General features: G+C 27.6%; 76 protein-coding genes, 1 long non-coding RNA gene and 2 pseudogenes across 108 annotated transcripts in view; 39 read left to right on the top strand and 40 right to left on the bottom strand.

The window, feature by feature from the left end:
- The first annotated feature begins 4,049 nt into the window (after positions 1-4,049).
- On the top strand, positions 4,050-8,395 carry LOC134828554 (uncharacterized protein C05D11.1-like). The gene is made up of 6 exons (XM_063841530.1): positions 4,050-4,185; positions 4,244-4,370; positions 4,477-4,582; positions 5,690-5,857; positions 5,911-8,139; positions 8,198-8,395. Exons 1-6 carry the CDS (start codon positions 4,050-4,052, stop codon positions 8,393-8,395), a joined length of 2,964 nt encoding a protein of 987 aa, XP_063697600.1.
- Positions 8,396-9,092: 697 nt separating this feature from the next.
- Positions 9,093-10,468, bottom strand: LOC134831965 (centrosome-associated protein Alms1a-like). Its single transcript, XM_063845819.1, has 3 exons — positions 9,509-10,468; positions 9,301-9,449; positions 9,093-9,240 (listed from the first exon to the last, which is right to left on the bottom strand). The coding sequence occupies exons 1-3, from the start codon at positions 10,431-10,433 to the stop codon at positions 9,166-9,168; spliced, it is 1,149 nt and encodes a 382-aa protein (XP_063701889.1). The 5' UTR covers positions 10,434-10,468; the 3' UTR covers positions 9,093-9,165.
- Positions 10,469-13,655: 3,187 nt separating this feature from the next.
- Positions 13,656-15,643, bottom strand: LOC134828553 (protein vreteno-like). The gene is made up of 2 exons (XM_063841529.1): positions 15,506-15,643; positions 13,656-15,441 (listed from the first exon to the last, which is right to left on the bottom strand). Exons 1-2 carry the CDS (start codon positions 15,571-15,573, stop codon positions 13,656-13,658), a joined length of 1,854 nt encoding a protein of 617 aa, XP_063697599.1. The 5' UTR covers positions 15,574-15,643.
- Positions 15,644-17,208: 1,565 nt separating this feature from the next.
- On the top strand, positions 17,209-20,698 carry LOC134828552 (NF-X1-type zinc finger protein NFXL1-like; annotated as a pseudogene).
- Positions 20,699-20,980: 282 nt separating this feature from the next.
- On the bottom strand, positions 20,981-23,995 carry LOC134831371 (vesicular glutamate transporter 1-like). The gene is made up of 4 exons (XM_063845091.1): positions 23,925-23,995; positions 22,152-22,984; positions 21,746-22,089; positions 20,981-21,288 (listed from the first exon to the last, which is right to left on the bottom strand). Exons 1-4 carry the CDS (start codon positions 23,957-23,959, stop codon positions 20,992-20,994), a joined length of 1,509 nt encoding a protein of 502 aa, XP_063701161.1. The 5' UTR covers positions 23,960-23,995; the 3' UTR covers positions 20,981-20,991.
- Positions 23,996-25,612: 1,617 nt separating this feature from the next.
- Positions 25,613-31,201, bottom strand: LOC134829615 (structural maintenance of chromosomes protein 4). The gene is made up of 5 exons (XM_063842790.1): positions 31,055-31,201; positions 30,845-30,996; positions 29,044-30,785; positions 28,683-28,980; positions 25,613-27,604 (listed from the first exon to the last, which is right to left on the bottom strand). The coding sequence occupies exons 1-5, from the start codon at positions 31,125-31,127 to the stop codon at positions 25,751-25,753; spliced, it is 4,119 nt and encodes a 1,372-aa protein (XP_063698860.1). The 5' UTR covers positions 31,128-31,201; the 3' UTR covers positions 25,613-25,750.
- A 1,674-nt stretch (positions 31,202-32,875) lies between these two features.
- On the top strand, positions 32,876-34,776 carry LOC134829354 (protoheme IX farnesyltransferase, mitochondrial). Its single transcript, XM_063842402.1, has 3 exons — positions 32,876-33,076; positions 33,140-34,157; positions 34,218-34,776. The coding sequence occupies exons 1-3, from the start codon at positions 32,999-33,001 to the stop codon at positions 34,454-34,456; spliced, it is 1,335 nt and encodes a 444-aa protein (XP_063698472.1). The 5' UTR covers positions 32,876-32,998; the 3' UTR covers positions 34,457-34,776.
- A 39,931-nt stretch (positions 34,777-74,707) lies between these two features.
- On the bottom strand, positions 74,708-78,022 carry LOC134828551 (endoplasmic reticulum metallopeptidase 1-like). Its single transcript, XM_063841528.1, has 5 exons — positions 77,346-78,022; positions 76,094-76,856; positions 75,856-76,036; positions 75,609-75,799; positions 74,708-75,547 (listed from the first exon to the last, which is right to left on the bottom strand). Exons 1-5 carry the CDS (start codon positions 78,020-78,022, stop codon positions 74,708-74,710), a joined length of 2,652 nt encoding a protein of 883 aa, XP_063697598.1.
- Positions 78,023-136,898: 58,876 nt separating this feature from the next.
- Positions 136,899-138,485, top strand: LOC134828550 (zinc finger protein SNAI2-like). Its single transcript, XM_063841526.1, has 2 exons — positions 136,899-136,989; positions 137,167-138,485. The coding sequence occupies exons 1-2, from the start codon at positions 136,899-136,901 to the stop codon at positions 138,483-138,485; spliced, it is 1,410 nt and encodes a 469-aa protein (XP_063697596.1).
- Positions 138,486-235,505: 97,020 nt separating this feature from the next.
- LOC134831118 (uncharacterized) lies at positions 235,506-237,064 on the top strand. Its single transcript, XM_063844771.1, has 2 exons — positions 235,506-235,908; positions 235,991-237,064. Exons 1-2 carry the CDS (start codon positions 235,507-235,509, stop codon positions 236,072-236,074), a joined length of 486 nt encoding a protein of 161 aa, XP_063700841.1. The 5' UTR covers position 235,506; the 3' UTR covers positions 236,075-237,064.
- A 47,381-nt stretch (positions 237,065-284,445) lies between these two features.
- On the bottom strand, positions 284,446-293,181 carry LOC134830785 (uncharacterized). 2 transcript variants are annotated; one of them, XM_063844367.1, is made up of 9 exons: positions 292,681-293,181; positions 289,953-290,075; positions 289,127-289,549; positions 287,552-288,527; positions 285,865-286,165; positions 285,637-285,804; positions 285,322-285,576; positions 285,139-285,240; positions 284,446-284,715 (listed from the first exon to the last, which is right to left on the bottom strand). In XM_063844367.1, the coding sequence occupies exons 1-9, from the start codon at positions 292,847-292,849 to the stop codon at positions 284,545-284,547; spliced, it is 2,688 nt and encodes an 895-aa protein (XP_063700437.1). In that variant the 5' UTR covers positions 292,850-293,181; the 3' UTR covers positions 284,446-284,544. The 2 variants fall into 2 exon arrangements, with proteins under 2 accessions (XP_063700437.1, XP_063700438.1); XM_063844368.1 differs by lacking the exon at positions 285,139-285,240.
- Positions 293,182-295,380: 2,199 nt separating this feature from the next.
- Positions 295,381-346,934, top strand: LOC134831878 (protein bunched, class 2/F/G isoform). The gene is made up of 4 exons (XM_063845708.1): positions 295,381-295,733; positions 295,817-298,307; positions 333,000-333,051; positions 346,606-346,934. The coding sequence occupies exons 2-4, from the start codon at positions 296,176-296,178 to the stop codon at positions 346,861-346,863; spliced, it is 2,442 nt and encodes an 813-aa protein (XP_063701778.1). The 5' UTR covers positions 295,381-295,733; positions 295,817-296,175; the 3' UTR covers positions 346,864-346,934.
- On the top strand, positions 306,752-313,191 carry LOC134831877 (vitellogenin-A1-like). The gene is made up of 2 exons (XM_063845705.1): positions 306,752-307,486; positions 307,546-313,191. The coding sequence occupies exons 1-2, from the start codon at positions 306,854-306,856 to the stop codon at positions 313,033-313,035; spliced, it is 6,123 nt and encodes a 2,040-aa protein (XP_063701775.1). The 5' UTR covers positions 306,752-306,853; the 3' UTR covers positions 313,036-313,191.
- A 2,790-nt stretch (positions 346,935-349,724) lies between the features above and the next one.
- On the bottom strand, positions 349,725-352,039 carry LOC134829925 (putative neutral sphingomyelinase). Its single transcript, XM_063843220.1, has 4 exons — positions 351,865-352,039; positions 351,691-351,773; positions 351,360-351,634; positions 349,725-350,682 (listed from the first exon to the last, which is right to left on the bottom strand). The coding sequence occupies exons 1-4, from the start codon at positions 351,906-351,908 to the stop codon at positions 349,876-349,878; spliced, it is 1,209 nt and encodes a 402-aa protein (XP_063699290.1). The 5' UTR covers positions 351,909-352,039; the 3' UTR covers positions 349,725-349,875.
- A 1,048-nt stretch (positions 352,040-353,087) lies between these two features.
- Positions 353,088-354,075, top strand: LOC134829870 (ATP-dependent Clp protease proteolytic subunit, mitochondrial). The gene is made up of 3 exons (XM_063843159.1): positions 353,088-353,222; positions 353,291-353,409; positions 353,465-354,075. The coding sequence occupies exons 1-3, from the start codon at positions 353,175-353,177 to the stop codon at positions 353,988-353,990; spliced, it is 693 nt and encodes a 230-aa protein (XP_063699229.1). The 5' UTR covers positions 353,088-353,174; the 3' UTR covers positions 353,991-354,075.
- On the bottom strand, positions 354,069-354,886 carry LOC134829871 (uncharacterized). The gene is made up of 2 exons (XM_063843160.1): positions 354,772-354,886; positions 354,069-354,708 (listed from the first exon to the last, which is right to left on the bottom strand). The coding sequence occupies exons 1-2, from the start codon at positions 354,794-354,796 to the stop codon at positions 354,092-354,094; spliced, it is 642 nt and encodes a 213-aa protein (XP_063699230.1). The 5' UTR covers positions 354,797-354,886; the 3' UTR covers positions 354,069-354,091.
- Positions 354,887-355,831: 945 nt separating this feature from the next.
- On the bottom strand, positions 355,832-360,555 carry LOC134830631 (calnexin). 3 transcript variants are annotated; one of them, XM_063844178.1, is made up of 7 exons: positions 360,439-360,555; positions 359,347-359,873; positions 359,146-359,279; positions 357,819-358,407; positions 357,612-357,752; positions 357,427-357,552; positions 355,832-356,509 (listed from the first exon to the last, which is right to left on the bottom strand). In XM_063844178.1, the coding sequence occupies exons 2-7, from the start codon at positions 359,854-359,856 to the stop codon at positions 356,255-356,257; spliced, it is 1,755 nt and encodes a 584-aa protein (XP_063700248.1). In that variant the 5' UTR covers positions 359,857-359,873; positions 360,439-360,555; the 3' UTR covers positions 355,832-356,254. The 3 variants fall into 3 exon arrangements, with proteins under 3 accessions (XP_063700248.1, XP_063700246.1, XP_063700247.1); XM_063844176.1 differs by lacking the exon at positions 357,427-357,552 and adding an exon at positions 357,163-357,294; XM_063844177.1 differs by lacking the exons at positions 357,427-357,552; positions 360,439-360,555 and adding an exon at positions 357,163-357,294 and having other exon boundaries at positions 359,347-360,027.
- Positions 360,556-361,287: 732 nt separating this feature from the next.
- On the bottom strand, positions 361,288-362,338 carry LOC134830535 (coagulation factor IX-like). Its single transcript, XM_063844044.1, has 3 exons — positions 361,812-362,338; positions 361,575-361,755; positions 361,288-361,516 (listed from the first exon to the last, which is right to left on the bottom strand). Exons 1-3 carry the CDS (start codon positions 362,322-362,324, stop codon positions 361,428-361,430), a joined length of 783 nt encoding a protein of 260 aa, XP_063700114.1. The 5' UTR covers positions 362,325-362,338; the 3' UTR covers positions 361,288-361,427.
- A 761-nt stretch (positions 362,339-363,099) lies between these two features.
- On the bottom strand, positions 363,100-364,003 carry LOC134830923 (venom peptide isomerase heavy chain-like). The gene is made up of 2 exons (XM_063844539.1): positions 363,758-364,003; positions 363,100-363,701 (listed from the first exon to the last, which is right to left on the bottom strand). Exons 1-2 carry the CDS (start codon positions 363,993-363,995, stop codon positions 363,163-363,165), a joined length of 777 nt encoding a protein of 258 aa, XP_063700609.1. The 5' UTR covers positions 363,996-364,003; the 3' UTR covers positions 363,100-363,162.
- A 208-nt stretch (positions 364,004-364,211) lies between these two features.
- LOC134829752 (prostasin-like) lies at positions 364,212-365,532 on the top strand. Its single transcript, XM_063842996.1, has 5 exons — positions 364,212-364,335; positions 364,386-364,430; positions 364,488-364,962; positions 365,022-365,036; positions 365,096-365,532. The coding sequence occupies exons 1-5, from the start codon at positions 364,227-364,229 to the stop codon at positions 365,232-365,234; spliced, it is 783 nt and encodes a 260-aa protein (XP_063699066.1). The 5' UTR covers positions 364,212-364,226; the 3' UTR covers positions 365,235-365,532.
- Positions 365,533-365,891: 359 nt separating this feature from the next.
- On the top strand, positions 365,892-369,146 carry LOC134829751 (transmembrane protein 184C). Its single transcript, XM_063842995.1, has 5 exons — positions 365,892-366,235; positions 366,344-366,420; positions 366,499-366,718; positions 367,791-367,848; positions 367,908-369,146. Exons 1-5 carry the CDS (start codon positions 366,022-366,024, stop codon positions 368,896-368,898), a joined length of 1,560 nt encoding a protein of 519 aa, XP_063699065.1. The 5' UTR covers positions 365,892-366,021; the 3' UTR covers positions 368,899-369,146.
- Positions 369,147-373,176: 4,030 nt separating this feature from the next.
- Positions 373,177-374,179, top strand: LOC134830996 (trypsin-1-like). The gene is made up of 2 exons (XM_063844621.1): positions 373,177-373,678; positions 373,793-374,179. Exons 1-2 carry the CDS (start codon positions 373,187-373,189, stop codon positions 374,069-374,071), a joined length of 771 nt encoding a protein of 256 aa, XP_063700691.1. The 5' UTR covers positions 373,177-373,186; the 3' UTR covers positions 374,072-374,179.
- Positions 374,180-375,080: 901 nt separating this feature from the next.
- On the top strand, positions 375,081-375,659 carry LOC134828549 (protein lin-32-like). The gene has a single exon (XM_063841525.1). It carries the CDS (start codon positions 375,081-375,083, stop codon positions 375,657-375,659), a length of 579 nt encoding a protein of 192 aa, XP_063697595.1.
- A 4,871-nt stretch (positions 375,660-380,530) lies between these two features.
- Positions 380,531-381,082, top strand: LOC134828548 (helix-loop-helix protein ngn-1-like). The gene has a single exon (XM_063841524.1). It carries the CDS (start codon positions 380,531-380,533, stop codon positions 381,080-381,082), a length of 552 nt encoding a protein of 183 aa, XP_063697594.1.
- Positions 381,083-387,032: 5,950 nt separating this feature from the next.
- Positions 387,033-392,187, bottom strand: LOC134832637 (ATP-dependent RNA helicase me31b). 3 transcript variants are annotated; one of them, XM_063846730.1, is made up of 5 exons: positions 392,147-392,187; positions 391,180-391,688; positions 391,018-391,117; positions 389,072-390,098; positions 387,033-388,105 (listed from the first exon to the last, which is right to left on the bottom strand). In XM_063846730.1, exons 2-5 carry the CDS (start codon positions 391,227-391,229, stop codon positions 387,930-387,932), a joined length of 1,353 nt encoding a protein of 450 aa, XP_063702800.1. In that variant the 5' UTR covers positions 391,230-391,688; positions 392,147-392,187; the 3' UTR covers positions 387,033-387,929. The 3 variants fall into 3 exon arrangements, with proteins under 3 accessions (XP_063702800.1, XP_063702801.1, XP_063702802.1); XM_063846731.1 differs by having other exon boundaries at positions 391,018-391,096; XM_063846732.1 differs by having other exon boundaries at positions 391,018-391,093.
- A 2,018-nt stretch (positions 392,188-394,205) lies between these two features.
- Positions 394,206-398,134, top strand: LOC134829492 (lysosome-associated membrane glycoprotein 1-like). Its single transcript, XM_063842571.1, has 4 exons — positions 394,206-394,407; positions 395,083-395,415; positions 395,667-395,870; positions 397,302-398,134. Exons 1-4 carry the CDS (start codon positions 394,344-394,346, stop codon positions 397,628-397,630), a joined length of 930 nt encoding a protein of 309 aa, XP_063698641.1. The 5' UTR covers positions 394,206-394,343; the 3' UTR covers positions 397,631-398,134.
- Positions 398,135-398,179: 45 nt separating this feature from the next.
- LOC134829491 (ATP-dependent RNA helicase DHX33) lies at positions 398,180-402,443 on the bottom strand. The gene is made up of 6 exons (XM_063842570.1): positions 402,138-402,443; positions 401,443-402,066; positions 401,310-401,385; positions 399,611-400,393; positions 399,426-399,554; positions 398,180-398,557 (listed from the first exon to the last, which is right to left on the bottom strand). Exons 1-6 carry the CDS (start codon positions 402,392-402,394, stop codon positions 398,231-398,233), a joined length of 2,196 nt encoding a protein of 731 aa, XP_063698640.1. The 5' UTR covers positions 402,395-402,443; the 3' UTR covers positions 398,180-398,230.
- Positions 402,444-411,481: 9,038 nt separating this feature from the next.
- On the top strand, positions 411,482-419,084 carry LOC134828546 (serine proteinase stubble-like). Its single transcript, XM_063841523.1, has 7 exons — positions 411,482-411,671; positions 412,878-413,069; positions 417,517-417,694; positions 418,313-418,460; positions 418,518-418,791; positions 418,849-418,929; positions 418,987-419,084. Exons 1-7 carry the CDS (start codon positions 411,482-411,484, stop codon positions 419,082-419,084), a joined length of 1,161 nt encoding a protein of 386 aa, XP_063697593.1.
- A 3,558-nt stretch (positions 419,085-422,642) lies between these two features.
- Positions 422,643-424,372, top strand: LOC134830121 (uncharacterized). The gene is made up of 2 exons (XM_063843500.1): positions 422,643-422,871; positions 422,930-424,372. Exons 1-2 carry the CDS (start codon positions 422,847-422,849, stop codon positions 424,288-424,290), a joined length of 1,386 nt encoding a protein of 461 aa, XP_063699570.1. The 5' UTR covers positions 422,643-422,846; the 3' UTR covers positions 424,291-424,372.
- LOC134830122 (uncharacterized) lies at positions 424,320-426,219 on the bottom strand. 2 transcript variants are annotated; one of them, XM_063843501.1, is made up of 3 exons: positions 425,854-426,219; positions 425,736-425,790; positions 424,320-425,691 (listed from the first exon to the last, which is right to left on the bottom strand). In XM_063843501.1, exons 2-3 carry the CDS (start codon positions 425,740-425,742, stop codon positions 424,466-424,468), a joined length of 1,233 nt encoding a protein of 410 aa, XP_063699571.1. In that variant the 5' UTR covers positions 425,743-425,790; positions 425,854-426,219; the 3' UTR covers positions 424,320-424,465. The 2 variants fall into 2 exon arrangements, with proteins under 2 accessions (XP_063699571.1, XP_063699572.1); XM_063843502.1 differs by having other exon boundaries at positions 424,320-425,679.
- Positions 426,220-427,567: 1,348 nt separating this feature from the next.
- Positions 427,568-437,582, bottom strand: LOC134832809 (brefeldin A-inhibited guanine nucleotide-exchange protein 1). The gene is made up of 6 exons (XM_063846980.1): positions 437,070-437,582; positions 436,494-436,906; positions 433,509-435,651; positions 430,593-432,233; positions 428,552-429,249; positions 427,568-428,495 (listed from the first exon to the last, which is right to left on the bottom strand). The coding sequence occupies exons 1-6, from the start codon at positions 437,188-437,190 to the stop codon at positions 428,349-428,351; spliced, it is 5,163 nt and encodes a 1,720-aa protein (XP_063703050.1). The 5' UTR covers positions 437,191-437,582; the 3' UTR covers positions 427,568-428,348.
- A 1,350-nt stretch (positions 437,583-438,932) lies between these two features.
- Positions 438,933-448,712, top strand: LOC134830433 (mitochondrial carrier protein Rim2). Its single transcript, XM_063843919.1, has 6 exons — positions 438,933-439,627; positions 439,910-440,262; positions 446,329-446,727; positions 447,508-447,781; positions 447,839-448,056; positions 448,119-448,712. Exons 2-6 carry the CDS (start codon positions 440,222-440,224, stop codon positions 448,312-448,314), a joined length of 1,128 nt encoding a protein of 375 aa, XP_063699989.1. The 5' UTR covers positions 438,933-439,627; positions 439,910-440,221; the 3' UTR covers positions 448,315-448,712.
- Positions 448,713-449,933: 1,221 nt separating this feature from the next.
- Positions 449,934-451,657, bottom strand: LOC134831114 (uncharacterized). 3 transcript variants are annotated; one of them, XM_063844766.1, is made up of 3 exons: positions 451,519-451,657; positions 451,271-451,463; positions 449,934-451,203 (listed from the first exon to the last, which is right to left on the bottom strand). In XM_063844766.1, the coding sequence occupies exons 2-3, from the start codon at positions 451,454-451,456 to the stop codon at positions 449,956-449,958; spliced, it is 1,434 nt and encodes a 477-aa protein (XP_063700836.1). In that variant the 5' UTR covers positions 451,457-451,463; positions 451,519-451,657; the 3' UTR covers positions 449,934-449,955. The 3 variants fall into 3 exon arrangements, with proteins under 3 accessions (XP_063700836.1, XP_063700837.1, XP_063700838.1); XM_063844767.1 differs by having other exon boundaries at positions 451,549-451,649; XM_063844768.1 differs by having other exon boundaries at positions 451,271-451,477; positions 451,549-451,594.
- Positions 451,658-451,883: 226 nt separating this feature from the next.
- Positions 451,884-453,452, top strand: LOC134830389 (peroxisomal biogenesis factor 19). The gene is made up of 3 exons (XM_063843852.1): positions 451,884-452,058; positions 452,128-452,236; positions 452,782-453,452. The coding sequence occupies exons 1-3, from the start codon at positions 451,998-452,000 to the stop codon at positions 453,446-453,448; spliced, it is 837 nt and encodes a 278-aa protein (XP_063699922.1). The 5' UTR covers positions 451,884-451,997; the 3' UTR covers positions 453,449-453,452.
- LOC134830388 (probable ribosome production factor 1) lies at positions 453,436-454,689 on the bottom strand. Its single transcript, XM_063843851.1, has one exon. It carries the CDS (start codon positions 454,626-454,628, stop codon positions 453,540-453,542), a length of 1,089 nt encoding a protein of 362 aa, XP_063699921.1. The 5' UTR covers positions 454,629-454,689; the 3' UTR covers positions 453,436-453,539.
- Positions 454,690-454,883: 194 nt separating this feature from the next.
- Positions 454,884-462,513, top strand: LOC134830414 (DNA-directed RNA polymerase, mitochondrial). 2 transcript variants are annotated; one of them, XM_063843894.1, is made up of 8 exons: positions 454,884-455,105; positions 455,176-455,301; positions 455,360-456,015; positions 457,224-458,630; positions 459,597-459,821; positions 459,885-460,988; positions 461,046-461,137; positions 462,052-462,513. In XM_063843894.1, the coding sequence occupies exons 1-8, from the start codon at positions 454,946-454,948 to the stop codon at positions 462,179-462,181; spliced, it is 3,900 nt and encodes a 1,299-aa protein (XP_063699964.1). In that variant the 5' UTR covers positions 454,884-454,945; the 3' UTR covers positions 462,182-462,513. The 2 variants fall into 2 exon arrangements, with proteins under 2 accessions (XP_063699964.1, XP_063699963.1); XM_063843893.1 differs by having other exon boundaries at positions 455,173-455,301.
- A 6,099-nt stretch (positions 462,514-468,612) lies between these two features.
- LOC134829675 (serine/arginine-rich splicing factor 2) lies at positions 468,613-471,513 on the bottom strand. 2 transcript variants are annotated; one of them, XM_063842885.1, is made up of 4 exons: positions 471,372-471,513; positions 470,743-471,186; positions 469,910-470,076; positions 468,613-469,020 (listed from the first exon to the last, which is right to left on the bottom strand). In XM_063842885.1, exons 2-3 carry the CDS (start codon positions 471,108-471,110, stop codon positions 469,944-469,946), a joined length of 501 nt encoding a protein of 166 aa, XP_063698955.1. In that variant the 5' UTR covers positions 471,111-471,186; positions 471,372-471,513; the 3' UTR covers positions 468,613-469,020; positions 469,910-469,943. The 2 variants fall into 2 exon arrangements, with proteins under 2 accessions (XP_063698955.1, XP_063698956.1); XM_063842886.1 differs by lacking the exon at positions 468,613-469,020 and adding an exon at positions 469,082-469,698.
- A 1,764-nt stretch (positions 471,514-473,277) lies between these two features.
- LOC134829207 (eukaryotic peptide chain release factor GTP-binding subunit ERF3A) lies at positions 473,278-477,105 on the top strand. Its single transcript, XM_063842205.1, has 10 exons — positions 473,278-473,719; positions 474,090-474,145; positions 474,286-474,415; positions 474,510-474,656; positions 475,180-475,528; positions 476,032-476,305; positions 476,367-476,453; positions 476,517-476,693; positions 476,767-476,935; positions 476,999-477,105. The coding sequence occupies exons 1-10, from the start codon at positions 473,416-473,418 to the stop codon at positions 477,040-477,042; spliced, it is 1,737 nt and encodes a 578-aa protein (XP_063698275.1). The 5' UTR covers positions 473,278-473,415; the 3' UTR covers positions 477,043-477,105.
- Positions 477,106-479,005: 1,900 nt separating this feature from the next.
- LOC134831353 (ATP-sensitive inward rectifier potassium channel 1-like) lies at positions 479,006-483,014 on the bottom strand. The gene is made up of 4 exons (XM_063845070.1): positions 482,842-483,014; positions 482,725-482,781; positions 480,189-480,399; positions 479,006-480,133 (listed from the first exon to the last, which is right to left on the bottom strand). The coding sequence occupies exons 1-4, from the start codon at positions 482,956-482,958 to the stop codon at positions 479,190-479,192; spliced, it is 1,329 nt and encodes a 442-aa protein (XP_063701140.1). The 5' UTR covers positions 482,959-483,014; the 3' UTR covers positions 479,006-479,189.
- A 1,223-nt stretch (positions 483,015-484,237) lies between these two features.
- LOC134832628 (ribonucleoside-diphosphate reductase large subunit) lies at positions 484,238-488,516 on the bottom strand. Its single transcript, XM_063846719.1, has 4 exons — positions 488,337-488,516; positions 488,166-488,254; positions 487,685-487,862; positions 484,238-486,609 (listed from the first exon to the last, which is right to left on the bottom strand). Exons 1-4 carry the CDS (start codon positions 488,374-488,376, stop codon positions 484,400-484,402), a joined length of 2,517 nt encoding a protein of 838 aa, XP_063702789.1. The 5' UTR covers positions 488,377-488,516; the 3' UTR covers positions 484,238-484,399.
- A 1,722-nt stretch (positions 488,517-490,238) lies between these two features.
- Positions 490,239-492,178, top strand: LOC134831000 (programmed cell death protein 10). The gene is made up of 5 exons (XM_063844626.1): positions 490,239-490,475; positions 490,591-490,771; positions 490,830-490,962; positions 491,020-491,184; positions 491,789-492,178. The coding sequence occupies exons 1-5, from the start codon at positions 490,401-490,403 to the stop codon at positions 491,871-491,873; spliced, it is 639 nt and encodes a 212-aa protein (XP_063700696.1). The 5' UTR covers positions 490,239-490,400; the 3' UTR covers positions 491,874-492,178.
- An 8,235-nt stretch (positions 492,179-500,413) lies between these two features.
- Positions 500,414-504,439, top strand: LOC134831967 (rac guanine nucleotide exchange factor JJ). The gene is given in 5 exon segments (XM_063845821.1): positions 500,414-500,640; positions 500,927-501,179; positions 501,242-501,550; positions 502,836-503,107; positions 503,109-504,439. Coding segments are annotated over 5 exon segments (2,139 nt in total). The 5' UTR covers positions 500,414-500,455; the 3' UTR covers positions 504,229-504,439.
- A 1,489-nt stretch (positions 504,440-505,928) lies between these two features.
- Positions 505,929-537,155, bottom strand: LOC134831940 (sodium/hydrogen exchanger 3). Of its 9 annotated transcripts, none has more exons than XM_063845784.1 (19): positions 531,611-531,731; positions 528,602-529,360; positions 528,200-528,332; positions 524,738-525,001; positions 524,488-524,681; positions 524,164-524,423; positions 523,849-524,066; positions 522,989-523,281; positions 522,789-522,914; positions 522,315-522,496; positions 520,460-520,595; positions 517,968-518,024; positions 517,814-517,894; positions 516,899-516,983; positions 516,281-516,397; positions 512,807-512,875; positions 512,240-512,401; positions 509,975-510,257; positions 505,929-507,255 (listed from the first exon to the last, which is right to left on the bottom strand). In XM_063845784.1, exons 2-19 carry the CDS (start codon positions 529,151-529,153, stop codon positions 506,913-506,915), a joined length of 3,555 nt encoding a protein of 1,184 aa, XP_063701854.1. In that variant the 5' UTR covers positions 529,154-529,360; positions 531,611-531,731; the 3' UTR covers positions 505,929-506,912. The 9 variants fall into 9 exon arrangements, with proteins under 9 accessions (XP_063701854.1, XP_063701853.1, XP_063701852.1 ...); XM_063845783.1 differs by having other exon boundaries at positions 505,931-507,252; positions 528,200-528,344; XM_063845782.1 differs by lacking the exon at positions 531,611-531,731 and adding an exon at positions 536,996-537,155 and having other exon boundaries at positions 505,932-507,255; positions 528,200-528,344.
- Positions 537,156-546,698: 9,543 nt separating this feature from the next.
- LOC134830497 (trypsin-1-like) lies at positions 546,699-547,721 on the bottom strand. Its single transcript, XM_063844000.1, has 2 exons — positions 547,220-547,721; positions 546,699-547,026 (listed from the first exon to the last, which is right to left on the bottom strand). The coding sequence occupies exons 1-2, from the start codon at positions 547,709-547,711 to the stop codon at positions 546,748-546,750; spliced, it is 771 nt and encodes a 256-aa protein (XP_063700070.1). The 5' UTR covers positions 547,712-547,721; the 3' UTR covers positions 546,699-546,747.
- Positions 547,722-551,441: 3,720 nt separating this feature from the next.
- On the bottom strand, positions 551,442-779,720 carry LOC134832929 (pseudouridylate synthase RPUSD2-like). 4 transcript variants are annotated; one of them, XM_063847163.1, is made up of 12 exons: positions 779,709-779,720; positions 590,016-590,901; positions 569,032-569,127; positions 564,318-564,405; positions 562,752-562,974; positions 562,283-562,370; positions 554,858-555,078; positions 554,600-554,790; positions 553,219-553,434; positions 552,739-553,148; positions 552,445-552,600; positions 551,442-551,602 (listed from the first exon to the last, which is right to left on the bottom strand). In XM_063847163.1, exons 2-12 carry the CDS (start codon positions 590,595-590,597, stop codon positions 551,528-551,530), a joined length of 2,346 nt encoding a protein of 781 aa, XP_063703233.1. In that variant the 5' UTR covers positions 590,598-590,901; positions 779,709-779,720; the 3' UTR covers positions 551,442-551,527. The 4 variants fall into 4 exon arrangements, with proteins under 4 accessions (XP_063703233.1, XP_063703232.1, XP_063703235.1 ...); XM_063847162.1 differs by lacking the exon at positions 779,709-779,720 and adding an exon at positions 596,916-597,034; XM_063847165.1 differs by lacking the exons at positions 562,283-562,370; positions 779,709-779,720 and adding exons at positions 559,212-559,299; positions 596,916-597,034.
- Positions 571,428-577,442, top strand: LOC134832091 (DBF4-type zinc finger-containing protein 2 homolog). The gene is made up of 3 exons (XM_063845989.1): positions 571,428-571,557; positions 576,654-576,776; positions 576,834-577,442. Exons 2-3 carry the CDS (start codon positions 576,654-576,656, stop codon positions 577,413-577,415), a joined length of 705 nt encoding a protein of 234 aa, XP_063702059.1. The 5' UTR covers positions 571,428-571,557; the 3' UTR covers positions 577,416-577,442.
- LOC134832043 (uncharacterized) lies at positions 597,653-611,913 on the top strand. 2 transcript variants are annotated; one of them, XM_063845930.1, is made up of 2 exons: positions 597,653-597,751; positions 611,463-611,913. In XM_063845930.1, exons 1-2 carry the CDS (start codon positions 597,721-597,723, stop codon positions 611,840-611,842), a joined length of 411 nt encoding a protein of 136 aa, XP_063702000.1. In that variant the 5' UTR covers positions 597,653-597,720; the 3' UTR covers positions 611,843-611,913. The 2 variants fall into 2 exon arrangements, with proteins under 2 accessions (XP_063702000.1, XP_063702001.1); XM_063845931.1 differs by lacking the exon at positions 597,653-597,751 and adding an exon at positions 608,290-608,450.
- On the top strand, positions 617,891-623,638 carry LOC134829893 (tetratricopeptide repeat protein 14 homolog). The gene is made up of 11 exons (XM_063843187.1): positions 617,891-618,000; positions 618,350-618,745; positions 618,804-618,880; positions 619,744-619,866; positions 619,933-620,138; positions 620,251-620,867; positions 620,929-621,254; positions 621,952-622,202; positions 622,257-622,697; positions 622,757-622,962; positions 623,023-623,638. The coding sequence occupies exons 2-11, from the start codon at positions 618,376-618,378 to the stop codon at positions 623,520-623,522; spliced, it is 3,117 nt and encodes a 1,038-aa protein (XP_063699257.1). The 5' UTR covers positions 617,891-618,000; positions 618,350-618,375; the 3' UTR covers positions 623,523-623,638.
- LOC134828545 (carbohydrate sulfotransferase 5-like) lies at positions 628,947-630,146 on the top strand. The gene has a single exon (XM_063841522.1). The coding sequence runs from the start codon at positions 628,947-628,949 to the stop codon at positions 630,144-630,146; it is 1,200 nt and encodes a 399-aa protein (XP_063697592.1).
- LOC134830047 (homeobox protein 2-like) lies at positions 634,217-638,782 on the bottom strand. The gene is made up of 3 exons (XM_063843401.1): positions 638,502-638,782; positions 637,823-638,026; positions 634,217-636,263 (listed from the first exon to the last, which is right to left on the bottom strand). The coding sequence occupies exons 2-3, from the start codon at positions 638,021-638,023 to the stop codon at positions 635,190-635,192; spliced, it is 1,275 nt and encodes a 424-aa protein (XP_063699471.1). The 5' UTR covers positions 638,024-638,026; positions 638,502-638,782; the 3' UTR covers positions 634,217-635,189.
- Positions 712,966-714,893, top strand: LOC134829271 (transcription factor Sox-3). Its single transcript, XM_063842289.1, has one exon. The coding sequence runs from the start codon at positions 713,151-713,153 to the stop codon at positions 714,513-714,515; it is 1,365 nt and encodes a 454-aa protein (XP_063698359.1). The 5' UTR covers positions 712,966-713,150; the 3' UTR covers positions 714,516-714,893.
- On the bottom strand, positions 761,256-762,123 carry LOC134831217 (glutathione S-transferase theta-1-like). Its single transcript, XM_063844891.1, has 2 exons — positions 761,506-762,123; positions 761,256-761,447 (listed from the first exon to the last, which is right to left on the bottom strand). The coding sequence occupies exons 1-2, from the start codon at positions 762,053-762,055 to the stop codon at positions 761,287-761,289; spliced, it is 711 nt and encodes a 236-aa protein (XP_063700961.1). The 5' UTR covers positions 762,056-762,123; the 3' UTR covers positions 761,256-761,286.
- LOC134828544 (cholecystokinin receptor type A-like) lies at positions 764,959-777,141 on the bottom strand. The gene is made up of 5 exons (XM_063841521.1): positions 776,706-777,141; positions 769,330-769,527; positions 767,794-768,009; positions 766,853-767,051; positions 764,959-765,436 (listed from the first exon to the last, which is right to left on the bottom strand). Exons 1-5 carry the CDS (start codon positions 777,139-777,141, stop codon positions 764,959-764,961), a joined length of 1,527 nt encoding a protein of 508 aa, XP_063697591.1.
- Positions 777,682-779,387, bottom strand: LOC134829499 (proteasome subunit alpha type-1). The gene is made up of 4 exons (XM_063842580.1): positions 779,320-779,387; positions 778,955-779,205; positions 778,527-778,896; positions 777,682-778,003 (listed from the first exon to the last, which is right to left on the bottom strand). Exons 1-4 carry the CDS (start codon positions 779,320-779,322, stop codon positions 777,761-777,763), a joined length of 867 nt encoding a protein of 288 aa, XP_063698650.1. The 5' UTR covers positions 779,323-779,387; the 3' UTR covers positions 777,682-777,760.
- Positions 779,721-780,881: 1,161 nt separating the features above from the next.
- Positions 780,882-783,936, top strand: LOC134831325 (voltage-gated purine nucleotide uniporter SLC17A9). 3 transcript variants are annotated; one of them, XM_063845036.1, is made up of 4 exons: positions 780,882-781,041; positions 781,147-782,153; positions 782,437-782,733; positions 783,724-783,936. In XM_063845036.1, exons 1-3 carry the CDS (start codon positions 780,983-780,985, stop codon positions 782,685-782,687), a joined length of 1,317 nt encoding a protein of 438 aa, XP_063701106.1. In that variant the 5' UTR covers positions 780,882-780,982; the 3' UTR covers positions 782,688-782,733; positions 783,724-783,936. The 3 variants fall into 3 exon arrangements, with proteins under 3 accessions (XP_063701106.1, XP_063701107.1, XP_063701104.1); XM_063845037.1 differs by having other exon boundaries at positions 782,437-782,686; positions 783,835-783,876; XM_063845034.1 differs by lacking the exon at positions 783,724-783,936 and having other exon boundaries at positions 782,437-782,757.
- Positions 783,879-785,692, bottom strand: LOC134831324 (elongator complex protein 3). The gene is made up of 2 exons (XM_063845033.1): positions 785,611-785,692; positions 783,879-785,557 (listed from the first exon to the last, which is right to left on the bottom strand). The coding sequence occupies exons 1-2, from the start codon at positions 785,630-785,632 to the stop codon at positions 783,930-783,932; spliced, it is 1,650 nt and encodes a 549-aa protein (XP_063701103.1). The 5' UTR covers positions 785,633-785,692; the 3' UTR covers positions 783,879-783,929.
- Positions 785,693-786,906: 1,214 nt separating this feature from the next.
- Positions 786,907-787,614, top strand: LOC134831327 (thioredoxin-like protein 4A). Its single transcript, XM_063845039.1, has 3 exons — positions 786,907-787,083; positions 787,140-787,276; positions 787,339-787,614. Exons 1-3 carry the CDS (start codon positions 787,006-787,008, stop codon positions 787,550-787,552), a joined length of 429 nt encoding a protein of 142 aa, XP_063701109.1. The 5' UTR covers positions 786,907-787,005; the 3' UTR covers positions 787,553-787,614.
- A 595-nt stretch (positions 787,615-788,209) lies between these two features.
- LOC134831323 (uncharacterized) lies at positions 788,210-792,898 on the bottom strand. Its single transcript, XM_063845032.1, has 3 exons — positions 792,703-792,898; positions 790,084-790,555; positions 788,210-790,023 (listed from the first exon to the last, which is right to left on the bottom strand). Exons 2-3 carry the CDS (start codon positions 790,537-790,539, stop codon positions 788,533-788,535), a joined length of 1,947 nt encoding a protein of 648 aa, XP_063701102.1. The 5' UTR covers positions 790,540-790,555; positions 792,703-792,898; the 3' UTR covers positions 788,210-788,532.
- Positions 792,899-793,244: 346 nt separating this feature from the next.
- Positions 793,245-796,874, top strand: LOC134831322 (protein smoothened). Of its 2 annotated transcripts, XM_063845030.1 has the most exons (3): positions 793,245-793,352; positions 793,407-793,570; positions 793,649-796,874. In XM_063845030.1, exons 1-3 carry the CDS (start codon positions 793,345-793,347, stop codon positions 796,561-796,563), a joined length of 3,087 nt encoding a protein of 1,028 aa, XP_063701100.1. In that variant the 5' UTR covers positions 793,245-793,344; the 3' UTR covers positions 796,564-796,874. The 2 variants fall into 2 exon arrangements, with proteins under 2 accessions (XP_063701100.1, XP_063701101.1); XM_063845031.1 differs by lacking the exon at positions 793,407-793,570.
- Position 796,875: 1 nt separating this feature from the next.
- LOC134831326 (transcription factor Adf-1-like) lies at positions 796,876-798,096 on the bottom strand. Its single transcript, XM_063845038.1, has 3 exons — positions 797,901-798,096; positions 797,747-797,837; positions 796,876-797,687 (listed from the first exon to the last, which is right to left on the bottom strand). Exons 1-3 carry the CDS (start codon positions 798,012-798,014, stop codon positions 796,978-796,980), a joined length of 915 nt encoding a protein of 304 aa, XP_063701108.1. The 5' UTR covers positions 798,015-798,096; the 3' UTR covers positions 796,876-796,977.
- Positions 798,097-807,758: 9,662 nt separating this feature from the next.
- Positions 807,759-841,847, top strand: LOC134829980 (apoptosis-resistant E3 ubiquitin protein ligase 1). 3 transcript variants are annotated; one of them, XM_063843306.1, is made up of 9 exons: positions 807,759-807,873; positions 831,055-831,211; positions 834,124-835,115; positions 835,182-835,318; positions 835,483-835,557; positions 837,995-838,822; positions 838,983-839,111; positions 840,973-841,167; positions 841,227-841,847. In XM_063843306.1, the coding sequence occupies exons 1-9, from the start codon at positions 807,807-807,809 to the stop codon at positions 841,395-841,397; spliced, it is 2,751 nt and encodes a 916-aa protein (XP_063699376.1). In that variant the 5' UTR covers positions 807,759-807,806; the 3' UTR covers positions 841,398-841,847. The 3 variants fall into 3 exon arrangements, with proteins under 3 accessions (XP_063699376.1, XP_063699374.1, XP_063699375.1); XM_063843304.1 differs by lacking the exon at positions 807,759-807,873 and adding an exon at positions 808,088-808,286; XM_063843305.1 differs by lacking the exon at positions 807,759-807,873 and adding an exon at positions 814,919-815,291.
- On the bottom strand, positions 825,642-826,404 carry LOC134832281 (uncharacterized). The gene is made up of 2 exons (XM_063846266.1): positions 825,889-826,404; positions 825,642-825,780 (listed from the first exon to the last, which is right to left on the bottom strand). The coding sequence occupies exons 1-2, from the start codon at positions 826,401-826,403 to the stop codon at positions 825,642-825,644; spliced, it is 654 nt and encodes a 217-aa protein (XP_063702336.1). The 5' UTR covers position 826,404.
- A 3,273-nt stretch (positions 841,848-845,120) lies between the features above and the next one.
- LOC134832213 (uncharacterized) lies at positions 845,121-845,741 on the bottom strand. Its single transcript, XR_010162053.1, has 3 exons — positions 845,550-845,741; positions 845,332-845,480; positions 845,121-845,267 (listed from the first exon to the last, which is right to left on the bottom strand). It is a non-coding gene; the product is annotated as an uncharacterized LOC134832213 (long non-coding RNA).
- Positions 845,742-846,460: 719 nt separating this feature from the next.
- On the bottom strand, positions 846,461-847,225 carry LOC134831904 (xylosyltransferase oxt-like). Its single transcript, XM_063845742.1, has 3 exons — positions 846,979-847,225; positions 846,766-846,914; positions 846,461-846,707 (listed from the first exon to the last, which is right to left on the bottom strand). The coding sequence occupies exons 1-3, from the start codon at positions 847,215-847,217 to the stop codon at positions 846,631-846,633; spliced, it is 465 nt and encodes a 154-aa protein (XP_063701812.1). The 5' UTR covers positions 847,218-847,225; the 3' UTR covers positions 846,461-846,630.
- Positions 847,226-851,515: 4,290 nt separating this feature from the next.
- On the top strand, positions 851,516-873,122 carry LOC134830248 (embryonic polarity protein dorsal-like). 3 transcript variants are annotated; one of them, XM_063843669.1, is made up of 9 exons: positions 851,516-851,750; positions 863,903-863,956; positions 866,525-867,070; positions 867,793-868,022; positions 868,087-868,248; positions 868,872-868,950; positions 870,605-870,703; positions 871,767-871,826; positions 872,387-873,122. In XM_063843669.1, exons 3-9 carry the CDS (start codon positions 866,641-866,643, stop codon positions 872,971-872,973), a joined length of 1,647 nt encoding a protein of 548 aa, XP_063699739.1. In that variant the 5' UTR covers positions 851,516-851,750; positions 863,903-863,956; positions 866,525-866,640; the 3' UTR covers positions 872,974-873,122. The 3 variants fall into 3 exon arrangements, with proteins under 3 accessions (XP_063699739.1, XP_063699738.1, XP_063699736.1); XM_063843668.1 differs by having other exon boundaries at positions 851,516-851,755; XM_063843666.1 differs by lacking the exon at positions 851,516-851,750 and adding an exon at positions 859,145-859,344.
- On the top strand, positions 868,960-870,592 carry LOC134830251 (embryonic polarity protein dorsal-like). The gene has a single exon (XM_063843670.1). The coding sequence runs from the start codon at positions 868,992-868,994 to the stop codon at positions 870,564-870,566; it is 1,575 nt and encodes a 524-aa protein (XP_063699740.1). The 5' UTR covers positions 868,960-868,991; the 3' UTR covers positions 870,567-870,592.
- LOC134830252 (radial spoke head protein 9 homolog) lies at positions 873,065-873,960 on the bottom strand. Its single transcript, XM_063843671.1, has one exon. The coding sequence runs from the start codon at positions 873,958-873,960 to the stop codon at positions 873,115-873,117; it is 846 nt and encodes a 281-aa protein (XP_063699741.1). The 3' UTR covers positions 873,065-873,114.
- Positions 873,961-874,973: 1,013 nt separating this feature from the next.
- On the top strand, positions 874,974-876,561 carry LOC134829810 (putative E3 ubiquitin-protein ligase UBR7). Its single transcript, XM_063843078.1, has 2 exons — positions 874,974-875,365; positions 875,501-876,561. The coding sequence occupies exons 1-2, from the start codon at positions 875,105-875,107 to the stop codon at positions 876,488-876,490; spliced, it is 1,251 nt and encodes a 416-aa protein (XP_063699148.1). The 5' UTR covers positions 874,974-875,104; the 3' UTR covers positions 876,491-876,561.
- Positions 876,562-879,944: 3,383 nt separating this feature from the next.
- On the bottom strand, positions 879,945-898,110 carry LOC134829852 (solute carrier organic anion transporter family member 5A1). 2 transcript variants are annotated; one of them, XM_063843130.1, is made up of 9 exons: positions 897,381-898,110; positions 886,228-886,638; positions 885,208-885,316; positions 884,355-885,146; positions 884,109-884,295; positions 882,473-883,235; positions 881,551-881,739; positions 881,335-881,486; positions 879,945-881,278 (listed from the first exon to the last, which is right to left on the bottom strand). In XM_063843130.1, exons 2-9 carry the CDS (start codon positions 886,512-886,514, stop codon positions 880,200-880,202), a joined length of 3,558 nt encoding a protein of 1,185 aa, XP_063699200.1. In that variant the 5' UTR covers positions 886,515-886,638; positions 897,381-898,110; the 3' UTR covers positions 879,945-880,199. The 2 variants fall into 2 exon arrangements, with proteins under 2 accessions (XP_063699200.1, XP_063699201.1); XM_063843131.1 differs by having other exon boundaries at positions 898,067-898,100.
- Positions 898,111-899,302: 1,192 nt separating this feature from the next.
- On the top strand, positions 899,303-900,962 carry LOC134831722 (SET domain-containing protein SmydA-8-like). Its single transcript, XM_063845529.1, has one exon. It carries the CDS (start codon positions 899,449-899,451, stop codon positions 900,937-900,939), a length of 1,491 nt encoding a protein of 496 aa, XP_063701599.1. The 5' UTR covers positions 899,303-899,448; the 3' UTR covers positions 900,940-900,962.
- Positions 900,963-903,207: 2,245 nt separating this feature from the next.
- On the bottom strand, positions 903,208-918,336 carry LOC134832330 (collagen alpha-1(IV) chain). Its single transcript, XM_063846315.1, has 24 exons — positions 917,855-918,336; positions 914,568-915,100; positions 913,418-913,806; positions 912,911-912,991; positions 912,653-912,853; positions 911,611-912,126; positions 910,023-910,694; positions 909,115-909,392; positions 908,727-908,797; positions 908,472-908,587; positions 908,335-908,407; positions 908,169-908,275; positions 908,059-908,104; positions 907,481-907,651; positions 907,309-907,421; positions 907,209-907,244; positions 907,042-907,150; positions 906,643-906,896; positions 906,181-906,322; positions 905,971-906,123; positions 905,832-905,902; positions 905,612-905,774; positions 904,530-904,779; positions 903,208-904,469 (listed from the first exon to the last, which is right to left on the bottom strand). Exons 1-24 carry the CDS (start codon positions 917,872-917,874, stop codon positions 903,689-903,691), a joined length of 5,346 nt encoding a protein of 1,781 aa, XP_063702385.1. The 5' UTR covers positions 917,875-918,336; the 3' UTR covers positions 903,208-903,688.
- Positions 918,337-918,547: 211 nt separating this feature from the next.
- Positions 918,548-945,073, top strand: LOC134829363 (collagen alpha-1(IV) chain). Its single transcript, XM_063842413.1, has 21 exons — positions 918,548-918,912; positions 932,674-932,758; positions 932,819-932,916; positions 932,975-933,019; positions 933,079-933,185; positions 934,095-934,334; positions 934,403-935,217; positions 935,480-935,731; positions 936,271-936,610; positions 936,669-936,880; positions 937,243-937,679; positions 938,115-938,205; positions 940,298-940,431; positions 941,160-941,204; positions 941,273-941,468; positions 941,532-941,702; positions 941,764-941,907; positions 941,972-942,342; positions 942,403-942,648; positions 943,500-943,705; positions 943,771-945,073. The coding sequence occupies exons 1-21, from the start codon at positions 918,784-918,786 to the stop codon at positions 944,804-944,806; spliced, it is 5,400 nt and encodes a 1,799-aa protein (XP_063698483.1). The 5' UTR covers positions 918,548-918,783; the 3' UTR covers positions 944,807-945,073.
- A 2,514-nt stretch (positions 945,074-947,587) lies between these two features.
- On the bottom strand, positions 947,588-957,899 carry LOC134829364 (G1/S-specific cyclin-E-like). Of its 2 annotated transcripts, XM_063842415.1 has the most exons (7): positions 957,749-957,899; positions 956,833-956,907; positions 956,676-956,766; positions 949,320-950,232; positions 949,082-949,253; positions 948,219-948,444; positions 947,588-948,159 (listed from the first exon to the last, which is right to left on the bottom strand). In XM_063842415.1, exons 2-7 carry the CDS (start codon positions 956,844-956,846, stop codon positions 947,986-947,988), a joined length of 1,590 nt encoding a protein of 529 aa, XP_063698485.1. In that variant the 5' UTR covers positions 956,847-956,907; positions 957,749-957,899; the 3' UTR covers positions 947,588-947,985. The 2 variants fall into 2 exon arrangements, with proteins under 2 accessions (XP_063698485.1, XP_063698484.1); XM_063842414.1 differs by having other exon boundaries at positions 949,082-950,232.
- A 2,300-nt stretch (positions 957,900-960,199) lies between these two features.
- On the bottom strand, positions 960,200-960,999 carry LOC134829368 (large ribosomal subunit protein uL13m-like). Its single transcript, XM_063842418.1, has 3 exons — positions 960,884-960,999; positions 960,696-960,819; positions 960,200-960,643 (listed from the first exon to the last, which is right to left on the bottom strand). Exons 1-3 carry the CDS (start codon positions 960,905-960,907, stop codon positions 960,255-960,257), a joined length of 537 nt encoding a protein of 178 aa, XP_063698488.1. The 5' UTR covers positions 960,908-960,999; the 3' UTR covers positions 960,200-960,254.
- Positions 961,000-961,011: 12 nt separating this feature from the next.
- LOC134829367 (F-actin-capping protein subunit beta-like) lies at positions 961,012-962,264 on the top strand. The gene is made up of 2 exons (XM_063842417.1): positions 961,012-961,151; positions 961,297-962,264. Exons 1-2 carry the CDS (start codon positions 961,149-961,151, stop codon positions 962,116-962,118), a joined length of 825 nt encoding a protein of 274 aa, XP_063698487.1. The 5' UTR covers positions 961,012-961,148; the 3' UTR covers positions 962,119-962,264.
- An 8,570-nt stretch (positions 962,265-970,834) lies between these two features.
- LOC134829366 (nuclear distribution protein nudE-like 1-A) lies at positions 970,835-972,305 on the bottom strand. The gene is made up of 2 exons (XM_063842416.1): positions 972,271-972,305; positions 970,835-972,209 (listed from the first exon to the last, which is right to left on the bottom strand). Exon 2 carries the CDS (start codon positions 972,179-972,181, stop codon positions 971,231-971,233), a length of 951 nt encoding a protein of 316 aa, XP_063698486.1. The 5' UTR covers positions 972,182-972,209; positions 972,271-972,305; the 3' UTR covers positions 970,835-971,230.
- Positions 972,306-972,393: 88 nt separating this feature from the next.
- On the top strand, positions 972,394-989,647 carry LOC134828543 (S phase cyclin A-associated protein in the endoplasmic reticulum-like). Its single transcript, XM_063841520.1, has 6 exons — positions 972,394-972,534; positions 972,607-972,747; positions 972,810-973,190; positions 974,123-977,433; positions 979,562-979,701; positions 989,515-989,647. The coding sequence occupies exons 2-6, from the start codon at positions 972,636-972,638 to the stop codon at positions 989,645-989,647; spliced, it is 4,077 nt and encodes a 1,358-aa protein (XP_063697590.1). The 5' UTR covers positions 972,394-972,534; positions 972,607-972,635.
- A 1,323-nt stretch (positions 989,648-990,970) lies between these two features.
- LOC134828542 (trichohyalin-like) lies at positions 990,971-994,210 on the bottom strand (annotated as a pseudogene).
- LOC134828541 (collagen alpha-3(IV) chain-like) overlaps positions 994,209-995,612 on the top strand; it is a 5,918-nt gene continuing 4,514 nt past the window's right edge. Inside the window, exon 1 of the mRNA XM_063841519.1 lies at positions 994,209-994,266. Coding sequence (XP_063697589.1) covers positions 994,209-994,266 — 58 coding nt within the window. The remainder of the gene's footprint in view (positions 994,267-995,612) is intronic.

The following is a 995,612-nucleotide window of genomic DNA, read 5'->3' as shown; positions in this document are numbered from 1 at the left end:
AGATTTGAATGGAAATCATCTTTAGAATGAATATTTATTCAATTTTAGCTTTAAAACCCATCAAAAATTGGTTGAAAAGTGACTTGAGAGAAAAAGTACGATTTTTGCTCCTCATATGATAAAATCGTACTTTTTTAGTACGATTTTTGCTCCTCATATGATAAAATCGTACTTTTTTTTTTTGATCAAAAATCGATCAGATATCAATGAAAATCAACTTTAGAATGAATATTTATTAACTTTTAGCTTTGAAACCCATCAAAAATTGGTTGAAAAGTGACTTGAAAAAAAAGTACGATTTTTGCTCCTCATATGATAAAATCGTACTTTTTTTTTTTGATCTAAAATCGACGAGATTTGAATGAAAATCATCTTTAGAATGAATATTTATTCAATTTTAGCTTTGAAACCCATCAAAATTTGGTTGAAAAGTGACTTGAGAAAAAAAGTACGATTTTTGCTCCTCATATGATAAAATCGTACTTTTTTAGTACGATTTTTGCTCCTCATATGATAAAATCGTACTTTTTTTTTTTGATCAAAAATCGATCAGATATCAATGGAAATCAACTTTAGAATGAATATTTATTCAATTTTAGCTTTGAAACCCATCAAAAATTGGTTGAAAAGTGACTTGAGAGAAAAAGTACGATTTTTGCTCCTCATATGATAAAATCGTACTTTTTTAGTACGATTTTTGCTCCTCATATGATAAAATCGTACTTTTTTTTTTGATCAAAAATCGATCAGATATCAATGAAAATCAACTTTAGAATGAATATTTATTCAATTTTAGCTTTGAAACCCATCAAAAATTGGTTGAAAAGTGACTTGAAAAAAAAGTACGATTTTTGCTCCTCATATGATAAAATCGTACTTTTTTTTTTGATCAAAAATCGACGAGATTTGAATGAAAATCATCTTTAGAATGAATATTTATTCAATTTTAGCTTTGAAACCCATCAAAATTTGGTTGAAAAGTGACTTGAGAAAAAAAGTACGATTTTTGCTCCTCATATGATAAAATCGTACTTTTTTAGTACGATTTTTGCTCCTCATATGATAAAATCGTACTTTTTTTTTTTGATCAAAAATCGATCAGATATCAATGGAAATCAACTTTAGAATGAATATTTATTCAATTTTAGCTTTGAAACCCATCAAAAATTGGTTGAAAAGTGACTTGAAAAAAAAAGTACGATTTTTGCTCCTCATATGATAAAATCGTACTTTTTTAGTACGATTTTTGCTCCTCATATGATAAAATCGTACTTTTTTTTTTTTGATCAAAAATCGACGAGATTTGAATGAAAATCATCTTTAGAATGAATATTTATTCAATTTTAGCTTTGAAACCCATCAAAATTTGGTTGAAAAGTGACTTGAGAAAAAAAGTACGATTTTTGCTCCTCATATGGATAAAATCGTACTTTTTTAGTACGATTTTTGCTCCTCATATGATAAAATCGTACTTTTTTTTTTTGATCAAAAATCGATCAGATATCAATGGAAATCAACTTTAGAATGAATATTTATTCAATTTTAGCTTTGAAACCCATCAAAATTTGGTTGAAAAGTGACTTGAGAAAAAAAGTACGATTTTTGCTCCTCATATGATAAAATCGTACTTTTTTAGTACGATTTTTGCTCCTCATATGATAAAATCGTACTTTTTTTTTTTGATCAAAAATCGACGAGATTTGAATGAAAATCATCTTTAGAATGAATATTTATTCAATTTTAGCTTTGAAACCCATCAAAATTTGGTTGAAAAGTGACTTGAGAAAAAAAGTACGATTTTTGCTCCTCATATGATAAAATCGTACTTTTTTTTTTTTTGATCAAAAATCGACGAGATTTGAATGAAAATCATCTTTAGAATGAATATTTATTCAATTTTAGCTTTGAAACCCATCAAAATTTGGTTGAAAAGTGACTTGAGAAAAAAAGTACGATTTTTGCTCCTCATATGATAAAATCGTACTTTTTTTTTTTGATCAAAAATCGATCAGATATCAATGGAAATCAACTTTAGAATGAATATTTATTCAATTTTAGCTTTGAAACCCATCAAAAATTGGTTGAAAAGTGACTTGAAAAAAAAAGTACGATTTTTGCTCCTCATATGATAAAATCGTACTTTTTTAGTACGATTTTTGCTCCTCATATGATAAAATCGTACTTTTTTTTTTTTTAAAAATCGACGAGATTTGAATGAAAATCAACTTTAGAATGAAAATTTATTCAATTTTAGCTTTGAAACCCATCAAAATTTGGTTGAAAAGTGACTTGAAAAAAAAGTACGATTTTTGCTCCTCATATGGTAAAATCGTACTTTTTTAGTACGATTTTTGCTCCTCATATGATAAAATCGTACTTTTTTTTTTTTGATCAAAAATCGATCAGATATCAATGGAAATCAACTTTAGAATGAATATTTATTCAATTTTAGCTTTGAAACCCATCAAAAATTGGTTGAAAAGTGACTTGAGAAAAAAAGTACGATTTTTGCTCCTCATATGATAAAATCGTACTTTTTTTATTTCATCAAAAATCGATCAGATATCAATTGAAATCAACTTTTGAATGCATATTTATTCAATTTTAGCTTTGAAACCCATCAAAATTTGGTTGAAAAGTGACTTGAGAAAAAAAGTACGATTTTTGCTCCTCATATGATAAAATCGTACTTTTTTAGTACGATTTTTGCTCCTCATATGATAAAATCGTACTTTTTTTTATTTGATCAAAAATCGATCAGATATCAATGGAAATCAACTTTAGAATGAATATTTATTATTTTTTAGCTTTGAAACCCATCAAAAATTGGTTGAAAAGTGACTTGAGAAAAAAAGTACGATTTTTGCTCCTCATATGATAAAATCGTACTTTTTTTTTTTGATCAAAAATCGATCAGATATCAATGGAAATCAACTTTAGAATGAATATTTATTCAATTTTAGCTTTGAAACCCATCAAAATTTGGTTGAAAAGTGACTTGAAAAAAAAAGTACGATTTTTGCTCCTCATATAATAAAATCGTACTTTTTTTTATTTGATCAAAAATCGATCAGATATCAATGGAAATCAACTTTAGAATGAATATTTATTAATTTTTAGCTTTGAAACCCATCAAAAATTGGTTGAAAATTGACTTGAGAAAAAAAGTACGATTTTTGCTCCTCATATAATAAAATCGTACTTTTTTTTATTTGATCAAAAATCGATCAGATATCAATGGAAATCAACTTTAGAATGAATATTTATTCAATTTTAGCTTTGAAACCCATCAAAAATGGGTTGAAAATTGAGCATTCGAGCTAGATTACGGTTCACCGGCTCAAATTGTAGGTTTTGGCATTAGAAACAACTTTTGTTTTGGACTTTTTCTAAATTCTGCGTTTCCGATGTACAGGCGCCATTTAAAGATGTGAGCGAAAAAAATTCATCAAAAAAAAAAATTCAGCCAAAATTTGTTGTTCGATAGATGCTGAGATAAACTTTAAAATAACTTTTTTCACGAAAGCCGAAACTTCAAATGTCTATGGCAATTTCATGAGAAATTATGAAAGATTGAAAGGGTTGAAAATTAAATTTAATGGCCTAAGTTTAAAAAAAAATTTAAGCACTTTTCATGATTTTCCTGTTAAAATGTCAAAAAACCCGAAAACGCAAACTTACCTACCTTTCAAAAAATTAATTTTAGCGCATAATAACTTTTGTTTTAGTTAATTTTGGCAGTTGTTGAACACTTGTTACCTAACATCTGCAATTTTCTTATTACCAACTAAATAGCTTACTATGTAGTAGAAGTAGTTACTACACCTTCCGTTAACTAGGCGGCATTGTTTTGTAGCAACACCAAATGCTTATTTATTCGCCTTACGAGGTACCTGTTAAACTAAATCGATTTACACATACCTACAATGTGCCTTGAAATTACTATGTCCTTTAGTAATCGTGTGACTGTCGCATCGTTCACTCGTTTTTTATTCTATTCGAAAAGCACTAAAAAAAAATTTGCATTTTTTTTCTAAAACAATCAAAAAATGGATTCATTTAATTTGATTGCTTCCGTAACTTTGAACGAAGAAATTGTCGTTGAAAGTTACAAGTCTGAGACAGGATTTACTTTAATTTTGGCTCGCATGAAAGGACCTGTTATTCACACTTATTTCGTGATTCGTAAGTGAAGTGTTAACATTTAAAAATTGAAAAAACTCATTTTTATGTCAATTCTTAGCTACTGAACGGCATGATAATCAAGCTGTAGCTTTTACGTTAGAAGAACTGATTTTTAAAGGTTTTAATCGAGTTTCTCAACAAGGATTCGTTCATAAAATTTCAAACAAATATAGATATCAGACGAAGTAAGTGCAGCTAGTAATATAGTCATTCAATCAATAATTACGTACGCGAGGTGCTGAATTAATCATTCAATACGTTTATTTTTTCATTTTTTCTTTTTCGAAATAGAATACAAGACCATGCATGTTATGTGCTAGACATGGCATGTAATGAAGGAATAACAAATCTATTACCTGTGTATTTGGATCATATTTTATTCCCTTTGCCTTTAGCGGTAAGTGTGTTAAATTGTTTTATCTAATAAGAATTGTTTTTGACTTCAAAAAGACATGAATGAATTTCATCATAAAAAAATTTCATAAAAATTTGTCAGAGGGCTCTAATTTATCATTTTTTTATCATTTTATAACTCAAAACTGCCAAAAAATTGAAACTGAAAAAAATTTTTTCCTTTGACATAGTTTTGTTTTGAAAACTAAATCAAGAGCAAAACTAAATCAAAAACTGTGTCAAAGCCATTTTTGACAAATCTTGCTCCAAATGGATAAAAATTTGTCAGAGAGCTCTAATTTATCATTTTATAACTCAAAACTGGCAAAAAATTGAAACTGAAAAAATTTTTTTCCTTTGACATAGTTTTGTTTTGAAAACTAAATCAAGAGCAAAACTAAATCAAAAACTGTGTCAAAAACTGTGTCAAAGCAATTTTTGTCAAATCTTGCTCCAAATGGATAAAAATTTGTCAGAGAGCTCTAATTTATCATTTTTAATCATTTTGTAACTCAAAACTGCCAAAAAATTGAAACTGAAAAAATTTTTTTCCTTTGACATAGTTTTGTTTTGAAAACTAAATCAAGAGCAAAACTAAATCAAAAACTGTGTCAAAGCAATTTTTGTCAAATCTTGCTCCAAATGCATAAAAATTTGTCAGAGGGCTCTAATTTATCATTTTTAATCATTTTATAGCTTAAAATTGCTAAAAAATGAGGAGTACGAAAATGTGACTTGAGGAGTACAAAATTGTGAAATGAGGAGTACAAAAAAGCGTATGAATTAAAAAAATCCCGTTTAAATACTGAAAAAGTTCAATAAACTTAAATTCATTTAATGACCTGGATTCAAAATACTAAAAAAAACTCTTTCGTTTGTTGCACTTGCGTCAATTACATTAATAAATAAATAGTTGTCTTTTTTTAACTTATGACGACTTACGATTAAGCACACATATCATTACTTTGACAAATAGACCTATTTTCATGTGAAATATGTGTCAAGGGATAATGTTGAATGTTTGTTAGAAAAACAATAATTACTGGCTATTAGCATATATCAAAACAACTATAACTCAGAATATCATTTCCATGTCATTTTTTGTAATTAGGAAATTGACAATATTGATCAAAACGAAGGAATAATTACTCCAAGGCTGCTTATTGAAGAACATGATTGCAATGCGATGATAATACGTGAAGTTTACCGCCATCTATATCCAGAAACTGATTTTTTGTTAGAAGTACTTTCTATGAAGAAGGATTGTAGCATTGAAGAGGTAATTTATTAACTAACTAGCTCATTAACTAAAATTAACTTTGATTTCTATAGATTCGAGATTACCATACAAAACATTACGCTCCAGCTAATACAACAATTTTCATAGCTGGACCAATTGAACCTGATGAAATTTTTACTTCACTTCAGGATTTAGAAACAAAGATCAAGAGTGAAGAGCGAGAGAGCTTTGAAAGATCTTTTAACACTGAAATAACTCCTCTTGAAGAGAATATTGTTAAAACGATAGAATATCACAGTGAAGAAGAGTCAACAGGTTTTGTATGTCTTGCTTGGAGAGGACCAAACATCATCACAGAATATGAAAATTTTATTGCGTGTAAAATCCTAATGAAATATTTATGTGGTAATTCAATTAGTCCCATTCAACGTTTAATGCTGGAAATTGAAAATCCATTAGCAAGTCATATTTCATATCAATTTATCGAGTGTTTAGAAGTAATAATGTTGATTAATTTAAGTGGCATCAATTTAGATAGAATATCAGAAGTCGATGAGAAACTAATGGAGGTTTTGAACGGAATAGTTGAAGAGGGGATTGACATGAAACGAATGGAAACAATAGTCAAATCAGAGCTAATAGAATTCCAAAATAGCTTAGAAAGAAATCCATACTTGACAGTTTTTGAAAAACTTTTACCTACAATGATTTATGCTGAAGAAACTGCGAACGAAGAAATGATTCAAAAACGACTATGCTCCGAAGATCAATTTGCTGAAATGCTTGAAAAACCAAACGAATACTGGATTGAGATTTTACTACAATACTTTATCAGTGGAAAACATGTTACTATTGAAGCGATTCCTAGTACAGAAAAGTTAGAAACATCAACTGAAGAACAAGAAGAAGAACAACCTCTAAATGACCTTGAAGATTTATTGATTGAAACTCAAAGTAATGAAGATCCAATCAGTGAAAAAGAAGAACCTTCTCCAGATGAAACAACTTCAGACCCTGATGGTTTCCTATGGAGCCTTCGATACTGCTCTTCAAAAGGTTCAAATCCTCCAAATATTAATTTACAAAAGATGCCATTTTACACAGAAGCGTATGACTTATCCACCAGCTTTGTTCATTTAAGTTTGACCATTAACACAGATTCTGTTCCAACTGATCTTCGATTGTACCTGCCGCTGTTCATTGAACTACTGATCAAAAGTCCAATTGAAATAGATGATGAAATAGTTTCCTTAGATGAAATCACTTCATTGATGGAAGAAGATTTGATTTCAGTTTCAACCAACATTGGTATTCAATCCGTTGAAGTTCCACAAAGTTTCCTTCCTTATTCAAATCATCTTCAACTATCGATGCAAGTTCAAATGGAAAAGTATGAAAGCGGAATCAACTGGTTGCACAAACTTTTGCACAAATCAACTTTCGTTCAAGATCGAATCAAAAGTTGCTGTATGAAACTCTTGAACCAAATGGTTGAAACCAAGCGAAATAACAGGATCATTTGTCGTCAAATCATTGATGCGATGTTCTATGATCCAACAAGTAACATTCGTTTACATTCAATCCTAAAGCAACAACAATTTCTGAGCGAAGTTTTATCCAGAATTGAAGAAGATCGAACCGAAGAGATCATTGAACAACTAAACCTTTTACGTGACATTTTGTTGAACCCAAATAACAACATTTCGGTTCATATAGCAACTGATTGGAGCAAACTATCAAGTTTTGAAATAGATCTTCTTGAACCTTGGACCAACGCATTTCCACAAATTGAACTTGATGACGTTCCAAAGAAACTTTATGTTCTCCCGGATTTTGTGTTCTTTGAACTTCTAGCTTTGCCAGAAGAGGTTAATGGAGTTATCATTGGTCGAAGTTCGTCTCAAAGTTCGCATCTTTTTCAAGCAGTTCGTAGCATCAACGATTACCGTGATACTGATTTGCCTGCTTTGATAGTTTTGTTAGAATATTTGACACAACCTGAAAGCGCAATTTATCGTAGTTTGAAAAGCAAAGGTTTGGCGTGTGATTTTTCCATTAATGTTTATCCCAATGAAGGACTTCTTGTTTTGAGTGTTTTGAAGTCGAAGCATATAGTTCAAACATATCATTTAATAAAAGCAATCATTGAAAAGCATTTAGAAGAAACTTTTGAACTCAGTGAACGCCATCTTGAAATTGCAAAGAATTCAGCACTGTACAATGCTGTGAATAGTGAAGGCACAATAGCTCAACTTGTGATGCGATCTATCATAGTTGGTTTTCAGGAGGTTCCATATGATTGGAATAAAGTTTTTATCAAGGTAATGTTCGATCTGAATCGAATTCTTAACTGTTTCTAAATCTAATTGAAAATTTTAGAAGCTTCAAAGAGTAACTGTTGAAGACTTAAAGGAAGTTGGACAGAAGCATTTAATGAATTTATTAAGTGCAGATTCTCGTGTAGCATGTATTTGTCCTTTAGAGAAAACAGAAGAAATTCAAAGTGGTCTAAATGAGTTGGGAATGAATCTTCAAGTTGAACCGTCTTTGAACGAAAGTATTTTGGCAAATTTTTAATTTAAAATTTTTGACTTGTGACAGTTTGATGAATAAAGTGAGCTTTTAACGCACAAATTATATTTTTGGAGTTTTATTTTTTTTTTAAAGTAAAGTTCTTGATAATTTTTTTTTTAATATCTAAGAATTGTTGAAAATTTAAGATTCTTTGAAGGCAAGTGATTCATTGTTTTTTATTATTTTTTGTTAAAAAAAGTCGACTTAAAATCAAATAAATTGTTTAAGCAAAAACTTGTAAATTTTTTATTTTTAAAATGTTAGAAAACACCTAAAATTGGTTAAAAATCATTTTAATTTGTTTTTTAAATTTTTTAATTTTTTTTAAAATATTTTAATTTTTTTTAAATATTTTATTAAATCTATTAAAAATCTATTTTCAATCAAAAATCTATTTTTACTATTAAATATTTCTAAATAAAAAAAAAATTAAAAATAAAAACAGATTTAAAAATTGAACTTTTTTTTAAGTTCTAAGAAAAATTATTATTTATTAAAAAATTGGAGAAATTTTTTTAAAAAAATAAAATTAAATTTATTTTTAAAATCTTTAAATTAAAAATCTTAACAATTTCTAGAGTCAAAAAAAGTATCAAATAATAAAAAAAATAAATTTTTTTAAAAATTGCCTTTGCCTTAAAATAAAAAAAAAAATATTTTTTAAATGCATTAAAAATTGTCATTTTTTATTTTCTTTCGAAACAGTACAAAAATTCAATATTCATATAATATTTAAAAAAAAACATGAAATATAACAAACAAACAGACAAACTTCATTTAGTATTCGTGAATAAATTAAAATTATACGACAAATCAGTTTTTCCTTGTAAAACTTTTTGCTGTAAATTCTGTAAAAAAAATTTTTTTTTTCAATTTTTCTTTGAATTTCAATTAATTTTTAATGTTACCTTATTAAACATATCCAACAAAACCCGATGTTTCCTCTTCAAATTATTCAACTTTTCAACTTCTTTCTTTTTCAGCACTTCCGGTAAATTTTGGTATTGTTTCAGCGAATGGAGTTTCAAGGCTCTTGTACTGAATAATCTCTTTTGAGCTGAAAAAAATCGAATTTTTAAAGAAAAAAACTTTTTTTTTTCAAATTTTTGCACATACCTAACGGAGGAGGCGGCAATTTCCGTAACTTTTCCTTCAAACAAGTTTCTGACGTGAGCAGCAACAGTTTTTGTCGTTGTTCGTTCCTTAACTGCCTCAGTCTTCGCAGTTCTTTTATACATTCGTTACGTTCATCCATCGCTTGCAGAATTTTCGGTCTCTTTTCTCCCAAATATTCTTTAAGTGTTTGACCTGGCAAGCGTTCGTCATTTTCTTTTGGTACAAAATCTTTGTCAAATACGATTGAATAAGCTTGAGCTTGTTGACAATTCGTCTGAATTTGCTTGTTAATTTGAGTTTTGTTGATAATTTGAGGTTTTTGCGCGTCTTCAGGGCTTTTATTCTCAAAATATGGCGAAATTCGTCGCAGCGAATCCGTGGTTTGGGTTTCCGTATGTTTTTTTGGCTCAACATATGGTCTATTGGAAGTCCCTGAAGCACCAGAAGACGCCCTTGACGAAAGTTTTCGCAATCTTTCATTGTCCGAAGCACTTTTTCCCGTCGTTCCGTAAGGTTTTGTGTAATTTTTACTCACGGAATCCACTGAATCATACAATTTTCCATGCTGATTCACATATTGCTCCATAAAATTCTCCTTCCTTTGCACCAAATTGTTGTCCAAAGACGTTGGCGTGCCTAATCTCGACCTTCCTTTTTCCTTAAAATTAATATTTTCATAAATTTTCTCCGTATTTTTCGTTTTTCGCATTTCCAATTGGACTTTTTCCTTGATTTGGGCTAAACGATCTATTTCTTTTTCAATCGTTTGGAGCTGTTGCAACTTTCGTTTCATACTTTCGCCATCACGTAACGTCGAAGTCGACGAGGAACTTTCTTTCGAGGCAAAATTAGCACTTGTTGAACTCGAAATATGCGTCGATGACGAACTTTTTTGATTTTCATAGGAAATTTCCGAATGAGTCATCGGTTTTAAGGTTTCCTTAACGAAATTTTGCAGCAAAAAACTTTTTTCGAAGGTATCGTGGACATTTTCTGCTGAAGTGTATACCGGAATTTCCTCACTGGCATCAGTTTTTGCGGATTTTTCTTCTTTTTCGTTCGTTTTAGGAGAGATTTCTGCGTGAAAGCTCTTAATTTTGCGATAAGAAGTCGATTCCGATATCGTTGAGGAGCTACAAGACCCGATTTTGGTCAAAATTTCCTCACTTTTCTCCAATGAAGCGAGTTTGAAGATTTTTTGCATCAATTTTTTGATGAGAGATTTCTTCATGGCATTTTTCATGGTCTTCGAATCGAGTACGGAGTTCATCAGAGCGATGGCCATTTGGAGTTCTTCATCCACGGGAGGTGATGTGTCTTCGGTAGACTCTCTACTGCTATCCGTTGATGACTTTGGTGGCGGTTTCGGCAGTTTTTTCGGGGATTTATGCTTTTTTTGAGGCGTTTTCAGTAAAATTTCTTCCTTTATCTCGTTTTGCGGACCGATAAACGTGAAACTTCCCGATTCCATGCTCGTTTGTTCGTCATTTTCGGCAGTTTTAACAACTTCCAGCACTTGTTCCGTCTCCGAACTTTTATTTAAAGCCTCGACGGGCTCATGAACGGTCACATCTTGCATCGATTTGAAGGGCGTAACTTGCACCGACTTGTTCCGTAGCTCATGAAGACTCGTCTGGATGATTTTTTCGGTGAATTTTTTGCGTGGCGCATCCATCGGAGTACTTTGCGCATCTGGTAAGAACATTTTTGGGGCGAATTTCGGCTCTGTCGCGTACTTGTCCTTGTATTTCGTGTAAACTTCCATCCAGTTTTCGTTGTTTAGGGAGCGTCTTCGTGCCTGCCGAGGTGTCGCGTCATCCTGCTTGCCCGGGGAATTTTTTACGATGACAATTTGATCGTTCGAGGACAGTCCCTGTTTGCGCATGTACGACTTAATGGCCTTCTTTTCCGTATTTGACAACGCAGATTGGTCACAAATTTGGAATTCTTGACTGTAACCGACGTCCGCGAGGGAATCCCATTCGAGACGATGCTCTTTTGACGTCACACTTTCATTGGGAGACGTTTGCCATTCGTCATTTTTCGTGTCATCCAATTTTTTGGGGTGACTTATGTTCGGTTTTATCGGCTCATCAGCGGATTCTTGCTGTTCGGGACACGTTTGAGTCTCAACGCAGTACAAAATTTTCTGTTGTGTCACGTAAAGTTGCGGTAATTGCGGCACCGGAGGATTTTCCGCAGGAATTGGGACAGGAACTGTCGAAGAAATTGGCTGTGGCGGCAAAGAAATCTCAATTTTTGACAATAAATTCAAATTTACACTCTTTTCTGTAGGTAATTCAGCGACCCCAGAGAGTTCATCTGTCATCGCTGACGATTCTTTGACCGGAGTCGTGGCATCGACCGATTTATGAGCAACAATGGCATGATGTTCACACGAAAATTCCGTCGAATCGTGTAAATTACGTTGACTTTTGTTGATTTCGCAATCGCTTAATCTCAAGTTTGTCAAGGATTTGGCGAATTCGCTGCTGATATTTTCCGTTTCAGGGTTTTCGGTGTTCAAACAAGTCTCGCTGGAGGTCCGATGAGACTTTGACAATTTGCTGTTGCGGAAATATTTTTCCAAACCACGATTTTTGGCGAAACGGTTGTAATAGTCGAGAGCTGAGCTCGATAAATATTCGTTGCTTCCGGATTTCTTGACTGAAATTTAAAATTTTAGATTATTTTTGGTTAAAATTACAAGGAAAAAACTCACGAGGCATTTTATGCTCCAAGAAATTAAAGCGTTTCAAAGAATTTTTGGACTATTTCGTCGTTTCTTTGGTTGTAAGGCAACGAAATTACTGTAAACAAAGGGGTACTGGTTTTTGGCGATGACGCCTTGACGTGACGTATGGGAGTGTGGTTACCTATGGGAATGTATGAAAGTACACTGAGCGACGCAGTTACCAATACATTATGCTATTTTTCAGGTAGAAACGAATTTTTTTCGTGTTAAACCTTTCTTAAATTATCAAAATTAAAAATTTCTTATGAAATTCCGAGGGAAAATTTGAGTTTTTAAATATAAAAAAAAATATTATATTTTCGAAAAATTCTTATCATACCTAAATAATTAAAAAAAATCCGAAAATTTTTGTCCCAAAAATTTAAAATAATTTTTAAAATAAGAAAATATATAAAAAAATTTTGAAATACTTTTTCATAATAAAATTTAAAATGTTTTTTTGTCTCTTAATGATTTTTAGAAAAAATTTTGTGGTAAAAATTGAAATTAAATTTAAAATTGATCTCAATATTTTTACATTTTTTTGAATGTTTAAAAAATTTTGAAAAATAATATTTTTAACTTTTACTGTAAAATCATTTTTACAAAAAAATTCAAAGAAATTTGCGTTTTTCAACCAAATTTTTTAAAAATTTTGAAAATTTTTTTGAAAATCAATCAAATAAAAAAAATTTTTTAAATTTTTTTTTATTTTTAATTTTTGTTTGATTTTTTTTACTTTTGAAAAAAAAAAATAATATTAACATAAAATTAAATAATTTTAAAAAATTGTAAAAAATTTTGTATACAAAAAGTTGAAAGATAATTTTTTTTTATAAAAAAAATAATGGGACAAAAAAATGAAAATTTAAAAAACTTTTGGCCTTATTTTCGATGATTGTTTTGTACAGAAAAATTACAAAAATTTTATTATTTAAAATCGATTTTACAGCATTTCAAGTTAAAATTTTAAACAATTTTTTTTTTTTAAAATAATTTTTTTAGAAACAAAATCGAATTAAAATAATTTTTTTAATTCTAAAAATTCTTAAAATTGAAAAATAAGAAAAATAAACCGTATTCTAAAAAAAAAAATCATTAAAAAAATTGACCTTTACTTATTTGCCAAATATTTGCAATCAGAATTTTTAAAGCTCAGAATTATTAACAAATTTAAAAAATTGTTTTTTCAAATCTTAAAAAAAGTGAAAATTACTTAATTTTTTAGTAGAAAAAAATTTAAAAATAATTCATAAAATTATTGTCAAAATAATAAAAATTCAAAAATTGGTAAGGAATCAAATGTTTTATTATTCTTATTCAAAAAATTATTTCTTATTTCTTACAGCCTGTTTTTTCTCAAAAATTTTCTTTGGACCCTCTTTTTGAAATTCCGGAGCCTCACAAAGCCCTTCAAAAATTCGTCACAAATCTCTTTGGAATTTGAATAAAATCTTCTTCGTTATTTTTCACGATTTTTTCCGCAGTTATGACTTTGCCCAACGGCAACATTTCCTTAATTTTCTCAATTTTTCCATTTTTTTCATCACCCAGCACCTCCGAATATCGCTGCGCATCATGAATACAATAATTTTGCATGTAACACCGATCCAGCAGCTTCCGTGGCAACTCGACAATGTTCGAAATGTGACACATCGTGAAAAATCCAAAGTCCAACGACTCCATCGTGGGATGTTTATCGCCGACAATCTCAAAACAAATTGCTCTGAACCAAACATCGCCAATTCTTATCAAAGCGACTTCATTGTGACCTGGCGTGTACATGTGATCCCTTGGTAGCTTCAATGATTTTCCGTAACTTTGGATTTTTTCATGCAACATTTCCAATTTTTTCACATAATCGACGTTGATGCACGAAATTTCACCCTTGGCGATCATGGCATTTTCCAAAATCATCAATTTTTGGGGGTTTTCATCACTTTTAGCATCGACACTTGGGATGTCAGTGACGTTAAAATGCGTTCCGGAGGGTTTTTTGATTTTTATGATGCTTTTTAGCTCGACATTCAAGCAAATATCTTGTTGATAAAGCCGCGCGGAGTGTTTCAAGTCATCAAATTTGATCAAAAGTTCTCGTTGTCCTTGACGGAATGCAATTTTCGAGAGATATTTGACAGCGTTGAGATTAAAATAAGAAGTTGGCACGTCAGAAAGGATGATTTTTTGGACATAAATTGGCAAAGACCACAAATTTTGAGGTAATTTTCGGAGTTGAGCTCGTTTTTGGTACGAAACCTCGCCAGTATCCAGAAATGCGACGCGAATTTTTGCTGGACTGTCATTTTTTAAGATGATTGCTCGGAAAAAATTGCCATTTTCCGTTTTGACAGCTATGAGTTCTCCAATTTTGGGTGTTTTAAGGATTATTGGAGCATCTTGACATTTTTCGTTGACTTCCTCGAGCAGTCGGTAATACTTTGTCGTTGTCGATAAGTCGCTGGGACGAACATAAACGACATTTTGAGCAATTATCGCCGTTATGATGACATAATTTGCATTTTTATCCAATGGAAAATACGTCAAACTGAAATTTTCTTTGATTTTTTCTTCATTTTCTGTCGTTTCAGTCACTCCTTGATCAAATTTTTGCTGACAAACGACGGAACAAAAGAAGTTTTTCGTAATTTTCGACTTGCGAGTCGTCAAATTCTTACAAAACTTGCATTCTCCCAATTTTTCACGCAGTTTTTCGAATTTTTCATTGCGTTTCGAGTGAATATCATGGATTTCGTCATACATTCCTGCTGAATTTTTCAAAAATTTCTTGATCCGAGCTTCGTCTTGTTGCGAAAACTTGTAGGACCATATGAAATTTTCCAATTTGTACGAATCCGTGACTGATTGAAGCTCTTCGATGTCTTCGTCGAGTGTTAAAATGTCACATAAAGCTGTTTCATTGAAGAACAAAAGGTCCGGGTCAACTTTCGATAAGTCACTGTTCAAAAAATTCTCTTTTGAAAACATCATTTCGTCACTTTTTGGAAATTTAAAGTCATATTTTTCCAGCAGCGGAACAGGAAACTTGCGAATTTTCATATTTGGTCCTTCGTGATCGGAAATCTTATCGAGAGACTTGTTAGAAGACGATATCTGGTCATTTTTCTCACGAGGTTTGGAGAAATCCGCTCGCATCGGTTTGCAAATGCGATTTATTTGTTCGATGGCGTTTTGAGCTCCACTAAAAAAAATACAAAAAATTGTTTGAAAATTAATTTTAAGAGAAAATTTTAAGAATTTCTTACTCAATCGTCTCAAAAGTCACGAAAAATAAATAATTATTGCTGTTGTTCATCGGGAATGGGCCATTCATGGAAATGACGACGCCAAATTCGCCGCACAAGTTGCGAATCGCTCGCGTTGTGAAGTGACGAGACACATTCGTAATGATTATTTCGCAACGGCGCCCGTCTCGAGTAATCCTCCCGGTTCGTCGATGGAATATTCATTGAGTTGCTCAGCATGTCTTCTTTCATGGCATTTTCCATTTCGTTTCAAAAAAACGTTTTCGTCAATTTCCTTGGTTTTGGTTGTTCCATTTTTAAGGAAATTGTTAATTTTTCAGTTTTTTCTTATTTAATTCAGTACGTTTTTGTTATTTTTTAACATTTTTTGATAGGGAACTGCTGAAAAATCACTTTTGCCGCATTGTTTTGTTTTGAAATTTGATGCTCGTGATTGGCTGAAAATTATGAGACGAACGAAGGGAGAAATGTACATTACGAATGAAAGACATTTTGGAGAAAAATTGCTCTTCTTTGGTCTTATTGTCCTTTCCTCATAAAATTATTAATTAAATTTGAAGATTTTTTTCGAGGCTAAATACAAGAAATTTTGTAAATTTTAGTTGCTGAATACAGAAATATTAGAGAACTAAGCTGAACTTTTTTTTAAATTTTTATAGCTGAATTTACAATTTTTTGAACAAATCTTACAAAAATGGCCAATTCGAAAAAATTTTTGCTGAAACAAAACTTTTTCTCGAAAATCTAAATTGTTTTTAGCGGAGATTTGCCGCATTCGCAAAATTTCGTTTGCTGAATAAAATATTCATAGGGCAAATTTGCTGAATAAAGCAAACAAAATTTTTGTTGAATTCAATTTTTTCAAATTTCAAACGTTTCCGCAACTATGGGGCAAAACAAATTCTTGGTATTTAAAACTAATTCTTCGCTGAATAGCAAAAATTGTCTCGTGAAATCTCTTGTAGCTGAATACGAACATTTTTTAAAATTCCATTTGCTGAATTTCATTTTTTAAGAATTTATAGCTGAATTGTACAAACCTTTTAAAAAGGTTCTGAATCGTTTTTTCTGCAAAACGCTGTCGTTGCCCCATCTTTGAATGCATTCAGATGAAAAAGTTGTAACAATTTGTGAAGCTAACCAAATTCTTCAAAAACTTTTGATCTTTGAAATGCAAATTAAGCAAAGATTCCGCAGAGAAAAGCGTTCGTCAAAATCTTCTTTGCTGAATAAACAGATTTTTAAGAAATCTGTTAGCAAAATAAAATAATAAAATAAATTTAAGCTGAATATAATTTTTGAAAAACTCTTTGCTGAATACAAGCATTTGCAAAATGTCGCGAAGGTTGAATAGAAAGGCATTAATTTTTTTTGGTTTTGCTAGCCATTTTTTTTAAAAAATTTTAGCCAAATAATAAGAATTTAATCAAAAATCAAATGAAAGTTTTTAAAAAATCAGATAATTTTTTAAAGTTATTGTTAAAATACGCTAATGTCAAAAAATTTAAAAACCATTTGAATGAACTTTCAAGTTTGTTTACAAAACTATTATCAAATTCAAATCTCTTCACTTCATGTGCTTTGAAAATATTCTAAAACTCCTTTTTAATTAAAACTTTACTCAAAAATCGCCAATTTTTATAAACAAATCAATACCGACAATAAATAAATATTAAATCGCATCAAAGAAAACTTTTAAAAAAATGGCTAGCAAAACCAAAACCAAAATTAATGGAACATCAAAGACAGCAAAAAATCAACCGGAATCGCGACACGTAGCAAATGGTTACGAAAGCAGTGATTCAGATGAAGAACCAATTGAAAAAAAGTATTCGACGGCGTCTTTCGCAACTTAGACAACAATTCTTACAAAGAATCCATCGAGTCCTTAACGAACGCTTTTCTCTGCGGAAGTGTTTGCTTGATTTGCATTTCAAAGATCAAAAGAGCTGACAGAATTTGGTCCTGCACAAATTGTTACAACTTTTTCCATCTAAACTGCATCCAAAGATGGGGCAACGACAGCGTTTTGCAGAAAAAACGATTCAAGGAGACCGACGAAGGGTACTACAACTCTGCCGGGCAATACATCCCAAAAGATGAAAGTCCCCTGGAATGGAATTGTCCCAAATGTCGCGAGTCTTATGCCTCATCAGAGATTCCACGAGACTATTTTTGCTTTTGCGCGAAACAAATCGAGCCGGAATACCAAGAATGGATTTTGCCCCATAGTTGCGGAAATGTTTGCATGAAAAAACTGGGATGCCAACACAAGTGTTTGTTACTTTGCCATCCTGCCAGTTGCCCGCCGTGCCCTCAGACGATCACAGTTTCTTGCGAATGCGGCAAATCTCCGCTAAAAACAATTCGATGTTTCGAAAAAAAGTGGAATTGTTTCAAGGCGTGCGGAAAAAAACTCGAATGTGGGCATTTTTGTGAGGATTTGTGTCACGAAACGTGTCCGCCGTGCACCAAAACGCGAGTCCAAACGTGTTCGTGTGGAAATAAAACCGAAAAACTTCCGTGTTTCAAAGGAACATTAAAATGCACGAAAATTTGTGACAAAAATTACAGCTGTGGCGTTCATAAATGCAAAAAAATCTGTTGCGACGGGAATTGTGGACCTTGTAGCGTGGGACTTTCCATGACGTGTCCTTGTGGAAAGCAAAAATTCACTGGAAGTTGTGAAAATTCAAAAATTTCGTGTGAAGATACTTGCGAGAAAGTTCTGGATTGCGGATCGCATAAATGCATTTCTCAATGTCATGCTGGTCCGTGTCCCGAATGCCAAATTATTGTACCGAAGCCATGTCGATGTGGGTTGTTTACCAAGGAAATTGCTTGTTCGAAGGCGTTTTTTTGCGAAACAAAGTGCAAAAGGTTGAGGACATGCAAAAAGCATGCTTGTAATAAAAAATGTTGTCCCAACGATGATCATGAGACGATTTGCGAAAAACCATGCGGGAAATTGTTATCTTGTGGTAAGCACAAGTGCACGAGTTTATGTGGGCATTTGGGTCCTTGTTATCCGTGCAATAAACAGAGTGAAATTAAGTGCAAGTAAGTAGAAAATTCGTAACAAGAGATGAAAATGTTTTCGATCGTCATTTCCATTTGAATTATTTTGATGAACAACAAAATAATTATTTTATTTTTGGGAAATTTTGAGTTTAATTTTTAACGAAATTTGGAATTAAGAATTTGGAAATAACGAAAATTAAATTAATTAATCGTTAAAAAAAAGTTGAAAAACTAAATAGAAAAAAAATGTGCATTGGGAAAATTTTTCAAATTGTGCTTTGGAACAAAATTCTAAAATAAACTTTGAAAGAATGCCTTAAAAAGTTAAAAATAAAAAAAAAAAATTTCAAAATTTTAGCAAAAAAGAAAATTTGGTGTCTCATGCGTTTTTCTTTTTCTGAAATTTTAAAAATTTTCGTTTTTTGTTACTTTTTAGGGTTTTTTTCATTAAAAAACCATAAACTTAATTTTTTGTCCCAATGCACATTTTTTAACTTTGCCCTAATGCACATTCTATTTTTTCTTCAATGAAACGGCTTTATGTGAAATTTTTACACTCGACGAAGACATTCGAAAGCTCCAATGCACGGATTTATACAAAATAAAAATTTCATAATGGTCCTAAAGTTTTCGCAACAAGACGAAGCTCGATCAAGAAATTTTTGAAAAATTCAAAAATGACGAAATCCATGATATTCACTCGAAACGCAATGAAAAATTCGAAAAACTGCGCGAAAAGTTGGGAGAATGCAAATTTTGTAAAAATTCAAATAGACGCGCATCGAAAATTACGGAAAATTTCATTTGTTGGTCGTTTGTCAGCAAAAATTTGAACCGCCAAAAGTGACTGAAACGACAGAAAATGAAGAAAAAATCAAAGAAACATTTCAGTTTGACTTAATTCCTTTGGATAAAAATGCAAAAGCTTATGTCAGCCATAATGCATAATTGCCAAATGCCATTTATGTTCGTCAAGCGTTATCGACAACGAAGCAAATTTTAAGCCGAGCTGCCTGGAGAGTACGCCGTCGAACGAGTTGAATTCAAAAAACTCGATCATCCAAAATGTCAAGCAAAAGTTCCCGTTGGTTGCATAGGAGGGCATGAAACAGCTTTATGGCCTTGTTGGAATTCAAAACCGACATCATGTGGTCGTCCTTGTGGAAGAAAACTTTCTTGCAGCAATCATAAATGTGACAAGGAATGTCATTCGGTGAAAGATGTGAATTTGTGGGAGCAAGATGAAAATTGTGCGAAATGTGATCGTGGCTGTGAAAAGAAAAGACCTGATGGATGTACACATCGTAAGTTAAAAATTTTAATAAAATAAGCTCAACAACTTTTAAAAAACAAAAATTTTTTAATCTCAACGCTGTTAAATATTTAATAAAAAAATTGCATTTAATCAAAAAAATTAATTTTGATCAAATTTGAAAAACACTCTGCGCGGCTTTTAAATTTTAATTAATATTTTTTTTAAAATTCAATTAAACAAAAAAAAAATAAATCAATAATTAATTGACATTAAATTTAATTTAAATATTTTAATTAAAATTAATTTTAAAAAAATTGCATTTTTTCCATTTATTTAATTTATTTTTTTTTAATAATTCAATAAAAAACTTAATATTTAATTTCTTACATTTTTCAGCTTGCAACCAAAGTTGTCACGTAAAAGAATGCAAACCATGCATTGCAACAATCAAAGCCAAATGTCACTGTGGTCTGACTTTGCTAGTTTTCAAGTGTTCTGATTTCAACATGGATCTCGATGAAAATTCGATGCAACAAAAAAGACAAAAAATTTTATCATGTGGAAACCGTTGTCCAAAAAATGTAATTTGTCCATCAAAAAATATTTTTTTTAAAAACCCAAATTCAAGTTTTTTTGGATTTTTAGTACGATGTGGTCATCAATGTCCTCATTGCCATGAAGGAGAATGTCCAAATGCAGATTCCTGTAAAAAGAAGAAGAAAATGTACTGCAAATGCAAAAATCGTAAAGCAGATATTTCCTGTGAAAAAATAAGAGCAGGCTTCAAGCTGAAGTGCGACGAATCGTGTGATGAAAATTAAGAAATGTTGCCGTCAAAGGAGAAAGAATAACTGGAAGAATTACGTGAAAAATGAGAAGAAGAGCTGGAATTTCAAAAAGAATTGGACGTTTTATAAGAAAATTTTGTGAGGCTCAACATAAGAAAAAAACTAAAAATGTTGTTGAAGAAGAGAAAAAAACATTTGACACAAAAATGATCATATTGATCATTTTTATTATTTTGACAATAGTTTTAATTTCTTTGTACCTATTTCTATCTAATTAGGTAAACAAATAAATAAAATTGAAAACGTTTTAACAAATTTGATGATTTTCGATCAAAATAAATTTTTGTTTTAAACATTTAATAAAAATTTCTTTTAAAAATAATTTTAATTTAATTTATTGCACATTTTTTGTTCAAAATAAATTATTCTCCGTCTCCATACTCCATCGATTGGTTGTCATAACCTCCAACATCTCCTGCGAATTTCTTCTTTTTATCCATTTGAATTTCGTTATCTTCCTCATTTTCTACCACAGCCCATTCTTGTAACTCTCCGCTGGCGAAAAACCAATAAACAACGCATCCAACTAAATAAATGGAAGCTGAGACGATAAAAACAATTTTCCATTGACTGTTTAAGAGATCAGTTTGGGACGGGTCTTGTTGATCTGCTGTCACAATGGCTCCCGTGAGTAAAGGAGAAATAATTCCAGGTAAGGTCTGTGAATAAATTAAAAAAAATACGTATAAAATTTCAAAAATACAAAATTTTTCGAATTTTAAGATTTTTTCGAATTTTTATCAAAATTATTATTTTTTTAATTTAATTTATATCAATCGAATTTTTTAATATTTTTATTTTAATTTAATTTTTAATAATTTTTTTAAAATATTATTTTATAATTTTTTACCATTTTTAGTTTTATTATTTTTTTTCATATTTTCAGTTTTTTTAAATTTTTAGAAATTATTTTAATGAATTTTTTTTTAAATAAAAAAATTACTCTACTAAATTATTTTTTTAAATTTATTTTATTAAATTTTGAAAAATATCTCTTAATTTTTTTTTTTTAAATTTTTCTTTAGATAAATTTTTTAAGAATTTACAATATTTAAATATTTTGTATGTAATTTTATTTTATTTCTGATTTTTTTTTTTCATTTTAATAAAACTTACCGCAAACGTATTAGTAATGCCCATCAAAATCGCAGCAAAACTCGGCGCAATGTCCAAGGCATTAACAGCAAATCCCGATATCGAAAAGGCTCCCAATCCAACTCCCAACACAAGACACGCGATAATTCCCGTTGGCGACGTCAAATATCCCGCGGTCATCATAAAAACACATTGCGCCACAAAACCTCCGCAATTAAAGATGCGCCGAACGTTTGTAACACTCAAAATATTTTTGGTAATTAACAAATCAGCCAAATATCCCGTTGGAGCCAATAAAACTCCCATCGTCAAATACGGCAAACTTGAAGTGAAACCAGCTTTGGTGAGATCGAATCCAATTACGTCTGAAAAAAAAATAATTTTTTGATTAAATTTTAAATTTTCTTTAAAAAATACAAAATTTTACCATTTAAGAACGTCGGAAGTTGCGTCAAAAGAGTGTAATAACCCCAATTTTCGGAGAAATGAGCAAAAATTATCGCCCAAACCGCTGTGGAAGTCCAAATTTTTCTCCATGGCGTTGGCGGCACTGTTTTCCGTTGAGCTCCCAACGTCTTCAAAATATAATTTTTCTCTTCTTCCGTTATTCGCGTGTCTTTTTCGGGACTTTCTTGAATCAGAAGCAGCCAAAACACGTACCAAAGCACTCCTAATGCGCCAAAAACGTAGAAAATCGATTCCCATCCAAGTTGCTCGCCTAAAATCCCCGAAAGAGGCATACTTATGACCGTTCCAATGTAATTTCCCGCAAAAGCAATGCCAACCATTCGAGTTCTTTCTAACGGCGGAGCCCATTTCGACAACATCGAGTGCAAACAGGGGAATGTCACGCCCTCGAAGAGTCCCTCGATGATCCGAACTGTCACCAAAGCGGCGAAATTTCGCGCAATCAGCGGAGTTATGAGAGTAAAAAGGGCCGTCAAGAAAATTCCGATGCCGTAAACGATGTGAGCACTGATATATCGAGTGATAATTCCGCCAGCGACTTGCGTGAGGATGTAACCGTAGAAAAATGAGGAAAGAATGATGCTGATTTCTCCTTTGGAATAGTCGATATCGGGAGCTTCGTAGGTGAATCCGTTTTCGTCAGTCTTGTTCACGAGTTTTGTCATGGCGACGATGCCCACGGACAAATTGACTCGTAGTCCGTAAGCGTTTGCGAACCCGAAGAAACACATGATGACGAGCACATATCGACGCTTCGTCCAAAATTTCCAGATTGCGGTGTCGACATCGGGACTAAAAGTTAAATTTTAATTAATAAAAAAAAATAAAATAAATAAATAAAAATTAAAATAAAAAAAATAATAAATAATTAATAAATAAAAATTAAATAATAAAATTAAATTTTAATTAAAAAAATAAAAAATTTGCAAAAAAATAAAAATTTTAAAAAATAAATAAAAAAATAAAATAAAAATTAATTATTTTTTTTAAAATTTTAGAACTAATATTTCTGTTAAAAAATTAAATACTAAAACAAAATCGAATAGTAATAATTACAATAAAAAAGAGATAAAAAATACTGAAAATACTCGCAAAAAAATTTAAATTTTAAATTTAACTTTAATTGCTTTTTCTTTTATTATTTTTTTTTTTATTTTTTTTGTTAATGTTTCTTTATTTTATTATTTTTTTTTATTTTTTTTAATTCTTTTTTTTTAATTCAATTTATTTAAAAATCTTTTATAGCTTTAAATTTTTATTTATTTTTTTCCATTTTTTAAAATTTTAATTTTTTCACTTATTTTGAATAATTATTTTGTTTAAATTCAATATTTAAAAATGACAAACTTCACAAAAAACATTTTTACAATTGAAATTATTTAAATTTATCCAAGACACTTAGACGCCGTGCCAGACAATTTTTTTTATTGTAAAATAAAATTCTTTCACACGATAATCATTTTTTTGATCAACAAATCTTATCATTCCGTAGATACAATTTCTATACACACTTTTTTATTGGGAATTCCAACACTTTGATGGTTTTTATTAGGTTATTACTACCTCGATGATAATTTTTACAATTATTATTAAATTTTATGGCTCACGTGCTACCGAAATTTATTTAAAAAATTTAAATAATTTTTTTATTTATTTTTTTCAGTCATTTTAAAATTTTTCACATATTTTAATTTTTTTTTGTGTTAATTTCACTTGAAAAATATTTTCTTACCCATCGGTTACTGTGTACGATTGCGACTTTTCCATTTGAACTACTGAAATTCTACTTCACAGAAGCTTTATCTACGATCAAATTTTCTGTCATGATTATTATGTTATTAAACTTTTTTGTAGTATTTATTAGATATTCAGGCTTTTGCGATAAGCAAAAATATTTTAATCGTTTTTTTCGTAGATTAGGCTTCAAAATATTTACAAAAAAATTGATAAAATTATAAATTGAGTAATTTTATTGTCAAATTAAAAATGATTAATGACAAATTAATTTTTAACTAAATATTTATTTTTTTTATAATTTTTAAAATAAAAAATAATTTTATTTAAAAATTTTTAATTTTTTTTATTAAGTTTTTTGCAACAAAATTATCTTTATTGAACAGAAAAAATATTTTTACTGCTCCAAAAGCCTCAACTAAACAAATATTCAAGGTAAATTCCACTCATACATACTATTACAGTAATGCAGATACAATAAAGTCGTCAATTTTCTCTCTTCTAATGATCATCATTGAGAAGAATGGTTCAATTGTCATGTAAAATGTAAAATAAAAAAAAACAAAAAATAAGAAAATAATATTTTGCATAGAATTTGTAAAAATGTTTACAATGGGAATGTTTTTTTCTCCTAAAATTCACTCTAATTTTTTTTTATTTTTTTTTTTGAATGACAGAACGGTGGCTAAATTACAACTGATCAAATATGTGAAAAAAAAGAGTTAATCAACAATGGGTTCTTTTATCTTGATAAAATTTGTATTTATTTTTTTTTATCAATATTAGATTAATTAGATAATCTAAAATATTTTTAATCGCTTTTTTAACCTAATTTAAGTCAAAAAATTGTTTTTAATTGATATTTTTAATTTTTTAATAAAAAAAAATGATTTAATTATTTCATTTAAATTTATTTATTTATTTTATAAAATAAAATTTTATTTAATATCAAAAAATTATTTATTTATTTTTAAAATTTATTAACTAAAAATTATTAATTATTTTGTCATTTTTCAAAAATTTAAAATTTACTTTATAAAAATTTTTTATAGCTTTTAAATTTAAAGTATTTTTTTTAAATTTATTTTTAATGAAAATTCATGAATTTCATGATTTTTGTCAAAATTTTATTTTTTTTTGACTGAAATGTGAAAGTTAAGGGAAAATTAATATTTTTTTCGATATCAAAATTTCAATAAAATTCATTTGTTTTGATTTTTTTTTGATAAAAATTATTATTTAATTGAATTATTAATTTTTATACAAAAAAAAAAAATTAAAAACTATAGGAAAACCTTAGAAAAAAAATTAGATAAATTTTTTTTAAAAATGTTTGAAATAAATTCGAAGTGTTACTAAACAAAAAATAAAATAAAAAAAATATTTAAATAAATGCAAAAATTAAATCAATTTGAAAAGCTCAGAATAAATTTTAATAAAAAAAATAAAAAGATAGAATAAAGTAAAGTAAATAAAATAAAAAAAAAAAAAAATTTAAAGTTTAAAAAATGTAAAGTAAAATTAATTAAAATAAAATTAAATATAATAAAAAATTTAATTAATTTATTAATCAATTAAAAAAAATAATAAAATTAATAAAAAAAAATACTTGAAGCCTTATGTAAAAAATGCAAAAATTGCTCCTAAATAAAAAAGAAATCTTCTAAATCTAAAAAAAAAAATTAAATCTGTGTAAAAATAAATTTATTCTTATTTTATTTATATTTTAGAATTCTATTCTCACAAATAATTTTTATAACTAAATCCAAGAAAAGGTCAAAAACATAAATTCTACTCATACTCATTAAAAAAAAATATAAAAAATTAATCTGTTTCCATCGCTACACTTTCCTCAGTGACGCTCGTCTCATTCACCACACTCGACTCATTAACGATCGTCTCCTCAACAACCGATTCGTCCATTTTTGTCACACTCTCATCGATTTCTTGCAACGTCTTCTCACTAACGGTGGGATTTTCAATTACGGTGCTATTCAAGCCACTTTCATCCAATTCCGCCTCTTTTTCTTCCTCCTCAACACTCTTATTACTGACTTCACTTTGCGTCGTCGACGGTCGTTGCGACAAAGTATCCCGTAACGAATTAAACGCCAAATCCGCATTCACAATTTGACTGGATTGCGTCAAGGTCATCGGTTGTGTCGGTCTTGGCGGCGGAATATTCTTCACGGTGCAAGATTTCGTGCAATCCTCATATTTACAAATGCCCACGAGATAATCCGAAAGTTCGAACATGTTGGCACGCAGCGAAATAATGATAAATTGGGCGTTTTTCGTGCGATCTTTGATGTAATTCGCAACGATGGAGACATTTTTGAAATCCAAAGCGGCATCAATCTCGTCCATGACGTAAAGTGGGGATGGTTTGTAGTAATGCAAGGCGAATACGAGTGCCAGAGACGACAAAGTTTTCTCTCCGCCTGACAAATTCGAGATACTTTTCCACGATTTCTTGGGGGGACGAACACTAAAAACGATTCCCTCGTTAAACGGATCCATGCTGTCCACAAGTTCGAGTTCGGCATCGCCGCCCAACGTGATCATGCGGTACATTTCCTTCAATTTCTTCGTAATTATGTTGAAACCAGCCATAAATTCGCTAAATCTTAATTTTCGGACGTCATCGTACGTTTGACGCATTTCGTTACGTTTCGCTGTGACGTCTTCCAAGTCTCGAACGCGATCCAGATACGTGCCACGTTTGGAGTTGAACTCGTCGATGACCGAAAAGTTGGGTTTTGACTTGGAAAGTTGCTCTTCTTGCGACGTATATTGATATTGGATGTCCGCCATGGCATATCCGTTGAGCTCTTCTTCCGTATATTGCTTAAAAGGCTCCGGCTCGTCTTCGTTCGGGATTTTATGCAACTTTAGTGGCTTTAATTTGTTCTCCCAATGCGGAATGGCTCGTTTGAAATCCTTAATTTGATCGTTCACCGCTTCCAATTTCTGTTCAATCTCCAATCTTTTCATCCTTCCCTCATTTTCTTTCTTTTGCAACGCCGCAATTTCTTTTTTCAAGTCACCGAAACCAGAATCTGTCGTACTGAGCTCCTCGGAAATTTCTTTCAACTTTTCCTCAATTTGTTCCTTGTCTTCGACACATTCCTTGCGAACGGCGTCATATTGTCGCAAGTCCGTTTCCGCTGTCGCGATCTCGGTTTGACAGTTTTCGATTCGTTCCTCGGCTTTTTGGATGTTTCGCTCGTTTGCATCCAGTTCGGCGCGTAATTTGCTCACGTTGCTCGTTAATTTGTCGATTTGCGTCTTTAAGTCCTTGATTTTTGTCCGCAAGCCTTTGACTTTTTTGTTGTTGATGTCGTTGATTTGTTGGTCGATGGCGGTGACTTCAGCTTGAAGTTCGTTCGTGGCTTTTAAGGATTTGTCAAAAGCAGCTCGTAATGCGGCGATTTCTTTTTCGAGGACTTTGACGGCATTTTCGTCGGAATGGGTGTTTTTGACAATCTCTTCTTGGCGCTTTACTTGCTCTTCTACCTTCGGGAGTTGGTTGGTGAAGGTACGGATGGCGTTTTCGAGTTGACGGATTTCGTTGTCGCGTTGGGTGACGGTTTGTTGAAGCGGGCGGATTTGAGCTTCCCATTCGCCTTGTTCGCGTTGCAGTTCGTTTACTTGGTTTTGGAGGCGTTCGGCTTCGACCTGAAAAAAAAATTTATATTGAAATTGATTAATTTTCGAAAATTTTATAATAAAAAATAAATATTTATAAACAGTTAAAAAACTTAAAGACAAATGCCTGATTTTTTTTTAAATTTTGAAAAATAAAAAAAAATATTAAAAAAAAAAAAATTTTTAAAAATAAAATAAATTAAAAATGAATTTGAGAAAAATTTCAATTTAATAAATTTAAAGAATTTTTTTTCAGAAATTCTAAAAAATTTAAGAAATTTAAAAAATTAATTTAAGAAAATTAAAAAAAAAATATTTTTTAAAAATTAAAAATATTTCAAGGAATTGAAAAAAAAAATAAAAATAATTGGTTTAAAAAAGTAATAATTTTAAAAATAAATATTTTTTTTTAATATTTAAGAATTTAATAAAGAATATTTAAATACATTCTCAAAAGTTGAAGAATTAATTTTTAAAATTTTATAAAAAAAAGTAATGAATATACAAAAAAAAAAAAACTAAGATATTTTTAAAGACAAATTCCTAATTTTAAAAATTTTTAAAAACAAAAAATTACTTTTCAAAATTAATTTTTTTTTTTGAAAAATAAAAAAAAAAATTAAATAAAATAATTTTAACAGAAAATTGTTTAATAAATTGAAGAAATTTTTAGAAAATCTTAAAATTTTAAGAAATTTTAAAAAATCAAGTTTTATTCATATCGGAAACTTAAAAAAAAAATAGAAAATATTTTTTAAAAATTAAAAATATTTCAACGAATTGAAAAAATTAAAATTTTAAATTTTTTAATTGGTTAAAAAAAGTAATAATTTTTTGAGAAATATTCATAAAACAATATTTAAATATTCTCAAAAATTTTTTGAAAATTTGAAAAAATTGAAAAATTTTTGAGGTATTAAAAATTACAAAATTCTAAAAAATATTCAAAAACATTTTCAAGAAATTAAAATATTTTTTAAAAATAAAAAAAAAGTCAATTGGAAAAATTTTTAAAAAATTAAAATTAAATTAAAAAAATGCACTTTTTGGCGCAATTTATAATAAATTTAAAAAAAAAAATCTCATAAAAAAATATTAAAAAAATTACCATCCATCCTTCCAACTCCTTATTCGATTTCGGCGTCGACAATTTCGTCTTTGTTTGTACTTTTTGTCCCATTTTTCCGCGCAACACGGACCGACCTCCGCCTGTCATTGTACCCGAAGTCTCAATAACGCCTCCCTGCAAGGAAACCACACGCCAACGTTTCGCTCCATACGCAATACGAGTACCTTGATCCAAGTCATTAGCCACGACAGTGTCACGAAGCGCGAAATAAAACGCTGGCAAGACTGATTCGTCTTCGACCTTGACCAAGTCGAACAAGCGAGGAACGTTTTCTGGCCTAAAAATTAATTTTTTGTCAAAAAATTGTTGAAAAAAACTCAAAATATGAGAAAAAACTCACGTTTGAATCTTCCTCCGAACATTTTCTTGAAACTTTTGCATCTTATCCAACGCAATGAACGTCCCACTGCCAACGTTATGCTTCCGCAGTGCTTCAATACATGCTTGGGCCGTGTCAACTGTATCTACCAAAATATTATCCAACTTTCCGCATGCATTGGAGATGGCAACATCGTATTTGGCGTCAATTCCTCCCAAATCTCCAAGTCGTCCAATAACTCCTGGCAACGTTCCTTTCTTCTTTTGAGCCATCAAAAAATCCAAAACTTTCCCGTGCGTGTGTTTCGCCTGCATTTCTTGGTTATTTTGCTCAATTTTACTGCGAAGCACTCTAACTCGTTCTGTCAGTTCTTGTTCCTGCCGTTGATGCGACTGACATTTTTGCGTAATGTCATCCAAGGTCGTCTTGGCTTCCGTAAACTCTTTTTTCGCCGCCACAATTCGTTCTTTTTTCTCCTCAAGCGATTTCTTGGAGTCTTCGAGGGAATTTTTTAACGTTTCGTATTTTCGGATTTCCGTTGTTCGACCGGAAGTGACGACTTTGAGCTCTTGTTCCTTTACGACGAGAGCAGCTTTGTCGGCGTCACTTTTTTTCTTCAATTCGATGAGTTTGGTGGAAATTTCTTCCTTTTGTTGTTGAAGTTCGACCGTTTCTTCTTTGAATTTCGCGAGATTTTCCTCTAATTGGGCATCTAGCTCGGATTTTTGTTTCGTGAGTTTTTCAATTTTTTTCTCGCTTTCCGTGATTTCTTTTTCGTTCTTTTCCGGGACCTTTTTGAGCTCCTCCAATTTTTCTTTTTCCTTTTCTAGCTGCGTTTTTAGCGTTTTTCGACGTTTGTTGGCGGCAACCATCGATTCTTGGGTCTGGGTGTATTTTCGGTCAGCTGCTTTAAGGGCAGTTTCCATGTCTTCCTTTCGTTTCGTCAAACTTTCCTTCTTTTTTGTGTTTTCTTCGATGATTTTTTCCTTTTCCTTGCGTTCGTTAATGAATTCGGTGTATTGCGCGTCATGCGTCGTCAATTCCTCGTCAAGACCGGTTTTTGTGTCTTCCGCCTCCTTGATGTGTTGCTTCGTTTCCTGCAAATATTTTTGAATTTGCAAATTTTGTGTGCGGAAAAAGCTATTTTCGAGTTTCAGATGCTCCACAGCTTCCTTCATGGGCTTTTCCAAGTCTTTCATTTCGCGTTCCGCCATTTTGCAGCGATTATGTTTCTCCGTGCGTTTCTCGTTGAGCTCCTCGACGCGTTCATTGATGAGTTGCAGGGGTTTTTTGTAGCGCGTCGTGCCGATAATGTCTTCCAAGTACTCGAGCAAGCCACATTCCGTCGGGGTTTGCGCTTTCGACTTCATCATGGCGATCGATTCGACTTCTCCTTGCAAAATTAGGAAACGATTGTGATCCAAATCAATCCCGTAGCCTTTTAGCATCTTGGCGACCTCTTTAAATGACGTCTTTCGCCCGTTCAGCAAGTAATCGGAGCCGTTATTGTCGTAACCCAAACGAGCGACGACGAATTCCGTGTTGGGAACTTTTTCAAATGTACCGTCGGGCTTGTCAATAATTTCCGTGAAATGCACTTCGACTTTGCACTGCTTGACATTTGGCTTTTTCGAGGATTTGTGCAGCAAAACGGAGATTTTTTTCGAACGAATTTTCTGCGCGCGATATCCAAACACGAACAGCATTGCGTCGATTACGTTACTTTTGCCACTGCCATTGGGACCGATAACAGCGGAGAATTGCTACGAAAAAAATGATTTTAAGCCAAAAATTAATGAATTTTTGAAGAAAAACGACTTACATGATGAAAAGGTCCAAGAGTGACGGTGTCGGCGTACGACTTGAAATCTTCGCAAACCATTTTTGTGATCATCAGGCGAGGTCCTTTGCTCTCGGTGCTGCAATAGGGCTTAATTGGGGGCGGAATGTAGATTCCAGCAACGCGACGTCCTCCTAAAGGACAAAAATTTAAAGTTATTGGAGGGAAAGACAAAGGAATTTGCGTGTTTACCTTCTTCATCTTCGGAAAAGTCGTCTTCGTCGACGTCCATGGGTTGCTCTTCTGGCGGAGCCTTTGGAGGCATTTTTAAATGATTTTGTGGCTTAAATTAAATTGAATTTTTTGTACAATTTCGAGTTCTTTCAGAGCGGCGTCTGATGTTGATGTTTTGCTTGGGTGACCGTTAAATGAGACGAATGAAAGTGATAAATGTCATTTTTGAGGATTTTTGACATTTTGTTTTGACAGAAATTCAGTGACGTAATCAACTTGCTTTGTATGAAGGGCAATGCGAAAAAATTTGTGCCCTTCAATGGAGACAGAAACAAATTTTGTATATTAAGAGTTTTATATATAAAATTAAAAAGAATAATGCTTTGAATTTTTTAGGCCCTTTAAAACTTTAGAAAAATTATAACTCTTAATTTTTTAAAAAAGATTTTGCTAATTTTTGTACAAATTTTCAACTAACTAACACGACAAGAATTTGCCGTCTACACAAATGCACACAAAATCTATCATCATCCAAATTTTCACTGCAATCATGATGGCAGAATCGTTCGAAAAATGCTTTGACATACTTAGAGAGGCTCTATATATATTTTCATCCGAATATACAACAGCCAAAGTCCAGCAGCGAAAAAAGAACCTCCTCATGAGCATATCCTGAACAACGCAATATTTTAACAGATGCGACTGACAATGCAAGAAAATTTTTTTACGACAATCAAGATACGTCGTTTTTTGAGGAAGAAATATTTCAAAAAAATAAATTCGAAAGCTTGTGCAAAACAACAGAAGAAACGTCCCATGAAACAATTTCTTTGATATTCGAGGAAAAAATGGCGTTTTCTACAGACTTCTGGATTTAAAAACTGCATTTTTGCCAACATATCGACTTCGCTTATTTCAAAAAATGGTTCCAAACAAACGTCCATCAAATGGTTTAATTGAAAACCACCACAACGAGATCAAAAACGGAGAGTTGCTAAACCAATTTCCACGCTCATTATGCAGCTACGTGCAAGTACGATTAGAATCTTTAATAAACAAAATCGAATCTACGTCTCATCCGGAATATTGGAAGTTGATCAAAAAAGGAAAACAGCGAAAACACAAGCAATCAAAAGTAAGTTAAAGCTGATATTAAAAAAATCTTATTTATTTATGTTCATCATGAAAATTTTTATCTCTTTTTTGTTTTATTTTCCTGTCCTCAAAATCGTTACTTCAAGGTTTTAAAATAAAAAATCATGAAATTATTGTTGAGAAAATTTCTGAGCGATTTTCAAAAAAAAAGTCAAGAATTGTCATGACAACGCAAAAGAACCAGCAAGAAAAAATTAATTTTTACTTGAGAAATTTTTTTGAGTCTTGTGCCAAAATTTCTTAGCGGTTTGAGTTGTAACATCAGAATAGGGTTCGACATCGGAAGATTTTTTTTTACATTGTAATTAAGATGTTTCTGTAAATTAGAACTCAAAATGCATTTGAAAAACTAAAATTCTGTTCTTTTGTTTATTTATGTAGAATTTCAAGTTTAGTTAAGAAAATGTTTAGGAACTGAAAAAAATAACGATTTATGGGAAAAACTTAAAAATTTCGTAAAAACTTTAGAAAATATGATGTGTAAGATTCATTGCATACTTCATGAAAAAATTTTGAATATCAGAAAAAAATTATGAATTTAAGATTTAAATATCGCTAAAAATGTTAAAGCTAACTAAAATAGCGTTTAGACATTTTTCGTTTGTTTTAAATTTTTAAATAGGGCACACTTTTTGACAGTGCCCCATTCGCCCCGTTTTGAGTTCCGTCACTGCTCGACATCAACTCACACATGTCAAAATCACCTGCGAAGGAAAAACTGAACGCAGGAAAAGTGGAAAATTCAGTGTTAATTCGTGTTTTTGGGTGAAAAATGCGCTTACGACAGCCTTCGTCGACACTGTAAGCATGTTAAACTGTTTCAAAATCACACAATTATGCAGTAATCGAACCACAGTATTGACACGAATCGTTCCACTGCGAAAGGTTGGTTATATTTTTGGTTGTGTAATCAATATTTATCTCTGTACCTTTGAAATTTTTTTTTAGTATGTACAAAAAATATCGCCTCGCGAGGCTGCCGTTGCCCAAACGTTACCCAACACGGAAGAAGATGTAATTCCACCAAAAACGACACTCGATGGCGCAGATCCCTCTATCGCGCTCATGACATCGCGCAACTTCAAGCCGACTGTAACGTTGCTGGTTGAAAACCCGCCCGCGATTAACAAAGTGCCAGTATTCAATCCGGATGACGTCACGATCTCACAAAAACCCTTAAAGCCCGTGAAAGGTGCGGAAATGGCATGGCGCGTTCATCCAGCGACGGAACAAAATAAATTGAAGCAATACATGATGTTGTCGAAAATTCGTTTGACGTCACTCGTCGTGATTACTTCGATGGCTGGATATGCCGTCGCACCGGCAGCGTTTGATCCAACGACTTTTGTGATGTGTTCCGTGGGCACGGGACTTCTTTCGGGCGCCGCAAATTCAATAAATCAGTTTTTTGAGGTGCCCTTCGATGCGCAAATGTCTCGTACGAAGAACCGGGTGCTCGTTAAGGGATATTTGACGCCGTTGCATGCCGTTGGGTTTGCGACAGTAGCTGGTGCCACGGGAATTAGTCTCCTGTATTACGGTTGCAATGGACTGACAGCGGCTCTGGGGGCGACGAATTTGGTGCTTTATACGATGATTTATACGCCCATGAAGCGGTACAGCATCCTGAATACGTGGGTCGGATCTATCGTGGGAGCGATTCCGCCGATGATGGGATGGGCAGCATGTGCTGGGCAACTTGGCGGCGGTGCGTGGATCATGGCAGGACTCCTTTATGCATGGCAGTTTCCGCATTTTAATGCGTTATCGTGGAATTTGAGACCGGATTACTCGAGAGCCGGATATCGCATGATGGCAGTTACGGATCCCGCGTTATGTCGTCGCGTCGCCTTACGTTATACAGTCGCGATTACGGGATTATCGCTCTTAGCACCTGTTTTAGATGTCACAAATCAATGGTTTGCATTGGAAACGCTACCACTTAATTGCTATTTCACGTATTTAGGTAAGAAATTCTCATTATTTTATTAAAAAAAAATTAAAAACTCACCAAATTTTTTTTTAGCATGGAAATTCTACCAAAAATCCGACAGCGGCAGTTCGAGAAAACTTTTCAGATTTTCGTTATTGCATCTCCCGTTACTGATGGTGCTATTTTTGGTCAACAAGAAACGTTGGATATTCAGTGAAAATAAAGCTGTTACTCCAGAAGCCATCGCTGCAACGGCAATCACGGCAGAAATAACGAAAAAATCGGATGTGGATATTTTTCCAGATATTCTTCTGCAAAAACAAAAACTATAAAAAAAATATTTCCTTATATAAGAAGTATTTTCCCGCCCCCGCTAAATAATTACTTATATTTTTTTTAGATAAAATGTAAAATTAGATGAAATTTTTAAAGAAGGATTTTCTTGACATTTTATTTAATTTAATTTAAAAAAATAATAATTTTTAAACAATAGTGTTGAAAAAAAAATCATATTGGTTCCTCCTGAAAAGTTCGATTATTCGATGCCCGTAAACAAAGTAATAAATAAGTAAAAAAAATGTACATAACTTAAATATTTAAAAAAAAAACGAAGGAAATTAAATAAAATGATGCTTGGTGAGAACATCAAAAATAATTTGGAAGTTTTCTTATTTAAAATTTTATTTTTGAAAAATTAAAAAAAAATAAATTTAAGGTTGTTTTGTTTGTTATTTTTTTGCAACTGAAAAATTCAAGAAAATTTTAAAAATATATTTTTTTTGTATGTATTAATTTTTTAAATTTCGAGATTTTTTTAGTTTTTTTTATTTATTAAAATTTTATTTTTTAAAGATTCAAAAAATACTAATTTTACGCTCTTTTTATTCTGTTTAAACTAAGATAGCTTCAAGCTTTTCATCAAAGCTTTTCGTACAAGTTGAACGTTAATTTAAAAAAAGAAGAATAATTTAGGCGGTTAAATTCAATTTTAATTATTTTTTATTTAATAAAATAAAAAATTAATTCGAAAATTTTTAAATTAATAAAAAAATTAATTTTGTAAAAATCCTTATAATTTAAAAAAATATCAAATAAAACTTCAAAAATTTTTTGAAGTCAATTTTAATTTTATTTATTTTTAATAAAATTTTGCCCCATTGGATTTTCGACTTTTAAAATGGGGCATAGGACAAAAAGTTCAAAAAAAAATTGGAGTGGTCTTAAGGTAAATAAAAAATTATAATAATTAATACAATATAAAATTAATGAATAATTATTTAAATTAATAAATTAAATAATAAAAATTATTAATTATTTTAATAAAATTTTGAAGATCAGTATTGCTCAATAAATTATTTTCCAAGAATTCATAATTTATTTCATATTTTCAAGGTAATTTACTAAAGACATTTTTCCATTTATTTAGAAAATATTTATAAAAAAATATTTTTAAATAAATAATTGATTAAATTAATTTAATTACATTTTATTTTCAAAAATACATATTTTTTATAAATATATTTAAAAATAAAAGGAAAAATGTCTTGAATAAATTACCTTAAAAATATGAAATAAATTAATTTTAATTCAAAAAAAAATTAAAAAAGCTTTTAAACGTTCTTCTTAAGTTTTGAGATTTTTTTGAGACGAAAAAAAATATTAATAAATTTGATTCAGTTCATAAAATATTTAATTAATTAAATCTAATATTTTGCATTACAAATTTAAAAAAAAAAAAAAATTACAATAAATAATTTGAAAATTTCTTTTAAAGTTTGTAAAAAAAATATTTTTATTTATTTTTTTTTTGTAAAAGTTTTTATGGTTTTTGAAACAAATCGACCATCGAGTAAATCCCGCTATTAATTATTATTTAACGTCATAAATCACCAAATATTAAAAAATGCAAATTAATTCAATTTAGTATTACGTGCCTGTCATTCACTCACCAAACCAGTAGTTCTGAAAAATTCTTCGGAATTCCTTGATTAAATATCTTGATAGAAAAATTAAAAAATCCAGCAAAAAACTGTCCTTTATGCATATTCGATTAAAATGTGATAAAATCAAATTAGTAGTGAGAAAAAAAAGCTGCCAGCAAAACAACGAGATAACGTCAATCGACAAACAATATCGGAAATTAGGCACCTTTATTGGCGTTAATTCATTCCGATAATTCATAACGTGCCCGCCGTACGTGAGCCAAGTATATGTCACACTAATCAATCAATTAAATCGCGCGCCGCCGTGTGGTCAGTTTTTTTTTTTGCTCGCTGTTATTAATATCAGTAGTTCAATTATAATAATAAAACAAGAACAATATGTCACTCAATAGTCACGCTTTTTAACCTGATATTTTATTGTCGGCTTCGGTCGTTAAACGCGAATTTCTAAATAGTATCATATGGGTAATGAGATAAAATTTTTCAACGTTTTTTTTTCTCTACTTTGCGTTATTTACAATCAATTAATAAATAATTGTTATGCGATTTTTTCTCGAGTATTTTTTTTTTATTAGGAATTATTAATGATTAATTAGAGTGCAAAAGGCTCATGTTATTATTTGGATTAGGCTTTAGTGTACCTGAAGTCGCATTTTATTGAATAAATTTTAAAAATGCTAATTAATTGCACCAGGAAAATATTTTTATGAGCTATATGGCATGATTGACTGACTGGACTGGTGCATTAGCTGGAGATTTTTTTTAAAGAACGATATCACGAATATGGCATTTTTTGTGGTGTGAGGCTTAAAGGCGTGAATAACAACAGCAAGTTTGCAATTTTTTTCGACGACTTTTACTTATTGCATTGGAGATTGTGACACATTGACATAAAATTATATCAAGATCGTATAAAGAGGATTTTATTTTTTTGATAAAAAATAACCAAGCGTCTCCATATTAGATTTTTTTTACAAAAGTAATTTTTTTTATTTTATTTTTTGTAATTCGACAATATTAAAATTTTAAAAAATATTTACTTAATAATTAATAATTATTTAATTAAAAAATAAATTAAATTAAAAAAATTAATTAAAAATAAAAATTGTTTTTAAATGAAAAGAAAATAAAAAAAAAATAATTTTCAAAATATTTTAATTTTTTTTTCTTTGAAAACCGTTAAAAACTTAAAAAAATGTTTTAAGCTAAATATTTTTTATCAAAAAGAAATAAATAAAAATCTTGAATGTTTTTTTTTTAATTTTATTAATTTTTTTTAATAATTGATTTAATTTTTTTAAAATAAATTTTGAAAAACAATTTTTAATTAAAAAGTTATTTATTTATTTTTTTTTTGAAATATCTACAAATAAAATTTATAAATTAAAAAAATAGATTTTAATTTTTTTTTAAATTTCAAAAAAATTGAAAAAAATAAGATTTAAATTAATTTTTAATTTTTTTAAATTAATTAAATAAAAATAATTATTTATTACAATTTAATTAATTTTAAATTATTTCTATTTAAATTAATATTAATAAATTAATTTTTTTAATTTTTTTTAAATATAATTTAATTTTTTTATTTAAAATTTAATTTTATAAATGACTAACGAAGCCAATTATTCTATTCATTGGACTTGGAACTATTCTCGCACTTGTAAAAAAAGCTCCATGTTTAACAATTTCTCTTTTATCTGTATTTTTGGCAACTAACCAACCAAATTTAAATAATCCTAAAATTGTAGCGACATAACTTGGAAAAAGTAATAAAAATCCCGTTATTCCGAATGCTTTTAACCATTTTTTGTTTTTCTTCTTTTTTTCCGGGATTTCTGTGAAAGTTGGTTGACTTTTGAGATCATTTTCAGTTGGATTGAAATGTTTTGTGATTTGTTTGTTGATGGTTCAGTTTGTTAAGTTTATTGGAAAATTCAGCCAATTCTGCTCGTCGTTCCGTTTTGCAATAATGATAGATGCAGAAGCCAAGTAAGGCGAAAACTGCCAAAACAATGAAGCAGCATAATGTTGCATTTTCCGCCCAAAATGACGAAGGAACTTGAGGACAAGTGTTGTCTTTCATGAGGACAACGGGAACTGCCTGTCTTGGCGGAGGTGGCGGGTAAATCGGAACGAGAGGGAGCTAAAATATTTTTTCAATTATGCGTTTCACGCAGTTTTTTTAATGGCATGTTAAAAAATTATTTTAATTTTTTTAAAATTTATTTATTTATTTTTTTTTTATTAAATTATTTAAAATTTTATTTAACACAAAAAATATTCGAAATTCAATCTTGTTAGTTTAAATAAAAATATTTATGTGTTTTGTAAACTAAAAACATCATTTTTTTTTTTGAAAATATTATAGACAAGAAAAAATAAAAATTAGTTAAGGCCGCTTCAAATTTTTTTCTATGTTTTTGTCCCATGCCCCGTTTCAAAAGCCGAAAATCCAATATGCCAAGATAAAAAAAAAGTAAAAAATTTCATCAAAATTGACCATTTTTTAGCCTTTTTCCATATTTTTTCAAAGAATTTTCAAAATTTTTTAAAAATATTTTCAATTTTTAAGAATTTTTGTATTGAAAAACGAAATTTAACATGAAATTCCTTCTCTAAAAAAATTTTCAAAAAAATTATTTTTCAAAATTTTTGGACAGTTATTTTTATGAAATTTTTTGTTTAAATTTTTAACTTGAAATACTCTGAGATCAATTTTAAATCATCAAATCTCAATGTAAATACCACAAAAACTACTAAAATATTCATTAAGGGCCCAAATTTGATAAAATTTTGTCATTTTTAGAATTTTTGTATGAAATAGTATTTCAAAACTTTTTTTTATATCGCCCCTCCCATTTTGAAAAAAATCTTTTGAGACAAAAACATCGAAAAAAAAAATTGGAACGGCCTAATTAATAAAAAAAATAAAAGTTATAAAGAAACAAAAATTGATAAAAATAAAGTACTCAATAAATTAAACTAGATTTTCAAATTAAAATGAAAAATTGTTTGAATGAAATTATTTTTTTTTTTCAATAAATTAACTTATTAATTATAAAATTGAAAAATTTTTAATTTTTTTAACAACTAACGTTAAAGTATAAAAATATGTTTTTTTTAAATTTACGTTTATATTTTTTTAAATAAAAAAAAATTAATTATTGCTTCGGAAAACAATGTTTTAATAAGCAAAAAATTTCGACTTGTTTCTTTGTTTTGCAAAATTTTAAATAATAATTGCACGAAGGTTAAGCAAACTCAACAATTATACGCACATTATGCACCGATTGACCACTTAATCGAATCGAATCGCACAATTCTCATTATTATTATTTATTTCCATTCATTTGTAAAGTTTTGTTTCTTTTTAACATATCGCACAATCAACAAAAAGTATTTATTTGCATTTCCTGAAGGGTTTTGATAACATACTTTTGCCACCTTTCATGAACTGCTTTTATTGCAAAATTCTTTTTTTTTTCGTTTTTTCGCAAAAATGCCCGTGTACAGTTAACGATTTCATGGTCCGATTACCCATATTACGTCTTAGGCAAAATTCATGTGTTACATTTGTTTGTTTCCAGCATTCGCGAATTTATTTATTTTTTGATACAAACACTTTGATAATAATTTGTTCGAACCAAACATCGATTAAGCAATTATTTATTTATTTTAATTATGTGAGTGTGTGTGTGTTGGCGAAGGTGCAGCGCAGAAACGACGCCAAAGGCTCTCTTGTTAGAGATTTTGTAACTGCCTTTTTTGTTGCTCGGATCTGCTCTCGGATACTGTTAACAATGCCATATTTTTACACATTGTTAATGCCCGTGCGATAAAGAATCTCAATTAATTTTATTTTTTTTTCTCTATAAATAAAAAGGAAGTTGACACCTGTGCCATTCACACGAGATTTTTAATTATTTTTATTTTTCCACCGATTTCGAGATGAATTAAAAAGGAGATGATGGGAAATATTGCAGCAGGTAAATTATATTAATGAGTTTATCAGCATGCAATGACACGAACGCCGGTAGATCGTTAACGACACAAAAAAAAAGTGTATGAAAAATTTGAAAATTAAAATATTTTACGGCAGGCCATTCGTCATTTGTTCGGCGGCGGCGTGTTATTTGGAACATTTGGTGTACTTTCAACGAATAAGGAGAATTTTTTGTGAGAAAAATGATTAAAGACTGCGTTTGAAGGGGAGTGGGTGATAAATTACGGTAATAATAATGTTGTTTTGATGAAAAAAAAAATAAATGTTTAGAAATATTTTTTGTTTAAATTGGGGATTTTTCTTTGAGTTTTTTAAAGAAATATTTTTCATAAATTTTTAAATTTTTATTAAAGAATTAATTAATTATTTTTTCGAATTTTATTTAATTTAAAAATAATTAATTTTAAATTTAATTTAATTTAAATTTAATTTTAATTTAATTATTTAATTATTGAATTTAGTTTAAATTTAATTTTAATTAATTTATTTGTTATTTAATTTAAAAGTTTAATTTTAAATTAATTTTAATTTATTTAAAAAATAATCATAAATAAAAATTTTCTTACTTTCAAAAACAATTAATTTTATATTTTGAAGATTTTTTTTTCAAGTAAAAAATGGCCAAAAAATTGCTAATATTTTTTTTTAAATAAAAAAAATAAAAGATCTAATTTTTTTTTTAATTCTTACTTTTTTATATTTTTTAATTAAAAAAAATATGAAAAAAATTAAACAATCTTTGAAATAAAAAAAAAAAATATTTAATTCTACGAATTTAAAGCTCCTACATTGAAACGCAACAACGACAAAAATAGCCAACAAACTAACATTTCTTACAACCTTACAACAAATTATCAGCTTCTGCCAATCAAAAACAGTCGAAACCAGACCAACATCAGGATTGTTGTCTCCAAAAACCCAATTTCGTCTCGTAAAATAACAATTACAGCACAGCAACTCACACACAAAAGTCTCGTACAATTTTTTGTTAATCAAGATATAAATTTATTTAACGCCATCATAAATCATGAAATCATGTAGAAAATATATTTTTGCAGGCAATGCACTACTACTGCCTGGCAAATCATTGCTGGAGCATGCAATGTCTAAAACAATACCGAGTAAAAATAACAATAATTATAATGAGCAGAAATCAGACAAAATATTAACAGTCATAACAATCGCGTTCAGTGCGCGGCGCGTCATATAGTAAATGCACTGAAAAACCTTATTTCTTATGTTTGGAAAAAAAAAGTTAGTTTTATACGAGATTAAAACGACACAACAAGAGAGTTAAAAAGCTGTAGGTGGCTCAATTTTATTTATTTGATTCTTGACAATAAACTCACAATAAAATTGTGTTTGTTGCAGAAATGTTAGTTTGTGTGAAGATGTCTTGCTAAAAAATAAAATAATTATTTTAAAATTATTAATTAATTATTTTTTTAAAATATAAGCTAATTTAATTATTTTATTTAAATTTAAAAATATTAATTAAAAATAAAATTAATTAAAATTTTCAATTAAATTAATTAATTGAGCAGTAAAAAAATTATTATTTAATTCATAAAAAATTAAATTAAATAAAATAATTATTTAAATTAAATTTTTGCTCCATTTTTTTAATTTTAATTTAAAAAAAAATTAAATAAAATTTTGAATGAAATTAATTAATTGAAAAATTAATTGATCCATAAATTTTTTTTTGATTAATAAAAATTTAAATTAAATAAAATAATTATTAAAATTAAGTCAAATTAAATTTTTTCTCCATTTTATAAATTTAAAAAAAAAATAATTAAAATTTTAATTAAAAAATAAAATTAATTAAAATTTTTATACAAATAAATTAATTAAAAAAATAAAAATAAAATTAATTAAAATTTTTATATAAGTAAATTATTTAAAAAATAAAAATAAAATTATTTAATTAAAAATTTTTTAATTGGATACCTAATTAAAATTAAAATTTTTTTCCAATCCATAAATTTATTAACTAAACATTTTTTAAAAATTAATTTCAAATTCAATTTAATTTTTTTTTCAAAGAAAACTTCACTTAGACTCATTCATTAAAAATGTCTGTGACACTGAATTTTTCCGCGTACTTTATTCAAAATTACTTTTTGCATTGTTGTTGCTCCAACAAGCTGCTGCAGAAAGAAAAATAGTTGAATGACTAATAAAATAATTATTATTATCGCTTTTTGAATGTAAGTCACCTGTCGAATCTAGTTTTGTTTGGACTTTGGCTCGACTAGCTGAAATAATTATTTTAAGGTGTTGCTGGCTGGCTTGCCTGTACTTGGTACTAACGGTAGACATACGTTTGGTGTGTCTCAACCTGTTTATTTATTTTGCGTTTGTTATTGTTGTCGCGGTTTATTTATTTAACTTTGGTACATTTATTTTTGCGAAAACAAAAATCACTTAAGAGGTTTTCAAAAAATTATTTTTAATTTTAAATGCAAAAATTTTTTGGAAAAAAAAAATATAAATTAAAAAATATATAAAAATTTATGAAAAAAATTAATTAAATTATTTTAAAAAATTTAAATTAAATTTAATAAATTATTAAAAATTAAATTTCTCATGAAATATTTTTTTTTCCAATTTCAGTTTAATTTTACAAAAAAAATTTAAATTAAAAATTTAAATAATTTTTATTTAATTCAAAAATTAATTAAAAATTATTTGAAAAATATTTTAAAAAATTAAAAATGATTTAGAAATTTATTTAAAATTTAAATTCAAAAAATTTCAAACTTTATTTAAAAATTTATTAAAAAATTAATAAATGATACCTAAATTAAATGAACAAAAAATTGTTTGATGAAAAATACAAGAAAAATGCGCTTTAATAATTTTTTAATACATTTATAGACAAAATCTAACATAGGATAAGACTTTCAATGCTGCTATTTATTATAAACGTCAAATAAATTCGCGTACGGTTTGATTTGTAAAACTTACTGAAGTGTATTTGGCATGAGTCATAACACATACTCGAAAAATTCTTGCCACAAAAAAAATGTTTCAACATAATTCTAGATATTTCCCGAGAAAGACACATTGAAACTAAATAAATTATGTCCGTACTTCATCTATCAAGCAGTGCAAGCCAGAGAGAAAGAGAATAAAAAGTCGTGACGTGTAAGGTGTTTGCAAAAACTCGTTGTTACATGGTGCGATATTCCACCTCGCCGCGCCGCTTCAAGCCTTAATTATGTACCGCATGTATGAAAAATATCGGCGAACAAGTGCTTTATTATTATGATTATTTCCTAACGCACCACTCATGAAATTGCCATAGCTTTGATTATTTCGCTGCTGCCTACTACCGATCAATAAATCCAAGCGAAAAGTATTTTTATTGCGCATTTTTTCACTTCGTTATATGATTAAGCTCTACGCGAACACCTTCGATTTGTGTGAAAAATTGCATTTAATAACGGAAATACAATAAAAAAAAGTGGATAAAATAAATGTTAAAATGAAAATAAATCAAAAGGCTTTCTTGACAGTCCATTCATAATTGTGGCATTTATTCATATTTATGTCTTAGTTTTTGAAATTATTAAGTTCATTTGAGCCGGAATATTGCTTCTGTCTATCAAAATGTAGCAACTTTGACCATGTGTGTGTGTGTGAGTTGGCACGGACGAGCAAGCAAAGCAGCTGAAACTAATCAGAAAATAAATAAGAAAATGCAGGCTTTAGGTAATAAAATAAATGTTAACACTCACTTGAACGAGATGACTGACATTTGGCAGCTTCTATAATAAGTTTGGAGAAAAAGGGAGAAATTTTTCAAGTTCCTTTTTTTAAATTTATTTTAGAAGATAATTGTTTAAATTTCTTTAAAAATGTTGGTTTAAATTTTAATTAACATTTTTAATTTTTTTCACTGACAATAATCAATGAAAACTTAAAAAAAATGAAAAAATTGCACATTCTAAGAATTTTTCCCTATGCATATTCTTAAATTTTGGCCCATTGTACATTTTTAAAATTTTCCCAATGCACAATTTTAAATTTTTTTCAACGCGAAAGCTTAAATTTCCCCAATGCAGATTCTTAATTTTGGCCCCATGCACAACCTTAAAATTTTCCCAATACACAATCTGAAAAAATTTTCCAATGAACAATTTGATATTTTGTCCCAATGTACAATTTAAAATGTTGTCCCAATACATATTTTAAAAAATTTCCCCAATAAACAATCTAAAATAAACCTAATGCACAATATTATTTTTTTCCCAATACTCAATACAAAACATTGCCCCAATGCATATTCTAAAATCTTTGCCCCAATAGTTCAAAAAACCTAAATTTAAAATTCTGGACCGAACTAAAGTGTTTCTCTGCATTTTTAGCGAGATCGGGTATGTCAAAGAGGTACTTGAATATACCCGAAATGCACTAAAAATGTCTAAAATCCGTTTGGTTCGTTATAGAATTTTAAATTTAGGTTTTTTGGACTACTTTAGGCCTAACTAACACAAAACCATCAAAAAATCTCATGCAATTTTTTTTAATGAAAAGCTGATATCGGGTGATGTGATTTTTAACTTTGCAACATAACGGTCAGCCATGAAAGTTCACGATCTGTCTCATCTTTGCCTTATCTCAAACTGAAAATCATGAACTCAATTAACATTTATGCGAAATCATAATTCACTGCAATAAGCACCACTTGCAATTGCCATAAGATGACAACTTTAAGTATAATTATCGATATGAACACGAAGATGAAGCCATTAACTTATTTTTCGAAAAGTGAATTTTCATGTAGTAAAATTGTTTATTAGGTTAAATTACCTCATGTTTACAAATAAAATAATAATAATAACCAGACGCGCGTAATGCAAGCTCGCAATATGTACATGAAAGTACTTAAATCTCCAACATACAGACATAAATTAATCTGGTCGTGATTATTTCGTAATTTTTGTTTATATGCAAAGCATGTCGATCTCCTCGAGATTAGTTTATAACGCTTGCTTTCGCTCGAGTCGAAAGGTATCGAAAGGTGTAACTCGTAGCAATCGATCGCGAAGTAGGAAACGTTTTGGAAAAGTTCTTAAGGGCAGTTCACGCGGTACCATATTTATTATTTTTTTTTCTATTTATTCGACGGTTAGATAACGAAAGTGATAAACTTTGGCACAAATGCATTATTTTACAACTTTTACATGCGTATTAGGCAATTTATTTGCATATGAGAGATATTTTTCGCGGAGAGTCGGCATTGTCATCGATTTATCTACGGCTTATCGACTTTCTTTTAAATTTTGATCTGTTCCTGTTTTCTCGTGTTATTTTTTTTTTCGTTGGCTGTTTGAACCTTGTTACACACTCGCAAAAACCCTGTGAATAATATCGCTGGATATGATTACAGGTCGTGCGTTAAAATTTGTCACGATTGCTATAGAGGTGCAAAAAATAAGAAGAAATTTAATATAAACACACAGTAAATGTGTTTTTTTTTGTGAAAACATAAAGAGAACTAAACGCCTTATGTAACGAACGGAGAGGACTGATAAAATCTCCTTTTACAAAATTTTATTATTTTTGAATACACCTTTCTTATGCAGCTAATCTCTTTTTCTCAAATGGGAATCCGTTAAATGAAAAATCTTGATTTCAGTAAATTAATATTCATGGCTTTGGTTGGATCCTATCGATTCAGATATTTCTTTCGGTTTTATTTTTTTTTAAGGAAAGATCAATCAAGATCATCATTGATTAAGTTATTGTCGCAGTCATAAAAGAATGAAAGTCGAGATTTTGCAGAGGCTATATTTACTTTTAACGGCATGATTTCGAAACGTATTTTGGAGAAAATTTTGTACGGATAGTTAAGATGAGTCTATCCGCATGAACTGTTTTTCTTAGTGTTAATTGAAAATATCATTTCAATATTTGTACATCACCTTTACTAGCCTTCCTATATAGTAAACTGGCAGCGCTTTTGCTCTTTTGAGCATTTATTTGGATAAATTTCAACCCCATTCTTGTAACCACTTTAATTGTAGAAACACATTGTTTCACGCCAGTATACTAAACTTATGAAAAGCTGCATAAAACATTTCTACTCTTACTGGTTAGACTACCTAATTGGTTTTGATCAACTGAGGCGAGTCGCTTAGTCGAAAAAAGCTTCGGTGGTCGGTTCCCATCATCTTTCGGTGGCTTGTTACTGAATAAATTGTTCTCTAAATAGCTCCAACAGTCAACTTCCCGCCGTCGACAAATCAAGCACTGGTAGTCCGAAACCAACAGTAATTTGAGGCTTACGAAGGCTTAATTTGATTTTGCGAGCAGAATGCCGGCTCCGCCTCCCCATGTGATGCAATAATTTTTCTTAGTTTTGGACATATTATGTGCTTTGTGTCAGCTTTAACAGCATTTGAAGCCGACAAAAGCACTTGCTGTCTCATATCAACCTTCCAATATATAGTCTTTAAATGAGAGTTTTGATAGACACGGGTTGATTCATTAAGGCTTTTTCATCTTGCTGTCCTTTTACGAAGTAGGTATTTCAGTAATATAAGTAGATTCTTCAATTCATATATTTGGGTAAACAAAACATTTAACTATCCAGTTTTGTGGTTTCCATTTTAAGATGTCCTAAGTTAATTTAATTTAACTCTTTAGTGGATGATAAACAATCGCTTATATGAAATTAGAAGCAAGTTAATAACTTTCTTCAATATAAAAGCTGAAAATTTTAAAAGAATGTTTATAAATAAAAATCCTTTAACAGAAAATAGAATCCAAAAGAAATTTAAGAACCTTACTTTTTTCTTTTAGAAAACCTTTCCATCTTATGGGTTTTTTAATAATGCGCTCACATCCTGTAAATTTTTAAGTTTAATTTTTTTTAAAATATTATTTATAAACTTCTGTTTACTTACTTTTTTTTACTACCAAAGCACGCTTTTCATATTTCGTTATTTATTGTTAAACCTCATACTTCCCCATTTATTTATATCTTAGCTCTAAATTGTTGATTATCTTAAGCATAGCGAATGAATAAATGGATAAAAGTATATCTCTGCGCGTTCATTATTTTATATTTGTATTTAACGTTTGCTAGCTTATCCACTGTGCATTTCATTATTATTTTCGAATGCATATTAAACGCTTGCATGAGCTCATTACAAAGTTTAAATCGCATAAACATGTAGCGGAAAACAAATAGGTAGCATAATAAAACAAAATTAAACGTCCAATATTGCCAAGATATTTATTATATTCAAATTAACCAATTTAGCTCTCTTGGTACACTGAGTTCAATTCAAAATTACTATCTACCCATGCAAATTTGGCATGGCGAAGAAGTTTAAATATCGCACTACTGTCACTATCATTCATTTTTTCAGACAAGTGTCTTGATTTTGCTTGTTTTTATTTTTTTTTCTAATTTCAAGCTGATACTTTTTAGCAGATTTTTATGAAAATTATTTATTATTTGATAGTTTTTTGTTACATAAATCACTTATCTTGCATGTGGTTGCTGTCTAACTTCTAGATGTTTGAATTACGCACCAACAATTTGATTGTGAATATTTTGTGTTTCGCAACTCGTTAAGGTAATAAATTGTATTGAATTATAGAATAATTTTTTTTGAACTTCGAAAATTATTTTTTCACAAATTCTTACTTGAGTTCTACCATAAAAGTCACGTGCGGATATCACGTGCACTTAATACAGGAACGCTGCCGATGCGCACCAATGATGACGACTGCAAATGACATATTTTATTGTTCGCCATCGTTTTCCTCGGAGCAATCGGAAGTTGCACTGTTCAATGATTCACAAGAAAAGACGCCATTTAACCACCCTTTTATTCTGTTTGACATTTAATTGCCGTGACATGACTCTCGATATTTAATGATTTGTGTGTTGTTTGTTTGCACAACATTACGCACCCATAATTTTTTTCGCTCTCGAGCAATAAAGGGTCTTAAAGTCCTAATTAAGGACTGTTGTTAAATTTAATAAAATATGTTTAAACTAAAGAATAGAGTCAAATTACTGGTCTTTGAAAAATATAAAAAAAAATAAAGTTACGAAATCTCAATAAAATTACATTGTTAAAAGCTTACCTGGCAATGAGGAAAAAAAATATTTAGCTCACCACAATTAATTGTAAATTGATTTATTTGTTGTCTTATCACGATTTTATTTGGTGTTGCAACATTTAATAATAGAGCAGTAATATATCGCGGTGTTGATTTGCTCACATTATCTCGAGCTCTATCTAACTCTTTGTGTCATTTTTTGTTTGTCTTACGATTGTTCGGTGCCATAAATATATGTTTGCATATAAATTTAAAGCAGTTATTTAAAAAGGAAACTTTTTTAGACTAACAATAAAACCAATATTTATAATAAGAATAATAATTTACAACTCAATTATTGAAATTTGTAAGAATGGACAAAATAATCAGCAGTAGACCTTTTTGATTTGTAACCCAAAAAAAAAGAAATATTCGAAACAATTAAGAAAAGTTTCATGGGCTTGACGATATTTTATTGGTTTTTGCTACAAAATGATCAAAATATTTGGGATTTGCATGAGTAACAACAATGTTAGTTATTTGCTTGACTTTGTAAAGTGATGAAGGTGAAATTATGGGTTGAGTCTTGCATGTTACAGTTTTGTATTTTGGGCCTTGTTTTTCGATGAACAAGGTTGCCTTTATTACTTAAAGTTTATAAAAATTTGCTAAGTTGTACTAAAAGTTCGTAAAAATTTTTGAAAATCAAATTTAGTCAAATATTTCAAAATTTCATAAAAAAATTATTGGATCTGTAAACTTCGTTCTACCCATCGACACTTTTTTGTTTTCTAATCATAAATTTATCGATTGAAGAGCTAATTTTAAAACCAGCTGTTTTCGCCTTTTTTTAAAATAAAACAATGAATCATCAAACAAATGAAGGTCCATAACTCACTTGTCCGTCTCCGATGTATAGAACAAACCACCCTTATAAATGATCGTGAAATACCGAAATATTTAATTATCTCACACATTCATTCAATTTTTTACAGTCCGTATTAATAAATTTCTCATAGGAAGGAAGGTATCGACTTGTTCGGACTGCTAACCGTCATTTTTGCTACCATTGTTCTTTTATCAACCATTTATCGTACTTATAGTTCCGTATTGAAGAACGATCATGTTTTTTTGTTTATCTAAATACCTACATAAAAGAAATTCCCTGTGTTACTAAACGGCTCCCATGAAAACCTCAAAAAACAAAAATTAAACACGTAGATAATTTTTTTCACCATAGAGTCGAACAAAAGATCACATCCCTATCTCATTGTGGTTCAAAATGACGATCGCAGGTTTTCGACATGGGAGATACTTGAAATGTAAATAAATTTGTAGCCGGGTAATAAACTAGCATGGCACTTGAAACGGAGTGTGTCAGATTCGTCATGTGAAAATTTTGACAATTAATTAGACGAACGTTCGCTACCAGCAGAAAGAAATGAGGAACCACTATCGAAAAAGTGCAATTCTATTAAATGAAATTAGATGAATTAAAGAATTTACTTGTTCCAGACGCGCTATAGTTCAATGTCAAGGGAGCCAATACTGTGCACGAAAGAAATTTAATGATGAATCATTTGAATCATCACGAGGAAAGTTTCAAGTGTATTTCATCTCAAAATGGCATCATCTCCCATAAATAAGGTTATGAAGTAATTATAAAATTGTAAGAAACACAAGAAACCTATTTATGTTTATACCTATATAGAGAGGAAAAAAAAACTTTCAAACAAACAAATTTCTTTATGACAAGAAATAATAAGCTAAACTTGACTGCGAAACGAGACGACGACCTGTATCGCTGTGTGTGGAAAGTGGATTAGTCGTGACTTGATGACGATGAATATTACTTTAAAAACGCACTTTGTTCAGCGTAGTATGAATATTACAACGTCTCTTGTTATTATTATTATTATTACATTTAGTGATTATATGCGAAGAAAAGAAACAAATTCTCATATTGTTTCCCAAGATAAGTAAAAATTTCCTTATACGAATTGTAGTGAAAAATTGACCTTCTACCATTTATGGCAAGCAGCACTGCGTCTCTATTGCTTATTCTTCATTATTTTACTACGATAGAGACAATCAACGTAGATACTTTGTTTATTATTTCATATTTTTTTTTGTTTGTTGTAAAAAGAGCTCACTAACAAAGTTATAAGTTGTAATTAACAAAGCTTTGTACTTACAAGACATTCTTATCCATCCTGCTTGATAGAGAAATTATTCTTCATTTAACAATTTTATGCTTTGTTATGAGTAAACAAAATTATGTCAGTGACGTAGAAATTTAGAAGGGTATTCCTTTAAATATTAAAGTCTCAAAAAAATTAAAGAAAATTGCTTCATGAATTTTCTACTCTATGGGCGAAAAACGGGTCGGATTGATCCCTTAAGAGATCAGGTTGACCCCTCCGATGTCAAATTGATTCCTTAAGAGAATTTTTGATTCCTTAAGTGACCAATTTGTTCCGTTAAGGGTTCAAATTAATTCCTAAAGGGATCAACCTGATGCCCTTTCATCAGCAGACCCAAAATTTTAAAACCTTCAATAGATTATTTTGATCCCTCAAGAGCTCAAAATGAACCCTTAACAGGTGAATTTAATCCCTTTTTTTTGCTGAATTTTCATTGCCTTATCGCATATTTTTCTCTGCCACAACAGCTCCTTTTCGACGGTATTCTCTCCAAAATTCAAACTTTATTTACTTAATATAAAAAGTGGCTTCTTTTCCGACTTCCAGTTGCGGTCCTTTTATGACCTTCATTTTTCGCAAAATTCTCAGCTTTCCCTCGACGAACTCAAAACCTGATCTAGAGACTTGGATTTGTAAAGTGACAAATTTTTGGTTTATTATCTTTGTCCCTTATGAAGGTTCGCCAACAGTAGAAGACACTTCATTTAAGGTGATGATTGCTATATTGTGTTTAAACGAAAGACTTTTTAAAGTTCCAATATTGATGCTGCTAATTTTTTTTGCCTTTACCAAACGTTTCAGGTCGTTTAAAATTGTTTGATGAAAAGAATCCTGAAAATAAACACAAAAAGGAAAAACAATGTAAATTTTTAACGAAATTTTAACGAAACGACTTAAATGGAAAAGAATTACAAAAAACTTAATTTCGTGATGATATACTTACATACGAAAACACTAAAGGAGTCAATCTGACCCGCTTTTCGTCCATAGGATTAAAAAATTAATAAAATTTTGAAGCAATTCTTTTATCTATCAAAAATGTTGCATTTTATGCCTTCAACTAACCACGCCACTGGATATCTGCAAAGAAACATAAACAAAACAAAAAAGGAAACTCCACAAAGTGCAAACTTATGTTCAGAAGCACTATTTAGAGCAAAATTGTCATCGAAAGGATTACTTACTTGCTAGTTCGTTGTTCCGGGTTACTCACACATTAACGAAGCAAAAAAAAAGTGATCGTGCCTTACTTCTTTAGTTTTTTTTTGTAGCTAAAAAAGAGTTCATATCTGTAAGTCTTTTTTGTGAGATAAAATTTTTAATGCATGTGAAAATAATCTTACCCATAGAAATTAATTTTACTGATATCGATACATTTTCTGAAAAAAAAATAATATCAGGTCGGTTATTATTATTCTACTTATTGTTACTAATAATATTTTTCTACCTACCTCGATTCGTGGGAATTTCTCAATGGGTCACGTAGTTGTGCGTACAATTGATTTCAATTAGCCAACAACAACTAACTACTGTGCAACATCTTCCAGGTAAGCATCTACTATCAAAATTGCAAAATTTATAGCTAGAGAGACTAATTAATATTTTTGCACGAAATGGGATGATTCTTTGCACCTCGTTTCCATCTCATTTTGTGTGCGAGATTTTGCTGCATTTCGAGAAAGAAGGAAGTTAACTCCTCCTAAAACTGTCATGTTTGTGTCATAAGTAGTTTCGTTACACAACTTTGCGTTATTACATCTTCCACGACCTTCACGTAATAACAGAAGCTGGATAAATATTGATTAAGGTGGGCAGAGATGTACAAAAAGGGCAAGAATTATGTAACAGAATACTTTTGACAGTTTTAAAAAGAGCTAAGTAAGGAATTGACCTTTGCAGCTGGCTTGTTGAATCGCACGAAAAAAGCCCTTAGGTGACGATATACAATAAAAAATCGTGTGTAATCTAAATGCTCGGATGATATTAAAAAAATCTTGCAATAATAATCATAATAAAAAAAAACTTTTCTAATTGAATATTATCTCCATCCAGTTGCAGTCAACATTGTTAAAGTCAGACTTTATTATAAATCATGAATTGAAAGTCCAAATCACACCACAAAATAATTGAAAAATAAATTGAATTTTGAACAAGTAGCGTTACTTTTTTGCACGATTTATTTGTCATTAAATGATATTACTTTGCCTAAGCGCCTGGCTTTTGGCTTTGATTGCCAAGCATTTTGTGTGGAGGCGTGTTGTCTCTGCTTCATATCTAAATGTGTCATAAGCAAGAAAAAGCGAAAAAAAAAACAACACATAACTGAGTGTGAACAGTGTGTTCATGATAATTGATATGATGCAAGTGTGGGATGATAATCTGTAAATTGTATAATGAGTCTGGATGAAGTGCAAGGTGCTTGTTTCGTTTTGCTGCTCACTTTAATTTTTTTATCTTTTTTTTTTATTACAGAGACTTACTTCCTGTGACGAGGCATAACTTATCGGTCAGCAGCAGCAGCATTTATAAGGTGTGGTGCTTCGGTTGTTTGAAGGAGAAAACACTGTTGAGGTAATGTTCACGGCCAAGAGCAAATAATATCTGATATAAATTTTTTGTTTGATCAAATTATTTGGATTAAAATTTTGTAAAGTATTTAAATGAAGGAGTTTCGGTCTGTCTGCAAGTAAGTATTATTAATTTTATTCAAGTGGATTTATCAGTTTGAGCCGTTTTGAGACAACATTTTTTATTAGATTTTCACACATTTGATATGGTCTGATATAGGTTTGATATGTTGTATAAAATTTTTTCAGCTTTTGAGTGATATAAGCGGTTTTGTCGGTTTGAGCCGTTTTGAGACAACATTTTTTTATTAGATTTTCACACATTTATACATTTTTTTCATAAATTTCCTAGGTTTTTTATGTTGTATAAATTTTTTCAAATATAAGCGGTTTTCTCGGTTTGAAAAATCGGTTTAAAATTGGCTGATTATACATTTTTTTTTTCATAAATTTCCTCTAAACTTTTCTTATGAAATTTTTTTTTGAATGTCGATTGATAGTCTTAAAACTTGAAAATTGAAAAAAATAAAATACGTGAAAAATCCGTTGAACAATTGAAAATTAAGTTTTTAATGAGTTAAGAAAAGATCTTTTAAATACGCTCATATTGAAATTTATCTTTTAACCATAATTTTCGATAATTTTTATCTTTTATATTAAAATATTTTTATCGCTTGTCCCATTCAGGATCGTTTAAGTGCATTTAATGTAATATTTGTATGCATTCTTTACTTCATTCAGTAAAAATTATTTCTGAGTTATCAGTTTTTATTATACCTGTAACACTTGAGTTTATTGATAAGTTTGTAAAAAATATTTACATTCAAAAATTTAAATAAATTTAACTAAAAAGATAACGCTGGATGAAAAGTGTTTAAAGCAAGTTATGATATCACAAATTTCGATATGAAAACTAAATATTTGCTTGATAATGTTGTCTGAGATCGTTAAATAATTTAATAACTTTAAGCAGAGCCAAGTTCAAGGTTGACTTTTATTATTAATATATTACGAAGAATTCTGTAGAAAGTTCTATTTTTAGGTCTCAAAGTGTAATTACAGTTAAACGATCAACCTGCGGGTATCTAATCTTATTATTTTCCAGAGTGATAAATAAATAATGTAATTCTCACGATTTGAATTATTCTCTATCTCTCTTTTGCGTTGTTGTTGTTTATTAAAATTAATAATAAGACGCCCTTTTTTTTCGATGCATTATGCAGAACATAAATTAAATTATTAGAGATTGAAAGAATAAATATGTTTTTTATACATTTTCCGTATGCTTACAGACACACGTTGCAATAACAACAATGTTCATGTGAAAAACAATCAATTACGGCAAACAATAGAGAAACACCAGCTCCAGCTCACACAAACCATCATCGACGTCCCTCCAGATAAATAAATTCGTAATAAAAATAACAGAGACACGTTTTGTCGTTCCGCGTTCGTTCGTTGGTACCGTAAAAAATCGAAAATATTTTCTCATTCATCGTGAAAACAACTCTAATTCACATCGACGACGTCGCCTTTTATGAATAATGGAAACGGAATAAAGGAAGGAAAGTAAAGAGAACCCATCCCATATATTTTTTTGTATATTCATCATTCACGTTGCACCGTCACTTGTAACATTTTTATATTTCTTTGTCCGTCTCAGCTCGAATAACGTTCGTTTTTTTTGGCAGGTCGCGTGGGTTCTAACACAAAAGTAAACAAGTTAAGAGGAAGGTGCATCATGCGATAACTTTAGGGTGTTTCGTTGCATATTGTTCTTAATTGAGCATGGATCGAAATTGATAATATATGACGACGACCGTTGATGATGATGATGTTGTAGCTTATTATTATAATTTTATGTATTTATTGCGTATGCCACCCTTGACGATATGTGAAATATGGTTTTCGGTGTTTTTGTTATTAAATGTCTAAAAAATCATCTTGTGAGGGTGGTGTGGCGGATATTCTTGCGCACGGCACGTAGCGTCATCAGGGAATTATTTGATCAGGAGGATTACGCGGGATGATGCTAATAATGGTGAAGAGTTGCACAGAATTATTGCGTAAAATCTCTAAATCAAATTTATTAATTCTTTGGCTTAAGGGTTTGAGATTGGAGTGAAATCCTTTTAAAGGGATTAAAATATTAAAATTTATCAAAATGTCCCTGAGTTTGGTGAGAAAATTTATTTAAAAAATATTGTTAAAAGATTTTTTTCAAAAATTTATTTCAGTTCTTAAAGACCTAGAAAGTTAATTAAATTTTTTTTAATTTTTTAAATTTTTTAAATATTTTTTCAAATCGAAAAAAAGGTAAATTTTATTTTTTTAATATTTTTTTTTAGGGCAATTTTTTTTTTTTAGGTTAAAATTAAAAAAAAAATTTTCAATTTCTTAACAAAATAAATTTAAAAAAAAAAAAAATGAAAAGGCTTGTAAATTTTAAGAAATCTGTTTGTTATAATGAGAAACTTATTTGTTAAGACAAAAAAAATTTTTATGCCGGAGATTGTAAATCGAATAAATGGCTTTTTATTTTAAAAATCGAATAAGACTGATCGATTTAATTGTCAATTAAAAAACAAAAATCGAACATGACTTGTCCTCCCATCGTCATTCGATCGTCTCATAATGCATTCCGTGACTGACAAAAATTATCCCTGAACCTTAATTGAATTTATTATAGTGATTAGTGATCAATGCTACTCCAAAATTACACTTTTTTTAATAAAACAAAAAAAAAAATCAGCACACATAATTTCATATTTCTCTAATAATTTGTAAGTAATAACAGTTAACCTCATTTTTTTTTTGTTTCATTCATCCAAATAATAATATTTCATTACCGTTGTTTTTAGAAGATATAATTAATTGTTTCATTCAATTGATTTGATTTTTTCGGCAGAAAAATGTGCACGAAGTAATTTTTCGAATTTTATTTTATGCACATAATTCACAAGAAATGACCTTGGCTACCAACCAAACTCTACTACCTGAATCGTGTGATGGCGTGTGGCTAGCTGATTATTTGTTTCTTTCGCCCAAAAAAATGTTCATTATTTTATTAAACTTGAAGAAAAATGATTGCACGCCTTTTATAACAACAACAACTTTGACTCTTATTTATTAATATATGAAAGAAAAGAGCAAAAAAAAAAATCATAACAGTGCGATCATGTTTTTTGATAATAATTGCGCTGCGCCAGCCAGTTCGCCACAAATGTACTTGCCATTGACATTAAAAATAAAAATTATCAACAAACGCATGAAAGCCTGTATCCGGTGCATTGGTGCAATACAATAAACAAGTTAATGCATGCGTAACAAAAATAAAACAAAGTCATTAACAGTTTTCCTGATTGTCATTTCGCTTTTTCGGAGGATGCAGACGAGTGTAAAATCGCATCATGTCAAATCGTGAAAATGAGACCTGTAACGGTTTGTTATAAATTTCATGTACCTGTCGTTAGCGTCGTCGTGGAACAGTGAAAAGAAGATTAGCTTTTTTGTGTGATGTTCTCTTGTCCAAACACCTATCCCACGTTTTTGTTCTATATAATTTTTTTTCTCGTTCGTTGTTCTTCATATTTATCATTAATAAAGGGAAAAAAGTTGTTACAAGTTTTATCTTGAGCTGAATTTTTTTTTCTTAATATTTTTGATTCCATTTTTTTTGTGGAATGTACTTTCCTGAAGAATGTGTCACGACTTTTATTTTTTGATTTGTGTTTATTTGTTTGATACACAATGTTTCGAACAATAACTTGGTTGGGAAGCCCGAAAAAAAATCACAGAGTGAGAGATGAGATTAGTGATTAAAAAAAAATATTCGTTGCCGTTAATGAGAAAAAGACCGAAGGTGATCAAAATCAAACAGAAAAATCGGCATATTGTTATTAATCATTTGGTAAAAATGGTAAAGTTCCGCATCAAAATACATTATTCTTGACACACAATTCCAGTTTATCAGCGCTATTACTGGTTGCTGGCCGTCTCTTATAATAATATTTCGCACGATATTTTTATATTATTACTAATAATATTCTGTAACATGACAACTATAATGGTAATCTTGTAATCTTTTCGTACAAAATTTGATGTTTCATGAAAGACTTAAGACTCTTACGTTCATTCAAAATAAAGTAACACACAAATGTTTCTGTTACTTTTGAATCTTTTCAGATGATTTGTTTTTTATTTCTGCAAATAGTTACTTATTTCTGTCATCAGAAATTCGTCGCAGTCATAACAAAACAACGCAACGCAGTGACTCGCGCGTTTTTTCGGCAACATTAATCACCTTTTTGCTGGTTTTGCCGCATTTTTTGCTGAAGACAAATAAATTGTCAAATCTAGTAGTAAATACCTTTAGTAACTAGTTGTAGTGGCTAGACATGAAAAAATAGATTATCAACTTGTTGCTCGATGCCTACCACGGCGGCGGCACATTTTATGGCGTTATTTATAAAAATAAATCGTTGCGAAGGTTACCTGTGTACTCTTTTTTTAAGGTGTGTGTTTTGTTGTTATTTTCAGCGAGAGATAATTAGTATCCGTTTCTTAAAAAATAATAAAGGTCGGTGTACGTCTCAGCACTACGCGGACGACGACGATGAAGAACATAAATAAGATCAATGATTCCGATTTATGGGTTCACCCAATGCCATGAACCTGTTCGAGAGCGAAAATTTATTTTTTAGACTTTGTCTTTGCGCGCTGTTTTTATTTTTATTAAATTGCTGCGCTGCTCTCTGCCCGTGTTGCGCTGCCACATGTAAATATAAATGATATTGAATAAAATAAAAATAAATTCAATTCAGATTTTAATGGAATTTAAATTGATTGTGGCGCACGCACGATCTTCATTACATTATTACGTATTATTGCATGTGTGCGTTGCTGCAGGAGTAAAACAGTTGCTTCTTTGAGTCGCTTCTAATTTATGATTATTAATTTTATTTAAAGAAAAATAAAAATACGTTTTACTGGATATTTGTGCAAATTGATATCGCGGACCGACCAACCAACTGTGTTAATGAAATTGTAATTTATTGTGAAATAAAGGCAGGTACAAAAGTGATAACATGAAATAAAATTACGACATTTGATAAGCATCTCCGTGAGTGCAAGAACAGTAGGCCTGTGCGATGCAATTTATGACTAGGCAATTAAAAAATATTGATTAATTGAAGAATAGTCATAAATTGCATCGCACAGGCCAATGATCCCGCACTCACGGAGATGCTTATCAAATGTCGTAATTTTATTTCATGTTATCACTTTTGTACCTGCCTTTATTTCACAATAAATTACAATTTCATTAACACAGTTGGTTGGTCGGTTCGCGATATCATTTTGCACAAATATCCAGTAAAATGTATTTTTATTTTTCTTTAAATAAAATTAATAATCATAAATTAGAAGCGACTCAAAGAAGCAACTGTTTTACTCCTGCAGCAACGCACACATGCAATAATACGTAATAATGTAATGAAGATCGTGCGTGCGCCACAATCAATTTAAATTCCATTAAAATCTGAATGAATTTATTTTTATTTTATTCAATATCATTTATATTTACATGTGGCAGCGCAACACGGGCAGAGAGCAGCGCAGCAATTTAATAAAAATAAAAACAGCGCGCAAAGACAAAGTCTAAAAAATAAATTTTCGCTCTCGAACAGGTTCATGGCATTGGGTGAACCCATAAATCGGAATCATTGATCTTATTTATGTTCTTCATCGTCGTCGTCGTCGCGGTCCGCGTAGTGCTGAGACGTACACCGACCTTTATTATTTTTTAAGAAACGGATACTAATTATCTCTCGCTGAAAATAACAACAAAACACACACCTTAAAAAAAGAGTACACAGGTAACCTTCGCAACGATTTATTTTTATAAATAACGCCATAAAATGTGCCGCCGCCGTGGTAGGCATCACAACAAGTTGATAATCTATTTTTTCATGTCTAGCCACTACAACTAGTTACTAAAGGTATTTACTACTAGATTTGACAATTTATTTGTCTTCAGCAAAAAATGCGGCAAAACCAGCAAAAAGTGATTAATGTTGCCGAAAAAACGCGCGAGTCACTGCGTTGCGTTGTTTTGTTATGACTGCGACGAATTTCTGATGACAGAAATAAGTAACTATTTGTAGAAATAAGGAACAAAAGTGCTTTTAGTTCATAGAACAAACGTGTTACTTTATTTTGAATACCATTATAGTTGTCATGTTACAGAATATTATTAGTAATAATATAAAAATATCGTGCGAAATATTTATTATAAGAGACGGCCAGCAACCAGTAATAGCGCTGATAAACTGGAATTGTGTGTCAAGAATAATGTATTTTGATGCGGAACTTTACCATTTTTACCAAATGATTAATAACAATATGCCGATTTTTCTGTTTGATTTTGATCACCTTCGGTCTTTTTCTCATTAACGGCAACGAATATTTTTTTAATCACTAATCTCATCTCTTACTCTGTGATTTTTTTTCGGGCTTCCCAACCAAGTTATTGTTCGAAACATTGTGTATCAAACAAATAAACACAAATCAAAAAATAAAAGTCGTGACACATTCTTCAGGAAAGTACATTCCACAAAAAAAATGGAATCAAAAATATTAAGAAAAAAAAATTCAGCTCAAGATAAAACTTGTAACAACTTTTTTCCCTTTATTAATGATAAATATGAAGAACAACGAACGAGAAAAAAAATTATATAGAACAAAAACGTGGGATAGGTGTTTGGACAAGAGAACATCACACAAAAAAGCTAATCTTCTTTTCACTGTTCCACGACGACGCTAACGACAGGTACATGAAATTTATAACAAACCGTTACAGGTCTCATTTTCACGATTTGACATGATGCGATTTTACACTCGTCTGCATCCTCCGAAAGCGAAATGACAATCAGGAAATACTGTTCCCACGAATGTCGAATATTTTTACGCATGCATTCACTTGTTTTTGATCTCGCACCAACATCTCTCGGAACAGGTACTTTCATGCGTTTGTTGTAATTTCGCTGTAATAATGTACAATTAGGAATTTACTTTCACATATATCGCGCCACGCAGCCGGAAGATCAGTTGGAGTAGATTAATGAATGAGATTTAGATGTCTATCGGTAATCAAGTGCAGGTTTTTGCGAGATTTTTTTTTGTGAACAATTTTTCAAAGCGTTAAATTAGATAAATGTTGTTTATTGTTCACGTAAAATGTTGTGAGTGTTTATTTACAAGATTTTGTGTCAGATGGTGAAAATTTACTGTTTCTTACTGTGTGATGAAGATCAATGTGGTTGGTGAGAAAATGAGAAGTGAAAATTTGTTGCTTTGTCGGCTTTTGATAGACAAATATTTGACCTATGAACAGATTTTCATCTTTTTTCCTTCACATTTTTAGATAAAAATTGTGTGAAAAAAGCCTTGTTAAGTTTATTCTCAAACGATTTCTCATTTGGTAAAATTGAAGGTCCTTAGTTTCCTTGAAAGATTTTTTCTCAAGCCTTTCAATGCCTAAATTTTCTCAAGTTTTGAAAACTTTTTCGCCTTTCAAGGTTTATTAAAATAATTCTAATACAAAATTATTAATCCAACAAAATATACTTTTCATTCCAAACTCACTTAAAATAACTGCTCCACATAATAAACAGAAAAAAATCCTAATAAACAAGTTATTCTGACCAAAATCTCCTAATTAGCTTTACATGTTTAATTAATTGTTCGCTGATTAGACAGTTTCTTGTTCCCTTGTTTTGCGCGGAAAAATAATCATGTGTGTTGTTGTTGCTGCAGCATATGCGCAAACATGTCTATATTTTGTTACACATTTACTACTTGTTTACTATATAATGGACAAGTTTTCCGTTTGTTCGTTTCGTTGGTGCAAAAGTATAAAATAATAATAATAATCTGTTTGTAATTTCAGCAATGAAGAATTAGTTGTAACATAAAATGAAATTTATTATTATTTAGTCACTTGTGAATGTTGTGCTGTGAGCAGTGCTTTATATAGATAAGAGCTCGATTTGGGTAACGTGACTGCATGTAGAGTAATCAAGTTGAGGTGTAGGTGGAAATTGTAGCATTTTGTTAACCAATTATATTTGCATTTCAATGTCTACTTGGCGCAGTAATAAGGTGTCGCCAAGGAACTGCTGCTGCTGCTGTTATGATTCATTCAATGCTCTGGGGGCGAAAAACGGACCAGATTTAAGCCTTTAGGAGGTAATTTAACCTCTTTTTATGTTAATTTCAGAGTTTAATTGAAGGGCTAATGTGATAAATCGCACAAATGCGTTTTTTGGCCAAATTGAGTTAAAAATGAGAAAATATGCAGAAAGGCGAGTTCTTTCAGATACATTGAGAAAATTTCAAAAAATGTTCGAAAATGTCTGTTTTATCGCAATGTGCCAGATCGCACAAATGCATGAAATTTAAAAAAATGTGATAAATCGCACAAATGCATGCATGAAATTGGGATAAAGTAGCTCAGATGCTTATATTTTACAGACTTAGGATGAAAAATGTATTCTTATAGTTAGCCAAAAGCTCAAAATGTACATTGGGGCAAAAATTGCGAATGCTCACTGGGTCAGAAGCCTAAAATTTGAAAAGGGCTAAAAACTTCAGGTCAAGAATTTAAAATGTGCTTTGGGTAAATAACTAAAATGTCAAGGGTCAAAAATTAAGTTATAAGCTAAATAACGAAAATTTGTGAAAAATCATCATGCATTTGTGTCATTTATCACATTATTCTGTTTTGACCAATGTGCTAAATCGCATAAATGCATTATTTTCCTTTGTATTGGCTATAAGGTTCACAGGAAGAAAAAAATAAAACACAGCAAAACTTAGTAGTTACAATGCTTAACAAATCATGGAAGGGGTTAACTCCCTACGATTAATTCTTTGAAAACTTTAAATCGTTAACTTAAAAATCTTTGAAGGATTTATCACATTAGCCCTTCAATTTAACCCCTAAAGGTATCAAATGAAGTCTTTAAGGGGTCAACTTTATTTCTGAAGGGGTTAAATTAAGCTCTGAAGGGGTTAACTTAAGCTCTGAAGGGGTTAACTTAAGCTCTAAAGGGGTTAACTTAAGCTCTGAAGGGGTTAACTTAAGCTCTGAAGGGGTTAACTTAAGCTCTGAAGGGGTTAACTTAAGCTCTGAAGGGGTTAACTTAAGCTCTGAAGGGGTTAACTTAAGCTCTGAAGGGGTTAACTTAAGCTTTGAAGGAATCAGATTAAACCTCAGGATCTCATTTAAGCTTTTGAAATGATAGAAAATACACTTTAAGAGCTCAAATGAACTCCTGAGGTCTAATCTGATCCCTTTAGGCTTAAGAAGTTGATCTGACCCGTTTTTCGCCCATAAAGCGAAGTAACGGAAAAAATTGCGCATCTAACCTTTTCAATCTATTAACTTCTAAAAGGCAATTATCGTGCACTGATTTTCTCACAGTCGAATGACATGTGCATAAAAGTAAAAAAAAGCAAACCAGGAACAAGTTTCCCCTCCCAATTCAACAGACACTGATTATGAAGATCATTTCAAAAAATAAAAGCTGGTGCCTGTCTTTTATTGTTTTTTTTTTCTATTGTGACGATGCAGTGTATGCAATTTTTCCGTTACAAAATCAAAGTTAAACCATGATGATGCGAGGGGTTGATTGTTGTTGTTGTTGAATAATTTCAAAAAGAGAGACGATGCATGGGATTTATTTCTGAGATTATGCCGTTCAATGAGAGGGTGAGAAAAAGTTTTCCCACAATTGTCCATTTCTCTTCTACGCTACCCGAAAACCATATTGTTTGATGACATTTAATGCCAATAGATCGTATTGTGTTACATAATAAATAAATCGGAAGAGTGAGAGAGTGTGTGGCTGTGGATGGCGTGGGATAATTGAATTGTACAATTAAAAAAAAACTTTTAATAAATTTACCCTCTTGCAACAGTTTGTGTGATGATGAATGAGGTGCATACAACGTTTATTAATAAATTGTGCATGAACAGGAAATTTTTCACATCAAGTAGCCAATTCACATCAGAAATATTTTTACAGTTGGACTTCTCAAGAGAAAAAAAATTTTTTAAGTCGGTTGATAATTTGGTAGCGAGTCGTTAATACCTTTGTAAGTGAGATTATGAACTGTCTAGATTTAAATTTAAAGAAAGAATTTGATTGAAGATCATGATTTTTATAAGTGATTTTTTTTTGTAAATCTTAAGAGATTTTTTTGAAAATTTTGTCTTTCAAAAAAATCTTTGGGCTTTAAATTTTTTTTAAAATCATTTATAGTATTAAATTCTAATATTAAAATCTCATATTTTTTACTAATAAAATATCAATAGGTGCATTCAAGAATGCTCATCGATGGACATCAATGATTTTTTCCAAAATTTTTTCCATCGAACGCGTCTAAGTTAAATAAGACGGATTGTTCGATTCATCGGAAAATATCGAAAATCGTTAAAATATGTCATAAAAGTTAAAAACATTCATCAAAAAACACATTTATGATCACATTTATATCACAGAAAAAAATCATGATGGAAGCGATGAGTAATGCACCCAATATGATTATTTTTAAACATTACAGGATCACCAAGGGTCACAAAAGCAACATTTTGTTCTAACTGAACCACTGAACAGGAAACTCGATTAATCGATTCTGATACAGGAATTTCGATAAGCCTCTCTCTTAAATGCGAGTAACCCTAAAAGTAATTGCGAACAACGAAGAAAAAAAACGCTTAGAAAATGCAAGTGAACATTTTACGAGCAAAAAAGCCTGTCTGACCAACCATTAGTTTTAGTAATTAAATGATAAGCTAGACATTAAAACAGCAACACGCCTTTTACTTGATAACCATAACGAACGACTGAACGAAATAATAGACAGTGAGTTTATTGTTACTACTATGTTTCCTTAACATGTACCATAATAATCGACAAGAAATGCGTCGATCGTTGCAAAAAGAACAAAAGCGCTTTTGCATTGCGGAGAATTACTCCATTACGATCACTTAGAAGTAAAAAAAATGCGTTAGAAACAACTGATAGATTAACTTGTGAATAAAAACAATTTAGCAGCCCATAGATAGCGAGCATAATGCTACATTGTAGCAAAAATGTTAAGTGATGTATTAAACGTGATGTGTTTCATTCAATTTTCTTCACAGCTACCGTTCTTTTGTTTTGTTTTCCTTTCGTTTATGGCTTTTAAGAGATTCGAGTCCATCTAGATAGCGCTCGATGTGTATCAACAACCGGCAGTTCAGTAGCAGAAACGTAATGGTAACAACATATATTTACGTTTGATTGATGCTTTTAGCCATCTTTAATGACAGGTTAAATATATGCAATTTTAATTTAATCTTTTAATACTTCTATCGCTACTCTACTCTAATATTGCACAAAACAGTGATTTACTGTAACAAAATACTTTGGTACTTTCACTAGTTTTTTTTTTCAAGGAATGCAGAAGGAAGTGTTGCTGAGTAAAATTGATGAAGCACCGAGTTTTTCTTGAACTGCAAACCCAAACAAATGATTAATCATAAGACGTTACATTGTTGCCGACAATTTTCTATTAACACTCAACGCAATTCAATTATGTCAAATGCTCATCAAGAAGCAAGTAGTTAGTGCATGTCGAAAAGTGTTGTTGAAATGAACTGTGACCTGTTCCAGTTGATGCCTCGAAATATGCTAAACGAAATTAGAAAGACATGAGTTTGGTTTTAGTTGGCGTTGTTATTGATTGCTCGGACATGAAACGTGTGGTGATATACTTTTTATTTCTTAATGAAGAGAAAAAAAAGTAATGAACACAGGTTGAAGTGAGGTCGTTTATCATTTATAACAGCAGCAGCAGCCACCAACAGATCTCGTCCCGCAGACGAACACAAATGTTTTGATTGTTAAATTACGAGTTTGGATTGTTTATTGTTGGTGTTCTGTCAAATTAGGAGCTAACGGTTTACTGTGCAAACAGTGGCGTGCCTTATTTTTTGTTATGATTAGATGAAGATAAATTACTTTAATTAATTTTTGAAGTTATGTAACGTGAGAGACTATTTTTGGTTGGAACTCGGCTGTACTCTAAGATAACCAACTTTTCTTCAATTAACGCCTTATAAGGATCTAATCAACTGAATTTACGTGCTGAGTTCTTGTAACAAAATGCTGACTCGCGAAATCTGAACGCTTTGTTTATCATTTGAGGATTCAAAATTGTTCTCATGTTGAGCGAGATTTACAGAAGAACTAAATTGGGACGTCATTTTACAGTTTTGACTTATTCTAATACTTAAAGCCATCTTAACTTAAGGGACAGATCAGTATTCGTTAGTCAAGATTTTCTTTAGTCTGAATTAAAAATTGACAACATTCTCGGTTCGGCAGGTATTCACAGGGAGTTTATTGAAAAAGTTTAAGCCTTCGTGAAAAAAAATTCTATTCCGTGAGCAATTTGTTCGGGATAGCGTGATTTGGAGTCCAGATCTTCGTCGTGTGCCATAGTTGTGTTTTTCTCGAACAAGGAGATGTTCAAGTATAGATAAAGGTAGAGAATTAAAGTAGTTGATTCCTTCATGAAGGATACTATTGCGGTTATGGTTTGTTCTGGAATTAAAAATATTTTTAAAAATTGTAAAAAATACTTACCAAATCCATATCGAACTTGCCACTCGAGCGTCATACTCTCCAGATATCCAAATAAGTCACTGTACGCAAGTCTGTTACAAAAAAATCGTGTCCAGCGATTTGTATCACTTTTACATCACAGCAACAACACCACATGCAGCACCTATAAAGATGTTGGTCTGCCATATATTCACTTCTTCTATTATTATACAATAACAATAAACAAAAATATCACTTACAATCCCATCGAATTACAGTTAAACACTTTTATGCAGATCAACATTCTTTTTCTTCTCACTCCAAGTGTCGCGGTTATTTGTGTCACACTCAATCCCTCAGTCAGATCGCACGTCGTCATCATTATCTTCCTCGCGCGACTCGACTTGCCTCGCAAATGTGAAAGTCAAAGCGTAATAATAATCTTTGATGTAATCATTTCATGAATATTATTGTCATACATAAATAATAAAATTTATAAAAATTAATAAAAAAAAAATGAGTTTCTTAATCCACGAGACAGCGACAGATCATGTCTAAGTATTTAATTTCTTTTATTTTTTTGTGCAAAAGTTAGTTGCGAGCACAGTTCTCATGTGGCCCAAAACAAAATATGGAACGTTCATAGTGTTAATTACTGCAACATGCCGCAAGGAACTGGTCATGTTAATAATTTTTACACCATGTGTGTGTTTTTTTGCGAATGTACTTGGTTGAATATGATATTATTATTTTTTGGACCTAATTTATTAAATTGCCTTCTTACCTTTCATTAATTGCGTCCCATAGCGAATTGAATGGCCATAAGAGTTGATAAAAATATTAGGCGTAGATTGTTTGACTTTTAAGCTGAAACGCATTTTTAAGAATTTTAAGAAGTTTCTATGTCAGTCTGTCATTTGTCTTTCAGGATAATTTCCCGATTTTATCAAGATATTATTAAAAAAAATATTTTGAATCAAAAAGAAACAATAAAAATTACTTAAAAAGTTAAATGTAGAGTAATAAGAAAATTTTTATTAAAAAATTGAATTGAGGAGTACGAAAATGTGAAAATATCAAATTTGATATTTATAGAATGAGAATAAAATTATTTATAAAAAAAATTTTTTTTTCCTTTGGTTTGAATCATTTAACGAATTTAACGTGTCTTTTGTAGATCATTTGAAATAATTTTTTTTACAAATTTCACATTTTCATACTCCTCATTCTTTCAAAATCTTTTTTATTAAGCTTAATAATGTTCAAAAGTAAAATTTTAGTTCAAATTCATATTTTTTAAATTTTATCTAAAGATGAATACTTTTAAGAATTTTGGATCATTTATAAAAATTCTTCAATTGAAAGATTTTTAAAAATAAAAAATTTCTCAAAAAAGTGCTTTTGTTTAATTTTCCTTAAAACTTTCAATATTTGCTCATTTTTGGAAGAAACAGGTTTAAAAAGTAAATAAATTTGAGGCTAACAAAAGTCATGGGAAATATTCGTCAATACGAAAGACTTGAACGCGTGGAATGAAAGTGAACCTTAAAATTAATTATGTGTAAAATTTCAACAAATCATTAACCGTATAGACCAGATTTCTTGACTTTTCTCTGAACTCAACTGATGACTTCTCAAACATTCGTCTTGATTGAACGCAATCGATTATTACTATTTTAATGAAAAACGAAAAAAAAAGCTGGATAAAGAGTCTGCCGCATGTGCACCGACCGTCTCGAGTGTATATGACATGAAACATGATATTATTGTTGCACCAAATGCCGTACAATTGATATTTGCATTTCTGTGCAATAAATAGTCTTTTTTTTCCTATCTCTCTTTCTCGTTACATAAATGCGCAATCCATATTAATCGATTAAAATTGTTTTTTTTCCTGCAACTTTTATTGTCCGTGTATCGAAACGTACGCAAGTCTAGCTTATTAGTCTGGAGACAGGTACGCTAACTAATAGTAACAAGTTGTACCGCGCAAATAGTCAGCAGACAAAAAAGAAATGAAATAAACGTTGAAACAAAATAAGTTAAAAAAAAAAGAAAGAAATATGTATATTAAATGACTTGAACATGCAAAACGATATGGGTGTTCTTGTTTAATCAATTATTGAAATGCGAATTTATCTGATCGATTTACTCTCGTACTTCAGTCGTTCGTTAGACATTTCTCTGAAAAATTCGAAACGAAAGACGAGAAGAGGTGACAAATTTTATCTCGAATTGGCACACTTCCTGGTAATTTTGCAGACTCAACCTGTCTCCGAACGTCTTCATAACTGATAAAAATCTCTTTAAGGAGAAAAGAAAGGTGAAACAAAACAAAAAAGGAGTCAAATATTACAGACGACACGCCTTTTGTTCTAAAAAAATATTTTCTTTTGTTTTGTAAATAAATACAACTGATCTAATTTACCGATATAATTAATATGTTTAGACATGATTTTACAAAAAAAAAGGAAAAAATATTTTATGATTAGTTAAGATTGATAACAACATCAAATTACAACAAAATAACCCGAAAATCGTTTATCATGCGGCGTAAAAGGTGTTTTTGTGGCAAAACATAAAGATAAAATATTTGAGATTTTGGGTGTTTTGTTTTGTTTTACCTTGTATCAATTTATTTACTTAGCAAAATGTGAATGTTTACCTACCTGAACTTTTTTTGTTTTGTTTTACAAAACAATCATTTATTTTATTATGTTATTAAAACCTTGTGGTTGGTACGTTCCAGACAGGATCAAACTGCATATAGTGACTTGAAGACAAATTCCAGACGTGAAGTTGGACCACATCAGAAGTTACATAAAAAAAAATTAATGCGGAACTCGGTCAATCAATTGTTAGTTGTTATCGTAATTTCAGGGATTAACAGTTCAAAAAAGCTTCGTGATGAAGTGATTTTTAGTCAGTGGAAAGGCTTAATTTGGTCAATTATTTCACTTTGAATTTTTTGTAGCTAAGTTATGATTTTTATCGATCACAGTTATACTAAATTGAAGTTCAGGAGCGACAAATTGGCTAAATAACGGGTTTTTGGTTTTAGATAAAAAAAAATAGTAAAAGGTTGAATTGATTTAAGTTCAAAATTGAAAAAAATTCGAACTAAAATTTCACAAAATTGAATTTTAAGAGAAAAGTTTAATTTTTTTTTACTTAGCCCATTAAATTTAATTATTTCACGTAAGGGGAGAGAAATAAAATAAAAAAAAAAATTTAATTTTTTCACTACTTTTTTGACGTTTTTGTCAGTTAATCATTAATTGAACTCATATAAATAATTTTTATTTCAAGTTTTTAAGCCAAAACTTTAATAAAATTTAACAAAATAAAAATTTAAGAAAAAATAAAAAAAATTGGTCACGTGACTCAAAAATTTTTTCATCAAATTTTCGATAGATAATGCGTTTTTAAAGTAAGTTAAGTTTATATTAGGTTTATATCTTATATAATTTTAATTTTTACTGGACATTTTTATCGTTTTTCAATCAAAAAGTACCAAAAAATGTCAAAAATTTTCCTTTTTTTTTAATTATTTTTATTTTTCCCCTGAATTTTTTCGGCAAAATCGGAGGGGGGCGACATAAAGTGAAATAATTAAATTTAATGGCCTTAATTGAAATTTTTATGATTCATGTTTTTATAATGGAAAATTAATTTATTTAGAAAAGTGTCAAAAAATTTTCTATTTTAAATTTCTTTCTCGACAAAATCGAAATTTTTTCTGACTGAACTGAACTGAAAACTAAAATGTATTAATTTTTATGAACAAAAATTCATCGTTTATTAATGAAGTAATGTTTTTGTTTTTTAAAAAACTTAAAACTTTTGTCTATAAACCCCAACTAAAGTGAAAAAACTTGAAACTTAATTAATTTAAATCAAATAAATAATTAATTACAAATTTCTCTCCTGGCGTTAATCATCGCGTGCGCCTACGACTAAAAATTAATAAAAATCCAAAAACAAAAAACCGGACAAACATTTATTAATTGCATAAATATCTCAATTAAACTTACTTCAATATCTCTAATCATTTTAACAAATCGATTCAAATTTATAAACACCTTACTAAATTATTTTTTCCACAAAATTAACAACATATTGACACATTCATGAGCTGGTGTTAAGGAATTTTGTTGTTGCCACTACTCACACTAACCGACCACAAACTTTACTTAATTAAAATGTGATTAAATTATACGATTTATCTCGGGAAAAAATACTCCATAAATGTGATGTTGTCGTTGGTGCTGTTCGTTGTTGTTGTTGTTGCATTATATTTATTAACAAACATGACAACATCTCAGACTCGCAGCGACTACATGCGCGACACACCAGAGTAATAGTAGTGAGTAAATGAATGAATGGATACTATCTTTTTTACGATTTATTTATTTATTTACTTATTTAACAAAATTCCCTCAAGCATACTTTTACACCACACTGTCCTGTCCACCATCGCCGTGCGCATACACGAAATAATACAAGATTAAGATTAATTCACGTCTCATTGAAAAATGCCTTTAGTCAATATAATCTCCAGCTTTGCTCGATGTAAGACGTTGTAGGTATGCAATGTAGACAAGATGTAAGGCAAAACATCACATTTTTTTCGCTGTTTTGTAATATGTTGATTAAATGTGATTTTTAATCAAATGTAGGCGCCATACCCTCTCACTCTCCTCCATTTTCACTCTTCTTGTCGCTTTGAGGAGCAATAATTCAAAGAGCTTCAAATTAAAGAGGAAATTTAAAAGGACCTCGAGACTTCTAAGCTCACGTAAACAAGGACCTCAATCATTATTAACGTCTATTAGACACACATTAGCTTGATAATACGGACAAATAACAGTTCCACACCCTGCCAATTTCATTTTATTTTTACAGAGCTATAAAATCTTTTCTTCTAAACAGTAATAAAACATAGATTTAAATATAATAATAATCATTTATGACACCGTTTGATAGATTTCTTTTCAGATATAAATTCAAGACTTAGTCACTCATGCACTTTTGTTACAGTTCGTTGATATTTGTGGCATTCAAATTCTTTTTAATCACCTTTACAACATTTTCTCTGTTGTTGTTTTTATTGTCTTTTCAGGGATGGGAAAATCTAAAATTTTGCTTCAAAAAAAAAAAAAAATTAAAAAATTAAAAAAAATAAAATAATTAAATTAATTAAAAATTTTATTAAATTTATTTAATTAAGAAATAAATTAATTCATAATAAATTAATTAATAAAATAAAATAAATTTAATTTAATAATTTATTAAAAAAAAAATTAAATAATTAATTTTAAAATTAAATTGAATATTAATTAAATACTAAAATTAGTTTTTTAATTTAATTATTTATTATTTATTTAATTATTTAAATTTAATAAAAATAAATTTTTATTTAATTTTTTGTAATTGAGATAAATAAAATTAATTACATTAAAATTTTATATTGAAATTTTAAAATTTTCTTTCTAAAATTTTTAATAATATTTTTTTTGAAGTTAATAGAAATTGACTTTATTTATTAAAAACTAATTTAAAAATAATAATTTCTTTAAATAATTTACTTAATTTAAATTTCTTTTAAATAAAATTTATTTTTTTTAATTTTAAATAATTTTTTTTTATTTTAATAATTTTAATAAAAAATTAATTGGAATAATTTTAATTAAACGAAACAAAATTAAATAAATTTATTACCTTTTTTTGAAAACTTAAGAAAAGCTTTAGCTACTTCTCTGCATAATTTCGTTGTAACTTCGTCGTCAATCGGTCGTCTAGTGCATTGTCTAGTTGCACCTTTATTTAATTGTTCCATAAAGTAACTCGCGGTTGCTGATTGGCTGCGTGGCACACGCGGATCTGAAATGAATGACTAATCTGTCTGACTCGCATGCGTGTTGTTGTCGCTGCGTTGTACTTGTACAATTGATTGAATAATGTGATGGAGTGACACAGTGCGTTTGCAAAGAAATAAAAAAAAAATTGAAAAAACTGTAAACAAATGAATAATTACATGAAATCTAATTTATGATTGAATATGACGGGATTGGGTCAGTAAGCAAGCTGGCAAGCAATATTGATAATAATGGACGAGAGTGACACTAAGATAGCAAGAAATTAATTTTATGTGTATCTCTCTGGGGCAAAAATACTTTTCTTGTAAGAAAAATTTTAAATTGTCGTTAAAACTCGACTTAATCGCTTTTTAAATTATTTTTCGAACTAATTATTTTTTTTTTATTTTAAAAACCTTAATTTAAATTTTGAAACAATTTTTAAAAAAATTAATTAAATTAGTTAATTAATTAATTAAATTAAATTTATTTATTAAATTTAATTTAATTTTAATTTAATTTTTATAAATTTTTTGTTTTATTTAATTTTTAATTAATTCAAATAAATTTAAGTAATTGAACTTTTAAACAATTAAAATACTTTAAAAAATAATTAATTATTTAATAACAATTATTTTTAATTTTTAATTAATAACAACATTAAATATTTAAATATCATTTATCAAAGACAAAATATCCCCTACTGATAGACGAGTAATATGGCATTTTTAATTTTTTTCCGAAATGCCATAAAAGGAGCTTGACCGCGCAAACAACAAACCACCACACCTTTCCTCACCAATAATAAATATGTAAAATTTTTTGTGCATATTTAACTATTTTAGCCAATAAAATGTGCAGGCCTGAACTCCCAAGTACCAAAGTGTAATAAACAGATCAAAAGAATAGCAATAAAATTTTATTACTACCTCTAACTAATAATATTTGTACAATTGATATTTTATTTTTCGCTACAAATCGATTGAATTTTAAAATAATTAATTAGAGCATTGCTTTAAACGATTAACAGAATCATTAATTTTCCAGGCAGTACATTTTATATTTAGATGTAAAGTTGCTTTCAGTGTACACTAATAATAATAAATGTAAATAATTTGACACAATTTGTTTGTTCTTTATTGTATCAAGTTTCAACTTGCATACATTAAATAATTCTAAAAAAGTTAAAGGCGACCAATGCCTTACTCATTTTATAATTAATTATGTCAAAATTATCTAAATCTTCTACAAGATATTGGGTAATCTTGTACAAAAAACATGAAAAAATACCATCCATACCACTTAATAATCATATTTTTCGCTAATAATTTAAAATAAAACCGTGCCAACTGTCAAGACGACGCCTACACTTACAACCGTGCGTTTAGATGCGAAAATCTCCAACATTTAATCAAGCAAAATTAATAATCCTGATGGCGGTGCAGAAAGATGTGGCATGACAACTTACAGCATTTAAAACAATTGAGACATAGAAGCAAGAAACTTTGCGCAGTTAAGATCTTCAAATTAATCACTTTCAGCTTTATGCATATGCAGGAAAACCAAAGAGTCGCCAAATGAGATTTTAAATTGTGATGGTCGCACCTTTCTTTCGCAAAACGAACATCGTCGCAGCATAAGCATTAGTGTGGAAGGATTTTTTTTCTGTTGTTCTTCGTAAACAAATGGAAAACCAGTTAAATATCAGAACCGGTTAATTGCGATGAGTTTTTTTTTTCGTCGTCGTTACAATCATGCATAAATGTTATTGTAATTGTAAAAGGATGCAAATGATGACGAGCAAGCGGAACAGAATGCTACCTGGCTGGTAAGGAAAACCTGATCCGTTTTTTTTAATAAAGTGAATATTTTTTGTGCCCATTTTAATAACAAATACTTACAATTTATCCTGTTTGTCGGAAGTAAGTAAGAGGTGAAAAAGTTTTTATAAATATAATGATGATGACAAAAAATTATACGGTGTGTGAAGTTGATGGCAATGCTGATAGAAATGTGTAAGTAAGTTTTCGCTGATGTCAGGTAAGTGTTTGAAAATTTTATTTTGTATTTTTAGAATTGAATTTGCTTTTTTCAGAATGTAGAGACGCTCAATAAAAGTAATGATGAAAATTTTGATATTTTAATCAAGAAGGCAATTTTAAGGAAACTAATCGAATCATACAAAATTGAAAAAATTGAACTATTTATAGACTTTATATTACTCAAAAATACTTTGAACGAAGATAGTGAAGAAGACGGTGCTCAGACATATAGTCAATTCGTTAAGTAGTTGGTAATTCTTTATTAGAAGTCTCTATTCCTCTAAGTAAGATTTTGGAACTTAAAGAAAACTGTACGGGTTAAAGTAAGCCGAACGCAAATGTCACAAGGTTAGTTTATACAGACTGATAAAAAATTCTTCTATGAATAATTATCTCATCGTATATGGTGAAGCAGAAGAACTCACCAAAAAGGTAAAAGCCGGCAAATTTCTGGAGTAAAACCCGATGAACGGAAACTAGAGGAGCCAAGCAGCAACGACAGGAGCTCGATACGATTCATTTGAACAAAGAATTAACGACGAAAGTGATGACTCATAAGTCTCACTCATTAGTATAATGCGCGATAAAGAAGGACCATGATTTAAATAGTAAGCTCGAAACGATGCAAACTGTCACAAATTTTGCACAAAAGTTCGCCCAAGACGTAGAAGGGCTATCTACGGAAATCTACAAGTCATAAGGTCGCGAGAGCTCATGGCAACAGGAATTCGAAATAAAAATGCACGAGGTGGTAGAAACAAAAATCAACGCCAGATCGTAAGATTTTTTTTTAGTTATTTGAACCGCGTTGAATTTACAAACTACAATTTATCTCACAGCTGATACCAATATCATTCAAATTAATGCCACACTGATTTTTTTTAATACAATAATAATAAAATATTCATGTAAATTCACTTTTGCTTACCTTACAACACACTCGAACAAACATTAGTCCTCCCTATATTGCATATCAAAATGCGGAACATCGCACAATAAAAACCTGTCTAATGTCATGACAAAAAAATTATATCCCTCTTCACTCCTGTTCCGAGGCACCGGTGTAAATATCATTTGTAGATCATGTTAAAAAATAATTCAACAAATGTGGTTTGTCAAAGGAATAAAATGCAAATTAAGGGACCCATTATGATTATACTTTTATATAAATTATTTTCCGCTTGACAATGAATTTATTCAACTTTTTTTTTGTTTGTAATTTAACTAGAGACATGTTCATTCTTTATTGGAATTGGTATCCGACATACCGACTCGTGAAATATTGCAAAGTGGTCCATTTGGGAAAACTTTCCACGAAGCTCTCAAACTCTTTTGTATGCGTTTCGGGTTGATGTATAAATTGCGATGCCAGAGCAATGTCAAATGTGTATGGGAATCTCCAATTCAATGGTTTTTCGACTTCAATGGTAAACGTATACGGGTTCGCTGTTTCCAATCCTCTGACATAATTAATGAAATAGACATCTCTGTTGTTCCACTTGAACGAGTAATTGTCTTTCATTTCAGAGGTGAAACTCCATTTAACGATTTTGGCTTGCGGTAATGGCGAGATATGCAGTGACATGTGACTCGTACCTGATGCGATTTGGAATCTGTATTTGACGCGAGTTAAGTTCAAATGTTCCACGCTTTCGAGAGTCATTTCAGGAACAGAGCTGAAAGTCGGTGTGTCATTCGCTTTCAACCAAATACTGTGATAAGCATGAGCCGTATAGTAAACATGATAATGCGGAATGCCACACAAAATTTCAGTATCGCATTTTTCCTTCATGTCATAATCGGCAGGCGAAGTACTTTTTATTAGCGGAACCGTGTCCTTGATGAACTTGATGCCGTTCCTATCGTGCGGAAAAACATAGAACCCGTTGTCTGACTTGCGTAATTTTTGATTGTAGTCGTAGTGAAATGTTTGTGCATGCCATACGTGAAATCGCTGAGGTGCAGTTGCCTCCGTGTAAGGGAATGATAAGGGAGTGAACAGAATTATGACAAAGGTAACAAAGACCAGTTGCAATGCGGCGATACAATAGTTTCCGTATTTGAATAGTGATAGTGTTGGAGCCTAATTGAATGAAAGTTAATGAATAATCTGACAAGGAATTGCTTTGTAGCTAATGACTTACGAAAAATTGCAAGGTCAGTATGGCGAATATGGCAAAGAATAGTCCAAACATGAGGTCAGGATTGCTATTTATACCGTCGTATTGGCGACCAAGTGTTGGAACTATTGTATTGAGGAACATATCCAACAAGTAAAAATAGAATGTGATGGGAATTATTTGACCGATCAAATGTGAGTAGATCCATTTGTTATCTAAAAGTTTATGAAAAATCTTAAAAATTTAAGTTTAAATAAATTTAAAGACCTACTTTTTGTGTCTAATTTGGCAACTACATTGAAAAAAGTTGAAATTAAATAGAACAACAATGTTGGCATAAGGATAAAGGCTGATCTGATCTTCATCACAGTCGTTACCAATAGAAGGATTGCCAAGATAGTTGCATAGGCGTGCATTTGTAGTTGAATTACGAAGAATTTGTTGAAATGTTTCTAAAAAAATATGGTTATAAAGAAAATTTTTCACTTCTAATAGAAGTTAAATCTTACATTCTTTCTAAATTTCAAGTATCCACTCGTAATCATGGCATTTATAAGGAAAAACTGCAGGAAATAGATCCCAAAGAGTAGATGAAAGTTCGAGTACCAAGTCATCGGATAGTCAACAGCATTAAAGAACCAAGCCATAAAAACAGTTATCGCCAATCCAAGACAAATTCCCAAGACTTGAAGCACAACAGCTATCAGGTATTCCAAAAAGACATTCAGATAACTAATTTGCTCATAAAAATGCATCCGATACATGGAATAAGCAATCAAAATCATCAAGACACAAAAGACGGAGATATTGATTCCCATTCCAACACTCGTTGTGTAAAATATCAAAATTGTACCAAAAAAGTCGTAGAAAACGTATTTTTCAACCTTATTCACGTCATCTTCAGAATACTCTCTTTCAAGTTCTTCTCTCGAGTCAAGTTCTTTGAGCAAACCCATCAAATTATCGCCTGTACTTTGCAATGCTCCCAAATCGACGTTTTCGATACCATCATGCTTTGTATGATACACAAATCCATTTCTGATATGAGCAAGATCATACGCTGGCAATCTAGGGCCAACAAACTCTCGAAAGTTGGAGAAATCCGTATCTGAAGGGATAAAGCCGTTTTGGTATATTTCCTCGGCAATTACTGTGGCAAAGGGATGTTTGATGGCATTGAAGTAGGCATCCATGAGCCAAGGATGCTCGGGACTTGTTTGGAAGAGGAGCTCTTTGCCTCCGGGTCCAGCTACGTCGAGATTTATCAGAAGCCTGGAGTGGGTCAAAAGTTTTTAAAGTACCTACTTGAAGCATTTGTCAGGAATTATCAAAATTTGTACTGATAAATATGCAAAAAGTATTTATCGCTATTTATCAGCAATTGAGGAAATGCTTTTGAATGTTTTGATAATTCACTTCAAATACTTAAGTACAGAGTTAAGCACTATAGTTCATTTTAACGAATACAAAATCGATTTTTGGATTTTGAGCTATACTTTCATACTCTATAACAAATTGTACTAATTAATTTTAGTAAACATTTTTAAATCTCGAGTATGAAGGTATAGCTCAAATTCTCAAAATCGATTTTAGTGTTCGTTAAAATCCATTCTGAACATTTGGAAGACAAAAAACGGATGAGTTTGACTCCTTAAGAGTCAAATTGATCCCTTAATGAATCATAAAATTCAGTTAAGGGATCAATTTGACTTCTAAGGAGTCATTCTCATCCGTTTTTTGTCCATAAAGCTTTAAACTTACTTAATTTTGTCCATGTATTTGTAATGTTTAATGAAACTATGTGAGGCTTGTAATGAATTTTCCTCACAACCGTTGAACAAAAATACCAATGTATGTTCCATCGTTGGTTTTTTCGCCAAAACTCTCATCATCTCCAACATTATTCCTACCATGGTACCATCATCTCCAGCTCCCGGGCTCATTGGCACCGAATCAAAGTGCGAGTTCATTAAAATCCAATTGTCGTTAGTGACATTTTGCTTCGGGATCAACTTTACAATCACATTTTGAAGATTTTCGTAAACATTTATGGCTGTAAATTGTTGCCATAGTTCATAAAATTCACCATCGCCTATTTGAACTTCTGTTTCAATGTCTAATGATTTATCCATTGAAGCTTTAATTGTTTCAACTACTTTTAAAATGTATTCCACGGTAAGCACTTCATTATTTCTTGTTCCAGTAAATCTTGGTCCGATATTTTTCGAGAGATGTTCAATATGGTCAAAGGCATTTTCCGCTATAAATCTTTCGGAATTTGAATTTTCATCAGTTTTCATTAAAGGTGATGGCATATTAATTAAAGGTGATCGCCCAACGAAGAAAAGCCCGATGACGGTTGCCACAATTAACACCAAAACCCAAATCGGTATAAAATGTGGTCGTTTACCACCCATATCAATAGCGACGAATGACATGCTGCTACGCGAAAGAGAGACAAGTAACAACTAAACTGACAACCTGCGGCTTCGTCGTTGACACATATTCCCAACGGAACTATCAATAGAAAAATAATATTTTATCGCAACGAAGCAACGAAATTGATATGGAATTTTTTTTTATGATTGATAAAGTTGTATATGAGATGTTATCACGGAATGAAAACACGTTTCAAACATATATTCCGAGTCATATAAAGATTATTCAGAAGCAATAAAGATATGGCTTGGATGTCAATTGACTCACCAGACAAAACAAAAAAAAAATTAGGCTCCCGTATGTTGTTTACAATTACAAAACAGTAGAAAAAAAAATCATACACGAAATAGACATAAATTCATATTAATCGTGTTAAAATAATTTGCATTGGATTTTAAACAAATACATGACCGGAGGGCTTCGAAAAATAAATTAGTCCGATCGCTAACTGTGCTATTTGATTTTATAAATGAAAATGTTCAAATGTATAAATGTTGGTTAAAATTAGTTTTGTTTTTCGCTACGGTTTCTGTTTGTTTGTTTGTTATTATTATTTTATTGCCAGATTGCAGGAGATTTGATATAGTTCAGCACTTTTCGATAATAATTCTTTCGGTAAGTCGGTCAAGTGAGTTGTGATTGTGGTAGCGAGAAATTGGGTTACTGCAGTTTTTTTTGTGGTTGAATTCGAAACACTTTCAATTGATGGGTCAAAAGTTAAACTTTTTTTTTCAATTTTTCTAAAATTTCTTGTTATTTTTTTTAATGATGGATTCAAATAAAATTTTTCCAAATTTTCGAGTTTTTCTCACATACCAAATTCATTTTTTTTATCAATTTTAGTTTTATTTTTTGAAATTTAGTAAAATTGAATTAAATTTGTTTATTATTTATTAAATATTTTTTCAGTTCTAGTTTAGAACAAAAAAAATTTTTATTTTTTTAAAATAAATTTTTTATTTATTTTTATTTTATTTTTTTTTTAATTCTTATTATTTTAAAAAAATTAGGCAAATTTAATATTTTTTTGATAGTCAATTAATGAAAATTTTAATTAAATATTTAACTAAAATGTAATATTTTGTGATCGTCAATTAATTAAATTTTAATTAAATATTATTCAATATTTAATTAAATAAATATTAAAAATTAGTTAAAATTTTATTTTAAAATAATTCAATAATTGACGATTAAAAATATTAAATTTACCATTTTTAATATTATATAATTTGATTTGATATTTAAAAAATAATTTTTTGCCATAATTCAAAAATTTATCCTAAAAAATTATTGAAGGAGATTTTTAAATATCAGCTAATTTATAAATTTCATTCTTGACCTTTTTATTTGAAAAAATGATGCGTCAAAAAATATTGCAATAGCATCCAATAAAATATAATAAATTCTAAAGCATCAAAAAATGACCCAAAAATTTCTATTTTTTTTAAATAATTTAAAAACCTCAAAGTCATCATTATTATTAAAATTCTTTGACCGCTATCTTATTAATCATAAAAACGGTGTTAATCAGATCCTTTTATTATATTATTTTAAATCAATCGATATTGAACCGAATCACCTGCCTTTCTTTTTTCCTTTTTTTTAAATTTTTTTATTAATAATAATAAAAATATTAAAAACAATAAAGAACTAAAAATCCTATAAAAATAGAAAACTCACGTTTTTCTACTTTACCACTAGCTGGCAAGGTGTTTACTGTAAATTTCATTGTTATATTCGGCATTTTTTTATTATGATTTTAGCATTTGATCAATATTAATCATATATCATTATCATAAATAACAAATTTTTTTATAGTCAAGGTCTTAACTCTTTAATTTTTTTTTTCGTTGTTCATTCTTTTATTTTAGCTTTAAATAATTGTTTCTCCCATAAATTTTATGGGGCTATGAAAGAAGTAGGAGTTATTGTTAAAAAATATAAATAAAAGCATGTGTGTGATCTATTGTCTCTCTACCTTTAGTATGGAGTATAAGATTCGAGATTATAATCAATGCTCATTATTAAATTATTTTGTATCGAAAATAAAAACAAAATAAGGGTTAACCAAGAAAATATTTTTTTGTTAAAAAAATGAAATGCAGAAAAAAATTAATTAACAAAAAAAATATTTTTTTTAAAGTTTAATATAAAAAAAAATATTTTAAATTTAATTTTATTTATTATTATTTTATTATTGACTATTATTTAATTTAAATTATTTTAATTTTTTAAAATAAAATATAAAAAAAATAAATTAATAAAAAAAAATTAGTTTTAAATTTATAAATAAAAAAAAAATAAAAATAATTTTATTTATTAAAAATTATTTAAAATTATTTTATTAAAAAATTAAATTATTTAAAATTAAAAAAAAATTTAAAAAATTTAAAAAAATATTAAAAAAAATTTTTTAATTATTAAAAATATTTTTTTTTAAAAAAAATTAAAATAAAAAAAAAAAAAAAAATTTTTAATTTAATTTTTAAATTAAATTAAATAAATAATTAAAATTAAATTAATTGAAAATTTGATCAGTAACCCTTTTAAGAAAAAATATTGAACCTCACAATATTTTAAGTTTATCATTAAATTCGGCAATGTTTCCGTTTTAAGACGTATAATTGCATGATTAACTGTTTAAAAAAAAGAGCAAAAAACTACCATGGAACTTTGCGATTGATTTTGATTGATTAAACAAATTATATTATTTATGGGCTCAAATGTTGCAACTTTACTGACATAGACACAAAAAAACTAGTTTGCTGCCTGAAATGAACTTCGATGATGAAATTTCCCTTATTTTTTGCTTTTTTATTAAAAAGGGAGTTAACCATCTGGCTCAGGATCACCCCTAATAACTATGGGATTAATTTTTTTTAAACCTGATTTAATAGAAAAATGCATCAAAATGCATTTCACGAAGGTCAAACCGGAATTGCACAATCCGGATTTATTGAGAAAAAAAGAAAAATAATAATTTGTTTGAAACAACAATTAAAATTTGCACGACAATTAAATTAAATTTGATACTAAACGTGCATATTATTATTGTCATTAACGACTGAGTGACTGAGATATTGACAACATTAAATCGAACAGATTAATATCCGACGCTAAGTACGTTACAATGTCCGCAAAGCTGCACTAAATTTATCAATTAGGCTCAGAAAATGCAAATAAAAAATAATACCAAAAAATTTACAACCAACAATTCTTAATGCCATTCGAATTAAGATATCGCATGAAATTGTGTTCAATTTTGCATGACTAATGCTGCTCTAAGACGGTGACTTAGTAAGTAATTAGTACGACTTTTCATTAAAAATAAAGTCCCATGTGCTGGCGAGTAATGATCCAGCTCGCAAAAAGAACAACATTTTATGTTTTTTTGAGCAAAAAAAAAAACAAGATTTATCGAAATGTTTTTAATTAGATTAAAATTGTTCAGCGACACTCGAACGTGCGATACACAGTGGTAAGTCGCGTCGATCGACAGCGCGACACACAAATATCTACTCGAGGATAACGTTCGGCAGTATTGCACAAGACAACATCAACATGATAAATGTTTATTTCCATTGCGTAAAGTCATGTCTCCCTCGTCGTCGTCGTTGTCGTAACGAGAACGGACAAACCTCTAAGAAAAAGACAGCAAAGACAGAAATTGATCTCAATTAAATTCTGATTTTAGCGGAAAAAAATAAATAAATAAAATAATGGGCAAAAAAATAAAAACAAAACGTTACAATACCGTTAATAGTAATAAAAATACGCGCGAAAAGCAGAAAAAAATCATAACTAGATTATGATTAATACCGAGAATAACTTGCTTTACTTTGTACAAAAATTGCAATTATTGAGTATAAATTATGTGGATTGCTTCATGTTTCATTGATCGTGTAAAAGTGCAAAGAAATATGAATTATTTATTAAATTACTGCACTTTGTAGTACGATTTGGTGCATTTGCTAAGGGGCAGTTATGCGAAAAAAAAAATATAAAATAAAGTGTCTGCATGAATTTCCGAAAAGAGCGACAATATTGACATTTTTCGTGATTGTTAGCGATTTTTTTACTGAGAATAATTTTGAATGATTTTTTTTGAATTTTTATGGTTGGTTATATTTTTAAATATCAAAAATAAATTTAATTTAATTTTTTTATGTTTTTTAATTTATAATTTTTTTTATTTTAAAAAATCTTCAATTGACTTAAGAATCTTCAGATGATTTTTTTTTTTTAAATTAATTTTATTACATATTGTATAATCATTTTTTTAAAAATAATTTTTTAAAATATTATTAAAGTTTCAAATTAAAAAAAAAATTAAAAAAGTAAAAAAAATTAATTAATTAATTAATTATTAAAATTATTAATTTATTTAAAATTTTTAGAAGGTTTATTATTTTAGAAAAATATTTCTTTTTTAACGCATTTTTTATAAATTTTTTTAATATCGCATTTCGAAGAACAAATTAAATTTTAAAATGTGAAATTTTGTTTTTGTAATTTAAATTATTAGGACTTGAGGAGTATAAAATTGTGAAGCGAGGAGTAAGAAATTGTGAAATTAGTTTTTTACCGCTAAAATTAACCTTTTTTAGACTTCAAACATCATTAATATATGAGGAGTATGAAATTGTGACATGAGGAGTAAAAAAATGTGAAATATTCGTATTTTGAGAGAAAATTCATACAAATCTCTTGAGACAACTAATGGATTCATAAGACATTTTTCAAGTCATGGAAATCTGAAAATTTTTCTGTATCTTGAGGAGTAACAAAATGTGAAGCGAGGAGTAAAGAAATGTGATATTTCTTTTTTTTACCGCTAAACTTAAGTTTATAAGCGAGACTTAAATCATCATCAAGATGTGAGGAGTATGAAATTGTGACATGAGGAGTACAGAAATGTGAAATAATCGTTTTTTGAGAGAAAAATCATACAAATTTCATACAACTAATGGATTATTGAGACAACTTTTTAGGTCATGAAAATCTAAAAAAAAATCTGTATCTTGAGGAGTAAGAAAATGTAAAATTTGAAAAAATTCTATATGAAGTGGGCATTTAGAACAAAATCTTATAAAAAATCTTTATTTTATTTTAAAAATCATAATTTTCTCGCCTGATCGAACAAAATTGTCACTTAATTCATGAACGCTCTTGAACTAAATACTTCGCCACTCATCAACTCCCCAGACCACCGATAAAATTTTAAAATTCTAATCCCCACAAAGGTTACGAACACATATGAGCACATTTCAAACTAATGAGACACAGAAGTCAATACCCTTCGGCATTGATATTCAATGCACTAATAAACTTTAAAATGCAACATTTCTGACTCGGTTGGCGCACCGGCAAAAATGACCGATTTAATTGAACTTTTTTTTTGTGTGTGCAGCGAGAGAATTATTTGACATAAAAACGCACATATTTTGCTATTTTTTTTTTCAAATTTTATAGACATTTATAATGGTGTTTGATGACATGAATTGCATGTGAGGCCGGTTTTTCGGTGACTCATGCTTGTCGCTGTTTTTGCTGTTGTATTGATTTGAATTTGATTTATCGCGAATTTTTGCCAATTGAATTTGTTTACTTCTGACTCAAAGAGAGTAAAAAGTAAACAAATTAAATATTTTAACATCGAATGCACATTAAAAACCCCATAATCTTATTCAAATCGCTGTAATTATTTTCATCAAACTGAGAGATGCGATGTACAGTTAAACGGAAATCGTGCCCTACCCATTTCATCCATCGATCGCAGCGAACAAAAAATAAAAGTCGTCAATGCAGGTGGCTCAACATTAAAACCTAATAAACCCACAAAGCGAACGTTGGTTCATATATCTCGCTCAGAGCATTAGAAAGACAGACCAATGATTATCAAAATTGCGGAAGCCACGATTTTTTTTTATAAGTAGCACTTTTTTACTAATTTCCAGCCTCAAACTTGTACTTTACTTTATTTTTCTTTCATTTCTTTTGCTCTCCGAGGCATCATCATCATATATGTAACGTTCGCTGTTTTACTTTGCCTAGACATAAAAGACGAAAAATTATAATAATCAAAATGTTGTTTGAAAAAAAAAAAAAAAAATAAAACTTTCAGCAGTAGAGCACAAGAACATTAAAAGTAACTTGTATGTAAATTAGATCTCCGTTAAAAATAATGAGAGAGATGAACTGCTGGCAGAAAAGCAAATAGTATAAAGAGGTTTTGTTGTAATGACCGGAGAATCAGGTTGCAAATTACATGTTTTGATGGATATGATTACTTTTATGTGCACTACTGTTGATGTTGGTTGAGGAAGGAAAAAATTTCCATGGAGATTGATCTATTATTGGTAATTGCGCCTACCTGACTCCTGAAAAGCCCTTAGATAAGAAAGATGCTCAAATTACGTAAATTGTGGAAATTTAACGTTTTGAAATTTATTCAGAAAAAAATTTTTAACTTAAAAACAAATTATTTAAAAAAAAATCCAACCCTAACTTTTAACAAAGAACTCCAAAATTCAAAAATTCAACCCTGAGCTTTTATGAAAAACTTCAGAATTCAAAAATTTCAACCCTGAGCTTTCATGAAAAAGCTTCTTGAGTTTAAATCTCAGCCCTTAGTTTCAAAAAAAGCTTCAAAAGTTGAAATTTCAACCCTGATCTTTCATAAAAAAGCTTCTTATGTTAAAGTCCAACCCTGAGCTTTTATAAAAAACTTCAGAATTCAAAAATTTCAACCCTGAGCTTTCATAAAAAAGCTTCTTAAATTGAAATTTCAACCCTGAGCTTTTATAAAAAGCTTCAGAATATTAAAAAAGTTGTAACCCTGAGCTTTCATGAAAAAGCTTCTTGAGTTTAAATCTCAGCCCTTAGTTTCAAAAAAAGCTCCAAGAGAAATTTCAACCCTGATTTTTCATAAAAAAGCTTCATAAGTTGAAATTTCAACCCTGAGCTTTTGTAAAAAACTTCAGAATTCAAAAATTGTAACCCTGAGCTTTCATGAAAAAGCTTCTTAAGTTGAAATTTCAACCCTAAGCTTTTATAAAATACTTCAGAATTCAAAAATTTCAACCCTGAGCTTTCATGAAAAAGCTTTTTGAGTTAAAATCTCAGCCCTTAGTTTCAAAAAAAGCATCAAAAGTCGAAATTTCAACCCTGATCTTTCATAAAAAAGCTTTATATGTTAAAGTCCAACCCTGAGCTTTTATAAAAAGCTTCAGAATTAAAAAATTGTAACCCTGAGCTTTCATGAAAAAGCTTCTTAAGTTGAAATTTCAACCCTGAGCTTTTATAAAAAACTTCAAAATTCAAAAATTGCAACCCTGAGCTTTCATGAAAAAGCTTCTTGAGTTTAAAACCCTGATCTTTTGTTTTATATGAAAAACTCCAACCTTAAAAAATCTCTCCTCAGTAATCTACAACTCATTGCGAAACTTTAATATTTCACAAAACAAAACATCACCTAATCTTTCCATATCTCTCCCACTGCACCAAACGACGCCATTTGATTAATTCCGTGATTCAAATCTGTCTTGCGGACTCAACTTTATAACGGCGAGCTAGACATGTAATTCAACTAATGTCAAAATAATGATTCTTTTAATAACAACGCAACTTTTGCATGCATCATATGACACAAAAAAACAAACAAATATACTTTACTTCTAGACAAGACAAATAGAAATTCGGGTCACCGGGCACTCGACAAAAATCGTGATTTATTAGCATAAATCTCGGTAAACATCATTTCTGTGCAGCGGCGGTGGTGCACTATGTCCATTACATGTTTTATTACTTGTGCATTTTCGTTTTTTTTTTCTAAAAAAAAAAAATAAAAAAAATAATAAACAAGCGAATTGTATTTAACGTTAAACAATAATTTCCATCTAATTTACTGTTTGATTTACCATCAATTTTGATTAAATCATTTTTATTTTTCGCTAACTTCGTCGTCGTCGTCTTTTTTTTATATTTATTTACTTTTCATTGCATTTTAATGTTTTTTACTTTTTTTTTTGTATTTTTAAAATAAGAAACAAGACCTGTACTACTTGCTAGGAGTTAAAGTTCAATTTTACAATAAATATGCAAGATACGCCCGGAAGCAATAATATTGCGCGATATCCGATTATATTCGTGATTTTTGTTACTTGTTCGTTCGTTGCAACTCGCTGTTGTCGTTGCAATTGAAAACAATATACAGGTCACTTCTTTTGCATCTGTCACTTTATTTTTTATCTACAAAAATATTTTTATAGAAAAAAAAAATAAAAATAAATAGGAAAAATTGATTTTTTTTCTCTCTCAGTCGCTCGACTATTGAAAAAAAAAATGATGAAAAAAAATCGTTAGACAGTTTGAATTTTATTATTTCACTTTTAGCTAAGGGGCATCATCTCCTTTAATCAGAAGGATCGCGATAAAAAAATATTGTTAAATCACGAATTTTTTTTGTCTTCTCTGCTGCTAGTTTCATTGCTTGGTTTGGAATTTTTTAATAGAAATTTGCATGGAGGCTTAATTGCTATCATTGCAGCACCATTGCAGCAACCTTGAAGAATTTATAATATTTTTTTTTAATTTACCCTTCGATATCTGCGATCAGTTGGTTCGAAAATAATAATATAATTTTTTGCCCATAAATAACTTGTGTCTACAAATCACAGGATCAACTTGCAAAACAACGGTAATAATTCACTTATCAATAACAATAATAATACTTAATTCACCTCAACTCTTGCAAAACATAATAAATTTATTTCGCCTAATGCTTTATTATTGTTTCTGTTTATTTATTTCCGATTTATCTGCATCAATTTGTTTTATTTTTTTTTCGGTACAAAGTGAGTAACTAACTCATTACCTTGCTTATTATTTTGTGTAAATTTCGAGTTCAACAACAAAGCCAATAATTTAACATTTCTTATCAACGTTAGAAATCCCTCTGAACTCCATTTCGCATTGAAAATGCAAAACAACAACAGAAATTATTGTTATTTTGTTTGAATTTATTGGAAATTGGTGTTGGCACACGTTGTTACAATTGTTTCAGCTCAAAAAAAGTTCAATACCAAATAGTTCTTGTGGTTTTTGATTTTATTTTAGGTTTAACCTTACCTATATTTTTTTTACTTGCATTGATTAATGTGGTTGTTGATCAATTTTTCGGACTAGAAACCACAAATTGTCGATTAGCACGTCGATCAGAGTTGTTGATCGAATGAAAAATTAGCAGTGAACTTGTCAAAAGTTGTGGAAAATTTTTGATCGACTTTGATGGTTTGGTCTAATTTTGTTTTTGGAACTGGGTTAATTGCAAATTTTCGAAATTTTAGAGGAAATGAAATTTTTCTCTGAAAGTTATCGTGATTCATTGAATTCAGTCCAGACATTTCGTGTTATCTAACACAAACATCCTTTATGTTAATTTAAATCGCATATTTCCTTATCGTCATATTAACATTTTATTGCTGTCTTACCAAATAGTTATAGTCAATTATATATCGGAATTTGTGTCTTATCTCCCCCTTTTAATAAGTTGCTAAATTAAATACCCAATGCAATTTGCGTAGATTTCTCACACCATGACAATTTTTTTTCTTTTTTGTGAAAATTTCTCATGATTCCGGTAAACATCTGTATAAACTGCAACTAACGGAATTTTATGATAATAGAACGAAAAATCATAATAAAAGAATCTTGGTCCGTAAGTTATGTAATGTGTAATAATTACACTGAAAAAAATGGCGTCTTCCCTATTTTAAATGATGATCGAACGACGCAACAATGAAATTTATTGTTGTTTCTCGAAAGTGATCGATAATGCTTCACCTGGGAAAATATTTGTACTTTGTCAGAGAGCTGGTCTAGTTCACCCCCTTTTTTTTCGAACAAACAAAAGTACGTTGTAGTAAAATGCGACTCAGGTTCACAGTCACAGGTATTCGTGAGAAAATTTCCCAAAACATTTTAACAACATTTTATGATTTTTTTTTGCTGATCTTCAGTTATGTGCTTGCCATTAGTCGAGGGGAAATAATTATGAACAAAAACATCTTCGTCTTAATATTTGTAGAAAAAAATATTAAAATGTCTTGTCTTGTAGGAAAAAAAAAAGATTTCTAGCACAAAAAATTGTTTATGAATAAGCATGTGAAACGTGAATAAATTAAATGAAAAATCTAAGATGTTAATGAGTCATGTTAGTGAGCGCAGAACAAAAAAAAAACTGGAATCAATCAAAACCGGATATTTTTGCGTCCCTTCTTCAGGATCTCTTTGAGGTTTGAAGAAAAAAAAGGACGAAAAGGATAAAAAGTTTAGAATAAATTATTCGTTTTTTTTCGTGACAAGGTGCAGGCCAAATAAAAAATATGATGATCTCATAAGGATGTGAGATGCGAAAAAAGTTCGGTTAAGTGACAAAAAATTAGAATAATTTTCAGTCACATGGAAAAATTTAAATATTTTCTCATTGCGCAGGTAAAAGTTGAGTTGAAACTGAAAGTAACATGAGCAAACAAAAGCTATTCAATGCAATTTCGTGAAATTAATTTTAGTAGGCTGATACAATTTTAGAAAATTTTTTAAAGTTACATTATGTCAAAAGACGTAAATATTTAAAAGAAACAAATTATGCAAAATAGCCTTGTATTGAAACTAAAATGATAGCTTCAAAAAAAAAAAAAAAATCAGATGTAACCAAGCTCATTCAAGATGAGTTCAAATTGTTTTTAAGATGAATATTCAGTTCAAACTTTAGTCGTTTTCTCGCTCATTTTTATCTTTTCAGGGTTTCTCTCTTGTTCTTCTGAATTTTCGCTTCTTCGTCTACTCTTGGAATATATTTTCTTATTTTCCACGTGCATATTGAAGAAGAGATTTATTCATTCAATACGTCTAATAAAGACTTCATTTATTTAGTCAAAAATATCAAGTTTTTTGGAGGAAAAAGCCTAAGGCCACAAAAAACCTCATCTTTTCTTATTTATACTTAATTCTAACAATTCTTTTTAATTCGTTCTTAATCACTTTTTTCTTCTGAAGTGCGTTAAAGTCAATGTCGTTAGAAAAGTCATTATAAAATCTAATGCAACGCGAGATTGGGGCATTATTGAGGTATTTCCTTGTTGTGGTTGACTGTTGAAGCGGTCTCGGATTTCTAAGAACATACCCACTAACAGGTTCCTTTCAACGAATATATTTTTTATGACGCTCGACAAAATGTTGGAGCTCAGTATGTCATGAGTGAAAGTGGCGCAATTTATTTGGAAACGGTCCTCAATAGTTGTCATGTCCATTTTCTTTTAACAATAATTTCACTTAATTAACTAAACAAATTTATTTTCACACTTAACATCTAATTTTCTTTGTTCTTCGTTGTCATGTTCGCTGAAAAAAAAACATTAGCTTAGGCAGGACTTACCCAACCGGGTTTGAAGTAAAACATTTTTCCTCATTGCTTCAGCCTCATATTTAAGAATGTGTTCCAACTGTTTCTGAAAAGAATGAACAAAATATGATTTCATTACATAATTATATTAAATATAAAAATTACAAGCGCATAAATATTTATTAAAATTAAATGCCAAAGCATAAACAATACCATTGAATTAGCAAAGACAATAATCAATATATTAACCGAAATGTACTTTAACACCGATTGTATGAGCTGACACTACTAACCCATATTTATATGCATTAAAAACGCAACGAAAAAAAAATTAGAATTTACCTTCTTAAATATGTAATGTCAATATAATATAATGTTTTTAATGTAAGTATTAACTTTAAGCTATTTATTATTATTAACACTTTTTTTTTCGTTTCAAGTCTGGTACACGCAATTGTAAATAAGTACATTAAAGCGTTTTATCAGTTAACAAAAGCAATTGAGTTTAAAAGTTGAATTAATAATGTTTAAGTAGCTGCTCAACAACGTATGTACCATAACTACATTATTCATGTTTTTATATGTAAAACTACGTTCTTTCGCTAAATACTTGCGCGACTCTAATGTGTAATGAACGATAATAATAAAATATTATTAAGAAAAAAAAATCGAAATTATAAGTTAATATTTTGCCACATGCACCTGGTGCAACATTCGAAATTAATTTCGTTTTTATTTTTGCAGTTGATTTGAATCGTGCTTAATGGATAATAATGGTGCAATATCGTTATAGACTGGAAAACTAGAAATACTGCCAATTTATGGATTTAAAAAAAATCACCCTTACCTCAATTTCCTCAAACAAAAGTTAGCTCCAATCCAAGCAAAGCACATCTGTCCAAAATCCACAAAACAATCCAGGAGCACATCTTCCGATAGCCGTAAAAAATTAATATCAACACCTATAAAAGACATTTATTTAGTGAAGAAAAGAAAAAAAAATATAAAGACACCCTTGATCGTCTTCGATTGTGTAAGAATATTTTATCATCTGTTTAAAATCGTGTGCGATCAAATGTACAATACTGTTCCGATATGGTTTGAAACATCTGTCTATGATTCAACATAAGACGGACGGCTTGCGCTCCTTTTCTTATAAAAATATTATCCAATAATATTAACAATAATAAAACACGAAAAAATGAAGATAAATAAACAAAAATATGAAGGATTTATTTTTTTGAACGAGCCGAATTTTGGATCAATATGATCAAATAAGGATCAGTTATAAATGGGTGCATTCAAGATCACTCATCGCTTCCATCATGATTTTTTTCTGTGATATTTTGTCGATCATAAATGTGTTTTTTGATGAATATTTTTGATTTTAATGACATATTTTATTGATTTTCGATGTTTTCTGATGAATCCATCTTATTAAATTTAAACACGTTCGATGAAAAAAAAAATTGAAAAAAATCATTGATGTCCATCGATGAGCATTCTTGAATGCACCCAATATCAAAAAGTGACTAAGGTCTGTTTGTGCAGATAACGTGTGCTCTTTTATCACACCTGAGACATTGTAGCATTTATTAAAAACAGGTCCTGATATTTTTTTTAAACTTTTGTAAGAAAAGGTGCTTGATGGATATTTATTGGATATAAAATGAATAATCATGTTTGTTCATGTCTTTGTCAATAAAATTGTCGTTGTTAAAAAATGTTGATTTTTCGTTGATTCGAAGAAAATTTAAAGGGCAGGTGATACATTTTTATCAAAAATTCATAAAAGATATATTGAATTTGCAAAAATCGTGATGACTAATAAAATTAAATTTAAAAAAAAATTAATCAAATAATACATATAAAAAAATAATTATTATATTAAAAAATATTAAAAAAATTAATTAAAAATTAAAAAACTTAGGATTTTTTTTAAATCTTAATTAAAATTAATTAATTAAATAACTTATAAAAATTTTTGAAAATTAATTTAAATATTTTTTAATTAATTTAATTTAAAAAAAAAATAAAAATAATTAGAACATTTTTTTAATAAACCTAAATAATTATTTTTTTTTATTTTAAACAATTAATTAATTTTATTTACTTATTTGTATTATTTATTTAATTATTTATTTAATTATTTATTTATTTGTATTAATTTAATAATTTATATTTAAAAAATTTTTAATTAAATTTATTTTTTTTTAATTTAAGAAATATTTATTTTCCTATAGGTATCAGAATTTCAATTTATAATATAAAATTTAATATTTAAAAATCTTAAAAAATTCTAGGTTTTACTTTCACTTTTTAAAATTTTCTTAAGTCTGCTTCATGTTAAAAATAAAAAAAATATAAGAAAAGAACAAATAAATATTGATAAGCTTACACCTTTTATTCCTTTTAACAACATTCAGACATCAAGTCATACTTTGTTCCTTATAACATCCTGTCACAAAAGTAAACTTTTCATAAAAAAATACAAATATTTGCATAAACTGGCACGAAAAGCAATCAAGACACGTTCTTCGATAAAATATTTTTTTTATCAAAAAAGAAAAAAAAAGATTTCATAAAAATAGAATTATGTGTCATCATAAAATGAAAATAAAAATGTAGATTAGTTCAAACAGGAAATTGCTAATAATTACCATTGGATCGCCTCTTAAATTATTTTCTCCGATTTCCTCTTCCCATGAATCAATATCAGTTTCGTTGTTGTCCAAAAATCGCAGAATGAATGACAGTGTTGACGGCATTATCTGACTGCGTGAAAGAAGAAAACAAAAAAAAAAAATGTGAAGAAAAGAATATGCCGTGGAGAAATTAATCGTTTAATATTTGTTCAAATTATAGGGTCATCGTGATATAAAACATGTTATTATTTCTCGTTTTTTTTTTACTTCTTTCATATAAAAATTAAGAAGAAAAAAAATCGTCTTTAGCAAGGAAGGGCGACTTGAATGATTTTTGAAGCGACCGATGACTTTCATGACGTCAAAATCCGCTGAATAAACATCAAGATGATCTCTCGCGGATAAAAAGTTGGTCGATGTCGGGAGGAGACGTTAACACATAATTTTCTCATGTGATATATTTCGAGCATAACTAAAGAAATTACAGACTTGCGAGTAATAATAATAACAATAAATATTTAAAGGATTTATTCGCGGGACAGGTTTGTGTATTTTTATGGCACTTCACATGTGTGTACGAAAAATACCGTTTACTTGTCCAAAAAAATAAGACGTTTTGGAATTTTATTTGTTATTTACTTGCCCTGTCATGAAAAAATAATAATAATGATAATAAAAGAGACCACCAATTGTTTCTTTTTTTTCTCATTTCGCATCTCTTTCATTAAAAAAAAACGTAAATTTATATGGCTCTTAGATCTGAGCGTTTTTTTGTGTGTCGAAGGAGGGTTATTATCACGAGTCGAAACACATCACGTTTCACGATGTCTTCAACACATTGTCAAAAAGGATTGTTTTCACTTAAAACATTTTTTTTTCGAAAGATTACAGATTTTTATGGTGAATCTGTCAACACGCCAAAGTAAAAGCTGTTAATAATTTAGACAGGAATGACATTGAAATTTTATTGCTGCTTTTACTTTAGAGTGCATCTGAAACTCATTTAATGTTTTTTCTGAGGTTTTCTACATTATAAAAAATTCATGTCTCTCATACTAAAATATCCACGAGACAAGAAAATTAACAAGATTAGGTACCCAGTGCGACAAAATTGCCTTTTTTAAGGCCCTGGGCCATGGAGAAATTTTGAAATTTTTACTTTTTTGGAAAATAAATTTTTTTTCATTTTTTTTTATTTTTTCAAAAAAGTAAAAAATCGGAATTTCTCTATGTAAAAGTTTTAGGGCCTTATTTTCAAGACCTCAGGGCCTTAAAATAAGATTATTTCGTCCCACTGGGTATTAACTGACAAAAAGTTTGTGCATTGGGGCAATATTTTAAATTGTGGATTGGGTCGAAATTTTGGAATGTGATTTGGGGCAAGATTAAAAATGTGCATTGGGTCGAAATATAGGAATTTGCATTGGGGCAAAGTAAATAATGTACAATGAGGTGTTATTTTAAAATGTGCATTAGGGCAAAATTTTGGAATTCTCAACTTTGCCCTAATGTACATTCTTTAATTCCATTATTCACATTTTTAACTTTAACTCAATCCACATTCTTAACTTTGCCCCAATGCAAATTATAAAATATTTTCCTAATGCACATTTTAATCTTGCCCCAATTCACATTCTCAAATTTCGACCCAATGCACATTATAAAATATTGCCCCAATAAACTTTTTGTCGGTTGATACCTAATCTAGTTAAATTTCATGTCTCGAAGATATTTTACTTTGAGAGACATGAATTTTTTATACCATACAGAAAATGAAAGAAATTTGTCTGCGCCATCGTTAAATTGAAATATTGTCGAAAAACATTGACTTAATAGACCAAAGTGACACACGCAGGTCTTGCACTGCGGCCTACAACAATAAATAAATCATTGTACATGACTTTGGGACTTGTCTAATTGTTTCCCTAATTTTCTTAAATTTTTTTCCGGATAAAAATAGACAAAAAAATGGCGGAAGTTCCCCAAAAAACAACTATGAGAAAGGTCTGGAATGGAGTTCAAGTGCATTTCATGTTAAATGGTGATAAATGTAAATTTTCGCCCCTTTTTAAAATTTTTCGTTTAAAACACGAGACTTTTCGATAAATTACTTCTGTCAGCGAGTTTGGGATCAATTTTCTTTGAAAAATACGAGAAAAAATTAAATAAACAACTTAAAAATGACGCCAGTGAAGAAAAAAAAGAATTTTTGAAAAAAATGCAAATTTCAAGTCAGGTTCAGAAAAGTAACGGTCAAAACGCAGGTGTGCGATTGATTTAAAAGTTGCGCAAAAGTTCCATTCAGAATAGAACTGAAAAATGTGATTTATCGTCTGGCACATGATTTCCTATTGTTTGTCTATGACTACGTATGTTTTAATATTGCGCATTCGATTTTGTCGAAAAAAAATTTCTACCTGCACAGATTTTTTGTTGTTTATTCGATAAAAATTCTTACCTTTAAACTTTTGTTCAGATTTTTGCACACACAGAGTCTAATGTTGATTTTTGATGATGAATTGAAGGGGACTTTTTTTATATAAAAAAATTTCGTTTCTCGAATTTCGTTCAGTTTTTATTTAGTTACGTTTCAATGGCATTGAATCTGTTTTTGAGGTACAGGCAGCTGGATTTTTTTTTGTATTGGTCTAAATCATGCTAGACTTATTCTATTGTTGGAGGTATATATGAAGGTGAACTTTGTATGAAGGTACTTGTAAGTTTAGCACGCGTCAAAATGTTTTTGTGTCCTTTGAAATTTTTGCAGAAGCAGCTGTTTGTGCCAGATGAAAATGAGAGGGAATTTCTCGTGTAGCAAAATTATGACTGGAAACACTTTGCTATTACTTGATTTTTCGTTCGATCAAGAAATTGGCGCCGAATTGAATTTATGCGGTGTTTTCTGCTCAAGCTGCAACGAAAGAGTTGCGGATATTAAAAACAAATATTTCATAATCTAACATTTTTATGAGTTTTTATCATTTTTGCGGCGGAGCATGTGTTCGGGCTTGTTTTAACCTGCTTACGTTCATTCAATGGAGTGTCATAAAAATATGTTAAACACGCAAAACTCTTATTCGAAAACATTTATTTATCTCTTTTCCTTTGTGATAACTGGGCAACTTTGTTGATATATGGAACATGCAACAAACTTGTGTTCGAACAAAATTTAATTATTGTCGTATGTTGAACGCGATCGCTGGCCAATATTTCACGTGAATGAATGTTATGTTATGTTGCATGCATGCAATTGCTAATAAAAAGTACAAAATATTGTTATCAAAATGTAGCGGCGCGCGTTGTTGTTATGGAATTAGCAAAGCGCAAAAATGGTGTAACATATCGAGCGAGCGTTAAGAGCAAAAAGGAATTAAAAGCCGAACACTTTTAATGAAATTAATTAGTAATTAGTGTTAAATTATGAGCAAACATTAATCGGTACATGATCACTTATATTATTTCGAGTTTGTGTGTTTTTTTTTTGTTAACACTTTTCAGTGATTTTAACAAATTTAAATTTTTTATTTATTATTTAGGTAATTATTTTTGAAAAATATAATTATTTAAATAAAACAATTTAATTTTTGAGAATAAAAAAAATAAAATAATTGTGAGTTTTATTAAAAAAAAAAATCTTTGGATTATTCATTAAAAATGAATAATTTTAACATATTCTGAATAATTTTTAAATATTTTTTTTAACCTAATTTTGAAGAAAGGACTTTTAAAAAATATATAATTATAAATGATATCTTAATTTTTTAATATTTTAATATTTTTAAATTTTTAAAAATTTAAATAATTAAAAATTAATAAAGTATTAAAAAAATTTTTAATAAAAAAATTTTATTCAATTAAAAAATTAATAAAAATTAATAAACTATTAAAAAATAATTTAAAATTTAAAATTTATTTATTTCAATTTTTTATTTTTTAGATAATTTTTAAATTTTAATTCTATATTTTAATTTTTAAATTTTAATTAAAAATCGGTTCAAATCTTAAATTATTTTTTAACCATTAAAAAAATATTTAAAATTACTAAATTAATAAAAATTTAAAAAATTATTTTCAAATTTTTATAATATTTTTAAAATTAGTTTCGGGTTAATAATTAAAATTAATTAATAAAATAATAAATTAATTTTTTACATTTTGTTTTAATTAAATTTTAATTCTTACTTAAATAATTTTTTTATTTTAATTTAAAAAAGTTAAATTAATTCATTTAAATTTATTTTAAATATTTTTTTTATTAATTTTTCATTTGAATTATTTTTTATTATTTTATTTTTTAAAATGAAAAAAAAAATATTTTTTAGAAAAAAGATGAAATTTTTCATCAACATTATTTCAGAATACTTTATATTTCTTTACTTTTACATTTTTTAAAAATAAAAATGTTGATCCCATGTAAATAAATACAAATAATTTTTTTTGATAAAAATACATGTTAAAAATAATAATGATATCTTTGATAACAAAGCTTAGACAATCTTGCCACGTGCCTGCGGAAAAAAACTACTTTGAAGTTTGAATTACTTCCGTCCTCAAGGGAATTGTCCATTTTTGCATGAAATTAACCAATTTTTTTTGTTATTTTGACAAAAACTTATTTTAAAAAACTAAACAAACTTTTCTCAATAGAAATTGCGTCATAAATAGAACAGCTGCAAGTTTGTTCCACTTTCTTCAAATATTTCTTTACAAAAAAAACTATTCACTAAATTTCACTAAATAAAACGCATGGTTTCTTCTTCACAAACGGATACTTGAAAAAAAATTAATGCGCGTGCCATTATGCAAAAACTTTTATTTCTAAAATCTATCATTAAAATTTAATCTCTTTCATTCGCGTTCACAAACAACATTTTATTATGTTGAAACTTTTATTTAATTGAAGGGTTCTATTCATTCTAATGCGTCTTTTTAACCGTTTTTTGAAACAACAATGTTTATAATTTTTGTTTGAATCACCCAAACTCGCAGCTTGTCCGCGTTTGAACTTTTTTTGAAAGGAAACAAAGCAACATATATCACCAAGAGAGATCGTTAAACTTAGAGGCAGGTGTGTTTTTGAAAGTTTTTTTGGTGATTCACTGAAGATGTCATTCATTTTGTCAAAAAATCCTGCCGGGCAGTAACATCTGTGATGTGCAAATTCTCCCGCAGGAATATTTTTTTTTTGCACAAATCCTAATTAATATGCAGTGAATAGTATAAATAAAGTTACAAACAAAAAAAAACTACAACAACAACATGAAACAAGAAGAAACATTGTTGTTTGTTTGACGCATTTACATTGAATGCTTGATGAAGTGTAAAAGGATTAACATTTTTCGCAATTTATGCATTTCAAACGCACAGACAGAGGAAAAAATTTACTATTCATAATGTTAATCGGAGTAATATTTACACATAAATTATGCTTGATTTGTTATTCAAGTGTTGTTCAAGCAAAAAAAAAAGTGAAAAAAGGGAACTTACTAGGCAAATGAATGCAAATATTCGCACTTCTCTTCGTGAATCGTGGTGTGAAAGAATTGTTAAAATTGAATTTGCAAATATTTTATCTTTGATTTGTTTTGTCTGGAATGACGAGAGTAACAGCCGTGAATCTAAATTATGATCCAATTATGTTGATTTTTTCAACGTTTTTCATCCCGAAAAATGCAAATGAAAAATAAAATTCTAAAAGGGTTTATTTTTAAATAATTTTTAATTTAAAAAAAAACATAGACGAAGAAAAGAAGAAGAAAAACATGAATAATTATTAGATTTCTTAATAAATATTAATAAAGAACATCTTTCAAGTCATGTTTTACCTCTCGAAAAATCCTTTTCCTCCCTTATTATTATCACCACGTGTGTTCTTTGAAACGAAGCAACAACAAAAAAACACCAGATTTGATCCTTTTTATATCATTAGGACAATGAAAGGATTACGTAAATGCTCAAAAAAGTTTAATTCTCTGAAGCATATTGTGAGTTTTTATATAAAATCCTTAAAAAATGAAGTAAAATGATTAATCCTTTCAAAACATAATTGATCCTATTTAAAATGATTAACAAGTTTTTAAAAGATAGATTAAAATCAGTTTTCAAGTTAATATTAGAATACTTAATTATAATCAATAAAAACAAAATTTAAAACTCAAAATATTATGTTGAAAAATCATGGAATCAATAAATAACAGCACGTGATCAATCCTTGCCTTCTAATGTTTTTTCGGCATGGAAATGTTGGATTTTTTTTTAAAAAAGAAGATTGTTCATGTTTAGTTCAGGAATTAACTAAATTTTATATGACAGATGTTTTTAGCGTGTGTCATTCGATAAACACGATATTTCCTATGAAAATTCCAACAATGACACGTGTGTTCATGCTAAGGAGACAAAGTGATAAGATACCAGCATAAATATTTTCAAACTAAAGAAGTTTTGTTGAAAACATGTCACTTGCAAAAGATTTAAACAATTTAAAATAAATGATTGTTGTTACTGCGCCTTGGAAAAGACAAGAAGAGGGTGATCTGACCTAAAAATAGATCCCCTTTCACTTTTGAGTGTTACTTCTTTTGAACTGGGGCAATTGTTTTAGTGTAAGATGTTTTGAGACTTTTAAGTACACTGAGTAACAAACTGTTTTGAACTACAGTCCTTAGTTCAGCTTAAACATTTTGAATATTGATGAAGCAATACATTTCTTATTTTCATTAACATACTAATGACACTAATTTAAATACTTAAGTTTAAGTTACAATTTGGAAAATGTTCCTTGAAATAAATAGCTAAAAATAAAAATATCAAATGCTATATTAGTGTTACTTTTCCAAATCTTTCTTTAAATGAATGAAATTTTTCGTATCTGTATATTTATTACCCTTCTTTATTATATTACTTCGATTACTTTTTCGATATTTGTAACTTTGTGCTTTAGTCAAATTCGTACCACATTGAGAATTTCAATTACGACAAATTTTTGGTTTCATTGACTTATTTCTATAAATGAATTTAGGACAACATTTTTGAGAGGTTACTGCATTTGTCTGCTCCATTCAATTTGTTTGTTTTATTTTTTATATTACAAGATTGTACTCATCTTAACCTGTAGATTTTCGCTCGGGTTTCCTTATGAATAGTATAGGATGTCGTGGTCTGTTCCTCCAAATATGTAGTATATAATCGAACTCTTTCCAAGAGAACACAATTAGAAGAATTAATTTTAGTTTTTGTAGCTTTTAATTTAAAAGCCTTTAGATTGGGTTTCTTAGGTCGTGAAGTCTGTGATGCTGCTCCTTCCCTTTCTTCATCAAATGACTTGTTTTATAATTTTTATTCCCCAAATTTTGCGTTAATGTTAATAGAGTCTCTTTTCTGTTTTACAAATGATTTTTTTCTTAGCATTTTTAAGATAAGCTTTGAACTCTATAATCACATCGTTGGACTCGTTAGAGCCTAAGTTTTCAAAAAAACCTAATTTTCAAATTTTTTAGCTAACTTCACAAGAGTTATGATTAAAAATGTTGAATTTTCATGCAAATTTTAAGAGTTTTCTAACTTTTTCACTGAAAACTCCATACAAAATAACGTTTTTCTTATTTAAACCAAAACTTAAAGTGAGCTTCTACATTTTTGTATGAAATTTTCTCAGCTTTTAAACGGTGCATCTTATTTTGACATTTCAACAACATTTTGGAAGTTTTGAGGGTAAATTCTCTACAAATTTAGAAAAATAAATATCTGTTTTTAATAGGTTTCATCCTTCACATATAGACTCCGCTGTTGATGATTAAAAATTTTTGTTACTCAGTGTCATTGAGTAGGTGTTTGTAATATGACGACCTTTCGTCGTCGCATCTTCAGCATGTGTCGTAGGTCGCTGATGCTGTAAAGAAAGTCTCATGAGAGTCATTAAAATAAATAAAAACAGATTTCTAAAAGATTATTTTTTCAATTAATTTACGAGATCATTAATGGCTTTTATAGTGTCATACATTAGGAAATAACGCCAATAAATCAACGTTTTTTTACTTGATGAAACACGAAACTTATTTGGCTTTAAATTTAAGCAGTAATAATCGCAGTCGTGTGATGAAATTATTATTACATTTTTTAATCTAAATAAAAATCAAAAATATTTTCATTACCGTTACCGCACCTTATTCAATGTCCATAAAATAATTATCCACTACTTACCTACTAGTTTAGTTCCATTAACTTTTGCACAGAAACACCAGCTACAACCTCCAGTAAGCCTGCAAAGAAAAAAGATGTTATTTATATTTATTATTAATAAAAAATGAGCTTAAGACAATAAAATAAAATAATAATCAATGGACCAGCTGACCTCAAACAGGTTCAATTTCAAGTAAAGTGTTAACTTTTTATTGACGTGACAGACAAACAACCAGCCAAGATTTCAACGAAGATTTATACGTGTGTGCAAAAAATAAAAACAAAAGAAGGTAAAATGTTCATAAGACGAGGAGGAGAGTAATCGCAATAATGCACGTCATGTCAGTTTTTTAATGCTTTTTTGTGCCCGTTGTTTAATTTAATTTTGCCATACATGGCATATGTGTTACTGGAGCATTCACGTTGTTGTTGTTTTTGTTTCTCTACTTTTTTTTACGTAATCAATTTTAAACTATCTACAAACTTTATGTTTTTCAAAGACATAAATGAACAGGTTTTTAGCATACATATCGCCTTTATTGCCATTATCTTTTATTTTTGTTGCTTTTTGGTACGTGTCTATTGCGCATATATCACATGAGAGCAACTTGCGATTTCATATCAAAAAAATTGATGTTAATTTAACGTTTTTGAATACTTACCAACAAGTTGACGTTCGTTGTAACTAGATTTCATTACCAATACTTCCTAAACATTTTTTTTTGTAAATTGTTAAAGACAGAATCCAAGGTGCTTTTTATCTATCGTCAATCTCGTGTAGTTTTGTCATATCCCTTAGTGCAAAGAGAGATAAATGTTTCGCTTGAAATTTCAAGCAATAATCAATTGACTTAATCTTGAAAACGGTCAAAATATTTTTGCTCTAAGAATTTTACATGGTCGTGTAATAAATATTACTTTTTTGATCTTAATCCTCGTCTTAAATCTGTATCTGACGAGAAGTGTTGCAAAATTCCACCTAACACAAAAAAAAAATATTTAATCTTGTAAAAAATGTCAAAATATCGTACTTTATTAACAATTATTTCCGTATTTTTAGATTTTTTTCTAAGACAGTTTCCGAAAAGCTGCAAGAATTGTGAAGAATCGCTCTTCCGTTGCAGCGTGCTGTGCTAAAACCGGATAAAAAAAGACAATTGAAAGCAAGAAGAAAAGGAGAAGTAATAAATGGTTTGGTTAGACAATGATTTTATGGATGGATGTCCGGAAGATGTACCTGTTACCAATATAGCAGATTAAAAGTACGTAATTGAAAAGAAGGAATGAAAAAAGCATGACAAATAGAATTGCACTGCTTATGAAAAGATTTGACATCTGTACGGAAATGCACTATCCGGATCTGCCTTTTTTTATATTTTTCAACAATTAGACTGATGATGATGAAAAAAAGTACGAGTATTTATAATAATCCAATTCATGGACAATTGTTAAGACTTTATGCGCATTTTCATTTGCTTTTGTCACCTGAAAGGTAAGTTTTAGTGAAAGGAACTTGCACAAATTTGACAGGATTCGTCAAAAAATTAAAAATTTTTTTGATAGAAAGGAGTTTTTGAAGCTATTTGAGTGAATTTTTTATAAAGACTAAAATGACTTGGAGGAATATTGAAGATCTTAAAAATAGTTCTTCAAGTCATTTCAGCCTTTAACAAGAACGAAAGACTTGCATATAGCTTCAAAAACTCCTTTTGATCAAAAAATTTTTCATTGTTTTGACAAATCTTGCTCCAAATGGATAAAAATTTGTCAAAGGGCTCTAATTTATCATTTTTAATCATTTTCTAAATCAAAACTGCCAAAAAATTGAAACTGAAAAAATTTTTTTTCTTTGACATAGTTTTGTTTTGAAAACTAAATCAAGAGCAAAACTAAATCAAAAACTGTGTCAAAAACTGTGTCAAAGCAATTTTTGACAAATCTTGCTCCAAATGGATAAAAATTTGTCAGAGGGCTCTAATTTATCATTTTTAATCATTTTATAACTCAAAACTGCCAAAAAATTGAAACTGAAAAAAAAATTTTCTTTGACATAGTTTTTTTTTTGAAAACTAAATCAAGAGCAAAACTAAATCAAAAACTGTGTCAAAAACTGTGTCAAAGCAATTTTTGACAAATCTTGCTCCAAATGGATAAAAATTTGTCAGAGGGCTCTAATTTATCATTTTTAATCATTTTATAACTCAAACTGCCAAAAAATTTAAACTGAAAAAAAAATTTTTCTTTGACATAGTTTTGTTTTGAAAACTAAATCAAGAGCAAAACTAAATCAAAAACTGTGTCAAAGCCATTTTTGTCAAATCTTGCTCCAAATGAATAAAAATTTGTCAGAGGGCTCTAATTTATCATTTTTAATCATTTTATAACTCAAAACTGCCAAAAAATTGAAACTGAAAAAAAAATTTTTCTTTGACATAGTTTTGTTTTGAAAACTAAATCAAGAGCAAAACTAAATCAAAAACTGTGTCAAAAACTGTGTCAAAGCAATTTTTGACAAATCTTGCTCCAAATGGATGAAAATGTGTCAGAGGGCTCTAATTTATCATTTTTAATCATTTTATAACTCAAAACTGCAAAAAAATTGAAACTGAAAAAAAAAATTTTTTCTTTGACATAGTTTTGTTTTGAAAACCGTATGAGCAAAACTAAATTGCAAAAACTGTGTCATGAAACTATACGATAATGTGACTTGAGGAGTACGAAATTGTAAATCTGAATCTTAATGAAAACTAAAAAGAAAGGAAAATCATTTAAAAACTTTAATATTGGAAGGACTTTTAAATCAAATTCTGATTTGAAAACCATCGACTATGAGCTGAAAGCTTTACTAAATTGGACTATCACAAAATTTGTTCAAAATAGGAACAATTTAAAAGAAAAATCTCTTCAAGCGCAATATCTCGTTCAATTAATCCAAACCAAGCAAAAAGTTCATACTTTTTTGGACAAAAACTGAAAGCAGTACAAAATTTATCAAAACTGATTAACTATTTAAAATTTTTCCAAAGCTCTTTATCTAGATGCCCGCAGAACTTAACAATGGTTAAACAAAGGACTTTCCCAAACAAATTAGTTAAGCTTATCAAATTTTGACAGTTAACGGTTTTAAAGATCAACTTGTAACCGACATTTTCCCATATACCAATTTCAATGGCGAAATTCACCCTTCTCTCTTTTGCATATACATACCTACTGTTACACTTGTTTTAATCCGCCACTGCACCGACTTCCATTTCATTTGTACAATTCTAATATACTTCTAACACACATCCATGTCGAATAAATTTTCCACCCGTTATTCATCCCCCTCGTTTGTTTTGTTTCCTTTTTTGTTCACATATGTATAGTATGTTGTTATCACATGCCTGACATTCTCGCGATTATGCGATCCTGTTACTTGAATTTGAAGGAAAATTTTTGAGAAAACTGATAATGAGACGAAATGTAATTTGGGGGAGTTTTCCACACAAAATGTAACAGGCGATACGCATGGAAAATGCAATAATCCGTCGTCGTCGTTGTCATTTTTCGGCAGCCGAAAGTGCATCGGATTTATGATTTGTGTGTTTCGCGTATACTGCGACGTGTTTCGATGGAAAATCAATGCCGATAAATCGTTCGTACACATTTGTCATTTTCACGAAGGCAGTTTTGGGGTAATTTGTTGTCTCACTTTTGGAGTCTCGAGTCTCTCTTTAAGGAAATGCATCCTTTTTTTATTCGGTGCGTTTTTCCGGATTATAAGACTTTGTACATCGCGTACAATCTCTCGTTCTTGCACGTGTGACATTCAAGGTGGACCAAACTTTTTTTAATCTCTAAGGATATGTGATTGAATGGCGGGAATTTTGGCGCCTTGTCACACCAGGACAGCATAACGGCACGTAGGCAAGTCCGATTTTCCCGACCGAACGAGAAATGAGCGCGCACTTGTCGGTTTTTCCGTACAGTTTCCACAGCATCCTGCTTCGTTGAAGTCGTCGGCAAGGACATGCGCAAAAGATGTCACGAGAAGAATCCTTGTGAGAATCGTTCCGGTGTACGTCGTTGAATGAGAGATGAGATTGGGGAGCATGGAAGACGTGAATTAGACAAAATTTGCATGCCTGTTAGATTGCCCAAGTCTAACTTTTTTATTTTGTCGGTAAACTCTATATTTAAAGACTCCCCAATACGCAAAAAAAAAATTGAAAAAACGACATACGGAAATGCATTTTAGGCTCTCTCCGTCCCCCCATCGTCGTCGTCATAAAAGCCCGTAACTCACACAAAAAGAACAATTTGGAGCCAAGGTACGACAATTGTCCCACATTTTCCTTTGCGCGTCGTCCTTGAGTACTTCCCATGGATTTTGCGAGCCGGTGTGCACAAGGATGACACAGCAATGTGGGGATACCTGTTGCTTGCCGAGCATCTCTCGCAACAACACTTCCGTGCCATCGCCTCTCGCTCATTATGGGAGCCAGGTATCATTCTGTCAGCGCCACGTGTTGGTGGAATGATTTTAAATGAGATAAATGTCTTTTATTACAATCATTAGTGTGCGGCGTCGGCAGCAGCAGCAGCAGCTATGTACACACAACAAAATGTCAAACTGTTTTTCGACATTTTTCTTTTTTCGATGACTCCTCATTTTATTTTTTGCGTTGAAATTGCAACCCATATTATCGTCTCGGATGTATGTAGGTAATAAAAAGCGGATCACAGCGTGACACCGCTCAGTGATGTTGTTTCACTCACAAACCAACAAACTCCCGAAGCGACACATGTACAAATTCCACGACATTGCGTCTATCTTTCGTGGTGCGAGCTGTTTTGCATATATATGAACGAAAGGTTGCATGCGAGCGCAGACAGACAGCTAAAGACAGACGTTACATATCATCACGGGTCTCTTTCTCTCCGGTATAAACATATTATGCACATGCGCTTTCATCACTCATGTCACCGATGATTGCAGTTCGATGGAAGCTGCAAAAAAAAAGAAATTCGTGATGCTAATTTTAATTCGTTTTGATGCATTTTTTGGGAAGGATTTGCAGAAAAATTGATATTATGTCAGTTGAATTGTCTGTAACGAAATTAATTCTTAACGTTTATTTTTTTTTAAATAAAATTATACAAAAAGTAATCTTAATGAATTTAAGAAAGTTTCTTTTTATAATTTTTTTAACAATTTCTGAATTTTATTCATAATAATTTAATATTTAATAATAATTTAATTTAATATTTAAATATTTATTTTGTATTTATTTTTTAATAATTATTTTTGGCGCCAATTTCAAAAAAGGCGCAACTTTTAAAAATTTATTTTTTATAAATTAATGAATATCATTTAATATTTTTTTTAAACAAAAATAATAATTTTATTTTTTCATAAAATAATTTTTGATTGATAAAACCGATTTCTCATGGAATGAAATTTTATTTGGCGCCAATAAAAAAGGCGCAATTTTTAAAAATTTAATACGTGAATTTAAAAAATTTAATATAATTTTTAAAAAAGATTCAATCAAAAATAATTTTTTTAAATTTTTGTTAATATCTAATTTTTAAATAAATTTTATGAATGAATTTTTTTTTAAAAAAAATTAAATAATTTAAAAAAAAAGAAAATTTGAATTTAATTTTTTAGTTCGAAATCAGAAATAAAATTTTATTAAATAATCCATATTATAAATAAATTAAAATAAAATAATTTTTGGCGCCAATTTTAAAAAAGGCGCCAATTTCAAAAAAGGCGCAATTTTTAAAAATTTATTTTTTTTAATTAATGAATTTTATTTAATAATTTTTTAAAAACAAAAATAATAATAATGTAAAATAATTTTGAATAAAACCTATTTTCTACTTTATTTTTTTAGTCAAATTTTTAAAGGAAATTTTTAAAAAATATTTTTTAAAATAATATATTTAATTAATTAAAATTTAGAATTTACTGCGATTTATTTCATTAATTTTACAAAACGAAAATAAAAAAAAATCGGGCAACAATTTAAATTTCATGACAACTTTTAAATAAACATATCACATTTCTTACCATATCCTGATCATAATTTAATTGAAATTTTATAATTTTCGTACTCAAAACAACTTGTAAGTGTGCCTTGCAATAAACTCACACACTTAATCATCATCATAAATTCGTCATAAATCATATTTTTATTAAAATAACCAAACGCGTGTTTTTTTCGTCGCATATCGAAAGAGAGCATTAAGAGACATAAACCGTTTGAGATGTAAATTATACCTTGTCGCAGTTGACATAATATCTAACTTTTTGCATTAATTGGCTCTTATAAAGTTATATCAGACACACACACTTTTTATTTATTTTTATTTTTTTTTTGCAACAACTAAGTAGTAAGTACTCACTCTACGAACATGATTTATTCAAATTATTGCAGAAAAAAAAGATTAATATCTTTATCAAAAGACATTTACTACTTCAAGCTTCGTAGAGGTAAAAAAAGTTGATAAATTGATTTAAATAATGTTTCAGAGTGTTCTTATTATGCAACATTAATGCAACAATATACTTACTTCGAGTATAGAGAAATGTGGGGCGCAGAGCAGAAAAAAAACGAAGGAAGGTAAATTTTATGCAAAATAGGAAGCAAAATTTACAATTGAATTGAGTCATAATGCACAGAACAATAATTTAATAAAACTTTTAAATATTTTGCATCTTTTTTTTGCATCAAAAGGCGTGCATTCATTTTGTCATTTTTATTATGGGTTTCGTTAAAACTTTCGTTGATTTCAAAAGAATTGGCAAAGATCGTGAGATATCCCATTTTGACATTTTACGCGATAAGCAAATCTTAATTCTAAGCTTTTTCGTGAGCGATCAAAATCTGATGGATTCCGTAAAAGGGATTTTTTTACGAAATATTTAAATTACGAAAATGCGTTCAATTACGGGGCGAAAGACGGGACAAAGAACTCGCTTGTTAAGCAGAAAAACTTTTTACGTAACCTAATTTGCTTATCGAATCAAGTAAATTAAAGACTTGATTGATTCAGAAAAAAGTAAGACGTCGAGGGGGAAGTTCCTTAACACCTTTATTAAATTTATTAGCAGATGTTCAAGTTTATCAACGTTTTCTGTTTGCATTTCTTATTGACTTAATTTTTTGTTGACGACTAGAGGATGAATATTTATAAGGAAGAAGAAATCAAGTGATCAAAAAAATTTACAAAAAAAAATAAATTCCTTTATTATTATTTTTTTATTTTTGAGTGTTCGATGCGATTAATAAAAATCACGCAGTCGAAAGCAAAATATTTTTGGCAATTTATCATTTTAAAAAGGCATTTTTATTATGGCACGTTAACGCAAGAAAAAAAAATTCAACAAGAAAAAATCTGTTTAAAAAGTTAATTATTCAATAATTAAACGGAACACATATGCGTCATTATATTGTGAGCTTCACATGACGTCTCCCGAAAAATAAAAACAACAACATTCAATTAATCCGTTATATTACGCACGGAATTTTTTGATTTTTTTTTATTTATAAACAAGTAGCGCATCATCATGCACTTTTAAGCACAACTTAATTAGCTGTCAAAATAAGTTTCTTTTCGATAAATTTCAATTTTTTTTTAATGTGAGTCATGGAAGGATATTTAGTCATTAATTTTATTGATTTTTTTTTTAAATATTTATTTTTTATGAAAAATGAATTTTTAATTTTTTTGCAACAAAGTAAGGGAGTTTAAGGAACGTTTAATGGTTTGAAGAAACCCAAAAAAAAGGTTTCAATGATTTTTAACAATTTTAATTATTTTTTGAGAGAAAATTGGGGTTAAAAACATGAAAATTTGATTTTAAGGCAATTCCTTTTTAATTTAAGGCAACGCTTTAAAATAAATCGAAACAATTTTAAATATATTTTTTAGATGTGCATTGGGAAAATTGCAATGGGGCGAAGTTTCAAAAATTGGGGCGATAAAATTTTGGGGCTTCATTGAAGTGCTTCGAGAAAAGGAAGAATGTTCTCGAAACTTCTTCATTTTTCGAGAAACTTCATAGAAGCTTTGAAAAACTCATAAAATTTTAAGGGAAAATTACATATTTTGTAATAACTAAAAAGTTTAAAATAAAAAATTATAAAAAAAAATATTTTAACAAGATGCTTTAATAAAGTTGTAAATAAACGATTACTTTACAAGTTTTTAAAGCAAAAGAAAAAAGCATGAAAAAAAAATTTTTAAGCTTTACGTTTAAAATAAATTGTTGGTTAATTCTTTTTTCTTTTGCTTGAAAGTAAAACTTGAAAGTAATCGTTTATTTTCAACTTTTTAGGGCCCTAAATAAAAAAGCATCTTGTTAAAATATTTTTTTTATAATTTTTTTTTTTTTGAGAGAAAATTGGGGTTAAAAACATGAAAATTTGATTTTAAGGCAATTCCTTTTTAATTTAAGGCAACGCTTTAAAATAAATGAAAAACTAAATGAAAATTTTTATTAAATTTTAATGGAACATCAAAATATAAAATTTTTATTGAAATTTGAAATTAAAAATGGGTTTTTATTTTTTTTTTTGCAAGTGGCGTTTAATGAGTTGTAAAAACTCACAGAATATGATTCTTTATATTTTTAATTATTTTAGAGTTTTCGGCTTAAAAACATGAAAATTTGATTTTAAGGCAATTCCTTTTTAATTTAAGGCAACGCTTTAAAATGATTAAAAAAGTCTGTTTTATCAAAATAAGATTTTCTACGAGTTTTAATATAATTTAAAAATTCAAAATTTTTATTAAAATTTTAAATCAAGCAGATTTTTCCTTCAAAAAACTTTTTCAAAAAAATAAAATAAAATAAATAAATAAAATTTAAATTTTTAATTAGAAAAATTCAAACAATATTTTACGTTTAAATTAGATTTCTTTAGAATAAAAATTCTTTAATTTAAACATTACCATTGATTTATCAAACAAAAGCAAAGTATCATGTATAAAATATGTCATTTTTGGCACGATACCGATGTTATTTTTTTCTTTTCTTTTGAAATAAACAAAATGCACACATATGGCAGATATTATTATTATTTCATCAAAAATAATAGAAAACCACAATAATGCACGTTGATCAATGATCTTGCATCTTGCACGTATATAAATGTCATGACGTACCTGTCTTTCCACACTACCGTACGTCAATTTTTGTAAAGAAATGATTCAAAATGCCAAAGCACAAGACACATTTACAAAAAAAAAACTAATATAGCACACATCTCACATGTCATGTCTGTTCACCTGTTGATATTAGTTCATTGTGCATCGAGTTATACAATTTTCTGTACGTACACCTTTTGCTCAAAAAAATGTAACAATTGTTAACATTTTCATTCTTTCCATAATAATAATTTATTTTTATTATTCGATGCTGTTCGAAAAATGTGTGCCAACGTCAAAAAAGAACTCTAATGTAAATAATATGCAGTTCTTGGAACTTCTTGCACGAACAATGCACGAATTCTCTTGCATTCATGCTTTTTATTTTTATGTGCATTGAACATCAGAACCGAAACATCGCTCATCTACAGATATTATTAAAAATAATGGAAATCTTTCGACAATAGAATTATTTATTTTGTAAAATCACATCTTTTATTTCAAATATTTATTTATTGTGATTGGGATCGTGTTCCGTGCGATGTAACGACGACTATCAAAAAAATGTCTTTTCATTCTGAAATCGTGATAATGGATGATGTGATGATAGATCAAAATGATAGTAATTTATGATGTTTTGTTGTGAGTTTCATAAAAAAAAGTATGATAAATTTTTAGTTTAGTTTTTTTTTGTGTTGAAAATTATTATGAAAGATGTTGCATATATGTAGTAGCGACGATTGACGAGGACTAACGATTTACGAGCATCAATGAAATATTAGCTGGTTGTTAAAGGGACAAAAGAGGATGTATGTTTTTCGTTGGACAAGAAAAGGAAAGAAGCAACTGGAGTTTTGGTTGATTTGATTTGAAATGGTGCGACGCGATAATTTATCGTCTTTGAAGGGTTTTGATTGATTTTCTGGAGATACATTTAATGTCATTAGTAGTTTTTTCGAGTTGACGTTAATTATAAAGATTTTTGGACTTGAAATTGATGAAGCTTAGATAAAGGCAATAAGGTATAAGTTGAGTTTAAGAAATGATTTTTAAGCATTAAAAAGTCTTAAATCGCTTTGAATTGTTTCTTTAAACTTAAAGAGTCGATATGTGTAGAAGCATTTTGGTTTTGATGTCGAGAGTTTATTTTCGGTTTCATAGATTGTACAGGATTTTCATTGCATTGATAGATTTTTGAATGGCTTGTGTTAGGTTAGGTTTGAGAATGCATCACCGCGGTCCGAAGACCAATTGAGAATCTATCGACGATTTTGCCCTCAACTAATATCAGAGGCTCTGATTCAGAGCACAAAGCTTCAGAATTCAAAACATCAAATAACTCATGAAATTCACATGATTCATATTTGATGCTTTGAATTCTGAAGCTCTGTGCTCTGATGTCGGTTGAGGGCAAAGTTGTCACCAAATGATTTCGAAAGTTAGTTAGACTTTAATGGAGCATCTTAGGACCAAATGTGAAGTAACCTGAAATGAAAAATTAAAGTTCTAAAAAAGTCAATTAGTTGCTATACTTACCTTGCCTTTGAAGTTGAGGACTTACTTTTGACTTAATTCCTTTTCACCCCTTTTCAGAGGCATAGGGTCGCGATGATTTCCCTCCAGTTTTGGCGGTTCGTTGCCAACGTTGCGATGGATCGCATGGTGAGATTGCGATCAATTGTTCGAATTTTGGCCTCCATACTTCGTCTCCAAGTTTTACGAGGAGCTCTGCGTCGCCTAGAGCCCTGAGGATTCCAGAAAAGAGCTCTTCTGCTAATGTGATCGGCGTCGCGACGAAGTGTGTGTCCCACCCAGCCCCATTTTCTTCTTTTCACTTCGATTTCGACAAGTTCCTGCTCGCATCTTTCGTGCAACTCACGGTTAGATATCCTGTTGGGCCAGAATATTTTCAGGATCCTTCTCAGGCATCTATTGACGAATACCTGCAGTTTCTGCGTGACGTCACGCGCAACTAACCATGTCTCGCAGCCATACAAGAGGACTGATTTGACATTTGAGTTGAAGTTGAGGGGTTTAAATGAATTGAGATGTTGGAGGAAGACATCAGATTCCATTAAAGGTTCACTTCTTTAAATTTTCTCAAGCTTGTTACAGAATTTCTCAGTATCAAAACCATTTCTTCTTGACATCCAGCTTGAACTAAAACTTCTTGAAAACTGTTTCTACTTTTTCATGTTCTTAGAAAGTCATCTTTACAGTCGCTAAAGTTTCACATCAATTTAAAAAACGTCCTTGGATCCATAAATTTTCCCATCGTTTCACACGAATCTACAACGTCCATTAGTTCACAAATCCAACAAATAACTGCACAGAAAAATCCAGAATCCGCCCATTTTTATCACATTCAAATTTCTAACCATTCAAATTTGCATCCTGAGAATTTCCCACTCATTTTCGGTTTTTACCTTTGACCGGCAAGAAATTCCTCCCGAAAATCTTATAGGACTTGTGCCAACCAGGTGTTTGTCCAAATTCCCAGCGTATTAACCCAAAAAAGACGAACGACAAATCTGTTTCCGCATCTGGCGTCAAAATGTCTATCCTGAAATTCCCTGATGATAATGCGCACCGTAACTAAAAGGTATTTCCCCCAGATAAGCTCATTACAAGAAATTAAAATAAGTCTGTTAAAACAATCACCTTTGTCACTTTTTTGTTCTTCCTTTTTTTCTTCTTCGTTGTCGTCTCTATTGTTCTAGGTGGTGTTGTAATAAGTAAAAAAAAAATATTTAAAAAAAAATATTGAAATTCCCACACACAGGCGCCTTTTAAGAGTATTGTTTCTATTTAAAAAAAAAATATTTTTTTCATGAATATCTGCTTCTTATGCTGTAATGTGCCAATTACTACGAGATAATTTATGCACAATACGGGTAGAAAAGGTGAGCACATGCCCTTTTTCGAACATGCAACTGTTCTGCCTTGACATATAAGGAATTACCCAAAAAAAAAAGTTGACGTTATGAGAAAAACTTTTTTTTTTTTTGAAAAATATTTTAATATTAAAATATTAAGGGTTTCCCCGATAAATGCACTTTTTTGCAGTTGTGTCACAGGTAAGAATACTCAGAAAGCTTTAACGTGAGATAGTAACCTTGATGAAACATCGCAACGTGATATCGTTTGAATTTTATGCAAATCTAATGCATATTACGTTTTTTTAAACTTCTGTGTGCTTATGAAGTTTATATGGAAAAGTTATCGTTAGATAAGTTTTTTTTATTCACACGACGATTCCACAAAGTCTGGAATTTAAAAAAAAAACTACAGACATCAAAATTTATGATGAATGAAACTTGTGATTGAACGTTTCACATGAAAAATATAATTAAACTCTTTGTTAAGTTTTGAAAAGTGCATAAAAGGGCGTGAGTTGCAAACATTTTAAATCAATATTTGTCCAAAAAATATTTTTTTATATGCTGAAAAAAAAATATTTTTTTTATGGATTTAATACGACGTCTCTCTTTCTATTTATTGCAAATTGTTTTCTTTAGAAAATTTTTTGCCTCCGTTTTTTTTTATTTTTTTAAAGAAAAAATAGGTTGGACAAAAAATTATTTTTTTAAAATATTTTTTTACACTAAGATAACAAGTTTTGATGCATCTTAGTCCCTTTCTTATATTTTACAAGAACTTAATAATAAATAGAACAATGCCAATAAGTCCTTTTGGAATTCAGTATTATTATTTTTTTACACTTGCTTTCATTTATCATCTTACTGATCGAGTACTTTTTGCCTCATACAAAGAAACAAAAAACTTTTTTTGTTTGAATTTTGTTAGAGCGCTTTTTAGTTTTTCGTTCTTAGAGAGATAAAAACGACCAAATTTTATATTTTACCAAAGAAACGTATCTCAAAGCATCTGATCTATTATCTAAGGACTTGCTGCAAGCAGTAAAAAAAAATATACGAAAAATTCCTTGAAATGTCTTTGCAGAACAATATATATTGCAAAATTTTGTACAATTTTTTTCGATGATAAAAAAACATCTTCGAAGAAATAGAACAAGGTGTAATGTAAGAAAATGTTCTTCATTGTTGTTCGTTATTCGTATGTGGTCTGGGATAAACAATAAAATGTGTTTATTACGTCTGCTTAGATGGAGGTGCTTGATTGAATGATGTTGTGTTTATGTTACGGACGACAATTGTCGACGTCGATCGTCAAGATTTTGGCACCAATTTATATCGAAAGATCAGAGATCTCGGTCAGGAGATAGAGATTTGATGTCTAGATGATGTTGCATGGTGGTCAATTTATTAAGTTTTTGCAGAAATGTTTAGAGATTATCTTTGATAACTTAATATTTTGTCTGAATTGAGGTTTTGTGATATCAATATTGGTCTTTGTTGTTTGTGGTCGTTAAATCTTTTTTGTTCGATAGAATAAGATTCGTAGAATAGTCTGATCAAATATTGATGTCAAAAGTAAAAGCTAAGCTAGATTGGAGCTCTTTAGAATTCGTCGTTGATTATGATGATACTGATTTTAAAGAATGAAACACGAAAAATGAACTAAAATTAGTTATTAGTTATTGTACAACATATTTTTTGTGTCTTTGTCAAGCATCCTTTTCATGCGTGTCATGAAGTATACTTTCTTTGCGATTTTCATGACTAGTTTTGCATGCAGATTCAATCGAAGTTTTTCATCAACCATAATGCCCTAGTACTTCATCTCGCGGACTCGTTCGAGTGGCGTCTGTCTTATCGATTTCGAGTGCTGCTGTCTCTCCTCTGCCTTCATTCAGTACCATAAATTTCGTTTTACTGGCATTTACTTTCAATTTCGACATTTTGAAGTAGTGAGATAGGTGCTTCTACAATCTAATTTGCAAATTTTCAGTTCAAGGTCAAAGCAAGGTCAATTGTTAACTCATTCGTAATATATCTCAAATAGTGATTTAGAAAGAAGCAAATTATCCGTGATGAAAAGCAATGGTGGAGATTTTCAAAACTTTGAACGTTGAGTTCTTAAGTCATCGCAATAATAAGAAACACCTGAAAATAACAAAAAGAAACTTAATTAGTACAATTTAGCAATTTTAAATAAAAACTGAAATTCTAGACTTTTCAGAAGTTTTCGATCATCTTAATAAACACGTGAAAACGAACAAAAAATACCGTAAACAAAACCTTTGATGCCCTCTAACGAACGAAAAAAACTACGTCTAATTTAAATTGTTATGTGATTCCGAATAATATGTCTCAACTCGGACTGTCAAAGTAATTTCTCATGACCGTCACTTATTTAAATAATAATAACAGAATTCTACAGACATCTATTATGTGAGCACAGTTTGAGTTTTGACTTCGTAAAATCTTTCAAATATAGGAAGAAACACGTGATCTTTTAGTGTATCAAGTTATAAAAAGAAGAATTGATTTGATCACATCATCGTCATTTCAAACCGTTTTGTAATTCATATGTTAATGAGTATGTATATTTATTTCCTTTTTTTTTCTCTCTTACTTCAAATCGCTCTAAATACCCTTTATTTCCACACACGGAGCAATACGACGAAAAATAGAAATTCCATTCGCTTCTATTATAACAGTTTTAAAATATGCGGTAATACCTAGAAAGAGGTGAATTTCATTTACATGATCTTTTTTCCCATAATAATTAACATTTTGTTTTGTGAAGTTTTGAACTATATTGGCTGCTCGATGAATTATTAATGAACATTGCTTCTTCCTGTTTCACCTTCAGAGATACAATCAACGTCGTAAATTCTGTATATTAGCATTTTGACCTCGGAGGTGATATTTTGATGCGCTTCTGAATTAATTTAAAAAAAAAAATGTTCTGAAAAAAAAACTAACAAACAATTAACCATAACCAATTAAAAACATATTGAAGTAATTTATCATATCGAAACTTTTACCATCTGTGTGGATTAGCTTTTCTTCTAAACTCAATAAAAGTTTTGAGAAACGTGTTTATCCTTTCAAAAAAGTTGTTTAAATGCAACATGGGTGGTAGACAGTCTGCACTTGTTGTTTTGTAAATTGATCCCAAATCACATCATGATATCTTGTGTAAAGAAAAAAAAAGAGAAAAATACAAGAAAAGAGTTTTTTTTTTGTATTTTTATATTGAGACATAATCTTTTTCAATGCGAAATGGACAATATATTATTTTATAATAAAAATAAACAACATACAAACAAATTCAGGATAAATTTGAATTGTATAACATGTCTATTATTACTTCTCTTTTTTATTATTTCTAAGCAGAATTCAAGAAGAATAGATGAAAAATCTCGAAGAATTGCAGAATAATCTGAAATTAATACCAAATAAATGTGTTTCGAATATAATGATGTTGAAAAATAATGAAATAGTCCGGGATATTTAAACTTTTTTTTTAAATTTAGAACTAAATTATGTTAAAACATGTTTCTGTCTAGTACTTACAGGTCAGAAATGCTCCTGCTGTGCATCTTTTCTAGCAAAAATTCTTCCATAGAAATGCATCTTTACGAGGTAGGCGTTCATATATCATTTTATAATGATGATATAAGCAAATATTTTGATTAGTTAATCAAAAAAAAATATTTTTATCATGATTTAAGGAATTTTTGAGACTCATCCGCCACTTTTCGAAATAGGTCAAGCGAAACATATCCCATGTCAATTTTATGCATAAATCACAAAACTTTCTCTCTTTAATTTTTTAAACATATTTTTTGTTTCTTTCCTGTATTTATTTCGTATTCTTGATCATCATCAAAATAAAACACACGAAGAAACAACGATTGACGACCATAGTAAATATACCCTTTGACATTCATGATTGTTCATCACAAGTCTCGATGATGCTGCTACATCGTCTTTGCGAATGATGTGTGATACACATTTATTTTTGTTCGCGCTCCGGATGTTTTTTTTCTTTTTGAGAAGTAAAATTTTATTGCATCTCCCCAAATAAATACTTGTAAATTCCATCGCGAATTGGTGTAAGGTTAATGAATTTGAAGCAGTTCATCGATGAGATTTAACGCAGAAATCGTTCAATCGATGCTGATGTTGATGAAGAAAGTTATTTTTTTTTTCGTTTGATGGTAATTGTGAATTGTGGGAAATTGATTTCTCGCGAAGAAAAAATCTTAAATCTGGTTTGAATTTTTTTTTAGTTTTTTTTAGACCACGTGGTTTAATCTATTTTTTTTAATTCAAGTTATTTAAGAAATTTGCAGGTCACGTGGTTTAAATTTTTTTACGTCACGTCGTTAGAAGGCTTTTGATGTGATTTGGCTAAAACATTTTCAGGTCACGTGGTTCAAACAATTATTTAGGTCATGTATTATATATGTATAAATTCTTAGATCACGTGGTTTAAAATTTTGTAAAAGCCACGTGGTTTAAAAACTCGCGTAGTTTAAATTTTTTTTCAAGTTACGTGGATTGAAGGCTTTTCAAGTCGTCTGGTTTTAAAAACTATTTAGGTCGGGATTTTTGAAATTTTTTGAGGTCACGTGGTTTTAACAAATTTTCAAGTCACGTGGTTTGAACAAACCTTCAAGTCACGTGGTTAAAACAAATGTTTAGGTCACGTGGCATAAAGATTTTTCAGATTGGTTTTTCAGCTTGAAATTTTCTTAAACCTTGTGGTAAAAAAATTATGAAACCACGTGGTTAAATCAATAGAAAGTTTTTAGCTTTAAAATTTTTAAATTTTTATAAACTTGCGAAACATAAATTAACCACAATTACCAATATTATTATTATTATTATTACTGAAGTGCAAACTTTATTGCTCTCTTTAAATATTTTTGTATATAAGCCAAGCATCCTCCAATTCCACAATTTTTGTTTTAAAGTAATAAAATTTTACGACCCTCGCTTACTTACCTTGCTTGCTGGTTCGTTGCTGAGCTGATGAACTCATGTCTCTTGTACCGGACCACCGTCATGTGCATCTATATTGCTGAAAGGGTCTCGTAAATTATATCGTGAAGCAAAAAAAAAAAGAAATTCTGATCTACTTCTTTTTTACTCTTCTTCATCATCATCGTTGATTTTTAATTTTTTTTTTGAATTTCTTGACAGACACCCGATATGCCATTGTTTTGTGTTACTTGATGCATTGGACGACGACGAACAAAGTATTCAAATTATATGCGCTCTAAAAAGTTTCAAAGGAATTTTTTCGAAAGACGGATCTTTCGTGAAAAAAAAAACGATCAAGAGCAAACAGATAAAAAGTTCCTTGTTTATTTTAATAAAAATGCAGCTACAAAGGCCGGAAGGATTTTTTTTTCATAATATTGATTTTTTGTTTGTTTTTAATGTTTTTGTAAATAATAATTCAATTTAAAAAATTTGTTTATCTATCTAGGATCTACCGGTGTTACATAATTCCGAGGATGCATCTGACCTATAAACTAACAACAACGTTAGAAGTAAAAAAAAGGGGAAGATGTTCATAAAAAATTGTTAGAAAAATATTTTTTCAATAAATAATTCAATAACATCATTTATCTCTTCTAAAAATCAAAAAAATTGAAAAAATTAAATTTTAACGACTTTTTATTGCTCTATATTAAATTTTAATGAGCTTTTAAAGCCCTTTAATAACTTGATTTTCTATCAAAATAAAATCTTAAAAATTTTCAAGTAAATTTATGTTCGATAGGTGTGAAAGGCGTTAACAGAAACGCCATGCCATGCCACAGCAAGAGTGCGTAAGCAAGTAATGTGACACAATTTATGTTCCAAAAATTAATTCAAAAAGTGATAAAAAAAACTAACAAGGAATTAAGTCAGTAGAGTGCGCGATTACGAAACCATGTTGTCTTAATTTTAATGGAAATAAGGCAAAAACCTATAAAATTTGTTCACTTTTCTGAAATTCTCGAACTGTCTACAATGTAAATTTATAAGCGCAAATCTTGGTCAGTTAGTCATGCCTTTGTTTGCGAAAAAAAATTAAAAAAAAACTCTTAGCGACAAACACTTGAAAAAAACCTACTTTAGAGCATTTCCATACATTTTGTCGTAAAAATCTGTTCACAAAAATTCACAATAGGTGCTAAAATTCTATTATGCTGTTATTATTGTGTCTTGTTTTTTTTTTGCCTTTATTTTTCTATTATTTCATTTCGAGCACTTACCTTTTTTGTGAATTGAATTGGACACAGCAGCAAGTATATTTTTGCATGCATGAATTGAATAGGAACAGGTTGCAACTACTTTTGGAACGCACATTCTTCTCTGACTATGCACAGGGGACATCTGTCCGAATAGTCAAGCAAGGTAGGCAAAAAAAAAACAAAAGCAAGTTTGAGCGCCATTCATTTAAGAATAATTATTAGTTTAAGAAAATCTTCAAATCGAGTCCTGCTGGCGTCTTCCAAAGAGTCATGCAACGAGGACTTTTGTACGTTTGAATAAATATTTTTGTAGAGAAACGAATTTTTGTTTACTCGAAAACGCGCCAAGGTATTCAACAATGTACGTAATGTGATGTAAAAAGCTATAAAAAAATTTCTTATGGCTAAACGAAGGTAAATTATTTTGTACAAATAAAGGGTTCCTTGGTTCTTTTCTTCTTCGTTTTTCGAGAATATGTTTTTTTATGATTTTTTTTTTTTGCGTAATCCAAAGTCTTTGTTGAGTGTTTTTATGGAGAAGAAGGATCTTTCGTGTGTGCAGTGAATCATGACAAAAATAGAAGAAGAAAAAAAATTGAGAGGATTTTAAATCGCTCTTTATGTTTTTAATCAGAAAGAGAAGAGTTCTGATAAATTCACTTTTTTTGCTTTTATATTTTGCAATTTTTAAGTGATTTTATAGGTTTTTATGTTATAAGTATGATTGATTGGTTCAAAATTTTTGATTTTTAGTGAATTATCATTCTAAAGAAATTATAGTTTATACGAGATAATAGGCATTTTATGCTCTAAAAGTAGTTTTAAGTATCAAAAGTAGATAGTTACACAGTGAAATTATTGATATTTTTGGCTTTTCCGAAGCAATGGCAGGTTTGCGGGCTTATGTTTCTCGGAGAAAAATGATCTACTCGAGACAACGAACAATTCTGATGAATTGTGTAGTTATGAAAATCAGCTCGTTGCTCAGAAAAGTCATTTTAATATAAGCTTTAATAAGAAAAAAAATTAGAAAATTAGTTTTTAATTAGAACGAATAAACAATTTTTCAGAACTCAAACTGAACTTATTTTGCAAAATTATTTTCGTCATGTTTAAATAATTTAAAAATTTAATGTATCAACCTAAGAGTTTTGCTTTTTAAGTACAGTTTTTCGTTGTTGATTCATCTTATTAGCTTTACCCATTTCCATGATTCATTTTTTATGTATTTTATGCGTTTCATTGAAAAGAATAATTATTTTTACGTACAGCTTGAGATGTTCTGAAAATTTTCGCGAGTTGCCCTATGATTTATTTATTTATCGTATGATATGACATTTTTTTCGTGATAAAATAATAAATTTATGGATTTTCAAAATTTAAATTTGTTGATACCCTTGTTTTTTAATCAATCTTTTGAATAAATTGTTTGGTTTTTAAAATTTGGAAAAATTAAAATTTTGGAATGATTCAGTAACTAGATTTTTTAAACTATTTAATTATGTCTCGTTCAATAAATTTATGACACTATCGATAAATGCCGGTGATAAAATTCAATGCCCGTTCAACCATTTTATTAAACATAAATAATGTAAGTGCGATTCAAAATTTTCATTGGCCCAGAGTTGAGGTTTTGTATAATGCTGATAAGTCTTTAATTATTTTTCACAATAAAAAATTGTCGTAAATAAGTATAATTTGCCATTTATTGCGAAGAAAATTACATCGCCCAAAATTTGTCCTGAATCTGTTTAATTTCCTCCATAAAGGTATTCAATTTTTATTTCAAATATTTATTTTTTTCTAATTTTCATTAAAGTTAAACGGATCAAGGATACTGGGTAATAAAGGCATGATTTGGCAATGGTTAGGTCACTTTAGTGATATGTTACTAATCGTTTCATTTTGTTGTATTCAATTAATCCTTTGAGATAAATTGACTTCTATGGCTCATTAGCCAAATAATTAATCGTCTCTGAAGATCGTAGAGATTTCTCATTTAAATATTCAATGCACAACAGGTAAAAGCCCTTGGTAAATACATAGTGTTTGGGGTGAAAAAGCTATCGATACAAGATATCCGGCATAAAATTCAATCTTTTCAACTAAAATAATACATAAATAAAAATATGATGAATTTTCGGCATCTCGACTGTCATCTTTCTTGGCCCAGATTGTTGAGGTATTGATGATATAAAACAACCGCCAAATTCCGAGAGAATGGGTTAACCGAGAGCTTTCTTGTGTTTTAGTTAATAATAAAATAATTGTCAAATTTTTGAGAAGAAATTGTATAAGAAAAATGAGTTAGAAATCAAGTATTGTCATTTATTGTAAATTTAAAACATTAAAAAATTATGAATTTTTTTTTTTCAATTCAGTAAAGTCAATTAACTTACCTTTAAAGTTTTAAGAAACTAACTTACTTTTTTAAGAGTTTTAGCTCCGAGCTTCGTTATAAGTCTTTCCAATAATTTTCAGAACCTAAAATTTAAAACAAAAATTAGTTAGTAAAAATAAAAAATAAACTTTTGAAAAATTTTCATTGATTTTTTTTGTTCTATAGTACCAAAAATACTCAAAAAAATTCCCTTAAGCATATTAACTTACTCAAAACCTTCAATAAAAAATCTCGCTAATTCCAACTTTTTCTATAAAGAACATTTTTTTACAAATCACATCTTTTTTTATTATTTGCTTCCAATTCAAATCACAGATTTTGACATGCCAAGCATGTCTCGATCGAAAAATTCCTTTTCAATAAAAAAAAACTTGCACCTGCGGTCGTTTTTGATCTTTTCAATAATATTTGCGCTAACATATGCCTCTTTGCCTTTAAAGTACACAATAGTGTGTGCCAAAAAGCAACCCTTTTCTACATTCCGAATAAGAAAAAAAAATCGTCGTAGTTCTTCTTTTGTTTGAATTTTGAAATTTGCCGCAAAAATTCAACACACTCTAATTCACTCGAATCTCAATATTAACTTTTTACCTGTTCAAAATGGCTTTGCAATGCAAAAAGGAGGCAGCAGAACGATCATCTAAATAAAAAAAATATAATAAAATGCTTGTTAGGTGAATCGATAGAAAAATCCACAAAAGATTTTTCGTATATGTATAAGGTAAAAAGGGTTGTTGTTGATGCTTTCAATTCAGACAGACTTTAAATTTTTGCAGGTGATATTTCTGAACTATTTGTCTGTCATATGATGTAGTAACAACAAAAAGGGAATTATTTGCTTGTGTTTTGTAACTTAATACTTTTCTTTTAAATATTTTACGAAATTTTTAACTGACGAAAGTATCTAATTTTGCAATCTGTCTGATTTTTTCAATACTTTCAACGAAAAAAGGGGTGTTTTTGTCACAAATATGGATTTGTTCAGGTGATTTTACCACATTTTTCCGAAAAATATCCAATCAAGATCTTGAAATGTGATATCTTGGATGTTTTTGGCAGCAATAAGGCAACAAAAAGGATTGTTGTCGATTGTTTTAAGGGATCGAAATGAGCAAAATGTGTTTGCGAGATAAACATCGGGTGAAAAAGGAGGATGCGTGCCACAGATTAAACAATGACATGGCGCCTTTTGTACCGAAATTTACTTTCAGCTTGAAATCTGTTCAAATATTTGATAAAATTTCAAGTTTTAAGAAGAGACAAGTCATGTTCAAGGTGATCACTCCTTCGATCGTGCGGCTTTCTACAATAATAATCACTGCGAATTCAATTGAAACAGCTCCATGGGGACTCTCATTACATTTATCACAGATTTTCTAATACTTACCAGCATCTTGCCATGTCACGTAAATGGTGCCCATGAGGAACAAACAATGCAGTACTTGTAACTTTATGAATTTGTCATTAATTTTATATTAGCCAGATGCAGTTTTTTGTGTTCCTCTCTCTCTTTTTCTTCAACAGTAAGTAAAAATCTATTCAATTGTGATCAAAATAAAATTTGTTGCTTTGGAAAGGTGGTGGCGTTTAACAAAAAAAAAACTTTTTTGTCATATTGCCGACCATATCGAATTTTTAGACAATGCCACATTGTCACAATGGTCCAAGCAAAAATGCAATAATTTTTCCTTCGTCTTCTTCGTAGAAGTCTTGACCTTCTTTTTTTGAAGAAATTTAGCAAGAACAATGCCCAGAAGACGGTTAGGTGCCAGCTGAAAACGGCAACTTGTCTGCCAAAAATTTCGGATGCGTGATAGATGGTCCATTTAATTTGTAGCATGAAGCGATTAATGAATTGGAGTGTCTTTTCATTCATTTAAACAAAAGACGGAACATAAAGTACGTTTTATGGATGATTGTGACTGGAATATAAAATATAAAAGTTGGTCGGCAAGTTGTCTGACGAAAATGACACGAGAAGATGCTTGTTAGCAGGTAATTGGTTGGATTTTAACGTGATGCGTTTAAAATGTGTAAAGTTGGTTCTGTGATGATGATGGATAATTTGTAAAAAAAATATTTTTTTTTTTGTTATTATTAATTTTTGAAAATGATTTTTAGGTTTCTCTTTAAAAAAAAAATAAAAAATAAATAAAAAAAATATGTTAAAAATTATTAAAACTCAGTAAAAATTTATCGAAATCTCAAAAAATAGAAAAAAAAATTATTGCAAAAAATGCTAAAAAATTAAGTAAATTTCTTAAAAAAAATTAGAAAGCTTCCAAATATAAAAAGTTGACAAAAATGGTCTTCAATGACTTTGAAGTTGTTCGAATATTATCAAAACTCGAATAATTAATACAAAATCTATAAAATTTGACTCTTGGACAAATTTTAGTTGAAATTTTAAGCTTTCTTAAATAAATTTTGATAAACAAATAATTAAGATTTTCTTTCTTTTAAAAATTTCTGATGTTAGATAAATAAATAAAAATTAAAAAATTCTTAAAAATGTCTATTAAAGGAAATCTAAAAGAAAAAAATTACATGAAGATCATAAAAAATAATTAAAAGATTTTGAAAAACAAAATTAATCAAACATTTTGACTCAAAAAAATTTTTTAATAATTAATTTTTTAATTAAAGATTAAAAAAAAATCATTAAATTAAAAAAATAATTTAAAAAATAAGTAAAAAATTATACAAAGTTAGTAAAAATTCTTAATAAAAAGCTAATAATTTATTTTAAAATTTTTAATATTTTTTTTAAGCATAACTTAAGTATAATTTAAGTATTTAATATTAAAAATTTTAAAATAAATTATTAATTATTTATTAAGAATTTTTACTAACTTTGTATAATTTTTTACTTTTTTTTTAAATTATTTTTTTAATTAAAAAATTAATTATTAAAAATTTTTTTGAGTCAATAATGTTGTTCCTGAATATTTTAAAGAGAAATTTTCGCTGTAAAATTATTTCATATTTCGCGCTTTATCAGTAAAAATTGAACATTTTAAATAATTTTTATTATAAATCAGCTTATATCCCCCAAGTTAATTTTTTCACATTTTATAAAAAAAAAATTCTTCAAAAAATCACCTGCAACCATTCCTCATGCCAACATTTTGTTCACTAAATGAGTTATTACTCAAAACAGAGTGACTTTTAATGAGTCGGTTCTATTTCTGAATAAAAAAAAATCGAAAGGCAAACGTAATTTGAGACAAAAAGGCGGCTCGACACTCCTTTAAACGACGCACAAAGTGACTAGTAGCCGTGCATATTGATCTGTAATTAATTTAGAAAAACAAAAAACGAAAAAAAAAATATTAATGACATAGCGCCTTTTAAAAAGGGGGTTGCCAAGCAAGACTTTCTCTCCGGTGCATGTTTGAGGCACATTAAAAGGATTCAAATCGATTGCAGTGTAATCAATCATTTTCTCGAACAAATATCGGCGTAACATGTGCGAAGAACGACCGAAGAGACGACAAAAAAAAAATCATAATGAGTTCTACGTAATTTTGTGTCATTTGCACTGACAACATTCGGATTTAATTTTTAAAATCTTTATAAAGTGATGCGTTAATTCCAGAAAAATATTGTAGAAGGCGATACGTGATAAATCATAGACGAATAAAAGGTCAAGTACATCACATCATATTGCACAGAAGCGCGTCGACGGCAGTTATGGTATGTAGGATAGAATTAATACCCAACCTTTAAAAGATGAATAAATAGTATAATAATGTGCTGCTGTTGCTTATTATCTCCTTTTTTGAGTTTTTATGAAGGAAAAATTATGATTTTTAAGGAATTTATGTCTGTCTGTGAATAAAAATGAAAGCATTATTTTTTCTAAATTAAAAAAAACTTAATTTAGAATTCAAATAAATAATGAGATAAATGACGAAATAATTAAATTTTAATTTAAATAATTAATTTTTTTAAAAAAAAATTTAAATAAAAATAATTTAAAAAAAATTGAATTTATTAATTTTTTAAAGAAAAATTAGTTTTAAATTGAAATTTTCATTAAAAATATAATTATTTATTAAAAAAAATAAATAAAATAAAAAATATTTCACTAAAATTAAAATAAGATAAAATAAAACTCTAAAAACTTTTTTTAATAAAAATAAAATGAGTTTGAGTATTTTAAAAAAAATAATTAAAATTAATTTTTTAAATATTAATTAAATTTTATTTTATTTCAATAAAAAAAATAATTTCTTATAATTTATTATATTTTTTTTTATTGAAATAAAATAAAATTTAATTAATATTTTAAAAAATTAATTTTAATTATTTTTTTTTAAATACTCAAACTCATTTTATTTTTATCAAAAAAAAATTTTTTGAGTTTTATTTTATCTTATTTTATTTTTAGTAAAATATTTTTTATTTTATTTATTTTTTCTTTTTCTTGGCTCTCTATTTTAAATATTTCGTAAATTAATTAATTAAAATATAATTTTTTATTGTGATTTCTTATTATATTTTTTTTTAATAAAAAAAAATCTTGGATTATTGCTTAATTTTTTTACTAATTAATTTTTTTTTAAATTTAAACCAGACTTTTAAAATAAATTGAATTAAAAAAAACTTAAAATAAAATTAATTTTTTATATAATTAAATTTAATTTTAAAATTTTAATAAATTAAGATAAATAAAAATATTTTAAAATTAAAATCAAAAAGCACTCTCATGTCTTCCAAAAACTCATCAACTACAAGTTTTAAATTATTTCTCCTCTTCTTCATTCACTCTCTCACTAAGAAAAAAAGATTTTCAAGCACTGCACTGCACAAACAACAAATACAAATAATCTCATGTAAAAAATTGCACACTTGTTTAAATCTTTAATAAATAATATAGCATTAAATTTTCCTCTTTTATTTATGCCGCCTATGTCTTTAAAAAAAGCAAAAAACTTGGCACTACGAAATAATACTTTTGTTCGCAAGTAGCTTACATACCTGCTCGATGATATGTGATACGAAGGTTTCTATCATCACCGTATTGCCTTCCAAATGACTGGTCATGCCAATTACATCATCTGATCCGATGATGAGTGTTTGCTGCTGTTTCTTTGCTGCGCAAAAATTGCAAGAAGAATAGAAAGAAAAGAAACATTATAACGGATATTGTTCCTAGCTAAGTAACAAACAAAAAGAAGTTTTCAAGACAAAAAAAAATTGAACGGCATCTTTTTTCATCAGCAAAATATTTATTATATTTATAAACAAAGCTGATGGCACTCGCTTTGTTCAAAATCATTTTTGAGGTTTTGCCGAAAAATTTACAAAAAAAATACTTGTTCAGATGATCTTCTTTCGCTATTATTACATTAAATTGCATTAGATTGCTCCTGTTTATTCTCCTTTTTCTCTCGTTCTTTGATCGTCGTCATCAGAGGCGGCTTGTCGAACGGAGACAAGTCGATTTTTTTTTCTATTTGCCAAAAAAAAAAAAGAAAGTTCTTCGCTTCAAAAACAGAAAAAAAGGAGAAAGAGTCGGTCTGTCGGTTTTCATTGTAAAATCACTTTACACTCGAATTAACATTTGTGTGGTAATAATTTGGGTAAATACAGCTTCTTGTCTTGTTTTTTGCTTTTTTGATCTAAAATGCATCACAAATCGTCATGTTAGTCACTAATAGAAAAGAAATTAATCTAAAATCTAATTTATTTATTTTTTTTTATTTGTTCTGTGGTTCGTGATGTGATGTTATGTAAAGAAAGCAAAAAAAGAAAGAAAGACAGATACAGGAGTTTATCTTCTCACCTGATTGCGGTTTCTTTGGAATTTTTGAAAGAAATTGTCTTGATTAGGATTTTTTTGGAGCAAATCTTATCTTTTTGTCGAAAATTTTTGCCGACCAATTTTTTGCTTGGAATTTTTTGCGAAAGGTATCAAGTGAGGTTCTCACGAGGTTTTTGTCCAAAATTGAGTTAATTAAATAATTTTTCAATAGGTGAAGATTTTTTTTAAAGATTTTATCCTTAAAATTCGATTTTTATTATTTTTGTAGGATTTAAGATTCTTTCGGGTTAACTTGATGTTGATTTTGAGTTCTTTAAAAATTTTTTGACCTAAATTCGCTAAAAATGAAAAATCTTCAGTATTTTTTTTAAATATAAGAGATAATTTAAAAATTAATTTAAAGTAATTTAAAAAAAAATAATTTTAATAAAATTTTAAAAATTTTAATTTAATAAATTTATTTATTGAATTTAATAAATTTTTAAAATTTTATTAAAAAATAATTTTAATTTTAAATATTTTTTTTTAATTAATTAAAATTTAATTTATTTTTTCAAAATTTTCTTTTTTTTATATTACGTAATTATTATTAAAATAAAATTTAAAATAAATTAATTTATATTCAATTAAAAGTCGTATTCGTCGTAATCGAAATCGAATTTTTGTAGCTAAAGTTGTTCAGGTTTTCAAAGAATTTGATGTTTTTATGTCGAAAAATTGTTAAAAAAAATTCTTAAAAAATTATTATCTATTCAAAATCATTTTTCTTTATAATTTTTTCATAATATTACTTATCTTTAATTAATTTTTAACTTAAATTTTAAGAAAATTTACAAAATTATTCAAAAAAGTATTTTTGGAAGAAAATATATTCAAATAATTTTTGAATAATTTTAATATTTTTCTGATAATTTATGCTCAAACATCTGTTTAAAACTCTAATTCTCACCTCAAAATGCCTTATCTCCAACATATTGAAACATATGTTCCAAGCTTCTAAGGCGCTATTACCATAATAACGCCATTTTATGACGAACTATTGTCATTTAAAAATCTCTTCCACACTTTCTCAGAACTTAACAGAAATTTCCCGAACATTAACATAAATATTCAAATGAAATTCAGTGCCAGATAGCACGAGCTCCATCTTGTTAGGTCTTCATTGTTTACCTTTTCGCACACTTTAAACTAACATGCCTTTGTTTCTCGCAGTAGTTTGCTGCCCAAACATCTTTTTGCTTATCCTTTGAAGCTAAAAACAATATTTTCTCACCTTTTGCCATCGAAATTCCTTTGCTCTAGACTTTCAGTCATCATCTGGCATCAATATGTCTTCTAAAAAAAAGTTACATTACTGAACAATTGTCTTCTTCGCCTATTACCATAAACATCACCTATTGTGTTAGTTAGTTTTTCTTTTACGAACCTTCAGGAGTTCATAAATATTTGTTTCTTCTGCGTAAATAATTTGAAACGTGCTCCTCACACATCATTTTGTACTCACACGTGTTTTATGTTTCTTTAAATTTTTTACGAGAAAAAAAAACAAAACAAATCTCTCATTAGTTAGGGAAAAAAATTTGTATCTTGTTAGAGGATAATTTGGAGCTCATGTTACTTGTGGTATACCAACAGCAATTTTTTTATATATTTTATTCGATGATGGAATACGCAGAAGTAACGGAGACAAGAAGGTGTCATGTTCTCAGACTTTGGCGCCAGGATCCTTGTTCCGTGCTCCCGGGTAGTCTCGATTTGTCTCAATTTAGAAGTTTTTTGAGATGACACCCATTAGTTGACCATATGTCAACTTTCTGACGTATTTTCCTGAATAATTTTTTTGGGTATTCCTACAGAGAGAACAATGACAGGACGATTTCTTGAGGTAGAAGGAATTTTTAATGAAGAATTAGTTCATTTGAAATTTTTTTCTAGACAAGGAGGATTTTGTTAGTTTTAGTTAGACTTGATAGAGACACTAAAAAGCTACAAAAAAGTTTCTGGGTTTTTAAAAACTGATGGATTTTCTGTAATTTAGGCCAAAAACTGAAAAATTTGTCAGAAACTTCAAGAAATTTTTTTAAAGAATTTTATTTAAATTTTTGTTTTTGACCTAAGTTTGTCAAAATAAAATATTTAATTAAAAAAAATAAATAAATTAAATGAAAAACTTAATTTAATTTAATTAAATAAACATTTTATGAAGAATTACCTTATTAAAATAAATTTAAAAACTTAAAAGATTTAATTAAAAAATTAAATTTAATTTTTATATAAGTCAAGATTTTATTTTTCATTATTTTAGAATTTTTTAAATCTATCTCAGAGTTTTTTCACACTAAAAAGTAGTGAAGTAGAAAAGTAGTGACTCTTCCCAAAAAAAAAAAAAAATAAATTAAATATTTAAATTAAATTATATTAAAATTAAATAAATCAAAATAAATAGAAATTAAATTAAAAATTAATTAAATTAAATTTAAAAGCTTAAAAAATTTAATTTTAAAAAATATTTTTTTTGCCATAATTTTTATTTATTTTATTTAATTTTTATTTATTTTTATTTAACAATTTTATTTTAATTTTTTTAAGCTATCTTAGAAGCTTTTCACATCAACAAAGAAGTTGACTCTTCTCACAAAAAAAAATAAAATATTTAAATTAGTTTATCTTACGTTTTTCGTCACACATATGCTGTCACTCTTGTTAATTTTTACAGAAAACCCAAAAATTATTTTTTATTGTATTTACCTAAGCGCCCATATTTTGCTTCCAAATGGACCGAAAACAAACATTTGGTACGTGTTTCTTGTCTCAAAAGTTCATCATTGCCGAAATTTTTCTCACAAAAACCTGAATTTCACGTTTTTTCCCTACCTGGCCCGTAACACATGCTAATTCACTTCGGCAAAATTTCTCACCTATTTACCATAATTATTATGCTAATGACCGCATTGTCTTCCTAATATGCAAGTCAAAGGAAATTCCCAGAGAACTAGGAAATACAAACAAATAAAAAAAAATGTGTTGTCCAAACATTTCCGAAATTCCCAAACTCTAAACGCCATCCAGTCTATTGTCTTTGCAAGTCATTATCTCTCGTTCAACTTTAAACTTTTTTCTTTTTTTTTATTTTTTTGACATTTGCCTACCTTGGATCCTTTGCCGGTATGTTGCGGAAAAAACGTCTATATAAAAAGTTCATCATCTGGTCAGTTAATTATCATCGAAAATTATGGAAATTAAAAGGAATGCCGAAGAAATTTCTCTTTTGGGTCCAGATGCGGGAATTACCGAAATTTTTTTGATAAAAGCAAAATGTGGGAGAATTTTTATGGAAAACCCGGTTGATGAAAGGTACATCGGTGGGAAGAAGTTCTTCGGATTTTCCAGAGAATGTTTTTGCAGAGCATGTGTGCGATGGTGAGGTGTATGACGAGTTGGTGTATGGCGATGGGATTTCCATTTGACGACAGTTTGTCCTTCGATGCAAGGTTTCTGCTTTTTTAATGGTGTGAATAAATATTTTCACAGACGGAGGATTTTTTTTATTTATTTGAGAAGAAATTCGGTAGAAAAAAAATTAATTTGTTGTTTTTTCGGAAGGCTTCTTCAGGATAAAAGTAAATTTTTAACTGAATTTTAGAAAAATTTTCACAATAATTTACAGAGAAAAATAGTTTTTTTTAAAATTAAAAAATATTTGAATTAAAAAAATATTATTTATTAATTTGTTAAAATATTAAAAAAAAAAAAAATTTTTTTAAAAAATTATTTTTTTAATTAAATAATTTTGTTTATTTGTTAAATAAAAATTAAAATTAATTTTTTGAAATAAAATTAAATAAAAATTAATTTTAAATAATTTTTTTTATTTGAAAAGAGTACAAAAAATTCGTTATGAATTATTTAATTTTTTTTTTTTTTCGAAAAAATTCAAAATTATTGGAAAATTTTGAAAAATTATTTTTGAATTAATAATCCTTTTAAAATTTTAAACTAAGAAATTATTTACATAAAAAAAAATATTAAAAATATTTTTTGGAAATTTTTAAGAAATTAATTTTAAATTTTCTTTAATTTTATTCAATTTAATAATTTTTAATTAATTAATTAATTTAATTAATTTTTTAAAGTAAAATTAAAATAAATTTTAAATATTTTTTTCAACTGAAAATATCACAAAAAATTATTCAATTATGGCATGAATTATTTTTTTAAATATTTTTCTTTATTATTTAAAAAAATTGAAAAATCTCTGAAAGAAAAAAATAGCTAAAATTTATTTTAAAAAATTTTTAAATGTAGAAAAAAATTCTTAGAAACCTCAAAAAAAATTAATTTCACTCAAAAAACGTCACAAAGTCTACAAATCCATCTTTAAATTAAGCTACTGAATTACTTTCTCAGTAAAAAAATCCTTTCAAGTATCAGTAAAGGATTGCCAAGAATCCTCATAAAAACGTCAACAACTTTAAATGTTTATTTAATGACAATTACTTTTGGTACTTTACACGCGTTACACTTTATGCCATTATATCTCCAACACATGTCATTCTTAGGAAACTCCAAAGTGTCCTTTTAAAATACTTGTGATTATTATTTTCCATGTAAGAGGACTAATATTTTTATGTAAACATATCAAATGACAAAAATTTTGCATTTTAATGTCAAAATATAAAAGAGTCGAGTTTCGGTTTGTCTTCTGAAGAAAAAATGGGTCAAAAAAATGACTTGTCCCAAAGGAGAAAAATATTAAATTTTTTTCGCTCTAATGGATTTTCTTCACACCTTGACTTGAAATCGTCGAAAAAACACGGAAAAGATTTTTTTTTTGAAAGTTGAGGAGGATGACATCGACTATTTATTGAATTAAGTAGCAAAAGCTGGATGTTTTTTTTTTTTTGATAAATCTTCAATGTGTCACATTGATCCTACACTTCTTGTTGTTTAGACTTTAGAATTTAGGTGCATCGGCACGCGACAGATGTGAAATAATTTTTTTTTCTTCCTCCTTCATTCAATTCAATTCATTCCTACACGTCTCTCCGAATGATGTGCAATATGTGTGTTTTCATTTATTTTATTATTATTATTAGTTTTTACTTCGAGGGGTATGCAGGCGTACACAATTAACGCAGGAGATTGTTCGTTTAACAAGAGCTATTCACGCTTTTATGATTTTCAAACGAAAAAAAAAAAAATTGTGATGAGGAAAAAAATTTGTGCAGCTTGCCTCTTGCTTGTGTTTGTCGAAAAAAGAGACGAGCACTCAATTGTATTTGCTTTCAGATGAGATGAGGACTTGCCTTTATTTTTATGAGGTACGAAGTTTAATTTACAACAAGTACGCAGTAAAAAGGTAATAACTTACGAGATGCATCTTGATTGATATATTTGCAATAAAAAAAGTACGAGAGAGTTTTTTTTTCTTTTTTTTGCGATTGTCTTTAAAACATCTGTAGACAGACAGTTTTATCTCTAGTTGCATCGCAAAGCACTTTGTTTTACGCCTTATTCGTCAATTTTTGTAAAGTAATAAATTTCTTCTGCTTAGTTATTGGCAATTTTGTTCTAGATTTGGCTTAAAAAGATTTTTAAAAAATAAATTTAATTTAAAAATTTATAAAAAAAAATAATTAAAATAAAATAAGAAATAAAATAAATTTATAAAATTTTTAAAAATTTATTTTTTTATTAATTTAAAAAAAATTAAAGTTTAAAATTTAATTAATTAAATAAAATTTAATATTAATTAATCTAATTTAATTTAATTAATTTAAATTTAAAAATGTATTTAATTAATTATTGTTATTTAAATAAATTTAATAAAATGTTAAAAATGAATGTCATTTAATATTTTTTAAATTTAAATAAAATTTTAAATTTTTATCGAATTAAAATTAAATATGGTTTAAAAAAATTAGAAATTAATTTTGTTAATTTAAAAATCTAATTAGGTACATTAATTTTTTAATAATAAGGCATTAAGTTATTTTTTTAACAATAATTTTAATAATAAATACCAAATATTGAAAAAATTGTATAAATGATCAAATAATCAAATAAATAACAATTTTTTAAAAATAATTTCAGTAACTATTAAATATAAATTTGTCAATATTTTGCGCCATTTTTGTCTCAATAAAATTCAAAAAAATTAATAATTGAAATATTAGAAAAATTATTAACAAAATTAATGAATCCTTTACAAAAAATCCTTTCTTCCTGTTTTCTTTTCTAACACGCTTATCAATTCACATTGATTGATGATTATTATTTTTTATTAAAAAATTGGTAAATTCAATCCTTTCCTCAATAATCATAAATTAATAAAAAAATTTCTATTAATTTAATTTTATTTCGAGGGAAGTTGCATTCGTTCCAACTACAAGATCACAATTTCGAGCCTTTTTTCGTATAAATTACTTTTTAAAGAAAGGTGCAGGGCAGAATAATTTCACCATATAACGTGATTTGTTTCCGCATAAATTTAATCCGAATCCGAGGAGAGATGAAAAAAAGAAAAAAAAATTAAAGATCCTCTTTCAATAATTTTAAATTAATGTAACTGCATATTATTTTAAGGGAAAATTCAACTGTTTTTAAAGAGCATCGAGGTTGTCAGGTAAAAATTCGACAAACGGTAAATCTATCCCATCATTAAAATTGCTACGGAAGAGTCCAGTTCCTTTCCCCGAGTGCGTTTCCTAAAAAAAAACATAAATGGAAGTTACTTTGGATTAAGTACGGTATCAAATAATTTTTTTTTTCACCGTAGGTACGTAACATAATACTTAAACTCTTGTGGAATGGATTTGAGTTGAATTGAATAGAAAGCAACAAAGGTACGTATGTAAAATCAAGGTCCCGTTTCAAAACTGTTATAATATAATAATTATTTATGTCTGTTTGAATGAGTTCACTTCACTTCAGGAGACAGAGGGAATAGCGTAGAAACATTACCTTTTTGCGCAATTTATTCGTAAGTTATTGTACTTGTACCCCTGTTCTCTTGGTCTGGTGTAGAAACATGAACAATCCTGAATCGTTTGTTCAAGTTAGAGGGAACTTTTCTTAAAGTAAACTTTTTTTTTGTCTCTCTAACGGTTAGATTAACCTTGAAAGTTAGTTCCCGCTCGATTTTTATTCAGGGAGAGGCTTTCTAATGCGTTTTATATTTTTTTCTTTTATTTATACGACAAGTTTTAAAAAATTATGGTTGATTTATTTTTTTAATTTTTTTAATTTTTTGTTGATTCTAAAAAATATTAATTATTTTTATTTTTTTTTTAAAATATTCTTTTAATTTAATTAATTAATTTAAAATTATTTTTTAAATTTTTTAAAATAATTTTTATTTTATTTAATAAATTTAGTTGAAATGATTGAAAAATTTTACAATTTTTTATAATTTTAATATTCTTTTATTCAGTAAACTTTTTTATTTTTTTCTTAAATGAAAAATAAAAATTATTTCTCTTTATTAAGAGAAATAAATGAATAAATAAAAGAAATAAATAAAATAAAAAAAAAATAAAATAAGTAAAATTATTTAATTTTACTGTAAAAATAAAAATTTCATGCTAAAATTTTTAACTTATTTTAAAATTTTTCTACTCTTTTGTTGTCTTTTTGAAAAATTTCAAGAGCAAAAATATATAAAATTTGTATTTGTTTTAATTTTTTATTAAGAAATAGTTTTTATATTTAAATCATCATCAAGTAAATGAAGAAAAAATAATTTGTTTTACTATTCAAGTCTTTAACTTTTACGACTTAAGTTTTTAAATATTCTAAAAATTATGGGTTTTTTTCTAAATTTTTGAATAATTTTACAAAAATTTATTGTTTTAAATCATATAATTAATTAAATTTTATTTTCTGATTCAAAATATGTAAGAAATTTTACATAAAACTAATCGAGAATTTCAATAAATATCCTTCTAGCAAATAAAACGTATACCGCTCAAAATATCCGTTGAAACAAGTTTCTTCCTGATTTGCATGAAAAACCGGATTTTAATACACTTTCCCATTCACATATTAATAATAATTCACCATATCATAAGGACAAAGTGCTCGACCATAACTTTTCTGTCATGTTTAGAAACGTTTAATAGAAAAATATGAATGTCCCTCGAGCAACAAACTAAAAAAAAAGAAAATTCCAGTAAAATTTCCGTTTCAGAAATATTTTTACATTAGAAACAGTCCAACACATTGCTTTGTAGTAAGTACAAAAGCACAAAATAAAAAAAAACAATCTCTGCAACAACATCACCCTCCAAAAAGTCGGTATTGTACCGTAATGTGTGCCTTGATGATCACGATTAAATAAAAAGCATGTGCTAAGAGATGCTTTGTACGTGTATTTATATTAAACGCAGCAGCAGCAGCAGCAACGATCAACCCCAGACCCGAAAAAATTAAAACATTTGTACATGCTCTCACATCAGATGCAACTGACTCTATTATTTAAAGGGAAGGTGGTGGCAGATGCGCATATAGAGATGTGCATATGTATGTGCGACGTACTTATTTTATTATAAATAATATCAAATAATGATTTTGAGTTTTTATTATTACAAACTACTATTATGACGATGAAGGTATCGCACACCTTTCGTAAAAATTTGTACAATATGCATTAACGAAAGTTTAAAAAAGTAAACAAGGTACAGAAAAAATGTTTGATCAACGGAACTAGGACATGTTGGTAATGTAATGTGTTTTTTTTTCGGGTGTCTATCAAAAATTTACCTACATCCGATGCACTATTTAATTTATTTTTATAGAAAAAATTATACGGGAAGTATGCTTAACAATGATGGATAATTTTCTATTAATAATTTTTATTTTAAAGAAAATGTTTAATTTTTTGCTACGTAATTTTTTTTAAATAAAATAAAATTTAATTTTAATGAATTTAATAAATAATATTTAAATTATTAAAATTAAATTAATTTTTATTTTAAAAAAATATTTTTTTAAAAATCAAATCAATTTTTAAGAAAAGAGAATTGCAAAATTATTTTTTTTGTCTAGGAGTCTGCAACGTTTCGATCAGTTTCTTTCGACCAGCTTGCGTGCATACCCTCGGTACGGCAACGCAAGAAAAAACAATAACAAAACATATTTTGTACAATACCGATATGTTGTGAAACCTGTTTTTGAATGACTCACATACAAATGCGTACAAAAACTTTACTCTACATGTCTAAAAGGAACCGAAATAGTTGTGCGCACTTTTTTCCCCGTACAGCACTAGATTCTCTCACGAAACTGCGCACTTCTCCTATGTACACATGAGCGTAATTTATTCCACCTATTCCATTTCTTCATATCCGATTCACGGGTAAATATCAGTTCCAATAGGTGCAATCACTTCGGCAGTGCACACATACGAACACACAACACGATCTCTGCTGGTGCGCAACGATAATCAGTAAAGTGCACGACGAACGAACGAACGAACATGTTGTAGATAAAACAAAATAAAAGAGAAAACACACCTGCGTATTCCCCTCTATAACTGTACCGTAGATAACTTCGGCTTTTTCTGTACGGCTCTGTGACGTACATGTCGTTCGGCTTTGCGAGAGAGAATTCCAAAAAGGGGCGGAGCTCTCTCATTTTTCATAGTTTCAATGCTTTTTACATAGATAAATTTCGGCTGCTATTGGTAAAATGGCACGTGCGCTCAGGCAGCATCTACGCACATACGAACTCTCTTCGGGTGAGAAAGTGTATAAAAGCAAGTCCTCGAACAGGTTCCACTCATTGTAAATCTGAACGTCATCGACACAACAAGTAAATTTGTTTTATTTTTTTCTTCTGTTCTACAAGATTTAAACCGACCGTAAAATTTTATTTTACAACATCAAAAAAAAAAAAATAATATCAAAGGAAAAATTAATATTACGTTAAATAATTAAAAATATTAATTCAACATCAAACAAGGATATGTTATAACAAAAATAAACTAAAAAACATAGTGAAAAATCATCAAGTGAAAATTAAAGCAATAAATGCAAATAAGTGAAAAACTCAAATAATAAATATTTGTGAAATATACAAAAATTATACAAAACCCGAAAATTAAATAAAAGCATATTAATGCCGAACTAAGGAAAGAAAAAATACTAAAACAGTAAAAAATCAAAATATATATTTTTTATAAATATAAAAATTAACACAACACACAAAATCAAAATGCCTACATCAATCATGCAAAAAAACTACAGCCACTGCCCGCTCAAGAAGCGTCCAGTTAACATCGTACGCGAAGAAAATATTAAACAAGGTAAATTGAATTTTTATAAAAATTTAAAAAAAAAAAATATATTTTTTACTTAGAAAAAAAAATATTTTCGGGCAAGATCAAAAATTTTTTTCGCCCAAGTTAAAAATTAAAAAAAAAATTATTTAAAAAATTTTGAACAATTAACTTATCAAAAAAAATTTTTTTTTGTAATTGCAGAATCCGATTCAGAAATGGAGCCGGAAAATTTAAGTACAAAACCAGAAGACTTGTCAAAAACCGGAAAATATGCAAACACAAAAATCTTGACTCCGCCACATTCCGAAGAGTCTTCGTCGTCACCACCGCCAGCAGAAATTAAAAAATCTCCAATCCGCATTCCAACACCTACCTACCCCACAAATATCCCATCATACTACGCACGTGCATTGAGCAAACAAATCGAAGAAGCTCCATTGAATTTGTCGCCAGCTGCCTCACCGAGAATCGCGAGCGAGCAACAACTTTCTCTCGCAAATCCCATCAACTGGCACAAACCACTCAGTCCGCCCATCCAACCGAATTACTTATCTCTGCCAATTCCTGGATATCCGCATCATCTACTTCCCAATTACCCACATGCAGCTAGCGAGCAATACTTAGCTGCCGCCTACCATCACGCACAACTATCACCATCTCGATCTCCATCACAACTCTCGCCATACAGCATGCATCGTGAAAGTTCTGTATCGCCGCCATACAGCAGTATGTCACCGCCGCTACGGAATAACGTGATCAAACACGAATACAATAACTCACGTTATATGCCATATCACATTCCGCACCATGCCTACCAATCAAGTTTGTCGCCAACATCAAGTCATGCCTCGTTCAATTCATTCCGTTCTATGTCACCAATTTCCAATACCTCAAATACCACAGTCTCCGAGGATCTCAGCTCGGTACCAGCATTGTCAGTACTCATGGAGAAATCCACATCAAACTCCAACATCCAAAAAAGTCACAGCAACATCAAGAAAGACCACGAAAAAACATCCGGAGCTCCGCGTTACAGTTGCCCTGACTGCAAAAAATCCTACTCAACATATTCGGGCTTGTCGAAACACCAACAATTCCATTGCGCCGCTGCCACAGGTAAAGAAGCAAAAACCTTTAGTTGTAAATTCTGTCAAAAACAATATGCGTCATTAGGCGCACTCAAAATGCACATTCGCACTCACACATTACCATGCAAATGCAACTTGTGCGGCAAGGCATTTTCGCGCCCATGGCTTTTGCAAGGACACATCCGTACACACACTGGCGAGAAACCCTTCTCGTGCCAGCATTGCAATCGCGCCTTTGCCGATCGCAGTAACTTGCGTGCCCATTTACAAACACATTCAGACGTGAAAAAGTACTCGTGTCAATCTTGTAGCAAAACCTTCTCACGAATGTCCCTCTTGACGAAACATTCGGAAGGAGGATGTCCCGGACAAAATAACAACAATAACCAGTCCGGACAACAATCTTTCAAACAAGAAATGACAATGTACTAAAAAAAAAAAAAAATCATCCTACAAAGTGTGTGCCTTTAGCCCATGGTAATTTTTTTTCGCACAAGAAATGAAATTGATATAAAAAAGACTGAAATTTTATGAAATTCAACTATGAAATACAAGACATATCTCCACCGTTTTAAATATAGGCAAAAATTACAAAAGAGGCGTAAAATATAAATATATACTAAATTGGTACACACTGAATTCCCTTACCTAGCTAAAATATACCAAATAAAGACTTTTATAAAGTCTTCTGTTGAGTACCGAATCTAATCCTAGTTCCCCTAAAAAAAACCCTAGTTTTTAAGTTATTTATTTATTTTAATTTAAGTTCTTTTATAATTTCTTATAATTTCAACTTTTCAAAAGAAAATTATAATTTTTTTGTATTATCTGAGACAGTATCGATTACTGCATCTCATCATATAGGTAGATCATCAAAAATCATTGTTCTGGCTAGTCATTTAGTTTAATTTTATTTATGTCCATAAAAATTTCAATTTGTTTGAAATATATGGATTTATTTTTAAGTTTTATTATTTAATATAAAGTGTGTGTATCAGTTTATCAACTTTTTTTTTATTTTAAATTTTTTATGCCAAATTTTTACTAAATTCCGTAAATTATCAGAAAAACAATAATTTGGTGCCTTATTGCCTCAATTTTTTTTTTTCGTAAAATATTTCAGTTTAAAAACACAAAACAAAAAAAAATCAAACACCACAAAAATTGTAAGATACAAATTTTTGAGTACTGTGTACTAATCTATATTAAGACTTCAATATAATTTTAAGTCTATTTCTATCTCTTTCTTCTTGCTATAAAGAAAAAAAATTGTACATATATAAGAAGCAAACCCAAACCTATCATTACTATGAGCAAACAAAAAATTGTATATAAAAAAATGAATTTTTATTATATTTTGTAATTATTAGTGTAAGAAAAAAAAAACTATAAATAAACAACCAATGGAAGAGCTATTTTGTAAGCAGATGAATATATTATTAGAAAATAAGTAATTTAATATATTTTTTGTTTATTATCATATTATTTTTATAAATATATTTGTAAAATAAAGTTAAGACATATAAGATTAAATATTGTCATTTATATTTTTATATGATGGCCAAAAGTACAAAAAATATATAAAAAAAAGAAAATAAAATGAAAATTTTATACTGACAAATTAAATATCTGTTTTTTTATTACTTTCGTGATTTCTCTTCTCTTTTTAATTTTAAAGCGTATTTTTAATAAAGGTGAGTATACAAAAAAAAATATAACCATGAACTGGCTCATGTTCATATTTTTTTTGACATGTGACTAAAAACAATAATTAATATTAACTACCCTGGGCGGTGACATCTTTCTTCATAACACACATTTATTCATGTCACAGGAACAAAACTATATAGCAGTTCAAGTACAAAACCTTCTTCTGTAAACATTTAACAATAATTTTTTTGACCTTACCAAGCCTCGCTGCTTAAGTGTTAACGACAAGAACAAATAATAAAAACAGGTTCAACAATATTATTTATTTTTTTCCTTAATTAAATAAACGATGATATTCATATATTATTGTGTCTCTCTTTCTCATGAGTAAAAATCGGTTTATTTGCAAATTAAATTATAACACTCGTCATCTTTGTCGACATCATCTTCAATATAATGAAGGAAGTTTCCTATAGAGAGTTGTAGTTTTTTTTCTTTACAAAAGAAGAAAAAATATTGCTCGCTTACCTTCTTATTAAACAGTTAAAAAAAAAATAAAATAAAAAATATTGTTCATTTATATATGTTGCTTAATGAAATAAAAAATATATTGTATATGATGCAAAAGGTAACTCAAGTCAAAATGATTTAATTTTCAACATTTTCAATAAAGTCATTAATGATAAAGTACGTTATTATATTGTGAGCAGCTACGACGAGACGACATGGAATAATAAAAAAAAACGTAAATATTCCGTGCACTTTATTGTTATTATTTTATTGCAATATATATACAACAACTGTTATTAGTAAGGAACAAGAAAACTTTATTTTTTCTCTTGATTTGATCAAAAATTGAATACTTGCCTATTATGATGAGTTTTTATAAAAAAAATACCTGTAAATATTAAAAAAATATTTTTTTATAAGAAAAAGAAATAATAAAAAAAGGTTAAAAATATAAAAAGATTATTTTTCGAATTTTCGAGGAATCGGAACTTGTAATAGAAAAGAACGGAAATGCACTAACATTAAGTGGTATATCCGTATAATTTCCCTGCACGTCTTCGCATCACACTGATCATACTAAATACGACAGAGAGGAACAAAAATAACACTTACCATGCATGCTTAGACACTTATAAAGTCATTAAACACTACATGATATGACAATAATAGAGTATAATATAATACTATATATAAGAACAATGACAAAGTAAATATTTATAAAATAAATTACCATAGTAATGTTTAAAATGCATGATAATTTTGTATCCGACAGCAGGTGCCTAGCCGCGACTTGTTGTCACTTTACTTTGGTGTTGTAGTGTGTAGTTGTTGTTGTTGTTTGTATATAAATATAAAATTTTTTCTTCATCATTTACTTTTTCAAACAACATTATAATTTTATTTCGTATTTTTATTTTTTTTTTCAATACGAAACGTAAGCAGCACAGATATAAAATGTATTTTAGTGTACAACATTTACCATGTTCGTTCATTCATTCAGAGACATAACTACAACAAAGTCTCTAGCGAGCGAGCGTATGGTCCGTGCATTGAAAACAAATTACCTTATTTGCATACTAAATTGAAATAAATTATGATTCATATAATCATCTTATTAGAGTCAAGTCAACGACAACGTTGTCGTCGTCATGTTAATTTAGATGTGATGCATAAAAGTCTCTGGTTGCTTTTGAAGGTGAAGGTGGCAAAGACAAAAGTGTAAATTATTGTATTAATTTATTTAAAATTTGTGACGTTTATGGAAAGGTTCTCTGTTGGAAGTGAATGAGTCATCGTTTTTATGAAAGAAATTCTAGATTTTTTTTTGAAGAATTTTTCAATCAATTTATTTTTATTAATTTCTTCATATTTTTATTTATTTATTTGGAGAATTTTTAAATAAATCAAAAAATTAATCAAATTAATTAATTAAAAATTAGTAATTTGCTTATTTATAATTTATTAATGGAATATTTCATAATTTCAAACAATTTTAACAAAAATAAATAAATTAATTTTAAAAATATTTTTTTTTTAATTTTTTTAATAGTTATTTTTTTTATTAAACGTTCATTGATTTGGTTCACATACTTATCGAGATAGTTTTAGCTTTGGGTTTCAGCAATGGCATCATTGTGTCAGTCGTGCCACTTCAGTATATGATTCTCAAGAAGTGGCACTCAAGAAGTGAATAAATTTTATTACAATAAAAAATACAAATTTTAACTAAACTATAATATTTGTTTACTTCAATTTATTTTTTAAAATATTTTTTTATTAATTTTAATTTTATTTTTATTATTTCATTTTATTTTTTTATTTTATTTTTAAAATATTTTTTTATTAATTTTTATTTAATTAATTTTACTTGTTTTTTTTTATTAATCAATCTATTTATCAATTAATTAAACATGTTAAAAAATAAAAAAAATGTAAATAAAGAAATTATTAATTGAGAATTAATTTAAAAAAATTCATTTCTGATTTTTATATATTTTTAAATTATGAAATAATATTTTATTTTTATTTAGAATTATTTATAAAAAAAAATAATTTTTAAGGCTAAATAGAAAATAACGGTATAAAAATCTATCAAAAATTAGTTAATTTTTGTTTAAAATAAAGCTTAATAAGATTTAATTGACAAAAAATTAAAAACTTAAATTCAATAAAACAAGTAAAAATTAACAAACTTGAATACAAGTTCATTAAGAATCCAACTTTTCAGTTTAAAAAAGTAATTTTAACAATTAATTATTTACGCTTAATCTGCTTATGATATTAAAAATAATAATTATTACAAAATGATGAGGAGAAAATTAAATAAATTCCCTTAAATGACGATTGTGAGTCAATCGGCGCCATTTCACATTATTCATACTTTTTTTCCCGTTAACTGATTTTAAATCATTGATTTGCAGTTCGTTTCGCACTAATAAGTAAGTTATACAACAACGCGTTTTTTTTTGCCATTTTATAAATATTATCACCTGTCACAGCACATTATCAGCATTACGGTGTGTCGCGCGGGCAACGGAGCGTATGCGTTGTTGGAAGAAATTGAATTAAATTTTCATATCATTAGGAAAAATTAAAGTCGCGATTCTCTTCGCGCGTGAATTAAGGCAGATATATGAAAGACTTGAACGGATTAATAGGCGAGAAACCTGCCTTTATTGCAGAAATATATATGTCATCTTTTTTGCCGTTGCCGTAAAATAAATATTATATATTGTATTAAATTGTAACAAAATACGTTTTGATTATCTGAAAAAAAAATGCTTCGAAACAGGAATTCATACTTTTTGGTCAGTGGTAGTTGATTTCGAAGCAAAACTGATCGTTAGAGAAATACTTCGATACCACTGAGGTGATCGCGAAAAAAAAAGTATATTTCACATTAATAAATCTTATGAATGTTATCAGCACCAACGCAGGCGCAGATACCGGAGCGCGTTACAATTTCGCACGCAGTATGTGGCATCCGTAGCGCTGTAGCGAGGCAAGCAGAAGCAGAAACAATTAAAATGTGATAAATTGTCATTTGGGTGTCACTTTGGTCTTCGCATATATGGCAACAGAGCACAGCAGCAGCCACTTTATTTGACACCTAACCTAATTGTCTTTGCTTACGTTTTTACACATAATTCTTAGTTTATGGCTTATGTGCGCTGCAGCAACAACTCTACACCCATAAAAAGATTTTTTTCCTTCGTCTTCTGTTTCTTTGTAAAAAAAAAATTACAAAAAAAATGAAACAAGAAGACACAAAAAGAGAAATCACACATGTGCCAAGGCAGCAACAAAAACAAGAGAGACGAGCGTTTTATCATTTCTCAAAAGCTCATCATTATTTTTCTATTTATTATTACACTCTTCATTACACCCGGTAGATACATAAAGTCAAATATATCATCCGCCCCATCATGGTACGTGAGTTGATTGAGGAACAGTAGCTAAAGTTTATTACACTAATATTCATGAGTGTTCTGTTATGCCTCATAGAGATGGAGAAGATTTAAAAAAAAAGATGATTGCAAATTTTTAAATAAATTAGAGAAAACGCCTTGATTTAAATAGTTTAAGGTTCAAGGTAAATGTGAAAGAATTTTTTTTAATAATAATTTTTTCAACTTTTCTTGATTTTTGTTATAAATTGGTCAAATATATTTTAATTAAGTTAAAAAAATAATTTAAAATTATTTAAATTTAAAAAGAAATAAAAAAAATTATAAAAATTATTTAAATTAATTTATTTTTAATTATTTTTTTATTTAAAATTTAATTTAAATATTTAAAAATTTTTGCTTAAAAACTTAAAAATTGAATTATATAATTTGATTTTTATTTATTTAATTAATTTATTTTTGTTTTATTATTTTTATTTATATTATTTAATTTATAATTTATATTTTTGCTTATAAAACTCATAAAAATTGAATTATATAATTTGACTTTTTTTTTGTAAAATGTGAATAATAATTTTAAAAATTCTAATTAATTAAAAATATTTAAAAAAAAATTAATTAAATAATTAATTTAAATAATATTTTTAATTAATTCTTTGAATTAAAATATAATGATAGAAAAAATAATTATTAAAAATTTATTTTAATTATACAAAATCGTATATTTTCTAATCCTTAATTTTTTAATTTTTTTCTGAACTTTTCATGTTTTTTTTTTTAATTTTATTTCAAAAACCACGTAGAGAATTTTGCAAAAAAAAAACGTTTTTTTCAAACTACCGTAACACACAAAATTTATGGAAAAAAATTTTCGATTTAAAAATTTAAAAAATAATAATAAAAATGGATTTTTAATCAATTTTGAATTAAAATATAAATAATAATTTTTATTAATTTTTTTAATTAGTACAATATATTTTGTAATCCTTAAAAATTTTTTTCTGAAATTTTCATTTTTTTTTTAAAATTATTTTTAAAACCACGTGAAAAAAAAAAAACGTTTTTTAAACTTAATAAATTCTTATCAAAAAATATTTAGAAAAAATTGAAATTATTTCTCATAAAATAAAAAAAATAATTAATTAATTTTCATAAAAATTATAAATTCTCAAAAATTTTGTTAAAAATATTGAAAAATTCAAAATTTCGTTAAAAATTCAAAAGTTTAACGTTAATAGAACGTTAATAGAAAATGTTAATAGAACGAATTTTAAAACCTATTTTCGTTAATAGAACGGATTATTTTTTTCCATAATAATTATCTACATTACGGTATTAATATGGAAACTTTTAACTATTTTGAATTAAAACTCTAAGAAGGAAACTATTTAAAAAAAATAATTTAAAAATTAGTTTATATTAAAAAATAGTTAAGTATAATAATTTTTATTATCAAATATAAAATAAATTCTAAAATAGCTCAAAGCAAAATATTTGTTAAAAAATTTCTTTACAAATCGATCTTTTTTCTTCTCCTTAATTTGCTATGCTGATACGATGATGATTAATACTTGTTCTCTCTTGATTTTGATAAATTCTTTCTCATCTTTTTCACTTTACTTCTTTCGTAGTGATTTTCAAGAATTCTCTTATCAAATATTTAAAGACAACAATAGAAACCTGATAGAAAAAATATTTTTAAAAAATTGTTTTTGTGCACATATTGGTATAGTGTCCAATGTTCAACACACCACTTAACATAAATTTAAACAGACACAAATAAACGATAACAATATTTTTCTTTCTTATCGCATCTTTGCACTCGAGACACACATATTATTATTACCTTTGTACTGTGTGGTGTGGCATGCATATTATTAGCTTATATTTTATGCTATTTCATCCATAAATCATCTCTAACATGATCTTTGCTTTAAGAAATAGGTTTATCTCTATCTCTTGCTTTTTTTCCTGCCTTTTACTTTACTTTTATTATTATCTCTTCCAAAGTTCGTACACGGAGGAAATACAATTCGTCATCATCGTCAGAATCGTGCGTGCAACTTGGCTCATCATTCATAAACTAATAAACAAGTGCAGACAGTATGGAACAGGATAACTCTGGCAAAAAAAGAATGATAAAAGTGAGTAAATAAAAGATAAAAAAAAAGTATGACTAACTATTAGGAAATTGCATTACATCAGAGGTCAAAGAAGTGCAGCCCACGCCACATTTTTTGCGCATATTACACATTTTGAGGCACGATACGAATCAATTAAACATTGTAAACACCTATTAATGATATATGTTTTATGCAAAACTATCATCATTCATAAGCTGTAGACAATCATCATAAACTCTCGTGTGTCGCTGATGAACTTTTGCGCAATATTTAAGATTAAAAAATTGAATATGTGCGCAGAGAAGAATTAAGAGGTCATTGCGTAGGTATGCGTGTGAATAATGATCAATTTGCACATGATTATTTTAATATTTTTTTCTTTCCTCCGATACTTGAGATATTTTTTTGCCAGTTATCCTACTCGCAATCAAAAAATTTGCATACATGAGTTTATTTTTTCTGTTTTCGCTGAAAATATGAATATTGATGACCCCGATATTATCGCTCGATTCATTTATTCGAGTCCATGTTGGACTTATAAAAAAAAAAATGAAAAACAAAAAAAAAAACGTTTAGGAAATGCTGGCTGGCTCGCTTGCATGAAGAAGAAAGATGGTACGTGACTGCGGTACTTAATCAATTCAATTATGTCTTATAAGTACCTTCGCATTATGTCTGTGTGTTAATTATTATCAAACAATCTGCCCACGCGCCAACAAAATAAAGAGTCTTTTACTCCATCGGGCGGCATCATTTGTTTGTCGTTTGTTTATGATAATTATATAAGAGTGTGTGTTTCGGTTATCAACTTAACTTTTAATGGATTAAGTGTATTTGAAGAAAAGCTTCAAGTTACTTCAAAATCAAGCGAAACATTAAACAAGCAAAAGAGATCAAGGAAATTTCCATACGTTAAGAATAATTAGAAAAAAATAATTTAAAAAATGATTTTTTGTAAGTACTAAAAAGTAGAAAATAATTAATTTTTGTGGCTGTGGGACGAAATAACATTTTTTAAGGCCCTGGGGTCTTGAAAATTAGACCATTAAACTTTTACATGGAAATTTGGAAAAAATAAAAAAAAAATTTTTTTCAAAAAAAGAAAATGAAAATTTCCATGTTAAAGTTCAAGGGACTAATTTTCAGGACCCCAGGGCCTTTAAAAAGGTTATTTTGTCCCACTTGGTATTGAATCTGTCAAGCATTATGTTGTTCAACAAAATCACTCCTTTGTAAAATAAACAATTCTGTGCAAAAGCTGATCTCATTGGGGGCAACCTTAGTTCGTTTCCGCTTCTCAGCAAATATCGTTGAACGTCTCTCACATATTTCATTTGACAAATTCTTCATTTTGTAAACAAAGACCAGATCATCTTCTTCGATGAAAATTCAGAAGGTACTTCGTACTTCGAAGCAGATATTTCATTCGAGTACACGCTACTAAAACGATTAAAGGACAAAACACATCTATGAAAAATCTCTGATCCAGCAAACTCACTATCACAATGTCTCAGCTCAAAGAAGCGCTCGTGTCTCAAATTTCTTTTCGGTTGATGGCGTATCATTTTGGCTCGGAGCTCAGGACACTTGATGTTCTCACGTTGCAAGTTAAAAGCGAACATTACTTCAGCGAGTGTCCTACGATCTTCCAAAGAGAGCAATTTTATATGGGTCATGGTAGTTGGGCAAGTGGTATGAAGACCATCCTAGTTCCCGAAGAGCGAATATCAGAAATTGCTTTTAAATTGATTTTAATGATAAATTTTCGTTTGTAGCATTAAACGTTAAGAAGGTATTACTTTTCAATAAATGACGAGTTCTTCCAGTTAAAGATAGTTTTTGTTATCATCTATCAGATTCCTGTTTTTCGTATCTGAGTAAAGCATTAGACATGATCCATGATCATCAGGCGACATATGATCTGTAAAAACACAAAATCTTATTATTCTAATTCAAAAAAAAAAAACAAATCTTTCAGTTAGGCTCCAAATGAAAAATTTAAAATGTTTTCATTCAAAACCCCTTTAAACTCAAAAATTCCAAAACTTTCAGATCAATAAATTTAGTCAAAATTTTCAAATTAAAATGGGGGTAGTTGGGCAAATTTTTTACTATCATGGTTGAAAAATTTTTTAAATTCGACTATTTTCATTATTCCATGTAAAACAAAATTTTTAACTATTTTTGCTGTTAAATCGATTTTTTATGATTTTTTTTCTAATTATTTTTTTTAAATTTGTAATTTAAAAAAGTTTAAGAATATTACATTTCCAAATTAAAAAAAAATTGACGAAAAATAACTTCCAGTTTGAAAAATAATATTCAGTAATTTTGTAAAAAAAAATGATTTATGTTAAATACGATTTGTACTTAAACAATGTTTAATTATGTAAAAATTTACAAAAGCCTTAGAAAAATTTGATTTGATCATCTTTAGGCGACATATGAAAATGAAAAAACACAAAATCTTATTATGCTTATTCAAAAAAAAAAAAAAAAAATTTATTTTTTTTCAGTTATAAATATAGAAAAAGTTTTAATATGCAACAATCAAAAAACTACTTACCTCAATATCAATACTTACTAAAAAACATATTAAATAAAAAGCATCTAAAAATCCCCAACAACAAAGTCACTCTCTAACTGTTCGCTAAACATTTTATCATTTCCGTTTATCTCGGCATTTCCCTGGCTGTGATTTAAGATGTATGCCATTCCTCTGTGCAAATTACAGCTAAATATGTTACAAGCACTCACGTAATAAAAACAAAATTAATATCAATTAGAGATGCGCTGCCTTAACCTGATAAACACCTTGTGACGCGCGAGCTCGCAATATTTTTTTTTTCGTGTGTGCAGTTAGTATCAGATTTTCAATTCCATCGAGTCTCACTTTGCCATACCACTGCCAATAAATGACATATCGATAAAATTTATTGCCATTACGTTAAAATAAAAGGTAATATTATTAAGAGATGATATCGTGATGAAAATCAATAAATTATGCCATCAACTCTGAGATGTGATATGTATTAATATGCCAGCAATCTGTGTGTGTGTGTATGGGGAACTGCATTCTTTTATTCTGTATCAAACAATTAAAATTTTATCGTTTAATTCACTCACTCGGTCGCTTCGTGTGTGCTTGTACCACTTTTTTTTCGTATGCCTTCGTTTTATTTATTTATTTAATAACAAGTGCGAGGCTCACACACCTGTATCGTATGCCGGCCGCCGATCAACAACATCGCGCGCGATGAATGCATTTTAAAGCATAAAATTCAATTCACAATAATTGGGAATGCAATAATCATAATGATGATGATTGTTATATATGCTTTTTCGGCTGCACCGTGGTCAGGGATGGCGAATCCGGAAAAGTGTTGTTTTTTTGCTCTATATTTGCGCGGTGCGTCACTGCTACTCGCCATTCATGCAGGTACATAATTTTTAACACATCATCGCAATTATTTCACTTGTTCTCCTCTTTGTAATTTTTTTTCCTTCAATACTTTTTTTTTCTTCTTTTTGCATTTAATGATTGCACAAATGTATACACTTTGTAAGCCAGGCAACGTATTTATTGCGGAATTCGCAATTTAATTTATCGTTTTATATTTATTTTGACTGCATGTTTATTGACTGCTTATACTCTCATCTCGTTTTGCTTTAACAAATATTGAACACTGAACGAGAGAGAAAAAATCTGAAAAAAAAAGAAATTCGAATAAATAATAAAAAAAACACGGAGAAGAAAAAATATTCATATTGACATACGTTACAATCAATTCAAGGTGAAGAAGGCAAGTCAATTATTTATAAACTGTACATTTTTTCTTGGTTTTTTTCTGTGCACCCTATGGACAAAAAAGGAGTCAAATTAACCCCTTAAGAGATAATTTAACCCCTTGGAAGATAAATTAATCCCTTCAGAGGAAAAATATGACCGGTTAAAAGGTAAATTTACCCCTGAAGTCTTAAGAGGATAAATTGACCTCTATTGGAATTTTTCATAAGCAGACCAAAAAATTGACCCCTTGCGTTTTGGATGTAAATTTAACCCTTTAAGAACTTAACTTGACCCCTTAAGTTTAAGATGTTATTTTTTTTATTTTTTTGTTATTTTGAAAGGGGTCAAATTAACCTCTTAAGGAGTTAAATTAACCTCTTAAGGTGTTTAACTAACATCCTAAAGCCCTATGGGTGAAAAACGGGTCAGATTGACCCCTTAGTGAATTTTTGGTTCCATTTAGGGGTCAATTTGATCCCTTCAAGAGGTCAATTTAATACCTATAGGAGGTCAATTTGATCTTTTAAGGGATCATATTGACCTCTTAAGGGATCAAATTGACCTCTTAAAAGATGTTAAATTCGGAAGGGGATAAAAAATCTGACCCCATAGAGAGGGGTTTATATTTTTGGTCTGCGGATATAAAATTCCAAAATAGGTCACTTTATCACTTAATGGGTTAATTTGACCCCTTTTTCACCCATAGGGCAGTGTCGTCTGATGCATTTTTGTTTTGTTTTTTAATTTCGATTTATTTGCTTACACTTTCATGCTTCGTCTTCTTCTTCTCCGTCACCGTCAAGACGACGTGAATGACTTGCCAAGTGCTCGATAGCGCAGACAACAACGTTTTGCACTTGCACAAAAACGCGTTAAATAACAAACAGAATGAATTTGTACATATTAGGTAACTTGTCATCTCATCGTCGTTCCGAGTGCGCCTTAATTTTTTATTTTTGCGTTTTTTTAGATATCATTCCAGCCATAATTATATTCAAACGAGGGAGATGCTAAAAAATGTTAAGCTATCCACGTGCCTTGAATACCATCATCTCGAGTTACCTTGAAATGCAAAAAAAAAAAAAATTTTTTTCGTCACTAATTGGATGCTGCAGAAAAAAAAATAATAAAAATAAAATTCAGATCAATTGTTTGCAAATTTAATGAGAAAAAATGCCTCAGGTGTATCATGCCCTTTTTTGTAATTTTTTTTTCTTAGATGCTCCTTGACTTGAAATAACAAACAAAAACGAGACAACACCCGAAAAAATGCAAGTTCAAAACCAAGCCATGAGATAACAACTTTGACATTGTGTTGCGTTTGTTGATTTATGGACAATACTTAACTATGCGCGCAATAACAACAACAACAACTGCGAAACAACAACTTAACAAACAGAAAAAAAAACATAAAACAATGTAATCTATAAAAACCAATCAACAGTATTGATTTGTTGGAAACAGCATGATCTTTTATTTGTTTGTCTCTGTGTTCGTTTTGTTGTTCCCTAATAATGTTGATGAAGAGTTTGCGAGATTAGATAAAATTATGAATACTTTGTCTTGTCTTGACAACTCTTGAGAATCTTGCGCGGGAATATTTTTGCTTACTTACTAAGTTGTTGCTGATATGAGAGTCACGTTGAGATAGTTGGAAGGTAATTTGTATTAAATCGATGGTCATTACTACTTAACTTATAGTAAGTTTGAGGATTTTACAAAGTTATTTTTTTTATATTATTTTTTTTTTAAATATTTTTTCATTAATGAAAAATTATTAATTATTATTTTTTTTTTAAATTTTTAATTTTAATTTTAATTTTAATTTTAATTTTAATTTTAATTTTAATTTTAATTTTAATTTTAATTTTAATTTTAATTTTAATTTTAATTTTAATTTTAATTTTAATTTTAATTTTAATTTTAATTTTAATTTTAATTTTAATTTTAATTTTAATTTTAATTTTAATTTTAATTTTAATTTTAATTTATAATTTTAATTTTAATTTTAATTTTAATTTTAATTTTAATTTTAATTTTAATTTTAATTTTAATTTTAATTTTAATTTTAATTTTAATTTTAATTTTAATTTTAATTTTAATTTTAATTTTAATTTTAATTTTAATTTTAATTTTAATTTTAATTTTAATTTTAATTTTAATTTTAATTTTAATTTTAATTTTAATTTTAATTTTAATTTTAATTTTAATTTTAATTTTAATTTTAATTTTAATTTTAATTTTAATTTTAATTTTAATTTTAATTTTAATTTTAATTTTAATTTTAATTTTAATTTAATTTTAATTTTAATTTTAATTTTAATTTTAATTTTAATTTTAATTTTAATTTTAATTTTAATTTTAATTTTAATTTTAATTTTAATTTTAATTTTAATTTTAATTTTAATTTTAATTTTAATTTTAATTTTAATTTTAATTTTAATTTTAATTTTAATTTTAATTTTAATTTTAATTTTAATTTTAATTTTAATTTTAATTTTAATTTTAATTTTAATTTTAATTTTAATTTTAATTTTAATTTTAATTTTAATTTTAATTTTAATTTTAATTTTAATTTTAATTTTAATTTTAATTTTAATTTTAATTTTAATTTTAATTTTAATTTTAATTTTAATTTTAATTTTAATTTTAATTTTAATTTTAATTTTAATTTTAATTTTAATTTTAATTTTAATTTTAATTTTAATTTTAATTTTAATTTTAATTTTAATTTTAATTTTAATTTTAATTTTAATTTTAATTTTTTAAACTATTGATAAGATATCAAAAATAAAGTAAAAAAAAATTAACAGCATAAAAAACAACAAGTTCTTAAGCAATCCACTTTACAACTTCAAACATCAGAACAAAACAAAAAAAAAATCAAACCTCATAAAGACAATTCCCATTTATTATTTTTACTATAAATTGCTTTTAAATCTTTTCAACTTTTCTGCTCGCAATAAATGAAATCATCATAAACTTTTAAGTGGTTTACCTTAAAGTAATGCATAAAATATAATAAAAATAATAAAATACACACGTCAAACATTCATATAGCATAAATATTTTTCTCGTAGGCTCTTATTTTCGCTCGCAAAACACAAAGCAATAATAAAAAAACCCATTGAAGCTAAAAATCTTGTTATAATTTTTAATTAATCACCAACAAATGGCTTCAGGTGTTGACTTTTCTTATCTACCTGTTTTTTTCTGCAATTTCTGAACAACTGGCATCGCATCGCTTTGAAATGCGCTTTTTATTTCCGCGTGCAAATTTAGGTGAGGTTTCTCAGATTTTTTTTTGTACCTGTGCTCGCAGCAAAATACACGTTAAACGGCTATTTTGTATTTCTTTTCATAATAACAGGTGGATTATTTTCTTTTACACACATTTTATATGCATAAATTTATGGGTATAGCATGTCCATATCTAATATGCATTTGTGTATATAGCCAAAGGGATGTGAAATTTTTTTTTGTACAATAACCTTCCTCGCTGTCTTCTTCTTTCCTCGATTTTTTTTTTCGTTATTGTATTTCGTTCTCTTTGAATTTCGTTTTCGGATACGCATTTAAATTTAATCAATACCGTTTTAAAATATAATAATATTTAAATTCCAGAAAATCACATTCCGTGACCTTTTTTCTTCAAATTTATCATAATGATCAACGCATCATGTGTGTTTGTGGGGACGAATAAGGCCAGTTAGTTGACCCGTTTTTTTATTTTTTGCAGGAATTGTAAAGTATGTGCTAAGTGGATTTCGTGTCAAGAAAACGTCTTTGTTGATTGGAAAGGAAAAATTTCACCAGTTAAGTATAAGGTAAGTAATGAAAAAAAAAGTGTTCGAAATCCCATTAAAGAAGAAGAAAAAAAAACAAAAGTTTCACAAAATAATATGTAGAGTGTAAGTTTCTACTATTTAATTATCAATGTTAACAAATACCTCCGCACTTTTACCTGTGAACAAAAGAAACCTCTTGTTTTTTTCTCTCTTTAGCGAACAATCGAGGCGAGTAACCACCACATGTTGTTATCGTCGAGCAACAACAACATCAACGGCAAACACAAATATTCGGGATAATTACACTTGTATCGAAATCAGACACACAGGTACATTTTAACATCTCACGAATCTCTGTGAGATCTTTCTTTAAATTAAAAATTATTTAAAATAAAATCAGTGACGGGTTTTACAGTGAAATTCTGGTCAAATTTTAAATTGATAAGACTTAAACAAAAAATCAAGTTTTAAGATTATTTTGAATATTTTCAATAGAAAATGGTTTGAAATTATCTAAAATGTCATAAAAAAAAGAAAATGAACTGAAAAAATTAAAAAAAATTTGATAAATTCAGAAAATAATTAAAATTTCTTTTTTTTTAATTTTTTTTTTATTTTTTTAAAAATATAAAATTAAAATTAATTAAATTAAAATAAATTAAATTAAATTAATTTAAATCAAATTAAATTAAATTAATATTTAATTAAATTAAATTAATTAAAAATTAAAATTATTTAATTTATTTTAATTAATTATTAATTAAGCAATTAATTTTACAAAATTAGGATTAATTGAGAATTTAGTAAGAGCCAATAATAGCATCCAGCCCTGAATAAAATAGAAACTTGCTACGAACAACAACAAACATGATGTCAGGTGATCGCATAACTGTATATAACTCTTTTTTTTTTGCTTTTCAGTAATTAAGGTACACACCACCGAGAGAAGAAATGTTTATTTTTGCACAGGTATTGCACGTTTTTCATTTTGTTTCTAGGAATCGTATTGCCTCTTTTTCTCACTCAGCTCGGTCTCACATGTGTTCCGTTGTTAAGTTCAATGTTAGACTAATTTTTACAGTGTGTCTTTTGGTGTTTTGCTTTGCATTACAAATTTTATATAAATATATGTTTTTAAAAAAAAAACACTTGTGTGTGCAGCAAAAATATGCATGATTCACCCGAGGCTAATCAAAGAGTGTGTATGCCTTTTATTTTTATTAATAAACGAAACGAAACGAAGAAAAAAAAATTGATGCCAATTGTTGAATTCTTTCTCGTGGTCTATGATCCAGGTCAATGTTTCGTGTTAGTGTTGGGGAACACGCGAGAAAATAAGTTAACAACCTTCCTGCCAGCCATCAGCTGAATAAATTGGCTCCTGAGAGATATCAAGAGAAATTTTTGCACACACACAAAAATCTTAATCTTTATTATTATAATTTAAGGTCAAGCACCAAATTTTTTTACGATCCGTTTATGTTTTTTTTTCTTCGAATGCGCAATTGTTCAAGAAAATATTTTGCAGCCAAAAAGACAAGAATAATAACAATATTCAAAAGTTTTATCGGTGTTAAAATGTGGTTGTTACGCGCAAATATATTTATTTTTTTTTAAGATTTAAAATAATTTTATTACCTAAAATGCGAAACAACAAGGGAATGAAAAGAAAATTATATCCTTTCTTGTAAATGTTTAAGACGTCGTTCTGTATGCGGGATATGTATGAACATTATTTATGAATAATTGTGCATTTTATGCATAAACATAACCGAAATTTACATACATGAGACAAAATGTTTGGAATGAAAAGCCTCGTAGATGGAGGTTTAATGAGAGCGCATTTTGTATGAACTGGAATTTCACTTGAATTTTGCATTTTTTTAAATGCTGCAATTTAAACGTTTTCGCTCATTTTTTATTAGTTTAGACTTAGTTTAGATCAGTTTAGTTGAATATTCAAATTTTTTTGAAATTAATATTAAAACTTTTTAATTATTCCGAAACATATTAATTTTTATTTATAACAATGAAATGAATTAAACGAAGAAAAAAATTTAAATTCGTACAACATTTATCTTAATATCCAATATTTTCAACATCCAAGTTGTTATGTTCACGATCAAGTGTCGACTGAATATAAAAGAGAGAACTATTTAACGGACCTCTGTTCAAATTGGTAATAGCTTTGGTAATTTTGTTCGAGGAATCTCTTAACTATCAAAATGTCATTTTTTTATTTTATTTTTGCTTCGTATTAGTTCGTTTGGGAAATGGAGTACTTTGTTCATCAATATCGTTCTTCATCAACCCAATGTAGGGGACAAGTGAAGTCCGTTGATCAGCTTCTCAAAAATAAGCATCAAAAAGCATCTCTCTGCCATGCCGTTTTGTTGTGGAGCATAACCGACTGTTTATTGATGCTTATTGAATAAAAGGTATTCTGAATTAAAATTTTAATTTTGGAAAAAATGTGGCCTTTTCCTCCAACAGAACTTATAATAGGTAATAAATGTGACTTCTTCTGTAAGGCTTTATGTCTTAAGTACGGTTCATACCCCAATTTGTCAAATTTGTGAAGGCGTCCTAAAATAACATTGTTGATAGAGTGACACAAGCTTATACCTTCTATCATCTGAAATAAAGAAAAATTAATAATTAGTAAGAACAACTTATAACAGACAGACCTCTAAATCAAGTCATCACGCAATTATTTTTTTCATTTGACAAAATTCCCAAAAAACCATTTTTGCGGGCCCTTTTAAACTTTGAACAGATTGAAACAATCTCTTTTATTATTCAATAAAAATACTTTAAATACAATCACACACAACCACAAATAATTTCATGGAACCAGTGGAATGTTAAAGACATTTTTTCCAAGTAAAAGAAGAAAAAAAAAACGAACCATTGAAATTGCCATTTGAATGAATCAATGAGAAGAAAAAGTTTTCAAATATGAATTATGAATCAATTTTATCTAAATTTGTAAACTCCGATTGTTACATATTTTCGGTGAGCTATTCTTTATTATACTCACATTCCACTGTGTGCCATATGAAAAGTTGATCGAGAGATTTGACAACAACGAAAAAAAAAAGTGATTAATGACTTCAAGGTCACTTTTAATCAGATCACGATCGATCGAATCTTTCTAATTTTTCTTCTTCTCTTCGTAGGTTGTCTATTTAACTTTTGAATATTCAAAAATATTTCTAATTGTAAACGTTTTTCAAAGAAATTACTCACTCTATATAATTTTTTTTGTGATAGATCAATAAACTCAACTTGCACGACATTTGAAGACAAAAAACGGCAACTACTGAGTTGTTTGAGTTTTTGACTGATATAAAGGTAAGTTTTACATTATTTGAAGAAAAATAACAATAGAATGACATCATTTGATAACATCGATCGCGCATTTTTTTCTTCAAACTTTTTAAAAATAATAATAAAGCGAACATCATCCTACACAAGTATTGAGCAGCGTACTGTTACTTTCCCGTAAGAAGTGGATTTTTTTTTGTAATTGTAGTGATCGATGTCTTTCGTTGCTCTTTTGCGCATGGAGTGGACGACGAAGTTACTTGATGAACACAAAAGAAATGAAAAAACAACAACAGATCAGTGGCGGTAAGTATCCTAAAACTTTTTAGGTTGAATTTCAGGCCCTTAAAATTTTTCATTAAAAATCTCTTTAAAAAATATTCCAATTAATTCAAACCAAGCAATAACTTACCACAGTCCCAAAAATGTAAATCCAGCACTGAGTCCCATGCCTAAATAGTACGACATTAATTTGTACTTGTTCCTATAAGTCTGCCTTTATTTGAATGAAATGAAGCTAAATGACTTACAACAAAATAATTCAAAAATCGTGCTTTATGTTTTTCTTTTTCAAATATTTTTATACACAATTCATGTTGTATTTTTGCATAACTCTCGTGTTGTTGTTGTTGTTCACTACTACGCTCGATGCATTCATGCCAAAAAAACGAACAATAGAGAACAGGAGAAATTAATAATAATAGTATATCTTGTAATATTTGAATTAAATTGAAAGGAAATGTTACTTTTTTTGTAGTATTTCAAGTACCTGATCTTGTTTTCTTTTATTCCAAACACAGTTTTTTTTTTATTTTTATTTAATTGTTAGCGCAATCGTTGTAATTCTTTCACAATTCAAATAATTTTGAAATTTCGAATTGTAAAATGATAAATAATGTTGGATTTGGGAACCGCCAAAATTTCTCTTATGTTAATAAGCGTCGATATCGCGTTAATGGCAGTAAATTTATTTTAAATTAAAAAGTTGGTGACAATGGTAAGAATGATAATTGGACTTATTCTTTAACTTGACACCAGCGATTGACTTGACTTTTTTAAATTGTTTTAATTCTTGAAAAAATGAAATGAAGGTGAAGGTCATCGCGGATTAATTTTGTGTTTTTTTTTGATGATTGGTTTACAAATTTGTGGATGAGTTAATGAAGTGAATTTTTTTTAGTATTCAAGATTCAAACAAATTGATCATATTTTTGCTTTAAAAAAATAAAAACAAAAAAAAAAATGCTTCAAAGTAATTTTTTGTTTGATAGAAAAACCAGCGGTATTCCGGTTCTTGAGTTTATCATTTTCATACTTCTCATCCCATTAAAAATTTTTTTATTAGATTCTTTTAATTTTTTTTTCTATTTTTAGCTGTATTTTAGTTCTTAAATTTAAAATGCTTAAAAAAATTGCAAAAAAAATCATGAGTTTTAATTTTTTTTATAAATGCAAGAAAACAAATTCCCATTAGAAATTGTATAAAACCGATTATAATCTCAATTTTTATCTTTATTAACCAATTCACATCCAAATAACGCCACAAATTTTACTTTCTTTCGACAAAATAAAATAATCACATATGTAACCTTTAAATATAAACGCAGCACAGAAAAAAAGTAACAAGCGACACGAAAAATCTTAAAAGGTGAGAAAGAAGACACTAATTGTAAAATATAGGTGATTCGTTTGCGGCTTTGTATAAATTCAGTCGAAAAAAAGCGAGACCTGAAAAGTATTTGCATACAAAACTTGGTTGGCCAGCAACTTGCAGATAATTGAAAATGACATAAAGAAAAGCACACACCATGCATTGTGTACGAAAATTGAATTTAATGCAGATAATTTTTGATTTGAATCGAAACTGGGTACGGTGAACATCGCAAATCGATATGAAAACCGCCGAAGAAGATGAAAGTTCATTTCACCGTTTTTATTTTTGCGGTAAGCCTAATCTTATAGTGGCTCGTAACCAATATATTGTGTAATTACAGGAAAATTGAATGTGCATTTAATGATCATCTTGAAAGATGATGTGTGCAAATTGGCTCCAAATGTGTACGTAACTCTTTGGTAAAAATCACAGAATTTATGCTGATGAATTTTAATGAGACTTAAATTGTAATCCATTTTATATTTGGGCTGCTTTTTCTCCCGTAAAGAAGCATCAAGAGCAAAAAAAAGTGTCAAAGTGTAATGGAATTCGCTTTTTTGTTTTTTTTTTTCAAAGAGGTCATGAAAATAATTTGTAGAATGTTGAAACGCGAAGGGCTAAGTGGCAACGATGACAGCAAAAAGTGCGAAAAGAGAAACGAATAAATTTAGTGGGAAACACTGTAGGAGACTTCTGACGAAAAATGTTACGCGGACAAGCAAGAGGCAAGGTTACAAGGAGATTTCCTTGATATGACTTCATATTTTATGAAACAGAAAAAAAATTCAGTAAGACACCGAAAATATGCATTTTTATCATTTTGTTATCTTTCAAGTGCTTTGAAAGTCAAGGTAATTTTTTTTTTGAAAATGAGACTTGAGTGATTTTTTTCATCAGATTCGTCAGCTATTAATTATTAAATGAAATTAAAAAATTTTTGAGAAACAAAAAAAAAATAAATAAAAAAATTAATTAAAAATGAAAAGAAATATTAAAAAAAAATTTTTAAATATTAAATTAAAGTTAAATAAATTAGGTATTAATTATTTTTTATTTTAATGTTTTAATTTAATAATTTTATTTTTTAATTATATTATTTTCTTACGTTTTCAAAAATTTTATAATTTGAAGAAATTTTCTATACTATTTAAATAATAATTAAATTAAAATAGATTTTTTTAATTATTTAATTTAATTTAATCAAAAAAAATATTTATTTTATTTATTCATTTTAAATATTTTTTTTAAAGTTTTTTTTAAAAACCTAATTTATTTTAAATTGTTTTTTCAACAAATATTTTAGAAATTTAATTAAATTAATTTTTTTTTATAAAATTTTTATTATTTTTTAATTAATAATTTTTATAAATTTTGATGGACCTTATAAAAATAAATTTAAAAATAATAAAAATGTGTTAAAAAAATATTTTCTTCTACAAAACAAAGTCTCTTGTAAATTTTTAAACTTTACATCATTCAAAAGATATTTTTATCTAGAACAACTTTTAGTCACGAAAAAATCCAAAATTCTTCAATCTTTTATTCGTAACGCGTTGAACTCATTTACGCATAAAAACGAAATTTGTCCCAAAAAAACCAACAAAAATCAGCACTCTCTCGACCACCAAAAAATACAAACACACAAAAAGAGCACAAAAACAGGAATGTCCACAAACATGAAAATCGTGACATCCAAAAAAAAAATCCACCGTACATATTGTTTTGGGAACAATGCAAAAAAAGCGACCACAATCCTATTTATATGAGTGTCATCCAAAATGAAATTTATTTTATTTTTATTTTTTCATGATCAACATAAAACATAACTGTACCTGTTTACAGTTCTCGTAAGCAGAATGAAAAAAAAACGCAAAATTCAATATTCAAAAGGCTTTCGAGTGCGTAGCATATGCACCCTAATTTTTGTGGTTTCTCCATTCAAATGAGTGATTTAAATGTAAAAAATTTTTCGAAACTGATTTTTTTCTGCATGTTCGTTCGGGATTTTATTATATGTGTGGTTGGCAAGTCAATCGAACACGATAAAGAGAGCATGAAGCGAGGAATGAAAACATAATCAAAATGTTCTGATTTAACGAAAAAAAAAAAAATAAGAAACCACAATATGTTTAATGGTGTAATTTAATACGCGCGTAAATTGACTCCTTTAACACCTGAATTAATGTGTTTTTGGTTATTGTTGGAGCTGTTGACGAGTCGACGTTGATGCGATGTAAAACACTTGTTACCGGAGCAACTCGAAATATGTTAAAATGCGAGAGATGAAAATTTATTTTTTTTTTTCTTAAATGTCAGAATTTTAAATTCTTCTAGTTAAGTTATTATTATAAATCACATAACAATGGTTAGAATATGACTGGCTACTAAATATTTATTATTTTGTCATTACGCTGTTGTTTTTTTCCATGCAACGCAACATCGCGCACTGGAGAAAGATAGACGACTATGAATAATTTTGAATAACGAAAGATTTGCATACAAGGCAGGCGATGAACTTTCATAATGTCAATTTCGTTGCAATTTCTTCATTCACAAATGCGATGTAAAAAAAGGAAAATTGTAACGAATTTGTGTTTCGCAGCCAATTTGAACATTATTTGATTTTTCTTTTCAAAATTTGATTTTTAAATTTTTTTTTTCTAAAAAATATTATTATTTTTAATTTTTATGTATTATAAGGTTGGTTTTGGAATAATTTTTTAAAACTTTTTTTTTCTAAAATATATTAAAGGTATGTACATTTTTGTTTTTCCTAAAATTCGTATTTTAATTATTTTTTTTATAAAGCAAATTTAAAAAATTTTTTATTAACCATTTTTAATAATTTTTTTTAAAAATTTTCTTTTTTAGACTATCAATTTTCGTTCAATAATTAACTAAAATAAATTACAATTTTTTTTCAAGCTATCAAATTGACTGATTTTTATAATTTAAATAAAATATTTAAATAAATTAAAATAATTTATTTAATTATTTAATAAATTATTTATTTTTCAAATTAAAATAAAAATAAAAAAATTAATTAATTTATTAAGAAAAAAACATAAAAATATGATACAATTTTTTGAAAATAAATAATTAATAAAAATAAAAAATATTTAAAATAAATAAATTTACTTTTTATTTTTTTTTTAATTTTTTTTTTTTTTTTTTTTTTTTGACAAAATTTTTAAATTAAAATTTTTTTTTAATTAATTCAAAAAATTTTAAATTTTTACTTTTTATTAATTTTTTTTTTTAATTAAAAAATATAAAAAAAAAATATTTAAAATAAATAAATTTACTTTTTAATTTTTTTTTTGACAATATTTCTTTAAATTTATTTTTTTAATTAAAAAATACAAAAAAAAATTAAATAAAAAAAAAATAATAAATATTTAAAGAAATATTGTCAAAAATTGAAAAAAAAAATTAAAAAGTAAATTTATTTATTTTAAATATTTTTTTTATTTAATTTTTTAATTAAATTTTGATTTTTTTTATTTAATTTTTTTTTGTATTTTTTTTATTTAAAATGTAAAATTTTTTCATTTATTTTTTACAAGCTTCGAGACATATTCTTTGCACAATGCTTACATGTAAATATCAACTAGAAATATTATATAAAGAATGTTTTTGATTGAAATGTTTTTGTTGTTACAACACGTGAGAGAACTGAAGGTTTTATAACCCCAAGTCTACTGATCCTGCATAATGACAGCAAAAAAGTTCAAAGCACGCCTAAAAATATTCAATTTTTTTTTTACTGCGATTCAATTTTTTTTCTCATGAAACAAAAGGTACAATTGTTAATTGTAAACGGAAGTCAAAATATTGTAAATAATTTCACGACACCTTGTTTCCATTTCACTCAACCAGTCCGCGTTACAATACACCCAGAACCCGATCATTATTAGGGCAATATGCGGTATAATTAGTTACTGTCATGCGCTTAACATGAACAATTGACGGTTCTTTTATTTTTTGCCTTGTTTCTGGTGAAAGACGAACACAACGCCAACTAGGTGGTTTCTCTCTTTTTTCTCTCTCTTCGTACAAAACATCTTTGAAAGTAAATAATTATTTTTATTTTTCAAAAAAAGTCACAATTGACGTCATGGAACTTTTTTTTTCGGGTGCTTCGAAAAGAAAAAAAATTGTAGTAGTAAAAATTTTTCGTGATCTGATTTTATCAGCTAATTTGTCACAATGGAACTAACCACGACGACGCGGCGGGCGCAGTGACGTTGTAAACTATCGTTCGCGTTCATCAATCAAGTGAAGGATTGTTGTTACGAAGCGACTTTGAAGCTGTGTGTTACAAGACATGACAAGCCACACCATTAACTTTCTTCTTTTGTCTAGTCCTCTCTCGATCACTCGCGATCGAACTGAAGTGTTCTTTCAAAAAAAAAAGTAATTCACATTTTTATTTTTAAATACAGACAAAAGTAACAGAGAAATTATACAACTTTCCCGTATAAATGTGTTTAAAATGTGCACCGAAGAGACAACAACAGGAACAACCTACAATAATTATAGACATGATTCGTACTTTCAAGCTCATGCCTATCGCTCTCTATATTTTATTGTTTTATTTTAAGCATTTTTTTTTTTTTTTTTTCGATACATAACTCATTCGTTTGAATAATTGTAAATATTTTTTTCTTTAGAAAAGATGCTTGCTTGATCTTTGTCGTGGTTGAAGTTGAACGAGCTTCTTGTATAACAAAGTTGCGTAAAATGTGGGAGTTGATTATCATTAACAAAATTTTTTTTGGGAATTCCATGTTTAGGAATTTATCAATGCAGTCTTTCTTCTGATGAGTTTTTAGATAGTTTCAGAGTAAAATTTCATTAATTCATTATTTTTTTACCAAAATTTAGCAAAAAAAAATATTTTATAATTTTATTTTTTTTAAATTTAAGATTTTATAATTTTTTTTTATTAAATTTTTCTTAATTTTGATTAATTTTTATTTTTTTTAAATGAATCAAAATTATGTTTAAAAAATGAATCATAACGTATTATTATTGAAATGTTTTTATTAATTTCGAATTTATTAAAATTTTTTAAAAAAAAGTTAAATTTGATTTTTCACTTTTTTATCGAGATTTTTATTTATTTTTATCATTATTTTTTTTTTATTATTTTAAAAATCTTTTTCATTTTTTTGAATTAAATTAACATATTTTTTTTTATTTTTGTTAATTAATTATTAATTTTAAGTAATTGAAATTTCGGTGAATTATTGATTTTAATTAATTAAAATTTGTTGATTTTTAATTTTAATTAATTATTTTTAATTTTTTTTTATTAAATTTCAAGATTTTACAATTAAATTTCTAAAAAAAATAATAAAAATGCAAACTAATTTTATTAGTGAACACTTAAAAATCTTTTTTTAATTAAATTTAATTATTAAAATCAAATAAAATTAATAAATTTATAATTTATTCATTAATTGAATTAAAAAAATTTTTTTAATTATGTTTAAATAATTTTTATTTAAATTTATTTTTTTAATTTTTTTTATAATTTTATTTTTTAATTATTTTAAGAAAAAAATATTTTTTAAAAATTTCTTTAATACCTACTTTGAAGTTGTTTAAAGTATATTTAATAAAAATAAATTTGAAAATTTAAAGATATAACTTTTTTTCACTAAAATCTTTCTAATGCTCAAATTTGATTCTTATTTTCAAAAAGAAAAAAAATTAACCTGTTTCGAAAATTCTATAAAAATCCTTTTTTAAAATCTATAAACCGAAAAAATCCACTTTGCTCAATATCTTCTTAACAAAACATTCAACTCCAAAATTTCCCAAAGCAAAAAATCCTTACTTTAATCTCGGTAATTCCAATAATTATACGTGTCAAGTGTCATCATTTGGAAGATTTCTCTGACAAAACGAATGAATACATCAGCAAATAATTATGGAAAAGCCCAACCTTTTTCTACTTACATTTCCTTTTTCTTTTTCGTGCTTTGACACTTTCTTAAAGACACACACTCATCTACCACACAGGTACCAAACATCTCGTTAATGATTCAAACATTTATTGCTTCTCAAGCAAAAAAAAAGAGACGAGAGAAAAAAAAAGTAAGAGAAGTGTCATGTACTAATTATACAACATGATATGCATAATAATGTTAAAAGGTGCAAACATAACAATTTTTGTATTTATTTTTTTTTTATTCAATATTCCTTCTGTTTTTCACTGCAACTTCTTCTTTTTCTTGTACAAACACTTTTTATTGATTCTTTTTACGCGTATCTACGCTAGTTGTGCGCAATATTATTATGATCATTGATTACATACATAATTTTTGTGTCTTTCTGATTAATATGCAAACAGCATAAGTTGTTTATTTTTTTTTTATTTTGCCATCATCATCATCATCAGCAGCAGCAAGTACCAGCAATGTTTGTTTTGGAATATTTTATTAAGTGACTGTGTTTCTGTGTGAAATAGCAGGTGGAAAAATTGAACAAACATGGAAATTAGTTAAGCTAGGCACAACTTGTCTTGCTCTTTTAAAAACGTGTCGCGATGATAAATTTTTAACGTTAAAATGCTGCTTGAATGCAAGTGGCTGTCGCGTTTGCTGCAAAAAAAAAAAAGATTAACTGCGCGGTGACAAAAAATCCCATTCATTGATAACGAGGCAGTTCGCTAAGCTGGCTAACACACGTTCGTTGCATAAGCCCGATTTTTAACAAGCCGTAAGATTTTAAAAAGGCTAATTGTTGCAAAACCTTTTATTTATAATGTACGCGAGAGAGAAGGCAAGCAGCAGAAAAAAATACAATTCAACAAAAAAGTGCATGAACCTGTCAAATGGGCGTTAAAACTACAAACAGTAGACAGTTGTTGTAATTGTCTTATGTACCTGCTTGCTTATTTTTCGCATTCATTTTTTTTATTTATTTATGTTTAATATATTGATGATAAAAAAAATAATTTGAAAAAAAAATGCATTTAATTTAGTAGATTTAAAAATTTATGAAAGGCTTAAAAAAAAATTAAAAAATTAATTTAATTTAAAATTTTTATGTTTTTTAAAAATATTTTTAAATTAATTTTATATGATTTAAAAGTATTTTTTGTAATTTCTCTCAAAAATTCTTGAAAAATTGAATTTTTATTTTGGTTTGAAGATAAACCTTTTACTTTCTAATACAAAATATTGACTTATTTATTATTGATTAAAATTATATTATATTTCTGAAATTTTAAATTTTAATAAAATAAAAAAGCTTTATTAAAATTTAATTGATTTAAAAATATTTTTTGTAAATTTTCGAAATAATTTCTGAATAAACATTTTTTAGTTTGGCGATAATAAAAAAATTCTAGTTTAAAATATTTAATTTTTTTTTTATTTTTTAATTAAAATTAGATTTAATTTCTTAAACTTTAAAATTTTTTTAATAAAAATTTTTGAATAACTTTGAAAAATCCTTAAAAAATAAAAAAAAAAATTAAAGAATATTTTTTAAAAACATTTTTTAAAACAGTTTTTAAAAATCGCTGAAATAATTTTTGAAAAATGAAACTCTTGATAAATAAAAAATAGTTTAAAGATAATTAAAAAAAATTATTTTCTAAAATTTCAAATAATTTTGACTCAAAAATTTATTAAAAAAATATTTTTTTTTATTTTTAATATTTTTTTATATTTTGCTATGAGGAATTATGAGCTTTCGAACAATTTTTTAGATTTTTATTCATGTAAGCTTAATAAAAAGCACATAAAAATCGCAAAAACGACGTGCACTTTTGAGTCAAAAAAATAATGTGATATTTAAAAAGCAGTTCTAGCACACATACACACTTGAGAGTGAACAAACAGTCGCGGCTGGTTTGTGTGACAAGATCAAGATCCGAATCTATTTTCGCTTTTTTTTTGTGTTAAAATAAAGGTACAAACAGTCTCTCTTGTAATGTAATGTTTATTAAATGCAGCATTCGAGACAAGAGAATCGAGTGGCGAGTCGTTCATTCGTTTTGTGTTTTTTGCTTGCAGCAGCAGGTAGAAGGTATGTGCGCGGTGTTATTTGTGATTGTTGGCAAGACGTTAAAAAAAAGTGTAGTCTACATTCAATTATTATGCTCTTTTAATTAAGACACATTTATCTGTTAAGCTTCGCTTTTTTTTTGTATTGAATATCAAGCGAGTGAGAGATAGTTGAATAACATGAGTGAGTGATGGATTTTCAACTCGCTTTTCATGACTTTGGTGTTAAAAAGGTACCAAATAATACGTAACACAATGTTCATGCATCAGTTATTTCACCCTTATAAGCGCATACTGGACAAGCTGCAGGTTACTCATGCAAGCAGCGACACACGACGACGACATCAACATGTGCTTTATGCCTGACTAAAAACACATATTGTACCTGTTTGTGTTCAAAAGAGCATAAAAATTCACCCCCATACCGTTACTACTCGAAAGCCGTGCCTCGTTTTTTTTTGAGACATTTCCAGTCCTAGTTAAGTTTTTTGCTTGTGTTATTACGAAATCACTCCGCGGAACAGTGCACAACGAGTAAGTATCGTAAGGTGAATGGGCACAAGTGATAAGAATTTTAATGATGCAAGAAAGCATGTGTGTCATCGTCGTGTGGCAAGAAGCCAAAACATAAAGGTGCAAGAAACGGAAGAGTTCCGTACGACATCTGGAAGTAGTTTTGTGGTGTATGGTTTTCTTTACTGATGCGCAGAATTTACATTTTAACGGATTTTTCAATGCGGCGTTATGACGCCACGCTATCAATTTTACGAAAATGATGCTTTTTTGTAACGAATGTCAAGGCATTTGAAAAAAATTGTCACAAAAAAATTCTTTTTAAATTGAGTCAATGTCAATACATTAGTATCACAGGTTTAAGTTAATTCGTTGAAAAGTGATGCTTCCTTGTAAAAAACTGAATTTATTTGAAGATTTTTGATGATCTTCAATGAGTAGAGCTGAAACTCATCGATATGTGAAATGTTAACTTTCAGATAATCTGGCAAGAGTCCTTTGGGCAATTTATAAGTAAGCGTGAGCTGATTCAAGCTGATTTGTTGTTTGACACTTTTTTTCCGATCCATTTAAAATATGATTCACTTTATTGAGTTCTTGATTTTGGGCTACCTTTTTTAATTTTTTATAATCAGTCTCTTTTGCTCTTTTTTATCACATTGAAAGACAACATTTTTCACTGATGACAGGAATTTGAACTTGTATATGTTGATCCCTTGTCGAAGCCCTGAGTTGCTCTTTGCAGGTTAATTTTTGATGTATTTATGTTTCCGATCCCGTTCGCTCAAATTGAAGGATGCAGGACAACTTTACTCTGAGAAGGATGACGAAACACTATTAATAAATGTTTTTTGAAAAGATTTAGGGTTTTATGATGCCGGCGACCAGAACATTAAAGTTTATTCTCTGTTTGACACTCAATGGCTTCAGTTTCGCCCCAAATCAAGATTCTAGTTTTTATTAGCAAGTCAGTGATCTCAAAGCTTGGTTTTGCACTTTTTGTAATTCATTCAAATCAGTCTCATTGTTCAAAATTAAAATACAGCTGCAGTAATCGATGCACGACCTGATCATGGATTTGCAAAGAATCAGTCTTGTCTCTCTGTCAATTTTATTTCTATGTCTTATTAAAAAGCCAACCTTCTTTGCAGTTTTTTATCACAGTGTTCAGATTTTCTTTCAAGTTCAGTTCTTCATTAAATAACTTCATCCTGAAAAATTTATATTCTTCCTTTAACAAAATAATTAAGAGAAAGCTTAAATTTTCCCTGTCTTATTGACTTTCTTACCTATTAATAATTTCAGCCTCTTGTAAATTTTTAGGGTCCTTTAGAGTATTCCGTTAAGTTAGAAAACTAGAGATTAGATGAATTTTGGTTCAGAAAAAAATTGTCTCTGGAGAGTAGTTTTTACCTAGAAATCCTGAAAAAAAAATAATTTAAAATTTTCTTTAATTAAAAGTAAAACTTAAAGAAACTCTCACTTACATAACCCAATTATCATTTTTCCTACTGATTCCTATTCAAGATATCCATTCCAAACACCAGTCACCGCGTTGTCGATAAAAAGTTGAGGAATCAATTAGTATCAATTTCACATAAATATATATCTATTTCTTCTCACAAACACCTCACCTCACCGGGCAATTATTATAAATAAATGGTAATTAATACGGAGATACAATTCCGAGATAAAATTAGACTAGATGCCGCATGCTACGTGCTATTTGGGTTATGCCCATATATATAAAAATAGTTCAATAATCGGATTAAAAATTATAATCGACATGAATGCGAAGTGAAACAGTAATTGTGTTTGAGTATAAATCAGTTGATTAAGTATAAATTAAAGGAAAAAAAATCAACAACAAAAAATTATATTATAACACCAAATGATCATTTGATACTACTACTCACTATACCGAAAAATATAAAAAAAATTAATTGATCAAACTACTCGGATTTAACTGTTATTTTTATGATTATTTTTATCGGAGGTGTACAATAAATTAAATATTTATGCATGGCGCGGCATTTTGATCCAATCTACGACGAGTTTTTTAACACTTCTTCTTCTTCTTCCTCCCAAAAAATATTAATATATTTATAACCATTTATAATTAATTGATCACATTAGCACTTTTATCTCTCTGTTTCTCTCTTCATCTCATCATCATCATCGTAGCGCGCCATCATTTTCGTATCAATTTTACTTTTCGAATATGGGTGTGATAACAATGTGAAGTAGTTTGTGTGAATTACTTTTCTATTAAAAAGTAGAAAACATTTTAGAAACGCTTGTTGCCTCAAAATTGATTACTCACATAAATTTCGGGTTAAAAGAGGAATCTATTTCAAATCAATACGAGCGTTTTCTATACGACAGAAATACAAAAATCAACCTGTTACCTCACCTCTTTTGATATCTAATTTTTATTGTTCTCCAATTTTTGTATTTTTTTTTTAGTAAAAGCGTGATATTTAATACGTTAAAATCTTCGAATATGATGTCAAATTTAGTTGATTTTCATTTTTTACGGGATTTGACTATTTTTGAGCATATAAGAGAGATGAGATGCGCGGGGTTATAAATGTTAAAACATCAAATATAATAATAAAATTGATTAATATTTGATCGATTCCGGCAGATTTGGAATATTTCGATTTTTTTTAGTTTCATTTTACTTTTTTTACTGAAAAAACGACCTTGGGGACTCAAATTTTAAGTATATTAACTTTTTTAAAATGAGGAGTACAAAAATGTAAAATTCCGTTAAACTCGAGAACTAGAAGTCCGCTTGTTCTTTTTAAACTTTAAAAAATAAAATATTTTATTTTAAAATAAAAAAGCCTAATAATTTTGAAAAATAATGAAATAATTTTAAAATAACCTCAAAATTATTTTTAAAAAATTAAAATAAATCTGAAAAATAAAAATTTAATTTAAAATACGATTAAGACTTTTTCGTGTCATCAACCTGGTTCAAAAAAATACCTTACTTTCAATTATATCACGTTTTCAAAAATTCACGAATAAATTAAAAATGTGTGAAGAATGACTCAACAAATGACGACGACCGTTGTTTATTTCACTGTTTAGAAGAAGCCAATGCTCCTATAATTTCAAGGGACGTTCATGCATGTAAAGTTAAAACACTATGTAGCGGCACGCGTCCTTAATAAAAAAAATTGTATGTTACACCGCCTGCACATGTAAGTATGTACTTACCCATTTTGTCCAGCGGATAGGCAAGAATAAGCACAAATTGTCATTTGAAACACCTGCCTCCCTCGTTGGAATGTGTGTTACAAACAGCTAACAGTGAAATATGAGTAATTTTTGTCCATTAAAAAAAAATATTTTTTATTCAAAAATTTTTCTCGATCATAATTTAATAGAAAACATGCAACAACTCAATGGCAATTGCATCGAGACGTTTGTCTTGTTCAGAGTAAAGTGCGCGTCAGCATGTGAGGTCTCAATAAATTTCAAATCATTTATATGGAGATGAGGAGTTTTTTTTCTCTTTTCTCTCGCTCTGCCATTATTACTCTTATTATTCACATTTGAAATATATTACGGAGCAATAAAATATCGTAATATGGCAAACGCACGAGCCACGGAGCTCACTTTGCTCGCTAGATAACATTAATTAGTACCGAGCTTCGCGTCTCGACTTGCGCATATAAGTATGTGGCACGAACACATGTATCACCTACGCATCTTCGCAACTAATATTGAATACAAAGAGATTGCAGTAAATCTCGCAGCTTGCGAGCAACGAGCAATAACTTGAACTATTTAGATATCAACAAAAGCCCACGGACTGTGGATAGAAATTTTGTATAATTTTTTTTAGTTTTCGTACCGTTTGTTAGGTGCTGCTTCGCAAAAGAAGTAATTGAATATAGTCAGCAATTAAAATATTAAGTGATTTACTGGTCTTCCGTGGATTTCGTGTTGGTGGCTCTGTATTTATGTGATAATTGTATGATCTGTTACATGCTACTGTTTTTAATTGTAACGGCACTATATTTAATGCTATTTGTTTAATTAGTAATTTTTCATGTCAAATCGCAATGCATTAGAAACACTTTGGTGGCGATGTAGGAAGATTCCTGACAATGTGAAAAATGGAATCATCTAGAGTTTTAACCGAATTTTTAACTTATTGACTTTTTGCTCGTAGAAAGCCTTTTTAATGGTAATAATATTTTTTTTATATTTAATATTCCTCTTCTTCTTTTAAATACATGACTTTGCTCTTCTTTGATAAAAAGTTTAGAAACTCATCAAAAAGTAAAAAGTAAGGTCTTGAGCGTATTTTGGTTATCTATTTTTGTATATTTTTATTTTATTTAATCTTAACATTTTTTTCTTCTAGTTTCAATCACAGGCTTGACTGAAAAGAAAAAAAATGAGTAGAATACGCTGGATGACGGATAAGCTAAAGCCAAGAAGAGGCTTAAAAAGGAGGTAAGATACTATACCTGTTGTGAAATTTCAAGTAAAGATACATAAGGAAGCTGAAGTGTAAGTATGAAAAAGTTTAAAATGGTTCATTCATTTTATGAAAAATGGCAAATGATGTATCATAATATATGAGGAACCTACATCATAATATGTTGAGGAACCTAACTATCATAACTATCATACATAAGATCAGGAAGGTGCGACAAAAGAAAGTAAAGATCAGGAAGGTCCGAAAAGAGAGACTGTCGAATCAATGATAGCATTTTTGCTTGAGCATGAGGGGTGTACACAAAATGCAGCGTGGTTAAAAGAAAAATATTCAAAACTGCAAAAAATGCATGAGAGGTGTAGCCTCAATGGGTTAAAAGTCTATTTTGCAATTAAAAAGAAAGCGATGAAGGATATCTGTGGCCAGAGTTCGATATACTATATTACTATTTCGAAACTAAGAATTAGATCTAAAGAGCCTCAAATTCTATTGAAGAATATTAAAAAGTATGTAAAGTCTCATAAGCATGAAATTATTCTCATAATAAGGTTTGTTTACCGTTTTTAAAGTATATTTTTTTGTCGCGGACCTGCCGAGGTTGTCAACGAAAAAGAGGAAAAAACGGGAGTGAAAAAAATTAGAATTTAATTAAAATTATAAATAAGAAAATAATAAGTAATTAGTGATGCATCCTCAAACCTAACTTAATAGATAATTAAGAAAAAAAACTAAGAGGTGAGGAAAAACAAAATTGAAGAACCGTCGACAGTATTTTTGAACTACCATCAGACAACTTAAGTAATCCCAAAACTTTTTCATAACTATATAATCTAAATTTATTATTTTTTTACGAAACGAATGTTCACAATTAAACTCTGAAAATGAAAATATCGAAAGAAAAACTATACAAAGACAAACAGACAGACACTTGAAGACTGGTCAAAAGAGCAAATTACATCTGTATTGACAATGCACGTAAACAAACTAAAACTAATCTGCACGACACAATTAATTCAATAAATAGCCACGGATATCAAATAAAGTCAATTAAGAAAAGCAACGCGGTGCCCAAATAAGTCAATAATATAATACAAGCTATACGCGGCGACCGCAAATAGTTACCTTTGCAACAACGTAGACTCTACACAGAGCGTAGCTTAGTATTTAATAATATTAATAATAAAAGATAAGTAAGTGTATAAATTTCAATTTTATACTTTAAATAGCTTAAAGTTGTCACTAAATACACAACGAAGGATAAAAGCATGGCTAAAATCGTGTATAATCGTCGTTTTTCCACTTTGTAATTTTTCTTGCGATACTCTTTCCATGCTACTCCGTAGACAAGTAGGTAGTAAACAGAATTTTTATGCTGCACTTTTGAATACCATTTATATACATTTTTTTTTAAATTGGTAATTGAATTGGATTAAAATAACAACAAGAACAGAGATTCAATAAATGTAATGGTAATCGCGTATAAAACAAAACATAAAAGTAATAAAAATATAATGGAGAAAAATATACACACAGATAAATTATTCAATTTTAATTGAACTCACAAATAAACAACAAGAGGTTTATTATCAGGTGTTTCACGAATTAGAATTTCATGATATTTTTTAACGTTTACGAAAAAAATACGAAGAAGACAAAAAATATCAATTCAATTGTTTTCCGTCGTAAATATTGTTCGATTAAGCCAAATATAGAAAAATGTTCTGCAACGGAAAAAATTAAACAGGGACGATGTGAGATAAGTGTCGAAGAATACCCTAAACACATTTGCATCACTTCATCAATAACGTACTGCTGCTGGCTTAAAACAAGTGTATTCTAACAAATATCTATTTAAACCAATTTTCTCTCGTTTACTTGGAGCAAAACAAACCGTTACTAGCGATGAAGAAGAAAAAAAAAACATAAAAAATAATTTAGAGACGATGCACATAATTACTGTTGATTCTTTTTCTTACTCTTTAAATCGCTCGCTATACGGTCACAATAACAAGTAATGTACCATCTTTGGCAATTTCTTTCTGCGATATTCTTGCATATTTTTTTTCGCTTGTCGGACGAAAATATTGAAGCTAAATAGATGGGAAAAGTTTCAGTTTATTCCTCCAAAGGCGATTCTCATTACAGAGAAATACACAATTTTCTTTCTATGCATATTCAACTGTCTCTCTGCAGCTAGGGCATTACTGCTGCACTTTACTTCATTATATTCAGCCGTTTTAAATGCTCCACATCTCGTCTTGCAAATCAGTGCTTTACGTGGAGTACACTTAAAAAAAATAATAATAAGTCAAGGAATAGCGCAAGTATTTAATAATAACAGCCATCGTGTTCATAGTAATTCAACGAGATTTGATTAAATAGCTAAGGGGTATAATTTTTCAAATGAATTTCAATTTTTTGTTTTTGGTTTGAGAGAAAAGTTTGACCTACAGAGTAGCTTGAAAAAGTCGCTTTGGAGATATTTTTTTGTTAAATGGTTATTAGTGGGGATTTAACGTGTTCCTCTTCAAATATGAAAACTGTAAAAAAATTGTGTCTCGCGAAAGTAATCAAAGATTACTAAGTCAACGTTTATTGAGAGAAAAATTTTCAATGTCTTCGAAAAAAAAATAGAACTACCAAAGTAAGGAAAAAAAAATTTTGAACACGATTTGCGTATTTTTTTAGGGAAACGACCTTAAATTCCGATAAAATTTAAGCTGAAGCACTCGCGAAAGTAATCAAAGACCAACAAACGTTTAGAATTTTATTTTTTTATTTAAATTTAAGGAAGAAATGAGGTAATTTTTTTGGGGTTTAAATGAAAATTTCAAGAAATTCAAGAAATTTATTTTAAAAAATTGAGACAAAGAATTAACAAGAAATTTAGAAAAAAATGTTCAAAGACCTTCTGAAGAAAATCAAATTATTGAGACAAAAATTTCAAAATGACAGAAAAATGTTTTTAGTATGAACTTCAACAAAAGTTTCACCAAGCTCAAATTAAAATTTTCATACTAAAATTTTTTCTGTCATTTTAAAACTTTTGTCTCAAAAAATTTTCCCGAGGCGAACCAATAACTTTTCACAGTAGAAGAAACAAATCTTCAGAAGTACAACTTTCTAGATTACAAGCAAACACTCAGATAGGCGATCAAGTGTCTCGCCAAGTGGCTTAGAAGTTGAACTGAAGAGCGGATTAACCGAAGCTTTAGTCAATTACTGAATTGCCAAGTACTCTCTAAATGCTATTAACACGCGTTCGTTCAGTTTTCTTCTATTTCCAATAAAATACGAATGGTGCAGTTAACAGTTAACACCATCCAACGAGAGAGATTTGTCGAGAGCATCTTGTCGTTTGTTTGGTTTGTAATTTTGTCCGATATTGCTCTAATATTTTATAAATAATCTATTTTTCATAAGTGACTCCCTCTCAGTGCCAAGCCAATTCACCCTCAAACGAAATTTCTATCGCACCATATGGCGACATATCCTACCTGTGTGCAACGGCATCACTTTGCTCCTCTTTATTAAAAATAATTCGTCACACATTCTTGCACACATGGGCAACATGAAATATCGTCTATTATTACTTACTTTGTCTAGCGTTTTTGGTATGAAATGTGAGGGACACAAGGAAAATAATTATGTTTTTATGCTGGTTTATAAATAAATATACACGAGTCTTGTGCATTACGCGTGCCTTCACTTAGTTACTTGCTACCCTTATGATGATGTCGAACGTCGTACGAACACTTAAAATAATATTTTTCTAGACATGTCTACAACCTATGTTGCAATAATATTTTCGTTTCCTTGATCATTTTTATTAATTCCTTGCGCGCTGGAAATGTACCACATGTTGAACGTTTTAAAGTGCAGTAATGCACCGAATTTCGTGCTTGATTTTGTTTGTCTTTGGCATTTTGGATTGCGCATCGAGTTTACGGAACAAGTATAAAGAAAACATCTGATAAACATTTTCGTTCGAGTCTCGCTTAGAGAAAAAAGCAATTAAAAGATCAAATGTCACGCATTTGTCGACATATTCGTAAGGAATGGATTTATTAAAGGGACCTCTTGAGTGATTTTTATGTTAAAAATAGAATTTTTGAAATTCAAATAGGAATTTGAGGAATTTTAACGATTCCATTTACTTCCGAGTTTAAGTAAAAAATATTTTCTTTCAATTCGAAATTTTTCTGATAGTTTTCATTATCATAAATTTACTTCTCATTTTCATTTTTAATGAACTTCTACTCTCAGGAGTTTTTAGGATACTAGATCTCATGGTTTCGTTTTCTATATTTTCTGATAAAAATTTAAAACTTTTATCAAAGTTAAGAAAAAATCAGAAAATAATTGACTTTTGTTTGAAAATTTTAAAATTTTCATTTTTAGTTTTCTGCAAAATAATTGAAAAATTTGTGAAATGTAAAGTACATAAGTATTCAAGACACCAACTTTTGACATTTCTTTGAATCACTTTGCTAAACATTTTTGAAAGTAAAATGGTCAAAATTAAGAATTTTTTCTAAGTAAGGCCGTTCCAAATTTTTTCCGATATTTTTGTCCCAAAAGATTTTTTCAAAATAAGGGGGGGGGGGGCAAAATAAAAAGTTTTAAAATTTTTTGGTATTTTAAAATTCAAGCTTTTTTTTTCAAAAATTATAAAAATTTAAACAAAAAAATTTCATAAAAAAACCGTCAAAAAATTTGAAAAATATTTTTTTTGCAAATATTTTTGAGAATGAATTTTTCATGTTAAATTTCGTTTCTAAATACAAAAATTCGAAAATTTAGAAGTCCAAAAAATTTTGACTTATTGAAAAAATTTTAAGAAAAAGCTTAAAAAATGCTCAATTTTAATGATTTTTTTTTTTTATTTTGATTGGATTTTCAGCATTTGAAATGGGGCCTATAACATTTTTGGAGCGCTTAAAATAAAATAAGATTTAATAATTTTACAACATTTTTTGGGCAAAATTGTAAAATTTTAAAAATTTCCCATTTTTTTGTTAGTAAATAATTTTTACAAAACTCATTAAGTCAAAACTATTTGATTTTTGACTTAATCTTAAAAAAAAATTACTTAAGATTGACTTAAGTAAAATTGTCAAATTTACAAAGTTTTTTTTTTCTAATTTTCAAAAAAGTGTATTTTTCTCCAAATTTCGGTTCAATATCAAAAATTTTTTTACTTAATTTTTAAGCTTAAAATTAAAAAAGATTTAAGTTTAAGAGGCAATTAAGTTTTGTAAATTAATTTGACTCATTAGGCTTAAGTTAAAGTTTAAGTCAGCATTGGAAGTTTTTGAAGCTTCCGAGAATGTGGATCCTGTAAATTTTTCGGAAAGTAGAAAATGCTCGTTTTTTTGTACATTTTCGAATTTAGTTAATTTAGGTTTAGAACAAAGTCATCTTTATGACCTTCGAAGAGTCCTGTAATGTAATCTAAACTTGTAGAAAATAAAGTAAAGTTGTCACTTTGCAAAAATATCTCCCAAATGACCAACATAACATTATATAAGCAAGTAACTAACTCACTCAAAACCCAGTCTCGCAGCAGTTAATATTTATTCCAGCAACAACAACGGGGTCAAACATCGATCGGGCCCCACATATAACCAGCAAAGACAACAACAGCAACAGCGTGAACACAAACATAAACTAACAATGAATAATAATGAAGGAAGAAAAGATGAAAGCACAATATTGTTATTGCATGCTAAAACAAGTGTAGGTGTTTTCTTTCAAATATTATGCATTATAATAACAACAATACTCGCTTTGCTGTGGCAGACAAGTTTCTGTACAAAGTCACAGGTGAGACTTTATTAGGGTGCAGCATCCTTATATGATTTGCACATTATTGTTTGTAATGTTTTTAATTTCTTATCGCAATTATTGATCGCCACGTCGCAGCAAAAATCGCTTTATTTCCGCTCAAAAAAACTTTGAAAATTAAAAACATATTAATGATGTGCAATATTATGTGTTTTGTGAAAGTGCAGAATGGGCGTCAATTCATTACTAATACAGCGATGCAGCGCAATTTATTAATTATGTTCGAATGAATGACAAAACTTTTCTTTTTTTTTCGTTCGTTTCTTGGTAGAATGAGTTATGAGTTGTTTGTTTGCCGTTTTTTTTCGTTCGTTTGGCTAACAATCTGCTCAGACCTCAGTACACTTGTTCCCTATCCCCGTACATGTTAAGTTATTATAATCAACTTGCTAGACTGCCTACGCATTTGTAGCCTTGACTGCTTGTTACTTGCACATTTTTTTTTCGTCATGCAGAACACTTGCAAGCAGGACAAAAAAAAGAGATGCGAGTCACAATGCAACATCGATAGCAGCACAGAGAAGAAGAAAAAATCGACAAAAATTAAGAAGAGCAAAAAAAAAGTGTGTAACGAAGAACAAAAAAACGAACAGTGTCGAAGTTACTGACCAGAAGCAACAGGTTTCAATAACAATAAAAAAAATAAGTTCATGTACCGCAATAATGCAAACAAATAATATGAAAAATTAAACAATGTGCAATATTGTTAAACAAAATGTGTGGCTCGACAAAAAAATGAAATGTAAGAAGATCAAATATGGTTCGAGAGACTCGACGGTAATAATTGAAATTTTGTCGCAATTTGAAGGCAGGATAAAACTAGACGCGATTTTCAATCAGGTTTTGTTTCAAAACTCGTTCTTTAATTCTTTTATGATTCTCACTTGTTATGATCGAAAAAAGATTTAAAATATTTGCTGCTCATGTAATCGTGAGAAAATATCAGTAAAATGCAAATAATTTACAAGATAACATTTTATTACGCTTGTTTTCAGATTTTAATTGCACATTTTTGCTTTATCATCATCACTCTGGGTAACGTTGAGATGAACGAAAAAGAACAGTAAGTTGGTGCGAGAGATAATAGAACATCAAGAAAAAAATAATGTGCGTTTAATGTTTTGAAGAAACACAGAAAAAAAATCAATAATGAACAAACAACGGCTTGAAAAATGTTTGATAGGTATTTAGATCGTGGTTTATCGATTTATATCGGAAAAATGGGACAGTGAGATGTTCTGAGAGGAAAAAAAATTTTAATAATTAAGTCAGTGATGTAGCTACTGTCAAAGGCATGATTTAAAATTAATATCGGGGCACAATGAACTTAAAGCTAATTTATAAGAATAAGAAGGACTCCCCTAAAACTAATAAAATATTTAAATTAAATAAAATTATTTATGAAAGTAAGTATTGATAGTGCAATTTCACCTTATTTTTTTACTAAGATTTAAATCACAATCCAATTGGTCGACAAGTGTGGATTCGGGTTTGAAGTGTTTCTTTCAATTTATGTTTGCACTTCAGTTTGGACTGACAATTTTACATGACAATTTAAATTAATATCTTCATTTTCGATTGTTTCTACTTACGGAGAACGAGACAAAATATCAGCGTCATGAGTTTTACTAGAAGAAGGAAACTTTATTGTCAAATCATAATTTTGTAAAATTAAAATCCAACGCAAGAAACGCGAGTAAATGATTGTACTTAAATTGTTTTAGTTTGAAAATAATGATTTTAACGCTTTGCAGTTTGTATCAATCGTAACATAATTGCCATAAATAAATTTATGTAATTTTTTATCGTTTAATAGTCATCGCTCTGTAGCGGAAGAAACTTTGACAACTAAAGGACTATTGTTTATTAGGTTGAATTAGTTGAATTGGGACATTACTGTCTCAAAGACTCTTGTGACGTCTGTTGTAGGTCATTCCACATCTTTAATAATTTTCTAGTTTCCTTTTCAATGGAACGTTCAGATTAAACTTCGATATCTAAGCGGTATTTTTTTACGAACTCAATCCATATGATGTATAATTTTTTCCCCATAATTTTTTTAATTTTGATAAAAATAATAATTGAGTATGCACTCGTTGGTCTGTATCTCTTCGTAAATAAAAAACGGCGTTGGATTTAAACCGGAAATTCCGGAAGATTTTCTATTTTTTACTAATCGTGGTTTAATTATGGGGTTAAATCTAGACCCTCTCTCAGGCCCATTCTCATACAAAATGGCCCGGGGGAGTAGAGTTTTCACTAAAAGTGCCAACAAATATATAATTTTGTTCGTTTTTCGTCCCAATACGTTTAAAAAATGCGGTCTGACACCATCGAAAAATTTTTTGAGCATACCTATTTTTCTTTGAACTGTAGGTAGATAACATTTTTCTTTTTATCAATAGTTTTTTTTACTTTTAATTCACTCAAAATTAAAGTTTTAGTTCACTTTTTTGCCTTCCAAGATTTTTTATCTGGTTACGGCACTGTTTCAATATTTTTCAACTATTTCACTGTTTCAACTTTTTTAATATATGAGAAATTTTCAATTAATAAGCAACGAATTAAATATTTCCGATAAATCACAACAATTTCTTAACGCATCAAAAAATTTGTGTAGGAAAACTGACAATCATAATTAAATGTCAATCGTCCAACAACGATATTCTTCTGATGATTTCTCAACAATAGTCTTCGCAACATGAACCAACAATTCACATCAATTTTTCTTCTCTTCATTTCACGATGCTTAATTATTAAAACTAAATATTGTTTATGATCTTTCTCATTATTAATATGTGGGCAGACACTAATATACATAATAACAATTTTTTTTCTCCTCTGTCTGTATACAAAAGACTTTTTTTCGTATGTAGGCTTCTGATTTATTACGATATTTTTGTAAAAATATTACTTTTGATTGTATAAATAAATAATTAGAAAGTAATTTGATTGAAAGAGCGTGAACTTTTACCTCATTCAAAGCAACATTTATTTTGATAATTAAACCAGTCGCCTCAGTTCGTGGTGGCTTTACTCGTTAAATGTCAAACATCATGAACGAAAAAAAAAATGCCAGACACAAAAAATCCTTTTCGTGCATTAGATGAAATAGTTTTATGGTCGCGAACAACAGGTATTTTGATATGAAATCGTGTGTTGTCTCGTTCGATTATCAGTTAAATCTGTATCTCTCTCGTTTGACGTCGTCGTTTGGCTGGCTCGAAAGCCACACATGTAATAATAATTTAATAATGATATTGATCACGACCTCTTGCTTTTTTGTTGTTCCTTAATGTTTCATGCGAGATATTAAATTTAATAATAATAATAATAATGAACGGTTAAGTCACCAACATGGTCTTTAATTATTTTTTACGTGAAGCGGCGACAAAGTTTCCTATTTTCATAAAAAAAAAAAATATTAATATTCTACTTATTAAAATACACGATTTGAACATTATGGTTAAACGCGACTAATGCCACTTATTTAATTCAATCGAAATGCATATCCGGACATCCTGGACTAAAACTAAACGGGCCCGATAAAAAGAAATGAATGAAACCGAAAAAAAAAGTACAAAAAAATGTTTTTTTTTTCTTTTTCGTCTTTCTTCTAAGTTCGGTTATAAAAGTTCATCGACCACTTTTTACGTGATTTAAAACAAAATTCACATCTTTAAAATTCCATCTGTTCACTCAATATGTGCATTAATATACGCATCGCCATAAAGGAACGAGAACATAAAGAAAAGGAAGAAGCAGCAAAATTGGGGCAACACTCAAGATATAAATACAAGAGATTAATATAAAATGCAGTAGCTTGATTTTTTTTTATTAAATTTAATTTTTTGTTGCCATGCCATGATATTCCGTTGTAGCTGCAGTGGTTGAAAAATTAAAAAAAAGGAATAAACACACTTGCTATAATCACGTCATATATCACACGCAATACCTTCCATTTAAGTCCTTGTTCTCTTCGTTTCGTTTTAAAAAAAAAACGTATTTCCTGCATATTTTCAAGTAAATAAATGTAAAAATTAAAAAAAAATAGAAACAGGTGTGGATTGCTTTATTTATTTGCTGTCTGCTTGAATTTATTTAAAAATTTTTGTTCATTAATTTTTTTTTATTTTTTTAGGGGAGACTTTACGCGACATTTACCCAAATCAGAGAGGAAGTTGAACTATTTTTTGAACTTGAAGTCATTGAACACAGAGAAAAAAAAACACCTTAAATCGTCTTAACATTTTTCTGTCACATAAGAAGATTAGCAGAATTGCAAACGGAAATACAACGACCCATCTAACACGTCGCCCCATACAATAAAACTTTTATTTGCATATAAACGACACAGTTTAAAAACACATAAAAACAAGACAATTTCCTAACAGAAGTCGAAGAAATTCCCATTTAAATTGATTAAATATGAAAATAAAATGAAGATGAATGAAATAAAAATAAAAAAAATAAATAAAATTTATTCTTTAAACCTGTATTTCTATTGCTAACTAACGAACGCGAATAAAAACAACAACAACAACGAGGTACGTGTTCACTGTCAACAAGATCTCCGGTGCAAAAATTAAACTCACTTGTGGATGAGATTATAAACAAGTAAACGATTGATGACAATAAATTATAGTTGGATCTTTCTCTCTAATCACGCCCACAAGTGGCTTGGAATTACTTATCGATTTGCGGTTTTATTGGTTCTGGGAAGAGGAAGGTGAGTAAATTCTGAGAAAGATAAAAATTGTTTGATCGAAAATATTGAATTTTAAGAAAAATCCAAGAAAAAAGGACTTTATTTAAAAATTATACAAAAAAAAATTTTTTTGGCTAGAAAACTAAAATTTGTCTATAAATTTAAAAAAAATAATTTTAAAAAAATTCTAAATTTGATAAAATCAAAAAAAATCAAATATTTAATAATTTTAATGCAAATTTAAGAATAAAAATTTATAAAAAAAATATATCAAAAATATTTTTAAATTTTTTTTAAAGATGATTTAAAAAAAAAGTTATTTTTGAAAAAAAAAATATTAAATTGAATAAAAAAATTATTATAAAAAAATTTTAAAAATTTTATAAAAAACTAAATAAATTAATTAAATTTTATTATCCTTTCGAAATTTAACTTCTTCTTTTTATTTAACTTTTTAATTCTTTAAAAATATTAAAGAAAATAAATAAGAAAAAAATTAATAAAAAACAAAATTAAAAAAAATGAATAAAATATATAAATGAAAAAAAAATTAAATAAATTAATTTTTACGAAAATTGCTTAAATTTTTGATTTTTAAATAAGTTTTTAAATAAAATAAAATATTTATTTATTAAAAAATTAATTAAAATCTCTTGTAGATTATTTAATTAAATTTTTAATAAATTTGTCTTTTTGAACAAAATTTAAAAAAAAATAATAAAAAAATCCTGAATGATTCAACAAAAAAAAAAAAGAAAAATTATCAAAAATCATGTCCTGCTCAACTTTACTTGATTTTACGGTATTTCCAGCTAACCATGGAGATTCCCACTTCCGCCAATTTCTACCTAAGTAGCCTTCATATTTCAAAGGACAACTTCTGCATGGGAAAATCCCTCATTTTTTCAAAGTTTACCTGATCATTGTGTCTATTTTCTTTGTAAACTTTTGAAATACCAGACATTTCGTCTCTCTCTGGAAATTTTGCTTAGAACAACAATTTCAAAAGTGCATTGAATGGTGCAATATAATAAAAAGTAAAAAAAAAATAATTGTGACCGTTTTAAATTCGATTAGAAAGTAAGTCAATACAAGAAAAATACGAAAAAAAAAGAGTTTGATATCGCAATATGATATTTGTCTGGCTGGCATGCATAAAATACACAAAAAATAATAAATATGACAACACATGTTACTGTTTGGACCGTGTATAAAAAGTACGCTGATAGCAATAAATGCATATCATATCACATAAAATACGCGAAATGCAAACAAACACATATATCACCGCGCAAGGCGCATGTGTACCAAAACTGGACCAGAAATTATTTGTCAAAAAACGCCATCAACAAGAGTGGTGGTCCATGCCGCGGACATGCAGCGAGACACACAAACCGTTTAATTATGATTGAAAATTAAAAGCACACGCAAATAAATTTATCGTTTTAAATATGTTTTTTAACAATATAATAATCGTAATATTATGTGTGCAATGATAATAATAATAAATTAGTGCACAAGGGAATTAAATTAAAGAAAAATCATAATAAAAATAATCATAAAGAGAGAAAAAAATAATAATTCCATGTCGACTTTGCGTACAATTTTACAAAAGTTACACAGTATCCATTACCGGGTTTCAATAAATTTGTTCGGTAATTTATTAAAAGTATGTCTTTCTCGGCACTTTACACTCGCAACCATTAGCATTCGTTCGCGAAAAAATATTTTTATCTAGCTATGTTTTGCGTTTTTGCCAAATGATATGATTTGATATTTGATACCGGTTCTCTCTCTCGTTTGTTGTTGTTATCGCACTGATTATCTAATATTTATCATACGTACAAGTATTGGCCATATTCGTACATTTTAATCCGCATTTATTAATGAATGACTTTTGGGGCCAGTTTAAGCGCTCTGATTGAATAAATAATCGTAAATTGTGGAAATCTAGCAAAACATGAGTCATTAAAGAGCGGTGATGACTCAAAGCGGTGGTGTTTTGCAATCAGTTGATATGAGAAATTTATCAGAGAAAAATTATGAAAATTAATTTTAAATTCTTATGTATATAAAAATTTTTTAATTTTTTTTTTGGGTTGAATTTATATTTTTTCTTTAAATGTTTATTTAATATTTTTTAAAATATTTAATTTCATGTTAAAAAAATAATTATAAATTTTTAATTTATTTTTTTAAAATAATTTTTTTTATTAATATTTTTTCTATTTAACTTTTAAACAATTTAAAATAGTAACATATTTTTTTTATTTTTTATTTAATTATTTTTTATTGATTTTTAGCTTAAATTTTTAATTTCAACACAAAAAATTGATAAATTTAAAAAAATATATTTTATTTTTTTATTCAATTGAACATTGAAAAATTATTAATTAATTTTTTTAAATTAAATTTTTTTAATTTAAATAATTTTTTTAATTGAATTTTTCAATATTTATTTTATTAATTAATTTTTTTAAATTATTTAATAATAAATAATTTTTTTACTTTTTTTAATTGAAAAAAAAATTAATTTTTATTTTAAAAATTTTTAATTTTATTTTTTTAAATCAATTAATTATATTTTAAATAATTCATATTTTACAAAAACATATTTAATTTAAACAAAATATCACTCAAAAAATTTTAATATTTAAAAAAATCAAAAGCTTAAACAAAAAAAAATAATTTAAATCGGAAGCTGAAGGCTACCTTTTCCTGCCTTTCATGTGTCGCCTCATTTACAAAAATGCACATTGCATTGAATTTTTTTTTTTGCTTTATTTATTTAAAATATAATAAAAAACGTTTTTTCATAAGTCACAACTTTTTTTTCGTTTATAAGAAGTTCATGATTTCATTAAAATAAATTAAATTTATAATAATAGTGAGACATGTATTCTGGAATAATTTAAATTCAAATTTAACAATAAAAAAAAATACGCGAAAAAAGCCAACAAACATGAAGTGAAAGGGGCCAAAGACATGACCGATGAACATCTTTATGTGTTATGTTGTCCCATTTTCATAGCTTATTAGTGAAAGAAAAAATGCACGAAATGCAAATCTTGATATTTTGTTTATATATATTATTATTATTTTTTATTTATAAATAAAAGTGTGCATAGTGTAATAATAACTATCTCAAAAAAAAAAAAAGTTGTGTGTGTGGTTTATGATGATGCACGAATTTTATGCATAATTTACTTTTATTTTGTACTTATTATTAATAATAATATTTTTTTTAGGTGACTTCCAAGTTCTTTTCCTTTCTTTCCTCGTTTTTGGCCTTGACTGCAGATTAATGGCAGTAAAGCGCTTTCTGCTAAAATTTATTTTATTGGTCAACATTTAATTGAATTTAATTGAAAGGGAGGCGAGCTGTCACTTTGATTGGGTCAAATCACGCTATGCGATTTTTTGTTGCATTTGTAGAGTCGACCAATATTGAGACTCCTTGCTTGGGCAGGTAAAAGATTCGAAACAAATTAATGATTAATAATACACTGTCATTCAAAAAGTCGCCACCAGTGAAACATTTTTAATAGCTTTTTACGTTAAATTTAACATAACAACGCAAATATAATTTACATTTCAACAATTCATTACTTACTACAACAACTCACCTAATAATAATAAAAATACAAAAAAAATGTTAAAATAAAATGAAGAATTTCTCCTTCGTATGTTTTGTACGTTCGTGCAGCCATACGAAAAAGCAATTAAAATTTTGGAAGCGTCAACCTTAATAATAATGTACCGTTTGGCAACAAGAGAGTGACTGACACGCCCGCAACGATAATCATGAATCAAAGTCATGACCAGAGCAGAGAAACAAAGCTACTTGCTAATTAATCCTGACCGTTTTTTTTTTGTTTTATTTCTTTCGTTTATTCATTTATTGCATATATTATAAAAATTTAACCTAAATTCACGAAAAATCTCTTCAAATGCACACAAGGACCTTCGTATGAACCAGTTTTAAAACAAATAACAGCATGAACCTGTATCGTATGTGCCGAAAATAAAATAACTTTACACTGCATCACGATGGTTGTAAAAGGTCATGTTCAAAAATTAAATTAAAAAAAAAATTGATGATGAAAATTAAATTGTACACATATGGAAAACAAACAGACATGAACGTGAATTTTGCATGATTTGTTTACATAACAATTTTTCAACATATATTATTTATAACTTTATTTTTTTTTCGCGTACAACTGGAACTGAACTCTAACTAAAAAATTTTAAGTATAATAAAAAATGCTGCATACCTCCTGTCGTTTTAATTTTTTTACTGATTCATAAAGTTTATTTTTTTTTCGAAAACATTTTGAATATGATTGAAATTATTCATAACAACACATCGCGAGCAAGAAATGTATATGATGCACGTGGATTATTTATGAAGAAACAATCAACAATTTTTTTGTGCATTTATTCATTTTTTTCGTTTTTTTTTTGGCAAGAAAAGTAAGAAATGAACCTGTCAAAAGTTTTTGTAATTTTTACTTGTAACGTGTTGTGTTCATAAAATAATGTCTTATAAAATTATTTTTAAAAAATCTGCAACTTCTTTTTAATGGAGTTTTTAAAAAATTTGCTTCTGGAAGGTTTTTTCTTGTCTGTCTTTCGAAACTTATTAATTATTATATTCTGTGTTAAGTATCAGACGATCAGTAGAAGACTAAATATCAAAAATAAGCATCTGTTTTAAATTTAATTATTTCAAAGTTTGATTTAATTAAATGGCGAATTTTATTTAAATCTATTTAAAGTAACTTGATTTATTAATTTAAAAATTCCATTTCATTTTTTAAAAATTCCGATACTATCGCTAGCTTCTGCCAAAAACTCAGTTTCTAGTATGTCGAAAATCTTGGTCAAATGAAGCAATAGTTTCTTTTGCAATCAGCGCAGCAGCGCAATCACATATATTCAGTTTTGATAGAAATAAGAAGTAATATCGTTTCCCTCAGGGTTATATTATATATTAGCCATCGGTAATCGAAGGGTCGATATAGCTGTTCAGTTATCCTTTTTGACAATATTTTGTTCCTCCGTAAGTGTTCACCTGGATTAAAAGAATATTGCTCTTAATGTGGATTTGCTCAGGATTTGCGATATATCTTCGTCCAGGGATACATAATTTGATTGATGTATTTTTGTGAGTTATTTACTGCCTAGTTTTGTTTATACTTACTTCTTGTTAATTTACTTGAATTTGTTGAAATTCTCTTGGAGTTACTAAAAACTTTTAAGTTTTTTTTGTCAATTTTCTGTAAATAAAAAAAAATAGTTGAATATTTTTTCTTAGATATGTATATAATATGAAATGCGATCACATCTTTTGGATAAACGACGAATTTCAAAAAAAAAATATTTAAAAGTAGATTTAATCCTACCAAAATTTACGCGCGTGTACTCTTCAAGCGATACGATGATGCTTTAAAAGATGCATTTTTTATTTGTCATTTAACCTACAGTCAAAATAAAATAAATGGATTTTCATATATTTTACTTTTAAAAATAAATGTAATTTGTATGATAAAGAGCAATTCAGTAGTAAAGTAATATGAAGAGAGATTGTGTTGTAAAAATATTTTGTAATTTGCCAAAAAAAGAAAGAAATATTTTTATGTCATATTCCAATTATTTTGTGAGACATGATTATTATTCGCATTCTTCATTCGGGATTATTTTTTATTTCATTTTGTGCAAGTTCATTATTGTGAAATTTCTCAATCACAGATAAGTCAATCTTATCACACTACTTACTTTGTGTCTTTGAACATGAGGAAACAAGTAACAGAGTTGTAAATCGATTTTACCTTCTTTTCGATGGAAAAAAAGCATTTAATGTCTCTAACTTGTATCAAATTGTATATATCAACACAGTTCTAAAACACTTACTTATTTTGTGCTTATATCGAGGCTTTTTTTTATGAGGTGATTGTATTTAGATAATTGATCACGATTTAGCAATTTTTATATAAATATATCTATTCATTGATAGATATAGTGGAAAAAAGGCATTAGTGTGGCGTATGCAGTCGTCGTCGTCGTCTGTGCTGTCGACTTCATCGGTCGCGTAGCAAAGTTGAATGACATTAAAATGCTCAACTTCTATGCCACTATTATTTAATTCTCTATTGTATTGGAGACTTTTAAGTGCCATTATTTATCATTAGAAGGCGTTGAATTTTCAAATTTGGCGATATTGCTTTTAGTCGCGGCACATATTTATATCTCCTTAGAAACAATGAATGACGGAGACAATAATAATACTTTTTGAAAAAAAAAATAATATTAAAAATAATAATAAACAACCAGGTGAAAATTTACTTAAGTTTTGCATAAAACCTTAAAATATTGGAGTCATTAAAATTTCATCGAGTGATATTTATTTTTTTTTTCGTGAGTGTTTGTCGCACATTTTTCGCTGTTAAAGTCGTTCTGTATGATAATCAAAACTTTTATTTTATTATTATTTTATAAATGGGTAAGAAAAGTGTAGCCAATAATGAACAATACACTTTATTTTACATAAAATTGGAAACACCTGTACTCGATTTTGTTAACTTTGTATTAAATTTCACACGTTAATGAAAGTACTTTTTTGTTATTTTTTTTCAATCTGATAAAAAAAATATCTTTTTTGAACTAATTGTCTGTCATTAATTTTATTTTATGAATTTTTGATTTTTTTTAAAATTAAATAAACAATTTAATTGTTTTTTTATTAATAAAAAAAAAATAATAAAATTTAAAAAGTATTCGTTAATTATTTTTAAATATTTTTCTTAATTTTTTAATTTAAAAAAAATTTGTTTTTATTTTTGTTTTAAATTTAATCAATAAAAAAATAATAAAAAAATTATCTAACTAATTAAAAAAAAAAATTTTTCAAATTTCTTAAAATATTTTTTTAATTATTTTTTTTCTTAACAACTTTTTACTCCTTTTAGTTTTAAATTTATTTAATAAATTAAGTTTTTATTTAAATTTTTAATTAATTTTATTTGATTTTTTTTAAAATTAAAAATTAATTTATTCAATAGTAAAAAAATATTAATTCTAATTATTAATTATTTAATTTAAATTAATTGTTTAGTAAGTATTTTCTTTATTTTTCAAATTAAAATATATTTTTTTGAATTAATTGTAATTTTTTTTTCAGTTTTTTTTCAATAAAAGCGCTTTCACCTTTAAAAAATTGTCACAAAACCGCGACAATAAAATTTTATTTTATTGTTTTATACATAATTAATGAAATGTGCGTGGTACTTGTTTTTTTTCTATTTTTCGAAACAATTCACAGGAAATTTTGTTTTTTTTTATATAATGAATGTCAATGTTAATGATACGAAATTAAATTTTATATATGGTGTCAACGGTAACTCACTTAGTGGTCAGGAAATAGTATGACCTTCTTTCCTTAATAAAATTTTGTGTTTTATTCTTTTTTGTTGTCTTTCATAGTTAATCGTATCGCATTGTTGTAACCTACGCGATTTTTAACCGGTAAAAGATATGAATGATAGAAATTTCTTTCAAAAAAACAAAAAAATAAAAATAAATGATGATTCTCTCTCACCACGTTGGACTTTTCAACCTTGTCACTTTGGCTTTACGCTTTCTTTCATCTCGTTGACAAACATTGGAAAAATACATGTTGCTCCGACGCATAAACCACAACCGTTATACCAATGAACATATTACTGCATTAAGTTGATTAATCTGATCCATTTAGCATATTTAATACAAAGTAGTAATAATAAAATATTAACAAGTCAATCATACATTCGCGCTGTACGTCGCACGAATCCACTTTAAATCTAAGTCGTTTTGTTGGAAATATGCGCGCAAAATAAACGACCGACTTACTCGTGTGTGTGCAGGAGGCAATAATTGATTTCATTTGACTTGATGCGAAGGAAAATAAAAAATCGCCTGATAGAGAAATTGGTCGCTAATGGACTGAAAATAATGAGCAATACTTACTTTGTGATTAATTGGAAGCGAAGTGCTTTTTAAAATGTATGCGAGGGAAGTCTGATCGATTTTGTTGCAAGTCCTTTGCATATCGGCGCAACTTCATCTTTTATGTTGTCAAAGTTTGTAAGTGGCATAGCGCGTGAAACGACAGCGCATAGAAATTTGCATGTTCATGCATTAGGCATGTTTTCTAACATTCAACGTTTTTATTGTTGTTGAAACAAAATTTAACCTATGAGAATGAAATGAACACAATTAATACGTAATAAGATGATGATCTAAAGAGTTGTTGTGAAATAAAGACTTTTAATTGAAACTTTTTAATTGATAAAAAAAAATATTTTTTACAAAAATAAATTTTAATTTAGATAAAGTCATCGAGTATGAAAAAAAAATAATTTTGCAGTTTTTTGTGGAAATTTTCATTAAATTAAAAAAATTAAGAAGAATTTTAAAAAATATTAATTTAAACAAAAAATTTCAAATTATTTTTTTTTTTCATTAAATTAAAAAAAAATTAAGAAAATATTTTAAAAAAATTTAATTTAAACAAAAATTTTTCAAATTATTTTTTTTTTATTAAATTAAAAAAATTAAGAAAAATTTTAAAAAATATTAATTTAAACAAAAATTTTCAAATTAATTTTATTTTTGTGAAATAAATAATTTTTTTATAGCTTTATAATTTTTTTAATTTGTAAATTAAATTAATAATTTTGTTAATTTATTTTTTTTTGTTTAACTTTATTCAATGAAAAAATGTTAATTAATAAAGAAATTAATTTTAAAAATTAATTGTTTAATTTTAGGAAATGAATTTAAAATTTCGTGAAAAATTACATTGATATTTTAAATTATTTTAAAAATATTTGTATTTTTTAACAATTTTTATTTTTTTACTTTTTTTTTGTAATTATATTTAAAAATATTTGAAAGTCTTTTTTTTGTAATCACATAACATGTCTAAATTTTTGAATGAAAAAACCTTCCAAAAAAATCTCTTAAATTTAAATAAATAAAATTACATTTAAATATGAATCCTCATGCATAAACCACCAAAACCGTATCATTCATCGTCCCAAAAAATATTTTTAAACACAATTCACATGATACAAAAGTGACGTGTTTTTGTTACAAAATTTCGACTAACATTAGAATAAAATAAAACGAAAAAAAAACAACAAAACATATTATAAAATTGTGTCAAAGCTCATTCGTTCAATTGATATTTAAATTAAATTCCTTTATTTTTAGAAAATATTTTATAAAAAAAAATACAAAAAAGAAGTTTCTCATACATTTATTTAAATCGACATAAATATATTGTGAAGCTTTTGTGATACGGGATAAACCAAGGGCAGGTTTAAAAATTTAAAAAAATTATTAGACACTCGGATTTTGTAATAATCACAATAATAACAACGCGTTTTACAATCCAATTATCATTCGACTAGAATCCCCGCTGACATGTGGTGTTTGCGCATAGAAAGTGTTTGCAGTGACCCCGTATCTCATAATCGTAAAAATTTTTGTCTATGCGAGACTTGGAATGATATAATAGGTACACCAAGCTGAAATTGAGACGTCAAAGTATGCTTTGAATTTTCATAAAATGTTAACAAAATATTTCACCTTCACTCCAATAACTTACTTTTGTATTTTTTTTTCCTTGCTTCACTTCATCTCTTTGCGCGCAACAAATCTTTCATGACTCTCGTTAAAATTATGTCTGGTCATAAAGTGCGATATAGTCACATATGGGAATAAATACTTTCTACATGGCATGTGAATTTACATTTTTAGTCGGACAACCTTAACCAACAGGTCAATTTTCATAGGTGAACTATAATTGTTGATTTTTATGTATGTTACATAATGAAAAATGATTTGCAATAAATTCGAATGGAAATCGGAGCAACTTGAGGAAATATATGGTAATGTTGCAACTTCTCTAAGACTTTTTTGGCTAAAATATTTAAAAATTAATTTTGTTTTGTTGAAATTAATTTAAAAAATTATTTTTTTAAAGTACGTTATTTAAGAATAAGAAAAATTAAAATCCATTAAATTAAATTTTTGCAAAGAAATTCCACATTTTTTTCAATTTTACTTTTAAAATTAAGGAATTTGTATTTTTAATTAAATTATTTAATTAATTATTATTTTATTATTTAAATTTAAAAATGAAATTATTAAAAAAATAAATAAAATTAAATTACAATAAAATATTATTTTTGTGAAAAATTAAAGAAATTTTATTTTAATTAAGGCCATTAAATTTAATTATTTCACTTTATGTCGCATTTTTAAGTAAAAAAAAATAATTATCCATTAAATTAAATTTTTGCAAAGAAAGTTCATAAATTTTTTTCAATTTTACTTTTAAAATTAAGGAATTTATATTTTCAATAAGATTTTCAAATTTTTAATTAATTTTATATTTTGTGAAAATTAAATTTAAAATTAAAAATGAAATTATTAAAAAAATAAATTAAATTAAATTACAATAAAATATTATTTTTGTGAAAAATTAAAGAAATTTTATTTTAATAATTAAATTATTAATAATAATTTTAATAGTTCAATCATTAATTTCATTAATGAAATGATTTTAATAATTTTTTTTATAATTAATATTTTTGTCGAAAAAAAAATAAAAAAAAATATATTTTAAATATAACCTTAAAACATTTTTCTGTACTTCAAACTATTTATTATTGTCATAAAATTGCATTTTTTGAAGGTTACAAGTTCACCAAAAAATTTTAGGTTACGCCTTTGTCCCTCATCAACCTCAAATAAAGATAAAAATAAGACAACTTGTACAAAAAAAAGTTGCTTAAGGAATCTGTCAAAAATTAAACTTTGCAAAATCAATTGAAAAATATTTTTTTATTGAATTTCATAAATACCTACGATTGTTGAAAACTTTTTAATTGTTGTCACTTTGCTTGCAAAATAAATATTTAGATGATCGTTTGACACTTTTTTTTCTCAGTTGGGGTCACCACTGAATGAAATAGTTTGTCTGCCTATCATTTAATTGAAGTCAAGGCCGTTTGTTTATTTTTTTTTTACTTTAAAAAATGACCCAAATTTCGATGAGTTTTATTAGCACTCGCTATCTTTAATATTATTACATTGTGTTTGCGCGCGCGAAGTTAAGGCCATGCACGAATTTGGTTTTCTTGCACCTCTCCTTCATCGCACTTGCCACATCATATTATTTTTTTTATTATGAATATTGACAGTCAGCGTTTTTAAATTAAATTAAGATATAATCAAAATAAATAAAAAATCAAGTAAATTACTTCAAACATTCAATAAACGTGCAAATAAACAACAAAAATTAATGAGCTAATAAAGGGTAACAGAGGAGAAGTCGCAATCCTTTTTATTTTTTTTTCAGTGCGAGTAACTTTGTATAATTTTTTGGCATCATGCAACGGCAATAATCATCATCATATACATGCAATTATAATAATGTGCAGTAAATATGAGTTGAGTGAATGTTATTATCGCGTCTCGGCGTTGTCGTGCGCACCTTTCAAAAACCTTTTATAATAATTTTTTGTAATAATAACTTTTTTAATAAAGAAATAACCAAATAAATTGAGTCATGAACGCCGATGTCAAGCCTGAGTAGCAGTAAAAACAGAAGAGGAAACGAATAAATTTGTTTTGTAAAAAAGCATGAGATTAGAAGAAAATCACAAAAATATCAAATTTCACATTTACAAATCCGCGTACAATTTTGTTGATTTCATTACGAAAAAAAATAATTTAATTTAAATGCATCTACCTACTATAAGCATTACAATCTTGTCTTAAAATATGCATCAGACGGTATGCATCAATTTCTTTCGTGTTTTTTCATACACACACACACATGTCAACACTCTAGGTAGGCATCGTCATTTCACGTCGACATCGAATTCGTCGTGAGCAGTACTCTCAAAAAAAATTAATAAAGTAATTTTTTTCTTGCCTCATGTGAAATGCATAAAAAAAAACAAAGTAAGAGAAAAAATAATGATATGTTATTATAAACGTTGTCATATTTTGTATCACGATAATAAAATGAACAGCACTCGTACGCTTTTTCTCTTCTTTTTGGATCATGATTCAATTTATATTTACTTTATTTTGGCAAGTCAAACAAATTACCTTACCAAATTATAGTAATAAATTGTGCAAGAAAGTTTGCAAGGATTTTTTCTTGTGTTGTTGTTGTTTCTTCATCAAGCCAGTTTGTGGATTGGATGCAGATTGGAGCAAAATATTGCGACGTATTTATTTTTAATAGTAGAAAAAAATGTAAACACAGGTAAGAAAGACTTTGGGACAAAAGCTTGTTAATTCAAGAAATTCACTAATTTAATCTAGGTTTACACACGTTTTTTCTGCACAATATTTATATTCTAATAAAAAAGAAAGGGAGTTCAAAATTGACGTGATGATTGTGATTAGAGCGCATTTTGTATTGTCAATTAATTTTTATGGAGCGAACTTAATATAAGGTACATATATTAAATCCTGAATAAAGGGTTACTTTGTTTTAGAAAATCTTTCAATATTTGCAAATGTTTTAGAAGTGATGCTAATTTTATTTTTTTTTTTTTCAGAAAAAAATAAATCAAATGATGAACTAAAATATTAGTTGGGACTTATTGCTTTGTTTATCTCCTTTTTCGTCCTCTGAAGCTTATTCTTTATTTTAATCATTTTAAATATTTGCAAATGTTTTCATCAATAGTTTTTTTTTTCAAGTTTTTGCAATTTTCTTTTTCCTCGAAAATTCCGGAATTCTAAGCAATTCTTCCATGAAGGTATCATCTCCTTTGTTTGAATTTCCATCATTAATTTTAATTATGTCATCTTCCAGAATATTTTTTCCGCCATTTTGTTGCGATTTCTCAGCTGCATTTTAATAGGTGTTCTTTGTGGGCTCATTTTAATAAATTCGTTAAACAAAATGTTTAGCTTTTTTTTTTGAATTTAGAATGGAGTTAATAACTTATTAAAAGTGCTTAAATTTATTTTTTTAAATTAAATTTTCATTAGCAGAAAGCACGTCCGGATGCCGGGTTTTACTCTAATTAAATAGGTAAGTAATGATATTAATTACTCTTGTTTATTTCCAGATCATCCGGATGTGCAGGTATCACATATATCAAGTAGAAATTTTTCTGGAACACAGTCGGAACAATTTTTGTTGGTACAGGTCTAGCTGCCTTTGTATAGAATAGTACATAGCCGATGACAAGGCGTATCATCGCGATCATACGGTTTACAACGGGTGCATGATAAGCCACATTGCGTTTATTTGTTGTTTTAGTCGTATGCTTTAAATAACTTATAACATTATGCTGGGTAGATTGAGTAGAAAAAATTCTCATATTTTGATAATTTTATATAACCGCCAGAATAAATATAAGTCAGATCGATATGATGGTAAATAGTTTCTTGATAAAAAAATTCTCTAAATGAACGATAAATAAGAATTTTATTGTAGAGATCAATATATGAAAAAACAATTTCTTACCTAATTATTTTCAAACAAAATCCGGCAAATCTTACCAAATCCATATTTTCGTTTGTTCAAAAACCACAGACAGACATTCTCAATACAGTTTTTTCATCACATAACGCCCTTACAAGTTTATTCAATACATTATCAAAACATGAAAATCAGCAAAACAATAATAAACGTATATTTAGCATATTTTGCGTAGTTGCAAAAAAAAACTTGGAGAAAAAAACATAAAGTTCCCAATGATTTACTTACCGTTCCATTATTTTTTTTTCCTTGTATTTTTTTTTTGCTTGATCTCCATACACACGCGAATATCTAAACTTGTATCATCTATTTTCAATAAAAGGTGTATTTGTTTTTATTTATTTTTTTTTATGTAGAAAAAAAAGTTACGCAATGATAAAAAAATGTTAGAATATACGGAAAAAAAGTCTATACATTGTAAGACTTTATGAGAACAAAAAACAAAAGAGTATCATGTTTTTGCAGGAAGATACTAAAGAAGCAAAAAGAAGGAAATTACATATTATTTTTTTGCGCAAAAAGGTTCGATGTAATCGATTATACAATTAAAAAATTTGTGCCGGTTAATGGTTTGTGGAGACTCAAATGACCTGTTTGCTTTCAAAAGTGCACGAAATGCTCCGAGCCAAATCGATCATCTCCAATAAAACTAATTTTATTGACAATCTCTGACATGTACCAACAAAGATCGCGATCGAAATATTTTTTTTTAAAGGATTGATAATTGAAACTGTTTTATTGTTACGCCATTTAAGTTGTTGCTTTTCTATTTATCACAAAAGTTACAAATCTCAGATTTATCGCGAGAGAAAAGGGAAGAAATTGAAAATAAATGTGCATTACTTACAGTTTGGAGTCTTGAGCCATGACTATCCATTTTCATTATGACGATCATTATTATTGTTGCACCATTATATTTTTGCATTGTACGATTAGATTTCAATCAGACACAAATAGACTGCCGGTCGTCGTCGTCGTCGTTCGTTCGTTGTCTTGCTCGCTTGATGTTGTTGTCGACAATCAAATTTGATACAAAATCCATTTATTTAATGCATTCAAAATGCGTTGTGCAGTAAAGTAATAACACTTATAAATGCAATAAAAGATGCATAAAATGGCTTTTTAGTGTGCCGTAAGCCAATTTTACGATCGTTTTTATGCCATTTCTTAACTTTGACACTTCTTGGCTGTTCATCAACTCTTGGCGCGATCGTCGTAACAAATTCTTACACGATTTGTAATCAACCAAAAATGAAAAGTTCTTGTGCCCTGCCTCACCTTTTACCTTGCAAGAAATTAATAACGAAAAATAATAAAATTAATATTGGAATAAATTTAAGTATCGTGTGATAAAAATTTAAGCGCATTTTTTACCTTTTAAAAATAATTTGAATTTTAGAAAAATTTTTAAATATTTTATCTAATTTTTAAAATTTTTGAAAAATTTAAAAAAAAAATAATAAATTTTTAATTCAAAAATATTTAAATAAATATTTTAAAAATCAAATTAAATTTTATTTAATTTAAATAAAAATAATAATAAAAAAATATATTTATTTAATTTCAATAAATTATTTTTATTTTTCTCAATTTTTTAATTCAAAAATTAATTAAATAAAATTAAATTAAATTAATTTAATTTAATTTAAATTTAATTAAATTTAATTAAATTTTAGATTTTTCTTAATTTTTAATTAATTGCAAATTAAATTAAATTTTAATTAATTAATTTAATTTTTTGATTAAATTTTTTTTTTTATTAGATTTTTAATAAAAAAAAAATTAAAATAATTTAGTATTGAATTAATTTTCTAAACTAAAAAAAAAACTTTAAAAAAATTTTAATATCAATAAAATCTTTAAAATTCAAGGATCCATAAACGCCCAGTACCCCACAATTTTTCAAAACATTTTATTAAACACACTTTAAAAATACTTGAACCCGATCGCGAATATTAAATAAAAAAATGTACAAATAAAAAAGAACAAGCAAGTGCAAACAACCATTAAAATATTTGTGTGGTCCCGTTTGTTCAAAAAAAAAAAAAAAAAAATGCGCGGCCAAAGTTTATCCACATATATCAATTATTAATAATAATTTTAATTTCATTTTATGTTTAATGATTAGAGTCATACTGCACGCCGTACATAGGTGATTTATTCAAATTAATCATATTACATGGCAAAATGCATTTTTTCTCTCTTTTTCAATATTCTTTGAATATAAAGTAATGAAAAAAATTGTATAAATGTTTTAACACATGTAAAATTTGCAGATTGGTTGTTTTTATTATTTTTGGTATATCGAGACCGCTTTGCTCAAGCAACAACATTAATTAAATATGAATATTATTAACAACAAGATTTGGCACGTAACATGATTTATTAAGTTTTATTGTATCGGGTCATTGCACATAATTCTTTTTGCGCGCGAGTTCTTAACGATTGATTGGTCAGCTAACAGTGCGATAAGGTATCTCTTGAATTTCGATGAATCATTATTCAAACATTTATTGCATTTTATCGATAAATACTGACCTTTAGAGAAAAACAACGAAAAAAATTACGGAGAACTTGATCGACCGCCAAAAAACAATTTCTGCGAAATCAACAAAAAAATTACGACCGAGATTCCCTTTTAAAGTGCAAGACAGTAAATTAAAGTTATTTTATGAACCTTGTCATATAATAACTTTCAATATCTTCGGTAAGGAGATTTTTGTAATGACTTCGCGTTGTGTAAATCGACACTTTTCGCATTCATTTACAACAAGTGCAGCAAGATGCAGCACAATCAAAAAATTATTACATTTAATTTATCACTGTTTCAATAAAGAAACAACATTTCTCTTTTTTTTTGTGCTGGCCCATCATCGTAAAGCGACTTAAGTAATTTTTTTTATTATAATATCCAAATATCATCTCAATAAATAACAATAAAGAGATTCGAAAAAAATAAAATAAAAATGCAAACAGGTTGAAATTGGCATTTGGCTCAGAGGCATCTACTGTCGCGTCGTCGCTGACTGGCAAATGAATGACTTGTCAATATAATATACTTTTCAGCAGTTTTTATGAAACTTATTTTTTTTATATAATATGCGGATAAACAAATTACTGCAGATGATAATCCTGTATCTCATTTTTTTTCTGGTTTCTACAACCGATCCGGAATATTCATATTTTTATACTTTTTTTCTCTCTCTTATAGAATATATTTATTTAAACATAAAATTAACATATATTTTATCACTGTAATTATCAATTATTACATTGCAAAGTACTATCATTAAGTTATTATCTTTATTCACTTGTTTGTTCTTTTTTATAGGCTGTATACGCGCGATATTTATGTGCATGATTATATTCTGATATATCTTAATTTTCTTGATATGCGCGATGCAGTGGTTGAGGTAAAAAATAGCTGCAAAGTGATAATAATGTTGCTATTCAGTAAAATATAAAGCATTTAGATAACGTTGATCTATGGTAATTGTTTGCTTTTACGAATGGAGATGATAAGAAGGAGATTTATTTTAACGTAGAATAAGAGTTAAGAATTATTTGTTTAGTCAGTTTTAAATTATTTGCTAATTAACGGCTTTTTTAATTAATTGAAATTATTTTTATCTTTTAATTGTATTAAATTTATCTAATCTATATGTTTATCTTTAGTTATTTTTAAGTTAATTATTTTCTTTTTTTTTCAGAAAAGTTTTCAAAATTTTTTTTTTTTCAATGATTTTTAAAGAAGGATAAAATATGAAGGATACATAAGAAATCTTTTGAAGTAAGGATCATTTAGTAAGTAAATAAAAAATCAAAAAATAAAAACTTCTTAATTGAGGGATTGAATTAACTCCTAAAGGTATCAATTTGACCCCTAAAGAGGTTCATTTAACCCCATTTTGGAATTTGTCACTCGCAGACCAAAAAGTAACCCATTCTAAAGGTTAACTTTATCACTTAAAGGGCTTATATATATTACTCTAAAAAGGATAAAATTAACCTTTTGAAGTCTGTGGATAAAAATTTCAAAAGGAGTTAAATTAACATATTAAGAAGGATCTAATCATCCGCAAAATTTTATGAGTCAAAAGTTTTTTAAGAATTTTTCAAAAATTTTTTTTATAACCAATTTTTAACTAAAATACCGACTTTTTGAAAGTCAAATTACCATGTATACAATTAATGTATAATTCTTATGGATAAAAATTCGTAAAAAATTCGAATAGTGGTAATAATTAATGGAACATTTTGTGAAATGGCATCTTTCTCAGTACCCGATTTCATCGAAAAATAAATGAGATTTTTTGATGCTTTTGTGTTAGTTAAGCCTAAAGAAGTCCAAAATACTTAATTTTTAAATTCTAAAATGCCCTATGGGCGAAAAATGGGTCAGATTGATCCCTTAAGAGATCAAATTGACTTATAAGGGGTCAACCTAAGGAAATTTTTTAATTCCTGGATCAATAAGGTTCCCTCAAACTTTTAATCTGGTCCCTTAAGGGATCAAAATTCGAAATTTTTATTTTTTTTCTAAGAAAAATAATCCCTTAAATATTAAATTTTTTTGGAGATATCAAATTTCTTGATTTTTTCCATCAAAAATCTCTTGAAAGATTCGTTTGGGTTTCTGTGTGACTTGTAAAAGTTTGATCCATTAACGGCCTTAAATTTTCAAGGGAACAAATTGATCTCTTAAAAAAAATAAAATTTCCCTTAAGATTTTTTGATGCTTTTGTGTTACTTAAGCCTAAAGAAGTCCAAAAGACCTAATTTTTAAATTCTAGAATGAGCTTAAGTGTTTCTATGCATTTTTAGTGAAATCGGGTACTTGAATATACCCAAATGCACTAAAAATTGTCTAAAATAATGTCGATAGCTCATCCCAAAATTTTGAATTTAGGTCTTTTGGACTAATTTAGGCTTAACAAAACCATCAAAAAATTTCATGCCATTTTTTTCGATGAAATGATGATATCGGGTGATGTGAGTAAACATCGAATTGAAGCTTCTAACAGCTACACTCAGAGCTTTTTATTTTATAAAAGAACTTAGCTCTTCCAGAAGATCTAAAATGGTTTCTATGAGTTCAAACAAGATTCTGAGCTAAAGTCTAAGCTTTAAAGTCAATTTGATATGTTAACCACTGTACTGAAAATGATCGTCTGTAAAAAATTTTAATAAAGTTTTGAATGAAAATGAAATATTTTAAACTAAAACGTCAAAATGACGGAAAAAACAACAAACTATACCAAAAATCAGGAAGGAAAACTTGACAAAACAAAAAAAAAGTTGGTGTTTATGGTTTTCGCAGTAATAATAATGACGATGATGAGATGTGTACCTGCGATCATAAATGCATGGCATGTGAAATGATAGTCATCATCTATTACAGTCATTTTATAATATTTATAATAATATTCCAGATAAAGTATTAAATTACTATTTGCATTTTATCGATGTTGTCGTTAGTACAGGTAAAAATGCGGTGTCAGGCCAGTGTAGCAAGTCCGATGACGATGATGATAATGCCGTTATTTATTTCTCTCGCTCGCTAGCTCTCTAGATAGATGGCATAGCGTAGAAAGAAAGCAGAAATTTGATCAGCCCCACAACTGTAATATTGAATCAATTTTTATTATTTATTTTGTGTGATGATTGGCAACAATATTGTCGAGTTACGTGCGTTGTTTATGATGGAATATTCGATATTTATGTGCTAATTTCTCATTTCTCGGCAAATTAAACTAGACATGAGACATGCATTAAAAAGAAATTTTACATGCAATTAATAGATAATTTTACATGCATTCAAGTCTCTTTCACAATCAACGTGTCATGTTATCAACGACGAAGACGACGACGACGACGAATCATCTGGCGACCACAATACCGATTTTTTTTTTGTTGTTTGAAAATTAATATCTTGTAAAAGACTACTCAAACCAATAAAGTGCAAAAGAGAGGAAATACGAAAAAAAGAGGAAAATCGACTTTTACAAGTGGTTGTGGTGAAATGAAACAAGATGTTTCAGGTCAGTGCTCACACAGTCGTCAAATGGGAGAAAAATTAGATTTCAATTCAATATCAATAGCAAATCTTTATCGAGTCTGACACAAAACGCAGCAGTATTGCATAAGACATCTGTACCACTTTTCATTGCACAAGCCACTCATTAATAACAACATTTGACATGAACAATGAAAACTGATTAATGTACGAACGGTTTCGATCGCATATCATTCCAATATAATATAAAAATGTAGTTGAAAAATTGATAAACGTGACTAACGTTTCCTCTTATTTTTCACAAGTAGTTTCTTACAATTGACAAATCACAGACGACAACAATTATACTTATATTTAAAGACTTCACACATTCTCTACCTTTTTTTTCGTGTAGGCATCAATCTTTCTCCTTCTCCAACTTCAACGACGAGACGCCATCCATCGAGCACTAATGTGATGTGGACAATTTGTCTAAGCGATTGCATAATTTTTAATTAGTTACAATGCCGGGTAAGTATTGATGAATATTTTGTTCACCTTTTCATTTGAAAAAAAAAATAATATTATGTGGGATAATTAGAATTGTTAGCGGCTGTATTTTTATGGAGATACCAATTAACCTGGGTCAAGTACCGCACATCATGCGCAATAAATGACACATTTATAATAAAGTCTGTTTACGCCTGTTAAAAGTGTTCCTATTGACACATCCGACATGGTTGAGTTTCGTTTTTTACATAAGGCTCTTGAGTTTTTTTTTTTTTGTTGAATGGAAAATTTTTTGAAGAGAATGTTACTTCATAATATTTGGCGCCAAATAATTTGGTAATGGAAGCTTTTGAATCAATGAACAGTGAATTATTGATTCAATGGAAATATTTTATCTTTTTTAACTGAGAAATTGATTTTTTTCATTTGTCCTTAAAGTTGGAGCCTTCTGTATATTTTTTTCTAAAAGAGCATAAAAATTGCAAGAAAGTAGCGGTAAAGATTTTAATTTTGGGCTAACGTTAAAAGATTTGGTCAACAATATAACTTAACCTCTTTTAATGAAATTTGACCTTTTATGACCTTGAATGGTCAAATCTTTCTCCCTATGGGCGAAAAACGGGTCAGATTGATCCCTTAGGAGTCAATTTGATCCCTTAAGGGAATTTTTTGATCCATTAAGGGATCAATTTGTTCCATTAAGGGTTCAATATGATCCCTTAAGGGATCAACCTCATCCCCTTTCGAGTTGGTCATCCTCAGACCCAAAAATTTGAATCATTCAAGAGATTATTTTGATCCCTTGAGAGATCAATATGAACCCTTAAGAGGTCAATTTGATCCCTTCAAGTGGTCAATTTAACCCTTCTAGGAGATTACTTTGATCTCTTAAGGGATCAAAATGACCTCTTGAATGATTCAAATTTTTGGCTCTGAAGATGACCAACTCGAAAAGGGATGAGATATTGAACCCTCAATGGAACAAATTGATCCCTTAATGGAACAAATTGATCCCTTAATGGATTAAAAAATTCGCGTTTCTCGCCGTTTATCGCCCATAGGGCTCATTTGTCATGAAAGTTAGAGGATATTTTTTTCTGAAAGAGCATAAAAAATGCAAGAAAATAGCGGAAGTAATTTGAATTTTGGGCTATCGTGAAAAATTTAGTCAACAGAATACCTGATCCTTTTTTCATGCAATTAAACTTAAAAAAAATCTTCTTCTGAGACTTTTCCTTATTAAAGAAAAAAAAACAAATAATGCAACCCTGAAAACCAGTGAGAACATAAAACGTTTAATCGTCGTTCATCTACATTTTCACATGCATTAAAACTTAATTCGAGACAAATTGCTACAATGTTTCCTTTGGAAAATAACAAAATGAACAAAAAGACAACTAACTCGATGTAATTCCATACAAAAAGCAACCGAAGCAACATTTAGATATCCGATGTAACAACACAACTTATTAAAACGAAAACAATACTTTCTCTCTGTCCGAAAAAGAAAATAAGCGAACCTTTGTACTTGCTCTTTGGCCATATTATTAGCAGTATACTTTTTGCATTATCGATGACAATAAAACCGCATTAGATACATATTAAAAGGAAATAAATATTGTCACCTCTTCTTCTATCGCGACATTATTGTCGAGAGTGTAACACAATAGCTATCGATGTTCCATGTAAATTAGCGCGTTGTTTGTCCGTAATGAGTTATATTTAATCGCCGTGGTGATATGTGTCTTCTTTTTGTGTCCGAAAGATGTTTTCCGTAAGTGATTTTTATTGTTTTTTGCAGCGAAAATTACTGCTAATGAGATTTTTGTCGCACCGATTAGAAAGTGTTCTTTCGAAAATTTTCTCATGGTGAGTCATTAAACTGCCTCTTATGCGACTTATCGGTGATGTGACACGGCTGACAGCTGTTAACAACGCGTTCTTTGCGTAATAATTCTCTTATAAAACATGTTTTTCCACACGTAACTCATTACTTATGCGGAATATCTTTGAATTGCCAATGAGAGTCGTCCTCCTAACTTTTTTTTTCTCCTCTAGCTGTTCGGTGAATTACTCGTCAAATGCAATGGAAAAACTATAACAACAATAACATGTCAGAGACGTAATTTAGTCACGAATAATGGATGAGCTTGGTGCTGTTGTTGCTGTTCGTCATGTCATAACACGGGTCAATTGTGAAATTCTTGTAGCTGTACGAAATTTCTTTCGAATATCTCATTTTTGTGACGCGTGACTTTGACACTTGAACCGGAAGCGTGGCTCTCGAAAGTATAATTTCTTGTCCGTTATAATTTTAATTTTGTACAAAGGTCAAGGAGACCAGCAGACACTTTTAACGGGGAGTCGTGCGTGACAACGTTCGTAAAAAAACTTAATTTCACTTACCTACAGCCGCATGGAGAGAGCAAAGAAAGACTTGTCAATATAAAAATGTGTAATTGATGTAAATTTTTGTTGCGACTGTCGTGGACTTAATGAGTAAGTAATGGATATGTTAACAAATTAATGATGAACCTCGTGTCTTTGCGCCGGAGAAAAAATAAAAAAGTTTAATTTACAAGCGCCTCATGTAACGAGTTTTTGACTTTTTTTTAAAATGAATTTTCGAAAAAAATAAAAAATTACCTTCGCTGAAGGGATTTTTATGTCTCTCTGTGCCAAAATTCTGAAAAAAAAATAAAAATTAGAAAATTAGTTTTAAATTCAAAAGAAAATTTTTATTTATTCTAAAATTATGGAAAAATTAATAAATTTAAATTTTTGAATATTTTGTAAATTTTTTTTTTTTTTTTGAAAATCTAAAATTAAGAAAAAATCTTTTAATTTTTTTTAGTATTTTAAATGCGCTAAACCTTATAGTTATTTAATTCAAGACGACAACTTTAATCTAGAAATAATAACTAAATATCGTTCCTTCGCCTTAATATTCTTTTGCATTTGAGAGAGAGATACGTAAACCCAAAACATGCCTTCGGTAGTAATATTCTTTAATTTATTTACGTTACTTAATCATATTCATACTTGATAAGCATTTGATGTAGCGAACGCCCCTTTTGAGCTACATCTACTATCTAGAGCTAGTGTTACTTCACTTCACTTTACTTCGGTGTTGATGATGAAGTACTTTAAATGAATAATTGTTTCACGCGATTTTAATTACAAAATAACCTGTTTATAAATTTGTTTTATTTATCTCTCAAGGAAATTTTTTTCTTGTCTATTGATTTTTTTTTTATTTTTTCTTTTTATTTTTTTTCAGGAAGAGCGAAAGATTAGAGCAAATTTTAGTTAAATTGTAAGTAATGCACCAAAAAAAGAAAGTGCAAAGATTAATTCAACGTATTTGGTGCCGACTTTCATCTTTTTGCTTCACTAATTTGATTCTAATGAAGGAATATAGTTTTTCATTCATTCATATTGCTCCAAAGCACTGCTGCCATCATCCAGTTTGGTGTTCAAAATAGATAAAAAATAATCGTGCAGTCATTATTTTATTAATGACCCTATTTTGAAACGGCAAGTATTCAGAGATTCAACATTGAGCGACTTGTGCATTGAAAAAAAAAATAATAAAATAAAATAAAAATAAATGAATATAAACCTTGAAATGAAATCCAAATGATATCTGTCGAAATTTCCATAGTCATTATTCAATTGAAAATGTCTTCTAACATAAAGTGCAATGTCAATCTCTCTCTTTCTTCATACCTTCGGTGTGCTGTATGCAATTTTAATACTTATAATAATTGTAACTTATTTTTTCAAAAAGCACTTTATTTGAAGAAAGCGCACTTATTGAAGTTCACCACTAATAAAAAATTACACTGTGAAAAATTATTGTCTCGAAAAGTTAAAATACTGAGAAACAAAATTAAGCAAAACTTTCAAATTTAAGGAGGTAAGTAAATTTTCATAAAAATGAAGAAGGTTTACTTAAAGATTGTATCTTTTCAGAACAAGGATTATTATGAACAGCCAGACTGCTTCAGACAACAGAAGTTATCAAACTAAAATGTGGTCAGCCATCAAAATAGAAGAAAACAATCAGAACAAAACTTGGATTAATGACTTGTGAAACATTTAACTAACTAACGTAGAATATGACGTGAGACTGATTTTTATGGAATTACTGTAGTTGAAACATGGCTAGAAGGAAGTCTATGGGATACAAAGATTTCTCTACTAAAATTTTTAAAGGATATCAAAAAAACGAATGTGGAACCGCAAAGCATAATAGAGGACTTTTTTGTCGATCCTCAAATGGGTTTGAGGGAGCAAGCCCTTGTTTAACCATTTTTCTTGATTTTCACCTGATAAGTTTCAAAACATCTTTGTTGAAGTATCGAAAGAACCAGATGACGACGAAGGACAAGGAGCTTCGCAACAGCAACGATATGTGTACGATTTTTATCCAGATTATGATCTCAAAACGTATCACAACACAAAGTTGCCAGATTGTGTTTTTGTCATAATTCTAGAGAGGAGTTTAAAAAGAAAGCTTGAGCCCATCGATTGTACTTATCCTTAAAAAACTTTAAAAATCAGAGTACATACTTGATATTTTTTAAGTCTCGCAAATATTTCAACGTGCGAAACACAAAGTCCTTACAACTTAAAATCATAGCGCGCGGAGGTAACTGTAAAAATATATTTTTCGTCAAACTATCGTTGTAAGGCATCTCTCTCTCATATACTCTTTTTTTTCTGTGAAACATGTCACAATAAGCTGCAAATGACCCGTGTTTTGTCTTCCTCCTCGCCCACACGACATTACTCCATTCCATCCATATGCAAAGTCAAACTTTCTGCTTTTCGTATTTATTATTTCATTCATTCATTCATATTCTTCCTACCTACCTACAGCTACTAGCAAAATAACAACAACATCAACCAGTTAGTTGTAATAAGTCACACACTCGGTACCTGCTTTGCTGTGCCATTTCATCATCACTGCCGTCACAAAGTTCACGTGCATTTGCATTTCGACTCACAAAGATATGAGAAGCAAAAAAAAAGTCTGACAAGAAATTGATCATTTTTCGAAAAATGTGACATCAGAGAGGTGGTGTGTTCGGCGTTGTCGTCGTCGTCACATGATACTTGTCTGATGTCTATCTGATAGTTTCCTTCGTTTCGCAGTCATTGTAGTTGCAGCAGCAACAACAACAACAACAACTACTACTAGCTATTTATTTTTATTATTTATGTGGCTTTACAAGAGAGTTAGAGAGTGCGCCAACCACCTAAGTAGAAATCACAAAAAGATCACTCACAATGTCTACCGCGCGATCGTTCATATATACGAAACAACGCGACACCCACAAAAGCAATTAAAAACTGTTGACATTATATGATATGATCAACGTATAAACCGGGGGTCTAATACTCTTTTTTTTTTCATTTCTTATTTGTTTTAAATTCATTCATTTACTGTCAGATACCATCTCTATCTCTACCTACCACACAAAAAGTTTTTTAAAAACTATTTAAGCTAGATGAAACACTAAATTTTTCGCAACTAAATGGTGCTAATAAATGTGCAAATTACTTAAATGACTCTTAATTGTCCTCAGAGATAGATAGATAGATTTACGGGCGAAACCTACACTTTCTTATTGATTACCGTACTTAACCAGAAGTTTTTTTCATTCTCTCTGCTACTCTCTGATAAAATGGCTCTACATTTAATTTTTTCTCCTTTGTAAAGTACTTCAGGTGCAAACAATTTGCAATATCTCATGTGCTGGAGACCACCTATGTACAAAAGTTTTCTAACAAAACGTACAATTGGTCATTGGTCATGATGTGTACATGTGTGAGTTAAAATGGTTGTGTAATGAATGAAAATATTTACGATACGTTTACCAAGGAAGCGTAAAGTGAAGATTTGGATAAGCATAAATAGGCAACGTTTCGTTTTTATCATCGAAAATATTATTTTTCTTTGTGTGCCAATTATTATGCGAAGCAGTAAACACTTGTTTATGGCATCGACTTCTTTGGTTACGTGGAGGTTACATTACAAGGTAGAAGAATGATGTTTCGTTTTCTTTCACATTGGAGAGCTAAATGGGTGGCAGAGACCAAATAAAGTGTTTTGAATTTAGTGCGTTAGGTCTCAATTAGAGGTGAATTGGAAATAACGGATTTTTTAGTTGATTGTGAAGATAAAATTGACCTTCATATGAAAGGTATAAATTCAAAAATTAAAATTAAATTTTAAATAAAAATACTAAGCTTCATCGTTTAAAAATTAGATTTCGTAAAAAATTAAAAATATTTTTATCAAAAAAATTAAATCTTCAAAATTCTGTTAATTTTTAATCATTTAAATTTTTTCTTTATTTTTAAAATTAAAAAAATCACAAATTTGATATTTTTTGTGTGAAATACTCATAATTATTTCAAAAGTTGTCAAGAAAGTTAAACAAATGTATTCGAACAGAATAAAATAAACTTTTACAAAACAACTTACAAAAAAAAAAAATTCTTGAAAAATTATGCATTGTAACAAATTTGAACAAAGACATATAATGTGTGGGATTGAATACAAGTTATCATTTGTATCTCGAGAGACTCCTATTGTGAGGATAAATGAAAGTATTTTATTTGAACAACTTCACAAAAAAATTTTTAACACAATCAATTATTGTGATACAAAGTTTTGCTTACGGTCTGTCGGAGCGTCCGATCAATCGTCACCATCTCCGTCAGTGTCTCTATCTTCGTCAGTGCCTCCATCTCCGGCATCGTTATCATTTCCGCCATCTCCAATTGTAGAATCATCATCCCCACCGACAGCATCAGCCATCTTAGTTGCTCCTTCTGGCAATCCAAACATAGCTGATCCAGCTACTTTTGCTGCATCTACAGAATTTTGAGCGGTGTCTGATCCTTGTTTCTTAGTCAAACCAACAAAGGAGGCCCCAAAAGGTTGGGAGAGCCCCAAAGTTGCAATTGATAGAATAAAGAAAATTGTAACGAATTTCATCTTGACTTGATTTGCTACTGAAGAATATTGAAACATTCAAAGACTTTTATACTAATTTTCAAAGAAAGTTGTGTCGAAAACGTGATGTTTTTATCAATTCACGTTGGTTGACAGTATTTTATTGATTTTTCACGTTTCCATTCAAATTTATCAAATTCGTGAATTTGCAAATGTTTTAACTTGACGACTTGAATTTCTCTAAAACTTTTTGTTAAATTCGTCGTTGATCATAAAATGGACAGTTACAACTATTTCAATCATCTTAAAAAAAATTTATTATCCTTATTAATGTCGACATTAATCGCCGTTAAATTCCTTTAAATAAATCGAATCGTTCAGCTAATCTGCAATTCAAGTTTTACCGGTGAAATTTTTCGTTTGGCGATACAAATAAATTGCAGGTGTATTTATCTCGCACAAACAATCATTGCGGAAAAGTACCTGTTTTCATAACAAGATATGCATATTTCGAGCGTGTGTGTGCGTATCGCGTTTCGTTCGTTTGCGAATGAATGGGCAACAAAGCAAAACAAAACAAAAAAAAAAAACGCACAAGAAAAGGCACAGACGACTCCAATATTAATTTATTAACAAACACAGAAATCTGATATCGACAAAAAAAAATAAAGTTGAGCGTATGAAAGCAATAATTATCGTTTATACGAATGTGTCTGTTGCCGAGCAGATTATTAATTGTTTTGTTTGTCTTTCGCGATGTTACAGTTCAATTTTTTATTATTGTTATTAATAATTACATATATTATGTGTAATATATTATTTGCAGCTTCTGCACATTTACAACTGGTTCGTCGTTTGTTGGCTCAAATGGCAGAAGAAAAGAAAAGGCAAAAGCAGGCGCGCAACGGTATTTCGATGTCATAAACTGACAAATGAGAATGGAACGGAGACTAACTGTAGGGTTGAATGCTCATTTGCATCATTTATCTGATATGTGAAATGATTAATATTTATTGAAAGATAAGTATTTGCTTTTCTTTTTTTGCATGCTGCTAACTTGCTGCATAGCATTCTGGAGTAATGACCTTCAAATGGAGTGAAATAGAGATTAGAGGTTTGTGGCGTGGCATTTTTATCAAAAATGACAGTCAGGGGCGTAGATGCGTTTTTACGAAAAGGGTACGAACAAGTTTATAAAAATATTTATTCTGTAAATTTAAATCGAAACAAAAGTAAAAATCTTTGTTAATCCAGCGAATCCAATGTTCGGTATATTAAGATAAGACATTTTGTACGATGACTAACTTAAAAGTTTTCTGAAAAGCGAAAAAATCTGTCAATTCTAACACTCGCTGGAGACCGAAATATTAAATATGCCTTTCAAATTCAAAGCATTCAAATCTTGGTTTAAAGCAATTTGGGTCATTAATCGATTGATGTGCGTTCTTTTTGTTTTTTTTAGTCAAAACATCCAATTTCTCAACGTTTTTTAATAACAATGAACGGATCTTCATATATGCGACTCGATAGTTCTTGCACTTTCACATAGCGTCGTAATTCTTGAGTCAAATTCTTTCATGACTGTAGATAAACGGATGTTGATTTGCATGATGCTTTGGAATATTGTGGTTTCTCGAACGACACTTAAATGGGTTGAGATTCTTACTTTATTGAATCAGAACCTCTTTTATCATCGGTGCTATGAAAACAAGGGTCGAGATATTTATTTCCATGGGTACATATGGAGTAACTTTTTGATCAAAGTATACTTTACTAATTTTTATTGTATTTTTATGGAGAAATGTTTTTCCAAAGCTTACCTTTTGAAAAATCCATGTTTCGTAGAAAAAGTATTCAAACTTGTCATTAACAATCTCAGCAAAAATTTTTTCCAGAATTCTAAAATGGTAATTTTTTAACCTTATGAAAATTTTGTACAAAGCTTACCTTATTAATAATAAATTTAACTACTTCATCATTTCATATAATAAAATAATTTTGCTCCTAACTACCATCACTATTCTACATCCCTGAAAAAAATCAAATCATCATTACCAACAAACTTCGAACTGCATTGAAATAAACTCATTTGCGTTATTATTACTTACCTCTCAACAGGTCGCTAACCTGTTAGATCAAAAAAAAAATCATATACTCCTATATATATATAATGTTCTCACATGTAACCATACACCTGTCAATTCAATCTTTATAATTTCCCACAAACATGAATTCCCATACCTACACTTACGTATCGCCCGTACGGTAAACGACACTAATATAAATGTGTTGTGGGACACTTGATGTTTTTTATGTTAAAAGGTCCCTTTTTTCCTTTTTTTTTGTAAATCAATGTTTTTTTATTTATACTTTAACATGTTTATTATTGTTATTATAAATAGTTGTACATATATGAAAGGAACCACAAAAAATATTGGGTCGTTTATCTTTGAATCAGTTCACTTTTTTTTTATTGGGAACTTTTTTTTCAACTATGTTCCTTTATGAATGAATTTTTTGGGAGTAAATAAACAAACTAACCACATAATTTTTTAAGGGTGAACTCGAATAAGCATAATAATAACTCAAGTGTGGGAATATTTAGAACTTCTGTTTTTTCCTTGTTTATACTCTCTTATTGAATTGAATGGTATTTAAATATTTGACAAACATTAAACGACAGTGTTAAAGAACTTTAATCTGTATTTTCTCATCAAAAAGGAGCAAACAAGGAACTTTTTAAAGGATTATTGTTTATTTCTTAATATTTTTGAAATATCTTGAAACTAGTTAAAGATTATTAAAACTTACCTGGTCAATTTCTTCACGACAATACTCGATACAAAATTTATACTTTTCCACTGCACCGCACATAACTTACCCATTTATTCATATTTCTTGATACTCTTGACTTGGCAAACAATAAATTTAACATAATCTGACATAAACTATTCCCTTTTTTTTCGCTGCATTGCCAGTTCGCGATGTATATGTTGTTGCATATATATTATAATTTACCTTCTACTGAGAGCACACGCTCGAACATTGAACGCACTTTATTATTATATTAAAAGGAGTATCAACACTATTCTTAAAACGCGAGCCACACATTGCACATTTATTGTTGTAAATTACAAGCTTATACTGGCACATTGTGTGTTATGGACACTTTTTTGCAGCGTGGCTAGGCGAATCGTACAAGATATGAGTAATAAACAAAATTCAATGAATTTTTAAGAGAAAATAAACAACAGCAAAAAGACAATAAAGTGACAACAAGACAAACAAAAAAATAACTTTATTTATTTTATTTTTATAAGCAGAAACGTTGTAATTTAACATGTTGTCGTCGTCGTTGTCGTTTGCTGTCCCTTCTTCGATGTCGAAGACGCAGTCGATGGGTGATAGGTAGTGACAATGAATCGCAAAAGATTCGCAAAGGTAAGTAAAGGGTCATGTATCAGTTGAAGGTTCTTAATGTATAACCTTTGATATAATTTTTAACTTTTTTTTAACATTAACAAAATCAGTTAAAAATAGCAAAAATAAAATTACCCAACCTAACTAATAATTTTTTTTCTCGTTCGAATTTATAGACTTGTAAAGCAAAACGTTAGCACGAGTCTAGTTGCTCGAACCATGAATCTACTGACTATCTTGTTAGTTTATTGTTTTTGCATCTCATTACAATAATGTTTTTCATATAGTATTTTTGTAAGACAACCAGGTTGTAATAAAATTTGAATGAATAAATTTTGTAATTTTTTTTCTTGTTTTTTAAATTAATCCAAACATTCCATAATTCACTGATTTTTTTTTCAAAAGAAAGCATTTTGTCATTTTAACAAATTTTAACTAAATCACTTGATTTTTTATAGTTTTTTTATTGACTCCATCGCACACATTGATTTTTAATTAAATTCAAGTTTCGGACTAATTTACATAGAAATTGACATCTCTATCGGTTATTTGTATGAAAACAAGTCATGAAAGATGATTTATGTGAAGTTTTTCCATATAAATGAAGGAATAGCAGAGAAAAAATGTCGTTTAGATTATCTAAATGACAACTAGGTGTGTGATCGTGTCATTTTTTTTTTGGTACAAATGCGTGACTTGCTGTGGATGAGAGTGATAACGGAGGAAGAGAATGCATTTAAAAGGTGAGTTTTTTAATTTCTTCATTTTTTACCTTTCTTTTTAGCTCTCATTTGAAGAAGTGATGTTCAAATTAACGACTATGAAGAAAATGCTGGATAAAGAAACGAAAATCTTATTGTACAAATTACTGATTCAAACTCATATTGATTACTGTAGTTCAATAATGATGCTAATGAATGAATAAGGCTTAAGGACAATTCAAAAGATCTGCAACAAGGCATTGATATCCTTTCTTCTCAGAAAAAAAATGAAGAAATGAAGACACAATTTTACTTGACATGAAACAAAAGTTAAGGATAGAATTCCTTTCAGACAACTTGAGAATCTAAGCCCTATAAACTTCAGAAGCTGAAGTCTTTTAGGTAAGTTAAATGGAAACATCCTTCAAAGAACGGCTAAAAATGTTGAAATCAGGTTCTTTTAGACCATGACATATCACATCACTTGATATCAGCATTTCATCGAAAAACAAATGGCATGAGATTTTTTGATGGTTTTGTATCAGTTAGGCCTATAATAGTCCAAAAAAACCTAAAATAAAAATTTTAGAACGAACTTTTGAGATTTTAGACATTTTTAGTGCATTTGGGTATATTTAAGTACCTCTTTCACATACCCGATCTCACTGAAAATGCATAGAAACACTTTGGTTCGTTCTAAAATTTTAAATTTAGGGTTTTTGGACTATTTTAGGCCTAAATAACACAAAACCATAAAAAAATTTCATGCCATTTATTTTTCGATGAAATGCTGATATCGGGTGATGTGACAACTTTAAGCTTTGCCAACTTGAGGTCATAAATAACTTGATTTTAACATTATTAGCTTAAATTCTGAAGAACGTTTCCATTTGCTAAACTTAATGGTTTCATTAGTTTAAAAAAAATCAATCAATTTGTTTCTCATATTGATATTTGCAATGACAAATAGTGATTTAATAGTTCTAACCTCCATTTGGTCTTCTGAAATCCCACACGATGCCTCTTGGGCTATGCAGTTTTTGGTTTCTTGGAAGTCAAACAACTTTTAAATCTGATAAGCGATCAGCCCACTAAAAAAACCTTAAAATCAATATAAACCACAAAATTCATCAGCAACATAACCAGTGCAGATAGACAAAGATAAATCACTTTCCTTCACTTTTGGCCCCATATTTCACGTATGCTGCACGTCTTTTTGTGGCACACTCCTTATTTTTTGGCGCATATTCACTTGCATATCTTTCTCATTTAAAATAATAATAGCATTTATAATATATTCAACAGGCTTAAGTGCAAACTTGTTTTTGTCTTTAAAACTTGCTCTTTACTGGTCCTAACTTCTCGCTTTAAAGTGTTGGATTGAAAAAAAAAATCTAACAAAAAATTAAAGCCTTAGTCAAATATTTGCAATTTTAATCAACCTCATAATAAAATTATTTTTGATTGTGAACTTATGCCAAATATAATAATTTATGTTTTTCACTTCTATCGATTTACTATTATTTATCTAGAAGTAAACATACGTGATATTCATGTGCATTTAATCAATTCCACAAAAGCTGTTTGTTCAAGGAAATCGTTATATTTTTTTGGTTTACTTAATAAAGCAAAACGTAACATGGCAAAAACATGAAAGAAATTAACATAAAACCAATAAAGATAATATCAAATCTCAAATTCTTGTTGTATTTATTGATGTTTTGTTTTGTATATCGTTACACCTTTCGAATATGCAGACTTAACTAAACTGGAGTAAAAAGATAATGATTTTGCTTAGATTGCAAGATTTATTGTAACTTTATCGTATTCGACACTTTTGCATGATTAGTTGTTTACGCGTTCGGTTGTGATAAAAAGAGGTAGGCGCGTGGTATTTGGACAACAAAGGTATCAATTTACACAATTTTTATTGTTTTTTTTGTTTTAGTTAAAGTGTTTAAAAAATCAAGCGAGGTAAACTGATGGTTCGGGAGAGAAAAAAATAAATTTAAATACCTGTCATGAAGTTAATCAATGAAATTTTTGTGTAAACTTTGCTGTCAAAGTATGTCTTAATTTAAACCACTTTAAATTATATAGCTAGGAGCGAGTAATTTTAAAAGTACAATTACGTGTCATTTTCTTTTGCACACTTTTAATGCATGTGGAAATAAGAAGAAGAAATATTGTTTCAAGTTCTCGTTACAAAAAATTATTCAAAGTGTATTTTGCTGAATTTTAAACCAGAAAATGACTAATTTTTATATTTTTTTTCTTTACAGATTTAACAATACAAAAAATCGGAACACAATACAAAACTATAAGAGCAAAATAAAAAAAAGAAATTTGCTTAAAGGCTACTCCAGTTAAATGTGATGACACAAATAAAGCAATAATGGATGTAAAATTGATGACTGTTGATTGAAATTGGATTAACGGTAAATATATTTTGGAGTTTATCACGCGCATCCCAATTTTCGGAAATTATTTGTGTGGCTTCTCGTAGTGCATTCCATAGTCATTGAATTGTTTGCCAACGCCGTACTTTTTGCGTTTCTTCAAGCGCAGCACGTAAGGAGACTTTGTGGTAGTTCGAGTGGTAGTCCTATTCAATTCTGCATATAATTCGGGATGATAATCCCACAGTGATACGCACTGCCCGCGCAAACAAATGTATCCAGGCTTGTTTTTGGCACATGGACCTTGATTGCAGTTTTTGGGTGCGTTCGTCTTTACTTTATTTGAGCCGCAATTAATTTCGTAAAATTCGGTACAATGCACAGTGTTTAAAATTATTTTTAAAATTATGATTGTCAGGAGTGTAAAGTAGTTAAGTGACTTTGTCATGTCAGTTTTTTTTTTATTGTTTTTGTATTTTTTATTTTGTTTGAACCGTGCGACCGATTTTTGAATACTAGATATTTTGTGATGACGAAAAAATATTTTTATTTACAAAAAGGCGACGATTGTCGGTTTCTTATCATTTTTTTTTTGTCAATGGCATTCTTTTAAAAAAAATTAAGCTCTTCCATAATGTCTGTCTGTCACTTAATTAAGCATGAAATGAATCAAAAAGTGTGTTTCTAGTTTTTTGAATTAAAGATAACTTAAATGACACCTCATTATATATCCTTTATATTCAGTCAATGAGGCTTCTGTTAGTATGTTGGAACCTCTCTCACGGCTTTATTTTAAGAGATAGAAGGTTCAACAGGTCATGCTTATTTCGAAATTATAACGAAAAATAAACGGAAAATTCAAATTTAAACCGAATCCCAGTGCGAATTTCAAAAATCTAATGATGCAGAAATGTTTGTCTCGTCAAGACGCAAATTTTTAAATTTCAAATAATGTAGGACATAATAGGGCTTAATTAGACAATATATGAAACTCAAGTATGAAAGCTTATTAAATTCAAACAAAATATTTTCATTTGCAGGAATGTAACCGTGATTACATGAAAGCAACGGCAACGAAATGCGCACCTTATCCTTGGAATTTGAACTGCTTCCTTTTGTCGTCAATCAGAGATACTTGCAATAAAGGAGGTGCTTTTTGGCTACTATGGACTACTAAATTGATGTGCCGCTAGAAATGTACGAACAAAGGAAGGTCAAGGTCGCATCTACTGTTCCACAGTTTAGTTCTTGGCTTAATCTATATCAAAACTAAGAAGCATGAAGTCGGACTAGAATTTTTTGCTCTATAATGAAATTAAAACATTGCTACAAAAAACAGAGCTTTTTATCAAGGAATTGTTGAAACAAATAATTTTTTGGAATTAAAATCGAAAAGATTCTATTAAAAGAAAATTTTAAAGCAATTGATTTATACTAAACTACGAAATATAAAATTATACATAAAGTAATTTGCAATTGCAGTAAGGACGAACTGAAAATTACAAAATAACAGGATGTCTCAAGAAACATTTCGATTTACTACGCAAAATCAATGTCAACTAAAAAAAAATCTGAAATGCGCTCACATTATTCCAAAATATTTCTGTCGATAAGTTTCCAAAAAAAGAATATTTTTTTCATAATTACTTTATTTGTCTGTTTGAACGTAACGTGAGTAAAGTACCATCTCATGCGTAAGCAGGCAGGAACAAAATTCCAACAAAATATGACAAGTCGTATCAGGTGCGTGCACCAATACACGCCATATAAATCAAACTTTTTTGTGTCTCTGCCATTCCAAAGTCGTCATAATGATCATCATAAGTCTTTAAAGGCAGTAAATACTTTACTAATATAAATAATTAATCCTCGGAGAGTAAGTGAATATAAAACCGCTTCCAGATACGAGTTAATGACATTGATGATGGAACTATATCGAATACACGTTACAGACTCTCGTCCGTCATAAAATAATAAATCATTATATTTATAGGTAACAAATGGATTTGTACGAAAAAAAAAATGAAGAAGCCATGTGATGCACATGTCTTATCTATCAAAACTTAACATTTGATGTCTTTTCTTGTTTTGTGAAGAATATAAATTTATTTATTAACGGAAGAGAGAAGATCATAGCGTATTGAAAAGAAACGTTGAAGTGTACAACACGAACGATTTGTGACCGGTAAATTTTATATTTCTCGGACTTAAATAACCAGCATTGCTTTGCTTAGTATTTATTTTATATGCACGCACTTGACATTTTATAACAACTACCATAAATATCGAGTTTTCTGCCAAAGTGCAGAAAATGTGGAGCAATAAAATCATAATTTACATGCAAATGACACCCACAGTGCGTTCCTCCAACGACGACGACGAGGCATATAAATATTGTATTGAGAGAAAATTCCTGTGACATTTTTATTAATTTTGTTGCGAGTTGATAACGCAAGTCAATAAAGTTGTAGTACGTGTCGTGTCTTGTCTCGCTAAAGAAAAATTCCTAAAAAAAATAAATAAATAAAACATATTATTCAGATAGAAACACTTTTGTCACCTATTGTTTATGATTGAAATATTTGAATAAATAAATAACATATCAAGAGATTAACTGCTCAGTTATTAGCATATATGTAAATTTATACCCACCAGCATTAACACTCAATTTAATATATTGATGAGCGCGTTTTGATAACCTCCCAGAAAAATGAAGAAGAGTTGAGAGAGAAATGTATGGAACCTCATCAGTTTCCGAAGAAATTTCTTAAGAGCTGGATGGCTATTGTGCGAGAAATACGATGAGATTCCATTCAAAAACAAAATTACATTGAATGAAAAATTTTCAGGGACGTAGATCATGGTCTTTAACATCTTAAAATATAATCAATAAAATTATTTAATTAATTTGGTTAAGAAAATTTATATATTTTTTAAACTCAATTTTTTAAAATAAAATTAATTAAAAAAAAATATTTTTGAAATTTAAACTGAAAAATTTTTAAATTATTTTATTTTTGAATTTTCAAAGATAATTTTTAAAATTTTTTATTGAATTAAAATAATTAAAAATTTGAATAAAGTTAATTTTAAGTTTTAAATTAATTTTATTTTAATTTTATTTTATTTTATTTTTTTTTAATTTTAATTTTATTTTTAAATTTTTTTATTATTTTAATTTTTAAAATTTTAATTAAATATTTGATTTTAAACTTTAAATATTTTATTTATTTATTTATTTTTTAATATTTTATCAATTATTTTTATTATTTGGTTTTAAAAATTAAAAGAAAAATATAAAAAAACATAAAAAAATTAAATCTCTAAACTTAAACATTTTTAAAAAATTCTCTTTCTTTTGCTTTTAATAATTTTATTTCAAAAATATTTTACTAAAATATTTTTTTTTATTTGAAAAAAACATAAATTAAAAATAAATTTAGAAATCTTTTTATTTTTTTTTAATTCAGTGAATGTACGCCACTGAAAATTTCATTCAAAACAAAAAATATATTGATGATGACTTAATCTATAATGAACATCCCGCTGATTAGCCAATTAATTTTATACTATTGATTGCTTGCTCTTATGTGTGCAAGCTTATCTGCTCAAATTTGTTTTTTCTTCGTTCAAATATTAAAGAATGAATTTCGTGTGGCGTGAAAGTGACACTGAAGATTTTTTTCTCTCTTGAATATTTTGACAGCTGGGCGCATGTTAGTTTTTTAATAATAATAAAGATGCTCTCCGAACATCATCGCGAGCTCTTTTATTGCGGTACATTGTTAATTTTTGTTAGATCCGTTTCATAAGCTGTTATTTTGATTTAAAAAACTTTTTTTTTCGTAGAAGGAACAATAGAGGAAAGATGCGAATCACCTGTTTGATTAATTCGGCATAATTTAAATAATAGATTCGTGGCGAGGCACCAGACACTTCTTTTTTTGCTTCGATCACATCACAGGTCAAAATGTACGTGGCACAAAATATGGGTGTGGGATGTAGATTAGCGCAAATTTGTTTTTTAACAAAAAAAAAGATTACGATTTTGTGATATTTTTTAAAAAATACAAAAAAAAAATCATGCCACGAGGAGACTCTTAATCGGTTTCGATCAAGGGCGTTTTTTTCGTGTGTGTCGCTCGAAATTACATTCGAAAAAAAAAAATGTTTAACGTTACACGTTATGATGTGCGTTATGACGCGAGATTTAATCTAAAATAAGGCATTATTAAAGTCGTAAGAGAGAGATTACAAAGTATAACGACACGACATGTGTCTCGGACGCACCCGCTTTGTACATTCATTTAACTGTAACCTTTCATATAAAAAACTCTTTCGAACGACCAGACACCCACACAGCATTCGATCCGGTATTGTCTTTATGAAAAATTCTTCGATTTGATACAAAAAGCGATTATGATAACAATGTACCGGATGTGTTCTATCTTAGCGATTTCTGCATGCGATCAAGTCTTGCACTTGTTTGTAAATAAATAAATAAATAATTGATAATAATAATATTATTTAATAAAATATGAAAGAAAAATATAAAAAAAAATTATTCTCGAGCAAGTCAACTGAAAATAAATCATTTAATCGTTTTGCTCAGTAATAATTTTAATAAAAGGGCGATGTTCAAGCAAACATAATTTATAATCGCTTAATCCCAATCTTTTTTTTTTTTTTTTTTTTTGAATAAATGCAATGCAACAATTGATCGTGCTCCGGAGCATTGCACACACATATAATTTATCACCATTAATAATAAAATTGATTCAGTGCCGAATGCGTGATTTTTTTTTCGTTCCTTTTTTGTGAACAAATACGACAACGATGGAGATGGAGATGCTGCGTGGAATAACATGCATAGCTTCAATGAAAGGCAAACAAGTGTACCTCTCTCCAATAATTTACACCTCTACATTTTATATATTTAATATTGTGTATTTTATATTAATAAATCGATATTAAAACTATCATTTGTGTATTGAAAATTTATTTATTTATTTCGTCTTTTGTTCGGTAGAGAGGAATTGTGATCAAAAAAGCTTTTGGATGGTATTGAATGAAATTTTTGACTTTAGTTTGAATTATTTTCTGGATTCCAGAGTATTTTTTTAGAATAAATATTTACAAAATTTAAATCACATTAAAAATTTTATATTACTTTAGTTAATAATATTTGAAAATATTTTTTAAAATGAAATTTTTTAAAATTTTTTTGAAATCAAAATACACTCAAAATAGGGGAAAAAAATTTTATTTTTTTTTAAATTTTTCTAAAATTAATTTTATTAAATAATTGAATTTAATTTTATTGAATTTTAAAGCTAACTTAAAAAAAATTCTCTTGAAAATTCTCTTAAATTTTTAAAAATTTGTTTTTAGCCGCTCTAAATAAAACTCAATAGTTTTGTTCGATGCCGCATTTTAAATTAAAAAATCCAATGGGGCAAAATAAAAAAAAAAGTTAAAAATTTCATCAAAAATTACCGATTTTTGGTATATTTTCATAATTTTTCAAGAATTTTTTTCAAGTTTTAGTAATTTTTGTATTCAAAATCGTTTTTCGACATAAAATTTTTTTTAAAAAATAATTTTCATGAAAATTGTTGAATTTTTTTTCAGAAAAAAATTTGACAGTTATTTGTATGATACTCATTTTATTTTCAATTTTAATAAAAATGTTTTTAAATCAATTTTAATACACAAATATCAATGTAAAAAATTCAAAATAGCAAACAAAATTATAAACGATCAAAAATTTGGCATTTTGTATGAAAAAAAGTATTTCAAAATTTTATTTTTTTTCAAAAATTTTGGACAAAACTATGAGTTTCATTTGGAGCGGACTTCCTCAATAAAATAAATACAAACATTGCAAAAAAAAATTAAGTAATGATTTTTTAATCATAAATCTAATTTTTGATTGAAACTTAACAGTTTCTAACCAAATTTGATGAAAATACGAAAATTTTAATTTTTTTTTATAATTTTAGGAAAATTTTTCTAAAACAAGACATTGGAAAAATTTATTAAATTTCTCCCAGAAATAAATTTATTAATGTTTATTATTTAAAAAATATTGCCTTTCCTCAAAATCTCATGTTGCAAAAAATGACCTCAAACTGCACCATGCCCTGCCTAACGCCACAAAAATCTACATTTAATTTACAAATATGGAGAGAGCCGGGAGGTGACAATGAATCTGAACAGGTGAAACCTGTAACATGTCATGATTCAACAAATATGGCATTGATAAAGGTGTGTTAAATACGAATCTTTTTTCTGCTTCATCTTTTTCTCCTTTGATCGAAAAAAAAAATAAAAAAAAGTTACATATTTTTCTCGTACAATTTTTATGAATAAAAAAAAGACTTGAACAACAATATATTTTTATTGCTTGTGCGACGACATCGACAAAAGGTTTTGCTAATAATAACAACAAGAAGAAATATAGTTTATTTTCTTCTTCTTTTTCTTCATCTGGCACTGAAAGTTATCGCAGCAACAATGCGATCGGAATTCGTCTTGATATCCATTGATCAATATTATACTTTTATTAGTTGAACATCCATTAAAGTGGCGATCAAATTCTTTTTTAAACATTTTTTTTTTGTGAATGAACCAATAATGTGAAATAAATGGCTATTTACGGTTTGTGAAGAAGAATTTTCGAAAAAAAATTGATAATAAAATCATTGGGTTGTAAAAGTGTGATCTCTTTTTTGTTGCTTTTAAATTGATATGTTTGTCATTTGATTTATTTTATAGATGACCGTGTCGCCTTTTTTGTCTTTCTTTTTCGGGTCAAATATGCCGAAAAATTTCATATGGTCCGAAAAAGAAATTCAGTTTCTTGCAATATCTCCTCTCGAGATAATAATTTATCAGAAATATTCTCATGAATTATAATTGACGGCAACATAATAAATTTACCTACAAAACCTCTTAACGATGCATTTCGTATTCAACAGTAGTGCAATATATTTATGACTCGCATCTAACAAACGAACGGAGGTACGATATGGTTGATATCTCGAAAATTTGTAGGATGCTTGGCACGATTGTTCGCTAATAAAATATATCAGACCACGTTGACGATCGTACCACATTCAGGCGAACAATTTTTTTCTAAAACAATAGTGTTTAAAAAGTTTCACGTTGCTTGTTCAACTTTTCTTTCCTACTATCTTTCTTTTCTTTTCGCTCCGCATCCACTCTCTGCGTCTTCGTTGATAGTAAAATTGGATCCATAGGAAACATGCATTATTTATGAACAATTATTAAATAAATCAATAAATTATGTTTAGCAAGTAGTAGCAATCTTGCTACTTATATACCGTCTATTTAGCTAACAGTAGTCGATTAAAGCAGATTCAAGAGGGGCTTCTCCTCATTTCAGCCTATTTTTTTTTTGCATTGCTTGTGCGAATGTGTGTAAGTGTAGGTGATTAGATCATAAATCATAATGTAGTTAAGTTAACCGGGTATCAGTATCAATATCAGTAGTTAGAGTATAAATACTAGAATAATAACGATGTGTAATAAAATATTTATTATTACCATTATTATTATTCTTGTTATTCTATTATATTAGTTTATTTATGTTGTGTGATGTGTTTACCCTGAATTATGTCGAGTATACAAGTGCAGCTACCGGTCTTTCTCACTGTCAAGGTATGATCGGTTTTGATCTCCTTTTTCCGCAAATTGTGATGAATTGGTGTCTCGCAAATTTTAAAAATCTTTCAAGAATTTTATATTTGAGGGCTTTTTTGAATAGTATCTTTTATACTTTGAAGAAAAATCTGAACGTTCTTTGCTTGAAAAAAATGTTCAGGTTTAATTCAAAAATAGATAGGTTTAATTTTCCTTTCCTCGTTCAGCAATTCCTCTTTCTTTATTTAGTGCCGTCCAAAAAGTCAGCTATCCAAATTTAAAAGGGCACTGCTTAGGGTGGTTCATGATTTTGTAATTGAATTTTTCGATGAGGTCTGATTGTTTTTCTTTAATTTCATGTCAAATGGAGTAACTTTGCATCATTAGTTTTTTCATTTTCATATATAACGTTTTTCAAACGGGCCAATGAAGTTGGGGTGTTTTTAGGTCATTTTCAGACCATGGCTCATAAGAGACGATTTTTTTTTCTTCGAAAAAAGTATAACTAAAAACTAAATTTTATTTTTTAAAGTTCAATAATCGTCTTCGTCATCGCGTCCATTCTCACTATCGTCAAAATATTCGTTTTCTTCAGAGTCAAAATATGAAATATTGATGAAAACAAAGATTTTCTGTTGAATTTTTGATTTCTTATGACGTCAATGTATTTTTGGAAGTCAAAAATGTAATTTGCGATGCCAAAAAAGGTTGATTTTGTTCAATTTTATCAAAAAATCAATAAAAATTGTTGAAAATCAGTTTTTATGAGGAAATTTTGTGTTTTGATACTAACTTTGGCTATTTCTATTCATAATCCATAAAAAAAATTTTTAAAAAGTTGAAAAATATCGAAAATTAAAAAATTATCTCCCCCAAATCTTCTCCGCGTCTCGTCAATTTTCGCGCCGTGTCTGCGGTATACTCAAATTTTACAACACTAGCTGTAATAATTTTTGTACATTTTTTAATGAAGAGATCCTCATCCAAAATCTGGGGTCATTTTTTGGATTTTGAGTTCTGAGATCATCTGGGGTCTCGTCGTCTTCTCCTTTCAACCACTATCTCTTCAACATCTGCTGCCTCATCCATTAAAGGAAGAAAAGTAGGAACATACTTTTAAATCTGTTGAAGTCATATGCTAAATTTTTCTAAATTTTTGATGTGCTTCGATAAGCTAATGCTCGTTTCTCCTGTTTAAAGTCCTTCGATAAAATTAAAGGATAAGTTTATTTTCACAATTCGTAAACTTTCTTTACAAAATTTTAAATTCCTGTCAAATAAACCAAAATTCTTACCAATATTTGTTTCTTAAAGCCTAATTCTTCCATTCGCTTTGGTTTGAAACTTAATTTTTTCCTAAAAAATGAATTATTTTTAATTAATAATGTTACAGTGTTACATTAAGAAAATAAAGTTACCTTTTGTACTGACAGCTTATCGCACTGTGTCTCCATTTCTTTTCGTACTGCGAAACATAAAATCTTCACAAATTCACCACACACAAATTAGATCAAAATAACAAAGTTAAGATCAATATATCAATCGCAAAAACTAGGTTACACTTTACAACAGCATCCTTCTTACGCGTCTTTTTATTACTATTACTTCACGTTATTAATATTTGCGCAGACATTATTTATTGATATAACAACATTGTAACTTTCCATCTGACATTGTTGTCGCACTTTTGATTCTTACTGAATTAAAAAAAAAACTTTAAAAAAAAGTTGTCGTGCAGACCTTGTTCTTGAACTATTGTGACCATTACAATCATAATTTCTCTTTTAAATCACATTTCGTTAAAAAAAAAATATCACTTTTAGTCGTATTTTTCAATGCTTTTAGTACTAAAATACACCTTCGTCGAAAACTTAAAAAAAAATAATTTCTTTGTTTTTTTACTTTAATTTCATTAAATAAACGTGCATCAAAACATTAATAAATCAAAACAAATGACACTGTGAATTAACATTTTAAAACATTTATCGAAACATTAAAAAGACACAGAAAAAAAGAGAGAAAAAAAAGCGAAGAAATCAAAATACTTCTTGCAACAATGCACGAAAAAATGTAAAAATTGTAGAAGAATTTGTTACATTTCAATGGCATCAAAGGTGAAAACGTGCAAATAATTGTAATTTACCTGTGCAAAAGTTTGTTGGTGTTTACATGGAAAAAGCCACAAAAAAAAGAAAGAAATTAAATTTGCAAATTTATTTTAATTTTTTTTTCTGTATTTTAGAAACAAACAACGACAAGTAAAGTATAATCACTGCCAAATGTATCATTTTTTATGTTAATTTCACTCGAAAGTTTAAAAGTTAACAATGCAAATGAATTTAAAAGTAAACAAAAAAAAGCGAAAAAATAGAAGAGGAAGCGAATTCAAGTGCTTTAAAAATACATTCACCTGCTACAAACACATGACAACGACGACGACGACGACGGGATGAAAGCAACAAAAATGAAGATAAAAACGGTACACAACAAGAAACGAGTAACAAATCAATTGTAACATGCAGTACAAAGTAAAACAAATGTAATTACATTAAAATAATAAATGCAATAGACAAAACTGTAAAAAGAAAAAAAAACGAAAGAGCGAATCGTGTAACACAAAGTTCACACCAAACTCTCTTTTTAGCAACACGACGAGCTAGATGCAGAAAAGCAACAAGTTCATGATCATCGCAATCACTTTAAATACTTAGAAATCTCGCAATCACGCAGAGAACCAATAAGCAGCAAGAACCAAATTAAAACACAATGTAAAGTGAAACATTAAAACACCTGATGATACATTTACTCGTTCGGTCGTTCGTTTTCTTTTTTTTTGCGCAAATAAATAGACTTATTTTGTCCATTAAATAAGTGCAAAAAAAAACGAGAAAGAACCAAAGACTACAAAAACAGATTAAAATGACAGAATTACAAACAATCTCTTGTGTGACTATTTCCAGTACTTTAGGTAGAAAAACAACATTTCTACCAACAAAAAAAAAGTTGAATGCAAGAGAAGATAAATTAAATGAACATGACAAAAAAAAATAATGCCGTAGTATGTAAAATGTAGTAATAATGACAACAAACTAGCAGCAACAAACAATTAGAGAACACAGCTCTTTCATCGAAAAGAGTCGAGAGGCATGATACAAAGTAATTAGCGATGTTACTTTAGGAGAAAATTACAAGGTTTGTTGTTATTTGTGTTTTTTCAGGTTTTTTAGTTAAAAATATCAGTTAATGTATTGATGTTGGAGAAAAGACAATACTTGATGATGGTTATATTTTGCTATTTAACTTGTAGCATATTCTAGTTTCACAGTACTGAATCCTTTTGTAAATGAGAAAAATATCCTTAACGGACATTAACATTCAACAAGTAATAATAAACCGTTGACTTTCTTAAGTTTTTCATGAAAAAGAAAAAAATGTCAATCTGATCAAAGCTGTACGAAACTCTACGAAGCACTAAAAAAACCAAAAATTCTAAAATTTTCATTCAAACTAATTTCACAGGTACGATATCATTGTGAACATCTTTTCTTCAGTCTTGCATGATCAGTAAGCTTGGCAAAATTATATAAATGCATATTTTTTTTCTTTCGTCCTAATGAAAAACCAAATATAGGGAAATCCGTTTCATGCAATTTCGAGTCTTTTAAGACCAACTTCATTTTGCATATTTTGACTTCTAGTGAATATTTTGTCAATAAATTCAAAATTTGAGCATATTTTTGTATATTTTTGACAAAAAAATAATTTTTTTTTTAAATTTTGAAATTTTTTTGTAATTTTTGATCGATTTCTTGGTATTCAATATTTTAGAATTTTTTGAAATATGAAAGATTTTCTAAAATCTGCATTTAAAAAATTTATTTTTATTATGAAAAAAAAAATCGTTTTATGATTTTCTGCCAATATTAAATAATTTGTAGAATAAATTGGTTACATAAGTTCAATTTTAAAATTTCAAAATGCTCAAATTTTAATTTTTGAAAACAAAATATTGAAAAAATTATTTATTTTTAACCGAAATAGCTTATTTTTTAATGCATAAAACTGCATATTTTGCATAAAAGTGCATATTTTTCGCATATTTTCTTATTTTAAATACATGCTTTAGGTGCCTAAAACGCTTTTTTAAACGCATATTTTGGCCAAGCTTAATAATAAGTAACTCTTTAGTCCTTCTTAAACTAAGCTTTTGTTCTGGAACAAAAAAAACTTACATGACTTGATATACTTCTTCTACTTCCAAATTTTTCCTCATGAAATCGGCTTTGAAAAAACGAATATTCTCATCCAAGATTTCGATTTACGAGTTTTTTCACAAGATTTATCCTTTGTGATCTAAACCGGTTGCCAGACTACCTTGAGAAGAAGAAAGAGCTCAATACATAAATCTTACTCCAAATCGCAAAATTTAACAAAAGATGCAAAAAAAATGTCTTAAAGAAATTCATCTTTTCACCCAAAAACGAAGTAAAAGAAGACTAAAGGCAAATTCTTCTTTCTTCTTTGCATCTCACAAATCTTAAAAAGGCAAGAAAAAATTTATTTCCGTTTTTTTTTCTTGCTTTGAATGATACCTCCTTCTGTTCAAACATCCTACTTCCTTCTCTATTTTTTGTGCCGTTTGTCAAAAAAATACAATTCAAATCTGCATCTATTATCTATTTTGTGCACTTCGCTTTTGTTAATGCATGCAGCGAACAATGTAAACAGAGAGACAAGTGTTTAAACATCGCATCCTCTCTAAGTCTAAGAGTTCTACCTGTTGAAATTTAGTTCCTTTTTTTTTGCTGCTGACAAAAGAGCGAATATTTACATTTGAATAGAGAACATCGTTTTGTGCAGACTTCTTGTTCTTTTTTATAAAGAGCAATTTCAATGGAAAGATGATACAATATTAAAAAAGTTTTTTTTTCTTCATCAGAATCTGGGATGAAATATTTTTATCTAGGACACGTTTAATTTTTTATAGCACGTGAAAAAAAATTAAATCTAGGTGAGCACTTAAAAAAATTGGTTGAGACATTTTTTTTTGAACCATATTCAACCACCGGATATCTCAAACTTTTTTTGTTGTAGGTTCCTGAACTCTCTTTAAATATGAATGAAAACTAATTTGAATTGAAGACAGGAAGTTGAATCATATTTATTTTGTGTGTACCTTGTGAACCCTTTTCTTGCCTACATGATGAGTAACGAACAACAACAACAACAAAAAGCTTTAATGGTAATAAATATAAAGAAATATAAACATGGACAATACAAGTGATTAACATAAAAGCGACTCAATAAATGCACGTGCACGATTTTGGATTACTTTATACACTCGAGCATTAATAAAATATTGTGATGTTTCGAGAACAATTAATAATTTTCATGTTAAATAGTTTGGATACATTTTAATATGTATTGTTGAAGTCTCGGTAGAAAGGAAGTTCGGCTAAGGTTGCTTAGGCCAACAACGACGATTTTTAAAGGTTCCTGTGAAAGTTTAAAATTTTCTATGGGAATTTCGTTTTGGCGCCGAATATTTAAATGAATATTTAGAATTTAGTTTAAAAAAGGTTAATGGAAAAATTTATCACTTTTTGATTTTTACAATTTTTTTATTCTTACAAGAAATCTAATTTTAATAAGGAATCAGATTTTTCAAGAATAAAATTTTTCCTAATTTTTTTTTTATTTTTGGATATTTAGTAATTTTTTTTTATAATTTTGAAATCGAATTGTAGAAATCCTATGCTCAATATTAAAATTAATTATTAATCCTTCTTTTTGAATTTTTTTTTCAAATCAAATATTTTTGTGTTTAGACATATTTTTTTAACATTACATGGAGCAAATGTCTATGTCGAAATTTAATTCTAATTTTATACAATGAACATAAAATTTTCTCAAAAACACAAGCTAAACAATTATTTCACATACTATTTACTTAATTCAAAAACTTAAAAGGAGATAATTCATGGAAGATATCGTTCTCTTCGAGGATAATTCGTTTTAATTCATTCTTAAAAATATCTAGAGAACCAGTGTTTTTCAGTGCGTCATCAAGTGCGTTGAATTCTGCCCTTAGTTTCTTCAAATTTACTATTTGATTTAAAGTTTTTGTTTGATTTCAGCATTACCTATACTTTTAACTAAAGACCACAAAACTATCGGGCGCTTATTAAAATTTATAGATCTTCAACATCTTGAAACCATCTCGACTTCTAATAATAAATAAATAAACGATAACCCGCATAATTGTAAATATCTCACAATTCTTACCTTGAACTGCAGTCCATTTCAGGTGCAATTCCATATTTTTACTATTTTTTAATATCGTGTGGTTTTATGCACCTTGCAACAAACAAACACTTTGTCAAGTAAAGTAAAGTTCCACAAAAACAGCGGTTGGTGTCACATTTACCTACTAATAGTTGGAGACATATGCGCGATTGAATTGTCTCTAAATGTGTGGTTTTAGCCGTTTACCCGTATAAATAACTGAAAAAAATAAAGTTATCAAAGATTCGATCGGGTTCTAGGTACTAAGTTTGGAACATAATATTCATGCTCGATCGATCATCGATACTCATAATGCTCAATTTCATTCACAGAACAGATCTGATGCACAGAAATTGATTAACTTAATAAGTATGATAAATCGGAAACAATGGACATGAGAACACTTGAAGCAATTCTCTTAAATTTCTTACACTTGATATTGATACACGATCATTCATCTTCGTTTTGCACAAACAATGAGAAATTTTCACCTTTTCAACAAAAAAAATCTCATTCACAAATCAAATTTTTGTTAATGAATTTCTTTGTAACATCTTCTCCTTTTTTGTGTATTTACGAGCTGCTATTATAGGATTCCTTTTCTTTCCAAATATTTTTATGTTTGTTACTGAATCAAAGCAAATTTATTGTTAGGTGATTAAAAGTACCTGATCTTATACAATCTTTTTACTTCTTTTTTGTTCAAAAAAAGTATAAATTGAAGAAGAAAAAACAGTCAAATAATAGAAAACAACAAAAAATGACCTTCCAAGAAGTTGATATCAGGTTTCTTGCGCTCAAGTAAAGTGTGTTGTTGCAACAATATTTCTTCTCGTAACTTTACGGTAATTGATAAATTTTATTCACTTTGTGGATTTAATGATTTTGCATTATTTTTTTTATGTTCAAATTGAATGAAAACTGCAATTCATGAGCAAGTAAAATGATAGTTTACGGCAGAAGCAACATTGTTGCAAACGATTTGCATTAACTTATCGACGAGTACGTGTTGAGAGTTAACGATGCAATGAGTTTTGTTCACACAGTGTAAATTGATAGATAATTAATTGGATGAGACAATTATTGGATCGAGTTCGTCTTCTTTGGGAGAGGGAAAGATGGTTCAAGGTAGACGGTTGCGCTGATTGAAAGTGGCAGGAACAGTTATAAATATCGGATAGCTTTCGTCCATTTTGAGGTAAGTTTCATTTTTTTGGTTATGACTCGAACTATAAGTCAAAGCTCCTCCAATTCATCATTATGAAATAGAATTAATATGAAGAATTCTCATGGGAATCCATAACTCGTGTTAAGGAGTGGAAATCTTATGAAGGTATGTTAGATCTCAGTAAGATCAGAGTCACTTTCAGAGTCAAATAATGCCCTGCGGTTCGTCGTTGGACAAAAAACGAATGATATTGATCCCTTAAGCCTCAATGAATCAAATTGATCCATTAATGATTCAGAAAATTCATTTAAGGGATCAGTTTGACTCCTACAAGGAACCTTAGCAAACTGTAGGAGTCATATTGATCCCTTGTCTGATTCCTAAATGGATCAATTTGGTTACTTAAGAGATCAATCTCCCTCGTTTTTTGACCATCGGTGAGCCCTAGAGCATTATTTGCCATCAACTGATTCAAATTTTCTCTTAAAGTAACTCTAATCTACTACATGCCATTTCCAAATTGTTCCATAAAGTATGATAGTTAGAGATCGGATATTCTCAACCTAAGTATAAATCGACATAAAAAATTTACTGCCAATGAAAAACGGATGATATTGATCCCTTAAGCCTAAATGAATCAAATTGATCCATTCAGGAATCAGACAAGGGATCAATTTGACTCCTATGGGGTCCTAAGGTTCCTAAAGGACTTTAAAGGAGTCAAACTGATCCCTTAAATGAATCTTCTGAATCATTAATGGATCAATTTGATTCATTCAGGCTTAAGGGATCAATATCATCCATTTTTCATCCGAAAGAAACTTTGTCTGTTCGATAAAAAATCAGTTGTTTTCCCAACGAAGCAAAACCAGATGAATCTATTGTAGATAACTTAAGTGTTAAACTTCGATCTCAATCCATGGCTTAAAATTTTCTTCTATGAGAGAATTTTGATGTTTAAAATTCTTGTCTAATTTTTCAAAAAAAATCCATTCACAGATAATTTAAAAATTAAGACTTTTTCATCTTTCCGCATATCTTTTCATATAGACATATTCCGTAGATCGTGATCTTTTTGCATTATTTTAATTAAGACGTTAACAACAACAAACAGCCCCCAAACACAGAATTTACCGATTACCATGCTTTCACTTCTCCACGTTCAAAGCAAACCACGTTCAACTAATAACAATAACAACAACTTTGAAAAGGCTTAACTTCATATCAAAACATACTTTCATGCCAAATTTGCTCAAGACATTTAATAAGACACACATGAAAGTAATAAAACAATAAAAACAAATTTAAATGCCTTTGTAACTGGTAGCTTGATCACTACTTACTTACCTGGGTCGGGCATATACAAGTTCATGCAAGGAAGTAAGTTTTATATAATCGGTCATAGAACGATGTAATAACAGCAATAAAACTCATAAATGGATAAATGGCTACTTAAATTTTTTCTTCTTTCGAAAAAAAAATAGAAAATAATGCATTTTATTGTTATTTACCACGATGGTGCTGAAAAACTTTCGAACGACGTCGTTGTCGAGTAATACATCTTTTGGTGCAATAATATTTAACAAAATGCTAAGCGATTGTTGAGAGCTCCTTGTTTTGAATACAATAAAAAAAGAAGTTAACAAGATATTAGGTCATCAATTGAGCGTCGATGTATTTATCCCTTAATGGGTTGTTGGCGCTGCAGTATGACGACAATTTTCGTATTATTTATTTTTATTTTATAAAGTTATTTATCATAACAATTTAGAAGCATTGTTGTTGTTTAATTTATGATTCTATATGATATTTGTTGCATAAATTATGCAAAAATATTTTAAATTGATATTTTTTCAAATCATTTCTTTAGTTTTTTTTATGATTTTCTGCTACAATAAACAACGTTGCAAAATTCAAATTTTATGAGAGAGAAAAAAAGACATAATTTATCTTCAGTTATTGTTATTGCAAGTTACGAAGGAAATAAAAGTTGTGGAATTGAAGTTATTCAATTAACACCTTCACATTTTTTGGGCCTAACAAACTAGAACGAATTGATGAGTTATAGGCCAGCTTTGTGCAAGAAACAATCCAGCTAAAGACCTTAAATCAATGCCTTTTGAAAGGAAGTCCGTTACTCTTGACATCCTGACACCAATTTAATTCAATTAATTCTTCGAGCTAATACAAGCGCAGCAGGAATTTAACAACGCGATGCATGGTGTCAAAAATTTAATTACAACACAAGACTTCCAATTATTCTGTCTCTAAGTAATCGTAAATTTCGAGTTAATCACTCGCCAATGCCATGCATAGCTTCTTTAATGGTCGTAAAAGTGGTTGTTCCAGCGAGAAAATAATAGGTGATTATGCAAAGTAATTTTTATGAACGGCAATGGCAATGAGAGAGAACATTGCTGCAACACGGGGAAAAAAGACAAACAACGAAATGTCGAATGAAATGATGATACTATTGTGCAACGAACGTTGCCGAGATAGGTAAGTAGTGTATGGAACATGAAAAAAATGTTCTTACCTATTTAAATATCAAGTGTTAATAAAGTTTACAATGATACTAAAAATGGTTTAAAATCGATAAACATGTTTGTGGTGGCTTGTTAAATGGACTTAATTCGTTTTTTTTAATAGGCGATTGTCCGGGTATTTTTTTTATAAGTTTAGTAATGATAGAGGAACTTACACAACACTCCTTGATGATCATTTCTTTCCTTGAAATAAAAAAAAGTGTGAAGAAATTTGTCGTCAAAAACAACAAACGATAGAATCGCTTTTTAATTTGAACCACGTGACCTATTCCAACGAACATTTTGAATTTTTCGTCCCACTGAACATTTTTGAACTTTTTCCTTTCATAGGTTTTACTCATTTTCAAAATTTAGTGTATTGGGACTGAATTTAAAATTTATTATTGGGACCAAATTTAAGAATGTTCATTGAAATAGGTCACGTGGTTCAAAATTTTTATTTAGTGTTGGTTATTATTTTGACGATAACTCTCAAATTTTACTTTAGAGATCATATTTTTGCCACTTCTCTTAAATCTTTTTAAATTTAAATTTTTACCCAGTTTGTATATTACCACATTTTTTCCACGAAACGCGGTTTTAAAGTTAAATTTCAAAACTCTTCCTCTAAGTACTTCTTAAATTTATGTAAATTAATTCAATAAAGGCGCGTGTCCATTTTCTACTACTCTTTCACAACTATTATACTGACGACGATCCCCATTCCCGTGTCTTGTCATGTGCTCGGCTGTATTAGTTGATGATGCCACAATACAAGTAATTATTGTAATAAATTCTTCATGCATGCTCGATTTCATTAATATTTATAGACTTATGGGTTATTTTTTCGTTCGTCTATCGGTCATGTCACTACCTCGGAATTTAATAATCAGCCAAGCATAAGACCATATGTCACTGCTGTGTCTTGTACTTGTTTGAAAAAAATAAAAACTGAAAAGATGAAGGATAATTTTCATTAAAAAAAAAAATGAAAACAAAGACAGACATCGACGACGAAGTTTCTTTGTTAATGCACGATGCAGCAGTTGAAACTTCTTTTTAATTTTTATTGTTGTTTGCTTTCATTCAGAAGTAATAGAAATCATAACAGAACAAAAAATATTAAAAAGTAAATAATAATTCTTGTGAATGAATAATAATTCTTTTCCTTATTTTTTTTTCAAACAAAATATAATTCCTAATGTTTTTTTGTGTTTAATTCTTTATATTTATTTTATTTAAATTTTTATTGAAAATTTTGTTATTGAAAAAGTTCATTGAATCAGGTTTATTGTTGTTCAAGAATATTGTCTCGATTAAAATGTTTAAAAATTGGATTATGATTCAATGAATGACCTTTCTTATCTTGAATGAAATTATTATTTCATAAATCAAAAGATTGTCGTTCAAAGGACTAAAGAACGAACCGACATGATCCTTTTCACGGTTTTGTTCATCTGATTCTTTGTCAGAAGCTTTTTATTCGTTTTCATGCTCAGCAAGTGTAATTATGAACTGAATTTAAGTTAACAGGAGAATTTAAGCAGTGGCGTACTTAAATTTATGGGATCCTCAACAACTATTTTCAGTTTAAATGTGAAATTTTTACTATTTTTTTTTATATTTAAATAATTTAATTAAATTATTTTTTTTTCTCTTTTTTCAGAGATGGTTTCAGAAGCATACTAAAACTTTATATATAATGAAGCATAAAGTTCTTCATGGAAGAAAATTTATTTCAAATCATATCGAAGAAGTTGTGATAGTTGAGTTCATCAGTTTTGAGAGATGCCGAGTGTTAGTGATGATTTTAATAATCTCGTTGCTAGCATGGAGGCATGGGACGATGAGCGTTTGACTCTTGCCAATGTCATGGCAAAATTAATGGATCAAAACTGAACACAAATCATAAAAACTAACAAGAAAATATACTATTGTTGCAATACATTATTTCTAATCCAAAAGTTTACAAAATGATGCCGAAGAAAATTTTGACGTATTAAAAAAATCCATATCTGTAGATTTCAAACATTGTTACGCCTCTAATAGGCACCATTCTTTTTTATTCCTGTGCATTAACGTTAAAAGCTTAGGGAAGTCAAATTACGGATATGAAAAAAGGGAATCTCTGAGGTCTCGTTCAAACATTCTAAATTATAATTTCAAAAATTATCAAAATGTTATCATTAATGCTTTTAAATGAATTTTTTAAATTGAAGTTTTTCAAGTTTCTTTAGATCTACTATTTTGCCCCCTAAAACTTTCATTTAGATACGCCACTGATCAAATTATTTTTTTCGTTTAATTTTTCTTTTTAAATTATGTTTTTAAAAAATTCAATAAAATTTAAAATTTCTTATCAGCAGCTTTGCTTGACACACTAAAAATTAATTTTTGCTAATCTCTCTTGACAATCTTGAACTAAAATTCAGTATCAATCGCGACATCAACATGACAAAACAAATTTTTGTCTTTCTTTGTCTCTTTACTTCATTAATTTCATCAGAAATAGTTCAACATTATCCTTGTGACTCTGAGATCCCAATAACTTCAAAAGCCCAACCAGCAAATGGTCAACCTGAATCCTGGCGCTGTGACATTCAACAAGTACGAGTAACTCCTTGTCCCATCGCTGACAAAGACAAAACATTACGATGCAATATAAAGCGAGGCAGCGTCATGAAAATCGATTTTGACTTCATCACAGCTGAAAATCAATCGACTGTCGAAACAACTGTTCAACGAATTGGCTCCAATCGTGGCTACTTTCGAAATCATCATTGGTTCAACTTTGCGCCAAATCAAGTGGAGAACTACAGCTTTAACGTAACTGTCGATAAATCAACATTACCTGTAAGTCTCGAAACTCTTCTCTGACAAATAAAGAAAAAACTAATCCTGCCTTTTTCGTAAAAAAAATTTGTTATTTCTTCAGCGTCCATATGACATTAAGTGGCGATTAGAAAACGAACAAAAGCAAAATTGTTGTTTCATCATAAAAATTAGCGTACGAAAGTGAAACGAAACGATGACCACCCATGCCGAGCCAAAGACAAATTAAACTTATAAATGTCATGTAATTACATTCGTGGAACATAAAATTTAGCACCATCTTCGACCGTTTTTGCGAAAGACAGTCATGCTCGGAATCAATTATCAATAAATTTTTGGTATTTATGAATAGTGCAAGTGCATTAATTTCCTGCCTGCGCGAATTATTATTGGCGAGACGCGCGCAAATAAAAATCATAAAAGAGAAAATTACGACTCATCGCGGCAATAAAGTGTCGTTCCGCGCAAAGTCTTATTCATGACCCGATCGTCTCTTCCATGTGATGCAATCAAGTGCGACAATTTCCAGCAAAGCCGATCTCCGATGGCCATGAGATATGTGATCAAAATTATGAATTATGACTTGGCTATCGGTGCTTAGCACACCCGTCGTCGGTGAAAACTGATAGTAGATAGCGTGTCAATAAATATTTCTTATTATTAGTATCACATTAATTACGGCATTTTGTAATAAACTAAATAAGCACTAAATTCTTAGACACGAAAAAAAAACGCTGAGCGGCAGACCGCCTTCAATGAAGCAGAGAGAGAGATGAAAACATAACATACGATGTGCCACTGAGCTGACTATTTATTACATAAATATTATAAATAAATTTATTTCAAGCCTTAACAAGCAAGCAAAAAAAAATCCGAGACTCGACTTCGCGACTTGATTAAAACATGCCACACATGCTCGCGCATGAAAGTAATTAGAAGGATTTATTATTTATTGACATTATATTTTTTGCCGTTTTCGTTCATTTGCTGCGAAAGAACCTGTTTTAATCGGAGATTAGCAAAAAAGTTAGCGCAACCTGCAACAAAGTGAGATAAATTGAGCGATCGGCGCACAAAAAAGTGCCTAGACCAGCATTTAATTGAACCAGTAAACATAAACTTCGTTAAAATGGTTTTTCTCATTTGCTACCTGTTTTATGGTTTTATGAGAAAAAGAAGTTTTTGAACGCATTATTTTTATTCTCAGCAAAATGTTTCATAAGTTGTCTGTTTCTTCATAATTTCAGCAAAAAAAAAATTAAAAACTTTAATTTTAGCTTTATTCCTAAAACTTTTTAAAAATTTAGACATTTTCAAGAAATTTTTAAAAATATTCTTTAATGTTTTTTGAAATTATTTTTCATTATTTACTTAAATTTAATTTTTATATTTTTTTAACTTTTAGAGTTTATATAAATTTAATTATTTTAAAAAATGTATTTAAATTTAATTTAATTAAATAAAAAAATATTTTTTTTAAATTAAAATATTTAACTAAGATAAATTAAATTTTATTTAAACCATATTTAAAATTAATTTTCAAAAATCGAAAAAAATTATCAAAATTTTTAAACTTATTAAATTCATGCAAAATCCACTTTAGTCTAAATTTTGATAGAAAAAAAAAAATTTTATATTGTTTAATAAGCCTATAAATAAAAAGACTTAAAAATTCTCGCGGTATCTCCCAACATTTCGTTGTTTACGTGAAACTGAGAACCTTTTTGCGAACAAAAGAATAAATGGTAATAAAACACGTGAAGTGCAAATATTAATCCATAATCACCGGCAAAACAAGGTAAATGGATACCATGGTGCACGTATTTCTTTCAAAAAAAGGCATAAAATTCAATAGGAGCTATGAATCATAAAGATGAGGCAGAGGGCGACCATGTCACGTAATCTAAACGCGAGATAGTTTCTAACATTTAGTCTCTTTTGATCGCTACCTAAACAACTCAGTAGTAGATTTTTATCCGAAAAAAAAAACTTTCTTATTCTTGTTTGTTCAGCTTATCTTATCTCTTGATTTTCGTTCATCCTAGCGTCGTCATGTGGATGGTTGGCAAGGTGTTGGCAAAAATATTTTCTAGACATAAATTTTTTTTCGCATTTTATTGCTGTAAAATACCTCTTTTAAATAGTGTTATGATTTATAGACATTTGTTTGAAAATAAATTGGCTACAAAAGATCAAAACGTGAAGCACAGTGCGCAGTGTGCAAAGTGAAGAAAAACATCAAAGAAACCAAACAAATACAATGTTATGTGCTGGAAATAAACGAAACGACGAGATAACAAGCAAATAATAAGCAATTAGTTTTCGCAAACCGTTTATTATCTAGCCGTTATTATGTGAATAAACGATAGCGAAAGACGTAAGATATTGTCATCGAGAGACCGACAGATTTTAGTTTTCTATGAGGCTGATACAATGATCAAAAATGTTTTGGCTTTCACAAGACTTAAGGTAGAAAGTGTATTGAGCTTTAGATGAAGAACTGAAATTTCATTTGAAAGAACTTATAAGTCAAGAAGCTCAGAACGGGGAATGAGGAGTTTTGTACAATGGCTGAAAAGCTCAAATCAAAAGCTAAGAAGTTCAAAGTAAAAGCTGAGAACTTTAGATCAAAAGCTGAGAATTTTAGATCAAGAGCTGAGAAATTTAGATCAAGAGCTGAGAAGTTTAAATCGAAAACTGAGAAGTTTAGATCAAGAGCTGAGAAATTTAGATCAAGAGCTGAGAAGTTTAAATCAAAAACTGAGAAATTTAGATCAAGAGCTGAGAAGTTTAAATCGAAAACTGAGTGGTTTAAATCGAAATCTGAGAATTTTAGATCAAGAGCTAAGAAGCTTAAATTAAGAGCTGAGAAGTTTTAAATAAGAGTTAAGAAGTTTAAATCAAAAGCTGAGAATTTAAAGAAATAATTTAAAAAAAAGTTCAAAAGTTTGCAAGCATATCTTTAAAACATTTCCAAAAATTGCAACAGCCTTAATTCTTCCATTAAGTACCTACTTACTCGCCATTTGATGAAATTAGTTTCCTTATCGACCATACCGACAACCGACAGGTTATCGCGCTTCTATGCCTGCCAAGAAAAATGATATTGCTCGTTTTAGTTATTTTATTTTTCTTTTAATAAATGTGTGGTACTGATCGCGAGGTCATCCTTTGTTTTGACACAACTTGCCGCACTTTGGCATTCTTCTTCAATTTTTTTCTTCATTTCCAGTTGGGTCGCGTCGTCTTGTGTGTGCGACAACACGCAGCGTCGACCATAAAATATTGTGAGAAAAGTCACCTGTACCCGCATTTTCAATTAATTTTATTATTATTATTTTACTGAACAAACAAACAAACACTTTGCGCGTTCTTTCTTTGAATCTATCTCTTTACCTGTTCCAAAGTTCTTTGTTCCATCGTTCTAGATAATTTATCAAATACGGAGAAATACTTGAATTTTTATTACCAACTTTTTTTTTCCACGTCTCCTTTATTGATGTTCGATGATTCCGACATCTCGCGAGAAAGGTGCGTCGTTGGTCTCTGTTTTTGATCGTCATAAATTTAGTGCTTTTATTATTCAGATGATAATTATATTGTAGCACATTATCATATTAATGACACCATGAGACAACTCTTTTAACGCACGGCATCGCACGATATTGTCGCCCGAACAAAAGGTTAATGGCAGTTTTAGATGATCAAAAACATCGTAAAAACAGGATTACAGTTCATCCACACAAACACAAACCTAGCGAGAGCGAAAGAGACAATTTATTAGATTTGAATCAGAGTAAAAATATAAAAGAAAACGGTGTGTGAGGTAAAAAAAAATTTGTGTTATGTTATTATTAATAACAATATCACAAGAGATGACTTTTTGGAAGAAACGTCGAAACGAATTAAAATATAGGAAAAATATCTTAATTTATTGTTTGTTTTTGATAATAAATTTTACCCGTTTCTTTTGTTACCCAAATATTGACTAATAAAGAGGTGCACCTTACCTTACGATGAACGACGAATTTTTGAGATTTAATTCGAAAATTATTTCAAAAAAATAACATCGAGGGACATTTACATAATTTGACAAGATTTTGCAAATTAATGATGTCGATGCTTAAACAAAAAGACATGATTGCGGTTTTCAAGGTTAGTAGCCGATAAAAAAAACATTTATAAATATTAATGAATATTTTGGTTGAATTTCGAGGAGACCGTTAGGAAGTAGAGCGATGGAGATGAAAGTGATCAGCTGATAACTGAGAAAGAATTGAGACAAGAATTTCAAGCTAAACCCATAGAATTTAACAAAGTTGTATCCTTGGATTCAGGTAAGTATTTTTTGAAATTTAAACCTCATAGTCTCGTTTAAAAACTTTAAAAAATGATCCTCTGCTGCTTTAAGTTTATCTGAAAAATTGAAATTTTTTGCAGAATCATAACTTTTTTAAGCAGTTTAGAGTTGACTTTTCGCGATAATTTTTTTTTATTTAAGTAAGCTAGCATCTTCAAACTTAGCATAGAGCTGATTAACAAAGTTTCAAGTCAATAAGATTCCCATTCAAAAGTTAAAAGCTACTTTCAAAGTCATCCTAACTTTTGAATTAGAAAACACAAATCTTTAAAATTCCATAAATTTAATCCTACAAATTCTTAATTAATTCCCATGTCATTGATACAGGTGATTATTTTTCTCATATACAAGATTCGCAGTTCCATAACGAGTCACGCTTTTTAATCTCAAACTGTTGATCTAGCAAGAGATATATTGATAAGTGATCTACATAACTTGAAACAACATATCTGATAACTTACATATGTAACGAGTGAAAATTAAATTGCTCCAATAAAATTCCAATGTCCTATAAATCACCGCGCAACCAGAACACTCGTAGTCGCCTAATGAATATTAACACACTTTACATTCTTAAAAAAAAAAATAAAAATATTTATTCATAATAATAAAATCTACTCCAATTGTCGCATATCGCATTTTGCAATCTCGGTGCTCCGTACTCGGTGTCATTTGACTCAACATTCACTTGACTTACAAGTTATTTCAATTATTTCCATTCTGTTTAATTGCACTGATATCTCACTTGTGATATGACTTGGTGACTGCCCGGTGATAATAATCACAGATATATAGTTTATTGATTTCCAAATGAGATTAAGACATTAAATTATGCAAGCAGTTTTGTGTTTTGGGCGTGGATTGTGACAAGTCCGGCAATTAAATTTGTCTAGGTGGCTTTCAATGAGATACTAATTTTGTCACTAACTAAAGGCGAGAGGCAACATTGTAGTAATAAAAACATTTCCACCAACCGCTCATTAATAAGCGTGTAGAATGTCACAAAAAATGACGTTCATTATTTATTTATGATGTTAGATTTGCAGAGAGCGATTTATTTATTATTATTTTGAAAGCAGAAAAATGCATTGAAATTTGGTTTTTGATGAAAATTTCGCTCACTCATGATTTTGTCCCCACACGTCTCAGTTTTTACATGATTACAAACAAATTATTGACAACTTTTTTTTCTCTAAAACAAGAAAAAATGTAGTTGCTGCTCGTGATCGTATCGAACCGTTTTACTTCTTTGGTGTCGTTCAATTGTAATTCTTGCGAGACACAAGAAATCATGAGTTGTATCGTACTTAGCAAATTTATTTTGTCACTATACTGATGTATTTTGTATGACATTCCACAAAAAAATTTACGTAGTATTGATCAAAATTTCATGTCTGTCCGTTTCACTATTTATGTTTTCAAAAATACTAATATTTTCAAATTTTACTTTCTTTTAGGTTAATGAAATTGAAATTCTAAAATGTATTCAACATATCAACAAAAGATGAGTCAAGTAGTAGAGCATTAATACCATTTCCAGACATGCAAAAGCAAGAGACCTTCCAGATGTACTAAATAAATATTACAAACTTATTACAAATCCTTAGAGGACAAATCGAAAAGAACTACCCAACATGCAGGACGAGATATGTATAAATAAAGCTAGAAGACTTCAAAGATACATTATAAAGAAACTAAACCTATAATTTTCCTACCAAATTTTCGCATTTCTACCATCAAAAATCATTACAAAGGCGAAAAATTAGCACGTCTATTTAACAACCAAAAAAATTTAATCAATTGACAAACATACGAAACACAAGAAAATTATTAAAACCTTTCTTAAAATTCGAAGATATCATGTAATGAATATGGAGGCAACCATTTACTAATATATTGACCAGGTTCTTCAATCGAAGAAAGGCAAGTGTCTCTAAAGATAAAGTTTTTGAAGGACTCATAAGCATTAAGGCTCAACTATTTGAGAAAGAAATTTTTAAATATTATTTATTTCAAATAATCTTAAAAACATTCTAACTTAATCTAAACTTTTTTTTTTATGGATATCGGAGTACTCTTAAAACGTATTAAATTTTTTCGAAAACTCAAAAACCGATCACATTAAAGTTAATTAAACCAGGCGTCGAGTTTCAAAATTTTTTTCTTTCCCCAATACAAAAATACAGTTTTTGCTGTAACTTTTCTCAACAGAAGTCCATATAGTAGAAGCCAACTGTCACATCTTTATATTTAATGCTATTACTAGTTTCCACTCTGGGATGTTACTTCAAGTTCTTACTCTTTTACAAAACTATCAAATCGTGAGTTTTTTCGCTCCGCCACTGAAAGAAGGAAGCCAAAACGACAAGCCATTCAAGCATGTGTGATTGAGGATAGGAATCATGAAATGTATATAAAAAGGTTAGAATGTCAATCGTATTTGTTTTTATGACTGTTTTTATTTTGTTTTTCATCTTTTTTTTGCACATTTCTTTCGTCGCTCGTTGCTTATTGCCTCCTCCAATAATAATGATATTTTGTTTTTTTCTCTCGTCTTTCTCGCGCAAAAGTAATAAGTATGTTATATTTTTTCTTCTTCTACACATTTATAAACAAAAAAAAAATACAATAAAAATGTTGAAAAAAAAGCAAATATACAATTAGCATTGCAGTCAATTTCATGTTGTCATGTTTCTCTCCTTCTCAGCAAGTTTCTGTGCCTGTTATGCTGTTTGAATATTGATGCAATTTAGCGCCAATATTATTGATTATTTGATTGACAATAACTATGCATGATCGATGTATGCGCGCATTTTACACGTTTTCACGATGCCAACGACAGACGATGATGATGATGGAATTGATTTCTTCACTGATTGATCAAATTTAGATCTATCAACATTGTGAAAATGGTTAATTTTATGTCAATTATCGGTGTGATACTTTTACTATTGTGTTTACTTGTGGTGCGGAGATCTTTTTTTTGTGTCAAATTCTGTGAAATTGTACGGAAAATTGGATATAAAGTCATCATTTAGAAATCATGGGAAACGAATCGAATCGATATGATTTGAATATTCTCTCACCCATCATCGATCGTCGTCAACGGGATTATTATAATATAAACCCTATTATTTTTTTCGGTATTTCCTAGTCGTATTGTTGTAGATCAATATAAAAAAGGAGAACAGGTAAGTGACAATCGTGTGAACTACATGCAATGCGAAAAAACCAAAAAAAAAAAAAAAGAATAGAATAAAAAGTGTCGATATAAAGGATTCTGCACCTACACAATAAAAAAAGAAGAATTTTTGCAGGTATTCATTAGGACAGGTACTTCAAGTGTATGTGTTGCGAGCAAATAGAAACATTTTACTTCCAGGTTCCCAGAAAAAGATATTTATCATGTGCATTGGTTAAATCTTGTTGTCTGACTCATGGGAAAGTTTTTTTTTTATTTTTTAATAATGTAATAATAATGTTAGGTGCTTATGGTCATTTTTGCGAATATTTTATCTGATGGATGGAATCTGTATCAAGCAGCGTTTGTTTGTGGTATAAACAGTTTTAATAATAGAAATTACACTTAAAATTGCCAGAAATTGTTTTTCTTTCTTTTTAGTTCGAATTGCGAACAAAAAAAAATAGAAAATAAATAAATTATTTTAAAATTAAATGTTATTAACTTGCTTTTCTTTTGTGTTTAGTTCATAGAATTTTTATTTGTATTTTATTTTTATTTGAAATTGTGAGACTGAAATGACTTAGTTTTTTCATTTATATATATATTTTTTTTATAAACTTATTTATTTATTTTTAATTCATATAATTTCATTCATTAAATATTGAACAATTTTGAATTAAATTTTAAAAATAAATATAAATTCTAAATTATTTTCTAAAATTATAGGAAACAGAATATTTAACAAAAAAACAGATAAAATTAATTGAAATAAATAATATAAAATTTAATATAATTAATAAAAAGAAATTTACCAAATAAAATAAATATAAGTTGACTATTTTATTTATTTATTTTATTTTTTTTATTAATTTTTTTTTTTTTTTTTTTTTTTTTTGATAAAAATGTAAAAAATTTAAAAAATTCAAAAATTAAAAAAAATTAAAATTAATTCTCTTTTTACTGCCTTTAAAAAAATTATTTTAAAATAAAACAAAAAAAAAATATAAAAGAAATAAATACCTGTTTGTTAATTTTTTGAATTAAGAAGTATAATATTAATTAAAAAATTTAAAAAAAAAATTAGAAAACAATTTGTTTTAATCAAAAAAACTCATCATTCTCAGCACTTGTTTTTTTAATTATTGAATTCATAAACTCTTTGAACTACTTAACAGTAAAGTCAACATTATAAACTTCTGTTGCATCATAAATTAACTTTTTTTGTTATGGTGCGTTTATCAAAGGGGAGGTTAATGATCGAAAAATATGAATCATCCTTATTTGAATATAAATAAAATTAAATACAAAACGAACACAAACCACATTTTTCAGGGCCTTGCGTGACAGACATTGTTACTAAAAAGTTATTTAATTAAAATGAAAGCAATAATAATTTATTTAACTTTCTGTATTTACAACAATCCAAAAAATAATAATTCTTATAAGAAATTGTCTTGAAACTGTCAATCGAGTCCTTTTCTTAAACTTTTTTCTAATCTTAATGATTTTTATTATAACATAATTGTCTCTGTCTCAACATTTTTTTCCATTATCTAGATGTCCCTTGCTCACTCATGTTCATCGTTATTACTTTTTTAATGCCGACATCAGGTCGACTCGGATAAAGCACGAGCACCATATGGTATCGTCGTCCCGAGATCAGGTGGTTGTTTGGTCCTTACTCGACCATTTATCGAAGCGAGCGCCGCTAAAGGTACAAAAAGTATAAAAAGGAGGTGCAATATGTGTCTGTGTTTGTTATGTTAAATCCTGATAATTTAATGATGATTACGGTGCAACAGAAAATTTATGACCTCAACATTAGAGTTTCGTAATAATTATGGGCATCGAAGTTATAGGAGGGTTACAAAACATTAAATTAATTATTTCTGGGCAGTGTTATGACGTTCTGGAAAAACGTTATCGCAAAGAGGATACCTACGAAAAAGGGAGGATAAAAGGACTAAACAACAACATTCCTTCGTGAAATTTATGACACACCAATATTTCAGGTTTCAAATTAAAACAGGTACCTGAACTCTGCCATATGTGAGTCTTGTTAATTGATCTGTTTATCACATTTGATACAAAATAACTTTAAGATAAAAAAAAAATAGAAATCTTACAAAATTACATCATAAAATTTCATTGTTTTGATACTTGATAACACCTTCAAACATTACATCAAGCTACTGGCCTAAAGCATTAAATTTAATTGTGTGGTTAACTTGAAACCCTTTTTTAACTTTTTTTTTGTGCTCATAATGTGGTTGTTAATTAAAATACATAGTTATTATAATTTCAATAACATTTCAACAAAAAAGGTCGTTTTTTCTTCTATTTATTGTTATTACACTTTTTTTGAACAAATGAAAGTGATTTACAACGCTTCATTATTACAAACTCATCTTGTTAGCGACCGATGAATGACCCAAAGTAATTTTTTGTAGCAATTATATAACAATGACAAAAGTATAAAAAATGAAAGTAAAGCACTTGTATTGTTATATTTTTAATATTAAACATTATTAAATAATTATCAAGTCGTTTTTTTTTTTTTTTGAACGAACTTTACACTTTGAGCAGTCCAAATATTAAATGCGTGCTCTAATAGTACAAAAGTAATTGATTTTAGTTGGGAGAGTATGTTATTAGATCACCTGGTAAAATGTTGTCTATCATGTCAAAAGTTATGTTTAATAAACATTTTGTACACTTAACTAAGGCCTCAGGGTAAAAAGTTATTTTTCGGCAATTATTTGGATCGCAAGCACTTGCAAGAGTTTAAGAGTGATAATTAAATAGAAATCAATTGTTGAGAAATTTTTGCTTGGCGAGTTTAATGAGATTGTTAATTGTATGTTTTATGATGGATTTTTAATATTAATTATTTTTTTTTAGGTTTTTGCAATTATGTCAATTTATTTATTCAGAAAAAAATTTTAAATTATGAAATATTAAAAAAAAAATTACAAATTTTTTTAAATAACTTAAAAATCAAAATATTAAAAAAAAATCTAAAAAAATATATTTTTTTAATAATAAATTCAATAAATAAATTAAATTAAAATTTTACTTGATAATAATAAATTTTGAAATTATTTTTAATTTAATTTTTCTTTAATTTATCCTTTAAAATAAAATTGACAATAATTTTGCCCATTTTTGATAAAAAAATTAAAATAAAAAAAAAAAAGATTTTTTAAAAATCAAAATATTTTTAAAAAATTTATAAAAAAATTTTAAATAATAAAAATTAAAAATTTTAAATTGATAATAATAAATTTTTAAAAATTTAATATTTAATTTTTTATTTTCTTTAATTTATCCTTTAAAATAAAATTGACAATAATTTTGCCCATTTTTGTTAAAAAAAAATTAAAATAAAAGAAAACGATTTTTTAAAAATCAAAATATTTTTAAAAATAATTAAATAAATGTAAAATAAAATTTATATTAAAATAAAAAAAAATATTAAAATTTAAATTGATAAGTTTTGAATTAATTTTTAATTAAATTTAATAATTTAATTTTATTTATTTTCTTTTAATTTATCGTTCAAAATAAAATAAAAAATAATTTTGCCAATTTTTTATTAAAATTAATATTTAAAATCAAATTAATAATTATTCAGAAAAATCAAAATATTTTATCAATTTAATTAATTAATTAAATAAAAAATAAATATATTACTATAAAAAAATAATTTTCACATGACGACGCACAAAAAATAAAATATAATAAATATCCACTTGCAAAAACCTCTCCAGAGACATGTAATAAAATAATCTTTCGCTGCTCATGTACTTGATAATTATGAACAAGAAAATTCTTTGTAGATATGCCGGTGTTGTTCTTGTCGTTCTGCGCATATATTTTAAGCGGCAATTACTTCTTAAAATATATATATGAAATAAAATGAAATACTAAAAAAAAAATAAATAAATAAGAAAATCACTCGGAGACGCTCTGCATGGTATCATGTGTGGCAAAAATTGTACCCAAATCAAAAAAGAGATTTATTGCATGTGAATTTATTTATACAAGCCAAACTACTTATACGAATGTTGTTACTGCTTCTGATGCTGCCTCTGATGATATTTTTATAACCGTACTTTTCATCTTCTTCAGCGCGCGATGTGTACTTATTTGGCATCAACGAACGGCATAGGACTCAAAATTACATTAATTAAAGACAAACAACTTAACTTTGTACAAATTTACAGGTAAAAATTTATTCTACGCAATTTCACCTGATGTGAGATTTCGTGTCATTTTTTTTTGTACGAAACTAAAAAATAATAATAATAATAAAATCGCGTGATTTATCTCCACAGAAAAAAAAATTATGAAGTGGTATGACATTTGGCATGATAACCTAATTCAACTCTTTTGTAAATTTTGATTTTTTTTTATTTTTAGAGAGATAGGAGATTGTCGTGGCAAACAGCAAGTAAGTATAAATTTATTAATTTTCGGTATTATTATTTCATAAATTATATGTACACAATATTTTATTAAAGCACGAAAGATTTTTTAAAATAAATAACAAAAAACTAACAAGTGTAGAAAGACTCCAGGTAGGTCGGGTTATTTGAAAAATTTCGTGAAAGCAAATGCTTTGCATGCCATCACGAAATTTGTATTGTGACACACGATATTTATCCTGTGTGTGTCTGCGTTAAGTTTCTAACAACTTATAATTATATCGAAGAGTAGAAGAAGAATAAACAAAAATTATTAAAATTAATTGTAGCAAGCAGACTAGTTGAGTTAACTACGAAAATAAACTTTTGAATTTTATTTGTAATTTTTTTAAACGCATTTTTGTCTTCTTTCTTTCTTTTGTAAAGAAATCGGCATCAGGATTCCGAACGAACTGAAACGATGAGTGTTTGTGCGTTTCTCATATCATCTCATTTTAATCTAAATCACGTACAATATTGCTAATGTAACAACATTATAAACATAACAACAACGAAAATATTAAATGTTTTATGTTATTCTCACGTTTTTTTTTTCAAGACTTTTTTTTTATAAATATATTTAATGATATCAAAGTAAAACGCAAAGTTCTCACCATCTCACAACAGGTAGAAAAAAAGGAAATAAAAGCAGGTGAATTAATTATTATAAACATGAAACGTTATTTTAACATAAAATTTAAAAGAAAAAAAAAAGAAAGAGGTAAAAATTAATTTTATCTTGTTTTTAATAAATTATTTTTGTGGAAGCTCACACGAATGACGATGACAATAATAATGATAATTATTTAGTGTTAAGCAAGATTTAATTTTTTTTTATTAAGATCTTAGTAACCTTTCACCTGATGCTTTTAAGTGACTGACGACATTGAACTACATAATGATATTATTATTTGCAATTACAAATCAATTGTATTTAATTAATATCTCGCAAAAATAACGAAATTTGTTTCCATTAGCGATATTGGCAAGACAAAAGTAAATAATAATTGTTGCACACTAGCTCCAACTTTACCAAGGAAAGAGAACGTTTGGTGCATTAGTTTTCATCTAAATAAAAATTAGAGTTGCCAGATATGAGTTTTTGTACTAAAGGTAAGGATTGAATTATTAAACGATGTCAAATTTTCTGTATTTATCTTTTTTTAAGTATTTAGAAGACTTTGATGCTTTTTTGAGTCGAAGACGAACGAGATCAGCATTTTTTGTCAAGTGTGTTTCCGAAGTGTGACATTAGTGATTTGCAAGTAATAAGGACAAGTTGCAAAAAGGAAGTAGTAAAAGAAGGATCCTCTCAGAAGTGTAATAAACCATAAAGTGCTATCCATGCATGTTTTTAAGAGATTAATGCGTTCTTCTGGTTCTTTAACACCATGTACATCTAAACATCAAGGTTTAAAATAACATAAATTCAGCTGACACAATTTTATGAGTAGAAGACAAAAAGTGTATCGCTCAAGAATTTTGAGATAACTCAGATTTTATTGAGACCTTCATCTTTTACTTTTCAAATTTAAAAAAAAATCCTTTTCCATCCAGATATGATTTCAAGATAAGCACGTGGATTTTCAGTCTCTTACTACAATTTGCTTTGCAGCAAAATTCGGCATCACAAAAACTTCCTTCAATATTAGATCCAGACACAATTATAAATTGAAACTAGCTTACTTGTTGTAAAGTATTGAAATTAAAGGAATAAAATTTGGATTTTTTATATCCAATTTGTAGGTTTTACCACTTAACTATGCATTAAAGAACTTAAGGTGCCAAAATAAAAAAATATTTTGTATCAATTTATAAAAGTTCAGAATTAACTTAATGAAAGAACTCTAAATACATTTTTTCTAATTTTTGTTTATGTTTACTCATTATTAAAAAACATACATGATAATTTTCGTTATGTCTCTTATAGAACAATTAGGTAGATATAAAATAAAACAATGGCAACCCTAAACTGCAAAAAAAAGAACAACATAAATGAATCACAATAGATTTTTATCCATTTTTGCACAAAACAACGCCACTATAACTTAACAAATTGAACAATTAAATCAAATTCATTATAAAAGCATGAACAAACGTGGAACAATGTATTTCCCCAATATACCTACACTCTCAATTCAAGTCAAGTCTAGTCAAGTTTTTGACCGCAAACTCTTATAACTTTTTTTTTCTTTATTATTATTAAATATCCAATCACGAAAATGATTAGTTGAGCAATTAAATTTAAACATCTTCATTAAAAAACATAGCCGGCATTGAACTAGATGAGAAACTCGCTTCGTTCGAGAAAGCCTTGTAAAGCTCTTCAGTTTACAATAAAAAAGTAATTAGAACGATCATGAGTGATTGTACTTGTATTTTGTAATAAATAAATACAAAATTTTTTGAACAAAGAAAAACTGTACGAAATTAGTTCGTTTCCCACGAGTTTTCACCACTGAGATTACGACGACGAGAGTAAGGCACGGCGTAACGGTACCCAAACTACTAATAAATATGCGTAATTCGATCGAGCCAGGTGACATTTGAATAGGTGAAGGTGGAAAGGAGATCTGATTTGGCGTAAGGTTATGCATGTTAGGTAGTTTTGTTACGAGATTTATTTCTTATTTTATATGAAAAAAAATGGAAAATAATAAAAATTTTATTCCTACCTAATAAAATTTATTATTTTCCATTTTTTTACACATTTTTATTATTAAAAAAGATGATAATCGACCAAAATATATACTAAACCGTATGCAGTTTTATATGGCTTGAAGGTGCGTTTATATATGCATAACATGCGCGCGACGAAGAAAAATTGTTCATAAATCCATAATTTTGTCCTCTCTTATCGCATTCTATTCATAAATTTCAAAATAATCTATAGCTGGTGCACTTTGCTCCATTGCCTACATAACTGTGGGATATTTACTAACCAGGCAATGCCATAAAATACAAAATAATAAAATCAACTGCGGAAAAAAGTGTATTAAACACAGCCATAGACCGACTGAGAGAAATGTTTATTTTTTTTTCTTATTAAATTTAGCAAGTAAAGAGCAGTGTATGTGCGTTGGTGACAATAATCTTGTAAAAACAGACACAAAATGTATAACTTCTGCCTTTTTATTAGTACATGACGATCTTTTGTCCCCCTTTTATACATATATTTACGAGTAAGCGTATTCGCTAAAGCTCATGTTATAACAATATTTTATACGATATAACAAAGAGATTTCGTTTTTGGATTGTTTGCAATATATTTTACCAAGCGAAATAAATGATCAGATTGATTATAATGCAAAAAAAAAGTATACAAGAAAATTTGCACTTCTGTCCTGTGTCGCTCGCTGAATTGTTTGTTTGTTTTGTCGCATCGTAAATAAAACTTTTCACTTTTATAAAATCGCTTGTTACTTTGCGCTGTTGTTGTGTAAGCAAATCTGTTTGCGCATAACCTCAAATAAATTCATCACAAGTGATAAAAATATGCGGAACTCTTTTCGAGACGATTTTTTCAAACTAAAAACTTGTGCGTTAGATCAAGCAAGGAACCCATATCAGGTGCTTCCAGTCATCGTGTAAAATAAAGGAACAGTTTGATTATATCCGTAGCTAATTCGGTAACATAAACCACATGATGCCGTAAATAATTTTATCCTGATCATCAATTAAATTCTTCATAGAACGTCATTGTGGTCAAATATAGGAAAAAAAATAAAATGATTAATCATGTTTAATTGTTAGCAGTTTACTTATGATAGATCCGATTTTTTTTTCGGTGTCATATGTTACGTGAAATTTTAATTAAATATTTAGAGAGAAATAGAAAGTAACACAAGGTGTTCTTTTTTCGGGGATGAAAGTGACGAAAAAATGTAGTTTTAAAGATTTTGAAGTATAAGTCCTTTAAAAATTAAAATTTTGGTATTATTAATATTTTTGAAAGCCTTTAAAATAATTAATTGTTTTCTTGAATTTCTTAATTTTAATAAATCAATTTTTCAAAAAAGCATTTTCAATGAAAAAATGTTTTGATTCAAATAAAGATTAAAATAAAAGTTATTTTTTTAAAATATTAATTAAATTATTTTTTTTAATAAGGCCGCTCCAAATGAAAATCAAAAATAAAGTCCGATGCCCCATTTTAAAAGTCGAAAATCAAATGGGGCAAAAAGTTAAAATTATCATCAAAAATGGCCGTTTCAGGTGTATTTTCATAATTTTTCAAGATGTTTTTACAAATTTTTTTAATATTTAACATAAATTTTCTTATTTAATTTTTTTTACAAAATTAATGAATTTATTTTTCAAATTTTTTTTTTGACAGTTATTTTTTATGAATTTTTTTCTTTAATTTTTAAAATGTAATATTCTGTAATTTATTTTAAATTAGCAAATCTCAAAAAATATAATTAAAAAAATAAATAAAAAATATTTAACACTCAAAAATAGTTAAAAATTTTGTCATTTTGTATGAAAATAGTATTTCAATTTTTTTTTTATTTTGCCCCCCCCCCCCCATTTTATTTTCAAAAATTTTGGACTTTATTTTTGATTTTCATTTGGAGCGGAAAAAATAAATATTAATAAATAAATAATTATTTAAATAATTAAATTAAAACATAATTTAAATTAATTTTTTTTTATATTTTAAAATTAATTTAATAATTAATTAATTTTAATAATTAGTTAAAAACTATGAAACGAATTAGAATATAAAAAAATAAAATAAAAAATCGAGTCAACTGTTTGTAGAATTTTTTTCAAAATAACTTTAAAAAAACTTTTTTAAGCTTAGAAATTATGCTCTTGTTGAATCTTGCATAAAGCATCTAATGAGATTGACTGACCTTAAAACATCGCATAAAATCAAGAGCATTGCCAAGTCTAACAAGACACAAATTGGGTTGTTTTTCTACAAATATTTATATAGAAAAAATGAGCATAATTTAAACCTTTCCTCCAGCACTTCACTAATCAAGCTCTTCTACACTTTTTTCTCTGCTTATGCAAAAAATGCATGAAAATTCGAACATTTTTTCCGCATAAACAGACAATTTTCTAACAAAAACACATTCCAACAAAAAATATCTTTTTTTTTTATTTATTTTCATGCATCAAAGTCAATCATTCGCAATTTTATGTATAAAGTAATAAATTGAAGTAATACATATTGATGGTAGAAAAAAGCGGAGAAAAGGCACTTGCGCCATCATGAATAATGGAACTCGAAAGAAAAATATTTATTTATTTACAATTCATGTCAGGTACGTTATGACTTGGCATTGGAAGGCATGCAGAAAATTGTAAAGAAATAAACATTTTTCTCGAGAAGAATTCCTGCATCGATGGCCAGACTACTTTTGCATGCCAGCAACTGTATCGCACTTTGAAATAATTGAAAATATACTTTTTTCCAACAATAATCACTTCAACTTTGAACCTGTTTCTAACATTATTATGATTAATAATATTGTTATAGTGCAGCGACTTGCGAGAGAGGCGAAAAGAGATAAAGGTGCAAAAATCATCATAAACATTCCATAATGTTATAGATGATGTTCATCATCTTATTATTGGCGAGTAATCATAATAATGTGGCATTTCAATGCACTGCGCGAAAAAGTGTGAACATCGCAAGTTCATTTTATTATTTTATAAATTGATGAAGACACGACTCTCGGTGCCCATAAATCAATTGTGTGTGTGTGTGTTGAGGGAATCACGTTGATAATGATATTGAAAAAAGGTTTGATATTTATAACGAGAAAGAAAGGTGTCAGTTTACACACAGGGCAAGAGAGTTTTTATTCTAAGGCTTTATTAACACATTCATCGCCGTAAATTCTTGTAAACGCGATATTATTATTATTTTTGCACACAAAAGAAATTCATCGCTCATCAATTTAACCTGTCTATCGGATGGTGTCGAGAGGTCACAGCTCAAAAAACTTTATCGTGAATTAGGTAAATTAACGAGTGCTTCATCGCTTGATGATATTTACAACTAGTTTGTAAGAATTTAGAATGCAATTCAGATAGAAACAGTCCTATATGATGAGTTAAAAAATCTATAAAATTCTTTATAAAAATTTAAATTAATTCAGATACTTAAAAAAAAATATTAAAAAATTAATTAATTTTACGATAAAAAAAAGTTTTTTTTTAATTATTTTAATTATTTTTTTTTAAATCTTCTTATTTAAAAAATAAAATAAAATATAATTAATATTTTATTTTATTTTATTTTATTTTATTTTATTTTTATTTTTATTTTATTTTTATTTTATTTTTATTTTTATTTTTTTTTTATTTTTAAAAATATTTTATTTTTTTTTTTTTTTTTTAAAAAAATATTAAATTTAATTTCCATTTAAACATATTAAAACTTAAGAAATCAAAATAAAAAAATAATTGTTTTAATATTAACTTTTAAAAATAAAATATTAAAGTTACTAATATTTATTTTAATAAATTTTATTTTAATTATTTTTTTATTTATTTTTGCCAATTAATTTTTTTTTTTTTTTTTAAAAAAAAATTAAAATTATTTTTTAAATTTTTTTTTAATTTTTTAAAAATTAAAATTTTAAAGTAAAGTAGTAATTTTTAATTATTAAATTTCTCTTCTGTTTAATGAACATTTAAATTATAATTTATCTTTTATTTAATTAATTAAATATAACTTTTATGCCAAATTATATTTTTATAATCAATATTATAAAATTTTTAATTTAATTTTTTTAGATCTCAATTCATAAGACCTAATTTTACGACACGGTCTATTTTATGAAACACATAAGAACAAATAAATTGATATAACAAAATTTTCCTCATGCTCACTCTCACATCTAAATTATTAAGTTACTTTCGAAATAAAACTAAATTGATTACCGTATTAATTCGCATATATAACTCACTTGTGGCAGCGTGTCGATCGACCAACCGCTCGACAGATCGCCCGCTCTAATGGCAATAAAATACGTTTTATAATCATTTAATGCAAGAAATAAAATAATAATCTTGTTAAATGTGACAAATTTTCAATAAAAATTTCTTATTACACATAATTTTAACACTTTTCACGCAAATCTATCTATTCACGCGTTATCCCGTATAAAACAAACAAACTGTGTACTTGAATCTCTTTTTAACGAAAAGTTACGATTATTACATTACAATTATCGTTACTGCTTTTTAAATTCCAATATTCACATTGGAAGAGGGAAAAAAATAATGAAAGAAGAATTTTTTTATTGAAATTGCTTTTCAATCTAAATATGCATTTTATGTTATTTTAATAGTGACGTTAATATATAGAAAATATAATAAAATATTAATAAATACGACATTAAATACTTCATTTCATACATTTTCGTTTCGCAAATAGAAGCAGAGATAATCGCCAGCAAAAAAAAAATTGTTGTTGGCATGCAGCACCAACAATAATACTTAATTAAAGTGTAAAAAGCAAAAAAAAAAATAGCAACAGGTATTTTACACAAAGATAAGGCATCAGCGCAGCAGCAGTAAGCAAGTGTGTGCTTTATGATTCCAACAACATGTTTTTATCTTTTTATAAAAATTTTATACTCGGCAAGTAGTGAACACTGAACAGACACCTAATACATTTTAATAATAATAAAATTCCTCTGATATCAATTAATGCTCTTCCCTGTGCAATAAAAATTAAAGAAAAAAATAAAACAGAAGACCATAAGGTAGCAGGCAGGTATAAAAAATAGTTACAGCGTGCCATGAAACAGGACTCGCCATAAACTTTGAGAGCAATTTAACTTTATTTATCGTTACTGTTATGATGATGATGATTATGGATGATGTTATTAATTCATCCTCGTGCCCTCATTAAAACGTGAAAAATGCTGACCTGAAACCGTGCTCGTGTCATATGGTCAGATACGTTTAATTAATGGTGTTTTATGAGTTAGAATAGGAATAAAATTTAAAAAAAATAATTTTTCGATTTTTAAGAATCATAATCTTAAATTTTTATTCAATTTTACACTACAATAAAATTTAATATTTAATTTATTAATTAATTTTGAGATTTTTTATTTCAAAAATTATAAAAAGATTTTGAATTAAAAATTAATAATTATTTTTTTAATTTTACAATTTTTTTAAAAAAACTATAAAATTTCAATAAAATTTTAATTCAATTATATGTTAAATAATAATTTTATAAATTAAATTAATATAAAATTAATTAATTAAAATTCCGCCACAAAAATTATAATAATATTTTTATATGAAATTTTTAATTATAAAATTTATATTTTAATTTTTAATTAATTTTAAAATTATTTCAAAATTATTTAAAATATTTTAGTAATTATTTTTTATTTTTTGATTAATTATTACATTTTTTTGTAAAAATTTTTTTTTAAAATTTTGAATAAAAATTATTTTTTTTAAAAAAATTTCAAAAATTATTAAAAAAAATAAATAATTTAAATAACTAAAACATTAATATAATTTTTTTTAAAAAATAATTAAATAAAAATTTATGAAAATTTAAAGTAAAAATTAAATCAAATATACCTAATAAATTAAATTTTTTAAAATTTATTTAATTATTTTTAAAAATAATAAAATTTTGAAAAAATTGCATTTAAAATTTCTTTAAAAAAAAATTATTTAATTAAATAATTTTAAAAATTTATTTCTGTAAAAAAATTAACTTGAACTATAGGAAAATTAAATTTTTTTCTTTTTTATTAACTTTTAACAAAATTTTAAAATTTTAAATAAAATCAAAACTCTAAAAATTATAAAAACGTTTTAAAATTTATTAAAATTATAATTTGTTTAAATTCCGCTAAAACTTTCACAGTTCGGTAATATCTCAAAAGATCAAGTTATAATACTACATTGGTGAAACTTTTGAGAAACAATTTAACGCCCGCCTTACAAATGATACCAATAAAATAATAACTGTTAATAAAAGTCAATCAATGTTCACCACCGTTGTTCGAAAACTGTTTTACAATGATGAATGATGGATCTCTCTTACACATATTTTCGGCTTTACTTACCGATTTCAAATAAATCTCTGTCAGCGGAGATATTTCTCACTTTTCTAGCCGCTAAAAATAATTGTTACGTGAACGAAAGAAGCGTGCCCCGATATTGTTCCTCCAAACAAGCTGTAATAAAAAAAATAATCATCATCATTAAAAAAAAAGTATTTGAAATTTTTTAAGTGCTAATATTTCAGCGTTCGCTTGTCAAAACAACATCCAATCAATCATCATTGAAGATTCTCTCGTGCTCGTGTTCAAACATCAAAAAAGGATTATTGTTAATAAAAATTTCAATATGTGCACTTGACTTACTTGTACTACCAGCACGCGCGCTATTTAAAATTTTAATTTATCGGAAATCACACAAATTTATTTTAACTGCCAATAAAATTCAGCAAGCTGATCAAAGAGGGTGGTCTTGAGCAATATCTGTTCAAATATTAAATATTGAAATTAACAAACACCTTTTTTTAGATTTTTTTTTAGCTGTGTGCATTATATCAGAAAACTTGCCATAAAAATGTCTCAAAATTGCCTTAATCCCACCAAAATATTCAAAAATTGGTTTGACAACGAACACATGTGAAAAGATTATCTTAAATGGTTTACGTTTTTTTTTCTCTCGCTTCGGTCGATAGTCGATAATATTGCTTATTATGTTGTACGGACAAGTTTTATTATTTTTGATCAAAGTTGATGCGATTTTATATATTTGAAGTTTGTTTTATTTTATTTTTTTTTTTTTGATGATGTTTTTTTATTTTCGTCGGTGACTCTCCAATTTCAAACTACAACAAAGGAGAACGACACATTTTATTAGATTTTTATTTTGGTTTTTATCATTTTTTAACGCCTTGGGTGGTTTTCGCTGCACCGCTTGATTGATAAATTCCATTGGAAAGTGTAACAACAACAAAAAACTAACTGAAAAAAACTGCAAGTGATAGTTTTAAAGAGCTTAGATGACTCAAAAGAAATGTCGGACATAAATTGTCGAATAATATCAGCGTAAGTGTGGGAGGGACTTTATATCATTTCTTTTGAAAAAAATAATTTCTCAAATTTTTTTTTATTATTATAAACATCACTTTCGAGATATTACCGAACTGTGAAGTGTTTAGCGGAATTTAAACAAATTATAATTTTAATAACAATAAAACGTGTGTGTCTTACGTAAGAGTTGTTGATTTTTTGTTAAAAATATTTTAAAAGTTAATGTATCCAGAAAAAAATTGACGTGGGCTTTTCCTGATAGTGTCAAGTTGGGTCGACCACAGAAATAAATTTTTTGACATCATTGGGATTCGTCATTCTAAAAAATATTTTTTAAAGAACAATTTTACGTAAATAAAATTAAAATAAAATATATTTAAAAAAATTAAAACTTATTAATTTCAGAAAATTGTTTAAAATTTTAAAGTAATATAAATAAAAAAAATTTAGAAATTATTTTTATTAAATTAAATTAATTTTGTTTTTTTTAATTCATTAAAATTATCTTTAATTTAATTTCTTTTTAATTGAAATAAATTTATTGAAATCATTTCTAAATTATTAAAATTTAAAATATAATTGAATAAAAAAAAATTCAATTAACTTTTAATAAAGAATAAATTAAATTAAAAATAATTTTTATAAATTAATTAAAAAATTTAATTAATGTGATTTAAAAAAAAACTTTAAACCAAAAATTATTACACCTGTCAAAGTTATAATTTTCCTTCACAAAATTATTTAATATAGACTAAGGTTAGTTTCAAGACACGATTTTCGTTTATTACAGAAATTAAGCCACAAATTAAATAAGTAATAAGAAACTTGTTACGTATGTGAAGTAAACAATAAAAAATATCCAGAGGGCTTATAAATCTACTCTAATTATTTTAGAGTCAATCATCATCAAAAAATGTTGAACGGCAAATATTATTTCACTTTTCCTTTTAAATCTATTGTTTGCGCAAAATAAATTCAATCATAACAATTTCTATTGCATAACATTTATAACGCAAGCGTCTCGAGACGATATATTGTTACAATTTTTCATTGAAACCCGAGATATTTATTACAACAATAAATAATAAGCGCGCTTCAAAACTTGTTGCACGAAATATTTCACAGACACATGTGAGGCGATGGAGATAATGAGAGCAGGAGTCTGTCTACCTTGCCACCAAAAAAGTATTAGATCCAATTAAGATCACAAGAGAAGACAATACCAGCATCTCACACACACCACAAGTGATTTTGATTACACAAGACACTAACGTCTGAATCCATTCATTGAGCAATTTGGCATATTTTATATTGAATTATTTTTTTTTTGAACACATCACTTTTTTTTGTAACAGTAGTCTCATTATTAAACCTTTATTATGATTATGACTGCTATAAAAAAAAAGCTTAACATCATTCTTCTTGTTGAACGCCCATGTTTCATATCGAAAAAGAAAAAAATTGTATTGTTTGCACGACAATGTTATATTTTAAATGAAGCGTAAGGAGAGAAAAAAATGAAAGTGAACGCTAAAGTGTTGTTGACTGGGTTCCGGGACATCAAAGAAAAAAGAGAGAAAAGTCTCGAGGCGTTAAATGTGCGTTGTTGGTTATCGCGCGGTCGGAACAAAAACCTTTTGATGCAGTTTTTCTCACGTTAAGTAAGTCTTGGCTTAAATTTCATAAGCTTAAATTATAAGAAACACCCTCTGAAATGTGAAAATTGAAAAATTATTCAAAAAAATATTTTTTGTTGTTAAGAAATTTACATTGTTATTTTTTATATTTTCAGAAAAACATAATTTATTAAATTTCATTCCTTTTTTAATTGAGATTTTTTTTTTAATTTTTGATAATATTTTAATTATTTTTTTTTATTTTTGTACATAATTAAAAAAATTTAATAATTAAATAAATAATAATTTATATTAATATTTTTTTTTAAATTCATTTAAATAAATGAAAAAAAAATAATAAATAATAATTATTTTATTAATTGAATTAAATTTATTTTTTCATAGTTAATAATAATTAATTTTCATAATCAATGACATTAATTAAAGGGACTTGATTACTAACTAAGCATAACATCTTATATTTTCAGAAAAGGATATTTCATTGAATTTAATTCCTTTTTTAATTAAGGTTTTCTTTATAATTTCTTGATAATATTTTAAATTTTAGACATGGTACATAATTAAAAAAAAATTAAATAATTAATAAAAAATAATAATAAATATTTTTATATATTTATATTTATATATATTTATATTTTTATGTTTTTATTTATTCTTTTTATTATTTTTTTTTAAATTATTATTTTTACAATTATTTATGTTAAAATTAATTTAATTTTATTTATTAATTTAACATTTTATTTATTTAATTAATTTGTAGCGGAAACTACGTGTTTACTTGTTTAATCCAATTACTCGACTGATTTTTATTTCATCATAAATTGAGTAAAATTATTTTTTAGACATACTTCAATCAAATTAGAATTTTTAGGTTCAACGTGAGTTTAAGGTTCAACGTGTATCACTAATTATTAAATTAAATTTATTAATTAAATTAAAAATATTTATTTATAAATTTGAGTTAAATTTGCTTCAAGAAATCAACATCTTACCAACAACTCACAAAAAGGTGTCCAGTTCAACTTTAAACATTTTTCACAAAGAAACGCGTAAAGTGCATTCACAGCACTAAAATGGCATGAAAAATGAGACGGCTTTAACGCTTTGTTGTACGTTTTAATCAATTTACCTTCTTTTTTTTACGTTTTTTTACTTGTTTGTTGTTTTTGTTGCGTGAAGATTAATCTAATTATTTGCAAGAGCAAATAAATTTTGCGTGGTAGTTATCACACAAGTGCATTTCACCGGCTTTCTTTGTTTGGTTTTTTCCACACAGCTCTCTTCGGTCAGTTGGTAGCGACGACATCATACAGTGCGCGCAAGATTATTATTTATTTTAACTCTGGCGAATATTCAAATGCGAGAAACTAGCAAGATCATAACGTACCTTACTAAAAAAGTTGACTCGGTACCGTATTATTAATGAGTCCCATTTTTGCATATCAGGTTCCTACTGTTTCTTGCTTCTGCTTTTCAGTTGATCATTAACAACAATGGATTACTTGTGTTGCTGTCTCTGTAGTTTTGGAATTAAATGTCCGTTCTGTGGCGCGATCGAGCATCATCAAACAAAATAAACATTTAGCTTTCCGTCTTTTAAGTCCACTTTGAATATGTACAAAAGCGGAGTGATAATCTATTTGTATTTTTTTTTTGTTTTATTCAACATGCTGTATTACGACAAAGCATTATGATTATTATTGTTACAATAAAACATAGCTATATAGAGTGACTGAAGATTATAAACATCAACCCACACATTTTAATCTGTTTAAGGATTTAACTAAAAGCCTGCAAGAAGTAACTTCGGTGCACTATAAAAGAAATGTGAAACTAGAAAAAAAGAGAGAGAGATGAAAAGAAATGAAATTAACTGTATATAAATAAAATATAAATGTATTTTGCTTCTTGTTTTTTTTTTTCATGCGCGATAATTTGTCATTTTATGTTATATTTTGAATGTGAACGCACAAGTAAAAGCACTTTGCTTTTAATACAATTGTTTGTTGGTTGGGTGGTCGACTGATGGTCGTCTTTCTTTTTTTCTTCTTGCTTATTTATTTGTTTGTCGAACGTATTTCAAAAGAATGAAAATTTACTACTTAGTAAGAGAAATAAAATATACAATGTTAAATTAGGCATAGAAAATATGACGACGACAACGACGACGATAGAGAGTTTAAGGTGGATTATACGATTATTGACAATAATAATACAAAAATGCTGTAAATGGTTAAAGTCATTGATCAGCGAAGAATACAATTTTTATGTATATCGAACATGGATTATTATGGAGAAAAAGGCAAGAGGAAATGCTTAACAAGTGTCGTCGTCGTCGTCGTCATCGTGGTTATCGATGTTGTTCTCATTTTGTATTTTTTAGAGAATTGAGTTTATGAGTGGGGTTTTGCAGTTTACGCAATATTTGCGCAAATTAGAGCAATTTTTGTTTTATATATAGTTCAAATTGATAAGTTTTTGTGAAAAAAAAATAAAAGACCTCTTAAATCCTGTTTTTTTTTAGTTAAAGCGTTTGTTCGTATGTTTTTGTCTGATGTAATCTAATTTGTAACTTATATAAGCCGATCTTGTTGCACTTCTATTTTTTAAAGATAAATTGAGTCTCAAATCAAAATTTAGAACTTTTTATAATTTTTGTTGCTTATATTCATTCCATACTGACTGGATGCTTTGTTTCTATTCAGTAAAATTGCACTTCAGTCGAAACGAAAAATTGCCTACCAGTTTTACTCAAACCTATGGTACGATATGGTCTTAAGGTTCTTTAAAGTATCAGTGATTTATATAGCATGATTTTCGTGTCTCTGTCAAGCATTTTCTTCATTCGTGACATAAAGTAGACTTTTTTGGCAATTTTCTTTCTGACAAGGTCAGCATGAAGGTTCAGGCGTAGCTTCTCATCAACCATGATGCCCAAATACTTCATCTCGTTGACACGTTCGAGAGGTACAACATCGATCACAAGTTCTGTTGTCACTCTTAAAATACTCTCCATATGTCTAAAAGCCCTTTACATCAAGTCGTTTCTTAAATTGTTGTCCTTATTGTTATGGTCGTTTCTGGTTTTTTATTGAGACATGTTTGAAACGTGAAATTGGGATTTATTTCTATTGGTATGAAAAGTTTTAATGAGAAATTATGTCTCATCATCAAACAAATTTACTTACCCAAAAAGAAGCCATTCCTTACTTTCCAATAGTAAAAGAGTTAAATTGAGATCCAAAACACAAACACTTCACTATTTCTTCAATTTTGTAAAAATTTCTCACCCTTAAATTGTAAAATTTTCTTCTATTGCACAATTAATTCGTTAACTGAACTCATCCACTTTCCACAGTTTGACATAGTTTCCTGTAAAATTATTTTTTTATAATTTTGGTTATGACACATTTAGCCTAACTTGCAAAAGCAAGAAGAAAAAAAAAAACAGATAGCCTGCTTGACCAATGTAAATATCATAAAGCAAAACAATAAAGTAATAATTTATCGACTATTATAACTATTATTATAATTTTCTATCAATCGATTTATTTTATTTTGATATTTCACTGAGTATTCACTGACTAGATTTGAAACACGAAAAAAGTATCATAAATATGCTCATAATAAAAATAATGGAAAAAATAAACAATTTTTAAGGAATTGATAGTCTTCAAATAACACAAAAGTGCCAATTACCTATTTAACATTCATATTTTTTTTTTTTTTGAATTTATTTGAATGAGAAGAAATATAAATAAATAAATGTAGTATAATAACTACTTATGAAATCTCTCTCAGTGGATATTATGCCAACTTTATGTAACAATTGCAATTGCCACGGTAATTGTGACAAAAGCTGTTAAAGTTAACGAAACATGATTTACGGACGATTTAAAACAATAAACGAATGATGATGAGATTTATTGGTTTATTTAAATTTTTTCCATTTTTTTTTTTACAGAAAACCAATTTTGAAACACCTTTAGTTACAAGACTACCTACATTGATCGCCAAAAATCGAAAAGAAGAAAAAAATGACGCGACAAGTGTCCGGAAGGTGCTTTACTTTGATGGTGGTTCTTTATTGTTATACAAAGCCTTCTATAACAAACAAAAAAAAAACGAGTAAATAACATTATTATTATAATTCTTACGAAGGAAATATTCTTCATAATTCACAAAAAAAAACTTCAAAAGAGAATAGAACCACATAAAAGGGCATAGACACGCGTTATTTTTATGTGTGGGTTGTTTTTCTTATAAATTATAATTATGTTTTGATACTTTCTCGTTAGTTTTTTTCCTCCACTTTACAAAGTTATCTTATTACTATATTACCAAAGTTCTATATGTACATTGTTAATATTTTGTTGTACAATGGAAGGTACAAGCCTGACGCTTTATCTTCGTCGTTCGCTAGCCATCCCATGATGTAAAGTGATTTTAATTCTTATGTAACTCACACGAAAAATAAACGAAGAAAAAATATTATTAATCGTGCGTAGGCGAATAAATGTGAACGAAGCCCATTGTTTGCCAAAAAAAAATATACGACGATAAAAAAATTATAAATAAAATGATTATGGATTAAATTACGGTATACACTATAACAAAACATCCAATAGACAGGTGTGACAAATGTGAAATTGATGAACCTGTTTTCAGAGTTGCTACAAGAAATCTTTCTTTTTTTTACCAAATTTATTCGAAAAACAAACATGCATCAGATTTATATTTTTTAGGGTGTTGTCAACTAAACAGCTTGTCATGACCTTCTGATTTCACCAAAAACATCAATCTTACAAATAGATAATGAACCTGCCATGTGAGTGGGTGATATTCGTGTGTGACAAAAAAATAAACAAGCAACATCTCTCACTATCGCTGGATATAAAATATTTTCCAAAAACACTCGTGCATTGTTTAGAAGATAAATGGAGATGATTAAAATTTCTTTTGAACCGGAGGTGAGTCCAAAAAATATGTCAACTACAACCTTTTATTAGTAATAATATTAATACTTTGCATATTATTAATGGCTTATCGAACAGGAAATGAACTTTTATTGTCTTTATAATAACATAAGTGATGTGACAATTTTTTCTCGCTATCATTTTGTGCACACAAGTTTCCTTTTGAAATTTAAAACAATTTTTTGTGTATCTTTTTTAGGCTTATATGAATAAATTTATGGTCCATCACTGTCAATAGGGTAAAGATCATCACCATTTTATATTGATTTGTTAGACTATTTTATGATAATGATGATGATCGTGGATTGATGTTATTTATCTACCTGTCTTTGCAAATGCGAACACCAAAAAAAAATCTGGTAAAAGCAAAAACACAAAATTTTATCATGATGTCATGCTTCATTTTAATTTTGATTGTTAACTTTCAAACACATCTCCGGAGTTATTAAAATATAAATAAAACTATGGAAACAGTAGTTTTTCAAAATACGCTTAACTAGATTTAGAAGTGTGACTTTTTTTCAAAAGTGTACAAAATTTATGAATGAATATGAATAATTCACCTGTTCGATTCACCGAAATTTAGAAGCTGATTGATGATTCATCAAAATAACAAAAAAATACGCGCGATATAAGATTATGAATAAAAAAAATAAAGGACGGTCAACTTAATAAGCTGTAAATCTTTTGTACATCGCAATAAAGGGCAGTGCCGTAGACGAGAAAAAATATTTGAGGCCCTTAACAGGTAAGATTTTTACGTCTAAATGATTTTTTTTTATTTCACAAATGATAAGAAATTAAAATATTTATTCAATTCACAGGAAGCTTAAAGTTACCTCACCGACTATAGATATTTTAAAATTATGAAAAACGCAGATAATTTTTTTTATGAACAGAATTGCTTGTTTATTTGAAAACAAACTTTTGTGTTACCTAAGAGCTTTAGAAATGAAAAAAATCAAAGTATTTTGAGAAGAAAATATCATACTTGTTTGGAAACATTGACAAAACCAAAATATGGCAAAATTTAAATGATGGCCAACTCATGCCAGGCAACTGCTTCGTTTATGAGAATATGAAGCTCTAAGGTTGAAGTAGGAGACGGTCACTGTAAACTTCTTGTTTTCGTTTGAAAATTATATGAGTAGCTGCATCTATAACAAACCGCCGTGACTACAAGTCGACAATAAAGTTTAAATTCAGTGAAATTTAGAAAAATCTCGTGTTTCATTCGTGACCTGTGCCGAGAAGATCACAAATGGCAAATTAAAATTAATTTAAAATTAGTTGTGCAAACCTTGAAAGGTTAAAGCTTAATTATGACAATTCATTTAAAACTCAAATTTTTGAAAAAGTAGCAGATTAGATGTAAAAATTAACTTATGAGTGTTTGTCATTCTAAATTCTAAGAATTACATCAATTTAACAAACATTTGTTTAGTTTTATCCAAATTCGAAAAAACAGCTTTGCTAAATATTTTATAGAATATTTTGGTACTATTTTAGAACCATATTGATATTTTTGGAATATTTTTTCATTAAAGTCTACTTTAGTAAAAAAAAATCAGAAAAGGGCCCAAACCACTCTCAATTATTTACAATGCTACACCCCTGCAAAAAAAAAACTATTTCCTCACAAATCTTTTTAGACAGATAAATTATGACTAAAATTACTAAAAGGGCAACGTTCACAATATTTGATTTCTCCCATAATGATCGCTAATCAGTAAAAAACCTGCTTCTGAATACTTTTACGTACCCGGTTGCTGCTAAGCTTGTCTATTATCTAATTAATTGATGGACATGCGGAATAATCGTTAATGCGTAAATCTCTCGCAGTCACCTTTTGGTACTTTACTAGCCTCTGAATTTTCATTCAAAAAATAACTGAAGAATCTCTTTTTTTTTGTAAGCCTGCTAAAAGGCGTGTTTAATGAATTTGACTTGTGTGATGCTCTCAGAGGTGCGCACACTTTCTTCCTATTATTATAATATTGTTATTACAACGTATTAAGCCTTTTGTTACGTTAATAGCATTAGAATACTGAAGTGAGTGAAGAAAAAACAGCGAAGGCGATACTCACAAAAAAAATAACAATAAAGACAAGTGGTACTTAACATGTGTAACTTAGCTTTAAATAAAAATAAGTCTTGTACAAATGATGAAACTTTTTTTGAAAATATAATTTGAGTCAAGTGGTCAAGTGTATTTTTCTTTCTTCTTCACGTGAGTAACAATGAGCATTGTATCGTTTATGGTAATAGAATTCCTCAAAAAAAAATGAAACAAGAAGAATGCTCGTAAAAGAAAGAAGTAAATTAAGTTTTGACATATGAGTTCATTGTTTTGTTACATGCGTTTCTTCCTCGTCATTTTTTTTTTGTTTTCTTCTGCACGCGGTGCATCATCATTATTATCTCTGATCGATTGCGCAAAGACCCAAAAAAAAATGTGAAAGATGAAAGGTGTGTACTACAAACCTGTTGCGCGCCATAAACTCCCAAACATTGTTTCCAACAATAAAATTCTATCTTGAGTAATTTATTAGACACAAAAAAAAATAAAATAAAAATAATAATAGTGAGTTCATAAAATTTGTTGATGATGTCTTAAAAATGTAAGTGGTTTACTTTACATTTCTTTCTTTTACAACGGAACCTGAAAACCTGTCTTTGAGAAACTTTGAGAATTCGATATCGTTGATTTAGGCCGCAAATCCGACAAATCGGTTGATTTAATTGTAATGTGATATCGTTTGTCGTAAAAAAAAGAGTTTATTTCAATTCATTGATTGTATTAGAGTAAACAATTAAGCGTTAGGACGGAAGATTATTTGATCATTCAATGAATTATTGTCGAAATCATCAAGAATGAATAAAATCAAAACTGGAAGCAATTTTGATTTAAATAATTTTAAATTCAAAATTAAATGATTTTCACATTAAAGAGGTAGATATGTCCAAAAAGAGTAAAAAATTTATTAAAAATTGATAATTTTTTTTAATTTTAATTTTTTTTTTTTTTTAATTTTTTTTTTATTTTTTTTATTTTATTTTTTTTATTTTTTTTTTTTTTTTGAAAAAATAACAAAATTTTGAATCATACCTATATTTCTAAAATTAAATTTAAAAATTATTATTAATTTTAAGCTTCAAAAATTTCTATAAAAATAATTTTTTATAGAGCTCTTATAAAAAAAATCTATTAAAAAATTTGTAGTTCAACGAACTTATCAGAGAAAAAAATTATTTAAGAATCATCTTCATTCAACGCCTGAAGAATTTTGACCCAATTCTTTAGAAACAAAGAAAAAACAGAACTCGTAAAGTATTAAGTTGACAGTCAAACCCCGCTATTCAATAAAGTAATCGTTCATTAATTTCACAAATTACATATATTATTTTAGTTACCCGAAAAATTAACAACAACAAAAAAAAATACAAAACGATTCTTAATCTATACTTATCTCCGTTATTGATTGATTTCACTCATACTGCCTCAAAAGCCAAAACACGATAAATCTCACTTTTCAATTGTAATCATCGCATTACAGTATCAATTAATTTGTATGTATAACACATGTACCATACTTTACAAAGTTGTTTCTTAATTATAATTATAGGTGGTTTTAAATGTTTTTTTTTGGTTTTATTTTGCGGAGCGCACCAAAAAAATAACTGGGATGGACAACAATGTCGCTTCAAAGAAAATCATTTTTTATCTTTTTTTTTTGCAACAAATTATCCGTGTCCTCTTCACCAATATTGTATGTTACTTACTCAAACACATTGTAATTATCGGTCATATATATCCATAATAATGTTAATGATGCCCGCCTGATTTAGTTTCTTACTTTGTTTTTGTTCGCTGCTTGTGCGTCTTGAGCCTAAATTGAAATATTTTACCAATATTTTTTTTTTCGTTTTGGTAAAAGGTTCAAATGAAGCAAAATACATCTACGGTACAGATATTTAACGAAAAAAAAGTCGAGATAATTTTTATGTACATGTTATATATGCGGAGGAGTCAATAGGTCAAATCATGCGGTATGTCTAAGATAAATTTGAACATTTTTTCGTTGTTTACTCTTGAAGAAAGTCGAAATGACTGACTTTTATATTATATTATTAAATATTTAATTGAATGGTTTAATGATCTTTTTTTTCGGTAAAATTATTAATGATTACAAATCGTGTCTGAAAATGTAAATATTTTACTCAGGGCACCAATTTTTTTTTTTTTAAATTTAAAATTTTAACTTAACTGACTTACGAGATTTAATCTTAATTTTAAGTAAAAAGAATTTAAAAAAATGACTTAAGCTTAAGTTTTGAGGAAAGTTTTGGTTTTTCAACCATTCTTGAGAATTTTTTTAAAATTTAAATCAAACTTGAAATATAAAATTGGTAAAAATCAACAAAAACTTATGACTTAAAATAAACTTATTAAGCTTAAGTTAAAGTTTAAGTCAAAAGAATATATTGACTTAAAAGACTTAAGCTTAAGTTAAATTAAGTCAAAGGTTTTATTTATTTTGGCAGAACTGCAAAACTTATTAAGTCAAAAGTCGAATCCATTTGACTTATGACTTAAGCTTGAGTAAAAGTCACAAAAGTTTGACTTAAGTCAAATTATTTGACTTAGTTTACCAAAATTTTCAAAAAAATTTTAATTTTTTCCCAAAAACTGGTCGAAATTTCTAAAAAATTTGACTTTTGACTAAATTTTTTTTACTATAACTTAAGCTTATGTCAAAAGTCAATTAAGTCAAAAGATTCTTTTGACTAAAACTTGAGTTAAAGTTTAAGTCACATAAGTTTTTGAAGCTTAAGTTTAAGTCATAAGTTTTTACAGCCCTGTATTTTGGACAAAAATATCAATTTTTTGGAAAGTTTTCTATGAATTTTATAAAATTAAGTTAATTAATTTGACTTAAGTCAAACTTAAGTGATTTTTAAAATAATAAGTTCTGCACCTATGATTACTTAATTTTTTCTTAAGCTTTAAGTCAACGACTTAAGTATTCTCAGTTTTGTCTAATTTTTTTCTTTGGAGTGAATTAATTGTAATAGAATTTAAACTTGAAAAGGCCTCATTAAAATAATTCCGATCTACATTGAAGAACTATTCTCAGCCTTGAAACAAATCCGCCACTGATCGAAAATATTTATATTTTAGTTGATCACATATTTATGAGAAAATTACACGTTTTCAAAAACAAACAATTTTTTAGAAAAGAATAAATTCATTCATAAATTCTTTAACTGAAAAAAAAACTTACCAGAAGAATTTGAACCTCTTGAACGGCTGAACTTGTCACGTGGCGCTACTAAACCAAAAGCATCGTTCGAATCTCGTGTTCCCCACGAAACGTGCCAAATTTAAGACACTGTGTGCTGCTTTAAGTGGATTTATGGCTCAAAGGTTGTTCTAGATTTGAATTCACGTGTCCTTTGTGCGATCGCAATCTCCTCAATATACGGTAGCGAATTCAAATCGGTTCGCACAACAAGTGACATGTTTTAAAATTTAATGTTTTTTTTTTATTAAAATGAAGAGCTGCGTTTTTGACTTGTAAAACCGGATAACTGTCTGCTCGGCTTAAACCACGAATAAATTTGTGTGGTTTATTGTAATTTTGACCTTTTCCCGTATTTGGTGAAAAGACCTTTTTGTATCGTAGTAATTTTGTAGTAAAATCTACGACGACGACGACGACGACTATTTATCATGCGAGTCGTGCATAAATTTTCAGAAGCTCTGACTACTAATAAAGGCAAATATAATTGGTTCTGAATTAAAATATATGTGCAAAACGTGAATCAAAGTTAAATTGATACAATTATATCGCGAGAAAGTAAGATACGCGATACACTATGAGAGATCTTATCTAGCCAACTACTTTCATTACAGAAAAAAATTTACATTTTGCATTCATGAAACATGTTTAATTACCACAAAATATGTCGTCGTTGTCGTTTGTGGCGGTGCAGTCGTCGGCTTACTGTATTTTATCTTTTTATTTTTTTCATTTTTAAAGAACTACCTATTACAATTTTTTTCGCTTCGATGTTGAGCACGATTTCTTACAAGATAAGGAAATTGCATGATAATAATCGAAAAAAGTAATCTAGAGTTGTAGAAGGCGTATATAATCATCGCACTTAATGTTATTATTTATTTGCTTGCACACACAAATTTAGTCATAAGAATGCATGCAAGTTGCTGCCTGGCCAAATCATGAAGTATAAATGTAACAAGTGGTATACATATTTTTATCGCTTCTTATGGGTTACCGAGTAAGAGACATTTTTAGATGCATAAACGGCGTGTTATGTTAATTTTTGCGCTTTTATCATTGTTTTAGGTTAGTTTTGTATTTTTTTTAAAAGGAAACTAGGAAGAATTTGGAGCGTCTGCGTGTCGAGACAAAGATCGGCGAAGTTGAAAAGCATTAACGCCAAATTTTAGTTTTATATTAGAAAAACTTTATTTTGATTTTAAATGAATCAAGAAAGGAAAAAAACTCCGCCAGAGGGCGTTTTGTTTTAAACTTATTCTTTTTGTTCGTTGTTTGTGAATTTTCAAAAATATTTTAAATTTTTTTTTGAGAATATATTAAGAACATATTTGGACATTTTTTTATTTTTTTAATTTTTAATTTTCTTTATAGATGGCGCTTTATATTTTTCAAAATTTTTCAAATCAAAGATTTGCAAATCTATCAAAAATTTTTCAAAACTGTAATTTTTTGATATGATTTGATTTAAAAATTGATTTAATCAAAATAATTCAAATCAAATCAAAAAAAAATAGTTTTAAAAATTTTTTTAGATTTTTCACTTAAAAAATCAGATCATTTTTTAGATTTTTTGATTCTTAATTTTAATTTAAATTATACAAGCCTGTTTTTTATATTCAATATTGGTTTTCCATAATTTAAAAACTTTTAAATAAAATTCGAAAAAATTTCAAAGGCTAATATTTTGTTTTGTAAAAAAATTTGCATAATTCGAAGTATCATTTTTTCTTCGAAATGCGGTAAAAAAATCTTAACATAAAGAAATTGAACTTTAAAATTTTCAGCGCCCTCTACGAATTTTTTATCTTTTATTTAAAAGTTTTTTAAAAATGTTTTTAAGAAAATTCAAAGATTTTTTACTGTAAATATTTCAAAAAAAATACCTAATTTTTAATCAGCAAATATTTAAAAAAATATCAACTATTCTAATTTTTATCGAATTTTTAACACAAAACGCCCTCTAGATGATTTTTTTCGTTAAGATTCAAATTAAAGCGCCATCTATACAATTTTAAAATAACTAAAAATTCATCATCAAAGCAAATCATTTTAATGCTTCGAACAACCAAAGTCATCAAGATAGTTCAAAAAAACTCTTGTTAGAAATCAACTCAAAAACATCTTTCACTTGCTTCTGTTTTGACCTTCATTCACATCAAAATAACGGTCCGTCAGGAGAAAAAATAAAAAGTTGGAATTCACGATAAAGATAAGCGCATCAAACGAATCGTGATTCGTGACAGTTACGCATTATCATAATAATCATAAAGGTCCCCCATTAACATCTTTATCACTGTAAACACACAAGTTGCGATTGAAAAAATGTATACATTTAAATTCCATCACCTGATACTTAATCGATCGTAAATTAGTGATGATTGAATAATTTTCTGTTGATCAATCATCATCATCGCATCATTAAAATAAAACATACATAAAAATGCTTCCAGTGTTACCAATACGAGATACGAATCTGTTTCAAAGTGATGTTGTTATTATTATGATTTTTTTTTGTTTTCATCTCATACATATCAACATCGCGGTAAATTATTCTCTGTTTGTTTTAAAAAAAATTTTAACGTTACCTCCCATAAATTATACGAAAGCAGAAAAAACTTTGAATAGTTGAAACTGTCACACTGCGTTACCGCAGTAAAGTGTTAATTTTTTGTCCATATTTGAATTATCATCAAAATTTATGATAATTTAGATATTTATATTGACAAACTCATAGCTCGTGATGTCAAATTGAATTCCAATAACAAGCCTCATGTTGCTTACCCATAACTTCTAATGGATCAATAAAAATTTAAATTTTTAATTTCTTTCTCTCCTCTCTCTTTCTATCTCTCTGGCACTTCTAACTGTGTCATTCATGGCTTTAAATTATGTTTTGTTAAATTGGAGTGGTCCATTCATTTTATTCCTATTTAAAAAAAAATTATAGTTCCAACAACACGCGATAAGCAAATTAATTAAATTTTATTAATACTAAAATTTATTTATTTTCTTTTCCGTTCGATATATTTTTTTTTTAAAGAGAGAAATATTTGAGTGGAATGGAAAAAGCGTGCTTAAACTACCAATAATTTGAATACTAAATGTGATAATAATTGGTTATGATTAATAAATCAGTTAATTACAATCGATTTATATAAATTTTATTGTCACAAGTAGGAATTCACTGAATATTTATTTATCTTTCTATCGTGCGTTAAATAGGAAGAAAAACACTTGTTTAGCTAAATCGTTTCAAAAGATCATTTCGTAATAATAATAAATAAATCTTGAATGAGATCTGTGTATGAGAAAGTTACCTAGCCTTGAAAAAATAAATCAAACTGTAAGGCACGAACTCATTACTTTTACATGTTTTGTGTTATACAATAAATATTAATGGTGTAATGTTAAACTACATATTTAATCACGCAGTTCACATCATTTGATCGCAGTCTACAGGTGCACACAAGTGCCAAGAAAAATATTCTAAAAATTCAATTTTTTATTAAAGTTTTGTAAGTATTTAATTAAAATATGTTTTATTAGGTAGGAACACTGATCGTGACATGGACTAAAAAGTGACAAACAAGGGTTTAAGTTTTCATAGGAGATTTCTGTACATAAGGAGTCAAATTTTATGGTAAGTAGGTTCTATTAACTTAAAAAAGCTTAATTAAGAATTAAAGAATGTTTTTTTAGATAAGCAGGAATTATGGATTTAAAAAAGTAAGGAATTCTCGATTTTGGTAGAATTTCAAATTGACAGAACATAAGAACGATCCAACCACATATCATAAAAAAATTTTCTCTTTAGGGAAAGGTATCAAACAAACAGCCGAAAAAGTCTATTGACAAAGAGCAAATACCTAAGAAGCACATCTAAAAATTTTCTGTACATAATGTACCGACGATGACAAAAAGTTTGCTGTTTCATTACGAAATACCACTAAAATAATACCTTTAACCGTTCTCATAAAAACACAAATGAATTATGACTGTCTTGACCGATTTCTTGGTACTCTATTTGTAAAACCTCAACTAAGATTAGAGGCCCAAATATTAAGAACATCAAGAGAAAATGTCAAGCAATTTTCAAATATCCTCGATGCAGACTCAGAAGCTTACGAGCTAATTGTGTTTTTTTAATAGTTTCAATGAAACAAAGTACATAACAAAAGAAGTACAAGGAACCTCTTTTCATGCAAAAATTAAGTTATTCAGCCTTTTTGATTCCTTAACAATCCAAAACATCAGAAAAAAACACTCGACATAGTCATCTGAAATTGAACCAGAGTGTACCTTAACTAACCTTAACTAAAGAGCATAAAGTCTGGAAACTGTGAATTTTATGTAGTGATAAATAATTTATTCAAATCGACAGAAACCCTTAAAATATATTTCTGAAACAATCAATTCTGATCAAATTTAGAAAACCTAACAAGGGCGGATCAAAATAACAAAAATTCCCAAAAATTTACAAAAAAGACCCGAAAATTGACAAAAAAGACAATTTTTTATTGATTTGCCCCCCCCCCTTCAGAGCTCTCTGGATCCGCCCTTGAAACCTAATGACCCTTCCTAACTGAAATCTTGTTTTTAAACAAATTTTCAAGAAACAACACAAACTATTTCCTTGCATTCCAGCGTATTATTAAATTATCTGCGATGAAGCAAGAAGCAAGAGATGTAATCGATACATCAATTAATCTAGATCGAAAAGATTTACTTTTCATATACATAACGAGCGCATATAATAATTTCAACAAATATTTATATCGATACATATTTGTATTATATTATATTTCAATCAGTTTATCTCTTTATCTTTATATTTTATTTTAAAATGCGTCTTTTGCATTATTTCTCTATTTATTCACTTTTTTGTGCAAAAATACTTCGTGTATGCACAACAACGTAATGATGGGTAATTAATAACACCCATGTTAAACACAATTTGATCGTTTGTTTTTTATACAAATATAAATTTAAATGCAAGTGTATCTTAATTTTATTTTATATTCCGTCAGATTATTTTATTGCAACTATCTTTTTTTGTCGTAATTAAGTTGAAATGACCAAACTTCAATTTAACAACAAAAACAACTTGTTGACTTCTGAACACAATTTTATCGCTTTTTTGTTACAAACGTTTCTCGCACATAATTTATTTTTCAATCAACAAATGGACATCTGGATGCCTTTTTTAGTTTAAAAACTGTAGGTATAGAAAAAAATGCCACCCTTGAACTTTCTTGTGTTAAAAGTGTATCTTAATATATAACATAGAAAGTCTTGTAAAAACAAAAGATAAGAAAACTTACCCTTTTAAAGATATAATTTGTTATTTTTTTAAATAAAAAAAAACATAAACAAAAATATTTTGCTTTTTACGTTATGTTACATATATTTTTAAAAATTATAAAAATAAAACATTAACAACAAGTGTTAATCTTTTTGTTAACCTTTTTTATTTAAATATTTAACACATTTATCATTAATTTTTTTAAAAAATCGTAGAAAGGCTACAGATGTTCGATTACAATAATGATACCATTGTCACATTTTCTAAGTATAAAAGAGACCACCATCAGATTATTCAACACGAAAAAATCCTTATTGTTAAATTTTATTCAAAAAACAAAAAAAATGCATGAACACGTCCAACTGTAGCACTTTTTACATGAACATTATTGTTATTGATACAAATTAGCACAAATGTAATAAAAATAACTTTTAATAAGAAGGCAGACATAAATTTTAAAAAAATGCATAATTTTGTATTCATAATAATGATAATTTAATAACAACACAATATTAATAATAACAACAAATATCATCATCGCAGGGACTTACAGGCTCGCGAAAAAAAAATGCAACAACAAAAAAAAAAGAAAGTTCACGATTATGAATGGTATTAAATGAAGCGTTGAACCTCGCGTCGTCGCGTTTCGTTTTTAATAAAGCATGTTTTGTCATAAGCTTCATTTTTTGTTGTTAAAGGTTAGTGGTAAAAATATATTTTATTGATTTATGCCACATAACAGTGGAAATGACTTAAAAGGAGACAGAGTAACAACAGAAAAATTATCGATATGAATATTAATTAAATGCATTATCATAATTTTTACATATTCATAAAGTTTAAAAAGGAAAACTTTTTTTTTCTCGTGTTGATATAATAAAGGTTGGATCATACAATACAATTATTTATTACGGCAAAATAATTCACTGTAATTTTTGAATGGCGTAAAAACATGGATATTAATGAAGAAATTATTATGAGTTCGTTGAATTTGTCTCATCGCGAGATCGATTTGTTTCTTCTTTCTTTCTTTCTTTATTACCAATAAAATTAATTTATTTTTTTTTTCGGGGGAAAAATTTATTATTACGTAAATCCATTTAAATTTATTTAAAAGAGAAATTATATAAAAAACTGCGCATCTCGCAATTTCTTTGAAAGAATTAATGAAGGTGAGGGTCATCTCACTGCAACTCAAATTGAATTAATATTAATAACAACGATGATGATAAGCAAAAGGAAACCAGAAATTATAAGATGAAAGGGAAAGCTAATTGATATATCAGTGTATCTGATTTAATTTATTATGTCTGAAGGGGGTTTATTACACATTCATGTGTGCTCCGTCTTCTTCTTCGCTGCTGCTGCTGCTGCGCTTGACCACGAGCAATAACAACAACAAGTTACCTGCACACAAAAAAATTACAAATAAGACACTAGTGTCGATGTAGCGAAAAAAACGGGAGATATTATCGAATTACATTTTATTATCATATCACAAACATTAATTTTAACTTTTTTTTTTTTTTGCTTTTTTTAGCAACGACAGAATTTTCGAGATAAAATCGATAAATGAGATTCAGGCAACAAGTAGACCCCTAATTAATTCATAAATAATTAGATTCTTATCTTTGTGGATTTTCTTGCACGTCGTTGTTCACTTTACTACATGTTCGATAACTTTCTCGAGAAATTCTTGGAATTTTGGATAAAAAAAAGACTTGTCAGTGAAACAATAAATAAAAGAATTATTAGGACTTTATCTTTTAACACTATTGTTTAATTGTTTGTGTTTTGTAACAAATCGATGGAATTCAGTGTTGATTAGATCGGAATATCATTAAAATAAGTAATGAAAAAAAATATTAGTAAACAATAACAAATTATCTTAATATTTTTGTGTATTTATCAAGATGATGGGGAATTTTTGTAAGAAATTCCTGAATTTGATTATTTTATTTGAATAATAGAACGTTTATAATTTTTAACATTACTTATTTAGAATTAGGATTTTCAAGAGTTTTTAAATTTTTTGAAAATTTAAAAAAATAAAAAATTTTAAAAAAATTAACAAAAAATAAAATTTAAAAAAAATCAAAATTAAATTAAATTAATTTTAAAATTAATTACACATAAAAAAATCGAGTCAAATTGAATTTAAATTACTTAAATGACTTGATATAATTTTTTATGCCTTATTCAAGTTTTATATTTTTTAAATTTATTTTGTTTTTTTTTTTTTTTAATTTCATTAATAATTTTTATATTTTTCTTATGAAAATTATATGATAATGAATTTATAGAATAAAATTGAAATAATAATAAAAATATGTTCACAAAATATATTTTTTAAAAATTTAAATATTTAAAATATTAAGAATTTTATTGAAAAAAATATTTTATTTCAATTAAATTAAACAATTAATTTTTAATTGAATTAAACAAGTAATAAAATTTAAAAAAAAAAAAAAAAAATATCTCACCTCATAAAATTCCTTTGACGATACCATTAAATTTTTTTTGGTAGTCACTTATCACCCAAAAAAAAAAATTCCAAACACATGCCATCCAAACAAATGTCAACTCTTTTCTTCTTTCATATCTCCAGAGAGAAATATGCGTTAAACATGGGTGGCAGAGATTCATCTCTTGTTGACACAATACTGCTACTTATTAATGCATTGAACTGATACAATTCCGTTGGCTTTTTAAGTGTCGTCTGATAAAAATGTATCATTTTAATTTATTTACTCTCTTTGTACATTCAAAAACATGACATGAACATGTGTGTCATCAATGGATTATCGATCCTTTTTTTGTCGTCTTCGCTCTTCTGTCTCTCGGGTGCATAAGATATTTTTTTTTGACACTCAATAAAAGTGTGTACGACTCTTCAAAGAAACAGATAATCTTTGATATTTCTTCGTTTTTTTTCTTACTCGAAAGGATTATTTTTATTATTAATGACGATCGTATGTTTAAAGTGAATTATCGTCCATTGTGTCGTGCGCGCGATATTTTTTTTTTTTTTGGAAAGTGTTCCTTGACTTGATTTGTGTTACTTCACTCTGGGTGTCAGAGATTTTTTTTTGTTCGCAAGCAAACAATGCTGGAGGCACCGTATCAATGACAATGAAATTGTAAAATGCTAAATTAGAATAAAAAGTGGGTCAAAATCATGACAACTGCAGAGAGTAAAAAATGTAAATCATTTCGCATGCCCAGCAAACGAGAGGAAAATAATGCAGAAAGAAATGAGGATGAATTAAATGCAAAAACCTCAAATCAATAATGTACCATTGGTTTGGTTATTGGCTTCAAACTGCACATGCACTGCCATTTCTACAATGTGTCAGTGTTGCTGCATACCACTTGCTTGCATCTGTTTGTTTTTAACTGCTTCTCGAATTAGGATGGACATTTCATTTTTTTTCCTTCGTCGAAGTTTTGTGAATTAAAAAAAATATATTTTTTTTTATTTTTTAAAATATTTTTTATGTTATTTAATTTAAATTTTATTATTTTTTTTATTTATTTTTATTTTCTTAATATTTTTAAATTTTATTTTATTTTTTGATAAATTTTATTTTATTTTTTGATAAATTTTTTTTATTTTTTTAAATTTTATTTAATTAATTTTTTTAATTAATTTTTTTTATTTTATTTTAATTTTTTTTAATTATTTATTTTTATAATTTTTTTTGTTTTTTTTTTTAATTTTCTATTTACTTATTTTTATTATTTTTTAATATTTATTATTTTAATAAATTTTATTTTTTTTAAATTTTTTTTTTAATTTTTTAAAAAATTTTTAATTTTTTATTTTTTTAATTAGGTTTTATTCTAAAAATTTTTATTTAATTTTATCAATTTTTTTTTTATTTTTTTTTTTTTTTAATTTTTAATTTTTAAAATTTTTTTCGAGACATCCCATTCACCGTCATAAAAGGCAAAAGGTAGTGGTGTAATAATATAATGATGTTGATAATAATAATGATAATATGACAAGAAGAAATACTAAATGAAGAATAAAATATGATTGTTATTTAAAGTTTGCAACAATTTCTGCAGCGCACAAAAGCATCAGGGAAAAAAGAAATAAAAACTAAGCCAAAAACAGAGAGGAAAATAAACAATATTGTACACTTCCATTGCCTCGCCATTGACTTCTTTATACTTGTTGGCTGCTATTATTCAGAATTATTACAAGTAACTAAGAAAAGTAAGTGAGTAAACGTAGAGAAAAGAGAGATAACTTGTCATATCGTGACTGACCTCAAGATTTATAATAATAACAATAATAACTAACTCCATATACTTCACGTCATAAATAAGTGTATTTACTTAATTTTCTTCTACTTTTTTTTTCGTTTGACATGCAGCATTGTAACAGGCATTAGTTTCATTATTCTTATTTATTTATATTTGTGGCGAGTGAAGAAAGAGAATTCTTCTTTTCTTGAATTACGATTTTTTTTGTTTACGGAAAAAATATTTTCGAAATTTTTTTTAAGACTTCAACTTTAACTAAAATCTTAAGTATTTGATCAATAAAATTAAAATACCCACTATAAAGAAAATTAAATATTTTGACTTAAAAAATAATTTTAATTTTAAAAAATTTTTCAATTTTTTTTTATCACTTTTCACTAAATTTCTGAAAATAATTAAAACATTTTAGATTTCTTTGTTTTTTAAATTAATTTTATTTATTTCCTTAAATAATTTTTTTTTAAAAAACAATTTTTTTTATATTTTTAAAAAAAAAAATACATAAATTCAAAATTCTGAAAATAAATTTAAAAAAATAAAAAAATATGTTTTTTAATTTAATTTTATTTAAAAATTTTAATTAAATTTTTAAAATTAAAAATTAATTAAAAAAAGAAAAATAATTAAAAAAAAATAATGTAAAAATAAAATAAATAAGTAGAATTATGATAAATAAATTAAAACTAAAAAAATAAAATAAAATAAAAATTAATAGATCAATTTAAAAATATTTTATTAAATTCAACCTAATTTTATTTTTTATTTAAAATTTTTTAAAAATAATAATATTTTATAAAAAAATTATTAGAAGTTCTAATTATTAGGTAAATTGTTAAATTAAAACTCATAATTATTAAAAAATAAAATTAAATTAATTTGTATTAAAAATAATTTTTTTCCCAACCTTGTCTTTATAAAAAAATCATAAAAAATCTACTAAATCACTCTTTACCTCAAATCATCTTGGCGTATAATTTATGTCTCTTGCTTTGCTCTCATTTTTTTCATATAATTAATTGGATTAAACATCCATCCTTAATCAAAAATTGCAATACAAAAAGGCAAATGGACCAATTTGTAATGTTTTTGTGTACTTAACTGCACTAAACGCGACCATATATGTGGGATTTAATCTTTCGGTAACGCCTCAACATTAAATTAAACATATTTTTTATTGTGTAATTGAGATTTTTTTTAATAATTTACTACCCGAGGACACAAGTCGCCGTCTTGAAAAGTATCACTTCAGAAAAAAGTTTGTTTTAAATGCAACAAATCTCATATTCTACAATTCTTTAACGAGTCATGGGGTCAAACAATGTAAAAAAAAGTTAAAACACAAGTAGAGAAAAAAAAAGTTGCGAAGGTGGTGATTTGAATAGAACACAAGTTTCTTTCAAAAAAAAAGCTTTGTTCACGAGATTTAATGATGCTGTGGACTTCTAACTGCATTTCATTAGTTCGTTAGAAGTAGGCAGTTGTACGGTGTTTGTTCTGTCATGTTTTTTGTTTAATAGTGTTTGCGATTTTCTTTTCTTTTGATCTTAATGATACGACCAATTGTTGCGCATAGAGGCAGCAAAAAGTACGCGGGACAATAAATAAAATCAATTTAAATGCTGTTCCTTTGCCCGATTTTACGGTGAGAAACGAACAAATTGACAACGTTGAACTCTTTTCACTCAGCGCAAAGAAATCCAAAAAGCATGACAAAGTAATAAATTTATCAAGCAATAACGCACAATTGAACTTTCCTTCCTTGATTTCTACTTATTTTTTTTTCGAGACATTCGTCGTGCGTCGTCGCAAGAAAAGAGGAAATTGGAATATTTTAATGAATTGCGGTCTCGCATGGAAGGTCCCGCCACTCCCGCATATTTTGACATCAATCGGCTTCTTGTTCACCTTTTCAATTTTTTTTTTCGTTGTAAGAAAACCGGTGAATCAAGACACTTTTCTGATTGGCATCAACAAGTACGCGACGACAACTTGTTCATTCAATTAGAACCAGAACAATAAGTTACTCCCTTCCTCATCATCATCATTAAAGAAATATTGGAAGAATTGTCATAATTCACTGGATTTAATGGCCAAATGAGTCATAAGTGAGCGCAACTTACTTATTTCTTACAAGGGTCATGTTAGTTTTGACTTTTTGTGCGTTTTAAAGTAGAAAAAATACAATTTTGGGCGAATTTGTGTCTTTTTGATCAATTTGAGGTTATAAAAAGTCATAAAAAAAAACAAATTTTATGTTTTGATGAATTTTAAATTATTTTAAAAATATTTTTAATTTTTAATAAAATTCAGTAATTCACAAAAAAGAAAGGCTTCACTAAAAGGCTTCAAAAAATACCTTAGAAAACCAAAATAAATCATTAAAAATATCAAGAAACTCGTTTTGAAAAGATTTTGTGAATTTTCAATGATACGAAAAAAATTTAAAAATTTTTCAAAAATAGAAAATATTGATTAAATTCACAAAAAGTCACCAAAGACTTTCATAATTTTTTGAAAAATTCCCAAAAAATTATAAATTGATGCAAAAAAGTAGACCCGTTACCTTTGTTCTACCAAGAAATATTTTTTGTTTGATTTTAACGAAGAAATCTAAGCCTAAAAATATGCAATTAATGTCATTTTTATAGAAAAATCAATTTTATTTCCGCTTTGGTATGCAATGAAGTTTACACAACACATTTTGATTATTTTTTGAATTTTTCAAAGAATTTTCACAAAATTTATTTAAATTTTTTAAAACAAACCCCTTTTTGGTGTAAATATGGAAGTTTAAAAAAAACTAAAGATTGTTGGTAAAAAAAAACTTAAGTTGAATTCAGAAAAAATTTGTAAAAATTTTAGGGCTTAACTTTCCATACAAATTTTGAAATGCAATAACTCAAGTTTTACTTCAAGAATCTCTATGCAGTTTTTTGTAGTATGTCAATATTAGTTCAAAAAAGGTTTCTGTAGAGATTTGACTGAAAAAATTCATGAAAAATGAGCAAAATCTTTCAAATATGTTAAGTTAACTTAATTGCATACTTCAAGGAGGCAAAAATTTAATTTTGTTTAAAAATAAAATGTAATTTAATTTCAAGTTTTTTTTTAACTAAAAATTAAAATTTATAAAAAAGGTTAAGATTAAAAAAAATATTTAAAAAAAATTAATACCGTAATGTAGATAATTCTTATGGAAAAAAATCCGTTATAAATTCAAAAAATGCTAATAATTAATGGAACATCAATTTTGAAGTTAATAGAACAATATTTTTCCATTAATTTTTGGATTTTTTTTAGCAATTTTTTAGACAAATTTTAAATTATTTTTCATAAAATCAAAAAATAAATTAATATAAGTTCATTAAAATAATTAATTCTCAAAAATTTTGTCAAAAATATTGAAATATTGTAAAATTTCGTTAAAAATTCAAAAGTGTTACGTAAAAATAGAACGAATTTAAAAACCTATTTTCGTATTATTTTTTTCCAAAAGAATTATCTACAATACGGTAATATTACAAAAAAAACAAATAAATAATTATAAATAAAAAGCGCTTTAGTCCCTTTTCCCCAACGACAAATTTCTTTACGTCAAAAATTTTTAATAATTTATTAAAGAAAAATTTACAATCAATAAAGTAATGCACTGAGACAACAACAAAAGGGAGAGTCGCGCATTTCGACACATGTTACAATTAGTTAAGAAAACACACCAGAACAGAAACAATAAAAAAAATGAAGGAAAACAGCTCAAGTGAAACATTGTAATAAATATCGAAACACTTGAATAACTTTATTACGAATCACTCATCGATGCAAGTCAAACACTTACCCACTTCTCGGTTTCGATAATTACGCTAAATTAAATCACGGGGTGTGCCACAAAATCTGAATCCTACTTGTTAAATGTCAATGTTCCGTAAAGAAAAAGCGCGATAAAAGTGCATCGAAAAAAAAAGTATCAGAAATTATGTGAAATGAAAAAAATTCCCATGACACAACATAGATGCAAGAATTTGATAAGTTGGATGCTCGTTCTACACTTCTGTTAAGGCAGCAGCAGCAACAGTGAACGTCAGAATATAAACAAATGTAATAACGTTATTATTGCATATTTACTTTTTTTTCTTCCTTCTCGAAGACGAAGACTGACAAAAACTGCACGGAATAAAAATCACTTGTTCCATTTGTTGCCAAGTTATAAATTGCCATATAGTGCTTCTGCGAATCAATTGTTCTCAACTTTTTTTTAATGTTACGAAGAATCAGGAAAAAAACGAGAATGAGACAAAAAATAATTGTGAACTTTTTTAATCAAAAATCTGAGATATGAAAATTTACATAAAGAAATATGAAATAAATTAAACGCAAATTATTGCTGCCTTATTAGGGAATTTATGAATATTTCTTTGTTGCATTGCAAGATGAAATTGGATGCATGGCAGATAAAATGACATTTTTTTCTTGTGTTTTTTTTAAGGTTAAATGTCAAGAGAACAGGAGGACAAAGGCCTCTAATAATTTTATTTTTTATTTATTTTTTATTGTGAAAAAATTATTTTTTTCTTTAATTTTTAAAATTTTTAATTTAAAAAAAAAAGAAATAGTTAATTATTTAAAGAAAAAAAAATTATTTTGATAAAAAAACGAATAAAAAATTTAAATTAAAGAAATAAATTCAGCAATTGCTTACAAGATGAGGAGTAAGAAAATGTGCAATATATAAAATTAAGACGTAAATTAAGAAAATTTAAATTATTTTACTTTTTAACAACCTAAAATTTATTTTTTATAATTTAAAATTTAAAATAAATTCACTTTGAATTATTTTTATTGTTAAAAATTAGCAAAATTAATAAAATTTAAATTTAAATAAAAAAAAATATTTTTTCCGTTGAATCGGTAATCGGTTAATTTTAAATATCAATACCTCACCTTTAAATTTTTTCGACCGTTATTTAATTTTTTCTCAATTTTTATTAATTTAAACATTTTTTTAACAACTTGAGTACTAAATACTTTTATTTCACGCTTAATACCTTCTAACAACATTGACTTTAATTTTATAACAAAAAATTAATAATCTTCACGTTTCAAGCTCACTGTCAAGTCGTTGTTTTAGCAAGATGCTTTTCGTTAGTGCACGTGCACTCACATGTGCAATTCTCATTTTTCTCCGGGATGTCGTGAATTTCCATCGACACTGCCGGCAAATTTGTCGTAACGGGAACACCTTCGGGGATTGTTTCGGGAATGGAATCGCGACGTTCGGCATCCTAAAAAAAATTAAAATATTTTTGTAAAATATTTTTTTTTTAATTAAATTAAATTAAAAATTGAACAAAAATTTATTTTTTTTAATTTTAATTTATAAAATTAATTTTTTTTTTTTTAAAATTTTTTTTTTAATTTATAATATTATTTTAAAAAAATTAAATTAAAATTAATTAAAATTTTTTTTTTTTTAAAATTATTATTTTAAATTATTTAAAATTATTTTTTTTAAATCAAAACAAATAATTTAAATTTTGAAAATTAATTTTAAATAATTTTTTTTAAATTGCAGGCATTTCATGCAAAAAAATCAAAATAATTTAAATTTTGAAAATTAATTTTAAATAATTTTTTTAAATTGCAGGCATTTCATGCAAAAAATATTTCAAGGGCATGCAGAAAAAATTTCTTGGGGTGCATTTTACCCTCAAATAATTGTGTAAGTGCTCGATTTCCGGATCAATTGGCAAAATCCCGCTTTGATGGTGTTTTTTGCGGAATCTTGAGAGTTGTGACGGCTCTGACACCTAACGTTTGAGCAAAAGTTGGTCACGTGGTTTTTGTAAATTTTTCCATAAATAATTTTTCATATCAAAAAATCAACTCACCTCATCAACAACGGAGCTTAAAATTGGATGCGACGAAATATGCTTTGGTTGCGTGAGTTTCGGGGCACTATCTGCTCGACTGCGATGCGTTACGTACTCTGTACTTCTTCCGCCACTTCGTAACATCGGTTGTGACGTTTTATGACTGATTTCAAGCGCAGATTTGAGTAAATCTACTTTCGAAGCACTTCCTCCGCCTTTTGATGTTTCAATTTGATAACTGCAACGACGACGTTTGATGTCATTGATATCAGCCTAAAACGAAAAAAAAATCAATTTTTGACTGAAAAATCATTAAAATCGTTTAAAAAAAACCTTCGATCCACGTGGCAACGACGACAAACTTCCAATTTGATTGAAACGAACCATCAAAAAGAGACGTTCTTGCGACATTGAAGTGCCCGCATCGACCATTCCTGGTTTCGTTAATTTCTCTGCCTCACCGGATTCAGCCGCTTCTTCTTGGATATCTTCATCTTCAGACTAAAAAAATAATTTTTCATTTAAAATTTTAATTAAAACCAGTTTAAACTCGGTTCTTACATTCGAATCGAATTTCCGTAGCCAGATATAATGAATGACCTTATAAGCAATTCCGCCAATGAAAGCCGTTAATCCCATATATTGGAAGGCATCGCGAGTTCCGACTTCGCCAATTAACAAACCGCCAATGAAAGAACCACTTCCGCGACCCAAACTGAAATGAGCCATGCCTAAAACGCCAATTAATGTTGCCAACAGAGCTTTTGGTGCCAAAAATGCGCAATAAGTAGCTGCAGCGACCCACATCAAGTGACAGGAAAGGGCTTCCATCGCTTCGAAGGGGAAGCACCACCAAGCGTTTCTGTGAAAAAATAATAATTTTTAGTGTTTATTTAAAAAAAATTCAAATTTATATAAAAATTTAAATAAAAACAAAAAAAAATCGGTAAAAATTTTTTTATGACCGAATATTCGAAAAAGAAGAAAAACTGTCTTGAGATTTTTCAAGTCAAGTTTTAACAAGCTTTTGATGGATTTCAAAGCTAAAATTTAATAAATATTCATTCTAAAGTTGATTTCCATTGATATCTGATCGATTTTTGATCAAATAAAAAAAGTACGATTTTATCATATGAGGAGCAAAAATCGTACTTTTTTTCTCAAGTCACTTTTCAACCAAATTTTGATGGGTTTCAAAGCTAAAAGTTAATAAATATTCATTCTAAAGTTGATTTCCATTGATATCTGATCGATTTTTGATCAAATAAAAAAAAGTACGATTTTATCATATGAGGAGCAAAAATCGTACTTTTTTTCTCAAGTCACTTTTCAACCAAATTTTGATGGGTTTCAAAGCTAAAAGTTAATAAATATGCATTCTAAAGTTGATTTCCATTGATATCTGATCGATTTTTGATCAAATAAAAAAAAGTACGATTTTACCATATGAGGAGCAAAAATCGTACTTTTTTTCTCAAGTCACTTTTCAACCAAATTTTGATGGGTTTCAAAGCTAAAAGTTAATAAATATTCATTCTAAAGTTGATTTCCATTGATATCTGATCGATTTTTGATCAAATAAAAAAAAGTACGATTTTATCATATGAGGAGCAAAAATCGTACTTTTTTTCTCAAGTCACTTTTCAACCAAATTTTGATGGGTTTCAAAGCTAAAAGTTAATAAATATTCAATCTAAAGTTGATTTCCATTGATATCTGATCGATTTTTGATCAAATAAAAAAAGTACGATTTTATCATATGAGGAGCAAAAATCGTACTTTTTTTCTCAAGTCACTTTTCAACCAAATTTTGATGGGTTTCAAAGCTAAAAGTTAATAAATATTCATTCTAAAGTTGATTTCCATTGATATCTGATCGATTTTTGATCAAATAAAAAAAAAACGATTTTATCATATGAGGAGCAAAAATCGTACTTTTTTTCTCAAGTCACTTTTCAACCAAATTTTGGCACACGAAATGCGGTAAAAAAATAATACATAAAAATATAATTTTATATTAAAATTAGTAAATTAATTGAATAAATTATTAATTAATTTTAATTTTAATTAATTTTTAATTAATTTAATTTAATTAAAGTAAAATTAAAAAATAAATCAAAAATAAAAAAAAAATAATTTTTAGCATTCAATTTAATTTTAACTATTTTTCCCCAAAAATTTATATTTTTTGAAGAAAATATAAAATTTTTAAATAAATTTCAATAAAAAATTAAAAATATTTACTTACTCAATTAAGGAATATCCAACTAAACGTCCTGAATGAGCAATAAAAGCAATCACAATCAAATTCACGTGTCCAAAAATCTTCGTTATCCTTTCAGCGCCATACAAGAACGGCACACTACTCATTGTTCCAACTGTAATTGTAATGCCCAACAAATAATTCGGCGCGCCAAGCTCCTTCAAATACAAAAACAAGAAACTCTCGATGAAGCCCCAGAAGTTGCCGAGAATAAACAAAAACAGAATGAACATCATCACATGCGGGCGTTTCAGCAACGTCACCAAATCTTTGAAAACATTATCAGCTGGCAATTTTTCTCCCAAAGGCATCATGAAAACCGTTATCGCACTAATTATCAACAAAATATCGTACGTATAAAAAGCCGCCGCGTAATTCGTGTATCCAAGTCCCCGCGACGAATAATCAATCATAAAACCCGTGATCGGAGAGAAAATCGCCATGCCAATGCTCGACGCCAGTCTTTCGCGCCCAAAATCGCCGCCATATTTTTCCACCATTGTCAAGACGATCGGATCCATAATTGTGACAGCGGCACTCAGCATTGTCGTTGCGAGGAAACGCAAAACGAAGTAAATCCAGAATGTGGCGTCGTCTGACTCGACATAATCTGGGGGGCAGATTTCAGGTCCGCCGCGACGAAATTGGCATTTTTGGACCATGCAATCGATGGCGTATTGCGAAAGGCGTTCCGTGGACTGCAAACTCATGTTTGAGGTCAAAACTAAGCCGCCACAACGTAAATCTTCTTCCTCGAGTTCGGTTACGTTGACGCCCGAGTCCCATAACAGTTTGACGCCGAAACGTGTCTTGAAGTCGGTTACGGTGTCGTTGTCATCTTGCTCGATTTCCATGCCAAGCTGCTCGATGGGATCTCCTAAATCGGGATGCATGTCCAGTTGGAAAAAGGCAGATTCTTCACTTTCGGCAACCCAGCTTTCTTCACTTTCTTCGGTTGTTGCTGCGAGAAAAAATATTTTTATTAATTTTTACATTAAAAATTTTAAAGTTTATTTTTTTTATTAATTTTATTTTTTTAATTTTTAAGGGAATATTAAAAGTCAAACCCCCCAAAAAACTAATTTTTAAGGGAATATTGAAAGTGAAAAATAAAAGAAATAAGAAAATTTAAATTTTTATTTAAATTTTTGACGAAAAAAATATTAAAAAGAGTCTCCAAAAATTTTAAATTAAAATTTATTTTTATTTTTTTTTGTTTAAAATTTAGGCGAAAATCAAGATTTTTTTATGTTTCAAAGTTTTTAATGAAAAAAAGTTCGAGTTTCCAGACTTTTTTTTAAATAATATGTCAAAAATTCTTTAAAATTTTTTTTATCAAAATCGACTTTTTGTTACTAAAAACTTGGAAAAATAAGAAAATTTTGCTTTCAATAAAATTTTAAAATATTTTTAATATTTTACAAAAAATATAAAAAAAAAAAATAAGAAAAAAATGATTTTTAAAGTAATTTTTTTGTAAAACATTTAAAAATTTAAAGAAAATATTTTTTTTATAATTTTAATTTTTTTAATTATTTAAAAAATTATCAAAAAACTTACTTTCAATATAAGCTTCCGTCGTGCTACTTCCTCCTGTTGTCTTCCCATTTGCTAATTTCTTGTTTTTACTCAAAGTAAAGTTCAAATTATCGTATTCGGGGTCATCCATCACCAACACGGGATTATCCGTTGGCGGTTGAACACGTTCTACTTTCGGATTCTGCTCGTGCAACAAACAATGGTCCAAACATTGATCAATAATGATGACTAATTCCTCGTCATCTGGGCATTCACGACTCGGACAAGGACTCCACCAAACCTCAACTGTGCCCTGCTCCGGATGACGCATCACATACGCAGCTGGCATCTTTCCGGGAATCTCTTGTTGCGGAATCATCAAAAGCGAATGATGAAAAACGGCGTTCAAGATGAGACTCATGATGACCACAGGCTTGTAACGACCGAATTTGTCAACGAGAAAGCCTTTGGGAGGAAAAGTAGGTAAGTAACAATTTTTTTTTAAATTTTTAATTTAATTTAAATTTAAAAAAAAAATAATTTTAAAAAATTTAATTAAACGAAAATTAAAAATTAATTAATTAAATTAAATAATTAATTAAATATAATTAATTAAACTTATTTAATTAATTGAAACCTAATATAATTTTAATTTTGATAAAATTAATTAATTTTTATTTTTATTCACTAAATTTTTTGTAATTATAATTTAATTTGATTTAAAAAAAATAAAATTTTACTAAATAATTTAAAAAAAAAAATAAGTTCAATAATTTTAATTTTTTTTTTTTAATTAAACTATTATTTTTTTTAAATTAATTTTAATCAATTTTTATTTTTTTTTTTTAATTTTCAGGAAATTACTCACCAGTTATGGGAGGACTCAAAAACGTCGTGAACGGCAATGCCAAGTAAATTATAGCAATTTCCTCCACAGTTAACCCAATACTTTGCATGTGAATCGTCAGATAAGGCAACAAAGATGATGTCGCTAAAAATAGTCACAAAAATTAATTAAAGCTCATCTCTTATCTTATCGCAGATCGCGTTTAACTTAAAAAGATAAATATCGCTAGATAAATTCGTGAGATGTCATCATTTTATTCTAAACAGCAATTAACTTTAATCTAAGAGATGAAAAACGTTTTCAGCTACATTTTGTACAATTATATAATTTTTGGCGCATTTAAATTGCAAATTTTTCATAAATATTCAAATCGATATTTTTTTTAGTTTTTAATTCATGAGCACCATTAATATTCAAAATGTGAGTGTATTTGTGTTTAAAATTTGTAAAAATGCACGTAGCTTCGATTTTTTTTTGTGCGTAAAGTTTAAAGCAACATCGTAAAGTTATGCAACAGAAATGCGAAGAGAAATGAATAATTTGTGGTTAAATAGACAATTTGTATTTGGGTAAAACGTTGCCAACAGGTGAAGATGGAAAAAATCACTTTGATGGATGTTTGTCCGTTTTGAGTGATTAGATGAAGATTTATAACAAAAACAACAGAGATTTATAGTTTTAAATCTAAAGTCACTAATTAAAAATATTTTTTGATAAATTTAAAATTTTTAAAGTGAAAAACTGGATTTTTAAAGAAATTCGTTAAATTTATCGAACAATTTTTTCAAAATTTTTAATTTTATCTAGGTAATCTTAACTTTAAGCAAAAAATTCAAGTTTTATATTTATTTTAAAAATTTTGAGTAGAAAATGGTTTGAATTAATTTTAAATGTCATAAGAAAGAACATAAACTGAAAAAGACTCAATATTTTGATAAATTTTAAAATTTCTCAAAGATAAAGATTTAAAAAAAAAATGAAATATTTCAGAAAATTAGTAAAAATTTAGTAAAACTGATCATGAATTAAAAATTTTCTTAAAAATATTAATAAAAATTTTAATAAAAATTTTAATAAAAATTAAAAAAAAAATAAATAAAAAGTTTTAATAAAAATTCTTTAATTAATTCACTTATTTGAAATTTTTCATGAAAAATCTTTCTTTTTTGCCAAAATTAATCTCAAAGGCAAGAATAAAAATTCATTAACGATTTTTAGAAAAAATAAGTTTATAATTAATTTTAAGTTTAAATTAACTTAATTAATTAAATAATTTTTCAAAATCGGTCATGGAAAAAATGCGTAAAAAAAATAAGTAAAAAAAAAATTTTTAATTTTTAAGAGAAAAATTGGAAAAATTTACAATTTAAAAATAATTTCTTAAAAAATGTATGAAATTGACTTAATTTTGGATTTTTTTCATTATTTTGAGGAAAAATATTTGTAAATCTAATTTTCAAAACCAAATTTTAAGACTCTTGAATAATTTTTCACTCTTCAATTCTAATTTCAATTTTATATCATTTCTATTAAAATTTTATTTAAAAATACGATTTTATCAAAATTTCACTGAAACTTTCTTAATTTTTCAAATTTTAACACTCGCATCTTTAGGTCTTGTAAAAAATATTTATTTATGTGGTCAACAGTTTCATCGTGTCTCTCGTTTACAAAGCAACACATCAAACATCACGGAAACGAAAAGCACAAAAATAAATTAAACAAACAAATTTCTCTCATCATCTCACTTCAAAACACAACAAAAAAGCTCAAGTATGTCATTAAAGTTTGATTTTGACCTTAAGACGGCGCTCGCACGAGAGAATGTCACGGAGAGCGTTCTCCACGATTTGCGCGAATCTCAACCAGAGGGAATGCCTGCGTCAATTACGGACCATCAATTACTGCTATTTTATGTGGCGTGCGAGAAACACTTTGAGCAAACGCGAGACGCCATTCAATGTTACTACAAATACAAACGAAGTCTTCCGACATTTTTTGATGATTGTGATCCGACGTCGGATGCGGTGCAACAATGTTTAGACAATCAGTGAGTTATTTAATTTCCTTAAAAAAATTAAAATAAAATTTAAAATTTTTTTTTAGGTATTACTTTTTCCTTCCTGTCACTCCGAAAAATGTTTCGATCGTTTTCGCGCGTCTCCAGAACGAAGATCCAAACAATTTTTTCATGGACAACTGCATCAAAACGTATCTCATGTCGATCATGTCCTGTTTAAACAGTCACGGGCCCCGATCTGGGATTTATTTCTTGTATGACGCCAAAAATGTGAGTCTTGGACATTTACGAAGGATTTCCTTGAAAAGTGTCGCTGCCTATTGCAAATTCGTTCAACAAGGATTACCCGGGAAACTTGAGGAAATTCACATTGTCAACGCTCCGTGGTACTTTGAGAGTATTTTGAGCATTATTAAACCATTTTTCAACAAGGAGCGAAAATTATTTGTGCATGGAACCTCAACGGACTTTACCAAAACATTTGAAGGCAAAATTCCGCGGGAATGTTTACCCGCCGATTTAGGAGGCAGTTTGGATACCATTGAAGAACTTCACCAAAAACATCGCGAAAGATTACTCAAGTTGCGGAATTTCTTCGCTGACGAGGAGAAACAATGGAAATGATAACAAAATCTGAACAAATATAAAAATTAACGTCAAACAAAAATTCTAACCTCACTTTTTTTTTGTTTGTTTGAGGTTATTTGAGGTTATGTAACAAGATCTCACCTCCGTACATGACGAAAAGCGTAATTTTCAGCATCACTAGGTTCGGGTTAATCCCGTGTTTGCGACAAAACTTTTGCGCTTTCGTTTCTTTTGTCAAATCTGCCGTCATGACGCCACAGTTGATCTCTTTAATGGCCGCCGCGTGATCTTCGTTCGTGCCTTCCCCCATTTTTTTATATTTTTTTTCTATCTAATTATTGAAATTTAAAGTTTGTAATCAACACAAAGTCAGTCTACTTAAGAAGCGACTGAAAAAGGCACAAGTTTGAGCATCTCATTTGTCTTCATTAACGTATATGATGAATAAATTTGTTGCTTCCGCTGTTTGTCGTTTCGATTTTTTTCCGAGTTTTTTTATTTTTCCTTCACTTTTCTTTTTTAAAAAAAAGTACTACTGACTTTTTTTCCTCAGTATTTACTTAATATTTAATTATTTCAAGATAAGATAAGAAAATTATTTTCCGAGCCTTTTTCCTCGCGACCAAGTTGTGAACCGATTGAAGTCCGAGATGAAACTGAATCTCAGAGTTGGAATCCGAAGCTGCTCTGTGTTATCTTTCATCACAAAAAAGATATGGAGATCAAGAAAACAAATCTTTCTCTCCCGTACAGAAGTGTAGAAAGATTAAATTACCGAAGATTGCGCTTCGCTTTTATTATTGTTGTTTGAGTGTGACAATTCTCTTATTTGCCTTAATTTTTTCGTGAGATATGAAAGTAAACAGCGGGGATTAAGAGAGATGTTCTTGAATTTAAACGGTGTGACAATAAAAATATATATCATTGATACGGTAGCAGCTCGCATGTGTTATTTAACGGAATTCGTCATGCTTGTTTATCTGTGGAAGGAGCATGATGAGCATGAGATCTTATGCAAAAGATCAGCTGAGAGCTGAAGATTTGTAAGTACATAAAACGTGTGATGACGAGTGGAAAATTTTTGTAAAGACTTTATTTTGTCTCAATGAGAGACAAAATAAATAAATAATAATGAAAAGGTAGCACGTGAACAAGTTATTTTTAATAGGTTACTTAACCGAAAATAACGTGAAGCTAATAAAATCATCAAAATATTTAATATTTTTCTGTATAAAATTTTGGGTAAATTTTCAAAACATGATATTGAAAATCATTTTTATTTTAATTTAGTTTAATAATTATAATTTTATTTAAATTTTTTTTTATTAAATTTTTTTAATTATTTTTTTTTATTTATTTTTTTTAGAATCTATAAAAAAAATTTTTAAACATTTTCATAATTATTGCCTACAATGTCAATAAAATTAAAAATAGTTTCAAAAATTGTATTTCCCTTTTGAAAATTTATTATTTTAAAAATAAATTAAAATACAATTTTCAAAATTAGACTTATTTTTTTTTTTATTTTTTGAAGTTAAGTATCTAAAAATCATAAGAAATATGAATTTTTCAAAAAAAAAAATTAATTAATTAAAAATTTAATTTAATTACTAAAATTTTTGATAAATTAATTTTTATAAATTTTTGGTTTAACAAATTGAAATGAAAATTTTAATTTTATTTAATTTAAAAAAATTTTGAGTATTTTGCAGTTCAGGTTTCTTTTTTATGACATTTTAGGTAATTTTTAACAATTTTTAATTGAAAATACTCAAAATAAACATTCACCTTGAAATATTGGTTGAAATTCATAGAAATTTTGGATTAAATTTAATTTGAAAAATTTAAAATTTTTGGAAGATTTTACTGCAAAGCTTTACGTTTGAAAATTAAAAATTTATCTTTTAATTTATTTAAGTAAATTTATTAAATTTTAATTTTTAATCGAATTTATTTTCTTATTTCCTAATTTAATTTTTTTGTCAAAAATTTTAATAATTTTTGAATAAAAATGCGAATTTTAATTTTAATTAAATAATAATTTTAATTTAAGCTGATATACCTATTTGATAAAAATAAATCAGATATAAATTTATAAATAAACATGTTAAAAAAATATTTTTTTTAATTAAAAAATTTTAATTTAATTTAATTCGATTAATTAATAATAATATTTTTAATTCAATATGAAAATCTTCTAAAAAATCCATAAAAATTCACAAAAATTAAATCGTAATTAAACTTTAACGACTTTTTAAAATTATTTTAAAAACTGTCTTCCTCCGACGAAAAAACCTCCAATCGGTTATTTGAGGAGTACAAAAAAATGATCGGTGAGTTTTTATTCGCCGGAAAACATTACTCTGCAGATTTGAGACGAATGAAAGTGATAACCCTTAAAGATTTCAGCGCCATCTGCGTCGGAGGCACGTGACTAAATTGCGCGCGAAATCCATCGTGACGGAGTGAGTCGGCTGCAATTGAACTGTTATACATCTGTCAGGTAAGTATACCAGTACTGGTATACTTACCTGACAGCATATAACAGTATCACTTTCGATCGTCTCACTCCGTCACGATGGATTTCGCGCGCAATTCAGTCACGTGCCTCCCTGTTTTCGTGTCGCAGATGGCGCTGAAATCTCTAAGGGTTATCACTTTCATTCGTCTCAATATGAAAATTCGCCACCGAAAACACAGATGACGCTGATAATTTATCAATTTCATTCGCCTCCATGCGTTCGGAATCGAAAATTGGTGATCGGAACGGAATCGGAATCGAAATCGGATGATCGAAATCGTGTAAAAAGTCGCCACTTTGCCAATTCAAGAAAGTTGCATTAATTTTCCAACTTAATTTTCCAAGGAAACTCTGTCGAAAACAAATGAAAAATCCCGAGTTTTCTGGCAAAATGAGAACCGTGACAAGTGCAATCAGTTTATGAAAATTGTGTGCTACGAATTTGAACTTATTACCCATTTTGTGCTCATTTGTAAATCGGTAGTAACGAAGAACGAAAAAGAAAAAAAAATATAATAAAAAAAAATATATACGAAGTGCGAGGAGAGAAAAGAAAAAAAAAGTTTCTAAAAATCACGACGAAAAACGTACCTTGCGAGGTAACAAATTGTAAATATCGAATATTATGAAAGTGATAATAACAGATAACGACGTATATAAAGTGTAATTGAAGGTGAAATAAAACAAAAAAGATAAATTGATTTTTCGACTTTTTTTATATGCTCGATTACTTTTTTTTCCCTTAAAAAAATTCAGACGGTAGTGAACGAGACCTACAATCGTAATTTTGTCATTTTGCTGTGAAATTTGTTGTTGTTTTGCATAATCGAACAAAATCTCGTAGTTTCGGAGCTGCAAATCCAGGAGTTGTTATTTTGCTGGAAGAGGCCATCATCACACACATACGCAAGACAGCTGCTACGACACACAGAAGGAGATCCGGAATTCGTTCGTCGTCGTTCGTCGGGTATCAACACATCGTCGAGCTTGTGAAATGTAAACTTGACGGAAAGCGAGGGCGAATCAAGAATTAACTAATTATTAATTACATTATCGTTTTTTATTTCGTTTGTCTCAACTCAAAGAGAAAAGCCACCGAAACAATACAGAGAAAAATGGCTGACCGAAGTAGTACGACGTCGTCTGCTGGGAATGGCAACAAGCAGCAGCAGCAGCAGCAACCACACCAAATTTTCAACAGTTCCGGAGTATTGAAGCAACCACCGCCGAATCTAAAGACAAATTCTCAAATGAATGCTAATTTAAGTAGTAAGGGGAAGCATGTGAAGAGTAACGCGGTGCATCGGACCACGAGTGAAAGTTTGCGCCTCGAGCCGAATCACATGCATCATCATCACCATCATCATCGGGACTCCTTGCACGATCGCCTATCGTCATCCGGGGGATCTTCGAGTATCGGTCCCGGTTCGACAATTTCCTCGATGATGGCAGCGGGCGCCAGTAGCTCGAGTCTCGCCTCGTCTTCGTCGAGTTCCAGTGGCGGCGGGATTTTACGCATAAATGCCACGGGCCCCAATAGCGAAAGAAAACCAAAGACGTCGTCGTTCCAGATCACCTCCGTGACAATTGGGAATGCGGGGGGCGGCGGGGGCGGGAGCGGTAATGCAGCGCCACGCATCAGTAGCAATAGCAATGACAATGGCGACGATTCCGCAGACGACCTTGACGAATCTCATGCGGAAGACAAGAGTGTCGTGACTGACGAAACCCCGAGCTTCTCGGAAGACACATTCTCGAAGGAGGATGTCTTTTTCACGAGTAGCGATGCCATCGGAAGTGCTCCCGTCATACCGACCAGTTCACAGTATGGCCTTGCCATTGTCGCGCCCAATTTGGCGGGACCCGGCGGACAAAATCTCGCCGATGTGCATGTGAGTGTCACGGATGCCGGCATCAATTTGATGACAAATTCGAAGAAAGATGTCGACTTGAAGGACATTCATCATCGAAATGAGCGCTTTAAGGTCGTGAAAATCGAGAGTACGGAACCCTTTCGTCGCGGCAGATGGATTTGCATGGATTATCTGGATCACTCGACGCTCCAGGCGACGTTGGAGGAGCAGCAACAGCAGGAAACTGATGCATCGCCCAACAACGAGTCGACGTCCGTCGTGCACAACGAGGAACCGCTGAGTCAGGATAACGACTCGCAAGCGATGACGCAGTCTGTGGTCGAAATTCAGGGCGATTTGGGCGACATGAATGCGGGCGATGCGGAATTGGGGGCTGTAGGTGGCACGAAATCTGACGAATCTCCGGGACAAAGTCTACAGCAACCGCTGAATGTGACGTCGACGACGACGCCTGTTACGAATCCGCCGGTGCCGCAAGAGGGCGCCACGATACAAAATTCAAATTCTGCTAGTCAAGCAAGTGGTAATTCAAGTCCGCAAACCAATAACAACAACAACAATACAGTCATACTCGCAAATACCAATTCTACAGCTTCTTCTACTAATTCAACTTCGACAACTACTAGCAACTCCAACTTCCAACAGGGTCAATCCCAACCGGCTCAATATTACTCGCAACAAGTGTTAGATCAGCAACTTACTAGTCAGCAGCAGCAAACGGCGCAACAGCAACCGACGACGACGACGATGTTACATCATGGTGCTACCTTGCCTGCGAATCTTTTGCAAGCGGCAACTGTCGCTGCTCCAACGAACGTCGCTGTCAACACAAACAACACCAACAACAACAGTCAAAATACTCAACAACAATCACCTGTACTTCCGCAGCAATTGACCGTTTCCGTGGATCCCGTCGCCGCGGCGTTCCATCAACAAGCGACGCCCGCACCGCAAGACTCTCCCCAGCAATTTATCGCAGCAGCAATGTCTCCGCAAATCCCCGATCCGCAAATTGTCGTGCATAACGGGCCCACAGAGCCGCCCAGCACCCTTCTCCTCAACACAAATAGCGGCAGCAGTACGAATACGCCGCCAAGTCAAGTCGCCACGAACGAACTTTGTACAGCCGGATCTGTACCTGCTTCGCAAACACAGGAAGCAGTAACCATCGAAAGTAGTACGAACGATTTAAATTCCGTCAGTGCCGCGAATGCCGCTCAATCGGCACCCAACTCTCTGAATGCGAGCAACAGTACACTGATATCGCCGTCGTCGCAAGCCGCCAGCGCAAGTTTACAACATGGACAAAGTTTACCGCAACAACTGATACAAAATATCGTTGCGGAAGATGGATCTGCCGAAGATAGTGAAAGGTGAGTCAGATTTCTTTTGTGATTAATTTTTGTCTTTTTTTGTTGTGAATGTATGAGAAATAATTATTACGTGAAAATAAGACGATACGCACGTGTCTTTATCATCTGTGGAATTCCTTGGAGTTATTGTTCTGAGACATTTTTGCTGGAATTAGGCTGATACAATAATTGAAAAAGTTTTCAAATTAAAAAACTCCAAACTTAGAAAAAATATTTCGTTTTTATATAAAAATTTTCATTTTGAGATCGAAAAGTAATGAACTTGAGATCAAAAAAATCATTTTGAGATCTAAAATTTTTTTTTAGAAATCGAAACTTTACTTTAAGATCTAAAAATTTCATCTTTAAAACTAAAAAATTTCTTCTGATATAAAAAAAATTATTTCGAGATTTTAAGAACTTTTTTCGAGATCAAAATGTTCATTTTGAGATCTAAAAAACGTTTTTTGAGACCTAAAAGTTGACTTCGAAACCTACAAAATTCATCCTGAATATTAAAGAGATCTTTCTGAGACAAAAAAAAATATTTCAAGATCTAACGAATTTTTTCGAGATTGAAAAATTCATTTTTAACATTTATATTAGATCCAGAAGTTTATTTCGAGTTCATAAAATTTGTTTTGAAACCGAAAAAGTCACATCGAGGCCTAAAAATTCATCTTGAAAACTAAAAAATTTCTTTCTAAGATAAAAAAAATATTTCGAGATCGATAGAATTCATTTCGAGATCTAAAGAATTCATTTCGAGATCTAAAGAATTCATTTCGAGATCTAAAGAATTCATCTCGAGATCTAAAGAATTCATTTCGAGATCTAAAAACTTTTTTTAGACCAAAAAATTTACTTCAAGATCAAAAATATTTTTGTTAAAAATTAAAATGTTTCTTCTGAAATAAAAAAAAATATTTCGAGACTTAAAGAATTTACTTCGAGTTCGAAAAGTTCCTTTTTAGATCCAAAAGTTAATTTCGAGTCCTGAAATTTTTTTTCTGAACCGAAAATATCACTTCTAGGTCTAAGAAATTGAAAACTAAAATAACATTTTGAAAATGAAAAAAAAAATATTTGCAGATTAAGCTCGTTTCGAGATCGAAAAGTTCATTTCGAAAACTAAAATGTTCTTGCTAAAACTTTTTTAAAATTCAAATAGTTCATTTCGAGATCGAAAAGGTCAATTCGAGATCTATAATATTTTTTTATAAATTTTTAAATTTTAAAATTTTTTTTTAAAAACTTTTTTAAAAAAAATTTTAAATTTTTTTAAAAAAAATTATTAGAAGGAAGAAAAAAAATTATTTAATTAATTCAAAAAAATTTTCATGAACTGTATCAGCCTAGTTTACTATTCTGCTCTTCCGTCTAGAAAACGAATGCGATCAAATTTCCCCCCGTAAATATCGGCCTTCTTCTTCTTCTTTCACAGAACTTAACCGTACAAAGCACGGTAATTAGTGTCAATCGTTTTGTGTCAATATAATCGCATTATTACATTTAATATAAATGATAAAATAAATATTTTTTTAAAACATTCACATTTAAACAAATAACTGATCTTTTGTAAACACCGCTAATTCACCAAGATTCATGAATGACCTTTTTCGTGTGTTTGTCTCTCAAACACACTCAAAAAAAAAACGAGGAAATACAAAGTCGTCTGGCTGTGAAAAAAGTTTTTTTTTGCTTCTTCAATTTAATTAGAACACGCATACTTTCTTGTACATTTACGCATCGCATAGTCAAGGTCGTTCATTTATTATTCGCGTGTAGTATATGTTTGAACGTATCTACTCTACACGTGTCGCGACGAAAAATCATACGTCACAGTCTCATAGTGTGCTGAGACAAATAGCCGGGCGTTTCCATGGTGATATAACTTTCAATAGTTGCATTTTGGTCTGTAAATCATAATAAAAAAAATTATTTTAATATTTATGGCAAATTTGTAAAGTTTGCATGTTTATCCAAAATAAACTGTGCTTTAATTGAACCCACAAGAGTTCTTCTGCATGTGTTTAGTAAACAAACGAGAACGCAAATATTACCATTAAATATCAAAAGTAAACTTTGCTAACACATAATTTGAGTGAAGCGACACCGAGAAGAGAATTTCATGAAATTTGAGCAAAATGGAATAAAACGTTGGTAGGGAATCTCCATTGATTTTTTTTCAAGTGTGAACAGAGACGAGAAAATATTTTTTAGGGCAATTTTAAGAATTTTTAAAAAAATAATTCTAGACTTAAAATTGAGTTCTTAAAATTTTCTTCAGGCTCTTTTATTTTTAAGGATTTTTAAAAATTCAAGAAAAAAATTGTAAATTTTAATTTTTTTATGATTGATAAATTACCAAATATTTTCATATTATTAATAATTAATTTTTTTAAATTTTATTAATAACTTATTAATAATAAAAAAATTTAAATTTTTACAATTTTTTTTCTCGTATTTTTGAAAATCTTAAAAATAAAAGAGCCTGAAGAATATTTTAAGAACTAAATTTTTTGTCTTGAATTATTTTTTAATTTTTTAAAAATTCTTGAAATTGAAAAAAAAATATTTTCTCGTCTCTGTTTACTCTGAAATATTATTCATAAAATATTGAATTTAAAAAAATAATTTAGATAATTTTTTTTAAATATAAAAATTTATTGAAAAATAAGAAAATTAATTTAGAGAAAAATTTAAGATTTTCATTTGAAGATTTTTTATAAAAAAATTAAATTTCTTTTAATAAAATTTTTTTTTGAAGCCTTTAAATTAGAAATTTTTTGAAATCAAGCAAGATAATTTTAATTTCTAATAAAAAAAAATATTTCATGATTTTTTTCCTGAAAAAATTTCGAAAAATTATAAAATTATCTAATTTAAAAAAAAATTGTTCCATTAAATCTCCATCCCTGCATTTAAAAAAATCAGCACGATATTCAACATATGACTCTCTCGCAGTTGACACGAATTCGCACGAACAACAATGAATCATCATCGCGACATTCTTTAATCCTTAAATGGTTAACAATGCTATACGTGTAGTACAATAACGGAAACCGGTTTCATTATTTGTTATCATGCGATGCAAAAAGTATTCTCCCCTAGAACCAGTGTTTCTTTATGTGAAACTTGTTGTTGCTGTTGCAGAAAAAGGAACTTTTGAAGGACATTTTTTTAAATCGAAACCGTTAAAGAACAAATTTTAAAAATCGAATCCCACCCACAATCGACGAATACAAAAAATACGCTGTTGATTAATAATATTGCGCATATTTTTGACGTAAAAGTTGTACTTTGATCTCGTTTGTATTTCCGACTAAGGCCATCAGTGTAGATATTTATTTAAAAAAAAAACTTAATTAATCGAAACGCCATTTGATAGTTTTTCAAAAAAATAATTACTAATTTTTTTTTTTTTTATTAAAATTGTCACATTTTTCGTGTCCAAGGCTGACTCATATGAGAGTTCATTAACCGATTGTTCATACGAAGAATTTCACACAGAAGAATTTAGTGTGATAAAGATTTTTTTTTGTGTTTGACGAAAAAATTTCATTCAAATCTTGACTTGATTTCGAAGACTTATCAAATTATTTTTTTTTCGTGAGGTACGAATCAGCGAAACACGTGCCAGTAATAAATGTTGAATTTTTATTTTATTTTATTAATCAGTAGGTAGTACGGAATACACCATGTTTTATCATATCTTTTTGCAAGGTTTATATTAGCTCGTTATCTATTGTTGGTATGTGCACGCTGATTATAGTACTTACTTAGTCGCAATAGTAAAAATATAAACGATAAAGAGCGTAAAATAAGGGTGTAACAATACATTCCAAGCTAGTTAGTAGACGTAGTTGAGAATGGTGATTTAATAAAAATGACAATGACATAAAAAATACCAGTCGCCGCAACTCAGAAAATCGCAAGCCTGCTAATTCGTACGAGGCTCCGTACGAAGTGTTTGTACCGCATTTTTTGTACATCGAGACACTTTTGACCCTTGAAAAGTTGAAAGAGGGAGTCAATTTAAACATTTTATGGAAGAACTTTTCTCGAAATTCATGAAAACTCTCGAGATATGGACAAGGAAAGTTATACGCGTTTCTGTAGGCGCGTGTACGAGCATCAGGTTGGAACTTAAGGCGACGCCTTAAAAAATTGGAACTTAAGGCAACGCTTCAAAATGATTTCTGTGAGAAAAACGCAAACCTCACAACGCAATGAGATAGCGTTGATTTCGAAAAGTTTGCGTTTTATCGTTGATGATTTTTTTCAAATTTAAAAAGAAAATTAATTTTATTAAATTCTTTTATTTAAAAAATAATTTTTAAACTTTTAATATAAAAAAAAAATATTTTCTCGTACTTTGAAAATTTTTGATTATTCGAGTTGAATCAGAAATATTTTTTCCAAATTATAAAAAAAAATTATGAAAAATTTGTTTGAAAATATAAGCAAAAATTCATATTATATCTTGGATTTTTTTATGAATTTGGATTAAAAATTTCAGTTGTTTGAGAACTTTAGAAATGTTTGAAAAAAAATCTGTCATTTTATGATTTTCTCCTAATTGAGCAAAATATTAAACTAATTAAAATTATCTTTCAACCAACTTGAAAATTTTAAATTTAGCAAAACCAGGGTCGAAGTACCTTAAGTCAAAAAAAAAAATTACAAGCTATTTCTCAAGTAAAATCCAAATAAAGTTAACTTTTGACTTTAAAATTTACCAATAAAATTTATTTGATTTTATTTTAGTAAAACTAAAGTCAAAATTAAAAACTTAATTCTTCAAAAAAAAATTAAATTTTTCCATGAAATTAAAAAGAATGTAATTTTTGGAAAAATAAAGTTTTTGATTTGGACTTAAACTTTTAATTAAGTAAAAGTAAATTAGCTTTATTGACTTTTACTTCTAACTTTTGAGTCAAAAATCAACTTAATTTGAACTTTTACTTGAGAAATAGCATGTAATTTTTTTGGCTGAAAGTATTTTCGACCTTGAGTAAAACTAAGAATAGATTTAGAAAAAGATTTTCAACTCTATAAAAAAATTTAAAACAATTTTGATTCTTTTTAACAACTTAAAAGAAAAACTGCATCATTAACGCAATATGAATATTTAATTCGTCCTTGAAACAATTTTCCCAAACTTTCAGTTCATTGACTTTCTTCAAAAGTCAGTCGCATGTTCTTTTTCATTTGTCGTATTTATTCAGCAGCTCAAATTTCACGCCTATAATATGTAACCTAATTATGTCTACATAAATAATGGTTTATCGAATTTCCCTTTGTCATATATTTTCATACGCAACGAAGGAAAACAAATGAAAAAATGCGTAATTTAATACAAAACACATTGGACACTAATCGCATGACATGTCAGTAATATCGATCTAAATGCTGACCTAAATCAACAAAAATTAAGTAAAACCCGGAAGTTATCGGCTTCTACATAAAAACCGCTCATTTTGTTATTGAGGTCAATTTTTTGATGGATTTGGCTTTGTTAATAGATACACACGTGGAAAAATGATGTCCTAGATTTACCCTTTTCTAACGGTGATTAATTACTTGTCAGTTAATTTTCGCTGTTTCATTTTTCGGAAAAACCGGCCTACTTTGCGAAATAAATAAATTTTCGAGGACTTCCTATTTAACCTGATTTTTTTCCTGCGGCCTACACCCGAATGAGTCGAAATGAATGCAGTTTAAACATGCACTTTTTTTACTTTGCAAATGACACAGTTCTAGTTTTTCTAAATAATTTTCAGTTCAATTATTTAGCGGTGTGGAAACGTTGTTGTTTCATTTCCAGGAATCGTTCACCTGGTTAGTGTTTTACGATAATTTCGTGCAATAAATAACATATCATTGTGAATGAATGTTTTTTCCATTTCGTTCTGTCGTTAAAGGATTGTTTGAAAATTATTTTAAAGGGAGTTATTTCTGGTATTTGGGTCACGTTATGAAAGGATATAATCGATAGAACAGCAAAATATTTAATTCATAAATTTCTGGGGTGAATGTGTCTCGATGGTTTTGTTATGAAATTATAAAAAAACTTTTCCGTTTGTTTCTAATGCTCTCTTCTTATCACCTTACATCATCATAGATGTGAACGAGTGTCGCCAGCACTGCCTCCTTCTACTTCCACTAATACGACACCTCCTAACATGGTAATGCGCGGAGGTCGATTGCGTTATTTGACCGTACCATTAATTGACTCCGTGCCAAGCGCTTCGGAAAATCTCCCAACTGCGAGCTCAAGTATCGACAATATCGCCGAAGCTTCATCCATGAAACCCAGTCCCGATGTTTATACAAATATCGCATTGGGAAATTGCATTGAAAATATCATAAGTAAACCTCCGAATACTTCTCAAGCTACGACTCCCTTGTGTCCCCTTAATGCGCCTTGTCATCACAAAGGCATCCAAAAGCTCATTAAAGAGGAAAAGGCAACATGCCCAATTGCGATTCCAGCACGTTCTCCCTCAAACTGCAGCGGATCTGCCGAAAATTTGGCGCAATTTTCCGGGTCAATTTCTGGTCGGTCAAGTCCAGCACACGCGCATTCGCTGAGCACGCCGAATAGCCCTCCGAAATTTTTGAGTAGCGGAGGCAGTTTACCCACTAATGCCGGAGATCATCGATTTTGTCGAGCACCATCTCCCCTGCTACAAGTTACACAAGCATGTAGCAGCGAACACAGGTGCGATGTTGTGAAGTTGTGGTTTTGATCGTTTACCTTTTTTTTCTTTCTTGCAAATCAACTTAGATGTAGTTGAGAACTAATCACTAAGTTTTTTTTTCGTTGTTGAACATTAACCAAACAAATCTAGAATAACCTCTTAGAAAAAAATCATTAAGTGCTCTTCATTCGAATACTTGTCATCTCATTCGCTTCTAGAAACATCGAGTTAAGAATTTTATTGTTTTTCAGCTTCCTTGAATATTGTGAGATGTTTGAGATTAATTTTAAGGAAAAATTTGTCTTTGAACTTTTTCTAATTTACTGATTTTCTCTTTTCAGGTACGTACAAAATGAAATTTCTTCTTTGAACAATTTTGCCTGTATTTGGTAAGTCCAAAAATTTTCAATAAATATTTTCTAATTGAGGAATGAAATTTTTATAAATGACCAGACGTTCCCACCAAACGCATTGAATATTTTGAATGACAAGACATAATTATGTCATGATCTGAATACAAAAAATTTCTTTCATGCAAAAAAAAAAATCACTGGTTAAGCTCGACGTTCTTTGTTTGCTTTTTTGTATTTGTTGGCACCAGTTGCACTTTTTTTTCATTTAATATTGACTGAAAGATGATTTTTTTCAACTTGAGAGCACCTGACATGGATTTTTTTTGTCGTAAATGCCCAAAGGCAAATCTTTTATTAGACACTTTGACGACTAGTGACAGACGAAAAAAAAATGTGGTAGAAAAAATCTTAACGTTCATTCGTACGAGCAATTAAAAATTTTGTGTTTTTTTAAAATGATATTCTTGAGTCATTCGGTTGTTTATTTCTTTTAAAATTATCATAATTATGTGTGTTATGACCCATTTTAATTTTTTTTATATCGCAAAAAACACCATCTTGAAGGTATTATTCTTAGTCTTGCATGAGATGATTTTGAGTAATTGCCAATTTTTTTTTGCTCTCTACATAAAACTTTCACTGATCTGCTTCTGTCATCCGTTGAGAAGACAAAAACAAGCACCAAAGTAATCTGCTTGCCATGTGTCTTAACAAACAAATGTTTCTAGAATAATGCCTCAATTGATGTTACAAATGCACTCGCACTAAAATAAAAATCGCCACTATCAACTATTTTTAAAACATGTGTTTCGCTTATGAATGGATGCGTGGTCATTTACCTTTGTAATTCGACAAAAAAATAAGATTTTACGATTAAATAATCGAGCTGATAAGAGATTGAACTGATTCAATGAAATTGGGAAAGGTCAATATATTTTGTAAATATATGCTTTAAATATTTTTCTTACGTTTGAAAGGAAAGTGTTTCATTTCCGCAGAACTTTTTTTAAAGATTTGGATAAAAATATTAGATTTTTTAAGTATTTTCTACCTTGAACTCATCTTTTGTATTGTTATTCAATCAAGAGCAAATTACCGGTGTCTTATTGATAAGAGCATCCGTTGATGCATTGATTAAATGCATTTTTCTCAATTTGGTGTAGTTTTTGATTTTCAAAATTTGACGTATCAAGCAAATTTCGAGTATATAAACTCCAAAACATTTCAATGTTACTTCAGTTGTCTTCGTTTGTTAATAACGAGCACTTCAAGATGTGGACTTCAGTAGCCCTTCTTGTTTTAGGTAAATATTTTTCAGAGAATTAACGAATTTGAGCAAATACTTACTGTGTGAAATATTTTAGTTGGCTTTGCTGCTGGATCTAGCAGTTACGATAGTGAAAGTGATAGAAAATATGCTGAAAAATTCCAAGGCCGTGAATGTTCCCCAGGATGGAACTGCGGTTATGAGTACAAATATTCCGTAGATGCACGCACTTTTACTGCAATGCCCGATATTGCTAACCAATATGCCGGAATCGTTCAACGTGCCTACATTACCATTCGCCCACGTAGCCATCATGTCTTGGTTGGTCGTATTGTTAAGCCAGAATATGCTCAATTCCATGGTGAGCTTGCTTCTGACGAAACCTACGAACCACACCAAAAAGACTTGAAGTTCAAGCAATGGCCCGTGAGTAGCACTCCTTTCGAGATCTTCTTGAAAGATGGCGCTATTACACACATGGCATTCGACAAGACTGTCACTAATGAAGAAGCTAACCAAATTAAGGGTATTGTCAGTCAATTCCAATTGGATACTGAACAAGAAAATCTCATCAAGTGCCGTCACAATCAATTGCCACAAAAGGGTTTGTACAATGCTTACTACAAAGTTATGGAACCTTCCGTCACTGGAAATTGCGAAACTGCTTACACTGTTTCTCCTTTCCCAAAATACTTGATCCAAAGTCACCCACAATTGGCTCCTTTCCCATCTTTGGCACACAATGATAACTTCTTCGAAGTTGTCAAGACCAAGAATTACAGCAACTGCGAACAACGCATGGGTTACCATTATGGATTCACTCAAATGAGTGACTTCAAGCCTGGCACCAACCAAATGGGTGATTTCTTCACTGTAAGTAAACTAAATAGTAAAATATCGTACGAAAATGTAATGCTTCAATATTCGTTTAGAAACACGCTGTTAGTCGCATTGTTGCTTCTGGCTCATGGAAAAACTACACTATCCAATCTTCTCACACAACCAACAAATATGTTCTTAGCCCAGCTATGTATGACGAAGAAAAGGCTGTCGTTTTCAGTCGTGTCAATGTCACATTGTCTGACTACAAGTACTTGGGAGAAGAATTCCCTAAAGCCGCTCCAAATCCAGTCAACACATCTTTGGTTTACAGTTACAACTTGCCAAATGATAAATACAACTATGTCCGCGAATACAAGATTGAAGAAGATTCTGATAGCTCCTCATCTTCTGACAGCAGTGACTCATCTGATTCATCTGACTCTTCTGATTCTTCCGATAGCAGCGACTCTTCAGATAGCTCATCTTCTTCAGACAGCAGCGATTCTTCTGATTCCTCCGATAGCAGCGATTCTGATGACTCTGACTCTAAATCCGACGAAAAAGACAATGAAAAAGTCAGCCCAGCTCAACAATACAAGACTGAGAAGAGATCATCTGGAAAGAGATCTCGTCGTAGCATTACCATTTCTCCCAAGAAACAAAAGGAATTGTATGCTGAATATAACAAAGATCAACATCGTTTAGAAAAGAACCAAACTTCTGACGAAAGCAGCAGTGAATCCTCAAGCTCATCTTCTGACAGCTCATCTGGTGAAGATGAAGATAGCGATGATACCTCAAGCTCTAGCGATTCTTCTTCTGATTCTAGCGATTCTTCTTCTGATTCGAGCAGCTCATCTGAATCTGACAGTAGCGATTCTGATAGCGACTCAAGCAGCGAATCTTACAGTTTCGAAAGCGACGAACAATACTTCAACGATAAACCCCAAATGAAGAGTGCTCCCAACTCTCCATTGTTGCCATACTTTGTTGGATACAAGGGAAAATATATCCATGCATCTCATGATGTTGATATTGTTGCCGAAATCCAAAAGATGGCTAAGGAAATCGCTGATGATATGTACCGCCCAAGTCAAATCCCTGAAAAGAACACTTTGGCCAAATTCAACGTACTTACTCGCATGATCCGTACTTGCGACGAAGAAGATCTCTTCAAAATTGCCAAGGAATTGTACTTTGACTATGACAACGATTATCAAAACTCTGCAAGCCGTTATTACAACTACTACTCCAAATACTACAAACGTTATGCTGCTTGGGTTGCATTCCGTGATGCATGCGCACAATCTGGAACTTTGCCTGCTTTCCGTTTCATCAAGAACTCCATCTTAGAAGGTACATTCGAAGGTGAAGAAGCTGCTACTTTGTTGGCTCACTTCTCAAGACGCATTCGTACACCAACTGAGCAATACATGAAGGAATACTTTGAATTCGCTACCAGCAGTGTTGTTCAAAAACAAGAACATTTGAATGTTACTGCTCTCTTGAGTTATGCATCTACCATCGGATATTGTCAAGTTAGCAACCGCACCGCTTACAAGCAATTCCCTGTTTACGCTTTTGGATTCTTGTCTGATCGTGATTATGAAGTTGTTGCTCTTCAAGCTATTCCTTATCTTTCCCACAAATTGAAGGAAGCTGCTGCTGAACAAGATAGCAGACGATTCTTGGTCTACACTCGTGCTCTCGGATACATCGCTCATCCTAAAATCTTGGATGTCTTCACTCCATACTTTGAAGGACAATACCCAGCTACTCGTTTCCAACGCTTGGCTATCGTTGTTGCTTTGAACCGTTTGACTGACTTCTACCCAAGACTTGCACAAGCCACAATGTACCAAATCTACCAAAACATCGCTGAGTACCACGAAGTTCGTTGTGCCGCCGTTTACATGTTGTTCAAGACTGAGCCTTCAGTTGCTATGCTCCAACGTATGGCTGAATACACTCATCACGATCCCAGCACTTATGTTTCCGCTGCCGTTAAATCTGCTCTTGAATACGCCGCTGAATTGGATCATGAAGATCACAGTGACTTCGCTGCAAACGCTAGAGCTGCATACCAAATGGTTAGCAAAAAAGTTTACGGAAACCACTATTCTCGCTACTATGTCAGAGATTACGTTGTCGAAGGACTTGATTTGGCTTACACTCAACACACTCACTACTTTGGCAGTGACGATCATGCCATGCCAAGTGCTTTCTTCCATTCGTATGAAAAGAACTATGGAGGTTACAAGAGCTATTATTACCAATATCACTATCTTTTCTCAAGCATTGATGATTTGTTCAACGTTGCCAAAGATCAATTGGAATTCGCCGATAGTGCTGAATACAAAGAATCTCGCCAAAACAAAGCCAACAAGGAATACAAAGAAAAATGGTCTACTCAAAAGATCGCCGAATCTTTGAAGATTCGCTACGATGAAGCTGAAGAATTGGAAGGTCAAATCCAATATCAATTGTTCGGACGTGAATTCTTCCATGCCTTCAACAACCAAACAATCGAATCTTTGCCATACAAAGCTCGTCAATTCTTGAAATCTTACCAAAATGGTCGCTCAATCAACCACACTAAATTCTACAATGATGAAGTCGTTACCGTTGCTTACCCAATGGAAACTGGTTTCCCATTCGTCTACACTTTCAAAACACCCAAATTGGCTCACTTTGGCGGATACGCTCAATATCGTCAACAACCCGATTTCTCTGACAAGACTGAAGATCGCTTCTACGTCCCAAGAGCCTTCAACGTTAGCGGAAACTTCTCCATGCACTTCACATCCATGCTTGATGCTAAAGTTGGATTCTTCACTCCATTCGATCATCAACGTTATGTTGCTGGATACCAAAAGACTTTCCACGCTCACGCTCCATTCGCCATGGAGGCTGATGTTGACTTGGAAAATGCTGAAGTACACATTGAAGTTTACCCACAATACGAAAAAGAAGACAACAAAATCGCTCATGTCAGCTGCATTCCATACACAGCTGTTAAGGATATCGCTGATGTTCGCCCAGTTAATGATGCTAAGGACTTCAAGATCATCTACAGTCGCCCAACTGAAGAAATGAAACATCGTTTCGGAGAAGAATACTTCGGAATGTCCGTTGAAGTTGAAGCTAAGCACAACTACCGTTACAACGACTTTGCCGAATGGTACAACCGTTTCGACAGACACGATTTGGCCTCTGCCTTGTACTTCCCATACTCTCACTTCCCTGCTCACTACTTCGAACTTGACGCCAAATACGCTTTGGATTACTCTCCAGCTCACAAAGTTGCTTTCCGTTACTCCTACAACGAAACTGAATACGATCAAGATTACCGTAGCAGTGATGCCAAGCATCCAAAGAGCCGTCATGCCTATGCTGGCGAATACAATGAAGAAAACTACGCTCAATCGTATGACTTCAAGCCTCTCAGTGAGAAACGCCAACGTCAATTTGCCCAAAATGCTGGAGCTGACATTCGTAATAGCGATATCTATGTTCACGATTTCGCTGTTGAATTCTATGGACCACGCAAAGCTGAATACATTGCAACTGTTGCCTATGCCGACAGTCCAGTTGATGAAAAGACTCGCTTCCTTTCATTCTTCCATGCCAACCCATACAAGTATCCTCAACGTCAAGCTTGCTTGTCTGCCTACAGCCGTTATCCCAACGTACCAGCAATGAACTTCTTGAATGCCTTGAAATATGATGCCAACTCTCAATTTGCACTCCAATTCAACTATGGAGAAAAATGCAAGGGTGGATATCAAATTTCCATGAAGAGCAAATTCGAAAAGACTGAAGAACGTAAATATCACTTGCAACGTTCTCCCATGGGACAAGAATGCCAACGTCAAATGAACCAAGGACATTACTTGATGCCAGCCTGTCAAAATGTCACAAAACGCGCCAACTTCTTCGACAAATTCTCTGCTAACATTCAATACAACTTGCCATCATCCTTCAAGAGTTACGTCACCAAGATGTACTTCAACTTGCAACACGAATTTGATCTCTTGCAATATGCTGAACAAGAATTCCACAAAGTTAGCAACAAGGAAAACAAATTGTACATTGAATACCAATTCGAACCTGACATGCGCTCTGCCAACGTTAGTTTGCAAGCACCTGAATATGAAGCTGAATACAGCAACATGCACTTTGACAACAACTACGTCAGACGTTTGTTCACAGTTCATCCAACTATGTCGGCTGCTGAACGTATGCAATATGCCTACACTCGCGATCAATTCTATGGAAAATGTACCGTTGGACAAAAGATGATCAACACCTTCGATAACCGTACTTTTGAATTCGAATTCGGAAAATGCTGGCATGTCGTTGCAACCAATGCTGAAAAGATCCCTGAAAATCTTGAAGAACATGAAGAAAAGAACAAGCACAGATATTTCTATGACCAAGATCAAGAGTTCGCCATCTTGATGCGTGATGCCTCCGATGACCAAAAGGAATTGATGATTGTCTTGGGACGTGAAAGCGAACCAGATTACGTTATCCGTGTCACACCCAATGGCAAGGACTACCCACACTTCTTCATCAACGAGAAACAACAACAAATCTCCGAGAAATACGCCGTTGAATTGTACACTAGCGAAGAAAACAGATACGAACAACCCTTGTTCCGTGCCTATGCTTTGCCAAGTGGCGAAATCAAGATGGACATCCGTGACGACCAAATGGAATTGTTCTATGATGGATATCGTGCACGCTTCGATGCCAACGAATACTACCAAGACTACGTTCGTGGTGTTTGCGGAACCTACAACGGTGATGGTGAAGATGATTTCATGTCGCCACAAAACTGCGTTCTTCGTTCACCCAAACACTTTGTTCACTCTTGGGCTCTTACTGATGAAGATTCGTGCCAAGGACATGCTAAGGCTTACCAATTGGAAGCTGAAAAGGCAGAATGCTACGAAGTTACTCACGAATATGGACACATGTACAACTACACTTTCCACGAATATCCTCAATTCAGAAAGCCACGTGTTGACTTAGACGATAGCGATTCCGACTCTGACTCAAGCGACTCATCAGATTCCAGTGACTCAAGCGACTCTTCGGATTCCTCTTCGGAAGAAAAGAGAAAGAAGGACGACGATGATGATGATGACGATGATGATGAAAAAGAAAATGAACTTCGTCCCAAATCCTACGTCGAAGAAAAGAAAATGAAAGCTGACAAATACGACGAAGAATACGAAAAGTACGACGATGAATACAAAAAGAAAGGCAAAGACAGCTATTACTTCTTCAAAAAGGGATACAAGTACAGCGGTGAGCCATGCGAAGTCAAGCAACAATACCAATTCGTCGAATACGAAGGACAATATTGCTTCACTTTGCGCCAGTTGCCTGTCTGTCAACCACATTGCCAATCCGAGAAAAAGATTGAACGTAACGTTGATGTCTTCTGTTTGCCTCGCAAAGATGCCGAAGCTCAATCCTACAAAAGACAAATCTACAACGGACAAGAAGTCGACTTCAAACGCTATTCCGCCAGCAAAACTTTGAAATTCTACGTTCCATCAAGCTGTCGCCGTCAAGGAGCTTCTGCTTAATTTCTTACCGGCTTTCTAGCAGATAATTTTTAATCATTTTTTTATTTATTTATTTTTTTATTAATTTATTTACTCCAATCCAATCCAAAATGGCATGTATATTATCAATTCTTCTTCTTTTTTATTTTAAATAAATAAAGGCAAATTATCGACAAAGTTAAATACAACGACATTCACAAATCCTCACCTGATGAGATTCGTTCATTCACTTTTTCCAACAACGACAATTTCTTGACCTCTCCCAGGTTGTCTAAATATCTAAACATAAAAGAAACGGAAAAAAAAGTTCTACGAGTCAGCAAAAAAAAAACTGATCAAACAAGTATATTAAGTATTGTGGTTAGGTTACGTGTGAATACATATGTATGTACATGACCGATGGCATGTAGTAAACTCGACAAAATATTTCAGAGAATAATGGTGTTTTCGGTATGTTAGATTTATTATCGCCGCGTTCGGTGTCTCGTTTGGACGAAAAATCACGTGTGTCAATCAAGAATAAATATTAACGAAAATATTCAATAATTTACATCGTTTTAACGAAAAAAAAAATCTAAAAAAATATTGTGTTGAGTGACATGACAATTTAGAAAAATTACAAGAAAAAAACTTCTGAGGTCTATGAACCTTTAAAAACTACTGCAATTTTGTAAAACAGTTTTGGCTAAAAAGTGAAAAAAATTATTTATTATAAAAAAATGACTGAATTTTTCTGCATTTTTGTACTGTGTCCGTGGATATTTTTTGTGCTCTATATTATTTTTGCAACAAATATTCTATAAAAGAAAAGTAAATATTTTTAAAAGTTAAATTATTATTAAACAAATTTAATTTATGAAAATGTTTCATTTTTCATCCTTAATAATAAAATGTAAATGGAAATTTTTATGATTAAAAATTAATGAAAATTTCATCGAAATTAATGAAAAATATTTTTAAAAAATATTTAAAAATTTATATTTTAAAAATATTAAATATTTTTTTTGCCAAAATTTGACGCAAAATTTTATCAAAATATAGAGAAATATATTTTTAAAAAATATTAAAAAATTGATATTTTAAAAATATTAAAAATTTTTTTTTTGACGAAATTTGACGTAAAATATTTTAAAAAAAATACATTAAAATATTTATTAAAAAAAATTGAACGTATTTTTTTAAATTTATTTTTTTTTTTAAATTTTAATGAATTTTTAGAAATTAAAAAAAAATATTTTCAAAATTTTTTAATATTTTGCTTCAAAAATTTTTAAAATAATTATTTAAAATAATAATTATTAAATATTGAACTTCTTTAAAAATAAAAAAAAATGTAACAATTTATTACTTCTTTTAATATTTTTAAAAATTTTTTCAATGTATTTTTTTTTTAAATTTAATTTTTTTTAATGATTTTTAAGAAATAATTTTTTTTTCAATACTTTGTTTCATAATAATTAATTAATAATAATAATAATAATTAAATATTTAAAAAAATCATTAATTTTAAAATTTTTTGAAACAATTTTACCTTCGAAAATTTATATTTAAAATTGGGATGAAAAATGAAACATTTTTTCTTAAATAAACACCAACTTACCTAACTAGTTTTTGATTTCCTTCCTCTAAGATCAATGCTCGATTTTATATACTTACGCTAGGACAGTGACTTATCATCATCATCAAATATTAGTGCCCCAGAAAAAAACCTGCTTTATAAATAATAAAACAACTCGTGTTTTATTGTTTCTTCTACAAGAAATTGTATTTAAAATATTACAAAGTAAGAGCCCTCGCAATAATAAATTATGTAGTGTAGTTTCATTATGTAATTTTTTTTTTGTTCAAGCAACATGAAAAATTATGTTGATGTTGTTGGCACATATTTGTTCGTTACAAAGGCTCTGTTTGAGGTCGTTGACCTCTTGTAGTAAATATGTAATTACCTATATAGCTGAAGTAAATTTTTTTTTGCAACCATCACGAAGCATTTTTTTGACATGAACATGATTGAGTGATTCGTGTTGAAAAAAAAGTCCCTTAGAAATTTTTTGAGTCATTAGGAGCTTTTGACAAAAAAAAAAAAATCAACATCAATGAAATTAAGTCTCATATTACCAACAATCGTATAGAATTGCGTCGCATACATTTATTTTACGATTTGTTTTTATTTTGTTCGTTCACAACAAATACATGCACACATTTTGTCTGGTACTTCACCTGAGTCGTCGTACGGAACTTCACTTTCCCTCTCAAACGTTCAACGTATCCTTTAGTATGCTCACGCTGAAAAATATTGAGCGAGAGAATTTTCTTCTGTTTTTTTTTCAAAACAATCGAGGAAAGCTGGACTGATTTCCAAATAACGCATGCGTCGTGGCGTTAATCAATATTGGAAGACGGTACGATTCTCGCCAAAACGGAGTGTGTGCAAAGAGAGTTCTGTATGAAGCACTTCTAACCATTGGAAGATCGAACCCAAGAATTAATATTAACGTGAGTGTTACCCCCATATCTAGTACTTTGCTTATTTGCTTCTGGTTTCGAGTTCTTGTTGTAATTTGTGTAGTAATTTTTATTCTATTAAATATGACAATATAATCAAACAAACACATAAAAATTACAAAACAAAAATAAATATACATAAAAATAGTCAACAGAAGTAAATTTTATGAATTAAAAAAAATATATAGATTTAACGTAACAGTGAATTTAACTCTCATCTTGTATCTAAAAAAAAAATTTAAAAAAGTGTCCCAAAAGGGAAAAAATAAATTTCTAAATAAAAAAATAAATTTATCAAAAAATCTGGAAATTAAAAAAAAAATCCAGGAAAAAAATACGTAATTAAAAAATAGTTTGAAAAAAGTGCGAAAGACGCCTTTCAAAAAAAAAATAAATTTTAAATTAAAAACAGCAGGTATTTAACAAATTTTCACTCCACTTCCAATTAAATTAAATTTTCTCGTAGATTGAAAAATTCTATCCTTTATAAAAAAATTTTTCCTTGAAAAAAATTGTCAAATACAAAAAAAATTGTAGTCACTGTCTGCATGCAATAAGTTTGTCCTTCTTTTGTAATGAAATGTCTACTAAACTTAAGTAGAGTAAATTTCTTTGTTTTTCCCTTTTTTCCGTGAATCTACTTTTATTTTTTTTTTATGAAAATGACAAGTTCTTGACAAATTTTGTCCAATGTCAATTTTTTATTTAATTTTTTTTTTAATTTACACAAATTCCTGTCACGATAACAAGTCCTTCAAACGTCAAGGCACACGAGGAAAATTGTTGCATGCGAGTCCTTCGGTTTTTAGATATTTTTATTATTTTTCATTTAGTTGATATTTAATTTATCAGCAGCAGCAGCAGTTTTTGTGAGAAATGTACATAGATAAAAAAAAAACTAAAATTAATTAATTAAAAGTAACTGACACATAATCAGCAACATCACAATACATGGACAAACAATCAAAAAAGTATACGAAAATAATGATAACAATTGGCAATAAAAGTAAAGTAAAACTCAAAAAATGAACAAGAAGAACAATGTAGCGTCATACGAGCGATTTCGCACTCGTTATGAAATGATCGGTTAGTTCCTTTCGGTTTTTTTTTTCTGCATAAGCACATCATGAATACTGTAAATAACACAACCACAACAACGACAACACTTCAATATCAGCATCCAGATTTAACTTCGATAAATAGTCAGCAACAAACGCAGGATAGGTCATGTCAGTTGTTGTTAACGACAACAACGACCACTACGACGAATCAAATAAATAAACACAGCGGTGACCAAATGACGACATCGCCGTTGCCGGTTATCAAGCCATCAGAATTGCTCTTTAATCCAGCGATGAACAATGAACGATCTCTTGTAGCTGTTTACTGTTTTATTAAGAATTTTATTGGGTAAGTCTTCATCGACATCAACAACAACATCGACATTCGCGGAATGAAGAACGGCAAATAAATAGATAGAAAGTTGTCGTCAAAAGGATAGCATCGCATTTTGATTTTTGAACCTATGTCAGCCCAGTGAATATTTTAAATTTTCTAAACAGTTTAGAATATTTTTTTTAACTCAAATTAATTTAAATCTCCAATTCTTTAAAATATATTTAATATTTATCCCAAATTTTTATTTTTCGTAAAATGAAAAAAATAGAATGTGCATTGGGGTAAATTTTAAAATTTACACTGGGGCAAATATTAAAATGTGCATTGGGATTTTAATGAAGAATATGAATCAAAAAAATAATATAATTGACTTTCTTTGAAATTTAAATTTTTTGTAAGTAATTGAAATCTAAGCCCAGTGAACATTATGAAATTTCATCCCAGTTCACATTTTTCGTCATCCAAATATAGAACATATTTATGATATCAAATTTTATCCCAGTTTTCAATCTTCAGTCGCAAAATCTAAAAAAATCTTAATCTTAAAATAATTTCTTGCTTTTTGTCCCATTGAATATTCTAAAAAAAATATCATCCCAATGCACATTATTTTGTTAAAATGTGTGTCCATTTTGTGTTTTAACCCCAGTTTACATTTAATTTTTTGTTCCAATGTCCTCCGTAAAATATTTACTCCTTATCTAATTTTTGTTTCTATTTAACCCAGTTAACATAAAAAATTTTCGCCCCAATGCACATTTTTTGGTTAAGATTTATCCATTCTAAATTTTAACCCCAGTTTGCATTTAATTTTTTTCCCAAGACTCTTTGTGAAATGTTTCCTCTATTTTTCATTTTAAATTTAACCCAGTTAACATTAAAAATTTTCGCCCCAATGCACATTTCAAAAATTTTAGACACATTATCTTGATAAAATTTCAATTTTTTCTTCGAAATGCGTAAAAAACATCAACAAATTGCTATGGAATATTGTGCATTTTTCATGATACGTGCGGCTATTCATTAATTTTTGATGAAGCAATCTACTGTTATTGATTACATGTCCTTTACGTCTCGTTTTTCGACAATAAAATAAATGAGAGAAAACGAAAGTAAATACATCGACAATTATCTAAATTACAAGCTAACAAAAAATTAACACAAATTTACTGTCGAAAAAAATTATTTTGTCTGTGTGTAATTAATTTTTTATTTGGTAGACCAGTAGATGCACATAAATTATTCGTGTTTTGGAAGTAATTCGCGCGGTTTGTGAGTGTTTTATTTTTTGTACATCATACACAATTGATCGGAACACGTTCCAGAACATTCACTTTCAAGGTTACGTAGAGAACATTAGTTTAGTGACTTGAAGCTGTGTGCGCCGCTTTATCATTTATTTATTTTATTATTTTGGTTGCATCATACTTTTTTTATTATTTTTTTTCTTCTTCATCTGCGGATCACTGAAAGCAAACATCTTTTGTCTGAGTAGAGATTTTGTTGTTTTTTTTATAATTTTTTTGACGATCAATGACCACGCGCCTCCAAGGTGAAAATCTTGTTACATTGAAAATTTTTGTTCCGTGTGTGCAAAATTATTAACGCTTGATGAAAAGCAAACAAGAGGAAGACAAATTTTTCCGCACATAAATATATTACAGCATTAAAAATTTTCCAGCGGTTGCCAAAAATTCCTTAACGACATGATGATGATTGGGATGGCTAATTGGGTGTTTTGACAAGTGTTTATTAATAGAACGGAAGATATGCCGTTAAATGAATAAGTGAAACGCAATTTAATTTTTTTTTGCGTTTATCAGTTTTTGGAAAATTTATAAGATTTTGGATTTTTTTTAATAGTTTTTTTTTTATTATTATTTTATTATAAATTTTATTTATTTTTTTTTTTAATTAATTTATTTTTTTTTAATATAAAAAATTTTTAAAATTAAATATTTTCAAAATTACTTACATTTTTTACAGTTCTCAAAATTTCACGATTTACTATTTTTTTTTAAATTTAACATGAAAAAAAAGATTTCTTTAATTTTTTTAAAATGTTAATTTTTTTCCTTGAGTTATTCAAGAATTTGCAAAAATGTATATTAAAAAAAAATAAATTTTTCTCTTTTTTTCATAAATATTCTTTGATTTTTTTCTTTCATGTTTCATGGAAATAACTTCAAATTCAAATTTTTTGAAATTAAAAAAAAATTATACATTTAATTTAATTTTTTTTTATTTTTAATCAAATAATTTAATTTAATTTTAAGATTTATTTTAAAAATTTAAAATTTTTTAAAATACCTTCCTAAAATTAATTTTTAAAAAAAATTTAATTAATTTTCAATTATTCAACAATTACAATTAATCAAAAAAAAATTATTATTTAAAATAAAATATTATTAATTAATTGAATTATTAATTAATTACTAATTAAATTAATGAATTATGAATTTAATTAAATAAATTTATTAAAATTAAATAATTTAATTTAAAATAAATTAATTTAAATACAAAGCTTTAAAAAAATTAAAACAAAAAAAAATAATTCTAGAACTTTCCTTCCTTAATTTAACAAATTTCCTCATCAAAGCCACTCCCCAATAAAAATACGTCAAAACCCATCCAAATTCGATACATTTCTGATGATTCAATTTTTTCCTGGACAACGCAAAAAAAAAGTAATTCTAAAACGTAGAAAGTGCTTAATTGCTCCGCAACATGCGAACGCAGTTAAATTTAATTCGCATGACAAATGTTTCATGCGTGTGAAGAAGGAACACTAAAAAAAATAAATAATAATAAAAAAGAGAGTGAGGCCAGTCATAACAAACATTTCATCAATTAAACATTTTACTACCACCAAAGCATGTCAAAGGCTAATTAATGCGCGTTCGCTTGTTTATCTTCGTTTTTCGGACCAAATTGCGACTTTTTTCTGCTATTTTTGGCGGAATTATCTATGCGAAAGTCAAGGCCACACCAATCGTTACAAACGGATGTTAATCTAAATGACAGGACATTTTTTTATTTTTTTTTTTTTTTGTTTTAGTCAAAAAAAAATTCACCTCATTCCTAAAGAAAATAATTTAATTCGAAGTGACTTTCAGACAACTTTAGAAATAAATTTCCATCAAAAAAAATAAAAACATTCCTCATGCATAGAAAATATTTATTTTCTCACATCTGAATCAATATTTGGAATTCTTTAGCTGTCAGCTCTTTAATCTCTAAGCGAGAAAAATTTTGCAACAAAAATATTTTTATTAATAAATTTTCTTTTTTTTTCTCTTTTTAGGTAAGGAAAAAAATTAAAATTAAAAGGAAGTCAAAAATAATCGTTGAAGAGGGTCTGTACAATTTTTTTACAATTTATTAATTTTCGACATTGAGACAATTTATCGAGAAAATTCCTCGTTCCTAACAAGAACATTCATTAAATTGTTGTAGATTGACGCAAATCACATTAATTGGCAAGGTTTTCAATTTTTTTTTCTTTTCTCTGTGCAGCTAGTTGACTCTTTATATAATTAGCTGCAGTGCGAGAACGACAGCTGACTTAACGTTCGGTTTTGTGTGACTAATCCGCTACACAAGCTCGGTGCCAACATCAATTGGATGATTCGTGATTGAAAATGATGGGAAATTATTCCTTCAAGCAAAAAAAAAAAAGAAAAAAAAATTTTTTTTTTGAGAAAATTTTTCTTCGTCGCCACCAATCAAATGCTTCTCAAGCAAATTTCACGGAACGAAATTTGAAATTTTTCGCGCGAAGACAACTTAAGGCGCGACAATTTCATGGCATGTCTGCCTGTGCTAACACAAAAGCCAAATAGACAACGGATAGATAGCAACACGAAGTGCACAATAATAAAAATAAAATTTTATTTTATTAATAAATTATATATTTACTTGCAACTAGTATTCGTTAGACCTTTCGACGCGCTCTTGCTAGCGAAAAATTTTCCGATTGATATTATTGAATATTTTTGACTGACCACGTCACATGACCCCGCAACGAAAAATGGGATTACCTGAAATGAAAGAAATTTCATCGCGAAAATCGTCCGCTAGTTATTCAAAAAAAGAACTTAGAACTAGTTTAAACAACAATATTTCGCGAATGATGAACAGGCAAGTAATTTGTTGCATCTAAAAAATAAATAAAAAAAAATATTTCAAAAATTTTCACTTTTTGTCGCATCAGAATTTTGGTCGAAAGTCAAAAAATTAAATGTTTTATTCTAAAAAATAGATTTAAAAATTATAAAATAAATTAAATTATTTTTTTAAAATAATAAAAATAAATAAATAAAAATAAAAAATTAAAATTATTTTTTAAAATTTTTTAATTTTTAATTTTTTTTTAATTTTTTATTTTTTTTTAATGACGTCAAAAATTAATTTAATTTAAACTTTGATAAAATTGAATAAAAGTTTACTAAATTTTCAAAAATTAATTTATTATAAAATAAAAAAAATATTTTTTTAAATATTAAATAACTTTTATTGTAATTAATTAATTTTAATTTAAAAAAAAATTAAATTAAATATTAAATTAAATTAAATAAATTTTTAAATATTTTCAATTAATTTAATTTTAATTTAAAAAAAAATTAAAAACATTAAAAATTTACAAAAATTTTAATATAAAATTAATAAAAAAAATTAATTATTTTTGAATTATTAAATAAATATTAAATTAATTTATTTTTTTCATTTTTTTTTATTTAAATTTATCAAAATTTTGATATTTAATAATTTTAAATTTTTATTTAATTTTCATCGAAAAAAAAATAATTAAAATTTTCCAAAATTATATTTTTTTTCAAATTATTTTTCGATTAATTTTATCGACAAAACTTGAAAGGATAAAAAATGTTAAATTTATTATTTTTTTTTCGCCTAAAGAAAATTTCGAACATGTCAAAAATCAAACAAAATAGAAATATTCGCATGAAAATAATTGATGTTGGCATCACAAAATAAATAAACAAACACCAAAAAAGGGTCACTTTTCCTGCTAAAGTGACAAAATGTGACACATTATATCACAAAACTTGATTAATTTTGAAAATTTTATCAAATAATTTCAAGGAAGTCCCTCGTGATCGATACAAAAAGGTTTCTCTTGCCTTTCTAATCAAAAATTTCGACGCAAATTGCTCGTTTTGCAAGTTTAATGAACCCACAAAATTAAATGAAAAGGGACACACGATAAACATCCGTTCGCACTTTGCTGACTCAATTAAGACCGAAATCGTTCGTTTCATTTAATATCAATCATGTCTATTTTTATCGCGATAAATTGTCACCACACTGCACTGCTGACGACATCGAATCGTCTCGCAACTTGTCGATTTGTTACAATTGATTCAATATTTTTTTTTTTTTTCTATCCTTGCTCAATTTAAGATTTTAAAAAGATTTTCTTGTGAGAAATATTAAATTATGACAGGAAATGGCCTGTCTGAAGATAAAAATTCTTTACGTGACCAAGTTGAAAAATGCACAATTTTTATCTAATGCAATCATGAATAACACACACATGAATAAAATTGGCTTATATTTCAAAACTTTCATCATATTGCCCGCACGGAGCATAGAAACATAAAAAATATATTTTATTTATACGCAAAAGAAGTTTTTACTTTCATTATTTTTTTTTATAATATAATAGAAAAAAATGAATACTTTCGCTCATAGAAACGTTTTTATGTGAATAAAATAGGCATAAAAAGAGAACACTTGCTATTTACATGCATTTTATGCATTATCATCGAATTCAATCTTATTTGCATCGTCATGGTCGATTGAAGGTGTGTTCATAGATGAAAATTTTTGCTGTCTTTTATTTTGTGTTCAATATATTTTTTTTATGACTTTTATCATTAATTTATTAAAAAAAAATTGATTGATGATTTTTTTTTGAAACGCATTAAGAATAATGAAAAAAAATCTATTAACTAGTATTATTAACTAAAATATATTAGAAAAAAAATATTTTATGCTTTTGAATAAAATCAAAATATTTTTATTGATAGGTTTTTTAAAAAATTTATTATTATTAAATTTTGAACCCAAATTAATTTTTAATACATAAATTAAAATATATTCTTTAAATTTAATATGTTTTTAAATTATTTATTATTTTTATTAAAAATTAATTTAAAAAATTTATTTAAAATAATAATTGAATTTATGAAAATTTAATTTAAAACTCTAATAATTTGTTTTTCTTATTTTATAATTTTTTTAAATAACAATTTTTATTTATTTTTTTAAAAATTTATTAATTTTTTTTTATTTGAATACTAAAAACTGTTAATTAATTTTTTTTAAATATTTTGAAGGAATTTTTTTTTTTAAATGTTTATCAAATTTTTTGTTAAAAATAATCAAAAATATCTAAAAAATATTTTTTGCACAAATTTTATTTAATTAAATATATATTAAAAAAACTTTTAATAATAGATTATTTAATAAATAATTTTAATTACCATGCCTTTTAAATTATTATTTTAATTAAATTTTATTTTTTCAATTATCAATGAAAAATTTTTTGAAAATTTTGTCAAAACAATATTTTTTTTTTTTTAAATTATGTGAAAAATAAGACATTTTAAAATAAATTTTTTGATATTTTTGAAACTTATTAAAAATCTAAATGCATTTAAAAATATATTTTAACAAATTTTTATTTTGATAAATTTTGAAATTAAATTAATTTTTAAATACCCGGTTTTCAGTTTAACAAAAACCCGAGATTTTATTTTTAAAATAATAAAAAATTATAAAATTATAAAAAAAAATAAAATAAAAAAAATAATTTATTTTTTAAAAATATTTTTTAAATTTATTTATTTTAAAAAATTTATTTTTTAATCAATTTTTTAATTTTATTTTTTTAATTGCTAAAAAAATTTTTTTCCAAAATTTATTATTAATTTAAAATTAATAATAAATTTTTTTTGTATTTTTTTGAAAATCAAATTTTTACATTTAAAAAAACCAATTTTTTTTCAAAATATTTTTTAAATATTTTATACATTTTTTTTTTTTCAAAAATTTTATAAAACGGTTAAAATTTTTGAATTAAAAAATTTTTTTTAAAATTTTCTATACCGAACGTTGATGATTACATAAATTTTCAAAAATTTTTAATTTTTTTAAATATTGCATAAATGCATTTTTTTCAATTTTTTTCGTAAAACAACGTATTGCCGGCAAAAACATTTTATGTTGGAAAATAAATAAAAAAAAAATAATTGACGTATTTTTAAAAAATAAAAATAGTATTTAATTTATTTTATCAAAAAATTTTGTAAAATTTATTTTATTTTTATTGACGACGTTATTTTGTTTAATTTTTTTCAGTTAATAAAATAAATTTGATTCTTCTAATTCTTGTGTTTCAAAAACTATTTTAATTTTTATTTTGATAAAAACAAATAAAAAATTAAAATAATAAAAAAAAGTTGTCATTTTGTAAAAAAAAATTTTTATTTATTTTATTTAATTTAATTTTAATTTTTTTAAATATTTTAAATATTTATAAAAATATTTTTTTTTCAAAAAATTTAAATTAATTTTATAAATAAATTCTTCTTTTTTAATTTATACAATTAGGTATCAAAAAAACAATTTCTTAAAAAAGTGGAAAAAAAATATTTTCTTGAAAAATTTTCCACTAATTTAATTACACAATTTAAAAGGTAGTTCCTTAACTACAAAACAACACAAAATCCTTCAAACCATAATTTTCCTCAAATTAAATCAGAAAAAATATAAAAAATTCATACATAATAAAAAAGACCTTCCATGAAAATTCTTCAAACCAAATTCCTCAATGAAACCATACAAAGTTAACATTTTGCATGAATTATTGATGCATAGTAATTTTCCTTTAGCAAAACCCATACATGTACTTACTCATCTAACGACCGAACGTTGTGTGGTTGATGTACTGAGAAAACATAAATAAATAACGAAAAAACGAGTTGCTAGTCAATTGCATGAAAATGGGTCAAATATGCATACAACAACTGCATTTTTTTCAATTTTTTTCGTACAAACAACGTATTGCACGGCAATAGAGTACATTTTATGCCATTGTAGACAGATATAAATAAATATCATAATACAAACTGGTTTACTACTTCTTCTTCGTTTCATTGTGCCTTGACGTTATTTTGTTGCAAACTCCTTATTTTGTATGTTTACTCTTTTTTTTTCGTGTGAATGAATGAAAAAACTCGTTTAAAATAGTAAATTTAATTATATCCATGCGTTCTCGTGCACACGAAACGCGACGCGTCATGGAAATGTTGTGTAAACATGAAATGGAGGGAAAAGTGAACAACTTCGCATGTACTTCACTTTACGCTATGCGACGACGTTATTACATGTGTTTAAAACCACGTGTTTTTTTTTCGCTTTGCTAGACAACATGACTCTCGCGTTAATGTTCTAATAACAATTATCAGTCAATGAGAACAATTAACTTGCCTTGATACGGACAATAATGGGCGCGAAAAAAAAAATTATTGAGCGAAGGTTCGATCGAAAATTTGTCAGTTCAATGTGCGAATAAAAACGCGACAAGCTTTTGCTTTTTTTTTTTGAGGTAGGTGTGTGAGTGTGTAGACGAATAAATTAATTGTAATAGCCATGACATACAAAAACCAGTGTAATAAATCATTTTAGTGAGAATTGCTGTCATTCATCTCTGTACAACAAACTAGAGTACATTTACACTTAAATACTTGCAATTGCAAAAAAAAATTAGAGCTCAAAGTTGTTTTTGTAATAATTGAGTTTTTTTTTGCGATATATTTTATTTATTTACAAGTTGATAATAATAATTATCACTTCAGGAACTAAATTTTGTCGTACTTATTATTATCATTTAATTCCGTTTTGAGTTTTCTAATAATCTAATCTTGGTATCATTAAATAATATTATCGAAATAATTGTAAATGAATTATTTTTAAATATTTTTCATCGAACAAATGAACATTTTCAATAAATTTTTAAAACTAATGTATGAAAAAAAATATTAATTTTTAAATTTATTTAAATTTAATAATAAATTTAAAATTGAAATTAAAATTTATATTTAATTTTAAAATTTTATTTTTTTTTTAAATTAATTTTTACTTTTAAATTAAATTACATTTTTAATATTATTTCCTTAATTTTAAAATTTAATCAAATTTAATAAAATTATAAAATAAACATTCACATATTTTAATGAAATTAAATTTAAATTAAACAAATCTATTTTTATATTTTATTAAATAAATGTTAAAAATTATAGTTATATTTTTTTAATATTCTAAAATGTTAAAATTAAAAAAAATAAATAAATTAAAAATATATATTAATTTATTACAAATAAAAATTCAAAAAATATTTAAATTTAAAATTTTTAATAAATTTATATATTTAATTTTATTTTAATAAAAAAAATTAAATTTTACAATTATGAATTATTAAAAAAATATATAATTATAATTTAATTATTTTTATTAATTTAAAAATAAATTTGAAATCTCTTGTATTTTTCATAAAAACTCGTAAATTCAAATTTTTTAATTGGTAATTTTATTTTATTTTAATTTTAAATAAATAATATTAAAATTAATTGAACAATTAATCATTTGATATCTTAATTAAATTATTATTTAAAAAAAATAAAAAAATCATAATGTTTGAAAAATATTATAAAATATCTATTTAATTTAAATAATTTTAAAAAATTAAAATTTAAATAAAACTACATATTTTATATATAAAAACACAGTAAAAGGATGTCAAAATGTTTAAAAATTCATTAAAACCCACCAAACATCACAAAAAATTAAAATTTATTTTTATTATAATAAATTTGAATAACATCTTCAGGATTGAATGAATTGTTACTGACCTTCTCCAAGGTACCCTTAAATAAAAAAAGAAGAAAAAATCAGGGTTACCATTTATAAGTATATTATTGTATATTTTTACACCTTATGAATCTGTTTTATAGTTTTTTTCATACATATTTCATAATGATGAAAAAATATATATTTTACAACTATTAATGTTTGTACATTGTTATGTAAAAATAAATTTGTAGTTAAAACTACAATAAAACATAAAAAAAATTATAAAAAATTGTTATAAAACATCAAAAACAATACGATCTATCATATGATGGATAGGTTCAAATACATTATATACCTCGACAATGACAAGTATATAAAAATGTTGCATGTTAAATTTTTGGCTTGATGCATATATAAATTACACGAGGTAGTAGTAGTCGTCGTGCAATACAAAAACAAATTTGAACGTTTTTTTTTCTTCAGACACATTCGCATTTTGTACGACGCGTCGAACGATTTTCATACATTCGTTGCCCATATATATAGCATTTTTCGATACCGGTGCCTTTGTAGTAGTAATTTTTTTTCGTTTTTGTACAAACGCGCGGCGATGCGATGTACATACACAGACAACTCTAAATTGTATACCATCAGGTTTTTTACTCAACTAAACTGTTTTGAGAGCAGTAGAGTTTGAACTTTTGAATATTAAACAACATAACACACACAAGAAATTTCGCTCTTTGCAAGGCATGCCAATTTGAAGAAAAAAAAATAAAAAATTAAATAAAAGTGAAATTACCATACAAGTTATTTGCGTCTAAATATAAAATTATAGAACAAGTGTTTTAATGTAAAAAAAAGATAAAAATTTACGAAAAGACTCTCAGTATTTTTTAATAAATAAATATTTCTATATATATGTGAGAAAAACATTACACAACCAAATCTCTACTACTACCTACTATACTATACTTTGTAATAATATACGCGCGATTATATATACAAAAAAAAATATAAATATATACTTCAAAGAGCATGTTATGGCGAACAAGAAGAAATACCAATTATAGAAATAATACAAGTTGAAGCAGCAAAAAAGATACAAACAAACCAAAAAAATAGAGTATACGAAAAATTTACTATTCAAAAAATAAAAAAAAATAAAGTCGTACGATTAAGAAGCCATATTGAATTTGACAGCGTCAAATATTTGTTTATATTGTCTTTTTGTGTGATTAAAATAATAATAGCAAAATAAAATAAAGTAAATTACGTAAGCAAAAAAAAAACATCTAAAACTGTGAGACATTCATGTTTATGTTTATTTTTGTACAATCTCTGTGTAAATACAACTTCCGGAAAGTGCCCCATAATATGCCAATGTGCAAATAAATAAATAAATGTTCAATACATGGCGAGCGAGTGAAAACTTTTTTTTTATCAGTTGATCGTTAAAAGTAATAAAATAAAATTCAAATTAAATTAAATACTGCCGTGTCCGTATTTATTGTCGTATTCGGCAAAAAAAAACTTTAAAAAACGTTCCTTAAAAAATAATTAAAAATAAATTTTAAAATGAAAACCGATTTAATGGCAATGCAGCAAATGGCTGCCCTCACCACCGGAAAGCAAGACGTTCTGCGGGAAGTCGTGATGAAATACATTGATCATTTTTATCCAAAGTAAGTTAAAACAACATGAGTCAAGAATATCAAAAAAAAAAAAAGTACCGGTGTGCCGGTTTTATTTTTTTTTTCAGTAAAAATGTTGTTTTTGTGAAAGAGAAATGTTATATTTTTAATTATTTGACAGTGTTGATGTTTTTGTGCTGTCGTCGTGCTCTAGTTTAACTTAAATTTGTGTAAATCATTAATCAATGTTCTAAAGAAGTTTTGGTGATGTAATGTGATTTATGGGCAGGGATGGACAATTTATCTAACTTTTACTATTAGCAACTTTTAATTCGAAAAGTAAAAAAAAAATATTTGAAAAAATTAATAATTATTTAAAAATAATTTTTATTAAAAAAATTTGTATTAAAAATTCCAAAATTAATAATTGATTAAAAATATTTAAAATTATTTTTTTTTTATTTTTATTTTTATCAAAAGAAATTGTTTTAAATTTAATTTATTTTAATTTTAATTAAAATTTATTTGAAATTAATTAATTAATTATCTTAAATAATTGCCAATCATTTTTAAAAATTTTTAAAAAATTATGAATTATTTTTTGCAATTTATGGCTCTTAAAAAATCAAGAGTTTATTAATTTTTACTTTTTGCTTGATTTGAGTTAAATAATTAAATAAAAATTTTTTTAGGTACTTAATATTTCTGTAAGAATTTTCTCAAAATTTTCAAAAATAAATATATTAATAATTTAGCATTCTTTACAAACTTTGACTTCTAATACAAAAAATGAAAAATTATTAAAAAAAATTTTAAAAAATGATTTTAAAAAAAAAACATTTAATTTAATTTGAAAAATAAAATAATTAATTAAAAAAAATTAAATAATTAATTTAATTAATTACAAATAAAAAATTTATTTAATTTTCATTTTAGTCTAAAATGATTAAAAATTTAAAATATTTTTTGAAAAATTGAAAAAAAAAATTTTTTTTTTCAAAAAGGGCCTTTTTTAAAAATCTTCAATACTTACACAAATAATAATAATTATCCATCCCTGATCCTCATCTAAGCTAATCTGTAATTATCATCATATGATCATTTAATGGCTTCTTGACGTCAAACTGAAACGTTTGTGATTTTCCTGCAAAATAATGAATCACTTATGCTCATTAAATGCTTTTTCATTTCCCCTTAACCATGTACCTTCAGTATGTGTGTCGTACTGAAGGGCATTTAATTAGCAAATAATTGATATATGAATAATGAAAACGACCGCACGGAATGAGCACATTCCAAGCAAAACAATTTTCCATACATTTAAATTTATAACAATTGTGACATGACATATAAAATGTAATAAAAAAAATAAAAGAGCGTCATCAAATAAAGTTTAGCTTTTTAATTGATGAAATTGCGTTCTATACAAAAAAAAAATATTAAAGAAAAGTGATTCACGAAACTTTTTTTTTTTTTTTTGCAAAAACAAACAACTTTACATTGTCATCGTGTCACACCAAATTTTTCACTTTTCACATTTTTCTTTATTTTTTTAACAAAAATAATAAATCTCACTGGATTTTCTGACGTACATAGCGCGGGGATTAATAAATCACCCAATTTTTTTTATTTTTTGATATATTTTTCTACGATTTAATAAAGCAGACACTGACGTTGCGGCAGACATTTTAAAACCACGACGGTATTGCCCCAAAAAATATTAAAATTTTGTCTTTACATGAAAATATCGGAAAAAGGGTTTAACTAGGCAACCCCATTTAAATTACAAAAAAAATCACACTTGTTCGATTTTTTTTTATTTTTTATTGTCCTTCATATCTAAAATTAGCGAGCAAAAAAATGTTTGATGCCATCGAAATATTTGCTCGTGCTATTTTTCGCTTACATCTGATGATTAAAAGTTTTTTGGCTTCTCGCGCCAACTCATAACGATAGTTTTTTTTTACGAACACATTAAAAATTTATGTAGGTCAATGAATGTTCTTGAGAAGGTTTGCGAGAGAGAGCAAAATAATTATCTCATCATAATAAAATACTAATATTTTTTATTCACCAGATACTGAACACGTGGTCGCATAGTTTTTAACATAATTTTGTGTTTAAAATAAAAAAAAATAAAAATAAACAACATAAGTCGTGACGGAAATTTTTTTTTCTGTTTATTATTTTTTATCACATTTTATTTCATTTTATGCCCATTCACATATTTAAAGCGTGCTAAATTTTTATTTTTGTTTAAAATTCAATAAACAATCGTTCGATCGTCGAAAAAATGGCAACGATGTGAATTTATTTGTTTTTTTAGGCAGTTAATGAAATGTTGTCATTTTGAGCGTATTTTGACAACATTTAGATGTATCAAAAAATTTTAATGGAAAAATAATGGACACGAGAATTTTCTTTGAAATTTAACCTTGAAGAGCGTTTCGCGTGTTGTCCATGTCGTCGCGTGTCTCTGACGTGTTTTCCTTCCATCAGAGTTGTTTGTCATTTCCTCGTTTTTCTCAGTAATTTTGTCAATAGTTTTAGATTAAAATGATGTTTAAATGGTTTCAAGGAATTTTCGATAGAAAAAGTAAAAATATTAACTTTAAAAGCTTTTATTTTGCTAAAAAAAAAAATTAAAAGAAAAGTAAAAAAAAAATATTTAAAAACTAATTAATAATTAATTAAAAATATTTTAAAAATAATTTTTATTAAAAAAAAATTATTTTAAAAATTCCAAAAATTTTTTTTAAAAAATTAATAATTGATTAAAAATAGTTAAAATCAATTTTAGTAATTTTTTATTTTTTTTATAAAAAAAATTTTGATGCATTAAAAATTGAAAATTCTATATAAACTTTAATTTATCTTAATTTTAATAAAATTTAAATGTAAATTTTGCATAGTTTTTAATTGAAATTTTTATCCTGTATTTAATAATAACGAAATTAAAAAAGGTAAACAATTAAAAATCTTTATTTAAAAAATTAGATTTAAAACTTGCGCCCTCCATTTTTAAGAAATAATTAAGCAACTTCAAAAATCTTCTAATTTTTTAAAAATGTTTTTTGCTCTTAAAATTTTGATGCAAAAAAATTAAAAATTATATACTGAACTTAGTGAAAAACTAAGAAAATTGAAAAATATAAAAAAGTTCAAATTGCATGAAAAACAAAAGAAAAAAGTTGAAAAAGTTTAAGCTTGAAAATATCAATTGACTCAAAATCGCAAGATTAAACCACGGGTCCACAATTTTTTAACAAAACATCAAAATTTTTCCAAAAAAAATCTCTAGAATTATTCAATAACTTTCTAAAATCATCAAAATTTAATCGCCGCCTTCCAGTCTTCAACTCACTCCGTCATTTCCGCTGCCAAAAAAAAATACAAAAACGTCCTTTCATGCTCTAATAATCTCTTATCATCGTCATATCAGACAGACTTCAGCCTTCATAGCCACAAAAACATGTCAAAAATACCACAAATGTTACAAAAATTTGATAAGACTAGCAAATATTTGCTGTATTTTTTTTATAATTCGATTGCGAAACATATTCTAAAATAAATAACATTACCATATGAACAATTCCCTCTTTATTCGACTCAAATTTATTCTGTACAGAAGTCACTGTATGAGTCACATTTTCGTAAATTTAATGCGTTGTCTGCGTTTTTATTATATTTGTCTACTTCCTCTTTTGCGTTACTTACCCTATCATACTTCTACTACTCAATTACAAAACCTTCCTCTTTTATATCTAAAGAAATAATAAAAAAAATATGATTCAATTGTATTTTATGATGATGATACATTATGAAATGTTTCTGTATTTCAAAGTGAGGATGGTCATGGTTTATTAGATTTTTTTTTGTTTTATTTATTTTTTAATGTTACAAAGCCAAAAAAATGTGTAGAAACGTTTTTTGAATAATAAACAAAAATTAATCCAAGTAATAATAATAAATAAGACACCAAAATATACACAAAAAATTATAAAAAACATCCGATTACCAAGTCCGTAAAAATTCATATAATTTTTGGTTGACCTTCACTTTGTCTTCTTCTTTTTTATTTTATATTCGAAATAATTTATTTCATAGCACGACGATTCATTCGAAAAAAGAAAAATTATTTTTAGAACAATTTTTTTAAAAATTAAACAAATAAAGAAAAAAGATTTTTTTTTAAATTCTGCGTTTGTTGCGAACTTCTGGGAAATGCTAATAACCTGTGAAAATATTTATATTATTTAATTAAGAACAAAAAAAAATGCGGGAGACTGCAAATTTTCCGCTATTGATGTTTTCCGACGACGCAGCGATGACAGACCGAAAATTGAAATGCTTTAATGTCAAATGTTAATTGTGAATATTTTTCAACTGTATTGACATATTTATTGAGTTGTTGTTACTCAAATGTGTCTTAAACGCGTCTTAAATTAGATCACTACTTTGTTTTTCTTTCGTTTGAAATCGATTTTAAATGCATCTGCTTCCAATAAATATAATTAGTTATTATTAGTTATACAACATTCTAATTGAAACCTTATTTCTTTTTATTTACAGCGCATCTGGTACAAGTGCAGTTGCGATTGATAATAAGATCGAACAAGCCATGGTAAGTACAAACATTTATTTATTTTTAACTAGAGTTACCCGTAGATTCGTTCTACGTACCTTACGATTTTTTTTTTTTTCAAATTAGAAATTAATTCAAAAATAAATAAATTTTAATTTTTTTAGAGTTAAAATTTTACTCTGAGAACTCTGACTTGGCTATGGAGATCGAATTTGTCCATTTTCGTCTTTAGAAGGTTTTAGAATAAAAAAAAAAGTTTAGAAGGACATGAAAATTCTAAAAAATTAAAAAAAAAATCTGAGTCACTCACAGGTATCTCTTTGGTCACTCAGAAATTTTTTTAATAATTTCTTAGAATTTTCATGCACTTCTGATTTTTTTTTTAAATTTTAAAACCTTTTTCAGACTCAAATGAACAAATTTGATCTCTATAGCCAAGTCGCTAACTTTAACCATTTTTGAGTTATAACATGTCAAAAAATGTATGGAAATAATTGTTTAATTTGATATACATTTTTAAAATATTGCAACATGAATTTCCTTTCTAAAAAAATATGTTTAACTGGATCAAACAAGTTTCGAGATAAATATCAAAGAGATATAATTATGTTCAATACAAATTAGTTGAATGTTTATTACTGAGTCAATTGCAAATCGTACAAGTTAAAGATCAAAGACTTTTCCGATCACCAGTCGATGCCGTGCACTATATTTTTGCCAATGAAACAAATCAATTGTAAAAACACATGTAAAGTTAATAAAAATAATTGTTTTGCATGGATGGTCAATTCGCTGCCATAAACCTAGTGTGGCAGTAAACCAAACCAGTAATATCAATCTGGTCGGTATATAACAGTAAATTAGTTAGGTGCAGGTCTGTCTATCGCTATGAAACAGTGGAAACAGAAAATAAAAACTAAAGTACATAACAATTACATACTACTACGAGAAAGAGAGTGAACAACTTAATAATAGCAAAAACAATTAAGTTGAAGGACGACAGCATCATATGATATTTGTAGTATTATAACCGTTTGATTGACGTGCGATTCGAGTTGCAAATCATTATATATCTGTGTTACACAACTTTTTTTGTTGTACCTATAAGTTTCAAGTTGCTAGACAATAGGAAAAAAATATACAGCGAACAATTGAAGCTTTACGGTAGAGTAAAGAACAGCTGATTGTCTAGCGAGTTAGAGCAGTGGCGGGGATTTTTTAATTAGCGCCTGTGGCAAAGAGGAACCTTCAGTAGGTTGATCTAACAGAGTTTAGAGACTGATTTGAATGTACTTTATTATATAACTCATAATTAAGATATTTATGATTTTTTTATCGATTTTTTGAATCCAATATTCAATTTGAAAAAGAAGTAACTAAGCCCAAAGCTGTTTAAATCTACAAGATTTGTAAACAAAAACTACTCTCAATATTTTTTTTTGCAAATTAATTCTTGATACTTCATATTATATATTTTAATGATGTAGAATCTTCGGAACACATTCTATGACCAAAATGGAAAACAAAGACGAAATATTTTTAGCAGAGTTCACGGACAAAATTTCTCGAACACATTTTTCGAATATATTTACAGAGTTTAACCTAACCAGAGTACTCATCAAATCATATAATTCGAAAGATGATCTAACGAAGTGTTGGAATTACTAAATAATAGGCCATGATCTCTCAGTTTTAGTAATATCAATTTGCGAAATGAAAAAAAAAATATTGATGACGTTTAACTCAAAGTTGAATAAAAATAATGGACATTACGTTCATTACAAAGACGAATACATCTAAACATGTAAATAAAATAAAATGAAAAACTTGCAAACTACTCTCAAATTTGTTGCTAATTAATTCTTTATTTTCATTTATTTAAAGATGTAGAATCTTCGGAACACATTCTATGACCAAATTTGGAAAACAAAGGCGAAATATTTTTAGCAGAGTTCACGGACAAAATTTCTCGAATACATTTTTCAAATATATCTACAAAGTTTAATCAAACCAGAGTACTTACCAAATCAAATAATTCGAAAGATGATCTAACGAAGTTTTGGAAATACTAAATAATAGACCATGATTTCTCAGTTTTAGTAACATCTTATTAACTAATATGTACTGTTATAATATAATTAATGTAAGGATCTTGATCCCTTTTAGTCCTTCTGAAATACACAACCATTAAATTACAAAACGAAGACTTAGAATAAAATTGCTTATAATCATTTTTGGCCTTAAACCTGAAATGAATAAAGTAGAATTTTTTAGAAATTGGAGGATACTAACCTGTTTAAGTAGAGTTATAATCGTATTTGTGATTACAATAGGTCTTCGGACCGCATTGATGCATCCTCAAACCTAACCTAACCTAACCTAACATTCGAGAAAAACAAAACGAACGAAAATATTTTAATTCACTGAGTATTTTTATCGACAATCATTTATTACCTGATGCAAGAACTTGTCTAAATTGTTAAAATTAAATATCTCAATATTTCTTAAAATTATATCAAAAACTTCTTTATCTTTAGTAAAATTTAGTCAAGAAGTTAATATCTTAAATTTTTTTCCACAATATTCAATAATTTTTAATATTAATTAAAATTTCTTGTTAAATATTATATCCACGCCACTGAGCAAACTTTTAATTGCTATCGAAGTTTCAATAAACGTTCAATGTTTGTTATTTTTTTAATAACATATTGTCTTCTAATTATAATTTATAATTATTTTTTGCTCTTCCTTTTATTATGTTATTCTATTGAGGTATCAAAAATGCGAATTAGATCATCTTTTTGTGTGATACCTGACTCAACTTCTAAATTTAGAATATTTTTTTTATATATAAAAATATAATTTAACATGATTCCGTAAAATATACGACTGAAATGTTAAACAATAATTCAAACAAGCTTTCATTTAAGCAAGGCGTGATAAAACTTACAAGATAACACAAAACAAAAACGAGTTAGATTTGTTTACTCGCGTCGTCGAGATTTTCCTGGCAAAAACAAATAAAAGTACAAAAAGAAATCAACAAAAAAAAAACAACAAAGCGAAAGAAACCAGGTAAAACAAGTTTTTTGTACACGTCAAAGATATATTTTTAGAAAGAAGATGAAGAAAAAAAAATTACTGAATAGGAAGTCGCTAACATTATTTGTTATGGTTTGTTTCTGATTAACATCAGCGAGAAAGACAAACGCATAACAAAAACGCCAAGCGTTGTAATAATAATAGAAAGTGATGCAATTAATCAACGTGCGTATTATTATTGCGCGAACGAGATGGATTGTTCGCTAAACAGGTATTACGCGCTTTTTCAGAGAGTAGGGCAGTTAAATAGGTGAACGTGATTTTTTTTTCGAAAGAAATGAAACGATGCATCTCCGGTTTTACCTTTTATTGGTCGAATCCACTTTTACTGTCTTTCAATACCAGTTTTTTGCCGCTTTTTGTAAAATGCACGCGCCGTATTTTTGTTCTTTTTCGCGAGTTGATGATGTGTCTGATGACGCCATTAAGCACGCCACTACCTTATGTCATAAACCGCAAAAAAATATTTTTAGTGGTGAACTTCAACTTCATTAAACTGGTTTTTTTTTATTTTGGACAAAACAACATCCTTTGTTCGAACGTGTGGTTCGATGAATTTTTTATTGTTGTTGTTAAAATACTTTTTCTCTCGACGTCGTCGTCATGGTTTAATTTTAAAAGATTGCACGAGTACAATGGAACGTACTTAAATTTTTATTTTATTTTTTTGAGGTACTTACAAAGAAACTTGAACTTATGTAAAGATACTTTTTTTGTGTGTGTTTCAAACAGTTATCGGACAAAGTTTGAAGAAACGAAAAAAAAACAAATATTCGAACAAAAAATTACAGTTATGGCCTCCAGTTTATAACATGTGTAGTTGGATGAAAAAGCTTGTTGAACAAAAAAAAAAGTTTTTTTTGGTAATTGAAGACTTTCTAATCAATCTTGGCATGAGTTTATATAACTTGAAAAATTTTGTTTGCCTCAAGGACATTTTTTGGCTCATCTTACAAATACATTTAAAATTATAATTTTAAAAAATTAATTTAAAAATATAAAAAAAAATTAATTTTAATTTTAATGAATTTGAAAAAAAAAAAATTAGAAAATTTTATCTCATTTAAAATTAATTTAATTTAATTTAATTTTATTTCATTTTATTTAAATTAAATTTAATGTTTTATTTAATTAAATTTTTTTTATTATTTTTTTTTAAAGTTTAATTTTTTTTATTATTCAGTCTTTTTTTTATTTTTTAATAATTTTTCAATATTTTTATTTTTTTTATTGATTTTTCAATAAAGTTTTTTTTCCAATTTTTATAAATTTTTTAATGCGAATTTTTTGCGATAACGAGACATTGACTTTTTTTTATTTCTTCGAAACTTTCCAGAAAACTTACTGGAATAAACCCAAGATAACCTCATTTTCACGAGAATTCATTAATGTCAAACATCAATTAGAATTGAATAGAAAATTCTTTAAAACTCTCAATTTATTCCGCATTTCTCGCGTAATATTTAATTATAATTAATTCAATCTCAACCACATTGTGTGTCAAACAAATCGAAAATCATGTAATTTTCCGACTTATTTATAAACATTTTTTTTTTTTTTTTTTAATTGTATTAAATGCTCATTCGTATAATAATTTTTTGTATCACTTATGCCATGCGTGGCATTCAAACGAGTTGAAAAAAACACTTTTCGACTTAGTGATTTAAAAACAAAACAAGCTCCACGATGTCTGGTAAGGCACTTTTTTAATATTCACGCGGCATTTGTATGATTTTAAAGACATTACTATTCAAATGTTTTATTTTTATTTTATTTTATTGGTCATTAAAAAAACTACTCGTCATCAAAGAGTGAGGTGACTATTTCTGAAGCTACATAATTGGATTATCATTGACACATTTTTTAAAAATTTTATGGAGCTTCTTGTCTTTGCTTATTTTTGTGTCAATATTCATATTTTTTTCAAAAATTTTTATTGCTTTTTATTTAAAAAAAAATATTAAAAAATATTTTTTATTAAACATATAAAAAATTAAAATAAAAATAAAAAAATGTTTAAACTAAATTTTGTTATTAAACTTTTTTTTTAATCTTTGATAAATTAATAATTTATAATCAATAAAATAAATAATTATTTTTTTAATTAATATAATTAAAAAAAATTAAATAAATTAATCTTAAAAATAAAATTAAATTATATTTTTAATTAATTTATTGAAATTTAATTATTTTTTTTTAAATTTATCAAATTTAATTTAATTAAAAGTTATTATTTTAAATAGTTTATTTTTTTTATTAATTAAAAAAAATAATTAATTTTATTTAATTAATTATTTAATTATTTTAATAAATTTAATTTTCTAAATATTGAAATAATTTATTTTTATCGATTTTTTTTTAATAAAATAAATAAAAAAAATATTTATATGTTAAATGATTTATTTTAGTTGTTTTTGAACATCAAAAGTGATTATTAATGACCTTTCCATTTTTTCACTAGACCTTTATTTGTATGCAGATTAACTTTTATACAGATCGCACACATGTTGCAAAAAAACAAAACTTGTCGCAGCACTAAAAATTCACTTTTAAGTGTCTATTTATTTAACATTTTTATTGCTTTTTTACGATCCGGCTCACTTGTATGTGCATTTTTGAGTCATTTTGCGTCACTTTGAACATCTTTAAATATTTATTAATCATTAATAAGCTATTGAACTCTTTGTTCGTCTCGCTTTGTGATTTCTTCGGTAATCACAGAAAATAAAATTAATTTTTTTATGATTATTTTTTTTTCTATTTTTTCATTTAATTATCAAGTGTTGGTTAATTATATTATAAAAATATTTAATAATAAAACACTTTAATTCTCGGTTATTTTTTTTTTTAGAATTATTTAGCCACGCCACAAAGCAATTAAAGCTTCATATCCGCATGCAAAGATTTATTGCGCGCGGCGATCAGTCGCGGTCATGAGTTACTTTCTCATGCGACCATTATATAAACGACAATTTTTTATTGATGTAACGCACATTAAAAAAAAACTGTAAATAATTGTTCAGTGCATGAATAAAAAAAAATCGTCGAAAAACATTGTCTGGCCGAAAATCATTTATCAATCACGTGAACACCCGAGACTTTGTTTACTTTGCTTCGACAATGTCGACACAAACCTACAAAACTCTAAACAGTACTCAAATAAAAGCAAACAATTATCTCTCCTGCTGCTCGCTTTATTATTTAGTATCTTTCAAAATACATATATTGTGTGGCACTGCAATCTACGAGCTGATAATGCTGGTGCCGTTTCACCATATATGAAAACAAGTCAAAATTAATAAAATAATAAAACAAAAAGTAATAATAATAATTTTGAAACGCCATGAAGTGTGAGAGGAAAAAAACAACAAAGAATTTTATTGATTAAATGTCAGGAGAAAGAGGCCGATGCGGTGTTTGATCAAGAAGTTTCTTTCATTCTATTTTATTTTTCGTTTATTGAGTAATTTTATGGAAAATATTTTTTTTCAATAAAATTTTAGTTTTTTTAATTGGCTGTAAATTATTTTAGAAGAACAAAAAATATCTTTTATTATTTTTTTTTTATTTTAAATTAAAATATTTTTTTATTAATTTTTTTTAATTAAATAAAATTTAAAAAAATATTCGGATTAAAAAATTTTAATTATTTTAAATTAATTATTATTAATTTTTTAATTAATTAAAATTAAATAAATATTTTTTATTAAAAAAATAATAAATTTAAATAAAATATTTATTTTTGAACGATTTTAAGTTAAATATTAGATTTTTTTTGAAAATTTGAATTTTTTAAAATTGAAATAAAAATGAATAAATTTATAGATTATTTTTTAATAAATAAAAAATTAAACGGAAAATATTCACATAAATAATTTTTTTTCCTAAAAATTAATGGAGTTTTAAACAAATGTTTTTAATTAATTTTTTTTATGAACAAATATTAATTTAAAATTAAAAATTAAATACATAAAATTTAAATAAATATAATTGTGTAAATATTATAATTCAAAATAATTAAAAATTAATTAAAATAATAATTTTTATAAATTAAAAAAAATTAAAAAAAAAAATATTTCTCATGAAAGAAAATTTTCCGAAAATCGACTCATTGACTGACAAATTTTTGCAAAAAAAAAAATAAATAAAAATAAAAAAATCCGAGTTCAAACAAAGCCAAGTAAAACATTCTTTGTACTTTGCCATTTACATGCATTTCATTTTTATAAACAATCACAGATGTTTTGCATCTTTTACGACCAATAAAAATATTAAAAACGACAAGAAAAATCTTTTGTCTCATTTTTTTTCATTTGCAAAATTATTTTTAAAGTCCATTTACTATTTTTACATCCCTTTAATGATGCTGCTGATACGATTTCCTCAATTAGCATTTAAAATTCATTTGCAATAAATACATCGCGGTAGACAAGATAAATGCACTTAAATCGTTATTACTGCTAAAATATTTCTTTTTAATGCACACACATCAAACATATGATCAAGTATTGTAAATAAATATTCGTACCTATGTAACGTCAAATGACGAATCGATTATTATTGCAGCGAATGAAAAAAAAAGTTACACGTGTCAGATTCTTGTGTGATACGTAACAAGGCAATGCAAAACGAACAAACGAAATGAAAAGTAATAAAAGTAACAATTTTTTTTATTGTTATTCACTTGTGTTATTCCCACGAGTGGAGACGCCTTGTAATTTTTTCATGGAAATTTATAGAAATTTCACGTCTTCATAAAAAAAGTGACTTTGACAACTTTTTTTGACACGCGCTAAAAATGTCGATCTGCCTGCCTAACAACCAGCCCACGGACAATTCGCGAAAACGGGCCGAACAATGCCAAAAATATTCGACAATAATAATTAAATTAAATTAACACGTTTTTTTTTTTTTTTTGAATAAAAGTATTTATTATTACGATTGTTATTAAAATAAAATAATAAAATTAAGAAAAAATTAACGTATCAATAAGATTGACGTCAATCGCAGAAATTGTCGCTGTTCATTAAAAGCGGAGCAATTAGTAAATCGACGGGCATCAATTAATATCAAATGAAAATAAATACAAGAAAATACGTTTTATTGGCAGCAATTGCATCGATATCGGAGTAGAGTAGATAAATGAACGTTTCACCTTGAGATTATGAGCGACATCATGAGACAAGATCGTGAACGGCATCCTCGAACCTTATCAGACAACGGGTCGCCATAATAACTTAAATATAGTTTTTTTTTTCGTGTTATTATTTTTAAATGTCAGGTGTTGACATACACAGAACTGAACAAAAGTTCTCTCTCTCGCGCTCAGTTAATAATTACTTGTGCACGATATCTTTTTCGCAGGGTTGAAAAATTTTTTGGAAAAAAGTCAAAATTTAATTTACTTTTACTTTTTCGAAAATTTTTATTAAAAAAAAATAATTTTAATTAATTTGAAAATTTAATAATAATTTTAAAAAATAATTTGATATTTTTTCTTACAATATGATCAAAAAAATATTTTTCAATTTAAAATTTATTTTATTTAATAAATTAATAAATAATTAATTAATTTAATAAATTTAGCATCTGATACATATTTAATTATATTTTAATTTTTTTAAAATTTTTTTAAATATTTTTATTTTAATATTTTAAAATTATTAATATTTAATTTATTTTAATTTAAAATTTAATATAATTTATTTTATTAAAATTTATTTTATTTTTTTTAAATTTTTATTTTAAAATTTTTTTATGAAAATTTCTATTTTCAAACATTTTTTAGCTCTTCTTTTATTAGTTTTTAAACGATTCTTAAGTTTTTCTATAAAACTTAGAAATTTTGTCTAAAATGTTTAAAAATAATAAAAAGAGCAAAAAAAATTTTTGAAATTAGAAATTTTCATAAAAAAAAATTCTAAAATAAAAAAATTAAAAAAAAATTTTTAACATAAATTATATTAAATTTTAAATTTTAAAATTAAAATAAATTAAATACATGCTAATAATTTATATTAATAAAATCATTTCAAAAAATTAAATAATTAATTTAATTTCATTTAATTAATTAACTATTTTTAATTATTATTTTTTTTAATAAAAACTTTATTATTTTATTAATTAATGATTCATATTAATAAAAAAAAATAATTTTAAAAATTTAGAAAAAAAAAATCTTAAAATTTCTCATATAAATATATTTAAAAATTAATTTAAATTTATTTATAAATTTATAAAGAATTTTTTTATTAATTTTTTCGATTTTAAAATAAGTCACAAGATCAAATATTGGAAAAAAGTTTTCTCAGCCCTGCTCTTTTGTCTGTTAGATTATTTGAGTAAACACAGAACACGAAGCACAATGCGAATCGTAGTCGTTACTGGACGTATGGAAAAAAAGACAAAAAATTGAGTAAATTTCGTGCCGTGTATATATAGAAGAGTTGCCTCTCAGTTGTCTGCTCAGTTTATGCAGACAAGCGACCTCCATCCTCGACTCTACAGAATATTTCACATTAGTAATTCATGAGAAATCACTCGTTGCATACACAACTTTTTATTTTTACCGTAGTGCCGACCGAATCTGAGTAAAATCCATAAAAAATATTTAGAAGGACAGAAAAAAATTACAATAAAATATAAAACGGAACTAAATAAAATTACAAACGGAGGAGTGAATGATACAATTTACAAAACTATTGTTTTTCCGCATTAATTCCAAAGTGTTTGTACGGCGAGAAATGAAAGTGCTCTAAAGTGCAAATATACACAAACAGACTTTATACCTTCAATACGGCAATAAAACACAATCGTTAATCGCTTCGAGAGGAAAAAAACACAAAGTCTGTCACAAAACAAAAAGAAACTTGATATAAAAGTAGTTTTCCCATGTCGCAAGGCAATCATTTTCACGCTGTCTCAGTTAATTGATAGATCTGCTCATCATCGATCGAGTTAAAGTGCCGCTGGCTGCATTTTAAGCGATTCTAAAAATTATAAAAAATAAATCAGTGTGAAAAAAATTAAATTAATCATAAAAAAAATATTTGAAAAAAATTGACCTTTAATACAATTGATAAAAAAATAAATAAAAACAAACAATAACAACAAACTTGCAATATTATCAATTAATTATCATTTTTTTATAAAAAAAAATTAAAACAAAAAAAATCAAAATGGTCGATTTAATCAGTGTTCCGCACCCCACAACCTACGAAAAGAGCCCACAACAGCAACCACTGCCTGACAATCTGTTGTACGAAATTCGTCAAAAAGGGAAAAATACAACGCCGTACTACGTTATGGTACAAAATGTCAAAGTAGGTTACGTTTTATTTCAAAATTGGTTGATTTGATCGGTATCTTGCCGATAATTTTTTTTTTTGGGTTAAAAAAAAGTGTTTTTGATCGATTCAGGACAGTTGTATCAATAAAATTTGACAAGAAAAATTTTTTACTATCAGTTATTAACACATAACGGCCGATAACTTGGTGATAAAAAGACAAAAACAAAATTTTTCGATAGCGAAATGATATCATCGTTATTGCTAGACGATTGTTCTCCAATTTGTTGCTGGATAAATACCTATCAGTATTTTTGGTGTCAATATTATTGTTTGACAAACAGCATCTGGTATAGCAAAATTAAAAATTTCCCAAGTTTTTTTGAGAAAAACAAAATTTTTTCGCCGCCGGTTGGCGATGAATTTGAAGGTCGTTAGGATGGTGCAATGAACGAAAATGTTTTATTTTATTATTTTTTTTAAATAATCTAAAGAAATTTAAAATATTTTAATTTAAATTTTAATTAACATTTTATTGATTTAAAAATTTAATTTAATTAAAAATTTAAATTAATTAACATTTAATTTAATTTAATTTTTTATTTAAAATTTTAATATTATTAATTATTTAATTTATTTTAAAAAATTTTAAAGATTAAAAATTTAAAATCATTTTTAAAAATTATTTAATTAATATATTTTTTAAAAATTATTTAAAAAAAAATAAATTTTGATTTAAAAATTTAAAAATAAAAAAAATTATTTTTTAAAAATATTATTATAAAATTTAAAAAATAAAAAATAATATTAAAATAAAATTTAAAAAATATTTTTAAAAATATTTAATAATTTATTAAATAAATTTATAAATTTTTAAAAAAAAAATTTAAAAATTAAAATAAAAATTAATAAAAAAAATAAAAATTAAAAATATTAAAATTATATTAAAAATCTTATTATTCTAGAATTAAATTATTTTTTTTAATATAATTATTTTTTTTAATTTTATTAATTATTACTATTTTCGAATAATTAAAATAAAAAAAAAATTTTTTTTTTAAATGTTATAATTTATTTAAATTTATAAATATTTTTTTTTATATAAAAATAATACAATTTAAAAAAAAATAAAAAACGTGAAACATTTCCCGAAATCACTCCATCCCAATTCGAGATTCCTATCGAAAAATTCAACATTCAGATAAAAACTGAAGTCTCTTTGTTTTGATGTTTAAAATCAAACCATCAATAAAAAAAAATTTATATAAAAACTTTATTATCAGTAAATACAGTAAATCTCTTATAAAACATGTTTTAAAACGTGAAACAAAATTATTATAAAAAAAACTTGATAAGATAATAATAATACATTTATCTACAATTCACTTCACAATTTCAGTTTTATTTTTATAAAAATATTAAAAACTTGTTAATCCGACGTTTTAACGTCACTCAAGTTTACCTAACCTACAAGTTCAACTAATTAATCATCATTCTCCAACATGTATGCACGTCAAACGGTAATTCTATACTTTTACTTTCAATGTCAATGTTCTTATATTTCAATGAATTTTAATTACATAGATGCTTAAACTCTCACTTAATCAACTATCTACTCCGTTTCATGAATCACTGGTGTGAAAATTATCATGTTTAATTACACAAGTGTGTGTACTTTGTTGTAAGACAAGAAGTTTTATTTTGCATTTACTTCCATCGTGATAATAATAATTAATTTTTTATTTTGTTTTGTTATCATATATAATTATATATATTTATTCATATATGTTTAAACTTGTCTTGCTTTAATGAGGTGCAAATGAATGGCGTTTCGTTTACCCGGAGATGTGCGATTTTTTAGAATTTTTAAAGTTAAAGTGCTTTAAACTATTAAACTAGTTTCACCTGAAAAACATGTTTATCTCTGCGAATTATAATATTTTCTTTAAATATATATTTTATTTTATGTATACATTATCTTTTATTTATCAAAAGTTATATATATATTTTTAAAAAAAGAAACGGTTTATAATATTTGCTGTAAATATTTTTCATCTTTCAACAAAGAAAAAGAGACTTTGAGTCAATATTGGAGAAAAATATTAACATTTTTTTTTCATATATATTTTTATTTGTGCGATGATATAAATTTAACTGCAAAATATATAAAGATTCTGTTAGCGGAGACATCTTAATGACAAGTCATTAGGAAGTTTTTACACGAAAAGTTAACAAGATGGGGCATAAACAGACGCGCCTTAAGAACATTTTGGAGGTCACTCTTTTTGAACACCTTTGAAAGAGAAAGAAAAAAAATAAACATTTTATGATTTATTTTTTTACGACGAAAAAAAATTACAAGACTCTCTATTCAATTATAAATAAAAAAAAAATATTTTGTTTATGTAATAAAAATCTAAAAATAACTTTGCTCTTCTCAAAAAGAGTTTATAAATATGACCTCTCAAATTAAAAGCGAATCAATAAGATCTCCGTGTTTTTTTCTGTATAAATGAAAATACAGAAAAATATGAAGAGAATTGATGTTTTATTAGGCAATACTTTACATATTTTATTTTTAGATGATTTTATTTTGAAACCGAAAAAAATAAATTAAATTATCGAGTTTGTTTGAATTAATCGATACACGTACTTCTTGTGAAATGTTTTTATTTTTAGAGTTGTTTACAATTTTTTATTAAAATTTAATTAAAAATTTTATTTTGTTTTGAATTTGCTAAAATATTTTGAATTTTAATTAAATTTTATAAATAAATAAAAATTATAATTAATTTCATTAAATATTAAAAAATATTTCGAAATCCAATAAAAAAATAAAAAAAATAAATTTAAACGAATTAAAATAAAAAATTAAATAATATTAAAATTTATTAAATTATTAAAAAAATAAATTTTTATTAATTAATAATTTTTTTAACTAAATAAATTTAAAAAATGTATTTTTTTTTTTAAAATATTTAAAAAAAAATTATTAAATTTTTAATAATTTATTAAATAAATTGAATGTAAAAAATAATTAATTAAAGTAAAAATTCTAAATAAAAAAATATTTAAATTAAAGAATTAAAAATTATTTTTTTTAATTAATAAAAATTAAACTTCTAAATTAAATAAATTATTAAATAATTTTAATTTTTTTTAAAAATATTAAAACTAATAAAAAATATTTTTTTTATCTTTGCAGGATCTTGTAAAGTCACATTTGATGTTTGCGGTCAGGGAGGAAGTGGAAGTGCTAAAAGAGAAAATAGCTGAATTAATGGACCGTATTAATCAATTAGAAGTAGAAAATACAATTTTAAAGGCGAATGCGACGCAAGAAACCTTGTCACAAATCCAGACAACGTCAACAGTGGCAAACGCAATAACATCCACACCGCCAGAATTACCAAAAGTTCCACAATCACAAAACAACAATCCAGCAAATGGACCTGTTTCATAAAAATTAATTTTATAATACCTAATTGTTTTATTATCTGTTAACTATTAAAACATTATTAATATTATTATTTAGTTGTTTTTTGAATTTTTTTTAATGAAAAAAAAATATTATTTTCCCAATTATCCGGGGAACCAAGAATAAATGTAAACTTTATAAAAAAAAATGTAACAAACATCATCAATTTTTTTTTCTTTTAATTTTTTCTCTTCAAACATCATCAAAAATTCTTAGAATTTATTGCGTGTCCTGTGGGACTTTAAATAAAAAAAAAACAATAATTAAAAAAAGTATATGTCGTAACTTTAAAAGTTATAAATTAACAAAGCGAATTAAAATAAAAAAATATACTTCTGAAAATCCTTTGTTACATTCGTAAATAGACGCCTGCATTTGCAAAAAAAAATGTTTATTAAAAAAAACGTAAATAAGTGTCATCATGCATTAATATTCTAGGCTACGAAAATTGTAACAAAAAAAAATTAAGTACAGGTACCAAAAAACAAAAAAAAAATATAAAAAAGCTATTTTTATTGAATGCGTGCAAATGAGAAAAAAAAACTTAAAATTAATGAAAAAAAAAATAAATAATGAGAAAGTAACGGTATCAACTTTTTTTTGTACCAAAATGGTTTGAGCAGAAGTTTGAGTTGAGTAAGACTGACAAATAAAACACACAAAAAATGAGAGAAAGGCAGAACGATGAGAAACGAGAATGAATGTTCTTATCATAAAATGATAACTTTTTAGTATAGTAAGGCAAAATAAAAAATATTTTAAAAAAGATTAAAAATGACTCGATTTCATATTTAATTTTTTTTAAATTTTTTTATAAAAAAAAATAAAATATAAAAACGCGCTGAAAATATCACATTTCTAGTTAGGGGTTGAAAATTTTATTATTTTCTTATTAATACCACACAAAAGAGAAATTTTTGAATTCATAGTAAAATAAAATAAAAATATAGTTTTTCAAAGAAGAATCAAAAAAAGAGAAAAACAACCCACAAAAAAATAAATAAAAAAATACCACAAAAAAATAATCATCATCTTTAATGTTTCTGCTTATTTTCGCTTAGCATAGAAATAAAAAAATATCCAGCATTAATTGTCCTCTTTATAAAAAGAAACACAAAAAAAATCATAAATAGACCAAAAGTATATTAAAGTTTATTTTAAAGAACGAATAAACTTTTATCCTAATCCTTAAGTTTTTTTCTAGAAAAAAAATATCATTTCATCATAGATTGTAACCCTTTAATTAATTATATATTTAATACTAAAAGAAAATAAAAAAAATACAGAATGACGTAAATAAGCCCGTTATAATTATATTATTTCTAAGTGTCTAATATGAAAATTTGCAAGAAAAATAAATAAAAAAAAATAAAACAGATATTAATATCGTTCAAAGAGATGAAAAATTATTAAAAAAAAAACAAACAAAAAAAAAGTCTATGAAAAGAGAAAAATAATATTTTAAAACGAAAGAAAGTGAAAAACTTAATTTTTACTATGGAAGAAATGCCAAGAAAACAATGTGATTATTAAAAGAATAATTATAATATTTTATTTAATGAATAATAAAAAAAGAACTATAATATAAATTAAATTTAAAAGTGTTTTTATTTTTATTTTCGAATCTTTTTTTAAACTTATTATAGCAAATTTAACACATTTTTTTTGCGATTTTTTTAATTCAGAAGGGTAAGAATTTTGTTGTTTTTAGTAAGTATTTGAGGTTTGTATGTTGAAATTAGTGAAAAAATATTTTTATTTAATCTTGATAGCACTAAAAATAACACTAATACGAAAAAAAAATTAATCAAAACAAAAGAAGAATAATTAATAGAATTATTATTTAAAATAATTTTAATTTTTTTTTATAAAAAATAAACTTTGTTAATAAAAATTTTAATTTGAATTTTCAAAAAAAATAAAAGAATTAAGTACAAGGTTATAATTTATATTTTAAAAAAAAAATATTTTTAAAATTTAATTTAAATTATTTTAAAATATTCAAATTATTCAAAAATTTTAAGAATTTGAGTCCAAGGTTAGTAAAGTTTCATAAAATGATGTACAAAAAAATAATAAAAACTGAATAAAATTTAATTTAAATTATTTTCAAAATATTCAAATTATTTAATAAATTAAATTAAATTAATTTTATTTAAGTGTATTAAAAATTTATTTAAAAAATAATAAAATTTTTAATATTTTATTTTTTATTTATATTTTTTATACTTTGAGAATTAATTTAAAATATTTTTTTTATTAAAGAAAAATAAAATAATAATATTTTAAAATTTTAAATAAAATTATTAAAATTTAAAAAAAATTAAATAAATAAATTATAAAATTTATTTAATTAAATATTATTTTATCTAAACAATATGTTGAAGTTCCTTTTTAAATTACATATGTTTTTTTTTTATTTTTTAACGAAAATTAACGAATTCACAACTATATAATATCTTTAAAATCAAATTTCCGATAATAACCAATATAATTGACCAACAACTTCCTTCAAAAAACTTCCCTTATCAAGCATATCATTGATTTCAAGGTAAATCAAGAGATATTCTTCCGCATTTTTTGATAAGATATGCTTCTTTCTTAAATATTTTGTGGAAATATTGGCAACGGAAACTAATTTTTGTCTTGTGTTTCACATTTTCTTCGACAGGAAATTGAAATGCCGTCGTTGTGAAAACAAATTTCTAATTCCAGATCAATTTTCTCGCCGGAATTCATACTTTTTACTTATTCCAATACAACTGATATTAACTTTAATTCGAACATTCGAAGGTCAAATTTGAGTTTTGATAATTTATTGAATTTTGGCACGCGACGAATAATATTTTTTGTTATTTTTTTAGATTTTTTTATTTTTTTTTTTTTTTTTGAGGAGACATTTTGAGTTAAAATGATAAAATATATTTTTTAATTTAATTTTTTTATTTCACAGTCAAAAATGCATTAAATGCCACTTTTTTTAATATCTGACACATTTTACGAATTCACTTTTTCGATGCTTTTGAGCAACAATTCCATGGACAATTTCCCCGAAAGGATTCCGTGCTTTTCAATGACATTCCAAATCGTTCCCATGAAGATGAAGAACATCGTAAGAGCTGTCAGCAGAATTTTTACCACCAAAAATACCGTTTTTACTCCATATGGCGCCTGCAATTCAATCATATTGAGCAAAATCACGATCATCGCAATCGCTGCCATCGAATAATTTTTCCTGTTATTTTGGAGTTCCCTCAAACTTTCGTCGCAATGTCGGATACATTCGCTAAGCGCGACTTTATTTTCCTCCATTATTTGTTGCTCGTTCTCCAAAAGTCGTTTTTCGTCGCTAATCGACGTTGTCGACGCCAATTTTAGTGTCACCGCAACTGCTTCGTGGTCGGAATAGCTGAAATCGTGTCCCGGCACTCGCTTCGGAAGGGGCAACTTGTAATCGTTTACTTCGATTTTTTGATGTTGACCAGGACGAACGAAAATGTAGTCGATCCGTTTGCCTTTTGGGCATGTTACGAGAGCTGCTTTGTCCGTGTAAGAGTTTTTTTCGCATTCATTGGTGCCGAATTCGGGGTCATTTGTGGTCAAGTGGAATGTGTCGTACATGCGAGATGTCGTCAAAATAATTCGTTGAGCCAAGTCGTTTGGTTCAGTGTTCAAATCGCCCGCGAGAATTTGCAAGACACAATCGTGACTGCGGGTACTTTCGATAAATTGCGCCGTGTCGAATGCTTGGATGACACGATGAGTCATGTAGTCGTCGCATGCACGATCGTATTCGGCATGTAACTGAAAAAAAAAATTTTATGAGTTTTTTTATGGGAGAAAACATTTTAAAAAAATTAAATATTTTTTTAATATAAAATAAATTATTTTTAATATTTTTTTTTTATTATTTTTTTCGATCTAGTATTAAAAAATGAGCTTAATTTTATAATTAATTATTTTTAAAAAATTAAAAAAATTATATTCGAAAAAATTAAATAAAATTTAAAAAATAATTAAATAATTTTTTAAAAAATAATTTTAAATTTTATTTAATTAAAAAATTTGAAATTTTTTCATAAAAAAATTAGAATAAATAGAAAATATTTGATTTTAATATTTTTTTATTCATATTGAATTTATTTTAAATATTAATTAAATTTTTTGAAAAAAATCTTTAAAATAATTTGAACTTGATTCTATTTTTTTTTTTAATTATTTAATTTAATTTTATTAAATTATTATTTTTTTTAATTTAATATTTTATAAAATTTTAATGTCAATTATTTTTTTTTATAAGTAATAAAAATAAAAAAAAAATAAAATTGAATAAAATATAAAAAATAAGGTATATTAAATATTAATAAAAAATTAACTTAAATTTATTAAAATTAATTATTCGAATCAAAATAAATTTAATTTAAGAAACAAAAATTATGAAATAAATTCCAAAATATCTTAAAAAATAAAAAAAAACTTACATGAGCCGTATAGAAATTAACATATTGATCGTTAATTCTAATTTTTGCCAAGCCAACACCTTTTCCGCCGAACCAATCGCCATGCTGTATCCGATGGACATACCCGTTCAAGCGCCAACTGTGATAAAACACCTTTTCAATGGGGAATTTCGAGAAGACACACAACCCAGACCCAATCACGCCGCTATAAAAGTAATGCGTGTGCGGCAAAACCTTCGCCAGACGTGATTTCAAGTGTTGATAATCCGCATCTGACCAAACTTCTTGCAAGGAAACTAAAAATAATTCCATAAATTAATAATTGCTTGATTTTTTAAACAGTTTTTCTTACCTAAATCATATTCGCCCGTCGCTAAAACGTCTCCGATGGCTTTGACTCGTACCTCACGGTCCTTTGAGATATACGGGATACCCCTGAAAACCGTAAAAAATCACAGAGTTAGACATTGATCACGAAAATCAATGATAAGATAGCTTTTTTGGGCGGATAGCAACAAACTCTTACCATATATTCAGTGTTAAAATGTTTAGTTGTAATACAGTCATCATTTATAATTAATCTACGAATTTATTGTCAAACGTCCTTTTGGTCACGCAGTGGCTTTATCACTGATTCATAAGTTACGAGTAACACAAGCTGTTTGAAAAAAGGCTTGCAGACATGAAAATGTTGATAAAAAATCAAAACAAAAGGGTCGAGATCGGATTTTTATTAGGCGGATACAATTAATATTTTTGATTTTTGTTGCATGATGAGAAATTTTTTATTTTAATTTAATTAAATTTTGGTTTAATTTATTTTTTGATTTTAAACCAATTAAATATTTATGAATATATTTAAAAATTAAATTTTATTATTTAAAAAAAACTAATAAAATTTTATTAAAATTATTTTTAATTTTTTCTTATTTTAATTTTTTTAAATTATTTTTATTTAAATTTTTTCATGCTAACTAATCAAAAATTAAAATTGAATAAAAATTAATAAATAAAAAAATTAAATTAATAAAAAAAATAAATTATTAAATTAATTTAATTAATAAAGTTTAAAAATAAGAAAATTAATTATAATTGTAATTTTTAAATTTACAATTAAAGTCTCTAATTTTAATTTAATTAAATTTTGGTTTAATTTAATTTTAGATTTCTAATAATTTTTTAAATATTTTAATATTAAATTTTATTTTATTTATTTATTTTTTTTTTATTTTAATAATATTATTTTTAATTTTAATAAAATTATTTTTAATTTAAAATTTTTAATTTAATATTTTATTTCAATTAAATTATGCTTATTTAATTTAAAATTAATAAACACTTTTTAAAATTAATTTAAAAAATCTCATGCTAAAATTTTTAAATTTTTTATTTTAAGTTAATTAAATAATAAAATAATAAAAATATTTATCATTTTTAAATTAATTAAATTATTAAATTGATTAATTAATACAAATTAAAAATAAAAAAAAAACTAAATTTAATTTAATTTCATATTTAACATTATTAAATTAAATTGAATTGATTTTAATTAATTTAATTTTTAATCAAAATCAACCAATTTTTTTTTATCTTTAAATGAAAAAATGCAAAAATTTATTAAAAACTGAATATTTTTCAGCTATCAAAAAGTATCAAAAACTTTTTTAAGCTTCTCAAAATATAAAAAAAATATTCAAATAAAACAAAATCAAAAAAAAAATGAATAGTTGCAATGCCCTAATTGCCTGAGTCGGGATCGAAATTTGATGTAAACATTGCACTATTCTCTCCTAGAAACTTGAATTTGTCGAATTTTGCTTGAATTTCCGTCAAAAAATGAATTGTCTGAGAGCTTTAGCTAAAAATGTTCCTTTAAATTTACGCGTAAGTTTTAATTTTTTATGATTTTTCTTGAAAATTAATTAAAATTTAATATTTTTTTTTATTTTTAGAGATCTTTCCATGTCACATCGGCGAATCCTTTGAACCTCGTTCCAATTGTTGTCGAGCAAACTGGTCGTGGCGAGCGAGCTTTTGACATTTTCTCGCGTTTATTGAAAGAAAGGATCATGTAAGCTCCGAATTTCCTTCAAAAAATCATAAACTTTCACTTTTTTTTGTTTTAGTTGCCTAATGGGACCTGTTCACGATGACTTGGCCTCGTTAATTGTCGCTCAACTTCTTTTTCTGCAGTCCGAGAGCAGCACAAAACCCATTCACATGTACATCAACAGTCCGGGCGGCGTCGTAACTGCCGGCTTAGCGATTTACGACACGATGCAATACGTCAAACCGCCAATTGCCACTTGGTGCGTCGGTCAGGCGTGCTCCATGGGTTCATTGCTGCTTGCTGCCGGTGCTCCTGGTATGCGACATGCCCTGCCAAATGCTCGAATTATGATCCATCAACCGTCGGGAGGCGCCCAGGGTCAAGCTACGGACATTCAGATCCAAGCCGAGGAAATTCTGAAGCTAAAAAAGCAGCTGACGGGAATTTACGCGAAACATTCCGGGCAAAATTTGGATGTTTTGACGGCAAAAATGGAACGTGATACATTTTTATCGCCCGACGAGGCGAAATCTCTGGGACTTATTGACAGTGTGTTGGAACATCCGCCCTCAGCGGCGCCCACGGAAAATACTTCGACCTAAAAAGCGTTCGAAACGCTCGAAAAATGGGTCTGACGTTGTTATGAACGACTGTTAGTTACGAAAAAATTAAAATTTTTAATCAAAAAATTAATTTTATTTTTTTAATCGAACAAATGTTGGATCGTCTGAACATTTCGTATCGTCGTGCAAATCGGCGGTTGATGTTTTACCGCCGGAACATCGATAAATTTCGCATAATGCGTGTTATCTTCGTCGTCACTATCGACGCAAGTCATGCCAAAAGTCGCCACTGGCTCGAGAAAATCCCCCAAACTCGGTTCGGGATCCTTTTCGTGACGAACGCGAGGCACGTAAATCTTCCGGGGACGATCCACGTCTAGCTCCAAGGCGGAATCGTTCACATTTATGGGACACAATCCGTGAAAAACGCTTACGTGACGCGGAAAATTGAGCGTTTTCGTCAGCTGGCGTCGCATGAGATGCGCAATTTCGGGCGAAATGAAATCTTTTTCCGTTTTGTCAAAGCCTTTGCCTGATCTGATGTCCTTTAATTCCTTGTAAAGATGCTTGGAGGAGTTTACGGTGTGTTTTGTGTACTTTTCTGTCGCTGGATTGAAGTCTTTTTGGTCCTCGGCATGCAAAGTGGCAACAGGTGTGGGACAAGAATTGATCCGAACTTGCTTTTTGTCGTCATTTGTGTTCGTTTTTCGACTGTTGATGGGCACTTCGGTGTTCCGGAGGATGGATTTCCGCACAACTTGAGAGAAATTTAATGAAAAATCAAGTTTTTTGATGGAAAGTGGGGAAAAGATGAAATTACCTTGGTTGAATTTTGGTTCAGGCATTGAAAATATGTGAAAATTTAATTTTTATAGAGTTTTTTGAGGGAAATTCGTCAATAACGAACAACTGTTGTTATTTAGGGTGACCAGATATCTTAGATTTCCATAGTGAGACGAATGAAATTGATAAAGGGCGCTCCAAAAAAAAAAAGTTTCATTTCATAAAATTATCGTTTTTGGTCAATTTTCAATTTTAACTTTTTATGAAAACTTTTAATAAAAAATTTTGAATTTTTGTAATTTTTTTTTTAATACCTAAAACATTTTTTTTTATTTAAAATATTATTAAAAATTTCAAAAAATTTTTAATTTTTTTTTATTGAAAAATTTGTATTTCAGTGGTTTTTGAGTTCAAATTTGCAAAATTATTTCAATATTTAGAATCAACATTTATCACCCAAAAACGTAAAAAAAATATAAATAAAATTTATAAGTTTTAATCAAAATATTTAATTTTAAACAAATAATTTTAATTTTTCTTATAAAAAAATATTTTTTTTAAAAAAATAATTTTATTTATTACAAATTTTTTTTTACTAATAGTTAAAAATTTTAGAAGTCTAAATCTAAAATAAAATTTAAAAAAAAGTCAAAAAATTCATCCAAAATTTTCGATTTTTTGGTCCATTTTTGAGAATTTTTACTTTTATTGAAAATTTTTTTTTTTATTTTTAATAAAAAAATATAATTTTTAACAAAAAAAAATATTTTTTATTAAAAAATGTTTAATAAAAGTTTTAATTATTTTTTTTTTAAATAGAATTATTAATTTTTTTAGGACGAATAAATTTTTATATTTTTTATAAAAATTTTTAAATTTTTGTCAAAAAAAACTCAAGAAAAAAAATTAAAATTAAATTTTTTGGAGCATTTTTTGTATCAAAAATCATGAAAAATTACAGTTTAAAAAAATATTTTAAAAAAATCTTAAAATATTTTTCGAAAAATTAAAGATTACAAAAATGTAATCAAATATTTTTTTTAAATTTTTTGAGTTGCTTCTGAAAAAAAATAAAAAAAAAACATTTTTTTTATCATATCTTACTTTTACTTTTATTTAATATTCTGGTCTAAATTATCTATTTGGTCTATTTTACGTGTACAGACATAAGTTTCGATAACATTTGAAGCTAAATTACGCAAATATATTATCTATTTTTTTTTTCACAAATCAAAACAAAATCCCAAAATCTGAGTAATTTACACGAAAAATCGTTCGAAAAAAAAAATTATTGACAAAAAATATCCCCTAAAACATGAGTGAGAACATCTGCTGAAGTTGTGATTTGTGGAGAAAAATTATCTATAAATATAACAATAATAAAAATAAAAAAAAAATAAAATGCGATGACGACCGAATCCTCTCTCTTAACTTAATTTTTTGTTTAGCAAAAGTTCCAAAAGTACTGCAGCAATACTTTTTTGTTGATGAAAAAATTTTTTCCTGCTGGATTTTTTTGTTTAGTCTTTGCGAGCTCTTCGTTTTCTGGTGGCTGGTTCGGGTGTTCGTTCGACTGGCGCTTGCACTTCTTCGGCATCTTCAGAGTTGTCGGGATCGCTGTTGCGTTCGCGATCGTCATCGTCATCGACTTCGTCAGCGGCATCTGCTTCGTTATCGGATGACGGGGCAAGAGGATCATCCAGTTCAGCGTGTTGATGGTGATCGGCATCGTCGTGCGATGGTTCGTCTGTTTTCTTGTGATGTTCGGTTTTTTCCTGTTTTTGAGAAAAAAATTGATAAAAATTGTAAGAATTTTTTTTTCAAAAATTGAAAAATAAAATTTTTATTAAATTTAACTAAAAATCCAAATTTTTTACTAAAAGAGTATCAGAAAAAATTTATTAAAATTAATAAATTTTAATTGAATTAAAAAAATATAAATTTTAATAAAATTTTACTTTTTAATTAAATATTTTTTATAATAAAAATTATTTTTTTTCTTTAAACAATTTTATTAAAAAAAAATCGATCAAAAAATAAAATTTACTCAAATAAAAAATTATTATTAAAAAAAATGTTTAAAAATTTAATATCTAAATGAAATTCTAATTGAACTATTAATTAAAATAAAATTTTTAATTCAAAATATTAATTTTATTTTTTTTTAATTTAGAAAATCTACGAAAAATTAAAATAAAAGCAAAAAAAAAATTAAATTAAAAAAATATTTTTAATAAAATTAATTAAAGCTTTAAAATAAATAAATAAAATAAAAATTTTTATAAAAATAAATAAAAAAAAAATAAAAATAAATAAATAAAAAAAAAATATTTTTTAAAAATATTTTTTTAAATTAAAAAATTTAAATTAAAAGAAAAAATAAAAAAAAAATTGTGCGATAAAAAAAAATCGAAGCAAAAAAAATTACCTTCTTTGGAGTCGATGGCGAGCAGCAAAGATACAACAAAATTGTAATTGGCAAGCCGATGGCAACTACATAAACTGCCCAAAGCCATGGATTAGCATTGGTATAGTTAACAATTCGTTGGACAAGGGTTTCCTAAAAAAAATTACAGGAAAATTGGATAAAAGGTTTCTAGCACTACTTTCCTAATTTACAGGAAAAAATACAGAAATCGAGCGAATTACAAAAAAAAATCATTGGAAGCCGTTTAAAAATTTTTCTTGATACCTCCTTGACGCGCTGTGCCAAAAAATAAATGTAGGCAACAACTGGAATGGCACAATAGCAAAAGTAAACGGCCCACCAACCAGGTTTGTAATTCAATCTTTTCAATAATCGCTCCCATAATGTATGCTTTTCGGTGCATTTTTGTTATTTTTTTGTGAAATTTCAGAAAAAAATTCAAGACTTACCGATTGTCTGTCGATTTGCTTGCGTTTGAGATCATAAGTTTGAGCGGCCCAGTCACGTACAACGGTTTCATCGTCGGAAATGACCAAGTTGTCGAAAAGAATATCGCCCGACATGGACCATAATTCGAATCCAACGGCACTCTAAAAGCAAAAAATTGTTAAAATTCAATTTTTTGACAATTTTCATCAATTTTGAGAGAAACTTACAATCGTGGTCATTTTAAATGGATGAAGATCCTCGAAAAAGTCTGGATTTGGAATGCGTCGTGGTGACCATTTTCCTTTGTAATTAGGATTATCGATGTAGGGTGCTCTCCATTTGCCCTTATAGTCGGGATTCTTCACGAGCGGCGCTTTCCACAAACCACATCCGACAGCTTTTTCGCACAAGGGATTTGGAATCAAAGGTGCTTCCCATTCTCCGTCGATATCAACGTCCCAATCGTCGGGTTTCTTGGCATCTGGATCGGCAATCATCTCTTCAAGGTCATCCAACCATCCGTCGGGCTTCACGGCATTCGGATCCGGGATTTGAGGAGGCGCATCTTCGTCCCAATCTTCGGGTTTGCGTGCTTCTGGGTCTGGAATGCGTTCGCGTTCGTCCCAATCTTCGGGTTTTTTGTCCGTGGGATCGTCAATTTCCTTCGGCGGATTTACGGGAGGCTGGAAATCCTCGAGAAGATGACCTTCGTTGACGATGTTGTGATCAACGCGAACCGTAAAAGTGTTGTCGGGACGCAAAACGAGTTGGTACAAGTGGGGTTGCTTGTCTTTGAAGGGCTCTTCCAAACGGTCTCTGTAAAAAAATTTTAAGACAAATATATAGAAGACTTTTTTTTTCAAAAATCGTTAAAAATTAATTTTAAATTTTTTATTAATTTTTAATATTTTTTTTAATTGAATTTTTAATAATTTTTTATGAATTTAAATTGAAAATCAAAAAGAGCAAAAACTTTTGCCTTAATTGATTTTCTGAAAAAAAAAAATTTAATTTAAATTCAAATATTTAAAATATTAATTTAAAAAATTATTAAAAATATTAGTAAAAAAATTACTAAAAAATCTTTAATATAAATTTTAAAAAATAATTAATTAAATTTTTGATTATAAATAATTAATTAATTAAATTTTTCTTCGGTTTTCAAATCAACTCGTCAAAAAATTAAAAAAAATAAATATTTTGATTTTAATTTTTAATTTTTTTTTTAAATTAGATTAAAAAAAATTATTTTAAAAAATTAAAAAAAAAGAAATTATTTTTAAGAATATTTAAAAAAAATTATAAAATTCAATTAATTTAATGGACGATTTTATAAGTATTATAAGTGTTATAGATTTTAGTTGAAAAAAACTCTGATCTTCAAAAAAAAAAAAACTTTGAAAAATAAATTTACAAAAAATAATTTTTAATTTAAATTAATGAAATTTTACTCTATATTTTTTTTTAATTATTTTTTTAATTTTTTTTTGTCAAAAATGAAAAAATTGGGAAAAAAAATTCTGAGCAAGATTCTTACAACATTACATCACTCACTTTGGCTTTTTGCTGTGTTTCTCCGTGATAGTGCCGTTAATTGGATTAATATGACGGAAAATGAAGTGTAACTTGGCATCATTGCCACACTTGTCTGGCCCAAACATAATTGTGTAAGGGGTTTTGTCTTGGAACTAAAAAAAAACGAAAAAAAAATCGTTTTAATTGGATTATAATTCCGTTGAACATTGTTCGACTTACTTGTGCCAAGTCAGCGGTATCCTTTCCTGACGACAACAATTTTATGTAAGAACCGCCGCATTCTTGCCCATCTTGCCACGTAACTTCGTATTGCACGACCAACGGTTTGTCCGCAAACACAAACGGCTTCGTCAATCGCGATGCAATGGCGGCATGTTTCGCCTTCGACTTCAACACGAGACCCAAATCGTCGCGCAAAATGCTCTTCATTGGCTCCTCAACGGCCCACAATCCATCGTACTTGGCGATATCTTCGTCAATGCCTTCCTTCTTGGCGCGCGATTTCACCCATTTCTTCTCGAATTCAGCTTTGTCGTCAAAATGCTCGGCAAAGTAGAATTTTCCGGGTTCAGGCACGGGACTCTTGTACTCGATAAAGTCTTCGGCATCTTCCGATTCAACAACGACACCATCATCGTCTTCATCCACAGTCAAAGGCTCCTCTTGACACACATTGCCGGCCACCAAGAGACCCAATATCAAGAGATTCAGTAGAAATTTATCTTTCATGATTGCTTTTTGATTTCCTAAAAGCGCAAAAAAAAAATCGTCAGCACTTTTTCGTCTAAAAATCCCGTGTTGACGATGAAAAATGCATGAATTCCCTGCTTTTGTTACACAAAATAATTAAAAAATCGATATGCAATTGGTGCTAGTGCGGATTCCCATCTACTCGAGGCACTTTTGTACACGCCGACGACCGAAATGCAACTAACTTCACACGTTCCGTCGTACTATCAATCAACATAGTAACGTAAAAAAAGGGGAGAAGTCATACAAAAAAAAAATCAAAGGGACTTTAAGTGAGTTTTTGTGTCAAATCACTCACGAATTGCATGCAACAATGAGGGCTTGGGTCACATGTCGTCCAAATTTCTCAAATTTCGTCACCAAACTCGCTGCGGATTAGTTTTTCGTGTAATGTTTACACAGAAAAAAAGGTCTCGGCAAACAGAGATAAAGAACGATTTTTGCCTGTCGTAGAGGTACACACGCACAAATTGCATTCAATTGATTACTCTGACGTGGTTCGATAATTTCTTATGCATTTTTCGCTGATTGCACGTGACGTGGGCGGTTGCCTTGAATTACCTTAACTAAAGTAGCATTAATGGAATGCTTTCCGCGTGTTTTTGAAGGATAAAGTCCAATTTTTATTAGACAATTATCGAAAAAAGGCCGGCCACTATTTCACTGAATAAATTGAAAACTAGTGATGTTCAAAGTGAGTCAAATGCGTTAACGATTTGAGTACTTGAATATTCAAAAAAGTTTGGCGGTTATTTTTGAATGAGAAAAAATAGAGTTGAAGATAAAATTTAAAGAAATTTTGTGAAAAAGTTTAAAATTGAATTTAAAGCAAGAAAAAATACTTTTTTTAAAGGGCTGCAAACTTCATTTAGTCAAAAGTATAATTTATTTGACTTAAGCTTGAGTAAAAGTCACTTAAGTTTGACTTAAGTAAAGTTCTTCAAATAACTTAATTTACCAATTTTTTATTTTAAATTTTCAAAATAAATTTAAAATTTAAATTTTTACCCAAATTTTAGTCGAATTTCAAAAAAAAATTGACTTTTGACATAATTTTATATTTTTTTAAGCTTGAGCTTTTGTAAAATTAAGTCAAAATATTCTTAAAGTTTTTCAATTTTAAAAAAATAAAAAAGCAAAAAAAAAAAATTTTTTAGATTTTCTACTTAGTTGGTTCAAGAATTTTTTGTTTTTTTTTTTTTTGTTAAGAGCCAATTTCCAATTAAAATTTTTTATCGAATTCTCATTTAATTAGATTCTTTCGAAGTTTTAGCGAAAGTGAGCTTTTTTTAGCGAAAGTGAGCTTTTTATTAGGTTTATTTACTTTTCTTTACTGATCTCCGTTTCCACAGAATTTTAGCATTCAAGAACTGAAAGGTGTCCTTTGTTGTTGAAGAATATTGCTTGTGATTTGACTTTAATTAAATTGTTTATTTTTTATTTTGTGAGGAAAATCTCATTTAAATCTAAACTTAAATTTTCATCAGTTATTAGCGAATCGAAGCCTAATAAGATTTTAATTTATTTCTTTCTCTATAAATTTTTAGTTTTTACTCTTCGAGCTTCTCATTAATCCAGTCGAGATATTTCGAAACTTGCACAAAAAGATTATTTTTAAAGCCAAGTGAGCCACAAGGACCTGAAATTTAAAAAAAATGCTAAAAACCTTAAATGTCTTGAGAGTTTTCTTCTCTCACCATAAGTCGCAACTCCAACTAAAGTAGCTTCGTCTTTATTTCCTTGTGCCAATGGTCCTCCGACATCTCCTTCACAAAGTCTTTTCGATGCAGATCCAGCACAAATATATCTATTGGTAGAAATTTCATCGTCCCAATCTTCAAGACATTTTCGTTGGGTTTGAATATCCATTTCTACTTTCTGAAAGTTGAAATTTAAAATTTTATTTAAAAATAAAGTTTTAAGATTTTACTAACATGAAGCACATCCGTTTCTCTTGGAATTCCTAAAATCCCTCCTACTTTTCCCCATCCAGCTGTCAATGCAGTTCCTGCTGGATATGTATCTTTCTTCTCTGGCAAATTAATCTTCGAGACACGATCATTCAACTCAAATGGCTCAGCAACTTTAAGCAATGCCAAGTCATGAGCTCCAAAGTCTTTATCTTTATTGCGATAATAATATTCGTGAACTTTAACTTCTGCAACTTCTCGTTTTTGTTCATTTCCGTCATCGTCTTCCAAATTGTGTTCTCCAGCGACAACAGTCAAGTCTTCGGATTCTTCAACACATCGAGCCGCAGTTAAAACATAATTTTCATTTAGAATTGAACCTCCACAAACATGAACTCCGCCAGATTGGACACTAACTACAAATGGAATTTCATTTGGCTTAACGCTGGATCCTCCAATAATTCGTACGGAATTTGCTGCTATTTCACTGAAAAATAAGGAAATAGTGAAAAGTAAGGTTGATGAAATAAGATTCATTTTTTGGTAAAATTCAAAACGAGAATGAAGCTTATTTTCTGTAAAACCGATGTATTTATAAGCGAAAACTTACAATCTTGAAAGTTGAAGACTTAATCTAACATCAATCAATGTGAAGAGCAAAGTTAAGTAAATAAAATTTTAGACAGTTGTCAAGCTCATTTTTCAGCTAAATGCTATATTTTAAAGTAAAATCGAAAAAAATCAATCTTTTTTTTAAAACATTTTTGAGAAAAATGAAAAATCATAAATAATTAATTAGATTTTACTATACCGCAGCTTTTTTTAGAAACTTAAAAAATGTTTACAAATAGTTGTAAAAACGAAAAATTCGATACTATGGTCCTTTCACAATTCCATACACCTCAAAACCAAAGGAAATGCACATTTTTATAAGCCGTTTTTACACAAAATGAACGTATTTTTAAGCTTAAAAATGAAATTTTTCAAGTCAAGATCTAAAAACTTTTGACTTTTAAAAAATAATTTCCTATTGATACCTTGATCATTTTTAAAAAAAATGTGAAAAAGCTTACTACACACACACACACAGGGAATACATTTTTCTTCAAAATGCGGTAAAAAAGAGTTTATTTTAATTGATATATCGACAATTTTAATAAAAGAAGGCTTGCATCAAAGGAAATGCATAGACCTCAATAAAAAATGGGTTCATCTTGATCAATTTAAAAACTTAAAAAAATCTTTTTGAAATTCTTATCAATTGATATCTTGAAGATTCTTTTATGTAAAATAAAAATCTGTAGAAAATGTGTCCTTTAATTGAATTCAACAAATTTATTAAACATACTGAACAATAATTTCAATAAAGTTCACGTTACTCAATCGTCTTTTCTATCCAATCCTTCAACTGCGAAACCATCGCAAATTTACTAGATTGCGTACTACTAGGACATTTATTTGTATTTTTCGGAATAAACGGAATCGTAGCAACACCAATTAACACAAAATTGCCTTCATGTTCTTGAACTAAAGGAGCTCCATCGTCCCATTTACAAATTGGTGAAGTATTTGAATGAGTAGCACAAAACATTGGTCCTGCTGCTGATTCAATGCAACCATTTTTCGGACTAATTCTAACTTCTGCCTTCATCAAGTCATTAGGTCTCATATAAATGATCGACGTTCCTCCCCATCCAGCAACCCAACTTTTACCCGATGGGTAAGTATTCTTTTCAGGTAAAGATACAGCTTTCACGTGCTCTCCAAATACAAAGGGTTCGTTTAATTGTCCGACAGCAACATCATAAAGGGCATTTGGTTTCGCTTCTTGATCAAAATCTGGATGAGCAACTACTTTGGTTAATTCTCTTCGATGTTCATGATTTGTCCATGCTGATATGTAATGGACTCCAGCTTTAAAAAGTTAATATTAAAACTTTTAGATTTTTACTTCAAATTGTTTAAATTACCAACAGCATTTAAGTTTTCCTTATCGTGAGATGTTAGACAAGAAGCTGTACTAATGATCCAATTTTTGTTCAAAATAGCTCCATTGCATAAAATTGGTTCGTCGGGTCCTTCATTGACTAACAATATGGCTACTTGATATGGAAATTCATGTTTTCCCGCGGGAATTCCTTTATAAATACAAAAACTTGGAGAAACTAAAAATATTAATACAGAAATTGTACGAAAAACGACTTCCATGATCAAGCTCTTGTTCTGTAATGAAAAATTTAAGTTTAAGAAACATGATAGTATTTGTGAAAAGGTGATATTTGATAAATCAATCAAAAGTTAAATTTATGAAACTGTTTACTTGAAACTATTTGTTTTTAAACGTTAGTCAGATGATATATTTCTATCAAATTTGACTTCCCATCTTAAAGATATAAAAGGAGGGCAAAAACAGTTTCTTTGTCATTTTCAAATCTCTAAATGAAAATGAGGTTTGTGCTTTTATTAGTTTGTGCAGCTTTGGCTTTCGTGAATTGCCAGCCAGGTAATCACTCTGGAAACAGGATTGTTGGAGGAGAATGGGCTAGACGTAAGTATTTAAAATTTTGTTAATTTGAGGAATAACTTAATTTTTTCTAGATGGAGAGTTTCCGTGGATTGTTACTATTCATATAAATGGAAGGCGTAAGTAAAAGTTTTTTTTAAGTTTCTCAAAGAAACAAATTTAAAATTACCTTTTAGACTACTGCGGCGGAAGCATCGTCAATAACTACTGGGTTGTAACAGCAGCTCATTGTGTTCATCCCGTAAATCAGTGTGTCGTTTATGCCGGCGCTTATGATATCTTCCAATGGACAACTGGAACTGAACAAACTCGTAAAGTAGCTCGATTCTTCGCACACGAAGCTTATGGCCCTCAAATCGGTCCCAATGACATTGCAATGTTGAAAGTAACACAACCTTTTGAATTTAATCAATATGTGAGAACCGTACAGCTTCCATGGCCTAACACGTATCCAAGTGGTTGGGCTTTGGCTGCTGGTTGGGGAGATCAATCACGAGACCAGAGCGGAAATTATGCACAATATTTGAAGAAAGCATGGCTGCCAATTCATACGAGCGAAAAATGTGCCGAACTTTATCGCGTTTTCTCAATTAAATATGACAAACGAGTAAATGTATGTGCTGGACAATTAGATGGATCACATGCTACATGGTAAGAAATTTATTTGATGAGTTGAAAATATTTTAACTTACTTTTTTCTCTTTGAACAGTAATGCCGATTCTGGGTAAGTAAAAAAAAATAATTGAAATTTGTAGTAGAAATAAAACTTTGAAATATTTTTAGTGGCCCATTGACACAAGATGGAGTTTTAGTTGGCGTCGTTTCATGGGGACCTCAACCTTGTGCATTGCCAAATCGTCCAGGAGTATTTGTACTGACTTCTTCTTTCGTCAACTGGATTCAGCAACATATGCAAACTTAAAACCTTATAAGTCTTAAAATATCGCGATCATGTTTTTGTTAAACCTAACCTCAATTTAATTTAACTTTTCAATATACATTTCAAAATTTAATTATAATTTAAAGAAAAATTACATAAAAGTTAAAAAGAGAGAGATATTGACTGATAATAAATTATTTCGAGTTGAAGTCATTGAAATTTCGATAATTTTGATTTTCAAGAAAATTTTACAAGAAGAATCATTAAAAATCTTAAAATTTAACCTTAATTCGTTGAAAATTTCCTAAAATTGCGATTAAAATCCATAAAAAATATTTTTTTTAATAAAAATTTTGAAACAGAAATTTGTTCAATAAAATTTTTGACATCACTAAATTTTTCCTCCAATCCCATGGCTTCATTTTAAAATTTTCCGTTACACAGGCTGTATGACGTATACGTTGTACATAAATAAAATACTCTGAAGCTGAAGCTTTTGACTCATTTTTATGATATTTTCCGAAAAAATCTTCACAAGAGACAAACATTTGAATTTTCCTTCGTGAAAACTTAAGAATTTTTCTGAAAAAGTTCTAAAATTAAAAAATTATGAAATTGTAAGCAGTTTTCAAGTGAGACGAATGAAAGTGATAAAATATAAATTTGCCACACGATAATTCAAGAATTTGCTAAATGAAAACAAAAGAGCAAAATAAAATTTCTTTATGTTGTTTTTCGCTTAAAATCTCTCAAAACCAGTAAAAGTATGCGAAATTAATAGAATAAAATCGAAATTTGTGTCTAAAATAACAGAAAATGTGAATTAAAAATGTGCACATCAAACTTTTACTCGAGATATCGACGATTTATGCGACCACTGTTGATTCTGATCTATTTGCTGCTCTTGATTCTCGTCGTCCCGTACCTAATTGTGAACTCCGTGAAGGATGGATTCAAAAGCAAGGACCAGCTCGTACTCATCAGTGGACTTTTCGTCATTCTGGCACTGCCAATTAGCTTTTGGCATATTTCGCAGCACATCGGTAAATATTTTTTTTTCATTCATTGTGTAATAAATTTTTTGAAGCTTTTTCGTCGTCTAATGAGTCATTTCTCCTGTAATCTTATCTCTTTTTTTTAATTATTTTTAGTTCATTTTACGAAGCCGGCCTTGCAAAAACACATAATCCGAATACTGTGGATGGTGCCGATTTACGCTTTAAATGCCGTAAGTAGAAAAAAAATTCCGTTTTAGCCATAAATGTAAATCACTTATTTACGACGCAACGTCTCTTTGTTGTTGCAGTGGTTCGGTTTGTTATGGCCAGCGCACTCAATTTATATGGATTCCGTACGCGAATGCTACGAAGCCTATGTGATATATAACTTCATGAAGTATCTTTTGAATTACTTGAATCTCCAGATGGATTTAGTGGCAAACCTAGAAGATAAGCCCCAAGTGAAACACTTTTTTCCGTTGTGCTGTTTGCCCACATGGGAGATGGGGCGGGAATTTGTGCATAATTGTAAGGAGTTTTTTTTTTACATTTTCATCGTTTTTGCAATTCAAGACGCTTTTTATACCTTTCTGGTGTAAAAATAGACTAAAAAGACATTTGGTATGGTTTTTGATGGTTTTTGACATTAAAATTCATCATTTTGAATATTTTTCTTAAGCCATTCAAATTAATACGAAAAGTTTTATTCAAAATTTTATGTTAAAATTGACGAAAAGGAGGCAAAATATCGTTTTGGAAAAGTAATTTTGGTTAAAAAAAAATTACTGAAAATTAGAATTAGAGAAAATTTTATTCCAAAAATGTTTTTTCTCGCTTTTTTCATGCATTTTACTGCTAAAAATTTGAGTAAAAATTTTAAGGCGAATAATTTTAATATTTTTGCATTTTTTCAATTTTATTAACAAATTTTTTAAAAAATTAGGAGAAAAATTAGAATTAAAATTTAAAAATTTTTCAAATAAAAAGAAAAATTTTACCCTGAACGAATTGAGCTTATAGCTTATATTCATTAATTTTTTTAAATGAAAATTTTTAATTTATTGAATATTGTTTGAAATAGATTTTTTATTTAATTTTTATCTAATTTGGGGACCAAATTTTAAATTATTTTACAAAAAAAAAATTAATTAAAAATTTTAATAATTTTTTTTTTATTAGATTAAAATAAAAAATAATAATTAAAAATAATTAATAGGAGTTTTAATTAAATAATTAATAATTTTTATTAATTAAATTTTAATTTTTTTTTTAAATTTAAAAATTTTTTTTTTTTTTTTTTTTTTTACGAAAAATTTTTTTTTAAGTTTTTTAGTATTTTAAGAACTTATAATTTTCAAAGAATTGATTTCAAAATTTTACCTTCGAAAAATGTTTTTTCTGATTTTTTATTTATTTTTTTTTTAATTTATTTTTTTTAATAATTTTTTAAATTTAAAATTGATTTTATTTTACTTTTTTTATTTTTTAAAAAATTTAATTATTAAAAAAAAATAATAAAAAAATCGATTGCTGCTCCAAGCATCAATATTTTTTTCTTAATTCTAACAAAAAAAAATTTTATTTTTTTCTCAATTTTTAGGCAAACACGGAATCTTACAGTACGCCGTTGTTCGACCAATTACCACATCAATCGCTTTGTAAGTTCCGCAAAATTCCCATTCTTATCAATTTCATTATTTTTTCCTGTTTTTTTCAGCATTTGCGAGATGAACGACGTGTACGGCGAAGGTCAATTCAAGTTCAATGTCGCCTACATTTACATCCTCTTCATCAACAACATCTCCCAAACGCTCGCCATGTACTGTCTCGTGCTCTTCTACAAGGCAAATCGCCAAGAATTGTCCCCCATGAAGCCGCTACCAAAGTTTCTCTGCATCAAAGCCGTCATTTTCTTCTCGTTCTTCCAAGGGGTCCTCATCGAGTTCCTCGTCTACTTCGGATTTATCAGCAACGTCTTCGGCGAAGACGATTTTGACAAAACGGATCCGCATTTACTCTCGACCAAACTGCAAAATTTCCTCATTTGCATCGAAATGTTCCTCGCTGCGGTGGCGCATCACTATTCCTTCCCGCACAAACCGTTCCACATCAACGCCCCGAACTACGACAACACGACAAATCGCGGCTTCTTGAATGCGCTCAAGACAATGCTCGACATCAGCGACGTGCGTGACGACATTGGCGAACACATTGGCGTTGTGGGAAGTTCCTTTGCGCGTCGCTTGCAGGGACGAAGTAATTATTATCACGTTCCGCGAGGACGAGTCGGGGGCGAACGTGAATATCTCATCACGGATCAATTGAATTATCAGTCGTCGTCGTCGACGACGGGAGCGAAACACGCGAATCGCTACGGAGCGATGAATATCGTGAAGCCGCCGCCGAAACGCGAAGATGACGGATTTGTGCAGGCAAATCTCTTCAGCGTGAATTATCCGTTATCGACGCAGAGCAGCATGACGCAGTCGTCTTCGAGTCGCACCGAGACGGAAAATACCACGACAGGCGGCGGCGGCAACTCCTCGACGCAGAACATTAAAAAGTCTGATAGTAGTAATAGTGATTGGATTGCCGGCGGCGGAGGCGGCATCGTGGAGCAGCAACCAAATGATTTTATCGAGGTCAATGTCAGAGGACGCGAACAAACTCACATTAATTACAAATATGAGGGAGACAAGAAGACCTAAAACCGAAAATTGAGTGTGAATCGTACTAGAAATTGTTTTTTTTTCGCTGCGTGAATGTTGAATTTATTTTTTTTAGAGATTAAGAAGTGTTTGTTAGTCACTTTTCTCCTTTATTTACATTTATTCCCCGTAATTTAGTTTACACGAGTAGCATGTAGGCTAGAATTAACGAATGAATCCGTTTTATTTTATAAGTTTATGTTTAAAAGAGTTAGAAGTAAAAAAAATAAAATATATTCGATATTTTCTTGTATAAATAAAAAGAATTGCGTTTTTTTTTTCTTGATATTAGCGATTCTACGATTTTTTGTGGCGTCAAGAATTTTTTGTTTTAATTTTTAGAACGAATTTATTTAGTCAAAATTATTTGACTTAAACTTGAGGATACTCCAAAAACATTTTTTGTTTCGCGTTTTATGTTTGAAATGAATATCGTGGAGGATATAGAAATTTATTTTATTTGACTCATTTTTTCTTATCAAAAAATTCTTTCAAAATTGTTTTAGTCGTTAATTTTTTTTTTCTCGAAGTTTTGTTGAAAACAAAAAAAAATGACTTTAGACTAGAAGCTTAAGCTCAAGTCAAAAATCTTAAAAAGCAAGTAAAATTTAAAAAAATTTTTGAACTTAAAAGGTTAAGGAGGCCTCCCCTGAAAAAAAAACAAAAAAAAGGACAAAAAAAATTTCATCAAAAACTACAATTTTTAAATCTATTTTCATATAATTTTAAGAATTTTTCAAAGTTTTTTCAAATTTTTGTTTTAAAAATTGCATTTTCACATGGATTTCCTTCTCAAATCGATCTCAAATAAAAATTTTCTTTAAAATTACAAAGATTATTTTTCTAAAAATTTGACAGCTGTTTTTTATGATAGGTACCTCCTACTAATTTTTTTTTTAATTTTAAATAAAATGTTTTTAATTTATTTTCAAATATACAAATATCAATGCAAAAAAACTTAAAACAGCAAATAAATATATTAATTAACGGTCAAAATTCGTTTAATTTTTGGCATTTTGTAAGAAAAAAATTATTTTAATTTTTTTTTATTTTTTTTCTGTTTCAAAAATTTTGATCTAAACTCCATATAAAATAAATTACTTTCATTATAAGATTTAGAAACTATCAATTTTTTCGTTTCAGACATCGGATAATTTTTTTAACCATATAAGACCGCTCCAAATTTATTTCGAACTTTTTGTCCCAAAAACTTTTTTTCAAAAGTTGGGGGGGGGCAAAATAAAAAAAAAAATGAAATACTTTTTCATACAAATGACAAAATTTTAACAGTTTTTTGTCAATAATTAATATTTTAGTTTATTTTATTGATATTTGATAATTTAAAATTCATCTCAGAGTATTTCAAGTTAAAAATTTAACAAAAAAAATTTGTAAAAATAACTGTCAAAAATTTTTGAAAATAAATTTTTTTGAAAAAAATTTCAAAGAAGAAAATTCATGTTGAATACGATTTTAAATACCAAAATTCTTAAAAATTTAAAAAAAAAATTTAAAATTTTGGGAAATTTCTTGAAAAAAATATGAAAAAAGACCAAAAAACGGCCAATTTTGATGAAATTTTATATATTTTTTTTTATTTTACCCCATTGGATTTTCGGCTCCTGAAATGAAGCATGGGACAAAAAGTTCAAAAAAATTTGGAGCGGCCTAAAATCAAAAAAATATTTTATAAAAAATATTAATTTTAGGATCATAAAATTTAATTAAAAAATATTTGACGAGGAGATACTATGTTTTTTTTTTCTTAAAAAATTAAACATTCTTTATTTCAGTTTCAAGAATCCTACAAAAAAAAAATTGATCAACTTGATCTTTACTCAATTGACATTTGGTATGAAATTTTCAGCAATTTCTGATTTGCTTTGAGCAACGCTTCCAGCTTTTTTTCTTTTGCCCGATGAACAAAAAAGGATCTAACATCTAATCCAAAATTTTGACGATTTTGTTCTTTCAACAAAATAATCAACTTCTTCAAGAATTGCAAAGATACACTCATGCTCGGAATATTTAATGCCTTTAGACTCTTCATTGCTTTCACGAGACCCAAAATAATCGAATCTTTTATCGCATGTCGCGGAATGCAGGTCAAAACTTCGAGTTTCGGCATTTTTTGTATCTTTGTCATGTCAATAGGGGTCTTAAGATCCAAATACAAACTCTGCAAATTCGTCATTTTTGTGATTTCGTCCAAAGTTATTCCGGTGCTCCAGCCATAACACAAGTTAAGATGCTCCAGTTGATTTTTGTTGCGTAATTTCGCCAACAATAAATTGACTTCATTCAATTCATGCGATTCCATCAAACTTACGACGCTCAAAGAAAGGCTTTTCAAATGCAACAAATCACTTAAACAGCTGATGGATGGCACAGAAAACGCGCAAACGATTTTCAATACTTGCAGGTTGGTTGCATGTTTCATGATATCATCGAGAATTTGCTGATTTAAAAACGAAAAGTAGTCTAATCCCTCCAAAGATGGATTTTTCACGAGAATTTGCGAGAATTTTTCGCATACGCCTGCACAGCGACCGATTTTCAAATACTTCAAATCAGAAAAGTGTAGAAAAAACTTTTCGGTAATGTAGTCATTGCCGTCAACTAGCAACGCTTCAAGTGTTATGCCTTCAAAACGTTCACCAAAGTCATCATCGAATTCGCAAAATGTCATTTCCAAGTATTTCAACTGCGTGGCCACAACTTTCGAGCTTCCCGCAAACCGAAATTCTTCAAATTCTAATCTTTCGATGTTCGGACAAAGATTCAAAATCGCCTCTAATGATAAATTGTTGCCATGAATTTGCAGCATTTTCATAAATGGACCCGAATATTCGAGAATGCTGCTCAAAACTGCTTTGTCTTGATGACTGCATGATTGTAATCCATAATATTTGTGACGACAACGATCTGCCAAGGCATGAAAACGTTGACAAACTTTGCGAATATTCAAAAGTTCCAAAAGATCCAAGTAATCCATGATGAGAAGCAAGCAATCGTTGTTCAAATCCATCAAAGTGAGCGGAATGTCGTCAATATCTGTTGAAATTTTGATGTTTTAACGAAAATTTTGAAGCAAATAAGGGTAAGAACTTACTTAAATCGCTCATAGATTGACACAAATTCTCTATGGAATCGTCTGGAGAACTCATTTTTGTGAAAAATCCTGTGAAATTAAAAAAAAATAATTTATAAGTGACAAAGCTTCAAGAAACATAACCTCAAAATTTATATTTTTCATTTTTTACCGTTTTTTGTAGCGTGAATCCTTTAATTTAAAGTTTAAAATGCAGTTTTACTTATTAGTTTTTTCAATTGAACACTAAATTGTATTTTAATTAAATTTTTTTTGTTGATTTTTGTTAATTTTTAAGAGCTAAAAATTTAGGGAACAATTCTCCTTTAACGAGATTTTAGGTCAGTACAACTTTAGAAGTTGCATCTAGAGACTTCAATTTCCCGGGTATTTTTTGAAGACAGTTCTCGGGACGGGAATTAGAAACCGGGTACCCGGTTCCGGTTCCGAGACTTAAAAATTTTTAAATTCAAAGAACGAAATACATATTTTTGAACAATTTCAGTTCTTTATCGAAAAGCGATATTCAAATATTGACTATTTAGATTATTATTTTATTTTAAAAAAACTAGAAAAATAATAGAATAATTCAAAAATAAAATAATTTAAGCGCTTTTTGGATATTTTTAGAATAATTTATAATATTTTGTGACAAAAAGTGCAAAATTAATTTTTAATTTATAATTAATTTTAATTATTTTTTTTAAATTATTTTTTATTTATTTTTTATTTTTTATAAAATTGGATTTAAATGAAACGAGTGGGAAATAAAACATCCAAAATCGGTCATTTTTGATGAATTTTTAACTTTTTTTTTATTCTTTTTTTATCCAATGAGACAGGATTTTCGACTAAATGGGACATGGAAAAAAACAAAAAAAAAATTGGAGTGGCCTAATTAATTTTTTTTAAGAAAATTGAAATTTGACTTACATATTTTCACCGGATATTCCTTTTCAATTAACCAAACCAAACTTCCGATGGAAATAACTTCTTCAATGTTTCCAACGAGTGTCGATGAACTTACGTCAAACGTAAATTGTACTCGAGAAACATTTCGAAAACCCTCAAGTGCGAGATAAGACTGCGATTCATTCATCAAAATTCGCAAGTGGGACTTTCCATTTCCCGATTAGATCGATATAAAAGCAAGTCGAGTTCCCTCAATCGATATCAGTTCTCACTAAACCAGCAAAAATGAAAGTATTCACTTCTCTTCTCGTCGCCTCCGCAATTTTTGCATCCGTGCTCGCTAATCCCCTTCAACGAGTTGTTGGCGGCGAAGATGCCGCTCCTCACGAATTTCCGTACCAAATTAGTATTCGATCCGAGAAAGGCACCCATCACTGCGGCGGAAGCATTTTGAACGAAAATTACATTTTGACTGCTGGACATTGCATAGTTCCCGAAGGATCCGTCGTCGTTGCTGGTGCTCATAACATCGCCAAGCCAAGCGTGAACGAACAACGTCGAAAGATTGAAAAATTCATCGTTCACAAAAAATATCCCGGAAAAGTTGGACCTTATGACATTGGACTCATTAAAGTTGATAAGCCTTTTGTGTTGAATGAATTTGTTCAAACGATTGCCTTGCCGGAAAGTGGAGTTTATCCTGAAGGTGCAGCTGTTATTTCGGGATGGGGATCTACAAGTCGAGAATTTTTCCCAACTTATCCTGATGTTCTTCAAGTAAGATTTTTTTTAATTGAAATTTTTCCAAATTTAATTAAATTTAAAAATTAATTTTTTTTTTGTTTAAAAATTTTATTTAAATTTTTTATTAATTTTTAAATATTTTTTTAGAAAGCAATTATTCCGATCCACACCGAAAAAGTTTGCTTCCAAATATGGGACTCGAGTCCTTATGATAAGAAAAATGTCTGCGCCGGTGAATTAGATGGCTCCAAATCTGTCTGTTCAGGAGATAGCGGCGGTCCATTGGCACAAAAAGTTGGAGAGGAAAATGTTGTTGTTGGAATCGTTTCATGGGGAAAAATTCCTTGTGGAAGCAAAGGATTCACTGGCGTATTCACGCTTGTGTCTTCTTACATCGACTGGATTCAAGAAAATATGGAAAATTAAAAAAAACTATATTAAATATTATTATTAAATATTTTTAAATATTATTTAAATATTTATAATTTAAATAAAAAATTCAATTAAAATAAATCTTAAAAATTTTTTTAATAAAATTAAAATTAAATTTTAAAATTAATTAAATTAATTTTCTTTAATTAAAAATAATTTTATTTCATTTAATAAATTTTTTAAGTTAAAAATATTTAAAATTATTTTTTTTTTAATTTAATTTTTTTTAAACTTTATTTATGTATGATATTAATTTTTTGACCGTTTGAAAAAAAATTAATATTTTGAATTTAATTTAATTTTTAATTTCAACAATATTAGAAAATTTATTAAAAAGTACATGGGTAAAATTTTTTGAAATTTATTTAATTTTTTAAATTATGTTATATCAGAAAATTAAAACTTTACTATAAACTTTTAAAATTTTTATCATTAATTTAAAATTGATAATTTTATTAAATATTTTTATGAAATTTATAAGTTTAAAATAATTATTTGAAAAAATTTTATTTTTATTTAAAATATTTAAAAAAAAAAATAAAGCTTTTGAAATAAAAAAAATAAAAATTTAATAAAATAAATTTTAAAAAATGATTCCATAAAATAATAAATAATTAAAAAATAAAAAAAAATTATTAAATTTCTTAATTAAAAATTTTAAAATTTCTCCAAAGGTCAAAAACTACATTAACAACTTGACGATAATAATTTTTCTATTTTTTTTCTCTCTTCGTCATTCCAATTCACGAAACAAAACCAAATCTACATTACAAATTGCATTAATTAAGTATCCCTTCTTCACCAACAAAACAACGGATCGTCCCTTTTTTACCTCACTTTTCGTTCTTTTCAACATAGCATCACACCAACAGCGATCGTGTGCGACACCATATGTTACGATCGCATCACAGGACTTGCTCACAAACACTGAAAAATACTTAATTCAGTTCAACTTTGGCACTCGTCGGATAAAAATCGATTTAATTTAACGAAAAAAAAAAAAATGAACACAACTCCAACGCGTTTATACACGACAAATTACGACGAAATTTCTTCATTAAAAACTTTTTCGCCTTTTTCGTCGTCGGATGACAATGGACACTCGCACCAAATGTATCCCCAGCACTACGGAAGTCATTCGTCAGACGATCCAAACTTGTACGACTCTTACGAGCTGCTGGAATTGGGCGAAGACGATAATTACAGCAAAGATAACTCATTTTACGAAAAAAGTTCGTCGACGGCATCTTCAACTCCGGTCAAAGCCTCGAACAAAGGAAAACGCGGAAAACAGAAAACAACGCAAAAACAGTCTCCGCCATCGCCGAATGTCATGAAAAAACGAAGATTGGCAGCGAATGCTCGGGAACGACGACGAATGAACGGCTTAAATTTGGCTTTTAACAAATTACGGGAAGTTGTGCCGACCCTGGGTGACGATCAGAAATTATCCAAATTCGAGACGCTTCAGATGGCGCAAACGTATATCGGAGCGTTGTGTGACCTGTTGGAGAGAGGTGTCGATGAGCAAGGATATTCTTTGTTTACGCACAAAAGTGACATTAATGAGAACCGATATTAGTTAGTTAAGCAGAGTGATTTATTTTTTTTTTTTACAAAGGATAAGCAATAAAACCAAAGATTTTAACGAATTTTTAAGTTTTTTTTATAAATGATGAACAGAATTTAGTTTAAAAATGAGGCAAGTGCAATTTTAAAATTTTTTAAAAATTATTTTTGACCTTAAAATGTTAACTTGAAAAAAAATTTAATTGATTTTGAAAAAAATTAAAATTTTTTAAACGAAAAATATTTTTTAAATTAAAATTTAAAATGTTTTATTAAATTTTTACTCATTTTACTCATAAAATATTAAAAAATTCTTGAAAAATCTAGAATTTTTTTTTGTTAAATTAATTTTAAAAACTGATCAAATTAAATAAATATTTATGAAATTCTTAAATTTAATTAAAATTTTTAATTTATTTAATTTTAATTTCATGATTTAATTAATTATAATTATTTAATTTAAAAATAAAAAAGAAATCAAAAGAAAAAAATTAATTAAATTTTTATTAAAAAAAAAAATAAATAAAAAAAATTATTATTTAAAGTTATTTAAAAAAAATAATTTAAAAAAAATAAAATTAAAAACATTTAAATTAAATTCAATAAATTATTTTACCTTAATTATTTTTTTAACTCTTGAAATTAATTTTAAAATAATTTTTTTATTTCAAAAAATAATTTTTTGCTTTAAAAAAAAATTATAAAGGTTCAATTTATTTTTAATATTTTTTTACTGACCATTTTTTTTATTATTTGTTTATTGAATGTTACACTTCATTACATTCAATTGACGACTTTCGAGTTTATTAATTAGCGTTTATTTATTTATTCTCAATTTTCTATGCTACAGTTACAATTCACTTACCCTTCCTCGATCTCGATGATTTTTTTGAGCAGCTGAGTCATTACGTATGTACCCCAACGCCAAACACACGCTTCGTCGATCGAGCCTCTAATTATGCTTTAAAAAACTACCATAGCGCATCATTCCATCACTTAAAGTATCATCATCGTCATAAAACGGCAACATTAGCTAGGATAAATGTTGGAAGAGGGGTAGAAAAAAAAAGTTTATATTTCAGTAAATTACGCACCACGAAGGTATTTGTTGTCGGTGTACAGATGGTTTTTGGTGTAGGAGGCACGCGTCGCATAGCTTTTGGTTTGATAATTAACCAACCGTAACATTTGTTCTGTCTGTTGAAGTATTTTGTGATATTTATGCGTTTTTTTAGTGCATTCGAGGAATCCTTCGTAATTTACTGTTGATGATTTTTTTTTGGAGCTATGAAAGGTGACAGAAAACGGTCGTTGAATGAAATTAAATCAAAAGTTTAAGGAAAAAAAAAGAATTTTTTTATTTTTGAAAAGGATTCTTATTTTTAGTTATTTGGTGGAAATTAAAAAAATTAGTGATAGATTTAGTTAGGCGAATTAATTTAATTTCTTCATTTTTTGTTCCATGATGATTTTCATGCGAGGCGGGGTACAATAATAAAATATTTTTTAATCATTTTATAACTCAAAACTGCTAAAAAATTTTGCAAAACTAAAAAAACTGTGTCAAAGCCATTTTTGTCAAATCTTGCTCCAAATGGATAAAAATTTGTCAAGACTCTAAAAAATCAAATTTGCCTTTGACATAGTTTTGTTTTGAAAACTAAATCAAGAGCAAAAAACTGTGTCAAAAACTGTGTCAAAGCCATTTTAGTCAAATCTTGCTCCAAATGGATAAAAATTTGTCAGAGGGCTCTAATTTATCATTTTTAATCATTTTATAACTTAAAACTGCCAAAAAATTGAAACTGAAAAAAAAAATTTCTTTGACATAGTTTTGTTTTGAAAACTAAATCAAGAGCAAAAAACTGTGTCAAAAACTGTGTCAAAGCCATTTTTGTCAAATCTTGCTCCAAATGGATAAAAATTTGTCAGAGGGCTCAATTTATCATTTTTAATCATTTTATAACTTAAAACTGCCAAAAAATTGAAACTGAAAAAAAAAATTTCTTTGACATAGTTTTGTTTTGAAAACTAAATCAAGAGCAAAAAACTGTGTCAAAAACTGTGTCACAGCCATTTTTGTCAAATCTTGCTCCAAATGGATAAAAATTTGTCAGAGGGCTCTAATTTATCATTTTTAATCATTTTATAACTCAAAACTGCCAAAAAATTGAAACTGAAAAAAAAAATTTTCTTTGACATAGTTTTGTTTTGAAAACTAAATCAAGAGCAAAAAACTGTGTCAAAAACTGTGTCAAAGCCATTTTTGTCAAATCTTGCTCCAAATGGATAAAAATTTGTCAGAGGGCTCTAATTTATCATTTTTAATCATTTTATAACTCAAAACTGCCAAAAAATTGAAACTGAAAAAAAAAATTTCTTTGACATAGTTTTGTTTTGAAAACTAAATCAAAAACTGTGTCAAAAACTGTGTCAAAGCCATTTTTGTCAAATCTTGCTCCAAATGGATAAAAATTTGTCAGAGGGCTCTAATTTATCATTTTTAATCATTTTATAACTGGGTAAGACAGGCAAAAAATTTTGAAAAAAAAAATTTAATATTTGACATAGTTTTGTTTTGAAAACTAAATCAAGAGCAAAAAACTCACATAGTTTTGTTTTGAAAACTAAATCAAGAGCAAAAAACTGTGTCAAAAACTGTGTCAAAGCCATTTTTGTCAAATCTTGCTCCAAATGGATAAAAATTTGTCAGAGGGCTCAATTTATCATTTTTAATCATTTTATAACTTAAAACTGCCAAAAAATTGAAACTGAAAAAAAAAATATAAAGGATTTTTTCTTTGACATAAATCCTTTATAATCAAGTTTTGTTTTTTTGAAAACTAAATTTGTTACCACAAGGCTCTTGTTTAGTTCAAAACTTGACGAATATAAATGATATATTTTTGAAGTTGAAAACTTCTTGTATAACAGATTTTTTAATATATTTTTTAATTAATCATTTTATAACTTAAAACTGCTAAAAATTTAAAACTGAAAAAAAATTTCTTTGACATAGTTTTGTTTTAAAAACTAAATCAAGAGCAAAAAAACTGTGTCAAAAACTGTGTCAAAGCAATTTTTGACAAATCTTGCTCCAAATGGATAAAAATTTGTCAGAGGGCTCTAATTTATCATTTTTAATCATTTTATAACTCAAAACTGCCAAAAAATTGAAACTGAAAAAAAAAATTTTTCTTTGACATAGTTTTGTTTTGAAAACTAAATCAAGAGCAAAACTAAATCAAAAACTGTGTCAAAAACTGTGTCAAAAATAAAAATTTTTAATAAAAATTTTTGAAACTGAAAAAAAATTTCTTTGACATAGTTTTGTTTTGAAAACTATATCAAGATCATATCGAGAGCCATTTTTGTCAAATCTTGCTCCAAATGGATAAAAATTTGTCAGAGGGCTCTAATTTATCATTTTTAATCATTTTATAACTTAAAACTGCCAAAAAATTGAAACTGAAAAAAAAAATTTTCTTTGACATAGTTTTGTTTTAAAAACTAAATCAAGAGCAAAAAAACACAAAAACTGTCAAAGCCATTTTTGTCAAATCTTGCTCCAAATGGATAAAAATTTGTCAGAGGGCTCTAATTTATCATTTTTAATCATTTTATAACTCAAAACTGCCAAAAAATTGAAACTGAAAAAAAAATTTTCTTTGACATAGTTTTGTTTTGAAAACTAAATCAAGAGCAAAACTGTATCAAAAACTGTGTCAAAGCAATTTTTGTCAAATCTTGCTCCAAATGGATAAAAATTTGTCAGAGGGCTCTAATTTATCATTTTTAATCATTTTATAACTCAAAACTGCAAAAACTGAAAAAAAATTTCTTTGACATATTTTTATTTCGAAAACTAAATCAAGAGCAAAACTGAAAAACTGAAAGCCAATTTTTGTCAAATTTGCTCCAAATTAAAAATTTGACAATTTATCATTTTTAATCATTTTATAACTCAAAACTGCCAAAAAATTGAAACTGAAAAAAAAATGTTTCCTTTGACATAGTTTTGTTTTGAAAACTAAATCAAGAGCAAAACTAAATCAAAAACTGTGTCAAAGCCAATTTTTGTCAAATCTTGCTCCAAATGGATAAAAATTTGTCAGAGAGCTCTAATTTATCATTTTTAATCATTTTATAACTCAAAACTGCAAAAAAATTGAAACTGAAAAAAAAATTTCTTTGACATTTTTAAATTGAGAATTTAAAATGTACATTGAATTTAAAATTTTTAGAATTTAAAAAAACAAAAATTTTTACGAATTTATAAATAAAAAAATAAATACAATAAAATATTTACATAAAAAAAAGAAATGTCAAGATTTTTTTTAATTTTTTCAAAAAAATCATAAATTCATTTAAATTTGTTTGTTTTTTTTTTAATAAAATATTTCAAATTTTACCAAAAATTTTTCCAAGATCGGCTGAAAACCCTAAAATATTATTATTACAAAAAATTAAATTAATTAATTAAATTCACAAAATATATTAAAATAAAATTTAAAAACAAATTAATTCACGAAATCATTCACTTTTCCCTAAAGGATCAACAACTAGACAAAATTTAATTGTTCGAAAAAAAAAGAAAAAGAAAGTTCTCAATTTTTTTATTCATAAATTGCAACATATGCGATCGCCACAAACTTCTTTTCTCCACAAAATGCCTCCTTTTGTTACATTTTTTTTTAATTATATCCCTCAACTTTTCATTGATCGGAGCACATCTGAGTGAAGTACCGAATAAAAGGAACGAAGAACGAAGAAAAATGTGTAACACGAAGAAAGATGATCGCAGGTACAATACATAAAATGATGTGAGAAAGATCAGTTTGTAATCAGTAGTGAATTAGCTGCCAAGAAGAAAAGAACAACAAAATGTATCAAGAACCGTGCAATTACAACCAATTTTTATTACGCCAAAGCTCCGTGCAACGAAACAATTTCCCCAACAACTTTTACAGTGAATCAAGTGCTTCGGACGAATATTTTTCCGGATCGAGTCCTGATAGTTTTTACTTTTCCCAACACGATGGATATCCGGATTACGCGAATTTTACCCCGAATTATGGCGAAAAGTTCGAAACGAACAACAATTGTGACCAAATTAATTTCAACAATCAAGAAATTGGGGAAAAACGAAAAAAATCCACGAAAAAGGCGCAAAATAAAAAATTGTGTCACGGAAATTCCGACTCGGAAATGGACAAATTGAATTTTTCGCAGCCAATTGCACCGGAAGTGATGCGACGAAGACGTTTGGCAGCCAATGCCCGAGAACGGAGACGCATGAACAGCCTGAATGATGCCTTTGAACGATTGAGAGACGTCGTTCCATCGCTCGGACACGATCGGAAGCTCAGCAAATACGAAACACTTCAAATGGCGCAAACGTACATAAATGCCTTGAACGAACTTTTAAGTCGATAAAATTGCGTTCGATTAATTTTTTGTGTGTTAGACTAATTTTTTTACCATTAAAATTAAAGCTATTTAAATTATTGAAAAAGTAAAATTTTTACAATTATTTTTTTTTATTCAGAATTCAGAAATTACGTAAAAACTTCCTGTTCTAACTCTTTTACGGAATTTATGTAAGTAGAAGGCAAAAAAAAGATAATTTTAAAATTGCTTCTTTTTAACTTCTATTCTTTGCCCTTTTTTGTTGTTTGTTGTGTTTTGTTAATTTCTTTTCAATTTGTGTGTTTTTTTTATTGAGAGGAAGATACAAAGAAGAATTTCACACGATTGAACAATAAAATATTTTAATATACCACAAATCAGGTGCTTTATTGTTGCGAGGCTCTTACTCTTTCTCTCTCGTTGTTTGCTGAAATTTTCTTTTTGTTCTGGAATACAATGAAAAAAGTGTTGTTTTTGTTTATTTATACAAAAAAAAGAAATATTTTGATGTTATTATGATTACTTTTTTTTTGTTTGAAAAAATGAAAGGAAATAAAAGAAAAAGTTTCTCTTGGGAAATTTTTTAAAAATTAAATATTTCTGGTAATTTCATAACATTTTTATTGAAATTAAATAATAAAAAAATATTGAAAAATAATTATAAAAAAATAATTTCTTCATTGCTAAGATATTTTGTTTTTTTTTTTCAAAATTATTTTTGAACAATTTTTATTTTTTTTTTTTTTTAAATTTTTAATTTTTTTCTTTGTTTTAATTTTTCTTACTTAAAAATTTGGTTTAATAAAATAAAGAAAAATTAATTAAATTAAAAATTTTTTATTTACAAGGCTTAATATTTTTTTTTGTCCGTTTTAGTCGAAAAAATTCAGACAGAAAAATATAAATTAAACATAAACATTTTTGTTATTTACATCGTTAAAAAAAACATAAACAATAAAAATTTAAAAAAAAAAAGCTAAGTAAATTTGGTTTAATAAGACGTCTCTATATAAAAAATTTAGATATTAGTCACATAACAAAAAAAAAAATAAAAAAAAACGAGAAAAAAAATTAAATTTAAAGAAAAATTGTTAAATGTGAAATTTAATCGTTTAACATCCAAAAGCGTTTAAAAAACGTCAAACAAAGAAATACTAAAATTATTTATTTTTTTATTTCTTGGTCATATGAAAATTCTCATTGGACAAAAAAATAAAAATATTTAATTTATTCGTCTAGCTAAATAAATTTAAAAAATAATAAATAATTAAATTAAATAAAAATAAAGATCTAAAGTAGTTTGAAAATGTTTTTAATAATCTTTACCTATTAATTAATTTTTAATTTATTAATTTTTTTTATAACTTTCAAATTAATTTTTTAAAAATTTTATAAAAAAAATTTGAATAAAATTAAAAAAATTATTTATTTTAATTTTAAATTTATTTTTTTGTTATTTTTTTTTTGAATTTTTTTTTTTTTTTTTATTTTTTTATTTTTTTAAATTTTTTTTATTAAAAAACAATTTTTCTGCTTTATTTTAAATTTTTAAGTTAATTGTTAACCATTTGCTTTGAAGCAAAGAAAATTTTCTGAAAAATAACAAAAACAAGCTTTTCGCTAGTATTTTTTATATTTGAAATTGTCTTCATAAAGTAACGAAATCAATTAAAAATAAGTTCCTTAGTCAAATTGATAACTTCCGATCACAATTGATTCAAAATACTTTCGATTTGACGACTTCTTGATGCCCTGATGTCCTTTTTATTAAACTTCAAGAGACTCTGCAACCCAAAATTCCCTCTAAAAACATAAAATCGACACAAGACAAACTTTTTTACGTCATTTTTATCAAAACAATAAAAACTTTAGCAAAAAATCCGTCTGGTTCAACAACAATATTGTCCCAAAAGTCCTATAATTCATTGTTTCTCACTGCAATATTGCTCTAATTCGATTAGATAACTCTCGTCTTGCACTTCATGTCTTCATTCTCATACAAAAAAAAAACATTATTGCACTTTTGCTTTTGCTCCATCCTTCCATACGTTGCGTTCATAGACACAAAAATTCATTCAAAACTTTGTTTGGACTCAAAAAGATCCCAACATAGGTGACAAGAAAGGTAAATAAACAATTAAGATAAGACCTAATTTTGTCCTTTTTTACCAAGAAATCATTTATTTTGTCCCAAAATTCCCTAATTTAATAAAAAAGGAGCTAGATTAAACAATTAAGACACGAGATCTTAATCGATCGGTGGTCATTCACATAAATTTAGACGTTTAACGGTAAGGATCTTGTCAACGTCAGATAAAAAACTCATCAAAAGTCGTAAATTACGAAAAACAAGAGTTTTGACTAGACAAAAGTGTGTCCAAGAACATCGAAAAAAGCTACTGATAATTTTTTTAAATTTTTTTTCAAAGGAATTTCAGTAAAAAAAAGCAATTTTTGTCGATGTAATTGATAATTTTCGTCAAAAAAATTCTTTCGGAGTGTTTAAAAGTGTTACTTCGATTGATCGATAACACAAATAAACAAACAAGAGAGTCGCATACCTTCCGCACATTTTAATTTACTTTTAAATTGCTGCCAATATAGTCATGCGAGAGTATTGGAATGTATTTTTTTCTGCGATCGCGATATTTTTAATTTTTGTTTGATTAAACGGCGAGAAGCAAATCTCCTTCTTCTTCTTCACGTGAACCGAGAAATTAACTTCAATTAGCAATAATAATTGATTTATGCGGCACTTTTGATATCAATACGCTCGAATTCCAAGTAAGGATGTTGTCGTCGATACAGTTTTAATTCTCGTAAGAAGTTCACCGTACTTTTTCTCTCATTTCTCGCGTTGAAATGCAATTGAACTGCGCTTCCCGAAGTACTTGTTCGTTGCTGGTTGATTAATTGTTGACATTTTTGAGCGTATGCGGAATAATTCTAATTTTTAAGCTTTTTCTCACTTTTTAAGCCGATTTCCAGGCGATGTGGATGGCGGTTTGCTACTTTTTTAAAACGGGTTTTAAAAGGTTTTCTTGGAAAATTGTTGCAAAGTTGATAAAAAATGGGAAATTTTTAAAACAAAAAAAATTAAATCGACAAAAAATTTAAAATAAATAATTAATTAATTTAATTTAAATAATAATAAGAGTTAAAAAAAATTAGCATTCACAAAAATTATTTTTTTAAAATTTTACTCTTTAATTTAAATTTTTAAAAATTTTTTTTAAATCTTTAAAATATTTTTCATTCATTTAAAAGTTAAACTAACAAAATTTAATAAAAATTTGAAAAAAAAAAAATATTTTAATTTTTTTAGGTTTAATTTTGTAAAAAATAAGGGATTCAAATTTATTTATTTATTTTTTTTAATTAAATTTTAATTTATGAATTAATGGGTTTTAGAACTACTCAATTGTCAAAAAAATTAAATTAAAAAAATAAATAAAAAAAATAAAAATTTTAAAAATAAATTAAATAGCAAAAGATAAATTAAAAAATGAAGAAAATAAAATAAATAAATGAAATAACTTAAATAGGTATCTTTTTTTATAAAATTTGAAAAAAATAATTTTTATATAAATAAATTTTAATTAATAAAATAATAATTAATAAACTTAAATAAAAAGAAATAAAAAAAATTAAATTATTTGAAAAAAAAATATTTACTTACCTTTTGATATTTTTTTATATAAAAACTGAAATAAATTAATTCAAAAAAACATTTTTTTTTTCAATACTGATTTTGGACAAAAATTTATTTTTTTTTAATTTTAACAATTTTTTGAATTTTGTAACATAAATTATTTCATTATTAATTAAGAATATCAAAAAAAAACTTGACAATAATTCCCTGGTTTAAATTTTTACTAACTATTACAACTAAAACCTGCATTTTTCCTGACTTTAATATTTAATAATAATTTTAACAAATATTTATTTAATATTAAATTTAGAACTGAGTGACTGTGCGAAATATTAGAAAGTTTCAGTATTGAATATTTTTTTTTGTATTTTTTTTTTTCTTTATTTTTTGGGCTCATAATGTCTTTCTTATCCATGATTTTTTTTTTCAGTCTAAGACATTATCCAACAGACCTTCAATTATTTTTAAACATTTTTTATTCAGAAAATTTTTCGGATAAAAAAATGTTTAAAAATAATTGTTTCGTTCAAATAAAAAAAATGGTAAAGTAAAACATAAAATGATGGTCAGAACAAAAAAAAAAGTTTTTTTTTTTGTTTTTTCGCAAGTATTTAAATTATTATTTTTTTTTTTAATTTTTTTTTCAATGAATTAAAAACTTTTTCATTCGTTTTATTGTATTTTTTAATATTTATCACAATCCGAAAATTCCAATTTTCGCTCAATTTGAGTAAAAATTGTCTTATTTTTCTTTAATTAAATATTAATTCTTTGACATGCCCTCATTATTTTTTATTTAAAGCATTAAATTCATTGAAAAAATTTTAAAAAAAATAATAATTTCAATACTCACACAATTTTTTTTATAGCAAAATTTTAATTTTTAATTAATTTCTTGTTGTTGGAGTTCGTATTTATTGCTTTTTTGTATCATCGATTCTTTTTTTTTAATTTCCTAACGACAGACATCGAGACATGAAACAATGTTATAAAACAAGAAATTTATTTTTTGGCCAAATTAAAAGATCAAAGATTGAGTTTTGCTATAAATTTAAAAAAAATATTTTTTTAAACCAATTTCGATTTGAGAAAAAATTAAATATTTAATTTAAAAGTGAAAATATCACAAAAAAAAAAAATAAATAAAAATTAAACAAATTTTGAAATTGTTGAAAATTTTCCCAATCTTTGATCTACATGAATCTTTTAAATTTAAAAATTGAGAAAAAATTAGTTAAAAAATTTTAGAAAATGAAAATTTTATTAAAAAAAATTCAAAATCTAAAATTTTTTAACTTTATTTTTTCTCAATTTTTTTTTTAATTAATGACTATGTTCGAAAGCAATGCAATGCGAAAAAAATATTCACATTGATTTTTTTTTGCATCGACGAACGTTGTTTATATTGGTGTTTTAATGATAAACAGGTACTTTTCTTTAAAGATGTAAATTTAGGAAAAATCACGCGGAAGATTCATGATTTTGTCGGTGGTAGCAACGGTGCCGCGTGTTTTCGTCATTTTTTATCACAATTTTCTTCTTTTTTATTTTTTGTTTTAAATTAAAAAATGTCGTAAGAATGTATTTTGAATGAAGAATTTGATCAGATATGAATATGATTTTTTTTTTTTTTTGCATGAAACGAAACTCTTCTATGACTTTTCTCTGTTCACTATCTGAAACGTCTCACAAAAAGAGACAAAAACAAATTTTTATAGCACATTCTCCGTTTATTTTTCATTTTTTTTTACTTTTAGAGAATGTCAAGAATATTTGCAGCATCTCCATTGACTTTTTTTTTTGTTTTAAGTAAACTGCAAAAATTTTGTTTATTCAGTTGTTGTTTTTTTTGTATATTTTTTTGAGAAATATACAACACCTACATTCATTCATTCTCATTCACACAAATTTTCACAATTTTTATTATTAGTTGTCTTCTTGATGATAGTTGCAAAGAATATTTTTTATTGGAAGTTGGATGAAAATTAGAAAGACATTTTTTTAAAAAATATGACAACTTGAATATTTTTTTAAATTTCAGAAATTTGTAATTTTTTGATTTTTTTTTTGTCCTGTTAACATTTTTAGATTATTTTTATTTTATTTTTCATTTTTTCTTCATTTTCCGCCTTTTTCATTAAATCCAAGAACTTTACGGGACAAAAATATTTTTTTTACAATTTTTTTCAAGGGCTTGAACCCGAAAATATATCAAAATAATTACAAATTTCTGAAAAAAAAATATTCATTAATTAATGAGAAAATTCTGATAATAATTTTTTCAGTGTAAAAGTTTTTTTTTATCTTTTAAAAAAGATTTCATTCCATTAAAGTTGATTTTTTTACATAAATCTGTTGGTTTTTTTTATACATTTCACATAATTTTCTTTGTTTATTTCATTTTTTGTTAAAGCATTTTTCGTCTATATACTTTGAAGTACATAATAAGACCATAACCATATGACAAAGTGATCAAAAATTCTAAATTTATTTCCCTCCTTATAATTTATGTACAAATTTTGGTCATTCATCTTGCTCCTTTTCCATTTTTTCTTTAATTATTTATTTTTTTTACAGCTTTGTCAAATAATTACAACGCTATTATGTAAATTTTTGTTTTTTTCGGAGTTCTACAGTTCATGCTTTATTTGTTATTTTATTATTATTGATGTTATTTGCTACAAAAAGTGAGGTAATTTAAAAAAAATTAATAATTTTCATAAAATTCACAAAAATTGTTTGAATCTACTTGTTTTTGAGAAAAATTAAGGAAAAAATTTAACATATTGCTTGTTAATATTAAAAACGGATTTCATACGTAACAAAAAAAAATGTTGAAGAGAAAAGCAACTTTATGACTTATTTTCACAGATTTTCTTCTAGAAAGAGTCCAAATTAATTTTTTACAAATTTTCTTGTTTTTTCTTCAATTTTTCAAGGACTTCTTTCGGTTAATTTTTGTTTTTTTTTTCTTAATATGTGCGACGCACAATTATTTGTAAAGTTCATGTCTTTGATAAAATAATTATGCATTATATATGAGTTATAATAAAAATCTTACATACGTACAGTACAGTGTGGTGTCGCTGTTATCACATTTTTATATGACTGTGATGCGACGCGAAAAATTTACAATCGATGTTGTTATTTTTTTTTACATTATTGACTGTTGTTGTTGTTATAGATGTTGTTGTTGTTGTAATTTTTTGTAGATTTTGACTTTTATTTACTGACGTTGCCTTGCTCCTCTCCATCTTTACTCGAATTGCTGTCGGCATTAGGAACATATAAAGCGGGGTCAATTACTTTTGGTATTGGCTTAATTTCAGTGCCAAGCTCCTTCTCGATACGATGCAGATCAAATCTGTCTTCATAGGTAATTAGATTGATGGCAATACCTGAAAAAATAATAATAAAAAATTTTTATTTAATTTTTGGAATTTCAAACGAAAATTTTGTTCAAATGTGATAAAAATAAGAAATATTTTTTTAAATTAAAAAATAAATAAATTCTAAATTTTTTTATATTAATTTTTAAATAAAAATAAGAAAAAATTAAATTAATTTATTAATTAAACCTATTTTTAATTATAATTTTTTTTTTAATTCATGCAAAAATTTTTTTAAAATTTTTTAAAAAATTATTTTGTTCAAAAAATTTAACCTTTGTTCACTTTTTAAAAAATATTTTTTTTTAATTTTTGGAATATAAATAAGTTTAACGGAAAATTATGTTCAAATATGATTAAAATTGGAAAAAATTAATTTTTAAAAAAATAATAATAAAAAATTCTAAATTTATTTATGATAATTTTTAATCAATAATTCAAATTTTCATTAATTAAAATTTTTAAATATTTAATTTTTAAGTAAATTATTGAAATTTTTTTGTATTTATTTATTTTTGATAAATTCATGCAAAAAATGTTCAAAATTAAAAAAAAATTAGTCAAAATATTTTTATTTTTAATAAATTCGACCGGTTTTTAAAATTTAATTAAATTTTATTTGAAAAAAAAATCAATTATTTTTGAAAAAATAAAATTTTAATTCACCCTTTAATGTTTTAACAATTAAAATGAAAAAATTTAAATAAAAAAATAAAATTTTTTAAAAATAATTTGTATAAAAAAAATATTGAAATTATTTTTTTTAAATTTTAATCACATTTGAAAGAAATTTTATTTTTTAAAAAATTTGAATGTTTTCGTTATGATGAAACGAAAAAATGTCTCGCAAAAGGACACATTTCGTGATTAACATTGAAATTTTTCTCTAGCCTCTCAAAGTGCTCACTTTCTTCGCGGATCAGAAGAATTTGAAATAATATCGAAAGGCAAAAAATAAAAAAAATGCATTCTTACCTAAATGTCCAAAACGTCCTGAGCGACCGATACGATGCAAGTAAGTTTCTGCCATTTTGGGGAAGTCAAAGTTGATAACGACATTCACAGCCTGCACATCGATACCGCGCGTAAACAGATCTGAGCATACCAAGTTGCGACAAAGGCCGCTTCGGAAATCGTGGAAAACGCGATTCCGGTGCGCTTGTGCCATTTTCGCGTGGATGTAGTAGCAGCAGTAGCCGAGCTCGGTGATTTTCTTCGCCAACAGCTCGACACGTTGCGTCGAGTTGCAGAAAATGATCGACTGATTGATTTGCAACTTGGAGAAAAGCGTATTGAGGCAATGGACCTTTTGGCGTTCCTGCACGAACGCATAGTACTGCGTGACGCCCTTCAGCGTGAGCTCCTCCATCAAGTTAATCTCGTACGGGTCCCGCAAGTGCTTTTCCATGAAGTTCTTGACGCTGATGGGGAATGTTGCGGAAAACAACAGAATTTGTCGTTCGCGCGGCAACTTCAAGATAACATGATCCAGCATGCCCTTGAAGTCCTGCGACAACAGCTTGTCGGCCTCGTCGAGCACGAGAATGCGGCAATTTGACATGTTGGCGACATCCTTGTCCATGAGATCGAGAATGCGCCCCGGCGTCGCGATAATTACCTGAACCTTTTGGTAGATCCGCATAATGTCGTCTTTGAGATTGGTGCCGCCCGTGGTGACCATCACGCGGATTTCCATGTGTTTTGCCAGCTCGATGCAGATTTGTGACGTTTGCAGGGCCAATTCGCGCGTCGGCACAATTATGAGGGCCTGTATGTAGTCTTTTGTGGGGTCTACTTGCTCGAGCACGGGGATACTGTAGGCACCTGTTTTGCCGGTGCCGTTTTTGGCACGTGCCAAGATATCGCGACCACCTAAGGCGATGGGGATGGCGGCTTCCTGAATTGGCGACGGCTTTTCCCAGCCCTTTTCGAAAATTCCCATTAGCAGTTCGCGTTTTAGACAAAATTCTTCAAATTCGTTGCCCCGAGTATCTGTCACATCCTGCGGAAAAAAAAATCAAAAATTAATTAAAAATTTATTTTTTAAAAATTATTTAAATTTAATTATTTTTATAAATTTATTAATTATTTTTTTTTTTTTGTAAAAATTATGATTTTTTTTATAAAAATTTATGAAAATATTTTTTTTTATTTTATGAAAATATAGCTTTTAAAATTAATTAATTAAAAAAAATATAAAATAAAAAAATGTAAAAGATTTATTAATTGGAAGACTTTTTGAGAAATTTATGATTTTTTTGCTTCAAAATTTAATTTAATTTAATTTTTTTTAATTCATATAATTCAATTTTTTTATCTTTAAAATTATTTTTAATTTTTTTTCAAATCATAAGATTCGTAAAAATTCATGAAAAAATTGTGAAAATTAATTTTATACATTTATTTTTTTATTTATTTTTTTTTATTTATTTTATTTTTTTAATTTTAATTTTATTAATTTTTTTATTTTATTTTTTTTTATTATTTTATTTAAAATAATTATTTTTAAAAAATTTTTATAAATTTGCAAATTCATAAAAATACTAAGAAAAAATGATAATTTTAATAAATTGATTTGAGAAAAAAATTGAACAATGAAATGAATGATGAAAACTTTTAATTTATTGCGAAATTATGAAATTTTTATCAAATTTGAGATTTTAAAAAAAATTTATTAACTTTTAAAAAAAATTTCATAAATTTTTTAAAATAAATTTTCATAAAATAAAAAATAATTTCATAAAAATTTAAATGTCTTCGTGATGATGAAACGAAAAAATGTCTCGCAAAAGGACACATTTCGTGATTAACATTGAAAAATTTTACTCTAGCCTCTCAAAGTGCTCACTTTCTTCCGTTAACTCGAAGAATTTGAAAAAATATCGAAAGGCTTGACACAATTTTGGGCCAAAAATACTTACACTTGTTTTAATTCTGGTGTCCTTTGGTGGTATCTTGAGTTTGGCTTTCCATCCGGGGTCGTCCATTCTGACTTCGCTACTTGAAAGAATATCAAAGACACTAAATAAATGATTAAGATTAAGAAAAAGGAGGCAGGAAATGCTTTTTGGGAGCTGACTTACTTCAATTTCTGTTTATTGATGTGGTTTGTGTTCATGGTTTCGGTCATCATAATGACTTGGCAGGTTTCACGAAAATTTTGTATATATTTTTAGTACTTTTCCCTTTAATCTATACACTTTTTCTAATATTTTTTATTTATTTTTTTTTATGCAATAAGATTGTGAATGCTATTTTTTGCTTTATTTACACCACTTTTTTTGTATAACTTATTTAAAAAATATTTTTTTTATTTTTAAAGAATGTCTTTATGATAATTTTTTGTATAATGTTTGGTTTATATTTTCATTAATGAAATGTTTTTAATTGTTTTTTTTGTTCTTTGTTTAAAGGTCACTACCCAAAGTAGCAACGCTCTCTTTCAACTGTTTCTTTGTCTGGGCTGACTAACATTTGTTCAGCAATTTTTTTGATAATTTTTTTTTTTTAAATGTGGTCTTCTCTCAATTTCTTTCACTTTGAATATTTCTCTGGTTTTTTCTCTTGATAAAATATCGCTTCTTTAAAAAATCTACAAGTGAAAAAAAGATTTTGACATTACTTGGGTGTCGTTTAGGGAAAAAAGCCGCAAATGAAAGTGATAATTTTGCTAAAAAATAGGGGCAAACACATGGAAAGTCAATGGCTCGCTTTGACATTTGCGGGAATTTTCGGTAGAAAATCATGGAAAAATACTAAAATTTCATTAAAAATAATTTTTAACGAGAATTTTTGGAAATTCAATGCGAAAAAATCGGTAATTTTCCGAAAAAAAGTTTAAAATTTATTTTTCCCACAAACAATGGACGAAGTAGCGACTGCCATATTGGAAATTTTACCGAATGACCGAAGCATAATTTTTTTAATGCGATTTTTCCGATAAACTAACATATTTTGGGGAAATTTTCCACGATGCCTCGATGGACGTGGGACTCGCGGAGAGATTTGGAATATTTTTGGCGATAAATTTCGATTATTTTTCATATTTACCTTGATTTTTTTGGTGACACTTGTCTTCTTTCCTTTAAACGCGTTTCAAATGAGTCGAATTTCGCTTTACTTCCACGTACATTGGTACCGGGCTTTTTTGATGTGTCATTAATTTTTGCCAGTTTTCGTGGGTTTTTTGAATAAATTTTGATTTATTTTGAAATTTAAAGATAAATTTTGAATATTTAAGGAAGAAAAAATTAAAATTTAAAAGGAAAATTGGATGAAAATGATGAAAAATAAATAATTTCAACGGTGAATTTTTGAAAATTTTTTTTGCGACATGGGATTGTTGTGCAACTTTCTGCTAATTCAAGGAGGAGTATGAAAAAGTGAGGCTCGTGACTGGTTTCTGTGGAAATCCATAGTGACTCCATCCTCAGATGAGACGATTGAAAGTGATATGGCGTCATCCATTCACGACGTCGGATGAAATCGGACCCCCACACCCCCCTGAAATCTAAAACTGTCTGAATTTAACGATTTCCGTAATATTTTGGAAAAAAATCCACCCCTGCTTAAGAATTAAGGTTTAAAAATAAGTTTAAATACCATTAAAACTTTAAATGTTGGTCTTATAATTTTTTTCTCTTTCTTTTTTCAAAAATTCAATGGGGTCAAATAAAAAAGTTAAATTTTATTTACATCAAAAATTACTATTTTTGAGCTTTTTTTCAAAAATTTTTTCTTCAGTAAATATTTTTTTATAGAATGGGTTCACATTTTTTTTCAAAATTTTTTGACTGAATTATTTTTGAACAAGAAATATCCGTTTAAAAACTTAAATCCACCCGAGTATTATCGTCGCGCCACCAAATTTCCCAAAAGTCGCAAAAAAAGTGCGACGAAAAAAAGTGCGACTTCACCAATTTCGAACACCTCAAAAAACCGAGTTGCCAGTTATTGACTTAAAAATTTGAATTGATTGTTTACATTTTAAAATACTGAAATTATTAAAGAAATTATCATCAAAATCTTATTTAGATGTTAAATTTATGTCATGAACACCTTTAGGTAGGTTAATTTAATTGCTAAAGAAGTTTAAATTGTGCCCTTCAAAGCGAATAATCAACATTTGAGGGAAATTTGTTTTACTTCTTGACGTGTTTATTTGGCGTTGCCAGCGATCAAATAAGCATCTCTTAGATGCTAAATTAACATCTGAATAAGATTTTGTTATTTTTTTGAGTGGCTCTTTAAAATAATCTTATAAAATTGAACAAAATTATAATCCGATTTTGAGTTGGTTCAAATTGATAATCGTCGCAGTTTTTTTGGCAGATTTCAAAAATTTGCACTTAATGAAATTTTCAACCGAAACGATAATAACATTTTAAGAATTTTTTTTATGTAAAAGTCACAATTTCAATGATTACTCCTCACTTTGAGAGAGACAATAGACATTAAAAGACGTATTTCTTTTACTTTACCAAAAATTAGGTGAGGAATTATCGATAATTATTTTTAAGAATATAATTAAAATTAAGTTTTTAAAAAATAGGTACATGCAAAACAGACGACTTTGTGACTTAAAATTAAAATTCTAAAATTATTCTACATTAAAAACAGGATCCATTTTGTATTTTGGAAATTTCAACCATCTTTAAAATCCCCCATCGTCTCCAATTTTTTTTTTAATTTTCCTTTGAAATGTTCTATATTTATTTTAGGATAAAATAACAAATGCAAAAACAAAAACCATAAAAATTAGAAAATGAATAATATTTAATTTAAATATTACCTATACAAATAAAAATTGACTTAAAATTTGCCATTTTATACGAAAAAGTATTTCAAAAAATTTTTTTTAATATTACCCCATTTTGAATAAAAAAATATTTTTGGAACAAAAACTTCAAAAAAAAAAAATTGAAACGGTCTAATTTTAAATTAAATAAAAATTTTTAAAAGCATAAAGTTTGATTATTTTTGAAAAATTTCAAACCAAAAATCTTAAATAAAGACCCCCTTTCCCCCTCCTAAACTTTCAACGCCGTAAATGAATGACGCCATATAACATCATCACTTTCGATCGTCTCACTTGAGGACCGAGAGAAAAATTTTTTTAGAAGAATAGAGAATTTGAAGGAGGAAGGTTCTCTCGTTAGAAACAAAAATTACACAATTTTTCGTGGAAGCCATTAATTAGTGTTAAATTCCCTTGCTGCAACACAAAACAAATCAAAAGGCATCAAGGATGTTAAAATATAAGCAAATTGTGATTTTAAGTGCTGTCGTTCTACTATGCGGACAAGCAATTTGTGAGTAAATTTTTTTTTATCTCCATTTTTGCTGCGTAATTCTACTTAATTACAGCGGCTTAACGAAAATTAAACGAATTTTTTTTCGCTACTTGACTATTTAACCGAAATTTCAAGTAGCAATAAATTAATTGAGGGAATTTTATGCGGGACGACGACGACAAAATGGTGTCCCTTTGTCTATTTTTCTAATTCGCTTCCAGAATTTTCGTTTAAAATTTATGAAAAAATGACTTTTCTGCATGCAAAAATGTGAATTTCTTTATCGCTTGAGCTTTTTAAGCCAGATAATCAAGTGCTCGAAGGCGAGGCGATATTGTTATCTTTCAACTTTATGATTTTTTTTGTAAAAAAAAAATAATTTCTATTTGAGGGGAGTATTTTCGATAAATTACGAGTCGAGGTTCTTCCTTCATAGGAAAAAAAAGTAATCTTTCTAATCTCTGAGCTACTTTAGTCATTGATGGTATCATCATCGCGACACTAAATAATAATAATAAATGCCGTAACGACCGACGACGTCAAAAAAATAAACATTCCCATTCAGTTTAATTGAATTATCAACAATAAGATAATTTGACGACGACGTAAAAGGCAGCTTTTGACACTTTTTTTTGTGATTTCACGCGAACAGGCAACTGACCTTTCTCATTTTTTTGTGATTTTTTCCCGTAGGTGAGGATGTGTTGCCTGAAAAGAAACACACAACAACGACGCCAAAGCCCGAAACAACCACGGAAGTCGATCCGACGTCATCGAGCGATGTCCCAACCACAACTTCTTCGACGGTAGCTCCAACCACGACGACACCTACGACGACTGAAAAGCCTTCAACGACAACTGCATCGACGACAACCCCGACGCCGGCTCCTCCATCGACAACTCCCAAACCGGGCCCCATGCCAAAGCCCCAAACCGGCTCGTGGTTCTTCACTGACGCCAAAACGAACCAAACTTGTGTCATCGTTCAAATGGCCATCCAGCTGAAATTCAACTACACCAACACCGGTAAGCTAGAAAAAAATTTAAAATTTCTCAATGATGAGTCAACTTGTTTGTTTGTTCGTGCAATGTGTGATTAAGTGTCGTTTTGAGGTTGAACAAGAGGAAAAATAACAAAGAATCTTCTTACAACAACAAAATCGACGAATATGACTTATCAGTATAAATGTTTGTCGAGTCTGCAAAAGGCTATCAGATTGCAATTCATGCGGTTTCGATGATTCATAATTTCTTTTTTTTTCTCTTTTTTTTTGTAGAAAACAAAGTCGTAGAAACAACTCACAACATTCCAGTGAACGGATCTCGCGTTTTGGAGGGATCTTGCACAAATACCACGCAAATGATCAAGATCGAGACGAACGAGAATTGTACATTCAGTCTTACTTTCCTCAAGGAAAAGGAGTCTTTTGAGTTGTCAGACATGATGTTTGTTCTTGATGGAACTGCGATGGGTGCTAAAGGTGAGTTTTCTATTTTTTTTTTTTTTTTTTGAAAAATACGTGATTTATAACATTTTTGGAGTTAAAAAATTTCATAAAATTATTTTTTTTAATTTTCAAACAATTTTCAAAAAAAAAAATTAATTTCGGAACATTATTTTGAGATAAAAATTCAAAAATTAATTTTTAAAAATTAAATTACGAGTTTTTTACAAAAAATTATTAAAAATTTTAAATTTTTTATTAAAAAAATTAAAATGAATTTAAAAATAGTTAAAAATCGGAAAATTAAAAAATTATTTCAAAATTTAAAGACCTGAAATTTTAAAATTATTAAAAGAAATTGATAAAAAATTAATTTTGTTGAGAACCAATCTGAAGTATGTATTTTGAAAATTTAAAAAAAAAAAATTCAGAAAAATATTTTTAAAAAATATTTATTTTTTTAAAGTTTTTAATTAATTAAGGCCGCTCCAAATTTTTTCTATGTTTTTTCCCCTGCCCCATTTCAAATGCCGAAAATACAGTGGGGCAAAATAAAAAAAAAAAGTTAAAAATTTCATCAAAATTGACCATTTTAAAGTTTTTTGTTAAATTTTAGTTCAAGATTTTAAAAATGTTTTAAAATTTTAATTTTCAAAATTTTTTTATTTCAAAAAAATTTTAACAAAAAATTTCGTCTCAATAAATTATTAAAAATATTTGAAAAAAATAAAAATTTTCAAATTTTTAAATTTTTAAATATTAATTTTTTTAAAGTTTTGTACCAAATCTTGAAAAAATACCAAAAAAGACCAAAAAATTATTTTTAATGAAAAAACTTTTAAATTTTTTCATTTTTATGAAAAAAATTTCAAAATTTTTTTTTTATTTTGCCCCCCCCCATTTTTTGGGACAAAAACATCAAAAAAATTTGGAACGGCCTAAATAGAAATTAATTACATATTAAAACTTTTCATTAATTTTTTTTTATTTTTTTTATTTAAAATATGAAAGTAAAAATTTCATCTTTTAAATTTGTTCACTAATATGAAGCAAAAAATCCACAGAAAATTTCATGAGACGTTAAAACAAATTAAAATTTTATTTTTTTTTAATATTCAATACACAAATAAAATAATAAGATTATTTTTAAAATTATAAAAATTTTATAAAAGATTTTAGAAAATTATTTAAAATATTTAGTCGATTTTTGGTTCAAAAATTAAAGATAAATTAATTTAGAACTGTAAAAATAACTCAAAAATCATAAAAATTATTTCAAAAATTTTTAAAATAGTTTTTTCTACTAAATTTGACTAATTTTGAAACTTTTCGATCCAAAATTTTGCAATATTTTTAAAATCTTTTGAAATTTCATAATTTTTTTTCTCCAAATTTGTTCATTTTATCACAAAAAATCAACTTTCAACCTCAAAACTAATAAAATTTCCCAAAAATTCTTCATTTCAGATCCCCAAATCACCATTCACTACACAAACAAAACCTTCGTAACGCCAATTACCCGTTCTTACTACTGCACAAAGGAGCAAACTATCTTCGCCAATGACACAGCAGCTGCAACACCCGCCCAAATTGTCCTGTCTCACGTCCAATTGGAAGCTTTCCACACAAAAACCGCACACGAATTTTCCTCCGCCAAGGATTGCGATGCCATGGAAACGCCCGATATTGTCCCAATTGCCGTCGGAATCTCGTTGGCTGCTTTGGTTGTCGTCGTTTTGATCGCTTACTTGGTGGCTCGTCATCGATCGCAGGCACGCGGTTACATGAGCATGTAAATGTCTCGAATTCTGTGTGTGCTCGTATCAAAAAAAAAAAAAAAAAAACATGAAGAAGGCTGAGAAGTTAATTTTTTTCATTTCATTTTCTTATTTTTTTGGATAAGGAACAAAAAAAACAAAAAAAAATTGAGAAATTATATTTAAAAAAAAAATTGTATGATGATGATAACCGAAAAGTCTGAGTCGATGAGAAATTTATCTCTTCGTGAATTTTTTGCTTGAACGCGTTTCACTTTTTGTAAAAGTTCAATGAGATTTTTTTGATTAAATTCAAACGTTTAAATGTCACTTTACTTGTCACAACCTTCAATTTCCGTAAAATTCAATGTAAACAAAGCAATTTTTAATAAAAGTAAATTTTACTACTTCGAAACAGGAAAAAAATCAATTAGGCGTAAAATAAAGCAGAAAAAAACGTGATTTATAAAAAAAATTAATGATAGCATTAAAATATCAGAAAAAAAAGATCTTTGTAAATTTATTAAGATTTACCTGAAAAATTAATAAAAATAAAAAAAAATTGATTTAAAATTTAATTTTTTTTTCTTTGAAAGTCATTCAGTTTTATTTTAAATAGTACAAAAAAAAATAATTTCCTTAAAATCTAAACAAATTTGAACTGGCACCCGATAAATTGCCGTTTGATTTGCTGCTGTTGCCATTCGCTAAACTCGCATTTCGCACTAATTTTGGGAGGAATTCTGTGATCCATTCGGGCTCGAGAGCTGTTACCGTGCGAACGTACGTTCTTCCGGTCGAAACTAATTCAGAGAAGAGAATCAACTTGGGTTTTTCCTTATCACAGAACACGCTGGATGGGTGGATTTTGACACGTTGGCGATTTGTGGAGATGGTTATGTAGTGATTGTCGGATTGGAGTTCCGCGATGTTGTTGAAGAGACCCGTGATGAGGCATTTGCGGACCTGGAAAAAAATTTAAAGGGAGGAAAATTTAGTTTTTTGTGAAATTTTGACTTTTTATAATATTTTTTTTTTTATTCAAAAGTTCTAAATTTGAAGAAAAATTTTATTTCAAACAAAAATTTTGTTTAATTTTTTTTTTAATTTTTTAATTTACTTTAATTTTTTATTTTCTGTTTAAATTTTTTTTTCAAAAATTTATTTTCTCCATTGAAAAATTGAAAATTTAAAAATTTAAATTTAAATTAAAAATAAAAAAAATTGTTAGAATTTAAAAAAAAAAGTTCGGTTCAAAAAAATTTTACAATTTGAATAATTTTTTTAAACAAAAAAAAATTTAAACAAAAAAAAAAATAATAAATTTTTTTTTAATTATTTTATCTGACAAAAATCAAGCTGCTAAGAATTTTTAAAAATAAAATAAAAAAAAATTTTTTCATTTTTTTTATAATTTTTTTTTATCTGAAATTTTTAGTGGTTGAAAATTAAAAATAAATTTTAGATAAAAAAAAAATAGAATTCCTCAAAAACTTTTAAAAAACAATTTAAAAAAAAAAATCGTAAAATTTTGAGGCATTTTTAATTTTTTATATTCTTTTTATTTCATAATTTCATAAAAAAAAATTAAATTTATTATTTTAAATAATATTTATTTTTTATTTTTTAAAAAATATTTTTTTTTTAAATTTAAGCAAAATATGTAAGAATTTTTTTAAATGAATTAAAAATTTATTCTACTTTGAAAATAAAAAAAAATATTTTCTCAAAAAAAAAAAATAAATAAATTTCGAGCGAGCTTGAATATTTTAAAGACCTTTAATTGTACAAATCCTTAAACAATAAAGAAAATTATTTTTAAAAAATTACTTACAGCATCGGTATCTGATCCACAACTACTTGCTGGCATGCCCAATCGATGACAAATTTCACTTAATTGCTGTTTGACTTGCTTCGCATATTCCAGCGATTTATTATTAAAAAAATTATCACGACACCAATTCTACAAAAAAATAAAATTTAATATTTTCCTGACATTTTTCAATAAATTTCACTCACATTCGTCTTTTCCGTCTGCAAATAAGCCCTAAATATCCGTAAAAGCGTGATGTGATCGCCTTGCTTGTCCTCAAACATCGCATGTCTCTCCCTTGCCAACTCCTTCTTGTCATTCGGATAAACGAAGACATTTTCCGACGACAACACCGAAATAATATTCAACATCTCCTCGACACAATTGAACGCCGACGATGCCAACAAAATTTTCGAGTATTGCGGATCCAGCGGAAATTTGCACATTTTTTTGCCCAAATCTGTCAGTTGTGGCTTCAATAATTCATTAACGGCTCCCAAATTCAGCAGTTGTCGCACCGCACTTTTGACCCCTTCCATCGGCGGACAATCGATAAAGTCAAATTTTTCGTATTCAATGTCCATGTTGAGAAGTTGCAGCGCGACGGAGGCTAAATTGCAGCGTTTTATCTCGGGAATTGTGGATTTGGCGAGGGATTCGTATTCGTTGAGGGTGTAGGCGCGATAACAAAAGCCGTCGGATTCACGTCCTGCGCGACCAGCACGTTGCAAGGCTTGCGCTTTGGAGACACGAGCAACTTTGAGGGTGTCGATGCCGGTGACGGGGTCATGGGTGCGCATTTTTACCATGCCCGAGTCGATGACGTACTTGATGCCGGGTATCGTGAGGGAGGTTTCCGCGATGTTGGTTGAAAGGATGACTTTGCGGGTGTTTGGCAGCGATTGCACGAAGACTTCCATCTGTTTGCGGTACGGCAGGGCAGCGTAAAGGGGAAATGGGCGGATTCGGGGACCATCCAAGGAGTTTGTCTGGAAGAAAATTCAAATTTTTAAGGTAAATATAATTTTTTAAAAAAAATTTAAATTATTTTTGAATCTTAAAATGTTAGAAGATGATACAAAAAAAAATTAAAATTAAAAAAAAATATTTTTTTTAAATTAATTTAATATTTTAAAATAAATTTTAGACTTTTATGGAAAAATTTTTAAAGAATAAATATTTAAAATATTTTTTTTAGTATTTTTTTTTTAATTTGCAATTTAAAAAAAAAAAAAATCGAAATACAAAATTTATGTCCTTTTGAATTAAATTCAGACCAAAACTACCAAAAATGTTACAAAAAATATTATTTTTAACTGACTTATGATGTTTTGTAGCCAGTTTTCGTATTTTTTTATCCCAAATTTCGTAAAATTAATATTTTATTTATTCATTTAAATAGATTTCTTAAATTTTCTAAAAAAAAAAATAAGAAAAAATATGTAAATTTACTGAAATTTTACTTGATAAGCTCAATAAAAAAGAAAAAAAATTACATTTTTAAGAATTTTTTTGGAGAAATGTTAAATATCTTGTGTATGAAGTCAAAAATGCAAGAAAATGTTGAATTTTTGACATAATTTGAGCAATTTTCGTTTTTAGATGATCAAAATCTCCCTTAAAATTTATTTGAAACTCAATATTTTGTAACTTTTTTTTTTTAATTTTTAACAAAAAATTATGAATTTTCGAAAAAAAAAATTTTCCTTCTTAATTTTTCAAATTTATGCTCAAAACCATGAAAAATCTTCGAAATTCTGTTGAAAATTAAACTTTTTTTTTGCTCTGAGGCTCAAAATTAGATATTCTTTCTTTCTAACTTTTTAATTTTTTTTTTAAAACCAAAAATTTTTCAACTCTCGTAATGCCCAAAGTTCATTTTATACAAAAAATGTGAAAACTTACACTTGAAATCTGTTTAATTGTATTGACCATCGCATCAATTTCATCTTGTCCGGTAAGAAAAACCAAAAAATCTTCACTAAAAAAGAAATTTTTGCATTAAAAATTTATTTTCATCACACTTTCAGCGACTTACTTTTCCGGCGCACTCTTGTGCAAGTCAAATATTGTCTGCAAACAGGTACTAACGTAGTCAGATTGCGGCTGCTTGATGTGCATAAACCGAATATTGTGTGTCCTGCCTTCCAAATACAGCACCGGACAATTATTAAAGTACTCGGAAAAGTGATCGACATCCATTGTCGCACTCATGATAATTATTTTCAGCGGCGGAATATTCGAGGAACTATTTCTCCGGGCTCTTTGTGCTTCTTTGACGATCCCGAAGAGAATATCGGTGTTAATTGTGCGTTCATGTGCCTCATCCAGGATAATTACGCGATAATTTCGCAACATTTTGTCGCCAAGTGCTTCGCGCAACAACGAACCATCCGTGAGAAATTTAATTTTTGTCTTTTCCGACGTGCAATCCTCGAAACGGACTTTGTACCCGACCACGGAGCCAATTTCGGTGATCATTTCGGCAGCAACGCGTTTCGACACCGATATCGCAGCGACACGACGAGGTTGTGTAATGCCAATCAATCCGTCGTCCGACATTCCCATTTCGTGTAAAAATTGAGGTATTTGTGTTGTTTTCCCAGATCCCGTTTCCCCGAGAATTATTACCGTGTGACGACATTCAATCTCCTGAATTAATCTAAAAAAAAAAAATCGAAAAAACATCGAGGTCACCATGTGGGAAAAAACAAATCAAAAAACGAGACTTACTGGTCCTTGACATTGTAAACTGGAAGAGCTCGTCGTTGTTCCTGCAGCGATTTGCCGGTGATGGGTCTGTCAAGGCGGAATTTTTTGGCTCCGTTGCTGCCTCCGTTCTCGCCGAAGGATTTTCTCTTGAGGCTCAGGAGTTTCCCGTTGCCATTGTGATTGTTTTCGTTCGAATTGTTGCCTTGGGCATTGAAGGTGTGTCGAAAGGGCGTCGCAGAGTTGCCATTTTTGCTCGTAATGTTGTATTTGGAATCCATTGTGGCACGGATTTGCGGTAAATTAAAAAAAAATATTGGAGCTCGCACTATTGTTTTTTCATTTTAAAAAGTCGCCAGATGGCGCTGCAAGCACGTTGTCAACATCCTGGTTGGAGCCACCAAAGCGGATGTGCGGCAAAAATTGGAACTAATTTCGAGACGAATGAAATTGATAAGGTGTAATTAACGGTTGGTTTTTGGCGGTTTTTAATAAAAAAAATATTATTTTACAATATTTTATTATTTTAAAATAAAATTGAATTATTTTTTTTTTTAATTTTTAAAATATTTTCTTATTTTATTATTAAAATTTTAAAAAAATATATAATTTTAAAATTAATTTTATAAATTAAAATAACTTTTTTTTATTAAAAAATTTTATATTTTTTTCATAAAAAAATGATTATTTTACATTTTTAATTATTATTAAAAAAAATAATAATAATTAAATAAATAATAAAATAATATAGGTTTAAATAATTTAAATTTTTAAACCTCAAAATTAAGATAGTTTTTCTATAAAATTTTCATTAAAAAAAATTAATAAAATAAATAATTAATAAAAAAAAATAAATAAAACAATTTGGTTAAATTAACTATTTATTTTTGTTTTTAATTATTATTATTTCTTTTATAAAATAATTTTAAAATTTTTTCAATAAAAGATATCTTTAAAAAATAAGAAATAAATACATTTTTAACTTTACTTTAAATTTTTAAAATTGAAAATTTATTTTTAATTGATTTTCAAAAAATTTTTAAATAAAAGAAATAATTAATATTTATTAAATTTTATTTAAAAGTTATTTTTTATTTAAATATTTAATTAATTTTTAAAAATCTATTTTTGATATAAATTAATATTTTTAATTATTTTTTTTTTAATTTTATTAAATAAAATATTTTTTTTATATTTTTTATTTATTTAAATAATTTATTTTAATTTTTTGAACAATTTTTTGATCGACGAAAATAATTAAATATTTTTTATTGTGTTTTCAATCGAAATTTAATACTAATATTAATTGAAATATATTTGTAAACATAGGTCAGTAAAATAATAATTATATTATGAACCAATTACCGCTGAAAGATTTAATTTTTTTATCAATTTTCCATTTATTCACCACACCCCGCATTTAACTTTCTAAACCAAACGATCAAAAAAATCATTTAAACCATTTTTATTACAAAATAAAGTGATATTTGTTACAAAACACTCTCGATTCATCGGGTTTTTTCGCATTCCCATACAAATTTTCGCGAATTATACGCGTTGTTGACTCACATGACAGACCGCGAAAAAAGAAGGTTAATTTCTTTCACCGCAAGTAACTTTTCGTATGTAAGTGGCTTAAATTTGTGGCAATAAAGTCCAACGAAAAAAGCAACAAATTTAAGTATGATACAAAAATAATAATGTAATAAAAGATACAATCGACGACAACGGATGCCGAGAGAGAGAGGTAGCGAGCGAGAGAGTCTCTTGTGTAATGCGGCATGGCAATGAAAAGCTATTGTCATATTTTTTCCGTGCCGTATTATTATTAATTCAATGTTTGCAAAAAAATAAAATAAAATTATTTAAAAGCTTAAGACAAAAGAAATGGAAAAGAAAGGTGTTATGCAACAAATTCATTGTTTGTATGATAATTTTTGCGTATTTTTGGTGACCGAATATTTTTTTGTAGTGGACTTCAGTAAACAAACAATTGTCCGTGAATTAACTCGCGAAAAAAATAACTTGAAAAAAATTTTTTTAATAAAAAAAAATAAACTTAAATAAAAATTAAATTAATTTAATTTAAACAATTAAAAAAAAATTAATCGGAATAATTATTTTTTAAAATTAAATTTAAATTTTCAATGTCAATGTGAAAAAATAACTTAAAATAAATTTTATTTAAAAAAATAAAAAAAAATTTAAAAAAAATTTTAAATTTAAGTAAAATAAATTTTTAAATTAAAAAAATAGAAAATAAATAATTTAAAAAAATTGGACTTTCATAAAAAAAATAATCAAAATACATATTAAACAAAAAGTAAGTAAATTTTAACTTAAAAATTTAAAAAAAATTAATAAAAATATTTATTTTTTTAATAAAAATAATTATTTTTTTATAAAAAAAAACTTTAGAATTAAAAAAAATAATTTTATAAAAAATATTATTAATTTTTTTTATAAAAATTAAATTAAAGAATAAAAAATATTTAAAAAAAATAAATAATTGATGATAAGTTATCTATCGGCGAAAAATTTTCCATGAAGATCTAAACCGGTGGCGACAACTTTTTTTCGCACAACATTTATAAATATTTAAATGATATTGAAATTTATATTGATCAACTATCTTTTAATGAAACACACATACACACTTGTTACTTACTTACGAGTCCAATTGTATGAGCATTTCTTTTTCGTTTGTCTGTCTGTCACTTCGTACATGTAAGTTACAAAAACTACAAAAAAAAAAATAATTTTAATAAAGCAACAAGGAAACTCATATCAATTTTAATATTTTTGTTCAGTTTCGTGTTGTGCATCTACGAGTTAACAGCTGGAACCCCAAGTTTAGCTAAAATATTTTTTATTAAATTTTTTCTTCTTACCTCAAAAAAAAAAAAAAAAAAAATACCAGCGAATTTCTGTGATGATAGTTTGTAATAAATTATAATAATGTGAGTTATTACAGAATAAGAAAAAAAATTAGAAAGAAACGTAATAAAAAAAAATTAAATAAAAAAATCGGTGTGAAAAAAAAAGATTAATGACAAACAACAAGAAAAAGAGACAAGAGTTAGTAATTTTTTTATTTCTTTGATTGTTATTTTTATTATTGTTGTGTTATTATTTAAGCAGTTTAACAACATGTGAAAACATACGAAATAAAAACACATATGTGAACGCATGTGAAAGTGAAATTAAATTATTCGTCATTTGAATCATGTGTGTGTGACTCCGTTTGTTGTTGTTGTTGCAATGCGATATATGTGTTTTACATAAAAATGTATGTGCAATAGTAAAAGTAATGTTGCAATGCAGTTTACGTTTATTTTATTTTTTGGGGATTTTACACACTTTGCGTGACTCAAGACGATCATGATTAATTTTTATTTTATGGGCCTTGAAAAATTATTTTTTAAAGATAATTTTTTGATTTTTGGATAAAGTGAGAAAAAAATATTAAACATAATATTAATAAAATTGAAATTTATATTAATTTATTTAAAAATAAATCATAATTGATTCCAAATTTTTAATTTATTTTATATAAATATTAAATATATTGTTGAATAAAATATTAAAAATAAAATTATTCTATAATGTATATTTATTTTAATATGTAATAAATTTAATTTAAAATTTAAGATCAAGTTATTAAATTAATAAAATTAATTAATATTTTTTTTTGCAATTTTTTTCTGATATTACATTTTTATTTTATATCTAATTATTAATAATTATAATTAATCTTTATTATAAATAATATTAATTTGTTAAAATTAAAAAAATTAAAAATAAATAAAAATTTAAAATATAGAATTTATTAACATTATTATAATTTTTTTAAAGAATCCGAAGAATAAAGAACACGAAAAATTAAATTAAAAATAAATTGTACAAATAAATTTATTTAAATTTTTTTTTTTACTTATTATGTATTGTTTAATTAAATTCAATACAATATATTATTATTTTTTTTAAATCATTTGTATCATATACAATTATTTATTTTAAATATTAACAATATTAACTTATAATTAAAACTTATTATATCAAAAGGACAATAAATTTTAATAAAAAAAAAATTAAATATTTAACTAATATTATTCATACAATAAAATTATGTTAATTTTATTAATGTTAAGAAAAATTTCCTTACATAAAAATTTATTTTTTAATAGTTTTATTACCCATTTTATAATAATATTGCATGTTTTTTTTCACAAAAAATATAAAAAAAATGTAACAATAATATTTTTCTTTTTTATTACAGATAATGAAGATGTTCACCAAATAACGACGAACAATTAAAACAACATTAAAACCATTAATTATAAACATCTTGTGAACAACAATGTATTATCAATTACAAAGTGCATTAAACAATTAAGAAAAAAAAAACAAATTGATACCAAAGAAACATTATCTTTCAAAAAAGCAACATTGTATAAAATATTCGTGATTTTTCATGTAAACAAACATTTAATAAAATTAAAATGAAGTTTGATAAGATGTTTCACGCAAAGAAAGTGACAATTGCTGTTTTAATCATCTTTTTATCGGTTACTGCTACCAAAAGTGATATTAATCGTATAAACAGTCGACGACGAATGATAAGTACGAATAATGAATACAACAAAGTAATGGATATTTATAATTTAAAAACAGAAATTGATCAACAAATGTCAAAAGGAGCAGCGAAATTTTTCGATCTCAATGATTTTGATGGTAAGTTTATTGTTAATTTATTTATTTTTTTAATTAATTTAAATATTTTTTTAATTTTTTATTAATAATAAATTATTTATTTAATTTTAATTTAATAAATATTTAATTTAATTAATTAATTTATTTATTTTAGTTAGTTTAATAAATTTAAATTATTTAAAATAAAATTCAATAAAAAATAAAAAAAAAATAAAAAATTCTTTTAAAAGTAAAAGTTATAAAAAAACATTTGCTCTGATTTTTAACAAAAAAATAAACTTTCGCACAAAATTCACACTTGATAATTTTTTGTGCACCTATCATTATTGTTATTTTTTAAAAAAATAAATAAAAAATAAACGAGACGAAATTCGCGAGAAATTTCTTCCGTTTCTCACTTATTTTTCTTACTTTTTTGCTAAAAGTCATCATATACATTTCTATATGTTGTGTCATCAGCACGTACCTACACGCACAATTTTCATGGTCTACTGATGTCTCGTAATAATAATAATAATTTTTTAATGCTAAAAAAATTAATCTTTTCCCTCATATCAAGAAAATGCAAGTTTTTGGTTTTGGTTCAGCGATTCCAAAATATTAATCATAATCATTTCTGCCGCAGACAACATTTTTTTATGTGTGTTTCTTTTATTTTAATGTGACTTTTTTTCATGCTAATTTCTTTCTTTCTTTCTTTCGTAATAATGTAATAAATAATAATAATGCTGAAAAAAGAAACACACAATCGTCATACACTTCATTCATAATTATTGTGTAATCAATCAATATCTATTTTTACCATCTTTCGTTTTATTTTTTCTTCTTTCTTTCTTTCTTTGACCATCGCATCGTCGTCGTCGTTGCTCGCGGTTGTCATGCGATACAAACGCTTGATTTTATATTCAATGTCAATAGTAGCTGTCAGACGAATAATTTTTACTTTCACTGAATTTATAATGTGTGTGCGTATGTCAAGTGTTGCTTTTTGTAATAAGAAAGGCGTTGTTGCTTGATTTATTAATTTTTTTTTAAATATTTTTATTTTAATTAATTTATTTTTTTTCAATAAATTAAAATTAATTAATTACTTTATTTTTTTAAATTTTAATAAGTTTTAAATTTATTCTGAAATTAAAAAATTCAAATAAATTTTAATATTTTTTAATTAATTTAAATAATAATAAATTGAACAATTAATTTAAAAAAAAATATTTTATAATTTTTAAGTTTTTATCGATATATTTTATTAATTTGAAATTAAAACTATTATTTTATTAAATAATTTTATTTCAATTTAAATTATTTTTTTTTAAATGAATAAAAATAAATTTATTTATTCATTTTGTTAATTTTTTATTTTAAAATTGAAATTGAATTTTATAATTAATTTTTAAGTTTTATTTGATTAAATGTTATTTAATAAATTAAGTTAATTAATTTTTAATAATTTATTTTATTATTTTTTAATGAATTTAAAATTAAATTTTTTTTTACCAAATTTATTTTTATTATTTTATTTAAATAATATTTTTTTTTAATTTTTAAGTTTTTATTGATTTATTTAATTTATTTATTTATTTGGTAATTTTAATTAATTTTAAATTAAAATTGATTTCTTAAGGAATTAAAAATTCAAATTAATTTCTATTTAAATTTTAATCTAACTTCATTATTTTTTATAATCATTTGTTTTAAAATTAATTCGTCATATCATTTTTTTAAATATATTGCTTTCATTAATTTTTATTCAATTATTTTTTTTTTATTTAATTAATTATCAATTATAATATTTTTTAAATTAATTTAAATTATTTTTTTAGAACTCTTAAATCATAATTTTAATTTTCAATATTTAAATAAATTACAAAAACAAAAAATTTATATAACTTTATGATTTTTTGTAATACCTTATAAATATTTATTTTCAACAAAATTAAATCAATTCCGATAAATTCAACGAAGAAAGGTGTTCGAATACTTCGCATCGCAAAGAAAAATGCAAGAAAACGAAAGAAAGAGAGAGAAAGAAAAAAAATATTTGAACTTGATACATGAAATAACAAACCAGTTGATTTACTTTTTTTCTTCTTTCTTCATATATGTGCATCGGAATTACTTGGCCGGTTAAAAATTAAGAGTTTTAAATGAAAATTCCCACGTCCGTTCCGATTTAGTTCAATGTCTTTTTTCCTCATCTTCATATGTGTGTGATTCTTCAAAGACATGCAATAAGTAATTGTCCGCAATTTGTCTCTCTCTCAGGGTCATGAACTTCCTTCTTGTGTACATACATGAGATATTTTGAAATACGAGACTATTGTTGCTTCAAATGATTAATTGAAAAAATAAAAAAAAAAATGGAAATGATTTCAATTTCCGATGTTTTGTTCGATATATATTTTTTTTGTTGTTCGAAAGTAGATCAATAGTTTAGTAAAGTGACATGTTAGATGGATTTTTTAACCTATAAAGAAAGGGAAAATTAAAAGTTAGAGATTTTTCATTTCAGTATTGAGACGTTTTTGAGATATTTCATTATGAAGCCCGTTTTTTCAGTTTTCATAAAGAGTTATCGGTCCAAACAAATTTTCATTGGATTACACACTAAATGAGCTAACTTTTGTGATATAGCCTTTTTTAATTCCATTTAGTGTACTGGATATACAAAGGGGAACAAATCACTCTTTTTTCCTCGTAACATATTGGAAATGTTAGTCCCCTGAACAAAAAAATTTTTGAATTATGTAATAATTTTTAGATTTTTAATAATTTTAATTTAAAAATCACTTTTTTGTAAACGTTAAACAAAGAAGGAAATTTTTTTATGTCTCAGCGAAGTCATTTTTTTTTTAGTATCTGAAATGATGTTTTATAACTTTTCAAAAAAATTTTTAATTGATGGCATTTGGAAGCACATTATTAATAAATTAATTAATTTTCAAAAATTAAATTAAATTTTAATACTTTAGAAAAATACAAATTTTTGAAATAATTCGTTATCAACGAGCATGCAATAATTTGAGAAAATCCTGAAAAATTACAAAAAGTTGATCCAAAGCTACCAATTGGGTGACAAACTTCGTAAAACTGATAGAAAAGTGAAAAAATAATGCATCAATTTTAATTATTATATTAATTGTGAAATTCGAAATGAAATAATATTTTCGCTCATATTATGAAACGGTATAAAAAAATATCACATTTTTAATTATCTCTGAGCAATGCTTGAAAAACCTTGGTAACATACGTTACCACTTTGCTCACTCCCTGCATAATGAAAAAATAATTTTTTTGCATAAATTAAAATTAATTAATAATCAAATCGGCTCCAAAAAAAAAAAATTGAAAAAAAAGTTTCGAATAATTTAAAATTTTTACAAAAAAAAATTCTTCAACAATTAAATGCTTAATTTATTGCCATTAGAAATATTTTATTTATAAAAATATTTGCAAAATATTTTTCAATATTTTAATTTCTATTTATTTATAATTTTTTCTCAAAAATATTTTAATAATTTTTTTTTTATTCTGAAAAATTTTTTGTCATAAAAATTTAAATTAATTAATTTTCAAAAATTAAATAAAATTTTAATTAAAACAAATTTAAATAATTTTTAACATATTTTGCATAAAAAAATCAAAATGCAATTCGAAATGAAATAATATTGATATCATGAATATAAAATATTTTTTAATTATTAAATAAAATATTTTAATTCATATCAATTAATTAAAAAAAAATAATTTTTAAAATTAAATTAAAATTTTTTAATAATAAAAAAAAATGTTTAATTTCGTCGCTTGTCAAAGTCTTTCGTTTCCTCTGCACGTTTTGCATTTAAATTCTAGACAATTCAAGATCTACCGCTATTTTTCCTTTGAAAACAATTTAAATATTCAAAACAATTGAAAAAAAAACCACTTGTCTCGGCGCATTTTTAAAGTGCACCACAAAACAAACCAAACTCCAACACGCAACGAAACTGAAACTGAAAATGAGTTACCAAGAAGATCCAGCCAACCAACGAACGAAGACGACGCACGTTTTGTGTGTTATACACGATTTTCACTCTTCTTTTTTTTCTCTTCTTTTCTTTATTGTTGCACATTTTTACTCGCATTCGCAGTCGAGTTACAACGTTTGTCGTGATCGCATCGAAAAAATCCGTCGTCTCCGTAAAAATTTTTTTAATTTTTTTTTGACGAAGTCGGGATTTTGAAAGTGTGAAGCAGAAGCATGTAATTTACCAACAACAAAAGAAACGAAATTTTTTTGGTGGTTTAACAACAACAACGACCTTTTGAAGGTCTAAAAAAGTTTTTTTTTTTGAAGTGTCATGGAAAGAAAAATTTAAAGTTCCTTTTTAATTAAAGAAAATAAAACCACCATCGATGATAAAAATTTTTCGTGCAAAAAAATAAAAAAATAACAAGTGAAAGTGATGCAGCATCTCACATTATTTGCATTTTGTACGCAACTATTTTAATAAAATTTAATGAATCAATAAAAATAGATCGAGTCCATTAGTTTTTACAAGTTAAACCAGTAAAAAGATATTTTGTGCAACAAAAAAAAAAATAAAATAAAATAAATGATGAGAAAAAATAGAACAATCATGTTCAATAATATTTTAATGCAAAAATTGGTGAAAATGAAAAAAAGTCATGGAATGATTTTTTTGTTAATTGTTGTGCTAAATTATTCCTGTAAATTATGTGCCAATGCGGGTCCCACTCCACAGCAAGAAAAGGAGTTGTTATTATTGGATGCGCTGGATAAGCGACAAAGCGTCTTTAATGGATATGGCACGAGTAATTCGCTCATGGATATGTTGGGAAGAAGTGAGTTTTTTTTTGGATTTTTTGATGAAAAAGAAATTTTATGAAATTTAAAAAAAATTAAACTGTATCGAAAAATTAAATTCAATTGATCGACGATATGCAGTGATGCTCATCGTTTCGATCGATTTTTTGTGATTTGAAAATTTGAAAAAAAAAATTTGCGTGTCATTTGGTTTAAAAAAAAAATTAATAAAATTATCATGAGGGTTTAGACAATATTTAGAATTTTTTGTAATTAATTGTTGTGAACTAATAAAAAAAAATATATTAAAATATTATGAAAATTCTCAAAATAATTTAAATTTTTTTTTGTTTGATAATTTATTTTATTTTTGAGTGAATTTTTATTTAAAAAAGCATTAATTTTTACTTAAAAATTAATTATTTTTTATTTAAATAAAAAAAAAATTAAATTTAAATTTTTTTTTATAAAAATTATTTTAGGTTGATATAAAATTAAATATTAATTTATTTTATTTTATTTAATTAAATCAATTTATTAATTTTTTTATTTATTACCTAATTTTAATTTATTTTTAATTAAAATATTTTTTAAAAAATTATAAAAATATTTTAAATTCTTAAGATTTAAAAAAAAAAATTAAATTAAATTTTTAATAAATATTTTATTTTTTTTTTTAATTTTTAATAAAATAGTTCAGACTTTTTATATTTTTTTACATACCTACGTTTTTTTTTTTGCAAAAGTTTCTTTAAATATTTTTTAAAGATTCATTTTAAATTAAAAAAAAAACAAAATGAAGACTATTCGCATTTTTACTTCATTTTTTTTATAACCAACCGCCTCCTCTAAAATTTTTTGTCAAAGCCATTATTTCTCAATTTAGCATAAATTTCGCCAAATTTACCGTCAATTTGTACAATTCACCGACATTTTTGCACCTTGTGAATCAAGAAATAATATTATTAGCATGAAAACATTTTATTTCTGTTAACTTCTTACTTTAAAAATTATAAACATTTACGAGAAAGGTGTCAAAAAATAACACAAAGTCATTATTGAAAGTGAAAGTACGTGTACTTGTCTGTCTAGCACACTCAACATCGGGTTCAATATTTCATAAATGACCACCAATTACGAGCATTTTATCATTATTGACACTCTAATAACATGTTATTTGCTTATCTTTGCTTTACTTTACATTTAACGAAAAATTTTTTCTCTCTTTTTTTTTTCTCCCGCAGTGATTCCTCAAACGTGTCGCTACAAAGGTCGTAAATTTGAATGTGGACTATCGATATCGTGCGTACTGAGTGGCGGAAAACCGGTAGACATGTGTTCGGGCGGCATGATATGGTCATGTTGCGTCGACAGAGAAACGCCCGCACAGCAACACGACCCGGAGGAAAATAGTGTGTCAGCGGTACAAAATGCAAGTAAGTATCGCGAAGAAGATATTTTTTTTATTATTCAAGATCACGTGAAGAGAAAAAATAAACAAATAAGATTTACTTTCATTTTATCTGTACAACGGCCTCATCTAAAAACCACAGAATTGTAACAAAAAAAATCGTGTGTGTGAGGAAAAATGTTTAAAAACAATAGACATGTGTCTACTTAGCTAAAAAAATACACACTAAAGGAACTACACTTACAGCGGTTTGATTAGCAAACGACAACAAACGCATTAGAAAGTTCAGACAAGTGTTTCTTGATTGCGTTGTTTTTTTTTTTAAATACTAAAAACAAAGAAATGTCAAAAAATAGAAAGAAAGCCGCTTTTAATTTAAATTGTGTCAAACGGATATTATGCGTGCATTACCGTGGTTGCATAAGGAAAAAAACTATCAAGGAAACTTTTTTGATTTATTTCGGTTACAAAATTAATTTCTGATGCAATAAAAAGACTTTGATTAAAATCTTACAAAAATTCGCCGCCCAGCAACAATGTGTTCATAATAGCGAAGATTTATGCTAAAAAAAAAGTAAACACATAATACGCATGAGAAATTTTTCAAAAGATGTTTCAAATCTTCACTAAATACATAACGAGTGTGCGTCCACGCGATCTTTGTCTGTCGTTAATTGTGCATTCAATTAGATAAAGTTCGGTCAGGTAATGGGAAAATGTTCGGTCAGTCAGTTTTTGGGTTCGTTTGAATGTTTTTTCGTGGTTTGGTTTCGACACAGGAAACTATGAAATTTTCGGTCATTTCAAAGTTGACCTCAGATTTGTTAATAAATAACTTGAATGTAGCTTTAGATCAGTATTCTTTCAGTAATTGAATGGATGTTTTGAAAAGAAAAGTAGATTGTCAGTTTTCCAAAAGGAGTTTTTTAAAAAAATTTATACCCTCGTGGAATACAATCTGACGTAAATCTACTCAAATTTAAGAAATTTTAACACTTTACCGTCCTTTTCAATCTAATATATTGTCATTCGTATTTTATCAGGTCGGTCATTTGAAAGATGGAGCAATCTTAACTTAGTTCTTCAAAGTGCATTGTGTGGAAAAGCATGAAATCGCTAAAGGAAGGTCTTAACACGGAAAGTCATTCTCAAAGTGAAGAATGTTAACCGGTGCTTGGCTCTTATCAACGACTATCCTTTATACTCTCTGCGAGTTGGTGGGTTGACATGAAAGTCGGCGCCTGGCTCTTATCAACAGCTATCTTTACTTTCTAATCTTCGAGAAAATGTATGAATGAATAATTGAACGAACTGAATCATATCACAAGTTTTTTGGAGAATTTGGAATCACGAGGGAGTAATGTCACAGAGAGTTTTTAAGCCAGAGATTAAACAAAATTGAAACTTCACTTAAGAGACTTCATAAGCCACTGTGGGTGACTCACTCTTTTTGTAATTGTTTACTGGAAGACTAGAACTGATAAGAAAGTTTTAACTCTTTTTCATAATTAGTACTTTTCGATGGTTCCATCTTTTACAAATGATGTTGACTAATTAGCGTTTTTTCTTCGTTTGGTCATTTAATGCGATGAAAAATTGGATTTCATATACATTTTCAAGTTCTCTAAAAATTCTCTTGAGTCTGTCAATACTTTGTTCTGGAGTTCTGGGCTCTTCTCGTCAGATAGTTTGGCAACCTGAAATCGCTTCTTCTTCAAAAGTCGTAAGGTTTGTGATTCGCTCATCGTTGTCAATCTTTCTGTCAAGTATTCCAGGAGCAGATCATTCTTGGCTTTGTCGATAAGTTTCATAGCGTTAAAGTAAACTCTTTGCTTCACGTCAAGTAAATCCGCGTAGTTCAGAATACTCTTCACATTCGCATATCTGTCTTTAAGTAGAATCTCTCGCAGTGCCTTGTTGCAGATCTTTTGTATCGCTTTCATATCATCATCTTTCATCAGCATCATGATCGTACATTAATAGATACCAATTTCTGTTATATTCTCAGTTTCCTTTACCAAATAGCTTCTATTGGTTCTCCGTTTAGTACGCCTTCTTCTTCGAATGAGTGGAGTCTCCGTTTTATTATTCTCTTAGGGTCCAACGAAATGCCTGTACCTAAATTTGAAAACATTTTGAAAGATTCAACATCCAAATTTTAAATTATTAGAAAAAACTTACCCATTCTAACTTTGGAACGCCTTTTAAAAGATGGTCACATTCGACATCTAATTCAAATATTCCACTCTAAATAAAAAAAAAATATCGTCTACAAAACCATCGCATCGCAAACTTCAAAGCTACATGCTTTGTGGTTTAACACACATTTCTATGTCACTTGTAACTTGTGCTTTACTTTAAATTACCTCAAATGCTCATTGAATTCACAAAACAACATTAAATAAAACTCTTTTGTTGCATTATGAAATAAAAAGCTAACCAAGAGAAAATTATGTAATTGAATATAAAATTTTTAATGAATGAGTTCACCCTCATCGTTGTCGTCATCAATTCTTTTTTTGTTTGTTTAATTTAATTTTATAAAAAAAAAAATTTTTTTTGGCATGTAGCGATTGCAATCTATGCACAAATAATTTTCTGAATCACAGCACATTTTGATTTTTTTTTTCATTGTCTTTAGTTTAATCCCTTCCAAAGGCGGTAGGAAATGGTTTTATTCGCATTGTGATTTGCGTTTCTTTATATAAATTTTTGGGCATACTTTTGACAGTGAAGCAGTTAAATTTGATTAATTTTGAAGACATAATTATAGCATAGTGAAAAATTGGTTTGAAGGTCATTAACATTGCGTCTTATGTGTGAATTTGATGAAATAAGTTACGTAAAATTTTGATATTTTTTTTGACAATAAAAAAGCCCTTTTGTGTTGATCGGAAGTATTTTTTGTGTTTTTTTGCTTGTGTTGAAATTTCTAAACAATAGTCTTGTAAATGATGCGACGTGATTCATGAATTTTCGTTTTCTTTCTGGATTTTAAAGAAAAGTAAAAGAAACAAGAAGTAAAAAAAAAATTAAAATCAGATCACTTCATTCACGAAAATTGTCTGCTCGTCTTTAGTTAATCGTCTACAAATGATTTCGACGGAAAAAAAGCAAAAGTAATGCGATGCTCTAATTCACTGAGAAAACGTGAGCATTTAGATATGTTGACACCTTGTATTATAGCGATTTTTATACGATTCTTCAATTGTCATGATTTTTTTTTTTTTTTTGAGAAAGTTTGTCGTCAACATTTATTTTGTTACTTTGTTAGCAAAAAAAAATTGTCGCAAAAATAATTTGGAATTTATATGAAAAATATTTTTTTTTTTAAATTTTTTAAAAGTCACAATAAATAAAATAAATTTGGTAAAAAAATAAAAATTGAATAATTTAAAAAAAAAATAATTTAAAAAATCATAAACTATCCATTAAATCTAAAATTTTAAAAATTAAATATTTTTGAAAAAAATTTGAAAAAAAAAATTGATCAGCCATGGGGATTTGTTGAAAATTGTTTAGAAGTTAAAAATATATTAATATTTCAAAAAATATGATTAAAATATTTTGAATTATTCAGAAAATTAGAAAAATAGAAAAGTTTGAAAATAATCATAAATTTCCAAAAATTATTAAAAAATTTTGAAAATTAAAAAATTATAACTTGACTAATGAGTAATTAAAATTTGAATTATAATAAATCTTGAAAATATCAAAACTTTTAAAAAATAATAAATTATAGAAGTAAATAGAAAAAAATTCTTAAAAATAATAAAATTTCTTAAAACACGTAAAAAATATGAAAAATATAAAATTTAAATTTTTGATATATAATTTTAACTTTTCTCGTTTAAAAACTTTCATAAAACTGAAACTCTTCTAAAAACAAAAAAAAATAAATATTTCTAGCTGATTTAATACACTTGGTTGGTTACATAAGTCCAACGAAACGTCCTCCGTACAACACGAACGTTTACAAGCCTTATCGCCCGACGCAGCGACCCGATTATGGCTACGAAACGAACCACATTGGCTCTCACAGTCCCGGAGTTTACAGTCCCGTAAACGAATTCGACCAAAATCGACCTTCGTTGTACGATGAAGGCGGTTACGGAGCAACTTCCAGTGCGGTGTTTAACAATCAAAATCATCGTCCTCTGTATGCGGAGAGACCGGATCCCGTTTACTATGACAATCCAAATTACATTCGACCCGGCTATGGATCAAGTCACAGTGGAAGTGGATACTCACCCGCTGACAAATGGGATGCCGAAGATCAAAGGAGTAATGAGGAATTTTTCATTTTGGACACCTTGAGCACTTTTTTCAATTTTTTGCAACGTAGTCACATTTTTTAGTCTATCCAGCACTTGAAAAGCACTTCTTTTGAAATTTGCACGCGACACTGAGCTTCTAAAAAAAGTTTTTTCTAAATTTTTTGTTTATTATTTTTTTTTTTTCTTTTTTTATAGCTTGCGGTGAACTTTTTACGCGTTCAAATCGGATCGTTGGAGGTCATTCTACGGTATTTGGGAGTCATCCATGGCAAGTTGCGCTGATCAAAACTGGATTTTTAATGAAAAAATTGAGTTGTGGCGGAGCTTTGATCTCAAATAGATGGTGCATTACCGCAGCGCATTGTGTAGCCACGTGAGTTTTTGTGTTTTTTAGGCTTTTCTAAATTTATTTTAAACTTTTTTGTTTAATTTTTCTTATAATTTGGTTTTAAAAAAAATTATTTTGAAATATTAAATTAATTAATTTATTCAATTTTAATTAATTAAAAAAATAGGATTAATTTTCAATAAATTTGCATTAAATTAAAATTAATACAAAAAATATTAAAAAATAATAATTCTAAAAAAAATTAATACAAAGTTAAATTATTTTGTGAAAAATATTTAATAAAACCAAATCCAGGTTAAAAATTTATCTCACTATAAAAATTGTTCATAATTAAATAAAAAAAAAAATTGTTAAAAAAAATAATTTAATCCAACAGTCAAAATTTTTATGAAATTTTTAATTTTATTTAAGTTTAAATATTTTTCTTAATTTAAATTATTTTTTTTATATTCAATTATTTTATTTTAATTTATTTATTTAAATTTTAATATTTTAATTAAATACATATAAAAAAATAATTTAATTTAATAATTTTTTTAAATATATTTAATAAATTGGCAATTTATATGAAAATATCTTAAAATATTTATTAAATTTTAAATTTTTTAAAATATTTATTAACAATAATTACCTTTTTTCCAGCACTCCAAACGCCAATCTCAAAGTTCGTTTGGGAGAATGGGATGTCAGAGGACAGGAAGAAGTATTAGGACATGAGGAGTACACCATCGAACGCAAAGAAGTCCATCCAAATTACTCTCCAAGTGACTTTAAAAACGACATTGCTTTGGTAACTTCTCATTTTTTTACATTTTAATCAAAAATTAACACAAAAATTTTATTTCAGATCAAACTCGATCGAAAAGTCATCTACAAACAACACATTCTGCCGGTTTGCCTTCCTTCACCTACCACAAAACTCGTTGGCAAGAAAGCAACTGTCGCTGGCTGGGGCAGAACTCGTCATGGTCAAAGCACGGTGCCGTCAACGCTGCAAGAAGTCGATGTCGAAGTCATTCCGAACGACAGATGTCAAAGATGGTTCCGTTCTTCGGGGCGACGAGAAACGATTCACGATGTCTTTTTATGTGCCGGCTTCAAAGAAGGGGGACGAGATAGTTGTAAGTTGTAAAAAAATCTTAAAAAATTTTTGAATTAAATTTTAAATTTAATTTCAGGTCAAGGTGACTCCGGAGGTCCATTAACACTCACACTCGACGGAAGAAAAACCCTTATTGGGCTTGTGTCATGGGGAATCGGTAAGTTTTTCACATCAAACTATGGAAAAATAATTTTTAAAATTAAAAAATTAACAGGTTGTGGTCGCGAGCAATTACCAGGCGTCTACACGAATATCCAGAAATTTGTGCCTTGGATTGAAAAAGTGCTCGGAAAGGATCTGAACGACAAATAAACGAAAAAAGAAAAAAAAATCAACGGAAGACACAAAAGCCAAAAACAAATTCTTACATAACTTATTAAAAAATGCTTTAATGCCTTTTGCTATTTATATGATTTGAAAAAAAAATTAAATTAAAAATTTATTATTTTAAAAATGTTAGTTTTATAACGTTGTTGTTAGAGTTAATTTTTATTTTTTTTTTAATTATTATTTTTTGATGTAGTTAATTTTAATTATTTTTATGTTTCATACGAATTAGAGTTACTATATTAATAAAGTGATAAGAGAAATGTAAATACATTCAAAAAATTTTTTTTATTGATTTTAATTTTTTTTTTTTTTTTTTTGATTTTGAGTACCTAGATACTTTTTTTTCTTACTATAGTAAATAATTTTATAAAAATATTTGTTTTTTTTAAATTTAATTGTTGAATTTATTTCTACAATATTTATTTTTTTCTATTAGGCCGCTCCAAATTTTTTTTTGAACTTTTTGTCCCATGCCCCATTTTAAAAGTCGAAAATCCAATGGGGCAAAATAAAAAAAAAAGTTTAAAATTTCATCACCGTTGACCGTTTTTTGGTCTTTTATCATATTTTTTCAAGCAATTTCCCAAAATTAAAAAAAAAAAATTAAATTTTTATGAATTATTGTATAATCGTATTTTAACATGAATATGCTTCTTTAAAATTTTTTTCAAAAAAAAAAAAATATTTTTCAAAATTTTTTGACAGTTTTTTTTACGAAAATTTTTTGTTTAAATTTTTATCTTGAAATTCTCTGAGATATATTTTAAATTATCAAATCTCAATGTAGATACCATAAAATCAACTAAAATATTGATTAATGACAAAAAACTGTTAAAATTTTGTCATTTTGTATGGAAAAGTATTTCAATTTTTTTTTTTATTTTGCACCCTTCCCATTTTAAAAAAAAGTTTTTGGGTCAAAAAGTTCGAAATAAATTTGGAGCGGCCTTATTTTATTATAGAATTTATTTATTTTTTTTTTTTTGCACGTTTTATTTTACATATGTGTTCATAACAATTAATTTTCATATTATTTTTTCAAAATATATTTTTTTAAATTTAAATATTCTGTATTAATTAAGCTTAAAATTATCAAATACCACATCAACTAAATTAAAAGTTCTAAATTTATATAACAATGTATCTCAAAACTTTATTTTTTATTTATCTATTTTATTTTTAAAAAAATCTTTTGGCACAAAACCTTCGACAAAAATGGTTCTTTGTTTTTTTTGGTAAAAAATATTTATTTATATCAACGGTAACGGATAATATTCCACATCCTATTCAATTTCATCCGTTATCCCTAAAATATTTTGGTTTGCTATTAACAACGGCTGTAGTTCATCCAACAAAAACCAGGAAATGCGATCAAATTTCATTACCAATTTTGGACGATTTTCAGCTTGTGGTGTCAAAATTTCTATTAATTTTTGTATAAATTCATAATGAACGTCAGGATAAGAAATGTGCAAATATTTAAGATTCTTCAAATTTTTTATAAAATCCCAAAAATTCGATTTTTCATAGAGATCACTATCATATAAAAGAACAAACTTTTCCAGTTTTGTTAAATTTTGTAATTTTATGAAATCTGCCTCTGTTACTCTTTTCAAAGATAAACTCTTCAAATTTGTCAATTTTTTAAGTGAATCAATTTCAAGAACTTTTCTGGATAAAATTTCAAGTTCTTCAATTGTATTTTTTTCGCTTAATTTTTCCACTAATAAATTCAATTCATTTATTGAATTATTATCATGAACTGATTTAGCATCTATTGCAATTTCTTTCAAGTTTGGTAATTCAGCCAAAAAACTTAAAGTTGGTATTCGGTACTCAAATTCGAGATTCAAAACTTTTAAATTTGTTCCATGATTGACGATATCTTTGATAATTTCATCATTTATGTACAAATTATATTCAAGTACCTCCAAATTTGGATTTTTCATTAAAACTTGAGCGAATTCTGTGCCAATTTTTAAACATTGCACAATTTGAAGATATTTCAAGGTTGAAATGTGACGAAAAAACTTTCCTGTAATTTTGACATTTTGAAGTATTGTTAAAAATTCCAAATTTAATGCACCATCGAAACATTCGCCCAAGTCATCATCAAACTCGCAATACATCAAATCCAAGCCTTTTAACTTTTTAATGACCAGAATTAAATTTGTGACATTTTCCGGAACACCAAATTCAAATCCTATAAGTGTCAAGTTCTCAACATTCGGACAAAATTGGATCATTGTGTCGAAAAATAGTTCATTATGATGAATTATTGCGATTTTTAGGTAAGGTCCCAAGAATTTCATGATGCTGCATACTTCGTCCTGATCTTGGAAGGCTGTATCTAAAGTCTCGTATTTGTGACGACAACGCTCGACAAGGATCCGAAGACGTTTACAAACTTTATGAAGAGTCAAAAGTTCTGATAGTTCAAAATAATCCAGGATTTTGAGTAAACAATCGTCGTTCAAGTCTATTAAAGTGAGCGGTGAATCTAAAAAAAAAAATAAAATGAATTTAATTATTAAAAATTAAAGAAAAAATGATGAAGATTACTCATGATTTTGGTGAAAACGGCCTGGAATTATTTCAGGAATTTTTTTATCGTACAAAAATATGAAAAAAATTAAAAAAAAAAATTCAAGAAATTCAATTTATGCTTAACTGCTTTTTTCTATCGTTAAAAACCACTTTTTAGATTTAATTTTAGTTGAAAAAGGATTTTTTAACTATTTTTATTAAGTTATTTTTAAATTTTACAGGCGTGTCATGCAACAAGTTAAATTTGTAAACAATCCAAAAAAAGTCACTTTGACAATTTTGACACTCATAATTTTAAACAGAAAATACGTTTATTTTTTTGCATGAATAATTTTTTTATAAGCAAATCGTGAATATTTAAGCAAAAATAGAACATTAAAATCTTAATTTTTATTTTTTTTTAATTAAAAAAATTCTTTAAAAAAAAAATAAAATATCAGGGCGAATAAATTTAATATTTTCATTTTTTGTCCCATGAGGGGACGGTCTCGAGGGGAAGGCGGGAAATAAAAAAATAATTTTTTTTGAATTTTTTTTTTGTAATTTTTTTAACGTTTTTTGACGTTAAACGTTGATTCTTAACATTTATTTAATTCTAGATAATATTATTTTAAATTTTGAACTTAAAAGTAAAGAAAAATCAACAAAATCTCCCAAAATAAAAATTTTTGAAAAAAAATAATTTTGGTCACGTGACTTTCCAAAAATGTTTTACAACATTTCAATAGAAAATGTCGTAATTAAGCAAATTTCTTTAGTTTTTTGTATAATTTTACCATGATTTTTTCATGAGATTTTTTTTCCAGTAATTTTTCATGATTTTTTAATATAAAAATTCCGAAATATGTCAAAAATATTTGTATATTACATTTAATTTTTATTTTTCCCCCTGAATTTTTTCGACAAAATCCGAGGGGGGGGGAGACAAAAAATGGATATATTAAATTTATTCGCCTAACTTTTATTATAAAAAAATGCCCTTTCGAACCCTGTGTCCAGATAATATTTTTAATTTACTTCAGTTCTTGTGTTTTGACTTTTGGAATCACATGTTTTGTTTATTTTTTTTTTGTGAATTGTGTTTTTTATAATTTTTTACTAAATCTGAAAAAAATATTTCTTTGACGTCCTAAAAGAACATTTTTTTATCATTTTTGACTTTTTTTGTACCTTTATGTCTTATTTTTTACTCAAAAAATGGATAAACTGAAGTCTGATTCAGGTAAGTTTTCAATTTTCGACGAAAAATATTTCATTATTTTTTTTTGCTTTTTTAACAGCTTCTGACGCTTCAAAAATGAATCTTTTGGGCTTAGATGATGATTGTTTGCTGGAAATCCTTGAAAACTTCGACCTGTTTCAGTTGCTGAATTTTCGTGGAATTTGTGCCCGTTTTGATAATTTGATCAACAAGTGTCGTTTTAAATTTGTGAATTTTAATTCGAAGATTTTATCTGGAAATTCTGGCATTGATTGTGAAATTTTTGAATTTTTGGGTCCAGTTATTAAGAAACTTTCTTTGGATCGAGGACATTTTACTGAAGAAATTGACAATTTGCTGTTACTTGAAAAAATCATCAAATTTTGTGAGAATTTGGAATCCTTGATGTTTCTAAATTTCGACCTGAGTTCCAAAAGTGTTCAAGAAAAATTCAGGAAAATTGTTGAAAAATTAAAATTCATCAGTTTTTGTAATTGCATCTTTAAAGACGACTTCGGTGAAAGTTTTTCAGAAGCAACGACACTAAAGGAGCTTTCAATCGAAGAAAATCATCAAATTACTTCAAAATTTTTCGAAAAATTATCCAATTTGACATCTTTGAGCATTGTGAACTGCTCGAAAATCAAGTCTAAATCACTCAAAATGATCCTGAAAAAAAAATTAACTTTAAAAAAATTAAAAATTTGCTCCCACAAACCGATTTTGGATCGAACTTCAATAGAATTCATCGTCACTAATGCCGAAAATCTCGAAGAACTGACTACAACTGCTAATAAAATTGATTTACTTCGTCTCGTTGACATTCCAAATCTGAAAAAACTCTCAATAATAAGTGTTGGTTCCAAAATTAACAAAGTTACATCATTACTGGAAAAATTAACTAAAAAAAATTCAATTGAAGACCTTCAAATCGACTTTTTACACTTGTTGCATATGCAATTGGCATCAAAACTGACAAATTTGAAAAAACTTAAATTTCATTACTGGTACGGATTCACTGGAGACGATTTAGAACGAACATTTTCCGAAGACGATTGGTTGTCAGCAAATGATTTTTTCACAATGATCCGTTTTTTGACAAAACTTGAACAACTAGTCGTCTCCACACATTTTATTGACATTGGATTTCTTGAAAAGTTGGAAATTTTTCTAATGCAAACAGGCGATAATAGACCAAAAATTGAAATTTCGTTCAAAAAAGTCATGAACAACAAGTCGGACGAGACGCTCTATGATTTGCTGGATTATTTGAATGGAATAAAAAATTTTAAAATTTCTGGAATTGAAAGTCCTGAGGATATTTACCACGTTCATCGTTATTTGTGTTATCATAAAAATAATAAAATTTACTATGCGCCGTATTATGAAGCAGGATATCCAGAAAATAGTTCAGAAAATTCTTACATTTCAAAAGTTTAATTTTTCGAAGTGACAATTTTTATTAAATTTGTGTTGAAAATATTTTTAAAAAATTTAAAAAATAAAAAAAAAATTTTAGTGATAAATTCGTAAAACTAACTTAAAGTTAGCCTCATATCAAAAATTAGTGGTGAGTATTTTTTTTAAAATTTATTTAATTTTAATTTAAAAATTTTTATAGACTATCCACAAAATCGATCAAATTTTGATCAGATTCAACTTGATGTCCCAAAACTGCTAATTCTTCAAAATTTTGTGGACCTTTCATATCATTGCAAGATAAGCTCCAAGTTTTATCTTCATTTCGTTGCATTTCCAGCTTTCGAACATTTCCTGACTGAATTCTAAAGTATTTGAGGTTCTTCATTTCCTTTATTATAGACAACAAAATATCAGCTGGAATTAATTTCTTTCCAAGAGATAAATATTCGAGATTTTTCAAATTCCGAAGTAACTCCACATTATGATTGAACCACCAAACATCGACTTTTAACTTTTTTAAATTAGTCAATTTAGCTAATTTTTCACAATTTATTGTTTGAAAGTTGATTAACGATAACTCTTCAATTTTATTCTTTTTGGATAACTTTTCTAGTAATTCATTTATGTCAACTTCATTTTGACCTACAAATCTTTGGTTGATTTCAATCTTTAGTTTTTGCAACTTTGGCAACTCTGCAAAACGATTTATGTTGACAGGACCACGAACAATAACAAACAGCTCTTGAATCCCTCGAAGTTGATTTACAATTGAATTCACTGAACTTGAGTCCTGCTCAAAAGATAAATTAATTTCAAGTTTTTCGATTGAGAAGTTATTTTTGAAAATTGTATCGTAAGTTGTCACGTTTTTGCAGTCAACGATGCTCAATGACTTTAAATTGAAAATATTTTCGAAGAATTTTTCAGAAATCAAATCATTTTCGAAGATTTTCAACTCTTCTAACTTTTTTGCACCGATGAAACATTCAGCCAAGCTATTTTCGATCAAAGGGCATTTCAAGGTCAAAGATTTTAATTGTTTCAATATTGATGAAAACTCATCAGGTTTGTTGATATCAACATATATAAGACTCAAAGTCTCTAAATTTTCACATAAGGCGGCAATCCATTCGATAATTATTGAGCTATTGGAGTTCACTTCACCCCTACTGTAGTCGATGGTAAGATTTTGAACCGTTGGTCCCAAAAATTTCAAGACATCATAAAGAAAATTTAGTTTACGGATTTTGGATTCAAAAGTCAAATATTTGTAGCGATAAGAGTCAATTAAAATGTCTAAGCGATGGCAAACTCCACGAATTTTAACGAGTTCGAAAAGATCAAAATAATCCAAAATGGTAAGTAAGCAGTCGTCATTTAAATCCATTAAATTTGTTATGGCAGTAGCTGTAAGTATTCCTAAGTTTTAGAATAAATTAATGAATACGAGACAAATTACTCACTGTTCATTTTGTTGTGATTTAAAGTACTTTGTACTGAACTCAATTCAATTATTTTCTAGAAAAAATAAGATTAAAATGAAATTTAGTTCAAATTTAATTTTTAGTTAAAAATTTTTACCTTCTTTTTATTTATTTTAGGTTAAATTCAACACTTTTAAACACTAAATTCTTTAAATTGAAAACAAATTTTGTGCGAATAATTTTGTGTTAGAGATTAAAACGCAATTGCATCAATTGCAATGTTTGTAAACTATCGCAGTGACCTTCATACGTAATAATACATGCACTTGCACAGCACATGATGTTGACAAGTAACAAGTAACTCATTAATTCAAATAGAAGCGGTTTTCTATTCCGAACAGGCTAAAAGTTAGACAATTGAAACATTTTAAAAAAAATTGTCATATCATCAATTTAGGATCAGAAATCATAATGAACAGTGGCGTAGCAATTAGCAGTTGGAAGAGGAGGAAGCAAATATTGACATACAGTAATGTACAAGCAGTTAAATTGTCAAATTTAGTAACAAATGGGATACTATTCTAATATGAACTTTTAGGTGCCTTTAAATAATTTTTTTAATTCTTTTCAACAATTTTTTTTTATGGAGAAACATTCTATTTTATGATGATATTTTATGGAGAACCAAAAAATTACAATATCGAAGGATATCAAATGAATTAAATTCAAGCAAGAAATATTCTCTTGGATTCTTCAATTCTCTATAGTATTCCAATTATATGATATGCCTGAGCTACGATTTACCTTTTTAGAGATTCTGGTATACATTTGAGATACATTCAAAGAAGTGTATGAAAAGCCATTGTTCGATTTTAAAGTAGTCCATAAGTACCTGAATATGAACAAGCTTAAGTTGAACGTGATTAAGACAAAATGCATGGTAATCAGAGTTGAATTAGATGAAAACTTAATGAATTTTAAAAACTGTGATATTAATATCATGAAAGAGACGGAATACCTTGCCGAGATGATCGATGACAAACTGAATTTGAAAAAAAAACAAAACATGAAAGATAAAGAAAAATTCTTGGTTTTCTGAACCGTAAAAGAATTTTCTCGTAAAACACGAATCACATTGTACAAAAGTATGATTGCAGCTCAATACTGTACCTGAACAAAAAAGAACAAATTGCAGCATTACAGAAAATACAAAAACAAAGCTCTTAAAAATTTGATGCAGGCAAATAGAGATAGTGCTATCTCTGCTCAGTGTTCGTCTAATGTTGCAACAAACCAATCTGTTAAATGTCTGTTTAGTTTACCGTTTTATGTCTAAGTTCAAATGTTACTTAGCAAGAAAGACCTAAAATCAACTACAACCATAACTTCAATTTTTTTGAAAAAGATTTTAGTTAGAAGACTATAATTTCGGACCACATATTTTATTTGTGTCATATGTACTTTTATATTGTTCTGTAGTTTCAGTTGAAAAAAAATCCTTATTTTTATTTCTTGTCTGAATTTCATTAAAAATTTAGTCATGAAAAAGTAAATGACTTACCAATCTAGAGAAAAAAGAAGAAATCATCGTTTTTAGATCATCAAATTTTGTTTTCAAAAAATCATAATTTTACCTTTAGAGAACATTGCCCCTTACAAAACTTTTAGTTTTGCAACGCCACTGCAATTTAACTAAAATTTTCTTTCATTTTATTTAAATTTTTATTTCCTTAAAACTTAGAATTATTATTTTTTTTCTTCTTGTTTCGTCTATAAATACTATAAATTCAACCTATATATTTATGATATAATATAATTATAATCATTAAACGACCAATAAATATTTATCTATTATTTTCTTTTCTCTTTTAATCTTGCATAACCGCAAGAAAAATCAATCATTTCATACATCTTTTAAATCATTTTTTTCTTCCTTCATATAATGTCTTCTTTTATGATTTATCAGTAACTTAGTGGTTAACTTAATATTGATATCGACAAAAATTTGCCGAAAAAAATAATGCTGCGGTTACAAATATTTATTTTTTTTTCTTTAAATAAATCTAACAAGTCTTTCAAAGCAATAATATAATCTTATAGTGACTGTAACAAACAAACGAGTGACCTGCAAACAAACACTTTGTGTTCTTATATTTTTTTTTATATAAAAAGATTTCACACGGAAGAAGATGACTTAGAAAGTTTTGATTAACATTTAAATTTTTTTATGAAATAAAATACAATCAACATATTTTTTTATAATTTATGGACAGAATTAAAATAATTTTCTACTCTTGAATTCTATTTTTTGAAATTTTTCAAATTCAACAAATTACATTTCTACTTTTTTTTCTATCATTATTCCTACTTAATTGGTGTTTTTCTGAATTTTTTTCAGAATAATTTTTACAACTTGAAGTTTTTTTTTTGTTATAAAAATTCTGAGTTCTAGTTTCTTGAGTTAGAATGAAATGTTTAGTTTAATGAATGCATTTTCTGTAAATTCTAATTTTTTTTAAAAAGGACAGAAGCTTTTTTCTTTATTAAAAGTTAAATTCTTTAAAGTAATTCTCTGGTAGGAGTCTTGTTAGACAAATTTTTAATAATTATTTACACAAAGTTATTTTTATTTTAGTTAGATTTAATCCGATACTATTGCAAACTATTTGAGGCGACAACTCCAAAGCCGCTACCGCTTCTAAGAAATATTCGTCGAAGGACACTTCTCAATTCTGGTTTGATATCCAAGCAAATCATATCACAAAATAAGGAATAATAGTTGGAGATGTGTGTTGAAAACTGTAAAAAATACCGATTAAAGACGATTTTTCATAAAAAATATTAAAAATTCTCACCTGTTGATCTGTCATCTTAAGCAGACGCGTCATAATAAGTAGCAACAACGACGTCCACGCATCTCGATGCGGTTCACTGCGCAGCGACAAGAAATACTCCAGTGCCTCCTTGCACACGAACGTCAAATTTTTTTCCACATCGGGCCAGTCTTGCGATCGCCCATCGTCGGTATACATTTTGAAGTAAATCCGTAGCACGCATGCCAGCGATTGTGTCTCTTGGCGCAACAAATTCGGTTTTGCGGTGCCCTTGAAGCCCGCCTTCCACAAGATGTTCCGTTGATCGTGACTCGAATTGAACGTTTTTGCGAAACGATGACTTCGGATGAGGCAGTCGGCGAGTTTCATTAAATTCGATGTCGATAGGTAGCTGTACATGCCTTGATCTTCGCGTTGGCACTCTTGCTGGTCGTTACTTTCGCCCGTCAAATCGGCTGTGGCGAGCGCAAGTGTTTCGGCATCTTCCTTGCGCGACGTCGACGGGTAGAAGATGATGTTGTCGATCGTTTGAATGAGTTCCAGTTGCACGACGCATTTGATGAGCAAATTGTTGAAGAGACTGTTGCTGGTGTGCTTTTGATCGAGACGTTCGTCCATGCTGTGAATCGAAATTTGAGAGTTGCTGCGTTTTAGGATGCCGGGACGTTGTTCTCCGGTTTCCGCGATCGAGTGACGTTGAGCATTGGGGTCGAGTTTACCTAAAAAATAATAATTTTTGATTAAAATTTATTCAAAAAAAATTTTTACAGTATTTTATAAATTTAATTTTGACAAGTTTTCAATCAAAAAATTTATGAAGAGTCGTTTTAAAAATCTTTTTTCTTCATATTTGATAGATTTTGTTATTTTTAAAAATTTTTATAAGGCGAATAAATTTAATATATCCATTTTTTGTCGCCCCCCCTCCGATTTTGTCGAAAAAATTCAGGGGGAAAAATAAAAATTAAATTAAAAATTTAAATATTTTTGACATTTTTTTAGAATTTTTTAATTGAAAAATTACTGCTAATGTTAAAATTATACAAAAAAACAAAAGAAATTGGCTTTAATCAGACGTTTTTAATTGAAATGTAGAAAAATCAAATTTTAAAGTCACGTGACCTAAATTAATTTTTTTCAAAAATTTTTGTTTTGTGAGATTTTGTTTGATTTTTTTTCACTTTTGAATTCAAATTTGGAAATAATTAAAAGTAAATTTAAATAAATGATAAGAATCAAAATTTTAAAAATTACGTTTTTAAAATTAAGGCCGCTTTTTTTTTGAAAATTTTAATTACAAAATCCAATGGGGCAAAATAAAAAAAAAAGTTGAAAAATTATCAAAATTTTTTTAGTTTTTTTTTCATATTTTTCAAGAATTTTTCATGAAATTTTAAAATTTTTAATTTTGGCTGAAAAACGCAAATAAAAATTTTTTCAAAAAAATTATTTTCAAAATTTTTAAAAGTTTTTTTATGAAATATTTTTTTTGTTGAAATTAAAAATTTTATTTATTATATCTCACGGTTAAAACAAAAATTTCATTAATGATTTTTGTTTGAATTTTGTCATTTTGTATCAAAAAGTATTTCAAATTTTTTTTTTTCATTTTTTGGAAGATTTGAAAATAATTTAAAGTAAAATTAATTAAATGATAAGAATCCACTTCGAAAAAATTTTTGGGATAAAATTTGGAATAACAAATAAAAAACATTAAAAATATTGTTTCACGGTCAAAAATTGTTTTGAATTTTTTTTTTGCATTTTATAAATATTTTTTGGAAGAAAAACTTTGAAATAAATTTATGAATAACTAAATAAATAATAAAAATTAATTTAAATAAAAAATAAATTAATTAATAAATTAATTAAAAAAAATAAAATTTATTAATTAATTTATTTTAAATAATTAAATTAATAAATTATTTAAATAATTTTTTTTTAATTATAATTTTTTATTTTTTGATCAATTTTGAAAAAAAAAAATCAAAAAAAATTTTAAAAAGTCAAAATGTTTAAATTTTTAATTTTTTTAAGAAAAATTATGATTTTTCAATATTACCTGACTGTTGCTGATTATCCTCCGGTCTCCACGACAACAACTCGAGCGGCAACGTACTCGTATAAATTTCCGCAATGCAATCGCACGTGTTATCCCACGTATCCGCATCGAATTTCGTCCCATTCGAAATCACCAAATTCTCCAAACAGTTCGTACCTGATCTCGCCAGCTGTTCATTATTCTGTTGCACACACCATTGCAACTGACTGTACAAATCGCGCAGCAACAACGGACCCAAAATATCGAAAAATTGCGCAAAAACATCCACAATTGCATACAACGCATGATTGCACGTCGTTGTCATCCACTCGGCCTTCTCGATATACAACTCGGGCAATTTCATGTTGTCAAATATCCGGAAAATGATGTTAAAAAGATCTCCCCACCAATTCGGCTTAAAAGACTCCCCGTGGGTCTTGACAATTTCAAACAAAACGGTCAAACCGCGCGTTCTAACGTCCAACTTGCAGCGATTTACGACGCAGGACAGCGAAAAAAGCATCGGGAACCATCCACGAACCCAAACGCGATCTTCCTCCGAGACACTCACGTCATTTTCCATGCCAGCATGTTCCGCAAAGAGGCGTGGCGACTCCGAAACGCAAACGGCACACGTTCGAACCAAGCGAATTGCTTCCATACTCGTGTCTGGGAACTTGGCGTTGCATGCGAATTCTGATAAGCATTTGACGGCATCCTGAAAAGAGTCGATCATGATGTGGAATTGACGTTGGTACAAGTCGTTGATGATGCGACCCGTCGTTTGGAAGGCCAATTCGACGATTGCTTCCTCTTCATCTCCCGCTGCCAAGTGAAAAACGCTAAAAATGTTCTTCCAACCGGATTTTATGTTGGCTGCTTGCGAATTCACCATCTGGGCAACGCATCGCACCACCATATCCCGAATCGCTGGCGAGTTATTTTTCTTCATAATGTGCTCGAAGGGTCTCAAAAAGTCCTTTTGGAAGCGGAAATTCGCAAATTCGCCTTTTTCGATGAATTTCATGGACAGCTGGCGCAACGAGTCGAGCGCAAAAAAGGCAATTTCCTCATTGGGGTTGCAACCGACGGCATTAAAGTGATCGCCAAGCACTTGCCAGATGCGGGACCACTGAAGACGAATGCGGCCCATGTTGTAGTACGAAATTTCGACGATTTTTTGCAGCGAAAAGATGCGCGGCGTACTTCCGTGCAACTCGTCCATGGAGACTTGGCACAACGCTTTGACAAATTCCACGATGGCGTCGCCGTCAAGACGAATGGAACCGGTGAAGATGCGATCGACGGCAACGACGACGCTCTGGGATGAGGTTTCGCCAATGTGTTCTTTTGCGGTGCGATCGAGGGCGTCACGATGTGTGGGTCCGCTGAGGTATTGGGGACGAACGCCGGTGCCGATGAGTTGCGCGAGCTCGAGTTGACTGATGCACTTGACGATGTCGAGCCAACTCGGGCCGAGGTAATTGCCGTCGGTGTGAGCAACCATGATGAGCGTTTTGATTGTGTCGATATTTTTGGCCTTCATTTCGGTGATGGGGGAGTTGGCGGTGAGCAGGGTGAAACGGGCGAGAGCTTGAACGTAGGCGTCGCGCTCGAGCGTCATGTGGAAAATGCAGGCGATGCGGATGGCGCAACGGATTCCTGTGAGAAGAAAAAAACAAATTTATATTAAAAAATATTTTCGGAAATATTTATAAAATTTTTGGGAAAAAGTAGAAATTTTTTTTTTAGAAATTTTCGGAAATTTTTTACCAATTCAAGGAAATTTTTAGAATTTTTTTTTTTTTTGAAAAATTTAATTTTTTAAATTTTAACTTGAAATTTTCCATGAGTTTCCTAACATTTTTATGATTTTATTTTTTTTTTTCAATAATATCATTATTTTCTCACAAATTTCTTCATTCTGTAAGATATTTTTAAAAATTTTTCATACAAAAAGAAATTTTTTCTAACATTTTGTGAAAAATAATGTAAGACTTATAAAAATTTTTTTCAAAACTTTGAAATTTTTTTATTTTTTCGAGTTTCCTAACATTTTTATGATTTTCATTTTTTTTTTTTCTAATATTAACATTATTTTATCATAAATTTCTTCATTTTGTAAGATATTTTCAAAAATTTTTCATAAAAAAAAGAAAATTTTTCTAAAATTTTGTAAAAAAATAATGAAAAACTTAAAAAAAATTTGAAAAAACTTTCAAAACTTGTGAAATATCGTTTTAATTTTTTTTTTGTGTGTTTTCTTTAAAATTAAATTTTAACGAGTTTTTTATGAATTTTCTTATTTTTTATGAATTTTCTATAAATTTTCTCTAATTGCTTAGATTTTTTCAAAAATTTTAAATTTTTTTCGAACAACTTTATTTTTATAACTTTCTGCTCTTTATTTTTTCGAAAAAAGCATTAAGAAAATAGTTTTTAAAAAAATTAATTATTGTTTTTTAATTTTTTTTAAAACTTTTATAAAAATATCTTCAAATTCATCAAAAATTTTCTAAAATCTTCAAAATTTTCTTTAACTCTAGTTAATTTTTATGATTTTTTAAAAATTAATATAAAATCTGCAATCGTCAAAAATTTCTCGGAAAACTCATGGAAAATTGATGAAAATCTCATCAAATTTTTAAAAATATTTTACAAACGATTTTCCTTAAAAAAATGAATTTTTCACAAATTTTTCGATAAATTGATAATGATTTTTCGCAAAATTTTTTTTTCTTTACAAATTTTTCTTAAAATTTTTAATTTTTTCAAATTTTCAATAAAATTTATGGAAAATTCGATAAAATCAAAAATTTAAAGGAAACTTTTGAAAAAAATCGTTCGTTTTTGAAAACTTTCATAAGAAAATTTACCAAATTTTTTTGAATTTTCCAAAAATTTAAAAAAAATAAAATTTTAAAATAAATTTCTCACCATCAAGACACAACGACGCAATTTCCGGATCATCGCAATCCTGCAAACCCACAGAAAATGCCGCCAAAAACGGGGTCCATGCAATTTTAAACATGGGTCTCACATGTTCCAAATGCTTCGCTGACGTAAAATTCTCCTTCACATGCGATACTGATTCCATTAAATTCTTCGCCGTTTGACTTATCGCCTCCATTTCCATATTCCACAAAACTTTTCGCCTCTTCTCGTTGTAAATAATCTGCTTTCCCGGCTTACTTGTCGTCGAAGTTTTCATCTTAATCTCATGCCCGGCAATTTCATCGTAAATTTGCGACAAATACTCCTCCGGCAAGTCCTTATTGTCACTTATGCCGCGATTCAGTTTGATATACTGCTCCTTCGTCATTTTATTTTTGACTTGCGGCGAATGCAGGTCCGTCGTCAGCATAATGATGGAAAAAGCGAGCACATAAACGGTATCAGCACTCGCAAACATCGTATTTTGCGGGTTGCAATCGCAAAAACGACTTGCAAATTTCTCCATAAGTCGATCGATTTTCTGCGCCTCGCCCGGAATACGGAACCCCTCGAGGAAAAAACGCAACGCCGCCACGATATCCATGTCGTGATAATCCTTGTAGTCGACGTAGGCACACATGATCGAGATACTGTAGTCGTCATTTTCGCCCAAAAAGTCGCCAACTGCCGTTTTATCGAGACGCTCGTCCTCGTGCAACCACTTGGCGACACTTTCCGCCGTGTTTCCGATCAAACCACGTTCTTGCAAAAACCCGATTCCCTTCTTGGGTTTCCGGTTGAACATGTCGATGCCCGTTTCCATGACTTCTTTGCGATGTTTTCGCTCTTCAAATTCCTCCGGAAGTTCCAAAGTCTCGCGATTTCCGCCAAAATTGGTGCTGCCGTACGAATTAAGACTCAAACTGGAGCCACTGTGCGATTTTGCCATATCCGCAGGCGCTTCTTCGCTGTTATTGTTGCCATTTTTGGGCACCGCTTCGCCCAAAGTCGTCTGCGAGTTTGGATTAATGTACAAATCCTTGCTCCATTCGACCATGCATTTCAAAATCGACACAAGACACTCCAATCCGCGGATTCGCATCGATTTTTCCTGATTCGGAGTCGCTCCCAGCTCCAATGCGTGACGTCCCTGAGCGATTTTCGACAAATCATTGACGAGACGTTCGAATAAATTCGCCGCCGAAAAGTCACAATCGTAATTTACGTAAATATCGACGACACTTTGGGCATCGGCGCAGATGCGGGTGAGCGCCTGAATCACCATCCACTTGTGTTCGAAGCTGGAACTCGTCGTTTCAAGAATACTCAAGAAAATTTCCTTGAAAAAAACTTCAATTTGCTTTTTCAGGTGAGTTTTGAAGTTCGACAGGAGTGCCACGAAAATCGACAGCGACAGTTCAAAGACTTCCGGTACGCTGCTGACGCCATTTTTCGACAGGGCGACGCACAAATATTGCTTGATGGCCATTATGAACATTTCGTTGGAGCGGAAAACGGGTCCGGCGTTTTGTAAAATCGACAACAAGAGATGCAACGAAAGCACTTTCGACCGGAGTTCATGCGAACGTGGATCTGGATTGCCTTCGGGCAGCGGTTTCATCGATAACTTGCACAAAGCACGGAACACGAGGAATGCATCTTTTTGGAGGATGTGCGTGAATTTTGCCGTCATCACGGAATCACATTCGCTATTCACTTCGCCATTTTCAGGCATTGTCGCAGGCGGCGGACCATCACTTGGCGCCACAACATCCCCATTTGCCTTGTTTTCGCCATTGACGCGGGCTGAAACGATATTTACGGCACTCTCGATGATGTCGTCGATCACGGTTTTCACTTCGCTTCGCATGGCGGGGTCGCATTCCGCAACGACTTTGCATTCGTGAATCTCTGTGGCGATGGAGACATCTTCGACCGTTGGGCTTTGGATGTCTGTCGACGGATTTGGAGTCGTAGCAGCAGCAGCACCTTCGACAATGCGTTTCTCGAGTGACACCGTTTCGTAGGCCTGATTCTCCATGCGCGTGAATATCACATTCAGCATTTGTGTGAGCGTTGCACGAGCTGTTGTTTGATTTATCAGATTACGGCTTGACAGGTAAATGTCGTAGCAGGTGCGAACAGCCTAGAAAAGTCAAGAAAATTAAGTTAAAAAATGTTGGAAAAGTTAAGCTAGGTTGATACAATTTTTGGAAATGTTTGAAATTAACTTTTAAGCTCTTAACATTATTTTTTCAACTCGAAATTAGTTTTTTTCGATCTCGAAATGAACTTGTAGCTCTTAAAAATAGATTTCAGATCTCGAAATAAAATTTTTAGATCTCGAAAATTTTTTTTTAAAACTCGAAAAAATTGTTTTAGATCTCGAAAAATTTTTTTTAGACCTCGAAATAATTTTTTTAGTACTCGAAAATTTTTTTTATATTTCAAAATGAGTTCTTAACTCTCAAAATTAAAAAATTCATTCAAAAATTTTTTTTGAATTCTCGAAATTAAATTTTTAGATCTCGAAATTAATTTTTTAGTACTCGAAAAATTTTTTTTAGTACTCGAAAAAATTTTTTTAGTACTCGAAATTTTTTTTTAATTTCAAAATGAGTTCTTAACTCTCGAAATTAAAAAATCATTCAAAAAAATTTTTGAATTCTCAAAATTAAATTTTTAGATCTCGAAATTATTTTTTAGTACTCGAAAATTTTTTTTAGTACTCGAAAAAAATTTTTTTTTATTTCAAAATGAGTTCTTAACTCTCGAAATCAGAAAAATCATTCAAAAAAAATTTTGAATTCTCGAAATGAAATTTATAGACCTTAAAATAAATGTTGAAACTTTCAAATTAATTTTTTTGGCTTTAAAAATGAATTTTCAGCTCTCAAAGTGAAATCCTTAGCTTTTTTAATAAACTTTTTTTGTTTAAAAATCCAAAAACTTTTCAATAATTGCAATAACTTCAAAAATTCAACTCACCTGAAGTACCGTGCCTTCATGCACCTCGACATATTGCGACGTAATAACCGTCAATAAAGCTTTAATAATTTGCAACTGCACTCCCTCATCTGTCTGCGGACCCATAAAGCAATTACAAATCGTCGCGACAATTCGATCGATCAAAAATTTGCCAGGATTTGACGAGTCTGGAATATTTCCCGTCAAATGTCCGTACGCGATGAGCTTCTGAAGGCAATCCAGCGCCGTGACAACTATGCGAGGCGTCTTACTCTGACATGCCAACTCAAAGGGCAAAAAATACTTTTCCGCATTAATGACATTCGATTCGTCGTTCTTGGGCAGCGGAAGTGCCGCCGATAAATTTGCGACAGGTTCATTGCTCTGATTTGGTGCTACTTGACCTGCTTCCTTCAGTTCGTTCTTTATTTCCTCTGAAAAAGCGAAAAAAATGTGATTATCATGTGTTCTACTTAATTTCTTACATTTATAATCAATATTGATTTTTTTTTTGTTGGTATCTAGATCACTTTATGCGAATTGCATTACGTGGCTGTAATTTTTCACGAGACTTGAATTACGGAAATTTTCACTTACCGAGGGCATCTTCGCATGCCTTCTTCAGTTGTGAGTGATGAGATCGCTTGATGTCACCCAAGATTTTCTCCAGTGCCCGTATGATAAACATTTCCTTGGTTTTATTGAAATTATTTTGCATTCTTCGCCACTTCGTAAAAAGTCTCTTTTTCAACGCTTCGGTGGCACGACGACGTGCTCATTTGGGATCGGACCACAAAATTAATGCGAAATAACTTTTGTATGGCCTCTTATCTGCTTCTCCTACTTCCAGCAAAAGGTGAATTTTCATTTCACAGACAACGGAGACGACGACAGCGATGATGGCATACGTAATACGATGATTTCTGGCTTATTTGTTTTTCACGTTTTCACAATTACGGACGACTTTTGGTGCGGTTCGCAGTGTGACGCGGACCAAAAACTACCAGCTACGATGAATTACACGTGTAACAATCGCGAAAATTGCTGCAATCGCGATAAATTTGATTTTTTCTCGTCTGAAAATCACGAAAGCGATTGAATTAGCGTGTGGCGATTCGCAAATTTGAGACGATCGGGTTTGATAAACGTTAAAGAGGTGTCAATGGGCGTCGTTCATAGGGGTTTTTTGGCCCCCATTCCCCCTCTTTTGACTTTTTTTAAGCTGAAACTTAAAATTGAAATTTTTAGAAAGAAAAAAAAACTTTAAGAAATATCTAATGGTTAAAAAAAACATTGGTAACAAATGAAAAAAATTTAAGGATACAAGCACATACGCATCGGTTTTTCAGCTGTAAAATTTAATTTTTAAATATTTTCTTGATGTTTGAGCTCATCCTCTAAATGTTGATAGAATGTCAGTCGAAACTATGAAAAACGATCAGATTGCTGACCACAAATGTAACATAAGCAGGAGTCAAACATGCACAGATTACTGACAGATCAGAAGTTTATGAAGAAAATATATTCTCCCAGTTTGTTTCAATTTTTGACTTTGCATTAAGTTTTTATGAAACCTTGATTTAATTAATTATTCTATTTTATTTAGATGCCAAACGATACTGAAATGTCAAATGCTTATGAAAATTATTCAAACATTTTTTTGATGAATTGACATCTTTCGATGGAGAAGAAAAGCTGAAAAAATATTTAGAGCGCATTGAAAATGTTAATGATTACAGCGATACAACTACTTAGCAGAGAAGGAAATGCGACTTCGATTTGTCCTTCAATAGATTTTGATACCGCTTGTTGACTCCGCGTATTGTATACGTATGTCGGGATACTTTAGTATTGGATTCGAGACGGCTGAGGCTATTTCCAATGTGGCTATTTCTTTATGTGAATTAAAGACGTTCGTTTAAAATTCGTTTGATTCAACAACTTGACTGTTTATTGTTTCTTTTAATTTTTAGATAATCGTTTTTCACTTTAATTCGTATAATTTTCAAAGGTTACATACAGGTTTGAAGTGAGTGGTGAATTTTATTCACGGAGCCAATGAAATTTTTGTTTTAATATCAAAAAATTAAAAATAGGAAGAAATTGTTATTAAAAAAATCAAGCAAAAGAATTTCTGTGAATTTAATCTGTTGAATTTGATTTGTTGCCTTGATATTTTATTGGGTTGTAAATAAACCAAATAAACTTTTTGAATCGATAGATGTTAAAAATTTAGAAAATTTTATGTATTTTTGAAAATTTTATGTATTTTTGAAAAAAAAGCTTCATAAAATTTCGAAAACGTCAAAATCCCTCTCCCCCCCTTAACTTCTTGATACCTTCAATGAACGACGCCTTCCTGCCAAAGTTGTCATTATGCAATTTTGACAAGTGTTTTTATCACTTTCATTCGTCTCGCCCGAATTCCCATCAGTTTGTAAATAATCGCTGTGAGAATTGGACGCAAAATCTCGTTCCGGAAGCAAAAGAAACCCCGATCACCCCCGATAGCGAACGCAAAAAACAATTGAGACACGCAAAACCCGAGAAAAAAGTGAAAAGACTCCAAAACTGGCGAAAAACCCGAAAATTCCATAACAAAACACGCAAAATAAAAACAAGAAAAAAAGTGAACAACTTTCATACGTAATAATAAAAGAAAGAAAAAAAACTTGATTTTATTATTTTTGATTCGAAAAGTTCCCGTCTGCTGCTCGACGAACAACCTAACAACTATCGATTTGCATATTAAAGGCAATTGAGGTGCATCTACGCGACACAAAAGATACGACATTATCGCACATTATCAATCTGGCCAGTAAGAAGACGTAGAAGAGAAGCAGAATAGAGATTAGAAAAAAAAAGTCGGCGTTCGAGTGTCGGAAAGACGCAATATCCAACGGAGGAAGCGGGCGACACAAATTGCATAATTTGCCTGGTGACAACGACTTTTTGGCACAAAAAACAAGAAAAAAAAAATTTTTTTGTCTCTTCAATGGAAAATACTGAAAAAATGTGACTTTTCAAGTGAAGTTTCAATTTTTTCTGATAAAAACAAAAATTTTTACAAAAAATCAAAATAAACTTTATCCAGTAAAGCTCATCGCGACTGACCAACAAAAATAAAAATAATAAAAATTTACGAAAGAAACGAGGTAAAGAAAAGACGACGACACTTGTAAACAACAATCTCGTGTGAGTGTGAAACGTACTTGAGCACACACACAACTTAACGCGAGCTAAAAATAGATTTTAAAGGCGAATTTCTGTAATAGCGACTGTTTGCCGGTCGTTATTCACTCCAGTTTCCAAACAATGTTATTTAATTTTTTTCCGATGTTAATTTTTTGAGATAACAGAAATTCTCCTTTGTTTACTTTTTGACTTTTCTTGCATCAAAGTGACACAATTTTTTTTTTATTTTTGTAAATTTCTAGTTATGCAGAAACGCACCTTCGTCGTTACATCGCAACAAATTGAATCACAACGTTTATAAATAAATAAAAAAAAATAAATTTAGACGAAAATTTTGTTGACAATTAAAAAGTGGCCAAGAGTGAAATATAATTTAGAGACAAAAAAGTTTCTTGAACTATTTTTTTTTTTTTTTTTTTTGCAAAAATAAAAAAAAATTTCACAGACGATTTATTTTGAAATAAACAAATAAATAAATAAAAAACACGAAATTTATTGGTGAATTGTGAAATCAAGTACCAACTAAATACAAAAAAAAGAGAGTCATCAGAAGTATGTCACAAGTTGACACGGTCATACATTTGTTTGCTGGAGGGTAAGTTCATGGTTGTTACACTTTTTATTGATGTTTTTTGATGAATTTGCGTAGGATTTTAATATCAAATGTAATTTAATGACGGTGCAGAGTGATGTTTGTTTAGTGAGATGTCAACAATATAATTTTGTTATTTTTTTTTTGGAGATTTGAGACAGGGATGTAAAATTAGTTTTTCTGAGAAAATGCGTGAAAAATAGCAAAAAAATTTACAGAAAATAATTTTTTTCTCAAAAAAGGTACAAATTTAATTTTCGAAAATTTTATTTAAAAAAAATATTTTTATTTAAAATTTTTTTTTCTTAAATACGAATAAAAATTAAATCAAATTAAAATTAATAAATAATTTAATTTAATTTAAAAATTAATTATAAATCAAAATAATTCAATTGCAGTTTTAAATTAATTTTAAAAAATTTTATTTAATTTAATTTTAATTTATTTTTAAACAAATATTTCGCTAAAGATTTCATTAATTTTATTTTTTAATTTAATTTGATTTTTATTTAAAAAATTATTAAATTAATTTAAATTATATTTTTAAATTAAAATAATTCACTATGAATTTTATACTAATGTAATAAAAAATAATTTTAATATTTTTTTAAATTTATATTTTATTTATTTATTATTATTTTTTTTGTGAAACTATAATTAAACTGAATGCCTTGAGGTACAATAAGTTTAATGCCCTCTGTTCAAAAAAGAAAAACAAAATAAAATGTTTTGTCTTTGTTTTCTAGTTCATGATTGCCGAATGTTAAATACCTCTATGTTAAATATTTAAATAATTTTTTCTCATTGAAAATAAATTCAAAGAGATTTTATTATTTTATTTTATTCTAAATGGATAAATGAAAAATTTATTGAAACTTTATTTACAAATTTGAATTAAAAAAACTCAAATTGAATTAAAATTTTGTGATAAATTAAATTTGAATCTTAAATATTTTGCTCTTTAAAATTCAATATTAAATGTGTATTAATTTTTTAAACTCATTTTTTAATTAATTTTATTTAATAAATTAATGATTTTAATAATTTTAAAAAATTTATTGTAGTTAATTTTATTTTTTTTAATCTCGATTTAAATAATTTTTTAATTTATTTATTTAAATTTTTTCAAATTATGTTATTTTTATTATTTTATATTAATTTAATTAAATTTAAAAATAATTAAAAATAAATAATACAAAAATTATTTAAATAAATATATTTTGAAATTTTTGGACGTTTCTGAAATTATTTAAAAAAATCTGAAATAAGCGTGAATTAAAATCTGCCAAAAAAAAACTCTTGAAGCTTTTTAATGGTGCATTCCATTCTAAAAAATACCAAAATTACGGATTCACTTTTCTCATGAAACAGTAATAGAAATAACAAACTGAATAGTTTATCATGATGTCCATCAAAAAAGAAGAAAGTTTTGCTTTGGCGAAATTTTTTTCTCCTTATTTTTAAAAATTTTATGATAGTTTTAAAAAAATTTTATCGCAAAACATGGGAAAAATTCACGAAGCGAAAAAAAGGTCAAAATTTTTATTCACCAGGATTGTTTGTCGTTTCAAGTTCATCAATTTTTACCATGGAACTTATGCTCCCAAACGTACCGTTTGGTAAGCAAGCTCAAAAATGTGATTTTTTAGCGTTTTTAAAAAATTTTGAGTCATTGATAAAATTTTTTAAAATAAGTCGAAAATAAATGTTGTCTTAGCAAAAGTTTCTTATTTTTGGATGGACATCACGATAAGATAATAAGATGTGTACTTTTATAGGTAAATTTAAAATCCGGGATTTTGGTATTTTTTAGAATGGAATCCTCCTAATATCAAAATCGCCTAAAAAGAGATAAAAAGCTAAAATATAAAATTTTTTTAAACCCTGTCTATGAACCATACCATCACCGCCATGCCTCTGACCGATATCAATATTGATCTAGTGACAGTAGGTGCTCGTGCCGAAATCAAGAGTCGCTCAACCTGACAATAACAACAAATCAACAATCAACAAATCTTATCGTCATATCGTACCACGATAAACCACTGAGCAATGCAAATAGTTATTTACGTCGTAGAATTCCTCGCAATACCGGCAAAAAAACACTCCACTTAAATTTGTGTATTTCGTCTTAATATTTTATAATGCGAATATTACATCAAGGTCATATTCGACGTTGGAACAAGTTTTTTTATTATTTAAAATGAGTAATCGTCATAAGGAGACAAAAACTTTCACGTTGATCACGTTTTTTGAATAATTTTTCAAGAATTTTTACATACAGCTGAAATATTTCTCGCAATTGTTTAATTTTCTGACAAATTTAAATAAATAATAATTTTTGCACAGACCGGCCTTTGTACGCGCAATAATAAACAAATGCCGATGATTATTTATTTATAACAGAAACCGATCAAAAGTAATATTAAAATAGAAAAACAGACTCGATAAGTTATTTTTAGAGTAAATAACATCATTGAACACTTATTGATCGGCATATTTGAGTCCCTTTCGTCGGCTAGAAGGTCGCGAGAAATTATTTTATTATTTATTTACAATACACACAAGGCGCCTCCATCCAGCCTACGTGTTTGTGTAATTTTGAGATAAAAATAATCTCAACCGTTCTAATAATAGAGAGTCTCTTACTGATATAGCATCAAAATAGTAAACGGGACAATTTTGAGTAAAAAAAAAGTGACATTGAGAAAAATTATAAAAATCTTTATGATGCTAATAAATCCTCGCCAGATACGCATCTGTCTGAATCACGCGTCGAAACCGTGATTCCCGAAAAAAATAAATAAAAATTTTTACGTTCATTAAAAAAAAGTGTGTTAAAATTTCATTAGCAAAGGATGCGAACTTTGTAACCGTCTATAAAATACAGGCAAGTGCGCAATTCGAATGTGTTAAATTTTCATAGAAGAGATAATAAAAGAAAAGTGAAAGGCGCGAACAATAAATGTCCATCAAAAAAAAATTTTTTTTTTTTTGGAGTGAGTGATAAAAATTTCGCTGGAAATTTTTTTTAAAGTTAAGTCAACGAAGATTTATTTTATTATAACAAATAAATTAAAATATTTAATTACCTAAAAAAAAATAAAAAATATTTTTTTATTTTATTTAAAATTAATTTCAATAGTAAATAAAATTTGAATATTAAAAATTTTATTTATTAAAATTAATTTTAAATTTAAATATTTATTTATAAATATTATTTAATTTAAAAAATAATCTAAAATTTTATTCTTTTTATTTTAATTAATTTTAATTATTTAATAATAATTTTTTAATTTTTTAAATTAAATTTATTATTTTATTTATTTTTTAATTTTTTTTATTTTTTAATTAAATTTAAATTTAATTTAATTTGATTAAAAAATAATTTTAAAAAATTAACAATTAATCAAAATAAAAAGAATAAAATTTTAGATTATTTTTTAAATTTAAATAATATTTATAAACAAATATTTAAATTTAAAATTAATTTTAATAAATAAAATTTTTAATATTCAAATTTTAAATTAATTCTAATTTTAAATAAAATATAAAAATATTTTTTATGTTTTTTTAATTATTTTATTTTTAATTTTAATTAAAAAAAATATTTTGAATTTTAAAGGAACAAAATTATAAAAAAATAAACATTAAAAAAAAAAAATTTATAAAAATTTTAAATTAAAAATGAATAATTTTTCATAATTTTAATTTTTAATTATTAATTAATTTTTATCATAATTTATTTTTTTATTTTTAAATATTTCTTGAAAAAAAATTTGAAACAGTTTCACTTGTTGCTTCAACCTTAATAAAAAAAACTTTTTTCTACTGCGCAATAAAATGTTGTGGAGAAAAAAATGTTTTAATAATTTTTATTAACATTTTTTTTACATAAAAATATTACCACAATTTGTGGGGAATTTCCCCCAAATCTATTTAGTGCAAAATAAAAACAAAAGATAACAGTAAAATTTATCTGATTAGATTTTTGATTTTTTTTTACGTTTTACGATAGCATTTTGTATCACGTTCCATAACAACAATTAATCAAAAAAATCACACAACGACAAAATCGAATAAAAATTCAAACAAACGACGTCCTAAAATGTAAGTTTATTGCCTCATTAAAAAAAAAATCTTGAATAAATTTATTTCGTACAGTTTAATGACCAGACCACTTTTCGTCTCGTCTTTGTAGTATCGTAGATTCTAAAGGTCGTTTGTTAGCCTAGATCAGGAATTTTTATGGCTTTTTCGACGATACTTGTGATTAATTTGCGCGACTATGATAAATGGCAGTAACGAGAAATACAAAGAACGAGGAAACGTTTGCCGCTGAAGTGTTTGCTCTAAACTTCTAAAGTTGCTTGACGTGAAATGCGAAAAAAAAGAACGGAAGTTTTATCGATATTTTTTCCATGAACGAAAAAAAATCCGAATTTTAAACGGAACTTTGAAAGTAAATAACTGCTTTACCTTTGAACATCCATCGAAAAATCGCGCGTCCTCGAAAATTTTTATAGATTTTTTGTGCAAATTTTTCTGCACGTTTTTTTTATTTCTCTGTCGATCTATGAAATTTAGGTCAGAAATTTTATTTTTATATGAACTACGTAATTTTTTTAATATTTTTTTTATTAACCAGTCGTCTCCATCGAAAGTTCTTTTACCCTTCAGCCTCAAAAGAGGGCATGCAGAAAAAAAATTCTAATCACTTTCCTCCACGTCAAAAGAATCTTATCAGCTGACGAGACTGACAAGCAATAAAATAGGAAATAAAATACTGGAAATTACAAGAAATTTCACCTATTAAATCAATTCGAATGTGCAACATATGAGATAATGGCGAGATAAGGCAATGTATGCATCACGAGGCGCGCCGCTCGTAAAATTACTCACATGGAGTCGTAACAATCAATAAATTTTAAATTATTGAATAATAATCATGACAGAACATTTGCTTGATAATTATTTTCTTTATAACGAAAAAAATTATTTTTTTCTCTAAAATAAAAAAATAATTAAAATAAATTTTTAAAAATTTAAATAAAAAAAATAGTTTAATTAAAAAAAATTAAATTTAATTAATTTTTATTTAAAAATTAATTTTTTAAATTAAATTTTTAAATTAATTTTTTAAAAAAATTGGTAATGTAAAGAATAAATATAATATTTTTTAAGCAAAATTATTTTTCAATTTTTTAATTATTTTTTTTTAATTTTATTTAAATACTTGCTACACAAAAAATAAATTAAATTAATTATAAAATTGAAAAATTAATTGTTGACACTTTATTTCTTTAATTTTTGTTGACTTTTTTAATTAATTTTGAAATTTTTAAATATAAATCTTCAATTTTTCAATTTAAAAACCAACAAAAAATAATAAATTTAATAAAATAATTAATTTTAATTAAAAAAAAATAATAAAATTTCATTGAATAAAAAAATAAATTATTTTAGAATTATTAGAATTAAAATGAATTATTATTTTTTTTTTAAATAAATTTATTAATTATTTAAAAAAAAATAGTTAAATAATTAATTTTTTTTTCAAAAAAAAAAAAATAAATAAATAATTTTTTAAAATAAAAAAATAAATAAAATATTTTTTCATAAAATATTTGACAAGTTTCTTGATAACTTTTATTTATATTTGTACACAAAATAAAAATACGAGAAAAACATTCACTTTTGAATAAAATGAAATTTCTAGTTTCACGTCAAAAAAATATTAGATGAGCTTATCAGACATTGTCACTCACACGAGTGCGACTTGAACGTGTGATTTTGATACCTTGTGCTAAATTTAATTCTTCTCTTATCACATTTCGAGCAAATACTTATCTTATCACATAATTGCTAATTTTTCGCCATAATGAATGCATCTGTTTCGTGTTTGTTTACTAATAAAAAATACAAAATAAAAGTGCGTCGTATTTTTATAAAATTATTCCGCGACCTCAAAATCATCATTTGGGAAGTATTTTTCTGAATTGACTGAATCATCAAACGTCTCTGTTGTTGTTTACATGCTCTTACACCTTTGCTTTTTTCTATTTTTAGAGTTGCTGGTACGTTCAGCGCCGTATTGACATGCCCATTGGAAGTGGTAAAGACCCGATTACAGAGTTCATCTGCCTTTTTGCCGCCGCGCTTCTCGAACAATGGCTCGTCGGGCAGCAACAAACTCGATGCGACGCGATTGCACACGGAACACCGCAATAAATTCTGCTCAAATATTCTCAAGAGGCGCCCGCAACAGGTGCTCGCCATTTCCTCATGCAGTATATCATCCAAAGCGCCGTCAATGAGTATTATGCAATGCCTGCGACACATTGTCGAGACGGAGGGCACGCGTGCCCTGTTCAAGGGACTCGGACCGAATATTGTCGGCGTTGCGCCCTCACGTGCCATTTATTTTTGTGCCTATTCACAAACCAAGGGCGCCATGAATACCTTAGGGTGAGTTGAAAAATTAAAAAAAAAAATAAAATAATTCTTAAAAAATTGAATGAATAAAAATTATTAAAAATAATTAGTTAAATAAATAAAAAATCATAAAAATTAATAATTAAAAAAAAATAATAAAATTAAAAATTAATTATTTTAACAAAAAATTGTAAAAATTATTTTAAAAAATAATCAAAAATTAAATTAATTAAAAAATTAAAATTAATATAATTTTTTAATTAAAATTAAAATTGATAAATTACATATTTCAGATTTTTTTTCAATCTTTAAATTTTTAAAATAAAATTTCAGGAATTTTTGTTAGTTTCATAATATTAAATATTTAAACATTTAAATAGTTAAATATTTTTTTTATAAAATTATTAAATAAACAAAAATTCCTGAGATTTAATTTTTAAAATCTTACAAAAATAATATTTTTATTTAAATATTAATTTTCTCATTAAGTTTTAATTATTAAATATTTAAATAAATTAAATCAACATGAAATAAAAAAAAAAAATAAAAAAAAAAAAAAAATTATTTAAAAAAAAATAATAAATTTAAAAAAAATCGTTTTAATATGCCTTAAAATTTTAATTAATATTTAATTAATTTTAAAATTTTTAAAAATTTATTTAATTAATAATAATTTTAATTTTATTATTTTTTTTTAATTTTTTAAAAAAAAACCCTAAAAATTAAATTTAAAATAAAATAAAATATTAATATAAACCTATTAAAAAAAATTATATATGTAATTAATTAAATTAATTTTATTTTTTTTTTCAGATTAATTCAACCCGATTCCCCCCTCATTCACATTGTCAGTGCCGCAAGTGCTGGTTTCGCCTCCGCCACAGCCACAAATCCAATTTGGCTGGTCAAAACTCGCCTCCAATTGGATCACAACTCGAAGAAAAAGATGACGGTACGCGATTGTGTCCAACGAATTTACAGCACAAGTGGCATCCGAGGTTTCTACAAAGGTCTCACCGCGAGTTATTTCGGCATATCAGAGACCGTGATACATTTCGTCATTTACGAAAAGCTCAAAACTAAATTGGTAAGCCCTTTTTTTCTTTCAAATCCACAAAAAATTGACAAAAATTTGATTTTTTAGATTGAATTACGTGAGGCACATCCCACCGAAGGCAAAACATACCGCGATTTCCTTGAATTTATGCTGGCTGGTGCGATTTCCAAGACAGTTGCGTCGTGCGTCACGTATCCGCATGAAGTTGCGCGCACGAGATTACGCGAAGAAGGCAACAAATATCGTACTTTTTGGCAAACGCTAATCACTGTGTGGAAGGAAGAAGGCAAAGCAGGTATTTACAGGTAAGAAATTCAATTAAAAATCATTAAAAATTGAAAATTCACGAAAAAAATCGAAATTTCAGAGGCTTAGCCACACAATTGATCCGCCAAATCCCGAATACCGCAATAATGATGGCAACGTACGAGGCTGTGGTGTATGTCCTAACGAAGCATTACCGAACTGGAGAATTTTACTCGGAAAATGGCAACAATAACGTCTCGAACAACGCCGTTGCAACTGGCTATCAACAGGAAAATGAAAGCACAATTGATTCCTAAGTCGTTAAAAATATTTTTTTTTAATTGTTAAATAATTTTCGTTTAAAATTTTTTATTTTAAAAAATATTTTCTTATCAAAAATTAGAAAAAAACAAAAAAAAATCTGAGATATCGACAACGATGAGGTGATTTTACATTGGTAAACATATTTAGTCACTATTATATAAATAGAGAGAGAAGATAAAGTAAACATAATTAATTAAAATAAATAATTGAAAATAATTATCATAGAAAAATAGTCGTAGGTTAGTTGTAAAAAAAAATATTATATTGACTTGCTTATGAATTGTAAGGATTATGAAGCACCTCAAAACGCACGCCTTACTTTTTATATTTATAAAAATATGTCTAAAATTTCCCGTTTGTTTCTGCGGTGAGTAAATTTATTCTTTTTTTTCAAATTCTATCGGTTCCCTAATTTTTAGAAAATTTTTACATAAAAAAATAAATAAAAATTGAAAGAAAAATAATTTTAAATAATTAAAAAAAATATAATAATAAATAATTTTTTAAATAAAATATTTATTTATTTTTTTTAGAAAATTCAGCAAATATTTTTCTTTTTTTAATTTTAAAAAATTTTTGTGAAAATAATTTTAATTTAAAAATGTTTAAAAAATCTTAAAAAAAAATTTTATCTAATTTTTGTTCCAATTTTAAAAATAAAAAAAAAAAATTTGGAAAAAATAATTAAAATAATTTTTTAGTAAAAATTTCTATATAAAATTATGTAAAACTTTTAAAATTAGAAATTTTATTATTAAATTAAATTCAGTTTAAATATTAATTTTTTTCTCTCTAAACTTTAATCATATTTGACCAATTTCATGGTTGAAATATTTTTTTTTATTTCTTTAAATTAATATTTTATTTATAATTTTTTAAAAAATTTATGAAAATAATTTTAAAAATATTTTTAAAAATTATTTATACAAAAAAATATTTAAAAATTTTATCAAAATAAGTAATATTTTTTTTAAAGAATTAAATTAATTAATTTAAATTAAAATTAAAATTAATTTAAATTAATTTTAAAAATTCTATCTAATTCTATTAAATTTTTTTAAATAAAATTATTTTTTTATACGAACCGATAATTTTTGGAAAAATCCTAAATATTTACCTTCCATTGGAAGTTCCAATAAATAATTAAATTAATAGTTTTTAAAAAATATGAGAAAACCATATCTTGACTGATATTGATTAGTGATTTTTATTTAGTTAAAAAAATTATAGGTGATTTGAAAGGCATTTCCTTTCATTTTTGGTTTTTTCTCCTACTTATGCTCAAAAAAATTATTTAAAAAAAAATGCCAAAAAAATATAAAACTGTGGAAAAATATCAAAATAATCAGGAAATGATAAAAATAAAATAAAAAAAAATCTTCCAAGAATATATTTTAAAAAAATATGCTTGTTGCTATGCAATAAAAAATAAAAAAAAAATAATGTTAAAAAATTGTTGTACATAAATTATTATTAAAATTAAAAAGAAAAAAAAATGTTATAAGGAATGATGAAGATAAGAGAAATAAAAGCTCCGTTTTCGCAAAAATATTTCAATTTATTTTAATTTAATTTAATTTTTAATTATTTTTAATTAATTAATTTTCTTCAAGGTAATTTTTTACCATTTTCTTTCAAATATTTTGCGACGACCCCATCGGAACGTAAATTTTCTTAGCATTTCTTGGATCACCAAAGTACGGAAGTTGTTTTGTCTTCATTCCATGAATTTGTGGCATTCGCGACGTTTGAGCTTCGAGCCATTCTTGTCTCTTCGATCTCTGTTTTTGCGCCAAAATTTGTCCATAATCTGCTGGTTGAAATTCATTCAAGAAATTTTCCTCCGTTTTTCGTTGTTTAACTTTTTGCGCTTCTTTTCTAGCTTTTTTCTCCTTAATTCGCTGCAACAAATGATCGATTTCGGCATTTTTGTGGTCAATTTTCGGCACAAATTTGTTCTTAGGCTCCTCGAATTCCGCATGATGATAAATTAATTTGCGGGGAACGCCTGGCAAGGGAGGCAATTCGACTTGAGGTTCAGGATTAACGACTCTAGTCATCAAAATTGGCATCGATTCCGTGTCTTTTGGGACTTCTTGTGAGTCCTTCTTTGCTTTTGCCTCGTGCATCATCTCTGGAATCACGTATTTTTCGAGCCAGCGCGTGACTTTGTTCATGTGATGCTCCTCGACGGGGATATTTTTCGGAATGTCGTTGATCGGCTGATCATCGAACGCTTCAAAGACCTTAAATTCGGGCATCGGAACAGGATTTTTCGCCGGTTTCAAGGTTTCTAACTTGCGTGCCATCTGCATCGACTTCATCAGTTGCGGTCGAATGTTGTGCCGTTCATTGTCCATGAAACGCTCAATTCGCATCGTTTCGAGTCGTTTTAAGGCATCCAAAAATTCCGCTTCGCCTCGCATGATGATCGCTTGCTTCGTTTCCGCCAACAAATCCGCCGTACTTTTAAAATCGCCTTCGATGCTTTCGATCGCGACGTCAGCAAAAACGTGATTGTCGACGCAAAGTCCCCCGGTAACTTTGATACTTTCGGCATTTTCGAGTTTTTCCTTCAGAAAACGCGTTGCAAAGGGACTCCATGCCGCTGTGCGTTGCAAAAGTGCTTTTTCATTGATAAAATCGTACGTTTGGGTCGCCGGCAAGATCCCAAGGACGCCAACTTTTAACACGGGCTCCGAAATTTTCCAATCCCGAAACTCCGACGTGATTTTCCGAAGCACAATGTTCGATGCGATAGTTGGATAGCCATAATCTAGCATCCAAATGATGTAATTTGTGTATCCGTCGTCGGCGATGTAGATGAAATCAACAATGGCACGGTACCAATTATGCGAAACTTGGTTGTAGAAGGCGACCATCTACGAAAAAAATCAATGAAAATCATTAAAAACAAGAAAAAAAATAATTTTTAGGGGAAATTCTAACCTCACCAACTTGCGGTTTGATCTTTTGACTCGGAATTTCGGTGACTTTGCGATAATGTTGGTTCATTTTGTGCTCCAAACGCAACATATCCGGCGAAAAGGTGATCGGACGAAGCCAGAACAGGTGAGGATTGATGTACCACGACATTTGGTAGAGCTTTTCATCGTTTTCGGACTTGAACGACATGATGCTCCTGCAAAAAAATCACTTTTTTAACGAAATTCTTTGATTTTTTAAAACTTTTTTACAGATTTTCATGAAAATTTATCAAAATTTACTTTAATTCTTTAAACAAATGGACAGAAATTTAATTTTAAGTGGAAAATATTGATGAAATCTGGATTTTAAGACAACATGAGGGGCCTTTGCTGCCTTTCAGGGACACGGTATGTACAAAACTGACATCGATTTTGCATTTAAAGACCAATTCTGGGTTAAAAATTTATCAAAAAATCAATTTTTTATCAAAATAAATTATTTTTTAATCAATTTTTTAAGTTTTCAGGTCAAATTTTGCTGAAAATCATCAAAAAATAAAAAAATCTTCAAAATCTTAACGAATTTTTTGAATTTCATCATGTGTCAAACGCGAACAGCTGATGCAAAACGTAAACAAAGTCTTGAATCTTTCGCACTTTGACCCTCGTGAGTTCGGAGTTAGCAAGAAAAACCCTCAAAATAGGATTTCTTTGGACCTTTTTCCGCAATTTTCACTCCCGACAGTACCATGGCGACGAAAAAATCAACAGAAACATACGACGATCCCGAATTAGACGATTTATTAAATGGTAAAAATACGATTTCCGCACATTTTCTTATGTAAGTTGACCTCATTTGGAAATTTTTCTTGCACGCAGATGCCTTAGAGGACTTTAACAAGCACGACACAGCGACAAAGACAGAGCAGGAAGCAACGGAGGCAGCAACTGACAATGCCAGTGAGTTATGGAATGCGGAATTTATGCAGTGAGTCATTTTTTTTTAATGGAAAATTTCCAAAAAAAAAAATATTTTTTATTAATTTAATTTTTTTAATTAATTAATTAATTCGAAATTATTCATTAATTAAATAAATTAATTATTTTAATTTTTTTATTAATTAAAAATCAATAGAATTAAATTTAAAAAAAATTTTTTTCAATATTTTTATGAAAATAAAATTAAAATAATTAATTAAAAATTAATTTTTAAAATTAAAATTTAATTAATTAATTAAAATTTATTTATTAATTAATTATTTTAACTTTTTTTATTAATTTATAAAAAATTAAAATAAATTTAAAAAAAAAAATTAATTAATTTTTTATATTTTTTAAAAAATTAATTATTTAAAAATTATTTTTATTTATTAATTAATTTAAATTTATTTAATTAATTAAATAAATAATTTATTTAAAAATTAATTTAATTAATTTTAATTTAAATTAAAAAAAAAATTAAATTTAAATAAAATAATTTTTTTTTTATAAAAATATATGAAAAATCATTAAAAAATTTTAATTTTTTTTTAGGGAACAAGCAAAAGTGTTCCAAGAAAGCATGGCAAAACTCTTCGGCGAGGGCGGAGATCCCGCAGCAGCTGACACCGTCGCGCTCGGCTTCCAAAAAATGGCCGAAGCAGCAAGTATGGCGATGAAAAACGACCACGAAGGCTTAAGCAAAATGGATCCCGAGTTCGCCGAAAGCATACAAGAAGTGCTAAAAGGCTTAAACGAAGGCACCGAAGCTGCACAAAACCCCTTCAACGCCGAGGAGCTTGCCAGCATGTTCCAAGGCCTCGACATGGGCGGCGAAAATGGCGAAGCAGCCGGTTTCATGCCTTTCATGCAAAGCATGATGCAAAGTTTGCTCTCAGCGGAGATTCTGTTGCCAAGTTTGAAGGATTTGGTGGAAAAATACCCAAATTACCTGAAAGAAAACGCCACGAAACTCTCAAAGGAGGACAAGGAAAAGTACGAAAAGCAATTTGGATTGATCAAAGAAGTCGTAGCTGAGCTAGAGAAAGAAAAATCATCCGATTCAGCGGATGTGAAGAAGGAAAGATTCAACGTTGTGCTAGAAAAAATGCAAAAAATGCAGGATTTGGGACAACCGCCTGCGGAATTGCTCGGCGATGGAGGCGGCGCAAGTTTACCCGGATTCGATCCGGCATTAAATGACCAATGTTCGGTTATGTGAGCGACGAACGGGGCCAAAGTTGGAATTTTTAACTTTATTTTATATAAATCAGAGGAAAAAATAATATAAGAGGAAAAAAATTGAAATTTTTTCAGAGGAAAAATCTTCGACGTCCTTCCATTTGATGTCGCTTATTGGTAATCATCCATTCGTAATCGCCGGTTTTTGTGTCAAAAAGTCCCGATTGCAACGAACGAAGCTTTAAGGTGAATCGTGGGCCTAATTCTGCTAATTTAACTCTTTCACCATTTTTTCCAAACTCGTAGCGATGATGACGGAAAAAGATGTAATCACGTTGATTGTGGAACGTAGCAACGCGTCGCCCCCTGAATTGCGGGTCATGATGGAAAAGAGCGCCCAACATGCGACCAATTCGCAATCCGAGTCGCGTTCCAAAATTATTCAAAACCACTTCGGGTCGATGACTGTTGATGTCTTTGTGACTTTTTCGCAGTTCCTTCGTCAATTTGACGTTACTGAGCTTAAAATGTGCCGTCGGGCCATCCGGGAGATGCACTACAATTAATCCATCGGGTTGCGTTCTGCTCTCATTGATGACAATAACATCCGTGTATTCCTCCCGAATGGCACTTTTGCAGATTTTCTTCAACGACGACCGATTTCGCACCTTTGCCAAGCTATTCGGGATGATCCGGTTCAATTCCTTGCCGAATTTCCGCGTTTTTGTATGCGGATTGTCGCTGTACGTGATGAGAACTTTCGGTTCATACGTTTTGGCGAAATATTCACTAAACTCATCGGTCTCTAGATCCTTTTGGAGTTCCTCCATTTCTTCCGTTTCCATGTCGTTGACGGTTGTTTGGTCCGTTTCGCGGAGACTTTCGATCGTATGCCCCCGACTTTTGGGTCCCGGTTCTTGTTTTCGTAACTTTCGTTCGGCTTTTTCCGCTTTTTTCTTCGCCACTTGGAGCCGTTTGAACTTTTGGCGACGCACATCTTTGTTTTTGACAAAATTCACGGGATTGATGGCGGGCAGCAGGACTTTTTCCTCATCCGGGTCCGTGTCGTCTTCTTCTTCGGCCTCTTTGGCGAGACGAGCAGCTTTTTCTGCCAAATAGTCGGCGAGGCGTTTGCGTTTTGGTTTTTCTTCCTTCTCGACGGAGGCGGCGGATTCGTTGCCAGACATCTCGGGAGATGAGTCACTGTCGGAATCGGACATTTTTGGGGGAATTTTGCGGTTTTTTAATACGAATTTGAGGCAGCGATACGTGCCATGTGTTTTTGTTTACCGAATTTTAGTTCAGAATTTTTCCGGAAGGGGGCTTTTTCATCCAAGTTTCTTGTACAAGTCGCTTTGGGACCCATTTTTGATCCCAGTTTCAAGTTTCTTGTACAAGTCGAGTTAATATGGGACCCATTTTTGATCCCAGTTTCAAGTGAATTGTACAAGTTTAGTTTCATGGGTCCGCGACAATGTGAGAAATCGCAAATGAGTTTTTTTGTAGTTTTCCAATAAAAAAAGCGCATAAAACGAGGATGTACCGCGTCCTAAATCTGCGGAAACCGACACAAATCAGTGTTAAAGTGTTGTCACATCGCAGCATCAACGAGTACAACGCCAATCACGACAGATATTTCTCGAGCTTTGGTTCCTCTTCGGGTTTACATAATCAAAACAATGCGGCTGGATTGTTGGGTAAGGCATGATTTTTTAATTTGCGTCGCAATTTTTCTCATTTCACGTGCTCGATAACGTCTTTCAGTAGGGCATGGACCTGTTCTTGTGCCATCGGCGTCACTTTCGACCGTCAGCAAGGCCTATGCCATCCTGCAAAAAGCCAAAAAATGGAAAAAAATGAAACGAAAGGGAAATTTCACAGAATTACTTCAAGGTGAGACCTCAATTTTTGGGTTAAAATTATTTTTTTTATTAAAAATTTCAATTTTTAGTGACACCCGCATCAACGACCGAGACAAAAACCTCCGTGAAGAATCTCAAAGCGACCCAATTGCACGATTTTATCGTATCGCAAGGGGTGACAGTCGATGCTGCAACGCCAAAAAATCCCGAATCCCTCAGAAAAAGTGAATACCAAAAAATTCCCATCCAAATGATCGACAAATCGGAGCTTTTGGAAGATGAAACTGTCGTTTTTGTCGATGACAAAGTGAGGAAAATGGAGTTGTCGCCGGAAACGTTGCAGGAAATTATCGAGTCGTATCAAACGCATAAAGAGGAAATTTTGCCGGAGGATTTGGAACCAGCTGCGTTCGATTATGGGGATGAACTTGCCTTGGCAACGCCAGAAATCGACACGGAAATGCTGCTGCCGGAGAAAGTAGAGAAGAAAAAAATTAAGAAGAAGAAGGAAAAAGTTTTTCAGTCGAAATTCTATCGATCGCCGGAAGAAGAGTTGCAACACAAAGCCAAATCGCTGAGTGATAGCCTTTATGCGTATGTGCAAGTTTGTATTTCCACGGGAATGGTTAACAGAGCGCTGAAAATGGTGCTGAATTGGTATCATTCGCAGCAAAAAGGCGAGATGAAGAAAACTATTCTTAATATTAAGTTGTATAATGTGTTGTTGTCGGGATTAGCGCAAAAAGTAAGTAATTTTTTATAAGGTCAATTAAAATTTATTTCAAAATTTTCACAAAATGTTTTACAAAAATTATATAACAATTTAAAAAATAAGAATTTTCTTGAAAATTATTGAAAAAAATCCAAAAATGGTAGTTTTTCGTGAAATTTTTTTTATTTTTTGAAGAATAACTCATTGGGAAAATTTAAGAGGTAAAAAATAAAATGAGGATTTTTTTTCAATTCCTTAAAAAAATAAAAAAAAATAAAATTTTACGAAAAATCGTTGTTGGATTTTTTATTTTACTAAATTTTATTTTTATTTATTTTTTTAATTTGTTTTTTTTTTAATTTATTTTTTTAACTAATTTTTTAAAGAATTTTGTGAATATTCAAAAAAAAAAAAAATTAAGATTTTTAAAATTTTTCACTTCTTGGATTTTTTTATGAAATTTATTTTTATTTTTTTAATTATTTATATTCTTTCACTTTTTATTGTTTTTATAAAAAAAAATTTGGATTATTTGCCTAAAAATATTTTTTTAAAAAAATTAGAATTTAAGATTTTTAAAATTCTTTTTTATTTAAATTTATTTTTTTTTTATTTAATTTTTTTTTACTCTTTATTATTTTTTTATAATGAATTTTGTGAATATTAAAAAAAAAATTAAGATTTCTAAAATTTTTCACTTCTTGGTTTTTTTTTTTATTATATATATTTTTTTTTCAAATAAATTTTTTTTTAAATAAATTTTTTCACTTTTTATTATTTTTGTAAAAAAAATTGGGATTATTTGTCTAAAAATATTTTTTTTTAAATTTTAATTTAAGATTTTTAAAATTCTTTTTTATTTAAATTTATTTTTTTTTATTTAATTTTCTTTTACTGTTTATTATTTTTTTTATAAAGAATTTTGTAATTATTTCTCAAAAAAAATTTTTAAATAATTAAAATTTAATTATTTTTTTTTATTTTTTACTTTTAATTTTTTTAATTAACTTTTTATTTAATTTTTAACTTTCAATTTTTGATGAACATTTTTTTTCCTTGAATTCAACAAAAATATTTTTAAAAAATTAAAAATGATTAAAATTTAATAATTTTATTTTAAAAAAAGTATTTTAAAATTTATTATATTTTGAATCTCATATAAAAAAATTTTTTTGGGACAAAAAGTTCGAAAAAAATTAAAAAAGACTCATAAAATTAATTAATTTTACCTTTTTTTGCAGGGAAATTTGCAACGCGTAAAAGAAATAATGACTTGCCTTCGAGAGGACAACGTAAAATGCACTCCCGAAACATATGCATATGCCCTCGAATGCCTTGGTCGTCAAGAACTGACTCCAGAAATCCTGGAAGAGCTCAAAAGTGTCCTTGAACAAGCCTCCGGCGACGGCATCGACCCCAACATGATCATGAACAAGACGAAATTCACCTATGACAAGCGCGAAATTGTCCAAAGTGCCATTCAAGCAGTGCTTCCCGACTTCCAGCCTTCTTATACGCCTCCACATTTTTACTACAACAACGTTTTGTTGGATCATCTGAACGAACAAGTGATTGATGTTGCCACCAAAGTGCCTCGTGATGCGAAAATCGACGGTTCTGAAGTCATGGAGCCCAAACGAGGCTTTACTTATGACGAACTGATGGCATTTGCCAACGAACAACTCGAAATCGAGATGGCTGGTTATGTAAAAATCAAAAATATTGCCAAAGATTCTGATGCGGTGACGCCCCAAGTGGAGGAATATCGCGCCAAATGGGACGAATTGAACCAAATGTGGCGCGAAAAACTCACGGAAGGCATTAAACGGGACTTTACGTCGATTAAGGCGTCGATGCATTCGCAAAATGGACGACATATGAACCTTTTTCCGTATTTGAAGACTTTGGATGTGGCGCAATTCACGGAAATTCTGATGCGAGAGGTCCACAGACTCAGTGAAGGCTCGGAAAGTTTCAGTGCGCCTCTCGTGACACTTTATCACAATTTAGGCAAGAAAATCCAGACTTTATATCAAGTCGAACAGAAAAAACGGAATGGAGTGTTGAATAAAATGCGAGATACGTACGAAAATTACTGCGAAATCCTCGCTGACGGGCAAAGTAGCGACAATCCGCGTCAATTATGGCAACGAATAGTCCATCAGAGTCGTCATGAAGGTCCCAGTTTGGATATTGTCGAGAAATCGTGGCCACAAAATGTCCGGTTGGAAGTCGGAAAATTCTTTTACAACATTTTGATGCGCGATTTGAAGCTCGACGTGAATTGTTTGCGGAAAAATGTGACGACGAAAAATTATTTACCGGCTTTTTATACGATTTATCGGTATCATGGGTACCATCTTGTGCAGGAGATTAAGCCGAATCCAGTATTAGTCAAGTTGCTGCGTGGCTCGATGCAGGACACACTGATAATGGATGCGAATATGGTGCCGATGGTAAGTCCGCCGCAACCCTGGTCTTCGCAAAATCACGGAGGGTATTTGCTGATGAAAAGTGATTTTTTGCGATTGCAAACGCAAGCGGTGCAGCAATTGCAACGGATGGACGAGACGAAGGAGGAGAATTTGTATCCGGCGATAGACTCGATTAATCAGCTGCAAAGTGTTCCGTGGAAAGTTAATGAAGATGTAAGTTTTTGGAGTAATTTTTACTTTCTGAAAGTGTCGAATATTTAAAAAAGTTAGAATTTTCATAAATTTCTGAATATGAATTCATTTCGAGATCTAAAAATTTCATTTTAAACACTAAAAATTTCATTTCGAGAACTAAATTGTTCATTTTCAAGCTAAAGAGTTCATTTGAAGATCTAAAAAGTTCATTTCGAGATCTAAATTGTTCATTTTCAAGCTAAAGAGTTCATTTGAAGATCTAAAAATTTCATTTCGAGAACTAAATTGTTCATTTTTAAGCTAAAGAGTTCATTTGAAGATCTAAAAATTTCATTTCGAGATCTAAATTGTTCATTTTCAAGCTAAAGAGTTCATTTGAAGATCTAAAAATTTCATTTCGAGAACTAAATTGTTCATTTTTAAGCTAAAGAGTTCATTTCGAGATCTAAAAATTTCATTTCGAGAACTAAATTGTTCATTTTCAAGCTAAAGAGTTCATTTTGAGATCTAAAAATTTCATTTCGAGAACTAAATTGTTCATTTTCAAGCTAAAGAGTTCATTTCGAGATCTAAAAATTTCATTTCGAGAACTAAATTGTTCATTTACAAGCTAAAGAGTTCATTTTGAGAGCTAAAAAATTCATTTCGAGAACTAAATTGTTCATTTTCAAGCTAAAAAGTTCATTTCGAGATCTAGAAAGTTCATTTCGAGAACTAAATTGTTCATTTTCAAGCTAAAGAGTTCATTTCGAGATCTAAAAATTTAATTTCGAGAACTAAATTGTTCATTTACAAGCTAAAGAGTTCATTTCGAGATCTAAAAATTTCATTTCGAGAACTTTAATCTTCATTTCAACTCATAGAGGTTCATTTCGAGATCTAAAAATTTCATTTCTAGAAGGAAAAATTCATTTTGAGATCCAAAAATTTTCTTTAAAAATTAAAAAATTTAATTTCCTTACCTAATTCTTCATTTTTTTTCAGATTCTCGACGTAATTTTGGAAGTGTTCAAAAATGGCGGAAGTGATAAATTAAATGTCCCGCCTCCCCCATCAACTTTAGCACCCCCGCCCGATCTCGACAAATCCGACGCCACAAAAGAGGAAAAAATCCAACATTTCAAAGACAAAATGATGTTCAAGCGACGTCAAGCCGAAATGTACAGTCTTTGGTGTGATGCCTTATACCGTTTATCCTTAGCCAATCACGTAAATTTCCCCTAAATTTTCCTCAAAAAATTCAAATTTTTCAAATTTTTCATTAAATTTCAGTTCCGCAAAAAAGTTTTTTGGCTTCCACACAACTTGGATTTCCGTGGGCGAGCGTATTCCATTCCGCCGCACTTGAATCACTTGGGCAGCGATCTGGCACGTTGCCTGCTTGTCTTTCACCAAAAGAAACCCTTGGGTCCCGACGGGTTCGCGTGGCTCAAATTGCACTGCATCAACCTGACGGGCCTCAAGAAACGCGATTCGGTGCAGGAACGCTTGTTGTTTGCCGAAGAAATAATGGACGAGATTCTCGATTCAGCTGATAATCCGCTAAATGGGCGCATGTGGTGGACAAAATCCGACGAACCGTGGCAAACGTTGTCGGCATGTCAGGAAATTGCGAAAGTTCTTCGTAGCGGTGACCCGGAAAATTACCTGAGCTCGTACCCGATTCATCAGGATGGCTCGTGTAACGGATTGCAGCATTACGCTGCCTTGGGACGTGACTCAATTGGTGCTTATAGCGTTAATTTGGCGCCATGTGATGTTCCGCAGGACGTTTACAGTGCCGTTGCTGCCTTAGTTGAGAAGATGCGAGCACAAGAAGCAGCCACAAAACCCATTGCCAAAGTCCTCGAAGGCTTTATTCGGCGAAAAGTTGTCAAACAAACTGTCATGACGACCGTTTATGGCGTCACACGGTTCGGCGCGCGCCTTCAAATTGCCAAGCGACTGAAGGAAATTGACGATTTTCCGCAGGAACACGTTTGGGAGGCCTCGAATTACCTCACGACAAAAACGCTCGAAAGTTTGCGCGAGATGTTTACGTCCGCCAAGGAGATTCAAGACTGGTTCACGGATTGCGCGAAGCACATTTCGACGACAAAAGCGGAAAATATCGAATGGGTGACGCCTTTAGGGCTTCCAGTGGTGCAACCGTACACGAGAAGCAAAAAACCCACAAAAGACAAACAAAGCATGGATATTTACGAGAAACCGAACACGATGAAGCAGAAAAATGCCTTTCCGCCGAATTTTATTCACTCTCTGGATTCGAGCCACATGATGCTGACGTCGATGCATTGCGAACGAGCCGGTCTTACGTTCATTTCGGTGCACGATTGCTTCTGGACTCATGCTTGTAATGTCCCAACGATGAATAAAGTGAGTTATTTTTGTCTTAAAATCCTTTCGAATACTAAAAATTTTTAATTTTTTTAGATTACTCGAGAGCAATTTGTGGCTTTACACTCGCAGCCAATCCTTGAAGAACTCTCAAAATTCATGATTCAGAAGTACAGCTACAATGAAAGGTAAATTTTGAACAAAATTAAGATAAAAATCGACTTTAACTTAAAAATTTTGACTTAATTGAACTTAATTTAAGGCTAAATAGACTTAAGTTTTAGTTAAAATCTTAAGTTATGTTAAGTCAAAATAAAAAGTTTAACTTTAGCTTCAATATAAGAAAAAAATTTGACCTAAAAAAAGTTTTTTAAAAATATTTTTGAACTTAACGCAAGAAAAAGCTAAAATAATTGACTTAATTCTAAGTTAAAGTCATTAAGTCAACTTAACAATCTTTTGATTTTTACTTAAAAATTAAAAAAAAACAATAACTATAATGAGCAACCTGAGAAAATTTTCTATTTTAAAAAAATTTTATTTTTTTTATTTTTTTTTTTTTGAAAAAAATAGTTTCTGAGTTGACTTAATATTTTGACTTAAGATTTTTAAAAATTTTCTTTGACTTAAGAGTAAAATTAATTTTAAAAATTAACAAAATTTAATTTGAAAACATTTTTTGCACTTAAAAACGGTCCAAAAATCATAAAGAAATATTGAATTTTTAAGAGTAAAATGGGGAAATTTTATAATTTAAAAATTAAAATTTTGAATTATTAAAAATTTTTCAAAATTGACTTAATTTATGATTTTTTTCAATATCTTGGGGTAAATATAATTTTGGGAAATGAGTTTAGTTCCCGGGAAAAAATAAACTTTTTACATGTCTGCTTAAAAAAATTTTTTTTTTCTTCAAAAATAGTTAAGAAATTCAAAAATTATTTGACTTAAAATTAACTTAAACATGAACTTAAGCTTAAGTCAAATATTTTTTCTCAAACTTAAGCTTAAGTCTTTAATTTTTTTTTAAATTTAACTCAATTTTTTACTTTCAAAAACTTTAAGTCGCAAAATTTTACCTAAAATTTATTTTATTTTTCAGTGAATTCGCTCACAACGGATCAAAAGAAGACATTGCCAAAACGAAGATGAACCTAAGTCTCAAGCAAGTTCCGAAAAAGGGCGATTTCGACTTAACCAACGTGCTAAAGTCTGTTTATTTCTTCAGTTAAAATGCAAAATTTGCGAATTAATCGACTGATTATTTTTATTTACCACTACGAAACCTCGTCCGTTACTAATAAGAATAACTTCAGCAATAAATATTGAAATAGCTTTTTTAGAGGTAGCACCTACTTAGTTGACTAGTCAGTACATACCAGTTTTAGGCGAAAGTGATAAGTGAGAGTTAAGGAAATTTAAATTTAAATATTATTGAATAAAGAATTGAATTTCGAAGAAAATGACAAGTTTTGATTTTTTTTCAAGCAATAGACGAAAATGTTTCAAATTTTTAGGTTTAATATTGTCTTAAAAAAATATGAGAAAGAACTTTTAGTGAATTTTTTGGCCATATTTAAAAATAAAAAAAAAATAAAATTCGATTTTTTTAATTGGCATGCAAAATTTTCGATAAATTTATTTAATTTAAAAAAAAAAGTTTTTTTTTAATTTCATTCTTGAAATATTTTTTAAAATTTATTTTTCTCAAAAATTTTTGCTTAAAAAGTAATTTTTTACAGTGATTTTTTATAAAAATTTTTCAATAATACAATTTGATCAATAAATTCTTGTGAAATGATGGAATTTTAAGCAAATATCTAAAGACTTTTATTTAAAAATTTTGATCTTTGCTCTCATCAACAGTTTTTGTTGTTTTTAGGTTATTTGCTTAAAACTCCATCATATCACAATAATTTATTTCCCGCTTTAATGCAATATAAAATCGCATATTTTTCAATTTGACTCATCCAAGATCTTCTGGATAAAACCCGATCTCCATTTGTTTAAATATTCTTAACCTCAATTTCGTACCGAAAAGTCCTTGATACTGCCTCATGTGAATATGAATGAATTTTTCTATAAAAAGAAGCGCAAATGATCCTTTGGACATCAGAAAACAATTTACTTTTCAAAAAAAAAAAGCTCAAGTGTAAATAAAACTTTAAAAAAAATTTAAATTAAAAATGAAATTTTTCGTGTTCCTAACAATTATTGCCATTAAACATGTCTCATCCGCACCACTTCTTGATAGTATTTTTGGTAGTATACAAAAAATATTCAACCAAGACAAAGATGGACCACTCGTTTTCATTGACACTGGTTTAGATGTCGACATTGGAAAAACTGATGACTCAATCGATGCCAAATTTCTCCAAATGAATGTAAATATTGGTGATAACGCAGGAGAAAATAATCCATTAGGAGGATTCGTCGAGCTCGAAATTAATGTTGATTTAAAAGAAATTTTAAATAGCGAAGATCAAAATTGCGCGTGTTAAACGTTTCACCTGTACAAAGTTTCTTGTCATTTTTTTGAACAAAAAATTACTTTTTATTTACTTTTCTTTGTCAATAATAATTTCTGGACAATAAAGTTGCTGGACAGGCACTGAGCTCGGTTTATGAAAAAAAAGAAATTATAAGCATAACTTAAAAAATGTGCTATTATGTGAATTTTGAAAAACGAGTCTTTCCTTTACAAATGATGAAAAATATCAAATTTTTACTTAAAATAATTTAACTGAATTCATATTTTTTTTTTAATTTTTTTGTTATTTTTTCTCATTTCCATTAAATGTTTCACATTATTTTAGACCTCAAAAAGTAAGGAGGTTGCTTAAAATTCTATCAAATGCATTGGAAACAAATTAAATTAGCTTTTTTTTTATCTTTTTAAATTCTGTCTCATTCAAGATCTTCTGGATGAAACTCGATTTCCATTTGTTCAAATATTTTTAACTTCAACTGGATAAAAATTTGTCAAAGGGCTCTAATTTATCATTTTTAATCATTTTATAACTCAAAACTGCCAAAAAATTGAAACTAAAAAAAAATTTTTTCTTTGACACAGTTTTGATTTGAAAACTAAATCAAGAGCAAAACTGTGTCAAAAACTATGTCAAAAACTGTGTCAAAGCAATTTTTGACAAATCTTGCTCCAAATGGATAAAAATTTGTCAGAGAGCTCTAATTTATCATTTTTAATCATTTTATAACTCAAAACTGCCAAAAAATTGAAACTAAAAAAAAAATTTTTCTTTGACACAGTTTTGATTTGAAAACTAAATCAAGAGCAAAACTGTGTCAAAAACTATGTCAAAAACTGTGTCAAAGCAATTTTTGTCAAATCTTGCTCCAAATGGATAAAAATTTGTCAAAGGGCTCTAATTTTTAAATTTTAATCATTTTATAACTCAAAACTGCCAAAAAATTGAAACTAAAAAAAAATTTTTTCTTTGACACAGTTTTGATTTGAAAACTAAATCAAGAGCAAAACTGTGTCAAAAACTATGTCAAAAACTGTGTCAAAGCCATTTTTGTCAAATCTTGCTCTAAATGGATAAAAATATGTCAGAGGGACTCTAATTTATCATTTTTAATCATTTTATGACTCAAAACTGCCAAAAAATTGAAACTAAAAAAATTTTTTTTCTTTGACACAGTTTTGATTTGAAAACTAAATCAAGAGCAAAACTGTGTCAAAAACTATGTCAAAAACTGTGTCAAAGCAATTTTTGACAAATCTTGCTCCAAATGGATAAAAATTTGTCAGAGAGCTCTAATTTATCATTTTTAATCATTTTATAACTCAAAACTGCCAAAAAATTGAAACTAAAAAAAAAATTTTTCTTTGACACAGTTTTGATTTGAAAACTAAATCAAGAGCAAAACTGTGTCAAAAACTATGTCAAAAACTGTGTCAAAGCAATTTTTGTCAAATCTTGCTCCAAATGGATAAAAATTTGTCAAAGGGCTCTAATTTTTAATTTTTAATCATTTTATAACTCAAAACTGCCAAAAAATTGAAACTAAAAAAAAAATTTTTCTTTGACATAGTTTTGTTTTGAAAACTAAATCAAGAGCAAAACTGTGTCAAAAACTATGTCAAAAACTGTGTCAAAGCAATTTTTGACAAATCTTGCTCCAAATGGATAAAAATTTGTCAGAGAGCTCTAATTTATCATTTTTAATCATTTTATAACTTAAAACTGAAAAAAAATTGAAACTGAAAAAAATTTTTTTCTTTGACACAGTTTTGATTTGAAAACTAAATCAAGAGCAAAACTGTGTCAAAAACTATGTCAAAAACTGTGTCAAAGCAATTTTTGACAAATCTTGCTCCAAATGGATAAAAATTTGTCAGAGAGCTCTAATTTATCATTTTTAATCATTTTATAACTCAAAACTGCCAAAAAATTGAAACTAAAAAAAAATTTTTTCTTTGACACAGTTTTGATTTGAAAACTAAATCAAGAGCAAAACTGTGTCAAAAACTATGTCAAAAACTGTGTCAAAGCAATTTTTGTCAAATCTTGCTCTAAATGGATAAAAATATGTCAGAGGGCTCTAATTTATCATTTTTAATCATTTTATAACTCAAAACTTCCAAAAAATTGAAACTAAAAAAAAATTTTTTCTTTGACACAGTTTTGATTTGAAAACTAAATCAAGAGCAAAACTGTGTCAAAAACTGTGTCAAAAACTGTGTCAAAGCAATTTTTGTCAAATGTTGCTCCAAATGGATAAAAATTTGTCAGAGAGCTCTAATTTATCATTTTTAATCATTTTATAACTCAAAACTGCCAAAAAATTGAAACTGAAAAAAAATTTTTTCTTTGACACAGTTTTGATTTGAAAACTAAATCAAGAGCAAAAAAAAACTATGTCAAAAACTGTGTCAAAGCAATTTTTGTCATCTTTTTAAAAATTTGTCATTTTTATCATTTTTACATTTTAAAACTCAAAACTGCCAAAAAATTGAAACTGAAAAAAAATTTTTTCTTTGAAACAGTTTTGATTTGAAAACTAAATCAAGAGCAAAACTGTGTCAAAAACTATGTCAAAAACTGTGTCAAAGCAATTTTTGTCAAATCTTGCTCCAAATGGATAAAAATTTGTCAAAGGGCTCTAATTTATCATTTTTAATCATTTTGCAACTCAAAACTGCCAAAAAATTGAATGTGTCAAAAAAAAATGAAAAAAATTTTTTTTCTTTGACACAGTTTTGATTTGAAAACTAAATCAAGAGCAAAACTGTGTCAAAAACTATGTCAAAAACTGTGTCAAAGCAATTTTTGTCAAATCTTGCTCTAAATGGATAAAAATATGTCAGAGGGCTTTAATTTATCATTTTTAATCATTTTCTAACTCAAAACTGCCAAAAAATTGAAACTGAAAAAAAATTTTTTCTTTGACATAGTTTTGTTTTGAAAACTAAATCAAGAGCAAAAAAACTGTGTCAAAGCCATTTTTGTCAAATCTTGCTCCAAATGGATAAAAATATGTCAGAGGGCTCTAATTTATCATTTTTAATCATTTTGCAACTCAAAACTGCAAAAAAATTGAAACTGAAAAAAAAATTTTTTCTTTGACATAGTTTTGTTTTAAAAACTAAATCAAGAGCAAAAAAACTGTGTCAAAAACTGTGTCAAAGCTTTTTTTGTCAAATCTTGCTCCAAATGGATAAAAATTTGTCAGAGGGCTCTAATTTATCATTTTTAATCATTTTACAACTCAAAACTGCCAAAAAATTGAAACTGAAAAAAAAATTTTTTTCTTTGACATAGTTTTGTTTTGAAAACTAAATCAAGAGCAAAAAAACTGTGTCAAAAACTGTGTCAAAAACTGTGTCAAAGCCATTTTTGTCAAATCTTGCTCCAAATGGATGAAAATTTGTCAGAGGGCTCTAATTTATCATTTTTAATCATTTTATAACTCAAAACTGCCAAAAAATTGAAACTGAAAAAAAAATTTTTCTTTGACATAGTTTTGTTTTAAAAACTAAATCAAGAGCAAAAAAACTGTGTCAAAAACTGTGTCAAAGCTTTTTTTGTCAAATCTTGCTCCAAATGGATAAAAATTTGTCAGAGACTCTAATTTATCATTTTTAATCATTTTATAACTCAAAACTGCCAAAAAATTGAAACTGAAAAAAAAATTTTTCTTTGACATAGTTTTGTTTTAAAAACTAAATCAAGAGCAAAAAAACTGTGTCAAAGCAATTTTTGTCAAATCTTGCTCCAAATGGATAAAAATTTATCAGAAGGCTCTAATTTATCATTTTTAATCATTTTGCAACTCAAAACTGCCAAAAAATTGAAACTGAAAAAAAAATTTTTCTTTGACATAGTTTTGTTTTAAAAACTAAATCAAGAGCAAAAAAACTGTGTCAAAAACTGTGTCAAAGCAATTTTTGTCAAATCTTGCTCCAAATGGATGAAAATTTGTCAGAGGGCTCTAATTTATCATTTTTAATCATTTTACAACTCAAAACTGCCAGAAAATTGAAACTGAAAAAAAAATTTTCCTTTGACATAGTTTTGTTTTGAAAACTAAATCAAGAGCAAAAAAACTGTGTCAAAAACTGTGTCAAAGCTTTTTTTATCAAATCTTGCTCCAAATGGATGAAAATTTGTCAGAGGGCTCTAATTTATCATTTTTAATCATTTTCTAACTCAAAACTGCCAAAAAATTGAAACTGAAATTATTAATTGAAATTAAAAATTTAATTTATTTTTTAAACGATATTTTTTGTTTTTATTGAATGTTTAAGCTGATAAAATATTCGAAAAATTTTTTATATTTATTTTTGCAAATTTTTTATTGTAAATATTTTGTTCAATACAAATAATATTTATTCGCATCTGTTTCAAGTTTGATTCACCCCTTTTTGCGCGTGTACATCGTTACACTTGTTCAAAGTTTCTTGACATTTTTTTAAACAAAAAATTACTCTTTTATTTACTTTTCTTTGTCAATAACGATTTCTGGACAATAAATTTGGGCGTTGAACTTTAAAAAAAAAAAATTTTTAAATTTAAAATTTTTACTTAAAATAAAAGTGATGGTAATTTTTTTTAAACCTAGAGGATTTAAATTTCAAATATTTTTTTTCTCATATTTTCATTAAAATTACTTGTTTCAAAGATACTGGGCATGATAGAGGCATGATTTGGCAACGATTTTGGCAACCACTTCAGTGGCAAAATCTGATTTGAAGTTCGCAGAAAAAGCATTTTTTCCCCCTTTTTTTTTATTAAAAACAAGAATATTTTACATCAATTTGACCTGTCACTTATGGCTTACGGAGACAATCTGAAAAAAAATCTTAAATAAGATTTTGATAAATATCGATTTTATTTTTTTATATATTTAAAGCAACTTTGATTTATTTTAAGAATAAATTATTTTTTCATTTTTTATTTGTTTTTTTTTTATTTAATGTTTTTTTTTTAAATATTTATTTAATATTATTTTAAAATAATTTTTTAATATTTTTTTAAATATTTAAAAAAAATATTTTTTTTAATATATTTTTTTGAGAATTTTTGTTGTGCAGTTTGAAGCCTTTACATTTTTTTAAACTTAATTAAAAAAAAAAAATAAAATAAAACACATTTTTTTTTGTTACTTTAATCTTTATTTTGAAACGACCTCCATAAGAGTAGGAAGCAACTTGTTAATTGTTTATTATTAATTTATGAAATATTATTCACCAAGAATTATCGGATTTTTTTTTTTCTTATAAATGATTACAATTAATTGTTAAATGTCTATAAATGTTGTATGTGTGTGTGTGTCTTGTATTAACGATTGTAATAAAAGTGTCTATTTCCTTGGATGATTGTTTAACTTACCATATTTTTCGTTTTTTAACCTGATTTTAATATATTTAATTATTGTTTGGAACTGTCTTGATTTGTTTTTCAGTGTGAATTATTTTTTTTTTTAGACTTTTATTTCTTATTGACGACGGAGTGATTTTTTTTTGTTAAAATACTTTTAAATTTTCTTAAGATTGTTGCGACGTGAGTCGTGTTTAATGTTTATTTAATTTTTAAATGTTCATCTGAAAAATAGAAAATAAATTAGTAAAATCGCAAAAAAGGGAAAAAAATTAAGAAAAAATGTTAAAAAGTGAAAATTTTTAATTTTTTTTTTTGTCAATTCAGCATAAATTTTGGCTGGACTGCAATTTCTGGACCCTACAGGCACTGATTCGAGACTGGCGGTTAGTATAAAGCTGGAAATGCGTGCGACGGGCGGGCGAGCGGCGTAACACACACGAACACTCGGAAAATTTACTTGCGGAAAAAAGTTAACTATAATTTTACGCTTTTCGGAAAAACTCGACGGATTCTGGATCGGTCTGCAATGCTCGTACACAAAACACGTTTAACTAAAACGAAAATATTTTAACTCTGAAAACAAGAGAAGAAGAAGAAGAAGAATAAAGAAAAAACAGCAACTGCATATTTTCTCTCCGCATATTTTTTCAGCAAAAGTTTTCCGCCTGGAACGACGCCAGCATGTGTTAATTTCTCATTTTTCTCTTTCTCTCTCTCGAATTTTTCTCGCCTACTCAGCTACACACCCCCGGGTTTCCTAACAACGGAATATTAGTACGCCGCATTTTTTTAAGCTTTTCGTTCTGGTTCAGCACAGGATAAAATTTTAGAGATTTTCTAAGATTTTTGTCTTTTTTTTTGTGACACAGCACAGACACTGCTAACAAACTGCACTGAACCTGTATTGGTGAGGATATGAGGAAAAAAGTTTTTCAGTACATTTGTTAAATGTTTTGCTTTGTTACAAAAAATTTAGTAGTAGAAATTGAGTTGAGGAGTGTTTAGAGTGCCTTTTTTAATTTTTATTGTTATTTTTTGCCAGTCAATGATTTTTTTTTGTTTTTTTACGCACACATGGAAGGATGACTTCACGAGATGATGAAAACTTACCTGGATAAAATTTCATTGCATGCTTGTCAAGTGTTTAGTCGCGACTGTCACTGCGGGATCCAGCACGTGGACTAGCTGATCGGGAGGCTGGTGTTCGGCTGCGTGATTTGGAAACGGCGCTGCGACTGCGAGATCTGGAACGGGAATACGAACGACGACGACGTTCACTGAAAAATAAAAAAAAAAAATAATATTATTAATTTTTTCTGAGATTTAAAAAAAAAAATAAAATTTTTTTTTATGATAAAAAAATTAAATTAAATTATTTTTTTAATTATTTTTTTAAAAGTCCATTTATATTTTTAAAGAAATTTTTTTTTGTAAATTTAATTAAAAATTATTGTCAAAATTTTTCGTAAAATTATTTTTTTTTGCCAAAATGTAATTTTTAAAATTTTAAAAAATACAGAAGTCTTCTAAATATTAAATATAAATAAATTAAAAAAAAAAAATTTAAAATATTTTCTGCATTTATAAATTAAAAATAATTTTTTCGTGAAAAAAATTATCTTAAAAAGATAATATCTTATGAATTTGTAATTTTTTAAAAATTTTATTTAATTTTTATTATTTAAAAAAGAACCTTAAAAATCTTAAATTTTTGTCAAAAATTGAATTATTTTAATTAAAGTGAAATTTCAACAAATTTTTAATAAAATTCTAAATTAAATTTTTTTTTTAATTAAAAAAAATAAATTTAAACGATCGTTTTTGATAAAAAATTAAAATTTAATTTAAATTAAAAACAAGAAAAAATTGTAAAATTTTAATTTAAAAAATCAAATTTCAGTTCTAAAAAAATAATTTTTTGAATTTTTCTTGCAAAATCTTACCGTGATCGTGATCTGTAACGACCTCCGCCTCCGCGCCTATCATCACGTCGTCCGCCGCCTCGTCCTCGTTGTGGGCTCGTTGGTCTGCCGTAACGTGCCATCTGCACACGCAACTCTCTGCCATCCAACATGCGACCATCCATTGCCTCGAGCGCGTCTTCCGCATCGCGTTTGTCGTAGAACCGCACAAAGGCAAAGCCACGACTTTCGCGCGTATGCCGATCACGTGGGATGTAAATGTCACCAACTTCGCCGCATCTCTCGAAGACACGGCGCAAATCCTCGGGCGTCGTGCGATACGTCAAGTTGTCGACCTTGAGTGAGATCATCCCATCAATTTTTGGTGGGGCTCGTCGACCATACGACATGTTATCCAGGGTAAAGCCGCTTTTCTTACAATCACGTCTCAAATGAAAAGAGTTGTCTGTGATGACAACTTTTACGCTGCAAACAGAAAAAAAAACAAAATAAAATTAAAATGATAAATTTCACAACGACGCACTAATTTTTTTTTTTGGTAGCCATTTTTGCATGGTAAAATTTTTCTCACGAATTTGATGAAATTCGCATCGGTTTGGGCACGAATTTCAGCGAATCCGAAAGTTTTTGAAGAAAAACGAGACACTTACCGAATATTTTACAGGAAAAAGGAGTAAAAATATAGAGAAAAATTGATTCGATTTCAGAATTCACACTAAAAATCGAGCGTGAATTAAAAATCGCCCTTGTCTTAAAACCGCTCACGGTTCGTGGCTATGAGGCAGTGACGTACCTCGTGTTTTTTCAACATGGGTCAATACCTAAAAATCGCCCTTGTTTTAAAAATTAATAAATTTTTGACAGTTTTATTTAAAAAAAAAAATTATAAAATTAAATTTTAAATTTAAAAAAACATTTATCATCCTATTGAAAGTTTAAAAAATTTCTAGATTTTTTTAAAATTATGAATTAAGGCCGCTCCAAATAAAACTCAATAATTTTGTCCAAAATTTTTGAAATAAAAATGGGGGGGGGCAAAAAAAATAAAAAATTTTGAAATACTTTTTTTCATACAAAATGTCAAATTTTTTAAAAATTTTCGTCCGTAATCAAAATTATTATTGTTTTGAGTTTTTTACATTGATATTTGTGTATAAAAAATTGATTTAAAAATAATTTAATTAAAATTGAAAAAATTAATATCATAAAAATAACTGTCAAAATATTTTTTGAAAAAAAAATTCAATAATTTTCATGAAAATTATTTTTTAAGAAAAATTTTATGTCGAAATATGATTTTGAATACAAAAACTACTAAAAATTGAAAAATTTTCTTGAAAGTTTTATGAAAAATTATGGAAATACACCAAAAATTGGTAATTTTTGATGAAATTTTTAACTTTTTTTTATTTTGCCCCATTCGATTTTCGAATTTAAAATGGGGTATCGGACAAAACTATTAAGTTTCATTTGGAGCGGCCTAAATTAATATTAATTCAATTATATTTAATTTCTTAAATTAAGAATTCATGCTTTAAAAATATTTTACAGTAAAAACTTATTTTTTTTTTAAAACTGAAATAAATCTTTCATTCAAATAATTTCGCATGATTCGAGTTGTTTTTGCGGACCTCACGGAAATTTTTTCAACAATATTATGGCATTTACTGTTTTTCCGGTTTGTGAAGAGATACCTCTAAATTTTCAAGAATTTTTGCATTAAAAAACAACATTTTTCATAAATTTTCTTCTCTAAAAATATTTTCAAAAAAATTGTTTTTCAAAATTTTTTGACAGTTATTTTATGAAATTTTTTGTTTAAATTTTTAACTTGAAATATTCTGAAATTAATTTAAAATTATCAAATCTCACTGTAAAAATCATATAAACTACTAAAATACTCATTAATGACCAAAAATTATTTAAATTTTGTCGCTTTGTATGAAAAAGTATTTCAAATCCACTGTTTAAATTGTTTTTTAAATTTTCTCCCTTTGGGACAAAAATTTAAAAAATTATTTTTTTTTTATAATTTGAATTATTTTTATGATTATATTTATTTTAAATCATAGAAAAAATAAATAATTATAAAATAAAAATTTTAATTAAGGGGCCCACAACTTTAATTCCGCCCCTTTTTCGTCGCTTACCTTTAACTTGAACCGCTTAAGCCAACAAATGTCACAGCAAAATTCCACAATTGCGGCTCAAAAAGGTAAATTTTTAATTTTTTAACAATTTTTCGCTTTTATAAATTAGAAATTGAATTTCAAGTACTTTTGAAGTTAATAAATTACCTTTAAAAACTTTTGAAAAAGATTTTTTTCAAAATTAAATTTATTTGAAGTTGTTTTCTTGTAAATTAATGAGTCACCGATTTTTTGTAATTTTTGCGAATTTTTCGTCAATTTTTGGGTTATAAATATTTTTTAAAAATAGATTTAGAAAAAAATTAAGTAAATTAATTGAAATAAAAATAAATCAAGCGAATTAAAGCAGAAAAATAAAATTTTTAGTGCAAAAAGTGACAGATGACGTTTCGGAAGCGAGGTCGCTATTGCGGATCGTCACCAAAAACGTGCAAGAAATCTTTTTTGTACAGGCAAAAAAGCAGCGAGCAAATTTTAAGTAGTTTTTCTATAGTTTAAAGTAAATTTTCACCGCTAGATTGTAACACAGAGACAAAAAGGAATCATGGCTCAAGACAATGACGCCGAAATTAGCACGAAATTCTCGACATTAAACGTAAATGCAATGGAATTTGTGCCTGGTGTTGGTTTTACGTCTATTAGTGCTCCATCACAGCAGTCAACCACACTGGCAGCCGTCGTCGTGCAGCAGCAGCAGCAGCAACAACAACAGGAACAGCAAGAAATGATGAATTCACAACCTCCGCCACCGAATCCGGATCCCGTAATACAGCCGCCGACGTCGCTGCCGCTCCAAGAAAAGGTCACAGATGAGTTTAATTCGCTGGAGAGAAGGGAAACCATGAACGGTAATGGCAGTCGAGTTATTTTTTTTTTGTAAATGTACATTTTGCCACATACAGGCAACGTCATCCATTCCATTTCTTTCACGCGCCGCTATATAGAATCACTTGCGTGTCGTCGTCGTCGTCGTCGCTGTGCCGTGTGTGTAGATATATATCACAAATGTGTATTTATATTGCACACGACTACACAAAAAATTAAAACACATACGACGACGACTGAAATGTGAATGAATGAAAAATGTGTGAAAACATATTGCAATATGTGCGAAATGTTGCAGACACTAATTTGTCTGCCAGCAACGACCTGCGAAAAATCCGACACCGGATGAGACGCAATTCCACAAAAATCACTCAACTTTCCTCTCTTTCGCAGATAACGAGCCCGTGGATAGTTGGGACGACGAAACACTTATCACGCCCGACGATGAGGTGAGTACGTGTCTTGTGTGTGCGACTTGCGTGCGTAAGTATGAGTGTGTGACGGCAACACAGCAAAAAAATGTGAAATTTCTTTCGGTGATGACCTCAATTCCTCATGAACTCACGGAAAACCTTCTCTTTTTGCGCAGGAAATGGACGTCGATGGCGAGGACGATGACGAAATCGGGATTCCCAAGGCTTCCAAGAAGAAAGTTGTCAAGGCGGAGGACACAAAGAGCAAAAAGGAGCACGTTAATGTCGTGTTTATTGGACATGTTGGTAAGTTTCCTGACTTCCGAGCGAAGGTCTCGAAATTAGCGAGACACGAAAAAATTCGGTGCGACATGAAATTAATTGCAATTTTTATTTATAGACGCAGGAAAATCAACAATTGGCGGACAAATTATGTCATTGACCGGCATGGTTGACAAACGAACGCTAGAAAAGTACGAGCGGGAGGCACGTGAAAAGTCGCGTGAAAGTTGGTATCTCTCATGGGCTTTGGACACAAATCAAGAAGGTGAGTTTTAATTTTTTTTTGCAAGTGAAATAATGAAAAATATTTTTTTTATTAATTTTTTTCTCAAAAAATTCGTTTTTTTTATTTAAATTTAATTTTTTTTGTAAATTTTAACAAAATTGATTTTTAAAAAAATTTCAAAGTAAAAAATTTCTTAAAATTACTATAAAACTTGGTAAAAAAAATAAAAATTTTGTTCAAATTTTGTCATTTTTTACGCTTTCGACTAAATTTCATTATTTTATAATAAAATTTTTTTTTTATTTAAAATTTTAATTTTAAAAATATTTATAAAATAAATAAATTTAAAAAAATCGTCAACAAAATGTAAGAAAACCATTTAAAAAATATTGTCAAAATTCAAAATTATTTATAAACATTAATTTTTATATTTTTTTTCGTTTAAAAATTTTATTAAAAATCAAAAAATATAAAATTTTCTTTTTAAATAATGTGATTTTTTTACAATTTCCTATTTTTCCTTCAAAAAAATTAATTAAAATATTTTTTAATTATTTTTCAGAACGTGACAAAGGCAAAACCGTCGAAGTGGGACGCGCCTATTTCGAAACTGAGAAGAAACACTTTACAATTCTCGATGCACCGGGTCATAAAAGTTTTGTGCCTAACATGATTGGAGGCGCGGCGCAAGCGGATTTGGCAGTGCTCGTTATCTCGGCACGCAAAGGTGAATTTGAGACGGGCTTCGATCGGGGCGGACAAACGCGGGAACATGCAATGTTGGCAAAAACGGCAGGCGTCAAGCATCTCGTAGTACTTGTGAATAAAATGGATGATCCGACGGTGAACTGGGACGTGGCGCGATACAACGAGTGCAAGGACAAGATTTTACCATACCTCAAAAAATTAGGGTGAGAATTTTTTAATTAATTTATGGACAGAAAAGTCAACCAAAAATTTCTTATTATTTTTTAATTAAATTTAATTTTTTATTTTCTTCAAATTTGTTTTTATCCAACCTCTAAAATTTAAAAAAAAAAATTCAATAATTTCAAATAATTAAAAAACATAAATTTTCTATTTTTTTTTTTTATTTTTGAACAATTTTGTTGATTTAATTTGTTTTTTTTTTTTATTTTTTTAAGGCAAAAAAAATCTAATAGCCAATCAAATTTTCTAAAAATGTTTTTGTCGATGAAAAATTATAAAAAGTCATTTTTTTACAAAATAAAAAAAAAAATAATACTTTCTACTATCTTCAAAGTTAATTTTTTTTTTTATTTTTTTAAAATATTTATTTTTTTTATTTTTTGAAAAAATTATTTTTTCATTTCAAAAGACAAAAGCTAAAAAAAAATTTTTTTTTTTTTTAAAATCGAAAAAATATTCAAATAATTTTTTTTTCTTCTTCCAGATTTAATCCAGCAAAGGATTTAACATTTATGCCTGTCTCAGGAATCACGGGGCAAGGTATCAAGGAACCAATTGATCAATCCACGTGTCCGTGGTATTCGGGACCAGCCTTTATCCCGTTCATCGACGACTTGCCATCGATGGATCGCAATACCGACGGACCATTCATAATGCCAATTGTCGACAAGTACAAGGACATGGGAACAGTTGTCATGGGAAAAGTTGAATCGGGTGTAGCTAAAAAGGGATACAATTTGCTTGTAATGCCCAACAAGGTAAAAAATTTAATTTTTCCTCCAAAAAATAAATAAAAATAATTTTTATATCTGATTTTAGACTCAAGTAAGTGTTGATCAACTATGGTCGGATGATGTGGAAGTTACATCAATTGGTCCAGGAGAGAATGTAAAAATCAAACTAAAGGTAAAAAAAAATAATTTTTCCATTAAAAAAATTTCTGAAAAATATTTTTTTAATTTTTTTTAGGGAATCGAGGAAGAAGACGTTTCTCCCGGTTTCGTGTTATGCGATGCCTCTAATCCAATTAGAACTGGTAAAGTGTTTGATGCCCAAGTAGTTATTCTAGAACATAAATCAATTATATGTGCCGGGTACTCGGCTGTCATGCACATCCATTGCGCCGCTGAAGAAATTACCGTAAAGGTGAGACAAATTTTTTAAAATTTTTCTAAAAAATCAAAAAAAAAAAATTAATCGAAAAAAAATTTTTTTTCAGACTCTTATTTGTTTAGTAGATAAAAAAACAGGTGAAAAGTCCAAGACTCGACCTCGATTTGTGAAACAAGATCAAGTGGCAATCATGCGAATTGAGTGCTCTGGATTAATCTGCCTTGAATCATTCAAATTGTTCCCACAAATGGGTCGATTTACGCTAAGAGACGAGAGTAAGATATTTTTTTTTTCTCGAAAAAAAATTTTTTTTTCTAATTTTTAATTTTTTTTTGTAGATAAGACAATTGCAATCGGTAAAGTACTCAAAGTGGTGGAGTAAATGAATTGCTTTAATAATTATAAAATATAAATATACAAGAAAACAAAAAAAAACAAGTAAAAACAGCAACGCTACAATAATGTATGATATACAAATGAAAAGAAAAAAAATATTTAAAAAAATTTTAATTTTAACATTTATAGCAAAGAAAAAAAATCCTAAAAAAGCATTATTACCCCTGAATACGTGAGCAACATAACAAATTTCCCCGAAAAATAATTCAAAAAAATCAACACACACATTTAATACATAAACAAACACACACACACAGACTACTACTGTACTACTAGATTGATGAAACAAACAAAAAAAGCTACTATTAATTATTATTATCATTATTATAATAGAAAAAAATTGCATATTTTTAATGAAAAGAATAAAAAAGTTTAAATGTTTTCTCTTCTTCATACAATTTTTAATTAAATTTCTTTTAATTTTTTAGAAAATAAAAAAAAAATCTGTTAAAAAACTTTTAAAAAAAATTCTTAGAGCTTGTCACAATTTTTCCAACACATAAATACGTACATACACAAACATAAAAAAATATCTAACAAAAAAAACACATTTAATCGACACGAGCCTTTTTAATTAGTCAGGAATAGAAGTTACGAACAAATTTAATTGGAAATCGCATTTTTCATCTCTTTTTAAACTTTAAATTAGATTTTTTCGAGAATATAGTTAATAAACGCGCGTCGCAGAAGAAGAGAGATAAAATTTTTAGACAGATTTAAATTTAAAAAATAAAAAAAACAAAAAAAGCAACAACAACAATTGATTGTTAAATATAAATAAAAATAATAAAGTTTCTTAGGTTTTTTATGATGAAATAATATTAAAACACACAAAAAAAGATCAATGAGAAATGACGAACTTTTTGGTATTTTTTGAATGAAATTTTTATAAAAAAATATATTTTAATAAAAAAAAAAATAATTTTTTATTTATTTTTAAATTTTTTAAAGAATAGATTTTAATAAAAAAATAATTTTTAATTTATTTTTAAATTTTAAAAATGATTAATTTTTTATAAAAATATATTTTGATAAAAAATTATTTTTTTTCATTTATTTTTTATTTTTTTAAAAGTCAATCTAATTAAAATAAATAAATTTTTCAAACAAATTTTTACTTTTTTTTTAAATAAAAATTTTAATTAAAATAAAATTAATTATTCAAATTAAAAAAAATCCTATCAAAAAATTTTTATTTAATATAATTTTCGAGAATAATTATTTAATAAATAATTAAATATTGTTTTTTAAATTTTATATAAATTTTTAATATTTATTTTTTTCATAAATTTTTAATTAAATAATTATTTTTAAAAAATATAAAATTATTATTAAAAATTTAAAAATAATTTATAAACAAATTATTAGTTTAACTTTAATTTTTTTTATTAATTTTTTTTATTCAAAATTTAAATCATCAAAAAAATACAAAATTTAAAAAAATATTTTTATTAATTTAAATCTTAAATAATATTTTTAATTTTTCTTGAAAAAATACCAAAATCTTTCGACATCACCTCAAATAGATAATAATAAATTTAAAAAAGTAACGATAACGTAAATAACAAGTAAGACAAAGAAAAATCCTCTTCAAAAAAAAAAAAGAAACGCTTTTACTACTAAATATAAAGATTTATAATTTTCTGCATAGGTCGAACCTAGACAAAGAGATCAGATAACAAAAAAAAAATATCCCGAGGATACTCCGTATATAAATCCGTCTTTTTATCGTTCTTGACTATTTATTACATTGTAAAAATATTTCTCTTGACAAATTATTTTTTTTTTATTTAAACTTTTCACAAAAAAATATTTAAAAAAAATTTATGACAAAAAAAAAAAGAAAAATCGTTGAAACAAATGTTGCTTATTTTTTTATTGAAAATAATTTTTACCTTCACAAAAAAAAAAATGAAGAAGAAGAAAATAAAATTGCTAATTGTTTCCTTTTTTGATTTTTAAAAATTAACAACATTTTTTTTGTATGTAATATTTGTTTTGTATTTTATATAATTATATTAGTTATTGAAGAAAAAGTTAATAAGAATGCATATTTACGCAGTAAAAAAAAAAGAAAACAGAGAAAAAACGTGAAAAGAGAATCAAATAAATTCATTATTATTAAAAAAAAATTTAATCGTAATCGAGTTCCATCGTTTGAAGGCTTGGTTGATATTTTCTCAGGCGTCGCGAATTTTCCTTCGCTGCGATAATTCGTTCTCGTTCGATGTCCGTCAAACTTTTCGTCTTGTAATGATATCGATCGACCGTTTCGTCACTTCCTTGGTAATTTTGGACGACACTTGTGGTCCTCGTAATGCGTCGATTCATCTCGAATCGCGTTTCTTCCAAATCTTCCAAGTCATCGTCGTCCTCCTCGTCATCCGAAAAGTCCTTTTGATTGTCTTTTATTTCAAAATTTCGCAATGCCGCCAATTCTCGCGTGTAATTCATATCTTTTTCCAGCTCATCGAGGCGTTTGGCACTGCAAAGCGGCATTTCAACGGGCACCGTTTCGTCAAATCTCTCGTAATCCGCGACATATTCGTCGAATTCGTGATCGTAGTCGATGATATTCGTGAAACGCTGACCCCAGAGAATTTCCGAAGACAAATATGAAGTTCTTGCTTGAACCGTTTGGCCCGTTTTACGTGAGTCACCGGTGAGAGAAACGCAAATTTCGAATGAGGAGTTCAGAAGACTTTTTGCTGAATAATGGTAAAGTGGGCTTTTTCGATCGATAAAGTGACAAACGGTTTCGGGCCACAAAAGGAAGAGTTTTCCGTTCGATACGAGTTTTAAACGTGCCTGACATTGTCCCAAAGATTCGCCTTCGAGAGATACTTTTTCGCGAAAAATAAATGCTTTTACTTTGGTTTTGATGCCGTGATGCTGCCGATGATCGACGAGACGAAAAATGAGACATAATTTACCGTCGCGTTGACAAATTACGGCATTTTTGCTGAAACGAGCTGCTTTTGTGTTTTTCGTGGGACGAATCATTTTTTGGTAAAAAATTCCAACCATGCATCCGTCGAGCAGGACGCCAGTTACGAGTTGAACGATCAAGAGAAAAACTAAAAAATAATTTTTTTTAATAAGAAAAATTATTTTAAAATTTTGAAAAATTACTGGCTTCATGACATTCCTCGTTCGGATAATGCTCTCCGTAACCAGTTGAGACTTGCGATTCCATGCTTAACATGAAAACTCCGTGAAAAGTATCGCCGCCAGTTAAACAAGCTTCTCTGCCGTCGTGTAATCGCTCGCCGGTAATTTCATCGAATTCCATGTCGTTGTGCGCCCAAGCAATTAAGTACCAGAGAACAGCGAAAAATGTCCACTTTTGAAAAATTAAATAAAGGTAAGTTATAATTTTTGTGATATTAATATTTTTTAATTAATTTTTATTTTATTTTTTTAATTATTTTCAATTCATTTTTTTTTTATAAATATTTTTTAATTTTGAACTTTTTTTAAATTTAATTAATTTTTAATTTTAAATATTTTTATTATTTATTAAATTATTTTTTATAAAAATGAAAATTAATTTTTTTTTAAAAAAATTTTTTGCGCAAAATGTCATGAAAAAAGTTTTAAAATACTTTTTTATAATTTTATTATTTTTAAAATTATTTTTTTTGTCATGTTTTTATTCATGAAATTTTCTCAGCTTTGCATTGGTGCAAGCGGTTTCGTCGGGCTTAGCCGTTTTTGCAAATTTAAATTTTTATTAAAAATTTCATTTTAAAAATTTTTTTCACCAATTTTGAAAAAAAAATTTTATTCGGTTTAAGCCGTTCTTATTTTTTTTTATTAAATCATTTCGAATTTTACCCATTTATGAAAATTAGGTTAATTAAAAAAAACTCGGTTGGCTCAAAACGGCTTTTTTTTTAATTTTTTAAAAATTTTTTAGTTTTGAAAATTGAAAAATTTAAAAATATTTTTTTGCAAGAAAAATTAAAATTTTGTGCAAATTGGATTTATGACATTTTGCACAAAATTTTGCGCAAAAACCCATTCAGTGAAACTTTTGCGCAAAATTTTGAAAAAGAAAATTTTTCATAAAATTTTGCAAAAGCGTTTGCTGTATGGGCCCAATCTTTTTTTTTATATTTAATTTATTTATTAAGGCGAATAAATTTAATATTAAATTTTTTAAATTTAAATTAAATAATAATTTTATTTAAACTCGTTAAACGTTGATTCTCAACATATTTAATTTTAGAAACATTTTAAAATTTGAATTTATATTTTTTCAAATATTAATTAAAAATTGCACAATGCGTAATAAAAAAATTTCTTTAATAATTTTAAATTTTTCATGATTTTTTAAATAAAAAAAAATTCCAAAATATGTCAAAAATTTTTGTATTTTATATTTAATTTTTATTTTTTAATTTTTTCGACAAAATAAATGCAAATTAATTAATTTAAATATTTTTAAATTTTAAATATATTTTTTATTTATAAAATTTTTAAAATAAAAAAATTATTAATTAAAAAAATTAAAAAAATTTTCAATTTATTTCAAAAATTCTTAATATAAAAAAAATATTTAAAAATGTTTAAAAATTAATAGTTTTATTTTAATTCAATATCAAGAAAATTAAAATTAATATTTTTTTAAATAATAATTAAAAATAGCTCAATTCTTAATTAAATTTTAATTTTTTAACAAGTACTTAAGAGGGATTTTGCGATCAGACTACCAATTTTTAATGGATGCGGCACAAGCCATCTCAGATTCAAATTTAACTAATTTCATTCGATTCCCCATCCTCGAAAATGGTTAAATCCATTTTTCCCGGAATTTTAGCTCGAACGGTTCGCCCGTGAGAGCCCTTCAAAGTTAGGGGTCTCATGAGTGCCCCGAAAGTCCTTTTTGGCTAAAAGTCATGGAAGTTTCAGGGTTAGAGACCTGAAATTTGGCATGAAAGTGTAGTTTCACAAGCGAAAAAAAGCGTAAGAGAGTGTATTTTTCGATCAAAAATTATAAAAATTATTATTTTCATCAAAGGAATATTTTATTTCAAATTTTTACAAAATCCTTCAAAATTTCAGGCCTGGCCGAAGTAAATATAAAAAAAATATTTAAAAAAAGTTAATATATTTAGAAAGTTCAATTTTTTTATTAATTCAAAACATGACCGGGTAGGTCTGAGGCTCTGAAAAGTGCTCTTTAAAAAACGGAAAATCGCCAGTTTTCCCGAAAATTAAAAATAATATTTTTTTTAATAATAATTAAAAATAGCCCAATTCGTAATTAAATTTTAATTTTATAAAAATTAAACGAGAAGTAATTTAAATAAAAAAATATTGGATATTACACGTACCTTCTCAATTTTTAGGCATTTTTGAATAATTTTTAATAAAAAATTATTAATTAATTTAAGAATACTTTTAATTTTTTTCTTGTATCAAATTTAAATAAATAAAGAATAAAATTAAATAATTTATATATTTTAATATTAATTTTTGATTTTTATTTTTTTAATATAATATTTTATTTTTATATTTAATTCATATTTATTATTGTTTTATTATATTTTTTTAAATAAATTTATTTACAAATACTTGATAATTTTCTGTGCATTTTTAAATTTTTATTTTTTTTTTTATAAAATCACTTTTTATCTTCAAATCTAAATAATAGTATACCTACACTCGCAAAGTATGCGGAAACAAAGATAAACATCGTCTTAAGCCATGACATCTCAATCTGAACAAAAAAATCTCACAAAATAAACAAGAAACTTAATTTTCATCAAATATTTTCTACCAAAGTATGCACAAAATCCTTCAGAAATTTCAGTGACCTGTTCGGCACTTTTCTTTCTCTCACGTTGCGTAATCCAGATTTAAGCAAAATTCGCGATTTTTCGTCATTTTCAGACATGACCTTCTCACTGTTTTAGGCACAGTTTAAGAAAAAATCACAAAAAATATTTTTTTCTAAAGATAAAAATTTGATAAAAACGATAAAAAAAAAACAAAGTTGATGCACAGAACGCCCGCTCAAGACTAATTAGTGCGGTTTCAAGCGAGAGAGTCTGGATTAAATTACATGTGAGATGAATAGATACAGCTGAGTGAGTCTTAATCTTATCTAATTAATCAGAGTTTCAGAAGATTTCCGAGAGAAATTCGACGGTGTATGGTTCGTAGGTAATTAAGGGTAATCGTGTCTTTTTTTTATATAATTTTGAGCTTCCGATCATATGTTGGCCTAGATCATGATTTTTGCGTCATAATTAGGTCATTATTTTTTTTTTTATTTTTTTTTAAATTTTTTGACTGAGAATAAATTTTTGATAAAATTAAAAAAAAAACATTTAAAAAATTAAATTTTTTTTTTTTTTTTTTAATTTTTTAAATAGTACAAAACTTTAATTTTTAGCAGATTATATTAAAATTAATGACATCTGGCATAAAAATATCTTAATAAATTTATTACTTAAAACTTGCTTAATTAAAAATATTTATTTTACAGTTTTATTTTTTTAATACAAAAAAATATAAAAATTTTCGAAAATTTAAATAAAAAAAATATTGAAAAAAGCCAAAAATAATTGAAAATTTTTTTCGTAAAAAATGAGCGTAAAAAATTTTTCTTCAAAAAAAAATTGAATTAAAAATTAAAATAAAATAAAATTAAAAATATTAAATAAAAAAAAAATAAATAAATAAAAAAATAGATAAATAAATAAAAAAATAAATAAAAAAAATATAAAAAAAATTTAAAAAAATAAAAAAACGCTTTAAAACTGAGGTTAAACTCGTTTTGAAAAATTACTAACTTGAAAAGTTTTTCTCCTAACATCTAAAATATTTTTAAATATTTTTTAAAATTGAATTTCTCGCCAGAGGATCTGTTGAAGTAAGAAATTATTTAATTTTTAGGACATTTTAAACCAATTTCGAACAAAAAAAAAAAAATAAAAAATGTCAAAACTTTCATTAAAATTAATTTAAAAGTCAATATTTTCTTAAAGTCAAAATAATATTTTTAAATTTTTGGTGAAAAGTGTTCAATTTTGTAAATAAAAATCTCTTAATTTCCATATTAATGCATAAAAATATGGCATATTTTAATAGATTTTATTGAAAATTTTACTTTTTTATACTGCTTGATATACTTCCTTCATTTAACTTCCTTCAGAAACTTTACAATTGAAGAATTTTTGATTTACTTTATTTTATTTTATTTAATTTTTTTTTGATAAGAAAGAGATCTCTTTTATTGTATATAAACTTAAAAATCTAAAAGAAAATCATTGTTTTGCATTCGAAAAAAAAAATCTAAATTAAGAAAAAAAAAATTGCGAATCGAAGCCAGCTTAAGATCCACACATGAGACACTCGTCCTTGTTCTCCAACGAGCAAGTCATCTCCGCCATACGTCTCTCACGTTCCGCATAATCTCCATTTCCATTTGTTGCTGCCGCTGTCGATCCATTCAACTCCTCTTTCATGCTCGCATTGCCATTCGCCTTACTCGGTGTCGATTGCGCAATTCCATTTCCATTCTTCGTGGGCGAGTTCATGCTGCGATTTGCGTCAGTCAAACGCGTTTTATCGACGGTAAATTGAATCGCATTAACAGCCGGCTTCGTACGGAGGTAATACATTCCCGTTTTAAGTCCCAATTTCCATCCGTAGAAATGCATCGACGTCAATTTTCCGTAATTTGGCTCCGCAATGTGAATATTGAACGATTGACTTTGATCGATAAAAGCTCCACGATCTGCCGCCATTTGAATTAAGGTCTTTTGCGAAATTTCCCACACAGTTTTATACAAATCCCGGATGTGTTGAGGGATTTTTTCGATATTTTGGATGCTGCCATTGTGAGCGATGATGAGATTTTTCATGTCATCGTCCCACAAATCGAGTTCCGTGAGGTCTTTCAGCAAGTGATGATTGACAACTTGGAATTCGCCGGACAAGACACGTCGATTGTAGACGTTGGAAGTGTATGGCTCGAAACTTTCGTTGTTGCCCATGATTTGAGCCGTGGATGCAGTTGGCATGGGAGCCACCAATAACGAGTTACGGACACCATGTTGGGCGATTTTTGCCTTTAATTCGTCCCAATTCCACAAATTTGTGGGTGTCTTGTTCCACATTTCGTATTGCAAAATTCCCTTTTGCACGGGACTTCCTTCGTAAGTTTCGTAAGGACCGAATTTTTCCGCCAATTCACATGATGCTTCAAGAGCTCCGTAGTAAATTGTCTCAAAAATCTGCTGATTCAAGAGTTTAGCTTCTTCAGATTCGAATGGGAAACGCATTAGGATGAAGGCATCGGCGAGACCTTGAACTCCGATGCCGATGGGACGATGGCGCATGTTGGAAACCTTCGCTTCGGGGATCGGATAGTAGTTGACGTCGATAATTTTGTTCAAATTTTTCGTGACAATCTTCACAACTTCCTTCAATTTGGCAAAATCGTACGTTTTGTCGCCTTTCACGAACATATTCAATGCAACCGAAGCCAAATTGCAAACGGCAACTTCGTCTTTTGATGAATATTCGACAATTTCCGTACACAAGTTGCTGCATTTGATTGTTCCGATATTTTGTTGGTTACTTTTTCGATTGCAGGCATCTTTGTACAACATATAAGGGACTCCGGTCTCGACTTGGGACTCAATTATCGCAAACCACAATTGTTGGGCATCAACTTGCCGAATAAATCGTCCTTGAGCCTCGTAGCCTGTGTAAAGTTTCTCAAATTCCTCACCCCACGAGTCTTCTAGCCCCGGGCAGTCATGCGGGCACATCAAGGACCATTTTTCGTTGGCTTCCACGCGTTTCATGAACAAATCCGGGATCCACAAAGCATAAAACATGTCACGAGCACGCACTTCCTCCTTCCCCGTGTTCTTCTTCAAGTCCAAAAACTCGAAAATATCGCCGTGCCACGGCTCCAAATAGATCGCAAATGCTCCGGGACGCTTATTTCCGCCCTGATCGACATAACGAGCGGTATTATTATACACACGCAACAACGGAACAAGTCCATTGGAGATTCCGTTCGTGCCAGCGATGTAACTTCCCTTTGCGCGAATGCAATGAACATTCACCCCAATTCCGCCAGCTGACTTGCTAATCAAGGCGCATCGCTTCAAGGTGTCGTAAATGCCTTCGATACTGTCGTCGGTCATCGTAAGCAAGAAACAAGACGACAACTGGGGACGAGGCGTTGCGGCGGCAAATAAAGTCGGCGAGGCATGCGTGAAATAACGTTCAGACAGGAGATTGTAAGTTTCGATTGCCGCGTCGATATCTTCGCCGTGGATGCCGACAGCGACACGCATCAACATGTGTTGCGGACGTTCAACGACTTTTCCCTTGATTTTGAGCAAGTAGGAACGTTCCAGGGTTTTGAAGCCGAAATAGTTGTAGCCAAAGTCGCGGTCGTAGATGATGGAGGAATTTAAGCGATCGGCATTTTCCATGATGATTTTGTGATGGAAATCGGAAATCATGGGGGATTTTTTCTTCAAATGCTCGTTCGTGATGTTGTACAAGTCATCCATGGTTTCTATTGAGAAAAGAAAAATATAAAATTTAATTCATTTTTTTTATAAAAAAAATTAAAGTTTTTGACAAAATATTTAATATTTAAGTTTCATTCAAATATTTAAATAAATTGAAAACAATGAAAATAAATAAAAATAAATAAATAAAAAAAGTTAAAAATTTAAAAAAAAAATATTAATTAAATAAATATTTAATTATTTTTTAAAATTAATAATTAATTGTAAATGTAGTTTTATGAATTAAATTAAAATTTTAAAATGCATTTAAATTAAAAAATAATTATTTATTTAAAAAAATTTTTTTTTTAGAGAAAAAGAAAATTTAGATTAAAAAAAATTATTAAAATTAAATTTTATTAAATATTAGTTTTTCAAAAAAAATAAAAATAAATAAAACAAATAAATAAACGAAGTTTTTAAGATCTTTAATGCTTTTAAGCTATAAAAAATTAAAAAAAAAATTGTCTATTTATTATTAAAGGCGAAAAAATGAATAAAAATTCGATTTAGAGGGTAAAAGGTAAAAAATTATATTTCAAAAGATGCATTTTTGAACATTAAGTTTAAGAAAAAAAAAAAATAAATATTAAATAAAAAAAGGAATAAATATTTTTCTGAGAAAAATAAAATACTTTTCAAAATTAAAAAAAAATATATATATTGAGCTTTGAACTATATTTTTCTGAAAATTTGCTATTTGAAAAAATAAGAAAAATTTTTGTTAACAAAATGTACAGAAAAATTTTTTTCATTTTTAGCATATTTATTGTAGGCTTTTAAAAATTATTAGAAACGTTAAAAACCAGTTTTGAGCAATTTCCATATAACTTTTTTTAAATTTATTTCATTTGTAATTATTAATCGATTATAAAACTCAAAAGCTTTAAAAAATATTTTTTTGTGGATTTGGAGTCAAAATTTGCTCAGAAATTTGCAAAAAAAATACATTTTCTAACAAATTTAATTTTTTTTTCAATTTTTCTGAAAAAAATGACTTTTTATCTTTTTCTTTTCATTTTTAACTCAATTTTGTCAAAAAATAATTAACCAAATAAAAATAAAAAAAAAAATAATTACCAGAAAAACTTTTTTTCGTCTCCTTATGCAAATTGGAAACCGCCAATCTGGCAGCCAAAATCGCGTAATCCGCATGATCCGTGGTCATCGTGGCAGCAGTTTCTGCAGCTAAATTGTCCAACTCTTGCGTCGTCACGCCGCTGTACAAGCCGTTGATCACCTTCAGTGTAATTGCAACCTTAAATGGAAGACGAAAATTTTTTAACGTCTTTTTCTTCGGAATTTCGCAATAATTCTACGACGACAAAGCACAAAACGTCGGACAGATGTTCAGGTTTTTTTTTATCGTATCTACGACTTGTACGTAAGGTACTTGTCTATTGTTCGTAAAAATTGTGCAACATTTACAAATAAATCACGAATTCAATAGAATTTTGGACTATTCATACTTTTTTTTCTTTCTTTTTTGCGAGAACAGGTAGAAATCACATTTTTATTGAAATTGATTGAAAAAAGATCAAAAAGATGGAAGAAAACTTACCGGATCAACAAATTCCATATTGAGCCCATAGCAGAGCTTCTGGATTCGCGACGTGATTTTGTCGAAGTGAACAGGCTCCTTTCGTCCATCTAATTATCGGGAGGAAAAATGAAAATTCTAATTAGATTTCTTTGTTTCCAGAAGGCAGTGAAGTGCATCGCATCTACTTACCTCGCTTAAAAACATACATTTTCTGGGCTTTTCCTACCATTTTTACACTTTTTGGAACTGTCGAAGGGTTTTCTAACAAATTATAACAACAAAATGACTGAATTTACGGGAAATTATCGTCAAAAATGCTTTAAAACTGGAATTACGTCTCACTTTCGGTGGTTTGCCGTGTAAAGTGGCTTTTCCCGCTCAAATTTCGAGTAAGCTGACCAGATATTGTTACACTCGACTGGGGACACATACTTGAGAAATTTTAAAAATTTAACTCTAAAAAGTTAGTTAAATTTTTAATTAAGGCTTTCGATGAAGATTTTGGGAAAAAAGTTCCAAATTTTATCAAGCACTAGTCATTGACCCAAAGTATTTAAAAAAATGAGAAAATTTAAAATTTTAAAAATTTTGATATTTTTTTTGAACTTAAAGCTAAATTTAAAAAAATAAAAACAATTTTTTGATAAAACCTCATAAATTTTTCGGTAAAAAATTTAGGTCTAATTTTATTTCAGGCCTTAAAACTTACTGATTTTGATTTAATATTCTTTAAATCTTCAAATATCTCGAAATTTTTGGACAGTTTGAAAAAAGATAAAAGATCCATAAAGATAAATCCAATAAAACTCAAATTTTGCTTCTAATTTCTAATCGAAGCTTTTTGTAATGTGTCATGTTAATCGAATGATTTGTAGAAAATTAAGAAAATTTTCCAAATAAAGCGTGTAAGATATTTATTAAATAAATCGCATTCTTTTCGGGATTTTTTTTTTTTGAATATTGCATTTTTAACTTTTTTGGGTTTAATTTTGCTCTTTAAAAAACGGAATTAAATATGAAAATATTTAAATAAAATATTTGGAGTCTTCACAATGAGTGTTGAAACTGTTGAAATTCGAATTTGAATTAAAATTGTTGAAAAGTTTGTATGGAATTTTGTTTCAACAATTGTTGGAAATTCCAAGACGATTTTTTGGAATTTTGACAGGAGATGTCAAACGAATATTGTTTAAATTTTCAGTTATTTTTAGTTTGCTGGCACTTTTAAACCATTTATGACGATATTGGGTCGATACCAGAATTCTAAAAAATATATTTTATTAAGTCGCTCACTTTTTAGAATTTCCAACAATTCCAATTTAAGTAAATTTCAACACTTCATTGTGAGGAATTGTGAAAAAATGAAACAAAATATGAAAAAATAGCTGAAAAAAATTAAAAATTTTAAACTCAAGAACAGGTCAATATTTTTAAATCTTTAAAGTATCGAGTAGTTAAAAAATAGTTCAATTTCGAACAATTTTCCAATAGTTTCTTACATCAATTTGAAAAATTATATGAGTGATAAAAAATTTTTTTTAGAATATTCAACATTTTTTACGAAATTTTTCATTTGAAACTTTGAATTGTTAATATTTTGATATATTTTTGAAAACATGCAATAAAATTTAAATTTTTAAAAAAATTTCATACAGAAGATTTTCTAAAAAAATAAGAAAAAAATTAATTATTTTTAAATTTTGAAGCTTTTTATTTTTCAAAAAAAATTTAAAATAATGAAAAGCTCTAAGAATTAAAATAATTTTTTAAATTTTTTTCTAGACTTCTGGTTACTCTATTAAATTGAGATGAATAAAAGTGATAATGTTATAACAGTCATATAACAGTATCACTTTCATTCGTCTCTCGGTTCCGATCAATCGGAATGGAAAAATTCCGATCGTTCACTCCGATCGAGTTAAATCCGATCGACGTAAATCGAAAACTCTCTCATTGGTTAATTTTTAAATGAATCGACCAATCACAGAACACAGCCCATTTCACAATTGCAAATTTGTGACAGCCCCGAGACACAGGCGGCACAAATTTCTAAATGTGCGCTGGACTTGTTCATTCCCGAGTTCATTTCCGAGTTCATTTTAAGGGAAAGTTGTGTGAAGGAAGTAAATAAAAATTTGCCAATTTTCGTAAAATCCGTAGTGAATGCGAGACCAAAACCACCAAATTTTGCGTAGATAATACAATCCGAGTGCTTCTTCAACGAGTAATCCGCCACAAATCAGCGACAAAGCAATGACTATGGGCGAAAATTCCGTTATAATAAATTCGCTAACTTGGCCAGCAATCATACGACCAATTCTCACACAGGTAAACACACAGCGTTAATGGTGTTGTTGACACTTTTTTTCGTTTGTTGCACGACGGGTTTTTCCGGATTTTCCTCTCATTTCACTCGCATCTCTTTTGCTTTTTTTTTTTGCAGCTCGAACGACACGATGTTGTTGCGTCGCAAACATTGCGAGCTGCTTTGCTGAAGGCAGAACAGAGTCAACCAGGCGTAGCGCATGACCTTGTTATGGGAATCATTCGGAAAACCGAGCTAAATAACGTCAACATCAATGAGGCTTTGTTACGTTTACAGGGTTCAGTATCGGAGACTGATTGTGAGTCCGAAAAATTACATTTTTATGATTTTTTTTAAATTTATTTTTTCATTTTTAGTGATCGAGTACCGTTTAAACCGATCAGAAGATGCATTCCAGGAGCTTAATAAGAAATCGGCAGCACTCAAACGCATCTTGAGTCGCATTCCCGATGAAATTACCGACAGAAAGACCTTTTTGGAGACAATAAAGTAAGAAATTTTGATAAATTTTGATCAAAATTTATACAAAAAATTAATTTTTTGCAGAGAAATTGCAAGTGCCATTAAGAAATTATTGGATGCAGTTAACGAAGTGGTTGGATTTATCCCAGGGTCGTCTGGGAAACAAGCAGTTGAGCAGCGCAAAAAAGAGTTTGTCAAATATTCCAAGAAATTTAGCACGACACTCAAGGAATATTTCAAAGAAGGACAGTAAGTTACTAAAAATTTCAATTTATTTAATTAAATTTTTATTTTTTTTTCGAAATTTTAATTGAATTTTAATTTTAATTAATTTTTTTTAAACATAATTTTATTTAATTTTTAAATGAATATAATTAAATTTTCTAAAATAATATATTTTTTCAACTAAAATTCAATTTAATTTCAATTAAAAATAATTTCAATTTTTTTAAAAAATTAAAAAATCAAATCAAATAATAAATTTTAATTAAAAAAATTTTTGTTTTAAATTTTCCAAAATAAATATAAATAAATTATCCCTTAAAAAATAATTTAATATTATTATTAATATTTAATTATATTTTTCAAAAAAAAAAAAAAAAAAAAAAAAAAAAAAAAATTTCCAAAATAAAATAAATAAATAAAAATTAAAATAAAAATAAATTTCAAAAAAAAAAATTTAAAAAAAATAATTTATTTTTTTTTTCAAAATAAAAAAAAAATAATTTATTAAAATTAAAATTAATTAATTAAAAAAATTAAATTAAATGAAAATAATTTAAAAAAAATTAAATCTAAAAAAAATAAATTAAAAATTATTAAATTTTAATAAAATTATTTTTTTCTATTTCAGAGCGAATGCAGTATTTGTCAGCGCACTGTACTTAATCCATCAGACAAATCAAATAATGGGCACCACAAAGAGTAAATGCGAATAAATTCCGTCACTTCCAACTCGTAATTTATAGTTAAATGTTAAGCGGAATGAAATTCTTAACTTTTTAGCATTTTCTAGCCAAAATATTCGTAAATATTATGAAGATTCGTTTAATTTTTGTCCTCTTATCACATACATCATATATATTTATCACTTGAAGTATTTTTGAAGTTTATTACTAGATTTTATTATTATTGATTAAAAAAATTAATATATATATTGAGAAATATTTTTAAAATGAGGAGATTTCTATTCTATTGGTAGGTTTAATTTGTTACCCACAAAAAAATTTTTCAAATGAATTAATAAAAAAAAAATCTTATACAGAAAAATTTTTAGTTTTAAAATCCTGCCTCTGACATAATTTTCAATAGCAAGGCCATTTCGTCTGTTGTAATAATCGATTTAACGTCATAGCACCGCATTCGTGTCGTGTCCATGGTACGAAATTTGCTGTATTTTCAAGCACGTTCATAAAAAGAGCAAAAAACTGTAGGTCACACAAGTTGTACCACAGGAAAAAAAAAGTTGTTTTGCGTTTATGATCGTCGTACAAGCAAAAACGTTTGAGGCAACAATTTACAAAAAACGACGGGAAATGCACTTGCACTTTTTATGGCGGAATGTTTTTAATGAATGAATGAAATTTCGATGCTTCCAAATTTTATTTATTATTTCAATGTGGTAAGTCATGCATTGCAACTACCGCTTTTGTGTTTGTTTTGTTATTTATGTGGAAAGTGTGAAAAAGTTTCACCTTCGATTTCCTCGCGATGCAGTTTTTGCTCAAATCAAACATAAACGAGTCGTTGCTAAATAGAGGTAATTTTTCAATATACATTTTGGGTCACAGGTGACACAAATTCTGTGGAATTACATCATAAAACGCACAAATACACAAGATTCCAGTCAACTGCCTTTTCTTCTTTATCTCCATCTTCTTACACCTACGAGAGTAGATGCATTGAATCGAGTCGTCTCTCTGTGTATGTTCATTAATATTTTATGAATTCATTGATAATAGTCACTTATACACCTTCTTTTAAACTTTTTTTTTTATAAAATAATAAATACGATCTAGACATGTTATTAAGTGAATTGACAAATATTAACGCGAGTGTGGTATATGTTGTGAGGTGTTTCTTTTTATGTTTGTGTGCATTTAGTGTGAATGACATCATTGAGAATATATTAAATTTAAAGAAGTTGCCTACTCAGTTGGTATGGCGTTAGGATTTTTTTTTTTCAAAAAACTTAGAATTTTCATCTTCTTCATTTTTTTCAATTGAAAACATTAGAAAAAAAATTAAAATGGTTTTAAAGGATTTAAAGTGTAGTTGCCTGGTCCTTTATTTTAATTAATAAAAAAAACTGTTTAAAAAAATTAGCATTCCTTATCGAAAAAAATGACGTGAGCGCATTTTTTATTGTTTTACGGGCTGAAGTAATTTTTTCTTCAACTTCATTTGTATGTTTAAGTTTCTCTTTTTTCACAAAATAAAAGTAAAATTTTTGTTAATTTGAAATTTGTTGATTGAAATTGATATTCAGAGTAGAATAAGGTTAAAATTCAAGTTTTTGTTTGTTTAAAAACTTGCTTGATGGGTTCCAAGGCATAATATTTGCTGATTTTTAAGTTAAGGACGGATTTTAGTTTTTTAGATAAAAATATTTAAAATGTAGTATTAATCTAAAGCAGTGAAAGTCTATCGATTGAAATCGTTGCAAAGTTGTCAATTAATGGATCTTGGTTTTTTTTGTTGTTATTTTCCATCGCAGAATATTTTCAATTATATGATGTGGTTTCTTGATGTTTTTAAAAATTTTCTAGTTTTACTTAAGTTCACAACCAATAACATGTCGAACAATTATCGAAGCATGGGCTTTGATAAATTTTTTTCTGAAGAATCAGTCCAGAAAATAACTTTCTATTGACGTTGCTTGGTTTTTTGACCCAGGTTTTACATTGAGAACCCTTCTATTCGTTTCAAAATAATTTGACTTTTAAAAAAAAGTCCTCTGCAATAACCATGCGGTTCTTTCACTGGCCAAGCGAGTAGACATCGTTTCTTAGTGTTTCTTTTGTACTTTAAGATAATTAAAGGTATTTTGCAAGTCCTAAATTTTTCATATATCATCTTCAATTTTGTCAGCTTTTGCCAGAGTCGGCTTTCTTTTCTCTTTCATTAAGTCCTCGAAAAGTTGAAATTTTTTTAAAGGTCTTTGTAATAAGTCGTTTATTTTCCTGAAATTAGTTGAAATCTAAAAGTTAAATCTATTATCAAGAATAAAATTTACTTACCAAAAAATCCTTTCTAAAACAGACAGACCCTAAAAAATTCTTCATTCCTTTTCAAAACGCGCTAAAAACTCACAAAACATCAAACCACCACACACTCGCGTCTCGTCACTCATAAACGATACACCGGTTAATGAATCACTCGTTTTCCATTCATTTTGTTGTCGTGGTAGTTGCCGTTCATGAATTCAACACGATTGAACAGAATTTCAGTACCGTCTCTGCCGTGCATCGAATCACTTGTTCAAGTAGAACGTGTTTTTTTCTTCTATTTTTAATACTGTTACGTGATTTCGTTCTTTTTTTGTTGTTGTTGTTCTTTCTGTGCGGTTGAACCAATTTTCTTCAGCTTTTTTTTTGCAGTAAATATATTTATTTATAAGAATATCATAAATAACACTGCTCACAACAACTATCTTACGACGACAAAAAGTGCACAAGATCGCTCAAGAGACAATTCTAGTTTATTTATTTTTTTTTATGTGAATACGAATTGTTCTATTGAAAAAAATTAAACAAAAAAGAAAGTAAATAATAAATATTTATTAAAATTGTTGAATAAAATAAAGAAAAAAAAATAAAACTAAGTGAAACAGCTAAAATTAGTCTGGCGCTGCAAGCAATAAAATAAAATTAAACAAAAAATAAATGAGAGATAATTTTTGCACGTAGAAATATTTTAGAAACAAGTAAGTTCAATATTTGGTTGTTTATTCAAGTATCTCTACAGTTACATCTAATTACTGCGCGCAAGTGAAAATTCGCATATTTTTAACCGTAAACGGAAACTTTTCACACATGTTTCTCTCGTTTGGTTTTTCTTCACTTTCATGGGTCATCTAACACATGCCGACAGAGACAGAGCGTGAACGCGACTTGGAAAAATTAAATCAGTAACGCACAAAAAAAAAATGCTTGGAAAAGAAAGTCATGTTCCATACATGTCAAAGCGCGTTAATGATTACAAGATGAAAATCGCTTAAAATAGAAGTTAATTAATATTATGGTAACGTCTTCAATTTTTTTTTACCGCATTTCGAAGAAAAAAAAGTGTTTTTAATCAGGGATTGAAAGTTTCTTATTTAAAAAAAAATTCAAAATATACACTGGGTATAAATTTTAAAATGTACACTGGGTACAAATTTTTAAATATGCATTAGGTTGAAAATTTTAAATGTCGATTGGGAAAGATATTTTGGGTCAAAAGGTTTCCCTATCCACTTTTAAAAATTATCATCCCAATGCATATTTAAAAATTTTTGCCCCAATGTGAATTTTAATAGTGTTGACCCAGTGCATATTCAAAAATTAGACCCCAATGTACTTTTTAAAGTTTCTGCTTAATGCATATTTAAAATTTTTTGCTTCAATTCGTATTTTGAAAATGTTGACCCAATGGAAATTTAAAAATTTGACCCCAATACACATTTTAAAATTTCGTCCTAGTGCATATTTTGAAATTTTTTTAAAAGAAATATTTAAAATAAGTTTAAAATCGAAAAAAGGTACTTACATTAACAATTCTGTAGACGACAACTTTCTATATTTACTTTTTGTCTCTGCTTAGATTAGTAGAAAAACATGCGTTGCAAACATTCCTCTAATTCTTAATTATAAGAAATGACGATGAAAAATGATTTTATTGAAGAAAATTAACGTGCGCGTATTTTTAATGATTTTTACACCTGGTTTCTTTTATTTTTAGACCAAAAATCACGAGATATTTTTTTTAAAATGAAATTCACTTCAAATATCAAAGAATTCGATGTCACTTTGTAATTTATAAAAAATGAAAAATGAACTTTTCTAATAAATAATTAATTCAATATAAAAATTATTAATTCATCGAGTCGTATTCGGTCATTGTCTCATCTATCATGCGAACCGAACCAGACTTCGAACGAGTTACAAAAAGTCTAAGGTATCTTTTATTGATGAATGAATAACTGATGATGACGTGAACTCGTGTTTTTTTTGTGTTTGCCGGATCGAATTTTGTACAGATCAAATATTAATAACAAATCGAATGAATTGTATATTTCATCGAAATACGAAAAAAAAACTAGAATTGAAAAAACAGATGATGATATGATTACGGAATCGTGAAAAAAATATTAGACACATTCGTTCAAAATTTTTGGATCATAAACAACATTCATCATATCTCATTAAGTTAACGATAATTGTACCGGGCGCCCACACATGGTACCAAAAAAAACAAGAAATATGACAAAAGCAGACAAAAAGTACAAAGGAAATAATTTTATAGTGTAAATAATTTAAAGTTCTACCGTCTCACGAATAATTTATGAAATTTGTCAATGACCTGACTTTTTGTCGGTTCAAAAAAAAATCTTTTGTTAAGCAATTGACTTCGACTCGTAACAAAAGTCAGAAAAGTGTGATGTGCTAAAATCACCTTTTATAACTTAATTAATTCACACTCGATTGTTTATTATTAAGACACCACTCACTAACATGCGGACATGGATAAATTTCCATTTTGGAAAAGGTGTGGAAGACAGAGCGTGAATTATTCAAATTAGCCGCACAAATATGGGTCTATAGGTGATAATTTTATCTATTTTTCTTTGTCATTTTTGTCCAAACAAACAAAAAAAAAAGATTCTATTGGGATTGTGTAATAACGTGTTTTATTTACCCGCTTTCCTATCTAAATGACTTAGATAAACAACGACAATCAATTGGAAGAGAGAAAAAAAAGTTGAGTAAATGAATTGCTTGTAGTACCTCTACATTTATCTTGTTAATTCCCATAAAATACATGACTCTATTAAAATTAAAACGAAATGAATTTTCAAGGTCATGCGAGTTTCTTGGTATGATTTTTGTCGGTTTCTCGTGGTCGACATGAATTATGAGGCGAATAAAAAGTAATTAAAGTTTACTTTTTTGGGTTATTGTTTTTTTTTTCGAGTTGGAAGAAAAGAAGCGAGACTCACTTTTAAGACAAGAAGTGAGACTTTAAAAAAAGCAGAACGGAATTTTAAATCACGTTGAAAATATTTTTAAAAAATTTGTTGATTGAATTGCATCATTTCAATTAACACATTTTTTTGTAAATTATGAGGTTTAAAATTTTTTGATTTTTTTATAATTTTTTTTTAATTCACTAATAAATATTTTGATATTTCTCAAAAATCATAATAATAATTTTTGACGAATTTTTCTTAGAAATAAACATTTTGAATAACTTAAGAAGAAAAATAAACTAGAAGAAAAATATTTCGTAGAAAAAAATTTTTAAAAAAAAAATTTCATGAAAAATAAATTAAATTAAAAAAATTTTAAAATAAATGAATTAAAGAGTCTAATAAAATAAAATAAGACAAAATAAAAAAAAATAAAATAAAATAAAATAAATATAAAATAAATCATACCCAACAAAAAAAAGATAAAATTGAAAAACAAAGTCACGGAAAAAGTGAAAAATTATTTGGAAATAATTTAATAATAATTTGATAAACTTTTTTATATAATAATAAAATAACATTTAATTAATTAATTTAATTTAATTTTTAATTATTTTTTTATTAATTTAATTTTAAAAATTAATTTAGCATTGAAAAAATAGATAAAAATAAAATAAAAAAAATAAATATGTCAAATTTTTCGATTTCGCGGAAACGAGTAAATTTTCTCACATATTTTTAATTTTGTGTGACAAAAAAGCGCCAAAAATTTCCATAACAAAAAAATAGAAAGTTCAAATTTGTCATTTTAGTAAATATAAATATAAATAATTCTTTCAAAAACTTGCTTTTCTAAGTAAATTGTCTCACAATCGCTTCTTTCATTTCCTGACTAACGTGAATGCCACTCGAAAGACAAACAAAAGAGTAACCATGTTTCTTTACATTTCATTCCACATCAACAGTGAATAACTCAGACAGACAAGAAAAACAAGACAAGAAAGAACGAGTAGGTGACAAACTATTAAAGTAAATAATAATATGTCGTTATGCAAAGGGACAGGAAAATGATTGGATTGACATAATGGAATGCAAATTATTTAACGTCGTCGCTCGTTGTCGTGTTATTGTGACATAACTTCCACCGAACGATCATCTGTGTCTCGAAGCTGCACCGAAATACGTTACAGTTAACTAAAAATAGGACGTAGGTGGTTCCCTTTGTATAAATTTTACTATTTTAGCTTGAAAGAGTAACAAAGCCCTTTTGTCGTCTCGCAAAGTCATTAAGAGAGCCACAAAAGAAATTAATTTGGTCAAGATAATCAAATTGAGTTTCGACATCTTTATTACTTCCATTCTGCTATCAATTAATTGAATTGTGGTCTACGACAAAATTATCTCTCTTTATTCAGTTTTGTTTGTTAATGCAACTGTATTTGTTTGTTTGACACAAATTAGTTCAGTCAATTATTAAATAAACTTCGTCGTTCGGTTAGCACGTTCAATATAGTGTTTAACCTACTGACGATGATGACCGTCATTTAATGAAAGGAGAGGTCAATGTCATCTTTTGCATCATTTTTTTTAAAGGAAAGATGCGTTAAGATTGTTTTTTTTAGAAAAAATGATAAAAATATATTAAAAACTGCGCAAAAATTGAATAAAAGCAAATTTTTTAATGTAATTGTAAAATTACTTACAAGTTTTGTAACGCTTTAACTCAAGTTTTGCTTCAAGAATTTTTTTGAAGTTTTTTGTAGTTTGTTAATTTTAGTCACGAAAAGGTTTTGCAAGAGAAAATTTTATAAAATCTCTCAAATAAATGTAAATTTTGTAATTTTTTTTATAATGTATGAATTTTTTTCTTATTTTTTTTATTAAAATAAAATTCATAAATTTTTTAACTTTTTTTTAAAACATAAATCGAAAAAATTGACATTTGAAATCTATTGGTGCATTTTTCTTAAAAATATTTAATTTTAAATATTTATTTAAGTTATTTATTTAAATTTATTTTTAAATTTATTAAATAAAATATGATAAAATATTGATTAAAATTTATAAAAAAATGAATTAAAGTTTTTATTAAAATTAAAAAAAAATAAAAAATTTTTAATTTTACGGTTTACGTTACAAAATATTTTTTGATTTTTTACCGTTTAATTTGAGTAAAATCTTTATTTCTTTAATAAAAGTCGATAGTTTAATCATTAAATTATTCAACTGAACACAAAAAATGTTTTTAAAAATTTAAATATTTTTGACATTTTTTGGAATTTTTTAATTGAAAAATGACTGTTCACGATAAAATCATACAAAAACAAAAGAAGTTCTATTTTAAAAGACGTTTTCTCACGTGCCAAAAACAATGATTTTCAGATTTTGCTTGATTTTTCTCCACTTTTCAAATTTGAAAATAATATCAACCAAAATTAAATAAATCAACCAAAATAATAAAATTAATTAAATAAAACAATCAACGTTTAAAGTTTCAAAAAAAATGAAAATATTAAATTTATTCGCTTAAAAAAAAAAAATAAAAAGATGCACTATTTTAAAAATTATAAAAAAAATATGAATTTTCTAAAAATCAAAAATTAAAAAAAAATTTATTCAAAAATTCAAATTTCATTTTATTTAAAAATAAAAAATAGTTCAAAAATTTAAAAAATAAATTTTGATAAATTTTGAATTTTTAATGAAAAATAAAAAAAATCAATATAAAAAAAATTAAAATGGTTTCATCGTTATTAAAAATATTTTTTTTAAATCTGTAAGCAATTTCAATATTTTTTATAAATTTAAAAATATTTTTTAATCAATATATTAATGAATTAATATAATAAAATTAATTTAAAAAAAATTTACCAAAAATTCGTTTGAACTTTTTTGAAATTCCCATCCAGTGAGAAATAAAAAGAGAAACAACGTCATTTCCGTGTACTTTTCTAATGTTTAATTTTGTAAAAAATGTTTGCTGTATGCAAATTAAAACGAGACTAACTAAACAATAGACAATGATGATGAAAGTCAATTAGAGCTAATTTATTCAAGTACGTGTCTCAACTTCTCAAAAGCGCTATGCGCCTGTCCATTAAACTTACAATTCAAATTTTTTAATCGACTCACTTCGGCTTTTAATCATCAAGTTCTCAAAATTTAATAAGTTTCAGGTGCCTTTCCGATAACTACTCACAAAAAATATCTTATCAGTTCATTTTATTTCCACCTTATCACGGAACATGTCTAAACATTGCGATAATTTTGTTTGAATTTTGTTCATTTCAGTCGAGTTGCGGTGTCCAAATGACGTAAAAAGGGGACTTTAACTCGCGGAAGTAGCAAAAAATGGGGAAGGAAACTCAACAAAACGGCTTCGGGATGAAACCTCACTCAGTTTACGACTATCCGGAGCACCTGAATCCGTTTTATCAGGATGAAAATCACAAAAGATTGCGTTTTTGGACGCTCAAGAAGGGCAAAGACGGCGGAAAGGGGAACAGCTTCAGCATGAGTAACTTGAGGGATTTGTGGTAAGATTTTTTTTTCACGCAAAAACACTCCTTGATTACATAAAATGACCGTCGCAATGTGATGCAATATCGACTTATTTGGAAAAAAATTCTGATTTTTATTTTTTTTTTTGATGACATGATTTGAAAAAAAAAATTTATGCATGAAATCATCGAAAAACCGTTTGGTATTCAAGTCGTTTTTGCTCAAATTGCTTGTAAACGGTCGCTTTTTCTTTATTAAATTACTCTCGTTTTGCGTGCTGTCATTTTTAATATTTTTTAAACTTTTGTTGAAATTTATTAGGGCATTCAAGACGTTCTCGCTGAAGAAGAAGTCATCGACACTGGGCATCAACAAGACATCCGAGTCGCCGCCTCCGCTCCGGAAGTACGGCAACGAGCGCCTGTACGACTCGAACTACAATACCTACGATTCGCGGTATCGCCAAACGATTGGAGGGGGCGGCGGCAGTACAACAGACGTTGCATTTGAGCGAAACGCGCCTTATAGGGCGACAGTGACGGGTACCATGAATCCGCCGTCAGCGAAAAATTACGTAAGTAACGTCAAAATTTTAACAAAAAAAATTATTTTTGATTAAAACTCAAAATTTTTTAGGACACCCAAAGTGATATTGTCTTCAATCGGCATGAATCCTACCGTCATACCATCCAAAATGTTCAGAAATCGAGAAATAATCCGTCGTCGGTGACGCCAGTGCTGAATCAACGTCGCATGCAGTCATCCGTGTCGCAGAGCAGTTTGAGAAGTACGAATCCGTTCGATGATGACTATGAAAACAATGAAAATACGTCGCCAAATCAGCAAGACACGATTGTGGAAAATGGCGGAGTGCTCAAAGGGAGTGCGAGACGTCCGTATAAGAAGAAACGAAGAGCGCCGCCCCCGCCGATTGTGCAGCAATATGTAAGTAAAGGATTTATTTTAAGCTTGATTTAATTTTTTACGATTAATTTAAAAAAAATTAATTTAATTTAATTTTAATAAAATATAATTTTCATTTTTTAAAAAATATTTAAAAAAAAATTAAAATATTTAAAATTATTTTTTAAAAAAAATTAAAAAATAAAAATATAAAAAAAAAAAATTTTACCTAAATATTTTTTTATAAAAAAAAATAAAAAAAAAATAATTCTAATAGGAATTAAATGGCTTTTTTAATTTAATTATTTAAAAAAAACATGAAAAAAATTACAAAAATTATTTAATATTTTAAAAATCATTTTCAAGAATTTGTTTTAAATTTAATATATTTATTTTTAAGAAATTATTAATTATTTAATTAAGTAAAATTAATTAATTAATTTTCCTTTAAATATTTTTATTGTTTTTATATTATTTTTTTTTTGCTCAAAATTTTAGATAAAATGAAATTTTATAGTTCATTGAAGTTTATATTTTAATTTTTTTTAAATAATTTTATAATACAGTCGTGATTTTCGCAATATTTTTATAAAATAATGTGAAAAACGTTGAATTTAGTGAAAATTTTGAGTTATTGACTTTTTTTTATTGATATTTCGTGATTTAATATGTACATAAAACAGGAAAAAAACAAAAACTGTCAGATTTTGTTCTCAGTACAGCAAATAAACACATTTTTAACATAAAAACAAACATAATAAACAAAAATTAACATTTATGACTTTCTAAATTATTAAATTAAAATTGTTTTAAAATCTAAATTTTTGATAAAAAATAATTCAATTAAATTAAATTTGATTTTTTTATTGATTAAAATATTTTTTTATTATTTTATTTTATTATTTAAATAAATTTAAGCCAATTCGTGTTGAATAAAAAAAATATTTTTTTTGTAAAATATTAAAAAATCGAAAAAAATAATTAAAATTATTATTATTATAAAAAAAGTAAAAATAATTAATAATAAATATATTTTTGAACAAAATAAAAAATATATAAAAATAAATTAAAAAATATAAATAAAAATATTTTAAAAATTAAAAATTTAAAAAAATCTCAAATACCTAATAATTTTAAAGTTAAAAATATTTTTTTTTAATTTTTTATTATTACTTACAAGCGCGCATACGATCCGTATGTCCGACGAATAAAAGATTTTAAGGAAACGATAAGTAATAAGCTTGAAAATCTAATTAATGAGTACGAAAATTCCCCTTTTAAAAAACAAAATCTAACAATTTTCCAATTTTTTTCTAATCCCAAACAGGTGCCTGTCCTGCCGCAAGAATCTGGTGCATCCAATAACCTAAAAATCGACGAGGTTGAATTAAAAATCGTGGAAGAAGAGACCCCAAGTCGGCAGGAAACGCCCGCCCGAGATGATGATCTTGCGACAATTCGAATGATCACGGCTGAGATCGAAACTCTGTACAAAGACTTGGAACGAGAGGAAGAAAAATTGAAAATTTCTGAAGAAACTGCAGCTCAAACGGTCGTCAAAGAACCCGAAATTGTGGAAAAAGTCGAGAAAAAAGTCGAAAACTGAAAAAATTGTCGTTCACGAGGAAAAAATCGAAGAACCAGTGGTCATCGTTGATCGAGTGGAAGTCATTCACATGCAACGTGCCGAACAACCAACTATCGAAACGCGTGCGGAAACGCCAAAACCTGAACAAGAACCTGCCGAGGAAGTTGAAATAACGCAAGAAACTGTTACCCAAACAAATGCCATCGAAATGCGAGTTCACGAGGAAAAGGAAGAAGTTGTCGTTGAGCCGCACGTGACTTTTAACGAAGTTAATGACGTTCATATCATCCGAGAACCGTCGGTAGTGTCGTCAGTGACCACAAATCAGTCTCCGGAACCATCTCCGGACCGCGAACCCGAACAACAGCAAGAAATCCTCCAACTTCACACAAAATCTTATCGCATCGACGAACCTCTGATGATCGTCGAGCCTCCCACGAGACGCGATTTGGATGAACCCGTGCCATCTACGTTCCCCCGACGCAGCGAAGGGTCCGTAACCGCCTTCGAAATCAAATATAAACAACTAAAAGACGGCCCGGACTCGCGTTTCATGCTGCAACGTCGTCGATCGCTCAAGGAAAAGGAACGCAAGGAGTTTATGCAGCGCGCCCTCAACCTCGATCGGTCCCAATCGGTCGACATTCGACGAAATCTCGACGAGGAATTCGAAATTTACAATCATTATCACAACGGACACGCAAACGGCGACAAACGACGTTCCGTCAAAGAGATAATCGAGTCAATTAATCGCAATCAGAGCTTGTTGCAAGCCACAAACTACACGCCGCTCAACGGAAAATACGATTACAACAATGTGGCAGCGTCTGTGACGCCAAATAACACGCAGAAACCAGTTATTCCGCCAAAACCGGCAGCAACAACGACCAAAATTGACGAAGAAATTGTCGAATTGAGAAATCCCGCGTCGCAAAATGGACGAGGATCGTATTACGACAACGTCCCGGAAATTTTGGAACAATTACAAGAGCAAGCCGCCACGTTTCAAAAGTGTAAAACGCCGCCACGGAAGGATTTTGACTGGAATCCGGTCCCAAAACCACGTAGAAGTCGAAATTTCTCCGAAGAACGTGAAATTCCGAGGAACGAGGGCTTGAAAGAGTACTATTGAAGTAATTTTTTTTAGCAACGAAAGCCTAGTCTACCCGATTATTAAAAAAAATCACCAAATATTAACTTTCTGTGCTTCATAGGACGCTAACAACTTAGATCAGTAAGACTTTAAGGGTGCAACTTCATGTTTAAGTGAAAAATATTTAATGCCTATTTATTGGTTTACTTAAAAAAAAAAAAAATAAAACAATCAATTTAATTAAAATAACGATTTTTTTCAATTTTATTAATTTTGTAACTTTTTTTTCCTTAATTGAGTAAGTATCTAACGACCTTTTTTTATTTGCTAAATTTTGTAAGTTACAATTTACCCCTAAAATTTAAGTTTTTTTGTTTAGTTAAACATTTTTCTTTCCTATAATAGTAATAATATGTTCTTTTTTAAGTTTTGGTAACAATATTCTCAGTTAATACTCATCATGGACTTCATAAAAATGAAAGTTTTTCCTCAATATTTGTTTTTTTTTTCTTCTTCTTCTTCAGATCCTAGAGACTCTGTGATAAAAATATATTTTTTTTTGTAAGTTCTATTAAGTATTTAGTAGTTTTGTGAAGTTTAGGTAGGAAGTTATCTTTGATGGGAACAGTGTTGTTGTTAAGCTTTTCATAGTTTTCATATTTAGTCAGGATTTTTGTACCGGATTTTCTTTTATGATTTGATAGATTTTTTTTTCTAACTAATTTTTTTTAGATAATTAATGTTTTTTTAAAAGGAGAAATTTAAGTTCATGGAGCTTTTCATTTTTTTGTCAATTTTTTTTTAATTTCAAAAAAATAATGTTAATAATTAAATAAAAAATTTGAATATTTTTTTTTTAAATAATTACCTAGTATTAATAATTATTATTTTCAATTATCGATATAGGCGAAAAATGAAAAATATAATAAAATAAAAATTAAATAATTAAAAATTAAAATGAATTTAAATTAAATTTATTAAAATTAATTAATTAATATTTGATATCCTTAAGAATTTTCAGCGAATTTTAAAATTTTTGAAGGAATTTCTATCATTTCTTTAAATTTTTCTCAGAAAAATTTTCAAAATATTTTTTTAACTTTAGGTATTCTTTTACATTATTGAAACTTATTATTTTTATTTAAAAAAATAAAATAAATTTAAATATATTTTTTTTTAAATTAATAAAATTAAATTTTTAATTATAAACCGATAATTTATTTCAAGGAAGTGTAAAATTAGAATCAAAAAAATGATTTTACACATTTTAATTTTTAATTAGATTTTTTAAAAAATGTAATTATATTTTTAATGAATTTTTGCCTAAAAATAATAATTTATTAATATTAATTTTTTAAATAAAATATTTAAAGTTAATAAAAAATATTAGATTAAAAGTTTTCAAAAATTTAAGAAAATTTTTTTTCTTCACATGTAAATTCAATATTTTATTTAAATCGTTAAAAAAAATATTGAAAAATTATTTTGTTTATTTTTAATTAAATTTTGAAAAAAAAAAACTGTAAATTCATTTAAAAATTGAACAATATTTTAAATGAATTTAAAGAATTTTTTTCGAAATTTAATTAAAATTGAATAAAATAATTTTTGCATAATTTTTTTTGTAATCATTACTATTTTATATTTAATCAAAAAATTAAAATTAAACAGTGACGAGAAAAAATATATTTTTTTCAAAGTATATAAAATTCTTAAAAAAAAAATTAAATGCTCCATAAACTTTTATCATTCATAAATTCTCATTTTTTTTTCAACTAAATAAATTCATAAGATTCCAATTTTTTTCATCAATCAATTTAATTAAGGCTTTATCTAATTTTCCGTTTTAATTTTTCTTTTTTAAATTAATTTTTTGGTCAATATCTAGGATTGAAGCGACCGAGTATGTCGAAGGAACATCTACACAGGAGATGAAACAAGGCCCAAAGTTATTTTTTTTAATTCTTAGACGTTCATTAAAAAACGAAGAAACGACATCCATTAACTATATAAAATATTCTATTGTCTTCTATATATGCGTGTCTCATTTTTCAATTTTTTTTTTATTAATTTTTTTATTCTTTTAAGGATAGTTCCTTCGGATGGTGTCTTTGTTGAGTGCCTTCCTAATTATTTTTTTTTTACAATTTTACAGGCTCACATTTTGAGTTTTTAACTTTTTTTTTTTAAATAATTTAACTTTTATCACACATTTTTCAATTATAGGCTTTATCGTTTTTTTAGTATTTTTTTTTTCTATTACTTGTCTTGAGTAATTATTCTCTAGTTTTTTTTTTATTTAAGTTTTTTATGTTACACTTTTGCTATGTAAAAATTTTGCACCAGAAAATTTTCTCAATTTCCCATTTTTATTAGTCAGTCAGTCCTTCTGGGTGCAAATTCTAAAGCCTTCTTATTAAAAATTTTTATTTTTTTTAATTAAAATAATTGTTTTAAGAACAAATATTAATGAATGCAATAAAATTTTACATTACTAATAATACTGAATAATTTGACAAGTTTATTTTTTGTAAGTTTATGTAGGAATAAATGTTAAAAAAATTAAAATAATAAAATCATAAGACCCTTCGTTAAGTATTAATTAATGATAAGTAAGATGTAAATTGTGATTTTGCGACAAAATATCGTAAGATTTTCATTTTTTTGATTAAAAATTTTCAAAAAACAAAAATAAAACAAAAATATAACTAAATAAATATTTCTCAGGATATTTTGCCCTCGTCATAATCTGCATCGTCTTCGGATGAATTCTCGTCCGTGGATGTGCTGGCGAGCAGTGAAACGCCCGGACCTGGACTCAGGCGTGATTTTTTCGACTTTGGCGTGCCCTTGCTCAGGAGCGGTTGTTCTCCGCCGGCAGAACCGGTGTCGTCGTCTCCCTTTCCTCGATCACTATGATGATTTCGTCGTCCGTTTCGCGAATGTCGTCCTCCGATGCCGCTACTGCCGCTGCCGTACGAACTGACGGGACTCGTGTTGTCGGGCTCCCATTCGTCGTGCTCTTCGAACAATGGTGTTTTGCAGCTCTCCTCTGGGATGGTGCTGCTATTGATGTGAAAATATTATTTTTTTTTTTATTTTTATTAAAATTATTTTATTTTTATAGATAGATATGATAATATTGTGTATGTTTATTATTAGAAGAAGGAAATAATAGGAAAGAATTATTTATTACCTTTTTTTACGTTATACTACTAGAATTACATAAAATTCATGCAAATTAAAAAAAATCGTGCAATCATGCAAAATATTTACAAAACTAACTAAAAAATAATAATTTTAATTATAGAATAATTTTTTCTTTAAACTTTTTATTAATTATAATTAAATAAGTATTTTTTTATTAATAATATTTAACATTCTTATATTTTTCTATAAATATATTTAACAACTTTTAATACTTTGTGCTGCCAATTACCAATCATTAGTAAAATATAACAATTAAATTTTAAAATATTGCTGCAATAAATTCGTTCTTTACTTTCATAATACTTTTTTTTTAAATGTCTTCGGTGATAAAACTTATCTTTAATTAATTTTTTTAATAGCTCTAAAAGTACTTGTCAACTACAAGTGATAATATTGCTCTGGTAACAACTTTTTTTTAAAATAATAATTAAAATTTTTGTATTTTTTGTGCTTAATTAATCATTACTTTTATTATATTTGCAATTGTTTTTTTTAAATAAAAATAAATTATTAAAAAAAATAAATAAAAATAATAAATATATTTTTTTTTAATTTTTAAATAAAATAATAATTAAAAAAAATTATAATTTAAATTTGAATTATATTTTTTATTTCAAAAATAGAAAAAGAATATTATTTCATTTTTATTATTTTTTTAAAACGTTAAAATAATAAAATTAACGATTATTTTTATTTAATTTTCTTTTAAATTTTTAATTAAAAGATAGAAAAAAAATATATTACTTTATTTTTAAATATTTTAAAAAATTAATAAAAAATATGATTTTTACTCAAAAATATTTTTATTTTAAATTTTTAATTAAAAAAAAAAAAATATTATATATTTAAAAAAAATATATATAAAATTTAAAAAAAAAATTTTTTTAAATGATGATGATTTTTTAAAGGATTTTTTAATTTTTAAAGTCAAAATTATTTTTTTTATTTTTATTTTTTTATTAAATAAATTATTTATTTTTAAAAGTAATAAAAAATAATGTTTTTTTTATTTAAAAGTTAAATATCAAATTAAAAAAATATAAAAAATTAAGGAAAAAAATTAAACTTGAACAAATAAAATCTCGACCTTTAAATCATAAATCCCAATCCACGAAGGACCGTCAACGACGACGAAAAACGCTTTTAAATTACTTTTAATCGTTCCCGCGAGACCTTTCTTACCTTCTTTCACATTTATATATGTTATGATACATGTTTAACATTGTTATCATTTTCTGCTTCCATGCAGTGCTTACACGTTATTTAATAAGAAGTTATCTTGAACAAATGTTAAAGAAAGAAAGAAAAGTACAAAAACATGCACATGCAAAAAAAATGATAAAAACAAGAAAAATAATAATAAAAGTAATGATATAATTACACACAACAAAGTAAAGAGAAAAAAAAATAAAATGTACAAAGGTGTAATTTTTTTCAAAAATTAAATTCGGGTTTTAAGATTTGTGTTTTGTGTTGTGTTTTTTTTTATACAATTGTTTAGTTATTTTTTTTTATGTATAATAATAATAATTTGTAGTTATAAGTTAGAATAAACAATAAACATAATAATAAAATAAAAGTAAGTAGTAAAGTTAGTCTTGTTTATGATTTTCTGAGTCTGAAGTCTCAGAAAGGGTTAGACTATTAGGACCACTATATGGTTCAATTCTACGGCTGGGTCTCCTTCCAGTTAGTAGAAATCTGCGGATGGAAAATTCAGGAAAAAATAGAAAAGGGGAAAATAGCATGCGATTAAAAAATAATTAAAAAAATAAAATTAATAATAAAATAAATAAATAAAAAAAAAAACAAAAACACTAAAAAAATAAAACTAAACTAAATAAAAAAAATTCGCAATTAAAAAAATAAATAAATAAAAATAAAAAATACAAATTTAACACAAAAAACCGTAAAATAAAATTTAAATTCAGCTAGTGAGTCAACAACAGTGTTAGAAACAAATTGAGACCAAAAAAGCACGTGTTGTTAGTGATTTGTTATTTTTTTTAAAAAAATAAAAGCTTCATGGAAAATTTGGAAAAAAAGTGGGATGACAAAAAAAATTAAGAGAGAAAAAATAGTAGGAAAAAAACATCCATATACTTACGTTAGCGGGGCATTTATTTTTTATTTGTACATTTTAAGGACGACTAGCTGAATTTAAATTTAATCTCCTCAGTCTAGTGTTCAGATTTGGTTTTAATTTAATTTTTTAAATCGTGTGTTTGTTTTTTTTTTGTTTTTTTTTAGGAAATAGAAAAATAAAAAGGACAGTAAGAAAAGATTTTTAGTGTTAGGAGGTTTGGACTGTTAAAAAGCACACAAATATATTTTTTTTAAACCACCATCTACAAACAAAACTAAAAAAATACATTTAAAACCACGCACAAAAATTCAAACCAAAAAACAATAAAATAAAAGAGAAGACAGAAAATGTCGCAGAACGTAACGAAACTAAATTTAAAAAAAAATTAATTAAACTGCCAATTATTCCCTCTAATTCAATCATCTCTAATACATTATCATTATCTGGTCTGTCCTAAAGCGTTTTTTTTTTTGAACTTTCGGTACTTACCCGCCCATTTCAAGCATGGAAGCGCGTCGATTATTGCGTCTGTGGGATGCCGTTACCGGAAATTGTTGCATGTGATGCGAGCGTGCCATCATGAGTTCCTCGTCGAAGACAGTTGGTGCGGGCCCGGCAATTGAGGCGGATCGTTTGTCGCGTCCCACGATCGGTGTGCCGGCGGCGCCCGGGGTGCCTGCCTGCGGCGTTTCCGTGTCGGCACCACTCGTTGAGCTCTCGCGACGGAACAAACCTATTACAGACCGGGCGGCTTTAGGCTTCGTCAGACCACCTAAGAGCCGTCGCAGCGCGAGATTTTGTGTGTGTGTGTTTTTTTTTGGTTTTCGGGGGGAAAACGTCACACAAAGTCAAAAAAATTCGGGAAGAGGTGATGAAAATGGACACACACACACCCGGTTGATGGATAATGAAATGTATTTTGATCGGTTTTACAGATTTTTTTTTGGGTTTTTTTTTTATTTTTAGGTCGAACAAGGGGAAAAATGAAGAAAAAAAATCGTGTGTTAGGTGTTAAGGTGCAAACTAAATTTTAATATTTACGGTTTATTAAAGTTACAGTTAGATGCAAACTGATATCTAATATAATTTCTCCTCTCTTGTAAAATTATAAAAAATAAATTACGTGGTTGGCCAATTTTGTTGTTTAAAAATATATTTAACTAAAGTTTAAATATTGTGTGTCAAAAACTATTTTTTTCTATGGTCTTAACGTGTTGCTCTGTACTATTAATTTTTTTTTAAATTTTCTTTTATAAAATATAAAAATTTGCTGATTTTGTTTTAAGTAAATAAATATAAAAATTAAATAAAAATTTAATGAAAAATTAATAAAATTAATTTATTTAAAAATCATAATTTAAAAATCTTAAATCTGAATACAAATTTTTATTTTTTATTCAAATTTTAAAATATTTATTTAAAAAAAATTTAATTTATTGTTTAAAGATTTTTTGGTAAATTAAAATTTATTTATTTAATTATTAAAAATAATTAAAATTTAATTAAAAATAAAGACATTAAATTAATTTTGATCGAAAACTTATTTATTATTTTTTAAATTTATTCATTTATAAACAATTTAATCAAAAATATTATTTTTAGTAAAAAATTTAAAAAAAAATTATAAATAGAAAAAAATAAAAATTTATCAATATGTAATGTGTATTAAAAATTTAAAAATTTTATAAAAAAATATTTGATTAAATAATTCATAAATAAATAATTCATTTTCAAAAAAAAAAATAAATTTTATAAAAATTTAATTAATGATTTTGTGAAATTAATTAATTAATAAAATCAATTTAAAAAGTTTTAAGTTTAAAATAAATTTATTTTTAAAAAATATATACATATTAAATAAATTAAAAAAATGACAAACAATTAACTTAATGATAAAAATTGCTCGAATTTAATAAATATTAATTATAATTTTGAGAAATTATTAATTCTGAATAAAAATTTTTAATTTTCAAATAAATTGTTAAGTTCATAAAATAGTTCAAAACTTAAAAATTGTTTATTAATTTTTATTTAATTATTATTTTTTTTAATTAGTTTTTATAAATTTTATTTATTTATAAATTTATATATTTTTTTAAATATTTTTTTTGTTGTTGAAAAATAATTATTTTTTTATAAAAAAAAAATTAATTTAATAATTAAAAAAAAATTAATTTAAATTTAGTTATAAATTTAATCATTTAAATTTAAATAATTTCCATTAAGTAAAAAAAACAGATTAACACGTTAGACCTGTACAAAAAAAAATTTTTATCTAAAAAAATTAATTTCCTTTCACATAAGGAAGTAGAAAAAACAAAAAATATAAAAAAAAATTAAAATAATTGTGCACTAATGTGTGTAAAATTGTACACTACGTTTTATGTTTAGGCTGATAATATCTGTAAAAATATTGTCACTCAGGCATAAAAATGATAAAAAATTTAAACATCGATTAACATCTATGCGTATAAAAATTATTTTAAAAAATTAAAAGAGTATTCATTTTTTTGGATTTTGTTAAATCATTAAACAATCATTTTACAAAAAAAAGTCACTCATAATTTAATATATTTATATATAGCAAAGAGTGATGGGCCATTCAACACTCAGTTCATGCCTTTTTTATTTTTATTTTACGACAGAGATAGAAGAAGTAGGAAGAATTTATTTTTTTATGTTTGAAGAAAAAAGAATCAGTGTACATCTATCGACCGAGTAATTTTTTTCTTAAATTTTCGGAACAAAACTTACCTAAGAAAGTAGCACTCGGCGAATGGTAAGCCAGATATTCCTTGTTTGAGACCCACGAAGGAAACTCGTTTTGTTTAATGCCCATTTCCTCTTCGCCTTCCGTGTCGCGCTTCCAAGGCAGTGTCTTTTCTGTGGCGGTCGGGGTAGAAACACGTGCATCATCTGTGTGTGTGGCAAAAATAAAATAAAAAAAAAAATGGTGACGTTTTTTCCACGTGAGTGAATGTGTTTACAATTTCTCGTTTTTATGACGAGAAGACAAGACAAGGGACAAGAAAAAAAGAATTTTGAGCATGTGACTGATTTTTTGAGCTGAATGAAATTTTTTTCATTGTTTTTCGCATGAATTCGGGGCGCACTAAAAACGAGCACTAAGGCTACTTTTTTATTTCACACACTTTTTTTTTGCTGTGAACATCAAGTGAAAAAACACATCGTCAAGGGGATTTTTTTTACAACATCAAAAATCAATCTTCTTATGCGATGCGGGGGGCCAAAAAAACATCAAAATAGATTTTAGTAGAAAATATTATGAGAAAAAAAATTATTTTTAAACATTTAGGATACCTTCTAAGTCTTTTGAAATTCGTTTGGAGCCGTCCAATATGACACTACTACTATCACCTCCGTCGTCAACTGCATTTTTTAAAATTTTTCGGTTTTTTGGATTTTTTTCGTTTTGGCAGGAGGCAGATAAATATAGGAAACATCAATAATATTTAATTAATTTGAATCAAAAAAGCTTTACTTGGTTGTTAGTACATTTAAATATTTATAGACTAAAAAAAGATAAAAGAAGGCCAGTAAAAAGCATCAGAGTGCAAGTTGACAGCCCATTTATTTATCCAGAAAAATATACAAAAAAAAGTTGTTAAATGAAATTTCATGCAAAAGAAGAAAATAAAAAAAGGCAAATTAAAGAGCATGCAGTTTATAAGCAGTTGTAAGTTAGTGTGCGACTAAACTAATAATTTTTAGGAATTAATTTAAATTATAATTTTTGACAGTTTTGACTTTTTTTTAAATTTTCATTTTTTTGGAAATTATTTTTTTTTTCGAAGTTAATTATCTGTTAAATTAATTTAATTTTTCATTAATAAAATTAAGAATATTTAAACCAATTTTTTTTTTATTTATAATTATTATTTATTTTAATTTTTTTTATTAACTGAATTATTAAATTAAAAAATAAAAATTTAATTAATAATTTAAAATAAAATTATTTTTTTTGAATTAAAAATTAAAAAAAATAAAATTAATTAATTATTAAATATTAATATTATTTCTTTAAATTTTTTTATTTATTTTTTTTATTTTTATTAAAAAAATAAAGTTCTTTTATCTTAAAAATTTTTTTTATAACCTAAAATTTTAATTAAAAAAAATAATAAAAATTGTTTTAAATATTTAGTTAAAATTTTATTTCAATTATTTTAATAATTTTTATTTATAATTTCATTAAAATAATAAAAAAAAAATAAATCAATAGAAACAAAAACCTTTATATCTTAAGATTTCAATAAAAATTTATTTTTCTAATTACTTAAGAGTTGAAAAAAAACTTAAAAAATTAAATTTTTAATCTTTTGATAAAAATTTATTACAAAAATTAAAAATTCAAGTAATTCAAATTTTTTTTACTAAAAATTTTTATTCAATAAACACTTTTCATAAACTACCCTTCCCTTCCCTAACACCAAAAAATTTGTCAAAACTGTCAAATCTATTCTAAAATCTTCTACATTCTACTTGCTTCACCACTAAAACACGAAACGTGTGCAATATAATGTCGTTTTAATCGATCCTGAATGGACCCAAGTATTGAATAGAGCTTCATTTGAATAAATTTTGTTTGCTATTCTATTCTTTCCCTATTCTGCAAACGAGTCTCTTCAAACATGAGACCCAATATAAAAGAACAAAAGTTGTGCTGAGATAGAGAAAAAAAAACTATTTTTGCACATAAAATAATAAAAGAAAACGTGAATTGTAGCAAATATCAATCAACATAACAAAAGAAACATGATCTAGAGCAGCAGGTGTCCGATTTTGTTTAATTAAAAAATAGAGTGAACCATCATTTAATATTTTTTTAAAAGCGACAGTTTTTATAAATTAAATTTACAACATGGATAAAAATTTAACATTTAGGGTGTTTTCTATTTTTTTATATAGATTTTTTTTTATTAAAAGAAAAAATATTTTTGAATATTAAAATTTAATTTAATTTAATTAATTTTAAATCAATTTTAATTAATTAAATTTTATTCAATTTAATTTTATTTAAATTATTTTAATAAATTTATTTTATTGATTAAAATTAAAATCATTAATTAATTGAAATTTAATTAAATTTTTCAAGTTTTTAAGTTTAAAATTAATAAGTTTTAAATAATTTAAAATAAATTTAATTTAATTAATTTTAACTGAATTTGATTCAATTTGATCAATTAAAAATTTAAAATTATTTTCTTAAAAATTATTTAAATTTATTAATTATAATTTTAAATTGAATAATTAATTTTAAATCAATTCTAAATTAATTAAATTTGATTCAATTTAATTTTATTTAAATTATTTTAATAAATTTAATTTAAATTTATTTTATTGATTAAAATTAAAATTAATCAATTCAATTGAAATTTAATTAAATTTTCAAATATATTAATTTATTTTAAATTTATCAATTTTTAATTTAAATAAATTTAATTTAACTAATTAAGTTTCTAAATAATTTATTTGATTTTTAATCAATTTTATTAAATTAATTTTATTAATTATTTTATTATTTTTTTTATTAATTTTATAAAAAAATCAATTTGATCAATTGAAAATTTAAAAAAAATTAAATTTATTTTTTTTAATAATTTAAATTAATTAAATTTTTTAAATTAATTTTAATATGTATTAAATATTTTTTTTTAAATAAATAAAAAAATTAAAGTCGCTATAAAATCTATTAAAAATATCTAAATATAAAAAAAAAATCGTGAAATAAATTCTGTGTCGTAACAAAACAACGTACCAAATGCCTGGTAGGACCGATCTCGACGCCAGGGCAAAAAAGTTTCAGCTGCCGTCGGTAAAATTGGTGTACCAACTTGACTGTTGTTGTAGCTGGCATTGCTATTTGTGCCACTACCCGAATAGCAACTTTGCTTAACAATTCGCGCTTTTGACGTATCAAATCCAGGTAAATTCGCAATGTGTGCAATTAGTGACTTATTTATATGTTTGTTACTGTAACTTGTACTATTATTATTGTTTGAATTTGTCGCGACGCTATTTTCGCTAACGTGAGAGGATTTATTGTTTGGGTGACTTGAACTGCTGTTGGCACATTCGTATGCTGACATTTTACTACTGCTAGCCGGAGAGCCGGCTATTAATTTCGATTTTGTGTGTGACAAAAAAACAAGTAATTTGTACAATTATTTTTTTTGGTGAACAGCAAAATGTACAGAAACACGCAGTGGCAAGAAAAATGGAAGAGAAAAATACAGAAAAAAAAAACAAAAAATTCAATCAATTCTGTAAGAAAATCAATTTTTTAAAAGACCCGAATTAATGATGGATGAAAAGAAAAAAAGTTAAAAAATGTCGAAACATCTTTTAAACTTTTTTTTTTCTTTATTTTTTTAAGAGCTAAATAGCATGACATGAACGAAAATGCATTGAAAGCTATTTTTTTTTTCATGTTATGAAGACGTCAAGAAGGAAGGATCAACCAAAAAGGGACACAATCACACACATTTAGTAAGAAAAAAAAATATTTTTTGTACAACATGCAAACTAAAAAAATATTTAGGATCAATAAATGATTAGCTGTTTCTATGCGATGATGTTAGTAATTTCGCCAATTATATTAAAATTAAAAATTAAATTTAAAAAAAAAATTAAAAATTATGATTTATGTTTTTTTTTTAATTTTTGATGATAACCAATTAATTATTTTTTTTATTTTTAAAAGAAAATTTTTTAAATATTTTTTTTTGTTAATTTTTTATTTACAGAAAAAAAAAATAAAATAAAAAAACTTACGTGACGATTTCGCGGTAAACGTGAGACCACTATCCCATTCTTCGTTGTTTGGTGAGCCGTCTTTCTGAATTTCATCTTCGCCCTCGTTTTCTTCGTGCAGTACGTCATTCAAGTAATCTGCAGTAAAATATTGCAAAAATAAATAAAAATGAATAAAAAGATCGCTCAACTTGCGAGAGAGACATCAACTTATGTAACTCATGAAACGAACACTTTTATTTTTATTATATTATTAAAAATTTAAAAAAGAATAAAATTTTCACAGTCGTAGGATTTTTTTTCATGGATTTATGAACTACTTTTACTTTACTGCATAAATAAAAATAAAATACAAAAATTTCTACTTAAGGGTGCTAAGAGTTCTGAAGAGATGATGATGATTTAAGTGCTGCAGAAAGAAAAAAAAAATTAAATAAAAAAAAAATGATGATTGATCATGCGGTCATCACGACATCCAGAGAACGTCGGAGCAAGCACATTGAACGTTACCTAGTTCTAATCTACGGTACTTGCTAAGACTGTGAGAATATTTTCTTTTTGCTTTGTAATGGTTTCGTTTTGGTTTTGGATCGTGTGTGTCATGAGATGAACTAGCTAAATGAGTATTTTCATTATTACCATTCGCAAATTGTTTCGCTGAGCCGTTTTGCGCAAATTCGGGGAACGAAACGTGATTTTGCTTGACGTTTGATTTACTGCCGTCCTGAAAAAAAATGAAAATATAATGCGTTTATAGGGTCGATATTAAAAATGTTTTAAAATTTTATACCTTATTTACCTAATTTTTATTAATATTTTTAAATTTTAAGTAAAATAATTATTTATTTTTAAAAATAAGAAATATAAGAATTATTTTTATTATCTTAAAAAATATTTTTTTAAAATTATTTTAATGAAATAAATTAATTTTATTTAATTTATTTATTTAATTTAATTATTTAATTTTTATTTATTTATTATTTATATATATTTATTTTAATTAAAATGAATTATTAAAAAATAATTTAATTTATTTAATTTTTTTTTAATTAAATTCAATTTATTTATGATGTTTTTTTTAAATGAATTTTTAAATTAATTTTATTTACCTTATTATTTTTTGATATTTTTAAATTCAATTAAAATAATTAATTTTAAATCAATTGTATTAAGTTAATTATTTTTCAAATTTAAAAAAAATTAAAAGAGAAAAATAATTAAACTGAATATTTTAATTTTTTTTAAAATAATTAAATTTTTATTTTAAAAAATATTTCAAGATTTAATTTTTTATAATTTAATTTAATATGAGATAAATCTGAATTTAAACTGATTTTTAATTAAAAATAAATTAGTTTTATTTTTTAATAATTTAATTAAAATTTATTTAAATTAATTTTTTTATTTAAAATTTAATAAATAATTTTAATTAATATTTTTCTGAATAATTTAAATAAATAAAAATATTATTTTAAAATTAAATTAATTATTTTTTAATTAATTACAAATATTCTAAATATTCGAAAAAAATGATAGGCATGGAAAATTACTCACTTTGTTGTTACGTTTGCTCCTCTTGTGATGCTTTCGATCACACACCATCCGGCGAATGTTAAGTGGCATTTTATAATTAACCTGTCCGGTGATTATAAAGTAATTTATTTTTAAAAGTGAATTATAAAAGTGTCATAAAAATGTTTATTTTTACCTGTGTGGATAAGTCACGATCATCGACGGCATGACGACTATAACTCAGGCGACGATGCTACAAAAAGTGATAAAGAACTTAATTAAAATTTAATTTTTATTAATTTTCATAGAAAGAGAGAGATAGTTAAGAAGTTAGAAGAAGAAGCGCAAAGACAGGTGAACTTTTTGACTTTAAGCTTGATAGAATAAGAATACAAGTTTGCAACGATTACATTTTGTGCCTAATCTAAAATCTTTATTTATTTTTTTTTCTTTTATGGAAAACAAAAATTTCATGCAGTGTTTGTTGTTTCTGTATTCGACATGTAAAAATGGAAAAAATGTCGATGGAATATTTTCGGTAACATGGGATATTTTCTGAGAACATGTATTTTTTTACTGAAATCATAAAAAAAGAAAAACGATGAAAGCACGTCAAACAATTTTTTTTGCGGTGTCTTGTGGAAATTGTAACAAAGATGAATGACGTTAAATGTTGAAGTGAACAAAAGATGTATTAATGTTGGGAATTTTTTTCTACTATTGAGAATTCAAGATAAATACGCGATTGTTCTACTTCACGTTTCAAATGAAATTCGTGGTTCTGAAAAATAGATTCTTTGTTCGATGTTTTTTTTTTTGCTTGGATAGTAAATTAAACATCAACTTGATACTTTAATGGAATTTTCTCGTCATGTTTTTGAGAGTTTTAAATTTTCAAGTTTATTTATAAAAAAAAATATTTAAATAAATATGAATAAATAAAAAAAAATAAATATTTGGAGGTTTCTGAATAATTTCAGATCTTTTTATTAAAAAAAAAATAAGTAATAAATTTTTTTTTACTTTAAGTTGAATTTTTTTAGTTTAATTTTTTATATTTTAATTAAAAAAATAATATTATTTTTTTAAATTATTATTTTTTTTATTTATAATAAAATAAAATAAATAAATAAATAAATTTTATAAATTATTTATGTTGAATTTAATAAAATCGATTCAAAAACTATTTTTTCTTATTTAATTTATTTAATTATTTAATTTTTATAATTTTTTTTGAATAATTTATTTATTTTATTTTTTAAATTTTAATAAAAAAGTAACAATTTAATTTTTCAAATTTTTTTGTAAAAAACGGCTTATTTATTGATATATTTGCCTCAATCTTTATTTTTCAGTAAAAAATATTTTTTTTATAAATTGGTATTTAATGTTAAAAAAATAATTTAATATTATAATTTAATTTTTTAAGAAAAAAAAATATACCTATTTATAATATTTTTTTTACGTGTAAAAAATTCTTGATTTTTTTTTCACTCAAATATTTATAAAAAAAATAATTGATTGTTAACGCAAACCGCTAATGACTAATTAATGTATCAAATTTTTATTTTATTATTTTTAATGATATTTGAGTATCAATTATTGAAAAAAATATTGTCTACGAATTAAATTATTTTTTATGATGACCGAAAATTGAACATTTAATGTCCTTTTATAAACATTAATTTACCATTTTAATCCGTAAATTCTTAATAATGACACTCATCTCTTTAATTTTATATTTAAATGACTCAAAAATAAAAACCTTTTAAAACACAATTTGCGGTAAAAGACCAACAGAATAATAAATTGCATTTAAATAATTGATTATTACATTAAAATATAAAATTTACGACAACATGAATAATTTTTAATCTACCGAAAATCATGAGTTAATTTTAATGAAAAACCGGGCGTCTCCATGAACCACCCCAAACCCCACAGAAATTGCAAAAATGGGCGTATGTGTGTGTTTTTTGTGTCTTTGTCTTTATAATGTATGCAAATGTTTGTAAAATTCAAATCAACCACAAAATGTTAGAGGAAGGCTCTTACAAGGATCTAAAAAAAATATTTAAACAAAATCAACACCAGAGTAGCATGTAATACAATATTATAATTAGGTAGGTTATTTTTTACACAAACTGTGAGATATTTTGCTGTCTCTACGTTAAACGACAAAACAAGGATCAATGGTCCTCCAAAATTAATTTTTTTTAACAACAGTGAGAAACCAAATAAAAACGTTTATTAATATTTTTTATTATTTTTTTTTAATTAAAAAAAATAAACAAAAAAATATTAAAAACCATAAACAAAGAAAATTTTTATATATTATATACAGTGAGACAATCAGTCGTTTTACAGTGATAATTTGATAAAACGAGAGAGAGAAAGTACAAGAAGGTAATATCATACCGCAACGGAAGCCTAGACAGGTTTTTAGATTTTATTTTTGATTAATTTTGATTGGTTTTGATTTTTTTTTGTAGGGATTGATTATCGAACGTGACACATTTAATGATGCGGTTGTATGATAAATTTATCACACACACATTTATGGAGTTTATAAAAAAAGGGAAGAAAAGAAAAAAATTGATGAATAAAAATTTTAATATAATAAAAAAATTTTTATCGCAAATAGCCATCTAAAAAATTCAGCGGAATAAATTAAAAATGTTAACTTACCCTTCTATATGGTTTCAACTCCTCAGCCAGCAAATGATGAATTCGAGCATCTGTCAAATCCTTCTTTGATGGATTATAATCGAGCTCATGCATGTCCAAATTACGAGTTGACAACTCCAGATTTGAAAAGCTCGGACTTTTTTAAAAAAAATTAAATAAATAAAAATTAATTAAATTTAAAAAAATAATTAATTTAAAAAAAAAATACTAAATCAAGCAATGAAACTCCGACACCATCGAAATAAATAAATTTAAAAAAATCTTAAGATAAAAAATATTGTCCCCTTTATATTTTTTTTCATTAAATGTTTTTTTTTACTCACTTTGTGAGATAACAAAAATGTCAAAATGCAAATAAGACGGCTTGCCCAGGGACAAGTTTTGAATATTTTGGCTGTAAAAATAATTCAATGATCTACTAAACTACTTTCTTTTGTTTGTTTTTCTTTTTTTTATTATTATTATTACGAGATAAATAAATACATATAAAGATGAAGAAAAATTATTCATTGTTTTTTTTTTATGGAATTGCGCTATACACGTAAAAATATTTTCTAGTTTAGTCATTTTACTTCGTTACGAGTCTCACTACGAAACTTACGAATTGTGTATAGGATGATATCGAACATGGGGGGACCTGCATTGAGAATTTGAGAGAATGAGAATTCTTTGACATTTATTTAGATTTTTTGGTTGTAGATGATTTACATATAAGGGGGAGAATATTTGGAAGCTGATAAGGCTTCGAAGCGGTAAAGCAGTTGTTTTTCTAATGCGGCGGATTTTTCATGCTTGTTTTAGTATTATTTTTTTTAGTAAATAATTTTGAAAAATTTATATATTTTTTGAGTTAATGACCAATGATGAACATTTAGGTTTTATTTTTGTTAAAGGTCAAACGTTTTATTTTTTGTTTTATTTTTTTTTTAAATTAATTTATATATGAAATTATGTTTTTAAATTTCTTAAAGTAATTTTACGAAATTTTTAAAAAATTAGTTTTTATTTTTATAAAAAAATAAATTTTAATTCATTTAAAAATAAAATTTTAATTAAAAATAATTATTTCAATTAAATATTGTTATGAAAATTAATAATTTTAAAAATAAAATTAGTTTAATTAAAAATTATTTAAATTTTACTTTAAAAAAAATTTTAGAATTATTTATTTATTTTAATTTAATTGAATTTAATTTTAATGAAAAATAAATTTAATTAATTATTAAATTTAATTTAATTAAATATTTTTTATTTTAAATATTTTTCAAAAATAAAAAAAAATTAAATAAAATTAAAATTTATTAATTAGTATAATATTTAATCTAATTAAATATTTTTATTTTATTTTAAATTATTATTACTTTTTTTTAATAAAAAAAACTTCGAAAAAAATTTATAAGAAATATTTAAAAAATCGTACAAAATTACACGTTTGACCTTTAAAAAAATAAAACAAATGATGCGAATACGAAAATTTTCCCAAAATTTGAATATTTTCGTGTTCGCACATTAAAACAGGGAATAAATTAATTAATAAACTAATAAATTAGTGCGACCATGAATGTTTAATTTTTTTTTCACTGTTTCCTAAAATTGCGTCTATATTATTTTTTTTCATATCTAAAAGCAAGGGAAATGGAGTGTCATCTACAATGACTTTTTTTTTTGGATTTTATCTCTACGCTACCTGGACTATACTCTAAAAAGCTGTGAAGTTAATTATTTGCGTTGAAAATTTTTTTTTATAAAAATATCGAAAAATAAAAAAAAATGATTAGTAAAAATTTGTTTGTTTGTGTTTTCATGCAAAAACAACGCACAGTTTTTTGGACACACTTTGAATTTATTAGTTTACCATGTGTTCATATAGTTGGGAGCAAACCTTCCGCCGAAGTATTGTGTGTAGTTGCGGAAAAGGGCACTCATTGATTCCGTATTTGGCATTTGACCTAGCGTCGATGGATTGCGTTTCATAAAGTCCATGGCGTCTTTCATGGCTAATTTGGAATAGGTTTCCAGGATTTTTGGTTCAGCTCCCTAAAATTTATTTTTTTTAATTTTTTATAAAATATTTTTTAATTTTTTTTTTTTTATTTAAAAAAATTTTTTTTTTATTTAAATAAATAAAAAAAAAAATTTAAAATATATTTTTTTTTTAAAAAATTAAATTTATATAAATTTTAAATTTTTTAAAAAAAATAATTTTTTAAAATTATTTTTTTTTTAAATTTAATTTTTTTTTTATAAAAAAAATAAATTAAAATTATTTTTTTGATTTATTTTTTTTATTTTTAAAAATATTTTTTTTTATGGAAAAAAAAAAAATTACCTTCAAATCACGAATCAATAATGGACGAATAAAACGATTGTCGAACCGTTTAAACTTATCTCTAATATTGTAGTTGCCAGTTTTGCCGATGATGTCTTCTACGCCAGCCATCATGTGGTCAATAAACTGCAAAAACAGACACAGACAGACAGAGAAAAAAAAGTTAATAAAAAAATATTGAATATTTGATTGTGACTTACTCTCTCGTGAATACGTTCATTCATAGTTGGTTTTCGTTTTTCCGCTCGCTTGACATTTAATATCCTCACAAGTGGCTTTATTGTGATGCCTTGTAAAAATACTGTGAAATACACGACGGCAATTGTCGTTGTCATAAACATCCGTTGAAGTGGAATATGCTTGTCGTCGATCAGCATAACGAGCGCAAAGGCAATGGCGCCACGTAAGCCGCCATAACTCATTACGAATTGATCGACATTTGTCAGTTTGTGGATGCGGAAACGATTTGCCATGTTAGCGAGTAGCAAAACACCTGGCGAAAAAGAAAATCATTTAATCAACTGAAGAAGCTAAGTCATTGTTTGAGGTAGAACCGAAGAAAGTTTTAGAATTTGACTTAAGATCAACTTAAGAGAACTTAAGACTTAAGCTTGAATTTTAAGTTGATCTGTAACCACGTGGTTTGAAAAATTTCAATAAATCATGAGGCTCAAAAAATTTCAATGAACCACGTGGTTTAAAAAAATTTCAATAAATCATTTCAAAATCAGCTCAAAAAAATCAAAAAACCACGTGGTTTGAAAACTTTCTATAAATCGTATGGCTCAGAAAATTTCAAAAAACCACGTGGTTTAAAAAATTTTAATAAATTATATGGCGAAAAAATTTCAATGAACCACGTGGTTTGAACAATTTAAATAAATCGTATGGTTCAAAAAATTTCAAAAAACCACGTGGTTTAAAAAATGTTCATAAATTGTATGGCTCAAAAAACTTGAATGAACCACGTGGTTAAAGACATTTAAATAAATTTTGTGTTTTAAAAAAATTACAAAAATTCAATGACTTTTTAACTTAATTTTCGACGAAGATAACTTACCCAAAGCTCTGAACACCGTGCAAAAAACAATTGTGAGAATAACAAACCAGGTATTCCAATCGTGACCACTGTTGATTGTCGCAACACCCAACAACATGAAAATAATCGTCTCGGAGCTGCTCGCAATCATCTTCAAGGCATATTTTATCGTGGTATGTGACTTGTGTGAGATATTCGCCTCCACGTAATTCTTCATTGCCATGCCACAGAACGTAATGCTGCAAGAAAAGATGACGATGTTAAAAATTTTTCATTTTCTCTCTCTCTCTCACTCGCTCATTAACAGAGAGAAGACAAGAAAAAATGTCAACTTACGCCAAGATTCCACTCATGTGGAAAATTTCAGCAGACAAGTAGGCCAAATATGCCATGACAAAAATGAAAATTGGCTCAATGACGCGAACGCCATCCGTAAAACGCGTAATTAGTCCCGTTGCGAAGCCCCAAATAACGCCAATGATGGTTCCGCCCAAGGCAACAACGAGGAACGAGGCGCCTCCACTCGCGATATCCACGGGCTTGATGTTGCCCACACCCATTTCGTTATACGCCTCAAACATGTGATACAAGACGACCTGAAAAGCCAGATAAAAATTAATCGAATTCTTTTTTTTTGCGAAGGAGTGTCGTCTTCTTTACCGTAACGGCGTCATTGAGTAACGATTCGCCGAACACGACAATGTACAAAATCTCATTGACATGAATTTCCTCGAAGACAGCGAGCACGGCGACGGGATCGACAGCCGATATCAGTGACGAAAATAAAAACATGTGTAAAAATGGCGTTTCCACGCCAAATAATCCCGTTGTTCCGACAGCCCATAAAGAACATCCTGAGAAAGGAAATTAATTAGTGAGAACAAAAATTGACGTGAATCGCCGCAATTACCAATTGTTGCAATATTGAATATTGTTCCGACCACAGCCATTAATAAAATTGTTCCTAAATTATCGAAAAACAGACGATTTGGCATGAAATAGCCTGCGTCAAAGATAATTGGTGGTAACATGTAGAAGAAGAATGTGTTTGGTGTTAGCGGCGAGACATGCACCGATGTCGCGTAGAACAAAATGATACCAACAATTACACCTACAACAATTAAAAGGCAAGATTCTGGGAAGATAGTATGCAGTTTTGGCGTCATATGGAAACCTAGAAGGTAAGTTATATGGAAAATTAGTAAATTAATTGATGGCTTATCTCTGTTTCATGTCTCTTAATGCATTTTGTCTTACACCCATTCACATAAATTATATGCAGCTCTTGTTAGAAAAGTGTCTGTTATCGATCGCATGATATGTAAATTTTTGTAAAATAGAGATAAAATCACTTGAAAATCTAATTTAGTTTGAGATTCGACAGTTGGTAGATTTTTGCAACGATGTTGCATTTATGAATTTCATGACTTGAATTTATTATTTATTTTTAGCAAGATGAAATGTGTTATCCATCACATATGCATTTTTTGGCTTTAAGGTTTTAAGTTAAGTTTGAAGTTTAAAATAAATTTTACAAGGTAAAAAATAATAATTAAAAATATTATTAAATTGATAGTTAGTTTTAGATAAAATATTAAAAAATGACTCGAAAATAATTTCTCACATAATCATCAAAAACTATTTAATTTATATTCTTTTCAGGTTTTTTCATTTTATGTGCGCAATATGTTTTCTCATTACAAAAAAATCCCTTAACGATGATGTCATTTCAAATTCGGGCATAATCTTCATCATGCGGATTTAAGATATGCCTTCGAGATCATCACTAATGCAAGAACAAATGGCATGGGATGCTTACATTGTCCTTTATGCATGTTAGAACGGATTTTAAATGTTGCTTTTCGCAGAACATCCAAAATATGCGAAATTAACCTGATCTAGTATGAAAAAAATATTATGAGGAAATCTTCGAGGAAGGAAGAAAAAAATAGTGACTTATCACAAGGAGATAGCGAATATTTTGAATCGTAAAATTTTCAGAATTTGATGCTAAGAATGTAATCAAAGGTCGTTTGGATAATAAACGTAATAAGTTTGGACAAACATTGGATGTAACTGAAAACAGAAGACCAGCATATTTTAATTCCATAGATAAAATCGACTATTGGATCAGGATTATTCATTTTTCCATTAGCCATACATCTAGCAATATATCTGATTAATTGTATTTTCCGATTCAGAGGTCGATATGTAAAAGCTACAATATGTTTTGACATTAGTTACGACTGACATAATCCATTTATGCTCTTTGGTTCTGTAAAACTATTTTCTGTATCAACTTCATGTCGATATTCAGATGGAAATTTTCTAAATTTCCTATTCCGTAATTGGTGTATTGATTTAGCGGTTGGGATCCTATTCAAAAGCTCTGCATTTAGATACAGTCAATTAGACTCATTGTATTAAGAATTTTTTATATTTTATCTCACAAAAAATTGCATATGTGTGAGATATCACTTCAATCCATGAATTTTTTTCTCAAGACATCAAGAATTTTTAACATGTCACGTGCATTTCTTCGAATTCCTTTCTTTTTTAAAAGAAATCGATAAAATAAATCGTGACACCCGTAATTAAATCCGCTCCAATAATATTCCAATATTGACCCAAAGAACTCATGTAGAAATTGAAAAGCAATTAAAACTAGTTCAAGGCGCCCGCTGTTCGTTCGAAACAAAAAAATATGCAAAACATCAACTTGTCTATATGCATTTTTCTACAAATAAACATATGGAGATTATTATATAAGAATGTCGTTTGCTTGCACAATATTGCGCTCGGCTTAAGCAACAGCTTATGCGATAAGTTTTTTTTTTAATTAAAACTCTATAACAAACAAGAGGAATGTCATTTGCGAACACGTGACTTTAAAAAAAAATTATTCAAATCCAGATGCTTCGAAGATCAACGCAAATACATCAAGGACTTGATTAGTGACGATAATGTCAACGTTAGGATTTCTTAATTACCCCGAGATACTTGATGGCGGCTAATGAAAGGAATATTACGCAATCATTATACACCTGGGTCGGTCGTCCTTTTTTAAAAGCCACCGTAATTTTTATAGTCGTGCCATAAACAGCGTGGCAGACAATAAATCTCTCTCTGGAATTGTTTGCAATTATTATCTTTTAGTTGCTTTGTTATTTTTTTTTTGTCACAACCATATTTAGATCTGAATTTGAAAAGCAAATTAGGGTTCGTTGTGAAAATGGGTCGTCGTTTGTCTTATCAGTTCTTTGAAGTTTTTGTATTAAAAAAAAAATCCTCACGAACAGTTGACCATATTTTATAATGCAATGTTTATCTAAGCAAATACAAGATGCTCGTGTGCTATTTTTTTTTGTTTACGCAATCATTCCACACTATCGTAGGTATAGGTAAAAAAAAGTACTAGAATGTATTCTTTTGTAATCGCAAAGAGAGGAAAAAATAAACGTAAAACAATATTGCGACACAATATTCTGCCTGCTTGTCAAGAATGAGTGTGTCTGTTAATTATTAACTGTTTCTGAAAGCTCTTATCTCGCTCTCTCTCGAAACATTTTTTTTTCATTTATTTATTATCTGCGTTTAGATTTGCTCGCTAATCATATGTGTTCGTTCTGCTCGAAGATAATAAAGTAAAATTTATGACGCGCGATGAGAGGAGACATGTGACCTTGTACCCAAATGATAATTGCATTTACACCGTTCGAGTTTCCAATTATTCTCGGAATTGTTTACTCGAAAGGGAATCAATCATTTTTTTCTGATTTTATGTTAATTTATTTTAAAATCGTGGACCCGTGGATTTTGTTCTACCCAAGTTAAAGTATGCAATGAGCTTTACATTTTATTTTGTTAATTTTTCAAGAGTTCTTCCAATCTTTATTCAAATTTTCTTTCATTGAAATCTTCTGAGAGTCAATAAAATCACTTTACGGATAAATTCAAAGAAATTTTTGGATCAGAATTTGAGTTATAGCGTTACAAAATTTTTAACTATGGATTTTCAAGTTAAATTTTAAAATCCATACAAATTTTGTAACGCAATAATTCAAGTTTTGCTTCAAAAATTTCTTTGATGTCTTTTGTAATGTGTTTCTTTTGATTTTCGGAAGATTTTAAAGCAAGAAAAATTTAATAAAACATATGAAAATTCGTGGAAAATTTAAAAAATGAAATGAAAAGTTCATTGCATACCAATAGGGGCAAAATATATCTGTTTAAAAAATTGAAATATTTTTTATGAGTTATGAGAAAAAAATTCTTCTGGTAGAACGAAACCAACGGGTCCAATAATTTCAAAAAAATGTTGAAATATGCGCATTTTCAAGAGACATGAAACTCTTTAACGACTCAAACTCACCAATTTTCGCGATACTGGCAAACAGTATCCATATTCCTATGATAAAAGGCGTTTCAACTCGTAAAAAGTCAATTGTGAATACTGGATATCGTTCGATGGCGTGTTCCGCTTCCTCACCATCGTGGCTAGCTTCCTTAAAAATACTCTAGAGATGAGGATGTGCGTGTTGCAAATGTTTGCAAGCAAGAGGCAGCAAGAGAGAAAGAGAAAAAAAGGAAAAAAAGAAAAGGAAAAAACTTGTGAAGCAATTTCCATTGTGCAAAATTTTTCATCTAATTCTATAAAATTGTAAGAAAAGTTTTTCCAAACCACCAATTAGATTCTCGTGCAAATATTTTGTGTGCTTTGAAAGCTGCAGCGCAGATTTTTTGTAAAGAAAAAAAAATTGAAAAAAAAACTTACTCTTTGGGTCGTTAAATCCGAAACTGCCGTCGCTGGTACGACAGTTGTGTTAATTGGTCCAGCATTGACGCCACTCGAGATGGTCAGCAGTAGAACTGTACTGACAACGATAAGCAGGAACGTATTTTGTCTTAAGATAGCACTAGCATTTTTCCACACCCGTTTCGCGCTGCAGTTGTTGGTAAATTCGTGATCAACTAAGTAATTATTGGAATCATGTGTTTCGTAAATCGTGTCAACAACTTCACCATTAATTACACGATTTTCAACGAAGTTATCACCACTTCTACATTTTCTAGTATTATTAGGCAATAATTGACTAACATAATTTTTTTCTTTGTTATCTTTTATATTACTTTGATTATTATTATTACTAAACACTAACATTGAACTAACTACATTTGGTTGGAATACTTCGTCACTTTCGTCGTTATTTGACGTTAGTCGCGACGCAGAGTCACTATACGAATCGTGACACCCGTAACGGCAACTCTGACAATTACAAATGTGATAATTGTGGGCTTTTGCCGCTGGCCTACATGTAAAAGCCATTTTTCTCAACTTTGCACCTTTTTCATATATGTTTGCGTTATTGATGAAATATACACCGAAACAAGAGACACGAGTTTACAAAACGACGAAAAAATATCGATTACACTTTTATTTTCTATTTTTTTTTTTGTAGGTCGACTTTTAGTTTTTTTTATTCTTGTTCCTTTTTTTTATTTATTGATTTTTCACTTTATTTCCCAAAATAGCCTGAAACGAAAAACAAACAAAAAATTAAGAGGATTATTTTATATTCAAACATTTATTAAACGACGACGAGTGGAAGCTTAATTTGTAAAATTTGTAATTAACATAAATTGTGGTTAACCACATACTTTGTTACTCCCATATCACACGACACGCCAACATTATAAAATATTTCTAAAATCTAATCATTTTGTGATTAAAATCTCGTTAAAAGCCCTCACTATGTATGTTTATTCAACAAATTTATCGCACAAGCAAAGCTTATCAGCGCGCGTTTTTTTTATTTTTTGAATTGTTGCTTAATATGATAATAATGAAATACAAAGTGTCACGTTTGAAATGTGAGAAAAAAAATTTATAATGTTATTTTTTGCTATATTTACACATTTTTTTTATTCTTTATCGTGAATCAAGAATTTTTTACACTTGCATGGATTTTTTTTAAAAAATTGCTGCAAAGTGTTAAATAAATATTTAGTTATGACCAAGTTGTTGTCTGTCAGATTTTGTTGTTTTTTCTACCCTTAACACGATATTTTATTTTTTTGACCTACATTAAAAGCGCAATCAGGACTTTTACTTTTATTTGTTTTTTTTATGAATGCAAAAAGTTCACAAGTTTATAACTTTTTGGAAATAAGATTTTGTTTTCTCTTGTGAAAAGAACAATAAGTTTATGTTTGCACAAAAATTTTATACCTTATGAATTTTAAATTACTAAAAAAAATTACTTGTAAAGACGAAAAATTCTTGAAAGAAATTTAATAATTTTATTTTTTATAATTATTTTTTTTCACAAAAAAAAAATAAATTTTAAAGTTTCATAGTTTATAAATTATTTAAAACTTTAAATTAAATCTTTAATTTTTTTTCATAGTAAATAATAATTTAAAAATTAATAAAATTAGATTTATTTTTAATATTTATTTTTATAGACATATTTTGTGTTAAAATATTCTCAACGATTTATTTTTGAATCACTCATAAAGTTTCTATTTAAAAAAAAAATTAAAAATTGAATAGATATTAATAAAATTAAAAAATAATACATTAAATTAAATTAAATTAAAATAAAATTAAAAATGTGATATTAATTAAAAAATAAAATTAATAGATTCTTTTGTTAATTTTTTAAAATAATGTTTTAATATTTTTTTTAAAATAATTATTTTTAATAAAAATTTTTTAAAAAATTTAATTTATTTTATTAAATAAAAATTATTTTTTTTTAATTGTTTAATTTAAATATTATTTTTAATATTTAATAAAAAAAAAAATAAAAAAAATTTTTTTAATTTTTAATTTAATTTTTTTTTTAATTTTTAATTAGAAAAAAAAAATATTTTTTTTAATTGAAAAATTGTTTAAAGAATTTTTTAAAAAATTCTGTAAGGTTCTTTGATGCTCAAAAGAAGAAAAACAAATTTTGTCATTTTCATGCCACTTTAATTTAAACTTTTTCTTCTCATAAAAATATTCACGTTTTTTTGTCATTTTATCGACATATGTTGTCTTCCATTAAAACCTCTATCCAAACTTTCCTCTACCTTCTAAATTTATGCTGACTTTTTTTCACGTGTAATTCTCAACTTATCACTGCACGCCGTACTTGGGTAAATATTTACTCAAAACGCGTTAAATATCTAAATTGCCTAACAAGAGACGGATAATTAGCATCTAATAAAATTTACATGAGGTAAAAAACAAGGAACGGTTGGAATTTCGACAATAGACGTGCTTCATTCGGTAAAAATATTTTTTTTCTAAATAGGTGTGGATGGATAATGAATGTGATAATTGAACAATTTTCGAGTCTCTTGTTCACACGAACGGAAGTGGGGAGCTGATGCAATTTCAGTTTTTAAATATGAAAATGCAATAAAATTTGTTTTTTTTTTATTCAACACGTAAAACCACTGCATTGATAAATTATTCATTAATTTCATTCAATCTGATAAAACTTTAATCAAACTATTGATTTACTGTTTGGCTACTAAACAGACACAATAAATAACAACAAATAATTATCCTTGACCTTTTTAACTTTATTGTGACGGCGGGTGTCAATTAGACTATCCATTAATGGGCGATTGACGTACGAAAGTTTTATTTGGTCAATGATCAAAAATTAAATGTCGATTTGTTTGTTTTTATGCTTTTTTGAAGTTATTATCGGTTATTAACACGTTATTAGCATCTAATCACTGTTATTATTTTTTTTTCTAGATTAATCAGGACCAGATGATTGATTACCTAAAAATTAATTTCCTAGCAACGAGACGAAGTTAATGGAACAACGGAAAGTCTCCGACTGACTTTGATCCGAAAAATTATCTTGACTTTCAACGACGTTATGGGGACACAAAAATAAAACTTAAGGTAAGAAATGTTTGCTAATAACTCACTGATAAGCTTCTGAATGTGTCGTGTCGCGTCGTTCTTTTCGCACCGAAAGATATCTATCTTTCTGGTTGTTACAGCACGAGCAGTGACGGATACGTTCAAAGGCTCCCATGGGCAAAAACGGGTCAAAGTAATCCCTTTTAAGAATCAAGTTAACTCTTTAAGAAGTCATATTAACCCTTTAAGAGTAATATTAATTTTTCAGAAGTTAATTTAGCCCTTTAAGTAAATTTTCTAACCCCTTGAGGGATTAATTTAACCCCTTAGTATCACTCTTGATGGGGTTAAATTTATCCCTTAAGTAATTAGAAAATTCATTCAAGGAGTTAAATTAAATCCTGAAAAATTAAATAACCTCTTAAAGGGTTAATATGACTTCTTAAAGGGTTAACTTGATTCTGAAAATGGGTTAAGTTGACTCGTATTTCGCTTATAGGACCTATATTAGGTCGGTAGGTAGGTCGTAGACCCTAAATTCAAAATTTATTCCAATTTATTCAAACCAAGCGATTTTTAGGAAATTTCTGTTTTCACAAAATTCTTAAAGGGTTAATATGACTTCTTAAATGGTTTTAAACTCGTTTTTCGGCCATAGGATTTATCAGGTCGGTAGGTAGGTCGTAGACCCTAAATTGAAAATTTATTCCAATTTATCCAAACCAAGCAATTTTTAAGAAATTTCTGTTTACACATAATTTCAAAGTTCATAAAAATATTTAATACGCCACTGAACACGACAAATCTGATAATAATTATTTACTCACTACCGTTGACAGTGAACTAATCTTTATTTTATATTGTTATAAAATAAAACTCACAAGACAATGGATTGTGCCTTTGAAATTTCGTTGTTGACACTTTATGTGATTTTAAGACGCATGAAACTCATTCACACATGATTTACGGAAATTTCATGACAAAACACTTGTCACGTGTTCCGTTAATCTTTCTAAAAAAAAAATTATTTAATACTTCTCCATAATTACTTAAGAACCGTATAAGTGTTCATTAGACATTGTTGCCGGGTACGGCGCGGAAGGAAATGCCTGATTCCGACTATTATGTCAAGGTCGTTCTGACACGCAAATAGCTACTTTCACTTGGTAGTTAGCATAACTTGGTCGATAGTTAAGTTGCGGCCTTTAACTTGTAATTGTCTTATCTCCATTTCGATCGAGCGAAAAATAAAAAAAATCCATCGCGCGAGTCGTAAACAAAAATTCATGTTTTCTACACATTCATTCATTCATTCGCCGCACCGTAATTACATTATTTTTTTTGGCAAATATCTACAGACTAATGGGGAGCTGCTCAAGGTCGTCCTAATGTACACTTTATTTTTGTAATGAAATGAAGAAAATTCTATTTAAATAAAAAAATATAGGGGGAAGTATTAAAATTCATAATTTGTGGCGCATTAGATGTTTTTATGAATAAATTATCTGAGTAACTTCTGAGAAAGCGATAAAAATTTATTGAACAAGCGCTAACATTTAAAACAGTTCTAACTGAGATGATAAAATAGTAAACTTCCTTGAACACTGTTTTTTTTAAATTTTATTAAAAAAAAAATTAAAAAAAATTAATTAAACTAATTTAATTAATTAATTATTATAAAATTATATTTTTATTAATTTATTTATTTTTTTATACTTTTAATTTAAATTAATTTTACTTTTATTTACATTAAAATATTATAAACTCTCAAAAAAATCTTTTAATTTCCAGATAATTTTTATTAATTAAAATATAGACTATTTTTTTTTTAAATGTATGACAGAAAAATTATTTTTTTAAAAACATTTTCTCTAGAAAAAATAAATATACCTCATTAAAATGGTAAATTATATTAAAATTTATTGCAGCTGTTAATTTATTAACCTGCTAAAAATATGATAGATTAATTTTTTGATAAATTTTAAAATAAATTAAAACTATTCTGAGTAATATTGAAATTTATATTAATTAATTGAAAAAAAAATTATTTATTTAAATAAAAAAAAATAATAAAATTCAAAATTATAGGAAAAACTCAAAAATATTGAATTTTAAATATTTAAAAGAAATTGAATTTTTTAATATCAAAAGACAAAAAAAATACATAAATTTTACGAGTAATATTTTACAATTACAATCCTTTTTAATCTCAAACAATTTCCCATATTGCTCATACCTTATTCAGAAAATCCATCTATAAAAATTGACGTTTTTACGATGCTGGTATTATTATCAGCCAACCTAACAACGTACAAAAAAGTAACAAGTTTGCGGTGAATTAGTCAATTATATCTTGGCAGTCAGCCTTTTTTCTTCAAGCAAATAATAGACAAACAAAAAATGTGTCAGGTTTTTTACGATATTTACAGGCGATGATGTTCCAACCAGAAAATGGGTTAAATTTGATTGATGATTGATATCGTAAAAAAAACACGGTTGAAACATTTTTCACTAAACACACAAACCTGGATTGAGAACAAAAATAAAAAAAAAAACGTCGTAAAATTTGTGCTGAGTGTTTGACCTTGTCGAAAAAATTTTTTGCCGGTCATGCCGGAATATTAGTGGCGCCTTTAATGCTAAGAGTTTATTTCTTTAAAAATAAAATTCTATTCCTTCCTTCGTACTTTCAAGGGATTTGCCGCTTTCTTATCGTCACTTCCGTGCAAACAAAAAGTTTCATCAACAAACACATATTGTTGTAGTCGTAGAAATAAAAACTAATAATCACATCTGTTCTATTCTATTACTTTTATGTGTCTTGTAAGAGTGTTGTTGCTGTTCATTCGTATGGATGAACAAACAGAACAAACGAATAGATGAAGTGTTTTGTGACCCACGACGGAAGACAACACGGAATAGAACAAAATGTTATTGTTATTTGCGAAAGGAAGGTGTAAACTTGTGAATAAGTTATTTATGAAAACTCGCACATAATTGCTTAGTCATAAAAAAAAGACTCGAAATTAATGAATTCATTTGTAATTCGCAACGCATAAAATTCCGGCACCCAAAATTTCTTCACGTTCCATCGCTCGATTCACATTGTGTTGAATTTTTTTTCTTAGGTTTTGGGGAAACTTGTTTTTATTGTGTTTCAGCGTCATCCATAAGAAGAACAATAAATAAAAAGAGGTAATTCTCCAAAAAACATTAATGAGTCACTATCTGATCTTCTCGTTGTTACTCATTTTATTTTTAGGGCGCCATTCATTTATGATGTTATGAATGAGGAAAGGAGGTAAGTATCATACGTTTAAAAATTAATATAACATGGATTGAAAGGTTAGTAAAATTTTAATAAAATATTAAACTTATAAGTCAATAAACTAAAAGTATTTATTTTCTTTAATTTCAGGTAATTATAGAATGACATATCTTTACTTCATTTTAATATCCTTTCAAAAACAAGATCTTGCAAAAATTTCTAATGAACAATATAAGAAAGAGAGTCGAGGAGCCTTCGGAACAACTAACGGAATCAAGAGATATGAGTTAAATGAAATAATTAACTTTTAAGCTGATTACATAAAATTGTTTTCAAATTGAACAACGAATTGAGATTTGGTTTGACATATGAAGGAGTCTTTCCCAAATACAAGGAATACTAAAGTCATATTGAAGAACGTGTCTATTGTCTTGGAATTATTCGAACTACATTCTTATGGATAAAAACCTATTTAAGTGAAATGAACTATGAATTTCTGATCAAAGCAAATAAAGTAATGGAATGTTAAGTAGAACAACATCATAAGATGCTTCAGATTATGGATTAGAAGCAATTTTAGCACAATCCGATAATGAAATCCAAAAAGTGGTGCCATATGCTTCAAAGGTTTAAAAGAAGTGAGAAAGATACAGAGCCTTTTTGACTCGTTATTTGACCTCATTATTGAGCCAAAACAAAATGTGCACATTTTAAAATATTTGTCATAAAATCAATAAATTAATTAATAAAAATTCATTAAAATAATTCATTCTCAAAAATTTTGTTAAAATATTGAAAAATTTCGAAATTTCGTTAAATATTCAAAAGTTTTACTATTCAAAACCTATTTTCGCCTACTTAAAAAAATTAAATTACGGTATTTCTTAAAGTTTTGAATTTAATATTCTCATTTAAAGCCTTTAATGAACAACGCCATAGAAAAAACATAATGTATTAATTTATTTTTGTTGTTGCGAAATATCAACCATCGCTTGGATAAAAAGAATTGTAAAGTAAAGTCAAGAAACGAAGACAAAAAAAAATAGCAGAAAAGAATAGACGACGAAGAATAACGAAACATATGATTCATGACCCAAAATACAATCGAAATGTCTGTCAGAAAAATTTAAGGAAGGGTGGCACTCAAATAAGAATTTAACGATTCACACAAGATAATTTTTCGTGTTAAATTCTGGGACACTCTATTCCTCCTCGTTCACATTTTCGCCAAATTCTGACGTTTTCAATGCTTTTAAGGTTAAATCAACACACAAATATTCAATAATATAATAAGTGCATTTGTTTTTGGTGTGAAATGTGTGGTGCAATAAATCGACCATAAATCAGATCAACTGTAATTTCTCAATAATATTTATTAAATATTTTTACACACCAAATAACTTTTTTTTATCCAACATAAAAATAAAAAAAATAATTGAGCATCGTCACGTAACGCTGCTTTGCTATACTTGTCAATTGATTTATTTTCTAAAAATTCTATAAGTTTTATTTTTATGGAATTGATTACTCACTCTCATTTTTTCACGGTCACTCTGTGCATGTAGATTTAAAAAAAAAATTATTATTATCGTGTACTTGTGTGTCGGATTATCTGGAGCATAAAAAATACCGGGTTTTCAATCACACATTTTTTCATCGCCTTGTATTTTTGCCAGTAATCAGCGAGGTATACACAAAAAAAAAATTACAAAGAATTTAATCAAAAAATTGCATTTGGTCACGTTTGGATTTTGTTATTTTTGTTTTGTTTTGTGTCGTACGGTTTTGTAATAATTGCATGATGATTAAATGCCAATCGATTGTAATTTTTCTTTGATGGCAGCATCACACACGAGATACTCACGTCTAATTTTAATCTGAATTAAAAATATAATTTGACATATAATGAACGGTAAATCGACACACTAATCGCTTTAGGCAACCCCAAAATGTTGTTCTTTTTTTTTGCTTGAAATATTTAACACAGAAATAAATTAGCTCACAATTATTTTTTTTTCCTTGTAATTCACCTTTTTTTATTCATTTATTTATTTATTGTTGTAAGTAACAATTCCGAAACATTTTTGTTTTTTGTTTTAAGTACACGTCAACGCGTTACATTTAAAAAATAAAATCAAAACATTTTTAATAAATGTACATTCAATAAAATTTTCTTTTTTTTTTTTTTTGAAAAAAAATTAATTTAGCGACTCGGTCGTGCGATCGAGACCCAAGTCGAGAAACAACTGTTTGGTATGAATGAATCTTGCGTGCGTTATTGCTACAGAAAAGTTACAACAGTATAGCAAGGGAATTTCTGTTTGTGTGTCTGTATTGGTATTTATTTGAGTGCCGGTACGAGTCGCTCAATTTTTTTCCGATGCATATTGTTACTAGGGATATTTATTATATTATTATAGGAGGTTTGTTTGAAATGTATATGACTTTTGTATTAAAAATTTATTTGGTGAAATGTGGCAGGTTAGGGTGATAGAAAGTCAAGAAAAAATTTTTGTCTTGGATTTGACAGTTTTGACAGAAGAGAATAAAATGACAGATATTTTTAGAAAAAAATTTTAACTTTTTATAAGTTAATTTTTTCAAAAATTAAGAAAATTTGAAAAAATTACTAAATAAAAAATTTTATGAAAATTAACAAGTTTTCTGAATAAAATCAAAGTCCTTTATAAAATTTTGACAAGAGCTGGATTGACAATGTCAAAATAATTATGAAATGTCAAAAATATTATAGACATTTATTGGTTTAAAATTAAATCCATGTCAAAAAATTTAAAAAATTATTTTAGTATTAATTTAAAGTAAAATAAATAAAAAATAAAATATAAAAAAATAAAAATAAAAAAAAATTTAAAAATAAAAAATAAAAAAAAAAAAATTAGTTTTAAATTTTAGTTACTAGGGTGCGAACCTAAGAAAAAAATTTCACAAAATCTAGTACTTTTTTCATGTAATTTTTTTATGTTTTGCCCATCAAGGTCTTTCTTTCTTCTAGATTCATTAATAACACAAAAAATGACATATCTTTCTGTTTTTCGATTTTTGTTTTTTTTTTGTATGTCAAACACTGTCATTACTTTTTTTCCAATTATTTCATGTATAGAACTCAACTCCCACTTCGAAATCCATCAAAGTAATTATTTGCTCTTTTTGATGCGGCGGCAACTCTAGTCTGTAGGAGACAAAATCGACTCAGGTTACTCTATTTAACCTTTAATATTTTGTGTCACAACTTTTTTCATCGGCATTTGGTGTCTTTCTAGAACACGTCTCCGAAATAAGGTATCGTGTCATTCACATTCAAGTAATGTAGTAATGTTTATTACAGAGCAAAAATTCCATCCATTTCCATAAGAGACATGTGTTTTTGTTTATTATTACGACAGTCACTCAGTCTCGCACACATTCGCACGTCGGTAAGACGTCATTTCGGTGTGACGGAATTTTTTTCGTTGGTATTTGTGTCTCTTGCCGGTTTTGTGGATTTTTTCGTTGTATTGGTGCGTTTAACTTGACATACTGGGTAAGGAGACGGATTCCGAAGAAATATTTAAAAAATTTTTGGAAAGGATAATTTTTATGACCTAGATTAACAATTTTTAAAAATTGAGTCATAAAAGTTCATTTTAATGAAAAATCTCGAGAAAAGAGTCCTTCGTCACTGCGACAATGGATGAAAGTGATTTACATGCCAATAGAATTAAGTGCACTTAATTTTCTCGTTTTCTCTTTTCTGTGATGAGGTTGATGATTTTTTTCTTATTGACGACGACGATGATGACAATGTGACGTTCTAGATGTCATTAACCCCTTTCTCGGTGGTAATGCACCTTTTAACGTGTGCCTTTTAAAACGTCTTCACCACGTGAGTTTTTGTGCATGGCACTCACACACATACACAAACACGTTGCACGGATGCACATCGAAAAAAAAAATAAATATAAAAAAAAATTTGAGGGGATTCCGTCTGGCGCGCACACATTTATGAAGAACATTCCATCCTTTTTTTTTATTTTATTGGTTTCCTTGAAAGATTGTGAAAAAATGTGTTTAAACTATAAAATTTACGTCATTTTACGAGTTTCAACGAATAACGACCAGAACAGGGGTTGAAGAATAATTCTCGTTAATGATAATGAAACGGAATACCGAACAAGTAATAAAAGTAAAATTATCTGAGGTCAGTTACGTTCTTGTACTTGCACAATTATTAAGACAGGTCTACAAGTTGGTGAATGAGAAATAAAGAAAAAAAAATGTAGGACAAAATTTATCGCTTGCACATTATTTTTCATGTAAACACCTAAAGGCTTAGCAGTTATTTGTTTATTTTTTTCTCACGGGACAGTGCTGTTAAAATGATTTTCTAATAAAATAATTAAATTTAATTTTAAATAAAAAAAAAATACATAATTTTTAAAATATTAATTGAAAAATTTACAATAAAAATTATTTTAAAAATATTAATATATTTAAAATTTAAATAATTAAAAAAATATTTTAAATTAAATTAATTGAATTAAATTAAGAAAAAAATAATAATGAAAATTTATTTAAAAATTAAATTGTGTTATAAATTTTTAAAATAATTTTTAATTAAAATATAAATCGTTAAAATTATTATTAATTTATTTACAAAATTAAATTTAAAAATAATTTCATTAATTTTATTTTCTTTATTATTATTTAAAAAATTATACATTAATTTATATAATTTTAAAAATAAAAATTCTTGACGAAAAAAAATAATATTTTTACATAATTAGGATTTTTTTTTATAATTAATTAATATTATTTTAAATTTATTTTTTTTTAATTAAAATTGGAATTAAATTTAATTTTAATTTTATTTAATTTAATTTTTGAATTATTTTTTTAAAATTAATTTTTTTTAAATTAAATTAAATTATTTTTATGTTTAAACAAAATTTTTATTTTTAATAATTTAATATTTCTTAAATTTATTTCTTTATTTTTTTTTTATATTTTTTTAAATCTTATAATATTTTCGCCTCTTACATCACTGCACTGTCGCACTTTTAGTTTAAATTGCGTGCAATTTGTCAGTAAGTACACGAAAAATTAAAAACAACAAGACTATATTGGAAATTCAGTTCAATGTCATCATCGCAGTCAGCAAGTGCAGTAAGTAGTTGTCAGAAATTTATCGATGATTTATGCGATTTCGAGTATTTCTTGCTTGCACAACAATGCGCGCATAAGTTAATAATTAAAATTAAGAAATATTGGTTTTTAATTAAAATTCCACGGCACAGGAATTTCGCCAAAGAGAAAAAAAGCCTTTCCCCATTATATTCAATTAAAAACATACGCAAAAAGAGACACAAAGCGCAATAAAATCGCGTCATAAAATTTTCTTCTCTAAATATCTTGTCGTCTGTGTCTACGAAAACTACAGAATTTAATAAATAAATTAGAAACGTGCTGCTTTGTTTATGAGAAACATTTTTCGTGGGTAATACTAAAAGCGAATATTTACGAGAGAATAGAGGAAATTTTTATTATTATTTGATTAGATAATTAATGATAGGAACCGCGCTTGTGCTTCATTAGACACGTTCAACTGGAAATTGATTGAGTGAGTGATTGGTTGCTAAACGACGATTTTTTTTCTTTGTACATGTAAAAAATGGACTAAATTATGTCGAAAATGATTTATTTTGTTGTTGTTGAGGTAAAAACAAGTCATTTTTTTGTATTATAAAAAAATTATGGAAAAAATTCACCTTTTTAAGGAAAAATGTTTTGATACGATTACAAAAAAAAAAAATAAAAATCTTTTAAGACCAAAATTTTATGTACTAAAATACAATTTTTGGCAATAATCTTAAAATGAATAATTTATTGTAAAAAATCCATGTTTCGTAATAAAAAATATTTTAAAGATTACCATAAATAAATGTAGAAATTAAAAATTAAAGTAATTTTTTTTTCAAAAATTATTTTAGTTACACAAATCGTTGTGGAATAAATAAATGATTTTATTTTGAGAGATTTTGAAAATTAAAATTAAATTTGAAAAATTTATTTTTGAATTAGAAAATTTTAAAAAAAATTAATTTGGCAAATAAAAGCTAATTAAAAAATTTAAAAAATAAATAAAATAATTAAAAAATTCATTTGACAGAATTCTAAGGACATAGGAGAATTTGATTGATTTTTTATAAAAAAAAGACAAAATAACCTCAAAATTAATTTTTTATATCTTGTGTTAATGTTTATTTAATGGATCCACCCAATAATCCTTTAAAATCAATTTGACATGCGATAATATGTGAACCTAACCAAAATAATTGACTTTTAAATTTTAAATCAATAAAAAAATTCAATTTTATTATTTTAATAAAAAATCATTAAATTTTCAGCGAAACATATTTTTTTCACATTTTCACCGTATTTATGTCTTCAATCACCATTTTATTCAAGCACCGTAAATTCCATCTAAATTTACAAACAAAAACGCTATAAAGGTGAATTTCTCCCCGAAGATTTTCACTGTAAACACGCTCCATATGAAGCAATCACTTTTTTTTAAATCGATTTTCTTCTGTTTTATTTTTCACTCGTTTTTTACACAATCCACTTAAATTCAATGTCAGTAATTTCCAAAAGGCAATTTTCATTGCCGCAGAAAAGCAACAACAACAACTTTTTTATTTGGCACCTAATTTCAATTCATATCCGACCCAGAAAAAAATTTTTTGAATGTCACGAACAATTGTGCCGTCGATCTATTTCTTTGTCGTCCGTGCGAAAAATAGACCAAAAAAAATCGTGAAATATGAATTTTCTCACTGAAATAAATAGTAAGGAGAGACATTGTTGCATCATCGGTGCTACTGCTGTTACATTTTGTTGCAGTTTTGTTTATACAAGGCTTTACAATTTTGCTCGTGTGCGCTTAGAATGACCTTAAACGTCCCATGAGAAGGCACTTGTCATTATTTTTCCATGTAAGTAAGATAATGCGTTTTTGTGTCGCATTGAATAAATTCTTTAAAATAATTTTTAATAAAAATTTTAATTTTTTTTAAAAATAAATTAGTGTTTGAATTTCATTCAATATTTAATTAATCAATTTAATTTTATTATTTTTTTAAATTTTTTTAACAATAAATTATTTTTAATTTTTCAAAAAAAATTATTTTAAGCCAATTTGAATCAAAAAAATTAATTTAATTTTTTTTTTAAATTCAATTTAAATTTTTTTTTAAATTAAAATAATTTTTATTTAATTTATTTAATTTTAATTTAATTTTAAAATATTTAATTAAAATTTATTTATTTTTTTTAATTAAAATTTATTTATTTTTTTTTAATTTAAAAAAAATAAAATATTGAATTAAATTAATTAAAATAAAATTTAAAAAAAAAATATTTTTAATTTTTTAAAAAATTTCCTTTTCCATTAATTTTGATTGTTTTATTAGAAATCTGATTTTTAGGTGAACCACAATGAATTCCGTAACAAAAATTATCACCGATTCCAGTAGTAGACACACATACTCGTCACATACACATTTTACTCATCCTAGTTTGGCCATGACTCGCGCTGCTACAGCTGCATGCATAACATAACAAAATCAATATAATTTGTTGGCACTGAAAATATGTTTGTTTTCGTGTGTTTCTGTACTTCAAAAAAAAAAAAAATCGAGGCTCGATATAATTGAGCGTCATTAGTGGAAAATGGATAAAAAATTCAATTTTTTAAAACAAAAAAAAAAAAAACAAAAATGTCAAGATAGGCACCTTTTCTTTCTTTTTTCTCCTTTGTATGATTTTTTTTGTTATTATTATTTTTTTGTGATTTTCTTTTATTTCCTTGAACTTTATGTTTTGTTATAGACAGTGAGAAACACTTTTTTAATTCTTATGTAACACACTTTTTATGGTATATAATATTTTTTTATCACTGTCGTTTACATGATTTGCATTTAAGTTGCTCCTTGACGTTGTTCAAAAAAGTTTTCTTGTGAAACAAATTTCTTCTTTTCAGAAGTTTTTCACGCAATTTTAACGCGTTTTAATGTTTTTCGACATTTTTCGGTGTCACTTTGTCCATATTTGATGGAATTTTTGACGCGAATCTCCCGCTGGAGATGATTTTTAGCATTTTCACTTATGTAATGAATAAAATCCGTGCAAGAGAGATGGCCGCCATCTCTGTCACGTTAGACTTTCAACTCCGTTCTGACGAAACAATTTGCGATTGGACTTTATGTTGTTTTTATCCGTGTACTCGTGGAAGAGACACGAAAAAAAAACGGGGGGGAGAACGAATTTTCCGGCGCTATGGAAATCACTCGCATGCGCAGGAAAATGCAATGTTTTGACAAGAACACATGTTTTTAATGTGTGCGGCTAAAAACAATAATAAAATAATAACAAAAAATTAAAAAAAATCATTTGAAATGAAATTTATGAATTTTCATCAAGTTTGTGAAAATAATTAAAATTTTTCCAAAAAAAATAATTTTAAATTTTTTTTGCAGTGCAAAAAGCGAAATATTTCACGTCACGACCTATCCAAAAGATCAGCTGATCCATAAAAAGCATTCCAAATGTCGAGACAAAGAGACATGCGTCGGTTTCCCCTTGATTTCCATGCCACATATTAATTTGAATTATTTACACGAACCCGCATGGAAAGCAGCCAAAACAAAAACAGATGATTTTCCGATGAAAACAAAAAAAGTTGTTTTTTGGCTGGTAAGTATACGCTGAGTGTATCTATGAAGAACGAGAGAGATGACGATTTGCCTCCTACCTCATTTTCCACGGTTGAGTTGCGTGTTTGTCGCAAATACCGGTAGACGAGGTAATTGTAGTACCATTCATTAGCACGATGAGGCTTGTTCAGGAGAATTAGGGTTGCCTTGGGATTCAGGAGGAAAATAAATCGTAAGTTTTTAAGATTTTTTTTTAAACATTTATTTTTATTTAATTAGGGTGCTTCATAGCTTTAATATTTTTTGGACTAAAAGTAAGACAATTATTTTTTAAAATTTATTTTTTTTAATTTAATGTTTTAATCATTTTTTAAGTGTCTTAGGTTTTAAAACTTTCAATAAAAAATCTTTTTTTATAAATTTTTAATCAAATTTTATTTATTTTTACAATTTTCATGATGAGAGAGGCAACGGCAGCACTTGAAAATGACGAAACGCAGCTGAAACGTGTCAATTAAATAAAATAAGGCACCATGATTGATGAAAAGCTTCGCCTGAACCTTCACTGGATCATGTGATGAAAAAAATTAAAATTGAAAGTCAACTTTGTACGTTCTGCTGATGATTTACAAGGTACAGCATGGTCTATTGCCAAAGTATTTGTCAAGATTTTTTACTAACGTTGGCGAACGTCAACCCTATATGTTGAGAAACTCCCATAAATTAAGACCTCCAACGTGCACTTCATCAATCGTCCATAACTCCGTCATTTACAAAGGTGTTTTGTTATACAATGTAATGTCTGACGAAATTGCGATTGATCACCAAAATGTGAATAACTTTAAGAACGCACTAAAAGACTATGTGAAATCTAAGTTTGACCAAAAAAAAAAAAATGATGAAAGTGAAATAATAAGAAGAAAAACAATCAAGATTATTGAAGTACGATCATGATGCTGATGAAAGATTATGGTATAAAAAGGGACTCTACTTAAAGACAGATATGCGAATGTGAAAAATATGATGAAACACGTGGAGTTACTTGACGTGAAGCAAAGAGTTTATACTTTAACGTTCTGAAACTTATCGACAAAGCCAAGAATGATCTGCTGCCGAAATACTTGACAGAAAAATTGATAACGATGGGCAAATCACAACCTTAAAACTTTTGAAGAAGAAGCAAGTAGAGTCCAGAACTCCAAAGCAAAATATTGAGTGAATATAACAAAATGAAGCGAGTAGTAACACTATCGACTGACCCAAGAGAGTTTTTAGAGAACTTGAAAATGTATTTAATTTTTCGTTTTATCCTAAGTAAATCTGAGTAAGCTGGAAAAATGTTCACCCTATCATATCAGGAAAAGTTCAAATGTAACTTATTTACCCCATATTACGTAACATGATACCTAAATAAAATAATTGTTGATTTGAGTCAGCACAAAGCACCGAACGACGACTTTTAAACAACACTCATTGTTATTTCAAAGATAAGACAAATAACAAATATCATAATATTGACAAAGTGACACTTGAGCTAATTTTATTGCAGTGACATTTATTTTCATTTTTGTTGCACTTTAAATTAATTAACGCTAATTGTTTGTAATTTTTCGCGATTATTTAACGACATTCTGCGCTGTTCTAAAATAAGAAACGGATGATAACGAGGAAGGAGATTGCAACATTGCGCGCATCACGTGTATTTTATCAGAACATCCAAGACCTCTTTTTTACGACATGCCAAGTGCTTTGTTTGCTTTTTTACGTGTTTCAATATCGGGATCAAGTTACGGCTTTTAAGTACTAATAACATTCAATAAATGGCGATAAGGCAAATTAACTCACTGTTTGTGGTTATCTGATTCGGATCAAACTGGCTACCTAGACACGGACAAGAGTTTAAACACTTCTGACTTGGATTTCGCTGTAATCACGAAATTTTTTTCGATGTCGTAAGCGGCGTTTTATCTTATCTCGAGTTTTTTTTTTATTTTTTTTTTTTTAATTGTTTGTTTGAACCAAAAATAGTTCGTTTGTTTTGGCGACGTGAATTGTGAGCTAAATCTGTTTTGCGAATCAGTTTTTTTTTTGACAAAACAGCAAAAGTTTTTATTTATTTTTGAAATTTGATAAATAATGACTCGTGACAGACTGATTTGACTTCAAAGAGAATTTTGGATCGTCTTGCAGAATTTATTGATAAACAAATGTAGAATAAAACTGATATTTGATCTTTTGCATAAATGTTAAATTATTTGTTTATCGAGGAAAAATATAAACCGACAATATTTTCAAACTAGTTTATTGATAGCGAAAATGAAGTTTATTTGCTGACATACTATTTTTCGAAATTATAATTAAAAATTTAAGCATTTTGAAAAAATTCAAACCATTTTAACGAAAACATTAAAAAAAATTAAAGCTTAATTTTATTAATTAATTTTTTTATAGCTTGATTTTCTAAAAAAAATATATGAAACTTTATTTTAAATTTTGGTTCATTTTTTTAAATTTTTTCATTACTAAAAAAGGCAAAATTTATAGCAGTCAATATGAATGTTAAGATTTTTTATAGTGACAAATATTAACGGTCGTTGATTTCAAATTTGAATGTTGGCAATTCTGTTGCATTCATTTTCTGTTCATTCTTGAAGTTCATTTCAGTTTAAAAATATAAAGACGTGAATGACGGTTAACAAACTTTGATAAAGAGCTCGAATTTCTTTATATTTTTTGTTGCTATAGTGAAAATTTCATTAAAATTATTTTAAATTTAAAAATAATTAAAATAATTTATTTTATTTTATAATTTTTATGATTTTATAATTTTTTTATTTAATTAAAATAAAAATAAATAATTATTTTATTCCATTAATATTTTTTAATTTTGAATTATTTATATTTTATAAATTATTTGATATTAAATTAATTTTTTTTAAATTTTATTCATTATTATAAAAAAATTAAAATTTATTTTAGTTTTAAATAAGAATTTTCGGTTACAAAATTAAAACTTCAAAAATTATTTTTGTTATAAAAAATTTATTTTTTTGTTAAATAAAATTATTTTTTTAATCTTCCATATTTTCCTGAATCCAATCAATGAAAGAAGACACAAGCGTAAATACTCCAGGCTTTCCTGAACTTCCACAAGGAATTTTTCCCCATGAAACGACTCCAACAACGACATTTTCCTCTCCAACTTTTTGTGCCAATGGGCCGCCGCTATCTCCGGAGCAGACAGAGTTGGAGCCATCTAATTCACCAGCGCAGACATTTTTCTTATCATAAGGACTTACATCCCAAAATTTGAAGCAATCTTCTTCAGTGTGGATTGGTAAAATTGCTTTCTACAAAAAAAAAAAAAAATAAAATAAAATAAAATAAGATAAAAATAATTTAAATTAAAATTAAATTTTAATATAAAAAAAATAATTAATTAAAAATTAAAATATAAATTAATTATTAATTTTAAATGAAAAATTTAATTTAGTTAATTTTAATTAAAAAAAAAAAAAAAAAATTAATTGAAAAAATTCTTACTTGTAAAACATCAGGGAAAATTGGGAAAAATCCACGACTTGTAGATCCCCATCCCGAAACAACAGCTGCACCTTCAGGATAAACTCCACTTTCTGGCAAGGCAATCGTTTGAACAAATTCATTCAAAACAAAAGGCTTATCAACTTTAATGAGTGCAATGTCATAAGGTCCAACACTTCCGTCGTAATCTTTGTGAACGATGAATTTTTCAATCTTTCGACGTTGTTCGTTCACGCTTGGCTTGGCGATGTTATGAGCTCCAGCAACGACGACGGATCCTTCGGGAACTATGCAATGTCCAGCAGTCAAAATGTAGTTTTCGTTCAAAATGCTTCCGCCGCAGTGATGGGTGCCTTTCTCGGATCGAATACTAATTTGGTACGGAAATTCGTGAGGAGCGGCATCTTCGCCGCCAACAACTCGTTGAAGGGGATTAGCGAGCACGGATGCAAAAATTGCGGAGGCGACGAGAAGAGAAGTGAATACTTTCATTTTTGCTGGTTTAGTGATAACTGATATCGATTGAGGGAAGGCGACGTGCTTTTATATCGATCTAATCGGGAAATGGAAAGTCCCACTTGCGAATTTTGATGAATGAATCGCAGTCTTATCTCGCACTTGAGGGTTTTCGAAATGGTTCTCGAGTACAATTTACGTTTGACGTAAGTTCATCGACACTCGTTGGAAACATTGAAGAAGTTATTTCCTTCGGAAGTTTGGAAATATTTAGAATTCTTGGTAAGGATTTAAGATTTTTTTTTAATTTTTAATCAAAAATAGATTTTTATCACTTAAATCTTCGTAATTTAACAAATTTTCATTTAAAAGCTCTGTCACCACCCACAAGGTCAGCAAAAAATCTGTAAAAACGTCACCCGATGATGAAATTCTTACGCAACAAAAAGGATGCTTTATCTTACATCTCGGACAAATTTCGGAACGCAATCAATCAACTTAAAATTTCTTGACATTTTTTTCAGGCAATTTTGCAAGAAGCAACAAACTAAACGGATTGTGCGTACCGATTTGCTATAAATAATAAAAATGGACGAAGAACCTTTTTTTCCGTGAGAAAGAGAAATTCCCTATTGGTATCATTACTTACCACATTTTTTTTTGTTTATTTTTAGGAAAAGTTAGCTTTTGGACTTTAATGCAACGGAATGAAGAAAAATTGGGAAAAATCATGTATAATTAATTTTTCTTTGTTATTAAAGTAAGTAGAACAAATCCTTAAATCTAAAAAAACGAAAAAAAAAATAAATAAATAAAAAATTTAAATTAAAAAAAAATATGTACAAGTAAAAAATAAATAAATGTAAAAAAAATTTTTTTTTTAGAAAATCTCAGAATTAATTTTTTTTGAGTCTCTGATGAAAAACTAATCTAGAAAGATACGGAATTCGATTTATAGACAAGTGTGAAATATTTTCTGATTATATGTTAACAAATGTATCTCATCTCAGTGATGTCCAGCAATAAAAAACAAAAAAACAACTGAGACCAGCGTTTAACACTAAAACAATTCCATTTGCTACAAAAGAGCATTTTTATTCAACGAAATGACCAAAATATGTGATACAAGGGATTTCGTCACAATTCAGATTTGAAATCAAAGCTTTGTGATAAATCATGTGAAAATAAAATAAATTACCTTTAAAAAAGTGAATAAATTTTACAAGAACGAAACAACTATTTTTTTATGAAAAGATGAATTTTTATATCGAAGATTTTTTGTCAAAGGATTTTCATCTCAAAATCTTGAATTTGTAATAAAAAATGAGACAAAAACTAAAAAACAGATAATTTCTAAAAAGAAATTACGTCAAAAGGAATGGAAATGACTTAAAGAGCACTTAACAATAAACGTAAAATTCTGTATTTGCGTAATAAATATCTTCTTAGAGATAAGATTGATTCATTCACCAATAATTTCAAATCGGACTTTCTCGATTAGATTACGTAAATGGGTAAATAGATAAAATTACGTTTTCTTTCATCAATCAGTATCAGTTATCACTAAGCAATAAACATGAAAATAATTACTTTTGTCCTAATTTCAACCGGAAATGAGATAATTTGCATAAAAAGTTAAAAAGAGTTTCTATGTGATAACCCTTTTGCTTCGATTCAAAATTGGATTATATAAAAATAAAATTTAATTTTAAAATAATTTGAAAAATTTATAATTAAATAATAAATTATATATAAATAATTATTATTATTTAACAATATTATAATCAAAAAATAAAATAATATAAAAATAAAAAATAAAAAATAAAATAAAAATTAAAATAATTAAAAAAAAAAATTGTTAATTAAATTAAAATTATTTATATATATTTTATAAAATGATTTAAAAAATATTTTAAATAATTCAAATAAAAATTATTTTAAAATAATAAAAAAAAATTAATTTTAAATAAATATTTAATTTAAAAAAAATTAAATTAAATTTAAATTAAAATAAAATTTAAATAAAATTAAATTTATTTAAATTTAATAAAAAATTAAAATAAAATTTAAATTTAAATTAAAATAAATATAAATTTAAATTAAAAAGTTAAAAAATAAAATTAAATAAATTCTAAAAAAAATTTTAAATTTTTAACTCAAAATTCTTTATACTTACCAGTTTCTTTAATTTCAACGCTTCCAATTAAAACATTAAAAACATATTTTTTTTATTTATATTTTTATTCACTTTTCATTGTTAAAATCGATCTAAGTTTTAACATGGCTTCTGTTTATAAATTACTTACTAAATAGTAACTCTACCGTAAAATTCAATTCTCATTGAATATTTATTTAAAATTTTTACTTTTAATTTTTTCTACGCTCTAAAACTTTATTCTATATAATAATATAATATGTAATTTCCTTACTAATGATATTTTTTGCTTTAATTATTTTTTTGATAGATTTTTTTTATTACTTAGGTATTTACTGTGAAATTTTTATTATTTTTTGATTATATTTAATTTTTCTTTTATTTCTTAATTTTCTATATAATTTTTTTTTGTTTGGATAATAATAGTAATAATATTGTCGTTTTGTCTTTTGTCCTTTTTTGCGTATTTTTAAGCTTATTTTATTTATTTATTTTAATACTAACTCAATAATTTAAAAGCAAATTCACTAAAATTATTATTACTAATTATTGCAAAGCAATAATATTCGATTTTGATTAAAACATAGTTTTGTCTTTTTTCATTGAATTTAAATTTAATTCTTAATTGTAATTCGTTTTTTTTTTAATTTTTTTTAGGAGACAAATTATGAGTATATATGATTCAACATATAAAACATTCCAATTTTATAACTAATAAATTTTTCTAATAAACACAAATAATTAATTAAAAAATGAGAATTAATTCACAAATAAACAAAAAAATGTCTTTGTTCAATTCAAATCACTACTTTTTAATTTTTCCATTATTATACATATTTTTTCACAGTAATAATAATTAATAATAAAATTTTTATCCTTGTTTAAAAGATCTCTCTATTTATAAGCTCTGATTCAGAAAGCATTCGATTATTTTATTTATTCATTATTTTAAAGATATTGTGTAGCTTTAAATATTTTTTCTAATGATCTTCTAGTGGCACTATTAAATTTTTTCACTTTTTTTCTATTCTTTATATATTTATGTAATGTATATAATTTAGCATTTATTTTTTTCCAACATTCTTCTTCAAAGACTTTTTTTTTATTTGTTTTTAGAAAATGTTCGTAAATTTTGGTTTTAAATTTGATCCATGAGTTATTTGATTCTTCTTTTTTTTCTCTGTACAAATATAGTACGCATAAGATATCCTCTTTTTTTAATATAATATAACGAATAAACTTTAGCAATATACAAAAAATAAAGAAATAACTTGGTTCGACTGATATAATGATATTTTCATTTATTTATTTTTTTTGTTTGTTTGTTGGTCACTATTTTTTTTATTTTATTTATGACAGAGTTTTCATTTTCACAGCCACTGTATTTTTAATATTTTTTTATTTCTTCTTTAATATGACTTTAAAGGAAGTATGAAGGTTTTTTTTGTGCAAAATGCATTCTCTCATCTAATAATATAGATTTTTTTTTTATTAGAATAGATTTTTCTCAAATTTTTGTATTTTTTGGTCATTCATATTATGTCTAAAATTTGTCTTTTTTTAACTTCTAGGAAACAACAGAAAAAGATTTTTTTTTTAAATTTATGATGATGATAATAATAAATGAAGCGTAATTCTAATTTTCTTTACGATAACACAACATTTAATAACAATTTCGATGATAAGTCATCTAGAGATTAATCGCAGTCACTGTCATGCCATTCAACTTGCGCCCAATCGGGTAATTCTGTTTCGTATTCCCAGCCAGGACCCTAAATAAATTTTTTTGTTTAGATAAAATTTTATTTTTTTGTAAAGCAAAAGTGACAGAAATTATTGATTTTTTTTAAATAATTTACTTTTTAAAAAAAATCTTTAATTTGAATTAATAATATAAAGTTTTAAATAAAATTTAAAAAATTAAATAATACATACTTGTTTGTTATTTTTGAAAATATTTTTAAATTAAATAATATATAATTTTAAATAATTATTATTTTACTAAAATAATTTTTTAATTTAAATTAGTTATTTGTAATTTTATGAAATAAAAAAAATAATGAATTTTAATAAAATGAACAAAAATACAAATTTTTTAAATTATTTTAATAAATTATTATTTTTATTTAAAAAATATATAATTAAATTAATTAAAATATTCATTATAATTAATTTAATTTTAAATAAATTAAAAAAAAATTTGATAAAAAAATAATTTAAAAAAAAATATAAATTATTTTATTTAAATTTAAAAAAAAATTTTAATACTTATTTCAAATAAAAATTTATCAAAAATATTTAAAATATTAATATATTTAATTTTTAATTAATTAATTATTTTTTTTTTATTTTAAATAAATAATTTAATTTTTAATTTAAAGTAAATATTTGATAAAAAAATTAAAGAAACAAAAATATAAAATTATTTAAAAAATATTTAAAATCATAAAATAATCGTGGAAAAATATTTTCTAATATTTTAGATAAAAATTTATTAAAAATATTTTTTAAAAATAAATTAAAATTTCAGTAAAAACTTTTCCCTCTGTCACTTTTAAGTGCAAAATCTTTTTAATAAATCAAAAAACTTGACAAAAAAATTAAAAAAGCTTACCTTGTATTTCCATGCGTGCAAATACATGACCAAATCCTGAGGCTTTGGGTCCCTGTAACGCACTTTGCACTCGTAGCAATGTTTGTCGGTTGTCATCTTGTCCGGATTAAACGCTAAATCTGGCGATTCGTGTCCAGTTTGGGTAGCCACTGTGCACTAAAAGATTCGAAAACAATAAAAAACAGAAAAAAGGCGTAAGACGAGGGTTAATTTGATCAACAAAGGGCAAGAATAAAATAAGGCAAAAAACAACAAAAAGCTGATGACGAAGGATTTTAAAGTTTATTTATTTACCTTACGAGATGACTTTGCTTTATTATTCGTGAAACTTTTCAAGCAGGTCAAGCTGCTCGTTATATGGCTGTTCGTGTTGTTGTTGTTGTTGTTGTTATTGCTGCTGCTGGTACTGATGATGTTGATATTGTTCGTAGATGTGGATGTCGCAACACTGGCATATTTTCCACTTGGCATAACTTCATTATTAAAACATGCTTGAGTTGCCGTTGTTGCAACGCTGGAGGAGGAGGAGGACGACGTTGTATTGGTGCTCGCTGTATTGGTGTTATTTAAATTATTGCCGCCACCGTTTCCAATTGTGGTTCCCTCGTTGGGACTTTCACTTCCGACGCGTGCCGACTGCGGGCTTTCCGCATATGGCGATGCCTCGCGCGATGTCGATATCTCGTCGTCACTCAGAATCGTTTCTGCACAGTAAATAATTTTTTTTTTCGTCGAAATGAATTGGGGAAATATGAATGAATAATAAATACGCACCTTTCGTTGACAAGCTATCGTCTAAATCGGATTTGATCGATTTGAACATTGACAATTCCGAGTCGCCGTCGATGCCAAGCCAATTTTCTGCATTGTGGATATTGATGAGGTCTTTTACCAATTGCTCGTCCGTTTTGCCAGCAATGTCGCCGCCACGGCCCTTGTTGGGACCGAATACTTCGTGGTTGTACAAAGGATCGTTAACGACGGGGAAACCTGAAGCAGAAAGAAATAATGATGGTCTTAGAATATTCTTGAGTTTTTTTTAATGAGAATTAAAGTTGATTCAAGTATCAAAGAAAAATGTTTCTTTAAAAAATTATTTTTTTAAACTTTATGAATTTATAAAATTTTTACAATTAAAATTTAATTTAAATTTAAATAATTACGTATTTAAAAAAATATTTTTAAAATACTTTTTAGGGTAAATAAAATTAATTAATAATATTTAATTAATTTAATTTATATTATTTATTAATTTTATTAATATTTAAATACTTTCAATAAAATATTTATGAAAAATTAATTATATTTTTTTTAAATAAAAAATTAAATTATTAATTTTAGTTATTAAAATTTATTCTGTAATTAATTTTTTTTTTTATAAAATAAAATAAAATTAACGATCGTTAAAGATTTTTTTTATTAAAAAAATAAAAATTTATAAAAAAATAAAGACAAATTAATAAAGATAAATTATAAAAAATTATAAAAATTAGAATTAATAACTTAATTTATTATTTAAAAATATTATAATTAATTTTTCGTAATTTATTATTAATAAATTGAATTTTATTTTTATATTTTATAAAAAAAAAATAATTAAAGATTGTTTAAAAAAATATTTTATTTGTTTATTCAATTAATTTTTAATTTTTTATAAAATAAAATTAAATAAAAAATATAAATAAAATTCTATTTATTAAAATTTATTTTATAATTAATTTTTCTTTGTTTTTTATAATATTTTTATTAAATTTTAATTTATTTTCAGATAATTTTATATTTTAAAGCTACTTGAAATATTTTTGAAAAATTTCGTTTAAAAAATTTTCTTTCATGCGAAATTTTTAAAATTATAAATTTATTCATTTCTCAAAAAATTAGATTTTTTGAAATTTATTTTATAATTTTTTTAATTATTAAATTAAATAATTTAAAAAAAAAACTAAAAATAGGAAAATCTTTGTAAAATTAAATTTAGTTTAAAATATGAAAAATTTTTGCTCATTGAATCAACCTTAGTTTTTTTCTGTATGATATAAAATAATCTTTTCTCAAGTTAAAGAAGGTAAAGAAGAAACTTTGTGACACACATGACACATAATAAATACATATATGACAGAGAGAGTGAGAGATGGAAAGGGGGAATACAACATACCTAAATATTGTAAATGAACCCTAATTTGGTGCATACGTCCCGTTAGTGGTTTGCACAAGACTACACTTGTCCTTCCATTGTAGCCTAATTTTTGGAATGTTGTTGTACATTCCTTGCCTTTCGAGGAAACCTTACATACCCCAATTTTGTAGCTTACAACTTCAATAGGTTCCTTGCATTCAATTACTCCGCTGGGAAAAACACATCAAAATAAATTACTTTCATCTCTCTCTTTAAAAAGCAAATAATTTAACTTACTCTGGAAATTCTCCCTCGACCCGACAAATGTACTCCTTTTGCACTTGCCGATTCCGGATTTGATGCTCCATTTGACGGGCCTTCTTGGGACTGCGTCCAAAGAGCAAGAGACCCGACGTAAGGCGATCCAAACGATGAATTGTGCGTAAATTCTTCAAGTTGTACTCCTTCGCTAGAATAAAGACGACTGTGTTGTGACGATAACGCCCGCAGGGATGCACCTGTTGTTGTTGGTTGACAAATATATCGCAGCGGCAGCAGAAGCAGCAACGGGTGGCAGGTTGGCGTGGTTGTGGCAAGAAAAAGATGCAAAGCGAACAAGAAGAAGAAAATGAAATTTAATGGTAAAGTAATATATACTATAATATGTTTATAAATGGAAAAAGTTTATATTATTATTACTCTGTTTTTGTATTATTATTATCTAGTTTTTTTTTCTTGCAAAGGAGCAAACAAAAGCAGCAAAATCATCCTTTTTTTTCTTATTTTTTGCCGTTATTTATTAGAAATAAATACACCGAAGCCCCAACTTAAAATAATATCTGCTACAGGTTTAAACTACTTTTAATTTCAAATGTGGGCAGTGAAACTTGCAAACTTTTTAATGTAAAAATGTTCAAGTTATTTCTATATTTTATTCATGACATGTAAAAAATTCTTCGTCTTCGTAGTTTAAAAAAAAAATAAAAAAAATTCTTCTATTGACGCCAAATATTTACATTTCCCTCCTTTCGTTCTAATGAAGACGTTAACGATGACGAAGACGACAGAGAAAAAAAAAGTAAACAACCAGACGTTCGCTACGTTTGTCTTAATTACAACTCCAGATTGTTTTTATGATCAATTTGGGACTTTTTAGAGGGAATTAATGGATTTATTTAACTTTTATTATTGTAGATTAAAATTTTCAGTCAAAATGGGAATTGGTACCGACGCACTAAATCACACAGAAAACTTTGCTAAAGACGAATGTCTTTCGAGAACGAATGAAGAAAAAAAGAGGAACAACAAAAATTAGGGGAATGTGATTGGAAAATTTGTTTCATCAGTTTTTACATCATTAACGTCAAATTTTAGATGAAAGTAAATCAATTTTTGGAAATTTGAAATGAAAATTGGTATAATTTTTTATGTTCGATTTTTTTAATAAAATAATTTTAAATAATTTTTAAAATAATTAAAATATTTTTTTTTTTTAATTCATCAGACGTTAGAAAATAATATATTTTATTTTAATTATAATTTTCTAATTCATTTAAAATTGGCTTAAAAATTTATGAAAAGTTGTTGATTTTTTTTTGTAAATTCTAAAATCAGAAAAAAATCAAAAAAATTTTAATTTCTTTAGCTTTAATATTTTATGCATCAAAATTAATTAAAAATAATTAATTAATTAATTAATTTTCATAAAAAAAATTATAAAATAAATAAATAAAAACAAAAAAACAAAAAAATAAATAAAAAAGTAAAAATAAATAAAATAAAAATTTTAAAATTTTTTCTACGGTTTTTTTCAAAAATTAAAAAAAAATCCTATGTATAATTTTATTAAAAAAAATTTAAAGACTTAGATTAAATTTAAATTTAAAAATAAAAAAAAAATAAATAAATTTAAAAAAAATATTTTTCTATGAATTTGTTTAGATTTGATTTAAAAATCATTAAATTTTACTTGAAAAATATAAAATAATTTAAAAATTTAAAAAATTGGTAGATATATGGCTAAATTAATATACATGTTAAAAATCATTTTTTGAGGAATTTATTGAAGAATTTAAAATAAAATTAAAAATAAAAATTAACTTTAAAAATTATTCCCACTTGAGACTTTGGAAAAATAAAATACGAAACATTTTTTACAATCACCCTTGCCTCAAAATAATAATAATAAAGAACGTTCCCTTAACGTATAACGACAATATTGAAAATAATTCTATTTTAATGGAAGTTCAAAGTTAATTTTGCAACACAGCAGCAGCAACGAAGAAATCGAAGAGAGAAGCAAAAAGGACACACGAATGAACACGAAAAGCAAATTAAAATAAAAAAAAAAGTTTCTAAACTCCTATTATTTTTATTTTCATTTTTTTTGGTGCTTACTCTACGACAACGTTATGAAATGTCTAAATATGAAAAAGTATATTAAAGTTAAGTTATTATCGTGCAAAAAATAAAAATAAAAAAAATAAGACGATGACAAAAAGAAAAATTGTGATTTCTGTAAATGATTTATAAATACACGGCAAATGTTTATCGATTTCCCCTTTTTATTTTTTTTTGTGAGCTACAATTTTTCCTTGGCAAATTAGGTTTTATTTATCGAAAGGAACAAAAGTGAAGTGAAGCATTAAATAGAAGAACATAAATTTTTGTGTTATTTTAAAACTTTTACACACACACACTTTTTTTTATTGAAAGAGAGCGGAATAAAACTTGTTTTACAATTCTCATAAGTTTTTTCATTGTCGCCAAACAAATTGTGTACGCAACGCATGCATGATCAATATTAAACGACATAAAAGAATTCATATAAATATTTATGTGACAAGTAAGAAGCAAAGGAAAAAAAGCGTAAGAACCTTATACTTTTCCCCGTGTACGTGGCTCCGTGCAGAAAGGATGAGCTGAATTATATTATTAATATTATATAAGTTTTTTTTTGTCGTTTTTATCATCAAGGGTTAGATAACCACCACAGAATGTCTTTCTGCACGTCTTTGAGAATTGAGTTAACTTAACTCCTCTCAGCATAAAAGTAGATTGGCATAACAACAGTATAAAGTGTCTTCGTTGTCGTCGAAGGCAAAGGAAAAAAAAGTCATAACATGTACCTCACTTCGCATCATATCACCCACATATGCGAAAGCTAAATGTAGTGAAGTACATAAAAATATGTGTGTGTGTGTATCGAAAAAAGAGACGAAGACGAGGATGGCGCCTTTACATTTATTTTATGATTATTATTTTCAAATATCTAATTCATTTTTCCAGTTTTTACGACGACAAAACGCACAAAACTTGTCGTCATCGTCGTCGTTTAACGTTTGAATGTCATTTTGATTTCATTTGCGTCTTCAGCATATTTTTTTTCCTCCTCTGCGAGTTTTTGGGGGAAATGTTTTTATTAATATTTGTAAGTGTCTTTCAGGTACCGCGCGCGTTTTCCCTCTCGAGAACATCTTTTGAGATGCAAACTCATATATGGAAGACAACAATTTAACGCAAGTGAAAAAAAAATATGATGTTAAAGCTGTCGTGAAATGATTCACTTAGAAGTATTCTGATTTTGGCATGTTGAGACGTTTATCATATTTGAATTTTTTTTGTATTCATTTCCGCTTTAAGTTTTTCATTTTTCAACTTTTAAATATATATTAAGATATTTTTTTCTAGTTTTATATGATTTTTATTAAATTTCTTTATAATTTTTTCACGAATTTTCTGATGTTCTGAATATTTTATTTGTTTTTTTTTATTATTATTTTTTAAATAATTAATTTTTTATTTTTTTTTTTTTCATTAAAACTTAAAATTATAAAAATAATTTTAAATTATTCTAAATATTAAAAAATTAAATTTAAATTTTTTATAAATGATTTAATAATTTTGATATATTTTGGTAAATAAAAAAATATTTTTTTAAATATTTAGGTTTTATTTTAAATTATTAAAAAAATTAAATTATTTTATTTTTTTTTTAAATTTTAATATTTTTTATTAATTTTGAAAAGATTTTTTTTTTATTTTTTTAAATTTAATTATTTAATTTTTTTTCGACATTTTCTAATAAATTTATATAATTTTTTTAGGGGTCTTAAAAATATTTTTATTATTTTGTTTCTAAAGATTTGATTTTTTTATTATTTTTAATTAATTTAATTTTTATTTTTTTTACTTTTTCTAAAATTTTTTTAATTAATGACTTTCGAAAAAAAATTGTTTGATCAAATATTGATTTTTCATTACACAAAAAGGCACATTTTTACGGACAACTGAACAACCACATTACCACTTTTTTTTTCGGCGAAATGCGGTAAAAAGGGACAAACATTTCTTGTTTTATTAACTTTTTATTTAAACCAATATTTTTTTTTCAATTTGGTCTCCAATGTTATTTAATTCAATTAGATGCGAGTGTTTTTCTCTGTGTGTGCTTGTATTTATGTAAAATTATTCGTTTTCTTCTCTTCTGTTCTGTGATTCAATTTGGTAGAACACCACACGAGGAAAGAGGTAAAAAAAAGCCTGATCTCATGGAAGGCTTGAATATTTTTTTTTTGTATTTATATTTGAAGGTATAAAAAAAATGAAAATAAAAACCACACACTTTTTAAACATCTTCTTTGCTACTCACCGGTAATGAGCATGGTTTGTCCAATACAACAAGTTCGTTGTCAATGTAAATTATTTTTATTGGATGTGATAACACCGGTGTCTCGTGCCTTTTTTTGTTACATTTATATTTTTTTTGTTGGAATTTTATTTTAATTTTCGATTTCCCAACAAAACATTTAATTTTTGTGAATGTATTTTGTTTTGGAAGCGACAATTAACATGAAACAACATATGGGAGAAAGAATTAACAAAAAATTAATAAATTTGCACGAAATGTTTTTCATTTTTTCTAAAGTAGATTATTATGAGATAATTTTATACACAAAAAGTTGCACAATAAAAAAAAATTAATGGACAAAAATAACAACTCATCAAGCAATGAATAGATTTTTATTACATAAAGGAGCGATGGGTAGAAAGGACGAGCAAGTGTCTTGGTTTGGTCCTTCTTTTTCGAGGATGGCAGTGGTATGGATATGGAGATGTAATAAAAAGTACAAATTAGTAGTCTGACCTTAATAATAATAAAGTTTCTCTCTCTCTCTCTCTTTTTCTTACACTTTCTTTTCTTGGCGTGTCGTGCTGCTGCGTTGATATAATTAAATTTCAAGATGTACAATATAAAATATAAATAAATATGTTTATTTTGCAGCAAGTAATTTCAGTTTTTAGACAAACACACCATATAAAATCAATTACATCTCCTCTGGCAATACTCTTCTTCTGGTCTGGTGTGTGTGTGTGTGTGTGTGTGAAGCGACACTGTACATTTTGCGCAAACAAGGCAAATTTATGATTATTATTTATTATTTTGTCTGTTTGTGGAAGAAACACAAAAACAATGTGGCGTAACAAGATTGCAGAATTTACAAAGTTTTGTACTGACTGGATTAAAGAGGTCAAGCATCTGAATGACTGACACAAAGGACTGAAGTAACATAAAAAATAAAAGTTCTGATTATTACTTGCTATAAATTTAAATAAAAAATAGGGTGACCCAAAATTAGGGCAAATGCTGAAGAAATTATTAAGGTAATTTTTTTTAAAATTATTTTTTCAAATTTTTTTCAGATTTAAATTTCATTCAATTTTCCAATTTTCTATTGAAAAGATTTGAAAAATTCCATTAAAAAAATTAAAATTTTAGTTAGTTAAAAATTTTAAGATTTTATAGTTGAGAAATTTCTGTTCTAGAGTTCTATTTATATTTAAAATAATTTATTTTATCAATTCGTCTTACATCTCATTATTTTTTTTTTTAATTTAAATCTTTCAGATAAATTTTTCTCTAATAAGATAAAATCTCATTAAATTCATATTATGATAAAGATTAAATTTTAATATTAGCTTATGTTCTTGCGAGTTTGTGCTTCTAAAAGACCAAATGTTTTTTTTTCATTCATTCATTTCAATTATTTTTTATCTCCAAAACAAAATTTTCACATAGGCGTTTGGACTTGTTCGTGGGCGATGTCAGTTAAGGAAGGAGGTCCACTTCAGTGTCTAAGACTTTGAAGAAAAGGCTCTAAAAGGAAGCTCAAGACTATTTTCACGGATTTCATGGATAAGACATTTCTAATGAAACGGGTAGAAAACATTTTTAAGGCGTAGGTATTTACACATGAAGCTTCTCAGGGTTCCAAATTAGTATTTTCGGTCGTATTTCTTATATTTCAACGTGTTAATGGTTATCATCTGAAGCAAGCTAATCACTTCCGGCTCTTTTAGGTTTCGCTTGTGTATCTTTTGTGGACTTTTATGTCTTTTATTGTCTGATTTTTATCGACGTTTTGTTTGTCTTTTACTTTTTTCTGTGATTGTTGAAAACAAAAGATAAGATTGTACTGAAATTTCCTTCGTTTCCGACATCTTATGACAGGAACTTTTGTGTATTGCTTCCAATAAATAAAAAGTGTATCATTTGTCATTTTCGTTGATGACTTAGGCATCTTTTCACTTACTTTAGATTCGACTTTTACGTTGTAAAAATTTTATAATTTTTAAAGTAAAAAATAACTCAATTTCTCAAAAAAAATTAAATTAATTGAATTGATTTATGAAAAATTTGATAAATGGATTAAATTTCCAGCTCAATACAAAATATGTCCATCCTAATCCCTCTGAAAAGTATCTACTGTTTATTAAATTATATTATAACGCTGCGTGAAAAATTAACATAATTTTGTCCTGCAAAAGTTTATCATAAATTCCAGCACAATTTATATGCTAGCATAACTTATCAAGCATTCCATTTCAACTCATCTCATTGTTTAAATCCAAGTACTAAAAATCTGTTGACTAGCTAGACATCCTTTTTTCTGTGCATAGTTGAATGTCTGCGACAACTATTACGATGACGACGACAACAACAACTACGACGACGACGACGTGTTGAATCGAAAAACATAATTTATGTTTCATGTTTGCTTTTTTGTTTGTTTAGACGGGAAAAAGAGTTTGCGTACGGATACCGAAAATTTTATGGGATAAACAAAAACGTTTTGCGGTAAATGTGATTTACTTTGTGAATTATTACAACTAGTTAGATACTTGAATAAATATACACGTTCTGCAGGTAAGAGCATTTCCGATTCTGTTTGACTTGACCTGATTAGTTGCTTGCTGTGTGCTAATGATATGTACTACGTTATAATATCCCCGACAAATATGGTTAGCTTAACATTTATTTTCGTTTTGACATGAGGACAAACCGTAATGCTGTTAACTTAATACGACCTGTACTTTTTTTTTTGATACGAGCAGAGAGATAAAATATACTTTTATTTTATGAATATTCATTTTTGGTGCGATAACGCATAAAGCCATAAGAACGTTGCCGTCGTCGTAATTTATGGAAGTTTGTCAGTAATGTGATGTAACAGAACATAAAAGGTGGAGTTATACTAATAATATTATTCATTTTTAATATTAAAATGTTTATGATGGTAAAAACGGATATTTTGCAAGTTATTTACAGAAATTTAGTTTCCTTTAAAAATGTATTAGAAAAAAAGGGAAAAAAAATTAACAAACGCAAAATAAAACAGAGAATAAAAATAAAAACTTATGGCGGTCATTTAAGCCACTTACGGGAATCGATGCTGGTTTATTTACAACCACAATATCATCGTCCATGTGCACTATTGTGATTGGTTGACTAGTAACTGGAACTTCATGTCTGTAAAAATACGGATTTTGGTTTTTTGGTTTGCAAAAAAAAATTTCACTCAAAAAAAAAATCTAGATTTAAGTTTTAATTAATCCCTCCTAATTATTTTTGTTTTAATGAAGAACTTGAAGTAAAAGTTTGTTTTTTTTGTTTACATGAAAAGTAATAGAGTGCAAAGGTTAAAAACAAAGGTGGGTTATGTTATATGATATTTTTCTCATCTCATCATTATCACGGAAAAAAAATTTTAATTCTTGAGTTGAGTGTTTCCCAAGTTTGTAAAAATATTTTCCACAAAAACAAACAAAAAATTGCAATTGATTTGCCATTAAAATATTTTTTTTTTTGTAATAAAAAAATGAGATATTGGATTAATTATCTGATATTTACCTGTGTACAACGTTAGCGAGAAGGTCATTATGTTTTAATCTATAATCTGTTGGCACTTGTTCATAGTTTACGGTTAATGTTCCGGCTTTGATGCATCGCTCATATTCTTCCGCCGGATGCGCACGAAATTCACGTGCAAAAACATCGAGGATTTTTTCGCCTACCCAGCGGCCCTTCGTGAATGTGGTGAACGTAAAGTAGTACGGATAGACTTTGCGGAGACCTGAAAAACAAACAAAAAAGGGAAAATATTGTAGTTAGTTGCGCGAGGCTATGGAGAATAATTATTTGCAATTTTTTTTTCTTTTTTTTTTTTTGAGCAAACAAACAAACAAAATGGCAAAACTTTATTGAACGGATATGTCATAAAAGGTTGCTTGACGTTTGCATGTCGTTTCGTTTCGTTTCGCATTTTCAAGTATTTCTCCTGCATTGTGAGAAATTGGTGTCTCGGATGAATTAATTTGAAATTTAATTTTTATATGATTTTTTTGTATGAAAATATGAAGTGAGGAGTACAAAAATGTAAAATATTATTCTTATCAAAAAATTCCATAAGAATTTTTGTAAGTTTTCCTAAAATAGTTCAAAATTTACTAAAAATTAGTTGAATTTATAACAATTTTATATAAAAAAATATTTTTTCCACATTTTTTTCATTTTGTTACTCCTCAAATAAATTTCTTAGTTTTTCTACTCCTCATGTTCTAGAAATTCACATTTTTTTACTCCTCATAACTCTAAAATTTATTTTTTTTTTATTTATGAGTCATGAGGAGTGTTAAAATGTGAATTTTCCAGGGTTTGAAGAGCATAAAAATGATGAAATTTTTTTGAGGAGTAACAAAATGAAAAAAAAGGAAATTTTTTATATATTTAATGCAGATTACTTTAAAAATTAACTATTTTTTTTGGCAATTTTGAACCATTCGTAGATTAATTGGGCAAAAATTTTCCAAGTAATAATATTTTACATTTTAGTACTCCTCATTTCACATTTTCATACTCCTCTTGTTTTTTTTTTAATGCTTCTTCTTCTGTGTGAATTTTAAAGCATTTTTATTAAAATTGAATAAAACTCAAGCCTCTTGAGGAAAATTTTGATTTTTCCAATCCCTCGAGACATCAATTTTTCACACCATATGTCAAAAGCCAGCAGCAACAGAAGCAAAAGCCTTGAAAATACTTGTCTCTTAATATTCCGTAAACACTTCAGAATGAAAAAAACAACAACAACAAAAAAGGAGCTGAATACATTTACAGACAATATGTAGCAGCGGCACTGTCAAGCATTAGAATGAATTGAATAGACAGACATGTTTCAAATGTATGTCAGAATATTTATGGGGGAAAATGGATGTTTATGCTTAGGCAAAGAGGGTTCCAATTTGTGTAAATATTTCAGAAACGACACAGAAAAAAATCTATAGTTTAAAGGAAAAACGAACAACGAAAAAAAAACTAATGTAGAACATGCAGTCAGTTCATTTTTCAACTTTTTAAACGAAAATCATGACAATAGTCAAAAAAATGACTGACACATTGAAGACGGTTCTGCTTGCTTACCATTTTCGATGTAATATGACGTCTCATGGTATCTCTCGTCTGTGAAGCCAGGTCGCTTTGCTTTCAAGGCCTTCGTTTCGAGTTTTGCCTAGAAAAGGAAGAAAAAGAAAGAAGAGAGGAAAATGTTAAATGATGAAAATTAAGTTAATTAAAATAAACTTAAAAAATAACATCTTAGGCAGATAACGAACGCAGCAGCATCAGCGGGTGTTTTTCAGAGCGCGCGAAAGGAAATAACAACAAGAAATGACAACGGAACGGGGTTAATGCGAACAACAATATTAATAAAAATAAAAACTTTTGCTGACAAGTATAAGAGGGTTCCAAATCTGTGGTTGAATCCAACGCAAACAAAAAAAAATGACAACAACAACACCAAAAAAGGAGATTGAGAAGATTTGTTGGGACAACCGAATAAATAACTTGACCGCATTTTAATTTATTTTGTGGGAACTTTTTTACGAGTTTTTTCCGATTTTCGGTTAACTTTTTACGTCTTTAGTTTAATTAATCGATTTTGACTGAGTTTTTCCGGATGATAATGAAATTTTCCTTAATTTTTGAAGTTTTAATTTAATTAATTTTGATTTAAGTTTCGTTCATTTTCTTCGTATTTTGTTGATTTTTCTTGTTGAGCCTTAAATTTTCTTGATTTTCAAAAGATTTTTCAAATTTAATTTATTTTTATGTTTATTTATTTTTTTCATAGTTTTTAGATTTTTATTTGTATTAGGTACATTTTTTTTTTAATTTTACACAAAAATTTGTTAAATTTAATATTTTTTTTTAATTTTTCTTCATTAACAACTCATTTATTTATTATTTTATTTTTTTCATTAAGTTTTTTTTTTATTTTTCACATTTTATTTTTTTTAAATTTTCCTCAAGACTTTTTTATTCTTTAAATTTTTATAATATTTTTTTCCTCAAATTTTGTTAATTTTTTAAATATTTTTCATTTGTTCTAAGATTATTTTGTTTCATTTTTTCAGATTTTTGAAATTTTCTCAAATTTTCCATTGATTTTCATAATTTTTTTCATTAAGTTTTGTTACTTTTTTAAAATATTTAAAAAATTTTTTTTTTAATTTTTTCAATTTTCTTTAAGCTTTTTTTTATTTTTTTCATTTTCATGTAGGTACAGAGTTTTGTTAGTTTTTAAAATTCTCGAATTCAAGATTTCTTTCTTTTCAGAATTTTTTTTTTATTTTTTTTAAATTTATTAATTTTATATTTTTTAACGAATTTAATTCATTTTAGGTGAAAAAATTTTACTGACAGACGTCACTCCAAATTCTATCGAATTTCCCTAGAACGCCTCATCAAACAAAAAAAAAGAGTACAAATTCGGTCGTTTACACACACATTAAACCAGAGAAATATTCAAAATAATTAAGTTGACTGCATGTAATAATTTTTCAGCCAAATACCGCGTTGCGGTGTAAAATTTTTTCCCTATCAAATTTCTTCTTCTGTTTTTTTGTGTGTGATGTGTTTTTTTTCCTCCTGATGCTCCGTGATGATTGTATCGCTCGGTAATGGTATGAGGCACGCGGTTAGATGAATGAATGAAAATGAACATAAAACAAAAAAAAAAGAAGAAACATTTTTCGTTTTGTCCTTTTTTGTGTTTTTTTTTGTGTGTGTTTGTCTCTTTTGTCAAGTACCTCGTTGTTTTGTTGTTATTGCGCTGCTCTGCCACTATCTTCAAAGTACATGACATTGCTGTTGATTTATTTTATGAGTTGGATTTTCCTTTTTGCAAGTTGCTTTTTCGACTAAACGAAATGACCAAAAAATTGTGATTTACTGCCACTTCAAAGTAACGTCAACACGACGACGACGAGGCATGGGGGTAAAAGATGGTCGCAAGAGTCAAAGTAAAACAATTTTATTGAAACACAATTGCAAATATTTGCTTTTCATTCAATTTTGAGAATGTTTCAATCTACCCGACGTTGCGACAAAGTGAATAAATGGCAAAAATAACAACAACCAGAACATTGTCTATCCAAGGCGTCATTCATTAATGACGTCGGAAATTTAGGGGGGAGGGGGGTCACTAAATTTAGGATGGATTTTGATGAAGGGGAGGGGCTGAAAACTCCCTTTTCAGTTAGGAGAGGGTGGGAGACATTCTAAAAAATACATCGTAAATTAAGAAAAGTCGCTGGATTTTGAAGGTTTTCGATTTTAGGGGAGGCTGGGGTCAAAAAATGCCCCATTTTATCCGAAGCTATTAATGGATGACGCCTTAGTTGATTGCAAAAGTAGCAAAGTGGAAGCAAAAACAGAAGGAAAAGAGACCCACTTTCGTTATGTCTTTATTAATATAGTTGCTCATTCATCTTCTTCCATTGTTCGTGATTGTATTACGTAACGAAAGTTTTTTTTTTAAAGAGGAATTTTTTCGTATGCAAATTTATGTTAAAATATAACGTCGACGGAAAACATATTAGTTGTTTATGCTGATATTTTCATTGGATTTCAGAGTACGGTTAGAAGTTTTTTTTTCACGTTGTCATGTTCGTTTCTTTGTCACATCACCGCAAGCCCAACTTAGACTTTTGCCTTTTTCCCGCACACGAAAAATGTACACTGCGGTAAATTTAGCCTTTTACTGCAATAAATGAGTCACATGCGATTGTGTCGTAAAACGCGGTATAAAGACATTGCGAGGCTGAAAAGGGATGCCGTCGTCGCTGCCGCTTGACGATGACGGTAAAATGGCATGTCTCTTGCCTTTGCATTAAAATAAAATAAATAAAATGATAATAACAATGGCAACAAAAACGACTTGCCGAGGCACAAAAAAAAAACGGAAATTTCGTGGAAATCAATGTTTTATTGTAATGCCGAAAAATAAATCGGATTTTGTAGCGCGTCATTTGATTAGTTGTTTTTTGAGACGCAGTTGCAGATTTGTTGCACGCGCGTTGTTTTGTTTTGTTTCACATTTTATGACATCTGTATTAAATTTTATGATATTGGATTCTCGTTGCTCCACGACGACGACGACGACGAGGAGATAGAGGCAAAATTAAATCAATACCAAAGGCTCGAAATACATTAAATTTGATATTTATTGGAACATTATATTACGAGCGACGAGTGAGTGAGCGTGCGAGCATAAAAGATGGAGAGGAAAGACAACAACATGCAGCATGTTGTAAAACAAGCAAAGACATTAAGTTTAGAGGAAGACGTGTTTCGGTCAAAATTGCCATGCGAGACCTTTTAATGGCTTTGCTTTTGTTACAAATTTTAAAATTGCTTTTGGTGGTTGTCTTTCTGTCTATTTACAAGCCTTTGGAATTTTTTGAGAAGTTCCTAAAAGTCCATGATAAGCCTCCGGATTTTTTTGAAAAGCTTCAAGAATTTATTGACAAGCCTCAGGATTTTTTTAAAAGCCACAGGAATTTATTGACAAGCCTCAGGTTTTTTTTACAAGCCTCCGGAATTTTTTGACAAACCTCTGGATTTTTTTTACAAGCCTCAGGATTTTTTTTACAAGCCTCAGGATTTTTTTACAAGCCTCAGGATTTTTTTTACAAGCCTCAGGATTTTTTTTACAAGCCTCAGGATTTTTTTTACAAGCCTCAGGATTTTTTTTACAAGCCTCACGATTTTTTTTAAAAGCCTCAGGATTTTTTTTACAAGCCTCAGGATTTTTTTTACAAGCCTCAGGATTTTTTTTACAAGCCTCAGGATTTTTTTACAAGCCTCAGGATTTTTTTACAAGCCTCAGGTTTTTTTTTTTACAAGCCTCAGGATTTTTTTTACAAGCCTCAGGATTTTTTTTACAAGCCTCAGGTTTTTTTTACAAGCCTCAGGATTTTTTTTACAAGCCTCAGGATTTTTTTTACAAGCCTCAGGATTTTTTTTACAAGCCTCAGGATTTTTTTTACAAGCCTCAGGATTTTTTTTTACAAGCCTCAGGATTTTTTTTACAAGCTTGAGGAGTTTATTGACAAGCCTCAGGATTTTTTTTACAAGCCTCAGGATTTTTTTTTACAAGCCTCAGGAATTTATTGACAAGCCTCAGGATTTTTTTACAAGCCTCAGGATTTTTTTTACAAGCCTCAGGATTTTTTTTAAAGACAAGCCTCAGGATTTTTTTTACAAGCCTCAGGATTTTTTTACAAGCCTCAGGATTTTTTTTACAAGCCTCTGGATTTTTTTTACAAGCCTCAGGATTTTTTTTACAAGCCTCAGGATTTTTTTTTTACAAGCCTCAGGATTTTTTTTACAAGCCTCATGAATTTATTGACAAGCCTCTGGATTTTTTTTACAAGCCTCAGGATTTTTTTTACAAGCCTCAGGATTTTTTTTACAAGCCTCAGGATTTTTTTTTTACAAGCCTCAGGATTTTTTTTAAAAGCCTCAGGAATTTATTGACAAGCCTCTGGATTTTTTTTACAAGCCTCAGGATTTTTTTACAAGCCTCAGGATTTTTTTTACAAGCCTCAGGATTTTATTGACAAGCCTCTGGAATTTATTAACAAGCCTCTGAGGCTCATCGAAAGCATATCGTAATTTTTGACAAACCAAAAATCTTTTTCTAAAATTATCACGAGGAAAAATAAAATGCACTCTAATTGCAAAAACAATACCTCGCCTAATTCTCATCATTTTTTTTTTTTTTGTAAAATATTCATTGCATACACTTTTCCATTAACATTAATTACCATTCAATATGCATTACGTTACTCACCTTCTTCAGATCTTTAATTGGCTCGTTGTCTTCCGTCGCTTTTCTCTTTTCCGTTAATGTATTCCTTGGCTTTTCCAATTTATCGGTCATCAGTATCTAGAAAAAAAAATAAAAATAAATTGAAAATTGGTTTATATGAAAAGCCGCTTAAAATTTAATCAACATATTTTATGAATAAATTTTTTGAGGTAGCTAAATTTATATTTTAACACCAACAAAGTGTTGTATCGGCAAAAAAAAATATGAAGAAACGCACATTTTATTTTTTTTTAGTTCAGCTCAGTCCCTTAATATGATTTATGTACGAAAAAAAATCGATGAAGTAGAATAAATTTGACGTATTATTACGTTGCATTTCTCCGCGTCATTTATAATAATATATTTTTTTTGGGTTCGAAAGCGAGTATACACGAACTGCAAAAGCACCTAGCTACCTAGTGGAATGTCAATCACCTGACACTGACATCGTGCTTATGTTTTAAGGTTTTTTTTTGCATATTGGAGTGTTGAGTTTATTTATTGTATATATTGAAATAGGTTATAAATAATATGTTTAATTTATGAAAGGTACACGAGAGAGCGAGCAAATGTGTTTTTTGGCATTGCATAAAGTCGATGTTGGGTTTTGCCGCATTTCGAAGAAAAAAATATGGTAGAAATTGTCTTGTCAGGTAGTTAAAAAATTTTAGTAAACCACGTGGTCTAAAAATTTAAAAAAATCCTATGGTTTAAGAAATTTTCTATAAACCACGTGGTTAAAAAATTTAAAAAAATCATATTGTTAAAAAAAATTATTTAAACCACGTGGTTTAAAAATTTTCAAAAGGCCACGTGGTTAAAAAATTAAAAAAATCATATAGTTTAAAAATTTTTATATAAACCACGTGGTTAAAAAAATTAAAAAAATCATATTGTTTAAAAAATTTTATATAAACCACGTGGTTTAAAAATTTAAAAAAATCATATGGTTAAAAAATTTTAATAAACCACGTGGTTAAAAAATTTAAAAAATGATATGGTTTAAAAATTTTATATAAACCACGTGGTTAAAAAATTTAAAAAAACATATGGTTTAAACATTTTTATATAAACCACGTGGTTAAAAAAAATTAAATAAATCATATGGTTAAAAAATTTTATGTAAACCACGTGGTTAATAAATTTAAAAAAATCATATTGTTTAAGAAATTTTATATAAACCACGTGGTTAAAAAAAAAATTAAAAAAATTATATGGTTTAAAAAAATTAAATAAACCACGTGGTTTAAAAATAATTAAATGGCTTTAAAAAATTAATAAACCACGTGGTTTACAAAAAAAATAAAAAGCAAGTAGTTTTAAATTAATTAAAATATGTCACGTAACTCAAACGGAATCAAAATGCGGTCCCATCGATGTTCATTTACCAAACAAAAACTTTTTGTCCCTTTTTTTGCTGCCAATAGCTTGATTGGAACTGAATTAATTGATTTATTTTGATAATTGTTGAATCATTCTTTTTTATTAAATTTTATTAATATAACAAAACGCTGCGAGCCATCCGTTTATCGGCCAACAGCAGCAGCAGCAGCAGCAACATTGTATGCCAAAACGAGATGTAAATAGCATTCGTCGCGAAAATATTTTTTGTGACCTATGCAGTCTCGTTGACGAGCGCAAATCGACAAAAAGACGACAATGTATTTGACACAAGTAGTTTCGTTAGATTTACAAACAAAAATCCGAACAATGCAAATAGATTTCTCGCATCAGGCGGCATCGAGCCAAGATACACATTGCCGCGCGAAAGTGAGAGAGACACACAAAAAATTTCAAAATTGAAAAAGAAAACAAATTTTCCCTCTATTGTCATTGTGATGACGCGTAAATGATTTTCATGTTATTTAAAATTAGACAATTGTAAAAAATAAACTTTGCTTGTAAAAAAAAATTCTTTCCGCCATTATTGATTCTGTCGAGATTCATCATCATAACGTGTATAAAATAATATTAGAAAATTTTTAAGGTTTCGAGTGTGCGTGTATGTGTCTAACCAAATAGACAATAGCAGATGTGAGCAATAAATTAAATAGAACAACAGTTTGAAGAAAAATGAAAAAAAAAAGATTTTATCGCTTTTCCGCGAGATTCACGATGCGGCGACGGTATGTTCGTCTGTTCACGTGCTCCCATTGTATGTGATATGTCAAAAATGAGAAAATGATATGTTTAACCGAAGGAAATAAAAGTGATAAATTACACTCGTGAAAAAAACCACCGCGACTGATTAATTAAATAAAATACAAATTCGCGTTGCACACACGCGTTCTACATAATTTTTTTCTGTTGTTTTTGTGTGAAAAATACGCGAAAAATAACATAAAATTATAATAATAATAAACAACGAAACTAATCAAGTGGATTTAAAATGCACTCAAAGTTTTTCAGTTTGTGTGATATATGATGCGAAAAACATTTTTATTTGTCGAAAAAATTATGCGCGAGGCAAATAGCGGCTCTACATCAACAAAAAAGCTACAACTATAGGTAAGTACATTCGTACAAAAATGTGTTTCGAAAAAGATAATTTTAGATTGTTGAAACAATTGGTTTCGAAAATTAGTTTTTAATTACCATTTTTTGAGATAAATGAGCAAGAAAACATGAAAAGAAAACAAAAGTCGAGTTTTTTTGATTATTTTTCTTTAATTGAAAGATGATATTATTTACTTGACGAGTAAGAATCACTTCCGCGTTTATACAAGTGTTTCTTGTTATTTCAAAAATCAGATTGTTTTGTTGAAAAATTGAAAAAAAGAGATTTTTACTTTGTATCTTAATTAATTTATTTTTTTTAAATTTTAACTTATTTTTTAATTTAAAAAAAATATATTTTTTATAATTTTTTTTTAAATTATATTTTATTCAATATTATTGAAATATTATTAATTAATTATTATTTTAAAATATTAAATTAAATTAATTTTTAATTAAATAAAATATAAATTAAATTCATGTTAAAAATAAAATATATGAAAATTATAGAAGAAATTTAAATTTTTCAATAAAATAAATTTAAATTATGCAATTAATTTAAATAAATTATTAAAATAAATATATTAATTATTAAAATAAATAAAAAAAATAAATTTATTTTTAATTAATTTTTTTATTTATTTTATTTAATTTATTTATTAATTTAAATTAATTTTTTTGCCTCATTTAAATTATTTTAATTATTTTTTTAAAATATATTTATTTGTTTTAATTTATTTTCATGTTAAAAAATTCTTTTTAATATCATGACTTATTCTCATAGCTCAAACTCTTAAGTCTGAGGAAATTTTATGTCCCTGACCTCGAGAATTAACGACAATTTTCAGCTTTTCTAGACGTAACAAAATAAAAAACTTACAAGATTGGCCTTGAAATTGCTTAAAAATAGAAAATGAAACGAAAATCTTCTATTGTTTAAAAGCTAATTTTTCATGAGTTTTTATATGACAACATCATAAATTTCTGCAAAAATCTGTAGTTTTAACATATTTGTCATTTTGATTAAAATAACAGGTTTTAAAAGTCACAAAAAAGTTTCTGATAAACACCTGATCAGAAAACAATCTTAATCATCATTAAAGTGTCTGAATTTTATTTTATTTTTTTTTTAAATAATGAATCACTTAGTGTTAAAATTCAATAATTGAAGATAATTGATTGTTTTTCAAAACAAAATAAAATAAAACAATAAAAGTTACTAAGTGATTTTTTGCACGTTTGCATATTTTTTAAGGAATGAAGTTGTTATAATTTTTTTTTATTTTGAATCATTTTTAATTTAATTTTTAAAAATTATCGAAAATTAATTTTAAAAAAATAATAATTTAAAATATTTATAAAAATAAATAATTAAAAAAAATATTTTAATTTTAAATAAAAAGCAATAAATAAATAAAAAAATTAATTAAATAAAAAATAATTTAAAAAAAATATATATTTTAAAAATTTATAAAATCTTAAAATTTTTATAAATATTTTTTTTTTAAATTAATTTAAATAATTAATTTTAATTTTAATTTAATTTAAATTTAATTTTTAATAAATTATTTTAAGTTTAACAAATTTTTTTTAATTTTTATTAAAAAATAATATTTTTCCTTAAAATTTGTTTGAAATTGGTAAATTTTTCTCACAAAATCGCAGTTCAATGAAAAAAAAAACCTTCAAGAAAAAACAAATAGGTTCCTCTTCATCATATATTATTATTACGCAAATATTAATTTTCTCGCGAAAATTCAATTATTCACGCTGAAAATATTTTAAAATAAGAATTTCACGACGCGCATCGTCCATCAGTTGACGACTCGATAAAGATCTGTAAAACAAGCAATTATCGTTTCGTTATATAATCTTACAGCGCGAATAACGATTTCTGCACTACTTGTTACTCGTGCGTGTTTATTAATTATTGTTTTGATTTCATCAACGCCGCCGAGCATTCAACACTGGAAACATGCAAAAAAAACAATGAACAAAAAAATTTTTGTGTTCAACAATATCATTCGTGTTCTCGTTTTTTTTTTGTGAACGGAATTTTTTTTTCGAAGTGAAATCATAAAAACATAATATTTAATATAAAATTATTAGCAAAGAAAATTCAAGGGAAATGAATTTTTAAAGCTTTTAAAAATATTGAAAAATCATCTCATGAGACAAAAAAAATCTTTCAATGCAGTTCAATAATTCTAATAAAGAACGTTTTTTATTTCTGAAAAAATTCTTTCAATTTTTTGTTGTTGCGCTGGAATGCGTTGTGCATACGAGTTCAATGTACCTCTCTTTGATGTTGTGCAAGGAGAGAAACATGTTTTGATCACTTCACTTAATTTGGAAACGCAATTCTTCATTGTACATGAAAGACAAAAAAAAACTGTATCAAAATTAAAGCAAAAAAAAAACGCAACAATAATGACAACAATCTCGTATTTCCATTTATTATCATTCGCTTTTAGTATGCACGTAATGTTCGTGTATTAATACATAAAAAGCAGACTAGTAGCTTGATTATAACTTTGTCATGCTATAAATATAGCAGCAACCACCTCACTCTTTCTAGCACTATATCGCCAAATATGGGAATGCTCCTAGAATAATTTTTTTTTATTTAGCTAAAAAAGAAGAAAACGAGAGGCGTGTTGTGTGACTTTGCCGTGTATTGTTCAATCTTTGTCTCATTTCTTTATTATCTGCTTAAAATGCAAGAAGCGTCTTTCCATCACATATATTAAGGTCTCCTCCGCTCTGTACTGAGAGTCTCTATTGGTATTCGGATGAAATTACGCACATTTTTCCGTCGTCTACGTTTGTTCTTTTTCTTTGATTATGTATTTATTGAACGAGAAAAAAAACCAAGATGTGTCGAAATAGTTTTCGTTTTCAGTGAAATAAAAAGGGTTATGAAAGTGTATTTTTTTATTTTCTCATGAAATCTTAAAAATTTACAAATTTTCCATATTTTTGGAAATTTTTAATACATTCGTTAAAATTTATTTAAATCTTTGCCATTTAATATTTTTTTATAATTTAAAAATTATTTAGGTATTTAATAAAAATTAAATTAAATTAATAAATTTAATGATTTTTTCAAGCGTTGGAACAGTATTATTTTTTATTTATGGGGTAAAAATATTTTCAACAATAATTTGTTTTCCATAATTTTCTTCGTCAATAATTTATTTTCCATAATTTTTTTCGGCATTAGTTTATTTTCCATAATTTTCTTAGACAATTATTTATTTTCCATAATTTCTTTAAAAAATTATTTATTGCAATATATTGTTAAAATTTAATTTCAAAAAATTTTTTGAAATTATTTATTAAATTAATAGAAAATTCAACCAATTTTGCAAATTGACTACACAAAATATTTTTTCCATAATTGTCCCATAATTTTTCTCAACAATTATTTATTTTCCATAATTTTTCTCAACAATAATTTAATTATGGCAATATATGGCAATAAATAGTATTGAACAATATTATTGTTCCAAGGCTTGGATTTTTTAAAGAAAAGAAATTACAAATTTTTGTATATTTTTTGCCTAATTTTTTTAGCTACGTTTACGATTTTTTTAAATTTTTGTTCCATATTAGGTTTTTATGGCTTTTTATAAATTTTCCAGCAATTGTCATATTTTAAGTTAATTTTTTTTGCAAATTTATGAGACTTTGATTTTTTTTTCAATATTTTAATGGTCTGGTATTTAGAGAAAATTTATTTTTTTTTAGATGTTAATTTAATTAAATTTTAAATTAACCTTGAAGACGACATTAACTTTAATTTAAAATTAATAAAAAAAATATTTTTTTAAAAATATAATTTAATTTGTTTTTTTTTAATTAATGATTGATTTTTTATTTTTTTATTAATTTTATTTAAATTTTATTAACTTATTTTTTTTAAATTATATTTTTAATAATTAATTAATTTAATAATTATTAATTAATTTTAATATTTAATAATAATTTAAAAATTAGAATGAAAGTAAAATTATTTAAAAATTTAAATTGAATTAAAAATTTTTTTTTTTTCAATTTTTAATTTTTTTTTAAATAATTTATTAATTCATTAATTTATTATTAAATGCCTGTAAAATTTTAAAATATTTTTCTTTAATTTTTTAAAAATATTTTCAGAAAATTTTTGTCGAATTTTTTTTTAAATCTCAAAATTTTTTTTTTTTATTAATTTTATTTCTTTTTTAAAGACAGACTCTTTTCAAAAAAAAAAATTCCCTCAAAATGCCTTAGAAAAAAAAATTCTGTCTAAAGATAAAAATCAATTTTGCTTCCATAAGCAATCGCAACTGGCATTATAGCGACTAAACACAAAAAGACACAACCGCTATATACGAGAGAAGGGGAGGACAATAAATTTTCACTTCATCGGACAAACGACCGTGTTTCGCAATGAATTGCGATTAGATTTTTGCTGTAATAATAGAGAGAAATATATCAAGCCGTTTCACTATCATAACTCATGAATATCAAATATTCAAGGGTAACGCAAAACACCAAAACTAATCAAATATCAGCTATTAACCACTGCCGGTATGCTGTTCGAGAACTGGTTTTGTGACAACAACAACGTCGTTTTATTAGTATTTCGTATCTATTAACAGTACGGAGCTGATTAGCATTTGAAATGCATTTTGTGTGCGATCAAGTGTACAACAAATTCAATAAAAATGCACGCTTTTTTGTGTGTTTTTATTGACATTGATACACTTGATCTACATCTTGAGCGTGCCTTGCGTTTTATTTTTTTATTGAAAGAGACGGCGAATGCGTTTTTATCATAAATTAATAACACCAAGGTCGTTCATCTGGCAAAATTGCATCAAAGTGCAACGAGATTGTTTGTTTTTTTTTCAACTGTGGTGTAAATGTAAACCATAACAAACGAAATTTTCACTGGGCATAAAATTAAATTTTCATAAAAAAATCAAAGGAACCTGTGAAAAAATTAATCAACGGTTTTCCACAAAAAATTTTCATTCTCGTTAGGAACGTTGTGTGGAACAGTCGATTTTTTTTTGTAAATTTTCGTTTTTTTCCAAATTTTTCAAGTTTTTTTTTGCAAGAAGATGCCAAATACGTGTGCGCCCGTTTGTGATCCTTGTGCCCCTTGTGGACCGTGTGGCGTTGCTTCGCCTTGTGGGCCCGCTGGACCTTTTTACAATCCGCTTGGAAGTCTTTGTATTCCAGAAGTAATTAAAAAAAATTAAAAAAAAATTTTTTTTTGCTTCAAGAAATTTTTTTTTCAGCGCGGACCTCAAGTTTACACCTCAAGCGATTTATGTTCGATGCCCCAATGTCCCACGGTTTGCCCTCCAGCTCCCTGCGGGCCTCGTTTTGTGACTGTTCAACAACCTCCTCGCACCGTTTGTCGCAAAGATGTCGTCTATTGCAAACGTTCCGTCATCGATAAGCACGTCTTGCCCTGTACCAAAGCGATTTGCGAGCCAAAACTCATTTACACGCCCCGAACGATCTGCGAGCCCGTGGTTGTGTGGAAAAAACGCGTTATCCCATGCCCGAAAATCCTTTGGTACAAAAAAGTCGTGCCAGATCCAAAAGTCGTTTGCACCACGAGAACTATTACGGAGCCAAAGGAAATTTGTCGGACTCTGGTTTGTCAGCCACGCCCCCAAATCATTCAAGTCCCGCCCCCAAAGGAATATTGCTGCTATCCAACGGGCGCCAATTTCGCGAAACCCGAACCAATGTGCGGAAATCCAGCGCAAGTGCCTTGTGTCGCTCCGCGAGGCGTTGGATGCCCTCCTGGATGCGGGCCTTGCGACATGTACTGCGGAACAGATTGCCTACCATCGGGAACGTGCTGCTAAAAAATTTCTTGAGAGCTTATTTTTCACTTCGCCAATAAAAAATATGTTTTTTTTACATCTCGATATTTTTTTATGCAAAAATTTATCTCTCTTTGTGTCTCGTTCAGGCGTTAAGTACTTTGTGCAAGTGTAATGTCAAAATTTACAAGCCAAATGGAGGCTAAATGAACATTGTGCGAGATAAAAGCGAGAGAAAAAAAAATTTTAAAATTCCAACGAAAATTTAGCCATAAAAGATATCGATGGCTTGCGATATTAAAGTTTTTTGTTCTGTTTTCTTAATAAATATTGGCTTTGTTCCAATTTGATTTGTGTGTACACATTAAATGGAGGTTAGAGTGTTATTTGTTGCTACCATAAAATAGTTTGCTAGTTGAAACAAAGACTCTCTTTAAAATTAAAAAAAAACTTTTCCTCGTCTTCGAGAGAAAAGAGAATGTGTAATTTAGTGGAGTCAAACGTGCTTGAAATACAACAGAAGAAAAGTGCTGACTCTCTTGAAATTCTTCCAAAGATAAAGGAAAATTTACTTTGAATCAAGTCCAGTCAATATTTAATCAATTAGTAACTTTTGTTTCTTTGCCACAAGTTAAGTTGAAGTATTTTCAATTAAATGATAAATGTTATATCATTGAGTAGATAAGAATTTACTCTTCTCTCGAAATATTATTTAGTGCATTGAAGCAGGGAGGGAGTGAGTTAAGGGGCCCAATTTACATTTTTGATCACCTCAGAGGTCTGAAAATTTTTCTTGAGGTCTTCAATATTTTTTTCTAAGTCGTAGAGGTCTTTCTTGAGCCTTTGAAACAATCTTTTGAGGTTGAAAAATAATTACTTAATGTCCTTTATAATTCGCTTGAGGTCTTAAATTAATCTCTTGAGGTCTTAAATTAATCTCTTAAGGTCTCAAATTAATCTCTTGAGGTCTCATACAAACTTCTTGAGGTCTTAAATTAATCTCTTGAGGTCTCAAATTAATCTCTTGAGGTCTCAAATTAATCTCTTGAGGTCTTGAATTAATCTCTTGAGGTCTTGAATTAATCTCTGGAGGTCTTAAATTAATCTCTTGAGGTCTTAAATTAATCTCTTGAGGTCTTAAATTAATCTCTTGAGGTTTTAAATTAATCTCTTGAGGTCTTAAATTAATCTCTTGAGGTCTTAAATTAATCTCTTGAGGTCTTAAATTAATCTTTTGAGGTCTTAAATTAATATCTTGAGGTCTTAAATCTTGAATTAATCTTTTGAGGTCTTAAATTAATATCTTGAGGTCTTAAATTAATCTCTTGAGGTCTTAAATTAATCTCTTGAGGTCTTAAATTAATATCTTGAGGTCTTAAATTAATCTCTTGAGGTCTTAAATTAATCTCTTGAGGTCTTAAATTAAACTCTTGAGGTCTTAAATTAATCTCTTGAGGTCTTAAATTAATCTCTTGAGGTCTTAAATTAATCTCTTGAGGTCTTAAATTAATCTCTTGAGGTTCTAAATTAATCTCTTGAGGTTCTAAATTAATCTCTTGAGGTCTTAAAGTTTTTTTTAAATCTAATAAAAAAATCTCGAGGTCCTAAATTAACTCAAACATTTTAAATCGATCAATTACCATTTTCAGAACTGAAATATGCTTCAAAAAAAATATTTTACTCCCCTTTAGAAAAAATTCTTGAGTACACTCCTGCGTTCATATTTACACGGAAATGTCGGCTACTTGGCTCGAACAAAATCAAACAATTGAACAAAAAACCGAAATAAATGGGTTGGGCGTAGCAAAGGCACGTACCAAACATGAAATGTAGAGAAAGACAGAAGAACCTACTAAAAAATTGATACACTTTACCATAATTTATAACATTTTGCTTTTCGACAAATCAACAATAAAATGGCTTATTAGTGGAAAACAGACATCAGGCTCTTCGTGATCAATAAACATTTATAAAATTAAAGGTAGATTAGCGACAACAACGAATGAAGATGTCATTAGTCATGATCTCTAATTCAATTGAAATTTAGGGCTCTTGCGAAAGAAAACATCACATTTGCTCGGAAATATACCACCGACGAGCTATTCGTTATTAATGCATTTTAAATGGTTGTTTATTTAATATTTAACGAGATGAGCGAGAGAGAGAGAGCGAAAAAAAATTGAACTGCAAACCGAATTGGCCCGTATCGACGCATTCGACAGAAAATTATTGTATTTATCGGCTTGCAATTTGATATGCGTTGAACGACGATGTTTTATTAAAATGTTTGTTAAATTAAATGTAAATGACATGTAAATAACCTGGCAAATATGTGTGGGATCCACACAGCAAAATCCCTGAGTTTACAATTTGTACGTTTATTAAAAGGGTGTTGATTGACTGTTAACCTGGCAACTCCTTTTGTTTTGTCATGTGTAGGATTTCAAGTTTGTTTCACGTGAGGCATGACATTTTTTAATCATTTTCAGTCAAGTTCGAGGTGAATGTCAAGCTTCTGAATAATAAATTTATTAATATGGAAAAAAAAGAAATTTTTGTGATACAGAAAAAGTTTATTCAGCTGTAAATTTGGGATTTTTCTTAAGCTGATTTGATATTTTCTTTTTTTTTTATTTTGGATCAAAACCATTTCTATGGAGATTTGTAATAAAAGGGACAATGAGAAAAAGTGACATATATACCTAGAGATGGACCTTTGTTCGGAAGGTCAATGCTTTGATAGACATTTGTGAACAAAAGCAAAAACCTGTATTTTTTTTATTTTTATCGGATTATTATTGACCAAAGACTGTCAGTTTAAGAAATTTTTTTATTTATTTTGTCATTTATGTTTTTTTTTTGATGAAAAGCAGGATAAAAAATTAAAATCTTCAATTATTCTGGAAGTAACAAAAAATATTCTCATTTTATTATGAAAATTTTTGATAAAAAAAAATAATTAAAATTAAAATAAATTAAAATTATTTTTTATTCATTTTTGAGTATTTAATTTACTCATATTAGTTAATTTTTTTTTAATTCAAAAAAAAAAATTTTTTTTTAAATAAACCAAAAACAAACAAAAAAAAAAAAAATTAAAAAATTTTTTTTTTAATAAAAATTGTCATGAAATGAAAAAAAAAATGTAAATTTTATTTTTTTTATAAATAAAAATAAAAATAAATAAAAATTAAAAAAAAATAAATAAATAAAAAAATAAATAAATAAATTTTTTTTATTAATAAAAAATTCATTTGAAAAAAAAATAAAAAAAAGAATTAAAATTTATTTGAATTAACTAAATAATTTTTTTTATATAAAAATTAAAAAACTTCTAAAGAAATAAAATTTTTTTATTTTTTTTAAATTTCTTTAGCCATACTTTGTAGAAAAAAAATGAAATTTAGTATAAAAAACGAAATTTTGGCTTTTAAAATCTATAAACATGTTGCATAGATGCAACATACACATCGACCTGCATTTTTTCCATGCAGCATATTCCGAACACAATAAAAATGAATAAAATTAACTTAATTTGAAATTCAGAATTTATGCCCTAAATTTAAACAACTTTTGTGCATCAACTTTGTTTCTTCGTTTATATTCATTTTTATGGAATTTAAAATTTCTTGTTTTAGAAATTTTTTTTTGTGTTACTGAACTTCACTGATATGTTTATGATACTGAAAGCAAACTTAAAATAAATATTTTTGAATTTCTAAAGTTCCCTCATCGTGAACTCTGGTTTGACTGACTTGAAAGAGGTGCATCTTTGTTGTCTGACCGATTTCCTGCAGACACACCTCAAAAAATTTTAAATTTTTTAATAAATCTTTAATTTTATTATTATTTTATTTTAATTCAAAAATTCCTTTGCGGAATTTTTTCGTATTTAAATTTTTTTTAAATAATTTTTTTTTGCAAAATAATTATTTTTTTTTAATTAAATAATTTATTTTAAATTTAATTTAAAAAAATTTATTTTATTTTAAAATTAAAAAATTATTTATTTTAAATTATAAAAAAATGTTATTAAAAAAAATATTTAAATAAAACTCATTTATGACCTTTGTAATGATAAATATTTTAAAACAATCAACACGAAAAAACAATAATTTATAATCATCTCTTGACACCTTCAATGTTCATTTTTATTAACAAAATATTTTTGTTTTCAATTAAATCTTTAAAGCCCTTGATAGCAGATTTCTCTATAAATCTACAGGTTTTGTCGTGAAGACGACGCTTGACGATGACTCATTCGCTAGCAAATAAAGTCATAATCACTTCAATTAAATCACATGTCATATTGCAGTTTTATTTATTGTTTGTTGCTATCGATGACCTTCGAATCGTAAAAAAAATATTATTTCGCTACGAATTAAAAAAATAAATAAACATAAAGGTAAATAATAAAAAAAAATATTCATTAGATGCAAGATATTATCTCACATTTTTTTTTCAACATATTTACGGATGTGTCGACTCGATGCACGATCATCGTAGCTCATCATCTGATAATTATTTGTCTTATTCATTATCAAGGAATGTTTCTTCAAGTGCCTTGCGTTACGAAGCATTTGCATGTGTGTTAATTGAATCCATCTTTTACGTAAGTTTTTTTTTTTTTTTTTATATCCGAGACACGAAGATGACAAGACATTGATTAAAACATCATCCCTTTAATAACTCGTTTTTTCGCTGGTTTAAACGCAGAAAAATCGATAAATAAATATTATTCAGTATCAGATGTCACGACCGGGTCATTAATTATCGATTTGCCGTATAACAACGAAAATGTGTGTTTGGCTCAGAAAAAAAAACCTCAGACAATGATGACCTATCTACCGCAAAGTGTCACCTTCCAAACTCGTTAGCTACAAAAAAAAATAACGTGCTTACGAAAAAATTATCATCAATTTGTTTACAACGATTTTTTCTTCTTTTTTAAGAAATCTTTTAAAAGGATGATGAGACAATCCGCGATTACGAAATTCGTATGATATAAGAATTTATTTTTTTCTGCTGTTGGGATTCTTGGGATTGATTATTGTTTTGATGATGACGTACCTCGAAGCTACTCTGACACATATATAAGAAAAAAAAACAAATAAATATAAGAAACAAACTGAAATAAAAACGAAAAATATGTAAAATTTCAGACATGTGTAAAATTAACATAACAAAAGTCAAGTCGGTGTTTGCGACGACGAAGACGACGACGTACGACCTCGAGCATGATTTTGTACAATTTTTTCTGTTATTATTATTTCTTTGTGTGTACTTTTGAAGAAAAAAAAATTGTGTCTTGATCATTATGTAACAATCAAAAGTTTTTTTTTCGCCTCTCTTCACTTGTAACTTTGATATTATTGTAAGCCTTGAACTATACGCATTGTAAAGTCATTTTGTGCGTAAGTTGTTAAACAAAAAGATTGTCTTGTGTTCGATTCGAAGGAAAAAAAAATCTAATAGTCTTCCTCATCATTTAAACTTTATTTAATAATATTTTTTGTTCATTAAAAATTATTGAGAGGCCTTTTGTGCTGTTTTTGTCTGGGCTTGCCTCGTATTTTTTTTCATGCTCCAAAGTATATTGTTGAAAACAATTTTGTATGCGAAATAAAAAAAAAATTGTTTCAAATTTTTATAATATTTCGTAGTTTAAGTGCACTTCTAAAAGTACGAGAAAAAAAGTTGTTCCCAACTTCAAAGAGAGCAAAAAAATAGTTTAACGTTCCATGGCACGACATTCTGCGATATTGTACCACAAAAAAAAAAAAATAAGAAGAAGCAAACTCAAACCAGTCAGTGATATACTGACACAAAATTATTATTTAATGATGTGCATTTACACTAAACTTTGTTAGCGCACACAAAAGTGTTTCTTTCACGTAAAAGCGTTTATTTTTAATCATCGTGTGCTGTATTAAATGAACACGCCGGAGCAGAGAACGACGACATTTGGTTGTTGGTTTGCTACCACATCGCACACGCGGCGCATCGTCGGCGGCGGCAGTTATGGTGGTTGATGCAAAAATACTTGCCGTGCCAGTGGTGGTAAAACGACTATTTATTGTTCTCGAGTCATTATTGCATTCTTTTGTGCATTTACAGTCAACAACGTTTCAACTGTGATTCGGTATTATTTATGTTTATTTACTTTTTCATAAAAGGCGTTTTGAAAAAATTTTAAAAAAATTGGGAGGGGTTTCGATGTCTGTCTGTTTAAAGAAGTAACTAAGTAAAATGATTTTATACATTTAAATATCGATTTAAAACTAACGATTTAATGAATATTGGTTAAAAAGTACACTTTATGAAATTTTCTATTTTTTTTAATACCGTAATGTAGATAATTCTTATGGTAAAAAATCCGTTACAAATTCAAAAATTTCTATAAATTTATGGAACATCAATTTTGAAGTTAATATTTTACCATTAATAATAATTTGAACCATGGACAATATTTTTCCATTAATTTTTGGATTTTTTTTAGCACTTTTTTAGACAAATTTTTAATTATTTTTCATAAAATCAAAAAATAAATTAATATAAATTCATCAAAATAATTCATTCTCAAAAATTTTGTTTAAAATATTGGAAATTGCCAAATTTCGTTAAAAATTTAAAAGTTTTACGTAAAAATGTTAATAGAACAAATTTTAAAACATATTTTAAATAGAAAGCATTATTTTTTCCATAAGAATTATCTACATTACGGTAACTAAAACTTTAATTTAATTATTAAAAAATTCCGATATACAAAGACAAAAATATTTTAGAGATTAATAAAGCTAACTAGAAAGGAAGTGAGAATACTGAAAGTTCTTTGATTAAATTAGAGAAAGAATTTTGCTAATATAAGCAAAGTCCAAAAATGTTTACCGTAAAGAAAGTATGTCATAAAGAAAGAGAAAGAAGTCGATTAGTTCAACGTTTGCAAAGTGAGGTATATAAGATCCTTATAAGTTCTCATTCTTAATTATCTTGGTCTCTAAGTCATCTTCAAAAGATTATCTTGTAAATTTGTTCCAGGATGATCCGTATGAAATTCAAAAATTGTCCTGAGGAACTTTTCTCATCTTGAAAGTTTTAATAAGTTTCTTGAAAAACTCTTAAAGTGTCATGTAATATTTTCTAAATGTTTTAGCATGTTGCAAATATCAGAGTTAAATTTTTTCAATATATCAATAAGGTTCGATGAAACCAAGAACACAAAACTTTGAATTGTCATTCAACTTCTTTTTGTCCAATGACCGATCAAAGGGAGCTTCTTTATAGTATTTTTTCATTGCCAGTTAGTAGTACTTTAATTGTTTATTCATCTCATTAGCATTGTTATTCATATCCAGACGATCAATGTGCAAAGTAAGCAGGGGCGTAACAAGGGTGCGGCGAGTGCGGCAATTCGCCGCAAAAAAAGCTTGAAAAGGCAACTTTAAAAATCAAAAAAAATGAGAAAAATGAAAAAAAAATTTTTTTTGATTTTATATAATTTTGAACCCAATTTGAACTTATTTTGTCATTTTTTTCTCAATTTTCAATCTTTTAATTTTATTTTAGAGCGTCAAATTCACTTTTTCTATTTTAAATTCAAAAATTTTATCTAAAAAGCGAAAAATTTAAGGAATTTTTGATCAAGGATGAAAAACCAAAAACTGCTTTTTGGATTCAAAGCCGACCCAAATTTTATTTAAAGTACGCATCCATAAACGAACTAATCGATCAAGGGCATCACAGCAGTCTTGAAAGTTTTAATAAGTTTCTTGAGAAACTCTTAAAGTGTCATGTATTTAATATTTTCTGAATATTTTAGCATGTTTCAAATTCGGAGTTGAGTTTCTTCAATATGTCAATAAGGTTCTAAGAAACCAATAATACAAAACTTTGAATTGTCATTCAACTTCTTTTGGCCATTGATCGATCAAAGGGAGCTTCTTTATAGTTTTTTCCATTGCCAGTTAGTAGTACTTTAATTGTTTATTCATCTCATTAGCATTGTAATTCATATCCAGACGATCAATGTGCAAAATAAGGTAGAGGACAAGGGCATCACAGCAGTCTTCGAAGAGTTTTTGCTATAAACTAATTTTCAGTAATTTTTTTAAATTTTTACTGATTCCCAAAAGATCAATTTTTGCATTAATTATTATTGGTTCTTCATATAAACCTGAAATATTTAAAAGCTAATTAATTCTTTTAAAAAAAATGCATTGAAGAATTACTCACAAAAGGCACTCACTCCGTTCAACTTGACGAGTTTTGAATAAATTTTCTGTTATTTGCATCTTCTTTCTTTTCTTATTTACGTACATGAATATATGTATTTTTTCACATGCGATTGTGAATTTGCCACTGGAACTGTTGTACTCGTTACACTACCGTCGTACCATTTGAATGGGTTTTTGTGTCATATTTTTCTTGTCTTGTACACGTATGCTCGCTACTCAACATCCACTAACTAATTGTTAGCGGCAAAGTTTTTTACAAAAAAAAAATTGTATATTTATTTATTTCTTCACAAATACACAATTTTCATACACAAAGCGACATGAATGTCGGACAAGGTCACCACTCTAGTTGCGTTCACATGTTATGTGTGATGTGATGATGCCTTGTCTATACATTTCTCATATAATTTTAACACTTTTTTTTTCTCGTACCTATGCGAGAGAGATAATTATCGAACATCATGTATCGAGTGGATCACGACATCGCAGTCTATGACGATGACGATTAAAAGGGTCGCAATCGCAGTTACAGGTGCTTGCTTCGACGACAAATATAATCGTTCATGACAACAAAAACTACCGTCTTTGTGTAACAATTTTACTATTTTCTCGTACAAAATGGTACACGATGAGTTTAGTTTAACGCTAGAGATATCGTAAAAACAAACTGCCACTTAATGAGATATAACCATCATCATTACAATTTGATGATCTCAGACACTTCATAGTCAGTCGTCGTCATCGTTGCTCGTCGTCGTCGTCGTCGGGTAAGCTTCTATTATTATTATTATTGACCTCTGGATGCCATATAAAAAGGAATCAACTTGATTGGAGTAAACACTGATTGCGTCATTACGTCGTTTTATTTATTAATATAATATGATATGAATACATATCAGGACAGCGGAGCAGCGAGAGGAAAAACAAATATGGACAGGTTGATTGTAAGTATAGCTTCGGAGGTCCCTAATGATTCTTTATATAAATATAGACATAGAGACATGACTTGACGTCTCTATCTCTAGTGAGAGTCATCACGCAATATTACTTTTTTTTTATCGTTTTCAGATAAGAGCTCCAACAACTTTACACGGAAATCAGAGGTAACGATCTAATTTAGGGCGGAGGAATTTTTACGATGATAGTTTTTCCTTGGGAATTATAAAAAAATGCCAAAGTTTGTTTAAATGGAAACGCGAAAGACATTAGGTTTCGTGAAAGTTTATCATTTTCTTTTTTCTTAATGATATTTTTTTTTTTGGTTTTTTTTTATTTATCAATTTTGGCTTTTAGGGCTTGATTTTTTTATAGACGCAAGGAACTTTTAAAAGTCAATTTTGGCGAATTTCAAAATCGATTTTAGAAGTTTTAGATTTTAAAAAATTAATTTTTAGTTTGTGAGTTTTCTAACTAAAACTTCTAAAATCGACTTTGAGCTTCATTGGAAGTCAAGTCTTTCATTAATCATCAGATTTTTTTTACTGAAAATTGTAATAATTAGTTATAAAGTAACAAATAGAGCTATTAAACTTAATTATAAACTATTTTCAGTAATAAATCTGATGACTCATGATCTACCTCTCGAACCCTCTTGACTACCTTACGTCAATACAAAAAAGTTAAACGTTTGTTCAATTAATGATTAAAAGGTTCGAAAAGCTGATCTATTTTTAATTTCAGAGCAACTTTAAGTCATCAAAACTCATTAAGGAGCTAAAATCGGTATCAGCAACGATTTGAAAATTTGAATCAATTCATATTCAATTCAGGATTCGTTTAAAAAGTTTGTGAATGGAAATACATTGCAAATTTTAAACAAGTACCAAGAAAGGCACAAAAATCGTAATCTATACCCAGTGGAACGAAATAATTTTTTTTAAGGCCCTGGGGTCTTGAAAATAAGGCTCTCAAACTTTTACATGGAGAAATTCTGAAATTTTCATTTTTTTGGAAAAAAAAATTTTTTCATTTTTTTTCATTTTTTCAAAAAAATAAAAATTTCGGAATTTCTCCATGTAAAAGTTTAAGGGCCTTATTTTCAAGACCCCAGGGCCTTAAAAAAAGGTTATTTCGTCCCACTGGATACAGGTTTGTAAATATAACTTATTAAGCTTTTAATTTCTCAGAAACACGTAGAAACCTAAAACCATCAGAAAAAAAGTATTCGTCTTTCTGATATTTTCATGTTTTTACGTGTTTCTTAGAAATTAAAAGCTAAATAGCTAAAAGTTATTTTCACAATTCTGTATAGATTAAGATTTCTCGTGCCTCTTCTCGGTACTTGTTAATAATTTGCATTATATTTCCATTCATAAACTTTTTAGACGAATCCTGATAAATATTTTTGACTTTTGTTTCCTTGTTTTTCGGGGAAACACCTTTTAATGAAATTGACGTCTTAGCAAAATTTCATTTTGTCCTTTAGTATTGAATTACCTGAAAACGAAAAAAGTGATATTTTTTAAGTAGCCCGTAGTAATTTAAGTCTATTTATACCAATGTTCCTCTCTATTTAAATTCAAATCCATGCAACGTACTTTTCCATGGAGAATTAAAAAAATATATATATTGAAATTGTGCCATTGGACCTTCCTAGAAAATCAAAAAGCTAACAGCTTTATCGTCATGGCGTTACAGTTACTGAATTTGAATGAAAAATTTCTGTCCCAATGGAAAATCAGCATTAAAGTCGACTAGACAATTAAAGCACAGTTTTTGATTCCCTTCTCTATAGAACAAAATTGTTCACTTTGCGCCCTCTTAGTTACCGTTAATCAATACAAAATTGATAAAAGAAAGGTGTTTATAGCAAAGGATATCCTTTAACAACACCAAAAATGTGCATCATTATAATTTTTTGTATATTTTTTATTTTTTTTTCCTCTTCATATTAAGGCTCTCGGTCGTTTATATCGCAAGTCGAATGTGTGTTAGCATTTACTGCTGCATCGTTTATTTCGTCTAAGCACGCAACAATACAACAAAATATCCCTAACTAGAAAACAAAATACCGCAATCACTAATAATCACACTATTATTACACGTTTACAGTTTTTGGACTGAAAATTTATTTATTTCGCTTGTATATTCGCTTCGTCTAACAAAAATATCGCGCCATTCAGGCTTTTTGCCTGGGTGTTATGGTAAAATTTGGCGTACCTCCGAACTGTTGTGCGTAAAAATATAATTTTTGCATGCGGTTGTTATTACTTGCCACATCATATTGGCGCGTTAAATGAGATCGTTTCACACAGCATGAAGTGAGTTTGGAGTTTTTGGGCGATACATCATGTATTAAGTTTCGCGCGCTTTTTGATTTTTCGGAATTTTATGTTTGTAATTGGTAGATTTAATGATTTAAATGATGTATTGATTTCAACATAATTTTTTTTATATAAAACAAAATAATTAGTAATTAAATATGAATTATATTCATTTTTTTTTGGTTTCAATGAAATTTTGGGAGTCAATGGGTTTTTTTATAATATAAAAATTTTTTATAATTTTATTTAATTTTTTTATATTTTTTGGATGTCAATTTGGAAATTTTTTTGACGGACAAGCCTTTTTGAATACAATATTTTTTTTTTAATTTTTCTTACTCATTTTAAGTTATTTATAAAAAAAATAATTTTTTTTGACTTAAGCTTAAGTTTGAATAAAAGTTTAAAAAATTTTAACTTAAGATCTTTTTGACTTAATTTTAATTTTTGGAATAAATAAAATTAAAAATCAATAAATTTATGACTTAAAATTTTCTGGAAAAAAATATTATATTTTTTAAAAGTTTATAATCAACTTAGTTATAATTAACTTAGTAAGCTTTTGTATATTTCTTAATTTGACTTAAGGTGACTTAAGCAATAACTTAAGTCAAAAGTAGAGTTAAAAGTCAATTAATGTTTACTAAAAAGTTTTTTCAACCATTTTTCTAATTGTGTGAGCTTAAGTAGAAGGTCTTAAATAACATATTGAAAAAAAAGGATTTAAAAAAAATTTAAAATTCTTAGAAAACTTAAGATTGAATTTAAAGAAAAAAAAAACTTAATTGATTTAAAAAAAAATCACTTTAAGTCAAATAAAAAATTATTTTTAGAAAAATCAAGCTTAAGTTAAAACTTTTTTTCAACTTAATATTAAAGTCTATTTAAAGGCTAAATTTAAGTCAAAATTTATAGAAACTTTTCAAAAAAATTATTAATTCAAAAAAAAAATAATTTTAAAAAAAAAATAATTTTAAAATTAAATTAAATTTTAAAATTAATTTTTAATTTTTTTTTTAATTTTTTAAATTATTAATTTTTTATTTATAAATTTTTTATTTTTTTTTTTTCTAAAAAAATATTTAGCTACCAAAAATTCATTCAAGTAAAAGTGAAAAATGCGTAAAATAAAATTTTTCCCTTACCTTCTTCATCGAAGGAATCGTCATGAGTGAACTGGCTTGCAAAGTGTGTTGCGTGTGATGACGCAGCGCCAACGAAGCAGCAGCAGCGGCAGCCACATGATGATGATGATGATTTGCGAGATTCGGCGATAACGTGTTTCCTTGCTGCTGTTGGCTACTCACGACTTGCTGCTGCTGCTGCTGTTGTTGTTGTTGTTGTTGCTGCTGCTGCTGCTGAAGCACTGCATTTGATGTGTGATTCGAGGTGAGCGTTGTGCCGCCATTGGCAGCTGTCGCTGTCGTGAGTTGCTGTTGCGGCGTCAAATTGTGCGGGAAACCGGGATGGGGGGCGTGCGGATGATGAGGCACAAAGCTCCGAAGGGACAACGGACTGAACATCGTTTGCGCTGCCGGATGCATCGCTTGATGGTGCATCGCGGACTGTTGTTGTTGGTGCTGTTGCACGGCAGCTGTGGCAATTTGGGGCTGATGGAAGGCTGGCGCTCCCGTCGGCATTTGTCCGTTGAACGGAACTGTGAGGATTTTTTGCAGTGGCACTCCCATGTTCCAGGGAATGTACCACGATCCGACGTTGTGTTGCATATTTTACGCTGTTTGTTTCGAGTTTTATTTAAATTTTGATATCTCTTTTAACACTTTGCGCTCTTTTCAATCTAGAGGCTTTCAGTAAACATTCATGTTATTTACTATCAATACACACAATATATAGACTTATCTTGAATCTCTTTATATTTATCACTTTTTGCACTTTATATCACTGCATTTTCGTAATAAAAATGTTTTGTTTCTCTTTTTTTTTTTGTTTTTTGCTTTTATTTCTATTGATACCGTTGTTGCTTCTGCTTTTGATGATTTATCTGATGCATATCTCGAAGTTTAATTTTGCCTAAAAGTCGTAAAAAACAAATTATTATAGGTATCTTTTATGTTTTATCATTTTTTTTTGTACAAGGCAAAGGCAATTTCAAAATTGTTTCACCATATTTTAGACCTCAATAAAATTATTTTTTTCAACATTTTTTAACGACTTTTTTGAAATTCAAAAATTAAAAATTGGTAAAAAAAAATAAAATTTCACTGAAATTTTTTTTGAGTAAAATTTAGTTTTCAATTTTGACTTAATTGACTTAAGAAAAAGTATATTAAATCAATAATTTTTTTCTTTTAACTTCTAAGTTCTTTTAAGTCAAAAGTCATCTTAATTTTGACTTATTTAGTAATTTTTTTTTACTTTTTTGACGAAAAAAAATTTGACTTAAAATTCAACTTAAGAAAAATTAATAAGACTTAAGTCGGACTTAAGCTTAAGTTTAAAAAAAATAAAATTTCGACTTAAGCTTAAGTTAAGAATAAGTCAACAGTGAAATAGCTTAAGTTTTTTAAAATTAAAAAAAATCTAAGTAAAAAAAAACTACTAAATAAGTCAAAATTAAGATGACTTTCGGCTTAAAAGTCAAAAATAAAATTATTAAGCTAATTTATTTTTTAAATTAAAAAAATGCAAATTAAGTTTTCGACTTAATGTGACTTAATGATAAGTTTAAGTTGAATTTGAATCAAATTTTTTTTTTATTTTAGAAAAAAAAAATTAAATTTAGTTTTTGAAAGTTTTGAAATTAAGTTTTTCTTAAAAATTTTGACTTAATAAAAGTTAAATTTAAAAACTTAAGTCAATTAAAATTTTAGAATTATATCAAAATTTTTGAAAAAAAAATACAAATTAAGTTTCGACTTAATGTGACTTAATGATAAGTTTATGTCAAATTTCAATTAATTTTTTTTTTAAATATTTTATTTATAGTATTAAATTTTATTTAAATTAATTTATTTTTATTTTTTTAAATTTGCAAATTTCGTTTTTTTGCTCTAATTTAACTTAAAATTAAAAACTTAAGTCAACAAAATATTTAAAATTAAGTTAGAAAAAAAAATAAAAATGATAAAAAATGAAACATTTTTAAAAATTGCCATTTCCACAAAATAATAATAATTGACATGCATCATGTCGATTTGTGTCTGTCGTCGTTGCGCATTCACGTTCAAATAACGAGTTTCTCACACTTTTTATTGCCCGTACGCGAGTCAAGGCTATGACAGTTCAAATGATGAACCTTTTTATAAACTTTTGATGATTAATTTTATAACATATTATAAAATAAAATGAACGTGAACTTTCAGGTAATTACACACACACACATCCACGACAAATAAATTTTGCTATAAAACAAAAAAAAAATAAATAAAAATATTTTTCTACGTATTTGGGCATATCGACGGTGATGCACATCAAAAATTGCACACAAAGCTGATTTTTTATACGATTTTTTTTTTGGTTTTCATAATTAAGTTAAACCCAAATAAGCAAAACCGGTTTGGTCGGCGGCGTGCAGTAGGTCATTATCACACATGGTGTATCAGCAACTAACAAGGTTAATATTTGGAATTTATTTACTTTTTTATCGATATTGCTGCGTTCTACAAATGAAACTAACAACAAATAATGAAAAAAAAAAAATAAAATTAATTTTATTGAAAAGTTTCCTCAAAGTCGTCTAAATTTATATTGCTTACTCCCATTGAAATTGCAAATCGATTCTGTTTCATTATTATTATTATTATTGCTGTTTATATTACATCAGCAAATAAAATTCGAGCAAAAAGTAGTACATAATAGCGATACAACAACAACAACAAAAAGTTATATAAAGAGGAAAACGCATCAAATTTATTTTTGTTTGATTTGCTTTGAGCAACTACATTTTGCGTTTCAATCAACTATGAAATTGCTAAAAAGTGTAAAATAGTGATGATTTATATGTTAATCATAAATACTATTTCTGTTCATTTCATGCATGCATGCGACTCAGGATGAGTAATAGCAGTTTTTGGAGAAGTATAATTTTAAAATAAATTGGAATAATAAGTTGGAATTTTTTTGGCTTGAACGTGAAAGAACGTACGAGAACATTTGTATTTATTTGCTTATAAATAAGCTGATAAATTCTAACATTGATAGATTGCGTTCTTATCTTGTTTGTTTAACATTGTTGATTCGATTTATTTATCACCGAAACCAAAACTATTCCTGTTTCATCTTTTTTTTTTTTTGGGAAATGTGTTACGGAAAAATATTGCATTTTAATGGTGATGATGTCTGTTTTGTGGTTTGGATGCCAAAAAATTGGTAAAGTTTTATAATTTTTAAATAAAAAAAATTATTTTTTACTTTATTAATAATTAATAATAAATTTTAATTATTAATAATTAATAATTAATCAATAATTTTATTTTTTAATAATTAAAGGATTTATAAAAATATTTAAAAATTGTGTAAAAATGTAAAAAAAATCAAAAATTTAAAAAAATTTGAATTTTTGAGTAACTTTAGAGCTTAAAAATTGTAAAAGATTTTTTTTTTAAATTTTAATTGAATTTTTTTTATTAAAATTTTTTAATTAATTCATGAAAATTATTAATTAAAATTTTAAATTAATTTATAAAAATTATTAACTAATTTTTTTTTTATTTAAAAATTCTTGACAAAAAAAAAGAAGAATGGTTTAAATTATTTTTTTTTAAATTTAACTTAAATTCAATTTAAAAATTATAAATTCATGAACAAATTAAATTAAATTTAAATTTATAATAAATTTTTATTTTTTATAATTTTTTATTATTTATTTTCTATGCCCTAAAATAAAAATTATTTAAAATAATTTAATCCCTCGATGATTTTTATTTTAGGGCATAGAAAATAAATAATTAAAAATAAAAATTTATTATAAATTTAAATTTAATTTAATTCTAACATTTTTTATTTGATTTCTATTTAAATACAGTATTTTTGTTTTTTGTTTAAATTTTAATAATTTGTCATTGAGTTTTGAGTAATTTATTAATAACTTTTATTATTTAGTATAATTTAATTTATTTATTAAATTAAAAAAAATTGAAAGAATTAAATTTACTCTAAAATGTAAATTTAATTTAATTTCCTTATTTATGTTTTTTTATTATTTAATTTTTGTAAATTTTTATTAATTTAATTTTTCAAAAATTTTTTGTTGGTTCAAAGGTTATAAAAAAATATTAATAAATTAAAAAAATCACAAAATAAGATAATTTTCATGACTCAGAAGATAATTTCATAAAACTAAGTTCAGTTACTGTATCAAAAAATGCGATAAGACTCGTCGTCGTCCCTTTTTCATGACCACAACAAAACATTTCTTTTCTATCTTCTCCTATCTGACTACAAACGAGTCCCAAGTCCAACATTAGCATTCCAATTCTACGTTTTTTTTTCACTAAACATCAAAGTGTCATGTTTGCCATCATTCAATCCACATTTATGTCACCGGAAAAGGGATACAACTGTTCAGAATGTGATATGAACCTTTTTCTCATCTTCGTTTTTTTTTTTAATGGGGGTTTTCCGTATAAATTTCTTCACACTCTGGCTCCGCATGCAGGAAGCAGACAGAGAGATGCTGCTGCTACTGAATGAAATAAGGCAGAGATGTGACCGAAACATTCGGAGTAAGCAAACAATTTTTATTTGTTTTTTACACGTTTTTTGTGTGTGTTGTAAGAGTTATCTGATTATCTCTATCTCGAATGTAGCTGAAATCAATTCTATTGCAGGAAAAAGGAAAAATACATAGCAGCAAAATGTTTAAAATTTAATAAAAAGGGATCTAAAGGATTTTCGGTATCATCTTATCATGCTCATACATCGCTCGCTCTCTCGTCTATGTTTCTCCTTTTACTCTTTGGCATTTTGCGTTCTTTCTGTTTTATTTTGCCTGAACATTAATTAACAACCATTCAAAGTTAATTTAATTACCATAAAGGTACATAGACAAGTACACGCTTTCGAAAAAAAAAGAAGATTTTTGGATCAATAAGTTAGGAGAAAACACACACAGGGATGGAAAAACTTTTAAATTATTTTTTTTTTACTTTTAAGAATTATTTGATGTAATTTTTAACTTTAAAAAAAAATTATTTTTAAATTTTTTGACTAAAATTTAAGTTTTTTTTTATTTATTTGTTGAATGTTAATTTCTAAATTTTTTTTAGTTATTTATTTTTATATTTATTTATTTTTTTTAAATTTTATTTTATTTTAATTTTATTTTTCCTTCATTAGGATTTAGACCAAATTTGAAAAAAAAATATTTTTTAATAATTTTTGGATAGATAAAAAAAAAGTTATTTTAAATTTATTTTTAGAGGACATTATTATCGTTTTTCAATAAAAAGCATTTAATTTTGACTTAAGAACTTTTATTTTTAATTAATTCATTTCATTGGATTTTTGTTTAACCTAAGTCACATTAAGTCAAATAAAAAAAAACTTAATTAAAAAAATTTTTTTGTTTTCAAAAATTACTTGAAAGGCTCAAAATAATTGAGTTTTTAAATATTTTTAAATTAAATCTTAAGTAAAAATATTTCAGATTTTTTCACTTAAGTTTATGATTAAGTCTTAAGAGCTTTTTATAAGTTAAAATTTAAGTCAAAAAATTTTTTTTCAGTCAAAATTTAGGTCTCAAAATTTTTTTAACTTAAAATTAAAATTAAATTTTTAAATTATAATTTACGTTTTTTCAGGCCTGAAATGTTGGAGAATTAATTTAATTTTTTATAAATTATGTACAAAATTTGAAAATTTAAGAAATATATTTTCTTTTAATTTTCAACTTAAAACGTTAAGTCAAATTTTTTTCAAATATTTATTTTTTACAAAAAAAAAAAAAAAAAAAATTAAAATAAATAAAAATAAAAAAAATAAAAAAAATAAAATAAAATAAAATAAAAATAAAATAAAAATTAATTAGATTGCAATATTTTTCTCAACCCCAAGTAGACATACACTCTCACAAAAATAACATAATAAGAAAATTTGATACCAAAAATAATTAAAATTCGTACATTTTTGCTCATTAAGGCAAGTAATTACTTAACGTTCCATCCTCTTTTCTTTCTATATTTTTTTTTGCGCTTCTTTTCTCCTCATATGTTCGTATTATATTTTTTTTTGTTGCTATTTTCGCTGCGTTGTGGCGTGTGACTAAAAACCATGACTTTTGCTATCATATGATATTGATAGATTTATTATAAATGTCGTATGCCGTCGAATCGAGCAAAAATGAAGACGACAAAAAAAGGAAGAAAAAAAAGGAAAATCAATAATTTTTTTTTCTATTTCACTTAAAGTCACCAAGAGACTAAAGACGCATTGTGTCTTCATTTTCACATGTATGTTTACATCGGAAAAAAATATAATAAAATCACACGTTTTAAAGTACATAATAACAACAACAACAACAACCACGACGACGAACGATGCGATGCGATGAGGAGAAGATTGTTGTGGGACTGACAAATGATCTCAATTTAGAAGGACGGACAATAAATGGCGGAGAGCGGAAAAAGGGGTCTCTTTACTATTATTTTTTATTATTATTAATATTTTATAACCATATTTTTTGTGGTTTTTTAACACTTTCTTATAACCCTTCACAAATATTTAATAAATTTTTAATTAAAAAATACATATTTTATTGCTTACTTTTTTTTTTGCTCTCTGTTTATAAATTTTTGATAGTTATTTATTTGATTTTTTTTAACACATTTTTTGTTGTTGTTGTAATTTAATAGCAATAATTATTTTTATGATTTTTTTTTTATTTATTTATTATTTTTCATTCATCACTTTTTTTTAACATCTTGTAAATAATAATAATTTTTTAAATGATATTCATGCCTTGGTTGCGCGATAAAAAGACGACTGACAGAAACAATTCGAAACTTTTCCTTTGATTCTCGAATTATTTTAATATTGCCGAATTTTTTTTTATATTTATTTTTTTTTTATTTTAATAAAATCCTTACTTTTTTAACTTGTTGAAAAAAATTTCCATTTAAATTCCTGCGTTTTGTTATTAAAAATCTAACAAAAAAATTCTTATCCGTAACAAGAAAAGACGAGATACGACTTGCTTAAAGGCTCCCGACGAACTGAAGATTTTACAGACAAACCGTATGATTTTATGAAAAATACAGACAATGTAACTCCGACTTCGCTACGACGAACAACAAAACACAAACAACGACGACTGGTATAACAACTGCGAGAGTCTGCGTATAACAGAGAGCGTCGTACGAGATTTTCTTGTGAAACAGGTGTATAAAACGACGTGTCGCGAGAGCGAGTTGCTCGTCGTTAATGTTGGCTCCCGTGCAGCTACGGACGAAGGCTTCGTACGGAAAAAATAACAACAGAGATCGTCCTAAGCAACAGTGTGCGAGAGAGAGACCATTCATGAATCGGGCGTTAAACACACATCACGTTCAGTCGTTGCCAAGAAAAATTATTATTATTTATCGTACGAACGAGTGTGCGGCTCTATGGAAATTTATTAATATTATTCTATTGTAATAAAATTATATAATTGAGAGTCGTACACACACATTTCACTTTTTTTTTCCTCTTTCATTCACAACGTTCTTGATGATGATGATGATGGTTTCGCGCGTATGCTCCCTGGTTCTTTATTAATAAATCTCGCTAATAATGAATTCATTACCAATTTGCATTCGAAATTTTTTTGTTGTCTGTGACAAAAGTGGGTTGCGAGCGCCCACCTTTTTACTTTTTTGTGTGTGTTTTGTGCTTTCGTCGTGTGTTATTACATCGATGTCGTGTTGCGAATCGGGGAAACTCGGAGGTATGCCACCATTCAATTTTTTTTTGTTAAATAAGTCAATAGCAGGTAATAACAGGGATGGAGTTAATCCTTTGATGTTTTTGATTTTTGTGTGAACAAATTTTTCTGTGTTGGTAAATTAAAGCTCCAAATGGAAAATAACCACAAAATTTACGTTTGCTTTGATATTGTGATTTTTTTTCATTTTGTGATGAAAAAATAAAATTATTAAAATAAATTGAATAAATGTTGAAAAATAATTAAAACGTAAAAAAATTGAAAATTTATAATTTTATTTTTTTATAAATAAAAAAAGTAAGGAATTTTTTAATATTTTTAATTTCAATAATTTTTTAAAATTATTTTTTCGTTATTTTTAATAATTTTAATTTTAATTCAATGAATCCTTATTTAGTGAAAATAATTTTATATTTTTTTTTTAATTTTTAAAATTAATTTAATTTTAAATTTTTTAATTTTTTTAATTAAATTAATTTAAAATAATATTTTTAATTTTTATTAATTTTTTTAATTTTTAATGAAATCCTTATTTAATGAAAATAATTTTATAATTTTTTTTTTATTTTTATAATTAATTAGTCATTTTATTTTTTATAATTTTTTAAATTAAAAAATTAATTTAAATAAAATCCTTAAAAAATCTTTAAAAAAACATTTAATTGAAATTAGAAATAGTTTAGAACTTTTTTTAAAATAAATAAATGTTTATTTTTTACGTTTTATTTTTCATATTATTTTTTTTTTTATTTTAAAAATATATTTAATATTAAATTTAATTTATTAATTTTATTTAATAATTTTTATTATTTATTTAAATTAAATCTAAATTTTTTTTAAAATTTTTATTAAACAAAACTTTATTTTTAATGATAGGTACTTAAATATTTTTTTTTTAGAAATTTTTTGCTTGTTAATACATTTTTTTTACTTTTTTCAGGAATTATTAAAATCTTAATTCCTTTAATTTAAAATAAAAAATTAAACCTTAAGAATTGAAAACCGACCTTTTAATTTAAACAAAATTAATTGATTCTTTTAATTATAAGGGAAAGTTTTTAAGTTAAATTAATTTAGTTAATCTACACCTCTGAAAAATACCTTTCAATAACAGAGAAAAATTCGTTAAATTAACTACCCTTTATAAAAAATAAAAATTTCTGTGTCAAATTTTTAAGTAGGTACACGGTAATAAAGTTCAGGAATCTTTGAGAGGAGGTAATTAAAAATAAATAAATATAAAATTTTCCGGCTCGTAAGATCGCGCTAGATCATATAACAATTATTTTTGTGATTTATGAACAAAAAAAAAGTATTTTTTGAACAAAAAAATCTTTTTAATTGGCGTGAAACAAAAGAACACAAAAAAAAATAGAAAGGGACCGTTGAACGATGTAACAAGAAAAAAAAAGACCAATGAGAAATCTAGTCCAATCACCGTCAAGCGCTACAAAATTTTACGAGACATTCAAAGATATTTTCAACATTTTTCTAATTATAATATTCGAAGATATTGTTTAGAAAATAGTTGTATATCAACACAAAAACTATCTGTTTTACTTGTCACAAAGACAATAAATTGGCATGTGTCCAATGTGTTTGTGTGTACGACGTACAAATATCTAACACTTGCACATGTGTGTGCGATGTTGTCGCGTTTACTTTTGTCTTTTTCGTGTGTCTAAAAAGTTAGAGAAAAGACAAACGTGTGCATGCAGCTTTTGCCTCGAAGAAACACAAAAAGACGTGATGAGACAAACAACAAAAAATCTATTTATGTCTGGGTTTTCATTTACTATTAAAATCTTTTTGAACTGATGTGATGTTCAAAAAACCACTAGAATGCACAATAATATTTCTTCTTGCATTTGTCGGTGCACGTCGTTCGTCGTCTCGCGTTGTCGACTTACACACACTTACATATATGATTTTCATAAATAAAATTTTCATTGTTGTATTTTTAGAAAATCCATGTGCATATTTATTACTTAACGACTGTCATGCTTGCGAACGTAATTGACAACATCACGCCTCACTTGGACGCGTTCGCTCATAATTTTTCTGGTCGCTATGCATATTTTTTAATTGTTTCATAATTGGTTTGTTATTTCATTATCTGTCGTGCTGTTTATAAATACTGTCACTACAACTCCACCTACGATTTTTTATTTTACTTTCTTTCATATTTTTGATTGCATCTTCAAGGAATTGAGAAAAAATGCGATCGTATGGGTCTGTCTGATGGTTAAAGAATCTTGTAAGCTTTAAAATTTTTAATTATGAAAAAAATTCTAATATTTTTGAACGAATAGAATCTAAGTAGTTTACTATGGATTTACTCAGGGCTTAAAGCGACGCGGAACTCCTCGTAAAACTTGGAGACGAAGTATGGAGGCCGAAATTCGAACAATTGATCGCAATCTCACCATGCGATCCATCGCAACGTTGGCAACGAACCGCCAAAACTGGAGGGAAATCACCGCGACCCTATGCCTCTGAAAAGGGGTGAAAAGGAATTAAGTCAAGCAAGTCAAGTTTACTGTGAGTGAGATCACTATCGAAATGTTTCTGAAGAAAAAGTTCTTATAAAGTTCCAACTCGATGATGAACGTCGAGAATAAGTAAGAGGACTGAGCTTTAATTTTAAACTGCTCTTATTAACAAACCCAAGTGTAGGAATCAGACATCAGGCCTACCGATAAATTTTCTGATGGATTTTTTGGCTGATAAACCGATTATAAGTCAAAGAATTTGCGTTGAGTTTGTTCTTTTTCATTTCTTCCTCGAAGTTCATGTCATCCATTCTCCTGATGCCTCAAATTCGTCCTTTGTGATTCCGATTTTTCTAATTAGAGTACGATTGGTTTGAAGAAATTATATCATAGTATCAGATCGCCAAGTTGGTTAATTAAAGATTTCATATTCTTCGAATTTAGAAGCATTTAGTAATTAGTAGTTGAAAAGCATAAATTTATAGTAATTGCCATTAAAATCGTTTTCAGCATTTTTGTTACTCTTACTGTTGAAAAAGGCACAAGGTTTTCTCTATTCATGTTTTATTGTTCCACAGTCACTAATTTATTGGTAAGGTCCTTTTTATTTTTTTTTTCTTTTAAACTGATATTTATACCTTCGTCAATTGATCGTCATTGAAAGGTAGTAAACTGGATGAAATCTAAAATTACAAAAAAAAGTTAAAAATTCTAAAAATTATAAAAATTAAAAAAATACTTACAAAATTCATAAAACTTGAAAATCGAATGAAAATGCGCTCAAGTCAATTTTCCTATCCACCAAATTGTTTTATCATCTCACACTTTTTTTTTTTATTTAAGAACGACCTTGCCCCCATCATCACCGCCAGCGTCATCATTATCATCCATGCGTAAGTTAGTATCACGTTTTCTCATATATTTTATATTTTGTGGCGGGCGCCGAGAACGTGAACGAGTTCTGGAATCGAGTTTGCTTTAATCCGCTGTTTTTCTTTTTTTGTTGTTATTTCTTTGTGTCTCGGTAAATATGCGATAATAAAAAAATATGGGATGGAACCAAAATTTGGACATGGCATGATTAGCTGTCATTAACACGCACCGAAATTCACATCCAAAGGAATTCAGAGAAAAAAAATTATTTATACAAAAGACGACGGAGGGAGGGTTTGAGAAAATTTATGATGTATAATAACGGAGTTTATTTGACATTCAACCTCATTTGGCGTAACATAATAGTTTATTTTGGATTAAAATTCACTGATTCAGGTCATGCATACGTAATTAAATCAAAATCTAAGCTTATCCTTTCGCAATTATAACTTTTTTTTTATGACGTTTTTATTATTTGAATTCATATTTTTGCATGCAAAGTCGTTTTTTTATGTGATTTTTTTTTTTCAAAAAGGTTTAGTAGAGTCTGCAATATTTAAGTGTACTTCAATGAAAATCTTTAACAATATAAGCGGTTTAATGTAAATTTTATGTATGTTTTAACAGTTTTTTCGTGTTTTGCCATTTGCATGTTGGGTGTGTGCCGCGTGTGTGTGAATTTAGGGAGAGACAAAATAAATAGCAAAGCAAAGAGAAGTGAAAAATACCAAAAAAAAATCTAATCAGATTATTCAGACGAACAGAAGAACATGGAGGCGAGGCATGTGTGTGAATTGTAAATGTATAAAATAAAGAGCGAGAGGAATAAAAAAAAACTTTACAAAAAATATTTCAGCATGGAATATTTTCTCGGTTAAGGTTTCATTTTTTGTTGTATTCAATCATTTTTTTGCTTTGCTTTTACTCGTGCAATTTCAAATTCAGAGGAATTGTTGTGTAAAAATATGTTCATTCATATTCCGAAAAAGAAATTGAAGGAGAAATGACGTGAGGAGGTCGTCAATATGACTCAGGTGAATGATTTGATTCGTACGATTGAATTCCTGTTTTTTTTCTATTCGTTATTGGAAGTCACGATAAATGTGAAATTGAGGGAAAAAATCAATTTATTTTGATCAATTTTTGATTTTTTAATTATAAAAAATTTCAATTTATTTTAATTTTGTCTTTGAATTTATTTAAAATAATAGTTAGAAAAATAAAAATTTAATCTTCAATTAAAAACTCGATTAAAAATCAAAAATTAAAGAAGTTTATAAAAAATTAAATTCATATTGTTTTAATATTTTTTTTTTTTAAATATAAAAATTTAATTTTAATTTAATTAATTTAGGTAATTTTTTTAAATTTTAATAAAAATAAATTAAATTAATCATTTTAAATTAACTTTTTTAAATTTTATTTAAAAATTAATTATTAATTTATTAAATTATTGTATTTATTAATTAAATTTAATTTAAAAAAAAAATAAATTTTAAATTAAAAAAAAAAAATATAAATTTGGTAATAAATTAATTAAATTAAAATTAAATTTCTATAAATTTCAAAAAAAAAAAAATTAAAACAATAGGTATTAATTTAATTTTTTTAAAAATTTCTTCAATTTTTGATTTTTAATAGAAGTTTAAACTTTTATTTTTCAAATTATTATTTTATTTGAGTTAATTTAAAGACAAATTTAAAATAAATTATAAAAAATATTTAATTTTAATTTTAAATTGAAGATTTAATTTTTATTTAAATTAAATTATTTTTCTAATCATTGTTTTAAAATTAGTTAAAAGACAAAATTTTAATAAATTTAAAAATTAAATTTTAAGTTTCCCGCAATTTTTTCGTTTTTCACATATTTTTGCGCGAGACCAATCGAAGGGCGCTTTTTAAATGAAATTATTTCGCGCAAATTGCTCATTTGTGTCACTCAACAATCACAGAGAACGCGAACCTGACTGACACCAACCATCATTTATTCAAATTTATTCATTAATTTATCTGACACAATATGACGAACTGTTTATTTGTTTTGACAATCACGTGTCTAAATATCGCGCTGTATATGTGCTCCTCTCCTTGTTGTTGCGTCATGAATAATTGAGTGAAGTGCGATTTCTGGCAACAATCGTCGAGTTTTTACATTTCGAGGAATTTAAAACGAAAAAAAAATTTTTTGAAGTGTTTAAAAGACTTTTTTCTCTTCAAGTAAATTGCTGCCATGACGTTTTACAGAAAAATGAACGAAAGCAGCTGTAAAGCAATAAAATTCATTTATCAAAGTAGACAGAATAAACAATTGGAAAACCTGCTCGTGCATCTTGCAACATGTTCTTGCTCCTCTCCACAAATGGGAAAAGAAAGAAAAATTATCCACTGATCCCGTAGTTTTTTCTTTTTTGCTACGAGACGAAAATTGCATGCATATAAAATTGTTACATTCAATTTTCTGCTTTTCTCTTTCTCTTTACCTTACTTTCGTCTTCGGATATGGAAGAATCGTGATTTTATAAAAGTTTCGTCTTACAGGTTTTTTTTTATTAAACGATATGCTAAACAAGGAATTCTAAAGGAAATCTTACGACGTCGTGCCATTGTGCAGATTTCAGTTTATTCAATAGATTTTTTAATCCGATGAGAATACGAAGGTAGCGCATAGCAAGGCGTCCCCATTTTATTGCAAAAAAAAATTAAAAGCTTGAAAGTTTGTCTTTGCAGATTGTCACCACAAATCGAACTTAAGCTGCTTGCTAGGCTGTCACGAATAATTAAAATGTCGAAGTAGGTCATTTGCGAGCAGATTTACAGAAATGTGAAAAAAAATGAGAAAAATGTTTTTTCGGATGAATATTAAGTCTTAGAGCTTGAAATGGTGACAGATGGAATCAACAAGAAAAATGTGTTTTGTTTTTTTTTTTGTGTTTTTGTGCGTATTTTCAAGTAAAAAATTGTTATTGTTTAGGCGATGGCTGTCTGAGTTCAAAATCTATCTATAAATATTTCGCACAAAACAATATTTCGCGAATACATGAGTTTTAATATTTTTTTTGTCTCGAAGAAACTTCTAGATTTTTTTAGTTATGAAATTCATATTTTTTTTTTATTTTTGTTGATTTTTCATTTTTAATTTTAATTTTACTTCAAAAATATTTTATAATATTTATTTATGATTTTTATATGTATTAAAAAAATTTATTATTTAAAAATTTAATTAAAATTTATTTATTTAAAATTTTAAAAATTTAATAATTTTTTTTAAATTTTATTTAAAAATTATTTTATATTATTTTTAAAGTATAATTAAAATTAAAAATGAAAAACCAACAAAAATGAAAAAATTACTTTTAAAATGAAATTGGTATTATTGCTTCAGATCTGATATAAAAATTTTAAGTTTATTGTTTTTTAAGTCTAAAAAAATAAAAAAATTTATAAAAATTATAAAATCTTAAAAAAGCTTTTAGGTTAAAAATAATTAATTATTAAGATTATAATTTATTTAATTTTCTTTTTATTTATTTATTTTTTTTTAATTTGGGTATTTAAAGAAGATATTTATTTAAATTTATGACATAATTTTCAGAATTTTTCTAGATTATTTGTGAAAATTTTAATAAAAAAAATTAAATTTGTTTAAATTAATGAATATTATTATTAATAATTATTAAATTTTTAATTAGTAATTTTAATTTAATTTAATTTTTTTTTCTTGTAAAAAATTAAAAAAAAAAATAAATTAAAATATAAGGAAGATTTTCTTAATTTTTCACTATTTTTTGAAAAGATTGTTAAAATTTTTACTCCTAAGCCCTTTTTCTTCTTCTCTTGATTTTGATGAATTTTTTCAATTCTTCAATTCAATTTTAAAATAATTTATTTCTTTTTTCACTTTCAACGATTCATAAAAATTTTTTTTATTTAAAATCCAATTGAAATAAAAAAAATTATTTTTGCACTGAAAATAAATGCATAAAAAATTCTATCCGTTTAATGGTCCGAATAGAATAAAATAAAAAATTTCTTCAGACAGTTAAATACTTTGCCATTTTTCACGTAATGCTCTTATTCTGCCATCTTAAAGGTCTTTCAACTGCACGAAAATAAGTGTCGACTGCGTGCAAGAAAACCTTTTAACACCAATTAAACTGATACAAATCAAAGTCACTTTGCGTTTAAAATAAAAGGCCATAATCTGTTTGTCTGTAAAGTTACACCGAGCAGCATCAAAAACACTTTGCATGCCAAATATTTGTGTGTGTGTGTGAGTCTCAACAAGATGTAAATATTTATTTATTGCCACTGTTGGTAATTTAAATTAGATATTTATTATTTATGAGTAAGATTTACATTTGTAGGACTTTACCTCTTAGATACGGCGCGGCGTATGGTGATATACTTTTGGGGTAATTTCTTTTTTTTTCGCCGTCATTGAACCAACAGAGACCGACAAACAAACCCCAACGAGTGCAAACGAGATAAGAAGCAAGGAGTTGTGTAACTACACCATAAATGGTCTACTAATGCAATTATGACGAAGAAAGTTTAATTAATCTTTTTTGTTTAGATTGTGGGTTAAAGGTGTATTCCTTCGTGAATTTATTCATGACGGTGTCTATGTAAATGTATTCCATATCCTTCTAGTTAAGCAAAACAATGTCTACCGAAAAACAAACATCACGTAACGTCTGTGCGGAGAACACATTGCCACATGTACGCAAAGAACAACTATGCAAATTATTTCAGTTGTTTAAGGAATGTCAGAGAAGTCATAAATCGGATAAGGAAAATTTTCGTAAATGGACGCCACACAAAAACGCACTGTGAAAAATTCATGTTTCGCAAGCTAGAATATCTGCGAGATTTGAAAATTAATTAACCAACAAAAAAAATGTGCATTGGGACAACATTTTGAAAATGTGAACTGGGTCAAAATTTAAGAATGTGCATTGGCTCAAAACTAAGAATAAACTTGAGAATGTGCATTGGGACAAAGTTTCATATTATGGATTAGGACAAATATTCAGAATGTGTATTGGGTTACTATTACAAAATATGCATTGGGGTGCTATTTCAAAATGTTCATTGGGAAAAATTTTAGAATGTGCTAGGATAAAATATGCAAGTCCTTATGCACATTCCAAAATTTTGCCCCAATGAACATTTTAAAATAGCACCCCAATGCATTTTTTGTAAAAGCATCCCAATGCACATTCTGAAATTTTGTCTCAATCCAAATTTTTAAAGGTTTTCCCAATGCACATTCTCAAGTTTTACCCCAATGTACTTTCTTAACTTTTCCGTACAGCACATTTTCAAATTTCGACCCAGTTCACATTCTCAAATATTGTCCCAATGTACATTTTTTGTTAGTATGTTTTGACGTCTCGCAGATATTTTAGCTCACAAGACATGAATTTTCTTACAGTGCGAAGAAAATGTAACGTCGGTCGTCGTCGTCGTCATCGTGAATAGATGTAGATAAGGTAAGAAATTCAATTTATTTATTGCTTAAGGGAAATAGTGTAGTACGGAGACGAGGACAAGAGACTTTCTTGCATGACTTTTACACATATATTTCCCATTAAATGTACTTTCGGTACACAATAAAGAAGTCACAATTATGAAGTAGCAGCAGTATCTGATCAAATAAAGAAAAGGAAAGATAAATGGAATTATAAACGTGTCCTTCCATTTATTTAGAGCATTTAATAGAGTGATAGTTGGGGTCGAGTAGTGTTTTGTTTTCCACTTTTCCGCATCATCATCATCACCAAACATCATCGACATTTAATTTATTTAATCGGCATTTCTTCTTCCGTGAATTTGCAGATGTTCGTGCAGGTTGAACATAGAGGCGCCTTGCACGAAATATTTTTTATTTTCTTTTGAGAATTGACTTTAAATTGCTCTTTGATGTTATTGATGTGCACGAGAGTATGCCAGATGTTTCATTGAGTGACCTCTTCGAGTGTGTAGTTTATCAAATGGAATTTTTCGTTTTGGTGGGAGGAGAATTCTGAGAATTTTTCTTGATATTTTACGATACTACTCAGAAGAATTTTCATTACCAAACAAAAAATTTGAGTTTTTTATGTTTCTGAGACTTTTAAATTTACTGAATTTATTTTTTAAAAAATATTTTTACCAAAAGCTTAAAGAAAAACTTTAAGAATTTTTTTTTCAAAAATTAATTAATTTTAAAATTATTCGAAAATTGTAAAATCACTAAAAATAAATAAATTTTTAAAATTTTTATTAATTCATTTAATTTAATTTTGATTTATTAATTTTATTAATTAATTTAATTAAATAAATTTAATTTTTGTTCAATATTTTTTTCAATTTTATTTAAACTGAATCTAATTAAAATTTTTAGTTGAAAATTTTATCGAATTTAATTTTAAAAAATATAAAATTTAAGAAAAAGCAAAAGTTGTGAAAATCTTGGTAAAAATTATTTTTTTAAATAAAGTCTGTAGAATTTTTTAAATTTTATTGATGATAATATATTTAATATCAGATAAGATTTTAATATTAGAAAAAAAATACAAATCCAAAAAATATATTTTTTTTTTAAATTTTACACTAAAATTTTGCTAAATTTAAAAAAAATAAAATTTTAATTTATTTTATTTTTATTTATTTAAAATATAAAACAAACAAAACGAAAAAAAATCTGAAAAAATATTGAACATAATTGTCCATTTTATTTTCACCCAATTAATTTTTTTTATTGAAATTTATTATATTGAGCAATATGAAAAAAATATTTTTTCAAAAAAAAAAATTTATTTTCTATAAAAAATTATAAAAAAATTAATAATATTAAAAAAATCAAATAAATATATTTAAATATTTTCTTTTCAAAATTTATTTAGGCATTTTATGTTGGACTTTGAAAAAAAAAACATAAATTAAATAAAATTTTTCATTGAATCATCAATTCATGTCATTTCATAAAAACACAATAATTAATACCCTTCAATATTTACACAAACCATTTATCGGTAAATTTTGCCGATTATTTATTTAACTTTTCTCATAACTTGTAGACTTTCTCAGAAAATTTCCGTCGCACTCACACGACGTCGAATTCGACGACCGTCTCGCTCTCCATAAAATTGCGTCTTTTTAGTTAGTTTACGTCTCTCACAATATGGGAAAGTACTTTTTTTATATTTGATAATTAAATTTAATTTTTGTTGTAAATAAAAGAAAGCTTATGTGTTAATAATCATAATATTCAGTTAGTGCCATTTCATTGTAAATAATAAAAATTAAGAAAAAAAAATAAAACTAATAATAATAAAAGTTTAAACAATAAAGTAAGTTTAAATGTTGTTGCAAGTTATTGTTCGTTTCATGCTCATTTTCGAAACTTGTAGAAAACGTAAAAAAAATGTTAAGAAATGTTCTCATATTTATTTATAAATAAATCTACAAATATTTGACATTACACGTGGATCAGTGTACGTCGTACGGATGGCGGCGAGTGAGTGAATGAGAGAATTTCTTGTCAAAAAAATCATTGGTTTTGTGCCAAACATAAACAATACGCCGAGCGACGACGGCAAGGAGGAACAATAGAAACACATCAAATATTTACGCAAATATTCTAAGCAAAACCAGAAAACAATAAATTGATGTCGTTGCTTTGATGTCGTTTTTCGCTTTAATTGTCTCTTCTTGATGTATTTTAAAACTATTGTTTTCTCGGCTCACACAGGAAAATTGTGATAAATTTTTGAATATCAAACGAAGCATATTATATTTATAAAAGATAAATTGTTTGATTTGGCTCGTTCGTCGTTTGTCGCTTCGGTGATTGTCTTCGTTGTTAACTTCAGACGAGCAAGCGAGCGACGTCAACCTAAAAATACGCAAGATTAACAACTGTCACTCACACAAAAGATACATGCCAATCATTTCATGTCTTTTTGCTGGGCTGTTGTAATTTTTTGGCACATGACCCATATATTAATAACCATTATTATCATTAAAGACGACAACATTTGTCCCTCGTGTCCCATCATTAGATTCATTTGAATGATTTTCAAAAAATTCACAAATTGATTTGTGTTTCATCTTTTTCCTTCGCATTTATTGACAGTTTCGTGAATTCCATCATTTTCATTATAATTTGCATGAGTAATGAGCATCATTATTATTTTTGAAGTGAATTATGTAAAAAACAAGTTTCGCGCCACATTACGGAAAAAGATTAAAGAGAAATGAAAAATCAGTTTTAGAGTGTCTGTTTGTTTGACAGACTCAGGTTAAAGGCTAAAAATGACACTTACGAAGATAATAGTTCATCATTAACAAAAAAAATAAATAAATAAAATAAAAAAATAAAAAAAAATTAATTTTAAAAATAAATAAAAAATGAATTAAAATAAAATTTAAATAAAAAAAATAATAAATAAAAATAAATTTAAAATAATAAAATAAAAAAATAATTAAAGTAATAATAAACAAAAAAAAAATTTAAATAAATAAAAATAAAAAATAAAAAAAAATAAACTAAAAATAATTTAAAATTAGAAAAATGCTTCGAATTTTTATTATAAAAAATAAATAAATTAAAAAAATTATTAAAGTTTTTAATTAAAAAAAAATAATTTAATTAAATATAATGAAAAAATGATTAAAGTAATAATAAATTAAAAATTAGAAAAATTCTTAGAATTTTATTTATTTTTATTTAATTTCCACATTTTTATTTAAATTATGACTCAAAGAAAATTCGAGTATTTAATTTTTTTAATTTTTGTAATTTTTTGTTGATTTTTATGACCCATTATCCTCTAAATGTGTAATTTTTGTTATAAAAATTTGAAGTTTTACAAGAAAAAATTACTCTAAAATCCAAACAACTCATCTTGTTTAGGATTTTTGGACCTATTTCTTCCCAAAACGTGACGAGAAATTAAAGAAAAACATTTTTTCCATGAATAAAAAATAAAAAAAAAATAATTTTTTAAAGCTCTTTTTAACAACGATCCCAATCTAATGACAAGAAATCAGTTCAAAAACCAAAAAAAATTAAAAAAAAAATAAATTAATTAATTAATTAAAATTTTTAAAGAGATAATTAATCAATTAAAACCACAAAAAACTAAAAAAAATACTAAATTTTCATTGTGAGTCATATTTTAAACTTCAGATTCAAAATTTAGCTCACAATGAAAATTTTAATATTTTTGATTAATTTTTCATCTCGAGCTCTTAATTTTTTGTTAAAAAATTTTCTATTGTCTAAGAAGAAAAATCACTCAAAAAAGCCAAAATCACGAGTTTTTCACGGAATTTCCTTCCGAGACGTGGCGCGAGACGAATTTTTCTTTTTGAAATAATGTAAGCAATGAGCATCATCATTATTAGTAGTAATTGTAAAATTTTAATTACAAACACATGTTTTTTCGCCGAAAAAGTAGTTTAATACATTTTGTTGCTACTGTACAAATTCATTCTAAACATTCATAACTTTTATTACTATTTATTTGTATGAAATACGACGAGTGTAAAACAGATACAACTTGTAGCGAATGATCGGCCGTCGTCCATTGTAGTCCGCCATATGACGCACTTTTAAAGATTAATGATGTAGCGTCGAGATATTCGAAGATGAAAGAAAATAGATAGAAAATCGAACATACTACAATATGCGAAATTCAGCCGTGAAATAACGAGCTAATTTTAACAAGCACTTAGATTTTTAATGGGAATGAAGTGAAATGGGAATGATTTAGTTTTTAAAGGCCGAATTTTTATTTGTTTAGATTATTTTTATGAAAATTGCATTTTTATTTATTTGAAAATTTAAAGAAATTTTTTTTGAGAAAAATTCAATTTTTAATTAATTTTATTATTAAATTAAATTTTTCTAAGTTAATTTTTTTAATTTAATTTAATAATTAATTTTTTTGTATTTAAATTTTTTTTTTTTAATAATTTTATTTTTTTTTCAATAGTTTAGAGTGCAATAATTTTTGAATTTTGAAAAAAAAAATATATAATTAAAATTTTCTTTGATATTTAAGATTATCACTAATTTTATTAAAAAATTAATGAAACTTAAATTTTAAGAAAATTTATTATTCAATTTATTTTAAAATCAAAAACTAAGATTTAAACTTGTAAAAAATTTTGAAATTTTATTTATTTTAATTTTTTAATTTTTTTTATAAAATTATGTTAAATTACTTAAATTATGTTAAAAAAATTAAAATTTTCTTTTTTTCATGACTTTCTTTCGTTAATATCATTAAATTTTAATCAAACTTAAACAACAACGAAACCCATCATTCAAAAATGCCAAAACTCTTCTCTTCCAGAACCCCTTAACACGATGGACTACTCGCCAATTAGAACGTACGATGACAATCACGATGCCCCTTGGTATCGCGAATACCTCATCATGAGTCCAGCTCTAATCATCGTCATTCTCGTTTTCGGAATATTCATCCGACTCGTTTGGTATCGCCGTTGGTTGACAAAGGAAATCGAGCTACTCGACAGCATCGAAGTGCCTCCGCCAAAAGAAAAGATGAACAAAAAAACGCAAACTACAATAACAATTCACGACGATAATCCAACAACATCAAAATTGGAAGCTGAATTAAAAGAGCTCGACGCCGAAGTTCATTCGACCTTTCACGATGATCACGATGGTCCCATGAGTACACCCGCGATGGTTGCAGACTTTGACTTGTGAAACGACTTTCTAACGCGACACCGCTGATAAAGTGTCATTTAAAATAAAAATAAAGTTGTGATGATTGCCTTTTCATGGAATGTTAACATTTTTTTTATACTTTGATAAAATTTGTACGCGCCCACAAAAAAAAATCGGTGTACAACGACAATTATCTGGCTCGTTTTTTACCACATTTCAGAATTTGATTTTTGGGAAAATGCAGTAAAATGCTAATGGTTTGTCCGTCTGTCCGTTACGGTAAGTTTTTTTGCCATTTGCTAATTCAAACTTTTCTTATTATATAGTTTTAAGTGGTTTGTGGAAACTATAAGCATTTGGATAAAAAAATCGTTAAAATTTAGGAAAACTCGGAAAATTCATGAAAAATTTGCTAAACTTGGGAAATCTAGAAAAATTTTTAAACAGTTAAATGTCCATGTGAGTTTCATGAGGAGTAAAAATTAGTGGAAAACTCGGAAAATTTGTGGAAAGCTGGAAAAGCTTTGTAAAAGCTCGGGAAATTCATGAAAAATTGAAAAAATGTGAGAAATCTAAAAAATTTTCGAAATATTATAATATTGATGGGAGTCTCGTAAGCAATGAAGAATGTGAAAATTTTTGGAAAAATCGGAAAATTTATGGAAAAATCGGAAAATTAATGAAAAATTTGCTAAACTTAAGAAATCTTGAAAATTTTTCAAACAATTAATTGCCATGTGAGTCCCATGAGCAATATAAAATGAAAAAATTAGTGTAAAAGCTCGTAAAATTTGTGAAAGCTGGAGAAATTCATGGAAAATTGAAAAATGTGAGAAATCTTAAAAATTTTCGAAATATTATAATATTGATGGGAAAGCAATGAAGAATGTGAAAATTTTTGGAAAAATCAGAAAATTTGTGGAAAATCGGAAAATTTGTGAAAAATCGGAAATTTTGTGGAAAGCTTTGGAAAAACTTCGGAAAATTCATGAAAAATTTTCAAAAAAAATCAAAAATTTTCTTTTGAAATATGAAAAGTTAAATTTTGTGGAAAATTTGTGAAAAATGCGGTTAAGCTCTTAATTTCAACGAATCCTTTTCATTCTATTTCGCTGTTTTCAGAGTATATTTTGCATGAACGTGACGAATGACGGTCCCTCGAGGAAAATTACACCTTCTGTCGCGGAATGCGTACCCTTTTTTATCGGCTTATTAACCACAATAACAACAACAAAGGTAAACTGATTGTCGTGACAAATTTATTTTTTATTTAAAAGACACGTACAGAGGGAAAAAGCTCATAAAATCGGACAATAAAAGTGTCTCCCACTGGTAGTTCGTGGAAAAAAAAATATGTAACAAACAGAAGTCTAAGAGGGAGTTTTCCCTGTGTAAATTTGCATAACAAAAAGAGAGAAAGAGGTGTAAGTTCATGTAAATGTTAAAACAAAAAAATTCGGATTAAAACAATTTTTGAATATAAAGTAAAAGTTTTGCCTCGGTATCTCTCGTTTTTTGACAAGTGAAACTTTTTCACTTTTTTTTTGATATAAATTCCTAAATTTATTACATCACGTAGAGACGATGACAACTCGACCTCTCTCTCGTATAAAGTTGTATCAAGTGCACTATCTCAAAGGACATATGTTTTAATAAATAAATGAAATTTGTGACACGCGTTTATTTTTAATAACAAATTTTTTGTGTAACTTTTGTGTGCGCCGTCAAGCAAATGTCCGATTAGAATAAAAGTCTCATCAAATAAAATTACTCCCGTTCGTCATGTTTTGCTAGTTATAATGTTTATACATGATGTCACAATCAACAGTCGTCCCCCTCTGCCATTTGTAGGAAAAAAAAAAAAGATATGGAAAATATGATAAAATACTCAAATTATGTCCTGTCCATGATCCCTGATAAGAGAAATTGAAGCAATTTCATTTGTGATGTGGACCACAATTTATCTTGATTTTATTCAATTCCATGCTGTTTATGTTTGCTCATTTCAGTGAAGTACTACCAGTAGTAGTTGTCGTCGTTGTAAAATCTACGCTCTAAAATATGCGAAGGAAAAAGATATTTAATGACCTGAACGTGAAAAATTCTTATCGAAGGACATTTTTGAGTAAAATATCTACGGAGAAATGCAAGACAAAAGGACGTGATTAATGAGATTGAATCAAAGACATTTGTAAAATTTATTAAAAGTTGTCAGTCATTTTATGAGTGCAATCATAGATGGAGAACTACTTAACGGAATGTGGGTGTAGGTAGGAGATTTATGCCATGTGGTAAGGAAATGGTTGGAATCAGGATTGCTAAAATTTTTGACTTGAACTAAAGCTTATGTGAGTTAAATGTAGTTTAAGTTAAAGTCAAAGAAAATATATTTTTAGTTTAAGAATAAGTTGGAATAAGTTTAAGCCGAAAATCTTTCGATTTTTGTTCGATCACAAGCCATTTGACTTAATTTTTGCAGTTTTGACTGCAAATTAATAATCAATTCGATTTTTAAGAGTTTGATGGTAAGTGTATTTAGAAATTTTCGAGTTTTTAAAATTATTAATTTTTTGAAAATTATATTTTGAAAAAAAGCGAAATTATTCATTAAAATATAAAACCTTTATGTTTTTTTTTCAAATTTTTGACATAAGCGCATTTTTGTAAATAAATTTATTTTTTGTCTAAAATATTTAAATTAAATTAAATTCTTACCTAAGAAACATTTTTCCTTTTTATTCGATTTTTTTACAGAGTCCTATACTTTTTTACGATATTAAAGTCTTAATTTTAATTTAGGTGAAGTTAATCTCAACTATATTTTGAAGAATTACAAAGGTAATAATATAACTTATGTAATCATTATGGAAAGATGAAGTCAACAGATATTAATGATTCAACTTTTCATAGAAAAACCAACCAAAAGTAATTTGCCTGATCAACTAATATGGAAAAACCAGAAAAAGATCTTAACCATTAAAAAGTATGATGGCCGTTTTACTCTTTTTCCAAGTCGTGCTTCACCTATCACCTAAAAAGGACCCAACGTTGTTTCGCTGTCGTAAGTTTGGCAACAACGCGGGAAAGAACAAGGAAGCAATTAAGGCACAGAAGGCACACAAGGCATTGGTCATCAACGAGCATATTCATTGTATCACCATGTGCCCGAATTGAACGCCACCATACAACCCTCACGTTTCCAGCAATCTGAAGTGCCCGAGGTGACTGTTTCCTCAAAGTCGACAAACACATTACGTACAAGACTGTGCATATTGAGCGTACGGACTTTTGTTAACAGTATTGAAGTAACTAAATAAGAAAACCTGAATGAAGATCCTTCGATAAGAATATTTCTGGATAAAAATATAAACTATTGAAGAAAAAATCAAGTTTGAATCAAGATGAATTTTTGTCATTGTTAAAATATCCTTACTACATGTCAGTAAATCTGCAGGAATGACCTAATTCGGAAGAAAGATTAATTGCATACATATCAAAATCATTGTTGTCAGATACCGAGGCAAAATATTGTCAGAGCGAACATGATGCGGAAATATCTCTTAGATATTGAACTCAGATAATCAGTCATTGTGTCAAAAGAGTGTCAAAGAAGTGTGTTGAATTCGATCGAAAACATGTGTTAGTTTTTTTTTTATTCTTTTAATAACCATCACGAAAAATAAGTTAAACAGACAGACTCTTAGAAAATGCCCCAACTACAATTTTTAAATTTAAAACTTCTCGCTTAGTAATTTCTGTCAACTCTAAAGCCAATTACTAACAATAGAACATAAAAATCTCCAATCAGAACTCAAACCGTTTCCACTATTCACCATTGAGCACGTAATTGATAGCGGAAGGAAACAGTTTAATGATTGAAGAACACTTGATTGAAAACAAAGGAAACGTATAGACAGACAGATTAAGTGATTACTGTAGAATCCAGAGATAGATTTTCCGAAGCAATTCATCAATTATTCATAATCTCCCACTTTACTTCTCTCCGTATGCCATTGTCGACTCGGTTGTGTGTGAAATCTTTAAAACAATAGAGGATCAATATGTGCGTCGAAAAATTTCCGTATACACGAAGTAACAAGTGAACTTTATTTACATACAATTGATTTGGCATGAAACCTGATCAAAAGATACGGAATGGGTATCCGTAATCAACGCCTTACGTATCGGGCAGTAGCTCATGCAAATAATAACAGACATTAACTGCCTGAAGCGTAATTCTTTTGCTACAATGGTTCTATACGCGAGTGAAATCATGATTGCATGACGACTTCTTTTAACACGCAATCGGCAATCCTAATTGTGTGAAATTATTTGTAATGGAAATGATGATGGGTGTTACCGTGTCCATTAAAGTCTAATTGATTCAAAGTTATTTGGCTTTTGGCAAAAAAAAAGTTTTCCATTTTTTTTTTGGTTGAATTTTAATTTAAATAAAAAATTTATCAAAAAAAAAAAATATTTTAAAAATACTTATGTTTTATATTTTATGGAAAAATGCTCTAAAAAGTAAAAAACAAAAAAAAATTAAAACATGAAAAAGAGAAAAAAATTGCGAGTGCTACCATTTTAGCTTTGTAACTTTAGCAAAACTTCAAAAGTTTAAGCTTCTCATGATTTTTTTTCTTGTTCAAATTTTTATGAATATTTTATTTATTTTATCATTTTTTATTTTAAATTTAGTTTTTTATTTTATTTTATTTTTTATTTTATTTTTTAAATTTATTTTTTTTATTTATTTATTTTAGTTATTTATTTTTTTCAGAAGTAAAGTTTTTTTAAATTTTAATTTTTAATTAAATTCATTCCAGAAATAAAAATTTCTTCAAGTTTCCAACAAGTTTTTCAAGTGGAAACTTTCCCAATATAAAACTGAAACAGTTTAATTTAGTTTTAGACCCAATCAACATTTTTAAATTTTGTCCCAATGCACATTTTAAAATTTTGCCCCAATGCACATTTTAAAAATTTCCCCCAATGCAAAATTTCAAAATTTGTTCCAATGTACAAACTCGTTACTCAATATTCAACTAAAACCGTGAGACCAAGACAGACACTATTGAAATTTCAATAAAAATAAACGTCAAATATGATAATTAATGAAAAAGTTTAATAAAACGAACAAAAATCGTTCAACAACTGACAATTCATTAAAAATTAAAATTCAACCGAAAAAAAAAATCAAATATTTTTTATTGGAAAAAATCATCACCCATCGTGTTGCGCGCTCGCTCATATACTCACAGGATATTGCTTAATTGTTATTGATGTGCATCAGCACTTATTTTACACATCAGTGGTTTTGTTACCGCAGAAACATTTCAATTATTTATGTTTGCTACGGTCAATATTTGGTCAAATCTATTACATTTTTTTTTATTTTTATTAAAATTTATTAAGTTGATTTTCCAATTATGAAGGTTTCAACCTTCATTTTTTTTGCAACTTTCTAAAAAATTTTTTTTTCTACTCACCCGTTAATTTTTTTTTGTCCGTTTTATGAAAATTTTAATTAAATTGTAAAACTCAACTTTTGTCTGAGACAAAAAAAAAATAATTATTTTGTTCTTTATTGTCTGCATGCCATTGACATAATTTGAACAAGATTTCTAATAAATAAACAAGCAAAACGAGTTTCGCATTGTTCATGTACTATAATAATTAAAATTCTTTCTTTTGAGCAAGTGTGTAATAAATTTGAGGAACAATACCGTACGTTTAGAGAGAGTTAAAAATATCATAAAATATCACAAAAGAATGTCAAGCATCGCTCTTTTCTTGTTTATAAATTAATTATTTACGATAAACAAACGATAAAAGACACGTGCCCGTGTGTTTTAACTTTATTACTTGACCGTGTGTTAAAATTTGAAAAAACCACGTGACCATTTTTAACGGAAAAAATTCGAGTTGTGGTTTGTATTTGGCGAAAACGGTAGTGAGACGAATGAAATTGATAAATCCAAGTTTCAAGTTTCTTGTACAAGTCGATTTACTATGGGACCCATTTTTGATCCCAGTTTCAAGTTTCTTGTACAATTGTTGTACTCCTGATGTTTGTTTACAGCGAAAATTATTGTGATGAAAAACGCCGAAATCATCAATTAAAAGGAATTTTAAGGGAAATTTGAACGTTTCTAGTGTGAAAAGAGTCTTTTCGAAGCTCGTGTGTTACGAAGGTAAGTTGTGATCGTGCGAGAATCCACTCGAAAATTCTTCCAAAAAAATTGTGTGTCATTTTTTCAAGGCCGCGTTCTTTCGGTTCTTTCAAAAATTTAACAAATTTGTGCGATTATTCGATTTTTGTCAAAAAAAAAAGTGTTCAAGTGTCAATTTTCACGAAAATCTTTCAATTTTTGTTAGTAAAAAAAAAACTGAAAGACTTTTCCTTAGCGCTGCTTTTAAAAGCACATTTCGCGAATCGGTAGCCATTTTTGTCAAGCCGGTCATCGATTAAATATTTTTTCTTTTGCGCTACGAGGTTTGTCGTCGTCACACCTCGTTCATTGTTAGCAACTTGTTTTTTAGCACAGAACCAAAAAAAAAACAAAGTGATGTATCATTACGGCGATCCAAGAAGTGCTTACGGGCATTTGGGAGGAAATCTTGCTCCGCCAACGACAACAACAGCTGCCAACACGAAGCCACTGAATGCGGGATTGATTGCTCGCAGCATCTCGTACCATGGATTGCCGCTGCAGAAGATGTGGGAAGGCGAACGCGGCGAAACAGATCTGCAAAAACAGGGAATTTTGCATCCGGATTACTCGATGTACCAACAGCGACAGAAATATTTGACGTTCCAGGACAGGGCGAAGCGTTTGCGATTGCATCAATTTATCTCGAAGAAGGCCGATGAGATTTTCGATCAGAATTTGATGGTTGGAGGACATAATTCGGAAGCGGGATTTACAGATAATAATGGTGAGTATTGAGTTTTGATGGAAAATGTTAATAAATTTGATTTTTTTCGGGATTTTAGATTCGATTGTCCAAATTCCTCCCTATGAGATTTTTTTGAATGTGGATCCGTATGAGAGGACGAGGCATTTTTTTCAGGTAAGTTTTAAAAATACAAAGAAAATTAAATAATTTTGTCCAAAATTTAAAAAAAATTAATGAGTTAGGATCAAAAAAATTTTTCAAGTGTGAATTTCGATGAAAAACGAAATAAAAAATAAAAAATAAAAAAAAAATATAACAAAAAGTCAGAAAAATTCTTAAAATTTTTAACATTTCAAAAAATTAATTAAAAATGTTTTTCTAATTATTAAAAGAATTATTTTATATAGGTTTTATTTTTTTGTATTTATTAATTAATTAATTTATTTAACAATTTTTTTCATTATTTTATTTAATTAATTATTTTTTTATTAAATTGATATAATTTCCAATAATTTATTAAATTAGCTTTTTTAAAATTTTATTTTAATTTTTTTTTTTTTATAATAATTTATTTATTTTTATTTTTTAAACCTCCCTAAATTCCCTAAAAATCTTATTTTTTATAAAATTAATTTTTTTTTCAATTTATTATTTTTTTATTTTTTTCTTTAATTTTATTTACGGTTTTGTTTATTTTAAAGTTCAAATTATTTTTTGGTAATTTTTCTTTAAAAAATTAATTAAACAAAATTTTAATTAAAAATTTTATATAAAAGTTTATTTATTGGAAATTTTTGTTCTTTTAATTATTTTTTTTTATTTAAAATTTTAATTTTTAAAATTATTTCTTATTTTAATTTTTTTAAAAATATATAATATTAAAACCTTTTTGAACTTTTGTGCCTAAAAAAATAAAAAAAAAATTTAAAATGAAAAATTAGACAAAATTATTTAATTTCATGTAAGAAATTTTGACGTGAAATTCATAAAAAAAATATTTCAAAAATTTTAAATTATTTTTTTTTTAAATATTTTAGACCATCCAAGTAGGAGACATTGTCTACGGAAGTGTAGCAACTGTGACAAAAGTGCATCTGCTCATTAAAATAATCTGTGCCACGGGATCCATTCAACGCTTTGTCGGCGAACTCGGAATAAAAGTATTAAAAATCAATAAAAAAAATTTAATAAAATCCTTGAAAGAGACAAATTTCTTTCCTTTTTAGGCGATGTTACCTATGGCGAATACCGTGCCAGTGTTTAATAAAATGCACGATCGCTACGATGTGCATGATTATGTGTGTTGCGAGGTGTTAGATTTGAGTCCGGAATCGCAGAAAATAGTGTTGACCATGAAGAGTGCATTTCCGCCGCGTAAGGATACGCCGCCACTTGGTCTGATAACGACAGACGATTTTCCTGATGTTTACAAGTAAGTCGTCTGTGCGTTGTGTTGTGCGCTTTGTGTGATTTTTTTTCCGTTTTTTCATTGAAATTTCCTTAAAATTTAAAAATTAATTTTAAAAAATTATTTTTTCTTTTAGAACCGCATCGGAGAAGAAGAATTTCACGTACAACGAGGTTTTGGAGAACGACACCACCTTCAAGAACCCCAATTCGGAGGATGTTTTGTTCGAAGCCCTTGGATTGAACCCGAAAGAGTATTACACCAACATGACCAGTTTGAAGGGGAAATTTCCCGCGAACGAATATGCATCACAAATACGTCAGGAACAAGCCAGCAAGTGGGCTTTTCGTTCTGTCGCCGAGGGCATTGAACATTTCAAGGAGGGACGTCACAGCGAAGCTTTTAGTTGCTTGAACAAGGCACTCAGCATCGATCCGCGGAATGTCGAGGGACTTGTAGCGAGAGGAGCTCTTTACGCCAATAGCGGGTCCTTCAAAAAAGCCGTCGAAGATTTCGAAGCCGCCTTGCAAATCAACAATACTCACGCCAATGCTCGAAAATACCTTGGGGAGACGCTTGTGGCTCTGGGACGCAGTTACGAAGACGAAAATGAATACGACGAGGCATGCAAAGCGTATCAGGATTGCTTGAAAGTCATTCCGATGCACGAAGAAGCCCTCAATTCGTTGGAATATTTGAGGAATAAGCAGCAACCGAAGATGATTGTGCCGCCAACGGAGCTTGTCTTGCCACGTAAGAACAATTTTCATCAATTTTTAACAATTTTTCATCGAATTTTTAATTTTTCTTTTAGCTTTGAACCTCAACAAGGGAAAATCAGAAACTTCTAAGAGTCGTGACCGACATTCGAATGACAAAAAACGCAAAGAAAAGTCAAAGAAGAAGCGAAAAAGACGCGATTCCTCGTCGAGTGACGGTTCATCGTCGAGCGGATCGAGTTCGAGTAGTTCGCGTTCCTCTTCTAGCTCATCCAGTTCCGATCGATCGTCGAAAAATACGAAGGGAAAGAAAGGAAGAGATAATCCATCGCCGTTCTCGCAACAAATGATGAAGGCAGGAAGTCAGTTTAATCAGTCGTTTGGGAATTTGGGTGCGGATACGGATGATTACGAGTCAAAGGTAAATAAATTTTACACTTTTTTGATATTTTTTTGTTCTTCAAATTATGAAAAAATGTGATAAAAAATTAAAAATTCGGGGAAATCATATTTTTTTTCTGTTTAATTTATTAAAAAAAAAATATTTTTTTTCTCTAATTTTTAAATTTTTTGCAAACTTAATTTATCATTTTAATTTAATTTTTTAAATTAGTTTCTGTCTGATTTTTTTTTAATTTTCAAATTTTTTGAAATTTTTACTAAGTTTTCTACATTTCAAGAATTTTTATTTTACATTTAAATATTTTCCGATTTTTTCTTTAATTTTTAAATGTTTTGAAAATTGAACTAAATTTTTTAATTTATTTTTTTTTTATTAATTCCTGTCTGATTTTGTCTTTTATATTTAATTTTCTAATTCTTTAAAATTTTACAATTATTTTTTTAATTTTAACAATTTTTTTATTTTTCTTTAATTTTCGTTTTTTTTTAATTTTTTCATACTTTTTTTTTTATTTTTGGTTTGTTTGAAAAAAAAAAAAAATTTTTTTTGCACAAATATTAAAAAAAATATATTTTATAAATTTTCTTAAAATTTTTTATTCTCAATAGTTTTTCATTATTTTTTGTCGGTTTTTTCATAAAAAATTATTAAAATGAATTTTGAAGCGGATTTAAAATGAATAAATTCACATTTTTAAAATAAAATTCAATTTTAGGTGCGTCAATTTTTGGACATGGCTCGCGCTGACGATGATCACGAAGACAAAGTACGCAAATTGATCGAAGACGCTGCTCGCTACCAAGAAGAACGAAAGAATTCGGACTCAAAATCCAAGAAGAAAAAACGCAAAGAGGAGAAAAAAGCGAAGAAAGAAGCCAAAAAGAAGAAGAAAAAGGAAAAGAAAAGCAAAAAATCCAAACTCGACTTGAATGAACTCGAAAATGCGAAATTACGCGAGGCTCTGAAGTGAGTTTTTACTAAAAATTTTTCTCAAATTTTTTTTACCGAAATATTTTTCAGGATTTTCGAAAACTTACCCGTTCTCGACGATCTCGGCGCAAAATTATCCGAAATTTACGGCAACAAAAGTGACGCACTTACTGAAGCTGGCAAATCGGAAACAGACGATACGAAGCAAAACAAATGGAAAATGTCATTTTCGAACAAAGATGATCCCCGAGGAGCTTCCGTTGCAGGTCCCAGTAAAATTCAGTCTCGCACAACGCGTCTTGGCAAAGGAATGACGCCACCTGACTCGGATAACGATGATGATGGGCGTTCAAATGCCAAGGAACAGCCAAAATCGAAGTTTGTGACGCAACAACCGACGATGCCGAGAATTCCCTCGCCTCTCAAACAGTATGGACGAACTGTTATGACGTCATCGCAGAATATTGCAGCGATTCCTCCGGCTCCAGTGAAGTCAGGCCCGGTTGTTTTGGATAAATTCGGGAATTTCCGGTAAGTTTAATGAATTTTTATTAATTTTTTACGTGATTTTAGTCAATTTTTAATTTTAGATTGGCAAATGTCGAAGCAGCTCAGCCCGTGACGATGCCAGAATCGAATGATCGAAGATCAAGAAGTCGTTCTCGTAGCAGAAGTCGCAGCAGGAGTCGAAGTTACAACTACAACAATCGTCGACGACGTTCTCGGAGCAATTCATCCGACTACCGACGACGACAGAAGAACAGAAGATCCACTTCGCGTGACTTTTATCGACGTCGTAAGAATTTTTTCCTCAAAAAATTTCAAATTTCATGTTAAAAAAAATTTTTTTTTACAGTCGCCATCAGTCGCAGTCGTTCCCGCTCCCCAGTTCGTTTCAACCGCGATCGTCGTCCTCCCAACAAACCTCCATACAATTCCTACCAAGACCGAAAACGTTCCCGTAGTCGTGGTTCCCGTTCCCCCTTGAGCCCAATTCGGGCGACAAATCCCCTCGGAAGACCCTTTGGAGGCGGCAGGGGACGCGGAACGGGCAATCCTGGCAGATGGATGCGCGGTGGCGGCTCCAATCGTCGTTTCAATAATCGCGATCGAAGTATGTCACGTAGCCCAGTGCGTTACAACTCGAATCGTCGACGCGATTATCACGACGATCGCACACGAAGACGTACGCGCAGCAGAGATCGCGACAGAAACGACAAACCAAAGTCCAGCAGATCGTCGGAAGCGAAAACGAATGACGCTGCTCCAGCATTGGCGATGCCTCGAAGCGACAATAGCGATCCGCCGCCACCTGGAACGGAAGACGATGTCGCCAATATGCTCAAAAATCCGTAAAAAGGGCTCTAAAATATTTAAAAAATAATAAAAAATTTCTTTCGTTTCAATGAAACATAATTAACTTTAATTATTTTTGAAATTTTTTTCGTCCTTTGCTTTTGCGCGAAATTATTTAAAGCGACGCCTTATTTCGCGTTTAACATTATTTTATTCAAAATCCTTTCGGTGAACAGTGATACTTGCAGTTACAGATGAAATATCGTGCCGGTAAGACGTGAAGTGAAAATATTTACAAAAAAAAAAATATAAATTTAAAGTGTATTAAATAATAAATAAAAAAAAATTAAAATTAAAAAATAAATAATTAAAATTAAATTAAATAAATTATGTGAAGTGAAAAAAAAATCGAAAAAAATTAAAAATAAAATTAAAATAATAAAAATATTTAAAAAAAATATAAAAAAAATTAAAATAAATTTTTTAAAAATAATAATGGATTAATTATCATGAATAATTAAGCAGGTAAGTGCTACATAATTCACAAAATTGTTCAAAAATAAAGAAACAATTAAATATTTTGAATTATATTCAATTAATTTACTTGTTATTTTGTTGAATTGAACACAACACACATTAGATTCGATTTTATTTTTCGGAACGTTATTGTTGTCGTGTGTGTATTTCGAGCAACCTGGCATATGTACGCCAAAAAATCTCTTTCATTTTATTCATTTCTGGTTGAAAAGCAGCTCCTTTACATATTTTAACAATACTTTTTATCGAAAAATACAATGTAATTCACCATGCAAAAACACAATACACATGCTGAAAAAGTTCCTTCATTTTCCATTGAAAAACAGTGAATTGAACACACACAGGCATAGACGTGTGGGACGTTTTGTGCTGTACATCATCATCTACTACTGAATGAATTGATAAACATAAAAATTGAATAGAGTCGAGATGAATAGAATAGATTTTCTCATACAAAATTATACTTTCATTATTATTATTGTAGAGAATTTTATTTTATTTTACGATATATGAACAACATTGAAAATGTTGTTTTGTTGTTGTACTATTATTATTATTATTATTATTGTTATTATGAAAAAAAAAATTGTATGAACATTTCTCTATCTACAACGAATGATTTTTCTATTCAAAAAATCTAACAGGCACGAGAAAATTTAAATTTTTTTCAATTCTTTCCCAACTTTTTAGTTTTTTTTATTATTATTATTTATTTTCAGGAAAATTATAAAGTTGTTTAGATTTTTATTTATTTATTTTTTCCTCTCTCAAGACAATACTTTACTGTTAATGAGCAATTTTGGCCCGAAAATATTTTGACAGACAAAAGGGATTGAAAGACAAGTGAATGTGGCGCGCGCGGAGATTCCTCTTGTCTCCTTTATCATTATGTGTACTTTTATTTGTTTTTTAGAACAAAGGCGAGTCGTTTTTTTTTTTGTATATTTTATACAATATTTGAACAATTCACTGCCACTCAATATTGAAAACAATATAGAGAAAATTTTATATTATTGTTCTTTTACCCCATTGTCCTTATTGTTTTTAATGTACACCACTACTATTCTGCAATTGTTGTGAAAAGCAGGCTCGAGTGGTGTGCGCTGGAATGTCGTTCGGTTGGCGTTTGTATAAAGTACGGGAAAACACAGAGATTATAATACTGAGTTGGTCTTTTTTTTTGTGTGTCTCTCTTTTGCAAATTTTTTATATGACAAATTTTGCAGTGAAGAACGAAGTTAGCAGTGGGCCTCCTCGTCATTGTCATCAGCGGAGGACAGTCAAGTATCATCAACAGTTTCGGTGTTTTTTGTGTGATTTTTCATGAAATTTAATTTGAGGTGTTTGGTTAATTTAAATTTACAAAAATTTTCTAAATTTAAAAAAAAAATCTAATTTAATTTAAATTTAATTAAATTTTGAATTTAATTTAAAAATTTCTAAAATAAAATATTCATTGATTCATCTAAAAATTCCTTTGATTCCTCTACAATTAAAATTGGAAACTTTTACAAAAAATAACTTTTTATAAAAAACTGAATTAAAAATTAAAAAAAAGATTTAAATTTGAAAACAAAAAAAAATATTTTAAAAAATTTAGTTTTTAGAAATTCTCGATTTTTAAAATATTTCAAAGCTCAAAAATTTTTCGATTAATTTCTTTAATTTTTTACTCAAATATTTTATTATTTTTAGTTTTAATCTTTTCGTTTTTTTTTTCAAATGAATGCTTCAAAGGATTCATTTTCTTTTTTATTAATTCATTTATTTATTTCATTTAATAAAAGTTTAAAAAAAAATAAATTTAATTACCGTAATGTAGATAATTCTTATGGAAAAAAAAAATGCTAAAATTAAAAAATTCAAAAAATGCTAATAATTAATGGAACATCAATTTTGAAGTTAATAGAACAATATTTTTCCATTAATTTTTTGATTTTTTTGGCAATTATTTAGAAAAAAATTAAATTATTTTTCATAAAATCAAAAAATAAATTAATAAAAATTTATTAAAATTATTCATTCTAAAAATTTTTGTTAAAAATATTGAAAAAAATCGAAATTTCTAAATTCGAAATTAAAAACGTTAATAGAACGAATTTTAAAACCTATTTTCGTTGATAGATCGGATTATTTTTTTCCATAAGAATAATCTACATTACGGTAAATTAAAATGCAGAATAAAATTGATGAGCTTTAAGCATATTTTACTATATAATTGAAATGCTATTAAAAATTTTACAAACATAAAAATCAATTGAAATTTTTTTTTCCAGAATTTGTTTTCGACTGTTTTCCATATTTTGTCAAATATTTTTTTACTTGCTATAAAAGTAAAACAATTGCCTTCATTGTATATGTAGAAAAAAATGCAAAATCGCCTTTTGTTCAACTTTCGTTTGTTCCATGAAAAACAAAGTCGACGATGATGATGAATAAAGGGAAAGAGACCACAATGGTCGATGTTTGTCTCACTTTTCTTTTGTATATTCATTCCATTTTCTATTTATTATTCATTTCTTTCTCGTATTTTACAATCATCGTCTCATTCATTGATGTTTTTTTTTTGAGGGAAGAGACTTTCTTAGCTACTGGCTTCATTCTCATCATTTCATCGTGTTATGTTAAACTACTTGTTTTGTCGAAATATAAACTTTGTCTCTAATTTTCTCTCTTTTCATGTAAAAATTCATTGAATTTGTCATTACAGCAGTGACTTTTCCGAAAGCAACATGTTTGAATAGATGGTAATTTGACATTATTATCCAAGAGTTTTCTTGTATGTTTTGTGTGTTTGCGAAATCCCAACTCGCTCACTCTCATGAAATCCGTCAGGCATGCACAAAAGTAGCCTCAAAAAACAGACAATTCCCATCTTTATACACATCAATTGATCTAATTCTATTACTGCCCCATTGTGCTTCCCCACAAAAAAAAAGGAAAAATTATTAATGGTTATTTGACTTTTTTAGTGGTTATGTCGAAAAGTTTCCTTCTTGGCATATACTACAAATGTGTCTGTTTCTTGTGCCACAAATAACGACAAAGACAATGGCAATTGTAGTGATGGAGAACAATGAGGACATGTTTGTGTGTGGATGCAAACGCGACTCCACTTATAAGTGCATTGTTTATCTTAGACTATTATCATGATAATTTCCTCATATTCATCAAAGCTCGTCATCATCGTCAAGTCTATTATTAAAATTTAAGGATATGTCATGAATTGAATTGTAAATTGTTTTGTTCGTAAGTTCCTGTTTTAGAAGTTGTTGAACTATTTTAGCACAAGAAATAATTAATCTTGCAAAATCGTTCTTGCGCCACGTTACTTAAGGAAAAAGCTTTGTTTTGATTGATTGACTTTCTTCGAACAGTAAGTTTTATTTAATTTTACTTTATTTCAGAAATTCAATTTTTTTCTTAAAAATTTCAAATCTATATAATCCTGAGTCAGATTTATGAAATGTCGTCTCAAACGGATTCAAAGGTATGTATTGCAGCACAATTGAAAAGCAATTCAAAAGATCTGTAACAAAGCATTGAGAACTAACTATTGGGAGAAAGATATGCAAATGAGGAGATGATGTTGAATGACACAGACTTACTTGACGTGAAACAAAAATTGTTTTCTATAAATGATCAACATGGCTTCTCCATTTTTAGTGTTAACGATATTTCTTAGGCTCATGATCTTTCTTTTTTCCTCTTTATTTATTAAAAACAAGGATGTTTTACATCAACATTGACCTGTCGCGGATGGCATAATTGGTCTAGAGACATGACGGGAACAAATACATAAAATTTTGGGCTGACATTAAATAATTTTCCGGTTTTCCTTTAAAGGCTCATGATCTGTAACTCTAGCTTTTTTCTTAAAGCTTATCTTTGGCATTGAAGATAGTATTGAAAATTGATAAATCGATTGAAAGTCGAACTTACCTTTAATCATAAAGACCCTTGCCTGAGGTATCTGAAAACATCATGTGCACAGTCTACTACTACAAGCATTCGAAATGAACTGGTATCATGAAACTTTTTTAAGAATTGAGGTTTTTCAAATTAAATTACTTTAGATTTTGGGCTATACTTGTGAATATTGAAAAGTCTTAAGAAGCTTCTAATTGAAAAGTGAGCAAAATTATTAAATGTTTTTTTAAGTATTTTTTTCAACAATTTTTTTTTTTTTGGAATTAAATTGGCGGTTGTTTAAATTGGACAAAAATTTACAAAAATGACTTTTCTTTTCAACATTTTATGAAATTTTGTGATTTTCATAATTAAAATTTGAAAGCAAAAAAATTTGACAGATATTCTTTTCGTTCCTCAGTATTCTCTACATTACGGTAAAAGCGAACTTAATTAGTTTTCTTTTTTAATGTCAATTACTTCAAAGACTTTACTTCACTGGAATGGCTAAGGAGAATTAAAGAATTGCTAAAACAAATTTTATTAAGCTAATTTGCAAAATACCTTCGAGAATAGTTTAGATCCGTCTTTTCCGAAATGATTTTTCGCATATTTTTTTTTTAAACTATTTTTGACACTTGCTATAAGACTTTTTATTTTCCATCACTTAATTTGATGAAATTCAGTTTTGATATTAAATTCTATTAAATACTTTCACAAAAGCAGCTTCCTGTTCGAATCTCCAACAAAAAAGTGATATCACATAACAAACCATTAGGCTGTTTTTATTACTATTCAAATATTTGACTCTCACTGATGATCGCTAAATAGGCAACCAATAAAAAATTCTACAAAAAAAAGTAACATTTCATTCTACATAAGTTTTTCACGTATAATTTCACTCTTTCACGAGCAATGTTTAACAAAAAAGGGTAAGCACGATTTATCATTCATTGCGTATGCCATCAACCATAAAACTTTTTCCGAACTCACCTTACTTGCAGTTACTGTTAATCTCTTGTCGTGGTCAGTTCTAAAATGGTGCGACGTGAAAATAATCACAAAAATTTCAAAGCTTTCTCGCTTATCTTTTTCTGCATTTGTTGTGTCTTGCTTTTGGTTACGAATCGTTTTTCGAGAGACACTATAGAGGAATTGTCGGATAATGATTTGGAAGAACTGAAAAACATTGTGATCCAATTCGATGATGTTCCTGACGAGCATATTGAAGTCGAGGAGAATGAAGTATTGGATGGCAAAAAGTTGTTGGATTTGGAAGAAGTGAATCTCATGAGGAACTATTCGCTTAGTAACTTTGTGGCAAATGTCACAAAAAAGCAGCACAATTTGGTATTAGCTTCATGGAGAACTGGCTCAACTTTAACTGGAGACATTTTGAAATCATATCCTCGGGCATTTTATCATTACGAGCCTTTTTGTTTTGTGCAACAACATTTGCATGGATTGAACTCTTCTGCTGCACAAGATGTCTTAAAAAAGCTATTTCTCTGCAAGTATGATGCTCTTGATCGGATGTTGGAGTTCAATAACAGAAAACGCTGGTTATGGTCTTTCAATACGCAATTATGGCCTTTTTGCAATGCTTTTCGCCCATTTTGTAAAAGCCCGAAATTCTTAACATCAGTTTGTCAAATCTTTCCCGTTCAACTTGTGAAAACTGTTAGACTTGGCTTGACTGATGTCTCAGCGATGCTCGATGACAAAGATTTGAATCTCAAAATTTTGCTGCTGGTTCGAGATCCACGTGGCGTGATGAATTCTCGCGGTAAGATCAACTGGTGTACCAAATCTGAGGATTGTATGAACATGGAAATGCTTTGCAAACGCATGGAAGCGGATTATGAGGAAGCGAAGAGGATACAAAAACACAAAAGTGCTCATATTCAAGTTGTGCGATATGAGGATCTAGTTTCGTGGCCTCATCGCACAACCAAGAGCATCTTTGAGTTTTTTGGCATGGAAGTCACGAAGGAAGTTGTGAATTATTTGAATCGGAATACAATGTCGCAAGTAGGGCGAACTCGACCCGAAATTGCTGCCATGATGCGACGCCATGGCGCTGTCTACAGTAAATGGGTGCACGAAATGGAATTCGATGACATCTTGGAGGTACAGAAATATTGCAAAAAGGCCATGGAACTTTTCGGGTATCGAGAAATGGATAATTGGACTGAAAAAGGACCGTTATTTGAAACGTTGAGCGAGTTTAAATTTTAAAGTGAAGTGTTTTGTGTCAAAGAGGAAGGATAACTTGTCACTATTACGATTTTTTTTTAATTTTTACTTTTTATCACACACACATACACAGAAAGACTGAGAGAATTCCTTTGTGCATGAACAACAAAAAATTTAAAACAAAAGGAAACTACTAGGGAAAACACTGCATTTCGAACAAAAGAGAGGATTTTTCAGAATAAATACAACAACAAAAAAAAAAAAAAAGAAGAAAGACGATATAAAATAAAATGAAACAATGGCACGTCACAATTATTATTATGCGAAGTGGTGCTGCTGCACACACAACGTTGAGTGAGGAAAAGTAGTCGTCGTCGCATGTAAAGTAGAAACATTTGTGACCATTAGGTGTAGATTGAAAAATCGTACTCTCACCCATATTTCAACTCCGCACACAAATAAGCGCTGTGCCAACTGTAAAATTAAGTCTGCGAAGGAAAAACAATAAAGCATTAACATTTAGAAGAAAACATCAAAGATTTTTCCAACACTATCGTCATTGCATCGTCGTCGTTGTACTTTGGAGTCGTTGTCGTCATTATAATAGCTGGAGCTGTGAATGTGACATTTTTTTTATTCTTTTGTGTTTATTCTATTATTATTTACGTAAGTACATCCTTACAAGAAGTATTTAAACGGCTCATCATTGTTCGCAAGCCATTGTTGCTTTCGGATTTGCGAAGAAATTAACAATAAGAAGAAGGGCTTCGTGCCGTATCTTTTACGGAAATCGAGGAGTTTTTCGTTTTCGAGCTGTTTGTAAAGTGTGTGTGAAAAATTTTACTTTTTATTCATCAAAATTCACATTGTCTTGGAGTGAAAATTCAAAACTTACGCAAGATATTTCATGTTGAGATAGTTTTAAGGCGACGCCTTAAATTTAAGATTTTTGGAGTTAAAGCCGTTATGTGGAATTGCAAGTTGATGTTAAGTGTCTAAAAGGTTAGTAAGTAGAACTCACGAACTAGTGTCAATGAGTATTTTGCAAATTAGAGTAATAATAACATTTTTAACTGGACTTGCTTGAGTACTGAAACACCTTAAAAGTATAAACTTAAGGTCTGATGATATATGCAGAATTTGCTTTAACGATGAAGAATCTTCGGAACATATTCAACGCTATTGTCCTGCACCATAAGACAGACGACGAAATATTTTAAACAGAATTCATCTCGCGAAAAATAAGGTCTACAAATTTTTATGAAGTGTACTCACAAAGCTATGCTGCCAATTTTTAATGACATAAATTGAAATAATTGACGATATCTTTAACCTGTAAGACCAAGTTTGTTCGATAAGGCAAAGCTCTAAAATCAGGACATATTATGAAGCATAAGTTAACATAAGCCACTCTCGATTTCAAATCAGTTTACTGGGTCTTACCTAAACATACAACTATCAGATGCTCGATGGTTGCAATATGCAATTTATGATGAATATATTAATTCTGCAGTAAACTAAAAGCTATTCAAAGCAAAATAAGACCAAACAAGTACTGAATTTCTCGAATAAAATATAAATGATTGTTTAAACAGGGTCGAAAATACTTTCAGTCAAAAAAAAAAGCTTAAGTCAAAGTTTTTTTAAACGCCAATGGGGTTTGCATACTCACACTTGAGTTTCATAATACCTTCATTTAATTTCAATGAGCTTTAATTCAATTAAAATACTTTCACAAAAGCTTCTTGTCTTAAAACTCATATCATATAATCTAATATTATTTTTTTTTCTCTTTTTGTTATTTTATAAATATCTATTCAAATATTTGACTGATATCTACTGAATATTTAAATAGCAAAAAAAAATGTTAGAAAATATTTCATTTCAATAATTTTAAAAAATTCAGCAAAAAAAAGTCTATGCTCGATTTATCATTCATTGAGTATTCCATCATCCATAAAACTTTTTCAGAACTTACTTTACTCGCATTTATTGTAAATCTCTGTTAGTTGTAATATTTAAACCCTGTTGATGAATTTATATAAAATCGGAAAAATTCTTAAATTTACAATGAGAATAATTTTTTTCTTCGTTTAATTAATTTTTAAGTATTAAAAAAAAATTTTGATTAATATTAAAAATATTTTTTTAAGTAAAATTATCTCTAAAAATCAAAATAAAATTTTTTAAAAAAATTTCTATGATAATTATGAAATTTAATTAAAACAGAATTATCAAAAAATTTATTAGATATTTTATTTCAAGATTTTTCATAGAAATAAAATTAAATTGATTTTAATTCTTTATAAATAAAAAAAAAAAAAATTAAAAAAAAAATCAAACTCACCTGTCTTTAAAATACAAATCCTTAATTTTTGACAATTAAAACCACTAATTTTATGTTTTAAAAACTTTATTTTCAAATCATTGTTGAACATTTTTCTCATAAATGAACATTAATATTAATAATTTTCTTTTTTATTTATTTATTATTCTTTTATATTCAATACAATGGTTTTATTTTCATTCATTATTTTTCCTTTTTTTTACTTAAAATTTATCACAATGGAATATACAGTCTCAATGATATTGATTATTACTCATTTTTTAAATATTTTTTTGCAAAAATTAAAAATTTATCATTATAAGTAAACTGCTTGACTCAATCAAAGTTTTACAATTTTTTTTGATCATTATAATATCTACTGTTTGGTCACATTTAATTTTTGCGCGTGATATGAGAAAAATTTCAATTGGAGTAACGTTTATGCCTTTATTTTTTGATGTTCTTTTTTGTGGTTTATTACTTTTGATAAAGGCACCGATGTTTATTTTTATGTTGTTGTTGTTTTTTTTGTTTTGTACTTCAATTAAACAAGTTGTGTAATCAAATCAATTGAAATACTATTCCGAAAATAAGCTGATGTGTGTAAGTTTTGTCTTCGATGACTTGTTCGTATTTTTTTTTGTTTATTTATTGTTAACAGCCACTTAAATTTTTTCTAATATTTTTTTTTATTAAGTTTACTGTATATTTGTTTATTTTTTTGGGGGTAACATATTTTTTAAATATATTTTTTTTAAGATTGTATTTTTTTATTTGCTACGCTTAAGTTTTAGTAATATGTAGTATAATATTTTTCAATAAAAATGAACACCGAAAATTCCTTGGACTTTTTTTGTTTTTTAATATCATCGTAAACAATTAATTAACTACTTTTTCACAATAACTTCCATTGTCATATATGTAAGATAAGGCATGCAACAGCTCAGAATCCTTCCTCACAGAACTATTTTCGCATATGTATTTAATAATGACTGAATTTAAATATAAATAATAATTAATTATTATAAAATTAACATAATATACTTTTTTTCTTGCATAATAAATAATAATATTATAAATAATAATAATCTAATTTTTTTTGTTTGTTTAATTATTATCACCGAACGTAACCATGGCATTTTCTTTGAGATACTTCTTTGTTTTTATAGCTGACTAAATAAAAAATATTTAAGTTCATAGCCCATTTGTGCATTTTAAATGTGTAACAACTATTCCCTAACTTAACTATTTATTTTAATAAACGTAACAAGTGCGACTCGATCAAACATCTTTTTTTTTTGTTTTTTTTTTAATTATTTTTTTTTCATAAGTTTCATCTATTCACAGTCATCAAAATATTATTTTACTGAGGAATTATTTTCTGGAAATTCTTCTTTTTTTTTGTTTGTTGTATGAATGAGTGCTACAAAGATGAAGGATTCTGAACTGTTTTTTTTTTGTGTGTTAGGAGACTCGATGTTCTTTCGAGACAGACGGCTTTTAAGCGAAATTTGGAAGAGTTTTCTAAATATATATTTTTATAAATATTAATTTGCTGCACAACAATTATGTATTTTTTTTACTTTTTCCAGGTAACATTTAATTTTTTCCTAAATTTATATTTTTTTTAACTACTGAGTTATTTTAATGTTTTTTTTTTATATCATGGAAAAGCAGTTGGCCTTTTATTTTTTTTTTTTATTTTTAGCTCCAAAAATATTTTTTTTTCTTTAAAAGAAATTTGTCTTTTTGATCAGTACATTATTTTTATTATTTTTTGGTTTTAATTATTTTTTTCATTCATATTAAATGTGAGTCAGTACATATTCAAAAAAAAAAAAATTCAACTACAATAATAATTAATTAATATTTTTTCTTGTGAAACCATTTTCTTAATTCTAGTTCTACTAAAATATTGTTAGAAAAAAAAAATTGTGAATAAACTCTCTCTCTTGACTCAAAAAAAACTTAAATAACAAAAATGCGGTAAACTAACCCAAAAAAGTGACAATTTGTGATTCGAAAAATACTGAAAGATTTAATCTATAAGGAAAAAAGTTAAGAAGATTTGGTATTTTTTTTTGAGAATGATTTCTTTCAAAGAAGAAGCTATTTGTGTGTTTTTAGGAACTACTATCATTATCATGTCATGTTATAACAATTAGCACTTATAATTCGCTCTAGTACTTTGTCACTCTCTAATATATATAATATAATATAATTATTAAGGTACGTTTTTAAGACTATAGTTATTTTTAAAACACTTGAATTTTTAACAATATTTTTTTTTCTTTTTAAAAAAAGAGATAGAAAAAAACAAAATATCATTAATAATTATTAATTAATAAAAAAAACAAAAACAGGTGTAACTATATAATTAATAATAATAATATAATAATAAAAAATAGTAATAATGATTAAATTTTAATAAATGTTGCGTTGTCGTTAAATATTTAAATTGAGAAAAAAAACTTCATACGCATGCGTTACAAAATTATCTTAATATTTTTCTAAGGAAAGTATCTCCGCATTAATTATCTCGTGTGTGGTTAACTTTTTTTTTAACTATTTAATTTTTTTTTTACTAATGAGCACTTTGAATGACTTGATAAATGACTATTTAAAGTTTTTTAGTGTTTTTTTTTTCTTAAAGAATGGTAAGAGAGATACTGGAATTGCTTTGCACTTTTGTAGATCTTTGTATTAAAATTTTTGTTTTTTGCTTAAAGTTAAAAACTGCGTCCAAAAAAGTCAAAATCTTATCCTCTAAAATGATCAATGTGTTCTTGCTTGGCTTTAAACTGCTTGTACGAATTGTTAAAGTTGTGGTTGTTGTAAGAAGAATGTGATGTGTTGTAATTTTTGGTTCCGTAGTGATTATTGCCGCCATATTGCTGATTGTAGTGATGCCCGTTATTGCCGCCATTTCCATTCATATTCATGCCGGCACTGTTTGTGGTATTGAGCAACGCCACAGCGATATTCTCCAAAATGTTGTTGGACTGATAATTGCTGCGATTGAGGGCGGCATTCAAGTTGTTGTTGAACATGAAATGGTCGAAATTTGGCGCATCGTGATTGTATTTGGAGGCATTTTGGTTGGCGGCATACATTCCGTTTTGCGCGGATGGACGTTGAATTTGTGGCTGATGGCAAGTTGGGGGCTGCGGCGGCGCGACAACATTTCCGCCAAAACACATCTCACTGACACTCTTTAAAATGTTGCTGCAGGCACTGCCACTGGGCGCCGCATGATTCTCGTTTATGGGATAAGTAAAATCACAGCATTTGCAATCGACAAGGTTGAATTCCTGCAAGTGGCCATTGGCGCCGAGTCGATGGTATTGCGAACGATTCTCGAGGAAGAAGCGCAAATTGTTGTTTGTCGGCAAGACGGCGTAACGCATGAAGCCTTGGTGCTGCCATACGATGTTGCCGTTATTTCCGACGTGGCCCATGAGATTTGCGCCGAGATCGAGAATGTTGCGAGCGTTCGCAGTGATCGAGAGCGACTCGTAGTTTGGCGACACTTGAGGCTTCGCAATTGGCGCTTCGGGGATTTCTTCCGCAGCGATGTCGACGTCGTTCGAGCGTTTTTCGTTTTGATTAGTTTCTTCAGTCTTGTTCTTCGTCTCTTGTTCATCATCCGTCGTCTTCGTCGTGGTAGTAGCGATAGTCGTAGAAGTTTCAATCGTTTTTTCGGTGGTTGTGGCATGTTTTGGCTTGGGAGAGAGAAGGTGGGTCTTTTGCTCCGATGTTAAGTCACTGGTTATCATGGATGGGGGATCGGCCCCATGCTCATCGTCAGTTGGAGTGGATGACGCAGAAGATTTCTGCAATAAAAATTTTTATTTTAAAACATTACGAGCCAAAATTTGTCTAAAAAATTTTTTTATACCAAAATTTTATCATAAGAAAATAAATTTAACTAAATTTAGATTTGAAATTACCCATAGATTTCTTAAATTTTTTCATAAATAAAATTTTGGAATTTTTTAATATATTTTTTTTTAATTTAAAAAATATTTTTATTGATTTAAAAAAAATGAAAAATTAAATTTAATTTTATTTAATATTTTTAATTAATTTATTTTTGTAAAAATAGAGAATTAATTTTATGTAAATTTAAAAAATAAAATTTATTTTGAAAATTTTTTTATTTATTCAACATTCTATGAAGTTTCGAGAACATTCTATGAAGTTTCTCGAAATTTTGTGAAATTAAAAAAAATAGAACCAAACTTTTTTAAATAAATATATTTTGAGATTTTTTTATAAGTCAAATAATCAAATTTGTTTAATTTAAATATTTTTAAATTTTATTTGAAATTTATTAAAAAAATAATTTTTAAATAAATTTAATTAAAAATAAATTTTTTTCAATATTTTGAAATTTTTTCATTGAAAAAATTTAATGAAAAAAAAATTTTTAATGAGGAAAATTAAATTTTAGAAATTTTTAAATTAATCATTTACGTTACTTTTTACAAAAATAGATGTTTTTTCAAATTTATTTTTAAATTTTTTTCAAATAATTTCTTAAATTTTATAAAAAATAAAATAAAGCTCATTCTTCTTATTTATTTTTCATTTTTATAAAAAGTTTAAAAAAAAATATATAAAATTATTTTAATTATTTAATTAATTAATATTTAATTAATATTAAAAAATTATGAAGTTTAATTTAAAAAATATAAAAAATTTATATACATCTATTTTAATTAAAATTTTAATAATTTTTATTTAAAGAATTCTTTTAAAATTTTCTCTTTTAAACTATTTTTTTTAAATTTAAAAATAAATCAATAATTTTTTAATAATTAAAGAAATGTTAAAAATTTCACTTAAAACTTCCTTTTATATTTTTTTTTTTATTTAATTTTTCAATATTTTCATAGAAATTTCATATTTTTTTGTTTGCGCCAAAAATCCAAGAAAAAAAAATAAAATTCCGGATTATTGTCTGTTCGTAAAGTAACAAAGTCCTTGAATTCGACAACTTTTTCGAAGGTGAAACCCACGTGGTTGTACTCGTCACAGATCATAGACACACAGAAGACATAAAAACTATTATTATTTATTACCCAACAACCGAACATCTGTCTGAAATTACATTTTTCTGTGATACATTTTTTTTTCTTTGCATCGTCTTTTGTTCGTAGATACCCAAAAAAATATTTGTTGCATCGTAGGTATGTTTATTATCACGTGTCATCTTGGTCTCATCTCAAACAAGAGCAAATAAAATTCTTCATGTGAGTCGAATTTTTTATATTCTCGAATCTCGGTTCTATATTTAGGTCTATGTTGGTGACCGTCGTCGTCGTCGTTGTTGACGCGCTCGCAGAGCAAAGCAAAAAAAAAGGCTTGAAATGTAAACAACGACACTTACCTTGATTTCCTCCGAATCTAACGAACTGATTCCACTTGATTCGCTGTCGATGGGCGAGCACAGCACCTTCGTCGTGGTACGGCAATCAAAGTTTGGCGATGCATTGGCGGACGATTGTAGCGACATTGGTGAGATTAAGTTGAAATTTTCGCCCAGCATATCACTTACGCCGGACAACGGGACGGCAATATTCAGAGCCATGATCTGCGACGCACAAGAAAAAAAAAACGAAATCAATTTATTTATTTGTCTTATCTTTGCGGAGAGTTCATTTGCGGTAAACAAGTAAATAATTATCGCAAGAGGTACGCCATGTACCGCAAAAACAACAACAACAACGCAAGCTAATCATTAATGAGTTTGTATGTTCGGAACGCCGCGTCGTCCATCGTCATACGACTTTCGTATCGATATAAGTCGTAACCCAATTAAAATGTAAATTTTCTTTTTGTCTACTTTGAATTTTGGATACGTGAATACTTTTGCATTAAACATGGCATACACACGACACAACGACGATGTAACGCGCTGCTAGGTATACGAGGTGAGGTGAGAGTGTGTGCGTATCTTTTTCTTCTTTTTTTTTTTCTTTTTTCGAAAATGTCGTAATTTCTAGAGAGCTTGCTTTTCTCAAACAAAACTTCTTTTTTATTTAAAAACAAAAACTTTTTTTACTCACCAATCAAATAGTAAGATGTATAAGTGTCGAATTTTTAATAAAGATGAAATAGCTGTTTCACAACCAGAGCGAAAAAAAATTATAATTCCTCTTGTGTACTTTTCTCCGAGCGAGTGTTATGAAAAAATCACAAAACAACTTAGAAACACTTATAAAAATAACATTCTTTACTTTCGATCGCGTTCTTGACCCTTTAAATACTAACTTATAACATTAATGGTAAATATTTTGCTCTCTTTCCGTACTTTTTTTAATTTATTTTACGCTACTTTAAATTCTTTTTTGTCACAAAGAGCGAAGATGTTTGAATTAGCTGAAGGGAAAATATTAAATGGAAAGAGGCGATGTCCATTAATGACATTGGAAATTTACTAAAAAAAATAATAAATTCTTTTAAAGTTACTTTTGAATTATTTTAAATTAATTTTAGTAAAAATAGTTAAATTTAATTTGTTTAAATAAATTAGCTTTAAAAAAGAATTACTTCTGTTTAAAATGTTTAATTTTTATGGTTGATTAGATAACAAGGTTCAAGAAATACTTTTAGCTTGAGAATAAGTCAAAATTAAGTTGAATATTGGCGTAAAAGTGAAAGTAAAAGATTTGCTTTTTCTCAAGTCAAAGTTTTGAATCAATTTTAGGAACTCAAATTTTCGAAATTACAATTTTTCGTAAAAATTCTTTAAACTTTGACTTAAGAGAATGTTAAAAAGCTCAAACGGCTTTTATTTTTCACTTTTAAGCCCGAATTCAACTGGATTTTGAATCAAAATTTTTGAATTATTCTTTATCAAAAACTTTAAATTTTCTTATCACTTAAAGTATTTTTAACTTTGTAATTTTATCAAACATAAAAATTGAAAATTTTTAATCAAAATTATTCTTTAAAAAAATCGAATTTATTAAAAGTCAAAGAAAATAACTTTATTAGACGTCGTTAATGGATGACGCCTTCCTCTAGCGGGAAAAATTAAAAATAATTGTGGGTTATATTTGAATGAAAAACGGTAGTTCATGGTTCGTGTTCGATGGAAAACATTACCTTTTAACGATCAACAGCGCCATGAATTGAAGCGGAAAATTTTTGAACTAACCTCGTTATGGCGCTGCAATCGTTAGAAAGTTTATTTTTGAATATCAAAAGCCAGAAAAGTCGTTAAATATGGCTTTACGAAAGGGATTTTGATAAGAAGATTTTTAATTCAATAAAATTGTTCAACTTTTCATACATTTTTCGTTTTAAGAGTCATATTCAAATAAGAGAACGGCTTCAACAACTCAAATGATAGTTTTGAGTGAAGTTTATATTTGAAATCGAAATAAGAAAAAATACTAATTGAACTCATTTTAAGCTATTGATGTTCTTATAACGAGTAGTGCTTTAAAAGAAGTTAAACATATGAATAATTTTTGAAACGAAATAACTTTAATTCTGTTTCACGAATTTCTTTCAGGAGTATTTTAAAATATCCATATAAGCTATTTGAAGGTTTCTTGTTGAATAAATTACAAAAAATATGTGAAAATTGTCTTAAATTAAGAAAATTAATATGTAAGCTTCATTGCATACTTTACAATATCTCAAAGTTTTAAATATTTGTTGATCGCATATAAAAAAGTTTGTATTAAAAACTTTGATTAAATCATATCTAGACTTAAAGCTATACATATAAAGTTGCGATAATGTCTATAAATTAATTTTCCCAGGAAAACCCATTTTTTATTCCAACCTATTTACTCACATACAAATTTCCCTCATTATAATGATTTATCAGTAAATAATTTATTTCCAATCACTCATTTCATATTACTTTTTTTTCTCGTTGTTGTTATTAAATAATGACGATAATAAATCCAGCGAAAGACGCTAATGATCACATAATAATATTTCACAACAGATTAAACATCAACACATCATTTCGCTTTCCATCACTTTAACACATCATCGTCATGAATAACAGAGACAGCTCTGAATATTCCTCGGGGTATACTTATAACGCACAATTTTTACCACATGATAACACACAGCGACGAACGGGAGAGAGACAGAGAGGAGGAAAAACGCACCCCAGCCTTAATGATGCGACGACTATACAGCAAGTGGGATGAAAAAGTAGGAAATGATAATAAAATATGATGATTAAATATTATAAACGCGTTCATCATTTTTTTTTCGCATTTTCACACATTTTTCTGCTTAAATATCGCAGGAGCAAGAAATCGCATGAATACGTGTGGAGGAAAATAAAAAGCAAAAAAAAGGTGATGAGTTGGAAAAAATTTTAACACCAGGATTTAGCGGTAAGGATTATTATTATTATTTTTAAACATATTTTAACAAACATGACTGTCATCATCATCATCCCTTGATATGAGTTTTGTTCAATTAAAAGTTTGAGACATGATTATAATGGAACACCTGATTGATGCAAGTGATCGTACCGATCAATTTACTACGAAACACTTTGCATTATCAGTTTCTGAATAAAATCGTATACAATTGGCGTTGTATGCATAGAAATCATAATAATAATAAAAAAAGCAAAAATTTGTATAGAAAATTGAAAATGGTGTGGTCTATTGTTTGACGATGAACTTGAAAAAGAGTTGTGAATTGAAATGCGAGTGAGTGAACTCTCTGGTAGGTTTTTGAATGGCACACAATTCCATATATAGCCACCTTGCTGCTCTATAGAGTACATTCCGTTGCGAGAGAGCAAAGCACATAGAGCCCCATTGTTGTATTTTTGGATGCTTTTATTATATTATTTTGAGTGTTTTGTATTTTATTCTATTATTATTATTATTGTTATTATCATCGTCAAATATACACACACACACAGAGAGAACACCGAGAGTTGAAAGTAAAAGTGAAAATTGTGGGGTCGATGTTTCATGTTGTCGTCATCATTATTATCATCTCCATGATCATGGTTCTTTCGCTCTCTCTATTCCGTAGTTGTAGTAGCGGCATCGTCATCATCATACGCAATGTTATTGTTGTAATATTTATTTGAATCTATAGAATTTTTTTTTATCATTTTGAATAGAAAATCAACAATTGTCTGCCTTTTGTTGCAATGTTAATGTTTTTTTTTGTGTCTCGTTTATATAGAAACGTACGGCGACTTGTTATAAAATACAATGTAGGTCAGTTTTTCCATTCATTCACTCGCACTTCATTCAGATTTTTGAGACTCTATTCAAAAAAAAAAAAGAGTTTAGCTCAGAAATTCTTTCTTTTGTTTTACATTTTTCGGCTTGTATTGTGTGGATTTTATTGTATTATTATGGTCATTTCATTCGTCAGTCAGCTGAGTTCTTTTGTTGTTCCACTTTCTTTCTTCCGTGCGACCTTCAACTTTATTTTGATTATTTTTTATTCTGATTTGATTGAAGATCAGGGACGTAGATAAGGTGTGGGTTTTGACCTTGTCTCTTTGTAGGTTCATAGAAATCTTTGAACTTTTATCCTAAGTGTATGAATAAAGTTTGTTTACTTATAAATTTTTTCAATAAAATTAAAAAAGAGAGTTGCAGAAGCCTGAAGATTTAATCTTTTCTTTTAAGAATTGATTAGCCATTTGTTAAGTTGGTAAGTTCTTTTACTTTTTGTTATTTCTATAAAAACTCCTTTAAACGTTTTCTTCTTTTTGCTTAAGTTTTCATGTTGACGGAAAATATTACTTAAAGACAAGTTGTGGTAGATGTTTAACCAAACGCCTAGTTTAAACTTACATATATGCAGTTTGTAAGTATCCAATTGTATAGTACGAGCTTCATAGAATATTTAATTCAAAGACAGCATTTCAAGAAATAAATTGACAACATCACAAATCCAGATTTTGAGTTGGAGTTTCAGCTTGAAATCAACGCGTCGAATAAACCCGCGGAAGCAGCGTTGAGTCAAGTCCGAAACGGAAAAGAAGTAATCATGGCCTTCTTTTCAAAAAAAATGGAAGGCAGCCTCGAAGCAGCTAATAAAAACTGCGAGCAAATGCAAACATCTTGTACCTTAGGCACGACAAATCCAAGCATGGAAATACTTCCATTCCGTTTAAATATTGCAGCTTTTATAACAAAACTGGAAGAGCCTCATTGATTTAACAGTACCCCCTTTTGCCTTCAATTTCTGTCACAAGCTTAGAGTCTCTACTTTCCAACAGTAGGTCAACTTTTGATTTTGTAGTGCAAAAATCGAGAGATATTCAAGTTTTAGAGAGAAGGGTCATTCTAGCTCGTTGCTCGTTTGCTCTATCATTAAGTTTTATTTTTTACTATTCACGCATCTCTCTGACTTTTATGACTTTAAGTTTTACTTTACTTAAGACGAAGGACCTGTCTCTAATCATGCACATTAAATGAAGATCCTATAGAGTTAAAATTTGTAGAGGTTTCAGTATACTATACATAATTTCCTTCTATAATTACCAAAATGGTATTAGAAAAAATCATTTTAGGTTAATTTTCATCCAATTCCTTTATAATTCATAAACTTACGATATTCTTTTGATTTCATTTCTCTAATTCGTAAAATTTTAAACCACAAACTGTACCTCGTACCAATTTCATTGATGCTACGCCCCTGACCTAAAAAAAAGGAAGTAATAATTAATGATTGCCTGTAAAAACAATCAAGAACGTGCTACATTTCTCACACGCTCTTAAATTTAAGTGGTTAATTAATTACCCAATATTTTTTATATCTCTCGAGAAAATAAACATCAAACACGGGGATCAAATACCAAAAATGATTAATGATTTTCTGATTAAACCGAAAATTTATTAGATTTTTGCACGAACTACTTTGAGTGGTAATTTATGAGAAAATGACCTTAAAGTAAATACTTACCTAAACATTTTAACATTTCACCCATTCTCCTCCATTTATCTCCTCTTTTCCGGAGTTTTTCGTCGAAAAAAACTGCTTCAATGAAAAAAGAGGAAAAGCGCAAACAACAACAAAAAAAGTAAGACGTTTCCTCTTTTGAACCTTCCATCCGGTTGATGTCATTCAATTTTGCCATCATTCTGCATCAAACAAACATCCTCCTTTTATTATTGCGTTTCCCGATGTGTATCGACTGCCTGCAAAAAATAAAAGGAAAGTAGGTAAAATATTTCTCAGTCGTGTGCACACGACTCACTCGATGAGCAATGTATGTCAGACAAGACGAAAAATTTACATTTGAATTGCAATCAAATGACTGTCGACATTTCTCTCTCTCTCGTTTTCCTCTTAGCCATGTGCGGAGTGTGGAGTGCGGTGTGCTTGTCTCATGGGTATTTATTTTGTTGGAAAAGCGGAAAACAAGTATTTTGCATATATTCGTCAATTGTTGTTAATTTCGGTGAAATTTAAAGTTTTTTTTCAAACCCGACCTTGGTCTTGAGCTTTGAAAAGGAAATTCCGAAAAATCTCGAAAATTTTCAGACTTTTCACTTCGAAGACATTTCTCAGCCATTTTACAAAAGAAAGAAAAAGAAATGCAAAGACAATTTTTCTTTCTTATGTATTACAAACATTATCAACACATATGGGGGCAGTCATTCGACACCAACACAATCTTACAGAGGCAAGAAAAAAAAGACAAAAGTAACTTGTAAAACTGAAATTTCGTGTTTTAATTGTACAGCGAGTGTCTGTGTGTGTGAGTAAGAAAATTTATTACTTATGTTGTACGAAAGTGGGGATTGGTTCATAGATGCATGCGCGCTACTTTATTTATGTGAAAGACGCTCCATACCATACATTTGTAGTATATACGCGAAAGTTTTTTGTGTATGTGTGCGTTTTATTTGGAGTTTGCGTGGTGCAATCGACCTATAAGAGTTTCGTAATGGCTGCACCCCGCAGTAAAGCACATGTATTGCTCCAAATAAAAAATTCTGTGCTGTACATTGCGCGAAACGGACAACGACGGCAAAAAGTTTGTAGCAAAAAATAATGATGTCGTTAATGCCATTGCTGCTGTGGGTAGCTGGCGATGCAGTTGAGGCAATCCACTATAAAACTCTAATCTAGACAATTTATTATAGCTGTTATAGTTTTTTTTTTATAATACTATGGTTATGGCATTGCATACCTTGAGGTAATATAATGTAATTTACGAACGGTCATTCACGTTGTTGTTGCCAATTTTTTTCATCGCACTGAAAAAAATATTATAAATGTGTCTCCAAAGTACCCACAATCCGCAGCAGAGCAACGTTGCAGCAAAAAAATCGATCCTGAAAAAAAAAATGTTTGACCAGAAATTTTCTATTAAAGTTTTATCTTGCGCTCATATTTTATTTATATGTCCCTCTTGGCGTAAAATATGTTGAACTTCTTCGGTCGTCGTCGTTGTCATCATCATCATCATCGTCGTCGTTTTTTTTTTATCTACAATCACAAAACCCATTTTATTTAGATTTTTACATGCTTTTTAAAGCCCATTTTAAATATGTTTACACTTGACGACGTAGTGGATGATAACGCATACGAGGTACGGAAATTCGAAAAATGGACTAAAGATAGGCAAAAAATGAGAGGGCAATCAGTTATGTACACATAAAAAGATGTGTTTGTATAAGGGATTTTTATTTCAACATTTTTTTTATGACTTGACGATGACGGCGAATTTCTCTAATGCATCAGCCAGAGATAGAGATAAGAAAATTTTAAAATCGGAAGGGAGTTGAAAAAAAAATCAATCTATTTCACATTATCTCGTCGTCGTCGTCGGCGATAAAAGACCCTCGAGTCTAATGCTTGGTTCGTGTTACAAAAAAAAAGTTGCATGTTTAAGCTGATCGCGTACAACTACAACATAATTAACAACACATCGAAAAACTGTCAGGTTTTAATTTAATTTCATTGTAAACATAATTTTATATTAAATTACAAGGTGTAAATTTTTCGTATTTTATCTAACCCGTAATCAAAAAAACATAACATTCATACGTTTTTATGTTACAACTACTGTTACAAGTCATGCTGATTAATAACTATCGCCCGTAACAATGTTACGTTTTCATATCGTAACGTAGCGTAGAGAGAGAATTTCACCGAAAATAAAAAAAAAATAATAAAAAACTTGACAACAGCTCTTGACATTTAGCTGACGGAATGATTTAACAGTTTTTCAGCAGACGCATTTAATGAGGTTGAAGTTGAAGTCGGCAGTTTCGGAGAAAATATTGATTGCGAGGAGGAGATCTGTCAAGCATGCGACATCAGCAAAAGAAGAAAAGAAATGGACAATTTTGACTGTATTGATGACGACTTTGATAAGAATCAAGCTTTTGTATGTTTTCTGAAATAATGACAATATGTATTTTTTTTTGCTGTCGGTTTTGCTCTGGGAATATATTTAAAAGCAATAAGGTAATGAAAGGAAATAATTTTAAGTGAGCAATTTTGTTGGCTTCCTATTTTTATTTTAATTTTTTTTTTCATTGTAGAAAGGACAATTTTTTGTTAAGTGATTGAAACCTCGCAAATGGATGGAAATCTATCGTCATGGAAAAAGTTTTTATAAATTGAAATTATTAGTGAAAATTTAAATAGTGAAGTGATTTTTGTGAAAGTTGCTTAATTAAACAATTTAAAATTTTATTGAATATATCAATTTAAGCTGTGAAAAAAAATTTTTCATTGAAAATCTGGACTTAAACGAAAAAAAAAATTGAAAGGTGTGTCACAATGTTCAATGATATGTCAAAGCAATACAAAACAGACTGTGATATTGTTGAAGAATTTGAAAGAAACGCTTTTAATTATGTTAAAATTGCAAGTACAAGATGGACCTGACTTCAACAAGAACGACACAATTCGATTGGTTTAAATATAATTTGTGTAAAAATCTCAAAAAGGTTGTAATCCCTTAAGGAAAACTCATCATAAGAAGACAAGGCAATGCTCCATATTCTCAAAAGTCAAAAATATTGGAGAGGATAAAAGGAAACCGGAAAACCTTTGGTACAGGTTTCAAGACTTCAAATCCAAAACATCGAGCCAGAAGTTGATAATTTGTGAAACAAATTTTCTTAAGGAGAAGAAAATTTTATCTAAAGCTGTGAAAGTAAGACTTAGGATCGTAATGTTTTTGATTTGAGACTAAATATATGAAAAAAAAATGACTGGAATACAATCAGAATTACTTAGCAATGTAAGGTTTGTATTTATTCGATTATTGTAGCGTTGTATGGATTGGATGCCCTACTTTAAATGTGATTTGTATCGTTTCGAATCCATTCAAAAGCAGTTTTTATTGTTTTGCTTGCGGGATCTTGGGTGGCAGGATCCATTCAAACTGCCCCCATATGTGTATCGTTTGAATTTACTCAACATGACAACTATTGAGGACCGTTTCCGAATAAATTGCGCCACTTTCACTCACGACATACTGAGCTCCAACATTTTGTCGAGCGTCATGAAAAATAAATTCGTTGAAAGGAACCTCCAGTATGTCCTTAGAAATCCGAGACCGCTTCAACAGTCAACCACAACAAGGAAATACCTCGAAAATGCCCCAATCCCACGCTGCATTAGATTTTATAATGACTTTTCTAACGACATTGACTTTAACGCACTTCAGAAGAAAATAGTGATTAAGAACGAATTAAAAAGAATTGTTAGAATTAAGTATAAATAAGAAAAGATGAGGTTTTTTAAATAATAAATAAACGTAATTAATCTCAACAATTCACCAAGACACAAAAACTTCGAGAGCACCAAGAGCTTTCATCCTGCATGGAATAAAAGATCCGCATTTGATGAAATGAAAAATCTATCGTTACAAGTTAAACCAGATATAAGATGTCTTCAAGTTAAAATCAAGCTTCTTTATGGATATTCATGAATTCAAATACTAGTTGATTAAAAGTACTACATTAAAGTAAAGAAGCTTTTAATTTTCAAAAATGAAGCAAATAAACACAACTAATGCAAAAGTAATAATTTCAAATACTCACCTAAGAAGCCAACTTTATCAACATCTCCTTCTCAGAATCCCATAAGACACCTTTTCCAACTATTTACAGATGCTCCTGTCCCTAATGAATTACCGATCAAACAGGAGCACGAGACTTCATTCATTACCTCTAATAAATGATGATGCGAGAGACATCCAGGTGTTGCTTATCGGTTCGAAAACAAAACAAAAAACATCAAATCTCCAACTGCGCACCCTACGCAACAGCAATCATCTCATCACACATTCGCTCTATCAGAAATTCCCTTACTTCTTACTTGAATCGTCTAATAACAACAACACACATTATAAAATTAAATCCTTCTTTTTTCGAGTTGTTTCTTACTCTTGCCGCTCTTTTGTCTCACGAAACACAAGGAGGCGGATAGAAAAAAAATTTAATCAACTACTACTACGTACTTTTACAAAACAATTCCCGAACAACATTTCATGTTTCACCGAAACTGGCTGTCGATCAAAGTCTTTCATGTCATATCTACGTCGTTTCTTTCTTTTCTACTTTTTTTCTTCTTAGAGATGAGGGTGGACGCATTCACATTTAATTTTATCCTTTTATTCCTTCTGTTTCGTCGTCATTATTCAGCGCATAAATATTAATAATAAAAATAATAAACTACACACAGAAAAACTTTGCCTAACTACAACATCTTTCTTTTATGTAATTGATCGTTTCTCGAGAAACAAATCTCGAAAGAAGAAAAAAAAAACGACGAAGACGACGAAATCACAGTACATGTTATGTATCCTGTGACAACTACGATTCCAGGTAGAGATTATTTATATTTCGTTCTGAGCACTGTGAAAATTCTTGCACCTGGACGGATGTTGCTAAAATTTTTATTTCTATTTTTTTTATGAACGATGATATTCTTGTACTTGAAATAAAATCTTCTAAACGTATGAAATAAAAAAAAAATATAAAAGGAATATCGGCATTTGAATGGGGTGATGTTCAGTGTTCGTTCGGGGATTGTAGAAATTAATACTTTGAAAGACTTGTTACTCCGTTCAAGGGTTATTTAATTCTTACATAAAAACTTGAGTTAAAGACGAGGTTCACGATGAAGAAGGGGGAGGAGGTTCTTCATCATATTTTATTTTTTTTTGTTCTTATATTCAGATTATTTTATTAAATCTTTCATCATTTTCCTGCTTGAGATTTTTTTTTCTTCAATAAAATCCAGAGGTTTGTAATTTTTTTTCGTTTGAGTGGTTATTGAAGATAAGATTCAATCTTTTAAAATGTTTTCAGTTTTTGTCTTATTTTTTTTTTTCAAAAAATAATTAAAATTTAATAAATTAATTTTTAAATGTCCAAAATTTTAAAATAAAATAATAAAATAATTTTACTTATTTTCTATATTTTTTTTTTAATTAATTAAAATTTAATCAAATAAATGAAATAATATTTAAATTAAATTAATTAATTTTTTTATTTTCTATATTTTTTTTATAAATTAATTAAAATTTAATCAAATAAATGAAATAATATTTAAATTAAATTAATTAATGATTTTTTTTAATTTTAAATTAAAATAAATTATTTAAATTTAATTATTTGAATTAATTTTTTATTTCATTAAATGAAAGTTTATTATAAATTTTTCAGAACATCTTTAGAAACTCTTAAAAAACATTCTGAAAGTGCAAGAATTATTTTGTTTTTCTTTTTAATCAAAAGAAAAAATGAAATAAAAATTTAAAACAATATCGACAATTTTTTTTTTATTTTTAAATTTTATAAGGCTTTCTAAGTATTTCTTTATTATTTATTCATTTTTCATGTTATTATAATTTTTAAATGTTTCATAATGATTTTGAGACGTTTCAAAATTATTATTTATTTAATTTTTATGTTATTAAATTTTTAAAATGCTTCATAATGATTTTGAGACGTTTCAAAATATTTTAAAAATATTATTAGAACACTTTGAAATATTATTTGGAAAGTTTAAAAAAATTAAAAGATTTGATTTTAGAAAAATTTTGATAAATTTTGAAAATATTCTGACCAATACTAAAATAAGTTACAAAAACTTTCCCATAAATTCGAAAAACATGGAATATTTATGGGAAAAATTTTGCAACTAATTTAAGCTTTTGTCAGAATATTTTTATAATTTTTTATTTTTTTTTTTCTTAAATCGAAAGGTTTAACCTATTTATGCAGAAAAAATAAAATTAAAAAAAGTTAAAAAATTTAAAATTAAAAAAAAATAATAAAAAAATAAAATTTAATAAAATTTTAATAAAAATAAAATTTAATAAAATTTAAAAAAATTAAAATTTTAAAAATTTTAAAAATTTAAAATTTAAAATAAAATTAATTAAAAAATATATAAATAATCAAATTTTATTTAAAGTTTTTAGTAAAAAAGTGTCTTAAACGTTCTTAAAATTATAGGTCAAAGCTTAACTCAAAACGCAGAAAATCACTATCATCATCAGGATTTTTTTTATTATCATCGATTGCTGGCTTCCTTCACATAGTTTATAAATAATTTCTCTAAAATTGCAAGTCACTCAAGAAAATTACATACTTTTTATTGCAACACTTTACCATGTAATCTTACTCTTTACTCGTACGTATGTGTTATTATTTATTATATTTGCTAAATCAAATACTTAAAAAAATTGTGTTATCCCCAACGTACCGTCTTTACGGACTAAAACATGTAATTACCTGTAAATTTCTTTCTATTGAAGTATTTACCTCGATCATCGTTCGAACTTTATTTTTGTTGTTAAGAAATTGCATTTCATCGTTTAACTCGTGTTTTCTCATCACATGCGCGTTTTTTGTACAAATCACCGTTTTTAATGAAAAAAATGTTTATTTTTTTCGTAAGAGATAAAAAAAAGGATGCTTACGTGCTTACTCGTTGCCTCAAAACGTAACCTTTTATGTGAGAGACGATGATAAAATTTGTCCAGGTGTAACTTCAGTTACATGTGTACGTCGCTCTCTACATGTGTACTCCATTATTCTAACAAAAAAGTCTTTTGAACAAAAGATTTATGCTTTTTTTCCTGACAGTTTTCGGCTTAGAATACAATTTTTTTTTCTGAAGTACAAAAATAAATGTGAAACAGAAATTAAATACCGTAACTTATGAGCTGTTCAGATGTAAAATCATGCATGTTGGTGAGGGTGTTTTTCTCGGACTGCATGGTCTCTCATCTGTTTTGTCACGTGGGTGAACTTTTATTATTTTTCTATCGAATTAATTTGTACGGCGATGTAGATACCAGAGAGAGAAAAAATCTGTGTAATAATAAAATTTACGGACAACACGCCAGTACTAATGTTTAATGGACTGAATCAGACACACGTCCATCTATTTTTATGTGTTGTCAGGGTCATCTTTCTTCTTCTGCGACACGATGCCGATGATGATGATGATGACCTATTGTTTGTAAAAATATTTTTTTTTTTCGGAGAATATTTGCTGCAAAATGACCTTTAATGTTATGAAATTTTCGCTCTATTAACGTTCTTGCCACATGAATGGAAATAGTTATTAAAGTTTCGTAGATTTATCGAAAGTTTTTATACAATTTAAAAATTAAATTGAATTTAATTGAATAAGTCGTTCAAGAAAAAAATTATGGAAAAATTTTATTTTTGCAATTTTTTCAATAAATAAAAAAATTATTTTAAATAAAAAATTAAAAAATATTAAAAAATATTTAAAAAAATATTTTATTAAAAAAATAATAAAAAATATTTTATTAAAAAAATCTTTAATTATTTTTTTTAAATTAATTAAAAATTTATAAAACAAAAAATTTATATTTTTATTTTGTATTTTAAAAAATTAATTTTAAATTTTTAATTAAAATTTTAAATATTTAAAAATACTTTTAAAAAATTTTAAGAAGATTTAGATTTTTTAAAAGTTAAAAAAAAGTATTTTCTTTAATTTTATAAAAATTTATTTTTTTTAATTACATTTTTTATTTAATTTAAAATAATTTTAAAAATATTTTAAAAATATTTTTAATTTTTTTTTTTTATTTTTTAAAAAATATTTTATAATAATCCTATGAATAAAAAGCATTTCTGAATGAAAAAAAACTTTACAAAAAATACTAAAAATTTAAATTAAAGCTTAAAACTTTATCAGAAAAACAAACAGATGGATAAGAGTTTAAATTTTAAAATCATGCCTCTCTCCAAACTTTAAAAAAAACTGTAATTGATGCTGATAAGGACAACGAATCGTGTGTCGCCGATCATTATTGAGGGTTTAAATGTCACCCTTGTGTATCATTGCCATAACTTTAAAAAAGATTTAATTTTTTGATAAAATTACACTACAAACAAAACGGAACGGAGGATGATGTTGATGGACCGACGTTGATATTTGTCGAAAAAAAAATATTTTTCAAAAAAATTGACGAACAAACAGTTCCCTTTAGTAGTCGTTAGTAGCATCGTCATCGCATCAAAAAACAAAAAAAAACTGTTAAAACTCTCAAAGCTATGAGAAGTGTAACACATGTTTAAGAGTATTTTTTACAATGAAAGTGCTTGCTTGCCTTGGCTCGTGTAAATAGGTTGTTTTTGTTGCGGTTAAACAAATCATGTGTCCTTATGTGCGATATGATGCCGCCATAAAGGGACGACAATTTTGCGCAAATGACACAACAACAACAACTAGAGCGATAAAAGTAAAATTAAACAAAATATATGATTTCTAATTTTGTTTAAAATTATAATGACGTGCGATGATGATGATGATGAGCGATGAGATTCCTTCCTTACATAATTAATGATAATAATAATTTAAAATTTTATATTTCCCTAGATAGATACGTTTTGTTTGCGTCGCCCTTTTTGGGAGCAAAGGATTGCTTGCCGGATGGTGAAATATATTTTTTGAGCCAAAGGGTTACGTAAGGAAAGACAGATATAAATGATACTATTGTCCTTTTATATAATGTTATTATGATTGTTATGAATTTCGGGTATTTGTCATCAGAAGCAGGTTCTTATTTTTTGTTAAAATATATTGGTTAAAATGTTGCTATGTTACCGTTTTTGGAATTTTTCAGGAATTTGTGATTAATAACTTTTGAATTTCGAAAAACTTGTATCCAGGGGTACTTTAGTGAAAGTCAAAATAAATTAATTAATAATTTTTAATTTAATTTTCTCATAACAAAAAAAAAAGTCTAAAATAAATAAATATTTTAATTTCGAATATTTTACCAAAATTTTTGGTATTTAAAAATCAATTCAGTTAAATCTTACAAATTTTTCTTCTAAATTCTTATTATTTAATTTTTTTAAAATAATTAAAAATAATAAACACTTTTTTAAAATTGAATTGAAAGAAAAAATATTTTTCTATTTTTTTTAATTATTTTTATAATTAATTAATTTTCTTTCGATTCAATTTAAAAAAATTTTTATTATTAATTATTTTAATTATTTTAGTTTTTTTAATTATTTAAAAAAAAGTTAAAGAATAAGAATTTAAAAGAAAAATTTGTAAGATTTAAGTGATTTGATTTTTAAATACCAAAAATTTTGGTAAAATATTCGAAATTTAATTTTAAATTAATTTCATTCAAAGTTTTAAATAAATAATACTAAAATAATTTAAGAACCTTATATAAATTCTTACATTTTTTAAAGAAATAAATTTTCAAATTAATTCAATTTATTAAAAATCTAATAATTTTACTCAATTTTTTTTTATTAATCAAAAATTGCAAAAACTACGATTTTATCTCAAATCTTCAGTTCAAAGGTCTCTTCATAAATATTCCTGCCAACAAATCAGCGACTAGTTTAATAAAGTCATAAAAAATCCTGTCCAGTAAGACCAAAAGATTAAAATCATGATTAATGTTGCAATAAAAATTTTTCCATACGGCAACATCGAGAGGGTAATAGTTGCGAATTGACATAATTTAACAACGGTAAACCCCTTGAGGCCAAATATTTACAGAAATTGTGTATTCTTTCAAAATTAATTTCCTCAAATTACGCATTCATCACTACACCCACAACAAAGCTATGCACGGCATAAATCTCAGTTCAAACGAATGAATATTTTATTATCGAGAGGATTGTTTCATTTTTTTTTTCGTCGTCGTAACAAGTGTATCAACCTCAAACACCATGAAACTCCCTCTCGGTGAATTCCCTTCATGATATGTTGTGATTCGATTTATGTAACATTAACAGCAGTAATAATAATCAAAATGTTGCAATCCTTCAATTCTTGGGGAATAATCCACCCTCGGTGCTTCGGTGTGCTTCACCCCTTATTATTTCAAATGATGTGACAATCTTTGACAATATTATTAAATTAAACGTTCCTTGTGTTTTTTCTGTCATTGGCGACGTCACATGCAAATTGATGATGATGATGATGACATTATTGTCCACAATCATGTTGACAGAAAATCTCAAGTGATGTTTTACAAATGTTTTCTCTCACTTTTTTTGTCTCGTGTAATTTGATTAGATACACTGACGATCATTTGTTACACGAAAAAAATAAAATAAAAAAATGAAGATGTTCCTTGAAGTCTTACCTCGTGACAGAATAACAAATCTACGTCTTTCCGGTATGAACGTGAAATTTCTCAACCCCCCGAAAAAACGTCGAAGAAAAATATGAAAAATAACAAGGAAAAACTTTTTTATCCGTGAAAATATTGTTACGAAAACCGCGTGTGTGTGCACACATATGTTTTCCCGAGCATTTTGTGCCTTTCGCATAAATCCCGTGAACACAAAGATTACATTTTATTTTAAAATAATAATATGCTAAATAGACTTATTTCACTCTTTTCTGCTGCTGCCTCCTATTATTGTCGTCGAAAGTTGGCATCGCGTGTGGTGTGTTCCGTAAGTTTTTCCTTTGCGCCGAAAAATCAAACAGGAAAGGAGCATGCTGTGTGAATGTGTGTGTTTTTGTTATTTGAAATATGGATTTTAAAAAGGTGATAAAATAAAGTTTTGTAAGGCTTTGTAGTTTTTTTTACTCTCATTCATTTATATTTGTATTATTATTTACTGCGGTGCGTTGTTGATTCTTGTTTGTGCGCTGTACAACTTGCTCTTTCGCCGTAAGCGAAACGACAACGAGGCAAGTGATGAAGCCATAAAATGCTTTAATTGAAGTGGGTTTTGCTCTTTGATCATTTAAGCAGAAATTATTTAGTGTAATGACATCATTATATTTGTTTAAAAATTCTTTATATTTTTTTTGGATGGAGGAAAATTTGTCACATGAGGCTTCGTTTGCTCATCATCCGATGTGATGGTTGTCGGCATTATGGCAATAAATCATGTTTGTCCGGTAAATTAACATTTACTTTTTTTTACTTTTCTCAGACGGATGCGACAACTCTGGATTTGGAGAGTTTCGAATTTGGGGTTAGTTGGATCTCGAGATATCGGATTTTAATAATATTCTATATAATAACTTATGATTAATAAATCTGATTTTGGGAAAAATGTTCATTAATTGCTTTTAAGATTTTTTTAAAAATAAATTTGAAATGAATTTTGTAATTTTTTTGTCTAAAATTTTTCTTTAGGATTTAAGTTAAAAATTTGTATTCTTAATTGTACCAAAAATAATAGTTTAAAATATTTTTATTTTTTTAACATTAGAAATGAAAGTTTCAAATGATCTGCTGATGATTTACAGCTTTTTGTATTCATATACTGGTTGAATTCGTCAAAAAAAGTTCAGTTAATATGTCTGATATATACTTTTTTTTTTGATGTTTGATCACATTTGGCTTAGAACGGCTTTTAGTTTACTGCTAAATAAATATGTGCATTACATAAATGGCTTTTTGCATCCATCGAGCATCTGATATAAGTATGTTTAGGTAAGACCCAGTAAATTGATTTGAAATCGAGGCGGATGGCTTATCTTATGCTTCATAATATGTCTTGATTTAAGAGCTCTGCCTTATCGAACAAATTTGGTCTTTCTTCTTGTCTTACAGGTTTATCGTTGTCATCAATTTATGTCATTAAAAAATTGGCAGCATAGCTTTAGAGTACATCTTACAAAAATTTGTAGACCTTATTTTTCGTAAAACTTCATAGATCTAAATAAAAATTGTTTTAAAGTAATTTTAAGTTAAAATGCTTAAAAAAACTTACCAAACTAAGTAAAATATTGCATTGATAAAATTCCATTGAATATATTAAAGATTCTCTGAAACTCGAGATTCCAACACTCACCTGCTGTTTAACATCTCCATTCACGACACGTTTGTCTTTTAAACTCGTATTAATATTTTAAAGTCTTCTTCGCCATACGACTCGCTACAAATTATATTGACACCATTTATCATCATCATTTCTTCAACAAACATTGATTAATATGAATTGGACATGATGAGAATATTTATAACAAAAAAAAATATTAATATTAAAACTTTTGAATATATTTGTTGAAAAAAAAATGTACATAAAATATTTCTTTAAATTAAACAAAATTTAACCGAATAATTGAATAATGACACTCTTTTCTTCAGTTAATCAGCTGAATAATGGATGTGGGATGCATGAAAAAAATCTTCCATATTTTGTGTGGTTGTCTCATAAGTTTTTTTTTATTTTTAGACGACATTTTGTTTTGTGATAGTTGTCAAGAGTTTAAAATAAATTATTCTTTTTTTTTGTGAGAAACACCTGAAACGGATGGATTAACAAAACAACACAAAAATCTCTAAAGTAATTTACTTTTTTTTTGCATATTGTTATAGAAAGAAAAAAACAGGTGCTCATTATTTTTTTGCAAGGATAATAGATTTGAAATAGTTTAAAAAAGATTATAAGCAAACACTAAGTGAGTGAGTGACAATTATATTTTTTTTTCACATACGGATATTTTTTTTGTGTAAGCGGAATGTTTATCAAAGGAATTTACATAACACAAATTCCTACTGGTGTTGCTCTATGCACGTATGGGTTACAAAAGAACCATATTAGTGACACTCATGTTGCCGTCGTACGTCTTTAAGGACCCAATTAGTGCGTTTTTCTCATAACACATTGTTAGGTGATTATGTGAGACGAGAAAAAATGTGAGGAGAAAAAAAACGGTAAACCAACAATGGCAAAAGTGAGAGACTTCTTTTGGTCGCAGGTGTGAGCAGAACCAATTAAACAGTTGTTAAGTGAATTATGGAAGCTTTTAATCATTTCATTATAAAATGTTTGAATAAGGTACAAAAAAAAGAAAGAAAGTGAGATCAAAGTAAGTGTCTCTTGTTAACACAGAAAAATATTATATAATAAGGATAAGTTAAAAAATTACACAAAAAAAAAACTTTTTATAACAACTTTTCCTGTTTATATTTTTATTTTTTGTTACATTAGCTACAAAGTCATCATAAAAAGAAACTTGAATTAAAATTATTTATAATAAGCTGGAGAATGAAAAAAAGTGAAGAAACGTATTTAGGGCTTATCCATGTTTATTTGTTTGTTTATTACACACAGTAGCAGTTACTTTTGTTGCAAGTGTATATCAAGGTAATTTTATTACGCATGAGATGCGTTGTTAAATGAAAATGTTAATTATGTTGATGTTAATTCATGAAGTTTGTGTCAAAGCGAAAAGACTTTGAAATTGCATCAATGCCTAATTTGAATAAATGAATGACTGGCTGGCGATGAGTAAAAGGAGATACAAAAATGTTGAATGTTTTTAAAGTTTTTTAAAAAGTTGCATCAGCAATATTGTACCTTCATTTTGAAAATTTGCTACATGGAAACTTTGAGGATCTCTGTGAGATTTTAAGGATTAAAAGTCATCAAAATTTCTAATGATGAAACTTTTCAGGAAATTTTTGTTTGAAACAATTTGGTTTTATATTTTCTACTTACTTTATTTTTAGCTGCTCTTCTCATCCAAAGATTCTAAATTGTCATAAAGGGCTCTCATTTTTAAGGTAAAAGCCTGCAAAAAAAAATATTTAAATTTTAAATTTAAATTTTTAAATTTTAATTTTTTTAAATTTTAAATTTAAATTTTTGCTTAGTTTGAATTAATTAGATAAGTTTTAAGTTTCAAAAAACATTTTAAAAAAAATGGAGGACTTTTTTCTCTTTATGATCTCCTCTATGACTTTATTTGTCACATTGCATAATATTATCAAATTTAAGTCTCCAACCTGCCTCAGACGAATCAATTTATTTATTTTTTTTGCAAGATATTTATTATTATTGTCCCAAATTAAAATAAGATTTATTTTTATTTGATTTTCTCTTCCTCGTTTTTTTTTTATTGAAATCCATCCAGAACAAATTGAAAACATACAAAAAGTGCAGAATTGCTAGATGACCGGTAGACGAAAAACTAATAAGGATGCCAAAAAATATTTTGCTGTCCAATAAGAAAAATGCGAAAGAGAAAATTCTAAATTGAAAATGGACTTGTTTTTCTGTGTGTGAGAGTATTTTTCTTATTGCTCTTGAAAAATAGATTGAATAAATATCTTTCCTCAATTCTATTCATCCCCAGAAGAGCGATCCAAAAAAACAGAACAGTTGCAATGACAAATATTTATGTCAAAAAAAAAGTCATTTTATAATCATGAAGAGAAGGAAAAAACCAAAATGTCGTCTTTTTCTTCTTCTCGGTATTTACCATAAATCAATCTCGTTAAAGCGAGAAAAAACATTAATCAAAAGATTCGTAAACATCATTAAAATGTTGTTTCCTGTGCGTTCGAAACGATACTCTGAAATAAACATCTCTCAAGACGCAAATTAATGGACTTAATTCCTTACCCGTGTCAGTCATATCTCACTACCATGTTGTTAACCCCTTCCTCTGCACGTTCCGGTATGCTACGATATGGAGGTAAATTGAAGCGAATTTCATGTAAATTTTCTTTGGGATATTTATTCACACTTCATCAAATGACTGATTTATCCCAAACTTGCGTCATTTACCCTTTTTTTCTGTGAGCAACATTACAACTCACTCACTTCGAACGTTTACGAGGCAAGATGGAAAATGGATAAAAATTTCAAAAGGAAACGTCGCGACACACGCACTTAAGTAGCTGTTTGACACAATGATTAATAGTTAAAATTGTGATATCTTCGAGTCCCTTTTTTACTGGAAAGTTTCTTTAATTGACTCCATCGATTCACATCACCTTGTTAACACTAGTCAACCATAAAAACCTGGGAAACTTTTAATGATTTATCTCAAGGAAAAAAAGACAATTGCTGAGACTTATAAAAACATCTGTACATTTAAGAAGCGCGAATATTCGTTCAATTTTTATAATAAATGGTGCGTAACGCTATTTTTATCGTATAAAAGTATTAAAATAGTTTAACGGCTAATAAATCAATAAAAAGTTATTAAATCTTTCATCGAGGGGAAAAAATTGGTAAGTTTTTACTTTTTTTAAATTTATATTTTTTTTTCAGCACCGTTCTTAATTAACATCGTCGCCATCACGTTGACACAAAAATAACGATGAATCATAAATGATGAGTTTGAGTTCAAAAAAAAAAAAATCACATAAAAAAACACCCCAACCATCTTCGAACGAATTAAATTTCCGAGTGAGTACCTTTATCATGCAGTGATACTTTTTTCGAACGACCACCTACTGTCACGTTTTATAAATAACAAAGTTCATGCAAATGTTTCGCTGAACAAAAATGATGAACGTTGACGAAAAAGAGTTTTAAAAACTAAATATAGTTCTAATCAAATCCTGTTAAGCTTCCATATTTTTTTAATTAAAAAATTTGATGGATGCTGTGATGCCCGATTAAAATAATGCAGAATAAACAATAACGGAAAAACTTTGATTGCAGCACATGCACGAATGTCTAGTTTAACAATTAATCATTTCGAGACGCATTAATATCTCTTTTTTTATGATTATTTATTATTAATATTCATGTGTCCTTCCCTCTCGTTCAGCGAATCATCATGAATGCATGCAAAATGTAAATACATGGAAAGAAAATTCAAGTGCACAAGCCGTGCAAACCACACACTTATTCATTTTTTACATGCTTGCCAATCCCTGTGTGTGTCGGTGTCTGCCAACCTATAATATTAATAATAATAAATAATAAAGTATATTCCTTTAAAAAAAATCATTTGCTTCGAATCATGAGTGGGCTATTTGATACGGTCCTAGAGAAAAATCATTACTTACATTTATGTGTATGTAAAAAAAATATTAAAAGGACTCGTTGTTATTAAATATTGGCAACAACGTGAGCGCTTTTTGATTTTTTTCATTATATAAGTTAAAAGTTAGGTGAAAATTTTTGAAAAAGTTACCTTTAATTGTTTCTTTTTAATTTTTTATAGGTTATAGGTATCTTTCTACTTAGAAGACCAGTTTTATTTAAGACGAATATTCCATTGACATAAGACAGGACCATGATAAACAAAAAAAGTTTCCCAAAAAAAACAAAGTGAACACTCCAGATCGTCTTTGAAAAATATGGATATTCCTACAAAATATTGGTTTTAACCAGAAGACTACCAGAAGATAGAGCTCGTCTTCCTTATGATTTTTAAGTTTTAATAAAAGTTATGCCTGTTGTGGAAAACAACCGTGATGAAATCTTGTTAAATCCAATTATATAACAAATTTAAAGACTTTGCAAAGAAGTAATAAAAAGTATTGGAAGTACCTTAAACAAATAATGCTAAATATAAAAATAAGACCTTTGGCGAACTCAACTAACTTAATATAAAAAAAAATTAGAATTTTCACAATCGGCTCTTTGAAATATTGAGTAATAAGAATCAAACCGAATTTTAAATGAAAAGCTTATTAAATAGATACTTGGGGTTTTTTGAAGGGATTATCATCTGAATTTTTCTTAAAACATTGAAACTATTCAAGCTTTTGATTAAATTTTAAGAAATATTAGTTTTGCTTATTAAAAATTTTTATTCGGTTTTTTAAATAATTCCGTTTCAACTAAAAATTTCATATTTATATCACATTCCGTATAAAAAAAAATTGACAGACAGACCTATAAAAAACCTTCCAGCACCAAATTTTATTTTCTACCGAAAAACTTATCAAATAAAAAAACAGCTTCGCCTCTATGATGATGATGGTTTATTTTTGCATGCATGTTTGTTGTTTTTTTTTTCAACCCCTGTACAATTTTTTTTATTCATTTATTACATACCTCGATTACTACTTACCAGATTTTGTAACGGTCCCATAAAATATTATTTAATCGAGAAAGGGCCCCTTGCACAGGCAATAAAATCATATAACTAATGAATTTACGCATGTTCATCGAATTAGTGAGTTTTGAGTGAGTATCGCACGCAACAAGGAGGAAACAAACATCTGCACTGGCACTCATAAAATTTTTGATAACTTGACGCCATGGAAAACCACCGTGAAGCGTTGTTAGCGTTACCTAGAAATATTTATTGAAATTCATACTAAATTAATCACTAACGGATTACTCTAATTTTGCATGAAGATTATCCGTTATTATTAAAAATGTTTCTTATCATTTTTATTATCGATATTTTCGCATCATCATTCCCCTTTTTTTTTGCTGCTATAGTTGTCATCATCTTAGTTTTTATTATTTACACATAATATCATCCTTATGTTCAAATTTATCTCAATATATTCTCGCAATTAATTCTCGGCAAAACATGAAAATTAACTGGGAGTATCGCAGGACAGGAAAACGACCACCCGTTGATTGACTACGCCTCGCACACGTTTATTAATCATAAATTTTGATTTGATTGATTTTTAATAGCAACGCAGCAGCAATCCATACTTCGATAGGTTTAATTGTGTGTGACTCTGAAATTTTTGTGCTTTTAATCGTAGGGACATTTTTTTTTGCGTAAATGCAAGAAAAAATGTCTTCAAAAATGTCATGATGATAATATTTCACCTTCTTCGTTGCCGTTGCAAAGACGTCACTATCACACTGTTCCGTCTCATTTAACAAAACAAAAAAAAAAACATTCTCGAGCAAAAATATTTCATAAGAAGACAACTTTGACGATGACAAATAATATGACGAAACGATGACATCTACGGTTTTCCCGCTACTATCGAACGACATTATCACAGATATAGCAGCAAATTAATCGTGTGACAATGAAAAGTGACTTTTCGTTGACATTGCTGGTTTTTATCGTTTACTTCATTTTTTTTTCGATGGTGATGGAGTGTGAATGTCATAAATTACTGGAGAATTTTTGTTTAATGAAAAAAAAAAGTTTCATCAACTAAAAACTTTTTTTTTCCTCTTCCGAAATTGAATCTCGTAAAAGGGTCCGTAACAACACTCAAGATTGTGCATATTTTTTTTCTCTGTTTAAACAAGTAGACAAGTGCTTGGGACTTCATAATAATAGTCTTTCTCATCCAGAAGCAGATGATGATGATGTGGCGGCACGTGTCCTACTCCATTTTAATTTGTGGAAAATTATTTTCAAATATGTGTGTTTAAATATTTGATTGTGTATTAATATTTATAGAAATTATGTTATTACCATTTTGCGTGTTGCGTTGCGTGGCGCTGGCATTTTTATTGTATGTGGCTTCGTCTTTCTCATCTTCTGCATTTGATAGATGGATAACACTTCATTAACGTTCGCTTTTCGAGAAGGAGGAGCAGGGCTGGGCCACTTGTCGCGAAACAACTCACGTTTCTGTAATTCATTTAATTTATTAAGATACTTAATTATTCGTTGTTAGTTTTGAAGAAGGAGCTTTTAAATGGAGGGATATGAGTGTGCTCTCATCGTTCTCGATTCAAGAAACTGCGAATTTTGAAATAAAATTATTTTGTTCTTTTTTTTTAATTAATCATAATTTTTTCAAGTAAATTAGAATATTAAATAATTTATAACATTTTGTGGAAATATGAAGTGTCTAGAAAAACTCACTTTAAGGATATGAGTATTAAGTATCATTTAAAAATATTTTTTTACATATATGAAAAACTGCTTCAATTATACGTTCGCTGTCAAAAGGGCACAAAATCAACTTTCAAAAAAAATTTTCCTCTTCTTACTACGCTCCCTCTCAAGTAGTGCTCAACCTCTTATAAATCTAATATCTTGTGTTAACGCCAGTCAGTGACATGACTGACATTTCGCTTATATAATAATAATAAGGTAATATGTAATAAAATAAGACGGAAAGAAACCAATTCAATTCGTGGCAGCAGCAGCTCAACATCAGGCAGGAAAGGTGGATTACATTGTGACTTAGTGTGCGGTAATACGATTTCTAAATAGAAAATGATTTTTTTTCCTTATTTTTTTTTGGGAAAGAAAGAAAAAATAAGAAGGAACTTACAAGTCACAGCGAACGAAATTTTCTTGCCATCGTTTTATCGCATTTTTGAGAAATATTAAATATCGTCGTTTATTAGAAGGAGTTCTGTCTGTATGTAATTTTTTTTTAATATCTTCAAAAATAATTTTTTTAGTATAAAACTTTTCTATTGAAAATCATAAAATTTTAGAAAATAATTTATAAAAAGTTAAAAACATAAATAAAAAATATGAAAATATTAAAAGTTTTGCCACAAATTCAAATTTACAAAATAAAATTTAAAAAACTTTAAAAATTAAAAAAAAAAAGATTTAAAAATTTAAAATGTATGTATAAAAAAATAATTTGATTTTTTTTTGTAATTATAAATTTTTCATAAATTCTTCATTTAATTTTTTAAAAATATTCGAATTAATAATTTTAAGTTATTGAATAATTTAATTTTGTAATTCAAATAATATTAATTTTTTTAAACTCAATTTTTTTTTAATTTTTTATATAATTTTAGGAAATAAATTTACAATTTTTAGAATTTATTTTTAATTTTTTAAGAAAACATTTTAAAAATAATAAATTTAAAAATAGAATAAAATTCTTAATCTTATTATATTAATTAAAATTAAAATTACGTATTAAAATTAAAATTATTTGAAAAAATTTAAATTTAAAAATTTTTACAATAAAATAAATAAATAATTTTTTTGTTAATTTTATTATTTAAAAAAAATGTAAAAAGTTTAGCAGATTTTTAATAAAGAAAAATCTCTTCTGCAAAAATGCGCTTTAATTTCCCGCAAAACCCATAAAACCCAAAAAATTTTCCTACCTTATTTGATAAAATCCGTGCTATGTGATGAAAGAAACTAGTTTCCCATCTCTCATATTTTTATCCTGGCGATAAAAGCTAATACTTTTTTTACTCGTCATTTTCTCGTGTGTTTTCACATGCATGAAGAGAACGAGAGGAGTGAACGACTGACTGGTATATTAGTCCATTAAAATCCAATAAAGGAAGTCAATCTAAAAGATTTGGTTAGTTAAACACCGAACAGATTTTCTGTTTTTTTTTTGTCGAAATGCGACGCAATATGTTTCAATTTTAGAATCCTCTCTTTTCGCTCGAGTTCAATTCATGCCCTGCAGAAATTCGCTACGCCCCATTTTTCAGAAAATAAAGATAAATAAATAGAAAAATAATGTTGATGTTATTAGTAGTAGTAGTAGTAGAGAATTGAGTTGAGTGAGTGTTGTGATTAGAATAATAACATCATCAGCATGATTGCGTAAAGTAGAAACAAAAGTCTCCCCCATGATTTTTTGTTACAAAAATTTTTTAAAGCAATTTTTTTTTCGAGTCAACATACACAGACAATATGTTGCCAAAAATTTGTTTGTTTATCGTTGTAAAGTTGTGTCCCTGTTAAACAACTGTTAAGTGTTTTGAGCATTAAATAAATATGCTGACGGAGGAGTTTCTCATGTTTCAATTTTAAATGTAAATATTTTGACAAGACATTCGAAACTATTCTTCGGGGGAGTCTGCAGTCCATTTTCGACAAAAAAAAAAATCCATATTTTTAAATAAAATTATTTATGAATTTCTTCTCATGAAAATTCATAAATTTTTTAAATCGGCTTGTGTCGTGTGTCGGTGTCCCTCCCATCCAGTTAATCATGTTGCTAATGAAGAATTACATTTATCACAACATTGCCATCTCCCGACACACACAACATCAGTGATAATAATAAATTATGCGACTTTGCAATGAGTTTTGCGTGCGATCGATTTGAAAGGCAGCATACGTCGCACACGTGGCAATTTTAATTTGTTTAACCATAGAAGGAGCAGTGCCGAGTGCAAAACGAGAGACGAGATGATTGAATTATTTGATGAAGGAGGAACGTTGATAGATTATTATTATCTATGGAGATTTTTTTTTTTTTTTTTTTTTCGGGAAGCTTTGGGAATGACAGGAATATTGAAATGAAATGCCAATCAATCTTTGTAGGTTTAGATTACGATGTAATGTTACGTTAAAAAGTGTAAATTGGGCAAAGAAATTGAAGTTAATGGAGCTTTTCTAGTTTTAAGGATATATTTTTTTTGACCAAAATTATACAATTTTACATTTTACACAAAAGAGTCTTTATTTTTTTAATTTCTCAATTTTTTTTTACGAATAAAAACACAAAATTTTTATTTTGAAATTTTTATTTCGCGCGAAATATGAAAAAAAAATTTATCTTATGTGAAAAATTTTTACAAATTTTGAGATCCTTATTTAATTTTTTAAAAATAATTAATTTTGCAATAATGATTTTTTGCAATATATTTTCTAATTTTTGGTAAAAAGTTTTGTTTAAAAACAAAAACAAACTAAAAAATATTAAATAAAATTTAAAATTTTTTAAAGAACAAAATTTCTCAAAAATCAATTAAAAATTTACTTTTGATGAATTTAATTTAAATTCATTAAAAAATTTTAATTTTTTTTTATTAATTTAGATGAAATTTTAAGAACTTAAAATATTTAGATATTAATTTTAAAGAAGTTTTAAAATCTAAATTAAAAAAAAACTTACATAGTTTTCTTTGAGTTTTTTATAAGTTCTGAATTACTGTAATGTAGATAACTTTTATGGAAAAAAATAATCCGTTCTATTAACAAAAACAGGTTTTAAAATTCGATCTATTAACATTTTTACGTAAAATTTTTTAATTTTTAACGAAATTTCGCAATTTTTCAATATTTTTTTAAAAATTTATTAGAATGAATTTTAGTTTTGCTCTTGATTTAGTTTTCAAAACAAAACTATGTCAAAGAAAATTTTTTTTTTCAGTTTCAATTTTTTGCCAGTTTTGAGTTATAAAATGATTAAAAATGATAAATTAGAGCCCTCTGACAAATTTTTATACATTTGGAGCAAGATTTGACAAAAATTGCTTTGACACAGTTTTTGACATAGTTTTGCTCTTGATTTAGTTTTCAAAACAAAACTATGTCAAAGGAAAAAAAAATTTTTCAGTTTCAATTTTTTGGCAGTTTTGAGTTATAAAATGATTAAAAATGATAAATAATAAATTTTTATCCATTTAAGCATTTTGACAAAATTGCTTTGAACAGTTTTTGAATATTTTTTTGCTCTTGATTTTTGTCAAAGGAAAAAAAAATTTTCAGTTTCAATTTTTTAGCAGTTTTAAGTTGTAAAATGATTAAAAATGATAAAAAATATGATTTAAGATTTTTCTAAAATTTTCAGAATATTTTAGAAATTTTATGAAAATGTAGTCTTTTAAAAGATTTTTTCGATTAAAAATTATTTCAATTATTTTACGATTTTCCATAAAAAACTACTCTTACCTTGCCAAACTGTTGCTGCAAATGCAATTTTTCTCATAATTCTCTTTTTTTATTAGTCTCATAATCTTCAAACTACTTTTTTACAATCACTGCAATTTACTGTTATGAACGCAAAGCAATTTCTGGCAATCACTCTGATCTGATGTGATCCCAATAAACTGATTTTTACGACTTTCACCCCGATGTGAACTTTTTATGTGTTTTAATTTGTTCCAACTGGATCGATACTTTTACTCTGAAAATCCATTTCTTGCTCTACTCTTCGTGCCTACTCGACCAATAAATTTTCTCAAATCCCATCGAAAGTACTTTTGCCGAGAATTTATTTTCTAAAGGATTTTTTCTCGATTTTTTTTATTTGTATTGATAATGACTCTCATCATCTCCGTAACAACTACTTTGCACCCTCGATATTTTTTACCTCCACATACGAGCTGAAATTGAGAGACATTTGTGGTGTACTGAACAAGTGATTTAGTTTTTTATTATTATTATTTATATCATTTGGAGAGAATTAAACAGGGAATTACAGAAAAACCTCCGGATTATTGACGAAGAATATTAAATCTTTTTTTATACATTGACATTTTTTTTATCATTTGGCAATGTTGCATAATTGGAGCTTATGTGCGGTTTGATGATCAAAGGGCCTTAAAGTTATCTCGTCATCAAAACCGCAATTGATTAAATTTTCACATAGCGATAAAAAAAGCGAAAATTCCCTTGAATGAAATGAAAAACAACAACGTTCATGACCCTTATCAAAAAATATCGTTTAAATGGTCCAGTATGCACCATCATCATCGTAGAGATGCGAAATAGTAGAAAACGAGAGACAAATAAATAGTTTTCTCTATTGTCCCATGACCACAATAATATAATAATAATGCAATATGCAATGGTAAACAATTAAATATGTAATTTATATGTCATTCTATTGTGTTGCGTCTCTGCTATTTGACTACAGAGTTTTAATGTCGACGGTCTATGGTAAAATTATTGGAGAAATTTTTGGGATGTAATTACTTCCTGTTACAATTACGCTGCTGCCGCTGTCGATTCACGGCATTATTCATTCCTTTTTGACAAGGGTCGGGTCAAGTTTCAACTATTTGCATAGTGACGTAGTTGGTCGACGTCGTCGTCGTCGTCGCAGAAGACAACCTCATAAACAACAAATCAAAAATCCCAAAATCAAAACTGTGAAAACGAATATTTCAGTTTTGTCCTATTCATCTGTCAGTCTGACAAACCATTGTTTTAAAAAAAAAATTATTATAGGACGACAGAAATATGACATCATCAAATGAATAAAATGAAAGAATGCACGGCAGCGTCGACTGCAACAGAGACGAAGAACAAGGGGTCATGAACCGTGTGAAACTTTTCATTATTTCCTGCACCTTGAAAAACGCCACAGATGAACGCATCGCAAAAATACCACTTCACAATTTTTTTTTCCTCGCTTTGGATGTCATGTCAAGGGAGATCACACTCGATGCTTCTTCATTTTTTTGTTCTGCGCGAATCAAAAATGCGCTAAAAATGAAGTGCAATGCAAAAAACAAAAGATACTCCTCTCATCCATGTGTGTTGTTTGCAATGAAATCAAAAACAAATCTACGTCGTCGTCAACATTGACACAAGGTTCAAGTATGTGTAAAAAACAATGCTAATTCTTACACAGAAAGTCATTGTTTTTCACGCGAATTGTACGCGTAGGATTTGACTCCTTTTTTTTCGTGAGTGAGCATCTTTGCTTCAATGCACTTTGCATCAAATTCACTTCGATGAATGTGGCGTTGAATGGAAATTCTTGCGCTTTAATTATGTTAATTGAGATTTTTTTTGAATGGTGCAAAAGTTACATGTCATGAAGTAAGAACAAAAAATCATTGTGTTACATTTGTCATGAAGAACGAATATTGAGGGTCAAAGAAGTAAGAGGAAATATTTTTGACAGTTGTTTAAGTTTTGACAGATCTAGATATTCAAAGTATCATCGACTTTAATTAATTTGTGAAAAGTTCCAAAAAAGCTCTTTTAACTATGTAATCTTAAGTCTCTAAAAGGGTTTTTTTTAATAGCAGTATCAGTTGCTTCATTCATTTTGTACTTTTTGCTTTTAGCTTAAGCATAGATCTTACACAAAATGTAGGGAAGCACGGTTGATCTCGAAGATGGTTTCGAACTTTAATAAAATACGATAAATTAAATACTTCGGCTGAAGTCTAATCGTTCGAAGATACTTAAATAATATTACTTCTAAATGAGGAATTAATTATTTTTTTGATTTCGTCATTAATGATTTCAAAATATATATGCCGGTTCATTAGGAAATAATCCACATTTCTCAGTTGTCAGTTATGTATCAATTTTTTGTAGTCAGTTTGTCTTTTATTTAAATTTTAATTAATTGTTCGATGTGTATGGTTGGAATGCTGTTTAATTCTTAGGATACGCAAGTTCAAACATGTTGGTTCGCTTTTATTTTTTCTCTGGTTTTTGAAAATGAATTTAAATTAGCTGGTCGATAAATTTTTCTTGTCACAATTCCAGATTTCATCAGAAATTTTTGGATAGGATTATATTTTAATATTCTCTTGGCGAAATTTCAACAGCTTTACGTAGTTTTTTGAGGCCTTCTGTTATTTTTTTCCCAAGGCTGAGTCCCTTATCTGAGATAGCTCAATTGTAATAAATCAATAGCTTTCTCTATATAAAAGAATTGAAAATTAAATACATTGTAATTTACTTTTGCAGTTTTTTAAAATAATTTAAAATAAAATTTTACTTTCTTAAACGTCAAAATTACTCACCTGTCAAGTTCCGCAAAAGTTACTTGTTCACTCCCTTAAAATTCCATCACATATGAAAATTAGCTGTCTTATTATATCTAAGACATCCATTGTTGTTGCTCACATGCTCTAAAACAGAGGAAAAAACTCACATTTTAATCATTTAGAATTAATCCAGCTAATTTTCACTAAAAGCCTTTTTGAGTAATTGCATGCGTGCTGCTGTTGCTGACAAAAATACACAAACAAAAGAAAGAGTTAGCGGGATCCTCGTCACTCTGCAAAAGGAAAAAGTAATTTAAAAATTATTCAAGCCCAATAAAATTTCATTACCTTAAAAGCACCTTACATGGAAAAAAAATTAAAATGAATGGCGCGAGATATAAAACGGGCGCACGCAAAAAAAAATAAGTAAACAAAAAACAGGAAAAATTATATAGCTCTAAATAAATAATAATGCAAACATTTTGCATCATCACTTCTTCTGTTCAAAAAATAAAAAAATAATAATAATAATGATAATAAATGTAAACATGCAGAATAAATTTGGTCTGTATCTACGAAAAAAAAAATTGTGTAGATAGGAAAAGGAGCATGGAAGTTGTAATAATCATCTTTCCTCCATCGCATCGTTATAATAAAAATAATAAAAAAAGCGTAAAAATAAAAATAATAAAAAATTGCGAAACGAATACAAAAAAAATGGTGTGTGTGTGTTGCAGGAAAACCCTCTGCAAAAGCAGGCAGACAGGATATAATAATCATAATAACAATAAAAATTGTTTTCGCGAAAAAATATTTCGTCTTTTGCCGTAAATAATAATCATGAGGAACGAACGTTTTTTTTTCTCTCGGTGGAAACTGAGGTCGCAATCACAAGCAATCTTTCAAACTAATGAATCAGAAAAATGGTTGTTTGTAGTAATTTTTAAACTTGGGGTACTTTAATATGATTTAAACCTGTGAAAAAGCAAACAAAAGTTCATTAATAAATATTGCCATGTTCGAGAGGAAAATATCTCAGAGCTAAAGCAAACACTAATTTTTCAACTCATTACAGTAAGTAAACTTAATATTTTATTTACGCCTTGAGCGGCAACACAAAACCGAGAACCAACCACCCGATATTTAAATGGCGATGTTCATTAATGACGTCAAATAATTTTTTTTTGATATGAAAGATTTTAGGCAACTTTTTAATTCATTAAAATGAGTTTAATTAAATTTTGTATTAAGTTAAAAATAAGTCAAAAGAAAAAAAATAACTTTGGGTCTTAAGTCAACTTAACATAAATATTCCCAAATATCGTCAGGAAGCTTAAAACCACTTAAGCTTGAGTCAAAATATTTTTGATTCTTTTATTAAAATTCAAAATTAAAACGCATAAGTTATAATTTAGTTTAAGTTTAGGTCAAGGTTTAGGTTTAAGTTTTAACCTTCATATTTTTAAAAATAGAAGTTTTTCAGTCAATAAGTTTTTAAATTTTTGCCCTAGTTTTTTAAAAAAATATTTAATTTTTTATGAAACAAAAATAAATATAAGTTTGTTAAGTCGACTTAAGAGATTTTAACTTAAAAATGTAAATCACTTAATTAATGTTTTATTAACTCAAAAATTAACTCCAAAATTTTTTAAAATTATAGGCTCCATCCATTTACGGGGGGGGGGGGCAAAATAAAAAAAAAGTTTTGAAATTCTTTTATCATACCAAATGACAAAATTAAAAATTAAAGAAAAACATTTCACAAAAAATAACTGTCAAAAAATTTTGAAAAAATATAAAAAATTTTTCAAAAATTTTTTGGAAATTTTCTTGAAAAATTATGAAAATACACCCAAAAACGGTCATTTTTGGTTAAATTTTTAACTTTTTTTTTATTTTGCCCCATTGGATTTTCGACTTTTAAAATGGGGCATCGGACTTTATTTTTGGTTTTCATTTGGAACGGCCTTAATTAATGTTTTATTAACTCAAATGTCAAAATTATTTGACTTATGTCTTAAGCTCAAGTATGAATCACTTAAGTTTGACTAAAGCCACAAAATTAAACTTAATTTACGATTTTTTTTTAAATTTTCTAAAAACTTATATTTGTTAGACTTAAGCTCTGAAATTTGAACTTAAGTCAAAACTCCATTGAGTAAAAATATTTGTTTTGACTTAAGCTTAAGTTTAAGCCGCATAAGTTTTAAAAATTTATTTTAAGTCATTTTGAGTCATTTAAGTCATTTTAAGTAATACTTACCTCTAAATTTTTAACGACATGAATGAACGACGCCCATTCACCAAGAATGCTGATTTATTGGGAAGTGGTAGTAACCGAGAAAAGTTTTTCATCATCTCCTCCAGCATCATGACTCCGTAGTATGACGTTGAAGCGAGTAACAGAGAGAGAGCGAGAGTGTAAACAATATGTTTGTGCGTGAATTGTTTTCTAATACCCTCTTTTGATGCATAGTTTTGTGGATGGGTGTGTTTGTACATGTCTCGTACACGCATTTACCAAACAAACAAAAATAATAATATTTATTTGTTATCAAAAATAATAACAAATAATAAATACAAACATAAATCGGCGAAATATTTCTGCAATAATTTGAGGGTAAAAAATGCCAAAATTTATAAAGTCTCTCTCACACACTCGATAAATAACGCATTAAAGGCAGGTACGCCGCTATCGACAACTTTAAATTGCATTTATTCACACATAATAAATGACTTTTTGGGGTCCCTAAATCGTTAGCGTGGCGTAATCTTTGAAAACCAGAGAAATTTATGAGAGAAAGATATCGGAAAATGAGCATCGGATGTTGTTAAGGAAGACAAGAGGTGAACATCATCGTCGTCGGGTGCCATGTTATCGAAATCGTCGTCGATGTCATCCGTGTGTCGGTTAAACCACATTCTACGGCTTCGGCATATATCACACATCGCATTATTATTATTAAATAACAGCGAAGCCGTCCTTGGTGATGTGCTGTTTATGTAAATCGCTATTGTGTAATATTTCGATATTAAAGGACATCTCATGCAGAGACGGGAGACTTTAATGCCACCGCTTTTATTTTTCCATCTTGCCAAAGTCACAAGCTGTCAATCAAAAAATAATCTTTTTTTCGGCATTCATTTTGTGTCGCTATCTCTAGGAAGACACGAAAAAAATACCCTTACTCATGACGAGCGTCTAAAAAATAAATCCTCGTCACATGCCGCCATGACAATGATTTTTATTATTATTATTATTGTTTCCCTTATCTGGCGTACTTACAATTTCCTTAAAAATTTTTCAATTAACCATATCTCGCAGCATCATCATCATTTTAATTTACTTTCAATCAATAAACACCCCCAACATGTGAATGCCTCAAGTTTCCACGGGAGGAAAAAATCGTGAAATGTGATGGAAAATTTATTTTATTAAATTACATAAAAATTACGATAATTTTTTCCTTTATTATTTTTTTGAGAAAGAAGCAAAATATTGTTAAAAAAATTAATTATAAACGCGAACAAATAAAATTTAATAAAAACAATAAAGAATTAAATTAAATTTTAATTAATAAAAATAATAAATAAATAATTATCAAAAAATGAAAAATATGTAATATAATAATTATAAAATAACATTGTTATAAAATATAATGAATTATTTTAATAAAATATAAATTAATTTCAGAAACACGACAGAAATCATGCAAAAATTAAAAATTGAATTAAATAAATAAATATAAATTGAAAAATAATTAAATTAAAAATAAATAAAAAAAATAATTACCGTAATGTAGATAATGTTAAAAGAATTTCACGTTCTCTTGACGAAATTCAAGTCAATACTCGTTTTCTTAAAAAATTTTGTTTTAAATTCTTATTTTGAAAATTGTTGACTAATTTTAACTAATTTTTTTTATTATTTTAAAATTATCATTTTTGTATTAAAATACAATTAAAAATTGATAAAAAAAAAGTATTGTAAAATTTCAAAAATTTTAAAACCTTGTCAGATTTTTGTTTTGGTTAAATTCAAAATTAGCCATCTGTTAACTAAAAGCGCTTAATTAACAGCGCCATCTTGAGGGCAGTATAGAACTAAAAGCGTGACACCAAGACAGACAGAAAACATTGGAATTTCTAAAAAAGCATATAATATATGTTTCATTTAAATTTTAACTGTTTTCTCTTAAAATTATCTACATTACGGTAATTAAAATTTTATTAATGTCAAAGGTATAAAAATTAAATAAAAAATTATCAAAAAAATATTTTTGGAGAATTTTGAAATTTTTTTTTTAAATTTTCTTCTGCTTTAATATTTTTTTTATTTTAAAAAAAATTAAAAAATTAAAAATTTTATTGTAAAATTTCAAAAATGTTAAGAGAATTTTTGTTTTTTTAAATTCTATTAAATTATTTTAAAATTAATTATTTTTTAAATTTTAATTAATTAAATTTATTATTTAATAATTTTATTTTTAATTTAAGTTAAAAATTAATTAATTAAAAATTTATTTTTTTAATTTTAAATTTTAATTAAATTTTATTAAATTTATTTTTTTTTTAATTTTTCAATTTTTCAATTAAAACCCCGCAACATCCCTTAAAAAGGAATAACATTTAATAAAATTTATGTAAAAAGTCACGGTCTCAATTCCTTTTGGAATGTCCAACAACAATGATAAAATTTATTACAAAAATTTACAAATGGTCTCACTTTGAAAATGATAAATGCAGTCTCTTCTACGAGTCCATTCCGTGCATCGTGTTGCGGTAAGACGAACAGAGAATAAGAGAAAATGACTTTAATTTATTTATAATGTATTTCATGAATGTGAATGTCTTATTTCTTCATTATTTTTTCGTTTTTTATAATTTTTTACTCGTAGGCTGCTCGAGTAAAATATGATGCGTTGAAAGGCATTTTCTTTAAAAGTCTTGACACGCTCTTCGACTATCTTTGTACGAGATGTAATTTATCCAAATTAGTTATGGCATGAGATATTATTAATCATGAGGTGTGAGATGAGGTTGCTGTAGAAAAAATATTGATTGATTAGTCCAGATATGATTATTATTACTTCGTTATGAAGAATTAAAATAAAAAAAAAGCTAGAAAAAAATTTCGAACAATTAACCCCGTTAATGACAATTCTTCTTACAGCATTTATTGAGTTATTAACCCTCAATATATTCGTCACTTAACATTTAATTTTTCGGGTTCGCAATAAATACCTTCGAAAAAAATCTAATCCGAATGATTGACATGTTCAAGAGATCCTCATAAAAAATTTTGTAGGTCATTTAAATATCTATTTATAAAAAAATGACTTTTTTCGTTCTATTCAAAAGACGCAGAAGGAATTATGGATCAAAAAGTGACACATGACAGTTAATATAATAATAGTAATAATTTCTCCCGTACTCTTACCTGGGTGAGATAATCCTTTTGTTCGTCTATTGGGGTTATGACAAAAGTGAGAAAAGGGCGAAAAAAAAAATAAATTGCTTTTGGCAAAACTTGAATGAAATAGGCTTAAAAATATCTTCTTCATGTCAAAAAGGTGCATTTTTGGTGAAGGACCGAAGAGTAATAACTTCATTTGTGTTGCTCTCAATTAATAATGATAATACTTTACTTGCAAACCTGCTTTTTATTTTTTTTAAATATTTTTACAAACAACTTAAAATGATGATGATGACGAGACTCGAGGAAAAAAATATAAAGCTCAATAAGTATTATTATTATTTTCTGCCTCATTAAAAATATTTGATAATAAAAAAATGTTTGAGCTCTTATCTTTTTTTTCTTCCCGTTTTTCCTTTATCGTCGTCAGTGTGGCAAATTGTGCTGAAGATAGTTGATATTATGTACTTCAGTTACCAGATTTTTTTTTGCATTAAAAAAATTTAAATGGAGGAAACGCACTGACTGAGGTTCTTTTATTTGATGAAATATAAATTGTTAGAATCAGCAGGTTTTTATTAAATATTTAAATTTTTTTCAATTTGAATTTTCGTTAAAAAAAATAAAATTTTTTGGTTTAAAATTATTTTTGTTGTAATCCAAACAATTAATGTCATCATTAAAAAAAAAACGAATATTTTAATAATGTTTTTAAAAAAATTTATTATAAAAGTAAAATTCGAAAACTTCCAAAAGTGATTTTAAATTTATTTTCCATTTTTAATATTTTTTAAATTAATTTACAGTTTAATATTTTATTGTTTTATTAATTTAAATTCTCCAAAATATATTGGTCAAATTATGATTTAAAAAATTATTTAAAATATAACAAAATATTAAAAAATAATTAAATTTAAAATTTAAATTTTTTCTTTTTAAAAATTTTTCGTAAATAAGATTTTTTTTGCTTGAAATTCTAATTAATATTTAATTCAGTTTAATCTTCAATATCAAAAGTTTTATGTATTAATTAAATCAATTTTTTTTTTAAAACAAAATTTTTTTTTAGAAATTCAAATTTTTTTAAAAAAAATTTATTTTTCGAAAAAAAAATTTTTTGAAAATTTTTATTTTAAGGAAGCAAAAAAAAATTGTGAGAAAATATCATTTTTGAAAATTTTTAATTTTGAAAAATATTTTTGGATTTTAAATTACCGTAATGTAGCGAATGCTAAGAGAAAAAATACCGTTAAAAATCAAATAAAACAGTAAAATGTAGATAAATGAAGAGAAGACAATTTCTCTTAAATTTTTGACTTTTTTTTAAAGTATATTTTTCAAAAATTTTTGGTTGTATTTAAAATTTTTTATACATTAAAATGATAATTTTAAAATAAAATACAAAACTAGTTAAAATTTCATTAATTATTTTTAGTTAAAAATTTTCAAAAATTAAAATTTAAATTTGAATTTTGACTTCCATTTTCGTTAAGAGAACATATTTTTAATTTCTCTTAGCATTCTCTACATTACGGTTATCAGAAATTTTGCAAATAAATTATTTTTGGTCGTTTTCAACTGTTTTTGAAATTTAGAAGCATTTTTTCTCCATAAATATTTACTTTTTTATAATTTTTTAACTGGATTGATTTCGACCAATAACATCTTTTATACCATACCATTCTCCATACCATACCATTATAGCATACATAATATTGAACAAAAAATATTTTAATGCAAAACTTAAAAATTAAATTCATACCATTTCGAGTCAAACTATGTACGATCAGCCTTTTTATAATTTTTATTCAACATGAAAAATATAAAATTTGAAAAATCACATTTTTAACTCATCAATCTATTAAGCCATTAAAAATGTTGACTTAAGTCAAAGTAAAAGCTTTTTTGTTATTAACTTTTTGCTTTTACTTAAGCAAAAAAATTTTTTTGAGCTTTTACTTTTGACTTTAAGTTAAAAGTCAACTACTTTTGACTTTTTCTTAAGCAAAAGTAAAAAGTCAATACTCTCATAAAAAGTCACGAAAAAGTTTTTCGACCCTGTATATTGGTCAAATTATAATTTAAAAAATTATTTAAAATAAAACAAAATATTATAAAAATAATTTAATTTAAAATAAAATAAAAATACGTAAATAAGATTTTTTTTAAATTCTAATTAATATCAATTCAGTTTAATCTTCAATATTTTTTATGTATCAATTAAATCAATTTTATTTTTTTTATATATATTAATCAACTTTTAAAAAAAATGATAAAATAAAGAAAAAATAAATAAAATATTTTTTTTAAAATAAATAATAATTATTTAAAAATAAGTTATTTTTTTATTTATTTTTTAATAAATTTTTTTATTTTTTTTTTTTTATTTTTTAAATAATTATTTCACCAATATTTTACAAAAAAAAAAATCTTTTTTGGAGATTTTAAATTAATTAGAACAATAAAATATTAAACTGTAAATTATTTTCCGTAATTAGGTTAAATTTAAGTTGAATTAATATTTTTGTTATAGAAATAAAAAAGTGCGCTAAAAAATTTTTTTTTTTAAATTCTTGTTAAAATGATTGTAATGATGATAGTAGCATAAATTCTTAAGAAAGAAAGGAGTGACTGAAAAAACCTTGTTGCAATCATTTCTATTTACTGACTCAACAGTTTTGAGCTTTATAAATAATTACAACGAACTTTTTCATTGTTGAATTCTCGAAATAATTGTACAACTCGAGTAAGAGAGAAAGAGAGAAAAAAAGATAAACTAGACTCAAAGACGCGGCGCGGTTGTTTGTGTCAGTGGCATGGCATGTTAATTTGTTTTGAAGAATGTTCCGCAAAAATGTTATTAATAACATTTTCAATCATCGCATCGCATCACCTCGCAACGATCGACAAGCAAGATGATTTGTTAATAAATAGTTTCATCTCATTACAACATTTATCACACATTTTTGTATCACTCCAAGTCATTAATCTCTCGCGCGATATATAATGAGATCATTATTATTATTTTAACATGCGCGCGGCAAAACGTACTTTTGCACACACACAGATTAGGTGTAACGGCACAGAGGAACGGAGCAACGGAGTTATTAATCTTCATTTGAAAAGCAAGGCAAAAAATGATCAGATCTCCTAACAAATAATACGCAAGTGATTCAAGACAAATATATGTACTTTATAATATATTCCACTTGAGTTACATCAAAAGCAGTGTTCTCGTGCTGTGCGTTCGTGTATGCTGATGCTCCGTAGTGCAATGAAGTGACTCTCTAATGAAAATTTTTCGAGGACTTTTATGAACACAACTTGAGATGGAAAATTATTATTGTTTGAAGGAAGAAAAAACCACATACTTCATCTCTAACTACTTACTTCTCTCCTGTTCGTACTCGGTTCTGAGGGTCCTTTGAACATTTTTTGATTATTATTGAAAATACTCGATAATTGTTCTTCTTGTGTCTCGAGCAAACAAGAGGTTAGAAATTAAAATATATGATTTTACAAATGGAAAAGTTCACGAGGATTTCCGGTTGGTAAAAGTTTTCTTTGAGAAATTTCTCTTCTGAGGAAATTTACTTGCTCTTATTTTTGTTACTCATAAAAAATGCAAGAAAATGGCGGTAGACTTTTGAATTTTGGGCTGTCGTGAAAAAAAGTAGTTAACCTAAAACTTTTTTCATGCATTTAAATTCGAAAAAAAAAATAATAAAAATAAAAAAAATTTGCATTGGGTCAAAGGTTAAGAATGTGCACTGGGACATAGTTTTAAATTGTGCATTAGGACAAAGTTATAGAATGTGAAATTTTTAAGCTAACTGACTTTCTTTGGAATAACTAAAATGTATAAAATAAGAAAAATTATTAAAAAAAATTTAAAATATGCTTTTATAAAAAAAAGTTGAAAATAAACGAAAATTTTCAAAATTTCAAGCGAAAGAGGTCAAACTTTGAAAATAAATGATAAGTTACTGAAAAAAAATTGTTGGGCTCGAAGGTTTTTTCTTTTGCTTAAATTTTGCAAATTTTTCGTTTATTTTCAACTTTTTAGGACTCTTTTTCATAGAAAAGCATATTTTAAAAATATTTTTTTTTATATTTTTTTTTCTCTTTGATTTGACCTTGACCTTGAATGCTTGAGTTTTTCACCGATGACTTAAGCCTTAAGAGTATTTATTTCTAAAAGAGCATAAAAAATGCTAGAAAATGGCGGTTGAATAATTAATTTCGGAATTTCTGACACATTTTATGTGAAAGCTTATCTGAACCTAATTGGAAGGAAAAAAAATCTCTCAATTTCACCCATAAACGATTAAATTTCTTTCTGTTTTCTTAAGAGATACAGCCTCCGAGTAAAATTTTCTAGAAAGAGCATCAAAAATGCAAGAAAGTATCGGTAGGCATTTGAATTTAAAGCTTTCTTGAAAAAATTTAGCCAACAAAATACCTGACCTGAATTTTTTATCAATTAGACTCATGAAAGGTTGAATTTTTCTCATTTGTCTTAAAAGTTATAGCTATGAGGCTACATCTAATGACCAACATAACCAACAAATCGGAAACTTCCTAGACTTGTTTTTCTTCTTGCATCATCCAAAAAAGATGTAAGAGACGTAAATATTGGAAAACAACATTTGAAGCATGAAAAATTAATTAACAATAATACGATTAGTCAAAACCTGTCCTTCTCTGAATTATTATTATTTTGTGGCATAACAAACATAACAACAGCATCAACAGCAACACCAACAGTAGCAAATATACAACAACTAGCGGCAGTAAGTTTTACATACCTTTCAAAAACAGCAAAATTAATTTATTATATATGAATTTCTCTCTTCCTTACCACGAACCGCTCTATGTACTACGAGGAATATTTATATAAGAGGAGACAAAGTATATAAATGATAAACAGAATAACAACACATGAACGCATGCACGCACGCAGGCACTAAAACCTCTCACCCATTTCCGCCCACTTGTGTTCATCATCATCATTTTCATCAGCAGCAGCAGCAGTACGTACAACTTCCCATTTAACGAAACTGCTATATAGCGAAGTTGCTATATAATAACGAATATAGCAAAAAAGATTGCTTTATATAACGAGTTCTACGATTTGAGCAGGGTTAGATACCAAAAATGTGCATTGGGACAAAATTGGATTGGGGTAAAAATTTAAAATGTCAACTGGGGCGAAAATGATGAGTTTACATTGGGTCAAAAATCTTGAATGTGCATTGGGACAAATATTTTAAAATGTCAACTGGGTTAAAAATTTTGAATGTGCAAAAATCTTGAATATGCATTGGGACAAATATTTTAAAATGTCAACTGGGGCGAAATTTTTAAATGTGCTTTGGGTAAATTTTCTCAATTATGCATTGGGCAAAAATCTTGAATGTGCATTGGGACAATTAACTTAAAATGTCAACTGGGGCGAAATTTTTAAATGTCCTTTGGGTAAATTTTCTCAATTATGCATTGGGCAAAAATCTTGAATGTGCATTGAGACAAAAATTTTAAAATGTCAACTAGGACAAATATCGACTGTATAATACTTAAAAAAAATTGAAAATATGCACTGGGATGAAAAATCCAGTTGAACGATGTTGCTATATAACGAATTTTGTAAACCAATTCGTCAAATAGGAAGTTGTACGTAGCGGCATTTGTCCCTATAGCAATGGCTTTAATGTGGATGATGATTTTATTTTATGTACATGGACTCCCTTTCCCGCTTTTTCGGTCTTTTCTCGTTAAATTCTTGTTTTGGCGATGCTGGCACGACAGAAATGGTGAATTTGTATTAAATTTTACCCCAAAAATATATTATTTTGCCATGCTAAATATTTTTGCTGGTCCTCCGTTGCGTTGTTGTTGTTGTTGATGTTCTGGGGGGAGAATGTAAGGTTATGTACCTGACATGACGCTTTTTGCTTAGCAACATTGTAGAGCGAGAGTATCATATCGCCACGGCGTTGCGAAAAATATAAAATGGGGAGCAATCATTTTGAAAATGAGATGAGGAAGAAATATATTTTCGGTGCGCACACGGAAAAAAGATACAAACGGCGAATCCATGGAGGGAACAACAACAACAATAATGAATGGCAATGATAATGAAAGGAAGAGGGATATTTCGCATGTTTCCTGACAACGACCAATCAGCAACCTTAGAACAAAGGAAAGAATTATAATAGCAGAGCGATGACAACATTCGCTGTTGTTGACTTGCTGATAAATAGCTGCGTTAAAGTAACGAAACTTTTTTCCGTAAAAATCAATTTACTTTAAAGAGACGCAAAAGTTGTCACATATATTTTAAAGAAAATGCAAATAACACAAAAGTCACACACACACAAGAAGAAGAAGAAGAAAAAGATGAATAGCTGTTTCCCTTTTTATTATTCATTATCTCTGCAGCAGCATCTTTGTCTGGATTTTATTACTTTCGCAACAACCCCCGAAGAAAACGTGCGAGGAAGAAAGCACTGCTGCTTATTTTTAGATTAAAGTCGCATTAAGTAGGAAATAAACTGCTTCCTTATTGCACTAATTGACGGTATTCTCCGCCACTCACGACGACGACGACGAACGGAGAGAAGTTGGGATAAAAGGACAATGAGAGCTCAGAAGAAAGATTTATGAATTGTTTTATTATTAGTCGAGAACTTTTTTTTTCGTCGTCGTTTTCTTGTGTTCTTGCAAGGGAGAGCAACTAGTGTGATGCTAAATTAATGCAGATTTTGTTAAGAGATAATTTTTTGTTTGAATTGGGTTTTGATAAGAATCCATTAAAAAATTGTGCAAAATGAAAAATTGAACTTTTAATTTTTTATTTTAATTTTAAATAATTTAAAAAAAAATATTACATTATCAAAATTAATTATTTATTAAATAATTTAATCAATTTAATTATTTTAAAGAAAAATTTTGTTTAATTTTTTATTTAATTTATTTTATTTTTATTAATATTATTTATTTATTTAAATATATTTTTAATGTGTTTTTTATGTGTCAAAAATAAAGGACAATACTTTTCTTAACATTTAAAGAATTTTATTAAATATATTTAAGAATTTTTTCAATATTTTCAATTTTTTTTATTTTCTAAATTTTTTAATTTAAATTAAAAAGTTATGTTTATTAAAAAATTTAGATGAAAAATAAAATATTTTTAAAAATTTATGTTTTATAATTGAATAATTTTCAAGTTTTCTTAATTTATTTTTCAAGAAAAAAAAATTAATTTTTTATATTATTTGATTAATATTAAAAAGTAATTTTTATCAAAAATGTAGATGAAAAAAAAAAATTATTTTTAAAAAATTTTATAATTTTGTCATCAAAAATTCGACAAAAATTTTTATACAATTCAAAGATTTTAATCTTATAATTAATTAAAAAAAAATTAAGACTCAAAAGAATTTTTTTGAAGTATAAAATTATACTTTTAAAAATTATTTGGATAAAAATGATCATAAATTGCAATTTTCGTTGACAAAAATTAAATTTTGACGAAAAATGTAAGAAAAATTATAACAAAAATTAATTTAAAAATTTTTTAAGACATTTAAAATATTCAGACTATTTTTTTATATTTTTTAATAATTTAATATTTTTTTTTTAATAAAATTATTTTTAATAAAATCATTAAAAATATTAAATAAAATTATTTTTCATGGCGCCGAAATGAAAAATTTTCAAAGTCCAAACTTATTCATTGTTCGTCATCGCTCGTCGTTTAGCGTTATTGTCTCTTTTTCGACCGCGCGCATTCAAAAACAATCAAAGACTCTTATAAAAAAAGATGAATTATTAGGGTATCAAAACTATATATTTAAAATTTTCAAAATATCTTTTGGCTTGCGCACACCTTAATGGAACTTTCTCACGTAAATACCAATTTAATTGAAATTACGAAAGGATAAGCAGCGTTCAAATTGCATTTGTGTTGAATTTTTCCACGGTTATTCCCGTCCTGCATATAATTAAAATTAAAAATGTTTTAATAAAAAAAAACACAGTACAAACCAACCAAAGACAATACGAAGAAAAAACGAAGGAACGCTTGTTATCGCGGTAATTTTTATTACCTTAACGACAAATGAAACAATATTTATGTGCGTCTTGCGAGACGAGGGTTGCTTCGGCGGGGCAAGGCAGGTATGCCAGAAATTATTATTATTATAATTTAGCGAAGATTTATTTATTTGGGTCACCGGACTAAAACAATTATTTATATTTCGAAAAACCGTTAACGAAGACATAAAAATAGATTTATGTGATTTTTTTTCCGTAAGTCACAAAAATTCAATTTTTTTTTCTCTAAATCCTTTTTTTTCATGACGTCGTCGTCGATCGAGGACTACAACGCGACACATTAAGCGCGTAAGTGTTTGTTAAATTTACTTTTGTTTTATATTTTTTTTCTGTGCTGTCGTCACAATTGCAGCAATCATCATTATTATTACGTTTTAACACTGACTGAAGTTGTTTGTCCTCAAGTACTTGAGCAAATATATATAGAGTAACAGTTGTGAAGTACCGTGACACTCTTGAGATTTTTTTATGTTTTGCAAAACAACTTGAAAAAAATACGCGACTAAAGCCGGTAAATTGTCAACTTTTTTTTTCTTGCGCTGTGATGAGGAGCAAATTTTGTGAGAGCGCGTTTTATTAAAAAAAAAATAAAAAAATTAAGGAAAAATCAAATTTTTTAGAATTTTTGATTAATTTTTCTATTTTTTATTTACAAATTTTTTCAATAAATTTATTCATCTTAAATTAAATTTTTAAAAATTTGAATTTAATTTAATTTTATTTAAATTTAATTTAATTTTATTTAAATTTAATTGAATTTTATTTAAATTTAATTTAATTTTATTTTTTCGAGAATTTTAGATTTTTTTTTATTTATTCGATTTTTAGCAATTATTATTTATTAATTTTTTTAAAATCTATTATTTATATTTTCTTTATAATTTTTTGATTAATCATTCATCAATATTTTTTAAATTATTTAATTTAATTTTCTGTATTTTCTTATTTTTAAATTGTTTGAAAAAAAATGATTGTTTTTTGTTTTTAATTTTTTTTATTATATTTGTGAATTATTAGATATTATTAATTATTTTTATTAAATATTTAAAAATATTTCAAACTTTTTTAATTTTTATAATGAGTTTTTTTTTAATTATTTAAATATTTTTTAACATTTATTTAATTTTTACTACGTAAGAAATATTTTTTTATTTTCAGAAATTGAGCTTCTGAAATTTTTTAAATTTATTTATGGATTAAAAAATTCACTATTTTTATTAATTTTCCGAAAAAAATTAAAAATATTAAAAAAATTAATTAAAAATAAAATAAAATACCGAAAACAGCCTAAAAATAAGAAAAAAATCAAACAGACCCAAACCAAGGACAAAATCGCTCGAATTTCTTTCAAAAAAAAAGAAAAAAACTACTCCACTATAAATGCACCAAATCGCTTGATGGATTGTGAAAACACAAACAATGCAAGTTTGACATCTGTTATGAACTCGTGCAATGAACAAGAAATTTTCATGTGTAATTGCTCTACAATTATGAGGGATGCCAATTATTGCCCCGATGATGATGATTATTATTATTGTCGTATTTAAGCGATATAGTTCCATTATGTTCTAATGATATCGATAACAATAGTGGACGACAATTTTTTTTCCTTCGCAATTGATGCCTTAAATGATCAATCAATCTCGAGAAGGCATTTGCATGAATTACGACACTTTAACACATAATTTGAGAAGAAATTCATAAATTTTGTCAAATTAAAGTGATTTTTTGTGTTCGTGACTCCCCTCGATTTCCTGGCAGCAGCAACTTTTTTTTTGTTCCAAAACCCACAAAGAAACGCTGCAGAGAAACTCACATCATCGCATAGGTAATTAACTTATTCCAGACCATAAAATCACAAAATAATATTTAAATTTGCTCTGCATTATGTTTATTTAATTTTTTTATGTGGTTTCGTCATATCTTGCGAAAATAATATTTTTATTACAAAAAAGCCCCGCATGACGAAGATAAATAAATAAACATAAAAATAAAAGTCAAACGCGGAGAAAATGAAAATTTTAATTTTTCGTAGCTAATTTCTTCGTCTTTTTTATTTTGGGAGTCGTGCGATGAGCAGAACCAAATCTGTGGAAATAAATTAAGTTGATTGAAGAAGTCCGCCCATGCACGTGCACTGCGCTACCCGATGCTTTATTAAGTGCTCTCCAAGAGTGCGTTAGTGAAGGTTATTAATTTTTGCCAGGCAACTTTTGGCGGTGCAGCGTGTTAACCACAGACGCGCTTATCAACGTTAGATGACAACAACGACGACGACGACACATCGTTAATTTACTTGATGTTCACTGAAGTCAATCCACGGAATGCGCAAAATATTTTGACTGACTGAGATTTGAGTGCGTGGCAATGGGAAATATTTGAAGGGTAACGATAGATAGATGGAATGATGATTAAAAGTCAGTACACGGAAATTTTTTAAATAGCTGCAAGCGATGAAAATTGATGCAGACACGTGATTTACGTGTTGTGAAAAAAAAGAGGAAAGACGAAATTGAAAAACTGGAAAATAAAAGGGGAAAAGAAGATTTTCACACGTACGTAATCCTCTCTCGTCTTTTTTTTTTATTTTTTGCAATACTGGGTCTCTTTTATTTTGTATTAGTAATAATGAAAGAACATGCTACTGAGATTTCTGTTTCATCTAAAAAAAAATTAAGCTATCGTTAAAAAAAATTACTTAACCGCACTTTTTATTTTTTTAGACAATTTTTGATTTTTTAAAACAATTTTTGCTTGACTTTTAAAATTATTAAGAAATTTTTATTAAATGTTAAAAATTTTACGTTTTTAATTTAAAAAAAATTTAATTAAAAATTAAAAAAAAATTAAATTTTTAAATTTTTAATTTTAAATTTTTTTTTAAATAAAATTTTAAAATTTAAATTAAAATTAAAAAACTTAATTATTTTTTAAATTTTATTTTTTTAAAGGAAATAATGTTAAAAAATTTCAATTTCTTCTCAAAATATTTTTATTTAAGAAAAATTTCTTAAAAAATAATTGAAATTTTTCAATTTCGAAAAAAATAAATAAAAATGATACCTAAATAATATTTTTAAATAAAATATTCGTAAATATTTCAAAAAATCTCTTACAAAAAAATTTAGAATTTTTTAACAAAAAATTTTAAGTGAATTATTTTTTAATTTTCGCATTTTAAAAGTTTTAAAAATTTAATAATTTTAAAATTTAATTTAATTTATTTTAAAATTAAAAAAATTAATTATAATAAAACATTAAAAAATTTTTAAAATAATTTTAAAATTTTTCTTTCTTATTTTTTTTTATTTTATTTTAAATTAGGTAATTATTTAGAATTAATTTTCATAAAAATTTTAATTTTCTGATATTTTCTATAATTTTATTTTCAGAAAGACGTCAAAACGTGAAAAAAATATTTTTTTAAAAACTTCGAAACGCTTTAAAAAAAAAGACGAAGAAAAATTGAATTTCATTCTGTGTTCAGTGGGTGTTCAGTGGATTTTGTTCTTTTTTTTCATCATTCATCATACATGATGATCAAAAGCAAACGACAATTTTCTAATCTATTATAAAAGGAAACCATACAAGAATTAATTGATTTTTTTTTGCTCGTGTGTCTTTCTTCCTTGCTCTGCTGCTGTCGCTGCTGTAACACTTGAAGTTTCCAGTCTTTCACTAAACTAAATTAAAAAAAACACACAACATGTCGTCATCGGATTGGCTGTGATTGGATGGCAGGACCCAAGAACGACAGAAGGTAAAGAGAGTGAGTTAAATCTAATCGTTCCTTATTATCTTTTTAATCTTCTTATGAAAAATGTCATTTACATTGATTTTACTAAGCATCATAAGCATATAAGCATCATAAGCACCAGAAATGAAAAAAATATCCCCTTTGATGGTAGTAGACAGCACGAATAGCGCTTTTAATGAAAATGTGTGTATGACATGACAATCGTGATGTACAACGCGAACAACCACCAGAACTTCAAATGTTGTAAAAAATGTTATTCCCTTGTCTTTTTTGGACGCAATGTGAAAAAAAACATTAAGGGGCAAAAAGTGCATTAATGGAAATTAAAATGAAGGTTCTCAATGTCCGGTTATTTATTATGATATTTTATTGGCATTTAATGTTGATTAAGATTTAAACAATGAAAGGTCCAATATTAAATTACTTAACGATTAATTTAATATTTTTTAAAATTATAATTTCATAAAAATAATAATAATAATAATAAATATATATTTTTAAATAATATTTTAAAAAAATCTAATATTGAATTAAAAAATTAACTTTAAAAAAATTAATTTAAATTCTTAATAAAAAAATATAATTTAAATAAATTAAAAAGTTTATTTTTTTTATTTTATTTATTTAAATATGAATTATTTTTTAATTAAATAAATTAATTTAATATTTTTTAAAATTGAATTTCATAAAAAAAAATAAATAAATAAATATTTAATTTAAAAAAAAAAAATAAAATTCTCCACTTTTTAAATAACTTTTTTAAATTTATCGATTTATTTTTTCTTGAAAAATTAAATTTTAAATACATATAATGAATAAAAATCTGATATCTAAAAAAAAATTAAAATCAAAAAAATAATTATAAATTTTTTATCAATAATTCAAAAAATATTAAAATTTTATTATTTTAATTAACAAAATAATTATTATTTTAGAAACTAACAGTGAGTAATTTTTATAAATTAAATTAAAAAAAAAAATTAAAATAATTAAATAAATTTAAAAAAAATTTTTTATCGATTTAAAAAAATAATTTTTAATTTAATTTAATTTTTTTTTTAAATTAAATTTTTTAATTTTATCAAATTAAATTAAATTAATTTAATATTAATTTATAATTTTATAAATTTTTTTTCGAAATGTTTTAGAAATTCTAAAATAAAATAAATAAATAAATTAAAAAATATCAAAATTATTTTTTAAAAATAAATTAAAAATAAATCTTCAATAAATTCCTCAAAAAAAAAATCCACAAAATCCTTCGCAAACTCGTCAAACCACTCCAGCTTTACACTGCCACTCACAGGTGCGATCTAATCATTAATCACATTGCGTTCATTCTTTCTCTCAATTCTTTTTATTTTTTCCTCAAACACAAAAAATAATTGAGACTACACATCATTTTCATCCACACAAGCGTTCGTTGTAAGGATTCTCCGCTTCTATTCAGAAATTAATTGAAAAAATACACCTGATTAGAAACGTATGAGAAAATGTGTGTGTTCAGCTAAATCAACAAACAAAACAAAAAAAAAGTTTTCCAAAAAAAAAAGAAGTCGAAAAATAAAAAGAAAATCGCTGATGAATGAATTTCTGTGTGGCACACACACGACTAATCGAAAAAAAATGATGAAGCTGATATTTAGCTTGCTACTTCACGAGAAGGGATGACGACGATGATGATGAAAAGAAGAGAGAAAATGAATATTTATAATGTGATTCCTCAATCCGCTTAACTTTTTCTCTTTTATTTTTCAATCACACTGACACGTTTCTGAATTTCTGACGATGAAACGAGAAACGAATGTGAAAAAATAATTGGGAACGGAATTTTTGACATTTAATTGCGTTATCAGTTAACATGGCAACAAATCGCGATTTGAATGTTGAAACAAATTAAAAGCAAAGAAAAAAATGTCAGACTCCATTCAACGCCAGAGAAAAAAAAATTCAAAAGAGGCTGTTTGACCATAAATTATCCAAACCAATTTTTCTCCATTTCCCATTGAAATTATCCGGTGAAAATTTTTGTGTTTGCTCGAAGATGTTTCCGTTGTTAATTCATAAAATATATCAATATACCCGAAAAAAATAAAATAAAATATAATTTACATGATCATTATCGTCTTTTTTCCATTTAAAGGAACCAACAACCAAAAAAGCCATTAGCATAACATTTTGCCTTGAAACGAAATAATCGAGGGGTGGACATCATCATCCTTTGTACGTTCGAAAAATGTCCTGAAAAAAAGAATTTAATCGGGAAAAAAATTCGGAAAAAAATCAACTTTAACTTTTATTGCTAATGCATGTGACTGGACATTACCAGGCGGAAGTCAAATTATTAGTTGTCGGTACATTTAGTCTCGGAATGAATTTCCTTTATGCATTTTTATGACAGCGCTTGTGTGCTCACACCCTTATCATACAGAGGATGTTGTCGTCTCCTTTCTTCGTCGTCGTCGGAAGTGAAAAATGACCGTCTTGTTAAGATAAGAAGACCCGAAAATGGTTTGTTCCCATTTAAATATTCTTTAATGTTCTTTCATCTTGCTTTTTTCTATGTTATAAGGGTAAAAGACAAAATCTGCTAGCTTTTAGTGATTTTTTTTTTGTTTGGTAAAATTTTACTTGTGATGTGCTTTTTCTTGTCTGTCTGAGAAAAAAAAAATATTTTTTAATTAGATTTTTAAAAAATTTCAAGAAATACCTTAAATGGAAAATTTTTTTTAATTAAAAAATATTATTCAATAAATTCATAAAATAATTTTTTAAAAAATAAAAAAAATATAATTAATTTACTAGAAAATCTTAAAGATTTTTTATAATTTATCTCTTTGTACAAAATTTAAAAAAATAAAAAAAAAAAAAAAGAAAAAATTAAAGTTATTTAAAATTTAACAAAAATTGCATCTAATTTCTAAAAATAAAATTAATTGCGGTAAAAATGTTAAAAATTAGCACAAATTTGAAAAAAAAATTAATGATCATGTAAATTTTTTTTTAATTCATGAAAATATGTCTTATGATCAAAAAAAAAAATTAAATTTTAGATAAATTAAAAAACTCATGTTCAACCAATAAAAATATTTTTTATAAATTAATTAAATAAATTAATAAAATTATAAAATTAATAATTTTTTTTTTTTTTTATTTTTATATATTTATCTAAAATTATTTAAAAATTTGAAATTATTTTATAAATTTTTAAATATTTTAATTTTAATAAACTTAAAATTATTAAAATAATTTTAGAATATTTTTTTTTTAATTTTTCGAAAAAATAAATAAAAAATTCAATGAGTTTAATTCTTGTATTTTTTTTTAAATTAATTTTTAAATTTATGAAAACACATTCTCGATTTATTTATTTTTTTTATATTAAATTTAAAAAAAAAATATTAAAAAGCACTCTTATCTCAATTTTTCCCTACATCGCCGAGTTTTGAACATTTTTTTCTTTCTATTAAACATTACCATATAAAAAAACGAAGACGAAAACACAAGTAGCAGTAGAAGATGGAGAAAATCGATGAAAATATAATTTGCCTTGGGTTTTGGCGATAAGAAGATCATTAATTTTTTCTCATTTTTTTTTTTTTTTCACAAACTTTTCTTTTTTTTTTTTTTTGCTTGTTCATTTATTTTTGTGTCATGTGCGACACAAAAACACAAACATTTTAAAATAATGCTCGGAAATTTTTTATTTTTATAAACTCATGGTCGACGAAAGATAATAAAATATGAATGCATTAATTCATGTGTGCGTCGAAAATTTTCCTGCATGCCTGCACTTTCTAAAATCTACCTATGGTCGAATAAATTTTTTCAAAGCCCAAATGCATTTTGTGTGCAAATAGCAAGCAAATAGTAATTATCACACGTTGCCCGTAGCTCGTCGTCGTAGAAAGCGGAAGGTTTGTTGATGATGATGATGATGTGTTTTACCTCCTTTTTGAGATTGACGTTATTTTAGCTATTATGCGTGGCGTATATTTGGATCCATTCATCTACAAAATCCCTTTTTCATAATTATCAGCGTTGGCTCAGTCCCATACAACGTACCACTGTGCTATAAATAACGGAGCAAGCAAGCATGTGGAGATTATAATTGCTTTTGGGTTTATATATGGGGACGATGCACGGTGTTCCAAAAATTAAAAAAAAAATGAAAAAAAATTTAAAATTATTCTAATTATTCCAAACCAAGCAAATTATATTTTTTTTAATATTTAAAAAAAACTAATGGAATTTTTTTCACAAAATTTGGTCGAAAATCTAAAAAAAATTGATATTTGACTTAATTTAATTTTTTATTAAACTTAAGTCAATTAAGTAAAAACAATCTTTTGACTAAAACTTAAGTTAAAGTTTAAGTCACATAAGTTTTCCAAGCTTAAGTTTAAGTCAAAAATTTTGCAGCTCTGCAAAAATTTCAATGCCTTGACTTAAAGTGAAAAAAAAATACCTAAAAACTGTTTAGAATAAGAAAATATTCTTAAGTCAAAATTTTAAATCGATTAAGTCGAAACTTAATTTTTCGAACAAAAAAAGTATTTTCAAATATTCGTAATTTTTGCAAAAATAACTAATCTTAAATCAAAAACATAAATAAATTTTCGTTTATATATGTAAGCACTTAAGCTTAAGTCAAAATTTTTAATATTGACTTAACGACTTTGACTTAAGTCAACTTATTTCGTTTATTTTTTGTTTGAAGCTCAAATTTGAGCCCATTAAGTTAAGTCAAAATTTTTAAGACCTTGCAACATTTCTTTAACTTAAAACTTAAGTTTGACTTAAGCTTAAGTTTTTTTTATTAAGTCAATATTTTGCAGCTATTCGACTAGATTTCGGTAAAAATCATCAATTTTTAACTTGAAAATTAATTAACTTAAGAATTAATTTGAAATAAGTCAAATTTAAGTTACTTTAACTTAAGCTTAAGTCAAAGAAAATTTTGACTTAAGAAGTTTTTCAAAGTTTTGATAGAAACTTATAAAAAAAATTATTTTTGAACTAATTTAAACCCCACTGTGAGCCAATGTCGGTGCCAACAACAACAACAACAACGACGACGAGAGAAGTAAATTGGTTACCCAAACAAAATACTAATGAACGTCAATGCTATTCGGGGGGAACGATAGAATGTAGCAAAAAAAAACATTTTTTTTGATTGATACTGTGTGTACGTTTCTGACAGGGCATTTTGATAAGCAATTTTCGGTACGACAGAGTCAAATGAAGCCATTTTGTTTTCATTTTTCACTTTTATTTATTATGATTAAGAGAGAACTTTTGATTGGAATTTTGCCACCAACGCGTCACTTTAATTCCCGTCGTACGTAAAATTTACTTGACCATCAAGTGTGCATTAAGATAACTACTTTTCATTAAAGCGGAGACTTTCGTATCTGATCATGCGCAATTTTTGCACAAATTAAACTGTTTACATGTACAACTTTTTGCACACGCAGCTTATGATGAGGATGATAAAAAAAACAAAATGAGAAAAAAAGGAATGGCGTTCATTTAAATATTCGTAGAATCACACTTTTTTCTGCTACCTTTATTTCCCGCTTTTGTGTAATGAGAGACTGCGACTGAAAAGTTTATGAGAAAATTGTAAAACAGCAAAAAAAAGTCTTGTTATTGTATTTCCTGTCTTTTGTTTTAATGTTGATTGTATTTATTTATCATGATTATAAATGTTTAAAGAACGATTTATTCACTACCTCGAGAGACGGAGAGAAGAATAAGTGTTGAAACACGTCACTTTAAGGCGAATTGTCTTCGTTTCTTTTGAGTTTTTGTGTGGAAGTATTTATTGATGATCGTCATGAACAACAACAACAACAACAAAGAAAAGGGAATTGATAATGAATGTTGTGCAAAATAAAAAAGCAAGTCACTATGGAATCGTGCCTTTCTGTGTCATTATCAAAAAATACGAGAAATCGATGAATGTTAACGAACTACTAAAAAAATTGGTTTGTTGCGTGTTTTGTTGTTGGTTTTGAGGAAAATTTTTATGAATTTTTTATAAAAATATTTTTTTCTCTTTTATTACTTTTTTTACTTGTTGATTCTTTTTATTAAATATTTAAAAATTACCTAATTTTGTATAATTTAGCTATTTTTTTGTGAATTTTATATTTTTTTCTGAGATATTGAATTAATTTTTGCTTTTTTCATTATTTTGGTTCATTTTTCGATTGAATTTTTTAAAAATTTTATTAATAGTAAAATTAAAAAAATAAATTAAAATAAAATAAAATTTAATTCAATATAATTAAATTAAATTAAAGTAAAATTAATAAATAACTATTTATTTAAATTATTAATTTTATTTTTGAAAAACAAAAAAAATATTTCTTAATAAAAATGATGAAAAATATTTTTTAATTTAAATTTTTATTATTTATTATATTAAATCAAATTATTTTTTTTTTTTAATTTTTTTTTATAAAAAAAAAACTAGAGAAAGTGAGAGACGAATAAAATAAAATTAAAATTTAAAAAAAAAATGCGGGAGCCTTCCCGAGAAATATACTAAAATTTTGAATTTTTATGAGAAAATTAGGAAAATTTTACAATTTAAAAATTTTTTTGAAATATTTAAAAAATCATATAAAATTGATGAATTTTTAAAAAATTTGTTAAAATTTTTTTATGAAAAATGTTTTTTTTTAAATTTTTTTTTTGAAAAAACTTTTGTTAAAAAAATTTTTTTTTTAATCTTTTTTTTTTTTTGAATTTTTATGAAATGATTTTGAATTAAAAAAAAAAAAAAATATTTTTTTTTAGGTTCTTTTTTGAGGATCTTTTTGTCTATGAAAGAAGTTAAAAATAAAATAAAATCCCATTTTCAAAAAAAAAAAAAAAATAAATAAAATAAAATTTGATTTAAATTTTTAATATTTAATTATAAAAATTTAAATAATTTAATATTTTTAAATTAATAAATTTATTTAAATTAAATAAATATTTTAATTTATTTAAAAATTCTAAAGTTGAGTTATTTTTCAATATTTTCATTTTTGTAAAAAATATTTTTTCTCTAAATTTAATTTTATCAAGGCGACAAAATTAATCATTTAATTCCAAATTTAACCATATGTCAAAAAAAAATTTAAATCTGTATCTTTTGCACATCTAGATTAAAAAACAACAAACAAACAACGAAAAAAAAAGTTGCTATGGATATTCCGAGAAATAAATGCGATCGAAAGCCACTCGGCGTAAATAAATAGTCTCCGCTATTTAGAAACATTTGATTTATATTAAAGAACAAGGGGTTACGTTACCGCCAAAAGCTGTTCGCCACCACCCTCGTAGTTGGAAATTAATCTGCTGCAGTCGAACAACGCACGGAGAGACAATCTGGAATGGTGGCAACAAGATAATAAAATTTTCATTTGATATTAAATTATCATGTGGGGTTAATGCTTGACAGGGTGCAGAGTAATAATAATACGATTAGATGATTGCATCAATATGCTTAGTTTCAAATTCAATTACAATCTTCAAATTTATTGTCGGGATGATGCCGTTGCCGTTGCCGGATTAAGTAAATACTCTCGTCGAGCCGTAATGAGGAGCAGTTTCCACAAAAAGGTGCGAGATTTGCGTGACGACGACAATTAGAAGTCTTTTTAATTAAGTGCTGCCGTTGCGTTTTGTCTTGAAGAAGCATAACAAGCGGCTTTTAAAAAAGTTCTGTCATTAGTGTTATTGTGCAATTATTATTATTTATATTCATAATTCGCGCGATATAATAGGAAAACACATCGTTACCGCGTGGAAATATAAAAGCATCCGTTTTGATTTAAAAAAATTTTCCCATTGTTTGTCGCACACACTCGTGTGAAGTAATTGCGTTAAAAAGGTGTGAAAAATAATTAAAAATGCATTCATATAACTTAACTTGAGATAATTACGACACAACTTCTTAATTACACTTGTCCATTGTGTTCTTTCTCGCTTTTTGCCTCAACATTCCATTGAGACATTTTCTCGTCAAATTTATTATGATGAATGCAATTTTTCACGTTGGTGCTTCAGTGTTATTGCAATGCTTTCACAAAAGTATGAGTAAAAAAACTAGGGATATAATTTATTAGAATAAAAATTTTGGAAAATTTATAATTTATTAGAAAAAATTTTTCTTTTGAATATTAAAAAAAATTAATAATTTTTAATTTTATTTATTTTTAATATTTTTTTTTTTTATAAAAAAATCTAACTTTTGAAAATTTTAGAAATTATTAGAAATAATTTTTCTCTTGAATATTAAAAAAAAATAATAATTTTCAATTTTATTTATTTTTAATAATTTTTTTTTTATAAAAAAATCTAACTTTTGAAAATTTTAGAAATTATTAGAAATAATTTTTCTTTTGAATTTAAAAAAAAAATTAATAACTTTTAATTTTATTTATTTTTAATAATTTTTTTTTTATAAAAAAATCTAACTTTTGAAAATTTTTATTTATTTTTTTTTATTAATTTTGGAAAAATTAAATTTTATTTTATTCTTATTTTTTTTGTTTTTATTTTTTAACATCAGAAAAATTTATATAATTTTTCTCTTTTGAGTTCCCGTTATATTTTTGTTTTTTTTTAACAAAATTTAAATATTTTTATTTTAAATTAAAATTTATTCTTTACCGAAATAAAAAAAAAATAAAATTGCACATAAAAACTGCCAAAATATTTTAAAAACACATAAAAAAGAAAAAATGTTTGTTAAAAATTTTTACCAAAACTTAACTTCAATATTTGTCACTTTTTTATAATTTTGAATTTTTTTTTCTAAAATATTTACCTTACCAATTTTTTTATTTTATTTATTTACTTTTTTTTTATTTTTTTATATTTTTTCATTATCCATTATTAGGTATATTTTTATTTTATTTTATTTTTATAATTCATAGTTTTCAAAAAAATCACAAAAAATTATTTTGTATTTTTGTATTTATTATATTTTTTCAATATTTAAAAAAAAATCAAATTTCGCATAAAAATCTCATTTCACAAAAAAAAAATCATCGTCCATTTTGCCTCTAACCAACATCATGACCATCTCTCAATGTATCATGTGAACAAGACACTTGACTTAAATTAGCAATAATTTAATGAACTCAATCAAATCCACCGAGTCCGGGACACTTGATGTTTCGACGCGTCTCTCTACAGAAAAAAATGGCACTTGAAACGCTAGAAATGCGCATTCTATGTTTATTTTTTCATGATCGGAATAATAAAAGCTACTCCGACGTAGAAGTTGTTGTTGGGCACTTCACTTTCTCTCGCTCAACACTCGCGCTGTGCATGAAAATTTTTTTTTCGTGTTCATCCACCGGATGATTCTCCTCTGTGCGACTATCCACAGATAAATGCCTGAGCTGCGATTATCTTCAATTGGATATAATTTGATTATGTTTATTACGGAGTAGACAATATAAAACATGGCAGAGGAGATGCGTTGACCATCATCATCATCATCTTCATCATCGACATGACAAATGTACAACGTTGTGCTCTTTATTACGTTTTATTTCGTATCAAAAAAAAAATTATTCTCTCCGAAGAAATTATTTTTTTTTATAATGAAATGGTACTTAAAACGCACTGAGAAAAAAAGACGGAGAAATTCGTTTTAATTCATCTCTTTAAAAAAAAAAAACTTTTTATTTCTAGTTTTTCAGATGAACGGAAGTTGCCCATTTGATTAAAAATATCTCGATTAAATTAAGCATTCGAGTGAAAATCTGCTTGTTATGTTGTCTTCCACTCTCTGCGATGCCAGTTAGTTAGCAGAGACTTTAATGAATGATTTTTATCATTTTTACCACATCTTCTACTCCAAGTAGATTCACAAACTTTTCTTATGAAATTTATATTATGAGTGAGTGTGTTGTGTATAAATATCAGGGATTCTCATTAAAAACTTTTAGATTTTATTTGTATTTTATTATTATATTAAATTATAACATCTTTTTCTATTATATGGCACTTTCTCTCCCTGAGCGTTGGAGCTGTGATAGTCACATCTTTGTTCGTCATTGCTTTTATTAAAGTTTTTTATGGGTATCAAGAATTTTTTGTTTTGAAGTTTTTTTTTTGTTTAAAATGTATTTGAGAAGAGCTTTTAAATTAAATTGTATTATTTTTATCTTTATGTTTCCAGATTTTTTATTTTTTTTTATTTATTTTTTTTAAATATTATTTTTTTTTTAATTTAAAAAAAATTAATTTATTGATTAAAATCATATTAATTCTTCAGTACACTTTTAAATTTTTCAATTTCAAAAAATTTTTCATTTTGCTCAATTAAAATTTTAAAAAAATTTAATGGCAAAAATAATAAAAAAATTAAAAAAAAAAAATTAAAGACAGTAAGGAAATTCTAAAAAAAAATAAAAAAACGCGAGAAAACTATAAATAAAAAATATTAATAATAAAAAATAGGTATTTTACAAAAAATTAAAAGAATATTTTATAAAAAAATAATTTAATTTTAAATAACGAAAAATAAAATATTTTTTTTTAAATAAATAAAATAAAATAAATAAATTTTTAAGAAATGAAAAATAAAAAATTATTTTATAAAAAACTATTAAAACTTAAAATAACGAAGAAATTTTTAATTTGAAATTTTTAAATCATTCTTTTGTTTTTAAATTATTCATAACATTTTTTCAAATTTTTATTGAATTTTTTTATCCTTTTTTTTCAATTTTTAATTTTTTTTTTCAAATATATTATATGTAGGTATGTGTATAGTATTTTTTCATGAATTTATAAATTTAATAATTTTATTTAAAAAAAATTTCACTATCAAGAATTTTTTTTAAAACCTTTAAAAAAAATATTTAAACTGAATAATTTTTTTATTATTTAACAAATTTTATGAAAATTTTTTATGTCAAAAATTGCACGGAAATTAACTCACTTTAATATCGACGAAAAACCCGCGTAAAATTTCTTGATGGAAAGAGGAAAAAAAGAAATGAAGAACGAAGATATTTAATATATTTTATCGAGGAAAAATGCGCTCAATCATGCAAACATTATTAAAATTCCCAATTATTGCTGCACTGTTTCCACGGTTTTTACACCGCACATTTGTCATGGTAAATCATTTGGTGCGTGCTGCATGACTTGCTGCCTGCCAAGTCGTCTTGCAACGAACGAGTCACAATATTAATAATAATAAAAAGCAATCAAATTCACTGGGGTAAGAAAGAGACGATTGTGCAAAAGTGTTGAAGAACCTCCTAATGGAAAGTAATTAGAAGTGCTAATACTCCGAATTCCACACTTGACGCAAAAAAGGGGTGACACAAATTGGTACAAAAGCCTTTTTCTTCATCGTTCAAACAAATAAATGGAAAATTGATTGATTGGCAATTACTTCGAAAAATTGCGTTTTTCCATTAAAAGTCATGAGAAACTGGATTTTTTTTTGAGGTTTTTGAATGTCAAATATTTTGAAGGACACATGTCTGAAGCAAGATTTGACTAAAAATTTAAACATAAAGTAAAAACACAGATGTCCCAACAATACAGCCTTGATTGACGAACGCCGCCCTCTCTTACAAGGAAATAATAAATTTTAAATCATACGTCAAAACGACGTCCCAATATTTTTAATATGAAATTCAAAAATTTTTAATGAATGGAATGGAGTCATTGTGTTCGAGAACGGCAAGAATGACATGAGATTTTGTAATAAATAATCAATGGTTTTGACATAAAATTTTGTTATGAATTGTAAAATATATTAAGAACTTGGAATCAATTTTTTTTTTTGCTAAATGAGGAAGAAAATTTTTTATTAAGGATATTTTTCATTTTATAAAAAAAAAATTAAAATTAAAAAAATTGAAAAAAAATAAAAATTATTTAAAATAAAATATTATTTGTTACGTTTTTTTTCTAATTAAAAATTTTAAATATAATTTGTAAGACTATTTAATATTTTTCTAAAAACAAAAAAAAATAAGTTTAAATAAAAATAAATTCAAGATTCTGACAAAAAATATATAATAGATTTATTAATAGGTTTATTATTAAATATTTTTATTTTATTTTATTATTTCAAAGAAAAATCAGAGCTCCATAAAATTTTTAAAAATAAAATAATAAAGCTTATTTTAGAGGTTTGATTTTAAACCATTAACGCCAAATTATTATGCAATAATTTATTTTTTTCTTATAAAAACTCAAGCAGATGTTAAATTTTTTCTGGACTTTCCCGTTTCGTGAGTCCTTCAGTTTTTACTTGAAAATAAAAATAAATTAGAAATAAAAAATTGTTAGGTAGTTAAAAATTTTAACTAAATAAAAAATTTCATTAAATTAAATTGAAAATTTTATAATTTTTTATAATTTTTTTCAATTGTTAATTTTTTAACCATTTATAACCCAAAATTAATTAATTTTTTATAATAATAATTGATTTTTTTTTTATAAAATTTTAGCAGCTGTAAAATATTTGTCATTTTTTTTTCTAGACTTAAAAACAAAAATAGTCAATTATTGTTTGATTAATTTTATATAATGGAAAATAAAAAATTTTTATGAAATTTTAAAAATAAAAATTTTAGCTTAAAAAATTTTAATTAAAAAAATGTATATTTTTTAATATTTAATTATAATTATTTAAAAAAAAAATTAATTTTTCTTGAATATTTTTATTATTTTAATATTTATTTATTTATTATTTTAATTATAAAATTATTTATTTTAAAAAAATTATTTTAATTTTATTAATTTTTTTATATAATATATTTTTATATATTAAGCAAAAAAATGCACATCAAAACGGAAAAAGATCCTTCAACTTCTGCAATTCCGAGAGATTTGCAGGCCACACTCGAACACGAAATCGATCTTAAAAATTTCCCAGAAGAATTTAAAAAAATAATTTTTATTGCAATGCAATGCCTCAGGTGGTTTTGTAATAAAAAAAGGCAACGTGAACCATTTTGGACAATAAATATTTTATTTTTATTTTTATTTATTGTCATTATATTTGTTTCTCCAACAACAACGATCAACTTCAACCAATATGACAATATAACAACATAATAGATAAAACTAAAAATTAATGATATTGTGGATTTTTTTTAAAGTTTTTTATTTGTATTTTTTTTTACTTGAATTGCGCTCGATTTTTTTCAGGTAAAAATAGTTTTATTTTTCAACAAAGAAGATTTTTCCATGAATCACGTTCTCCTTTTCTGCAAGTTGTTGGGTCACAAAAATGCAGTAGGAGGGTTCCATGCATCCTTTGTCACACATGAATTTATTAATGAAAAAAAAAAAGAATTCTCGATGATATATGGATCAATTTTTTTTTAGATTTTTTTTCTTGTATGCGAAGGTGTACCTGTCTTTTTTTTATTATCTTATAAAGGGTACGAATTTTTTAAGGTTCTCAAAAAATAAAAAAAAAATTAAATCCATGGGAGGATTGCAAGGAAATTATCTGCAGTTGTCTAAAAAAATAAATCTTTTGTTCTCAACACTTGAAAGTTGCTTAAAACAATCGATGCCATAAGGTGAAGAAATAAAAAAATGGTAGACAGCGTGGCATCGTTGTCGGAGGAGCGCGAACTGCCAGACAGAGTGACGCGCTCGCCGCATGAAATTCTAAAAAAAACTAAAATCGATTAATCATTCTCGTTTGAGAGAAATTTACCGCTTCAACCTTTTCATCCACTGACCGGCCGTTCAGAAATTCCTCTGATCATATTCGATTAAATTTTTGTATTTATCGGAAAAAAATCTCGCAGCAAGAAAATCCTTATTAAAAATAATTTCTTTAAGAATTAAAAGACTGACTAATGACCAAAATGTTTTTTTTTAACTCATCATCATGATCGTCATACGTTATTAATCATATTTTTAAGTCATCATCTTTCATGTTTTTTCTCGTCTTTGTTGCTCTCCCTTTGACAAGAATCGTGTTTGTATCATTTCAGTCCAAATACGCATATTAAGTCATAATTATCATCTCCTGTAGCAAAATAAAAAAATTATTTTGATTAATCATCAATTTAATTTTAAATTTTTTTATAAAAAAAAATTCAAGCCCCTTTAATTAGAAGCAAATTTGTCCTTTTCTTGTCTTAAAAAGATAAAAAAAAAACAAGAAAAAAATATTAGCAGGGAAAATCCTTGTTAGACTTAATCAAGCAGTACTAATCAAGACATTTGCATATCTTTTTATTTAATCTCTGAGTGCGTAAAATTTTTCTCGTCGCCACGTTAGCCCTCGTCTCGCACCTTTATTTAAATTCGTATCTCCAGATTTGTGTTCTTGCTCTGATTCTGTCATTAATATTCTTTTTTTTTCATTCACGAACGAAGCACGACAACAATTGTAAAAAAGATTTCTTGACGCGCATTTAAAGAGCTACGAGAAAAAAAAATTGTAAGACAAAATCTATTCAAATATTTTGACATGAAAAATATCTCTAATTAAAAAGTGATTTTTCAAATGTTGCAAGAGAACTTTATTACGAGCGATGGCTTTTTTGGTGTGTTGATGATGATGATGACTTTATGCTGATGATCTAAATTTAAAACTTTTTTGTTTAGTTAATTTTACTGTTTCTTGACATGTTAATTTTTTTAAAAATATTTTGAGTTTGTTCTGACAGTTTGAGGTCCATTGTAGGTCATTTGACAGTTGATGGTTGGGCAGATGGTTTTAAAATATGACACGAGAGGAAAGGAAATGTTTTTTTTTTATTTTATTTATTTTTGAATCATTGAATTAATTTAATTTTAATTTCAATTATAGTTTTAATCATTTTTTTTTTTTAAATTTCGATATGAAATCAGCAAAAATAAACAAAAAATAAATAAATAAAATAAAAAATAAAATAAACAAAAATATTAAAAAAAAAATAAATAAAACATTAATAATAATAAAATATTCTAATTTAAATTTTTTCTCAATTTTACGAAGCATTTCTAATTTTTTGTGTACTCAAATATTTTTTTATAGAAAAAAAAATTATAAAATATTGTTTGATTTTCTTATCTTTGCTTGTTATTTTTAATAAAAAAAAATAATTAAAATTTTTAAATTTTATTAAAAAAAAAAATTAAATTAAAATTAATATTTTTATAAAAATTTTTAATTTATTAAAAAATAATTTAAAATTATTATTATTAAATTAATAAATTAATTAAAAATTAATTTTAAAAAAAAATAAAAAATTTTAAAAATTAATTAAATTAATAAAATAATAAAAATTAGTAATAAATTAATAAAAATTATTTAAAATTTTTTTAAAATATTTTTTTATTAATTTTAAAAATTGATTTAAATAAAATTTGTTTGTCAAAAAAGTCATAAATTATTTATGCCTTAATTATTTTTTAAATTTTTTTAAAAAAATTTCATTTAAATTTAATTTATGAAAAAAAGTCATAAATTATACAATGCTTTAAATTAATTTTTTTTTCATTGAAATTTTAATTCTATAAAATATTTTTTTCTGATATTTTTTTAGATTTTTTAGTTGAAATGAAATAAAATTTTAATTTTTGAATTGAATTTCATATAAAAATTGTAACTTTTATTTTATAATATTTGACTTAAATTGTTAAAAGATTTGAATTGTTTCCTTTTTCTTTACAGAAAACTTTCATGTCTTTTTCTGCAATTTTTACAGGTGTTCATTCCTGAATTGAATAGAAAGTCATAAATTGAGCAAAAATTGTCTATTGTTACAATTTGAAAGATTTTTTCTTATAAGAAGGTCAACTTTAATTTAATTTTACGCAAAACTCTCATCAAAGAGCTCAAAATATTAAAAAAAAATTAAAAACAAAAAATTTAAGAAATATAAACTTAAAACTTTGAAGAAATGCCGTGAAAAAAAAATTAAATTCGCTACAAGAAGAAAAAAAAACGCCACTGGCTTCCATCCAAACAAACGACGACATTGTTATTTTCTTTCCTTTCGAATTTTATGTTGCGCGAACCTCCTTATTAATGGCTTCCAACTTACTTCTCTCCTTTTAAAAAAAAACCGTGTTAAATTATGTTAATCAAGAGAGCAAAAAAAACGACGACGACGACGTAAGATAAAAAATACAGGTTTTTGCTTTCGCTAGATTTCTTTCTTTCAAAAATAAATTAGGGGATAAAATCACCCCTTGCGCGCATAAAAATTAACATCTGACGCAACCTGTTTTACTAGTTTTTCGGTCAAGTCTTGAGGTTTGCGAGACAATTTTTAAAGAAAAGTTTTTTTTTTTTGAAAAAATCTGAGCTTACAAAATTAAAACAAATCGCTGTAGGAGTAATTTTTTTTGCATCCTTAAAGTCCTTACAAGACGACGAACGACGAAAACAATTGCGACACACAGGTAAATGTTTCACTCCGAAGAAGAAGAAAAAACATTTATCATTTTGAAAAATCGTCGTTAGTTTGCTGAGACAAAATCCTGAAGAAAAAAAAATGAAGACGAAGGAGGTAAGACGAAAAATGGCAAAAATTTCGTGTGTGTGCATGGAGATGTGTCTAAAGGATAAGAACGAAGGACGTAGAGAAAGGCACAAAAGTTGATATATGGTTCTTGGAAGGAGGATAATAAATTTGCGCAAAATTATTGTACTGGTGCTCCGATTTTTGCTCGTTTATTTACAGCAAAAAATAAAAAAGGTAAATGTCACAAATTTAAAAAAAAATTACGGAAAAAATAAAAACACGGTAATTTTAGTGAAAATTTGCAACAATAATCTTCCGGGATAAATCCATCATAAAATTAAAATTCTTAAGCCTTATCAATCAACGTCCTTCGCATTTTTTTTAATTTTTAAATTAATTTTTTTTTTGCCATTTTCTGTCAATTTATTCATCAACTATTTCATGGAAATCATTTTGCAGACCACCTGGAACCCGAAAAAAAAATTTCGTAAAAATTATTGTACCTGATCCTTATCCTTTTGTCCTTTTTTTACCTGCAATTTTTTTTCGAGTTGGGGGTAGAAAATTCAATTTCACGACAGAAACGCTCAAAATCGAGAGATTTGCTCAGATGAACCAAAGGAAATAATTGAAACTAATGGTAATTGATATCAATTTTTCAATTAAACGTAATTGCTTTGACAAACGGACGACTAACAAGTATCATCAATTAATGTCGTCGTCGTCGTCGTTGTCGCCAATGTCCATGAAAAGCTGACTACAAAGACGGATAAAATGCGCCCCAAGATACAAAGAAGAAGAATTTTCTTTGTCTATTTTCTCTCTTCTATTTTCGCTTTGGCGAAGAAAACCAAACAAAATCCAAAAGGGAGTCATAATTGGAGCTCATAAGATGCGGTATTTTTGCGGTCTTCGGTGTGCAACTTTTGTAAAAAGGACTTAATTAGTCTTGGATTTTGTCTTCCATGTCGTTGCATAATCCGTGCCGGACAAATTTTTAAGAGAAGAACAAATATTAATGCACAGAAGCATCGAAGACGTCGTTGTCGTCGGCGGCGGCGTTTCTTTCTTCATCCCATAAGGCTTTGCATAAAAAAAAATATAAAAATATTGTGCAGTGCAGTAAAGTTTAAAGATTAAAATTAATTTAATTCTGAAGTGAACACAAAAATTTAAGAACTTTTATTAATGCTTCGCTGAGTTTTCTCTGTCGGAAATATCTTTCAATGTTTTTTGTTTGAAACATGTCTTGAAACAAAAAAAAAAATATGAAGATTTTTGTTGTAAGATTTGTAAGTTTATATGATTTGAATTGCTTGAGCGTATTTTAGTTTTAATTTTTTTTTAAATTTTATTTTTTTTTTTAATTTTCTATTGTTTTAATTAATTAATTTATTTCAATTTAAACATTTAGTTAAAAATTGAAATAATTTTTTTAAATTTTCTTAAATTTTAATATTTAATCTTATTTAATTTTTTAATAATTTAATAATAATTTTTCTAATTTAATTTTATTTCAATATTTTTTTTTAAATTGTTTTAAATTTTTTTATTTAATTTTATTAATAAATTTAATTAATTAATTAAATAATTTTGAAAAAAAATCTAAAATTTAAAAAAAAAATTCTTTAAAAAATATAATTTCTAAAATAAAATAATTTAAAAATAAAATGAAATGTAAATCTTTTTGAGTAATTTTTTTTAAATTGATTAATTTTTAAATTAATTTCATTTGATCATTCTAATTTATTAAATTATTTAATTAATTAATAATTAATTTAATTTATTTTAAAATATTTATTTATTTATTTTTTAAAAATAGTTTATTATTCGAATCAATTATTTAATTAATTAAATTAAATAAAGTAAATTTTTTATACATTTTTTAAAATATATTCCTATTTTTTTTAGATTGGAAACTAATTTTTTTTTTGTTTCATTATTATTTTGTTATTTAATAGTTCGATTTTTTTTAAAGAAATTTTAAAATAATTTTATTTATTTATTTAAATTATTTTTATTTATTTAATTTTTTAATTTATTTTATTTTTTTATTTTTTTTTATTATTTTATTTTTTTTATTTATATTTATTTTATTTTGAATTATTAAAAATTTTATTTTTTTTATTATTGTGTTGTTTAAAATTAATTCGATTTTGGTTAATAAAAATTAAATAAATTAAAAATTAATGTAAAAAAATAATAAAAATTTTTAATTATTTAAAATAATATTTAATTTCATATTTAATTATTTAATATTTATTTTATTTTATTTTAATTTTATTTAATTAAAATTCCATATTTAATTATGAAATTAATATAAATGTTTTAAAAATATTTTTAATACTCGAAAATTTCTACAAAAATTTATGAACAGACATGACAGACATTTATGACATGAAAAAATTTTTTTTAATTCTTAAAATGCCCTTAAATTACACAACTCACAACATCATCATAGTTCAAGAGCAGAAATCATAGAGCAAAAACAATAAATATTCCCACATGGATCTATTTACACACCGAGAAAATAAAACGAGAGAGAAAGAGAGACGAAGATGCAATTTTTGATAAAGGTCGAAAATGTTGCTCTGCTTTGCAGAAGTAATTCGATAAGATAACCTCAACCGTATTAAATACCTTTTTACTTACCGGGAACTTCTGTTGATTTCCTTTCCTGATAAAAATCGTTCCTTACTTTTCTAATTCGATCAAAACTCAGGTAATTGGATATTTGGCCTTTATTTTTTTTTTGTCTTCGGATCAGATTCAAAAGTTCATCTTAATTAAGAAATTTTAGTCAGAATCACGTTCGAGGATTTATCGGAAATTTTTTCACGTATTTTTGCTGTCCAAACCTCAGACTGAACATAAGAAGCGGATTTTTTGTGTAATAATTTCCAAGCAGCATGAAACATTCGTCTTGTCGAGAAAATGTATTGAATTTCACCACACTCTTTATTAAAATAAAATATCAGGGTAATGTAAAAATAAAATTGCACAAGGGAACGTGCAGGCATGTCGTAACATAATTTGAGCGAAACATTACGCAGCATGTTACGTGGATTCAGCCGAACTAACCAACGGAACGTCGACGACGAAAAAAAAGAGGAAAAAATATTTCGTTCGTGTAGAAATTCGGGATTCAACAGAGTTTTTGATTGACAGCCTTTCTGATGATAGATTGTCGTTGGTCTTTCCATGAATGTATGACGACGCCATTTTTTCAGGTCTATCACAAATTTTATGAATGGATGAAATATCAGAAAAGGAGAGAAAAATGAATGAGAACCGAATGATGGTTTGACAGGCTCCTTTTTAATATTATTTTTTGAAAAACTTCCCTCATCGCCTTACTTGGAATCGCCTGTTCTCCTTTTTTTTCAAAACAAAAAATCGTTTGTCACGTAGTACTTGGAAGCATTTTAAAAAATGAATTAAACTAATGGAACAAACTCAATTTTTATTTTCCACACATTTTCATAAAAAAAAAAAAATGTTCGAGAGAGAGAAAAAATAATGGAAATTGTTGCACATATTCACATGTAAGTGCTTTTCTTTTATTTATAAATAATACTAAACACATGCTCGAGTTTGTTTTTACCTGTTTGCTTTCACGGCAGACATGCAATGAAAAGCTATTTTCTTTTCAAAAAAAAAATTTTTTTTTCGATTCAATATTCACTTGAATCGTGTTTGTTTGCCAATATGTGACACATTGAATGCTAAAATTACCTTTTTAATGGAAGTGCCTTTATTTATATTGAATGACGACGATGACTTGATGAACATTATTAGGCGACTTGTGAATGGCTCTTGGGCTTTTATTTTCCGATAATTACGTAAAATTTACAAAATGGGATTTTAAAAATGCTTTCAAGAAAAAAAAAACAAAAACAAGGAAAAGAAGGATTGAAAGTTCCAGTCATAAAATTTAAATTTTTTTAATGTTTTTACCTACCTGGAAGGCGAAGTTCACGCAAATTTCTCCGAAAACAGGTAATTAAGAGACAGCAAGACATCCAACTGTGGTTAGTTTTGCATTTGTGACCTACAAATATTTTGGGATTGTAAATCAAGCGCCTCCTCCATTTTTTTTTATTTTTGGTACGTAAGATGAATCAGATTGGTATCAGAACGCAATTATGCTGTTTACGAGAACTTGAATGAAAAAAAAAATTGTTCAACTATTTTTTTTTTTTGGGAATATGAAGAAATCTCATGAAGTATGAAGCATATATTTAGTGCGTAAGAAGGAATGAAAGCGGAAACGAGTTCTCAAATTACATTGCAATTAAAGTTATATTTTAATTCAACGTACGTACTTTGATCGATGAGAAAAAAATTTTAAGAGGTTGATGCGATGGATGGAAATGTTTTTAAATTATTCCTCCTAAGTTTTATTTTAAATTGAAAATTAATTTGGTTTTTTTGAATGTAGGTTTTTTTTAAATTTTGTAAAAAATGTTTTTATTTTATTTTATTTATTTTTTTTTGCAAAAATAATTAGAAAATTTCTTAATTTAAAAAAAAATCAATTTATAAAAATTTGTTAAACTTTAATATTTTAGAAATTAATTAAACTTTTTAAAATTAAATAAGTTTTAAAGCACAATTTGAATTACTAAAATTTATTATTTATTTAAAATTAATTAAAAAGAATTATTTTTAAAAAACATTCACAGACAAATAGTTGATTTTGAAAAATCTTAAAAAATATTTTTAAAGATTTTTATTATTCGAATTTTTTAAATTTATTTTTTTAAATAATAATTTAATAATTTTTAAATAAATAAAAAAAAATATTTAAATTTTGATAATTTATAGAATTTTTTATTCAATAAATTTAATTAAAACATATTTTTTTTCGAAATTAATTTAAAAAATTTTTTAAATAAAAAAAATTTATAAATTCTTATTAGTAAATAAATTTTTGAATTCAGATAAAATTTTAAAATTAAAATCATAAAATCAAATTAATTCATAAAATATTAATTATTAAAATTATTTATTAATTATTAATTAATGGATTATTAAAAGCTTAAAATTTAAACTTAATTATTGATGTTTTATAATTTATTTAATTTTGTTATAATTAAAATTTTAAAAAAAAATTTTAAATTTCAATTTTTAAAATTAATGAATTTCCAGAATATCAATTAATTAATTTTTAAAAAAATAAATAAATTTTTAATTATTTTTAAACGAATTTTTTTTATTAAAATTATAAAAAAAATTTCGATTAAATTTGGTGTCGATTATAAATATTTTTATATTATCAAATATTTTTATTTAAAAAAAAATATTGAAAAAAAAAATTAAAAATTTTCAAAAAATTTAAAAAATAAATAAAATTAATTGATTTATTTTTTTAAAAATTAGATTTTTATATTAATTTTATTTAATTTTAAATTATTTTTTTATTTAATAGTTTTTTTTTAATATAGAAGGAATTAATTTAAAAACTAAAGATAAAAATCCAGATAATAACTGGATTTAAAAAAAAATAAATATTTAATGACACAACCCCATTTCAACAATTGCACCATCCTAAAGTAGCTACACTTAAACCAGAAATAACTCGAAAAAAATAAAATTGTCGCCAACCAAAAAAAAAATGTTGCAGATACGAACTATTTTGTGCCAAATGAATGTCCACTACCAATATGGATGCCCGAGTAGTGTGGCGAGCAGCAAAAGCAAACCGGAATAAGATTTTCGAAACTTTTTCCATCCTGTTTTTGACACGTTTTGCATGACAATCATTTCCTCTGCTGTCTGCTAGCTGGACCATCGAGCTTCACTGTGTCACATCACATGACATGCCGAGCGAGCAAAACATTTTTATTTCATTTTATTATTAAATGAGAATTTAGACAGATTTATCGACAAGAAACGGTCATTCACGCAAAAAGAGGAAGGAGAAAGATGGACAAGTAAATTAAAATTTTTTTTTTGTATTTTCCAAAGAACGCATGAGAAGATACTCTCTTCATAAAAATGCATTGAAAACTTCTGTGTGTAACAAATTAATTAATTTCAATAAATAAACAATAAAATTAGTGATGTGACATAACTAATTTGCATTTGAATGGTTTGCGTAAACCCTTCTTTTAATGTTTTTCTTATGACATCGACACGACTTGTCTCTCGTCTTGCCATGACAAAAGAAGAAAAGGAAGAAATTGAAACAAAAAAAAATGTAATTTTCAGTATTTATCAACAATAAAAACTCGAAATGTGGCGCTACACCCCTTTTTTCGCATTTTTTCAATGAGATAGACTAATAGACAATAGTTATTACAACAACAATAAAAATAAAAGATTAAAACTAAACACGTACTTTATTGCCCGAAAAAAAAACTATCCCGAAAAAAAAATTATTATTTTTTTTTTTCAGAAATAAAGTTAAAGGGTACGCGTCTTTTCCATTTCATTTCTTCTTTTCTTTCTTTTCCACGATTTTTTTTTTCGCTTGAATTTAATAAGTCATAAAAACGGTGACGACGCAACAAACAAAAACCACGTGTTCCTTACCTTTTTTCGAAAAAATCATCAGCGGGGTCTTTTTCTTTCGTAAAACAAAAAAAAACTCCCGATTCTCGAGGGGTGAAAAATACAAAAGTAAAAGTAGTCGCGGAGAACCGGTTTCTCAGCAGCGGTCGAGAAAAAAAGCAAATTTCTTGTAGCGTCATCGCCATAATTTAGAGGACACCTTTTGAACTTTCTTTTTCTACGGATTTTTGATACACGGTGATTTTGTGTGAAAATTTCTCGCGATAACCAGAAAAACGGGAATTTTTTAAAATAAAACTTGTTTTTTAATGTCTTTTGTTATCTAATAAAAAAATCTAATAAAAATTTATTTTTTTTTTCTTTTTAGATGGACATTGATAGACCGCGATGATGGAAAAAGAAATTTTATGATAATTTTTCAATAAATTAGAGGTAAGTTTTTCATGAGAACCAAAAAATTTTTCTCATAAACGAAAAAAAAAATATAAATCACGGAAGTGCATATCAACGATGAAGAAAAAAAAAATTCTAAATAAAACTTTTTTTTATCAAAAAAAGATAACAAAAGAATAATTACACCGTAAGAAAATTCAATTATCTCATCTCTTTATTTCAATAACAACAAACGCGACATAAAAATGTAAATAAATCCAACCTCAAGATTCTTTTTTCTAATTTTTTTTCGTTGTTGTCACACAATTATCATTCAGTTAAAGAGAAAGATAAATAATCAAATTACGTTGCATTACAATTGCATTTTTATTTTTTTTGTCCTCGTCATCGGCATCAATGGGAGAGAAAGGGTGCCTGTGTGTGCGCTGCTCCTGTTTAAACACTTAAGGAAATTGACAAAACTTAAGTGACTGTGAAATTATTATTATTTACCGTGGCTTAAGTTTTTTGTATTTTTCTTTATTATTATTTTTTTTTTTGAGATTAGAAAAAATAGTGATATCGCGTTACTTTTTTTTATATCTCAGAAAAAAAATAATGAATAATTTTAAAAAAATATTAAAATTAATATTAATTTTTTTTATAAGTAATAATACATATATTAATTAAAATAAAATTAATAAAATAAATAAAATTAATTTAAACTAAAACTTTTCGAGAAATTTTTTTATTTGATCATTTAATTAATTATTTTTTTAAGATAATCAATTTTTTTTTCTTTTTTTGTATTATTTTAAAAATATTTTATTAAAAAAAGAAATAAGTAAAAATTATTAAAACTAATTCTTCATAATATTTTATAAATATTATATTTTTATTAATATCTTAAATTTAGAGTTGTTTTTTTTTATAAAATAAAAATATTAATTAAATAAGTAAATAATTAAATGACATAATTTAGTCAAAATAAAAAAATATTATTATTAAAAAATATATTTTTTATTTTTTTTTTTTAAATTTATTTGATTAGTTTTATAATATTTTTTTATTAAATATATTTTTATTAAATAAACTAAAAATATTTTATTAAAAAAAAATTAAATAAAAGTCATCCAAATTAATTACTGAAAATTTAAAAATTTTATTTTTTTATAAAACAAAAAATATTTTGAAATATTATAAATGTTTATATTAAAAGTTTTATTAAAAATTATTTTATTGTTCATTATTATATATTTATTTATTTTTTTAATATTTTATATATTTTTAAATATTATAAAAAATTAATTAAATTTTAAATTAATTATTTTCCCAATTTTTTTTTATCAGATCTCTAGATAGCAAAAAAATAATTTTCAAGCTAAAATAAAATTTATTAATAATTATTAATTTTATTCTATTTTTAGTATAAAAAAAAGTTAACTTAATATTGATAAAAAAAAAAATAATAATAAAAATAAGTAAATAATAAAATAAAAAATCAATATTCTACAAAAAAAAACAGCAACAGCGCAACAACAACGAAAAAAAATATAATAAAAACGAATGAAATGACAATTTTGACGTATTAGACGTGACAAGAAGCGAATCTATTTGTGATTCTCTGCCTCTACTCTCAGTCGACATTGATAACAAAAAAAGCACGAGAAAATTACGTGAAATAAATTCATGTCGCGTATTGCTGCAATATTATATTTTATTCTACATAGACGACTGTACGACGATGATAGTTTTTGTCCATCAAAATTTTTTGTGTTGATATTTTTTTGTTGACTGACTTTTTTTTTTGCACACATACACCGCCAACGACGAGGCACGCAGCAACATTCCTTTATCGGTTATTGGGGTGACTTATTTGTAAATATTCTATTATTATTGTTGATCGAATATATATAGAATAATAATAATAAAAAAAAGAGTCTGAAGGGCAAATGTGTTTTTAACACTTGATTGAATTTAGTCAGTGATTTTTTTTTTGCGTTTCATTTGATTTTTATTCTCTATCGATCTCTTGCTTTCGGTGTACATCGTGTGCATTGTTGATAAGTGTCTGTGTCGCTTTTATTGTGAAAAATCGCAGAACGGAGTGACGGGAAAGGGGGATATACAACTTTTTAAAGTAAGTATATAGTTGAGAGCGGAGTAGAAATGTTGTCGAAAAGGAAAGGATTTAATGCAGTGAATATTAAAACATTTATTTCAAGAGACTTGTTCCTTCCCTTTTCTTGATGTAGTGGAAACCCTTTTACCAATTTCTTGTTTCTTTTTCGTACATCGTATGCTAATGTGTGCTCTAAAATGCAAATCATATTAGATTCAGGTGGTGCAAAAGGACTCTCGTTGCGCAGAGAGAAGAGTTTCGACCTGTTTTTATTTTATTATTAATGAAAAGGCCTATTCGGGAATTTGTCATGGTTGCAAGTGTTTGATTATGTGAATGACTTATCACCTCTCTCTCTCCTCAGACTGCTTTTTTGTGTGTCATAGACAAAGAAAGGCAAAAAAAAATCAACACTTGACATTACATCAGTAATTGTAAAAAGCTAGTAATAATAATACGCATTGAGAGACATGCGAGACAAAAGATTTTATATTCTATTATTTGGTTTACAGTTCATTGAATCAGGCTAATGCACCCATATTTTGAATAGACTCGAACTCTATTTTGTATTTTTTTTCCTCTTTCACGTTGTTGTGCAAAAATTACACATGGTCAGACCTTCAAAAACCTTGAGTTGTTTAGTTTGAAATTTGGTTCATCATTCTCTTTAAGATTTTTTTTTTGTATATTTGAAAAAAAAATTGAAAAGAAGAATATGAAGCATAGTAATGTTGTAAAAAAAAGATGCAAAGGGGAAAAATTTTTTAAACCAACTAATTTCTGCTTACTGTTTGGAAAAAAAGCTGCTTTCTATGAGCTCAAATTTATACAAGCAGTTTGAAAGCAATTGCTGACATACTGCTTTCTCGCTTTTTTGTCATTCTCTCTCGCTCTCTCTTTTGTTTTTGACACTACTACTAACGCATGTAGGGGAAACTCTACCACTCCTATCGCCGCTGATTGGCTGACGCAGCAGCATTGCCGATTCAAACGGTAGAGATCAGGTTTTTCGGAACAACAGATTTTCTAAAGTTAACAGAAAGGTGCTCTTTGCTTTAGTGTATGGAGGTATTTTTTCGAAGCTCTCCGTTTAACCTCATTTACTCGAGCAGTATTAAAAAAGAATAAAAAAAAATCTAAGAGAAAAACGGAAAAAGTTTTATTATTTATTTGTGTATTTAAAAAACAAAATAAATAAAATCCAAGAAATTAATGGAATAAATAAATAATAATAAAAATCCATTAATAATAAAAAAATATTAAAAAATAAAAAGGATAATAAGAAAAAGTGTTGAAGAATTTTTAAGATACAAAAAAAAATCAATGAAAAAAATATTACAATGCACGTACATTGTAAAGTGGTGATATAGAAAAAAATTAAAGATAAAAAAAATAATTGCGAGACATTGAAAAAAAAATACTTTAAAAAAAATACAAAAGAAGAATAATGTTGACTATGGAATCTGACATGAAAGGGGGAATTTTACACGCGACAATGCCCCCACATCACCCGTCATCTTTGCATTCGCACGGCTACGGAAGTCTCGGGCCCCTGTCGATGATGAACTTGGGCCAGCACCAACAACAACACTTAAGTCACACAAATAACTACCATTCGCCGCACCAAGCGGGCATCAGCCCCGGCAATTCTGTCGTGCAAAATACTTCGCCATCCGGCATCCCATCCCATCACATTTCCTCGAGTACGGGACACGGGCATGGCGGGCACGGAGGGCATCATATGAGTGGCATGAACAATAATAACAACAACACATCCGCCAGCAAGGCAGCTGCTCAAGCAGCAGCGGATCGCGTCAAACGTCCCATGAACGCGTTCATGGTTTGGTCACGAGGGCAACGCCGCAAAATGGCTTCGGACAATCCAAAGATGCACAATTCCGAGATTAGTAAACGACTGGGAGCGCAATGGAAAGATCTCAGTGAAACGGAAAAGAGACCATTTATTGACGAGGCAAAACGTTTAAGAGCCGTTCACATGAAGGAGCATCCCGATTACAAATATAGACCACGACGAAAAACCAAAACGCTGACAAAGAACAAGGAAAAGTATCCGATGGGTGTTGGAGGTTTGTTGCAAACGGGCGAATCGACACAAAGCACAGGCGGTTCGACGCGTAACTCGTCGTCGCATGCCAGCTCGGGAGCCCAAAGTACGGGCAGTAATCGCGATATGTATCAAATGCCACCGAACGGATACATGCCAAATGGGTATATGATGCATGATCCGTCTTCGGCAGCAGCGTACCAAAGTCAACAGCATGCCGCTGCCTACATGAGCAATTATCCTCGCTACGACATGAGTCAAATGCATTCGGGCAGTGCCGGGAGTCTCAATACTTATATGAATGCGGCGGCAGGTTATGGCATGTATGGCACAGTTTCCGGTGGTCAAACGTCGCCCTATAGTTTGCATCAGGCGCCCAGTTCTCCGTACAACAGCTCGAGCGGCGTACAACAACAAGCACCTGGATCACCATATGGCCTCAATCAACAGTCCTGCCAAAGTCACAGTCCCAGTGATTCCAGCGTGAAATCCGAACCGGTATCGCCGAGTCCCACAAACAACAATCTCCTCAAGCAGCGCGATTATGTGCAGCAGCAGCAGCAACAACAAGTTGTTCAGCCAGCGGGCGGCGATCTGAATCACTTGATTAACATGTATGGCGTCCCGGAGGGCATGCAGCAAGAACACCAACGCAATCTTATGCATCACTACCAGCAAAGTGTGTCGCCCGAACTGCATCAGCAACAACAAAACCTACGGACAATGGCACCCCTAACGCACATGTGAGACCTCAATGAACATCACAACTACATGAACAATAGCGCTTCGAATCTTCATCCCTCTTCGAGACTCATGCAACTTGAAAATAACTTAATTATGGACATTTCGACATCCTTATAACTATTCCGTATTCCAAAAAGTAATTAAACAAAAAATTCATGAAAAAGTGCTCTGAAACATTTTTCCTTTTTTTGAAAAGTTATTTTTGGGGATAGAAGTGTGATCAAATGAATTATCAAAAAAAAAAAAAAAAAATATGAAAAAAAATTTTTGAAAATATTTTGTAAAAAAAAGTAAAGTGACTCGAAGTTACAAAAGACGACGAACCTCGAAGTCCGCCATCATCAACACCATTAAAAGTTGGTATTTGAACTGATTTTTGTACTTGACATTTTTTCATTTTCTGTTACAAAAAAAAATTATTATTATATATTAATTATATTTAATATTAAGTTGTAAAATGATCAAAAAAAAAATTCTTATGAACTGAATAAATATCTATTAGTTTAAAAATGATTTTTTCTTCTTCTTCTATCAGACATCATGGCGTCAAAAAAATTTTTTTTTGTTTTCTTTAATTTTTTGATAAGTACTGATTTAATCAGAAAAGCTTAAAAAGTAGAAAAGCAAAAAGAAAAAAACAAAAGATTCATATCAGTAAAATGCTTCTCATTATAACACTCTTGTTTACACTATTCTTTTAATGTAATTATCATGTCATGTCTACAAGCAATTTAACGTATTAATTATCGTGAAGTAGCGCCTTATCATTTCATCTCCGCACCTCCTTCTCCATGCGTTTTTCATGTTTGGACAATTTTTTTTTGTTCTCTTTGATGTTCAACTCTTTCATTTTTTTTTTCGCAACTAACAAAGTCGTCTCTCTGGGTACTTGAAATAATAATGATAGTGTAAAGTTATAATTAAAAAGAAGAGGAAAGTAGGAAAAAATTTCAAATAACATCATCATGTTAACCATAGTAATAATAATAATAATTGTTTGTTTATTTACTCAAGTGATGCACTCAATTAAGTTCTTAATGAATTATTATTATAATGACGTCTTTTGAAAGAAAACTGACGATCATGTTGATGAGAAGAAGAAAAAATTCAGTTCAGAGAAACAGGTCAAAAAAATCAGAAAATACAACTTTCTACCCTTTTTATTGTTGCAAAAAAAAAAGGATTTTTTGCCGTCGGTACTTTTTTTTTACACAAAATATTTTCAAACCCTCTCTTCTTCTAACAAAGTATGTTGCATCTTTGTGCAATAAAATTTTTGTGCTGGTCACAAAAAATAATTGTTGAAAAGAGTTTATCCCAAAAAATAATAAAAAAAAATTAAATCACCTTCATTCCCCAAAAAAAATTTGATCATTTTTAAAAAATAAATTATTAATTATTACTTGAAGAGTGGCAAGTGCAGAAAATTTGTAAATAAATGTAATAATATTATTTTTTTTAAATAATATTGTTCATTCAAAAACAGTTTATTAAAAAAAAAAACAAAAAAAAAGATAAATAGTAGTTTAAAAACAAACGCCAAACAAATATTTACTTTAACTTTTTTTTTGTTTCATTTGTAAATATAACATTATAATGATAGTTTAATAAACAAATAAAATATAATAATTAATTTAAAAAAAAGAAGCAACAATAAAACAGTATACAAAAAAAGAACAAGAAAAATCTTGGCAAATAAAGAGCCTTGATATTTATAAATATATATAAATAAATAAATATATTAATAAAAAAAATAAAATAATTACTAAAAAAAACATAGGAGCAAAATTAAGTAATTGATAATAAATAAATTAACTTTAATCGAACTCATACAAATTAAAAAAATAAAACATAACTTTATAACAAATTATATACAACAAAAAAAAAACTAGGATAGGCCAAAATAAACACATCGGATACAACAACACAAAAAAAAAATGTCATTCTTAAATTATTTAATATTATTATAACCTTAAATTAAATTAAATCGTAGATAATGACCCCGCGCGAATCATTCTTCTTCTGTATGTTTATCGAATTATTAATATTCGCACTCTTGTAATTATATTATATTAACTTGAATATTAATAATTTTACACAAACACAAAAAAAACAACTTATAAAATCTAAGGTATAAACAGAATATTCAGTAATTCAGACTGAAACTTTCTTAATTTTTATCTTTTTTTTAAGTTTTATTTTTGTTTTAATTTTTATGTAAATATTGATCAAAAAAAATATACTTTTCCATGAAAATAAACGATATTATTAATAGATATATATTAATATAAAAATGATATGTATAAAAAATATTAAGGACAAGTTTTTCAGTTTAAATGTATTCCTTAATATTTAAAAAAAAATAATTTTTTTATGCGAAAAACTTGTAGTAAATTTTCAATGAATTTGAATCGTAGATGTTAAGTTTATCCATTTCTCTTTCGTGTTATTATGATTTTTATTAAAATTAATTATTGTCAAACAAAATTTTATAAGAAAAGAAGAAAAAAACAAATTATTATTATATTATGTATACAAGTAAATAATAAAAAATAGAAAAGAAAATTAAAAATTACAAAAAAAAAATTGTTTTTTTTATTTTTTTTAAACATGTGTCATCGAAATAACCCACAAAAAAAAGTTAATTATATTTACCTTTATCATTCTAATCGCAAGAAATTAATTCAATTAACAACCAAATCATATCATAAAATCATCATACCGTGGAAAGAAGCTAATCAGCGCATCATCATCATTCATTCATTCAACGGAGTCATTTAATTTGATGAACAATAAAAAAAGAATATGTATCAACTCGTGCCTAATTGTTACAAAAAAAAACTCATTATTAGAACAATCTGACATTTTTGTCTAAAAGTATGTCGGTTTTTGTTAAAAAAATTTTTCAGGCTTGGTTCGTCTCTTATTTTGGTGCCTGCCTTAATTTTTTGCCTCTGTTTAAATTTTTTTCAAGTTGAAACAACATTTCAGAAGTATTTATATAAAACAACATATGTAATTCATGTTTTATTGCAAAAAGGTATTTTTTTTTTATTTTACAAGAAAAACAACATGTTAAAAAATATTAAACTTTGCAAAGTACAAAAAAAAAACGAATATCACATGAGATTAATAAGACATTCAGCAGGGGAACAACATTATTATGTTTACTTGCTACTTGTATTTTCTTCTCTCCTTCCTTCTGAATCTTTCATACACGTCACAGTAGCAGTTTGTTTTTTTTTTTGCCAATCTTCTTCCACTTATGTTGAACAACGAGATTTCTGATGTTTATGTGACAGAGACACACCAGGCGGTGGATGAGATTGATACGGAGAGCGAGAGACGATCTGCATGTCTCGAGATATTGCATGCCAAAAGCTTTAAAAGGCGGCTGAGGTTAAGGCATAAACTTTAGTATTTTATGAATGTGGTTTGTATTAATATAAATTTCAATTTAGTGTTTGCTCTCGTATAGAAGCAGCAGCCCTAATCTGCAATAATAATTTTTTTTCGTTCACCTGGTCCAACTTGTCTCTTAATTATAAAATTATTATGTAGTGGCAAAAATGATTAAATATTGGCTCGAAACACGCTCGGAAATCGTAAAGTAATGGAATTTATGAGTCATTTTAAAATTGTAGGGGATTTATGTTTCGCAGGTTATTAAATTTGAGCGAGATGTTTAAAGTTTTGAAATTTTTCGTGTTGGTGTTATATCTTGTGGATTGAAAAAATATTTTAAATATACAAATTTTAAATTAAAAAAATTAGAAAGATTTAAAGTATTCTTATCTTTGTTGAATCAGTTTTTAAAAAGGTAAGAATAGGTTAAATATTTCAGTTTTTTGCCTTTTAAATCACAATTATTTGTTCGATTCACAGAATGTACTTTTTATTCATAATTTTTTTAATTTAAAATATCTCTATTGAATATAACAATTTTTTTAAACTTTTATCGTATACTATTGAGCTTTTTAGTTGTAAAATTTTATGACTTTATAAAAAAGGAGAAAAATTATGTATTCTGAGGTCGAAATGTTCCTCATTTCTAACGTCTTTAAGAATTATATGGAAGTTGAAGGATCAAAAAACCTTTAAAGAAGTTCAATATAGAACCAGAATAGTTTTTATTTCTCTTCAGAGAAGTTTTCAATAATTGTCCTTGAACTGACCTTGAAGGTCTTTAAAGCAGGCTTGTATAATCTAGATCAAAATTAAAAAATCAAAATCAAAAAAAAAGATTTGATCTTTTTTGAGGCGACAGATCAGATCATGATTTGATTTGCAAATCTAATCAAAAAATTTTCAAATCTTAACTTTTTTGATTTGATATGATCTAAAAATTGATTTAAATCAAAATTAGATCAGATCAAATCCAAAATTATTAAGAAATTTTTTGGCTTCAATATTTTGTGGATTTTTTAGATCAGATCAAATCAAAATTAGTTGAGGGTTGAAAATTTTTTGATTAGATTTGCAAATCAAATCAAAAATCAAATCTTTTGTAATTTAATCTGATGTATGCAAAACAGATCAGATCGTGATCCAGATTATACAAGCCTGCTTCAAAGCTTCCTTCTACAACTTTTATAGAAAAATTTTCCCTTTAAAAAAATTTTTGAAGCAAATTAGCATTTAGCTTATTACCAAGTGGGACGAAATTACCTTTTTTAATGCCCTGGGGTCTTAAAATAAGGCCCTCAAACTTTTACAAGGAAAAATTCCAAAATGTTTATTTTAAAAAAAATTTTTTTTTTTTCATTTTTTTTTTATTTTTTCAAAAAAATAAAAATTTTGGAATTTCTCCTTGTAAAAGTTTGAAGGCCTTATTTTATAGACCCCAGAGCCTTAAAAAAGGTAATTTCGTCCCACTGGGTAGATTTTAATATAAGGAAATTTTTGCTAATGCAGTTTAATTTGCTTTGAAATTTCTTGATGTTTGAAGAAGAATCAATTGAAAAACTTCTAAAGGTCATATATTCGAATCAAGTAATGTACTGACTTTCTTAAAAGACTTTAGAAATTTTTGAGAAATCATTCGAGAAAATTTTCTCATAACTCCAGAATTTCCAAAGAGGTTAATAAACACCTTAAAAAATTATAAGAATCAAAATTGTGAAAAAATTATAATTTCTTATCATTTTAAGAGCTTTTACTTTAAAAAACTTAAATTTTCACCTTTTCCTTATTTAAACTTGCAAATTTCTCTGATACAAGAAATCAATTTGTTACTGCAAAGAAACCATGTGGTGTTTATGTTCGTAGGATTAAACATTATATTTCTGGTTTGTCATTAAAATTATGAATGCAATCTTGATTGGTCCTCACAAATCTTCTTAAATCTCTATTACTCTACATTTGCTGAAAGTGCAAACGAACGAACGAAAGTTTTTTTTTGTCGAATCCGATTTCCATCGTTTAGTATTCGAGTTTAAATGATCACAAATAATAATAATAACCATCAGCAAGCCGAAAATCCTTCTTTTCAATGAAATAACAAACACCTTCTTGCCAGGCAGTAAGTATCTCATGCAGTAAGGTGCAACGACGAGAAGCACTAAATAAACAGATCAATATTTGTTTGGATATCAATTTATTATTCTTGCATCTCATGAATATATGTACGTTCAGAGATATTTGCAGGTGCATTTTTTTTTCTCCTTGCGCTTTCTATCTAAATATTTAAAAGAAGTACCTGTCCTTTCTATTTGAATAAGTCATCGTGTTGACGTGCATGCGTTGACATCAGGTAGAAGCACTAAATGTGCAATTTGCAGTATTTACGACTTAAGTGGTGCTCGAGCTCTTGTCTTAGTCTTTTTTTTTTTTGTTTTACAACACCATCAGCAGCAGTTTGCATGAGAAATTTGCAATTTTTTTTTCGCAAGTATTTTGCAAGAGATCCCGAGATTCATAATCAGTGATAATCTTATCTCCTTTTGGAGCAACAACTTTTAATTCCACACTGATAATCTGAGCGGATTGTAATTTTCAGTAACAAACGAAATAGATTATTACTTTAACTTTTTCGGAGAACCATTTCGCTAGACAATGCGGCGCAAACGTGCAGGTCATTTTTTTACGTCTTTTAACCATGACAAATTTTTTTTCGTTTTTGAAAAATTCTTCTTTTGTATTCCTTGGAACATCATAAAACAACGTGTCATAAAAAAATGTTGGATTCCAGGAATTTTTGTTTAAGTTCATTAATTATCTCTTTTTTTTCAAGTCATCTTTTTTAGATTTATAGGAAAAAAATATCCTTAAAAAAAAGTGCACAGGATTTCTCATTGTTACAAATTTTTTTCAGGGATATCTAGGTGTAATATAATAATTGATGATGTACATGGGGCGTCTATTCGTCTACCTTTATTCGACATTTTTTATTTTTTTCGTTAAAAGTTATGCAACTTGTGTGTCCTTTTGAAACTTTATTTTTTTTTTGGTAATTTTTCATGGAGCATTTTTCGAAAGTTTGTCCACTTGTTTAGCTATGAAACCGAAGTTGCAGCTGAAAACGATGACCATGCCATAATTTGAATAATTGTCATGTTCTGCTTCCGTTTTTTCTTTGTGTCATCTTTATTTTGCTATTTAATTCTGTAATAATAATTTATATCGTAAGCACAATATGGAATGTGTAGGTGTCATAAAAGTGCCTTTTGCTTTGATGCATCACTGATTTTCTATGTCGTCGTCGTATTCGCTCCCTGAAACGAGTAAACTCGTGTAAGCCTCTATATGATAAATGTGTCGCGTTGTCATCGTACGTTTTTTTCTTTCTGAATTATGATACTACCTCTTTAGTAGCTGTTGTTGTTATTGTCAGTGGCGGAATCAAATTTTTTGGTTTAAAAAAATTTTGAATTTTGTAAAAATTTTGCTTGGTTTGGATTAATTGGAATAGATTTGGATTTTTAGAACTTTTTTTGGCTGAGGGTCGAAGTCTTTAAACATATCCGTCTCTGGTTTATTCTTCCTCATTGTTGTTGTTGTTTTTTTTTTTGCTTTGAACATTTATTAATACTACAACAAATAATAAAAAAAACGAAAGAGAGAGAAGGAGAATGTTCATTCATTCATTCATTTATTCAAAAATCATTGATTCCTTTTATGATTGTCACTCCAGACATTGTATGCGCTTGGCATTGTGTTTATTGGTAGGTAATCACTGATCGATATTTACCCATTGTTATCCCAGGAAATGTGTACCAGAAATCGATATCACAAGATTTTATTTCTTTACCCAAAATAAAAAAGGATTTATGGTTGTATAAAGTTCCTTTCGGTATAGCACTGCAAATCAACAAGTTCAATTTCTTCACGCATGAAATCGATACACCTGTAGAGTGTTGCTCGTACCTTGGCAGATCAAGAAGCATTAAAAAATTATCATTTGATATGTCGCAAGCCAACCACCGTTAATTTTTTGTCTTGTGATCATCCGGTTTTGACAGCATGATTTGATTGTTGGTTACGCACCACGATACACGCCTTTCAATTCAATTCTCGATTTGCTGTACATTTTTTTTTTCGACACAAATTTGTTTAGATTTTGACAATAATACGGGTGTTAAGTGAATGAAAGGATTAAAGTGTGTCGTAGTGGGTCATTGCGTTCGATCATTCATCTAAATCCAAATCTACTTGCAAAGTGAATGAGAAAACGATACAAAAATGAAAGCTTATCACGCTATCGGATACTTTACAAGAATTTAATAACGAAAAATATTTCTCTCCCGTGATCATTTATAAATAACTACAAGAAGAAGATGAAAAAAAAAATGTTATATCTCATTGTCACAAGAAGAAGCGCATACGAGCACTAATTTTAATCCATATTTATTATTGAATGAAAATTCGAAACACTTTATAAATTTCATTCATTTCAGCTACTTCTGCTACTCTGAACATAACATAACACGGGATAAATAGGGGATTATGTTTGTATATAAAACATATTTATTTAATAATATAATAATAAAATAAAATTTCATGACGTGGCTAAATGATATGAAGAAGGATGTACAGCGCGCGAAAAAAAATGCACGGTGGTAATTGTGTTTTGGCGTGCATCTGGCTAAGAGAAAAAGATTGTCACGGAAATGAGTTTTGTTGTCTCATTAATTTCAATTAAAACAGACCAGATAAACGTTTTTTGCGCGTTTCTGAGACGAGAGCAAAAAACAGTAAAAAGTGACTAAACGTTTAATGCTTTTTTTTAAGTTTTCACATAAATTTGTGAAGTTAAGTTGAGATGTTTTGAAAGTAATTTGAAAATCAATTCGATTCAAGTGAGAATTGTTGTCACTCTTAGTTCATCTAAGAAAAAAATAAAAAAAACTCACATTGGTTCAATTGAACGAGAGCGCATTTTGAATCTAATGGGAACCAATGTTTGTAGATGGTTTTTTTTATCGATATTCATCGACTAGATGAACTCTTAAAAATACTTCATATAAAATTGGAAAAAAAAATTTAATCCGTTTTTAGCCAAGTCCTGCTTTAATTAAATAGAAAATGTGTAAGGTAACATAGCATCTTTTTATATCCTGCACAGGTCCTGCATCAATAACCGAAAAACGTTACAAAGAGTACCTCAATATAACTCTCATCATAATTTTTGCAAAAAAGACATTTAATGGCTATAACTTTGTCTTTGTTTTTTTTTGTATTTAACTTATAAATTGTACGCAATGACGTCTTATAGGAGTAAGTCTCATAAGTAAATGCGAGGTTCAAGTATTTTGTTACAGAATTTTTTGTTGATTTAATAACCAGGGCTGCTTTTAGCATTGTATGCAAGTCTTTCCTTCCATGTTTTTTAATTCGTTTTCAAAAGCAAGGTCAAACCTTGTTCGTATCTCAGTCTGGTATTCTATTCTTTATTACGGTATTCCCAATCTGTGGCTTTTAATAAATATAGGAACTAATTTTTATGTGAAAGTGTTTAGCTACAGATGTCCTATTCTCCATTAAGTTAGTCTTATTCGATCCAATTGTATTTCCATGGTTTTTGAACTTTTAACTTTATAACCTGAAAAAAAAGGAAACAACAGACAGACATAAAACAAAAACTTAGAGATTTTTTTCTTACTTAATAAAATGCCTTAAGCAAAAAAAAATTAACATAGTAATAGAGTTATAAACGACGAAAAGGTACAACAAAAAAATTTACATACGTAACTCGGTCATAACAATTGTTTTTGTATGTTAATCCGCATATAATGCTTAAATTTTAACAGAAATATGTGACAATAATTGTATTATTAACAGATGAAAGTAATTTCTAAGCTTAATTAAGCCATTTAATTTTTCTCGCAAATCTACCCACGGAAAATTTATGTTTCATTAACTACTTACCACAGATTTACCATATCCACTTATTTGAGCAATATTGATCAATATCACACTCCAAAAACATATAATTGCTAACCACAATAATGAAATGAATGCACCAATTGCCCCTGAAAAAGAATATCTCCTCATATACATTTATTGCATTTATTTATAAAAATAAAATTATTACGCTCTGATGGAAGGGTACGGCAAAACAGAAGCGGCATGTCAGAACAGAATTTTGTTGTTGAGTAATCAGAATCAGCTCATCTTTCCATATTTTTTTTTCTGTGTAATTGCTAAGGACGTTTTATATTTACGAGAGACCACAATAATGCGCATATGACATGTACGAGGAGAGAGATATGACAGTCAGGTAAATGTTGATTATCTGCCGCTATTGCTGTGATTTGAAGTTTAAACAAGGGTTTGATTTTACGTTAAAAAATTATAATAATGCAGGTGTGTCGATGTCGCTTTGAAGCATAGAGAAGCAGATCGAACGAAGCCCACAACAACTGATGAAGCGTATTGCGATAACAAAATATCATATAATAGTAATAATAATGATGATGATGAGAACGACGACGACGACACGGAACAATCGATATTATTGTTATTATTACTGAAAATCAATTTCCTGTTATTTTTATTCGGTATTTGATATGTTTTTATTTTTTGTGATAGTAAAATGTTTTATTTTTCATCATAGCTAGAAAATTTTGTATTGCATTCGGTAATGATTATAATTTTTTATCATCTACTAGGTCGTAGTACAACAAGTGTCTCATCAGACATTTTCGAGTGGAGAGAACGACTTTTTATCATACTCAAGAGGAACACATAAATTACCTCGTTTATGGCGATATAAGGTGAAGTTAGACGTGAAATTCGTCTCACATTCATAAATAAAAATAGATCGGAACATCGGAGGATGAAGTTTTAAATATATGCACAAAAAAAGATGTGGTGTGTCGTTTTTACGATTTGTAACTAATTGATGGACGTGGTTAAACATAAAACGAACACCTTTTTTGCTCTCCTTTTATCATTTACTCGCAATTTGAACGGTTGTTGTTGTGGTAAGTCACCACACGATTTAGCTCTAAAAAGCATTAAAATTAAGCTGTTAGGCAATTGTGCGTCGTTGATCACGAGCAGGCAGATTTTTTTTATTGTTTTTCCGCAAAAATTGTAATTTATTTGTGATTTTATGAGATTTTTGATCTGTTCGTTGACAGAGATTCTGCGGAAAGGACGGATTAAGAATTTGTAGCAAGTCACTTTTTAGACGAATTTTTTATAATGATTTTTGTTTTTCGTCGAAGGTAAGACAATGATTGATTTTTATAATTTAAACGATTAAAATTAGGCTAAAAATGTTTTTAATTTCTTCATAATTTTTTAAAAAATATCAAATTCTGATAATTTTTGGCAAAGAATTAAATTAAAAAAATAAATAAATAAAAAAAATAAACAAAATAAAAAATAAATAAAATAAATGAAATAAATAAAATACATAAAATAAATAAATAAATAAAAAAAAAATAAATAAAATAAATTAATAAAAAAATATAAAAAAATAAAAAAAATAATAAATAATAAAAATAATAAAAAAAAATAAATTAATAAAATAAAATAAAAATAAATTAATTATTTAAATTCTAAGAAAATTTGTATTTTTTTTAATTTTAAAACATTTCCATCTATTTAATTTTATAAGACCTGAATTCTAAATAATTATTTTTTTTAAATAAAACATTTTGAAATAGTTTTCTAAAATAAAAATCTTAAAAATAATAAAAATTTAAACTTACCAGAAATGCAAAAAAAATTTAATAAATTCTCAAAGAATTGAACTTTAACGACTTTTACTATTAAAGAGACATCGTACAGCTGTGACTTTGATCACGTGTCAAGAAATCATTCCTCATTGAAAAGGGTAGAACCAGGTATTCTTTAACTCAAGGTATCCCAACAAATGACAATTTTCATTTCTTTTAAATTTTAGGCAACGAAAAAAATTCCAAATTAAAAAATGTGTTAATTTCAAAAATTAATAGTATGCATCGTTGCGTTATTTCCCATACATCATCACCGAAAATATGTCCAAGTTGTTCTTTCACTTTAATTAAAACAAACATGCATAACTCACCTATACTGCTATATAAGCGACTATATTGATTGTCCAGTCCATTACAAAAGTGCTCTTCATAAAAATAATAATAATGTATGTAAATATATTGCAACGCAGCAGAGGAAAAAAAAGAGAAATTAATGGCAAAAATATTCACTTACCCAGAATATGTTGTTCGATTGAATAACTGCGTGCATTTATTAATGTAAAAATTTTGTGTCTGTATGAAATTTATGATACAGCTGACAATCATTAGTACATAGTAGCTGAGACCAATGCGATGTAAAAAAAAATAATGAAAAGGGGGAAAATCTGTTTCATTCGAATGCGAGTAATGTCAATGATTGACGACGACGACTACGACTGAATTCGCTCTCATGTGGAATAAAAATAACGGATTCTGTTAATAGCTGGGCAAAGCCGGAACCGGATATATTTCGCCTAATACCGCTGATTCGCTTTGAAAGGTTATTTATACCGTGATCATCTCCCAAGCCAGAGAGAGAGAAAGAGAGCGAGCAATGATGATGTTCAGTCTCCTTTGTTTCAGCCAAGTAAAGCGTTCAAATTTTCTGATGTTTCTAATGAAATGGGTATCAATGCAAATTTCCAGTTCAATAGACTTTCATACAGTGATTTTTCGCAAAAACCCCTTTTTGCTTTGATTAAATGGTGACCAGAACGGAACAATTTTTTTCGACTACTACATACGAGATATATGAGACAGCGTGTAAAATCAATCGGTTCAATCAAGTAAATTACATTGCAGTTCAGTTAATGCTGAAATTAATCAATTTGAGTCACTTTTTGAGTATATTCTGCATCAAATAATCACAACATCAAAAAATCATTTACTTTGATATCTATTCAAAATCAGTTAAATTAAATCAAATCAAATGAATGTTATTTCTGTGATTAAATCACACACACACAAACTGCATGTTCGTGTTTAAATGAACTGAGTTACTCTCTGGAAAATTAGAACCCTTGTAAACGGCCTTGTACACGGCTGATGCTATTCCGTTCGTTATATTTATCGTGGGAATATCAACATGTAGAAAAAACAAAAAAAAAGTGAGGGGAAAACAATGAAAAAATTACGGTACGGTGTCCTTTATCGCTATTTGATTTAGTAATTACACACATTTGTTTTTATTTATGTGCTCACTTTATCAGCCAGGGAGAATCTAAATATTTACACAGTGACCGGTTTTGGGTCAAGAATTTGTTGTTTGTGAATTATATTTATTTTTTCCGATTGTTTGTTTATTTGTGCAGGTTATTGAGCAACAACATGATTTGCGGTACAATCATCTTTTGGAATCTCGCAAAAAAAAGAGTAATTTGACGTATTAAACATTTAACTGCAAAAGTTTAGCGCGCTTCGTCATCTTCGTTAATTTTGTTGCTGCATGTGTTGTTAATTTAATCATAATAATAACAGCAACAATCACAATCGTGAACAAGAAAAAGGCGAGAAATAAAAAAAAATTGACAAAATCACGGTGTGCAAAATTTTATTGATGAATTGGTGATAATGACAGTGCGCTTACTTACTTACGATTTATCTCATCGTACATTTTTTGTATGAGAAAAATTTTATGACAATGTCTGTCCGTAAGTTATTTTCAGATCAGTTGATCAAAAAGATCAGTTGTAATGAAAAAGTTTCATTAAAAAAAAATTCACTGCAATATTTTAATGCTCAAGAAATAACATAAAAATATGTGAAATGTTTGAATTATTTTTTCGTTGAAATAAAGCATAAAATGTTCAAATGGTCATTATGTTTAAGATGCAAGAAAAACAATTTTGAGTTTAGAAATTCCATGAATTAAACGATATACGGAAGTTATAGTGATAAAGGAATTTAAATGCTTCAGATGACCTCAGAAAAAAAAACTAGAAGGTATATTGAATAATTGTTAACAGAATGACTGTCGTTTTCTAATGTCTTAATTCACAACAAGAGCTCTTTTAGTTCTAAAGTATATTCCAGGGCTGCAAAAACTTATGACTTAAACTTAAGCTTCAAAAACTTAAGTGACTTAATCTTAAACTTGAGTAAAAGCTTTTAAAAAAGTTTGACTTTAACTTAAACTTAAGTCATTAAGTCAAAATGAATTTTACTTTTGACTTAAGCTTAAGTAAAAAGCTTATTAAGTAAAAACTTTAGACTTTTGCTCAAGTAAAAGCTTAAGTCAAAACATTTTAATTGACTTATCTTAGGCTTGAGCTTAAGATTAAGTCAAAAGTCAAATAAGTTTTTATGTGTTCACTCATCCAAAAATTCTGTCAAAGTGATACCCTTTTATAGGTATTTTGATTTTTGGAACGCTCAAAAACTCCTATTTTCGACCTATTTTTACCTTTTTTAATTTAATAGTAAGACTCTCTTACCAAATTTTGAAAGTTGAGCTTGATCACGGTTCTCCGTAATTTACTTTAACTTTTTCCTTTTTTAATTTAATGATAAGATCTTGATGAAAAAAAAATACCAAAACTTCTTATTTTACATACCGAAAATTGAGCTTGATCACGGTTCTCCGTCTCAAACTGAAGGTTTTGATGTTTGAAACAACTTTTGTTTTGGACTTTTTCTTAATTGTGCGTTTTCGATGTACAGGAGCCATTTAAAGATGTTAGCGAAAAAAATTGATTAAAAAAAATTTAAAAATCCTCTTATTATGAGGGCTCAATCAAAATTTTTGTAGATCACGGTGAAAATGAAGGTTTTGGCTCAACATTTTGGACTTTTTCTAAATTTTGAGTTTTCGATTTACAGGAGTTTTGAAAATTAAATTGGAGGATTTTCTCTCTAGATCAAGTGTTGAAAATTGTTTCTTTCAAATTAGAAGGTGCAATTGCTCTAAAAAAATTGATGAAAATAGTGAAAAACTTCAACGAATGGTTTGCGTTTAATCCTTAGCGAGAAAAAAATCATTATTTGCCATTAAATTTGAGATTAATTTTCGAATAAAAAAAAATTAAAAATTTATGAAAAATGTAAAATTTTTTGAAAATTTTGAAATTTATTTGACTTAATTATGACTTAAGTCAAAGTAAAAGTTTTTTTCCAATTGACTTAAGACTTTTACTTAACCTTAAGTAATTAAGCTGAATTGACTTTTACTTTTGACTTTAAGTTTAAGTCTTTTGACTGAATAAGTTTTGCAGCCCTGGTATATTCTTCTATTAAAACAGCGATACTTTCATATTGGCTTCCTATAATGTCGTCTGCCTTTAAAGTAATACTTTCTTCTTTGATTGTATTAATGTAGAGTTTCATCAGTCTTCAGGGTAGAACCAATTTTCTTAACTTGTGGTATTGATCTTTGGACAAAACAAAATGGGGGATGATATGAATGCCACACTTGATCCAATATGGCCTGATAACAAAAATTAATGTTTTAATTGATGATTCTCAAAGTCACAAATGGTTCTCTTTCTTAAATTTTACCTAGAAGAATAAAATTACATGTTTCTTCGTTCGCTTATTCTTTCAGAGTGAGATTTTTCTTAATTTTTGTGACAATTAGCGTAAAAATCTAAATCAAATTAAAAAGGTAAAAATCAAGTTCATAGGGCAATTTTTTTTAAAAAAATCATCAGGTAATATTGTTCAATTTTATCTTAGGCGTCATCCATTAAAGGCGTCGGCGAAAATAGGGCATTTTTTGACCCCCACCCCCCCTATAATCGTAAACCGTCGAAATTCAACAACCCCCCCTAATTTACGACGTGTTTTTTAACATGACCCCCCCCCCCCCTCACTAAAAAGGAAATTTTTAGTACCAGTTCAAATTTCAAAGAAAGCTCGTGAAAAATTTGAAAAAAAAAACTCAAATTAATGAAAATTTGAAAAAAAACTCAAATTAATGAAAATTTGAAAAAAAAAGATTACAAAGTCTGAAATACTTCAAAAATTATTTTAAATAATTCAAAACGAAAAATTTTTAAGTCGTGAATATGGCATATTTTTACGACGTCGTACATTTCTGTTTACCCCCCTGCCCCCCTCGTCGGAATCCGTCGTAAATCTGATGAACCCCACCCCCCCTAAACTGCCGACGCCATTAATGGATGACGCCTTATAACTGAACTTTTCGGTATATCTAAAAACAACTGAAAAAAATTAATTATTGAAAAAAACTTACTTTATAAATTACTACTAAATAAATAAACTTACCTTTTTCCAATAAAAAATAAAATGCGCTCTCATAACTTACCTCGACGAGTTGCAATTTCTTTATTCCAATATTTGGCAGGGTGTTGAATAAATTGGATGATTGAATGTCAAACAACACTGCTGCAAGAAAAACCTGATATTCGAAGACCATAAAAATTTCACGGTGCTGTCTGGAAAGCAGGACGATGATTTTTTTTTCGTCGCACACGAAGGTTAATGATCTTTTTGATTCTGCTTCAGCAAAAAATAGCACCACAACGACATCGAATGCCGATTGAGAAGAACATTATTATGCATGTACCATACATGACAAAACAATTTGTCACGGCTTGATTTGTAGCGTTGTTGCTCAAATGAATTGCGAGAGTCATCAAATCGCTCACCTACGATAATTAAAACAAAAGTAACTACGGTAATTTATATGCTAATTAGAAAACATCCGGAACTAGCTCGGCACGGAAAAACGGAAATGACAGGTGACTTATGCGTATCCACGTATTTATAGGCTTGCCATGTCTGATCGTGTATACACAAGTGCAACGGTTTGTGATTTTTTCACAAATTTTTATCATCATTATTATTCATAGAGTTGGTCAAGCGTGACTCTTTGGAGCTGATGTGATGTAAAAGTAACAGAACGGTGATTTTTTTTGTCAGATTTTATCTAATGATCGCATTTTTTAAACAAATTTTCTCAAATTTAACTTAATTTAACAGTAATTATCATTAATTATCAACCGGCTTCCGTAACTTTTTTTTCAGGTTTCAATAAATTGGTTTTTTTTATTTTATGACTTGATAAATTTAATCCTTTTAATTAAAGAATTTTTTTTCAACGTAACAATACAAAAAACGACAAAAAATTATTTTAAAAATATTTTTAAATATCTCGCTAAGATTAATGTGTTCGGTTTTTTGTCGGATAAAAAAAATATTATTTCATGAAAAAAATATTTGATATTTTAATAAAATAATAAAAAATGAGGCGAAGCAGAAAAAAGTAGGCAGTATAGAAATTAAACTGTGAAATTTATTAGAAAATAACTTCTTCTTTATTTTTTTCCGTATTGTCTTCGTATCTTTTCTTCCAATAACAAGGAGATATATGAGTGCTACTGCTTCCGAACATCATCTTCCAATTCATTTCACACCATTAAAATTTATTTATCAGAAGTGCGAGGAGAAAATAGTTAAATAATGATAAAATTATTGTCATTCTCCAAATACCAACTTGCAATTAAAAAATTATCAAGCTCTCAAGCTGTGAAAATGACACAATCCATTAAATTGTCTAATTGCATTGCGCGTTAATGGCCAATAATTGATATCTATCAAAAGAGTTGTAAGAGAAAATCTAACAAAAAAAATATTAAAAGTGCAAAAATTCTCATTTAGCTTATTTTTTTGTTAAATTCTGAAGCATCTGAAGTGAAATGTAAACTTGAAAAATTAATCTATTTGTTCAAAAATCCAACAAATTTACCGAGAACCGGATTAAAATTCAAATCATTATCGGTAATCCTAGATTGGATGCTGGATGAGGACCAGAAAAAGGGAGAAATGCACATTGCACATGATTAAATCTAGCATATTATTATTCTTATTATTTTTGGCAAATAGAAAAAAATGCATGTTGGAAGAGAGAAAAAGAGAGATGATAATCCTAATATTTTTGCCAATTTTTTTTTACATACATATTTGCTTCGTAACTTCAATTTCATGATTTCTCAAAAAAAAAATGAAAAAGTGAAATGCAGGGGCGTAGATTTTTTCAAAAAAAAATATTGGAAATAAAATAGGTATAAACATATTTTTTTTAAAAAGTCTTTAGGTAAATATTGTAATTTTTGAAAAAAATAATTTTTAAAATTTTATTTAGTTGCATTTTTTTTAATTATTCGATAAATTTTAAGGAATTTAAAATTTTTAGTTAAAAAAAAATTCTGTAAAAATATTATAAAAAATTTTTTTTGACAAAATTATTAAAAAATTCACTTTTATCAACATTTTTTTAAATTAAAAAAAAAATATAAATTTATTTATTTAAGTAAAATTTCCAATAAGTCAAAATTTCATTAGTTTTCTACGCCCCTGCCCAATTCATCGCAAAAATGACTAAACAATACTGCGAATTATCCTGAAGCTGTTAATGTTGAGTCTCTCACCTGAAATTTAAATAAACATACCGCCTTTCATCTCTTTCTCCTTCATTTCTCGATTTAAATGCAGCATATTTTTATGCAAAGAAGTGTTTTGTGAAGAGATTATCCATGCATTTTTTTCTGTGTATTTCATCATCCTACTGCAGTTCATCCCTTGATGAGATGATTTTTTATGAAATATTTTTTTTAAGAAAAAATACCGATTAATATATTAATATTAATTTTCTACTAGTCATCCAGCTCGAAATCGAGAACTATTCCATCATCTTGATTTTCGTTTGAGAAGCATTTCAAGGAATAATGAAAAATGTCGTAAAATAATAAATTAAAAAAATAAAAATATAATAAAATTAATGTAGAAATTAATAAATTTCTGTAAAAATTAATTTATTGAATTAAAAAATTATTATTTTAATTTAATTAATTAATTTAAAAAAAATTAAATTAAAAAACAATAAAAAAATTAATTTAATTTAAAATAATTATTATAACAATTAATAAACAATAAAAAAAGAATAATTTTTACAAGATCAATAATAAATTTTTAAAAAAATACTTCTTAATGAAAAATATTAAAAATTAATTTCTTTAACTTAAAAAATTATTTTTTTTAAAAACATAAAAAAACAATTTTAATTCATTAATTCAAAAAAACACAATTTTAATTACTTTAATTAATTAATTTAAAAATTAATTTTTTTCTCTTATTTTAAAATAATTAAAATAATTTTTTTTTAATTTTTTAAAATTAATTTTAATATTTTTTTTTTCTTTTTAGATTTTTATCAAAGTTCTATAACATGTCAAAAAAATTTAAAAAAAGCGCTTAATTTATTCGCTCCACGACAGTTCCGACATCATATATTTTTTCTAAAAATATATAAAATATGAATTTCAATTGTGAACTTGTGACCTGTACCAACTGTTTAACTCATCTCGCATGACGCAAGCCGCTTTCGTTCGTTCGATAACCGATGAAGTAAAACGAGCAATAACAACACCAAAACAACATAAAAAAAAGTACAAATCTTTCTGGTCATAACAGTCTCGAATAACAACACAGTCGGTTTTGGTTTTCAGAATGATAAATGATTCATAATATTTGACCGCTGCAGGTCACAACAGCAGTCAGTCAGTTCATTTCATGTTCAACGTATTGTAATTATATTTCGGAATCCGAAAAAAAAACTCATCATCAACGGGGGTGTGTGTGTGTATTATGTACACATATGGGCGTTCTGTTAGACCAAAAAGTTTATTGTTTCATTAATAATAATGTGCCGCTATAGAAACATTGTTATGTGATACATTTCCATTGACATGCCGAAAATTTGTACAACATGTCACTCATAAGTGTTCTAATAATTACAAATAATGGATTTACTGCAAAAAAAAAATAGTCTTGGCACATAAGTGACACGTGTGGTGGCAGCAAATCAGTTAAATGTATCGTTTTTCGTTAAAACGTTAAAAGTCCATTAAAAAAAAAACTTTTTTTTTCGTCATGGAAAATTAATTGATGGGGTGACCGAGGAATTTTTATGAGAAAGAAAAACAAAAAATAAAGTTGCGGGACATCCTAATTGTTGACGTTGTCATAGACACTAAAAGGCTTTCGGCTGATGATGACAATAATGACAGTGATATCCTTTTGTCGCAAGGCAAGACGAGCTTTCACCTTACAAATTGCAGTAAATGACTGAAATTCATCCATTTATGACACACGTGCATATGCGAGAAAGGTAAGAAATTAATGAAAAGTGTGCAGTGCATTACTGGATTATGATGATGACGATGTGTGTTTTTGGAAGTCAAGCGTGTCAGAAATTATAAGGTAAAGGGTTGAAAAAAAATATTGAAGTTTGATTAAAAATTTTTATTATAATAAAAAAAGTTACTTTTTTCAGAACCTTAGGATTCTTATGAACTATCAATGAGAAGAAGAATTCAAATCAATTTGCACAAATTAAAAAAAAAATATTTTAAGGAAGTATTGAGTTTCTGATGGATTGCAGTGATTTCCACTGAATTAATTTTACAAGATGAAGCAATTGAAAGAGTGAAAACAATCAAATACTTGGGAATCACTATTGATGAAGAATTGAATATGAAGGAAAACCTCAAAACTGTGATAAAAAAGACTGCAAAGAAGGTTGGTTTCTTGATAAGGAACAGAAACAAGATCGATAGAGAAACAAGACTGATGCCATATAAATCTATGGTTGGGTCGTGCATAGACTATTGTAGCTCAATTTTGATATTGAACAACGAGACTGATTTGAATGAATTACAAAAAGTGCAAAACCAAGCTTTAAGATCACTGACTGAATCAAATCGGTATACTAGAATCTGTGATATGTTGAAACAAACTGAATTATTGAGTGTCAAACAGAGAATAAACTTTAATGTGCTTGTCCTTACTTATAAATGTGTAAAAGGTCTCTTGCCCGACTACCTAAGAGTAAACATATCACATGTTGGAGACGTTCAGCCTTACCTTTTGAGAAGAAACAATCAAAAGACCATCAAGTCCTCTTATTTTACAGCCCGCACCGCGGTACTCTAAAGAATCCTATTGTACTTCATACATGTTGGAAACGTTTTCAGTAAGCAGGAATTACCTTTTGACCTGAAGAAAAAATTCAACTAAGACCCATTTCAAGTAACCTGCTAACCAACTGGCTCCCTTAGTATTTTACAAGGGATCAGCATTATACAACGAATTATCAAAAACCTGTGATATTAGTGAACTAACATTGAATCAATTTAAAAAAAGAGCAAAAGATTATGTGATTAAAAACATTAAAATATAGTAAACTAGCCCAAATTAAGAACACAAAAAAGTGAATATATCATATAAATGATGGAAAAAAATACAACAACAACAAAAGTAAATTACTCTAAAGAACAAATTTCAAAATTTTCCATCAACATGAGAAATCTGATTGTAAGCCCTCTAGAAAAAATTTTACAAACACATTTCTCTTCTAATTTTGAAATTTGTTCATCAACGTTAAGTAAAAGTTAAATATCAGTATAGTTCCTATCCAAATCTTAAAAATCTATGAACTTTTAAATTTGAATACAATTTCCATCAATCGAATATTGATGCCTCTCACAGACCGTTAACGCTTCCGTCAAGATAAATTGTCAAAAATCAAAGATCTCTGTCAATCGGTACCCGACCAAACGAAACCTAAAGAAAGATAAATGAGGCTTATAACTGCTGACCTCATCTCGAGAACTCATCGATCGCAACACCTGAACACTATGCGATTAAACTTCGCTTTAAAGAAAGCGTTTTTCGATGATTGATTTACTTTATTTTCGATAGACACTTCGCGCGCCGTTTCATCTCTCTCTCCTACACTCTTGAAAAAACTTAGAAAGACGAAAGAAAGAAAAAAATGTAAATTGAGATATAATGATATGATAGACTCTTATGTATATTTTTCGAATGCTTATTAACGCTATTTAAATTTAGTACGTACGTTTTTAAACGAAAAAATTGTTGGCATTGACGTTAAGATGGTACACATTGTTTTCTTTTCTTGTGTCTCAATTACACGTCTCTCACGTCTCTCGTGGCTTCGAAAGCCATATAGTATCATGCCGCCGCTCCAGCGTGTCTATGTGCCTTAGACAAGACGTCATTATAACATACACCTCTTTAAAAATAACAATTTTTTATTATTTTTCGTGTATCGACGAGAGATTTTTCGACAGAAATAAATACAAATTCGGGGCCATTTAATTCACTTGTAATTTTATCTCTAATAATCCCCGTGTTTATAACACACAATATCGACCGGTGCGATTTTAGAGAAAAATAAGAAAGAGAAATCGTGCAACGTGACTCTGACTCTTGGCTTTGTGGCACCGCGTGATCTATATTTTTTTTTGTTATTCCTTTGTAACTGATTAAATCTTTGTAGGTAATGTTTCTCGTTAACGCTGAATTTGTGTCCCTGGGTCTTGTTTCCCCCAGAGGCAGGTCTTTTGAAATTTATTTTGTTTACATTTCCAAAGCCGCCCATTTAATTATACCGAAAATTAGTCATTTGTATGATAAGCTTTTGCTGGAAGAGCTTCTAAACCTAACATCATCATCATCACGACGAGAAATGAGGATGTAAATAATAACAATAATCCGTAATGTCACATACTTAGCCGCTTATCAATTAAATTATAGTATTAGCTGATGATAAATTATGTGAAGTCTTGGAAAAAAAATTTTTTTTTAAGAAGAGGTGATGTCTTAATTCATGCTGTCGGCCGTTATTCGATTCGGAATATTTGTTTTAATGCGTAAATCCTACTTTTTTTCATCGTCTTCACTTCATCATCATTCATGCTAAGCCTCAAGTCTCAACGACATCATCAACAATATTGTTTTTATTAGTTAATAACTTTTTTTTCTCGATAAAATGACACTTTGTGTAATGCGTTAGTGTGTCACTTGTGCGTTAAGTATTAATATTTCTTTCAAGTTTTCACGAGAAAAGAGGAAAGCCACTCGACTATTGATTGATTGATGGAGAGGAAGGCTCTTGATGGAGATGTCGTCGTTGTCGGAGAATATGATGTCGATGTTTCCATTTAATACTTTTAATGAAGAAAGTTGTTGTTTGGTTAATGCAATTTTTGGTTTAAAATTTTGTTAGAATAAGAAATTGCAGTTTTTTTTTTCAAATCTTCTTTCTTGTCAGAAACTATTTTTAAAGTCATAATATTTAAATTTTCATCTTAATCTAAATTGAATCAAAGTTAAATTGTAAATTTTTCAAAATTTTTAAATAATTTTTTTTAAATATTAAAAGCTGTAAAAAATTCAGAGGATTAAAACAAATCTAAATTAAAAATTTTTCAAAAATTTTCTTTTTTTAAAGCTTGAGATTCATATGAGAATTTTTAGATTTTTTAATACATTTTTCATCAAAAAATTTAAAACAAAATATATTTCGATACAAAAAAAAATATTTTAAAAATTTACCAGCATTTATCTCATAATATTAACTCATAAAAAGTCAAAAAATAAATCTTAATTTTATTTCAATTAAAAAAAAAATTAATTAAATTCATCTTTATTTTAATTTTTTTAATTATGTTTTCATTTTTTGTATTTAATAATTTTTGGTAAAATATTTTTTTATTGAAAACTAAAAAAAATAATTCAATTTATGATTTTAATCGATTAATAAATTTAATTTATAATTTCAAAAAAAAATTAATAATAATTTTTATTTTATTTTATTCGAATTTTTTATTTTATTTTTTTTTTATAATAAACTGAATTGTAATTGTAAAAAATTAAAAAAAATAGAAATTATAAATTAAATTCATTAATCGATTAAATTCATAAATTAAATTAAATTTAGAACAAAATGAGGTATTAATTATCAAATTAAATTCTAATAAATTTAGATGAACAAAGTAAATTTTAATAAAATTTGAATTTAAATTAATTCAAAGATTTAAATCAAAAATTAATTACAATTATTTAAAAAAAATCTTTAAACTCTTTAAAAAAATACAATAAAAAATTATTTCATTTAAATTTTTGGTCTTCTAAGACAAAAAACTCCTTCAAGTCTCTCATTTCACGGTTACGATGACATTCAGCAGCAGCAGCTACATGACTCAACACCTAATTTACACTTTGTTTTTTTTTCTGGGGTGATTTGAACACATGCTAGACACAAGCGAACATCGATAAAAAGCAGAACGAAATAGAAGAAGAAATCAATGAGAATTGTCAATAACACTCCGATCATGTTTTTTTAATAAGGTGATTGAGTCCGCAGTTTTACAGGTTTTAAATTGGTATGGAAATGTTTCGGATGACACGCGATACTCATTATAATTTTTATTAAGACTTTGATAAAATGAACATTTTTAGAAAGATTTCTATCTGATATCGATTTATTGTCAGATGAATTTTTTGGGGAAATAGGAGACGATGACACGATAACAAACAGATAAACAACAACAAAAAAAGTGTCAAAAATAATTTAACATAAATATTATAATCGAACATGACTAATTTATGGCGGGATGACTGATTGCCCGAAAACATTTCATCTGCGGCTCTTGTTTTCGCTACCACACATCATCAATATTTAGATGGTGTTTTAAAAGTGTGGCAAAATAATCATAAAAACGCATTTATTCACCACAGAGAAAAAAAATAATAATAATAATCATAAATATATATGTAAAAAAAATACATATAAAATAAAAGAAGATATTGATAAGACGGTAAATGTGAAATTAATGCAAAAAAATACGATGATGGTGGTAAAACAATCGATTAACCGGTCATTGGTACTCTATTTCATCGATATGCGAAGCTGCTGATGCTGACTAACACTTCTTGTCGTCGTCGTCGTTGTCGGGTCTACTAGTTATGCGCGAGCGACACAGACATGTCGTAATAATATTTTTGAAGTGTGAATACCACAATACAAACATCATCGTTTTTTTATTTATTTTTAGTTTTAATATTAATATATGCAGAAAGAAAGAAATTTTTCAGTTCAAAGTGGATTTTTTCGACCGCAGCCTCATTTTTACTGTCTTCTTTGTCGTTATTGATGTGTGTGTAGGTCAAACTCGAAGAACTCAAAAAATATACGTTAAAAGTTGCAATTTCGGTAAAAAAAAAATGTAAAGCACATTTTTTTAAAAATTATTTTACAAAATAAATATTTTTTTTTAAATTTAAAGGACTTGTTTTCTAAATATTTTTAAAATTTATTTTAATTTTTTTAAATAAATTATTTTTATTTAAAAATTAAATTTAATATTTAATTTTTTTTTTAATTTTTTAAATTTATTTTTAAAACAAATTTTTATTGAAAATTGAATTTAAATATTTCGATTTTTCGAAAAAAAAATTTTTTATTTATTTTTTTTTTGCAAAGGACAGACAAAATATCAATTTTTATAAAATTTATGAGCTTTTTTAAAAACAGAGCGTTGATAATGCGTAATATTGCCTCGTTTCTGACATGTTCTAGAAGACAGAACCAATTAGGACTTATTTAAGGATAACAAGAATGCGAAGAAGAAGAGCAAAAACTGTTTCAACTTGCCTTGAGGACAAACTCAGCATGACTTACGCCAAAAACTTTCATCTTTATTTCTTCGTTTTTTCGTTCTGCTTGCTATTTACAGTACAAACGTAGGTACATTTTGTAAGACAAATGACTTTTACAATGTATATCCTCTCCTCAAATCTGCCATAACAGAGTGTAAGTAATAAAAAGTGCCAAAATACATATGTTCCCTGTGCGATGCCTGTGGTGCATCTCATTTAGTTTTACAACCTTATTTTGTGTGTCTTTTTGCTGTGTAGAGTTGTTTCTGTGTCGTGTGAGAGATGTTCAACACATGCAACATCACACTTTGGCAAGACATCAATCAATAAAATTTTTGCCTTGACTTTTAATTTCTTTTTTCTTGTTATTTATTTATTTTTTTTTTTTGGGTAATAAATGGACTCTGCACGAAGATTTGTGTGACGATATACGTGAGCGACCTCTCAAGGTGGTCTCAGTTGATCCATAACACAAAAATGTGTCGTAAATTTCAACATAAAAGTCCATTTAAGTAATTTATGGTGGATTTGCTTCAAACCTCGTTCTGTCAGCTGGAAGTCACTTCGATAGTTTTGCTAGAAATTCTCAAGTACTTTTGGTCGAAAAAACGAAATTATTATTGAAAATTATTAATTTTTACATATTTTTGTGATAAATGTTTAGTCATACAATGTCATTTCTCTTTTTTTCTTATCTTTCAGTTGAAATCCTGCAGATGTGTCTGCGAACTTTAGTCGTTGGTGTGAGACGGTAATGGAGATAGATCGAGATAATATCTTGTTGGGATACATAAAAACAACAGCCAGTAACAACAACAAGGCAAGGAAGCAGATCATCAATTTATTTTTATAACGCTGAGGTCATTTTTGTCATGTTTGATAACCCGAACATTTAATATAATGTGAAAAGTTTGTGTTTCGCAAGGTAAAAAAAATATTGCGAGATACAGTGCGAGCAATAAAAATTAATTTTGCTGTACAAACTTTGTATTTTTTTTTAAATAACGTATGAACCACAAAATTAATATTAAAAAATATGAAATAGTTTAAATTTAATAAAATTTGAAAATAAAAGTATCTTAGCACAAATTTTTAATGATTCATGACGTTACTTTCAAAGTACATTCGTCTCATATTTATAAGTTACTGAAAAGACGTACTTTTCATTATCCTTTATTCCAGTAGATAATTTTTGGTAAGTAGATACATATTTGGTCATTAGGTAAAGATGATGAAAAATTATCTAATGTTTTATCGAAGAAAGTTATACTTGAATTCCAGATTCCTCTTGTCTTGCCAATTTTTGTGAAAAATGAGAAACCGCATTAGATTGTTGCCGATTCCGCCGCCAAACTCTCTCCCCAATATCGAACTTAAGGACATTAGTTTGTTTGTCGTGTTTTGCGCGAAATTTTTGTTGAGCTAACTCGATATTCGTCTTCAGTTTTTCCCAAAAAGTCTCGAATTTCCGACGACCTATGATCACTTTTAGACTGTGTCACTTCAATTTGAACAAAAGTTTTTGCGCGAGACAAACATTTTGCATCATTAGATTTTTGATTTCGGTTTAAATTTGAATTTATCGCAGCGCTCACAGTTTTCACATATCTCACCGCCAGATTCACCTGGCTGTGGAAGGCAGCAATGGTCCAATGCACAATGGAGTACTTGTTCAATAATTCTATCATCCTTCTTCCCATCAATGGTTTGTGATTGTCTGAGATGAGAATTTGCGGAACCAGTACATTAACAAATTCTTTTATCAATAGTGGCTAGTTAAAAAAATTTCGTAAAATTAACTTTTATAAAAGTTAACTGGTTATGGCTTCTTGCAATATTTGAAATTGATTGATAATATTCCATGTTGGCTTGGTTTCTTCCGTAAGTTTTGGGCATATTGGTTTGTACTGGTTGGATATTTTAAATCTGAGATCTTGGTTATTATTTTTTTTTGATGTAGTTCGCAGTTTTCAAATTTGGTTGTGTTTGAAGCTTCGATAATGGTTGGGTTTTCTCTGAAGTATTTTACTCTCCCTGAAAAAGTTTCTCAGATGATGATATTATAGGACATCAATGCCTGAAAATTCAAAAATTGTGTTAATATGTTAAATGTGTTAAGAATATTGAATAAGCCATCCTTACAACCAGCTAAGGTCTCCTTGTGACATTCAGCAGTCCAGTTCATAAAACTCTAGTCGCCAAACTTCTTTGTAAAAAACTTATCGCGCGAGACACCAACTCCTCACAGCATATCGAAAAAACATTTCGATGCTAATGCCGGACAATTATCGAAAATATTTTCAATATTTTTTTTTATGAATGGACAACCAATCGAATAAAAAAAGAGTATCATTTAAAAAGCAATAAAAAAATAAACAAAAGGTTTTACAGTTACGTTTTTTTTTCATGAATGAAATACCAACCTCTTGCTAAATAAATCGTATAAAATAAATACACAGCAAGCTTGTTAGAGGTTCAGCTTTACATCCAGCATACAAATCACTAAGCATATAATTTTGATCGGCCGGTTTTTATTTGTGATTCTCTCTCACGATTCATATACTACTAATGATATGTAGGCACTAATAAAAATGCACTCTAAAACAATGGAGCGCGAACCAATAAAGTTTCACGTGAGGTGTGATGAAGACACACCTTTTCTGACCTCTTTTCGCCCGCATCTTGGCAACATGATGATAATAAGGAACTGAGTAAGCACACATCGCTCACGGCAATGTGAATAAATAAAGTGTATCTTTTTTTTCGCACAATACTGATAGTCTTCGTCGTTGTCGGGAGCATGTGTGAAATTGTACTTACTTATCACTCATTCTCTCGCTGCTACGATACCGGCTTCTGCTGCCTTATCATCGTCTATTAAAAAAGTGCCGCGAGCAACATTTTCTCGAGTGTAACGTAGAGTGGTTACGAAAGACGAAGATGAAGGTGAAATATGTTCGGGAACAAAAGGCAGTGATGTGACAAGAGTTCACGTGTGCGACCTCCTTCCCTTTTCTTCCGTTCCGCACGTTATCCGTGAAATTATTTTATGATGAAAACATGAATTTTTGAGCAACTCCCGAATAATTTATGAATTCATCCAAACATTGGCATGGCTGCTGCAGCGCGATGAGGAAAGAAAACACAACTAGCAGCTATTAACTAACATTTGCTTAACGAAATGAAAATTCTAGCTGCGCATAACCACGATTAAATATTAATTCCCAAACTATTCAACCTTTACTTGCGATTGAATGCATTTTGGGTTGATTGCAAAAATGGCGAACTAATTAAAAAGTACATCATTAAAGCAGCACGGTGTCGATCGCAAAGAGCGAAATGAGTAATTTAATGCAAATATTCTTGTGCAAACACACGGCTCGGTATGATAGAAATTCAGCCGCAAAATTATCATATTCAAATAGTTTGTTCAGATGTAGGTGGACTTTTTTTTCACTTCTCGCTCGATTACACTTCAACGAAAGGCAGTTGAATGTTAACGATGTTTTTATAGCAGCCGTTTAGTACAATTTAGACTACTCGACAACTAATTAAAATGATGTTCGAAAGATGTTTTGCTGGGTCATCGCGTTGAAAGTTTGTTACATTTGGGCACTTTACGCCTTCTCATTTTGTGTCGAGTGTTTGATTGGAATTTTGATTCGACCAAGATTTTCAAGTGAAATTGTTACTTTATGAATTATTTTTTTGGAGTTTTGATGGATTTCGAATTATAAAAAATGAATTGGTAAGAACAAAAGATAAAAACTGAATTTGTTAGAAAATATCAAGAACGAATATTCAAGTTAAAATGAAAAACAATGTCGCCAAAAGAAATTAGCAAGATTCAGAAATTATCATTAGAGAAAGTAAAACTTTGAGCAAAAGATAGGATGCTCAGCTGTTTAAGGTAAGAAATTTAGTATGTTCAAGATATTATCTACTTTTTAAGTGATGATTAGAATTATTATTCTTTAATTATTACATTTATGAAAAAGTTTTAAAATTTTCAAACGAATTGAAAAATTTTTAGTGCATTTGAGTATATAAAAGTACCTCTTTGACATACCCGATCTCACTGAAAATGCATAGAAACACTTTGGTTCGTTCTAGAATTTTAAATTAAGGTTTTTTGGACTATTTTAGCCCTAAATAACACAAAACCATCAAAAAATCTCATGCCATTTTTTTTTTCGATGAAATGCTGATATCGGGTGATGTGTGTTGGGGATTTTCGGTAATTTTTTTTCGCATTTTTGTTTCTTTTAGGAAATTTTTTATGACATTTAAAATTTGCTTTTGTGAAATTTTTTATCTTAACTTGTTCAAGAGTTTTGTAAAAACTTGGTCAAATAAAATTTAAAAAAAAAATTTATAAAAAATAAAAATAAAATCACAAAAAATAAAATCACAAAATTTTTGACTTAAGTCAAATTAATTGACCAAAATCAAAAAAAAAATATTTTTTTTTATAAAAATTTGTATAAAATTTCAAAAAACGTTTAACTTTCGACGTAATTAAACTTTGTCTTAAACTTAGACCTTAATCAAAAGTCAAAAAACTCTTTTGACTAAAACTAAGGTTAAAGTACATAAGTCATAAGTTTTGCATCCCTGCAGCCCAAAAAAGTTCAATCAAGTATTCAAAATTTACCGAAAGCTTCTAAAATTTTTCGTTTTAAGCTAAATTTGTATGAAAAACTCCTCTTTGAAATTTTGTGTACTGAAAATGCTTCATTGTTTCGCAAAAAAAGCATCTAAACTTTTTCAAATTCCCGTTTAGTTTGATTTGTATTGTATTGCTCTTTACTGTTCTCATTTACTGTTCCAACTTATTATTTTATTTTGCATTTGTTGATTAACTTACCACAAAATGTTAAATGAAACATTAAACTTTTAAATTTTTTTTTCAGTTCAGTGAAAACTGAGCTTGATATTTTAATTAATTCCCATCCTTGATCACTATCACCTTCTCACAACTTTACCAAATTTTCGGGGCATCAAATTTCCAGCCTATTTTAAATTTAAACTTCGACTTCGGTCAGAAATACTTAAACATCTTTATATTTATTCATATGTTAAATCTCTTCCGTTACCTTTGACACACGAAGAGATGACACCATCCAACAAAAAAAAACTAGCTTCTCATCACATGCTCGAGCATGTACCTAAGAAGAAAACAAAAATCAATAATAAATTTTAGGAAATAAATCACCTTTTATAGGTGTGTAAAGTATTTTTACGATGCGTTAATTAACATAAAATTTATTGGTATCTGTTTGATTATTTTTTCTCATTTATTTAAAAAAAAAATCGAAAAAAAATAAAGATTTGTATGTTATTTTATATTTTAAATTGGTTTTGCTTACACTTTCATTCAATATATTATACGGACAAAAAAATTCGAACTATGACTTCTTCGTTGTCGGATATCAAAACCGTGCGATGATAAACCTGCGCGAGAGAGTGACAAAGTAATAAAAAGTGGAAGTTTATGGCTTGACCGCTCATAAAGAGATTCAAACAGAGATGTTAATGCATTTTTTGTCACATTTTTTTTTCTTTTAAACTTTATTTGTTGACACAAGTGCTCGCGAGAGAAAAGGAGAATTCCAACGAGGATGTGGAAAATTACAACTTTGCAATAAGCGGCAGTAGCTGTCATTCTAATTAACCTTTACAGTCATTTAGTGCAAATATAATTAACTGACTACTTACGGAGCTTTGTAAATTCCTGAACAACTTAATCACTCGCCAATCCAATCGCTGAAACGAAAGTTCATGCGCGAGGAACAAAAATGGAATGTTTCTCGTGATGAATGTGAAAAAAGAGTCATTAATTATTTTAGCGGGTATGTGTTCAATTACCGCGCACACAGATATCTTTAATAATTTTAACACGTTCGTACTAAAAAAAAGCACCTTAGATTGTCTATAAACTTAGAAAAACTCACCTCGTCGACAGAAGCGGCCTCGTTCGTCATTTTCTGACATCCTATCCGCATGCTACAATAATAAAAACACAAATTACAGCGTTAAAAATGGCTTTAAATGAATTATGAAGTGTAAAAATTGTGCCGTAAATAACGTTGCCTCGCATAGATTGATATGTTATAACATTGATTAAAAATACGCCGATTGTGGTTTGCTCTTTCTCTCTCTCGAAAACTGCTTTTTTGAGGTGATGGTGAAATATTGCCTCAATTTATAACGTTTTAAGAGTCAACGCACAGAGCAAAAGTGGGAGCTGCTCAATTATTCGGTTTTTTCTTTTTTTTTAATTTTTATCCTTAACTTTTTAGATTACAATCTTCAAGAACGAAAAAAAAAATTACTAATAAACACATTTCTTGAAGAACGCTTCAGATTAAAAAAGTAAATAACTTTAATAACACAAAAACGATACAAACTATGCAACGTCATTCTAAATAATCAGACACAAGCATGATAATTATATTATTTAATCAATATCGATGTGCTTGAATTTTTTTTTTATTTTTTGTATTTTTGATGCGATAGAGAGAAAGAGAGATAGGAGGTTAGAATTTAACCGACACTTTTTACTTGTAAAACAGTCCGCGCGCATAAAAAAATAATAACAAGCATATTAAAATAAAGTAGAATTGGAAAAATCTAAATTTAATGATAAATTTTTAGAAAGGTGACTTGAGCGTATTTAGAAGAAATTAATAAAAATAATATATTTAATTAATAAAAAATAGGTTTTTTTCGTAAATTTCTATATTTTTTACAAATCTATTTAAATTTTTTATCTTGTTGAAACTGATTGAAAATTTTTTTTTATTATTTTATTTTAATTTTAATTTTATTTTATTTTATTTTTTAATTTTATTTTATTTTTTTATTTAATTTTTTTTGTTTTATTTATTTATTTTAATTTTATTTTATTTTATTTTAATTTTATTGATTTTATTTTATTTTATATTTTATTTTATTTTATTTTATTTTATTTTATTTTATTTTATTTATTTTTATTTTATTTTATTTTATTTTATTTTATTTTATTTTTATTTTATTTTATTTTATTTTATTTTATTTTATTTTATTTTATTTTATTTTATTTTATTTTATTTTATTTTATTTTATTTTATTTTATTTTATTTTATTTTATTTTATTTTATTTTATTTTATTTTATTTATTTTCTTTTATTTTATTTAGTTATTTTATTTTAATAATTTTATATTAATATTTTGAAATTTTATTTTTTTTTGAATTTGATTATTTTTTTTATTTAATTTTATTTTAATTTTATTTAATTTTATTTTTTGAAACTTTTTGATTTTAATTTTTATTTAATTTATTTACAAAAATTAAAATTTTTTAATCTTTTTGAAATATACAAATTTATTAAATATTTTTATTTTTTGATTTTGATTTTGTTATAAACAAAAATTAAATTATTTATTTTAACATTAATTTATTAAATATTTTTTTTAATTATTTTTTTTTTAATTATTTTTTTTCGAATGAAGCTTCACGTCTTTTTCCTGCCGAATTATTAGAAAATTTTGAATCACAGATGAATTATTTATTTTTTAAATTTTAAAGCAATTTTTTTAATCTAATAGTTTTATAAATTTTTATTTTTTAAAAAAATATTTTAATAATATCTTAATTAATTAATAATTTACTATTTTTTCTTAATTTTTCAGATTCTCATCAAAAATATTAATGACAGACACAAAAAAGGCAATTTTTCACATTTTTTCTTAAAATCCTTCAAAACGCGGTAAAAAAAAATATCGTGGTTACCTATAGCTATACTTTAACACTCGAGCAATGTATAAATGTATTAATAACATGATTTAGTAATATTTCAACTTTAACACCTTTAAAAGTCATTGCTCGAAATGTTATTAATAATAATGAGACCGACCGAAACCAAAGACCGAAGGTGGGTTAAAAGAGCATTTAAACGATAATAAAAAAAATCATCGAATTAACGTGCGAGTCGAACTGATTTGTTCATACTCTACTCTAAATCGAGTGTCCTAATAGCCAACAATAAAAAAAAACAGAGCTTTAAAGGTCAAGGCCGTTGACCAAAACAAAAAACACAATAGAAAGTCCCAACAATTAATGAAAGCGAAATGAAGATGCCCCTTGTATTTATAAATAATATGAAATAATAATAATATAATAACAAAAAAAAAAGTTTACTATAAAATTGTATACAGAATAAAAGTTTAATCAATAAAAGATCACATGTGGAGTAACAATGGAACTTTTTTGTGTATTATATATAAATGTTGAATGAAATGTCTGGGTATGAATAAAATGTTGACGATTTGAATGAAACAAACAAACAAACATGTGATGAAAAGCATGTTTCATTCAAATTCATAACTTGCGCATAAAAATACACATTATATATCTATGAATGAAAGCTCTAAAAATAGTATTTTTTTTCTCTTCTTTCTTTCATAAATAAATAAATAATAAAAAAAGACAAAACAAAAAAGGGAGAATTATTACAAAATATTGTGTGCAGACAAAAAAGTGTTAAATGTCAGCGCCAGGTTCACTATTGTTATTTGTCGTTGTTGTTTCTTTTTTTTATTTTGTGAGTATGTTTACTTATACTTACCAACAACAATTTTATATACTTTATTATAATCATAAATAACAACAAGTTAACTGCTACTCTACTGCATGGATAATATGATTGTTATGCATTTTTTGAGATTATATTTTATTTTATATATGAATCTCTTTGCATATAGTAATAAGTAATGTATGATGTCACATTATTATTTGTTTAGCATCTATACTACCTTAAGTCAGTGACGGAACTAAGTTTTCCTAAAATCATGATTTCTTTATTATTTTGCTTGGTTTGAATTAATTAGAATAGATTTTGAGGTTAAAGAGTCCTTTTTGTACCCAATGGGACAAAATAACCTTTTTTTAAGGCTCTGGGGTCTTGAAAATAAGGCCCTCTAACTTTTAAATGGAGAAATTCCGAAATTTTTATTTTTTTGAAAAAATAAAAAAAATGAAAAAAATTTTTTTCAAAAAAATAAAAATTTCGGAATTTCTCCATGTAAAAGTTTGAGGGCCTTATTTTCAAGACCCCAGGGCCTTAAAAAAGGTTATTTCGTCCCACTGGGTAGAAATTAGTTCTTAAGAATGTTTGGGGCCCTTTAGTCTTTTTCAGCCTAAGGATAAGTCTGGAACTGCCTTCAGCAAATTCTCCCATTTTATAGTTGTCTCATGGAACATTATATCAAAAAAAAAAAAAAAAACTTATGCTGGTCATGACTTTAACTGAAACGAAATAAAAAAAAAATAAAATATGTAATAAAACAGGAAGAAGTTTGTCATATTCGCTCATTATTGTTATAAATACTTGTGATTATGGTGGACCGTGGTAGCACAAAATGGCGTGTATATGATTGTTAACTATTATCCGAGAGAGAAGTGTCATCATTAAAAAAACATTAATATAACAAAAAATCATCAATTTATCATAGTAGTTAAAGCCATGCGATGTTCCGATCTGAATAAAGCAAAAATGTAATGAACTGTTACGCATTTTTGCACAACTCTTGTTATATTTTGAGTTAATTGTTTTTGTGCTTAATTTTCAATTATAAATCTTTTTGATGTTTGGCGAGCTTCAAGAGATCATCAATATGAATATCTGGTTGGGTTTAATAAATGTGAGAAAAAGATAATCAATTTTCTGCAACAATGTAGGGTTTTGCAATCTGTTAGAGTGTCAAACATTGTTCGACTACCTGATTGATTATTCAAGGTTGATTAAAAATTTATATTAATTATGTCGTCGGGTAGCCAGGTGAGTAGAATTTTTGAAAGATCTTAAATTAGGGTTACGAGATGTTCATATTATATCAGGGTTAAATTTTAGAATTTAGGTATTTAAAAAAATTAGTTTTTTAAATTTTTTTACTAGATTTTTTTTTAAATAAACCTAAACTTTAAAATTTTATTTTCAGTTTTTATAACATAATTATATCCATTTGATTAAAAATCTTTATAAATGTTTTAATCTTATTAATATTGATCTCTTTTAGGAAAGAACCTTTCAGAATGAACTATACCAATTTTTTTTTCAAATCTGAAACGAAAGTTTTTATCGATAAAGTTGAGTGAAAACTTAAAATTAGTTCAATTAATTATGCATATTTTGCAGAAAAGTATTGAAATTAGCTTGGAACAACGAAAGTGTTGTAAACAGTTTTCTAATAAATGATCCAACTGTAAAAGTTCCAGGATACGATTTAGACAAAAAATCATGGACGAAATTAAACCGAATAAGAACCAATCGAGGTAAATGTAACTACTGTCTCTTCAAATGGAAAGTAACTTCTGACCCGAAATGTTTTGCCCAAAGACATTCTTCGAAGGAAGCTATGAAGAATTATATAATTTGTCGAATCGAGCAAGGAAATACCTAATTGATCTTGATATCTACCTTTAAGAAGTTTTAATATAACCAAAAAATCAATAAATCGACCAAAGGTTTACTGGATAGAGCTGTAATCAACTTTTGTGGACCTTTTGTAAAGTATATTGAAGGCGCTAGTCTCTTATTAATTTTTCAATATAAAAATTATAGAATCTAAATTCTAGTGCCATCCTCTAAAAAATCAAACTTACTTTTTTCGTTTAAGATTCTAATGAGCTTAAATTTTTATTAGAATTTGTGACTAAAACCATCGCTTATATAACTTATGAGTCTTAAACTTAAACTACAGTTTTTTTTTATAGAAAAGCCTTAAATTTGAAAAAAATGAAAAATCTATGAATTTTATCCTGATTTGCATTAAAATATATAAAAATTCATAAAACATTGGAATGCAAAAAATGTTAAACATTTATCTGCCAAGATATCACTTCTTACAAGTCTGAGTTTTTTGTTTCAACAGTAATCAATATATTTCTCATTTCATACTTCTCAAGTCAACTAAACGTTTACAAACTTTTATATCAATGATACAGCACAATTTTACCTCTTTTTTTTTTTTAAACACTCATCATCTCCTAAACGTCTTCATAATTTAATAATAATAAAATTCATCAAGTACACGATAAAATGGGATTGTAATGATATTCTGACATTAAGTCAATATTTTGAATTTCACGTCAAACCTTATTTCATCGAACGGGCACCGCACCGTGCTTCAGAATTCCATCAGTTTCGATGTAAAACAATGGAGCATGGCAAAGATCGTTATTCGGAAATGTTTCTCGCTTGTTTTATGAATGAAAATAATTTTACATCATGTGTCTCCGGCGACAAAATCGAGGTGTGTGTCATCATTTCTCTCTGCAACTCCTTTGCTACGCAACTCATTATTTAACTCAAATTACATAACGATTCTCAACTCCTACTGTTTCTTCTTCTATTTCTTGATGTTGGCGATGCATATTGAAAGAAATACGCGTACCTTAGACAGCTAAATAAATATATTCTAATAAGTATGCACTACAAGACATTCGCCATTCAGTTTATTTTTCAGGAAAGAGACGAAGAAGAAAAAAATGTGTACCGGTAGTAGCAATAATATTTAAATATAAATAACAATACAAAAACAACACCACCACACCAACGAATATTTATATTTTTTTTTTTACTGAAATTGATATTTTTTTATACTTATCTCTTATTGCTGATGTAGCACGGCGCATTTGCTGTGCCAGACCTCACACACAAGAAGACACACAATAATAATTTCTTGTTCGATCATTAAAATTTGACACATTGAACAAATGAAAGCGTGTAATAGTATCTGTTTTTCGTTACTTTTATTATTTTATAAATATATTGGGACATGAAATGGAACCTTATCTTTGATCGCGAGACATAACGAGAATATTATTAATATTAATCAAGCACAGCTTCCAGGGAATTTTGTTCAACGTTCCTTGCGCTGTATAGGACTCACTTCATGAGCTGTAATTACATTTTTTTTGTATATTATTTTACAAAAATCATCCATTAAAACAGTTAACTCCGTTGCTCGAACAAATGATAGGTTTGGTGCGCTGTCGATATTAATAATAAAAAAAAAAAATAATACGATATTGATCTAGATGATTTTTTTTGACCAATCATTTTAAACGGTATGTTTGTCTATTCATTATGATATTAACATCGATATTTTTCAAGCAAATTGCGGCCCTTTTGAAGTACATTAACACCAAGAGAATCTCTGACTCGACTAAATCACGCATGTGGATGAGGAGAAGGATGAGTTGCAGTATTTTGTTCTTTTCTTTTTAATTATAGATGAATGCCTTTCTTGTCGATCAGATCCGAACAGAACTGATATGCGATCATGATGATGATGAATTCCAGAGAATAAGAGAGAAAGAGAGACTCTTGCAAGGAACTGCCCATTAAAAGGTGACATCTTCAATGACATCATAATTTACTTCTAATCTCTTTAATGTTATTCTTATTTATTGTAATTTTATTCTTCAGGCCAGTTTTCGTTCTGAAAACAAGCTTTTTATCACATTTTGAGTTGAAATGTTTCTGATGATGTCGTCTTGAAGTCTGTCAGTTACATCAGTGTTGAGTTTTGGAACTTTAAGGTGAGTTGTTTAATTTTTTGCTTGGTTTGGATTAATTTAATTTTTTGCTTGGTTTGGATTAAATGATAGAATTTTTGCTTGGTTTGAATTAATTGGTAAAATTTTTTGCTTGGTTTGAATTAATTGAAATAAATTTTAATTTTAAAGAAACTTTTACTTACCTGAGTCAAATCCAGAAGTAAGGAAATTTTCTAAAAAAATTAAAATTTTTTAAATAAAAAAAATATATTTAAAGAAAAATATTAAAAAAAAACAAACCTGAAATGCGGTTACGTTCTTCATTTTACGACATCTTTTATACCTTCTTATTTATTAATCTCCGTCTTCATTGATAAAAGACAAAATATTTTGTTAAAAAGTGTGTACTATATACATAAACGTGTTGCACCACGCCATGCCACGCACCTAAGTGGTCATTAAGTAATCCAATTATTTAAATAAATTGATCATTAATGTTGGAAGTAAAACAAATTTTAATCGATGTTATTCCTTTTTTGTCACACACATGTCCAAACGATGGGATTTTCTTTTTAATTTATGTTAAAATGGTGTAAAAAATGGTTACGATTATGATTATTATTGCCATTATTGCTACTTTTTTATAGTTATTTGTTTGAGATTAATTAAATGTGACACTTTTTTTTTATTTATTTCCGAAAATATCATTTAAAGGCGCTCAAAAATCACGCCTACCAATTTTGGGTGCTATTGTGTTACTTGGCAGATTGATTTTTTACTGAGTTTTTACCCCACACATGAAGAGACACACACGTGACATCCAAAAGTAGTTCGATGGGAGGAATATTTTTGAAACGGATAATCAGTCACACGAAATAAGGGTGCATTTTTTATTTAAAGTTTGATTTTTACAAGATTTATGTGTTTTTTTAATCCTATGAACCTGTAGAATTAAATTTAACATTTTTTACTCTTCTTTAGTTTTAAAATTTTTTCAAAAAATTTAAATTTTTTTTAAAATTTAATATTAAAATTTATTTTAAAAATTAATATTAAAAATTAAATTAAAATTTTTTGAAAAAATTTAATATTTTTTTAGAAAATTAAAAAAAATAAGAAACTTTGAAATTAAATTTAAAATTAATTAATTATCTAAACTCTTGAATTTTCAATTTGATTTATTTCTTATAATTATTATTTATTTAATTAATTTTTTTTTTCTAATTTTTGATGTAAAAAAAATATATTTATTTAAAAAAATAATAATCGAGGAAAAACTCAAGAACCATATTATTATTTACAAAATTAATTTAAATTTTTTATTTATTTTTTTAAAAAATTTTTTTTTTTTATATTTTAAGTTTAAAACAAAAAAGTAATTCAATAATATTGAAAATTTCAGTAAAAAATTAAATTCAAACGAAACTCGTAAAAAAAATTAAATCTTTAAAAAAAAACTGGAAGTAAACACTTGGAATTTCAACCAACTGTGCGAATCTTGTAACAAAATGAACGAAGAGAGCAAGCAAAAAAAAAGAATATTAAAAAAAGATAAAATAAAAAATACCTTAGATATATTTGATTGGACCCATAATTTAATCTGACAGGCACAACACCTTTCTGGCAAAATATTAATTATTACCTGTTTGTATCAATTACGTTTACCATGGATGCACACGAAGATATAACTTTACACAGCTACCGATATCGGCTCATGACAACTTTTGGTCCTCATAAATAACTCTCTCTCTCACTGCCTCTGCTTCTACTGATGATAATAAACAACAACAACGACGTCGCGTGACTGCCGGTATTTATCTCCGTTTTTAAAACAATGTAACGTTAAATACTAAATTTTATAATTTGTTCCGTTCTTGAATATTATTCATTTTTTTTTTATTTTGTTTTGCAGGAACGACATGTGTAATGAACCAAAAAACCATTAGCAAAGGCGAATTTGCCCAGTGAAACATATCGCCGCAAGTGAAATTGATCAAGGCACGAAAGAAAAAGTGACCCATCCTTGTTGATCATCACAGATGGTGTTAGCGTGATAAGAAAAATTTTGACTGTTCATGTCACGAAACAACAACATGCAGCAGCAGAAAAAAGAACGGGAACCTGATTGCGCTTCTAACCTATTAATTATAGAAATCAATTAGGAGACGAGAAAAAAAAAGTTTATTAGACAGTTGCTTTACGTTTTATAGTTGCCGTTAATCCCATCATCAAACACGGAAGGATATTTCGGTATCTTTTACATGTTTTTCCCTCAAAAAAGATTTATTTATTGACAAGCATCGGTCTTCTTCGGTGAGCTTTTAAACACATCTAAAAGAGGCGGACACGGAACCAATTTTATATGTGTTTAGTGTTATTTTATGAAAATATAATAAAATTCAATTTACACTTTTTGGACAGCTCACATGATATGGGTAAAATGTGGCAATAACATGCAACCAGAGGTTTGTCCTGTGTAACACTCTTCTCTATGGATGTGCTAACTATTTTATTGTTAGAATCCGAAAAAATTAATGTGAAAGGTAGTTATTTAAATCAATTAAGGGCATCATTATTACAGGATTAAAAATTTCAGCGTGAAAGAAGAAAAAAATCTAAATTAATTCAATTAAAAAACGCAAGAATTTTAATCATTATCAAGAGATCTACGCTACGGTAGTCGCAAATAATCATAATAATTTTATAATTATAGCAACACTAATACGAAAAATTGTAATTGCATTTATGATGAGAATAACAAATAAAGAAACAAAATTAATGATGATGATGATGAAGTGCATATGTATGAACAGATGGTGAAGGCGAAGCAATGGAAAATGCACTTGTTACATACACATCGCATCACATGCAAAGGGACTCTCATTATTATTGTTATTATATTATTTTTTCCACTTGCTCACCTACGGACTGTGAAAAATTGGCGTTTCGCAAGGTATGATGGGAAGTGTTGAAAATGGTAAGTAAATATGTATCTGACAATTTTTTCTCATTGATATTTTTAATCGATTTATCATTTTTTTATCCAACAGGAAATTCAAAAATCATCAAAAATTGATTTAAAAAGTTTCATAACAAAAGTTCTAAATATTGAAAAACTTATGAACAAATCTGTTGCCTTCTTAAGATAAATCTGAAGGCTAAAGGACTTTAGATACAGCGTGAAGAAGTTCATATTGCAAAGAAAACAAAACCTGTTAATCACTTAGAATTTGCAAAAATAAAATGAAAAAGTTGCTGCTCCATCGGACTATATAATTGTCACTCACGTTGAACCTTAAAATTTTACTATTCCCGTATTTAATTGAAGTATGCTTTGAAAATGATTTTAGTCAATTAATATTAAAATAAAAATCAGTTGAGTAATTGGACTAAGCAAAGAAGCACGTTATAACAATGATATTTCTGAAAGAACTCGTTGAAAACTGAAGATATTCAAACAGACATTTTACTTATGTCGGATCAGAGGTCGAACTGCAAATCTCTAGCTAAAGCGCGGGTCCTCTGCTTAAAAATGCCGATTTTAACAGCCTCTCACAATGCTGCATTCTTTTCTTGCCCGATGACCAGATTCTTCTCTAATGAAATGACCCGTTTGCACAACTAATTCGCTTTGTTGACGCCTCGAACGTTAGCATAGATGGCGATTTTCATCAAAAAGGCTACAAAGTCTCTCAAAAGTCATTAAAGTCGCAAACTTAAAGTTACAGTAGAATTTTGTACAGTTGTTTTGCAATTTCCTTCAACCATCCTTCAATTTTTTTTAAGAATGAAAAATTTGCGAAACACAAATTCCTCACAGTCCCCGTACAAAACATGCAGCAGCAACATGTGGAATGGAAGTTATTTTCTTATTTCACGTAAATATTAATTTTGTAGGAGATGCTCATTATTTTAACGTTTGTGGTTGGCTGGTCTGACTGTCTTTTTCCCTCAATACACTCGAAGAGTGCAGAGGAACACATTCGTAAAAATATTCAAAGTAGTCCATCAAAATCAAACACATGTTGGTGTGTCGGGCGTCGTCGCCATCCACAAACGCACGAACGGGCGAGAAAGAGATCGGACATTTAAAGAAAGTTGCCTTGTTTTTCTCAGGAATTCCATTCCAAACAAAAGGACGAATTTACGAGGAATGTAGTGGGAATGTTTTGTAGAAATTTGCGGAAGAATTTGTTATTTCCATTGTGTTTTAATAATTTTTTTGTGTAACATGAAATTATGATAATTTTGGTGCAATAACGCACTTCTTCTTAAATTTCTGGTCATCACTCTTTCTTTAGAGTTCATTTTAAATTAAATGGCGTATAATTTTTTTTTATTCTAAAAAAAATTATAAAATAAAAATTTTTATAAAAAAAACTTATAGGCAAGATGATGCCACGATGTCTCTGATGAACATCTAATTTAGGTGCTCATCGATGACTTAACACGTTTTGTTTCTCATTTTAATCGTTTTTTAGAACAAACAAAAGGCAGCATGAAATTTCGGACGGGCGGTTTCTCTTTTGCTTTGGTCCTACCTTTTGTATTCAAAAGTGCAAGCAATGCTTCTCCAATCTTTACGACAAAGACAAATGCGGCTTTGATTCTCCAGAACCAGAGAAAAAAAGTTAGAATAAAAGAAATGAATCGTACTTTTGCAATTTATTATCTGAATAAAAAAAAAGTTTTTTTTTTCTTTTTTTTTTTATTAAATAACAACTGGCTACTGCCTAGAATTTCAGGTAAAGTAAAGTCTATTAATTATATTGTAACTTTTCATTGAATTTTGTTAATTTAATTAGTTTTTTTTTCTTTCATCATTTTGATGCAAAAGTAACAGTTGCAGCTCATTTATCTTTCATTATAAAGAAAAGCAGTCACGATTACTGATTTTTGCTTCACAGAGGCGCTTTATTTTAACACTTTTTCTCCAAAAAATCCATATCGTTGCGTGTTACAATCACACGAAAAAGTATATCGTTATCTGCCAGAAATAATTTAAATGATATATTTACTTTTTCGCGCAATTCTTTGTTTTTCGCTGCAACAATGTTGCCTCAATTGTTTCAACGGCAAAAAATATTCGCATATAGTTTCTCAAGCAGCGCAAAAAACGTCAGCTTTTTTCGGTAATTGGTCAATTTCCGAAAAGTATGCGTTCAAGTGATTGATGTAAGTTGAAACGAAGAAGAAGTTTGATTTTTAGAAACGAAAAACGTTTTTTCAACGCCCAATATAATTCATTTAAATGCCGACCTGTGTAGGATGAGTACATGTTAATGAAGGAGAAGTACTTTGCAACAAGAGTTACTTTATGATACACTACAACTCTCCAACTACTACAACATATTGATGGAACACAAAAGAAAAGAACATGCAACAAATTTGAGAAACATGTACCTAATTGTGGAAGAAGTGCAGGGTAGAGTGGGAGACTTTTTTGGATGGATTCTTGAAACTTTTATTAGGAAATTATGAGTTGCAATATTTTTTCTTATTTTTATTTTTACCTCGATTTTTTTACCATTGAGTTATTATTCAAAAAAAAATTAAAAGAATTAAATCAAAACAAAATAAAATCAAACAAAAAGTGAAGAATTTATAAAACTTAAAAATAAATAAATATTTTTAGAAAAAAAAAATTAATAATTTTAAAATTATATAAATTTGAAAGAAATTCGCCGATTAAAAATTGCAATAATTTTTTAAAATTTTTATATTTTTTTTAAATTAAATAAAACTGTCCAAAATTCTGTTAAGTTGAAATTAAAATAAATGAAAATTAATTAAAATTTAAAATTTAAAGAATCTAATTAAAGACTAATTAAAAATTATTCAAAAAATTATTTAAAAAAGACCTTGAATTAAAAGCAAATTCGAAAATATTTTGTTACATAACCCGTTTGTGTACCGAGTCATTGTTTAAAAAAATTAAAATTCTTCATATGCTGGACAAACATTAAACACAATGTACTAAAAATTACAAAAAAGACTTTTTCTAAATTTTGCGTTTCCGATGTACAAAAAAGATGTTAGCGAAAAAAAATTTAAGTCAAAATCCTGAGGGCTCAATAATTTTTCAAAATTAAGCAAAAAATGTTAGAAACAACTTTTGTTTTGGACTTTTTCTAAATTTTGCGTTTTCGATTAAAAAAAATGTTAGCGAAAAAAAATTTAAGTAAAAATCCTTTTATTATGAGGGCTCACATACCGATTTTTCAAAATTAAGCTATCACGGTTTGATTCAAAAGAATTTTGATTTAAAATTTTATTTTGGAGTTTTTCTAAAATTTTTATTTTTATTTATGTACAGGAGCCATTTAAAGATTTTTTAAATTAGTTAAAATTGTCAAAATTCTTATTATGAGGGCTCATAAAAATTTTCACGGTTCTCCGTCTCAAAATGAAGGTTTTGTTAAAATAACTTTTGTTTTGGACTTTTTCTAAAAATTATTAATTAATTTTAAAATTTATATTTTAATTTTGTTTTGCCCCAGAAAAAACTTTAAAAACAAAAAAATTAAAAATTGTTGAATAATGGGCCTTTTGTTTTGGACTTTTTCTAAATTTTGCGTTTCCGATGTACAGGCGAAAAAAGAAATTTTTAAAATTTTGAAGAAAAAATTTTTTGAAAAAAAAATTTTTTTTTTTTTTAAATTTTTGAAAAAAAAAATTAAAAAAAAAAAATTTTCAAAAAACAAAAAAAATCCTTTAAAAAAAAAAAAATTCGAATTCCATGGAAAGTTTACTCTCGTTTAGGCCTTTGATTCTGACAATTTTTCGACGTTTTCTCGATACTGTTAAAAAAATAATTTTTAAAATTAAATTAATAAAAAATAAGTTTGATTCAAAAATTCATGACTTTAAATTTTTAGAAAGAGTTAAATTGTAAAATTATTAAAGTAAAAAATTTTATTTAAAAATTATTAAAAAAAATATGCTAATTTTGAAAGTAATCATTAATTTCTTTTTACCTAAATAATTAAAAATTTATCTTAATATTTTTAATTTTTTTTTAAATTAAATTTATCCTTAATTAATTTCTTATTAATTTTTAAAATTTGTTTCACTCTAACGAAACACAAAATTAGTTTATTATTATTTAAAAACATCATTATTTTCAAAAACAATTTGCTTTGAACATTTTTTTTTCTGTACTTTTTGCATCATTTTTTTTTCGCAATAAAGATCTGCCAAAAACACACAGCTCGAACAAAATCGCACACACAAAAGGGTCTTATCTTGTCAGAACAAACACATTAAACGATAGTTAAGTATTTTGTATGGCATTTCATGAGAGATATGCCAAAAATAACAACGCGGCACAAAAAAAATCGCAGCAACTAAATTTTCGTTCACCAAAAGTAAAGTCATTAAAACAACATTTTACCATGCAAATATGATCCCTTTTTTGCAGCCTGAAATGCCAAAACAATAAAAAAAAGTGATTTCTTTGTTTTCGTTATCTTTGAAGGCGTGAGAAATCTTTTGAATGCGCATTCTTCTCATCATGGAGCCACCGGCGACCATGATCCGCAAATTCTCTCCTCGTTAAGCTCCCCCGAAATATTTGTTGTTGTAATAAGTGACACCTCTAAGGTATTGATTTTCGTGTATTGATTGGCATTTCGCTACCTCGTTGATACTAAGTAGGTGCGAATTTCCCTTCGAGGGCAGGAGGCGCAACCAACCACGCAATCGACCATGTCAAGAACATTATGAGAAATGAAATTGATGGAATTTTTTTTTCACGGGAATTTTGTGAATCTAAAGGTCAATCAACTGAATTATTTTATTAATAGTAATACGAAATTGAATTTAATTTTTCGGATGAATTTCAGGATTTTATGCTCATGTACTAAAAAAAAAGTTCTTGGTAATTGCGTGCTCTGTGCCAATTTTAATGAGCAAAAATTGACCAAAAAATGTTTCGTGTACGTTTAGCGTTCGTACCAGTAGATGAGAACTTGTTAAATCAGCAAGAAGATTTGCTCTTATTATTATTTTTTTTACCGATGAAAAAAAAAATAATGACGAAACTCTCGATTAAGAACGAAAAAAAAAGTTGAGTGACATTTTCAAAAGAAGCAGAAGCTCTCATCGCATTTACTTAACCTTTTATTACGTCGTCGTCGTTGTCGTCTCTGGCACGCGATTCAATTTCCTGAGTGACATGATATGATTTTCTCTGCATACGTTTGACGTGAGCCAAGCCAACGATTAGCTCCGTAATTATGATAATCAGGGCAGAAATACTATCACGAGGCATATTAATAGAGCGTTTTTTACCTCATTTTCTATAAATTTATATTTGAAATTGCGATAAAGTATCCAACGAAGATTGAAATAAAAGAAAAATGAGAATTTGCAGCAAAAAATAGGAGAAGAACACGAACGGCGCTTTCGATCATTTTTTTTTGAAGCTTGGAGGCAAATTTTGATTGTTCGTTGTATTGAAACTAAATTTGGTACAAATTTACCTTTTTTTACGTTTTTAGTTGATGTTCAATCAAAAATTTTAAATTATTTTTAAAAACTTTTGGAATTTTACTCAAAAATTATTAAACTTGATTTTTTATAATTTTTTAAAGATCTCAAGACGCCCTCATGTGGTTATTTCGTGAACTATATGATCTATTAAAATTTTGGTATTAAATTTTTTTCTACTTTTTAATTTCTCTAAATTTTTTTGCTCAATAGTTGCCTTTACTCAATATAAATTTGTAAAAATTGAAAAATAGAAATAAATAAAATAAAAGAAATAAAAAATTGAAGAAATAAAAGAAAAATCTTAAAATTAAATGTAGATTATTGTTTTTTTTTTTTTTTTTTTTGAAAATAATACTTTAAACTTTAATTGATAAAATTTTATCTTTTCTTGTTGTTACAACTTTTCATGTTTTTTCACTCAAAAATCATTTTAATTAAGTTAAAAGATCTGAAAACGCCCTCTTATGGTCATTCTGTGAATTAAGTGATCTTCAAAAATTTTATATAAATTATTTTTTTTTCTATCAAAAATTTCTCAAAGCAAATTTTTTGCCTTCATTTTCTTTTACATTGCAAAGCATTATTGTATGAAAAAGAGTACGCTACACAGAAAAAAATAAATTGAGCCAACAGCACTTTGCTTGAAATAACGTATTTCTCATTTTTATACTCCTCTTGATTTAAAGGCGCCATCTATTAGAAGAAAAGAAATATTGAATTAGCAGTTTGGCAATTTTATCAAATGGAAGCGATTGGTAATTTATAAAAAATAAAACATGAATTAAGTAAAAATTTCTTTATTCGAGTTTCATAGAGAGCTTTTAACAGGAACATCTCCTTTATATTGTTCCGCATACTTGTAAATATATTTATGTCCTTCATCAAAAACTGGATTTGTCTCTTTTCGAACAGTTTCTAGCCAATCATGTAATTTTGGGCGGTTTTTCAGGGGATGATATCCAGCAATTTCTGTAAAAAAATTTTTTTTAACCATAAATTAAGAGTAAATTTTAAATTATTTTTTTACTTGTTTGTTCAATATCACAAGCCGCTAAAATATCAGCATAAGTAATTTTATTTCCCGCAATGAATTTCTGCTCTTCCAACCACACATTTTCCAGCGTATTCAGACTTTGTTCGAAAATTTTTTCATACCTCTTCACTTCTTTGGGACTTGGCTTTTCGCCCGTAATGAACGGAGTTATCCACTTTAACCTGAACAACATTCCGGCGCCAAGTCTCATATTATTATGAGTCCATTCGAGATATTCGTCAATTCGTGCGAGAGTTTTATCGTCATTCAGTGGAAAAAATGAATTTCCCGCTGGCAGAATTTTCTCTCTTGCTAAATAATGTAAAATCGCGACACTTTCTGAGAGTCGCAAACCGTTATGATGAATGACTGGCATCAAAGAGAGACGATGAACGTTTTTCTGGAACTCATCGGTAAGATGCTCACTGCGACGTAAAGCGATTTTTACAGGTTCGTAAGGCACCCGCAAATGGTTGAATAAAATGTATAAGGCACGTGTCGGAGGCGACATCAAGTCGTAGAAAAACTTGAAAGGAGCAGCCATTTTTATATTTTTTAATTAAAAAAATTATAAAAAGAAATTGATGGACTTTGACTGAGTTGTTTTTGATGTGAAACTGAAGGAACAGCTGATAAGAGAAAGTTGAGACGTTAGAAATTGATAAAAGAGAATTTATGTAAATTTGAATTTTGTGACCGTTAAATTCTTTTCATGCTAAAATTATAAAAAAAAAGTTCATGAATGGGCTGCAAGTAAAAGTTTTAATAATAATGTCAACAAATTTTGAAGCACAATGATGTCTTTAACAATTCTTGGAAACACAAACAAAGTATATTGAAAATATTTTTGTTTGTGTTAAAAAAAAACTCCTGTTTCTTATTCAAAAACTTACTCATAACTACCTCAAAAAGAAAAACTTTTAATTTTTGTTGATTTTTTGATAATATTTTCCCTTTCTTAAAATATTCTGCAGAAGTTTATTATTATTTTTAAGGAAATTGGTTTTTTTTTGTAAGTTTCTTCGCTTATTGAAATTTTTTGTAATTTTCTTCTTTTAATTAATTATCCTAGAAATTTATTTTAGTTTTAATTTTTTTTAATTCTAGTTTTATTTATTTTTTTATTTCTTTAAAATATTTATTAATTTTTTTTAATTAAAAGAAAAAAACAATAAATTATTAAAAATCAAACAATAAATTATTTCTATATTATATATAATATAAAAAAAATTAATTTTGTCCGCCACATTAAAGTTTTTTTTAAATCATTAATTTTTTTTTACAAAATTTATTATTTTAAAAAAAAATTACAAAAAAAATTAAAATAAAAAAGTTTAAAATTATTTTTTGATTTCTAACAATTTATTTAAGATACTTTTAAATATTTATATTTTATTAATTTTTTTCTTTACAATGTTCATGTTTTTTTAACATAATAAAAACAAATTAAAAATTAATTTAAAAAAATTAAAAACTTTTATTTAAACATTTAATTGATTTTTAACTTTTATTTAAGATTTTTTTTTATTATTCTATTTTATTTATTTATTATTATTTATTTATTTATTTTTTGTTAAAGGAGATTAAAAAAATAAATAAATATAAATTTTTAATAAATTTGAATGAAAAATATCGAAAAGGCAAAATATCCAAGAAATTCTTAAATATTCAAAAATTTTGTACTGTTGGTATTTAAATATATAGAAAAAGAATGTATAAAAGCCCTAAGGCTGTATTACATATTTTTTCCTCGAAACAGGATATTTCTGATGAATACAATATTTATGGCGTCATAATGTTTTATGAAAGTCGAGATGAAAGTGGTCAATTGATTGCCAGCGGCCATAGACTTCATATCTCTTCATCATCTTTCTTCCCATGATTAGTTGCCTGTTTTTTTTTCTCTTAAACCACACAAACTTTTCAAAACAATCAACTATTTAATGAAGAGAATTTCTTTTTGCCCATCTTTCTTCTTATCATGCACTGGATATGTTTCCTTTTATTTTCACTTGCACAGCTCTCATCCTCGCTTTCAGTTGTCACGTACACGTTACATGGCTCTCATATGATTCGTGATTTATGTTATTTTTGTCTACTTTTACTACAACGGATGAGATGCAACTTACTTGCAAATAAATGCCTTTTTTGTGCAAATTCCTTTTTCCCAACCACCATGGAGGAAGAAAAAAGCATTTCCATTAATTTTGGCCATTTGCCACATATTCCTGTCGAGCGATATTAAGTAAGCACAACAGATGCAAAAATATTATATTTTTATCATGACGCTAAGAATACACAAGTTGAACGGAAAAGTGCATTAGACGTGAATGGAGGAGAAGAAAAGCAGATTTTTATAAATAGGCTTTGAAATTGACCAGTCGTAAAAATGATATAGATAATGTGAACGATGATGATGTTCAACACACGATTTATTCGATAACACAGGATTTAAGTTGATTTAACGTTCGCTTGTAGACACGACGTAGAGACATGTTTAAATAGCAAGCAATTTATTGGAAAAGTTTGAATGAAGTTTTTACTTTGAAGCGCATTTCTTCAAAAAAAAAATAAATTGTTTGTATTTTTTTTTGTTTGTCTTTTTTAAAAATGAAAAATTCTGCAAACTTTTCTGATTTTTTAATTTTTTTAAATTGATTTTTTTTTTAATTAAGAAAATTTTTGTAAAATTATTTTAAAAATTTAATAAATTAAGTTCAAATAAATAATTCTAATTCTAAAAAAAAAATAAATTAAAAATTAAAAAAATATTTTTATATTAAAATTTTATAAAAAAAAATAAATTTAATTTTTTTCAAATAAAATTTTTGATTAAATTTTAGCAGAAAAAATTAATAATTTGATTTAAATATTTATTTTTTTTAAATTTAATTAAATAATTTTTATAAATTTAATTTTTTATTTAAAATTCAATTAAATTAAAAAAAAAAAAAAAATTTTCAAATCATTAGATTTTTGAAATTTGCACTGGGATTCGGTTTAAATTTGAATTTTTCGTTTTTTTTTTCGTTATAATTTTGAACTCTTATATGGGGAAATTTTTTTTTTGCAATTAAAAAAAATAATTAAATTAATTTTTTAAACAAACAGAAAAAAATGAAATGCAATCAAGCCTATTTAAGCCCCAAAGCAAAAAAAAGTTTAATTTTTTATTGTGTTTCTTGTAATGCCAGTTCCATTCTTCGTACTTATTTGTGGTATTTTCTGAGTGCGTTAAATACATGAAAAAGGAAGATTGAAGGGGATTTCTGCTTATGAAAATTTAATTTTCACATTTTTCTCTTCTCACAGCATTTCTATCGATCCCACTTACCTTCTCGGAATTTTTCAATTAAAACAATCAAGTTTAAAAAATCTGCAACTCTTTTTTTTTTGTTCTTTTCTTTAATTAAAATGTTTTAACTTTTACTGCTCCAACTCCTTGCTCTAGTTCCTCTCGGCTACGAAATGTGAATGCATAAAATCACGATTTATCATTTTTGAATTTCCTTCATTGCCATTCAAGTTCGATGGTGTTTGCACTGTCGTTGTTGTTGTTGCTGCTGCTGGAATGCTCATACTTGTGCGACGATGTTGCTGTTGCTGTCGTCTGGCTGTCGTGTTTGCTGTCGAGGACGTCGCACGGAACCTTTTAAAGCATTTGAAGAGATTCAAGAAGGCTTTCCGAAATCCATTATTCATGAAGCAGTACGTTATCGGGTTGCAGCAAGATGATGAATAGGCAAGTAATTGGAAAACGGACACAGCGTGGTAGCCCAAGTCTTGATAGATGAGTATGGGATCGAACAGGATGATCGTATTGATGATGTAAAGGGGTGTCCAGCATATGAAGAATTCAAGAACGACGAGCAGGAGCATTTTTATTACGCGTTTTTTGTTTTGAAGACTTTTTTCCGGATTGGATCTGAATTTAAATTTATTTAATTTTCATAAATTAATGGAGGCGCCTTATACTTTTTAAAAATTAAATATAAATATAAATATAAATATAAATATAAATATAAATATAAATATAAATATAAATATAAATATAAATATAAATATAAATATATATAAATATAAATATAAATATAAATATAAATATAAATATAAATATAAATATAAATATAAATATAAATATAAATATAAATATAAATATAAATATAAATATAAATATAAATATAAATAATATATAAATATAAATATAAATATAAATATAAATATAAATATAAATATAAATATAAATATAAATATAAATATAAATATAAATATAAATATAAATATAAATATAAATATAAATATAAATATAAATATAAATATAAATATAAATATAAATATAAATATAAATATAAATATAAATATAAATATAAATATAAATATAAATATAAATATAAATATAAATATAAATATAAATATAAATATAAATATAAATATAAATATAAATATAAATATAAATATAAATATAAATATAAATATAAATATAAATATAAATATAAATATAAATATAAATATAAATATAAATATAAATATAAATATAAATATAAATATAAATATAAATATAAATATAAATATAAATATAAATATAAATATAAATATAAATATAAATATAAATATAAATATAAATATAAATATAAATATAAATATAAATATAAATATAAATATAAATATAAATATAAATATAAATATAAATATAAATATAAATATAAATATAAAAAATATAAATATAATATAAATATAAATATAAATATAAATATAAATATAAATATAAATATAAATATAAATATAAATATAAATATAAATATAAATATAAATATAAATATAAATATAAATATAAATATAAATATAAATATAAATATAAATATAAATATAAATATAAATATAAATATAAATATAAATATAAATATAAATATAAATATAAATATAAATATAAATATAAATATAAATATAAATATAAATATAAATATAAATATAAATATAAATATAAATATAAATATAAATATAAATATAAATATAAATATAAATATAAATATAAATATAAATATAAATATAAATATAAATATAAATATAAATATAAATATAAATATAAATATAAATATAAATATAAATATAAATATAAATATAAATATAAATATAAATATAAATATAAATATAAATATAAATATAAATATAAAAATATAAATATAAATATAAATATAAATATAAATATAAATATAAATATAAATATAAATATAAATATAAATATAAATATAAATATAAATAAAAAAAAATAAAATAAATTTCCCATATTGTCTAGTGGTAAGGATACCAGCTATAAAAATCAAAAACAAATAAAAATACTTACTTCCTCAACGCTGGATTATGTCTCCCGCCTGACATCTTCGTAATTTCCGGTACACTATTAAGCTCCTGTGACGCCCGCAACCATCCTTGATGCCATCCTCTGGAATCTTTCCTCTCTGAACTCTCACATAATCCATTGTTGGGACATCTGCTGCTTGCACTGCCATTTGACTTTATGAACACTTCCACAACATTAGTCGCTACCAAACAAAAAAAAAAGAAGTTAAATTAATAACTACGTGATCACGACTGTCATGTGAATTTCCCGAATAAATCTTAATTTTTTCCTTTTTCAGGAAATTTTTGGCAATAAATATTTTTTTATGTTCTTTTTAAAGACACAAAGAAAAAAAAAATTCAATGGAGGAGGATTCACGCACGAATGCCGCGACAAACAAAAAAAAAACGAAATGATATAATGCGAAATTGATTACTACTCAGTGACACATGTTGCCAGTTGTTGTAAAATTGACGAAAAGGGAACATATTTTGGAGATTTTCTGTATTGACAGTTGGAGTAGCTTTAAAATGACAAATAATCTGGTTGTCTTGAATACAAATGAACTGCATTGTGAACAATTCCCTCGCTATTTCTTGACCCATTATCCGAAAAATTCCTTTTATTCTCTCGCATCACAGACAACAGACGAAAGATAAGAGCAATAAAATTTCTCTTTTTCTCGCCATCGTCGTCGGAGATAATTCTCCTTTTTCTGCGAAGTGGCGAGATGAAAAACGGATGAACGGCAAACGAAGAAAAAACAGCAAAAGTTAATGGCTCAAGACGACGAGCAAAAATCTTGCACACACACAAAGATGTGTCGCTTGCGTGATTTATAGCACGGCAATATTATGATGTTGGTTTTTTGTTCATAAATTTATTATCATGTCGCTTCGATGTCATTATTTGTGTAAAACATTTACTTTGAAAACCAGACTTACATGAATTAATTTGACCGGTAGTGGCCGATGTTTCACCTTTGCATGACCCACAACTCTCCGTTCGCATGTTTTGCCACAATGTTCGCGTAATGAGCGAATATGTCGCTCCCAGCATCAGCAGCGGAATGACGAGTAGCATGACATCCAAGATTAAGTTAAATGACTGCTCGTATTTTTCCGAATTCTTTGGCCAGTTTTCACGACATTTATGATGCCCTAAAACGACAAAAAAGAAAAATAAAGGAAAGAAGAAAGAAAGTAGAACGTTAAGAAATGAAAGAGAGAAACAAAAAATGAGGAAAATTCGATTACTTTGGACAATTTTATTGTTATTCATGCTTTCTTTTGCTCATAAGGACACTCGAGAGGTTCTACTCGAGACAAATAAAGCAATAAATTGTGCAATTGGATTTATCTCAATTTTGCATTCGTAAAAAGTGCATGCGTCGCATGAAGAATAGTTTTGGGAAAGAGTCAGAGGCGAAGTATACAGAATTTCTTTAAAAGACCTAAAATTAATAAAAAATTAAAAAAATTATCAAAAACTTTAAAAAATATCCAAAAATTATTTTTAAATAAAAATAAAATTTATTTTTAATTTAAAAAAAAATTAATTTATATTGAAAAAAAATATATTTAATTGCCTCATTTTTGAATTTAATTAAGATATTTAATTAATTAAATTAATTTTATTTTTGAATTTAATTTTTTTTTTTGTCATTTAATTAAATATTAATTTTTCAGAATCAAAAATTATTATTTTTTATTTTTTTATTTTTTTTATTTTTTGACAAATAAAGTTAGAAAGAATAAAATTTTATTTTATTATTTTTAATAAATTTATTATTTAATTAATTAAATTTAGTTTAAAATTAAATTTAAATGATTTTAAGATGCAAATATTTACTTAATATTTTTTTTTTAATTATTTAAAATTTAGAAAAAATAGTTAAGTTTTTCCTTTTTGTAAAAAAAAAAAAAAATAATGTACCTAAAATAGATTTTGTGAAAAAAAAATTTTTTTAAGATAAATAAAAAAATTTAAAAATTTTTATAAAAATCATAAAAAGTTATAATAATTGAAGAACTTAATAAATATTGTTAAATAAATAATAAATATTTTAATTTTAAATAAATTTAATTTAATTTTTTTTTAAATAATTTAATTTTTTTTATCGAATATTTTTAAAAAAAATTTTTTTGAACTGCTCTTGAACTGAAGATCTTTCACACCACTGGAGGTAAAATATATTCCAACTACATAAACATAATAAAATAATACGATGCGAGTAGCAAAGAGACGATAATCCACAAAAAATGTTGATTGTATCAGGGTAATAATAAATGGGAGTCATATTGAACACTGATACAATGGCTTCTAAGCCGCCGTTCATAATAAAGAAAAAAAGGGGGACAATGTGGGACTAAAAACTATTCTCCATGCATCTATCATCAACCGAAAAAAAAGTTTAAAATTTCCTTTTCAATTTATCGTCATTACTCGTTGGGACAATGGCGTAACGCGCCATCACTTACCATCTCGTGTCGGTATAAGTTGCGAAAGATAAGCTATTGGCAGCATAAACAACAATGAACTCAGCCATATAATGACAATCAATTTATAAGCATGGCTTAGGGTTTGCCAACGTCTCGACGATAGGGGATGACAAATTGCGTAATAACGTTCCACAGATATCGCAACCAATGTCCACGACGAAACAGCAACGGAAGATGCTGCAAAAGATAAACAAACGTTTGAGTGAATAAAAATCTGAATGAATTTTTTTTTCGGTAAATTTATCTAAAAAAAAGGAAAAAAAGAAAAATAGAACAAAAATCATGGAAAAAAGGAACTTTTTTAATTTAGTGGCAAGCTGCGGGTGCGGAAACATGCAGCAGTGATATTTTACTTTAATGTTTCAATTATACACAGACATGGTCGTTCACCGAGCTACAAGTCCAATAACATCTAAAATAAACTACAATAAAAGATATTCATGTGTTTGGAAAAATAATACACTCGAGTGTGTAATACATTAAAATATTTTTCTTGCTTGGCGAAAGTTTTTCATCTTGCATTGTTTTGTGTCTGTGTGTGATGTTATTCAACATTAGGTTCAAAAAAAACTATGTTTCGTCTCGTATTTCGCAAGATAAAATATCAGCGAGACATGAAAATTACTAGAATATCAACCAAAAATTGGCATTGGGGCAAGATTTGACAATATGACTTGGGTTGGAATTTAAAAATGTGCATTGGGGTGAAACTTGAAAATGTGCATTGGGACAAAGTTTCAAAATGTACATTGGGACCAAACTTCAGAATGTGCAATTATTTGATTTTTCAAAATGTGCATTGGGGCATAAATTCAAAATGAGCATTGGGATAAAATACGCATGTCCCAATGCATATTTTATGATTTTGCCCCAATGCACAATTTGATACTTTGTCCCAATGCATATTTAAAAATGTTGCCCCAATGGACATTCTTAAATTCCATCCCGATTCACATTCTAAAATTTTGCCCCAATGTACAATCTTTTTGTTAGTTGATACCTAATCTAGTTAATTTTCATGTCTCGCAAATATTTTGGTTCGCGAGACATGAATTTTAAACAATCAATTTTCAGAGTCTCTTAGTCGACTTAGTTAGAGACAAAGATATGTTGCAAGTTATGTTTAAACGACCCAGACAAGAATTAGGCCAAATTGCTAAACTTTTTACATTTTTAATAAAAAATACTCTGAATTTCAGGTCTATAGTTTTTTTTTTGTTTCAAATGAGACAAGATCTTAAAGTAGGATGACGGAAAATCTCCCACAAAACGTGGATACAAACTAAATTATATTTTAATCCCGCCAACTTGTATACATTTTGCAATTCATTCTAAAATATTAAGTTCCTTCTACGGTGGTTTCTATTGTTTTGTAATGAAAATCGTTTCAAAACGCTAAAATAATTATGTTTGCCAAATTTTAAGGGAATTGACTAAAATTCAAAAGTCATGGAGATTAATATAGTTCTTTGTGAAAAATGAAAATTGTACGTAAATTCAAAAGGTTTTTTGTGAAATAGATATTAAAATGCAATAAAATGCTGGTCAAGTTGTATTCAAATGAAAATCTGATTATGCAGCTTGACAACTTTTGATGCAAAAAAAGATTAAAATGTAAGATACCAAAGTAGTAACCTAATTTCAGTTTAATTTGCGTTATTTGTTAACAGTAATTTTTTTATCTTTTATTTTACAAAAGACGCATCTCGACCCTCATTAATGTAAATTTTTGTATAAAAAACGATTAAAAGGTAATTCATTATTTTTAGTCAAAAGAGTATAAAGATAATAGAAAAAAGGAAACATTTTATTTGGCGACTTAATTTTTTTTATTTTTTTTTTTCTATTATTTTTACATTTGATTTAATGTTTTTAAAATAAAAAACATTTGTGGGTAATTAATTTTTTATAAACATTTTTTTATATAAGAAATTATTTAAAAGAAAAGGTTAAATATTTTCCTTCTGAAAATGTTGAAATTTCTATTTCTAATGTAAATGTTTTGTAATTTTTTTATTTTTTTTTTTATGTACTTTTTTTAAATTTTTTTTCTTCATTTTCAAATAAACTTAAATTTTATTAAATTTCTGAAATTATCTTAAATTTCTTTAAATATTTTAATAAAATTTTTATGTAAAATATATCAGCAATAGCTAAGCATAAAAACTAAAAAGCTACTAAGCTACTAAAAAAAATGTGTGTAAAAAATAAAATTTACTAAACAAAATGTTTTAATTGTTTTAAAGTATTTTTTAAATATTTATTAAGCATTCTAAGCAATTTTTTAAAATGTTTTTTTATATTTTGATTAAAAATTGTTTTTTTAAAATTTCTATTAATTATTTTTTTACTTTTATTTTATTTTATTAAATTCAAATTTTAAAAATTAAAAAAAATTAATTAATTTATTTTAGAACATAAATTGGAGTTTCATAAATTTTTTTTTATTCATCAAGAAAAAAAGGTTAATATTGTAAAAAAAATATTTTTAAAAGTTTTCCAAATATTTTTAATTTTTTTTTATTAATTCTTTTTTTTAAAGAATTTTTTTAATATTTTTAAACTAATAATTTACTGACTTTTTATATGTGATTTATATAAGATTTTTTTTTCTTATTTTACAAGAACTTTTACATCGTCAATTCCTTTATATAATAAAAATGTCTTTTTTGACAATATTGACCAAATCCAGCAAAAATCCTTTGTCAAAGCCTTTTTTATTAGTCTTTTGTTGAAATTTAATCATTAAATTGCACGTCATTCAAAGACACAAAAAAGTTCTAAAAAATTGTTGCTTTACTTTTATTTCGTTCGCCCTACTTTTCGTGAAGATAATCTTTTTTACACGACAAATAAGGCTTTTCAAAAAAAAAAAGTTTTTCTTCCTACAAACTGACACTAACTATCATACCAGTTTTTGGTCATTTAAATTTCCATGCAAAACTTTTAAAGAGCACACATGTGACAAAAGAATTTGTCAGGAGTTACAAAAAAACTCTCTGACACGCAAACTTGTATCATTTTCAAGCCTTCTAGTAACGTCAAAGGTGCAACAAAATGGAAAACCGAGAAAAACTTTTTTTTTCCTCGTGTCTAGTTGATTGATATTGATTACACAAAAAAAAAATTTTTTACAATGTGATGATTGTAAATTTTGTTCTTTCATGCTCTCGTAACCATGAAACGACAAGCAAAAATGTTTCATCCTCTTAAATTACAAATCATTACCTACTTTAGCTGGTGTTGTTGTTGTAAATATTGTCGCACACACCGAAACACGAACTTGAAATTTATTTCTAAACTTTCGACGTGCCCTAAACTGCTTTTTATTGCTTTGTAATGTATAGGCAAGTATTTACATTTTCCACAACAATATACATTTTTGCGTCACTAAGCTCAAATATTTGCAACAAACAAGTCCGACACATTTTTCAGTTTGTTAAGCAAATGCAATTTTTAAAAAAGTTTCAAATTTATTTTTTTTCTGAAAATTTAAATGGGCTTGAAATCATTTTTTTTTTTAAATTTTGTCAGTTTTAGATTAAAATTGTCACAAAAGTTAAAAAAAAATATTTTGAATTTTTTTAAAAATAAAAAATATCAAATTATTAATATTTTTGGTTAAAAAATCTTCATAAAAAAAAATTAAAATAATTAATATTAATTATTATTAATTTTTTTATTATTTTTATTTTATTTTTATTATTATTATTTTATATTAATTTTTTAATTATTAATATTAATTATTATTGATTTTTTTATTAATTAAAAAAAAAAAAATATTTAAAATATTAAGATGAAAAAATTCAAATTTTGTTTGAAATAATTTTATTTTATTTTATAATTAAAAAAAATAAATATACAAAATTAAAAAAAACTAATATAACTAAATTAATTAACAATTCACATAAATAAATAAAATATTTTAATTAATTAAAATAGTAAGGGACTCATGAGTACCTAAAAAAAGAAACGAGTTATCTACTAAGATTACCTATATTATTTTATAAAAAAAAATAAAAAAAAATAAAAGTGATAAATAATTTAAAAAAAAAAATAAATAAAATATATTTAAAAAAAAATTATTTAATTTTTATTTTTGAATTTAAATTTTATTTTTTTACATATTTTTCAAACATTTGTGAAGAAAAACATATCATTTATTTTTTTAATTTTTTTTATTATTTAAAAAAAAATAAATAAACAAAAATTTTGTTATTAATTTTGTATTTAATTATGAAAATATTAATTTAATTTAATTATTTATTTAATAATTTTTTAAAAATATTTTAAGTCTTATTGGCCAAATAATTTTTTTTTAATTTTTAAAAAATATTATTGAAACAAGAAAATATTTAAAAAATAATTTTTTAGATATTTTTTGTTGTTATCAATTTTTACCAAAAAATTCAATAAATTTTCTTAGATTTTCATAAAAAAAATAAAAAGTGAAACATTTTGAAAAACTGCCCTTTCCTAATATATAAAATTCATTGATATTACTTTTATTGCGTTTCAGTGGCGATGCATGATATATCGCACAAGACTGTTGACTGCAAATTTTTGGTAATAATTCAACTCATTGCTCGCTTTAAAGTTTTTTTCGTCATTCATGTGGTTGCGAAGTCACGTTTTGGCTTCGAGGTTGTCGTGCATTTATTAAAAGCGAGACGGCAGCAACGAGGAAAGTTGCTCTAATTTTCATTAATCTTGACAAATGTGACGGAAAACTAATACACACACAAAGTCGTAGTAGTAGCTTAACGTGCGGATTAACGTAGAAATAAGTAGGAGGAATAACGCCCGTTCTGAGAAAAAAAAACGAAGAAATAATTCGCAAGACAGCGATCAAGAAGAGAACAGTTGTAAAGGAATAATTTTCCACTTTTCTTTCGTTCGAGGCATGCATCAGAAATTAAATTCATTATAAATAAGTTTTTTCGTTGCGTTTCGGTTTTTCTTTTGTTTGGCACGTTTTTCAGACTAAAAAGAACTTTTCAGCGGAAAAATTTCCTTTTTTTTGGGTGCACAAAAGAAACACATTACAAACTTTTTGAATAATTAAGCGGTAAGTTACAAAAAAAAATGCACCACAGCCACCCGATGATATCGCAAAACGACCACTTTTGCTTCTAATTTTTTCTGTCATTAGCACCCAAGTCGCAGAGAAACTATTGAAGCATATGCGGCATAATGTGAAAAGTAAACCAAGTTCATCGTTCAAATAACAACGACGATAAAAGTTAAAAAAGAATAGAATAATTCGATTTTCTCGTGATGACATTCTTCTTTTTTTCTTCTCTTGTTTCTTGTATTGTTGTCTGTTATCGTCTCGTGTTGAGAAAAAAAAGAGAATGTGTGTTATCAAATAATGTTATTTAATTTTCTCGATAGATTAAACTAATGTGCGTTTTTTGAAAAAAAAAAAAACTTAACATCAATGTCGAGAAAGTAATCGGAAAATTATTCCGTTGTAGATTTTTGCAACACGGAAAATGGTTTGGCATTTCGACATTTTATTGACAGGTGAGTTTATTGATTGACGAGTTTCGTTTTATTTTTTAAGGGCAAAATCGTTACCTTTTGACATACATTTTTGAAAAAAAAAAATTATTTGAGAAACTGTTTCATGTCAATTTAATTCTTTATAAATTTAGTTCAGAACAAATCACACGAGAACTTTTAATTAATGAAACTTTTAATCTTCAATCATCAAAGGATAACGGAAAACTTCTGATATGGATATGGATCAGAAGAGTAAAAAGTCCGTCAATCAAAAGTCTTCTATGTTGAATGTATAGAAGTTTTTAAATTAAGTCCGTTTGACCATAGGCTAAAATCTTTCTGTAGATTTATTTTATACGGGAAAAATTTAAACTTTATATTTTTGAAATTTTTCAGGAAATTAAAATCAACTGTTCTAAAAATACAAAATATCGTATATAAAAAAAATTTAATTAAAAAAAATAAATAAAATATTTAAAATTTTGTTATAAAAGAATTTATTCATATATAAAATAATTAATTAATTAATTAAATCAATTTGAGAAAAAAAAATAAAAATTTAAAAACTTCTCAAAAACAATTCGAGTGGTATGTAAAAATATTGGTCTGAACGTATTTTTACAAAAATTAGCCATATTTCGAGTGCGAAAATTTTTTTACAAAAAAGCAAAAATAATTGGGTCAAGAATTTAAAAAAAAAATTTAATTTCTTAAAAATTTTTTTTTTAACGAAATTTTTTTATGCAAAAAAAAAAAAATTAAACACAAAAATTTTTGTGGTTTTTATTATAAAAATTTAATGAATAAAGAAGTTGAATTAATTTTAAAAATTTCTCGCACCAGGAATACATAATTTTTGTGAAAATAACTTCTGACCAACATTTTCACACACCACACGGATTGTTATTTAATTTGTTTAAATAAATTAAAAAAATTAATATTTTTTAATGAACTGATTTTTTTTGTGTCATGTCAATTAATCAAGAAGTTTTCGAAGAAAAATTAATTTAATTCCAAAAAAAATCCAAAATAAAAAATTTTTATTTTGCAATTAAATTAATTAAATTAAATAAATTTTTATAAATTAAAATTAAACAAAAATAAATAAACAAAATTGATCACTTGATTTTAAAATTTATATTTTTTTATTATTTTGTATTTTTTTTTATTTATGACAAAAAAAAATAGTTCATTGAAAGATTTTTTCGTCTGTTTCAAACAGAAAAGTAAATTATATTTAAAAATAAATAAATAAAAAGGAAAAAAATAAGGAAAAGCATTTTGGTTTTTAAGTTTTTTTTAAGAAAAAAATTAAAAACAAATCCATAAATTTTTTTGGCATTTAATTTTTAAAATATTTTTTTAAATTAAATTAAAATTTTTAAATTTATTAAAAAATAAAATTTATTTTATTTTTAAAATAAATTTTTAACTAAATTTTTTAAAAATATTTTTAAAATTTTTTGGGCTAAAAATAAAAATTAAAATAAAAATATTTAAATATTTTTTTAATTTTTTAAATTTATTTTTACTTGTTTTTTTTGTGAAATATTCAATTTTTGTGAAATATACAATTTTTACGAAAAAAAAAAAATAAATGCTTGAAAAGGAAAATAAATTTATTTTCTGTTAAAAAGGAGACATTTTTGCTTGTTGCATCCACCCTCATCTTTCGGACTTTCGCGCACCTCACACTCAAATTAATTAACATCTTTTCCATCTTCATTTAAAATTCTGTTTCATCCTAAATAACTTCATTAGTGGTCGATTTCTCAAAAAAAAAAAAAAAAAAAACATTCAAAGAACAATCAAAATTAATTTCATTATCGCGCAAAAAAAGGGTTTCTTACCTTGTAGATATGGCAACAGCTTGCACATAATTTCTCCAAAAATAAAGTTTCGCAAAATCATGCCGACCAAAGTGAAGGGCATACAAAAGACGCCCAAAAATAAGTCACTTATCGCGAGATTCAGCAGAAAAACGTTCGTTATGGTTCGCATTCGTTTATTTTGCACCAGTGTGAGTATCACCAACGAGTTGCCAATTGTCGCCAGCAAGAAGATTATCGAGTACATTGTCAAAAGCCATTTTATTGAATCCCATTCGATAATGACCGATTTGTTCGTTGCATTGATATTATCGGTGTGCGTTGGATTTTCGTAGAAAACGGTGTTTGTCGAAATGTTTGTATTTATTAACACATTATTAAAATTGAAATCAAACAACGGAAAGGATTCATTTGCATCGAAATTATTGTGGTTCGTTGTTTCAGGAAATGAGGTCATTGTAATATTTTTTTTTAATTTTTCACTTATTATCCTTGATTTTTTTATATTTTTTTGTGTACGATTTAATTTAGCTTTGAAAATTAACTTTCAAACATTTAATTATTTTTTTAAAATTTATTTAATTTAATTAAATTTTTAATTTTAAATTATTTTTTTTTTATTTTTTATTAAAATAATTTTTTTAATTTAATTTTTTTTATTTTTTAAATATATATTTTTTATTTTAATATTTTTTTTAATTTTAATTATTTTCATGGATTTATTTTTTATGATTTTTTTTTTTATTTTTTTCACATTTTTTAATTTAATTAACTTGCATAATTTTAACTGATTTTTAAAAAAATTAATTTTAAATTATTTTTTTTTTATTTTCAGATCCTTTCGCGTCCACAGATGAAACAATACTAACCAACAAAAAATCAAGTTAACATTATCAAAGGATGCTACACTGTTAAAAAAATATGTTTTGAATGAAATTTATTTGAAGCCTGAATTCTGCGCAACTGTCCATTGAGTAATGTTTATGAATGAGAAGTGTTACATTGTAAAATGATTTTTATTCAAATGTAATGCAGAATAATGAAAAATTAAACAAAAAACCACGAAATTTGCATGTTTATTGAGATGGTCTCTCCTCGACTGCCACATCTGGAATTGGATCTGGTTGTGGTTCCTCCATTTGAACGGCATCATCGGGACCTGGGGGTTGACTATCGCCTGGTCCTGCGCCACTGGGACCTGCACCGCCATCATCTCCGCGTGGTTTGCGCTGCTTAATTTTCGCCAAATACTTTTCTGTCTCGTCTTCCGTCAAAACGTGGAAGTTTTCGTTCAATCCGGTGATGCCGATGGAGACGTTCTACAAAAAAATATTGATGGTAATATAAAAATTTAACTTTTTAAAAAATAAATTTTAAAAATAAATAAATAAATCGATTTTTTAAAATTAAAAAAAAAATAAATTGAAGAATTTCATAAGAAAAGATCAAAATTATAAAATTTTAAGAAATTTTACAAATTATTTTTTTTAAATTATTTTTTTTTAAATTAATTTTGTAAAATTTAATTTTTAGTTACTTTTGTAAATTTTTATTATTTTAATTTTTTTTTTAAATTAATTTATTATTTTTTTTTTATTAATTTTTCAATTCAAGAGAAATTAATAATTTTCTTTAGAATATAATTGAAAATTTGAAAAATGTATGAAAAAAAATTTTTTTTTTTCTTATTTTGATGGAAAATTTTCTATTTTTGTTAAAAACTAGTCGAAAATTTACTCAAATTTTAATTTTTTCCGGCTATTTAAAAATTTTTATTAAAAAATTCACAAAATCGAAATCATCTAAAACGAATTTTTCAACTTTTTGAGATTCATTACTCACCTTTTTGCTCATTTCAACTTCATTGGGCAGCGTATCTTGCAACGCATTCAATCCGTGAACAATCAAATCCTCCTTGCTGCAATCGGGGAACTTGGCTAAATGCTTTTCCAAGTACGTACGAGCTGATTGTGATCGCGATCCGATAGACATTGCCTTGCAATTGTAGAAATTGGCAGAAGGACACACTTGGAACACATGCGGACCTTGATCGTCGTACCCAACGACAATTAATCCAACGCCATAGGGACGTCGATCGTATCTTTGTGTGGAAACTTGCATCTTATTGCCGAGTTTCGTCATCAAGCGACCAACTGGATGCAAATCTTCGAACGTGTACTTGTGATTCAAGCATTCCTGACGCAAGAATCGACTAAAAAAAACATTTTTTGTTTAATTTCTGGAAGTTTTTAGAAAAAAATAAATTTTACCTCAAAACGCGAGCATCAGCGGTGATACCAGCCATTGAAATACCCAAATGATCGTCGATTTCAATGATTTTCTTCTGATAACTCGACAATTCGGAGGATGCACGTTTCAAGGCGATAAGTACGGCGAAATCCTTGTTCTTCAAACCGATTGTGGCAGAGCCTTGCTTCACCGCTTCCATCGCATATTCGACTTGGTGCAGACGACCCTGTGGACTCCACACAGTAACATCGCTATCGTATTGGTTTCGGAACTGAAATGGAAGAAATTTAATGAAATTTTTTGTTTTCCGGTTTTGGGTTTGTAGTTTGAAACAAAATTTTGCAAGTTTTTTGAGTTTTTATCAAGAAAAACTTGCAAAACTTACCATTTTTGTTTAAAGCCGGATGATTTGCAGTTTCAACTTGACACTTGACGATGACGTTGAGTGTTGTGACTCGGATGAAAGAAGGGATTCCAATTTCTCGGCAACTTTTATTACCCGATTTTCGGAGTTGAGTATTTTTGAATAATACTCGAGTACCCGAAATCAACTTTCACATAATTTTTATCTCAATTATTTTAACCTGCAATTAAAAATATTTAAATTGTGTGAATATTTATAAACATAAAACTATAAAAAAGATTTATTTTGATAAAAATGAGCATATAAAATTATTAAAATTAAAATTGTAAAAAATAAGCTTTTGAAAATGTAAAAAAAATAATATTTTTTAAAATTTTTTAAAAATTAAATTTTTTGAAAAATTATTTAACTTTTTTTTTGCTAAGCTAAATTTAAATTTTTCAAACTTTTAAAAATTTAATTCTTTAACTTCAAAAATTTCTTAAAAGTAATTTTAAATTTTTTGAAATTTTTAAATATTTAAAAATATTTAAAAAAAAAATCTACAAACGATGAAGATTAAAACTAAAAACATTTTTTCAATTTTTAAAATTTTGATAAAAATTGAATTTAATCGGCTTTTTAAATATTTCAAAAGAAAACTTAATGCTTTTGAATAAATGATTATTCGCTTATTGAGATTGATCTTATTTTTTGTCAAATTGTCTCAAAGGTAAGAATTAAAAGACATTTCTTCGGTTTTTTATGAAAAAAATAATTTTTTAAAACTTATGATTTCGATTTTGACTTTTGTAAACAAAAATAAGCTTAAAAACCTTCTTTTGACTTCTAAGCTGAAATTCAACCTTTTTTTTTCTCAACAAAACAAATGCTTTAAATTTTCTTTTTATTTAGAGCATTTTTGACCAAAAAATGCCAAAAAAATTTAATTAAATTTGAGTGTAAAGTAAATTTTTAAATTAATTTAAACAATTTTTATCATTTTTATAAAATTTGAAGATCATAAGTTGAAATCTTTCAAATTTATAAAATTTAGTTAAACAATTCTTTTTTTTTGATCAAATTAGTGTTAAATTAGTGTCTCCTTTAAAGACTCTCAACTGAAGACTAATGTCACTTTTCAATAAGTGAGGTTTATTGATATTTAACCTGAAAAGCCTTAAATTGTTAGCATTAAATTCAAAAATTATTAATTTGACTCACATACTGAGCTAAATCTTCTTATTTTGCAATGGAAACGATTCTTTATTAATTATTTCCAAAATTTTACTAAAAAAAAGAAATTTTCAATTGAAAATTAAATTTACATGATAAACCTTTTAAAAAATTTAAATTTCATCAAAAATTATATATTTTTCATGAGAAATAATTTTTCCAAAAATTTATCAAAATTTTGCTCGTAAAAAATTTTTCGGTTCGAGTATTCGAATAATACTCGAGATTTCTAATAATCTCGAATTTGGAAACTCTAACTGAAAAAATCATTTTCAAAGGAAAACAGTACTAAAAAGCTCCCTCTGGTGGTTCAAAATCCCCCTCCGTGATTGGCCAACTAACGAAACCAATAGAAATCTCGAGTTTAGTAAACATTCAGTTAGACGTGGAACATCCAAGAGCCTTCAGAGCCTAATTTCGTAGAATGCACGGTCTGAAGTGAGCTACAAACACGCTCAACATCCCCCTCATGGAACAGAAACTACGATTACTCAGATCGGAAGAGCAAAATCAAAGCGTATGGACACGGTAAGCACTTCCGAATGACGTGTTGCTATCCAAAAATTATTCATTTTAGCAACGCATTGTCCTTCGTACGTGTCACTAACGCTACTATTTTTTTTTCTTCGGCAGGAATGAAAAACGAACTTGGTTCCTCACACTCATCGTGGGAACATGCATGCTCTATTCGACGCGAACTTCGATGCCGTTGCTGCTGCCATCCGTCGCTGCGGAACAAAAATGGTCCAAAACTGATTCCGGCACCGTTTTGTCCGCCTTTTTCTGGGGCTACACACTCACACAGGTGCTCGGCGGGTATTTTAGCGACAAATATGGCGGCGAGGAAGTCATTCTGCTGTCAGCGATCGGATGGAGTCTCATCACTTTTTGGATGCCCAACATCATAAGTCTCTCAAATGCCTTCGGCGTGGACTACGCAATCGGATTTATCGTCATCATTCGGATTCTCAATGGAGCTCTTCAAGGTCTGCATTTTCCCGCGATGAGCAGTTTGACGAGTCGTAATCTCTCGCCCAGCGAACGCACAAGTTTTTTCAGTATTTTGACGTCGGGATCGGCGATCGGCACTTTGCTGACGGGCAGTTTCGGCTCTCTACTTCTCGATTACTTTGGATGGTCCGTGGCTTTTCGAGTAATTGGCTTTTTCGGGCTAATTTGGACATTGGTGTTGCGATATCACACAATGGCGACGGAAAAACATCGAATTGTGACACTGGATCAGCCAAATAGATATTTTGGGGGTGGCGCCTCATATACCGGAGATACCGTTCCATGGCTCAAATTCTTCAGGAAATCGTCGTTTTGGGCTTGTGTCCTCACGCACGCCTGCGAAATGAACTGCTTTTTCGTTTTGTTGTCTTGGCTCCCGACATATTTCCACGAAAATTATCCGAATGCCAAAGGATGGCTCGTAAATATGGTTCCCTGGGCAACAATTCCATTTTTTACGTATTTCGCCAAATGGTTAACCGACAAAATGGTTGCGAGAAAAGCATCTCTCACGAGAATTCGAAAGATTATTGAGAGTTTGTGCTTTTTGACGCAGAATTGTGCGTTATTTATCATGTGCCACACGAATAGTTATCCGATTGCACTTATTTGTATGTCAATTATCACAGGTAATTTTTAAAAATTCTTTAAATTAAATTTATAAAAATAATTAAAATTAAATTATTAATTTATTTTAATATTAAAAATCTTAAAAAAAAATAATTAAAAAAACAAATTAATAATTTAATTTTTTTAATTAGATTAAATTATTTTTAAATTTTTAAATTTAATTAAAATTAATTTATTTTTTGTCATTTTGTATTAATTTTTTTTTTAATTTTGAAAAAATATTTTTTTTAATTTAATTTTAATTTTATTTAATTTTAATTTTTTTTAAATTAATTAATTAAGGAGCAAGTGGCTTTCACAACTCAAGTTGTACGATAAATCCTCAGGATTTGGCGCCAAATCACAGCGGGTCCGTATTTGGTCTCATGAATACGTTTGGAGCGGTGCCTGGCTTTTTAGGGGTTTATTTGGCAGGACATATCTTGGAATTGACCTCAAGTTGGGCAGCCGTTTTTCACACCTCGATTGCAATTAATACGATTGGATGGCTCATTTTTGCCTTCTTTGCGTCGGCGGAACCCATTAGCGTTTAGTTTCGTATTTATTTAACGGGCATTTAGGACGATACAATTATCAAAAGTGTTTTCGATTTTAAAGATTTTTTGATTTTTAAGGAGAAAAAAAATTGGGTTCAGTTTTCTAATGAATTTCGGATAATTAGTTTATTTCAAAAATTGAAAATTCATTTCAAAAACTAAAAAAATATTTGAAGAAACTGGAAATTCTTAAAAAAAAAATTAGATTCAAAAACTAAAAAAATCATTCCAAAAGCTGAAAAGTTCATTTCGAATATTCAAGAATTAATTTTATGATCTAGAAAAATTTTTGAAATTTACTTTAAAAGCTAAAGAGCTTATTATGAGAACTAATTTAATTAATTCAATTTTAAGAGCTAAAATTTAAAACTAAATTTATTAAACAAAAACGAAAAAAAAAAACGCTAAAACCAAGAGGTTCGTTTTAAGAGCTAAATATTAATTTCGAAACTTAAAAGTTCGATAAAATTCATTCCGAAAACTAAAAAGTTTATTTTGAAAACGAAAAAGTTACAAAAAACTTATTTCGAGAATTTGATAAAAATTAATTTTACGGTCTGAAGAATTCATTTCAAAAACTAAAATTCATTTCAAAATGCTTTGATAAAAAATTTAAGATTTTGAAAAGATTTTTTTTTTTTTACTTTTTAGAATAAACTTTCAGATTTAAAAATGAACTTTTTATCCAATTCTTAAAATGAACCTTCTCAGCTTTTGAAATGAATTTTTACATTCTTGAACATAAATTCTTAGGTTTTGTAATGAACTTTTTATCTGTTAAAATGAATTTTATATTTTATCAAATTATTTTTTATCTAAAAATGAACTTTTTTTAGCCTGAAAATTCATTTTTAATTTTAACATTCTCTAAAAATGAACTTTTAACCTCTTAAAAATGAAAAATTATTTAAAAAAAAAATCTTGAAATGAGTTTCTGCTCTAAAAACGAACTTTTAATCTCAATTTTTCATCAAATTCTGAAAATTTTTCAAAATCCAAAACATATTTCGACTTTTGTATCGCCCTCACATAGATTTTAAGACTGTTAGCAAGAATTTTACTTACCTTACGAATTTAATCATCACACATTCTCTCTCTCCCCTTCCCCCAAATAAAAAATCTTCCAATGCAACCAAACCAATAGATTTAAGGAACGACTTGAAAATTAAGACAGAAAAGCACAGTGGATGTAATAATAATAATAAAATATTATTTTGTAAATATTTAACTAAAACTGAATTAAACAAGCGACTTTGACATATAAGGTCCATCTAATTCATATCCCAGTTTCCGATAATAATTTCGTGTACCAACTCCCGAAATAACCGCAAGTTTCACACTTCCATGTTCTTCGCGCGCAATTCTAGCTGCCTCTTCCATCAACAACATACCAAATCCCTGATGTTGAAATTTGGTTGGATCCCGTGCATTCACAGGCACCACAGAGCCATAAACGTGCAATTCTCTCACGATCGAGCAATTTTCCTTCAATTCCGGACGGAAAGTTTGATCAGAACACTTGCGAAGTCTCAAAAGTCCCACCAAAATATCTTGCGTTGGATCTTCGTACGACAAAAATGTTTCCCAGCCGCCATTCGCTACATAATCCCGACGAATCAACTCCACTTCATACGGTCTGACTTTGTTGTGGATTTCTTGAATCCCGACTTCGCGAGTTCTCACATCGCGACACGTCGTTCCCAGATCCTTCATTCGAGCCAGGGCGAGTTCTCGTAAATTTCCGTGTTCAACGCCAGATGTCACGAGAGGCATTGGGATGTCACGTTGCACGCGATAAACCCGGGTCCATGGCGGAACAAGAGCGAGAATTTTGGCAACCAAGTCAACTAAAACGGATGGCGGATAACTCTTGTAACGCCCGGTCTTCCAAAGTTCGTACAATCCCGTGCCACGAATCACGAGAGTTGGGTAGATTTTGAGGCCATCAGCTCGAAACATGGGATTTTCGAAGAATTCAATGAACTGTTCGATGTCTCGTTCGAAATCCATGTTCGGCAAATCGGGCATCATGTGAGAAACGACTTTAAATCCGGCATCTTTGGACAAATGGAAGCTTTCGCAAACGGATTTCACGGTATGACCTCGATTTGTGTCCCGTGCAATGTCTTCAAATACCGATTGGACTCCAATTTCTAATCTAGTACATCCGTAATTCAACATGTCCGACAAATGTTTCTTCATGCAATAATCCGGGCGAGTTTCGATCGTGATTCCAATGCATTTTGTATGGGATCTCTCCGAATATTTCACTGCTTGAGCTACATTCGAGCTATGAGCTCCTGACAAAGCATCATGTAAATTTCTGATAAAATAATCGCGATAATCCTCCGGAAGTGACATAAAAGTTCCTCCCATCACGATAAACTCAACTTTATCCACTGAATGCCCAAGTTGCTTCAATTGCTCCACACGATTCTGCGTTTGCAAAAATGGGTCGTAACGAGCCCGGATCGCCCTCATTGAAGTCGGTTCGTAACCCGTATAACTCTGGGTCGAATACTCAAAGTCAGAATCAGGTCCGCCGGGACAATAAACACAAATATTTCCCGTCATGTTGATATGGGGACAGCGATGGGGTTTGCACATGACAGCAACGACGGCAATTCCGCTGGCAGTTCTTACAGGTTTTGCACGTAACTTGGGTAAGAGAACTTTTTTTGCTTCGTACGGGACTGCGGCGATAATGTCTGTGAGACGTGGTTGATGAGTTAGTCCGTATTTGGAGGATAAACGAGATTTCATTGCGTTTAAGTTGACATCTTTGCCGTCATCGTGTGCTTTTAAGAGTTCTTGGATTATTTCGTTGATGACGATTACCATGCGTTCCTCTTTGGAGAGGCCAATTCCTGAAAGAAGAGGGATTTTAGTTTTTTGAAGAGGAAATTGGTTTAAAAATTACCTAAAGGCTTTCTTTTCGTCATTTTTGTAAATTTCGGAAAAGTTGCTGATGTAAATAAATAAATGTGCACTTGAGGATTGTGACGAGATTTCAAATTTTAACTGAATTTGAAGGATAAATCGCACATATGCAATTTTTGACAAACTAAGAAAAGGTAATTTTAGTTTTTTATTCAATTTTTAGCTCTAAAAACCTGAACTTAAACTATTATAGATAAATTGTATTTTTATTGTAGAAAATGGAAAACTTTTTCAGTAATTCAAGTAGTTTTTGAGTTTTTTTTAAATAAAAATATCGTGTTTCATTTAAAATTTCCGCTTCTTTTTTGTTTTTCTTACAAGTTTTTTTCTTTTTTTTTTTTTTGCATCTTAAATTTTATTTAGATTTTCTTAATTTTTTGCTTCCAGATACTTTTTAATTATATTTTTTCATTGTTTTACCATTTCCTGTGGACGCCACATCCGACTGCCATCTTTGTTTTCCATCTTGTTACCGAGATTGTAAACATTTTTTTTCTTTTTGGAATTAAAAATAAAAGAATAATAATCTGAAGACCGATTTAGCGGAAGGGTTGATCTTGTGAAAAGTCCAAAATCAAGGCAAAGTAATCATACTACTCAAAAAAGTGGAGCGATGCCGAGAAGGCCTACGGCACAACTGAAAAAGAGGCAGCAGCTATAATATTAGCCATACGTTATTTCAGAAGTTACATTTGGGGGAGGAAATTTACGGTTATTACGGACGTGAAAGCTTTGACACATATTCAAAATCCTAATAAAATTTCACATAGAATTTAAGAAAACTCACCACAAAATTATTTGGATGAAGCTAAAATATGTACTTTGCGACCTGGTAAACGTCGATCGACTATTTTCGTTTGAAATTAAGAGTTCTATCAATTAAATCTTAATTTCTACTGACGTTAAATTGTTTTTCGATCAAAAAGTACAAAAAATGTTTGTAAAATTTTTCCTCTTTTTTATCGACCAAGTTTTCCGAATTTTACTTCGTTTGCTAAATTTGATAGTTCAATTTCGAAATTTTTAAATTTAATGGCCTAAGAAGCAAACATAATAAGAAATTTAAAAAAAATTGAAGATGCAAAAGAAGTATAAAAGGTAAGAAAAACAATAGTAGAATAGCGGAAATCGTAAGTGAACATACGTTATATATCTTTTTAAAAATTTTTTCATTTGAAATTTAATTTAGTCAAAAAAATGCCTGTGTGCGATTTATCCCATTGAACCTTCAACTACTGTCTTCCTCCAAAACAAACTAAGAATCAAATCCAAATAAAAACAGTACCTCTTGTTATTGTTAAAAACGAAAGAAATTTCCAGCAAATCAAATCAAACTTTTCACTTTCCCAAAAAAATAAATTAAAAATCTGCCAAAATGTCTTATATGTTAGCTCATCTCCACAACGGCTGGCAAGTCGATCAAGCAATTTTAAGCGAAGATGACAGAGTAGTCGTAAGTTTTCAAAAAATCTCAATTCTTACCTCCAATTACATAAAAAATCCTTTCAGGTAATCCGCTTTGGTCACGATTGGGACCCCGCATGCATGAAAATGGACGAAGTAATGTACAGCATAGCGGAAAAAGTGAAAAATTTCGCCGTCATTTACTTAGTAGACATCACAGAAGTTCCTGATTTCAATAAAATGTAAGATTTTTTTCGTTTAAAAACGTTTAAAAAAATTTCTTAATTTTTTATTTTCTTTAAAGGTACGAATTGTATGATCCTTGCACAGTGATGTTCTTTTTCCGAAACAAACATATTATGATCGATTTGGGTACAGGTAACAACAATAAGATTAACTGGCCATTGGAAGATAAACAGGAGATGATCGATATTGTGGAGACTGTGTACAGAGGAGCTCGCAAGGGACGTGGTTTAGTCGTTTCGCCGAAAGATTACTCCACGAAATATAGATATTAAAGGAATTTTATGCTTAAAAATTGTATTAATAAATTAAATTTAATTATAAGACAAAGTCAAAATTGTCTTTTTTTTAAATATTGACATAATTTAAAGGACCCGTACACCTCGTTCTACAAGAAAAATGATTTGCAAGATGGCATAAAAAAAGTAATTTTTCTTTGAAAATGTAATTTTAAATAAATTTTAGATTTTTTGAATTTATCTTTAGGGGAATTTGAAATTTTCTTTAAAAATAATATAAAATTTTCCTTAAAATTAAATTCAAAAGTTATAAGTTTTTTGCTCATTAAAGTTTTTGGTTACAAAAAAGAACATTTTAGATTCCTTAAAAGTTTAAATTTCTAAAATAATTAATTTAAAACTTTTAAGATCATTTTCAAAGAAAATTGACCCCCTTTAGGTATGCAATGAACATTACATATCATTTTCTTAATTTTCCACGAATTCTCCTATACTTTCTTCGATTTTTTCTGTACGAAAACCTTCTAATAAATAAAAGGAACTCATAAAAAAAACCCAAAGCGATTCTTGAAGCAGAACTTGAGTTAAACCGTTACAAAATCTGTATGGACTTTAAAATTCATTGCAGAATAAAAGAAAAACAAAAATTGATAATTTACAAATATTTCATTCAATTTATTATTTCTATCTCATTTCTTATGCTAACGAGTTTTAATTTATAACGAGTTAAAACTAAACCAATTTTATTTCTTTTCAGTTCTAAACATCAATTTTGCAATTGAGTGATTGCTAACTTTCCTTTTTACAAGAATCTTTCAGATATACATAGGTAACGGTAGAGGGTAAAAACTAAAAAAAAAATCAAACTATCCCTCAATTTTTTGTCTTTTTAGAAAGTTTAACAATATTAAAAAGTGTTTTTGATAAAATTTTGAACTTAATTTTTTTTTTCATAATTTAATTTAATGTAAAATAAGAAATTTATAAAATATAAAAGCTCAAATTTATTACATGTATTATGTCGCGATATTTGCCGTCGTGATAGTTTGATGGATGGCCGTTGTCGTGTACTGTTGGATATTAACAAGGCCCGGAATTTGTCGTAAGCTGCTAGCGCTCGTGTTATTCGTGCTAAGATGGTCAATTTGCATGCTATTTTGCGTGCTGTTCAACCACTCATTGATACTATTTGTCTTTGCGGCGAGAAGTTCTTCGTGCGACTGATTTCGGGGGGATTGTGGAAAGCCCGTTGTCGCCGTCGTTATCGTACGTTGCGTTTGTATGGAAGCTGCCTGTGGTGCAGGCACAAATTGACTATTACTCGAGTACTGCTGATAATTGGAGAAGAGGAAAATCGAGGGGCGCAACGGTAATACTTTTGGTGGTTCGGGAATTTGTTGCACAAGCAAACTTGAGCAATTGGCATTTATGGGCATCGACATGACAATCCCGTCGACTTTTTGTTGCACATTCGACAAGTTTTCGTCGACTTCGATGCCCCCACTTCCACTCGTGTCCATTTGTTCATTTTCCTCGCCCCCCTCTTCATCCGACGAACAGAGATCAATGTATTCGACGACATTGTGATTGTCTTTAGGTACGGCAAATGATAACTTTTGTGCAGCTTGTCGCAACTTGGCTTTACAAATTTCGATATCAGTGTCAGATAAGCGTTTTACCTTAACCGAAACAGGTTTGCAAGCTTTGATGAGCAACGAGTTGAGGAAATCAAAGTTCTCACTGCGTTGTTTAGTTGACAACTGTCTTCGTGGGAACTTGTATTGATGGTAGTGCGTTTCCTCCTGATCCAGAGGTTTGCGATATGTAACATTCGTACTGTTACCGTTGCGCGATTGCTTCGCAGTGAGTTGATTTGGTACGGCAGTCATAAATCGAGGACGGTCTGCAGCGTTAAACAAAACAGGAGCTTGGCAAAAACGTTCAAACCGATCAATCCGCTCCAGTTGGTAATCCTCAGACATCATTGTCTTTGATTGGTTGAGTAGAAGTTGACCACAGGGCGATGACAGAGGAATTGTGGCACATTTTGACAGAGCAATCACTCCACGAGATCGGTTAGGAAGACGTCGTAGTTTGTCGGGTGAACCGAAGTAGTCGCCACTGATGTGCCCGTATGAACGACGCCCTTGACTGGCTTGACTCGCATTCACGGGAGCACTTGTGCTGCACAAACCAAAGTTCGACAAGAATTCTGGTTGTTTTCCTTTTCCAGGTACAACTTGCAGCTCATCATCTTCAATGAAGATCACATCATCATCGTCGTCATCGTCATTTTGGGCCGCCATATTGGCAGCGCAGATCTTTTCGTGTTCCATGCATGCATCAAGTGAGTATAATTCTGCATCACAGTTATCACAGAGATAAATGTCAAACAGAGCTGGCTCAACCATGTGTTGTTGCGCCTGCGTGTCAAGTTGATTCGAACTCGGAGACTTTGGTAATAAGGTCTTTTTTGGTGTTTGATGCTGTTGCTGCTGATCATAGAGCTGCAATTCAAGATGAAATATAAAACTTGAGAAACAAAAGTAATACAAAACTGAACTTACCATATTTTCATTCCTAAACGTCACTAACATTTTGTTCGTAGTTCTCTCGTACAGAGATGTCGTATGGTTCATATTTGTAATGAATCTCAATGTGGCATGTTCATATTCTGAGAGTTGTTTGCAGAACCTCAGCAGAAATATGCTTTTGTGAAAGGAATAGCAAATAACTACAATTTCTTTCATCTTGGCTTGCCAATCACCCGAGAAAGAATCCGGCTTGCGAAATGGTGTGAGAAATTCAACATCTTCTGGCCACCATTCCGGTTCTGCACACTCGAATTTGGGATTCATTTGGGTGTATCCTAACGAACATTGTACCATAAATGGAATAAATTTCTCTAATTGGCTTTCACTGATTCTGTCTAAAGATGTAGGATAACCGCCCGCAAACAGCAGAGGTAAATTGGAATACATGCTGTGCCCGTTATTGTCACTGGCATCTTCGTTTGAATACATCGTGATCTAGTTAGCACTGAAAAATGTATGGAAAAGGAAAATATTTCATTAAAATTTGAAAATCGACGAAACGAAATGTCAAAAGGTTATTTAATAAATTTTCATTAAATCGATAATTTCGTGGAATTTCCTCATTGAGGTAGAAACAAGGACTGAAAATATTTTAAATAAATGTATCGAAAGGTACATAAAACGATGAAAAGTTATAAATTTGATTAAACAAAAAAAAAATCTCTAGAGAATTTATCTTTTAAGTTGGTTAAGCTTACATGCAATTCAAATTTATTGCTTATCAATTCTATTGGATTTTTCTATTCTTGGACTCTCACTGTTCAAACTAAAAATGTCCTCTACGAAGCAACTTTTAAATTTTCAATGGTTGCTTTGTTATACGATCAAATCGGTTCAATCGATGCTACTGTGTTAGTTTATAATTTCCATATAGTTTACTTAAGATTAAGTTTCTAATCTAAATCTTCAGGTACATAAAAACTTTGCAACGATAGATTATGAATCATTTCAACGTCTTTTGAAAAAGATAAAAATAAAACCTTTATCTAGAATTTTAAAAAACAAATAAATAAAATTAATTTCAAGATGGCTGCCAAAATTTCAAAATGTCGAGTTTCCGAAATCTGATAAATATAATTTTTTTTATTTAGCTTTTGTAGTTATTTTCTTCTTTATATTATTTACCGATTGTGGCATCTGTATGTACGGTATGCACAAACTCTCGGCTAAGTTGTCGTTCGTAATAATGACCTGATGGTATGCGCGAAGCCGTTCAATTTTTTGTTTCGAGATTTCGTTTTGAAAATTCAACATTGGGACTTTATGTAAAAGATAAGTTTGTAAAATTTGATCTAAATTTAATTTGTCAAATTTTTTTAATAATTTTTGGTTATTGAATGTCCTTCGATTTTAGTTTTGAACTGATTTAACAAATTTATATTTGAAAATTCAATTTGAAAAAAAATCTCAAAAATATTTTTTCTACTAAAATCGAAGAATTGTTGAAATTGTTCCAAATTTGCTACACAAACATAAAACCCTCTATTTGTAAATTATTTCCCCTGCAAAAATTTCATCCCTACTCACACACATACATTTAAAAACTTTTTTCATACATTCACACAGCAATGTCGTTAGAGACCTCAGCAAAGTATGAAATGAATGAAACAGCATTATACTTTAATATATTCTTTACGTACCTACAACTTTTATCATCACATTATACTACAAATGTGAAAACCAAGCAAGCTCATATACGGGTGAATAAATATGTATTCGTGCTTGCCTTTTATATATATCGCTCTATATAAAAATAGAAGTATATATGTGACTATAAAAGTTTGAAAAATAAAAAAAAATATAAAATTGGAAATTTATTCATAAATAAATTTAATAAGAGTTGTTAATTTATGGAATGAGATTATGCGTTTTGGATAGATTTATTTTGTGGAATGAACAACGCCCATTTTAGGAGGCGTGGCTTCTTTGAGCTTCCGAAGTAGCTATCAAATTAAGGGGTCTCAGTCTCAGGGGTCATAAAAAATTATAATTTATTTACTAAAGACCCAAACTTTATTAAAAACTACTTTCAAAATTTTTGCCGCTAGAGGGCGCTTCAATCAATTTTTCATGTAATTTCACAACTTCTCTTGTATATAAGACTTTCTGAACTTTGGACTCTCAATCTTTCTCTGTTTATTTTCCAATTTACAATTAAATTAGAATGAAACAAAAAATCTTCCATCACCCTTTTTTTAAAAACCACTTAAAATTTAATAAATTAATTTGATTACACTGCAACTGAGCGATGAATTTTTTGCCCTGACCGAAATTCGTTGTTTGTAAGTTTTCCTTCGTAATTAAACTTTTAGGACGTAATAAATAAATAACTTTTCAAACAATACGTCATAGATTTTTTTTCCATAAAACGCAAATTTTTCAACACATTCCTGCATGTTCTATACTACACATATACGGCTCGCCATCTTGAACTTTTCTACCATTTTGTGCCAATATGCTGTATACACAAAACCTATTTCTATCATTTTTCACATATTTTACTTCGGAAAATTTTCACAAATTATCTCGATATGCTTTTGATTGAATAGAATTTCATAAATTTTCATTACAAATGTATTTCTGCTGACTTACATTATCCAAATCGGACTACAAAATTTGATAAATTTCCAATTTACACTTTTCTGCGTGAGAGTTTATACTTTTTTCGTGCAAATCACTGAGAAGAACTTTAATTTTTGTACTTTTTGAACATTTTGGCGGATATAGATTACAATATTATTTTAAAAAATTATTAAAAAGTGAATAAACTTTTGGCTTTCCCTCTATCTTCACGTAGATATCGATACTGAAACGTCAGTTCGACAAATTTTTGTACTAAATTTTGTGTACTAAAGTACAGCAGCTGCTCTTTATTGAAGATTGTGATGGGTGTCAGCTCATTACGAAATTTTTTGAATCTTTGTCTATGAAAACTTGTTTAATTTCTTTTAGATTTTATCAAATTTAGTTAAAATTAAAAGTTTTATTATTTTAACACAGAAATATTTGAGATTAACTCAAAATAATTGAAATATCAAGCAAAATGCTTGTAAAAGAGAATGACGATACTAAAGTTGACACCGTATGCTGATTTGCTGTAGAATTACCGTCTGTCAAGTAGCTGTCAAACTTGGGTGGTCTTGTTTTTCATTTTAATTTCAATTCTTAGCATTGTTTAATGATTTTTTCCTTTTTTTTTATATAATTTAAACCCTTTGCCGATGGAATAGGACGATGGCACGGTAAGTAATAAAAACTCAACTTGTATCGACATTTGTTAATTCGTGAATTTGTAGATTTTTGTCCAATGTGATTGTTTTCATTGTTTTGTCCATAAATCTGTTAAATGTTTTTGTTTATGCGGCCATCGTTTCGGACCAAAATGTATTAAATGGTGGCGGTACAAGTAACGAAATCTTGCTCGAAGTAATCGAAGGAACAAACAACTATCGAGTTCATGGTAAGTTTCTACTAAATTTTGTTTTTTCCGTTTAAATTTCGAACTTCTTTGTATCTCATTGTTTATTTTACATTTCAGGTAAAAAAGGAAAGGATGACAAAACTTGGTTCGATGGAAGAGAAATGCGTCACATTTATTGTGCTCGAAAAGCTCGTTGCGAACGTCTTCAACACAAAACATGTTTTGGTTCACCACTGCCTTACAACTTTACAAGCATCTCGTTAACGGAGTCTTTTAGTCAAGATGACACCTTGGAAATTCTTTACAGTTATCAAGCGTTGAAGCATGTCCCGAAATGCTGGGCTGTAATTCAACCATTTTTGTGTGCAGTTTTTCTGCCAAAATGTGAAGAAGTTAATGGCGACACTTATGTCTATCTTCCTTCGTTGGAAATGTGTCGCAAGACGCAGGAGCCTTGTCGAATTCTTTACAACACAAGTTACTTTCCGGAGTTCTTGAAGTGCAAAGAAGACCTTTTCCCGAGCAAATGCAACAATGACGTGAGAGAAATGAAGTTCAACGCAACAGGGCAATGTTTGAGTCCCATGGTAGCAGCTGATAATCCTTCAAGTTATTACAAAGACATTGAAGGATGTGGCATTCAATGCCAAAATCCCTTGTACACGGATGACGAACATCGACAGATTCATAAACTTGTGGCATGGGGAAGTTGCGTTTGTTTGCTCTTCAACATTTTCACAATTGCTACATTTATGATCGACTGGAATAATGCCAACAAGTATCCAGCATTAGTAATTTTCTACATCAACTTGTGCTATATGATCGTTTGCTTAGGATGGCTTGCTCAATTTGTTTCTGGTAATCGAGAAGATATCGTTTGTCGTCGTGACGGAACTTTACGACAATCTGAGCCACAAGGAGGTGAAAATTTATCATGCATCTTTGTCTTCATATGCGTTTATTACTTCCTTATTGCTGCCATGGTTTGGTTTGTAATATTCACGTATGCTTGGCACATGAGCTTCAAAGCTATTGGCAAAATCCAAGAACGGATTGATCGAAAGTCGTCATACTTTCATCTCATCGCATGGTCATTGCCACTGATATTAACGATTGCCATAATGGGAATGTCCGAAGTTGATGGCGATAGTATCACGGGAGTTTGTTTCGTGGGACACATTAATCATCCAATGCGAGCAATGTTCCTGCTTGGACCAGTTTGTGCTGTATTGATCGTTGGAGGATTTTTAGTGCTTCGTGGCTTGATAACTTTAATTCAGTTGAAAATTTCAAGCAAAGAAATTATTTCAAGTCGTGCCAATAAGAAGATTCGTCAAAGCATCGTTCGAATGGGCCTTTGCAGTGTCTTCATTCTCGTTTTTAAACTTGCAACACTCTTTTGTCACATTAACGAATTCCGTAACTCACCAATGTGGGCAGAAAGTTTGAAAGAATACCTCATTTGTAGGATTCAATCAACATATACTGATGTTCATACAACTTGCAAGATGAACGGAAGACCAAGTGTTGCGATTTTACAATTGCATCTCTTGTGTTTGTTCGCATCAGGAATTGTAATGTCATCATGGATTTGGACACACTCAACTTTCGAGACATGGAGTCGGTTTTTTCGTCGCAAGATGGGACGAGAAATTGAGGAGCCCGTCAAATTGCAACGACACAAAGTAATTGCTCAAGCTTTTGCTAAAAGGAAGGAATTTCAAAATCAAGGAAGGTTATCCTTAACCTTTCATGATACTCACACAGATCCCGTTGGACTGAATTTTGATGTTGACTCTACCAAAGGAAGTCATGATTTTAGTTCGACTTGGGCGAATAATCTTCCGAGATTTGTAAATCGCCGAGGAGCTCTGACATGTGCTGCAACATCTTCAAGCCAGAATGGCGGAACACGAAGAAATTCAGTTGAATCGGAAATCAGTTTCAGTGTGAGACATGTATCTGTCGAATCGAGAAGGAACTCGATTGATTCCCAAGTTTCAGTTAAAATTGCCGAAATGAAGACGAAAGTTGCGAGTCGCAGTGCTCGCGGAAGTAAAGGTACAAAAGGGCGTCATCGACGAAGGGATTTCACAGCTACCAGCTCTCGTCGTTACAGCCGAAAAGAAAGCACGACATCAATGGAGTCTCAAAGTATAATAACAGCAGCTATCAAAAAAGGCGGGAAATCATCTGGAGTGTTTGAACAACAAAGTCTCAAACGAAGAACAGGCATTGGAGGCATCGATCCTGATCAGTTCAGCAGTTTATTGGCTAACAACAAACTACTTATCCCATTTTTTGCTAATCAAAACTTGACAACGTCTGAAGACGACAACGCCTCAATGGATATGATGCTCCATCAACTACGAAATGGCAACATAAATGCCAGCGATGACTCAAGTAACGAACAAAAAGCAATTGCTCATGACTACAATACCACAGACGATGAGAAAATTCGTCAATCTCCCGGCTTAGCAATGACTAATGACGTTACAAGTAGTCGCGATGCAGGTCGCAGCAGCAAAAACAGCAGTATTAAAGCTGGTCGAATCAAGAAACAAAATCGCCATAGCCAAATTTCACGTCGCACGCGCAAAAACTCGCGTTCTACCAACAAATCTCACAACAGCAAACACGACAAAGACAAACGCGAGAAAGAAAAGGATTTAGCACTTCAAGTTGGCGAATCAAACGACTCTTTTACAACTTACAATTCCGAAAATTATGGAATCGATATTCAAAGTTCCTATTCGGGCATTTCGAAAGCCAATTCACGCAATAGCAAACGCAGCTGCGACGTTGGTATTCAAGCAAATGCTCACGAAATCGCGACACAAACCATGTCCTCGTACGAGTTTAACGAGAAAAAGATGAAAAATGACGAAAATCACGACATTTATGCCACGGAAAATCATTCGTTGCTGCCCAAGAGACACGATGGCAAAGGCATTGCCATCCGCAAACGAGAAGGTGACACTTCAATGAGCGAAACGGAAAAACTTAAACTTTTATTATTACCTTCCAAATAGATAAAATCGTGCAAATACTCAAAATTCAAACCTTTTGATAGAAAATTTTTTTTAAATAAGTGAAACGAAAACTTAAATCACCATCGAAAAATTAGTTTTAAGATAAACGTAAGGAACCGACTGTGTGAAATTTTAAAAATACTGCATTTTACAAAACATTTAACTAACCATAAGTTATAATAATTTAAGTCAAAACCGTGCCTTAAGAGACCAACAAAAAAAATATATTTTTAAAATATATCAAGACTGAATCTCCTTTGTAACAGTCTTCCCTTTAAAAAAAAAAATGAGAAATTTTCAGATTTTTCAGAATTTTACAAATACTCGTAAGCAATTTAATTTTATTTTTTACTCATTTACAAACTATGCTTAAAATAATGTCATACATATTTAAACGAAATAAAGAATTAAGTTTTAAAACTTTCGTTTTTTCGTGTCGGGACTATCATCGGCACTTCCAAACTCAACTTCGTACAAAAGCATTTGTATCTTTAGCTTCAGCAATGCATTCTTTTGTGCATTTACGCGTTTCAGTACCGGCAAGCAACTCATGAGGAACTTTTCATCAGGATCATTCGAAGCCGGTTGACTAATTATTTCGACCTTTTTCTGTTGTTGCTGTTCCTTTTTCATGTTTGACGTTTCCATGGGCTCATTATCAATTTGATATTCATCCGTATCGATATGTTCCAAGTAAATTTGGTCATTGTTGGTGTTTTCAAGGTCATCCAGCTCAACATCTTGATTTGTTTCGTACAACGTATATTCGGCGGTTTTGTATGGATCATTTCCTTCAGCTTCAACAAGGACTTTAATTGTGTTTGTCTTGCTTTTAGTATTTGTTGGGGTACTATATTCCTGTCTGCTAGAAGTTTCGTACTCCGATTCTCCTTGGGATTGCTCATCATTGCAGTTGGAAATTTTTGTGGCAACTACGCCGCCGCCCGTTACACGTTCGTCATCGATGCGATACAATTCGACGTGACTTCGGAGGTAATCCAAGTTATTATAGTACTTCCAAACTTTTTGTCGTGTATTCATTGGGGAGTTTTGCTCGATTTCCATGCGATAATATTTTATAAAAGTGTCACGCAAACTCTTCCATCGTTTTTTCAGGTCTTCAACTAAGCAGGAGGTGCGAATTTCATTAAATTTTTCAAGAAGTTTTGAATTTTTTACTTACTATTGGCTCCTAAGGTCTTTGAAATGCTCTCCCAGGCAGCTTCAGTAGGTCCCGGTTTGCGATAATCCTTGAGGGTTTTGTCATACAAGATCTACGAGATAAGAAAAGTAAAATTACCGCAAGAAACAAGAGATAAACAATCAAGTAAACAAACCGTGTTCTTCTGAATTTCGTTAATTAAATCCAATTCACTCCATTGTCCGATCCGCTTTTTGCGTTGTTTCATGATGCGGGCTGCTGCCATCGTGTTGGTCGGTCTCGATATCATAAAATTCGCGCCGATATTTCAAGTTTTTAAGGAGTTTAGAAAGAGGCTTGCCTTAGATACAGATGCAAAGTAGCGACTTACCGTTTTCATGGAAATTTTTGAGACGAACGTAAACGATAAGGTACATCCAGTCACTAACCTCAGATGCACACTTTTTTTGGATTTCTAACCTGTTACTAACCTCACATGTTTTCGCTATTCGCCGCATAATGGCAGCACTATCTTAAGTCATGGAAATGTTTTTGAACTTAAGGAGACTTAAAAGATTGTACTTGAAAATTTTACTTAGTCAGCTTAATAATTTTTTTTCTGACTCAAATCATGCTTGAATAGAATTAGGTAATAAAAGATCTATAAAAACCCTGTGCAGTCTTCTGGAAGAGCTGAGTGAAATTTGAAGGCGCCTACTTAGGATAAGAAGAAAAAATCTAAGCTCCATTCTCCGTCGTTTACTGAGCAAGTTTACGATCCTTTTTCCGTTGGAGGTCATTGAAGGTCATGAACACTCATTAAACTCCCACAACAACCTGTCACAAATCATAAAATCCTTTATGACTTAACTTACTTGATAAACACTTCAAACGAGTTCTGCAACGAGCAAAACAACAAATCAAATCACTCAAAAAGCAAAAAAGAAAAACAACTTGTGAGAAAACTGCAGGCAACGGTCAATCCTTTATGCTCATCACGCATCATCGTTTCATAACAGCATTTACATCAATTAAGAAAACTCGTTATTATTTTATTGTAGCACAACACAACATCCTCATCAATTTAATCCACCTAGACTGGTTTTTGTAAGTATACTTTTTTTTTTGCGAATTAATGCACGAAGATGTATAGCAAAAAAATAATAAATGTAATTTAAATTGTATCAAAGTCGTCTTGCGTTCTCGCAGCTTTGTTTTGCTCATTTTTCGAGTTGAGCAAACACAAAGACGAGTAATTGAACGTACGTGCGTCTTGTAACGCTTTAAGTGAAGATAAAATTGTAAAAATAATAAAAATAGCTATGTTTGAATTTTTTATCAACAAGAGGCTCTTAAGAGGTTTTAGACTAGTTTTGATCCTTTCACTGTTTTAAAGTTACTTTTGAAAGAAGATTAATAAGTGTACTTAATTAAAAAGCAAATAGTTGACGTTTTAAGGTCTTCTTAGTAAAAATCTGCGTGAATTGATTGTTAATCTTCTTAACTGCCTACGGCTAAAAAGTTCTATGAAAGGTTTAATCAAATCGATTTCCAGAAGTAATTTTTAAAGGGATTATCAAGGGGTTTTTAAAAAACTGTTTCATAGAAAATTAAATTTATTATTTTTAAAGGAATAGAGTTTTCTGAGCTAATTCAAAAAATTTTTAGAATTTTAAGATTTTATTCTATTTTTTAACACTTTTTAATAAGATTTTAATTTTCTTTTATTAAACGAAATCCAATTTTAGTTTCAAAAAAAAAATCTGAATATTATTTTTAAAAGAAAAAAACTTAAGAGTTGAACTCGAGTATCATGAATTTCAAAATTGAAGTTCAAAATTTTATATTTGATGATTTTTAAAAAAATAATTTATAAAAATTTTGAACTTTTTAACTTGAAAAGTTTAAAGAAATCCAATTGTAAAAAAATGTGGGAACAAACTTTTTCGTTATATAAGAACTTTAAAAGTAGAACAATGAAAGAACTTTTTAAGTCTACAAAATTTTCCATTAGTTGTTTTTCTTTTTTAGTAACTCCCTTTGAAGATCAACAACCTTCTCAAACCTCAATTTCCAATCAGCTATGCTTTGCTTCCATAATTTGTTACAATTTGCAACATCATTAGTTTTCTAAACCTAAACTACAATTTTGCACGAAAACATAGACCATCATTAACCATCATAAATTTACGCAGTCAAAACATTGAATTTAATTGTATCATTAAACATTTATTCTCCAATTTAACCTGAGAAAAGATGCTTTAGATAGAGGAAAATGACCGTTAAAACAAGCTCGTAAATGTACTTTTCTCCATAAATATCTTAATAAATGATAACGATTTGTATGGAAAGAAGCCCAACTAATAACAACAACAACAAAATGCCTCGAAGAACAGACAATGGCTTCGATCCCATTTATTTCATTTTGCAAAACAAGTTATTCCAGAATTCCAGCGCAAAGTTGATGGTTATCATCATCGACATCATCTGTGTCCCGAGTTGGAAACATATGTTCCGATACTCAATATAGACTTTATTGTGGTTGCTAGCGATTATGTGAGCATCTAAGCGTGTAGTTCTCTACTCGTTTATTTATTTATTTACAAAAAGAAAATAAAAGTAAAGCTATTGGTTTTGCATTACGGCATCAAAGTAGCAACGTTCAGTGATTAGATGACAATTTCCAAAGCTATTGAGAAGAAAAATTCTTGAATGTTCCCAACCCTCCAATTGGAAAAGAGGTAAGTTTCATAAGCAAACATATTTAAAAAAATAAAACTTTAAAAGCTAGAAACATTTTTAAAATTCTCTATTTTCAGTAAGATTGACAACTAAGAAAGCTTTTGTTTTGGCTTATTTAAGGTTTTTCGAATGAAAATAGGTATAGGTCCGCTTGGCAGACACCGGGATTGGCTTTGGGCTTTGCAAGGGTGTCAACTGTTCGGATTACGTTTTCAATTTTGAATTTTTAAATGGGATTCTGGATATAAAGGCTTTTCCTCCTGATCGAGTAATTTGAATGTTAGTTTTCATTGAACAGTTTGAGAAGTTAATTTTTTTCTCCCCCGTGTGAATGAACATCAAAAAATGAAAGCCGAGTTTTCATGAGACATGAGCGATCTAATTTCAAGAATATTAAGTCACTGTCAAATTGTAGATGTGAAGCTACAATAGTAGCTAAAAATAGCTATTTTGACTAATGTATCGAATCATTTTTTTCAAAAAAGTAGGAAACTTGTAGGAAAAGTCGACGTTTGGTTAAGGAAGAATTCATTAGAACTATTGAAAAGTTATCAGATGGATTAAAGGAATCTATGGATCAAAAAATTTTCAAGTTTTTAGAACTATAAGAGGAATTCATACCTAATATCAAATAGGTGTTTTGGGACTTTCTATTCTAAGCAGTTTAGATGATATTGCAGAATTTACTTCTCTCAGACGACAATTTAAGACACTTCTGATTGTTATTTTTTACATCGTAAAGATTTCAAAAGTGTCAAACTCACCCATTTTCGCTTCACAAGAAAAACCGATGCGAAAAGTCTAAAGTGAAAAAAACAACACAATGAAGCTCTATGCATCAATTACCTGTTATTTTTTCTCTAGAATAGAATATTAAATGCTATCACAATTACCTGAACTTTTTCTATGTAACGAGAGCGTGTAGTGTTTCATCTAGGCGACTTTTTAGTCGTGTAAGTTACATAGCAACTCTCATAGCTAGCCATAAGATTATTATTTGTTTATAAGTCTTCTTTGTGCTCTTACAGATTTTTTTTGCTTCTCTCAAGTAATTTTCGTACGAGAATTACAAACGATCGACCGATTGTAAGTACACCGTGTACTTGATCTTGTTCTTAGTCGTACTTTGTCTATTTCATGTTCAATGGACGACATCTCTCGGTTCTAGTTCTGTTCTGTTTGTTACGCACGTTTTTTTTTGTGTGAATGTACTGCGAAAATTCTAGCTATAAATACGATGATCGCCGCTCAGGAAGGCATCAGTCAATTTTGAGACTTACAAGTGTTTGCATCTTGCAGTGATACAAAAAACTTAAAAAAACCCAATCAAAATGTTCAAATACGTGAGTTACATTGAAAAATAGAATTTTTTTAAGAAAATTCTAATGTTTAACATTTTTTCTCAGGTATTTGCCATTCTTGCCTTCGTCGCTGTCGCCATGGCTGCCCCACAATATTTCGCTCCCTCAGCCATCTCCTACTCCAGCGGATTCGTTCGCCCAGCTGTCTACAGCTCTGGATTATACCCATCTGCTTATTCTACCTACAACACCTTCCCCTCATACGCCACCTATTCCTCTGGATACCCATACGCTTACAGCTACTTGTAAAGAGCTCGTCTCTTTCTAAAGCAACAACAACAAATAACATGAAGACTCTGGCTGTGAACAAAATTGGACCTGTCCCATCGGCATAACGAATTCAAACAGCAAATATTTTTCCAAATTTAAGCTGACTCTTCGAGTTTTTAACGCGCAATCGTTAAATAGCAGAGTCTGGTTAAAAATTTATGTTCTTTTGTATTTGCTCGTCATTTACAGTAAACAATAAAATTTTCCTTTGGATAGCATTTGATTAAATGAAAAAAAAAAAACAAATCAAGTTTTATTTACCTTTCTACTTTTCTGCCGTCCCCTTCGTTCTTTATCACTTTTCAATTGGCACAGAACACAAAATGATTGATTATTGATAGGAACATCATGCAAAAACATGTGAAATTCAATAATATCACTAGGCGTTCAGAACAATGCAGGAATACAACGCGATTGATTTTTAATGTTTTTTTTCATTGATTTTGTGAATTTGATTTAATGCACGGTGCGCTTGAACGAGAAAGTGAATATAAAGGAAACGTTTGATTGTTTGAATCGATTTTTTGATAATACAAATAATTTTATTTTTTCAATTTAATTTTTTTTAAGTTTTCATTTAAAAAAACAGATTTTTAAATGATTTTTATTACAAAAAAAAAAAAATCTTAAAAAATGTGAAAAACATATTTTAGAATATTTTAAAATTTTTATTAAAAAAATAAACTTAAAGCTAAGACAAAAAATATTTTAAATTTTTATTCTAAATGATAAATTAAAAGTATTTAATTATTTTAATATATTTTTTTTATTTCGAAAAATCTTGAAGTTACTTGAATTTTTTCGTAATAATTTAAATTTAATTTATTTAAGCAAAAAATTAGACAAATATAACTCACAATTAATATAATTTTTTGACGAAAACTATATTTTAATTATTTTTGTTCAGTTTTTATAAAAACAAATTAACTTAATTAAAAAATTTTTATTAAAAAATAAAAAAAAACTTAATTTATTTTTTAGTTTTTAACTAATTTTTAATCTAAAATTTAACAAATGTAACTCAAAATCGATTCAAAGTCAATTTTCATTCACATTCCATACCACCGTGTCAATTCCGCCAATATTTTTTGGCAATAAAAGTGCATTTCACTGAGCCAATTCTCTGTCAAATGAAAATAAATTTATATAAAAAAAACATCAATTTCGCATGAAATAAACGTCAAATTGCATTTATTCATGCATAACATTCAAATTTTAAAACAAATAATAGGAACACAGAAGGGATTTCCTCACAGAGAAAATTTATGGGAAAAACTCCTTTTTTCAAGACCAACGCACACGTCGCGAAAAATATATGTCATCTCCTTGGCAATTCCTTTTTGATATATTCACACAAATAACAACATAAATTACATAGGTTTCTCAACCGAACTAGGCGAACATCATCAATAGGCGCTTGTCGATTTCCAATGCATTTATACCGGGTAAAAATAAAACAAAGAGTTGGACGACACACGTACGTTCCCCTCTGTGTGCATGTGTTTCTTGCAAAAAAAAATAAATAAAAATAAAATTAAATAAAAATCGCGGTAAGAGCGAGAGAGAGTGAGTTTAAAGAAAATTTAACTTCCTTAATTTAATTATTATTTTTTATTTCTAAAAAATTGTTTGTTATTATAAAAATAAAATATAATTTATTATTATTATTATATGCAGTTTATTTTATTCGACCAGGCAAGCATATTTTTAAGACTATAATAAATTTATTTTATTTTTGTGCAAAAATCCATTGTACGAGACACGACAACAGCAACAACAACAACAACACGACACGTAAATTTTGTACACGCAAAATTTGTTCCAATATATGAGCGATGTGAATGCGAATAATGTACAACAAACGGACCAAACAGTTAGGCTTTCATTCGCATTATATTATATTTTATATAGTACAATATACATAAGTATCTACTGCTAAATATATGACAAACACACGACGACAACAACAAAGCAGGCAGAGATAAATAGAGAGCTCTCACTTTGCCGTGCACGTCGTTTGGCATACCATCACGACGACGACGTCGAAACTGTTTGCCTGGCTCGCACACATAATAAATATAAAAAGTTTATTATTACAGACTGGCAGACACATAATCACAGCACAGCACACCGAAAAAAATTGAGGTAATGTGATAGATATATGGAAACATATGATTTTTGCACAAAACATGTGGAACAATGAAATATCGTACAGACTATGGGGAATCCTTTGTTATATGTATTTAACATTCGACCCATAAAATGATTCAAAAAGGATTACCCACAAAAAATACTAATGGCATATCCATGTCTCGACTGGGAAATTTTTAGGCATCAATGTTTTAAATTTTTCATCATTTGTGGTATGGATGTAGACTCTGATATGAGGATGAAGTATATGATCTTTTTGTTTTTTTGAAAAACAAGAAAATTTTTATAATGAAGAAGCATTCATTCAATATGTGACATTGTTCATGGATTTTATTTCTAAATATGGTAAGTTTTTAACTTTTTCTAATATTTTCAATATTTAATGTGAAAAATTCATGTTTCGCAGATGAAAAGTCATGACAGACACGAGCGACATTAAAAAGAGACAACCTTAAATTAAGTCCAATTTAGTACAGTTTATAATAAGTTCAAAAACTTCATGTCACACCAAAACCATGTTGCTTAACCCTAAACTATTATATGGAGAAATTTTATTGTATACTTATTTAAAATGGACTATACTGCGCTCTTGACAGAAGCTGTCGAACATGCCAATGTATTTTTGTCCTTCTAAAAGAACTTTCTTCGTAATATTCTTAAAGGCAGTTGGAATGAAAATAGAACCAAATTTCAAAGGGCACATCCAGTGTGAGTAGTCATCGAGAAGCCAACCCAAACCAGAAAACCTATTGAAAAGACATCATACATTTACAAATAGCATTCTAGATGTGCCTCAACATAGAAATTATTTATTGACCAAATATTATCTATTACAAGTTGTTCAAGTTGAACATTCGTTCTACATACAATCAAAATTTTCATTAAGTAGAGCTAAAGCTGATAAACGAAATCCTTTTTTCGAAAACTGACTCATCTGATTCGGCATTTAAATTTGTTCGGGATTTATTCCTGATATTACTAATATTTTTATTTAAAAAAAAATATCTTAATACTTTTGATATGAAATTTTTTTTTACACTTTTTTTCTTTACAATTTTATCTAATACCTAACTCGCATTAATTTTTTCTGGAGAGACATAATTTTTTCACCATTTTAAAAATCGAAGACATTTTTGCCAATTTTTCGCTTGAAAAAAAAGTCAATGACCAAATACGTTGCCAAAAATCGTTTCTGTCTTCATATTTGTATTTGAATTCGCAACGATTAGTCTTTATGATATTCAGAATAATTATAACAACGTAAATCTGTAAACAGAGAGATATGATAAAGAAAAAAAAATAGACAGTCATTGACCACAACAAAGTAAAATAGACAAAATCACGATCCAATTCCAAGGTCGTATTAAACCCTAAAACGTAACAACGAATTACGCGTCATCGATCCTCCTCTTCATCATCAGTCTTCGCATCTCATTTAACCCGGAAGTAAATTTTCTGAGAGTAATTGAACGTTACATAACAGAATTTCATACGCCTCAACGTTTTTTTTAGCTCAACAGAATTTTTGACACTAATCTAAGAGAACAAGATTCCATGCAGAGTTAAATCGAACGAAAAAAAAAATTAACAGGTGCGTGACTTTGTTTTTGTATTGTTATTTTCTGTAACAGCTATCAATTAAACCATTGTGCCTCGAAATAATGAATAGATTTGAATATCACTCTGATAAATAATAATTAGTTTTTTTGAGTACAAAGTTGCTTCAATTGTTTCAAAGAAGGATTTCACTCGCACCATATTGAGCAAAGTTAAGTGAGCTTGTCACTATTTCATGTCAGGTGTTTATTAATTTTTTTTTTTCATTATTGTTGCCTACTTACCGAGTGTAATTTTATAATTGGTGGTCGCGAGACACTGTAGAATGTTTATTGCGGTGTAGTGGCTTGGAAATGTCGTTAATTGTAATAAGATACCTAATTATTGCGATAAAAGATTAAAAACACTTAATCTATGACGAGATATTTAAAAATAAATACAAGGAAGGGTATCATTTGTTAATGTTTTTGTAATAATAATTATTATTTGTGAGCATCGAGTTGGTTGGAGCGATATTGATAGAGTTTCAGTGATTGTAGTCAAGCCAGATGTTGAGCTCTGAATGAATAAGTCACCTTTGAATGACTTCATGGAAAGCGTCATAAGGTTCGATTTTTATTAGTAGTTGATGTCTGATAAGGAAGGAGTTTAATTTATGAACTTGGGAGTGTTAGATGTTTAATTAAGGCTTTGAGCTATAATTACTTATATTAAAAATGTTTATTTAATTGGAATTTATAATAATTTATTATAAAAATTATTTTTTAAAAATTTAATTGAATTGAATTAAACAATTTAAATAAAAAATAATTTTATTTAATAATTTAATTTATTTAATTGAATAATGGGTATTTTATTAAATTAATTAAATTATTTATTAAAAAGGAAATTTTTTTTATTAGAATTTTGTGGAAAGAGGTTTTGTATTTTTTTTTTATTTTTATTATTTTTTTATATTTAAAAAAAAAAAACCAAAATGCCTTCCACGATACAAAATATTTAGTTTAAAGGCGAGTTAAGAATTTTCATAAAAAAAATATTTTGTTTTAAAGAAATTAATTAAATTAAATTAGAAATAAACTAAAATTAAAAAAAAAAACTTTACCTACATAAAGCCAAAACACAAAGGTTTGGTCTAATAATACATACACTTTCTAATTATAATTTTAAACGGTATAAGTGGCAAAAAAGCTATTTATTGAATAAATTTATTTAAAATAAAAATCACGAAAATTAAAAAAAAAATAATTAAAAAATTCTATTCAAAAATGTTAATTTAAAATTTATAAAAATATTTTCTCTTTTAGTTTAAGAAAATTGAACAAAAAAATTAAATTATTAACGAATTTAAAAAAAATATTTAAAAAAAAAAAATAAAAAGACTAAATATTTTTTAAATAATCCAAAAATAAATAAATTAAACCATAAAATTTCATCCAACGTCTTTTCCTCTCACTTCAAATTCAAAACATCGCGAAATATCGTGCACACGAAGTAACGTCGCATAATTCCATTCCTATTTCGAGCTTCAGTATTCCGTTCCGAAAATCACACCGCTAGCCACAAACATTTCCTTAATTTTTAAAAAAATATTTAAATCACTAATCTTACCGGAAATCGCATTTTTGATAAAATTTAACGAAATTTTTCGATTTTTAAAGATTCATTCGTAGATGTTCCCGTCTAACGCACGTAGAAACCACAATCGTCACATTGCTTTCGGTATTCGTACACTAACACACACTCATGTAGAAAAGGTTAAGCGAAATTCGATAATCACGACAAGGAGTAATCGGAGATTTAATTTGAAAAATTTTTAAAGAAAAAAAATTTTTTTTACTTAAAAAAATTAATTTAATTAAAAAATAAAATAAAAAAATTAATTAAAAAAATTAAATAGAATATTTTTTCGAAAACCGCACGGAACAGCCCTGTCACTTGCTCAGCTGTTTTATGCGACTTTTCCAAAACAAGAAAAATAATACTAGCGAAACGAGTGTGCTATCAACGCGATTTTCAGTATGATTTTCCTGCTTAATCGGAGTAAAAGGAAAATTTTCTACGCCAAATTAACGGATAAAAGCCATGGTAATACTCAAAGAACGGCTCAAATGTGAAAATGAAGCAATAAAGTGAGTTACAAATAAATCAGTGCAGAACAATGATAAGGCAATGTCAATTAAAGCCGCGTGAAAAATGCTTCCGCCGATAATTCTTCCAAAGTATTTGATGAAAAAAATACCAAAAAAAATTAAGCAATAATTAAATTTAATAAAAATAAAGACATATCAAGTGAAATACCATGACAAATCGTGTAGGAATAATTCTCGTAGCGATAAGTTTAAGTTTTTTATTCACCGCATCGATGTCCAAGCTGGTTCTTTGCTTGTGGCGCGAGCTATTCAATTACGAGCTGAGTAGCGCCAATCAATGGGAACAGATCGACAATTGGCTCGACGAAAGTGAATTGGGCAAATACAAGCAACTTTTCCGTGAAAAGGGTAAGTGACGAAAAAAATCAATTCCCACAACGAACGGCATTGATTTCCTTGTCGCTCACATTTTTTTTTTTTTTGCATTTCGTGACACAGTTTGTCCAAAAATAAAACAATAAATGTGCGTCAAAGGTAGAAAAACGTCGACGGTTCGTTATTATCACCACAATTTTATTTATTCTACTCCTTTTCCGTTAATTTTCATACAGAAAAATTTTTGATATTCGCCCAAAAATGAGAATCCAACAGGTAGGAAGTTGTGGTAAAAGTCGTTTAGTTTTTTTCTGAAGGAAATTTATTTTAGTTCACGGGGAGTGTTTGATCGAATTTTAGTAACAGGAAAAAAAAATAAAATTCCCCCTTTTGTGTGTTAATTGCGATCGCATGCAAAAAACAATGAAAAAATCCAAATAAATCGTTTCACAACCCCTCAGAGAGAGACAAAGGCGATAAATAATCAAACACTTAACTTTTTCACATAAATTTAATTTTCAAATATTTACGAACGTAGCATCATAACCGTTTATGACAAGCAAAAAAAAAGTTTTGCCATCAATTTGTTCCAATTTTTCAAACTTGAAAAAAATTTTTGATATAATAATCACATGATAATAAAAGCACGAGAAAATAGGTTCGATAATAAGGAGCTATGATGAAATAATAGTGCTCGCGAAAAAAAAATGTCAAATTATGGTGTGCGTGTTAATTAATTAACAACAATGGCTCTATTTGAGTGTTTCGCCCATGAGATTTTCGCCCGATAGGAATGTTGAAGTAATTGTTGTACAAAATGAGTGGTTGTGATTGCAGTGAAAAAAAGTTCAAAGGTTAAAATGTGGGTTTGGTAGTTTTCGTTGTTGTTTATCTTGGGGTGGGTGTTTGACAAATTGTACTGAAATAGGTCAAAGGAAAAGTTGGTAGTTGGAAAAAAAATTTTTTTAGAAGGAATTTTTTTATGAGTTTTGAATTTATTTGTAAAATTTATTTTAAAAAATTTTTATGAAGACTTTTATAAAAAATTTCAAACATTTAACGAAATTAAAGAAAAAAGTTTTTTTTTGATTAAATATTTTACAAAATGACTTGGTCTAATAAATTTTAGTTCAAAAAGCGAAAAAAATGGCAAAATGTGATTCCTTGATACTTTGAAAAAATTATTTGAATTAATATTGAAATTAAAAAAATAAAATAAAATTATCTTAATGATGAAAAAAAATTTAGATATTTATTTAAAAAAAAAATGAAATTTTTTATTTAAATTTTAGGTATATATCACATTGACTTTTCTGGAAAATTAATAAAATAAGTTTAAAGAAAATTAATTAAAAAAATAAAATGCCCCAAAAATGTTTGTGACCCACTCAGGTCACATACATTGATGTTAAAATTGAAAAAAAAATAAAATAAATTAATTTAAAAAATAAATTAAATTAAAATGGAAACTGAAAAAATAAATAAATAAAATTTAAAATTGAAAAAATGATCAAAAAGCGTAAATTAATTAAAATTAAATTTTTTGAAACCATGGAGAACTATTTCCATAAAAAATATTATTTAACTGTTTTAACAAAAATTTAATATAAAAGTTGACCAAATTTTTTTAAAAATAATTTTTGGAATTTTAGCAAAATTTCATTTGTTATTTTAATATTTTTTAAATCTATAAAATTAAACAATTTTTGTTGCAAAATTTTTATTAAAATTTATTTAAAAATTTTTGTAATATTCTTTAATTTTGAATGTCTTTACATGGCAAATAAAATTCAATTTAAATAAAATATATATATAAAACTTCTCTTTATTTCCAATTCTTTTTTACAATAAAATACATCACATTAACTTTACTGGAACCGAGCCCTAGCCGAAGCTTTTTCTCTACATTTCTTGCTTTTTCTTCTTTTTCAATTCATTTTGCTTGAATTTCTTCACACACGTGAGTTTTTTGGGGGGTAAGAAGGGGAGGGGGGGGGGGTCAAAAAGGCGGCAAAGTAGCCGCGAATCTCTCATGCAGCCTTTCAATAAAGGCGCCGATTGTTTCAATTGTTGCTTTTTGATGGAGGTCATCGTTTCGCGTGTACCATGGGGCATCGTATATCATGCGGAGGAGCTTATTTTGCATAACTTGCAGTTTCTTTTTGTGCATTTCAGCCATGTTCCTGTACACCGCGGAGGCATACGTGAAAATCGGTCGTATTGCAGTCTTGTAAATCAGCAATTTGTTGTCGTGATTCAACTTGGAGCGTCTGCAGATCAGGGGGTACAACGTCCTATTTAAATAAAATAAAATTTAAAAATTTAAAAAAAAAACAAAAATTGAAAGATTTTTTCTGATTTTTATTTAAACTTTAATTGTTTCAGATTTTTTTCGGATCCTTAAAGCCACATAAATTTAAAAAAAAATCTTGAATTAAAAAAAAATAAAAATTGAAAAATAATCAATTTTACTTGGATTTTACTACGATTTTAATCTATTTTTGTCTGCCATGTTTAATAGAAAACAATTTCATGGTTCATCGATTAAATTTTATACAAACAAAAACAAAGATTTATCGTCCTTTAGGGAATTTCAAGAAATTTTCTTGTATTCAAATAAAGATAAAATAAGATTTTTCACCAAATTTATTCATTTGTATTCAAAACTTGAAATTTTTTATAAAAAAATATGTTTTTGCGTCACATTTTCGCAAAAACGCACTCTAAAAATATTTCCCTTGATAAAAAATACAAAAACAACAAACAAACAAACAAAAAAAAGAGCTTAATCAAAACATCGCACACACCTCACTGATTAATTTTGCCTGATAACTCGACCACCCACACACATGAAAAGAACATTTTGGATTAAAAACTTTCTGCTTCACTAGTTTTTTTTTTTTTGCATGAACTAGCAACATTTTTTTTCCCACTGAAACTATTTCTCGTAGAAATTCCTCAACGATTTCCATACAAAAAAAAATAATTTTTGCGAAATTTCTTCTCCGTGTGCCATTCGCGTGTTCCAAATCTTAACATCGCACACCTTCGCGCGCGCGGCATAATTCTCCTGTAAGCCTCGTAAATTCCCGTACGTCAAATAAAAAAAAGAAGAAGAGACTTACTGGAACGCTTGTTTTACACGGCAAACACCGGAAAAAAGACGCTGCAAGGGGAAACACGCAAACAATGAAATGGCGCATGGCAAGTGCTTGGCGGAGAAATTGGCGAAGATTGTCTGTTTTGTATATGAATCCATGCAAAAAAAAAAAAAAAAAACAACATCTGACTGAGAAATGAAGCAGTTGAGAACAGATGCGAGATATTCGCAATAATAATTTTATTGAATAATTAAACGGAACCACTTGAGGAAAAACAGACGAGATGCAAGTCGATGCAATTTAATTTGTTTATTTATCTTTAGTTTTTTTTTTTTGCAATTTAAGTGATGAGGAACTACTTTCGTGATCGATTTATAGTTTTTTCTGTCTGCCAGACACGCGCTAACTTAAAAAAAATAAAAAAAATTGAATTAAAAAAATAAATTGCATTGCAGCATATGTTCAACTAACCGAAAAACAACAAAAAAAATTAGTTAATTGATGCAACAAAATTATCTTTTGTGGTGCATACGAAACAAAAAATTGTTTTGGAGAGTCGCACAGTGGGCAAAAATGAAAAACATACATTTTTCAGAGCAAAAGTTAAATTAATAATTAAATTATTAAATAAATTAAAAAATTATTAATAAAATTTAAAATATTTGAGACCCAATTTTATGAGTAAATCGACAAAATTTTTAGATTTTTTTTTTTATTATTTACTTAAAGTTTAGTGAATTATTTTTTGTCTTTTTGAGCAAAATTTGACATTTCTTTAATTAATTTTTTTATTTAATTTTATTTATTTTTTTTAAAATATTTTTTTAATTTTAGTAAAAAATCAAAAAGTTCTGACTTTAAATTTTTTGCTGTCCAGATAGAAAATGGTAAAAATAAATTAAGGTTAATTTAAGAGTACAAATTTTTTTAAAATTTTTCTACACAAATTATTAATGCATAATGGTCCAAAAATGGAGCAAAATTGCCAAAAAACAAAAGAAAAATTCAAGATTTTTCTAATTTAAATTTTTGAAGTTTATTTTTTTTCATTTTAGGCCCACTGTGCGTATATTTTGTTTTTGAGAAATTTAAAATATGTCAAAAATTTGATAAAAATTTTTAAGGAAAAACTATGGAATAAATATTGAAAGTTAAAAAAAATCTGAAAATGAAAAATATAAAAAAAAAATAATTTAAAAAATATTTTTTTAATTAAAACTTTTTGGTAAAAAATTAAATTTAAAACAATTTTTTTTTTGATTTTTTCTTAGAAAAAGTATTAAAAAATTATAATTTTCCGAAAAATTGACATTCTTGAGCAAAAGCATAAGTCAAATGCTTTTTTATTCAAATTATTGTAGATTTTTAACTAAAATTTAAGCTTAAATCAAATTGCATCCAGCCCACTGTGCCTCGTGCACACAAAGGATGCACAAGAATTCAAATTCACCTGACGTGTGTTTTAATCGCATTTTACGAGCGGTACACATTACTGCCTCGCCTCATATACAAAATATCGTGCAACACAGCAAAAAACAGCTGCGATTCCCCTATCTCTATCTTTTCGCATCCCCGTTGCCGTCGTCAGTTGAATTTTCATTCAGTTGCCCGAAAACTCTCGTGCTCGTCGGACGTATTTTTTCTCGTTTCTCATATTTTTTGACACAAAAATCCAAAACTTTTCACCCGACAAAAAGTTTTAAGTTTTTTTCCATCCGCAACTCCTTCCTTCGTACGTAGACTAGGAGACCCAGTTCTGTCAAAAAGATTCGTTTTCGCGGAAAATTCCTGCAATTATCACAACAATTTAGTCAATTTTGCGTGTCTATATCATAAGAAAATCACTTCATATAAATTTGTATTGTATAAGTGCTAAATGTGAAATATACAAAAAAAAACTTCAAAAGTGTACGTCGTACTTCCAAGTAGGAAGCAGGATATAAAATTAAGGGGAAAATACATTTCCCCCCCGCCGCAAAAACATTTTTCGAGCTGTCGTATCCTAGAGACGACGAACGAAGCGGTCAGTGTTTGTTTAGGTTTCAACTGTGAAACAACAATTTTTTGCGGCGCGACGAAATAAAAATTTATAAAAAAAAATTATAAATAAAAAAAAGGTTAACTGAAGTGTTAAAAAATTTTATTTTAAATAGAAACCGCTAATTGTCGACTTTTGTTTTCTTTTAATGGTGTTAATTGTTCTAAAATAATTAAAAAAATTAAATCTCAGACGAAAAAAAAAATTAAATAATTAAAACGTAAAAAAAAATATTTTTACAAAAATTTTTAGTTGCGCCATAAATTTAAAATAAAACCAGCAGTTTGTGCCACAAAATCGCGTGATAATCACACCTTTAAAAAAATATTTCTTCTTGCTGTGTGAGAAAACGGTGGCATGTCAAAGCAGAAAAAAAAACTAAAAAAGAAATAAAATTGAATAAGTTGCAAAAATATGAAAATAAAGTTTAAAGTTACATACAAATATTATCTTAGACGCGATCATAAATTATTATTATTGTTATTTTTATTATGAAAAGTTAGTTTTTCTTTCGTCGAATGGTTTTTTTCTTTATTAAATTGTAGTTTTTAAAATGTTTTTATTTGCACTAAAGTTGAGGGAAAAAAAGTTTTTTTCTTTATTAGAAGAGTTTTTAAAATTAATTTGATTGAAATTTTGATATGAGTGAATTTTTTTATTATGTGTATGATAATTTATTTTATTTTTTGTAAAAAAAACTTAAGAATTTTTCTTTAATGGAGGCGTCTTGTTATTTTTAATTTTTTTTTTAATTTATTTTTTTTTTAAATTTCTTTATAAAAAAATATTAATAATTAAAAATTTTTAAATTAATTTAAAGACATTAAGTTAAATTAAAATTAATTAATTATTAAAATTTTAATAATTTCTCATTAAAATTTATTTTTAAAAAATAATTTAATTATAAATAAAACTTTTTAAATAAATAAAATTTTTAAATAAAAGATTTAAATTTGTTTAAAAATAAAAAAAAATTAAAATTAAAAAATAATTCTAAAATATATTTATTATTAAAAAATAAATTAGTTTTAAAAACGTTTTTTATCTTGTGTTTTTGATTTTTATAAATTATTTTTTAAAAATAAATTTTAAAAAAAAAAAAATAATAAAATTTTAATAATTAATTAATTTTAATATTTATAATTTTTGTCTTTAAAATATTTAAAAATAAATTAAATTTTAAAATTAAATTTAAAAAAAATAAATTATTAATTAATTAATTTTAATACTTAAAAAATTAAAAAAATCATTAAAAAATTAAATTTAAAAAAAAATCAAAAATCAATTATGAAAAAATTATAAATAAAATAAAAAAAAATAAAAAGTCGACAATTAGCGCGAAATTTAAAAATAATAGAAAAATTTAAAAGACAAATAATAAACGCATCAAAAAATTAAAATTTTCTCCCTCAGCTCAGACGCACAACTTGCAATTATGAGTTCAAATAACAAAAAACAAGAAAAAACTCCAAAAAGAGCCTAAACTAAAATAAACGAATTAAAATTGTTGCTGCAAAAATCAACAAAAAAAAACTTTTACGTTGTCACTTGACAAAAACTCTCATCTTTATAAATTTATCATGTGCAGAGTGATGGAATAGGATTAAAATAATTTCGCGAATCACTTTACAAAATAATAATAAAACAAACAAAAAATCGTACAAAATCTACCTGTATCGCAGTGTAACCAGAAACGCGACGTGACATGCAGATACTATCTAACGTCGTTGTCGTAGTTGTTGGCATTTAACGAAAAACCAAGAAAAAAAAATATTTTTTTATAATTTCTCAAGATTTTGGGCAAATTGAAATCGGTGAAGATGTGGTCGCCCAGCGGCGAATCGGAAATCAGCTCAATTGCGATGACAACAATGCGAAATTCGGTCTCGACATCGTCTGGTAAATATCAATTTTTTGCTTTTTTTAATCTACGAGACACCTGAGAGTGCAACGAGATGCCTTGACGAAAACCAGCATTTCCTGGTTGAATAAATTTTTGCAAAAAAAAAAAAAAAAAAATAGAGAAACGCTCGATTTATTTATTTATTTTGATATCGCGCTGTTTATTTTTCATGCGTATGTGCTTGAACAATGTGTCTGCTCCACTGACATTGATTGAATTATGGTTGGTTTGTGTGCACTTTCCATGTTCGCATGAGGCTGCGATAACCGCACGTCGCACAAAAAAAAACTTTTATTTGAACATCTTCAAATATTTTCATAACTGACTCACAGCGAACGAGAGAGACCGAGGTTTTAATTGGAAAATAAATAGAAAATATGTAACTGACATTTGACGCGCGTTGTAATATTTTTTCTGTTTATTTTTATTGAAAAACTGTTTGTTTTTGCAAGTAACTTGTCAGATAATTGTTTTTTAAATGAGGGCAAATATTGCAGCCAGATTGAAGCGGTTTCGGTGTGAATGCGATTTATCACCTTTTAAAGTAAATGAGATAATTTTGATTATCATCTCGGTAATCCGACGCGAAAAAAATAAGAAATTCGCACGTTCAATTGATATCTTACTCGAAAAAAAAAAGGTTACACGTGGCGCACTTTCCGTCAGCGAATAATCCGAATTTGATGAATCTTTTATTTCTTTTTTTCCCATTTTTTCCTTTTTTTTTGTTTTTATTGCTCTGTGAGCTAAAAATGAAGATAATAATTTAATATTTTACTTAAGAGGTGTTTTTATTGCGAAAGTTTTTAGAGCGTAATTTTTATAATTTTGGAAGTAAAAATAATTTTTATGTGAAAAATTAGTTGAATTTTCGCTAATTCTACTCTTTAAGATGAAAATCTTTATTACTTATTAGGAATATTAAAAATTTTAAATTGAAAAAAAAATTAAAAATTAAAATTTTTTAATTATTTTATAATTTAATTTTTTTTATTTTTTTTATCTCATTGAATTTTTTGAAAAATAAATTAATTTATTAATTTAATTAATTATTTATTTATTTTTTTATTTTATTTAAATTTTTATTTTATTTTTTTTTTATTTTTTTCATCGAACAAAAAATATAAATTTTAATGAAAGGAAAAAATTATTTTAGAAAAAAAAAATATTTATTAATTTTTTTTACAAAAAAATAAAGAAAATAATTATTTTTTTAAAAAAAGAAAAAAAAAATAATAATTAAAAAATAAAAAAAAATTTAAAAATTAGTTTTTATAATTAATTAAAATTATTTTTATTTAGTAAAAATAATTTCAAAATTATATTTTAATTAAAAAATATCACAGAATCTCCTAATCTTCCTAAAACAAATTCGATTAAAATCAATAAAAATCTTTTTTTTTAGTTAGATGGCAAAAACTCTTTATTTAAAATTATTTTTAAAAATATTTTCATTTTTGTTGGATTTCGAAATAAATATAGAAAAGTGGAAAATTGGAAAAAATTTTGTAAAACTTTAATTTTTAGTATTCTTCAAAGTTTTGTTTAATTTTCTTGCGAATTGATTTTCTTTAAAAAAAAGAGTAAAAATTTTCTCAAATTTAATTATTAAATCTTTAAAAAAAAACATTAAATGTCAAAAAATTCTCAAAAAAATATTTAAATTCAAGAATTTAATTTTAATGTTGAAAAAAATGTTAAAGTTTAATTTTTTATTTCAAATTTATTTTTTTTTTATTTCAAAATAAAAAGGTTTATTAATTTAATTGATTTAATAATTATTAAATTATTTTATATCAAAATAATTCAAAATTTGAAACTAAATAAAATGGTTTAATTTATTTAAATGAATTTAAAAAAAATTAAATAAAATTAATTAAATAATTTTTTTTTTCAAAATAAAAATAAATAAAATTGAAGTTTTTGTCAAAAATTGTTAAAAATCGAATTTTTTTTTAGTTTCAAAATTTTTTTAAATTATATTTTTTTATATTTTTTATGTAAAACCCACAAAAATATCGTCAGAACAACGCAACCAACCAACCCATCCATCCATCCTTCGAGCACAATACATTTTTAATAGCTCCAAACAAAAATTCATGTTTTATACTCATTTTCCGAGTCAAACACATACACAAGCAACCGCCTAGCCAAAAGATAACTGCTAGTCGTTATATTGATTATATTTCACATAGTGCCACACAGACGCACCGCTCCTCGCCGCATAAATAATTAAGTAAATCATTTCGATTAAATTTGTGGTTCTTTCGGTGAAAACATTCCATATGTCAGTTTTTCAGTCTGCTGCAGTCACAAATGAACGTCCGAGAACGGCAAGATACGAAAATAATAGAAATCATAAAATTCAATTGCACCTCCGGGAGAAATATTTGCATTCGATTCAGCTTTAAATGAACATTCAACAAAAAAAAAGCGCAGCAAAAAAAAAGGAGGAAATCAAATTTCCATTCATTCAGTCATTTTTATTTCGATTTGAGAAGATTTTTCTTCTATTTTAAATAAAACTCGACTTTTTGTCATTATCTAATTATTCATTCACACTCAATTAACTGCAATTTTCTGGTGCATTGATACTCCATGATTTAAAACCGAAAAATATTTTGCATCATTTGCATGAACTTTTGCCCTGTTCGAGTGTTTGTGAGTCAATGCAATTCAATTAGATCGGAATAAAAGTCGGGTGTGGGGCATGCAGTGCAGAGACAAATGAAGTGTGATTTAATTTAGACTTCGATTTTATTTTATTTTTGCTTTTCATTACAAAATAATCGTTATGCAGTAGTTGTGGGAGTGAAAATGCTGCAAATGGCATTCTCAAGTGCCAAAATAAGTGGAAAAAATTTTATTAAAGTATTTTTAAAAGGTATTATTCAGAAAAAATAATTTTAAATAAATTTTTATTATGAAATAAAAAAAATATGAATTTAAGTGAAAAAAATATTTTTTTTTATGAAATTTTATTTTTTTTAATTTTTTTAAAAATTTTTAAAATTTTTCATAAGAAAAAAATTCATAAAAATTTCATAAAAAATTTGAAGAAAAAAATTTTAAAAATTTAAAGACAAAAATATTAATTAAAATTCAATAAAATCCTACATTTAGAAAAATAATTTTAAAAAAAATTGCTCTTATAAAAAATTATTAAATATATTTTTTTTATTTGAAATATCACAAAAAGTGTTTTTTTTTTATTAAAATTTAATATATAAGAATTATTTTTCATATTTGAAAATATCTAAGAACTTCAAAAAATACCACTTATATTAAATTTTAAAAATTTAAATTTAAATTTTCAATTAATTGCTTAATTTAAAATAATTTAATTTTAAATCAAATAAATTAAAAAATTAATTTTATTAATTAATTAAATTAATTAATTAATTAAAAAAAAAAATTATTTAATGAAATAATAAAAATAAAAATTGTTTAATTAAAAAAAATATTTAAAAATTTATTTTAATATTTATACTAATTTTTTATATTTTTAAAAAAGTTCAACTAAAATTTAAAAATTTACTCTTTTTGTCTCCACACAGAAATTAAAACCTCTTACAATTTTAATAGTAACTCCATCCATCGATCCGATTAAACTTGTCACTGTAAATAAGTGACGTTCATTTAATTTTACTATGCTTCCGTCTGAAACCTGATAAATTTGTATTCACAAGTAACACAAAAGCTTCATAGCTGCTAAAATGATGTCATTCTGTTATTTGACGCTCGTTAAAAGTCGCATGAATAAGCATCAAAGGGACTTTTCACGTCCCACTGGAGAAAAAAGTTTTACTGTTTTTCCAAGAATTGCTAGAAAAAAGTGACACGATGACGTAGGTTGGCGTAAAAATTATCCTTTTTTGCTGCGTTAAATTTTTTTTTAATGGTTGAAAAGTAATTTTTTTTACTACGAACTTCTTTCTTAATTATCCTATTCAAATAAAAAAAAATTAAATGAAATGCACTTCAATTACAAACAAAATGAAATCTCTTGCAGATTTTTTTTGCATCTTCATCATTTAATTACCTTTCTAATTAGAAACCATTTTTCTCTCCCCCCTTCCGTCGCTCTTTCGCTATTCAAACAAAATTCTGCGGCGTAATTAAAACTGTGTGGACACATTTTAATAATTTTCTTGTGTAAATTATTATTATTACGAAACGAGTTTGCTCGTTACAATTTACAATGTAATCAAGAAAAAAAAAGTTGCGGAAGAAGGGAAAAGTTTTCACACGCAAGAAAAGTTACTTTTTCCAACAGACAAAAAAAAGTTTCGGGCACTTATGATAATTAAGTAAAAGTTTTTGCTGCTTCTTGTCGTCTGTTGAAGCATCTTTCGTGAGAAATAAATAAATAGAGTTAAGGATCTTAACAGCACTCGACAAAGTTTGGCTTGGCTTGGCTTCGGTTGGTTGGTTAAGAAATGATGTGATGCTGAAAATAAACAATTTTTTAGTGTGATACAAGCAAAAATCGATACACTTGACCTTTTTGGAGCAACAAAAAAATGAAACAGAGAAAAAATTGCCAAATTATTACATTTATTTTTTTAGGTAGACTTAATTTGTGAAAATGTTTTCGATTTTATTCAGAAAAAATTTCAAATTTCAGAATTTAATTTAATTTTTATAAATTGTTTAAAAAATAATTAAAATATTTATTTATGTTTAAATAATTTTTTTTTATTTTCAATTAAATAAAATTTAATTTTAAATTAATTAAAATAATTTTTAATTTAAAATGATTAATTAAATAATTTAATTTAATTAAATAAATAAATAAATTATTTAAAATAAATAATAATTTAATTTAAAAAAATGATTTTTTCACTCATTTAAAATTTTAAATCATTTTGAATTATTTCAAACAAAATTTAATTTAATTAAAAATATTTTTCAAAAATTAAAATTATTATTTCCAATTTATATCTTTAAATTTTAAACCTTTATTAATTTTTAACATTTTTTTTATTTAAATTTATTTTTATATTTTTTCAATAATAAATTGAATAATTTATTTCTTTTTATTTATTTAAATAAAATAAATTTAAAATTTTAATAAAATAAAATTAATTTTTAAAAATTAATTTTTATTAATTTTTGAAAAATTAAATTAAAAAAATAAATTGTTGGCAAATAGAATAATTTAAATATTATAAATATTTAAAAAAATGATTTAAAAAAAAATAATTTTAAATTCCAATAAAATAAAATAAAATTAATTTAGTAAATTTAATTAAATTATTTTTTTAAAATAAATTATTTATTTAAATATTTAATTAAATAAATAAAAATTATAATAAAAAAAATATATTTTTTTATTCTTTAAATTTAATAAATAAAAAATTATAGCCAATTTAAACTAAAATAATGATAAATTTATGAAAAAATATTCAAAAATGAAACATTTTCTCTCTTCGCTTCAGCCTACTTAACAAAGTTTTTCCAACCAAAAAAACACTTCAAATAAATTTTTCCTGAAAAAAAAAACATCAAAAAGCCTATTTAAGCGAATAAAATAAAAGAACAGACAGAATAAAAAAAATCTTGTCATGTAATTTTTTCCTCTGTTTTTATCCATAAAAAAAATGTATCAAAATCCGGCTGTGCGGAATTTTACATAAGCAAAGCGCCTAAAGCATAACCACACACGCCCAACACATTCTAGCTAAGCAGTCGATATATTCAACAAATCCATTCATTTCGTACCAAAAATAAATACAAGAGAAACACGAGATACTCCAACAACGCCACAAAGTCTATTATGCGATTTTTTTTTTGTGTTTCGAATCGCACATTAGAGTGTGTCTTATGTGAATTTTGTGAGCGGTGCTCTAAAAAAACGACGAGGAATAATAATAATAATAATATAAATTGATGTTGAAAACAAAAACTAGACGATAAAAAAAATGAAGAAACACGAGAAGAGCGGAGAAAATCAGGAAAAAAATAAAGAATAAATTTTTGGTAGCTGCCAGAAATGCGAACCCTTATGTCATGTCACGTGTGTGTGTTCATTTAATTTCAAGGCCAATGTCGATCGGTATCCAAATCACTTTTGTGTCTTTGTGTTTCGAGAACAACAAAAGAGAAAATCATCAATTGGGTCAAAAATAAAAGCAAAAAAAAACTTTTCCAAACCGACGAGAAAACTCATAAAAAACTGATTCATATCAATGGAATGACATAAAATAAAGAAGAAGAAGAACTTTTCTTAAATAAATAAATTTTATCGTTATTCTTTTTTAACATTTTTTTCATTTTTACTCGTCTTTCATTCATGACTTACATCGAAAAAAAAATTCGAGGCGAGTCAATTGATAACGGAGAGTTGTGACAAAAATACAGAAAAAAGAAACAAATAATAAAATTGAATGACCTAAAATCAACTTAACAGCCCACTAAGCTTGAATCTATAAAAAATGTATAATAAACAGTCGATCTGTAGTGGATGTCAAAGGAGATTTTGTCTGATGTCGAAGTGAATTTTTCTTTTTTTTGCTTCAGTATATTTGGATTAGTTAGGCGTCAAGTTTTATTTTTGTTTGATAAATGAGATGGAAAATTAATGTTCATTCAATGTGAACGAGACGAGATGACGAGACAAGCAAAAAACGGCGGGAATTTTTTTTTCTTTAGTGAAGTTTGTTTATTTTTTTGACATTTTTTTTTGTTGGAGATAAATAAAATAATTTTATTGATTGATTTTTTTCGTCAGTTTTTATTTTAAAAAATTTAAATTTTAATGCTTTTTTAAGTAAAAAATAAAGAAATATAATTAATTCGAAAATCGCAATTAATTATTAAAATTTATTAATTAAATTAAATTATTTTTAATTAATTATATGTAAATTTTTTTTTAATTTTTTATTTAATATTTGAATTATTTATTTAATATTTATTTTAATATATTTATTATTATTTTTATATAATTTAAAATTTTCAAATAAATTTTTAATTTAATTTTTTTTTTCAAAAAATGCACATATATTATAAATTAATTTTATTAATAAATTATTTTTTGTAAGTAAAAATATTCATATTCTAATAAATTACCAATTAAAATTTAAAAAAAAAATCGTAAATTTTTTATTTTTTTTTATTTATATTTTTATTATTTTATTATTTATTTATTTATTTTATTATTTTTTTTTTGTTTTTTCTTATTTATTTATTTTTATTTATATTTATATTTATTTTATTTTATTTTTTATTCATTTATTTTTTTTAAATTTATTTTTTTTTAATTAATTATTTTTTAATTTTTTTTTTATTTTAGGTATTATTTTTTTTGTTTCTTAAAAAAAGAAAAATGTTTAAAAATTAAAAAAAATTAATTAATTAGTTTTCCCATTTGAGATTTTTTTATTTAAAAAATTTACAAATAAATTTTAATAATTAATAAATATTATGTTTATTAAAAAATTCATAAATGTCAATTAAAAAAATTAACGTAAAAAATTTGAAAATCGCTTTTTCGCTAATTCAAACTAAAAATAAATTTTTAATTTTAAGGAATTTCTATTTTTTTATTATTATTAATACGTCTAATAAAGACTTCATTTATTTAGTCAAAAATATCACGTTTTTGGAGGAAAAAGCCTAGGGCCACAAAAAACCTCATCTTTTCTTATTTATTTTCCAACAACTTAATATTTTTTTTACTAATTTAAACACGCAGTTTTCTATAGAAAAACTAATAAAAATAAGAAAAATCATGAAAAGTCGAAGGCGAAAATAATAAAAAAAAATCCACGAAATGCATAAACCTCACCATTAAAAATACATTAAAATACTTTTCAAAGCTCCGCTAATTACACATTTTACTACTTTCTTTTCTAACCTTTTCATTAAATAAATGGCAGCACACAACGCAAAGCATTCGTAGTAATTACTTCCACATTCCGCCAACCAAACATTCAAATAATTTGTGTACTGCACAACTTTTCACAAATAATAACTTTGTAAAATGTAAAGCAGAAATCCAACGAAAAAAAAAATAATAAATATGGAACTTAATTAATGTTGCTCGGAATTTACATAAATGCAAAGAAAACGCACACAAAAAGTCTTCACGTGCACGTGAATTTCTGTGTTACATCATTACCTACTCCGGGCTTGCATTTTGACATGAAACGAAAAATTGTGGAAAGTATGGCCTTGTTTCTGCCTAACCAAAAACCACGAAACAGCGAAAATTAACATGCGGTAAAGTTAACATTTATTTGTTTTGCATCACGAACTAAAAATTTGTCGAGTCATGAATTTTTTTATTGACGATAAAGTTGTTTCAAAATGAGATTCATTAACATTGAACTTCAAACTTTTATTTTTTTTTGTTCTGAGCAAAACAAATAAATAAACGACAAAAGAGGTAGGTCAAAATTTCATCATCATCATCATCAAGTAAATGTCTTGCCCCAAAATCGATACTTATTGTTCGCAAACAAACACACACAAAAAGGATCCGAAAGTTTTTGTGCACGTAGTTTTATCATTTTTGGGATCTACGAGAGACAGAGAGAAACCGAGAAAATTGGAGACCATATGGCAAAATTGTGGATTTAATCCAGATATAATAATTTTTAGTTACTATTTTTTTTGTTATTTTTGCAAATAAAACGTGTTTGGCTTAGTTTTTAGAGCAACAGAGGCACATGACACGCACACACAGCTTATAATAGAAATTAAAACTTGTGCCTCGCATGCAAATATTGGTGCGGTTTTGTGTGTGGTTAGTTATAGTTGGTAGCAATTAAGCGGAAATTTATAGTTGTGTGATTACAGATAATGGTTTTAATGGGCTTATAATATTGAGCGCTTGCTTTCAAACTATTTTTTAGTGTGTCACGTGGATCTAGGATAAAATTTTACTGCTAACATAGGCAGCAAAAACGAGTGACATAGGAAAAATGTAAAAAGTTGATGGCAGAAAAATTTAAAAAAGATGCATTTTGGTTTTTTTGAAGCCCAATGCACATTTTAGAAATTTTTATCCCAGTTTACATTTTAAAATGTCATCCCAGTGAACATTTTTAAAATATATGGTTAGACCAAAAAATGATTTTAAACGAAAAAAAATATTAGTTGAGCTTATTTTCCAAATTAAATTTTTAAATATTTTCCAAGTACGTATTTTGTTATATTTTGCCCCAGAATTTAAGTACCTTGAATTAGCAAAGCAAATTCGAAATATTTTGTTATTTTTCATCACAGTGCACTTAGGCGGAACAATTATTTGCGGCAATCCGAAATATAAAACCAGTCCTAGAATATTTTTTTTTAAATGAAATAATTTTCAGATTGAGTTTACTTTCCAAATTTAATTTTTTTCCCAGAGCGAATTTGTTTTATTTTCGATCCCAGTAGACATTTCAAATTTTTATTTTAGTGCAAAAATTATTTTAATAAAAAAATGAAATAATTTTCAAAGTTTAAAATAATTTTTTTCGTTTCTTATTTTCGTATTTTTAAATTTCATCGTATTAATTTCATCCCAGTGCACATTTTCAAAGATTTATCCTAATGCACATTTTCTGAAGAATTTTGTCTAAAATCGATAAAATTTTAAATAAAATATTTTTTTTTATAATTTTTCTAGAAGAAAATATTTAAAATGAGCAATTTTTGAATTATAAATCTGAAAAATCGAGAAAAAAATATTTTTAAAAAATTTCGAAAAAACAAAATCTTATCAAAAGCTGTTTGTTTTTTTAGGTCACGTGGTTAAATTTTTTTAAATATGCACTGAGCGGAGTTTAAAATAATAAGAATGTTCATTGGGGTGAAAATAAAAGCAATTATCAAGTACCAAGACTTAATTTTCATCCCAGTGAACATTCTTAATATTTTAAACTCCGCTCAGTGCACATTTAAAAAATTTTAACCACGTGACTAACTTCAACAGACATCAGTCAGTTTAAAATAGCAAATTTTTGCTTTTAAAATGCATTTATTAAAAAATCAATTTTCTCTCGTTTCACTTTAAATTGAATTGAAACTGTATCAAATTTCATCAAATTACCATTGAACCAATAAAGAAATTGAGAAAATTGAATATATCATAAAACTTTTCGTTCTGTGTCAGTTTGGGTTTAATGTGGGAAGATTATCCAGTCCAGTGTAGGAGGAAAAAGAAAATTTTTTAAATAAAAAAAATCAAAGTTCAATAAAATGTCATTCAATGCAAACACGAATTGGCAGGAAATCTGTCTGATTGAATTATGGTGCAAATTTTTATCTGTCACACGGATAAAAGTTGACACTAAATAGGAAAAGTTTTGATTTATTTTGTCTTTTTTTCGTAAAAAATTTACAAATATTTGCTGGAATCATCGTTCTTGGTGTGTTATGAGCTCTAACAAGTCTTGTTGGCAAGCATTGTAGTACTGAGAACAATTTTCGGTGTATCCATTTTGCTCGGCTTCTTGATAAATTTCCATTTCTGGTTCCAATTTTGAGCTGTAGGGACTGTAATTTTTCATTTTTAATAAATTTTTTATAAATTTTTGTCTTAAAATAATTTTTTCATGAAAAAAATGACAAAAAATTTTTTTGACCAAAATTTCTTCAAATTACCTCAGTAAAATATGTAAAATATCTCCCGTAATTCCGTTAACTTTCGCAAAAGACGAACTCCGATGATCACAAATCGCTCGTAACAAACACGCTTTGCCATCAAATCCGTATAACGTCAATTTTTCCTCAATCCAATTATAAATTCTCTTTCGTGTGACCAACGGTTCGGTCGATGGTGCATTTATCGCTTCACATTCCTCCTCAATTCCGATCGACGGATCTTGCCACATGCTTTTTAACGTGTCTCCATTAACTTTTTGCACACATTTGGTGCCGTCACGCCTCACACGATGCAGCAAAGTTGGTCCTTTGGTGAAATCTGTGACCATCGTTGGAACGCGGTAATTCGCCTCAAAATTGTACGACATGAAAACGTTGTAATATTTGGGCAAGTCGAGCGGAATGGCAACAGCGAAGAGCATTCCAGCAGCACCGCCCGGGAAATACACGAAAGCGTTCGCGAAACGAAAAAAAGTTAAGAAAAATAAAATTAACTTGAATGACGAAAGAAACATTTTTGACGACTTTACAGCACGAGAAACGAACAAAAACTGAAGAAAAAATGTTTTTTTGCATGAAAGGTGTGAAAAGCGATACATAATTGGTAATCAAAGGTGATCTAATTAAGACATCACGAATTGTTCTAAACTCCATTAAAAAATTACTTTTGTTATAATTAATGAGATTAACATGTTCTTTCTTTCTCAACGTCTCAGATTAGTTCGAGATTAGTTTCTAAGAAAGGCGTAAAAGTGTTAATTAGAAAAAAATTTCCATTGACAAATAATAACGAAGTTTAGTGTTCAAAAAAATTATCAAAAGAATTACGTGAGCGTATTTAAAAAAAAAATTTTTTTTTAATTTTATTTATTTAATTTTTTAATTAATTTAATTAATCAGTTAATTAATTTAATTATTATTTTTAATTTTTTAATTTTTATTTTAATTAAATTATTTTTTTTAATTTAATATTATATTTATTTATTTATTTTTATTTTAATAATTATTTTATATTTTTTTTTTTAATTTTTTTGATGAAAAAATCGAGAAAAAAATGAGCTAAAAGTCACTAAGAAGCTTTAAAAAATTATTTGACGATGACAAAAATATATTTCCATGACAGAAAATGACACAAGTTCACAATGGATGTCAAAACTTTCATAAGCCGCTAAAAACTTAAACATTCTGTGTCATATGTTTTTTTTTGTTTGATGACCAGACAACAATGAACGAATTTTTTTTTTGTTGACGATGTGGCTGAAATTTTCACTCTGGCGATTATAAAGTTGATGATGTCCTTTTGACATGCTCATGACTTTTAGGGTATTTTGTCGTACTTTATTTTTTTAAATTTGGATTTAAAGCTGAAAATTTAGTTTTTTCTTAAACAAAATGAAAATTAATCATTAAAATAATTTATTTTAATCCCAGAATTAATTTATTTTTTTTTTTCTTAAATAAAATTTTATTATTTAAATTTTTTTAAAATTATTTTTTTTTATTTTATTCATAATTTTTTTAAATTAAGTCTATAATAAATTGAATTTATTTTTTGTAAAATAAATTTCCAGAAAATTATTCCTTATTAAGACTTAAATTATTTAATAAAATAAAATATTAAATTTTATGGCATTTTTATTAAAATCATTGTAATTTTTTATTTTTTTGCTATAAAAAACGAATAAAAAATAAAAAAATGACCAAAGATTTGAAATTAAAAAAAAATATTTCGGATGAAAAAATAAAATAAAAACGAAAACTTGACAACAAAAACTACGCAATATTTATTTCGCGAAAAATCCAAAATTACTATACAACTTTTATCACTATTGTATTTTACTGAATAAAACAGCTAAAACATATTTCAAGTAATAATAGAAATTTTGGCTGTCAACAAGACATTTCTACCAATTCGAGAGTACCACGTTACAACAAAACATAAATAATTCAACGAAAATTGTAGGTTTATCGATTTTGTAGCGAACAATTGTAGCAACTAGCAATAGCGTCACGCCGCACAATCCACAGAGAGATATCTAAATTATTTTCATCGTATTTGCCTCAAAAGTTCACGCGATATGAATGCGATATGAAATCAATTTTCACTTATCGATTTTATATTTTACTTCAAATAGGTTACATTTTTTGGAGTCCTTTTCATTTAAAACGCTTAAAATTATAAGAAAACAAATTTGTTGACAGTTTCCAATTTAGCACATAATGAGACAAGAAATTGCTGCGATCGATCAGGATTTAAATTTTTTTTTTTTTAAGTTTCGATGAGATGAAAATCGTTTGAAAAATTAACAAAATAAGGAAAAAACAATGCCTTGACTTAACGAGATACAATCACCAAAAACGACACGTACCGAGTATAAAAAAGTCATGTTATGACTTGTCGAGCATTTGTTTCTCGTATCGTTTCGTTATTTTTTTTGTCCCATAATTGTGTGCTACACTTTTAAAAATGAACATGATTCAAGTGCTTAGCTAAGAAAGACACACATTATGTGTACCTTTTCATTGTTAGTGCTTGTTTCTATTATTTTTTTACCGCATTTCGAAGAAAAAAAACTCAAATTGGGCTCTTCTTACGAATTTTTAAAAATGAGGAGTACAAAAAAGTGAAATTTTAGGAATTTATTTCATGAGGAGTAAAAATTTGTAAAACGAGGTGTACAAAAATGTTTTTTTTTTATTTTTTTTGTACAATGGCTTTCTAGGTTAACTTGAATAAACTTGAGCTCAATAGTTCTTCAAAAGTATGAAATTGTGAATTGAGGAGTACGAAAATGTGAAATGTTAATTTTTTTATCGAAAAATTATGTAATGAGGAGCAAGAAAATGAGAAGTGAGGAAAATATTAACAAAAAATTTTTGATGAAGTAAATTTTTGATGAGGAGAATGAAATTATTAAAAGAGTAGTACTAAAATGAGAAATTCTTGATAGAAAAACTTTTGTGATCAGTTTTAGAAGCGAATAATTTGTTTGAGGAGTACAAAATTGTAAACAGGTAAGTTAGGAGCAAATAAGGAGTTCGAAATTAAAATATTCGTTTTGAGCTGAGGAGTAAGAAAAAGTGAAAATTTAACAAAAAACGCAATTCTATAAAAAAGCGATAGAGTCAAATGTTCCTTTCAAAACTAACTTTTTCTCGTTTCTTCTTCTTTTTTCATCTTTTTCTCCTCAGGAGACTTTAAGACAACTATTTTTCAACAACACCTTTCTCATGTTCAGCTGCGAGACAAAGTGTTGCTTGCTGTTTCCAGCAAATTGCAACAATGCACATTATGCGCTTGACTGTTAAATATTAATGCAGTTGCTCGAATTGAGTGAGTAAGTGAAGAGGAATGTGAACACGCTTGTACTTTAGTATATTAAAGGGTTGTGTGTTGCTTGTGACACTTTTTCCTTCTTCACTTTTGTCTTTTTATAAATATTTGTGCATTAGAAGATGCCATCGTCATAAGGATAATTCAGAATTATCATTGCTCCGGAGTATGTGAAGTCATTGAAGAACCCTTCAAGAATTTGCTAACAAGAGTAAGAAGGTGCGGAAAAAAAAACAAACATACTCAACGGTAAAAGATTTCGTGATGAACGTCATGTAATAGATTTTTCTCTCCTTTCAAGTGTTTCTTCTTCAGTGAACGAGAAAAAAATGCAACAGTAGGTTTTTTCTTCTTCTGAAACAATGTACGAAAGAGGACTTGGATTAAATAATTTAATTTAATGAAAATTGCTTTCCATGTTAAGGAAATTGTTAAAGTGAATTGAAATTGTTTTTTTTTTAGTTACAGTGAAATTCGAGTGAAATTGAAGTAAAAACTATTTCAATTAAAAAATAAATTTGGGTCATTTTTTTTAGTTTTGCCCTAAAAATAATTGGTTTGTGTGACCAAAAATCACGTCAAAGAGTTAAATTTAATAAAAAATTATATTTTAGTGAAAAAGTTTTTTTTCGGTAATAATTTATTAACATGAGAGTTGTCTCACATGAAAAGTGGCTCGTTGAAAAATGAATAATGAGGTTAATATAGTGCATTAAATTATTTGTAGTATTATTTATTGATGTGAGCTTTCAATGTGTTAAAGTGTGATTTAAAAGTGATTTATTTTAAATACTTTAATTTTTAGAAGTTTTTATAATAATTTTCACTTAAATAAAAAATGAAAAATATATATTTTAACCATTAAAGTAAGTCTCGTTCTACCTATGAGAATTGTTTTTAGGAGACACTTAATGATATAAAAATAATTTTATATTAAAGAAAATTTAATTTTTAAAATTTTTTATATTTTAATAATTTTTGAAATTATTTTAAATAATTTTACAATTTTTTTTTTGATTTTCAAAAATCTTTTTAATAATTGAAAGAAACAAAACAATGAAATTTATTTAAAAAAAATTGAGTGTAAAATTTATTGCTGTGTTTGATACTTTTCATGAATTCATTTATTATTTTTTTTTTAATTCAATTTATTTAATTAATTATTATTTTATTTTTTTTTTTTGTAAAGTAAAAAAATAAATTCCACGAACAGAACGTTCCACGTTCTCTTTTATTTAAAAACCACACTTTCAAATCTAATTTCGCTCTTAAATAAATAAAATAAATAATACACTAATTCATTAATCCATTTATGACTCTTCTTCAAAATGTCACAAAATTTGTAGCTAAAACGCGTCACATTCTCATGATAATTTCCATTCAAATGAGCTGTACAATCATCATAATAATTTATAAAAAAAACATTGGCATGGCTCGAATTGTTCACATTTTCTGTTCTAAATAATTATTATTTCCGCCATTAAAGGATTATTTTGTTGTTATTCACTTCTGGAATTAGTTTTGTTGATTTAGTGCGAACGGTGTGTTGTCATTTCGCGATTACCGTCAAAATATGCAATATAATGACAGCGCATGCCAGAAAGCAACAAGGCGTCTCCATTTGTTCCGCAAAACTTTCGCAAGGCAGGAGATCCAACTTTTAATGAGTCTCATTATGGTGACACGTGTTTCATCTTCACTTTTTGCTCGTAAAATATTAAATATAATTTGTATCTCTCTCTCTCGAAGAAATGCGAGAAACGTGCTTCAATCCGTTTGTTTATCCGAACCAAAATTTACTTAAAATCTGTTTTTCTCTTATTTACTTTTAGGCATCTCGTCGTTATCCAGTTGCGGTGACCCGGAGAGATTACCTGAATTGCCGCCCGGCGATGAGATACGACTCCAACGTGCTGCCTTGAATTTACAACAGAAACTCATTTTGCGCGAATGGCTGAAGGAGCATCGGTTACATCATCACTATTCCAGGTAACTAAAAAAAAAAATTCTGCAGTAAAAAATTTTCCGCGGCGTGTTCGAGTTTTAATTGCAATTCAATTACTTGCTCAATTTATTTATTTTATGGATAATGGAAGTTTTTCCATGTCGTTTCGCGAGAGGATTAAATAAATAAATTTATTCGGGGTTTCATTAAATACCGCCCGCCATCATCATCATTCGGCAGTGACATGTTTGGTGTAGCTTTTATTTCATTAATTAAATTGACAAATAATTGCTTTACATAAATCAAATTAAATTAATAAAACAACAGCAAAATTGGACAATCGGAATGTGTTTACAAAATAATTTTGTGGCGGCATTGTGTGGACTTAACGTTTAATTGAACTGTTTTTCGCGTGTGGGTAATTTATTATGACACAAAATTTGTGAGTTTATGATGTACGGAATGTGAGTGATGTGATAAAAATCAATAAAAATAAATGAAAAAAGGAGATTTTACGTTAAAAAAAATATTGAAAGTAATTTTTTTATTAAATTGTCAGAATTTTAACAGAAATTTAATCAAAATAAAATTATTTAAAAAAATTAAATTTATTTTAATTTAAATTAATTAATTATTTAAATTTAATTTAATTTAAATTAATTTTTTTTTTAAATTTTTTTATTTATTTTTATTTTAATTTATTTTAAATTATTTAAATTAAATTAATTTATTTTTATTTAATGAGTTTTAATTAATTTAAATAAAAAAAAAAAATAATTTTTAAATTTATAAATAAATTTAAATAAAATTAAAATTAATTTTTTTTTATCAATAAAAATTTTAAATATTTTAAGTTTTTAAAAATAATTTTAATTTTTAATTAAATATTTTAAATAAAATTAATTATATTTTAATGATTAAATAAATAAAAAAAATAATTAATTTAAAATTACCTAAATTAAACTCATTTTTTTTAAATTTAAGATTTTAAAAAAATAATTAAATATTTAACTAAAATTATTTATTTATTATTTTTTTTTTTTTGATGAAATTGTCCTTTTTAGGGAAAAAAATATAAATTTTTGTCATGTCTAGACTCTGTGACAACTTAATTTTCATTTGTGTTAATTTTTTCTTACCAAAATTCAATTCCAACTTTTCTAATCAACGTTTTTTTCCTACCTCCAAGCAATCTCCTTCCATTGTCACATTTTTTTCCGTTAAATCTTCTCACATTTTCATTACACGCTTTAACGTGTTTTTTCTCCTTTATTACTCAACCGTAAAAAATAACCACTTATCACGCATACTAAATACGTGCACGACGAAAAAAACACAATAAAATACATTAAAACTCTTCTTTTTTTCTTCATTTTCTTCTTATTGAACTCATGTCTGCAATTTTTTTCTTTGTTACACGAAAAAAAGAAGAGAACACTTTTAAGAATTTAATTTTGTCACTTTTGTCGTTGTTTCATGCCCAAAAAGAAAAGTTTTTTTTCTCTCTTTCTCTACACGAGAAACAGTATGAGGCAAAAAAAAAAAGAAACATGCACGAACATAATGAAAAGTGTCACTAGCTAGCAGTACATGATGATGGCATGAGTTTGCAAAAGGTACCAAATAACAAGGGAAAAGTAACAATCATGATATGTCGTTAAAAATAAAGATGATAATGGCTTCTGTTTCAACTTTTGGCCTTGAGCAATATTTTTTTTTTGTTGTTGGAGTGTGGGATTAATTGTTTTCGTTCGGGTTTAATTTGTATCGAATTTGAAGAAAAAATAAGGAAATTAAATTTAAAAAAAAATTACTAAAAAATTAATTAATTTAAATAATTATTTAAAAAATAAAAAATTTAATTAAAAACTTAATAAAAATAAATCTATTTTTATAAAATTTAAAAAAATAATTAATCTTAATAAATCAATAAAATTAGTATTATTTGATTAAATTAAAATAATAATAATAATATTTTTCTTTCAACAATTAACATTTTTTTTATATTTTTCACTCTTTCATAAATACCTAAATAAAAAAAAATATTTTTATTAAAAAAAATATTTATTTATTAAAATTATCAAAAAAAAAAAATTAAATTAATTATTAAAAAAAATTATTGAACTAAACCAAAAATATAAATTTAAATTAAAAAAAAATTTAAACTATATCCAAATAATAATTTTAAATAAATTTAATAAAATAAAAATTAAATTAAATAAAATAAAATAAAATAAAATGAAATTTTTTTTTAATAAAAAAAAATATTTAATAAATAAATTAAAATTTAAAAAATCAATAAAATTAAATAAATAAAATAAAAAAAATCAATTAAATTAATTAAAATAAGTTTTTAATTTAATAAAAATTTCATCAAAAATTATATTTTTTTTTTATTTTTTTTACTCTTTCATATAGTCTAAAAAATGCGGTTTAAAAATTAAACTTTTTAAAAAAAATATTTGTTTTATTTTTTATATTAATATTAAAAAATATGTAAATTTTAAATTAATTATTTAATTAAATAAAAATAATATAGGTATATAATTAAAATAAAAAAAAATCAATTAATATTATAATTCAAAAAAATTAATTAAAATTTTTAAATTTTATTCAAAGTTTTTTTTTATTTATTTTTTTTGACTCTTTCATAAAATTTAAAAAAAATATACTAAAATTTATTTAAAAAAATATTTACTTAAATATTAAAATTATTATTTATTTATTATTAAAAATAAAATAAATAAATTAAAAATAAATTTCTTAATTAAGTAAAAATATAAAATTTTAATAAAAATAATTAAAATTAATTTATTGAATTTAAATTAATTATTTAAATAAGTAACAATAAAAAAAATTAATTAAAATTAAATTTATTTAAATTAAATAAAAATAATTTTTAAATAAAAAAAACTTAAAACATTTTAATAATTTTTAATTTTTTTTCCAATTTCAGACTAATATCGATAGAAGTGAGTTCCTTAGAAGACGTCTACTGGCTCGAAGATTCCCGCGCAAGTCAAATTCTCGGCAAAGATTGGCCAATATGGTCTCAGGCACGTCAAAAACTTCCCACATCAAAATCTCAACTGGAAAATCTCAAATCCGAGCTATGGTCAACTGTCGTAAAATCAAGTCAACATCAAGATGCGTGGACCTGGGGAGGCGTTTTAGTCGTTTCCGTCTCAGTTGCGGGTCTTGTAACGCTCGCAGCGATGACACAACCATCTCTGGCACCCGAAGCACGTCACTCGTTGTTGCAATATGTCACGGGAAAGTATTTGCTGCCGGCAAATTGCAAAGTTCAGTTCGATTGGACCGATCCGGCAGTTGTGGGTGACACAATGTGTTTCCAAGTGCGGTTCTACCAACGAAACGGACAAGCATACCCGATCTGCGACTCGGATCAGTTCTTCGTGGAAGTCAGCGAAGGCACGCGAAAAGTCGTGACGATCAGCGAATTGGGTTCCAGCACGGATCCGAATAACGCCAATGTCGCCAAAGTCAAATTCACCGTCAGAACCGCCGGGCAATACAAGATTTCCGTGCTAATTGGCAGCAATCACATCGCCGGAAGCCCCTTTTTGAGGACTTTTGTGCCCGGCGCCATGGATGCACGTCGCTCAAGACTGATAAGACCCGCAAGTACGGTCGTTTGTTGCGCTGGCGCTCCCACCTTGCTGCACATCGAGCCGCGCGACGAATTCGGGAACACGTGCCAATTCGATGCGAACGCCGATCCCGTGCACGGCTACGAAATCGAGATTTACGACTTGCACGGAAAGTTGTGCGAAAAATATTTGAGTGTCATTTCGTTGGCGTACGACAAAGTGAACGCACGTGTCATCATGACGCTAAATTTCCCCGAGCCCATTTGTTTGCGTGCCATCGTGAGTTATCGCGGACAGCGACTGCCAAACGGGGATTTTGACATCATTGTCTTGAGCAGTAAGTAGAGAAAAAAATCTCATCAATCAATAAAAAAAATTATTTTTTCTAATAAAAACATTTCAGGTAGTGACTCGGCACAAGTCCACAAAAGTATCATATCGAAGAAGCACAACATTTGTTACGAAGCAAAGTTATTAAGTATTTATGGGCAGCCGAAGCAAAAAGCACGGAAAGTCCTGTGTTACATCGGACCGAAGCAGGTACGGTAATTTATGCCCGACAATTATTTGATTTCCGTCTTGCACGAATTTCCAATTTCATCCCAATTTGTTCGACGAGCAATAAAATGAGGATCATTAATATTAATTTTCCTTTTTATTACTTCACTTTCGATTTTTTTCTGGTTACGACACACGATCAATAGGTCACCATCAAAGAAATGATTCTGAAATTTATTCCGAAGCGCATCGCCACATTCCGATTATGTCCGTCCACAAAGGTAAGAAAATAATAAATTTCCTATAAATATACAATGAATATATTTTTCCATTAATTTTTTCCCAAATTTTTTTTTTATTTTTTATGTTACAAAAAAATGATTGAAATTTTAAAAAATAAATATTTAATTTTAATTTATTTATTATTTATTTTAAAATATAATTTTTTATTATTTTAAATAATTTTTTTATGTTAATAAATTTCTTAAAAAATTTTTATTTATTTATAATTTTATTTAATATTTTTTTTTATAAAAATTTTTATTTAAAAATAATTTCAAAATTCTTATATTTTTTCTTTAATTTAAAATAATAATTTAATTTTTTAGCTTTTTTATTTAAATAAAATTTTAAATTATATATTTTAAATAATAAAAAAATTATTATTTTAAAATTAATTAATTTTTTTTAGAAATTTTTACAAAAATTTTTTATTAATTTTAATTTTTTTTCTTTTTATTTTATATTATTTATTTTTTTATTTTATTTCTTTAAATATTTTTATTTAAATTAGATTTATTTTTTTTAGTTTTTTTTTATTTTTATTTAAATTTAGATTTATTTATTTTTTTTTGATAAATAACTTTGACACCACAAAAAAATTTTTTTCTCGCTAAAAAGTTACCGCACAACATGAACGCTGTTTCTCATCATCACACGAGCGCACAAAATTTATTCATAAACAAAGTTTACAAATCTTGATTTTACGTGACAGAAAACAAAAATTATGGTGCACTCGTTTGGAGAAACTTTCAATATGTAATAAATTATTCACGAGCAATTTTCATTAAAATAAAAAAAAATAAAATAAAAAAAATCGGAGAAAGAAAAGCAACGCAGACTTGCACACTGCAATAATGCATATTTAAATTAAATAAATTATTTAGTGGCTGTGAACGTTAGGAACGACATAAATTATAAGGTTTTTTTTGTCTTGCATTCCAAGCTTGATTGTTGTTTGTGCATGGTTTAACAGTGGAAATGAAAGAAAAACATGCAACTTTTGTAGCGGAAGTTGGTTTTTTTGTAGTGTGATTTTGAAAAAATATTACTTTAATTGCGATAAAAGAAAAACAGATTTTTATCAGGAGTTTGTGAAAAGTTAATTTTCACTGCGTTTTTAAAGAATTATTTTTAAAAAAATTATTTAGAAATATTTTTCATAACTTCGTATGAAATTTTATTTTATTATATTTATTTTAAATAAAATTATCATGGTTTTTTAATTTTTTTAAAAGAATTTTTTAACATTTTTTATATTAATTTCAAAATATTAATGATTTCATTTTATTATTTTTTTTTTAATTTTCATAAAAAAAATCTTGAGTTCAATAATTTCAATTAATTTATTTTAAACTTAAATTAATTAAAATTAAATTAAATTTAATAAAAAAAAATTTAAAAAAAAAATAAAAAAAATTAAATTTAAATAAATTTTATTTTTTTTAAATAAGATTAAAAATATTTTTTAAATTCATTTACTAAAATAAAAAAATATAAAAAAAAATATTCATTTATTTAGAATATGAAAAAAAATAATAAAATAATCAGTCAAAAAAAAAAAAATAAAATTAATTATTTTATATAATTCAGAAAATTTTTGTAGAGACATTTTTTCTCTACATTTTAAATATAAAATTTTTAAAAATGTGTAAAAATTTTTTAGAAATTTTTAATTAATTTTTTAACTCTAAAGATTTTATTTTTAACAAAAAAAAATAAATTTTGAATTAAAATTTAAAATAAAAAAAATTAAATATTCACATAGAAAGTTTTAATAAAAATCTTTAAAACAAGAATTTTTGAACCAAAATTTTTAAATAAAAAAATTATTTAATTTATTTTAATTTATTTATTTTAATTTATTTTTTTATTTTTTTTTTTATTTTTTTAATTATTTAAAAATTCACTCAATTTCAATTTTTTTTCTCAAAAATATTAAAAAATTATTTTTTTTTAAATTTCTTCAAACGAAATATTTACCTTCAAATGCACTTTAAAATTTTAATCTTCCTTTAAAATTAAATTCCTGTCATTCCTAATCCTACCTCCTTTATTGCAAAAACAGGACAAACTTTTCCCAAAAATCCAACTTTGTGGTTGAAAATTTAATCTCAACGGAGAGATTCATTTTCTCCCATTTTCATGCTAAGATCAAAGTTCACACTGCACAAAGAGTGTCAGTAGCACTAATAATGGCTTATTAGATAAAAACACCCAATTTCACAAGATGCCTTCGTTCTCCGTCATAAATATTAAACTAAGTTAGGTGTGAGAAGACCGAATGAAATTTCCGTAGTTACATTGATTTTATTGCTTCATCATTGCTTCGTTCGCATTAAATATTCATTTGGCATCGGATGTGATCTTTTAGGGTTATTTTTTGTTAGAAAATTGTACAAAATTGCTATAATTGTATTTTTTTCTTTTTTTTTTCAGTTCACTTTTCTACCATCATCACCTTTACAACCGCATGGCGCCGTGTTCATCGTCGACGATGGGGCTCAACCGAAAATCGAATTGGCATCCAAAGAGCGGAACATCATCGCCGCCACCTTTACGCATTTCCTGCTGAAAAACATCGGCGGCTCCGAGACCTTCAAGGACAAGCAGGATTTCTTCTATCACGAAGTCCGGAAATTTCATGCGCATTATTACCACGAAAAACTCGCCGTCAAAGTTTCGCGCGACAAAATCCTGGAATCCAGCATGAAAGCGACCAAAGGCTTCAGTGTGAGTGACTGGTGCGGCAACTTCGAGGTGACTTTCCAGGGCGAGCAGGGCATCGATTGGGGCGGTTTGCGTCGCGAATGGTTCGAACTCATCTGCAGTGCGTTGTTTGATCCTCGCAGCGGACTTTTTTGTACTTTTCACGACAAACGTCAGGCACTCGTGCATCCCAACCCGAATCGACCGCCACATTTGAAGCTGAAATATTTCGAATTCGCGGGAAAAATCGTCGGAAAATGTTTGTACGAAAGTGCTTTGGGAGGAACTTACCGCCAACTGGTCCGAGCGCGCTTTAGTCGATCATTTTTGGCGCAACTCATCGGCTTGCGAGTCCATTACAAGTACTTTGAACAAGACGACCCGGATTTGTATCTGTCCAAGGTGAAATATATCCTCGACACGGATTTGGATGCGAACGACAATCTCGAAATTTTCTTCGTCGAAGAGGTTTACGACACATTCGGGCAACTGCTGAAAACCATCGAACTCATACCGAACGGCGCCAAAGTTCGCGTCACTAATGCGACAAAAAATCAGGTAAATGGCAATTTAATGACTTTTTTTTTATCTCACCTCTGATGACGGAACTACCTTTTATGTAATTTCCTAACATAAAATTGATTTTTTTTCTCACTTTTCCATTAATTTTCGATGCTGAATGATTTATAATGGCAACAAAAAAATGTTCATCATGAAGTATTTAGATGCATTAGCACAACAACGTCTTTGTATCAATGTACGTGACGAGATCGATAGCTTCTTGAAAGGACTTAATGGAATTATACCGGATAATTTATTGAGCATTTTCGATGAAAACGAGTTGGAGGTACGTAGAATTGGGCTGTGAAGCGACACAAAAATTACACATTTAAATTATATCGATTATTGATTTGATGAAAAGTTTTGCATTTTTGAGGAGAAAAATTTAATTTTCTTCTAGAAATGTTTTGAAAAAATACGCTTACCTTGAAATTTGTAGAGAAAAGGATGCGTTTTAATTTGGCTTGTAGCCTAAAATAATTTTTTCTATCTCGAATTGAGATAAAAGTTGAAGAAAAACTTCGTTTTGACGACATGAAAAATTATTTAAGCGCATTTTTTACAAAATAATTTTTTAAAATGAATGAAAATACAATATAAATTTTGTAAAAAACTTTAAGTTGAAATTTTTTTTAATACTTACTAAATTTTTCACAAAAAAAAAATTTTTGAACTAATTCGAATTAAATTTGCGAAAAATTGAATATAAATAATTTTAAAAAATTAACTTTAAAACATTAATAAATAAAAATTAATCAGGCCGCTCCAAATTTTTTTTGAAAATTTTTTTTAAAATTTCATCAAAATTGAATTTTTTCAAAGAATTTCCAAAAATTTTTTGAAAAATTTTAAATTTTTAAGAATTATTGTATTTTAACATGAATTTACTTCTTTAAAATTACATATTTTCAAAAAAAATTTTTTTGACGGTTTTTTTTTTCAAAAATTTTTTGTTTAAATTTTTATCTTGAAATACTCTGAGATATATTTTAAATTATCAAATCTCAATGTAGATACCATAAAATCAACTAAAATATTAATTAATGACAAAAAACTGTTAAAATTTTGTCATTTTGTATGAAAAAGTATTTCAATTTTTTTTTTTTATTTTGCCCCCCCCCCATTTTGAAAAAAAGTTTTTGGGACAAAAAGTTCGAAATAAATTTAGAGCGTAAAAAATTTTAAAAAAAAATTTAATTTTAGATAATTTTAATAAAAAAATATCTCAAAAAAAAATTCCAAAATTAAATGATTTTTTAGGAGTTTTGAGTTATTAAATGATTAAAAATGATAAATTAGAGCCCTCTGACAAATTTTTATCCATTTGGAGCAAGATTTGTCAAAAATGGCTTTGACACAGTTTTTGACACAGTTTTTGATTTGGTTTTGCTCTTGATTTAGTTTTCAAAACAAAACTATGTCAAAGAAAAAATTTTTTTCAGTTTCAATTTTTTGGCAGTTTTGAGTTAAAAAATGATTAAAAATGATAAATTAGAGCCCTCTGACAAATTTTTATCCATTTGGAGCAAGATTTGGCAAAAATTGCTTTGACACAGTTTTTGACACAGTTTTTGATTTAGTTTTGCTCTTGATTTAGTTTTCAAAACAAAACTATGTCAAAGAAATTTTTTTTTTTCAGTTTCAATTTTTTGGCAGTTTTGAGATATAAGATGGTTAAAAATGATAAATTAGAGCCCTCTGACAAATTTTTATCCATTTGGAGCAAAATTTGACAAAAAATGGCTTTGACACAGTTTTTGATTTAGTTTTGCTCTTGATTTAGTTTTCAAAACAAAACTATGTCAAAGAAAATTTTTTTTTCAGTTTCAATTTTTTGGCACTTTTGAGTTAAAAAATGATTAAAAATGATAAATTTGAGCCCATCTGATAAATTTTTATCCATTTAAAGAAATTTAAAATAATAATTTTTAACATACCTAAAATTATTTTAAATAATTAAAATTTAATTCACTAAAATAAAAAAAAAATTTTCACAAAAAATCATCAATCAACCGAAAAATAGCAATTTTCTCCGAATTTTTTTTATTCTAAATAAATGATGATGAAACGAAACGACGAATAATAATAAATGACAATTTCTATCTTTTTTTCTCCTCTCGCTTGCCAAAATAAATGATGCTACGCAGTTATTGATGTGCGGCACCGGAGAATATTCCATCGCCGATTTCCGAGCCAACCACATTGTAAACGGCAATTCAGCTGAATTCCGACGCGTTCTTGGCTGGTTTTGGGCTGCCGTCGGCAATTTTAGCAAGACTGAGATGGCGAGACTGCTGCAATTTACTACGGGATGTTCGCAATTGCCGCCCGGAGGATTTCAGGTAAAACTTAATTTTTTTATAAATTTTAATTTTTCTAATTTTTTCTTGTTTTTTTTTAGGAACTAAACCCAAGATTTCAACTAACAGCAGCACCAACATTCGGAAATCTGCCGACAGCTCATACATGCTTCAATCAGTTATGCCTGCCGGACTACGAGAAATACGAGCATTTCGAACGGGCACTCCTCTATGCCATCAGCGAAGGCACCGAAGGCTTCGGAATGGTCTAAAAACGCAAAATTTAATTGTATCAATTAGCAGAAAAAAAATATTATATCGATCAGTGATCAAGTGTGTATCTTTCGGTTTGCTAGAAAACCCGCTTATACTCATCAGATGAAACGCTTATATTACAAAAAAAAAATTATTAGTGTTACATAAATATACAATTAATCGTAAAAAAAATCAATTAATCGATAGGTTGAAGAAAAAATTACATTAAAAAGCAATCACTTTTGATTCCAGTGAATTTTTCGGCTTAATTTCTGTCATCATGCGCATTGTTAGCTGTGTAGTTGCTCATTAAAAAACGATCTAACTGCCCAAAAAATAAAAAAAAAATAAAACCAAAAAAAGTAAAATAGAAGAAAATCGAAGTGCATTTGATCAAATATTACGATAAAATTACATAGAAAGCCTTTTATTATCATAAAAATGGGGAAATAGTCACTAAACTCTGCACAAAAAAAAATATTTTTTTTTAAAGTCATAATAGAAGTTGTGATTAAATGGTAATAAAAAATAAATATTTCACAAATTGATGAAGTTGAAAGTTTCAAAACTACTGATGAAAGGTCATAAAAGTAAAAAATATATTAGAAAAGTAAATTAATCATAAAAAGCAAAAAAAAAATCATTTCTGTGATATTTTATCATTTATTAAAAGGAATAAAAAATAGAAAACTGTAGAGATATTTGGCAAAATAATAATAAATAACTCAAACAATAAAAAAATTGATTGAAATGAGATTTCAAAGAAATCTTTGAAAGGATCAAAATACTAAAAAAAATCAAATACCAAAAGAATATTGAATTAATAATAACAAATTGACGTTATTTTGAAGTGATGAGAGTTTAAGTGATATTAGATTTTTTTTTTGTTTTTGTAGAAATTTGTGCCAAAATTAAATATTTTTTTATAATTTTTTTATTTTATTTAATATGTCTAACAATTTAATATTTCGTTAAAATTATTTTAAAAATTGTAAAAATAAATAATAAAAACTTATTTACGATTTAAATTTTTTTTTGTGATATAAAATGACAAATTTTGCATATTTTCAAAATTTTAATACTTTTTTAATAATAAAAATTTTTTTTTTCGAAAAAAAAAAAAAATATTAAAAATTTTTTAATAAAAAAATTTAAAAATTTTAGTAATTTTAAAATAATTTTAAAAAAATAATTTTGAATTTATGCGTATAATTTTTAATCGTAATTTATTTCAAAATTCAATCAAAATTCGTTAAAAATTGCTAAATAATAAAAATTAATTTTTTTATTTATTTATTTTTAATTTTTTTTAAATATTAAATTTTTTTAAAATTTTTTTTCATTTTTAAAGAAAAAAAATTAAAAATTTAAAATAACAAAAATTTTAAACGTAAAAATTAAAAATTTTAATTTTGTAAAAAAAAGCGAAAAATTTTTTTTTTATATTTTTTATTTGGAAAAATAAAAACTTTAAAAATTTTTTTATAAAAAAAAAAATTTTAAATTAATTATAAATAATATTATTTTTAAAAATTAATTTAATAAAAAATAAATTATTTGAATTTATTTAATTATTTAAAAAATAATTAATTTAAATAATATTCTTAAAATAATTTATTTTTAAAATTATTCTTCAACAAAATTTATTAAAATTTTTCTTTTATTAAATTAAAAATATTTTATATCACTAACCTTCTCATCGATGTTCAAAATAACGATTCTGTACCAACCTATGTGTCGCAACACAAACGTCTTTTAACTCTTTTCCTAATAAAAAAAAAATCCTTTGAGTTTTTACTTGTGATAACAATAGTTGAGAATTTTTATCAAAACTATACTCCGCTTTGTAACCATTTGATGTTGTATTAAATTGTATAAGAAAAAAATTCATAAAAAAATATTATTAATTAATCCTCATGTTAAGAGTCAGTCAGTAGATGTATGAAAAAAAAAATGGAATTATAAAAATAAATGAACTACAAAACCACAAAATTTATTTTATTTTACATAAAATCTTCATTTTAAAGGAAAATCTTTTAAGGATCAACTGCTACCAAGTCAAAATTCTTCAAGGCAGGAAGAAATGTCCCGAAAACGACACTTAAATACCAATTTCGCTCCTTTTTGTAACTCATGCACTTCCAAACGAGCTTCAGACGATGCTTCAAAGTCAAACTTTCCTCCAATTTTCGAAGTTTTGTAGTTAAAAAGTCAATTTCTTGTCCTTGTAACGAATTTATAAAATGATATTCGTCCAATTCAATTTTTTTCCTATTAAAAATTTTTTTTTAAATAAATTTCTTAATTTTTTTAATTAAAATTCTTACATTTCCAGCTCATCAATGACCGGTTGAAGCTTATCCAGTTCCTGATTGGCATCAAAAAGTGCGACTTTTGTATCCTCAAAGGCTTCTTTGTAGCGATTTAATCGAGCCGTCATGCTGGCTTCCATTTCTTGACGCTGCGGGATGTAAAAAAAATCCGTTAAAAAATGATTCACATAAAAAATGCTCGGAAATGTCGTAAAAATTACAGGAGACAGTCTGACTGGGAGTTTATAGTAATTTAACGAAGTAACAAAATTCACAGGAAAATAAAAAAAAAATCAGGAATTGTCACGCAAACATCAAAAGGCGCCAAATTTACTCAAAGCAAAGGATGAGTCACGATGACTAACGAGCGACAACGTGAAAAGCATGCCTTAAAAATTTTTGTATAACATTCCGTTATACGCCACCCTCCAAGTATGTCTCGTACTCGTGTGAAAATTCGAAAAAAGAGAGGAAAAATAATTTTTCCGAGAGCGAAGGAGAGAAATTTTACGATTTCTGACTCATTCATTGTCTTGTTACACTTGCCGCCCGCATTCCAAGAAGTCGTTCATTAGCATTTTATCGAAATTTCAATATCGCAGAGTAATTGAGTTCAGTGAATGCGCGTTCCATTCTGTTTTGTAACAGGAAAAGTTTTTTTGGAACAGTCCCGTGTCATGATGTCGCATTGTGATTTATTTTATGTTCATGTTCGGCAAAGTGGTTTATGCTGAGATAATTGACGCAATTGATTTTATTTTATTTTGTTTGTTGATTTGTTGTGCTTTGTATCATTTCTGAGAAATTTTTGGATGGAATTTTTTCAGAGGTACATTTTTTTTAATTTTTGTATTTTTTATTAATTTTTTTTATTATAATAAAATATTTAAATAGGTTTAAAATTAAATATTTAATATTTTTATTATAATTAAATATTTAAATAAAACTCGTATAAATTTTAAAAAGATTTTAATAATTTTAAATAATTTAATTCCTTTTATATATATTTTTTTAAAAATTTAAAATATTTAAAAAAAATAATTAATTAACTTAAAATTTAAAGTTTATATTTAACTGATATTTTTTTAAATTTTTAATTTAATATTTAAACATAATCAATTAAATATATTTTTTAATATTCTAAAATATTTAATTTATTAAATTAAACTTTATTATTAAATTAAACTTTAAATTTATTAAATTAAATTAATTAATTTAACATTTATTTTAAAATAATATTTAAAACATTTTAAAAAAAAAAAAAAAAATATTTTTAAATTATTTTTTTTATTTAATATTTTATTTTTACTTTTTTTTTTTTTTTTTTTTTTTTTTTTTGATAAATTGAAAATATTCATTGAGCTTTTTTTGTTCTTAAATTTCACATAAATTAAAAAAATTCAAAAATCCCAATTAATTTTTTTTTTTTTGTATAAAATTTCGATTCTTTCGAAATACTGCAATTAAAAAAACAAAATTTCATTTAAAATATTTTGTTTTAAGCAATGTACCATTTTTTATCGGAAATATTGTCGCTATCTTCAAGCAGCTTTCCTTTTTCACTTATCAAAAGTTCTATTACAAAAAAAAAAGAAAATTTATAAATTTTCAAAAAAAATAATAACAATAATAATCTTACGTTCAATGCCCGTCTCATAAACAGTCATGTACCCCCATCCGCCGCATTTTTCCCAAGAATGCCCTGGACAAAGTGTATCGCAATGTTTATTAGCAACTTTTAAATGAGTTGCACCTCGTGGCTCTTGGTTTCCACAATAGCAGCCATAACTAATTTTTGACGATGTTTCTCGATAATTTTTAGGTGAAATTCAAAAAAAAAAAAAAACAAATTTTTACCCAAATTGTGTCCCGGCAAAGACATATCGTCGAGCATGACATAATTTTATGCACTGTTCATTACTATTGGATTGATGCAAATGTACGACGTATCCTCTGAACATTCGTTGAAACTCATGATCTTTGAAGCAACCGACATATTTGTCACGTATTCGTGTTTTTTCAGTATCAACACAAACTCTCTCAGCAAAAGTGTTTGTGAAATAAATCGCGAGAAAAAGTACTGAAAGTGTCTTCATTGTTCAGAAAATTTATTTAAACTGATAAAATTGAAGAAAACAAGCGTCGTTTTATATTGATATTCATTTTTAAAAAAAAGTACTAGACCAGTTGACAATTCATAAAAAATACTTCGAACCAGTTGAATTTATTTTTAATTTTTATTATTCAATATAGATTTATTTTTCGCACTATGGCTATGTATTTTTTATCATATGCATCGACAGTAATTATTAAATAAAATTAAAAAAAAATAAAATAATTGAAAGGCATAAAATTAATTAATTAATTTATTTTTTGTTTATTAAAAAATTAAGGAAAAAATCATTTTTTTAAATAATGTAAAATAATTATAAAAAAAAATAACATATTCATGTTGAAATATTTAATTAAAAATTTTAAAAGTAAAGTTTTAATATAATTTAATTTTAAATTTTAATAATTATGAAAAAGTAAATTAAACAATTTTAATTTAAAATTATAATAAAAATTTATTTTTATTAAAAAAAAATTCTCTAAAATAAAAATTAAAATTATTTTGATTGTTCATTTTAAAATTTAAATTAAAATTTAAAAAAATTAAATTAAAATTAAAAAAAAATTAAAAATTTTTAAATTAAATTTTTCATAATTTAATTTTATTGAATTATTATTTTTTTATCTTAAAATAACAATTTAATTTTTTTCTTTGGAAAATTTCGATAATTTTGAATTTTTTTAATACCGTTAAAAAAACCGTTAAAATTCAAATGAAACAGGAAAATGTAGATAAATTAAGAAAAGGCTAATTTTGAAGTTAAGAGAACACAATTTCTCTTAAATTTTGGAATTTTTTGAAGTACTTTTTTCAAAAATATTTATTTTAAGCAATATAAAATTTTTTATCAGAAATGGTGTCACTGTCTTCCAGAAGCTTTCCTTTTGCACCAATCAAGAATCCTTTTAAATAATAAAAATAAATAATTTTTTTCGTGTAAATCCACAAAAAAAATCTTACGTTCAATTCCCGTCTCATAAACACTCATGTAACCCCAACCGCCGCATTTTTCCGAAGAATGTCCTGGACAAAGTTTATCACAATGTTTATCAGCGACTTTGGTGTGATTTTCGTCTTGTGGCTTCGAGTTTCCACAATAACAGCCATAACTAGTTTTTTTTAACAATTTCTCACAAAAAATTTTACAATTCAAAAAAAAAAATAAATTTTTACCCATATTGTGTCCCGGCAAAAACATATCGTCGAGCATGGCATAATTTTATGCACTGTTCATTACTGTTCGATTGCTGCAAATGCACGACGTATCCTCGGAACATCCGTTGAAACTCATGATCTTGGAAACAACCGACATAATTGCCACTTTTTCGTTCAATTTCACTATCAACACAAATTCTCTCGGCGAAAACGTTTGTGAAATAAATCGCGAGAAAAAGTACTGAAAGGATCTTCATTGTTCAGAAAATTTAATTAAACTGATAAAATTTAGTGAAACAAGCTTCGTTTTATATTTATTTTTATTAAAAAAAAAATACTTAAACCAACTGACAGAAAATTCATAAAAATTACTTCGAACCAATTGAATTAATTTATATATTCCAGACGTATTAATGGCACTGAATTAAAGAATTTTGAATGAAATGCATCGACAAAAGTATTTTATCAAAAATTGAAAAAAATATACAAAATTTCGTAATTTGTTAAAATAATTATTTTTAATTTAATTAATATTAATATTTTTTAATAATTTGATTAAATTAATAAAAAAATTTTTTTATAGTGAAAAATAAATATTTTTTATTTAATTTAAATATTTTTTTTTTATTTTTTAATTAATCAATTATTTTTTTATTTTATTTTTTTTATTCGTTTTTATGGGAAATAAATAAAAAATAAAATAAAGACGACCTTTGACCTATAATAAAAATATCACCCCATCACCATTTAATCGTTATCGTGCGAAAAAAAACAAGGAAATGACTCACACTTCAAAGAGACATGATTTCACTCACTTTCGGTACGCCAAAAAAAAACATCGCATGATTTTTCATGAATGAAAAAAGTGGAGGGAAATGCTTTCTCTGCAGTCGATACAGGATACGAAGAGAAAAAACGGGAGAGTTTCATCGAAATAAAAACAAAACATGACCATAAAAGGAAAGTTGCTTGTGAAAATTTCTCTCTGTTTGTTCCTTATTTTCTGTTTTATGTCCTCGTGCGGTGATGAGGTGACTTTGCTTATGTACAAGAGAAATTCTTGGAATTCAACATATAAAACAAGGATGAATCATGAAGTTCAATGTTGTGCGTTAAATAATACAAGAAGGATAATGTTGCTTTAATATTTGTTAAGTAATTTTTTGTGGAGCAGTAATATTAAAATGATAAAATATTTAAAAAAATATAAATGAATTTTTTTAACTTATTAAATTTCTAATAAATTAATTAAATATTTAAAAAAAATTAGTAAAAAATAATTGTTTAAATTTTCCAATTTTAATTTAATTTAAATAATTTTACTTTAAAAATATTGATTAAATTTTTTAAAAATATTTTTAAAAATTATTTTTTTTTTTTAATATTTTATTTATTTTTTTTTTAAATTATTAATTTTAGTAAAAAAAAATATGTTAAATTTTGAAACTTAAAATTGATATTTCTAATGATACATCTATAAAAATGCCTCGAAAAATAAATATGAATTAATCGAAAAAATTAATTTTTAAAAAATTTTGCACTTTCTGTTTCAAAATTGAAAAATTTTTTACTTTGATGATATTGATAATTTTTGAAAACTTAGCCAAAAATAAATTTTTTAATTAAATATTTTTTTTAAATTTTTTATATTAATAATAATTCTCAATTTTATTTTTCTAGTTTCCGAAATATAATTTAATAAACCAAATATTTAATTTAAGTAAATTTTTTTTAAACTTTTATTAATTTTTAAATTATTTTTTTTTAAATTTAAATTATTTTTTTTTAAATTTAAATTAATTTTTTTTAATTAAATTCATACTTAAATATTTTTAAATATTTAAATAAAAATTTTTATTATTATATTTAAATATTTTAAAGAAAAAAAAATTTTCTTAATTTCCTCAAAAATTCCTTTAAATAAGAAAATTTGTTTAAAAATCTTAAAAATCGATTTTTCAATCCAAAAAACGATTTTTCTGTCTACTCATCAAGATAAATCTCCGCACGTTCCTTCAACAATAATATTCATTACTTAGTCACCCATAATTTACTCTCGCATTAATTACCTCACGCTTTTTTCATGTTATTGTAATAAAATTTGTGGGTTTTTCGCCTTTTCTTTCGATTTTTTCGCATTTCACGTGATTTCTCTAAGACGCATTTGACTCGAATAAAAAATTATTCCACAATTTGTAATTTTTTTTGTGGTGTCTGCGATTAGCGCGCCTCATTTCCATTGTAAATCACCCCGTGCTTGCCATTGTTTATGCAAAAACGTGAGAATAGTAAAATCCTTACGCGATTACAATTCAAAACAAAACCGCAAGCAAATTCGCCGTGTGTGTCGTGTCAACAACCAATGTGGTTCAAGGACACAACAAATTATCGATTTTTCTCGCAAAAATCTCCTTGGCAGCGGTCGCGCGTACAAGTTCGAGGTCGTTTTCTTACCTGCTTGATGAGGAAGTCGTTGTCACTCTTCAATTGCGAATTTTCATCTCGTTTTTTGTCCAACTGGATTTCCAAGCGGTCCACTTTTGACGTTGTTTCATCCAAATTTCGACGTAATTTTTCGTTTTGATTCGAAAATTGTTGCAAAATCACCTCTTTTGACTTTAATTTTTGAGTTAATTCAGAAATTTTCGCCTCAAATTCGTTCAATTTCGATTTACTGTCGTGCAATTGAACGGAAGCCGTGTCAAAATGCTGTCTTTCGATGTGATAAAGTGACCGAATGACATGAAGTTGCGTTTTTGTCTTCAAAACTGACGTTTGGAGCTTTGCGACTTTCTCGAGAGCTGCCACACGTTCATCTTTGGCGCGTTTCCAGGCGTTTTTCATCATGAAACAAAAAGTTTTGTACGCCAAATAGCGATATTTGTCGTCCAGAGCATCTTCTGGTCCCAAAGATTCGAGAATTTGAGCGTAATTTAGTTGATCCGAAATTGTCGGCTTCGAGTTTGGGGCACGCAACTCCAACATTGTGATGGATTTCTTGGGTTTTGACACACGATGGATGGATTTGCGAACAGGCAACGTTGGAACGAGGAATTTTGCCGGTGTTACAGATCGTAGTTCAGGGATGCTTTGAGATTTGGCAGGCATGGGAGACTTTGGAAGAGTGAATTGGCTCTTTGGCTTCGTCGGAGTGGAAGATGTCAATGGAAAAGTTGCTCTAAAATTGAAAATTAATATTAAATTGAAGGAAATTTTAATTTTTTAATGACTTACCGTGACGTTGATGGACCTGCTGAGTCACCTTGACCTACTTGAACGACCTTTTTTGGGGTTTTAACGGGAGTTTTCTTGGTGATTTCGGGTTTAGCTTCTGGGATGACTTTTTCTTTTGCCATTTTTAGAAATAAAAATAATTTTTTCTTTCAGTTTTTATGTTTTGTCAAAGACAGTCAGTGACGAAATGAGACACTAACGAACTTTTTTGACATTTTTTTTAAATTCAAGGCCTTCTATGATTATTTTTTAGCTGAAAAAAATATTTTACATTAAATTTTATATTCATGGAAGGTTCGAAAATTTTTAAATAAAATAATTATTTAATTAATAAAAATTAAATCAAATTAACTAAATTAAAATTAAAATATTATTATTTAAGTAAAAATGAAATAAAAATTAAATTGAATCAAATAAAAATAATTAATTAATTGAGAAATAAAACAAAAATTATCAAAATTAAAAAATAATAAAAAAAATAAATTTTTGAAAAATTTTAAATTTAAGTTTCATTAAATTAAAATTATTTAAAAATATATTAAATTTAATAAAAAAAAAAATATTTTAATATTTAGTTTAAAATAATACATATTAAAAAAAAATCAGAATGTTAACTTTCAATTACGATTTTATCATTTTTAAAACTTTAATTATTTTTTTAAATATTTATTTTTTTTTATTTTATTTTTTTTAAATTGCAAACTTTTTCTCATAATTTCTGTTATTTTTAAAAAATTATAAAAAAAATTGTAAAAATTTTTTTTTGTTTTATTTTTCGCATTTTTCTTCTCCATTCAACCTTTGACCTTTCTCACGATTCAAAAATGCAAAATCCATTTTATGAATGATTCATCCGTTTTTGTAGTACTACGACAGATACTACCACGAGGCAATTTCCTCTCCCATTTTCACCCCATTTCCATGTGAAATTTTCCTCAACCAATCAAAATCACGGAAAATGACGTAATTTCATGTTGAATGAAGAAAAATTAAAAACCAGTCGTCTCCACGTTCCATACAACTGTCGCACACAATTCGAGAGAGACTCCTGCCGAGAGAGACAAATAAATAAAAGAACACATGTTCAAAGTCGTTGCCGCTGTGCACGATACACGACGATAAGTAAATAAAAACCGTCTGTGATGATGACGAATCCACACAAATACACGAAAAAACACCTCACACCGCTTACAATTTGCTTACTACACATTGCGGGCATCGTCAGTACAGCTCGAACTGAGACTTGGACAAGTCTTGTTGGATATTTTTTGGTGTTGTCGGAACATTCTGATTCCACATTTTGACGGAAAAAGTCGTATTTTTGCTGAAAAAAATTAAAATAAAAATTATTTATCAAAAAAAGTGAAAGAAATTGATAAAAAATTAATTAAAAAATATTTAAAATAAAAAAATTTTTACAAAAAGTGCAATAAAAATTACAAAAAACGTAAACAATAAAAAAGTGACAAGAATTTTGACAGACACAAGTCGAACATTAAATTGCAGAAGAAGCAACAAGAAAAAAATCACCGACGAGATATTTGTTTATTTATTCCGTAAGGTTTGTAAATAAATTAATTAATTTTGTAGTGTTTTTAATAGTTGGATTGAATACGAAATTATTTTGAGTCATCATTTTTTGCTCCTTTTCTTCATAACTCGATTTGTTATTGAACTCGCAACAAATTTTATAAATAATAATAATCATCATCATTTTAGCTTGAATTGTAACTATTTGCTAGCAGACAGTTAAGATGTTTAATTTGAGCTGTTAAGTGACCCTGAATGTAGTTAAATACACAAATCAGGTGTAAATAATGCACTTCTGTAATATTATTTAATTGAGTGACAAAGTGTGAGTTTGCGAGAAGAAATTTTATTTACGTCAAGATTCTTGGACTTTGATACTTTCAGGATTTCCGTGAAAAAAAATTTAAATGGATTTTAATTAATTAAGTTATGTAAGAAAATAAAGAGTTCTAATTTTTAATGGGCGAAATTTGATAAAATTTTTCAAAAAAAATTTTTTTTTGTTCTAAATTCTAATTATTCATCACTTTTATAGTTTTTAATTAATTTATTTAAATTTGCTTCTTTGAGTTTAAAAAATTGAAAGGCCGAAATTTTCAAAAAAAAAAATTAAAGAATTTTAAAAATATTTAATTAAGACTAAAAATGAAAATAAAAATTGAATAAAATATTGTAAATTTTAAATTTATTTAATTTTTTTTTAATTTCCCCTTTTTCAATTTTATTTATTTTTTATTTTTAAAAAAATTTCAATTTAATTTGATTTTTAATTTTTAAAAATTTTTCGATTTAATTTAATTTTATTTTTTTTTAATTTAATTTAATTCAAATTTTATTGATTTTTTTTAAATATTCAGAATATTCAAATTTTTATTAAAAAAAATTTTTAAAAATTTATTATTTTTTTTTTTTGATGATTTTCATGTTTAGGTAAATTAAAAAAAATTTCAAGTTCAAAAAAAATAATAAAAAAAATATTAAGTCATTTTAAGTTAAATCTAAGTCAAACTTAAAAGTGATTTTTTTTCTTTTTTTCAAAAAAAAAAAAAAAAATAAAATAAATAAATAAACATTAAAAAAATTAAAATCACAAAAAAAATTTCGAAAAGCCAGAAAATAATTAAATTTTAATTAAGTCAGAATATTTTATTAAAATTTTCGCCAGAATATTTTTCAATTTTTTACTTAAAGTAAAATTCTATTTAAAAAAATATTTTTCTAGTACCTCAAACACAAAAAACTCCAAAAGAGCAAACAGGATTCAGGATCGTAACAAAACACTTCCTTGTTACCCAGCTGACGTTGTGGTCACCTATCAATTTTTTTCTCATAATTTCTTCTTAACTTATGAATAAAAACGTCATTAGTTGCCCCTCGAACAGACGTCACGCTGACCTTACACTTTCATACAGAGCTTCCTAAGTGGGTTATCTCCCTTGCAGCACGTACACTTGTCTAGCGCGTATTTATTGTCTGTTTACGCGTTTCTTTGTGATCATTACCTTGTATTTTATGTTTTACGCTGCCTATTTACATATTTCTCCGAATTGCGATTTGATCACGCGTGCATTCGGTATAAAGTGTTAATTCACTACCACAAGCAACTTTTTTAACTGATGAAGCTTTAAATATTTTTTGCATTATTTCTAATAAAAATGCATTTATTTTGTTAAAATTAGTTTAAAATTCAATAAAATTATTTAAAATATTGAAAAATTATTGAAAATGGCTAATTATGTCATTTTTTTTTGTTATATTTTTTTTCTCATTGAGTAATATTTTATAATCATTTTTCTCAGAATTTAACGTTCGAAAAAAAAATTATTTAAAACATAAAATTTATAGGATTTAAATTAAGTTTTGATAAAAAAAAATAAATGTGGATAAAATAAATAATTCGATCAAATTTAATTAATTAAAATTAAATTAAATAAAAAATTAAAATATTCTTTTAAATAAGTTTTATTTAATATAAAATAATTTTTTTAAAAAATATTTTTTTTATTAAAAAATTTATTAAAAAATATCTAAAAATAAATTATTTTAAATAAATTAATTAAATAATAAAATTCATTAAAAATAAGAAAAACAGCTAAATTTTTTTTTTTTTGTATTTTTCCTATAATAAAAAAAATAATTTCAACCAAAAACGATTGGAAAATCATCTTGTCACTGAATTTCCAAAACAAAAAAATCTGCATTTAACGATTATAAAATCCCTAATAAAACACTTCAAAAACAATTTTATTTACTTCTTAACTGCTACTATCAATTTCCACTTTTTAATTCATTCAAAAATTTATGGGAATTCCAAAGCAACTTCCATTCACTACTTCTCGCGCTTATCGTATCGCGTCGTAAAAATGAAAAACCCGCACACACCTCCACAGCGAGTGCAAATTAAATGCAATTTTGGTCAAAACTGATTTTTCCCCCGAATAATTTATTGATTGACAGATGATGACAGACTTTTGAGAGAGTCGCTAAAAAGTGAAAAGAAACGAGAACAAAGCTTGCATTGTATTATCTCGGATATTGACGCAATTCGGATGTCTAATTACCTCGGTCAACATACAAAAACTTGCGTAAAAACGAGAGCGACAGTCATGTACATAATAATTTTTGGCAAAAATGAAATAAATAAAATACTACTAAAGTAGTTGATAAGTGTTATCAGTGGTTTGATAACAGTCTTTATCGATGACATGCCAATGATTTCTCGTGTGGCACAGAAAATATTTATTTTTTGACGAGAGGCACATGACAATTGACATTAACATTGATTTTTTTTTGTGAATTTGGTGATAAATTCATATAATTTTTATCGGAAGTTGACTTTTTGTTTTTTTTTTAATTGTGTAAATAAAAAAAATCTTAGTGAATATGTCAAAAAGTTACGATTAGGGATTCTAAAAAAAATAAAATGAAATTCAATGTTTAAAAAAATATTTAAAAATAAAATAAATAATATTTAAATTAATAAAAAAAAAATATTTTAAAAAATTATTTTAATAAAAAATAAATAATTTTTTTAAATACATTTTGGGGGATATTATAAGAAAAATTTTTTTAATAAATTTTAAAAATAATTTTAAAAATTTTTTTTAATTTTAAAAAATATTAAAAATACTAAATTAATTAAAATATATAAAAAAAATAATTTAAAAAGTTTAACCTATTACATTTACTGCAATGATAAAAAATAAAATAATTTAAACAAGCCGGTCTTTTGAAGCGTGCGGGAAAAACCCAGCATCCAAAACAATACACAAAGATTTATATTAAAAGTGACTTTTTTATTAATCATATCGACTTATATGATTTGTTTGATTAAAGAGAGAGAATTCAATCCTCTCTCGAAATCAACTTCTATACAGAACTGGGGACTTCCAGTTAAATAACCGATAGAATTAATTATCATTATACAATTTTTTGTGTTTTTCCATTCAAAGTTTATTTTTAGACAAGCCGGCATTTCGCATTGTTTACAATTATTTTAAAAAAATAATTAAATTTCTTTACAAAAAAAAAAAAATCAAAAATTAAACGAAAAAAAAATCACAAACGGCATCGATGCAGTTCGAACCGGATCTAAGACTGACTTGACGTCAAACGAGCATTCAAACCGTGTCAAAACATAAAAACGAAATTATTTAATAAAAGTAACTTGTACATAGCACAGCTCGCATTACTTAATATCAAAGACCAAATAGACTTGCAGTGCGTGCGCAATTCATTAGCAAAAAGGCAATGTCGTTCGTACGTTTTTACGAACGAAATAAAGCAAAAGTTGGTAGTTACTTTATTGTTATTGTCGAAGTTGCATAACACTTCTTCGTACACGGGCAACATATTGGTTAACATTTACAAATTTCACCGAATTGACTGGATGATGAATCATCGACGTCGTCGTTTGCTTTTGTTTGTGTTGGTAAAATGTTGTTAAGTGTATCGCGCATGACTTGAGATTTTTTTCTTTCTTTAATTTCATGAGATATACACGAACATGAGTTTCTATCGAAAGAGATTGGATTGGGATGAGAGTTTTTTAAGTGTATTGGTTTGTTTAGATTGTTTAATAGAAATATTAGGGAGGAATTGAGTCTTCTGAAAAGTTTTTAACTGACTGACTAAAGAGAAGGCGAAAGAGAAGTCGTTGGCGTCAGGGCTGCAAAAATTATTAAAAGTCAGACTATTTGACTTATAACATAAACTTGAGTAAAAATAAATTAAGTTTGACTTTAATTTATAAAGAAATTTAAAAAAAGGAATTTTTTCCAAATTTGGTCGGAACTTTAAAACAAAAGCATTTGACTAAATTAATTTTTTTCTTAAACTCAAGTTTTAATCGAAAATCAAAATATTATCCATTATTTGGGGTGAAATTGGTGAATGTTCGCCGGCATAAGAAACCCATTTTAATGGCTATTTCTTAATTCTAACCGCACAGATTTCTTAAAATTACTGGCAGAAATTTCATTTGGGTTTTGTTTGCTTCTAATACGGTTAAAGGACACATTTATAAAAAAAATCGGATCTAGCCAACTCATTCTCGCAATGCTTCAGCTCAGAGAAGCGCTAAAATCTCAAGTTTCTTGTCGGTTGATGGCGTATCATTTTTTTCATTCTAATTATTTCGAGTTATTTTTTTTTGTACACCTTAGGTCTTTAAGCCAAAATAACGAATTTTTACAGATTCACATTCCCTTTTTGACTCTGTTGAATTGGGTTCAAAATATTCTAGCTGCAGCATTGATTTTTAATAAAGCATGAACAAACGTTAAATTATTTTAAACCTGAAATTAGTTAAATTTCAAGGTTTTTAGCTGAAAAATGTATAATATTAGAAAATTTATTAAATTTTAGAAAAATTAAATATAATTTATACCTTTCTAGTCAACTCTTGATTTAATTGTTGTCCTGAGATGCATCAGATTTATTTCAAAAGGAAGCTCCTTGACTTTAAATGCTCTAAAATGACTCCATAGATTTAGTTAAAGGCATGAAAAATCCGCTGAAATGACCTAAAATGCTTAAAAACAAAGAAAAAATTAAATTTAAAAAAATAAAAAAAGACAAAAAATCGCTCGTGACATTTCCTACAGTATTTCATTTCAAAGTGTATTAAAAATCACCTCACTCATGAATAATATTCACATTAAAATTTCTATATAGAACGGTATCGTGTACCTCTCTTGTGTACAAATTTAAATCAGATACGTAAAGAGATTATTATTAAAATCCATTAAGTTGCTCTTCATTAACCACAAATGCATTGTTGATCATTTTTTCTGTTCATTTCGTGCCATTGACAATCTCTTATCAATCTCAACTCTCAAAAAAAATCGGCACCAGTCAAAACACTTGCCACACATTTCATTTCCTCGACACCTTATCACATCCACTTGACCAAAACACACGACTTTGTCTCCGCGTTCCTCTCGTGCATCTGTGTACATTTCATGAGTGAATGAACAACCAACTACCGACTTTGTGTGCATGTATTTGTTGCTTTTAAACACGTTTCGTGAATGAAGACACTCACACTCGCACAAAACGCTACTAAAACTGCTTTGACTCGATCAACGATGAAAACAACAGCGACTCAGTCACAAATATTTATTCAAAGCTTGCTGCTCGACTTTTCGGAACGGGCGTGAATTTAAATAAATAAATTTTACTTTTTTATTATGAAATTGCAATTTTTGAAGTTCACGTAATTTCAGTAAATATTTTTATCGAATCAGTTGCAAAAATAAAAAAAAAATAAATTGAATCAAGATAACAAACAATAAAAAAATCTAATGCGCCATCTCTTCGTGTCTGTGTATAAAATAAAATTGATAAAAAAAAAGAGTTTCTCAGTGTATTTAGTCAGTTATTATACACACAATTCATCATTAAATATTTTAAATGTAAATGATTAAGTACAAATAGTTGTTGTTGTTTTTTCGATTTTAATGATTTTAGATACAAAACAACTACAATAAATATAATTTAAAATCAGTTTAGGTGCGTTTCTTGCTTTGCGTTTGTTTGAACATTGCAAGCAGCTGGAGTGAAATGAATTTTTTTGACGTAAATATATGCGGAAATTCAGTGCAAATGATTAAAGATTAGTAATTTTATGCGAGAAAAATTATTTTAAAGTAAATTTTAAAGCAGTAAATTGATGGAAAAAAATTTAATTTTGTCTTTAAATGAAATTTTTAATTTTCAAAGGTATTTTTTTTAACAAAAAATGAAATAAATATTATAAATTAATTTTTTTTTTATTTATTTTTTAATTCTTTATTTAATTTAAAAAAACGATTTTTTTACGAATTCTTTTAATTTAATAATTTTTTAAAATTAAAGTTTTAATTAAAATTTAAAAAATTATTAAATTAAAAGAATTCGTAAAAAAATCGTTTTTTTAAATTAAATAAAGAATTAAAAAATAAATAAAAATAAAATGATTCATTCTTTTTTAAAAAAATACCTTTGAAAATTCAAAATTTCATTTGCAGACAAAATTAATTTTTTTTCCATCAATTACTGCTTTAAAATTTACTTTATTTTAACTTTAATTTTAAAAAATTATTTTAAAAAAATTAAAAAAAAAAACAAAATATTTTTTTCAACATGCAGCATTATTAAAGCAATAAAATTTTAAAAAAGTTTCTAAATAAATATAATTAATGGCATTTTCATTTTTTAGATAAATTTTATGAATTTAATAAATGAATTAATGTGCTCCTAAAATAATTGAAATGAAAAAATAAAATACATCGTTGATCAAATTCTTAAAATTAAATTGCAACTAAAAATGTTAAGCCAAAATTTTATTGGATTTACATCAGTTTTTTAAAATCAGTAAAAATAAAAAAAAATAATAATTAATTAAAAAAAGTAAAAGAATACAAACTAATTTATCTGAAGATAAACTTCCTAAAATTTAACTTCATAAAAAATTTAAAAAAAATTTATAATAATTTTAAATAAATAATAAAAATAAAAAATAAAATTAATAATTATTAACAATTTCCCGATAAAATCAATAAATAATAAAAATCTTATTAAAAATAAATTTAAATCCCCTACATTGCATTTATAAAACCGGCAATTTATTACAAACCAAACGCAACAGGTACTTTCATTGAATTTATTGCAGTTATTATGTTACGTCAATAGAATTCTCTTTACTCACCTTACTTTGTTTGCCGTTATACCGCATTATGCCTTGTATTGTACACTCCATGCAATATTCCAGATAGACAACTTTCCTTTTCAATATCGTTCATTTATTTTGCTTTTATACAATTTTGTGTAAAAATTGAACAAATGTAAAGCAAAACTGCATCCTGCTTGATTTTTTTTTTTATTTTTCTAAAAAAAAAAATTTATAAAAATTAAAAAAAAATCTATGGTTTAATTTCAGGATTTAAAAAAACTGGAATTAGAAAAAAATTAGAAATAATTAAAAAACAAACAGAAATGTGATAAAAAGTGACAAAAATTATGTAATAAATACAAAAAATATTTAAAACTGTTACAAATTGAATGTTAATTACTTACCAAACAAAAAGTGTTACAATTTAAAGAAATTTTCGTCTCAACACAATTTCACAATGGATACAGGTACATTTCTTAAGTTTTTAGTGAAAATTATTTTTATTCTAGAATTTTAGATTTTTAATGAAAATTTAATGTTTCTAACCTTTTCTTAACTTTTTTTTCTAAGAATCCATGAAATAAAATTATTTGTGGTTTAAACATATTCAAATTAAACATTAGAAAAAATCGAACAAATTAATGAATATCCAGTTAAATTTGCGGTTAATTGACTTGTGTCCTCCAAAATGAATAAATTACCTTAATTTAATCATATTTTCATCACATTGTCGCCTCGCTTCATGATGACTGTACCTATGATTTTCCAATCTGGCAGTTTTTTAATCATAAATAAATTTAAACATTTGTCACCTCTTTTTCATTTTTTTTCTTCTTGTGTTTTTATGAAAAATAAATAAAAAAAATTAATTGTCAAAACATTTTTTTTTCTTATTTTTTTGGCAAAGTTACATCTGATTTCTCGGAAAACGATAATTTTTGGCGAAAATTTTCCTCATGTAGGAGATCTTACTCACGTTTTCCGTGTCGTTCTTTAATAAATAGTAGTATGATCTAATTGTGGGTTGTAGTAAGCCCAGTTCATTTTTTTTTTAATTTACGATTTTTTTTTTATTTTTGCGCGTTCATTCATGTATTTTGTTGTTGACACGTGAACATGAAAAGTGAAAATTCAGTGTCTTCCGTGATTGAAATTAACCTTCAAAAAGTGATTTTCTTCGCACTCGGGTTTTTTTTTTCGAAACGCGTTTGACGTCAAAGATCATTTTCCAAGAAAAAATCGAAGTTGTGTCGGAAAAAAAAATAAATTTATTGTCTTTTGTCGTGCGACAGACACAAAACAGAAAATTAATCTGTCGACGGCAACTTCATGCGGTGTCATTTTCTTTCGCGAAATGATCTTATTTTAGAATTGGATTTGGTGATTCATCGTTGCGTTGCCCTTCTTCTTACTCATACGCGCTAGTGTTACTTTCTTTCTGTTTTTTTTTTATTTTTTTTTTTTTTGATGAGTAGTACATAAATAGGTGACTTGCAGATTGTTCTAAAATTATGTTTTGTTGGCAAATTTTGGATCTCAATTGTGGCGCAGTTGAAAAAGATGCAAATTCGTTTTTGGCGTAGATTTAATTTTATTTGCGATTTTGGATTTTACTTAGCAACATTTCTTAATTTTTTTGGAAATTTATTCAAAAATTATCGTTTTACTTATATAATAATTTTTATTAGGTAAATATAAAAAAAATTAATTTAATCAAAATAAATTTAAAAAAAAAATTTCCAAAAGTTTTGAAAAAATTTTTTTAAAAATAATGTTAATCTAATCTAAAGACTTTTCATAAATGCAAGTTTAAACTCATAAATAAAAAAAAAATTAAAAAAATTTTAAATTATAAAAATTTCTTATTTAAAAAAAAAATTAATTTTTTTTATCGGAAATTTGGATTTTTTTTTGAAATGAAATAAAAAATAAAAATTTTGGAGTTTCGAGTAAATTTTATTGCTCATCAAGGGCTAAATAAATTTATTTTTAAAAAAAAATTTAAAATTAAATTTTTTGAAAAGAATTTTAGAAAAAATTTGTTAAAATTTAAATATTTCAAATTGATATTTTAAGACAAAAAAATTTAAAAAATTTTTTAAATTATAAAAAATTTCTTATTTAATTATTTTTTTTTCTTTTCAAAATAAATAAATTGAATATTTTTAAGAAAAAAAAAATTAAATTTCGAGTATTTTATAATTTTTTTATTTTTTTTTAATTTAATTTTAGTTGAATTAAAAGAAAACTTGAACTTGTTACAAAGAAACACTTCCTCCTATTTTTACTTGAACTCATTAATTTTTTATCATTTTTGTAAAAACCTTCAGAGGTTGTACAAAAAAATTCAAATTAAAGCTTAAATTTTTATACAAATATTAAATAGAAAATCAAGAAAATTATAAAATTAAATATTTTTAAATTAAAATTTCTCAATGTTGATGTAAAATTCTAAAATCTAAATTTTGAGGTTATGTGATCAGTCGATCTTTGATCAGAGAAGCGCCTCTAGCGGAAAAAAGTTAAAGTTTCATTAAATAAAAAAAAATATTTAAAAAAAAATTAAATATTTTACAATTCTACTTTAATAAATCATAAAAATTATTAAGAATTCAAACAACCAAAATTATTTAAAATTTTAAGTCTTCAGATGTCTTAATAAAAATTTAAAACTTGCAAAAAATCACAAAAGCTCAATACGAGCTCAGAAAAAAAAGTTCAATAAATTTCCGATTATTGGTCCTCTATGAAATTTTTCAAAGAAAAATCTTCTATTTTCAATCAATCTTGTGAAAAATTCCTTCACAAGAAAATTTTTATCTGCAAATAACAAGCAATTCCGAGAAGCTGCTCCATTTATCACTCACATCAAAAATGTGTAAAAGATAAACACAACAAGCCGGCGCGTTGTTTATTTATTATTTACACATTTTTCACCCACCGGCTACCAACCAACTCAGGAATGCGGTTGAGTCTATCGCACTCGCTACTGATTCGCTACTCGTGGAATGTGCCATAATAATCAATTGTGTTATACACATTTTTTTCTTTGATAATCTCCACATTTGTACGCGACCCGATAATATTTCATTCAAATTCGGAATCAGCTGGCGCTCCGTGTATTGGAACGTTCCAACGAGGAATGCCGAGCGCCAATTAACATTCCAATCCCCGCGTAAAATTCAATGTTCTGCCATTTTTCCCACGCGACCTCAAATTGATGTACAGGACACGAAATATATTTTTCAAAACAAATTTTCGGTGTCACGTGTTTGCTGGTGCGCCGGTATTCCGTAATAATTTTAATAATTCATAAATTTTTGTTGTGTTTGCATTTTCTTGTTGTGTTGCCGTTGTTGCAATGCGAGGGAACATCTATTCATGATTTATGTGCGTTCGGTGCAAACAAAGTTCTTTTGCACTTGATTGACGAACGCTTGTCGACTCAACCTTTGACCCAGTTATCTGTGGCATTGTCACGTTAACATTGAATAAGTTGCGCCCGAATCAAAGTAAATAATAATCAGAACCATTTTTTGGCGGTTTTTGTGTAAACAGAGCGATCGTGTAAAAACGCAATGGATTACCCCGCGAGTGTAATATTAAAATCACATTGTTATGATTTAACGATAACAATCTCGAGTTAATGATCAAACAACTGTAAGCGGTATTTTTTTTCGTTTTACGATTGTTTATTGTGTGCTTTTCTCCGAAATGGTTGTAAGGTGTAACAATGAAAAAAATCACGGCGATCTCATGAAAGGAAAAGTTTTTTGTTGGGGTAGACGGGAATGCTTAAAGTGGATTCTCTATAAGAAATTTTTTTTTTTTTTTATTTTTTTTACAAAATATTGGGTTTGCAATTTTTACAAATTTTAATGAAATAAAATTAAATAATAAATAAAAAATAATTAAATAAAAATTTAATAAAATTTGATTAAATAAATAATAAAAAAATAATTTAAATCAAATAATAATTGAATTGAAAAAAAAAATCAAAATAATAAAATTAACTAAATTTAAATAAAACAATATTAAAAATAAATAAAAAAAATAAATAAATAAAAATAAATAAAAAGAAATAAATAAATAAATATATTAAATTTGGTATTTATTATTTTAAAAATATTTTTAATAATAAAAATTTAACTTTAATTTGTTCAAAAAATTTAAAATTATTCAAAATTCAAAGTAAGAATATTTTTATAATTTTTTTTTTGAGGAAATTTAAGTTAAGCTTTTGACACTTCGAGCTAAATTAAAAAAAAATAATTAAAAATTTTATTTAATTTTTTCAATTGCCTTATATAAATAATTTATAAAATTCAAAAAAAAAATAAATAAATTTATGATTTTTTATTTAAATTTAAATTTTATTATTTTTATTTTGTTTGTTTTTTTTTATGTAAAAAAAAATTATTTAAAAATAATTTAATTTTTAAAAATGTTTTAGTCTTTTATACCGTTGGTTGTAGTTTATTCAATTAAAAATAACAATGGAAAATATTTTTTTATTTTAATTAATTAAGGATTATTATTAATTTATTTTTATCCCTTTAAACTAAATTTATTTATTATATTTTTTATTAATTTTTTATTATTTTTTATGAAAAAAAAAACTTTTTTAAATTTTTTTTATTATTATTTTAATTTTTTGTTCAATTAATTTTTTTTTAAATTTTAAAATAATTAAATTAAATTTTAAATTAAAAGAAATAATAAAAAAACGACATCAAACCGTTCAAAATATAAAAAAAAATTAAAATCCTTCAATAAAACGATAAAATTTCCAAATTATTCTTTAACTACATGAGAACTTTCTTTGATGTGCGTGATTTGTTGCTTTTGTTTTGATCGATTGACTCACATTATTTTAATTTTTTTGAATAATTTGTGGGTTATACCGTCCTTTAACAATTGTTACTCCTTAATTAATTACTTTGAGCACAATTATTAACGAATTAATTACAACTAACTTAATTTTCTTGCGCCGACTTAATTAACATGATTTTTTTTCCTTTTCAGACCAGAGAGCCGTCAACGGAGTTATCAGTGTTTCAGATGAAATTGGAGACATAAGTAAGTTTTTACTTATTTTTCAAATTTATTTTAGAGAAAAAGAGAAACTTTCACGTCATTTTTTGTGTGCGAATAATTTTTCCTCCTAAACATCAACACTCAGGAACGATCGTCGTGAGCATTATGCAAAAATCTCTTGTTACTCTCAGGTCCGTTCCTCGTCTCGATCGTGTTTTGATAATTTTTGTGGTAAATTCTCGCTTTTGTTCCATCCCTGCACCGAGATAAATATAAATCAACACATTTTCACGCGATATTCAGGAGAAAATCGGAAAACTTCTCAGTATTTGTGAATGCTTTGTGACTGTCTAACACGTATCGTCCATTGTTTGAATTTGCTGTTTAGAAAAAAAAAATTAAAAGTTTAAAGTTTTTGAGACCCGTTTCCAAGTTAAATCAACGAATCAATTAAGGTACTAATTGAAAAGCATTAAAAAAAGCAATAAAATAATAAATCGCGAAGAAAATTGAAAATTTTCGGATATTTTTGGACTTGTTGATGAACATCATGAAATCATAATGAAAATTTGTGTAATTTTGCTCACTGATGTGTACAATTTTAAAAATAGATTTTACTCAACACTTGTGTCGATGTCGTTCCATACGTGATTCAGTGTTTAAACGTGTAGTTTAGTGCAGGAAATAGAGGTTTATAGTGAACATAAAATGATCTCTAATGTTTTTGAACTCCGTTGTTAGAAGAGATTTCGGTTGAGAAAGGTCTGAGAAGTGATGAAAGTGCATTTTTTGGAAATTATTTAAGATTTTTGACGATTTTTAGTGATTTTATTGATAAAATTATTAATTTCCATTAAATATTTAAATAAAAAAATTATTTTAAAAAATATTTAAAAATAAAAAAATATGAATTCAAGATTAAATTCAATTTAAATAAAAACATTTAACATAAAATTTAATAAAATAAAAAAAAATAAAATTTTAATCAAAAATTAATTTTAAATTCATTAAGAAATTGATTTAAAAATATTTTAATTGAAATTGAAAAAAAAAAATATCATAAAAATAACCGTCAAAATTTTTTTTGAAAAAAAATTCAATAATTTTCCTGAAAATTTTTTTTTGAGGAAAATTTTATGTCGAAATATTAAATACAAATTTTATTAAAATTAAAAATTTTCAAAAATTAAAAAATTAAAATAAATTTAAAAAAATTTTTGAAAATTTTTAATTTTTTTTTATTTTAAAAAAATATTTAAAATTATTGAGTTTCATTTGGAGCGGCCTAAAAAAAAAAAAAAATTCAAGATTAAATTCAATTTAAATAAAAACATTTAACGTAAAATTTAATAAAATAAAAAAAAATAAAATTTTAATCGAAAGTTAATTTTAAATTCATTAAGAAATTATTTAAAAATAAATTAAATAGAAAGAAAAATATTATATTATAGAAATTTTTTAAAATTTATAAAAAAATACGAAATAATAAATTTAACATAAAAATTAATTTAAAAATGAATATTTTAAAAAATATTTTAAATTAATTTAACTTTGAAAAAAAAAATTAAAAAAAAACATAAAAATTAATAAAAAAAATTAAAAATTTCGTCTTTCTTTAAAAATTAAAAATTTCATAAAAATTAAAATTTTATTTAAAATATAATTTAAAAATATTTAAAAAAAAAATTAAATTTGAAAAATTATTTAAAATAAAATTAGATATTGATTAAAATTGATCTCAAAAATTAAATTTTAAAATTCATTAAAAAAAATAAAAAAAATTAAAAAAAAAATAAAATTTAATTAATTAAAAAATAAATTAAAATAATTTCTTAAGTGCACGAAAAAAACTTCCAATCAATTTCTCAGTAGCTCATGTGCCATTTTTTTTAAAAGAAACACAAAATATTTGGAACAACAGTTTCTGTCGTTTCCCTCATCTGAAATCTCACGAGATTTTGCTTCTGCTCTTGTCGACACGATCCGCACAGCCGCTCGTTAGTATTTCTCCGTTGATCGTGGCAACAACATTTTGTACATTAAATATTCGTCAAGTGGGTGTTCTTAACTATTTTCATCTCGAATTGGAAGAGAAGTGAACAATATTTGCACCTAAAAAAAGCAAAACATTAAATGTGTGACTAATTTATTGTTTTTTTTTCGCTAAAAAAATGCATCGTTCACCTGCCCAGTTAAATCTTTTTCCGACATTCCAACGACAGCGACGCGGTTCCTGGACCTCAGAGTCTTCATTGCGTCGCTTTGACCTTGGCAGTTGTTCGTCAAGTTCATCGTCGGAGTTTGGCGAAAACTTGTCACTTTTCCATAAGTTTGATTTTCTGAAAAAAAGTCCCATTCACGGACTTTACGAGCAAATTACGCATTCGAGTCCCGATGTTGCGACGACAGAAAAGTCGTCAGGAAATCAAAATCTCGAGAAATCTTTGCCCGAGCAAAAAGGTATTTTATTTTAAGAATGAATGGCACACTTGATCGGTCGTATTATTACATCGCATCTGTTTTTTTTTTTATTTTTGGAACGTTTCTCGACATAAATATTTATTACTTTGCGATTTCGGAGGAAATTTCTAATTTTTTCGTCTTTTTCAGTTGAAGTAATTCGAGAAATTGAAGGTGAATCTGTGACATTGCCGTCCATATCGACACTCCAGCCCCCGAATCACGTCGTGCGAAAAACTCCAAGTCCATCGTTTGGCAACACGAGTATGCCAGCGCAACCGTCGTCCACACGCGGAACCACACAAGCCATGCACTATCCCGGAGAAACGATAATTCTCGAGCAACCGGCGTCGAAAGCGCTGCGTTTCCGCTACGAATGCGAAGGAAGATCAGCTGGATCGATTCCCGGGGTTCACAGTACGCCCGAAAATAAGACATATCCGACAATTCAGGTCCGCGGATATCAGGGAAGGGCCGTTGTTGTGGTTTCTTGTGTGACAAAAGATGCGCCTTATAGACCGCATCCGCATAATTTGGTCGGCAAAGAGGGATGCAAACGTGGCGTCTGCACTCTTGAGATAAATAACAAAGATATGACCGTGTCCTTTAGTAATTTGGGCATTCAGTGTGTGAAAAAGCGCGATATTGAGGATGCGCTGAAGCAACGTGAGGAAATTCGAGTTGATCCGTTCAGAAGTGAGTTTTTTTTTATTTTAATATTTTTTAATGAATTATTTTTTGTTTAATTTTAAAAAATTAGAATTTAATTTTAAAATTTTCTACAAATATTATTTAAAAAAAATTCTAAAAATTAAAAAAAATTTATTTAAAATTTAATTTAAAAAAAACTAAATTTAAATAAAAATTAATTAATAATAAAATTTTAACTTAATTTTAATTATAAAATTTTAATTTAAGTTTAATTTTAAAATTATAAAAAAAATATTTATTTTTTTTTAAATAGTAGAACTTAAAAAACATAAATATTAGAATGTAGAAAAATATTTAAAATTTTCATGAATTTCAAGAAAAATTATTTTCTTTAAAATTATTTACAAAATTTAAAATACCTAAATATTTATTTTTTTAATTTTTTTGGTTTTTAGAAATTTTTATTTACGACAAAAAATTTTTAAAGACAAGAAATTGATAAATTTATAATAAAATACGTTAAGAAAAATTAACTTTAAAGTTTTAAAATAATTATTTTTTTTTTTATTTAAAAAAAATAAATAAAAAATAAAATAAATAAATTAATTAATTTATTTAAAAAAAATTCTTGAAAATAATTTTAAAAAAACTTTTAAGGAAAGAGCCATAAATTTATTATTTTCAAGAATTTTTAAAAATTTTATAAGTAATTAAAATCGATTTAATTTTAAATAATTTAATTTAATTTTTTTTTTTTGTGATTTTAGCTGGATTTGGTCACAAAACTCAACCATCAACTGTCGATTTGAACGTCGTCCGTTTATGTTTCCAAGTCTTTTTGGAAGGCGAAAAGGGAAAATTCACACGCCCTTTGGCGCCAGTTGTCTCCGAGCCAATTTACGATAAAAAAGCAATGTCAGATCTGGTCATTTGTAAGTTAAGTGATTGTACTTCCAGTGTATTAGGAAACCGCGATATTATTTTGTTGTGTGAAAAGGTGAGTTTTTCATGATTTTTCTCCTCAAAAGATCCAAAATTGAACTTTTTTTTGTTGAATTCAGGTTGCCAAAGAAGACATCGCCGTTCGTTTCTTCGAGGAACAGAATGGACAAACAGTCTGGGAGGCCAATGGTGAATTCCAACACAGTGCCGTACATAAACAAGTAGCAATTGCCTTCAAGACACCGCCGTATAAAACAACACAGATTACGGATAATGTGAAGGTAAATTTTTTAAAAATAATTTTTAATTTTTTTTTTAAAATTTAAATTTTAATTATTTAAAAATTATTTATAACTTTATTTTATTTTTTTTAATTAATTAATTAAAAATTATAAATGAAATAATATTATTTTAAATTTAAAAAAAAAATTTAATTAAAAAAAATTAAAAAAATTTAATTTAATAAAAAAAAATTTTTTAAATTTAATTTATTAATTATTTTATTTCAATTTGTTATTTAAAAATAAATTTAATTAAAATTAATTAAATAATTAATTAATAATTTTTTTATTTAAATTATTATAATTTATTTATAATTTATAAATTAATTTAATTAAAATATAAATTATTTAAATAAATAAAAATTAATTATTTTATTTTTTATTTTAAATTTTTTAAATAAAAATTTTTTAATTAAAATGAAATTAAATTTTATTTTTAATATTTTTATTTAATTTTTTTAAAATAACAAAAAATATAGTAAAATAAAATAGAAAAAAAGCAAAATAATTTTTTAACTCAATTTTTTTTTTTTTATTCTAAATTTAATTAAAATTTTTATTTTAATATCAAATTCAATTAAAAAATTTTTAAATTATAAAAATATTTTTATAATTTTTTTTAGGTCTTTATTCAACTCGTTCGTCCCTCAGATGGAGTCTATTCGGACCCGCTTCCCTTCGAGTACACACCCATCGACACAGGTAGGCCCCGATTCAAATCCTTGCGCGACGACTTGAAACGCATGGCGAATATCGACATATTCGAGCAAATTCTCGTCAACAACAGCAGTGAAGCAGCTGCGCATCTCGCGCCACAAAACAACGTCGAAACGCGCGAAGATGAGAACAACAATCACTTTGACTTAGAAAATAACGAAATAAATATGAATTGCGAAGAAATGTCCTCCCCTCCGCCATCGCACGACGAACAAAAAGTAATCGAAATTCTCGATACGCCGCAAAACGAAACGAACCAATTCCTCGAGGACGACGACAAAACCTTGAACGAGCTACTTGAACAAGTTGCTGAATTAGACGAAATTTACACGGATCACCAGATCCAGCGCGACGATCAACCAAAATCCTTCATGGATCCCGATTTTCGGCCCGTTTCTCTCAATAATCGCGTGCCATCCGAAAAAATGGATGTCGATTTCGATGATGCAGCAACTTATTCAAGTCTCCAAAAGGCATTTAAAAATCCGATTGACATCACATTGGCACCGCCCGTACCCCAGAGACCATTGCACGGACAATTAATACCTGAGCAGGAGGCGGTTCATCACACATATGATGCGGTAGAGCCCGCCCCGATGACTGTTGATGCCCGAAATGCGCCAAAAATTGACGTTCAACCGATGCTGAAGCGAGAAAATCACGAAGAAGAGAAATTGCCGCCTTTACCACCGAAGCGCGCTCGAAAATTGACCGAAACTGACGGAAAATCCGACAAAGAAAATGAAAATTTTCCTCCAATCACGCCGTCTCAGAGTCAAATCTTGATCAAAAATGCAGATGCTCCAAATAAAAAGTTGCCTCCGACACCCACGAAGAACGGCGGGGGTTCCGCTACGCTGCCACGTCAAAAGAAACCCGGATTTTTCTCGAAATTATTTTCGCGGAAGAAGAGTAAGTCCGATGTGAATACCCAAACTCCAAGTACGACAGCGAAAACGACTCCGGCAGCATCTCGTGAGCCAAGCGTGGCGGCTTTTGAGTTAAACGATCCGAATCGCGGGTCATTCCGCTCCCTGAAAAATCCCGTGATCGAAGATTTGAAGGAAGGCAAGCCCAAAACGAAAGTCGGAAAGCCCGTGGGACGCAGTGTTTCGAGCGTTTCGGGCAAAAGACCGCATCTCGGCCCCGAAATTATCCATATTCCGTTGAAGGGCGACAGTACAAACTCGTTGCCGCACAGCAATCCGAACCTGAATGCGCCCATGCGACACGGAACGCCGCAACATTCGGGCTATGGGAGTGCCAGCACGATTTCTTTGCATGCCCTCGACAAAGATCGCAAGACAATGAGTGCGTTGCAGCTGGCGGATTTGCCGCTGAAAGACGGAAATATGGAACTTGTTGCGATTGCCGATGCTCAGAGTATTAAGAATTTGTGCGAAGGTGATTTTGGGGTGCAACTCGATCCGGATGTCAATTTGAGTGAAGCGGAGCACTATGCGCTCTACACGTCAATTCCTCCCTTTGCCACAATGTCCGAAATCGATGAGAATTCAATGTATTACGCGCCCGTCGAGGGTGGCGAAATTTTGACGCCATCCGAAGTGGCGAAGAGATTAACGACACTCAATAAGTCTTAAATTTTTTTTCTAATTTTTTTTATTAAATTTCATCACAGATCATAATATGAGTGATACTCTGAGGCGAAAAGTGCGAAAGGTGGCTCAAAATAGGGACATGTTTGCAAAAGTCTTTGAGCAAATTCCTCCCGATGAGCGTAAGTTTCCACTTTTTCTTATTTTTGGGCTATTTTTTTGGTAAAAATTCTGGTGAAGGGTCATTTTTCTCATTAAACTTCGCTCAAAAAAAATTTTTTTTTCTAATCTTAAGGTGTTGGTACTTTAAAATATTTATCAGTATGTAGAATTTATATGAAAAAAATTGTTAAAAAAAATCATATCTAAGTCAATGTCTAGTCAAATAGTGAAAAAAAAGTGTTAAGTTTAAATAGTATCCTATTATATTTAAATAATGTTATGAAAAAAAAAATAATATTTAAAAAAAATGGACATTTCTTCGAAAAACTATTCTTTGCAATTTATTGGCATTTATGAAAAAACATTTATTTTCATGTGTTTTTGATGTTTTGTGATTTTTGAACGATTTTTTAAGTAAAACAGGTCCATTATTTGTGAATGTCCAAATATTTGTTTTTAAATGAAAAAATATTTATATGAAAAAATAAAAAAATAAATACTCAGAAAATAGTTTACAGGAGTAATTTGTACAAGAAAATGTATTTAAAAATAATTAAATGAATATTTAAAATAAAATAATAAATAAATAAATAAAAATATTTAAAAAATTAAATTTTTAAGATTTAATTTTAAAAAAATATATGAAAAAATGTCAGAACAGTAAGTCAGATTTTTTTGTGTGTGTTTCGATGTTTTTTTTAAATTGTTTTTGAGTGATTTTTGTTCTGATTTTAATTTATTTAATTTTATTTGTAAAAAAATGTTTTTTTTTTCGTAATAATTTTTTTAAAATTTAAAAATTAAAAAAAAAAATTACCTATAAAAAAAAAATTTAATGTTAATCCGAATATTTTTAAAAAATTTTTATCAAATAATATAATTTATGTTAAATTTCATTAATTTAGTATTAGATGGGTTTCATTGCATGTTATTTTAATTTTATTTTTAATTAATGGTAAATGTTTATTTCTTTTTTTAATCTTGCTTATTAATTTTAATTAATTAATTTTGCCTTTTTACTTTGTTTTTTTTTTTTTTTTTAATTTTAATTAATATTTGTTTGCTTTTTTAACCGCTTTATAGGCAACGTGTTTCGCAATATATCTCCAGCAGGTCCATCAACTGTGAAAACTGAACCAAGAGGTAAGAACGCACGATTACGACATAAACGACGGAAAATTTGTGTAAATAATTAAAAAGTCTTCTTCTATGTTTTCGTGTAAGCATTGTTCCAAATTTCTGGTTTATATCAATTTTTAATTGGAACATTCACGATTAATTATTATTCAATTTTAAAATATTTATTTTCATTTCACTGAAAATAAAAATAGGTGTTAAAATAAAATTCTAAAAATAATTCAAAAAATTTTTAACATTTAAAAATTTAATTTTTTTTTTAAATAAATATTTTGAAAAATATTTTAAGTTGAGAAAAAAAATAATTTTAATTTTTTAAACGAAACTTACTTCAAAATATTTTTTGAAAATAAAATAATTTTTTTTTATAATTTTTTTTTTAATAAATTTATGAATGTTTTTAGTATATTTGAAATAAAAGATACGGAAAAAATTATTTGAAATAAAAAATATGAAATAAAATTAATTTTAAAAAATCCTTATTTAAACAAAAAATTTTTTAAAATTATTTTTCGCAAATTTCGAATTAAAAAAAATAATTTAATTCTTAAATTTTCATCTTTCAGATCAAACTCCTTCCCCGTACGGTCATCAACAAACAACTCCCATCCAGATGTTTGCCGGCGGCCAAATGTTCGAATATCGCAACAATCTTGTCGCTGGATCTCCGAGTCCGCAGCCCTTGACGACAACGCAACAACCCGGATCTTTGCCGTACAACGTCTCACCCCAACCGCAATTCACACTTCCGCCCGCAACATCGCAATACGGCACGAGCCCAGCCTTTTTACCGTCACAAAGCACTTTCGTGCCGCCCTCGGATCCCGCAATGTTCCCCGAAAGTCATTTGGCGCCGCTCACAACGCACTTTATCTCGCCCGTGCCCATGGAAATGCAAAGTACTCAACAAATCCCACCCCCCGCCTCGATGCATCTGCACATGTTGTCGACGAATACTCAAAATCCGCAGGATTCCATTGGCGGCATCGATCCCATCGAGGATTTCCAGATCAATTCGTCGGAGATACGGAGTCTGCTGAACGAGGGAGACTTTTCCTCGCTAAACTCGGGCCAGCAACGGATGCCGCCCATGGAGGACAGAGACAACGACCAATGCCTATCGGACAGTTTAGATAAGCAATGTCGATTTTAATGACAAGAAAGTTTAAAAATTAGTTAAGAAATCGTGCTGTAATAATTTTTAAAATATATTTTGACATAAGAAATATTTTTATTTTATCATTATTGTTGAAATTTTTTTATTTTTAACGAATAAATATTTAATTTGGACCTTTTAGAGCATAAAAAGCAGATCGTGATTCATTTTTCCGTCACCAAAATAGGCAAAAACGAACAAAGAACTCTCAATTTCATGCAAAAATGTCGCTCCCATCCAGTGCAGAGACCTCAAAACGACAATTTTCTCATCGTCTCTTTCAAAAGTCACCGCAAAACTCCTATTTCGAGGCACCAAATCATCCAAAGTGTCAAGAAAATCCGTTGAATAATTGAAATTCTCACGTTTCAACAAATTAAAATTGTATTCATTGACCGGCTCGCGATAAAATTGATAATTTTCCAAGGAACCAGCTTCCTTTTTCGTCAATCCCTGAAAATTCTCGTTGAATTTCACGATTTCTTTCATGTCATTGCAAATCGCTCCCCGAGGAACAATCATCGTTTGATGAGAAATTATTTGAACCACACAAGCCAAGCGATCTTCCTCCTTCAATTTTGATTTTTCGCCCAATTTTTGTTCGATTCGATCGTTTTCCAGCAAGAATTCGGGAGGCATTTCAACTTCAACGACCGATTCAGGGTCTCCTTGGAACATTTTTTGGTACATGAGAGATATTTCGTAAGTAGATTCATTGATTTTTGGTAAATTTTGCCAGTTTAACATGTTTTGGGAGTAAAAAAATTGTCGATTTCGAAGGCAGTCTTCATAAAACCCGAAAGCAATGTAGTAATCATGACCACTGATGGTGAGGATTTTTCCCCAAAAATAAATTTTGGTGAAATTTTTGTCATTTTTGAGGATGTTGAGGGAAGTTTCTATTAAAATTGACTCTTCTGGGGATAAGCAATTACCGGAATAAGGAAGAAGAGGTAAAAGTTGATGGAATTTTGAGACGTCCATTGTTTCAAAATTAATTTTTTTTCAATGCAACCTCGATTAACGAAAGATTTTTTCAAATTTTTTACGTGAGACGAATTAAATTGATAAAAATTCTCGCTGGAAACTTTTTTGAATTAGCGAATTTTTTTAGGCCACTCCAAATTAAAATTTAAGATGTTTATTCGATACCTACCCCATTTAAAAATTTGAAAAATAAGTATGAAAATAAAAAATAGATTTATTTTCATCAAAAAGGAATGTTTTTGACAATTTTTTGTCTTTTTTACAATTTAAAAATTTTTTTAAATTTAAAAAAAAAGTTAATTTTGATAAATTCAAGAAGTTAAACATAATTTTTTTTTGTCTGAACTAAAATTTTATTTTATAAATAAAAAAAAGTTGATATGACTCACAAATATCCAGGTTTAGAATAATAAGTGAAAAGTTCAAATTTGAACTCGAAATTTAAAGAAGAAAATCGAACTGGAATTCAATAATTCCTAAAATTTTAAATTGTTATAATTTAAATAATAATTTTTTTTTCATCTAAATTTCGATATAAAATGTTGGTTTAAACCAAGTTTAGTTCATTTCTTCAAATCAAGAATTTTTTTTCAAAAAATCAAAAATTTTCTTGGAAATTAAATTTAATTTTAAAATAAAATAATTAAAACTTTAATAAATTTTCAAGCCAATTTTTTGAAACTTAATCTAAACTGACTATTTTTATCGTATTTCAATCAAAAAATTTAAAAACTTTTACTTTTTTTTACTAATTATAAATATTTCCCCCTGAATTTATTGATAAAATTGCAAAATGTAAAATTAATAAATTTAAGGAAATCTCAATGTAAAAACATCAAAAATATTGATCATCGACCAAAGATTGTTTAAATTTTATTATTTTGTATGAAAAACAGTATTTTAAAATTTTTTTCTACCTTTCCCCCTCTTTTTATATTCAAAAATTTGGGAAATAATTTTTTCACTTAGAATGGCCTTACTTTATCAATTTCATTCGTCTCACAAAAAATACAAAATTCGAGCGCAGAATCAACTTGTCAAAGTAGTCAAACAAGTCCCAAACAATTCTGTTGCGAAATTCCGACTTTTTTTCTCGTTAAACGTTAAAATTCCATCATTTCGAAATTTTTTACGCAGCAAAATGTCGGAGCCACAAAAATCTGATGCGCAAAAAGCTGTTGCCGAAAATGCTGAAAAAACTTCCGAGACAAAGGATTCCGCGGAAGTTGCCGGCAATGAGAGCAAGGACCGCGCTTTGGACGAAAGTACCGCGGAAAACGACACAACTCTCGACGAATCTTGCGTTTATATGACGGATTTGGCGAAGGAGCATGAGGAGAACGAGATGGAAGCGATGGTTGTTCTCGGGGGAAGTGACGAGAATAATTGTACTTATTCAAAAGTGAGTTTTTCGTCAGATTTCGAAAGAAAAATTTCTTTAAAAGATTTTTTGAATCAAAATTCAGGCTTAAAATTGATTTTTTATGCTCAATTTGGATTAAAAAATTATTTTTTTGAATTCTTTTTACTTTTTCAGGGCTACATCAAGCGTCAAGCGCTCTACAGTTGCCTCACATGCGTCAAAGATTCCAAAGAGGACCCGGAAAAACGCGCCGGAATGTGTCTCGCTTGCTCTCTCGCCTGCCACGAAGGTCACGATCTCGTCGAATTGTACACAAAACGGAATTTCCGCTGCGATTGTGGCGGCGCCAAGATGAAAGCCGTGCGTTGCATGTTGGAACCCATCAAATTCGGCATCAACGAGGACAACAAATACAACCAAAACTTCAGCGGCGTTTATTGCACGTGCAAGAGACCGTATCCAGACCCGGAGGACAATGTCGTGGACGAGATGATCCAGTGTGTGGTTTGTGAAGATTGGTATCACGGACGACATCTCAACACGCCCGTCATCAAAGACTTCAACGAAATGATTTGCGGCGGATGTGTCGACGAGCATTCCTTCCTCAAAAGCTATTTGGAGTACTCGATGTCCTACAAACCTGAAAAAACCGAAGAAAATGTCGAAATTGAAGAAAACGAAGGGAAACGTCCTTCTGATGAAACTGAAACCACGGATGCGAAACGTCTCAAACTCGATTCCGAGGCATGTCAACGTCCCGCGTCGAAAGATTACCCGCCAAATGCCGCCATTTTTTGGGCTGACGCTTGGCGCGAAAAACTTTGCAAGTGCGAAAAATGCTTGGAGCTGTACAAAACGGAAAAAGTCGAATTTTTAATCGATCCGGAGGATCCCGTGCAAAAATACGAGGAAATTGGCATCCAGAGAAATCGCGGATCGACGTCGGAAGAAAGGGAAATTGAGGCGTTGTCGCATCTAGGACGCACGCAGCAAGTTGAAATGATTACGGGATATAATTTGTTCAAAGATCGTCTCAAGGAGTTTTTGGCAACGTTTGCCGTGAACAAGAAAACCGTAACAGAGCAAGACATAAAGGGGTTCTTTGAGAAAATGAAGAGCGAGAAGGCGGAACAACAACAAGGCATGTCGTATTTTTGTCGTTAAAAGTATTTATTTTTGGAATTGACAGGAAATTTTTTGATTACTTTTTGAATAAAAAATTTTTTTGTATGTAATATTTTTCAAAAATTTTTTTTTCTTTAAAAATTTACGTTTTTTCATCCAAAATCGACCAAATTTTATATGGAATTCATGTTTTTTATTGAAGCTTAACAATAATAATTAAGGCCGCTCCAAATTTTTTTTAAACTTTTTATCCCATTTCAAAAGCCGAAAATCCAATGGGGCAAAATAAAAAAAAAAGTTAAAAATTTCATCAAAAATCGCCGTTTTTTGGCATATTTTCATGATTTTACAAGAAATTTTCAAAAAAATTTTAATTTTTTTTTAGCTTTTAGCATTGAAAATGATATATTATAAAGAATTTCCTTCTCTAAAAATATTTTTTTTTCAAAAATCAGTGAACTGATGTTTTCTGATAATAAACAAAATAAATAATAAATATAATATAAATATAATAAATAATATAATAAATATAATAGATAATAAATAAAAAACTGATAATAAAACTTCAAGATTTTCAATAAAAAAAGTATTTTGGAAAAATCTACCAAGTCTTACTATTTGGAAGTAAAAACGCTGATTTTTTTGCAAGTAATTTTTTGATCACTTTTAAGCCTAAAATTGAATAAATATTCATTCTAAAGATGATTTTTGTTCATATTGGGTCGATATTTGACGAAACAAAAAAATCAGAGTTTGGATGTAAAAACTCTGATTTTTTTAAAAGTCATTTTTTGATCACTTTTAAGCCTAAAATTGAATAAATATTCATTCTAAAGATGATTTCTGTTCATATTAGGTCGATATTTGACGAAACAAAAAAATCAGAGTTTGGAATTTTTTAAAAGGTTTTTAAGCCTAAACTCTGATTTTTTTTTTTTTGCAAGTCATTTTTTGATCACTTTTAAGCCTAAAATTGAATAAATATTCATTCTAAAGATGATTTCTGTTCATATTGGGTCGATATTTGACGAAACAAAAAAATCAGAGTTTGGAAGTAAAAACGCTGATTTTTTTGCAAGTCATTTTTTGATCACTTTTAAGCCTAAAATTGAATAAATATTCATTCTAAAGATGATTTTTGTTCATATTGGGTCGATATTTGACGAAACAAAAAAATCAGAGTTTGGAAGTTCAAACGCTGATTTTTTTTGCAAGTCATTTTTTGATCACTTTTAAGCCTAAAATTGAATAAATATTCATTCTAAAGATGATTTCTGTTCATATCTTATCGATTTTGATGAAACAAATTTCGAAATTTTCCAAAAATAATTTTTTGCTAATTCAAATTTTCGTTTACATATAATGTCATCGACGATTTGATTTGACATTTGTCTCGAATTTCAAACTACGTTTTGTCTAGATTCACAATATAAAAATGAAAAAAATTCGTAAATGTCAATTCAAAAAATTACCGTTAAAAATTTGCAAATCGCCTTTTGCTAATTCAACTTAAAAAATAAAACTCAAATTGTTCAGTTTTGGGTAAAATTTCATTTATTTATGTATGATTATTCATTATATTTATATTTTTATTGTACATTTTTTTCTTACATCTACTATTATTTTCTTTTTTTTCAATTTTAAGGCATTTTTATTGACAAAAATACATCTACTTTGTTTCTAACTCATATTTTATGCTGCTCTTCGGGTTCGGCTACTCTCTTTTTTTTCAAAATTTTGAACAAAAAATTCAAAGGAAAGCTTTTTTAAGACGACATTGGCCTGTTTTTATTTCCTGTTTTGCTTTATTTTTTAATTTTCAGAAAAACTTTTTGAAATAAAAATTTTGAAATTTTCTTGGTAAGGCCTCTCAACTGCAACAGACTTGATTTTTACTTCTTGTTTCTTTTTGATATAAAGGGGAACATTTTCTTACTTTTTAATGCCTAAATATGTGATTAGTGATATTTTTTTGTGATAATCTTCTAAATTATTTAACTCATTAAACACCAAATTTCTAATGCTGCTGCGTTAAATATTCCGCTAAAGGCGATTAATGTTGCTAAAGTCTGATTATTTATTTTTTTTGAGCGTAAGTCTTATACGACAATTCATATTTTTTTTTGTTTCTACATCAAAAAATGCAAACAAACGACAAATATTCGAGGAATTGAGCGAGAAATTTTTTTCTCATTTTTTTTTTTAATTATTAGGAATTATCTGTTACTAAGAGTTTAATTTCATATTTAATATAAGGGCTCACATTCACTTTTTTGTGTCCTGTCATAAAATCTCAGTTAAAGCTATTGATTTTTTTCATTCAGTTTGATTAAAAAGCCAATATACTTTGTGTGTTTTGTACCAATTTGAAATCACTAAGGGTCCAATTTTCGTTAGTTGTCTGCGAATAAAAGCGATTTAAAGCATCTCTTTTTAAAAAATCGTGAGTCTCTGAAGTCTTTTCGTGTGGTTAATACTTAAATTCTATCATGAAATTGACTCATTGCTTATAATTTTTTACAATTCTCTGTCTTAAAATTCAGTTTTTTCACACCATCCGTGAGTTTCAATGAAATATTTTGAAACATGGTTAAGCTGCTTTAATTTTTATTATTAAAAGTTTTTGTCCCAAAAGTTTTTTTTTAATTTTTAAGATATTTAAAAAAAAAATAAATAAAAATGTCCAAAAAAAATTTAAAAAAAAATTAATAAATTTTTGTTGATGCAAGAATCTTTTTGTTAATTAAAAAAAATATTTTCGATTTTGTTTATTCTTTTAATAAAAATAATTATTTTTTTTTAAATAAATTAAACCAAAATAATTAAATTATTCAAAATTATTATTAAATATTTTTTTCAATTTTATTTATTTTAAATTAAAAAAAAAATAAATCAAACGAAAAATATTTTTAAATTCTTCATAGCTTGTTCAAAATAATTAATAAATATTTATTTTTAATTAAAAAACTAATTTAAAATAATATTTTTTTTTTCAATAAATCCAATAAAAAAGTTTTTTAATTTTTCAAAATAACTAAATATTTTATTATTTTTTTTTTTCATTTTTAAATAATGCCTTTCATTTTATTAATATTTATTTTTATTGTTTTTTAAAAAAATTTCAACGAATTAAATTTGTTTTAAATTTAATAAAAAAAATTTTAAATTTTTATAAAAATAATTTTCATTATTTTTAATAAATTCAACTAAAAAAAATCCAAAATTATTTTTAAAAAATAAATAATTTATTTTTTTTAATTAAAAAAATAATTTCAAATATTAATTTTTTTTAATAAATTCACCAAAAATATTTTTAAATTAATTAATTATTTTTTTTTTTTGAATTAAATATTTATTTTTAAATAATTTTTTTAATTTTTTTAAACAATTAGGTATTTAAATTAAAATTATTTTTTCAACTTAAAAAAAAATAAAGTTTGGGACAAAAAAAAAATTAAAATAAATTTAAAGCAGCCTTAGGCAAATATATTTTAAAGGGTTTATTATTTATTACACTTTTTGTCTATTTATTTACGATAAAGATCTGTAGAATATTTTTTCTAATAATAATAATTTCGTACTACATTAAGTTTTTTTTTAATATAATATTTTTTCTACTATCTGCGCAAAGATGTCTAACAATAAAATTATTTATTTTACGTGTTCAACTAATAGAACTCTATTTTTTCTAGTAACTTACGAGTTAAATGCAGTACAAAAATATACACAAAACGAAGGTTATTTTTGATCAAACGCCATGCGTTGGGCTGCCATCACTTTCGTCGCCGGATTTGGATGGCGGCACGTCACTTGCCAGGAGATTTGTGCCTTCGACACCGCCTTCCATCGATGCATTTCGCTTGTGTTCGGGTTTTTGCAAGTCTTTTGAGTTCGTTCGGCGATGTCGGATGCCCTCGTCGAGCGCTGTGGGTGCATGCGTGATGAGACTCTTGAGCGACGTGGCAACTGACGCGAGATTTATTTTGTTCAAGTCACGCGAATTGTTCCGCGAATGAGTTTTCGAGTCCGTTGGTGACTCTTTCTGCTCGAGTTCTTCGTTCATTTCGACCGAGACGTTTTTACTGAGCAACATTCGTTCTTTCGTGGCGTTGCTCGGGAGATGATGTTGCAAAAAGTCACGAGAATTTTTGCGAGAATGACTTCGGAAACTGTGTCCCGTGGAAATTGGTTGACTGGAGCCACATGTGCTTTGCAAAAATTGATTCGCAGCGTCGTTGTTCAAGCGAACGATCGTATTATTCGGCAAAAAACTGAATTCCTGCCCGTACGAATGGTTTCGCATGTGACGACGATTCTTGAAATTGTTCTTCAAATTCATGAGATTCTGTTCGGCGGTTGCGTTGTTCGTTTTCAGCTGATTCAAGATGTACCGGATGTTGTAGTGCTGCGGTTGCTGTTGCCCCAACTGACGATTTCGGTGCTCCTGGTCGATGTCATGGGAATTGTTGCGCGAATGACCGCCGCCGCCCCGCAAGAAGCGCCGATACGCCGGATTGATGTCAGATTCGCGCGAATTGCTGCGTCCTATCTTAATATCACAAGAATTACTGCGGAAATGTTTGTTGCGAGGCCGTACAAAGACGGGCGGATTGTAGGCGGATGCGGGATCGGCGACGGCATCGTAGCGATTGTTGTGCTCGAGCTGGATGGTGCGTGAATCGCTGCGAAGATGACGCGATGCGACGAGAATCTTGCGATTTGGATCGAGATTCGTGTTGGCGAAGAGATTACAATCGCCGGAAATTATCTCGGTGATTATTTCACCGCTGAAACCTTGTGCCTCGTTGAGACTTTTTTCCTCAAATACTAAAAAAAAATTTTTTTTAGTGAAAAAATTAGAAAAAAAAATTTTTTTGACTTACATTTGTCCAAACTGATGATTGAACCAACCACAAGTTCGTTCGTTGAAAGCGGAACCATTTTATCGAGATGCTTTCTTCGTCGTACCAACCACCAATCAACAGCGAAAATTGCCAAAGCGATTATTTTGATACTTGCACAGAGGCCAACGTACCTAAAAATAATTTAAAAAATAATTTTTAATGAATTTTGTTTAAAAAAATCGAAATAAAACTCACTTGAAGCGGAATTTTTCAATGTCATAGATGAGACATCGTCCTCCAGCTTCTCCGCAGGTGCTTTTCCATAAAAGACATGAGGAATCAATTAAATTTCCAAACAGGATTGGAGCGGGAATGTAACCAAAAAGTCGGAAAATCACAAATTGCATGCCAAGAGCGAAGGATCGTTCTTCCTCAGATACAGATCTGTAAAAAATTATTAAAAAAAAAAATAAAGAAAAATTTTAAGGTAATTATATTTAATTTTTTATTGCTTTTTTTGTGAAAAATTAAAAGGTTTTGGCAACAAAAAAGATTTTTAATTAATTTTTTTCACAAAAATATTTTTTTAATTTAAAAAAAACATAATTAATTAAAATGTTTTTTTTTTATTTATTTTTTTCTAACTCGAATAAGGTTTTTTCAATTTATTTTAAAAAAATGATTTTAATTATTTAATTAATTTAATTTAATTTTTTTAATTAATTATTTATAATTAATTAAATAATATTTATTTAAAAACTTAAAAATAAAATAAAAATTCTTAGATTTTTTTCAGAAAAATTTAAAATAAAAAAAATGAGTTAAATATTGAAATATTAAATTATATAATGAATATTAAAAATAAGAAACATTTTTTTAATTTTATTTTTTGGATAATTTTTTTTTATTTTAATGAAAAATTTAATTAAAAAAATAAATCATTCTGTTAAATAAAATACTTTTAAAAATATTTTTTTTTAAAATTAAAATTAAAAATTTTGTCAAAATTAAATAAATAAAAATATTTAATAAAAATAAAATTTTGACGATTTGAAAATTTGTGATTCTAAAATTATATTTTTATTTTTCTGCTAATTTTTTTTCAGAAAAAATCATAAAAATATCACAAAAAAATATAAAAAATTAAATTTTACTCTAAAAATTTAAATTTTCTCACCTCAAAACGATCATCAGCAACGGCATTTGCGTGGCAGCCACAATAAACGTCATGAAAAACAGCAAAAACAGGAATGGATAAATGGTTCGACATTTCGACAAGCACGGACCAGCTGTTGCCACAGGAACAACTGTCACGCCATCGCCACTATTCAACGCTTCAGCCCTCGTTCCTTCGGCTCCCGAGTAACTGTGAACTGTCGAATTCGATTGCACACAAGCGCATTCCGTGTAATTCGTGTTTGACGAGAACGCTTTGCATCCCGCGTGACACGGCGAGAAATAAGTCAATCCATTATTTCCGCAAACCGGTTCCACGTCGAAAATATCACATTCGCAGTTGAAGTTGCATTGCGCCGTCAAGTTGACTTGAAACGGTTCGACACTGCTGTGCGGCGGATTGTTGTAATAGGGGATTGTGGTGCCAGCCATTTTGAGATTATCGCAGCCGAGGAAGAAAAGGAGCGTGTAACAGGCAAGACAGATGATATTTGAGATCAGAACAAATTGCACGGCGCCCTTCGGTTTGAGTTGGAATCGTTTGAGGATGCAGCCGCCGATAAAGATGCCAATGCAGGCGCCGGGTACAGCGATGCTGCCCGTGAAGACACTCGCTTGTGATTTGCCCAAACTGAATTGTGTCTCGAGGTATTTGGGGAGGAAAACGACGAAACCGGAGACGATCATGAGTTCCATGCAGGCACCGAGACACGTCACGATGTAAATGGGGTTGGAGATAAGGCGCCACATTGATAACGGAATGTCTGAAAAAAGCAAAAAAATAAAAATTTTAGTTTTTAAAATGGTAAGTGTGATACTTAAAAAATTATTTCAATAAATTTAAAGCAAGTATAAAAATTTATAATTTAAAAAAATTAAAAAAAATTAAACAAAAAATTTTAACGATCAAAATTATTAATTTCAAGATGTTTTTTATTTTTTAATTAATTTAAAAATTATTTTTAATTTTTTTTAAATAAAATTTTAAATTAATTATTAATTTTTTTAATTATTTTTTTACGAAAAAATGTATTTCATATTTTATCTCGATTAATTAATTTATTTTAAGCAAATTTATAAATTTAAAATTAAAATTTTAAAAAAAAAATTAATTTTTGTAAATTTAAAAATAAAAATTTATTTCTAAAATGATCAAAATTATTTAAATTTTAATTCTTTTTATTTTTAAATTATCTTTAAAAATTATTTTTTATTTTTTTTTAATTTTTTAAAATTTCAAATTAATTTTTTTTTCAAATTTTCTTAAAATTATTATTTATTTATTTTTAATAATTTTAATTTCGATTTATTATTTTATTTTAATTTTATTATTTAATTTTAAATAAAATAAAATTTTATCTAATATCTAATTAATTTTATAATTTTTTTTAATTATTTTTTAATTGAAATTATTGTTTTGATTTTTTACGCAATTTTTCTTTCTTTATATTAAATAAAAATTGTTCAAAATGCAAAAAAAAAATTAATAAGAAATATTTTAAAAAAAATTGGATTTTTATGAATTTTTTTTTTAATTTAATTTTTATTTTTTTTTTTTTAATTTTTAATTTTTAGATTTTCAATATGTAAAAATATTTATTTTTTTTTTGCTAAAAATCATAAAAATAAATTCATACCTTTGATATCTTTGCCATATCCCGAGTCAATGTTCGAGGTATTTTGTGACGAAGGAGGAGGTTGTGAGGCCTTTTCACTAATTGGCACTTTTTCAGCCACAATTTGGCTGCTATTCGTTTGCAGAACGATCGTTTGTGGTACTTTCTGCTCAGCATTTCGTATTTTTTTCTTTTCTCGTGTCAAAACCTGAAGAAAAAAATTTTTAAATTTAATTTTTTTATTTAACAAAAAATTCAAAATCTTACCTTTGGAAACGAGAAAAACGGAATAGCAACAATAATTAACAACAATCCGCATAACAAGAAGCCTCCCCACCACATGCCAACCCATCGTCGATCCGAGGGATCAATACTGATGGGCACTCCAGCGAAGGAATCCATGTGAAACGACAAAAGATATGCTCCTAACAAGAAACCTAAGACGGGTCCAAATGCCGCCATGCTGTACATGCATCCAATGTACATCGAAGAACTTTCCTTCTTCACGTGATCATCGACGTAAGTCGTGCCAAGCGTAAAAAGGGGACTTCCGCCGCATCCCAGCAACAGCTGCGCAATCACAAACAACAAAACGGGACCAAAAGTCGACGATTTGCTCTGCAAACAATTATCGCCGCGTAATTTGTTGTGCGGCGCAAGTGGCGGATTCGATAATCCGCTTTGCCCGAGCAAATGACTCAAGCCGCGTTCCGGTTCGTGCACCGAAACCAACCGGCAAATGTTGTCCGACGTGAGATTCGAGATGGAAATGGCAGGATTTGCTTCGCCCGTAAAGTGTGGGATGCTGAAGATGAGACTTCCGATGCCCATGATGACGGCTCCAATGCCAATCCAGACGGGAATGTGACGCCGACTGCCGAGGTAGCTGACGAAAATTACGGTAATTACGTTGCCGATTTCGTAGCTGGAGGCAATGAGGCCCGATAAGCTGCTCGGGATTTCAAAACGTTTCTCGATTGTGGTGATGACGGAGTTGATGTAGCCCGAGCTGAGTGCCTGTTGGAGTGTCACTAATACACTGAGGAGGAACACAAAAACCTAAAAAACGAGAATTTTCATTAAAAATTTGAATTTTTGATTTTGAATTAAATTTTTTTACCTTAATTCTGGCGAATTTCTGTATTCTCAATGGGCGAAAGGATAAAATTCCACAATCTCGGGAAAAGTCGTCGTCATGAAGTTCATTGTTGCTCGGCAGTTGTTTTTCCCTATTGAAAAAAAAACATATTTTTTTAAATTTTAGACTTCAATTTTTTTTCTTCATTTTTAAATAATTAATAAATTTAAATAAATTAATAAATTCAAGTAATTTATGATCTCGGATTTAATTTTTTTATAAATTTTTTATTTTATAAAAATATAATTTTGATTTTTAGATTTTATTTGATTTTTTTGTACTTACGAAAATAAATTATTGAATAATTTTCAGAAAATATTTTTTTTTAAAAAAGCTTTTGTATTAAAAAAAAATAAAATTTAAAAATTATTTAATTTAATTAATTAATTATTTATTGATTTATTTTTATTTAAAATTTGAATGTTTTAAAAATATTAAAAATAAAAAAAAATAAAAATTATTAATTTTTTAAAATAACGAAAATAAATAAAAAATATTTAAATTAAATTAAAAATATTTTCTTGATAAAAATAAGAAAATAAAAATATATATTTTTTTAAAATAATTATTTAAATAATTATTGAATAATTTTCAGAAAATATTTTTTTTAAAAAAAAGCTTTTGTATTAAAAAAAATTAAATTTAAAAATTATTTAATTTAATTAATTAATTATTTATTGATTTATTTTTATTTAAAATTTGAATGTTTTAAAAATATTAAAAATAAAAAAAAAATAAAAATTATTAAATTTTTAAAATATCGAAAATTAATAAATAAAAATTAAAAATTAATTTAAAAAATATGTAAATAAAAATAAAATTAAAAAATATTTAAATTTAATTAAAAATATTTTTTTAAGAAAATAATTAGTAATTAATTTTTTTTTAAACTTCAAAAAACGAGTTTTTTTTTATTAAATTCGCGATTTTTTTTTTAATTTCAGTAGATTGAACTTTGAAAAAAAAAATATGGAACAAATTTAATCAAATTACGCCACTTACCGATCAACAATCCCACTCGATGGTTGTCGACTATGACATTTTATCACAGTATCCGGTATGGGAGACGCCTGCAAATTTGTCACAGATGACGGCAATTCCGATCCGCTGTCGTCCGCAATCGTCTCAGAATAAAGTCCTGTCATTTCATAGACCGACTCTTGTCGTCTGTGACCTTTTCGGGCATTTTGCGCCGCACTCTCGGGACCTTGTTGTTGCGCATCGCTGTGACTATGCGACGTTGTTGCCTGTTGCGGTTGCGTTGCTGTCGTCGCCGATGATGCAGACATTTCTTGTTAGCACAACGCGCCCGTTTTTAAATTCGAATAATACTTTTTTTTGTAATTTTTTTTTGCTTATTTTATTCTCGTTACAGCTACTAATGAACACTGCAATGACATATTTGACATAATCCTGAAATGAGACAGAAAATGTTGCTAATTAATATGCAGCTACCACCTGTGGCGTTCGTTAGAAGATGAATGGCATTGAACTATTAGAACGAATCGTACTACAAGTCAAGAGCGATAATTGAATCTAGATAACGAGAGCTAAGCAAATAGTTGAGTTTTTGTCAAAAGTAAATATTTAAAAAAAAAAGTGACATCAGAAAATAACAAAAAATTTTTGTTGGTTTTGGACTTCCTTTCAAATTTTTACATATAAACATGGAATAGTAACAATTTTTTGTGTGAAATTTTTGTTAAAAATAACAAATGTTTGAGCATTTTTTGCGGAAGTCTGGAAAAAATCTACTTTTTTTTCTCTCGTGTCTTCAAATTAATCGATTTTTGTAAAATTTTTCATTAAAAAAAAATTAAATTAAAAAAAAAATATTTTATTAAAATTTTAATTAAGTTTAATTTATTTTTAATTTAAAAAAAAATAATAAATTAACATAAAACTAACTATTTGCCAATTTTTCTATATAATTTTATTAAATGTTATTATATTATTTAAAAATTATTTCAGCAATTTTTAATTTAATTTTTTAAAAAAATTTTTAAGTTCACTTAATTTTTTTTTATTTTTTTAAATTCTGAAAAAACATTTTTTCATTATTTTTATAATTTTTTAAACAATAAAAAAAAGTTGCAGAAAAATTTTGAATTTTTTTTCTTTGATTTAGAAAAAGTTTTGAAAAAAATACTTTAAAAAATATTTCAAATTGAAAAATTAAATTTATTTTTTAAAATAAAATAAATTAATTCAAATTAATTATTTAAATAATTATTTTAATAATTTAAATTAAAATAATTAATTTATTTTTTTTTATTTTATTTTATTATATTTTTTTTATTTTATTAATTAATTTAAAATTTTATTTATTTATTAATAAATTCTTTTTAAAAAATTATGGAAATATTTTTGATTTTCAAAAAAAAATAATTTTTGCTAAATTTCCAGTAAATGTCTGAATCAAAAAAAATTTTTTCTTAAATTTATCAAAACTTTTGATACAAATTTCTATTTTTCTCATAAAACCCCGCAAAATTCTTCCGTATTTATCACAAAAGACACAAATTCTCCACTTTTTCTTATCACCACACTCTTTAATCTACACGCCAATCCCACCAATAAAGTTACAAGGTCTCCCATTCATGTGAAATTTCTGCGACGCTCCTACTGAAATATTACCCATTCACCCAATAACGATCCAATTTATCGAATTAAAGTGATAGGAAAGTCAATAAATGAAAAGTGACTGCATTTTCTGTGAGCAACTTGACATTTACTCTGAATTAATGCTAAAAAGGGGCCGTCATAGACAATCGTCTAGAAATAATTAAAAGCAATAAAATTTCATGTAATTTCGTCTGTCTTCATCATCTGTTCTCGCTCTCAAGCAAGACGATATTTAAAATACTTGACTCGTTGAAATGCGTTTAACAGACACAAAATCAAATCTGTGTCACTTGATCGACGTTAAAATTACATTTTTTTGATAGAAATTTGATTTTTCGTTGAAAAAATATTTTTTCTTGACATTTATTTATTTACTGAAGGTCTTTGAATTGATTTTTTTTTGCTGTTGACTCGACAACGCCCGGTAGTTTACTCGTGACCCTCAAATGAATTTGCAAAAATAAAACTAAAGTAGCTTAAAGTCGACGCAAATTTAAACAATAAAGTGCCTCGATATGGTAAAAGCAACTTTCACAAAATTCGTACGTGTGTAATTTGTGTCTATTTCGCGGTCTAAAAGTTTATTCCTACGATAAAATGATGACGAATATTTTTTTCTGCTGCCGAGTTCTTGACGAGAATAAAAAAAACTGAAAATTTCCAAAAGTAGTTCAAGAGTTCTTTTTTTTGTATTTTTTTTCACAAAAAAAAAATTAAATAAAAAATTATAGACGTCAATTGTTTTTTTTTCTGCAGAATATTCACTTTTCAATCAATTTATCAACTAAAAAGTTGATAGGCCACTGACGAATGTTGTGAATTTTTTTTGCGGAACAAGTTTTTTATTTTTTTTTTGTTTGTTTGTTTGAATGATTCATAGAAAAGACTGGAAGATGTTGCATCTTTTTTGTTTATCTAACGAACGACAGTAATGACGCAATTATTATAAAATTATGTTCAGATTTGAATCTGGACACAAAAATCAGAGGGTAATTAGGCACAAATGTGATAATATCGGAAAAAAGGCAATTATAACGACATTAACCTTTCACTGCGATAAAAGTGAATCTATTGGGTCACCTTTGGGAAACGGGTCATTTAGATTTTTTTTATATTTAAAAATGGAACGAGAAAAAATATTCTTTTCACTTTTAATGAAAAAAAAAGATTTAAAAAAATAAAAATAAATTTCTAATTAAAAATTTTATTTTAAATAATTTTTTAACCATAAAACTAAAATTAATTATTTTTTTTTAAATTTAATTTAATTTATTTTCAAGCTCATGTTTTTTTTTATTTCAAAAATTAATAAATTAAATTAAATTAAAAAAAATAAAATTATGGTTAAAAAATTTAAATAAATTAAAAATTATTTAAAATATTTTTTTTAATAAGTTTTAACCAATAATTTTGATTTTACATCAATATATTTTTTTAAATTTTATTTATTTTTTTAATTAAAATTTTAATATTATTTAAAATATTAAATTAAACGTATAATAAATAAGTCTTGAATAATTTTTTTTAAAAAAATAATTAAAATTTAATTTTTTTAGAATACTTTAGAATACTTTTTAGTTCGTTTTTAAAATTTTTCTCATTCGATTATTTTTAAAAATTAAAAAAAAATTATTTCAAAGGTCTGAAGTTACTCAAAAGCTTTTTCTTTAATTTTAGTTTTTTTTTTTTTAATTTTTAATTTAATTTTTTTTCCTTTAATTTTTATTTTTATTCAAAGTTTTAAATATTAATATTAATACTTTTGCTAAGTTTGACCATATTTGTAAATTTAATACCTCTCAAATAACCTCTTTTCTTCTCAACAATTCATTAAAAATATCTTAAAATGACAAAATTAACCTTAAAAAAAATAAAAATTTAAAAACTTTGCACAAAATCTTGGATAAAACACAACTATTAATTAATTAAAAACCAATTTCTTTCACAAAAACTGTCAAATACTTATCAATTACCATCGCACTTGTCCAAGCAACATCTAATTATATCCGCCTCCAAAGTTAATTACATGTGCAACGCTTGTTTAAACTATCTTTCCGCATTGCACAAAGCCTTTGCGCTATAAATATTTAGAATAAACAGCAAAAAACTAGATAATTTCGAAATAATAAATGAATTAAATCACAGAAAAAGTCTAGCATTCTATCTGTGTGAATAAATATTTAATAAAATAAACATAAAATTTCAAGAATTTTCATGAAAAATGACAAAAGCGCATTTTTTCTTCAACAAATTCAGCTTTAAAGAGACTTTTTAATAATTTTTATGCTGAGAACGCAATAAAATTTTATTTAAAATTAGAATTATTTTTCTTGGTTGGTGGTGTCGTTCGAGTTTAATTGAACAATATGCACCACAAATGCTGTTTATTCAAGAGAATTATTTGAATTTTATTTAAATTTCGAAGAAATCATGGAAAATTACCGAAAATTTTCTCTTCAAAGCAAGACATTTTTAGACATAAAACGATTAATTGACCAAAAAATAATCAAATTAGACAATTATTGGCTCGCTTGATGGTTTGTTACGCTCAAAAGTTATTTACGTTCAATGTAAAATGCAAAACTATTTGATAAATTTTTAAAAAAATGCATAAGTGTGGAAACCTTGATTAATTGTTTCGTGTTTTCTTATTTTTATATAAAAAATACCACAGCACCAATTAATTCAAGCCAAGAAATGTTTTTTGTTAGTTTAAATTGGCTCTTGCACAACATGCACAATTTAGATTTTGTTTCTCTTAACGAGAGAAAAAGGTCAAAGATTTGTTCGTCTCGCAAAGAGCAAAAAACCGTCGTCGTCGTCATCATCATCATTATCAGCTCCAAAGGCATCAAAAAACGCGCAAGGTTATCTTTATCAGCGGATTTGTTGATGAATTGAGAAATCACGAGTCGAAATGTCGTCTTTTTATTTATTTTCGTTGTTTTACGTACAAAAATGTTTTTCTAATTATTTTTGAATATGAGGAACAAAAAAAAAATTATTTTACACCTGTTGAGCAAAACACAAAAACAAAAGAAAAACAAGACAAGCAAAGTGTCAATAGTCTTTGTTGGAAGTGAAGTAATTCCATAAAAATAATAAGAAAGAGAGCAATGAACGACTTGCGGCTTCGGACAAATTCAATTAGAATATAAATCGAAGCGGAATGTAAATTCAATGTGAGGCCAATACGATTTTTGAAAATGTTTCATGCTTTATTTTAAAATTATTTTTAAAAAAAAATTAAAAAATATTTGATAAATAATTTAAACCTAAAAATTGTTAAAAATAAATTTTTGACTTTTTTTAATTTTTTATTTAAAAAAAAAAAATATTTTGAAAATTTGATGAAATTCTTAAACCTCAATAATTATTTTAATTAAAAAATTTAGAAAAAATTGTATAAAATTTTGAAAAAAATATCAAATATTCAATATTTTTAATAAAAATAAAAAAAACATTTAATATCGAATAAAAATATTAGTGTCAAAATTTTAGTGTAATTTAAATTATTTTTGTTTTTTACATTTAATTTAATTTATTTTACTATAAAATTGTTAAAAAATAATCAATATCAATAATCAAAAATTTATTAACTGAAATCTGTTAAATTTTTAATAAAATTTTTTTTTTTTTAAATTGTCTCAAAAATTATGAAAAAAAAATAATAAACATCAGCATTAAAATTTTTAATTAAAAAATATTAAAAATTAAAATTATTAAAATTAATAAAAAAATAAAAAATTAAATTATTTTTAATTTTTTTTAAAATTTTAAAAATATTTTTACTATTTTTCAATTTATTTTTAAAAATAAAATTTAATTTTAATTTAATTGTTTTTTTTTAATTTTAATTTTAATTAGGAATTTATTTAATTTAAAATAAAAAAATATTAATTTAGACAAATTTATCTAAATATTTTATTAATTATTTTTTTATAAAATAAACTAAATTAAATTAAAATAATAATTTTTAAATTTCGAATTGAATGAAATTAAAACTTTTAAAAAATTTCAACTCTCTTCATTAAGGGAAAAAAATTAAGAAATTAAATAAAAAACATAAGATAATTTTTGAAAAATTTTTTTAAAAGAAATTGAAACATTTTCCATAATCGCCTCAGCCTAAACAAAGAATGAATGTAAATCACATACGATACACTTAAACCACTGACTTGTTCTTACACGTCTCATTCGATATGAAAAAAATGAAGATATTGAACTACAATTACTTTGCTTGACTGCTTCTTGTCTTCATTCTTATTTTTTTTATTATTTATATTGTTGCGTTAAATAAGTGAATTGACCGAAAATTTCCATTCATTACCTTTCTTTCATAAAAATATTTTTTACGGAGAACAAAGATCATAAAACAAAAACGGCGAACAAAAAAAATCTTACACTTTCTTAACATTTACCAAAGCACAATAACTGTTTTTGTTATGTCTTATAGCACTCAACAACACGCAAACCACTAATTCTCAAGTAAACAGTGACTCAACGATGGTTTTTTTTTCGTATTTTATGGCGAACAAAAAAAAACACTTGAACAGTTACGTTATATATATTAATTGAAAGTATGGCCTATATGCTTGTTCCAGTGTCATTGTAATAAACAAGAAAAATATATATCTTTCAAAACACAACTTTAGACTGACGACTTTGGCTTGACGGTGAGTGGGTGTGAATAATAGAGCACACTGCGTACAATTGTTCCTGCTGCACGACATCGACATTGTTTTAACGATTTTTTTTTCTTTTTGGATTTGATAAATTGTACAATTTATTACATTTTATGGTATATGGCACGACGTTTATAAGGAAACGCGTTTAATTACTGTCGTACGAGCCTCTAATAGTAACTCAAGCAGCTGACTATCAATGATGGATTGATACCGCTTTTTATATGCAAATGAGGCGAATCACGAACGAACGAAAAAATCGTATTGACAACGTGTGGTTCGGTATTAATTAATCGCCAAAATAAAAGTTGGTTCGGTTTGATGATGATCAAATTGACTATTTTTGTTGGATATAGAATTAATTTTATGGGGATTAATGATTAATGTTTGATTGTGTGTTGAAAGCATATTCGTGTGTGTGTATGTGGAAAAAAATGTCATGAGGCAGAGAAATTTGTCAAAAATTGGGTCATGCATGATTCACGATGGGTTTCTAGTACTTTCGTTACGTTCTTGAGTTCAAGTTGCGGGTTTAAGAAATTTTTTGTCTGTTTCTTAAGAATTTTTTAAAAAATTGTAATTTTTTTTTATAAAAATTAAAATTTTATTTAATTAGGTCATTTAATTAATTAAATTTAAGTATTTTTTTTATTTTTAATTTTAATTTAATTTTTTTATTTTTAAAAAAAAATTATTTAAATTTATAAAAATTTTTTAAAAAAATTTAAAATTTTTTTATTAAATTTTTGTTAAAATTTAATATTAATTAAATTAAATTATTATAATTTAATTAAATAAAACTAATTAATTTTTTAAGGAAATTTTCAAATTTAACGCTTTAAAAAGTGTTGAAAATCTAAATTTTACATGAATTTTCTTCTATAAAAATATTTCCTAAAAAAATCAACTCAAAAAATTGCTTAAAATTTAATTAATTAATTTTAAAATTTTATTAATTTAAAATTAAATAATTTTTTCTTTTTATAATTATTTCAAATTTTTTTTTTAAAAATTTTCAAAAAAAATCCAATGGGGCAAAATTAAAAAAATTTAAAAAAATTTGATTTTATTTTTTATTTGTTTCGATAATTTACTTTTTTAAAAATATTTAAAGTATTTATGAATAATAAATTTTATTTAATTAAAATATTTTTTAAAAATTTTTTTTATTAAAAAAATTTAAAAAAAATAATTTTTTTTTTGTTTCAAAATTTATTTTTAAAAAATTTAATTTTTATAAATTATAATTTAAAATTTCTTCCAATTTTTTTAAAATTTCCAATTTTTATTTTTTAGGATTAGAATTTAAAATTTCTTCCAATTTATTTATTGGACACTTTAAGTCTCAATTTCCATTTTATACATTATATTTTTTGAAGAAATAATGCAATAGAAAATAAAATTTAAAATCTACAAAAATTTCAAGATTCATTTCCCTTGATAGAAAATTAGTAACAACTGTCTATTTTTGATAAAAAATCAATAAAATGCGCTTTTTTTCCTCATCGCTCATGTATTCGTGACCAATAAATTCTTTTTTATTGATTAACAAATTAACGGTTTACATTTTTTTTTATAAAATTTTATTTATTTAGAAAATGTAAGTGATTAAAATCGTTGCGTTTATTTTCACGCCAACACAATTCGTTCTTGTCACACAAAAAAAAAAAATAAATTCCAGCAAGACAGCAACTTTTGGAGCCATAACATTTTTTATTGTGTACGCCAGACAAATAAAAAGTGCTCGTAAAACAAAAAAAAAGTACAGAATCCCGTAGCTGCAGAGGATATCATGTTCTTGATCAATATTTACCGAAATGGATGCATATGCACTTTATTTTTGCTGTGGGCAAACCAAACCACCTTTATGGCTGTTAACCAATATTCAGCAACGAAAGCACATAAAATGCACGAAAAAAAATATAAATAAAAGTTTGGAACAAACACGTAGCGACTAAAGTTTTGTGACTTTTTTTGTCGCACTTTTACGTTTTTTCTCGATTTTCGAGAAAAAAATTCTGAAAGGATAAAAGAACGAACATGAACAAAGGTGAAAAACTAATGAAAAAAAATTTCAGACGTAAAAGTAAATAAAAAGAAATAAATGAAAAACGCATAAAAAAGGGGAGACATAACCTACGACAAGTGTAATCTACTTAAGACTGATACGACATAACTGCAAAAAAAAGGATTGAATTTCACCCTCTAGCAGTTTTTCTTTTGCTGCAATTCTCGTAAAAGCAGCTTTGTAATTGAAAAAGTACAATATGACAGTTTTGTCTCATTTCCGAGAGATCTGCGATGTTACAATGGTTACTCAGCATGTTCTGTCGCTGGAACACTAACAAAACATGACATGACGTAAGTAGCTGCTCATTGCTCACTCAAAAAAAAAAAAACAAAAAGTAATTGAAGTGCGACAAGTGGAGCAAATTTCGTTGCTAAATTTGTCAAACTGAAAGTTTTTTTTTATTATTTATTATTTTTGTCTGACTTGAAGTTGTTACAGTAGTAGGATGTCTCACAACAACTTTACAACTCGTTGCTCCAATTTCTGTCTTAATTACTTTCACTTTCCATATTTTAATATTTTATTAATTTCTCATTAAAAAAAAAAAATAAATAATTTCTTTCGCGTTCAATGTTAAATCATTCCAGTTACAAATTAATTAGTGTCTGTTCTTTACATGCGAGTGACATCACATGCCAGCTTTACTTTCTTTTGAACAGTTTTTTTTTTCATCTTGCCTTGTTCGATACAATAAAGTAATACTTGATCAACAGCACCCAACATTCCTCGCGTACTCTTCTATATTTAGTATATTGTCTTTTACAGTTTTGCTGTCAGAAGTGATACTAACAAGACTTGCGATGGAAACTCGACGTGTTATGATGAAATGATTTGAGCGTATTTTTTTGTGTGATGATCATTTTTGTGGTAAAATAAGTATTTTATTCAAGATTTCTATTCAAATTTGTACTTTTATTTTATTTTTTCTAGCGTTTTTTCGTTACTTTATTTTTTTGCCATTCCAGTGACACAAAGTCGTTGAAGGAATAATGAAAATTTAATTGAAAAAGAGAGAATATGTATTAAATTAATTTCAGAATCTATTTATTGAAGGCAAGCATTTCCCCATTACTACATATTTACGTTGAAAACGTCGAGATATCACGAATTTTCCTATAATCAACATATTTCGAATGCTTAAAGACAGCAAACCACACACATGATGCACTTAGATACCTCGAAGAGCAAAGGACTTTATGCTCATTAGTAAGGTATTTTATGCTTTTTATTAATTACATTTCCAGGTTTGGTTTAGTTTTGGTTTGGTCCTTTGAAAAAGTCCTCTCTGGTCATTTATGCAAGTCCTTTTATATCAGAAGACGTTCACAGTAAGCACTTTTTTCTCAGTAATTAATTTTAAAGAAATGCTCATTGCAATTCCAGTGAGATACAGTCTTTAAAAATTATTGGAAGCTAATAAGGCTTTTTAATATTTGGACGCGATGGGGGATTTTTAAAGATAGTTGAAATTTTCCAAATACAAAATGGATCCTGTTTTAATTGTAGAATAAATTTAGATTTTTAGTTCTAAGTCACAAAATTGTCGTTTTTGCATGTACCTAATTTCAGAGAAAGAAACAGAAATACGTCTTTTAACATCTAATATCTCTCTCAAAGTGAGGAGCAATTTGTGACTTTTACATTTAAAAAATTTCTTAAATTGTTACTCGGGTGCGTTCGAATTTTTTGAACGTTTTTTTCTTGTTCAATATTCACAAGTATTTACATCCCAAAATCTGTAGTAATTTAATTTGAAAAATCTCAATTCATCAAAAAGTTTCATGATACCAGTCCATTTCGAATGCTTGTAGTAGTAGATTGTGCACATGATGTTTTCAGATACCTCAGGAAAAGGACTTTATGCTGCACTTGAAGTTGTTTTCTTATTTCGATGATTTGAATCAATTGTAAATATCTTAAAAAATTCTTCAGCCTTAGGTTAGCTTTTATTCATTTACTTCCTCATCTTAACTTAAGTCATTTTAAAATTTATTATGTCAAAATTTTTGTTCCAAGATCCAATCCCAGTTTTTTTTGTTACAAAAAAGTTCGTTGAAACTTTGACACTTGCTAAAAATAAATAAAAATTTCCATTAAATAAAATAAAATAAATTTCTGCGAAATTCCACACATTTTCTGATAACCTCACAATTTCTCATTAAAAAAAGCAACAGACAGACTCCCGCTATGTTCATGTAATTTTGTTCCATTCCACGAACTTGCCTACCGAGTAATCAATGCAGCTTGTTTACGAGTGAAAAAAAATCACAATGCATGGAATATGAACAGCTGGTTGTTCGATCGCTATTATTTTTCGTCTATCTACACAGGATATGCACATGAATAATACAATCGATTCACTTGCCTTGTTACTTTACGCCAAAGTAACTGAAAGATCGATAACTAATTTTTCAAGCTCACAAAAAGGGAGCAATTTTCCGTAAAACAAAAAAAAACTTGATAAATATTTATTTGATGCATGCCACAAAGTCTTTCACATTTCAAAAAAAAAATTGAATTGCATTAAAAAAAATCTACATATTTATTGGCATGTAACCGCATAGCAGCAATTCTGTCTCGCAATCAGAATTATAAAAAAAATATATATCGAAAATGTTTAAATTTATGACCAAACATGCTGAAATAGTTTCACTTAGAAATTTTAGTTGCACCAATGAAGGCATTGAGAGAGACAATAAAATCGATAATTTGATAGAAAATGTTACACCTCTCCTATCGACAAACTATTGAGGGTTATCAAATGTTCTTCTTACCTACTTTACTGCTACTCTGCTACAGAAAGTTGAATATTTTTGATATTTTCTTTAATAATTTTTTTTTTGTTTCAAAATAAAAAATATAAAAAACTAAAAATTACACTTTTTTAACATTTCAATTATAACATTCGATTTTGTATTTTTTTTTATGATTTAAGAGTTAACAGTAACACAATACTTTATGGGAAAGTGTGCATAAAAAACAACTATTTTTACAGTAAATCTTTAATCCAACTGTATTTTTGTTGTACAATTTGTACTTCCTTTTCCATTACACTTTTTTTTCATTTGTTATTATTTTTTTGGACTTTTTTTCATTCGTTGCTCCAACTCTTGAACTTGTTTTCTTTCCCTTGTTTCACAGCATTTTGTGCTGAGCATTTATTTCGTACTTAAAATTCATCATCACAATCACAATACAAATAAAAAAGACAAAGAACCGTACAGATACATTATTTTTTTTTTCGTTTTCTACAATAACTTTTGTTTTTACATAATAAAGTATTTTTCTTGGATACGTGGATTCTGTGTTCGGGCTCTTTGCACGTCTAAACACGGATTTCTAGCAGATAAAATGGATTAACACAAAAAATGCACTATTTACACACACGAAACACGAGAATATTCACAAATTTTACAAGTTTTAAGATGGTTTTTTTTTGTGTGTTGTAAAGTTTTTTCACCTTTTCTCTCGTATTTCTCTTCTTCTTCTTGTCGTGTTCGAATACTTTCTGCTACTGAACTGTCGCGAAAGATGAAAAATGCCAAACCAGCTAATTCAGGATTTACGGTACGATGTACGGGTCATGGCTGTACGGGATGTATGTTGTTTACATTGCTACTTCTGTACGGGACATACGAGGCCTGCTGATTTAAGAAATTCGCTTTCATGCTAATTCAATTGTTATTGTTTATGAGACGGCTGAAATTGATGTATTTGGTTTTATCACTTTCAGTCTTCTCAAAACTCACAGAGGTTTGAATTAGCAGAAGCGATTCTCAAATTACACTGAAGAGCAAATTTTTTGGATGTTTGATTTTGAATCAGTTCTGAATTTTTTAAAGGTTTTTAGGACTTTTTTTTTAAACATTTGGGGGATTTGTTTTGAAAGTTGTATCTTTTTGTGGAATTTTTTGAAGGACTTGTCAAACTTTCTTATTGTTAAAATATAATTTTCCATTTCTAAAGAGATAAAAATTGATTAAATGCTTTTTTTAAGTTTTTGTGGTTTGTTACTTTTCCTTTATTTTAGTAAGCGATTTTATTACTTCCAACAGAGAATAAAAATGTTCATTTGGTCAGAAATTAATTTTTTTATAAAGGTCAAAATTTTAAATTGTGCATTGGAGAAATTCTCACAATGTGCTTTGGGACAGAATTTTAAAATGAGTAATAGAGAAATTTTTATAATATGCTTTGGGACAACATTTGGGAAACATTCAAAAATGTGCTTTGGGGCAATACTGTAAAATGTGCATTAGGACAAAATTTCAGAATAACTATTGGGCAAATTTTTATAATATGCATGGGGTCAAAATTTTAAAATGTGCATTGGGGAAATTTTTACTATGCGCTTTGGGGCAACATTTTAAAATGTGTATTGGGACCAAAACTTAAAATGTGCTTTCGGGCAATACTTTAGAATGTGCATTGGGCGAAAATTTCAAATTTTCAGTCAAAGTTATCAGTTTTCAGTCAAAAAAGTTTAAACAATTTTCGATTCTGTTGGAAAAATTCTTCAACATGGTTCAATAATTTCCATCCTGTTTGATAACAAAAGTCAATGACACATGAAAACCATGTCTCTTTAAACATTAAAAGACACTTGCATCAACAAAAACAGACCAAGTTGATGTTTTCTTTGCGATATAAACAAATCCGCTATTTTTAGAAATCCTCTCTTGAAGGTAATTTTCTCTCGAAAATTCATTTGAATCGAGAAAACTCGAGACTGCTTCTCGAAAAAAAAAACTTTTCTTCTATAAATTCTGGTGAAAAAACAAAAATAATCTCAGTTCAAATCCAAAAATTGTGAGAAAACCTTAAACTCAAAAGTGGAAAAAAATGCAACATTTCACAGTGGAAAAAAATTCCGAACTCGGTCGATTTGCAATTGCATCGCGCGACCTCAAAGCAGGCGAGACATTTCTCGAAGAAATTCCTTTTGCCTTCGGTCCAAAACCGGATTCGGCAATTGTTTGTCTGGAATGCAGCATGCCAACTGACGAACGTTGCGCAAAATGTGGATGGCCGTTATGCGAATATTGCTCGCCAAATGAAAAATTAGCTCATACCGAGTTCGAGTGTGACCTAATTGTGAAAAATAATGCAAAATTCTTTGGCACAATCGACCAACATGGCGCTTGTTTGCAACTTGACTGCATTTTGCCGTTGCGCGTTTTGATGGCGAAAGACAGAGACGAGGCCCGATGGAAGGCGGAAGTTGCTGAAATGGAAGATCATGAAAAGGAGAGAAAAGCAAAGCCAACATGGAATGCAGATTTACAGAATATCGTCAAGTACATTCGTGGTCCGTTGAAATGCGAGCAATATTCGGAAGAATTGATTCAAAAAGTTTTGGGAATTTTGGAAGTGAATGCATTTGAAGCTGTGTCCTCAACTGGTTACGCCATTAGAGTTTTGTATCCAAAACTAGCGATCTTATCGCATAATTGTGTCCCGAATACAACCCACACGATCTTCATGAATGAAGGATATCGAATGACGGCTCGTACAACTGTCGATGTCGCAAAGGGCGAAGAACTCTTTTCGAATTACACGTATTTGAGTCAATGCACGTTGGCGCGTCAATATCACTTGAGAGAGGGAAAATTTTTCATTTGTAAATGCAAAAGATGCTTGGATCCGTCGGAACTTTGCACCCATTTATCGACGCTCAAGTGCACAAAATGTCCGGAAGGGGGCGTTTTGCCCTCAGATCCCATCGATGTCGAAGGCAAATCCGATTGGAAATGCACTCATTGCGATTTTAAAGCTGCCGGAACCACAATTCAACGTGCTCTGGCAACAATTCAAGCAGAAATTGATCAAGTTCTTGCCATGGAATACACGGCGGAAAGATTACAAGCTCTCGAAGCGATCCTCAAGAAATATCGAGCGATCTTACATCCGCGTCACTACCAAATGATCAGTTTGAAACAAGCCCTGATTGAGCTCTATGGTCGCATTCCGGGATACACAATGCCAGAATTGCCCGACGTTTTGTTGGAACGAAAGCTGGATCTTTGTCGGGAAGTTTTGAAAGTCTTGGATATCATTGAGCCGGGAAAAACGAGATCACGTGGCATGATTTTGTACGAAATGCATGCCGTGATGGTGTTATTGGCGCAATCCGCGTTCCGACAAAAAGTCATTTATGGATTGGTGCTGAAGAAACGACTGAATGAGGCAGCAGATGTCTTGGCAGAAGCTGTTGATATTTTGTCGTTGGAAGATCCGGCATCAACGGAAGGACAAATCGCATTGCAAGCAAAGGAGGGATTGAATCAGTTGAAACAAAGTATTGCAGCAATTGCTGATGAAACAGAAAGTTAAATAAAAAAAAAATATAAAATAAAATTTAGACAAAACCCGGAGTTTTTAATTCTTAAAACAAATGAGAAAAATTTGAACATCAAATCACAATGACAAAAAATTTCCTTCGAATTTAATTGCATGAAATGAGGCTCAGATACGCTTTAGAATAACTTTTTACACAAAAGAACAAAATATTTATCCAATTTTAGGCTTAAAAGTGATCAAAAAATGACATGTAAAAAAATCAGCGTTTTTACTTCCAATCGCTGATTTTTTTGTTTCGTCAAATATCGACCCAATATGAACAAAAATCATCTTTAGAATGAATATTTATTCAATTTTAGGCTTAAAAGTGATCAAAAAATGACTTGCAAAAAAATCAGCGTTTTTACTTCCAATCGCTGATTTTTTTGTTTCGTCAAATATCGACCCAATATGAACAAAAATCATCTTTAGAATGAATATTTATTCAATTTTAGGCTTAAAAGTGATCAAAAAATGACTTGCAAAAAAATCAGCGTTTTTACTTCCAAACGCTGATTTTTTTGTTTCGTCAAATATCGACCCAATATGAACAAAAATCATCTTTAGAATGAATATTTATTCAATTTTAGGCTTAAAAGTGATCAAAAAATGACTTGCAAAAAAATCAGCGTTTTTACTTCCAAACGCTGATTTTTTTGTTTCGTCAAATATCGACCCAATATGAACAAAAATCATCTTTAGAATGAATATTTATTCAATTTTAGGCTTAAAAGTGATCAAAAAATGACTTGCAAAAAAATCAGCGTTTTTACTTCCAAACGCTGATTTTTTTGTTTCGTCAAATATCGACCCAATATGAACAAAAATCATCTTTAGAATGAATATTTATTCAATTTTAGGCTTAAAAGTGATCAAAAAATGACTTGCAAAAAAATCAGCGTTTTTACTTCCAAACGCTGATTTTTTTGTTTCGTCAAATATCGACCCAATATGAACAAAAATCATCTTTAGAATGAATATTTATTCAATTTTAGGCTTAAAAGTGATCAAAAAATGACTTGCAAAAAAATCAGCGTTTTTACTTCCAAACGCTGATTTTTTTGTTACGTCAAATATCGACCCAATATGAACAAAAATCATCTTTAGAATGAATATTTATTCAATTTTAGGCTTAAAAGTGATCAAAAAATGACTTGCAAAAAAATCAGCGTTTTTACTTCCAAACGCTGATTTTTTTGTTACGTCAAATATCGACCCAATATGAACAAAAATCATCTTTAGAATGAATATTTATTCAATTTTAGGCTTAAAAGTGATCAAAAAATGACTTGCAAAAAAATCAGCGTTTTTACTTCCAAACGCTGATTTTTTTGTTTCGTCAAATATCGACCCAATATGAACAAAAATCATCTTTAGAATGAATATTTATTTAATTTTAGGCTTAAAAGTGATCAAAAAATGACTTGCAAAAAAATCAGCGTTTTTACTTCCAAACGCTGATTTTTTTGTTTCGTCAAATATCGACCCAATATGAACAAAAATCATCTTTAGAATGAATATTTATTCAATTTTAGGCTTAAAAGTGATCAAAAAATGACTTGCAAAAAAATCAGCGTTTTTACTTCCAAACGCTGATTTTTTTGTTTCGTCAAATATCGACCCAATATGAACAAAAATCATCTTTAGAATGAATATTTATTCAATTTTAGGCTTAAAAGTGATCAAAAAATGACTTGCAAAAAAATCAGCGTTTTTACTTCCAAACGCTGATTTTTTTGTTTCGTCAAATATCGACCCAATATGAAAAAAATAGAGAAAGTAGTCGTCTAAAGAACGACATACTAAACCACATTTCGATTTTAGGCTTAAAAGTGATCAAAAAATGACTTGTAAAAAAATCAGCGTTTTTACTTCCAAACGCTGATTTTTTTGTTTCGTCACTCCTCATTTCACATTTTTCAATTTTAAACCCCTCATTTCACATTTTCGAACTCCTTATTTCACATTTTCAAACCCCTCATTTCACATTTTCGAACCCCTCATTTCACATTTTCGTACTCCTCACAACCCAAGGAACTGCCCACTGACCTTCAGGGTCCTCAAATAACTAAGAATTACAAAAAAAATTTTTGGGGCACACCGGAACACACACACACACACACTGACACACGAAAAGTCGAGTTTAATACCCCATTTTTTCTTCGAAATGCGGTAAAAAAATGAAAAAAAAAAATCAGTATGAAGCCTTAAAAAGGAGAAAAAATTCGAGAAAAAAAAGAAATTTAAATTTTTTGTAAATTTTATTTTATTTTGAACATCTAATCATTGATTGAGTATGTAGTATGGCAGTTGCATATCCAAAATTGGAATTTTTACACATCTCTTCATACATTTTTTTATAGCTCGGATAAAATCGGATGACAATTTCTTAAAAGTAGTAGAATTAATGGCACTTAACTGGTTCTCTGTTTTAATTGGCAATTTAAGCTACACGATATTTAGAAGGCAGTTTTAATAATATTATTATTACATTAGATAACTATACAAGAAAGTACGTACTAAATGATAAAGGCAAAAGATGATCACATAATAAATTGAATGGAGAATTTTTTCGTTTCAATCAGTTTTGATTTGGCAGTTAATTTTTTTCTCTTAAATTTATTCATAGTAAAATGGAGAAATTTTTTATTTTTTTGGTAACTTAAATGATAAAGGAGAAAAAATTTAATTGGAAATATTTTTTTTTTTTTTGGTATATTACTGATTTGACATGTTACTCTACCTAATTTCTTATACAAACGTTACATCTTGATACCTTAGACAATAAATTACCGGCTTTGATGGTTTCCATTTCGGGTCGTCGGAATTGTTGCGTGTGATCGACCGTAACGAGCCAGAAACTGGTCAAAGTTTCGTAGAAGAAACAGTGTCCCTTGCCGCCATTGCACTCGATGAAGGGTGTCGCGCGGAAGTCTTGCAAGCAAGATCCGGGTCCTGACAACGCTTGACCGCCGCCGCCATGCCCGACAGCGGTATGCATCACGAAACTGTAGCCGATCCACAAGGAATCCCATCCGCTGGGGCATTCAGGTACCGATAACGATTGACTGTGCACCGCAACGACATTCGTGGGCACTTCGCAGACGACGCAACGCGAAATAAAGTCTTGCATTTCGCGTTCAGCGACAGGCATCATGGGAATTGGCGCCGATGTTGACAACCAGAATGTGCGATCGTTACGCGACGCATAATTGCAAACGTTGTTCGGGCCGCAAGCAAGTGCTGGCAATGTCGAGAAACGACGAACGCAGGAACCGGGTGAGCCCAAATCTTGATTGGCGGCATAATCGTTGCCATCGACGTACAACATGGAATAACCATCCCACAATTTCACGTGGCCCGGTTCGCATTGAGGAACTTCCGTCGTTTGACTGTGTTTGACCAAGAGAATTCCTGTGAGGTAATCAGGAGCGTTTGTACAAGCAGCGCCAGCTTCTCCCTTTGCTCCGGGATATCCGGGACGACCATCAACGCCTGGAGGTCCTGGCAATCCAAGATCACCCCTAAAAAAATTAAAAATATTTTTTTTTTCTGAATTTTAATGAAAAATTTAAGATTTTTACTTTTCTCCGGGAGGTCCTCGAGGACCTGGCAAACCAACAGGACCAATATCTCCCTTGTCACCGCGAGCACCATCCAATCCAGGAACTCCGCTGGGACCTGGCAAACCTTGATTTCCCTTTTCTCCAGGTAATCCAGGCAATCCTGGAGGTCCACGTTCGGATGGCGGAGGAGGAGGTCCTTGTTCACCCTTGTCTCCCTTTTCTCCTGGAGGTCCATCACGCCCGTCTAATCCGCGTAATCCCATGTCACCTGTAAAAAAATTGTTTTTTAAGTGAAAGTTTTTTTTAGATTTTAAAATTGAAAGAGCTAAATATTTTCTCGAATTCGATCAATTTTTAATTTTAAATTCATATTAAATAGTTTTATTTTATTTTATAGTCACTAATAGTCATAATTGAAACTTATATTCAGAAAAAAATGGAATATTTTCAGAAAAAATCACAAAATAACTTTTGAAAAAAAAATGTTTTTTCTATAAAATTCCCATTTAAATAATGTTTATAAAAATATTGAGTATTTTAGGTAAAAACTTTTAATTATCAAGAAAATAATACAGAGAAAAATTATCAAAATAAAAACCATGAAAAATAAAATAAATTAAATAATTTTAAAAAAATTGAAATTTATTTGAATAAATTAAATTTAAAAAATAAAATTATTAAATTAATTAATTTTTTAAAGTAAAAATTAAAAGTTTTTACTTAAAACACTCAAATTTTTTTTAAAAATTATTTAAAAAAGAGTTTTATAAAAAAAACTTTTTTTTAAATAAAAATTTTATTTTATTTTGTTAATTTAATTTATTCAATTAAATTTCAATTTTTTATATTTAAAAAGTTTTTTGAATATTTTGACACTTTTAAAATTAAAATAAAAAAGCATAAAATTTCATTAAGAATTATAATTTTTTTTAAATTTTGAAGAAATTAAAAAATGTTGATATCAAATTTTTTAGAAATAATAAAATCTCCCAATTTTTTCACGAAGTGAATACAAAAACTTTAAAAACTTTTTAAAAATAAAATTTTAACTTTTTAACTAATTTTTTTTTAAATTTGAACTTATCAGTCAAAAATTTTACCTTTCTCTCCAACTTGTCCGGGGAATCCAACAGGACCAACATCTCCAACTAAACCGCGATCTCCCTTCAATCCTGGTAATCCATCGCGACCTGGAGGTCCTGGCATGCCTGCGTTTCCTTTTTCTCCTTGTTGTCCGGGGAATCCAGGAGGTCCTTGATCTCCCTAAAAAAATTAAAAAATTTGAAAAAATTCATCGAGTTTTCTTAAATTTTAACTCACCTTTTCTCCTGGATATCCAATTTCTCCCTTCTTTCCCATTGGTCCTGGCAAACCGTCTCTTCCAGGTTCGCCTGTTTTTAATAAAATTTAATTAAAAATTAGTTCATGATAATAATTATTTTTTTAAGTAAAAATTTACCTTGCAAACCAGGTAATCCGCGATCTCCCTTTTCTCCTTGTCTTCCAACTAATCCAGGAGATCCACGAAGTCCAGGATTTCCGGGCAAACCAGGTAATCCCTTTTCTCCCTTCTCGCCTGACAAACCAATAGGACCATCACGACCATTTTTACCTAAAAATAAAAAAAAAGTTAAAAAAAAATTTCGAGAAAAAAGTTCTTTGAACAAACCTGGCAGTCCAGGCAATCCCTTTTCGCCAACAATAGCAGGTCCAACTTCTCCCTTTTCTCCGGGGTAACCTTGATCTCCTTTTTCTCCGGGTAAACCTTCTAATCCGGGCATTCCACGAGGTCCGGGGATTCCTCTGTCTCCCTGTTTTGCGAAAATAAAATAAAAAAAAACAAATTTAAAAAAAAATATAAAAAAAAGTATAAAAAAAATATTATAAAATATTTAAAAAAAATTTAAAACAAATACTTGTACAAAAAATAAATAAAAAAGTTATTAAAAAAAATAGATAAAAAATTAGAATTAAAAAATATTTAATGAAAAAAAACAAATTTATAAAAATTATTTTTTTTTAAAATTAAAAAAAGAATCATTTTTCTCCATGAAACATATGCTCGGAAACGCATAGTTTTTGCGAAATATGGTTAAATAAAATTTAAATTTGTTAATCCATTTTTTCATACCTTTTCGCCATTGAATCCAGGTTCTCCAGTTCTTCCTGGCTCTCCAATTAATCCAGGCATACCGACAATTCCATTCAATCCAGGTTCTCCTTTTTCACCTTTGATTTCAATCGAAGGTCCTGGAAGACCTCGGTCTCCTGTCAATCCACGATCTCCTTTAGGTCCCATCAAACCAATTAATCCAGCAGGTCCAGGTTCTCCCTTGTCTCCTTTAGGTCCTTCTAAACCTGTTAATCCAGGGGCTCCCTTGAAACCTAAAATTTTAATAAAAAAAAAATTATTTTTTTATTTTTAAAAATTCAATTTGAATAATTTTAAGCTTCTAAAATATTTTTCTTGAAATTTTTTTAAATTTTGTGCGACAATTTTTAACCAATAGATGCAAAATAATTATTTTACCTCGTTCTCCTTTAGGTCCGGGGGCTCCAACGAGACCATCAGCACCTCGTAATCCATCCATACCCGGAGATCCTGGAATTCCAGGCAATCCAGCGTTTCCTTTGTCTCCCTAAAAAAATAAAACTTGTTTGAAAATAACTTCAACTTTTTATTTATTGAAAATTTACCTTAACTCCGGGGAATCCAGGAGGTCCTTGATCACCCTAAATTAAAAAAAAAAAACATAAAAATTTATTAAAACGTCAATTTTTCTTCAAATAAACAAACCTTTTCTCCATTTGCTCCCGGAATACCATCTAAACCAGGTTCTCCAACGTCTCCTTTAGGTCCTGGCAATCCTTGTCTTCCATATCCGGGTAATCCTGCATCTCCCTTCATTCCTAAAAATTTTAATTTTTTGTTTGAAATATTTTTTCAAAATAATTTTTTAAGATTTTACCTGGAAGTCCGTCATATCCGGGTCTTCCTTCGCTTCCTCGCAATCCAGGAGGTCCAGGTTCTCCCTTTTGTCCCTTTTCAGAAACTTCTCCGGGTTCTCCCTTTGGACCAACTAATCCAGGGAATCCACGATCTCCCTTTTCGCCAGTTACGCCATCCAATCCATCCAAACCTGAATTAAAAAATAAATTTTAATTTCTTGAGATTTTGTTTTTTTATGTATTAAAAAAAAAAATATTTTAAAAAATTTAATTTTTTTTCTAAAATTTAATGAATTAAACTTAAAAGTTAAAATTATTTTTAAAAAATAAAATTATTTTTTTCTAAATTTTTTATAATATTAAGCTAATTTTATTTTTATAAAAAAATATTAAATTTTTTTATTAAAAATTTTTTAATTAAATTTTTTTATTATGTTTTTTTCACGAATAATATTAAAAAAAAAAAATTAAATTTTAATAAATTATTTTAAAAATAAAATAAATAAATAAATTAAATTATTAAAATTTAATTAATAATTAAAATTAATTAAAATTAAAATATTATTTTTTTTAATTATTGATCATTTAATATATTTACCTGGAGGTCCGGGGAATCCGCGATCTCCTTTCATGCCAATAGGTCCCTATAAAAATTTAAAATAAATTAAATAAAAACAATCAAAAGCATTTTAAAAGAAATAATCTTACTGGAGGTCCTGTTAAACCATCTTTTCCGGGAGGTCCGTAATCTCCTTTGTCTCCTTTTTCTCCCTTTTCGCCAGTTAATCCAGGAGCTCCAGTTTTTCCAGCAAGACCTACATAAAATTTAAATTTAATTTATAATTTTTATCGAAAATTGTTAAAATTTTCAAACCTGGTGAGCCTGGTTGACCAATTTGTCCTTTAACGCCTTTAAGACCTTCAGGACCTGGATAACCACGATCTCCCTAAAAATTAAAAAAAAATTGTTCAAATAATTTGTCAAGAATTAAAAAGAAATTTAATTTTTACTTTTTGTCCTGGCAAACCAACTAAGCCTTGTAATCCAGGTTCTCCCTTAGATCCTGGTTGTCCTCGAATACCATCAACGCCGGGTCTTCCGGGAGGTCCCGTTCTTCCTTGAGGTCCTTTAAAAAGAAATAAACAAATTGTTAGAAATTCAGTTTTATTATCAAGAAATTTTAAGCGAAAAAATTTATTTTAGTTCAAAATAAAAATTTTTTGGTCGAAATTTGTTTGATTTGAAATTTTAACAGAATTTTTTACCTTTTGGTCCAGCATCTCCTTTAGGTCCTTCTAATCCAGGGAATCCTGGAGGTCCTGGCTCTCCAGTATCTCTGAAAAAAAAAATTATTTAGAGTTGATTTTGTCATGCTACTTAATAAATTTATTTATATTTTTGAACATATTTTTAAAATGAAAAAATTAAATTAAAAAAAAAATATAAAAAAATAAATACATATTAAATTTAATTCGTTAATTGTTTCAAAAACGATAAAAAAAATATTTTTTAATAAATTATTTTAAAAATAATTCTAAAAACTAAATTTTTTTAAGAAATTTTAAAGGTTTTTAATTTTTTTCTTTAAAAATTTCGACAAGACAATCAAAACTTTTTCTGAAGTTCTTCTGATAAACAAAAATTTTTACATACCCTTTGTCTCCTGGATATCCAACAGGTCCGGGCAAACCGTCAGTTCCTCGTTCTCCTGACAATCCACGATCTCCTTTAGGTCCTCTCAAGCCCATATTTCCCTTTGGTCCAGGTTTGCCAACCATTGAAAGTCCTGGCTCTCCTTTTCCGCCCTTATCTCCGGGTCTTCCTGCAGGTCCTCGTAAACCGTCTCTTCCTCTTGGTCCGGGGAATCCAGTAGGTCCTTGATTTCCCTTTTCACCTGGAGGTCCATTCAAACCACGAGCTCCAACGGGACCCTGTTGAATAAAAAATGTTTTAAAAAAATTCAAATTTTATTTAATTATGCGAATAAATTTTGTAAAAATTAAAAAAAAAAATTGATTAAATTAAAAATTGGAATATTTTTGACATTTTTGGGAATTTTTTGAATAAAAAATCATAAAGTGTAATTGAATATACCAAACAATAGGTAAATTTGCTTAAACAAGACCTTTTTATTTAAATACAGGTGAAAAAATTTTTTAAGTCTTGTGACCAAAATAATTTTTTTTCGAAAATTTTAATTTTTTAAGATTTTGTTTAATTCATCTAATTTTGAGTTGAATTGAAAACAATAATATCTTACTAATAATATGTACCTAACGTTTAACATCCAAATACGTTAAAAAGTTACAATCAAAAAAATATTTATTTTTTACAAAAAATGAAGAAATTAAATTTATTCGCCTTAATAAAAATCAAAAAGTTTAAAAAATTAGATTAAAATATTTTTTTTTAAATTTGAAATAATTAATTAAAAAATCGAATAAGGAAAATATATGAAAAATTGTAAAAATTAAAAAAAAAAATTTTTTGTTTCAAAATGGATTTCGAAAATGGTTAAGAAATGAATGAACTACAATTTCAGTAACATTTTAATCACTTACCGGTGGTCCTGGTGCACCAGGAGCTCCTTCCAATCCATCAAATCCGCGATCTCCCTTCTCTCCGGGAGCTCCTTCAAAACCACGTGGTCCAGGTTCTCCTTTCAAGCCACGATCTCCTCGTTCGCCCTTCGACAAGACAAGATTTGGCGGCGGACAATGTCCCGCTTCTCCCTTTGGTCCAATTCTTCCTGCAGCTCCTTTGTCTCCCTTATCGCCATGAATGCCAGGCAATCCGGGTTCTCCCTTAACGAATTCTCCCTTAGGTCCGGGGAAACCATCTCGACCATTTCTTCCGGGAATTCCATCAATACCGGGCAATCCAACTCTTCCGGCATCTCCTTTTGGTCCCGTATCACCTTTAGGTCCATCGTATCCGGGAGCTCCATCAAGTCCTCGATCTCCTTTGGGTCCTGGAAGTCCGGGAAGACCTCGTTCTCCCTTGTCTCCTTTTTCGGGCTTAATTTGATCGACAATGATAACGGCGTCTTTTCCGGGATGTCCTTCAGGACCTGGAGGACCATCTAAACCATCTCTTCCGGGAGGTCCTGCAACACCTTGACGTCCTGGAGGTCCATCAGCTCCCGTTTCTCCGGGATATCCGCGTTCTCCGGGAAGCCCAACGGGACCCATTTCTCCGGGACGACCATCTAATCCAGGTTCTCCTTTGTCTCCCTTGAATAAATAATGAAAAAAAAAAATAATTTAATAATTTTTTTTTATAAAATTATATTTTATGAAATTTAATTGAAAATCAATTTTTACTTGAACAAATTCAATATGGATATAGAAATTTTATATAGATTTTGAAATACTTTTTCATAATAAATGACTTAAGAAATCAAGTTTTTCTAGCTTTTTTAGCGATATTTAAGCTGTTTTTCAACAAGTTTTTCAAAAGCCATTTTTGTCAAATCTTGCTCAAAATGGATAAAAATTTGTTAGAGGGCTCTAATTTATCATTTTTAATCATTTTATAACTCAAAACTGCAAAAAAATTGAAACTGAAAAAAAAATTTCTTTGACATAGTTTTGTTTTAAAAACTAAATCAAGAGCTAAAAAACTGTGTCAAAAACTGTGTCAAAGCAATTTTTGTCAAATCTTGCTCCAAATGGATAAAAATTTGTCAGAGGGCTCTAATTTATCATTTTTAATCATTTTATAACTCAAAACTGCTAAAAAATTGAAACTGAAAAAAAATTTTTCCTTTGACATAGTTTTGGTTTTGAAAACTAAATCAAGAGCAAAACTAAATCAAAAACTGTGTCAAAGCCATTTTTGTCAAATCTTGCTCCAAATGGATAAAAATTTTTTATAAAATTTTGAAAATTAAAATTAAAAAATATAAAAAAAAATTTCCTTTGACATAGTTTTGGTTTTGAAAACTAAATCAAGAGCAAAACTTAATGGATGAAAATTTGTCAGAGGGCTCTAATTTATCATTTTTGATCATTTTATAACTTAAAACTATAAAAAATTGAAACTGAAAAAAAAAATTTCCTTTGACATAGTTTTGTTTTAAAAATAATGAAATTGAATTTTTATGAACTTGATAAAATCATATAAATTTGAATTACAAAAAAAAAATACCTTGAATCCTGGTCGACAATCAGAACAACGTCCTCCAATATCTCCCTTTGCGCCAACATCTCCCTTTTCTCCGGGAATTCCGGGACGTCCTGCTTCTCCTTTTTCGCCAATTCTTCCGGGAATTCCTGGCAATCCAGGTTTTCCGTCGCGTGAGTCTCCTGGAGCTCCCATAATACCAGGGAATCCACGTTCTCCCTTATTTCCCTTCAATCCGGGATATCCGGGCACGCCAGCATCTCCTTTTGGTCCCATAAGCCCAATTCCTGGCAATCCAGGCTCTCCGCGTTGTCCTTCAGGTCCTGGAAGCCCTGGATATCCGCGAGGTCCTTGTTGTCCCGGCATACCAGGCAATCCAGATTCTCCTTTTGCTCCCTTTTCGCCTGCAAGACCTTCAGGTCCTGGTCTTCCGGGAATTCCTTGACCTCCTTTTGGTCCGGGGAATCCTCTTGGTCCCGGTTCTCCTGGATATCCATCTAATCCTTTTGGTCCTGGAGGTCCTCTGAATCCACGAGGTCCCTAAAATGAAGAGAAAATTTATTAAAAAATTATGAAATTTTGTCAAATATTTTGAAAGAAGAAATTTTCTTGCTATAAAAACGATAAAAAAAAAAATCAAAAAATATTACAAAAAAAATGGGGAAAAAATAATTATAATTAATAAACAAATCAATAAATAATTAAAATTTTTCAATAAATAATTTAAAATTTTTCAATATTTAAATTTTGTAATAAATGCTTGACTTTATAACTTTTTTTTTTAAATTTACTAACGATTTTGAAAAATTAAATTATAAAAAAAAATAAATTATTAAATATTTAAATTCAAATATAAAATTTTTATAGCATTATTAAATTTAAATTATTTTTAATTATTAAATTTAAATTTTTTTAAATTATTAAAAAAATAATTAAATTATTGATTTTTTTTTCATTATAAGTCCCAAGCAAATTTTGTAAAAACAAATTTTAAAGAATTTTTAAAAAATTTTTGTAAAACAATTAATTTAAAAGATTTAAATTTTGTCGTCAACAGAACACTTACTTCAGGTCCTGGAGGTCCGGGACGTCCTTTTCCGCCGCCTGGAGGTCCTGTTGGGCCTGGCAATCCAGGGAAACCTCTTTCTCCGTCACGTCCTGGCTCTCCTTTTTGTCCTGGTTTTCCATCTAATCCAGGAAGACCTTCATTTCCGCGATCTCCTTTTTGCCCAACAGGTCCCGGAGGTCCAAAAGCACCATCACGTCCCTAAAAAAAAAATTAAAATAAGTTTTTTGAATAAAAAAATAATTTTTTGTCACTCACTCTTGGTCCAGGTTGTCCGGGCAAACCTTTTTCTCCTTTAGGTCCGTCAAATCCATCAGCTCCGGGATTTCCAGGAGATCCCTAAACGACAATAAAGTGAACATTATTTATTTATTTGTATTATGGAAGATTAAAATTGATTTATTATAATTAAATTCATCAGAATTTCCAAATTTTTGTCATGAAAACTTTTTTTCAGAATGAGGAAGAAAACAAAAAAAAATTTAAATTAATCAAAAATTACGGAAAATTTCTTTTGATATTTTTTTGATGGTCATTAAGCTTGAAAAATATTTTTTTAGAAAAAAATTAATGAAAAAATACAATTTTCGATACAAATATTTTTGAAAATATTAAGATTAAAATATTTTAAAAATTTAAATTTTGTTTTTTTGGAAAAAAAAATTAAAATATTCTACAAAATTCGATAAAAAATTATCGAAAAAATTTTTTTTTTAATTTTTATCTCTAAATTGAATTTTTTTCTTCAAATTGTTTAAAACTTACATGAAGTCCAGGTTCTCCCTTGTCGCCAGTGTAACCACGTTCACCTGCTTCTCCTTTCGGTCCGATACTTTCCGATGGCGAGAGATTATGTTCTCCGTAATCGGGTTCGCCCTTCTCTCCCTTTTGTCCCGTAGCTCCGTGATAACATTCTCCCTTAATTCCGGGATCTCCTCGAGGTCCTTGCAATCCAGGTCTTCCATCAGATCCGCGATCTCCTTTTGGTCCTCGGGGCCCAACTTCTCCAACTTGTCCGGGAATACCGGGAGTTCCATCGGCGCCTCGTTCTCCCTTTTGTCCCTTCAAAAAGATCGGATTCGGGTCGAGAGCAGGTTCTCCTTTGTCTCCCTTGTCTCCAGGAGCGCCAGGGAAACCACGTGGGCCGGGAATTCCTTAAAATAAAAAGAATTTAATAAATATTTTCAAATTAATTTAAAAAATTTTCATTTCGTGATTACGATAAAGAAAATTTTCAATCAAATTTAAAAAAAAATATTTTTTCTTGCGAGCTTTTCAGTAGTTTTTCTCTATTTTTGTGATGCAGTTTAAAAAATTAAAATAAAAATTAAAAATTAATAAAAATAAAAAAAAGTTTTTTTTTAAATAATATTTTAGTCGATTATCAATAATTCAACAAAAAATTAAATAAATAATTATTAAAAAAAAAATCTGTTGAAATATTTTTGTGAAAATAATAAATTTTTATTTTTTACGACTTGAATATTAAAGAACAAGATATTGATCTTAATTAATTTTTATTTTATTTCTATTAATTTTTAATCTTTAAAATTATAAAAAAATTATAAAGTTTTTAAATTTTTATTAAAAATATATTTTTTTTTATTTTTAAATATTTTTTGAGTATTTAAATTATTTTTTTTATTTATTTTAATTTTTTTGTGAATTATTAATTAAATTCAAATTTACTTTAAATTGTTTCTCAGCTTATGATAAAAATTTAGTTAAACTCAATTTTTCAAAAAGTTATGTCAAAAAGTTAAAAATAGAATTTAAATATTTTAGATTTTTTCACCAAAATAAAGAAGAAATAAACGAAAATTTACCAAAAGTTCGTCAGAATAAATTTTAAAAAATTTTTACTTGAAAGAAAAATTTTTCAATAATTTTTTTAAAACAATTTTTTCATTCTTACCTTGAAGTCCTGGCAATCCAGGCAAACCGTCAGTACCATTGCAACCATCAACACCCGAAATACCCGGCAATCCAGGTTGTCCCGGAATACCTGGTTGTCCTGCAGTTCCCGGAAATCCAGGAGATCCGCTTCTTCCGCGATCTCCCTTCGGTCCTCGAGGTCCAATTGGGCCTGCATCTCCCTTCGTGCCTTTCGGGCCCGGCAAACCTTCATTTCCGGGAAAGCCACGTTGACCTTTAGGTCCTTGTAATCCCGGCAATCCAGGCAAACCACGATTTCCCTTTTCCGCAAAACATTTTGGCTGACAGCAACCTTGCGACGCCGTGCAATTCTTCTGCGGAGGCCCCTGAGCGCCACGCACTGTGTCAATTAACTCGTAACTCGGATCGATTTCGGGCTGTCTGTTATAATCCGCCCGCCGTGAATCCGATGGTCCCAAATAGCCGATGGCGCCCGTCAAACCTTGCCATAATTGACCCTCTGTGTTGACAATTAAAAAAGCTAATAATGCTGTTGTCGTTACTATTCTAAGTCTGCGAAAAGAAAAACGTCGAATTAGTCCGGATCTTACGACAAAAAAAAAATTCAGCATCAAAAAAAATGTGAATGAATTCTTATCGCGACGACGACGGATGAGAACGAGCAAAAATTGCAACAACGTCTTATCGCATTACATAAATTTATATCGGAAGTACAAAAAACACACACGAACACATGTTTTTCAACTCTAGATAAACGCGCGATTAATTAAAATATGTTTCAGTAATAAATAACTCAATGAATGAAACAATTCATTCATATAAAAATTTCATTTATGAACAAAGTTGATTGACTTGAATTGTGTGCGTTATCAATATTTTGCATTATAATTCCTTCGCAGAGCATAAATAACGCAAATTCTCATCTCATTGGCGATTTTTTAAACAAAAAATAATTTTAACGTGTTTGCGTTTCTTAGAAATGTTCCCGAAAAAAGAACATAAAAGGACAAAAAGTATAAAAAAAAACCAGACAACAATTCAAATGTTTGTCAGTATTTTGTCAACGCTGACACTTTTTGGCTTTTTTACACTTTTTTTAGCTGAGGCAAGCCATTTTTTATATTAAATCAGGTGTAAAATGAAATAAAAAAAAGAGTTCAAAGTCAATTAAACAATAATAAATATTTTTTGCCTTTTTTGAAGGAATTATTTTTAAAGAAATTAATTTTGAAATATTTTTAAAATTTATCTAAAAAATTTATCTAAATTATATTTATTTAAAAAAGTTTAAAAAAAATTAAACTGATTCTTGTTCAATTTTCTTTAAAAAATTATTTTAAAATTTAATTTTAATTAAATTAAATTATTAATGAAATTTTTTTTAGTATTAACGCGAAAAATATTTTAATTTTTTTTTTAATTTAATTTAATTTTCTTTTTTTAATTTTCTGTAATTTAATTATTAATTGAATTTATCATTTTCAACACATAAAAAATTTAATAAAAAATTGAACAATAAGAAAAACCTCATAAAAAATATTTTCGCATATTTTTTTTAAATAAGATTAAATAGGATTTAATTTTTTAAAATATTTTTTAAATAAAAAAATTATGTATAAAAAAATAAAATTTAAAATTCATTTAAATCAAAAATTAAGTTTTTCCTTTTTTAATTTTGTAATGAAAAATAAAAAAATTTTGAAATACTTTTTTCATAAAATGACAAAATTTTTCAATTTTTTAGCGTTAAATTTTTTTTACTATTCACTTTGAATTAATATTATATTTCAGAATATTTCATAAATATTAAATATTAAAGAAAAAAAATTTCATAAAAATAACTGTCAAAAAATTTTGAAAAAAAAATTTAATTATTAAAAAAACATTTTTAACACATAAAAAATTTAATAAAAATGATTTCCAAACAATAAGAAAAACCTGAAAAAAAAAGTTTTTCAAATTTTTTTTAAAAATTAAAATTCCAGTTTTTTGTGGAAAAATTTTTTTTAAAATAAAAACTTTATTTTTGAATAAAATTTATCAATTAAAAAAAAATTAAATCTTAATATTTTTTAATTATTTTTTTTTTTAAATAAAAACAATAAAATTCATTAACTAAAAAAATTTTTTTTTTATATTTTTTTTAAATTATAAAAAATTACAGAACCTTTTTCAAAATATTTTTTAATGATTCCTTTCATATATTTAAAAAAATAGTTATAAAAATTATATTTAATATAAAAATTTTAATCAACTGTAAAATTTAATTATTTTTGAAAATTTTATCATCTTTAACTTTAAGGAATATTTTAATTTAAATTGAAAAATTATCAAAATGTAAAAATATGAACCATAAATTATTTTCTTACAAAAAACTTCCTTTTCTTATTTCACAAAATTTCCCCTTCCTGATTCTCTCTCGTTCTAAGTTAATGTCAAATATTTACCGAAAATATCCGAAACATTTGTGAGTTACTTCTCTCCGTCACTCATTTTCTCTTCGATCAAACACATAGTACTTAACTCTCAAACTCTAATTTTTTTTTTCTAATCTTTTTTACATCTTTTTGATGTAAACGACCTAAAAAAATTAAAGTTTTTATTTTTACTAAATTGTGTCATATATCCTGTTCGGAACTATTAATAAAATTATTATCATCTGTAAATTATGTAATTTTTTGTTATGACGAATAAAATTATTTTTTTTTAATGTTTGACCTAATAATAAATAGTATCACATAATTTTTATTTTTTTAATAATATTTATATAATTTTTTATTCCACATACTTGAACTCTGTGACTTCACACACATCTTATACGTCGTCGCACAAGAAAAAAAAATTAAATATATAATTATCACGGTTCTTATCAAACTTGGCAGAGGAAGTGGTGAACATTTTGCCGTTCTTGTAGAAAATTTTAAATCGGCAAAAAATATTTTTATTTTAAAAATTTTTAATTTTTGATCACTTTTAATTTTTTTTTTCAATGTCATTTGATTAGATTTTTTGACAAAACACATTTTTTAATTTTTTTTTTAATAAAAAAAATAAAATAAAATTTCATGCTGAGAGACACATTTTCACTTTTACAGTCATTTATTTTGTTATTTGTGTTAAATCAAAGTAACGATGTTTTAATGTAAATTTGTCACTTTTCATTAAGTTTTGTAGATTTATGTCCCATAAAATTTAATTTTTCACGTTTTTATTGGTTTTTTAGTTCATTCACATTTTTTCCTTGATTTTTTTTTATTTTTTAAAATAAATTAATTTTATTATTTTTTTTTTTAATTTTTTTCTCACCGTTTTAAAGGGGTGGCCATTATTTGCACGCCCCAGATTTCGTTCTGGAGACTATCACCTACTTATTTCATACAAAAATTTATTTTTTTAATTTTTTAAATTTTGGGCCTTTTTTAATTTGAAGCCCGTAATCCAGTTTTAATTTTTTTTTCTAATTTTTTTTTTTAATTATTTCATTCGTTAATTTTTTTATTCACTTTTAATTAATTATTTTTTTTTTATTTCACAAAAAATTAAACATGTAGACGAGAATGATGATAATCAGAAGCAACACGAATTTCATTTATATAATATTTCCAATTTGATATTTTTTCTTCTAATATTCAGATTACACCGAAAATACGAAGAATATTCCTCCTTTGTGTTATATTCCGTTCTCCGTACCACGATGCGCTGATGTGTTGTGTACAAAAAAAAAATTAAAAATAAAAAAAAAAATTAAAATAACCAGAACGCGGCTACTTTAATTTTTCGATCCGACGTCCAGGATAGCTCAGCGTATACTGAGCCAAATATTAATTTTCTTATTTTCTCTTTGGCCCATATGATGGCGAGACGAATGCGGGGCTACGGTAGCTGCCGTACAGCGTGTATGGGCGCGCGACGTGGTGCGGTACGGACGGCGGCAATCGGAGGAGATTGAGTATGAGGAGCGAACGTTTGACGAATTAGTACCGTCTTGATCGTCGTCGAGTGTGTTGTGTGTTGCGGGAGCGTTCGACGAAGGTCCCAACACAAGAAAAAATTCAAAGAAAAAAATAAATTTGAAATGAAATAAAATTTTTTGATAATACAAGACGTAAAAAAATACGAAAAAAATAATTGAAAAAATTGATAAATTAAAAAAAAATCGAAAAATCGACGGATTAAATGAAACATTTGAAAAAAATTAGTTTAAAATAATTTAAATAAAAAAAAGGAACACAAAAATGAGCAAAAACCCAGACCCAAAAAGGGGTCTGCGGAACATCTCCTCCTACTTTAGCACAACAAATTTTTTATATTCTTTACTTATTTTACATTTTTTCCTGCTCGATTTGGATTTTGCTCAAGCAGCGGTGAGTAAATTTTTTTTTTAGTTAAAAAAAATGAAAAAAAAAATCTCTTGTATGCCACCGTTGAAGTCTTCTGTACATCAAAAATTCGGCATGCGGAATTAATTGCCGTGAGTGGCGATGATTTGCTCATCGTTTTGAGCGAAAAAAGAGGAACCTTTTGAAATTAAAGGTTATCAATGTAAAATGTGGTACGTTGATAATAAATTATGTAAAAATGTGAAAAAAATCAAATTTTTAAAAAATTCATGAAATATTGAATTTTTAAATTATTCTTATAAGGAAAAAGATTCAAAAAAGTATCAGAATTTTTTAATGCGAAAATATAATTATAAAAAAAATAATAACTTCAAAGCCAAATTTTACTTTTTATTTATTTTCAAATAAAATTTGAAATATTCAAAGAAAAAAAATTAAATATTTATTTTTTTCACTTGTAGATTTTTTATAATTAAATATTTTTAAAATTAAAAAAAAATTAATACAAACTCAGTTTTTAATTTAATTTTTTTAAAATAATTAATTAATATTTTTTAATTAATTAAATTATATTAATTTAATTTAATAATACCAAATTTAACATAAAAATATTGCAATTTAATTTTTTTAAAATTAATTAAATATTTAAATTCACAAATATTTAAAGTTAAATTTTAAAAGTGAAATAAAATATTTATTAAAAAAAAATTGAAAAAATTTTTAAAAAAATTATTAAAAACTAAATTTACATATTTTTATTTTTTAATCAAGAAAAAATTAATTTATAAATATTTCAATTAAAAAAAAATTAAATTTAAATTTTAAAAGTGAAATAAAATATTTATTAAAAAAAAATTGAAAAAATTAGAAAAAAAATAATTACAAAAAAAAATTTACATAATTTTATTTTTTAATCAAGAAAAAAATTAATTTATAAATTTGAAAAAAATAAAAATAAATACATTTAAAAATATTTAAAAAAAAAAATTTTAAAAAAATTTTTTTTTCATTTAAAACTATTTTAATGTCAATTAAACGGCAAGACACATTTTAATCAATTACGTCGAGAAAAAGAGTAAAGAATCGCATTTTTCGCAAATATTGACGTTAATACGAAAGTCATTTATTTTAATATTATTATATCCGCACTCCAGTTCGTACATGAATACGAGCAAGGCATTCAATTGACAAAACAAAAATTTTATTATTATCATCATTATTTTAATAGAAATGCGCTCTATTTTCATTGTTTTTGATATATTTGTTTGTTCCTCTTAGAGAAAAGTCATTTTTATTTACAAAAAAATTAAAAAAATATTTTTACAAGAAAAAAAAAAGTTTTTTTTAAAGAAAAGCAAGAAATAATGAAAAAGTACTTTGTAATAATGAAAACAAGTGCAAATAAGTTGTTTCAATTAACAAGCGTGTGCCTACCATGTTATTATCTTTAATAGATCATTAAAACGGAATTCCATGTGTAAATTGAAAAATTGATGATGTGAGCAGCTGACGACGTGAAACATTCACACTTGCACTTCCACAGCTTGCCAAACATCAATCAGAACGAAATGTTTGCATTTTCGAGCTTTTTTTTGTAGTTTTTCTTGTAAACATGGTCGAAAAAAAAATGCGGAATCAATAAAACGATCATAAAATTTATGTGAGAGAATGTAAAGCGAACTCACACAAGAAACCCACTTCAAAGATTGTGTATTTTTAGAAACAAAACGACGATTTGTAATTTAATATATAATCTGTTCCGTTGATAGACTTTGTTTCTTAGTCTGTTTTTTCTGTTCTTCTCGTCGTTTTATAATAATTTTAATCGTTCGCGGCAAAACTTCTACCAGAATTATCAAGACTGCTTCCTTTCACACACACTTGCACGAAAAAAGCGAGCGAGAAACAGAGAAAAAAAATTGGGAGGTCATTGAAAGGTGGCAATTTGATAAGAGAACTCGCGCAAGAACTCGCCGAGACCCAATTTTTGCCTGTTTTGAATTTTATCAGCGCGTTATTTTTGTGTTAGTAGGTGGATTTTGATTAAAAAAAAATATTTTTCACAACAAAAAATTATTGAAGGACATTTAATTTTAATTTTTTGACAATTTTTTTTTTCAACACAAAGTGCGATTAAGTTCATAGACTTTCGACACATACAAAAAAATTATTATAAAATCGCTCTTATCAGCATTTAACCACAAATTTCCAAGAATTCTACATACATGCACGTCGCTTGGTTCCTACACCACAAAAATTAATGAAAAAAAAATTTTTTTTTCGCAAAATGTTTGCGTTTCGAATTTCATTCATGAAATGATGAAAAAGTATTTTTTTTTCGCTGTTCGTTCTATATTGCATCATGACATCATATCGCAACTAGATGCGAACAATGTTCAGGTTTTGATTGTATAATTGCGCGTTTCATTACATTTAATCAAGAATCGCACTTATTTGAGTCCTCCTCGCATTTATTTCATTTAGCGGCCAGATTGATGAATTTTTTTTTTCAATTTTTTTTGACTGAATGAAGAGACGACAATGTTGTTCATTTTAATTTTTGGTGAGGAAAATTCTTTTTTTTTGTGGTTTAAAAGAATTCACTAATCAAAAGAAACACGTGTTGAACATAAGTTGAAGAGTTTCGTTAATTAAATGCCCGTTAAATGGTGTTTAAATGTTGGAATGATATAATTTTTTGTTTATTTATGTTTATTATTACAATTTACAACAATTTACATTAAAACAGAGCGAGTTATTGACGTTTATCAGTGTAATTGCGCGTAATGCTGTCATGAAATCAAGGTTTTGATAAACAAGATTTAAATGCGGAACAATTTTAAAAGCTGCTGTTGTAATTTCGTGATGTTTGAAATTTTAATTTTAGACAAAAAATAAATTTTCGTAAGAAATATTTTTAGAAATTTTCTTACTTTTAAAATATTGAAAAAAATTGTTTGAAAATCTAAAAAGAGAGTTTTTTAAAAAATTAATTTAAAATTTTTAATTTTTTTTACAAAATTTCAACAATTCATAATTTTTTAATTATTTTATTTTTTATTTATTTTAATTTTGATTTGAATTTCTTTCTCTTTTATTTTATTAATATAAAAACTGTGAAATTTGATAAGAATGTGTGTCATTTAAGTTATTTTGTAACTTCATCTGATCATCTTATAAAAATTTGAATAAAAAAAATTAATCTTAAATTAATTTTGATGTTTTTGAGATAAAAAAAATCTAAAGAGCTTGCAGAATAAAAGATTTTGGATTTTTTTTTTGAATTATTTCCTTTAAAAAGGAAAAATTATTTGAATTAATTTATTAAATAATTTTTTTTTAAAATTTTAAAAAAAGTTGGTACAAATATTAAGAAATTTAAGTACAATTATTGATTAATTGTTTATTAATTAATTAAGGTAAAATAGGAGAATTTAATTTAAATTAGGCAAGTACAATTTCAAAAAATGTTTCACATTATTTTGAACCTTAAAAAGTAAGGAGGTGGTTAATGATTTTAATGATTTTTCCATCTTTTTCACTATTTTAGTGAGTTTTAATTTTCATTTTGTTTTAAAAAATACATTAAATCTTTTAAAATTTTTCACAATTTTGGAAACAAAAAATTTTTTAAAAAAATTTTAAAAAATTTAAAATTTTTTGGCAAATTCCATTATTGAATTTTTTTTTGTAAAATAAGTCTAAAATTTTAAAAAATTGCAAAATTAACAAAAATATTTAAATTTTTTGAATTTTTCGTGTGTTTTGAAGGTAAAAATTAGAAAAATCAATTATTCCATTAATGTAAATTTTTGGAAAAATTAGGAAAATTGTAATTTAAATTAAATAAAAATTTAAATTCTTTAATTCAAATTAAAAAAAAAAATAATATTTTGTAAAAAAAATTTAAATTTTTAATGAAAAAATACAATGTAAAAATTGTAAAACTAATGAGAGAAAAAAAATAAAAAAAAATTATTTAATTTATTTTTTTTAAATATATAATTTTAAAAGAACATCTTTATAAAAAGTTTTTTATTATTTTGTTTTGTTATTTTTCTAAAACTTTGATAAAATTAAAAATCCTTGCTCAAACACATGCGCCTTCCAATTACGACACTTTGAGATCACACACACGCGATATCACTTTAAGTTCATTGCATCTCATTGATATTTATGAGATCAATCATAAAATGATTTGTTCCAATCAAAACAATAAACTACTTCTATAAACTTTGTTGCTCCGTTTTTTTTTTTGCTTTTTTATTTTGTAAATATAGATTAAGATTTTGCAAGTGTTGCAAAAATTAATCAATTTCTGTATCTATGAGTCACTCTCTTGTGTAATATGTGTGTAATTAATAACAAATAAATAGTGTATGCCGTTCATTGAAATGTGTCAATAAATAAAATTGTTACTTAGAAATAAAACAGATTGTCGGCGTTGATATGAAATGATTTGATTGTGACGAGCGAACGGAGAGAAATTGCCATTTACAGATCAGGAAGTAATTGAATTTTATGTTTGTTCTTGGAAATTATGGGAAAATTCTACGAAATAATTTTTGAAAAATTCCAGAAAAAATAATAATTAGAAAAAAATTTATAAAATAATTAGTTTTTATTATTTTTTAAAAAAATTAAAAAAATTTTTTTATTTAATTAAAAAAATTATAATAAAAAGTTAAGAAATTAAGAAAAAAAAATCTTAAATAATTTTTCATAAAAAAATAAATCTTTAAAAAAAAATTGGAAAAAATTCAAAAAATAATTGATTAATTAATTTGAAAAAAATTTTAAATTAATTAAAAAAAATTTAAATAATTTTTCATTTAATATATTTTTTAATGAAAAATAATAATTTAATAATTAGAAAAAAAATTAAAAAAAATATTTTTTTTTAGAAAAAAATAAAATAAAAAAAAACGCTTCCGACGTTTTCTTATCAAAAAATAGTAAAAAAAAATAATTGTGCAAATAATGATGCGTAATTCTGTGTTGGCATCCGGCTTTTATGAGGAGGCGGTGTGTGCCTCAAGTGTTCGACGATAACTCTGAACTCGAATAAATCGAGCTTTGATTAAAAATTCCATCTGCTTAGACAGAAAAATAAAATAAATTTTCAAATAAAAAATAAAATTACAAGTAATTCATGAAATTTGACGACTTTCTTCTTCTGAACAATGGCCGCGATGCAATTGAGACGTTTAAAAATAAATAAAAAAAAAATAAATTCTTCAAAGACAAAAATATAAAATAAAATAAAAGAATCTGCTGACTTCAAACGAAGAAACTTTGCACGTTTTTTGTGCTTTAATAAACTTGTTCGCTCGAAGTCGAGTCAAAAATTCGCTTGTAACGTCATTTAATGTCGCAAAATGTTTTATTTGCTCGAAAACGAACAAAACTAGAGTACATTATCAATGTTTTGAAATAACGAGAGTGGGTTCAACTCTCTTTGTGCAGCAATAATAAATCATTTCATTCTTCGGGTTTCTTCTCTTTCACATGCAATTTTCTATTGATTTCGACGACGTGCATTAGTTATGTTTGTTTTTGCTTGTCAAGAGCCGATAACTAACAGTAAATTATGGTTCAAGTGAACTCTTTCGTCGGATGAACCCTAAAAAAATGGAAAATTGGTTCGAATTTCGACGTGAATGCATTCGAAGGTGTTAAAAATAACACATTATTTCATTTCCAGATGAAACACATGTTTTTGTTTCGATCGTTCTATGTAACACACACATTATAAACACTCGTAATTTGTAGTAAGTTTGAAATATTTAGAACAGGAAATCATCAACATCAGGAATTTCTGATATTTATCAAAGAGTTGGGGTTCAATGAATGCGTCAAATGTTAAGAAGAGACATTTTTCGGATTTTTTTTTCTTTTTTTGAGACTATTAGTAGATCAAATGATAAAATTTTAACAATTTTTATAAAAAAAAATTATTATTTTCTATTAATTTTTTTTGTTACAAAAAATATTTAAAAAAAAATATTAAAATCGAATTTATGAAAAAAATATAAATTAATTATCATTTAATATTATTAAATATTTTTAAAAGTAAAAACAAAATATATTTTTTTTAAAATTAATTAATTTAATTTAAAAAAAAATAATTTAATTAATTTTTTTTATGAATATTAATTTTTTGGTCAAAAAAATTTTTTTTAATTTTCCTAAGGAATTAAAAAAATTTTTTTTTATTTTTAAATTAATTTAATTTAATTCATTTTTAAAACTATTATTTTATTGAAGAAGAAAATTCTAAATATTATTTAATTTATTTTTTTTATTCATTAATCTTTTTTGTAAATTAGTTTAATTAATTAAAAAATAAATTAAATTAATTATTTACTAAAATTTTTACATATTTTCAAAAGTAAAAATAAAAAAAATATTTTTTGCAATAAATTAATTTTATTTTACAATAAAAATAATTTTGTTTTATTATTTAAATAAATTAATTATAAAATAAAAATAATAGGTAAATATTCCAATTAATTTTTTTTATGAATTATAATTTTTTGGTCAAACAAAAAAAATTTTAATTTTCCTAAAATTAAATATTTTTTACACTTCAAAATTTATTTAAAATTAAAAAAAAAATTTAAAATAAAATAATATATTTAATTTAATTCATTTTTTTATTTAAAATTATTAATTTATAAAGAAATCTTTATAAAAAATAAAATTGAATTTAAAAAAAAAATATTAAAAACAAAAATTATAAATTTTCTTAATGAAATATAAATTTTTGAAAAAAAAATTATTTATCATAATTTTTAAAAAATCTCATAAAAAAATAAAAATCGCATAAAAACTGACATATAAACCTAAATTTATTTAATTTTCACCAAATATAATTAGTGTTGAAGGAAATTTTACGATCAACTCTTTCATGCGCTGTAAAAGTTCATCTCATAAAATCATAAAAAAAAATTTGTGAATAATGTTTATAATAACATTAAAAAAAATGTGGCCACAAAATTGCCTAAACACATGTTTCACCTCTTTTTTCATCAAAAAAAAAAAAAAAAAAAAAAAAATACTAAAAATTTTTGTTTGCTTCTCTCCGCATTATTTACTAAAAGTGTAAATGAAAAATAATCCAAACAACTAATTTTTCGTACAAAATAATTGAAAAACAACTTTTTTTCATGTAAAATCTAAATAAACTCACCGGAAAAAGGCAGCACTGTAGAATAAATATTTAGAGAATTGAATTAATTACCGCATGAGTGGTTTATGTTTTGTGCCTTTGAATTGCCATTTAGTAGTTCAAACATTGATGATATTCGCTGTGTCGCTGCACGGACCATCGGAAATAGAGAATTACATCATATTAGCATTTTTCTTATCAAGTCAACCAGTTTGTCACAAAAATGTAGCACATATTTCTGATAAATTTTATTACAATTTTTTTTTAATTTTTTACAATGTTGTGTGCTATAAATACATTTATTTGCATGATAAAATAGTGGAGAGAAGAAGGAAATATGATTGTCGCTTGTTTTTTTTTCGGTGTTTGTAGGTCACAATGCTCTTAGAAACAGAAAATTTCGACATAAATTGCGGAAAGTACGTGATAAGGGCAAAAAAAAACTTATCAAATTGTGAATTTATGAATGAATTTTGGCAGTTTCTTATCATCAAAACGGATGAGGGTGATTAATTTTGAGGTTTCGGAAATTTACTGAAAATTAAATTAATTTTTTTACGTTTTTTTTCAAGTTTTTCATTTTCTTACTCCTCAAAATATGAAAAAAATTAATTTTTTGTACTTTTGATGCCTCAAAATTTATCTTATGAACTCAAAGCAGTCGTTTTATTAAATTTGCATGAAAAAATTCAATTTAAAATTTTCTATTTAATTTTTTTTAAATTTTAAGCCTCATTTCACAATTCTGTACACCTCAAAAAAATATCTATGAAAATTATTAAAATCAATTTAATGCAAAACTTGCAAATTATGAGTAAGTTTTACATTAATCGATTTGAATTCTTGACTCAAAATTCTTGAATATTTATTAAAATGACTAAAAATTAAGAAGAAATTTACTAAGAAGAATTTTTTAAAACATCTTAAGCATGAAAATGAAAAAAATAACAGTTTGAGGAGTAAGAAAATGAGAAAATTATAAAATTTAATTAATAAATAATTTTAAGAAAATTGTCATTGATATAATTTCAATTAATGAATTTATAAATTATTTTTTATTTTATTAAATTTCATTAATTTTTGTTAAGTTTCTCATTTTTTTACTCCTCAAGATACAAAGACTTTAACATTTTCAAACTCCTCAAAGAATTTTAATTTTCTTCTTAATTTTAATTTATTTTATTAAATATTCAAGAATTTTTATTCAAAACCAAGCTTTTTAAAATTATTTATTTTTACATTTTAAAATCATTTTTTTTATATATTTTTAATTAAGTATTTTGAAGTTACATAATTTTTTGCGAGTTTCTCATTTTCGTACTCCTCAAGTTTCCACATTTTTCTACTCCTCATTACTCAAAAATTTTTTAAATTAAATTTTTATGAATTTTTAGTCATTTTATTGAGAATTCATAAATTTTTACTCAAAAACTGAGCTTTTTAAAACAATTTTTCACATTTTGCTACTCCTCACTTCACATTTCCGTACTCCTCATGCCATTTTTTCACAAAAATGCGTTTAAAACCTCGTAAACTAATTGAAACATATCAAAACAAGTGCATTCTGACACATTTTTCTGAAACACTTTCAAAGTTCTAAATATTATTGTTGTTAATCTGTGTCATCCCACACTCGCATGTACGATTTATGTTAAAATCATCATCCTACACTCCGACTTGTAATATGCACAATTTTCATGATCATTATCAGATTGCATCATTGTTGAACGACAAAATGTCTCGTCTCGTGGATTTTCTTTTTTTTTTGCGCCGCGAGGAAAAATTAAATGAAACTGTCGCCAGATCCGTATCGAGAGTTTTACAATGAAGCCGCCTGAAATTCATGTCGAACATCATCTGGCCTAATTGTATCACTAATTTTCTCTGCGTTTGCCGAGATGCCACGATTTTATGTCGTTTTAATGAATTAATGTTTGTCTATTTTTAACCCAGCCATCTTTCCCTTCTTCAAGTTCTTTCACTTTTTTTTGTTTTAAATATAAATCTATAAATGTCGGGATTTTTTTTTCTTCAAAACAATGTTTTTTGACTACGATGCATTCTTCGAGAACTTTTTTTTTTGAACAGAACTTGATACAAGACACATGTACGTCTGTCTGTGGGACATTTCCATATTATTAATGATGCACTTTTATTATTTTTAAGAAGCGAAAAATAAACAAAAGTGTCTTTTTCTGCGCATCCCGTAGTGCTGTTAACGTTACACAGAAGCAAAAATAAATAAAATAAATTAAAATTGTCACACATTTTGAGCACATCTGTTTGTTTCACATTCTCTCCGTCGAACGTTTCTCTCGTAAAAATAAAATTTCATTTGCAAATTTTGGTCTGTCTGAGATTTTTCTTCAGATAAAATAAATTTTCAAATGGGATCAAGCCAAAAAATCGAAAAAAAAAGTTTCTGGATGTGTTTATGAATGAGACGATGATGATGATGATCGTTGACGAGTATTAGTTGCAATATATGAAGATCAAAAGTTGTTGTTTTTGTTGCTTTTAACGATGATCTTGGCAATTGTCCACACGTGATCCTATTTATAATATTATGTCATGTTAACATTGAATTTGAATATTTTTTTTCACGGAGAATCTGCTAGACGTTAATGCAGAAAATATGAAAAGAAATGCTAGACCTAGAACTAGACGGAACGGGGACTTTTTAATTAAATTTATGATGCGGAGATGCGAGAGACAGAATGATGGAAGTAGACAAACAAACATTTTATGGTTTTAATGATTCCGGAAGATGAGAAGTGAAATTGATATTGGATTAAAATTTATATTTTTTTTAAAATATTTAATTGAATATAGTAGATTCTGTGTAAATTTACCTTCAAGTATTTTGGACTTAAATATTGGAAAAAGACATAGCAAAACTTATACTCTATCAAAGTTCGAGCTTCAAATTTTTAAGTAAAAATGGACCAAAAACTATTTTTCAGAATCCTATATTCCGTAAGTTTTCACAAATTTCATAAAATATTGAGAAAAAATGAATTTTATATGAAAAATTTTGAGATGTTCTTAAAATTTGATATTTGTTAAAGACATTGTCATCAAAAAAACTATTTTTTTATGAAAAATTTTTTAAACTCTATCATATTAAATACTTTTGGTATAAAACTTAATAGTTGTGAAATTTTTTAACTTGCAACTATCGAAAATGAATTGGATGTCCTCCTTCCCAATTATTTTGATTTTGAAAAATTCTCATAAAAAAATTTGTATATTTGTGTTTTTTTATAAATATTTTTTTATTTTAAAAAAAAATTTTTTGTTTTTGATTTTTTATGATAAATTTTTATTTTTTTAGAACAGTTTTGAACAAAAATTTTTTAAAAATATACAAATTTTTGATCAAATCATGTTTAGGTATGGGATAATTTTTATTATTTTTTTCACATATTGAGTCAAAAATATTCAATTTCTAAAAAAAATGATAATCTTTATAAACATCCCTCTTAATTTTCTATTAAAATTAACAATTAAAAATTGACTTTTCGAAAAAATTTCGATCTAAAAAGTATTTTTTTTTTAATTTTATAATTTCTAACTTCAAAATTTGCTTAATTTGGATAAATTGAAATAAATTTTAGAGTTATTGAGGCTTTTTTGACAAATTTTTAATTAAAAAAAAGCCTTTTTTAGAAGCGCTTCTTATTGGTTGTATCGTCTTCTTAAATTTTAATTTTCCTACTTAGGCCGCTCCAAATGAAACTCAATAGTTTTGTCCAAAATTTTTGAAATAAAAATGGGGCGGGCAAAAAAAATAAAAAATTTTGAAATACTGTTTTTCATACAAAATGCCAAATTTTTAAACAAAATTTTTGATCGTTATTCAATTTTTTTGTTCTTTTGAGTTTTTTATATTTATATTTATATTTGTGTATTAAGAATTGATTCAAAAACATTTTAATTAAAATTGAAAATAAAAATTGTAAAAAATGAATATCATAAAAATAAGTGTCAAAATTTTTTTTGAAAAAAATCAATAATTTTCATGAAAATGTTTGCTTTTTTAAGAAAATATAATGTCGAAATACGATTTTCAATACAAAAACTATTAAAAATTGAAAAATTTTCTTAAAAAATTATAAAAATACAACAAAAATCGGTAATTTTTTTTTTTAATTTTTTGCTTGATTTGGATTGGATTTTTGAATTTTTCTTTGCAATTTTAGTTAAAAATTTTGACAAATTTTTGATTAAAAAGAGCATTTTTTAAAATCGTTGTATCGGTTCTATTGGTTGTATTGTCTTCTTAAATTTTAATTCTCCAATTCAGCAGCAATAAATAATTACCGAAATGTAGATAGTTCTTATGGAAAAAAAAAATCCGTTATAAATTCAAAAAATGGTAATGGAACATCAATTTTGAAGTTAATAGAACAATATTTTTCCATTTTTTTGAGATTTTTTTTAGCAATTATTTAAAAAATTTTTAAATTATTTTTCATAAAATAAAAAAAAAATAAATTAATATGAATTCATTAAAATAATTCATTCTCAAAAATTTTGTTAAAAATATTGAAAAATTTCGTTAAAAATTCAAAATTTTTACGTAAAAATGTTAATAGAACGAATTTTAAAACCTTTTTTTTGTCAATAGAAAGGATTATTTTTGTCCATAAGAATTATCTACATTACGGTAATTTTAAAACTTTTTCTAAAATATTAACTGAAATTTTAATTTTTTTCTTGTATTGTATATTTGATCGTTTTTTTTCATCATTTTTGATTGAAAAAATAATAAAAATTGAAACTAAAAAATTAAATTAACCTAATTAGAATCATAAATTATTTTTTTACAATTAAATAAAAATCAAAATTAAATAAAATAATAAATTATTTCTAATTTAAATAAATTTAGAATTTTTTTGTCTAAAACTAATTTTCGCTAAAAAAAAATCTATCATCAAAAATACATTATTACAACAAATTTGTCACTCTAGCTGTGAACAAGAACAAAAACTAAACGATCTCTTGAACTTCAGTAACAAGTACTTGTCAAAAGTGACACAATCTAATCTGTTAACAATCAATTGTCTCATATTCAAATTTTAACATTTTTCTCAAAAATAGGTTAAAAGTCGACATTTTCCGTACTTTTCCGTCCATCAAACTTCACACATGTTTCCGATGCATTTTCATTTTTATGCTCTTTTTACACCGCATCTCACATCGTTTCGCGGCAGATTTCATCATCCTCGTTTATTTATTTATTTTAATTATCGAACCAAGCAACATGTGTGATTTTTCCGTATTTTCTTTCAACGCACGACTCCGAAACCTACAAAGAAAAATGTTTTTGTTAATTGTGTGTGAAAATAAAGAGATGAAATTTTGTAAAGAACCAGACGAGATGTAAACATGTGCATCGCATCGCGTTGCAATTTCGAAACAGCACAAATAATGACTATATTTATCAAATTTTCTCTCAAATTAGAGCAAAATTTGTCATTATTTGTGTCTTTTTCGTCATTTTATGTCGTTTTAAGTCATTTTGTAGGTCAAGGTTGCAATTTCTTCAAAAATTTCGATTAAAATGTGGCTTTTTCCTTTTATGACAGCCCCAAATCCAAATATAGGAAGCATCACTCTCGCCTTAGTTATCAACAAAAATGTTGCCATGTGACCAAATCATGTGTTCGCTGCCTTTTAAAGTTAATTTCTTACCAAAAAAAGAACAAAGAACGAGGAGTCAATGTACAAGCGGTGCATGTTTGACCATTGTCCTGAATTTATACAACAAAAAAATTAAATATTTTGACTGAAAAACTGGTTTTCGGCAACTTTTTTTTTATATCGTCGTTCTTTATTTTATTAACTTAAGTGGTCTTAGAGACGATTGTGGCTATTGTTCTGCGTATTGATGCGAATAAATCAGCGTATAGTCTATAGCTGGCAGCATAAATTTGACACACAGAACGAGTCTGGTGCATTTTTTGCCGCTCAAAATGCATTTTTTTGACGAAAATGCACGAAAATGGACACTCTAGTCGATGTTTATTCAGTCTCGCAAGTAAATTTATGTTTTAATTGCTTCTTATGTTCTTCTGGACTTGTTCATTCATATTTATTTATCATGTCTCGCTCTTTCATTAAGCTCGTAGAGACAAAACGCACGCTCATTAATTCATCATTCACATCAAAATGCGTGTGCAAGACATATTTGCCGGAATAAATTAATGTTTTTTATCCAACTTTTGCAGTTATGATCATTGCAATTATTTTATTATGTAAGAAATGCGCTTCGGCGGAATGCGATTTTTTGTAATTTTTAATTTTTTGAACGATTTAAGCGTATTTTTGATGATTTGTTGATCAATTTTTGACTTAAAAGCGAATTTTTCGTCATTAAATTGCCTAAATAAATTTTTTACCAGTAAATCAATGAAAGAATCGCGTGTCTCTTGTAATTTTTTTGTGTAGAATTTTTAAAAATTATCATTTTTTGAATTAATTAAGCGCCTGTTGTTAGTTTTTGATGTACTTTTGTGACAATTTACAAGTCTGATGTCATTTTTTGTCTAAAAAAAAATTTAAAAAAAATTATTTGAACAAAAATTGATAAAAATTACCTTTTTTTTCAGACTTGTAACACGACATTATGTGATTGTAAGGGTTTAAAAGGAAAACTCGGGCATCAAGGACCTATTGGATTTCCGGGACCTGAAGGTAAATTTTAAGAAAATATTATTAAAATCATTTTTTTTATTTTTTTTGTTTGAATTTTAGGACCTCCGGGAGATACGGGATACGATGGACCTCCAGGTCGTCCCGGCATTGTCGGAGAATTCGGTGAATATGGATCGCAGGGTGATAAGGGATATCGAGTAAGTGTTTTTTCTCTATGAAAATTGGAGGTTTTTCTTATTTTGTTTAATTTTTTAGGGAGATTCAGGAGAACCTGGATATCCTGGTGTGCCTGGAATTCCTGTAAGTATTGAAAAAAATTCAAAATTTAGTAGAATTTCAATGAAAATTTGTCAATAAAGGGATTGCCAGGAGAAGAAGGCCCTCGAGGACCACGTGGATTAGATGGTTGTAACGGAACTGATGGGCAAATGGGACGTCCTGGATATCCTGGAGGACCAGGAGTTAGGTAAAAATGAGAATTTTAATAATTTTCAGAAAAAAATTTTATAAAAAAAATTTTTGCTTTTGTCTTAGTAGGTACAACTCAAGTATTTTTTCTATTTTTTTTAGTTTTTTAATGAAATGTTAAAAAAAACTATTGAAATATGATTTAAATAAATAATTTACTAAATTAAATTAAAATAATAATTTATTGAATTAATTATAAATATTATTTTATATTTTAATATTTAATTTCAATTTGATTATTAATTTATTTATTTAAATATTTTATTTTTGATATTTTTTTTCTTTTTTGGTAAAAATTAGTTGAAAAAAAATTTTTTTGCCCTTTTTTAATTTATCTTTTCTTTTATTTTAAGATTTTTTATTTAATTATAAATTTTTTAATTTTTTTTTTATTTTTAAATTAAATCTTAATTGATTTCATTAAATTATTTCATTTTTAATTAAAATAAAATTAATATTTTTTTTTTTTTTGAAAATTAAAAAACTGTTAAATTATTATTATTTTTTTTATTTTTTTTAAAAATTTTAATTTTATTTTTTTTTAAATATTTTCATTTTTATTTATTTTATTATTTTTATTTTTTATTTTTTTTTTTATTTAAAATTAGTTGAAAAAAATTATTTGTCCCTTTTTTGATTAATTTTTTATTTTATTTTTAATTTATAATAAATTTTTAAATTATTTTTTTTTAAATTTTAAAATTAATTTTCAATTGATTTAATTAAATTATTTTATTTTATTAAAATAATATTTTTTTTTATTAACATTTTTAACATTTTTATCATACAATTAAAAATTTTCACTTTAAATTTTAATTTCAACAATTTTTTTTAAAATAAAATTTCAAATTAAATTTTTTTTAATCGTTCTAAAATAATTTTTTTATTAACTTTTTGTATTTTTTAGAGGACCTCCGGGAGAAGTTGGTTTCCGCGGAGCTCCCGGCGATGCTGGAGAAGGCGGCACAAACTCCAAAGGAACAAAAGGTGTTCGCGGTGACGATGGAAGACCTGGATTACACGGGCAACCTGGATATCGCGGATTGATGGGACCCAAAGGAGAAATGGGCGAAAGTGGATTCGATGGATATCCCGGGCCAAAAGGAGAACAAGGTTTTCAGGGAGAACCTGGACCAAGAGATTGTCAGTGAGTATTTTTTTAAAAATAATTTTTTAAATTTTTTGGTTTAAATTTGAAAAAAATATTTTTTTTAGTGGCGCCAAGGGAGAAAAAGGCGAAGCAGGAATAAAATATTTGATCCAACCAAAAGGTGTCGTTCAACGAGGACCTCGCGGCGACATGGGCCCGAAAGGTTTCAAAGGACAAACTGGCGACGCTGGAATGCACGGATTGCCCGGAAGAGACGGCAGAGTTGGAACAAAAGGCATGAAGGGAGACGAAGGCGCTCTCGGTGATCGTGGAAAAGTCGGAAAACCCGGACCAAGCGGAGTTGCCGGCGAAAAGGGATCAAAAGGAGCTCCGGGATATGCGGGACAAGACGGTTTGCACGGATTGAAAGGCGAACCGGGAGAAGATGGAAATATTGGTTTGCCTGGCGTTCAAGGTGTTGTTGGAGCTCCTGGCGTGTACGATCCAACACTCGATCAAGTCACTGTGGGTCCTCAAGGACCTCAAGGTCGTTTGGGAGAACCTGGTTTGCGTGGCGAAGCAGGAATTCCCGGAGAAACGGGACGTCGTGGGCTTCTTGGATTGCCCGGATTGAACGGAGATCCTGGATTTGATGGTTTGCCAGGCCCGAAAGGAAGTTCGGAGCGCGGTCAAGTTGGAGATGAAGGCGAATCAGGTCCTCCGGGTCCCATTGGATTGCAAGGAATGCCCGGGCCTGTTGGGAAAAAAGGAGCTGTGGGACTTCCAGGAGTCAGTATCGTTGGATTGAAGGGAGAACCAGGCAAAGATGGACTTCCAGGTTTTCCAGGATATGCAGGAGAACGCGGAGAGCGAGGTTATCCCGGAGAAAAAGGTCTTCCCGGAATTGGTTTTAATATTACGGGACCTCCAGGACCTCAAGGTAAAGAAATTTTAATAAATTTTTCGATTAAAAATTTAAAGTTTCCTTTTTTGACTAATTTTTGATAAAATTTAATCATTTTTTTAATGAACAATTATTTTTTAACTTAATTTTTTTTGTAAAATATTTTAAAAAATTAAAAAAAAAATATTATTTAAAAAAATATTTTTAATAAAAAAAATGCTCATAGAATATCATCAAAAAATAGTAAAAATCTCGAGATCCAAAAATATTTTTTAATTTTTTTTTTCCTGAACATCAGGTTTGCCCGGAAGAAAGGGAGAACGTGGTTTAGATGGAAGAAACGGATGGCCAGGAGAAAAAGGAGACAAAGGACCTCGTGGTGATGACTGCGGATATTGTCCCAATGGTCTTCCCGGAGAGAAAGGAGATTACGGAAATATTGGGCTTCCAGGAGTTCCCGGAATAAGAGGACCTCCAGGTCGTCGAGGACTTCCCGGAGCAAAAGGTTTGCCTGGAAAACAAGGAATGATCGGATTTCCCGGAGTACCTGGTAAGTTTTTAAAAGAAGTAAATTAAGAAAAAATTTTATAAATTTTTAAACAATTTTCAATAAATATATGCATTTAATTTATTTTTCTTTTGAAATGTAAAATTTCTATTAAAAAATTTTTTTCAATTGAAAATTTAAAAAAAAATTTCAACTTTTGAGAATTTTTTTTTTAAATTTGAGCGAAATTTTTTAAAAATATTATCCTGATCAAAATAAAGTTTTAAAAAAATTAAATAAAATTCATATTTTTAAAAAATTATAAAAATTTTTAAATTATATATATTTTTTTAAATTTTTTAGAAAAAAAATAAATTTTTTATTTAAATGATTTTTTAAATTAAAAATTTTTCTAAAATTTTAATTTTTTTTAATAAAAAATAATTTTAACTTAATTTAAAAAAAAAAATTTAAATTTAGTATTTATAACTTAGATTTTTTTCTTATATGTGAAATGAAAAAAATTGTTTAATTCAATGTGAAAAATCAAAAATCATTCAAAACCTTTAAAAAATAATTAACTTACAAAATTTTCATCACAGGAACTCCCGGAAGCGATGGCAACGCTGGTGTTATGGGTCCTCGAGGTCGTGAAGGAAAAGTCATCTACGTTGGTGAAAAAGTCGAAGCTGAGCCCGGAGATGAAGGAGATGCCGGATATCCAGGATTAACAGGACTTCCTGGCGATCGCGGAAGAATTGGATATCCCGGTTTGAAAGGAGAACGCGGAGCAAAGGGATGGCAAGGAGACGATGGTTTCCCCGGACTTCCCGGCAAAAACGGAACTGACGGATACGAAGGCAAAGATGGACGTCCCGGAGCTCCTGCTGATCCCCGTTACAAACTCTATTATCGCGGAGAATCTGGATTGCCAGGATTAAAGTAAGATTTTTTTTATTTTAAATTTTTAAGAAAATTTTATTGAAAAAATTGTTTTTAGGGGAGAACGCGGAGATCCAGGAGAAGATGGTATTCAAGGACCTCCCGGAGATGCTGCGGATCCAATTGTCATGCAAAAGGGAGATATGGGAGTCAAGGGAGAACCCGGAGATCGAGGCGAATACGGACCAACGGGACGTAAAGGAATTCGCGGAGATGGCGGATTTAATGGACCTCGAGGAAGACCTGGATTGCCAGGACCTGAAATTCCAGGTAAATACAATATTTAAAAAATTGAAAAAAATTAGGTCAAAAAATATTGCAAAATGCTCATTATTTTTTTTTTAAAGAAATTTTTAAGAAAAATATCAAATTTTATAATTTTTGACCAATTTTTTAAAATTTAATTTTTTCAAAGATCATTTTTTAACTTCTTACTTTTCTCAATTGTTAAATCGAAAAATCATAAAAAGAAAAATTTTAATCTTTCTTAATTTTCAAAAAAAGATAAAAAAATTTTTTTTTTCATTGGAATTTTTTTTACATATTTGCCATGAATAATTTTTTTATTAGAGATTTTTTATAAAATAAATTTTTATATTTTTAAATTAATTTTTTTTCTTTAATTTCTTCAGGAATTCCCGGCGTCAAAGGCTTACCTGGATTCCCCGGAGATGTTGGTCCAATGGGAGCTCCCGGAGAAGATGGAATTGACGGAGCGCCTGGCATCGATGGTCTCGATGGCTTGAAAGGAGAACGCGGAGAGCCTGGGCAAGATTTGTTGTATGGCGATATGGGTCCCGATGGTGATGGCGGCGAATACGGAGAACCTGGAGACAAAGGTTATCCCGGATATCCTGGATTACGTGGAGCTCCTGGCTTGCGTGGCGCCAAGGGAGAAAAGGGAAATATTGGACCTTATGGGCGAGAAGGTATGCGAGGCAACAAAGGTATGCGCGGAGACATCATTTATGGAGATCCTGGCGAAATGGGACCTCCTGGTTTGGATGGCGCTCCAGCTCCGTACGGGCAAAAAGGACAACCTGGAGAAACGGGATACAGTGGACCGACTGTAAGTAATTTTTGAAAAATTTGTTTATGTTTTAAAATTATTTTGAACTTTTTGTTACATATTTTTTAAAATATTTTAAAGAAATTTGACTAAATTTAAATAATTTTAATTAATTAATTATTTTTTTTAAATTTTTAAAAATAAACTAAACTAAAATTATAAAAATTTTTAAAATTGAAAAATTTAATTTAAAAAAATAATTAAAAAAAAAATAAATAAAAAAAGTTAAATAAATTTTATGAAAAATTAAATTTCAATATTTTTAATTACTAAATTCAAATTTTTTAAAATTAATATTTAAAAAAAATTAAATTTTTTCATAAGATTTTAATATTTTTTTTTTAATTATTTTACTTTTTTAAATTACATTTTAAATTTGTTTAAAATTTTTTATCGAATTAAATTAAATAAGCAATTATTTTTTTTCTCTTTCAGGGTGTCAAAGGCATGCGTGGAGATGAAGGAGAAGTTGGTTTCACAGGCTTCCCCGGCGACATCGGAGACACAGGATTCCCCGGATTGCCAGGCAAGTATTTTAAGCGTTATTTTCAATAACAAATTTGACAGCCAAACAAATTCGGTACACAATTTTACAAGTCTGAAACGATTTTTTTTGCAAAAATTTCACTAAAAATATAAAAATTTCTCATCTCACGTCTGTAAATCGTCCCAAACTTGCATCAGAAAACCCTCCAACGGTCAAAGTTTTCGAACGTTGAGCCATCATGATAATCATCACGACTTTTTTACGATTTTCATTCGTCAGCATGTACCATCGTGACGAATAAATTTTATCTCCGACGTCGATCAAGGCATTTTTAACCAATTCACTGAGGAGTGACACAAAAAAATACTGAGCGATCGCAATTGCACATGCCAAAAAGAAGGAGGCTAATCTTCCGGGATCTAATAAACTTAAAATGAAGAACATCAGAGCAGCTCCCGTCGTTAAAGCTTCCCATATGAGGATTGAACTGCTGAAAATTTCGTTGATTTGTCGCACGACACTGAAATTTAAATGAAAAAAATTAATTTTTTACTCAAAATTTCGATGAAAAATTAATTTTTAATGAACTTCAAGGCATTCCAATGCATGTCGATGATCAAATTCAACAATTTTTCGCTACTCTCGGACTCTGAATCGCCAACTGTGCTACATAACTTCGCAACTAACTTCAGTTCATACAAAATTCTGACTGTAAAAATGATGAAAATCAACGAAAAAAATCCAAAAAAGATGTTGATGAACCCGCCGCCGAGCGCTTGAATCAAATAATTGCAAAAATAATTAAATTTTTCATCAGCCACGAGTGAAAATCCTATGGGAAAGACATAATGTTCCCTTTTAATCAACGGAGTGCCTGTCAATCCAATTAAATTCGCAATTGCCGAGTACAACTGAAACCGACTGATGTTGTATAAAATCTTCGAACACCTTTCAAATAACGGATCTCCGTATTTGCGAACTTGGTTTCCCCTAAATTTGTCAAAAAACGTCTCAAAATCCGTGAAAATTCGTACAATCACGTCTCGGTTCCGGATAATTGTTGCGACTTGCCACAAAATTGCGAAGAAAATTATCGCGTTGTTCAGGAGGAAAAGTTGGTCGCCCAGCGTGAGAGTCGGGTTGAACATGACGTCCCATATGAACATGTTCATGACGATAAATTCACTTCCGACTAAGATGAGGCGACGGAAAATGGCTCCAAAGTAGGAGAAACGCGACACGGGAAACAAGGGAAATCCGAGGACTGAGAGGGTTTTTGTTAAGATGTTTATTGAGCGATCCATGATTGAAAACTGTGATTTTTGGGGAAATTTCCATGAGTTTTATATTATGAGAAGTGTGACGATTTCGTTGAATTCGGTGAAACATATGTTGCCTTTCTTGTCTTTTTGTGACCTTTTTGATACGAAAAATCAATTTTTTGGTGAAATAGGGTGTCCCAATATTTTTATTTTATTTATTTATTTAAGTTATTTAATATTTAAAAGTTAAAAAAAATATTTTTCGAACAATTTTTTTAACTTAGAAAAAAAAACTATTTGCTCATCAAAAAATTAAATTTAAATATTTTTTAAAAATTAAAAAAAAATATTGAGAGGAATTTCCAAGTTAAGAATTTAATTTAATTTAAAAAAAACTTAATTTTTCTAAAAAAAAATATAAAAAAATTTTTCACGAATTTTTCTTCATAAAATTTATTTATTTTTAATTTTGCCTCCTTATTTAGTTTTTAACTTTTATATTTAATTTTCATTCAAAAAAATTTAAAAAAATAATTTTTTAAATTAAAATAATATAAAAATACAAAATTAAAAAAAAAAAATTTTACAAATTTCTAAAATAATTTTTAAAAAATATTAAAAATTTTAAAATATTTTTTTAGAAATAAAAATTATTTATTTTTTTTTAATTTTTTTTTTTATACAAAAATAATTATTTTAGATGTTTTAATATAAAAAATTTTTTTTTGGTCAACCTATTAATTTATTTTATAGAAATAAACGAGGTGTTGACAAAATTTTTGACCTTTATATTTTATTAATATAAATATATTTTTCGTCGAAATATATTTTTGGTCTAACACTTCTCAATAATTTCATTTTTTATTCAGGTCGCGACGGCTATCCCGGCGTTGAAGGAGAACAAGGGCTTCGTGGTGATATCGGAGACACAGGAAATCAAGGTATAAGCGGAAGACGAGGCGGTATGGGTGCTTATGGACTCAAAGGATTACCTGGAGATAAGGTATGTGACAAAAATAAGGACAATTGAATGATTGAAAATGTTTTCGATTTCATAGATTTTTCAAGAAAGTTACACTTTTTCTTCCTTCATGAAATTTTTTTGACCATTTTCAAGCTTTTGAGTGTTAAAATTGTACAAAAGGTGTCATAAAATATTAAAAATTATAACAAAAATTTTCGAAAATGGTCGAAAATAGCAAGAACTATCCTAAATTGTATTCCAGAACTTCATCTTTAATTTTTTGAAACTCTTAAAAAACACGAAGGAGAAATAATGTAAAATTTTTTGCTGAATTTTAACGAATTTTCAATTTTGAAATTTTTTTTTATAATTTTTTAAACTTTTTATAAAACTAAAGCTAAGCTTCAGAAAAAAATTCAAAAATTTTCTAAAGTTTTTTTTTATTTTTTTGGAAAATTTTTTAATTTTAATTTTTTGTATCAAATTTAGTAAAATTATGAAAAATCATTAATAATTTTGAATTTCCATCAATTTTTAACCTTAATAATCTAAAAGTGCTAAATTTAAAAATTAAAAAAAAAATTGACAAATTTTAATTCAAATTTCATTTTGCTAAAATTTTAAAAATTTTAATGATTTTTGTTCGTGAAGATTTTCATTTCTACAGCAAAAAATGTGTCGTGAGGGAATTTAAAGCATTTTCAATTATTATTTCGACTTAATTTAATAATATTAATAATTTAAATAATTTTTCATCCATTCATTAGGGTGCTCCTGGCGATTTCGGAAGAAATGGACTTCCAGGATTGAAGGTAAGTTTAATTTTCAAGCTAAAATAATTAAATTTAATTTTTTAATAAATAAATTCACTACTTTTTAGGGCTTACGTGGCGATTATGGACTTCCTGGCTTACAAGGACCTAAAGGAGATCGCTCATTCAGCGGCGATAAGGGAGAAGAAGGCACGCCTGGATATCCCGGATTAGTTGGCGCTCCAGGTCGTGACGGTCTTCCAGGTTTAAAGGGAGAACGTGGCGATGATGGTTTAATCATTGATGGCGAAGTTGGTCTTAAAGGTGATTTTTTCATGATTTTATTGAAGAAAAAAAGTAATTTTATGAAAATTTTTTGAATTTTAGGTCCCAAGGGAGATCACGGAAGAAACGGATTCTACGGAAGACGCGGATTCAAAGGCGAACGAGGAGATGTTGGTTACGTTGGACCTCAAGGATTGCGTGGAGAGCCCGGACAAAATGGATTTAACGGAATTAAAGGAAGAGATGGACGTCCCGGATTGATGGGAATCAAAGGTAAACATTAAAATTGTTAAAAAAATTTAAAAAAAAAATCAAAAATTTTATTAAATTTCAGGCGAAATGGGTCCATGGGGAGAAATCGGAGACACAGGAGAGCCCGGAGACGAAGGATGGCCCGGAAGAAGTGGCTTAAAAGGAGATTACGGAGAGCCTGGATTAGTTGGTTTACCCGGAAGACAAGGACCTGAAGGAGACAAAGGTAAAAAAAATACAAAAATTTAATGAAAAAAAATTTTTTTAAAGAAAATTTTTATCTTTTTTAGGTTCACAAGGTCCAATGGGATTCGCTTCTCGCGGATTTGCTGCCAAAGGAGAACCCGGCGTGCCTGGATATCAAGGAATGCAAGGTCCAAAAGGTAGAGAAGGCTTACCTGGAAGACGTGGTTTCCCCGGAAGAAAGGGAGAACGCGGAGACGTTGGATTTGCGGGAGAAGATGGTACTACGGGCCCAACAGGACGTAAAGGAGTCATGGGAAATCGCGGTTTGCGCGGATTGAGAGGCGATCGTGCTGAATTCGCACAACCCGGAGAACCAGGAAATCCCGGATGGGATGGAATTCCAGGTCGTGCTGGAGCTCCAGGACCAAAAGGTGCTCCCGGCGATTACGGAGATGATGGTTTGCCTGGATTGCCTGTAAGAAAAAATTGAAATTTCATGAAAAAATAAATTAATTTTGAATTTTTTTTTTTGAAGGGTCTTCCCGGAGAAACATTCGATGGAATCAAAGGTTTGCCAGGAGATCACGGAGTTACGGGACCTCGTGGTTTGCACGGATTAAATGGACTTCCAGGATTGCCGGGAGCTCCAGGTGATTTTGGACCAAAAGGACCTCGAGGAAATATTGGAGTTTCTTTCCGTGGACCGAAAGGAGAACATGGCGATCGTGGATTGCCGGGACTTGATGGGCGTGATGGAATGCCAGGATTCATTGGAGATAAAGTAAGTTTATTTCTTTTAAAAGGTTTTTAGGATAAATCGCATAATATTGAATTAAAAATGAAAAAAATTCAAGAAATCAAAAAAATCTGCATTGATCGAAAAATTTTGTAGACGTTTGTCAAGTAAAAAAAATTATTTACGAAATCAAAATAAATAAAAATTTAAATAATTTTTTTACGTCATTTTCTACAAAAAAAAAAAAATAAAATAAAAAAATTTTTTCAAGGTTTTGAGTAAATTTTTTAACATTTAAATCAAATTTTTGAAAGAGATTATTTTTTAATTCAAAATTTAAAAAAAAAAATTTAAAAAAAAAAACTTAAAAAAATTCTTTCAAGTTTTATTTATTTAGATAAAAATTATATATTTATTTATTTTTTTGATAATAGCCAAAAACTCTATTTATAATTAAATTATTTCAAAAAATTAATTATAAATAATTATTTTAAAATTAATTTAAATAATTAAAATTAAATTAATAATTTTACATGAATTGAAATCAGTTTTCGTATATTTTTAATAAAAAAAAATAAATAAAATTGACGAATACCTTAAATTATTTTTTAAATTTATTTTGATTTTTTATTTTAAAATATTTTTATTTTTTTTTTTAAATTTAATTTTTTTTATATTTATTTTTATCAATTTCTTAAAAACGAAAAATTCCCTAAACAACTCAAAATGAATATTCTCACAATTTTTAAAATTCGATATTCAAGTTTTCATGTCTTCAAAACTGAAAAAATTTCAATACTGACTTTTTCTATATGTTTCCCAATTTAGATTTTGCGATATATCACAAATGAAAATTATTAAAAAATGAAATTTTCTAATTAATTTTGAATTTTTAGGGCTTCCCAGGTCCCCGAGGTCTTCCTGGATTGTACGGATTGAAGGGAGAACACGGAGAACCCGGAGTTGATGGCTTACACGGGCGTGTTGGCATCCGAGGAAGAAAGGGAGAGCGTGGAGATCCCTATCCAATTCGCTATCCAGGCATCGGTTTGCCAGGTTTTGATGGCCCCAAAGGTATCAAAGGCGAAGAAGGTGATGTTGGGTAAGAAATTTCATTAAAAATTAACAAAATTTTCTTTTATCTTAATTTTCGTTAATTTTTTTCAGTTTGCAAGGCAGACCCGGAATCACAGGACGTCGCGGTTTCAAAGGTGTTCGCGGCGACATCGGTCCCGAAGGTTTTTACGGCGAAGTTGGCTTCAAAGGAGAACGCGGAATGCCCGGAGCTCGTGGTTTAACAGGTTTAGAAGGACTTCCCGGCGAACCTGGTTTACCCGGAGATCCAGCACCGCCTCCGCCAGCTGCCAGAAGTCGTGGATTTGTCTTCACACGTCACTCGCAAACCATCGAAATTCCCCAATGTCCCGATAATACGCATCTTTTGTGGACTGGATACTCGCTGGCAAGCACGATCGGCAGCAGTATGACTGTCGGACAAGATCTCGGCAAAGCTGGTTCATGCTTGCAACGTTTCACGACAATGCCGTTCCTCGTGTGCGACGTCAACAACATTTGCAACTATGCGCAAAGCAACGACGACAGCTTGTGGTTGTCCACAGACGAACCGATGCCGATGTCAATGGCACCCTTCCGTGAACGCGAAATCGAAAAGTACATTTCGCGATGCGCCGTTTGCGAAACCAGAACACGTCTCATCGCCATTCACAGTCAGGAGATGAATATTCCCGAATGTCCGCGTGGATGGGGCGAAATGTGGCACGGATACAGCTATTTGATGCACACGAGCGACAATGCTGGCGGCGCCGGACAAGATCTCATCTCGCCCGGGTCGTGTCTCGAGGAATTCCGCGCACAACCGATGGTCGAGTGTCACGGCGACGGCAAATGCAATTATTACGACACGATGACGTCGTTCTGGTTGACAACAATTGACGAAAATGCGCAATTCTCGATGCCGCAACAGAAAACTCTCAAGGCCGATCAAACGAGCAAAGTTAGTCGTTGTGTGGTTTGTCGCAAAATTGCCGTGGATCGTCCGTCAAATGGCAACGGGTTCCCCGCAGCGTCGGAATTCAGAAGAAGAACGTCTGTCGTTTCGCCGCCACGTCGCCCACAATATCCGCCACAAAATAACTGGCAACCGGATTACTGGCGAAACCCCAATTATCGCCGAACGGGATAAAATTTAGAAAAAAAAACTTTCCTTCTTTGTAATTTTTAAGATTTAATCATTAGATGTGCCATTTATCGTCTTCATTCGAGATATGTAATAAAAAAAATAGGTGTTCAAGCGAAAGTCATAGAAAAATGCCAAAAACCAGTTAATTTAAAGTGCTTCTTAATAAGTCTTCGATCGATATAGAAATAAAATGATAATATATATTTTATATTAATTGTAAACTCTAAATATTTCCAAACTGCCAACAAATTGTATAATTAATAAAATAATATAACTGAATGTAACGATTCTAAGGATCTTTCAAATAAATTCCATTGAGAACAAAATTTTTGATTTTTTTTCCTTTATCCGAGATGTATGCAATAAATTTCGTTTTTTTCAGGAAAGCTTGTTTAGGACAGCTTTCAAAGGACTTTTCATTGAATCAAATAATTTAAAACAAGTTTTTTTTAATAATTTTTTTAAAAATTTTAATTAATAAAATTAATTTTTTAATTATTTTTTTATAGTACCTATTAAACATTTTTAATTAAATATTTTTAAAAATTTTCAAAAATTTTCATTTTTTTAAAATTTTTTTTTAATGTTTTTAAAAATTTCTTGAGGAGCTTTTTACTTTTACTTTAATATTTAAATAAATTTTAAAAAGAAATAAATTAATTTTTAATGTGATTTAAAAATTAAATTAATGCAAATTTCGATTGATAAAATCATTTTAATTAAATTATTTTAAAAAAATTTGATTTTTGTTTGGAATCCTAACTTTAATTAACTGTTAGTCAACTTTTTTTGTTTGAAATTTTTTTTTATAATTTTTTTAATTCACAAAATTTAATTTTCAGTACGGGGTTTTCGAATCAAAATGGCTTAAATTTATTTTCCTCGAAAAAATGAAAATTTTTTATATTTTTGGAAAGTTCAAAAATACCTAACTTTTACCCATTTTTTTTGTCCTTAAACGGACTTCAAGCTACAGCCAAATTTTTTTATTTTTTTATGTTTTTGTATGAAAAATTTTTTTTAAAATGAATGGCGAAGGTGCCCCGGGTTTTAATTTTTGGTTTTGAAAATTTTTATTTATACAGTTAATTTAAAAAATTAAACTTTTTTATTAAAAAAATTTTTTTTTTTTTTTATATTTTTGGTTTTACGTTAAGTCGATTTTACAAAGTTTAAAATTTTTTTTGAGTATTTCCAATTTTTTTAAATTTAAACAAAATTTTTTTAAAAAAATTTTTAAAAAATTTTTAAAAATTTTGAAATTTTGCAAATTTTTTTTTGATCCGGAAATGAAATTTTTCAAAGGTTAATTTACGTTTATTCAATACGTAAAAACTTTTTACTTAAAATTGTTGAATATTGTATTTAATTTTTTTAAAAATTTTTGATTTTAATTAATTTATTTTTAAACTTATTCAAAATATTTTTAAATTTTAAAAAGACCAAAAATATTTTTTTTTTCTTGGTTTTTTAATTTTTGATTTCTTAATTTTTTTAAAATCAGTATCATAAAATTTATTTCCCTCTGAAAACCTTGTTTGATATTTATAAAATTAAAGAATAATTATTTTTTTTTAATATTTAGTATTTTTTTATTTTTAATATTTAACTTGAAACGATTTTTATTTATTTATTTATTTATTTTATTTTTTTTTTTTTGAGAAAAAAATAAGATTAAAATTATTTATTAAAGTTCAAAAGGTAAAATTCATACTTACTTTTATCATTTTTTTATTTTATTTTGAAAATGAAAAAAACATTTTTTTTTGTTAAATTGACAATTTTTCTCACTTTATTTCTTTCATTTTTTTGTTGTTTAATATTTTTATAAAAATATCGTCAGTAATAAATTTATATAAAAATTAAAGTTATAAATAGTTACCATTTTTTATTAGCTAGCAACCTATATTAATGATATATATTTTCTAACATTAGGTAAAATTAACTAAAAAAAATCATTTTAAGGATCAAATTTTAGAATTTTGAGTTGCTTTTTTTTATCATCATAGTACATCTAAACCTCGATCTAAACAAAAGTTAGATTTTATTAATTTAGCTGTTCATCACACTTTTTAATTTATTGTTTTTATTATTGGTTTCTTAAAATGTATAAAAAATTTCATAAATTGTGATTCAAAACTTTTTCAACGCGTTTTGCACAGATTTCATTAAATATTTTTTTTATAAAAAAAAAGTTTCCTTAAAAATAATTTTTATTTTTTTTTATATTTACAAAACAGTCGAATTCTGACCCAAAATCAGGTATATTTGCATAAAATAGGCAGAAAGTCAGAATTTTAATTATTTATTTTATTATTTTTTTTTTTGTTTTTTTTTCAAGTCTTTAGTTTTTTATTAGTTTATTTTTTTTAGAGAAAGAATCTTTTTTAGGTAAAAACGATTAAAAAAAAAGTCAATGCCTAAAAAAGAATTTTTCTTAAAAAAAAATATTTTTTTTTAATATTATTTTTTTTTTTATTTCTAAGTAGTGTATAGGATTTATTAAATTTATTAATTAATTATTTTTAATGATAATATTTTATAAGCGTATTTTTGTATAATTTTCTTTTCATAGAAAATTATTTTTTTTATATATTTTTTTTACACACGATGAATGTATATTTTGTGGAAAAACAAAATGAAATGCACACAGCTCAAAATTTAGTTTAATTTTTCTTGTGCATCTCATTTTATTAAATTATTAATTTTATGATATGTATTTTTTTTTGATAAGATTTATTATTAATTTAATTAATTTTAATGTTAAAGAAAGTTTACATCAGTTTAAATCATATTTTTGATAAATATTTTCTCAAGTAACCATTTCATATGATGAAATCTGTAACATAGGATGAGGTGAAACGATCACAAAAAAATTTTTTTTTTCTTAATTTGATGAAATGTTTATGTGTGAAGGTACATTTTTTTGTAGTTTACTGGCACTTTTCATTAAATTTACGTTTAATTGTCGCGCATTCATAAGTTATCATTTTTTTTTCTTATTAATTTTTCATTCTTTGGCAGTATTAAGTTGCTATTTTTACACCATTTCTCACTCTCTCTCGTACTTGCTTTCACACAACAATCACAGAACACTCCGTTTTTTGAACTTTTCTAATCTGAGGTTGTTAAAAATGCATTTTTTTCAATAAAAATCCGTGTTTAAGTAGTTTTTTTTTTTGTTAAACTTTTGTCGTCTTCGATGTCGATGATGCGCACGCACCGAGCGACTTCCGATTTGAGGCAGGAGGTGTTAGGAGACCGACGGATTTCGCCAATGCCGTAGCTGGCGACTCCTCTGGTTGACTGGCAATCCGTTCAGATTCTTGTTTTAAGCGGTATTCCATGGCAGTGTCCTGTAAAAATTGTTATTTTTTAATAAAAATTTCATTTTTCAGGAAATATTTTTACTTACAAACATCTTGAGCGAAGTTCGGTGTGTCTGAATGGTATGCGACTCGTCAGTTACGATATTTGGGCAAATGTGTTTCAGTCCGGAGGGCGAACTAATTTGTTCGTTTTGTTCCAACAGGAAAATTGGACCGGATTCTTCGTTGATCACATCGTAAAAGGGCTTCATCCATCGCGCACATTCGTGAATTTGGTCCCAGTTTAGGCCCGAGAGACGAGTTGCGGTAGTTCTGGAAGAAAAAAAATTTTTTTAAATGAAATTTTTGAAAAGTAAGTTCAGTATTTCTGTGAAAAATATTTTTTTGAGGAAAAAATCCGTTTTAAAATATTAATTTCGATACAAAGAATTAAAAAAAAAATTAAAAAGTTCTTAAAAAACTTTGAGAAAAGGCAAAAATATAAATTTTTTATGAAAATTTTAAAAATTTTGACTAAATTTTTGATTTTATAACATTTTTTTTTAAAGAAAAAAAATAAAAAAAATTATGAAGTGGTCTTAACTCGAATTTTTTAGAACAAAATTTAATAAAAAAAATTAAAAAAATAATTTTAAAAATTAAATTATAATTTTTTTAAATTTAAAAAATTATAAATTTTTTATAAAAATTTTTTAAATAATTTTTTTAAATTAATTTTAATTTTTAAATAATTCAATAATTCACAGAAAAATTCATGATTTAAAAAAAAATTATTAAAATTTAATTTTTTTTTTTTTGAAACTTTAGTAAAAAAAATATTAAAATTACTTAAAAAATTAATAATTTTCGTCAAAATTTTGAATTTTTTATCAAAATTTTGAATTTTTTAACAAATTAAACTGCTTTAATGAAAATTTTTAATGAAAAAAATAAATTTTGCATTACTTACCGATCAAAAATGTGACTAATTGCAGCAGCAGCTACCACGGAATACGGAAAAACGGCCATTTCCACGTCTAAGCTGCACAAATCGACGAGTTGCATCACTTGCGTATATTCCATGCCACTGAATTGCGGAAAAACGAATGCTTCTGCCTGTCGATTTTCGTGGAGTACTTGGTCTGCAATTGATTTGCGACGCAATTTAGTTTGCTTTTGGGCACTTTTCTTGCAAGAAGTGGACAAACCTGCGTTCGGTGCGTCGGGATTTTGCAAATTTGTCGTCACATTAATTTGCATGTACAAACTTAGCCAACCGACAACCGTAACGGGACAAATTTTCCACTGTAGCGTGCTCAAAATGAGCAGCTCTTGTCGCAAAATGTCGTCTTCGGCACACGCGCCATCTGTCACGTACGCGAATTCGTTCAGCTTGGGCGGATAAATTTCCTCGACTTTCGCGGCAATGAAGAGACACGAGATGCCGATGAGTTGCAGGTGATTTTTCAGAACGGCTTGTGACACATTCGTTAAGTACCGATCGAGATAGTCGACAGCGAGGTAATACGTTTCGCGTCGCAACTTGTAAACTTCGCAAACTTCGATCAGCCAATCGAGTAAAATGGCGCGCATTCGTGGCTGGATGCCTTTGTGTCGTTGCAACATGCTCGCATCGCGATCCAAGGACCCTTTGTCGTCCTGTCGACACATCAGTTTCCACACTTCGTCGGCTTCGGCGAAATTGAGACGTGGCAAGGTGCAAAGACGCTGTTCCGCATTCGGCGTCACGGAACACGGCATATTATATTTACAGATTTTGGCTTCGATTAGTGTAACGTTGGCGCTGCTGAGACTGGTGCTGTCGTTGGAACAACTGCTGGCGACACTTTGGGGCGTTTCGTTGCCCTTGACGGCGTGCCAGCTGTCTTTTGAGGCGTCATCCGTGCTCGGGCTGTAGTTGAACACGGACGACGTGGGAGGACTAGTATCGGAAAGCGAAATTACGGAGCTCGATTGCGAGTGATATTCAATGGGTGACGTCAAATTGTGCTCCGTGGCAGCGAGACGGGAGCCAGATAACGGAGCAGCAGCTTCTTTCACGCATCTTTCTGGCGAGGGCGATGACAATTTTGAACTTTTCTTCAATGGACGTTCGTAATCCTGAAAAAAAAAAAAAAAAATAAAAATTAGGTAATTTGAATTTTTAAAAAATTTTAAATTGAAAAAAAATAAATTAAAATTACAAAAAAAAATAATTAAAAAAATTAAATTAATTTTTTTTAAATTTTATTTAAATTTTTAATTTAATTTAAATTTAATTTAATTATTTAAAATAAATTTTAATTAAAATTATTAAAAAAATAAATTAAAAATTAAAAAAAAAAATAAATAATAATTTTCATTAAAAATTTAATAAAATTAATAAAAAATTTTGATTAATTAAAATATAAATTTTTAAAACAAAATAAAAATTTACTTGATTTTAAATTTATAATTTAATTTAACTTAAATTTAAATTATTTTAAAAAAGTTATTTTATTTTATTTGGAAATTAAAGTCCATTTTTCCTTCAATTCTCTTCACGTAAAAGGACAAAAACCGTTTGAGCAAAAAAAAAAAATGCCACACATCGACTCTAATAAAGAATCAAATCACGCAGCAAATTACCGCGCATTTAAACACTTGCAAGAGTCAGGAAGAACCTGTCTATCAACATTTCGATCAGGATCGATGTTTAATTTATTAATTACAGAGCAATAAAAAGAAAAACTGCAAAGAGACATGCAGAAATGTTTTTACTCCGAAAATGGTAGACAACGCAGCAGACACACATATCAAGGTCGATTAATTCAATTAGGTTTTTCATCTCTCTCTCTTCACATTATTTGTCATTTACATTCTTCGTTTTAATGAAATAATAGGCAGAATGTGAGGCATCGCGAATGGAGGGAAATATCAACTGTGATGGTTTTGATGGATTTGACGTAATATCGGGGCTTGAAATAATTTATTATAAGGAATTTGGGTAATTTTGCCCTTGAAATGCCTAAAATTATTTTTTTTTTACTCTAATTAAGTATTTTTAATTAAAATAAAATATTTTTTTCAATTTTCACTTCAATTCCGATAACATTTTAATTTTTTAATAAATTTTCAATATTATTTTTTTCAATATAAAATTTTTCCAAAACTATAAAATAATTAAAGATTTTAAAAATCGAATTCATTTATAAAAAAAATTGGCTTAAAAATGAAGAACTCTGAAAGAAATTAATTTAAAAATTTTAAAAACTCATTAATTCTCATCAAAATATTTAAACTTTTTAATAAATTTTAAAGTCCTTTTAATTTGTCAATGTGTCAAAAAACCCAAAAAATTTCTAAAATTTAAAAAAAAATTGAAACTTTTTGGTCAAAATTTTTTTTAAACCTTAAGTTTAGTAATCAGTAATGAGAAATTTTCAATAAAATTATTCAAAAATACAAAAAAATATGAAAAATATCATAAATGAAATATTAAAAAAAAATAATCAGTCAGTCAAAACTTTAAATTTAATTTTATGCGAAATTTGGTGAAATTATAAAAAATAAAAATTTTTTGAAAAAAAATATTATTTTTTAATTTTTACATTAATATTTTGCTCTAAATAAAAGATTCCGACCGAAATTATATAAAAATATCATAAAAATGGTTAAAATTTGGAATCTATTCTCATCAAAAATCAAGAAATTCACATTTTTAATTAATTTTAAAATTAATAAAAGGTCAATGTGTCAAAGAGACCAAAAAAATCTAAAAATTTTGGAGTTAGATTTTAGTAAAAAAAAATTTTAAGTTCTTCAATTTAGTCTTTTACGAGAAATTTTTAATAAAATTATTTAAAATTTACAGAATAATATCAAAAACTTTATAAATTTTTATAAAAAATCACCAAGGCTAAGTCTTAAAATTTGATCATTACTGATTTAAAACATTTAAAAAATAAAAATAAATAAATTTTAAATATAAACATATAAATTCATTCAATACTAAAAGATTTTTTAATGAACATTAAGAAATTTATAAATTTTTAGAGAATTTTCAGCATAAAAAATCTCAATTTTCAAGAAAATCTAAAAAATTGAAATTTTTGTCCTTTAAAATATTTTTTTATATAAAAATCACATCATGTGACATCGCAGCTGATATCCAATCAATTCCTCGTCATCTCCTCACAACAATAGACAATTTAATTGCAAATATTTATCTCGCATATGATAAATAACTAGTCTTCCAGTTATGCAAGTACATGTTTTTATCCACTTAATAATTACTCACTCACTTAAAATAGAATAAAGGAGAAGAAACACATAGAAAAAACATGTACTTGGCACAATGGAATGCCACAAAAAATCTGTGTTAAGTAAGAAAAAGGGACAATTTGTCCGTTATTATGTATTTTTACTTCGCACACTAACATACATAAATTGCATGTCATATCAGTATGTAACAAAAGTTACAAGAAAAGTGCAATATTTCTCTGTCTGTTTCTTATTTACTGACTAACTAACGTTCTTCCTTTTGTTCTATTATGTGTCTCACATGTGAAACTTTTTTTCTTCTATTTTTTTGAATGAAATCAACTTCTAGGAAACAATCTTTCTTTATTGCCACAATTAATAGACACAAGAAGCAGAAATCGATCCCCTCAATGAAATCATGATGAGAAATTTATTTATTGGTCTCACAAAAAAAAAGAAAGGAATTCGCCCCAATTAAGAAATTTTGTGTGAATTTTCGTTCTTGGGAATTTTAGGGATCGAGTCCTTCTTGATCGGTCGTTACGAAAATATTTTTTTTCTATTGAATATTAATGAAAAAAGTTCGTCAGGCATGAAATGACATCGAGTCAAGGTAATAATCATCCCCCTTTTACGGTTCCTTAATATCGTGTCTTCTTGAAAATTATTATTCACCTTCGAAAAATTCAAATAAAATTACTGGATTGTATCCTTCGTCATATGTCGTCTTCTTATGCAAACGAGAAAAAAAAATTAAAAGGAAAAAAAATTCTGGTGCGCAAACAAAACACGCACACAAAAAAAGTCATGTACGAGCGAAGAAAACAAAACAATGAAGAAGCATATTTGTGTGTGTGGTAAATGTAAATAAATAATGCGCGCGAGCAGTAGAAGCGAAAATAGGCGCCTTTTTTGTGTCGTCGTCGATATCTTTTGATCTTTCTGGTGAAAAGTAAGTGACGACGATTTAAATGGACTCAAAATGCAGGACAAAAAATGCATTAAACATTTATCACATAAACACTTTTTGAAATTCATGAGAAACTTTTTTGTAGGTCATGAGATAAGTTTAGCATAAAATATTGACATAAAAGTGCAAATAATTGCAATGATTTGCATTAAAAACAATTGCGTGGTGAAATTTTGATTTTGAACTGAATTTTGAGATTTTTATTAAGAAAAGTTCAGCAAAAAATTATAAGGAATGAATAAACATTTGAATTTATGTTTAATGAATGTAGTTGTAAAGGTCACAAGAGTAACTTTTTGACACATTTTGTTATCTTGAGTAAATGACGAGACAAATTTATGTTTTTGAACGAGCATAAAGACACGTAAATCCATGAAATTTTAGAAAAAGTGAGACTTTCATTAATTTTTAAGAGAGTTATTTTAATTTTTCTATCAAAAATCTCTATTTTTTTAAAGTTAAGAGAAAAAATTTATAATTTGTCTCATTTTTGAATGAAATTTTTATTTTTCATGTAAAATTCATTAGAATTTGATCACTTTTCTTAATATTCTTAATGATCCTCGTTTTTCTAAGAAAAACTTTTGAGGCAAATTTTTTTTTTCTAACTATTGCTTGCTATTTTAAGCATTTATCGCTATCAATATCAGAGTAACTGACTTTCGAATAGTTCAAAAATCATCCTATTTTCGATTATTTAAGTTTCCCGCCTTTTTTTTTGAAGATCGCCAGCAGGAAAAATCATCAGATTTTTTCCTCGATATTTTTGTATGAAATATATTTTATTAACTGAATAACTATTAAATGTTTCAACTTCCTTTTATACTCCAACCATGGTAATCATTATAGTTATAGTAATGTTCAGAGGTTCCTTAAACTTTCTTTCAACACTTTTCATTTCTGAAGATCTTGAAAATTTCAATTCTTGTCTTTTCATTGGCGTCAGTCACAGTCGAGCATTCTGTAGAACAAAATTCTTTAAATTAGGCCTAAAAATGGTTGAAAAAGATCCAATAGCCTTAAGCCTGATTGCCAGTTAATTTGCCATTGATTAGCGTTGACTCCCATTATTTTAGAGTCTCTTGCAAAAAATTCTTCAAGCGAAAACCAGAAATTCGGGCCTTGTGACTCTTTTTCGGTACAAAAAATCCATCAACCAAATCGCGCCTTGTCAGAAAACCTGAAGCACGACAAAATCATCAACAATGCCATGTCATGAAATGTTATGCGAGTGAATTACATAAAGGTGTATCGCCGATAAAGTTCCATATATCCACATGCAAGTAGTTGATGTTTATCATGTACTTTACATAGGGGTCCGGAGAATTATTAGATATAATTCCCTTTTGTGCCCGTAATTCTTCCTCATTGTTGATATAATCGAGCAGCAAGAGTTCTACTACGAAAAAAAAACAAAATTAAATACCATTGCAGAGGGAAGAAAATTTGGCGGTAAAATCGTGCCATGCCGTGTGCAGTACATTTAAATTGTGTATTCACTTATTTAATCCACTATACACGTAAGTAACATAACTTTACACACAGCGAACCAAGTAAGTAACATAACATAACATTATATAAAAACAAGAACAGAATAAATTTCGCGCTACAATGTTGTACATATATAGAGACTATGGGAATGAAATCCATATGGAATAGAAATAAATAAAAATAATAAATGTAAATAATAGTTGGCGCGTGAAAATCGACGCGCGCATCCATTTTTCCACGAAATTCATGTCAACACTTGTTGAATTCAATTTTAATTTTTTTTATGCTTTTTAAAATTGCATGAAAAAAAAATGTTTAAAAAAATCATTTTTCAATAGAAATTTGAGCAGGTACCGGATTTTTAGAGTGTGAGAGCGGTGTTGTGAAAAGGACCGAAAAATGTACCTTCACACACAAACAAATCAATACATATTTGTAAAAAGGATATGGACACTATTGTCAATGCTCAAATAGATGCATCTGAAGTGATTTAAACAGGATATTTAATGAAGTTTAACGTTTTTTTGTACAACTATTGCAAGAAATTCTGCTTTGAATGGAGTTTAAATTGAATATTTTTAATGGATTTTTGTTTGGAAGAATATTCAATCGAAGTTTTGATTGATTTTCGTGGTCTAGAAGTGATGAAATGCGTTTGATAAATTGAATTTCGATCGGATTTCGGCTTCTTCAGGATTTTTGATGTTTCTTAATGATGGATTTCGTGGAAATATTTGCTTTGATGTTCGATTTTAAAGTTTTTAAATGATTTTTAGAACAATTTTTTTTACTTTTGGCATTCAAAAATTAAATTTTTTGCAAAAACGTCTTTGAAAATTATTAAATAATTAAAATTTGATCCATAAATTAAAATCTTAGTTCATCAAAAATCTTTTAAAAGACCAAATTGAGTTAAAAATCTAAGAAATATGAACTTCAAAGGCATTTAAATTTCCTTTAAAATGTATTCTGTAACAAATTTTTCATCTTTTGGCAGTATAGAAGTAATTTTTTGTATTAAAACTTCTTAAAACATTTAAAAAATATAAATTTTACCAATTTCAGTACTTAATTTTTCTTAAACAGAACAAAGTTAAGTCAAAAATTTCAAAAATGTTAATTTTTTTTAACTTTTAAGTACTTTTTAAATGACTTTAGGAACAAAATTTCGGCTTCTTGACACTCTTTAAGTGTTCTTTGTCAATTTTTGAGCTAAAAATATTTTTAAAATTATAAAAAAATTAAAAATTAATTTAAATTAAATTTTTCATGTTTTAAAAAATCTTTCACAGAGCAAAATTGCAATTTAAATCCCAAAGAATCAATTTTTGGGTTGAAAATTATGCTTTTTAATCCATATCTAGCTCTTGAAGTGCAATTTTTTAACATGACACGACTAAAATTTAATCAAAATTTTTTTTTAAAAAATTAGATTCCAAAGCCCTTTAAAATTTTAGTCCTTCAAATACCTGAAATTCATCAAATTAATGAAAATTTTCATCAAATCATTAAAAAAATTCCGTTGCATAACGAAAAATCTGTTCCAACAAGAAACTAGTAGAAAATATTTTCACAATAAAAAAAAAGTTGTTTACCAAAAATTAATTCGTGTGTGTGTGCAAAGGAATTTTTTCCACTGTACGTGTATTTGTGTGCAGATGTTGGCCATTTAATCCAACAAATGCAACAACAACACCGCACATGAAGAAGGGTCGTTTCCCTGTTTTTTTTTCGTGTGTTTGTTCTTATATACTCCAAAGTTGCATTTGTATGTGTGTGACTTGGATTATTATTCTTTTTTTTTTTTTAAATATTTCCAAAAAAGGGATTTAAATTGCTAGAAAATTGCGAAATTCTTTACCGTGTCATCTGAATCTGTGATGCGATCGTGTTTCCTCTTCCTGCTCTGCGATTTGGCGAGTTGTCCGACACAAAGTTTCTCCAAAGGTTTCCTGGAAGAGAAATTTTTTTGGAAATTATTTGCTGCGTCACTGAATTGCGCCGCTCCCGAAACTCACCTTTGTTTGTCCATTCTGGTTGGAAGTCGCTTCTGGGAGGACGACGGAGGCCTTTTGGCTGCACAAATTTTTTAGCTGCAAGAATTTTAATGACTTTTAATGGTTTTTCGCTTTTTACATGAATTTCCGTGGATTTTGCGGAACTTTTGGGCTGCGCAGCGATTTTGTGGCGTTTTAATGGGCGACAATGACTCCGAAAGTGCCCGAAATTAGTTTTATTTTCACAACACTTGAAGCGAAAAAAAGTTGTTCGTCACCATTTACGAAAAAAATGGAGACCTGGCAAAAAAGTATTTTTACCACGATTACGGTTTCGGGTATTTCGCGTCAAATTTCGCGACTTTCCCGTGGATTTTTCACCTTTTCCGCACGTTTCTCGGATTTTTGGGGATTTTTTCTTGTTTTTCACGGCAATTTGGGCAATTTTTCACGCGTATTTCATGCCAAAATCGACGAAATAGTGACACGAGAAAATGTGGTTAGTCCCGCCAAAATATTATAATTTAACCCGCAAAAAATTGACAATTGACATCATCTTGCGCCGTCGAAAATCAAAACAATGGAAAAATATTCCCGGGTTTTTGGCGTTTTGTGCGGCAAAATGTTCAAACTTGCAAAAATCGTCGGATTTTCGGGCGATTTCATTCAGAAAAGACGCAGTTTGGGCTCCGAAACACGGAAGATGTGACACCCTTCCGAGTGGATTTTGTCCGCAGCGCCGGATTTCTGAGGTTAATTCACTTTTGACGCCCGATTTTGGAGGCAAAGCAATATTTTTCACTAAATTTTTACAACTTTTTGCATTAATCCGGAGTTTTTTGAGACATTTTTGCCGGAAACATCCCCAAACATTTCATCCCTCCATTAAAATTCCACTTTAAAATCGCTTCACTTTGGGTCACTTTGCGTTGTTTACCTTCAGTTTTTACATGAACGACTCGGGTATTTCTCACGTTTTTCACTTTTGAGCGATTTCCAGGTGCGAAGACACTTGAAATAAGTTTTTGCCAATTTTTTACACGAATTTTGGTGGTTTTTTTAGCTTTAATTTTGGACAATTTTAGAACGAGAACACACACCGACGACGATTTCGCTGTGAATGAGCACGAATCAATGACGGCAAAATTGGGGTAACATTTTACGGCATCTACGGACGTATGGCGTACCGTAACCAACACACCGAAACCGCGTACAGCTGTCAAAATGGAAAATGGAATGGAAAGTGGAACGTAGTTTCGATTCTCGTCGCTGTTTGGGAATGGCGTTGCAGTAGATCACGACTTCCGGAGGTTCATATCCGGAATTGCGCCATCAAAACGGAAATGCGGCATGAATTGGAACTAATTTTCAGCTCGAGGATCGAAATCGAAAGCTCGTAACGGCGGGATTTTTAATCGCGAGAAAAAATAAGAATTTTGGTCACCTGAATTTTCATCTAAATTTCAATAGAAAGCTCGATTATTCGATGCAGATGATGCTCGAGGATCCCGATGCCTTCGAAAATAAAAGTCGCCTGAGAATTGATTCTCCTTTTTACGATTTTGATAATTTTTGCTTGAATTTTTGTCAAAAATTTACTTTTTTATGATTTATTTTCGACAAGAAAAATTGGTAATTTTTAACACAAATTTTAAATTTTGAGCCTTAAACATTGCCCTAAAATATATTTTTTTTTTAATTTTAAAATTTAAAAAAAAAATCCTGAAAAAAATTCTTTTAAAATCTTTAAAAGAACATTTTCAAATGAAAAACCCTTCAGATGAAATTTAAATCCTAAAAAATTTGATTTTTTTAATAAATTGTAATTAGGCGAATTAGCGAAAAAATTAAATTTCAAAAAAATTCAAAAATTCTCTAATTCAATTCTCAAATTCTCAAAATTAAGAAATTTTGATTAAATTCGGCTCAAAAATTCACATTTTAGCTTATGAAATTTGATATGTTGAGTCTTCTTTTAAAGACTTTATTAAAATTTAAAAGATTTTGGAATAAAATTATGAAAATGAGTAAAAATTTCAACTTACGAACAAAAAATTGGACAAAAATCAACAATTTAGGTAAAATTTCATGAAAATTATTTTTAAAAAATTTTTTCACAAGAATTCAAATTTTCTTTCTAAATTGTTTTTTTTTTAATAAAAAAATTTCAAGAAAATTGGAGACATTTTAAGAAAAATTCAAACAGCTTCAAAAATAAAAAAAAAATAATCAAAAAAAATTTTTGGTTGAATTTGCATCAATTTTTGTCAAAATAAATTTTTCAAAGCCCTTGTTTAAGAATTTTAACTGAGAATTTACTAAAAATAAAAATGTTGCTCATTAATTTTAAAATTTATGCTTTGGAAGTCAAATAATGACTATTTTGAATATATTTGAAAATTTTTTTATCTCAAAATTCTTTAAAAAAATGATATTACTTCAAAATTTGAAGAAATCTCTTAAAAAATTTCATGATAAAACTGTGTCAGAGCTATTTTTGCCAAATCTTGCTCCAAATGGATAAAAATTTATCAGAGGGCTCTAATTTATCATTTTTAATCATTTTATAACTCAAAACTGCCAAAAAATTGAAACTGAAAAAAAAATTTTTCTTTGACATAGTTTTGTTTTGAAAACTAAATCAAGAGCAAAACTGTGTCAAAAACTGTGTCAAAGCCATTTTTGACAAATCTTGCTCCAAATGGATAAAAATTTGTCATAGGGCTCTAATTTATCATTTTTAATCATTTTATAACTCAAAACTGCCAAAAAATTGAAACTGAAAAAAAAATTTTTCTTTGACATAGTTTTGTTTTGAAAACTAAATCAAGAGCAAAACTGTGTCAAAAACTGTGTCAAAGCCATTTTTGACAAATCTTGCTCCAAATGGATAAAAATTTGTCAGAGGGCTCTAATTTATCATTTTTAATCTTTTTATAACTCAAAACTGCCAAAAAATTGAAACTGAAAAAAAAATTTTTCTTTGACATAGTTTTGTTTTGAAAACTAAATCAAGAGCAAAACTGTGTCAAAAACTGTGTCAAAGCCATTTTTGTCAAATCTCGTTCCAAATGGATAAAAATTTATCAGAGGGCTCTAATTTATCATTTTTAATCATTTTATAACTCAAAACTGCCAAAAAATTTAAACTGAAAAAAAATTTTCCCTTTGACATAGTTTTGTTTTAAAAACTAAATCAAGAACAAAACTAAATCAAAAACTGTGTCAAAAACTGTGTCAAAGCAATTTTTGTCAGAAAAAGCCAGTTTTGATAATTTAGCACAAAAATCCTTCGAAAACGATATTTTCAACTCCTAAAATTTCCATTATTTGAAATTTTCTGTAAAATTTTAATATATTTGACGACTTTCAATCTCAAACTCCCTCATTTGGTACTTGACTAACCATTTTTATTCCTACTAACTGTTAAAAATAACCCAAAATTATCGCAAAACATAATTTTTCGGGAAATCCAAGAGCTGCGGGAAACTTTCCAGCGTTTCTTTGTCAATATGATCCAATCTCGTGGGAACGGCTCTCGGTTGCCTAATTTGCGACGTCACATTTTGCATTATTTCTTCCGGCACTTTGTCATCGGGGAACAAATGGAGGCACTGCATCACATGTCTTCGCTGCAAATTTCCACGCATCGAACTGTAAACCGCCTTTTTCATGATCATAGTTTTGTCTTTGGTATGCAACTCCCATGCCAAGGTCCACGTTGCACCGCCCGGATAGCCCGTGTGATGAAAATACGCGCGTTTAGTCCATTCCGTGCCTGGCAGCGCGATGTCTTTCGTATTGATACAGACGACGTGATCGCCGCAATAATCTAAAAAATCAATTTGATGAGAAAAATATTCAAAATTAAGGAAATTTCTTACTCATTGGATGATAAATGGGCTTGTGGAGACCCAATAAAGCCCTTTTAATGAGTTCCGCCGACTGAAAGGGGTTTTGCCATTTGCAATCGTAAATGTGCCAGATCTTTGCGAAGGTTCCCCATTGCTAATTACAATGAAAAAGTCGTGAATTTTTGATTTTTTTATGAAATTTTCAAGATTTTTCTTACCTGACCCCTTTTAACGAGTGACATCCTTCCTAATTTTTATATTTTTTCAAGTTTTTTCGGAAATTTTATTCATGCGAAAATCAAAACATGGGAAAAACGTCAAAATCTGTCGATGCCAAATGCGAACGGGGCACGAAAGATTAAACGTCACTGAAATTCTGAGTCAATCTGCACTTTCCGTCGACTTTTAAAGGGAAATTAATCGAAAGATATCGGAAATTACTTAAATTTTGTTGCTCAATTTAGTCCACCGCTGTGATAAAAAATGGTAAGTTGCGAAAAAAATCCCCGGAATGCCGAAAAAAATGAGAAATTCGTATCTGGCACACCCATTAATGTTTGCTCTACATGTCAACAACCAGCAGAATTTGATAATTTTTTATTTTTTTCAATTTTTTTTAAATTTTTTTCAGACGGAACACCAGATGGATTGCGCTTTGGATTTGATGCGTCGCCTGCCCCCGCAACAAATCGAGAAAAATCTCATCGATTTGATCGATTTGGCGCCCGCTCTGTGCGAAGACCTGCTGACATCCATCGACCAGCCACTGAAAATTGCCAAAGACAAGGCGACGGGGAAGGATTACTTGCTGTGCGACTACAATCGTGACGGCGACTCGTACCGATCGCCGTGGTCAAACACGTACGATCCGCCACTCGAAGACGGGTCGTTGCCGTCGGAGCGCCTTCGAAACCTCGAAATTGAAGCCAACTATGCCTTTGATCAGTACCGCGAGATGTACTACGAGGGCGGCGTGTCTTCCGTCTACTTGTGGGACTTGGATCACGGATTTGCGGGCGTCATTCTGATCAAGAAGGCGGGCGACGGCAACAAAAAAATCAAAGGGTGCTGGGACTCGATTCACGTCGTCGAGGTGCAGGAAAAAACGTCGGGACGCAGTGCGCACTACAAACTCACGTCGACCGCGATGTTGTGGCTGCAAACGAACAAGCAGGGCAGCGGCACGATGAATTTGGGCGGCAGTCTTACGCGACAAGTGGAACAAGATGCGGCAGTGGGCGAAACGTCGCCGCATATCGCCAACATTGGGCGCCTCGTCGAAGACATGGAGAACAAAATTCGCAACACACTGAACGAAATTTACTTTGGCAAGACCAAGGACATCGTGAACGGACTGAGAAGCGTGCAATCGTTGAGCGACCAGAAGCGCGAGGACGAACTGAAGAAACAGTTGGCGCAACAACTGCAACTCCGGAACAAACCCGACAACTAACCAACGCAGGAAATTGTCTTCGGTTAAAAAAAAGTATTTATCTATTTTTTTCAAAAATTATTTTTTTATGTAATTTTTTTTTTGTTATGTCGATACTTTAACCAATTTATATATTTTTTTCATTTAAAGAAATTATTAAACATTTATTTACCAATATTTTACTCGCAACGCAATCAACTTCAATACGCATCTCTCCAAATTAAGCAATTAAGGTTAACAAAAAAAAAAACTATTCACGAAAAAATAGAAAAAAAAATTAGAATGAAGAGAAAAAAATTAGGCGAATTTGCTACTAAAACAAATAATTAATAAAAATTAGATCGCTTTTTGTATTAAATTCCATTTCTGTTCTTTTTCTAGCATTTATTACCCAGGATTAAATCTATAAGCGTTAAGGCATAAATATATATTAAACTAATAAATAAAATGATTTAAAAAAAACATTTTTTTTTTTTTTTGAAAAATTCATAGTTTAAAAGTAAAGGTAAATTGAGAGTAGAAAATCTAAGCGTAATAAAATTTCAAACAATTTTTTTTAAATTTTATTTGATCGAAAATTGACCAAATATGAATGGAAATCATCTTTAGAATGACTTTTTATTCAATTTTAGGCTTGAAATCGATCAAAAATTTACTTGCTGAGAAAAACTCGATTTTAGGTGAGCATGAGATAAAATCGAGATAAATTTTATTTGATCGAAAATTGACCAAATATGAATGGAAATCATCTTTAGAATGACTTTTTATTCAATTTTAGGCTTGAAACCGATCAAAAATTTACTTGCTGAGAAAAACTCGATTTTAGGTGAGCATGAGATAAAATCGAGATAAATTTTATTTGATCGAAAATTGACCAAATATGAATGGAAATCATCTTTAGAATGACTTTTTATTCAATTTTAGGCTTGAAACCGATCAAAAATTTACTTGCTGAGAAAAACTCGATTTTAGGTGAGCATGAGATAAAATCGAGATAAATTTTATTTGATCGAAAATTGACCAAATATGAATGGAAATCATCTTTAGAATGACTTTTTTTCAATTTTAGGCTTGAACAAAAATTTACTTGCTGAGAAAAACTCGATTTTAGGTGAGCAATTTTAGGCTTGAAACCGATCAAAAATTTACTTGCTGAGAAAAACTCGATTTTAGGTGAGCATGAGATAAAATCGAGATAAATTTTATTTGATCGAAAATTGACCAAATATGAATGGAAATCATCTTTAGAATGACTTTTTATTCAATTTTAGGCTTGAAACCGATCAAAAATTTACTTGCTGAGAAAAACTCGATTTTAGGTGAGCATGAGATAAAATCGAGATAAATTTTATTTGATCGAAAATTGACCAAATATGAATGGAAATCATCTTTAGAATGACTTTTTATTCAATTTTAGGCTTGCAACCGATCAAAAATTTACTTGCTGAGAAAAACTCGATTTTAGGTGAGCATGAGATAAAATCGAGATAAATTTTATTTGATCGAAAATTGACCAAATATGAATGGAAATCATCTTTAGAATGACTTTTTATTCAATTTTAGGCTTGAAACCGATCAAAAATTGACTTGCTGAGAAAAACTCGATTTTAGGTGAGCATGAGATAAAATCGAGATAAATTTTATTTGATCGAAAATTGACCAAATATGAATGGAAATCATCTTTAGAATGACTTTTTATTCAATTTTGGGCTTGAAAACTATCAAAAATTTACTTGCTGAGAAAAACTTGATTTTAGGTGAGCATGAGATAAAATCGAGATAAATTTTATTTGATCGAAAATTGACCAAATATGAATGGAAATCATCTTTAGAATGACTTTTTATTCAATTTTAGGCTTGAAACCGATCAAAAATTGACTTGCTGAGAAAAACTCGATTTTAGGTGAGCATGAGATAAAATCGAGATAAATTTTATTTGATCGAAAATTGACCAAATATGAATGGAAATCATCTTTAGAATGACTTTTTATTCAATTTTAGGCTTGAAACCGATCAAAAATTGACTTGCTGAGAAAAACTCGATTTTAGGTGAGCATGAGATAAAATCGAGATAAATTTTATTTGATCGAAAATTGACCAAATATGAATGGAAATCATCTTTAGAATGACTTTTTATTCAATTTTAGGCTTGAAACCGATCAAAAATTTACTTGCTGAGAAAAACTCGATTTTAGGTGAGCATGAGATAAATTTTATTTGATCGAAAATTGACATGAATGGAAATCATCTATTTTTTATTCAATTTTAGAAAAAAACTCGAATGGAAATCATCTTCAGAATGACTTTTTATTCAATTTTAGGCTTGAAACCGATCAAAAATTGACTTGGTGAGAAAAACTCGATTTTAAGTGAGCATGAGATAAAATCGAGATAAATTTTATTTGATCGAAAATTGACCAAATATGAATGGAAATCATCTTTAGAATGACTTTTTATTCAATTTTAGGCTTGAAACCGATCAAAAATTTACTTGCTGAGAAAAACTCGATTTTAGGTGAGCATGAGATAAAATCGAGATAAATTTTATTTGATCGAAAATTGACCAAATTTTATGAAAATCGATCAAAAATTTACTTGGAAAAAACTCGATTTTAGGTTTGAGATAAAATCGAGAAAAATTTTATTTGATCGAAAATTGACCAAATATGAATGGAAATCATCTTTAGAATGACTTTTTATTCAATTTTAGGCTTGAAACCGATCAAAAATTGACTTGCTGAGAAAAACTCGATTTTAGGTGAGCATGAGATAAAATCGAGATAAATTTTATTTGATCGAAAATTGACCAAATATGAATGGAAATCATCTTTAGAATGACTTTTTATTCAATTTTAGGCTTGAAATCGATCACAAATTTACTTGCTGAGAAAAACTCGATTTTAAGATGAAAATTGCAAATGAATGGAAATCATCTTTATAAAACTTTTTATTCAATTTTAGGCTTGAAACCGATCAAAAATTTTATTTTAGGTGAGCATGAGATTTTTATTCAAATCGATCAAAAATTTACTTGATAAATTTTATTTGATCGAAAATTGACCAAATATGAATGGAAATCATCTTTAGAATGACTTTTTATTAAATTTTAAGCTTAAAATTGCTCAAAAATTGACATGCTGAGAAAAACTCGATTTTAAGTGAGCATGAGATAAAATCGAGATAAATTTTATTTGATCGAAAATTGAAAAAAATGAATGGAAATCATCTTTAGAATGACTTTTTATTCAATTTTAGGCTTGAAACCGATCAAAAATTTACTTGCTGAGAAAAACTCGATTTTAGGTGAGCATGAGATAAAATCGAGATAAATTTTATTTGATCGAAAATTGACCAAATATGAATGGAAATCATCTTTAGAATGACTTTTTATTCAATTTTAGGCTTGAAATCGATCAAAAATTGACTTGCTGAGAAAAACTCGATTTTAGGTGAGCATGAGATAAAATCGAGATAAATTTTATTTGAATCGAAAATTGAGACCCAAATATGAATGGAAATCATCTTTAGAATGACTTTTTATTCAATTTTAGGCTTGAAATCGATCAAAAATTTACTTGCTGAGAAAAACTCGATTTTAAGTGAGCATGAGATAAAATCGAGATAAATTTTATTTGATCGAAAATTGACCAAATATGAATGGAAATCATCTTTAGAATGACTTTTTATTCAATTTTAGGCTTGAAACCGATCAAAAATTGACTTGCTGAGAAAAACTCGATTTTAAGTGAGCATGAGATAAAATCGAGATAAATTTTATTTGATCGAAAATTGACCAAATATGAATGGAAATCATCTTTAGAATGACTTTTTATTCAATTTTAGGCTTGCAATCGATCAAAAATTGACTTGCTGAAAAATCTTCACTCGATTTTACTTGCTGTGAGCATGAGATAAAATCGAGATAAATTTTATTTGATCGAAAATTGACCAAATATGAATGGAAATCATCTTTAAAATGACTTTTAATTCAATTTTAGGCTTGAAAACTATCAAAAATTTACTTGCTGAGAAAAACTTGATTTTAGGTGAGCATGAGATAAAATCGAGATAAATTTTATTTGATCGAAAATTGACCAAATATGAATGGAAATATCATCTTGACCAAATAGAATGAAATCATCTTTTTTATTCAATTTTAGGCTTGAAACCGATCAAAAATTTACTTGCTGAGAAAAACTCGATTTTAGGTGAGCATGAGATAAAATCGAGATAAATTTTATTTGATCGAAAATTGACCAAATATGAATGGAAATCATCTTTAGAATGACTTTTTATTCAATTTTAGGCTTGAAACCGATCAAAAATTTACTTGCTGAGAAAAACTCGATTTTAGGTGAGCATGAGATAAAATCGAGATAAATTTTATTTGATCGAAAATTGACCAAATATGAATGGAAATCATCTTTAGAATGACTTTTTATTCAATTTTAGGCTTGAAACGATCAAAAATTGACTCAAAAATTTACGATTTTAAGTGAGCATGAGAAAAACGAGATTTTATTTGGAAAATTGAGCAAATATGAGATTTTATTTGATCGAAAATTGACCAAATTGCTGAGAAAAACTCGATTTTAGGTGAGCATCAAAAATTTAGCTGAGAAAAACTCGATTTTAGGAATTTGATCGAAAATTGACCAAATATTAATGGAAATCATCTTCTGAATGACTTTTAATTAAATTTTAGGCTTGAAATCTATCAAAAATTGACTTGCTGAAAAAACTCGATTTTAAGGTGAGCATGAGGAAGAAATCGAGATAAATTTTATTTGATCGAAAATTGACCAAATATGGAGGGAAATCATCTTTAGAATGACTTTTAATTCAATTTTAGGCTTGAAACGGATCAAAAATTTACTTGCTGAGAAAAACTCGATTTTAGGTGAGCATGAGATAAATTTTATTTGATCGAAAATTGACCAAATATGAATGGAAATCATCTTTAGAATGACTTTTTATTCAATTTTAGGCTTGAAACCGATCAAAAATTTACTTGCTGAGAAAAACTCGATTTTAAGTGAGCATTTTAAGTGAGCATGAGATAAAATCGAGATAAATTTTATTTGATCGAAAATTGAGAAAATATGAATGGAAATCATCTTTAGAATGACTTTTTATTCAATTTTAGGCTTGAAACGATCAAAAATTGACTTGCTGAGAAAAACTATTTTAGAGCATGAGATAAATTTTATTTGATCGAAAATTGACCAAATATGAATGGAAATCATCTTTAGAATGACTTTTTATTCAATTTTAGGCTTGAAACCGATCAAAAATTGACTTGCTGAGAAAAACTCGATTTTAAGTGAGCATGAGATAAAATCGAGATAAATTTTATTTGATCGAAAATTGACCAAATATGAATCGAAATCATCTTCAGAATGACTTTTTATTCAATTTTAGGCTTGAAACCGATCAAAAATTGACTTGCTGAGAAAAACTCGATTTTAGGTGAGCATGAGGAAATCATCTTTAAATCGAAACCGATAAAAATTTTATTTGATTGAGAAAATTGACCAAATATGAATGGAAATCATCTTTAGAATGACTTTTTATTCAATTTTAGGCTTGAAACCGATCAAAAATTGACTTGAGCATGAGAAAAATCTCGATTTTAGGTTTTTAGCAATGAAACGATCAAAAATTTACTTGCTGAGAAAAACTCGATTTTAGGTGATCATGAGTTAAATTTTATTTGATCGAAAATTGACAAGATATGAATAGAAATCATCTGCGGAATGACTTTTTATTCAATTTTAGGCTTGAAATCGATCAAAAATTGACTTGCTGAAAAAAACTCGATTTTAAGTGATGAGAAAAATCGAGATAAATTTTATTTGATCGAAAATTGGCCAAATATGAATGGAAATCATCTTTAAAATGACTTTTAATTCAATTTCAGGCTTGAAATCGATCAAAAATTTACTTGCTGAGAAAAACTCGATTTTAGCATGAGAAAATCGAAATTTTATTTGATCGAAAATTGACCAAATATGAATGGAAATCATCTTTAGAATGACTTTTTATTCAATTTTAGAAACCGATCAAAAATTTACTTGCTGAGAAAAACTCGATTTTAGGTGAGCATGAGATAAAATCGAGATAAATTTTATTTGATCGAAAATTGACCAAATATGAATGGAAATCATCTTTAGAATGACTTTTTATTCAATTTTAGGCTTGAAATCGATCAAAAATTTACTTGCTGAGAAAAACTCGATTTTAGGTGAGCATGAAATAAAATCGAGATAAATTTTATTCGATCGAAAATTGACCAAATATGAATGGAAATCATCTATAGAATGACTTTTAATTCAATTTTAGGCTTGAAATCGATCAAAAATTGATTTGCTGAGAAAAACTCGATTTTAAGTGAGCATGAGATAAAATCGAGATAAATTTTATTTGATCGAAAATTGACCAAATATGAATGGAAATCATCTTTAAAATGACTTTTAATTCAATTTTAGGCTTGAAACCGATCAAAAATTGACTTGCTGAGAAAAACTCGATTTTAGGTGAGCATGAGATAAAATCGAAAAATCATCTTTAGAATGACTTTTTATTCAATTTTAGGCTTGAAACCGATCAAAAATTGACTTGCTGAGAAAAACTCGAGATAAATTTTATTTGATCGAAAATTGACCAAATATGAATGGAAATCATCTTTAGAATGACTTTTTATTCAATTTTGGGCTTGAAAACTATCAAAAATTTACTTGCTGAGAAAAACTTGATTTTAGGTGAGCATGAGATAAAATCGAGATAAATTTTATTTGATCGAAAATTGACCAAATATGAATGGAAATCATCTTTAGAATGACTTTTTATTCAATTTTAGGCTTGAAACCGATCAAAAATTGACTTGCTGAGAAAAACTCGATTTTAGGTGAGCATGAGATAAAATCGAGATAAATTTTATTTGATCGAAAATTGACCAAATATGAATGGAAATCATCTTTAGAATGACTTTTTATTCAATTTTAGGCTTGAAACCGATCAAAAATTTACTTGCTGAGAAAAACTTACTTCATTTTAGGACTTTTTATTCAATTTTAGAAATCGATCAAAAATTGACTTGCTGAGAAAAACTCGATTTTAGGTGAGCATGATATAAAATCGAGATAAATTTTATTTGATCGAAAATTGACCAAATATGAATGGAAATCATCTTTAAAATGACTTTTTATTAAATTTTAGGCTTAAAATCGATCAAAAATTGACTTGCAAAAAACTCGATTTTAGGTGGGCATGAGATAAAATCGAGATAAATTTTATTTGATCGAAAATTGACCAAATATGAATGGAAATCATCTTTAGAATGACTTTTTATTCAATTTTAGGCTTGAAACCGATCAAAAATTGACTTGCTGAGAAAAACTCGATTTTAGGTGAGCATGAGATAAAATCGAGATAAATTTTATTTGATCGAAAATTGACCAAATATGAATGGAAATCATCTTTAGAATGACTTTTTATTCAATTTTAGGCTTGAAATCAATCAAAAATTTACTTGCTGAGAAAAACTCGATTTTAGGTGAGCATGAGATAAAATCGAGATAAATTTTATTTGATCGAAAATTGACCAAATATGAATGGAAATCATCTTTAGAATGACTTTTTATTCAATTTTAGGCTTGAAACCGATCAAAAATTTACTTGCTGAGAAAAACTCGATTTTAGGTGAGCATGAGATAAAATCGAGATAAATTTTATTTGATCGAAAATTGACCAAATATGAATGGAAATCATCTTTAGAATGACTTTTTATTCAATTTTAGGCTTGAAACCGATCAAAAATTTACTTGGTACAAAAAACTCGATTTTAGGTGAGCAAGAGATAAAATCGAGATAAATTTTATTTGATCGAAAATTGAAAATCATCTTTAGAATGACTTTTTAATCAAAAATTTATCGATTTTATTTGATCGATCGAAAATTGACCAAATATGAATGGAATCATCTTTAGAATGACTTTTTATTCAATTTTAGGCTTGAAATCGATCAAAAATTTACTTGCTGAGAAAAACTCGATTTTAGGTGAGCATGAGATAAAATCGAGATAAATTTTATTTGATCGAAAATTGACCAAATATGAATGGAAATCATCTTTAGAATGACTTTTTATTCAATTTTAGGCTTGAAATCGATCAAAAATTGACTTGCTGAGAAAAACTCGATTTTAAGTGAGCATGAGATAAAATCGAGATAAATTTTATTTGATCGAAAATTGACCAAATATGAATGGAAATCATCTTTAGAATGACTTTTTATTCAATTTTAGGCTTGAAACCGATCAAAAATTGACTTGCTGAGAAAAACTCGATTTTAAGTGAGCATGAGATAAAATCGAGATAAATTTTATTTGATCGAAAATTGACCAAATATGAATGGAAATCATCTTTAGAATGACTTTTTATTCAATTTTAGGCTTGAAATCGATCAAAAATTTACTTGCTGAGAAAAACTCGATTTTAAGTGAGCATGAGATAAAATCGAAAGTTGCGAAAAATTTTAATGGAATTTAAAAAAATAGGTAAAAAAAAATAAGTTTTTGACTTAAAAGCTTAATTTTAAATATTTTTCAAGTTTTTACTCAAATTAATATTAATTCGATGAATTTTCTTAATTTTAAGTCAAAATCTGTACTTACTTGAGAAATTGTCGACTATTTGAGAAATTTTCATGAAATAAGAAAAAACAATTACATTGAGGCAAAATATATATATTTCTATATGCGTCTAAGTCTTAGAATAAAGATTCACAAAAAAAATTAGTAAAATTACAATTTTTCTTCCTTAAAAAATATCCTTGAAATATTAGTAGCGAATGTTTTGGATCGACCGTTCTTCCAGCTAATATTCTTGCTTTTTTTTTTGGGTTTAATTTAAATTTCTAACAGTTATCGACAATGAATTAGTGTTATGTACAGTGAAGACAGGACTCTGACTATTCTCGAGATAAAAAATAAATTATTCGACAACATTTGAAGCGAACAGAAATTCAACTACTGGCTTGCTTTTGCGACTTTTTGTCATGAAAAAAGTTTTGTCTAAGTATTTTTTTTGTTTTTGTAACAATTTTACAGTAGTGAGTATGGGTGAGTGTGGGTTTTTTAATTGTTTGATCCATATTGATATTTGTTGGGCGATGACGCATGATACAGTTCCGTCGTCGACGCGGAGGTATCCAAGGCACCCGAAGTGCGTGTCGCTGCCGCGCTAATTTTCTTCCAATCCGCCAGTTTGGACTCTATCCGATCGATGCGTCGGAGCAGGTCATAAATAATACTGATCGCAGTCACTCTTGTACTAGAGGCAATTGCATTTCCGTTGCTTGTCGGGCTGCCGCAAATGTTTTTGTTGGGGTCGGAGGATGGCGATGTGGCTGTTGTCGCAGTCGAAATGGACTTTCCAAACCCCAAATCTGCCGCCGTCGTCGTTTCGTGATGCGTCGCACTGCCATTCATGACACGCGATGTCGTGCCATCGTCTTCATTGCCATCGTTATCGCTCGTTCCGCCGCCTTTTTGCTCGCGCACCTTCAGTTCTTGCTTCAAATCGCGCGCCTCGTCCATCAATCGCTGCAATTTAATCTGCAACTTTTCCTTTTCATCCACCTCCGACTCGAGCAGCGCATTTTTCTCGTACGCCTGATTCAGCATCAGCTCAAAACTGTTCACGGATTCCGCCACGACGCGATTTGTCCTTTCAAGGTCGTCATTTTTCTGTTCGAGCTGCGTCACGTATTTTTTTAGCTTGGTGTGCTCCGTTTGCAGCGCACCCACTTCGTCGTCCTTTTCACTGAGATCATTGAGGCACGTCTGCAATTTTTTCTTCAGCGACTCATTTTCGAGTTTCAGTTGTTCCACGTTCTGATTGAGACGCGACAGCTGTTTTTCGTTCTGTTGGATTGTCGTTTCGAGTTCCGCCTCCAGTTGCTGCGATCCTTCCATGAAGTCATCGAATTCTTTTTGGATGTCATTCTTTTCAGCGAGCAAAAGTGTCGCTCGTTTCTTCCAAAAGGCCACTTCCTCGGCTGCTGATGCAAAATTTGGTACTTCCATCGTCTACAGGAAGCTCTGAAACGCCCGTCTACGAGAAAAAAAGCGAAATTCAAGAAGAAAATTGATAAAAAATTATTTTTTTTATTTACTTTTTGATTTTTGCGTTGTTTTTCGTGTGACAACTACTCCCGAAATTCGCTCTTGGGCAATTTTTGATTTTTTTGTCCCACTCACATTTGAATTTCGTTTATTTACTTCATGCTTCGAGCACTTGGAATCGTAAAAATCAATCGATTTCAGCAAAATAAGCGAGTTTCTAGCCTTAAATTCAACTAAAATCGTAAATTTTATGTCCAAACAGAGGAAATTTTTGTAAATTTTTGCGTGGAAATGTAATTAAAGTCTAAAACAAGGTAAACGCGATTCGTCCTTGAACACCATTTTTGCCAAATTCTTTGTTCTAACGCAAATTTTGCCATTTTCAGCTGTTAATTTACCTGCCTAGTCAAAGAAAATGCCCGAAATCAAGGAAAATGACGCAAAAATTCACGCTGATCGGAGATTATCTGCTGCAAAATTGTGTCATAGCGAGGATGAATCACTGAACTCGTCTTCGTCGTCTTCAGGTGAGTTTTGCTTGTTTCGTGTGTGGGCGATTTTTTTATGAGTTTTTGCGTCTTTTTTGCAGTACGGAATGTCGTTTCGAGCAAAAAGCCACCGATTGTGACGAAAATTGCGTCGCCGCTGCTGAAAAAAGAGTCGACGACGTCGTCGTCGCGTGTCAGAAGTGCGAGCGCGGGTCGCGACAAACGCAGTGAGCTTCAGGCGCGGTACTGGGCTTTCCTGTTTGGCAATTTGCAACGAGCGATTGATGAGTTGTACACGACCGTGGAGTGTTATGGCTCGATGTCGTCATGCAAAGAGGTGATTTTGGTACTGGAGAACTATATAAGGGATTTTAAGTCGTTGGCAGAGTGGTTTCAAGTGTCGTCGGAATATGAAAATACGCCGTTGCCACAACGACCGCACTCGTTGGCGTGGGAAGTGAGGAAGAGTAATCCTGTGCCACGTAAGTTTTTTGATTTTTTTTTTATGTTTAAAATTTTTTTTTAACTTTTTGTCTGTTGATCTATTTAAAAAAGTCAAAAACTCTAAATAAAAAATAAATTAAATATAAAATTAAAAAATAAAAATAATTATTTTTTTTTAATTAATCAAATAAGAAAATTAATTAATTAATTAATAAATTATTATTTTATTAAATTTAATTTTAAATTATTTTTTAATTAATTTTAAATAATTTTTTAAAATGTTTTTAATAATTTTTTATTTTAAATTTTTTAATGTTTATTATTATTATTTTTTTATTTTTATTTTACTATTTGCTTATTTTAAGAAATTTAAAAAAAAAATTTATTTAACCAAACTTAAAGTTAAAATTCTCATTTTAATATTTATTTTGTCAATTTTTTCGTTTCGTTTAATTGAGAAATTTTGTTAAATTAGATTTTTTGCTTTAAATTAATTTTTTCAAAAATTTAATTCTGAAAATATTTTTTTGTTTTTTTTTTCATACAAACAAAATTAAAAAAAAAAAATAAATAAATAAAAAAATTTAAAAAAAAATCCAATAATTTTTTATTATTCTTTCTGATAATTTTATATAAAAAAATTTAGAAAATATTTGAAAAAAAAAATTTCGAAATAATTTAATTTTTTTTTGAAACACTGTCGTTTTTTAATTAAATTTTTATGAAATAAAAAAAATGAACAAAATAAAATAAAAAAAAATAATTTTATCTTCAAATTTTCTTAAAAATATTGCCAAAAATTGTTATAAATATTAAAAAAATTTTCTTAAAAAAAAAAATTTTTTTTTTTTAAATAAAAAATTTTTAATTTTTCCTAAAATTTTTCTTAATTCAGAGACAAAAACAAAAAGTTGAAAATAATTCTCTTAAATTTTTAATCTTCGATATTAATTTTTTTATTTATTTTTAGGCGTCAGAATCAAAACTCTTGCCAGCCCAAAGTCAATTTCTGGCAAATCGAGTCCAAATTATTCCGGAAAAAACAGTCCTTGCCCCATAATTGAAGAAAATTCCGTAAACTCACCCAAAAGAACGCCATCAGAGAGCAAATTAGCCATCATTTCGCACAACAATGCCTCCATGCTGCAAGGCTCCAAGGAGTTAATCCACATAAATCACACAACTTTCGAGAATTTCACGAACGGCGAGATCGTTTGTCACGACATGATCGCCTTGAAATCATCCATCATCCCCGAAAGCATCAGTCAAGTGCCCGTCGAGACGCAACAAGTCGTCGAACAGATAAATCTCGCCGTCGATCAAGAAAATAACATCTTCAACTGCGTCATGGATGTCATCCGCTTAGACAAAAGCTCGCAAACGGACTTGCCGGATGGCGATTTAACGCTCGCCGAGTACTTGGAGAAGTACGACAAGTGTCTCATCGCTTCAGAAAACCCAAAAATCGAAGAAATCCCAAAAACGGAGGAAAAATTACCTGTCGAAGAGAAGAAAAAACCTCCGGTAACGGCAAAATACTCAAGTGTTGTGAGCAAAAATTTACCTTCTCGCGCAGCGACGATGACAAATGGCGTTCATGGCAGAGCTGGGCATCAAGGCATCTTGAAAAAAACCGTTGTTGGCAAAATTATTCCAAAAACGACGAATTCTTCCGTTGTTTCGAGTCGTCAAACGCGTTCCGTGAAGCTGCGCGATAACTTGGGAGCTCCGAAAAACGTGGAAAATCGATTGTCGGCACGTTCAAAGACCATGATCGAGATAAATAGCAACAAAAATCCCGTAAATACCCAAAAATCCCGCGTTAGTGAGTTAAATCGCCTCTCAAAATCACGCGAAAGTCTCGGAAGTAGCACTTCCACGCTAAAAGCAAGCACAGATCGCTTGTTGCATGGCTCCAGCAAGTCAAGTCTCGTCCGTTCCAGCTTAAAATCCGATTCCAAAGCCCAAAGTTCGTCAAGTGAGACCATAACAGGCAACGATAGCGGATGGCAAACCGTCAAAAATCGCCGTCGCTTCAGCAGTCACTGGGCAAATCGCTTCAATCAACCTTCCGGATACGCGAGTTTACCTTCTCTGGCCCTTTTGAACGAAGAAAAACCTGAAAAAAACGAAGATGAGAAGCTAAAAAATGAAAAATCGGTTACAAAAGATGTGAAAAGTAAGACTTTGACGGAAGTAAAGAAGAAACCCGTTGCTGTCACGAAGCCAATTGTGCCCTCAAGCGTCAAAACATCCTCGGTTCTCGCCAAAACGACGCAAAAACCCAAACCCGAAGCAATCAAAAGTCAACAAAAGAGCTCATCGTCCGGCGAAATCAAGCGAAAAGTGAATTCGGCGCCGACAACGCGAACGCCCGCGGTTCCCGTCAGCAGCATCAAGCGTCAAAAGTCGGATTTGACGGGACTCAAACTGAAATCGCTACGAAAAGAGTATCTCCGGAGCGAAAAATTGCTGAATTTACAAAAAAACAGCTCAAGTCCGGAAAAAAGATCGAAAAATGAGTCGTCAAACGAGTCAAATAGCCAAACAGATGATGAAAAACAATCGGAAACGAGCACAAGTAAGATCGACATGAAAATCCAAACGGGCAGCGAGATCCTCAACAAACTTTATGTCGCTTGTTTGGGCCAATCTCGCATCGATCGCGACATTTCCAGCTGCGACGACGAACAAGACATCGAATCTGACGACGATCAGAAGAAAATTCTCGAAGCGAAGCAGGAAAGTTTGGAACGCGAGTTGCGCGAACTGCAAAATACCGAAATTGACGTCGATACAGAGACCGATGAGACAGATTGCGAAACTTTGGACCTCATGACGACCGATGATCAGTGCGATGCGAACGGAAATGACGAGGATATGACGTTGGAGGATCGCTATGAAGCCGTTTTGAGTGACATGTCGTGGGTCGAAAGGCTCGAAACGCTGGCGACACTTCAAGCGATCCACGCCCGACACCCGGGACGAGCGCAGCAACTGCATCAAAAGCTGTCAAACCCATCGCGGTGCCTTTCGTTGACGGAAACACTCAAAAAATATCAGGCAAAGCAAGCTCGTGCCTTGGAAAAACGTCAAGCGTTGCAAAAGGACAAAGCGGTGAAGATCCAAAATTTGTTGGCGCGCGTCGAGGAGGTGAAAAATCAAAAGCAGCAGTTAATTGATGAGAAACGCATCCGGATGGAGAGTCGTTTGAAGCGTGCGGCGGAGAATAGAACGCAATATTTGCGCGATAAGATCCGAAAAGCGCATGATGAGGAGGAAAAATTAAAGGAAATTGCTTTTATCAAGAGTTTGGAGGCGCAAAATAAGAGAATAGATTTTATGGAGTCGTGTCGCGAGCAGGAAGGACGACTTCAGGACCTGGAACAGGAACGGATTAAGCGAATGGAGGAAAAAGCCGCGAAAGAAGCTGCTGTGGAGAAGCGTCGACAAGAGTTGGAAGCCCAAAGGCAGCAACGTTTGGAAAAAATGAGCGAAACGCGTCGCGAACGTGAAAAAAGAGTCGGAAAAATGCAAGCCCAGCGTGAACAGCAGCGTCAACATGCGGCACGAGCCAAAGCCAAAGACCGCGAAACGCGTCTCCAAGCATTGCAAGCCCAACAAATCGCCACGACGGAAGAACTTCAGCGAAAAATCCTGCAAAAACAGCAGGAATCAGCGCGGCGCCACGAAGAAAATATCGAACACATTCGTCAACGAGCGCTTGAGATGACAATTCCCATCAGAAGTGGCGAAGAAACGACGCCGCAACCGGGTCAAAGGTCTTCTATAAGTGGCGATGGCACGAAACCCGGCACGAAATATTGCAGCGACAAGTCCAAGGAGCTCGTAAAGACGGCACGGAAGCGTTTGAAGAAGATTAAACAACGAATGGCTCTTGCAGCAGCGGATTATCTCGCGGAAATGCAACCTCTACCGGCTCACGTGAAAAAAGATTCGCAAGTTCATAAATTGCTGAACATGATAACCAAAGGCGGCGGTCCGCTTGGCATCGAAAGACCCCTGGGGCAACTTTTACGACAAATTTCCAAAGCAGAAATTGCGGATTTTCAGTCAATGTGGTTGCTCGATGGGCTCGGAACGATTTCCAACATCATCCAAAAGGGCATGCAAGACAATTCGGACATCTCGAAACGGGCGGTGGTTCTTTCGGTGCAACTTTATCGCAATTCTTGCTCATCCTGTCCACAGATTGCGCGTCATGCGATCCTCGGAAATACAATTGTGGTGTTGTTTGATGCACTTTTGACGAGTTTGCAGGTAAGTTCATGAAAAATATTTTTAAAAAAAAATATTAAAAATTCGTGAAATAATGAACACACAGAATGCATTTTAGCCTTTTAGCGCCTCCGTAAAAATTTTTTTGTTTTATTTTTGTCGAAAAATGCTTTTAGCGTGCAGTAGAAAATTTTATCAAATATAATTAAGTTATGTCTTTCAATAAAATCACAGCACTCGACTCACTTTATCACGTGTCTGTGTGAAATGGACCGAAAAGTGATGTATTGAAAAATCACTTTTGTATCATCGCATCGTTTTTCGTTCACTCACTCACGCTGTCTGTCGATGTCTATCAAAATATTAAAATTTCAGTGTTTCATGTGAAAAGGCAGGGATGTGAAAAAAATTATGACGAATTTTGAGAAAAATTATAAAAATAAAAAAATATTTTTAAAAAAGAAAAATTTAATTAATTAATTTTAATTTTTTTTTATTTTTATTAATTTTTTTAATTTTAATTTTTTATTTTTTTTTTCAAATTTTAGAAAATTTTATATTCGATAAAAATTTAATTTTAATTACTAAAAAAATATTTTAAAATATTTTTTTTTTATTTTTCTTAATTTTTTAAAAATTTAATATAAAACATTTAAACCAGAAATTTAAACTTAAAAATATTAATATTTTTAAATATTAAAGAAATTGAATTTTCAGAAAATTTTAAATTTTTTAAAAATGTGTTTTATTATTTCCATTTCAAAGTTAGTTCAAAAATAAGAAAATTCAGCATTTATTTTAAAAATAACAAAAATTAATTAATTTTCTTATAGAACCTTATTAAATTTTAAAAAAATACTATAAAAATATTAAAAATAATGAAATTAATTAAAATTTTTATTAAATATATTTTTATTATTTGAAATTATTAATTTTTTTATAAAATTTTCTCATAAAAAATTAAAAAAAAATGAAATTAATTAAAATTTTTTTTTTCTTAAGTTTTTTTCAAACTTTTTATTAATTTTTTTATTTAAATTTGAAATTTAAATTTTTAATTAATTTCATTTAAATTTTGTTCCAAAATAATTTTACTAAATGACAGATAAATTTTTGTTTCCATTATTTTTGAGTTCAAATTTAAAAAAAAATCATTTGATAGCCCAGATGAAAATTTTCATTTTTTTTAAATTTAAAAAAAAAATTGGTCACGTGACTTACAATAATTTTTTTTTTATTTGAATTAATTTTAAATTAATAATTTTTATTATTAAAAAGTATTCTAAAAAAATAAAAAAAATAAATTTATTTAATAAAAATTAAAAAAATATTTATTAAAAGTAAAATAATTTGAAAAATTTAATTTCATTAAATATTTTCGAAATTTTTCTGAATTTCACTAAAAAAGCTTCATACATTTAGTTAAAAAATAAAAAAAAATTTTTTTTTAATGAAAAAACAGTAAATTTTTAAAAATTCAAAAAATCTCATAAAAACCCCCAATAACGGCACCTGAACTCATCACCGCACGAACGGTAGCTAACACAAACATTTTCACTTCAATACCTCATGTGATGTCATTGACTAGACAACCAACCGCTCATACACCTATCGTATGTGGGAGAATTCCTTCGAGTTTTGAAACAACACAAAAAGACAACAACAACAATCCTTTTTTTTATGTTAATGCATTTTCACAAGAAATTTTTCGACTCACACAGAAATATTGACTCGTCTAAGCAAATAATTGTCGGTCCTTTGAGAGTCTCGCTGGCACGTGTCATTTAATGATCTACAGCAGCCCGACCACAGATAAGAGACCTAATAATGTTATTTCTCAATTCCTTGACATCGTATGCGTTGCAAGAGAGCTTTAATTGAATTACGTTTATCGATCGTTTTTGTTCCAGTTACCACCCTTCCTTTCGCCCGTCTCTCTCCTGTGCGAAAGTGATATGATTTGAGGGATCGAATTTTACATGGTGCACATGTTGCACATTATTTTGATTAACTTTCGTCTTAATTTTCGGCAAAAATGTCAGATTATCTGATTTTTCGCCGCAAATTATGACAAATTATTTTAATCTTGTTCGACAAATCTGAAAAATAAATAAGAAATTTCCATTTTTCCAGCAAAAAAATTAATTTTTCATTTTTTTTTCTTTTTCAGACCCCTGAGGAAAAAAGTCCCTTGTACCCCGTTGAACTGTCAACTGAACTGATCTTGGCCTGCACTGTTGCCCTGTCACCCAGCAATTCCCTGAAGCAAGCCAACCCTAAGGTATTGGAACGCCTTCCAGATCTCATAAGGTAAGAACAGCAAAAAAACAACAAAAAGCCGTGCGGGAACGAGACAACTCTTCATTCGACATTTTTTCCGTTTCACTCTCCCTCGTTAAATTGTGGATTTCTTCACAACTTTTGATGCGCATGATTTTACATTTTTTTTTTGTCGGTACAAAGCAAAAAAAAAAGGTAGAATCGGCACACAAAACAGAAATGAAGATCGTGTCCGTAGAGAGCACGAAACACAGAAAAATCATAATGGGGTATATAAATGGTTTTAATACATTTCTGCTCATCGACATCGTTGTCTTCGTCGTCATCGTCGTCGTTTTACCTCGAAACCATTGTGTTCTGGTAAAATGTGTGCGTGATATTGTATGGGTTGTGGTATGTGGTCTCCTCGGTATTTCATTTTTTTGTCGTTTTTTTGCTCCTCGATGAATTTTTCTTCTTTAAATATTTTTTGTTAGCAACTTTCGGGGACTTTTTTTGCTATTTTACAACATTTTGCGACAAAAAAAGAGAGAAACTGTTGAGGGAATTTAATGAATATTATCGATTTTCTGATGTCTCCTAGTCAAGTTGAATTTCAGTAGAAAACGAGTATTAGGTAATAATTAATTCTGGCTTTTCAAGTTCCTTTACTTGTTTTTATGGCAAAAGTAGAACTTTAATGTCTCGTCTATGATGGTGATGTTGGAGGAGGATGTCGTTGTTGAAATTTATTGGATAAAATATGGAAGAAGGTTTTGTTAATTGAAGGTTTTTTTTGTTGAGAATTTGATTTTTGAACTCGAAATTATGTTTTCCTTTAAAAGTTTTAAATTTTTTTTAAATTTATATTACCTAATATTACAAACAGAATTAAAAAAAAAATTAAAAAAAATAATTTAAAAAAAAAATTTTTCACAAAATTTTAGAAAATTCAGATAATTTTTTTAAGAATTCGTATTCTTGATTTTGAAAGTTAATTATTCTTGTAATATAAATTTAAAAAAAAATATTAAAAAAAATATTAAAAAAAATATTAAAAAAAATATAAAAAAATATAAAAAATTAAACAAAATAATATTAAAAAATAAAAAAAAAAATAATATTAAAAAATAAATGAAGTTTTCAACTTCTAATACAAATTTATGTTGAAAAAAAAAGTAAATTAAAATAAAACTTAAAAAAAAAATAAAACCAAAGAAGTAACATAAAAAACACTGGAAATAATATAAAAATTTTAAAAATATTTTTTTTTTATTATTTTTAGCTTTGATTAGAAAAAAAAAAATTTTATTGAAAATTATAAATTAAATTAATTAAAAAAAATTAAATTAAATTTAAATTTAACTTTTTAATCATAAAATTAATTTAATTAATAAACTTATTTTGTTATTTATTTTTTTTTTTTATTTTTAATTATTTTTTCTATTTTTTTTTATTCAAAAATAAAAGAATACTTATTGAAATCGAACTAAATATATATATTACAAATTGGTAACAAATACAAGTTTATGTCAAAAAATTTTTTCTAATATTTTTACTTTTTTACGTGTTCTGAAAAATTTAAGCTGAATAAATTATTTCATTAATTTGTGTGAAAATAATTTTTTAAATTTAATTTTTATTTTTTAAAAAAATTTTTAATTAATAAATTTAGCATATGTTTCAAAATTTTTTTTAATTTTTAAAAATAATAAAAAACTAAAAAAAATAATTTTTTATTGCATTTCTTTCTCACTCAATAAAAATTTAAAAAAAAAATAAATTATAAAAAAATGAAAACTTACATCTGCCTCGAATCCAAAATCGATCTCTCACATCTTGACAGATTAACTAAAAAATATGTGTTCAAAAAAATATTATTCAATTTATTAAATAGACTCACAGACAACCGCAACACAAAACGAATGAAGAAGACACATAATAAATTTTCGTTTGTTTTTTTTTTTAACAAATAATTTTTGTGTTATTTTTTTATTTACTAATGTGTTTACAAAATATGTATTTTTTTACGTGCCTCGACATATGCGGTTTTTCAAAAAAATAAAATAAAATGAAAAATATTTATATTGAACCGCGCGCACTCTTTACATATTTTTCATTGATCGAGGATTGTTTGTTTCGAAAAAATACGATGCATGCAACTTGGGTGGCATTGGCATGTAAATATTTGAAAATTAATCTGAAAAATTAATATTTTTCTTGTTTTGTTATTGTTGAAGTTTTAAAAAAATTAAATGATTGACAGTGGGATTACATCACTTTTTTTTTGTAACAGGCAAAAAGTCGTTAGAATGGGAAATTATGCGCATTTTAATTGAAAATATTTTTTTTTATTAAAATAAAAATTTAAAAAAAAATAATTTAAAAAATAATTAAAGCGTATTTTAATTTAATTTATTTATTATTTAATTTATAATTGTTAAAAATTATTTTTTATAATTATTTTTTTTAAATTTATTTTTATTTTATTTAATTATTTAAATAAATATTTTTGTTATTTTAAATTAGTTAGTAACACAAGACAGACGAAAAAAAATATTTTAATATTTTTTAAGAAATGCAAAAGATGAAAAATGAACCTTTCGAAAAATTCTTCACCTCTTAAAATATTTACGAATATTCTATTTCCATCAACAACAAAATATTTACATGAAATTCGTTCGAATGTCTCACAGGGAAACAAAACACAAAATAATAACAATAGAAAAGTTATCGTAATTTAATATCATGTAAATTCGAAGGCAAAATAAATAAACAAAAAATTATTTATTTTTCGAACTTTGCGATCTTTTTTCGTCTCTGAGAGTAACTTGATCCTAGTTTCATTCAAAAAAAAAAAAAAAGTCGTAACATGTGACAGAGGCGACATATTTCCAGTATTGTTCCTAAATTAAAGAACATATTTTATTTGTGTACAAAAAAAAAATTAAATAAAAGTTTCTTTGATTTAAATTCAATCAATGTGACCGTGTTATTTACGCTTCATTAAATGTACAAGAGGATCAGTAGTTTTTGTTGTTGTTGTTGAGTTGGAGATTTTTTTTTGTCGTTCGAAGGGTGTAAAAGTACAAGTAGTGCGCAAAAATAAAAGGACATGCCGGAGAGGTGTCCTTTCATTGCTTTTTGATTGACTCATCTCACCATTGTTTATGCATATGTCACATTTTTCGCTCTACTTTACGGCAATTCGATCTTGTTGTTATTACTTTTAATTTTAATTTACTCTACTCTCGGCGCTCGATACAATCTCGTTAAATTAGGGTGCGAGTCTATCATTACTCCTCTATTGATATATCAAAGAGCAGAGGGATTCCTATCGTCAGGGGACACGCAAATAAATAATAAAAAAATAAACATAACTAAATTATATGGTCGTGAATTGAAAAATAAAGCGCCACGAGATAAAGAGCGAGCTAATGTAGTATATTTCTTTAAAACCTATCATTATTATTGGAACAAGCCTACCTACGAATTATGGTTAGAATCACAGCGTGACACAGTTTAAAACTTCAATTAAAAAGTGGTGAGGTGTGTTTTTATTGAGTTATTTATTGGATTGGAATGGAGTTCTGGTCAGTTTTTGTTTGAAAATGGTCATTAAAGAATGAGTCCTAAACGAGATGAAAATTTAGTAAAAACTCGAGTTTTTTTTATTAAAATTAATAAATTAAGAAGGTTTTATTAAAAAAAAAGTATTAAAAAAATAAAAATTAATTAATTTTTTTTACCGAAAAATTTTTAAATATTCTTTAATTATTGATTTTTGATATATTTTTTACTGCAAAAACTTTAAAAATATTTTTTTCTTGTGAATTGTAAAAAAATATTGTTTGTTGTATCCAGGAAAAATAATTTAAAAAATTTTTTTTTTAAATTTAGAATAGATGTTTTTTTTTAATTTAAATTTTTTTTTCTTTTAAATTTAAAATTATTTTTTTTTAAATTTAATTTATTTTTAAATTCTAAAAATATTAATTTTATTCTCACCTTTTTAATTATTTTATTATATAATAAAAAAAACTTTAACTTATTTATTTTTCAATTTAAAAAAAAATTTCAAAATTGTAAAAAAAAATATTTTTGAGATATGAGAATAAAAAAAATATTTTTCAGTTCATTCTTTTCATTTAAATATTAAAAATTAAGAATAAATTATAAAACTTTCGATTTTCGTGAGCTCGCAAATTTTTATTTATTTTATTTTAATTAATTTAATTTAATTTAATTTATTTTTAAAAATAATTTTCAATTTAATTTTAAATACAATTTGTTCAACATTTGTCATAGGAAATGTAAAAATTCGATCAAGAGCTGTAATTTATCAAAACAAAAAAATCTTAAAAGAAATTTCCGTTTCGCATTAAAATCCGTTGAATATTCATCAATTTCACTCAATCATAAGAGGTCACTTCATCATTATTCATTTCACAAGTTGTCATTTAATTTTTTTTTATTTATTTTTGTGCAAACACACGCCAAAAACCGTGCCTCTAACCCCGTTGTCACCGCATCCGCTTAACTACCTCTTTTCTTACGTGTCGCTGACATTCTAAGCAAATTCGACAACAAAACGACGAACGAATAAGATGACAACTTTACAAAATAATAATAAAAACCAACAAAAATGCTAATTTATACAAAAAGTTTTTTTTTCTTCATCTCCAACATTTTTATATCGTTTCTGATAAGATATTCGTCAAAAAAAAAATCGTAGGCTGTAAAAAACGTTTATTTTGTGTGTGTGCGCCTTTTTACGAGTGTACGAAGAATTTAATCATAAAATAATATTTTATAGCATTTATTTGATAAAAATATTATTGCTCGAGTCTGGAGATGGAATTAAAATAAAAGTAAATGGACATTTAATATGAAAATGAGGTAAAGTTTTAATGAAAAAGCTCGCAAGGTAAACGATTTGATTCTAAGAAATAATTTTGTTGGACGCACAATTAATGTAAATTTTGTTTAAAAAAATTTTTATTGTGAAAAGTTGACAAGTTTTTTTTATTGTTTGGTTGTTAAAGGCACGAGACGAGATATTTAATCATAAAAATTTTGTCTGATTTTGCTTGAATGGGTAAAAAATTAGCAAAAAATGGAGAGCCATTTAGATAAGGAAGAGACAAATTTTTTTTAACATTTTTTTAAAGAACGCTACTTTGGAGGAAATTTTAGTATTTTATGGATTTAATGTCGGTCTGTTTAATAAAATTTTTATTTTTTTTTTCAAATCAAACAATTTTTCAATAAAATTTTCAAAAATGAATAATTTTTTTTAATTAAATATTTTTAAAATTTTGACATTAATGAAAAATAAATTTTTTTCAACATAATTAAATAAATTAAATTTAAATAAAATTTTATTAATTTTAAATATATTTTTAAAAATAAATTCTAATAACAAATTAAATAAAATTACAAATTACAAAAAATTACGATTTTAAGAAAATATTTAAAAAAAATAATTTAAAATTTCATTTAGAAAAAAAAATAAATTAATTCAAAAAAAAAATTATTAAAAAAATAATTAATTTAAAAAAAATAAAATTTAAAATAATTAATTTAATTAATTTTAAAAAATTATTTTATTTATATTTAATTGAAGTTAAAAATACGCTTAAGCCGAATTTTGCAACAAAACCGCACCTTTAATTTTTTTTTGTTGATCGCAATTCTTTATAAATAAATTCCTCTATCATAAGCTACTTCTCTTATAAAAAACGTATCTATCTAAAAATTTATTATTTGTTGTAATTTTATTATCTTGCGTTCGCTATTTTAGTGCATGCCACAAGGAATTAAGTTATAAAAAATGGGTTTTGCGATAAGAATTGTTTTTTTTCTCCTTCTAGACAACTCAGACCAACAAAGGTGAATTGGATCATATTTTATACAGGATTATAATTTTTTTTCTCTATCAATAACGCGAGTCACGAGTTTCATTAAAAAATCATTTTTTCTCCATCCGGTCTATTTTTGTAGTTGTTGCCATTCTCGAATTGAATCAAGAACGATTTTTTTCCTGAGGGGACATTAAACTGCTGTCACTGTCACACCATCGATGATCCTCAAAACGACAGAAAAAAAAGATGTTTAATGCAAAATCACATCATCGTCACCATCAACTTTGTTTGGATTTAGATTTTATTTAATACATATTATTTTATTTAGACTCTACTCCACTTTTCTGATGTTTCTCTAATGTTTATTCTCGTGTCGTAAACAGATGCTTTTGGTCTCACAATCTGAAATTTCACATCGCAGCACTTGTATTGTGATATTTTTTGTTTATCTTATGATTATTTGTGATTTCATTGTGTGTTTTCACACTATTTTATCCATTAAAGTAAATAAATACATGGAAGATGCGTCATTTTCGAGAGATATTTCCTTGTTCATTTAAAGTTTTGAAGTGGTTCAATATACTTTTTTTTTTTGAAATTTTAAATGAAAAATTATCCTTCCTAATTTATTAAATTTTATTTATTATGAAAAAACTTAGAGTTTTTACTAAATTTGAATATTTAAAATTTAATAAATAAATAAAATAAATTTAATAGAGTTCATTTTTTTTATGTCCATTTTTGTACTTCCTTAAAAAATAATTTTCTTGTATTAAAATCCATCCCAACCCAATAAATAACTCAATAAAAACACAATTCACCACTTTTTAATTTAATAGATTTTAAACAAAAACTGTCACGCTGGTTTTAATTTTTTTAGGCTTGTTCCATATAATAATGATTGGTCACATTAAAAGTCCAAATATACTACATTAGCTGAAAAATTAAACATGTAGCTGAATTTTTAGCCCTTTTAGAACTTGAGTCATTCTTAAATGTCCATTTTTAAACAAAAACTGACCAGAACTCCATCCCAACCCAATAAATAACTCAATAAAAACACACCTCACCACTTTTTAATTGAAGTTTTAAACTGTGTCACACGTAGTTTGTATCGATTGCGGAATAGAAATAAGAGAGAAAAACTGGTTCACTAGTTCTTTGTCTGTTCGAGTCTCGTTTAAATTCAATTTCATGCGAAATGTATTGCTTACCTCACCTGTAACGTTTTGCACTTTTATGTGTTACAGGAACGAATTTTATTTATTTTTTTCTATTGTCTCTGTAAGCCAGGCATCTCCATTGAATATTTTTTTTTCAAAGTTTTTTTTCATTTTCTAAAAATAATTCATATAAATCTGGTAATAAGAGGATTTTGGCGAAAATTTGTTAAGGTGTTAGATCAAAATATTTTTTCGCGCTAACTCCCACATAAGCAGGTTTTTTGTTCTATTGGCGTTGAATGAAGTTGAAGGTATTTGAGCGAATTTCTAGTTTTTTTTTTGCAAGGAGTTAATTTGCTTGAAATGAAGGTAGCTGCACGATATTGATACTTTTTCATGCAAAGCGTCGAGTCATAAGAATCACTTTTTTCCATGAAACATATGCTCGGAAACGCATAGTTTTGGCGCTAACCCGTGATTCCTCATTTCTGAATGAAAATACAATATAAATCTGGTAATAAGAGGATTTTGGCGAAAATTTTTTTTGATCATTTTTTTTCGCGCTAAACATGCGTCGAGTCATAAGAATCACTTTTTTCCATGAAACATATGCAGAAAATTTTACTTTAATTTATTTAAATTAATTTATTAATTAAATTAATTAATAAATCTGGTAATAAGAGGATTTTGGCGAAAATTTTTTTTGATCATTTTTTTTCGCGCTAAACATTATTAATTAAAATTATTAATTTAAATAATTCTTAATTAAATTATTTTTTATCAATTAATTAATCAATTATTTAATTAATTTAAATAATTAATTTATTAAGAGGATTTTGGCGAAAATTTTTTTTGATCATTTTTTTTCGCGCTAAACATGCGTCGAGTCATAAGAATCACTTTTTTCCATGAAACATATGCTCGGAAACGCATAGTTTTGGCGCTAACCCGTGATTCCTCATTTTTGAATGAAAATACAATATAAATCTGGTAATAAAAAAATAACACAAAAAGTATTTGTTTTTATTATGTGTCTTCTTCATTCGTTTTGTGTTGCGGTTGTCTGTGAGTCTATTTAATAAATTGAATATTATTATTACCAAAAAAAAAACACAAAAAAAAATTTAATCAGTCTCATCCTATATTATATTTATACAAAGCACAAAAAACTTGTTCGCTCACACACATGTTGTGTTACGAATACCCTGCGATACTTTTTTATAACAATCTTGAAAGCAATAAAAAAATTATTTTTTTAGTTTTTTTATTATTTTTAAAAATTACAAAAAAAAATTTTTTTTTCTCAAAAAATAAAAATTAAATTTAAAAAATTATTTTCACACAAATTAATGAAATAATTTATTCAGCTTAAATTTTTCAGAACACGTAAAAAAGTAAAAATATTAGAAAAAATTTTTTGACATAAACTTGTATTTGTTACCAATTTGTAATATATATATATTTAGTTCGATTTTAATAAGTATTCTTTTATTTTTGAATAAAAAATAATTAAAAATAAAAAAAATGAAAAAAAAAATAAATAAATAACAAAATAAGTTTTAAAGGAAATTCAGATTTTAATCCGGTTTTGAAGAGTTCCATTCAATTTGACTTTCGATCCGGTAACAATGAGAAGTGCTGGATTTTTTATTTGCATATTTTTACTTTTTAACGTGAATTTACGCGACAATTCTTTTTTTGTTTGGGAATTTATTTATTGACAAAAGATAAATAAATGAACAGCGATATTTAAGATTATCGCATAAAATTTTATTGCTCAAGTCGAGTCGAGTTATCGTTGCAAATGAGAAAAAAAATTATTTTTTTTATTTTTTTTTAATTCTGTTTGTAATATAAATTTAAAAATGTTTAAAGGAAAAAATCAATTTCAAGCTTAAAAATCAAATTCTCAACAAAAAAAAACCTTCAATTAACAAAACCTTCTTCCATATTTTATCCAATAAATTTCAACAACGACATCCTACTCCAACATCACCATCATAGACGAGACATTAAAGTTCTACTTTTGCCATAAAAACAAGTAAAAGAACTTGAAAAGCCAGAATTAATTATTACCTAATGCTCGTTTTCTACTGAAATTCAACTTGACTAGGAGACATCAGAAAATCGATAATATAATTCCTCAACAGTTTCTCTCTTTTGTCACAAAATGTGCTAAATAACAAAAATGTCCCCGAAACATTTCTGAAAAAATATTTAAAGAAGAAATTTTCACCGAGAAGCAAAAAAAACGACAAAAAAATGAAATACCGAGGAGACCACATACCACAACCCATACAATATCACGCACACATTTTACCAAACGCAATGTTTTCGGTATTTTAGATGAGTTTTCATCTATTTTTAATGAATTTTTAGGCTGTTTTCGGTATTTTAAGATGACTTTTCATCTGTTAATGAGTTTTTAGACTGTTTTCGATAATTTACGATAACGATTTAATTTTTCAGAGACCTAAAAAAATCAATTAAAGAACCTTATCTTGATAGACAGTATTCACTTACTTTTTTGTTTTTTTGCTGTTCTTACCTTATGATCTGGAAAAATATTCTTGAAGTTGTCTCGGCAAAAATTATGCAATTACGCCCAACATTCGTTTCGCTTCCTTCGATGACCTTTACCTCCGTCTTTACTTATTTGCATTTCCGTGTCTCTTTTTTTTTTTCAAGATTAAAATAATTTGTCATAATTTGCGGCGAAAAATCAGATAATCTGAGCATTTTTGCCGAAAATTAAGAGACGAAAGTTAATCAAAATAATGTGCAACATGTGCACCATGTAAAATTCGATCCCTCCAAATCATATCACTTTCGCACAGGAGAGAGACGGGCGACTGGAACGAAAAACGATCGATAAACGTAATTCAATTAAAGCTCTCTCGCAGCGCATACGATGTCAAGGAATTAGAATTAGGTCTCTTATCGTCTGGTCGGGCTGCTGTAGATCATTAAATGACACGTGCCAGCGAGACTCTCAAAGGACCGACAATTATTTGTTTAACAAGTCAATGTTTGTGTGAGTCGAAAAAATTTCTTGTGAAAATGCATTAACATAGAAAAAGATATATTGTGTTTTTGTGTTGTTTCAAAACTCGAAGGAATTCTCCCACATCAATAGGTGTATGAGCGGTTTGTTGTCTAGTCAATGACATCACATGAGGTATTGAATTGATTTATTCAGTTTTCGATTGTCAGTCGATTCAAGTGAACATAAGGTAGTGCAGAAATTTTTTGTTGTTCAAGCATTTAAGGTAATTGCCCGGCACTGTGGCATTGACGATATGTTGTTGTTCAGGCAAAAAAAAACCAAAACTGCAGATTTCAGGTGAAATCTCTCATTAGCGTGGAGATCTTTTTAATGTTTATTACATAAATTTAAGTTTTTTTTAATATTTTTAGAATACTTTTTAATAATGAAAATTATTAATTTAAAATTAATTCAAATGTGTAAAAAATTATTGCAAGTAACGTGACCAATGTGGGTTTAAATTTAGATATCAAATAAAATTTTATAATTAGTTGAGGTGTTTAATGGGCAATTTTTGCTTAGAAATTGTTTCTAATGAGGTTTTGATGAATTTTAAGTTTTTTCACAAGGTTTTGAGAGACGTCATGGGATGATAAATTTGCAAAAATTACTTGATTTGTTTAAAATATCAGTAAATTATCACCTGGTGAGTGAAAAAAGATGCAAAATCATTGAAATGTCAAAAACTTTCTTCAAATAAAAAATTTAACTGGCGTCTCCATTAAACTTCGAATAAATTTCTTTAATATTTAAAAATATTAATATTTTTAAGTTTAAATTTCTGGTTTAAATGTTTTATATTAAATTTTTAAAAAATTAAGAAAAATTTAGAATTAGAAAATTAGATATTTTCGAAATATTTTTTTAGTAATTCAAATTAAATTTCGAATATAGTTCGAAAATTTTCTAAAATTTGAAAAAAAAAATTTTTAAAAAATTAAAATTAAAAAAATTAATAAAAATAAAAAAAAATTAAAATTAATTAATTTCGAATTTTTCTTTTTTAAAAATCCTCTTCGAAAAATATTTTTTTCAAAATTTGTCATAATTTTTTTCACATCCCTGCCTTTTCACATGAAACACTGAAATTTTAATATTTTGATAGACATCGACAGACAGCGTGAGTGAGTGAACGAAAAACGATGCGATGATACAAAAGTGATTTTTCAATACATCACTTTCGGTCCATTTCACACAGACACGTGATAAAGTGAGTCGAGTGCTGTGATTTTATTGAAAGACATAACTTAATTATATTTGATAAAATTTTCTACTGCACGCTAAAAGCATTTTTCGACAAAAATAAAACAAAAAAAAAATTTTACGGAGGCGCTAAAAGGCTCGAATGCATTCTGTGTGTTCATTATTTCACGAATTTTTAATATTTTTTTTTCAGAATTTTTCATGAACTTACCTGCAAACTCGTCAAAAGTGCATCAAACAACACCACAATTGTATTTCCGAGGATCGCATGACGCGCAATTTGTGGACAGGATGAGCAAGAATTGCGATAAAGTTGCACCGAAAGGACCACCGCACGTTTCGAGATGTCCGAAGTTGTCTTGCATGCCCTTTTGGATGATGTTGGAAATGGTTCAAGCCCATCGAGCAACCACATTGACTGAAAATCCACAATTTTATTCTTGGAAATTTGTAGCAAAAGTACCCCAGCTCGATGCCAAGCGGACCGCCGCCTTCGTTATGGTGTTTTTCAGCTGAACTTGCGAATCTTTTTTCACGTGAGCCGGTAGAGGTTGCATTTCCGCGAGATAATCCGCGCAAGAGCCATTCGTTGTTTTATCTTCTTCAAACGCTTCCGTGCCGTCTTTACGAGCTCCTTAGACTTGTCGCTGCAATATTTTGTGCCGGGTTTCGTGCCATCGCCACTTATAGAAGACCTTTGACCCGGTTGCGGTGTCGTTTCTTCACCACTTCTGATGGGAATTGTCATCTCAAGCGCTCGTTGACGAATGTGTTCGATATTTTCTTCATGCCGCCGCGCCGATTCCTGCTGTTTTTGCAGGATTTTTCGCTGAAGTTCTTCCGTCGTGGCGATTTGTTGGGCTTGCAATGCTTGGAGACGCGTTTCGCGGTCTTTAGCTTTGGCTCGTGCCGCATGTTGACGCTGCTGTTCACGCTGGGCTCTTTCGTTTTTCGCGTTCGCGACGCGTTTCGCTCATTTTCTCCAAACATTTGTGCTCTTGGGCTTCCAAGCTCTGTCGACGCTTCTCTTCTTTGGCAGCTTTTCCATTCTTTTTTGATCCGCTCCTGTTCCAGGTCCTGAAGTCGTCCTTCCTGCTCGCGACACGACTCCATAAAATCTATTCTCTTATTTTGCGCCTCCAAACTCTTGATAAATGCAATTTCCTTTAATTTTTCCTCCTCGTCATGCGCTTTTCGGATCTTATCGCGCAAATATTGCGTTCTATTCTCCGCCGCACCAAACGACTCTCCATCCGGATGCGTTTCTCATCAATTAACTGCTGCTTTTGATTTTTCACCTCCTCGACGCGCGCCAACAAATTCTGGATCTTCACAGCTTTGTCTTTTTGCAACGCTTGACGTTTTTCCAAGGCACGAGCTTGCTTTGCCTGATATTTTTTAGTTTCCGTCAACGAAAGCACGCGATGGATTTGACAGCTTTTGGTGCAGTTGCCTGCGCTCCGTCCGGGTGTCGGGCGTGGATCGCTTCAGCGTTAGAGCCTTTCAAACCACGACATGTCACTCAAAACAGGTTTCATAGCGATCCTCCGGTCATATCTTCGTCATTTCCGTTCGCGTCGCACTGATCATCGGTCGTCATGAGGTCCAAAGTTTCGCAATCCGTTTCATCGGTCTCCGTATCGACGTCAATTTCGGTATTTTGCAGTTCGCGCAACTCGCGTTCCAAGCTTTCCTGCTTCGCTTCGAGAATTTTCTTCTGATCGTCGTCAGATTCGATGTCTTGTTCGTCGTCGCAGCTGGAAATGTCGCGATCGATGCGAGATTGGCCCAAACAAGCGACATAAAGTTTGTTGAGGATCTCGCTGCCCGTTTGGATTTTCATGTCGATCTTACTTGTGCTCGTTTCCGATTGTTTTTCGTCGTCTGTTTGGCTATTCGACTCGTTTGACGACTCATTTTTCGATCTTTTTTCCGGACTTGAGCTGTTTTTTTGTAGATTTTAAAATAGCAATTTTTCGCTCCCGGAGATACTCTTTTCGCAGCGATTTCAGTTTGAGTCCCGTCAAATCCGACTTTTGACGCTTGATGCTGCTGACAGGAACCGCGGGTGTTCGCGTTGTCGGCGCCGAATTCACTTTTCGCTTGATTTCGCCGGACGACGAGCTCTTTTGTTGACTTTTGATGGCTTCGGGTTTGGGTTTTTGTGTCGTTTTGGCGAGAACCGAGGATGTTTTGACGCTTGAGGGCACAATTGGCTTCGTGATAGCAATGGGTTTCTTCTTTACTTCCGTCGAAATTTTAGTTTTCACATCTTTTGACACCGATTTTTCATTTTTTAGCTTCTCATCTTCGTTTTTTTCCGGTTTTTCTTCGTTCAAAAGGGCCAGAGAAGGTAAACTCGCGTATCCGGAAGGTTGATTGGAGTTTTGCAGTGACTGCTGAACCAACAGGCGATTTTTGACGGTTTGTCCGCTATAGTTGCCTGTTATGGTCTCACTTGACGAACTTTGGGCTTTGGAATCGGATTTTTGAGTCAAACAGACAGACTTTGACTTGCTAGAAGCTCAAAGCCGCGATCTGTTGCTTTTAGCGTAGAAGTGCTGCTTCCGAGAGACTTTCGCGTTGATTTTGAAAGGCGATTTAACTCACTAACGCGGGATTTTTGGGTATTTACGGGATTTTTGTTGCTATTTATCTCGATCATGGTCTTTGAACGTGCCGACAATCGATTTTCCACGTTTTTCGGAGCTCCCAAGTTATCGCGCAGCTTTACGGAACGCGTCTGACGACTCGAAACAACGGAAGAATTCGTCGTTTTTGGATTAATTTTGCCCACAACAGTTTTTTTCAAGATGCCTTGATGCCCAGCTCTGCCATGAACGCCATTTGTCATCGTCGGCGAAGTTGAGCTTGCTCACAACACTTGAGTATTTTGCCGTTACCGGAGGTTTTTTCTTCTCTTCAACAGGTAATTTTTCCTCCGTTTTTGGAATTTCTTCAATTTTTTGATTTTCTGAAGCGATGAGACACTTGTCGTACTTCTCGTACTCGGCAAGCGTTAAATGCCCATCCGGCAAGTCCGTTTGCGAGCTTTTGTCTAAGCGGATGACATCCATGACGCAGTTGAAGATGTTATTTTCTTGATCGACGGCGAGATTTATCTGTTCGACAACTTGTTGCGTCTCGACGGGCACTTGACTGATGCTTTCGGGGATGATGGATGATTTCAAGGCGATCATGTCGTGACACACGATCTCGCCGTTCGTAAAATTCTCAAAAGTTGTGTGATTTATGTGGATTAACTCCTTGGAGCCTTGCAGCATGGAGGCATTGTTGTGCGAAATGATGGCCAATTTGCTCTCGGATGGCGTTCTTTTGGGTGAGTTTACGGAATTTTCTTCAATTATGGGGCAAGGACTGTTTTTTCCGGAATAATTTGGACTCGATTTGCCGGAAATTGACTTTGGGCTGGCGAGACTGAGTCTCAAAAATAAATAAAAAATTATTTAATATCGAAGATTAAAAATTTAAGAGAATTTTTTTTCAACTTTTTGTTTTTGTCTCTGAATTAAAGAAAATAAAAATTTTGAAATACTTTTTCATTTAAAAAAAATTACAATTTGATTAAATTTTTTAAGAAAATTTGAAGATAATTTTTTTTTTATTTCAATTTTTTTTTTCAAAAACGGCAATTTTAGCAATTTTTTTTTAATTTTCCAAAAATAGGTACTTGGAAACATTATTTTCTTGATTTTTCTTGAAATCAACATTTTTTTTTTTTAATTTTGATAATTTTTTTTACTTTATATTGATCTTATTTTTTTTTTTAAATATAAAAATTTTTATTTAATTTTTTTATTTATTTTTTTTTTTTGAAATGTCTGACAAAGGCAATAAAAATTATTTTAAGGAGAAAATTAAAATTTATTTTTTTTTCAATATTCAGAAAAAATCCTAATTTAACGAAACGAAATTTTTTGTTAAAATTTGGTTAAACCATTGTTTCAATTATAAAAAAAAATAATTCATAATCGATTTTTTTCAAAATTTCTTGAAATATATTAAAAAATTATTATAATTAAAAAATTAAATAGAATATTTATTAATTTTATTTTTGATTTTAGAAATTTTTTAATAAATTCATAATCTCAAATTTTTTAAAAATTTTTTAAAGTAAAAAAAATAATTTAAAATAAATTTATGAATAATTTTATTAATTGATTAATTTTTGTTTTTTTTAAATTAAATTAAAATAATTATTTAATTAATTATTATTTTATTTTTATAATAATTTATTTAAAATTTCATTATTTAAATTTTATTTTTTAATTTATTATTAAAATTTCTGACTTTTTAAATGGATCAACAGACAAAAAGTTAAAAAAAAAATTTAAACATAAAAAAAAATTCAAAAACTTACGTGGCACAGGATTACTCTTCCTCACTTCCCACGCCAACGAGTGCGGTCGTTGTGGCAATGGCGTATTTTCATATTCCGACGACACTTGAAACCACTCTGCCAACGACTTAAAATCCCTTATATAGTTCTCCAGTACCAAAATCACCTCTTTACATGACGACATCGAGCCATAACACTCCACTGTCGTGTACAACTCATCAATCGCTCGTTGCAAATTGCCAAACAGGAAAGCCCAGTACCGCGCCTGGAGTTCACTGCGTTTGTCGCGACCCGCGCTCGCACTTCTGACACGCGACGACGACGTC

This window comes from Culicoides brevitarsis, chromosome 2, assembly GCF_036172545.1.
Source record: "Culicoides brevitarsis isolate CSIRO-B50_1 chromosome 2, AGI_CSIRO_Cbre_v1, whole genome shotgun sequence".
In the NCBI taxonomy this organism is placed as follows: Eukaryota; Metazoa; Arthropoda; class Insecta; order Diptera; family Ceratopogonidae; genus Culicoides; species Culicoides brevitarsis.
Note: the sequence above shows the minus strand (reverse complement) of the source record. Positions and strands in the feature narration are given on the sequence as shown.

Coding starts and splice junctions, on each gene's coding strand:
- LOC134830996 (XM_063844621.1), top strand. CDS start 373,187: ATGAAAGTATTCACTTCTCTTCTCGTCGCCTCCGCAATTTTTGCATCC. Junction 373,679..373,792: donor CTTATCCTGATGTTCTTCAA/GTAAGATTTTTT, acceptor ATATTTTTTTAG/AAAGCAATTATTCCGATCCA.
- LOC134829499 (XM_063842580.1), bottom strand. Junction 778,897..778,954: donor GCTGATGCTCGCGTTTTGAG/GTAAAATTTATT, acceptor TGTTTTTTTTAG/TCGATTCTTGCGTCAGGAAT. Junction 778,004..778,526: donor AAGTTGAAATGAGCAAAAAG/GTGAGTAATGAA, acceptor ATTTTTTTGTAG/AACGTCTCCATCGGCATCAC.
- LOC134832330 (XM_063846315.1), bottom strand. CDS start 917,874: ATGGCCACCCCTTTAAAACG. Junction 913,807..914,567: donor TGGATTGCCAGGACTTCAAG/GTAAGAATGAAA, acceptor TTTTATTTTAAG/GAATTCCCGGCCCACGTGGT. Junction 906,323..906,642: donor CTGGATTCAATGGCGAAAAG/GTATGAAAAAAT, acceptor TTCGCAAAACAG/GGAGACAGAGGAATCCCCGG.
- LOC134831000 (XM_063844626.1), top strand. CDS start 490,401: ATGACTATGGGCGAAAATTCCGTTATAATAAATTCGCTAACTTGGCCA. Junction 490,772..490,829: donor TTCAGTATCGGAGACTGATT/GTGAGTCCGAAA, acceptor TTTCATTTTTAG/TGATCGAGTACCGTTTAAAC. Junction 491,185..491,788: donor GAATATTTCAAAGAAGGACA/GTAAGTTACTAA, acceptor TTTCTATTTCAG/AGCGAATGCAGTATTTGTCA.
- LOC134829492 (XM_063842571.1), top strand. CDS start 394,344: ATGTTAAAATATAAGCAAATTGTGATTTTAAGTGCTGTCGTTCTACTA. Junction 394,408..395,082: donor ACTATGCGGACAAGCAATTT/GTGAGTAAATTT, acceptor TTTTTCCCGTAG/GTGAGGATGTGTTGCCTGAA. Junction 395,871..397,301: donor AACTGCGATGGGTGCTAAAG/GTGAGTTTTCTA, acceptor TCTTCATTTCAG/ATCCCCAAATCACCATTCAC.
- LOC134830047 (XM_063843401.1), bottom strand. CDS start 638,023: ATGGCTCTGAATATTGCCGTCCCGTTGTCCGGCGTAAGTGATATGCTG. Junction 636,264..637,822: donor TAGATTCGGAGGAAATCAAG/GTAAGTGTCGTT, acceptor TTTTTATTGCAG/AAATCTTCTGCGTCATCCAC.
- LOC134829271 (XM_063842289.1), top strand. CDS start 713,151: ATGTTGACTATGGAATCTGACATGAAAGGGGGAATTTTACACGCGACA.
- LOC134831327 (XM_063845039.1), top strand. CDS start 787,006: ATGTCTTATATGTTAGCTCATCTCCACAACGGCTGGCAAGTCGATCAA. Junction 787,084..787,139: donor GCGAAGATGACAGAGTAGTC/GTAAGTTTTCAA, acceptor AAATCCTTTCAG/GTAATCCGCTTTGGTCACGA. Junction 787,277..787,338: donor GTTCCTGATTTCAATAAAAT/GTAAGATTTTTT, acceptor TTTTCTTTAAAG/GTACGAATTGTATGATCCTT.
- LOC134829752 (XM_063842996.1), top strand. CDS start 364,227: ATGAAAATGAGGTTTGTGCTTTTATTAGTTTGTGCAGCTTTGGCTTTC. Junction 364,336..364,385: donor TGGAGGAGAATGGGCTAGAC/GTAAGTATTTAA, acceptor AATTTTTTCTAG/ATGGAGAGTTTCCGTGGATT. Junction 364,431..364,487: donor TATTCATATAAATGGAAGGC/GTAAGTAAAAGT, acceptor ATTACCTTTTAG/ACTACTGCGGCGGAAGCATC.
- LOC134828546 (XM_063841523.1), top strand. CDS start 411,482: ATGAAAAAAAGTCATGGAATGATTTTTTTGTTAATTGTTGTGCTAAAT. Junction 411,672..412,877: donor CATGGATATGTTGGGAAGAA/GTGAGTTTTTTT, acceptor TTTCTCCCGCAG/TGATTCCTCAAACGTGTCGC. Junction 418,930..418,986: donor GCTTGTGTCATGGGGAATCG/GTAAGTTTTTCA, acceptor AAAAATTAACAG/GTTGTGGTCGCGAGCAATTA.
- LOC134829354 (XM_063842402.1), top strand. CDS start 32,999: ATGTTAAACTGTTTCAAAATCACACAATTATGCAGTAATCGAACCACA. Junction 33,077..33,139: donor GAATCGTTCCACTGCGAAAG/GTTGGTTATATT, acceptor ATTTTTTTTTAG/TATGTACAAAAAATATCGCC. Junction 34,158..34,217: donor TTGCTATTTCACGTATTTAG/GTAAGAAATTCT, acceptor ATTTTTTTTTAG/CATGGAAATTCTACCAAAAA.
- LOC134828549 (XM_063841525.1), top strand. CDS start 375,081: ATGAACACAACTCCAACGCGTTTATACACGACAAATTACGACGAAATT.
- LOC134829675 (XM_063842885.1), bottom strand. CDS start 471,110: ATGTCGTATGGTCGACGAGCCCCACCAAAAATTGATGGGATGATCTCA. Junction 470,077..470,742: donor CGTTACAGATCACGATCACG/GTAAGATTTTGC, acceptor TTTATTTTTCAG/TGAACGTCGTCGTCGTTCGT.
- LOC134831877 (XM_063845705.1), top strand. CDS start 306,854: ATGCCCGATATTGCTAACCAATATGCCGGAATCGTTCAACGTGCCTAC. Junction 307,487..307,545: donor AAATGGGTGATTTCTTCACT/GTAAGTAAACTA, acceptor ATATTCGTTTAG/AAACACGCTGTTAGTCGCAT.
- LOC134828548 (XM_063841524.1), top strand. CDS start 380,531: ATGTATCAAGAACCGTGCAATTACAACCAATTTTTATTACGCCAAAGC.
- LOC134829751 (XM_063842995.1), top strand. CDS start 366,022: ATGTGCACATCAAACTTTTACTCGAGATATCGACGATTTATGCGACCA. Junction 366,421..366,498: donor CGATTTACGCTTTAAATGCC/GTAAGTAGAAAA, acceptor TTGTTGTTGCAG/TGGTTCGGTTTGTTATGGCC. Junction 367,849..367,907: donor ATTACCACATCAATCGCTTT/GTAAGTTCCGCA, acceptor TGTTTTTTTCAG/CATTTGCGAGATGAACGACG.
- LOC134831878 (XM_063845708.1), top strand. CDS start 296,176: ATGGCTGACCGAAGTAGTACGACGTCGTCTGCTGGGAATGGCAACAAG. Junction 298,308..332,999: donor TCTGCCGAAGATAGTGAAAG/GTGAGTCAGATT, acceptor TTTTATTTACAG/CGCATCTGGTACAAGTGCAG. Junction 333,052..346,605: donor ATAAGATCGAACAAGCCATG/GTAAGTACAAAC, acceptor TTATCTTTGCAG/GATCTTGTAAAGTCACATTT.
- LOC134831217 (XM_063844891.1), bottom strand. CDS start 762,055: ATGGCTGCTCCTTTCAAGTTTTTCTACGACTTGATGTCGCCTCCGACA. Junction 761,448..761,505: donor TTGTGATATTGAACAAACAA/GTAAAAAAATAA, acceptor ATTTTTTTACAG/AAATTGCTGGATATCATCCC.
- LOC134828553 (XM_063841529.1), bottom strand. CDS start 15,573: ATGAATGGCCCATTCCCGATGAACAACAGCAATAATTATTTATTTTTC. Junction 15,442..15,505: donor GTGACTTTTGAGACGATTGA/GTAAGAAATTCT, acceptor TATTTTTTTTAG/TGGAGCTCAAAACGCCATCG.
- LOC134830251 (XM_063843670.1), top strand. CDS start 868,992: ATGGCGAATATCGACATATTCGAGCAAATTCTCGTCAACAACAGCAGT.
- LOC134829810 (XM_063843078.1), top strand. CDS start 875,105: ATGTCGGAGCCACAAAAATCTGATGCGCAAAAAGCTGTTGCCGAAAAT. Junction 875,366..875,500: donor ATAATTGTACTTATTCAAAA/GTGAGTTTTTCG, acceptor TTACTTTTTCAG/GGCTACATCAAGCGTCAAGC.
- LOC134832628 (XM_063846719.1), bottom strand. CDS start 488,376: ATGGTAGGAAAAGCCCAGAAAATGTATGTTTTTAAGCGAG. Junction 488,255..488,336: donor AATGTATGTTTTTAAGCGAG/GTAAGTAGATGC, acceptor CCCGATAATTAG/ATGGACGAAAGGAGCCTGTT. Junction 486,610..487,684: donor GACGAAAAAAAGTTTTTCTG/GTAATTATTTTT, acceptor TTTTCTCAATAG/AAACCATGGATGACTTGTAC.
- LOC134832043 (XM_063845930.1), top strand. CDS start 597,721: ATGTCGTGTTGCGAATCGGGGAAACTCGGAG. Junction 597,752..611,462: donor CGAATCGGGGAAACTCGGAG/GTATGCCACCAT, acceptor CTTCTCTTCCAG/AACCCCTTAACACGATGGAC.
- LOC134832929 (XM_063847163.1), bottom strand. CDS start 590,597: ATGCAACACAACGTCGGATCGTGGTACATTCCCTGGAACATGGGAGTG. Junction 569,128..590,015: donor CGATTCCTTCGATGAAGAAG/GTAAGGGAAAAA, acceptor TTTTTTTTCTAG/ATACTGATGACCGATAAATT. Junction 555,079..562,282: donor ATAAACCAGCATCGATTCCC/GTAAGTGGCTTA, acceptor CAACAACAACAG/GTGCATCCCTGCGGGCGTTA.
- LOC134832281 (XM_063846266.1), bottom strand. CDS start 826,403: ATGTTTCTTTCGTCATTCAAGTTAATTTTATTTTTCTTAACTTTTTTT. Junction 825,781..825,888: donor ATTTTACATATTTTACTGAG/GTAATTTGAAGA, acceptor GAAAAATTACAG/TCCCTACAGCTCAAAATTGG.
- LOC134829368 (XM_063842418.1), bottom strand. CDS start 960,907: ATGTCACTCGTTAAAAGGGGTCAG. Junction 960,820..960,883: donor CACTCGTTAAAAGGGGTCAG/GTAAGAAAAATC, acceptor CATTGTAATTAG/CAATGGGGAACCTTCGCAAA. Junction 960,644..960,695: donor GCCCATTTATCATCCAATGA/GTAAGAAATTTC, acceptor TTGATTTTTTAG/ATTATTGCGGCGATCACGTC.
- LOC134830252 (XM_063843671.1), bottom strand. CDS start 873,960: ATGGACGTCTCAAAATTCCATCAACTTTTACCTCTTCTTCCTTATTCC.
- LOC134831722 (XM_063845529.1), top strand. CDS start 899,449: ATGCAACATTTCACAGTGGAAAAAAATTCCGAACTCGGTCGATTTGCA.
- LOC134829615 (XM_063842790.1), bottom strand. CDS start 31,127: ATGCCTCCAAAGGCTCCGCCAGAAGAGCAACCCATGGACGTCGACGAA. Junction 30,997..31,054: donor CTTTTCCGAAGATGAAGAAG/GTAAACACGCAA, acceptor TTTGTCCTTTAG/GAGGACGTCGCGTTGCTGGA. Junction 27,605..28,682: donor AGGAGTTGGAAGGATGGATG/GTAATTTTTTTA, acceptor TTTTTTTTTCAG/GTCGAAGCCGAACGCCTCCA.
- LOC134828554 (XM_063841530.1), top strand. CDS start 4,050: ATGGATTCATTTAATTTGATTGCTTCCGTAACTTTGAACGAAGAAATT. Junction 4,186..4,243: donor TCACACTTATTTCGTGATTC/GTAAGTGAAGTG, acceptor GTCAATTCTTAG/CTACTGAACGGCATGATAAT. Junction 4,583..5,689: donor TATTCCCTTTGCCTTTAGCG/GTAAGTGTGTTA, acceptor TTTTGTAATTAG/GAAATTGACAATATTGATCA.
- LOC134828551 (XM_063841528.1), bottom strand. CDS start 78,022: ATGTCATTCGTCGCTATTGATATGGGTGGTAAACGACCACATTTTATA. Junction 76,857..77,345: donor AAATACATGGACAAAATTAA/GTAAGTTTAAAG, acceptor GACCCACTCCAG/GCTTCTGATAAATCTCGACG. Junction 75,800..75,855: donor TGCCAAATTAGACACAAAAA/GTAGGTCTTTAA, acceptor ATAAACTTTTAG/ATAACAAATGGATCTACTCA.
- LOC134830121 (XM_063843500.1), top strand. CDS start 422,847: ATGGATAAACTGAAGTCTGATTCAG. Junction 422,872..422,929: donor TAAACTGAAGTCTGATTCAG/GTAAGTTTTCAA, acceptor CTTTTTTAACAG/CTTCTGACGCTTCAAAAATG.
- LOC134829363 (XM_063842413.1), top strand. CDS start 918,784: ATGAGCAAAAACCCAGACCCAAAAAGGGGTCTGCGGAACATCTCCTCC. Junction 936,881..937,242: donor GCCAGGACCTGAAATTCCAG/GTAAATACAATA, acceptor TAATTTCTTCAG/GAATTCCCGGCGTCAAAGGC. Junction 942,343..942,402: donor ATGGTTTGCCTGGATTGCCT/GTAAGAAAAAAT, acceptor TTTTTTTTGAAG/GGTCTTCCCGGAGAAACATT.
- LOC134831353 (XM_063845070.1), bottom strand. CDS start 482,958: ATGTCTGAAAATGACGAAAAATCGCGAATTTTGCTTAAATCTGGATTA. Junction 480,400..482,724: donor TTTCCGCATACTTTGCGAGT/GTAGGTATACTA, acceptor ATTTTTCAAAAG/TGGACATTTTTCGCTGTTCT. Junction 480,134..480,188: donor CGAGGAATGTCATGAAGCCA/GTAATTTTTCAA, acceptor ATTATTTTTTAG/TTTTTCTCTTGATCGTTCAA.
- LOC134831940 (XM_063845782.1), bottom strand. CDS start 529,153: ATGGCTTTTACATGTAGGCCAGCGGCAAAAGCCCACAATTATCACATT. Junction 524,067..524,163: donor CACATGAGTGGAATCTTGGC/GTAAGTTGACAT, acceptor CTTTTCTTGCAG/CATTACGTTCTGTGGCATGG. Junction 510,258..512,239: donor GCCGAGTGCTACTTTCTTAG/GTAAGTTTTGTT, acceptor GACGGCTCTTAG/GTGGTCTGACGAAGCCTAAA.
- LOC134830248 (XM_063843666.1), top strand. Junction 863,957..866,524: donor AGATGAAATTGGAGACATAA/GTAAGTTTTTAC, acceptor CGTCTTTTTCAG/TTGAAGTAATTCGAGAAATT. Junction 868,951..870,604: donor GTACACACCCATCGACACAG/GTAGGCCCCGAT, acceptor ATTTCATCACAG/ATCATAATATGAGTGATACT.
- LOC134831904 (XM_063845742.1), bottom strand. CDS start 847,217: ATGAAGATCCTTTCAGTACTTTTTCTCGCGATTTATTTCACAAACGTT. Junction 846,915..846,978: donor TTTGCCGGGACACAATATGG/GTAAAAATTTAT, acceptor AAAAAAAACTAG/TTATGGCTGTTATTGTGGAA. Junction 846,708..846,765: donor TTATGAGACGGGAATTGAAC/GTAAGATTTTTT, acceptor ATTATTTAAAAG/GATTCTTGATTGGTGCAAAA.
- LOC134828544 (XM_063841521.1), bottom strand. CDS start 777,141: ATGACCTCATTTCCTGAAACAACGAACCACAATAATTTCGATGCAAAT. Junction 769,528..776,705: donor GCTGTTGCCATATCTACAAG/GTAAGAAACCCT, acceptor TATCTTTTGCAG/CATCTTCCGTTGCTGTTTCG. Junction 768,010..769,329: donor ACTTATACCGACACGAGATG/GTAAGTGATGGC, acceptor TTGTCGTTTTAG/GGCATCATAAATGTCGTGAA.
- LOC134831323 (XM_063845032.1), bottom strand. CDS start 790,539: ATGTATTCAAACGAAGATGCCAGTGACAATAACGGGCACAGCATGTAT. Junction 790,024..790,083: donor CGTTTAGGAATGAAAATATG/GTAAGTTCAGTT, acceptor CTTGAATTGCAG/CTCTATGATCAGCAGCAACA.
- LOC134830535 (XM_063844044.1), bottom strand. CDS start 362,324: ATGAATCTTATTTCATCAACCTTACTTTTCACTATTTCCTTATTTTTC. Junction 361,756..361,811: donor GAGAAACGGATGTGCTTCAT/GTTAGTAAAATC, acceptor TTCAACTTTCAG/AAAGTAGAAATGGATATTCA. Junction 361,517..361,574: donor AGTTGGAGTTGCGACTTATG/GTGAGAGAAGAA, acceptor TTTAAATTTCAG/GTCCTTGTGGCTCACTTGGC.
- LOC134831114 (XM_063844766.1), bottom strand. CDS start 451,456: ATGTCGTTCAAGTCCGAAAACGATGAAAAGCTCTACCAAATGTCGTGG. Junction 451,204..451,270: donor TCAAACCGCAAGTTGGTGAG/GTTAGAATTTCC, acceptor TTTTTTTCGTAG/ATGGTCGCCTTCTACAACCA.
- LOC134831325 (XM_063845036.1), top strand. CDS start 780,983: ATGGAACAGAAACTACGATTACTCAGATCGGAAGAGCAAAATCAAAGC. Junction 781,042..781,146: donor AATCAAAGCGTATGGACACG/GTAAGCACTTCC, acceptor TTTCTTCGGCAG/GAATGAAAAACGAACTTGGT. Junction 782,154..782,436: donor TTGTATGTCAATTATCACAG/GTAATTTTTAAA, acceptor TAATTAATTAAG/GAGCAAGTGGCTTTCACAAC.
- LOC134829364 (XM_063842414.1), bottom strand. Junction 950,233..956,675: donor TCACAGATTCAGATGACACG/GTAAAGAATTTC, acceptor TTTTTTTTTCAG/GATTACGAACGTCCATTGAA. Junction 948,445..949,081: donor ATTAGTCACATTTTTGATCG/GTAAGTAATGCA, acceptor TTTTTCTTCCAG/AACTACCGCAACTCGTCTCT.
- LOC134830433 (XM_063843919.1), top strand. CDS start 440,222: ATGTCACAAGTTGACACGGTCATACATTTGTTTGCTGGAGG. Junction 447,782..447,838: donor AAAAGCTCAAAACTAAATTG/GTAAGCCCTTTT, acceptor TTGATTTTTTAG/ATTGAATTACGTGAGGCACA. Junction 448,057..448,118: donor GGCAAAGCAGGTATTTACAG/GTAAGAAATTCA, acceptor TCGAAATTTCAG/AGGCTTAGCCACACAATTGA.
- LOC134830631 (XM_063844176.1), bottom strand. CDS start 359,856: ATGAAAGATAAATTTCTACTGAATCTCTTGATATTGGGTCTCTTGGTG. Junction 358,408..359,145: donor AAACACAGCAAAAAGCCAAA/GTGAGTGATGTA, acceptor ATTTTTTTACAG/AGACCGTTTGGAAGAGCCCT. Junction 357,295..357,611: donor AGCAAATCGACAGACAATCG/GTAAGTCTTGAA, acceptor AATTTTTTTTAG/GAAACCCTTGTCCAACGAAT.
- LOC134830497 (XM_063844000.1), bottom strand. CDS start 547,711: ATGAAAGTATTCACTTCTCTTCTCGTCGCCTCCGCAATTTTTGCATCC. Junction 547,027..547,219: donor TTTTCCCTGATGTTTTACAA/GTAAGAATTTTT, acceptor TTTTTTTTGTAG/AAAGCAATTTTACCAATCCA.
- LOC134831324 (XM_063845033.1), bottom strand. CDS start 785,632: ATGACGAAAAGAAAGCCTTTAG. Junction 785,558..785,610: donor GACGAAAAGAAAGCCTTTAG/GTAATTTTTAAA, acceptor CTCTTCTTTCAG/GAATTGGCCTCTCCAAAGAG.
- LOC134829980 (XM_063843304.1), top strand. CDS start 808,088: ATGACAAATCGTGTAGGAATAATTCTCGTAGCGATAAGTTTAAGTTTT. Junction 835,319..835,482: donor GTTACATCGGACCGAAGCAG/GTACGGTAATTT, acceptor CACGATCAATAG/GTCACCATCAAAGAAATGAT. Junction 839,112..840,972: donor TCGATGAAAACGAGTTGGAG/GTACGTAGAATT, acceptor GATGCTACGCAG/TTATTGATGTGCGGCACCGG.
- LOC134828550 (XM_063841526.1), top strand. CDS start 136,899: ATGCCTACATCAATCATGCAAAAAAACTACAGCCACTGCCCGCTCAAG. Junction 136,990..137,166: donor CGAAGAAAATATTAAACAAG/GTAAATTGAATT, acceptor TTGTAATTGCAG/AATCCGATTCAGAAATGGAG.
- LOC134829366 (XM_063842416.1), bottom strand. CDS start 972,181: ATGGAAGTACCAAATTTTGCATCAGCAGCCGAGGAAGTGGCCTTTTGG.
- LOC134831965 (XM_063845819.1), bottom strand. CDS start 10,433: ATGACTCATTCGGAAATTTCCTATGAAAATCAAAAAAGTTCGTCATCG. Junction 9,450..9,508: donor ATTGCCGCCTCCTCCGTTAG/GTATGTGCAAAA, acceptor GATTTTTTTCAG/CTCAAAAGAGATTATTCAGT. Junction 9,241..9,300: donor TGTTGGATATGTTTAATAAG/GTAACATTAAAA, acceptor TTTTTTTTACAG/AATTTACAGCAAAAAGTTTT.
- LOC134832809 (XM_063846980.1), bottom strand. CDS start 437,190: ATGCAAAATAATTTCAATAAAACCAAGGAAATGTTTATCATACGGGCA. Junction 436,907..437,069: donor GGCATGCGAAGATGCCCTCG/GTAAGTGAAAAT, acceptor TCGCTTTTTCAG/AGGAAATAAAGAACGAACTG. Junction 429,250..430,592: donor GGATAATCAGCAACAGTCAG/GTAATATTGAAA, acceptor ATTATTTTTTAG/GTAAACTCGACCCCAATGCT.
- LOC134829871 (XM_063843160.1), bottom strand. CDS start 354,796: ATGCCTGAACCAAAATTCAACCAAG. Junction 354,709..354,771: donor TGAACCAAAATTCAACCAAG/GTAATTTCATCT, acceptor ATTTCTCTCAAG/TTGTGCGGAAATCCATCCTC.
- LOC134832637 (XM_063846730.1), bottom strand. CDS start 391,229: ATGATGACCGAAACCATGAACACAAACCACATCAATAAACAGAAATTG. Junction 391,118..391,179: donor ATCAATAAACAGAAATTGAA/GTAAGTCAGCTC, acceptor TCATTTATTTAG/TGTCTTTGATATTCTTTCAA. Junction 388,106..389,071: donor AGGACGTTTTGGACATTTAG/GTAAGAATGCAT, acceptor TTATTTTTTCAG/GTATTGCCATCAATCTAATT.
- LOC134829893 (XM_063843187.1), top strand. CDS start 618,376: ATGTATCATTACGGCGATCCAAGAAGTGCTTACGGGCATTTGGGAGGA. Junction 620,139..620,250: donor GATTTTCCTGATGTTTACAA/GTAAGTCGTCTG, acceptor TTTTTCTTTTAG/AACCGCATCGGAGAAGAAGA. Junction 620,868..620,928: donor AACGGAGCTTGTCTTGCCAC/GTAAGAACAATT, acceptor TTTTTCTTTTAG/CTTTGAACCTCAACAAGGGA.
- LOC134830389 (XM_063843852.1), top strand. CDS start 451,998: ATGGCGACGAAAAAATCAACAGAAACATACGACGATCCCGAATTAGAC. Junction 452,059..452,127: donor ATTAGACGATTTATTAAATG/GTAAAAATACGA, acceptor TCTTGCACGCAG/ATGCCTTAGAGGACTTTAAC. Junction 452,237..452,781: donor TGGAATGCGGAATTTATGCA/GTGAGTCATTTT, acceptor ATTTTTTTTTAG/GGAACAAGCAAAAGTGTTCC.
- LOC134831118 (XM_063844771.1), top strand. CDS start 235,507: ATGACAAAACAAATTTTTGTCTTTCTTTGTCTCTTTACTTCATTAATT. Junction 235,909..235,990: donor TCGATAAATCAACATTACCT/GTAAGTCTCGAA, acceptor TTATTTCTTCAG/CGTCCATATGACATTAAGTG.
- LOC134830785 (XM_063844367.1), bottom strand. CDS start 292,849: ATGGGGGAAGGCACGAACGAAGATCACGCGGCGGCCATTAAAGAGATC. Junction 286,166..287,551: donor GTTGGATATTCCTTAATTGA/GTAAGTAAATAT, acceptor ATTTTTTCACAG/AAACGCTTGGTGGTGCTTCC. Junction 285,805..285,864: donor TACGGAAATTCGATTCGAAT/GTAAGAACCGAG, acceptor TTATTTTTTTAG/TCTGAAGATGAAGATATCCA.
- LOC134832091 (XM_063845989.1), top strand. CDS start 576,654: ATGCCAAATACGTGTGCGCCCGTTTGTGATCCTTGTGCCCCTTGTGGA. Junction 576,777..576,833: donor GAAGTCTTTGTATTCCAGAA/GTAATTAAAAAA, acceptor TTTTTTTTTCAG/CGCGGACCTCAAGTTTACAC.
- LOC134831326 (XM_063845038.1), bottom strand. CDS start 798,014: ATGATATCGAGACCGACCAACACGATGGCAGCAGCCCGCATCATGAAA. Junction 797,838..797,900: donor ACGAAATTCAGAAGAACACG/GTTTGTTTACTT, acceptor CTTATCTCGTAG/ATCTTGTATGACAAAACCCT. Junction 797,688..797,746: donor AAAGACCTTAGGAGCCAATA/GTAAGTAAAAAA, acceptor CCTCCTGCTTAG/TTGAAGACCTGAAAAAACGA.
- LOC134828543 (XM_063841520.1), top strand. CDS start 972,636: ATGCCCGAAATCAAGGAAAATGACGCAAAAATTCACGCTGATCGGAGA. Junction 977,434..979,561: donor CACTTTTGACGAGTTTGCAG/GTAAGTTCATGA, acceptor TTTCTTTTTCAG/ACCCCTGAGGAAAAAAGTCC. Junction 979,702..989,514: donor CGCCTTCCAGATCTCATAAG/GTAAGAACAGCA, acceptor ACTTTCGCACAG/GAGAGAGACGGGCGACTGGA.
- LOC134831322 (XM_063845030.1), top strand. Junction 793,571..793,648: donor AAACAACTATCGAGTTCATG/GTAAGTTTCTAC, acceptor TTTACATTTCAG/GTAAAAAAGGAAAGGATGAC.
- LOC134830923 (XM_063844539.1), bottom strand. CDS start 363,995: ATGGAAGTCGTTTTTCGTACAATTTCTGTATTAATATTTTTAGTTTCT. Junction 363,702..363,757: donor GGAAAACTTAAATGCTGTTG/GTAATTTAAACA, acceptor AACTTTTTAAAG/CTGGAGTCCATTACATATCA.
- LOC134829207 (XM_063842205.1), top strand. CDS start 473,416: ATGGCTCAAGACAATGACGCCGAAATTAGCACGAAATTCTCGACATTA. Junction 475,529..476,031: donor CCATACCTCAAAAAATTAGG/GTGAGAATTTTT, acceptor TTCTTCTTCCAG/ATTTAATCCAGCAAAGGATT. Junction 476,694..476,766: donor CTGAAGAAATTACCGTAAAG/GTGAGACAAATT, acceptor ATTTTTTTTCAG/ACTCTTATTTGTTTAGTAGA.
- LOC134829852 (XM_063843130.1), bottom strand. CDS start 886,514: ATGTCTGCATCATCGGCGACGACAGCAACGCAACCGCAACAGGCAACA. Junction 885,147..885,207: donor AGAAATTCGCCAGAATTAAG/GTAAAAAAATTT, acceptor CTCGTTTTTTAG/GTTTTTGTGTTCCTCCTCAG. Junction 881,279..881,334: donor AATCATCAGTTTGGACAAAT/GTAAGTCAAAAA, acceptor ATTTTTTTTTAG/TATTTGAGGAAAAAAGTCTC.
- LOC134831371 (XM_063845091.1), bottom strand. CDS start 23,959: ATGGAAAAGTCGCAATCGTACACAGTAACCGATGG. Junction 22,985..23,924: donor TCGTACACAGTAACCGATGG/GTAAGAAAATAT, acceptor TTTAACTTTTAG/TCCCGATGTCGACACCGCAA. Junction 22,090..22,151: donor ACTTCCGACGTTCTTAAATG/GTAAAATTTTGT, acceptor TTTTTTTTTCAG/ACGTAATTGGATTCGATCTC.
- LOC134829491 (XM_063842570.1), bottom strand. CDS start 402,394: ATGGATTCCAAATACAACATTACGAGCAAAAATGGCAACTCTGCGACG. Junction 401,386..401,442: donor CACAAGAGTGCGCCGGAAAA/GTAAGTCGCTGA, acceptor TTTCTTTTTTAG/TGAAGATTTTTTGGTTTTTC. Junction 400,394..401,309: donor CAATTAAACAGATTTCAAGT/GTAAGTTTTCAC, acceptor ATTTTCTTCCAG/ACAAACTCCTTGGATGGTCC.
- LOC134828545 (XM_063841522.1), top strand. CDS start 628,947: ATGGTGCGACGTGAAAATAATCACAAAAATTTCAAAGCTTTCTCGCTT.
- LOC134829870 (XM_063843159.1), top strand. CDS start 353,175: ATGAATTGTCTGAGAGCTTTAGCTAAAAATGTTCCTTTAAATTTACGC. Junction 353,223..353,290: donor ATGTTCCTTTAAATTTACGC/GTAAGTTTTAAT, acceptor TTTTATTTTTAG/AGATCTTTCCATGTCACATC. Junction 353,410..353,464: donor TTATTGAAAGAAAGGATCAT/GTAAGCTCCGAA, acceptor TTTTTGTTTTAG/TTGCCTAATGGGACCTGTTC.
- LOC134830414 (XM_063843893.1), top strand. CDS start 454,946: ATGTACCGCGTCCTAAATCTGCGGAAACCGACACAAATCAGTGTTAAA. Junction 455,106..455,172: donor CAATGCGGCTGGATTGTTGG/GTAAGGCATGAT, acceptor AACGTCTTTCAG/TAGGGCATGGACCTGTTCTT. Junction 456,016..457,223: donor TGTCGGGATTAGCGCAAAAA/GTAAGTAATTTT, acceptor CTTTTTTTGCAG/GGAAATTTGCAACGCGTAAA.
- LOC134830388 (XM_063843851.1), bottom strand. CDS start 454,628: ATGTCCGATTCCGACAGTGACTCATCTCCCGAGATGTCTGGCAACGAA.
- LOC134829925 (XM_063843220.1), bottom strand. CDS start 351,908: ATGATGACTGTATTACAACTAAACATTTTAACACTGAATATATG. Junction 351,635..351,690: donor GACGGGCGAATATGATTTAG/GTAAGAAAAACT, acceptor AATTATTTTTAG/TTTCCTTGCAAGAAGTTTGG. Junction 350,683..351,359: donor TTAATTTCTATACGGCTCAT/GTAAGTTTTTTT, acceptor TTTTTTTTTCAG/TTACATGCCGAATACGATCG.